The sequence below is a fragment of the Cataglyphis hispanica genome, chromosome 1, assembly GCF_021464435.1.
Source record: "Cataglyphis hispanica isolate Lineage 1 chromosome 1, ULB_Chis1_1.0, whole genome shotgun sequence".
Classification (NCBI taxonomy): Eukaryota; Metazoa; Arthropoda; class Insecta; order Hymenoptera; family Formicidae; genus Cataglyphis; species Cataglyphis hispanica.
Genome location: NC_065954.1, coordinates 12,682,898 through 13,725,980, shown reverse-complemented (window position 1 = coordinate 13,725,980; position 1,043,083 = coordinate 12,682,898). Strand labels below are relative to the sequence as shown.

The window sequence follows — 1,043,083 nt, the reverse complement described above, 5'->3', positions numbered from 1 at the left end:
GTCTTATGACGTGCGATACGTTGTAATGCAGAACCAATTACGTTGAGCAATTAAGTCCGGTAATTAACCCGCTGGCAATCAACGTCCTTAGTGAATGTCAGGCATAGCCCTTTTTTTCACTTGCAATATTCAAATGCAGTCCTAAAGTCTTTGAATAGTTTATGAAAAAGATAAATTTATCTTCTTTAATAAATTAAAATTTGAAAAAAATGACAAATGTATATTAACATCAATATAAAAATAATTTAATAAATTTTTAAGATATAAAAAAAGAAAATGATTAAAATAAATAACAAATGTGATATAAATGTTAAAATTTAAGATACATAAAAAAATGTGTTTCAATAAAAAATAAGTGAATGTAATAAAAAAAAATTTTAAATTGAAAATTATGATTTTAATTATGATTCTGCAACATTAATGATTGAATGCAGATTGCACTCTCCAACTTAAGAGCAAGATCACAAAATAAATATGTGATATACGGTAATTCGAGGAACTCTTCAAGCATTTATTTATTTTCTGTCGGACATAACAATCCAGCCAGTGATTTGGCAGTAGTCTGCCTGCACCCTCAAAGCATTAAACTTTTTTTATTTACCACTCCACGTGCTACTGTTATTGCATTTACAGGACATTTAACATTCTTAAAGTTACAGATCATAAAGCAAATTATTAATACAAAATTTTTAATAAAATCTCTAAATAATCTCTTTCAATTTAAATAATGTTTAAATTTACGTAAATGTTTATATTAAAAATTACAGTAAAATACATATACGTAAGTAGATCTAACATATTTACAATTTCACAAAAAAATCATGATTTTCTATTTTTCGATTTTGCAAGATATCGTCGGATTTGTGGACGCGTCTTGTCAATCGATCGACTGTCTTGCTCAAGCCCGCTAACAAAGAACCAGTCATGGCGATTACCTGTCGAATGCTATTGTAAACTGCGACATCCATAACCGTCCTTCGAGGTGGTCGGGGCCTTCGATAAAAGTTCAGTCATGCTGTGATTTATTAATTATAAAGCATTGTGATCCGCGCGAAGCCGCATAGTTGCGGTTTCACGGTGATAAAGCAGCACGCGGCGCTAAAGATTTCTACTTCGAAAATAGACTGTCGCTTGATCGGCGATAAACGCCTTCGCGATTTATTTAACACAACGGCTTTCAATTGATGGATTAATGCGGAACACACTTTCTTTTATCATTCTCTTCCCTCCCCTCCCCTCCCCCCTCTCCCCGCACACTTACGTGTGTCGTCAATTAAAATTTTAATTTCAAATCTCAAATCCTAAAAATCAGATTAAAAGTTATTAGAAAAAATAGAATAAAGCCAAGATAGAAATAGAATGAAGGCAAAATAAGAGGGATAATATCTTTATGTAATAATGAAATTTAAAATATAATACAGAAAGTATGAAATTTGTCATAAAAATTAAAAAAAATGAAAAGATTTTGAAATAATAATCAAATTGAATATAATTTATTGTTGCATAAAGATAAATAATTGTAAGAATAATTAGATAAAAGAATGAAAGAAAAAAATTACATCGTATTTTGTTCTCGTTATGAGACACTAAATTGTATATATTAATGAAATATAAATTAGGTAATAATCAGGTTTGAAATTAAGGTGACATTAAAGAAGCTTAAACTACAAAAAATCTTAGGTGACAAATAAGCAAGAAAATAAGCAAGAGGCGTCCCACGATGCTTCATTGCTGGGCCCAGATTGCGGCCCGTATATTTGGCCTAATAGCCCCTTCCCTTAACTGGTTATATCATAGTCTTTTGGGCCATTTTTCATCCCAACCTCCGTCAACATTTACCTATTGAACGTCTGTACGAACATGATAACGTGATAATTCCATATAAAATAGACAGTAATTAAAATGTATCAATCTTTGATATAATTTGAATTAAAAAATATTATTTTTTATAACGTAATGTATGTAATTTACATTTTATAAACTCCAATTAATTAACTTATTACATATTCAATTAATCTAAAAATAATGAAAACTTTTTTTATTTCATTCAATCGTTGTCTTAACAAGCGCTTATCAATGTGTAATAATTTAATTTTAATAAATTGTACATTAATTTTAACTTAATTAATAAAAAAGAAGCAAATGCAATTTTAAAATGTGCAAATGCAATTTATAGATTTTTTAATCGTCTATTACATAGGATGGTGTTTATTGCAAATTGAAATAATTTATTGGCATCTATATTTGCAAGAAAACTTTTACTTTCATCATTAAGTCGTCGACAAGAACAACTCTCGATTTTCATATCGACGACTGGTGTCAGATCTTTCGCCACGGAAAATTGAAACCACATCATAAAACCACCTCGTTCAAACGAACAAATATAGTGAAACGTAGAGAAAAACTGACTTCTTATGACTTCCATTAACCTCTTTAAGAGAAATCCACGCCATCATTTGCTATGCCGGCAATATTTCAAACGAGTTTGTTATTATAATTTTTCGAAAGCGATACATACGTCTAAACTGCCGCGTAATGATTCGACAAAATAGCGCATGAGACTAAAACGCAGTCACTGATAAATCGTTAATTGATTATCACGTTTTAACTCAGTATGATAATTTACACACGAGTCAATCTACATGATTAAATCGTGATCGACTGGGAGAATTAAATTAATCGCTCGGAACAACAGTAATTTAATAACAGTTTAATTAATTTGTTAAATTATATATAAAAGACCATTTATTAAATTTAAATAGAAACTTTGAATGACATATTAAACCCACATGATTTCATTATTATTGGACTGGAGGATATTGTCCAATTATTTAAATTTAGTATTGTTAATTATTGCATTGTAGTGCTTGTTATTGTTATTGACCGTTAGAATTTGTATATATATTTAATTCCTTCTTCATTAAAATATCTAGCCTCCGTCATTTTAGTGTTGTGAACTTTTCACATTATTTACCACGCGATATTTTTCAACTCAGAAAAGAAACATTACGCGATTAATTGATTAATAGCCGGTTTTTAATCTTGTTAGCGGCGCGATCCCCGGAAAGATTTAAGCCGTGTAAAAAGCCGTGATTTTGCGTATCTACGAAGAAAAATGGGTACGCTTGCTCCCTGGATCGCGCCCAATTCTTCCTTTTTTTTTTCGGCGATGCACGATTCTGCTCAACGCTTCGTCGAATTATACACCATGACCTGTAATTTGGACACTATTTCACATGCCGTAAGCATGCAATCACGAAAAGGTGTTCCCCTTTGTAAGTGGTTCCACCTAGATGAAGAATTTATCGGCTAACAGCCCTTCCTTGAGATTATAATACACGCTGCACATATGATCCGATCGAAGATCACGGCGTTATGATGCACCGATATACCGTACGCAACATTTAATACTTTCGTCCTCTCGGTTCGATGGTATTATGAAACTTTCTTGATTTCATGTTAAGAAATGTGTTCTTACATAGATTGTGCAAAGATCATCGCAACTGTTTTTTTTTTTTTTATTAGTTGTGATTAATCTCTCTCTCTCTTTCTCTCTCTCTCACACACACACATTCTGTGACATCTCAAAAAATTTGAATTTATAGAAGAATTTTATATGATTTAATTTATTTAAAATACATATTATATAAAGAAGAATATATACCCATTCAAGTGTGTATGTATAAGAAATTATTTAATTTTCTTTGTAAAGTGATAAAATAAAACTTAAGGATATAAATCATATTTCTACACTTGGGCATGTGTGTGGATTCATATATTCAATATCCTTATATAGATTTGTATTCGTCATTGAGTAAATTCTCGGTAGGAGGATGAGACAATCAAGGATGTGAGATCTCGAATGCGGGAGACCGGAAGAAACGCAATAACATAAGAGATTTGATTTATTCGAGAGGAAACGAATCTCTAGAGTACGTCGCATGTGTTCGAGGAACAAATATCCGGTCACTCGAATGGCAAATCAATCGGAACAAAGATTGAACATATGCATTTGATTATATTTTGTCCTTCTAAGCAATTCTCAGCATATTTTCTCCGGTTATATATATTCATGATTAATATTTAAAAAAAAGAGTATATATTGATATCTTTATATTTATTAAATTATTATTATTATTGCAATAATTAAATTGCAGTTTAAAATTTGATAATATAATACAAATTTAAAATTAGAAAATATATATATTGCCGCAATTATGTAAATATTTACTTTATTCTAATCGAAAGTAAATGCTATTTAATTACATAATTACATAACTTTTCAATTAAGCATATTTTTAACTTTTTTGTGACGAAGATGTATACTATTAAGTTCATTTCGCAACAACCTCTACGAATCGAAATTATAAGTCCAAAAGAAAGAATCGAGAATCTTCATTAACCGGCAATTTTCTGCGCAAACGATTATTTGAAAAGCATCGATTAACGTACTGATCGTTCAGATTGGTTCACGGAAACAGGAAGTCCTTCCAAAAAAGAACAAGACAGAATTAGACCTCACATGTCGAAGGTAAAACGCGTTTGTCAAGTTTCTTGGATCTTGCCGACAAAAGTAGCCGCGCTTCATCATAAAAAAGGATAATCAGATTCATATTGAAAAATTTTCCGAAAACACGCGCAACTTATCGTACAAATCTGAAAATTTATAATATTATCTTAAATAAACAAATATTTTTTATAAAGTACAAAATATATTTTAAGAGATTGTTATACTGTTTATATTATTTTTATCTTTATTAATGCGATGTAAAAAGATACTTGTCGTTTTCGTGTAAAAATAGACTCAATTAGTACAATGACAATTTTTACACATGTCTCGTGCTAAATACTTCCTCGTATTGTTAAATCAAATCCGCCTGGTCAATCAACCAGGCAGCGAAAAAGGCACGCAAAAGGGGCAACCGGAAATTCGACGCGCGGCGAATTGTCGCTTGTTAATTGTATCGCGAGCCTACAAGGTGCGCCGGGGCTCGACGATAAATCGATATTGAAAATTCCGACATTAGCCGGATATATAAATTGCACGTACATACACACATATTGTCGCGCATATGGCTCGCAAAATCCTCGCGCTGCTGTTAGGGCGCGGATTAAGGCATAATGAAGCCGATCGAGAAAGCGGAGGGAAACTTGCAGCGATCGGACGCGATGTTCGTTCAACTTGGTCTTGAAATGAATTTATGGACCCGTAATCAGCCAATTGAGATGGGTACTTGGTGTACGCGATCGCTCCGACCAAAAGCAGAACGTTGCACTCTCCGCACGTTAAGAGTTATATTGTACTACTGCATATTGCATCGGATGTTGTAAAATCGTGCAGAAATTAACGCATTCTTTCGATTGATAAATCTCGATCTGCTTAATTCATTATCGTTTAGCATTTAACAATTCACACTTCAAATAAAATCATCATTTTGCTATTCAAATTTAAATTCTTAGTAGAATCTATAAGTATTACAATATATGTAACTGTAAATTATGCATTTCTGTAATAGTAAATGTAATGAACAGTAATAAATAAAAAAAATTAATATATAAAATTTAAAATATTAACATGTTTTTTAAAAATTTTTTAACTATTGCCATTCTTTTATTTTTATAATAATGAAAATAAATCAGATAATAACATAAAAACATTTAAAATTTGCAACATCTTGTAAGTATTCAGCGTCAATGACGCAAAGACAAGTATGCTCATGCATTGGCAATGTCAAGATTAGTTAGTTTAGTTAGAACCGTAAATGAGAAAGATTCGACTGTGTCTGTTTTATGTAAATGATCATCAGTTGAATAGGACCGCTCGCATCTGCAGATTATCATTTGAGATGTTTACATTACTGCATTTCTCTCGTTTTGCAGATACGTTTTTCAACGATACATGATGATATGAAATAAATTAATATCGCAGATTCGTTAAGCATCAACAGTGAGATATTTTTAAAAAAAAAACACATATTTTACAAATAGCTTTTACATAAAAGTAGCCCATTTTATTTATTTTAGATTAAAAATATTTTGTCCTTTTTAATATTTTGATTACGTATGCATGAAAAGAGAATTAATTAGTTTGTTAAGCACGTAAAGTTTACAATAACAAGCGTGAAAAAACTTTTTCTCAATATTAAAACAGACATTTTTATAAAATTGTTTGTGTCTCATTGATTTGTAAATGTACATTGCCTCGTAAACATACTAGTCAATATTAATATAAAAATTTGCAATAATCGATTTTATTTTAAAAGAAAAATATAAAATATAAATAATTATATTAATAATTATATTTATTAACATTCTCTGGGTATATTGTCAATATCACTTGCTTTTTATTAGATATATTACTCTCTGCAAGCTGTATTAAGAATTAAATTGTATTAAGAATTAAATTGCAGGCGATTGACGTCAGTATGTCTGACAAATACGCATTTGTTACACGTTAAAATAATTTATATTATCACTGAATGCTTAAGTGGATTTATGAATCGGCCATGATGACATATCTTTTTTTTTTTAAATACGAGCCGTTCATTCTTGATAGCAAATTTTTGAGCACGATAATATCGTACACTGACCCAAGCAACGGCGATTCCTATGAAGGTTTTTCTAATAATAGCGCATATCAGCGCGGTGAACACTGATTAAAAAAATCACTCGATATATATGTTAGCCAGGATGTCCCATTAACAAATTAGCACGACACGCTATATAGATAAAAACATCGTTACGAAGTGTCATGTCTTATCTGCATTTTGGCCATGAAACATTATATCAAATCTTTTAAAAATAATTATAACATTAAAATAATGAAAATGTTTACAAAAATATGTAAAAAAGGTTAAAAATGTATTTCTCTAATAACATGTTTGTTAAATATAGAAATTATAAAATAAGATTGTAAAAATAAGTCAATAATTTTATAAATTGTTGAGAGAAGAAAATGTGACAACAATTTCAACTGTTTTAACATCTTTTAAAGCTATTTCAATTTGTTCTAATTATAATTGTGATGTAATTGAGATATTAAATAAAAATTTATGAGTCACTCTTATGATAAAAACCACAAAATTAAACCTTCTGTGTGTGTGTGCGCGCACGCGTGTGTCTCATAAAGTATATCATATAAGCTACAATGGCACAAAATATAATTTATTTTAAATGAACAAGTATTTATTGTAACTCATGCAGCAAATAAAACATGAGGAGTTAGTAACGTCAAATAATTTCTATCTGTAATTCATAGGTTTTATTAAACGAATTATGTTTCCTGTAGGGAAAACTATTTTGACAAATTGTATTGCATTAGTTTGCACATACAGGATACATATTACGTTTATTACACTCATTTAAGATTTGCGTGCCACACGGGGCTTCCTCTTACCTTATGCATGCGTATTAAAGTACAGGAATCAATATCCTTTAGCAGATGTCGGTTGCTATCCACTTATACGTAAATGCGACCAAGATTCTGTTGCGAGAACGAGTTATCAGAGTCCTCAAGACGCAATTCGATTATTCAATTAAAAATTAAAAATCAAAATAAAATTACTTGTTGAACTGTAATAAAGGGTTAATTTTTGAAAATACATATCTCATATAATTAAGAAATGTGTAATGACAAATCTGAATTATTACAGTTCTAAGAAATATTCACTTTACATTGATTTTTATCTCTACAATAATTGCAATCGAATATATTTAAAAGTATGTATAACATCCGCATATTCGACGGTGTCTTTTTACTTCTCGCTATTCGAGCGTGATAGGCGTCGCGAGTTTATACCGCGGGCAACGTAATCACTGTTATTTCATCGTGAACAGTAATGCTCCGGCTTAAAGCCGCTCTACTTATACGCATTATCTCTTGGTAAGAGCAACACACAGAGAGCGAGAATAAGAGAGAGAGAGAGAGCCGGTCCCCGGGCAATCATTGTTTTCAAGCGTCATTATGAAATTGCTTTGGTAAATGAAATGCGCAGTTATGCGCGCATATACGCTCAAATTGAGATTTATTGGAAAATCGAAAATACGTTTTCCCGCCCTCCCATGCATCTCCTACCTAGTAACGGGTCCAGCCAATGTTCCGGTACATCGGGTTATATCGCCCACGCGGTGCATCGGGTTACACGAGACGGGGCTGCGTGCATGCAATTACGTCGGTAGATTTGAGGGAGATTCAAGGAATCGTTTTACTGACGGGGTCAAAATTACCCCGATTTTCGCCTGTGCGTCTTCTCTTTCACCATTTACCACGTGTCGAAAAAAGCGTGTGCAAATAAGAAATTTAAAATAAAAAAGATATTGTATGATTTACTGAAGTTCAAGAACTGTATGTAATAATATTTCTGTTAGAAATTTATTTTTTATAGAAATTTATTTTATAACTTTGCTAGTGCATACACAATTTAGAAACATTTATAATACAATAATACTTCTATATGTATTATATCCGATGACATTCCTGTAATAATTTAATTTTGCGTAATTTAAGCATGACAGATAATATGACGCCTAGCTTGCCACTCAAATCCAAATGATCGATGATTTTATAATTTGCCGCAATAATTTTATTCATACGGTACTGCTCATAAAATTACACTTTGTATAATAAATTAACTAAATTGCGCCCCCACTATATACCGCAAGATCGAGATCAAGAAAGTGATCAATCGCGATGCGACGAAGAGCGATTCCAGGTCACTGTTTATCATCGATGCATCTCTGAACTCACCGACTCGATCGATCGATCGATCGATCAAGCAACGGGTGCCTTCAATTAGACAGCCGAACTAATTAATTTGACTCGATCGCGATTTACATAATTAGACACGCTGAGTACGCTCTTCAGCTCTTTCAGAAGCGTCGTAATTGCCACATCGAATGCGCACGCTTATGCAGGTTGCAACGAATGATTACTAAAAGATGCTTGCTACCTTCCTGCTTCTGGCAGCATGAAACTACCCGATGACTACATCAAAGTGCGCTGATTGAAATGCATCGGAACTGCGGTACATCTCGTGCATCTCTAATAAGACGATGCGGTTAACTTCAATGAATCGGCAGAGCAATCCTTGCAAGTATACGGTATTTCCTGCACATATCGCATACTTACGATATAATAATGAAGCTATAAATTTCTGCCAGTTATAATTGTACAGCAAAATATATATGGCATGTTATTTTTTAATGAATTAAAATTAATAATGTAAAATAAAATCATAAAAAATTCAATGTTTAAAATTTTAAAGTTGTAAAGTAAAATAGCCTATTCTGCCGAATTTTATACGTATAAGAAAATATAGTCTCGAAATTTTATTAATTTTGATATTCAAAGTAAACTATAATATATATAAGTCAGTTTTTAATTATATGTATATACATATATATCTAAAGAAAAGTTTGAGGTCGAAAACACATATACTCATACATATACTCATACATATATATATTTTCTTCTAAACATCCATTGAAAGGAAGAAAAGCAAAGCGAAAGTTAAAGACTGTCTCTAAAGCGTACAGATCTAATTCCCGTCACTCGTCGCCTGTCAACTCGTCAATTTTCTTGAAATAGGACTCAGATTGTCACAAAACGCGAACGTAGCATGTTCGAGAGCTTATCCATTGACGACAATTCTTACTACGTGAGCTGCTCGTTTAGAGTCAGATTTCCGCGGTCAAATTTTTTCGACACATTTCTAAGGGACTCGATGATTCGCTGCGACAAAGAAACAAGCCCATAGCGAGGGCTTTGCATTCGCATGATCGAACTTGAAGAAACGTGCTTGGCTAATGTATACGTGGAACTTTTCAAGATATAGTATACTTCCATATAAAAAGCTTTTCACGTTGACAATGCGACGCTGTCGACACAATGAGATCGATACATTGTGCTTAAAATGCCAAGAGGGCGGATGTTGCATCATAAGTCGTGGTATTAAAAATGTTTGTAAAGCACCATTGAAAAATAGAACAAAGTGCGAAAGGTTGGTCGATTCACGACGCGATTAAATTATGTATGATATAAATAGAGATTGTATATGTAACCATTATTTTAATTCAACCATTATTTCAATTCCTTTATAAATAGAATAATAAAAAATTATTCTCCCACGATAACAAGATTAATAAAAATCTCATTATTAATAAAAATATTAAAATAAACAAGAAAGTGTGATTTATGATTTAACGAACAAATTTTTATATGTAAAAAAAAGTCATACGTAAAAATGAATACGATGAGGTGAACCGTGAGGTGTAAGTTAATCCGAACATTTACCGAAAAAATTTTTTTTTATTTTTTTTTTTTTGTTAAAAAACCTCTAAACGTCCAAATCGGTTTCAAATAATTGTGACGAGTCAAAGAAAACTATCTGTATAAATCTTTTACAATTTATTCACAATAAACAATCTCTCAAACATATTTTGTAAATAACATTCAATATTTCGATATTATCGTAATTTTGTATTATCCATAAATTTTAGAAAAAAGATACATAAAAGATAATAAAATATACACCAAGCGCGCACACATACATATATTCATATTCATATTCGCAAATAAACAAACATACACAGGGAGAGAGAGAGAGAAAATTCAGGATAATTCTCAGGTTTTTATCATATTGTATTTGTATTTAAAAATTGTATGTTTAATGAGTTTTTTCGCGCAATTTTTAAAATATATACAAAGAAGAATCTAATATATTACATAAATAATTAAGACGCCATTCTGCGCTCTAAGATCTTCCAGATTTAGTCGGACCATAAGCAACTAAAGACGCAGCAATATTTTTTGGTACCGCACGTTTTTATCGCTCGGCTGCGAGCACAATGAAATATCGACGACGTAACATAAGCATGCACATAAGTTACTGCGTATGCTTTGGCGGTAATCGCGAACCCCGCGGTCGTAAGAAGAATTATTTGACAAGTAAATTGTCGCTGAGAGATGCGCGTGTCACGGTCGAGGGCCGCATCATGGCTATTTTGAGATTCGGTCGATGAGAAAAAGTAATGTTTTCTACTCACGATCATTCCAAATAAAACGTAAAAAATTCTTTTCCTATTAACTTTTTGGAGCTAAATTGTAGTTCAAAAATTTGAAATAATAATGAATATAATATAAAAAGAAAATTATATATTTTATATTTAAAAATACATACAATTTCATAATGCAAGAAAAAAAAGATATGCACATGCATAAGCTGATTGATAATAAGTTTGCTGGCGCTACGAGACGCTCGTGTTGAATCGATGGACGATTGAGCGCGATTCTATGGGATGGGAGTGCCGTTTCGGAACTCTTACAACGGAAAAGGTGCATCCTGTATCTTGTCAATTGACAGTTGACAATATACCGGGTACCAAATGCACTCTCTCTCTTTCTCTCTTTTTTCGCCATTTAAAATAAAATGAACAAACTCGCGAATTTTTTCAACTTAATACACATAGTGATAGTAAAAACACTTTGACTTTAAATTATACATTTTTATATTAGCGTAAGATCTCTATATAAAATTTCTATTTTTCCATTTAAATCTTGTTATTAATAATTTAACAAACAAAATAATTAAAATTTTAATATTTAATATAATATTTATATAGTTTTTATACTCTGTAAATTTTCATAATTGTATTATTTTGTCTAAAAGTAGAAGAATAAAAACATCAAGTAATAATATTATTTTTATTTTATAATATATTACTTTGCAAAATGTGCGCTTCACATTTTTTGGCTTCGGCGTTTCTTCTTTTGCATATAATTTCTCCGACGAATTTCTTGGAAAACAACAAGAAACTACAGTTTGAATTATGAATTGATGTGCGCACAAAGTTATGAAAATTATATCATTATTAAATTTAAATATTATTATTCGTGTATTGATTGAGGTGGAATTAATTAATTCACTTTTTGTCAGTAGTACATTAAAAATATTTGTTGAATTATTGATAATTAATAATCAATTTATCAATTTAGCGAATGTTCTATACAGAGGAAAATTATATTTCATATATAACTAAATTAAACATATATAACTGCGCACAATGTATATATAGAAATAAAGTTTCGTCTTTTATTCTGTAAAAAATTGCGCATTCTTCATTTAGTCCAATAAAAAATTAACAAGACATAACTACATTTTTTGTTTTATATTAATAATAGCTGCCTTTTTCTTGGATTTTTCCATCTACGTTCATATAATTAATGAGAGAAATAATTAAAAAAGAAGAAAATTCCCTTTGCTTTAGTACCTTTTGTACAGTGTTTCTTTGTTGGAGATGTTCTCAATGTTCTAATAAAAGCGGATATGAATCAAGTCATTGTTAGTGATAATTTAATATTTTGCAATGCAATATTATAAGATAAAAAATATTATAATATTATAATATATATGTTTCATGATATATATTAGGTTGGGGAAAAAGAAATCCATTATTTTTGCGTGCCATCTACCAAAAAAATAATGGATTTCTTTTTCCCCAACCTAATATTTCAATTTTTCTATTGTTAAGTAAAATAGCACAATTTTCTTTCTTCCTTTTTAATGAACTACTGACATAAAGTGGATTAATTAATTCCACCTCAATCAATACGCGAATAATAATTTTTAAATTTAATAATAATATAATTTTCATAACTTTGTGCGCACGAAGAAGATCCGCAAATTTGCTAGTTTTAAATGTCCACGACGCATCCTATTTAATCAATGTAGTAATAAGATGTATACGATAATATATTCGGTGATACATCGTTGTTTGAAGAGCGACCGTGTGCACGTTCCACATGATATAGCAAATAGGTCATATCCCTATCACGGATGTATAAAGGAAAAATTTATCCAACTACAGGATATAAGTTCATTCTAACAATATCTAAGTGCGCCCTTTGAATGGCAAGCACATGCACTATTTGCCTGTAACCAAATCCTGATGGTATCGCATTAACTTGCTCATTAAATTGATTATAAATAAGAGATAGTATCATTACGTTATTCTCGATAATCATACGCTAGTTTTTCGTACTAACATAATGATATTAAGATTCAAAAAAGAAAAATATATTTAAATAAAATAAAAATTTGTTGTTAAATAGATGAAAAATTTTATAAAAATACTTAAGTATTTATATAAAAATTAGATATGTGTAATATTTGTTCTCTATAAGTTTTTTAAAGACATTTTAGACTTAAATAAAATAATAAAAAAATATTTTTTAATGTATGCTAGTATATCAATATAATTTTTCTATATTATCATTTTCTCTAATATTATTGTGCATCAAATGCACAAAATCACGTTGGGAGAAAGAATCTACGTGTGGTCTCAGGATCAGACAACCATTGCAAGAAGATGATGTCATGAATGTTCATATATTTGACGAATGTGTATGCGTTTGTCTGTTCCATGCGACATGTTAAAGGGGTCACAACAGTTCGATTATTATCGACATAGAGGCAAGATCCATAGAATAGATTGGCACCATAGGATGCATTAGATGAAAGAAAAAAATCTTTCCAAGCAGAGGATACACACAACGAAGAAGAAACTGAAAGAGACATTTTATATATGATTGAGACTCATTGTTGTTAGTTTAGTCGCGCATTTCTACTTGTGCACTAGACAAGTATTTTCAAAATATGCTAATATGAAGGATGAAAAACTGAATCAACTGAAAGATGAAAAGATTTGAAGAAGTTTTTAATATTTTTTTTTATGTGTATCTTTTACCTATTATTTAATATTAATATTGCATAAAAGATAATGCGTATATGAGTGATAGAGGAAATTTTATATTATGTATATTTTAATTAGAAACTCGAAATTAAATAATAAAAATCAACTTTAATTTCTAGGATGTAATTTGTATATAAATAAGCTAATCGCAAAAATAAATTTTTATTAGTTACATAATAAAATATTTTGATAAAAATTTATATTATATAAAACAAAAATTGAATTATATTGAATTAGAAAAAATTACTTTTTCACAAATATATATTCCAAAATATCGTATTTCTAAATAAGACAATCACAAATATTTGCTCAGCTGACTTAAGATTAAATGAATCTCTATTAATTTTAAGTAAGAAAACAAGTAAAAAATTTGAAAGAAATTGTTTGGATTTTTTAGCTGTTATTTTCTCACGTAGAGGTGCCATAATTAAATTAATAATAAATTTCAACCAATAATTAAAATCATTCCCCAGTTTTTTCGTATCCTTAACTCTGAGGAATTCTTTCTCAGTATACCAAATACTTAATCAGTTAATAAAAAGATAATCGGAAATGTACTTAAACTGTATATATTATAAAATTATTAATTTTCTTCGTGATTTGATAAAATTTTAAACAAAAATAAAATTTAAATAAAATTACTTTTTCAACTTTGTTTATAAGCATCGGTGTTATACGTCTCTAATTTTAACATGACACACAATAATTTTCTAAATACATACATACCTATTTATCATGCAGTGATGTTTCTTGTTTGCTTTTCTACTCGGAAATTTGTTGGATGCGTATACCTTTTAGAATTATATATTTTGTTGTCGATCGGCCGAGGTCATCATTGTCGTGTCACCTTCTCAAGGATTGTATTGCTACGCCCTTTGGCAGCCTCCAGAGTATTGTAAACCCAAGAATAGGTCAATCAATGAACATGGTCTACACTGATAAATCGATTGAAGCTAGCCGGACAGGATCACAAATTCTTTTAATAATCCATATATATTTGATGTTCCTGAAACGATAATGCCAATATCAATGATTAAAATCTAATGATTTATTATCGAAACGTCTAATAATTTCTTTACACTTACGATTAAAAAAGTTACCACAGCCATTGAGATATTTGACTTTACTTAAAATTAGCATCCCAAAAATATAGCGCCAATTTTATTTTAGGCTATTTCATTTATATTATAATTATTATATTAAACTAAAATTCAAATTCCTACACATTCATGCAGTTTTGAGAAAGTAATAAAAATATAACAAACGGTATTATTTAATACATACTTTTATACTCCAAAATGTTTCAATTTATTACACGTTTCATTAAAATATCTCGACAGTGATAATTTGAATCGTGCATTTTCATCCTGTTGCTATAGTAACTATGTAACATTTTTCAACCTTCGAAAACATTCGACAATTTTCGACAACTTTCGACGCGCTTGACGCTTGACCACGTGATCATTACGTAATTGCGCTTGTAAATACATTCAGAATGCGCAGAATTAACCTCGAATTTCGCACTTGAAATTGTTTGAAATATATCGAGTAACGATTATCACAATATTGTGAACTGTATTAAGACGTTTACGATATAAAGACATGATTAGCAAATTAATCTCCGGCATATTTCAATCTTTGCCGTACGTATATAAAATTTTATTTGTAGTTATGTTACAATGTGGGTTATATCAGTTAATCTTATATGAATTAATGTAGCATAAATATAATGGTAGAGTAACAAAATATAATAAAATAATACATTAATGATAAATTTTGTTGACATTTTTCAGACTCATGAGAGCTTCAAGTCAGCTTTCTTCAGCAGTTAGTACGACACCTGTGCTATGGAATCCATGGAATTTAACATTCGTTAGAAACAAAATGAGATATCACTTTCCCCATCCCAATGAACGTATGCGCATAAAAAAACATGGTTGGTTTGCAAGAATGGCAACACCAAGTGGTAGAAAAATTCTCCAAAGAAGAATTTTAAAAGGCAAACATGTAATAAGTCATTAATCATTATAGTCATCCAATTACCTGGAATGGATGAGAATGTTGTAAAGAAATAAATGCTTTCTCATAAATTTAAATTACAATTTTTTTTATTATAATACTTGGTAAAATTCATTAACATTATATATCAATTTCATCATAATTACATAGAAGCTATTTTTACCTCATCTTGTATGTTGTCATTGTTTAATTCGGGTATGTGCTTAAACATAAGTTGTTTGCAAGTCCAATCAAAAGGATGTATTAAAGGTGCTTCTAATATTATATCCTTTTTCTGTTTGCCAAAAGAGGTTAAATATATATTTCTTAAGTGTATATGAGTGGGAATAATTTCTTGCTGATTTTGCTTTATATCCAGCAACTGCAGCAGTTGTCGATTTATTTTTGGCATATCCCAACATGATTCAGCAAATGGATTGACTTTTATCCATGTACCCATGATTTCTTGAATTCGTGATCCATGACAATTATCTCCAAGAATCGGACTGTACAGCATAGTAGAAGCAAATAATCTAAGAGAGTGCCATCTTTTTATAGATGCTTCCATTTCTATTAGGGAGCTCAAATTGTGTGTCGAATTGGATATAATTTTATAATTTATATTTAATAATTGGACTTCATTTTTTTTTACTGCATTATTAGACCACTTTGTTAAGATAACAGGCTGAAATTCATCGATAATTATTAATTTAATAGGCATTAATTAATTTGCATAGAATGTATGCGCAGAGATAGATGTACCTTTTTCATTCCTAATGAAGATTCTTGTAAGATCATTCCCAAATGATATTTTCCTTTGATATCACTTGGAACTCTGGTCGTGATTGCCCAATATTTTCTATATTTACCCATTTGAAATCGTCTTCTTGCCTTCTCTACCTGCTGACATGCATCGTCATTTATTCCAAAAACATAGAGGCCAGTCATAAATCTATAAAAAAAAAAATTGTAATAAAAGTTAGAAATATTATTAAAAGAAAAATTAGATATTTGTGCACTTTTCCGATCCCATGCATGGTATTAAGGTTGGTACATCTAATTGCTTTGCAAGATATGGCAAAACATCAGATATAGAATAATCAACTGCGTCTACAATTTTGTGATAGTTTTTTAAATCAGCATTTTTTTCTTTCTTTTTATATACAGCTATGCCATATGGTTTGTTTATTGCAACTATTCCATCTAAAAAATATATCTCTAGATTAATACAAAAATACAAGATAAATATATTGATTATATCATTTTTTTTTGTAATAACCCATTAATTTATAAAACAATACTGTACATATCTTATTGAAATAAAAATATTATATTTAATCAGTTCTAAATATAGAATGATAATCTACCTGCATTGTAAATAATATTTTTCAACAAACTATTTGCAAATTCGTTCTCCGATTTCCATGGATGGATTTGGCGGTACGGATGGATCACTTTCTTTTGCGGCGTATATACATCCTCCATTCTAGTGCAATATGTTCTGTAACACGTGTAAAATGCCGCCGCGAACTCACTGTTTTGCGTACTTCTAAATAGCATCATTGCATTCACCATTTTTTTGACAAAGTTTAAAATTATTCTTTTTTTCCTCTTGCATTAATATTTGTTATCTCTATATTAGGAGGCAAGATCCATAGACGTATAATATAGATGCGTTCAGTTTCACGCATTGAACGCACAGGTCGCCTGAAAATCTATAGTTCACGTAACACATAGATTTCCAAGCGATGCATTTTATACATGAAACGGTACGCAACCTATATTATATCTACGGCTATGTTACACATCCCTAATTTAAAGTTAAATTGATAAATAAGAAATCCTAATTCCTAATCACTGTTTTTGATGATTGAAAAAATTAAGTAACATGTATCGAATTTGATCATCTAAGAGTAAACGACATTTTGTCTATTGTCTGTTTTATTTAATAAATTAAATAATAGTTTATTTCAAAACACACGCAAGGACTGTGCATGGCAATACAAACAAGAATCAAAAAATTATCCTAAATTTAAATGCATATTTATGATATTATCAATATTATATATAAGCGTGAATAAAATAGTTTCCTTTATAAAATGTAAGATAAATTTATAAATATATTCTCTTCTCTAGAAAAAAAATAATATGAGATTGCAATGATTGCATTGATAAAAACAGATTATCCATGACGTATAACGCTACCTTTCGGTGCTATAGTCTAATGTGTGATATAGTTTAGTGTCTAAGTTTCACCTCTATATTATTTATTCAGTCTGTGGTTATGCTATGCACGTTTTGAGACTGTGCATATTTTATTATAAACAGATAAATAGATTTGATTAAATTATGAGTAAACAAGAATTAAAATCAAAAGGATTTAAGCGCGCTGAAAGCAATTTGCTGAATAAATTCAGTACTACATTTTTGAAAAATTATCCACATCATGTAATGCCAGGTTATAACTTAAATAAGTCATCATATATCGAGGAATGGAATGAGGAAAATGCAATGGGGCTCTATCAAGAATTTCCATATAATTGTGATTTACCAAAGCCGTTATTACCACCAGCGAGATTATCAAGAACAGGTAATAATAACATTGACATGTATGAATTTTTAATTTGTGAAATATTCTTGAAATATAACCTTTTGTAATTTTATTCTATTTTTTCCGACGATGTTTTGTAAATATTTTTTGAAAAATATTTATAATTATTTATAACTTTTATGTAATATTTCTTTCTTTCTATTTCTTGTAATATTTTAATTTTTCTCAATTTTGTTAAATATGTTTTATATATATATATATATATATATATATATATATATATATATATTTTATCTTTTTAAATTTTTACAGTGCTTAGTGAGGAAGATCCAGCTTTACAACTTCTTACTTTAAAAAATCACTTAAAAGATGATATGAACAGGATAATGAATTACTATGAAAGGCATAAGGGAGGTTTGTATACAAAAAAAATTTAATAGTAATTTGTGATATTAATTTAAAATAAACAAAATTTGTTTTTAATAGAGTTTAATGTACATAAAAAGAAAATAAAATGGAACAGAGGAAGTAGTGGATATAATGCACAGATACCCAGATATGTTGCAGATGTAGCAGAATTGCTTGACATGGATCCTGATCCTTATTTCGAAGGGGTATATTTAATAAAATTATATCTTTTAGAAATTTTTTTTTACAAAATGAATATAATACGTAGGAAAACAATTTGTTGATAGATAAATAACAGTTAAATTATTAAATAAGAGATAATACTTTAAAATAATACTTAATAAAAATTAAATTTATTTACTTTATTACTAATAAAATATTGTTTTAGACTTATAACTGGTATTATACTGGTGGATCGTTAAATTATGTTCAGTTAAATGGCTTGGATGTTTTGCTATTTCCATTTATGGGAGATTTAGGTAATGTTTTAGATATAAAACATTTGTATAATGCATATATGATATTTTATTTAAATATGATAATATGATAAATTTTAATCTCTTTTGTACATTGAAATATTTTTAGTTGCTGCAAATATTGTACCCATGAAAGATTCTATATGGAAGCCATTACTGCAAAATTCAGCTAAATGTAAATTACATGGATTATTATATGAAATCAGGCAAAGTGAAAATGATAATACATGTATGTTGACAATTACATAGCTAAATAATATAAAATAATTTATATATATATATATATATATATATATATATATATATATATATATATGTTTATTTTTATATTGGCATAACAATTGATATTTTAGATAGAATTCTGGGAAGGCATAAAAATCAATGCACTATTTATATGCTTACAAATTCTGAGAATCATTTGTTACTTAATGAAATTCATAGACAAGCATCAAAGGTACCATATGTCAGTGCTGATTTGAGTGTAACTGATGTCAATTATCATTGTACACTAAGTGCAGAAAGAATATTATCTTTATGGGATATAAATAATATGTGAGTATTTTTTTTGTTTGTTTGACAATCTATTGTGTGTTCACAATCAATATTTTTTTGCAGGTATTCTATTAACAGTGGTCCTGTATTAGAAAATAATACAACTTATGATGCTTGGGGATGTGTAAGATTTCAGCAAATGGATCCAAATGTTTTGATTTACATGGATAGATGTTGCCTCCATTATTTTGATATCAGAGTAAGAAATAGAGAAATTTCAAGATTAATTATTTATTATTTATATAACTACAAATGTCAGAAGTTATTATTTATCTAATAATAAAAATATATTTGTATTTCTTAATTTTTATATACATTAAGAGTAATTATAATTTTACTAAATTTCTTTATAGATTGCTTTTGATCGATCATGTCTTACATTGTGTCCAAAATGTAATTTGGAAAATTGCGAGAATCTCTCGGTCGAGGCGCCAAGTAAAGATAATTATTGTCGATATTTGGGAACTTATCATTCTCTTTTACTATGTGATAATCGTTCTCCAAAGCACTGTGTACGACAAAAATGGACTCATCAGTTCAAAGATACTCCACTATTGGCAGCTGTAACTAACAAGTAAATAATATCTGAATTAAAATCTCCTAAAATAATTAATTGCTTTATTACATAACATTAATCATATTGCTTATAAATTGTAGCAATGAAAAGGAAATCATTGTCTTATCAACTCAAAGAGTCGGCGAAAACGCAATAATTTTAAATACTTGGATGGGCGAGGAAGAGTCTCATTCTTTTAATTTACCTTTTACACCTCCCTGTATTATGGAAACATTAAAGGAATCTCAAATTCAAGGAATGTGCTTGAATCCATATTTACGAAATAGATTTGAACTGTGTAATACTGGTAGCACATTAGTCACAAGTACAAAAAAAGGAGAAGTGTTCCATTTTATTCAAAATTCGATTGGTACTATTAACATTTTTTCTTATATTTCATTAACATCTTAACACTGCTGATGTCTAAACGTTAATATATCTTTCCATTATTGTTAGGTGACATATTTTATCAATGTATAACACATGAAAATACATTGGATAAATATTCTCCCATAAATGGCAAATCTTGTTATGCATTAAATATGTGGGAGAAAGCTTTATCAGCTCAAGCTGAACCGTTAGTACCTTTGACATTTTCTAAGAAATGTAACATGGAACATATATACGAAAGTAAGAAAATATATTTTATTTAAGTATATTCTTTCAATCAATTCATATAATGTAAATTATATAAATAATTTTACAGATTTTACAAATAAAAAGCTTTGTTTAAAATCCAATAAAAAGGATGCAGATGATTCTTTTGAGCCATCTTGGAAGCAATCATTGGCTACATTAGGATCGTACATTGATTTATTAGCACCTGAACTTCTTGCAGTTTGGGAAATACGTGAAGAAGTACCAGTACCTAAAACTGCAGGATTCCATCAGAAGGTTTGGAACTGGTTGGAATCGTCGACTTCGAATTATCCGATGACTCAATCACAGGACGAGTCTGAATACATATCTACATTTAACACTCAAGAATTAATTAACATTTCTCAAGAACAAGATGTCATATATATTGAAAATGACAATATGTTGCAATAAAAACTGTTGTTGAAATAAAATTTTAAAAGTTAGTAAATAATAGCCATTTTTAAATAATTTATTTATGGATTAAAAAAGAAAATGTTATGTGCATATGTACAAAGTACTGTTTGATCATTTACAGTTTATTTAAAGTATATATAGAATGTTTGTTTATAGAATTTGTATATATAGAATTTAATATATTAAAATAATAAATTGTATGTCTCCATAGATATAAAAACATTTTATTATATTTATATGTGAGATTGCGATTATAAATAATAAGTATGTAAATAAGTAGAACGAGTTTTGAAACGTTATTTTTTATTACAATAAAAATTATACAGTAATCACATTATGCATAATCTCACGATGAAATTATTGAATGTATTGCATATTCAAAAGATGTACATTTCACAATTTGCAATGTCATTAGTTGACTAGCGGTTCCGTAGGAAAGATGGTTTCCATCTCGAAGTAAGTACTTTGTTGCTATCTTGTTGTGCCTTTTGTTCTTCCTCTATTTGTATCTATCAATTATTTTCATAGTTGAGGTTTCCGATTATATGTGTTTATATATCTATTATATAGTAACTTACCAATAATTTCCGTCTATTTTCTTTAAACGCTTCCAATGGATTATCAAACTGTCTATAATAATTTAGAACATCTCGCACATCTTGCACATTTGATGTTAATATTGCTGAGGAAAAAAGCATTGAATATCTTATTAAATCAAGAAAAATTTAATAATAATAGTCATTCAATAATAATAGTTATATTAACTTATAATATTAACAAATAATTTATATTCAAAAATAATGTTAATATAAAACTATTAAGATGAATATATATATATATATATAATTTTAAAATATATTACTCTTACTTTTCAGGAATGCTGCTAAATCATATAGTGTAGTATCATCATCATTGCCCGTCCATCGAGGAAGTTTAAATGCATTTTCTGGATGTAACTTCACACTTTTATCATTCCAATCGATGACAATAACCTATGTAAATATCAATAATTTTAATATAAAAAATATTACAAGAATAACAAAGATATGTTGTATAGTGAGACAATAATTACTTTACTAAGATCGCGATTAAGAGCTCCCAGATCTTTAACGTGATGTCCATCTACAAAACGCGTTGCATCTCTAACTAATCTGTACATTATGTATCCATTTGGATCTAGTGCATCCAAAATGGGGAATACCGTCTGTAAATAAAATCAAGACATAGACATTTATATTATAAACATTTTTCTAGACAAATTTAAATAGCTTTTTTATGAAATGTATTTAAACTATGTGCTATTTTTAAAAAAAGTAAAGATCACAATTACCATTCCTTGCTCGGCTGTATAAATCACAATTTCAAATTGTGGTGGTGATACTGCTTCTAAAAACTGATCCACTCCAGGCCGTTTTTTAAATCTCCATCCCGTTTGATACTAAATAAGATATAATAGCATCTCAAATTAAATTATATTCCATTTTTAATTAGATTAAAGACTTACTGTCCAATCTGGATGCACAAGAACATCTGTCATCTCCAAAACTAGAGTATATGGTGGCTGAATATATGGATATTTTAATGGATCAGGTAATAATTTTTCTCTGCTGGGTTCCTGTACCAGCTGCAAATATAAACATTATACAAAATGCTTTTTAATATATAGACATAATATCATATAATTGCATATTGATTGTATTTTTATAAAGTAGGAAAATATATGTTACACATAAAAACTTTAATATAAAAAAATTATTTGTATTAATAAAGTGATATATATATATATATATATATATATATATATATATATATATTTCTTTTTTGCAAGTATAAACACAATAACTTATAAAAATATCATACTCTTGTATAATAATTGAGCTCTTTCTTGACCCTCTTATAAATCTGTTCAAAAAATGGTAAATTGGAAAATTCATCTTCGATGACATTCCCATGTTCATCATGATTAGGTCTTCCTAATTCATATATTAGATAAGTGAAGCCAATACTCATGACTACACCAAAGGCTGCAAATCCATAATTCATCATTTTCTTCGATCGCTCACGATTTGCTTTCTCCTCTTCATCTTCCGCTTGTTCATTCTGTTTTTTTTGAGCTATTGTTTCTTGTCCCAATGATTCAGTTTCATTTATCGATGATTGTATATTTGTTAGATTACTAGTGATCTTTGGACGATCTGTTGCTGAAAATAAAAAAAACACAACTGTTATATATAAGATAAATATCTAATGTATATATTAATGTATATATTAATGTATTTGTGTAAATAATAAAAAGTGTGCAATTTAAGGTTGTTCTGAAATTTGCTGCTAGAGTATTAGAAATCTATAATATAATGTAATATGAATTGTACATTTTTAGTGCTGGTAGTGAATTTGGGGACACAGCCTCAGTCTATTCATGTACAAATTACACTTAAAATATTTTTTAAACTATATATATATATATATATATATATATATATATATATATATATATATATAAATAAACAATTTCCTTAACTAGTATATATTTTTATTAAATATTAAAATATAAAACTATTTAGTTCAGCGTCTTCTTTTTTTTTCCTTCCACGTCATTGGCGTCATGTGCAATTTATGATATAAATTATTTTAATAATCAGGATTTCTATGCTTTCCATGCTTGATGCAGGTTATGTTTGTACTCACTTTCGGTACTGTAACGATATTTTTGTGCCAATTGAACAAGCGATATACGGCTAAATGGTCGTCGTAAGGTGCAATACGTTGTTCCCGCATTTGCATTGTATATTTTACACAAAACTCGCAGACTTCGCGTCGCAAATGCCATACTTTAAAAATATCATGAGAACTTTCCGATACCCTTTTGCATACAAAATCTAACCCTAAAACCTCACTCTCATATTTCCTGGCCAACTTCTGCACAGCCGGTAAATTCGGTCGTTCATTTTGTCGATCGGGAATATATCATATTTATTATCGAAATAAAATATTACAATAAATTCGAGCCGCAAAGATGCTAAATAAAGAAAAAAATATTAACAGATATTTTAAATAATATGTTTTTATTCCCCATAATTACGTCTATATAATTAAATGAGTAATTAGTCGCGGAAAAAGCATGCATGAAAATTTTCGGGTCGTATATAAACAATATATATCTTTTCACTGCTACATTAATAATTAATTAATTGCTATTGTTTATGTATAAAAATGCGAATTAAATACAATTTGTTATAAGAAGAAAATTTCTATGACTGAGGAATATTTATAATAATCCTCTCATTTTGCATTTTCATACTTTATTCGAACAGGTTTTATTTTTACAAAAAAAAGTTTTGTAAATTTACATATATTTAGATAAACTTTGCTTATACATATAACGATATAACTTTGATTAGAGATAAACTTTTCTCTATTGAAAATAAGATAACGTTTTGATTATGCAATAGGTCAAAAAAAAAATAAAGGAAACATTTAATTATTTATTATTTTTTTTAATAATTCATGTGTTTTGCATTCAATGAAACAGCATATATCTATTATGTATATAAACATTGTATTATATAGCCTGTGATTTATGGTTAAAATTAAATCTTTTATTGGCCATACATTTTTTTAAAATCTTGTTTCTGTTCACAAATATATCACAATGTTTTGTCACAATTTTAGCTGTCTAAAATTGCTTGGAAAAATCCATAAAAATTTATATGTATCCCTTGACATCTCTGTAGAAAATCATCATACAATAAAAATAGAAAAATAAATTTTAAACATTTTTTTTATTGATTAAGACTTTCGGAATATTTTTATCATCTCAAGTGTGATCTCTTTTTTATAGATCTCTTTCACGGATTTAGGATTACTTCAATTAATAAAAAACTTTAATTAATTTAATCATTGATTAATTTATAAATCGAGCAAAAACAAAATTTTAAAATTTATATTATATATTGTTGATATTTTTATGTTGGTTTCTCGTAAGCTGATTAATGATTAAATCAATCGGAGTTTGGGCAAAGTCATCTTTACGATTCCATTTGACTAATTCAGATTTATCTCAAAACGCTATTTATTGTTAGAACAATTTCGAATAAATCAAGAATATAGAATATATAGAAGAGGGTAAAGATAGTACAAATTAAGCCAACGTTACTGTTCGACTATGATGTGATTGGCTTCCTCCTATGTTATTACTAGCGATTTCTTATATACCAAGCTCTCTAGCAAAGACGGATCATAAATACGAGCCCAAATATCATACCTTTTTTTTGCATTGGCAATGTGACCGCTAAATCACCCTACCACTTGCGATTATCGTATCGTCGATACACTTTCGTCTCTCTTCCACATTCCATAGTGGATCGTGGTAGTGTCCTGTCGTGCTGTGTCGTCGCGATTTCGTGAAAACTTCTACAAGAACAGGTAAGAATAAGTGTATCGAAATAAATCATATTATATAAGTAATAAGAATCTATAGGACTATAATCTCCGCTTGTGATGTGTAAATTCGCGGTGCGTGAGTCTCGAAATTAAAGTAATATTAGCGCAACGATGTTACTGCGCACTGCGTTTCGGATCTATCGACATTAGTTCGATTTCGAGATCGTGTTTCACGCATTTATGCATCCCAAGCAGAGATATTATAGTTTTACATTCTTAACACGAATTTGCACACAAATGAATATTCGAGTAAAAATAAAAGTGCGTCGCCCAGTATGCGAGTAATCGCAAGATATGTGCTTACAAGCGAACAGTCGAGAACGACAAAAAAAAAAAAAAATATTACGCCGTTAGTTCGGTTTCGGGAGTCAAGCATCATCACAGGTGCTCTTTTGTGTACGCATTAAATATTTTTTCTAATAATTTTTTTTTTTTTTCAGGCCTACCAATTTCGAAATGATGTCAAGCGACCGACGGCGATGCTGAAGCGGGCAACGAAGATGTCCGTTAAAAAGTGCTTAGACTCTGTCATCTTCCTGGCCGTCTTCCTCTTCAAAGGTAAGTGGCTCTCTGCTCATATAGAGTTAAAAATAAAAATAAAAATAAAAATAATCTATAATTATATTTTACAAATTAATAATTTATAAAAAATTTTTTGGCATTAAACATGTAAGCAGTGTATAAACACGAATATAATTTTAGAATAATTAATTTAATTTTTATATTAACATTAATAAAATAATAATGTAATAAAATATATAATAAAATAATAAGTTAAAAGAAGAAAGATTTTAAAATAATTTTAAATCACTTTTTTATATAATAAAAATATTTTATTTACAGGAATATATTTATTTGTTGCAAGGGTAAGAAAAATTTTCCTAAAACTTTACCAGTATGATGAAAATACATCATAATTCTTTTACCATTTAAAAATATAACATAAATATTAATATTTGATTTTTATAAACGTAATATTTATACGTAAGCAAAATAATTCTTTATAAATTTAAATACGTTAAACTTAAATAATTTTATAAAACATCAAATAACATAAATAAAGATATTACATATATAAATAATGACTACACAAAAGTAAAAAGTAAATAAATAAAAAATATAAATAAATAATATGAAAAAATAAATAAAAGAATTAATTGATTAAAAAAATAAAATTAATATAATATTGCATATTGCAGGTACATAAAGTAGGAAAACATACATAAAATATATATTTTTGTAACAAAGAACTCTTCTATCTATGCCGTAGTTCTTTATTTCTTGAAACAAATAGTAGATTTTTTTGTTTGTGTTCAATTATTTGTTTTTAATGATAGCTAAAGTCTAACAAAATACAATTTTAATTAAGTTCGGCAAGTTCGCCGATGATGTGGCGGTTATGAGGGTCAGTGCATGCATTTTATACTACCCAAGAGAATTTTGTGGACATTGCGGTTACATGCTATAATAATTAATAACTCAAGTATGAAATTTGCTTAATCATGACTAACGAGATGACTCAATAAAATCACAATAGATTTGCCATTGTTTTCTGTTCGCTGAAAGATTTTCTGCAACGTTAATCTCCCTATCAATCTCTTCCCTCCAACTATAGATATATTTTACAATATTTTTTTTAACTTATTATTTTATCTTTTTTATTTTGGAAAAATATTAATTTTTTTATTAATTATTTTTTAAACAATAAAAATGTCAAATATTTAACTAACTATTAATTAATATTTGCGCACCTATAACCGCGCCTAATTACTCTTAATTAGATCTTTCTTCCTTTGTTAATAAAAATGTCTTTCTAAGAATTGCAATAAATATAAATCTCTAAATGTATCTCTAAATATAAATCTTTAAATATGTATAAATTTTATATAAATTAATATATCCAAATCATTTTTATTTAATTTAGCGATTTATAGGATTATTTTTTTTTTAATATTTCTGGAATATTATTAATGTTATATTACATAATGTTACATTTTTCAATAATATCTCTGTTACATTACATTGCAATTATCAATTCTTTTTTTATATTTAGATATTAAGTATCACTTGTTTTATACTACATCTAACGATACCTAAACGGAATTTTCTTCGGCTTCCAACAAGCGTTTTACGTCAATTTCGTCGATGCCTAAGCGTCGTTTTTTTTTCTTAAGCTTTGTCCTTTTTTATTTTTGGAAATATAATCATATATTTAGTTGTTTTATTTCTATTATTACGTAGATTTTATTTCTATTACAGAATTTCTGAAAGAACTGTATGTGAATATACTCTTGTACATTGTATATTTCAATTTCATAGTTATTTTAACTTTGTTTTCTCATTCATCTTCCAATACCTTTCTATGCATATTTTATTATAAATATCGAAAGAGAGCTTTATATTTATGTGTTTCCCTCTGTGCCAAATTATAGTGGGCGATCATTTAATTGTTACAGATAGAGCATAGTAACTGCGGAAGAGTGGGCGAAACTCACGCAGTTCTATGAAGTTGACTATCCCATTGTCATAAAAAAGATTGATGAAGATTATTTAACAAATCCCGATAAGTACAAGTTTTTTTTTTATTACAAAATATGTAAAAGATATTGATATTTACTGATACTGACGTTATCCGCGATATAGATTGCGAGCTAGAATTTTAACTATGATGCCATTACGTAAATTTAATGTTTCATTTTTTTATATTTATCATTCGCGATATTTTGTTATCGAGCTCTTTTTTTTGTTCTCATTCATCTGTTTCGAAGCACTTGATTGGATCGTTTAATATTTTTGTCGGATATTAAGATGATAATGCTTTGATTTAATTAATAAAAAATATTTACAATGATATCGTAATTCTTTAGAAACGATTCTTCTCTACCGACTTTTGGCTAAATAGCATCGCTATTAGTAAAGTTTCTAATTCGTCCGAACTATGCGCTTAACTATATGGCTATTCAAATTTAGCCGACCGAATATTACACGATTCTATGCATATGTGCCATTGAAAATATAATATAATTTTACATATTTTGATATATCATCCTCTTCTTCTTAGATGAGGGTAAACTCTGTAATTTTCGAGTGTCTAATGTTCTTCCTAAAAAATTGGTTTTTACGAAAATTCGAGAGTTTGTACAAAAATCCGTTCAGCGTTTAAATAGTCTAATCGGTATTTTTTGTTTTATTGTTTTATTTTTCATTATTTTTATTAAACGTCCCTCACTTATTCTATCCATGGATATTTCATTCGCGTTTTCTTTTGTTATCTAATATACTGTATCCTGAATTTTATATTTATGCTTTAATTTTATCATTTCTCACTCTGTAGTTCAGAGTGACAAACGTATAATCTATCTCAATATTTTCATTTTTATTCTTAAAATTTTTGTTTAATTATGTATGTTTTGTTGGCTTAAATATGAATTTCTTTGATAATGTATCGATTGTTTTATATAATATCAAGATAATTGAAAGAGAATATCTGTTCTATTATTTGATTATTGACTGCCAGCTTGTATCGGATCAGCTTCTTCAGCATTGTCATTAACATTATTTTAATTTTTTATATTTGCGTATTGAATTTATTAGCTTGTTGGTTAAATCTGAAGAAATCGCTGCTATCGTAGATCTCATGCTCGTTCTCAGCGATAAGGACGACATTATTCGTACATTATAATATTTTCATATTTACATTGCTGAGTCTATAACCTTCTACGCTATTTATAATTTGATCTATTTACAACGTTGAGCAAAACCAAAATCAAAACATCTCTTTGACCTGTTGTTATTGGAATTTCTTCATCTGCTATATTTATCGAAGTATTTCCTCGTGTCGCGTATAAACTTTTTTGTAATGTTACTTTTATAGTAATGTTACTGTTCTGCTAGTTGATTTCCCTTTGTAATTTCAATTTCTGAAAATTTTCTGTTCTAAACTTTTGATATAGTGCTCTTTACTTCATCTATGGATTTTGGAATCTGTCATTTTGTAAAATATTAGGAACATTTTCGCGTTTGCATGATTGCAATCGAAATTAAAACGATACATTATACACATTTTATTCATACTTTATTCATATTCAACACAATACTTTTAATTATCTTATAATTAATTTTTGCATTTTTTCTTGCATATATAGTGTTATTAATTATTTTTTTATATTAAAAGAAAACTCGTCATCTTTTGCACTTTCTGATACAATCTATTTTAATGATGTAAGTAGGAAAATTTTGCAAAATCAAAGAAGGAATAATTTCAGACAAGAACGCAAAGATTTTTGTGTGGCTTCTTATATAAATAGGAGGTTGTAAAACAAGTCAAAATTCGCAAAACACGATACGTAAAAAAAAAGATCGCATACGCTTTCGAAAGTAGAGAAGTTTTGTATCAGAATCAGAGCACACTGTCCGCTCAACATTTTGGATTACGATTAGAATAAACCGACAAGATATTACTAATTGCATCGTGTACGTGATTATGTCACGTGCGGCATCAAGTATATTTTACCTAGCTTGCAACGTCAGTTTTTCACGCGACATGAATTAGCTGTGTATCTCACGCAGCCGCTTTTTATCCGTACCTCCGATCGGCGGATTATCAGATCGCGCTCGATAAAAGGGTCCCGCCACACTGCGTGTACACGTATATCCGCGGTACATTTGTTCTCTCGCGTAATGGAATTATAAATAATAAAATTATAAAATATAACTATAACTATGTTAAATTATAAAATAATAAATTAATTATTATAATAAAATAATTAATTATAAAATATAGCTTTGTTAAAAATAAGCAACATTTTCTTATCTTAGTGCAAATTTTATAACTTTGAATGCATTGCATTGAATTTAATAAGTTTTAAGAAACAATTCATATTCTACTTCAGTAAGCAGAAATTAAAGATGATGAATTGTGAAATATGACAAGGAATACAAAAGCCGTTATTGTAGCATAATATTGATACAATATAATATCAATTGCGGCAAATGTCTTAAATTTAATTTTTTAATATTTTTTTTCAAATATAATAAAAAGAATTTTTATTATACAATTAAATATAAATAATAATAATAATAAAAATAATAATAATAATAAAAATAAATAATAATAATAAAAATAAATAATAATAATAATTAATATAAATAATAATTTATATATATATATATAAATATACATCTTCGTTGCCCGACATCCATCATTTCGAAATTGGTAGGCCTGAAAAAAAAAAAAAATTATTAGAAAAAATATTTAATGCGTACACAAAAGAGCACCTGTGATGATGCTTGACTCCCGAAACCGAACTAACGGTGTAATATTTTTTTTTTCATACTTACGTTCCAGTTAACATTTGTGCCATTGTAATATACATGGCGCAAGATACAACAATTTTTTTATATTGTTCCAAGACCATTTTGCTCGATTCGTGTATGTCAATTATTTATACTTACTACAGTTATACACCACTCTCATCAATTACTGTAAATTGTTATCAATGTCAAGTGCTGCGAATTAATCAGATATAGAGAACTGATTCGCGGTAATAAGTTAAATTAGATCTAATGATGCCAGAATGCACTTGAGTACACCAAACTGCACTATTTTTTATTTCTTTATTTAATAATATGATTTCCTATGTGAAATGTAGTAATGTTTCCTTTTAGATCTCTTTCTAATTAATTTCGTTTAGTTTCTCTTTCTTTCCTTAATTCACTTTCGTAATTATTTTTGCTTGTAATCTTGTTTCTTGATTTTTTCTCAAAATTTCGTTTTCTTAATTTCTAGATGTCATTCGTTTGAACTTCTTAAATCCGTCACTGCTTGTTTCTATACACGTATAGAAGTGATAATATATAGATGTGATAAATCAGACGAAATCAAATCCAAGGTGACTCAAGGTTAAGTTAGATTTCAACTGTTATACACGCAGCGCAGACTGCGCAGATGCCGAAGACTGATAGCCGCCAACATGTGCCGGCTATCATATAGCTGCATATATCAGTATACTATCAGATTAGCGTCTGATTATGATCAGTGGTAATAATGAGTGGGCAACTTCTGCACCATTCTACACTGTTGCACTTCATGACTGCACACAAAATTCAAGGATAGAGATATGCAAGATTAGATACTTTTTCCGTCACATAATGTTCTGTTGAAATAGCAACAGCAAGGACATATTATAATGTATACTTATTATAATGATAAAATAAATTACTGTTGTAAAATGAAAAAAAATATTGTTAATAATTTTAATAATAATTAATAAAATTATTATCGTACGTACTGTTGGCACGCGATACTTCGATTATGCCGAATGCGCCCTTTTGCGACCATCCGCCCGCGCGTGTAATTCGAGTTTAATCGCAGCCGCGGAATTATATATGTATATTCGCGAGTATACGAAAAAAAAAAAATTGATTTTGGCATTTAAATGAAGTTAACCCAATATGAAAAAAATCCACATGATTTAATACTCCAACAGTTTCCAAACTTATTCTGTGCAAAAAAGGTTTGAACCTTCCGTAGGAAGGAATCATTGTACGAATTAAAAAATCGATATTAAAAAATATATAATCCAATATCCGTCATTAAATGGCATTTAATTTGAGTCGATCAATCGATCTTGAGTATTAAAAATAACAAGTAACGACAATAATAAGTAACAACAACAAAATTTGCACGTTTATGTAACATTTTTATATTTTATATTGATATGAAATTTTTCTATTTTCGCAAACCTATGCGATATCAAACAGTGTGACACAGCAGAATAAAACTCGCATTCGGGACACATCGTTCGTATTGTCCGCTTGAAACTGTACGCTGCTACACCCGATCGTCGTCATTCTTGAATGAAGGGCGAGATCGTTGTGGCCGACACGGCCGTGACAGAGGATTGCGTGTGTACACGCAGATACGCGCGTTGAAGCCGATTTTTATTACCGTCCGCTTTTGTCATTCCGTGTCGTCGCGATAGTCAGGGTCGGACGCGACAAAACGCGACTGTCACTTTGTAAAATGTTAGAAACATTTTCGCGCGATTGCAGCCGCGAGCCGAAGCGATACATTGTACGTACGTACATTCATAGTTTGAAGCCGAAAATACGCACACAAAGGCGGCGCTTTCATATTTTTGTCGCTACGCGTAAGTTTCACGTGAATTCGCGCCGATAAGCGCGGGTCCGGAAAGTTATTTTGCGAAGGATGGGCATGATTGAAAGTGTCAGTAGCCCTTGCATTGTCTCAGTTGTGTTTACGACCGCGCGATTACAAGCTTTCGTCACAAAGATAAAATATACATATATATATACAAAAATATATTTTGATTTTTAAATTGCAATAAAAAAATAAGGAATTTTATATTATATATAAGGAATTTGTCTAACTTTGAATTTTATTCGAATTTTATTTGAAGTTTATTCGATTCTTTATTTTCTTATCTCTCTTTATCGAAACTCTTCGAGACCGAACCGCTAGGGATTAAGAGGAAAAAAATTTCATCAACGCGTTTGCGACCCGCGTCATCGCGTGTGTACATAGTTGCCCTGAACAGCCTCTTAAGCAACTCTCCTTTGACCCTCAGAAATCCGGCGAACTTATTCAGCGTGCGATGCTTCGCCTTTCCTCGTGCCTTGGCAACGGTGAAAAATCCGTTTTCTGCCCGCCTTTCGTTTTACTCTTTTTTCTTTTTCTCTCCCCGCACTTCCTAGAGAAGAAGGAACAGAGAAGAGGTCGTTAGTCAAGATAACGAATTAAGGCGGGATGAAAGGTGGACGAGAGAAGAGAATCCCGTCTTTCGTCCCGTTCATTTCTTTCACAAAAGCACGTTACATTTGGTTCGTCGGCAAAACGTCCGATATATCTAATCGTTGAAAATCTGCATAATGGTTAGTTGGCGTGTCACGAACGCACCTACTCTCCCTTTGCTACCTCAAACAACCGGAATTACCGCTCTGCATATCCGCGATTATATCGGCAGAATGAAAAATTCTTAGTCCCATCGATTGTTATTAATTCTTTTAACCTAGCATTATATGATGTGAGTGGAAGGGAATATTTTGCTTATTACTAATATTAAAATTTCATTACATCAGCAATGACATAATAATATATAAATATCCTTTTATAAATGTTTTGTAAACTTGTTATAAATTTATCTCACAAATAATTTCGTAATACACGTAATAAACGTAATAGTGAACAAGGAAAATATTTATGATATCTAATTCTAAACGCTTTTTTATTATTTAAATTTATTTAATTTTATTGTTTAAAAAAATTTGATTTAGAATAAAAGATTTCAATTGAAAAGATTCGAGTATTGTATTATTAAAATAATTATTTTATATTGTCTTTGATAAAAAACATGGTTAATTGAACAAGATAATGATAATATATATAATGAAAACTTTTATGCAAAAATTTTCTGTAATTTATCTCATATTACAAATATAATCATTCATATTTTTCGAGAAATTTACATTGTGTGAGATAGTAAAGAATTATCTTATCAGTGATAATTATAAATAGTAGTAAAGTTATTTAAAAATGAAATTATTTGTGAGATAAATTTATAACAAGTTTACAAGATGTTCTTGCCTATTTGCTGTTTTTTTTTTAAACATGAATGACTCGAAAATACGAATCTTTCTTTATGTATAAGATAAATTATAGGCGTATTGATTTATATAGGAAATGTACATAAGCACAGCATATCGCTCCCCTTTGTCAAATATTTGTAGTGCTCTAAGCATAGAAAATTTTTAATGATATTTGAAACTGTGTTTTCAATATTGTTATTCTCAGATTTTATGGCTTTGCAGAAAAATTTGTTGAACTTTTTCTTTTCTTAAATTTGCTATTTATAGTTATCACTATGATAACTCAGTAACTCGGTAAAGAACTTTTGATTTTGCATTTACGAAGAGAATATTAGAATTTGACAATTTCAGAACATCATAAATTGCCATTGTTTTGTAATTACGATATAGGAGCATTTCTAGGAGAGTATAATTAAAATTGTATTTCAATATTCTCTGCCAGAGAGTATCCCGCCGATTATTTCGACTGCTTGATTACAATACAAGACGTCGTGAGAACGTCGGATTGCAGGTGTCGGTGTTCTCGCGTGTGTGCGCATATTATTATCCCGATAATAATACTAATTAAGGCGCTTCCAGCCGCTCGTAATAACACTTTGCACGTAATGCGCGCGCTCCTAATCCGTAGCAGCATATGGTCCAACATGCGAGATATCTCGTGCGCGCGGCGAGCGCAGTCATCTCGCCGCATTCTTCTTCTCGCTCTCTCGTGGATTAAATCCGCCATTAAAACCCGTGTCCGCCATTTAAAGTGGATATGCATCGCGTTACGGGCTTACGTTATCGATCAGTTGTAAGTCGAAACGAGGGGGAAAGCTTGATTTATGCGAGCAATCTCGTGAATATTACTTTCCATACTCTACACGTACGCTTTATTTTGTTTTATATATCGGACATGTTTTTTTATTTTTTTTTTCTTAGTTTACGACAATATTCAGTTAATTGCCATATTTTCCTTATGTTTCATTTGATGTTGAGATCTATCTATTGTGTCAGCTTTGATCGCTGGATATCTGGTTTGCAGTTTCATTATTACAAAAATAAAATAAAAATATCATAACAGTACAAATTAAAACATTTTCTTTTTTTTATAGACAATTTATCTGATAATTTTCGATAATAAGGAATAGAAACTTATGTTTATGTATTTTTTTATTTAGAAGACGAAGATCTATATACATACGCACTTTCTCTATTTTTTTTTTACGATCGGTATGATTTTCGTATAATGGGAAGAATTAGACATAATTATTAGACACAATTAGAATTATTAGACAATTATTGCCCACACAATAGATTGTCCGTAATTCTTTCAATTTTATTTTTTATTTGCTAATTATATTGCTAATGCTCAGGAAATCTTGATTTAATTTTAAAAGTTTTAAATTTATGTCAAATGGAATCGTCTGAGATTAACGCGTTCTCAAATATCATTTTTTAATCGCTCACTAAATTCGACTTGTTCTCTGTACGATCGAGATGATTCGATTCGTCGTAAGTCGCGCAAAAAAATTTCGAATGCTTCGCGCGGGAGGCCTGACCCCTGACAACCCAATATTGCCAAATAAGATAATATCGTCCGATCGCACAAAAAGTTGTTTGCGCGGATTTAGAAGCTTCTATATTTGTACTTTTTCATACAAGAACGTTTCAATACAGGATCGCGCGGGTCAAAGTATTTGTTTTCATTTCTTAGTCGTTTTGTCCCGCGGAATTAACTATTATTTCACATTTCAAAATATATCTCACGAATATATTTGTTTTCAAGCTTCGTGTCGCAAATATTGAAAGGCAATACAGCTATTCAAATTGTTTTTTCTTGACATAAGAGAATCTATATTTTTCAGCTCTACTTATTTTGTTTCTATTATTCACTTCAATTGACTTGTTTGAATTTTTTGGTGACATCAAAAACTTATCATTTGAGCCACTGTGAGTCAAGCGTTCACGATGAAACATATGACCACTTGTAGTATAATAAATATTATTACATGATATTAACAATTGCAAATAGAGCATTGTACATTTATTTTTCACTTCTTTTTAACTCAGTTGTTACAATAAGCGAGATATCTTAATTGCGGGACGCTCGCGATTAGTTTCGCTCTCCTTTCGCATTACGCTACATGGGTTCGTACTCTGAGAGCTAAAAGTCGCTACACTTATTTTTTTAACGCTTTTTCTAAGTTGTACACTAACGAACACTACTTGGCGTATTTTTTATCTTTGTGAAGTTTCTTTTAGTGGTATATAGTTTCCAAAGATTTCTTTTTTTATTTAATTTCTTATTTATATTCGTTCTTTCATGCGAATTTCATTGAACGTATATATGCAGGAAAGAAAAAAAAGAGATTATTGGAAAATATATAAAAATATTTTTATTTATTATTTCTTATATAATTATTTTTTATAATAAAACAAATGTGTGTTTTTATCAAATTTCTTGAAAAAAAAATGTGAGGGAAAAATTTCAAAAAGATAAGATAAAATAATTCAACCAATCGAAAATTTTGCATAAAATTCCCATATAGTTTCTACTCTGTTTCATAATGAGTTTCATGATCGTTCCACGGAATGATATCACACATCATAATAAATACATTTTGTAGAAGACAAAAAAATACATAACACAATGATATCAGAGTCTCAATTTCAAATTTATTTTCGATTATTTTTTCTTACACGAAGAGGATTAAGAGAGTTAATTTATCGATTTTCACGCGTTACTTCGAATCGAATGTCCCTTTATCAGTATCGAGTAAGCCATCTGAAAAAGTAATCTATTCCGTTGTCCGGAAAAAGCACTGTCGATGCAAATGGAAAACTGATTGAGGAATAGTAGCTTAATCGCTTTGATGGACTATCGATCGACGGAATACGCAAAGATATCGTTTTGACCTGGCTACACTCATAGTAATTGTCTCGTGAGATTGGCATACAATTTCCGTCCAAAAAAAGCAGCCCTTCTGCCTCTTTCTCTCTTCCTCTCATCAATTATATCGCGATAACGCAACTATTGATTTTTTGAAACTTCAATGTACGCTGTAAAATATGGAATTTTCGTTTCATCATCGTTTCTCGCACCGACGGTGCGTGACTTAATTCGAAATTGTGATTTTAACAAAAATATACACGCATGAGTTCTGCATTTGCGAGACAAAAATATGGTTTTACAGGGAAAAGCAATGTTGTGTAATGCAAACACATTGTCTTTATATTGAAAAAAATCGATCATATTGTTATCAAACACAATATCATCAAACTTTTTTTTTTTACAAAAAAAAAAGTGTCAGTTAGTTGTCAGACTAAAAAAATTATAAATTTATTTTTGCACCAATTTCATGTCATTTGAAAAGGAGAGTTGGATATAATTAAAATATATTGAATGAAATATAATTTTTACGCCTCACGTTGTATATTCTATTTGTTTTCAAAACTTTTTGAAATTAAAAGTAATAAAAAGGAGTCATGTTACAAAGAGAATGTGTTGTGAGTTTTGCAAAAAGTTAAAATAAAAATTTTTTAAAATTAAACATAATAATTAAAATAAAAAATTATATGTTACTATGTTACTGCATTTGTTTCTCTCGGTATGTTACGTAACCTCGATTTATCCTTGAATGGATCGACAAACGTTATATCGTGAAAATATTACGGAATTATGTATCAAACTATCAAATTGCTCTTTTACCTATTGGAAAATGATTCACAAAGTTTTCTATTATGGATTTTCTGGATTCTTCTCATGTATGCAACATTATATTTGGTGTGTTTTCTCATATGTATAATATATTATCATGTATGTCTGCTAATGTTCTGTGCATACGCATGAGATATTCTATAATTCCGAGAATATCAAAAATGGTAAGCAATATATCTTTGAGCAATATTTTTGCGAGTTATTTGTAATCAAAGATAAAAATTTTACATTTTATTAAGAGATATTAAATAATCAAATAATTACTCGATCAATTAGAGAAATAATATGCAAATTACAATTTATTATTTTGAAATCAATTCTGGAATTATCACCTTGTTTTTCTATTCTCGATTATATAGATCTACAAGCGCATTATAGGAATATTACGCGCTGAAACTGTTCGGGTTCATCTTCTAAAATGCATATCAGCTTGGAAGATCTGCATCATTCATAAAAATTACAACACAAAACTCGCGCAACGAATCCGCCGCTTCTTTCAATGACTATGCGGATTCGAAATGCATCAGAGGCATTTCATAAAAGCACGTTGGATTATATCCGACAAAAAAAAAACAAATGTTTGGGAAAATCCATGCCTTTGGCTACGCTGGCGCATTGTGCATTTAATCTGAAGCGTGTATCATAGTTTTTGTCGACCGATGAATTCCGCCGATGTATTTCCACGGTGCACGCCAAAATATTTGCCGATTCCCTTTCATTTTCCATACCCACGTTGGAGAATTAATAAACGAGCCCGCGTACTTTCCTAATGATACAGTATCAATATCATTTTTGAAAGAAAGGCAAACAGCGCACATAGATTAATAGCTTGCTTTATGTAATTTGTAAAAAGATGATATGTGTAGATATTTTCTTATATAATTATTTTTTTAAGTACACACAAGTTACAATACAATATAATAATGCAACATAGTTTTTAGATAACTATAATTTTGTTTATCTTCTTTTGATACTGTAAAAGATTTGAATTATCCATCTACACATACATATTAACTTAATTATCAAGTTTATCATTATCTTCTTCTTCGCGAATAACTTTTGTGACTAAGATTAATGATTCAAAATGTATGATTTTTATCGTGAAATCAAATTTTACTTTCTTTTATTCGTTTGAATTAGCAATTTCCATTGCGCAATACACAATAAAAGATCGACCACTTAAACTCTCTCTCACGTCCGTCTGTTCGACCACGAGTTAAAGAACAAGTTTGTGAGCTTGCCCGGGGATGAAAAAAAGGAACCAGGCCGCCAATGCGTCGGGATTCTCGCCACGTTCGATCCGATTTTTTCCGAAAAGCCAAACACGAAAGAAGAAAGAGAGAGAGAGAGAGGGGGAGGAGGCGGAAGGGAGGAAGAAGAGAGAAAGCAGAACTTTTAAATATCGACGTCGCGCTGAATAATTCATCCCGTGTATACTCGCCGGATATTTCACCCCTCGCGAGATTCCGGATTACGGGATAGATTGCGTGGCTCGATCTTAGATCCCTTCCTTGATGTAGGGAGATTAATTTAATAACGAGGATCGACGGACGAAGTCGTAAATGAAGTTGAGGAAACTCAGTAGCTAATATCGAAACGCTTTCATTTATGAAAGGACAAGGAGATATGAATCTAGTTCATCTTCAATGTAGGGTAAATTCTTTTTCTCATATTATAATTTTTTAGAATAATTACAAAGCTCGAAGATTTTTTATAGTAAGCTCATACATTTATTCAATTTTAAAATAAATCCGTCTTAATAGAAATAATATTGTATTAAACGTTTATATATATATATATATATATATATATATATATATATATATATATATATATAAAGCTTCAACTTGGTTTAGATTATTAATCAATATTATACATATGATGATTAATCAATGTTATATAACTGTCATAAACTTAGTGTAATGTTTCTATAGTGCTATTTCTAATCAAAAAAGTTACTTGTTGATTGTATTAAAAAAGCAATATTAAAAAAATATTTTTTTCTAAATATCTTGTCTTATATTCGTATGCGTAAAAGCTTTAGTCAGGTCGGTGACGGCGATGAGGAGGAATTGAGATTTCAAAGAACCGCCAGTCGATCGATAACCACCCTTGAAATTTACGGCGATTACGAGCTATCGTTCTCTAACAATGCCGACGCACCGAGTGTCGATCGTCGAACGCACAGAATTTAAGTTCTACGCTGTGATCAAACCGGCGCTCGCGCCACGATAAGCATCGTTTGTGTGTCTGATGGCGAGCATGAGTCGGGTGCGCCACATTTGTGAAAGGGTTGACACCCTCCTTCCTAGCTCGCATTAATTTACCGTGCAGGTATCGCGCGTACCACCTTCCTCACTCTCCTCTTCCGCATCCCTCATCAATACGTACGGTACACACGCGTTAGGTACACATCGCGTTTGTGCGTAGTGTATTCGCGCGCAAGCTAGCCTCGATTCCGTGGTAATTTCCGGTTCGACTGGCGGTGGTGCATTGTCATTGTGCAAAGATGGGGGGGGGTGCAGGGGCGAGGAGGGAGATGGAGGACGATGCAGGAAATAGATAATCATCGGACGTTTAATTACTTCCTAAGTACTGCTCCGCAATTAAGTCATCGAGCGAGAAGTAAACTCAATGCGGGATTTACGAGCTATTTAGCGACTGAATGATGATTTGTTATTCGCATTATTTTATGCAACATATGTTTTCCGGCAAAGATGCATATATAAAATAATACGAATTATAAAATCATTATCAAAAGAATCATTTTGTTGATAGATATTTTTAAATAATAAAAAAATGGACATTAAAAATTTGCTGAAGAAATATTTCCGCAAAAAAAAAAAAAAATTAGAAGATAATTGAGTTGTCATGCTCCATCTCTTATGTTTATCTTAGAAGCTTTCCGCATTTAATGTTATTCTTTACGTTTCAAAGTGGCCCCTCGAGAGACATCAAGGGAAATTATGTCTTCCTAGATCACGTCGCGCTTTTATGCGATCGGCGCGTTCCTGAATTGTATTTCTGAAGTTCGCGACGCTAATTCCCAATTTCAAGTACGTGAAACTATAAATCGACGGGAATGGAGCTACGTAGCCAGCGGGTAAACCGATCGCTGTAGACACACGCGGTCGTAGTTACGTCGAGTGCAAACTCCGCGTACGGCGGGCGCGTGTAAGCCTCTAATATGATTGTCTCACGCCCGAGCACGACTTCTCGTTTGTCACGCTCACGGGATTTTCTTGTAACGATATTCCCGCGCAACCCGTTATATGCGAGAAGTTTACTACTCCGCTAAATTAAATATGACCATGGAACGAGAGAGAGAGCGAGAGAGAGAGAGAGAGAGAGATCCACCTTACATCCTCGACCTACTAGTCCCGATAATGCCGACGAACAATTTCCCTTCATGTCTCCGCGAACAATTTCTTATCGCGAACGACGTGTGTGTCATACGATGTGCAACGTATCACATTATAATATAACTTGCACGAGCTCATATTTTAATAATATGTTTATTACTTGTTTTTGTATCCAAAAATTTCTTATTTTAATATAAAAATCAAAAATATCCGTTTAAGTTTGGAAAATGTCAATCATGATAATAATAATTAAGAGTTAATAGTTGCTTTCATTATTGCCTCATGGAAATAGCGCAGGAAGTGGGGCTGGTTTCCGATCAGATGCGGGCAATTAAAGGCCAATCGTTTCCCATTACGAGGCCGCCCTTGCTAATTTCCAATCCTGCGTTACATGCGCCAGTTATCTAGTAGTGCAATTGGGCAACGTTTCTGTTCCCAGAATTCATTTATATATTGTTTTTTTTTTTTATTTATAATCAATCTTTTCTCTTAGTACGCGCCGCATTAATCGCGATTGTCATACGCGCTCTGTTTAAGCAAAGAATTTTATAATGTTTAATTTAATTACCAAACACTTTATATAAACTGAATATTAAATATTTTCTTGTGTTACAATATATATATAATTTTAAGATTGAGTTAATAATAAACTGAAATAAGATTTTTTTAAAGACTATGTATAATAAATTATATGTTGTTTATATAGCCTGAGTTTGTTTTATTTAAAGTGTTGTGATTAGGGCTTATCACAGAGAGAATAAAAGCTTCATGCTTACCCGATCGCTGCTGATTCAAGAGAGAGATTTATTGGAGTATTCGGGAGTGATACATAAAGTAGTTCGGCAAGTGACGATATCGATCGCACATCGATTCCCTTATCGTACATATTAATGATGTATCGATCGCGCGAAAAAGTAGAGCAAAATAAAATCATTTTTGCAGTACTTTTCAACATGAAGCAACTTTATATAATTTTTCTTTTTTTAAAAAATAAATCGAAGATTTCTATTCGCGTCCTTTTTGTATTCTGCGGCAAGGGTCGGCTGCACATGGTTGTTTCACGTACGCGCGCAGCCACTTACAAACACCAGCGCGCAAACAACGAGTTCTAGCTGTCCCAACGCCATCAGAAACTTCAATAATACGTCCCTCAATTACCTCCTATTTAATTACGCCGCCGCATAATTAACGTCGCGAGAATACCCTCGCCCGACGTGACGTGGCGTAACCGTACAGGATATGTACCGCCCTGTACTAAGTGACGGTCACCTCAATATAACAGACAGATTCTCATTGAAAAATAATCGATAAATCTTGTTTATTAGTAATAATGTAATAAAAAATGTTTGAAAACTATAAACATATGTCCAAACGTATATAACGCATATAAAATTTATACTTGTCTTCTTTAATATTGTAATTAATTATTTCATCTTAATTAAAAATCAATTTATCAAATGCCAAATTGTTTTATCGAGGAGGCGATATTTTTAAAGGTACACGTGACTTGTATTCGAAAAATGAGCGGCGAAATAGAGAAATTCTCCGCACACACAAATGTTGTTTCTTCAACAACTAATTTTAGGATCAGAAGGAAAGCGGAAATTCATTGAATGTCTGGTACACGATATACGAGATCGTTATTCTTCCTCCGCGAAATACGGCACGTATGCATTTCTACGGTGTAGCTTGAGGGATCGCGCACGCTCGATAAAACTTTCAGAGAATCGCTCTTTCTCGGTTGCATAATGCACCTAGAAGCGGGAGGTCGACTGCGATTGTACCAAGAACTTTCTCACGTTTCTTCACGTGAAATCCTTCTACACATTTCTTCTATATATATATATATAAAACCCAACCTATATATATATATATATATATGCGAAAATTTAAAAACATTCAATTCATAACAATTTAAAATTCGTAGAAATTACATGTGTAGAATAGCAGTTTTGAATTTTTTGTACTAAAATAATTTCTAGACAATATATTATCAGAATATATAAAAGATTGATTTTGATGCTCTAACAATAAATGAAGTAATACCATTCCTATGTTATATTTCCGCGAGCAGCGGAAATTGTGAAAAATTCTTTATGAACAAATAAAAAAAAATTGAAATACAATAAGTATTACATATAGATAGACAAAATTTTTGATATAGAAATGATTTACAACTCAAAAGTTTTTGTAAAGCCTTTGTATCATTTAAATGTGTCAATTTTTACTTTCTATATTAATTGAAAAAATATCTTACTTATGAAAATTATTTTGGTTGATCGCGTATTTCAGGCGGTCGTGCTGCTAAATCGTCTAGATTTTGTGTCCTTCATTATTCTGTTGGTGTATGTTGTATAATTTTGTATGATTTAATTTATTCCTCTGCTTCTTTTTTTTTGTAATACATATATCTCTTGCACATTTCAAACAGTCTATATTCTATATTTAAAATAAGTATTCTATATTTGAAATAATATTCGCGAGCGTATACAGAGTGATCCAGAACAACCTTTTGTCCTTAAAAAGTCGTATTCCTGAATTAATTCTAAGACGATTTTTTTCTTTACAAAAATTTTAAAATTTTGTTTTTAAATTATTGTTTTATCGAGAAGGCAATATTTTTAAATTGAGGGTACATACTTGTATTCTAAAAATGAGCAGCGAAATAGAGTGAAAAATACTCCGCACACAAAAAGAAAAGGGAATAGTTAGCGAAGTACTAGATGCTACTATTTACACTAAGTACTATTATTTGTTAAGTATTTCATGTGTGCGTCGATAGTATATAAAAATATTATATTAAGTAATATATATAATACTCTTATATATTTATACTTAAAATAATGTAAATTTTACTGCTTCGTTATGTAAAGTACTTGCCTCTTTTTAGACGATGTCTTTCTCTCTTTGTCTCTTTATTTCACAAAAAGATCAACTTTGATTAGGGGTTTATGAGCATGCGTAGGCGTCCCCGTGCTCATATACCGACGATGAGGGATAGTTGTTGGAGAACACTGACGCTGATATGCGCTTGGGCAATGGAAGAGGGTTGGTCGGTCGGTCGGTCGGTCGACTCATGCATATGCTAATCACATTCGGAGGAGTTTGGCTTCTAGGCGGAGATGAGCACTGGCCAATTTCGCCGTGCCATCGACGACTATTACTATTACTATCACTCTATCTTGAGTTCCCTATGCACGGTGCAGAGCAACGCGAATCGTCCACTTGACCACTCTTTTTAACCGTGCTAGTCAACTCGCGAACGCCGATCATTGTGTGGATTAAATTAAACGGATTGCCGCGGATCGTCTTAAATAATAGCGGGTAGACCGCCGGAAAATGTTTTCGACTTTTCTCGGTGCTTACCTCCTTACTTTCTCCCCTCTTTTAACAAACATGGTCGTTGATATTTTTGTTTCTATAGTTAAATAAAATTTTACATAATATAGATTTTCACTTTATAAAATAGTAGTATTCTAGAATAGATCTCTAGATAATGAGTCTACTTTGAAACGTAAATGTGCCTTTGCGAATATACATTTAATATTTAGCTGAACGCGGATCGCAAAATATACGTAATTTTATATATATATATATATATATATATATTTAAATATAAAAATATTTCCATTGCGTTGCGATATTGACTCTTGACAGATGACTACAATTAAATCGTTCTTATTGGCAGTATGTTTGAAGCGGCATTCGCATAATGCATAATTTGTACAAATAATGTGATTATTAAATAGTTATATACAAATTGAAATTATTATATATTGTAATATTATAATTTGATACACTATACAAAGCAGAAGAAACTGCACGCCTAGAAGCACAACCGGAATATCTCTTTTTGATTGTAAATTTGAATACGAATATCATCACCATATGCTTTTAAAATTATCATTTGTTTTCAAAGACTGTTTTCCGAGAGGACAATCTCTTTTTAGAGTGCAAATACAAAATCAGACAGTAATTAGCCGCGTGCAAAATTTAAATAAAATCATGGGCGGGGGACAATAGCTTTCCCTTCCCCGTTTTTCGCACCGTGAGTGCTAAAACTAATGCGCTAAGGGAAAGCATCAGCCTTCCCTAAATTACGAGTATGTAAAACGTATAATTGTCTGACTGATTGACCCAGAGCATTGTCTTATCAAAATTGACTACAATCTCGCACTTAAAGATCGATCAATTTTCTGTATTTTTTTTTTTTGCTACCATGATGTGAATCACAATTGTGTCTCGCAGAATTCGCGCAGAGGCGGTCCCGCGATTGTCAAACCGGTCCCTTATTTCTCCAAGCGCATCGCGCTCGGGCATTGACTGCGCTTGCTTGTTTGGTCCCGTCGTCATTTTTGCAATAGGCAATAGCTCATTTGAATGCGAATGCCGCGCGCCGTCCGGTGCGCCGCGCCAACGGGCCCGGCTTCGGCGGACGTTAACGATTCTTTTGTTTTACGTGTGTACGGACCAGTTGGACTCGGCTCAAAGTCAGTCACGAAGTCGGAGGTAGAGGGACTTGATTTAAGACCGGCACGATATCTCGAGGAATCGCATTGTGCCGCTTAACGAGCGCGATGTATACGGGAGCTCTCGATCGGTCTGGCTATTCTCTCCTTTTTCCCCTTGACGTTTTCAAAAATGCCATCGCTTAGAATGTGGGTCGTCGCACCTTGCGCGCTCTCCTTTGATTTTCATCGTGATGTAAGAAGAACGGCTTTGCTCTCCGCAACTTCTCGTAAATGCATTACTCTTAACGAAGTAGCCAACATTTGCGTTGCTTTACACGTAGTGTCTCAAATTAAATATGGGAATTAATTATAATTTTTAGTCCAATTTTCGTGACGCCGATTGTTCTCTTCTTGCCGCGAACAATGAATCGCTGGACGCGATTGTATTCATATTATATTTAGCGTTTGAAACGCAAGCATTGATTATAATTTTTATGAAGTCTTCAAAACTGCCGTATACGATATAATGGCAGCTTTCGAGACATTATTATTTTTCATAAATTTAATAAATGAATTTGTTGTAATATGTAATATGTAAATTTTCGGAATTGGCTATTAAAATATTACTAAGAAAATAATACCGATAGTTAAACTGTAATAAAATTTGTTTTTATTTATCTTACAGTTATATATAAATTAAATTTACAATGCACACTTGTATATTCTTTACATTAAAATAAATTAAACTTACTGCTTCAACGGACACTGCAAATTAACGAATGTTGATGATTCCATTACAGATCACAAAATTCTATTAGCAGAGACTATAATAGTGAACTCTTGCTTAAAAGATTTTCATGCTGTATAATTAAAGCATGATACATCCTCAGGTACATCCAATATTATAAATGCAATGAGAAACAGGATTGAAGTAACACATTATTTGTAACGCCATTATCGTTACAGTCACTTTTTTGACTAATTATACCAAATTGATAATAATTATATAATATAATTAATGGTTAATAAGCATTAAAATGATTTATGTCAAATGAATTTTTTTATGCATAATTGATTGAAACTCATGCATGAAACCAGAATAATGAAGCAATAATCTTTTGTAAAGAAAAGAAATATTCTTATGAACGAGGGGAAAGCGCGTGATTTAAAGAATACGACGAATTTTTACAGCGAAGAAAATGCAAACGCGCGATTTCAGATGCGCCGTTTATTATATCCACGTCGCGCTGTTGCAATCTTACAATTTATATCTGTAAGTGTACCCGCGGTCCAGACACCCGCAGTTATTATCCCATCTCAGGAGGGAGATTCCCGGACGGACATATTAAATTCCTTATAAAACGCTGGATAGACCGTAACAAATGGAAGGACGCGGTCTTTGAACCTGCCGAGAAAAGTCCGTTTCTGCGTTCCAATATTCGCAAGTAGTTTCCCGAGCCTTTTGCCCGCGAATTATATCACCGTCCTTAGGATTTTTCCTCACAATCAACCTCGTACCATTATTTATGGAAATCGAGAAAGAGGAGAATTTGTTGCAACTTTTAGCGGAAAAGTAGTTTTTTTTAATAAATTTATTAAATTAAATTTTATTAAATTTAATTTATTTCCAACGATTTATTAATTTTGTTCGGATATTTAAAATATATATTCACTTTAATAGATCTGCTGTTATATTGCAATATTAATTATAAATGATAAATATCAATAATAAAATAATTTTAATAGTAAATGAATGAATGAATATGTCTTTATTGCCCCCCAAGGGGATTCAATATTATACATCCGCATACATCGTTCCTCCCCTGTCCCGACAATAATTTTAATAGTGTTCCTGCCGATTCCTTTTTTTCATGAAGTGGCGGCAATGATTGTCGATTAGTGATAAAAATAAATCGTTCTGAACATCTTGCATATTTTAAACATTTAGTCTTTTATCTTTTATCTATTTTATTTATTAATAACTATATCTACGAATAATCGTGGAAAAGACTCTAGAAGATCGATGACATTGTGTCGCTTTCTTTAAAATAAATAAAAAATAAATGGATAAAATTTTATGATAAAATTTTCCGGCGGAAGAATAAGATATCGAAAAGATAAAATTTTTCTAACGGAATATTTAACAAATACGGCTGCATCAATAAAACTTTCTTAACGAAACATTCAATAAATAAATTTATTAGTTAATTTATTAGTTAATATTATCTAATATATACCATCAAGATCATTATGAAAACGATTGTCGTTTTAAATATAAATCATCCCGGGAACATTCATAGGTCTTGTGAAATCTCTCCTTACGCCGGATACCATCGTGAAACGCGTGATAGCTAATTTGGCGGTTGATATAAGACATTTCGAAAGTCCCTTGGTGCTCGATCTCAGCGGACAAACGAACTGCTTCTTGTCGAAAGACCCCTTTTAACCCTACGGCAAAATTTACGCCGGATAAACAATAAGAAGAAAAAGTTTGTTAGAAAGTTCAGATCGCAGGGGAGTTGTCTATGGGATAAACATATTTTCGCGGTTCGTTTATTATTCGGGCGCGGCCGATAATGTCATTATTCCGCTTTCTCCCTTTTTCTCGATTTTCCGGATGATGATATTACAACATAAAAAAGATTTAAATATAAGGGTTTGCATGTATAAAGGAATCTTTTTTAAAAGAGTGCACAGAATAGAATGTGATTATAAAATGCATTATAAAAATAATGCGCATAAAATTAAAATAAGATATATTTATTGTGTGTATATATAACGCATTTAAAAAGAAAAAACTTAATTTTTAATTGACAAGTTTAGACAGTGTGAAAAATACAAAGAAACATGTATTCATCATCAGTATAAAATTATTAAAATTTTCTATTATGCATGCGGTATATCTTCTCTATATATATATATATATATATATATATATATATATATATATATATATATATATACAAGATGTCCTACCAAAAGTGGCCACCCCCTTTTATCTTCTAAAAGAGATAGACCATAATAAATATAAATCAAATTAAATGGTTCAAATTGAAATCTATTGTGAGCATAGTAGTTGCTTCTAAAAGTTATCTGTGTTAGCGAACGAAGGGGTATACCTAATTTTTTATAATAATTTAAATTTTTATATATATATATATAAATAAATAATGATTTTTCTCGACTATATAAAATTTATTAACCCTTCGCTCGTTGAAAGACTCGTCGAAGGGTGACTGCGTACCGACTTTAGCAGCCGTTGTAACGTGTTTATTCGTCTGTCGTGTAGGTAGAGTATCGGTTTACGAGGAATGCCGCGCAGGTAATATATGGAAAGTATAAATCGAGGTAGATGGCTGATGACAAAAAGAAGAAGAAGTAACATCTTCTTCGTGAAATTTCCATATTCGTTTGATGGATTCAGTTATACGAAGATCAGATTTATATTTCTTTTTTTTTGGCATATATATATATATTTTTTTTACATATAAAATGCTATTCCTACAATTATGCAACATCGTAAAACATTGCAAAGATGTTTCCCTTATTTGCCATTTTTGTTCGACGATTAAAAAATCAAATTTTAATCGAGTGATAAAGCTAATCAGCATTTTTATTGCGTATTTATTTTAATATAAGTTTAAGTCATATGTTAAAATATGATACGTATATATATATATATTTAATATGCACAAATATGTGATAAAAATATCACGTGTATATATATATATATATATATATATATATATATATATTTATTTATTTATTTACTTAGCTTATATATATTATAATTAATTCAACTGGATTAACTATATAGTTATATTTTTGTATGTCAATATGATTGATTAATCATTTTCTGTCATTATAATAATATTGCGGAAGTAGAAGAAGACATAATAATATTTAGGAAATAGAGAATATATAGTGTGTATTAATAAACAGAATGAGAGAAGAGTTAAAAATCCGATAACTAAATAAAGTATTAATGAAAATTTCAAATGAGAATTAGCGCTTTTGTGAACATTTTCATCGCTTTCAAGATATCAAATACTGTCGAGAAACGCGCTTGTTGTTGGGTTCAGAGCCCTCGGCAATCATCGATAACAATGCACAATTTACGGGGAGGAAAATAAATTCCGACGCGTTCTGGATGTTGAAAGCTCTCTGGGCAGAAATTCCGAAGCCAGTCAATTTTGCGTTGTCGCGAACGACGAAGATTCGCCTATATCTACCGTGTCCGGCGTCGGGATAATTAAATTATCGGGAATTGATCTCTTCCTCTTCGCGCACTTGCCTCTCTCTTCTCTCTTTTCTCATTCTTCTTCTTCTGAACATCAACGAAATACAGTTTGGCGCGACCACCCGAACGTGTTTGTCTGAACGCGTCAGTTTTCGAATTGATCAGAGGAGTGCCCTTAGACGGCGTAATGAAACTAATTCCTTGATTGCCGCCTGACGCAATATCCGCTCGTTAACGCTGATTTCTGAATTTCCACGTTTCCGGTATTTTCGATTGGACGCGTAACTACGAGTACTGCCGTATAAAAATCGACGAGTCATAAATTCATTTTGACCGACACGACGAATTTTCCTCTCGCGTAATCGGAAGATCAAATCGCGAGTTAAGAAATATTTATTTAAGACGAAATTATTTAATCTTTTTTTTTTCGCGTGATGTAGAAAAATATGTGATTGAAAAATATGACATTTTGTTATAAAAACATGGAATGCAAAAGAATCAGCACATAAGCTATGTTTCAATTTACATCTTTGGAAGATTTACTAAAATGGTTGTTAAAAGAAACATTATTGCACTGATAAAAGTTAATATAACAAATGTGACATTTAAAATATAAAAAAACTTTAAGTACTTTATAATACTCAGAGAATTTATATAATACTATATAATATTCAGAGAATTTACGTATATAAGCATAGACATTTTCTTCTTACCGCTCCCTTTGCAAAATAACTAACCAATCTTCTTAAAAAAATTAAATTAAAATTGCAAAAATATTTATACAAATGCATGTATAAAATCGATATGAGTTTATTTTATATTAAATGTTAAAATATTAAATTTTTCAATTTTAGTTATGCGATTAAATAATTAACATTAATAATTATTGATAATTATTGCCGTGATTTACATCGTAGCAGTACAAACTGTTAGATACTCGCTATGAAACAAAGTTTCGGATCGAAAGTCGAGTGTAAGCGGCTTGCCGTGGTAACAACTCTCACGCTTCCGGGTAATTAATCAAATCCGGATCCGGGGTGGAAGGTAAACTTCAATGAATGAACGATACGTTGGCGCTCGTGAAAGTATCTTAACCGCATGCGGAAACGAGAGTACAATCCGTCTAGACGACGCATTTAGCTCGCTAACTTGTATCATGAAATAGGATTTATATCTGTGTATATAATAACATTTTATTGAATAATTAACAATGCAAATACTCTGCTAAATGTAAAGTATATTGCTAGCATAATTTCCATTCCTATTGATCTATTATATGTATATAGGGGAGACTGAGGTTGATAGACCAGTTTTTTAATATTTTGTTTCTAATTAAATACATGAAAAAAATATCATTTTAACGATTACTTCGATAAGATACTTGGCTATCGGATTAAATTCTTAAAGTTATTATTATTAATTTGAATATATTGATAATTAATATAAGTATGATAATATAATGAAAAATAGTGAATATATACGAGAAGAACATATTATGTTAAACTTTCAATACGTCCCAACATTTGATTTTTTTTTATTATTAGAAGTGGTCAATTATTGATTCAGATTTTTGTAGTAGATTTGCATATTGTTCAATATAAAATATCTTATCTTTGATTTATCATAGCCAATTTTTTGGCTATGATAATTGTTGCAGATAAATTATGTGTTTTTCTAAATTTTTCTTACTTTCTCAGATAATTCATAATCTCGTTTTTAATTGCAATTGAATTGCAATTAATTGGTCAATTTTCTTTCGATATTATTACCATGAGTAAAGTTTAAAAATAATTTGCAAATATCTTGTGTTACTTCTCCATGATATACAGGGCAAGTCATTTTTTGAATTGTAACTGATTAATTAATTGATTAATTTTCTGTTGAAGCGATTATTATTACTATTACAATTGATCATTGTAATTTTATTGACGGTATTATTACCGTCATTTAATTTGATTTTTTCTTCTCTTTTCTTAATTTTATTTTCTTTCTCCCTTCTGAAAGGACAAATTATAAAGAAGTTATCGATGACAATGTTGCAAAATTACATCCAGATTATTTTAATATTAAGGCTGCTTTCAACAGACATTTCTTTGCGAACTGTTGTTTCAATATGATTTTAATATGTTCAGCAAATTGGACACTTCAGTTTTACCGAGACATTCTACTATTCTTTTCTCTTCGCTCTTTCGCTTTTCTTAAAAAAATTACTAATCTTTGAATTACCGATTTTTTTGTTATTGCTTGAGTTATTACAAAACTTAATAGTCAAATACAAAATTAGTTTCTCTCTATTAAAAATATATTTATAATATATCTTTGTACACAGAAATACGATTAAAAGAGTACTTTTTATAACTTATTTTACATAAAATTAAACATGTCAATGTAGCAATGCAGATATATATAATTTACTAAAATGATAAAATATAAATCACATATTTGTATAATAAATAAATACAATGTAATGCAAAACATCAAATGCTATACGAACAAATTATAATAAGAAATTTAAAAAATACATTTTTTAAATAAAAAATTAGAGATAATATCTAAAAAAAATAAATGCGCTTTGAGCCATTTTTGTTCAATTTCTATACACCGATTCAATCGAATCATTTTGTAAAAAGATCGAGAAGAAGGAAAACGTGAAGGGTACAATCTCGTAGAAGGCATGAACTGCGCGTCTTCGAATTTTCAAGTCAGCTTTTGTCAAACCGGTCACGTAGGATACGAAACTCGGCATGAACTATCGGCTGACATCAAGCAGCTCGCCAGGCACCCGTAACTCTCACCAAAATCACCTTTCCCTTCCCTCACGCACACACATATATATATATATCTTTTACCCCGCAGCACTTTGCTCTCGAGCATATAAGTGGACGAAACGAGTTTCACCCTTAAAACGCTCGAGGATAAGAAGGGGACAGGCAAAGCGATGCGATTTGCGATTTCACGTAATCGAGGAAATTTAAACAAAATAAGTCTCGTTGCCCAATATTTTTCGGCAAGGAATGAAAATGCAGATCATTTTTTGTTACCTGTGAAATAAATGTATTAATTCCAAATCCTTTAAATTTCTAGTTATTTGTTACGTGTCTCTTCGGGACTCGACTCTTTCTTCTGCGCTTCTTTTTTCCGTTTGGTTTCCGTTTCGTAACATTCTACAACCTGTGCACATATATTGGCATCAAAATTTTATTTTCACACAAATACCATTGTAAAATTTCAACAGGTATGCGAAGCAACGTGGTTGCAGCAGCAAGTACTTATCGACAGTGCCGCGTGTAGTATCAATTCATTGGCTATTTCTAGTAATTCTTTAATATATCTTTGTCGTCCCAATGAATAATCATATTTTCGCAGGACATCGGCAGCATCAATCCATGATATAAATGCATTCACATGTAATCCGTTCCGATACAGATATCCTCCTTGATAAGTATAATAAGTATGATAAGGATAGATATGCGCGTTTGCATAAAATATTTTTGCTGATTTTATGGCTTCCTGAAAGAGATCTATGGGCGGTAGTCTTCCTGATGTAAGCGTAACTTCCTCTAATTCAGCCAGATTACCCAATGTCATGGGATACTTTGCTAAGTGATCCAAATCATACAGCAATCAACAATAGTTTTTGCTAAACCAATGCCACTTCAATCGCATCAGTAGTCGCGCTTAAATTATTCACGCAAATCGCATCACTAGATGCGATGACAAATTGTGCGGTCGATTATAATTGAGTATTATTTAATAATAAAAACGTCAAAATATGATTAAAAACTATGATTTTTTGTACGAAATATGAGATATGTATTTTTTAAGTTTATAATCTGCAATTTTTTTATCATACTTTAGTTGAAAGAAAATAATAGTACTTTACTTCAAAATAATGTTGTGAAGATTTGGATAAATAAATGCTTAAAATTATGACTCATTACATCTGGACAAGCTATGATTGTGAAAGATTATTACTTGTATAAAAATTAATTTTTTTTAAATTAAACACATTCAAATATAAAAAAATATAAAGATGTATGAATTTATTTCACAATTCTAATTTTGAAAAGCATGGTACTTCCTTCTCTCTCTTTTTTATTTTTATATTTTTAAATATTATTTCTTGGTTTTATTTTTTACGTGAAAAGCAGCAGAGACTCGAAATCTTTTCTACATTTTTCTGCCATGAAAAAACACCAATTTTAAAATCGTTGAAATTCCAATTCAGTTCAAGAAAACATTTCTACAAATATTGCAACTTTGGCACCGAATTCTCAAGTAAAATCAAAACGCAGAGAGAAAGAAAGAGGTGTCGGAGTTCCAATTATTTGCGTGACAATGTTTGCATTTTCGTTAATTAAGTCAAAGATAGTCCATTTAAAGAGAAGAACAAAAATGGAAAAAAGAGAAATAGGTAAAGAAACCAATTAATTAATCAGTTACAATTAAAAAATGAGATCGCAGGAGCGAAGAACTTTTTGAAACCTACAATATACATATAATTTACCAATTATCGCTGCTACTGTGCAGCATCGTTAATACCATATTTTGTAGACATGTTTGTAGACATGTTTTTAAACTTGACTGTTTGTCATAATGGAATTAAAAGGGAATTTTTTGATGTTCAAGCTCATTTTGGAAAAGCTTTAATGCAATCTAGACTGGGATCAGTGCGCGTTTCGCTCGGTACATTCAACGATTCCTCGTTCTCTTCGTCGTCGTCTCCGTCTCGTTTGACAGAAGCCGTTGCATTCCACGCGACATCGCGACTGTCGTCCCACTCTGTGCTCGTCTTGTCTCGTCTCTCTTATTTATTGCCGCGGGATCCCGAGAGAGCCGGACAAACGGATCGATGGCTCGATGAAAGGGATCTCTCCACAAGTCTCCCGCGCGTCCCGACATTTGGCATGTACGTATTCAAATCCGTCTTCGCGACCATTTGCGGCAGACGCCATTCGGGGCTGCCGACTATCTTGCGACGTTGATTGAATTAAAAATAACTGGCAGAATCCCGCACAGCTTACTCGATTGTCGCGATAGCGCGCTATTCGCAAGATCTAATTAAATCAAGCCGTTCCTGAAAATATTGTCCTCTTTAACATATCTTCTCATAAATAATTAATCTGAATAAAAACCGTGTCGTAGTTATTCTTGATATAAATAAATTTTAATTTTTTATAACGAGAAATTTATAAGAGATTTAATTACAAGTTGTCAGGGCAATTAATGCTTTTATAATGCTTCTTGTTATTTGTATAAAGTGCTTCTAATGCTAATATTAAATTTTTTGGAAATGGATTTATGCATTCAGAAATGAAAATATTAGAAATATTACTTTATTTAAGATTTAATCTTATAATAGTTATTCATTCTCTCTGTCTTTCTTTTTATTCCACATATTCCATATATCCCTATATACGCACTTATAGAGCAGGAAAAGCGACTTATTGAACAATATATTATATTATTTATAAGGAATAAGAAACTGGCGATAAGAGCCGACGCGTTGGTTTACGTGTATGATATAATTTATTAAATATTTCCCTAATTAATCATTTAAATGCGTACGTTTCGGTCTCTGTTTAGACCATCTTCAGCGCAGTTAGCAAGATATGTGGTCAGAATATTATTATAAATAAATAAATAAATACATAAAATAAATAAAAATAATAAATAATTATCAAGGAAATGTCAACAATTATATAGTGGTCAGATCACGCATCGCAAGTGAAATAAAATAATTTTTTCATATATTTAACCACATTGTCTTAATGTATCTGCGAAATTATGGAGACTGTGATCCAATATTGTGTTGTTTAAATTAAGAATAGATCATTTTTCTTTCCAAATTGCTGATTTTCAAAAATTTATCCATGTGCCATTTTCCGCTATTCACTATTATTGTCGTTCCCTTGTATTGGAGCTTTGGAGGATCTGAAATTCTAGCATTTACTAGAAATATTACTTTGTTCAAGATCTTACAATTGGTGCATTCTCTCTGTCTTTCTTTTTATTCATATATACATATCTCTATATACGCACTTAGACGTGATAATCTGAATAGCTACTTGCAGATACAAGGATGGAAACACCATCCTGATGTCAAATCTATGCGGTAAGAAGCCTGTACTTATATTAGTGCGGCTACTGAGTGTACGAACAACACGTGCTCGTAATCTAATTTACCAACAATCCGAGTTCGCTCGTTTCTTTTTGCAATTAAGGCTATATTATATTTGAAGATATCAACGTTTGTAGCATGATTTTATTCTTGTTTATTGAATGCTAAACAAAGACGATTTTCGAGAGCGTTGCGATCGCCAAGTAGTTCAATTGCATCTGATGAAAAAGAATTATCGCAATCAAAGGAAAGTATAGAGAATGGAATAAGCAGAAGAAAATAGAGGAAATATAATATATGCAATTGTGGCACTGCATTGCTTATATTATTTAATTAATAATATTTATATTATTCTTTTAAAATTATGTAATTTTGTTTTCAACTTTAATTGACAAATATTATATTTTTTTACGCCAGTCTAATGGCGCTTATTCTGCTATAAATAATAATGATTTTGCATGACATTTGCCCGAATGTCGAATTAAATTATTAAATATTGGAAATGTATTATATAAAGCCATTTTTCACATGACAAACGTACTGAATAAGAAACTGTATAAGCTGTATAAATTCTAATCAGCTGTATAAATTCTAATGGAGAAGAAGAACGTGCTAAAGGAACAAATATTGTATCCATGCTGACGATGCAGGTAGAAGCGGCCAACGTTGTCATGCAAAAGTTAGAAGAGAGAAAGAGCATTTTTTCAAAAGCAGCGAGCATTTTTCATGCTTCAATGGAGAAAAATTTTCTTCGAGACAGCAAGTGATTAAGATGCACAAGCGAAAAATGATGGAAAACGCTACCTCAGCTGTCAATCTGAAACTTCATTCTGAAACGCAGCAGGTGATAACGGAGAAAATAAACTTCTTTGATCGGATTCTTCAGATCTGGTTACGTCCGTTCTGCCACGACATCAATGATCGCCCGGCATAAACTGCAAATTGATCGTGAATCGATAATACTTGCTAAAAAATGTGCAAATGTTCAATTCAAAAATTCAAAAGACGCTCTTACCTAGAATTAGCCGATAGTGCTGGCGATTCTGCGAAGACAATGCAAATTCTACCAATCTAAAATTCTACCCTGAAGAGCAACAAATCATGACGGAAAATAAGCTTCTTCTTGGATCGGATTCTTCAAGTTAGCACCTGATTACATCCAATTCTGCGACGACGTCAACAACCGTTTGCCAGGCATAAATTGCAAATTGATCGTGAATCATCAGTAACACTTGCTAAAGAACGCGCAAGTGTTCAATTCAAAAGACGCCCTTATCTGGAATTGGCCGATAGTGGGCCGCAGGCGATTCTGCAATCGCGTGAAGATATTGCGAATCCTGTCAATCTGAAATTCTATTCTGAAGTGCAACAGATTGTAACGGAGAAAACAAGCTTCTTCTTTTATCGGATTCTTCAAGCCAGCACCTGGTTATGTCCGATTCTGCCATGACGTCAACAGTTGTTTGTCAGGCACAAATCGTCTATGAATCCTTAATAACACATGCTTAAAGAATACTCAAGTGTTCAATTCAAAAGACGCCCTTATCTGGAATTGGCCGATAATGCAAGCGATTCTGCGATTGCCCGAAGACAATGAGAATTCTGCTAATCTGAAACTTTATTCTGATGTGCAACAGATTATAACGGAGAAAACAAGCATCTTCTTTGATCTCAAGGATTTGAAGCCAGCACTTGGTTACGTCTGATTCTATCACGTCAGTGACCCTTCACTACACACAAGCTGCAAATCAACCATAAATCGTCGAACACTTGCTAAAAAACAACTGCGCAAGTTTAATTCAAAAGAGCTTATCAAAAGCCCTTATCTGGAATGAGCCAATAGTACAGACAATTCTGCGATCGCCCGAAGACAATGCGAATCATGCATGATTCCAATCGACTCTTTATAAAGCAGCTTGTTCGTTATTTCAAATCGTCGTAGTTAATAACAGAATTGAGCTGGGCATAAACATTGGCACACAAGCTAATTTTTGTTGGCTACGATTTGTTGAATCGTTAGTTGAAACTACACGAACCGGAAGGCACGCGACTACTCAATCAGCTGATCAGCGATGTCGCCGAACCGAATCAACAACGTTTGCACCATCGAGTTCTCATTTCATGTTCTCGCCAAGTCACATGTCTGCCACGTTCTGTCAAGAATATTTTCGGTTGAGCCAAAAGTATTTAGTTTATACAACGAAGTTTTTAATTTATAAAACTAAAAAAATATAGTAGATAGCGTTAGACGCAAAATCGAATATATAAAAATCAAACTCGCCGAACACAGGTTTGATCCACGTGATAACAATCGATTAGTTGAATATTTGTGCTCCACAGCAAGATAAAATTATTGCGGTGGAATATATTATACAATGTTAATATAATATTACTATATTATTTAAAAGCGCAACTATGGGACACAGGAAAAATATGAAATATTTAGTGTAATTATATAAGCTTGAGTCGCAAATAGAAAACACGAATTTTCTAACGACGCGAATACAATTACAATAATATACACATGTGACAATATTAACTATAGCGGAAACACGATGCGGCGGCGGTGGCAGCTAGTATCTAATATAATCATCATAAAAATTCGCATTAATTTGTAGAGAATTTAATCAATGCGGAATGCAGATATGCAAAGGCGCGCTACCACAATCCTTCTTTTTCGCGATAGCAAGCACTTCCGTCGAACAATCACGTCTCTCATCAACATTTACCTTTGGTTTTACATCCTTGCAATCCACGAACAATTAAGCCCCTCCCTTTCTATTCGGCCGAGAATTCTTCCTCTCGCGTACAATTTTTCTTTGCGCTAATCCGGTTACCTTGATCGCAGATCTTTCTGGCTTTTCCTCGGCGTCTCTTCCATACCGGGGATTGATAATTCAATTAGACGATTCACACAGTTGATTTAACTGCCGGGTCTTTCCGTGCTGCCGCTCTCTAGCATTGGGATTCACAATTCAATTAGAAGTTAAACGCCGGTAGCTCTGTACAAGGTATCCGAATTATCCTCCACATCTCTACAGCGCATCCACTTTCTCGCCTTTATGCGTCTCTCTTTCTTGTATGTTCCACCCGTTCTTTCTCATTCTGCCTATGGAACATCGAACAAGATTAAGTTTATTAAGTCTCATAATTTAGGTCGGTCTTTGTGTTTTGTTTTGATAAAGTATACAATTTGAATAAACAATGAACCGCGATATTATTTAAATGAAAAAATTCTTTTATAATTATGCGTCGTTCTCATCACGTTGATTGGTTCCTATTGATGCTTTCCGACTTGTGTATAATATATAAAAACATAAAACGTTATGTCAGAAGATTGAATAGAAGCAGAAAATGAAGTTGACAAATTTTGTCAAGGATGTAAAAAACTCAATTTGTTTGGAATTAATTTTCAAATCAATTTTTATATATTCACTTATATATATATATATATATATATATATATATATATATATATATACTTTTATATATATACTTCTATATATGTATTTGTTAATAGAAAGTATGATATAATTATTTACACACACACATATATAGTATGAGGTAGCTCGAAAAAGTTGTGTTAACACATTGCAGGTCATATGAACTGAATTTAATAAAAGTAAAAGACCAGTTTCCGTGCATCTTCCGAAACATATCTATGCATATTTTAATTAAAATAATTACACGTTTGTTCGACAATAATGCGAGAAATGTTAATCGACGTCTCTGGTTCTTAAGGTTTTATAAAACCAAAAACCTTGATTCACGATTCCGGCATGCAATGTGTTAAACTATTCACACATTAGTTAGAATTTTAATAGAATTTTCACTAATCAGAGCAATTTTTTTATTTTCTCTTTGTATCTTTTTGTACTACAAAGAACTTTGCATATTGTAAAGAAACTGATCGATGACAAAATATTGTAAAATTGCGGTTTAATTTTATGCTGATTTTTTATCTTGCGCGATTTTGTTGCATTTTGTACTTGTCATGTTCAAAAAGTTTTGAGTATTCGCTTCACATTGAATGTTAATGAAACATTTTTGTCACTTTTTTGCATTTATTATATGGCTAACTAAATTTAATTTCTTTCTCAATGTTGCAAATATTTAAAAATGAAAAATTTCTGTATTTAAGTATTTAACAGTGAATTAAAAATTAAGAAAAAAATATTTATGATATTTTTACTACATCGAAAAAAGGAGAATATTTACATCTTTGAGAAAAAAATGGGCATAAATCGTATGGGTGTAAAATATGATCACATGTAATTATATCCGGAAATGGGCATATATTTTTGCAATTGCATAAAATTTCGCCTATAATTATATATGGTCATATGTGATCTTATACAATTATATAAGTTTACTTTTTCTCAAAAAGCAACACGATTATTATTCAAGATACATAAGTCGCTTTCACTGTTACTATTCCTAGAAAGTGGAAATAAGTATAAAAAAAAAAAAATAAGCGGCCATTTGTGGACTACTTTATATACTTCGACAGGCTTCATTACACAGCTGGATTTATTTCCTTTTAAATTCAATATGGTAGGCATCACCGCAAACAGTCCATAAATCAATAAGCACTTCCAGACACACGGGGTAACACATTTAATGCCACTCTGCGGTCGGCCAGCCTTGCGATTAGCGCGCTGAAAACATGTATGGCTGTATGGGATACGATCGGCCAGGTCCGACGCAACACGATGCACGACCGCCGTGCGTGTTTAAGATTTATTTTAATGAAACTTTTGGCTTCTTCTCCTTCTTCCCTTCCGCAATCGCGCATTCCACGCCGTGACCTCTAGACTAGCGGTACTTGGTCCCGTAAATGACGGTAGAATCTTACTTATCAGTAACTTACAACTTTATAGATACAGATTGCAATTTAAAATCTATTATCTATTAAATCTTTAATCAATAAGCATACTGCTCAAAATGTAGCCAATGTTTTATTAGAAATTTTTGAAGAATGTAACATTAATAATATAGTTATTTGCATCGTGACAGATAATGTCATAAATATTATTAAAACATGTAAAATTTTGAAAAAAAGCATTTTCCATGTTATGCACATTCTAAATTTAGTGTTGTGCAAAATAATTTAAATTTAAATTGTATAAAACATATAAATAAATATAAGATTTATTAAAAATAGCTTGGTTGCAAACTTTGAAACAAAAACAGAAAAATGAATTGGAAAATATTACAAAAAATTTATACAAATTAGTTTGAAATTTCAATTATATATTATACTATTATATTATAGCATTTGTGAAACTAAAAAGTTCATTGCATTGCCGCATGTACAAAGCCTCATCAGTTGTTGATTCTGAGCTAAATTTTTCTATACGTTGCCCGCATATCTCATTTCAATAAGATTGATTTTATCTTTCCATCTGCGTTTTAATCTCAATTCTTCTCAAGTCTTCTTTCAATAGGTTTAACAATTAATTCTTTATACATTTTATAATACAATATAGGCAGTGTCATTGTAGCCCATTCATCGTACCAAGGCGATTTCCTTTTTTTCGATTATATCAACATTACGTTCCAGTTAGGGCTTGTGTAAACGATCAAATTTTACGCATGGGTCATTTCTCCAGAATAATAATATTTCAGCTCTAGCAAAATTAAAGTTGAGTAATATCCAAAACTCGAGCGATATTTTTGTATATATATATCTTTCGAGTTCGAGAAATATATACATTTTTTTAAATTATAATCTCTTTATTGGTGAAAAATCTGACCCATCTATGTCTAATCCTGCTGTGATAGGGCATAGCAATGGATTGAAACATGTGAAAACTTGGTTGAATAATTGATCTCTGTGATTTTTTGATTGATGCCGCCGTTTATATCTTGGTTGTTTAACAAAGTTTTCAGTTATTGGTCCTCTTATGATCTCGAGCCTCCGTTCCTCGGCTATACTCATTACAGTCCGCCGAATGGTCAGTATTAATTTATAATTGAAAGTAGAATTATTGCTTTAAATAATTGTTCGCATATTTTATTATGGTTTTATCGTATTTAATTAAATTATTTTCTAAATTTATTATTATGTAAGAAATTAAATAAGTTTGAATAAAAATCTAGGAAATGAGTAAATAAAATATATAAAATATTATAAAACAAATAAAATATACAAAAAATAAGCATTTGAAAAATATAAAAATTTACAATAGAAATTTATAAAAGAAAAGTTGATTTTTTTTACATAAAATTGTAAAATGCAACTTACAATGCAAAATATATTGAACTATAATAATAAAAGCAATGATGAAGATATAAGTAAGATATAAAAATAAAAACAGCAAAAAAAAAATAAAAAAATTTGTAACAATTTACATTTTTATATTTTAATTAAAAAGGATAAAATTAAATTCCAATACTTATATGGCAGAGTAAAAAATGAGTATAAACTCTATGCATTGAGATCAAAGGTACCGAGTCAACTTACTGTTTATACTATGGTGAAGATCAATTCATTGGAAGCAGATGCTTCAACTATTAAACCCGCTGAATACATTGAATTAAGGACGTTCTCTGGGATCAATAGGAGAAAAAATTGATTTTCTCTAAATTTTTTTAAAACTTGACATATACGTTAATGTAGGTGTACTATATGCGTGGTATAAATTTTAGTATCCCTTGCGGTATTAAAAATCGATATACTGAGCTTCAAAGTTTATAAAAGTTTTAGGTATAAAGGTGTCTGCACAAGTATCTGATGTTTTTTTTTTTTTTGCGTAGGAAGAGAAAATGCCTTGATCACTCGGTGTGGCCAAGTAGTGTGGACTTGCACCCACCAAAAATTTCCCGTTTCACGATCTACTTTTAGACCCCAATAAAAAATCGAGATCCCACTTGTGTATAACATCAACAGTATTTCGATAGTCCTAACATACAACTATCCATAATTATCGATAGTACCCCTTTTATCCCCCTCTTTTTTTCCTCCTCCCCCCTCATGACACCTGCTCAGCTCTCCTCCCTCCTATTGTTTGATTCTTCATCTATCTATACAGCATATTCAAAAGATGTCCAGAAGACATTTTTTCCCTAAGACATCTTTGAGAGATATAATATTTTCGGAATGATTTTTGAATATTTTTTGTATTCAGCTCATATGTTCAGCCCACAATTTTTCTTTAACTTTTTTCCCTTTAATATTAAGATGCTTAAAAAAATGTCCTTTAAATATGCATGCTACGTGGATTAAACTTTATTATTCCACTTTTTTTTTTATTTTTTAATTTTTAATAAAGAGGCATCTTATTTTTAATCTTTCTTCTTTTGCTGAGATAACTTCAGCCCACAAGTTCACGTGTAATATCTTTTACAATTTTTAATTAGCACAATCACATGCAATAATTACACTAAAACTCTGTATCTGATTTACCAATCACCTTCTGTTCCTTGTATTGCTCGGATAAAAAATTTATTTTGATTCGTTAACAGGTTCGCATTTTTCGGTGCAAGATGAGTTATTAATATCGCGACAAAAGTACGTTAAGCTTTACTTGTACGCGTAATAATAAGTTAGTTGTTGACTGCAATTGAGTGTTTTTTTACATTTCGTAAAGGTTTTATTTCGGAAGAAACGCGTGCCGTCGATATTTACGATAGCATTGCGCACAAGAGAACTTTCGGCAAGAGCAAAATTAGAAAGCACCCCACTCCACACCCTGAATTTACGCCCGTGTTTTTGTGCGGATATAGAAGATTGCGATGTAATATCGAATACAAGGTAGGTCAAGTATTTCGTCGTTGTGGAAAATATATTATACTAAAAAATGTATGCTCGATGATTAAAAGCGCCGCCGAGTTGCATGTTCTTGCATTACGCGACATCTGCGACCAAATCTTTTCATGTAATTTAACATGCATTTTTGCGAAAAGAAATGTTAAGTCATCGCAAATTTCTTACCATAAATTCGTCGTAAAGTATCTTGGATGTTTTTTTCCATTCGATTTTTAATTGTTCCTAAGATTTTTTTGGGGAAATTTTACCCTCTATATAAACTTTTAAAGATTTTCGTCTTTAAAAATTTTGTTAAAATATGACTTATGCTAAAAGAAATTACTTTTTAAACACTGATTTTGTCAGATTTGATCTCTAATATTATTTTAGTCACAATAAATCGACGATTTTACTGAGATTAATGATTTCTTGCTAGATTCGTTATTGTATTGCGTTTGCTGTTATAAATGATCGCGATAATAGTCTTGATTTTCGTTCACATGAATACGGTTGTTAGTTGTGATGCCGATGATAGCATCTCATATCGAGGCATGCGTGGAAAGTAATGCACAATGCATTCCATAGAAATTGACAATCGAGTCCGGCGTGCACTTAATTATGCTTTGCGTCGCTGCAGACGCTTGTAACAAGGCAAGTTAATCAAAATCATTTGTGTCACTGCACAAATGGCTTTCATCCGCGAGCCTGTACGACCGGTTTACTGTCAATAGGAAACTTCCTGAAACACCGCGTGATCCGTCTGTGAAACTTTAATAGCTGGCGTGCCGCACTCGCGGAATTTGCAAATTGCCAATGCATCGCTCGTAACATAAATCACTAGTTTTCTTTGATGCATTTAAAATAATAATAGATAATATGATATATAGACATGTTTCATTAGTAATAATTGATCGATTTTTGTATTTAAATGTACGCTTCTTGTTTTTATTATATTATAAGATTTTGATTAATTAATTTCAAATATGCAGATGCAAAAATTTTATTTTTTTCTTATTTTTAATTAAATTAATTAAACAGAGTTTTGGTACATTAATTAATACGCTTCTATAATAAAGATTTATTTTCCATTATCCGTGCATAAGTGTATGAAAATAATGCAAGCTTTATCCTTTATTATTAATGGCGCATCACATATTTCACGTTTAACATCGTGCTTTTCTCTGGCTCCATTGTAACTCTCGCTTAGATTCAATTATGATCGAATTAAATTAAGATGCAGAGGCAAGCATAAACACGCGATCTAATTAGGTTCGCGCTCAGGCTGCGCGTATTTTCGAGATACCGTGCATGGGCGTTTCAAACATGTGAGATATAAATTTTCATATAATACACATTCTAATAACGTCTTTGATATCGATATTATGCTCGACAAGCCGAGCGCTCCACTGGGTCGCAAATAAATTCAAAATTATTTTGATTAGGATTTATCACAGAGAGAATAAAAATGCGTGCTTACTCGATCGCTGCTGATTCAAGAGAGAGATATTTATTGAAGTATTCGGAGGTGATACATAAAGTAATTCGCCAGGTAACAATATCGATCGCACATCGATTCCCCTATTGTGCTTATTAATGACGTATCGATCGTGCGGGAAAATAGAACAAAATAAAATCATTTTCGCAAGTCTTTAGTACTTTTCAACAAAAATATTACACCCTCTTCTATACGCGCGTTGCTTGACCGTTTCAGAAATAAATTGTCACCAGCTATATGTGTTATTGCTATTGATATTCATCATGACGGAAATGTCGTCGCCAATTACGCGATGATATTCGCATTAATGCGTAACTCGGATCCGAATTACGAACGCAATCGACGTTACTAATCGTCCATGAAAATACCGGTGCTTCTCTCATATTTCATCAATCTTGACAGTTTGTTAAATATGTCAATGAACTCTAACTCTGAAGAGATTTGAATTGGAAAGTGCGACGGATATATCAAAAGATATAATACTGATCTTGTTATATCTTGGTGTATATCGATCTTATTATTTTTTATAAATGTATGATAATAGCAAAATAAAATTTAACGGGGATGACGAGTACAATAATTAATTAATAATTATATGTAATCATAATTGTTAATTCTGATTATGATAACAAGAAAATATCTATTATACAATAGTTTTTGTTCTTCTCCATGAGAATAGCCATTTACTTGTTTCTAAAAAGAAAATACAATATATAATAATCGTATCTATATTATATACTATACATATAGTATAAAATATTTCTTGATAAAGATAGAGAGAATTGTTTCAGAGCTTATTATACTTTTATTAATTATTTTCTCTGCTTATTCTTCACATTGTTCCCTTCTTTTCCATTCCTCGCCCTCCCCCCCTCCTCCCCGTCTATTCTTTTCTCCGTCTATCTACTTCTCGCTATCTTTCTGCTTCTCCCTTTTCGCGACGCGACGATGTGTGTGGTCCATCGTGGCAGCCGCCAGGGTCGACTCGCTAATAACACTGCCGGCCCTTCCGGTCCTTCATCCTTCTCCTTCTCCTCGTTCCTCGTGCCCCCACTTGGTTGCAATGCCGCCGAAGGAAAAGGGTAAAAAGGTACTGAAGATCCAAGACCGCAAATCGTCTTCTATGAATGTCTCAACGTCCCCATCGGCCTCTAAGCTCCGTCCACCTCTCTGTCCTCCCTCCCGTGCGAACATCACTTTTCATCTGCAATCACCTTCGGCAACCTTTTGTAGGATGAGAGAAACTGTCTCCCTTTTCCCTTTCCCGTGCGCGTAAAACGTAAGGGGTAAAATTGTTGCCTGACATTTCACTATGCAAAATGATCGTCCCTATGATTTTTTCGCTGATCATGATAAAAATTTTTAGTGTTATTTGAAAATCTATGTAACTTTAACAAATTTAAATCTCGATGCTATAAATACAAATGCGATCTCTATATCTTTTATATCTGTCGTTACGTTTTGTATACATATGTTTTCCATATTTAGTTAGAATATTTGAAAAGTAAAGAAATTTTTGCTGGATTTATAAATAAAATGTACTGGATGTTTGTTGAGACATCAAATTAAAAATTTGTCGGTATCCCTAATGTTCTAGTTTTTATAGGTTCTTGTCTCTTTGGTATAAATATTGGATATTATTTTATGGTAGATGTTATTTTTGTTTGTAAGAAAAATTATTTAAAAGAATTGTTTTATAAATGAGATCCACTTCTCCACATTTCTGATAATAATTTGCCACAGAAAAAATTTTTTTTTTACTTTACTTAATAATGCAATGAAAAGCATCCTGCAATCCTGACAATTTTATTCTTTTCATTACATGGAAAATCTATTATATATGTACTAACAAAATTGCTGACAATTGCAGCAATACCAATGAACCAAATGCTAGCTATTTGTTACACATGACTAATGTTGGTAACAACTCATTATACATTAAAATATAATAAATATTATTTTTTTTTAAACTTTATTATTGATTTATATATAATCATTTTTTTTTCTCGTGTCCAAACGGTGACTGTCTTTTTATCGTGGAATACGAGTTTGTCGTCTCCCCGAAAATTTTTCGCATTCTATTGCTTCATTATGAGGCCCTCTCGCATTCGACTCCCGGATCCGAAGGATCAATGCTGCCCATGAAGTCGAATCACGCCGTTCTCTTAGAATGTAGGAACCTGTTTTCGGTTCCTTTTACCATTTCTTCGGAGATAGCACACTGCTTCTGTCTTTTTCAAACATATCATCCTCTTTTCTTTGTTTCGTTTATCTTTATTGCACGATTTCGAAAGTTGACATAGTAAAAATTAAAAATTGATGCCATTCTATAAATAGACAAAATTCGCATAAAGTCTATTTTCTATAAATAAGTTTTTTTTTTCTTATGAAATATTTTTTTCTTGCATGTCCTTTTTACATGAAGCTTTGAAACAATAATTTAAAATAAAAAAAAAAAAAAAATTGTAATAAAATTTACATTAAAAATAATGATCAAACCAATGCACGTTACGCATTTTGTAGTCGGAATGGGAAGGTGAGAATGAATTATAGCATCTTAAAAAAACCACTTCGCGAGAACCATTGTACTTTATCGTTTTGCTGGAACATCTGTGCGAGCACAAAGTAATAATCGATTGTCGGTCGGTTTAAATGTCAAAAATTTACGTTCGCTTTACGAGTCGTCTCCCATCGCCCTCAAAGTGGCGTCCATGTAACAAAACATAGAAGACGCAATGCATACGACCATGAATGCAAAATCCTAAACCCGAAATTTAGAGCCCCAAAAACTATGATTTATTAGGTCTTTAAACTTCCGTTTTTCGCTCCGTTGTACGTTTTACGACAAGAGATTGCCGACGATAAATCCAACTGCACAAAGAAAAATTCGTTAACATTGTAAAGCCAACCTTCTCGAATATCTCGCCAAAAGTATTTAACACAGAATATTGTTTCCGAGAACGCACTACTTACTTGAGATCATAAACCTTATACTCTGAATGAAAGGATATTAGATATTATCGCACAGCGATATCACTTTTATTGTTTGTATTCTGCATATAAAATATAAATGAACATTAATTTAATTAAATAAAATAATTAATTTAATTTAATTTGATACAAAGTTTAAAGCAAGTCTTTTTTTCTAATTCTCTGTATATGTAACTTGTATTATTTAAATTTCTGTTCAGACAAAAATAAAAAAATATTTATATTATAAATAACTTTTTGAAAAAAATAATGATTTTTTTTCTCTTAAAAAATATTCTATAATCTTATATAAAATATAAAATGACGATTTAACTACACTGCGCGATTCGCAAATCCTATGCATTCAGAATCGATAACGGAATTCTTTTGAGATTAATCGCTTTCTTGAGCGAGCATTTAAACCAATCAACAATCAAAAACAATCATGACTCTTCGACGAGGCTTGGGTTGTCGAAGCAAAATAATATCACTAGTCATTGAAGACAATAGTGCTTTATACACGGATCTGACTACGCTATCGACGCTACAAAGTCGGTTGTGTTTCTTCCCGCAAATAAGCAAGCAAGCAAATGTACAAATCTATAGGGTGTATCTAATCAAATCATTCGAAATTAAGTCTAATACAATAGACGTAGATATAATTGGCATTTTTGACACGGTTGAAAAAAACATGTGTTTTATTTATGATGTTGTTTTGCTTATGCAAGATTGACTTTATTATACTAAAAAATTATTTTAAATTACACATATCTAAAAAAGTATTTAATAACATAAACATAATGATTATTTTTTTTGGAGGACTCTCGTATGATTTCTATACATATAATCTTCTCTTTTTATAAATATAACTTAACGTTATCAAGCATACAGCGATTTGATTAAATTAATATGTAGCAAGTATTCGATTAAATTAGAATAATATATTCTTGATACTTTCCTTGAAACATTCTGTATATCGAAGAATGAAAGACAAAAATACGACTGTCTCGCTTAATTCGACGTCGCGCTTGCACATGATTAATTACCTGATTCCTCATTCCTTCTTCTTCTATTATAACTTTTATTATATCTTCCTCTTTCATTAAAACAAATTCATAAGGGACAGATATCTTTCTGGTTCCGTCTGCCGCTCGACTTCTTTGAACTAGTATCATTATAATAAAGAAAATGATAGATGATCCCATCTATAAAAACAAATAAAAATATAAATTAGACATTTTTTATAATATAGAGGAAAGTAAAGTAAACCGACTAGGCGGATCAAACTAGGTATCTTTGTTTCTTCATAACAAGTGCTATTATCTTTGGCTAACTCGCGTTATTAGTTATTAGATTAATGATATCATTATTTTGAGATGAATCTGTCCATGTGCATACAATATTTTTTTTTTTTAAAGACGTACAGTTGTACGCTATATATACAGTCGTCGTGTTTGTTATTTTCTTCGCGAGTGCGTGTGTGTGTATGTGTGTACATTTTAGTCTACAGAGAGAGAGAGAGAGAGAGAGAGAGAGAGAGAGAGAGAGAGAGAGAGAGAGAAAAGCAAAAGTTATCTATATTATTTATTTCCATGTATGCGTTTACTTGCAACTTTTCATTTAATGATGTTAAAACATCTGGTATTGGGATTGGGGACTTGGGGATGTTAATACATTCGATTAATACATTGGAGATGTATTTTCTATCTGTTCATTTCTTTCCCCCTGATCAAATCCCAATAACATCTAATTAAAAATTAAAATTTAGTTAATTTATTTTTAACTTAATATAAAAATAGTTAAAAGTTAATAAAAAAAAGAGCGAAAAAATGCGGTTTGTCTAGCGGTGTATCTATAGTGGTTACTCTACGCATAAATAGCAAGTGATATGTGCGCTTTTTGTCGCACGTTTGTCACGATGCAACAAAGGGCGCATATATCATATGTTCGAGTGGAAACTAACAATAAATGACAATTAGACGCACATAGGATAGATCATTTGCGACTATTGTATAATTCTATGAAATCTTGTTTCTTTTTTTTTTATTTTCAGGACTATCTTGGCTATTGAACACGATAATTTGTTGAAATAATAATGATGAAATTGTATAATCAAAGCCAATAAGAAATTTAAAAAGTTATTTTATTAAAATAAATTACAGTCTTTAGCGTCGTTTCTTTTAAATTTAAAAGATATCAAAAAAATATCAAAGATCGTTGCTTCTTTCTTTTTACTACGAGTTAGATTTTGGGAATCATTAAAAATTTATTTAAAACAAGAAAGGCAAAACGGATTGATTAAAAATTATGTATATGCAAAAATGTTTCATTAAACATATTTTGATTTTACAATATAAATTATAATTGTTCTAATAAATTTTATATTAATTATACACATATTTTTTTTTAAATGATTACAAATAAATATAATTGTATTCCAATATTTTATAATATTATTTTTTCTATATTTGTTCTTCTATACTTGTTCTTTATTTGTTTGACAGTGTATCCTGTGATGAACAATCCTTTTTAGAGAAATAGGTTATTTTATATACTCATAATCTGTGTAACTCTGAGGATACATATATTTACAATAAAATCATTCGTCATGTAAAATAAAATAAAATTATTTTGTATAATAACAAAAAAAATGTTAAAATTAAAAAAAAAATTTTAAGCATTAAATTACAATTCAACTGAAGTTTTTCTAAGGCGGCCAAAGAGACGTAGCGTCCGGGAGTCACCTTGACAATAGTTTAAACCGATCAAAGTGAATCAATTTATTGCGAGAAAGTTTGTTGCTTATATAAAAGAGACTGTCTTCTTTATCTACAGATTTTACAGAAAATTAATAGGATATTATAATTTGCTGCACCTTTTTTAGATTTGTATCTAGTAAAATTTGTGTCAAAAACAATTCTGTTTATACTAAATATTTTTAAATAATTTTTTAATATTGCACTAAACATTTTTACATTTTCTTGGATAGTATTAAAAATTCCTTTAATAGGTCATCAATTGAAACAAAATTTTATTAAAATTTATTAATTTAATAAAAATTAAAATATGTTATCTGTTTTCTTCTATTACTTGTATGTTATCAGTTCTTTTATCGCTGAGATATATTAAATTTTGCGAAGTTTAATTTTTTTAATTGTTTGCAATCCTTAATAAGCCTGAAAAGATCGATCTCTCGGATTCAATATTTTTCTGTTCAATCTCAAAAATGTTAAAATATAAGACATATTTAGCTTTTATTTGCGTTATATGTTTACAATACACGCACATCTATAGTCAAATAGTGCACGTACAAAACCACGAACGACAATGTCGTGCGTTTGTCGAGCTGTATCGCAAAACCGCAGAATGACGCAGAAAATTTTCGGTGAAGAGTATTACTAAGTAATTTTTTTTTTTTTGTTCTCACGTGGTGAGAGGGCAGAAAAGAGTGAGGAATGGTCCACCGCGTTTTGCAATTCACCGCAATATGACCTCATTCATCCTCTTGGCACGAAAGAAACTTGCGCTCTTTCTCTCTCTATAGAGACGATCGTCAAGCAGATTCTTTACCTCATCTCTTCGCTCCTTTCCTCTTCGTAGCCACCGACGACGAGGAGTAGGTAATTAAAGCGGACAATGTCTTGCACGCGAAATTAGGGATTCACAGAACCCCCCGTGTAGCGAGAAATGTGATAGAGATTGTAAGCTAATTTTTTTGTAACTCTTATGATATTAATTATTTCTCTCAGACAATTTCATTTTTTAATTATATATATATATATAATTTTTTTGATTCCTCATTAATAAATTATCTAAATTTATTTGTAAATTATAGGATTCTTCTCTTTTTCTCTCTCTTTTAAAATAGTCTCGAATTATTTTCTTTTTTATTTTTCTTTATCACAAATATTTTGAAAAGAAAGCTTTATTTGTATTTTTAGAAATACATTTACGCATGTTATAAAATAAAATATCTTCTATCTGAATAATTTATAAGTCAGTTTTTTAGTCAGGACAAATATAAAAAAGTTGATAGGATTCAAGATTACCCATCTTATTCAGTGTACTACCTTAAAAAAAGACAAAAAAAAAGGTTTTATCGAGCGATTGGTAATGCAGCGCGGATAAATCGCGATAGAATTCAAAAACAGCAAAGTCACGCTTTACTAGTAAATCTCTCGTTACTATTAGAGATCGGCCATTAAGATCCGAGCGTCCCGAACGACATCGCCTCTTGCATTTAGATCGGAATCATTCAAGCTTGTGGAATATTTCGAAGAAAATAAACTCGTTCGCGTTCGGGGAGAAAACAAAATTTCTTCACCTGTTTGAAAGAAAAGAAAAAAAGAAGTAATATCCATATCTGATATTAGATTATTTAATAATATGTGATATTGGACTAAAAATTCGATTAATTTATGTTTGATTAATAAAATTTCCCAAAATTTTATTTGCTTATTTCCAAAATTGTATTCTGCATGTTTTAAATTTATATTTTTTGTAACGCTTTATTTTTCCGAGGCAACTCTCTCAGCAAAATGATAAGTTTTTATAATATACATTAAGCAAGTCACAAGGTATATCACGATCCGCTTTTGGGAGTGCAAGGGTTAAAGCCTCGTGTCTCTCCTTTTACCTTAGGCCGGCATGTCGAGATATTTCGGCGGCTACACGTGCATACGCACGAAATATACGAGAGACCGGCCTTATAACCCTTCGCACATCGTATGGAAGAGTGATTGGGAATGTCGCCGCGGAATCTCGTTTGCGTGCGCGAAACGCGCTTCCCAGGGAGGACCCGTTTCGCGGAACGAATTTGATTTAACTCGGTCCTGGCCTGCGCTTTATGGGTCCCGGCGAGCTTTTGAGGATAAAGCCGGATAAGAAAGCGAGTGCGCAATGGCGCATTTGCGCGTTTCGGAACTTTACATTCAATACCGATTTAGAGTACTGAAATTGGCAGATTTTTTGGTACGTTTTTTTTTTTAAATAAATATTCTCACGAGATATAACAATAAATATATGACGTTACATTCAGAATAATAAAAACTAATCAAGAAGTGTTCGCATATTAAAATATATGAATAAAGATGTAAAATTAACAATATGATATCACCAATAAAAAAACAGTTTTTTTTTTATTTTGTATTTATTTTTTAGAGTTAATATTATATTCGTAAAGCGTGCATTTGAAAAAGAGATATTTTTTTTATATATAATAAAATTCTATAAATGTACAATTTATAATAGAATAGATTGGATAACAATGCCAATTAATCCTGTATCTGTATCCACATACATGGGATAAATACGCCACTGCTTGCGTATTGTCTGGCACGGGGCGGCGGTCGCTCGATGATGCTTCTTAATGCGAGTTCTCGCTGTCCTCGGTAGGACTACCGTCGCCAACGAAATAACGCTGTAATGGAATGGCGGGGAAAAAATAATAAAAAGGAAAATGGTTGGTTTCTTCTCGCTTATCTCGCGGTCCGCGCGTACCGATAACTCGCCGGCCAATTCATTACGCCGTGCCGCGCGTTGGCCCTTTGATGTCGGCAATCGTGTAGAACAGAACTTGCACTTTTTGCTTGCATTTGCTTTTCGTCGGAACACGAATTTACAGGAACACATGGGGACTTGTTCTCGATTGCGGAATTGTCGCTTTAATCCTCCAACACTGACAATGAGTTCCGATTCTTAAGAAATAAAGTGTTCAGCCGGATATATATATATATATATATATATATATATATATATATATATATATAAAATTTCTCAGAAAGAGATCAAATTGAATATAAATATTAAATATTTCTTTTTTTTCAGAAATACATCTCTGAATTAAATATATTGAAAATAACGATTGTTACAATATTTTTGATTAATAGAAATACAAATATTAAAATTATGTTATATTTAATGCTTTGTCGATAATGATCACGAAGAATTTTGAGATGGATCTGATTTTTAATAAGACATAAAAATATTAAGTTAAATAATTTTTAAAAATATTGGATAAAGAGTGTATAGCGAATTAAAATTTAATAACGATGAAAAGAGTAACATAGTAATACTTAATGGCAGTGAAACATTATAAAGCACAAAAATCCTCAAGCGTCGCGCTTTATTTTATCCATTATAGCAGCGGAATTTAATTTTCCTCACATAGCGATGATAAACGACGCTGCATTGCCTTAGATATAAACGAAGCCGCGTTACGATTATCTTTACCGACAATTTTGCCAATTGCAAGCTTCGGTAAGCTAATAACAGGACACGTCGCTTTAATGTACGCTTGCTCGGTACGCGCAAACTGCCGCTCTCATAAACATTTGGATGGCTCATTTTGCTTGTTTAATGTCGATAAAAACTTGTCAGAAAATACCCAATATGCGACCCAAGGTTCCAAGCAACATGGTGCTCATGAGATGCGTTTTGTTCTTTTTTTTTCATTTCTTTATTTCTTGGCACCTTTTCTATCTCTTTACAGGTTTTTATCCTGTTTGTTCTTATATATTCTCTATCTTTAATATCTTTTTTTTTATTATATAAATGCAATAAATTATGTTTTATTTAAATGAATTATATCTCTATACATAAATCTGGTTGATATTTAATGTTTTAAATTGCGATAATATATGTGCAAAATCTTTGAATTCTTTTTTGAAAAAATAAAGATCTAAAGCATACCTTTTTATATATCAAGCGCTAGAAAGACTATTAATAATTAGCATCTCTCTTCTTGCTTCCTCTTTTGTTTTTTTGTCTCGTTCGTACAAAATGCACATCGTGCGTGATACCAGAACATCGTCGCGACGCCGTTTAAACAGCGACCGAGCGCGTATTAATGGCCGCAGAGCTCGCGCGCAGCGAGCTGTTTTTGCCATCCGTAACATCGTATGCACTCGGCGAGATGCATACGCTCTGCGCTGCCTCCGGGTCCGCGTTGCAACTTCATTCCCGTCATTAAGCCGCGTCGCCTTTTTATTTTGCGCCCGTTATTTCGCGTCCCGAAGCCGGTTCTTGCGCGTAGAAATCTTCGGTAAATACACGAGCATTTCGATCGTTTAATTAGAGCGCGGTGTTAATGCCGGTAATAAAGAATACAATTTTTACAATGATATATAATTATAAAATATAATTACAAAATATTATACAATATAATATAATAAAAAAATACAAAATTTACAATAATAATATAGAATTATAAAATATACACTGGCCATTAAAATTACTTAAATAGGTTTGTGATAGTTTTTTTAATGGCCTGCGGTCCGCTCAGCGATTCCGTTTCAATTAAGAGTAAAGAGATGCAGAATATTACAAGTGCAACAATTATATTTAAAATATTTCTAAAATTTCTTTCTTTTCTTTTTAATCTTTAATCTTCTAAATTAAAAACAATTTAGATTTAAACGAAAGATTGTTCAAAACTTAGCATCAATGTCTAATCAAATTTAAAGTTTCTCCATCTTTCCTATTTAATTTAATCTGCTTTAAATTGAACGAACAGAGTCAAATAGAAACTAAAAATCTTAAGTCTCTATTCGATTGCGAAAAAATTTATACTTTTTCCTTTTCATCATATCTATTTTTTAATAACGTAGAAATATTATTAGTTAATTAATTACTTGTTCCTTGAGCAAGAAGCTATTGAGTACTATTAGTATTAGATGAGTTCAAATCTTTATCGGCTGCTTTCGCTTTGGGCAACAACAATTTACAAGGTAGCTATGGTCATTAGATTATGCTGACCAATGCCGAGTGCGAAATAAGAGATCGGTTCGTTCGCGCATCTCTTTAGTTTAAGTTACATCGAAAGCCTGTTCTCGAATGCAAAGATACACGTGTAAATGAATATTTTATGTCTTAGGCATCATAATATTTTGTTAGCAATATATTTATTTTGAATATCGCGCAGGCTGGCATCTCCGATACTTGGGATTACGTCAAAAGCGAGGTCCAAAAGCGGTCGTTCGTTTGCGAACATGTATTGGGACCCCCTTCTTGCGCGAGTAGAGAATGACCCGGGGAGGTCACGCACGTGACACACGCGGGCGCGCGAAACGGTGGTGGTCTCTGCCAATGGCCATGCGATATTTCATAATTAGCTTTGAAGCCCATGCGTACACGAGTGCGTGCACGCGAGATGCGCTTGCACGTCCTTCCCATGCCACGATATTGTGCCCACACATTGCCGATTAAATGCCGTATTAATTGCGGGGCCGGTCGTATTTCAGACCCAGATGGGGCACGAATTCTGGGAGAGCCTTCTCTTGAAAAGAGGTTAAGACGTGGAGCAAATAAAACATAATGCACGAAAATATTACAGTGTACCCCCAGTAAATAGATAATAAATAATTTTTGCCATTTTGACGCTTAATTCACGTCGAGTGTATTTCACGAATACTGGAACTTGTCATAAATTGTCGGCGCGTATGACGCCAGCGATTTCGCCGTCGATCCGATTGCCGTAGGCCCGAACTATGCATCTATGCACATGGATAGTTGAACGCGTACATACCGGCTCTCATAAAGCAGCGTTACGTGTGATCGATCGTCCGTCTTGTTTGATCCAATTCCAATCAGGACCTCGCTCGCGAACTACAATCCGATCGTCCATCTTGCGCGCATCCGATTGTAAAATTGATTAAATCTGTCCTCGCATTTTTATTTCCGCTACAATTCTCAATCAATTTGCAAGCGGCTCGTAATCGCCGATTGGCGCGACAAACTAATCGCGTGATGCATCTTTGAACGTAAACAATATATTGATGGATTCGTGTCAGAAAAGAGTGATTACAAGAATATGAAATTCTTTATGTAATCTATATAGATAATAATAACTTCGTAAAATAATATAAAAAATGATTTCATATTTATTGCAACGATATTAGAGCTTGCAAAATATAATTTTTTTATAAGTTATAATTATAGAGTTATTGTTATGGCTGAGCATGTAAATTATATAATAATAATTTAAAATAATTATATAATATATAATAATAAATTATATAAATTATATAATGAATAATTAAAATAATATTATACATTATATAATAATTAATTATATAAATTATACAATAAATCATACAAATTATATTATTTTTTTAATGTCGCAAATTTTTTTCATTTACATCCATCTCTCTTCACAAATTTCAATTGATTTTAAACTTACATATATTATATAAGATCACACAATTTTATTCTTGTTTGATATATATATATATATATATATGTCATTTAAATTACAATATTTGTGAGTTTTATTCAATTTTATGTTTGCTTATTTATGTCTATCTACTATTTATTCAGTAAATATTTCAAAATTAAATTAACCAATTTAAATTAAAACTGTGATGAAGATATCGATCAATAGAATACAGTTTTAAATATACAGTGTTAGGAAAATTTTCCACGCTAAATTATTCTTGCTATAACATAAAGTGCTAAATAAGAGGCAACACAGAAAGACGAATGAGCGATGATCACGTGGGGTGGTCCGTGCGTCTACGCACTCGTTTTTGCGTCTATCGAGCGCGCCGATTAGGGCACGGGGCCCCGATACACGGGCTAGGAATTCGCGAAATTCGAATGCAACTGGCAAATTGCCGGCCGAGAATCCGATGGTGGAATTCCATTGAACGAGATGCCGTCGCGACATTTTTACCTGGACGCAAAGGAATGGGACCGGCGCGGATTTCGGGGCCCCGTTTACCGGTTGCGCGCCTTGCGGCAGGCACAAATGAGGAAACGTGACAATCATCGAGATTCATCTGTGCGTTATTATCGAGTTCCCCTCCGTGTTTCTCTCGTTCGAGGCTCGCGATAATAATCTTTGCCCAAACCCGTCTTTTCTTCTTGTGTGTAGATGAAAGTGTTGTTTATTATAATAATATATAAATGAGAAACTATATTAAAATTCAGAAATTAAATCTTTTTAGATATATAAAATTATGATAATATCGTGCCATCAGTACCTATATAAAGCAATGGATTTCCAACGTAAATTTTTTTTTTTTGTCCGCAAAAGATAAAGCAACAAGACAATCAATGCATTCAAAAATGATTTGTCTAAAAATCAAAATAACAAACAATTTAAAGTCTATTTTTCTCGACACCGTAGATATCACACCACTAGCATATTATGTTTTAATGACCGATCGCGGCGGGCAACGTAGCGAAGGGTTATGATACGCGTGTCAAATTCGGATGGGGCCCTGAGAGAGACCGCCCACGCGGCAGAACGGCTGAGAGGAGTGAAAAGAGGCCCGATCGAAGCAGCACAGGCGGCTTCTCGCTTAATTATCGTACCTATGCCACATCCGCGCGCGTAAATCACTTGACGATGCCTTGAGACGGCAGTTCTTCGCTAACCCCCTTTTCTTCCTTTTTCCCCTCTCTCTCGCTTCATTTTATCCCGGCATCCTTGCACCAGTACCAGAGCCAGAGATACGGCTTATTTCTCTACTTATCAAATATATATATATATATATATTAAAAGAAATAAAGAGATATTTACAAAAACAATAAATATAAATATATGCAGGAAAGAACGGTCATTATGTCATTATTTAAAATTATTGTTTATACTATCTCAAAAATTATATATCATTCATTGAATAAAAAAATAATACTGAATAACAAAAAGAAGATATTGTATATCAATTTATATCTCTGGAAATTTTTGTGGAATTACATAATTTCTGTAAATTTACATGATTTTTTATATTTACAGGATTAATCATGTAATTTTACACCTATTTGTGTAAATTTACTGAATTTTTTACAGTTCATGGAACATTACTGTTGTATTTCGTAATATTATAAAAATTTGGATAATTACATAAAATATTTAAAATATTCTATAATTTATGTAATTTTCCATATAAAATCAGATATATTTACACAATAAAAGACAAATTTATATAATTTTTGAAGAATTACCTAATTTCTATAAAATTACATGATTTTTTATATTTACAGGACTAATCGTGTAATTTTTACACTTATTATTTGTGTTATTTACTGAATTTTTTTACAGTGTATAAAATTATCACATGCGTCGAATTTATACACGACTATTATTCTGTTGCGATTTTCGTTCAGATTTCGACGCGAAACATTTGCTAGATAACGAATTATCGTTTCGACGCGGCAGTTCCGATGCAAAATCATTGAAAGCGGATCAGGATTGAGATTTTGCTTTGGATGCTCGCTGCGTACGCCAACATTCTACAGGTCCCTCAGGCCTCAGGTTGTCTGCTTTTTTCTGTGATAATATAGGAACGGTGACTCTTTTGTGATCAATTCAATTGTTACATTAACTTCATCTTTATCTTCTTCAAATATAATAATTTCTTTGTCGAATTCTGTTCTGTCTAATTTTCTCTTGGTACACAATCTGTCGTAAAATGCGAATCCTCCTCCCATTCGGTGATAGGGAGGGGCGAGTTTGTGTTTTGCAAATGGATAACATCGCTGTTTCTTTATCGAACATCCTGAATTATACGACACCTACTGCATGGTACACATACATGTGCGAGGGTAGTGTCAACAGCCTCGTAAAGCGCGAGACATGATCGATCGGCCGCCTCGTTTGATCCAATACCAATCAGGGCCCGGACAGCATGCTGCAACATAGTCGCTCGTTTATCTTGCAGAATATCATCCTGAATTTCTCGTCGTGTACATACGTGCCACATACGCGTTTCCCTTTTGAGCACGAAAGTGTTTCGTCGGGACTAATGAACACCGTTTTTATCGTCGCAATAAGATCGGCACGCTCGGCCATGAAATCGGATTCGCTGGGCAGAGTAACGAAGTCGATTCTTCGGTCCGATGTCGAAGTAGCGCATTTACTACAATTCTCGGGACATTGACGCTCTCGTGAAACGCGGCCGTGATCGATGGATCGATATCTCATCGCAAAGTAATCATTTGCCTTATTGCCGGCTTGCTATGCTAAAACGAAGAATCGTATAGTAAGGCTCAATGCGTATCGATATTTTTTTGTACCCTTATGTGCGATAAAATGCGCTGGAGTTTTGCGAGGAAGCAGGTGGATTAGTAAAGAGAGGGAGAGAGACAACGAATCTCGAATATTACGACAAAAATATATTTAAACACAATAATTAAAGTACAGAGGCTTTTTACGATCCGAAGTCGAAAGCGAAGTTTATCGGAGACTACACGTTATAAGCGTGTATTGCCCGTGAAACACGCGGAGAGACAAAGCGGCGATAACGTTTTACTTGCTCCAAGCTCCTTGCTCGAGATTCGAGTGCTCTGCGTGGCCGCGAGCGTTCTGTTTTTATTAACTCCGACCTTCTTAAAAAAAATTTAGGAAAAAAATCTTTCCTAGGGCAGGTGCCATTTAAGAAAGAAGAAGAAGAATTCACGCATATTTCGCAATAAAGAGTGACTTTTAATAGATAAAATTTTTCTGCGATAATTGCAGAATAAAGAATGATTCTTAATTGTTTTTATTTATACAATTAAAGATTTATTACTGGAAATAATTTTTGAAAGTAAAATTCTTGTATATTTGGCCAAATCTAGTATTTGTCTTGAAATTTACGATCAACATAGAATATGTACAAAAATTTTTAAGGGAAGAAATTAATAAGAAAAATTATTTTATTCTCTACGAATTCTCGTTAATTCCTTGAAGAAATTATAAAGTATTTATTTTTCATGTTTGATTCTATTAGAAATTATTTATTTTTACACACACAAATACATACTTCTTTTTGTAAAAATACTCTTAAAAAAAGTTATTTAGGAATGAAATAAAGTAGCAAATTTTAAAGGAAATATTCTTGTCTAGCAGAGTTTTATTTTGATGTTATCTTGATCAAAAGTAATTCAAGCTAATTCGTATCTGGTTTATTGCTCTTGACATTATTCTTCGGCGAATATCGCCTCTTGGTAAAAGCCGAAGAGCAATAGCCAGCACACCTGAGGGATTAAATGTGCAGGCATAAGTATTTTTTCGGATGTACCTCTTAGAGACTGTCCTAATGGTTCCTACTCGACAGACGATCCCCTCCGTTCTTCTTCACCGCGCGTTTCTCTCATCTCGCTTCTCTAGCCCACTTATACAAGTTGGATCCTTGAATCCTTCAGCCTCTTCAATGTTAAGTGGTATGGAGAGTTGTCTAAGGATTAGAGATTTACCGAGGACTCACTCGAAATAAGTTCAAAGTACAAGGCATTCGGAACGTACGCGCGATTCCGAGAAACGATGAAAAAAACTAAAACAAAGATATCAAATAGAAGAAATTATAGATTTAAAATACAGGATAAAGTATCATGTGCTATTTAATTTGTTTAATTTGATTTTTTTAAATATAAATATATAAAAAATAAAACAATAAATGAGTTATAATTTTTACAAGCAGAAGATATTTCATTATTAATAGGAAGTCCAAATTTTCAAGTATATTTTAAACTGGCGTTGATTATTGGTGACAATTTATGATTACATAGCATCTTGAGATTTATTGAGTCTTTTTTGCTAATATCTACTGTTGATTTTATAAAATATCGAAAGATACGTCTCATAAATTATGTTGCGAATATGTTAATGCATTACGTAATAAAATTAATTATGCAGAAGAACAATGAATAACGTAAGTATTATGGGTATTAAAGAAAATTGTGCATTTAATATTTTACACAGTTTTCATGCCCTTGAAAATTACAGTGTCGATATCATGCATGATTTATTAAAAGGCGTTTATCTTCGATTTGTCTACGAAATGACTTATATTTTACTGTGCAACAATAATTGTTTACGTTAGATACTTTAAACTAGCTTTTAGAGTTTTTTTTACTTTAATTCCACATCTAACCGTCCTTCTACAATTTCAAATTCACATTTTAATAAATTATGACTTTTGATCGATATTTTCTTACAATTATATGAAAGTCGAGTGGAAGGATTGTTATGTTGATAATTCGCTTGAGTGACTTTCTATTTCTGCGTTAATTATCTTAATATCTCTAATCGCCGACACATTGGTTCGGGGAGATTTCAAATAATGATTTTTTTTCGTCGCTCGGCTATGAAATCGGATTCGCTGGGCAGAGTAACGAAGTCGATTCTTCGGTTCAAAGTAGCGCATTTACTACAATTCTCAGGACATTGACGCTCTCGTGAAACACGGCCGTGATCGATGGATCGATATCTCATCGCGAGATAATCATTTGCTTTATTGTCCGGCTTGCTATGCTAAAACGAAGAATCGTAAGGCTCAATGCGTATCGATATTTTTTGAACCATTATGTGCGATAAAGTGCGCTGGAGCATTTTAACACGTTTTTACTCCGAAAAGTCGAAGTACACAGTATACATGTAGAGAAAACATTCAGACAATATTGCGAAAATATCTTAAAGATATATTAAAGATATATCTAAATATTAAGATGTATAATAGAATATAATAGAAGAATATAATAGAAGAAGTTATGGAAAACTAAATTATTTATATTTTATATTTTATTATCTATATTTTAGGAAATATTTTGTATTTTATGTCAAAGCTTATCAGATTAAAATATAAAATATTTTATAAATTTAATTTTTGGTTATTCTACTCTTATAATATTTTTAAGCATCACAAAATTTTTTAAAATATTGTTTTCTTTTGTTTTATTTGAAATAATCGAGATATTGAGATGAATGATTTGAGACATCTGTGTGTGTGTGTGTGCGCGCACGTGAGTGTGTGTGTGTAGCGTGTATGTAAAATTTATTAAATAAATTTTTCTTATTGGATTTAAATTTAATATAAATTATTTATTTGTATGTATTTCTACATGAAATTTTTTATATAATACATTACTCATTCAGTGTACAAGCACGAACATATAAAATTGCTCATTTTAATGATATAACGTTTCTAGAAAATAAAATTTTGTGCCGCTATTGAAATTATATACGATTCTAAATCGATGAGAACATTTGCTGAATTTGCCGACGCAAGATATTGATTCAATAATTCATCGTTTGTTGAATTCAACGTCATATGTGCTACTTTTCGCTCAAAATATACAAGTTAATCGTGAAAAATTGTGATCAAACGATTTCGCACACAACTTTCGGCAAATCATTTTAATGATGATAATACGTGAAAAAGTTAAACGGAATGAATGATAAATCTGTAGGACCTCCCAATAGCGAGTAAGCAAATATATATATATATATTTGCAAATATTAATAGATATTTTTAATATAAATATTTATTTAAAAAATATTGACAGTTTTTATCCTTTTTAATTCTATACTCATTAATATTATAAAAAATATATATTTAATAATTATAACAAATATAACAAAGAGAGAAAATAGATAAAGACAATCGTCGAATATAATCGCAGGTTAAATAGCTATGAAAAATTGACACGAAAGGGATAAAAGCTTTGCTACAGTTGAATAAGAATTGTGTGACGCGCTTGTGCACAGGATAAATTGCAACGGAAGTGCAACACGGCGAGTGTAACGTTCCGGAGCGCGATATTTCAACGGCGCGGCTGACAAATGAGCGGCAATAGCTACTTGCTGCACAGCGAGTGATCGAGCGGCAACAATATTCTGCTGCGCAACCACCGCTGACGAGAGCGAATGATTTACCTAGTAATACCGATAGGTTGTTATAATGATCATTCGCTTTGTACATTAATGCCGGTTAGATGCGCGCTCAGGGCCGGCTTCTACGAGAACACTTCCCGCTGCAATAAAATGATACCGCGTTCAAAAGATTGCGTGCAATGATTTATTCATAGTTTGTGACAGATAAAACGAACAGATCTAAAAGGATATTTGCGAAAGAGACGAAAAGTATATCAAAAAATATATTTTTCTTCAACTACTTTCCAGCGATGGCGAGCACACAAATAGTTTTAATATAAATATTTTTTAAATAATATTTCCATACAAAATTTAGAAGAAGACTTATATTTATCGGTGTTTTTATTTGCCACTTTCAAAAAATAATAATAATAATATATATATATATATATATATATATATATGTATGTATATAATGATGTATATAACCTGCGGTTATATTTGACGATTGTCTTTATCTACTTTTTCTCTTTTTATATTTGTTATAATTAATGAATATATATTTTTATAATATTAATAAGTATAGAATTAAAAGGATAAAACTATCAATATTTTTAAAATAAATATTTACATTAAAAATACCTATTAATATTTACAAATTTATATACATTTATATATATATATATATATATATATATATATATATATATATATGAGTATATAATTTATAATACACATTTTTTACTTTGAAGGTAAATATATTATTTAAGGGCGTGAACAATGGCAACATAAGTTTCGTATTTATTAATCTATAATGTATGTAATTTGAACCTAAAGTACACATAAAGAAATGTTAGATTTCTAAAAAAGTTTGATTCTGATATTAATCTGTATTATGGTATAATAATTTTTATTTTTTTTGCGACAGAGCAATATGTGTATTGTGCGTACTATTGCGGCCCTATGTCGCGATGGGCATCTAATGCTCTTCTCTCGGTATTACACATCGATGTCAATGTTCTGAGGGAACTATCGTATATAAGCGTTGCATACGCCGATTGATGTTTACCGAGGGTACATGCATAGAGAGGTGTACGTATTTGCAGAGCGGCTGAGAGCGGCGCCCAACGGTCCAATTTCAATGCCGATGTTCGAGTTGACGCAGATATAGTCACTATATCGGGGCAAGGTATTGATACCTGTATTTATATCGCATATACCTGTATTCATATCAATAAAAATAAATTTTACATTTTATTACATTTATATTGGAGAGAAATTATTAGTGGTAAAAAATAATAAATTATTTATTAAATAATATACGATTAAAAAAAATTATTTTTATTGAAATATTAAACAAGTCAAAAAAAAGTATAATCTATTGGTATTATTTTCGGTTAATTGATAGCATTAATAATTAAAGATTCAAGCAAAATGATATCTATATACATACAATGATTTTAATCGATACTGATGTTATTATAACAAAAATTATAATAACAAAAAATATAATTGACGATTTTTTTTTATTTCTATAATATATAGGTATTGTTAGTGTTTATGTATGAATGTAGACAGAAGTACTCCATAATCTCTGAAGCTGAGCACCGATTCTCGATTTATCAGAATGATTCCCTCGAGGAAATTTATGGGCGTTCCGCTTGCGCTATCTCTCAGATAACTGATTTTTGCGGACTGAATGATGGATTCTGATGCGAGCCACACATAACGACGATTTGCCAGAGTTTGATTGGCGGTCAAATTATGGGAAACTAAAGCTCGCGTATAGATACGTGCTAGATAAATGCTTATAATCTTTACTCTAATCGAAATGTAATTATGATATGAAAATTAAAAAGTTTTACAACGTGTATGAAGCATATTTAATTAAAGACGAAGTGCACCAGATATTTATATCGAATTCACTATACGGGAAAATTTATACGCATTCCTATAGGATAGTATGCAGTTTCTTGGAGGAAATAAGCGATCGCAAATTTAGCGAAGAACATTTCAATATTTTGCTTTAGTAGGAGAGTATTATTGACGTATCGCGGTAGCGAAACCGGTTTGCCGGCCGCTCTCGGTCAGGTCGCGAGCGAAATTATTCCCGTCATTAAACCGACGTCCCAGCATCCTGGAGATGAAGGCACGGCGTTTACCGGTTTTATGAGTACTTGCATTTTACTGGTTTAATCTCTCTCTCCCGCGTAACTGGTACGCTTCCGCAACATCACCAAGCTATTGGCTCTTTCTCAGCTCTCTTCGTTTCCTCCAAAAACTTCGCGGATGTCGCGCTTTTAAAGTTCTGCATTTTTTCGTTTATCGACATATTAAATGTGCTTAATTTCTTGCATCGCAATATAATTGCCTTTATTGTCTAATTATATTCCGCAAATGCGCTTTTATTCTCTTTCTCTCTCTCTCTCTCTTTTTGTTTGCAAAATCCAGGCGGGATACTAATGTTTAGAATCTTTTTCCACGATGTTTATATAATTATAATATAAAATTTATATTTTCAGTTATGTCTGTTCTAATCTGTTTGAATTATTAATAAACAAGATAACTACATTATAAATGACTGAAATTCGAAGGTTACTTCGTTAGTACGCTTCTCGAGCTCTTGAATTCTCTGTGACGGTATCATACGAATTCTTCATTTTGAAAGTATGGTGACACTGTTACGGTAGCGTTGCGAAGCGATCTACCTTGATGCATCGTGTCATGTCACGATGCAGCTTTTCTGTGTTGCATCCTATTCGCGCAGGTGTGTCGTAAAACTACCTCTAAACAACTCCGATTCGTACCGTAGATGCTTTTATAGTGGCCCGAGCGCGCGATACCAGATACGAGCAATCTCCGTGAATAACGCGACAGACGGTGGAATGCTGTGAGGGATGTTGGGAATGTTTCATCGTCACCCGGAACTTTTCGGTATGTTCGCGGAGGGTGCATCGCGTTGCATCACGTTACCACAAAATCATCTCCGGAAAATCATAACGCTCTCGAAACAGATAGGCGCACAAGTTCGCGAAGAATGCAAAAACCGAAAGTGTTGGCGATTCTTATAAGCACATAGAGAAAAAGGGTGAATATATAGATATCTATAGATGTACTAAATTAATTTTAATTCTAATTTATTTCAATATAATTTTGTTGAATTGCTTAAGTTATAAATATTATTTTAAACTGTCTTTTTTAAATGATGGTTTATGTTTTGCATCAACAATATTAAAGAAAACTGTTCAGAGATAATATTATAATTATAATAGATATAGATGATAAAAGAATATAGTCGGAATTAATTGCAGGATCACGTATTTAATACAAAAAAGAAACGGAATACTCGGAATACGTCGGTTTGGAGACAGATTAATTCATAGAGAGTTACAAATGAATTTGTGACATTTAATTCGCAGCTCGACGAAGAATTTCACGTCGCGGCGAGCTCGGAATCTCTTTCATGATGATACATAAAAGGGGCGCTTTTTTCCCGCCACTTTACGGCATTCGGCGTAGGTCGAAAAGAAGGCCCCTTCGCTTCTTGGCGTATAATGTCCGCCACCGGTTAGAAGAATAGGCAACGCACTCGTAGCAGGCCGAGTGCTATTGTCCTAAAAGCCGAGTCCGTCCCTCAAAGGGCGCGCAAGTTCTCCCTTCGTTGCGCGTTTACCGCAATTTTCCCGCGAAGGGCGGAAGAGCGAGGAGTGTCGAAATCTTAAAACCGAAGGAGCAGCCATGTGAATGTTCGAGGAGTCTCCATGAAACTTGCGTTGAATTTTTCAGAAGCGCTCTTCGTTCGCCGGAAAGTCGCTTTGTCGAAACGAAGCGGTCGCATTTTTCCATCACGAAAGTCGGTTATGAAATTACTTTTCTTATCTTTTTTCACTTTTAAAGAATTCTCTTTTGTGATATACCAATATTACTATTATATTTGCATATGATAATTTGCATTTTGATCGACATTGCAACGAAAAGTGTAATGTTATGTAATAATTTTTAATAACCAAATTAGGAATATAATTATTAGATTAAATAATTTAATCTTGCATATGAGCCTTTATAAATTTGAAGTAATTTGCATGCTAAATCACGCACTATGTTCATTGTACTAATGTAGGATCGAAGGGATTGAGTTAAAAAAAGTCATTTTTTCCTTTTTTCTTAACAATATAGACTTTGATTTATTATAAATATATTTTACATCGATATTCCTGCGAGTCTAACAAAACGATATCCGCGCCCTATTAAACCCTCGAGAGTCGATCTTTCTCTCTATACGTTTACGTGGCCCAATCAGCTGATATGCTTAGAAGCTGTCATAAAGAAAACGTGTGATCGTCGCGCGCGACAACAAAGGATGCTTTCTCGCAAACACTCAATAATATCAGAGTAAAAATCTAACGGAAAAAAATACATAATCAGGCACATTATAGACCTGGCCATGAGAAAATCTTTCCTACACTAATGAAAAAAGAATGAATTGTGATTTTTTGCAAAATTGAAAAATCGGTTTGTTTCATAAATTGTGAGCATTATTTGTATTGCTTTTTTTCTATGCGTAACCAGTTCGAACTCGATTATTTAAAACCGCGGCAAACTGCATAACATACGCGATGAAGATGCGCGATATGCTAACGATCCATTCGGTTCGTCGATTAATTAGATCGGACACTCACTTGAACGCGTCTAATGCAAGCGGATGCAAATGACAAGATAACGAGCGACTTCGGCTGAGAGATATCAGACAAAAACATCGTGCAAAATTTTTCCGATGATATTACTGATCATACTTGAACGCGACCGAATGGATTTAGCATTTCGATCAGAAGAAACGTTTTATGCATGAGTGACCGAACTGAAATATAGGTTTTGATAAAAATCTCAATTTTATGCTTAATTCTTTTATGATTTTATATTAGAATATGTGTGTATAATAAAAAAATATCCTTTTTTCTTATTCCTTTATCTAAAAAAAAAAAAATTTTTTTTTTCTTATTTACAGTTATTACACAAGTAAAAGCTTGTAAAGAATTTATATTTCAGATGAGACATTATGTCACGAAAATTATTATATAGTTTTAAAATTATGAATGTATAAAGACTCATGTTTGTCAACAGTCACGAGACACACACACATACATGCACACACATACACGTATTAGTCTTGTTGTTCAAATATTTAAATTATGATATTGCATGTATTTTTCAGCGATGTGTGAAAGCGTTCAATTACCGTATGTGTAAAAATATAACGAAGTATAGTATATAAAAGATTATTTTTGATTTTTTTTTTTTTGCATATGTGTCTACAATACAGAGTGAAATAAAACAGTAACATTTTTATGCATTGTACAACTTTTATAGCGATATTGTAATAGAGGCAAAAGAAATGATATTTCCGAACCAATTTTTACTTTGGTCGAGAGAAATTTCTACTTCGCACTTCTCGAGGTAGACGAATAAATGCATCAAGGTGGTGTGCTTTTGGCGTACTTTTTGCTTGTCATCGTTTTCGTCGTCTCGGTACTCGATTGAAGTTCTTTCTCATTTTCTATCGGCAACTCTGTCGCTGGTAAGGAGTCGACTTCTGGCATAGCGATCTCAACGAAAAATCATGCCAAGCTACAGTCTCCGAAGAATCGATTGTCACCTTTCGTCTTTTTTTTTTACATGTTTCGTCATTTATTTTCTCTTTCTTATATTACATATATTTAATTTAATGATACTGGCACATATTATTTTCAATTTTTGTTAATGCTCATTATAATTTTGTTTAAATAATAAAATTTTTAATATTTGCAAGAGATATTTTTTGTAAGATTTATATAATAATTACATCGAAATATTGTTGTTTCAATAAACTCATTATTTTTAACAGATTTTGAGGGAAATTAAAAGGGAATTATAAAAAGTTTGCCAATTTATATAAAAATATTTTTATATTTATCGACATGCGCACATCATTCGTTAATATTTCGGGAGAAGTGAGAGTAGGCACAAAGCGCCGAAAACCGTCGATTAATATTTCGCCTCTTATACGCTAGTATAAAAGATATAGCGCGCCGCTGTAATAGAAACGATACGATAATAAGTAAAATGTCCAGAGTCGAAGAGATGAAGGAAGTCAGTTCTTCGACTAGTCGCTCGGAAATTACGATGAAAACTCATGGCGGCGTGTTGTTAAATTATAATGTAAATATGATATGTTAATATGTAAATATGACGTTTAGATTGGCGATCGTAAACAAAGGAAATGTAAATATAGAACTTTACTTGTGAAACGATCATAATAACAGTGCCTTACTATCATGTATAATAATTACATACAATAATTATTAATAAAATAATATTTATATGAAAAGAGAGAGTAAGAAGAAGCAAAAAATCACACATGCACCTGCATTAAAACTGCTAATAAATTTAAATATTATTCCAAGTTAAATATTATTTTAAGTCATAACTTAGAATAACGTTTGAAACGTGAAAAGATACTGCAAATTTCTAATTAATATATGCAAAATGGAATTACTAATAAATATACCGCGTGTATCACTTTAGAGCAATCATGAAGTTTATCTTTCTTCTTTGAAATATCAGCTAGTTTGTAGATATTAATTAACTGTCAGTTGATAATAAACAGCTGCTGAAGAATTGATTTGAAAAATAGCATATCGCATAACATGTGGTAGTGATTGATAGTACAGAGAATATAAAGAGAGAGAAAGAGAGAGAGAGAGAGAGAGAGAGAGAGAGAGATTTTAAACTGCTAAAAATAATAAATAATCCAATAAAATTACTAGCGGAAAATTCTTATTATTAATCTTTCTACTTCGTTTTAAATTCAACTTGGACACAATTCTTGTAATTAATTTTTTCGACAATTAATACAAGACTAAATAATAAATTTTTTTTATATATAAACGCACATTTGTATAATAATTAATTGTGTGTGCTAATTTTTTTGCTTATTAATAACCGTAAGATAAATTATTTAATACGAAATATTAATATTATAATTTTATTTATTTTTTATCCTTGCAAAACTTTGTGCGAAATAATTTTGTTTACGTTTACTTTGCTTACACGCTGTATATTCACGATGGTTTTGCTTTTGATCGAGTGTAAAAAGTCTGAAGCTAAATAATGCACATCACAATCGCACATTAATCGCTACAATGCGATAAATATGAATCTTTCCACTTGGCAAAGCAAAGTGGAGGGAAGTGGGGGAGAAGTTGATTTAAAATGACCCTGAATTAAATATGAACCTAAAGTCATATTTCATGTTGATTTATAAATATACTTCGCAAAATTCCACACAAACTCGCGCTATTCTGCTAATTGCTCCGCAATATTGAAATAATGATGATCGGATAAATATTAGGAATATAAGGACTATGTGCGCATAATTATAACTTAATTAATATTTATGTAATAAATTTGAACATTTTGATTTATTATTGTAATAATGTATAATTGTTTTTATCAATTTTTAATTTATCGAATTAAAAATAAAATTTGTAATCAACGATAATTTTGGTGAATAATTATAAAACAATTGACATTAAACTCATACTATCTTTTTTCCGTCCCTAAAAATTATTAAGTTATCTTTGCCTTATTAATTAGTGTAAGCTTATTCCTAAATTAATATATAATAAAGTAAAATATTTTTAAGGTAGAAATGGTTACTAATATAAAATGGTTATATATCTGACATAGCTACTCCAATATAACTTGTAATATTTGTTAAAAATTAAAATTTTAATGCAACATAAACACATACGCACATAAATATTAGATAGCATACTCTTCTGCAGTCATACTCTTCTGCATCAACAATATCAAATATTGTCTTGATATAGCAAAGCCGGATGCGTAAGGCGCGCGTGGATTGCGGGGAATGTGTTGCTCCGACACGATGCGGCGCGGCCGAGAGCTCAAAAAATGCTTGGTGATTGATGAAGCAAGCGCATGCTGCGCGAAAAAAAGCGCCGCGTCCCGCGCAATTACGCATTCGTATTCGCCATCAATCTTAATTATCGGCCGGCGCACAGAAGTAGTTCATTCAAATGTTAAGGGCGCGAGCTTTCTTCGTTCAGGCTAATTAAAAAGCGGAATAACAATCGGCGCGCTCGTGAACGCACGGCGAAAATATTATCAATACACCTTGCGTATTCACATTAATTGAAATTAATCGCGTCTTTTGAAGCCTTTTCATTGAAAACAAAGCCCTATGTATCCCAAGGCTAATAATTTGAAAATAGAAGTAGAGAATATTTTTTATTTCTTTTTTTTAAATTAAATAAAATATTATTCGGAAATTATAAGAAATTCATAAAAATACAATTTTATATCCAAAAATTTTGTTAAAATCGCTGTACTGTATGTAGTATATACTACTTTATTGAAATTTTTTATTGTTAAAAAATTGCTCGTTGTAACATTTTTTAAAATAAGTATTTGATTCTGGTTAATCAACGTGACCGGAATATTATATCGTTTTTCGTAATATAACATGTGTTGGTTTTATGCAAATATCAGTCACCGAGGAAAATTCAAACAACGTTCCGTTCGTTATTTCACGATCATTCACTTAATTTCGAGTACATATATATCTACATCTTCAGTTATTTTAGGAGAGAAGCACACCGAGAGAATGTAATTTAATCCTCGTTTTGTGACGTTACTGTCACTGTCTCCTGCAAATAAATATCCGCAAATCGAGACACATTTTAAATTAAAATTAAATAATTTAAATAACTGTTAACAAATAAGATTAAACAATTATGAAATATAAAAAAAATTATATGTGGTTTTAAAAACTAATATGTTGATTTGACATTCAATCATCGCGCAGAAAATTAATCTACTAAAATTAAAACTTACTTACTTAAGCGGAAGTATGTATATTTAACGCTAAACATGAAACTTAAACGTGCAGCAAAATCTGTTGCATATCTTTCTACTATATTATCTCTTTTTTTTTTTAATGCTCTTTTTTCCAATATCAGCCGCCACGCACGTGTGATATCTAAATTGTTCGCTCACCTGCGTCATCGGAAGAATTTAGAAAGTAAGCGGGTCGTTCTGTGAAAACCGCCGACAGACATCGCCGTGAGACGGAAAAGATAATGCCAAATGTGTTGGTATCTTAAAAATATGCATCCCGCTACGATAAATAAATTCCATCTGAAATGAGTTCTATTAGCTTCGCGCTTTGTGCGCAGCCGATCGGTATGCATCAAACGAAGCCGGGTCGCTTTTGGCGCAGCAGCAAGAGAGATTTATCGATCGATCTTAAAGAATGCGTCACTAAAACGATCCGGCGCGAATTCATTGCCGTTAATTGAATTAAATTAATTTTCTCAGCGAAAGCGTCTAATCATTCAATGGATCAATATAATTGCATGATGCATGATAATAACTGTCAGCTATAAAATAGCTAAGCTTAAAAATAGTTAATCATGAGATAAACAGCAATGCTAATTTAATTAATTACATTATGGTTTCTGAAACGTTCGTTAGATAGACAATAAACTATAACGACACCAAAGATATTTATTTAATATTAATCTAATATTTAATATCAGAAAAACTTTTTCTTATTTTTCATCATATACGTTACTATAGATTTTATTTTTATAAAATATCTCATGGATCCATATTCTTTTTAAGGATTTAATCCAGAGTGATCCTGAATTAAAAATGTTATATGTTACATATTTATGTGAAATATGTTAATATTATATCTTATAAATATATTATTGACATATACATATTAATAGTAAAGCTATTTTAATAAAGAAGACTAACTATTATTCAATTGTATCATGCTAAAAAAAATCACGATTGACCTATATATACAAAACGACTTATTATATATGAAATGTATGAATTGGCAGTTTTATTTTCTTATATAAAATATTTTTATCAAATATTTTAATTTTCTTAGAAAAAAATTATATGACAAGCATAGCGTTAAAAAAATAAAAATTATAAAAGAAAAATATTTAGCATCTACATTAATCAAAAAAAGACATTGATAAAAATAGCAGAGTCACTTTCATTGGTTGCGAATCACTTTCTGATTGTCGGAAGATTATAAAAATCCTTTCTCGTATTGGAATTTTTGAAAATTCCGCCCGACAGCCTCTATTCTTGTCTCCTGCATACTTCTTGCAAGCATAATATTCGCTTTGCTCGTAACGTATTCCCACAACGTGACGCCTACTTGTCAATGCATCTTGGTAGCGTATCGCCTGCATTTTCGTACAGCTCGCTCGCGGCATTCGCACGCAAAAAAATCAACGAAAAGATATAGCGGAATAGTGAAAATGCGTATGTCTCCTGCGCTCGAGTGAATCTACTGAGAGAGAAGCGAGAGGAAACAAAGCCCAGAACCGAAGAGTGTAGTCGCGACGAAAGAAGTCGCGAATGTCTTCGGCGTGAACTGCTGCCACCATCCTTTGTTCTTTGATAGCATCTCGCCGTCTTGCACTTTCTGCCCGCGGGGATGAAGCTGTACCCTCTTCTCTTAGAGAAAACTGTCGTTCCTTTAAATTTATTTATTTTCCCCCTTTCACACACAGATACACACACAATATCTTCTATTCTCTTCGATTTCCTTGATCTCGACGTTCGCAATTCCAATCCCTCGAATTCCGGAAATCGATTGCACAACCGAGATCCTTGAAATACTTTCATCAATTTTTATTGCCTTTGCATTATTGGTTTTTTAGAGATAAGAAAACTAGTTAATAGACTCAGTTTCGATTGATATAATCGATAATTGCTTTTCAACAAATAAAACATTTCTGATTATCGATGACATAAATGCGTGAAATTTTCTGCTTTTCACATTTCTCGGTTTAAATTTTATTTTAATCTCATATAATAAAATTTATTTTATTATTTGATTGTGGAATTATCAGTTATAATTCATGATTTTGTATACGCTCATTTATCGACGAAATGGAAAATATTTTTTTTTATATCGCAGAATCTGTAATTATATCTACTATTAGGAAAATACGTATAAACAAGATTAAATTTTTAAAATACATTTGTTTTATATTGTTTATCTTTTTTACGTTTATTTATTTCTTAATTTCCTATTTAAAATGTAAGACGATTTTAAATCCGATTTTGCTTGTGGATAAAATTAATTTCGTCCGATAATCTTGATGCATTTTATATTTCTTATCACAAATATGACTGAGTTCTATTACGGTTAGCGATATATCAGACCGATTTATTTCCACCATTAATAAATGAGCAATACCTCTGGCGTGATTAGAACTGATTTACCGTGCCGAAACACGGCGGTCGATAATAACATTCAAACCAACCGGTCGTTGCACTGGTGGATTTACATATTAAAGCTCGAGCCAGAGAGATTACGCGAATTTTGGGGTGAATCGACGGAGGGAAGAGCAGATAAAACACTAATTTCCTCGCTCGCTACACGCTCATTGATTTCTCAGTCACAAACAAAGTCTCTTTATAATTGCTGATTTGAATTCTTTTTGCGTAATAGATATTTTAATCAATTATAATTTAATTAAATTTTTATTTAATATTTCTATTTTGTGTTTCTTTTATTTTATTCTCGACCAATTACATCAGATCACTTAGACGTTTTCGTATAAATTCTAGATAAATGTACTATCTATGCTTAGTGACGTTGAAACTATATTACTTATGTCGAAATGATTTATGATATTGATCAATGCGCGTCATATTTTTTGGAAGGCATGTAAGCAATTTATTGTATATTTAACTTTGTTTAAACGAATGTATTTTTTTGTGGAACCATAGACGTATCATTTTATTAATCGATCGAATAAATATGGACAGGTGATCACTATAAACATTCACCGGCAAATAAATGTCATTGCCGGTCTGATTTGCAAATATTAAGTTGCTTAATAAGCCTGACATTAATTTTGAACTCATTGCTGGTGCAGTGAGTTATATCAACAGGCGCGTTTGATGAACGAATGATATTTATCTCGCGATTAATTCGATTTTGATTTGTCTGTAAAATTGCCAAAACCGAAAGCTTTTTATTGCTTTTGTTTGCAAAGTTATTGTTGTTAGAACCGATACTGCTAAATCTACTTAGGATTTAGCATAAGTCCCAGTTTTTATTTCATTTTGGCGATTTATGAAAATAAATTAAAATGCAACTTAATGAAGTTATTGAAGATTAATGATTTTCTTTAAAGACTTTTCAATTCTTTCAATTTTTGAAAAAATATAACAAATATTTATTAAAACACTTTTATTATGTCCATCTTAAATATCTTGTCTTTTTCATAAATGGAAATCAGATCAACATGACGTTTTTGCTGCACCACATCGGTGAAAATATATTTTGCAAAACAACGTCATCGTGTGTATAAATTTCTTGATATACATACGTTCGTGTCATCGTGCGATACTCGGCCCGAGTAAACGTCGATACTCGCGCGGGTCGTAGCAGTCGTTTCTGGTCGTTACCTCGCTTTTTGCGGCAGCAGAAATGAGGCGTCAAATGACTGAGGCCGGGGTCCGCGTCCGCGCCAGACTTCGGCCATTTGTTGCAGAGTTTCTTTCTGACGTCCAATTGAGTTTGCGGTTTAACTCGTTGAGCAGTACGGGAGGGTAAACGCATCTGTGTTACTCGCAACTCTTTCGCGTTTTACTTCCGCTTAAATCGACCGGGGCAACGCGCGTGGTAACGCGGCCGAACTTTCATGGCAAGAAAACCGAGGAGATTGCTACCTCCCCTCCCCTCCCCTCCCCTCCCCTCTCGGTGGCGCTTTTTTTTCCCTACGGGAACGATTACTCTCGCCCTCGTGTGTCTCCCTACAAGTTTTCCGGAAAGCTTCACCAGGGTCGCGTTTAAGCGCGCGGAAACGTCGAAGAATCTGAAGAATCGAAATTATCCCCTTTCATATTCGAAGTATTATTTGCCATCAAAAAAATTTGTTCAAGATGTAATTATAAATTAATTTGTGAAAAAAAGGAAATCATTGATTTATAATATTTAATGATACAATTAAAAGACATGAAATATATAAAATCATGTAAAAAAATAAAATTCAGACTCTCAATCTGTCATTCAATTAACGTTCAATGAATATAATCCGATGATTACGATATAATTAAATCAATGAAGAAAGAAAGGGAAGATGAACGTGTTGGGAATTCATCCCTTTATCCGTCGAATCACAAAATGACGTTGATTTGTTCTCATTGCGAAGTATTGGAATAATCCACGTGTCCCGCAAGAGGAAATTTTCCCGATGTATTTTCCCGCAATCCGCTGCCCGTGATCGTTGTTAAATGTTCGTTCGTATGGCCAGCACACAGAAAGTCCTACAAAACAGCAGAGTCAAACAACAAACGAGACCTTCATCGCCCCCAACGTATTCTCCGCATTTGTTTGTTTCGCCATTCCCGCTCTTCGGTCTTTTGTCTCCTGCACTTACAAGCGTTGCGACATTCACTCGGATTACGTTTGGCGACAATTAACGAAACGAAGGCTTGGCATCGAATGAGTTTGCTTTACTTTTTTTGGGGCAGCTTTTAGTCACCTTCGATGAAAAGATTTATAATGAAATTTTACGCAGCGTTCTCTAACTAACGTAATGTAACAAACATCCGCATAATTTTAGCTGCGAAACTTTACCATAAATGTTTTTGCTAAGAATAGGCTGAAGTTATTCAGAAAGAATCAAAAGCCTCGTTTAAAGAAATATGTAATTATTTTAAAATTACGCGAGTGATGAATATACTTTTCACTCGTGTAGTGTGCTATTTGTGCAATTTTCATCGCGAAACTTTATTATGAAAGACGGCGTATAAAAGACTAATAAATTTAGGAGTGGTTAATTTATCTTTTATTTTAATCATAGCTATATTTGCTTACACATTTGCTTACAGTTTGATAATTGGGCGCAGAGAGAGAGCGAAAAAGAAAGAGAGAAAGAGAGTCCATCAAAAAATTTTTTTGAACTTTTCTCTTCTCCAAAAACACATTGTTGTATATCAATTTTAAATTTAAATCTATGCCGAATCAGTTGTTACGTCTGCGAGGCCGTTAAGTGGTCACACGCGGAGAATTTTTTTTGTTTTAAAGAAAGTAGTGAAGGAATCAATCCCAGATAACATGCGCGATCTGTAGCATGCGACATAACGGGAAGACGGAGTCTCTTCAAAAGATATGGAGTGAAGAAAGTAACAGATATAAGAAAAGATAAGTATTTAATTATTATTTTATAGTTTTATTTTAATCTATTATAATTAATTCTGGATTTTTCTGTAGGTCGCGTAATTTGAAAAGTGAGGAGAGAATTTGGATACGTAGAACTTATCGTGGGGCCAAAGAATCGTACTCTATTTCTGTCGTCGCGATTGTCAGAAAGTGTTCGTTCGTTGAAAGTTCGGAGGAGGTCCTCGTAATATTTATTTTGTTCAGTAGATAGAGGCAGTGCTTCCTCATGTAACGATCGGATTAACTGTTTCAGATGATGAGCACGGCTTGTTCGACGCGACCTGACCATGCTGCGATTAAATGAAGGTAAAATGCATTTTGATACATTATTCAATAATGCACTTATGAAATTGATAATAAATTATGTTTATTTAATAAAATTTTCATAAAATGCGAAATCTACGCTCTCCTCTTTATCGATTTTCTTTTAAAAATATAAATCTTTTGCATAGGATAAATCGGAAAATTAATTATCAAAAGAAACTAAAATTTTAATTTAATTTATCTATTTAATTCATTTTAAACGGAAAGAACCCTCTACAGATAATTAATAAGATATCAAATTGAGATAAATTAGGTGGAAAAAATAACAATAAAAAAATTAAACTTAAGAATAATTATATATTAAATGAAATAATGTAAGTAATATTAAATTAAATATCGGGGAAGAATTTTTTTAATTGAATTAAGATTTGTGTGAAAAAAGTCAATATACGCCGAAAAATTATTTATCAAGAACCATACGGTTGGAATGGCTTATATTTTTCTTAAAAACTATAATAAACTTCAATAACGAATAATTGATTATATAAATAAGTGATTTATCATTTAACATTGATCATTGTTTAGATTGATATGCTCCAGCAAATGAGGAGAGTTAGTATACGCATTAACTAGTTTAACACTCGAATACTAAATCCAACACAACTTGGCAGTTTTTTAACATTTATAAATTTAGATCTTTTAACAAACAATCATAATTGTGCTCAAAAAGGTGCATTGCTTTAAACAGGTTAAATAAATAAAATTGATAAAGAAAACGATATTGAATTCCCTCAAACAAAATTACATTTATTTGCGTAATAAAATATTCGGAAGATTGAGGCATATTCTAAAGTTTTACATCGTCATCGTAATAAAAGTAAATTTGAAAAATTGTCGACATTTCGAGAGTGGCGGATAGTGCGCGAGCACTAGTCAAAACACAGATCGCGACGATGACGATGAAAGAGAATCTGTTAGAACTTGTCAAAGCGCGGTGGAACTAGTAGTACGCGACTAGTCACTTCGCAAACACTCTGCAAACTGCAACTCATTCGTTAATTTGCGCGCCGGAAGTTATTGCGGAAGCCCCGTGGGGAACTGTCAATTCTTGGGCGGTGTTAGTTGCGGCGCGCGTAACGTCCCATAACGAGAAATTCCCGCGTACATCATAGTTATTAATGGATCGGCGGAGAGTGAAGAAACGCTCTGTCGAAGAAAGCCGCCGCCGAATGCAAGGCGAATCAGGAGTAGTTACGCGGGATGATGCTAACTCTCATTTGGCACAACTACACTTTTTCTCCTCATATCTTTAATCGAGGCTGGCACGTAGCGTAAGCGACAAAAAGTGTGCAATGGTCATGACTTTTTATACGAATGAATTATCTAAGATGACGGGGAATTGCACGGGATGCGAGATGTGCTCCGCGGGAGTTTGAATTAAAACAATTAAAACAACGAGAAATAAATTGACGTCGTCGGCCTGCCTCTTCTGGTTTATTTAATTATTTAGTTGTTCCAGCATACACACTTCAGGCGACTACAACAACGCTTTCGAAACGAGAGACGGAGTTTATCACAATATCTACTATGTTGAGGAAGACTTTTTAGATTTGTCGTGTAGTTAAACGTTAAAATAAATATAAGTTAAAGTTTGAAGGGGTGAAGCGATGAGACGGAGTAAATCAGAAACAATCGGAAAATCGTGGTGGAAAAAAGACAAATACAATAAGAAAACAAACGTCATAGTCTTTTAAATAATTACTTTTGCAATTTTTTCTCGTCTCTAAATTCGTAAAATAAAAAAAAAAAAAAACGTTGAATATCAAAGAAGCACTTCACCTCGTACGTACGAGTCAATTTTTGCATAATATTTTAAATAATTGATTTTTATCTTTTTATTTTTACTCTTATGTGTTTGTAAGAGAATGGGAAGAGTTTCTTTTATTATTTGTACAGAGACGCGATTAATATTATAATGACATGGCGCGACGAGAGTTTCCAGATATCATAATCGTATTTAAAATTGACAAATTTATTGCGTTTCTCCCCCATTTTCCCGCGAGCCCATCAAATTGTTTCCTCCGTGTAATTTCTCGGCTGGGAATATCGAGCGCTGGTTAACGACGAGCAATTTGCCCGTCGAGTGTTTATCGGCACGATCGTTTGAGGGAAACGTAATGAGGTCTGAAAGAAAACTGCCGAGACAAAAGTATTGGTTACTTCATCGTTCCCGCGGGAATCTTTCTTCTTATTGTTCACCCACCCCCGGTTGCCTTTACTTGGTTTGCATAGGAGAGCTTTTATCGACATTCCAGATTTTAAAGAAAGCTCGGTACGTCAATAAACTATGGAATATATCAAAAGTTGCGCATTTCTTTCACATATTGTATCAAAAGTATCTATGCTAAACGGTGGAAAAGGAGAAGTCTTTTCGGCCACTTCCTTCAATTCTTTCCTTGTGTACACTTGAATAAAATCGCGAAAGGATAGCATCGTTTGGCTCATAGCAATTCTATAAATGAAATAAGACAAAAGAGTATCACATGTAAATAGCATATCTTGTCATTTTTTAAAGCTCGCAGTAGAGAAATCTGTATTATATGGCAATAAATGTAATATATATTTATTTTTATATGTATAATATATTTATAGTCTTGCATTTGTATACGTATTTATTTGCGTATTTATTAATAACTATTCTAATAATTTTCTGTATAAATTCATGATTTATATTTTTTTAAGATCAAGGATACAGCAAAATTTGTATGCTAATTGATAATTGTTATAATTAAATTGATTTAATAAAATCAAGAATTAAGTCTTTTGATATTAATGAAATATTAGCACTCAAATGTTTTCTAATTTAATTAAACTTTATGTTAATAGAATTTTTATTTTGTTGGAGATTTTTTATGTTTACAAAGATATTGAAGTACTTCCAAATATATAGAGAAAATTGCTTTTTATAACAAAAATTATTCGTTTACTATTTTGCAACATTGAAAGAGTTATGAAAAATCGTACGCCATTTATTAACGCTCAATGAGTCTAGATGCGGTGAAATTCGAAGCGAAAGCTCTTTCGCATTAAACATCTTGAATAAATTCTTCGGCCGGGGCCGAAACATGCCACTGTGCCAAAGTCCATAGCACGTGTTGGCGCTGAAAGGATGCACACGCGGTACAGCGGGGGTGGTCCATTTAATAATCAGTAAACTAGTTACGGCCCGCATACATCCATGCACGAGAGCGGCTATGGTCGCATGTGCGCACTGAATTATTTACACAGAGGATGACCGCTCGCCAAAATGGACTTAGAATTCGCAATTAAGGTGCACAGGGCCATAAGCCCGAAACACATTACCGCATTATTATTAAAATCGAGTAAAGCCGGCACCGCGAAACGATAAGACCGCCCTTCTGATGCATACATCATGCGAAGGTCCCTCGATGATTTATTATAGTCACCTATGAATTACATTTTCTTGTTAATGATAGATGAAACCATCACATCAGTCGCAACTTTTTTGAGAGCTACACTTTTTCAATAATTATAAAACACAAAATTTGTTTTATTATAGCGTGCAAATGCTTGCAAATGTACTCTTCGAAGAGGAATTTTTTATGAAAATTATTTTTATTCTTATTTCTATTCTTTGGTTAAATAATTCTTAAGAGCCCTAAAGCATAATTCTTAAGAGTACTAAATTTTTTTTTTAAATAAAGTACTCTACATTAATATATATTGCAAATTTAAACTTTTACATTTCTTCTGATAAATAATAATCTCGGAAAAAAATTCTCGTTAGATTTGTTGAAAAAAATGCATTTGTATTTTACCCATTATTTAGAAGCAAGTCACTTGCGAGGGGAAATGCAACAAAAATGAAAAGAAAAACTTTTCACGCACGTGCCGCGTGCACTTGGTGCATTGTGTGCGATTTCCAATTTGCGTAAACGCGTGCGTATATTTCTGAAAACCAGCGAATTGCGGATGGCCGTGTTTGCGCAGCAATTTCATTCGCGGCAACTGTGGGCGATCGTTCTGCCGCAGCGGCGGTCACGAATAATCGAAATTCAATCAAGAGGAATTTCGATGCGTTACCGGAAAAATCGGCTGTGCACTTTCTCGGGGACTAAACAATGCACGTGTCGCTCGCAGTAAATTGTTCGGGTAACATCAAATATCGCAAGCGTAGAAATATGTTCGTCTGTTTTTCAACACGATTATAAAAGAATCTATTAAGCTAATTGGTAGGAGCAATAAATTCGTCTGTTATAAAGTCGTGATTGGATTTGCTGTCATATTATCAACATGCTGCTGGTACTTTACTATTTCGATATATAAACATACATACATACACCAGCTGAAAAAACTACAAAATTACAAAAAAAAGATGTGTACACGTAAGAGAAGGCAATTAAGAGCCAACCAATTTTTAATAATAAAAAAATGTAAATTTTGTTCTTTTGACCATCTTCAGCGCAATTACGAAATAAATAAAAAACAGAAACTGAACTGTTCAAACGTGATAAACGTCAGAAACGAGTAGCAAACATAAGATTACGTAAGGTTCCGTTTCATACATCATTTATTCTTGCTTAACATTCGGTGAACAACAAAGATAATGACGATGCATTATGAAACAAAACGCATCCAAAAAAGGTAAGGTCCGGCAGACTTCACGAAATTTTTGTTTTACTAAAATTTTTTTTTATTGACATATATAAGTTATTACGTCCGGCAGACTCCATGATTATTTTCTTTCATCGAAAATTCGTTAGTAACATAAAAAATTACTAATAAGAATCGCTCTTTATTCGACAGAGACAATAAGCAAGAAATCTGGCAAGCGAGACTAATTCTTAGAAAGTCAACCATACAGCGGATCAATAAATTTTAATGTTAGAACCCACTTTGAAGAGTTTGAGAATTTTTAAACAAAAGATGAGAGACAGTTGAACCGCACTAAGAACGCTAGAAATCTAAAACCATGTGCGAACGACAAACAGATTGTGAGATATTCAAACTCAAGTCCGGTTATCAGACCCAAGAATTCTAAATAAAAAATAGAGCGAGGTACAAATCAATGATCCACAAATGATCCGGAGCCGAAAATTATATGCCAAATATTTGACACCACGTGCTCGCCACAGCCAGACCACCCTGTTATATCTGTTTAAATTTTAAGGCAAGTAATAAAATGTCACCTTAGCCGATTATAGCAAACTGTCCAATGAGCACAACTCGATCTACAAAACAAAAGCCGTCACCCTTACTCGATAGCAATTATTCTCCATTGATCGAAATCTAGCCTTATAAACAAAAGTCTTCACCAATACCTACTAAAAATTAAAAGGAACGCTAGAAAAAAATCAAAGGACGTGATTAGAAAATATATTTGTTAAACTAGATTTACAAACCAATAGAGAGGAGGAGCAAAGGGTTTAATAAACGCCAGAATATAATAAGTAATTATATTTTAATAAGTGCAATCTGTGTAATAACAAGTGAACAGAAATCGCACACCTGCATCAACTACCGAATCTCCGAGCAAGCAGTTCCGCAGCAGAATCGACCCAGAAATCACAATCGGCAGATCAATCAAAAAAGAAAGAAAATTTCGTCGCACGCAAAGTAGTGAGTTTTTATTATTATTTCTTTTTCTTTTTTTATTTTGTCTTTTTACACTCTACCCCTTTTCCCCCTCTTTCCCCCCTCGAAACAGTTAGCAAATAATCATTTCTCTCTATTTGTCAAATTAATATTTATCGCGTATTGAATATTTTACTAATCACCACATCTTTTTCCTCTCCGGATATACAAGAGTGAGTAAAACAAAGATTCTAATACTAATATTATGGATCGGCATTCATTCTTGACTTTGGAACTCAAATTACAACTTTTTCCTTCTCCGGATAATCGGTCTGAATAACGTAGATGCTAATGCAATGTTATGGATTGGTGTTCACATTTAGTTACGATTCGTGATAATTTTTTTCTTCCAACTATTCTTAAAATAAAATCTGTATCCTTAGAAATAAAATGTTATATTTTTGTTGTTTATTTGAGAGGAAAGAAAGAAAAAAATTTACTACATCTATTCTATCCGATTCTTACAATGAATACAAAGAGAAATGATTATTTAACTGCTTCTCACAATTAACTGAAGAAAAATATAAAAAGCAGATAAAAACATGTAAAAAATCAAACAGTAATATTTTTGTAACACCTTATTTGAATTGAATAAATAAATAAATAATTAATGAATAAATTTCTTTTATTTAAATTAATTAATTTTATTTTTCAGAGAACCTGAAGAAACGTAAACGAACCTGACAAAACAAGTTGTTAACCAAACACATCGAGAATTGGACAAATCATATGATTTTGAAGTTATTTTTAAAGATAATAATAAGGTAAGGTTAAAAAATTTAAAAAAATATTTTACTGTTAAGTTAATAATGTTAGGTCAATTAATATATTAAAATGTTTATATATATATATATATGCATAACAAATTCATCATGCATTATTTTAATATCTAACTAAAGAAGCCATAGATTTTGGAAATAACTTTTTTGTAATTATCGAGTTTATAATAATTAAACGTCTGTTATCATTTGCGAATTATCGGGGAAAATAAGCCGTGATTAATGTTAGCGCGATTAAAGAAACATATCAGTCTTGCATCGTAATATTTCGTGCAATTACGATCGGATCGTGAAAATAAATTTTCACAGAATGTTTGGTGCAATCCGCCAGGTGCAAGCTTTCAGTAAAATCGATCTTGAACGTTTACGCGAACGTTTAAACGCACAAGTCCCATACTGTATAGACTATATATTTTCACACGTAATATGTGCAAACATGCAATTTATAGTTTGCATATATTGCACTTATGACGGTTATGCTGTTTGTTTGTGAAAAGAGTAAAACGTTTATTCGAATAAACTGAACTTAATTTGATGAGCTTGGATGCAAAGAATATAAACGCGACAAATTTAAAAAATATCAACGCATAAATATCTTTTTAAAAATAATTTTGTTGTTGCCATAAAAATATTTCTGCACATTTTTGCTTTTTTACTACTAGACTTTTTAATTCAAAGATTGAAACATTTTTAAAATTATTTTTTAATTAAAAAATTAAAAACTATTTATGTTATATCAGTGTAACGTCTATGTTTGCTTCAGCGTTTCTTATTTATATTTTCTATTGGTAGCTACATTTAAAGAATATTATTATATGATAGCTTTGTTATATTTGTATCAAAGATTTTATTATTTTATATCAGAATAACTCGATTATATTAAACTAAACAACTGGTATTCTTTTCTTTCTTTTATTTAAAACTTTTGCTCATAACCAAGAACAAGTTAGTATATATATTTTCTTATACAAGCGAAACGTAGAAATAAGAACCGGCTCGTTCGTCTTTCGCGTAACTCCCATAGTTTACAGTTTGCGTAAGAAAAAGTCCAGGTAAACATCACGTAGACGTAATTTAGTATCGTGCAGTCGACGGCGTGACCCTGATTAAAACGCAAGGCGGCCAACAGGGTAGAGAGAGCTAGCTGACTTTGGCGCGCGCGTTTGCGCGAGGGTGCTGGTCGTGTGTATGCAAATTTTATAGGTTAAATGGGGCGCCCGACCGGCCACGGAAATAATTATCCCAGTTACCCTGTATTCAGTACCTTAATCATCCTTCCCCGGTTCTAGGCGGCGCACCCTCTCCCTCCCGAGGCCATTGTCGCGCATGTACGCCGTCGCACCTGTACTCGCTTCCCCAACCCGTTTCGGGTTTACCCTCGGATGGCTTTCGGTATGAATTTTTTGCGAAAGTTAATTTTCTCGCAACATTATAACGTTTGAAATTAATGTGTCGTGTCATAACCGTAATTATCGTAGTATCTACTTGTGAAAAATATTATTAGTGTTACATATTTATGTATTTTGTTCGTCGCATATTTAGAATAAAGTGAGCGATGAACTCAATTGGAACGAAAAATTTGGTAATTTGGTAATTTTGCGATATTATATTCTTAAGACAGATTTCTTATAATACAATCGAGAGGCCCATAATCTAAGAGAGGAAGAGAGAGAAATAAAAAATCGTAAAGATAATTAAATGTATTAATTAACAAATAATCAAATTCTATAATTTCTTTTCCAATTAATTTTTCAGTAAATTATAAAGAATTATCTTAGCGGATACGTGAGATTATTAAAAAAATGAAAATGAAATTTAAACCGCGAAACGTTTAAATGCGTGAAAAATATCTTAGCGAGTACAAATGCTTACGAGTAGCTCGCGCGAAACCCTAACAAAGCGCTTCCTTTTCCAAATACACACGATCTTTCGAGCATTAATCTCGATTAACGTCATCACGATTCCGTATTCCGTGACACGAGAGCGCCGTAAGAATACGTTATTCGTCGTGGAATAAAATTAAACGAGAAAGCAAAGCGCTTGAATGATGCAAAATAGCGAGACGATGCGCGAACCAACATCGTCGCAGTTGGGTCGCTCTAATCCCGCCTAATCGATACGAAAGTCGTGCACTTACTCAATGTCACCGACAGGGTCGATAGGGGGAAACTTTCGACACAACCGGGGTATGCCCTGCTTCCACCGGCATTTTCCTGCTTCCTGCCGCGCGCAAATTTGTTAAGTTTCGCTCGCGACGCCGTCGCGTGCCCCTCCAATTCTCCCCCCTCATCATCAGCTTCGCCGGAATCAGATTGCTTCCGCCGAATCTCCGTTCTTCGAATACTTTGTGGCAGCCGCGGCGCGGCAACATCGGAACATCTCTTTGAAGTTCCTACGCGCGCCGCGCTCCTAAGTTAATCCAAGTCCGTCACTATCGGTCCTGCCGATGACTTCCGGAAAGTCTTTCGTCGCCAAGAGTATCTTCCGTAGGGTCTTCGGGTCGAAGGGGATTGAGAACGAACGACGAGAAATTAGTGATTTGCAGGCAATAAGAGAGCGCCAACGAAGAGTTGAGTAATCGGAAAGTTTAATGACATTCGATCGATACGAGATTTTGCAAAACTCATCAGTCTCGATAACTCGAGTAAAATAAATAAATAAAATTAAATATATAAACTAAATAAATATATATATATATTGTATATACTTATATAAGTTTATGAGATTTTATGGTGAATAGAAAAAATAATAGATACAATAATAATAATAATATATATAAAATGTATAATATTATATAAAAAATACATTATATTATATAAATATACAGGGTGCAAAAAATACGAAAGATTTTCTTTTCTTTGTGTAAAAGCACAGAAAAATATTGATGCATTCTTCTCGAATTAATTCTCGCAAAATTCGTAATTATCAATATTTATTGATAAGCAATAAATAATGCAAGATGCCCTTATCACTTTGAAAAAAACGTATTATTGCATAGAGACGCGTTGCTCTTTCGTTCGAGAAGGTCCATATAAAATTCAACGGCCATCGAGAGTGCTATGATTCCACGATGCACACTATGATGTAAACGCATGGTATGATTTATTTTTGTCGGCAGGGCAAAGTATAACGGCATGCCGACGGCGGTGATGCTTAACCGCTCGTGATTGGCTACCGCCTGCGTGATTTGCTACCGCGAGCGAAACGAATTTATTGCATATTTTTCCCGACGCAATTTCCGGCCCAACAGCGCTATAGGTAATGTTTATCTTCGACGTGCGTGCTCGCGTTTATGAGTTCTCCCACGACGGGCGGAATGTTTAGTGAAAAGTGATCTATTTTTTTTTTTGTTTATTAACTTTATTTGAAGACTCTTCTATGATTTCTAACATTGCTACACATAATTTGCCTCATGTAATCAAATTTATTCGAACGCATCGCGTTTATGTTTATCTATCTGTGCTTATTACTTATGTTTCTCCTTTTTTTTCTTCAAATATTCTCGAAATTCTGTCTCATATAGTCAATGTCGACAATGTCGACTGCCCATTCACGCATAGATCAAGCGATATTAATATTGTATCAAAGTTATTATAAAATATAGTTTTTTAATTTTTTTATAATAATTATCTTTTTAATAATTATTTTTTTATAATAATACTAATATTTTTATAATAACAAATAAATAACGTTAAAAATAACGTTTAATTTTAAATATTCTCTGTAGTGCAATTTCTATCGCTTTCAAATAGCGTTTTGGAATGAACGGGTTTTAACGCAACCCGAATCAATTAATCACTATTTTACAGGTCTTTTATTGACAGAGATGATGCAAAGACGTCATTAATCGCTCAGAGCAATTAAACTTTGAACACTATATCCGAAAACGCTACAAAATTGATAATAAAAAAATTATTTTATTTTAAGATTAAAGTCTTTGTTAAAAAGAGAAAAAGTGGCTTTTTCCTGTGAACTCTTTTGTTTTGAAGAGTAAAAATTTATCAAATAAATATCTAAGATAAACAAAGATTTCAAATATTTTTAAAATTATTGGTAACTTAGATTTTTTTACATTAAAAGTTTTAATTATAGAAGAAAACGAATTTTGTAATCGTAAGGCTAGTCCATTAGTTTGTTAAAATATAAATTTATATCAATATTAAATATTAATATTAAATATTAAATTTATATATCAATAAAAAAAATATATTTTCCTTATTAATATTTTCCTTCTTGTTAATATAAGCAATATTACATAACATTTTTAATTTATTAAAACGAATAAAATATGGACTAGCTGCATTTTTATTCTGAATCTCTTCTGTACTTTTGAATCTATTATTTCGATAATGCATACTTTAAAAAATCTATAATAGGATGGAAAGAATATAGAAAATCAAGTTTTTGTCTACAACAGTAGAGAATAAAATAAAAATCTTTTTAGTGGGAATTTTTCAATGACTGTACATACATAAGGGTCATTTTGAATCCTCAAGTACATCTTAGGACAAGCATTAGCCGTTCTTCGTTTTTTCGGCTGTAAATAACTATCAGGGTCGTTCACGACACATGAAAAATCCGTCGGTCCGGTTTTCTCGGCGCGGCATGACGCCGCGCGCTCGTTCCCTAGATTTATCGATTACAAATTGCACGGCTATCAATCGCCTAATGATACTCTCTCATAAGCGCGCGCGAGCGCGCTCCCTGACTGTTCGCAAGATGTATTTATGAATCGATGCGAAATATAGCCTTATTAAATCACCTCTCGCCCCCGCCGACCGGGAAGATTCATACGTAATGCGTCACGTTTAGCGGCGATTAATGCGATTATCATTGCAATGAGAGTGTTATTTCCCAAGGTTCGTGAACAAAACATTTTGATGATGTATATATTTAATTTAAAAAATTTTAACTATACAGAATGTCCCTAAACTGGCGATAAATATTTTAATCACAATCTTTGTTACATTTTAAGACAGAAATTCTAATACGAAAATGTCGAGGCTACAGAAGTTTTCAAATAGAAAAAGTTCAAAAATCACAAATACCAAAAAAAATGGTAATAAAAATGTTTTCTTTTCACGCTCGAATTTTTGTCTTAAAATGTTACAAAGAATTTGTGATTAAAATATTTATCGCCAGTTTATGGACATCCTGTATATTAATAAAAATTAATAATAAAAAATTGTTCCTCTCTCCTCTTCGTCTCTACCCTTCTCAATCTCTTCCCTTTTGATCATTTAAATTTTTTTTTTCTCCTGAAGAACAGCATCCCACCGAACATTTCTAGTTTTTTTGGGGATGCTGGTGCTGATGCTAGGTTGGTGGTGACTAGGAAGGTGCTGCCGGGGTGCTGAGGTTGAGAAGGTGTTGTTGTCGCTGTTTGCGACAGCGTTGGTGATAAACTTGTTTTCTTTTCGCTTAAAGAAACCGTAATAAATTTAATTTAATTTATCTCCACTTATAAGAATTATTACAATTTATTAATATTATTATTATTATATAATATATATATGTAAATATAATAATTACTCTTCAGTATGTTGTCGGGGTGCATTTTCGCGAATTTGACGTCATCTGAATAATAACGTATGCAAATTTTGCGAGTATGCACGCGCTCGTTTCTCTTAAACAAAAGTGACTCTACGTTTATATCGGACGCGCCACGTTTATGCAGCGCCGTCGACTTCGAGAGACGAACGACATGCAAAAATTATGCAACTGCGGTAACGCGACGCAGCAGCGCCGGCTTGATTCTGCGATGAATACTTTATTACGGAGAACAGCGTGTATATACATAACGGAGAGACGGTTTATCGACGGCGAAGGGGGTCCGGATGAAGTGCGCGCACGACGAGCGGTTCTTCCGCACATCAGCGTTGTTCTTGTCGGTTGCTTTACGTTGCGCATTCGAGAAACGCGGAAACGACCAAGCAACACTCGCAGCAACAATTGAAAGTCCGATTCGCGTATTTATTCAATGGCAAACACAACTACCGCGTAAAAGACATCGCGTGCTTGCGCCTCTCGTGCACGCATAATGCTCTCGTCGTGGATTGATGGGGCGGCTCCTCCGCGAGAAATGCAGCGCGATTTGCATTACGTCGAAAAGATCTACGGCCTGTAAATCTCCCGTCGATCGAATATTACGTGAAAGCACGATAATAAATGAGAAAAGCAGCTCTCGCGTTTTTGCTCAAATAGTTTTTCTCAATTTGTTCTTTTTAATGGAAAATTATTTAATTATCTTGATTGTGTACTGTATACACACGATATGTGACAAAATAAATTAAATCTTCTGTTGTAACAACAATGTGTATAAGGAGATAGGAGTGGTAAACGTTCAATATTTTAAAAGTAAAAAATATTTTATAAATTTTCATTGAGAGAAGTAACAAGAGTCGAAAACGATGTTTTTATAATTGTTATCTTTTATTCTTCAATTATTTTACAGCACGATGATCTTTCATCAATTCAATTCCTCTCGTATCAGATCCGACTATAGTCGACGCGCGCTCGCGATCCGTCACGTTCCTTGCACTTGCATCTCTCGCGATTCAATTATAGCTGCATGCCGGACAATATGTATAAGTTCATTTATCTTTATGGATAATCGCGCGCAATAAAGCGCACGGAGGCACGACGCTATATGGTAATTACGAAGCGGAACGCCTATGAATTGTTAGCGCTATAAAATAATCGCGCGATGCGCCAGCCATATCGCGCGCCTCGAAAGCATGACGAATCTCATCGCATAATACATATCGACGTACTGAATATATCCTCGGAAATACCTCGTTCAATTAACCGCACGGTTTTATCGCTTGAAATCTACCGCATGACCTTTGATATCGTTTGCTTGAATTTCGTACGCAGGATATTCATGAGAATAGTAATTGATTTTTATGCCATTTATACACACACACACACATATATATATTGTCAGGATGCAGCAACACAGATAGACCGTAGTATTAAAAATTTTCAAGTAGGAACTATTTTCTCTTTAAAATAATATTTATTTATTTTGAAAAGGAAAAGTACTCTGTAGTTATATTTTTATTCTAATCATTTTAAAAATATTGTCTTTTTATATCGCACAAAAGAATTTTTAATTTTGATATTTATTTGAGTGCATATATATTTAAATTTTTCATCGTTTCTTTCGAGAAATAGTTATACATTTTGTTTGTGACGATGCTCTTAAACATCGAATAAATACCTTTTAAAATCAAAGCATTGCTAATGAGAGAGAGAGAGAGAGAGAGAGAGAGAGAGTGAGAGAGAATTGATTCAAAAATTGTCAACGAATCTGAACCGACCAAAATATATCAATATTTCAGCACGAGAACAATTGATGTTATTCCGTAACTATTCTAAACTACAAGTCCTCTCTACGATGAAATTGCGAAATTAGTGCGCGACCCGCAGTAGGTATTCATTAATAATATCGCGTGTGTGATTGTATTGTCGTAAATTATTATTAACTATTCACGATCGGCCCGTCTGGCGATAAACATTTCCATATGTTCGCTCGGAATAACATATTGCTCTATTACTAGCGATCGGTATATTTGCAGTAGTGGCAATTATAGCCCGCGATAAATTGTTCGCTCGCGAACAATCATGGTGACGTAAGGAGTGCGTGCCACGTTGCGTTTTGACGCAACGCCAGCACGCGGATTATGAGTCTTAATTGTCATTGTAATTGCTTGCGTTTGACCATCATTTCTCATTCTTATTTTTTGGACGTGATCGCTCACGCTTATTAATATTTTGATGAAAGTAAGATTCAGATGGAAGATAGGTACATATGAGCTTAAAAAATATTTACATAAATTTTTATATCTATAAAGAATTTCATTTTTATTCAAAAATATTTTTAATAGGATATAATAGAAATAATTACACATAAATATTAAAAATATTTTTTTTTTTTTTTTCAAAAAAAGGAACAATGTAACAAAAAACAATTATGAGATTTACAAAAAATAGATTAATAAAAAATAATTTTTAGAATATTATAATTTTATACTTTTTGTCACATTAAATATTTAAATAATTAATCTTTAAATTGCATTTTTAAAATTAAAATTCATTTATTATACATAAAATTATAAGTTATTTATATATCTACTTATACATATTACAATAATATTTCAAGACTATTCGCAAATAGAATAGCGTTCTCAGATATGTTTAATATTATTTTTGGGACGCAATTATATATAATACTATTATTAATGTATCAGTTGCATTAAGTAATATCGTTCGTGACTAACAGTAATTACCTAGTTATTTAATAGATATCACTCAAGAGATGCGAGCCTTCTTTCTTCTTTATACATCTTCCATAATTCATTTCCTTTAGAAGATTCCTGTAATATAGAGTGACTTATTCCAAGTAAAGTCTCAAACAACATGCGTGATGTTTGTCTTTTCGCAGTGCTATACTTAGAGATTCGATCATATTAATGTTTATAAAACAAATAATCATTACATTAAATAATATAAACCATTTTGTGTATATGATAATTAATTTTGTTATCACATGAATTAATATATTTGTTTAATGCGCGCGCGCTTGTAATATTAATTTTTCGTGAATATTTTTTTGTTTAAACATATTTTGTTCTTTAATGCCATACTTGAAGCTCGATTCGCTAAAATAACGTTTCATATAATTATTTATTTTCTCATATAATTTTTAGAAGAGCACGGTAGTTTTGTCAGAATATCGATAAATGAATCTGTAGAATTACGCTGGAGGATTAACGATTTAAAGCCCTGTAAAATTACCAGCGACTCCACGACGTCCTTATGCGGTCGCCGGGCTTTGTTATGTATTTATGTGCATATTCGCCTATTTGTCGAGAAATTCCAGCGCCGTGTTGGCTCTAGGGTGCTCACGATTCGCTCCAAGTCCCCCTGTTACATGCACGATCCCAGTCTCGCGAAGACGTATTTTTGTATATAACACACACACGCGCATGTTCACATACGTGTATGGGCACGCGTGTGCACTTCGCTCACACGATTCGTATATGCAGAACTCTCAATGTGATACTTCATCGAAATCCATATCGAGAGTCGAGGATACTTTTCATGTTTCTTCGACATTCTACAAGAATTGTGCTATTCTTATGTACGTCCTTCTCTTTTGAAAACGTCTTACGAAAAGATGTAACATCATTTTGTGTGCGAATTTAAATTGAGAAATATGCAATACACTCTATTATATTACTCTAAATTTTATAATATGTTACTCTAAATTTTTATTAAGTTTTACTAAATTTTTTTTTTTATAAGTTTAATACATAAAAATTGTAGGATTTATCACATCTTTCATGATGTCACCACGCGAAAAACATTAAAACAAATCTTATATGTATATATTTATTTCATTTCGAATTATTTACAGAAACTATTTCCTCTCTCAAATAAACGATCTCAAAATTCGTAAGCAATTTTGCATTTTGTTTGTTCGCGCAATTGCATGCCGCACTTTTGTTTCTGGATACGCGAATCGATCTCCAGTCGGATCGCCGTATGCGGTTTAAGCCTTGACCAAGATCGACGGGAATGCCGTGGATTCGGCGCGGTATGACGATCACGTTCGTAATTAATTGTGCGCATAGTCGCGGCCGTACGTTGGCGATCCGTGCGCATTTGAGCGCAACGCGTGAAAAATATGTTCCGAGAACGATTTGCATACGCGGCGCGTCGACGATTTCAACGAACTTTACACCCTCGTTTGTCGCCCGTAAAAAGTATAATGGAAAAATCTGAAAGTTCTCCAAAAAAAAAATTTTTTTTTCTTGAAAAAATTTATTTTCTTCTTTAAAAAAAAAAAAATTTATTTTTCTCTAAAAGAAAAAAATTATTTTCTTCTTTTTCGTTTCGAAAAACATATAGTATTTTAATGGGATTTAAAATAGAAAATACTGTGAAAAATATTGAAGATTATAGTTTAAGTGGATTTCCTCTCTCTCTCTCTCTCTCTCTCTCTCCCCCTTTTTCTCTTTCTCTCTTTCTCTCTTGGCAATACTTCTTACGAGCGCGGCAAGAATGTTCGATATCCGAATTAATCATTAAGGCAAAGAAGCGAATCGGTATATTGGATCATTTGTAATGCGAATAACGGCCAATAAATCCTTCTTTGTTATTATAAATTCTTGGATGTTGCGGATTTTTTCATCGGTTGAGGCTCTCTTCGCTGATCGATCGATTTGGCTGGTTGGAGGCAATAAATGTTGTATAAAGCATATAAAATTCAAACTCTCTGCGCGCTATATATAATCATAATTAGCGTCTTATTAAGCATCGAACAGGCTCTCTTATTTATGTCTCGCATTCAACGTATCTATCTCTATGTGCAAAACTTACATCATCTTTGCCATGCACGATTTTCTTTTGCAATAAGTAACATCGTTGTATTTCGATCGATATAAGCACGATTGGTAAGTGCAGTGCAATAAAAATGCATCACAAATGTGTCGCGCGTTTACCTCAAAGCGCATGCTGAGTTGGCCAGAGTCAAAATTTTTATTTTGCTTATTTCTTTTTTTATTTATGGCTTCAAAAATTCTTGACATTTTATTGAATTTTGAACATGTCACAGAAATGGAATGGAATCTTTTAGAATTCATCGCACGGCGACGAAAATCGACAATGGAAGATGCAGAGAAAAAACAAAAAAAAAAAAAGAAATTGGCAAACCGCACTGGTTGAATCTTTCGCTCGTTGTGTGCGCGCGTAAGAACCATAGGCCCGTTCCTGGGGCCCCTGGGGTCATGGCCTTGCCCATGGCGCACCGTGAGGATCCCAGCGGGAGGTATCCGTGCTTTCGTTCGTATTAATAATGCGACCTGGCCACCGCCGGCTATACATTAAAGAAAATAATCATCGTAATCGTGCGTAATACGTTCGTTGCCCGGCGATTTCGCGTGCATTCGTGTTGTTTCCCTGTAAAGGAGACAAGCTTTCGACGCGAGAAGAGACGCCGCTAAAACGTTATTGAAACATTAACCCTTTCGCTGTCAGCGCATTCTCAATTATGGGTTTTCTTCACTTATAACATACTTGTGTGTAATTTCAGACTCAGCCAATCTCATCGTCCCGATTCATGTTCAGAATTATTGTGTATTATTTTTATCTATGATTTCTAAATGAAATAATAAATAGAAGAAAAAAACAAATTGTTGTATTTTGCATCAAAAAACTGCTGATGTCCTATCTTTTTTTATTCAACTTTTATACAGTTGAAATCCGATTTATCTAACATACAAATATATAAGTTATGACAAGTCGAAGAGAGAAGAGAAAACTATAATTTTATAACATTAATTTCTTTCTGGTTTTCGAGAGAAGTAAGATAGTGCTTAAAAAAATATATATATTTATTTCTAATAGCGCGTTTAACAATTTAGATATTTTTAGTGGCAAAAAATGATATATGTATATATAAAGCATCAATGAAACGGTGAATACGGTGATTTATTATGCATTCTCGTGATAGATCAGAGCGGATCACTAACAGTCACGTAACCGCAGAATACTCTGGACAGAAACACGAGATTCATTCACCGAAAGTTTTCCGGCTAATTTCGCAATTATGCTCTATTAATGTAACACTCGTTATCTGATTCTCATTGTTCCGCGACTACTCAACGCAATCATTGAACTCGTTTCGAACGATGGTCCGGTGCATTTACAAGCATATTAAAAAAAAAAAAATATATATATATTACATTAACGAGTTCGTCTCGTCAGAGCAATGTACATGTTATACGACGATGCGTCGAAAATGCAAACTAAATTTGCATTTTGTTTTTGCAACATCGATTACAAATTGCAATGCATTTCTTTTTCTTGCGTGCAGAGTTTTAGTCACTATTCCGTGAAAAATGCTGATATATATTTTAATTTACGATATTCTCTTCTTTTATATTAAATAATTTATGAACTGTGTTTTAATAAATTGTAACAATTATTTTTTTAATAAATTGTATTAATAAATTTATTTAATAAATTGTTTTAATAAATTGTAACAACTATTTTTTTAAATATAAATTTTTGCTCTTGCTAATTAATCCGTAAATGCTGCATAGATCTATATTTATTTTTATTAAATTTTTTCTTTCTGATCTTGTGTACTAATGTTCTGTTGTCTTCAATTTTTTTAATATATACAACAATCGGAAAAATACGTTCATGTCCAATAATAATAATGGATTGCAAAAAAATAACCGAGCTTAGTTTCGTATAATTATGCATATAATACTTAGTTAATTAACAAAGGTCGATATTATCATACTCGCGGTTACTCGGGCAATTTGCCTATGTAACTGAATCATTTAATGGAGTTACGAACTTTCTTCATCCCCTACATCGGAACTTAGACATAAATATCGAGGAAACTTTTGCTCGAACTAAAGGGCGTGAACGGCTCTCGCGGAAGTTGCAATCTAATAGTCTAATAATCTACTTATTACTCGCGGTAATAAACTAATATCGGTATCCGCCAAGTTTCGCATATCTCCCCGCGGCTTAGAAGCCATTAGATTCTTCGGGACTAGATCGAACTAGTTACAATCTTTATTTTGTATATCCCAGAGCTGTATTATCGTAAACCGTACTTATTTGTTTTTACACCAAGCTAAGAACTAAGCTATATTCTTTAAAATTTTATTATACTATTTCACAAAAATGCTGAGAGAAAGAGAGAGAAACAGAGAAAGACAGAGAGAAATGAAATTGCATCGAATATATTCATATATCGGAAAGATAAGCTTTTTCTAATTTTTATTCGAATTTTGAATCCTAATTTTTTTTTTATACTAAACAACTATTTTATTTTTTTAATAGTTCTTTCTTGTACTCATGTTTTTACAGAAATAAGAAAGTAATATAAATCTTTTTTTTTTTTATTTTACCATGGAATAAACTTGAGTTCTTTAAATTTCGTCAAATTATTTATCGTTTTGCAAATGTACTGGAACATACTTTTTTCTCCTCCGGGAATTTATTTGCTTTCAGTACCGGAAGTATCCGTGTAATTCGTACTTGAGCATCCAGGGCGAATGTTTGATATAAGCCTCTCGGCCGGGCAAAGTTAATCTTGACGACCCCCTCGAGCAACGTTCTCGAGCATGCTCACAGTCCCCCTGTGTGTAAATGTGGTTTGTGTCTTTCGAAAACAATGTTGGGAAATGGTCGAGTAAATTCCGGAATAAGCTATACATACAATCATACCTTGGAGAATTAACGATACATAATTTTTTGATATTAATTAATGATGTAAAATAACAAACTATGCAAGATGAAATTTCATGAAAGAGATATTTTTAGTTCATATATTTATTTTAAATAAAAATTTTACATATAACAAACAATATTTTTTTTATTTATAAAATTTTTCTCTTCTTATAATATTATATTCTTTATTAATAATTTTTTTTTTTTTTTTTTGAAAGATATTTGGCCCAATAGATTTATTTCATGGCGATTACATAGAAAGGCTACGTTTTGGGGATTACTTCACGTAGGCTTAATAAACGAAAAGAGATAAATTGAAATGCAAGATAAGGGCAGAGAGGAGGCCGAAAAGGTGAGAAAGGCAAGGAGAAAGGTGCACACGGCCAAATAACTCTTGGCAGAACGGAAAAAGGACCGACGGGAACCCCTCCCCTTCTCCGAAGCCGGCAGTTTATGCAGCCATTACCACAGGTGAACGCCGCGAGCGATACGTTGCGTTACGCTGATTTAAAAGCGCTCTTAGATTCGGTGTGCCCACCTTCGTTTCTCCTTTCTCGGCTGTAAAGAGGGCCTCTCCGTCTTCCCGTCTTACTTCCGCTCTTCCACCGCTACGTAAAGCATGCTTTTATTTCCTTCTCTCGACGCGAAAAATATTGCAGCCAATCTTTAATACTCACATTTAAATAATAATTCTTTTTTCCTTTGAAATAAGGTAAGATAAATGTTTTTTCCTCAATTTGACGTAATATTAATAATAAAAGACTACTCAAAAAGTCCAAAAAATAAATAAGTATAGAATAGATTTTACTTCTATCATTTTTCCTAGAGAAAAGCGAAACGTTAAGAGAGACATAACCGAAATCTTTTAATTGTATTTTTACAATGTAAAGAATTATGTACCATATCTGATGTTATTAAATAGTTTTTAGCTTAATGATACATCGTGAAGGTGAATATATGATGACAGACATTATCTTATCATTTTTCGGTAATAAAATTTATCTTCAAAGTCAGTTGATCATGATGCGCCGCTTAAAATTCATATTCGAGAGAATTATAGTGCTTTTCTGCTGTTCTCGATCGTTATATGTGAGACATATTGCTGGCAAAACTATTTCGTCTTTTCACCTGTCTATTCTTGACGAATCCTTAATTGACTGCGGTCAAATCTCGAGCCGAGCGATACCGATCTCGGTCAATTCGATCGGGTAAACCCTCGGCTCGCGGATTGCAGGGAGATGCGGGGACGCAGGTGAAAACAATGTTGGAGAGAGGGAGATGAAGTTAGAGATGGATGGATATGAAGGTAGAGGAGAGCCCGTCTCTTTGCTCAAGAGATGGATAACCGACCGTCTTTGGGATATCGAGCTCCCCGGCCTTCATAGATCTCGAGAATCGCATTCTAAACTCCGCGTCTCGTTTATCCACTTCATTCTCCTACTCACTACTGTATCGCATTGTTACTTCGCAGAATCAAGTGGAAATAATTAATCTATTAGAAAAGCATAACGCAATGTTTATACATTTATAGATTTATAATATTTATTTGTTTTTCCCAGTTTGAGGATTAGTGAAACTCTTCTCGGAAAGATGTAATCTTATATTCATTTTTCCATAAATTTGCATTGCGCTCATCATTACCGGTTACTTTTAAATTTACATTATTTTTTTTTGTATCATATATTTCTCGATTACTTTTTTTATTTGTCAATTTCTCGTGTAAGTCTTATATTAACGCTGCTATTTTTGTGGGACCATCCAAAATACCGATGGTACCTCTCGTCTCGCTAAAATATCGCCCTTCTTTACGCTACTTGCAGGCAGTGTACGGGGCCGAAAGTACCGGCCGGCTTTATGATGAGCCACCGACTCCGCCAGTTTTGAAAAATCGCCCGCCAAATGGCACTGCCTTTTGTTTAAAGCCTGGACCTTCGTCATGCCAGCACAATGGCTGCTGGATTTGCCACGAGCACTGCCGTTCTAAGCCCCGCCGGTTGTTTCTTTGCCGGTGAAACTGGCTGATATTGTTAAGCATTACGGCCATTTCGCCGGAGCTGCTGCGTGAAAAAGTTTGCCGGAGAAAAATCGCACAATGGTGGAGCGAGTCAAACTTCGCCCGATCTTTCCTCTTTTATAATTTTTCCTTCACCCCCGTGTCTTATAAATTCAACCATTCTTTTTTACTCTAAAGAACTCGAAAGTACATAAAATAATAGAAAAATATATACTAAATGTATATCTGTTTATGATTTGTGCATGTAGAGATTATTATGTTTTAATATTTAATTTTTAACATTACATATCTAGACAATTAATTTCAAATTAAAATTTTTTTACAGTAAAATTTAGAATTGGAATAAAGAAGTTGTGTTATCTGCCTCTTGAATTAATTCACTAAAGTATGTTTTGCTAGATAATTGTGTTAGATATCAACTATATTTTCCTGTAAAAAATTTTATTAAAAAAAAAAAAAAAATTAACGAAATATGTTTTGAATACAAACATTGTGAATTATCTAATAGAATAATGCCTTTTTTCTTTACAATTTCGTATGCTTTCAAAGGCCTTTTAGCGACACCTACTTATTCATTTATATTAGAATAATGCATTATCTCATTAGCAGCCTAATTAAAGAGACATAAACTATTACGTCAAATAAACGCAAGTCAATTAAACGCGTTGTGGACTAGAAAATATATATATATATATATATATATATATATATATATATATATATAATATTTCTCGCATTTTTAATATAGCGAGTTTTCTTTAATTAAATATAATTAGTATTATTATATCCGTATAATTAGTATTATTATATTTAAAAATTATATATTTAAAAATTATAGGTTTGAAAATTATAATTTGTGATGCAAAATTTTGCGGCATTTCGAGATATCGCGGCTATATTGCATATCGAAATAATTTATCCTTCCCTCAACTTTATTTGTATTCATCTGCATGCTTGCAATTTCTTTGTCGATACCGAGGAGACGCTTGCCTCTTATCTCTTGCATCTAGATCTCTGCGGTTTTTTTTATTCACGGCCGATCTTCGGAGTTTCCGGTCCGACGACGGATTCACCATATTCGCGTTGTACACCATATAAATGAGCTTTATTGCGTTTTATTACCTCTCTACGAGAGAGGGCGAGGAATATAAGCAAAAATATCAATTTTTCTCGAACTCAATTTAAAAGGTTCAGTTTCTCTCTCTTCATATTTCTCTACACATTTCACTTTCTCCGTCTCCTCTCTCCTCTCCCCCTCCCCTCTCTCTCTCTCTCTCGCTCTCTTTTTCTCTCTCTCTTCTAGCTCGCTCGCAGTATCCGCCGCTATTTGTATTCGTGCCCACTGCACTTGTATCTAATATAAGAGAACATATTGGATTCCGGGTACGGTGATGTCGTCCAATACCTGTTCTTTATTGGATGTAAGTGCAACGAGCGTAAATAATCTCTTGTGCTTATTTTATTACTCTGCCTACGGTACTGCTTCCGCTTCCCATTGTTTGTATGCTTTTATAAGTTAACCAAGACACGCGTTCACCAAGACAAGTCTCGCCTGTTTAATCGGATTTCTTTCTTGCATCTCGTACATAAACTCGTTCTTGTTTCTGACGAATTACATTAAATCCAGAACTAACATTGTATTATAACATAATACGCAAGTATCTAGATGTAGAGATTTTTATCGAGGTGCAGAATAAAACACTCCTTTGAGTTCATTCGAAAATAATTAGTCATAATTGATAATTATTAAGATATCTGTATGTTTCAAGAATTTTATATTACATTCTTGAGAGTTATTTTTAGAATTATACAAAAAAAAAATGATGTGCAGGAAAATAGGAGACATTCTAATATGGAAGACAAATCAGACTTTGAGAAATATCAAATTGGCAATGAGAGTCAATGAAAAAAACTGCAAAACCGAAAGTTTACATAAAGGATCAAGAGAGAACAAATCTTTAATCTTTCTTATATAAACAAAATCAAAAGTTTGAAAGCACATATTAAAGAGAAAGGTTCTGAGAAGAAATTCGAACGAAGAAAAATAAGAGGTTTGTTTGACTCATTGTCAGTAGCCAAAGTGTATAAAACTGAGTAAAAAGTAAATGAGTCCTAAGATATTGAGTCTCGTTGTGTTCTGTTAGTTTTCGTCCGCTCATTCATGCTTAAAAATAATAAAATCGCGAGTAACGCCGTCGAAGATTTACGATGGATACAATTTCGAGTTCTATTATTCGAAAAATGCAACAAAAATTTGGAAACACAAATCAAGTAATTTTTTTTGCAAAATCTTATTTATAAAATAAAGAGTCCTCTCTCTCTCTCTTTCTCTTTCTCTCACAACGCACACACACACACACACACGAACAATATTATAAATTCACTCTGAATTAAAATTAGCGCAATCTCTTGAAACAATTTTCCAATTTTGATTAAAAATGCTTTTATGGTCTAAAGTGATATTTTACGATATTATTTGAAACATAATTATTCGTATCCGTTAATTCAAGATTTTCTTCTGTCCAGCCAGGATCACGAGGCTCATTTTTCTTTATATGTCGAGCACAATTTTATAGTGCAATCATAAATACCACGCAGTATATCGACTGGTGGATAGTATTAAAATTCCCTGGTCAGCCGCGTTGGCAGGGCAAAAATAAAATGGCACAAAACTGATATAAAACGGGCACGGTTTAATTAAATGCGTTGACGCAATTTTTTGTCGCGTGTGTTCCACGCCTTATATAGTCACTGCATATGCAATGATAATTAGTAATGATAATTACATTTAAAATCTGAAACTGAGCACAAGTTTACAAATATTTATCTTTATTCCAATAAAACAGAATTTACCCTACAATTTTTTGATCTCATCAAAAATTAAAAAATTTTATTTTTATTCAATTTAAAATACATATATTTTAATGAAATTTTAAGAGGAGAGCAAATACATTAAAATTAATTATGCAAAGATGGTGATAATACGTGCGCACAATCTATACGTGGACGAGCATATGGGAAACCTGTGTGGAAAGTCGGTATATGTTAATCCTTTTTACGGGATAATGGAGAACGGAAAAAAGGCTCGCATAGAGAATGAAGAAAAGAGAAAGATAAAGGTTTGTGATAATTTTTTGGTTCGTTCGGATTTGGAGAAAATATTTAATATCGAGAATCACGCTCTCATACGAGGAGTATCGTCGCCTTTTTAATTCTTTCTCGCTTCTCATCCCACTTTTATCATCGCCAATCTCTCTTTCTCTCTCTCTCTCTTTTTTTCTTTTCTGTCTCGGTATTGGTAGTCAGTCGAGCGTGTACGTTAGATCATATGAAATTCCGCAGCACACCGTTTCCGTAGTAATAGAGTATTTCTATACGACGGAATTTAATTCGGGTTCCCCCGAGGGCTGAACGGCGGCGGGTGTCTCGGTGGCATCTCGCGGATGAAAAGTTCGCCACGTCGTCATAAATTCGGCCGCGAGGAACGTTCCGTTTATCCGAACAATGGAAGGTCGCGAACCCTGGAAAATCAGCATGGCGAAATTCGCGACTGCGCATAATGGAGTATAGTGAACGTTACCTGTCGTTTCAATCCGATCGAATAGCCGCGTTGTGAAAAATCACGCGTCTCAGCGACAGGCTGTCACACTGTGACATAACGTTATCAAATTTTTCATCATCAATTTTTATAAGATTATTATAAAACCTGACCATAAAATTGATTATCGTGTCATATGTAAAAGATCGATAACGTTATTAACATTGAGAATGTTTAATATTGAGTTATTGCTTGGAATTACTTGTAGAGTGTTGAAAATAAAAGAAATAAAAAATTGTCACTACAAATTATTCTCTATGTTATAAATTAAAATTGAAGATTCGTTATTATTTTTGAATATTTCAATAAAAAAATAATTTACGTATAATAAAATTTATAGCAATATTTATAATCTTAAGATATATGTACATATAAATCTTATAGTGAAAAATGAAAAACAAACTTTTCTGAAATCGATCGGATTGGCTAAAAGCAGACGTCATATACGAATTACGAACTGTTAGAGACGATATGGTTATTTCCGGTCGGATAGGGGTTGCAAATAAGTCGGAGCGAACCTGGAACGAAAAATAGAGTCATATTTTTGGGGACAGCTGGGCTGGCGCGCCGCCTCCGGGGAGATTCTAATAAGAACCGCATAAAGCTTAGAAATTAATGTCTTCTACCTGTCTCGCTTCCTTCTCGGGGTCGCGTTGTCGCGCTGTGGTACGCGACGGAGTTCCTTGCACCTTTCTCGCTCTTTTTTGCTCTACGGAATGGGTTCTAGACCGACGGTAATCGGCCCGTTATTGATTTGTGGTGAAGGGGAGAATCACTCGCTGGCCAAACCCTCTTTCGTGGCATTAAATCTAGTCGATACGGCGCATTTTCTTTCGCAAACTATAAGCTATCTTCTCGATCTCATTTTCTATTTGATTTCTGTATAACTTATTTATATTTATGAAAAAGAGACAAAATGTTTCATTGCATTTTATTTATTTATAAATAGTAAGAAAAATATATTTATGTTATGTACTATAGAAACTAGAAATTATTCAATTTCATATTTTTAATTTACTATATATAATTTAATATCTTTAATAATTTATATGATATAATATTTTTATATATTATTTGTGAATACGCGATGTATTTATTATGCGATTTTGATAGAAATTGGCAAAATTGGAAACCAAAGAAATTTTTTTTTATTTATAATAAATCTGAACTCAAAATAGGAATTTTTAGGAAGGTAAAGGTCTTGATGCATTTCGCGTTAGAAAATCTAAAAGAAACTTTGTTTTATGATTATACAAAATAAGAACATTGACAGACATTACTATTTTTTAAATTATTTATTAAGAAATTAAATGAGTGAAGTAATGATTTGACAGTTGCATTTTATGTGTAGATTTTAAATGCAAAATTATATTTTTGAAAGCTTTTTTTGTTTGCAGTTTTTTTTATTTAATTACAAATTGAACGAGAATTTTAGCATATATATCAAAGTGAAGTTTTTGTTATGGATGATTTATTTATTGTCACTGCTATGCATAAGAATAACGTTAACAATTATTCTAATGGTATTCTGTCATGCAGAGCTTCATTCTGTGAAGCGACTTTGCAGCTTTTCACTTTGCGCTCTTTCTCTCTTTGTCTCTTTTCCCAACTTGTTATCTATAACAAGGTAGACTCATAAAGGCAAAATGCAAGATGGAAAGCTGCAAGGCAGCTTCGTGAAATAATGCACAGCTCGGTACGGTCAACACCTCGTGTGCAACCGCGTTAATTTCCAGTCGTCGCCAAATTCATATATCTTTTCGCAGCTGAATTTCGGATAATTGCGTCAACATTTCCTGTTTATTGTTAAAGTTACGGGAGTAATAAACACCGTAGATGAAAATCGTATAAATGATAATACAAGAGACACGATCAAAATGCAAAAAAACTAAAATTTAGTTTTAGATTAGATTCTCCTCTTAAAGACAAATTTTTCTGATATGTATTATCTTGGAATTTATTTTGTTTTTGCAATTATTATATATATTTCTATATAATTTTCTATTTGTTTTTTCTCATATCACTTCTTGAATGAAAATGACAAATAAAGTTACCTGTTTTAATGCACATATTTAGGTCAAATGACACATCTGCCTTCCTCTTCCATATGACAATCTGTGTGTTATCAGGATGGTTGAGAAAGCTTGATGTATAGGATCACGCAGTATATGCGGTAGAACGTGTGAATCTTGAGGGGACAAGAGAGCGGGGAGGGGGGAGCGAATATTGGCGTGAATCCATAAAAAAAAACATACGAGCCGGGATCGTATGCATTTTTAAGGGCACTAACTCTGTCAATGGTCCTTACTAGGACTTAGTTCAGACTTCGCGCTTTATGACAGCCTTTACTATTTCGAAGAGGCTACGATTTTGTGAGGCTGTTAGGTCAGTGTGTTATGTCACGGTTTTTTATTCTTGTTGGGTATCGTTTCTTCGGTCTTAGCTTGGTGCAATTTATAGCTAAATTTTGTCGCAAAGTTACGAATTCATTTAATTTTACTTGTATCACACAAGTTTTACATAATGTTATATTAATTTATTTAAATCGGCTTATTGAACATATATATCCATAATCGTTATTTTTTATTTTTTGGCTGCATCAAAAATACAATAACTGAAAATAATGCAAGTTTGTATTGCGATCGATAATTATAACGAATAAAACAAGATATAAATAGAATATTGATATTATTTTATTAATATGTCAAAATTTTAATACTGCTTATTTTAGTATTGAATATAAAATGCTTGATTATTTTTATTGATGTAATTATTACTATTATAAAAATTCATAATTAAAAAGTACAATATTTTTCACTTTATTCAATCGAAATCGACGAGCAACCAATGTCAATCAGAAGCATTTAAAAAAAAAAGAAACGAACGTCTCCATTTGAACGACATTTAAATGTAATGGGCACGATGTGTCAAATGGTCTGACAGCTTAAGAGCAGATCAGACTCAGATTTATGACACCGCGATGCGAAATGAACGATAAATTTTAATTCGTTCGCGAACGCCCGTTGGAATCTCCGTGCGAATCCGGATCAATTGCAGTTGCCGTTGCAACACTGAATGAACGCGAAACGTTGCGGAATAATTTAAGACGCCGACGTAAATAAAGCTCATCGGAAAATTTCGCGCACGATTTATCGTTATTCGTGATGTATGCCGCTCAAGTTAGCATTGATTTATATTTACGTATTTCAATAAATAGACACGCGACGATAAATTAATATTTTATAGGTGATCAATAAAGAAGAAAAGATAAAGAGAATGAAGATTGTCTGCTTAAAAATTAATTCAAATTATCACTTATAAATTATCAGTTTAATTGGCAGATTATATAAAATAGTTTAAAAGTTGTTTGCAAGATTTAATTACAATTGTTTCTGCGCATTATATTACTTTTTAAGCATACATAAAGTGGAGTACACGTTTAATCTTAAATCTTTTTTCAAACAAAATATTAATGATTATATTAATATATATAATTATATATATTTGTATATATTTATATATGATATTTCATATATATTTATATATATTGCCTTATATATATTTATATATGGGTCATTTCTTCCCAGGTTATTATGTTTGAATTAAATGGTGATTTGGATTTTATACAAATGTAAGTAGCCAAGCAGAGCAGAAAATCACAATAATATCAAATGATTTCAAAATGACATCCTAATGACTTTTGATAATCATTATAATGTCATTTTGATATTATTGTGATTTTCTCTTCTGCTTGGATATATTCTAAGCAATTTTAATAAGATAAAATTTTACAATTTATTATGAAATTATAGGGAAATGTATTTATAGGAAATTATATTTCTCTCTCTATCTCTACATATTTCTGTAACATTTTAAAAGCATATTTTTATGAGATTAATCTCTGCACATCGACGAGCGTACATCATATTCAATTATGTCGATAAATCCGGTGCATTCCCGACATAATTAGCCGTGCTAGAGTTCTTGTAGTAATTATGGCCGAGTGCGCCACTCCGGTTGTTACATTAACCCTGGTGGCACATCGACTGGGAACACGGGGAAACACGCGTAATATCGTGCAGTCGCATCGTAATACCGCGACGAGATATCGATCGCCGTCGTTCGTACACGAACGAACAATCGCGATGGGGGAATTTTCTCCGAAATCCACATCGCGCAGGATTGCATCGGTCGCAGACGTAGCTGATATTGTTCGGGATCGCGTGGTCAAATTTAATTACCAGCTTCGTAAATTCGCGCATACATCCATCGACCAATTAATCGGATTTATGGCGAAACGGTGAAGTTCCCAGAACTATCCACGAGCTTTAGCCTTATTTTTTTTTCTCCTGATTACTAGAGAATTCTCATCATTAAATATATTTTTTAAATAAATCTCGACATTTGCTTTCTTCATCATATTAATTAATGAATTTTATAACTCAATTATATAACATTTTTTTTCTATTTTTATTTTCTAAAAACTCATATTTTTATATTTCTTTAGTAATATGTGTTACATATAAACATTTATCTTTTTTTATTCTTTTTTTTAAACATATCTCTACATTACATCTCTACGTTATTTATAATATACAAAATAATATAATATACAAAAATTTTTTCTTCTTCTCTTTTTTTATATGTACGATTAAATGCTATTAGAGGACTATGTCTAAGGAAACATTGCTCTAATTTTAAATTGATTTGCAGTTGTTTTTGTTGCGTGAAGTTAAACGGTTTCCTGAATGAATAATAAAGCTCGGTGTTGAGTTAGGCACGTTGCGAGCTTTCGCGTCACACGAGGCTAGCGCCTGTGCATGCAATTGATATCGTATATTGTACTTTAGGGAAACCTTTCTTTGATTATTTTACCAAAACTAGAATTTTAAGAAACATTCTTGGAAAAATAGTACCGAATCTACCTTGAAGATCTGAGCGAGACTGAAAACGCAGTACTCTTTTACATTTCATTTCAAAGATAACTAAGAAATATTTTGCGTTAAACATTTAATGTCAATTTTTATTTACAAATAAAGAAATAAAAAAATAACAAGTTATACGTTAATAACATATAGAAATAATATATTAACATTGGCAGTGTATTAATTTTCAACGATAACGTAATGTAATATAAATAATCCATTTTTTTTCTTAACATCTTAAATGCTATTGTCGATTGCCGAGCGCCGATCATTAAATTTAGTGAACGAGCCCTATAGTGGTTATCTTTCGATGATGTCTCGCACCGCATCTTTATTCTCGAATAATTCTTGATACCCGCGGTTTTTTATTACGCTGTAAAGCTTCTCGGTGCTTCTCAGCATGCTTTATATCAATCTTACGACCATATTTCAAACACGCGAATAAGAAGGAGAAAAATGCACTTCTTGACATTATAATACGCGATAATATATAAATCTGATTCTCTTCTCTCTCTCTTTCTCTCTTTTACTAATTTGAGTAATATTTCTTTCTCCTTTTAATTTTCCAGTTTGTCGATTAATTTGAACAATGTACAATTATCAATTCTTTTTTTAATTTAGCTTGTTACAATTTTTGATTTCTTAATTTTTGACATAAAAAATGTGTGTATGCATATGATGATACGTTTTTCTATTTGTAGAAATAAATTTGCAATCTATAACATTAATTTTAAAATAATAAATATTTAATTTAACTTTTATACTAATGACAAGAAAAAGAAATGCTCTCAAGATTCTGAGATGTTCAAAATAAAACATTAGTTGATTTCTTCGCATTCAATACCGCATTTTCTATTCTTAAATAATTTTGGGTAGTATTCACATTTGGGGCAACTTACAATTGTGGAATCCAATACATTGGGGATCTTTCTATAATACTATTTTCACTATTGCTCTTTTCGCAATATTGCAGCGCTTCGACATCACGTCATAAGAATTTCGATTCGGAACACGTTTGACTCCCACGCTCGATCAATCGGTTCATAATTTCTGAAAAATCCATAATTTCTGAGAAGTTGGCGTTGACAAAGCGGTAAATGTCAATACACGAGTTCTACATCGTTAATATAACGTAGACACACGTTTACGACCGTCACCGATCGAGCTGTTTGGTCTCACCCGATAGATAATACCCAAGTTTCCTGTAATTTTGCGATATAATTTTATCCGCTCTCTAGGATATCACGAGATGAGTCTCATAGATTTGTTTCTTGTAGTCTGTTTATGAATCGCTAAATTCCTTCACATTTGCTTCTCTTTAAATTTTCTCAAACGTTAATGAAGATTGTTTTTTAAAGAACGTACGTGGCACACTAATAATTTATTTTATTCTTGTGAAATTGCAATCGATGAAGTTGAAATATTAGAGAAATTTAATTAAAACTAGAAGTAGAAAAAATCTCTATATCTTTTTATTTTTTATTACAGCAATCTAGAAAGTTAAATGATGTAAAAGCTGAACTTTTAATAAATTGAATGTTATAGAAAGAATGTGAATACAAAGTTTTAATCATACGCCAATTATGTATTCACAAAATGTCTCTTATTTAAATTTTATGATAATATGATATTTTATAATGAAGGATTTACATAATAAAGAAACGTCTAGTATTAATTTATTAGATACACTAAAATCTTCTAATTATATTTGCTTTAATTTACTAAATAGATATTCTTATTAAATATTAGAACAAATGTCCCTTCGCGAGAAAAGGAACGTCCGAAAGATTGTAAATTTTAAATTGACGGCGATTTTCCGTAATTTCATAGGTTAAAATAGAAAAATTTAGTGGCATAATAATTGCTATTAATTAAAAAATTTAATTAACAAAAGCGTAAGTTTCTTCTTGTATCCTGGGGGAGTTTGTTCGCAGTTTTGTTCGCAAAATTGTACTCTTGTGTCCACACGGCAATTATTATTATTAATATTATTATAAATATATATTTTATAAGTAAATTGTTCTAATTTTCAGAGAAACATTATATGCAAATCTAAGTTATTATTTTCACATATCATTCTTTTGACATCTGTCAGTATTTTTGTCTCATTTATTATTTAAGAATTTTAATTAAAATGATATATGTGAAAATATACGTATGTGCATGATAAGCGCATATAATATTTTTGCACCCTTTTTCTTTTAAATTTGTTAATTACTACATTTTACTTAACAGGATACATTTTTTCCAAAAATTTTTACACGTTTGTCTTGTATGTTAACAATGTACTATACACATTTTTTGATGTTTTAAAATTTTAAGAAAAAAATTTATTAAATATGTTAAAAATTTTAACTGATTTATTAAAATTTTATGTGAATATACTTTTCTATCTATCTCTCGAAAAATCTCTAGTAAAAAAAAGAGGAGAGAGAAAGAACGGTGAATATTTTACCGTGGACTCGTTGCTCCACACGAAATTCGCGCGTAGAAAGACGTTGCCGTAAATTCGGTTAACCAGCCGCAGGTGATCGTTGATTTTTACTTTACGATTGTCATAATAAAAACGTCTCGAGAGAACTGTTGGTGGGCGTACCGGGCTTTTTCCTTTTCTTTCTCTCTTTCTCTCTCTCTCTCTCTCTCTCATCTATATATATATATATATATATATATATATATATATATATATATATATATATGACGGCTTTTATTGTCTTAGCGTTTTTTTTTACGGATCCCGTGCATGCCAGTATATGCAAAACGCGCACGATAAAAAGAGGCAAAATACCCAAACAGCAGCTGATGCTTGCAGCTTGCAGTCGACTAGGCATCGTTTTCATGCACATCCTAGGATCCATTGGGGGATTCTTTATTCTTTAATCTTTCAAGATCTACAGTAGTGAAGCATTAATATAATATATTAAATTTTGGATAAATATTATGTATCTACGCAAATTTAAAAATGTGATATTTGCATCTACATTAAAATGTAAAAATATGTATATCTCGTGATATCTTAAGTAACACAGAGATATATCATCATTCCACGTTAAAATATCATACTGAAAGACTTACAATTAATTATTTAAAAAATATAATATAATTTAATAGTTAATTCAATAATTTAAAAATATTTTATCTTTCACTCTTTGACATAGAGTAAGTTTATCCTATATAAGTTTATTGCATTGTCTTATATCTCACGCTCTGTGTCTGTATATTTTATGTTTCGCACTCTATAATTCGTGAAATGAGAAACGTTAAAGCAGTGCTATAACCACATTCGGCAAAAAGTAGCGATTGTCTCTCCGAGCACGAAAGACTCGGCGATGAAATAGTGGTCGCTTTTTCAACGACTATGACGCCTGGCTTCGTAACGAAAGACGTTATATGTCCCGAAAAATCTTTATCCTGGCGCAGCGACGGATCGCGCGCGGATAAAAGCGCGAATCTCGCGGTTTGCAGGCGACGACGAGACACGCGTCTCGCGTAAACTCGTAAAAAGCGACGTCGCGTATTTGCGATTGCATATTTGCTCGTGACATTTCGCGCGTCGTGCTACCGTATTTTGTTACAAAATAACTCTCGTCTCGCGTAGACAGTGATAATCATAAAATCCGATACCTAAATTTTTTTCCCAGCTCGAAAGTGACACACATATCAAAAGAGATGAAAAATATAGGAATGTTGATGCAAGGAAAACAAATCAGAATTTTTTTAATAAATAAACAGGATAATATGACAGAATATTGATAAAAGAAGTATTAATATAGTTTTGATAAGGGATATTTTCGTAACTTGATATGTTAAATTTATAAAATGCCGGTGTCTAAAAACAACGTGTAGAACACTTGAGTGTAATTGTGTAAAGTTGTCGCATGCGACAAATGCATTTGCATCTTACACGTGACGCAGGACTAAATAAAGAGATCGACAACTGGACTCCAGTGATTTGTGCGCGCTCACAGTATTTTCGTACGTACTTTTAAAACGTTATGTTAAAAAAATTGAGCATATGCGACTCTCAAATAATATTTATATTCTTATAACATTGCACCTATCTCCCTCCATAGATGACTTTGAGGAGTTAATGAATCAGATCCAGGATAAACAGAATTCAGGAAGCAGCAATCATATATTAAAAACTGATGCTTACACACAAACTGAAAGATAGCAATAATATGTAGTAATAATATACAACTAATTTGTTTGATATTTAGTTATAATTATTATATAGTTATAGTTATAATTATAATTATTTTTTTAAAATTTCTCTCTTTCTCATTACAGCGATGTAAAGTCTTCTCAAGAGGATTTGAGAGTACCATTATACGTAAAACAATTTAAATCCCCTGTTAAATAAATATGTATTTAATCGGAGAATATATTGGCATCATTATTCAACTTAAAATAGCTTAAATAGTCAATGTAAAGAATTAATTATTATTTCTGTGAATTATATTATAGTTTAAATATGCCAAAAAAATAGTAGACGTGCGCAGATCGATAAATAAATGTATACAATAACGATACTTAAAAATAAATTCCAAATTAAATAAATCAATTTTTTGATGCAGAAATAAATTTGCGAGTGATGAATTTAAGGATAGAATATTTTACTCCAACTACATAATCTTTATAAGTTTGTATATTTATTTGTATTTACATGTCGCTTTTTTATGACTACTTTTCTTTTTAAAAAGAGAAAGAGAAATATACATATTGTATATAGGTACAATAGAGAAATTCGCTGAACGAATCGCCGACGAAACGATAACCGCGCAAAATAAAGCCGCGTGTATAGGCGCGCAGAGACGCGCGCCGCGCGTTTTCCTCCATTCTGGAGGATTAGAACGTGGCGTTGCATTGTCGCCATGAATATCTCTCCCGGTTTTTTTTTGCCGGGCTACGACTTCATAAACGTTCTCATAAATTTCTGCCGACTGCCACGCGAATGTATATATATATGTATATACGTGTGTTCGTGTGTGTATGTGTGCTCGCGTGCGTGTTCCGGTATCGATGTCGTAAAACTCGCCGGACTATTTTCCTGAGGGCGGTTATGCGTTATCCAGCAGATTGTCTGCAACGGACGTTCCTATCGCGGGCAACGAATAAAAATGCATCGCCTACCGATATCGAAAAATCGTTAGGAGATATAACCACGGAGATATACGTGGGATAGCTCGCCTTGTCTCGCGCGCGTGCAAGCGCGTATCCGCGTACCCTCGATATCCTCGTTGCCGTCATTTCAATTATTCTTCGTTATTGTTCCGTATCTGTGAAATTGCGGTCGCTTTGCGCGAATTAATAGAAGTAAACGTTATCAAAACGTATATCGGCTTTAATTATACATTAATCTAAAACATTTGCAATAAATGACTCGTTGAAATTGTTGGAAGATATGCTCGATGCATTTGTGGAAATATATAGTATATAATATAAGTATATAATATAATTATATAATAAGTATATAATATATATATATAATATAGTATATAATATAAAGAAGAATTATAACAGCAAAAATTTCTATATAATATTGCGCAATGATAAAATTATTTTATAAAAATGTATGCATTAATTGGATTTAATAGATAATTAATCTTTTAGCTATAAATTTAATAATTACGTATATTATGTATATAAATAATGTTACAATATATTTAAAGTAATACAAAATATGGTAATTTTATATGCAAGAGTTAGATAAATTATAGCATAAATTAATCTAAATATAGGATACAACACACACACATGATCGTTTAATCGATTTACTACATAAATTATAATTAATAACATATTTTTTTTAATAACATATTAATATTATAATCAAATCAATAAAATGATTTGAAGCATGGATGCTTTTTTCTCATTCGTTTTCTTCGCTGCGACTAGTCCATAATGCTTTTTTCCCCTTCGCGTTAATAATAATAATGGCGATGCCGTTCGCGCCCTAACACTTCACGCCGGCTGTCACGTTAAATTCAACGTCAGCTTCGTTACGGCGCCGAACTCGTCGCGCGATTTAAGGATTCAGAGCCCGCCGAGCTCGAAATCAGGAACCCTGCTCGACGACGTATCGGATCCTCCCGCGCAGACTCTCGCCCTTCGTTTACGCGTCCACCCCTGACGTTAATAGTCTCGCGGCGGATAAGCCGTTTTTGAAATGACGTTCGAACGGAATAATACATGGAGGGTCACTTTTCGTTCTCTCGCGATCCCCCAACCGGTCCCTTTCCTCGAGTCCTTTCCTTTTCGGCAAACTGAAGGACCCTTCATCGGGGGTGGCTTCCACCCTTCGAAACGCGTGAGACACTTCGCTTTTATGTTGATTTGAGCGTGTGTTAGGCAACGTTCTGGGTGTCTTGAAAATGTGCAATGTGGATTGACGTATAAAGGGATGTTCGTGCTTGCTTGGTGAAAATGCGACAGCGTCTATGTCTTCGAAATGAGATAATAGTTCCTATAGATCTTAAATTGTCGCAATGAAATTGACTTGTTCCGACTTAATTGAGTCAACAATTTTCTGAGCAAGAGAATGCGTTTTTTCGATGTAATATTTCTGACATGTAAACTACACAAATTCGCGCACGATTTTCTTTCTTCTTTAATGTTCTCACTTGTGCAAATTTGGAATCGAAAAAATTGAGCCAGATACTAACAAACGGCCATTTCGCGAAGCACAAAATGTATCTCGTTAGTTGTAGTTTCAGCAAGTGATACGTACTATCTCGTTACGTTTTGATCAATCACACTCTTTTTCAAATAATGACGTTGTGTCCGGTAGAAGTAACAAAGGGGAAACCGCATGAAAGGCATCAAATTACTCATGTGTACGAGCTCGTAATGACACAGGAATAGAATGCTGCAGAATGGCCGAATTATCTCGCAATACATCGACGAGGCTATCGTTCCTAAATCAAATTTTATTTTTGCTCATTAATCTTAATGGATAATGTCGTTTGGAAAAACACGATAATACATTTTCTGTTTATACACAATAAACGATAGTAAACAATTTTTCTTTGGCAGTGTCCTTTTTTATGCATTGAATGTGAAGAGAGTTAATTATCATTTCATAAAACAACTAAGAAAGCTCGATTGTATTGAATCGAATGTTCTCCAGAAACCAGTTCTCCGTAATCGTTTTAAAGATACTTTAATGAAAATAAATCATTATGAAACAACGTGCAAAGGGCTTTTGCCTTTTAAAATCCGCTTAGCATAATAAAGTTCTTTCTCGCAAAAGACGGAGATATATCTTTTGCAGAAGAATTTTTTTCACCGCTCCTTTAAGACAAAAGTGTAATTAATTTTGACGAGTTGATCCTAAAAACTGGCATACAGACAGTTCACTGATGATCTCTTGCTACTATGCTTTTATCTTCATTATACAAAACGCTCTAACGCGTTTTTCGCTCTTTCTGCTTTCCCGCGTTGGTCCCATCGCAAAACCTGTTTCTAACTGAAGATGTGTAATTTATTTTTATGATTTCTCGCCGCACAATTTACGATAAATTTGCAGTATAAATTATCTTCTTAAATGTCTTTAAAACATATCACTGTAAAAGTTATTAGGGATAATTGTAAAAATTTTTTAAGAGAGATTGGAGAAACAACGGGTTTCTCATTTTTTAATCATCTTATATATACAAGTATATAATTTGGGTGTGCGTTGCATCTCTTGTAGAAAAATTTATAATAATTTTAATCAATGAATTTTTTTTTATTAATGTAAATAATTAAAATATGAATAAAATTAATATTATTACAAATTACAAATTGAATTATAGTAAAGAAAAAAATAAATTATTTATTAACAAATGTTATTAATATATTTTATCATTTAGAACAATTTTTATAATGATTAATTCTAAATCTATCATAATTCATTATATCTCTGTATGCCTTTTCTATTATGATTACAAATATATTCTCTATTAAGTGCAGATAATTATTTTACATTACACGATAAGAATAAGGACTTCGAATTATTTGGAGATTTTATTTAAGTAAATAACATTTAATCATAATAATTGCGTATTCGATAATATTAAAGCAAAAAAAAAAAAAAAAAAAATGAAAATAGTTGATTAAATGGGAGAAACTGGAATTTAGTTAAACTGAAAGACGCGGGGAGGTAGATCGCTCATACAACTTTCCCGGAAGCAACTCTCGACTAGTCCACGATTATATTCCGCAATTCCGCTCGCAGTAGTATAAGTTCTGCGCAATTTCATGTTATTCGATTACGCGCGGTCAGAAGCGTAACTCTCCGAAATTAGAGGAACGAAAGGATCGGCTCCCGGGGGATCGTATTGCTGTTGATTATTTTTCATTTTCTGAGATCCTATACGTGTACGGAATCCACCCTCTTCTATCTCTTTCTTTCTCTCTCTCTCTCTCTCTCTCTCTCTCGTATTAACTTTTTAAAAGCGTATATCGGAAATTGCTACAATCTTTTACTCTTTCAAGAACACTCAAGACTATTTTGTTATCTATTAGATTACCTTTGTTTTAATATTTAAAATTCCCACTTATATTTATAATCAGAAGTCACAATATAATGAAAATTTGCATTGTGTGTAATATCATTATTTAAATTACTGATCATAATGAGAAGCGCGTGTGAAGCAACGAATGTGAAAATCGACTTATTAACAATCGAATTCCCTGCGTCTTGGAATTAAAATTCCACAGCTAACTCTCTGCTGCAACTATCGAGGTTTTTTCCGTTACGCGTGCTACAAACGGTCATGTCTTGGCGAATTCGCTGAAAGGCAACGGTGGGCAAAATGCTAATTTTTTCGCCGAACGAAAATTCCGCTCACGTATCGCACCGCTAACGAATCGGAAACCGCTAATTAAAGTTACCGGAAGTCCCGATCGCGCTAGTCGCTGACGCTCTTTACGCCCCTTTTTACACGCTCCTCGTCGTTTTTGTTCGTTGCCGAGGCTGGAAGTAAGCCAAGCGCGAATGTTATCGACAGATTTTGCGATGGGCTCGCGACTCAAGTGCCGACACGCGTATCGAACTATCGAACAGCTTCGCTTTCGCGTGGCAGAATCGGTTTTGAAAGAATCGTTCGGGATGCAACAATGCGCTCGGCATTTATGTAATATAGTTTCAATTTTTCACAGCTGCATAATTATTTAGAGAGCACAAATTATTAAAAAACATATTTTAAAATAGATCTCGAGATAATTGTAGAAAATTTTTATACCAGCGTATAGATAAATTTTTACTTTCTTCTACGTTCTGTTTATTTTGTATAAATTATATAATTGGGATCACAAATTATTATAATATAATATTATTTTTCTATTAAGAAAAACATTGATTGCTCAAATGTTACAATTCCATTTTTTTATATAAGCATTTGAATTGTCATGTGGTAAAAGTATTGTTTTTCGTATTGTAATTTATCTCTATGAAATTCATAATTTCTGATATTCTACGTACCTTATATACATCGAATTACAAATCAATAGAATTATTACATTAATAGTAGCGAGAAGATAATTTATTTTATAGAGATATTACAAACGTCAACTTTTCATTTTGCAATCAAATAAATTTTTATGTGGATATATTTTATGTAATTATTTTATGTAGCATCCAATGGCGTTTACGTGTAAGCATTGATAGGCAGGGGTTGGAAAAGTATGCGCTATGCGTGTTTATCGTAATTAATAATTATAACGAAGACACGCTTATCGAAAATACAGGAGAGAATAACGGATTGACAGGCCGCGACGTCGATCGCAATGACGTGCAGAGCGAGATATCCATTCGAATGTCAACTAAATTAATATGCCTGCCGGAGATAACGATTGTGAACTTCAACAAATTATTATTAATAATTTATGCGAACGTAAAAGCCGAGCGCGCTTTTAATTGTTCCTATCAACTCGTTACAAATACCAAAAGCATTAATTGAAACAAATGTTAATTTATATCTGTTATCTCTAAATTCTGGTCGAGCAAATTATTTATCATAATTCTTCAATTAAAAGTAAAAAACTTTGAAAAAGTAACAAACTTGAATATAAAATACAATTATTATTTTACACGCCGTTAAAAAATATATTTTTTAATTATTTGTTTTTAATTTTTCTATAAAACCAAAGTTTAGTTAATATTTTCAAGTATAAAAGAGATTAGTTTCATTTAGTTGAGCTTTTCATACAGTTTTTTATTATTTTTTGCTCACCTAAAATATTCCGCTTTGCATTTTGACGAACACAAAGCTTATATTCTTTTAGAATAATAATTATGGTAAAATTAAATTTCTAGAGAGAAGGACTATCTTATATTTATTCAAATTTATATATTTATATTAATTTTTTTTCACTAGAGATCTATATATATTATATATTAAACTTGTATTAGAGATTCTTTAGATAAATTAGATCTTTATCTTTTATTAAATCTCTGTATTTTCTAGTATTTTTATAATTTTTCTATGATATATTGACATCAAGTTGCAATCGTTTTATTTTCTCAGTGATAAGTATTATTTTCGACTTTTTCTTTAAAAGTAATTTTGAAAGTAATAACAAGGTGTTTACTTTTAAGATGATTGATCCAATTTGGTATGATAAAAGGTAGTATTAAGATGATAATTAAAAAAGATTGCAACAGTAAAAATAGTTCTAGTATTCCATAGTGTTCGAATTTATTTCTGTTATTTAATTAATTAAATAAAATTAAATATATTTTAATATATTTTAATAATTTACAAAAAGCCCTGGTAATTAATATAAAGAATAAGGTAATAAAAGTCAGCGTGATATGAAAACGGCAAAAAATAATTTAAAAAAATATAAAAATAACAACTAGAAAAAGCAAACGTTTTGATTTCTTTTTTTGATCTTCATGAGCGCATTATTAATCAGTAATTTACATATAAATCGGAATCATAAAAAATAATTCCAAAGTACTTGAATAAAAAATGTGTGGAAATGTCGTTGTAGTCAAATTCAAACGCAATCAAAGAACATCCATAAGGCACATTTCTTTATGGTTAGTAGACCATTAGAGGAAAAAATCGGATATAAAAAAAAATCCACGTTAGCTATGATGATGAGAAGCATCTGCTTGCTTGGAAAGTCAAATATACGGAGCAACGCACGCTCGATAGAAAACAATAGTTCCATACAATGCAAAAACAGAGATAGTATTTATGATGCAATTTATGATTTGTTAGTTATGCATATCGGCAACGATCAAAAATTTAAAAATTAAAAGATAGCTGACACAATAAATAATAAAATAAACTTAAGAATAAAATTGTAATCCACACGCGATACTCGCAGTTGACAGACACGCCAACATATGGCAAACAATTCGAAAGACTAACACATTTTAAAAAATTTAAAGAAGGTAAGTCAGAAACATTGTGTGCGGACATCTTCGGTATGACAAACGTTTGAAAGATTTTTAATAGCGTTGACGTAAGCATATGTAAGCATTCCGTATTCGTCTCTAAATTCAAACTGTACTTTTGTTTTTTTTATGAAAAGCATTTCCGAAATTGGACGTTTATTTAGATGAGATTCATTATGCAAGATTTTGACGTCATTTCATTTAAAATTATGATTTAAATCTAATCTATGATCTGTGATGATTGAATGAGTAGATATTTCTGCATATAATTACGGTGTTCACTAATTCTTTTGTAATCTCCTATTCGTCTGACCTACATAAAATACAATCATAGTCATTGTAATCAATTTTATACAGTGGTCGATGATAATTTAGAAAAGCAATCTTTATCTATTTTAATAAAACGAGATAGTTTGTTGAAGCTAAAATAAGACAATGAGGTCTCTAGTAACATTTTTGAAATGTTCAGAAGAAACAAACGTAAAAAAAGAAGAACCTGTTTTCTCGTTAATTTCTATATTGGAATCAGACTTATTAGATATTGAGTTATTAATTAGAAATTTAAGGCATTAAAGTCTTAATTAATTTAAGGTTTTAATTAATTAAAAGGAGGTTTTAATTAATTAAAACTTCCGGAGAGATCGAATGCATGGTATCTATCATACCATGTCATTGCAGCTGCTCATCAAAGCCTTGAAGACTAGTATCGTAATTGTATATTCTCTAAACTAAGGGACACTAATTACTCACGTACTTTTGAAGTGCATTACAGTTTCACGTTGTACATACGATTCGGTACTCGATTTTGTCGAAGCGATCATTAAGCGCCTTGCACGTGATTGATCAAACACGTGGAAGTTGTACAATATATTTTTTTTTTATTTTCACCTTCTTGAAATTGTGAAAGCCTGCGCTCTTCTTTTCATTTTGCGTGCAATGTTTATGCTCAAGAATTTTCATTAATCCTATAAGTCGCAACTGATTGTTTACATTTCGCGGTACGAAATTGCAGTAAACATCGAATTTTAGTCTGACGATAGAGCTCGCGAAATAGAGTGCAATCTTTTATATAAGCTTGTAATGAGTTACAGCTTAAGCACTCAATTCATTTTTCATTGTTGTGTATTCTGAAAAATTAAATTGTACGTGAAATTTTATTCTGATGACATTTGGATCATCAGCTGATTTCATACACGGTTTATAATTTATCATGTTTTCTTTTTTACTTTTTCTTCAATCGTTTTACACATTTCAAAACTTTTCAAAAAAAATTTTTTTTAGAGTACAATTAATTCAATATTTATTGGAGAATTCCTAATTAAATTCTAACAGATACATCCTGTATTTAAAATACATGCCGTGAATGAATAAACGAGAAGGCTAAGTGGGTTGACATAATTATCCGGAAATGAAACAATTTTCCGCGCATAAGTGTTGGATGCATATTTAAGGGTTCAATGTTTCACATCTCAGAAAATAAAAAGAAAGAATTGAGAGAGAAGAAAAATGGCTTGAGAGAACAGAGGATTAAGAAAGAGAAAAAAAGGGAGAAGACTCGCGGATTCGCGCTTGCACTCGCGCTTTAGAGGGTCACGTATTCAGCCGGAACTTCGCTCCTTAGGTCTAATTGTTACTTAGTTTTAATTGCAGCCGGTCGCGCGCGCGTTGCGCATAAGTGGCCCGGCGGCCGTTTGTTTCTCTTTTGACGTCGCGAGAGAAGAGAGAGAGAAAGAGGAAGAGGGCGATCGCGAATACTCGCGCGTGTATTAAATTGAATTAATTTCGCCCTCTCATTCCGCCGGTCGTTACCCAGGACGAGATAATTAATTGCCGGTTCGCATGGCGGCCGATAAATAAATCTTTTTAAAGCGGAAACTCGCGTGCGACCCAATAATGTCCGATGTTTCATAAACGAGCTCACCATTACCATTTATTAATTGTTGTGTATTATAAAATATTAATAGCAGAATATAAAGTGTTTATTGAGAATAAATATCAATTATTATATTTTTTTTCAAGAGTACAGTTTAATATAATATTATTTGTAGGATTATGATGATACTTTTTATATAGAATTGACATTCAGAAATGAATTTTGAATAATATTTGATAATTTTGAATAATTGTTTAAAAATATGAAAACTTTTGAATTTGTAAAAAAAAAAAATTTGCAAATTATATATGCAAATAGAAATTATTTTTGACAAAATTATTGATATTTATAATTATATCTGATTATTTTCGTTTGATCACTATGTAAATAAAAACACAAGAGTTTTGTAACACAAGACAAAGATGGGAGGACTGAAGATTAATGTAGTTTTTTGCGAAGGAAAAGATATATGTATAGAAAGTAAAGAGACAGTATATCACGTTTTAAGTTAGCTAATAAGCTTGAAAGTTCAATTATGTTTCCATAGAAAGAGAACGCGATGGTTGCTCCATCATCAAATGGATGATCAAAATCCACCAAAAGTATCATCAAAATCAAACGACGGTTTGATTAAGGCGATGAGAAAAAGGGAGCTTTAGTTGGAAGCTCAAGGGGGCGAAGCAGAAAATGAGAGGAGTAGAGGGGTACAAAAGAAGAATTTTGCATGTCTGATTACTTAGAACGGAGAAGGCCTTTTGTAACTTTCAGCACGATGCTTCCTCGAGGAATCATTCGATGTCCCGACGCAACTTTATTGGAGGATTGCGTCGAGATCTTTGTTACGATATCACGAGCAAATGGAACAAAGGTGGAAATAATCTTTTGCGAATATTGAAAACCTCTATGCATATTAAAAATATCAAAGTTATTGATTTTTTAAATCTAGTTTCTCGAAAATATTTATGAAATTTCATCTCTCCTTTTGTTTCTACAAAAAATCATATTCATTGATCATAAATGGATTAATTTTTTTAATATCGCATGATTCTCGGTTAACAATCCCAGTCGGTCGGCAGAGATTTACAAGTCAGCAGAATGCGCTTACGGAAGTTATCACAACGTCCGATGAAGGTCCTACTGTCTATTCATCCACCCATTGTGTGTTAGTCATTTTCTTGCTTCCTCCTTTTCTGGGCCTTCCGGTCTCGGGCCGGGGATGGCTGAAAAGCACCGGCTAAGGTTGTCATATTGCCCCCGCGATCTCGCATCTGAAATTCAAATGGACGACGCGCGCGCCATGACTTTCAAATCTATCGATTAGCGCGGATAGCATACTGCAGGGAGATACAAATTCTCCGGCCGAGATGCCGGCGCATATTTATGCGCCCGGTGTGCATCGCGGCGGTGTGATATACTTCGATGAATAATAGACCAGAGAGATCTGTCTAAACCAATGCCGCTTGCGCGTCTTGATTTGTTAGCTGTTTTTATCGTCGATCAAGATTATATACATCGCGAAGAATATAGCGCTTCATACAACGCGATTCTTGCATGACCAATAGTACGGAGATAAATACGAAACTTATTTACATAAATACAGCAAATTTACGATTAATCGATGCATACAAATAAAATCCATAAAAATTTAAAAATTTGTACAACGTAAACATATTAATATCATCATTCAATCATTACGATCTGTATAATGCATTTCTGAATTAATTCTATATTTTTAAAAAATTAAAATAAATGTTTGTAACGGATGAAAATGCAAGAAAGAAATACGATTATATTAGCATAAGAGATGTGATGATGATCTGTACTTTTTGCTGTCGGGAAGAATAAGGCGTCGGCGCCTTAGAAGGAGAAGAACTCGCGAAATAATAATACTAATAAAGTGTAATTCGACGCAATATAATGATAATATGTATAAACTGTAATTATGGTTAATTTATGCAGCGGCATCGAGGCATCCCATTCCAAAGATAAAAACTGCGAGGACTGGCTGGAGGAATCCAGCCTGTTAATCGCTGTTATCCTGATAAGGTTTAATCATCGGGTTGAAATATAAACATGTACATTGTCTGATATATTATCATGTATCCTTTTGATGAGTGCACAATTTAACACCTTGATTTAGGGAAGAGATTTCTTAGTCGACTAATTAATAAGCTTTAATGATTAAAGTACTGTTATTTTATAAACTATTTTATAAACTATTATTTTATTAACTGCCTTAATAATTAAATAATTAAATTATTGATTAAATTTTTCAATAAATGATGTTTGCTTAAAATGATGTTACTTTTCTTGGACAGCCCCAGCAGTTACTTAAAGTAATTATCCATAAATATATTATTGTCCTATTAGGGAACGTTTAGGGAATATTTCTTAAAAAAAGATCTAAAGAAATAAAATAATTTTTGCAAAGCAACAATTTCTGCAGAAGTTTTTGCATTAAATATAATTCACGCGCAGTAAAACTTTTTTGAAGAAAAATGCGCTCAGATATTGCATTTTTACAGTATAATTCCTGCAAACTTTGACCCATTATCAAGAATAATTTTTGCATAGTGTAACTCTTTACATTTTCCCAGACATTTTCTTTTTCTCTCTTTTAAATTTATATTTTTCTCTTTTGTATATTTATTTTCTCCTTTTTCGGTGTCGCATGATCGTAATAATCTTTCTTATTAATCATAAAAAGCTTAATCTTTTTAAGTATTACAGCAATATTTTATTTAACGAAAACCGTTATTATTTCTTTTACATGGAAGGATGTTTTTATACTTATATAAAATTTTAAAAAATATATATATATTGTGTGTATATATAAATACACACAATATTTTTAAAATACTATTATCTACGGAGCAAAAACCGTAAACCAAATTATTTTGTAGTCACAATAAAATATTTTGAGAAGATTAAACCACAATCTTTTTGCATATGCAAATGTGTGTGTATGTTTCCAAAAGAAGGAATAATAATATATACGCGGATTCAAATGCAACCACTTTTTTGAGAGAGTTAATGGCATGCCGTGTGTGAATCACGTATGCGAGCTATATGATAATATTTACTCGTCACCTTGCGCATGCATCGACGCTCGCATGCGCGCACTTTTTCACCCACGTTGCGCGCAATCAAGAAGTGATACGAGCAGGTACGTATCTACCTACCTACCTACCTACCTACCTACCGCGGTACGTGATCCGCCGCTTTTTCGTCGGACTACGTCAAGGGCTTCAGGCAGTCGGTGACGAAGGGGTCCAGGGAGAGCGAAGGAGATGAGAAAAAGGCGTCAGACGTGAGAGGTCGCATCAGCGGCATCCGTGAAATAATAACGGTGTATATAGAGTGTAATTTAGCTAAACGTATGCAGCGTTGTATTGAAGCTCGCCTTCAAGCGCAGGGACGTGCTAAGAAATCCGCTTTATTGATCATGCCTGTCATAAGATAATTACGTGAGAAAAGCGTATCTTGAAATTATTTTGAGAATTAGTTTAATAGTGTAATAAAAATTATTTTCGCGAGTTTATGTCATAAAACAGTGATTATTTTGATATTTTAGATCCTGAAGTTTTTTTTTTTAAGATATGCGAGAGAATGATATCGATAATCTTTAACTTTTGTAACTGATGAGAAAAGGCGCTTCGCCTGAAGCACCCTGTATATCGAAGTAGAGATGGCTTTGGTCGATCGAACGTGACAAATAGTGCCATTGAAGATAATAGAATTTACGATCGCGTTATATCTCCGCGTCTATTGTTTCCGCGACGCCGTTCCGCCCGGTGACAAACGTCGTTTTTCTTCGTAGCATCCACAATCACTCAATTACGCATCGCGACTACTAATTCTCGTAATTTGCGTAACCCGTCTGACTATTCATTGTCCATATCGCTGCTATCAAAATGCAGTACATGCAAATCTCGCGTTATATGCAAAATACTTAATTATTATATGCAAATACTCTCGCTAGAGAAATATTATATAGATTTTATAAAAATTATTTTATGAAACAATTAAAAAAAAATAAAAAACATAAATCGATGTAAAGCATAGCAGTTTTGAACGTATATCGTTTAAATAAAGTTACCACATAAGACATTATGACTTTGTAAGATAGATTTCATAAATTTCAAGCATTTAATACTCGGTACAAAAATACAATTTATTCCATTCCAAATATGTTTCGCATAATTCTTTGTTTTCGTCGAAATTTCCTTTGTCTATATAAACAAATAACAAATATATTTAAATTGATCCTGACAGCTAATTAAAATTAATTCCAATATCGGTTTTTGTGCGTTATATTTCTACAGTCTTGCACAATAAATGTTTTAATATAAATTTCACATAATTGTTTCATTTAAAATAGAATTTTACTTTAATTTTCCCGAACATAAATATGCGGATCATTAACCGTTTGAAAATTCGACCTGTTTGGAAAACGTCTTGCTTCCATAATCGCGATATTAATTTTCAAATCAATTCTCATTGTAATTAATGCAGTTTCAATTTTATCATAACCATTTGTATTACATAGCTTATTGTGTGCAATATAAGAAATTATTTTAATTATTTTAAGTACTACCATTTTTTATTGTAACATTTAATTCTGAAATACAAAAATAAATATCTTTTTAATACAATTAGCTTATAAACATACTCTAATTTTATAGCAATTATTATTATAACTTATACTTACTAATGAAAATAAAAGTTATTATAATTACAATAAAATATTTTAAAAAATTTTCGATTTACGCCACATTTATGAAAAGCATAACATAAATTATGACACTGTGATATATACACATTTAACAAAAATATATAAAATATTTAAAAAAAAACGTTTAGAAGACTGCCGATTTTTTTGCGAGATTTTTTTAATCACATTAAAATTTCTCAAGAAAAGCTAAAAAATTACAAAGAACGTCAAGTTAAAAACGTATCGCGTTTGTAATTCGCGAAAAGTCACACAGTGTCTTGCGCGAAGCGACACTCCAGGGGCCCGACAGGCCCATCCCTGAGTTATGCCATGAGATGGATAGCCTGAGGCCCGCGGTGAGTAAATTACAAGGTAAGACGGAACGCCGACTCTCCCTCCCGATCTCTTGTCCTTCTCCTCCTCCTCACGCTCTCGCCTATCCTACCGTCTCCATCGTGTTTCTGCAAGGGATCCGAACGTCCCACGAGCATCCAACACTTTGGGCCCCGCTATGATACACCTTCGGCGTAGCTACTGTGTTGCGAGATATACTCGGCGCTCTTCGTTCCTCCGCTCACAATCACTCTCCTCTCTCCTCTTTCCCTTCTCACCCGTTCAATACCTTTTTCTTCTTCTTTTGCACGTTCGCTTCTTCTGCACTTTCTTCCGCGATGGATCTCGGCGAATACTTCTTCATAGCGCGCTCAAATCGTGATGTGTAAGAAAGATGAGTTTTATTGCGGTACGAGAGGAACCATTAACCCCTTTATGCGTCGTTGTTTGTTTATTAATGGAACAGATCGTCCATAAAATGAAGGGAGCAAATTTATTATTCGGTGGATTCGTTCAGGATTTTTTTACGGCGGATTTGGTTTCGTGTACATTAAAGACGAAAAGTTTTTGATATATTAGAGCCATTAAAAGATTTTGTCTCAATAAACATGTAAGATAGAAAGATATCACACACACACACACACACACACACACACACACACACACACACACACACAAGGATTTTATAATATATATTTTAAATCACAATATTTTTTTTTTAATATATTTTATGTAGCAGTTTATGATAAAATTAATTTAATAAAAATATATTTTATTTAATATATTTTTATTAAATTTTTATTTTTATTAAATAAAATAATTTAATAAAAATATATTAAATAAAATATATTTTTATTAAATTATTATATTTAATAAAAATTTATTATTGACGATCAAAACACAAACAGTACTATATTAATTAGTTTACAACTAGTCCAAAACTTAATGGTATGATAAATTTCATTATCGTCAAACAAAAAAAAAAAAATAATACAAGTTCCTGCGTAATAAAGTATACACCCGCGGCATAAATGCCCTCTCCATTCATCTCAATATTGCGGATGTCCAATATGCGTGTAACGACACGCATCATAAAGACGTCACGAGCGTCGCGTTTATCGGGCGCGACGAAATACGCGCGCATTACTGCAACCGCGTTGCGGACAGATGTCGAACTTTTCCCCCTGGCGCGTTGCGGATTTTCCACGCACGTGGCACAACGGCCGCACACATGTGTCGTCGATAACGACCATTAACGGACTGCCGAAATTTTCCCGATCCGCGCGAGTATCGAGCATTGCATCGACGGGATAAATAAGTGGCGTCGCTGTTTCCAGCGTCGAATGCCAGCGCTGAATTTGCAGTTTCGTTTATAGCGATATTAAGAGCGTTCTACTTCACGAAAAAATATGCCGTTCTATTTGACTTTATTTCGCAGATAATTTTTTTCTTGGGAATTTTCACTTGCTTGCGATTATACGCCGCGTTAATAAATTATAAAATATAAAAATGTGAAGAAAATTTCAATTTGTCTCAATCTATCATTATTTATTAGGTGAAATTGCTACTAAAAATTGGAGGAGATGTAAAATCCATAAGCTATTAGATCATTCTGAAATATTTTATATTATATTTTTTGTAATACATAATTTGTGAATTATTAGAAACATGATTAAAAAAAAAATAGTAAATATAAAATTTCTCATATATTAATTAGCAATTTATGTTAGGGTAAAAATTATTACACATCATTCTCGTGATTCGTTCATTTCGATTGCGGCGTATTACGCGTCGGAGTCAAGCACGGCGCGGCCGAATTACGCAAGTTTGTTAATTAATCGCGTTATAGATAACCGCATCAAAATTTCGCATCGCAGGTTAAGGGTTAATTGCATTCGCACCAGTCGACGCCGTCGTCGCGGCTAAGTCCTTTACGCCACTCAACTGTATGGCAGACGCGCCAGATTTGCAGCTTCGCAATTTCCACGTGTAACTGCGCAATTACAACTTATCCTCCCTCGTCTTCCCATCCAGCAAATGCAATTTTGCAGCCAAGAATTGATAATTGTTATAATGATACAAAAAAAAACCCGCACTTTTTTGCTATGCAAAAATAAATAAAGAGATCACACCATGGTATCTAGAGATGATTTAATTTTTAAATAAATTTCAAAAATTATTGGCTTCGACAAAATCAACATTTATAAAATACAATCTAATTATTAATATACATATGCATATATATATATATATATATAAATATTTTTGAATACCAATAAAAAAAATATCAAAGTATATTCGCAAAATGATAGAATTCAGTAGAGAGCTGTTTTTCTTTTTTTATGAATTTGTGAGTTGGATAAAAGAAATTTTTATTAATTTTAATCCATATTAATATGTTGCATGATCGTATTTAATCGGAAGGAAGTCGACGGCTTTTGGCAGGTAAGATTCAAACTTCAAACTCGATGAGATAGATTCGATTCGATTTGACGCACATGGAATTGCGTGACTGAGCGAGCAACGTTAATTATGCATGCGCGCTGTTAATTTCGCGCGCCTGATTTGTCTCCCCCTCGCAATGAATTTCGCACGGTGTCAGTGTTGCGGATTGCGAGCGTCTTGCTTTCCAGAACAGGAATCCGCTTCGTACATAGATTTATGCGACGTTCCCTTACAGGCCGACATTTATTTCCTGTACGCAGTTAAAAACTTTTAAGAGAGCATCTCCCGTAAGATTTATTATTACCATAAATTTGCAATTACCTTTATAATTAAGTTAATGAATTTTATTTTATCAAAGTATAATTTTTTGCGGCGATGTTTGGAATAATTTGACAAATTTATAATTAATCTCTTAGATTATTTTCTTTGTCTATAATTTATGAACATTATTATATATAGATTGATCTAAATTATATACATATATTCATCTCATACGCACGAAAATATTTTATAATTAATTTTTAACTTTTTAAAATTTATAAATCTACATTTTTTAATTGATTTCGTAATGCAAAGACAAGAAGAGAGATAAATGTTTTGCATGTTCGCACAAAGTGAATCGTTTCGATCGAGCTTATCGTGAATGGCGGGCGATTTCCGCGAGCTATGAGCGTGAGGGATCTCATTAGTGTCCCTTTTTATTCATTCTAGAGAACGATTTCCCATGTTGTCGCTCGGAACGGAAACGGCGAGAATTCTCTTATCGCGGTTCCTTCCTGCTCGCGTAAACCAACCGTGTAGACTACCGGCTATTCTCCGAAGTTGCGACCTTGCGCTTCCATCTTTTCAAAATGCGATTCCCGATATATAAATTAATACATGCAAAAATAAATACGGGGGTAACATTAATTGGCAAATTATTTATAAATCATTATGAAATTATTTAGAGAAATTTGCCTAAATTGTTTTTTTGATAGAACAATTTTTTCCGTATCTAATAATAAATATATATTTTTTTTGTAATTTATTATACTTATTGTTAAACAATACGCAATGTTATTCCATTCAAATAGTTCTTAAAATAATATATCTAAAGATACCGAATGAGGACTCCTCTATCATATATTCCTTCGATTAATCTTCATAATAATTCTTGCATATTTATGTGAATCCTCTGACAGTAAATAGTCGCGAATTTTTAATGACAATGCATTTCGTATTTTTATGCTCTCTTTATGGCGAAGAAATGTCAACTCACCTATTCCAAACATGATGATTCAGAAACGACCGGCGAGTTCTTCTGCGGTGTAAACCGCACAAGAGCTATTGGAATTTGTGACCTTCGGCGAAGAGCGAGGTGGAGCTTGTAATGCATCGTACTCTTGTACCCACGCGTGGGCGATGAAGGTGCGTGCCATCGCAAGCGTGTCGGGGCAGTAACGAAAATAAATTCATTTACCGAGGCGGGATGAGTTACGTATCGGAGAGAGCGTATTACGAGATGCTAAATTAATTTTCGAAGTTGAAAAACCGCATGAGTGCCAAGACGAAAATAACACTATGTATTTTTATCTGTAATTATTTCAGCAAAGAAAGAATTTTTCTATGTTAATCTCTATCTCTCTCAATTAACCGAATATTTTAAAATATTAAGTATCTATTTGAAAAAAATAGTTTCCGGCTAAAGTTTGTCTTTTGAAGAAAATTTATTTTGTTTTTATTGTATTAATAATACTTATTCACAATTTACAAGATATAAAGTCTATGTAGAGAAAGAAAATAAATATTTTTCTAAAAATATTTTATTGTATATTACGTGCAGATGGACGATATATAAAATAGATATATACACTATAATATCAATTTGTTATACGTCAAATCGCTTGCTTTCTATTATTATGTCGCTGCATTATGCGATTTGATGCAACCAAAGCCGAGGAAATATGTCCATTTGGATTATTTGAAATGCCGACGTGTCATAAGCAAAGTCACGCCGCGTCATAAATTCATCGGTATTATGTCCGATTAGCATACCAAGAGGGTCATGGTTCATTGTCGTTTTCGAGCGCCCATCACAACTGCAGCGTCGAGATATTTAAGGTTTTGAACAGATCTTTTGTCAGATTACAATTGATAACATGGCGACGCAACCAATAACTACGATACAAAGCGATGCAGTTTATCATCGATAAAATTTTAAGATGTTAAAATGTCAATAATTTTATTAGTTTATTAATTTTTAAATAAATATATTGTGTATTTACATAATTTCGGAAATTCTAGAAGAATTCTGCTTTCTCTTCCCCCTCCCCTCTCTCTCTCCCCTCCCCTCTCAGAATGTATATTTGCGCTCGCTTGTAAGCGACATCACGCGGTTTTGTTGTTCCGCGCACTGCTTTGAAAAGAATTCTTTGTGAAACACCGTAATTAATACAGCTCGATGCAACATTTCGCGTTGCATTCGTGTCTCGTACGCTCCGCTAAATATCTGACGGCCTGCCGAACAAGGTCCTCGCCAGTTCTCGCCTGATTCCGCGTCTTTCCGCTTCATGCCACGTTTCTTTTTCATTTCGACGAAAGTCATTTCGTTGGAAGAGAAGCAACGCGGGATACAAAGTGGTACCACATAATTGGAAACCCTCGAATACCAGCCGAGACTGTCTCCAGCATTCTATGGCACTAAAAATGTATGAAAACAGTTTCTCTAGAAGCTAATATGGCTTTTGATATACAACACAAAATAATTAAGATAGCATGTATCTAAATATTGTGAGATAATAGATCAATATTCTCAATTCATTCTGTCATTATCTATCATTAATGATTACATCAGATTATATCTAATTTAGCTTGTAGATTTTTATTTGCAAAAAAATATTTAAAAAAAAATATATAATTTAAGAAATATTAAAATTAAATGGTTTATTTATCTTCTATTACTTTTTCAATTCTACGAAGTTTACTATTTCCATTTTTCGCATATCTTTTGTTAGATAGTTAATTGCATCCTAGAAATTTAACGGATATTAAAATTACGATGGTCGTTATCACGGATGTTATAAAAATTCGTGGGAACGAAATCAATAATCGTGACTAACGGAAAATGCGTCGTGTAAACGTGCCAGTCGCAGATGTTATCCCTCGGCAAAATTACCGAAAATCCTTGGAATCGTCATTGATCACTGCTTTGTGCGAAACAAGCGTGACGTATCAAAAAAGCCCAATTGAGTTCATGGGCGCCGTCCAAAAATTTTATTTATACTTTTACGCACGTAATCTAAAGAATTATACTATCATCAAATTTGTGCACATTTGATATAATAATTATTTCACAAAAAAAAAAATTGATTTATAAGAGAGAGAGATTTTTTTATCAAACTTTTATTCTTCTCTCCGATAGAAACTGCATCTTCTTGTATCGTTTTAAAATATACATAAATATTATTTTATAATTATTTTAGTACATTGCTCTTGCATAATAAATATTTCACTTAATTTAAACGATGCATCGTAAAATCCACGATTTTTTACATGCAATTATTTTGAAAAATTTTGCTTAACTCGCAGATGCGACTTATATCATTCTTGTGGCGCCCATGGTCGAGCGAACATGCACGGCCAATTTTGTGGATAGGCCGTCGGCTTTATCGAATTAGAAAAAGCTACGTTGCTTTCCGCTTATCCACATAAATCTGCAGAAAGACCCACGGTCATCCCGCGTGGTCACGCTGACGTCGCAGAATCATCCTCTCTTTGGGTCCAGCGCGTGCCACGCCGTGTCTCTTCCTCCACTAGCACGTGCGTGTTATCGGAAGACGCGCTACGAGAGCTCTCGCTTTGTCGATTCACGAGGGATGCCCCTGATAATCTGATATGATGCACGGTTGCTGTCAGGATATTTTTCAGTTACCGGTTATTTGCCAATCGCAGACGCTAGAAATCGATTTTTTAAGAAATTTTGATTTCAAAATCTAAAGCTTCTTATTAAAATCATTCTTTTCACTTTGGAAAGAAAAATTATGGAATTTATATTGTTGTGTTTATTAGGACATTATATCATATTAATGGAATTCTTTAACGTTCTGCGTATCTACAAAAACATTTCATTTTTTCATTTTTAAATATTATTATTTTATTTTCATGTTACGCATTAATAATTGATATTTGTTTATTTTTCATTCATGTGTCATATGCAAGAAACGTTTTTACACGAATTATAGCCGAGAATATTAATGATCTTACTTTACTTTTAATCGTCAGTTATTGGACGATCGGTCGCGCAATATCTTATGAGCGCGTTCTGAAAACCATAGTGTTAGCGCGTATAATCGACGCACCCTCAACATCGTCGACTGAGGAAGGGGTGGAATAAGGGCCGTTCATAATTGCCAGTGCATTGTGGATATTAATTTAGTGGCTCGTTCATATCGAAAGTAATATCGACCGCCCTGACCAGGGAAAGTCTAATAGAAGTCCCGAGATGAGTTACTGCCTTTAATTTCCAGATAATAGGGGGCTCCGACAGCCCTCCCGACCACCATCGCTCGTCCATCCCCTTTCGTTCTCTTTGTCTATTACTCTTTCCACTCATCGGACTTCGCGATCTTTCTCTTCTCTCGTCTTTTCTTGTCCAGAGTCTATTTCCTTTTCTTCCTTCCTTTCTCCGTTACTGATACTTTTCCACTCTTTGACTGTTTTCCGACTATCACTTACATTTTCTCGTTTCCCGGTTTCTTGTCTTTCTTGTTTTTTTGTTTTTTTTCTGATTTACTATTATAACTTCTTCGGCAATTTACTTTTTCCTTTCATCTTTTTTATTTCTCCCATATGTAATTTTTAATTTTTTTTTCTTTTTATATTTTTCTTCTATTTCTTCTTCTTTTTCTTCTTTTTAATTCTTCGCCTTCTTTTATTTTTATTTTTTGTATTATTCACTTTATTTACTCTTACCCTTCCGCTTTTTTTTTCTTTCTTTTATCTTCCTTCTGTTCTTATCTTTCTCGGGATCTTCTTTCCTTTTTCTCTTGCCTTTATTTCCTCTGTGTACCAAGGAACGTCATTCTCAGCAACAACGGAGTGGCCGTCGTTCTACTTCGTATCCCGCGGGTACTATTGCGGAGTAGGCGGTTCCGGAATTGTTCTCTGATAGTTTCTGCGCGGGGGATACTCGGGGCCAGTAGTTAACTTCGCGACCGGGGCCCATTCATTCCCGCGGAACAACTATTTTATTGGCGAGCTTGCAATAACTCTGTCGGACATTTATCAAGGAACTATGCCGATCAGCGTCCTCCGCGGAATAGTTGATCGATAATTATACACCCACGCGTTAGCGTGGAGCCGTCTTTGTAAAAATCCTTTTTTTTTCTCCCAAATAAAAAGACAAGTTAGTTAAATTGTTTGCGATTGCCATATTTTTCTACGGTACAAGATACATTTAATGTAATATAAATTTATAATATTTTTAAAAATAATCTTTAATTTAATGAAATATAAATTTATAATATTTTTAAAAACTATTTTTTTCTCATTATGAAAATTTGTATTCTTATGTAATTTATTATAAAATAACTTTGCGCTTATATTAATAGAATTTCGTATCTCTTCTACAGTTAAAAAATCTATACATAATTGTTGCTTATAATAGCATGGAAATCTATGCTTTAACTATGTTATAAAAATATAAAAAAAGTTACAATGACGGAGTTCGTGATTATTTTAAAATTAATTATACATGTAGTTTAATATAAACCATGAAGTTTTTTTTAAGCTTTGCCATTCTTTTAATGCAAAATCGAGTTACAAATTTAATAATGTATAAAAGAGAAGTATTCAACCATTAGCGTAATATCGGAACTGCAGAAAACATACAGACGTATAATTTATTTGAATGAGCAAAAAATCTGTAAGGCTCTTTTAAATCTATTCATGTATCAGTGAATTATTGTTATTATTATCTGTTAAGTTGACTAAATTACGAATATTTATTCGCGCTCGAATACTATTGTATATTTTATCAGCTATAGATCGCAACATAGAAAAATGAAAAATTCGCTATAAGAATTCAAAGACATATATTTCGTCTTCTTATAGTAATAGTTATCGTATAGTTCGTTTCTTTTGTACACAATTATCTGTATTATTTGTAAAAAATTACATTATGCATTTTGGTACATGTATACATATACATGCAATTTTATTTGTATAGACTATCTTCTCTTTGCAAACGTGTTTAATTCCAGAAAACGTTTTAATTACGCGAAAAGAATGCATGTCGGCTTTCAAGGATTTTCCTCGCGAACGCTCTAAACTCTCGAAAGTTCGCGCATATTCCTAATCACCCCGCGTATCAGCCAAAACAATGGTAGACTCGGATTACGAAAATGGGATTGCCGTCGTCGGCTTAGAACATAACGAGTTGCTGGACTAATGGCTGTTTCCCGTAAGAGAGAAAGAAAGGGAGAGACACGGAATCGCACATCGCCGAAAATATATTTTAAACTCGCCAGGCCAATTATGCGTAATTCAGTTCCGTGCCGAGTTGCCGTATGTTTCACCCTTCTCTCCTTCGTCGCTACGTCTGCCCTTGCGAGGGCGAAACGGCGTTAGCTCTCACCTTCCTAATCGTTTTAGTTTATGCATACACGCCTGCTCGCTCACTCATGAGCGCCGAAAATCATTACGCGGTGCGAAACTGCTCGTTTCCGCCGTCGTAAGTTCGCATACGACGCACGCGTGTAGAAGGCGCAAAGCTTGTCTTTTGTCGTTTTCCAGAGAATTTTTGAATGACATGCGCCGCCCTGCTTTGCATTTATACAATTCTAAGAAAGAATTCTTGACAATCGTAAGAATTGTGCAAAGCGTGCATTGTTGAGAATTTTTACAATCTTTTATACCTTCTTTTATTTTTCATCCTTTTATTCAGATTTTGAATATCTCAAAGATATATCAATAATGCAGAGTGATTTTATTGTATCAAGATCAAGTTACACTACTTCGTATCGATATGATCGATATAATTTTCGCGAACGTGGATATCTACTATATCGAATAATGATCGTAATATTATAGTAACTGTCTTGGCCGTTTATTGTCTTTCTTTTACGGGCCTTCAAATCCTTTTTTTTTTTATCTTGCGCGGTTCTAGCAGGTTCTCGTATGTCGATCATTCTATCGCGGAATTGGAATGGAATATCCAATCAATGTGGCTTTAATACTTTTCACATGTTTTTTTTTATTATTGCGCAAAATGTATGGTGGCTTTTTATTTATTTATTAGAAAGGTATATTCTGGTGTAACATTGATGGTAATATTTTAGCATCCAATAAAATTGATTTATATAAATATATGTATTGAAAGCGGCAAATTTTGTAAACTATATATCACTCTTTAAAGTCTCATAGATTTTATACATATAGTTTAGGTATAATTATACACCATGAGATTACAACTAATTGCGACATGATCATGTACGTTGTTCTCCACTAATGACGATGTCGGTGCATTTAATAATTCCGCCGTAATTGGAATGGCTATTATTACAATTAAATAGCATCACTCGCCGCATGCTCCACAATTCCGGTAACTTATCAATGCGTGGCTGGGCTACCGTTTAATAACGACGGGATATTCAGCTGACCCTCGAGCTGAGCGAAACGCCCGCCTTTGTATTTATATAGAAATACTCATATATAATACATCCGCTGTTCTGCACGATTTTGATGACGTATCGATGTGCCATTTAATATCGACCCAGCGGGAGTCGTGTGTTTGCGTTCGCACGGGTGCATATGTGGCTGATCTCACCGATTCGTCATGATCGATTCGTCATGAACAGGGTGAACGAAAGGAGAGGGGAGGGGAAAGAAATTCGATTCGTATTTCATTCTATTTTTTATACGAAATCTTCTTGGGGTTGATTCTGTCTTGATAAAAATATTGATGACGTCCTAGCAAATAAAAATGTAAAATGATAATTAAATCGTAAATTTAAACACACTGTGTATTACTGTATTGTTGCAGGTAGATAAAGTTTAATGATACTTAATTTTCATACGATACTGGAGAACGCTCGTTTCTTACTCCACAGGTTCAATCTTCCTCAATCGATCCCGCCGTTTCTAACACTCATTTCCTAATAGTCGTGTAATTAAAGCTCCGAGAACGACTCGGCAGCACGCACTTGCAATGCAATTCGCTGGTATGCATGTGTTAAATGAGGCTGTTTTATGTATTAGATGCGCGACACAGTATATCTTAAGCTTTGAAAAAAATTTATAAAAGATATATATGTGAATATGTATGTGTGTGTATTAAAAAAATATGGAATAAAAATCATATCAATATCCAAATTAAAAATTTTGTTAAATTTACAATATATATATATATATATATATATATATATATATATATATATAATTTAACAAAATCTTTAATTTTATATTGGTATCATTTTTATTCCATATTTTTAATACATACATATTCATATATATATATATATATATATATATATATATATATATATATATATATATATATATATATATATATAGTTAGAATTAAAGATTTTGTTAAATCGCAATAATTTGAAATATAGATCGTTTATTATTAATAAAATTTAACTATTAATCGCATGGAAAAAATATTTATCGTAATCAACATCTTACATAATTAAAAGCAAGAAAAAATAAGTAATAAAAATTTTTTATAAGTTCTCTTATTTGTGTGTGTGGCATAAGAATTTATCAAGAAACTTTTTTTTAACCAACACAAAGGCAAACACGCAAATCTCAAAGACACAAAGTACGATTAAGCAAATTGATTTCAATTATACCGGATGGGGCAATTGAAACGATGATGAGAAGTCAATTGCGATGAAAAGTAAATTATGATGTGACACAACAAGCGGGTTAATATACATACATATACATATATATGCTACGCGTTGAACCCGTGTCACTTTGCACTCTTGCCGAGTTATTGTTACTCTCGCAATAATCTATATATTCACAGAATGGCCAGCAATAATCCGTATCCATTAATTCTCATGTTATCCACGCGCTGATATATTCACAGGAGTTTTATGTGAAATTGTATTGTATGGTTTGTCGTTAGTCGTGATTAAAATTATTACGTATATCGAGCGTGTTAATGGAACATCTCATTATCCCATTTTATTTGTACAATTTGCTTGCTTACACTTTGTATTTTATCGCGTATGTATCGTATCTCTATTTGTGAATTTTTTTGTATGTCTTTTATGCCAAAACAGTATAAAGTATAACAGCATAAAGAAGTTGATATTTAAAGTATATAAAATATTTACAGTATTTTAAGTAAATATGTGTGTGTGAATATAGGAAATAATTTTAATTTTATTTTAATATCTTAAATGTATAATTTCAATAAATTAAATATATATGTATAATAATTTTAATAAATTAAAAAATAATTAAAACATTAATATCTAAAATAATTAATAATCTTATTAATATACTATATCTGTACAAGCTTGTGATTTTCACAAAACGCAATTTGCTAATAACTCAAGAACTACCAACCAAGCCATTCTTCTTATTTGGATTTTTAACATTTACGAGAATATATGCGATCGATGATATTTTGTGCGATGAAAACTGAATTATCTCAGAGACATGTCGTACAAAAGTTTGGGGAAATAGTTCGCATAAAAACTGCATGTGCCGAAAGCGGTGAGCGTGCTCGACAATCAGCATAAGTGCCATAAGCGTATTTGCCGCGCACACGCAGTCCGATGCATGCGTCTAAATGCGTCGCGTTTCGAAACGAACGACCGTGCGTGACATCCCGTCGCTTTCTGAGCGACCCTAATTGCCGGCCATTAAGTCGGCGCGAGTGTTAGAAATCGCTAATCGAATCAGCGGCCGGCAGGTCGCAGTCAACGGTTACAGCTGTAATTGCGTGTAAGAAATAGAAAATAAGCGGCTGTTACGTGCATCATTAGGCACGCGCGCGTGCATTGCCTCTCTCGCGACGCTTTAAGTTCAATTCATACGCTAAAATATTGATCACGCGGTGAAAAAAACATTGTAGCCATAATCTATTCCATTTTTCCATTTACTTCCTTCTTAAAACGTTTCAGCTTTAAGTAAATCTTTTTAACTGAAATTATCAATAAACACTTGATTAAATTATTAATGAACAGCGCTTTCTATTATTGTCGTTATAAAATTATTATTGAATAATAAAATTATTATTGGATAATATATTACCCAATAGATAATATCGCAACGAAGATTTCTGGCATTTTATTACTGTTTTAATCTTACTTGATGCGACGCGTTATGAATATATTCTTTACATATCATAAAATTAATTTAACATTTTAGACAAAATATGCAAGAACTAATCAAGTTAATTAATTTAAACGTTTTCCATCATTTATTTGTAGAAAAAATCAACACATTACGTATTAAGAACTAATTATGCACATAATTATTTCTTTAACGGCTTCGTGTTTTATACGGCGGATACGTCTCCGCTTTCGGCCTCGCTTATTATTATTCTACGCAGAACGAATTCCGGTAGCTTTACCGACAGACAGCGTAAACGCGTTCGAGAGCGAGATTGTCGACGCCGGGCTCAAATCAAGACGCCGCCTAATCCAATCAGGGATGGTAATTGCGTGCGTAGCTCGGGGCCAGCCATCGGGAGGTTGCTCGGGGTAGAGAACGGTTGGAAGAGGAGGGGGTGGGGAAGGGAGGAGGACGGTTGGCTGGCAGACTACATCCCCGAAACGCGAGGGGTGACTCAGAGTTCATCCCCGGTAAGGGCGCGCGCGCATTCTCGTTTGCTCGCCTCTCTCTGCGTATCTAAATCAACCGCGCGTTTCTACGGCGTCGATTGAGCACGCAAATCCATTGCCACTGTGTGCACGCTCTTTGCGAAAACGCATTACGTCTGTGCATCACTGCCAAAGGAGATCTCTATCTGGGAAAGAGAGACAGCGGATGCGTCGAAAGAGATTACGGCGGTTGATGATAATTATCGTGGAGTTCGATCATTTTTGGTTTCTCTATTCTTGACGGTCTTCAAACGTAGAGATATTTATATTTTCTACTATACGTACGTATATACTTCTTTTTTATTCCTTTTTTTATCTTTAAAATTAAAAAAGGAAGATGAAGGATTAGAAGATAAAAATGAATGATGCAATGTTATTTATTAAACAACTTTCAAGTATGTATATATATATATATATATATATATATATATATATATATATATGGATTTATAGGAAAATATATCGAAATAAATATATATATTTCTAAAATACAAAACTTTTTAATTGCATTTTTTTAATAGTGTCTCAATTTCATTAAATAATGCTTAGAAATAATAATATTGAACATAATTTAATAAAATAAAATAATAATATTTAAATACTTTAATAAAATAAAATAATAATATTTAAAATACCTTTTAATACAAGGTTTGGCATATCTATTTATGCAACACATTATTTATAAAGAATGATTATCTATATGACTCTATCTGAAATAATGATCTTCCTGCTTTTATTCTCTCATGCTAATTACTCTTACGCTTAGTAAAATGAGCCTTTTGTTTCCATATTAATCACCTTTAAATTCAACACGTGGCCTAATAACGAATTAAAAGTCCCATGCAAGCATAAAGCTCGAGAACTAGCGAAAATTGGCGAGTTGATTACACTGATACTAGTACGCGCTACTTGCACACAGACGCTCACATTTATGTGAGAAAATCAAGGGTCTTCGTGGTGTGCGAGAGGGTTTCGGCGCAGCGAAAAATTAAAGGTTATTCTCAGGCAAATTGTAAAAAAACACACGCACCACATTGTTTGACCCGGCCATTTTTCCCCTCGCGAAACAACCCTCGGTGACCCTAACTAGTATCGGTGATGCCGGTACACGTTGTGTCTCGTCGAAGAGTAGCACGGGCATCGATTCTGTAATTTCATACCACGCAAGCCATGTAACGTGCTAAACATTCAATCATCGACGCTACACGTTTGGCTTTGAAAACCAACAACGCGCGTCAAAGAGAACCGACGCGTTTTAAGGTAGAAATTGTGTAACGCCTGTCGAATATAGCTCGAAATCCGATCTGTTAAAGCGATACATTAGTTATTCTTTTCGGACTCGCAAATTTCAAAAGAATTCTTATTCACACGTGGACGAAACGGGATTGATTTTTAAAATATTTTGAGGCATCTCATAGCTTAATAATTCAGACATATAATTTTGATAATTAAAAAATATTATAACAAGTCCAGAAACTTTCATCTTTGTAACGGCATATGAAATCTCTATTTTGGAATATCGCAAAACAGCCGAGATTTTTTCCGAATTTCTTCCAGCGATTTGTTTATTGAATCTAATAATATTTGCAATTGAATATTATTAAGTTCCAAAGTGCAGAATTCTTCCCGACACACGAAAGCGGAGTTCTGATCATTTTCAACTAAGCATAAGTCGATATCCGTCAGTCTCGAGACCGTAATTGCATTCGCCCAATGCGTACATGCTTGTCGATGTACGCAAACGTCATCGCCTGTACGTACACGATAATGGTCTCTGATCCTAGAAACTATCGGCTTACAGCTTACCTACGTGCCAACCGAGGTAGAACATCAGTACATTCGGCGATCCTATATACTTTGATCAACGTACGCTTATATACGAAGTATATTCCTACTTCTCCTACACTTGCATACACATTTATTGTCATCAATCAATTCAGCGAAAATAATTTTCTCTTTCTTTCCGAACATTATTGCAGTTTTAAATTATTTGTATTTGCCAAACAGCTTTAATGTCATACTTTGTATAATTTCATACTTTAGGGTGTAATGTTTCGATAAATATAGCTTCTATTTTAAAAATTAAAAAAATATAATTTATAAAATATCATAATTTCAATGATGACTCAAATATTAAAACACTTTATATGCATACTCGAACTTAAAATGCTAACATATATTTGCAATATCTGAGATGCCTTTTCTCTTTTGTATTTTTCTTGTTCCAAAAAAAGTGCTGTCCGATATGACTAGAAAAAGTCTGATGACACTTTCAGCGTTAATTGCGAGGGAGGTCGATCGCCCGATCTGCTCCGTAGGCAAACTCCCGCTCGGGAACAAACAACGAATGTCTCCGTGAAATACTGAGGAAGTTCCGTGCCGGATCGCGCCGTTATAACCCGATAAGCTCGTATTTTCTCGGACGCCAGATCCCCGACGCACCCTTTACGAGCGCCCCATCATTCATACATTGTCGATTACCCAAAATAGATTTAATCAGCAGGGCATTTTCGCTGCCGCGAGAATATATATCATTTCTCATAAAATCATCTCCCAGTGTGAAAGTGTTGCAAACAAGATAAATTTTATGTGATTGTAATTGATAAATTGCAAGTACATAACGCGCGTGTATCTTTAATTTTTCCGATATTATAATATTATATAATTTTTTTTTTCACAGAAAGCAAAATGATAATTAATATTATATAAACTTTTTTACAAAGAAAGCAAAATATATTTAATATATTAATAATTAATATATTTATGCATTTGCTACAATCAATAAAGCCGCGCTAGGAAAAGAGTTGTCAGCTTGATTGTGAAAATTTCTCCGTGAAAACATTTGACATACATTGGCGTTTATTGCCTTAACTTGCACTAACAGAAACAACCGCCGAAGGTGATAAGACCGTGCGCGGTCTCGGAGAAACATGACGGAGAATATCCTCGGGGATTTCTCGTGTCACGTATCACCGAGACACTTTCGATCGAGCTTCCAAGTTGACGAGAAATGGGGGATGCCAAATGGACGAGTCGGTGGTAGGAAACGAGCGTGAAGCACGGAGTGATAAATGTTCACGCCCGTACATTGCCATTCGACGCATGCGAGGCGCGTCGTTACGCACAATTAATGACAGGCGCCAATATATGATCATTTTTTAAAATACGATCTTCACGAAATAATTTTATTTCCTTTTATCATTTCTATATCATCAGTGAAAAATATATGCACTCGGTCGTAAAATTATTAATATTATAAGAATTACATTACATTACGCATGCTATTATTTTATTATTTTATTGCTGCATAATAGTGTTAAATATTACAGCTACTATTGTTTGTGCTACTATTATGTCATTATAATATCATATAAAGCATTTTGATTTTTGCTTCCTCATAGAGGAAATTTTGCTTTTGTGAAAAAATTTGTAGGTAGGATCGGTGAAAAAGTTTATTTTTTATAAATTTTTAAATTTTTCAAAAAAAAAGTGTTGTTTTAACTTCCGCAAGTTTTGAGATATTAGTCTAAATATTTTTATATAAATAGAATAAAAGATGGTTTTGAACTTGATTGATGGAAATTAGTAAAAAGGTTCATTTTTTATAAAATTTTGCAATTTTCAATAAATGTCTGCATGCTTTAACTTCCATAAATTTTGAGATATCGGGCTAAATATTTTTACATGAACAAAATATCATTAATGAATAATATTCTATTCATGTAAAAATATTTAGTTCAATAGTTGGTATTGAACTTGATGAAAATTGGTGAGAGTACATTTTTTATAAAATTTTAAATTTTTCTAATAAAAAATTACTGATATTATAAAGGGAAGGAAATAAAATTATAAACAAGCAATGTGCAAGTTTATAATTTGCACAATTTTTCCCTTTTTTTGTAATCGGCTGGAACATTCTAAACTCTCTCCTATTATTCATGATCCGTACCAAGCCGGTGCCAAAGTCTCCCTATCGAACAATACATCAAGACGTTTATGCTCCCCTAAATAGTCGTATCTTTCTCAATACTCTTTCCGATCTCTTTTTGCTGAACAGTGTCGTTCTCCACATCAGCCCATAAGACAACTCTAGAAACGCGGTAGATTCGTTCGGATATCGTTAGAAAGAACCATCCGTTTAGATTCCTCGATATTCTTTGGCGGATCTCGATGTAGGGTCGCGCGGAAGGGGAGGAAGAGGTCGACGAGACTTAACATGTGCAGTTTATAGCCCCTCAGGCGGAATAACACGCGTTATTTGGCGCGAGACAAATGTTTAAATTGAAGGATACCGGCGGGGGCGACCGCGAAACTCCGTATATCTCTTGCCGCCAGTGTTTCGCCTCATAAAGGTCTGCCTGGCTGTCCTTTCTTCTCGCCTGCTTGGTTGTCGGGAGCATGGCGGGTCGCTCTTTATCATTCCTTTTATGGTTGTCGCGAACGCGCCACAAAATGACGTCAGGAAGTCTTTATGTCGCGGAGTGCACATTTGCGGCGACTAATGTGCTTTATCGAATAAATTAGACTGGGCTGTTAACACAGTAGAAATATGTGTATTTTGGGCAATTAATTACACATACACAAACATTTACACATGTAATTATTTAAAATGCAGTGGAAAATGCTATATTTGCAAAAGATAATATAATATCTTAATTGGGAAATTAACTTTGAAAATTTCAAGAGAAAACGTAGAATATGTTTATATAAATTAAAATATTTAAGATATAATCTTTTAAAATTTTTTTTTCAAATTTATTGGACAAAAATAATTAAGTTTGAGAGTTACAGTGTATTCCACGTTTTTGGCTTATTATTTCTCACTAATTTAGAATTGATTCATAGCAAAAATTTTTTTTCACCATTCTTTCTATTCATCGTTAATTGTCTTTATCTCTAATTAAAATTTAACAAGCGAAATTTCTCCAAATTAAAAATATTTATAATATAAAAAATATAAAATGAGAATTTTTTTAGAGAGAAAAATAGGCTATTCAAATAAAATTCGTCGAATGATAAATAAGCGAACGATAAGATTTAGCTTTAAAGATTTTTTTCGATTCTCTTCTTTAAGAGCCACAGCAGTCCGAAGGAAGATCCTTTCGCGCTTATTTCCGCGCGATCTGCAGACGGAACGAAGTCTCCAGAAGGCGGGACGTTATTACCATAAAATAATGAAACGGGATCCGGGGGCATTACGGGCTCCGCGCGGTTTATTATGCGGGGGTGAGAGCTGTCTTCCTTCTCCATCTCGAAGCACGTATGCCTCACTGGACAAACAGATAGCCGCCCGCAATGACGAGACGAAAATATGAGGCTTTCTACAGGTCCTATCTAACGCCTAGACAAACTGTAGACACGCATCTAGACTCCCCGCATCTTTAAAATAAGCTTCCAAATGACAATAGGAATAGGCAAAATTAATATTATTAATAATGTATTCAGTAACGTTTTTTATCTAAATTTTAAAATAAAATTTTAAAAATTATACATGTATTAAAAAATTCATGTATTAACAAATAATGATTATATATATATATATATATATATATATATATATATATATATATATATAAATGTATGTTTTAAAACATATGATATCAGAAAATTATTATTATTATTTATCGATTGCTATTTATCGATTATTGTTGGTGTCGGTATTAGAAATGATTAAATCTTAAAAAAATATTAAATATAAATAATTTTGCGTCCCGTTACTTCTTATCACGCATTGTATAAGGAATCGCATCACTCTTGCGGTTAATATTACTATTACAGCGCCTCTTTCCCGGACACCATGCGAGATGAAATTTATGAGCGAGTAGTTGCGCTGGAATGAAAAGCAAGAATGTTTGGCAGTCACGAGAGTGCACCGCAATAAACGCATCAGGACTATATACGACTCGATATATCGGCTCATGATTTTCGGTCCCGGAATTGAGAGGCGCGTCGTGCACGACATACCGATGCCGCCGAAAGACGAATGGCTCGCGCGCGTCGCGATGGCTACACCCCAAATCTGTTCGAGATTTGGCGAGGCCGACGGGACTTGGAACGAGACTCACGTTCCCTATCGGGAAAGGACGCCGGGTGGCTCTTCGTAGGGAGAGACGTACTCACGTACAAGGGTTCATCCTTGGTATTCAACTCTCTCTCTCTCTCTCGCAAGGATTGTTCGGCTGTTTCTAATTTGACTTGTATTCGTTATCTAGTGAGATCATTGAATTTTGAATTATTTTTATATTCGGCTGTCATTGGTTATAAGTTTTTAAAATTATTAGAACTAAAATAAAAATTATATATATTATAAATATATATAATTTAATATATATTATTATAATATTATAACATATTATAAATATATATATATATATATATATATATATATATATATTTATTTATAATATTATAAATATATATATATATATATATATATATATATATATATATATAATTATATATATATAAATATATATAATTTTAGTACGAATAACTTTGTATGAATATTTATTGTTTACAGAATAATATATTTATATTAGATAAATTAAAAAAATTTTCTAAATATTTTTTTTTTACTGCAATTTTGATTTAAAAAGTTTATTAGCATTGTAGCAGAAATTCTATTAAAATTTTATTAAAATTTTATTAATTTATTCTTATGTGCATACTAAATTTATTATTTTTCTTACTTATTTTATACATTTTAAAAACACTGAGGGATAGAAATCGAGAATTCCGAGAATCCCGCAAAATCATTCGTTCTAAGCTTCTACGGTTAACTTTGACGACAAAACCTTCCCATTTCGTAGCCACCGGCTAATGGAAGGTGTCGAAAGGGCACTCGCGGGGGTGAAAGTTTACACAGGGATGGAGAGAGTGCAATTTCAATCTCGACGCGACTTGCCCATTACACGCTGGGTGTCATTTTCATTTCTGCTAGCTCAATAGAGGTGTGTATGTGCTGGCGCGATATATTCGATGTACGCACCCATTTTCATCTATGCAATCATTGAATCCAAGAAACTAGCTCTCGACGAAGCTGATGAGCCGCCAATTTCTGCCCTTTTTCTGTACATTAAAAAAAAGATCCTTTTTCTATTATAATTATAATCTTTTTTTTTTTTACCGCATTAGATATCAAATGTTTTTTTTTTTTTTTATCAATTATGAATGCGGATGTAAGTAGTTTTTTTAATTGCACATTTCTTCCATATCATTTTTATTTCTGTTTTTAAGGACCTTCTTTTGTGTTTCTATATTTCATATTTTTATATTTCTGTTTTTGGTTTGCAAAATTGAATATTGTCATTATTTATAATCTAAGTGTGTGATTGTTAATTTACAATATAATTTTATTTTTTACGATGATTTATTTTAAGAGCTTTCAAGTATAATATAAGAAGAGAAGTGGAACATATTTATCAACTATAGCAGGATATATCAATGTTTTATAAAAATTGATTTGAATTTATTTATGTTGTGTGTGTAAAATAATATATTTCATTAAATAATAATTTTATATTTACGTTAATATAAACATTATCCTCGACATATTTTTTAAAAATTGCATTAAAAAAATAAATTTGCGTTACATTTCTTGGAGACAAAAATAACATCTTACAGTCTTACAGAATTGTCGAGACGCGAGAACGGCCATTAATTTTGATGGATGCATCGAATAGTCCGAGTATCGATTCTCGTAATACACCTGTGCCGTGATCAAACTCATCGCACTGCGCCGGTAGTTTACACGCTCGCGTCGACGAAGAATGAACGTAACAATTTGCCGAAGGAAGTTTAATGCACATCCTCGATCACCGCCCGCGGACAACCGGTGCGTTTTTCTCGGGAACCAGGAAGGAAAGCAATTTTTCGTAAGAGCAGCATCCCCTTACGCGCATCCTGCACGCAACCGATTCAGATTGATGCCGACGCTGCGCCCGCTCTTTTTTCGCGCCATATTTCCTGAATTATAAATAGCGCTTCGCGAAATGAGAGCCAAAAGGATCGAGTGATTTGAGGAAAAATTACTGGAAAAAAGTTATACTGAATATTATAAATATTTATATATATTTAAATATTTAATTTTTTGTATTATCCAGTAATTGTCTTTTCAATATCCAAAATTTTTCTCATCAAATCTTTTTTTCTTTAACATTAATAGCGTAAAATGGATCAATTAGAAGGAAGAAAAAAGGAAAAAAGAAATCTTATTAATTTTTGTCAAATATCTATGACTGTGTGTTCTATACTCTAAAATACTCATCAATAACTTTCTCTGCAAATCTATTTGCAAATCTGAACAATTTTTCGCGCTTATTCTAACGTCACGAATAGTCACAACGTAAAACGTGCTCGTTTTCATTCATATTCGACTGTATTTTTCGCAGCTGCATCGAAGTGCATATTACACGTCAAGCTTGATCTTGCGTTGGCAGGGGAATCCGCGCGGCGCCAAAATCCAAAATCATGCGAAATCCGCGACAAGAGAGGAGGACTATCGGACAGCTGTCACAATTTCCGGATTTCAATATTGACGGTTGCGGAGAAAGCCCCGCGCGCGCGCGCGCGCCTGCGTTATCCAATGTGCAAACTTTCGCCCTGTATTTTAATTTCGCGACGCTCAATATGCCGTCGTCGTCGCCTCCGACGTCGTCGACGCCGGCGCTCTCTTCATTGCGGAGAGTTTGCAATAACAGTTTAATCCCCGGTGATGAGAGACCGGAGAGCCTCCTACCACGCTCTTCCCTGTCCCTTACCCCTTCCGGGAAAGTGCACTTCAATCAAGCCACGTGTTTGATTTGGCGCTACCCAAGACGCACCGATAATAATCGATAAATCCCCCGGTCTGCTCCGCACCCAGAGCGGATTCCGTCACGCGTTTTCCGCTCGCGAAGAGATAATCTTCTCCGGAAACAATGTGATCCGTCGACGATACTTAAGTAGAATTTCGCGAGATTGCATAGGAATCTAGGGCCGTTCACTTTATTCTGCTTCTCATTCATCTTTTGACAGTTTCAAACACTGTGGATTAAATTTTGAATTATGGCTTTATTTGATACTGCATACTTTATATTGCATAATATAATTGAACTACTGAACAAATGTTATAATAAAAAAAAATTATATTCCGTAAAGTAATTTAATTTCATTTTTACAATTTGTATTGTTTTTGTTTGATATTCTATTAATATTTTGCAATGTAAATTTGTATATTTCATTTTTTGCTTTCTTTATGTAAAATGTAATATGATTTGTAATGAGAGAATACAAAGAATCTAGACTTGCCAATATTTATCAAAAAATGAAAAAAAGACAATGAAATGAGGAAAACGGAAGAGATTATATCACAATAAAGAGCGGAATGTGAGGGGATGAAGGACGAGGAGCATTGCTATGATTATACACCATCACGTACGATTATGGTCGCTCTTCCGTGCGAGACCGGCGCATTACAAGTTTATCGTAGGCGTATACGATAGCCGCTAAATTGAGATAAAGCAGGGGCAGGAATCCTATAACGATATAGTTAAATTTTGAGAGATATGATGGCAATTGCTATGCATATCTCTACTCGATGCATTAATTAGATAGGCTAACACATTTTTGAATATAAACCGCAAAAGTTTTTCTAATATTAAAATATTGTTATTAACAAAAAAAAATTATTTATATTATGATTTATTTAATATTTAAAATAAAATTTTTTTTTTTTATTAATTTAAGATAATTTATATTTTATTAATAAACTTGTGATTTGTATTAAAAAAAACTATGCAAAAGAAATTACAGATAGAATTACGTTATAGAAAAAAATTTCAAATTTTATATCAGATTTTACACAAATATATTTTTTGAGAATATCCTTAAAAACATATTCAAATATAGATTTGTGTTACAATTTAAACTAAATAATAATTACGTCACTTAATATTAAAAAATAAATTATACAAAATAAAAATCAATAAACAAGAAAATAAATTGCAAATAAAATATAAAAATTATATTTTAGTTTGACATTTTATGTAAATTTTTTGAGACATATTTTGCATTTTTCAATTTATATACGGGCCGAACATATATAATATATGTAAACTTATTTTTTACTTCTTAATAGAATTTCTAATAAAAAATTTAAATGATGTGATGGCTACGGTGGAGATAGATGGATCGACATTGTCTCTGTAAACGAGGAAGAATAGACCGAGAAAGGGGTTGGAATCCTAATTAACAGCATTGATCCGCGTTCATTTGCATGCGTAAACAGAGGGTTTGGTAGGCGCACTCAGATTCTTGGTAAATCCAAGAGCGACTCTAACATTCAAAATAGCTCTTACTGGTTCCCATCATTTTCTGCAGAAAAGTACAGAGAGATGCAATTTCGCATGCGGAAACAATGTTCACGAAGCCAATAATAATCGATCAAATGTAATTTCTTGAAAGTATATAAAAATTGGACTTTTGTTATATATTAGTGTTTTAGCATAAATTTTTTATGAATTTATTTTAGAGAAAATTTCTCAATCCCCTTAATTAATAGTAATAATGTGCAGAGAGATAAGAATCAAAATAATTTTATAGTAAAAAAAATATTATCTAGACAATAATATATATTGAATCATCAATAAAATCATCTATATTAAATTATTTGAGAAGATAATTTTATATAAAAATTTCGCAATTGCTTATTATGAAAATAATGACAAAATATCACCAGTAATTCGGTGATCTCATCTTCTCTATTGCCACATTTTCATATTACGTGGAGCGCTCAAACAAAGACATTAGACCTGCCTGTGCGTCGCGATTACCGTCATTAACCCATGGACATCCTGTTGCATCTTCCTCGATATAATTTTCACCACACCCTCGAACTATCGCTTTGGCGCGGAGTTTCATGTTATTATAAGATTCATTGAAAAATCGATGTTCTCAAACTCCGTAAAACTTAATGAGTGTCGAAATGCAAATTTGTGTAAACTTATTTTCAATTTGTAACGTCGTGTATAAACTAATATAACAAATTTCATGCAAAATCGGACAAAATAGTATAAGAAAATCAAAAAAATAATATAAAATACTTGTCGTATACTTATCAAGATATGTATAATGACTTGCAAAAATATTTTAAACGATATTATTTAATTTAAAAATATATGAGCGCTCGAATATTTGTGAATTTTTATTATGTAATAAATGTACGGTTTTTTTTGTACATCCACTCTTAAAAAAGACATTTTAAATCGATATCCATATAACTATTATAAAATTAGTTATTTGTAATATAATAATATGTATAACTAATATGTATTATCTGTTTTTCCAAAATCAATTAAATCAAAATTATATATATATATATATATATATATATATATATATATATATATTTTGATTTAATTGATTTTGGAAAAACAGATAATACATATTAGTTATACATATTATTATATTACAAATAACTAATTTTATAATAGTTATATGGATTTTATAACAGATGCGTGCCCTAACCGCGCATCCTACTCACGTGCTCTATTCGCGTGCCTTACTCGCGTGTCCTACTCGCGTGCCCTAAGAGAATGCATCGTATGTTGCTTCCGTTGGGCCAGTTGGACCTACCTTTCGTTGATTCTGGCCATATTCATTCTGGCTACATCTAGCCAGAGATGTAGCTTCGACCCTTATCACAGATCGATGAAGGAAAAAAATTTCCTCCGTTGCCGGCTAATTACTGTCGCCGGTGCACGAGCATAATAATTTTATGCACGTTTATAATAATTTGGCATGCATCGTTTTAATATAACTTCATATTACCAATCTAATGCCACGTTATCAATCAATACGCTACGCGTATCCTATATTATATATAATGTAAATATTGATATATTATTATATTATTATTAGGTAAATATTATTATATTATATTATATTATTTATTAATTTAATTTTATATATTTTTATAATTTTATTTAATTTTATTTCATTACGATTAAATATTATTACTTCGCAATCAATTATTAAGTTTGATTGATAACTTGGCATTAGATTAATTAGGGATGGATGGGCTATGAAAAATTATGACAAAATTGACGCAACATCAAAATAGTGAACAATATTTCATATAAAAAATAAAATTGTTAGCGTTTTTTTCATTAACTAATTTAAATAAAATTGAGAAAAATATTTTACATTTTTTTAAATTTTTGTTTTAATTTATATTTTAAATTATGTTTCTAATATGTTTTAATGTATATTTAAAAAGTCTATTAAAAATTATTTGATTGATTTTATTCTAGCCCATCCATTTTAAGGCAACGGATCTATTTACAATCTACAATCTACAGTTGCATCTACAATATCTACGGAGATCCGTCACCTCAAAATAAAATAAAATTTATCACTCACCGGCACTGATGCGCAACAGCGGAGATTTGGTCTTGAGGCTACGTTGTCTGCAACACACAAATATAAAATTCAAATTATAGCAACGTTTAAAATAATTATTAATATTTCAAAAAATTATTATTATGCGCATTAAATTTTATATCCGATGCGTATAATAATAAAAAGGTATACACATATACAAATATAGAATAATTTTATAAATTCTAAAAAAAAAACTACTTTTTTTAAATACAAACTTTTATAGTGCGAAGTTTTCTTGTTTAAACTATTCAAACAATGATCGAATCGAATTAATGCGTGTGCGGGATTTATAATAATTAATATAAAAATAATAATACTCACCCTTAGGTTGCTCCGCCGGTGCAGGATGCCTCTCCTAGGCCTTCTCTTCCTCTCAGGTTGATTCACGATTTCACACGATATTTTAAACGGCACTCCCGCACTTTTATTAAAAGATACTTCCGCACTTGTACGCGCGATACTTTGAACGACACTCCCGCACTTTCGGCATGATCGAACCCTGTTTCACACGAAAATCGTGAGTCGAAAAGTACTACTTTAATGCTCGAGCGTTGCCGTATGAATGACACGATAACAAGATAATTCGTAAGGCGTTAACAATAGCACGCTAATGTTTACATCGCCAAGGCCGAATACAATGTTATTGTTTCCGCGACCGAAAATATGTTGCGTACTATGACGTATACATATACGGTGTCGAATATTAAATAATACAAGTATTTTAAATTATAGATCGATTATTTAATAAACGATTAATATATCACGAAGCTTATCATTATGTTAATTGCTCTAATATGCGATTCGACTATTTTATTATGCGTTCTTAATTCGAATTATATTTAAATCGAAAAGTTAAATGAAAAAGCACCAAACAAAATATAATTAAACTTTAAATATTAAAAGAAATAATTATTACTTATAAAAAAGGAGAAAGATCGCGGTAAACCAATAATTTACAATTTTCATTCCTATTACTTCGATTGTTGATATATGTGTATACATCACGCACGAAATACGCGCTTCGTAATTTATCATTGCGATATAATGACGTATTATTTAAGGTATTATGTAAAAGACAATTAATATTTATCATATTAAATTATTTTCCAATACTTGTCACGATCGTAGTTAGAAAAGGAATTTAACGGAATAGTTCGTATTCTACTATCTTATTGCTCGAATGTCGCCATGCGAATGATAACATTTAAGGAAGGAATTTGAGCATCTCACCCCACTACCGTTCTATTAAATCTCCGAATAAATAATAACAAGGCCGTGGACAGGTAAACATACTATGCTAGATATTGTTAATTCGCTGTCGAAATATTTTACGTACATAAAATATGTACGCGAAATATTAAGTTATAGTCGATTAAGTATTTTAAATTAGAATATAGATCAATTATTTATTAAACGATTAATGTATCACTTATCACGGAACTTATCATTATGTTAATTATTTGCACTTATGATTCGATTATTTTATTGTACGTCAAGTCAAATCATATTCAAATCGTCGAAAAGTCAAACGACAAAGCATTGGACAAAATATAATTGAGCTACTTGAAGTATTTTTAAAGAACTAATTATTGCTTATAAACGAAAAGAAAAATCACTACAAACCAATAATTTATAATTTTAATTTCTGTCACTTCAATTCTTGATTTTTAAAGAAATAATTATTGCTTAAAAAGAGAGAGAAAGATCGCGACAAACTAATAATTTACAATTTTGATTTCTGTCACTTTGATTCACTTTGTGTACACATTACGCGAAATATTATTTAAGATATGTAAAAGATAATTAATTATATATCGTATCAAATTATTTCTCAATACTTATTGCGATCAAATTTAGAAAAGGAATTTGACGAAGTATCTCGCGTTCTACTATTTTACTGCTCGAGTGTCGCCGTGCGAATGACAACACGTAGGAAAGGAATTTGTTGAGTGTCTCCGTATGAATAATAACAAAGCTAGCGCGTATTCAGTGTACGTAAACAATAGTGCCAATGTTTACGCCGCCAAGACCCAATACCATTGTTAATTTGCTGTCGAAATATTTTACGTACTATAAAATATATATGTGAAATATTAAGTTATACAAGTATTTTAAATCATAGATCAATTTAAATCATCGAAAAAAAAACGATAAAGTATTGGATAAAATATAATTAAACTTTAAGTATTTTTAAATAAATAATTATTGTTTATAAAAGGAGAGAAAGATCGCGACAAACCAATAATTTACAATTTTAATTCTTGTCACTTCGATTCTTGATTATAAATATTACGTGCGAAATATGCACCTCAAGTTTTATTGTTGCGATATAATTATCTATTATTTAAGATAAAAAATTAATTAATTAATTATTATATTAAATTATTTCCCGATATTTGTCAAAAGGAATTTGATGGTACGTCTCGCGCTTTACTTCGATCTTACTGTTCGAGAGGCGCCGTGCGAATGATAAGCCGTAAATAATACATTAACAATAGCGCGCCAATGTTTATGCCGTCAAGGCCGAATAACATGTTATTCATATTTTATAGCTAAAAATATTTTGCGTGCTCTCTGACGTATATACAAGTGGAATATTAAATTATACAAAGATTTTACATTATAGATCATTTATTTAATAAACATGATAAACATGAAAAATAATGATACCTCTATGATTTTACAATATTCTCTTTCACTCTTTCTTAGGAAAGTTTAATTATTTTCTCGAATATAAATATAATTAATTTTAATATGTGATATCATAACAAACTTTATCTACATGCGCCACCATAAAATATTAAAATAAGAATAGTAATTCAATTATTCCATAATGAATTTTCCTTCTTTTGCTATCAACTTTTATTTTACACGATATGTACCATCGGTAATATTATAATCTTGGCATTAATTGCACAATTTAAGAGACTCTTTTTAAGATTTTAAGATATATACGAAAACGAATTCCAACGCTCGCAATATCGTGAAATTGCGAGCGAGACGGCGCGAGTTTCTGTTTTCCCTCTCGATTCATCTGATCTGATTTACATTGCAACAAGTTACTTTGCGCCACGCCATTTCCGCGTGTACACACGCGTTGATTCATCGCGCACTAAAGTTCCACGGTCCCGCTGATACATTATTTATCGACTTTGCAAAACTGAATGTGTCGTATGTACCCAAGACTGTGAAAATTTTGTCGGTTTATGTAATAGCTAAATGGAATCTGGCTTTGAACAACCAATTTTTCTTTAACTGCCTCTTTTTTATTCCACCCCTCTCCTTCTTTCTTACCGTAATTTCCTCTAATACATTTAGATTTATTTGATTTTATACGAGATTATTATTGCTGCTTTTTCTCGGAAAGCTTATCTTTAATGCGTTATCGTTAATATCTCCTTTAAATATGTAAATGCCAGTTTGCATTTGACAATATACATTTTGTAAAATTAAAAATGTTACGAATTTTTGCGCACAAATATTTTATAATTGTAATAATTGATAAATAATAAAGCATTTGGGATATAAAAAATTGTTAAGCAAACTATCTGATATATATATATATATATATATATATATATATATATATATAAATGTTATAAAAAAATACTATAATATATTCAGTTCAGCAGAAATATAATTTTAACTATAATGATTTAAAAATTTTTAAATTAAATTTTTGTAAAATTAAATATAATTGCAAAAAGCTTGTTTTTACTTTTCATTCAAATATTTTTTATTTTATAATATATCGATTTTTCTCCTGAAAAATTCTACGTATCATCGAATAGTGATTGCAACTCATTTAAATCAGCCAATTTGATTCTGCCATAGCCATTAGCCATTTTCCCACGACGATGGAATGCATTGGGCGGACTTTCAAAGGGAACGTACGGAAACACATTTAATTAGGCGGCACACGAAAATACGTAACGGGAAAAGCGCGGAACGAGCGAGCAAACACGGCAGGGAAGCGGAGTTTCGTAAATACCAGAAGCGAAAAGTCGACGGGGAATAATTTATCCGGCTCGTTCGCGACTGTCCGCGGAACGCGCGATTTATTGCGAGAGAGCTCACAATGCGGCCTCAAAGGACTATAATAACGGATATTTCGAGGACTATGAGAACGGCGGATTAATACAGTGGCAGCTTCCCCGGCTTTTAATAAATCGCGCGAATGACAATTCGGCCGGCATGAAACCGATGCAAATGAAAAAAAATCGCACGCTCGCTCTTCATAAGCCAAAGTATAAAGACCGATTCACAATCTGCATAATAAGCGCGCAAACAAAGATACTTATATATAAACACACCTAAATCTTTTTAAAAATTTTTCACAAAATTTTTTAATTTTGTTAAATTATTTATTATGTGTGTACAAGAAAATCTTGATATAAAATTATAATTCAAATATAAGTTATAATAAATTGTGCGATATATACATTATATATACACACATGTTTCAGACACGTTTGATTGAGACACGCTTCGCGTATGCAAATGTGAAATGATCCCAAGCTCGAAATTACGACGATCCCGCAGACAAAGGGAAATAGAGGCGCATTTCGATGGAAACCTTAATAATGGGAATTCAATAGTCAACCAGACGCATAATCTCTTTGAATCGCACGTGTGCATCGTGCGTATAAAGTATGTGCCGCGCGTGCGATGCATAGAAAAAATAAAATTTATGATCTTTGAGTGCGAGCTTTATTACAGGAAATGTAATATGAGAAACATAATATTACTTTGCATGAAAATCGTCTTTGATATTTTACTGAATATTTTTTTGGACTCATTATCGACTTTGTGCGAAATTTCGCGAAATGCTGAAAAAGAGAGATTATATATTATTATTTAGAAAAAGTCTTCTATCGTACGTGCTAATAAAGAAAAAAAATGCCACTGTAATTGATGAAAAAAAAAACATATATATATATATATATATATATATATATATATATATAAGAAAATTAAAATAATTATATATAAATGCAACAAAATTATATTATATTTTAAAGGTCAATTTCGATCACTAAATGATAGATGCAGATACATTTTAATGTATCTTGTGTTTATATTATACATTGATGCGTTGAAACTCGCCGGTGAATATTGTGGATTAGAGCTTCTTCAAAGAATGAGAGCAATATCGGAGACGACGGAAGCAAGATGGATAAGCAAGGGGCGATAAATCGATAATACGCACACAAAGTTATACATTGTTGTTTTTGTTTATGGAAGACGGATGAGCGGTGAGTGTCTTGTAATTCCTGCCCTATCTCTCGTATTGCCATAATCATAATTGCAAAATTTCGCTTTGTCCTTTATTAATATTATTGTAACTTTATTAAGTCCTTGATTTACGCTCCTATATTATCCACGTGTATTGCAGAATTAAATAGTAACATTTGATGAAATTGCTTAATTTAAATGCTATTAAACATTTTGAATAAATTTTATGTTTATTGCAATAATGCAAATTTGTTCTCGGTCAAAATGTGTTCCAATTAGAACTGTTCCAAAATAAAATTTTACGGCTTTATGGATGTGATAATGCAAAATAATTAAAACTCATAACTGTAGTAAAAATTTTAACACAGCTGAGCGTTTGCAACAGCCACAATAATAATAATTAAAAATTATTTTATATATATATATATATATATATATATATATATATAATATATTTTTCAAATATATTTATAAAAATTGCTTATTATAGAATAATAGTAATATAATATATAATATTAATATATATATAATAATATATAATATATAATATAATAATAATAATATATAATATAATATATAATATTAATATATATAATATTAATATATAATATGAAACCTTGTCACATATTTTTCAGTATTATTATGTGCCTATCATTCGTATTGAATGTGCATCGATAGTTTTAGGACGTTGTGTATTAGCTATAGCTATTCTCAATCGGCTAAATATTCGTGTTAACCACTTGATTCCCGATCCAACGTATTGCGTAACATCATTTGCCGCGATTGGAATCGTCTCGAAATCCCAGACATAGCACTGCTTGTTTACGTGACTCGGTTAAGAGCGGCGCCGGGCTCGACGATGACATGTGCTAATTGGTTAATTAAATCTAGGAAATTACTATTCCCTCGCCACGTAGCGCCGACTACGCCGTCGGCATACAGCATCTAAATCTAAGAATCCCGGCTGATTAGCCCGGAAATCGAAAGCATCGCGTCGTGGAGCAGATAAAAATTTGAAAAATGATCTCCAGCGAATTGTCACAAGTGGTTTTGCGCTTATAGTTATCGACACTGGAATCTCGCTTTTTTTTATATAAAAAGCATTAATTATAAATTACATTTACCTTATTTTAAAATAGCTATAATATTGTCCCTATATTCTTCAGATCTATGCTACTTCTTCTACGATTAAGAAAAACAATAAATTTATAAATAATAATTTATAAATATTCTATAAAATTTAAATATAATATTAAAAGATAAATGTGTATTAAAAACTGATAGTTTAAATCTAAGATGATTTTGATCAAAAGATCTGCTTATTGATTATTGATATACTGAATGCGATATATACATTAGGTTTCGGAAATTTTAAGCGATTGTTATTTGCAAGGATTATTGCAGCGATGATAGGATTATTGTACGCGAGTGGTGCTCGTGTACTGCTTTAAAAGTTGTGATAAAAGCGGCATAAACTTTACGCAGTAGAGCAAGATAATAGACTTATGATGGTATACATTATACGAGTTTATACTTACCATGTTCTTGTAATATGTCGTACGAGGCAGATACTGCTGACGGCCACTTTTTTCTCATGTTTATATTTTATTTATATAAGTCTCTCCAGCCGGAAACTGGAGAAGAAATGGATAGTGTGTAAAAAGAGCTATATTTTGTTTTAATCTGCCTTTTGCGCAAAGAGCCAGGCGACGGTTCATAAAAGATCTATCTTTTTTTTTGTCTTACATTCATTCCTGATCTTAAAGATACGATGTATTGCGCAAAGCTATCGTTATGGCACTTAGCCTATCGTTTCCGGTTTTCCTCCGAGCGGATGAAGTTTATTTCTCGAAACTAAATTGAGGGATTTCGAGGGATTGCCGATTTATGACCCGGAACTATTATAGTCGCGATTGATGGAACGTGATTTAGTTGAGGCTATTTATAACCTGTTCAAATAATTCTAGATCTGACGATGAAGGTTGCGAGATCATTTGCATCACGTTAGACATTAAACTTTATTTTGCAAGTACGTAAGAATTGAATTATATTTTAAGAAAAAAATATAAAATTATAAAATTAATAATGATTTGTTCAATTATGTTTAAATAAAATATCTAATATCATTGTTAATAAAAAAAAGAGAAAAAAATAAAGACTATCAATGTTAATATCATGACATTATATTGTAAAATAATTAGATTTGAAAACTTACTAAATTTATAATTTCTTTTTTGACTTAACTGAATATCATAATGATATTAAATAGAATGCAAAAAGAATTATTTGTTTTATTTTAACAACGTCAAATATTATAACAATGAAATAATTAGAACTCATGCTTTAGAATTTCACCTCGTCTCTAACAAGACTAAAGAAATAAAAGCAGAACATATAAAGAGTATGAAAGTACCGTAAATGGAGAGATCTATTTTGAAGAATAGAGGAAGGGAATTATTCGACGAGCAGAAAGAAGAATGCGCGGTGAAGGAAGTATTAATCGAGTAACACGATACGACATATTCATCATAAACCATAACGCGAGCATTCACGACCCGTCAGCAGTCTTTAAAGAATATTCAATGACAAAGAGAGAGAAAGAGAGAGAAAGAGCCGCGGAAGCGCTTCTATTATTTTCAAGCTCATAGAGAGACCGCTGTGTTCTCCCATTATATCTGAAGATGTAGAAAAATAGAAGTTGGCGATCGCTCGATCCCGCGATCGTGTTCGAAACGAGATACGAGATTTCTACGGCCAGAACGTAATCGGAGATGACCCGGAAAATGCGCTCCAGAAGCAAGAAATATTCGAAATCTATAAGTGGTCATTCGCAAAGCTATCAAAATCCATTTTACTAAAAAAATATAATCATTATATAAAAACAATCATTTTGGAATTAAATTATGTTGGAAAAAAAGCTAGTAATTGCATTATACATTATACTCTGATTTAAACGATTTGTCAAAACAGTTGTAGCCGAATATTTATTTTACGTTTGATCGAGGAGGCAAGTACATTATATATATACATATTTTTTAAGTTTCGTATTTCTCCGAGATATTTCCAGAGGGATATCGACAACTCGGTCATCTGGAGATGGCGGCTGCCCTCGACTCGCCTCGATAAGGGCTTTGATATGCTAAATTCGAATGACTCGAGACTCACCAGAATCGACCACACGTCGTCGCAATTGGACCTCGAGGACTTCGGTGTGGCAGGACGAAAATAAGGGGCGACTGTGTGCGTTAATCGAAAATCGCCATCAAGGACTCCAGAAAAAACGTGATTTGAATCGTAAAAATATACGCCATTTTTTCATCCGCTAATTAAAAACAAGAATAATTGACATGATCTCTTTAATGCATGGATTTTATCCATATAATTTTAATAAAAATAGTTTTCAGTATTGTAAAAAATATTATGAGAAAATATAAATAAAAATTAAAATAAAAATTATTTTAAAAAATATTTAAGAGATTTTATCGTGTATTCATATTGCTGAAGATTTTAATGCACATAATAATACTTATACAAAGATTTTTAATCATGGAATAAATATTATTTTATCATGACAATGTGGTCAGCAAAGGATTAAACAAATCTTCGAAACATGCCCTTTCTCGTTTGACGAGGACAAATTCGAAACGGGACATAATCTAGCATAGTTCATCGTCCTTAGCACGATCTACATAACTAGTTCATTAGCTTTTAATTACCCGCTTGGTAATAATTTTCATTGCCATTGAAACGCATCTTGCTGCGAGCCGCACAATAGGCAAACTCTTCCCTCAGCAACATGACTATTAATTCGGCCGGTGATTTCGCATGTTATATCGAGAAGCAAAATGATTGCGTTATATTGATTAAAACAATATTTCGTTTATTATATATTCTCGATAAATATAATCCTAGAAATGTTTTATTATGTTACATATTCTTAGATGTAAATTTATTGGAATTATACACTTGATTCAATAGACTATTTTTTATAAAATATTAACTAATAGATTGCATATTTAATCAATTTTTTGATTAAAATTATTTAATATATCTTATTTTAATATATATATAAATAATTTGAAGCAAAAACATTGATTAAATATGCAATCTATTAGCCAATATTTTATAAGAAATCGTCTAGTGAATCAAGTGAAAAATTCCAATATTTATATGCAAGAATATGTAAAGTAAAAAAATTATCGCGCAAGAAATGATGATAATTACCTGGATAATTCATACTTTATGTCACATTTTATTTTCACCAAAATTCAAGCGGACGATTTCAATTAACGATATCTCTATACCAATCGTGCAAGCAAATTTGTACGTATTTACTGACTTAAAACTGAATTAAAACGTTTGATCATGTCGTGAAAGAAAAAAAGTCAGTCAGGCGTTCGTATCAATCACCGTGCGAGTGATTTATCGACATGGATATCGAAGGTATACTTTGATTCCAGAACGCTCTTTCAGCCCAGTTACTTTGGGGCCGCCGACCGATCAAATTTTCCGCGCGTATGTCAACAAAAAATTCATAAAACGAAGATTATGAATCTCTCGCATTCATTGATAAGTGCCGTCGGCGACTCCGTAAAAATTCGCTTTTTCGCGAGAAGTAAATTTCGTTAGTTGCGCTCAAACGAAAAAAAGTTATGTACTCTTGTAATTTACAGACAGACGAGAGATTCAACCAAAAAATTCTAGCACAAAGTTCTTTGGAAGAATTCCTCACACGTTCGAAAATATTTCAGTTACAACACAAAATATTATTCGAGCGATAACTAACGTCAAAATTAAACATATACATTTATGAAAATATGTAGCTAATTGAAAAACAATCAACACTTAAAACAATTCAAGTTTTAATAAACTAGAATACTATAAACGCTCGTTACGCTCGTTACGCGCGTGCCATTTATTTTATGTGTATGTGTATATAATTACTTACATATTAATTCTAGTTTTACACTTTTTCAAAATAAATTATAAGTATATATAAGTATATAACACGATAACTGTACGATAAGTTTTACGATGCGCTTGCATTACGAGGCGCAAGCACGTTTCCACGTGAGAAATCGTGACTGCGACTCTCGAGCGAATAGAGTATCATCTTACGTGGGTGCATTTAATTAAACCGTCTATTGCGATCCGAGGAATGTACGGCGCGCAGTTTTATGTCACAAAATGCATTTTTCAGTACAAAGTTTCAACATATAATATTTCCTTGCGATTGTGATTCTCGTATACGATTGCTTATAAAAATTATATTGTCTTTAACATTAAATTTAATCATTAAAGATGCAATTTTTTTTGTGCTATTAATCTAATCTTTTTTTTACACTTAAAATACAGTACTAAATAAAAAAATACTTTAATATATTTTATAGATTTATTTATTTTTTGTTAGTATTTTACTTTCTTGATTATGCATGTTTATTTAATGAGTTTTCTGCGAGAGACACGCATATAATCGATTAGAGACAGGAAAAGAATTAATCTTTACTGCTTCCACGGAGAAACTTCGAGCTTCGTTTCCACAAAATTTTTCGTGATTCCTGCATCGTCTAATTATTACTCATCGATGCGGATATGTACGGTAGACCACACGAAATACCATCCGCAAAATGTACGGAAGGGATAATTTCGACGGAGGTTGTTTTTAACGATTGCGCATCTGCAAATTATTCATTCGCGCCCTTTGCTCGCCCTCTCCTCTCCCCCTCCTCCTCGGGCATTACCTTTTCTTCGTTCAGGGATCACTGGTTGGTAATGTGAGGTTCTTCGACTCGCATTAACGCACATTACAAGAATCGAAGGCAATTTCAAGATTTTCGGCGTATCTCTTTTTCCGCTCTTTCGTGCGCGGTTAGGTGCGGGGAGTCAGGGATACGCCAATTTACGAATTGAAACTCTCTGTTTTTTTCTTCAGACTATCAGACAGTGTATAATAAAAAAAAACGTTGAATGCAAAAGAGGACATATAAATTCATAAAATAGTACAAGAAAAAAAGCACTGTGATAACGTTAATAAGATACAGACAATTAAAATTAATGCAAGTTGCAAATTTTGAAAAAGGAAAACAATTTATAATGCATACACATATTGCGTTATACTGCATTTTCCTCTTGTGAGTGGTACACTCGAATAACATTTTTTTATTATCTTTTCGTCGCTTTAATTCGCATGTAATTTAATTCTTCGAGATTATCTCTCAGTAAAAATATTTATAGCCGTTGAAAAAATATTCATTATTAAGCTTCAGATACATTATTAATTTTAACATCTAGTCAAATCTCATAAGAACGGAAATGTGATTAATTCTGATAAATGAGCGACTATCGCGAGATGATCGCATAGTTATAAGTTAAGGAGAAACATATTGATATATGCGACAAAATTAGGCCTAAATTATGCGATATATGTACTCTCCGTGCTATAATTCTGGGTGGTCACGGAAGATTGGCATATTCTCGAATACACGAATCGAGTACACTACGTCTCGCTCGAAAAAGTCAAGATCTTATGGCTTCCTGTAACGAGCGGAGGAGATACGCCCTGAAGATCCGAACGATATCATGATGATATCGGACGTCCATTATGGGCCGCACACCTGTGCGTTCTCTCCCTCTCTTATACACATAAATCTATAGGATACGTTGCGTATCGCCGGCGGCTGCTCTCCGATGGAGAATACGACAAATCGACAGTTTCTCTGCGGCGTGTTTTTGAAGAGCCAGAGGAAACGGAATCCAGCGAGATGAACGGGCAGGAAACCGAAATTGCGCCCGTTTTGCCCGTACGCGCGCGTACATATATGATTTATCGTCTTTAAATGCAGATTTCTTGCAACCGCAGGCATTCGCTTGATAAATCCGCGATGCAGACGCACGAGAATGTTTAGTATTCGGAATGTTATAGCGCATCATTTCGTATTGCCGTTCTCGTTGCGCGTTCCCGCGTCGGTTCCTCGCATCGCTACTATCATTTCAATCAAACAGATAATATCTCTTTGGAGAAAATATGATGGAAGAAATATAATTTTATGACTTTATTATAATACTATATACATACAGTACACGATTGTATGATGCACACAATTTTATTATATATATGTACTATTTTTCTATTTTTATACTTTGCTATATTTTTATAATTAAACATACGTGCTTGGAAAATATCCTTTTCCCACGAGTAAAATTTTACGCGGATAGAGATCGATACGATCGAGACGCTGTCGGAAATACGGCGGCGGCATCCCGAGGCACGCAAAGTGGCGGTGGGTTACATCGCTTTGGTACCTTTTTATCGGTGTCGGATCTCCGGTGCATTTAGAAAGAGATCTTGGCCCGATGCACGAAAGAAAAGACCGGCACGAAATCGCTCGTCGCCCAAAGGCGTGCCGACCGATCTTACATGGCTTTACTACTTCCTGGCCGATGGCGCGTCTAATTGCGGACGCGCTCCACTGCGGAAAACGGTGCGGACACACACACGTGCAATCGGTGTTTTAATTTCTTCATCGTTAAGTTTGTGTATATAAAGTGTATATAAAATTCTAGCTTACCTAAAACTACGATAATTATATAATCCTCATAATGAAGCCTGTTAAAAATAAATTTTTCTTCAAATTTCTTTTCACAAATTATTTAAAATGAAAATATATTATTTGTATAATATAATATATTACATAATTAATTTCATATATTGCTTATTTGAATTTAAGTGAACAGCATAGATCAGATTGAAAGAATTGTAGCATAATTAATCCGCTCGGTTTAGTTTCGCGATAATTTTTCTTCAAAGTGACACCTAGATTTATCTTTTTATGTTTATTTAAGCTTTACTTTACACTTAAGTTACGGCTTCATAATCTCGTGCACTCGGCGGGAACGAATTCATTAGAAGAGCCAACTCTATCGGCCACGTCGTGCCATGAATTTTAATTAATCAATCCGCCGACTTTGGTCGAAGTTGGCGACGGAACTTCGTGCTTTCAGCGAAATCGACGCGGTTAATTTCGATCGAAGTTCAGCGACTCTCGTCTTTGAACTTCGGATCCCACGCGAATACTTCGGTTCGTATTCATGCCGCGTACACACATTTAACGCGCCGAACGCAACTGTCTGATTCTCTTTGACATATGACACGATTTTAACATATTAAATATACGATTCTTATCTTTCTCTGATATATTTAAAATTAGATATATATTCTAAATACGTTTTATATAGCGATACATCACGTAGTCTTTTTCTTAAACAAGTAAAATTCGGAATCGGGCCGCGTCATCTTTGATGTCTTATTAGATGAAGCGCCTTAGATATAAGAGTATGTGAATGTCGCTTTGGAAAAGCTGCCGCATTGTGAATATTACGCGGCATGATGCCATCGGGATAGAGATAAAAAATTTCGCAGGACGCGTGTCGTAATTGACTTGATCGCTTGACATGACACGCCAGCATTTATCAAACGGATACGCTCGCTCGCGCGAAGTGTAATTTGATTTATATGTAATTACCGGGACCTCCATTATATCCACCTGACACGGATCAAACTCGAATTAGCTTAATCATAATCGAATGCCGGTCGTTTCAATCGGGTAACAGGAGAATGAGAGGGAGGGAAGGAGGCGGAGGGTAATTAGTCGAAGCTCCTTTGACCGATCATCGACATTCTTCATTTCCTCGTCGTTCAATCACGTTTAACAAAGTCGGATAAGCTAATTTCTTTACTTTAAATACATTTATATTTATTTTTATCATTACATTTAAATTTTGCATTTATTTTCTAAGTTTCATAAAATTGATAGTTGATTTATTGTCTTATTACAATCTGATGTTAGATATTGACGGTCAATTGTAGGCCAATTATACTCGCGGGAATGCTTGGCGGATTTCCGGAATCCTCCAGGATTTCGCTGCGCGAAATTATGCGAGGCGGGTGGACGTGTATTTGCGCGAGTCATGCGAATGGTTATGATCAGCATTGGAATACCGGATACGAATATCGGCTCGGCTCGCTTAGCCATTCGATTCTGCGGTTTACGTTTTCCCGGCATCGTGCTCAGCGATTTCGCGGTCGCGCGTCTTTGCAGAGAGACGGAGTTTGCACGCGAGCTCGCTCTCCCTCACGAGACATTTTTCTCTCCGCGCGCTCTCGTAGATTTATCTCTGCATTCTCTTTCGTTCGATTTCAAAGTAAAATAGCGAGGAAATCACAGAGTTCGCGAATGCATGAGCTGCGAAATGCGCTGCGTCGCGTATGTATGTATGTACGAAACGCGGATATGGATATAAATCTATTTTCGCGTCAATGTCGCGATTCCCGCGGCACTGTACCTTTTAAAAGTGAATAAAGCGTATCCTTCGATCGCGTATCGCGAAATATGGTACTCGTGAAAAATAAAATATACAATATATGTATATATGTATGAATTGCGTGCGACGAAAAATTATGAGAAGCCAATACTTTATAAATCCTGTCATGTAGAGAAAATAATATAATTGAGAATAACGCATTTATATACGATTCTCTACTTATTTCGTACACTGCGCGATTTTAGTCGTTCACGCTCGTTAAATATTAACCGCAAAAACTGCTCCAACTGGCTGTTTACGAGCGGCGATTCCCATTTCGTCGCGGTTAATTCGTTTAGCCATCCGGACGGGGCATTGAGCGCGAATCGAGTTAATATCGAGTGCACGCTCCGGTCGACCGGCCAAACTCTCTCTCTCTCTCTCTCTCTCCGGTCGGTTTTCCCCCGGTCTGATTATCGGACCGGGAAAAAAGCAGCCCTGTTGCCATGGCAGTCAAATCGATTACTGATTGGCAGGTAATGCGCGTGTAATGCGTCGATTGCGACCGCCGTCGCAGCCATCGCGTCGTGCCCTTTCGCGGTCGATGAGTGCACTTGTTTATTGGCGCAAGGCCGAGATGCGTTGTCCACCGCTTCTGCATAACGAAACACAGGTCAAATGCACGGGTTCATCGATTAAATTAAGACCGAGCATGCGCGAATCGTCTCTTTTAAAGTGCGACTAATTGAAACACGTCCTATTGATGTCTATATTTGCGACGGGGAATATTTGAACGCGAACAAGTTCACGCTATTTTATAGTCGCGGGAATGAACAAAAATTATTAAATATTTTTAGAAATCAATGAAAATTAAAATATATGTATATACGAGGAGCTTTATTCTCTCTGAAGTATAATTTTGATAAGGAGAATTTTTTTAAGATTGTAGATCCCCCTAAATATATTGAATTTTTGAAGAAACAGTAATTGTATGTTATATTTGTGTACTCACATTTTTTTCAAATTTTTCTCATCGTTGCAAAATTACTTCAAATGCCATTCGTTTCCCTTTGGAATATTCTTGACATCGCTGTATAATTTTTGATTTTTTACCATCGCGAAATACTTGACTGAACAAATCGCTCATAGAGTTTTCCCGGAAGAGGCCGATCATCCGTAATCATCGATGTAAATCTTACACCTCGGGTTAGGTGCTCGTCACGCGGGAGAAAGTGCGATTTTCACATCGCGCATTAGTCGACTCGCGCGATAGAAATCACTTGCATTGCATGCACGGGATTAGAAGAAATATAGGTGTACATTTTATATAAACACGCTACACACATATATTATTTCCTAACCTATTATTTCTAAAGATGTCTTAACATTGGCGAATTATTATTTCCCGATACGCTGTAGGGATAATTTCACAAGAAGTAAATTAATCTCGCTCGTGAACGAAGAGATTTTTCGCGCACATTCATCTTACATAAGTGACAACTGCATTGTCAAGAATAGAGTTAAATCATATGTCAAATGTGGGTATCTATTTCAAACATGTGACGTTATATAAAATTTTATGCAACTCGAGTTTATACAATTATTATGTCTTGTGAGTTTATAAATAAATTAGCGATTTTAAATAAAAAGTTATCTCTTTTATTGAATAACTGTCTTTTATGTATTATTTTTCATTGTTTTGACATGTTTAACAGCTGTAGAATCTATTTTCAGTCTGCATGGTGAAATTGCAAAAATGTATTCTCAATGTGGTATCAAAATGTCACTCGGTGTCAACTATTAATATCGTTTCCGATGCGACTTCACGTTTGAGCGATCCTATTTTATATTTTAAATTACATTACGTTTAGATTTATCATGAAGAACTAAGCGATAATACAATGATTGTGATCAATTGTATTCAAATATATTTTAGAAATATTATTAACTTTCTCATATTTCATAATCTTTCTTTTTATAATTTTTTTCTTTCTTCTAAATTTTTATTAGCTAACTTTTTTTATACACGTGAAATATGACAGTTTCTGCGAGAGGACAGTTTTATATGATTCTATAAAGTTATGTCGTGGTTACATAAGAATTGTTTTATTTATTTTTGTTGACGCATAAAGATATAGTGTTGCGGTCGCAATTTTTTCACTATAATATCATTCTTTGCGAAAAGATCATTGCAAAAATTATTCTTCATCTTTCCAATTTTTAAATATATTATTTCCTATATATCATATTTCGCTTTGTTACATTAATGACACATTGTTACGATACTGTGTTTTGCAAAGCGTAGAAAAAAATTTTTTTGATCGGATTGAAATGCACTGATAGCACAGTTTTGCGCAACAGCGTGGTGATCCGATTTCCGGTGCACTCGATTGTGCATATAAATAGGCGAAAAACGATTTTTTCCTTTTTCCGCGAATTTGCCTTTCGTCAAAATAATTGATACACAACAAATTTTACTAATTGGAATTTGTAAAATCTAATAGTGTATATAGATTTGAATTTGTTTATTGTATATATACGTGAAATAGTTCTTTTATATTCTATTTGCTACTGTATAATCTACAACTGATTGATATATAGAACTATGGATTTTAATTTTAATGAAGATTTTTTTGATGAATATGCATAGAAATAATTTTTCATAAATATTATAATTTTTTGCAATATCTTGATAATTAAACTTAAAATAAACTATTATGATAAAATAATATTTTTTATTTCTATAAAATTTAGAGTAGATTTTGTCTAACTTTCAAATATTTTTATTACAAACGAAAATAATGAATTATTTTCTATCAAATTTTATGAATTATTTCCTATAGAATTATATTTGAGATTTTTGTTAATAAATTAATTTGAAAATTAACATTATTCTTTTTTCGCGCGGCGAAAAAAGAATAATGTTAATTTTATCAGCATAGGGTAGTATTTTTCTGCAAAATTATTTCTGTCATTATACCGTTTTTAATTTAATCAATGCTTTATGATATTTAAATTTAATCTCATAATATCAGTACTTCAAAATGCATGCTTTCGATTAGGATATTATCAACTTCTTAATATCGCATTTTGCAAAAAAAATGTATCTTTTCAAATGATAAAAGGGTAACAATAGATAGGTAACAATAAATAGAATAATAGAAAGGTAACAATAAATAAAGATAATGAGAGGACAAATGAAAAAAAGTAAAATTACAGAACACAACTATATGCCGAGCAGGTACTATAAACGGCTCCCGCTTATTAGAAGCGTTTCTATGTTTGTCGCTACACGTAGTTACAAGAGAATGAAGTTTCAGCAAGTGCTATCGTCTGGAATAAGAATAATGAAAATGGAGAGAAAAGAAGATAATCGGGAGAACGAAGTCAGCTTTTAGGAATGTAGAGCATGGCATGGCATTCCCACTGGCGTTGCATTATGATCGTCACCCAATCTCGACGTAAGTAGTAAAGGCAAGAAATTTAAATTAGTTGCAAGAACGGAGATAATAGATGTATTTGAGATATGACATTTTAGTATTTGTGTTATATATTTTGACAAAAACATCTATTTAAGAAGTACAATAATAGATTGCTAATAAAATTCTAGTAATAATAAGATATTATTTTTAAATGTCAGAATGACATTAATATTTGAGTTTGATAACAATCGAATTTTGTGAATATGTATTAATAATAATTTTTTTTCTGATATTCTTTACTAAAAATACTTATAAAAGCTTTCTTATATATATAAAGAATAGAGGAGCATAATTTTTTTTTTATATGTGTGTTTAAAATTTTCTTTTCAATATGTACCAGTGGTTTTAATTCATTTAAAGGGCAATAAGATAAATTTAACGAATCGGCTATTCCATTTTCACAGTGCATGTTGCATCACGTTCGTATAATGGCCACGATATAATCTCGTGCGTTAATGATATCGTCATGGATTAAGACGCGACAGGAAATACCGCATCTGGCATCATGCGATGCGACGGAGAAAAAAACAGAAAGGAAGGATTAATTTCCATTTACACGGCCCTCGTTCGAGGAACGAAGTATCCACAGACTGCCACAGTTTCAAGCGCATCACGCGATTGTTTCCATTCGTGTTGACCGTCTGTCGCCGTATTTTTTAACGCTTCTCCGCCCTTTGAATCTCGCCCCACCACGTTCAGATGGAAAAGTGCGCAGAAAAAGAGCTTCTCGAATGCTGCGGCTGATTAAACCCGCGCGCTCTTCGTCACCTGCTTCTTCTCCCTTTTCAACTTTCTTCTCGTCTTTCCTTTCTTATCCGTCGCTCCGGTTCTTCATTTGCTTAAGAACCAGCCCTCTTCGTAACGTCCGGTTAATTTGAACTTGTTATTCGCGCCGAAGGCACAAAGACAACACGCTAATGAGCGGGGACTGACTTCCGTCCGACACGACACGGTCCAATTTTACATTTTGTTTGCAGTTCTGACCTGATGGCTTTTAGTAACGCTCAGTTAATCTGTACTAGTGGAAATATATTTTTCAGGAAAAGTGAGAAGAAATTGTACAATCTTATGAAATGCAAATTAATAAATAAAGGAATGAGTGTGAAACACTAAAATCAAGAAATACCACTGATGAATTTTAATATATCAACTTTGAGACAAATGAACAAATTTCTATTATTTAAAAAAAGACAAAATTGCACGCACATGCTATCGCAATGCGTGCACCAAGTTTTTATCACATATTGATTATTCATTGGCAAGATTATTTTATCCAAAACAGAATTAAATTGAGTGATATGTAAATATCAGTCACAAACACACTCGTAGATGAACGAGGACTCGGTCAAGATGCGATTAAAGTGTTTCTTTTTCTCAGCTTATGGTCACGCAGCTTGTTTGGGACGGCCTCTCTCGCCGACAACAGTCTCGAGATAATAATGCTAATTACAAACGAGGACGTTGTGAGGGACGCGATATTTAAAAACGCTTTCAATTTCATTTACATGCGATTCATTCTGAGAATCTGCTATTTTGCGCTGCATCTTGCACTTGAATGTAACTTTTTCGCTCATTCCTTTCTTATTTCTCAGTCATTTGCAACAGGTTATATATGTGTTTTTTAGAACTTCAATTTTTCGTTAAATTCCACATAAACTTAGCTTCTCTCTCTCTCTTTCTCAAGCGAATAACAATAAATATTAGTATCTATATTTAAGCTTTATTTATTCAATATAAATATAACAAATGTAAGATTAGAATCAAGCTTTTAATGCTAAATATGAGCTGTATAAATATATAAACTTCCAATATATACTTCTAACTTCTAATAAAATTATATTTGTCTAACAATATTACACATAAACCTAACATGATATATGCATAATGTTATCCAACTGCTTTTATATTGTTTGGAAAAAAACATTTTTATTTAAATTGATAATTTTTTTTAGTGTGCCTTTACAATCGCAAATTTTAGATTTTATTAAATAATTATTTCAAATATTTTTTATTATTTTATTAAAATATAAGTAGAAGATGTATGTGGAAAATCGTAATTTACATCGCTAGTGATTATTTCTGTTTCTTCCGACATTTTGCTATCTCATACAATCGTATACGGTTGGTTGCAACGCGTTTTGTTGTTAGCTATTTCGTGTTTGCGCCAAATTAAAGTTGGGCTTACACATGTTTCCTATCTAACTTTGATGTACTCAAAACTTTGTTAAGTTTGCAATTGCTTCCTTCTTGCACTTTCTAAAGAGTTCGCTTTCGATTAAACATTTTCTACATGAGTATAACTTTTAGTTAAGCTTCTCTTTATATTTTTTAAATACATTAAATACATTAATATATTACACTCGATACAGCTTTAGATTTATATGATCTAGATTTTTTATTATAAACTTTTTCGTTATGAATGTATGTACATAATGTTTCTTCTTGTTAAATCTGAAGCATGGATAATTTTTCATACATAAACTTTTTTATATTATTCTATTTATATTACAATTAACTTTTTTCTAATCATTTTTAACTATTGTGTTAATAAGTATACATACACATATTTTTATATTAATTATTATTGTACATTATATTATATTATTTTATTAAACACAATAATAATAATAATAATAATAATAATAGTAATAATAATAATAATATTAAAACGCATTTAAAGATTGGCATTATGATGATAAGTATCGATATTAATTAACACAATTTAAACCCATTTCCTCTTATCAATCTTCAAGATTTTTAAATACACCTGAGTTGAGTCAATATCGTTGAGCCATAAGTAATCGGACACGCTTAATTTATCGAACGCATATAACAGCGCGAGTTGATACATGGGCAGTGGTTATCAAGTTGAGCCGCGTCGGGGCCACTCTAAATGATTTGTCGTATCGTGATTTACCGGGACCTCCCGCGCTCACGAGGGCCTTAGAAATTCATCAGGTGACATTTGCCTTTCACACTCTTCGTTATCGTGAAGTATTCAATCTCCACGGCATAGCGCATTCCTACCGAATATATTGATTCTCTAAGAAATCTCACGGGTCATTTAATGATCCGTGATAGAAATACAGAGATTGCTAAGTAAATTCTGATCATTAAGATAAAATGGATCCTACAATTAAATTTATATAGTTTAAAATAAAAAACATTAATTTTGTAAATTAAAAATAAATTAATTTAATTTTATAAATAAATAAATAAATAAATAAATATATATATATATATATATATATATATATATATAAAATTGACAGTTAGCATAGCTGATACGCATATTTCATTATTAAGGAAGTACTATATACATATATATTTTGCGGAGCAATTGACATTCCTTCCAATAGATTGTCCCCAAAGTCGAAAAAAAGCTATGCAATTATTTTATCTTTATACTCCTTTTATTCGTACTCTCGTCAATATATCGACGCGAAACTTTCGACGGATGACAATCAGCTGTGTCCGAACGACCGTCGTAACGTCCTCTTTCAGACTAGATCCATTTCGATGCTTTTATGGACAAGTCGCGAATGTTCGTCTTGACATGCCTGCGATTGTTCACGTTCTCGTCTTTCTTCTTGTGACGAAATGGTCGGACGTTAAAAGTGCTGCGTCCGCGATAAGTGCGGGTGAGGAAAAGTAGTAGGGAGGGAAAAGTAGTAGAGAAAGAAAAAGAAAGACGTCCTTTTTCGTCTCTCAACGATTGGAGCCTTTCGCGCACGAAAACCGATTACGACGGACTGCGCCCAGTATGGACCGAAAATGAAATTGCCGGAAAGTGTCTACATTATCTCCCCTCATTCTTATCTCTGTCCCTCTTCTTTCTCCTCACGTCTGTAACATCGACAGTGAATTATCTCATTTTATATATAAACAACTTATCACATTTAAGTTGTGTTGTATCGATGTTGAATTATCATACAATTTTTTTCAATGTAATGAATTATTAATTGTTTATACAAGAAAATATAGTATATGAATAAATTTAATTATTTCTGAACTAAAGAATAAGAAATATTTTATTTCTAATAATAATTTCTTGTCTCTTTCTCTATATGTACATATTAGTTTAACACAATGTAATGTCGATTTAGAAATTACTGTTAATGCTCCTACAATCTTTGATCGAATTGCCGTTAACGAGGCTTTTTCTTCAAGCCGTCTGAGGAAAAGGTTAGCGCGTTATCTAAATAATATTAATTCAATCGCGGTGATTTCTCTGATCTTTATTTTCGCGTATGGATTTACGTGTCGTTACCCAATGTACCAACATTAGATTCGCGGATAACACGGCTGCGCGTTTTCTCATAAGGGAAACAATCAGACACGGAGAAAAGCAATCGCGAGAAGTCGTGAGAGGCATGGATGAGACTCCTCTTGGAGACTTCATGCATAGCTCGATGCTTATCTCGATGATAGTCGCGCATTGCGCAATCACGTTGGCCGAATCACTTTCTCGTTCCGTTAAATCATTTATCGATGATTTTGCAACTATTTACGCGAACGCTGCAAGGCAATGGCGTCGAGCGCAGAATCTTTAAACAGCAATTGCCGTGTTATCCTTACTATTAAATATCTTATAATATATTATATATCTTACAATAATCGTGATAAACGCGATGGACTCTCCGATTTATTAAATTATTGTCTTTTCCGGATTTACAATTACAAAACAATTGCGACTGCCAAAATGTAGGAAGTTTGAAAGATTAGAGTTTAAAAGTTAAATTACTTTTTTTTTATTTAAAATAGATATTTTTTTCTTTTTATTTTTTAATTAATTTAATTCTGCAATTTAATTAGCTGTTGGTATACCTCAGTCTTGTAGTTCCATAAAATTCCATAAAATCTTTTGTTTCTTTAACATTGGATCGATTGCTTATGATTACAGGAGAAATTGTTTTGTGTTCTGAGGCATTTATATCTAAATCTGATTATCAATATCGCGAATCGATTTTTATCGGAACGATGCAAAGTTAAAAATTACAATCCTTTCTCAGTCGAGTCTCTCGGGCGTTTCGTATCTTTCCATTCACGATGGTTAAGAAATACTTTTCAAGGACGACGCGTATAAAATTCATGCGGGCTAATGGACAGTAAAAGAGTCTGGTTAATCATTTTTGGTATTTCCAATCTTTTAATGCATTTCATAAGCTATTAATATACTTGATAAATTTTTTAATACTCTTGGTAAGATATTATCTTATTTGTTGGCATACTTTATACAAATTTTTTTATGTTAGTTTTTAAAAGCATGATATCCAAATACATGTTCGTGTAATCATCATGTTCTATAATTATTAGATAATTAAATATACTGAAATTTTTCAATTGTTTAAATGTATGTTACGTAATAAGCATGTCTGAAGAATAGAAAATATATGTAAGCATGAGAGTTTTCTTACTAGTTAAAAATAAAATGTTTTCTTACGAGAGAGAGAGAGAGAGAGAGAGAGAGAGAGAGAGAGAGAATTCAAGTAATCACATAAATTTTATATACAAGCATTTCAATTTCGCTTTATTTTATCTCTCTACTTTTTAAAGCGTTACGAGAATTTGTTGCGAAAATTCTCTGTCCCCTTTTTGTTTAATACGACAATTCTCGTAGCTCGTTAGCAATGTTAAGAATTAACTCCCTCACTCATTTATTTATGCATGAACCTTAATTAACATCTCCCATCCTCGCTTTTAATTACCATCTATTTATTCCTGCGGGACGCATGTTTAATTCCTAAAGACGATTATAGCCGCGAACTCCTGGCAGTGTCATAAATATCGGCTGCGATTTATATAACAGTTTCCGGTTTAAACAATAAAACGTTTTACCAGCATACCAGTGCAGCGGTTTCGTGAATTTTAGTGTGACAATAACACCAACCGCAACAAAATAAAAATATAAAACAGTCGAAAAATATAACATACCAGTCTACTATGCCAACAGTCATCTATAACGAATGATGTTGCGATTGAACCTCTGGACTCAATTAAAAGCCAAGTTGCAAGCATTCCGTATACATAAAAAATTCTACTACTTTAATATATCTAATTTCATATATCTACAAATATTTATACCGAATTGAAATTTAAACTCTCTTTAAAAATTTGATACAATTCATATATATATATATATATATATATATATATATATATATATATATATATTTTTTTATTCTTGATATTAACATTTGTGAATTCATTTTTTTATATTTATTTTGCGACAGATATTTCAAAAATTCTTATCAGTATATATAAGAAACATTTGATTGAAAAATAAGATATTCGATAAAAACAAATTTATTATAAAGCCTCATAAGTTTATAAAATGTATCTCGCCTGTTCGAGCCGAGAACGAAGATCACTTTGACAAATTACAGTACTAAAGCGGACCCCTTCGGGCTCTTATCTAAGTTATTGTCCAAGTCCGACGATGGGAGGAAAACTATAACATTCTCTACTCAATCTCATATCTCTAGCTTCTCTTTTATCTCTTCGACTGAAGAATAATTAGGCTGCTCTAGAATTGAAAATTCTAGTGAACCTGCTGGCCGATTTAAATATCATCGTCGCGATTTCCTTTTCACCCCGCACTCGCGGGGTTCTAAATGTGCCATACAGTACACGTTTACAGTATCGAACGTCATCAGCAAAGATGACGAAGAGAGCGCTCGCGCGAGGGGGAAAACCGCGCGTAACAACAACGCCGGCGCGCAAAATGAGTGCCGGCCGGTATATTAATTCCGCGTTTAAAGCTGTGGTCGGGGCACGCCGGTCTCGGTGGTCGAGCGGTTAGTACGAGTGTAGGTAGAGAACGCAACAATTCAGAGGGGCTCGCCGGGTGTAATGGCTGGTAATTAGAGTGCCATGATAGCAGGCTCCGCGAAACCAGTTATCTCGCTACGTGCATCGTGCATGCCGAAGCCCTCCGCGAAACCTCCCTACCTGTCCCCCTCGTTTTCTTTCTCATCTCCTTCGCTCTCTCTTTCTCTCCGTTCAGCCCTTCTTTACTCCAGCCTTTCCATCTAACAAACTTCTTCACTCCGCCGTCCTTGTCGTTCTCTCTTTCGTCCTTCGAGGCCTTTCACTTGCTCCGAGTGTACGCAATTTATTATTTTTTTAAGAAATTTTTGCTTCTTCATAGGGGAAACTTTGTTTTCATGAAAAATCTTTTTGTACAAATTTTGGTGCTAATGTATTCTAAAAGGTCAAAAAAATCACATGTTTACAAAATGTCCGTATATGCACAGAAAGGACGTGGTTGCTTTAACTTTTGCAAATTTTGAGATATCGGGCTAAATTTTTTTTATATAAATAGATTATCATTAAAGATTGGTTGGTATTGAATTTGAGACTCGAATCGATGAAGGGATTTATTCTTTATAAAATTTTGAATTTTTCAAAGAAAGGGTGTTGTTGCTCTAACTTTTGCAAATTTTGAGATATCGAGCTAAATTTTTACATGAAATTTTTTTACTGATATTATAAAGGGAAGGAAATAAAATTATGAGGATGCAATGTGCAAGTTTCTAATTTGTACCAATTTTTTACTTGTTTCTTTACTTTTTTGTATAACGCAAAGTACATCAGGTTATGACTCAAACTGTGTTTCTTTATAGATAGTATTGTTTGCAAGAGTATGACATTGATACCAAAACAGCAACACCTGTATTGACAACGATAATGATCAAAAAATACACGATCCGCAAAACGGACAATCGCGCGACTCCATTTTCCACAAAACCGAGAGCGAAATAAAGAAAATAAAAATCACACGAGGACAGCTTTCCACAGCTGCAGAATGTAGTCGATAAAATTTGATAAGCATCGCTCTCTCGCCTGAGCAGAGGGAATTGCCGCTATATCGAACGAGTTGGAAACCGCGAAAAATCCACCGCGGCCGTAGAAATAGCTTTTCGCTGCCGTGTAAAATTTAGTTTCCGTCAGGCCATACTTTGAAGCTAACGGGCGAGCTTTGCATTTATGGTTGCGCGAATTCCATGTCGTTCGGAGCGTGTGTTTGCCGTTTAATTATATTAAGCCGAGAGAACGCCGTTTGATTCATGTCGGTTGTTGGCGTACTTAAAATGGAAGGACGAATTAGCTAGACGCATTAGCTAAAGTGTCCAATTGGGGCATGTTTGTTCTCCCTCTATGACACGCTCGTCCGTCTGTCCAATTTCATGAAATAGCACGTTTGTGTATAACATTTTTTTTTTCTCCCTTTTTTTTTATTCTCGCGTGTCACCAGAAAAATTGGTTTTTTTTTTCCATCGCACAATAGCAAACCACCGCGAAAAAGCGCGAGCCAGCATTTTTTTTTCTTTCTGTAAATAGCGTGCTTCGCTACGCGACTGGTAAAACACGAACGCACCCCGTTTACCTCTTTAACAGAGCTGATCATTATCCGTCCGTTGAAAGCATAATTTAATTTAATACTAGACCGAATATATGGATCAAATATCATTTATACATAAAGAATACATTCGCTAAAGTTTATTATCGAAAAAATTATAAGTAATTTTATATAAGCGATGAAAGAAAAATCGCGCGAGGGAAAGTTATATATGGCAAGTGGATGATCGCTCTGTTCTTCATGATTCAAATAAGATAAAGAGGTGATCATTTTGTAACTCTTTAAGCCTGCTGTATCTAATAGCGCAATTTGTCGATCACGCAATTAAATTCGAGATCTTTACGCCGGTATGTATAATGGGAATGTAACCTTGCGGCGAAACGTTGTAAAGTGTAAGGTAGCACGGTTTTTAACGCGGACGCGAGCAAGTGGACGAGGATTCATGTCGGGGAAGGGATCACGAGGATAATAATAATTGCTAAGGTCGGGCGCTTTCGCCCTTCGTATAAAATGAATTCTTCTTTATTTTACGAGAGAATATCGGCGTTATTGAATTACGCGAATTTAAAGGCTTCTCGACGATCGGATTTTTATTCCGTTGAAATTACAGTATCTCGAAATTGGATCTCTTAATATCATCCTTGACATCAAATTTCCAATCGCAATTTTTTGTAATTCAGGATTACAACATTTATACAGAATTTAAATCACTTGTCACACACTATCATTCTCCGGTTAGAAAGAGAATCGAATTAAATTTTTTTTTTTTTTTTTTAAACACGTAATGTAGATCTTTCCTTTAGTTAAATCTTCATTTTAAAAAACCGTCTTTAAATTATCCAAAGAGCCCATTCGAAGAAAAAAAGCGTAAAGAGCTTTACTTCAGACGCAAAAAATGCAGAATAAAGATACCGCAGACAGGTATAAAATACGTTCCTTCCTTTCCAGTATTATTATTAAAAACGAGTAATTGCGAAACTGTATGTTGCATATAGAGAAAGAGATGGGAAACGCAACAAGAGATTATCCTTGAATTTAGCGCGAGAGAATTCTTCGGCCCTGTGTGTACAATCACACACATGAATTGGTCTGTGTGGATAATATCACGTATATATAAATCTACATATATATATATATATATATATATATATATATATATATATATGTATATATATTTGTTGCATGTTTCATGCTCATTGGTTCCCCTTTCACATGAACTTTGTTCGATCTCATCTTCGTTCAGAATCGCACGTACGTTATCCTAAGTAACGTAAGTCGTATACGTGCAGCCGCATCGACGTTTCTACTCTGCTCGCGGACGGATAATTAGTACGCGATGAACGTGATTTCTCGGCGCGCGGACGATCTTTTCGACGATCGCGCGGTTTCTTCGGCCGAATGATCGATTCGATCGGCGGCTTGGTTTTCGCCATAAACCGCGCGACCCGATTTCCTTTACGGTGGTTCGCGCCGCTATATGCGCGCGTGTTATGTACTTGGAAATTGCAGTTGGATTACGAGGCGAGGCGAGAGCGGCGAATCGAGTCGGCAACTAACTGCAAGTGTGGTTGAATCCCGTTTCTTGGGTACCGCCGATCCTGAGATTGCTCGTCGTAGCGGGGTGCGAACTGATCATCGTTAAATTGCAATCGCTTTCTGTTTGATCCGACAAATTAAAATAAAGCGAGAGAGAAAATAGGAGATTAATCGAGAGACTGCGAATCGAGAACGCAAGAAATAAAAGACGGATTACAAGAGAGGAAGATTATAAATAAATTACGCGCATTATAAATTATATTTATCTGCAAAGTCGCCGCGAGAAAATTTCACATATACCAAAAAAAGTAAGAAGAAAGTAGTTTTAAATTTTCAGCGGCTTAAAAGGAATCAAACTTCTTCGTTGTTGGTGTCCCACATTTTCAATGTGGGACAGTCCAATAAAAAAAATTCTTCATGCGTCGCTCACAATGCCCGTCATCTATTCGGACGTCCATCACTCGTCAGAAAACTGCGCGCGAAAACATTGTCGACGTGTTCCTCGCGTGCGTGTTGGGTGTCCGCCCCAACGTGGTCTCTCGCGTGAAACATCAGTTTAATATAAACACCCTCATCGATGCGCGCTGGAGAGTCTTCGGAGTCAGGTTGAATTTTCAATCGTTGCGTCGCCGCGAGAAAGGAACGATTATGCGGGGAAAAAAAGCGACGGTGGGGAATAACAAGTCGCATATTTATGAGCTTACTTTGAAAACTTATCCGAGAGAATTCCCTCTCTCTCTCTCTCTCTCTCTCTCTCTCTCTCTCTCTTCCTCTTTTTCTCTTTCTCTCTTCTACTGGGACACTTTGCACGATGATAAGTAGGTCCCCTCGCATATATATACATGTATATGTATATGCATGCATATATATGCATTTAACGAGATTGCCGAGGTACATGTATAAGAATGCGCAGTTAATTAACCGTTTGATATCGGACATCTGATTGCCCATTTAATTGGGTTAGACATGGTATATGCGCGTTTCTATGAGAGCGCGTACGCGGTAATTACATCGGTAGGTATACGCTGCTACACGTACTTGCTGTACACATCGCGATGCCAGTCGATTGGTCCACCGAATCGAGGCTGGAAAATGCCGACCTCTGCCGCAGGTTGGGAATACCCCGACGGTTGCGTGCGTGTAAAGCGAAAGATCTTACATAAACCGCCGATTAGGAAACTTCTATATAATTTAGGAGTCTAATTCCTAAGCTACCGGATACTTTTATTACACTGATTATGTGTCGATTGTTTACTAGGATAAGCGTTATCTATTTTTGTTTCTTTTTAAGGGGGCTTACTAGTTTAGATACGAAATAAAAAGGAGGATAAGCCTCAAAGGAGTTTCGAACATATTCTAAAGCTTTAAACTTTCAAATTGTAGAAGTTTATGACATAGCATCTATAATCTTCCTTTGAATGTCAAAACTTATCAAGTTATAATTAAATTTACTTACACACTGGAATAATAGTTTAATTTTAAAATTTAAGCGAGTAAAAAACTTTACTTGCATGATACTTAGAGATTTGTTTTTCTGATTGTAAAAATATTAAATAAAAAAAAGAATTTTATTATCCTTTTTTTATATTTCTTTTAAACTTTAATTTATCTTACCCTATATTTTGCATAAAATATCAAACAACTTCTATAAATTTTAAAAAATTTTCTACAAAATGTTCAATTGCTTGGCGATTTGATTAAGAGACATCGCATCAATTGCCATGTTGACATTTTCTGTGATTATATTTGACGGGAGGATCGCGAGAAATTACGTTCCCCGGACAATGAAGATGAGGCGTAAAACAAGCTCATAGATGAAGCGAGCATTTAAAGGCTTTAAAGGTCATCCGCGATATAAAAGGAAACGCTGAGAACGCGAACGAGCCACGAGAAGCGTTATGAGACTTTTGCACGTGTGTGCAGAGTGTTTGGATACATACGCGGGCGAGGTTGTTACCAAAGTATGTAATGCGCATCATGTAATGACACGGAGAGAGCCACTGATTTATAGCGCGGTCCGCGGTTACTCCGTGACTTGGCTTTCGCAATTTTATTTCGAGCATTTTTTATCGGACTAAATTGAACGCGTCTAGGAAAGGAGGATCTGTAAATGGTAAAGATAAAAATCTCGGGCAGACGCTACTCTGCTAAATGGCATATGTTTTTGTATAAAAGTGAGATAGAGACAAAATATCTCGGCCACATTTATTTTGTCCATCATATGATGACGCTGAGCAATACTGAGCCGTTGATTTATAGGGTCATGCTACGTTTATTCAGAGTTTGTAGTTCTACTTTTGCAATCCGCGAATTTATTTCGCGTATTTTTAATCCTGCAATACGTTCTAGAGATCGTTTTTTAAAGTCGGAGTTTTCTCTTCATTTGGATGTATTATTATGCAAGAATAAATTGCACCGCGCGACTTCGAAAGCGTAGAATTTCAAATGGACGTAGTTACCCAACTACCAATGCAAACTAGAACCGAGCTTACTTTTGCTTTTGTATGTTCAAACGAGATGAAGTTTAATAACCATCGCTCAGTTTTATATAAAATGCACATATGTTTGTCCACATGTAAAACCAAACTGTTTTACCAGATATATAATATAATATATATTTTTCATTATTTTAGAAAGTTTCTCCTTTTCTTGATACAATAAACAAATTAAATCTAAATCCATTATTTTGTTTGAACATACAAGCTTATTTGTGTGTGTGCAAAGGCATATTGTAAATTACTCGAACAGCATTAGACAGACAAGAATTCTTTTTTCCAGAAAAAAAAAAAAAAACTTAAAAAATTTCTTTGTCTTCCAGTTTTTATATACGAACAAAACACTTGGTCTTTTTTTTTTAGATATAAAAGCCGTGCACAATATCGCGCCTACGAATAATGCGTTGCGCAACGTTATATGCGATGCGTTGCAGCGCTGCATTCTCAACTCGTACGCGATATCTGCTTGCTTGCCTGCCTGCCTGCCCTGGGGCTGCTGATCGTATTTATAGACGTAGTATATCGCACGCAACTAGATTAAGTAGATAAGCCTCGATATGAGTCGATTCCGATTGTCTCCCGCTGGTCAGGTTGCATACCCGCTCCTCGCTATTCCCCCTCCCTCCCCCATCCTCTCCTCCCCCCATCCCTCGCTCTCTGTCTGCATCATCGATGCATCACGGGACAACCAGCTGCACTTGCTCTCGTGCTTGTAATGCTCGCGAAAAGAAAGGCCCGTCGCGTTTCTGCGATTCATTACTTATTGCCGATATCATCTCGGATGAGATCGAACGGCATGTTGAATTTCGATGAGCGGGAATGTGTACGCAATTTTTGCCAATTGCAGACGCAATGCAACATTGCGCAAAACTTACGCCTATGTTAATTGTACATGAAATTGCGATTTTACAAGTCATTAAACTTCTCGATGTCGATGAAATGTGCGTACTCATGTATTCATATATTCTGAGATATATTTGAAAAATAAAGTTGTAAAATTTAGGCTTGTTTTTCCTATTGTATTATGTATTTTCCAGAATCTTTTACATTAAATAATAGAATTAATACTTTTAGTAGAAAAATATTTTAATTGCTTAAACTATGCTAATGAAAAAATTATATACAAAATTCTAACAAAGATTTCCAGAGAAGTTTCCTTGAAATTACATTAGAAAAAAATCTATCGTGATTACCTCTCTGCATTTGTGTGAAAATATTTTTAGAAATATATATAACTATAAAATATCTTCTAAAAGTGTTTTAGCCGGAAGACAAAACATTGGAACGGATTTCCTCTTGCGTAACTACATCCCATTAAAAAGTCACTTATAATTAAGAAAAAAATTACGCGATGATACTGCTCGAGTTGATTTATCATTGTGAAAAAAACTTGAAGCGTCAATTTTTTGAATATTAATGTTTCGGCTTTCAATGTGAAAGTACCTATTGCATTCGCGCAATAATTTGCAGATATTGCGCAACAGTAGTCGAGCTCGAAATTTGCTAGTATAGCTTTTTTGCACCTGTTCATGATTTCAGGTTTACATACTAATAGTAACGTATTATCATCTTTTTTTTCGGAAAGGTCGGAATGTTAATATGCATTCACAATTGAATAATCGCGAGAGGGGAAAAAAATGCCATCGCAGAAACAGCAATAACTGTTTTGTGCGATATTAAGTCTCGCTAATGATAGTCCGCTTTGGCCCGTAATTATTTATCGGTTATGTGTCGGTTGCGGTTAACGGAAAAGCGTTTGTTAGTCCGAATAAGCGTGAATTATAGGCACGTTGATATCTGCTCTGGTTTATTGCTGCTTTGCCGTTGATATTTATGTATATCGCGCCATATATCATACGTTTCAATTCCGCGCGGTATTTGTGGAGTGCGCGAGCGCTCGCGTGAAAAACGTCGGGCTGAACTTGCGCGCAATAATACGGATGTCGAGTAAAAATATTCATGAATAGGTAACGAAATTAATTTTTAAGCGGCCCGGATGAGTGCAACTGACGGTTCGTCGTCATGACGTGGAGGAACGCGGCAGTTAATTTTTAAGTCATATAATTTAGCACGCCACTTATTATTACTTCATTCAGTCGAATGGCAAATGCACATTTATTTTTGGTTTATAAATATTTGACTTATTATTTTAAATTTTTTCAAATAACGAATGTGTTTGTACTTGTTTTTCTATAAATACGCCCAGGCAATTATTATTATATATTTGTGAAGAAAGCTTATAATTTTCAAATCGCTTAAAACTTTACAACTAAGCACGACAAAATCTATGACAATATATTACGATAAGAAATATGACATTTATTATTAAATGATATTATTTTTCGTAAATTTCCAAAATGCAATTTCGAATAGAATCTCCTTCAAAAGGAATAGCTAGACGGTGCAATAGTTAAACAAATGATTGGATGACTCGAGAAATTATCTGCGATATATTACGCATGAGATGCAGGTTTGTTGCATGAGATGCAACGTGGTCCAGCGTCGCAATCGACACGCGTATCTCGCGCTCGCTTTAACGCTACATCTTCCGTCCATTTTTGAATCCTCGGTGGAAACACGCATCGCGAACGGAGGCTACCATCTCGAATAGTTATGACGTATGTATGTATGTGGGCATACATCCCATTTACATATTAATGTATCGTATTTTGAGATGAAACGCTTTCTGTGCTTCAAAATATTCAATGATGACAAAAGCAACATAGTGCATTGCGCTGCATACTGCAGGCAACTCTCTGTAACGATTTTTGCATGCATCTTTGCTTTGATACACACTTTGATATCAGAGATATACCTGTCTCTTAGAGCTCTTTGTGATAATCAAAATAGGACACACATAATAATTATTTCATAACTATTCTATGAAACATGTATTTAAATTTAATATTTAAATGGATATTTGAATAAACTCTTGAAATATGTTTTCTTTATTTAAAATATTTAGGTGTTTTAAGCTCAGTTGTAATATCGGTTGTTTTTGCATTTGTAAATTATGAAATATATCTACTATATGAAACTATTTTTTGGAGAGAGATGCATGATATTAAATGTTATTAACATTCTGCAATAAATTTTGTAATAAATTCTGTAATAATTCTGGTAATAAATTAATTTTTTTATTTAATTTATTTTTAGTATAATTTATATTATTTTTAATCATATTTTAATATGATTTGTTTTTAATATATAAATTTTTTAATACTCATATAATATTTTTCTCTCTCATATTGATTACTTATTGTATTTTTATGCTTCTTTTCCGAGATAATGGGCCGAGCTGGTCTGGTTATTATTTCTCCTTCATTTTCTCTTTCCAATATTCAATTAGAAATACTCGAATATTTTATGCATGGCAAGAATAGGTATTTTCGCGTATGCAAGTTATAATTATGTAAATTTTTTATATTTTATATTATCTTATAATAGCATTGAATTATTATAGATTATTTGTTAATTTATTTTCTGTTTCTATAAATAATCAGAGAAACCTTTATGATATAACACACATATCTTTTACACCGTGAAAAAATGAAAATTGATCTCCAACAGATCAGTAGTACAGGGGATCAGTAATTTGGGACACTTCGTTTCCCGTCCATCGTATGTTTTCTTACGTATGCTTCCTTTTCGAGATAATGGGCTAGCTTCTAGTCTCGCTATTACTCGAAGCACATCTCCCTCCAATCTCTGAAACCTACATGGAAACGCGTATCACGAACGGGCCCGGCTTTCTGAGATGGATATAATATCCGTACGTGGGTAGGTCGACTTACATATTAATGTAATACATAATCACGCGGAGATTGGAGAGGCAGGACCCCGACTACCCCCCTTCAAGATGAATGAGCCGTAGAGCATGCTCAAAAGGTATGCGGTTGATCCAATGTGTCGTAATCGTGACCCTGCGAGACTGCACAGTCCGCTATATCCCGTCTCTCTTGTCAGTCGGGATTCGTATCTGAACTATCACCAATATGGTCGACGTCTCTTAGATCCGATTTTGATTAAGTCTCTTCAATTTACACAAAAAAGTGTGCAGTCTTATCTCCTGGAATGAGTGTAATAAATTGCACCATAAATTGTAAATATTTCCCACAATATCAATATGCCTTGAATAAAAGTAGTTTTCAGGAAGTTATGAAAAAGATTAATTTGAATAAATTCAATGTGATAATTTTAATTACAATAGAATATTAGAATATTATTCCTATAATTATTGATTAATTAAAATATATTCTCTTAGCATTGTTAAAAGAATATTGAACATAGGCTGAACATTATTTTAATAATCTTCAGGCTCTTATTATTTATTATTATTATACATATTATTAATTACTTCCCGTCTATATATCTTCATAATTATGTGCGCAAAATACATATTTAGATATTAATTTATTCAATTGCAAATATCTTAACTACGTTTTAATAATTGTTGCTTAAATTATTGCACATCAACGTAACGTGGGCGTTCAGGATTATATGCGGCTTTCACATTATTCGTATGTCCATTTTAATCTGTTCGGTATTTATCGATACATTACATGCATGTGCGCCTACACGTTATAATGGTAAGAAATACCGGCGATCAGAAAAAATTGCGATTGTAGTTAGCCGCTATCAGATCTTGGTCAGGTCGGCACACAAGGAGTGTCTGGGAAAACGCACGTTACGTTGTGTACGTGTCTCCGATTGGCGAAGAGATGTACATACGACAATTAGAAAGTTCGACATTTATGTATTCCGACGAGAACTCGAATGTCTCTCTCGAAACGCCAAATAATCAATTTGCTGAGTGTAATAATGTTTCTTGATGTCATAACTGTTTGTTAATTTTATAGTTGCACGTGCTGAATGGAATGTTGAAGTAAACGAGGATACATACTTGTAGAGATAATATCTCTCTAATCAAAGGTAATAAATGATTAACGCGAAACGAAAGAGAGATTCTCGACGGAGATGATTATATTACATTTTGTTTATATTATATACACATCATACATTTTTATGCCATATAAAATTTTAATCAAAGTGTATACATATATGTCCAAAATTACTTTTATTAACGCACTCGAGCAAAATGTATCTCTTAACATGTGTCATATAAAAAGTTTAATTAAGTAAATTAATTTTATTCATTAATTATGATTGTAACTGAAAACTATTGATGGCATTGGAATAATCAATATTTCGCATAACTTTTAATATCTGTTATTGTAACATGTATCTCGTATAAGTAAGATACAGGAAATACTCATTCCTCTTTGTTTCCGCATCACAGATCAACACGGGCTTTGTTCCATGTAATTCCGAGATATCGAAATGATTAATGAAAATGCAACACGTGTCGGTCTTCTCGCACACTTGGCGTGTGTGTTGCTTCAGGATCTTCGAGAGGACATTTAAAGGTGTCTCGTGGACTTTCCCCATGAAATCTCTCAACTACGCAGCTACAGGAGATCGCCAAGGATGGGGGGAAAGGCAGAAGAAGGCTTCGAGCATGGTTATCGTCTCTACCTACGAATCATTCATTGTCGCTTTAGACAATAGAGATTACTTTATCTTCGGCGCGATGCGAGCCTAGGGCACGTAAGCGTATATATACGCCTTGACTCATGCTGTACTCGACTTTCTCGCACGGATCGCCGTGCACGTATCAAGTGTATGCGTCGACCAATCGTAATTTATTCCCCGTTGCAGTTGCCTAATATGTAGACCGACTACGCTCGCGTTCATAACTCACCAAAGGCGGTAGAAAAAGAAGGAATATAATGGACGTTTAATCGAGATTTATGCGCGTCGCGGGAGTTCCGCGCGCGTGAGTACTAATTCGATTCGCCGGAAAATTATTCGCGCAGAAAACTCACTCTCTTGAGCTCCTTACGATTAAAATTTATTTGCTCGTATGTAATATAACTTTGAACGTATGAATATTCTAAACGTGACGTACAGAATCTGACTGAAAGTTTAAATTTGAAACGTCACTTGTCATAAGTTCGCTTTGTATCTTATACGAGATGCCGTTGAAATGTCATTTAAACGCACGATTTAATATTACAATGATACTAAAAGGCAATTATCGTACATGATTATATAATATTTTAATATTAAAATATTATGGTTATAAATAATTACGCAATCTTGATTTTATGTAATGTAAAATTTGCATTTCATAAATTAATTATTAACATCATACAGTTTCTCACCTCCGTCTATCGTTATCGAATAATTCTCATATAAAGTAAATATATTTACATAGAATATATTTTATAACCACGAGAGAGACAGAATACATATTGTTTATCGCTTCGCTTTGTTTATGTATGTGGGTGAAAACATTTCGATGTATTCCTCTTCGCGTGAAAAACAATCGAGCGGTTTTGTAGTGAAATCGGGACGCGATTTAAATAAAACGCGAGAGAACGAAAGATATTGCGTCCTAAATTGTACCCTCCAATCGGCGACAATCACATATTTCGAGTCCGCGTAGATTTTTATCGCATCACATTGTCAAGGGCTCTGATTAGACGACCACGGTATTCACGTGTTATGAGTCGAGCGTAAAATACATACACACACATACACACACAAATTTTATTACATCGTCACTCATTGTACTACCTACTGGCACGTGTTTGATTAAAGCGAATTAAACTTTGAAGAAATTTTCGATATTCGTGTGTGAACGATGACACAGCAATGTGTGTTCTCGACAGGATAGAATAATAATTCTTATTCGTCAATACAAAAGCTTTCGTCGTAAAACGTGGATGACAGCTTTCTTTATCATAATACTAGAGAGGTGAGCTTGTCATTTTTTGCTTTGCGGAGTATCAGATTAAAAGCATTAACACTTTACCCCATTATGCTATTTATATGACATTAGTTTCTCGCTGTAAGAATCATTTTTCTCATTGCACAGCATCGATTATTAAAATTTTTCTATTTGTCAGTCAACAAAACCCAATTTATCTAATTAATGCATTTGCTGTCAAACCAATGAACTTTATGCATTTATATCCCCTTTGAAGAAATGCATCGCTATATTTCTGCCATTTATTCTCATAATCGATAACATCTTAAACACGCGAAATAACCGCTGATCCATTGAAGCATGAACTCATTAAGTGCAACTTACATGCACGTGCAGGAGTACAATGCGTGTCGAAAGGGAGTAAGAATCGCGGGAAAAAGAGGCCAGCTATTCACAGACGAATTCATAGTTCACGTTGATTTCTAGTTATGTTCTAGTAACGCATGGCAGCGAAAGTCTTTGTTTCCGATCGTGTATGATCAATTAATTCATATGCATTGGTCGATTCGTACCGGCAATATTTTTTTTTTTTTCAGTATATACGAATAAAGTCAGTCACCGGATATTTTTTTTTTTTTGTGTATGGAATACGCACCCACATACATATACAAACATACGCACACGTGATCGAACATATGTACTCGCGAGCGTGGACGCTCGCGCGTTGGATAGAGAATCGAATGATTTTATTTTTTTTATTTTTTTAATGCCATCAAATATCACGTTCACTAGAATATATGCGGCGTAGCTTAACTATACTCTCAAACGCATACGCACGTCTACACGTACATTTAGTTTTTCGTTTTTTTTTTTCGTTTCCCGGCTTTGACTGTTATTAGATACCGATCGAATGTGTAACGCGACGCGAAATGCCAATCTCTTTTTATGAAACCGCGGTGTTTTAGCATTTCCGGATCAATCTCACTTTGCTTAACTCATTTAGCGACTTGTTCAACCTTTCCGTATCACATCTCAAACTAAAATATCGATGAATAACGCAGGTTCAAATTCGATGCCGTTAATATTGAAAGCCTTAAATCCTAGAAATATGAGACATCTTTTTGTATAATAATGGCAGTTTAGAAGTGCAAAATAATTTTCTCGTCGCGAGGAAATTGATCCCATTAATCAGTCTACTTGTAGAATTAATTGCTACGACTGAGAACACTTCGTACGACCGTACTAATGCCACCCACCAACCCACCCATCTAATGCGGTCTCGCGGATCGCGTCGCAGATTGATAACCGAGTATCAATAAGGCGTATGTGTTACACGGTGATCCCAACAAATGACGTCGGGGTCTCGTAACTACGAGAGCCATATGTGCAGCGCCCGATCACCGCGTTTATTATTACAATGACCGACACAGTATCTCTCTCGCATCGTGTTAGGCGTGAAACGGCCGGGCAGGTCAAGACATCGTTCCTTATCCCCCGTGCCGGTGAAATAAATTCCTCGCGAGTGCCGGTGTGCATGCATTCGTGTGTACCTTCACACGCGTGTACACACTCAGTTACGCGGTGGCATGTAAGGAAACGTTTGTACGCCACGCTATTTATGGGTTATTAACGTCACCTGAGAAACGACCCAGAACAGACTCGAGGGATAAGAGAACATTTCCGGCGATCGCGACGGTGATAGCTCGTCACGCTGAAAATGCATCCTCAACGCGATGCAGACCGTCGACAATTTCTCGCGTTTTTGTTCATCTGTGCGGCTCCGCGTGCCGACACTCTCAATGTTCATTAATCTGATCATTATGACGTGAGAAATATGTTTTGGCATGAGTTTCGAAAAAACTCGGTCCAGCTTCTGAAGAGAAATGAAGCCCAGGCATTATGCATTGCATCAGGGCGGGTGTATAATACGGACATTATGTGATATAAATTTATATCAAACCCAACGTGGAAGTACAATGTCATTGAAAAATTGGACATTGTGTATGCTTTCTGAACATTCAAATTTTTTTCAGTCAAAATTTTAACATATCGTAAATAATTCATATAAGTTTAAATATATTTCTAATTCATATATTCTTATATTATCTTAATATATACTTTTTACAAAGTACAATAATTACAGAGTTTTTTACATTAGACATTTTTCTCTCTCTTTCTAATTTTAAGTTTTTATAAGATAGTGTGTATAGTGTTAAGTTTTTATAAGATAGTATTATCGAAACTATGTATTGTTCTATAATACTAATAATTTTTAATATGAATTATAACATATTGAGAAGAGTAAAATCAAAAAAAGAATTATATTGTGATAAGAAAATGAACTTTTGTAAGAATTCTAATAAGGATGATATGATTTTCTTTGGATGAAGAAAGATGTTCCTTCGTCGTTTGGTCGAGCAAAAACGATACCGACTCCTTTGTCGTGCCGGTACTTAACGGCAAGCTTCGGCAACGTTGAAACTTTTCGTGTTAATCTCTCTCAGGGTGCCCCAACGGACTCGTCCCCCGCCATGAAATAACATAAAACTTTTCGTTTCGCCCGAGTCATCCACCCGCTCGCGCTCTCTTTCTCTCTCCGTGACGTCGCTCAGGACTTTTACTTTTAAATCATTCAGCCGATGCCCGTTACATTATTCAACCACTAAAACCTCGCTATGCGGATTTCTGGCGAATCTCAAGGATCCTTTCGTACCCCCGTCCACTTTTATCCCTTTCCTCTTTCGAAACCCCTTTCTGCAGCCTGTATCTGCACGACCGCTTCTTATTCTCGATGCCGATGCGAGTCGCGAAACTTCCTGTGAATTTCCCTCAATAATTCTTCTCATACATCTGCATTTCGGCTGCGTTATGAAAGTTCGCGCGAGCGAAATGAATTATTCGACTTTTTGACTCGTGTTTTTCTAACAGCATATCCACTTGTATATTATTTCAGATCGCTTGTGCGTATGTATAATCTAAATAGGTGCCTTCTAAAGACTTTTATATTATATCTAAAGCCATTTATAATTGAATATAATCAGGCTATCAATCAATACTTTTTTTTTAAGGGAAAGCCGCAATATTTAATATAACTTTCATATTAAATGTATATATCGTATAATCAGATTACATAATTCGTTTTATAAAACGTCTATGCATTTTATAAAGTGCGGCCACATGTTTAGATCGTAGTTTTGAAAATAAAATATTTTACAATCTGATTAAGATTTTTGTCTTTTTTATAAAACATTAACAAACCACATTGTCAAACGTAACGATTTGTACATCATTTAGATTCTAACTGATTAATTTCAGTCATTTTACGAATTGTCTTTAGAACAGCCATTTATAGAAAATTATATATGAGAGAAAATTAATAATATGAGTATTTATATTATAATATTAATAAATAATTATGTGTATTTCTAAATGAGAAAAAGCTTGTATGAATACTTGTATTCAATACTTATTGTATTTATGAATATTTGTTATATTTATTATAATTAAGCTTTTATAAAAATAACATAAATAAAATTCTTGAAAATAATGTTGAAAAACAAATAATAAAAAAATATAAACGTGAAAAAAATAATGAACACATTTATTATAATTATTTTATCAAATATAACAAAGTATGGTCTGTAAAAACGCGCCGTTCATAAAATGGCTAAAATGAACCAACAGAATTTTCATAAAATATACAAATCGTTATCTTTTTTTATTTTTGTTTTTTTGACAATGTGGTGAGTCTATGTCTATAAAAAGGCTAAAATTCTTAGCCAGATTGTAAAATATTTAATTTTTAACCATGAAAATGTGAGTGCACTTTATAAAATGTCCAGACGTTTTTTTTATAAAACCACGGATTATGTAATCTGCGACATATATAAAACGTTTACATTAATATTGCAACTTTTCCTTCAAAAAATAAGTATCGATTGAAAGTCTGATTATATTTTGCTGAATTATAAATAACTGTCTTGATTTCATCTATCACATCGCTGTTAGCAGTCTAGTATATACATAGAAGTCTGTGGTATCTATTTTATTTCATTTTATTTAATAAACTATCAAATTTTAAGCCATTGGAAAATTTTAGAATTAAATTTTAATTAAAAATATTCTCACAGCTTTTCAGATTAATAATAATTATTTGCAATAGTAATACGGATTTATTTCATATTACGAATTTGTATTATATATTGCATATTTTATGTTCCAGTGTGAAATTCGTTAATCGGCGTGAAAATCGTATAATTATCTTTAATAATTCAAATTAATTTCGAATCCTTTAACGATTGTATCGTGCAGGCCATCGCAACTTTGAGTGATAACGTCCGTTATGTGGCTGATAAGTAATAAATTAGGAAAAACTTGTCCATCTCCAGGGAAATAATCCGATTATACGGAGATGGTTATCACGACTATCGTCCCGTTTTCCCGTTGAGCGATCAATAGATAGTAAATGAAATAACACCTCTTGCGTGCTTTGTACGTGGGTGGAATGACACGGCTCTTTTGTATGACACAATTGTCGATGTCATCGCTTAATGGACCAGCCATGAAAAGTGCAGTGTAGAAAGCTTCTAACTAGCTAAAAAAAAAAAAAATTTGTTAAAAAGAATTTCTTTTTAAGCTTCATTGTACGAAGTCGCGTGGGATAAATTCATTTGTAGTAAATTGCAAGAAATCATATTGTTCGATATGTTGTAGCTTTAACGAGCGACAAGGTAAGCAAATTAATTACGCGGATAAATGGAATCGACGCAGCGCATCGTTATATGTTTTCTATCATTCGTAAATCGGATGTTCAACACTTGGCGCATTATATGTATTCGTTGTTTAATTCGGCGAGAATGTGTCCCATACGGCTGATGTTTAGCGCTCGATACGCGTTAAAATGTTATTACGTCGCGAACTGGAGCGGAAACTGAAGGTAAAGAGAAAATACGCGTAAACACGAGGGAGAAAAAGGGAGAAATATAGCATGCAACGCGGAAATAAATATTCGCGCGACGAGATGTGAATCGATCTGGCGAAATAAATCACGTATTTTACGAATCTTCATCAATTTGAAATAAATCTTTTTTCAAGTAAAATATCGGGATAAGCTTTGTGTGTTTGTAAATGACTGTAACTGTTATCAATTTTCAATTAAAATGCTGCTTTGATATAATTTCAATTTAAAGTTAATACAAAAATATTGGATTGTGTTATAAAAAGTGATATTAAAAAAGGAAAAGACCGTGTGTATAAAAAATATTGTGCTTAATGGAATTTTTACTATGCGCAATTTTCAATTTACCAAAGATCCAATGGATAAAAAGAAATTATTAGTTAGAAGTAGGGCTTTATTCTATAATATTATATATTATATAAATATATTTTTTTGTATAAATTAAAGCTGCCCATTCGAGCCAACGTCAAACAAATCGTGCTAGTGGCGAACGACGTTTAAATTAACTTCAATCAATCCTTTCATCCGCTGTGCCAGTTATTTATTGCTCGCGCGCCGGTAAATTTCAATTTGAGTTATGCTCTCGCGTATACGATCGCCTATATGAATTCTAATTATACTTTTTTGATTCGGTATCGCCGGATCTTTCGTATTTGACAATTCGATCTGGAAAATTCTGGGTCATGTAAGATTCCAAAAATGTATTTTATCGCTTCGAAATAGTAAAGTTGATGTTTTAATTTTTGTAATTGAGATTTGTAATTCAAAGCTATTAAGAGAATTTAATACTTTATTGCTATTTTTTCTTTTTCTAATATATGCATACTAGATAGATAGCGAAAATAATAGATCAGTGAAGAAAAATCTTAGAGTGATCTAATTTTTTGTTAATATGATATTGTGGGAATTATTTAACAGAATATTTAAAATTGTAATTTATTTGAAATATTTTCGCATATATCTTTCGAAGATTATTTTTTGCGCGCTTTATATAATTCTGTTACATTATTCTGTCAATTTGTTAAATTATAAAAGAATATAGAGATTCCAATATTTGCTATGAAAATATATTACAATTAATAAGTAATCTTTGAGTTTCTCTGGATTATATTTAATAATTATTTTATATATTTTTATAAATGCTCTTAACGCAATTACCAAAAGATAGTATTTATATAGTATTTCTCGGATAACTTGCAGCCTCTGTGGAGTATTGGTGTGTACAAGTCGACGTTAAACAGACACTTTACTTTCATTTTATATTACCTCCTCTCTTCCTTCACCTTATTTTCCTTTTGCGACGGCAAATGATTAATAACTGCGCATTACGGGCTTGTAATTTATCAGAATAACACTGGCACACACACACAAAACTGATCAACTTTACACCAACGCGCCATTTCGCCTCTATTTTCCGCAAGTTAATTAAATTACTATAGCTTTTGAAGCGCAGGACGGAGGAAGGAAGCCTTAAATTGTGCAACACTCTTTAATAGTCTTCGAATAGAATTTATTATATATAACAAAATTATATCGCGCTATTCTCTCAGATGTAGTTTAGTGAGTCTAATGCAACTTCGATTATAAACCGAAACGATGCATTTCACCTGCGATCCCTCATGAGAAAGCTCACGTAAAAGTTGACGTTAAACGAAGACCTCGCTTCCACCTGAGTGATTAATAACATCTTGGCGAACGTTTGTGCTTCTTCAGATTAGCGTATGCAAAAATCGTCAAGTTTGAATGAGAAGGCGTGTATGTGTGTGTGTGTGTGTGTATATGTGCTCACGCCTTCTAAACTAAATAAATCACTTTAGGAAAGGCCTTCCTATATACACACGCGAACATTCTTTCGTTCCGTTTTCCCTCGATGCCGATTTTTTTTCTCTCGCGACTTGAGTTATGGCAAATAAAGGAACAAAGACGTTAGGTCATGCGGGAATATCATGCGTTTCCTACGGAAATAGCGTTTTCTCACGTTACATGGCGAAGAAAATCAATAGTACTGATATTTATTAGCACACAAGTAACATAACGAACCGTAAAAATAGCATAAATATTAAACTTACGCCAATATTAGATAAAGAAAGAATTACAAATCATTTAAATATTTTATTACTTGTGATGAATTTTATGATTGTTGTTAAAAGAGATTAATATATAATTTTATAATAATTCTTATTGTAGAGCTTAACAAATTTGTTAATTTTCAACAAGTATTATCTATTTTATCAGCAAACTATTTAGACAGAGAGTAATTTTCTCTGTCGCGTTCCTCGAAAAAAAAATTTCAGGATAATCAGGACATTTCTCTTGCCACGTAACGTGAGTGCAAGAATATAAAATTTAAGATATACGAAGCCATTATACGCGGCCTTTACCGTCACTTTAACGTCACCATATAGCCTGCGTCAAGAAAGACGAAATAGTTGACAGGCATAAAGGCTGAACGCGTTTCATCTTCTCATTGCTGCGTTGTGTAAGGCGTGTATAAACGCGGCGTAGAAAGCAAATAGTAAAACTAGAGATACCGGAGCGTGTAACGCGCACGAGAAGATCGGGATGACGTACCAATGCGGACGTACCAGAGCGCGGGCGCTATCGCGAGTGAAATAATGAATAAAGAAGCGAGCGCCGAGCGCGCCAAGTATCCGGCGGAAAGTACGTCACACTTCTCCCTGTAATGGCATCTTTCCGCGATGCTTTACGTGCGCGGCGTATCGTAAAGATAAAACCTGCTTTCTTGCCTATCGTATATAGTATCTCTCAGTAAAATAATATATTGCTTCAATATACTTATAATTACGTCCTGCGTTTTTCACACGGTTCTCGTGAGTTTCTCGCTGTGCTGATAATCCCTTATCAATGCTGCGAATATTTTTGCAATTTTCCTTTTTAATTATCTTCTGTTTCGAATTCCGAAACAAAGTTTTATTATTTGACCGGTGATATAGATATTCTGTACATACATATACATTGGTACCCAGAAAATTATAAATTTTGTGTACACAGAAATGAGAAGCTTAATTTCAAAAATATTATTTCATGATATTATATAAACTATAAATTAAAACGCTGAGAAGAAAATCGAAAGGAAACAAGAACGTACGAGAGGAAAAGTGTGCAAGTTACTTTGCGTAATAAATAAAATCTCGTACTTTCTCGTCGGCACAATCCCGGTATGGGTAATGTCGTAATGTCAAGTACCACGTTGAGTTCAGAGGGTATCTCATAATCTTCAATGATTCCAACAATTTTCACTTTTCTCGTTCCGCGTTAAATTTCAGATACTCGCTATACCGCTTTCTATTACCTTTCGCAAACTGGTCTCGCTCGAACACGCATTAGTAACAAAAAAGAATAATCAATTTTTTTTTGCTTTCGATATTCTCCTCGCACATTTAACAATTGTTTTTTTTTTTTTTAATTTTACTTGTTTAATAAAAAGAAATGAATAAAAGCGTGAGGAAAAAGAAAGAGAGAATTAAGTAACAATTGAAAAGTTAATAATAAATATATTTCTTAAAACATTGCATAAAATTATTTTACTATAAATAATTTCATAAGGATATAAAAGTATTTATAGTAAAATAATCTGTAATCAATCAGTTAAAATTAATCAATTGTAAAGCAAGTGATGATTGAATTTATCCTAATAAGGAATTATTAAGATGCATGAATAAAATTACGCGTGTAATATAAAAATATTTTGATAATTATTTTAATGTAAACAATCTGTCTCTTTCTGAATGACTCCCTTTAACTTTTTTTTTTAATGCTGAGCTTTGTAATAAAAAATATGAAAAATATTTTAAATATTCGTATTTTTTGCAAGACGCGAAGAATTTTTTGATTACAAGAAACGACCATCTCGCTGAGTGTCGACCGCGATGCCGTAATTGAGGAAACTTCGCGAAACTCATTAGCCTCGCTAGTGTCACTCATTTTCGCCACAGGATCGCGCAATTAAAGAGAGCGACGCCGGAAGTGGTTTCTATCGCGACGGCGACTATTCGGTCTTTTTTACCGTTTTTTTTTTTTCTCTCTCTACCGTTCGTCGGAATTTTTGGGTAGCGAAAGTATAGCTGACATTGGCTCTCGTTAGTCGTGATCGCGGCCACTCACGTAAATCACCCCCGGAATTCCACATTTACGCGTTGTGCCGTGAAGTTTTCGCCTTGCAGCACCCGGTGCTTCAATTCTCCCATTTCCCGGACTTCCTCTTTTGCGCGGCAAGAAGGTAAATGTTGGCGAGATTACGGTCCTTGCTAAATTTATTCTATTAATTAAGTTTACTCACTCTGCTGCCGCCTTGTTCCACCATTGAGACCACGGTCAGTTCGGTGGAGGATAATACGAAGAGAAACTGCTTCGTAATTTGTGAAGATTATAATCATGCAAAGAATCAACAGTTGTCGCAAGATATATTCGATGACCGTGCTCTAAGATATAAATTTTGTCTTAATCCTTTCGTTCCCAGTATCATGAATATTTTTTCATGATTTGTAATATATATAGTAATTTTGAATCGCGCAATAATTTTTAAAATGTTACATTTTTCAATAAAGTTCATTAGAAGACGCATGTTGCCAATAATTGCATACAACATATATTTTATTATTTTTATTACACTAGATTTATTCTTAATTCAAATTAACTTTATGTTTTATGCTGGCGAGTGATAATGTCGGAAATTAAACGTCGCCGATTATTAAACAATTGTTTTACCAATGAGCAATTCAGCATAATTCAACTATAATTCTCCATCTTACTAAGCTTTTATAATCATGTTTCAAGCTTATAAATTAAGCACAATTTTCGATATTTAACTTTAAGTGTTATCTATTTAATTTAATCTATCAGAACCCGAATATCTCTGAAAAGAAAGAATTTTAGCCAAGCTTACGCTTAACTTTTACGAGACTTAAAATATACAAGACGTCTCATGTTTTCTTTTCTATTTTCTTTACTGTTTCGCTATGGAAGGCACGAATTTAACGCAATGCTACAACTTTTCCCGGAGTCTGTATCAATTGCCGTGTTTTCCGCTGGCGATAATCGGGCGTTAACTACGCGCTGCTAAAGAGGAGAAAGGAGGAGGGACTAGTGGGGAGAGTGGGCACGAAAGGGGATACACGATGCTAGAGAAATTTCGGAAAATTTATCGTTGCGACCTCTGCGAATTTCGAGAAGGGGCGAGAGAAACATCTTAACGAGGGGTCGGGCTATCGGCGTGAGCGGATGCGCGTTCCACTTCCGGCAGGGATGGGACGGCGGATTCGTCGCCGAGAAATTATTGCGCCTCGCGAATTCACCCCCGATGGATTAACTCGTGTCTAAACTTTACCGGATACTGTCGCGCACCTGCAACAACGGTGGCATTCCCTTTAGTCGTGCGGCGACCTCCACGCTTCGATAGTTCGAACCCAGAAAATCACATACGATGCTACATTATTGTTTACACATGCACACACGCCTACACGTTGAAATATTTATGCGGTAGAAAGGGAGAGGGAGACAAAAGAGGTGCGCAAGGGGCGATGAGCTTAATCAAATTAGTAACGTTCTCATCATATTCTGGAGGAAAAGCGCGCGATGGCAATGATGCGCGTGTGTGTGTATATGTGTGTGTGTGTGTGTGTGTGTGTGTGTGTGTGTGTGTGTATACAATATATACTCAAATATATAATCGACAACCAGAAACTGCTACATGTTTCGAATTTTTATTTCTTGATATTAAATTTATTGTGTAACTTTTAAATATTCTTTCTGTTAAAAACGAAAATTATCGGCTTATTCGATGATCTTAAATAATCAATACTAAAGAGATAAAGAAGATATAATATGAAGTCAAAGTATTCAATCAAATTTCATTATAATGATTATTTTTACACATTCAAAATATGTCTTCTCAGACAAAAACATTCTCTATATTTTTAATAATTTTTATTTAAGTGCAGCATAATATATGATAAATACACGCACTAATTACACTTCGTCTTTACTTCTTGTTTTTCTCATCATTTCTCAATAAAGAAGTTTTGTCATCTAACGATTTATATGCGGATTCTATCAAATGTATAGAGATAAAGATATGAAAAGTATTTGTGGTGAATATCACTACTCGAGTTTGAAGAACATGTCTAACTAGGACGTGTAGGATTACATTATTAATTACTGTCATGATGACTATTCTATCCGCAATCCGCATGTCATTTCGCGCATGGCCTAATAATATATTTGTCATTATTCCGGACCCGTTATTCGCGCGCCGTATATTTTAAATAATGCGTGCGACGTGCGGTGCATCGCGCCGTGCAAAATTGCAATCGCAGTTTTCGCGCCCGTTCGTGCCGCTGGTCAATAAATTACAATTGTTCGTCGCACATAATTCCCCGTTGCATTAATAAATATCGCGCGCTCCATCGGGCGCCACGCTGCGCGGCCTGTTTGTCCATTATGTTGACGGTTCTTTAAACAACAAAAGAAAGCAAGCTCGTGAAATGCTCATGAATCATAGATTTTTATTTGTTCACTATTCTTTGAAAAAAAATGCAAATAGGGTGTAATATAAAAAAGCATTATAAATTTATGTGTGAATAAACTTACATGCTTCTTTTCTTTACGCAAAACTTTTGATATTTATATTTTTCACTTTTGACATAGCTATGATTACGCGAGAAAATTCTGATTCAACAGAGAAGAGTTTCGTAAATTCCGATTTTCTCAAATTCTCTGTCCCTGGGAAAAAAAAAAGTTAGAATGACAGCATTTTTGGATACATAATAGCGCAGCTTTATTTTCGTTCTATTTTCCATTGAAATTCCGAATTTCCACGCATCGACGCTTAGCGCTGCCATTTCCGCGTTCGTCGATGACGTTTACACTTGAATTTCCGTCCCAGTGCCACGTGGATTGGCAATTTTATACCGGCAGATGCAATAAATCTCTGTCAGGTCTCGTAACGTCACAGCGTACGTACAGGCAGCGATACGAGGACACACGATATGATAGGACGGATAACGATTTGCGTTACTTATCGTATAATTCGTGTGCCAGTTAAACTGGTTAATTAACAGCAAAACAGTTTATTTCAGCGTCTCTTTCGAAAGCTCCGGCGGAATAGGAACCGTATTAGAAAAGTACAATATCTTTTCATCATCGTCATATTTCTGAGATCCTTAATATCGCGGTGCTATTCGGATATGAAATCCGAAATTGAGTTTGGTAGAATTTTTAGCTATACTAAAAATGCATGAAGCCCCCGAATTGTCATCATTTCTTTGAATTATAGATATAGAATTATTGAATATAAAATAGACCTTAAGTATTGAATAAAAAATAGACCTTAAAGTATTGACAGTTTTTTCATATCTGTATATGTGTGTTGTACAGCAATAGGTTTTAAGTTATAAATAATTTTGTAAATTTTGTAATGTACAATAAATAAAATGATAAAACACACGCTTTGAATATACATATATCTGAGCTGTTCTATATTTTAGTAAATATTTCTTTTATAACTTACTAAAAATAGTACTTGATAATTTTTAGATAAGTCACTAAATTTATTTAATTGAAATTTATTGAATTTAATTAAATTAATTATTTGAATAAAATTCATTTGATTAAAATTAATAAAAAAATAAGACTTTGTTAGCAGTTATTTGCCATCTTAAATTTTAATTTGCGAAAACTATTATTAATTAATTGGAATGCGTAAATTTCAAAAGCTGTTGATGCAGATGAAAAATATAATACTTAGCAGATATTTCTATAAAATTTCACGTCAATATTGAAGTATAAATTCTTCTCGTGAAGTATATAGTTCGTGATGCGAATAATGTTTATGACAGACGCGGAAAATGAGAAATGGGGAAAGAAGCGGCGAGAAGTTTAAGGATTTTCCACTGTAACAAACCGCGACTGAATCTGGCGGGAATAAATTTCTCGACGAATTTATGATCGAGCACTTTTCAATGATTATTATCTTGCAATCCCTTGGCTAAAGAGGCAAAGCTTCCGTTATAAAGTATTACGAGAAGTTTGATATGGATTGTTTGATATAGTAGAGACATGACAAGTCTACTGTTTTCTCTATTGCAACACACTTCTCATAGAAGAGAGATGACGTATATAAAGGCCGAAAGCTCGATTCTTTATAGTACAATATGATTCAAAATAAATGTTACTAAGACTGATGTTACTATACACGATGAAGAAGAAAACACAATTTTTAATAATCGTTTAAACTCGCGCGACACAATTTTTCATAATTAATTTTCATAAAATTGATACTTGGTTTGTAAAAAAAAAGTTTTGCAGTTATTTATATTTGAAAATATTTATTATTTGAAAATTAATTAATGAGATAACGTAGATACTTTTGTAGAAAAAAAAAAATCTGCTTCGAATTGGAAAGAGTTCGTGGAATTTATGTCCTCCGGTTTATGTCTTGGTTGCGTCCTGCAAACTGCAGAACGCATCCATCGCGCTTTATCGAAAAGCGTGAATGAAAAGTCACGGCATGCGGTTATTAAGGAGGAGCCGAACTAGTACGCTCGTTCGTCTCGGACTCGTTAACATTATCTGCGGGGTTGTAATGCGGTGCGTGCGGTAGCCCATCTCTCGAATCCCAGAGATTGCCCTAACGAATTTCCTGCCCACGGGAAGCTCGATCGTAAATCACTCGTTACCGCGAACCGCTTGCCGTAATGCTCTCGGATCTAGCGCGCGTTTTTAACGAGCGAGTAAGAGGGCCGCATTTTCCATGTCGATGAAAACGCGGGCGATGATGATAATGATGATGATGATAATGATGATGACGGTGGTGATAATGGCGTGGCATCGAGACTCTCGCGAAATAACGTATGGGCGCGATCTGCTGCGCGTTCATGTGAGGAACAATTAATACTCTGCGCTTAACGATCCAAATGACACCTAAACTGCATGCAATTTTCTTAACACACATTTTAGACATATTAGTCTCTTAAGGCATTCTTGTTACTTTAACACAAAAAATTGAAATTAATATAAGAAATTAAATATACACATGAACAACCGGGAAATATAATTTTAATGTTGTTGAAAAAAATATAGAAACTTAGAAAGAGAATATGTAATGATCTGCGTAATTTTTATTTTGGTATTAATGACATGCACATATGCACAATTCATAATGTACATACATGAGATTAAAAACCTAATTTTTTATTAAATATTTCATATATTTTTTCCTCTATATTATATAAATTTGTAAATTCTCATTACATAAACACACACACACACATACACACACACACACACACACACATACACATACACACATATTGAAGTTCCGCCTTGTCTGTCTGCAAAGAGATGCATCTTGCATTTTACAAAAATGTGCGTCCATATCGATGGCACAGGTTACATGACATTCATTAGCAAAACCGGCTCGTAAAAGCGAAATGACTTGACATTTAACAAGAAATCGACGAAAGATAAAAAAGAGATAAGCTCTCATTGCGTGAAAGCGATAACCGACCTCCTCCGCAACTTTCTCACTTTCTCTTTCTTTCTACCTATTTTTCCTCTTTCCTTGGGTTTGCATAGAAACTAGTAGAAATAACACGATTAATCTTTCGATTACCAAAGTTCCGAGACCATTCTCTCACGTTCACGTTGATGTTATTCGAGAAGATTAATATTCGACACTTCGGGTAATCGATTAATTAAGATTGAACTGCCGCCCGAGGGCGGCTGATCTTGCCAATTTAAGGAGAGATGAAAGTGATTTTTAAATATACTTAAAATAAATATATTTTTATATGATATATATATTGTGACAATAGACTCTTTTTATAAAAAAAAAAATAAATTATTATTTATAATAGAAATAGAGAAGTAATATAACAAGAATTTTTACGTTTATAAAGTTACATTAAAATTTTTATTAATACATATATTTTATTAATATATGTATAAATAAAATATATGTATATAATAAATAAAATTAAAATTTAATTATTATTATAAAATTAATAAAAACATATATTTAATTTTATAGCCTCCAAATCTTTTTTTAACTTTATTTAAATTATAAACGTCAATCTTAACGAGACTTACAGTACTTTTCAAACGTTTGCTGTGTGATATCGCGTGCTAGATATTATGGATGGGCGGACATATCCAGAGTATTATATATTTTTCATTTTCTAGAACGAATGATAGCGCGAGGTGCCTTTTTCCAGACACAAGTTCGCTCGATCTTTTCCTCCGTTTCTTCTACTTCTTTACTGACTGCGTCTATAAATAAAGGGAGAGGAGGTTGTGTCGTCGGAGTCATTAAAGGTAGTGCTTTGGTTTTCCTTGGAAGCGCGGGTTTCCGAGTTTGCCTGTGCGCGTCACGACGACGAGAAACGCGTGCATGCACAACACATACATTCGTATACACATACGCAAACAAGCGCCCAAGACGCCTGTAGGTAGAATGAGAGCTCGATTCTATCGAGAACTAACTCGCAATAATGTCGAATTATCAAGTCGTTCCACGCAAAAAAGTCTGATTTTGAAGATGCAAATTTCGTTAATAAAACATGATTTTTACAAAATTAATATTTGAAGATATGTCGATTATTGTATATATGTGAACCGTATATTTTAAAGAAGGCATTTTTATCATAATGCATTAAAAAGTGTGAAAATTTTGCTGTAAAACTATGTATTTTACGTAAATATAAATTAATAAAGATAAATTAATTACGCGCGCTCGCGCGTGAATCTTCCTCTTTACAAATCATTCCTTTAAGATTGAATATAATTTACAAATATAATTAGAGTGAACAGATTTTTTTAGTTAGTTTTTTTTTTTTTTCGACGAGACAATATTTTCATCGTAAAAGAAAAGAAGCAGAGCGAGACGAGTCGACATCGCAGAGTTTTCTTACAAATCTAAATTAGACAAAAAGTTGGAACGTCGTTTTACGTTTCGCACGACGGCCGCTTCCTTCCCGGGGGACGAATTTTACGAGGTGGTCGAAAGACGGGACCACCCCCCCATTATCGCGGCTGGTAATACGAACTTGCCCTCTCGGCGCTCCTTGCAGAGTTTTAAACGCGCCATTAAATGAAATATTCCAACGTCTATGCCGTGAATCATTGATGCCTACCGTTGTAATCATCGTCGCGCGCTCTCAGCAATTATTTTGCACGTCGTGCTGAATCGTCCGAAAGAATAGCTGTGGGACCGTACTTCTTGAATATATTTTTAGAGGAACTCTAGGAATGCATTCTTTTTTTTTTAAATTATATTTATTTGTTCTTTATGTAGAGTTAAATATGAGAAGTCTTTTGAAAGATTGTAATTTATGTACGAATGAACGCTTTCTAATATTTAGACTTATTTTCCATTCTTTTTGAACATTTCACGTCTTTGTCAAAATTCACGTTTAAAAAAAATTGTCTGAATTCTGGCACTGATGAATGTCTGTGCCTCGTGAAAACATCGACGTACTTGTATAATCCTTGTCGCGCTTTCACGGCTGCAGTCGTGATTTTCTAATATTTGGCTGTCTCGTAATGAAGACGGGTTGTTTGAAGGACGTGCACAATACCAAGAAAATATACAAAAGACCGTGCGATTCTATGCGGTGCGACATGTATCTCGAACTACTGATGTATCTCTTGCTAGCTTTTCGCATAACGCTAGCAAGCACAGCATAATCGATAATTTTGACTTTTAATTTCGAAAAAGATAAAATTAAATGATATTTCTGAAATTATTGAAATATTAAAAAAGATAAAAAAGTAAATAATTTCTCTTTGTTTGTTTATTATATTATTATATATATATATATCTTCAGATTTCTTTAAATTTTATTTTGGTGTGAAAGTGTGTCACCTATGTATAACAAAAAAAAAAAAAATTGATATATACTCTTATTTTTATCATTCTTAGAATTGATAAATTAAAGCGACTTGTATTATGACGGATACAGCTCTCGTAGCTGTGAAAAGTAGTGTAATCAGAATTTGTCATTCTTCGCAAGAATGACGAATATTTTTAACAAACGAGACAGTTCTTATCTTCTTCGTTCACTTGAAGACAGGAACGATCCAATTTTGTGTAATTTACCATTGCGATCTTCTTATCATTAGAGCGAAACGTACTTGCCGTTCATACTGCGAAAATTACGTAATTTCGCGCGAGTTCCATGCAGCGCAAATGGAGTCTCGATGCGACAATCGTAATTTGAGCAGCGGCTTATGTCATCGTAAGAACATCAAGTAATGAGCAAACAAAAGGGCGAAATTTGTTCTAGCAGAGTTTAAATGGGGAGAAAATTTCTACGACTGCAGGAATTTTTCAGTGTTGATGTATCGATTTTACCTAACATGACGTAATCAAATAAATTTCAATTTACTCAATGAATAATCTTATCAGTCACTAAATGAACGTAAAATAAAGAATAATTTAATTTTAACTCATTCAATGTAAATTATTCTATCAATTTAGATGTTTAATTATAACAAAAAAAAATGTAATTTAAGAACATTTAAAAAAATTACAAAATAAATGTCTTGAAAATTTTGGGAAAAATAATCTATTTTTGGAAATCTTTCTAAAAACATCTCGATTTTTTGTCAAGAGAATCATCTTCTATTTCTTTAAAGGGGGAAACCAGTTATTATTTAGTTTATTATTTATTATCTGGTTTTTTATTTTTTATTTGGTTTTCCCCTTAAAAATATATTTGATTAATATAGGATATCAGCCATTCTGTGTACCTGCTACCTAAAGAGACTATTACAACGTCCACGTATGTTTCAATGACATTAGATTAGAGGCAATCATTTACGACATGCAAACTAGCAGAAACTCATGTCGCAAGACGCGAGAAAGGGTTTGCTTAATCACTTTTTAACTGCATTAGTAACTGGTAGACACCCCTGTCTACCGTTGCTGCGCACACTGCACCCTCGTCGCATCAAAAATAGATTACTCGACGCATTTGGGTCCCGATGTATTCTCTTCGGCTGTAACGCGGCATGCGTCTCTGTATTACGATAATGTATGAACGAGTGCGACGGGGTAGAACGAGTGCAACCGCATTAAAAATGAAACTCTTTTGCGACAGGAAAGAAAAGAACCGAAGGAAAAGCCGCGAGCTGTTGTCCGCGTGTGTTGGTCCGACAATATTCGGATTTATTTATTCAGCCCTCGGAATTTGTATACCGAGTGTCTGGCAGTAAGCAGTTAGAGTGGCTCACAGTCAACTTTATAACGAGACATTTCACGTCGCTGCGCAATTCGCGAACTGAGTTTAATGCTGACACTTTGGGTGTTTTTAATATATTAATAGAGTCAATGATTTTTTTCGTTCTTGTGCTATGCATATTGCAGAATGATATACTACTCCTTTATTTAGTCAATGTTTGTTACATGGACATTTCATGCAAATGAAAACAATTATATTGAAATGACAAAATAAAATTTTAAACTAAAATTTTATTGTTTTATATTAAAATTAATTTGAATATCTCATTATTTTGTTATCATTAATTTAGATTTAATATATTGTCAAATCACTCTCTCTAAAATAAATTTGTTTTTAGAAAACGACTGAAGTAACTTGAGATTTGTATCGTAACTCGAATAATAAAGCTCCTTTTCCATTCCAACAGTATTACGTGACCAAAGTAAGAGACGATCTATAATCGTGGAAAGAACATTTGGGAGAAATGTTTGCCAAGCGGGAGAGAAATGGGGAAAAGCTATATTGGAGTGTTTTCCGTGTCCGAACTACCGCCGCCATCGCTGCCGCAAGACAATCTTGCCGCATGCCTCCGCTAATAGACTGCGCGCGTCAGCCTTTTTCTTCCAGCCATCTCCTTTTTTCCTCTTCGGGCGGCGCGCGCGCGCGATCTTCCTCTGCGTTGGATTTGCCGCTAGGACGATGGATAACCCCAGGTCCCTAACAGCCGTTTAATTTGTGTCTGGCTCTACGTTTTTGTGCTGCGGACGGTCCTTCGTTCAAGCCGGAAACAAGACGCTCGTCAACCCTTCGCCTTGACTACTTGTTGTAGCCATCCTGCCCGAGAGTTTCGAGTGTTTTTCGAATCTCCTCGTTTTAGAGCGAGAGAATCTGATGGCCTTTCGAGCCGCTGACACGGCACCCGTGACAATAACAAATTAGTTTGGTCTAGTTTAAGAAATGAGAACCGGTCGAGAGAATGAGCGGAGGTCTGTTGCTGCCTAAAGCTAATTTCAGCAATTTATGTTTGCGACATTATCACGTAAATTTAATATAATAAATATAATAATTTAATATAATAAATATATTAAATTTGCTTTATTATGTTTAAAATCAACAATTAATAATATTTCATATTTAACATTATTTTTTTTTTTTTTCAGATATAATGCTAATTCATGATGTGAAAATATTTTTTAATTAAATAAAATTAAATTTTGTCTTGTATTATGTAAATAAATAATTTGAACAAAATAATTTGTAATTTGCAAAAGAAAGTGTGCGAGTAAAAAATATAAAACGAGAACGAATATAAATTGCGAAACGAGGTCAACCGTGAGACGTGAAGAATTATGGAGAATCAAGAATTATGAAAAATAAATAAACACAACATGTCTAATCGAATAAATGTGTCTGACTTTCGCCTCGTCTAATAATAAACGATAGATTCAAACACGAAAAGTGTGTACAGTAATTTAATATCAATGTCAACTGCAGATCATGATAGAAATAAATCTGGACAAACAACTATAAAAATACTTATTTATATGAAATATATCACGAAACATTTGTTTTCATCGGAATTTATATGTACGCTTTTCACATGATGAATCAAATACGTATTTAATAACTAAATGCAAACATATATTTTCTACTTATACATTTTAAATAAAATTGCAAACGTCAAAAACGATTTTTTTTGCAAACCTTACATATAAAAAAAAAATATTTGAACAATTGTTTCATTATATATTATTATTGCAAATATTGATGACAATTATTTTACGCACATTTATTGTAGAAAATAAGCAAAAATTGTGAAAAATATATACATATTAAAAAAAAATAATAATTTAATTTAAAAATTTCTGCGTTAAATTTATTTGTTAAATTAAATTATTAAAAAAGAAAATGTAGAAGAAGAAGGAATATCTTTTGTCATATTAAAATTTAGTTCCGTATTTTTCGTTGAAGAGAAAAAGCTTTTTGTATTTTCTAAGAGAAGTCATCCCCGAGAATTTAACGTTAAAATTTGTGCTTTAAATGCCCGACATTCGGCTGTATGGCACAAGCTTACAATTATTCATATCCATTGGACGATGGAAAGACGTGTCTCGTCTTCGGCGACATTTCCTAATTCCTAGACAACGGTTGGAAGATCTAATTTCCTAACCTGTCATTCACGCCACCAGAACTCCGTGCCTTCGTCAACGGCGCGGACGGTTACGGATCGTTCTAAGGATCCGTTTAAGTCGGAGACGTGTTCCGATACGCTCCGAAAATTTCCTGCGGCAAAACACTCCGCAGCCGTAAATTCACTTTAACGCTTTAACATATGATTATTCACTTTTTTGACAGCGTAATTTTTTTCGAAATTATATTGTCTATATTAAAACTAATTATTATGTTTATTTACAAAATATGTTCGAGACATTCATTTTAATATAAATTTATTTTAGCTGACAGTGAGATAAAGCCAAGTTATCAAACAATTGATTATTAAATAAATAAATTAATTAAATTTTTTACAATAATATATAATTTATAATAAAATAAATATTAATTAAACGCACATTTACATATATATATATGAGTCATTTATTATCATACTACTGATAATTTAATTGATTGATCATTTGGCTTCGGTTAAAGCAAACTTTAAGAATAGTTTCTATTAAATAAATTCTGAAACATACATGGATGGGCTATAACAAATCAGATTGGTTCACACTATAAGAATAAGTTACCATTACATTTACAGTTAAATTACCAGCGTGTTCTTTATTGAATAAATTAGACAAAATTTATTAATTTAAAATTACTTTCTATAATTATTACGATAAATCTTTTGTGAACAGATCGCTGTTGCTTTTACGTGCGAAACATACCGAGAGTCTATGATAAAAAAAAAGGCAAAGAGTTGAATTACACTTGGTTGACGTCTCTAGTGACTACAGTAATAATATGCAAATTCGATACGGATGGTTGAAGCGCGCGGAATAAAAGTAACGTAACAGTGCAAAAACGCGCGCGCGCGCGCGCGCGCACGCTCGCGTCGGAGCTTATAAGCTTTAAATTTGTTTTGCGCACAAGTCCATTTTGCTTCCCCTTCTTTTGCGCGAAACCGTTTCGTCATAAGCTCTTAATGCAGCATTGCAAATTCACGCGGGATTTTTCCGCGTTGCCGTCGCGGGCTCGGATTTTTTATCTCTACGCTTTGCAGGATTAGGAAAGATTGCGGCTGCAACGCGGTCGGTCTCGTGGAACTCGTCAAGATACATTTATTAACGACGAATGCTCACTTTATCACAGAAAATAGGGGGTATGAAAGGGGGAAGAGTGGGGGAGATTGAAAGAGAAGAGAGAAGTGGAAATGTACAAATGTTATGTTGTTACGAAATATCCAAAAGTTTGGTTTCTTCAAGATTATTTTTTGCATGACTCTTTCATTGAAATTGAAATTTCATAAAATTACAGCATTATCTGGAAAGCTGATAACATTATAGCATTATTTATTTGATACAAATTAATTCATTGCTGTATAATTTTATTACAGATAAATGTATATAGATAAATTTTTGGGGATAACAATTCGAGATATTTTTTACAGATTTTATCATTGCATTATTTCCTTTTAATTGTGTTTGCATAAATTCATTTATATTATCAGCTTTTTTTTAAAGTTTGAGCTTGTTTGTAAAAGAAATAATAATAAGGATGATTATAACTATTAATTAAATTATTAATAAACGTCTTTTATATATTGATGAACATTTCTAAATAACATTGTTTTCTTTTCTTGTCTATTAAAATCCAACTTTTTTCATTTAGCTTTATTGTAAAATTTTTTGCTAAAATACCTATTTTTAATAGATTAAAAACTTAAACATTTTGAAGTGTTATCGCTTGATAATTATCTAACAATGTTGGCGAAATGTAGTTACTACATTGTAGATTTACACAGGCGAACGCTTTGTGGCATGATAGGGTAGATTTGTCGAATAGCGTTTAGATTGATACCGAAAAGCACAACCGGAATGGAGGGAAGGAGCGGACAAGGGCCAATCGACAAAACGGATGGTCTAATTTAATCTTGACTAAGCTCGCGAAGAAAATTGGCTCGCGATCTGAAATGGTCGTCCAAGGAATCGCAGCTGCTCTTCGCACTAACTAGAAACCTTGTCCTGACTTTGTTAAAAGAGGAAAACGCAGAGACCTTTGGCACGGACACGGACCTATTAAAATTGCCGTTTGCAATATTACTTTCGTCCGTCATCATTTTTTGCAAAACATTAGAGAATCGCTCGACTTTCATAATTAACAAATCTCGACGAGCCCGTAAAATTAAATTCAACTACAAGTATTTTAATTTATCGCATTCCCCGAATTTTGCGAGCCAGCGAGCATTTACAGGAGAGAGATACATAAATTAGATTTGCGCGAGAGATATTTATTCAAATAAAATTACACGCAATAATTTTTAATTAAATTTATTAAATTTCACTTGTGTGTGTGTGTGTATGTGTGTGTGGTATGTGTCTATATATATATGCAATATATATATATATACATATATATATATATATATATATATATATATATATATATATACGCATATGCAATAATTCTCATGTTAATTTAATTTATTCAATAATATATAAATATATTGTAAAAATGCGTATGTAATTTTTCAATTAATATTCTACAATTTGAGAAGCATTTAATATATTGTGTGAGAATACTTATTATAAAATTTTTATAAAGTGTCGATGAGAATTCTCACTTTATCAGATTGTTTTTGTAGATTCACCCGGTATATGCAGTCAGCTGCTGCAAGTTCTTAGCGCGGATTCGTCTCGGGAATTCCGGACACGTAAAAGTCGGGACCCGAAGGGTTTATCACGAATATGCGGCCGATGATCGTGTACGGCGAATCGCGAATACATACGCATTATCCGCGTAAATTCTAACATGTCGATTGTAGCTCACAATATTATTTTCGATTCAACATTACGTCGTAACGTAAATTGCTACATCGATACATTTTCTTCCGGATTTGCGTGCCCGCCGGTTCCTTACATCGGCCGAACACACTTTATCATTTCGTTCATTGCGATCGTGCCGATCACGTAATACTACGGGATTAGATAGCGCCTTTTAATGAAAACTCATCGTCGACCTTTCACCGCTCAATTATTCGTTCGCGATTTTATTCGTGGGAGCGTTTATATATAAGAGATACACATGTTAATAGTTAGTAAGAAAATGGTAGTTTAGAGGCAGTAGAGAGATGTTAAAATTATATGATAGTGAGGTATACATATATACTATAATTATTGTACAATCGAGACTAATCTTTTAATATAATTTATCTAAAATTATACATAAATTAAGTTAAGATAATAACTAAATCTTTATTTACATTGCTTGTAAACACTATACATGAGTAAAAAATATTTCGGTGAGAAATGCAAAAAGAAAAGTATTTAGTATTCGGTATATTAATATTTTAGTATTGTATGAATTATAAGTTTTTTAAAATAAATATTAAATAAAAACCTAATTACGTATATAAAAAATTAATATAAATGGAAATGTTAAATTTTTTTTTAAAACAATAGTTATGCAAAATAGTTTAAACAAAATAATTTTACCTCTATCTTTATTTTAAATATTCTTTTCTTATTTTTATTATATTTCAATTTCCTTTTCTTATTATGTTTGTCTCCCATTATCGTTGCTTTCTTTTATTATCACACTTATATAATACTTCAAAATTAAAAAAGCGCCACATTCTGTTCTGAATCATTAACACAAACATTTGTCATGTCAAAATCACATTTATATTAAATTATAATTTCTATTATATACATCATCTTGCATTTGATCCTTTATAAATCGTTTCAATATCTCGAAAGGACCAGAATGTTGGCGCATCATCGTTCTAACTTGACCGAGCGCGACACAAACGCATCGTCGGTTATTAAAGATCACGAATGAAAGGAAGGGGTGAGAGAAAGCGGGAGAGCGGCGCAATCTATTCCAATTTAACACCCGACTCCGTGGCATTAAATAATCGCCATCGCCTTCGGTGGGACTGGTCCCCATTCAATAATGGACTTTTATCCAACGAGCTTGTACTTAGCGTTCGAAACGGGCCTGGGCGGGCCGGGATATTACCGCCGGTAAGTCGGTGTTGTGACAGTAAAGAGCTCGAAATAAATCTTGGTTACAATAATTTCTTTTGCGGCCCGCGGCCCACGACGCGCATAAATCAAATATCATCGTTCCGCGCGAGCGCTCCTTCTTTCTTTCCCATAGTCATCCTCGACTCGATGCATTTTGCATTTGCACTGCGATGCCACCCGCACCCTACGTCTGCCGATGCGTCTCCGAGTTCTTTCATTTCTTCTTTCGTTGTGAAATATTTTCTAAGAGCGAGCACTTTATGCGTGTTTAATACGATTTTCGGGTTAAAAACGTACACTTTTGTTATTAAAAGTCGCCTCGATATAAGCATATTGAATATTATATTATTCTTGATTATTCTTGATATTATTTATTCTAAGTGTTAGTCTAAATCTAGAATCTTTTTTTTTTCATGTAAAAGAGAATTATTAGAAGCTATATTTTTACGGAAAAATTGTTGATAAACAATTTTTGTAACATTTAATTTGCAAAACGATACATTAACCACGGGAAAATAGAAAAAGCCAATAAAAAAATTAAAGAATCTTTTATTTCATGTAGAAGAGAATTATTAGAAGCTATATTTTTACAGAAAAAAATTTTTGATAAACTATTTTTGTAACATTTAATTTGCAATCAGTTTGCAACACGATACATTAACCACGTGAAAAAAAAGTCAATAAAAAATTTAAAATAATTTTTCGCGTTCATTTTGCGATGGATCGTCGCGGATGGGAGCACTTTAAGAATTGTAAATTATGAATCATGTCGAACAATTCCTGGCAAATCCGTATAATTTCAGAATCCAGAAGTCCTGCAATATTAACGTGCGCATATATGCGAAGGAGAAGAGCGCGCTGGAATGGCTAATCTATCTCGTTAATATATACTTAGCTATATAATTATTGCGTCTAGTTGTGCATAATACAACGGATATTCCAAGCAACGCCGTGAGAAGTTAGAACGATAAAGCCGTTTACAAGCGACGGAATTAGTAGGCTTCGTGTACTCAAGTGCCTAACTGTCCCTAAACTTTATCCGTCAAGAAACGTTAAGCGAACTGGTCATCAAGTATGCAAACATGACAACCCGCGTCGTGTGTACAAACTATTTATAATATCAATTATTATAGAAAGATTTTAAATTATTATTAAATTTTTTAGGCTCATTTTTACTCTATATTTTATTATATTTCGAGAATATTAATTTAAGATGAGAGAGCAAAAGAGAGTTATCTGTTTATCTGTGTATATGTCTGTACATTTTGCATATATATATATATATATATATATATATATATATTTTTTATATAATTTATTTATATAATGAGATATATATTTAAATAATATTAAGTATAAATAATTATATTGAAAATAGCAATGTAAGTTGTTACATTACCGTTGTTTTCTATACATCATTTTTTTATATTTTATTCTCATTACGCAGAAAAATCTTAGATATTTTTATCATTAAAAAATATTGACCACATATAGGTTTATCTTCGCTCACGAACGCTTTAATAATTTTATTCATGTTGTAACGCTCTGTATATAGACGCATAGTTATCGCACATCGCAAAAGTGTACACTCTCTTGAATACTAAATTTTCTACGAGATGAGTTTTTCAATGCAACAGTGACCACGATTGAATAAAATCATGCCCGGGACAATAATAATTTGCAACCTTTCAAGATAACACGTTCTCCGGCGCGCCCTGTTAAATGACGAACAGCGATTTAATAATTCTTTCGACGGGAGATTGTCGGCCAGCGAGACAATCATGTCGAAAGTAGGTTTCGCCATGCCGGTCCCCGAATTCGATCATGGAATCGCGTTAAAAGGCACTTTAACCGGGCGACTCGATTTTCCGGCACAAATGACGGCACCCCCATGTTCTTCGGCCGACGCCGACGCGCTATTAGCTCCGCTAATTTTCTATTAACCGTGCCGACAAGCTATATTTGCAAGCCGCAGTCTATCTCCAACCCATCTGCAATAATTTACGAGGTCAGTCAGGAAGGAGATAGAGAGAGAGAGAGAAATAGAGGTGCCGTAAGAGAATTTTAATAAATTGTCTAGTTTCCTCAGGGCTGCAAAACGTCAGACTTGTTGCAGCGAAATTAGTTGGTCATCGTGAGGGATCAACAACGTCATTTGCGAGAAACAACTTGCTGATTGTTCATTGTTAATTTTTTCCTCAAACATTTGCATTAATTAAATAATTATATAAAAATAAATTGAAACTTATTAGCTTTTTACACAATATTAGTTTTTATTATGTTTTGCTCTATCTTTAATATTTATAACAATACTTTACGGATCAGAGTGTGTAATACAGATTACTGAGCTTAAAAACATTTTCTATAAAATTTTTATTAAATAAAAAAGTATCTGCTGTGTTATCATGTTTTTTGAGAGATATTTGTTGAATAACATTGTATAATATTTAGATCAGAAAATATTTTTGCTTATAATTTTATTCATAGTTTGTCGTCTCATCGATTATCAAGATAAACTTAGAAAGACTGGGAACATTTTATTTCCTCGGTTGATTTTGCTCTCTTTCCACCATGTGTTATCGCGACGACAATACGACGAAGCGACGAGCCAACAAGGGTTAATCTAATTATTTAGCCGGTCCAACTTCTTGACCGTGGAGAACAAGTGTAACTGTTCCGCTTGAATGATACCCATGGGATACGAACTAGAGGAGGATACTGAACGAAGGCGAAATGGGATGGAGCATGTGAAAAAAAGATAGAAACGTTTCGTCAATAGACAATGTAAATAGCATAGATAAGAGTTTTATTATAAGAGAAGATAAGAGAAGAAAATGTTAATAAAAATTAATTAGCACTTTCTACGGATTTGCAATGTATTTTCGCGATTTTTGGAATTCGGGAAATCAATTGGCATAATTTAAAAATGTATATAATTATTTACAATTTTATTTGGCGTATAGTGTTATATGTATATGATATTTGTTATAAATATTTACGATTATCAAACTTAACAAAAATATGTTTTATTTTTATTTAAGAAGTCTTTTAATCTTTATTGAATATTTAAGAATTATATTATCAAATATTTGATAATGTAATAATTTAAACTAAACAATGTAAATATGTGCAAAAAAGTTTCGATAAATATTCGAAATTTATTATATTTCTATATTTAGATTTTGCATATTTTGTAATGATTTCTTTACATAAGTTAATGCATGTATTATTTTGTGTCATGATCGGAGAAATCCTATTTAGCGGATTTCTCTAATTGCCGATTACTACGCTCTATCTGTTGATAATTGATCTCTCTCGTCCCATTGGCCGAGTTGAAACTTCTCATGCACGAGAATCCTCATCGCATCACATCCGCGAGCTTGCGATATCACGGCGGCTGATTATCGTAAATTTCGTACCGCCTCTTCCGGGAGATCCCTAAGGTTATTACATCCGGTAGACCCTCCCTCAGGGATTCACCCTTGCATTTCTTGGAAACTTTGGATCGATAACATGTAGGCATGTGACTGTACACGATAAATCGGAGATCTCATTAGTGTTGTAATTGTTTAAAATTTTATATTTATAATTGTAGATAAATATAAGTAAATCCATTAAAATATGTCCAGGATAATAAAATGAAAAAATTTGCGCGATTTTTAAATGGTTAAATGTGCGTTTTTTTTTTTAATTTTATCAAAAAAATATTTTTTACGATTTTTAAATAAATAAATGCGTATGTAAATGGCGCGGTGTGATACAAAATTTAAGTACTTTAAATAAGCTGGAAACTAAAATTTATTAGTGCGCGATTACATGATATGCTTGCAGAAGCATTTATAAAAATTCTGAGGAAACATTGGAGATTCTCGACTCTTTGACACCTGCCCATTCTTCATCCAAATAGAAATTCAAGTTCCCATTACCTACATTATCGTAGTTTTTGTCCTCGCGTTTCTCTTTTCTCTACTTTATTTTCATTTCATCTAATTTCACATGATTTACTTGCACTCGAAGTTGGATTATAGGATTGCGAGCCATGAAACCGGTACGAGTGCCCGCTAATTTCTTCCTCGAAAACGGAGACACCTTGCGCAGATCCGTGTTACCTGCCCTTTGCTAAGCCCCGGCTAGGCCCCGTTCTTAATGGGCGGTCATACATTATCGTAAATGAGGAAAGTTGGGCGCGGGGTGAGACGGAACAACGGAGTAAGGGGCTGCTGGCGCCCACGTGGCGCCAGCTGCGAGGCCGCGCAGCTTCCAACTTCATAACCGCCGGCGATGGGCCAAACTAGTCATGCACAGCTCGAAATTTCCAAAGTACATCCTACATTCGCGCGCGGGATTCTTTTCTTCGTCTCTTCTTTCAGTACGTCACTAAACTTTGCTCGTTAAAGTCGTCGCTCGATATTTGACGTGTAAAAAGAATAACAAACGTTTTTGTCATTAATTCTCTACTGCATCGTAAGGACAAATCAACTCGATATTTTTTGTACGTGTTACATAAAAGTTATCAACTTACTGCTGAGATCTTTGCTTCATCTTTTATCAGATTACTTATCTTACGTGTACAATATTAAAGTTTAATTATCGTATCAAGTTTGCAAATAAAGCTTATCACATTTTTCATGTACTTTTGAGACTGAAACAAACGATTTCAAGTCGCGTATATTTTATAAAATTTACAATCCAAAAGCATTCGCTGTTTCACAAAAGTGCATCATTTAAAAAGCATGTAGCTAGAGAAGAAGAGAAACGCTAGGAACATTTCTCGATGAAAGTAGATATCGCGATGCTAAATCATCGGCTTAAAAAAAACCGGCGCGTCGTTCCCTTGCGCATTTTATTATAATAAATTACGCGAATGCATATCCGTATGATTATATATATGCCGCTCATCTATGTGCATGCGGATGATATAATAATGACGGGACTATAATACCTCGCACTTCCATCAATGCTCGTATGAAGGGAACACGTATTCGCGTATACACGCTGCTCCATCACGATCATCTTCTTTAGATCCTGTTTTTGTTTCCATTTTTCCCCCTTTCCCGCTTCTTCGTTTGCGTCATAAGAAAGATTTGAGATGCGTTTAGACGCCATATGCCGCGCATGCCGATACGGCTATTAGCTTGCAATTTCTACGCAAGATCTTATATTGATTTACGTCTAATAGATGCCGTCCGCTACCGCTTAGTCTGCCATTTATGCTTGGAAATTGCCGGTAAGATCTTTCCAGCTTCCATACCCGGTGGGATCTGAAAACGCGCTTGTGACATTATAGTTAAAAAATCAATATAATAATAATAATAATACTCTCAATTTTATTTCTCGATAAGTAAAGGAATTGAATACATACATATGTCGCAGGGTGTTCCTAAATTCAGTTTTTTTTTTTAATAAAAAGCTTGCTAAAAATTACAAATTGCTAAATTTTTTATGATAACAATGTTTACAAAGATTTTGACTTTTATAAAAAAAGGCCAATTTTATAAAAAATCTACAATATATACACATATAAATATAACAGGATCCTGTGAGCCTTTTGGTAAACTTATTTATTAACGTAATGTCAAGATTACAATTTCTCCTAGTATTTTAATATTCGTATTACGTGATTCTATAGATATATGATTGTATGACAGAAATAATATTTTAAATAATATGTTACATATATAATTTTTTATTGCGTGCGTACACATTTAATAACTGTCGAGTATTGATATTGATATTATATATATAAATCAAATGCGAATATTTTTGTATCCGATAAAAATCGGATTGATATGCAAACATTGAAATACGATAACAAGGAGGATCAATGACCGATGCGTACGAATTTTGCCCGAAATATTTGGTCAAGTGAGACCGTTATAATGTGACACCCTTAGAATGAATACTATGCTCGTGTGTAATCTCGCCCCAGGTTAAAGCAGAGAATTACCACGACGTTGTTATGATTTGCTGCAGCTTGTCATAGATATGCTTGTCAAGCTTTTTAAATAAACATTGCTCAATCTGCAATACCCTTAATAATTTGCAGTGCATAGATTTTAATTATAAACATTTATAAATTTTCCACAAAATTTGCCATATGAAATTGTTGACATTTTATGACATTTATGTGAATAGAACATTTTATGAATTCAGCAATAAAACTTAATAAAATCGATAATAATATATTTTCAATTTTTGCATTTACTTAAATTTGTTTCACGTGTGCTAAAAGGAGAGAGAGAGAGAGAGAGAGAGAGAGAGTAAGAAAAAAAGAGCTTCGGTAAAATGTTATGTATATATATATATATATATATATATATATAATTTTCTGTTACATTTTACGAATTTGTGATTTGCGGAGCTGCAGATTATCGGGCGTATGGATCTTTCCAAAGATTCGAAATCCCATCGGATCTTTCCGGATTCCATTACAGAATACCATTCCGCTTGCCTTGCTCGTCTCCCATCGAACACGAACGAAATCGCGCGCTTTGCACCTTTGCTGCAAGTGGAAATTGGTTCCTCCTGCGTCTTCGAGTCTAGCAACTTTAATCTCGCGCCAAAATCGATGCGCTCTCCGCTGCCGTGTCGTCCCGACAGGACGGGTACATTGATTTACCTTGTGAGCGACAGGTTTATTACTCCAACTCGTGTACGAGTGTATCCGCATGAATAAAACTCGAGTCGTCGGGATTGATTCGGGATCGCGGCGCTCTCCTCTTGCCAAGGTGGAATCGGGCATCCCGCCGCGGAAATGCGCTCATATAATCCTGCCCGGAAATGCTGAGATTGAATCCCTGCGTTTTTCCGCGGTTTTCCGACCCCTTTTCCTTGACTCTCTCGTAAAATCCATAATAGTAATATGTGTCAATATGTTGCCACTCTATCTGTTTTCTTTGCGATTTTCTCCCGAGACAGCAAAAGCGAAATTAAATTCTCGATGACTCGTCTATATTGCAATGAACATGTTTTTCAATTAGATGAAAAATTCGATCGAAATTATTTAAATAATACCGCACGTGCAACTGCCAAGCGTAATGATACAAAATTAAATTATATTTTCGAAGTAAAATTATGTGTATATATGCCACAGATATAATTATTTATTCTCTTTGTGGTGGCAAAATTATACTGTTAACGAAATTTTAATGAAATGTCACATTACATGCAATTTTCAACGATTTAAATATCTTAAGTCTGAAAAATTCATTAAGCGTGAATTTAGATATATGTATACGCAATTTAATTTTTCCTCGCCTACAAACGATTGGATCTCCGTCCGAAATTGAAGATATCCACAAACGTGACACGCAAATCGCACGCAATTCGACGAGGAATAAAACCGCGAGAAGCTTTTCGCGCGCGAACGAGCAGGTTAATTTCGGCGGCGAATTTCATATTCGGTGCGTCACGGGCAAACGATTCTGCCAGTAGCGTATCACCACAGTGTTCAAGAGGTGGCCCTGACAGTGACACGCGGTCGCAGCGGAAAAGCATAAAACCCGCGCGAAAATCCGCGCTTGATCGCGAGCGAGCGCCGTGCCGAGCGGCAATCACGTCGCCGCAGTTGAAATTGGCATTTTGATTGGACGAGACAAAAATTGCGGTCGCTCGAGGATACACATCGCTGTTGAAACGCGTTCTTCAGCGTCGACATTTCGCTTCAAATGCAGATCTCCGGTTAGGCTGTGCGATCCGCGTGACTTTCGGCCTCAGCGCGTATCAAAAGCAGACGGTGCTTCGCGCTGAAGAGTGGAGATTGCTATGACACTGAGCGTGTCAGCCTGGTGTGTGGTTTAGATCACTATACTTCTACTACCGGAAAACAACTGATATATTGATCGACAGTTTAAACGAGATTTGACGATCATTTTTTTTTTTTTAAACAAAATTTTTATTAAAATTATTTCTTTTTTTATCGCTCTTATTACAATTTATTTCATGTTAGATACATATATAATATAGTTAAGTGTCATCCGGATCTTCTTTTACTATTTGAAATCTTGCGTACAATATATATTACAATAGAATATAAAAACGACGCACGCATTTACCCAATCCCACGGGACGCGATAACGAAGCGTCTGCTTTCGTCAAGAGCTCGCATTTTTCTCGGATTCGAAGATTGCCCGACTGCATCGACAATCGGCACAGGGTATTCGAGCTGAAACCAGGATCGCCCAAAGGCATTTTGTCGGCAACCCGACGAACGAGTTGTCGCCGTCACCGTCCTCGTCGTCGTCGTCGTCGTCGTATATATCGTTCGTTCGCGAACGTCGATTGCTCGCCGCGACGCACGTTGATTCGAGACTCTTTCGGGGCTTTTCATCGCGACACTTTCGTCTGGGGCTCTTTGTGCGATTTAAGGGGAACCTTGCGCGACCCGAGGCAATTCGCTCCGAAGGCGGTTTCGAATTTCACCTCCCTCTTCGCGTCTATGAAATGCCCGGCTCGCCCCCGATCCTATCCGAAATCCGTTTCCTCCAGGAGAATCGAGGGCGTTACTCAAAGGCAATCCGACCTTCATCGATTGCCGAGAAAAGTTGATCTGAGTTTTTCCTCCTTTGAGAACGAACGACATCCTACCGCGGTCGTCAACACTGTATTGAATAAACAAGAATGTTACTTTTTGCATAAGGTATCTTTTGACTGCGATATTCAGGGTCCAAAGAATAAAATACCAATGACTTAAGATACATTGTTATGTCGAAGAGGAAAGTTATAGATTGTATCTGTTCAGACAATATAAACATTCTAATTAATAGCTTTTTATCGTTACCTTGATCGAAATTAATTAACATTGACGGAATTAGAGGATTACGAAGAAAATATTTATTATTACGTATATATATATATATATATATATATATATATATATATATATATATTTATATTTATATTTAAGCGATAAAGACAATGAAAAGGCAACGTCTTACGTCTCGAAACCGTGACTGCGGATGATATCAAAAGCGAGACTTCTTGTATTTATAGAGGAAAGATCAGCCGGTTAACTAGACTACCTGTCGGAGACAGGAAGATATCCTACGATATCGTAGCAGCGCCTGCAGCGCTTCAATTAACGAGACTGGCAATTATCCGTTATTTAAATGAAATCCTCAGATCTTTCAAAAACGAATGTTTTATACTCTGATTACGCAAAAAAATAAGATTTTAAACTAAGAATTTATTTTACATTATAAATTGAGACGTAAATGAAGTTTCAGATTATGAATATAAATTTCTATTAGGTAATAATCGAAGTTTATAAATATGTATTATCAGGAAATTATTTAAAAAATTACTTTGTTATTATTGGTTAATGCATTGCATTTAGTTTAGAGCATATTAATTTTTTAACTTTATAAAATTCCTTTTTTCAAATCTTTGCAACAAATTTAATTATAATATTTTGCGTGTATCAATTTTTACATTTACGATTATTAGTCGATATCTCTGCTTATTGTTTGTTCCGAAATATTTGTGATAATATCTTGCTCTAATCAAATCCTTAAAATTCATTATTTAGAATTGTGCACATAACTTCTGCCTCCTACTTAAAGTTTTATATTTATCTTTTATTAAAAAAAAAATTAAATTTATAAGACGATACAACTTTGTACAATTGCGATATAAAATGCAAACAATTTTGAATATAGTATTCATAATGCAAATGCTCACGATTTAAAACATCCGGCTTTATATCAAGAGTGAAAATCCTCGGCGACGAAATAACCCTTCTAATCGTCGGCAACGCCGCCCCTCGCGAGGTATCCAGGATTTTACCTTCCCCAGTCTGCTGCGACTACATCCGGGCGCAAAGACGAAGAGACGCAAGAGCCTCATTTAAATAACAGATAATTGCTAGTCCTGTTAATTGAAGCGCCGCGGGGATCGTCGGGGCAGAAGAGTTACCCAAGATTTCGCGCGCCGCCTTTCCGCCCCCATCGTTGTTCTCCTCTTCGTCGTCATCGTCGTATCTTTCGTTGCGCGCTCGAGTTAGTTAATGCGGGGCTCGTTTCACGATGAGTGTATCGCTTTTGTCGTCAGCTGCAACGCGTTTCGGTACTCATTACGTCGCCTCGACTTCGTCTCAAAGCACCGTCATCTCCAACCGTGCCGCGATCGAGAAGCCCGGACGTAATAACAACGCAAAGTCGACTTATACCGTTATTGTAGGAGACAATTTTTTGGATCTTTGAAAATATTTAGCCATTATTTGCGCAAGATTCCATTTTCTATGATTTTATTGAAGATTTGAAAGAACATTTTTTCTATATAATACATAAAATTCTATAATAAATAAATATTTTATATAATAAATAAATTTTCTCTACAATAAATAAATTTCTATATAATACATACAATTTTCTATTCAATATTTAAATTTAATAATATTACATAATTTTACATTCGTGAAAAAATATTATATTTGTATGCATACGTAATATACATATCTTTCTAAAAGAGGATAAGAGTAGCTTGATTTTTTTTGACAGTTACATTTATTTCTCGTTATTTCAATAAAATAATTATTTAATATTAATGTCAGATTTTTGCCATTAAATCTTTGCAGCTGGATTACTATAACGTCAATCAGTTTAATTATAGAAATGTATATCTCTTTCAGAGAGAGATAAACAGCAGACTATTTATTAACATAATGAACACATCCTAACGTGACATTATGTAATATTACGCACAGCTTTAATGTATTTAACTATGCATCATTACCTGCTTAATATGCGATAAACCGGCTTATATAATCTTTATGGAAAATTAATTTGATCTTTTATTTTAATACTTTATTATTGCATAAACGGAAAAGATGGGAAAATATCGTAATGTCAAGAAATAAAAGCTGTGCTTTTGAACTTTTTCTGAATAAATAATGAAAAGAGAATCTCTCGCTACTACGCGCGATTATAACACTATAATAAATATCATAGTGCACTTCTATTTAAATCTCTCTATTCCAACGAGTGAATTGAAGAGCAGGTAGAAGATATGACGGAATCGCTATCCTTGCTACCCCTTCCCAGTCGTCGTCCTTCTCATCGCCGACGTTCTTACATCCTACACCTCGGCCCGCCACTTTCATGAACCATCTTCGTCCACTCTCCCCTCAACTACTCTTCCCCTAACCGGCTGCCGTCGTAGACTTCGAAGAGGGTTGACAGCATAAGCTCTGATCTAGCAAGCTCGGTTCCGACAGCAGTTCCCAAATGCATGAATTTTTAATAAAATCACCTACGCCAGACACTGCGTCTTCTCTATTTCTCCCCCTCCTTCCCTCTTTCTATCTAGAGCGACTTATATAATATATAACTGACAATCCTGACTAAGAATAATTCACTCTTCTACGATTGCTGACCGGCCACGTAATTTTGATATGGATAATGGCTTTAATTATGCTCAATGAATCAGCTGCGATGTCAAAGTTCATTCTTTTCAATGAATTTACAGATTGTCAATCTTCACATTTTTATGGCTAATTAATGATATTATTTTTTTTAATTAAGTAATTATTATTTGTATTAATTTAGTAATAATGTTGCAGGAAAGGCCGAGAGTGATATAATTATATTAATAATTGTATCCGGATGTAAGTACATTTAATGTATTATTTATAACGTTTATAAGTAACATTTACTTGCTCTGGATTACGCTAATGTTTAATTGCTTGTATTAAACTGCTGCCAAATCTTGTTTTTAAAATTGATAATGTAGAATTATATATTTATTCAGATATTTATTTTAAAATATATATAATTCAAAGTTTGTATTTAAAAAATTAGTTATAATTGGCTGCTCTCTTGCTTTCAATATAGTTAATGATAGCTTTAAGTTTTCAACGTGCTTTAAGTATTACTCATGAAAATAATTAGCAATCAGAAAATTGATACTGTCGGATTTAATAAATCGGATTTGTCTTCTTAAGAATTTTAGAATCTTAAGACTTTCCTTTGAAGGATTAGAAATTCAAAACTTACTTTACGATACTTCTTATTATATTATAGTAAAATTTTACTCATTAAGTGGAATATGATTTTGCCAAGAATAGGGCATCGTGTGACAACAATATTATGAAATGAGTCGTAAAATATAACGCGTTGTATAAATTTTATTTATTTAGAAATTTTTGTAAGTTCTAATTTTTTTAATATTATTATAATATAATGATAATGATTAGATGAATAATATAATGATTAGGTGTAAAAAGGCTGTAGACATGTTTCTTATATAAGTTACGGATTCATGAGATAATTACTGATTTATGACATTTTAAAAGCGCAATTTATACGGTATATGTGTATAGTGCAATCGTGTATCGCTTGAGGCCGCATTTAAATTCACTTTGATATCGACACGTTGGCTCCTTCGATACCCGAGTCCGATACATCACGTTATGCCACATTGTAATTAAATTTCGATGCATTTGCAATTGTAATGCAATAATATGCAGCAACAATCAGCACGCTATAACACCCAATGACGTAACGCGACGTTGCATTTCCCTCCCAGAATTGATATCGTTCATGTTTGGATGGTCATGCGGTATATATTGTTCCTATTATCATAATTGTGGCTAAGTTGTAAACAAACAAATACATTATTTAGATCGTGTTTCAGCACGCATACATTTTGCGCGATTTCAGGAAATATAATTACATCATTACATACACTTCGATATACTTCATCATTACATTTAATTATATTTTTATTATTCTTAATTAGATTTATTTCTCACGATGTGTTTAATTACAAACTTGTTTAATTATATCATCAGTGGAAAAATATCATTTGTCATCATTATGATATCTGTATATTTAGTTGAACCTATGCAGAATATTTAATCAATTTTTCCTTATCACAGATTTAATAAAATTCCAAAAAGAAAAATAACACAAACGAGTTTAAAACAAAATACTTATTTTTAAATGAGATTTATTTGAAACTGAATGGAAAAACATGTTTTTTCATTATATTATTCTCTCATTAGATTTTACTATTGTATCTTGAATTTTAAATATCCCTCTCATTAAGGTTACCATATCAAATTTTCGCTTGGGAAAAGTTAAATTTCAAGTATGTCAAATAATGTATAACGAAAATTCTATGCATTGAAGCTGCAACATCCCGTATATTCTGACAGCTTTGTGTAATAAAATTCTCGTCGCGCACGTTTACGCAAATATAATACAAATGGAGCATGATAAAAAAATGTAGCAAATCCATGAAACAAGAGGAGATATACGTGTACAAAATATGGAATATAGTTTCTCGTGCAGCAGATCGATTCCAGCAACCAGAGATGGCAAGAAATATAACGCGAATCGAGAGGTTAAACGGTGCTACATATCGTCGAGTTTATTTCACGAACGAGAAATCAATTTTACATATGCGCGATTGTATTCCTTAAGTTTTTAGAAATAACTGTCGCGGTTTCCCTTTTTCTTCATCCGCGAAAAGGACAAACTAGGAAAACGACGAGAGAAAGAAAAGATGATGAGGTATGAAAGGGGAATGGATACGAGGGAGCGCAAAGTTTTTCAGCGAGCGAGCTCTCGTCGGCGATTCATGGACTCAGCGCGATCTCATCTTAAAGATTACATCGAGCAGACTATAACGAACCGACCCTTTTTTTTTCCTCCTTGGGACTGGTTCAATTCCCTGCCCTACCCTTTATGATATCGCTTTTTCCGTCATCCCCGCCTTAACCCGTCTGCCTACAGAAGGGGAGTTTGAACTGCTCTTTGATGACGATGCGTCGCCAAGTCGCCGCGTTGCAGCTTTATTTTATGGGCATCCCGTGATGTAGATATTGATTGAGATTTCTTATCCCCAAAAACCTTGTAAAGAAGAAGAGGAAGGAAAGTTTAGCTTTCATCGCTGATTGTTTCGAGAAAACTCAAATCCTGATCCTTTATTTGATGTAAAAGTTTTTTTTATATTTGTAGATAATAGAACTAGTATTTTTTTCTACATCTGTATTTCTTTTTACATAAAAGAGTTATGACTTTATTAATTTACATATGGAAAATTTTGAAATTATTCAAGATATAGAAATCGTGAAATTTAAATATAAATATACATATATATATATAATAGTAATCTTGCTTGTGTATATATGCGAAAAGATTTAAACTTTATAATTTTTTTATATTTTATAGACGTTATTTTGTATCTGACAAATTGAGAGCATAAGTGGACGTAACACAGTTTGTCCTAATTAGTTCTTACACGTGTATCGATTGCGCGATGTGCTCACTATTAATCATTTATTTTGACCCAAGTAAAATGAATTAATCATCATTAATCAATCATCCTATGAAGCGCGAGAATCTCGAGGGTTGATTTTTCGCGCAAACAACAAAGTGCGACAAAACGAAATAACGAGATAAGCAATGGAAAAGAACAGGTCTATCGAAATAGAGGAAAAAGTATTCAAAGGAGAGAGCTCGCATTGTTAAAAACATGGGCATATGGCGTCGAAATGAGCCACCAGGAAGGGATTGCCGAAGAGCGCGAACACACTTTGTTGTATGCATCCATGTTTACCGATTCACCCCTATGTGATGTTCGTCATTGTGCATTACGCGCTGCACTCTTGCCGCCCTGAACACGCTCGTCGAGGCGTGAGGGCCGCCTCGTTGTTTTGAGCAATTGAGGGCAAAGGTAAATTGACAGCCTCCGCGACAATTCAAAGGTTGGTTCCATGCTGAACGCTGCAATAATTGCTGTTTTTTCGTGTAAATTAAATTTTAATTTTATTTAAATTTTTATTTAATATATTTAAAAATTTTTTTTTATATTTCTTAATTTTCAGAGAAAAGAGTCAACAATTTTACAATTATTGTCTTGTTTATTTTAAGCCTTTAATATTTTGTCTCTCTCTCTCTCTCTCTCTCTCTCTCTCTCTCTCTCTCTCTCTCTCTCTCTCTCTCTCTCTCTCTCTCTCTCTCTCTTATGACATTTTTATAATAATAACATAAATGTATTGTGTATGTTTGTGTGTATATCACTAATTTTCTAATTTTAAAAAGTAATATTTTGTGAAAAGAATTATTTTAATTAATTATATATTTTAGCTGATAAAAAGTGAAAATGATACTTTATTTTCTATATGCATTTCTTGAAACAGAATCATAAAACTAGTATGGCAATGCTTTTGGTTGTTCGAACGCTGGATATCAATTATTGTACACTCGAAATATTCGATGTGATATTGAATAAATAATTCACGCGGCAAACACGATAATCGCTTGTTTTTTCGCGAATCAAACGTCAATGCGCGGCATTAATACATTTTATTTTCATGCATTTTGACAAAAGATATATGCGCCCGCGTCATACGCATGTCATCCTATAGATAGTGTTGGTTCTGCACATTAAATGCACGTCCTGGAACAAATTCACCCACAAAAGGTTTATTAACACCCTTGTTCGTTTAACCCGTTACGAAGCGAATAATTTATTTACGTTAATTCTTTCATACATGTTGTCTGGTATTATTCCGCGAGTTAATCGAAATGTTTCTTTAAAAAAAAAATAAATATTTTACGTAATATATGTTCTTAAATAAATATGCTCTAAATAATTTACAAACGCATTTGTTAATAACAATGTTGAGCCTCGAAAACTTGTTAAACAATGTTTCCAAATGAGCACATAATGTTTTGTACGAGATAAATATCTCGAACAGTAATTTATTCGATAGCGGAATATTTTTTACGTTTATGAGATACGCACATTTTCTTTAATTATTTGTTAAATAAAAACCGTGAAATTTAATTTCCGCCGTGCATAATTTTCGGAGCATAACAAATTAAAAAACAGACAGATTTTATTATATGTATAATATTTGAGGTATCCGCCCATATCAATTTTTCCATTTCCCGGTCAGATACGCGTAATTGGGGGAGTCTCTTTCGATATTAATCATTAAAAAATTCCACATTGTATCTCGACTACTATATGAAATCGAATCGATATTGCAGCCGCGAATAAAGAAAATATTATTGCGATGCAAAAATGTTTAAACAATTTAATATAATTTTATATTTATTAAAAACATGCATAAGCATTAAGCATAAAGCATTATTCTTTATCTTTTAAGTGTAATAAACTTTATTTTATTCAGAAATTCTCTGCGAAACACGTTAATTTATAAAAGTTACTAATTTAATCTCGCTATTTCTCTTTCAAAACAACCGTTATTAATTAATTTTTAATTTTAATGATTAATAGCCATTTCTAAACAAGAGAAATAGATAATTACTATCTCGAGTAATGATTGGCAATCACAGAAGCGATTGGAAGTAAAATTGTAGTAGACTTTTGCGTAGAGGATGGATACATTTCGCGGTTGACCAGCGTGCAGATAGCTTTCATATGAATGAAAAACAATCGAGTTTTTTTTTCTGGTTCTAGGGAAATGCACCAGAATTTTTTTCTACAACCGCGATCAATATGTACAGAGAACCGCGTGATTCATTTCAAGACATTGTATATATAATTGTCTCAATTCTTTTCGCATCTATTATTTCTTCAATAAATTTACATTTACGATAATCGCCCATACTCATCTTTCTCATGGAGCATTTAATTAACAACGTCACGAAACAAGTGTGTATAATCAACGCCTTGAGTGTTGCTCGTCGAACGTGTAATCCTCTCGTGAATGGCTACGCGCACGTACGTGCAATTAGCGCTCGCATTTAAATAGAACATTTTAGATTCGTCTTCATTCTGGCGATATAAAGCGATGAGCATAGTCGCTTTATATCGCAGATTTACAGTAACTCAACTCTCGAGAATTCCCGTCATTCTTCTAGATTTTGTTGCATGCACCGGCGAACTTGCACTGCAGCATTCGTGCATTCGTTTAGATGGTATTTGTTTAAAATAATCGTCTTTCAACGCAGTAAAATTATTGACAACTTGAACGTTTTTCAATCTTGTACAAAGTTTTCTTGGAATATTAGCATCGTAGAATGTCCTGTAAAAATGATATATATGTAATCTACCTCGATTTTTATGCTTCCAAAATCGAAAATCGATATGTCGAAAGCAACCCGGTTTAAAGTAGCTTTAAAGTAGCGGATTGGAAAGTTGCCTTTCTTGCAAAATTCTAAAGCAATAGCTTCCAACCTCTCTGCTAGATTTTGAAAAATCAGTAACAGAAAAGCCAGTAAGCGAAATTTCGGTTTTTTATAAAACGCAATTCACTCTTCAATTCCATTCGACTATCGCCCTTACTACGATAAAGAAATCCGCGATGACTAATCGAAGATAGACTGCACGGCAAATTGCACCGAAAGATGACTTCGTCTGTTCGTTTGTTGATCGTCGGCATTCGGTTCAGTTATATAGGGAGACCAGAGCGCGTTCCGGATATCAAAGGAATTGTAAAATAGGCCAAGAACCGACTCGGGTATATATACGTACGAGTTTTCCCCATTGCACGCCGATACGCGCGAGGCTCAATGTATTATTCATACTGCCTGCGTTCGCGGGGGCATCCTCCATCCCCTTTTCCACTTTCCCCTGATCAGGTTGGATCATCCATCGGGTATAGTCGCGACTCGCAAAAAGTATTCTGGATATCCAAAAGAAATCATTCTTGCTTGGAAAAAGAAAAAACACAAGTAAAAGTTGTACAAATTAAAAGCTTGCACATTACTTCCTCATATTTCCTTCCCTTTATAAGCAATAATCTTTTTTTCCAAAAATTCAAAATCCGCTCTTAAAAAAGACATGTTACTCGATACTCGCAAGTAATGTCGCTTCTTTTCCTCGATGTTGATTGATTATCTCAATACTACACTGTACATTATTTTATATCAATAAAAGTCTGTCATGACTAGAGTCCAAAAAGCTATTATTTAACCGTTAATTTAACATGAAATCTTCATACTCAATATTTTTTAATTTTATATTAAAGAATTATGTATTTATAAAATTTATGAAATATATATATTTTGAAATATATATATATATATATATATATATATATATATATATATATATATATAAAAGTTTCCCGATTTTATCAACAACTGTTTGGTATGAAAATACAGGCGGTTAAATTTATGTGTGTAAGAATATTTTTGCAATACATACTTTAGAAACAAATATATCGTATATGTTAATTGAACTTTCTACATATTGTCATACTTATACTTGTCCTTTTGGTAATTTTTCGTGTAATTTACAAATGAAAGCATATTTCATATAATTTTTATACAATTATAATAAATTTTATATAATACAATTATACATATTTTTTCATATTATATATATTTATATTATTAATTACACAATATTTTTATAATATTTTTAACATAAAATATATATTACAACATATTATAATGTTTAATGTTATTGTAATTTATTTTTTTTAATTTTCTTGAGAATAAATTTAAGTTAGATATTATTATTATATATTGTAATTTTATTTCTAATTTTTTCTTTAATGCCCCTAACAATCCCTATAGCCCTCCTTGCTGACTGAACTAGCAGAAATCCGACATTTGAAGAAGGTACTCCTATCCGCCTGCCTAATCGCGTGCCCTACTCGTGTGCATTACTCGCGTGTCCTACTCGCGTGCCCTAAGAGAATGCACCGTATGTTGCTTCCGTTGGGCCAATTGGACCTACCTTTCGTTGATTCTGGCCATATTCATTCTGGCTACATCTAGCCAGAGATGTAGCTTCGACCCTTATCACAGATCGATGAAGGAAAAAAATTTCTTTCGTTGCCGGCTAATTACTGTCGCCGGTGCACGAGCATAATAATTTTATGCTTGTTTATGATAATTTGGCATGCATCGTTTTAATATAATTTTACCTTAACCAATCTAATGCTAAGTTATCAATCAAACTTAATAATTGATTGCAAAGTAATAATATTTAATCGTTATGAAATAAAATTAAATAAAATTATAAAAATTATTATTATTATGTAAATATTATTATATTATATTACATTATATTATTTATTAATTTAATTTTATATATTTTTATAATTTTATTTAATTTTATTTCATTACAATTAAATATTATTACTTCGCAATCAATTATTAAATTTGATTGATAACTTGGCATTAGATTAATTAGGGATGGATGGGCTATGAAAAATTATGACAAAATTGACGCAACATCAAAATAGTGAACAATATTTCATATAAAAAATAAAATTGTTAGCGTTTTCTTCATTAACTAATTTAAATAAAATTGAGAAAAATATTTTACATTTTTTTTAAATTTTTGTTTTAATTTATATTTTAAATTATGTTTCTAATATGTTTTAATGTATATTTAAAAAGTCTATTAAAAGTTATTTGATTGCGTTATTCTAGCCCATCCATTTTAAGGCAACGGATCTATTTACAATCTACAATCTACATTTGCATCTACAATATCTACGGAGATCCGTCACCTCAAAATAAAATAAAATTTATCACTCACCGGCACTGATACGCAACAGCGGAGATTTGGTCTTGAGGCTACGTTGTCTGCAACACACAAATATAAAATTCAAATTATAGCAACGTTTAAAATAATTATTAATATTTCAAAAAATTATTATTGTGCGCATTAAATTTTATATCCGATGCGTATAATAATAAAAAAGTATACACATATACAAATATAAAATAATTTTATAAATTCTAAAAAAAAACTATTTTTTTTTTTTTAAATACAAACTTTTATAGTGCGAGATTCTCTTGTTTAAACTATTCAAACAATGATCAAATCGAATTAATGCGTGTGCGGGATTTATAATAATTAATATAAAAATAATAATACTCACCCTTGAGTTGCTCCGCCGGTGCAGGATGCCTCTCCTAGGCCTCCTCCTCCTCTCAGGTTGATTCACACGCGCGTTACTTTAAACGGCACTCCCGCATTTTTATTAAAAAATACTTCCTCACTTGTACGCGCGATACTTTTAACGACACTCCCGCACTTTCAAATTTCGATACGATCGAACCCCGTTTCACAGAATCTGCGAGTCGACAAAACTCGATATCGTCGGATACTTTTCAGGACCTTTTTCTCTTCTCTTTTTTATCTCTTGTCCTTTTTTCATGACGTTCACATTCACTCGCAAAAACACAGTTAATTACGATTAGTCGAATACTTTACACTGGCTTACATTCACTCGCGATCGCGGAACAATTACACGAAACATACACTTTGTTATATCAAGAGAATTCAAAGAATAAAATTTTTGATATTTATACGATGTCAAAATCATGCGCCACTCATAAGAGTATGGTATGTCTATTATTAAATTATTATTTTTTATTTCTTATTTTTAAAAGTTGATTAATCGTTAATTATAATAATCATAGCAAATTATATTTTAATATCCGTGATCGCGATTAGAAAAGGAATTCGGAGCACCACTACTTTACTGCTCCAGCGTCGTTGTATGAATGATAACAAAACTGTAATACCTTAACAATAGCGCGCTAATGTTTACACCAAGGCCGAACACCTTGTTATTGACGCAAAATATATTTGCGTATTATGACGTATATACAAGCAGAATAATAAATTATACAAATATCTTAAATTATAGATCAATTATTTAATAAACGATTAATATCAAAAAGCTTATCATTATGTTAATTACTTTGGCCTGCAATTCGATTATTTTATTATGCTTTGTTAATTCGAATCATATATTTAAATCGAAAAGAACGAAAAAAGCAGCCGGACAAAATTTAATTAAACTTTAAGTATTTTTAAAGAAATAATTGTTGTTTTTAAAGAGAGAGGAGAGAGAGAGAGAGAGAGAGAGATCGCGACAAAAAAATAATTTACAATCTTGATTCTAATCATTTAGATTCTTGATTAAAACGTCACGCAAAATACGCGTTTCGAAATTTATCCATTATGATATAATTACGTATTATTCAAATTTTTAAGTGTGTGAAAGATAATTATTTATCGTATCAAATTATTTCCAGGTACTTTTCGCGATCGCGTTGAGTAGAGAAATTTGATAGAGTGTCTCGCGTTCTATTTCCTTACTGTTCGAGTGTCGCCGTGAGAATAATAAAGCCCTAAGCCATACACGTTATGATAGCGCGCTAATGTTTACGTCGTCAAGGCCGCATGGTTTGTTTTGATAATTCGTTGCCGAAATATTTTCCATATTGTGACGTATATACAAACGGAATATTAAATTATACAAGAATTTTAAATTACAATTCAATTATTAAATTAACAATTAATATATCAACGAGCATCATTAATTATTCGGATCTGCGTTTCGACTATTTTATTGCGATTCTCAATTCGAATTATGTTTAAATCATTGAAAAATCGAACGATAAAGCATCGGACAATATTTAATTTTAAATATTTTTAAAGAAATAATTGTTATTTAGAGAGAAAGAGACAGAGAGGAAGGATGAGAGAGAGAGAGAGAGAGAGAGAGAATTAATTAATTATTAATTATATCAAATTATTTTCCAATCCTTGTCGCGATCGCGTTTAGCGATCTGGTTAGCACATCAAGATATAAAAGAAATTTTTAACATTTTTATGCTCAAACTAATATTGCAAGAGATATCGTAATTTTTTTATTATTTTTGTCTATTATTATAAAAACTAAATTTTGTATTATTTTATATAACACACACATACACACAGACGTCTAATATTCTAATAATGTGCAGTCCTCATTGAGATACTTTTAAAAAGGCATATTAAATCAATACTGGCAATATTGTTATCTCTTTTTCGTGATGCTGATTGGTTATCTCGACGATGCACTAAACATTACTTTATATCAATGAAAGCTTGTCATAATTGAGCAATACATTTGGTAGTTTAAATATTAAGTGGGTGTGTAATTTTTATTTAATTTATTTTGAAAAAGTAGAAAACTATGTAAATAATTATATATACATACAAATATGTGTATGTATATATAAATAAATAGCGTGCGTTTATAGTATTCTAGTTTCATAAAAAATGAACACTTTCATTACTCTCATCAAATTCAATACCAACCATTCTTTGATATTGATAATGATATTTTATTCATGTAAGAATATTTAGCCCGATATCTCAAGATTTATGGAAGTTAAAGCATATACAAACATTTATTAAAAAATTTTTAATTTTATAAATAATAAACCCTTTTATCAATTCTCATCAAATTCAATAACAATCATTCTTTAATGATATGATATTCTATTCATATAAAAATGTTTAGACCGATGTCTTAAAATTTGCGGAAGTTAGAACACCACCCCTTTTTTGAAAAATTCAAGTTTTTAAAAAATAAACTTCTCATCCTAGCCAAGACAATATAATATATCAACCAATCTTTAATCATAATCTATTCATATAAAAAAAATTTAGCCCATTATCTCAAAATTTACGGAAATTACCCACATACGAATATTTTGGAAAAATATATTTTTTCGACGTTTTAGAACATTCTGAACACATTAACATTAAAATTTGAAAAAAAAAAATTTTACAAAAACAAAACCTCTATGAAGAAGCAAAACATGCGAATAATTCATTTTTGGCTACTTGCTATCTCGATTTTGTTGATATCAATTTTATGGATATTCCAGATATATCCTTCTCGCTTTTTAATATAATTTCATTTAGTTTATATTTTAGCAAGCTAATAATAATTAATTAAAGCAGTTTATTAATTTCTTTATTTAACTCACTAACCTATATTTGTTATCGACACATCTCATATTGTTATAAAATTTCGTTCAATCAATACGAGTGACACCATTTTCTATTAATCCTGCGTTTATAAAATTTCAATCTTGTGACAATTTCAATTCAGTTCGTGACCCGCCTTTCGATTTCTCCTGCTGGTTTTAACGAGGACTTACTTCGAAGATCGCGCAAGCGAAACGCTAAGTGACGGTCGCTTTTCGAAAAAAAAAAAATCGAATTCCTTGATTATTTGCAGTCGGCGTGTAATGATGCGAGAAGAAGGTCGAATAATTAATCTCGAGAGGAGGGAAAGTACGACAGAATAAGGAAAATGGGCGGAAAGGTGGAGGGCGATAGATAGGTAGAGAGAAGAGTGACACGACGGAAAGGAAAAAAAAAACGAGAAATCCGCTCTTCCCCCTGATTCCTTTCTCGTTTTCTCTTTCTTTCTTCGGAAAGTTACGTTTCCGTCGACAGAAGGGTAGATGGTGCAGAAAGGGGCGAGACGGGTCGATTGACAATCCTTTAGCCGGTACTTAGCAGCACTTTTTCCTTCTCGTGAACACCGTTCGCCGTTCTGGCGCCGTCTTTGGTTCATTTTACTGATACAAACAAAAATAATCACTATTGAAACCTATAAATCGATAAGATCGTAGTCGATAGCGCTAAAAAATTTTATAAGTAATTTTATAAAAAAATTTGTTTTAATTATACTTTATCAAATATAATTTCCAATGCATTTTATATTTCAATGATAACTTTTCTGTGATAACAATTTAAAAAGATTTCAATTTCATTATTCATTATCTATACAAAATTTCAGTATTAGATATCCCGGATTTATATTTGTTTAACTATGCATATATATCTGGAAAAAAACTTTATCTTTACCTATATTATTTGATGACAATTATTAGCGAAAAATTATTGATTGCGTTAAAATTATTCTTAAAAAGCAAACACGCTTACAATTCTTCTTTTTTGCCGCGGTCTTATTTCCTTTGCAAGTTGGTTCGCTAAAATTGCAGAATAGAGATCTAAACGATTCCGGAAAAGAGCGAATGGCCTTTGAGGAGCAATCGCTCGTAGCGGCAACTCGATTCGCATGGAATGGACCCGGCGGTTTTGCTCGAGAGCGATCGATGCAAACGAGCCACCGATCGAGCTGCGGATAGGAAAGACGCAATAAGGGAAGCGACAGAAATAGAGGCACGCGTGTCCTGTAGAAATAGAACCACGGTGACTCAAGTTGATGTCCTCCTCCCCTTTGTCAGACAATCGATACTCCCTTGAGATCTGCTTGATCAAGTGCAGCCCTTGCGTAGGGATTTGCTGAGCGTGTACCGGAACGTACGGTCCCTTTTACGCCCTCAGAAAACTGTGTGACGAATCGTTAAGAAGTCCCACTCTTGTCCCTGCTCGATTACAAGCGCGCCAATCAGTGTCAAATATGTGTCAGACTTGTCTGCTTTAATGTGACGTATCAACAATTGCTTGATTATTTTAGGCAACGATAATTAGAATATTAATGATACAAAATAATAGTATTCATATCTTTAAAAAAACTTTTCATTTTTTATACGTACATAATGTTATTAAAAATTTACGTTTATAAGAATGTATGTATTATTAATAGTATCGCAAATATTTTATATTTTTTACTAGATGCATCTTATTTATTCTCCCTCAATATAAATATTATTTTTTACTAGTAAAATTAAGAATAAAATTAAATAAGAGATTGTCTTTTAAAATTTCTTTTTATAATTTTTATGTAACATTTATTATCAATTTTTTGGTCGCAAATCAGAAGATATATTAATCATTTATTCGTGTGTCTGTCGAACAAAAAATCATTAAGTCGAAGCATCACGAGATTGTCGAATGTTATTAATATTTTCAATACGTTTTTTTTCGCGAACATCCCTTGTCTGGCAGTAGGGCAGAATAGAAAATAGAAAAAAACCGCGATGCACAACATCGACAGCGAGCCCCCTTTTCAAGAATTCGTCTGAAAGCCTACTGGGAGCATCTCTCCTTTATCTACCGTGCTGATCCAGAAGGGCATCAAAAGGGATTTTCTCTTTGCCATATCCATGATCCTACACGAGTGAATATAACCGAATTACGGCATAAATCAAGTTTTTACTTTCTCCCGTGCTTTTCATGCCGCTATACATAAACAATTAAACTTATAGTTTAAGATTATGTAAAATATATTCATTTAGATTTTTATATTAAATAATAACCAAAATAAAAATATTCAGTAATAATTTTTCAAAAGATTTAATCTCAATAAGTGATTTCTTTCTTATATCTTCTTTTCTTATTTTTGCAAGGAACTCAACTGTTAATACTTTAATAAAGTTATGATATACATTTGAATCAACACAAAAGCTCTGAAAGATACTTAAAACTTTCGAACTTTAGTTTCATTCACAAAACAGAAGCATTTACAACATTATAACCTTTAATATTTTAAATTGCCTGACACGGCGGATGAGATGTATGTTTGTTACAAACTCTCGGAAAAATTATGGCACAAATATCCATGATGTATTATTCGCATCTGCGTGGCAGTCGGCTGCTGTATTCATGGTGGATGGCGGCTTTATAGTGGCAAACAACTAAAGTGTGCCAGAACTGTCTCAGCTGCGCGGTAATAGACTGCTATCATGACCTGGTTTAGAATGATAGTTCCAAAACTCCCCCTTGTCAAGCTTATCGCGGTAGCCAAGGAGGATTATACTTGGCTCCTCTCCGATAATTTTGACATTCATTCTGCTTAAAACTGTTTTCCATTCTCTTGAAGTTCCTCGCGCGCCCTCGAATATTTTACAAAAACATTCCCGAAATAACAAAGCGGCAGAAAGCAGTTGGTGTTTTTAAAATAAAAGCACGTTGTTGTAATCGTGCAATATCGCGGCTAAAAAATCCAGCCCGGAATATTAAAATATGAAAAGAATCATAAAAAAGCAGATAGCCCTAAAAAACGGATAATTGATAGAACAATAGAGTATTTTATGAATTGCAGAATGAAATATCTTACAATAGCAGATTGAAATATATAGAGAAATTGCATGTTAATATATATTATAAAAATAAATAAATTTTACAATCATAATTTGAGGAATTACAGTAAGATATTTTAATTTATCGAACTTTATATACATATTTTGTATACATTATATCTCATAATATTTATAAATTTTATTAACAAAATTTTAATAGAAAAATATTTGAAAATTTAAGTTATGAAGCATTATAATATTTAAACTTTAATTAAAAGAAAATGTGAGATAAAAATTAATATATAATAAATTAATATATAAAAATTAATTATATAAGATATAATAAATTTTTTTTTAAATAGGATAAATGTAATAAACGTTGTAAAAATGATAAAAATCGCAAATATTGTAAAATATTGTAAACGATAATATCAAAAAGTAAAATTTTATACAAAATGCCAGAATAATGAAGAATTTCTGATATTCCAAAACATCGACTACATTGACGTAACAGAATTTCTAAGATATTGACAAGTGTTCTAAAGCGATAAAATTTTGAAACGTGAAAATCAAATATCAATAACAGCGATCTATGTAAAGAGTACTCGATATCATCGCTAACATGCCGGGAGCATTGATCTCGCGGAGTAAAACCTTCTATCTCGAAAAGCTTCTATCACATGAGTATCCCGAGGTGATTCAAAGAGGGATGCCTTTTCCATTCGCTTCCTCCTTTTATATGTATCCCTTCTGATCTGCGTGAAGGGCGGCGAAGACGGACTTCACGGGATTTATTCGCCGTTGCTCCTTACACAGTTCTTACTACATAGCGCGTTTCTATTCTCGGGGGCTCGAGGTATGGGCGCGGGAATCGTGGGAGAAAAGATCGACATTCATCACCCGGTTAACCGGAGATAAGAGGAGCCGCTGGATGAGCTATCGGTGGCGCGCGATCCTCCACTTAGGAAAATACAATTGGATGGTCGAAATAAATTTTCGTGGCCATTCGTGCCCCCTTCCCCCTACAACTACGTCGCTCTTTTTCACAGTATTTGTTTTCCGAAGTTGAAACCGACGATGTCGGTATATCACAGGAGTTAGCTCGGAGTTCGATCCGGCTGAAACGTAAAGATAGAAGTACTCGATAAAATAAAGGAACGAGCTTCCCCCTTCTCCCCTCGACGGCGCGCTGTTGAAAGCAAGTACGATCGTCAATTATGGTAGACTACAAACAATGTGCCAAAGAAATTGCTTTGCTGCCAATGATGAATCTATCACACGTATGACTTATAAGGAAATGTCTTTGTTTGTTGATTTTTGCAATATAAAGAAACAATATTTTCTATATAATTTAAAACATCAGATCAATATATATGAAATATTCAAAGTCACTTAGATGCAAATTTATTCGTAAATAAGTAATTAAATAAATTCAACAATTTCAATTCACATTTTCGATTAGCAAAATTAAAATGTTTTATGAAAAAATTCATTATCAAACTCATCTATTGTCAAACAAAACCACCTACATCTAGCATCGATCGCATTTGCTGGTTTTCTGGGAGGAAAAATCTCCCACTGGGAATTTTTGCGAGTCAACGAGGAGGACACGGATGTCGTAGGACAAGCGAACAACAGCAATGAGAGAAGAAGGAAGAGAGGAGAATCAAGCTCCCGGGCCGAATCAGCGTTTATCGCCCCAACAAGCCGGCTTTTAATGGGCCGCTCGAAAACTGGGCGAAATAATCCGCGGCCCCTCCGGCCGACGGGGATGTCGGGCGAGGGTTTAGGGAAGGCAACGAGCCAGAGGGGTGGTCGCCAGCCCTCTGAAGCCGACGACAATACCTTACGGTTCGTCGCACTCTCGGCTTCGGGATCGACGAGCTCGAAGCCGAACGGCAGCGCGAGCGAATGAACGATGGGAGACGCGTTCTCTGTTTAAATTATACACGTGGCCCCGTTTACGTGGTCACGAAGGGTGAGACAGGCAATCGTTTGTGTGCGCGCCAGCCTTTGAAAACCAAAATCAAATACATTATTCTAGGCTCGATCGGCGCCCGCGGGATCTTCCTATTGTCAGCCGCTGTCAGCCTGGAAGAGATCGTGCGACTTTATTGGCTGATTAACAATAACTGCTGCCACCATCGTCTTATAGTTAATGCTTTTCTAATTAAGTATGTTTGTCAGGGAAGGGAGTGATACGCCAATCTTATATACGTAATCTATCTGAGAATTATTTTGTTTGAAATGCCGACATATCAGATTCTTAAATGGATATGATTATATCGCAACTAGATACGATTATAATATACAAAAATAAAAATAAAAATATAATATAATATTTATTATTAATATTTATTTTACATAAAATTGAATGTTATCTATAAAAATTGGCACGTAAAAATATTATGAATTAAAAATTATTCAATTTTTATTTAAATGCTACTGATTTGCACTTTGTGTGTGGATGAATCTTCAAATTGTAGATTATAATTCTTCATAGTATATACTCATCATAAAATGCATAATCGTGAAACAATTATCGAGACTATGAACCTCGCGTTAATCGTACTATTGTCGCGCTTTTTTGTGTAAATTTTCCATTAGCATTTAAATCGAAAAATGATGCTTTTAAAAAACTTTGAAGAGTACTGCTTTTATTCTATATTCCTACCGTCGCGTTTCTTTCGCACATTTAACAATAATTTAGTAAACAAATAAATGTGTAGATCAATTTGATAATTATCGCGCCATTGAAGGGGAACGATTGGTCAGTCGTTTTCGAATGCTGCATATGAAAAGTTAGTACGTCCATGACAAAATCGTCCATGGATTTCGACATTTTTAACCAGTATTACTGCAGTTTGTATTTGTGGTAAAAAGCACTTATCTCATCTCGATAAACATAAAATATAATACTTCGTTCGGATTTCGCTCCATCAATCATCGAAATAAAACTCGAGCATTCTTTCGACAGCCTTGCACGGAAGGGCAAAGCATGTGATGGTAGATCATTCGCATCAGAAAAATTGAATTTAAAAAAAAAAAAAATTAAGTCTCTTTTTTCATCAAGCATATGTTAATGCAATGATTTTACGCAAATAAGATTTGCGCATATGCAATATTTCTGCGATAATGAATAAATTATACACACACATGCTCATACATACACATATATTGAACAGTCAAGTATTGCTACTATTATTGACCCATATTGAAATTGCAATCTCTAATTTATAACATATGTTTGTATTACACCACTGAATCTCACAACTACTTGTACAATATGAAATGTTTAAAATTTATTAGCATTAATTTTGTCATATCGTATGTATATTTAAACAATAATCTCTAACGGGAAGGGAATGGGAAGCTAACAAAATTTTAATTGCCTTGTCAAATTTGCTTCAATTCTGCATTGATTATGTCGATCATGCCCCAAATATTTTTTTATTTATTCGATTATTATGCAGATTATTATAAATTTAGTAATAGAAATATACATATTATACAATAATTATATAATTATAATCAAATATGATTACATTGTTTATTACTATAAAAGTAGCAATATTTCGCGAATGAAGACAATATTTATTCTATAACTATTATTTAATTATTATTAAAATTAATAATTTGATAGAGAAATACTATTAAAAATTAGTTATAAAATAAACTTGTACAAATATTTTTTTTAAATAAGCTCCATGATATAAGAAAAATAAATTTCTTTAAATAAAATTTTATAAAAAATTTTTTTTGCGTTTATAAAATTGCATAATAAATATTTTTGTTTTGTGTAAAGCAAATATTATTTTTTTTAGTCGGAGTTAGACTCGAAGCAGATGATATTTTATATAAAGATTATATTATAAAATTCCATCTAATATTTGTTTGCTAATTCAAAAACGTGATCGATTTCTACGACGGCGGACAATGATATGTATATCTAATATGTAGACAGTACGTAATATCGAGTACAAGCATTCTCTCGCGGGTCCATTATCATATGACGGAGTTGGCAATCCTCCTACATTGCCCTGTGGCTGAATTGCGAGGTTGCTTTCTCAACCGCCACCGAGGCAAGATATGTCTCTCGCTCCCGCCGTTCTGGTAACGCACAAAAAGACGCTCTGAATGGAAACTTCGCGGCATTAGGGGACAATTGGGCCCTCCGTCGTCACGTTATTATTCCCGCCACCGCCGCCAAGGCCGGAGCACTCCTGAAATTGCTAGAATTTATGGACTCGGCCGGAGAGCGAGAGGAGAGCAGAGTGAGCGAACTTGGCGAACTTTTCTCCTCTCGGACGACGCTTACGGCCTTCTTTTTCGACGACCGACGAATCGTCTTCCCAATCTTGTTTTAACTTTGAAGACGAATGATTGCTATCTATGATCGCGTCAAGAAATCGGTAAGCCAACTTATTCTGGACTACTTTGATCTTATATACGAAATTGTAAGATTTATAAGAAATTGTAAGATTTATATTAAAGAAAATTCGTAAATTTTTAATATTTTACAAATGTTTTCAATTTTTTGCAATAAGAGAGCTATTTATATTTTTTTTGAATATTTTTATTTTTGTTGTAATTTCTTGATTTTTGATATACGAGTTGTTAGTTCAATATTTTTATCTTTTATTTGTCGGAATTATTTGATACGTTCAATTTGTTATTTGGTAAAATTTTTTCATCTAATAGGATTGTTGCTACAATCTGATTTCTTCATTTCCTCCATATATTTATTACACATACTTGAGCGTGCAAACTTTTAAGATGTTTTCCTCTATGAAAACAACAAAAGAACAGATCGCACTTCTTTCTCTTTCTTATCAATTGACTGGCGCGACTTTCGACTCTCCTTAAGTACTTTTAAACTCCTCTTTATGTTGAGCACCATTTGAATCGTGCAATTCGCCATAATGCGAGTATCGGTACGCGGGTCGGTTTATAAGCCGTACTTCGGCCCGAGAAACTTTTCTGAGAGCGAGTAACGATAATGCGACCGGTGGTAACGGGTGTTCGAAAGAAGGAGAACGGCAATTTCGATGCTTAAGTTGTTGTCGCCGTGCCGCCGCGTGGCAAACCCTTGAGAATTCGTCTGGAAGGTGGCCGTTCTCCACCAATATCCGAGATTCGCTCTTGTATATACGTGTGTTTGTACAGTATTAAAACTTGAAACTCTCTCGCTCGGCGCGCCTCCGGAGAGAGAAAGCTTTAAGCTTCCTTTCCCCCATGCTCCGAAAGTTCCTCCTGTCCTCCTTTCGGTATTTATGCCGCGCGTATTTCGAAAGCTTTTGTCCGTGCGGGCAAGCTGCAAAGCTCATTGGGCTAGTCAAACACATTTATCAATGTCGTAGTCGGTTTATACTTTATACTTACAGACAGTAATGTACACGAGATATTTCGTCGCGACGAAAATCGTCAGGTGACGTTAATATTTGCGGCGAAGAGAGCGAGAGCTCTTTCAGATTAATATTTCTGATTAATACTTTCGTAACAGATGATAATATAATAGCGCGAGAATATATAAGAAAAGGCATTTTTATCATTTTATATTATTGCATAGCGATAATCGTAGATTATTCGTGACTTTCCCGATAAAAATATTTCATTATCGAAAATATTGCATTTATTAAGAAATTAACTTCAATAGATGGCTGACAGGGCGTGTTCACAAATGCGCCCTCAATTACCGTAAAATCACATTTTTCTGACGCTTAATCGTTCGTATTCGGACAATTAGGTCACCAATACCAATGATCCATTAAATTTTCGATATACAATTTCCGATATATAAGCCAGAGCGGAAAACGATTGGTTATAATACGATCGCGTCGTGGCGGACAAGTTCTGAAAAATGGATCTTTTGGCCGAATTAATACGGGCCAGCTGAAACTCCATTGATTATGTCCGCAAATTTGGTCCTATTTAATCTGTCTAACCAATGCAAATGATATCTTTATATTGTTAATATTTATTTTACATTAATATAATTTTATTTGGAACAATTATTCTATATCCAAAGATATCTACATACGAAAATTTAATCCACGAGATGCTATGTACAAATAAAGGTAACAATTTAGCCAAAGATTGACATTCAAATATTATTAGAGTGTTATTTTAATGGGAAATTAATTTATCTCAAAAAAATCAACAATTAACGATACGTTTAATTAATTTTTAAATGTATCATCAAAAAATAAATAGAATAAAGGAAAGAATAAAATTAGATGTAAAGCCATTGTATTGCTTTTACTATTTTGAAATGCATTTTGCTATTTTTCTTTTCCTGTTGCTATCGACTGTACTACTTTCTCTTCACTTTCTCTATATACTTAATATATTATTAAATTACAATGCGACAATATTTTCCTGGTACAGTATGTCCTTTTTTAAATTTTATGTTAAAAGATTTTCGAATATTTATTTCGGTAGCTCTATGTTCGAGGCAGGTTAGAAGCAATTACGCTGCTCTCCTCGATCAAACCAGGATTTTATTCGTGGCGCATATCTATTTCTTTTATTATCACATTGCGCTTCGAGATAACGTATTGCCTGCGATACTCTGTTACATATTATATTCCGAGGCTTTTCCGCGAAGCCAGCCGCCCCCGGCGCGCATTTTTCTCGCAATATTTCTGCGGCAGGATCGGAGGTTATGGGTTTCGGAAGTGGGCACTACATTAAAGAAGGACTGCTCACTTTCTTGCTTTCTCTCTCTTCTTCCTCTCTCTCTCTCTCTCTCTCTCTCTCTCTCTCTCTTTCTCTTTCACAGCCGTTCCCATATTTATGACTAGTGATCTATGGAGTCCGCCCACGCTCGTCGTGAAAAATTCGACGGGTAAACGGATGCTAAGCAGCTCTCGAAACTAACTTAGCAAGGAAAGTTGAACGAACATCTCCGTCTCGTGGAAGTACCTTTATTGATCGCATGCGACTGCAGCATTGAGGACTATCTACGGAGATTTAACAGCGAACATTTGTACTACTTGTATGTGAAGATATAAATTGCAAGCGAAACTTGCGAGGAAAATTGAACGTGAAAGCGATTTAAATGGATTTCAGTGATGACATTCGAGTATTATTATAAATTGATAATGTAAAAAGAGCATTTTTATAAATTATTGCGATATATTTCTGTATTTCTGTAACAAACATTCCATTAGTTTTTATATCGAGAATATAGAGTTATTTTGCAAATGATCTTTCCTGGTTAATTATTAAGTAATAGTTTTTATGTCAAGAATAGAGAATCATTTTACAAATGATTTTTTCTGGTTGATGTCAAAATGATAATTGTATCATATGTAAAATGCTAAGAAATTCATACAGCAGAAATATGAGATATATAGAGAAATATAAAGCAGTCTAATCAAATTTTTCTCTCCATTATTTCAAGTTTTTTTTCCATTTTTCTCTTCTCAACATTATTTATTAAACAGACAAAGAGCCTTCGCTCAAATTTTATTTTATAATTAATAATATTTAAAATCAGAAAAATGCTCTGAGAAATTTCGTATAAGAATAGAAGATATCATCGTTTTTTAATCGCATGTGGCTTAAATTTTGACAAACTCGATTTCATTTGGCGCTCGTAACAGGACGCGTGTATGCACGCGACCCAGGAATCCCGTTTAATGAAATGTCAATACCCGCGACCTGGGTTTTAGTCTGGAAGCTTTCGCGTTACTGTCAAACCGGATTCACGCTCGCCATAGTTTTCCCCACTCTGTTTTGAGGACAAACGGCGAAGGCGGATTTATGGATTGACAGACGACGGCGATTGCAAGGAAAGGATGAAAGAGAGTGCAAGAAAGGAAAAGAGAGAGAAAGAGAGAGACAGCAGACTCGGTACGGCAATATTTCACAAACTTGCCTGGTAGGATTAAATAATGCAAATTGTAATTACAGAAAGCAACGCGAATTCGTCTCTGTCGTTACGCCACTCCTCTCCGAGGAATGATTAAAGCGTAATGAGGTGACGTCCGTCGGATTTGAAAATATCCCCTTCGAGACTCTATCAGGTCTTCTCGCGACGACGATTGACATCATTAGAACTCGGTTCAGTTTAGAGATTGATTTTTCAAATGAATATTGAACTTCTTGAGTCTATAAAAAATATTTTAAAAATAGCTAAAATCTATCTATTCGTTGTATTTATATGATGATATTACTTAGATATTTATTTTTTATTTGATTAGGTAATATAATATTATTGTTTATAGAGAAAACTAAATAATTAAAAATGACTTTAAAATGTATAGTAAAAATCAGAAAACTACGTAATCAAAATCTAGAAAAATCGATTATAGATATTGAAAAGCAAATAGCGCGCTAACGAAAAAAAATATATTTTCAGAAAATAACGAGCACATCTCCCCTCAAGGTATTCGTTGATATTTTGCATCAAAAAGTTAAACCACATCGACGAGGAGTGCATCCCCGTTCGAATGAAGGTGCGGGGAGATGAAATGAAAGAACGGAGCTGTCTGCCTCGCGACGCGGAGCCCTTGAGGCTTCAGCCACGTCCTCCATCACCTCTCTCTTTCTCTCTTTTCGTTTTCCTACATCCGTTCAATTCTGCCGTTCATCCCCCGAGGCTGCGTAACACGTGCGGGTGGATCGCGAGGGTGGATTCGAAGGCGACGGGCTACAGGAGCGGGGGTTGAGAAATCCGGAGACGGGGGAAGTTGAAAAGGTGGTCGGGACTCGCGCAAGAGTAACTGCTAGTAACAATGTTTTCTCACCCCTTTGCGTTTTAGCGGCAAGAGAAGGAGTGGATGGGCAGGGGGGTGAGTAGAGCATGCCATCCCCACCTCTAAGCGAGCTGCTACCCCACGTGGGACCGCGCTTGCTTATACACCCTCCGCAATCAATTTCGTCAATACCGCTTGTTGTGGACGGGAGGCACGAGGGGCTAGAAAAGGGGATGAAAAGAGGGTCGCCGTCTCGCCCGCGGCTGCCTCTCGTACTTCCCCTCTTCCGTCTCTAGCCACGAAAAGGGCTGTTGATGGATTTTTACGTTCGAGCGATGGTGCAACATCGAAATCACCGAGATCTTTGTTTCTGTCTCTTACTCAAGTTTTGATTAAAAATATTATATAAGTAGCGTTGAGCGGTAAAGATGGGAAGTGAAGAACAAGAATGATGATTGAAAACGATTAAATCATGAGATATAAAATACACTCTCTCTCAAAAGTTTTGAGATTTAGTGAGTTTTATCAATTTGCAAATTGTCTTGTTTTTTTAAATTCTGCCAAATCATTATATTGGTATATTTTTTACGTTATTATTACTATTGGATTATTAATAGAATATATCAAAAATTTGTGTTTGTTTTTGTAAATAAAATGAATAATAAAATAATATAAATGTAATGTTAACACGTCAATAGATGTTTATAAAAATTTATAGAAATTATTTTTATTAATTATTTTATATAGGTTTTTTTTTTAAACGTTCTTTAATTTTTGTTCTTTAGTATACGCAATTATTTTGAAAATTTTGCGAATATGATATCGGTTTTTTTAAAGTTTTTCGTTTTTCTTACAGAAATCGATCTTTGCGTTCAATATTTTATCTCTTCTGTGTTCTTCTGTAGAAGGGTCTGGTGATAGATTTTTATGTTCGTGTTGCAGCACACCGATCTCTTTGTTTTCCCCCTTTTGCGCTTTTATATCGAATCCACTTACACCCTTACGTTACAGTTCCCATTTGGATCGTAATTAATATTGCCATACAAGTAGCTATATCGAAAAAGGATAGTGCAGATATTGGAGAATTATTGTACGGTAGAAAATAGTACTTCTGTTGTAATAGGGTATAAATAACACAATTATTTTTTTTCACAATTGATGTGTTTCAGTAGAAAGAAATATAGCGCAAATAACTAAAAAAAATTGAAACAGTAAAGTTTCTAATTTTTGTGAACAAATTTATAAATTTACTCTCATTAAATAAAAAATTAAGTATGACGAGTGGGCTAATAATAATTAAATGTCTCTCTCTCTCCCTCTCTTTTAAAATTATTAATTTAAATCTCTAAGAATGTAATAAAGAAAAAAAATTTTATATATATAAATAAATATTTTATTATACGTGCGTTTGCTTTTTGATCTATTTTCCTTTTTTATTTTGCTAACATGTTCAATATTTTTTTATGTTTTCAGATCTAAATGATAATAATAAATTTACGTTTACACTCACGGACGAATTCTTCATATTTGGAGCAAAATAGTGTACTTTATATAGACGAAGAAAAACAATTTACTCATCTAATAAGTAGGTCCGTGCCTATAAATATTATTGTAAGGTTTTGGTCTGTAGGGTGACCATAACAGTTGCCGTAATGCCCTCGAAGATCTTGAGATATGATGCTTTCCAGTAAAATAACAGCCCTGCGGGCATCTCTCGGACTTTCCCGCCTCCCTCTTCCTCTCGGACTTTCATATTTTCTCCAGTGCCCCTAGATAATTGGACTCCATGATTCTGTGCAAATATAGCGATAACAAACTCAACAACTTCTTATAGAATGCTGAACAATATGATTGACAAGATATATATATATATATATATATATATATATATATATATATATATATGATTTTAATTTAATTATGACTTTGATATATATATATATATATATATATATATATATATATATATATATATATAAAATTGTATATTTAGTCACGCAAGTTAAATATTTAAATTTATTAATAAATTCAGAATATAACTTTTTGAAAATACATAATTTATATCAAAATTCAGTAAAATATTAATCTTTGGCATATTGGTTTAACATAATTTTATCATTTTTTTTTACCGCGGAATAATTGTTCCAAATGAAAATAATCATAATACATAAATTATTAATATTCTTTGCAAAATATTTAATGTGTGTATTTTAGTGTGAAAATATTAAATTTATCAATTTATATTTTTTACACGTTTTTATATAAAATGACATCTGCAATATTTTATTAAAAATTAAAGAGGCTGTAATATTTAATTAAAACCTTGATTTACAAGCATCAGTAATTTTATTCTACATGAACATAATAAGAATAAATAAATTATGAGCTATGACTATTAATGTACATAATAAATTTAACGAGTGGGTATTATCAATCATTTCCCGATTTTATTAAATTAATAATTTCCCGCTGTCTTCCCAAGTAAACTGTAAACTAACTGACGACGCTTTGTTATCGTCAATTTAAACTCCGATGAACTTCGAAAGTCCCATCGCTATCTTCTCAATGATCCAAAATCGCGATCGTACGAAACAGTCACGGTGGCAACAATGTCCTCGAGGACTCACTCAGGACAATATACTCGGATTAAGGAGGCACCATTTTTTGCGCATCCCCTTGTAAATAATGATTACTCCGTTTATCCGGATGATCCTCGCAGATTGAAATTACTATCGCGATTTTTGCAATTCGTGCGAACAGTCGCTCGTATAGCTATAGATTTGATTTGTTTTAATAAGAAAACGCTTCTCCTCGTTCTTAACAAATATTTGATATATCGAAAATTAATAGATTTTAGAAAAATCTTTAATTTATGAAATAAAGAATGCAATATTTTTTTTTTATATATAGAAAACTTTTAATAACTTTTCTATTGTGACATAAGAAATGTAAAGAAGAATACAATAATGATAAAAATGCTAAGTCATGCCATTTTTTACTTTTACCTTTGCATTTATCAGCTTCAAGCGTCGCGAAATCGCAATTCTCCATTTGCTTGAAAAATGAACTTTTTTATCGCAGCTCTAAATTGTTTATAACAAGCGTGAAATTTCGTGGTCGCCGGCGTATGGGTTCTGAACTGGTTCTGCAACCGCGACGAAATGGAAGTGACCGGTGTGGCCAGATTGACGTGCACGATAGTGTCGCCGAGAGCGTTCGTCAGGACCTTACTGACCGTGTGAAGGGTTCCTTAAATGCATCAGGATTTTGCAGCTGAGCACGCATGAATTATGATGGCTTATATTGTCCAGACTGTGACAACATGAATTTTATAGCTCAAATTTCAAAGAATTATTCTTTTTATGTTTTTTTATGATACAAATAATTAAAATTTAAAAATTAAAAATCTCTAAAGATTTTCCAATATTTTTAGATAGTTATTTAAGAAAAAGATTTAAATTTAAATAACAGTATAAATATAAATGTGCAAGAATGAAAATTGATCTCTCGATACACGAGAAAACATAACGTGGCGAATGACGCTGTAATCTTCGTGATATAAAAGCTTTTGATGTGGCGGCTTATTCAACGTTCCATTTTTAGTAACGCATTGCGAGAATCTCTAAAGCGCCTCTGATGGCTCGTAACTCCGACGAGAAGACGTTAATCCATCGATACCATTACGCGTGATACTTTCTGTCGCGTCAATCAATCACGAAATCGCTCCACTGTCGTGCAAATAAACGCAACACGAAACTGGCACGTTTCAATTATTTGTTATTACAAATCACGCCGTCAACGAAATTACAATATTGCCCGACATTTTTATCCCGCCGTAAATAAATCCGATCGCACACGCGAATTACGCACCGTGTTTTCCCACTCTCCAATCGGATCTGCGTTGTAAAAAAAAAAAAGGTGCACGCATGCCAACCACGTCGCGCTATCATATTTGTATCTATAAATCAAACGAGCACTCGCGAGCTTTGTGTCGAGCTTGAATTCCACCTCGCGCTGAAAAAAATTGTCACAAATTCTATTGCTTCGTTAGTGTTGAAAAATTATAAGATGCTCGTAATTATTAATTTTTCATGCTACATGCACAATATTCAGATCGATGTACCAATATGCTGCGTTTTTCAAAGAGAAAATTGAGAAATAATAAAGTGCATGCTGCATTCTACACAACAATATAATCATCTTATTTCGAAGAATTTCTTTTTTTTATCTTCATTCATAATTATGAATGGAGATTTTGCTTTATATGTGTACATGTTTTATATATTTTTTAATTTAAATATTTTATGTAAAATTTTCGAGAATTTTCATAAAATATTTTTATTTACATATAAAATCATAATTATCACTTAAAAGCACAATAATATAAAAAAATATCTTCTATATACATCAAAGAATACAATCCCCTATCAATTTCTATCTCTTCAGGCATCTCTTTTTACGTACTTACGTCACAATCGCTTCTGCCCGAGCAAATCGTGACCAAATTTGACTTAATTTGTGAAAATCTCTCAAATGTAAAAGAATCCGCTTTATTCGATAATACGCAGGAGCGATCTCTCGCGGCGACCGACAGAAAAAAATCTCGCCGCCGATCGCGATTGACTAGGGTAAATTCGCATCCATTAGATGATTGCCGCACGTGAGGAATATATTGTGGGAGAGCGCGTTGTATCGCGATGCTATCACGAGGAAACATGCCGATCCGCGATCGGATTCACGACGAGAGGGTTATTGCAGAGAGGGTGCGTAAATGCGTATTACGTTACCATCAATGTTTGTACGTTGCTAGAATATGAACAAACACGCATCGCACTGTGTATATCCCAGATTGTCATTTATGAAATTAAATTTCATGGTCTGTGGTATACCGATTGTATCCGGTTTGTCAAATCTTGCCGATGTATTGTACTCTCTTCCCATTCCAATTGCTTGTACGGTCTGATCGGCCTTGCGTATCGATCGACGACATACGATCGTTGATCATACAGCTGTCAAATGTCGACTTGACGACGATTCTATTTCCCGACAGTACTATTATACGTTTTGCCAAACAGAATTTTATTTTTTTTTTTATTTTTTTTATTAAGGAGAAACTTGAAAAGCATGAAATATTTATCACATGTGTCAGAAGTTTTCATTTTTATAGTCAACGCTACTCAGGAAAATTTCACAAGAAAATCATATAATAATCTTTTCGTGCTCGGTAAAAAAGCTCAAAAATCAACTGTTTAATTTGAAATAAATCTTGTATAGATTATTGAATAACCTTCTAGTACGTATTAATCCTTTCTTCATTTTTAATGACAATAATAAGATTAAAAATAAATAAAATTATTAACAATAAAACAAGTTAAAGAGCATGAAAAGAGGATGAAAAATATAAATTACAATCTACTATTTAATATAAATTTGTTTCTTAAAATTAATTAAATAAATAAAAAGTTTGTCTTGCCGGAATTAATTATTTCTATTTAAATTGATGACGTGTCTCAATAATCTCTGTTTTCTCATTAGATTTTACATGTTTTCGCGAGACGCTTTAGAACAACGGTGCTGCAATCGTGCCGTACATCCTCTCATGTATGATTGTAACATCGTCTATGAAGAGAAAGAGGGGTGGAATACCCATGGCGCTAGTAGTTTCGAATGTATGGCCCGATGGGAAGATGAAGAAGAGAGAAGGAAATACGCAGATGCGTGCGCGACGCGTAATTAAATAAAAGGTCCATCAGTTATAGCGCCGCTTCGAAACCGACGCTAGACGTCGACGCGATAGAATACCCAAGGGAATCGCGATGCGTCGTTGTATCAGCCGAATGCACGCTCATGCATCATTCCCAGCATCATAAACGCGTAACGGACGAGTCATTGATTAGATAGTGGACGCGAATGACTCAGGGAATTGTTTACTATAACTTATTGCGAGCGGAAAAATATCCCTCGTCATGCAAGTAATATATTTGAAAAATAACTTGCGCAAAGAAAAATTAATTAGTGATTATTTTCATTAAATAAAAGTATTGTAAAGTACAGAATTGTAAAATTTGTGGATTGAAATTATTATAAAAAATGTTAAGTACATAAAGTATCTGAACTTGTGTTAAAAAAATTTTTTTTTTTAGTTCAGACGTACTTTTATACTTTACGTTAATAGATCATCTTAAAAAATAAAAACATGACATCTAAAGTCACGATCGCACAGCCAATTGTTTTTTTATAAACCCTACATCGCACCAAATCGCTTGATATGTGAAGCATATCACGTGAAACTGATAAATCAATAATGGATCAGTTAATGACTCATTCTCTAAGAATAATTCATTTTTTTAAATAATTGATTTAAACAACAATATAAATCTCTTTGTTCTCAATGACATTTTAATAAAAATAGCACGCGACTCCTTCACTGTCGATTCGAGTGATTTGTCCGGAAAGCGAAGAGTTATGTCGCAGTTCGCGGAATGGTCCTTAAACAATGACACTGCGGCGTATAAATAATGATCGTTGCGTGGTACGATCGAGGGCGATTCGTCGGTCGAGATCAGGTGTACCGAACGCGAAACTACCTCCCGGAAATGGATTGGATCGAATTCCAGAGGGTCCGGGGGTCGATTAGGGTGAAGCCAAACGGGAGATGCGAGAGATTTCTCGAGGAAGTGGAGAGACGCCGCCCGTCTATCTCGATTTATCGAGCATCTCTCTGTTGCTCTTCGGTCATTTTCTTCCACCCCCGGTTCCCCCGGTGCGTTCAAGCAAGCATGTTCCACTTAACATTTCCATCGAATTCTTCCACGCCATGAAGCACCGTATGAGCGTTTTTCGTCGCGTTTACACAACTCCCTATTCTCCGATAAAATTGATTGTTTCTTATAACGCATGACGTTTTAGGCTTATTGTTATTTTCTTTTCGCCTAGTTTTTTTTTTTGAAAATAACCTGTTTTTTTCTAATAATAAATATTTAATTATTTAATTATTTAAACATTATCAATTTTTATAAATTGCTTTATAAATTTTCTAATTTGATTAATAAAAATTCTGCTGTTTTTCTCATTGAATGTTTATTTGTATTTATCATATATTTTTATTTAAAAAATTCTAATTCTATAAACAGATTTAATTACATTTAATTGCAATACAACTAGAATTTGATGATCTAGAAATGAGTAAAAATTAGAAAAGAAAATATACAAATATCTAAACATGCAAAAAATTTTCTAAGCTTTATATAAATCTAAAACTTTTAATATTTAAAAAAAGTAAAATTAAAAAAATATAAAAATAGCAAAAATTTAAAAGCACAAATTCTCAAACATTCAAAAATATAACAATCTTACCGATTCAACGATTCAAAGCTACAAAGAGACGACCGAGACAATTTCAGCCGCCCCCCGTGACTTTATTCGCGATCAAAGCGAATGCTACCATTATCTTTGGAGATGTCAAAATCAGTTCTGTGTCTGGCTTCTACCGAGCGCTTCCTATCGAAATCAAGCGCTTGCCACGATCGAGTAGCGACCGACCCGCAAGATGAAAGACGAGGGTGGGTCGAGGTTGGATATGCCGCCGACATGGGGTGGAAGGAGTGGGGAGAAGAGAGAACGAAGCAGGTATAGGTAATGTACCAAAATTGCTTTACCGCCGGTCCATTTACGGAGATGAAAAGCACTCTCTGCCAAGTACACCGGTGGCCCCGGCCAAGGGCTCACGGTAGCCCAGAAGCGCCTCGTGTGCCCTTCCACCCTTACGACGCCGTCCCTACAAGAGAGAGAGAGGGAGAGAGAGAGAGAGAGAGAGTAATCCTCTCCATTTCAGTTTGCAACCAACCCTTTCACCAATTTGGCGACATTGCCCGGCGTATAACTTTTGAACGTGGCACTACCGACTATGACGGCGGCGATGGAGCGACGTGTAATAGATTACACGTAAGTGGACTGCTACACGAGTACATGTCGTGTTGAGTGTGCGTTGTCGCGGTTGAAGGAAATCGCCAACGTAATGCCGAAATTTGCGGCGAGCGTATCGGAAGTGAGTTCTCAGCGTCTCTTACGCATTTGCGAAGAATGAAATCTTTCGCAATAATTAGTATAATTACATTTATTATATTTATTATATTACACACATTCAATTATAAAGAGATATAATTTATCATCTCTGTCTCATTCTCTCTTATTCCTCTCATTATATTAATTTCTTCAGCCCTGATAAAAATATCATTATTAATGGAATTAAAAAATTAAATTCTTTTTTTGTAAAAACGTATACATTTTATAATATTACTTTAAAGAAAAATGTATTTTTTTTACGAGGAAGTAAAATATTTATATTGTCTATAAAATTGATTTTTTTAATAATACATTATAAATACTTGCACAGCAGTTGATTAATACAACGCTGCGTACGCCGCACCGTGCCTTTGTTCAAAATTTCTCGTACAAATAGCGCGCACTTTCATTAAACAATCATCACATCGGAAAGCAATCAATTACGAGAATCTGCATCGAGGTTACGTTAGGTTATTGCATCGCGACACTAAACCGCGTTCCAGTGCACAACGGCTGTTTGTCATACGACAAAGTCGTTACGGAGATGCGCCTGCACCGGTTGCGTTCGTCGACGGCGCGACGAAGAGCAACTTTTGTGTGTGCACTATGCAGCTTGAGAGAGAGAGAGAGGATAGAATGCCATTGTCACGAGACGTCCTGTGGAAGGTTACGGCATTGTCCTCCGTTTACATTCTATACACCTCTTTTCGCGCCTCCGATAACGAGAATCAAAAGAATTGAATTCCTCTTGCGAATCTTTTCTAAAATGAACTTCACCGAACAAATGTTTGCAGATTTTTGTCCAATCATTTTCTCTTTTCTCTCTCTCTCTCTCTCTCTCTCTCTCTCTCTCTCTCTCTCTTTTTATTTTATCTCGCTGACCGCGTCACATCGAGTATGTAACGATGATGGAAGTTTGTTAATTTTTAGTTCTGCTCCCATAAGGAATTTTATATATGTATATATATATATATATATATATAAAGATGTACATATATTACAGGATATTCTAGATTAACTGTCTGTCTGTCCGTTCAACTACATATACTCTGACAGAATTAAGTTAATTTTCTCGCAACGAAAAATTTCATTCTATTTTAATGATTATAATTGTTCATTCATTTTATATTTTTAATGTTTATACAGATGAATACAATTTTAAACTTGCCTTGAATTGAATCTTATTTTTATAGGCATAGGATTGCTTCTTTATGTCACTTTGCGATGGAAATTGCGAAATTCAATAGGTTTTTTTAATGCAGTTTTACATATTGCTAATTTGATTATGTTAAATTACATTTAACCCTTGATGCATGTCATAAAGCACTTTTATTTTGTATCTTTTTATATAGCATATATGATAATCGAATCACTTTAAACATGTCGACGTATTTAGTTATAATCGTATTGCGATTCGCGCGCGTGAGCAATCTACATGTTAAAAGCAGTTAATCGAAGCGTTTATTTTGAAAGTGGCGTTAGTCAAATTTCGAATTACTAAATTTAAGCCGCGTTACGGTACAAAGAGATGTAAAATATATAACCTTTTTTAATTAGATATTCAAAATTTAAATTATGTCACTCTGAAAATGTTACCAATTATCTCGAAACATTATTACAGAATAAAATACTCGTATAATATATATGTATACTAATAAAATAATTTAAAAAGATTATAAAAATCATAATTATTTTATAAATAAATAAAACATATTATAAAACTATTTCTTTATAAAGAAATGAATTTTTTTAAATAATATTTAAAATTTTGTAAATGAGAAAGAGAAGGAGAAAGAGAAATAAAAGTCAATTTTTTTTTTATTATGAAACTTTTAATATAAAATTTTATCATAATCTTAACTAATTTATTAAAGATCAGATCACAGGTATCGCAAATACGAATGTGATCGATAAATTTGCTTGTACAAATAAATCTATATAATATCCTTTAAATCTCCGAAACGAATAAATCTTAAATATATTCTCTCGGTGCGTGCTATATATTTTCATTAAACGGTGGGATATAAATTTAATATCTTCGCATCACTCCCTACGCCGAGTTCCTAACGGAGGACCTCTTTCAATGGGAACACTTCAGGGGTGGCATTGAGAAGGTGCGAGGGTGCGAGAAAGTTTGTCGCAGCGATGAATGGCTATACAAACTCGCGGCGCCGTATCAACCCTTCGAGCGTGGGAGTAGGATAAACCTAATTTGAAGGGTCGCACGATTCGTTTTTGAAGGCCCGTTGGTCGCGCTCGCGGCCGATCGAATCCCTCGGGGATGCTGGTGGCGACGGTCGTGCAACCAGTCGTGATTTTCGTTATCGAGACCACCCTTGCGCGCAACCAAGACAACGCCGTCCGACATTACAATGCCACTTTCATATTACACCCTATCCGTCCTTTTGCACGTTAGTGCGACAAAAGCAAGCTCTCTTGCCAAGTACTGAAATAAAGGTTCACGCGGTATTTTAACAAAATTAAACATTATCTCACAATTCATCTCTTTTTCGAACTATTCTACTGTCGTGCCCTTAGTATTATTATATGATTTACGATTATCACCGCTTTTACTTCCTCGTAAAGAAAGCTTTGTTTTCATAAGAATTTTTTTTTTTTTATTTTAATACCAATATATCCTGACTGTTCTGAAACGTCGAAAAGTCATATTTTTACAAAATGTCCGTATGTGTATATGCACAAAAAGGACGTTGCTCTAACTTCCACAAATATTGAAATCGGGCTAAACTTTTTTATATGAATAGGAGTATCGTTAAAGGTTGATTGGTATTGAATTTGGCTAGAATTGGTAAAGGGGTTTATTTTTTATAAAATTTTTAATTTTCCAAAAAAAGATGTTGCTCTAACTTTTGCAAATTTCGAGATATCGGTCTAAATATTTTCACATGAATAGAATATTATTAAAAGATGATTGCTATTGAATTTAATAAGAATTGATGAAAGGATTTATTTTTTATGAATCTTTGAACTTTTCTAAAAAAAAATATGTAATTGCTTTTCCGCAAATTTTGAGATATCGAGTTAAATAATTTTACATGAGACATTTTTACTGATATTATAAAAGAAAAGAAATAAAATTATGAGAAAGCAATGTGCACGTTTTTAATTTTTTACTTGTTTTATCTATATATTGATCAGTTAAAAGACTACTTTTTCAATGATAAATTGTATAATCGTATAACAAATGCCGAGAAATACGATTTAATTTGTATTTTTCTTCCGAGATCGGGCAAAGATAAGCAATGCTGATTTAGCCGGCTGATAATAACAGATTCTTATAGAGTATCACCCTGCGAGAGTGGCTTGTTGCTTTCTACTTTAAAGACTTCTCACATTGCTATTTCGCCTCTCCAAGCAGTCGTAAAGGTTCTTCACTTATGCGGAATGTGGTTCTTTTCATCATTCTCCAGGGAACGAACCTTTCTTCCAGGATCTTCGTGGTTTAAGGGTAACCACGATTTTGCACTTTCCCGCATACATCGAGGGTGACGGCCAATACTTCCGCTTATGCCTCTTCGGGGAGCCGCATGCTTTTTGCATTCAAGATTTTTGCAATTCGCTTTATCATTGTACAAGTCAAAGTGTTGAGTTTATGATCCCAACAGATATTTGGGAGCAACAAAACGACACTTCTGACTTGAGTCGAAAATTCGAAATCTTTTTTCTTCATCTATCACTAAAATTTTAATTTCTTGTGTCTTAATTTTTTTTTATAAGCGCCAAATCGGTATTATCGAAACATTAACTATATTTTAGCTTTCATTTTATAACTTAAAAAAAAATATGTTTTTACCTAAACGCATAAAGTTTTATTTCTAGTTTACAAAAATAAAAATATTTAGGCTGTTCTGTTCCCAAACTAATAAAAAACAAATAAAAGCACTTTTTAAATATAAGTTGTTTTAACAAGATATAATTTTAATAGGATATAATTATAATTATAGTTATTTCTATTGACGCAAGAAAAATTTATTCAATTTTAAAATGCATTATTCCAGACAAATTTTTATTAATTTTCTTTCCAAGTTTTTTCGCTTTCTTTTACCCTATGCATTTAACTATATACTTGTAACTATATACAATAAATGAAGTAATTAATTTCTCTATTTTGGCTTTGAAATAAACGATCATTTCCAAGAAGTATAACAAAAGACAGCGAGAATCAGTGGAAATCTTGCTGTGATAGCTTTATTGCGTGATAGAGGTTTAAAGATTAATTCGCGGCATCCTCATGGTAATCGACAATAGGAGGGCGAGAGAGGATTGAGAATGGGAAGGTAATCGGTCACGCAACCAGAGATCAGAACTTTCTCTCTCTCTCTCTCTCTCTCTCTCTCTCTTTCTTTCTCTTTGCCAGGAAATAAATGAACCAATACGAGAAAGGGGTTGAGAACGATCAAAATAGACGGCGAGATCTCCGACGCACATTTGATGAAAAGGGTTTATGGCGCGGACAGAAATCTCGCAGACAATAGCCGAATTAATTCCTTAAGATCTAATCGGCCTGTAATGATCCTGATCTTAGTCGACCGCTCGAGAGGGAATTAGACGCAGTGTTCCGAGTTGCGGAAATCACTGGCGTTCGTCGCGTAATTAACGACAGTTTGATCGATGATTTAAGGATCTCCAAGTACAAAGCGGAATCTTCTGTCCCTTTGTCCGTCGAAACCGATGGTCTGATTTCATCCCCTACATCTTGTGGAATTCAAGATTCAGGTATTTCAACGTAATAAATAATCTCATTGTGAGCGTTACAGCTAATGCTACTATGTCATTAAATATTTTTATGTTTAACAATGACAACGGTTTCGTAAATGAATTTAATTTACTGTTTAATACAATTTCCAAAATTAAATTATAAATAGGATTTCTTTTAAAAATATATAAATAATTTTTCAATTTAAAATATTTAATATATTTTTCTTTCTTTTCTTTTTAATATTTTAAACTTAAAATATAAAATAAAAAATATGATACTATATTATTTTATCATAATCATATATTTTTTTCTACAAAGTGTACGGTCATAATAAATATATGAAATATAATTGCATAATTAAATTGTTGCATGTAAACATAATTGATAGCAAATTAATAAAATAAAATTATTGAAATAAAATTCTATCATAATTATTGAATCGTATCGGACTACTGTCTTGATAATAAAATAAAATATCGTAAATAAAGTTAAAATGTATAGCGTGTTCAATAACCCCCGGCTCCTTCGACTTCTGCACACTCTCGTCATCACCTCCCCGAGATGCTCTCGCAGATCCTTTCACGGAAAGCAGGCTCATTTGCCTTGACGTTGCCACGACCAGTGTGTGAGCAAAATGCACGAGAAACCGCGATAACCCGCGGCGACAGGGCATGGCGATTAGTGTCCTAAGAGTTCCCCTTCTCCTCTTTTCCTGACCGTCTCCTTTCCCACTTTCGAAGAAAGAAGGAAGTTAATACGGATCTTCTCGTATCCCGCGTTCCTATCTTGTCTTATCTCGTCCCTTATGGCCTGGTGCCCATGGCCACGGGACGTATCATCTTACTGCATGGCTTCAGGCAAAAGCCGGCTGAAAGAGCTTGGGGGGGGAAAAAATAATAACGGAGGTGAGAAGACAGCCGTTTTTCTGTGCATCCGGTTAGACAGAATCACATACTAAATTATTCGAATCTCAGTTTCGTTTGTTTCCATCAGACAAATAAAATATACAATATACAATTATACAATAAAAATATAAAATAATATAAATAATAATAAATATAAATATATGGATAAAAATCCTATAAATACTCTTTATATTCATATCTAAATTTTATACCTATAATTTATACGAAGAGTTTCATTATTTTTATCTTATCATACTTTTACCGTTATTTCTTTTCATAACCACAGCTTTTGAAAATTATAATTATACTCGATTTATATTTTTTGGAAAAAATATTATTTTTGTAAGACTTCTTTAATCTATATTAATAATTAATTAGTTTTCTGAATGTGTGTATCATTAATTATCATATAGCCTGTATAGTAATCGTTTATTCGTGCAAGTGGGCGTACATGTAATTTTAATCTCACTTGCCCATGCAAGAGTTCTTATATTACAAATGGTAGCTTGGATTAGCATCCCCGCGTCATTTTTTACATTGCAAGAAATTATAGCGTGCTAGCTATGTGAGGTACATAATTCAAAAATCTGCAGTATTTCTTTTACGAATTTTTAAATCCTCAATGTTAGCAGCGTTTAAGTTATAATAATCTACAATTTTCCTTGAAGGCAAAATTGGAGGATCGAAAATTTGCAAATAAAATATGCAATAAAATATATATTAAACGTGCACGTATCGAGTGCGATTAACAGCAGCAACATATTTGCAACATATATTTACATCGATATTTTTATTATATCGTTACACATTTACATAAACATACGCGTGAAACTAACCGAAAATACGCGTCAAGCACTTTCTTTTCACGCTCAAAGCGGCTTCGCTCGCGATGCCACAGTCCCTAAATTCGATTTCGCGTCCTTCGTCTTCACGAAATCTTCGCCTAAAAAGGATGTCGTAAACTATGTGAGTTCGCACTTAGACTTTATTGCCGAAACTTAAACTTTCATTGCTATCAAACGAGTAGAACACGCGTTCACGTTCTCGCGAGCGTGCGCGCCCGCATCACTTTGACCGGTACGAGACGTGTCGGTTTATGATCATTTTTATGGCCGTTGATTACCAGGTACACTAAATAACCATCGCGCTCGATCGTTCGTTCTATCGTAACCGGATCGGGACGATCGGGCCACAATGCGAATGTGATATATCCGCGCATGAGCGAGTATTTCGTGTGTGCCTCGATAAATTATCGATGAGATTTAAACGTTTTGTAAAATATAATCTTGATGGGATTTAATGAGACAAATTTGCCAAATTCTTATTATTTGAGTCAATTAAATAAAATGTTGGTATTCTCCTGCTTTGTTATTGTAGTATCATTTACAAAAAAAAATTTGGAACGTATCACAAATATAAAAGCATATTTGAAAAATATATTGATAAGTTATATTTAATTGTAGTAATTATTTTACAATTTAAGATAATATATATTGCACAAGCGCAATTTTTAAAAATGTATCTTTTTAATAATACAATTATATATCTTTAAGAAATAGAATTGTGATAGAAAAAAATTTTCCTTACTTTCATAAAATAATAATAAAATAAACTATAACTCTTGCAAATTTAGAAGTCTTATAGAGGCATTAACCCCTTCTATCCCGTATATACATCCTTAAGCAATCTTTCGAATACATCTGCTGAAAAATAAGCGCGCCATACAATCGAGTCAAACGACATGTTGGCACTGATAAATCGCCACTAATTATGAAATCCTCGTCTGCCCTCATCGACGCCTCCGGACTGTAACATCGGGCTCCGATGCGCGCCGCCGCATCGCCGTCGTAAAACGGGGGCGCTATTAGTTTCGATCGGATCGCACGCCGGGCTTCCACGTTTTTTATCTAAAATATCTGCGACTCCGGGAGTGGACGCGTCGCGGCGACCGCGATGCAGTTGGGCCGCGAGCGCAACGAGGCGGTCCGGTCGCTGCAACTGCACTGCAATTAAATGCGTGCGCGTAGCCGAACGCATTGCACGGCAGATTTATGCGTTACTGCGGGCTACACGACCTCCTCCTCCTCCTCCTCCCCTTCCTCTTCCCATCATCTTCTTCTCCTCGTTCTGGGCCCTTCCGGCCCTCTGTGGCTCGGCTTGTCCGCCCTCCCTTCTCGTGTCCCGCAAGAGAGGAGAGCAGAGGAGCCAGAGCGATCGTCGCGCGTATCTCAATCCCGGAGGAGGTGGACGCGCCTGTGTGCTTTGATTAAGTATTACGCACGATTAACCGAATGTCGAGTGCCCGGAAGCGACGCGATTCTTGCCTATAAAATTTCTTTTGATCGCGAAAGGACAACCTTCATTCTATGTCGCATCCTTATCTTTCTAAGCATTTATTCGTTTTATACAGATTATCTGTGTATTTTTGTAACAATAGTATTAATTCCTACATTTAGTTTCTATAAAGTTTTATACATTTATACAATAAAAAAAAATATATATATATATATATATTTATGTATCAGCAGATGGATTGCTATCTATAATGCATCTATAAAATTCAAGCTGATTTCTGTGAAATCAGAAGTTTCTTCATCCATCCAATTACGATCATAACTTTATATATATATATATATATATATATATATATATATATATATATAACTGGTTAATGTTTTTCAACATAAAACTTTCGTGCTATCCTTCCGGTTTTGATTACATTCCGCTGCAACCTTTATACCGGCGGTGACGACGGTTGGCATATAATTTCCAACCGCGAAAACAACAAACTCGTCGCAATTTCGCTTCGGGTCTCGCTAAAAACACCAATCGCGAGTGTACAATTGTGAGACGACATTCGGGAGAAGGGGGAGTCGCTCTTTTTGTCGCGGAAACATTTGACCTCATGTCACCAGTCGGATAAGAAATCGCATTGCGGCGCTTTTCGAACTTCTCCAATAATACTTTCGGCCGCGACGCCGCTCCCGCTCCGAAAAAAAATTCCCTTTGTGTTCAATACGAGTCGACGTAGCTATCGCAAGTGGACACACGCGTCTCGGGGAAATGAATCGCTTATTCCTTCTCCCGCTTCGTGGGACCATTGTCGGCGAGATGAGAAAATAACGCCGCGGATATCCTGAACGATCGACACCGTCTACCGCCGTTTAAAGCGAAGTAAAAAGTTTCCTCGTTTACCAAACACCATCCCCGCTGACTACATCTGCATATCCGACATAAAAACGAACTGACGCGAGTAGTATTCTCCCTCTTTTTCTGTCAGCAACCCTATTATGACATTGCTGAATGCAATATACACAAAATTAAAATAAGATTCCAAAGAACTATTTTGAATGTTGGAATACAAATTTTTTAATTTTGCAAGAATAATATGTAGACAAAAAATTATTTTCAAAATATAATTTTGAAACATAACTCTATACATTTTCCGTTTATTTGATATCTAAGAAATTTATCAATGACTATTCACCGTCGTGGAAAATAATTTAATTGCAAGCACAGTTTCATCGTTGTGAATTACTTTTAATTTTCGTTGAGCAGCATTTTTCACGCTTCGACAAATCATGAGTACGCGAAATTGAATTTATTCCGTAACGATTCCTTCCTGCGGAAGGAACTCTGCGAAACTCGGGAAATTTTACAAATGCAATTCTCGACGGACCGACAATAGTAATGCACCGGCGCGGCGTGGCGTGGCGCGTGGCTGCATCAGGTACAGCGACGATGCAGCTCGCTCGATCCCGTGAGCACACGTGGAAGCGGAGTTCATAAATACACGATGTTTTTAAATCCCTTTTAAACTCCATTTAAAACTCTGTAGATACGCGTACATGCCTTATTTAAAATTCCATTTTAAGCAGCCGGTTACATTGTCTTTGACACGATTTAAAAACGATGCGTTGTAAGTTTTCTCTTTTGTCATTTTTAGAATATCAAATATCATATTATTGTGTGAGAGAAAAATATTTTCTAATACAATAAATTAAATGTATCTACGCGCGTGAGCATAAATTGCGTTTACTACGTGTGTGTGCGTGCGCGCGCGCGCGTGTGTGTGTGTATGTGTTACAATAAAATAATTTTTACTCAAATGGTGAATATACATATGTAAATATCAATTTTAACATAAATAAGTTCAAAATAATAAACATTCCATTGTATATATGTATTTACGTGTGCATTTTTTCTCTCCCTGTATATTTATCACTATTTATTTTCCAAATATTCTAAAAAAATTCCTTGCAAAAATTCCTCGTACATCGGAATTCACAAAAAATAAAAATGTGACACGGAATCTCGAACTCTATTAAATATTAAACTATGAGAGCTCCAGTGAGAAATTGCACTCGTACAATTTTCGCGCGAAGACGCAACGCACAATGAAATGCACTTCACACGAGAGGTCCCGTAAATTGTGTCTACTAGAATAAATGCCATGTATTAAAAGCAAAGTGTTTAAGGACAGAGAATTCGCGAGCTCGATCGTTCTACGCAAACGACTTTAACCCACTCAGAGATAATTCTCTCCCGACGCTACCGGTCCTTCCGCTAATGAAGCGCACTTCTTTCGATGATTTAAAGTCAATTTACTGAAAGCGTTATCACGCTCCGGCAGTTACCATTTAGCGCTATTTAAGCGCGAATTTCGAAGAAATTTATGGCGTTACAAGAATGTTACATTATTTAATAAACGTAATAAAGGCGCGAGAGGTCGCTTTTGAACAGAATAATACACACACGAATAAAAAAAAAATCAACGAACTAAAAGATGTAAGAGGTACTAAAACTGAAGGTAACTAATTATTGTAAAACTAGAGATTCTAAGCAGAAATTTTAAGACAGATAAAACAATTAAAGTCTAATTATAAACAAATTTCAATTATTGGATTACCCAATTTTTCATCAAATATTCATAAATTTTTTATCAATATATTTGCTTCTCCTCTTTTTCTTTCCTCCATATACTACGATTGTTTTGGCAAATAAAATATTTAAATCAAATTCTGCCATCAGTTTTTGGATATTTCTCTTATATATTGATCTTTATACTTTGGCCAATTTTTTTTAACTCTGCTTTTTAACTGAGTTTCACTCTTAAAAATAAACTACTAAAATAAACGCTTTTTCTTAGGTGGTCCAATTTAGACACATACATCTGTGACCCTATATGTTAGGTGCACTGGGCGGGGCGCATTAAATCTCGCTAGAGTGAGACGCGATGTGCTTTTGGGGGATCGATATTATCAGCGATCCGGGGACGAGAAGGAGAAGGAGAAGGGGGTGGAGAGGCATGAATTACCGAGATGTCATTTGCGACTTGGACTACACTTACGTGCGCCGCGCGAAAACGAGTCGAGTGAGAGCGGTGCATACGATTTCGACCGGTCCATTACTTCTGCTACGATGCACTTCTCCGAGGGAAGATGCGGTCTTCCCTCTTCCTGCCCTGATCCCTTCTAAAACGACGCGCGTTTCTTTCTGCGCTCGGCCTATCGAATGGTGGCTTCGTATTCGCTGGTGATAAACATCGACTACGTGCCAAATGTGCACGGCTCGCGGTTCCTCGAGATAGCGTAAGTTGCATCTCTCATTTCCTCTCCCACTTCCTCTGTCTTGAGTCCCGTTCGCGTATAACGTCGATCGCTCTGATCGATTTCCGCATACACAGTTTCCCGGATCGTCAATTTAACCGAGTTCTACGTTATAGATCGCGTTAACTTCGAGAAAATGCGGCGAATCATTAACTTGTTAAAATCTTTGTTTTCTTAAATCGCAAAACACATTTTGAATTAATATTATCTTATCATAGAATATGTCAAGCTATTTCAATAAAAATTAAACGATATCCAATAATTGTTTTCCGCGTATCATTTATATGTCATCATAAGTGTAAATCAAGAAATTTAAATTTCTGATGAATATCAACCGATTAATGAATTAAATATTAATGTTTAATATGAATTTTATGATGAACGATACAAAATAAAGATACAGATAAAATAAAGCATTATTGTTTTCATAATTAAACAATAAGAGAAAAAATGGAAGATATATAAAATATTGAGAGAGATCGAAAAAAGCATTTTTAATGCATTTTATATATTGAGCCCACGATTCTGCATCGGTAATGCGCGAGATGCTGCACAAAAATGCAAAAAAGTTCGAGGAAAATACCGATTCAAATAAGAGGAGCGTTTACAGCGACCCACTTCTTGCTCGTATCTCTATTTCTCGTGTGCAGAATCGCCCCCTCCCGTCTTGTCCCGTCTTTCTCTCGTTCCTTCTCTCGCCCCGCAAATCCCGTATCCTATCTTATATCCTGACTTTCTCTCAAAAGAAATAACTGCAGTCGTACAATGCATCTCCTCGAGGTGCTACACATTCGCCAACAACACGACACAAATAGAAATAAAAACATAGCTAAACGCGAAAGAGAGAGAAAGAAAAACTCTCCCGCGTCTTCGGCAAACATTTGCGCGTTTCCTGATACAGAAGTTTTTCTCAGAAGCTGGCGAATCACAAGACAGTTAAGTTTCCTTGATTAATGCACAATGTCTTTCTCAAAACATTTGATACGAACAATTTTACATAACAAAAGATTATTTCGAACGCATTATTTCCTTTCTTTTTACATTGAGCATTAATATGATCCTCCATTCTACATTACACATATATTTTCTATAATTTCTCTATAATATAAATAGTAATTATGTATAAAAAATACGCTTTTGTTTTGTGGAAAGTATAGTATGCAAATTCTTGAGATTGGCCTTCTTTTTGTTTCCTTTTTCTTATTCGAGTAGCGATTTAACAGAGTGTGAAGACGATCTTCTCTTGTAAGATTTTATAAAGAGACTTGAGGAATATTGCAGTCGATTATCTGTCATGTAATAAACAAGCATATCGCATTGGACTTCTCAGCTTATTGTATTTTACAGGAGACTTGTGATGAGACACATATATGTATATCTCTGAGATACTCTTCGATGCTCGCAAGATTTGACAAATATCCAAAGAGATTATTCGCGACACAGGGCATGTAAATTTCCACATTTAATCAAATTTAATTTTTTTTATGCAATAATATATATATATATATATATATATATATATATATATATAATATAATAATTCAATGAGAGCTGTTATTTTATTGGATATAAATTGTAATATTAGTAAATGCTTTGACTTTAGGTATCACATCTTGAATTTCAAATTACATCTAAGTTTTTTTATTCAAAATTATCATCTATTTCCCTTCCTGTCACAATTAATAAAGTGAGTGTTGTACATCATAATGGCACCTTAAAAAGAATCGCATTTAAGATTAATTCTCGAGCTACTAAAGATTCAAGAAATATCGAAATAATATAAATGCGTCCCTTTTGATCCGTCGAGTATTCTCTTTTCACTCTTTGTACTTCTTCCACGTATCCGCGGCATTCGCCCTTTGACATGAACTTTTTCAATCTATGACTCAGTGATATGAGAGCGGAAAAGGAAACGTGCGGAAATAAGAATGCGCGAATCTATATACATTCGCGAACTGATATATAATATACTGCATATTTGATCTCTATTTTTCTGGCTTTTGTGATCATATTTTTTATGAGCTTGATTATATTGCTTTATCCTTTTACAATGCGTCCGATATTTTTTAGTTCGATATAATATTAATCATCTTGAATTTTAAAATTTTTAACGTTTTTAGATTTCTCCATTTTTTAATTTTTTATCACTGATTTTTCAACTTTTTATTCTTTTTTTTTTTCGCAATTTTCACATCAGATTTTTATATCTCAATTAAAAGAATCGCTATACAGTTTTTGATTTATGCATGTATGTCAATCATTTTATATATATAACTTTAGTACTTTTTTAAGGGAATTTTACTCTTAAAGCATATAATAAATATCTTCCCTCTCTCTCTTTCTCTTTTCTTTTTTATTCTCCGCAATTATCGCGTCGCGGATCTTCGTGCCACAGAAGAATCAGCAACAAATATCTCCCCTTCTCGTGCAAGACTCCTTCGAAACTCTCGTTTTATCCGGATCGTGTTTCAAGCTCCCGTGATTCAGCGAGCCTTTAAACGTTTCGCTAATTGTTGTCTCGCATGTGCGCTGATATTACGTACGATGACGCACCTCTCTTCACTGTATTTTTTGCATCGTTCTCTTCATCGTCGAATGTTTACCTTTTTTTTTCGTGAGAGAAGCGTCACACAGAACGAGGAAGCCCTTTGCGTATCGTCTTTGTCTTCGTCCGGTGTCCAATGTCATTATTAGTCGCCACATTGCGTCGCGTATGTTTGTTGATCGCGCCACTGGATCCACCGATCCAATTCGGCGGTACGCTTTATCTATATCGGTCAAGCGATCCCTGAACCAAAGTTTTACAAGGGTTCGATTTTATCGTGTAACATCTTGTATTTTTGGACCATGAAATGTGTTTGATCGGTCGACTTGAATTTTCGGCCCGTGAGATGCCTGGTTGTTTGGACCTTAAGACTTAAGAACTTCATATAATATCGAATCTTTTACAGAGTTCAAATGTTTAAAATTTTTAATATTTATATATTTCATGCGCGCGATTGTTTATATAAGAGCTCAAGTGCTAAACGCTTTGATGTAATTTTGCACATATTAAAAGAAAACTTTTATATATTGCAAACATTCGAAAATTTTCCAGGATAGATGAAAAACGAAAGAATTGAATTTCAGTATCATTGGATCAACGAATCTTGGATCGATACGCAATGTTCTCATTCGCGATGTATCATGCATACTGATGTACAATTTTATAGCATCACATCATATGTACATAAATTGCTATAGAAAGTTCATGTTACGCGAGCGCGCATCGCTTACAATAACCAGCTTATAATAACCGTGCGCAGTATAATTATTACACACGACCCTCGGAAGCTCGCGCGCGCACGCGTTCGGTCATTGTCGCATTTCATTTAATTTCTGTGCCTGCTATACGTCGGTCCGCGCCGATCGAGCCCCGCGTGCTCACAGGATGCGTGTTTCACGGGGGCGCGTAATTGAATTGGTTTATCTTGCCGGCCTCGCGAGAGCGAGAGAAGAGCGCGGCCGTATCGTGGCGATGCCGCGGGGCTTTGCGATTCATCAGCGTCACGTCAATGCGTTTCGATGCTGATTTGCGGCCAGCGTAATCACTCTCTTTATTAAATTCCATCATCCTCGGGCGAGTGCGGGTCGCTCGCTCGCTCGCTCGCGACTTGCCCCGGCACCAATCACGAAAACGTCCGGAACTGCGGTTTAGCCCGGAGCGCCGTTTGATTCGCCGTCATCAGTGATACCCGCTACAATCCCGCGTCTCGATGATGCACTCAGTTCATCGTTTACTTGCGAGTCGCGTGGTTATCAATTACGGTTTCGCGTTCCGGTCATTTCCGCGGTTTCCGCAAATTATGGTGCGGTATCAGGCCGCGAATACGAAACTTGTAAACGCAAAGTCTTTCTGCTCGAGTTTATCATTTATGATGCCAATAAAATATAACGAAGCATTTGCGGGAAGAATTAAATGGATGTTTGTGTTGCATTATTATTTCAATAGATTACTCTTATATAAATTATTTTGTACTATTTATTGATCCCTTGCTTGACCACGTATTCAAATTTAAACGCGACCTACACCTTGGAGTTTATCTAATAGAAGCTTCTTCGTGGATTGCGGGTAATTATTTCGCAGAAGCTGATGATCGTTCATTGTCGCAAATAGGACCATTGTCGTTTAGATATTAGTGTAATTGAGGCGACTGCTCCACTCTTGCCTATAATCATCCAAGCCAAGCCCTGTTTGATTACAAAGAAATTGCTTAGCTGATTCATGGGCATTGAGATAACAATCTCTGTCACATTACGCAACCGAGATTTTTCACGTGCGTGATCCACGGTAAACAAGTTTATTCGACTAAGATTATTTCATAAAAGAGATGTAATATGTATATTGGTATTTTTTATTATAAAATATTGAGATGTTATTATGGAAGAGAAAATAGAAATCTTTAGAATATGTGTCATTTGTTATTATTATTATGCACAAAATTGTTTTTTTTTTATTAATCTTGAATTCCTTGCCACTAAATATATATATATTTTAAAAATCAATTATCTACAGCTTTTAGAATTTATCATCTTGATAAGTTTGTATCATCTTATGGGAGAGCAACTTTTATGAAATCATTACATTTTAGCAAAGAAAAACTTTACAGAGAATTCGAAATGACAAATCATCAATCTTGATATCTAAGATGATCGAGGTGAATTTTCTAATTAATAATAGTGAATTTGGCAATTAATAAGTGTCATTAATATCAACCCAGTTTCTTCAATCGAACGAATATAATGATATTTTCTTTCTCTCTCTCTTTCTCTCCTTCTTTCTTCCGCCTTTGAAGAGGGACCTACGTTCTCGAAGAAACATGATTCTTGCCTATCCCGCTCGGACTCAAGGATAGATCGTCCATGGAGATTGTCGGGGGCGCAATTTGTTTCAGTGCCTAATACGAATGTTCTCTCTTGAGACGTCGGCTACCTGGGGTACCCATTCCATGAACAAGCGAATTTGGTGTCAGGTGAATATCTCGGTTTAACTCTATGAAATTTAATGTTATTTCCAAAAATATAGAGTTACAAAAATAAATTTTAAAACTTAAGTATTTTAAATTTTAGAATAAAGTTAAAATAAATTCAAATTTATATATATGTGTATATATGTGAATATTTAGAACATTTGTACAATTGTACATCTTGCAATGTTGTTTTCTTAGAATTTGCAAAGCTTTAATCTTTTTATTTTTAACACATAAATAAAAAAATTTATATATATATATATATATATATATATATATATATATATATATATAATAAAATAAATTTGTCATACAAATAGTTTTTTTTTAATTTTAATCTTGTTATAAATTATAATATTTTTGAATGTATTAGTTTCTTTATATGTAAAGCTATAAAGTTATTTATCGAACCGTCCTTTTCACTTTCATTCCGAGCGCTTTCTATTCGTTCTCAAAACGCGTTACAAAGTAATTAAATCAGTATACGAAAAAGCCTGCTTTTATCGCTTATAATTTGACATATACACGCTTTGTAAGGACAGATGCATTACTCAGTACAGCAATTATTTCGTGAATTTTTAATGCGTAATATCACAACCATTAATGTTCCTTTGTTATAAGAAAAATTTTAAAACGTGATGTCTAAAATATTTTAGCAACCGATTATGAATGAATAAATTTAAAGCCAATTTTTATTTTGGTATAAAAAATTTCAAAAAAATCACACTATTTGTTGCAATCTGTTAATACTCGACATATATTAATATAAACTAATATATACTAAATATACTAATATATATTAATAATTAAATCTCAAAGTTTTAAAAATAAAACTTTTAATTTTTTTGCGATAATATAACTTTCTCTCTATCTCTCTCTCTCTTTCTCTCAAGTTGATAATCGATATTTTAAAAATTATTGTACAATCTAGTAATTGATAAGTACTTGAACGTAATTTTGTGAGACTCTTTGTTATCAATTTTCTTAAAATATTGGATCTTTGCTCTTGCGACTCTAAGTAGAGACTTGGTTTTTGTTCCTTATATTATCGTAAATCTTGTGTTCACGTAGAGAATAATGCAGAGAGGACAAGATAATTAGGCAAAATTTATTTAGTGTAGCCGAGCGGGATTTAAGATTATTGCGAGGGATGTGCCGCTGGATATAAAAAAAAAACTATCGTTTTCGTGCGTTGCATAAAAACACGCGTGAAAAAGTGTACACGGTAATGTTATCTTATCTCGCGGTTACGTTACATTCGTGTATTCACGTACTCATGGTTAATTAAGAGAATTAGGTAATCCTTAGTGCAGTGTCACACCATGCACATCGCAAAATTATAACGCTGTTAGAAAAAGAACATGTAAAAAAAATGTACATTGTACACGTTGTTTTAGCTGGATATTATATTAAACAAATTTAAGTTCAAATTTTGCAAAATTACATGAGCAAACATGAAAAGAAAGCGGAAACTTTTCATCTAAAATATGTATTTTCCATTTATCTTAAATAATATATAATATATATATATATCTTAAATAATATAATTGTAAAATTTTATATTATTAAAATGTTGCAAAAAAAGTTTGTGTAAGAAGTATAAAGAAAAATTTTTTTTTAAATAGATATAAATACATAAACATGCATTTGATATGAATTCATGAATAAAAATAGAAAAATAAAAAAACCCGAGAATAAATTATTTTCAATAATCGAAAATGATGCGAGTAGTATAATGGAGAATATAAGACAGTAATATATAAATTTGAAAAAATAAGTAAAGCGTATTTTAAATTGGAAAAAGATTGAAAACAGAATACGAGAGATAAGATATTGTGTATGTAGAAATACGTAGAAAGAGGAAAAACAAAACATTATGTAAACACAGGTAAGACAAGAAAAAGGAAAATACACTCGAGAAGTAAACGAAAAAGAAAGGAGAGTAACAGCACTAGTATAGGAAAATAGGAGTGAAAAGATGCGGCAATCCTGCCCGTCCGCTCTGAATATTCCGGAGTGTATCTGCGAAATTGTTTTAGCGCGCGAATATTTTCAACGTGTCGGTAAAATTATCTAGCAACCGAGCTGCCTCTCTCTCTCTCTCTCTCTCTCTCTCTCTCTCTCTCTGCATCCTCCAGGCACCACGGTCACTTTCTTGTTTCTTCGCGTTTATATGCCATCGGCGGTGTCGATGTATCGTGTCACGTCGCCTCGCATCTCGCGCATGATGAAGGTGCAAGGTGCGTCTTTAATGCACCGCGCGATGCAGTTTCCGCGGGCGCAAAAGCACGCGCCGCCTTCGATACCGTCATTTAGTCTCTTAATTCTAAGAACATATTGGCTCTTTTCTGGTTATATACGCTACCAAGAAACGCAATTTATGCCCGTGATGTTATATGAGATAATTTCAAAAGTCTTTATATATAAATTCTTCGATCAAAATTACATGCCCACACACACACACACGTAGAGTCAATTCTCCCTTACTAAAAAATTTTCTTCTCTCAACGCCTTTTTTACATATTATACATATTTACATTTTCTTAACATTAAATATCTGAATAATTAAACTTTGAACATAAATTTCTGTTAAATTAAAATTTATATATTTTTTAAATTAAATAAACAAAAGATTATTATTTAAAAATTATTTGAGAAATTATTATTTATTTCACAAATAACATTTTCATTAGTTTGTAACTTTAAAAATATTTGTGTGGGGAGAGTGAGAGGAATTTTTTATAATTATTTATTATATAAAGAAAATAAAATCTCGAACACCATTCGATTTTCTAGATTCTATAGATAATCGGATGATTCTAGATAATCCGCGTGAAGTTCTCTCATTAAATATCCTTACATTTTCGCGCCTTCAGGTTCATATCCTGTTAAATGTTACGAGTAACGAGGTCTACGTTGGGGAAATCGGCTCGCGTATTTTCTCCCTTGATATCGCGATGACCATTTTGAGGCAGAATATTTAAGCCATCTGTTTGCATACATTCTCCATGGCCAGTGCGATTCGCGCGTTCGCCCGATCGCCAGCCGTGATTTTATTTGAGCCTTCCGCGGAGACGGAAAATGCACGGCAAAATTAATTGATTCCCGGGGCACGCTCGAGCCTGTAAATAAATTAATAACGCAGCCGCCCGTTGTTTACACACGCCGCTTACAAATGGTGCCAATAATGATCGGTGCGGCTAATACATGCCGAACATACACGGTAAACTTTTATATCGTAGCTTTGATCGTCAAACGTTGGTCATAACTAAAATTTCAAATATCACATAATGCAGCTAGATTACATCTTCGAGATCTAATTTGATGTGATCATAATTGAGAACAGTTTTTTGGACAATAATATACATTTTATTATTATAAATTATAATATATAAATAATGAACTATTATTTATACATAAATTATTTATATATAATAATGTTATACAAATTTAGTATAAAAATTATTATTTAATTTAATATAAATTAATATAAAGAGATGAGATATAAAATTGTATGCCTAGAAAAGTAATTACTTCTGACAAGATAAGCAAAGTTATGATAAGATAGCTGCAAATATATTTATACTGAGTGCGGCTCGTCTATCTCGATTGTGGCACATACTAATTGACTGTCAAAATGTCTAACAAAATTTAATAGCAAATCTCATCAGGTTAGGTTGATCGATTGAGAGGAGCATTAAATTGCCGATTACGAAAAATTCTTATCGAAACTTCCTATTCCTTTCCTGTCAAGATCCGTTATTGAAAGTTCCGATTTATCGGTTGCAGAAAATAATTGATAAACTGCACTATGTCTGCGATGCGGCGAGTGAATCTCCGAGCAGTTAATCAATCACAATATTTCGACACCGCAAAAGCGATTACTCCGTGCATCTCCCTTGCGTTAATTTACATTTAAGTCATTTTTTTTCTCGTCATGTATCTAGAACGAAGGAAATTAATTATATTTTAATATAATCCATTTTTCTTATTTATAATCTTCATAATTTATCTTGTTTAACTATAATTATGTTTGTCATCCTTTTCAAAATTATATAGCAAAAATCTTACTATTCTGGAATACAAACGTTCTTTCTTTTTGTTAATATCTTCCTAGAGATATAGTCATTCTTTAAGATTCTTCAAACACGCAAAAAATAAAGCTATAATACTGTATAAAAAAAAATTGATCTTTTCAAGCTTATAAAAGCAATATTACGCTTTTTAAATAAAAAAAAAAAAATAATGATTGTCCATAAGACACATATACAGTGTTATAGAAAATCCTCTGGTCACATCATATCCAGTCCAATCAGCAGTCTGGTTGAAGCAAGCGCTGTCTGTTTTCGTAATAAATGAGCTTCATGGGGGAGGAACAGTGCTTTCAGGATGAACTCGTCAATGCGCGTGGAGCGATAAGCTCTTCCCGCGAGCGTGAGCTTTATTATTTGCCGGCACGAGCGGGTCGGGGCAGCTTCATTAAATATCGATTTCCGGATGCGAGCGCGCCGCGCGTATCGTGCATACGCTCGTCAGGCCTGCGTCTTCCTTATCGAAATCGCGACGATAAAACGTACATTCGTACACGTGTACGTCTCGCCAGGCCAGGTGAATTATGCGTATAACGCGTGCCGCCGACGCCACACCTCCCAACCCCTTATACCGGGTATCCTATCTGCCGAGCATCGCTTTATCACCGCGCATAAACCACCCCACGTGTTTCAACGTTGCGAATAATATCGAAAATATATTTTAAATGAAATATCCGAAAATTCATGTGGATTGTTTAATATTCTCTGTGCGAGATGTAGGAACAAAGATATTATATAAGAAAGGGATTATTTCTTGTCAATCACAAAGCGTTATAATTTAATAATGTTTGAATATTAATAAAATAGCAATCCCTCCACCCCTGATTACATGAACAATTAAACTTAAAATTTCTGGAACTACAAAGATTAATATATTGGTGACCTACTTCATCCACAGTTTTCAAATACAAACGATACTACCGCACGAAGCGTATATCGATGCGGTTAAATAGTCGTCCTTGAGGGTGGTTTTTATTTTTTCTTCTACATTCGACCCTTCACCCTTTATAATGTACGCGTTAGGCGCACGAGTTGCGTTACTCGCAGCGCGTGTGCGACGGCGGGATTATAAATAATCTAGAAACATGAATATCGCAGGACCGACCACCCCCACTACATGCGTATTTCTTTTTTTCTACTTTGCTTCTCTACTGCTACTCTTGTGTACGTGAGTTCTTCGTTACTAATTAGGAGATTTCTCTTTTCCCCGCGCTATTCTTTGTCTGATTCTTTTTTAATTTGTATCCCGTTCGCGCTCGCCCACAAATTTCGCTCTAATTTGCTCACCTAGCCATCCTCTCTTTTCCTCCCGCGGAAAAAAAAACAAGATGCGTTGGAGAAAGATTTTATAATTTAAAAATTTGAAGATTTTCTTGTCTGAGTTTTTATGTTTTTCTGAATATTAAGGCATTATCAAAGTTCAGAAAAGATCTTTCCTAGTTTTTTTCTTCTCGTGTATGTATGTAAATCAAGGATTATTAAGTAATATTGTCTCCATTTCTCTTTGTCATTTTCTATTTATTTCTCAATTATTTGCTTTGTGCACGTACGCTCACAAATTTCGCTCTAATTTGCTCGTCCCTGTAAAAAACACGATCTTATATACAAACATATTGAGCGACAACTCGAAGTGACTAATTAATCATTTAGATTGCCATTTTGAATAATGAGCCTCATTTTTTTTTGCTTAGCATTTTTGACAAATCATGGACATTCTCGAGAAAATTCAAAAGAAAATGTCAAGTAAGTCAATAAAAATTTTATCACTTTCATTAATAGCATGTCATAAAAATATATTGAAAACAAATTAAACTTGAAAGATATAAAAATATCTATGATATTTATGATTATGTTGGAAAAAAACGAAAAATTTGGCAGACTTGGCAAACTCTTCCGTCCTAGGATACCCGATACTTCCCGAGAACGAGCAATAACACGCGCGAATCCTTCCACGAAATTGTCGCCTCAGTATTCGCGGGATAAGAACAAAGGTGTCTTTTGGCGAGAGAGAACACGCCGTCTGTGAAGGCAGATAATCGTACGGTGGATCACAGATTTAATGCTGTCGCAGCGGGCTGTGCTGCGTGCATGCACGCGTGTATGCGTGCCAGCCAAGTGGAATTCCTGCTCCATGGAAGTAGCTACTATACCTTCGCAGTTAAGATCTCAGGGTATTAGGTTTCCCCGATTCGTATCACCGGCCAGTCTCCGCTCCGTCCTCCGTCATTCTCGCCGCCCGAATTGCGATTGTGCGCATGTTAAAAAATATCTCGCAACACACTGCTTTTATATAACAACAAAAAATTGTAATAACCCAAGAAAAAATAATCATTCGATCATATATAATTATATTCGAAAGTTGGCGCGATTGTATATACAATAATTATCAAAAATTGATCGTCAAAAATTTCTATATAATTATATATCATATATGATCTTATATAATCACATATTATACATAAAATATTATACATACATAGAATCCATTTATTCTTGAGAAGCATAATAAAACATGATAAATATATTTCAAGGTCATAATTACGCAAATGTAACATCAATTCTTTGCATAAAATTATTGACACACACTATTCAATATACAAAAAATTTATAGCAATCAAGCACATATATAATTTTAAATATTATATTTTAGAAATTTGTATATATATATATTGAATAAACCGACACCTTCACTTAATTATAGATCACCGCACTACAGTGCACGATGCACTGTAGTAACATTAGAATTTAAAGAGATGTATTGGAGAGAGATGCGGAAATTGTCAAAATTTGTTAAAACTATGCCACTCTGCCGTGCAAATTGAAGCCCAGATACGAATCCCATATCCGATTATATGGCCAATGTTTTGAAATCTGTGTAGAGATTTCTAGAATTTTTTTAGAATAGCGAACGCAAATTCTACCGAATCTCGTTAACAGATGTTGAAAATGGTGTAATAATTTTTTATTATCACGTTAAAAATAAAAATAATTTAATAATGTTGTTGATATAAAACAACAGAGAAATCTTTTGGTTTTTCTCTGACTGTTTGCAGAAATAAATTTTATCTAGAAAACTACTATTACATAAAATGTAATTTAACAAATGTTAGTTGCCTTGGCAAAAATTTATAAAATCACTTATTAATTGTTTTTTTTTTTTTAAATAGAGAATTTTCGTATTTAATACCATATTTCTCAAATATTTTAAAATTTATTACTCTAATTTTATAATATTCTACTTTTATGAAAGATGTATAAAATCAACTCTTTTTTTTTCCTAGAACTCCATGTTTTTAATGAGATATTTTTTTAAACTCAAGCTTGCGGAAGTTTTAAAGCAAGCAAATCGTACTTTACGGGTAATGAAATCGAAAATCTCTGAGAGAGATGACGTGTATTCCGGTGCTTTGATCGGCGGCAATTAACGCGAAATTAAATGACGTTTTGCGTACAAAACTCAAAGATCCGTCAACATATACCGATAACGAGCTCACCGACCGTTTCATGGTGGCTCTTCTTTCCGTTTCGTGGCGTCGCGTAATGGATATATCCCGTGCACAGGTAGCTGATGATCTATTACCGCGAAAATGGGTCAATTAGACGGCTTAGCCTCGGGCCACGGTGCTCGTTCCCGAATTTCGGATAACTCTGTTTACCCGCTTTAATTACGGGATCCGGTCCCCGTGCTAGCAACAAGGCGGGATGAAAGTGACACGTTCCGGCCGGACGTTCCACGGCGAGCTGTTTTCACGACAATGCGACCGGTCTTCTAATGATCGCGGAATTAATTAGTGCCCTCGTCTCATCCGTGTGAAACAGAAGTTACGGGCTAGTCAGAATAAACATCAGGCGAGAAAATTCTAACAAACACCCTGTACTCCTCTTTACTTTCTAGGGGAAAGAAAGCGTTTACATAAAATTTACTGTTATATTTACATTATATAATGTATGTATATGTATATTTACATTATTATATGTATATTGAAATAACATAAAAATTAATATAGATAGAAAAAAAAAGAAAAATATGCGTATTTGTTTTTGATAAAGATTTCAAATATCGCAAATCACGTTAACATTGTTAACAGTAAACAAGAGAAATTTATATTACATCTAATCATATATTAAATTTTCCATATAACAAACATTTATGTTTGCTTTCGCAGTCATAGAGATATCCTTAGTTTTGCATTAACTCTTTTTATTTTGTTAAAAGTATAATTTGCGATAGTTGCGATACACTTGTATTTAATACAAGTAATGCAACATGCAAATTAAAGGCACGTATTACTCTGTGAATTATTTAATTTTAATTTTTGTTCATCAAAATATGTAAATCGCGTGGAATTGACTGGAATAAAGTTACTTATTTTACGAGAGATTCATGTTACGTAATATCACTTCATGTAGCCTGGACAAGTTAAAATTTTATTCCAACTATATGCACGTGTGGAATTTTCTTTGTAACATGTATAAGGAAATATTTTGATGGCCAGGTAATAGAGCATCAGCGAGATGAGAGAATATTGTGCGCAGCAACAGAAGAATACAATAAAGATGGACTCTATGATAAAATGAACAAAGAAACAATAAAGTATCAGTCATGTCAATTATGTAAACACTCATAAGCGTTCTTAATTTATTTAACTTTACAATGTAATGAGACTGAAACAAGAAAAGACATCTTTGTGTGACAAAGCCATACCTAACATTTTTCACTTGAAAAAAATTAGCATTTAACAATTTATATGTCCTAAAAATTTCTCTGCGATTGTCTATGCAACAGGCAATATATAAAATAAAAAAAAATCTATTTTGTAAGAATATAATGACATACGTATTTTATTGACAATTATAATTATACGATCAGCATCGACATTCTCTCTCTCTCTCTCTCTCTCTCTCTCTCTCTCTCTCTCTCTCTTTTTCCATTGGAGTCTAAAATTCATATGTTCATTACTTTTAATTATTTGTACTTAGTGTACCATCAATTACATTTACATATTATAATAGACGCGCTTCTTAATCCGATAACTACTATAATTTGGCTAACAATGAACAATTATTTCTCTTCTAGTATTCACATTAAACCATATGTTATTTTGTATTTAGTACGACAGTATTACAAATAGTGGATGCAATCCGGCACCGAGTAATTACATTTCATAACGACTTATGAGTTGGTTGATACGAGGGTAATTAGAGCGCATACTGTTGATGCAGTAACAATACGCTTCGTGAATCGCACTGACAGTAAACTGTTACAGGGCGATCATAACGTTTCGCATTTAATAACTTGTATGCCGGGGATTATCACTCTATATTTACTATATTGTAGAAACTATTTTACTCTTAATTAAATCTTTACGATATGTTACTTCCGAGTCATACAAAATCCTCCGTTTGCGGAAAATGTTTCACCACGCGGATTTCATTGATATCAAATAAAGTGGAATCGGTTAATATTTTGATGATTGGCATCGTCAATAATTTTGCCTGTCTTGTTTATTTAAGATGCCGTCTAATTATTTAAAAACATTGTCTAATAAAATAAACAATAAATTTTTTAACAACGCATCAAAAAATATAAATAAAAAATTGAAAAATCAAGACAAATTTTCTTTGTTTTATATCTACATAGAGAATAATTTATAATTTACTTTAATAAAGTTAGTAAAATAGAAATATAATTCCACTAATGCAATCAATAGTGTTAAATTATAGCTTTAATAGTTTGATGAGGTTTTTTTGCGGATACATAGATATACTTAAATTTTAATTAGACTAGAAACGCAAGTCGTAAACTTGAATTAAACTCGCATCGTTTCCGTGCAATCTTTTAACGTGTCACGATGGGTGCGGCGTTGGAAAATTGCTCGCAATACGCTAATTTACTTTGAAAGGCGATTTGCAATATTGTCTTTTGCGCGCTTCTTGAAAAAATAGAAGTGCGATTCTAGTTCGTAAAACACAGGCGTAGTAAATGGGATCTCTTAAATAACGAAATAAGATCTCTTAAATAATGAAATTACTGATCTACATCTATCATTTAAAATTTAAAGTAAAAAAGTTTAATTTGCGACTTTTCTACAAATAGTATTAAGGAAAGAATAGATATCGAAAAAAGTGTGTCTTATAATATAAAATATAAGGTTATTCATTACGAAATCATTAAGGAAAATGAGACTCACCGCCTTCTATATTAATTCTTTGAAATAAAGCAAGTTTCTTTTATTGTATTAATGTTCACTGTACTAACTGTATTAATGTGTATTGATTTAATGGCGGGATTTAATTTCATAATGAATTCCGCAAGACAAAGACATAAATACTAAAAAATGGGACCTTTTAAAATAGAAGAGCGGTGATCAGAAGCTCGTGACGGTGAATAAACACGCGCGCTACTTGAAATACGCTGATTACTCGAAGCGTTCATAAAAGTCGCGCATTAATTCCGTCTCGGGTCTTAGATTGAGCATGAGCGGGAAGAAGGACGAATGCGCGAAAGCTAGGATCGCGCTCTTGAAAAGAGCCATGCAATAAAGGCGACCGCCGAGCGATATTAAAAGTTTAAAAGCGCGGTAGTAATGAAATTGTTGTGCGCGCTCCGAAACGACTTGCCGCTCCCCCGCTTTCCCCGCCGCGTCTCTTCCTCCCAGATCGTTGAATTTTTTATTCCGTCGTAGGATGCGTGCCCGTGGAAGCTTAATCACGCTCGTTCACGTGCCTTGGCTATAAGAACGCGCGCGTCACGCGCCGGTTCCTCGTATATCACCGGCGACGTATCGAGCAATATTTTCGTAGTTATGTGTTCGTAGTTTATTTCACGCGCCTGCCGCGTTTCTGACGAAAATTGTCGGTGTGCAACGACTAATGCCCGGCTAATCAGGATAAGATACAAGACATGCAATACGGTAGAAATATAACCTGATTTACATTTCTTATGAATATCCATCTAAATAGATTTAACAAATTTATCTGTAACAATTACACAAAAAAATAATTTTATAGCCATATAAGAAATTCTTTTTTCCTCATGCATTTATAATTTGTGTATATTGACAGTGTATATTGTATAATTTTTTATTTTTAATATGCTACGAATAATACTATCATACTAATTTTAGTGGCACATGACTAAAATTATGAAGATAAATAAAAGAGATCTTAATGTAGTTACTCGCACCTACGATGTGATCAAGATTTTCCTTTATTCTGCTCTGAAAATCCAATGTCGGATTATTGCGCCATTAGCGCTCATACAAATACTCGTTTTTTTTATCGGACACGTCGATATTTCTAATGCATGTGTTTTATTAAGACATGCTTTCTCATTAAGAAATCTCGCGCCATTAGCGCGGACCGTCATAAGAACATTTCGTGCATGATGTTTATTCGATAAATTCGTGATATCTTTATCATTTGATGTACGGATTTTACCTGTTTAATTCTCTTTAATATGCATATTGTTTCATTTATATAACACATATTAAAAAATAATATCAATATTTATTTTATAATATTTTATAATATTTGGATGTAAATATAATTAAAAAAAAGGTATAAGAAGGTATAAAGGTATAAAGGTATAAGAATATTAGTTTTATAATATTTTTATTATATTGTGAACATCATAAATCTTTTCTCTCTCTCTCTCTCCCCCCCTCTCGCTCTCTTTCTCTCTCCTTCTCTCTCTCTCTCTTAATTTTATTGAAATATATTTTAGCAATTTGGAATTAACATTATCTTAACAAAAATTTAATTTGATTTTTTATGATATTAAATATTTTATTTTTGTTACTAAAATTCTTATCTTAAATTTTATCAAAATAATTAAAAATTAAATTAAGTAACTTTATATCAATTTGTATCCTCAGATTTGCAATCCACAATTATTGATATTTAAATATCTATATATATTAACAAAAAAAAAACAAAAAAAAAAATTACTTAAAAATGTGCTGAAAAAATTTGTTAGCTAAAGAAAGCATGTAAATTATGAGACAATGTGTATATTTCTCCATGGCGAAATAAAAACGCACGTCCATTCGTTTTAGCATTTCTATTTCTCATTATTTCTGCCGTACCTTTTTGTTACTTTAAATTTTCGCGACGCGACCGCCTCCACCCGCGCATTTCGTAACGTTCTTTATGCGTCGGTATAAACACAATTTCTGGCAAGCAAGGCCCGCCACCAGCCCTCGTGTATCCTCGCCGCACTTTATATGCATGCACGCTTCTCTCCTCAGACTCGTCTTGCGAAACTCGGTAAGATATACAGCAATTTCTGGCGGATCTACAACTTGTATCTCTCCGCATTACGGCTCTAATTTTGGTTGCATTAAGAAACGGGGCTTTTTCTCGCGTAGCCGAAAGCTTCGACGATGCAATCGACATGCGTTTACAAAGTGTATTCTGTAGCGAAGTAGGGTAATTTTGCTACATAAGTACAAAGTGCAAAAATAATTCAAATAATACAAGTGAATGTAAATCGTTAAAACTGAAAATATCGCAAGGAAGGATTTTAAATCTGCGCCAAGGAAAAAAACTCGTTTCATATCAACCCGGGAACGACTTTTATTGATTCAACTCTCGGAGTCGAATCAATAAAATTTCTATAGCCTTCATCAAGGTGGATTTGTTTGATACTTTAATAGAACTGTGAATGAAGATTGATGTCTATACATAAATCTAATTACGAATATACTTTTTTTTTTGTTACATTAACGTATCTTTCCAAAATTGCAATAAATACATTTTTAAACTAAATATTAATTTAATGTCATAATCATAATTTACTTTATTATTTTTTATATCAAATATTTTTAATTGCAACAAGAATTATATAAAAAAAAAAAAACAAAGATAGAGTATAATGAGCTAGATTGAATGTTTTTTACTAGATTAAATGTTTTATAATTAATTGATAGAGTAATGTTTGTGTGTGCACTGGCATCGCGGTGAGTCGTCAATTTCGTGGCGGCCATCGCGGACGTGATTTTTTTACTTGCCATGAGAAAGCAAACACGTAAACGCGCAGTATCATAACACCTGCACAGCATCCAAAGCGCAGGATAGTGCGTTCCTTCCAGTGTGTCTCCCTTTCATATTCGAGTGGCTGACGCGTCGATGTGCCTGTCGAGCTTTCAGAAAAGTCTGTTATTTTTCAGGCCGAGACGCACGGCTTGATATTTGCCGAGCATGTTTACCGGCCGCCTTTAATCTGTCGCGTCGCCTTCGAGCATCGAGAAAAGTTTACTGACGCGAAATACCACCGTACGATCGACCGATTGGACACCATCGTGCACGGTAACCTTTTAAGATAATTCCTTTTTTCTTAAATTTAGAAACTGGACACGATTGTAAAACTTAGAGTGATAAACGATGTATAAACTCATTGATACAAAATGGAAGATGTAAAGAAATACATCACTCTGTATCATATATGTATTGTTCTATATCTCTAATATATGTATATTATATAAAACAGTTTTCTAATATTTTTAATTTTATAACATAATTATTAATGAATTTTCTAAAAACTTATTTTCTTTTATTTTATTATATATATATATATATATATATATATATATATATATATATAAAAATGCATAATACAGTATATTTATAGCTTTTATTTAATGTTGTGAATTATAAGATTTTCAGAAAATTAAGATAATTTTCATAAAAAAGAAATGTAAGATTTGTAAAGAATAAATATACTTCTTTTATAAAGAATTTATTTTATAAAAAATTAATATAATTTTATTATATATACTATATATATATATATATATATATATATATATATATATATATATATATTTAATGTAATACACAGTAGAAATAAATTAAATATAAAAAATTTATGTTACCAATTTTGATATTTATTTACTCTCCAATTATTTGATGAATGATTCTTTATATAAAATTTCTAATTATTTTTGTTTCATTATTGATTTCTCTAATTTCACGTATTAGGTTAAAACTTTCAGATTCTATGTGTCGTGTGCTATTTGGTCTCAGATAATCTTCCAGAATTTTTTTTTTCTCAGCGAAAACACGTGACGGCAATCAGAAATAGCGCGCGGAGTCAGTAAATTCGAAAAATTACTCCTCGTCCACACGAGGAAGTTGTAACAAAGTTGTAAGTAGCTTGTCGTAGAAAACTTTAGGGTGACGCACATCTACGACGCCATAACGAATGCAATTTCGCTTTAGTCAGCCAGAACGCGTTGTAAGTCGCGAAATTACTTATTACGAAAAAGGCATGCACGCTTTTGACTGCCTTTTATTGAATCGATTAAACAATAATCCCTCAAAAGTCTTGGACAATCAAGATTTTCTCTCTCTGTCAAAATAATTAAATTATATAATTAAAATGTCTTGCAATTTTTATGTTGCTGTCATATTGTTACGATTACTAAATATTATCAAAAATTTCAATAATTAATGCAAAACTGAATAACTATCTCTCCCTACTATGTTGTTATTTTAATTCAATTAATGAGAATTTTTTCTCTTTTCTCTATTTTCTGTTATTAAATATATTTATTTATCTTTTTCGATTTTTTTTTTATCTAATTATCCTTAAATATATAGAAAATATATTTTTATTATATTATATATAAAAAAATTTGTGTCATCTCCAATATTATTATATAATAGCAAAGATTTTATAATATATATAAATAAAAAAAAAGAATAGAAATATAATTTAACGTTATATTATAATTACAATAAATATTTACCATATTTATAAATAAAAACAAATAATATCAACGAGATAACCGACATAACTATTGCATTTTATAAAGATAACTCGTAATTAAGATTAAAAATTTGTAAACCAATTTGCTCATTGTAGCTTGAAATTATTGGCGTGTTAATTGGCGACGTTAATGAACACGGTACAATTACAACCAGTTCATTTCCGATCTATTTCATTCTCGTTTCGAATCAATACTAATTTGTCACTTTCGGTTTGCAAATCGCGAAAAGCAATATTTTGATCACGAATAAATAAATAACTAATTATGAGGAGCATTCCAATAGAATTTCAATTCAGATGACAATTAGATTTAATTTAAAATCATATCGATAGAAAATAATATTATATATCAATACATAATATATATATTGATACATATTTATATATATATATATACGTATCTTAATATATTGGAAAATGTGCGTTTTTTATAAATAAAAGAGTACGTTTATATAAATTCTTTTCAAATTTATTAATATTTGATGCTTTTAATCTGTCATTTCCTGTTACATGAGCAAAATTCAATTAACAATTGCTCAAAATATTGTCATAGTCAATATAAACAACTAAGTAAGCAAAAAGCAGTTAATTTCCGCGTTCGTTGTAATATCTTTTCAGAAAAAATGTTTTCATCATGGAGTCTGCTAATTAATGCGTGAAATTGTTACGCACGATATGGACGGTGCTTATCGCGAATAGAAGGGTAAGCGATTGTTGACACACACTCGCTCACATACACACGCATTGCACACGACGATTTGGAATTGAGTGCTCGTCGTAATTACCCTCGTATCTTCGACGGCCAGGCGCCGGCCATTCAATTTTTATTATCGCGGAATATCCAGTTCCGGCTGCGCTACATAATCGCGTTTGGCGCCTCGACGCACTCGGGAATTACCCGGTTCGACGCCCCTGAAATTATTACGAAACGCTTATTCGACGGTCATCAGGATCTACTGCATGGCAGATAAAAAGATCCTTAAAGGCTCGGAGGCTCATCTCTTCTTTTCTTTCTTTTGTATTTTAACGGTACAATTTTTAGTTTTATCTCATAAGAGCAGCTTGTTAGCGTATTTTTAATTCAATGTATCTTTAATTCTACAGCAAAAGTACAGTACGTTCTTGAAATTTTCCATTATATAGGAAAATTTCCTATATGTCAGTAGCATTGTAAAAGCTTCTTAGTTCTCTTGTTTGCATATAGTTATACTTTGTAAAAGTGAAAATGCATAAGTAGAATAATTCTTTTGTAGTTTTTTCAAAATTGAAAATTGCAAATAAGAAGTGAAATATTTTTATTGTTAAAATAGCTTAATCTATAAATTATACTATAACATATATATTATAATAAATAATTAATATTATTTATAATTTTATTTTCCTTTTTTCTTGTAATTTATTTTATTATTAATGAAATAAATCAATAATAAATGTTATATAATTAAGTTATCTTATATATACATATTATTATTAAGAAAATATAAATAATTATAAAATGATAAATTGCTCATTAATCATATTTTCATTTAACTTTTTCTTAATTTATGCAAATCCATAATAGAAAAGCAGTCATACAAGAATGCGACCTTCTTTACTTTGAATCATAAAGGAAGCGAGAATTTTCTTAGATTAAAAAGGATTTCTCGATCTCTCGATCTAAGTCCCTGTGAAATAATTTGGTGGTCCATCCAGTGGCCAACCGCTCAGCAATGAATAATGTTTGCGAAAGAAATTGCGGCGAATTTTGGAATAAGTTTAATTAGCTTGCGGCAGCTTTCGCGTACCAGGATAATTGAAAAAAATTTCAGGATTAAGGTACCATTGTCCTGATGCCGATCCTGAATGGCGGCGGCTGCCGTCGTCGGCGTCGGGATATTATACAGTCGCCTATAAGGAGGACTAAACTGGCTTCTCCACAAAGGATTATTAATTGACTTCTGTCTCGTATCAGAGGGTCGCAGGCGCTCGGAAGATCCTTAATTATCCTTGAAAACGCAGATCTTCGTCGTCTGAGATTGCTTCTCGTTGTAGGCCGTAGGTTCATCGACCGAACGGATAATCGCAATCGCGATAAGTTTCATCTGCAGCGTACAAGACGTCGAATTTTTACGTTTCATTGAAATCATCATGCAAAATTCTTAAATTGATTTTGATTGTATATAATCCCTACATGATATAAATAAATTTTAAAGAGTCCAGACTTTTAATCGACAACAATAGTTGAGTGGTTTGGTGAGACATGGTGGTATCATATCGGAAGAAGATTTTTGCGACCGATTGTTGGTTGAGAGATAAAGGCTCAGAAAGGGAAGGATTCATTCACTCGCTATCCCTGTTGAGGTATTCTTCAGAAAGGAAAACAACGGCGAATATCGCAGCGATATAAATTGGCAGGGGACCGTCTTGCTTTTCATCGGAGATGACGACGTGCAGCGCGATACAATGAGAGAGGATAATATTCAGTGGCTGTGCAAATTGTCTTCCACCCCAGAAGTCACCCTCGGACCTATGATTGACTGTTTGCAGACTCAGTGTCTCTTAAACAACGGAAGCGAACTAGTCTGGTTGCGACAATAAGACACGACTTTTGAAGAAATATGAGAGAATATTTTGTAATCAACGTAAAATAAGAAAAATATGAATTTTATGAATGTTGTGTCGGACGTTTAGAAAATTGCGGTTATGTGTCTTTGATTAAATTTTCAAAAAACAATTTTTTAAAAAGTGAAATTAATAAATATATTAATCACACAAAAGAAAATTAAAATTGTAATAAAGTATAAATTTGTAATGTATTTGAATAAAAAAAAAAAAAACAATTATCACAATATAATATAATTTTTATCTTTTTAAGTCTTTTCTTAAAATCTTTATATTAGTAAAGAAAAATAAATAAAATTATTACCAGATATTCATATTTCTAATAGAATGAGTGATAGTTTTTAATTGTTATTTACGAAAAATATATACCATTTATTGTATAACTTTTTATGTTACATTGTAAAATTGCAGAAAAATTCTTCGATGTATATGCAATCGTCAGATATTAATGTAAAAACCTTCATGGAACGTGATCTGGCAACTGTTCTCAATATTAAAAGATGCCATTTACCGGCGAATCCTTAATATCGTGCCTGAAGGTAAAAATTTGCATCAAAAGCGAAAGTGGGGCATGACCAAGGACTATAAGAGCGCCGATGAAATGAATAAAAAAAAAGTGATCCACATACGTATATGTGATCCACATACGTATACGTATGTATACACATGTAACCACATCCAGAAATTATTGACGCGTATAAATATCTTGTTCTTCCTTTATTTCATTTCTAGTGAGACAATCTACTGATTTTACTTTTCCTTTTTTTTTTTAATTACGTAAATTTTTTGATGCGATTTTTTATTTAAAAGAAACATACACTTGATATAAATTATATTATATCATTAGAGCAAATCATATATTTGACTAACACGAAACATAATTTTCAGTTGCCGTTAAAAATGACTGGATGTTAAAAAGTTCTAGAAGAATAACATACGAAAGAAAAGGAGAAAGAGAGATAAATGAGATAAAATAAAATATAATGAAATAAAGTAAAGTAACGTGCAGTCAACGATTAATGTGCGCGCTCATGCGAATCTCTCTTCTTCTGTCCACTGTAAAACACATACATACATACGAAATATTTATCGCGCGGATTAGAGATTGCTCGCAAAGGTTTTTCAGTCTTATCTCGCCGAGTTCTTACGAGGCATTGTGCCGCCTGCGAACTCATCAGCGTGATGGACGAGTAAGTGTAGAAAATCGTGCCGCGCCACTTCGAAATAGGTTCCTGATGTCTCTTTTACTGCACATACACATACAGCTTCAGCCCTTCCGCTTTTCTTCCCACGCTTTCCACCCGTTAATGCTCCCTTCGCGATAGTTCGTTCGCTCGAAATCGCTATCATCTACGGAAAGGCGTTTATTTCGTGCCGCTCTAACGCTTATCTTGCGCGAAACAAGCTGCCTTTCTTTTCAACCTTGTCGGATTCCACCGTTAATCATTTTTTTTTTACAAGCGATCCAGATCGTTCGCCGTTTCGCAGGAGAATTTAATTTGAAGCTGAAAATTTTCCTAATGTCCTTTTATCACACGTTTCAAGAAAATTGTTTTTATCTGAATAAAAAATATATTTACATAAATCTTAAAAATTATACTTTTTTCGAATTTTTTATACAAATCTATCTTTCATGCATTAAAATGGGATTTATAAACGTCCCGATATTATATCAATTATTGATTATTTTAAACTTATTTTTAGGCTACGAGATGCATAAAACTGCGCACTTAAGACAGAAAAAAATCCAAGAAAAAAGCGCAAGTACTTTTCTAATTTAACGATTAACGACTCGGTTTATGATGCACGAGAATTCATGAGCATGCTTTAGATTTAACATAATTTCACATGAAAATATTGCGTCAATAATTACCTGATTAGAATTTTATTATTATGAGGGTCATTCGCAGAAGCTAGATTGCAAATGTACATCATGAAATGTACATCATACGTATGCATGAGCCGGCTATAAATAATCGTTCACCCCAACATTGACTGTAATTTACGATGAATTTGACTGCACTTTACGGCTCCGATGACTAATAACTAGGAATAATAACGAGTCTCTTAATGCTGAAGCTAGCGAATCATGGAGCAACAATGATCGCAAATATCGCATTTAGTCCAGTATATTAGAATAAAACTGATTGCTCGTTATCAATTATCTGTAGCAAAAATTAATCTTTAATTTAATTTATTTCTTAATACGTTTTAATTTAATAAAATGTAACATTTTTTTCCTTTTTTTTAATACTTTTTGACAATTATAATGTCTTGTGATTCTTGACAATTATTATTACTTTATTAAAGTAGATGGAACGTTTTCAGCGTAAAGATTTAAAATTATACATATAACAAATATATAACAAAATTATATATATAACAAAAAAATAACATAATTAATTAATCAAATTCTCGCTTTTTGATAAAAATGTAAAATAAAATTTTTATTTCTCTCTAAAATTGAAAATATTTTCATATAAAATGCAAAAAGCGCAATCAAGAATTTTTAAAATTAATTATTTTAATTGTGTGCGATTATTGCGAACTAAATAAAATTCATCCGGGCTTGAGGTGATGGCGAGTTAAATAAAATAATTATTGCGCGTAACGAATTTTTCGTGGCGTTCTTCAAAGAGATATTTAATAAAATAGTAATACATTTTTGATAAAAAATTTTGTATATTTTGTATAAAATGTGATAAACGAAAATAAAAAAAGCAATGATATATATGTATGTAAATATCTTTATAGCAATCGAAAATACTCGCGCAAGAGATGTCGACAACTCACATGCACGTAATATACATATTGTAACAAATTATCAATATATAAAAACGTCAATTTTTTATCACGCAATTGATATAAATATTACAATTTAATTATAATTAAATATAATTAAATATAATTAAAAATATAACTTTACTTGATTAAGCAATGAAATAACATTTGATTCAAAGTCAATTCTTATTGTATTCGTGACGTCTTGTTAATGACCAAAAATTTCATCGACTATACTTTTATATTAAACGACGCGAAAATTTATTTAAAACTATTTAAAACGTCAACATACCTCGCGTTTAATTAACATTAATCTTTTCGATGCAATATTTCTCGCATAAACTACAAGGTCATGGTATAATTATATGAACGATAACGCAGTATACTTTATATTAATTTTTAATAAATGATTAATGTATTGCACGGTTTTTTATATTACTGAAATCATTTGATTCTCTATGCATTAATGAACGTTCTTCCTCTCTCTTTCTTTCTCTCTGAATCTGAAACAGAAGAGCCAAATACATTCAATCGACGAAAGCGTCAAAGTACAAGCTGAGATATATTAGATTCCATTATATTTATATTTATACGAAAGTAATTATCAATCCCATGACGATTACGATAAAACAAAATCGCACGGGAGAAAGAGAGAAAGAGAGAAAGGGCAAAAGAAAAAGAGAGAAAGAGACAGCGCGCGCAATAATATACGAATTGCAGAATCGAATGATTCAGTAACGAAAAGCAATATGATACATCAATTTGTTTCAATCGGTTTACTAATAATTAAAAAGTTCAAGAATATTCCGTATAGATTTATTTCGTAGTGTATAAAATATAGTATACATTACTTTGTATAAATAACGTATAAAATATTTTGTTGCGCGTTTTGTTTGTTGCCATTTTGGTGACGTGTACCGCGCTGTTGTTTACGTACACCGTAGCCTGCGACCTTGTCATTCGTGCGGAAATCTCCGACGACGACGGAAAGGTTGATGTGTCGTCGTATTATATTTCAAAATATAGTTATTATAAATGTTAAAAAATATCAAATACGATCACATTATCTACGAAGTGGTGTAGAATAGAGCCTTATAATTAATCTACTCGATTTATTAATTTCCGCGATTAACGATTCGTAAGTATTCAGGCAAATATTTTCCACGATTTATACCAAATCCTGATTGTTTATTTTTGAACGATACATCCTGCCTTAAATAGATATGAAATCGCTTACTATCACGCAATATCGTAATTAAAACGTTTTTTTACTTGATTTAATTTTGATCGAAATTTATCGCGCGATAGTCATTAAAATAAAGATATATAATTCTAATTTAACCAAATAACTTCGTGTAACATATTTTTCTTTTTCTTTCAATGACAACATAATAAAATATATATCGCGATTAACGGAAGTGTCATCCAAAGTGCCGCAATCATCTTATTCTATTTATCGTGTGATTGTAGTTTTCGCGAGTGAAAGAAAAAAGGATGAACAATTAAGAGAGAAAAAGGAGGAGGAAGCAACAATGATGTGACATCGTGCGAGTAATCATGAGGTGAGTACGAGTTATAACTTATTTGTTATATGTGAAATTTGTTTATTTATCTCCGTAATAATGATGCATTCTATATTCCCTATCCACTCTGTGATCATATATTTCGCGCAATTATTTGTAGCGTCAATATTATAATTATATTTTATTCAAATAAGAAATCGATTATAAATCGAGCATAATTATCCACATCAACAATGAGATATGAATTAAAATATCTCTACACGAAAATGGTCATTGAGTAATTAATTCCGTAGTCCTTTTGTTTGATACTTAAATTATGCATGCTGGCATCCATTGTTCTCCGCAAAATTACTATTAACGGAAACAAACGAAGAAATAAAGCACTTACACGTAGGGAATGGAGCAATGGGCTCTAGCTATTTAATAATTCCACTCGGTATCACGAATCGCCCGTAATGCGACCATATTGCTTGCATAACAACGTTAATAACACTCAACGTCAATGGAATCTATAATCGAATTACAACACTGCCATCCTACCACATCAGCCCTTGATGCTGTAATTCCGAAATATGTCGAACGGGCGGAAACCGCGAGTTTTGCGCCCGAGCTATCCGTACGCGAAAATCATTTTAGTATAGACATGAATATTTGCAATTATATTGGCACTCATAACGATATATCGTATCGCGAATTCAGGCTGATGTGTCGCGTATATTTATATTTCATATGCCAGCGCACATTGTGTTTAAGTCTCTCAGAGAGTATACTAAACCTTTATTTATTAAAAGCGACAATTCTCATTCAATATTTTTATACGAATCCTTCATAAAAATGATAAATAAACAATTGAGCAACTTTCAGTTTATTTTTTTTTAATAATGAATCATTCCTACATAAAAAAAAAATTGTTGGATTTTTTTATGGTAATTTTAAAACGATGATCATAAAACAATGAGAGACGAATTTTTATTTCTGAAATAAGTTTCATATCTTAAATTATACAACAATTTATTTCCTGTCACATTTCTAACTTAATACTTTAAATATAAAAATAATTTATTCACCCATTATCAATGCCAAAACATTCATCACACTAAATCTATAAAAATAAATAAGATTATTAAAAATATAAGATAATTAGAAATAACTGTGATAATTGAAATCATAAAATTTGTGAATGATTTATTACGTTATTGCATATAAATTTTATTACTTCTAATTTTGCAATATTTCGAGTTGTAATAATTTAATATATTTACATTTATTTTTATATCTTTTTTTGAAATACAACTCGCACATAACATATATGTATATCTTATTTTCTTTTGCCGCAGAATAATATTGACTATTCTTACGATTGCTAAAATAAAGGAAATAAAAATGATTGCCTACAAGACAAAAGATAATATTAGGATAATATTATTTATTATATATTAATGTATATTAGGCTAATTAAAAAAAATAACTCAATGGGTTAATAAAATATAAGAGATCGTCGCGACAACATAATCACTTAAGCGCATATTTTCTAGCTTATTATTTAATACGACAATTGCATCGATAATGCTTCGACATTATAACGTCGACCGTGATGCGTGGTCATAGCATAATAAGCGACGTCAATAGTTCATTAATGAGAATTATAATTGCAGAAGTTGCATTTGCCAAATCCATATCGGGATGAAGATGAAAATATTGTGCCTAACCATGCGAGATAAATATTAATTGATATTAATTGCATTCGCAAATCTAAAAATATATTTTCCAAGCAAACATAGAGAATTCTGCATTAATATTAAATGCAAATTATGGTTTTTTTTTCATAGAAAATATATTTAAATCATCTTATATTCTTACATTTCATTTTTATTCTAAATCAGATTATAGTAAAAATTAAAATTATTAACATTTTGGCAATTAAGTTTAATTAAAAAATTATTAACAAACGTGGAATGCTAAATAAGAATAGTTAATGTTATATATGTATAATAAATTAGCGACTTAGCTTCGTTTCTATCGGTCAAAGACCTTAGAATATACTTGAGCGAATCTCCGCTACTTCATATTCTCCATGTATGATAAGCTCTTCTGTGTCCCGAAATTCTCAAACACGTCAATTCTTCTTGGAGGAAAGGGTTAAGTGGCCAACCTAAGACGCAAAAAAAGGAGCCGAGATCAATTCGTTCCCGATACGCCGCGGTAACGATCTCGATTTTTCTATCACGAGGAAAAAGATTGGACAGGTGAAGAAGGGGAGCAAAAAAAGTAACGAAGGGGCTATCGTTCAATTGTGAACATGTATGCGTGTGAGTGCGAGAGTGGTGAAGATTTGCGATAAAAAACTGGCAATAAAAAATATTCCCAATAATTCGATAAGAAGTGATGACTGATATAAGTGATAACAATCCGTACAGGATGTCTTATATATACCTATATATATATATATATATATATATATATATATATATATATATATATATGTATATTAACAATAGGAAAAATATAAAATAAAAATAACAAAAATATTTTTTGTCCGCAAATTATGTATATTTTGTATAATTAAACAGGTTTTAAGATAGATTAATATTTCATCGCGATGTTGCATTTATCTCGGCTAATTGTTTCCTTCTGATTTAGCTTCTTTCTCGTGAAAAGGGAAACTAGGTCGATACATGAGTTTATTAAAGAGAATGGGAAGCCTTTTATACAGCCAATCGATTGTAACGATACTCAGCTACATTCCTGGCACATCTTTGTGCGCTCTTTGAAATTTTATAGTCCGCGGCAAGTTCACGCACACGGAATACATGCTATTTAACGCGGCGTAAATGATGATACTTTGCTTCAGTCTCGACAGCAATTTCACACGGTAATTTGCCGGTAAAGTAAAAGTTTTCCCCTCTTGTTGTACATAATCTTTTTCAAAGCTCTGTACAAAATGCATATAATGTAAAATTTCAAAAATTTACTACTATTTTTCATGCGTGAATATATTAATATTGATTAATTTTTCTCTGTATATCGAAACATAAATAAATTACGATATTAATGATATTATTAAAAAGATAATAATCTTATACAAAAGAATGTGTAAATAAAACTTGTAGAATAAAATTCTTTTATGTGAGATTATATATTAAAAAAAAAAAAAAAAAATTTCAAGATATTGATGCTTTAGAAATCTTGAGAACAGCAATAGATTTAGGGTTTTATTTTTTTATTTCCTAATTAATCGATATTAGATTCAAGTCTGGCTATAAGAAACCACCTTATCATTTCCTCATTCGCTTTTTATTCCTTTATTATGCGCACGGACACTTAAACAGGTAGCGAAGCTCGTTCTATAAATATCAGAGAAAGGAGTGTCGCACGAAGGCAAAGGGAGCAAATGAACAATATTCTAATCGATCGACCGGAAAAAAGCTCTCAGCCCCCATGAGAGCCTTTTTCCTATCCCTCGCGTGCAACATCGATCCTCGATGAGGATTTTTTTCCGCGTCGACTAAAACTGAAAACAGCCTCTAGCTTGCGTCGCTGATTGTTCTTGCGGAAGATGTGTGACAGATTATCAATTATAAATTGAAAAAACAAAATGTCGCGAAAGAGGTCGATCTTGTATATTTATTTATTTTTGCTCAAATATTTGTGCGATTATTTAAACTTCATAACTCTTTAGATTGCGATCGATCGCACTGGATTGGCGCGCGAAAACGTTCGGCGTTCCTTCCGCATGCATTCTTCCACCCACATATACTGAGATGTGGCTGCTACCGAATGTTGTTAAGCGGAAGGAACACAACAGAGAGCAGTGAGTTTAATAACGGCTTGGTATGATAATTGAGGCATAAAAGATCGAGTAATCTGCCACGGTGCGATTGGCTAAAGAATGGAGATGGATACGTTCATCAGGGCCGCGTATTTAAAGGATTGCAAGAAAAATCTGTGAAATTTTTCTGTTTCGAAAAATTAAACATCAATAAAGAAATGTTGATTTTATGTTGTAATTCTTTTATGAGATAAAAAAGACTTTTAATTGTATATATATATCGCATATTATACTATATGGTATTCAAGTTTTTTTTATCACATTAGCTGTTGAAAAGTAATGAAATTGCTTTATGATTGCTTTTAAATCAATTTTCTTTTACAGAAAGTTTGATAACATCTTTGATTATACAAATAGTAGATACTGTTAAGATTCTTAAATCATTCAATGAAATTTCAAGATATTTTCAGTAGATAAGAGCTGTTATTCTTTCTCTCTCTTTCTCATTCTTTCTAGTTAATTTTACATACAAACCTTATTTAAGTAAAATTTTAAAAAAATTTTATCGATATTTTTAAACTTGCCATCGATTCTATAGAAAAATTTATTTGCCAATGTTCAATCTTTACAAGACAGAAAATACTTTTTAAAATTGAATTTGAACAATTCCTTCAAAATCTTAAGTCTTTGTCACGATAAAATCATATTTTTCAAAGGCGGTGTGGAATACACAATTATAGTGGCCTGTTCTTTTTTCGGCGAAAACATCTATGCGGCCCTGAACCTTCGCATCTCGGGTCTTGCTCGGCTCTATTACATACGCGTTGTACGTGCAAGTCAATTTACGGCGGAAAGTAGCTACGTGAAATTGTTTCGTTCTAAGGTAGTGGTTAATTTAGTCTCAGATTCCTCGGCGGTGGCAAAGGAGAACAGCACTGCATCAGGTCCCGCGGGGGTGGGTGAAAGCAGGAGGCCTTCAATTCCTCATATGCGGCATTCCTATTCCTCTACTACCTATCACGCAAATCGGAATGAAATTTTCCGCGAGCAAACGCGAACGTGGGTGCGCGCGGTTTCTCTCTTAGGGTTATTAAATTAGACGGTTATTACGGGCGGTCCCAGGAAAGCAAGAAGCGAGCGAGCGAGGTCAATGGAAGAACTGGAAAAGGGCGTTGGGGAAGAATTGGCGGTCATTGTACCTCGATGAGATCAATTAACGCCGAGACTTCCGCATTAAGTACTTTTATTAATTGAATTGAAAGTTATCTCTTTGCTGTAACATTATTATCATCATATCGCTATATATTATAACGTATTGATCGTTACAAAAGTGTTATTATATATAGATTCTTTCAGTTTGCTAAAATTTAATTATTTGACAGTTATATAATAATAATTTTAATTATGTGAGATATTCAATCGTCAGTTTTTATGTATATCAGATTTTAATAGCTACGAATTAAAAACTTGAAACTTATCAAAGATCGCCTATTAGAAAATAATTAAAATATAGATATAGAAGAAAAGAGGGAAAATTTTCGATTGTAGAAATTTTTACGCACGCGCGATGTTTATCCTTTTATCTTCAAGTAATGCTATGTGTGCACAGGTGTCGCGTTTCTAAAATATAAAATCTCTAGAGTGTTTGCGTAAAACTCAACACACGCGTCAATCCACTTCCGCGATGCGGCAAGACTCGCGATGCAGCGAGTCGCGGATTTAAATGCGACTTCCGCCGATAGACTCATCTCGGCCGTGACGGTGATGCGCCCTTTGCATGTCGGCATCCGCGTTAAAGCTTCGGGCGGACCAAATGACCAGTCATAAAATTTATAATGAGCCAGACCCACGGCTGATCGGTCCGTCCTTTAGTGCGCGCTTCTCTTCTTGTCTCCTTGTCGTTTCTTCGTCTTCTCTCGTGCTTCTCTTGTCGGGATCCCTTGGAGCTCTCTGGGTCTCGAGCCTTTTTCCTCCTTTCCTCCTGTCCCTTCCCTCCCCCGCATCGCTCTGGTCCCTTGGCCGATTCGGCCGATGGCAATCCATCCATCCCTCTCGCGGGTTTCTTCGATACAAACTGTACCCGGGTACAGTCGAGATAATGAAAAGGCGTTCTCTCCGCATTCGGAGGAACTTGTGGAATCCGTGCTGGCGCATTGTGCTAGCCGCCATTATCTCGCCCGCGGAAACTTCGAAACAACGACGGCGACGACGATTGGATCCCCGCGTTTTTCGTGTCCCGCGCTCTCGAGATCTCGCTTGCGAGACACTATGTAAATAATGAGTACCCCTCTCAGAACGGACGGGAGGTCGGGAGCGATTTTCGAGACGCCTTGGTACTTGGGCAAACTCGGTCGTTCGCGAAAGGTTGCGTATTTCAATCAAACGGAAGGATCGAGGGATTGGGAGAGAGAGGTTTCTTTAATTGCGTTTCTCGTACTCACGCAATGAATTAAACATTGGCATCCAGAGATGTATTGCATTGATAAAAAGATTTAAAGTAATGTAAATGCAATTTACGCTTATATTGCATTAGAATGGAGAACATTTTGAGCAAATGCATTTCTTCAATTATAACGAGAACAAATATATAAACATTTTCAGAATAAATTTTTTTATTTTTATATCCTCAATGTGTGGCAAATATTTTTTACATATTAGATAAGATTTCGAATAATCTTGATAACGGTTGGCAATAATTTACATATTTATGTAAACCACGTTACTAAATAATAAAAGAAAAAATGGCACGTTTGAAATTGTGCAACAGTTATTGGTATAATAATCTCTGATAATTCTCCGTTAGTGATATAATAATTCCTGGTAACATCCTAAAAAGTCTATTTTACTCCGCGTTTTACATAACGCACGATGGAATAAGAAAACAGACGATAGGAATTGCGAGAAATCATGACATGTTTTGTGTTTGCGACGCGCACTGTACGCACTGTACATCAAAGAAATAAAAAAAAAGGGACGACAGAGCCAAGTAGAAGAAGAGAAGGAAGAAACGGAAAAGAAAAAGAGAGAGTGAGAGGGAGAGAGAGAGAGAGAGAGAGAGAGAGAGAGAGAGAGAGAGAAGAAAAGTGAGACAGAGGCCAGTCGTCTCATGGCGTGCGATCTATAGAACGCCCGATTTTTTTCCATCCTTTTTCATTCCTGCTTCCCGTGCCCCCGGTGGGCCCCTGCGTCTCTCTTTCGCCTTCTGTCTCCGTCGAAAGTCGCCACATGCGTGCTCTTCATCTTCTCTCCTGCCTCTCATCCTTTTTCTCTACCGATCGTCCGACCAACGTTCCGTCTCGCTCGAGTCTCTCCCCTTCGCCTTTTTCCCTTGGCCCCCTGCCTCACGTGCATGTACCCGGCCATTCTTTTGTCGAATCTCTTCCGTTCCCCCTTTCGTTGCCACTCTTCGTGACGCGGGGGTGGCGAGGCAAGGGGTGGGATCTGCTCACGCAGATGGAAGAAGAGAAGCGCAGAACGCGCCGGAATCACGGCGAGCGTAAAGTCGTGCGGCTAATGAAGTCGCAATTCAGCGTTTTACCATTTGCCGATTCCGCCGTAAGTCTCACTGGATTGAAAAAGGACTTGTGAGGGAAGAATGCGTGTGCGCAAGGGAGACGCATCGGAATTTATACCCGATGTATCAAGACGTGCTGATGGATCAGCGATATCGCCGTTTTTGCGATTAATCGATGTAATTAAGCGCACAAAACTTTTTGTTACGTTTTGAATAAAAAATTCTATTTTTTTAAATAGGAAAAATTTTAGGAATCTTCTTATAAATATAAATTATTTTCTCCTTCATATAAATTTCCTTATAAATATAAATATATAAATTTATAAATTTTCTTTACAAAAAAGAAAGAATGTTCATAAATTTTTTGTGATTTATAAAATAGTGAACATTTCTTTATCTCACTTATTCAATTATATTATTATATATAAAAATACGAAACTAGAATTTTGTAATTTAGTATAGACATGTCGAATTAAATCTAAAGCTAAAGCATTCTTAACATCGCGTCTTGTTAAAATTTTAATTAATATCGCATAATAGATTTTTTATATTTTTAGGGAAATATCTAGAGTTAATACTACAGGAGTTTCAGATTCTATATATATAGTAAGATATATATATATATATATATATATATATATATATATATATATATATATTTAAAAATCCTCAAAAAAAATACCGAACTGTTATCTTGTTGGAATATGATAGATGGAAAATACGAGTGAAAATATTCGAAAATAAACACGGAGGTCAATAGATTCCGTTTGCGTTCCATGCGGGTTGCATTTCGACACGGTCGGTATTTTATGCATTTCGACAGAATACTGAAATTTTCATTACGGTTTACACCTAGCGCGCGGCAAGAAACAAGGAAATGAGGATTCCATCGATTTAACAGCTCCCTTCGGAATGCCGGCGCGTCCTCGCGTCGTATTACAAAACCACTTGACACGTGTTAGTCGCATGCAAATGTTGCATACTTGCAGACTAACGCGATATTAGGCTTGGCGTGCAAAAAGCGGAAGCCTCTTAACGATACTTTCGCATATACGTTAAAAGCTATAAGCATGACGAGTAACTTTGGTACAGGCTCGGCTTCGTGTCATCGCATACGTCCGATGGAGCTTAGGATTTTCAATATCATTGAATTTATATCGCGATATTTTTGCAAGAATATTTTAATCACGTAAATAAATTCTGAAAACTAGAAATATGACTAACGCATAGGCATACTTAAGCTCAAAATTTATCTTACATAAAATTTGCGAAGCATTTATTGCTGATGTTACATTAGCGAAGCGTAAATTTTGTGCTAATATATTATTTGAATACATATCATATTAGAAAGAATAGAATTCCACGGAGAGATTTTCCAATTTTACTTATTAAAAGAATAGTTTATGACTTCTTTACTTTATATAATTTTGAACATTTATAAACATACTTAAAATTATATTCAATCTCTTCTATTCTATTTATTACATTTTGTTAGAAAACTTTTTTGAATTTATATATTAATAGTCATAACAATGTTTATATATACAGTACGATTGTGGCCGATTTCGTTAGCCCAATGCCTAGGATTTGCGATAATAGCAATATGCCAATATTCTGATTACGTTGTTATACGATTTTTTATACTCGTCGCGCGCGTGTTCACGGACGAGTATAAAAAATCGTATAACAACGTAATCAGAATATTGGCATATTGCTATTATCGCTGGTCGAGAACCAGCAAGCGATTATACTGGAGCGTGTAATCGCCACCGGTAGCGTACGCTTTACGCCGATCGTAAGAAAGTTCGCATCGCCGCGTGGAACTTGGCTCTGATTAAGCGCTGATTAGCGAATTAACTTGGTCATCGACGCAGCTCGTCGTCGTGCAGCAACGGCAGCTACGATGCAAGAAAGGCGTTAAGGGAATTTTGCGATTCAGGCTTTATGACGAGGATTTTATTGAAAAGCCGTGGCTCGTAATTGCGCCATTCCGTTTGCTATTACTCGCGAGAAATAATAACTCTCATTCCCTTCCTGGATAATAAAAACGTTAAATGTCGACCGATTACGATCTATCTTGAACTACGGGGTATGTTAATAGAAATTTTGTGAAAAAAAAAAAATTCGCGTTATCATTTTACTCTCTACGACGTCGATTAGATTTAATTTGTAAAAATAAATTGTTAAATTTAATTATCTGCTATCAGATGTGCACAGAATAGTTTAAATTATTTTTTCAAGAATGATTTTTTCTTAAGTAGAAGAAATAATACGAATATTTTTATCATAGATTGTACAAAAATTTATTTATGTCGAACATTGAAGACAAATGATTTTAAAAATGTGTGACTTGAAATATTAAGAATTTATTATCGATTAAGAATTAATATTCCAAGTCTGGTCCATTTTTTTTATCTATTTTTATTTCTTCCTTAATTTCTTCTTTTCAAATCGTTATTTAAATAGTGACAATTTTATCTTATCACGTGCTAGTACACACATAAGTGTACGCATTATACGTGTAAAAGCGGTCGCGAAAATGTGCGTTTATTGTCCTGTCGGGCGTTGTTAGCAACTGCGCGCAACAAGACATCAGTTTATTGCTGCCGAGGGACATTTTCTCCCCATACCCCGTCGTCCTGTCATGTTTGCGTGTATCTACATAAGGGTGAGGGAGTCGAAAATTATCTCCACGATGCGCTCTGATGAATGACAACATAGATCATGACATAATAAATATAAAATAAAATCAATTATGTGATTTTACTTATTACTCTTTATAGTTTATGTTTATAGTCTATGTTTTTTAGAATAGAAAAGTTATTGTTTCTCTTTGCCTACATATGTGCACATTAGTTCTTAAAATTTCAGAGTTTCACAGAAAATTCATAGAAATAAAACTAATACTATATTGGGACTGAATAATTTCTCATTTTTATTGAAAGCAACTTAAGTTGTACTAATTAATTTTTTAAGTTATTAAAAGCTTTAGTTTTATTTGGGAAATCAAATATAAAATTAATAAGTTTACATATCGTTTACAATCCGATTCAATCTTAAATGTCTTTATCAAAAATTGTTTACGTAACATATAAAGCGCATATATTTTTTTACATGCATTTTGTTACACTATTACAATCTTAATAAAACAGAAAAATATTTCTTCACAAAAATTGCTACTCTTAATATGCAAAGTGACAAAATTGACATCACGAGAGAATGAAAATACCACGCGAGGAGTTAAAAATTGAATCATACTTATGTGCATACATACAGTGGAAAATAAATATGATATTGTGTAGAGAATTGTGTGTCGTGATTTCCGCAGAAGCGTCGAGATAAAACTTGGGGAAAATACATCGAGAGCGTTTGAAGTTTCACTGTTTTAGACGTTCTCGACATTTGCCAGAATATCAATTCAACTATTTCAGAAACAGGCTAGGAAGGAACGCAATTTCTTTTCGTTCGTCGTGGATCAACTGTGCAACTCGAGCAACAAACGGCAACGAGGGAAGAGTTAAACAAAGCACGGATATTACAACGCGGATTTTCTGATTTTGTTCGAGAAAGTAAATAGAAACCTTGTCATTCTCCCAAGTATTATTAATAGAATTGTTTTTCAAGAGTTTCTGTTTTTAGAAATGCATTTGCAATTTTTCACTTTTCTTAATATTAAATTGATCACGATATAATTACGTGATAATAAAATTAAGATATAATGATAAGTATACTTTTATTTAATTTTTATCAAATCTCTACATGTTTCCAATATATTTTTGCTGTAAAATACACATAATCATACATTAAAAATAAAAGAAATTGCATGCAGCTAATTATTTTATGTATAAAATGTACGTAACGTAAAAAATTTCATATAATTATTTATTTATCTAAGAGTAAAGAAAATTAGTAAATTAATTTTATATACACATATATAGACTGTGTTCCGATATTCACTGCCAATACTGAAAATCTATATTGGCAGTGAATATCCGAATGCAGCCGTAATCACCAAAAAATAATTGCCAGCTGAAAAGGATCGTTGAATGTGAAATCTTTATTGATTTAGGATGTCGGTTATTTACTTATACTTTTTTTTCAATAAAGTCATATATTATTTCACGAAGGCGTACGAATCGTAATCCTAACGAAAGCGCGTTTGCCTAGAAAATCGTTGATGCTGACAACAGCGTACAATGCTCGACAGCCGGCTTCGATTATAATGACAATCGACATAATAAATCACGAGGGTTCGTCAGGGGTGTTGAGAAATGGGAAAGAAAAAGAGAGGGAATGCACGCGATGTAACACGAAGGGGCTGCAAGGGAAAGAAAGAGAGTGCAAGCGACGGGAGGAGCAATATGCGGGTCTCGATCCGCGTTAACAAATGTCTCTATCCCGTGGCAACGTGTTTCTATAACACGGTAACCCCCGATGAGCCGTAAAAATCGTGAATTGGGGTAGGTCCTCTGGCGCGGCACACATGGCGTTAATTCGTCGCTTTGTATATGTACCTGTATACGTATACACTTTACTTGCGTAGAGAGATGAACGTAGCACGTGGAAAGCCCGCGCTGCGATTATCGCGTCACCGCTTTGAGAAATGGGAAAATTATGCTCCCATTTCTGAGAGGCATTTCGTCGCCGCTCGATCCCCGATTGGCCCGGCGGTTTATTAGAGCGCTCGTAATTACGCGAGCTGCGGGCTTAATAATAAGAAGCCGAGCGTGTGAGTATGCACGCGCGTTTCGCTTCGTCGAAGCGATTTTACGACTTAAGGCCGTACGTGAGTCGAACGAGTGTTCGCGTTAAAAGTTAGCCTTCGCCTTTGGAAGCTTGACTGATGTCGCGTGTTCGGAAAATTTGATGTGTTTCATTAATTAGGCGATATGGGAATGGAAAACTTTGATTTGAGACTTAATTTTTTTACTCCTTTAAGAATTTATACACTTTTGCAATATTTTGTTATTTTTATTAAAAGAAATATTTAATCGAGACGTGTATGAGTTTGAGACTATTATACTTTTGTAAAGTTGATGTTTGCGTTTAAAAGTGAAGTCGTATGTTTATATTAGAAATGTTGCTTTAATTTTGTTACTAATAGTGTAAGCTCTCAGGAATTTTACTTCAAAAATAAGAATTTCTCGCTTTTAGAATTTATATAACATTTTGCATATTTCAAATATATATTTTATTATTTCTATTTGAAAGATACTGTTGTATTTAATTAAATAATAGCTTCATCTACGTTAAATATTATGCTCTAGATAATGAAGATCTATACGATAACAAATGCCGAAATACGCTAAAAAAATGTCAATATTTCAAAGTATCGATCGCATGTCACATATACTTGTCATTCAGGCAGCCGGTGGATGCATATTCGTGTTCACCATCTGCCTTCGTTCCTCTGGAATGCGCCTCCGTTCCGAGGATTACGTATTAGTCCGCTATATAGCGTCCGGCGTCCTTACAAACGAGTCGAGCCACACGCCGCAACTTTGTAGCTAAGACAGCACGGGAGATGGGCATTCCGGTTCTCCGCTCCCGCCTCCTCTGTCAGAGCCGCCGTGAGTCGGCGAACCGGTTGCTCCTCTTATCGCCACAAATTCGATAAATCCCTGGGAATCGACCGGCGTTCTCGATTGCTATGGGTACGCGCTCATTTAACGGGATGAACAAAGCAAAGGTCACGGAATCCTGTAAAATTGCGAAACTACACCATATTTGTTTGACCTCGTGTATCGACGCGAGAGGCAATTATTGCGGCCTCGTAATTTATCGATCCCATATCACATATAATCGCGAGTTCAACTACGGAAATAAATGGTCAGTTTATTGGAACAATTAAAGGAGTTATATTTCGCTTTCGATCTCACAAGAAATCTCACTGAAAAATATTTTATAACACTGCGAGTATGAAACTGTTAATATCTCAATTTTTGAAAATAAATAATTTCATTATTTTAAACATTTTTAGAGAGAAATCGCGATTAAAAATTTTATTTTCAGAATTTAATGAGAAATATCTCATTAAATTGAAAAAAAATTAATGTTTATTATTAACGGATACAATTATAGCAAAAAATATTAACTATTGATGAAAAATTTTATTAAGAGAAACTAGTTTCATGCGAGTGTCGATGAACTTTAATCTTACAAAAACGTTTCATTATACTATCTTATTTCTTTATTATTATTAATTAATGCTACTATCTAGAAAAAAAAAAACACGGAATCAATTAAACTATAGTTGGGATTAATTAAGCAAAACTTAAAAAATTGCTGTTAAATTTAATTAAGATTATTACTGTTCTTAGATTATTACTATTCTGTGATAATAAATAGTTAATGCAATCATAGAAAGATAGGACATTATTCTAATAGTGTAAAATGTTAGCTGTTAGCAAAAACTTAATACATAAAACTATTTTAGTACGTTCTATTATAGTACGCGCGCATTGTTTATCTTTCACATACATAGATTTTTTGGCAAGGAAAATTGTCATGTTATGTATAGAATATTATTAAGTTAACTTCTTTTTTTGCTCTTTTCTAAAAAATATTTTAATTCTATGTTCTCTTTTATATTAATACTCATCACATATATTGATGTTTATTACTTCGATCATTTTTAATAATAACTTCTTATCAAATATCGATTAATTCACCTTTAGTACCGTTTAGCTTGCAATCCAGCGTACTGTATACTGTGAAAATTGGCGAACTGTCTAACCGAGATCTCGATCGGGCTCGCGCGAAAATTGGAGCGGATTAATCGAGCGCAACTCTGTCGAAAGTTGCCGCTAATCGAGCGGCGTGCGAGGCTAGCTTAAAGGGCCGACGATGAAGGTAATCAGCCCACTCTGCCGGCTAATGTAAGTGGTGATTTAGCGCGCGCGAAATCGATGAAATTAAAATACACGTCAGTTAAACGCCGGCCTGGCCAAATTGTCGTTTAAGTATAGTCCGCGTGTTTGCGATGTCGGCGAAACACGCTAGCCGATTCCGATGAGACGAACCGCTGGCCGTACGCGCAGGCCTCAATTGCAGTTAGATTGCAACTCGATTGCCGATAACGAGTGATGTAGTCTCTCGTGAACAATGATAGATTGAAAGATGATAGAAACGTCGCACAACTTACGTTTTATATATAAAACTTTTATTCAACATCTGAAAAACGTATAAATACCTATAATATTTTTCAATATAATATTTGTACATTGAATGCATTAAAAGGTATATTTAATCGAATCTGGAATTAATCCGTTTTAACAGATTAATTATTATTTATGATTAATCACTCAATTGTTAAACATACAAATAGCATTGCATTGATAACTATTGCCATATGGTTTTTTCTCAACACCCTGTATAATACAAATGTCATCGCGATACAGTGCAATGAGTCAGGATACAATCAGCGATCTGTTACAAAGTGGTACATCGGTGTTACCGCCATGACTCGGCGCGAATCACATCGGCACGATTATCATTCGCGACAGAGATAAAACGAGAATAAAAGAGAAGAGAGAGAGAGAGAGAGATAGATAAATGGAGACGTATGTATAGAAGCGGCACGATCATCGAGGCTGATGAAATTTTTTTGTGATGCATCGCGCACCTCGCAATTTTCACAGAGGCTTACTATAGTCATATCGCTTATCGCGCGCGGTTTGTTCTTACCATAAGTAGGAGACACAATCTGGATAAATATCAAGCCTTTCATTACCTCGGTAGATTGTCGCTTAATTAAACATTTATTCTTCCATTATGTTCGTTAATCGCTGCGAAAGCATGCACTTTGATAAGAGGTCATTTTTCCGATACGTCTGATTGTGAGTTCAATCTCGGATCATAGGCAGTACAGTTTGATCACGACATTAACAATAAGCATTTTTTAAAACTGCGGCATGATAAAATTATGATATATTCCCGACGTCATATCGATAGAACATTTTATTCTTGTGAAAATTGTAGTAAAGATTGAAGTTTACGTTGAATGCGCGTTGTGCCATATGCGGTGTTTTCTACATTCGCGAAATAAAAATTCGTGCAATCCCAAGTTTAATTTGCAGCTCCAAAATTTGGTGTCTTTAGATTAAATCAGATATACAGTTTCAGTAGAAAGTTTTCGTGACAAAAGATCTCATATCGTCCTTATCGCCAGACCAAACTGTCCGATTTTCATGCCGAATGACATCATTGAGAGGCATTATCGCCGATCGTAGTTGGTGCACCGATCGCTGCGACTGCGTCTGCTATTCCGGTGATGTTGGCGAGTGCAATTGTACGCCGACAGTGTCCGTATAGATAGCGATCTGGGAATCTTGAGTGTCTACGGCTAGCCATCTCCGGATACGGTCCGCGCGAAATGAACAGCGGCGGTCGAAGTGGTTCGCCGAGCGTCTAAGACGCGTCGACGGTGTCCGTCGACGGTGTCCGACGACGGTGTCCCCTTGTTCATGTTACACGTTGTTTCAAATTATATTGTCTCGTCGTCTAGGATGCGCGACGAAGAGATATATATATATATATATATATATTTAGTGTATATTAATATTTAGATCATGTGTTTGGAGCTATATTAATTATCAACGTTAATTAACGTTTCTCTAACAATATTACAGCACGATAATATTGCAATGATGATAAAGTAAACGGCGGAATAATTGTGAGACAAGAAAACGTGAGAATAATTGAAATAATGCAGCACATATATGCATGTGTGTAATAAAATATTATATTACAATAATTTTATAGAGATATGTGCCTGTGCGATTAATGATTACGTAGAGGATTGTTGAATTAGAGATAGGAACATGCTATATTGTTAACATTAATTTGCCCTTTCATTATTTAAATTTGTAGAAGATTTATCTGAAGTTTAGAATATACATGTTTTTATCTGGAACTATCTAGAACTTGAACGAAAGAAATTTAGCTTATGAATAAGTAGCTAATAAAATATTCATCTCATTAAACTTTCTCGCATAAATTCTTTTTTATATAACTGTGGACATAGAATTGAATAAAATTGCATTTAAGATGCATTTTTTTTATTTCTACTTTGTCGTATATAATTCTGCTTCCTTCTATAATAAATAGTAAAATTTATATTCTAGCAGCATATACATACTTTGCAATTAACAGCAATGCGAACTCAGGTTGTAGTCGATTGCAGGATAATATAATCTTATTAAAGAGTTCATTACGAATTTCATTTTAACGAAGGAGAACTTCCTTATCTAACGGAATGAGGAGTCGTGTTGAGTCAGCCTGTAATCGTAGTCCGTTTAACAAGCAATTCGCCGTCGTAGAGCATGCATATCTAGATGAACATACCGAGGTTTGAGGTCCATTCAGCGCAGCCCGAGATCGTTGCAGATGCGTATACGCATACCCGCGCTTGCGGTATTACGTGATTAAATCCCGGTAATTCCTGCCACGTCTACATTCCCACCGACGAGTAATCTTTGCATAGGCATGTGTTTACGAGATCACGCCAGCGCGACAATTCCTCTTTTTTCCTTTTTCTTTTTTCTATCGTCTGTCGTGTAAAATATATTAAAATGCTTTGCGTTTTTTTTTATCGTTTATTTACTATCAATACAATATATTACAAATACAAACTAAACTCAGACTGACAATATCAACAGAAAATATCGACAGAATGATAATATGACTTGATAACAATTTGTATCACCAGTGATGATCTCGATGAACGGGCTTTCGTTTAATGGAAGCGACTGGAGTAGTGATCTAGTGTAGAAAGAAAACTGTCGCGGCCTCTCTCAAGGTAAGGTACACATGCGTGCACCGGAGATACAATAAGGTAATTGAATCCGGTATCGATGATCGATAGCTTCAGACGACATAGGCCCCTACTCTGTCTCTCAGTAACGTCGTCAGAAGGAATCGAAGCAGCCAACGCGTCGCCCACGCGACGCTTCGAAATGAGATTTATTTCAGAAAGCGTTCTACTCACGTAAAAAGGAACGACGCTCGGGTCGCCGCCGAGGGAAAGAGAAGCGTCGAAAGTTCGACACTTCTCTTTCCCGCGGATTTCTTCCAATAATATGAATCGTCGAAAGAATGATATAGACAACCACAGACAGAATTATTGTTTTCATCTACTTCAGTTAGTTTTAGCAGTGATCGTTGAATTATTAGCTATTTAGCTCAATACGCGACGCGATTTATATCCAATTCATTTCTTGAATGATTCTTTTATGATTTGATGATCCGTCTTAGACGGATATGCATGTTAGAAATCTCGACTTATTTTTTTCAAAATAATGCAAAAAATTTTGTAACGAAAATCACATGAAAAATGCGAAACATTAGGTGAATGAGGTTTTATAAACTGAAATTATATAAAAGAAAATATAATAATTTACTTCGATATATACAAGAATATAAGAATTTGACAATTTAAATATTTTAGAAATTAGAAAGATTTAAATTAAAAACTCAAAAGCGTATAAAAAAACATATATGTTCCACATATTATATTTTAAAAAGATATAATTTTTTAATATTTTATTCTAACACACATTTTTCTCTGCGAGATATACGAATCAATTTATAATTAAGTTACGATGCTTTTTATGAGAATTTGATTACTTGCATCTCACACTGTATCTAAGACCTTAAATTATGATGCACATATATATAAAGCGAGCGCATGGGAAAATGCAATAACGTATGTAGTAGACACGTTTGTATTTCGCAATTACCCGATATAAAAACGGTGAGCGCGGCTGACATTAGTAATCCCTCATTTCCGTCGATGACGGAGGCGGCGTCTCGACGCCACGAGCGCAGCTGTCGATCTTAAATACGCGTCTTTGATCATCAGCGGCGCGACTCTTCGATCTTTCGGTGGGCGCATAAATCGCCGACGCGTGGAAAATCGAGCGAGAGTCTCAAACGTGATTCGAGCCGACTATCGCGTCTACGGTGATAAATACCGTATGATAAATTTTCATTCCGCGTGATTCACACGTACGAACGCGTACACGCGGGTTTCACGGCCCCGTTTGCAGCGGTTCATCAACGCGCCGTGAATACGACGTATTTAAGGTTGTTCGCGCCCTTCATCACCCTCATCCCTTTCCATTCTCCTCTACCTCCGCTTCTCTTCGTTTGGATAGATGCGCCGTGTGCATGCAAGGGCCCCTGCCCTCTCACTACGTCTCTTTTCGTTCCTTAAAAGTCGCGTCACGCCGTGCAAATGGGATCACCCCGTTAACTAAACTGTCAAAGTTTGATGGACTCACACTGAGGAGAATAATGCATCCAGTTTTTATATGCGTATTCGTATTTTCAGAATTATAAATTTGTAATAAAACCAATAAAGCCGCAAGTTTTTTGAGTATATGGTAGACTTACGAGACTACTTGCAAATTAATAAGAACTTTAATTTATTAGAGCTCATCCTGCATAAATAAATAATTGACAAAATTTTTTTACGTTTTAATCTCTCATTTAATGAATTTATTATATCTTGCCGCGGTTGTTTTGATGCATGATATAATAACGTAAAATAAAAAGAAATTATGATATGACGAACGTTGACATGTAGTGATACTCACAATATCGTGGTTTAATTATTTTGCGCAGTAGAAAAAGAAATGTTTTTTACTTTTTGTTGTATTTCAATTCGGGTTTCAAAGCATTCGCGAGTAAAAACGGACGACGATACAGCCAATGATTACACGCGAAAAAAAATAATCACATGTACATGCTGTACTGATTTGCGCCATTACTCATTGCGTAAATGTGTATGTGCGTATAAAAACTTTTGTCATATATTTATAATTCCAAACTGCTCGGATTGAGTTTGCTGCGATTTTTTCCAATGTATAAATACACATACATATATTATATTGTAACATTTATTGTATGTATATATGTATTACTTTATAAAATTTATTATAAAATTATAAAACTCTTTAGAAAAAATTTGAAATAATTTTGTTAATCTTTAGCGAAAATATATCTTACAATTAATGCTATGCTAGAAATATAAATAGCACTCACTGATTAAGGGAAACGTATGTATATTTTTTTAAACGATTTTGTAATAATAGACTTTGTATCCGTGAATCGTATTACTCTGTGTATGTATGTGACTCTGTATATATATGTGAGGTGCTTATGTTATTAAGTTATTAGACGATACGCATGAAGCGTTGTTACGTAATCTTAATTTGCCGGGTATTTCATAACTAAGGAATAAATATCTTTAAAATGACCAATAAATCAGCACGGTTCGCCTTACTTTTGCGAAGTTTGAATCTCTCCGTATCTTCCTTCAGCAGCGAGAGGATGAAATCCCTCGCAAGCTTCGACCGTAACTCAACAGTATCACATTGCAAAGGGCCAATAAGCCGTCCGGATGCAGCTGCCGCTCAACCGCAGGAACGGGAGAGACGAATAGCCGTCGGACTTCCGTTTACCCGCTAAATCCTCGTTCTCCGCAGTTTACTCGTGAACGATCCTCGGAATGTTTACATCGTTCCTCGTTACATTGTCGCTAATGGGGTTCGCGCTACTCGTCCGCGAGTGATCTCGTTGAATGACCGATTGCGTGCAATGACGCACGCACTACGCAGATCCCGCCAATCGTCAAGGGCGTTAATGGTCGCGCGACCAGACGGGTTGCAGTTTTTTTTGGTCAGTGTTTTATCATTCGGTAGTGATCTTCCCTTCGCGCCTTGACTTATTTCGCATGCAGCTCTCGCGCGCGCGGGCAAGGGCGTGATTTTGGGAAGGGAAGGAAAGGGAAAGGAGAGGAGGAACGCGGGAGGTGAGATGCGACTGAATGACACGTTGTTGCAAACGGACCAACGGACGATGTATCCTGGATGCATTAAGCTTGTCGTATCTGTCGCGGGAGCGTCGCAAACGACCGATTAATCCGGGATAAGAATCCCCTCGTGTAAACGGATTGAGAAGCGATGCGATTCCTCGGACCGCTTTCTCCTCCGACTGCCGAGTGCAGCGACTTGGGGAAAGGACCTTCTCGAGTCCTAAAGTGTAACGGATGGGATTAAATCCAGCGATGGACTAGGTGCGAGCAGTGATGGCTTCGACCGAGATCTAGTCTCGATATTGGCTCGTGTGAGCGACCGCGGGAGAGGACTCGAGAGATGAAGTGACGTAATTTAGATTCAATTCGGCGCAGATTAGGCCACTTAATGATCAATCGATCGCTTTTGACTTTCCAGTCTTCGGTTATTTGCATTTTGACTCTTTCTCTCTCTCTCTCTCTCTCTCTTTTAAATAATTAAACGAAATAAACGTGCATAAAAATATATACATATAACGTAGACACAAAGCATGTAATTTTTAATCATTGAAATCTAATATTGTACTTGTAATGAATTTTTCGCGTGCTTTGCTATATCTCACAGCAAAAAAAGTATATCAAGAGCACTTTCTGCTGAAGCAGATATATCTGTATTACTCGTAATGGACATTACTTTTCCACGGTTAACATTGCTCGACTCATTAGAGATGGAAACAGGTCGCGGGATCCGTTTACTCCTTTCCCTATAAAGACATTTCGATGTTGAGTCGAAAACCGATCGCAGATGCAACAAATTGCACTCTTACTCCACTCGACGGCGTTAAGTCGTATGGCTCGCTTGTTATCGCGCGCGCGTCCATTAACATCCACTTCGGTTGCGGGTGCGCAGCACAAAAAAAAAAAGAAAGAAAGAAGAAAGAGAGAGAGAGAGAGAGAGGGAAAGAAAGAGAGAGAAGGAAGGCTCGAGCTCGGGCCCCACTTGCAACAAGGTTTCGCATCGATATCCAACGTTGTTATCGATCTCGGCGCAGTTAAAGCGTGAAGCCACGGACGGATCGGGCCTTAAGTGATAAAACATTGCCCGGAAATGTTGCTGTCCGCCCGGCGCGGCCCAACGTGTCCATTAACGTCTTCGACGACTGGCCGGGCATCGCGCCGGACTCCGAGTTCGGCAACAAAAAAAGGTTCGCATTCCCTGCCGCTTGCAACAAGGTTGCAGCCGCAACGACGTCGCGCCGGCAGGCGGCCCGTTGTCGTTTTTGTCCGCGGGAATCATCTTTATCCTCACGGCGGGCCCGCCGTGTCAAACCTGTTGACCGAAACCAGTCAGTTAAGCTGCTGCGATAGAGCGGTTTGGACCAGTTTCTCTCTCACACTCTCTCTTTCCCTCTCGCATCTCATTATATTTGAATGCACGACTGTATTGTGCTATATTGTTTTTCGTATATTATATCGTAAAGTTTTTTGAATAATCTTTTGGATGAATTTTATAATATGCTTTTCTTAAAACAACTATTGCGATAATTCCCAATTTATTTTAAAAATATTTAGTCTTCTTTATTTAATATCAAAATATATATATATATATATATATATATATATATATATATATATATATGAAAGAATTTTTTACAAGATGTGGAACTTCCATATTGTTGAAAATAAAATAATTTATTTTTGCTTCCTCATAGACGGAGCTTTGTTTCTGTGAAATTTTTTTTTTTTTTTAATTTTGATGTCAATACATTCAGAATGTTCTAAAATGTCGAAAAAACATATTTTTACAAAATGTCCGACGTTGCTCTAACTTCCGTAAATTTTAGATAACGAGCTAAATTTTTTTATATGAATAGAGTATCGTTAAAAATTGATTGTACTTGGCTAGGATCAGTGAAAGGGTTTATTTTTTATAAAATTTTAAATTTTTCAAAAAAAGGTGTTCCAAGTTCCGCAAATTTTGAGATATCGGTCTAAATTTTTTTTTATATGAATAGAATATATCATTAAAGGATGGTTCATATTGAATTTGATGAGAATTGATAAAAGGATTTATTTTTTATAAAATTATAAATTTTTCTAAAAATTTTTCCAAAAAAGATGTGCTCTAACTTCCGCAAATTTTGAAATATCGGACTAAATATTTTTACATGAGACATTTTTACTGATATTAGAAAGGGAAGAAAATAAAATTATGAGGAAGCAATGTGTGAGTTTCTAATTTGCACAATTTTTTATTTGTATCTTTCGTAAAACAATAGTTGCATAATGCCGTCTTCGTTTTTTATTTCTTTATACAATTTCAATACCAATTATTTTGTATTTATGCAAATATATCTGGACATTTCTTATCGATAGCGATTAAAAGAAAATTTCTTTTCTCACAAAGACAGTGACTTAAATGTTAATGTAAACATTTCTCTTAAAAATCTGCTAAAAGATACGTCAGACGTAAGCTCTTATCAAATTATTCGTTACGAAATGGACGTCCGCTCTTATCCTCTTCGCGTGCAATATTTTTTTATTATTTTTGTGCCGCTTCATCACATCTTGTCGCCGCGTCGCCTGTAAGGCGACGGAATCTCTTTGCGATGGAGAAGTCTTCACGGGAGTTAATCGCGACGTAACTCTCGGGAACATTGAAAAATTCGGTGGGCAACGAGGGTGTTTCGCCGTTGCTTAACGGCGACGATCCAACCCCCTTTGTCTCTCTCTCTCTCTCTCTCTCTCTCTCTCTCTCCCGTTCTTGGAAAGCTACGTTATCCGATATTCGATGAGTCGGGCAACACAATCTTCTCGAGACGCGGTAATCTTATTAAATAGGGCCTCCCTCCTTGTTTTACGACCTTTTTGCGCGGGCTTTAAGGCCTTAAGCCTGACGGCTTCGGCTGTTGTTACTGTTGTTGCTACTGCTTCGGGATACATGTCGCCATATATAGATACGCGCTCTTTTCGCCTCTCTTCGTACCCCACGGGATCAGTCCGAGACGAATCCCGTTTCGCCGCGTTATTGAACGCGACGACACCAAAGAGCGAATGTCCGATTATTCGCGCGTATAAAACGCATGTCGTGTCTTCGGATTTTATAATGCCAAAATGATCACCGTCTATATATATGTGACAAAATTTAAAAAAATGAATTTGACTAATTGATTTATATACACATAAAGTTTGGGATAAAAAACTCTGTATAAAAAGATTTAATAATTCATGCATTTATACTAAACCAATTATGATGACTATTTTTATTTATAATTATTTATAATTATTTATAATTATAAATAATGGCATTAACAAAGAGGTAATGATTCTAAAAAAATATAAATGGGCATTGAGAAAAGTTTATATTTTTTAAATATATCAATCCATAGTTTTGTAGGCTATTTTAAAATACCATATAAATATATGATATCTTAAAATATATATAACATACATTAAAAATCTTTTTCATAACAAGCTGATCTTTTCGGCGCGTCATGTGCTTTTCTGGCACGAAAATTTGCGTTACGAGATCCGCGCTGAAAGTTCGCGGAAAGTGATAAATTGGCGAAAATGAAAATGATACTTATCTCCTACGTATCTCTTCCGTGCGGTAATAAGATTAAGTGGCGAGATATGTTATAGGCTCTCGCGGATGGTGCGTGCGTTCGAGAGGGACCGCATTCCCCGGATTAAGGCGCGTATAGTTTGATGTAAATTTAAGGTAGCTCACGGGAGGGATCCTCGTCGCGTTTCTTTCTTCCCCTTTTTCCTTAGCAGAAACATCGCGACACGGTATATGACTTAAATCAGATTTAAATCCCCGGCGTAGAGATGCGCGTCGTCTCTTTGCTTTTGCCTCCGCGTAAGGCGGACGAGCTTCGCTTTTGTACTTAATTTTTACAATGTTGTAGGATTGGCGGCAAGTAATGCTGGTTGGTATAAAAGTCATAAAACTCTCACGTATACGAATAGATAAACCGCAGCAATGCGCGAGCGTATACTGCAGATTATTTATTACGTGTTAATTATATTTTTGATCTTTATATTATTAATTTATGTGATTGAAATAATAAATATAATAATATTATTGATTTAATTAAAAATTGAAAAATTATTAAAAAATTATAGAAATTGTAAATGTAAAAATATTTTTGATTAAAATGATATTTTTTCCAATGTCAAAAATTTTTATTTATGCAATAAAATAAATGTAATAAAAATAATCTTTGTTATATACTAATTAATTATTTATTATGGCATTGGCATTTGAAACATTGCATTTGCGCGATAGATTTTTCGTGATGATTCGATAGAATCGAACAACTCGATATATTTAGAGATTAAACGGTGATATTCCTAAAGCGTTCAGCCTTGAATTCTTTGGAGAATACACGACAAGTATTTATCCTACGATAGGGGCTTAAGTCTGATTTAAGTCACGTGTATCACGTCTCGCCGTGGCCGTCGAAAAAAAGAAGGCCGCCGATGAGGGCTGCTTGAAATTTACAGCAAACCGTACTCTCTTTAATCCGATAACTCGCAACGCGCGCAGCTCGACGCTACGTTATGATTGGCTAAATTAATAATGGAGTTTCAATGTCGGGTTACCCATCAGCCGTATCTCACCTTTACAATTACCGCACACGTGCCCGCTTTTAAAATGCGACAACGGATAAAAGCGATATTTTGGAGAACCGTGAGACAATTCAAACTGCTTATAATTAGAAGATGTTATGCGATTAGGTGTTATTTGTATAGTTATTTTCCTTTATTCTTAGAAAAAACATAAACTGTAGAAAATACATAAAAAATAAATATAAAAGGTCAGTCTTTCTCTATCTTCGAGATGAAATAATTCAACTCACAATTTAGCTCGCAATTCTCTCATACAAGAGATCAAAAGAGATGGCAAACGAATATCAGCTCTTAATAAAAAAATTTTTTTTTTTTTTTTGAAGAAAATTATTTTTGTGCAGAATCGAAGATTTTCCTCAATTTCATATATATATAATATTTCTAGTTACTCATTTCATTTTCTTTCGAAAGAGACATATGGCTATAGAATAGATTATGAAACCCAGCTTTTACCAATTTTGCCCGTTTTTAGGAAATATAAATACAAAATAAAATTTAAATAAAACGATAAATAAAAGAAAAATATTTCGTCTATAAATAATCGCATATTGCTAAGAGCGACTTGAAATAAAACGCGATTTCAGAGTTGATTCATGATCTTCAGTAATAAATTATTTTTTTGCGCGAGGAGGATTATTGAGAATCTTTGAGGAGTGGCATAATGAGCCAGGTATAGTGTCACTGGATTAGATTCTAAAATATGCAATGAATGTGATAATGTATAATTGTATATAGCACGATTCCGTTGATGGTCGAAATCAATGACGACAGTGGCATTATAAAAATAATTTTTTCTTTCTTTGGATTTGATATGGAAATTAAAACATTGTAAAATAAATAGCATAAATTTAATATCATTTTTTGGATAAATTAAAATAAAATTTTTTATAATCAAATATTTATTACAGACGTAGGAAACTGAAACTCAATTAATAGTGGAATTAAAATATAATATATGTACATAGGATTCAGCAAATATATGAAAAATGTAAACAATTTAAAAGATATAAAATGGTCAAATTTTTATATCATTTTGAATTTTTAATCTATAATTTATAGATGATAATTTTATTTTTGTTTTTGAAACTATATTCTTTTATATATTCTTTTATATATGTTATATTCTTGCATCTTCTTAAAGGATTTGGAGAGTAATTTAACTATTTATTCCTCTGTAATCTTTGATAATAAATTATTATTTTATGTGAGGATTATTGAGAGTCAAAGAATCATTTGCATAACTAAGTAGATATAATATCATTGAATTATTAAATTTGTGAGATTTAACATCATGCTTGACGGTTCGACAGATGATTAATTCGAGAGTGCATGATGAAAGTGCAATTCATTGTTTTTTTTCGAATATGATTATACATATAAGTTAATTTATATATAGTAATTTATATAGTAATTTATACAGCAATTTATAGAGTAATTTATATTATATATGTATATATATATATATATATATATATATATATATATATATATATATTCTGGAACATATTTCAGAAATATGAATAATATATGCCAATATTATTACAAATGCAAGCTAGATCAAATAACTATCAGTTAATATGATAAGATAATGTGAAGAAATTAGTATTTTAAGAAATTACTATTTTATTAGTAATTACAATTTAATAAAATACATTTATAATAATGCAAATATATCATACCGAATTTTATCTTTCTCAAATAATTAAATATTTGAGAGTTATTATTACATTTTAATTACATTCTTAATGGTTTCATGTTATAATTATATCACTTTCGAGAATTAGGATAATTATTTGAATTATATATAATAATAATTATTTGTTTTCGGCATTGAGTGTCGCAACAAATCGTTCGCTATTCTTCATAGCGTGAATACATATGTTCGCAAAGTGTAAGGAATTCATGGGAATAATGAAATTGCACGTGTAATGTCCGATTATCACAACTGATATGCCAAGGTTACAATTTAAAACGAGGAAGTTGCGTCTGGATTGCAGCCCAGAATGCAGCGCTGCCGTCTCGTCCCACGGTGCAGTGAATTTCTGACGCCGGTATGCACCTAATAAATTAGTCACGTGGGAGCGACGAGAAAAGGGTACCGTGCTACCGGCGTGCAAGAATGTGCATCATGCCGTGGATGCATCTCATTTTTATAATGCGGCGGCGGTGGCGGCGGCTTCGTAGAGCGACGATACTTTCCGTAATTGACCCAAGCCAAGTCAGCGTTACCTTCGCGTTGCTACCTTCAATTATTGTCTATCAGTGTTCGCATGAATTTTGAAATATTAATTTTTATTTTTTTGTTTTTGCATTTTTCACTTTTTTTTATTTACGAAGAACAACACATCAAAGTGCAGAACATTAAGTATGTATGTGACACATGTCAAAATATTGACAAAAACATGAAAATTTTGTCGACTGTTTTACTATTTCTTTTGAATATCTGTGCAAAATCTAAGCACAATTCTGTTAACGGACTGTTTGGAAATTATTTAAGTTTAAAATTATTATTGATTCGTATGGAAAATCGTATATTGTAGCACTTATTGGTAAATTCGACAAGGAAAAAGCATTACCAACGAAATAAAAATTTACACATATATTAAGAAAACTCTAATCTTTGCGCAAAACTTGATTTAGATTTATTTATTCGTTTAACTCTTTTTTTCTGCAAATTACACGTTTTTTTTTTTGTTTTTTATAATTGATTTCAGGGATATTCACAATAAAAAATTTTATCATAAATTAGGAAAAACATTAATTACAATTAGTTTCTTTTACGAAGACGTCAGAAGCTATATTATTTTGTGATATTAATTGTTTTTATAATCCGGATTTATTTATTTGATTTTTCAAATAGTATAAACGTAAGAAATATGTTTCTTTTTAAAATTTTGACAGTTTTTTTGCTACTATTGTAGCCAAAACATCCTTAAGGTACTGTATAGAATATTGAAGATTTTTCTCTGTAAAATAAGAGAAGTTCTGCTTATAAAATATTAAGGATCAAAGAAGATGTGTACATACGTTCTTTATCTATTAAATTTTTCTAAAGTTTTAAAATGGGAGAAACAAAAATTCTTTACGCTATTATTGATGAAAGAAAATATGATATAATATCATAAATATGCATTATGAAATTATATATATAAAATGTCAAAGATTATATAGATGGGATTTTTGCCTCAATAATTTATAGGACAAAATGACTAGCGAGAAAAAATTAACGATGCTACCACCCGGATGCGGAGATCCGACATGTGTAAATCGAATGGTGCAAAACAGTTCGCGTGGTTTATGTCCTATTGAGAGTGAACAGATTTAAAAACACATCTCTCCCGCCCCGCTCTTCTACGATTTATTCAATCCGCGACACCGTATATAAAGTGCGGAAGCTCTCTGTCCGCCTGGCCAAAAACATTTTCGTGCCGCCGTCATAATTCAGACGGACGCGAGGTGGCCCCCTTCCGATGTCCGCCTTTAATTGCATTTCTCTCGTGCTAAAGTCAGAAAAAGATACCGTCCGACTTAATTCGGCATACGCGCAATGGGCCCAGCAACGAGACGGGTTGGGCCGTGACGGGCCCCGGGAATAGGACTGCCATGCCGCCGCTCGCGGCGCGCCGAGAGATGATTCGCTCGTCGATTTATTACTTTTAATTAGTATTAAATTCAATCCTGACCGCGTCTCGCTGTAGGTGGCGCGTTTACATCATGTAATTCGTGTCTTCCGTTATGGTCATTTTGCCCGTGGCATGCCCACGCATTATCAAAATGACCGCCCGAGTCGCTCTGCCGGACTCATTACATCGCCGTCACGATGCGCTCCTTCGTATTGGAAAATTTTGATTAATGTCAGCGATGAATAAATTCTGTGAATTTATTCATTTGCTTATATACGCATGAAATTATATATATGTATGCGTACATATGCGTGTATATTTTTTCTCTTCATATAAAATTGTGTATATACATTAAAATTAAATGATACGAGATACTGATAAAAAAGTAATTGATATTATAATATTGCATATAATTTTTTTTTCTAACAATATTATACATTTTATATTAATTGACTAATTGACTAATTGTTATTATGAGCGACCCCTAATGTCGTGCGGGAATAAACTTTTAACATGATTAGGCTTCAGTCGAAAGACGAGCGCGAAAGACGAAGAAGGCACGTCCTCGCCTGCAACCTCCTCCGAAGAAACGAATGGGATGCCTATGGTGATATTTATTTAACTACCGCACTAAGTCAGCACCCCCTGCGGCGGTATATTTCGAGGACGCGATTTTGCCGTAATTGCAGTAAAAAGCGACCTTTCATTTCGGGGCCCGCGGGACGGATGCTGCTCGCGCGAGCAGCGGGGGCAGAACTGGCCGCGCGGGCAGTTTGCGAAATAAAGGACTCGGGGCCTGTTAAAATCGCGCGAATCTTTTATTTTTCGCCATTTCGCGCGGACGTTGTCGTGCTCTTTTATCCTCAACCCTAATATTCCGAATTATGATACAGGGATGATGAGTCTCTTTAATCTCTCCCGATTCGCGATGTTAACCATTCGACCACTGCAAATCTTTTATTATGCGTCTTATAAGAAATATCTAATAGCTATCAGCATAAATGCGTTCACCTATAGACTTTGCAGCTTCATGATTTTACAGACTATTAAACATCGTGAAAAAATTATCTTGCCAACACGCACTTTTTATATATACCATGATGTAATTAATTTGCTTCTCATTCCCTAAAGAGTTATCTTGCGAATTAAAAACACTTTAGGAATTTGTAATCTTTTTGTTGTATCTTTGCTGAATATTAATGCTCTTTTTTCTTATCAGGGCTTCTTAAAATTTGCAATTCTAGGTAGAAATATATTTTATATTAACTATATATTTTATATAAATTCTTTACATATGCATGTAGGGCTAAAAGTAGCTTTTAGCTGAATATTTTATTTATATATATTTAGATATATATAATTTAAAAATAAGTTTGTGATTATTTAACAATAAATCATTATTTATAACAATAAAATGGAAGAAACAAAATATCTAAAAATTTACTAAATATGATAATTGTATGCACGGAAAGTTTTATTATATCAAAAGTTTTGCAATACGATATAATTTTTGCATATTACAATATAATTGTGTAATATTATTTTATAATATATTTGGAATTTATTTTAAAATTCTTGACATACACGCGAACTTTTTTATACATGGTTTGTCAGTCATTATTAAATCGCTAAACGATAATAGCCGCGGATCAACAATGATCGAGAGTGACTGGAAGAAAGGAGGAGTGTGAAGAGTAGCGGGCAATTAAAGAGAACAGAAGGGAACAACTGGCTGGTCATGTAAATGATTTCGGGCCTTTCGCGGGGCATTAGGTACACACTCCGCCGACTAATTATTAGGGCCCATTACATATTATTTAAAAAAGAAGGCGTTCGGGGTCCTCTCCCTCCCTCTTCTCTCATTATAATGGGCTGCAGGTGTTAGGGCCCGCTGTACGATGGCCGTATTCATCCTTCGCGCTTCTCGAAAAGTGCCGCTATTATAATGCGTGGGTCGCGTACGGCAGGGAGAAAAAGCAGGACGCGTAAAAGGAACAACGGATCCCGAGAATCCGCGCCCGGACAGAAAAGACCGAGCCTCGCGAGCTGTTGGCTCTCTTCCGCTAATACTGACGTGAGGTAACAATGCTCGCCAGCGAGAAAAAACACTCTTTGTGCAACTCATCGAGCAACAAAGGGCCATGCACGAAACGTGTAAACGGTCTGGGAAGAGGTACGTAGCTCGATACGCAACTCGATTTCTTAACGACTCTTAGCGGCCGGCGACACCGCGAAATTGCGAATTCCAAGAACGCTTTCGTACGTAACGAGTAATAAACATTTTATATAAGACCTGACGAGGGTCTCTAAGTCAGGTCGAATGTTTTATCAAGTTTTATAATTTTTTATAAAATCTTGTTTTTCAGTTACTTTTCAGCGAAATTTACGTGAATCAGCTCTAGACGAAAATCTATTAAAGTCCACTTAAAATTATCGAAATATATCTCGTAATTTATGTAATGTCTTTTTGTGTGTATCTAACATTCATAAATTAGATGTCTCGACACTTTTGATAAGGAATGATCCGTTTATGCAGCATCTTACAAAATGATCCAACGAAGAGTGACAATAAGAATTCGGGAGAAATGCGGGAGATGCATCCTCGCGATGCACACAAGGCTAGTTGTAATATCGTACACGCCTGTCTTTTTCGCGATCTCCTTTTTGCTCGCGTCCCTCGCTGCATGATCGGAGCAACAACCAGTCCTCGTGTGTCCGACAAAATTTACGACGGAGCCTCGCGCACCACGCGGGCTTTATTTTAATACGTCAGGCAGGACCCTTTTCTCTCTCTCTCTCTCTCTCTCTCTCTCTCTCTCTCTCTCTCTTTTTTTTTTTTTTCGGGCCGGGACGCGCCGTCCCGCTGCGCCAAAAATCTTAAATATTCATAATTAAATATGCTAATGAGCGGGCGACTTCGACGGCAAAATGATTATCAAATTGCACAATGGTCCGACTTGAAATATCACGACAGCCGACTGGCATCCGTCCGAAAACACGTGAGTGCGTTTTGACTTTGCGACTCTCGGCTGCATAATTAATGAGAGGACGACGATCCTTGCATCGAGATTCTTACGGAAATCGCATGTGTGTTTTCGCATCGTGAATTCCATTCCATCCTGAATTTATGCGTGAGATGAATTTGTCGCTCAACAAGATTATCGCGGAGCTATATTATTCGATCTAATTATATTCTGTAATCGCGAAGACATGGAAGATAATGCATCCTTTTAAATGAACCAAGACTTGATAATTAAAATTTGCTAGTTGATGCATCTTAGGAAGAGGTCATCTTCTTCTATAAATAATTGATCAATAATCCAACCAATACGAAATAATAAATTTCAACGATCCATAAAGAATATGATCTCTCTTATTACATATTATTGATCATCAAAGTACCATCTGCAGCATCAACCGTCACTCAAAACAGTATCAATTAATTACCATAATTACCAAATTAAGCCGGGAATTAAAACTCCACGTAAGTCATTAATAACACCCGTCGGACCCATCAATAATTCTAATCACCGCGCGTTTCGCGTCATCAATCTTAATTACAATTCCACCGTTTAATCGGCCAACATGCCGCGCTGCCTAAAAGCGTTAAAAAAGCGTTATCGCGCTCTTTTGACTTCTTTTCTCGATTTGAAAAAATTCTTTTTGTCCCATGCACTACTAAGATTTTGAAATTTTAAACACAAAGAAATTAAAAAGACATATCTTAAATATCTATCAATATCAATATCTATACCTATACTATCTATCTATATCTATACTTAAACAATATATATATATATATATATATATATTATGTATTCTTGCACATATATACTATTCAACTATATAGCTGAAAGAAATAGGATAGATCTTAGCATTTTTATATCTAATATATATGTATGTAATTTTAACTTCTATAATATATATGTATATAATTTTTGCCTTCTATAATACATTTCTATTTACCTCATCTATATTTCATTGGTTTTAGCGATCTACTTTGTTATTACTATTAAAATGTCTGTGATTGATTGTGTTACTTTAGAGGATAAGGAAGGAAGGAAGGAAGGAGGTAAAACGGGCAATGCACCGTCCCGCTGCGATAGCAAACGCATGCACGCGTGCGTGCGAGCGAACGAGTGAGCGAATGCACCGGAGAATATAGCGTACCGAGTGCACGGCCACAAATCTACAGATCAGTGGTTGGTAGCCGGCGCAAGTAAGCATTCTAAAACATAATGTCAGTAATTAATTGTCTGCCAAGGAATGATGCGGCTATCTCACGCGACCGTACGCGAGGCCCTTCGTGGTTCTCGTCACGCTTTCTTATCCTCCTACTCCTTTTATCCTGTTTCTCCTCCTTAAACTTTTTCTTCTTCCTTTTTTTCGTCCATCAAAATTTTCCTCTCATAATTGGCTCATGAGGAATTGTCTCGAAATGTTTTACTCTAAAATATTAGATATTCACGATTAAGATAAAACTTTCTGTATTATTCCTGAATTCTCAATTTTAATAACTAAATAAAAATGTAATAAATATTTGCATACATTTAAAACATAAAATTTTAGTGATTAAAATGCATAAAATAGATTTATCAACGAATATGGTATTTGAAAAGATGAATGATAAAAAGATAAAATATCTTTCTGACCAACGTTCGTTTCGTGGAGCAATGTATTTTTATTTTTGTCCAAACACAATCTTTTCCGAACCAACAAATCCTGCATAAAGGTATAGAGATATCTTTACATCCGTGTATTTTCAAATACTCCAAAATTTCCAATCTTAGATTCTCCTAGTTTGAAAGTCCAGAAAACTTAAAAGTTTGAAATTTACAATCCTTAAGACCTACGGAATCGCCGAACTTTGCTACCTTTTAACTTTGTCATCTTCGAACTGTTTTGATCTCACCTGGCAGTTGAGTCTATTTGAAAAATCACTCGACTCTTCATATTACATTGTTCGCGTTAATGCAACTGCATCAAGAAAATATATCCATGCATAATTCGTGCGAAAATTGTTACTACTACTACTGCTTCTAAAAATGGAAAAGTTACGTGATCAATAGCTTGGCTCCTCGTCTGTGACGTGTGTCGAAAACGCGCGACATCCACAATAAATTAATGCAAACTTGATTCCGGCTACAATCTATTGACTATTGTGAAAGGTTTACGATGAAAGTAGCGGTGGACACTCGTCCTTATTGAGAAAAAACGCAGGGAAATCATCCGACGCCGCAGTTTTTATATTCCCGCAGTGTATCAATAACAAGCATCGACAATTATTAAGCGGCACATTGTTCGCGTTTGATACGCGCATTGTCTCGTCCGGTGATACTTGAATTTCATCGAAGATAGAATATGAATAATAATTCCTATAAATGGTTTGCGGGATTGTTTGAATGGTTATAAATAAATCACGCACGATAGAATTAATATGAATGTAAAACTCTGAGAAGTCACACAAAAGAGTTATATGCAGATATTTTTTTATCGGAAAATATTGAGATATAAAGAAAGTTGGATTAAATGTTTGAAAGTGTCAAAGATCGATATAAAAAAAGGAATTAAATTGAATAAATAAAAATTTATATATTGAAGCACATGCATATAGCAAATGTATTTTAATTTTGTGTTGACGTTGTCGTTACCATCGCGATGCGAAAGTTTCAACAGGAAGCACGTTATTATTCGTGGATTAGTGAAACAGTACACAAACGGTGCCTGATACTAATTGCGACAAAGCGCGAGGTCGTCACAACGGCGGAGCATAAATCAATTTAGGCGCGTGTGTATTTTTGTTGTTAACATAGCACGTGATAACGAAAAGACTGTCGTGTCGACACTTTTTGCTGATAAAAAATGCTGCTGTAAATTAAAACAAAAGGTAATATGTAGAAGATAAATTTATAGCTTATTGACGATTAAGAATAATTTGAAAATTAAACATTTGCAAAATGTCTATAATCTAGAGTAAATCACGTAGACACATAAAAAATTTTTTTTTTTTTTAGTTGAATTACATATGATATATGATTACTTTTAAAACAGATACATTAAAAAATTTCTCGTATATCTACAGCCATTTAAAAATGGTGAAATATATAAAAAGTAAAATAAAATTGTCTGCTTTTATAGACATTTCTTATGTATTAAATAATATACAAGATAATATTTTTTCAAGAATATTGTAAAATTAAATATCACGATTCAAATAGTCGCGAAATATTCCAGCTACTAATCGCGCAAGTTACGTAGATGCGAAGTTTAATTACATATTATTACTGAAATACTCGCGAGACGAGGGAGATTAAGAATGACATCAAATGTTAAGGTGGAGTGCGGTCGCGTAAAATTATTAAGCGTTATGCAAATTAGTCGCGCGCCGCTTAAAACATAATTTAATCCTTTCCTCGCGTATTAATCTCCAGCATAACCGTCTTCGACGAAATACACATTAATTTCCTCGGTACCTCTCGGCGCGAGCGGCGACTTTTGTCCGCGCCGAAGGTATTCATTTATAAGGCAGGCCATTACTTACTTTGTAAGTAGTACCAACGGTATTTTATTCGCGACGGAGCGAAAAAAGGAAGGATACTACACGCCCGTCGAAAGAAAAATCGAAGGCCGCGCGAGTGTGTCCGATGAAGAGAACAATCGCGATCACGCCGCACTGATAAAGACACGGTGAAGCTGCATTTACAATAATAATATAGCCCATGTAAAAGAAGAATTACGAACGTGACACCAAAGACCTGTGGATCCGACAACTTATATCAAGAATTTCTTTAATTTTTTTTTACTTACGATGTTATCTCTTCATTTTATGATCTTTTACTTTTCGCGAAGAATCATATTTCTTCTAGTTAATCCTTAATTTCGAAAGTAACATAAGTCAGATTTCAAATATCTCGTTAAAATGATATATTGAGATGTACACATATTTTTCAAATAATCATATTTCTAGATTTTGTTTATTTATCTTATTTAAATTAATTGTTCAATTATTTCGTAGTTGTATTATTAAGAGTATACTCTTTTAAGTATACAGGTTGAATTTGAAAACCAGATGAAAATTTTTATGAAAAAGAGAGGAAAAGAGAAAGAACTTTGAAATTTCTATAAACTCAAAATAATTAGAATAATAGCTTGGTTTTTTCGCATATAAAATCTGGTTATGATGATAGCTACTATTTTATTTTTCATTCTTAATAATCACATAAAATTGGCTCAAAAAAGAATGCTGATGCAAAAGGGTCATTCCATCGACGGACGTTCTGTTCTTTTGTTAGTTCCATCTATTTTTTTTTTTATCCTCATAATGATCCTTCCAGTGTGTGACCGACACGAGAATCTTCATATGCAAGACTAAATTCTTGGACCAGAAATACCCGAACGATTCTCATAGCGTTGAAAAGCATCATCTTTGTGATATCTTCGTGGCATATTTCTTTTAAAACAGGATTCGAAACATTTTGCCATCTTTGTCGGGGCTAACGAAATTATCTCTCTTTGTCACTATTGCATCCGATCACATTGCATTCTTTTTCATTTTTTTGTTTGTTTGAATATATTTAATTAAATTTCTTACGTATCTCTGATTTTTCTGTCTCTTTCTCTTCTTGTTTAATCATTTCGTAAATTTTTACTGCACTAATGTAAATTGTCTTTTTTTTATGTAATCCTTGCAATTAATCACAAATGTGTATTTATTCACATTAATATTTTGACATTATTGTATCATCTGTATATTCTACATCCTATTTCTTGAAAAAAACACAGCAAAATTTTTAAGTATAAAACAAATTTTAAAATGAAACGAAATAAGCAAATAATTCTGAAAATTTTAATATCAGGTTACAATATTTTTATTGCATTGTTTTAAATTATACGATATTAAATAAATAACAAGAACAATAAAGAGTTTCTAACAAAAAAATTGGAAGATTGTCAAATATTTCTTTTATTTTTTCTATTTGTAATTTAACATATACGTAACACGTCAGCCAAGAAAGCAGAATATCTGCCAGCCGATTCATCCAGAAATTTCCTGGCAGTTACGAGAGAGGAAAATCACGAAGAAATAATGCTGTAAGAAACTGCAAGAAACATTGCAGAATATTTTATCAATGTACGTGGAAATCTCAAAAATCCAGATTTTCTCTTCGGTTATATAAAATATCTCTTTTTTTTTTCTTTTATTAAGTACATTAAATACATTAAGATTAATAATGATCCATTGAAAATAATATAAATTTTTCTCATATATTGCTATGTGTGTTTTTATCTATTTATAATGTTGCATCATAAGAAGCAAAACTGTTTTGAATTATTCGTCGAATCTTTTTCGTATACCGAGCTGCGAATTAACCGCGAAGATAATAACACGAACCCTTACAAAACGTTGCTGTGTCGTTCTCGCTCTCTAGATCCAGTCATAAGAGGGATTTATCCGAGAGCGAACGCGCTTCCCCAGGGGATTGGCGGGCGCTCGTGGCGATCGCGCAGACCGCGGTTGAAAGTGGCAGATGCAAAGGACGGTTGACAGGCGAAGGACGCGCGGGTAAAGGGATTAATCTGGTTATGGCATGCGACCTAGTGCGTAGTAAGAGCCGGGTTGTCTAGATGGACCACAGTGACTTACGCCGTGGGATTACGCGGAATCACCGAAGTCACCGATGTAAATCCATTGTAAATTTAAATCTATCCGGTCCGTGATGTCGTCACGTGCGTCCCCGTATATCTAATCTTACTTAAGGTACGAGTCACTGCTGTTCCTATTCTATTAGCGCGTGTAAGAACTAAGTTCTTACTAAGGTATTAACCACATATAATGCTGGTGTTATTCTTTCATTGACAAGGCAATAAAATGTATTACTATGACAAACTCGGATATTCGTATATCAACGCATGACTTTGGAATTGATTTTATTCTCGATTTTTTTGAACCTGCATTATCTAATTTCATGTGATTTAATTTTTAAAATTTTAAATATTAAAATTATTAAATTAATTATTGTATAATTTTAAGATAGTGAAATTAATTTGTACCATTTTGTATCCTCAGTTTCATAATTAATTTTTATACAATGGTCACAAAATCTTCTGAATACAACGAATCCCGACGAACGTATCATTATATCATATTGATGCGAGCTCCGGGATGAGCCTCGCAAATCTCATCGCGCAAATTCGAGATTTAATCAGCGTGCACTTTTCGCGCGAGTTCGGCATACAATGTCTCGTTCGGCGAGCAAACCTCCCTCGACGATGGCGTGCGAGCGATGCATTAACGCGCTTGGGCACAATCCGCCAGCAAATGAGAGAGCCTGGGCTCTTTCGCGAGCGCTTGGGTGAGCGTGCGACTTGATGGTCCCTAAACACGCCTACGAAATTTTGCGATTCCACGAATTTTTTCACTTCCGTGCGAGCGTCGCGACGCCTTCGCCATACCGCGGCTTTACCCTCCGTAAACATAGCCATTACTGATTGCTGTTGATAATTGGGTCTTGCGAAATTTCTTACAGGCAAGTATAGAGAAATCTCTTTTTTGGCTTTTAAATTTGCCATTCGAATTCTTTTCGGCACTACGTCAGTTTACCTGTGTACAAGTGTCAATACATGCGCTCGAAAAATAAGCAGTAAGATAATTTGCTTCAATTTTGCTTTAGCTCTTTTTTTAATAAACAATTTAATCTTCATACAGAGAAAATGCACAAACAATTTATAGTAGAAACAAAATACTAAACTAACATTCAACAACAACCGATGAAAACCAGTAGAGCTTTATTTATTTTTTTTTTTTGGTCATAGAACATTTCCCAACATATTGCTCTCAATTTTGGACATATTATTCACGTCTATAAATCTCTCTATAGGATGCACGCGTACAATTCATAGTGGAGCCGAGGGTGTAACTGGAAATGTGAATGTGTTCGATTGTTTTATGCAGTCTCGTTATCACTCTTCGCGAACGATTGCGCGACGTTTCGCGTCGCATCGCATTGCTCGCTTTATTAAGTGACATTAATTATTCGTCACGTCAGAATATTTAAATATTCACAGCCGCAGTATAAGCGCGTGTACGCATCACGCGGCACCGCGGCGACGCGCAGATTTAAAAAATTGCAGGGGCTACACGAGCCGGGAACAAGCGACCGCGTACGGCCGCCATAAATCATAAAAACGGTGCAATATCATGAAACGCTAATGAGGACACCATTGGGACATTTTATATTCATTTCGCGGAATTAGCCTTTCGGTCGCAAACCGGCATGACGTGTAGCTATGAGCGATAATAATATCTCGACACGATATGCAAATATTTCTTACAACATCCATAAAGATGTATGAAAAACGACGTAAGACGAGTAACATATATGCGCAAAATAGATAAATATGATAGAATTGTATTTATATCAATTGATTACACTAGGATATTTTATGTATTTTTTGATAATATATTTTTTGAATCATTATCATTTATCATATTTTTTTATTATTAAGGAGATAAATATTCTTTTAGGTGTATGTATGTAATTTTTAAAAATTATTTATTTTTCTATCATATATAATTTATGATTTACCACATGATATAAGTATTCGATTTAATCTCGTAGAGTAAATACAATTAAAAAGATATTATTTAATTTTTGTTAATCCATATTTATATACTACTTTTTCGCGAGACTTTTATATTTTTTTCCACGAAAGATGATAACAATGGAAAGAATTATTAAGGATTGTGTGATTGGAGTTTGTTGAAATTATCGGCGTCTCATTCTATCGGCGTCTCACCACCTCTAGGAAATGAAAAAGAAGAAAAAAAACAATTGTTTTGTGCCGTCCATGATCTGCGGCGAGCAACAGACAGAAAAGTCCGTTCGCGCGCAATCGGCGCTCCACGCCTTTCCTGCGTTTCGTGTAACGCTGCGTTCAATTTTTACGCCCGCGGGAAAAAAAGGCCTCGGCTCCGATTCTCTTAATCTATAGTGAAAATTACATGCAATTACCGCCGCCACCCAGCGCGCGCCGGCATCTGCGAGTCGGTGGTAGAATGGCGCGCTCGCCGTCGCCGCCAATGATCGCGTGATTTCTCGCGTGGCCGGCGAGCGAGCGAGCGAACCGAATACGCCCGGTCGCGAGGTATCGGTCCGGTTGAATATTGCGGCGTGTCACGACCGTCGCCTTTTTGTTGCATCGGAAAAAGGCATTAATGATACGCCTGCGAGAGATTCTCTCTCTCTCTCTCACACTCCCTCTCGTGCGCGCGCGCAAACACGGAATACATTACAATGAATTATTTGCGCCCCGACGCCCGTTTTTCGAATACGCCGAATTGTTTCTCTCGTTCGCTTCGAAGAGTGCCCGCGGAGACGTATTATTCTGGCGCGAATGCGCAGATTGCAAACTGCAGTCGACAAATTGTAGAGGTGTTAAGCTTGTTTTGTATGAACCGCTTTACGTAGTATCACCTTGTGAAGGATCTCGTTTGTTTGTGTGTATTTCCGAACGTTTTGTTACACACACGCTATTGTAATATCGCTGAATTATGGCTACCGATGAAACGAGCGTTCAAGAGTAAAATATCATGATCGACTAGCACAGAACAGAAGTTTTCGAGATTAATCTCTTTAATTAAGAAATGTAATAATAAACAATACATATTCTCATATAAGAAAAAAATTTATATCATCTTAAGGGGGGAAACCAGTGTAACAGCTGAAAAAAGAAGTTATTTTTAACGATTTTTTTTCTGATAAATAACTTTTTTTTTTTCAAATCAATCACGTTAACGTAATTGTCTTATATTTTAAGAAAATGTTTGGTTTTTTTTATTTTCATTCGCTCGCTACTCGTGCGCCAATGAAAGCTCTGAACTAAAAAAAAAACGACTATTGGCTATTAATAAGTAGCTGTAAATATTAATATATTTTAACAAAAATTTTACAAAAAGTAGTTTACAAAAAGTAAATTATATACTTCGTAACGTTAATAAAGTGATTTGAAAAAAATCAATTATTTACCAGAAAAAAAGAAAATTTTTAAATAGTCTTTTTTTTTCATCTGTTACACTGGTTTCTCCTTTAATGCTTATAAAATAATGTAGATATTTCAAAATTATTTTACATGTGAAAAAAAAAGAGAAGATAGATTCGTGATTTTTTATTCTATGATTTTTAGGATTTAATTTTTAAGATATTGCATTATTGTTTATACTTTCTACATTATAGTGTCTACGCTATGGATTATGAATAATTTCAATTTGAACTATCGATGTTCATTTTCAAGGGCAACGACGACATCCTATCGAGTTGTGGAATTTTCGCTTTAAGCACTTCTACAACGTAACTTCGTTGTCCGTCCGACATCAAGCTCCATCCCGTTACTTCATTCCCCTTGTCCCCCCATCTTACTCCCGCGTCTCTTTGCGCTGATGAAGGGGTCCGCCTAATGAAAGGGTTGTGTGTTTGATACCCTTAAGAATTGAATTACGACGAGACTGGGAAAGCCGGTAGCCATTTCGGAAAAGAATGAAACTTGCGCGGTAGTCGAATTTATCTTTCGTGATCTCCCGGTGTTTGTTTTAACGACGTCATTACTGTACCTTTCGTATTTCAACAGTAATAATAACTACCAGTTCCAGGAAATATTCAAATTTCATGAAATAAGAAGAATCTCCGAGCGATTTCAAGAAACCTTGATTTCAATCAATACACAGCAACAAATGATATAAATTAGTTATATAATTATTTGCCTAAAAAATAATAATTAATGGTATTGACATATATAATAACTGATTGAAAAAAATGCAACAAAATTGATATCTTTTTTTTTATATATTAGTTTTATTTTTTATATTAATATTTTTATAATGCGTAGATATGAAGTAATTAAATCATATCTACACTCAAACTTTGCAAACTTTGTACAAATTTGTCGCATGTTTTTTTTTTTTTATCGGAGATATGTATTAGTAATCAATAACGTTGCAATAGATTCGCTGAATAACATTTATCAAACGACAAACGAGAATTTCCTTCGCGAAATTAATGCAGGTGAATGTATCGCAATCGAAGTGACGAATCAGAATGCCAATGAAGGAAACGGCTAATCACGCAAATCGGGATACAAAGGACGCAGAGTTCGCTGTTAATTGGCATACGTTTGTTAATACGCAGATCTTTATCGCATTAAGTCCGACGCCTGTCTCATCTTCGCCGCAACGCAATTTTCGAAGAGCTTCGTGACAACGTAATATCACTCCTACACAGTTACACATGCACATCAGAACCCTTTATACTCGCGTCTATAAGCGTCGTTCATTTATCTGTTTCTTTCCCATCCAACACACTATTTTTTTTCACAATTTATTAGCGCACAGCATGTAACTGAATAATATTCTCTAGAAACTTCATACCCACGGATTCTTTGATCAATTTGGAGTCAATTTTTGGTTCTAATTTGAATTGAAAATTTGATTTCTTGCATTAATATCCAAATTTGGAGAATTAAGATTATTTTAGCACGTGTACATTTTTAAAGAATTTAACATTGTTATGTTCGCACCAAATGTATTTATCACCGAAGGTATAATATCAGGTACTTTAAAGGATCGAGAAGGAAAGCGCGCAAAGTTACACAAGACGATTTTATATAATCGTCTTCCGCGAGAAGAGGGCAAATTTTTATCTGAAGTCGGTGCTCACATATTGCGAACACTCACGGGTTAATCTCGTCGACGAGGTTTACGAGACAACGTCGCTAGTAACCGCTCGACATATTTCATCGTCTGCGTCGCGTTATACCGAGCAATTTTCTTGGCCAGATCGCGTATACCTGCTCGCGAGTTATAAGCCCGTCGCTGAAATATCCGATAAACATGTACGACTTAATTAATGCTTTGTCACCCCGCTGTCTTACCACGCATCTCGCATCCGACCATTCGCGCACGCACGACTTCGTCTCGGAAAGTATGACCGCGTGCTTTAAATCACCGTGTTAACACGTATACGACAAGCGCGCGCGCACATGAGAACGCGATCTTCGTTCCGAAGAGATAAAAGACTAACTAATGAGATACATTTCTGAAATATTTACTGGTGTAGGATGAATTTATTACTTATTAATTTATCCTCTATATAAATTCCACGTGTACAAGAGATGCGTGGCTATTTTCGTCTTTCACGGATCTTTAACAACTTTATTCCCGCAATGGTCGTTTAAAAAAAATTCGTAATTATTAAAGAGACATCTCCGTGCGGTATCCCCGCTTTTTGCGGGCATCCGAACCGACCCAACGAGCCACAAATCACAAACCTAACACGCGCCCCTGCTCGCGAGATATATTCCCGCGACGCGAGAAATGATAAATCCCGAGCGTTGCAGAAACGCGCGTGCATCCGGTAACCGGGAATAAATGCCGAAACGTTAAATCGGAGAAAAAGCCGGCCGCGACCAAAACAGGGTCCTTCATGAAATACCGATGCCGCAACGGCAGAATCAAAAAAGCGACGACTACGCGCGCGCCAAAGCGGTGCGTCTGCATTCAGAACCGAATGCATAACCGATAAGCTGCCCTCGCATGCGTTGTGTTTATAATGCATCCCAAGTATTCATTGAGTATTTACGATGCGAACGGCAAATGCAGCCATCCATCATCCGCTTAAATATTTTTACAACATTTTCCAATTTTATTTATTTGAACTTTTTAAGAACTCACTGATGTTCTTTATAGGCTTCTAATCATATGCACAACCGCATATGCTCATGCTTATCAAGAAAAATTTAGAAAGATAAAATAGTAGCTTTTTTAAATTTTATATTTCACTATCATATCGATTTTTTATTTCAATTTTGCGACATAGATCGCAACGTATTTGAGCCAATTTATAACTATTTCTAATCCGTTCACGCGTCCTTTCTAATTCGCCCTTCATAACTTCGACCGCGCATGAAGTGACTCACACATACATACATGGGCATAAAAATAAGACTGAATCGTGCTTTAAAACTAGCCACAATTCATTGTCTCACCTGACGTAGATATCCCGATGCACGTGAGCGATATACCTCACGATCTCGTGGGGGTTGGCATTTTGAGGCGATCAAAAGGGTTGCTCAATCGAGGTCGGAGTTTCTCTTTCTCTCCTTTTCTCTCCTATTCGATCTTTCGGGGCATTAACGTCGCGCCAAGCCAAATTTAATGCAGCTTCGGAATGTGTGACGTGCTGCAGGTGTTAAGAGCATTTTCGAGCGTTTTAACGAGCGCGCGAGTGCAATACGTCCAAACGTCCCCGCCGAACGAATTACGAGAGTAATACGTAAAAGCTTCGACGACGTAAAAGATAAAGCGTGAGAGAGGACTTGCGAGTGCTGCCAATTTTCGCATTTTAGCATCGTCTTTATCGCGGCATTCGTCATTCGAGAAATTCCGCTGTAATCGACACGAAAGAAATGTCTTTTATCTTGGAAATTAAAGCAATAACTTGTAATTGCGCGATTATATTATGCTCCAAAACCCCGCAGAGTTTGTTCGAAACTATAATATAGAAAGAAAGGGAGACGAGGAAATATCCTTGAAATTTTCTTCTTGGAATGTTCTTATACTTAAAAAATATTCCTTAAGTGTCTTTAAGGATACTTTCAATTGTCATGTGTCATGTGTATTGTAACAATTTAGAAATGTAAGATTAACTTATCAAAGTTATTTAATTATGAATAACAATAAAAAAGTACAGTGGAGAAAGAAATTATGAAAGTATGGCACATGATGGAACGATCAGAAGGAAAGTTGCAGTAGAAAATATAAAGACTAATTTTTAGTTATGACGTCGGGGAAACTTTAGAATACCCGGGAAATTGGCTTTACAAGTCTTGAGAAACTTAAGAATCGTGTTCGACTCCGCGGCCCCGCGCATAGAAGAACGCCGACAACGGCGTGAATCGCCGGTTATGCGACCCCGTCCCAGTTTCGAAAGCGATTTTGCAAGTTTTGCGTCATAAAACACTGCGTGTATACGCGTGTGTATAGATACGCGAAAATACGCGCCTGAATCCAACCGCGCGCGCATATTCCATACGAGGAATTTTACGAGGACAATAAAAACTAAACGGAATTTTTCCCCGTTGATCCTTGCGTAGCCGCGATCGCGCGCGGCAATTTTGCGTTAAAAAGAAAACAATATAAATCCGCAAACAAATATCCGTGAGATGTTTACAAAACGCGTTGCGACAATTCTCACAGCCGCACAATTCTTTCGCTTTTATTACCAAATTATACTTTCATATATAAATTATTGGGGTTTCGAGGATGTTCTCGGCATGAAACTAGCGATCTTGCATATGTAAAGGAGTTAGGAAAGTTTGGGAAAACATAGAAATTTCGATTTAAATTTACTCGTAGATTATATAACGTCGCGTTAAAATTCCGCAAGTCCCATGAAACTCGTCTTGGTTGTATTTGTCTCGAGAAACTGCACAAATCTTTCCTTCGTGGCGATACGACGTCGGCGAACACCGCCGAAAAAAACGTTGGTTCTAATTAGCGAGGGGCTAATTACTTCAACGCTGGCGCGTGAGATTGCTCTGGACGAGAATACCGTTGAAGGATAATCGCGATAGAAATGTCTTAATACCTACCGCGACGTGCTGTAATAACCAGACGGCTAATTACGATTTCCTGTTTCTTGCGCCGAGTTGAAAGCGATTGCGGGATCGGTTAGTCGATGGCGGACACCTGCGACGGGGCTACTGCATACTTTACAATGATCGTGTTGAATCGCTTATTATAAGTTCTGAAATCGCAGACAAATAAGGGCCTTTCCGGTATAAGGTGTGAGTGAAACAAATTTGCGATTACACGCGGAATTGCAAAGTTGACAAATTTTATAATAATCGAAATTTTTAGTTAATGGCAAGAAAACATCGAGAATTATTTTTTCTTGATTTTGGTGTTTGCATGTGGTATATGTGTAAAAATTAAAAGTAATTTTCTACGTCTTTGAATGTGATATGAGAGATTTAGACTTTTATACATTAAACAAAAGTTTTATAAGCATTACAAGTGATTTTTTTGAAAAGATGTCTAAGGAAATTAAATATAAATCCATAAATTAATTACATTCACTATTTTAGACCATAATATACATGTACATAAACACATTAATACATATGTACATATCAATTTCTAAATTTTGAACGTAATACTACGATTCTATTTACGAATTAAAAAATTAAGCCAATATCAATTTGCGTAAGAAAAGAATAAATAAGGAAAGATATTACAAGAGTAATAAATAATATTAAGATTTGTCCAATTAAAAAAAAATCTAAAGATTAACAGTTATTAGTTCTTGGAATCTGAAACTAGCGTGCAATCGCAAATAGAGATGTATACTCATATAATAATAAGCCGACAGGCTCGGAAGAAAATAGAAGCGGAAAAAGTGGCGAGCTCGTTTTATTCGCGCTTAATGCCTTGTAAAAAACGCGCGTGTCTGTGCGGGATTTCTCGAAGCAGCCAAGAACGTATTCTGATTATCATAATATGGGAGAATAGAATTGTCTTATTGCCGACAATAGAAATGTTAGCCCTTTAATGTATTACAGCATGATTCGTAACTAGTCTATAAAATATTAAGAAAATTCTATATTCATTTCAGATATTTTTATAAGAGTAGAAGTATTAAAAAATGTTGAATTGATATTTTAATAACTTTTAATTCAGATTGAGACAAGGAATTTACTTTTCATGTGTGATTGATGTTTCATGTCCGTGTGTGTACATTATTTATGACTTACGCGTCAATATTTACATGTTCCATTTTATACATATATTATATTTTTGTTTAGAGCAGCCTATTCTTTTCTTGCAATAAATGTTTTTAGTATTGATAAGGTCTCAAGGGTTTAATCAATATAATGTTTTCGAACAGAACAGATTCCATCGCGATAATAATTTCGAGCGAGTTCGCTGTTATTTCGACGAGCGACAAATTTGATTATAATCATTGGTGGCGTTTCCTGCATGCGCGAATTGTGCGGTGCCGAAGATGCAAATGCGAGAATTACAATAACGATTAAGAGCTCACCGCGAGGCGCAACACGCGAATCAATCAAAATCGTGCCCACGAGAGGTGAGAGCTGTGTTTACGGGCGCGCATTTGATTCTCTTGGGAGACAGATATAGATGACGAGCGAGGTGCACGTGACAATTAGTGCTGCACAGCAGGGCGGAATGCACCCCTTCGTTCATCTTACTTCCCCCTCCCTTCCCCCTTTTCACACGTGTGGAAGACTCGGAGAGAAGGATAGCCAGAGGGAGAAATATTATTTATTACGTAATCTGGGAATAAGCTTCTTAATAACACATTATTATATAAAACGGAGTTAAAAGTTGGCAAATTTTATATGCAAGGATACCTATTTGACTATACAAATTAAAGATTACATAATAAAATAAAAGGCTATGCATTCGTATTATCAAATTTCGGACATATCATATTTATATATTACGTTTTCTTGTATACACATGTGTATAAAATATTCATAGTATATAGTACCATTTTTTTTTTTTTTTTTTTCAAAAATGAGAATAGGATGGCAATCATTGAGTAGAGCGGGAAGAATTCATTATTTGATCTGATCAAGTTTAATACGGTTGAAAAAAATGGAATAACTGTAAAAGGTGACTGTGGATATGAGTGGAATGTGTGAAAAAAGTATGACGTACATATGAGTACAGCGTGAGTTTTATAAAACTGATCGAGAAGTCCTCCACATCCCTCATGTCAGAGTGAACAGAAAGAAACAGAGAGTGAAAGAACAGCCGCGCCGGATAGACACTTTAATAGACGTAATGAGGGTAATTGAGTTTTCAAATCATTCGTTTTGATTATATCTACGCGCGGGGCCCGGTGGGCGAAGCATAGGGTAGGTAATTACGAACCGCCCAGTCCCAAAAGAGCAGGTGCCTTTCTCCCGGCCGAGGGATCGAGGTGTGAGGTTCAAATACTTGGACCGCCCTAATAGCCTCGAGGTTACGGGGCCCTTCGAGAACCGGAGAAACCGGGCATAAGGAGGGGGGAGGGGAAGGGTGGGAAGGGGGGGGGGAGAGAGAGAGGTAGAACAGGAAGAGCAAGCAACAATACGCCGTGTCGGGCGAATATCGTACCAGCGGTGTGGTTATAACCGCCTGCGAAATATTTTGGACATCCTATATAGCGAGCGGAATATTCTGTGACCTTGTATAAATAAAGTCCTGCGTCAGTTTTAATTATTTCGCGTTAAACGTATTTCAAGAGCCCTCGTGTCTTGGGATATTTATAACTCAAAATTAAATACTCTACTGGCACACGCACGCACGTTTGTATCTACACTTGCACACACACATCTGTTATATAATTTGGAGGCATTAATATTTTATTATTTAAAGTATTTAAAAAGCATAATCAATAGTGAGAAAAATATAATAATATATATTTTAATAAATACCAGTGTATAAAATGAGATACTTTTTAGCAATATGATACAAAGTTTTATGGATTCGGCAAGAAACTTAATTATTGAGAGATTACTCGATTTAATTTTAGCTAGATTTACCGATACACGCGCAATAATTTCGCACGTGATCATACATATGCCGTATCACACGTGTACTGTGTAAATAGTGGGATGTCATCGTGGCGTCGCGACGGCCACGTGTATACCGGGCTTAGCGACATATTCCGCATCGGTTTCGCGTCAGGATAACGACAATACGCCTCGAATTGATAGGCTTTAATTAATACGACCGGCGCACAGTGCCACCGCGACACCGACTTTGTAATGCTGGGTTTACGAGGGTTTTAGGCGGAGCGTGTCACTTTCCACAGCCACTACCTTCAATCACACGTATTCGTGCATCAGTATGCGTATCCTGGCAGTTCCACGAAGAAGTTTTTATTCATATGTGCCCATGTGCGTGCGTCTACGTTCAACATTGTAAAGGCGATTATAAGGTATATATTTTTTGCATTTTTGCAAATCTCTGGATATAGAGATAAAATTTTATCTCTACATTTTATCTCATAACAAAATTTTCTTATTTATATATTACATTTTATATATTACATAATATTAGTTTTTTTTTTAAATCAATAGCATATTTTGAAGATAAAAAGGGAGTATACAGTGAAATGTCACGCTTGAAATCTATCTTATTTGACGTATTTTCATACTTTAAAGACTTGAGAAATATATATTCACTGGCCTGAAGAAATATCTCTAGCATCAAGAAGATAGTTCAAGGCTTAAGGTAAACATTTTAATTATAATTATTATCTTTGATATTAAAATTAATTAAGACACGAATACACACAAGAAGAAATGCAATTCTATATAAATTTTATATAGTGTAACGTGGTTTATATCATCGATCTAAGACCCACCAATGCACAAATATGTTCTTCTGCTTATTCTCATTGCGAAATAGCTTCTCATCCTGACTCCCTAAGACGACCGTAAGCATAAGACGAGCAACACGATGTTAAGCACGATGAGCCGTAAGGAATGTTTACTTTCGGTGATTCATTACGGGCTCGCTTCGAGAGTGACTTATGACGGAAGAGGTACGGCCGGTAGTGAAAAATAACAAATTATTGCAATATCCTTCAGGTGAGTCGACGGATCGTGCACGAGCGAGTGAAAGAGGAAAAGAGAGAAAGAGAAACAGAAAAGCCGCGAGAGAACAGACGATCAGCACCGGTAACTTCTCTTTCTTTCTCTCTCTCTCTCTCTCTCTCTCTCTCTCTCTCTCTCTCTCTCTCTCTCTCTCTCTCTCTCTGCTCTCGTTCTCTCTTCGCTTTTCCGTGCACGGTGGATGCCCGTACGCGAAGGGGTAATCAATAATGACTTAATGTCCTCCAATAACGGACACCATGGGTGGTTCCCGTGGCTCGCTCCCTCTGGAGGCCTCCAAGAGATCACTCGGCGCAGTTCTTGCCTCTTGGTTTTTTTTTTACGCCCGGCGTTATTTGCCTGTCTCGCTCCTTCCTTTTTCTTCCTCTTCTTCGTCTCTACACTCCTTTCACCTCTCCACCACGGCTAATATACACCCACGTTCCCGTTGTTGATCGTTAAAGCCGGGCATACTTTCACACACGCGGGGGTCGTTCGCCCTCCTCCCGCCTTCTCTTTCTCTCGCGGGCCCCAAGACTCGCGCTGCCGCCACGAGACCGCCGGGCCATTAACCGGCCCGTGAGGTTTCCTCCGCTTGTAATCTACACAGTGGACAACAGAGATAAATTAAAATATAGCCCGGCCGCGAATGACGACGGCGACGGTGCGCGTCGCCTTGCTAATTTCGTTTTATTTGCTCGCGGGGATTTTTATCGGAGTGGATCTCTCCCGGAGATGACCATTTTCGGTTCTTTATAAAATCATCTTCAAGAACGAAAAATGAATTGGGATATCATTAGTGTCGAAATTTTGGTAAATTACTGTTGATAAATCGTGAATATGAAAGAGATGCCAATAAAAAATGCAAAAGTCGAAAATGATATGTTAATTTATTTTCTATTAATTGTTTCGATTAGTTTTTCGTTTATTTAAATATTTAAAAAATTTTCAAGACACAATAGTTTATAATTACTTTTAATTAATTTTTAATTTATGCTCTATTGTAATTTTTCGTGACTATGTCTCATATTGTATAAAATATGATTTTAAGAAGCCTTTACTAATATATGTATATATATATATATTATATTGCATATATAATATTAATGTGTGGTCAATGTCCATTTGTCACATCATTTTGTCTCGTGTATTGTATTTAATAATGTATCTAAAAAAAATATTCCTCTCTTTAGATTAAAATTTTAGATTTCTTCTCTTTTTGCTTCTATTTTATTTAAAAATATTAATACAATAAATATATAATAATTCCTGTATCTCTCTTAGTCTGACTTTTCCCCTTCGACCTGTCCGGCATGGGTGACCCTACCGATAACTATTAACGTTTTCGAGTAAAGCAAGTTTGATCGCTTTGAGAGCGATTAAATCCAATTTGCTATAAATATATGTTTGACCAAATATAGGTTTTAAGAGAATCTGATTAATATATATATATATATATATATATATATATATATATATATATATAATTAATAATATAAAGTATATCCCGCTTATATTCAAAACACAAGATTTTTTACTCTGATTAATCAATCAGGCAAAAAATGGCTTAAAAAATAAAATGTTTCTCATTTCTATTTAATCTAATAACCTAAGAATCCCTAGAATCCAAGACAGAGTTTATGAATTTTATTTACTAATCGGTCTCAGAGCGATCAAACTTACTTCACTCGAAAACGCTATATGTTACCGCCGGCATAGCTCTCAGGTTCATTAAAGTACGCAAACCTCCTCACCCGGCAAATGCCTTCGTTAAGGTGGAGATACGATAGAGGAGGAAAAATATGTGAGGATAGGCTTTTGCCTCTTCCTCAGAATGAGATATTTATTTTGTTTTTATTTTTATTCTAATATAAACAAAATAATAAGTATGATATACAAAAATAAATTTAATAAAATATAATACAAAATATAATCTACTCTGGTTTCCCTTCAAATCACATAAATCTTTCGCCTTTTATAAAATTGAAATTTAATAATTAAAATAATTTATTACAGGGAATTACACGAAAATGTCCAAAATATGCGTATAATAAAAACATACTAGAAATTTTTAGACTAGACAAGGCTTTTTAGCAACGATTAATTACGCGATATTTATTATTAATAATTGATATACAATTATAAAGCTTAATAAATTTATATAATGTAAAGCGATCAAAAGAGTCATTAATAAAATTATCAATCATCTTTAATTGTAGAAGAAAGTACTTGTGCACTATTTTGCGCAAACTTTCAAAGAAAAAATTTAAAACGTAAAAAGATAGACAAAGTTTCGATGTGCGTCAACGATTAAATTATAAAATAAATCGCGATTTAAAATTTCCGAACAAACGCGACAAATAAATGAACCGATGATATTCGTAATATTCATATAGTGACACGCGTAATTTTTATAATAATTAAAGCTTACAATACACGCACGCGCGCGATATAATTGCTATCATTTTATGCAAAGATATTTCGGCAGACATTCGAGATATAGCATCCACCGCCCGATTTATTTTCCAATACGCGATTTTATACGAATGTCGCGATCAACAATAAGATATAGATTCTATCTCGCGGATGACTATTTTAACAAAATAAAATGGCTCTTTAAAGCCTTTAAATATTGTTATAAAAATTGCCACGTTTTATAGAGAATAATAGACTCAACGATTTTAACAAGACCTTCCCTCCGCCGAGTGACACGCTGGTTAATATTCGACAAAGAGAAGAACGATCCTAAAAGTGGAGAACGACCAACTTGTCTTGTTTCTTTATCAGTTTTGCAAAATCAATTCGCAAAGAAAAGTTAAGTGATCCATTGAACGTTAGAACCGCTGCAGGAAGGAGCAAAATTCCGGATCTTCCGGACTGCTCCCGATAACAATAATTTCGGTAATGAATCAACGACAGTTACCATTTATCTTCAATTCACGCGATTGAAAATTGCGCGAGAGAACATGTTCTTCTATTATTTAGAATTATATTTCTTTATTGGAAAATAGATGGATATAACAATTTTTTATGAAAATGTGGTTACGAACGACTATATTTATGGATAATAAAATACATGCATCTTTATTGTAGCTAATGTTAAATATGCGAGTATAAATAATTCTCGGGTACCAACTGTTCGAGACGAATCGAACCCGATAACAGCAAAATTTAAAATATTTCAATTCAAATACTTTGCAAGATAAATCGATATAATTTCAAGTAATTAATTCTAAGCTATTTTCCTGTTAAAATAAATTAATTTGTCGATTTTTACTGATATCAGGGTACCCATTCGATTTGTCTCGAAGTTTTTAAATATCCGCACATTTTACATTATATTCATATACATATATATATTCATATATAATTTTGTATATAATATAATATTCAAAAAATATAAAATTCTTTAGGATGATATGTTGTTTTGCGCATGTATTTTATTATATATATAAAATAATACATATATACTAATCCAGGACTGATGTCCTAGAGAATGAAAGCAGAATGTCCAATATCTGTAAATAGTTTCTTAAAAGAAACCAAAAAACTGATGTTAATATCCCAAGTGCCTAGAAATAGTTTCTTAAAAGAAACCAAAAATTATATTAATTAATAATTATTAAAATATATTCGTTCGTAACCATAATTTTTTCAATAAAGTCAACAAAAACGATAGATAGCAATTTGAAATTATTAAAACATATAAATTTATACAATAGCTATATCCATGTTTAATCTACTGTTAAGTCTTTCTTTTAATATAAAAATAATAAAAATAATAATAAATTATTAATAATATTAATAATGATAGAAAAACAGTTTTAATAAAGAAAAAAATATATATTTTTCCTCTAAAAAAATGTATACCGTTTAAATTAATTTTTTAATTCGACTTTAAAAAGGCGTGTGTGGCATTCATCGTTGTATTACTACCGAAATCATTATTTTCAGGAATCGTCAGGAAAACCGAGAATTAATTCCATTCCTGCAGCGAAAATCCATAATTTTTAATAGACCACCAAACTAGACGTCGCGGATGGATCTTGCAAAAACTAATGAGAAATAATTCTCTACAATAAAGATCGTTTCGACTACTTGCCGCTACGAACCAGACAATTTTAATAACGTTCACCTGACGAGAGGGACAGCAATCGCGTTTAAGAACAGAAAGAATGGAAAGAACGCGGAAAAATATGTTCTCGTATTGTAATTTATTAATTTATTTTATAAATATTTAATTGCGATACGGAATTCGTAAATACATCAATCTCTAATTAAAAGTAAATCATATGTAAAAAATATATACTAAATTACTCGCGATTCTGCAATCGTTAAATTTCGTGAATGACAAGCTGATATTTAACCGTTAATTTAACATCGAATCATGTTCTTATTTGATATTTTTAAATTTTATATTAAAGAATTATGTATTTGTAAAATTTATAAAATATATATATTGAACTATATATATATATATATATATAAAATTTCCCGATTTTTTATTAATGACTCTTTAGTATAAAAATACACGCGTTAAATTTATGTGTATGAGAATATTTTTGCAATACATACTTTTGAAATATATCGTATATGTTAATTGAATTTTTTACATATTGTCATTATACATATCCTTTTGGAAATTTTTCGTGTAATTTACAAAAAATGCATATTTCATATAATTTACACATAATTATAGTTTAATACAATTATACATATTTTATATATATTTTTTCAATTATACAGATTTTTACAATTATACATATATTAGACATATTTATATTATTAGTTACACAATAATTTTATAACATTTTTGACATAAAATATATATTACAACATATTAAAATATTTTATTATTATATTTTATTATAACATTTAATGTTATTGTAATTTATTTTTTAAAATTTTTCTGGGAATAAATTTAAGTTGAATATTATTATTATATATTGTTATTTTATTTCTAGTTTTCTCTTTAATGTCCTAACAATCCCTATAGCTCTAACAGTCCTTATTTGCTGGCTGAACCAGCAGAAATTTGAGATTTAAAGAATGTCCCTAACCGCGTGCCCTAACCGCGTGCCCTAACCGCGTGCCCTAACCGCGTGCCCTAACCGCGTGCCCTAAACTTACATGTACCTCTCGCTAAGCATTTTGATCAGTATAAGCCGCTTATTTTGCGTAGAGCAATATCCATTCTTCAGGCCAGTTGGACCTACCTTTCGTTGCTCCTGGCCACTTGCTGAATTGATCTCGAACGAGAGATCGAAAAAGGAAATACATATTCCTTTTATCGTTGATGCTATTTATTAGCCGGCGAATAGCCGCAAGATTTTTCTTGCGCTCGTAAGGAGATAAACTCCTTCTTTTGGCGGCTAATTATTGTCGCCAGCAGATGAGCGCAAATATTTTACGCTCGTTGACGATCGTACAATTTTACGATCGTTCGTTGAATATTCATTTTAATATAACTTTATTTTAACTGAGACAAAGCCAAATTATCAATCAAAATTTTGATTAAAAAATTATGATAAATATATAAATTTGATTAAAATTTGAATATTAATATATAATTTATTTAATATAATAATGCATATATATAATAATATATAATATTAATTTATATAATAATATATAATTTATAATAAAATAATATTAATCTATACAATATTTATGCCATTTGCTATCATATTATAATTAATTGATTAATTTTTGGTCTCTCAGTTAAACTAAAGTTTAAAAACAAAGTCTACAAACAAATTCTACAACTGGATGAGCTATAAGAAATTAGAATAAAATCGCCGTGCGTTATAAGAATGAATTACCATGACACGTATAATTGATAAAATTACTATCGTTCTTTATTCAATAAATTAGATAAAATCTACGAATTGGAAAAAAATGTTTTCTATAATCTTCCTTCTTCAACTTAGACTTTAATTTATTTTTATATAATTTATTTTTTGCAATAGATCGCAATACATATTTAAAAAAATTTATTCAAAGTTATTCAACTGAATCTATTTAAGCTCATCCATTTAAAAGTAACGGATTTATTACAATCTATAATCTATAATCTACATCTACAATCTCTATGAATCCGTTACTTTAAAATTAAATAAAAGTTCATCACTCACCGGCACTGATGCGCAACAGCGGAGATTTGGTCTTGAGGCTACGTTGTCTGCAACACAAAGATATAAAATCCAAATTATAGCAACGCTTAAAATAATTAATATTTCAAGAAATTATTATTGTACCGAATTTTATATCCGATGCGTTTAATAATAAGAAGATATATAAATATGGAATAATTTTATAAATTCTAAAAAAGAAAACTATTTTTTTAAATAAAAACTTTTATAGTCTGAATCTCTCTTTTTTAAACTATTTAAATAATGATCGAATCAAATTAATAAATGTACGGGATTTATAATAATAATTAATATACAAATAATAATATTCACCCTTGGGTTGCTCCGCCGATGCAGGATGCCTCTCCTAGGCCTCCTCCTCCTCTCAGGATGTTAAGGTCGCTACGTTGATCTGAAACATAAAAAGGAGGTGCAAATTGTAGTAATGCTCAAAATAATTAATATTTCCAAAAATTTATTATACGCATTGAATTTTATATTCGATGCATATAATAATAAGCAGATTAATAAAATAATTTTATAAATTTTGAAAAAAACTACTAATAACTGTAATAATTTCATATAAAAACTATAATCTAAAAGTAGAAACTTTTATAAGATTATAGATTTTATATAAAAATTTTTTTTCAAATTGTCTTTTGTTTAAAATATATAAATAAAAAGTCAAATTACGTGATTAATTGCTTGATTTAAATTGTACACAATTAATAAATAATGAATATATAAATAACAAGTTACTTACCACAGGGCTGTTTCACCGATGCCCGATGCCTCTCCTAGGCCTCCTCCTCCTCCTCTCAGGTAGATTCACACGCGCGATTCTTTAAACGGCACACCCGCACTTTTATTAAAAAATACTTCCGCACTTTTACGCGCGATACTTTAAACGAAACTCCCGCACTTTCGAATTTCGGCACGATCGAACCCCGTTTCACTCGAGAATCATACTGCGAGTCGACAAGTCGGGAATTCACGATTACTCCGAGCTAGGGTTAAGCGAGCAAAGGAAGAAGACGAAATCGATTGATGGAATCGACGCTCAATTCTTGTCCGCGCTTGTTCTCACCGAGGGCCGACTCGAACTTTATTAGGAACGATCACAGAGAACCACCAAGTTTCTATCATACAGACTGAAACTTACGCTTATCATAAGGCTGAGAGACGGGTCGAGAATGAAGATACCCAAGTCCTAAGTGTTCACAATTTAGATCACTTAGAAGATGAGAAATCAGCTTCTCTAGCGAGCGAAGATCGAACCTAATAAAACACAGCCAACTGTCCTCAATGCGATACAGTATAGCTGATAGACGGTACAAGATGAGGGAACGACGATTCAAAAATCGATCGAATTCTTACCGATTCAGGCCGAACCGTTCGTCGAAGCAGAGCGTGCCCCCAACAGCCAATTCTCGAACCGAAGTTCTTGATTAACCGCGCGATCATCGCATCTATACTATGCATGATCATACGTTGCTACGCGGCCGGCATTCACCTCAGCCGCGATACTGAGGCGTTTTAACGTTGCGTCTCCATTAATATATTAAATTTATTAATACATAAATATTTATATAATATATATAACATTAATGTTGTATTAACGTTACCTAATATCATATAAAATTAATTATATTAATAGGGTATTAATATATTACCGATAGCAACGCTGAGAGATATCCCAGTTAGTCGGCAACGAAGTACGATCCTCGCATTGTGAAAACGGGATAGAAGTCCGACGCGAAGACGCGACGACGCGAAAACGCGGTTATGCGGTTACGCGACTCTCTCGTTGCTCGTACGCTCCGATGACAAGCAACAAGGCAACGCACTAAGTCCTCCACAGATGTGCGTGCCACATATGAGTCATTGTACGACTCGTGGCAATGCAGTATGGACACGCGACGACGCGAAAACCGTCCGCGGCACGTTGACGGAACCGACGCCGCGATAAGCCGTCCGCGGCACGACGACAGCATTAACGATACGACGAGCCGTCCGCGGCACGATGACAGCGACGACGGCGTTGGGTGCTTGGTTTCCCCTTCTCAGTAACCTCAGGAGGTCTTTAAGACCCTTAAGGTACCATCCGGGTACTATGCCCTCCCACCACGCCAAGGTTACACCCTGGAGGGTATTATACGGATATAATTTTGTAATATGATATATATATATATATATATATATATATATATATATATACACATCATATTACAAAATTATATCCGTATAACGTGAGATTATATTTGAACATAAATTATCTATATCGCATCCTTCTTTTCTCTCGATTAAAAGAGATGCGGTGTAGATATGTTTTGATAAAACAAGTGATATATGTTATATTATACGATAATTTAGATTGAATCTCATACATCATTAAAGAAACGAAGAAAAAACTGTGCAATGTATATTTTGAAATTAATATAGATAGTAAATAGAAATAAATTATTTACCACACATACTTCTGCTCCATCGTCGGATGCTTTCTAATATCTCCTTTTCTTATCTTGTTCATCTCTTGTTGTTTTGATTCACTCGCGAAAACACAGTTAATTACGATTAGTCGAATATGCGACAATCGCATACTTTACACAGGCACTCGCGATAACGGAACAATTACACGAAACATACGCATTATTATATCGTAAAAGAGAAAAAACAAAGAACAAGATTTTTGTTGTTTACTATGTTAAAATCATGCGTCATTTGTAAGAATCTCTAGTATTGAAATATTATTTTTATTTCTTATTTTTAAAGTTAATTAATCGTTAATTGTAATAATCATAGCAAATTATATTTTAATTTCTATCGCGATCGCGTTTATAATATCTATTTGACGGAATGTATCGCGCTTTACTGTTCGACTGTTGCCGTGCGAATGATAATGAAGCTGTAATACGTAAAACGTAAACAATAGCGCGCTAATGTTTACGCCACCAAGACCGTATTATGGATAATTTGCTGAAGAAATATTCATATACTATGACGTATATATTATGACAGGAATATTAAATTATACACAAGTATTTGAAGTTTTAGTTTATTTATTTAATAAATGTCTAATATATTACTGAGCTCTTATCGTTATGTCAATTACTCGACCTTGCAGTTCGACTATTTTATTGCGCGTTCTCAATCCGAATCATATTTAAATCGTCGAAAAGTAAAATGATAAAGCATCGGACGAAATATAATTAAACTTTAAGTATTTTTTAAGAAATAATTATATATACTTATAAAGAGAGAAAAAGATCGTAATAGAACAATAATTTACAATTTCTATTATTTCGATTTTTGATTATATGTGTATATATCACGCGCGAAATACGCTTCGAGATTTATCATTGCGATATAATGTATTATTTAAGGTATTATGTAAAAGATAATTTATATTTATCATATCAAATTATTTTCCAATACTTGTCACGATCGTATTTAGAAAAAGAATTTGACGCGGTGTCTCGCGCTCTATACTTTAATGTTCGAGTATGGCCGCGCGAATGATAAACACGTAAGAAAGGAATTTGAGCCTCACCCCACTACAGTTCTATTCAATGTATCTCTATATGAATTAACAAGGCCGTGATACGTAAATAATAGCGCGCCAATGTTTACGTCGCCAAGGCCGAATTCCATGTTAGATATTGTTAATTTATTGTCGAAATATTTTATGTGTATTATATAAAATATATATACGAAATATTAGGTTAGATAGATATTTTAAATTATAGATAAATTATACGTATTTGACTCCATGTATTGTTAAAGAAATAATTATTATTCGTAAAGATGGTAACAAATAATTTTCGTTCTTATTACTTTAATTCTTTTATTCTTATTTGATTAAATAAATAAATTTTTAGGAAATATGCGATTCGAGATCTATCGTCACGATATGTATGCAATTATATATTATTTATAAATGGGAATTAATTATATTATAAACAAATAATTTTTTGATACTTGATCGCGATCGCGTTTAGAAATGAATTCGGAGCGTCTCGCACGACTACTTTCCTGCTCGAGTGTCGTCGCGCGAATGCTACCAGAGTCGAGATACGTAAATAATAGCGCGCCAATGTTTACGTCGCCAAGGCCGAATTCCATGTTAGATATTGTTAATTTATTGTCGAAATATTTTATGTGTATTATATAAAATATATATGCGAAATATTAGGTTAGATAAATATTTTAAATTATAGATAAATTATATGTATTTGACTCTATGTATTGTTAAAGAAATAATTATTATTTGTTTTTTAATAATTATTATTTGTATTTAAAGATTGTAACAAAACAATAATTTTCGTCCTTATTACTTTAATCCTTTTATTCTTATTTGATTAAATTAATAAATTTTAGAAAATATGTGATTCGAGATCTATCGTCGCGATATATATGTATATGTTTTATATGATAATGTCAAAATATATAGTGAAACATCAAATATGGCAAACAATTCGATATAATAATAACTATCACGCAAAGAGGATTAAGAAACCATGCCTCTCGTAAACATTCTTATTACCATTAATATGCTAAGCCATTCGTGTCGACTTGCATTTCTCCACCGAATTTGCGTACCTAGCAGGATGTAAGAAAGGATTAAGCTGCACGTAAAGCACGTACTAAATTTCAAATGTCGCTTTTTGAAATGGCACGAGAGAAATGAGGATAGATTCAAACTATAAAGATAAAAATGACCCGCTATAAGAACAATCACAAAATTATATATCTTATATTATATTATTCTATGCTGAATTTATGTGATTAACTTTTAATGATAATTTATATTACATAATTATATATTATACCATTAGAAATAATATTTATGATTTCTTGTTATATAACTTTTGCAATATTTATGGGATATATGTACATGAGATATAAATACAAAAGTTCTGTTAAATTGTCAGAACATATGTTTATGTTCAAAGTTAAAGTTTGTTTTATAAGTACAGTGTTAAGCAAACGCTATAGAAATGTATGAATAAAAAAAAGACTGTACTTCCTGAAAGCAAATATAGTCAGCTGAATTGAGAACTTTGTTTTATGTTACTTTGGATATAATGGCATTTATTTTCATTCATATATGAAATTTTTTGTACTTTCAATAAAAAGACACCTTTTCGTAAAACGCCGAATCTTTAGTAAAAGTCAGCATTTTATAAAAAATTTTAGTGAAGAAATTTTTTTATGGAAAAGCTGAAGTTACAAAAATTTACAACATGTATGATATGAAAGATGTTTCTAACAATTAGCATATTTTAAGATATTTATTCGTTTTTTAAAATTATAGTGTTACGATATTTTCTTAGAAAGAAATCGAAATTGCTGAAGCTCTATTATGCTTTATTGTCAACATGACTTAATCATCATGATAGCGTATAAATAATTATGACTGTAGCACAAATATATTAAATATTTATGATCGGCTCCCATTATGTGGATATGCAAGTATAATGGTGATTGTTACTTCGTGCACTTTGATATTCGCTAAAATAATAATGATTTGGCTGGCAGTTTTCACATGAAAATATTTTGTTCAGTAATTTTATCAGTTTGTGGCGACGGTCCAAAATAACCCGATCGATTGTGTGCGTTATCATTTCACTTGTATTTTGTTTCTCCGTCGATCCGCTTTACCATATTTTTCTGCGAGACGATCCGAGATTTCGACGCAATTCCGTACCGCTTTTCTCTCCGGCTGTTTCTTCGTCCGCGAGACATTTTATCATACTGTTTTTATACAGAGATAGGTTTTTCGCGGCGAAGAGAAATACACGAGACGTTGCTCGGTTGAAATATATGAAGATAGCGTGTAAAGTTATGATCGCAAAGGGAGGTACGCAAGAAAAATGTGTCCCGGCGGCAAAGTAAATAATAAGATTCAAAATATAATATCTAAATGAGCTATAATTAAGCTTAATATTATTATGCAATGTGATATTTTTAATGAAATGTTATATATTACAGTATTCCACAAAATGTGCAAATAAGTATTTATATTTTTCCAGCATTGTTTCATTTTATTTAACGAATAATCTATCACAATTTTCCGACAAATTTATTCACATTATTTAACTTTCCACATTTAAGTACATTAATCGTCATTAAAGTATTTTTTTTTATTTATGATATTTTATATATTAAGAGAGACAGAAAAGAGAGAGAGAGAGAGAGAGAGCAACTTCTTTATAGTATTAAAATAGTTTTATAGTATTAAAATATTGTAAATGTATATAATAATATGTATATATATATATATATATATATTTTCTTTATGAATCTACACACACACACACACACATACACACATATATATAATATAAATAAAACTATACAATAAAACTATATTTTATTCTATATTTTAAAAAACTATATTTTATTCTATATTCTATAAAATTATATTTTATTTATTTTTATTGCTATAACAAGGGGAAGAGCACAAGAGAAAAATCAATCTATTCTAAGGGGGAAAAGGTCAATGGGATATACGCACGATCATTTAACTCCAGTACATAGATCCTTTCGGCTTTGCCAAGCTCTGCTAGTGGCACGTTGTATGTGTATGTTTCCCGCTCCGACAATAGATTCAAGTGAGTATACATTCGGTGACACCGTGGGAGTCGCCGGATGCTCGAAAAGTCGTGAGCGCGACGGAAAAGTTCCACGTGCACACGAACGCTTCGTAATCGCGCGTGCATGTTTCATTTGTTTTTCACTCGCGTCTGGCATGTCAGTGAAAATTCGTAAGCCCACGTACGCGCCATACGCGAATGCTTCGTAGCGTGCAAACAAAAGTTCGTAAACGTAATTCGCAATTGCCACTAGTATGTACTAGGCATTACGTAAATGACTATATGCTTAGATATGACAGTGACATTTCCGGGTTGTAGTTTTACAGGTTTGTCTTATTTAAAAAAAAAAAAAACACGCAATATTACTTTTTCAAAAATGGCAATAATGAAAAATCAGTTTGTTAATAGCAATACATGAATTCATTAAAAAATTTAAGAGTCCTTGTAGATACAACTCACGTGATACGATAATTTAGTTACATTCTAAATATTTATAATCCTAAATACTATACAGCTGATTTATAACTGAATTAATTTTATATAATTTTGCTATATTTCTTATACACACACAAAATATAATCTTATAATCATATATATATATATATATATACATATTAATCTTATCAAAATTTTGTCCTCCGGTTGTTAAAACACTACGGAGTTTCTAATGTCTGAAATGTAATAAATTTCAATAGAAATATTTTGGTAAATTTCCAATATAATATCTCGTAACTATGTTTCCGACACTGTTAATTCTCCTTTGGGGTGTATAATTCGAATTATTATATAAAGTGCGCGAGTATATAGTCGCGCTTTTAGAAATGCGCGAAATGCGCAAGGTAAAGTTTCAGCCATTGTGTTGTCCGCAACGCTCGTTTGTGCTAACAATAGACGGGAACATTAAACACATATTCAAACGATGGGATCTACCGGGTGTACGCGGGGCCAATTCAGGAAAACGCGGCCTTCCAGATGATTTACTGTCGATAGAACTGCTCGTTCCCGGACACGGCGATTGCGCTCGGATCATGTTAGTATTGTTCTCAGCCCTAAAGTTATACTTTAAGGACTAATGCTGCATCTCGCACATTTCTCATAGTATTTTTATTCGATTCAACGCGCGACTTTCTTTAGTAACATTAAACAGATATATGTAAATAAAGCATGTACATATACAGAATGTTTCACATTGATCATATCGCCTCTCACATTCCTGTCTTCTTTAGATATGTTCAAAAGATATATGATATATTCGTAAACGTTTATTGCCTATATAATTATATGTTTTTTATAAGCAAAATAAAAATTCGTAGATATATGTGTAATCAAAGATAATAAATAGTATGATATTTTTCTTTTTTGTGTGTACTATCACATATATCCCTTCATGTACTTTCTACAACATAATTTTAGCTTCTTTTCCTTACTTTAAGCAAGGTTGAAATTAATTTTTTTGATTTTTACGACGTTATTCAACATGATAAAAGTGGCAGATGTAATGCCATGTTCATGAGAGATCGCACAAATATTTTATTAACTTCGCAATAGCTTTTTTATACTGATCGTCTTCGTTGCAAAACTTAAATGGATATCCATAAAAGCGCGTATGTGTCTCTACACGGAAGTAAGTCGGTTGAGTCCGAAAGGGTGGCAAAAGGTGGTAGCATAAAAATAGAAATGGAGGCGACATAAAGTGGAAAACCTGAGCGTCGCCTCCCTTACATAGCGAGGAATAATATCGGTCGGAGGATAGGATTTTTGTTCGGAAACTCTTGCATGAGGAACATATTTTGTATTACAAATAAGTGTAATACGATTTTTTGACCGAAAAAGAAGATCTCAATATCCGTTTTGCTGACGAAGGCAATATCCTTGTTGTTGCTTCTCGGTAATTCCTTCTCGGTGCTGCGTTTGTTCGTCAGAGTTTCGATTAATACGTCTTATATTCGGAATTTCATCATTCTATAGATTATCTTTTAGTATTGTAAGAAAATAAGATGTTTATTTGAAATTAATAATAAAATCTTTTTTGTAATTTCTTTATTTTTAATTGCTATAATTGTGACACATTATTTATATTAAAATCATATCTAAAAATTGTATATGAAATTTTATATAAATTTTATGTGAGAGAGTTGAATTAAATTTTTTTTGATCTTAATGTATTTCTACTAATGTTATAAATGATGATTGACTGTAAAAATTGTTGAAAATTCCAATCAATAGAATCTTTTAGACATTTGATATTTTCTTCAATTGTATATAATCTCATCTCATATATGTATATATTTTCTTTATATATTATTCGATTCCTCTCGCGTTCTTGATATTTTTTTCCATTCTCTCTATTTTCTTAGTAACATTAAATTATTTCTAAAAGAAACTTTGTTACACAAAGGATTAAATAATTGAAAGCAGGTCGTTCCCTTTGATTATGCTTGACGCCGCTCGCTTATCACGGAATTCAGACACGCATGTCGAATCATACCTTTTCCTGAAACACATGCGAGCCCTCGCGCACATCCGGTCGGATCCCACGTATCGGATACCATCCACGTACTATATATGTACACGTACATTTAGCCTCTAGAGGAATTGACCGTCACGCTATTTCCTCGACGAGCACCGATGCACTCTCTTTATAGCCGCGCATCGATATTTCATCGACGTGCATTAGCACCCCGTTTTCTCCTACGTCTCAACGAAGGATATCTAGCATTTGGCACATCCTTCGACTTTCCAACGCTGTGGAATTCCACCAAGCTCCTTTCGGACCAGGCTTAACGCGTAATATACGACTTATGGCCGGAGCGTGGATATCGTGAAAATTGATACACATTTTGGAAATATTTTTCTTCGACTGTCTACTTTTCTTATAAATTTTTTCTTTCCATAAGTAATACGTAGTTTTTTTCTGTAATGCGATTAGAATGATAAGTCATATTTTGAAAATGAAAAAATCGTAATATTTTGTTCTTGAATTAAACTTTTAAAAGTTGGACATTAAAGTTTTTAAGTATCGATATTCTAAGTAAATTTTTACTTGGTTTAAATAAATTCTATTTTACATTCAGAATAATAAAATTGCTTATTTCCACATTATACATTATCCTACTAAAAGCGAAAGGTAGAGCTTAACATTTCGCGGGATCATTGATGCACAATGATCTCGATCGTTTTGACGACGGTAATTATTTCGGCTCGATTGACAGGGTTATATCGTGTACCTCAGATATTGCCAAGCCGAGCTAGATATTGTTATACATTTTCATCGATGCGTTACTGAGGAAGGGCAGATTACTATAATGAGCTGTAACGGCGCCCCTAAGCATGGTCTGATGACTCGAAATACGGATAAGCAGCTCTCGCCTATCTCGATTTGTCCTCCCCGCACATCTTCTTAGATACCGCCCTCTCTTATCCCTTACATCTATCGGGTATATCTCATTATTGACGATCTCGAAACATTTGTTCATCGGATGATGCTTTAAATATAATTAAAAAGTATTAATAATATAATTATTATTGCGTTTGAAAATCTGTACAAAATCACAAATCATTGTTTTAAATGTATGTTGCATTACTATTGCATGCCTCTCGTCCAACCGTAATCTATCGCATTTCGAATGCACTAACGGATGGTATTGGCTCGACTGAGCTTTAATAGGACTATCAGTGGGACCAGGTGGACCACACTGACACGACAGTGACGCCTCACTGACGTGCGAGCTAGGCGGGGAGCCTTTAATCAACTGCCATTCAAATTCCACGCGGCGCCCAACAGTCTCCATCAATATCCCCGTGCTCTCCACGCGTTCCATCCAACTTGGCGCAGTCCGGATATACCGCAGGTACCTACTCCATTTCCGCGCAGACTTCCCTCCTGCTTTCTTGTCACCACCCCCTCAACAGCTTCTACCCTCTTTACTCTCTCTCTCTCTCTCTGTTTACGGGCCGACATTGAGCCCATTAATAAAGCTCGAGACGGATACACGAGGGATACGCGGGAACTCCACGAGCTTTTAATTCCGCGGTGAACGTATATGTCAGGAGAGTCGTAGCGGAACCGCAGGGAAGCGATTCTCGTCTCTCCCACTTTTCCACTTCCTCCCGTGGACCCTTCTTTCTCGCCCCATCCGACCAGCCTCTGGTTAGGTTCCTCGAGTAGTCGCGGGGGTCTTTAATAAAGTGAACTTTAAGACTCTCGCTCGCACGAAGATAAAGTTTAACGCGAGCCACTGTTCGCTGGGCTCGTGCCACCTCTGGTGTAAAGGGGGTTAGGAAGAATAAAGCGGGCGGGAAGGGGGAGGGGGAGGGGAGAGGCGGTAAGGAACAGCGCGGGGATTGAAGGGGGTTGAAGAAGTGCGGTGGCAAGTTCTCAACAAAGTTCGCAAGGGCTTCCTTCGGACTCGAGGCGTGAAAGAGAGGAAGGAGACAGCGGAATAGTTTTCTGTTAGTTATACCGCGGCTGACCTCGGCGGGCGTTCGTTATATGGACCGGAACGGCTTCCGAAAAGTAACTTCCGGAGTTTAACGCGCTTCTCTTTTTTCCCCACGCGCTCTGAAATTAACCCCGCCGAAAAATGCTGCGACAAATAATCTGCATGACGCACGTTGTCGCGGTAAGTTTGTTTCACGATTATCCCATATAATCGATGTCGATTCGATAGAAAAGGATAATAAATCATCATTGAAAGCTTATTAGGGGGAGAGGAATTTTAAATCTTGTTTATAAACAAAATTATGTTAAGATTAGTTTAATATTAACGGCTGTAATAACAGTTTTAAATATGAGATTTGAATTTATTTTTTTACTTTTTAAATTAAATATGTATATAATTTTTCTTCTAATGTATCTTTTTCTCTCCTAAATATAATATACTTGATAAGAGTACACATATATTACGAAGTACTCTAGGCTACATTAAAAAAAAAAAAAAAGTTATAGATCGGCGAAATATTCTTCGCAAATATGCCGCACTGACGCTCCCGCGTTTCTATCCCGCTCGGTCGTAATCGGGAGATGTGAGGGAGGGGATGTAGAGAAGGAGGAGGGGGAGAGTGGTTTAATATTAAAACCCTTCGAGCGGAAGTATCTCGAGGCGAAACGACCGACCGGAGTCATTTCGATCCGGCTTACGCATCGAGTCGAGTCAATGCGCTTCCAGTGCGCCGCGCCAGGCCTATTACCATACAAGGGCCAGTTCAAACAGACGTAGACTGATGTATGCGCGGTTCGTCAGCGTATTCGAATTTTGTATTCAAATGGCGCGTCTCCTCCTAGAATCCGGACGATGGCCGCCGACGGAAGACAAAGATGAGGGGGACGAAAGTGTGTCGGGAAGAGTAGGATATCGATATAGACTTTATTTCGACATCAATAGACATCAAATCTTAACGTGTTTGGTTCCTCGAATCGAAAAAACGTGCGCATTTCATGTTGTGTCTTTTTTAGCATATTTTGATTAAATATATTATATAGATATTATATGACACATATAAAAAAAGGATCAATACTAGTATCAGAAGAAAAATAGCTTGAAATATTGATATCGATTTTGAAATTATTATTTATTTTTAAAAAAGAGTTGTTGCTAGAGTTGTTAATTTTATTACTTGATAAAAAAAATTTGAGGACGTTTTACATTAATCTCTATTTAAGAAGCAAATTAATAAAGTATTCGCATTAGAGAAAGAACAATTATTTTTAAATTTGTAAACTGCTTTTTATATACCTTATTGTAATTTCATGTTGTTTGGACAAGAATGAGAAATTGTTATCATTAATACGAAAGTGGAATAGATGTTGGAATCAATATCATCGTCGAGAAAAGCGCAATGCTCGCGGCTGTACACTCTATTTATGTTAGTATTTTAATAGCGTGATATGCCAACGCAAACTGTAAAAGAGAGAAATAGAGGGAAAGGAAACAGGAGAGTGATAATGGATACCGATGGTCTCTTCAGCTTAGTCCTTCCAATGCTTGTTTCGCGACACCCTCGGAATATTCAACAATTTGCAGTGCAGAGATGCACGTGCACGTTTTGAGCGCAAATGCATGTTAACTGACTGCAGAAAATTTATTTGTGAACAAATGTCATGATTATAACGATATTGCCGAATTTGTATAAATATTTCGATTTATATTAATTTAATAATTGTGGACCATAAATATCAGAATAAAATAAAATAATCTGCTTATCGCACTATATTACGTCTCGTAATTTAGGTTTAACAATGATCATTGGCACTGATATAAGTTTTATTGCCTAATAAGATTATTGTAAAAATAACTTTGCACTACATGAAGTTACACCATTGTTTAATATGCAAGAGAATCTTTTGACACTTTATAGCGAAATTAAAAATTAAAAATTATTTATATTAATGTACGTTTACATTTTATATGTAATGCATATATAATTAATTTCAAAATTAATTTAAAAAAAAGTAGACATTTCCTAAACGATAAAGTCATTGCAAAGGAATAAATTAAAAGATTTAATAAAAATTTAATTGAATTATATATTTATATTTCTGTGTGTGTGTAAAATGTCATTTAATATAAATAGCTTGAGTGTCAATATTTGACAATCTTTATTCGTATTTGCATTGGGCGATTTCTTATATCTAAAAATTTATTTTATATTTATACTACAATTTTTTATTCGCAATCCTATACATGCTTATTATGCACTTATAACAAACATTATAATTATAATCTTGTGATATTTCAAGATTTGTTGCATTTATTTCTATGACTTCTATTTTCAATGCTATAGTTACGTAAATATATCGCATTGTCACTATACATAAATACTAATTTAATGCGGAGTTTGCGGTATCAAAATCTGAATTCGTCGAAATTACATCGGTTTCTGTATTTAATTATTTCGCGTGACAGCAACGATGCATTGCGGCAATCTTGTCGAAGCTCGTCCTGCGAATTTCGCCCATGAAACTGAAGCTTTCCTTCAAAGCCGAGCAAATGTATTCGAAATCTAAGGACGAAGTTCTTACATGCGCGCGAGCGCCCGCGTTCTCGCATTTCACAAGCCTCACGCCAACGAACGAGGAGTCGATCTATCGCGCTGATGTGAGAGCCCGCTCGAGTAAAAAGCCAAGTCGAATGTGAAATTTCGGGGGTAACACTTTCTTTCTCTCTCTCTCTCTCTCCTTTACTTTGTCTCTTCCCCTCTCACGGAGTAGGATTTAGCGATTGAACGCGTCGGGGTCGGGCACGCTTGATCCTGATGGCAGGGGTGTAGGGGAAGATGGAAGCCGGGATAGGAAAAAGGATGTCGCGGCGATGGTGGAGAGTACGAGTGGTCCGAGGGTACGGAAAATGAGAGAGGGAGGTGACGCGGTGAAAAGGTGCGCGGAGCAAACTTTAAATGACTTTCACTGTTTTCAAAAGTTGAGCTACCAAAGGGACTCTCTGGAACGACGCATCCACTCCCCATACCTTTCTCTCATCCCGGTCGCATCACGCCGTTTCTACCCCTCGAATCACCTTCGACATCTTCCACCGAACCCTGATGTGCTGTTTACAAACCTTGCGACTTGTAATGGAACTTCTTTCTTAGTTATTTCTCAACCAAAGAACTGTTTCCGTGACCCAAGTGCCGGCATAAACGACGGCGTTTGTATGATACAACGCGAGCCTTTATGAATTTCAGAATGCGATTACATTGTGATGGAGAGAAAAGCGTTATATACGAGTATATAAGTTGAAAGTAACGATTCTTCTCTCCGAAGCAGAGTTTAAATACTCGAACATTAATTGAAAAGATAATAATAATTATGATTTTAATATGATGAACGGAAATAATAAAATATAAAAATAAATGAATATAAAAACAACTACATTTTTAATATTATGAAATGATATGAATTATGACATCTCTTTTATGAGAATTATATTGTGTGTATGTCTATTTAAATTAGATTTTTATTATTTATAATCATATGTTACGTGATGTAAATGAATCGTTATTACGATTGATGAATCTTACAAAGATAACGTTCGAAAAGAGATAAATCTGTGTCCTACAATTTTAATGAATAATCTTTTATTTTATCGCATACACACAATATGACGCTCAATAGATGCGTCAGTCGAATTACATTTCCATTTTACCACGCCTGATACAGTATCGAGCTGTCACGATAAAATATGCATCGCGCGCTTCCGTCATGACACTTCCGTTTATATAAAATAAATCACGAGCGTCGAAATGTGTTTAACGAACAATACGCTTCAACGATCGTGCCGCTCATTTTCGCGGTAAAATATCGTTAGAAAGTGGAGCAAAATTTAAAACATGAGAATGCAAGAACTATCATTGAAGCCAAATTTATGTTTTAGTTGCAACAATGTTTTCGAAAATGTTATTCTAAAAACAAGTCAACAGGTGAACGTTTTACCGATAGAAACATACGCACACTTATTTTTTAAACTAACGTTTAAATGCATTAATTAATAAAAATTTAATAGTTACAATACCAACCATCTTTTAATGATACTCTATTCATATAAAAAAATTTAGCCCGTTATCTCAAAATTTATGGCAGTTAGAACAATCACCTCCTTTTTGTGCACATATACTCATACGGACATTTTATAAAAATATGTTTTTTGACATTTTATAACATTCTGAACATATTGACATCAAAATTTGCAGAAAAATTTTTTCATAAAAACAAAGCTTCCTCTATGAGGAAGCAATAATTGTAATTAACAATTTTGATTTAAGCAGAGGAATTCCTACTTTCTTATAATTATTCGTACGCACAATTACAATTACGTGCGTGAGCGTGTATTGTACGTTTCATTAAGTTATTTATAATTATAGTTATATTTATATACGATTCTCTCTCCTCTCTCTGCTATTTCTCTCGCTTGACTTGGCCGTTCTCGAGGAACGTGAAAATTCAACTCGGAGGGGGGTGCCGTTTTGCGGAATGGGGGATGCGCGTGGGCTTTTAATGAGAATTGAGGGAAAGTTTCCCGGGGCTTTCCAACATAGTCGAGAGTACGTCGCGCGCATTATCCTTAGGGACGACGCAATGTGTCGCGGCGGCGGCGACGACGGCATCTACCTCCGTAACCCGACTCGTCCTTTCTCCCTTTCGCTCTTCCCTCCCTTTCTCCGCTCTCGCAGTGCCATTTTCATTTACGAGGACCTCTCGGACGACGTTAAGTTATTAGCCATGCGGAGTGCCGGCATTAACCGGACGTGGAGGGCCCTCCGCGTGCGAGCGGTATGCCGCCTCGCCGATCAAGATTACTCGCTATGCTAATTATAAGGAATTGCGGACGGCGGAATAAAGGCTTGACGGAATTAGTGGTCGCTTGGTAAATAATTACTTCTCTCATGTGCACTTTGGCCTTGTACGAGCACACCTTCGACTCGCTGTCATTTTACGTAGCGGTTAAAAATAACTCATATGTAAGTTTTAAGTAAAGTTCTTAGCTGAACTCGTCTCTTTTAGACGAACTCCCGACCAACGCTTGAAAGCGGATTTCTTGCTTATAATTATTTATTAGAAAGATTTCATCTCTTAATAAAATATACATATGTATATTTATGTGTTTAATTAAATCTTTATTTAAAGAATTAATTTGTTTGTTGAAGAATTGAAAGATAAATTTTTTCTTTTAATTTTTCTTACATATTAAGTTCAATAGATTAAATTTATTTATTTCTATCTGCAACAACAATGTCTAAAAATTAAAATATGTATCAATATGTACGATATTTTTATAATATCTTAGTAACAGGTTTGTCACTTTATTTATTATTTATTTATTATTTTGTAGTTTTTTTATTTACATTATTTAAACAAGCATATTACTCGCGCATTCTTCTTGAAATTACGACTCGACAATGTTCTTACGATAGCTTGTTCCGCAAATAAATCGCATGTGAATGCACACAATCATACAGATGGAAATGTATTTTAATGCATTTATGATGCATTTGTTAGCAAGGAGCTCTTCTACCCGACGATGTGGCATATCTCGAAGGGGATACGCAAAATGTGCTCTTTCGTTTCTTTTTTCGTGCTTTCCGCCGCGGAAAAGGGGACGCAAATCGAGCACGAGCAACGGCAAGCAGGGTGGAAGATAGGCGTACACAGCCGTTGCAGTAAATTTTTGTTATTCATGGAATAGCGATTGCTTCCGTTGCTACAACGAGCACCGACAACCGACGACTAGCGAAGAATACGCTAATTTTACGAGCTTTTTCTTTTTTCATCCTTCATCTATTTTCCTCCTCTTCAAATGGAGTCGTACCTTTTTTAACGATGTCAACATTACCTCTCCTACTTGTCGGACGTGTTTGATAATACGAATTACACGTGTATTCAGAAGAATCTTAAAAAATTGAGTTCTTAATAATATATTTCGTTTTTTAATTTCTTCTCGCATAAATATCTCTTTTTATGAGTTTCTTAACTTTTAATAACATTTTATTGTTTGCTCTTCTTACCATAATTTTATTCAATTCTTAGGCATTATTTTATTAATGATGTTGTTAATTTGTAACTGTCCGCGCAAATATTGGAGAGAACTGAAATGAAACCCTTAATAAACAATTTTCTTGCTCCCTCTTCTCATTGCTTGAGAATGTCGACAAGAAGGGTGCGCCGTTTATCCGGTAAACCCTCGCTCGCCCAATCATTATCCGATTCCATTAAGCCACCGTTTAGCTTAAGACACGATCAGGGTAGAAAGGCGCCTCTCAAGGTATCCTCCGATGGCAACACCGAGGACTTCTTAATCCCTCTTAAATAAGTGCGCGCATCGGCAAAGATGCCGGACGTTTGTCACGCGGCGCTTCCTCGAGGGGAAGTTGCAACGGGGACCATTGGATTAAAACAGATCGCATCGATCGCCGAAACGCGGGGATGGACGATGCGCCAGAGACGGCAGGAGAGAAGAGACGATGAGAAGAAATTCTCTCTCACTCTCTCTTTTCCCTCGCACGCGTCTCCTCTCGTCGAGTGTTCTATTAATTCCGCTTGTTCGTTAGTAATGGAAATTATTCTAGCTCTGTGCTAGCGCGCAAACACCTCGACGCGCTTTATCGCCATTTTAATCAGCGAGTACTTTAATTAATTGTCCGTTACATAATTCATAGCGGCGCGTCGTTCTATACGCGGTAGCGTTCGCAATCGCCAACTATGAGCAATTCATAGAACGCCGAATTGGCCGCGGGAGTTCGCGTAATAACGGCAATAACAAACATATACGCAGCTAGGAACAATCATGGAAAAACGAAATAAAATGCGTGGAGTAAAGATGCATTCAATTTGCAAAGCACACAATACTTTCTCTTCTCTTAACCGTCCTACATCTAATTAATTTCACACACGATTCTCGTAAATACGTTTCATCTTTATTACAAGCGTAGCTCTCGTAATCTGTGGCGATGGTTACAAGTTGATCGCTTCTTAACTTCTAATTCCGCTATCTAGCTATTATCTCGCCAGAAATGGATATCTAGCAGAAAATGTTGGCGTTTTGTTTAACATAAAATGAGAAAATTATAATCTTTTTGATCTCCGTGGCTTTCTAAACAAAAATTTAAATCAATGTAAATCATCTTGCGACAAAATGAAATATTATAAACATTTGATAAAAAATTAAAGTATAAAATAACTTTAAAAAGAAATAGATAAACTCTTTCATATCATATTATAATTTAATTTAAAAAAAGAAATATTCACATTGTTCAGTATCTAGAAATAATTTAAAAATAATAAATTTAATTAACCTATATCGCGCTTGCGAAAATATTACCGACCCGGAGTTTTCTATATAGATAAACACAAAATAATTTATAAGTTCAGAAAAATAATTGTTTATTGTAATGGTACAAAAGTAAATTGAAATGTGCATTGTTAATTGGACCAGATATAATGGCGATAGTCGAAATACATAATAATACTAATAATAATAATAATAATAACAGCTTTATTAAGCTCGATAACATATAGTATACAAAATAAAATGACAAACTGCATTATATATAGTATACAATTATTTAAAATTTCTGTTATTAACAATAATAAACATATTTCATACATTATATATATATAATAAAATAGTAGAGAATTGCAATAATAATATAACATGTAGAGAGAAATTATCAAGTTTTTTCACTATCTTTTTTTCTACATATTTTTTATATATTTTTATATGATCGTGTTTTTTGGCGAGTTTGCGAAACGTAGCGTGGACTGACTTGATAGAAAAAGAAGCCGATAACGACTGAAATAAATAATTAATGCGAAAGAAGAAGGGCGGAAAAATAATTCCGGATTATCGGCCGTGCAATCGCCATATATAAATTCGACGTCGGAAATGATTACGGTGCGATACTTTGCAATAAATCTTTCTCGGTAATAATCGACAGCGCGAGAGTCTCAATTTAATGTCGACGCGCCGAATGTGCCTGTACGAAAATTTAATTATTTATTTGATCTGACGTAATAATACGGAGGAGGGGGGGGTTCGGAATTAATAAAACGCGGACCGGTGGTATACGGCCGATGTGTTTTAAACATTGAGATGCATTAAATCCCTTTAAAACCGGTCATCGTTCATTTATTTAATTAAAACGCCCGGCTCGTTGCGCCGCTTTACACAATTTAACATATTTAGTTTGAAGAATGCTAAACATGATACTTCGTTATGCGGCGAATTAAAAGAAACGGTAATTTCGCGAATAAATGTCGATGCGAACGAGCATTGATCGATCTTGCTGCGCGGATTGTTAATAACAAATTTCCGATAAAAGCGCCGATACAATGGCGGCAGTAATAAATTTACTGAAATTCACGCGATATCCGCCCACGAATTGCCGCGGAACGTTGGAAATATGCCGCGTCTTTCAAAAGCGCAACACATGCGAGCGAATCATCGAGTTTAAATGGAATCGTGTTTAAACATTCTGATTCCTGTGAAAATTAAAATAACACATTCGATAAAATATTAATTGCATAATTGAAACCGAAAAGGTTCAAATAAAATCATTATTTGACTTTTATTATACATACACAGGCTGCTGCAGCGTATCCAAAACTTATGTATTATATATACTTGCAATATTATTAATTATTTTATATATCAAAAAAATATTTTTTTTTACGAAGTTTTTTTTTTAAATATTTTTTTACAATTTAATCAATTCATTTATCACAATTGTTATTTGAGATAAGTTTCAATAATTGATTTAATTGCATGCTGTTATTCCAATCGCGTGATAATATATAATTAAAATTTAAAATGCAGTAACATTTACTATAGCATAAAACTGTAGCATTTATGTATTTTCTAATTTCATTTTTTACAAGTGCTGCATAATAATTGTGAAACTAAAAATCGTTAGAAAAACGAGAGCTTTTTTTTTAGTATAGCGATGCGTTTGGTGATACTTAAATAACTGTCCGTGGCATATAATTAAAGGCTATTTTCAGATTAATATAAGAGGATTTAGAGAATTACGAAAGAAAGCGTCGCGTCATACTTTCCAACTTGCGCGAAAATCGCTTTAACTCTGTTCCGAAACTTTAATCTTCTTTCAGTTCGCGGAAAACTGAAGTTTAGGATATAAAACGATAGATGCGGCCGTCTTGCATTTTGATAGGATATCGGCCGGTGAAAAACGCGATTATGTGAAATTTATTCAAGAAGTAGTTCCTAAGAATTGTCATGTTAAATACAAAAGTCATTAATTGTGCTAGCGTCGTATGTCATTCTATATAACACATTATCTAGTATCATTAGTTATTAGGATAAAATATTTAACTACTATTCTATAACTATTTATAAATTATTATAATATATACTATTTATTAATTTTGCTCAAATAATTTTGTCAAATCAATTTTTTGCACAAATCGAACAAGCGAACTATTCTATTAAAATTTAACATCAAGATGAAAGTTTGAAAAACATCAAGATGAATTTATACTTACTATAATTTATATAAAATATATACATAAAGGCTCTCTCTCTCTCTCTCTCTCTCTCTCTCTCTCTCTCTCTCTCTCTCTCTGCTTTTTAAACTAAAAATATAAGCACAGAAAAATTGCAGAAAAAAATTACAAATTCTTCTCTTACGCAACACATATACATATACATATACATATACACAGGAAAGATCAGGATCTCATTTGTCGCAGCTGTCTAACATTCTCTTATCACATTGTTATGCAACGATGTCGAGAGTTATGCATGGTCGGCACAATCCTGTGTCCTAATAACTTTTAGCCGAAGTGACGCGTCAGCCGATATAACAAACATCGCTTCATCTATCTCTTATGTCTGCCATGTTTGCGGATGGTTCGTCAGCGAGCTCTGATGCGGCAGCTTTAAAGCTGCCGGTGTTTGATGATCCCGGACGACGACACTGCACCTAGGCGAGTAAGGTCACTCTCAAGGCCGACGCACGTCAATCAGAATCGTTTCGTTCGGATCAACGTGTCCTCGTTAGACAGAAGACGGAGGACAAGGAGGAGGCAGATGCCTTCCTGTGTGTTTGGACAAAGATCACGGTTTGTCCCGCAGGCTAATGAGATTCTCCTTGTCTCCGCGATCTACGCGATACTATAACGGCGATGACGAAGACAACGACAACGAGGGATTTCGCGAGGGAGAAACTCAGTCGAGAATCCTTGTTAGCGAGGCTTTGTGCGGGCGTAGATAATGGCAGGTGTCGATTTTTGACGGGATCAAAACTCATTCTCCTCACGTCTGCGAATTCTTTAGGCTCCCGGTGAGTCTCATGTGTCAAATTTTTAGCTTCCAAGCTGACCGACTTTTCGTCAGATATTTTGATTTAATAGAAAGTATTTTTGTAATGCTAATTTGTAAAAGGAAATTAGATTAATTACAATATTCCCAATTTTGAAAATGAATTAAGAGTGAGACTATACATTTTTAGAAAACTCGATCTTTGAATTTTTTGCTCTTATTCTTATGTTTACAATATATTCCTAGATATTGAAAAAGAAAGAAAACAAACATGCATAATATTTTATATTGTATGTTAGCTTAAACGAATAAAGTATACAAAGTATTTTGCAGTCAAAATGATTATTAGTAATTTCAATATTAAAAGGAAGACTAAACATATACCTCTTTATCTATTTATCTATCTTTCTCTTTCGAATAAGTAGGTACAGTTTGACAGTTTTGAATCTAATCTATCTACATGTTAAAAAGAAAATAGCAAATGTTAATCAATATATCATGTAATAAAATAGAAAAACCTCGCGCACGCAAAAGATTATTTTTTCAATTGTTGAAAGTTTAACTCTTTCGTTGATTTTTTCCTTGATTCTCGCAGTTGTGAATGTAATTATAAAGCCATGCATATGCACAGATAATGAAATGCACGTCTTAATCCCTTCGCTAAAGATGCAAATATGCATGATCGACTCAGTCTGAGATTGAAAATTATATATAATAATACATGAAAAAGAAAAAAGTAAAAATAAGAGATAACAGTGTTTTACAAAACAAAAAGATAGAAATAAAACAGATTCTCAGACGAGGAACATATCGAAAAAGGATCAAATATAGGGGAAAAAAAATATAAACGTCGCGAACGAACTTCGTGCACGCACAAACGCTAGGACAAACAAAACCAATCAAGTTACATCCCCGACGCGCCCTACAAATTGCAAAGTGAGAACGCCACCGACTGGCGCGAGTAAACGAACTGAAGCGACGTTTCTCCTCCCGAGAGAGCACCCGAAGGATAAATAAGGATCAAGGTTCTTCGCGTGGCCAGGATCTGCGAGAAACGATGAATGGGTGGAGTCCTTGTCGTTGTCGGTGCACGAAGCTCGTGTTTTCTTCGACTTTTCATCAGCCGCGAGAATGGTTTTCCATTAAAGCCTTCGAATTGGCGGAAGAAATGAAGATAGGACGAACTCGGCCGAGGATGCGGAAACAGAGGCGTGGAACGAACTCGCTGGGGACAAGTGGTTAATTACGGTCGTCGGCTATAAGCTGAGTTCTCGTTTAAATCGCCAACCGAAGCTCAACTAGCTCGCGAGAGCTACTCGTCGCGGCTCTCGCGCTTCAAAGGCAAGCCAATTAAATATAGCAATCTTTGTAAACGGCCGCGTTGCACGATGCTACTTTATATCCAGAAAAAGTCCAGCATAAACGATGGAATCGATGGATAAATATTGCACAATAATAGATAGAGATCTTGTAAAGTCGAGCGATAAATTTGCATTTGACATTAAAGTCTGGCTCGATTAACGATATCTTTCAATTTATTGGATATTCAAATAATATATTATAAAAATTTGATGCTTTTAAAATATAGTTATATCTCGAAAGATAATTTCTAATATTAAATATAACATAATCTTTCAAAGCTGATTAGTAAGAGATATCTTTGCCGATTATGTTCACTAATCACTCACTGCAGAGATTTAATTTACACTTCATTCATCGTGTGTGAATTAGATTCGCGAAATTAATTGCATCGGCTAATGTAAGTAAAATACTGCAGCTAGAACGAAATGAATAAACGAGGAAGATGTGTTCGACGTCGCGTTCGATCACCAATTAGCGGCGGTTCCTTCTCGGCGGCTTTTCTTTTTCCCCGTTTGCATCTAGATAGTGGCGATCATAACGAATCGTCCGTCGATGTCCGCCGCGAGGTATCATCGGAGAAAAAGAAAAAGAGAGAGAAAGAGAGAGAGAGAAGAACTCTCGAGAAGAGAAAAGAGAACCAGTTTGGGACCGGTCGCGAAGAGATGGAACGGCCAAGCGTATCCACCGATCGGATTCAAAATTGATATTCCTTTCGTGGGCTGACCGACTGCGATCTCTCGAAAAAATCGCAGAAGACTTTGGTGCGCGTCCTTCTCTCTCTCTTCCTTCCCTCATTACCTTTCCTTTTTCCTCTTCCTCTCTGTCTCTCTTATCTCTCTTTCTCCTTTCTCTGTCCTTCCTCCTTCTGGCGAACGACAGCTGCTGCGACCGCTGCCAAGACGCATCGTTACCACGAGCGATAACACAATGGCCGCCGTTCTTCCTACGCGGTTATCACGCGCCGATCGCCGAGAGCGCCGATCCTCGGGAAATTATGGACTGTCACGATGCGCTCTCGATAACTGGCCTGAGGACGTCCGCGGATACACCCGGCTATCCCCGTGTCGTCCCGAGATTTCGTCGCGCGACGATTCTTCGATAAACCGTTTTTGGCGCGGCCTTGCCCGGCCGAGCGAAGCGAAACGGCGGGAAGCGTTATGCGGAACTTCTAGAATTTCAGGCCTCTCTTTTAAAAATGTTTTTGAAAAGTTATCATAAGGTCTTACAAATTTCTAAAACCTTATTATGATATATTTAAAAAGATTGTAGTTTTTAATATTATATTATACATTATATTTTAAATAATTAAGTAATAATATAAAAATCTACAAAAAAGAGCATAATGGAATCTATTTTAATATTTTAAGATTAATTTAATTACCGCAAAAATTTACACGAGCGCGAGATTAAACATTTTCGTATCTCGCGCAATGCTTGAATGATGCGATATTAATATTTACGCCAGATTGACTTGTACATCACACGGTTCGATTAAAGAAAAAAGATATGAGAATCCTCATGATGTCCTAAAAACACAAGAACATAAACATCGAACCAAGAAAATTATTACGACGATTTTTTAGAAGGCATCGATGGAATTCTTCCAACTAACGCGCTTTTTATCTTTACACATCCCGCATAATTTTAATAGCGTACGATCGTTATCTCGCGTGATATTTTAATTTTAATTTTGAGCGTGCCGAGGTCTGTTTGCATAGCGTTTTAATTGGCTTCGATTGATTGCCGGACAGAAGAGAAGCGCTCGATAATTGCGAGAGGCGGATTTATTAATTGTTTACATACCTGAATGAGTTTTCTCGATTGAGTCTCGCTTTGGTCCATTGCTGATAATTCTAATAGTAATTATATACAATTATATGTACCTAGAAAAGTATGTGCAGCTAAAATTTTTCTTAACAGAGTTTACATCAGAGTATATATATTTTTTAAAAGGATTGTGTCTATTTAAAAGAGATATTTAATTTATCAAGTAATTTCTTTTAATGAGAAACTTAAACTGTAGTTTCAGTTCTCATTAAAAGAAATTATATGTATGATATATTAAATATCTCTTTCGAGAAGATACGATCCTTTCGAAAGCATCTCGAAAAACTCATATTTTTGAAGACATGTCTTGCGTAATTTACGATTGACAGCTGAGATATTCGAATCCCAACGGGATGTATCTTTCGTATCCTTCAACGTGCACCGATCAACAGCCACCTCGCGGCTCTTCACTCTTGGTCCCATTGACTTATTCTATGATATCGTTGAAATTCCATCATCACGTTTCCACTTTTACTCACTCAGACTTGATATTTAATTAACGACAGTCCAGCGCGCCACTTGAGAACGATATATAAAAGGTGTCTCTGGAAATTTGCATCTCCACTCAAGTCACGTCGCGTGTGGCTCTTACTCACACCCTCGCCTATGGTCACCACTCGCGCACGTTAAGTCCCGATGGTCAATACTTAACGAACGATATCGTAAAATTCCGATCACCATTCGCCGGATCGAAATACGTCAGACAGGCTTAAATGGAAACACTCGTGATTAAAGAACGAGACAAAAAATAGCTTTCAAAAAAACAAAATAATTTGTTCGACGAACTCGTATTTCTAAAAAAAAAAAAATATATGATTCGCACACTACATTTTACTCCACATATTATAATCTTGTAAAATTATTAGATGAAAAAATGATTTTTTTATTTAATTAACGATTGAATCAAGAATTAGGTCAATAATTAAAGAGATTAACGCAAGATTAGAGCAAATCAAATAATGAGATTGAAAGATCCGCAAGCTTCGTTTGTGTGCTAGCATTCTTTAAAAATATACCTTAAAAAAATATTACATATTTTCTCTAATTTAATAAACTGCAGTATAAAACGAGATGAAGAATTTGTATAGGAAAAATCAACTTTGAATTCGACAAAGAATCTACTATTAAGATTTTATACACGACAAAAAAATGCGACGTCAATATATTTTTGTCTTACGCACTTCGTTTTCGGAGATTTGAGTAGCACATTTACTTTATGGACATACAAACGAAAGGATCGTAAAGTCACGCGGTTGTCACATTGACTCGCTCGCTCGCTCGCGCGAAGAACGTCGGAGCGACAAAATCGTAATCTCGGCGACACGTCGGATAATTATTCGGATATCCTCGAGAGAAGAATGCCCGAGGTATCTAGATACCTTTAATGGGGCAAGCTTTCAGCCGCTTATCTGGCCAAGGCTCACTCAGGCTTTTACCCGGTCCCGCTCTCTCACCCGCACAGATAAAATACACTCGTAACACATCCTCTTCCCCTTCCCCCTACTTGTCTTTTCCCGCCGTCGATATAATTAACCGCTATCGCCACGAGAGCGAACGGTCCCCGTTTTTCTGCCTTTTTTTTCGCCGGATCGAAATTCCATTACGAACCATTTATTTTATGCGTGCGTGCGTGATCGTCGTCCTTACGAGGAGAGAGCGGACGCGGTCCGATAAGGGACGCCGGCTACGCCCGGACTAACGTCGTTACGTTTGCGAATGAACATCGCGAGAGGAGAAACGGTAAAGTTCTGGTAAATGGGAAATGGCCGGGGAATTGAAGCCCAAGGGTCTTCTCTTACGGGGATTGTCATCTTATAAGTTTGAGAAAATCGTGTTTTTGAAAATGCAGCGTTATAGAATAAATAAGATTTTTAATGTCACTTTTTAATTATCTAATATGGTAGAAGATTAGTGTGTCTTAATTATTAGAACAAATATTTCTTAAAGTAAGAAAAAGAGGGAAAATAAAATTTATTTCTACAACTTAGTTTACCATTTTTCTGTCATCTTTACAATTTTGTAATATGATTGTTTTTTTGTTTTCTATTTTAAAAGCAAAAAACGATTAAGAGTAAGAATTAATATTACATAATTAATAATCAAAGAAATTAAATAATAAAATGAGATAATAAAATGGTATAGTAATAATTCATAACTAATTACAATTCTAAATTGCGAAGCTACATTACGACGCACAGAGGAGATAAATTACGTAAATTATCTTAATGTTGTATCATCAATACAGTATTGTATGGCAAAGTTATTACGTCAGGAATTTACTCCAATATTGTGTACATGTAAATTAATTAAAACGGATTGACAGGACGCGAGATTGTTCGCTGGGCAACTCGATTTCCACACTCGCCGCGGCTAATAAACCTTAATTAACGATCGCTATCTCGGATAATTTTCCTGGCGCATACCGATCGCGAGACTTCAACGTAAGTTAATCAACGTTCTATTAGTAATAAAAATTGCAATTTTTTCTCGATGGCGAGGAAATGACCTTCATCACGCGCATACACATAACGCAAGAATCCTCTTCGGCGGTGTGGTTCCTACTATCTCATTTCAAAATAGAAGAAGATAACAGGCTGATGCTCGGAAATGCGTAATTTAATATTTTTAGCCGGTCGAGCAAACTCGAAGAGTGACTCACTCGTGCACCGTCAATCCGTCTCCGGAAGTTAATCTCATGGGAACACGGTTAATCCTATGGGATTATGTAACGCCGCAGTGTTTAAGCGCCGGAAATCTCTAAAACTCCACGTTCGCCTAGATTTAGTAAATTCCCCGCGATTTGCCTGGTACACATTTTTATCAATCGGATTCGCACGCATGTTTGCAACTCATCGACTGTCAATGAATTTATAGCTAATGTTTATCATCAATTAATTAATATTTCAGATTTACTTGCATATGAAATGTTCTACAATTTTTAATATATAATTTTGTGAACATATTTTTTTTTTTTTTTGTTGCATTACAATCTTGGCTATGAAAATACATAGGATATTTTTAACAAATTCTAATGCATAAGAATAGCGTTTATAAGAATATGCATTATCAGAATCTTTACGGAGTAATAGATATTGAATTATTTCCTTCATTGAAGAAGAAATCGATGTATGTTCGAGGAGAAATATATCGATGCTGATCCTGTCAGATGCGTATTATCGTGCCAATTTGAAAAATCTTGATATGACGAAGATTGTATTATCGGACTAGTTTTAAGTGGTCGTTCTATTAAATTCTTAGAAATTTTCTGCGCATGAAATTTAATCAATAGATATCGTTCGAAAGACTGCAAAAACAAAAGAATATTTTATAATGATGATGTCTTATATAAAAGTACAATTTTTTCAAATACTTTCTTTCGTTGGCATTTCACAGAAAAAGACATTTTTCGATTCTATTTCAATTTATAAAGCAATTTTTGTTAAAGTGTACCGTAAGAAACAGTATTTTATCTCTCAAATAATAGCGTATCATAAAAATTTCTGCTCTTAAATAAGATAAAATAAATTCATATATTTTTGTAATTATATCCAGATGCAATATAGTATCTATTATAATTGTTATATTAAGAAATTTATATATTATTGCCGTTTTTTTAACGTACTTTTATATGTAATATTATATTATTATTTCATAGCTCTAATGTAAGATACTCCTTTTTTCTCTTCTCGCTATCTTGCTGTGAAGTATGTATTATTTCAGTCGGAGCTATTCATGAAATGATGAATCTTTTCAGATATACTCCTTTTATTTATTGTCTCTGCAATACGCAAGCTATTATTCCGCTTCCGGCGCCATCGGAATGTTTCTGCATGCTTTGTAAGACCGGTCTTCCGCATAGGAGCTTCTCGTGCTATCTCGTGGTTACTTGTAAAAAGAGTACAGATACGATTGCGGTTTATATTTGCCGCGGTGCGAAACGTCTCCGCCGCTCTTATCCTCTCTTAGCTAAGCTAGTAGAAAGTACCAGAAGCGACGGCCCTTATCGACTTCCTGGAGCTCATTAATGTCCAGCAATACTAATTAAAGAGACGCGCGGGCATTTTGTCATTGTTTGTGCGCTTCCGGTGAATCTGTAATCAGTTCCAACTATCTGCACGGAAAAGTGAGATAAAATCCGGTTGTCGCACTATCTTCATGTTAAATAAAGTGATCGTGATACGTAATCACCGGCGCGGCATCGATCGATAAAAAACCTAGTAAAAATGAGACGCAGTATTTTCGATCTTATGGAATCCAGTTGATTTACATGTCAATATTGAAAACAAAATATCATAGCTCGAAATAAGCAAAAATATTGTCATAGAATCACGGTATTTAGGCTAGAAGATCAAATGACATTTGAGTCCATTCTTGATCATTTTCGGAGTTTTCAGGAATATTATAATAAATGTATATTATAATAATTCGTGCAATAATTTAGAGAAAAAGAATAGTTTTATGCTTTCTGTTAATACAGCAAAAAAAATTATATCAATAAAAGATTGAAAAAGGCAAATCTCTTTCGTCATAAATAGATCGTCATAAATAAACTTGAATAATTTTAACATTAAAATGTATAGAAAAATATATCTATCAAATATTATAAATATAATAAAATCATACATACTTATATGTAGTAATGTTTATACTAAAAATATTGCCGTTTCTGACGTTTTTTAACAGAATTATACATATATATATATATATTCTTTTTTCAAACATGCAACTTCCTCTCATAATTATTCGCTATTCTACTCGCTTCGATTTCTCTTAGTTTCAAAGATCGCCGGTTACCAAGATTCCCGGAGTCAAGCTGGTTTCGGTCCACGGAAGGCATGTCTCAATATTTGGGAAGATATAATCGGCTTATAGTCTCGAGCCAGTAACTTAGGATCGGGCCCTACCTGTTCGCATTCGTATTCCACCGACTTGACACGTGAACGGATCCGCATATCTTTCCAGGAGAATAAGTAAGAGGAAGAGTTAACGGAGAAAGAGAAGAGAACGGGAGGGAAAGGGGGGGGAGAGAGAGAGAGAGAGAGAGAAGGGAAGAGATGAAGAAGGAGATGAAAGGGGGGAGAGAAAGAGAGAGGCGGTAGGAATGAGGCCCCCACGAACGTCGTATCGACTCGGTAAGGAACACGAGATTTCAATTACTCGGCTACCATTTCATCAAACCAGGACTTTAGGTCTCCCTCGTGTCCGCAGAATCCTCCCGAGAAGCCGCCATGTCACCTTTAACGAACGACGAACGATGAACGAGACTGCATACCGGACGATTTCGTTCTTCCCTCTCCTCTTTCCTCTTTCTCCCCTCCCCTCCCCCTTTTTCAATACTCTTTCTTCTTTGTCGGTTTCTGGGGAAGAGTTCAAGAGAGAATATTCGAAGAACTCGTAAATTCATTTTTCATTTTTTTTGTGCCACGCGCAATTTCCGGATAGAGGATGTTTCAAGCGTGCTAATCTTTTTGGTGATTTCTTAGAAGTTTTATATTTTTTAAATAATGGATTCTACTATTCAATTATAAAAAATTCTCGCAATGTTCGCGCGAGCCAAAACAATTAAATTTTTCTAAATACATTTTATCATTGAATATTTATTGAGAATTTCATGCTTTATTAGACGCCCGGAATGTAATTCTCTAAAATAATTTAATATTTTATGCAGTATCAATTTGCGTGTTCTACAATCGTAACAAATTGCACGGCTTTAGTTAAGTTATAAATGAAATAAAGCGCAGAATAACTCTGCTATATTTAACAAGTCATAGCAAAAAGCTAGTCGACGTATAGTGACAGGTATACTGTCATGTTAAATTTCATTTTGCGAAATTTGCATATCCAATTATATTCGTTTTATAGTTGGTTTTAAAGTTTGCTATGTTATATTTTTTACTTTCAGTCATAGAAATACTTTGAACATTTTAGCACATTTCAAGTTTTATTCACATTCTAACAAATTAATGTTATTAAATAAAATACTATTAGATAGTGCTTTTCTGCTTAATTTTCGCAATTGTTCGTCAACGTGTTAGAATCGCTTTCGTGAAAAGAGATCTCATTCATTACCTGATTTGATTTGACTCGAGAAGCTACTTTTTTTATTCTGTAACTTCTGTTGTAGATAACCGATCGTAAACCCCACGTCCGTTATCTGGCAGGAAAGTTCCGCCGGACATTATTATTACGCTCCAGTCCGAAACTGGGTGAAATTAAAGAAAAACAACGTCGGCCATAGTTTAACGCGCCATCGATAAGCCCGCGGGTTGGGCTTATTACTTTTTAATTAACGGCCAACGCATTTGAGGTTTGTTCTTATCGATGGACGGATCATTTTCCTACCTTTTTTATCTTTGCCTTTTTACTATAGTTGAGCGATGAAAGAAAGAACATAATTTCGGAAAACATCATTTTCTAAAAATACAAAGATTGTATGAAAAAAAAATTAATCATAATTTTTATGCAATCGCACCAACGCAGAGATATTTAAAAAATCTCATATCTCTAATTTTCTTTAATTATGCATATAACGATAATTTAATAGTAGATAAAAAAACGTAACAATAGTTGTATTTGGAAGTATAAAATATTTCATTACATTTAAAAATTAACACACTAAATATTTTCTAAGTTTGGAAAAGAAATAATGTATTGTTTCACGAATTGTCATTCATCCATGGATTTGTTGCTGAATATCTAATTTTTATAGATCATCCGTGCGTTTCCGTGTTCATAAGTCGCGTCGAGGTATAATAATATTTATCGAGTCTGACGGGAATGTATTACGCCTATTAAAATGTATCCTTCGATATAATCGTTGTCGAACGAGATAAAATCGGCTCGTAATAAAATCATAACGAGAGTGTGCCGCGCGCGGGCGGGGTATCTCAATTATTTCGACGAGGCGCATCGGAGAAGAGGTGGCTTTCGCAGAGGAGGGAGAAGCCAGCGTTGTGGATTTAAAGCGACAGTATCGGGGGTTTATACCGGGAATTATTTTACAATTTTATAGGAAGAAAGCGACCGCGTTTCTACGTTCTGAATTTTACAGAGAACATATGTATCCCATCCCACTCCTCTCTTATCCTACTTTCAGTCCTGTTACGTTTTACGTGCGTCCTCGCTGTAAGCTACTTCGATATAATATCCAGAGACAAAGAAAATGTACACGTATTCCGTGGTCATATTTGGTTCGCGAATACGCGACTCATCGATGATTAATCACGAATTAGCCACGTGGATCCGAGTTCGTTTCCTTGAAACAAATATGAAATTAAAAATATGCAATGTTTATTAAGTCGATACAAATATTTACGTATGCGTTGATAACTCTTAAACACCATAAGGTTAATTCGTTATCGACAATGATTATTGCAAATAACATTTTTTATATACTTAGGGGAATTCTTTAATATTTTATATTATAATAATATTTAATTGTATGTGTATGCTATTCATTTTATATATCTCGTCAAACATTGCGATATATCAAACTGTATTAAGAGGGAAAACCAGTAAGTTTTTTGTTTCAGAACTTTCATTGCTACGAAAGCGCCCGTTTTTTTAAAGCGACTCACACTATTGTAGCTATAAATATTAATATTTTTTAACGAAAATTTCAGAAATAAAGTGATTTGAAAAAAAAAACTAATTATTTACCAGAAAAATCGTTAAAAATAGCTTTCTTTTCAGCTGCTATATTGGTTTCCCCTCTAAAAAATATAATATATTGACGAATTATGTAGCTTTTTCTTGTAATGAGATTAATGTAACACTTCTTCTCTTTCGTATTTACGTGAGATAATATATGTTGGCATCGTTTAACGTGCAGAATAAGAATTTTTAATTTAACGATTTGTTTGCTGAGTACCCGGTTATGATAACGTCATTCTTATATATGAAGAGCACATCAACCCGATAATATCCCCGATATTCTCGCGAATATAACTGCCAGTGAAGATTTTAAGACATCGTTTTCCTTTTCAAGCACACATATCCTGTCTTTTTTCTGGTCTCCTCTCTCATCCAGCCAGTCTCCACCATAATAATTGCAATCACCAGAACGACGAATGCAGAGTCATTCTCATCACGCTCTTACATGTTTCAGCAATGAAATAATCAGTTAATTTCGCGACAAACCTCTCATCCTTTTAACAACGAACTGTAAACACTTTGTTATTGTATACACGCCAATGAACATATATGCTATTTATTTGTTTGCGTTCATCGTTCGCCTTTAATTTAATTGGATAATATGCGTCGTTTGTTGAATATTTATTTATATATATTTATATACGAATTAGCGATACCTGTTAAATAACATTTATTATACGCATTTATAGATTTTCCTAGTTTAATAACATATATACACATGTGCAAATGAATATGCAAATGAATAATAACTATTTAAATTTATTTAACCATTTAAATCTATCTAGTTACTGATGCGTTATGTTTTCTACATTATTTCATGGATACAAGTGATATAGCGTAGACTAGATTGATGTCGATTAAATTATTTAATTCTCTGTTGCAGATAATCTCTTGTTGTGAATAATAATGTACGTATATATTGTGATTATAATATATATACATATATATATATATATATATATATATATATATATATGTATGTATGTATGTATGTGTGTGTGTGTGTGTGTGTGTGTGTGTGTGTGTGTGTGTGTGTGTGTGTGTGTGTGTGTGTGTGTGTGTGTAGATAAATTATATTTAATAAATCAAGAATTGAAATAGATTGCTTAAATTAATCAATTTTATTTTGAATATTAAAAAATACAGTTTATTAATATTACATATAAAAATTCAATTAAGAACGCATTTCCAATATATTTTTCGCGATGTCAGAACAAATTCGAATATCGCGATACACTTCGTAAAATCTCGTGATCCCGTCTCTGTGCATTTCGTGAGCCGTTGACGACAAAAAAACGACTCTGCGAACGAGGGGCCTCTCCGTTCTCCCGCGACGAAATTTACCGGTCAGATGAAATTCAACTGTCATTCCAAATAACTATTTACAACTTGCTTACAAGAAGCCAAGGTGGATTCTTGTATACGAGAGTACGCGTGCGTCGGCTTCCGTCCGCTTACCTGGCCCAAGCTTGCCGGAGAGAGGGACTCCGGCGGAGTTTGGGCCCGCCTGCATTTCGCCTGCAGGGCGGTCTGCCCTCATTAGACACCGCTCGCTCGCGCACGGACACGTACACGCGTCCCTCAGCGTGCAATCATCCTCCGAGATCTCCGTCATTCCCTCGAATGACTTTTCGCCTTTCGTGCTGCGCGGACTCCGAGACTGAGGCCGGTACCCGCCCCCAGTTGGACTCGATGGTTGCACCCTAATCTGTCCCCTTCGCCTTCTCGTCTCGTCGTTTGCCGACAATTGTATTCCGCGAGAAAGAGAAAAAGAGAAGGAAAGACAAAAAAAAGAGAGAATCACATTATAAATATAAAATTATTATTTAAAAAAAAAAATATATATATGTATATATATATGTATATAAACATTACGAATATATTTGATATATATACTATATACTCATGAAATATTTTACATATATGTGTATATCTTTTGGATTTTAAATCTTATTTCATTTTAAACAATATTTTGGAAATTTAAACTTTATTAAAATGTGCACGTATGTATAATTCAGTGCGAATATTAGTTTAATTCTTAATAACAGGTAGTAAACTTGGCATCTGAAAGGCCTAAATGATGCGTGTTGAATACAAGATCACGTTTAATTTTTTTTTATCGAAACGACCGTCCACATGACACGACGACTAATTCCGTAGACTCGTTACATGAAGTTTCAGAAAGAAAGTCGACAGGAGTAGACAGACGCATTCAAAATGATTCCCGTCTCAGTGAGGATCTCGAACGAGAATCTGGTGTTCCACATCCCTGCGCGTACGCAATCTCTTCCGCGCGTTCCCTTTTAATTCATCCTACCTTCTCTCATCGTGTTCCTTCTTAGGTTGTCTCTTCGGTCGACCGTTCATTCGGATATTGCCAAATATCTCGGGCAGATAAGGCAGGAGGGCCGTCTCCATGGCGCTTTGTCCGATGTGCACAATGGCGCACGATGGGAGAATAATAAGAAACTGGTGAATTCTCGATATACCGGGCAGAGGAAATCGTAGGAGGAAAAGAGAGAAATAAAGGTAAGAGAGAAGAAAGAGTGAAGAGAGAGGAAGGTAGATACTTTGGAGACACTGCGAGAGACAAAAGATAAACTCGACAGAGATTTTGCGATACGATCCGCTAAATCTACATTTATATATTCCTATCTACTGTCTTCCCTCTTCGATCTCTTCATGCGTTGGCTGATCCTTTAAAAAAAAATCTGATCAAATGATACGCCAAAATATTTTAATTATCGATATTTGAATAACTGCTTAATTTTGTCTCCATTTTAATTTATTCAAATTTATCGGCAAAATACATTTTTGTTTTTGACGCGATCCTGATAACTTGTATACGTCACGAAGAAGATGTATCCTTCGGAACTACTGTGCTTACGCAAAATCGTCGGAATGCCTGTCAGAATGCATCGGGTTCACGGTTCGACTCGAGCGAATCTAACGGCACGTATCGACACGCCAATCATAATATATGTACGAATGTTCACACAACACATACACGTACGCACAACCTGTCGGAATCTCTAGCGTTAGTGACAAGAAACGCCTCTCTCCAACGCGCGATCAGACCCTGCGGCTACCTCCCCGACATCCATAATTGGAATCGTTCTTCGATGACGTCAGTGACTAGGCAGCGGCAGTGTAACGTTGACGGCACGTGTTTTCTGTAATCACATATAATTTTTTTCTTGTTATACGTAATTTTAATTCTTACATTAACATTTTAGTATACTTTAGAGACTAAAACAATTGAAATAGTATGTCGTAGAAATTATTTCAAAATATTTTGAGAATTAAAATCTTTAATTAAGCTACTATTAAAATAAAATTATTTTGAGGTGAATTGAGATGATTTTTTGGGGGATATTTCGGTTTTTGACTTTGATTATATTTTTTAATTTTGAATAAATCTCTTTATGCACGTAACAACCGGGATTTATACTTAGAACATTAATTGCTTTATTAAAACATTGATGTCAAACTTTATATTTCGTTCGAGTTGAATACTATTTGTAATGTCATGTACTAATTGCTATATAACGAAAGCTGAGATAATTATGCATAATCTTCAAAGATTAGACATTCAAGTATGTGAGACATGCATTCTAGGAATATCCGATGATGGGTACTTAAAATGTCTGATGTACAATGAGTTGTCATTTTGCATGTGAATAGAAACTTTCGTCATTACGTAGTCGTCAATGACGTGATTAAAGCTATTATTATCTTTGTAATTACTTCAATATACGTCGAGGTCTTTATGAATGTGACGAACATACACCGTTTGAAGCATTACATTTCTCTAAAAATGGAGAGAGCAGAATATTTTTACTTGTTGCATTTTTATCCGCTAATGTAATGTACATATATGTACTCATTAATTGCATAATCGTTTTAATATAACAAATCTTTTCATATTTTTATACTATCCAAAAAAATTCAAAGTTATTCCTTCAACAAAAGGTGGTTCGGGACAAAAATATATACGTCTTAATAAATTCGTGGATGACGTTTCCTACGCCACAAAGGTCTTAACTTTGATTAAAACAGGAAAGAATGGTCGTGTTACTGAATCAACCGCGTAATGACTCTTTCAAATCTTGCAAAACCACACACGAAAAGGGTTTCCCACATTCACGCGAATTCGCGTCGCGCTTCAGAGAAGGAGAGAACGCGCTGCGTTCTCTATAAACCTGGCAGAGAAAATCACAGTAAAAAACATCACAAAGCGACTTTGTAATACACGGGAGTCCATTTCAGTTTGGCGAAATACATCGCCGATCCCAACACACAGTCGATATTCCGCAGTTACGAGCACGTAATCTCTGTCCGTAATAACTCTCTCGATTTCTTTTTTTTTTTTCTTTGTCCTTCGTTCTCTCTCTCTCTCCTCTGCCTTTTCTCGCTCTCATTCTCTTCAGAGGTCCGAGAGAACCTGCCCTACTGGTCGATCCGCCGTTGCTTCTTCGTAGTGGACTCTTCTGTTCGTCTACCGTTTACATGAGCAACACACCCCGTTCCGGTCCCTTACCGATCTTGTTGTTGCGATAGCATCACCGAACATACGCGGACACGTTTTGTCTTCTAATGATCCAAATAGAAATTATTCTCGGCCGCCTACAGAGCTCGACCCTCAACGATGTCTCTTCTGATGCGTACTCAAAAATTTATTCCCTAATGCGTGCTTGAGAATGTTTGTCAGAGCGGCAGTTAATAAATTTTTCAATATGTAAAATTATTAAATTTTGTTTAATTAGACCTCATGTTTTCAGTTATAAGATGCTTAAATACTTATTAATACTATTTAAAGCTATATAACTATTAAAAGCTATATATAAAAAATATGTTCTCATAATTAGTAATATGTTGCTGCTGTCAAATTTTTTAAAATAAAAAGATAAAATCGATTTAATAAAATGTGGATATGTCCACAGCATATAAGCGTAAAAGCAGAAGAGATAGAATTCTTATAGACAATTTGTACAATAAAACAACATTCATTTAAAATAAGATTGCAAAAGAGAGATAGAAACAAATATTTGTAAAATATTTAGTGATTTATCGAACAATATAAATAAATACAAAAATTATTTACATGAAATAGATATTTTTCTATATAGATATTTATAAATCAGATGATATGAACATAAATTTAAAGGGGATCATCAAAATAAGAGTGGCAAAACATTTTTACTGTTTTTTTTTTTCTTATGTAATCTAATGATCTTTAATTGACATTCGTATATATGTATGCGGGTTCATATGAATGTATATTAGTCGCTATTCGAAATGGCATTACCATGTCACCCATTAATCCATTCAACTGTTTCCTCTTGGCACTTAACTGCAAAGAAATCCCAGTTGTCTAGTAGTCGGAGAAACAAATATCGAGTGTTTTTCGAAATTTACGACAATTTCGAACATCGTTCTCTTCTCATAAATCGGCGCGCTTCTTCTCGAGAGACAAAACAAACCGGCGACACGTGAAAAAGCAAAAGGGAGGAAACGAACGAACGAGAAAGAGACCATCCAGTATGGCATGGCGTCGAGAGACGTCGAGACGCTAAAGTGGCGAGTGCTGCAGAGGGAGAGAACCAGGTTCGCGTTTACGGAACAAGTGGAGAGACGAGACTGGAGAGACTCGGCGCGAGGATCTAAAAAATTGTCGTAAATTTAAAGCAGTCCGTAAGCACGCGTGCCGCCCTGTCTAGCAATCGGAAGCAATTCAACATACGGTCTTATAGAGCGTGCGATGGAAAGGACACCCACGAACATGAAGATACGCACTTTTTTTGAACCACACTAGTTGATGATTTATTTCACTGCGTCGCAATTTTCTCTCTTTCGTGGAAAAGTGCTAATTAATTTATATAAATCTCGGATAAAAATCATAACATAAATTATATTTATGTACGCATATAATGTGTGTGTGTATAATAATAAAATTATTAAGAGATATAGTCATTGATATCATTTAATGCCGCGAATTCAAGGCAATTAAATATGCCATCGCTATTTGCCATTTCGAAAAATCATAATCGTCTATTTATTTCTATCCGAAAATGTATGAAATAATTTATGACAATGCGGAAAAATAGACCATTGCAGAGCCACGTATAATTACTATACTAACTCACATTAAGAACAACACACAGGACATTTTTCAAATTTCACGCAACGCTTATTTGCGGCGCACTAAAAGTCCGCGAAACGTCGACTAAAAAGACAGAACTGTCGAGCAAACTGTCGTAAATTCAAAACGGACTGCACGCATGCACGCATGCATGCACGTTCGCACGCACGCGGCTCTCTTGTTGGTCCCCGCATCGGAAGCAATTTACAAACACATCCCCGCGCGCCACGTGGCAGGAAAGAGATTCGCATTACAAAAATCTGTCCGATTTTTTTTCCGTCGATGCTATTTCTTGGCACACGCCTGCTTTAGCACTGTCATAAATAATCGTATAATTCAACGAGCTTGGTCGAACGCATCGCTCGCTACTTTGTCTGCTATAATATCTTCCGGTCTAATCGTACACTATTATTTTGATGTATGACAGGAGAGCACAACGAAGAGACGAAAGAGAGAAAGAGAGAGAGGAAGCTAGATCCCATTTCACAGAACACGAGCCGCGATTGTATTCGTGAAACAATGCCAATGTTATCGTAAATTACGAGCACTTGAAACGCAACGGGATAAGAGGTGAGGAGAGACGAGACGAGTAGTACGGAAATAGAAAAAAATCGCGGAGAGTCATAAAAACTAGAATAGCTATGCGTAGAGAGCACTATCGCGCTGTGTTAGATTAATCGAAACAAATAATAAAAAGAAATCGAAATCATAAACTGAATTCATCATAAAAATGAATATTCTACTAAAGTTAATATTTCCATTATTTGGATCTAATCTCTTTAATGTTACAATGAGAGAGTACATAAGTAGATTAAATCATATTGTCTTAAATCTTAATAAAATATTCCATCTTTTTCTTTCAATGTAACATCCATTTAAATAATACATTATTTTTTAATATGATAGGATATTATTATTCTAACTTATATTGGGACAACATGAGAGATCTTAAATTCTCCCGGTGACTATCCCGGGGGAGATTCCGCAAATTTCGTTCGCTCGCAAAGCATAACGAAAACGACGTAGAGGTTTAAACGGCGGAAAGCGACATCCGTCAGGGTCGATTCTCAACTGGACAGAGATGAATAGAGGTATAAATGTTTGGCGTGCTTCTGCATCGTGCTTTGTAGCCGTGCACACGCACGCCGCACGTGCGTGCAGCATCCATGGCCGACGCAGCAGCGTGTAACGGACATACACACTAGCGTATTGATCTACACTCGTGTGTTGTATGACACATTGAATGTATACGGTCCCAATATTTGTATCATCCACGTGGACGCCGCGTTCCCTTCGCACGGTAGGATCAACGGTAAGCGTGATTCATTCTCCTCTCGATCATCGGAAGGCACAATAGAATGAGCTCATTAGCAATTCAGTAAACTCGAAGAATAATAAACAAATTGAAAATGATAACAAATCTGTTTTCTTAAAATATTAAATAAACGGACAAAATCAAAGAAAGCAAATTCAAATCTAGTAGTATGCACGCTGGATGATAAATTTATTATATTTTTTTTGTATGTTTTTGTTTTAATTAATCGAAGACAGATCATATTAATACGTTCATTTAATGCTGCAGAAACATAATTATTACTTTCTAATATGATTTCGATAAACAATATTAATGCAATATTTTTATTGTCATATATTAAATGATATAATAAAAAATACGATTATAAGAAGGCATAGAAAATAAGAGAGACGTTATAGAGAATATAAATTATAAAGTTAATGAATATATGATGGAGTGTAAATTTCACTATGAAACAAAGGCAATCGTTTGTTACAAGATGTTTCAGCGTGGGAATCACAGATGTTACGCGATGCCTTCCACTGAAAAACGATTTCCGGGCAACGAAAGTGATCTCATGCGATGGTAGATTTTAATTCCATTAACCTTGGCCCGGGAAAATGACCCGCGGCGCTCGGTTTAATTACCGTGTGGCCCATGATTATGTTGATTACCAACAGAAATAATTCTCGAGCGCCGCGCGGCATCGCGATTGCATTTCGAGCAACAATTTTTTTTCAGCATACACTATAAGTGTTGAGATATATTAAAAATGAAGGGAAATTCTTATATATATATATATTATGGGGAGATAGAAATCGAGTGATCAATCTCAAATAATCTGCGTTTTGAATGCGCTCCGCTATTCTTCATTCTTTTCATTGCGTCTGCAAATTCAAAAATTTATGCATGCTATTTAAACATCTACAAAATTATGCTATCACATTAAATTACTAGAAGCGAGCAAAATATAAGAAGATGAGAATCTATCTTTAATATAAAGTTTCATAAAAAAAAAAATTACTATTATGATTTATTTAATTACAATTATATATTGTTATTATATAGAAAAAAATATATATAAATTAAGAAAATATTATATATACAAATAATATAAATAACAAAATTATTATATTTTTATGAATAAATATGTTAAATATGTATTAATATATATATGCATATACGCGCGTATATTTTAATTGTTCCTTATTCAAAGATAAATAATTTTAGAAGCCTGTTTAATACAGCTCGGTTCATGGGGAGTGAAGTTGAGACCGGAGACATCCTGCATTTCCCAGTTTCATTATATTAAAGAAAACGATATGTGATATTTTAGGGCGCGGAAGAGTCCGCTACGCGTGACACGATCGCGCGGCGTTCGTTCAACCGCTATAAAGAGCGCGTTTTTATTATTATTACCGACGATTAAATAACTTAAATACCGCGTAATTACGCTAACATACTGGCGATTTTTGTGTAATATTCCGCCTGGTCGGTCGGCCGACGTATTTTTTACAGAAATTACACGAGATCAAATCCGACCGGCCGTAGAATTTGCATTTCTTGTACATAAAGTACGTACGAGACAAGGGGTTTAATTGTCAGATGTATTCTAATGATGACGACAATTACGCGCTTTGATTCGGCCTGGACTGACTGCGTCGGCACGCAGTTTGATCGAAGATATCGTTGCGGAAGAGAAACGAGAAAGAATCTTTAAGAAATCATTTTACGTCGCACAATTTTATCTTGTTTTGCGGCCCTTGACATCTATTTATTTTAATACTTAACACATTTCTGCTCAAATCTTGTAATAATCTCAAGATTTGTTATCACAAAATAATTTTCACAGATATTAATCTATATTCTTTGCATTATATCCATTGATGCATTAAATTATTTAATTAAGTAACATATCACTTGGAATACTCGGCTAATTTAAAAATGGGAAGATATCATTGTGATTGTGTGTGTATTGAATAAATTATTTTATATTTTCAACGTTACATATATATAGCCTGTTTATATATATATATATATATATATATATATATATATATATATATAATTTTTGATATTTGGTTAAATAATTATACTATTACATCTTATCATTGAGGAAAATCTAAAAAATAAATTAAAAAACGGGATAAAGAGCTAAATGTTTAATGTTCTTGTAATTATCGTTTTATCAATCATCAGAAATATTTATGCATTTTATACATTAAAAACAATTTGTCAAGTTACTAATGTTGTTTGAAAAAAAATTTTTTACAGATTCTTCAAACATCCATAGAACGTGTTTGAATTATTAGGCATAAATCATATATCGCAATACTGTCATTTGGTGATTTTCAATCACACACACTCTCTGCGAAAGTAAGTATTTTAAAGTTTAATTTACGAGTAAATCTTCTTGCCACTCAAACTTTGACTTTATTTAAGTTGTTTCATTTCCACTGCAACACATCAAGTTGCTCCTTGAAACATTTGCTTGTGAATACCGTTTACTACCGTGTAGTTCTTGACGTTCGTCGAATATTCAGGCGAAATGCAGATTTACATACGCTGTAATTTCGCAAATTAATGTTTTCGATACTCCAATTCCCCACATAAACAAGATAACATAGTCGTCAAACCTCAGATAATGATAAAATATGAATTAATTAAATATTATATTAAATTAATAGCAAAATGTTTATCCATAAAATTTATATCGTTGTTTATTTGTAATTTTTAAAAATCTACATTGATTAAAAACAAAGATCTTTTTTGCAATCAGTGTTTTATTGTCTCGAGATACGTTGACTTTCCGAATTTATGATCAAATACGCGGATTTTTACGTGACACATAAATTCAGGAACATAAAACACAATGTATGTAGAACGGAATGTTAGATATATTTGGCGAAGTCTAATAAATGGATCATATTAAAATGACAAATATATAAAGATACATTAATTCACGAAAGTTAGGAATCTAAATTAAATATTCAAGATATCGCATGTTTCCTTACAGATTTTTATATTCTTCGAATTATTTTATATACTACATATATAGATAATAAAAAATATATACACTAAATTCTTATTATCCATTTATTATTTGCCCATTATTTATTTAAAAGTTATCAATCTTTATTTTTTCTTAATAAATTTAGTTTATTTCTTAGTAAATTTCAAGATTTACTTGAGCAATGCTAAAGCTATCAAGATCATAACATCAACCTTGAATCAAATTATGGTTATGAAAAAATGATTTAAAAATTGTCACAATCATATTGGACAGAATATAAATATAAAAGAAAGTCGAATACACATATGTTGTAAATAAAAAATTAACCCTTGGACTTTATAAGTTTCTTGAGCAATGTTTCCGTCTTCATTCGATGTTTCTTTTCAAGCATGAAGAATAAAACTCGTTCTCTGTTTGCGCGACGAGTGGTCAAGCGATTCAAAGACACGATATCTTTTAATAGTAAGTTGGAAAAAAAATGTGCTGACATATAACGTGAGAAACAAGCGGCTGCAAAAAGAAAAGACGACTCCGTAATTCCCGTCACTACCGTTGTCGCGTCTATATTCGATACCTTACTTTCGACTTCACTGTAACACTCGTGACATTAATGCGTAGTGTGTTCTATCATTTAATGTACCGTTCACGTTTACGATCTGCCGATGATATAAAAAAAAACTGTAATAGAATCTTAAAAAAAAACTATAAAAGTAATGTAATGAGTAATATAATATAAGTTTTCGATTATAAGAATAATCAAAAATGCTCAAGTCGAGGAAAAACTTTTATTAAATACTTTTCTGCTAAAAATGTACTGGAATCTAATTTGAAAAAGTTTTGAATGTACATTTGTTTGCAAAGAGAGTTTACAATATCAAAGATATATAAATATTATCGTCTTACAAGCATTCTCGTTTCGATCTTGTTCGCACGCCTACTGTTTTTATCCACGATTCGCGGATTAGAACTGAGATTGAAAGCGCAAACTTAATCGCGAACTCGGCGAAGCGGTGTATAATTAACGGAAGTGGCGATGCAGTTTGAATATCGCTCAAACCAATCAACTGTTTCAAATGGAATTCAAATTGATACGAGGAAATTTTGAAAGATTTACCACGCAAGAAAATTTAAGCGTCTTTTGGAGAGATATATTTATAGATATTCTTTCTCCCTGAAATACACTTAAAAATATAACTTTTATTGCAAAAAACTCAAAATTTTAATATTTTTGCAACTCACATTTAATACTTGTCAAATTACATTCTGAATGCATATGAAAAATATAAATTACTAGAATTTAAAATAAATTGTTATACGATAAATTGATGCTTTATATATATATAATTTAAGAAATATTTAAAAATTTCTGTGTAAATATTTAAATTATAATTAAATTCATTTTAATTTATTTGAATTCAATTTAATTCATTTCAATTATAACTAAATTCACATGTTTTTTTTTTCAAATTTTATATATCAGATATAATGATTTTATCATAATATATAATAATTACAACAGAATGTCAAGCGATCATCGTTTTTACGCGTTCTTCCCGCGTTTATCCTGATTTGTATCCGAGATTTGTATATGCGGCATGCATTTGTTTGCTGTCCTATGTCCTGTATTTATTGTAGACGAGCCTTTACACGAATAGCGACTTGCTGCAGATTCATCAAGTGGAATGTTGTGTCGGCAATTTCTGGAAGATAAATTACGTCTGCATACGCTCTTTCTCTCTCTCTCTCTCTCTCTCTCTCTCTCCGTGAATTCCTGTTTGCGATGCCGCCTTGGTACAAGATTTCGCGGTTTCCTTGCATGTATTTGCAATGTCGAAGCTCGCTTCCGATGTGCGAACAAATACATCCGTCAGTTATATAAATCAGTTGTACTACGTTAATTGGTAACTGTTTCACTTTTGTCCCATGATGTCAGTAAAAATCTATCGCGTAATCTGACTTGATGACGTTTCTAGTACAAGCCTCTTTCAACAAAAATTCAACGTTAATAACGAATTCTGTTTTTCTTAATAAAAATTTGCCACTTTATTACGCAGTTACTCTAGATTTACATATTCATATACTAAATATTCGTGGAACATATAGTATATAAATTAAATTTATTTCTTTGATTAAATATCTGTAGTTTGCTCAACAAATCGTATTATTTTTTCACTTTTTTTTTCTTTCTCTTTTTAAAATAATTTAAACAGGATAAGCATCGGATTATTTTCATCTTTATCCGGATTAGAGCTCGTTGGAGGAAACCGATGCATCTGTTTATCCGTTTCTTAAATTACCGGAGCTCGATCGTTTGCGGAATTTATAGCGAATCACTGACGGTCGGGATGCGAATCGATTCGGACGTGAATTTCGTTTTAAACTGCGGCGTGAACGAGATCTCGGATGCTCGCATTTCCGTTCGCTTTCAAACGATCTCAACGAGCTATCGAGATACGATAACTGAAAAAGAAGATCCTATCGGGTTGATAAATAAAATAAAATAGGAATGAAAGAGAGAATACGTAAGAGTAAAGCAGGTTCAATGAAAAGCGAGTAATAGGTACACCTTAAAAGAAGTTTTAGCGACATTGGGCATTATTACTAAGATGATTATAAACAAAATGATTATAAACAAAAAATCGATAGAATTTGAATATGTAATAGTTAATACAATTCGAAAAAGAAAGTAGTATATATATGTGTGTGTGTGTGTGTCGGTGACATCTAATTTCCCGATTCTGCTCGTGTGATATTGTGTAGAAGATTACTATTGGTCCGCTCGTAAAACATTGTGCGATTTTCCATGATCCGTTTCTGCCATCGTATAACAACTAAACGGGAGGGACAGATGTAAGTAAAAGCCTGCCGTTATATCGATCTATCTTAAAGTAGATCCTACTCTTTCTTCGGCAAACATTGATTTTCGTGGTCCAAAAAACTCAAAGATATCGAAATTTTAAGATAAAAACTAAATTAAGCAAACAATTTTAATTATTATATTTATGTAAAGGATGTGAGAAAGAAATTATCGCTAATTATTATTGTTTGAAAAAATTAAATTTTGTTATTTAGTTTGAAAAATTGATAAAATTTTAAAATTATATAAAAAATTAAGAAATGATTTATATAGCATTATCAAGCATACATAAAATATTTAGAACGATAAGATACAAGATTACATCATATGCATTGTAATATATCGAGTCCTTTATTTCAATCTCACAGGATCTTTCGGGACGTTCGATTCTCGACATAAAACGCAAAGTCATTCAGGATGATAGTTAATGGTTTTTATACTATTGTCATTCGACATCACCTCATGCCGAGCATTGCATGAATTGATGCGGCAGTTCCAAACGATTAAGTAATAAACTATATTATCTCCCATCTCTCTCTCTCTCTCTCTCTCTCTCTCTCTCCTTCTCTCCTTATCCGTCGGATAAAGATTCCGCGCAAACAATCGGCCGGAATCAGCTGACGGACAACGGTCTTCCACCTTTTGGTCCGTGGCGGCCGCGTTTGCCAGGCCTGGCCCGACTCGATCGGTCGGTTTCGAGCGTCGACGATTGCACGCAACTGGGATCCTGTGCCGGGTCTCGGATTCGATCGCTTAGTGTAATCCGGTCGGTATAGTGTAAGTGGTTCACCTTGATAGGGCCTCCTTTACCTCGAGGCCCTCTTCCCTCTTTTTCCCCGGCTCCGAGATCCCACCGTTGCTAGTTGCTAGCTTCTACCATCGGGTCCCGTTCTCCCAACCTTTCGCTGCCACCTATTCCTTCTCCTCTATCCTTCGTCCTCTCACACTCTTCCTCACGCGTCCTTCTCGCATCCGGAGGGTCCCGGCAGGGCCGTGCGTTTTCTCCCCGTGACCCGAGGGCACCACGGGCTGGCCCGCCCATTTGTAGCGCCCATGTCTGCGACCAGCCGCCTGCGGAGCGATATATGATTCGTGTGCATGTGCGCGTACGTGTGGGAATGTATGGAACCCTGGGTATAGGCCGTAACACTAAATAAAAAAAGAGGTTTTTGGCTAATTTTACATTAATTTGGTATACGCGGTGCATTCGATTAACTGTTCATAGTAGAAAATTATTCGAAAGAAATAATATCATGTTTAGAATGATAAAAATAATGTTTTAATTTATTAGAATTTATTAGAATTTAATTATTTAATTATTATTAAAAATCTTATCGATTCCTTTCAAAAATTAAATATTTTGTTAATAAATACTAATTATAAGAGAGTAAAAAAACAAATGTTTAATTTTTAAAGAATTTAAAATAATTTGTACTTCTCGTATATGCACGCAAAATATACATATATATATATATTTTAACTCTAAAGTCATTTGATTCCAAAATCTAGGAACATACAATCTTTGAAGCCTAGAATCTTCATAATATTAAAATCTTACAATTAATCTCTTTTGCATAACAAATTCTTATATTTTATTATATTTTTAAGTATTTTATTTCTCATTGCATAAGCATAAACAATAATAATCCATCCAATTCTTTTCAAAATTTTTGACGCGTAATAAAATTTAAAAAAATAAGGCTGCTTTAAAAGATATATGTGTAATCAATTTCAGAGTCATTCAGGCATCTTCATCCTTCTATCGTTAGAGAGATGATCATGCGACGTGTACGCATCCGCAAGTGGTAGAGTATGTATTTATGTAAACGCGCATTATAAATGCATGTTCATATGCGCCGCTGTAACTTTCTTGTGCAGTCGGAAAGGAGGAATAGAGAGAGAGAGAGAGAGAGAGAGAAGGAGAAAGGGAAGGCGAGAAAGGAGTAACGGAAAGAGTACGAAAAAGAGAGAGATCAAAGACGTAAAATGTCATCCGTCCTGTCGTAATTGCAGTTTGCGTTTCTCACGCGAGAATCTTCGACATGATCTTCAGCTTCGTATGAAGCTGTTGCTACAGGAAATGATAATTTCTGATACGCGATAAAACCATTCGATTTATGTCGCGAATTCATAAATTCCGGCGAATTTTGGCAAAGAACGAGTCCAATCTCTTTCATAATAATATCGGAGAGAAACGACATTTCCCGTTGGCGGTTACGAGATTATTTTCAAATAGTATGATTTCAGTGCGATAAGATCAAGATCAAGAAGATAATATACATCAATGCCTATTCTGTCAATTATTATCAATTTTCGATTTAATTAGATTAATCGACGATATCACTGATATGCGACGTCAATATTCTTGTGGACAACTGATCGAATCAATTGTAAATTATCGTAATACATGATTGTTGATGTCGATCGATACAACCGATAGTAGCAATGAATTATGCAAACATCAACATGCATTGCTTGCACGCATTGATAAAATATTATACATTTAAAGATGAAATGACATAAATCAAACGTGATGAACATCAAAGATTCGTTGAATATAACTAAAAATACAGAAAATTAAAGAGCAGTGAAGATTCGCAGAACTGCATTTATTGAATAGTTTAACGAGACATTTAAATTAAAAAAAAACTTATTCGAACAATGCATTCTCTTTAAATACAATTTATTTAAAATGATGATAAATAAAGATTCTTTTAAGCGAATCGTAATGCAAGCCTAGAATTGTCGAGCATCGGTCGCAAAAGGAAGGCAAATTTTACATTTGTAATGCAGCGTTAACAAATCAGTTAATAATCGAAGATGTTTATCCATTGTCTGTATTTGCAAAGATCAGGGTTTGTCATGATTTGTCACGTTATATCGATTGCAAACTAAATTTTGCGGCACACCGGAAACGGTGACTGTTGATCGCTCCAAAGGCGATCGATCTCTTGACGAGGCCGCTTGACAATGGCAAAAGAAAACATAGAACAAGGAAGCAGTTATTGCGGTAAATTACGTGTACGTGCGCGGAAGCGAGAAAGATCGATTGTTATTATAAAAGTTTTAATCGCACCGCCGGTCACTGACAAAAAGCATTTCCGCCGTCTTCTCTTTCGAGTTATCGAGGTGTGCCCGATGGTGAACGTGCGGGGTCACCGTGGGCAGGTTGATAGGTAGATAAGAGTAACGCCTGGTTTGAGCCACCACTAAAGATTAATGAACGCGTTTTTCGCCGCGAAAATAAATCGCCGCTTTGCAAGGACGTCGATCTATCCGCATCGGCCGCGACTGATCCCGAGATCGAGCGTGTCGCTGATTGTGCGCGTCGGAATTTCGCCAGTTATGGTTGGTTAGTCATCTGCTTGGTTTGTTGGATTCAGTTGTCAATTGTATGTATGTGCGCGTTAAATGGTATAAAACAACTTAATATAGATCATTTTGTGAAATCGAAATATCCGATAAATGTGAAGAGGTAAATTAATAAAAGCATTTGCACGACATGTTATGTGCAACGGAACTAAAATTGACTTTAGAATTTCGATAAAGATTTAAATCTGTTCTTATTACTTTTTGGTAAAACAATTCTTTTATTAAATTTTGTTCTTGAAAATTTAATCCCTTTGAAATTTTTTTTAATAATAATTTTCTTTACATATAAAAACATACTTTTTTACATTGAATTATTAATTTAAATTCCCACGGTATTATATCTCATTCATCACTATGCAATTTTATTACATAACACAGACATATTTATATTAAATTAATATTGATTGTAATGTATGATTTTTTAATTAAATATTATTAAAAAAGATATCCAACTTTATTATTTAGTCTTTATTGATGACACATGTACAACCGAATAATCTAGATATATCTCGGTTGCTATCGGTAGAGACTTCATAGGTGAAAAAAAAAAGAGCAAATGGAATGAACTATGTTCGAACTAATTATCGAAGTTCTGAAACGGTCGATAAAACCATTATACAAACAATATTTTCAAAGTCCAGCCGCCCTCTCCGACCTAGCTCCTCTCCTCTCTTTTCTCCTATTTCTTTACACGAGTTCGCGACTGACGTCTCTTTTTGCATGACAGCGAACGGCGCGAAAGCACGACGATAAAGAAATAATTGGTCCCCGCGGGAACATGGCGAAAAAACGAAGAGACATAAATTGATTTCGATTTCATCACATCACTGAATTTTCGCGGATAGAGAAAACAATACGTTTTACCGTAAGGTTAAACAGACGGGTTTAAAAGAGTGCTAGAAAATTTATTACAAATATTAAAAGTCTGTAGTTAAAATTGTAGATTAATGATTTTTCTAACTTTACATATCTTTCTATTAATTTTAAGATGGCAAAAATATTTTTTTTTTTTGGAATTTATAGAGATTATAAAAATATTATTACATTGATGAAAAAATATTTTCTACTTATTTTATATATACGCATTTATTCCATCTACGATTTTGTCAAGATTTTACAAAGTTTCTTTCAAGATGCAAAACAATGTATGTCGCGAAAGATTATCGCGGCGAGACCTCATCGTTTCATCCTTAAGAAGAAACGAGTTGGCTTGAAACGAAACGTTGCTCGTTGGATTGAATTATTTCATGCCACCGTCGTCGTCCTTCTCCGAACGGACGTATTGCAAGCCACCGATGGCAGCAAAGGAGAATGATGAGGAGGAGGAGGAGGAGGAGAAGGAGGAGAAATAAGGAATAAAAGAAGGATCACTGGACGCTCTATACCTCCGGCTACTGCATACGCATTTATTATAATCCACGAAATCCCGAAGAGAAGATTCCGCGGGTTATCCTCCGCGCTACAGACGGGATCGAAGCGGTTGATAGAGAGAGGAGGAGGGCGAGTGGGGGTGAGAAGCCAAAGAGAAGGCTTCTCTCTCCCGATACGAAGAGAAAATATATCGTCGAAACAAAAACACGATGAGCCTTCCTCCGTATGAGTAAAGACGGAGAGCGAAGCCGGCGAGGACGAAGAAAGGGTTGCGAAGAGGAGAGAAAGGATGGGAGAGATTGAGGGGGAGAAGGAAGATGGTCGGGTCGAGAAGATAGCTCCCTCTCTGCGGTAACCTCAATTTTTGAGCATAACTCATGTGTGAGCGAGCCGCGTTTAAATCTTCTGTCCGAATAATAAGAGGAGCGCATTTACTTCGAGGCTACTGCAGTGACAACCTATCTGGAGCCCGTCGATGCACCACGACGAAGGGATATAAGGAGAAAGGAGGAGGAGGAGGAGGAGAAGGGCACGTGGAGGGACACGTTTGGCAAGGCCGAAGGAATCGTTATTCCTTGCCGGGTTGCCAACCCGCCCGGATGGTCCTTTGATTTTACCGATCTTGAAGACAGCCAGACCGGTCGTTCCGACATCAAAAAATTGAATCTGAAGAATGCTTATATCTGAATGCTTCCCGAATATCTATATGATAATTGCATCCACTTGTTTCTAAATCAAAATTTTGATATTACTGATCTGATATGACAATTTTATGATGAAAAAGTTTTCCAAATCTCATATCATAAATTCATGATTTTTTAAAAAAAGAATATTAAATCTTGCAATCAAGGATGATTGATTTGGAAATAGAACACAAATCCTTGAATATGTTTGATGTATATTTTCTTATAATGAAATCATCGCTTGCCTTGAAAAACTCATGTTATTAATTATTCCACATTCCTATGTATAAATATAAATGTCTTATTTACGACTCTCGCAATTTTTCTTATATCCTTTAATGTGCTAATTCCTATTAGTTTCCGTATTTCCATTAGCCTCTATCAGATAGAACTCGTGCAACGTTCCCGGTTTATGCTTTACCATACATTAACATAATGCGTCGCGAGCACTCCATCGAGAGATGACGTCAATTAATACGAAATCATTCGCCAAGTTCTCGCATGGAAATGAATTCTGCGGGGAACTCGAATTACCAGTTCTTTTAATGGCGCAACAAAATAAAAATCAAGTCACGCAAGTCCCTTTTACATATTCGCTGTAATAATATTATTACTATTCTTCCTATGGCGAGACTTCTTCTAACGAAGAGAGACGTGCAATGTTGGCGGTTGTATACTAGTAATATCGATGCATCTATCGCGCGCATATCAATGTCTTTCGGCAAAAGTGCACGTCCGTGGCGCGTTGAGTAACGAGATAATCAAGCGGCCTCGATTGCACGTCCGGTTTGCGAGCTCGAGTACTTATCTCCTTACGCGCACCAAGTATTTAAAGACGCATGCGAGCCGCTCCTATACAACCGATCTAATTAAGATCGGAATAGAGCGCGCGAAAATGCAGAGCAAGCACACGCATATATGTATATATGGGGTGTCTCTAAATGCATCTTTTACATTCCGAGATTCTCTAAATTTCCAGTTCAATGGTAAATATCTAAAAATATATGCATGTATATTAAATGAATAAATATCTATAAATTTATGGATAAGAAAAAAAAGTCTTAATAAATTTTTATTATCTTATAACATATAAGTTAGTTTAAAATTATAATGCTAAGAAGTACATACTAAATAATTGAAATAAATATAACTATTCTATCAAATAAGTAAATATATCAATATCTAAGGATCCAAATAATTATTAATTAAGAAATATTTAGATGAACAGAAAGATGCTAGATACTAACAAAAAACTCGAAAGTCTTAGAATAATCTTACGTTTATTTTTAATATTATTAAAAATAATATCATACACACATTATTTCTTTAATATTTTAAAGAAGCATTAATATACAAGAGACACCCCCATTATGTATGTCCGCACTTACGATGTGGTAATTATTCAGCGAGCATGTTAAGATGTACATAGTACATCACAAAATGTTGCGTAACGTATCATGGGAATATGGCAAATACTGAGCTCTCTAACCCAGCGATCAATCGAAATTAATCGACACACGAAACCGGTTACGCAATCCTATCGCCTTCCGTGAAAGTGAGGCGAATCGAGATTTATGGGGAAACCAATAACCCGTTGCTTCTCGCATTTTTTTTTTATCTCGATATCTTTACGCATACAGAACATGCCAATCGCGAATAATTGCTAATATTTTACCAGGAGGTCGATTACCTTATTCAGCTAGACCTCTGAAAGCCAGCTGTACGCACAGAAATATACTGGCTGAGATATTAAGTATCTGAATAAACTCTCATCGAGGAAAAATTTTCTATTACGTTATATAATTGTTGAATTATTTACATATTTTTTATATTTTCCTTATTTTCACATTTTTATTTTTTGAAAATATTATTATGTCTAATTTATTTTCTACTATTAATGAATGAACAAATACTCTTTAGATCATATTTCTAAATAAATTTCTGAAAACAAAAGAATTATTCTACTCAACGTAGTAATATTTAACGTTACATTACAAACCTGCTAAAATCATCGTTCATCTCTAGCATCATAGAGCGTGATATTTGATTACAGTGATACGATATCGAGAGACACTAACTTCTCGTTTCGTTCTCCGAAAAACGCAACCTAAACGCGCGCGAAAGAGAAAAGGGATGGCGGACTTTTTAATTTCCCGCAAAATAGAGTTCTTCTCGCGCGCGCCAGCGCGCTCCACGCCCATCCCTTGTCCCGCGCAGTGATAAAGCAAATAGAGCCGCTCCTGTCGTGCCGCAATAAACTCCATCGCCCTCTCCTCCTCCGCTCCACTCGCCCCCGCCGTCCACTCCCGAAATCGCGCAATTTAAATAAATTTACATCCGTTTGTGTACGCGAATAAATTTCACTTCGTTCTTGGCGCCTCTTTCTCTTTCTCTCGCTTCCTCGCTTCTCCGCTTTCGCGCTTCCCCGTCCGGCTCCTTGTCCCTTGCTCGATGCGCGAAAATCATTTCGGGCCAGTCCCTGTCCCTGCGGTTTCTCCTTTGCCATCGTCGATGAATAATCAAAAAGGGGCGTCTTTCGCGGCCGATCGCCGGTTGATAGCTGCTGCCCGACCGAATGTCGTGCATACAGCCGCCGATAAACGAATGCATAGTCGCTCGTGAATTTGTCGCAGTTGCATTTATGCCCTCTTGGTAATTTTCATCTTCATCCTCTTCTGACGCACGAGAAAAAAGACTAGGAAAAAACTTTTCGCCGCTAGGATCGAAAAATAAGGGGGAGCCCGGCTTCGATTTAAGATTTTAGATACCAGATTGTAATTTATTTGCTGGGTATGTATGGTAAAGATGGAAGAAATTGCGCGGTAAACGTGATATTTTTTTTTTCTTTCAATCGCGCGAAAAAAATAGCAGCGTAATCGCCTGTGCCTGATAGCTCGTTTGATCATGTTCTGTTGCTTGTTTTTTGCGCTTATCGCGATACTTGACACATACAAGTCACGTTTTAATTACGTATTCGTTTATTGCCGATTAGCTACCTCTCGGCGTGAAAAAATCTTTCACTCGTCGTTTTAAGTTAATGACTTGCACGATGGTACATAAAAAAAGGATTTCATAGCTCGAGCGCGATCTTGTGCCGATCTATTTGCGATTCTGACGTTCTGGTGATAGGATTTCTTTTGTGGCACTATTTTTCTGCATGATGATTCTGAGAACCGCTTTTTATATTTCTTCGCAAAAAGATATGAACACGTCACAGTGTTTGTATACAGAATGTCAAAAAAACATGTCAAAACCAGTTAGAAAATGTAATCTACAAAAGATTTTTAAAGAATCTTTATATTTCATAAAGTAATCCTTTTCTCGTCGTAATTGTGGCCTATCCGGTGATAATAAGAATAAACGTAAGCGCTCATGAGAGTATGATAAATTTTGAAAGGGTTAAAGGAATGTCAGTCAAACTACGCTATTATGAATTGCGTCGCATTCTACGACAGCCGAGATAAGAAACGTCGCGCAGCGGGAAAACTGAGGAGAGCCTCAAGAGGAAGGAGACAACAGTCGTATTCTATCTACCAGGCGCATTGTCTGCCAGCATGTGCGTACGCCGGGCACACGTGTGCATCTATCCGTATACATACACGCGCGTCGCACGCGTGAATACATAATACGCGCCCAGAATCAATGGCGTTCTCGGGGATGAAATACGACGCGTAGACGCGAAATAGCGTTCGCTCTTTCTGTTAACCCTATCGCGCGGGTCGCGGAGGCGCATCCGGGGCATGTAATAAAGCCGATAATAACACGGAGCCGCGGATATTTAGTACTAGCTGTAAATCTTGAGGCAAATCGACGCCGTCACCGCCGCAGTAATGGCATTCAGACGAATGCCATTACTGCGGCGGCAGCGAGCCACACGTATGCGTATTAACACGTAGTAGTTTCTTCAGGGTAGAGTTTGAAAATTTCGGGATTAAAATTTAAAAATATACAATTCCCTTAAATTTTTTTGTGATTTCATATTTTTATTAACAATAAATAATATACACTACTTAAAAAAGAAAATAACCGCTGAAACTCGGCGAAAAATCGTATATAAAAAATTAAAAAAGCATTCCAAAATTGTGTAATTCGATCAAAAAAAATAGTCAGAAAATTTAAAAAAAAAAGCATTTTGTAGACAAAATGTTGCAGTTTATGGAACTTGAGTTGAATTTTTCAAGAGAAATTTTTTTTATCGAACTGCAAATTGTCGAAAATATTAATATAATATAATTTTAAGCAACAAAACAATGTGTTCTTTTTTAGAATAAAACACAGAACAAGAAAAATAAAATCTCTTGAATAGATTATGCGATACCATAAAGTGGATTATATATACTGGTCGACGCTTTGGAAATAAGTCTTCCTAATAATGCGACGACAAACTTGTTAGGCATATTTCGATGAATCACAGATCGAATAATGTAAATCGCACGACGACTCCCGCTATCAGAGCGGCATTATTCGTCGTTGATACGTACATACGCGTTCGTGGAATTCGTGTCAAAGGTACGACGCGTTTAAAAGCAGTCGGCATATTTGTTCCATTAATGCCATTCGGCATTAAACATGCCGAATTTCCATACATTATGCAAATGACATCGTTTCATAAACAAATATTATATATCGATTCATTAAAACAGAGTATTATCGAGCACGTTGTTTCAATCGACACGTGTTATATACAAGATGTTCGTTGCCTGTTTAAACGAATTGCCACCGTCTAATTACGAAAGAAGTAATCATCGTTCTTAGATAAGGACTGGGGCAAGTAATATCGTTTCTTGGCGCTTCGAGAGAGTTAATTATCATTATCAGCAGACAGACCAATGTATACGACTCACTCGTATTTTCATTAATCGAATCCAGTTCCTCTTAATTTGTAATTTTCTTTCACGACATCGTGATATGATAGTCTATCACGATTCGACAGATGTTTTTTTAGATTTTTAAACTTGAGTAAATTCTCTGAAAAAGAATATTCTATGCAGAAAACATACTTATTTATGTTCTCCAAGATTTGAATTACATTATAAAAACTTGTTTATTAAGAAATTAGAGTGTTAATCAGGTCGCCTCATTAAATGCTAATACATATATAAAGCAACATCGCATTACACACGTAATTATGCATCGAATTCTCAAAAATAATATCTTTTGACTGATATTTGTCTTATTTTTTATTTGAAGTTGCCTATTTTTATATAAGATAAATACAGATATATTTAGTGCGTTGTAATAGAATATGTATATTTCGCGACTTCATGCGATGCACCAGACATGTATTCGTACATTAAGTAGGGATGTTTCGATTTAATCGGTTTGGATGTTAGACGACGCCTACGGAACTTACTTGAAGCTTAAGAAGAGATCGACCGTTTGCGAACAGCTGCTCATTATTCCATCTGTCTAAAACGTGTATCCGTACGCTCGATGCAAAAGGAGTCTAATACTGCCTTTCAATCAGGCTACTCTTACAGTATAATTATAGTGTCGCACATATGGTACAAGCAGCAAAAGTTAATGGCAGTCACTAAACTAGAGAGAGCAAGTGGCCGCGAGGTACATTAGGTCTCGATATACAAGATATGGCCCGCTTCTACTGTATTAAGGTTTTAATAATAGGCTTCTTTGTCTCCCAATGGTATCAAATTTTATTTCAACGAAAATATCGCGTCAATACATTTACATAGAATTAATGTTTAAAAGTGGAGTTTGTGAATTAAAATTTAATAAAACTAAGAGAGTAAAATTAAAAATACAACATTTTCAAATTAATTTCAATTAGATTTTGCTTTTGTAAAATTTGTTTTTATAAAACAAAGTTTTTTCATAAGAAATTTTTTTAAAGAAGCTCATAATATAAATTCTCATCATTTTCTTATCAAATTAATTATCATATTCTATTTAAAGATGAGTGAATAAGAAAATTAAAATAAATTATCTTTGACAACAATATAGAAAATATATTTATTTTGGTGTGCGTGTGCGATAACTCGATCTTTCGTTAAATTAAAACGCGTTTAGCTCTTTATTACGAGGAATTTCATGGTTCGACGTCGTTTAATAACGAGACACCAATTTCGCCATTGCCGCCATCGTCGGAGTACATCGTTGGGGGATGAGATAGTGTTCGAGGACGCGCAGTTTACGAATATCTCCTCGCTCGCCGAGGGATGCGTTCCTTTGGCGGGGCATTTTCTGTAGCCCAGGACGACGCGCATTAGCATTTCCGTTACCGTTACCGTTACCTTCCTCGTGGGTATCGTCCACGGAAATTTCTGTCGTGAAGCCGGCAACGGAGCCGCGAATATATACTGCACGAGCTTGCAGCGCCCGTAAGGTAACGTATGGAAATACCGGACTCTCGACACGTCGACCGATGCACTTTAATGTTCACTATCAAAATATGGATGTGTTAACTTAACAAGCTATGAAATTGAGTTACTCCGATAATTTTTAATGATTCGACAAAAAGTTTCCACATAATAATTCTACGAAAATCATTTGTTATTATAATATATTTAATAATTAATTAATATTTATAAATAATATGTAACTATATACATACATATACCGTGATAATAAGTTTCAAAGTATATATTTCGCGTAATTTATTAATTTAATCAAGCAAGAATCAAAGTAATAGAAAATAAAATCATAAATTATTTTGTTTTGTTGCGATCTTTAGGAATTCTAATTATTTTTTTATCATAAAATCAAATATACTTTGTACGCGATGCTTTATCATTTAACTTTTCAATGAGCTAAATATAATTTGGAATTAATAACGTAAAATAAAACAATCAAATTGTAAGTCCAAATTATAAAAACATAACAATAGACTCCGTGATATATCGATCGTTTTATAAATAATTAATCTATAAAAATTAAAATACTTATACAATTTAATATTCCGTACATATGACATATATATATATGTCATAGTACGTAAAATATTTCGATAGCGAATTATCAATAATATAATGTTCTAGTATTCACCTCGGCATATAGCGCTCTTGTTTGTGTTGGGTTGTGTTTGTTGTGTTGACCTTGCGTGCGGCGATACTTGAACAGTAATATAATAGTGTGCGAGACACTCCGTCAAATATCTTTTCTAAACGCGATCGCGACAAGTATCAGGCAATATGAACACGGTGAATATATTTATATATTATAATTATGTACAATAGATTTTATCTCAAATTGTATTACATAGTAAAAGGAAATAAATGGCGCGCGCGTTTTGTAATGTTCTAGTATTTCTCATAAAATCTATCAAAATTCGAACTTCTGGCAGAAGGAAGAGGAAGTATGCTAGGACTCAGAAGCTCGATAATTCCTAACGGGATTTCCGGCCATCCTACCCGACATCCGTGCAGAATCGGCGAATTATTATTAAATGCCGTCAAAACAGCGAATTTATTTCGATGCGGTGTCTTATTGATGTAGCAACAGGAACCATAGTCGACGCCGCGGGAGGCAACTTTGGGCCCCATCGGGCACTATAAGGATCATAAATTTCATTGGGTCCGATATCATGCCTGCAATTCTTTAAACGTTTAACCTCATCTCGGCGTGGCCTATCGTCGCGAGATTATTTTGATGCTGGCCGCGAAATATCAATCAGACCGTTGTGGCCGCCACGAGCCGACCGATGAAACGAGCGATCGATCGATCGCACGATCCGCGCGCGCGCCTATTGTTGTACGCGCGGCGCGCTGTTTTATTTCCGGACGTATTACCCAAATAAAAATAACGGATTACGCAGTGTCGAGTAACGGATCGGCGAAAAAAAAATTTCTCGAAATTCTATTCGGAGCTCGCGAGATATTTCGCTGCATTCGGTTTGCATTCCATAGCCCGCCGAATCAAGATACCGAGTTATATGCGTATTTCACGGCTGATTGATAGCAGAATTCCTACAACGTCCGTTGAAATACGATGCGATAAAAAGCAAAATGAAATTGTGACATTATGAATTGTATATGGCGTTGTGATATTCTACTACAGAGCTCGCTCTCCCAAAAGGCACCCTATATTCATTCATTTTTACGGAAAAAGAAAAGGTCACCCAGTGCTGTATGTGATACCTACACGCTTATTTGTGTAATGCGTATGGGAATTCGTTGTTAAAATAAATTCGAAAACGTATCAAATGCCATTTCCAGACAATATGTGTACTTGACGCCAAAAGGCACCAAATCAAATTCTATGTGCCCTTTGAGTTTATGCTAAAAAAAAAGAAATGATATCATATTTGTTTCCGCAATTAATTTTATTTTTGATACTAAATATTTATACACACACAGCTCTAATATCGTAATAAAAAAATAGTACGCTGATAAATTTGTAATATGAATATATATTAAAAATTATATTTAATGCGTTGTAATTAAACCTAATTTCCACAGAAAGTATTATAAAAGTCTAACGCGTAAATTGTTTTACTAATGATTTGAATAATTTATATATAAATAGATGTAAGATATTGAACGTGTGTGAAAGGCTGGAAGCGTATTCAATAGAAAAGGGAAACATGCCCCTTGGTGTTTCTGAATAATCAAAAAGGCTGAGTGCACGTCCGTATTTACGTTCGAACATCTTAAATATGTTACATATGATAAAGGCACGTAAATTGTGTCGAACAAATAGCCCGAAAATAATTATTCTCAAGAAACTCTTAATCTTGTACTTCTCTTTAATATCGTGTTTTTTAACAAATGGACTTTTCAATTATATGCACACGTGCGCACGCACATACATATGCACATTCGCATTTATATATTTCTATAAACAACAATTAAAACATTATGAATCCGTTGATACGTAAATAATTATACTTTACACAGTCAGTCTTACATTTGCGAAACAAATTTTATAATGATTATAATGAACTTGTCAACATGTATTTATCAATTATTTTAATAATATATCTTAAAATATATTCTTTAATTCCCCAACGTGCGCGCACGTACATTTAGCATACAATTTATACAATATAAAGTTTGTAAATATTTTTTTATTTCTTCTATGTTTTTTAATATATTCAAAACATTGTTGTAACAAAGCATAAATTTGTAAGAAAAATTCAACCAACTATCGAATTGGTATAGTGCCGATGAAATATAAAATCTCAATCAGTATCGATATGCAGATGTACTCGATGCCACAGGCATGAGCCAAAAAAAAAAAAAAAGGACGCGCGCATAGTTTGCTTTGCATATCTATGAGTTATGAAGACGAGGCCAACGTGTGTCGTTGTCTAGTCAAACTCTATGATCACTTTAATCCGGCTTTGTGTCACTCGCTGCAAAGATATATCGAAAATATTTATGAGTCGCATCGATAATATTCATATAGGAGGAGAGGGGAGGGAGGGGGGAGATATGTAATGGTATATTAATATATCATAATAACTTTAATGTGGAACAGTTCGCTAATCCTTTTCGCTTTTAATGTAAATTGCAGCATCATCCTAAATTAACATAATTCACGATTGAATAGATTGACCATTCAGAGATGTAAAATTACACAAGTTTAAAAAATGGATTTAAGTATTTATAATTATATATATTTAAATATAAATATTTATAAATTCTAAAAATGTATTGTTGTTCACATGTTATTTATTGAACAATACTAGCTTAGATTTACCGATATTAAATAAAGTCTCATAAATATCTTACCTTACTTATAATATTTGATTATGACAGTAGATCGCGCGCGGGCGTACGACAGCATATTTAAAGCTATCACGATTATCATTGAATCATAACAATTAAAAATTCAAAACTAGTCAGAAAGAAATTAATATGAAAATTATAGATCATAATGTGAAAAGTATAGCAAATTGATGATGTAATGTTAAATATATTATCGCACGTAATATTCCTCCTTTAAGCATCATATAATAGAAAAAAAAATAAGAAAAGAATCCTTGGAATATCCGCTGAATGTTTTAGCTGCGTTCGAAGCCCGCCGTGCATTCATTCTCGGCAATTTCTCTCTCTCTCTCTCTCTCTCTCTCTACTTCTCCGCAGCATCTAATTTTTTTTCTTTCTCTGTCAATGACCCGCGCGGGTCAGCATGCCGCTCTTTCTTTTCTCCAGGGTGTCCCGCGTTCCTACGGCATCCACGTCCTCCGCCTCCTCCTCATCCGGGGCGAATCGCGGTACGTGAAAGACGCGCGCTGCGAGAGCGTGTGGCCGACCGTAGAATAATAATAACTCGCCGATAATGACCGGACGAACGAACGAACGAACGAACGAACGAACGGACGGACGGACGGACGGACGGATGGACAGACGGAGTCCTCGCGCGCGCTACATCGCCCGTCTTGGCCGGTGCAACATGCGACACGACCGTGCAGATGCAATCTGCGCCTCTTTCTGTCCCCCTTCTCAGGATCTCATAGCCCGTGCGCTCCTCTTCTTGGGGCGCAGAGCCGGCGCTATCGGAGAAAAATCGGCGCGTATGACGAATGAAGTTAGCCCGCACACGCGGTGATGGAATCGGCGAGTGATGTATATGGGCTTGCTGATGGGCACCGATACTATGGCGACCGTGTCGATGCGAAATATACTTTGAGATAAGCAATTGAAATCTGAATTTCAGAATGCCCTTCCTGCGCTGTCGATACGCCGTCATAAATTTAGATCGTTCGAGGAGCAACAGTGGGCGTCTGCATGTAAACAACATTTTTTTTTATATTAGGTTTTGGAGACTACCGTGCCTTTTGATATTTAATGAACTATATAAATTGACATTTTATGCATGACTGTATTAATCTATATAATCTATAATTTTTATAATATAATTTATATACAGATAATATACACACACGATTACAATAATTGTATGCTTTTTTCGGAGCAAGATCCCTTTATACATTCAAATTAAATTTATATCATACTAATTATTCCCTCATAATATTATTTTTACAAAATCATTTTAAAAACTCAATCGCAAAAACTATGAATAAGATTCAAAATTAAATTCTACAATCACTATTATTGCTTTTAATTTATAATAAAGCTATATCTAACAATGAGAAAAAAGATTTTGGCTTATTTTTTAAAGAATTAATTTTTCTAATTTATTTATGTATACAAACTAATCATTTCTTGTGTTTATAAGCAATTGTAAAATTTTTAAAAATTAATATCTATGCAAAATAACTTATACAATGCATCGAAGACAATCGATCGCATATTTCCCTTGTCTGTGTTACTTTCCGCGACACTCAATATTTAAATATTAATCTATCTTTGCCTGTTTCTCATTTTCCCTTTATACTGACACTTTCGATAACAAGAACACGAGATGTTGTTTTTCTCGTTGAAAACGCTAGCGAGGCAAGTTCCGCGGAACGATAAACTTTGCGGCGGTCACATACAATCGATACATGATCATACGTTAGTATTGTGGGTGCACATGGCTATCTGTAACGCGCGCGTGTACTTAGGCTCCTTTAATTTTTAATAACTACAGATGACGTACCATATCTCGTCGTCGAGAACGCGTGCATCGCGAATAATAGCGGCCTTTGACTCGGCCGGCCACCCACGCGCCCTAATGACAGTTCCATTATCGAGATGACAGTTTGCTTCTTTGTTCGTAAACTTGCAAGCAATCGTTGCGCAGAAAATACATCATGTTCTTGTATCGACATGTAGACGATTGCCTCTATTAAGAAACAATTCATGAAATCGATTCGGGATATTTCTTCACAGAATTCGCATAAATTTTCAATATAAAATTGCCCATTTATATGACTACAAATCGGAAATATATTGACAGCATTATAAGTATATAAAAAAATTAAATTATATAACTTTTTTCTAAAAAAAAAAGAAAAATTAAATTAAATTAATTCTTTTATGTTGAAAGTATGTATACATATAAATATTACATAACATCAAAATACTAAATTATACATATATGTATAATATCTCTATGCAAGAGAAAGAGAAATAAAAAAACTAACATATACAAAAATAATTTTTTTCTCTTTGTACGGAGTAGAATTCTAAGAGTGTAATAAAAGAGTTGTAATAAAAAGATCGACAAAATAATTGTAACATTATAAAGTGAATAGAGACTAGTGCACAAAAAAAGATATTAGCAAGGGGAAATCAAGCATAATGATACTCGAGGATAGAAAGATCGGAAGATCATCCAGGCAAATTAAGACTTTATTAAATTCGCAACGCCGTTATCCATGGCGTTGCACAGCGAGGTGACGCGACGCTCAGCGTTGAGTGTCAGGTACGCGGCAGGTTTGCAACGTTATGGTTTTGCAAACAACGCGGTTCCACGAGAGCGCCAATTAGCTAACGACGAAAGTTTCGAGACATCGGAAAGCTAATCAAGATTCTGCGGATACCATAATCACCGATGATACCGCCGCAAGATATCGTCGAGACGTCGTTGTCGTTGATGTCACGCTATATACTAAGATCGAAAAGAAAACGGCAAATTGCGATTCCAAAGTATAATAATAGCTTGTCATTACGTAATTTTCAGATTTCACCTGTTTTTATACTCTAATGAATTAGAAAAAATTTTATTCTTACATTAATGCTTTTTTGAAGACTTAATAATTATTATTTATGTGATTTAAATGTTAATATCATGTTTAAATTATGAATAAAATTCTTATAATTTCTTATATTTCAATCCCTTCGAGGAAAATAAACTGTGTACGAAAGAGGATAGCTCTATTTAATATCATTTAATACATGGTACAAATACGTATTATTAAGAATATATACAAATTTATACAGCATAAAGTCGATTTCTTCTCGATGCTATTTTTTTTTGTAACTCTTGAACCAACCATTCAGTTTTTAACCGAGTCATTCAAACTAGCATAATTTATCATCGTAAATCAGAGAACCGGCTATTAATTTCAGCTGTCTTTTCGCGGCAGCTTGAGTTTAATTGTACCTTTTCTCGTTTTTAATTGTACCTTTCGAAAATTATAAACGGCGATTGCACATGCGATGCTATCGATTTTTAATACGCGAGAGCAGCGATATATCGGCGTATCGCGGATATACAGAGGACGAATCTCGGTAGCAAAATTTTTTTATCATACCCGCGCGGAATGGCAGGTAAATTGATTTGTGATTGGATCACGATACCGACCCCAGCTCAAAGTCGGGTTTTATGGGCGATTGTCGGCCGTGAGACCCCGGACAGCATGCTCCTCGTGTAGCGGGCCGGGCGTTTTTGTCAGGACGATCGTGCGATCGAAGCTCTGTCGCGATAGTGTCGGGACTTCATCATCCGTCATACGAGATGCGCGACACACGCCACGCGCAAGAAAGACTTGATTTTTTTTTTTGTAAACTGCACTGATTTTGATAACGGTCAATAGATATAAATCACATGACTATATATAAATTGTCATAAACTAGAGAGAAATAGATATTTAATGGAATCAGAACATTATCGATCAACATATTTTGACAATATTATTTCGGTCTCTTTGGTCATAATTAATATATTACTAAAAACGCAAAAAAAAAAATGAAATTTCTAATTTTTAATTCATTTTTTTAGTAACTTCGCATTTTTAAAAAAGAAAGGCGAATTTTAATTTAAAGTTAAATTTTATAATAATTTGCGAGCTTTTTTGGAGATAATTTTTCTTGAATGCATTTTTGTGTTTAAAATGTTTATTTGTAATATTTGTCATATATACTTCTTATATTAATAAGAATTAGCGTATGTGAGCGGCATCCCACATTCGCCATATTAACGATTTTACTGACATACGGTATAAAATGTGCGCGTGAATTTTTTTATCGTCCACGAATGTTTTAATCTTGATATAACTATGGTGCGCGCACCAGTAACATGGTTGAAATCTACAGCGAGTTCATTTCTTTCGCGGAAAGTCTGAAAGAACTAGGTATATACATTGGACGTGTTTTGTGATTTCTTTTTGATATCAAGACATATTTTTATATATGCAACTTGATTGTGTAAATGTCGAGTATATCAAATCGATATTACATATATGGAGCCACCGATAATACATCTTCCCTCATGAAAAAAAAATATTTTTTGTTAATACTTTGTATACTTTCCAATATTTAAAAAAAAAATTGATGTATAATAAACTTACACTCTCGTATTTTCTATCTCTCTCAAACAATTTTTTAACTTTCCGGTAATCTGGATAGTTACAATTATACTAGAATCAAATTTAATTAGTAATTAAAGCAGATTGTGTGCAATTCTTGGTTCAATAGAAAATTATAAGTCTTTTAAGTCAGATAACAATATTTAATTAAAAAATCAGGCTTTATTGCTATATATGCATCATAAAATTAAAATTATCCTTAATTGATTAAATTTTATATTCAAATCACATATACAGCTGATGTTTCGATAACAAAAAGAAAAACAAGCAATAATTTAATATTTATATAAATACATTTCGACACGCCTTCGGCATCTTTAAATTCATCTCATCGACAACTCAATCGTGATGTTTTCGCTATCCATGGGATCGGTCAATACTCCGTAAATCCAACCGCGAGTCCTCGGCTTCTTTCGCGCAGAAGGAAAAAGAAGTACGTTGTACGTATCGTGTATCAGCAACTCACCGTCCCGAATTCATGCACATGCACCAGTACAGGATATAGTTGAACAGCATTATAGAACGCCATGTCTTTTTTCTGACAAACATAAGATTGTCTTTTCACACGGGACTGTCCATCCATGCTTCGCAAATGTATGTAATGATAATTATTTGATTTGTAACATATGTAGAAAATTGAATGTTAACAAAAAAAGGAAGATTACATCTCTCTTAAGAGGATATTAGTATAAGCAAATTTTTGGAAAAAATTTCAACAGCAAAGAATATGCAAACTTGAGTGTATATGTGATTAAAATGTAAATTGTATTTCTATTTAAGAAATCTTTTTACAGACGCAATTTTCTATAGACCTGTATTAATCTGAAAACAAAAAGATTTGGGCGCACATGAAATATCATGACGGTCTTTACAGGCCCCTTATTTGTCCTTATTTATCGTCCGTGTGAGTTTTTCTTCAATTCTCGATGGATTACCTTGATTGATTACCTGTTACGACGCTGATTCATTTTCCGAATCGCTTTTTTGCCAAACGAAACGCGAAGCCAGACCATTCGATATCAAAATAGGGCATTCCTTTTATGCAGTTTGCTTGAAGATTAACACTTTGACGATGAATCTTTTTTAATATACCGTTTCTTCTCACACGTCATTTATAATAGGAATTATGAACGTTTTATACAAAATAATCTCTTTTTATAATATAGATAACTGTCTGTTCTATTTTTCTAATTTTCGCACATTAAATATTTATTTTCGCTTGAGCGCAAAATTGTCATAATTTATGTATTAATTGATTATCATGTTTATTAGCTACTCATTATTAAGTAAATAAACATTTGAGACTATAAGACATGATTAATAAGGCAAAATGTTTTTTTATCAATATGTTAATGATCGATATGTTTCTGAGTCATTAATCTATTATAAGTTGAATATTATATTGTTCATTATTTGTAATCTCCAGCATTTTATTATTTTTCTATTTTAATAACTGTTTTGCGATAAAAATTAATTGTTTAGAATAATTATTTTATAAATCAAGAAGCAGGAAAAAACTACTTTTCAAAAACTTTTTTAATTTAAAAAATAAAAAACTAATTTTTTTTATTTTGTAATGATAATATATATGCGACAACATTATGATGAATTATAAATTCTACATTATAATGCGCATTCAGCTAGAACATTTAAAATATAAATCGTATTATTCGTGTAAAGTGGTGTCTATATTTTTAAACTCTTTTTTTTGTAGATATAATAACTAAAAACGAATGTGAAGAGGCTTATATTTCGTAATGTATTTTTCCCAATAAATTAAACTTTTGAGTGCCAAAATAGCTACGCGAGCGACGCGAGAAATCGATTAAAATTACCAGTCCTTGTCAAAAGCGATGTGGAAAAAGTCCGCTCGAAAATTTCATGGTTACAAAATGCTCAAAATTTGTTTAAGCTGCGAAAAACAAAATACCTCTTAATGTTGTATCGACATACTCTACATTTTCAGGTAAAAAAAAAAAAAAAATACATAAAATACGTTTGGCTTCTGCAAATGTTGTATTATCGTTTGTCGAATATAAACAATAAATAATAGAATAAATAAACATTTATGTCCCGCGCATTTTTGTACGAATATTTACGATTTTGCTAACAGCGGTAAATAAAAATACATTTCGGGGATATTTGGAGAGGATACATGTAAGAACAATCGTAAAAATACATTGTAATGTCTCGCGATGCTGTTGAAAAATATGACATACCTGAAATATTTTTTTTCCGACCGTATCTACCGTGACCGAGAATATATCGAAAATGAAGAACTCATCAAAAAGCAATTTTCGGTCGCCTCCGCATTGCGGGTGCGAAGTGAATGCGCCATCCTAGTATTTCGACATGCATTTCGTTTTCGCGGAAATCGAAAGCAATGCAATTGTCCGCCATTACTCATCCCTCCCCTCCCTCTTCTAGTGTCAGTCTCCAAAACACATTTTATATATATATATATATATATATATATATATATATATATACATACACATACACACACACATATATACATCACAAACACTCATATGCATATCAATTCTGTCATCGCGCGATTTAATTTCGCGCGAATAGCGAAAATTGTCGCGCGATAAACTAGTTAGAAGGATTTCACGATGTTACTTTTTTCGATTCTTTTCTCTTTTTGTGCTTTTTTTCCATTCTCTTTTTTGCTTTTTCGTGCAATTTTATACTGTTGCATTTTGTATTAAATAACTTTCTCTATTCTTATAATTTCAATTTTTCTATATTTATCTCATATTACTATTTATTTCATATCATACATTATTTCTTGATATATAAATAATATAAGTCTCAATTAGAAAAAAAAATATAATTAAATAATAAAGATGAATTTATTGAATTTATAATTAACTTCAAAAATATAAGAAATTTAAATAAACTCAACTTAATGATCAAAAATTATATTTATTACACTCCTAAAAGTTAAAGAATAAATATATTATCCTCCAATTAATATATTGTGTTGATTTAATATGCTAGAATGCTGAGTTCTAACATGAACTAAGATTAGAAGATAAAATTAATTTCGGTAATTTTTGTTTTTACAATATGAATGATTTTTATGACGCACAGCGTATTTTGATTGCATTCATTGAGTAATCGGTCACGTTATTATCAGCTACAAGCTGTATAACTCCAACTATTCTGTTAGCAGAAGCGTAACTAACTTGTTACGACAATCGATAGACCGCTAAATTAAGTATACTACTGACACAGTTGTTGCACACTTGTTGTTTGTTAACTGAAGTGCACGTAGACGCTAACAACGCTAACAACGGATTACCATAAACCTGCTTTCATGTTGCCCTCATAAAGGGCGATCGTATTTGCGATTTAATTTAAAATTTGCACAATGTGTATGAGAACAATACAATTTAAGCAGTACGTGTGAATTTTGCTGATCCATTATGCGCAACAAGGAAATTAGGACATTTATATATAATGAATAAAATCATGTAGAAATAAAAAGAAATTTTAAAAGATGTTTATATACAAGGTATATATCATTTTTTTTTGTAATCATAAAAAATACTTATAAAAAATAAAAAATAAACTAAAACATAAAATATGAGATCTAAAATATATTCATGCTAAATTATTTATAATCAAATATGTCATGAAATATATTCGTAAGATATAAAAAAAATTCTCATTATCTCATCGCGCCTGATATTCTCAACATTTTAACAGATATATCTTGCGTTAGGTTTCTTCGCTTTCCGTGGCCGATGTTTATTTGTTTTCAAAACGTTCTCGAATGTAGCTAATTAACAGGCCACCAACTAATTAAAGTCCGGTCGAGGCTTTTACGAATCTTATCTGCGAATGCAGTGACGGGCTTAGGTAAGGACGATCAGCAGCGAGATGGTGACGTCACGATGTGCATCGGGACAAATATCGGCGTACACTTGTTTCCTTTGAATTCTTAATATACCTTAATAAGAAAACTGCGTTCACCGAGAAATATCATGCATTAACCATGATCGCGCAGAGAGCTTTACAGAGGAAGAGAAAAAACATAAACGTAATGGTGTGGTTGCACTAGCTGGTCAGGAAAAAGTACTTGTTACTTTCGTACATTGTCTTACCTGCTCGCGTTGAGCCGATTCGTTTCAATAAAACCTAGAAAAAGATCGCTTTGGTATTTTACGAATGAATATGTGTAAGTGGCGCCAGAAATATCATAATAATTTTGTTACCACCCTGCCAATAACTGACATATCGTATCAAAAATTATTCTAGTCTCTATGTATCTGTGTCTGTTTTAAATCTTTATATAAAAAAAAATGTGTGTGTGTGTCATGATCTAGCAAAAGTCGGATGCAACTTGCACCGATCGACCATATCCACGTGGAACGTTCCCAAGGATCGACAGGACGATCCCTATTCGACTGATAATGCCGTACAGCACGAAAAGTGGCGAAGACGAAGAGAAACGGACGCGGTTTAAGCGAGACGGCCGGCGTTGCGTATCGAGATATCGAAGACCAAGCTCCGCCTGTGTTCCGCAGGAGCCCAGGGTCCACCAATGAAGATCTGAAACCACCAGCCAGCACGCGACCAGTTGGGCTAAGGGTAAAACTCACCGATCGGCAAGATAACTGGTGTTTAACACGCGAGCCGAACCGGCATTAAGCCCAGCCCACCGTGCGATTTCCGCGCACTCGTTCGCTCCACTGTCTCGCGGCGATTGATTTACAGCTCTGCGCCGGCTCTTCTTCCCGCGGAAAGGGAGGAAGGGGAGGAAGAGAAGGACGGGGACACACGCACACGTGCGTGGCATCCGCTCTCGGGAAAGAAAGGTGCGTTTCTCGCGCGTTATTCCGTGCAACGCCGGAGTTCGTTGCACCGGACTTGAGCGGTCCATGCAAAGCCCGCTCCGGACCGCGCGTTCACTCTCGCCGGATATCCCACAGATTTCTGCAACATTTTGCACTTACGGGAATTCAATTGTAAGCAAGTATATAAATCTTTAAACAGATCCATCGACTGGGATGTTATTTGTTAAAATGTACCCATGGGAATATCATTATGTTTGACTCATTTTCAATCACATGTGTGCTCATTAATTACAAGTATATGTCGATTGTTACATCAATGATAGCTACAATCATTGAAGGTATCCAGCGACTGCCTATTGTTCCAATATTAGCCCCCTTTGGCTATCTAATATATCAGCAATAGCTGATATAGCGGATGTGCTGTGCTCAATGACCGTTGGTTTGAATAATTCGAGACGCTAAAAGGGCAGCTTTAAACTTCAATAAAGAAGATAATTTCAATTATTTATATTTTATTCAAAGTATTAAAATCTCATACAGAAATAATATATAAAAATTGAGGAAATACTAAGAAGCAGATTTCTTCAATTCTTAATCGCGACAAATTAATGGAGAATCGAATGCTGCTTTAAGGCCGATTATGCGTTCACCTCAAGAGCGATCGCGCAATAACAGTTTTGTGAAACGATCGCCGCTTTATTTTGCAGAAACGCGGCGGCGGATAAGTATCGCGTATCTACAAAGCGATGGTTAAAATTCAGTCGCGGCCCGAAGCCGCCCCTCATAAAGGAAGCGTCGGTTCATAAATTGCCCCCTTCCCTTCCACCTCCTTCTCCCTCCTTTCCACCTCACCCACGGCGCAACGATCTCAATTTTGAGGGTGCCAGCAGGAAACTACCACCCTCGACAAAACTTACTGAATTCATTATAGGACGAACAAAGGCACCACCGAGAAGCCTCAGGCGACGTGCTCGTCGCACGCCGTTGTAGAACGATGTACTGTAGGGCCCCGATGTGTTGGGAAGGGCCAATCGGGACCCTTCGTGGCGTGGGGAACCCTACTTGTGACGCCGCGACGCTAATAAGTGACAATTGCCTGCCATTAAAAGTGTCGGTCATTGCGCGGCGGGAATGGACGTCGTGCTTTTTCCGAATACAATGGAAGTTGTACATGGAAGAAGTGAAACCGACGAGAAATGCGAAGGGAGGGAATAAGTAACTGTAACCAACGTGACTTAAAAACGACATAATATTCTCAAGATAACTTTTAATCGAATCATTTTTATAATTATTAAAGTTTTTAATATTATCTATATTAGTATTTCTTGTAAAATATAAAAATTCTTCGATGACATTAAAATTAAATATTATGTCAATAAATTATCCAGAAATTTTTCATTTTCAAAATATGAAGAATATTTTTACATTTAAAAAAATTTTAAGTAATGTCTGTTTCTCAAGTTATATGAAACCCTTTACTTGTCGAAATTGTATTTAATAATAGAAGTAAATATGTATTGTCTATTTTTTTCTTCATATATATATTTTTGAGGATTGTTCTATAATATTACAATTTTTTTGAGGAATAAAAAAAATTGAAAAAATGTAGCAATATTATTTTCAAATCACATTACAGAGAAATTACAAAAAAAAAATCAAAAAGTATATGTTATAAGTCAGAGAATTAAAAAAGTCTAGCATTGCAAAGCGCGCGGGCAGAGATATATCAATAAAAATACTTATGTTTCGTCGAATTCGATTAAATAGGCATTATTTTACGCGAAATTCTTGGTCGGATTTCATTCCATTCCCGATTTGTGGAATTTGATTCTGCGGGAGGTATGCGCACGAAATCGGCATAATCGTGTTTGTTTCGCATTACCTATCCTCGCGGGCGAGCAACGCCGGTGCAGGAATGCGGTCCGATTATTCGGAGGAAGCCGTAGGATCCGTCCCGAGGATCTCTTCGTAACGATCGAGACGTCAGAATCGCCGATAACGCCGCTCGAAAAACCCGTCATGAATTCTTCATGTCACACCTCGCGTCGAAAAACTCTGCGACGAATCCGAAAACTTTCGGTTAGATCAACAAAAAAATTATGACACAGATGTGTTTATCGGTTATTATATATCTAACATATACCTAATTGTGATTCACAAATTTGATGATTTAAAATTTAAATTAATTAATCGTTAAATTTTCATTAAATGGATTTTAATATGGATTTTAATTGCGTTAAAGAATTTTACAAATAATTAATTAGAAAAAATGCGATAATTAGCATAAATATAATAACAAGTCTTTTTGCTACGTGGAACTCTTTCTGTTTACAAGTTTCTTCAACGTACAGACGTGTACGGTTACATCGGAAGTTACTCTTTAGTACCATTTTTTCAATGTAAAATAATAATGGTTGGTGAGCGAAAGCAACGAGTATCAAGGGAAAAAAACCGACTTTTCACGCCCGTAAGGCGCATAACTCGTCGACAGGTGTGTAAAATCATTTAAATCGCCGGATCAAATTCGGTCGTGATCGAGCTGAAATACATGTGGAGGCGCAGGTGTTGTGAAAGAGGTGTGAGAAACTACATTCGCATTTTTCTGTATCTTCGAAAGAACAAAAAACTATTCAAAGAGGTACTGTCCGCATAATTTTAATTTAATAAAAGGATTTGTCATACATTAATACTGAATTACAGCTCTTATATCATATTATTTAATATGAAAAAAATAGTTGCAGTAAATTAATTTTTACACAGTCTGTATTATTTATCGAGTGAAAAGAATTCTACCTTTGTGCACATATATACAGAAACTTCGACATTTATTATATTATAGCACTATAATATAATTATTAAATTTCTTGCCATAATTTTCGAATGCCATTTTTGTATTAATATGTTGAAAATGATGGGAAAAGAAACGTGTCGATTCTTTCAAAATGTCCAAAAGAAGCATGAGAGCGAAAAGTTTGGGAACCCCTGGATTGAAGGCGCTTGCCTTCGCCAGCGTCCCTCTCCCTGTCGAACACGCCTACCGTCTGATCTTGTAACGCCGCGAGTTCGATCGGAGATCGGATTTCACGGCATCAGGCGGCGCGAAAAGATCTCACGAAGTAGGCCATCTTTTTTATCGCACATCTTTTAAACGCCCGCCGCAGATCGCAGCTACGGATTAGATCATGACGATCCATCGCTTGACCTCACTCTCTTTGACAGGCCATTTCTATTCTTATCCGAAGACAGAAAATATCACAAGAAAGGGTAGAATTGGACATATCTTTTCCATAATGATTCTTTTCAGAGTACTTTGTGTATATTTTCTTTCTAGACTATTCAGATAATTTTTTTTCTCTTTTCTCTTTCTGTCTTTGAAAGCTATTTCCTTTATCTTATCTCAAGTGTAGAAAATGTACGAAAGTAAGTGCTGTTCAAGAAAGAATAAACTTGATTATTCCACAAGTGACGTGTGCATGTATATATTGTATGTTGCAAGATTTATTGTTATGTATATATTTAATCATGTGTGCATATTATATATGTTGCGTGTGTGAAATTTTCATTTTGATGTATATCATATTAATTTTATAAAAAGATGATGCAATTATTTAAATGATTTAAAATATCTAATAATATTCTAGATCACATTATTTTTTTTTTTTATATTCACAAAAAAAAATATTATTTTCAAAAACAAGCAAAAGTGTTAATTTTCTTTGTTTTTTTCGAAACTCGCGTTGCAAATATTTCTTTAATCGAGCATTAAAAAAGTAAAGGATACATTGTATACAGTAGAAGTACAATACGCACTTATCTGTATCTTCACTTATAGTCTGGTTGGCGAAATTTATTCTTCGAGAAAAAACAGCACTGAGAGAAACGCACGTGACTCGAGAGGCCGCTCGGAATGCCGCTGTAGAATCCTCGTGGAATCCACACGAGGAAATTTCCTATTTCCACAATACTGTCGGAGCGCCGTTCCTTCGCACACCAGGCGTTTATCGTCCGCCAAAGCCACACGAAAGACGCACACATACCTGCGCAGCTACTTTGGCCGGTATTACACTGTCTGCGTGCCGGGTAGTATAAGGTTGGCAGATTATTGATGAAGCCGCGGCCGCGCGAGGCACCGCACACATCCTGCTCGCGAGGATACAGTTATGATTGCTACAAGCTACGGCGGAGCGTTGCTAACGTTATTAACGTGAGAAAACGTGACTTCCTCCCTCTGTTCTCTCTTCTCTCCTCGTGGCATCCTCCAAGCTCGGCACTTGACATTATTTTGCACGTAGTACTGGCGGTAATAATTGCGAATCCAATGGAGAAGACAAAAAAAATAGGACGCATATTTTTTCAAAAGATTAAAGTTTGACAAATATATTTGAGGAAAATAATAATTTACAGTTTAGATGATGAAACGGCTAAACTTGATGTTTACAATCAAGAATCACTAACATTTTAAAAAATTTTAGATTTATAAAAACATACTTCCATTTTAAAGCTTTCAAAAAAGTCAGGGAATTATATATAATAACATCCTGCAATTACCAGGTGAATACATCGAAAGTAATACATGAGAAAAATAACTATAGCATAAATTTAACGAGGATGTCTTCCGTGATTAGTGCGCGATCAATCGTATAATAAAATTAATTTCCGCCCAGGTGGTTGACACGAGACGCGGCCGTTTGTTTCCGGTTGCGTACGGCCGGATGACAACGGAACGACCTATCGAATGAACCGGGAGAGGACAGTGGGGCCGCATTCCATCGGGTTAAGATTTATTTGCCGAATAAATGTTGAGGAGGTATTTTTAATGGCCGACAATAGCAGCTCGATAGTGATCTGAGAAACGTATTGTCGCTGGACGTCGTATATAATCCCAGAGGCATCGACGCGACCAACACAAAAAACGAACGCATATCGTTCCCCCTCCTCTCTCTCTCTTTTCTTTCACCCATTCGCTCTCACCTCTCGCCAGGTCTCACTTTCCCTCGAAGATTATCTTTTTCTTCCTCTTTCTCTCTCTCTCTCCCCTCTCTCTCGTTTTTTTTCTGATTTATTTCTAGGTTCTAAAAGTGAATTTACACGATACTTGATCAAAATTTTTATTCAGACGTATCATCGATATTAAATTACTTGATATAATTCGAAGTATTTTTATTCTTGACTTCGTAATCAATGAAGAGTGACGAAAATATGTGACTGTTCTCTTTGGAATGTATTACATTGAATTACAATATTAATCAGTTAATATAATATTGTGGAATATGTATTCTATTAAACTACGTTTGTGTTGAGCCTATGCAAATTAATCCGTATTCTTTCGCATTAAAAGTTATAGATTTATAAAAATATTTTGTGTATTTTATGTTTATACATTATATTTCAGGAAATGGTTTACAGCTTATAGTATTTTACTTTGTACGATTAACGGAAATAATTTAAATAATAATAAAAATGAAATTTTTAACATTTTTGTGGAAACACTTTCCACGATTCACTTTTCTTTCACTTCGAAAGATTCACCCGGGACGATCATCCAGAGTGAATCGTATAAATTTGCCTTAAGAGAGAATCTTTCGCGCCCTCGTCGCACCATGATCTTTCCTTGTTCTTGTTCCCTTGATCCACGTTTATTCTATCTATCTGCCTCTCGCTTTATTTCTTTTTGCTTGCTCACTCCTGCCTTTTCCCTCATCTCTTTCTTTTCATTGCTTCACGAGCAACGACGACGCGCGTCGCCAAGTAAAGCCTTTGAAGTCGATTCTTTTGTAAATCGACATTATTATTGTAATTGAATACTTGTTTCCCAGAGGGGCAACCTTTCGGTTCGCGTACTTTCACGCGGGAATCAAATCGGATCTAACGCCAAGAGCAAAGAGCAGAATCGGTAGTCCAAGTTCCATGCGATTCATGCTTCCACTTTAGAGCTTCCAATTTATAGCGAATAACTATTGTGATTTTTTTCGAAAAAAATAAATATAAAATTTAATAATAATATTTAGATGTTGTTAATCGTTTTTTTTTTCTTTTTCTATTCAACAGCAAATACTGCGCATTTTAAACAAGATGTAATATATTATTCGTACTGATCAATTTTCGATTGCAAACAATGAAAAAAACAAAATTATTTTTGGAAGAATTTATTTATGGAAAATTTTACTCATTCCGTGGAACGAAAAATCGGCGAAAAATTTTTCCATTCTTTCTATGAGTTATCAAATACTTTATAATTTTTTTCACGTTAACGATTTATTGAGGTAGTATCAAAATTTCTGAGAGTTTAATCAATTTCAACATCATTTCCTGTTTCCGTTTAAAGCGCGCATAATTCGCGACATCACTGTCTCTTTTTCTTTCTCTCGGACAAACCGGAAGTAAGCTTACAAACGCATTAGCGTACACGCAGCGCGCGAACGCGTCTTGTTTGAAAGTTAGAAATATCCGTTTTCTGGCGACAAGGGAGAGCGAATCTAGACGCAATTATGGGACATAACGTCGTGCGGAAGCTGCGTTTAATTGGACGACTTCCAGGCGCCACCGGGATATTAGGAGCAGCAACATCACTGGAACGGAGGAGGGTCGAGAGCCGTCAGGATCGTGTATCGACTAATGTCGCTTTAACATTGTACCGAATTATCAGTCGCCGCGCCAGACCAACTGGATTAATTAAGCTAATTATTGCTTACGCTCGGATGCCCCCGACCGAGCCGTTTCGCACGGCTGCAGACGCGTTTCGAAAACGCGCGTATAAGATCCGCGATTATTGCACGGATGGACGGTTCGCACGCGACAAACATCACCGAGAAGTGCGCTTGCGAATTTCGCGACCAAAGCTGCCGACATTCGGCAGCAAACTGAAGCTCCCGATAAATCGCATTTCTGCGATTGAGTTTCCAGTACCAAATTTTGTTCGAATTAATACTTTTCTATCCTATGTTGAAACAATTGTGTATGTGAGCAGTTGTGTTTTTTTTATACATATGTATTTTTTTATACATATTTTTTTATACAATAGTATGTATATTACAAGTATTTAATCAAGGCGAATAAGATTAAAATTTAATATATAACAGATTCTTAATACGCAGAATCTCTATTACTGGAAACTTTTTTTTATATAATCTTGATTAATATTAATGTAAAATCGTTGATAATAATAAATTTTCTATATTAAATTAAATCTAATATTAACAAAATAAATTTTAATAGGCTAAATTAAATTATTAATTTATTTATCTAACTGTATTTCAAACGAAAATGAAACTATTTGAAATGATTATATATAATACTAATTAATACTCGCTTCGTGTTTATCTTATCGATTTCCTCAGTCTTTAATAATGAAAATAACATACGTGACAATTATACGTAGATCAAGTCTTTATCGATATTCCGTGAAACCACATACGTGTTGCACTTACATTTTCCTTTGTCATCGACGATTTCGATATATGTGGCTGGTTGCACATCGTATTTATCGGGCCGGTCTCTGTCGATCTGCTGTTTCTCTTGTTATCCGAGCGATCGTTACCGTTATTGTAGCGACGCTCGCCGGGTGCAAAGACGATGTGGTGAAGTGCACTTGCATCGCAGCCGAGAGATACGCGATTTGGCACGATACGCGCCGAGCGTACCGGATTCGACACGAGTAAATTTTGCGCTCACGTTCTCTCTAAGTTGCACGTTAAGGATTACGCGTTGTGGAAAATGCCGAAGGAATCTCGAGGCTGCAAGCATCGAAATTACGCTCGCGTGAATATCACGCTTGAACGCGCGTCCCTCTATTGTCTCTGCTAAATGCGTATTTTGTCGAAACTAATATATTCCCTCTTTTAACGAAATGTTCGAGATACATATTTATTTTTATTATTTTCTAATTTTTTTTTTACAAGTAAAATTATCGCTGATTTTATTTTTGCGCCTCTCTTCGCATGGTTTTTTTCACCGTTTTATAAAAATATTCAAATCTTGCGGAAATGAAGATAGACAATCGTTATTTTAATTTATCGGAAATGTATATTTTTCATATGTATATTTTTAATTCCCTTTTTTCTTCTCATCTAAAAAGCTATTATCTTAGATTATCGACATTTACAAATGCTTACTTGTCAAACAATTCAATGTATGTTGCATGTTTTTGCATTTCATGAGTAAAATCTTTTTCAAAGAGAGTTCTCCTGCGCGCACGTGCAAATGTTTTCGTAGATAGATACTGCTCTCCAACATTTACTAATTCAAATGGTTGTTAAGCTTCTCGTAAATCCAACAACATGGCGAAACTAATTGCATATCGATCCTAATATCGATTTATTGCCTAGATAATTGTATAATCGGCTTGGGTGCATTTCGCTGTTTAGCATATTAAGCAGATCGATGATATTTTGCATCATCATCCGAATTTGCTTGCGCATCTGCCATAAGCGACCTTGTTACAATTTCGACTCGCGACATCGCTCTGCAGAATTTCGAAAGGACCAATGAGACTAGCAAAATTTCCCAGACATATTATTTCAACAAACATTTCTCGGCGCGGTATCGGTTTATTTTTGCGCGTAATGAATTCCGGTTCGACGATTTTGCCGCTGTATTTGCCGAGATAAAACATTTAATTGTAATAAAGTAACTTACTGCGCGGAATTAAATTATTCCAGCACGCTTGAGTTTTTAAATCCGCTCAGCTGCGTTTCATCACAATGATTTACACACATCTTTTTTACGCCAAAAACATATGCGTCAATATTTACCACTTAAAATAAATCTCGGAATTAATATTAAATTCGTCATAAATAATTAAAAAGATAAATTTATTTAAAAAAACCAAGTACAAAAATATCATTTTATTTATAATATAATATTTCTAAATAATATTTTTTATCTACAATAATATATTGCTCTTATATACATATTTTGTCATATAAAAAAAATAATATTTTGGGAATATAATATTTTTTATAGATTTCTCATTTGAAATTTATTTTTTTAATTGTAATAGAAATAATAGTGTTCGCTCTTTTTTAGACACGACAAATTTTTGTTTAGCATGAAATTGATGTTACGAACATGAACAATGATTCGACGAGCGAAAGAGAATAGCGATTAATCTTGTCGCCGCTCTCAGCTTCTTCTTTTCCACCGCGAGGATAATCCACGACGCTGCTTCGGGTTCCACAAGGAAACCATAGATCCTCTCTCTCTCTCTCATCGCCGTGCCTGCCGTATCCCCGGTTCTCTCACCTTATTCGAAACAAGGCGGGCTTACACGCGTATTTATGTATAACCCGCGTCTTATGCTCAAAAACCCGACGTACAAATTTCGAGTCTTTCCGAGGAAAGCGTCAACGGCAAATAAATTCCTCTCAAGAATTAAAAGATACAAAACAAGAATCCATTGGCGCCATTATTCCTCTTGATTATTATGAGATTATATTGTAAATGATAGAAAGACTTTGATTTTATTTCAATAACTGGATTTTATTTTGACAAAAAAATTTATTTTATTAAATTTATTGATCATTCCATTTATTCATCCTAAAAAATAACGTTTATTTATTCGATTTGGCAAGATAAAAAAAATAAAGTTAAAATCACGCGTTAGACTGGAATGTATTTTTAAAAATCATGATAAAATTGTGGACATATGATGACATTGTGACAAATGTGCAAAAGATTAATTTATAATTGTTTCATTTAATGCGTTAAATTATTAAAATTTTCAATGTTTTATATTATAATATTATACATTATATTATACATGAAATATAATATATATATGAATGTAATTATCATGGGTGCAAGCAGTGTTGATATGACCAGCCAATATAGCTTGCAATTTCCTCGGTCGAGCGTATCACGTAGCATCTAGAAATTATCGCAGCGCGACGTCGCTCCATACGCAGTTGCAATTTCTGGGATGTAACTGCGCGCATATACACGCCGTGCACGGGATAGTAATCGGATCATAATGTAATCTGCGATTGGATGTAGCGGCCACTCACTCGCGTGTTAAGGAATCGTGTAATCGATCCGATCGATTACGTGAGAGCGGAGAATAAATTCAAGAATTCGGAAAATTTCAAAGACTGCGCGAGATAAGATCCAGCAACCAGATATAAAATAAACCTAATGCAAAAATTTGATATTCATATAAGACTTAAGAAAAAGATTAAATTATTACTTTAATTATACAGGCGTCTGAAAATCAACATGTCGCAATACCATCGAGAAATTATACGTGATCGCGACACGCGAACTCTACAAATTATGCGGTAGTTACGTCGCTCTGCACGCAGTTACAATTTCTAATATGTAACAGCGCGGACGCCGTGCCCGGTATAGTAATCGGGTCATAATGCAATCCGCGCCGATGGATATATTTGACGATCGCTCACGTACTCCGGAATCGTGTAACTTTATTGGAAGACGACGAGGGACTTCCGTCCGGTTATCTCTTCGAGCCGACATGGCCGCTCATGGATCCTGAAGGGACGCGGACAGAGCGCAAGGGGTTGGCACTAATAGCCCTTAAGTTGGATGAAGTTCGCCATTGTACGAGCCGTCTGGGCGTACGTGATCAGTTTTACCCTTGGATAATCGCACCAGCGGAAGCCCAATCTTCCTACCGTCGTTCTTAACTGTAAAGACTTGCACGGAAGACATATTGGTAAAATTTCCCTGAATGTGTGTTTTGTGGTTTATTTTTTTATCAGCAAATCATTAGAAATTGTAGAATTTTAAAAGAAAGAAACGCTAAAAAATTTTCGAAAATATCAATAACGCGTCGCAATTTTAAAATTGATATATGATATGTGATTTATAGACTTCAATACTCCTTTTTTTATACGATATTTTACGCGTCACATTAAAAGAGAGAAATAATTCACATATATGTAATTTAATATTCGAATGATTATTTTTCAGAGATCAGTTATAAAATATTCTTTACAGATTATCACATATTTTATTGTTTCTGATTTAAAAAGTTAATTTTGTTTTTATAAACCGATAAAAATGCTTTATTTTATATAAAAACATGTTTTTCTTTCAAATTCTACCTAATTTCAAACAATTTGATGATACACGTGAAATAAGTGATATCAAACAAGAATTTCAATAATTAGCTTATCATAAAAATGACATATTGGCTACTATCGCAGATATGAGTCAAAGCGTCTTACTCTTTTCCGAATAGTTAAAATATAATTTATATGTTATCTATTGGCTATCGTACAGATAATCCTCAAAGGAAATGAATTTATCGTTCTGTCACTCAACAACCGAAGATCAATCTCGTAGCGGTAATCCGTGCCGCGCTACCTACAAATTACTCAAATAGCGACTCGACAACGACAGAACGGTGTACGTGCCGTTGACTCGACAACAGCATAATCATCATCGCATGATCGTCGATGTCCGGCGCGACGCGATTACACGCGTTTTACAGTGGCGGAAATCGCAAAGATGCGCGAAGAGCACGATGGACAGAGAGGATAGAGGCGGTAAGTTACGCGAAGAAGCATACGTTAATGATTTCGGCAAGGTTTGTACACACACGAGCCACATACATTGTAAGGGCCCGTTCACAAAAGAGAGTTAAACTTATCGGCGGTGATGACCTCACTGCCAGTCATCGTCGATAATGACCCCCCTTTCTCCTCCCATGAATCTTTCCTTCTCTTCTCTCTTCTTTCTCCTGTTTCAACAATTCGTTCTCTCTTCTCTGCTCTTTCTTCTGTCTTTCTGTTTTCATCTTTTTTATATAGTCGTGTATTAATTGTATAACATATCCTCGTAATAAATATTACACATCTCCCTCAGTAACTTTTCCTTAAAAGATACTACTTTTCTGCATGTAATCGCTCATTAATTTATAATTAATATTTGATTTGCGCTATTTATTTAGTGACTTGTCGCGCCGCACTTGTCTCTATATTATTACACTTGATGCAGTTATTTCTTTCTTATCCACATTCTTCGCCGCGTATATTTGTCAAGAACGAACATTTGCCTCTCTTTCCTCTTCCTCGTCTTTCCTTATTCTCTTTTTCTTCTACCGCTATTTCTTCCTCTTCTGCCCTTCCTTCATGCATTCTTTTTTCGCGAGCGCATACACACGCGTGCCTTAATGACGCGTATGCAACTCGCACGCGTCTCCTAATAACCATCGTCATTAGCGCACGCGGAACCAACGCGCCGCGAGGAGGCGAAATTTTTGGGCGCGGCGACGCTTCAACAATACTACCCGTCATTTTCGGTGCGCTCGCGTGGGCATGTCATTAAGGCTTCTTTTATGAACGCAGGCTTCTTTTGTCGCATTCTCTAACGCGACAATCACAATCATAAGATGAATAGTATCAAATGAATTTATTTACGCATTCAATGTCTGATTAATTATATATATATAGTGAGGAAACAAATTCTATTTTTTTTTTTTTTGCCATTTTACTTACTAATCTTGATAATCTTGATCTTCAATCGATATCGCGTAATGCAAATTTTTTTTTATGTAATTCTCATTTATTGAAAAGTATATACATAAAAATAAAGAAAAGAGAATAAGGCTTTATAATATCTTCGCAGCTCTACTTAATAACTTAAAAATTATTGTTCCTTTGAAATTTATTTTTCTTAATCCACTCTAAAATTGGCTATAAATTTTGATCAAGAAAGACACGCATAGAAGATGCATAAGAGATTAATGACTTAATATTATAAATCTGAGATACATTAAAATCTCTGGATACTCCCGGATAATAACACCCCTAATTTCTCTCTGATACTTAATATAACTCTATAATTTACCACATCGAATTTGCGACACAAGCTTAAGAGAAATCTAAACTCCTATATTAATAATTCCATAATCAGTTACGGAGAATACTCTCTCCGTAAAAATGTTATTCTATTATAGATTTTTTTCGGGGGCATCATGGGTGGTACGAGTTGGTTACATTTAAATGCGAGTTTCGCAAGAGACTAATTTCTAACGTCGTTACGGGATATTAATCATCATCGTGGCTCTCCAACTAGTCTCTTTAAAGTTCGACGCAGCCGACGTTACATCATTACGTTACATCACCGTCAGGTAACTCGTGAAAAGACCGAGGGGTCGCAGTAGGAACCGGCTAACGGCTGCTGTCCGGCGATCGGCGTAATTACAACGATAATTCCCCGGTCGACGAACATGGAGCCATCTTGCGACGTCTTGCGTCGCAGCCGTCCATTCGATAAAATAACGCGTCGCGATTCGCTATATCAGGAAATTGCAATTGCAATCCGATGTAAAAGCTAACATTAACATGGGAATAAATATTTCAAACAAACTGCTGATAGAGTAATGCGTCGCATTTAATAGCATCGTATTAAAATGTTACTTTCTCTCTCTCTCTCTCTCTCTCTCTCTCTCTCTCTCTCTCTATGTATGAATATAATATATGTATACCTTGTGTACATGAATACAAATTGCAATTTTCTTTTAACATATACAATGTGTAATTCTCTCAATAATTGAAAGAATATGTCTCAAAATAATACAGTTTTGTTTAATTAAAATTTCAATTTATAAGAGATGGAAAGTGTTGTAAAAGTGCTTCTTTATTTTTTAATTAAATATTTATTTATATTTTCTATGCAATTATGTTTTATACATCCGTATACACATATATAATTCTGCTTGACTTTTTTGATTATTTTTTTATATTCTATTCCATACAGATATTTTGCTTGCTAGAGTCGTTCTCACCGAAAAGCACACGTAGTAAATCGCGGTTCGTATAGTTCAGCGAACACGTGAGATCCCCGTAGCACGTTTCAGAACTCCGCCACGCTCGAACCGACGACCTTTCTTCGTAGAGCATTTTGCGCGATCGCAATTGCGATCCAACGCGGCGCGGCGCGACTGCAAAAATTAGTGTAGCCGGTATGTATAATTGATAATTGATAGATATATAGCAGAGTGGGTAGATTAACTGCTTCTCGAGCGATATGTATCTATTGTACAAGGTAAACGAGAAAGCTGCAAGGACAATCTATATACACGCAATCGCGGATTTAATAATATTAGATTATTATCTGGAGCGTCATCTTCCTCGAAAAAATTAATATCCATCTTTTTTAAAAAAATAATGCTTTTTTCGATTAATTAAAATATTAGCATATTTTAATTTAATTGCTTTTTTCCTGAAATAAAGAAATAATAAAATCATCTCTCGTGGCCTGATTATTTTATTTTCAATACATATTAATCGTTTGATATTTATTTTTAAATTATCAACTCAATAATTCTTTTTTTAATTTATTTTTATAACAAAGTGCAATTTTTCCAATAAGTATAAAGGTTTTGTATCTATCTACATATTTAAGAAAGTTTAACTGTGTGATCAGACGAATTTAGTTTGCATTATTAGATAATTTTCTGATTATTAGATAATTTTCTGATATTGTCATTATACATATTTCTTATAAAAACATTGATTGTGTAGATTTATTAAAATGTAGCCTCTTACTATTAATACCCTATGGGAGGAATGTATTGAATCATCACTTATATATTGTATCCGTCTAGATTTCTCTTTCTGTATAAAGGAACATATGATTTTATTTCAACTAATAAATTATGATATTTTATCCCAACTAATATTTTTTTCACTCTATTACTAATTTATTATTTTTATTATCTATGTAATCATTTTGATTCCGCCTATATTCATTTGTGTGTATTTTTTTTTGCAGATAATCTCGCATTTATTATTTACTAATCACATTTGATTGATTTTATTCTTATAAATATTCTTAGAATAATATGTAGAAAATATGTTTTCTTATTCAGTTATAATTTTCCCGTTTTTATACTTAATAAATAGATATCTCTCTTCTACGAGAAGCTGTTACATTCCTCTTAACGCAATCTCATGACTCACATTCGAAACCGCAGTGAACGGAGCACGTACGACAGATTAGCAATCCTTGTTAAGCTAATATCGCGCATGACACAGTTTGTGATCACATGTTCGTCACGGATGTATAGCCACCCGTACGTATGATTTCCATAAATAAATACAATAATTTACTTTTTCTGAAAAATGTTTTATCAAAGAAATATATGTAAAAAATAATAAGCATATCGTGTGAGGCCGAGAAGAACTTTTCATTTATTTGAAAAAAAAAGAGATTATCTTGAATCAATGCAGTACGATATAACGAGAAAATAAAGATATAACTCTTTGCTAAGTTTAACAAATCGAGATTAATAATGACAGTAATAGACAGATGTTGCAAATCCGAGGATATTCATCGTAGAATGAAAAAATATTTACAGCGTCGGCGAAATATGACCAAGTTAATCAAATAATAGAAGAAATTTCGAAAGCAATTATTATTTGGCCGAATTCATTGGATTATTCATTGGCCGAAATATTATTTGGACTATTGTTTCTTTGGATTATATCTCGACGGATTTTAAATATGGTAGGCGCGCTTGCAGCCATAAAAGAGTACAATCATGCCGTCTCGCGACTTTATTTCGCGATTTTCGCGAGGAACGAAATGCTTGTTCACAGTAACTTGGCCAGCGCGACGAATAATAGGATCTACGATCCCCCATATAAATCTTCTTGAGATCGGGAACTATGTGTCACATAAAGTACATGTTTTACGCGCAAGATACGTCACATAGACAAAAGCATATATGTATGTGTCCGCGAGTGCACGCGCACAAATGTCGTCGAAAAAGAATCAAGATAAGAATATATGTCATAAAAGATAAGAATGTTAGAAAAATAATATCTGTTTTTAAAAAGCATACGGGTTTACACACGAAAATTTAAGATTTAAAAATACTTAGATTTAAAACATTATAATTGTACACTATTAGTTTCGACTTGATAGGTTGATATACATGTATAGTTTCTTAATTATTCTTTATTAAAAATCTCAAAATACAGTATTAAATGACAGGTAAAATTTAATTAAAGCTGAAGTATATTTAAAATTCTCTTTTCTGAAGTGAAGCAATTTTGTATAATTCTCAAGTTATATTAGATATAAATACGAGAGAAAAAGTTAAAGTTATTCTCAATCATCGAAAGACCTTTACATTTAAAATAAAACCACAGATTATTTGGTAATTAATCCAAATTAATTTATGTTTTGAATTTTTATCAAATTATATATATAGGACTACTATAAAATATCATTTCACTACGCAAAATAATTTTATATTATACTTTTTTTTCATTTTGAAAAGAATCATGTTTTCATAATAGAATTACATTTAACAAATTAATGTGTTTGAGAAGAGAGTTTAGTTATTGTTACTACATAAACTTTCTAAAATACGATTAAAATTACTCCTTTTTTATATCTGATAATCAAATAGTTTAGATTTAGGATATTAGTATTTTTTGCGCTAAACATTTTTTAAGATGTGATTTGTATTATAAATTTTTTATATTACATATATTCGAATAAAACATATTTTTTGCATAATACAAATTCTGCAAATCCCTCTTATATAGAATGTTCAAACAAAATCTTATTATTACCTTCGCACGATTTTACTCTTTCGTATTTTTGTTAATGAATCTGGCTTTATTCACCCTGCTCCATCCTAGGATCCTCAGGCCAATCGTGAGACCTGATGGATCACCGATGGCCGGATAAACGCGGAATACGGAGCGCGCTTTATTCGCTCGCGTCCCCGAGGCGCGCAGCCGCGAATAACGGTGACTAATGAAAACATGCGTTCCCTCATCTCCTAGACGCGCGCGCGATAAGTTCTCGCATGATTCATTGCGGCATTACATCGCGCGGCCGACGGCTCAATACGCGCTCATTGTGATATCGGCAATTTATTGCGCGGGCGGGATGGCGGTCGCCGTCGCGGCGGCGAGCCTGAGATCGATCGAAACTTTCACCGCCCGTAAAAGTTTTGTCGCTGAAAGTTCGCCGCCACGGGCGAACTACCTGACGGGAAAAACAACTCGACGCCTTAAACTAGAACAACTAATGTCTAGTAATCGATCAAGACATTTTAAGTATAGCATAATCAAAACAAGTTAATGTGACTACGTATATCATTAGAATAACTAGAAAGGAAACGAGTTAATTTCTTCCTAAAATGAAAAAAAAAAAAAATTGAATTTAAAAATAATTTAAGAAGTCTAATATTTTTAATAGCTAATAGCTAATAGATAAATATTAATTAAACTTACAATTAATTTAAAGTGTTACTTAATAATATTATGTCGTCATTAAATGTGAAATATATTGATTGTACTCTTTTATTTTTAGCTCTATATTTCTTTAATTTATAATTTAGATTTTTAATTATATTTTAACTTTTTTCCGTTAAGGATCTCGATGACTTAATTCTTTCTGATTTGGTAAAATCTAAAATAAACTAAATAAACCCGTCTTTCGAAAATACGTAAATAAATATTAAAAATTAATTATAAAAATTATATATAAAAATTAATTTTCCTAGTTCGCCTATTGAGGAAGATGACATTATTTTGTTAGACATCTGTGTGTTTCAAGAAGTTTTATTTTTATCGAATGTTCCAATCATTAAATGCTGTAACAGATTAATCGATTTGACGATGAGTTTAATGTCAATATATTTTCATGTTTCTCGCAAATCAGTATACTTAACTTAGCAAGTTAATAAAGCATAAAGAATTTAAGAATTTGCAGCGATAAAAATAATGACTGGTTTATCTCAATGCCCTTTCAATGAAAATAAATTATTATAAGGTAGAAAATGTCAGTTGTTTAATCAGCCTGCGTTTTTTTTAAGTTTTTATAATCATAGGCTATATATATAATGTTCCGATGAAATATCGATGCGCGTAATCGGATTTAATAATTATTTTTTGTTACATAAAATTGTATGATACATATATAAATATATTTATTGTAATTTTTTAAGCAATAACTTTTTATTAAATTGAATAGCCATGCAATCCGATGAACAATATTTCATTCCAAAAGTTTTAAAAAATCGTAAAGTAGCAATTTTATTAATTTTTGGTATTATTTTTATGAAAATATATCGTGAAATTGAAACAAAAATTTTGCACTCTATTGTAATATTGTAGAAACAAAGAAACTTTATTTTATTACATTATATTATGAATTATATAATCGAATTATAATATTATTAGAACTATGTATAAATTTTAAGATTATAAAAGAGAGAAAAAAAAAGAGATCTTAATCAATATTTCATATCGAATATTTGATATTGCTCCATTCGTCCAGTGCTTCGCGGAGACGATATCTCGCAAGGTAATCTATAAAGACCCAGTTTACAATTTCAAGTAACATTCCCGTCGATCATGAGCGACCGATCTCGGAAGTGTTGCATCGCATAATTTGCAAAATTCAACGTAATGTACCGCGCTGCCTTTACATTGTCTGTCTATCTCTCTCTCTTTCTCTCTCTCTCTCTCTCTCTCTCTCTCTCTCTCTCGCAAAGGTGAAGACGTAAAAGTTTATCGCATACGCCGACGTAGGAGAGATGAGGAAATGCCTGTTTTCGTTAGTCACCGTTATTTTCAACGCGCGAGTGGTGCGATGCATCGCACTATACCGTGTAAATGCACCGTTGCTTGTCTGCCTGCTGGGCATGTATCGGGCATATGTGCCAACACATATGTGTATATATACTTTATTTTTCTCGCTTCTATATTTCTCTCTCTCTCTCTCTCTCTCTATATATATATATATATATATATATATATATATATATATCTAGAAAAATATAGAAGAATATATATATATATATATATATATATATATATATATATATATATATAGACGCACAAGGAGATTTATCACTTTTAAAAATTTGTCTCCGACGCAGAAATAGAAAAACATTTTCAGTACGTGGGAATGTACCTATCTAGATTCATCTTCCGCGTTTCTGACGTTAATAAAAATTATTTAAAGATAATTAAAATATATATAGTACATTATATCTAATTACAAGCAATAAAGTTAAGCTCAATTATATTTTTAATGATGAAAATGAGGCCTCAAAGAAAATTTAAAAACCTTATAATATGATTCAAACACTGAAAGATCTGAAGATTCAGAATCTTTGATGCAAAAATAATGGATACAGGATGTTGAGTTACTTTACATTTTATTATTCAGAAATTTATAAATTCCAATATTTATTAATGCAAAAACTGTAACATTAAAAAATTTTGGTATGATACATGATATAAAATTAAAAAAAAAATAATTAAATTAAAAAGACAGAAAAATATGTTGGAATTCAATGTTTTTGACTAGCGTCTCCAAATGTTGAAACTCAAAGTCTAGGTATCCAAATTTCCATATTTATCATAATTCAACGTATCCATTATAATTAAGGTAACGGACGTTCGCGACGTGGGAAACGCATTACAACATGCGCAATTATACTGACAACGCATTACAAAATCGCGGCGCCGTGACATCCGCGGTATCGTCGATTTCTCGCCGCGTATATGGCCACATCGATTGTGATATGCGGCGAAAGGAGAGAACGGAAAGGGATGAAGAAAAAAAAAGGCACAATGAGACGCGTCCCACGCGTTCGCGATACGAGAGGGAATGCATGTTTTCATTAGTCACCGTTACTCGCGACGCCCTCGCGCCTTGCATCGGCCGTCGCAGCATCCATGCAACGCGTCAATACCGTGCAAGTATGTACTCTCTAAGTGCGCCGCGAGGCATTCCGCTCGAGAAGTGCGCGCATACCACGATCTTGACTCGGTGGCGGCGGCGAGAGCGTGTTTTGATATCGCGCGGGAGGAGCACGTGAGTGCGCGCCGCATAAGCGAACAGGAATGCCCCATGCGAGCGGGGAATACGAGAAGAAAAGGAAATAAATAACTGAAATAGCAAGGACATCTCTCTCATAAGCGAGATCGTCCGCGGTGAGCGGCGTATCGTTCGCTTGGTGACGATAACACTGGAATGCAAGGTCCGTAGCAAATGCAATTTGTGCGCAACTCGAATAATTTAGGATTTTTATTACAAATTATGTGTTCATCTTATGTGTTTATATAGTATAAGATATATATGAGTGGTTAATGTAACGTGTACTCGTCACATTTCACAACATATACAATTTTTAAAATAATAATTCCGCGATTATACAATAATTAAAATCTTTTGAAATTTACGTGAAATCGAATAATTAATATTTCATAATTGAAGAGCAAAGTAAATAATATATTTTACATTGTAATTATTAAATTATTATTAAATAATGATTATATACGTTTCTTTACCACATTGTTTAAATAGATCAACATTTATTATCGCTCCTCGTTATATATAATCCGCAATGTGAAAATTTAACGTTTAATAATAGATAGCGAAAATTATATAAATTGCTGATCCCACGCGGTCGATGAAATACACCTTCCTCGTCGAGAATCAACGTACAAATCGACGAACAATGCCGATGCCTCTAACCGCGATCATCCCGACCGACCTTTTGAGGCCGCCATCGGAATCCCGTTAGCGATCGTACTTCATTAAGCGAGTAGGAAGTGTATCGTTTAGTAGGCGTGTATTATAATTTACAAGGATAAAGCCGCGTGCGATCGGTCCCGATTAATTGCGGGATCGATACGGGAACCGATAAAAGGCGAATGCTTACGCGCGCGATCGTCTGACGCGATTGTCTTGATCCTCCCCGATCTTCTCGATCCTCGAGGCACCGCGCCGCGCCAATCGGTTCGCAATTTTCATCTCGAAGACCGTTAGCCTCGCGAATAGTTCGCAGATTTGCGCGGATGCGTGCGAGCAAAGCGGATCGGATCGACGCGCGTTATCTAAAACGCGAAAGCGCGGCGATTCCCGCGTACCACACCTTTTCCGATGTGCTTCACGAACCCTTATACTGATAAAACAATCAGAAAATTGCAGAAAATAGTTTGTCTAGAAATTATTGTTGGAAGTTGCAGGTTGGCACAAAATTCGTATCAATTACAAAACATTTATAATGAAAAAAAAAATAATTCTATTTATAGTCTAAATAAAATGCTTACATTAAGTTACAGATACTTACATTTGTTGGAAATCACCAAGAAGAAGTGTAAAAATTGGAAATTAGTTTATCTCGCCCATATTATAATTATAAATTTTTTATGTGTGCGTGTCAAGAGAGATCGTGCATTGTAAAGCTTTTATGATTTTGTCCTATGTTATGTATAAACGTTTTATAATTTATATTACTATATAATTGTTATAAGTATTTTATTTATTATTTAAATTGAATAAATTATGTATATAATTAGTATAAAATTAGTTTGATAGTTTGAAAATTCACAAAAAATTTGCTCGAAAATGTTATATATGGAAATAACAATTTTATACCGAGTTATAATAATGAAATATTTTTAAAATTTCACGATATATCCAATAATAATATCAATATTATAATTTTCATTTAATATTTATTAATAAATTTGCGATATTACAGCTGCCACCAAAGTTTAAATATTAGATTGCAATAATTAATTAATTCATATTCATTAATTTTTCATTGGATTATTTCAATGTTCGGATCGATTCTTGTTACCGCTTGCCAATTACATATATATATATATATATATATTATATATATAATTCTGTGAATTCCAGTGTAAAATATATAGAACTTGATCAGGTATACGCTCAACAGCACCTGTATCGATTATCGTTTGACCAACTAAAGTACAAGGATGTCGGTTTAATGAATAACGACGTATCCAGCGACACGATGCAGCATATACAAGCCCATATACGCGCGGATATGTAAAATCGATTTGATCGACGAACCATTGTCCATATTTGACGAAGCGAAACGAATGACGAAGTGGCACGAATTCGGTTTTCGCATTCGCTGTTCGAGTTATATACTCGATGGAAATATTGCTAATCGCTGCCCCTCTGACAAGCTCAATATCGGCGACATTTGACTTTCGAAAGAAATACCAATTAGCGTCATTTGCTTTAAATTTTTATAAAAAGATCTTATAAAGAAAAATTTTTAGTTTTTAAAAATTATAGGAAAATATTTATATCAATTATTGTGTTCAAATATATTGATCTTTCTTTTATTAGTCAAAGAAATTATAATTATAAAATATTTAAAAAGAAAAAGAGAGAAGGAGTGTATATATTAATAATTTTATATTTCCATTATTGGTATATTATTAAAACCTATTTGTATTAATCAATTTCTTACGTTATATAATTTTTAAATAAAATTCTTTTGATATATATCATATTTATGTTGATAGGAATCAAATATTTTATAAATAATTTTTATATACAAAAAAATGCACGAATTTTCTCAGGTATCAACATATTATTATTGCGTATTATTTTATTATACATTTATTCTAAATTTCGATATCAAACATTGAATAAACTTCAATCAATTGCATTACATAGTTTACTCGTGTGCAACTATCCGAACTGTATAGATGAATTTCATATTTATTTTGCATCCGGCATTCTGAAAGCGGACATAATTAGTAATCAAATGTATAGAAACACCTTTACACACAGATGGCTCGGGGCCGCGTTTATGCATGTCCACTCTCGCCGGCCGGTTAAAATTATCTTTGTATCGAATCTATGGTCGGTTGATTATTATCCTATTTCTATAGACCATGATGGCCTCCTGACAGTAACTCTGTTCCGTCTCCTATAATGCCCATAGTACTTATGGAATTGTGCTTACGGAGAATAGTGGCCCATAGAAGGGAAGTAGAAATGTCCGATGCTCTTGACAGGTGTTCGCGTATTCACAGACAGACAACCCTTCGTTGCTAATACATCAATCGCTATATATATGTTTAAGACATATGCAATCGATGTCTATACGCAAGTCGCATAATCGAGTCGATATGTAAGTACCGCCTTCTATCGTTATTGTTTAAAGTACTTACAGAAGAATAGAAGTCACTATGCTGTTTATAAATAAATAATAAAATTATGTGAAATACTCTTTACTTCACATTCCTATATATGTACATTCTTATATATGTACATATATATATATATATATATATATATATATATATATATGTCTTATTTAATTTTATTGTATTCAGAAAACGGAAGTTTCATAATTACAATCAGAAATTTCAGACAATTTTACATATATGAATATTCATATTGATTAAAAATAAAACAAATTTTGAATTTTTAATGTAATCAAAACAAAAATATGTACATAATACGAATCTATGAGAAAATACATTGAAAAAATAGTTCAACTAGTCTGATTAAAATTTGGATAATGGGCCATGGAACGTAGTCTGCAATTTACAAGATTACGATGTACTTTTACTCTATCCGCTTACGCGCCGCTTCAAATTACTTATCGAACAGTGTCGTGAGTATCGAGAGTAGAAAGGGAACAGACAGCAAGCTGTCTGATGTACTTGACAGGTGCCAGCTATTCATAGACAGACAGTCCTTCACTTTCAATGCATCAATCCGTATACACATCCCACATTGCAAGCTCCACACATGTACATGTAGACACATGAGATCAAATATATCACTGCCGTAGATTTATAGCTAAAAAAAATTGCGTTAAATGAAGATTAAATAAAGAATTTCTTCATTATATGCAGCAATATAAAATACTTCAAATTTTCATTTAAAAAAAAAAAAAAAACTAATATTTTTAAGATCAAAGATGTAACGCACAAATGCGTATATTACGAATTTAAGACATGAATTGGCATTTGGTATTCTAATCATCATCTCTAGTTAAGACGCGCAAAATATAAAATCGTGTAATTAATTTTTTAAGCTAAATAATATTCCGTTATAAAAAAATACATTTGTAGATAATATACGCAAATACGTCGTATTACTTATTGAATCGCGCCTTACTCTATCGAAAGTATGAACGGGACAGACAGGAAGCTGAAATGTTCAATGTATTTGACAGGTGTCCGCGCATTCGCGTCCTCAGTCCTTCACTCCTCTCTCTCTCTCTCTCCTCTCTCCTTCCTTTCTCTCTCACTACTCTTTCCTCTCTCCCTCTCTCCCTCTCTCTCTTCACTCTTTCTCCTCTTCCTGACACATCAATCTCCATATATACATTTGAAACTACAATCGGAGCGTGTCGGTGTCATAGATTGGACGATACATTCATATCAGTCAGGCGCATCTCTCTCTGCATTTTCATTTTTTGTCATCGATTACTTGCAAACTTTCCGTATTTTCGATCATTTCTCTGGCGTTCAGTATTATAAATTGCAATTTGATTTTTGAAAATATACTCATAACATATATAAATGTAAAATATACATATTTTATATATATATATATATATATATATATATATATATATAACTAATAATATAAAAAAAATATTAGCAAAAAGATGATTATAATAAGCAATAAATAAATTTTCTACATATTTTTAAATAAAAATTAAAAAAAACATCTAGTAAAATTAGCTATATTATATTTTCTAACTATAGTAAAGACACATTTATATACGCATTTAGAATAATACAATATAAAATATAGATTATCTTGTACCGAGCCATTTCAATTAAATTTATCTGATCACTATAATATGACACATGTTATTACAATTTCAAAATTAATTAATCAAAACATATTTATTTCTTTTTGTATATACTTTTCATAATGATATTCATTAATTCTTTGAGATAAGTAATTTACTTGCGCGATGCTGATAGAATTTAATTCATTTAACTGAGTAATGATTTTACCAAGTAATACAAAAAGAAAAGAGTAACACGGCTGTATATATTTATTTATTTATTTATAAATAAACATGTAACAAGCACAATTCTTGTTAGTCTGTTTAAATAAAAAAACAGTTGGGATTTATGGTAGAATGCAATCTTGTGTATATTTTGTAAATTACTTATTGAATCAGATTATATGTATGAGCTAGACGGGAAGTGGCCGATGCGCTCGTCAAATGTTCATATTTACATGCAGCAGCCTGTGCTTTTACCGTATCGATCGCTATGTATGTATTAAAAGTTATAAAATATGTATTTAAAGTTATGATCGAATTATGCCCGTTCATTGATCGTACGGTTTATATAAACATGCAATACCCAGGTAAACCTGTCTATTATCTTTTTTCGATTAACAATTACCAACAATAGTACCTACATCTAAAACGACGCAAAGTTTTGTAACTTTGTATAAGCATCGAAACAATGCAACATAAGCTCGTAATTCATTCAGTAAAGTTAGAATATTTAAGATTTTTTGAAGTAAAAATATTCTTTTTATATTCGCCAATTATTAATTTTAAAACATTTAACTATGATTAATGTTGTAATTATTATTGAAAATCGTAGTAAAAATCGATTATGCACATAGTTATATTATTATTTTCCTTTTTATATGCAAACTTTTTCAGTAATTGTGTGTCATTGTTTTTATCAAAAGTTTGATAGATATTATATTATTTTCTTCTTAATATATTTTTTTAGATAAACGTTGTAATTAATTATCAAAACAAAATTTAGTTAAAACAAAAAATTCCAAATATTAAATATAAAGAACAAATTTTAAATAACACTAAAACTTTAGCTAGAAAAAGATACGATAAACTTGGAACATCTTACAAATTAAATGCAAAAACACAATTGCTGTAATCTACAACTACATCAATATGTGAATTACTATTATATACGCCCAACGTCTTCGTCATCGGATGACATTTGAGGCAATGCACCATCGCGACTACGACAGTGACGTCTATGCAAACTCAAATTGCCCAATTGTCCTGCTATAACTACCTTGCTGAAATCGGTCGAGGGAACGAGAGGAATAGGATGACAGTCAGGAAATCAGGAAACGTTCCATGTGCTTGACAAGCTTCATACCTCGTCGACCTCTATATCTCCTTTGATACATGTGAATGTGTCTGTCGATCTAATTGTATTTACTGATCGATGGTGATAGATTAATCGCACATTCCATGATTCGGCCACACGACTATTGGTAAACATAACCATTGTTTACATAACAATAACAATCATGATGACAAATTCGTAGAGAATTGCGTTGCGTTTTTCACCAAGTAACGTAGACTTCGTTTTATTGTTGGCGACACGCGGTGCGATCGACGCGCAGGATCATAGCGACGTCATTTTGACAAACATTTTGCTGAAAGAATGCTTTGTTTCTGCTTGCAAACGTTGAATAATTCGCATCTTCATAAAATCGGCGATCGCGCGGTAAAATAATGCCAAATAATTTTAATTATTTCATGTAATTTAAAATCGCAATTGAACATTATCATTAATCGATATATTATATGTTGTCATCTTCATTATTATGAAAAATCGCGATCGTCGCTTAGATTATAATATTCATATAGTAAAATGAAATAATAAATATTACTTCCATATATATTCTTAGATTGGGATGACAATAAAATGACACTTGATGATCCAAATATGATACTTCGTTTTTTAATTCAAGCAAAATTGATTGCGTTCTATTTTCAAAAAGGAAAGGTATTAAAATATTAGAAAAATTATTAAAATTGATTATGCGGCAGAGCTTTTTTATAATTTCACTTTTAATAATATATATACTTTATCAAGTAAAATATGTAACGTTCTCAGATTCCGCTCTTTCTCATTTTTTCTATTTTTCCATATTCTCAATATTAAATATTAAAACAGGTCATACGGAAAGTACAGTAAAAGTATTATGTTAAAGTAAAAGTAATTAGCAACGTCACTCATAAAAAAAGTTAATATAGTCTACTCCAAGTGAAAACAGAATATGGAAAGTTCATCCTTGTACTGGCAAACATCCGCTACGGAAACGAGTGAAAATTAATTTCTGTTCAAACGGCAGATTAAACGGACGGATAAAAAGAGATCTCCACACGAAATAGATATCGATCTTGTAAAATCGATTGTAATTATTTTATTGTTTATTAATACGTTATTGCATGTCGTTGAAATTCAATATTTTAACGCGTTTTATTAATTTCTTGCATATCGTCGAACAGTTGCAACGGTAAGAGAAAAGAATAAATTTATTAATTGACGCGAAAATAAAAAGTGCTATATTAACGAATTTTATCTGTATGCATATATATTCGTATTTTTCTATAAATATTTTTTTTTACACTTTTGAAGAAAAAAAGAGAAAATATAATCTCTTTTTACTTTCTCTCATTTAATTTTCTATGTAAATCATTTTTAAACAGAATTTCAAAGTTGATCTTATAAAATGTCTGTACATAATTAGGCAATCTCTTACACACAATATATATATATATATATATATATATATATATATATATATATATATGTTGTGTGTGTGTGTGTGTGTGTGTGTGTGTGTGTGTGTGTGTGTGTGTGTGTGTGTGTGTGTGTGTGTGTGTGTGTGTGTACATACAACGTTTCCGCAGAATCTACTACCAAAGTGTACTCCTTCGTATTTAATTACCAGTGAATGATACGACTGGAAATTGCAAATTGCGGAAAAATATACAGACAATATCGAGGAACCGTGCTCTCACGTTGACGTTCTCTATCCAAGCGCGATACGCCCGTCGTCATTGCAAACGCGGCGTAAACGCGTAGCCTCCCGTGGCGCGGCAAAGGCCAGTCAGGGGCCGCGATTACGCCACCGCCGACGATTGCTGGCTCACGCGGGGAATTCCGGACGCGCCCCGACCCCGGCCACGGCCACCTGCCGCCGACATTTACTTTGTGGAAATCCATCGACATGGCCCAAACAATCCTACGGCGTCTGTTCGAACATCAAAGTGGACAACGTCCATAATCCCACCTGGCGCGATTCAAAGGATGCAAACATGCGCGGGCCGCGCGCGCCGCCACTGACCGTATGCGTGTATTCGAGATGCAAATACAGAATGTCTCCGCGCGGACAAACACATTTCCTTGCGATGACAGACGTTATAGCGGTAACTGGAAAGCGAGAAAACGTTAAGGCTTTGATAGTCGAGTGGAATATAAGAAAGGTTGTTTAATCCTTATTCATATGCTATGTAGAAAAAGTGGTACTTTAATAAGAAGGTAATTAAAGATATATATATATATATATAAGGAATATGCGCTGTTTTTCACTTGTAGCAACGATGCAGTTTAAGCAATCACATTAAAATGTGGCGTAGGTAATTATGAATTTATCCAAACGGTATATATGCCGTTCGGAAGCATTAAAGACGTAATTACTTTCAAGCATTTCATCATAATTGTCGTGTAGTATCTAGCGTTGAAAGGAAATGCTATTATAACACTCTGTATACATATATACCGTAGAAAGGAATATTATGTGGCATAGTATTACTGCGAAATATTCCCTCCGTGAATTACAAGATGTTTTAACTACCGTGGTTGTTTGCTGCAAGGCGGGATTAACGATGGAATTTTCATAAAATTACGCAGATTGTTGCTTTATTTATTATTTACACGCGCAATTAGTTACATGTAGATAAAATCTTATTAATAATGCACAATCCATCTGAGAAGCAGGATGATACATATTTTACATTTTTTAAATTTCTTCCAATTCAAACATTAATACAATTTTAATAACCTAATTAGTGGTTGTGTTGCAACAAATCATATTTATTTTTTAACCAAATAAATATTATACATTTTTAATTTTTGATTTGATGCTTTTTCTTTCTCTTTTTCGCACTTGTTTTGATATTTATAGAAATGTTAAATTCTCTTACGCTTTTTTATCACGCTTACCATAAAATTGATATTTTTTATAAATAAAATAGAGAAAAAATTTTAATATAATTTTAATCTTCTATTTTAATATCCTTTCTCTATTTTATTAAAAATGAAGAATCTCTAGGAAAACGCATCTCGCATCGCATCCCTCTTTCGCGGGATTCATGTCATCATGATATATGTGCGTACAAAATTTTCTGAAGCATCATTATCGATTTAAAATTAGTTTCCAAATGTGGCAACGGTCAAACGGTGCAGCAAAGTTCCTCTGTCTCGACAGAACGTCGTATACATGATTTACCGAAATCAGTGATCGACCCTGCCTCTAGCCACCTCCAGGGAAATGTCGGAGTCGTGTCGCGTCTCTCGGATTGGACCTGAACAGCATCCAACACAGTGGCGAGAAGAAAAAGAAGGATAAGAAGAAAAAGACGAAGGAGGGGAGAATAGCGAAGAAGAAGAAGAAGAAGAATAGCGGAATGCGAACGGATGGAAGGAAGACGAAAAAGGCCTCACGGCAAGCCGGTCGCGCGAAGAAAGCGGGAGGAGGATGCGCTGAAGAGAAAATAAAGGAAAAAGGAGGCTAGAGTCGTTACGAGAAAATAGAGTGGCCCGGTGACACGTGGGAAATCCTGGCGAGGCGCCGTAGGTGCGCCGTCTATTTTATCGCGAATTCGAGCACAAAGACGAGCCGCGGAACACGTGTTGGAACTATCCGAGTCAGCGAATCAGGATTGCTCTGCAGGACCATACAGCTGCAATCCTACATGCTCCCACATGCAGATTGGCTCGATAATACCAAAATTCGCTCCCCGACACATCAGAGGTAAATTGTTAACAAATAAATTACTTGTAAGAGAGGCATTTTATTAAAAAAGACCAACGGAGCAAAAATATAATATCTCTCGTATCGTTATTTCTGTAAAGATAATTAATTAATGGAGATCTCTAACACAGAGATACGTAATAACCCACGGCTATTTGATAATAAATCCTTGTGCAAAAAAAGTTCGAATACGCGCTCGTACGTTCACATGGAATATGGAAACATGAATAAAATCCATTAACAGAATATGTACGCGAGGCCATTATTTATATATTTATATTCGCGCTGACAATCATCATATCACGCGCGCGATTTCGCGACCAAGTATCTGGCCGGATTTTATCACCGTCGCCAAAGACGAGACTTCTTTGCTCGGAGCAGGATATTTCCCGTGCGTCTCTTTTCGCACCATGGACAATGGTCAAGTTGTCGATACACCGAAAGGCCGAAGGCGCCGATGATCTAGGAAGGCATAAAGGCAGCCCGATAGCGACTCGTGGCAATACAACGAGTTATACATTCGCCACGTGTCGCCACCTTTTTCTCAGCTCTTCCTCGTCATATAGTATCGTCGCGATGAAACGAATGTCCGGGACTTTATGGTCGCCAATACAAGCTGAAATGCGAACCGGAAAGAAAATCTCGCTCAAGGAGCTTGCGAAAATATAATATAAAATTTATAAGCAAATTTTTTAGAAAAGTATAAGATTACAATTTTATTTTGACATATATATATATATATATATATATATATATATATATATCGTAACAAAATATTGTAAGATTTATTTGTTCTTTCTCTTACAATAATCATAACTATGAGCATTATACGTGTCGTATTTTTTTATACAAATAGTGACACCAGTTATCCCTAACTCAATTTGAACAATTTCCCTCGGGAATTACCATCAATAAATTGTAAAATCCAAATAGGCGTTAAAGTAATATTTTATCTCGCTCGATCTTTGCTCCAAGCTCCTATTACACACTTCACGTAAAACTATAATATCAGCGGTAGAATAGCACATTGTTGCACGCCGATCGTTAAACACTACGAGGTAACGCTTCTATGGGGGGATCGATCGAGCGTAAAGGTAGACGGATCGCGAGAGAGAAGGAGAGTAGGACCGAGAGAAATCCATTTACTACAGAGAAATAGGGAAAGGGAGGGAGAGAAGAGGGGGGAGGAGAGAGAGAGAGAGAGAGAGAGAGAGAGAGAGAGAGAGAGAGAGAAGGAAATAGTAGATCGATCGGCAAACACGTCCGCTTAGAAATGCGATCGCGCAATTATTGCCAGCGAGCTCATATCGCCCATTTAGAATCCGGGTAACGAGTTAATATGCGCGCCAAACAATAGCGCGCGAAAATAGATTTATGAGGCGCACGTCGATTCACTAGGAAACGCATATAATTGTTTCACGGCTGAATGCCGGCGCATAATATTGCGCATTGTAACACGCCGAGCGGAATCGCGAAACGCCCGCGCGTTTACGTGCCCCGAATCACGGCTGATAAATGCCGGTCGTACGCGGAATTCGTGCGTTTTATCGCGAAACGTGACACCTGTTACGGTACACGCGAGATACGAAAGCGATCGCGCAACGTTCTCGCGGGACGCATCCCAATGTGTGCCGTCGCGCAATTATTCCTGGCGAGAAATATAGCGATTACTGTCCTCAGGATTTGGCAAAATTAAGCCCTCTACCTTTTATATTGTTCGTATTACAGGTTTTAGAATATTTAATTTTTTGTATCTTTGTACGTTTGTTTAGAGAAACAAAATCTTTGAGGTATGCATCTTATATGTATTAGCTTACTATTTTTTTCGTCATTTTTTTATTATTATTCTTATATTGTATATTATTCTCTTGTATTATATATTACTGTGTGTGTGTGTTATATCGCTTAATTCCCGAATGAATAGAATCCCAACCAGCAGTTATTTGAGACCAACCTGTATTAAAACTTTTGTTATATGTATATTACTATCTCTGAGTTCTTCCGATAAATGTTAATCCTATTAAAAGTTTAATATATTCTTAAAAAAATATATAATAATTTTTGAAGAAGGAAAATAATAAAGAATAACACATAAACGATCAAATATCAGGCAATTGGCAAAGCGATATACCTATGTCTTCTTGGAAGCGCTATAGACGGTTGTTATTTTTGAAACAGAATAAAATATCTACACTTGTCCATTTTTCTTCTCTCGCGCATATTGTTCTCGCATATTGGCAAGTCGCAACTCAGGCAGAGATTACTGCAACGAGAGACGCACCGATTGCGGCATCGGTTTATGCGAAGATATCACTGCATCGATCGGTGGGGCAAGCCGCGCCAAGTTCGAGTCAACTGAATTATGTCCCGTCTACGTCGATTTGCACGCCATTCCTGCATTAGCTATTGGCAACGGATCATAACTGCCTCCGGCCAGTTCGCTGCGCGCTGCAAATCGCTTCCGTTACACTTTCGTGAGAATTTATATCGGAAGTACGAGCGGAGGGAGGAACCACCAGCCGTCTCTCCTCTCCCGCTCTCTCTCTCTCTCTCTCTTTAGTCTTTCCACGATCTAATGGTAATTGGAATAATCGCGCACAATTGGGAGACGTTCCAATTTCGCGCATGTAAAAACAATGCACAACTCGATTGCGAAATGACAAGGGTGATGCGGCTCCGCCGCATTCACTTCGCTGCTCGAAAAATAAGTCCTACTCGTTTGTATTGGAAAATCGATACACAACATGGGTAAATGTATTCTCCGAGTCTTCGTTCGAGCGAAGTTTACGGACGATAAATGATAAACAATATAGAGCGAGTATAACAATGTTCCCTTCGTAGCACGATCGATAAGATGAAGCAAACGAGCAACGATACAATATATGAGACTTTAATCGAGTGATCGCTCGCATAAGCGTTCAATTATTGGATGTATGATATAAGTATGAAATTTTTTGCATAGAAAGATATAAGGAAATTGATCAAGTATAATTAAGAAATATTTTTTAAATATTGGGATTCGAGCGTGTTATTTTTTGAAACAACAAATTTATATAGGAATGTGTGAATTATTATTATCCCTCTCTATTAAAATTTTGAATATACACTCAATATTGAATTAATATATAAAATAACATTATACATTAGAGCAACGCGAAAAGCCTAGATCGATTCATATATAAGTTTCCCCCAATTTCATCAATGAAAAGCTCTTAATTGAAACGATTGCCACACCCGATATTCTTCATGATGGCTGTACGAACATTCACAAATTGCTGATCTGTCGGCAAATGACGCGCGCTTGTAAACACCCAGGCAAGGTGGATCGATGAGCAGAACCAGCAAGGCGAGTGTAAGACGAGTAAACTGCGCAGCCTTAACGTGTACATAGACGTGTTTGCGAGCAAATATAGCAGGGCACCTGCAAAATTGAGCGCTAGCAGGATGTGCATACAACATCCGGTGCCGGCCTGCAGATACTGCATCTGAAATTTAAACCGCCTCATTTATTTTGGGCCCTCTCCCCCTCCACACTTTTCTTTACTGTATTTCCACGATTCGCGCTTTCAACAGTATTATTTGATGTAAAATGTTATATATATATATACTAGGCAATTTACATAAAATACTCCACGTGCAATTTTTTGAACAGTTTGGATATAGTATCATTATATCTTAGTCATAGACATGACAACTAATCATGAATATACATATATTTAAATTAAATATTTATTATTGCAAAATATTATTTTTTATGTATTACCTTGCTATTTTTATCTGCTGTTTGATTGAAGTGTGCTATGATTAATTAGGTTGCATAAATACTATATAATTATATAAATTATATAAATGCATTATAATACGCATATGTATGTATGTATGTGTGCCCCTCTCCTTCTTGCATTTCAAATATATGCATAAATAATTTGATTTAGAATTGTAATTCAATATCTATTAATAATTAATTAATCATTTAGTTAATATTTTTCATTGCTTATCATTATTAAGCGTCTCGATGATTCATCAGGATTGTTAATAATACAGTTTATGCGACACAATCCTGTCGCAAGGGATATTTATTTCTCCAATAAAAATGTGATAGCAAAGCATTTCAACGATTTAAAGTCTCAAACTATGAAAAAAGCTTTTAATAAAAATATTCACATTTTGTATGTTAAATTTCAATTAAAATATTTAATATTTTTTATATATCTCATACATATAAAAAAATCTAATTAAATTATGACGCATAGTTCATGAACAATCACACACGAGATATTCCCTCCTGCGGTTCCTGCTTCGCTGTTGCACAATTTCGTCGGTGCAGTCGCGGAACACGCTTACTTCGAGCGACGTCGTAACAAAGCGCGCGGTAAATCGCTATGGCAACGTTTGCATCGTTCTAAATTATGCCCATCGACCACGGGATCCCATAAAGATTGACAGTGACCGACCGCAAGCGTTCATCGAAAGTGGTCGGTCGATCTCTTCTCCGCGTCATCATCTTTCTTAAATGGAAATCTGGTATGACGAAACGAAGTTATAATAAATCGAAACTTTACGTATAATGTTGAAGACTGACAAACATAAATTCGATAACTAATAAAAATAATTTCCAAGAACAATAAAAAATCAAAGCAAATATATATGTATATATAAAATAACATTTTTCTGTCAGAAGAAAATAGCAATAATTATATTTCAATTAATTCAAGTTCATTGTAATTTGTATATATTGCGCGATGATAAAATTATCATACAAATACTACAATTATCACACAATTGCCAACGCTGCTAGTGCACATATCGCTAGCGGAAACGATTCGCTGCGCGCTTTATGCTTGCGTAAAACATAGTTTTCTCGTAAAAAGGGATGCTTATCAGACGAGCACGTGTACGAAATTGTGGAAAGGACCCGATACAGTGAGCCTTTATGGATTTCTTAACAGCAGCGACTTCGCGAAAAAGCCGTAATGCTCGCATCTATCTATGAAGGAATAAAAGGGTTCACCTATTCTATAGATGCCAGCGAATTTATTAATTCTCCCGTCTAGCATAATGTATATCAAAAAACTTAATTGTGACGATGACATGTTTCTATCATGCAAGAAAGGAAAGATAAACCCGGATATAAATCGAAATTCACATCTTTAACTTGATTACATCTTCCATCTATGTCTTAAACTCACTACGCTCTTCTGATCGATTGGAGAAAAAATCGATCACTTGTAATAGTAAAAAGTCAAATAGAATTAAATATATTATATTTTTTCAAATACATATTTGACATACAATTTTTTAGCGTATAATGTTACATTTTTTGGATAAAAAGTATGAATGTTTTTAACAAAATGTATGAAATTTTTGTGCATTTCAGCTTATGCAAACACGCACAATAGTATATTGCTTAAATAATACAATACGATAAAATTTCTGGATTTTATAATTTCTCTTTTCCGATATAAATGCGTACTTTCATAAAATATTGTGTTATGAGTAATTGTTTTATAATTTTAATATTATACATAAATAATTTAATTTATAATGCAACAAGTACTTTGACATCAAACAAAGATCCTAAGAGAATTCCCGTAATTCTGGCGAGATCAGCGGATATCGTTTGCCCAGCATTTTCAGTAGCCAATGACGATATGTAACACTTTTGTTAATGCCGCGAAAAGCGAGAATCGAGCGATACAAGGCATTCCCGAGATAGCGTAATTGCCGACGCGTACAGAATCTTGTAAGGCATGCGCCATCCGCTCGAATGACAGTGCTCGATCACTGTCACCCGGACGCCGGGATACCGGCGTGCGGCAAGAAGAGGCTCTTTAGAGGACGAGAAAAAGAGGGAGAAACCGAGGACTCGGAGAGTTGACGACACCGGGATCAATCATTGCTTATGGTTGTGCGGGAATAGCTCAGCCGGAGATAATAACGCCGATTTTCCTTTTATCACGAGTAATTCTCGATTAATGCGGTTAATAATCTTTAGGAGCAAATCCTTTCTTTGCATTGTGAAACTTGCTGCAGCTGCTTATTATAGTAATATAGACTTTTACATTGTAAAAGTAACATTTTAAATAATTGATAAGAAAAAAATACAATATATATATATATAATACTTTTATTGAATAAATATAATTGTTTTTTGTATTAACGTAGTTTTAAACTAATTATGTCTTTGTTCACCAATGCTAATCTCAGAAATTATATTTTATTTTTTGTTGGATTTCTAGAAAATAAAAAAAAAACAAAATTAAAATAAAAATATTTGAATTCCTAGATTTTTAGGAAGCTAATGTTATTTAATAAAGTCAGTTCTATTTCGAGAGGAAAAAATAATCGTGAAAAAAATAACTAAATCGACTTTTATCTTTTTGACAAAAATATATAAATACTTTAAAATATACTGAGTTAAAAGTAGTCCGTATAAATAGTTCAAAAATTTATAATTACGTATCCATTTTTGCCAACAACATGTGACAAACGAGCTAAAAAGACAACTTTCCTGTTAAATTTTTCTCGAATAACGAGAAAATATCATCCCCCCGGCACTGGAAGATCCTTTTAAGCCCGCTACTCTTCGGGCAAACAAAGTTTACAAACGAACGAAAATTCGATTTAGACTCCCATACATCATACGGCGCTCTTCTCTCTCTCTTCTCGCCGTTCCCCTAGTGTGTCGTCATTTCACCTAGGAAATTCACGGCGTAGTCCCGAATCTCGACGACAGACAACGGATATCTAATTTTTCTGTTTCGTAAAGTTTGTGGAACGAGTGCCGATCGTCGCAACATTCCGCGAATTCCTCGCGAATTCGTCGCACTGAAAGTCGAGTGGAGTTGATCGTTTCTGTATTTCCGCCGGAAGATTCTGACAAATCACGTTTCGGAAAAGTCATTTTGCAGAATGTCGAGAAATGCCGTTCGTTTTCCGCCCACGCGTTTTTGTCGATGCGATAGATGAATCACCGGATTTTTAGGCAAGTATATTTACAGTACATAGATATGTCAAAAGAAAGAGAAATACGTCAATCAGATAAACATTTGGTGGATAAACGAAATTTTCATAGGTTTTGTGTATTGTCTTTTAGCTAGAATCGTCAATCCTTTTCACCATTGTGTGATTCGCGCATATAAAACATTACTGCAAAATGTCTAGAATCATATAATAACGTGTATAAAAAAACATGTGCAACATTTGTTATCATACATATGACATGTGCGAAAGGATAATCTTATCAATTTTTTTGGTGGCCAATTTTGATTTGCATTTAAATCTGGTAGTGGCATGCCAACTTGCATATATATGCTTCTATATGAGAGAAATCATTTTAAAAATGTGTATTATCTCTTACACAAAAAATTAATATGTTGCAATAAGGACGTATAGAATGTTATTTTTTTTTCTTCCATAATTATTATGGGGTATTTATACTTATTGAGACTTAACCACATGAACTAATCGATTCCGCTGTCCGTTTTTATCACTTATGTCTGATACACAACTGGCTTATAGCGGACATCGGCGATTCTCTTCACATTGCCTTTCTTTCATGCTTTTCAATCTTTCTGTCAATTTTTAAATATAATTAATTTTTATGCCAATAGAAATAGTCATTAATCAATATTTAAAAATTTTATAATTTTATCTCTAACAGCAAAAAAATACAATTTTTCTTATCACTCATAGAGCATTGATAATTGGCATCTTTACACTAGTGTCAATTGATTTAAAATGTTTTGTCAGAGTTGATCATTTTGTGATTGTTGGCTAAACAAATTTAAATTGGAATCACTTTGGGCTTGAAACTTCAAACGCCGTATAAGCTTTTGACAATTTCGATTTAACATATTTTTCTTTCGATGCTTGCGTCGACAAGATGAAAGCGATTTCGGCGGTAGGGCTAATCACAAAGCGCTTTTCAGTTTATATGAACATGCACGTCGTTGCCAGGATCAAAAGCGATGCGGGAGATCGACAAGCCGATCGCTTCACAAAGTATTAATTTTCTAAGGGAACGCGCTTTTCTTTAATCCCTCCAAATTAATTTCCATCGTGAGAAAATTTATTTTGGATATATTATAATTTTTAATTTCGTTAATCATAATACAATTAAACATAAAAAATAGATATCCGATATCGTTGTGGAGAAAAAATACGCTCGACTAAAAAGTTCGAAGATAGGAAACTTATTTGCATAAAAAAACATGCATAACTAATATACTATTATAAATTTCAAATGTAGCAATATTATTTTAGTTTTTATCTCAAAAATTAAATTGCTAATTCAAAATCTAATCTAAAATTATGATAGATTCAATTATCTCCACGCTTATATGTATAGAATGGAAATCGCATACATAAAAACTAGTAAAACTTATTGTTGGAATGATGAAGAGAGATACCATTGCAAGTAAATTACTACAACGTACTCAAGGACACTTGATGCAACTCGCATGGAACCATCGGCTTACTCATTCGCGAGCTCCGATCGTGAGTACGTAAGTGCACTGGCGTGTTCCCCTTCGCTTTTCTTCTCTCTCTTACTTTAACTGATGTATTAATTATCGTGAAACGCATCGTGCAAGTATAGTAATGGCGGTGAGGTGGACGACTCTTAATGGCGCGAAAGGATGCAAAAGCGTGGCGCGGCATGTCGCTCTGGAGGACGCGGGATTAGGGAAGGAGGGAAACTTGTACATGAGGAGGGATGATAAGAACCCACGTATACACGTCAAACTGCAATCACTAATAGTACACCTCCGGTCGGAGATAATTATCGGGCCGGTCGCGAGAGGCTACACTCGAGGCGGTGGCGCACCAAGATGTTTGCCGAGAATAAAAGTGGCGGAAGATCCGGATCGTCCTTAAAATTACTTCTCTTATGAAGCGAATCAGCGCATATAATCACTACTTAATTTAGTAGCGTAAAATTAATTGAATCTTATTTTCCGTTAATTTTTAATATCAGCGATATAATAAACATGTGTCACAGAGTGTAAGTGTGTATGTAAATTGTCACTCTCACTTTCTGAAGTTTGACAGCTTATCGTACTTGACCTTTACATTCTTATGAAATGCCATTCTTATGAAAATACAACCAAACTTTTTTGTCACTCTAATGTTGAAGCATAGACTTTTAAAGTTTTATCTCGTGAAAAAAAGAATATATATGTAAGTATTTTATATGTACATATCATCATAATTTTATGTTATAATAATATAGGGCTTAAAACTCTATGTCAAAAGGATACTAGGTTTTCAATATTAAAAGAACGACTAAAAATAAAAAGTTTGGAAATCGCTAATATGCGTATTAAATATTAAATTGTGTTTTGCGAGATATAATCTCCACAAAATTATAGTATAAAGAACTATTTCCATCACCTTTTGTGACTAATAGAAGAAGAGTCTTCTGTGAAGCTCTCAGCATGAGAAAACGGCGTTTGCATGTTTTATACGAAAAACTCTAAGAGAGGGATAATAAAGGCGGAGCGGCGTGAAATAAAACACAGCATTGAATAAACGGCGGAATACGGGATATACTGTTTTCATGTCAGCCATTGCTCGTTCGGCGTACGTTCTTTTTCAGCGGCGCAGCCATTAAAGCATGTAGCTGCCTTAAGATTTAGAACGAGCACGATGTCCCCCCGTTCGTTCTTAAGCGGGTCCGCGCTTCCGTCAATGAAAATTTCATTTCACCATGAGAATTGCCGTCTGTAGCTTTACGATTCCCGCGGGTAAGTTACATTAAGCAAAGCGATAAAACGACCGAATTAAAAAAACTGATTTGGATAGCCGACCGCCCTCTCACCATAAAAGCGTAAGTCCTCGAAGCAATTACACTGCCGAGAATTAAGAAGCGCACGCGTCCTGGAATTTGGCATTGTTAAAAGATTCTCGCCATTCCTTTTGCGATAAGATCCTAAAAGAAACGAGGTGTTTATACCTTATGGACGTAATCTCAAAGCTTGCTCACAATCAGCGCGTCAATTTTCTATAATTTGTTTCTTTAATATCGGGAATCTTCTTTGATATATCTTTGTTTATTTTAAAAAAATATGAAATTACAAAAATTAATATGTCATAAAATAAAATACCAACCGTACTTATTCTGATTGTTTCAGAATGTATTTAGATTCTAAGAAAATTAATATATTTTTTTATATAAGTATGTTGTCAAGTCTTAATAAAGAGACACAAGTAGTATTTACCTTATAGATAAAAAAAATTTATTGGTATTTTAAAACTACGGAATGAATATATTTCTTTTATTACTCATTAAACCGTGCTTAAACTTTTCTCGTTATGACAGTGATATAGATTAGACTATCCTGATTCTGAGTTCTTCATGTTCCTTAAATTGCGGGAACCAGGAAATTTATCTAATCTAAGATTAAATGTTGCTCTTAAAATATATATCATTCGAAAATAGAGGAGAAAGAGGAAGAAGATATTATTCGCGTAAATGTTGCCATATCTCGAACGCTAATTGACAACAATTAATAACTTATTAATGGCCATATTAAACTCTACTCATAGTCGGAAAGCATATTCCTGACGCTTGGTGTCGGTACATGCTTAACAAATTCACAATGGCCAGCATGTTGTAGCGTTCGAGTTTTACACCGGAACTAATTCGCTCGCAATTAATGTTACCGTTACTCCAGTGTAATGCATACTTTAGTAAGGCGCGACACGTGTTTGCTGTTGTACGTAAATGTTACTACGGGCTGATTCTGTGAGAACGCGCGCACGTGACACGTGTTGTTACTATTTCGTCGATACGTGAGCGAAAAGGAGAGGGCTGTTTGCAAAGTATAATTCTCTGTTAATTGTAGACGCGATGTCTTTGCAAAACTCACGATACTTGGTCCTTCCGCCATTTGGATTTGTAATTGTGGAAAAAATGTGATTTATTTCAAAATAGTTCCCTATTCTGTAGAGATTCCGACAATATGGACAATATAAAATATTTTAATATATAAAATATTTTATATAAAATATTTTTATCATGCTACATAACATTTTTACGATAAAAAAATGTTTCAATTTTTTTGTTTTAATAAAATAAATTTAAAAATTTCATTAACAAAACAATTTGATGTTTTACTTTCTTTTTCAATACTTTAGTTAATGGACACATTTGTGCATAAAAAATATAACTTTCATTGTTAATTGCAAGGACAGTATCTTCGATATGATATTTGGTTTCCTCTCATCCTTCCTTCCACCCACCAAACGTATTTCGATATATAATAACGAAGAATGGCTTTATCGCACTCGGAGTTATATTCGACGATTAAATACGCCATTAAATCACTTCTGCTCGATTAGGAAGCGCGGGAAATTCATTTCGCGACGAGAATGCGCAATTTATGCGATAACGAACAACCGAACGATTAATGCAGTCTATCGGGATTCCTTTCTGACATCGCGCCGGGCATAAAGTAACTCCGGCGGCTCGTGTTCCGCTCCGTTTTACTCGATTGTTGTCAGAGTGAAAGGAATTGAATTTTCGGATAATATTCATCCACTGCCGATAACAACGTTAAAGCGTCGCGAGATAACGACGTTGCCACGGCAAATTGCATCGCCATGCGAATAAGAAAGCGGAAGCATCTATTTTCTTTATTCCGCACTTTCCGCTTATCGAGCTAAACGTTCCATGCACTGATTAAGAAAGGGATGATCACACTCACCGTTCAAATTTTTAATCATAATAGAGCAAATAAATTAAGATTAATTTAGTCTCACGTTTGAAAAATCATGTTGCTTATTATTATTGTGTCACGATGAGAGAGAAGTGGTTCTATTAGTTAGAAGATTGTCGCAGCTGAAAAAAAGTATTCATATCAAAGTGAATTATATTCTTGTTATTTTTTTTTTGTAGTCTAATGGATATTATATACAACGTATTAATTCCGCGTTTTATCTCATATAATACGTCATTATCTAATCTTCAACGATTGTTGAGTTTTCTCGCGAAGCAAGATTGCGCGACGAAGGCCAGCGTTGGTAGGCCCGTTTAAATTGTACATGAATAAATCCAATCTTCCATCAGGAGAGCATGCTAATCTCGCGCAACAAAAGCTCTCGGGTTCCGAAAGCTGTACCAGTCCGTCTACGTAGACATCTACATAACACGTGGCTGCTCGAATCCGCTCGCATTCAAAGTTTATTTCGTTACAGACGCGAGGAACTCGTGTCATAAAACTCGCGAGAGTCGCAGCCGAGAAAGGGAATGATGGAGAGAGAAATAGAGAGATAAAAGATCGTGTCATAGACGCGAAAAGTTTCGAAATATTAGTTCCGTAGGCAAACGCCGTTTGGAAAGTTGGAAACTGTCCGAAATTGACTACGTTACTGGCGATCGCGCGGTGACGCGCGCGTACGAACGAATGGTAATTCTGTTTTCGTAACAACGCTGATCAAAGTGTCGCGATCAAACGGACTTCTGTAATATGGTGCCCGTCCTAATCGCGCGGCTTAATCGAGAAGCGAGTGCGAGCTTGTGAGGTAGAATGTATACCGCTCGCATGGCAAGCGAGTTCGTCCTCTGGCTGACGCCGTTTTAAAATTGTAATGTATTGTAATGCGGTATCACCACCTCTTTCCTCTTTATTTTAGACAGGTGTCAAAAGCTCCGTGAATTTTTAGCAACTCTAGATTTCGAACGCAATGACAATTAATACAGCGTTGTGAAAAAAAATTTATAGCAAGTAATAAAAAAATTAAAAATTAAAAAAACAAATATATGTCCTTAATTTAAAAAAAGTGTTAAAAAAAACTTATTAATATTAAATTAGTAAAATGAAAAAAAATTACTAAAAATAAAATATAAAAATGAAATATAAAGATAAAAAAAAATATATATATATCATGTTAAATTTAGGTTAATTTATATTAACATACATACGCTAATTCAGAATTTTATATTCAGATAAGCAGGAAGCGATTTTTTATTCCTTTCTATGGACTGAGAATTGTTGGTCGATGACAAAGTAACGCTTTTAATTAGCGATTTCCTATCAGTCTTTTTAACATTCTTGAGAATATACTCAGCGGAACACACAAACCGAATCCGTTTGTGGTTGGCAATCAAATTCCGCGATCGGATTTACCTGGAATCGTTTCTGGGCGGCAATGGGTACATAATGAAGCTCGAAGACTAATTAGACAAAAATGAGTCATCTTCCTTCACACAAAAATTACGAAATTAATTTTAGATTCCAAAACACATACACACAAATTACTTAATATATAAAATTTTGAAATAATGACTATAATTTATTTATAGAAAAATTTTACTTGGATGATTATTTCCTCATAATTAACAAGAATTGAACTGTGAGAAAAAGTAAATAGTATAATCTTATACATATATAAAGATTACTTATTGTTAATGTGATAATTTTCAAAAAATTGTTTTTGTTTTAGTATAAAGCTCCTCTTTTTAGCTATTTAAAATAACTGGTGATAAATAGTTGGAAAAATAAATCCCCTTTTTTACACTGACAAAGTCAAAGACGTATTCGTGTGCATGTATGTACTTCAGAAAGGCACAGACATTGCCTAAATCCCTTTTCTAGGCTTCGGAAACCTTCGCGGCAAGTGCATTTTGTTGTGCGCCTAGAAATCTGTTATTCAATTTGAAATGGCTTTATCGTGCGTCTGAAACCAACCCCAGATTTCGCATTGATGCCAAACTACATGGACTATGAAATCCGTCCTTCGCACACTCAACACACAGAGACACTCACATACATATAAACCCGCGTATCCACGCGTAGGCGTTTCCCCTCTCCGCGTTTCACTCTGCTGAACTACCAACAATAATGGTGAGACTGAGTGCTTGAAACTTTCGAGTGTTCTTCCAACGACACTTTCAGCGTTTTCCTTAGAGTACGAGGCGGGGTAGAAAAGGCCACGATCAGAAAGTAAAATACATCGCATTGGCGAAAAATAAATAATCCAAGAATTCGTCGAAGCGTAATATGCGAAAAAATAAGCTTGCGAGAAATCATGTAATTTTATTCAATATACGTGTAAAATAATTCGAATTTCACTTTCTCCCTCCATAGACATCTTCTATCATTAATTTGTAATTGAAATCTAATATATAGGATATCCCCAAATTAAAACTTTGGGAGCGTGTAGGGAACCCATAAACTAGAATAAAAAAGTTTTTAGAAGTTTAGTCATTTTACATTTCTATAAATAATTAAAGATATTTTTGAATATATTTAGATAATTTTATTAATATCACAAAAATGAGAGAAAATCTATTACTATAATATATATGAGTTTTTTCAATGTATATTTCTAATATTTATATTGTATATAAAAATTATAAAATATTTCAAGTAATATTTAAAAAAATAATATTTAGTGTAGAGCAATAATATTTATTTGATAAAGCGGAATACAATAATACTTTAGATGATTGTAAGATATACACACGGTATATAAAAACTCGATAATTGAATTCAAAGTAAAATATTTTGAAGAGAGAGATATTTTTATTACTCAAAAACAATTATAATCATATTATTTATTAATCGTAAAAAGTTCACGAGCAAAATTTAATAATAATTTTATCGGTTGAAAATGACTTGAAATATATCGACAATATAGATAATCTAATATTATTCATTTGTGTGTGTTCAATTTTTCCAAATACAATTTCAAGCTTTACAAAGAGTCTAACACTCCTGTGTGGCAAATAATTTTCGTCAAAAGTGTCAGCTGTCAAGTTTTTCACATGCATGCTTATCAATTGCTAGTGCTCCTGTTCACTCGGTATGACAGCTACTTGCAAAAGCTGCATACACCTGATAGATATATACGCGACACACTTTCGGATGCTAGATACGATGCGCTTACAAAAAGTATTCACAAATACGAAGAATCTCGTGAAGGCATTCGCAGGATAACGAAGCGTACAAAACGGTGCATATCCATCCATATGTCGTGTACGACATCCGATAACATCCATGCAAGCAAGTGCATGCGAGAAGCACAGAGTCGGCAACGTTCTCCATAAGAATACGGTAATTTCACATTTTTATATCTCGCCGAACAGGAAAACAAAAAAAGAAAAAAAGAGAGAAAAACAAAAGAAAAAAATCTACAGTTATTCCAGTTTTAGATATCTCGCCTCGTATCTGCTAATCCGAATATGCACGAAATTAGCGGCGCGAAGAGAGGATCGTAAAACGTTAACCCATTTTCATCCTATCGATCCGCTCTTGGGTCGAGCGGAGGCAAGAGGAGGAGAGAGAGAGAGAGAGAGAGAGAGAACGAGACAAACGAAGAGAAAGGGACAGCCGGGAAATAATGCCAGACTAGTCGTTAAACGAATGCTTAAAAGCGCTTAGATCGGTGTCTACCAATTAGAGCAGGCGTAAAATCGAAACGACGTGTACGATTCCATCAAATGTGCCGTTCAAGTCAATTTATCTAATCTGTTGCATTATTGCTGGAAATAATGCAGTAGGATATAATTTTGAAGCTCGTATAACTTATGATTTTTTTGTATCATTAAGAAATTTTGTACAATGTCAAGCTTACTTATGTCAGTGATTTATTTTTTCTCGTCAAAATGAATGATGATAAATTAATTGAGAGATATTTAAATGGAGATAAATTGAAGAAAATTTTAAAACCATATTAAAGCAAAATTTAATCAAATACACATTAATTTTATAATGTATATAATAAAATTAAATTCGTAAAAACAATTATTATACAAGAGAATTATTATTATTATTATTATTAATTATATAAGAAATAAATAAAATATCTTTTAACGATTTATATAGCAGCAAAGTACGTAAATGACAAGAATCTAAATGTCTTATTGTCAGATAAAATTTGTTGATGTTTTCTTCATCAATATTTATATTTTACAAAAAAGGGTTTTTCAACAAAAAATCGCAAGGTTGCAAAATTCCACAAATGCTATCCCTTTCCCTTCTTTCAAGAAAAAATGCGTGTGCATATCTCACCCTTATGAACACATGTATTACGTAGAATCATACAGATAAGGATGTGCGCGCGCGCGCAGTCGAGATTCAGGCCGGGAAGGCAGAGGTGGATTCACCTCTCGCAGGCTCGCAGGTACGTGCACATAGGTATACGCGCACTCGATTGGCGTCGACCGGCGTCCCGGGAGGGGCGCGACGCCAGCCAAGAACGGACGTTGATACTAAACCGCGGCCCGAGCTGCTCCGAACGACAGTTCAACGAGCGTGTGTTCCGAGGCCGGATCACGGTGGTCCATCCGAGCCGCCCGGTCGCGCATATCGATTCCCTTGATCGATCATCGGCCACGTTTGCCGCGTTACGTCATACCGCGAGCGGGTACAGTGGACACCACGGCGGAAAAGATCGTGACCGACAAATTTGTTCGTGAACCTTTATAGTTGAGACAGACGTTCGAGATATTGATCTGGAATTATACCGATTGACTCGCAATATCATCGTCATCATCATCATCGTGACAACGTCGGGGCGGTGAATTAGTCACGTGACTCTCGCGAAGGGGATCAACCGGCGTGCTCGATTCTTTCGACAATTCTAGAGACGAATCTTCTCGCAGGAAGACGCGCCTGGACGAGGACATTGGATAGTTCTCGTACGTATTGATATATGTGTGTATCGCGCGTGTGTTTGTGTGTCATCTGTTGTGTATTTATCGAGTCAGAGTGCTATTCGGTAGCGCGCGCTACCGAACGTGATCCAGCGGGTGTGTGCGATAGGAGTGCATTCACGGGAAGGAGAGAGAGGGAGAACGCGAGATAAAACTCAAGTGCGTGCCACTTCCGGATAACCGGCAGCCTGCGTGCGAATGCCCCCGAGAGATGCGTCCAGCAGTGCGGTCGCCACGAATGACCGCGATAGTGCAGCATCCACTGCTGCGATCTATTCGGCCGAGTGAGTTCCGACTACTGATTAATCCACCGATATAGTTATCCGACTTGCTTCGCTCGTCGGCGACCGGTACCGTCGTAAACCGTTTCCGTCACTCTCACCTTTGCCTTCAGCTCCAGGTTCCTAATGTGACCTTGTGAAACTGACAAACGGATCCTAAATTCGTAAAAAATAATAAAATGAAGTGAGATAGAAAACGAAACATGACTTAATCAAACAGATGAGTGATTTTATTTATCTGAAAATTGTGCAGATCGTAAATAATGATCTGGAGGATGATGAAGTTAAAAAAATCCACGAGCGATTTGAAGATCAAGAATTAAGTTTGACTAAAATCGTTAGTGATTGACAGCGCCTGGTTAAAAGGTGATCTAGTGAACCGAGGCTAAGAGCGCAAGATTTATTTCAATTCGATTACTACTTCCCGAGGGAACGTTCAAACTCTGTGTTCCAATTCGTCAGTGAGAATCGGAAATGGAAAGTGAAGCTTGACTTAACATATGAATCTACATTATTGTTGTTTAGTTATTAATCACAGGACACGATACGAAATTCCTGTTCTACATAAACAGTGATTTAAGAAAAACTAAAGAGGATTTCGTTTTAGATAAAGCTATCTTCTATCTTCTACACGACCATTCAAACTTCGTAACTTTATTCGATAAAGCGATTCTTGGATAGGACATGAAGTTTAATTTAACTTAGAAGCGCATTGGCTTTATTCTATTTGTTTCAATTCATTTGTTCTCTCATACAATTGTCAGTTCGTATTCTGATTTATAAATTATTCGTGTGTGAGATGTGAATATTGAAAAAAATTATTTCAAAATTGATGGCTCCACTCATGAAGAAAGATTCTAGAATGCAAAATAAAATTTGATTCAATGTATAACAAAACTTTCGATTCTTGAGAAATATCCGGCGACAATTAAAGATCGGATCACCACCGTTCTAATTAATCGACGACCCTGAAAGCGCCGACAAGCGCCTGCGTCAATTACTCACTTTGCGAATGAATTTTTAAAGCAGAAGAAACGCAGGGGTCGATCGTTACTCCGCGAATGAATATTTCAAGGACACGCCGGTGGTGTTCAATGCGTAGCGAGTATAAGCAAGCTTTAAAATAGCATGTGCAAGTCGAGAAAATATTGATTATATAAATGAAAGTTGATTAGTTGATTGTAAAGAGAAACGGGAAATACGAGGAACTCGATTAGTTGTTTTCGTTTTGTTCCTTTCGAGAAGATTTGAGATTGCGAAAGTTCCGAACTGATATTACCGATCGTAAACAAGACCGAGATGCATTAAGGATTTTCATTTGTCGACAGTAGCATGAATGTTGTATGAGCGTGGTTTCTTGACAAGAGGATCTTCCTTTGGAAGGTGATCGTCGTATTGGAATATTGAATAGACGATCGAACATAGAAAGTTTACGTGTTGTTTGATAAACGCGACTGATCGTAACGATTAATTGTCATAACAGTGTGTTATCGTAATAATTAACGAATTGCGCGGTTGCGATCCTCAGTCCTCTGCTCTTCGGCATCAAGGTATTATAATGGAACAATTAAAAAATTGAATCGCACAATGAAATGATAATTGTGAAATGATAAGTGTGATTATGACTAATTAATATCTGGATAATTAGCACGTATCAAGAATCACGCTTCTGTGAAAATATCGATAGGACGAAGAATGTATGCTATGTGCACGCGATTAAAGTGCTACATCAAAGGAACGTTTGACAGAAGTGACTAGAACTCGAGCATCGCTGCAACTAATTAACAGTCATTAACAGTAATTAATGCTGCTTGAACTAATTCGCGAAATTGCATGTGCTTCAATCGCCGATAAAGGATACGAATATCGAAAGAAGAAGTATTGGACAGTACATCGAACAATAATCGTGCATCACTGACAGCTAATTGATAAGAATAATTTATGACGGATGCACATCTCGTTCTCTCGATTCCGACAATCATAAATCCTCACGATCAAGACCGGCGAAAGAACTAGGACATATGGATAATTAAGACCTAGATTTTAGTTAATTAATGAATCGTCGCATGATTGCTAATGTCTCATAAATGCTTCTTAATACAAATTATCTTTAATTACACATCACTCGCAAGTGCCGCTCTCTCCTCAAAGGACCTCAAAACAGACGCAGTAACAGCCAACGCTCAGATATTCTCCAACGTTCTGATTAATCAGGCTAATTAACTCTATGTGCTTGTAGTATGCACGATGTTTCGCCCTTTGACAACGTCTCGTATTCGCACGTGTGACACATTCGTGTAATCAAAACGCGATTTAGGAATGCACGCAGCGTGCTGTTTATCCGCAGAAATAATTAACGCGACCTAAGGACAGCCGCAAGGTAACGAAAACGATCGCGCGAGACATCTTCATTGACGAATCGTTTGACGAGGAACATCTTAATTAATAATCACGCAAAGCCATTGAGATTCGTGCGCCGTTTCGCATAATAAGGGAAGCGATTGGTAGAAAGAAGAGGAAAGTGAGATCGAGAAAGAGAGAGCAAGGACGGAGAAAAAGATAAAAGGAAAGAGAGACAAGGAGTCGCAGACAGAAAAGAAAGGTAGACGAACAGAGAAAGAAAGAGACTGCCGGTGCTACTTCGTCCTCCTCTTTCACATCTACTTTTTATCGTTTCGCAAAGGCCCGAAAAAGAGTTCTCACGCCGCACGCGAGAGAGACCCCGAACCCGCACGCAGGCACGCAGGCACGCACGCACGCACGCACGCACGCACGCACGCACGCAAGCACGCACTCGCCCCTCCGAGAGAAGCGGAGAGCCCGCGGCGCGCGAGGGATCTTGATTTCTTCCTGCTCGTCGATTTTTTCTCCCCACCCTCTCGGATCTTGCCGGCCGTGCAACGCGCGAAGGTGAGTCCTTTTGATTCTGCAACTGGATGGATACTACTACTATAAGAAGCGCGATTGAAAGAGTACTAGATTACTTGCTTTTTTTACAAATTTTAGCAAAACATTAAAAGATGTCGTTTTTGACGTGTTTTAATTTATTTTTTAAACAAAGGATCATCGTGTACTTTTTAAGAAATTTTTTTTTCTAGATTGTTTATTCAAAAAATTCAATATTATTATGGCTATTGTTAGAGATATCCTTCTATTAACATTAAGATGTCAAGAAAAACATATTTCTATAATATATTACTTCTATATATTTATTTATACTATAATATTACTATTATATTATATATGATGTATAATTTAGGAAATCTATATATTTAAAGAATATATTTGGAATGAAATCTTTAGAGGTAGTTGTCATAAGAATTTCGCGAATGATAGCAGATTAATTGCCAACTATAAATGTTAGTCAACGTATCACATACCTGTTTGTGTGCGATTCTGAGAGGTGAATCTATGCCGGGATGAACTAGGGAATCGCCCGAGGCGTTGCATGTGCAAGAGCCTCGTTAAGTCATAACTCCGACGCGCTATCCAGGTCGATCATCATGTAGGTCTCTGATATTGTGTAAGAGAGATTTTGCGCATTGTTCGAATTCTGAGTTTTGTAAAAGTACAATAATTTTATTTTAATTTTTATTAGAGATTTTATTTTAATAAATTTTTTTTATTACAAAAGAATTCTCGCTGCTGATATTCGCGCGCGTGCACACACATAGGCCGATTCTTTCAAAGCATTCTTTCCAAATACATACTATCATTATTTTCAATCGTCATAATTTAAATGTTTTGCAACACGTTTCTTTTCTTTATACAACAATCACATCAAATTATTTTGAAAAGGCATCCTGTTGAATGCACACATATCCGACATTCTAAATATCTCTCGACAAAAAGCTTACTTTCATGTTAAGTACATAACACAAATTGTGTAAAATTCTTAGCCTGCTTATAAGTTCTCGAATAAATACAACGCGACACGTAAAGGGCCCGCCGCTTTTAAATTATGGTCGCGAAGATATTGCACTGGTTCGGGCGTTGCGCTGGAGAGACAAAAATGCGCCATTTTCCAGAACAAATGGTTTCTATATATGAAAGCAATACGCACCTTCGTACCCATCTCTTCGGTACGAAATTATAACAGATATATCGTAACTTTCGCCCCATAACGCGCATTCGTGTATGTACATAATAGTAGACAGTACGCCTCAGCGTGTAGATGATTTGTACCAGCATTGCGAAAGTAAAAAGGGGATTATAAAAAAAAAAAAGGCATAATTTATCGATATTAGCACCAACGAAATATCGCAAATGTCAATTATCGGCTTTTATCGGTAGTGATCCGAATTTATGACGTTAACCAAAACTTGAGAAAATGCTATAAAGTTATTTTCACATTGTGATTATGTTCGCTTTTAATATTATTCCTTAAGTTTAATATTATTCCCGAAGTTATTACGCTATTTCGTACATTGTATTAGTTCGACGTTGCAATTTTCTCATTTTCCTACGATCGTGATATAATTGCACGAAGCTATAATACAATAACAGTTTCTGCAACATTCTTTAGTTAGAAAGCTTGCAGTTTAGACTCAGCCAATAAAATTGGTACAGAGTCATTATTCTTAATTATTATATGTTATTTATTACGTAAACGGTCATATCATGTCTTTAACGATTATACGATCATTATTCATCATTCGAAAATATTTCACATGTACTCTACAATTACGTTGATTGGCAATATTTCTCTCGGCAACATATGACATAAACCTGATATTTATAGCAAATTAAATTGCCATTTTCTCTTTTTCATGTCACAGAATATATTTTTTTATAATTGTACGAGTCTAAATTAAAGGGATTTTCACGCACAGTATTAATTCGATATATGGATTCTTAAATTGACTTCTCACATCTTATTCTTAAATTTAATTACGTCGAGGCTCTGCGGAAAGAGGCATTAATTAAGCGGAAACGTGACGCAACGACGCCGCTGCGCGATCGGGTCCGACAATGCAGCGATACTATGCCTCCCGGTGTTAAATGCGCCCGGAGCACCACGCTCTCTCTCTCTTTCTCTCTCAGAGAACAGAGGACAAGCTCACCCCTCTCGTCCACCTAGAGGTATAAACTGGTTTCGGAAGAGAGATGCCGTCTCTTGCCTCCTATGCCTTCCTCGCTACTCCGCGTGCTCACCGCCAATCTCCCCTCATTCTCTTTCTCACACGCCGGAGCAGAGTCGATCGAGTCTCTCGCTCACAAGCCGGGACCCGCTCGTCTTATTCTTCAGGTTCTCTATCTCAGCGAAAAATCTATGTCAACCGACATGTTGACACGTGTTCAAACGTTATGGGCGCGCGAGCTCGCGCGGAAAGAAGCGAGGAGGGAAGGCTTGGGAGGAGGCTTGGAAGTTGGGTTACTGGTATGCAGTGTCGGATTTCGCCGTGTTCCCGGGAGAGAGTGAAGAGGGATCGCGCAGAGAGAAACGCACACTTCGAGATGCAACGTAGGAGAGCGTGTATATGTATATGCGTAATACACGCACGACACGCACGCCCAGCCGTCTCTCATGAATCAAAACTATTCGTGACGGGAGGGGGCGGACAGGGAGGACAGAAGGAGGGAGGACATACCGTGTTTGCTTACAATAAGCGAGAGGTCATGTCGCAGTAGCTATCGCGTTGCTCTGATCCGAGATATGAATTTAATTTTATTATGACGTGAGTCGGTCGGTTATCTTCGAATCGCGCCTTCGTTCCTGTGGGGAAAGAGGGAGAGGCGAAGAAAGAGAGGAAAAGTGATACGTAGAACGATGATGAGAAGAGATAGGACCGGACGACCTATTTTAATGTACCGACTGACCTTTTGAAAATGTTGCGCTCAGGAAAAAGGCATAGACGTGTAATTGTTCGGTTGGAGAACGTTTGATCGACGTGGAATCTGGAAACAATATAAACGGATAATGGTGAACGATGAATACTACCGCGCGAATCTCTCCAACTTTTATTCCCTTGTAATCTTGCGCAGCTAGTTTGCTGGAATTGCATGCGCTAAGTCACTCCCAGGTGTTTCATGAAATAAGTGCTTGCATAAAATCTATAATCACTTTCAGATATTCTGTAGTGTACTACTAGACAAAGTCGTGAAAATTTAGAATTGAGCTAAAATGCAATATAAATAAGATATTCTGTGTTTTGTGTAATATACAAACAAAACATAAACTAATTACATTAAATAAAAATAAAAATAAAAAATTACCGCACTAAATAGTAAAAGAATAAGTAGTAAAATATAATATGCACATAGACATGCTAATTGAAGTTCTGCGAATAAAGAGACGATTTCAAGATCGCAATAATGAAAGATAAAGAAACTTAAAATTCAATCGACTATTAAAGATCGTATAATACGTTCTAAATTTTCTATTGATTCAAGTTATACGCAAGTTAAGAGAGATAACATCAGAATTAAAAATTGGAATATTAATTTAATATGCATTAAAGATTCCGTAGAATTGCATAAAACGCGATTTATACAAACAGGCTAATTAAACTGACAATGATATCTGTTGACTTTTATTGTCGTCTAGCATGACTGCATTTCGCGTGCACGCGTGAAACCATGACGTGCACGCCATCACGAGCGGCAGACAGACTCAGTTCGGTACTTTGCGCGCCGGTAAATTAATATTCGCGAGTGGGCGGCGCGCATATAAATATTCAAAAGTAGGCACGTTCGGTCGTCTCGCCTGTGACTCATTGGATCGCCGGCCGAATCTCCCTGTCCGTTTTCACTTTCTGAACGTTTTCGCTTTTCAGCGCATCACGGCTTACACTTATCCATAAACTGGATAACGTACGAGAGTTCGCGAAAAACGCATGAACGCAATTTAGCCGATATGATGGCGGCCACATTTAACTGCGATAATTAGCGCCTGTGATAAATCGCGTTACAGAAATTATTTAATAAAAAAGATAGTCTTTGACGAATAAATTAATAAACATGAGTACAAAAAGATTATCTGAAATTTACTGATATTTACAAATGTATATTTTTATATGAAAATACCTGTTGCTATGATATTTATTATCTTTTCAGTATTTGAAACTACAAATTGAAAGAAATACTTTTTAAAACATAATATATGTATGTATGTATAATAAAAATTAAATCATTGCATTACATTGCGAATTAATTTATTGGCTTGTTAGGGTTTATAAGGAGAATATTTTAAATATAAAATAGTTTATTAAGATATTTTAAACATAAATAAAAAATAAAGTATAGTAACTACTCCAATCAATATCCTTCATAGTTTTAACTTGGCATGAACTTTTAATTCCATGTAGTTATCGTTCATTTACATCATGTATAGAAAAAAAAAATGAATTTTGCATACTGGATTAACGGGATGAAGTCATCGCGGTTCGAAGAATTAATTGCATCGCGTGTTTAATTGATGATCCCAAATCGATAATGGCGTTTGAATCAAAATTGATAGAAATATAATGTACCACTCGATTTATTAATCGTACGCAATTGGTGAATATTTCAATAATGCAAATGTGGTTCGCGGGAAATTTATTTCAGCGAATAATCATCGATATTAAATAGGCGGCGCTATTTTAATCACGGATTATAAAAATGTCATAGCGCGCGTATGATTTTAAACAAATATTTTTTGTTAACCGTAAATGAAAATTGTGTTTTTAAATAATATATATTTCTCGAAAGTTTTATATCTATTTTTCTAATATTTTTCAAGTCGATATTATTTTAATCAAATTTGAATCTTTGTAGAGCACACACATAATTAACGAAAATACTTTAAGGTTTAAAAAATAAATTGGCAGAAAAGGAAAGAATATTCAGTAGAATTTTTATCGAGAAAAAATACTTTATCACACATACACAGAAAATATTCTTCTAAACTTTGATATAAATCTCATAAAATACATATTTTATTTGATATAAATATAAAGTTGAATTCTGTATTTATATAATATATGTATAAATTATTTATAAGACATATTTAGAATCATATTTGTATAAAATAATATTAAATTAGTAAATGTGTCACATTATCAAATTACCATTAACCAAATTAGTATAAACAGTAGCATCTCTCTAGCATCTTTGATAAAACATAATTATTAATCTTTGTAATTGCAACTTACTAATAAAATTTTGTATTTTCATTAATTTCAAGTAACCTCTTTTTCCATAAACAGAATCTTAATTTACAACTCGAATGTCACATGCGCGCGTACATTTTGTTACACACGTCGTCTCGTCAATCGGCACGTAAAAAAGAGCGTGCTCGTATCTGCCGATTTCCAACAATCTTTTTTCAAAAGGGCGATGTAGGCGCGCATAACAAAGATGAGTTTACTGGGATGGAAGTTATCTGAAGCCGGAGCTATCTCTATTCACATAGCGAAGCGACGGAGAGAGCGGCGCGCCGAGGTCAGGTCGCGCGCGAACGTAACTAGATACTTCAGGAACTCTCATTACGATGATCCGCCGGCGCAATAGTCGCGCCCTGCAAACCAATATTAAGAAAGCATTGTCGCACGTCATATCGGTGAATCACTTCCATACATACAACCAATCGAACAATGCGCTGGTCGTTGAATTATTAGCGTTTGCACCGATTGTGTCGGGAATCTCCTCCCTCCATCCTCGTTTCAAGAGCATTTCGATCTGCTGACGTTCCGTAATAATAATTAGTGGGCTCTTAATGAATTTCCCATATTCTATGCCGTACTGGTTAATGACGAAATTTTATTGGAAGATAGAAATAAACTACACAAGATTTTGAAAACGTAGAATAACAAGTTATAATAATGGAAGAAGAAAAATTGTAATAGAACAGAGTTTCTTTTTTCTATGTTTTTAGATAATTTTCTGAATGTGACGCTTATTAGAATTGCAATATAGAATTGTTTGACGGGAATTACGATGACAGAATAAATGGCCATTCTCTACGATGATATTTGAATGAAAAATATTTTCTCTTTAAATTCTGAATTTCATTTCATTGTAGCAGTTTTTATATTTTTAGGAGCCGTAAAACAAAGAATTTCTCGGAAAATATGGAGTTTTCGTTATTTATGAAGTTTGACATATATCATAAAAGATCGACTATCCCTATGCAATTTGCCAGTTAATTATAGTCGCTATTTGATGCATTGTCGCTTATTTTACCATTGAAAAAGATTAATCTGAAAGAGAAATAATCTAACTTCATAAAAATATTTTTCATATATTTTTTGCCGAGCAGTTTTTAATACTTCAGTTGCAATAATGATATATAATAAATTTAATGTGCAAATAATTATAAAATTGCGCCGATAAAAAATTGATGCCGTATCTGCGATTTTTTCCGTATCTTAAAGATGTTACAACCTACTTGGATGTTAATATGTTCATGCAATTAAAAACAGCCGAGCGCGCCTAATCGTTAGATAGAATTGGTTATTATGTACATTGATATACGTACATTTATACATGAGGTAATCAATCCGGGATCTTCATTATGGACATCTTTAAATACTTCTATGCGATGTCTCGAGTTTTTTTTACATATACAAAAAATAAAATGTGTTTAAGAATTGTCTCGAAGTATCTATGAATGTCATTATATATTACCATCCAAACTTTAGCAATTAAGCTAGATGAATACTTTAGACGACCTCGACTCTCTTTAATCAACATATTTATCTCATTTCATAATAAAATCTCTATCATGATCGAGTCTTGAGTATACTAATAGGCATTCCCATTCCATCAAGATAATGATCATCATCATTTTCCATTAATACCATCGAGTCAGTTTTTGCTATATAACATCGATATTATTCAATCTATAATTACAAATCAATGTCGTACACAATTTTCGAATTAATTATCGAATTTAACATCATGTTATATTAGTTTGAATCGACAAATACACATCATCCACATTTATGTCACTAACAGCAGCGAAAGTAATCCATCAATAATCTCGATGCGCATAACGATTTTCTGCTTGATAAAAAGATAATAATAAAATAAAAAATTATAATATATGTTTCTCAATCATATAATAAAAAATTATAATTTATGTTTCTTAATCATATAATAGTTTATAATAACACGCACATTGTTGCGGGATGAGATTATAATACCATGGTTATGTAACTGTAGTATATACTTAATAACGCCACGCAAGCTGGTTTTCAGCTAGACCATGTCGCGGCGAAAGGGTTAATGAAGGCGCAGTCGTGGTCATTGCGGGACCATAAGCGACATTAGCTTTATTAAATAAAATCGCATCAAGAGGATCGTATAGGACAGAGTTAATTGAATGATTGGGCCTTGTACGCTCACTGAGCGCGTTGGCATATCGAGACACATACATACACAGACAAGATATATACACGTTGGCCTCTATTCAGCGCGCGTTCGTTCATACGTCGTAAAACACTTTGGTGTATTTCGTTTGACGCAGTTTGCGCATTAGTAATGCAAATTCCACACTGGCCGGCCAGCCGGCCGGCTTTGGCAGCGTGGGTTTTCAGAGATACCGATGCGCTCAGTGCCTTTTCGGCCGTTCGAGAGGGATGGAAATTCCGCATCGCCAAGGGCGCGTTAATTTTGATATGTACGTCCGCAACCACCGAGCGAATTACACCGCCGCCATGCATAACGCATGGCAGCCGAATGGAAATCGACTGCATCACAGAGGAAGACAGAGAAAAAGCGAGAAAGTAAAAAAAGAAGGAGATAAACTAGTAGTCGACGTTGCCCTCTCTCTCTCTCTCTCTCTCTCTCTCTCTCTCTCTCTCATTTTCTTTTTTAACCGTCTAGCGATACTCCATGCTTCGCGATTCGCTATCTGAGAACGGAACAATTCTCTTTATTCTTCCGCAATGTTGCGACGTTGCTGCGGTAAATATTAAAAATTGTTTTCAATTTTAAACTCTCTCTCTTACCCAATATTATTCTTAAAGCCGGAATATCATGTAGGATCAAAATCTGGAAAGATATAGATATGTCAAGAAAAAGAAAAGAATTACTGTGTTTTTCTTAACTGATATATTGTTTGTTTACCACAAATGTTGGATTTTTTAAAATTATTATCGACATTATAAATGTTAAAATTTATTTTTTATTTGAAAAAATACATTAACTCGAAGAATTACTTCTATTCGATAGATTGATGGAGTAATGCAACGTATGTCGCGATATGCCGAAGCAGAGTATATTAATAGATAATGCGTTATTAATTTCATTATAGTTACAAAGCACATATCAGTATTAAGATAATGAACAATTAATTTGTAGGATAAAAACTCTACATTGCCATACCTATAATGTTATTTCGTCGTACACCTGAAGCGGTACATGACTCCTTCGTGATGTAACACGTTCGTGTAAACATTAAAATAGATTACGATTATTTATCGATAATTATTCCAGAATTCTCTAAAATAAAAGAAGAGTTTATCATAAATAATAATAATAATCTTTTATTATTGAAACTCATTTCAACAAATATGTTTGAATTTTTTTAAAATTATTATTTATAAATTCAGTCACATGTAATGTTGTGCGATGTTAATTATATTTAATATCGCATTTCTTTATATTATTTGCGCGGTGCTCACCTTGTTGTTGATCATTTTTATTTTAGAGAAAATAAATTTTTCTTTGGGGAACGCGAGAAATTATTTCCCCAGCAAATCTTTTCCTAGATAACTCTCAAAACAGCAGACAACATTTTGCGCTCTGCGCAACAATTTATTTGAAAATAAAATCGTTCTATCTGATGTTTACTTTTCTTCTTTCTTGTCATTTCGTTTCTCATGAGACGCGCTTATTTTCGGCACCGACGTTGTTTCGCAGGCGTGAAGGGCGCTCAGTTTGTAATCTTTGCGGATGCTTTCGCAAAGGTACCAAGGGTCACTGCGAGCGCAAATTGCGGCATCCGCAACGGGTCACGCATATACAAGGTTTGGTGGACTCTTGGGGCAAATGCAAATGATGGCCGAGCAAGCTCGCTCTTTCCTTTGATCTTCCTGAGCATCATTTCTGAGATATTCTCATATCATTTTAATATTTCGTATGAACATATTTATATATCAGGATACATCAGAAGTGCATTTTTTTGTACTTTTTTTACTCATTACTCTTTACCAATAATTTCTAGCGCATTTTATATAGACATGATGTTGTAAAATGCAAAAAATTGTATAAATATGTAATTTAATTTATTAATTATAATTAAATTTAAATATTAATTTATTAAATAAATTATAAGTTAGGTTGAAGAAAAGTCCATTTCTTTTATAGTAAGAAAATTTTTAATTATAGCAAAGAACGTAAGTCTTCTTTATAAATTATATAACGTAGAACTTTATTATTATATAATTTTTTTTTGTTATGTGATTTATTACATTATTACTCTTTTCTTCGTAATCGAATAAGAAATATTTGAGAATTTTAATTTTTAGGGTAATAACTAATAACCAAGAACCGTAAATGCATGAAAATTATCGTAATTCAGAAGAAGGGAAGGAAGAAATATACTTCTGATAAATTTAATATTTTCTAGAAAGAAATATACTTCCAATAAGTTTAATATTATTTTCTATTATTGAGAACCTCTAAACATTTAATATAATATATACGTAATAATTCATATTTCTTTATCGACTATGATTCTGCGATCATGTTGCGCGACATTCGTGCGACGTGACCGCGCGAACGTGTAGATGTTATTATCACGAACAGAGACCTTGCAAGAGTTTCTACTTCAATCAATCGAGATCTTTCGGATTATCTTCTACACGCTGGCCAATCCAATTCTGTTGTCACCCGGCCCATTATCTATCTAATTAAACGAAACTGATACTGACATAGCAGAGCTAAAAACGAACCCGTACACATAGACGAGTTTGCCGAGTCGATTTTTCCTTTCGAACAGAAACGGTTAAATTGCAGGAGTAAATATTAAACAAATAATAAAAAAATTGTAGAAAATTAAATGTGATTTATATAATTTAGGAAGTTATAGTGAGCAACATTTTCGAGATATTTTACTTATCATTCAGTACTTATTCTTTCTTGAATGTATTGAATAAAATCAATAAATTAGAATTGCAATGATAAAATTTTCGGCTTTCAATATACAAATAGACTGTATGCGTAATCTATAAATAAGTTTGCTGCAAAAAAACTTATTCTCAAATAATTTTTATTTATCTGAAAGCTTTTATTATTTGAGAAAAGTAAATTGTATGTGTGCACAAAGATGTTATGTTATGTTTCTTCACAAATTTAAACTCTATAAATAAATCTGGATTTTGTCGCTATGATTTGTAATCGAGATAATACAATCGTTTTTTGAAAAGCGTCGAGCTCCGAGATAGTGTATCTAGATTAGTGTAATCAGCGGGTTAGTCGTCTAGGAGAACTGTAGCTGCACGCAAAAAGGCGGGAACCTCGCGCAAAGATACGCAAAGGACATCTATTAGATGCGATTGATCTCGCAGGTTTCTCCAACGAGCGGCATTACTTAACTCTTAATGCCTCGTCCGAGGAACGATCGAGTTTAATCTCGCAGAAGCTACGTGCCACACGACAGAATGCAGTAGCTTTCGCATGCCTTTCTTCCCTCTTCCTTCTTTCCTCTCTCCCGCCTGTTCTCCATCCCGAGTCTTTCTCGCCGCAGGATGCAGCTACCAGGCAGATGAATAGATAGCGGCTAATTTTCAGCGTTCATTAGAGCTGCGGGTCTCCGTACGCGTGTATTCTCGTTACGCTCGCGCGACACTTACTGCCGGACTCGTACTTGCACGCAGGGCCGCAATGAAATTCCTTTAATGCATTTGCAACTGCAATGCAAACAGGTCATCTCGATAATCATTGATTTTTTGCAAAATTGATAATATGTAAAAATTGATTATTTTTTTTATATACCTTTACAGAGATCGTGGGAATAACTCGAACGAAATTATGATGCTGCAAAGATGAAACTGATCTCTTTTTTTTTTTTTTTATTTGCAACAACAGAAACGCGACGATCTATTTTTCAAAAGAGAGGAAGGAAACTTTCAACAATATCCCAAAATATTTTAAAGAACTTTACTTCATTATATAATTAAACAAGATGTTAAATTCTTGAGATATCACGCTTTAGATTGCGTGTCTCATCCCGCCAAAGTAAATGCATCATCTCTGAAATTGTTTGGTTGATGCAGCCCTGCTTGTACGATGCGAAGGCCGCGCTCGCGGAGCAACCGGTACACATTACGTACATGTACATACGTGTATCTCTACCGGTGGTGGCGGCGGCGGCGGCGGAGAGATCGCAGCGGGGAACATACAGACACGCCAAGAGAGTAAATAAAGAGATCCGGCATCCCGGAGAAATCTAATTCCTAATTGGTGCTTCGCTCTGTACTCTACTCGTGTCGGTTATCTACCGCTATCGAAGCGCACGACTGGACTTTGTACCATTACTGCTGCTTGCAGAAAGGATACTGTCGAAGAAGAGAGAGAAGGAGGGAAAGAAAGAAAAAGAGAGAGAGAGAGAGAGAAATGGAGAACGAGCACGACGGAACAAGACGAAAAGAAGGCGAAGGGATGGGGGAGAATAATGGCTGTGGTTTAACTGTCAGATACAAAGGGGGTCGAAACTGCCGAATCCATACGAGGAGCGAGAGGGTGAGAAAGCGCGAGAGAGCCCTCCCGGGCTCGATTACAAAAATTGAATGTAGCCTCACCTGTCAGTCGGCACAGGACGGACACGTGCGTTATCGCGTTAAGTGTAAAGTGCGCTTTATATCACCGTCGGGTATTCGTCATTGAGAGCTCTAGCGCGCAAATATATATATATTATGTATTATATATTATATATTAATTTCTCGTAGGACGTGAGCAGATGAAAGTCAAGTCAAATTCTTAGCCTGAGTTATTCCCATGGATAAATTATTTCCCATTGTGTTTAACGCGCCGGGAATCTATCGCGTGAATAGTGATTGAGAGGGCAAGTGAATGGAAGAGGTCTATATGTCATGCTCTTAAGCTGTATATGGTATAACAATGTATGGTTTATAGCCATAAATTGTTCTTCCTCACCGAGTCATGCATACCATCGATTAGTATAACGACATTACATCTTTTTATAAATATTATCAATAGCGTCTCCCTCCCTCCTCCCTCATCCCCCCGAATAACATTTAACGAAATTGATGAGTTATCGATGAATAAACCATGATTGAAATCGAATCACACTGCTGCATTATATATATTTTTTTTTTATTTTAAAACCGATAATTTTTAGATAGATCAGAAATGTAATGATCTTTATTTATTTGACATTTCATAATAGATTAAGAGAGAGTCAAAATTAAAAGATATAAAATAAAGATTATTGTGCTTTAAATCGTCATGGATTTAACATGCAAAATAGAATATTTTTTCGCAAGGGACTATTTTGCATTTTTATTATATAGCAATTAAGTTAAAGATAAAAAATGTCTTTTTCACATTTCTGTTTTTCATCAATACGATTATAAGTAGCAACATATATACCCCTTCATAATAAATCCGTGAACAGTTCAATTTAATAGGAAAAGAAGAATCTCAGAAATAACTATTCTTTTCTCGTGTCTTCGATAAGAATCAAACTTTCTTCTCGCGCATATCATCGCGGTAAAATTGACGAAGATGTGCCAAAGCGTTGTCGAAGGGCATTTAGCACCACGCGGCCTTGAATGCGGATTTTTCTCACAGGAGTTAACTCGGCATAAAATAGAGCCGTGTCCGACGCACGCATCGCATCGCGTACACACATTCACTCACACACTCGCACGATTGCATTTACATCGCGTCGTTGTGTTTGCGAGAGAAGAAAGGCAAGAGTAGCTAGCTCGCGCAATTTAACAGCGGCTCGTTCGTTAACCCCTCAATAGTTGCACAGGTAATTGTAACGCGCGCACATACATGGTCGTGTGAAAGTCGCTTACCAAAAATTTCGCCTTTTTACTATAAAATTTTGTTACAAAATGTTCGCAGCAAAATGGAGAAATTTTTCAATCTTCTGTATATAAATCATTGGAATTTATTTTAATAAATATAATAAGAAAAAAAGCAGTATAATAATAAGTAATAATGAGACATAATCTCCAAGAATAACAACAAATGATTGAACAAGTCGGCAGCAGTCGACCGCACGTGGAAAATCATGTCAACCTAAACGACCTAAAGCAATCGGGCGTCGACGGTTTCTTTAGCATAAGAATGTCAGGATGTGCCACGAGATATTCGCGCATTGTTCGGTAAAAAGAAAAATACGTGGCGGCGGCGGCGTCTGGCGAGTGATCGAGTGCAGTTATGACGCCCCGGACGGCGCACTCGTATTCGAATAAAAGCCGAGCGTGGGAGGTGAAAGAGTGAATAATAACTATGAGAGTAACGTCCGCCACGCTCTCGGGGAGGCCCGGACTCGCTGTGACTACTCTCGCATCTCAATTCGTTCGTTTCACGCTTTCGATCGTACGGGTATATTGTTGTTTTTTACATGATACATTTTTTTATGCACACACGAACCGTTTCAAACTACAGCGTTCTCTTTTATGAATTTACCTTTCCAAATTGAAATCGATCACTCTTTAGATATTTGATCAAAGATTGATTTACAAAGTTAAATGCTTCAAATTAAATCTCGAATTAACTCTATAGAAAAATAAATTCCACGTGAAATTAACTAAAAAGACAAGTTTGCTTATTGTTTTTATATAGAGCTTTAACCAAAAAATTATGGAATATTTTTAATAAATTAATTTAAAAAACTGTATACAATTATTATAGTTAATTTTCTTAAATTAAAATGTATAATCAATTTTATATTATGCAATAAATATCGAAATAATATCATTCAAGTATTTCATTTTTGCGAATTATTAATTTAAGTAACGTTTGCTATGTGGCTACTTGGTCGTCTACAATAAATTGTTAAAAATGTTTCATAAACCATAAAAAGTTACTTTTCTATTTATTGAATAAATTGATATTACCTGATTAGCGCTGTAAGAAATGTAGCTTATAGACGTTGAATATGATAAATGTAAATTTCCAAATGGCTACCGTAGGTGATAGCCTCGCGACTCTCATAAGCGTATCGAACCGTGTCGAAGCAACTTGTTCGAAAGGAAAAGTAAACGCGGAGGCAAGGCCGGGAGATATAGAGACGAGAAGAAGACGAGGAGCGATACAGTATGCAAAACACGAAGTATCGTCCTGAGAAGCGAGCCGCTCTCGGCTGCACTGTAATTGGCCGCGCGCGATGCATTCTTATCCTCTCAGAGTTGCAACTCTCTGTACTCGTGTACGGGCGCTCTCTTAAATGTTGCGGGCTCTAAGCACCGGATATACGATAATTGCCGGCGGGAGTCGCGAGGGCACCGCGATTGTAAAAACGAGTCTCGCCCACAGGGACGGATCTAAAAACTTTCATAGCATCAAATTGAAAACTAGTCGCTCCGACCTCCTCAGAGATCATTCTTGTTGTTATTATTGTTGCCTCTTCAATTCATTAATTCTCTTTAAATAATCATATTTTAAGTTGTTAAAAAACATGTAAAAATAATTATAAAAAAATTAAATATATGTTTTTTCAAAAAAAATTCACTTAAATGTGATCTGGTATAGCTCCGAACAGAGAAGCGCATCAGCATCCTACCTTGAAAGTGATAATTGCAATTCGAAATAGTTTAGTTTATGCTTTGAGTTTGTGAAGCCGAATCGGTTATATCGAAATAAAGACCGATGAAATAACGAATATCGAGAATTGCGCTCACGGGATATTAAAAAAGCAAACTCCATTAGCACACGCGACGCAAGTGGACCAATAAATGAATGACTTCCTATGAGAAGAAGCAAATTGGTTTTAAATTTTGTATTTATTTTAAATTGAATATGTTTAGGGAATGCACGTGTGCTTTTAAAATATTTATATATATGAAAAATAAAATGTGTGCGTATGTATATTATATATATATATATATATATATATATATATATATATATATATTTTTTTTTCCTTCTCTCATAATAATGTAAAGAGCGATGTAAATTGATGCATTTCTTATTTACGTCTTTATTTACATATTAATTTTATATAGTTAAACCATTAACTATTACATTATAAAGTCAATTGTTAATAAATAGAATTAAGATTTATGTATAAACATCTATTATAAAAATAGACGGTAATTTTTTTCTCATGGAATGCAATGTATATTTTACAATAATATAATAATTTTTGCAAAAAGATGTATTTTTTTATTATATATTTTGTACGAAATGCGCTACACAATCTCTCTTAATTCTTATGACTCACAAAATATACCCTATATATACTGTTCTTTATAAAATACTCCCGATGTCTATATTAAGCTTGGTGTCTTTTATATATATGCCATCGAAATGAAAGTCACGCGAAACGTTTCGAAGGGCTAACGCTTCTTTGAGCGACAACGAATGTGAGGAAATTATACGTTGCGTGTATCTTTGATCGGCGATACGAGGGAAAGAAGGTGTGTGCAACTATGTGTAATGACGTTGATGATGCGCCGGCATAATTGCGACGATGCCGAGAAGTGTTTAAAGTACATGCGATTGCGATTTGGATGCCCGATAATGAGCCATTGTTTGCGGATATTATTCGTATAGTTGCATCATTCTATCTCTGAATTTTTCACACTTTACTTGCAATGAATGTAAATTGCACGCCTTTTCTGATTCCCTTAAAAAGATATGTGTGAAATATCAGAAAATACGCGAAGATAAATATCATGTTGCGCCAACGATGATTGCTACAAAAAATTGTATGTTCGTACTGCGGTAACGCTAAGTGTACATAATATTAGATTTTACTATTAAATAATAGCAATCAATACTAAAAAGGACTTGCAGTCTAATGTAATGCTGTCTAAAACGTTTAAGATCTTTTCTCTTTAAGTCTATCATTCCATTCTCGAGATGTCCTCTTATGATAATCCTTTCCAGCGAAAGACACGTGTTACTTTAATCTGAGACGCGTGTATCGCGTGCGGGTGGTTCTCGCAGAGGGACGACGGGACGGGAGCTTCGCATTTTCCTCGTGGACGCGACGTTGACGTCTTCGGGATTCGCGGGCTTTAAGATTACGGCTGCTTTTCGCCTCCGTCGCGGCGAAAGGTTTTGCCGAGCAAGGAGAGAAAAAAAAAATCTGTCCTCATGCATTTTGCATGAGGGGAACGGTTTTGTCAATACCGTTGTTGTGATCGAAAATTGCTCCTGGAAGATGCGATTTGAATAAGAGGGCATCGTGGGGACCGTGCGGTCGCGTCGCGTTGAACTTGAATCAGGACCCGGCTGTAACGAATAAATTGCTCGCATTACGCGCGTTACCCGGACGGTCGCGCAACCTTTTCGCCCGGCGAACAGACGAACTTTCGCACCCGTACTTTAGCACAGCGATTTATCTACGACACTCGCGTTGTCGCATAAATCTATGATACGTACACGAGTCCGGAATCCTGGAACGATGCTTGCTGGAAAACCGTCGCGAGAATTCTTCGAATCCCTCGACGCGCGTGAACACTATGTTTACATACGAATCGCGCGTGTCGTTGTAATATAATTTTTGGAGGATATAAAAGTGATTTGGGATTGTGCCTGAGAATTTGGGATTGTTTCTCTCTTGAAGAAAAAGAAAGCGTAGGAATTTATTTGGTCGGAATGCATTATAAATATATTTGCATTATTAAGAGAATTTAGATGAAAATAAATAAAATAATATCAAAATATTAGTATGTATAAACGTCATATTAAATAAATAAAAATTATGATACACTATTTATGTAATATTTTGATCAGTGATAGTCTCGATCGTTAACGCATATATATTAATGTCGGCTTATCGTCGCCGATATACGCGCTCTTTGATAAAGCCAACTCATTAAAACCAGATCAATTACATATGACGTATCGAGTTAAAGGCTTTGAGATTTGCGACGATTCGTTCGTCATGCCACTCACATGCGGTTTAGCTCGTTTCAGCTATTGCAGATGAGTAACAGAATGATAAACTACGAGCATCGCCCCGAAACGCAAACGTAAAGTAAAGATACGTGTTACACTGTTAGCACATTAATACGCGAAACGAACGGAAATTCCCTTGCACGAGAAATGGTTCCATTAGTGGAATAACCGCACGAATGAAAAATCGTTCGATACTATTGCGATTAAAAAGTACGATCGTCTGTTATCAAAAAAGAAAATCTTTCGCAGATGAAATGTCTTTGTAGTTTCTTTAGACTTTTATGGGTTAACTTCAAAGGAAAAATTAGTTTGTAATTTTTAATAAAAATTGCATCTTACGTATAAAAAACGCACGAATAGCCTATTGCATTTTCATCATTCTATCTTTATTTTTTATCTCACACCCTTCTTTCTTCTCTTTTCTTTGTAAAGAATATCATAGAGTGAACGTTCGCACGTAACGCAAACAATCAAGCCTTGCCTCCGAATACGGGTTGACGCAAAGCGTCCAGAATTGCATCCAGACTTTTATTGCTTGTCTTTTGCATTGCATCGACGCTTGGAGCGCGCGCGCGTTAAAAAGTTCTTTTTTTTAAATATTATGCACTTCGTTAGTCTCTTCACATTTTACAAAAACTGTATTTATTACGAAAAAGTGAATTCTCATTATAACATGAACATTAACAATGTCATTACAATTAGTAGATTATATTTTTGCCATTGTTGCCCATTTATTTTTTTTTATTTTGCTTTATTTTAAAATTTATAATATATATATATATATATATATATATATATATATATATATATATAATCAAATTTGATTTTATTAGGTAAAAATTAATAATACAGTATTGAATAAAGTTTAGAATTGTATAGTCCGATAGCAAACTTTAATCTAATATATCCTTTCTAATATGTAAAAAAAGTCATAGTAAAAATAGATATAAGACAAAATGACTGATAAGAGATAAATTCAAGACAGCTATTATTTCATCACGCTCTTTTATAATCGCATAATTGATTTCGCAATTGTTTTTTTTTTTATTCGAGTACAAAGTCAATCGCAAATCTAATCTCACGTTATGACAATGAGAATAAAAATTGTCCGCCCAATCACTCTGGACGACTGGATCATCACTGTTAAAACGAGAGGTTACACATGCATTATACAAGGTCCTACGAGATGTACAGAAAGAGAAAGAGAATGTTAAGCCGGTTATTAAAAGTCCGTAATATACCTATAGTTAACTATACACTGGCGCGTTTAGCGCGAAACGCGCAAGTTACTGGCATTATTATCCATCCATTGCGCTCGCAGTCTTTTTTCATTCGGCACGGCAGAATGCGAAGCTACCGTTCCGCCGTAATAAAAGCTATTTCACTTCTTAATCCGCGCCGCGGCAATTTTCCGAGTCGAAGCGAAACGTAGAGACCTTTTTGCCAATCGTCTCCTGTACCGTTCCGTTCCGTTCTATTCCAAGCGTTCTCTAATGCGACTTTTCTGCCGCTATTCATCAGCGATCATACTATGCGTTTTTGTGCTTATTGTTAGTTTCTTGGTTTGTATTAAAATGTATTCTCTTTGGCTTTATATCCGCGCGAGTATAATTTGAAATCCGATTATTCATCTATTAACATATTAATTATTGATTTATTATAAATATATTTATCAGTTAAAACAACGATAATATAACAATAGCAGATAAAATTAATTAATAACGTAATTTAATAACAAAAAATAATGATCTTAATAACAATTAATAATGACAATAGGAATATAAGAATCGTATTGTATGAAAAAAACTCTATAATTTTGCTACGTATTTTTAGAGATGTAAAAAAAAGTCTTGGATTTGTATGAAATTACGCGCGGATTATTTTCATTAATTTAGCACTACATATGATAAGACAGTTTTTGTCATTAATTTCCAAAAATACAATTTCTCATACATAGTTATCTACTTTTACGTTTTCTTTCACGCTATCTGTTATTTTTATTATCGTCGACTCCTTCACATGAGTATATGTCAATTTATATATAATTTTGAATAATAATAAAGAAGAAGGATGCGAAAAAGAGTGCAGATATATATAAAATATCTTACTTCAAACACATGCTCCCGATTGTTCCATTAGGTATTTACGCGTATTACGCGTATATACATATATAGTAGTATGCACATACTCCATTAACTAAAAATATTCATACGATTTGCTGAATGAAAGGGAGCTCGTTCGATTTTATTTCTCTTCTCTATTCCTCGCGCGTCTCGGTCATGTTCATCATTTGACTTTTCCTTCTTCGCGAGACATATTTACGGAGTGAAACGTAGCATATCCCCATTATCCACGAACAAGCCGACTCCAGAAAGTTTCCGGAGCATACGCGTGCAATAAAAAGAAGACAACGTCACGAGGGAGAGAAAACGTCGAGATAGGCAACGTTGGATTATAACAGCGACGGGTATTGACGTTAACGAGGATTTCCTTACGACAAGCGTCTCGAATAACCCGCGTGAGATCGGTAGCTACATGCTGAAGACGTGTTATTTGCACCAAAGCACAAGCGCAGGTCGTCTGTTTAACGGCCTGTCGTTACGTTTCGCAACGTTGTCGCATCCTGCCATCAATTAGTAGCCCTACGTCGCTCTAAATCGCCTTGGAAATCCTGTACGGTCGTTGGGACACGCGAACGCCTTTATTATAATAGCCTGATTCTGCATAAATCAATGGAAATATTTTTACTGAAAGCCAGATGTGTATAAAATGCTGAAATGCTCGTGTGTAAAATATTCTTCTCCAAGAACGTAGCTGTTTAATGTCTCGCGAGGATTGCGAAAAATGTTGAAAGGTTACAAAAATTGATTCTTTCAAATACTGCTTTCCAATTCTTTAATTATGAAATTCAACTCGCGATAAGATAAAGTTTGCTCGACAGAGACTTTTTTCTTAAATCTTACTTGTGTTTTTTTTTTTTTTTCAATTTATTCAATCTCAATAGAGCAAATTTTCTTTTCACTCGCCTTAATTTTATTAGATAATAGAAAGAGTAAAATACAAGTGTGAAACATGTCATTTAATTCGGCGCGCGTACTTGAAACGTCAAGTCTCGATCTCTTTCTCTCCAGTTGCTTCCCGGGGATCTCACCTGCCTCTAGATTACGGAATTCCATTCTTCTCCCGCTTCCTCCGTCTTTCTTCTGTTACTGCTGCTGCATTGGCGAGGAAATAACCGATTTTGTTTCTTCGATACCGGCGCGCGGTCGCGCCGGATTCGTTTGTCCGGTCGTTTTCGTTAATGGAGCCGTTTCTCAGAATAAATAGAAGTGCACTCGGCATACCCTCCTTTTGCGCTGTCCGTCATCGGACTTGATCATCCGCGTTATCTTTTTCTCGATTCTGCTCCACTGATACTGCTCCACGTACGTAACCCTTCTTCCTTCGTCTTTGTTACATCGTCCATTCTTCGCGCGATGTCCAACACATTAAGCGTCTACCCCATTTGCGCACATGTAAAGTCGATTAAGTTAATTTAAACTATCTCGTTCACGATGACATTAATTAGAAAGTTTTTGGTTCTCTCTCTTTTTGCTCTTCTTTTAATATTATTAAATACGTTATGTATCCTCTTGAATTCATCGTTCTATTTATCAGAGATATCTCCAAAATGTTTCAATGAGATTAAAAATTTTATAATTATATAAAAATTAAACTAGATATAATATGAGTCCAATATATTCCTATATACTGAAAAAATATGAATATGAATATTCTCAGACAAAATTTTATAAATAATATTGAACTTTTCAAGCCAATAAAATATATCTCCCCATGATCGTTGTTTTTCAAATTTCACAATTTTTTATATTTTTTTACGTTGTTAAAAACTTGCTATCATTCCTCTTATATATCTCGTAATATTATAATTTGTAACCATGCTTATATAGGTTTAAAGCCGATATGAAATGATATGTGAAATTTAAAACGTAGTTGCTAGCTTTCTTTCCCTGCCTTTTCCGTCACACACATATCCCTTTTATATCGCGCCTCTCGTACGAGAAGCTTCTCGCGACCGCATCCTTCACTCACAGATAATGGAAGTGCGGATCGCGCTTCGCTGCACCGTGCATCGGCTTGGCGCGACACAACGCAACGAAGAACAGCCGCGGCTCGGCGCGGCGTTCCGACAGGCGAAAGAAAGCGGTCGCTCGTTCGTTTTTCGCGTTCCACGGCGTTTTTTTGCGGGTCTCGAGTGTCAGAACGAACGGGACGAGATTTGCACGCGGACCTCCGTGCAGGTAGCAATCGGCTTATTTCCAATCGATTCGGTCCGCAGCGAGTTTCTCCTCCTTTTCTCTCTCCTCTTCTTCGCCCATTGCCTTCATCTCCCATTCACGTGCACTTTCCGTTCTCCTCCTTTCTTTTTTTTCCGGCATTATGCCTCTGTCACCTTCTCTCTCTCTCTTTCTCTCTCCCATCCACTTTCGTCGATGCTTCTCGCCTTCCCTTTTTTCTGCCGTTTCTTTTTCACTCGTTGGCTTTTTGCAATCTCGACATGGACGAGATTAAGGAAACCTTGTATTAACCGATCGTATATTGGAGAAACATTTGGTGATTCCGATACGGCAGCAGATGGTTAAGCACGATAGTGCGAATACAAGTATATCGAATTGACTACCGAATTAAGTTAATTTAAACTTTTAAGCGGACTGTGAGATAAAACATCACGATGGATGTAAACGCATACTTTGAGCGGGCAGGCAACGCATTTGCCACTTGATTTTTTTCTATAGGATTTGCCTTCAACAAAAGCGATTTTTTTCTATTGTGCTGATGATAAAATTATATATTACTAATAATAGTATTATTATTGTATAAAGCATTATTGCAAGATTACTATCATCTTGCGATAATTTCAATTTTATATCATGTGCATCATGTGTATAATTTTAAATAAATTTATATTTTTATGAGGTCCAAATTTTATTAAGTTTGTTTTAGAGAAAATAGATATGTTATGCACTTTTCGCTCTATTATTTTTAATGTATCTAATCTCTATTTTACATATTTCTTTTTTATCGGTGTTTTACGTAATCTTTGAAAATTTTTTTCACCTTTTAGATTCGCAATTTCCTCCGAGTAAAATAATCCCGATTTGGCTTGCTATCAAGCATAAGATATTTTTAAAGGGTCAAAGTGTCACACGGTAGAAAACTTAACGTCTCGATGCGACCGCAATGCGGCTTATCTGTTCGCGTTACGGTGCTTATCTGCACGGTGCACGAAATGAATGGTTACACGCTAAAATCGAAGTCATCTTTACTTGCGGAAATGGTTCGATTCGGCAAGCCTAGCCGACGATACTTTCCGCCAAGAAAACTCGATTTCTCCTTATCTCGATGCGGGGGAATACTTCGAAGAGGAATCCGCCAACTGACCCCTTCGGACTTTCATCGTACTCCCTTTTCCCTCTTCTTTGGTTCTAATCGGACACTAATAGTTCCCTGAGGACTGAGCCCACACGGCCGAGAATTTCAACGCACGATCTCGTCCGCGTCCAATTACGGTTTACAAACATGTACATTGGGTGTGTCAAAGATCACACACTTTCTCTAACTAGATTCTTTCAAGAGATTGGCTCATAGACTCTTCGAGTAGATCTTTCCTCACATCTAGTATTAGTGAATTAAGCTTAGAAAATTTATAGTACTAATTTGAAGTACTAAGATGTAAATGTATATAAAAAACCTACGATATATAAATTACGATCAAAAGAAATTTTAATTAAAGCTTTAATTATTAAAATATTTAATGTTGAATATTAAACAATGAATGAGAATAAGATACAATGACACTTTTTTTTTCAAGAAATATAGTTATACACAAATTGTTAAAATAGTTTAATAATATAAAATGTCTGTGTGTGTAATATTTGCAATTTATTTCTTTAGTATATCACCAAAAAATTTCAAATTTTCTTTTGGGACGAGTTTAATAAATGGCATAGTTACTTTACGTCGAATATTAAGAGATTTCGATGAATTAAGTTTCAAGATTATAAGTGTGGTGGAGGGGAGGGAGTTCCTTATTCACTCAATATTAAGTGCACTTCATTTTAGTAGAAGTTCCATTTAATTACTCCAGCTACTCAATGCCGAAAGTTGGAAAAGTTGCAATTAATAGAGTGTTCAATGAAATTTCCATTGAAGAAAGCTTAATTTCATATTAAATCAAGAATCATGATAGCCAAGGGGAAATGTTCAAATTTCTGATGCACCCTGTACATATGCGATCTCTTTATTCTGTTCGTCCGAGGGCCGCGCCCTTCGTTCCGCCGCGTAGGCAAACGGCCCACGGCCCTTATGCTACATATCGCAACGTAGGAAGAAAATTAGGATATGGATACATCGCGAGATGGAATCGGACATCAACGTTCGTCTGGTCTCGCAAATATTTGAATTAATTTAATCTGTTAGACGAATTTGTCCTGCGACTGTTCGGCGTATTTGTCCTGCGTCGTTTTCTCTCTTATATTTTCTAATAAAGTTCTCAAATTTTGCATTAGCAAATTATTCTGTAAAATATATATTTACATGCTTAATTAAAATAATTTTAATAATATAATTTTATATATAATAATATAATATTTACTAATATAATATATATAATAAATAATGAAACAATAAGAACGATTGTTAAAAACAAAAACAATTTTAATTTTGATTATTAACTATTTGTAAAATTTTGCAATATTTGTTTTGGTTTTATTTTCAACTAAAAATATATTTACCATTATTCAAATATATAGAAGTATATACTCATGTATAATCCTCTATTTTTCTATATTATCTATACATTTTTTTCTATAATACGCATTTTCTCTTTAAAGAAAAGATAGAGAAAATATAATAATATAATATAATATATATATATATATATATATATATAATGAGAAAATACAATTATATTTAATTAAAGCTGTTTAGATATTCCGTTTCTCGAAATAAATATGAACATTTTTCGATGTTCGAGTTACATTTAAATAAAAGTGTATATATTTTATCTACCATATACATATATAACTGTAATATACTCTCTATATAAATTTATCAATGAAGTTATTATTTCAGGATAAAAAGGCTCAAGCTTACAATTGCTCTCATGAAAATGGTCAACTGCCGTTTGTCCGTAAAAATTTCACTGACCTATGATACTTTTTAATTGAATAAACTCTGACAATGAACTATATAAAAATAATCATTAATAAAATACAAAATCCTTTTTTAAACCGCTATTGTTTCAGTAAAAACCTTTCAATCGTTCGAATGCATTGCGTATATATATATATATATATTGACATTTCTACTGGATAAATAATTCGTAAAGTTCGAAAAACCTTTTTTATTTCCGTGTCAAATCATATATGTTTGCATACATTCATACAATGAGCAATGTACGTTAACGTCTCTTTTTTATACTTTCACAGTTCAAGCGTAATTAGGGCAGAAACCCTCGAAGATGAGGATCTCCTACCAATGCTTTCTAATGTAAACACTTTCAGTCTGAAAAGTTTAAATTACCGACTGTACTTTTGTGCTATCTTAAGCAAAGCGGCGAGTTAAATCGTATGAGTATTAAACTAATTAAGGAAAATTATCTCGATAAGCCTAATGGGCTTTGTGTAACAAACTTTCGGCAACGTCGTAGCATTTTTAACCACATCTCTTGTCTGTGGAAGAGTCGAAAGTGTTATCATCACTATTTGATTTAATTAAACCGGGTCGCTGATATTAAATAGCATTTAGTCGTCGATACGCGTCTCTTTCTTTGCCGCCTTCTAATTTTGTCGTTTAGGCAAGCCATAATGAAATGTCTTTATGCGATGAAGCAAAGATTATAATTATGCTGTTTCGCTACGACTATATATACATATATATATATATATATATTTTTTTTTTTTTTATCGTATATATATATAGTCACAGATTAAGCTACTTTATTATTTTAATATAAGTTAAATATTTCCACATATTATTCATATCATAGAGATGATAATAATACTCACTCCAATCAAATCATACACACATACAACATGCATATAATGATTTGATGAGATACAAGCAACATGTTATCTAATATTATCATTGCTATAATAAATACGTTGCAATATTTAATATATTAAAGTATAACAGAATATCTTAATAAAAAAATATTAAGTCATACAAAAAAGTAAGTTTTGCCTACAAATTATAAGATTTACCAGCGTACTATTTAGTGTGAACATTGTTGCATAAAATTTAATTCACATACATATATATTTATTCGCAAATTTCCTCGTTATTAGTATAAAATAATGCAAAATTAAATGAAAGATGTTTCAAACTCTTTTTTTCTTTAATCTAAAATTTGTCATTGAAGACATGTCATTAAAAATGTTAAGTATGGCAATGCGAAAAACGAGACAAACTTGAATATTCCTGACATTATTAAAGTTTCGTAGCGAATTGTATATAAATGAAGAATGCTCGGATCGAGCGGAATCTAACAGCGATAAACAAGTATGACACGACAGAAATAGTTGCAAATGATTTATCGATAACTCGTGCGACGAGGCGATATTCCGCGATTAAGTAATTGCGACTCGTGACAAGACAGGAAACACTTCTGATAACGACCTTTAACAGAAATTAATAGCAGGGCGGGGGCGCGTGATTATGTGCCGCGCCATGAATCGACGCTTATTACAGACGTTGAATTTGAAATCAATCTTCATTAATGAGATTTATAATTAGGGACAAGGTCCGCTTGATGATCCGGGAGCGAGAGAGGCGAGAGTCGCATTGCACCGCAGCGCGTTGAGTGCCTCTCCTTGAGAGCCGCGCTGTGAATAGACAATAATTATTCTTTAGTAAATTATCGAGCCTACACAGCGCCACTTTTTCACGGCGATTTAATCGCGCTTAAGATACCTTTCTCGCGAGTTAACTCCGGCGGCGGCGGCGGGATCGGGCGCGAGAAATCGAGCTCTCGCTAGGGATTTATCGACCAAGGCCGTCTTCTTCTTCGAGCCAGGATCGTCGTTTCTGGGTAATCACCTCGCAACAATGTTTAATCACGGCCGCAAATATGGAGCGTTATAAATCGACCGTGCAATCACACCGAGGCGTATACACATACACACGCATGCACCTAATGTATGTCCGCAATCGTTTATAATGATTATAATGATGCGCGAGCGCGCATAATTAATTGCCCGCAATGATGTACTGAAAGCGTGAATTTTTGTGAATCACGAGTACGAGTAGTCTTGATTACTCACACAAGTAGAATGTGATAAATGAAGCATTAACTTTTTGTGATTGCTTACGAAATAAGATATTTTTTATATTTTGTTTTTAGAATATTAAAATCGATATTGCACATACTTTATTATTACACATACATTACTCGATGAAAACTCGAAGAACTATAGCAAAGAATAGTAAGATAAAATATCAATAAATATAAAATATAATGTCATTATAAATATATTTTTCTCATTTTTATTGAAATATATAACTGTTATTTACTAAATTACTTTGTACTGAATTTTCTATTCTTAGTACGTAAATTTTATTATATATCTCGAGTGATGATAATAAAAATAAAGAAGCCATACATTTTATGATGCCATGTTGATGCTGTGTTCTTAGCGTTTCTTACATTATGGCCACTGTCTCTATTGATGAATAGTAGAGCGGTCTATTATAGATAGATTACTCGACAGAAATAGGCAGCGTAGTTTTTGTAATAATCGGCTTGACGAATTGTCTGAGAAAAACGCATCTGTTTGACGGTCCGTTCAGACATAACAATTTTTTTAGCTACTTAACTCGATATCCTCTTTCTTTATCGTCTTCTCTTTCTCTTTTCTACTCTGAAAGGACCGTTAAGTTGTTTTACAAGAGTCCGTAATTCCTTCATCGCCTTCTCTTCTTCAGTGCCGCGACTGAAAACGCAGGAAAGAAAAAGAGAGTAGGAAGAGAGATAGAAGGTCCGGCTCTAATTGACCGCGACAAATAAATCATAATGAGGCAGCTTCTTTCTCATTACTATAGCGAACATTATGCTTTTACGCAATCTTCATTGCCATTCATCGATTGCGCTCAAGCAAAGTAATGCGATAGGTAGAAAGAGGTTCCAGAATAAATTCCCTCGTCTCTCATGTAATCTGTTTAGTGCCGAATAATTACGTGACCTCTTTGTGCTGGCGAGAAAATCATCATTTCTCTCATTCATAATCTAGATAATTAGATATTGCTTTTATGAGGCCCCGTATTTCAAAGCGCATTCGTTATCGCTGAATTATACAGTTCCCTCGGCAGTCACAATGTAGCATGCGTTTATTTGCGACAGATGTTTCCTCGAAATGCAATATGCATAATGCCAAGTGCGTTCGTCGGGTACCGAGAAAACTGTGCTACAAAAATGGCAATATGAGATACTAGCTAAAACTAAACGCATTATCGTTATCATGGGATGTAGGGGACCGAAAATGATCGATGCTGATAACAGTATCGAAAACATCATTTAAAGAATTTATGGTGAATCTGTTCAATAATATCATAATTTTCGATATTATATGTACTTTTATGAAAGGTTAAATTAATTTTATTTTATATATATATATATATATATATATATATATATATATATATTAAAATATAAATTAATTAAAATAAAGAAATTAATTACAAATTTTTTAAAGTCTTTTTTTGATTACTCACAAATGATGCAAAAAACGCTTGCTAGAGTACAGCACCGAGAAATCTGTACTATAAAAATGATAAAGTGTCGAGGTACTTGCTAAAGCTAAGCGCATTATGGCTAATATTTAATAAATCTTAAATTAATAAATCATAAATCTCAGTAAAGGAGAAGATTATCAAATTCAAGAGCGATAATAGAAAAAAAAAAAAAACGATAAAGAGAAAATTTTGAGCGCAAGACTTGACGCAAAAATACTGTCGCTATTTCATTACTCGGTTAAGCGCATTATCGTGCTTAGCTCGAAATGCAGAAGAAGTGCGGAAAGATTTTTTACTGGAGGCAGCATGATGTCGCTGCAGACCAAGCTGAAGATGAAAGAAAGAGAAAAATGAAAGATAGCAAGAAAGGATGGACAACTCTCTCGACGTAGAAGTGGGGACGAAAAATCTTTTAAAAGACGCTTTAAGGACGTATTAAAAATGGCAGGCGGTAGTGAAGCCTGAGGTGCAGCCCGCAGTTTACTATGGTATAAATTAGACTTGCTGTTCCAGCATAATCTGATATATTAACGAGTCAAACCTTAGCCCCACGCTCTTCTCCGCCCCCGTGTTCTCTCTCATCTCAAACGACGAAGAAGGGAAAAGAAATGCACCGTCCACGAGAGGGCAGGCAAGAGAGGGATGCAAACGGGAGAGACGAAGGTGCAAGCCCGCGGGACGTATCGTCGATTTTTATTTGCTTAGTATCTGGCTTATAGTCTTGCAGTTTTTACCGTTCGGCGATCTTGCCTGGCTTAACGCCGTAATTGAAATTGTGGCCTTGCTTATCGGCCTGTCGTAACGCTGAGAAATGGATCTTTATTAGGGAGCCGCGCACAAGTGGCAATGGCGAGCAAAAGAGGTGGGAAGAAGGGGTAAGCGAGGGGAGAGGATTAAATCCGAAAGGCCTTGAAGAAAACGACTAAGGGCAAGATACGTTTCAGGGATTAAGATAAAGGAGGCACACAGTTTCTCGATAGAAACAAAATATCCGACCGCGCTTCCCCGGGACTTAAATATTTGAAAGCATGAACAAATATGCGCTCTCTTTCTCTCTTTTTCCGATGTCTATTAGATTCCGAGCCTGCTCGAACATCTTATCGCGGATTCTATGAGATTGATAAAGCGCGTGATCCAGGTGAATGCTCGATTAAAATCCAGAATTTCAGCGCTTATAAATTGGAGAGATATTGCACATTAGTGTGCACGTGACATTGTCTCATCTCTACATAAAATTATATGGTTCAAAATGCGTTTTAAATTCTCTTCGTTATAAATCGATATTCTTTGAAAATCTAATATAAAAAGCTGCAATATAAGCAAAACAAAGAATATATATAGTGTGTGTGTGTGTATTTCGGAAATTATTAAAAAAATTAATTAAATAACATAAAATAACGTCAAAATTTACGTCATTCGTTCTTTTGACTATTCAGTCTCTTATCATTCGACAGAAAGAATATCTCATTTTCATTGAACTTTATCAAATTCCTTATAGATATAATAAAATATAAGACCAATCTTTCTTCTGCAAAAATCTGATAGGAGATTATCGAATGTCATAATTTTTCGATATACAATATTAAAATTTAATGTTATAATAATTAAATATCAAGAATCAAATCACAAAGTTAAATAATAAAAGTAAAAAATCTCTAACCAATAGATAAACGAAGTTTTGTCTATTGTATTTATATTTCTAAACTTAATTTTTATAAAAATTTATTAAGTTTTATTTTATGTTAATAGCTTTTTAATCAAAATTTTTTCAACATAAACTTAAAATAATTAGTTCTCATCTTTTGTCATAATATGTCATTAATAATTCAATAGAAAACATACATAAAAGCTTGCCAATTCTTGTTACGATCATTCATATTTCCATGTAGTGTGAGTGTGAACGGAAAAAAGAATATTCGAAAGAGAGGAAACAATTCCAGAAAAAATAAAATTGCATAAGTGACAGCGGCGCGCGTACACGCGATTAAAATAATTGGAAATCTATTGCAAAAAAATATAGCGTCGGTTGCGAAATAATTGATTTTTCCGTGTCGATTCTTTTTCGCGTAATACGGGACATCGAACCACATTTGAATGATTTATTTGCAGCGTCGGCTTTTTCGAGTGCACGTCGCCGGTTGATTTGATTGAATTAACATGCGCGCCAAATGGTGCTCGCGTGTTTCGCAGGCATATATATATATATATATATGAATGCATATATGTTTATGATATGCTTGGACACACACGCGCCGACGAGATTATCGGCGGCCCGCGAATAAACTATCCGCCCGACGCTAACTGCAATCCAATTGGCAATCCGCTGTAACTTGTTTCTCTATCAGTTGCAATTCGTATGTATAAACTTGTTGTGGGATAACGCGCCCTGCGAGCTCGTTTCGTACTATGGTGTCGCTGCTGCTTGGTATCGTTAAAGCACGTCAGCATCATTAGAGTGAGTTCTATACTAAATTATCGTCGTATATTCCCGATTTTTGGAATTATCAGGACATATCAAAAGAGAAATAATAATAAATTAGATAGTAAACTGAACGCTTTTATGCTTTTATCATTTGCATCTAATAATGTATCTTATAAATTAAAATTTTGTCCAAAAATAAAATTTGAATGTTTTTTCAAGCGCTGTTATTTATTTTTGGAAAAAGCAATTTGTTTGTTTATTATATTATATCTTGATTGAAATCATACACATAGAATATATGTTGTGCAATAAATATTACCTATTTTAACAAAATTAATCAATTTTATTCAAATGGTCAATAATTATATTATATTAAAATTGTATATTGTTATTAACTGTATACTAATATCGATATTATTAACCTATTTTGCATGATCGTTCTTGAAATTATCTATGTTGACTATAAAAAGCATATTAGTCGAACTCGAAATAGAGTGTCTTTATGCGATTAGAGGAAGCGGCGACTCTTAGCGATGCGACGATACGAGTCCTGAAACAGGTTTAACGTATGTGGGTTCGACATCACGCGGTCGTAGCGTATCGATGAGTCTCGGTCGAGTAGATAAAATCGCCCGGAATAATGCTCCCTGCAACCATTTTTCTTGTGTCGCGACCGATAAACAGTCGACCGTAACGATGTCACAAATTATTGCTCGCAAAAATACGCTGGCGCATTCAAATGAGAAAGTGGGATGTAATAGGCCGCCATAATTATACGCCAGGATAAGCTGGTTAAGACGATAATGATAGGCCAGGCGCGCGTTTATGAATTTAGCAGCACTTTCGCGGACACGCAGCGCGGTTTGCAAAATTATTTTAGATAATGTCGCGCGAGAGAGTGCTCTGCGGTCGGCACTTTTTATTAATGTGCGCTATAATGACACAAAAAAAATACTCTTAAGTACGTGTTCATATATATATATCAGACAAATAATGTGATCTAAGATTAAAATTTGAATCGTAATTCTCATATACATATATTTAAATTCAACTCTTTTAAAGTTTTGGAATTTTTTTTCTTAGCCTTAATTGCTCAAGACTTTTGAAGGATGTTGCCCTCTTGAAGTATTTACGATCGAACCTCCGCACTTAACCGGAAAAAATCGGATCCACACGGAAGTCGCATAAAACCGAATTGTTTTCTGATCGATCGCTCAAGTTTGTTCTAAGCGTACGACATCGAGCCGTAAGCCAAACCCTAGTCTCTGATTGGTCGTCATATTCTTATTATCCTTATGGGAGAGCGCCTGCAAGATAAGCCGCTCAAGAAGTATACGATTGGTCAACTTATGGGACACATTATATTTGCCTGCAGCGTAGAAAAGGAAAAGCGGAAATGAAGAGAGTTTCCTATAATAAGCACAAGAAAATAAGAGAAAATAAGTAAAGAAGATTTGCCGAGATTTTCGATTTTCAGTAAGATCTACTCAATCTTTAATAAGATTGTAGATATTTTTATACCAATTAAGTAAAAAGATTCCTTGAAATTAATAATTGTTAATTTTAACTAGTTTTAATTACGAATGATTAAAGATTATTTATTCCAACCTTTGTTCGTGATGTGACTATAATTTTCCCCGCTGAAACACGAATAAAAGTATTTTATCTTCATTCATAACATATACAGTAAGGTTTTAAAAATACATTAATTATGCTTAGGATAATGTTGCTTTAATCTCATTTGCCAGAATTAATGTTGTTTCTGAAACGAAAAATATATATATTGTATTTTTTTTTTTTTTTAATTGATTGTAGCAAAGTTTTTATATTTTGATCAGGCGGATCAATGTTAATGCGTTTCGCCAATAAATATGTAAATTTTCTGACGAATTATAGTTCTCATATTTCGTTGGTAGTTAAGAATATGTTATTGTCATGTGCAATATACTCGTGCAAGCATATTCGCGAGCAAGAAAGTCCGTAGGACGAATCGCGAAGTGTCTGTGCGGCGAGACTTAATGGCTCTGTTAATGTATACCTCTGGTAATTAGTATAAAATTGCTCGCAATTTATAATTTAATTAAGGCCACTCCCACCACCGAAAACATTTATTCACGTTCGGGGATTCGAGTTTGCAACTGGATATTCCCGCCGTGAATGCCAGCCGTCGTTCTAGCGCGTCCAATGGAAACAGATTACGTTAATTATCGTCCTCCATATATATTCCTGCTTAACTCCCTTTGTTTTTGCAACTGAAATTATGCTGCCAGCGTACCATCTATCTCGAGGGCTCGACTGAACCAACACCTCTCTCGTCTAGTTATATTTCGGATATTTGCTACAGATTTCACACCATTAAACTAACAATAATATCGAACAAAATTAATATGAAAAGTAAAACTGAAATTCTAAAAGATTTTTAAATAATAATAAATTAGAGATCAAGTATGTAGAAAAAATTATACTAATATACAAAAGTAACGTATGTATTAACGCTTACCTTATGTCCGCGCAAAATAAACAAAATAAACGAACAGATGTCTTTCTCACGGAATGTGTCTTTAAAATTTAGACCATAATCTTCCTCACCGTTTTCTTATGCAAATAATGAACCAAAGAAAAAAAATATCAGCACAAGGGATGAGTGGGAATGAAACGGAGTAATTTTTAACGATTTTACAAATTATGTGTTTTAATTATGGGAACTCGAGAAAACAAGAGAGAAATGAGAGATGAAGAGAAGGGGGAGGGGGAGGGGGAGGAGCTATTTTAGTGTTTTAGAGACTCTACGAAATGGCTAATTGCCGTGTTTTGTCAATTTCACTCCAATTTTTTTTGCAAAATATCGAAAAAGAAAAAAGCAGAACATAAGGTAAAAGAGAAAAGAATGAAAATAAAAGTTGTTTAGGAATAATTAATAGAAATAATTTCTCAACCAACACAAAAAAACAAATTGTAAGATAGTTATAGGACAAAACGGTTTGCGAGGTGCGTATATGTACGTGCGCGCGTAGACATACGTGTTTACATACATGTATGTATATAGGATAAAGGTCTTTACTCGTGTGCCCTGCTAGGAAAACTGTTCGAAATTATAACCTTCGTGAATGTTTTATGACACCGTCGAGTATTATGTACGAAAACCCGTTCCCATTTTTCTCGGCATCTCGCGCGTTTCCATTTTTTTCGGATCCTAACACAAAACCATCGGGAATTTATGCTTTACTTAAGCCGGAAAACGCCGAATTTGCGTGATACTTTCGAAAATTTTGGTCAGCTTAATTAATTTATTACCACATGAGGTGACTTTTCATCAGCAGTTGCTCCAGGTGACCTAATTTCTCGGGTCGCTCGTATGTGTAATTAAACGGTGGATTCCAATTAACGTTTGATGTTTTTCGAGAAAAAACTGTCTCTTTTGTGACGCTTTCTATTATATTTTTTCGTGAAATGAAAAAAATAAAAGTTCTTAAAGTTATAAGAACATATAAAGCACTTTCTTCTCTTAGTAGATTATTGGATAAATTATTATGTTTTTCTATAAATTTTTATAATTATTATTCTTAAATATTTTATAAAATATTTATGATCATGCACGACATTATGTTTAGTTAACAGAGTTTGCATACTATTGCATATTCTAATTTATTCAAACTTTTTAACTCTCAATATATTAACAATATAATCTTATAATTATGCTGCAATTATCTTCTCCTAAAAATATCATGAAACGTATCTTTTTACTTTACTTTTTTTAACTGTAATTACGCACGTAAGTTAATCAGTAGCTTTCAGCGTTGGTTTTTAATTACTCAACAGAAAGAAATTATATTAACTAATTAAAAAATTCATAAATAATAAGATTTTAACATAATAAACATTTTATTTCTTTAAGTATATAAATTATAATAAGTCTTTTAGGTGTTTGAAATGCAATTAAAGTAAAACTTTTTAGAAAATAAAACGCTTAATATATTTAAAAATATCCTAAACATTCTCAAAATTTATAATGAAAATCTGATAGCACAAAATATGATTTCTGAAATATATAGATTATTCTTTTAATGAAGACACGATCCCGAAAAATTTAATCGTTCGCAATTTTTGCGCGATTTCCTTCTTTTCAGCAAAGATGCATTCCGTCGTCGCGCATACGACGGCTGCATTATAGTGGGTGGCGCATTAAAATGTTTGTTTTTCCTCGGGCGACGTTAACTCACCGGCTCGCGCTCCGTTCCCTAGAAACGCCTCGCCCGTAAATAACACTTTCTGCGCGGGTGTCACATAACGTCTTCTCGCTACATGGACTTCGTTTCAAGCACGTTTTTGCGGCGACCTGCGACGACGCATCGTCATATTCCTGGCACCGGCGCCAGATTCCTGGCGCTAGTTAATAAACTAAGAGCAAGAGGAATACCAAGCTAAAGAGAAAGAGAAGAAAGTAGAGCGGGTAGAAGAGAGAGAGGAGCGAATAGAAAACTTGTATTAAAGTGCATCAGGATTGGACCAGGCGAACTTGCAGGCCGCGCTTGAACTTGGGTTCTCACTTTATGAAATACAACCCGATCTTCGCGTAGCCTCTCCATTCGACCAACTCGACTGCCTTCAAAATAGGAGAAAGAAAACGAGAGAGAAGAGGATATGTCAAAGCAGAATGAGAGAAAGAGGGGGATGTAAAGAAAAGCAACGCGAACACTTGCCACACCCGTAGCTTTGAAATCATTTCGTGCTCAGACTTCGAGTAAACTATCTATCTTCGAGTAGTAAATCGACAAATTCTCCACACATACATATACACACATATGCATGCACACAGAAGGAGAGAGAGGGGCAGGAGAGAGGACTCACCACCGGCGTACATTTCGTATGTTTCGCTTCAGAAAACACATTCCCTTCTTTACTACTTTTCTTACCTTCCCAGACTCACATATTTTCTCTCTCATTCTTTTCCTCTCCATGTTCATTTTTTGTTTTGCAAGAATAACCGAAACGGACGTGCATCGCGACGAGATCAGAATTCCCCGTTGTTTGGACCGTGTTTTCCGCGAGGGAAAAATTCAATGTAACAGTGAGATCACTAAAATTATGAACGCGCGGGACATTGTTTTCAGTGAAATTTTTTCATTTGATTCCACACCCGTCTTTTATACTTGCAATTGTTCGCAAAGACATTGAGGAATAATAAAGAATAGGAAATTTTTAGACTCTATATCGTAGTTTATAGCAATGATTAACTGCATTTTCATATCAATTTAATCATAATATTAATATAACAATAATGCAATGATGTTTACGTCATTGCATTTCGGAGTGGACTCATGAAATATATGTGAGGCATTTATATATATATATATATATATATATATATATGTGGATATAATATCTATTAATGATCATTAATTGCGATTAAATTGTGCCAATGTAGAATTAAATGACGTTTATCGTAAACCACGAGAAGTACGTACATGACATCAACAATTTCGATTGTAAAATGTAGAAGATTGTACGATACTATCACAAAATTCAATAAAATATCCTCTTCCATATCGCATACAACATTTCATACAACGGTCATGGCGCATCGATCTAATATCGCATGCAGAGCTATATATGTTTCAACTAATTCACTAGTAACCACATACAGTAGGAGCATTGAATTGATAATATCTATAATATACATTCGGAAATAACCCCTGCAATCGACGGCAGACGCCATCTCGCTCTTTCTCTTTCTCTCTCTGTCTCTCCCCGGTCTTCCTCTACCTCCTTCTCTCTCTCTCTCTCTGCTATTCCGTGCGGGGGAACTTCGGCAATAATTCAGCGCGCTTTTTGCGCGCGTCGCGAATATAGATCGCAGCCTCCACACGCGCGCGTGCGAATCGATCGCGCGTCGCGCACCGTCGCTTTTTGCGGTCGCGCCAAGCGATGTTCGCGGCGGAGACAAATGAACTCGGGTCATGATCATTTTTCCAATTTCGTTCGGCGACTTCTTGCCGAGCAGCGCGACGGGACGAGCGAGTCAGTTGAAAATAAAAAAAATGTCAGGGTTTTCCGCGAGTGGCGTTTAGGAGCGTTTGGCGTGCATGTGACTTTCCCGATAACTTAGAGCACTTTTTGTGTTTATCGCCGTCTGTAATACAAAGCTTTCATCCAGATCGTTTATTGTGACAAATGTTGCTTGCTTTTCGATATGCAATTTTTACTATCGCAAGCATTGGTCGTTTACGCGCCCAAGAATTCGATTTAATTCTTTACGCAACGGGTGTACAAAATATCAGACAAAAAATCGTTATTGAGTTAAATTAACATATTTGTTAACAATATATATTTCATCATTCGCGTGTCGATAGTTTAGTCTAAAATCCCTGCATTGCGGAATTGTTCTTCGAAGAATCATCTGAATAAGATAAAATCAACTCACCCATTCGTCTGCCATCCTTTTCTGATCTTTCGCCTCTTCCTCTTCTTTCTTCATTCTCGTTCATTCTCTCCGATGCTTGCCTTCTCGAATTCCCTTGCCCTACGGCTTTTCCTCTCTCTCCTTTATACGTCACTTTTTCTACTCATCTCTACCGTCGTTCTTTGATTATTCGTATCTATCCTTCGCTCTCTTTTGCCGAGACTCTCTCCGGGCAATCTCGCTCGATAGAGCCCGTGTTAATTTGCATAGCCACTTCGAGAGTCGGTACGATCAACGGCCGCTATATCTAGTGTAATATTGTGTTGGTATCAACCTATCGACCATCCCTGTAGTCAGGAAGCGATATGACGCTAATATTTTTCTTCCACTCATCGCACGCTCGTTTGAAACTTCGTACATCATCTTTGCACACCGCTTCTTTCTCCAAAAGTGTTGCATTTTGTAGAATATTTTTTAATGGGCTGAAATAAAGATGTCACACGAAAAAAATTTGTAAGTATACAAGTATATAAATGATATTTATATACATCGTTTATACCGTTAATAACGCATTAAAATGAAATTACAAGAAAAAAACAGTAAATTATTTCATGATTTATAGCATTGCTGTTTTTATTTAGATATTTTATGTTATATATTATTTAAATTGTGTCTTTATGAATTAATTATTAACAGGATTGACTTTCTAACAAAACTATTATTAATTTCGACTTTAAACATTAAGTTAGCTTTTTTTATATTACATTTTTGAAGTAGATTTAAGTCAAATTACTTTCAAAAAAGCGAATTCTGATCAAACTTTTCATTGTTCAGTCGTATCAATTCTCAGGAAAAAGATTTCGTATCCAAACTATCCGAAATTCAAGGCTTTCAATTACTCCCACAGATAAATTAGATCGCGAGCGGCAGATTAAACCGGACCGGCTCGAACGCGGCGGTTATGACTCGTAAAAATCGAGTCGCATCGATCAGACAGTAAGCGAACGGGGGCTCGGAAAGTAGAGAGTAGAGATATATAAATGACGAGGGAGAGGAAAGAGGGGGAGGAGGAGACAAAATATCCCTGGGTCGACGGCTCGAGCCCGATGTCACAACGAATGCCTTATCGATATCATCCTGTCGAACACTCATACACGAGATATTCCGCATAGCAATGTCTCGGTAATTGGATACACGATCGGGCCGCGATAGTTTCGTGTCGAAACTCGATCCGATTCGCGAACGACGGATCCAGAAATGTCCCGCGCAGAACGCACCTGCCCACCTGTTTTGATAGGCTATGATACGAATGACAACAGTATATATAGGCGAGTTTGTACAACTCGCTCTTAACAGTTGTCCCAGATAAGTCGTTCACGCAGTGAGAGATAAGTGACTCGTACAAGGTTTTTGTAAAAATCGATCGTCCATTTGAACAACAAAATATTTCAAATAATCTATCAAGACGCTCTAACTACGTACAGGATTTCACTCTGAACAATTTGAGAATGATTTTGTAAATTTTCTTACTGTATCAAAATTTTGAGTTTTCCTATGCAACTAAATTTATGTTTGATGCGTCTCAAATCAAAAGCTTGCTCATGAATAATGAATAATTAATTCAATATAGAATCGGTTCTTAATATATTCCGTACACATGCAAACGTCATCGATTTGCAGATTTCGACGATGGAAACGACGTCGAGACGTCGTTTGCAGATCGCCCGGTGCTCGCAAGTTTGCGCAGATGACGCGATAAGTCCTTCGAAGTCATCAATACTTTTCACTGTGACCATTTGAATGAAATATCATCGTGAGCAGATGCGTTCTTCTCTGGGCGGGAATATAGCAATGCACTTGCACAGCCCGAGGCGAAATTAATACCCAAACTTCTCCAATGTCCAACGCGAAAGATAGAGGAACGCGATGTTACATTGTATTTAATTTTTAATTTTAATTTTAATATAAAAAAAATTTTATATTTTCTATTTAAAGCAAATCTTGTGCAAAGCAGAAGAAAAAGAATACGGATTTTATAATAATAAAATTTTATATTTAATAAAATTTTATATTTATGAAGATTAGTTATAAAATAATGCATTAGTATTTGCAAAAGATGCACTGCAAGTTTGTCGGATAGCAAATTATTTGATCAATACTTAATAATAATTCGCGTCGCCTGTAATAAGCCGATCGCGAAGTAATTAGTAATGTGTGCCGGTGACTGATTCTGGCGGAATTACGCGCCACTGATTAGCGCGGTACCGTAATCCCCGTAAATATGATTACGGAGGAAATGATTATCTCCGCGTACCCAACCAACCGTGCATACCGATCGATAGTTATGGATCTATAAATAGATCTTTCGAGAATTCTGTAAAGCGGACGTGCAGTATCGCGGAAGTAATAAAATTGAGAGCAGATCGAGAAACGACATGAGTGAGAATATTATTTACATCATTATATCTTACGCGCGAGATCCGAATGTAATTTAATATTTCGCGGAAAAAATTCTCGATTATTTTTGAAGAAAAAAATTAATATAAAAATGTAATTTTTTGCGATAAAATGTTTTGTATCATATGATACGTTATAATGCAAATGTTAACAATAGTAGTATATTTTTTTTTTTGCTCAAAAAATATCAAATAATATCAATATAGAGTAACGATTAAAACATTATGTAAAAAAAAAAAAAAAAAAAATTAACCTCAGAAATATATTAATGTTTGACAAATTAACATATGATGATTGTGTAAATTGTTTAATTGCCTGCAGTTATTTTACAAATCGATGGATCGTTAACTATCACAACCAATAATCATACATTAATTACGATGCAAAACAGCGTCATTTTTTATTTTACGTTCAATGAGAGATACATTTATATCATATTCAATATCACCGAGATTTTTTTCATGAACATTTTACTATTTACCTATTTACCTATATATCGGATACAGAATATAATCTCATGGTTACACATGTTATGATGCGTATGATTAAAAAATTCATTTTAAAAATACTAAATTGTATTTTTACCACTTACATAACTTTTTTATATGTTCACCGGAGTCATGCATTGCAGCAGTAAATTTTGTTACAAATTTATACATTCCTCTGTGAGGATGATTTATACAGCTATGAACGAGGCGATAGTAGCAGATCGGGGATAAAGGGAATCGGTGGTTCGTTGACGCCATAGGATAGACGCAAATACGAGAAAAATGAGCTTACAGTTCACTATCGTTCAACCAGATAGACCCTAATGCTTACGCAGGAAATTTGTGACCCATTGGACCGGACTCGTGAGGGTGCAAAGCAAATGTTTTCTTTCGATGTCCTCCCTAATGCACACATTTAAGTGTACTCCGTTCGATCTATAGCGGCGACGGCGGTCGCAAACCCGGAACGCATCCTATCGAGACAATATTATTTCGAAAAATATTTAACAGCGATATTTGGGTTTCGATTTTATTTAATATTACATCCGCAACGCGAGAAATATTCAGCAAATAAAATGGCACAATGATTGTCACAAAGATGTACAGCGGTGGTATATGAGATTCCACCTGTTTCAATCAATTTTACTACAAAGATTAAAATATTTCTGTTAACAAAGAAACGCGCGTGTTTTAGATTAAGAATATCTTTTTTTTAAATCAATTTTTCATATTTCTAAAATGCCTTTTCATCAAGATGTATCGTTTGCTCTCATTATACCTGCATCTCTCCGATAGGTTCTTTCATAGCGAGAATCTTATAAGAGATTTGTAACATTACTGTGAACAACGTGTGCGAGTATACCGTCGCAAAAAAAAGTTCTTCGAAGGAACTTATTTAATCGCGATTACTATCGATTTTCCGTACCAAGTTATACGCCACTGGCGCGGGAAGCCGTGACGTGAATCGAGATCCTGCAGAGACTGCGATAAGATTTCAATGATGAAACGGCGAGCTACGCCGATGGCTTCAATCACGTATGAAGTGATCGCAATGAACGTTTACAGTATTGAAAGGCATGCTTCCACAGCGCGGGCGCTATAACTCGTACCTTGCCATTAATATAATCTCGTATAGATCGTTTTAAAATTCCGTGTTGTAAGATGAAGCGAAGTAAGAGCCGGCTGTTATTGCTGATCCATTCAGCAGTATCATTCGCGATGCAAATTGATTTGCAATTAATCGTAATGCTGGGAGATTCAAACATATGATATTGTGTGTGCGTATACATTTTATAATTTTGCGAATATTAGTTGTAACTTCTCTTTGGTGCATATATTATTTCCATTCACATTTCAGGCGCCTTTAATTTTACATGATCGTTATCTAGGAATATTTAGTCGGACGATATGAATAACTATGAAATTAATCATACTGCTATAGAACCTGAGGATGGGACATCATATGTGCGTTTTTCTTATCCAAAATGATATTTCTTTTATATTTAACTAAAAAATTATATTCGCTTAAATACAATTTTAATTTTTAGAGAGAAAAAGAGGTTTAGCGTTTGTATGCCATTAAATAAAAAAAAAAAAAAAATGAAAAAAAGACAATTCTTTTATTCTCGAAAAAATGTGTAAGATATTATTTTATTGTCACGCATAACGGCCTAACATGCGATAGAAACGCGCAGAGAAAATCCGGTGCGTTTGCAATGGAACGCGGAACGCGTGAATCCAGCATGATCGCGCGCGATCTCTCGATCCGTAAATGAAAATTCCCGTCTGCATTGATATGCATCTACAAGATTCCGACTGCGCTCGACGCGCTCTCGGCGTTCATTTCGTGCGATTTCAAGACTTTCCGGCAGAATCTCGTAAAAGCGAATTCTTCACGATCGCTTACCTTCCCCTCAATTGCACGCACCCCTGCACCGTTTGCCTTGATGCACCCTTGAAGACAAGTTTGAGTTGCTTATCTTATCCTGTTTTTCCTATGACAAATTCACGATAAGAAAATTATTATCATATATTCTCGATGTATGTGTGGATGTGGAAGATAAGAGTCCAATGTAAATAGAGTGTTCGCTGGAAGTTTCATACCTCCTTCAAATTACACATTTTTTCATGAATTTTATAAATCAATATATTTTTAATGAAATTTCAAAAAGAAAAATATATTTTTTTATTTACTACATGATTTAATATTTCATTTTAAAAATAAGTATAGCTTTTTTAAATATACTTAAACCGATTTTAACTTTTTTATTCTCAACGAAAAAAAATTTCTTTAATTTAACTTCAATCAAAACTTAACTTCAACTTAAATATGCTTTATATATCAACACAAAATGAATGTAAAAATACAAGTCAAATTGTTATTTTTACAAATATGATATTCCATTTCCAATTTCTATGGGAAACAATGATTGTTCAATATTTGGAAAATATTGCCGTTTTATTTTCATTAAATAATAGTCACTTGCTTTGCCCAGAAATAATCGTTTGTGTAACTTTTTTTTAATGAATAGATATTTCGTTTGTGCTCTCCGGCAAATAACGCTCGAATTATTCGACAACGATCACAGATCGAGAATTTTCGCTAATCGGCCATGGGTTTTGTGCGGAGCATTTAATACGCGACTGATCAATTCATTTCAGAGATCCACATCGCTTTTATTTAATAAAAGAGCAAACCGGATCAAAATATGACATCGAGGACCGATAAGTCCAGTTTAAAAAAAGCACGATCGCGAGCAGCGAGATGTGAAAAAATAATTCGCTGGCGTATATTGCGAGCATGCAAATCTCGTTTTTGTTAGCATCATCCGGTACACAAGAAACAATGAATTTCGATGAATCAACCCGGAAAAAAAAAGAAAAAATACGAGTTTCGAGGATTAACTAGCGCTCTCGGCTACGGTTGAAAACGAAATCGCTCACAGGACGATAATTATATAACAATTTCTCTTTCTCTCTCTCTCTCTCTCTCTGGAATCGACAATTTATGATGAGCATAGTTCACCTTAATTACTACTTTAAATCATTTTATTTATCGCCATAGTACAATGTACATCGTATTCACTATAAATTCCTTCTGCGTCCGATCCAATTAATTTTGAGAATCGGCTAATTACTACACATATTACGCTGTTTTCCATCTCATTCCTCGAATTATGCTTACGGCAATATACGATTACGGTTATCGATTATCTCAAACCTTCCTCACTGAGTATTTGTAAGCAAACAAATCGAGAAAAAAATATCTTTCCCTAATTTTTCTATTGAATTACTACTACGGCCACTTGCTACTCATACACACACATTATATAATACAATTGTAAACTAATTTTGAAGAAATATTTCATTTGTTTTGTGTGATAAATACTTATGATTTAATTTATATTCATTCAACTGTTGTGTTCTCTCCTCAACAATTTTATACAAACTCTCAATATTCTTTTAAATACTCTATCTAAAAATTATGGATTAACGTAAAGATAAAAAGAAAAAAGAGAAAAACCATAAGATGTTAAAATATCTTAACAAATTATATTATCAAAATATAGTAACATAAAGCTCTATGTGTTTTATTCAGACTTCATAATATATTAGACTGCTAATATATTTATATTCTATATAATAACATAGGAAATAAAAGCAGTCATTTACAATTTTGTAGAATGTTATACCGGGTATCGCAGAATTTCGTAGAATTCGATATTAATTCGATATTCGATTGATTTGTGTCATTTAAACGTCAATCATCAATTATTTAAACGTATATTACGTTTAAAACATTTTAAACTAAAAATAAACTAAAAATATTAAGTGTATGAATAGTGCTCATACAAGAATAAAAATACCAATGACTTGTAGTATACTTGGCTTGTTCAAGTCGATTTTCTAAAGGAAGAAATATCAATTTTATTTTTTCAGTAAGTGCATATAATCCGTTTCTCTTATTTTTTTTTTAGAAAAAAAAATAAGAGAAAACTTTAATTATTTTTATATATTATTAAATATGCATCAACTATATATCAAAACTTATTATGAAATATTGCAGCTTTTTCTTCAAAGATAAGAATCGATTGACAGCTTGGTTAACCCAATCCACATATGTATTCTGCCCAATTGTAAATGGCTGTTCCGACTTCACCTGTCACATTACTGATAGCAGTCTAATATATTATAGAAGTCTGTGGTTTTATTTAATGACAAGTGAGCGTCTCTGAAATGCATATACCCCAATAGATCAGAATCTTGATGTAAGAAATTTGTGGTTCAATTTTCAAGCGCGTAACGATATGACAGTCGTCGCCTTTATTCGCGAATCCAGGACACAAATCATATTGTATCTTGATTATAATAATCAAGTCATGATGTGAATTATCATGTAACATCAACTCTCAAAAATATCGAGGAATATTATGTTCATCACACATGACAATTCCGCCGTTTTATGACCGCCATTTACACCGCCATTTCAATTTGCATTTCAATGGAAAAAATTATATCAAGATTTATTAATAAGAATAATATTAGCTCTACTCTTTATTGTATCAATTTGAAATCATTGGGATAAATATCTCGCGTTATGATAAAAATAATCTAAATCAACTCTTGATGCAGAGTGTACTAATTTTTAGATGCATAAATAAGAATGAAAAATACTAATATATAGATGAAATTGCATACATGTACAAAAACATAATTTTGATAAATATTATACAATATATCATTGGACTCCACAATTGGACTCAAATATCGTAGCAGTTGAATAGTTATTTATTGTATGATATGTGTGATATTGATTTTATGACATGTATAATATATACAGTTTAAAAGGCTAAAACCATGCATTTTATCTTTCAAATTTTATTAATGCACCAAGATTTTCGGGTCGACTTTCTACCTGGAATATAAATTTACTTGGACGTTCCACCTCTTGCCGAAAAATAATTAAAACGTTCGATTAAGATATAAGATGCAGGTATAATTCATGCTTGACAACGCGCCGTATTCTCGTGGATGATTTTTAACGGCGATACAATACGTATATATCTCGCGCAACGTCAGCGATTATGTATTATATGTTGGATGGTGTCTTCTCGATCGCGATTGGCCGTAAATTATACGGTTGCACGACCGCATATGGCTACGCTGATTGCACTCGCCTCAAGTCGGTCCCGACGGATATATTTAATTCCATACTCGATAATGCAGCATACGTAATTAAATTGCCGAGTTTCACTGCTAATTAATAACTATTGTGCACACATGCACATTTGTTGTCATTAACACATATCGCAAGTATTGAAACGTAATCAAGTATCTATTTCCGTTAATGAAGCGTATTGTACGTATTTTGTAAGTTTTTTATCTCGTGCAAAAGTTAAACAATAACTAATTTATAATTCAATAATATATACTTTTAATCACACAAATATGTTAAAATATAATTTATTTTTTCATGCACTCTTTACGTAAATTTATCACTTAATATGATAATCGTATATAAGTAGATCTGTTTTTTTATTTAGTTTTTTTATTTTTGTAAACATTAAAATGAAAGGAACAGAAATAGAAAGATTTAAAAACAATTAAATCTTAATAACTGTTAAGATTTATGAAAAAATTAAAATAAGAGCAAAATATTATAGCTTTTGTACATATGTATATATATTTATGATATTTCTCTACGTCACATTTATTCATTTTAATAAAAATGGCATCAAGCAATTATTAAATAATACAAAGCTATCAGAAGATTATCTGGCAATTGAGCGAAAAATTGATGAAATAAAGAAGCGCAGATACGCCAAAAAGGAAAGCCTCAACGCGCGATCATTATATCGGCTAGTTAAGAAGTTATTCGACGACAGCCCGATGGAAACCTGGATCATTGTCAATTTACAACGACGTAATCATAAAGATGATCCGCTAACGATCGGATACTGTTTCTTGGAGATGCCGATCCACGAACAATGAGACGGGTATTTTCTTTCCGGCCATAATCAAGTAATGGAACTATGGCGGCTCACTACAAAACCCGCGGATTATGTCATTCATAAACTTTCTCGACAGCTTTCCTTGTTTGGACACCGTCGTCCCTTTTCTTCTCTCCCCATATCAGTTCTATGCGTAGGTTTTAGAGCGATTTGTTTTGCGTGATTCTCGAGCTATCGCTCGATAAATCCTTACGTTGTACGATTAAGATCAAAGTTTGACATATTTGATTTACCGATCAAAGAAAAATAAGAAAATAATCATAGTGTGATAACTTATCTAATAATAACAGCAATAAAATCTTTGCTGTAATAGAGTAATTATTAATAGTAAAGTTAATCATATCGCACGCGACGTAGTAAAAGATATGTATCTATAATGTATATATGTCTCACGTGACGTAATAATTTTACACCGTGAATTTCGTTGAAATCTTATCGAATCGTCTTATCGGCACGGCTTATTACCATTCGGATATATTAGACGATCGGCGATAACTTATCCGCGATGAGGGTGGCTATCGAGCACTGTCACTGGTTCGCAGTGGTAGGATATTGTTTTTAGGCTGCGGTTTTGCCCCGGTCTCTCTCCCTTCATCTCCTTGCTCTCTCTCTCTCTCTCTCTCTCTCTCTCTCTCTCTCTCTCTCTCGTATCCTCCTGGGAAATTGGACCTGGAGCGGCGCTAGCAATGCTCTCTCACTCGCCGCTCATTTATTATCGTTGCTTTACCTCTGGGTGGCCAAATTTACCAAACGTTGCGGTTCGGCGCCCGCCGTCGCGGTGAACGTCATTCGACGTTACACAGATGAAAACTGAGCAACGAATTGGCACGTCCACCCCGCCGACCCAATTTCATAAATCAAAAAATATTTCATATTCGCGTGATTTTTCGTCCGACTTCGTATTGCTACGAAATGAGAAATCAGAGACCGTTTTTGTAAACGTAAATAATTTATGCGTAATACTTTCATTGATGACACTCGTGTGCGAATATATTAATCATTAATTTTTAAACGTTTAAAAACAAAGGATAATATTTTTGATAAAAAATTATGTACCTGAAAGGAAGTTAATCATATATTAAATAATTGTTCGAATCAGAAATGGATATTGATTTGTACATCAAACGAAATTATTAAATGTATTTTTCATATCATGTATAATGCATCTGTCATATATGTATATATATCGTCCAGTTTATAATAATAATAATTATGTTATAAAATATCTATTTTAATATGTGTTTATCGATTGTTCTTCGCTCTTTTTTCTTTGTCGCGTATAATGTAAAAATATTATAATACACATACTGCAACTCTCAAACTATTGATTAGCATCGAGTTTTGTGGCAGTCAATATATTAAGAATTATGCGATATATTTATATTGACGTTTATATAAATTTGATGATTTTTGACATTTGTCAAACTAGACTTTATATGTAAATATATAAAGTTCTATTTTACTTTCAAAATGTTATAGTTATATTATATTGTTGTTCTATAAATTCTGCTAAAGCTTATGCTTTAATATAATTGCTTTTAATATAATTCGATATTCATATATATGTTTTTATATTTTTGACATTATTTTGCCAAGTAATAATGAACAAAAAAGACTTGCATGCAATTGTAGCACTCTTCGACGAATTCTTATCTAACGCGGAGAAATATCAAGAGTCTTACAAAGGTAAAAACGTTGGCAAACACGGAAAAAATGTAGCTAGTGCGGGAAGATGAGAACATCAACAATGTATCTTCATCCTCGTTTTCGCTCTTTCGCGAATCTACTCTGCGTCTTCCAATCATAGAATCACGAAGAATAAGAAGGTGACGTCAAGTCGTACTTTCGGAGATGCATCTTGCTTATCCAACCGACAAATGTACACCTACCATTTGCAGTTATTTATACGACTTACATGATTCATCTTAATATAATTCAATGGATTCAAATAAGCCTTTCTCTTACTTTAATGTAAATTAATTTAAAAATCGTCAGGCTCGCGTTATAAATATTGATGAAACATAAAATATAATATATTCAAGATAGAACATTAAAAATTCCATAAATGTCTTGGGAAAGATTGTTGATGTTGAATGTTAATGAAATATATATATAATTTTTGAAATAATTTACACTCTCTCTTGTATAAGCACATACAATCATTCTCACGTGTTGGAGATTCACAGATCAATGTTGAAAGAAAACATGGCATGAAACACGTATCGGAAATTGTCGAGCAATTGTTTGCAAAATCGACAACAAGCTTGTCCAAAATAAGGACAAGCCGCTCCGCTTATATGTACATACACCAACAGTTCACCCGTGTGTTTATTTTCCTCTCTCTTCGATCGCATTTTATATATTCTTTTCGCGCAGCAAAAATGGACCGGGAAAATATGTCGGTCGATGGAAGATGAACGTAGCACGGGTAACATACCGAGTTCTTGAACACGAAGACGGCCACAACGGGGATACGATCGAGTAGTTCCAAGACCGCGGAGCGATCAAACACACGCATGTTCCTGTGAATATCTTGATATAACTGACTAAGCTTTTCTTATATATAAAAAGAAAAGAGAAAGAAATATCTACACGGTTTCTCTTATAAAACCCAATAATAAATTTTTTATGCTTTTTCTTTGTATATATTTGTAATTTATTAGAGAATATTTCTAGATAAGATCAGAGAACATTATGTTATATAAAACGTTAATGAATTTCTCAATCTCTTCAAAGTCTGCTCCGTGCACAGCATTTTCGAAAAAAAAAAAAAATAGAATATTATATATTTTTAAAAAACTTAAAATACATAAAATGTTAAAAAACTATAAAAAAGTTTTATTCAACAGAACATTAAAAAATGTAGAATATATATAAATAGTTTCCCAAATAGCAATTTATTGTCACGTTATTGCTTTTTTCTTCCTCTCTCTGTTTCGATTTTCTTCATTCTGTTTTTAATTGATCGAAATTATCTCGAATACTTTTGTTTCCATCGCTTCATACAAAATGTTCTAATTTTTTTTTTTTTATACCATTTAGACAGTTTTCCAAGAAAACAGCGAATCGTGTTATCGGATTTCTAGTTAAATAAGAACTTAACATGCTTAGTGCCGTTAATGCCTCGAAGTTTGAAACGAGCAGTTTCTGATTTTTACTGTGTAAATTGAGTAAATGGGAGGTGCCGTAAGTAAGAAGTGCGGAAAAAATACAGCGACAGTACACGAAACGCAGATATGAAATGCTTAGTTATGTTCCCTTTTATTAAAAAAGCTGGTGAATTTCTGGTATTACGCTTTTACATCTATACACAATATTAGTCCAACCTCGATTCCAGGAAAAGAAAATATCAATATGAGAATATAATATTGAAACAAAAATACCAACCAAAAACACTTTATAACTTTTTTATATTTTCTGTCTTTTTGTTTCCAGGATATAATAATATAGTAATATACTTTTATAAATAGATTTATAAAAATTTTATAAAACTGATATAAATATATCGATAATATGTTTATATCTCAATTCAATTACATAAAATTGATATATAACATCATACTATGTTATGTATGGAAAACTTTTCAAATTTAAAATAAAATCATTTTTTTATTTCAAAGTATTTCAGAGAATTACGTATAAAAAATTTATATTTTCACAATAAAAATATTATTCATTATATTTATTCATTGCAGTGTCAATATGACTAAGATACGATCGCAGCACTTTCTTAGATAAATCGGACACTATGTTCGAGCGAGTTCTCGCAGGTGGAAAGGGGCCGACCTGCGGTCAAGGGTTATTGAGGGGCTCGAATGGCGTAAGAGGGTGGTTCGGGAAAAAAATACAGCGACAGTTCACGAAACGTAGATAGCGGCCGACTTCACCTATCGCTCGCTTGTACTCGCGAGCTATAATGCGAAGAAGGGTGACTGGAGAGAGAGAGAGAGAGAGAGAGAGAGAGAGATTTAAATCCGTGTTAGAGAGAAAAAGACAATGAAGAATGATGAGAGCCGTGAAGAGAAAGAGAGAGTGCGAACTGAAGGTGGCCTACGAGAGAAATAGCGAGTGAAAGATATACGATCTCATAATTCGTTTCTAAACATCGCTAATTGCAGCGCTGACCCTCTAAATCTTTTGGGATGCTATCTGCTCGAAAATGATCCTTCTCTCTTTTTCGAGTCCTCCTTCTCTCGTTGTCTCTCCTTCGTTGCTCTTGCACAATCGTCGACCCGATACTCACAGACATTTCTTACATGCTTTTCCTTCATCGCGGCTTGTCCATTTTTTAAATCTATGACGGATACTACATAACGGAATGAAAAAGCGATGCCACGAAAAAAGACTGTTTTGCCGATAATGATTTGTCATATAATACATATTGTTGTTTTCTCGAAATTTCTCGAAGAACTACATGATAAGACATAGAATAGATTAATAATCTCTTATTAATATATACCCTATAATGTTCAACTAAATCTTTTAATAACAAAATCATAAAATTACGATAATATCATTTCGATTAGTGGTAACTCTGATGACATTAATTTTCTAATGATCTATTTAATTTAATATGTATTGCAAAAAAAAATTGTAAAGCAAATAATGTACTGAATAATTATGATTTTCAAAAGCATCAGAAAGTTGTCGAAGAATTAAATGAATCTGTTTTCTGCAGGACAGAGAATTATCTTAAGTTCTTGTATTTCCTCATAATCGCGACCATTCCGGCTCGCTATTACGGAATTGCAGCATCGAATATTTAACGCAATACCGTGTTTAATCTGTCGCGCTCTCTTGCTCAGGAAAGCGATATCGAAATAAGTTCGTCACGGCCGGATGTTTCTTTAATGGAGAGGAACGATCTATGCATTATGGGCCTGCGTCTCGTATCGTGCCGGAAATGGGATAGACTTGACAGACTGGCGCAACGCGCTCTTACTTATAAATCTTTATTAATATCTCGAGCAAGTTGCTGTATCTCTTTCTCCGATTACGCAAACCGTTTTCTCCGATTCCTCAGTTTGTCGGCTCAGGAAGAGCCCGAAAAGACGACTGAAAGAGAATTCTATAAGGGAAGCGGAAAAGAGGGAACAGCGCTTTTCAATTCACTTTACGAGGCTATTCCCTCTCTCCGAAAGGGATTTCTTTGTCTTATCGAGCCATAATGAAATGCGAGCCGACGAATTTTCCTAATGCCTAATGCTATGCGAAAATCACCGTCATCGTCCCTTTATGCATCAACATAGCTTTTCTCCTTCCATGTTACGTCTTGCTCGATGATGATTACGATATATAATTACGATAATATAATATATGATTAACGGTTAAATATTTTAATCACACCAAAGTGCACATGCATACGGCAATTTTTTGAATAAGTATTTAACAAATATATCACGAAAATATCAACAAAGCCGATTTAAATGAGCTATAAATAAAATTTTAATATGTTACGAAAAATAATCGAGATATTAGGAATTTTCAAGTTCAACAAATCTATTTTACTTACCATAACTTTTTTTAATAATTTTGAAATATCTGTGCAAATTTAATAAAAAGTATTATATGTGCTGCAATTTCAAAATCTTGAATATTACTATAATATAGAATCTAAAATTTAATTTCAATTATAATAAAAATTACTTGGATATAATTAAAATCAAATTTTTGTTTTTAAATTTGTAAAGAGCATATAAAAATGATTATTGAGAAAATAATATTAATATAACTTTACAGTTTAAAATATTCTTTTAAAATTGTATGATAGAAATGTAAGATAGAATGTTATTTTTTTCCTATTCGTAAAATAGTAGTTAAAAATTACGTTTTCGTTAGACTTCCTCAAATCTCTTGCTGTAAACGCATCTATTTTAAAAGGCAGTAAAGGAAGTTTAAAGGTAAGTGCAATTTCGCCGCAGCAGGGAGAAGAAGCGAGTCGCTTTAAAAATAGCTTCCGTCGGAAGTACATTTCGATTTCCCGCAAGTTTCCGAAGTCTGATCTTAACGTTGCTTCTCCGGAGAAGGAAATGTTACCGCATTTCGCTTCCCAAATTTCGCCCAACAAGCCGAATGCGCTTTATGTTCGTTTTTAACAGCCATTTTTGAGCCAACGCCCGTTTATCGGAAGGAAATTCAATAAAATGGTCAAAAACATGTTTTGGCAGATGTGAAGTAAAAGTGAAGAATGTGTGTGTGTGTGTGTGCGCGCGCGCGCGTAATACACATATAACAATCTCTGTAATGGATTTATATAAAAAATTATATAATATAATATATAAAAGTAACAGTGCTATTCTTCATTGTAGTTATTTACAGGAAACTCGTATCAGTTATTAAAATCAATATATTTCCAAAACTAATATTTACATTTTGTATTTTGCATTTACATTCCCGAAACAAAAGTTGATTTTTCCTATTTAATAATGGGATATTTCACAAAGTAAAAAAATATCTGGCGTTAAATCGATAATTTTATCGTGTTGTGTACAAAAATATGTAGAAAATTTATCCTTTTTAAATATAATTTCACTTTTTATCAAATTTTTGTGTTATTAAAATTTATCTATTATGAATATTTTTAATTTATCTCATCTGGTTTATCACTAGACAGTAATTCGGCACTAGCTTTTAAAACTATGTGATTCTCGCTTTCAGAGAAGTTCAAACTAAAAATTAAATTAAAATTAATGAAATTTAAATTAATGTTTTCCAATAAATAAAATTCAAATTAATAAAAAAAAATAATAAAGAAATAAAATAGTTTATTAAAAAAATATATTGTAATAATTTGTAGAATTTTCAATAATAATATTAAGAAAAAAAACGCGAGTAAATAAATTATATTTCTAGGAAAACAAACGTGTTCCATCTGGTATTTTTTGCCTTTCGAAAAGTCATATTCCGCAATGTCAAACATTTTCTTTTTAAAAAGGGAAAAGTATGGCGCGGCATGTGACCGAAAGGATCGTTTGGATGACTTTTCTCTCGCGTAGGATGGCATTCGTCAGGACTTATCGCAGAGCACGATCCTATACACACTTCACCCCCGTGAGGTTTGTTTTCAAGACGTGACTTAACCAAAACAAGCTCAGTAAACACCCGTTCCCGTCGCATTCGTGTTCCAGTAATATGGCACGACGTATATGTATATTTAAAGAGGCCGTTCAAGGGGCGCGCTGTTTTTGAAATGAAATCCGAAGCTGTCGCCCGATGACGATGACGGTCGGAATTTTTAAGCAGCAGATAGATATAGCAGTACGAATACATATAACATGAATGTTTCGATTATGGTACTCTCTGTCATGCGACATAATTATATTATATCTTTCAATATCGCTTAATACAATTTAAGAGATTTAAGTATATATATATGTATATACATACACACGCACGTTATTCACATTTTCCTTAGATAATCCTTAGAGATTAAAAAAAATTCAACAAAAAACTCGAGTATGCGATATGAACCGGCATGCTCATCATAATATCGATATCATTTCGACTGCATTATAAGAAATTTGAGATTGTTTTAGAAGGATCTCGGAAATCAAAGTCGGGCTACGAGGAAGGGAGAGGGAAAGACTTAACGATTCTATTGTTATAGAAAAATAATAATTCAGAAACACAAGGCCACTCGCTTTAATTGATCATTTGGATCAATCAGAGTCAGCAATAGTCGTCGAGCTCCATTTGTAATTTATAATTCCAATGGTCCTCAACGCAGGACAGCTTCTCTATTTCTCTCTTTTCCATTCTTTCTCTGATTCGCGCATTTGCATGTAACGAGCGGCTGCCCGATGTCTACCACGAGCTGCAATCTTTTTAACGTCGAATAATAGCTTTCAACCCTTATCACAACGTTGTACAAAGGATAGTGGAAATAATTCTTAGCCAAAGCGCTTCGAGCTAATCGGTATGACTTTTATCAAATAATCTGTTCATTTTATTTTCAAAAGTTCTCGTCAATGAGTTCTTATGTTCGAAACGGTACGGAATGTAATCTAATATATTTAAAATTGAAAATGTATTCAGTGAATTTATTCTTCATTATAGAGTGCTTTACAATTTTACAAATAATTTTTGTTTACATGAATTTGATTAGAAGTTCTACATAAAATTAACTTTTCTGTGTATACATGTAAGAATGCAAACAGATCATTATAATATATAAAAAGAAAGAAAAAGAGAAAGATTATCTAAAAAAAATCACGTTCAAATTTCATATTAATAGAATAATAAAATTTTTCTTGTAAATTTCAATCAAAGAAAATCATATATCTTTAAATATTTTCTTAGTTTTCTTTATGAATTTATTTCAAGTACGCATCTAGTTGTAGTTCATAACCAAAGATAAGACGATAATTCTTGATACATATTATGCATTAAGATATTTTTTTACTTATAAGACATTTAAAAAATTAAATAAAAATTACCAAAAGAAGATACATAATCAAAATTTAGATGCTTCACTCGCAATATAAAAATATCTGCCGTTTTTATTTTGTAAGCGTTGCTAAGTTGTCGTTGCGCAGATTTCGTGTACTCTGACTTAATTTGAGTAACCTTCATTAATCAAATTATTTCTATCCCGCTGTCGCGGCAGGAATATAATATTTCCGTCAGAGAGAGAGAGAGAGAGAGAGAGAGAGAGAGAGAGAGAGAGAGAGAGACCCAGCCCTTAATAAGTGACGACGCGCATATTTCGTCGTTTCGACGAAAATATAAACGCATGCTACGCTCTTATCTGTTCACTCTTGCCAGGCATTTTCATGATAATTGCTCATTTTTGCGGATAAAACTTGTAGGCATTCTAATTAAACAATAAATGCAAGGCCTACTTTTCCATTTAATTAATTTTATTGTTAGGTAATTATCTGAGTAATCGGAATTTTTGAATGTTCTCATTCTTCTGAACAGAATAAAGAAAAAAATATATATATAACTTACTCTTCTATTTCTTTGCTAATTATTCAAAAAATACTTATCTTATATATTTATTTATATATACTAAAACACTAATTATTTTAGTTGCTACAGTTAGATTAATAAAGTTTTAATAAAATTTAAAAGCATGCAATGCATTAAAAATCAAAACAAAAAATCTCTATAATTATCATAAAAAAATTAATTGTCAGAATGATTATATTTGATGGAAAATTACAAATAATTATTTTCAAAAGACAACCTGTCTTTTATTACCAAAATAAAGATAATTATAAAAATAATGTATAAAAAAATTTGATTTTATTAAAAAAATCATCCACGTATATATATGTGCAGTTTTTTTCGCATGAAAATTTATAAATCGGACGCTATTTTATCAAAATATTGCCTTTATAAATTGTCATTATTTTTTATTGGTGTGAGCCTGGCATTTATTTAGTTACTGATAATGACTTATGATTCACCGAATTATTCGGTGTAGCTAGTAACGAATCAATTTCGTCGCGCAACACACATGTATGTTCACTCACCGAGAGATTATCCGGGAAGGCGGCGTGCGCTATCTGAGGAATTCTACTCAACTATCTTTAATCGCGCGAATTAATCGTCCACGACGAATACCTCGGAAACCACCCCGCAACGTTTATCGCCGCGCGAATACGGCCGCGCGAGCGTGAGTTGACATTCCTCTCGTGAGCGACCGCGCTTTTTGCACGCGGTCCCCGCCTTCTCTCGTCCCGCCTTCATTTTACCGTACGCCAAGTGGAAATATCTTTTCGCGATTAGGTCGGGGGCGGCAGGCGACGTTGTCACGGCACGGCAATGGAAAACGTTATTCCTCATGTTTTCGCGATATGTTAACAGAAAACACGAGAGTTTCTAGTACGTACATATTATCGCGGGGGGGGGGCAGAGGCCCCTCGTGGCTGCGCGACTGCCATGTCGGACTGGGGGTGGCCTGAAACCTAATTGTTCAGATACACGCATTTCACTGCCACTGCACGGCCGCGATGCCACGCGCACACGCGCCGGCTGTTACATGCATAAGTCTATAGTATATAGAGTGGTTCAGTAGTGATGAATGAAACACACGATATACGTACATATATCCTTTATATTATAGAATGTAAAACTTTAAAATTATTATGCATATATATGTATACTAAAAACGTAATACAAAAATTGATAGCTCATAAAATTTTGAGATAAGGATTATCAGGTACTTTATCAGATTGCATCTCCCAATTTTTTTATATATTTTGTCATATTTTTATAAATTGATAATTCAAAAATTAATAATTTATATATGTATTCTAAAAAATTAAATAATTAATACTATTTAAAATATATAAAATAATAATTTGTAACTATTTTATATTGCGAATGTTTCAAGAGAGCTTATTATAAATTTATATAATATTAAAATTATTTTCTTCCCCTTATGAGTTTTAATGTTGTCAACGATTCAAATCATACACCATTTCTGAAAAGCACTGTAGTCGGCGTACGTCAATGACACATGCTCATTATTCTGTACACGGAGTTTCGATCGGGCTACGCGAACCAGCGAGATTGTTTTAATGAAACCATTTCCCTCTCAATCCTCCCCACGGTCTTTCCCCTCTTCACTCTGCTCCCTATCTCTCGCGATGATGCAAAGGGAGAAGAATTTCCGATTGATGGTGCAGATAATGGAGCTGCCAAGATGCAAAGACCATCACGTCTGTTCGAAACGATATTCCGGATGAGGAGAGGGCGCAGGGAGACGATGTCTCCAATTGACGGCAATTTCGCAAAAACGTGAAATTCTTTATTATCTCTGGTATTCGATTCCTCCCTCTCTCTCTCTCTCTTTCTTGCCTAGGATACGTGAAACGGCATGAGGCAACGCTCCCTTCAGATTCATCGACCCGATTATCAGTGATTGAGACCTTCAATCCGCATCCGAATATTTCTAATTTCTCTCGATAGAACGAAGTCATTGTCTATCAATGTTTAACCTCTTGCAAAGAATACTACCGATGCAAAAAAACAACTAGTATATGATACGGTTCTGATTACTTTTAATAACAAAAATTTCTATCAATTCTACAATTATTTCTTCCTTCTTTCCATAAGTAAAACATGTCAAAGCTTTTTAATATACTAAGTTACACAGAGAGAAGAATATATATATATATATATATATATATATATATATGTTTATATGTATATTGCTCAATCTTATAAAAAAATTCATTTATAATTCCTCATTTTAAAAATACAATTGTTTTAAAAAGATTAAACATATGTATTGGATAGAGTATGCATATATCGATGAGCGGAAGTAATACGACTGGCTCTTTGACCGATGAATCCCTACCATGTAGATCATTATGCGCTTCGCCGCGACAGCTAGTTAAAATTTTATCTTCGTCAGTGCGAAATTTTTTATTCCACCTGTTTTAAAATTGGAACACGATTTATTTTTCGCACAAAAGTTCACTAGAATAATCTCAGCACGAAATCCGACATGCATATAAAGAACATTTGTCATATAGAAGATGAAGTAATATTTATAATGCATGAGCACGAATAAAAATATCATAAAAAATTAATTCCATCAGAAATTCAGCATTAATAGATAATTCATAATATGACGAAGATTTATTATAAACCATTTTCATATAAAACCTTCGAGAAATCTTTATTAACTAAAGCTTTATACTTTTGAAATACACTGCCATATAATTCTGGATGTAATTTCACACGTGACTATCGCAATGTTTGGCTCGTATCCATTGATACATACTCAATAGTCACACATAGGTACACGTCAATTATTACGTCAATGGTCCTCCTTAATCATTGAGGATATACTCAGTAATTGCTTAGTATAGCAATATTAGTGCCCTTCGTCATCGAATGTGTCATGAGCGATCATATGCTCCAACAAGCTTCAATACGCATGATCTTAATAAACACGATTTACTAAAGATTTTCTTAGTTTCAGATATTTTTCAATCGGAAAATAACCCTTAAAAATAATGCTTACCTCACTTGCTTACCTCAGATATCGATTTTTTTCTATATAAATTATATAAATATTTAAATAATCTCATTAAAAAATTTGTCCGCGTATTAATAACAATCATTTTTGAAACTTATATAAAGAATTATCACATTATCAAAAAAAAATAATTAATTAGTCAATTGTGCCATCAAAAATTACTTTAATATAATTTCCCTCTCTCTCTCTAGCCATTTTAAAAATATTTGATTCTAAAATAAAATATTTATTTTAATTTATTCATATTATATTATAGTATAAATAAACTTTAAATAATAAATTTTATTTTATATTATATTTCACGTAATTTCCGCATTGATAAATATACTTACATATATTTAGATACACATATTTACTTATGTTTCGAAAAAGTCAAATTTTTGCCAAAACAGGCGATACACCTAATTAAAATTTTGTTTTATATCTTGTTCTCTCACATATAAATATATTTACTACACACACATACATACATACATACACTCAAAGATTGTTGTCAAAATCAGAGATGGATATAAATGAATATTAATATCGCATTATTTTATATGTATTGAGATCTAAATCAATTAAAGATTTATAATAGTTACATGTATTAATATATAATAATAAATAATTAATATATAACAATAAATAAATGTAATATATCACAATAAATAATTTAATAAAGAATATTTGAGATTTTTTCATTCTTTTCTTCCGTGACAAAATCAAATATACATAAAAAAAAGATTTTTGTTTTATGTCGTGTAGTTGGCTGTATTAATCATTATTAATCTTCAGGTTTAATTTTGTGTTTTAATTATAATATAGATGGCTTGATAATTATAAAGTCGGTAGCAATGTATTGCATTCAAAATGCAGCGCAATTTTAGCATGTTTTTTTTTTTTTTAATAAAAGCAATTATAGTAGCAATTTAAAAACGAAATATTCAGAAAGAGTGATATGATACAATTTCATATAAATAAATTTGTTCTGTACAAAACACACACATAACACGATGTCGCTCGTTTTTATTAATTTATCGCAGTCGCAATATTGGAAGAATATTTCTCATTTTAATTATGATTGAAATTTTATCATCGCTTTTCTTTATGTCATAAAAAATAATTGATTTTATATTGCTGCTTTGCATCTAGAAAGTGTTTCAATTTTTAAATTGTATATCTATGTATGTCATTATTTTGTGTGAACAATATATAACGCATTTCAATTTATAAAAAATAATAAATAACATGAATGAAATTATATTTAGAAAAATATGAAACAGAAATTTTTTAATTTTAATTAAAAATTATTTGAAAATTTATAACAAAAAATACAATATTCATATAATTGTATATTTTTTTCTAGGTATGGAAAAGGGAAAATCTCTTCTCCGCCTGCAGAAATACGCGTACTTTATCGCAGTGCTGTTACGCTATCTCTTTTCGAAGATTTTCTAAGCTTTCGGGTAATTATGTTAAGTAAATGCTATTGTGTGTATTGAGCGAGATACGGTTACATGATCCTGTAATGAACGATTGACATGAACGGTTCTGAGGAAAGTTCATAGTTCGCAGATAGAATCTAGATGCACAATTCGAAACGAAACTCGATTGGCCCAAGTATATTTTGATTCAATCAGCGTTGTACCCCATTTACGATGTTCTTCGGTTAAGATCATTACTTTTACGAGGGGTCGATCCCTCTAATGGTTGCCGCGAATTACGATCTGGACGCATTTAGACTTGCGCTAGGCAAAGTTTTATGCCATTATCGCATCATGAAACAGTTCACGATACAATGACTTAAATCACTTTAAATTTTATCATAAATATTTATCATAAACAAATTCCAAATTAATAAAATTTTATCATAAACTTTATTAAAATTAATTATTATATTATATATTAACTGATCATATAAATATAATACACTAAAATATTCATAACTTTATCACAAATTGTATATTAGAATTCTCTTCAATCATTCGAAGCAAATAATTAAACTAAGAAGAAGCCAAAATAAGATGGCTGCATATTAAATGAAAATGTATATATTATTCTTTTAAAAAAACTATGCATAAAATGTACAAATTGCCAATAATTTGCTATGTTTATAGAGAGAAAAATTACTTTCTCAAAAATATATATAATAATTTATCGTTACAATTCAGATTTTTTTTACAATAGAATGATGAGAGAATCACATAGAATTTTCGTTTATAACACCTGTGGTATTCCCCGCGATGTCGCGATGCTGACGAAGTTAGAGCGAGAAGCCGACTAGAGCAGAAGAAGACGATAAAACGAGTCGCTAGGCTGTCTTATTTGCACAACATGTATATTTAATTTACCCGTGCATATACATGTCCGTCGTTTTTCCATCCTACAGCAACCAACATCTCGCTCTACCGCCGCTAGCTTTCCCGACGGCCCGATGCGCAAAACTTTTAGGGATTGCGCGCGTTCGCCTGAATATATTTGCATGCTCCACTTTTCCCGCGTTTTTATTCGCAGTCAGAAATTTGCGGTCGCCGAGCCGCGGCTGGACCGCGTCGCATTGCGAGCTCTTGGTCGTGTAAATTCGTTGCGACACCTTAAGACCACTTTACGCGATTTTATTGCGCGATAGTCATATCTTCAAAATCATTCAATATGAAAAGAAAGTAAATCATGTAGACAGCATTCTTTCAAATGATTATTTGTACTGAACAATGATACAAGTCTGTTTTCTACTTTCATTTATATTAAACCACGATAAATTATTCGAAATAAAATATGGAATAAATTTTGAATGAAATTTTACACGTCTAATTTTTCATATAGTGCGATATTATATTGTATAAAATATATATAAATTAAATTCAGTCTGCAGAACTTTCAACTTTCAATTATCTTATATTTCTTTCGAGAATTACGCGTCGAGTTTTATATATATCCAGATAATGCTAAAGGAACATACTTCAACAATAGAGCAACGTTTTTATTTTTACACCGAGCAAGCATAATTACTTTTTGCATGTTGGATGCCGGCGGATGAGTCGCTTGATAACGCGGCGCATCGTCAGAGCGGCACGTTCGCGTCTTAGTTAGCAGAATCGGCGCGTGCTCGCGTTCAGTTTATTAAAAAGAAGAAACGTGATCACGAGGATTTCGCGCAAGTTGTATCTGTTTCTATACACGCGAGTACTTGGTTACATGCGTATTGTCAGACGACGAAGCAATAAGCTCGTGCATGACATTCCATCGAAGAATGGAAGAATTGTAGACAAAATGACAAAATGATTAACGGAAAAGCGTTCGATTAAGCATAACTTGTGTATGAGTATGATTAAATATACCCTAACATTATGCGAGACTAAGCTTTGTTTTAATATTAAAACAAAATTGCAACAAGTAAGTACAATATAACTTTATTTCTGTACTTATTAGTTTTTTAAATATTTTAAAGTTTAAGTATTTTATATTAAAATGTAAATCTCTTCATCAGTTTATGTAAATTACTGTTAATACCATATGGAATATAAGTCTGCTATAGGATAAGTTTTGCTCTTCAAAATTTTCATAGCAGACGTAATCAAGTGAAAATTCTCGACATATACAGTCCCGCGAGAAAGACGAAGAACAATTCAATTATACGTGAACACGCGGCGTTGGATTTTCCCGCGCGGATTTTGCTTGGAAATTTCGAAAAGCTCCTTCCGCGTCCTTTATTTGTCGGTATAACGATGTTGAACGGGCCGTCGACCCGCTGCACCATGTATTCAGTTAATGAAAACATTGTCCTGCCCACACGACATACACATACTTACACACAGGTTGCCCGCGTGCACGCGGTTAGCTTGTCACACACCATCTCCACCGCATCGCGGTGCAACGATGCAGCAGTGTCTGCGTTTTGCGGAGACCGTGCGTCGTATATCTTTAGGGCTAGTTGTAAAGGTTCGTGTCTGCCTTTTGCTAACCGCTTCGTATCTCTTCTCATACAAAATATCGTAAAATAAAACCGATATGTTGGAGCAACTTCTTTTCAATTTGTAGATATCCGCATATAATTTTAGATTTTTCTATCGAACTGTTGAAATTTACAGGAAATGCATTTATCAAATTAGAATGTTTCGAAAATACTTCTGATTGTCAGAACATCAGGATTATATCCTTAACGAAATTATAATTTTTTGAGATCAATAATAAATGCCTGTGAAATATAAGATATTCTAAAGTCTTATGTAAATTTTAAAGAGAAGAAAAAAAGATCTGTCTTAAATTAACGCAAATCTGATACCGTGTGGCTGCAATAACATATTGCGATCTATATATTACACTTTTCCTCTCTGATATATATGTGTCAACCTATATAATATACGAGAACGAAAACGGACAAGCATTCGTTGTTGAACATCGCAACATTGTTTAATGTCTCTATGCAATGCACTATGAATCGCGACGCAGCGTTAAAATGATGCAATGCATACACAATATATACGCATGCCATACACACGTAGCTGTCGGTAAATCATCGTGTGATAAAGCGAAAAGGTTAATATAATAATAAGAATACTAGAATCGAACACTGCTATTGCAATCTGAAATATTAAATGTATAGATCATAATTAAATTTGGAAAACATTATTTAAGAGTAATTCAAAAAATTTTTTTATTTATAATTTCTATTATTAAATTTATTGAGCCGAAATTTAAGAGTTATAAATATTAGATTTGAGATATAAATATTAGTTATAAAATTTTTAGACTTGTAATATCTTCAAAGCTGCAATTTTATTCGAACAATGAAATTCCACGCGAAAATGCAACGTATCTTAATTCTCTCCTGTGTGTCATCTCGATACAAAACGTAACACACCGATCTCAAAGCAAACCTATGCACTTCGCGCGTTGTGAATATTATTGCGTCAATATTTTTTAACTCTCACGATGAGAGTGTATGGTAGATACGGTACCTACAACTTTTGTGCTCGGCGTTTATCCCGATCTAACGACTTACCTAAGAAGGGGGACCCCCTCTATTCTCAACTTGTTCTCGCGAGAGTTTCTCTCCACGTACGTCGCTTTCTGTCGAGTTCTCTCCGTGATTCAAAAGCGACACGACTAAAGCGCTGTCAAACACGCTCTTGCGCGAGTATGAGCGGGTGACGAAGCAATCTCTGTGTCGACAAACGACCGTAATCATTGTCAAAAGAGTAATAGAGAGAGGGTACGAGAGAACGAGGAAAAAGAGAGAGAGAGAGAGAGAGAGAGCGAGACGGTGCGAGATGTACGCGTATAACAAGGTGCGCGGGGAAGCGATGTGGTTTAGGAATATACAGAGACACCGATAACGATGTCGTTACGTACGCATAGGCGTGACGACTGATTAGAATCGCTTGTACGTTTCTTACTCGCCGTTACTAATCGCGGGTCAACGATGTTAGCCGCCGCGGTCTTTTGCGCATCGTTTGGAAGAACGAAAGAGCCGACGCAAAGGCGCCTGGAGAAATCTTCTCCAAGAGAAAAAGACATCATAAAGTAATTACAGCATTTTGTTAAATTCGTATCTAATCGATGATCTATGTTCTCTAGTGATAAATATATATTCGAAAAATATTTCTATAATATATGTACCATTCACATTTAAAACGAGTACAAAATCATAACATAATTCCTTAAAATAATATAAAACTAGAATATTTGTGCTCTTCATTTTCTGTATAAGTTAAAAATGATTCTAATAAAGCTAGAAAAAATTTATACAACATAGTGTGTGTAAAAATTTTTGTGCATAAAATATAAAAATTTAAATACTTACAAAAAATGTGATTCTCAAGTAAATTTATTCAACTCTAATTAAAATTTCGTAATCAATTGTAATTTCTACATATCCTCAAGCAGTTTTTCTTACCCCTCTCTCGCGCGAAATTCAGATTTGATGAACGGGCATAGGACGCATTAGAAAAGTAATGTGTGCGCGAAGGGGCAGGTAAACCGGTGGGTTAAATATTAAAAGGCGCATGAATAAGCGCGATAGTGCTCGTATCTTAGCGCTCGGCTGCCACCCGATGCATACATATTCATGTCTCTTTGCTCTTGCCGCGCCTCGGTGGCACCTCCAGCACCCCTATGTTCCGATCTGCTATCCTTCCTTCCTCCTCGTTCGCCACCCACACGTACATGGTTACATACCTATCGTGCCCAGAAGACGATTGCCAGCAGCGGATGCTATCGTCGTGAAAACACGTGGAGTGGCCCGGAAATTTATGTCGAATTCACGAAAGTATTTTACATCGCTAAGTCACGTTTTCTTATTTTTACTTTTTTCTTTTTTGTTCATAGATGGTAACAGAACATCACACGAATATCGAAAATATATTCTGAATAACAATAGCTACTCTGTAATATATCACAACAACTTAATCGAAAAGGATCGTCGATGATGTTCTTGGTACAATAAGATTCAGTTAACTAAAATTGCAGATTTATTTTGAAGATATTTATCGTTAAGAATTTTATAAAGGACAGTCGTTATAAGGTTTTTTTTTTGTTAAACTTTTTATTTCTAAATAAATTTTCAGTTCTATTATTTTCATATATTACAATACTGCAACTAATATGGCTTGCAATAGCGTAAATAAATCTGTTTATCGTTCAATGAAGCAAAAATATTGATATGCACTAGAACGTGAGTTTTGACAATGGAGTGTCTCTTAAGCCCAAAAAAAAATGCCTCTCTTCGCGTCGATTTCGCTCGCAGATACGCTCGATTCCGATCACGACGACTATATGGGATTAGACTGATGAGATCCACAATGAATTAATTAGACGAACATCGAGGAGGCCCTGTTTGTTTCGAACAGTACATTGTCGTGCTTGGCGAAAGCCGTTAACGATTCTTCCGCGTCGATTTAAATACGAGAGACAGATCCGCGAAGGACGAAATTTAATCGATAATCGCGTGCACGCTATATCCCCTTGTCCATCTGGATTTATCTAAATATTAGAGATACCTTATCACATTCGTTGTCGCTACACGCCGATTAGAAAATAAATTCTGATGTCGAAACTGATAATTGTTAGTCTCAATCGATTTTATTATCGCTTTGTTAGCTGTATTTAGTATTCAAAATGAAAACTAGATGCATTTGTATTTAAGAAAACTGTCGGCGAGATTTCAATAATCTGCGACAAAACTTCAATTCTAGTTTGTTGCATATTGAAATTCTGTTACGTCTTTCACTCATTACAATACTTAAAAATATTATTCCATATATATTACTATACTCCATATATATCCTTTGAGATAAAATGATGTAATTTTGTAAAATATTTGCGATATTATAAAGTCACGGAAATGCATCTACGTGAACGATATTTTGTTAAAAGGTCTCTGAAACTTAGAACGCGTTACTAACATAGTTTATGGTTACTTTGACATCTCTCCGCGGAAAATAAAAAGCAGTCTTGTGGAAAATGTTACAATACGTAAGAATATAACATTGGAAACTATTGTTAATAGACAAAATCTGTTTCTGCAAATGTTTAAACATTCTGATTTTGCGCATCACTAAATTTATATTGATTTGGATTATAGGAAAAGAGAATTTTCGAATATTTCATGCAATTTTCCGACATTGTTTATGAAAGACCTATATAACGCGCGCGTTGTCGTTCGATAAAACGGATTTTATTCGAGCAATCATAATATTTATACAGAGATCGAATTAATAGACGATAAAAAAATTCATCGAAAAAGCATTGTTTATAAATAAACGAGCTCTTGCGTTCGATAGATATCGGAATATTTGATACTATATTCGAGGGCTCAAAACTAAAAAAAAAAAAAAAAACACTTGCCTGGTGTATATTCAGCAAAATGTTCGCTCGGCAATAGTGGAATATTTTTCTGACACACATTTCGCGCGCAAATCTTTTAAATGGGATGAAGACGACGTGCTAGGTTTTACGACGACATAACCGGAACGCTGCTTTGCTATCGGGAATAGAAAAGACATCCCAGAAATGAAAATCGTTTCGCGAGCGAATACTTACGTTCGCAATGAAGCGAAAATTTCTAGCACCGATTATATTACTCGCAATCTGTGTACCAAAGCTTAGCTTGACGATCCAGATATAATCCTAATAAAATGCTTGTTTGACTCAATTTAAGAAAATTTTTAAGAATTTCATTTTACATAGGTATATATGTTTGAGAATTCTTTGATATTTTTATACCATATAAAATATTTTTAAACTCCTAACTCCTGTAAAGACTTTATTACAAATTAAAGTTAATAAAAAATGGCTCTCCAAGATATATTTTATCTTAATTTATATTTATATATTTACTGACACATAGTGGGCGTAAAACTTTATTCCGCAATATCTCTTTTCGCCAAGTTTATCGTTGGCGACGCAATTATTCACATGCCGTTAATTTTTACACGTATACATTAATTTCTGCACGCAGAGACGCCCGTGGTCTGTTTAGCAATAACGTTCGTTTCCACTTGCGTTCTGCGGAAAGTGGGATTACATTATCTTGATACACGTTTTTCGACGTGGCGTAATTAATACCCGGTGTACTCAGCACGGCGGGTATATCGTCGTGTCGCGACGGATATAACGTGCCGTCGTCGTCGTCGTTGGTCTCGTGTGTTCAGCTGCCCGCGCTTTCGTGAGCCTTGAAGAGTGTCATGAAACGAATGTAAAGCTCGCTGAAAAGCTTGATAGCGATAACGATGGAGGGCAAAGCGGAGCGTACCGAATCGCCTCGCACAGATTACACGGCTCTGTAGCAAAATGGAAACTTTTATATATAAAAGCTTTCTTCATCATTAATTTCATATAACATACAGGTGCGCTGATTATGAAAGTAACGTCCTGAATTTTCATGTATCACGCAATAAATTTTTGCAAAACAAATTTTTGCAGTTACAAAAACTTTTGAATTACACCTCATATAAAATATTACTTTGAAATTTTCATATTGAAAAACTATTTTTATTTATATAATAACATTACAATCTTATTGATTTGACATTTGTATGAAACTGTCGATTGCATTTCTTTCGCTCTCCCTCCTCTCCCCTCTCTCTCTCTCTTTTAAATAAAATATATAAACAAATTAAAAAGTTATAGTATTAATATTTTTAAAATTTTACAAGTTGTTTAGCTTGCTAATTAGAAAATTGACAATGATCATACTTATAAATATTTCAATATTTCACAATCATCTAAATCAGCTACGTAATAGAAAAATTATTAAAATCAATAATTCATATTTTTTCATTACTTGTAAATTATATTTATTCAATTATATATACAAAAATTTTCTCTATCTCCCTCTTTCTCGACAGTATAAAAACGTGCACACAAGTTTTCAGAAAAGTACATTACGCTGCGATATTAAATGGATCGATCTCGACATCGAATGCAAAACTGCAATTAATAATCTGATTCTCGTCGTATACGTCGTTCGAAAAAGGCAAAAGAAGGGAACAGGAAATCATCAAATCCGCGATGCATTTGCGATTCTGGGCAATGATTGATTGCCGGTGTCGCACGGCGCCGCAGAATGAACAAGGTCGCGCGACGGCAACTCCGGTGCAAAAAAGAACTTGCATGCAAATTTTCCGGGCGAGCGAGTGAGCGAGAGTGATCGCGAGATGCATGTAATTCTCCTGAAAAGCCGATGACACAGTTTTATACCGTGGATGAAATTGGCTGGCGAATTTTTCCGTTTTGACTGACGACCACGTGCCTTTTATTATAAATAGTTGGTACAGGGTCGTCATTCGACGAGGACATAGAAAAATAGCCAATTTTATATATATATATATAAAATTGTAATCAGAGTTGCAACCGGAAACGGAATGCGACAAAGTACATACTGATACTTTTCATACTTTGAGTGGATAAATTTTTGTGATTCTACAAAATTGTCTGCGGATTTTTAATGCAATTTTGATGCTCTTTATATACTTTATGCATGATCATTCTTAAAATTTATTTGATTAATTATTCTTTATACACATAATTTATATTATCAAGTTAATGATTGGAATTGCTGTTCTAAATAATTAATAATATAAAAAATACAGTTTAATAATTTGTTAATATTTTCTGAATAAATCTGAATATTTAAAAATCTGAATTATTATAATATAAATAATATAAATTGCATATTATGCAAATTGCAAAACATTTGACAAGTAGGAAGTTTCCATAAGTATCTGTTATTTGTGTTATAATTGAACGATGATATATATTCCCTCGTGCGTAATTACTGGATAACGACAAAGTAAATAATTGATGCTTTGTTAATTATAAATTTGTGCACCCAAAGAATTTCGATAAAAAATGGCTCACTAATCGTTCGCAAAATACTAGGCCGATATCATAGCACATTGGATGGATAAAACTGAAGATCGTGCCCCCAAATGGGCCGATTGCGTGCGCTTTAAAAGAAAATGTATTTCTGATGATAACAAGAAACAATGTATATATAACTTAACATTGCCATTATTAACCCTTCGCATTCCCATGCGACTACGTGGTGAACGCGATACGGCGAATGTCCGCGCTGTTTTTCGTATGAAAATGATAAATCTTACTACGCACGACAGTGTAATACTTCATCACTGTCCATTCATATGCACGGTATAAAACAAATGTCTAAGTATAGATAACATTGCAATTAAATACTAATTAGAAGTTTCCTGTGTGAGAACAAATGCTTATTGCCATATTTTAATACAAACTATTTTACATTAAAAAAATGCAAAATTTGCAGATTTTAAATAAAAATTATTTGAAAGAAAAAAATATATATATTAAAACATAGCGCATTCCAAGAAAAGTACATGCTCAACTAAATATATATTTTTTTTGTCCAACATTCTTTCCATATCTAATATTTAAATATTTAGTGATTATTGATAATTATATTTTCAAAAATGTCGGATATCTTTACATGAGAGAATCATACTGTGTATTTATGAGGAATTTCTATTACGTTAGTTAAGTTCGGATCAATTTACTATCAATGAAATGAAATTAAATTAAAATTAAAATAATCGCAGATATGCGCATATAATTACATATTAATATTTGCATTCAGATTGTAATTTATTGTGAATGTGTATTATATAATTTGTATTTAAATGTGGTTGAGAAAAATAATTATTCATGCATATCTCATTATCTATATATACATGAAATACTATATCTGTGTTTGGTCATTACTATTAATCACCATTATTTAATTCTTCTTGAAATCTATATTTTAATTTCTTTTCCTTCACATTCCTTTACAACGGGAAGGAAAAAAATTCTTAAGAAAATGGATTGCATTTATTTTTAGAAAGATCGCACAAACTGATCGGAACTATTTAAAGAAATGTAATTTAGCTGGTTGTAAAAAAAAAAACTATACGAAAGAAAATTCGTAACCTTCAAAACTATTCTTTCTTAATCTCGAATCGATAATCAATTGGCTGTGACGGAGTAACATCTAAAACTTTGCCACAATAAAAAAAAACGATATAATAATTTTAGTTAGCTTATTTCGTTAATCTAAGTAAAAATCTACGGAGATTTTACAAATCGTCATATTTGACTCGCGATATTTTTTCCTCCTGTGTTTTTCTCGTGAGCCCGTAATTCAAGTAGCAACCGCATCGTTTAGAGCTCGACGACGGTAGGCGCGTCTTTATCCGGAAGTTCAAAGAAAACGCCGTAAATAGTGGATTGCGAGACCATAACAAACTCGAATGGTACATTTCGCATTTATCAAAGAGCCCTCGTTCTCCAGCTTTCGCATTACCGAGCTTAGAGGCGCCCGAGATGTTTCTTGTAATCCGTCGTTTCCTACACCATCTCCGGCCCTCTTTTAGTCGTGCCCCCTTGTGTCCCCTCTCTACACTGTTCGACCTCTACGCAGTCACCCCCGTTAACCGCCCTTGCAGGATAATGCCGAAAGAGAAAGACTTCAAACGGAATACTGTGTGTGTGTACCTCCGTTTTGATATAAATAACAATCTGTGAAGCTATATTGATTTTGAACATACGAGAAAAGTACACCGATGAAAAGTTTCGAAATGTATCGTGTTAGAAAAATACGGAGCGTTTCAAAGAAGATATTCTACGGTGGAAAGATTGTCTATCCATAAGAGAAATGGGAGATAAAACTTGTTTGAGCAAGAGAGTCTCGCGCGAGAGCTAATTGCCGAGAAATCCTTAAATCCCTCCAATACGTCATCTTAACCGAATAAAACTCGGCTTTGAATTACGTTAAATATTGTATATAAGTATCAAGAAAATAAAACTTTTAAAAATGCCTTATTGAAACACTCTATACATTCCAGTCTGAAAAGGTAGCTTTTCAAAACTTCTTTACGAGATGGAAGAAAACGTGTCGCGGGCGGATGCGACGACTATGTTGGGAAATTGTATGAGAACTTTTGCACTATCGGGATTAAATAAATAGAGCGTGAGTGAAGTATTGACAACGGGCGCACGAAACGAAAGAGACACGCGACATTGACATCGATTGTCGTGGGACAACGGAGGTCATTTTCAAAAAATACTGCGCGAATCGGAGAATACAAATTTAAATGTGCATGTGTGTGTGTGTGTTTGTGTGACTGTGCTCGGTATCTAAGTAATATTTTGAACTCTTAAATTTAATTCTTATATATGTGAACAAAATATTTTTAAGCTTAAAGTAAATTTATAATAACAGAAAACAATCACATTATAATCGAATTAATAAAAAAAAAAATAAAAAATTATTTGATTATCCCAAAGTCTATTTGATGTCCGAAAAAATCACATTATAATTGAATTAAAAATAAAGTTTATTTGATTATCCCAAAGTCTATTCGATATCCAAAAAAATCACGTTATAATCGAATTAAAAGTAAAGTTTATTTGATTATCACAAAATCTATTCGTATCCGAAAAAAATAATCGCGCAATATTAAATTTTAATGAATAATAAAAAACAAATTTCTATCACATAGCGCATTTCCACTTGATTAAAAAGCACTATAGCAAGAATACATCATACTTTACGATACGACTCGCTGAATATTTAAGTTGTTTTTTCATCATCCCTTGATTAATGCATTCTGCCCATCGATCAACGATCCGCGTATCTTTCCGCGTCCCGACGTCGGGTGTCGTGAAGTTCACGTCGTTTCTGTGCGAACGCGCACCTGTTTAACAGCGTATATTCCTCAAGACCATACACACGTCGGCACGACACCCGCCTAGTCTCGCGCAAAACTCTGAATCATCGGCGACCGGTGGCCATTTTTCAAAGTTGCCCGAGCCATGCTGTATTAATAACCAGCGGCTTCGTGCCGTGCACAAGCGGCGATAACAACGAGAACAAAGAAGTCGAAGGGGTGGATTTCAATCTGTATGCCAACGCGGGGTTACCGAGTCTCGTGATCGTGGCCCTAGGTAGCTACTCGATATTATCCCAAGCTATTAGAAGCTCTCGGCAATATATAGATCCTTTCGAATCCTCGGGGTAATCGTCGCCTGAAGCGCGTCCATGTCGCAATCGTGCTACGATTTTGCGTAATTATTTTGTCATCCGATCTTAGTTTAGACAATATCGTTGCGATTATGATTGCAATTTGACGGTAGATCGTCTACGAGACAACGAGTAATTAGTATAAATGTTTAACAATTGGTGCATGCAATTTTTAAGTTTATTGATTCTCTCGATGTTGAGTCTATTGAATGTATGCATGTTTATTTGAATATGTAACATCACTTATCATTATTCATTTTCGCTATTTAATTGTAAAATAAATATTCTTTCTCTCTTTCATTTTATCTCTCTATGTTTTTATAGCTGTTATGCAAATATATTTCATGTTATAAATGTATTGGAAAAGAGTATTTGATAGAGATTTTAAGCAAATTCAATCAAAACTTAAAAAGAAAGTTTATTAATAATTGATATGCGCAAATGTTATCATCTATAGAATGTATATATATATATATATAAAATTTATTTCAGAAAAAAAAGTATGTTTATAAAGATACAAAAAATATACAAGTCTAAAGATGTATTAATCTTGCGGATGATATACGGATACAAAACTATGATTTATTTCATGGATCCGAAATTACGAGAATATAAAACGATGGCAGCATTCACCATAGTTTTTTATTACTCGAAACATCTTTAATATTACTCAACCGTTCGGCTTACTCATCTATCTCACGGACAGGATTCCAGATCTCGCTGTCAGTTTATCCATCTGTTGTTAAGATGGATGTTACAGACGTCTATATTGAGGTCAAACAAACCATAATAGTATCGCTTTTACTCACTATACTGCATTTATTTTTGTAACCTCCTGATGGAGGATCCAACCTATGGATGTTATTTTTTGCATAAAAAAATGTTATATCTCAAAATATTGGTTTGCAAGATAAATAATATAAAATAACAACAAATTCGCTTTCTCTTATTGTTAGAAAAAGTGAGGATTTTTAAAAATCTTACTGGTGTGTCACTGTGAGAGTAATATAAATAATACAATATATTCAATAAAGTTCTTAAAGTTCTTTGAAAGATATAAGATATATATATATAAATTTCTTTATTCAAAACATGATTTTTTGCATTTTTTCATTTTATCTAAAATCAAAATTTTTTTGTCTTTTCATCTCCATAGCACAATCTCAGATAATTGTTCTCTGTGTAATAAGAAAATAAAATCAAGATTAATTCAAAATTTACGTATAATTGTAACGAGTTTTTTAATTTTTTGAAACACAATAATGCCCGGAAATGTATCTATGCAGCCTGTAGCTTGCAAGCATTTTACTGGCCTTATGCGGCGAAAACTCGCGCGCGCGCGCAACTTGCTCGTGACTTGGCCGTGAGAAGCGATTAGGCAAGGGAAAAAAATGATCAGGTATAAGGATAATGAGTGGCCGGCGAAAGGAGAATAGCAGAAGCGGCAACGCGAATGGCGCATATCGTGCCATAATTTTCGGGATAAATTAAGATTCTTCGGCTGAATAATGAAAGTTCCAAGCTAAGATACTCAAGATGCATAGGAGTGTTAGATGCTGGTGAATATTATTGAAAACATTCACTTCATATGATTCTTCTTTAATACTTTTATATATAAAAAAGTGCATGCAATTGAATTCGTTCGGAAACGGTTTTTTTTAAAATGTTAGTATATATTTTTAGAATATTAATATATATGTGTATATACAAGAGAGTTTATACTCAGACATAGTAAATACCTATTATTTATTTGTGAAATTATCACATTAAGTGATTATTATTATATTAATAAGTAAATTTATTTAAATTTGTGAATCGATGAATAATTGATTTATGTATAGGATTTAATATCAGTTTATGATATCTCATTTGTTGATTGGATAACTTAATTTATTAATTCATTATGAAATAATCCGTTTTCTAAAAATTATTTCTGAAAATTATGAGATGACATATCTTAATTTCATTTAAAAGATTTACGATAATATTATTCTGAAATCGATTCTCAATTCCATATTAATTATATTTTATCAAAAATAAACCAATCAATGTTGATAACAATTATTTAAAAGGTTATTAATTAGTTATTACTATCAACAAGAAATCATTTATGGCGCTTTATTTTAATTATAAAAAATGAATTTAATTATGAATTTCTGTATATCTATTTGAATTTCTATAGAATTATAATAAACATAAATTTCCTCAAAAACATTGTATTGAAAAAATAAATAATATTAATAATAAATTAAATATTTAAAAATAAAAATGCAACTTGAGAAAACCTTTTATAATTTAGATTAATTAGATGAAAAAAATGTCAATTTTTGTTTTATCTTAAGAAAAAATCATTTACAATACATATATTTTTAATAGCCAGCATAATAACATGCAGTAACTTTTTACACCAAGACCAGTATGAATCGCCGAAAATGATATTTGTGAATGTATTGATTCATTGGCTCATTCAAATCTTCGGCCTCGAAATAAGGAGAGAACGTGCCGCGGAATTCCGGCGACGAGACAGTCTGCAATCTTAATAATTTTCATACCATCAACGACATTCGATAATGAGCAACCGAGGGTATATTTACCGCGACGGTCCCTTTGTAACGATTGTCCATCCCCTCGGGCCTTCGACCGATAAATAACTTCCTTTTTCCAGGCCGTCGCTTTAAACCGCGACGAGGAAACGAATAGAGGAGAATCAGAGAACGCGGCGTTTTAATTTCCACCAATTAGAAATAATTGCGATTAATTATCTCGAACAAGAGAGAGTGAGAAAGAGAGGAAGAAAGAGAGAGAGAGAGAGAGAGAGAGAGAGAGAGAGAGAGAGGCAGAGCGAAAGAGAAAGATAGCATCTGTTTAAAAGACGCCGGCTGCCTAACAGAAGGAATAATTGAATCGCCCGAAGTTCCGATTTCGACAATGAGTGTTTCGTTTCACCTGAAACGAGCTTTCTTCCGCCGCCAACGTCGGCGGCGGCGGGCAAAGCTTGACGCGCTGTTGGTCTTTTGTTCCGGCGAAGCTTTCAATTAATGGCCGAAGCATGCGATCTGCCGGGGTAGCCACTGAAAATAAGGAATCTCGCGGATAAAAGAAGCCGCGATGTCTTGCTCCGTCAGCCTTTCTTCACGTCGAAGAAACGTAAAATCGTGATGATAAAATTTTTAAATTGATTAATTAAATTTAATAATTGCAAAAAACTTTTATTTGTTCTATCATGTTTGTATAGCTTAAGATTATATTATAGACATATTATTGCATTGTAATGTTTAAATGGTTTTGTAAAATTTTGTTATAGTAAAAAAAAATATAAAATCACATTTTTTTATATACAAATTATATACAAAATTATTATATCATATATTTTAATTACATCATTACTGTTAATATCTTTCCAATATAATCGTGATTTCCGTTAATTCTTTTTCAAGAAAAAATCAATGCTGAATGTAGATACACAAAAAAGAAACGCACTCTAATTCGACTAAAATCGATTGTTAAGAAAATATCGAAATACTTAAAAGCCTCTTAAAATGAATCATTGTTCTCAATAACTTTACTTGGGTTTGTAATTATGTTTTCATATTATATATATTATAACATGCTATGAATGATAATAGGCTATTGATACTTCGGTGGTATCAAAGTTTCATCAACATTTCGGAATACAACGTTGCGAGGGAAAAGTAAAGTTCTTGTATAGACATCGCGATGTACATTGCGTGTACTTCTATATACGTATAAATTCACTCAGGACGCTTCGGCGCGCAGAATGCTGGAATACGCGCATGGGAATAAATCAGGTGCCTATTGATTTTGAGCCATACAATCTGTTTCCCAGTCCGCTACCTCTCGGCTGCTACTATGGGAATATCGAAGATGCCACCGCCGTATTTCTCGCCCGATTCGCAACGAAGGGTGTCGATTTTAGATTTTACAGACCGCTTCGCCGCGTTCGGGCAGATCCAGCAATCCTCGATATTGAAACGCTATGTTAGCTGACTATAGTTTTCAAGCGATTCAATACTTTCAGGCTAATTTCGCGTGAGCCATTTTCAGCAATATTTGATGACTTAGGAAATAAATAAAAGTTTGCGTAAACGAGTGATACAATATTATATATATATAATGCACTTTATTATCAGAATATTTTATTGCCAATTCACTACATTATTAGTGTTTAGTGCAAAATATATATTATATTTAGTTGTTAAATAGACATAGAAGGAAACAGAATGATATATATAGGATAAGAAAAAACACATATATAAATTTAATATCGATGCCTAATTTCGAAGTCAAGTATGAGCGAAGCATAAGATGAGTAGAGAAGATAGAGCCATTTTGACAAATCGACTTTATGAATATTAATACTGCGATAGGTGTGGAAAGACATATTGTAATAATTATGCATTCCATATGCCATGGCGGAAATATAGAGAAAAGAGCAAAGAACGAAGGAGAGAATTACCATGCGATGAAAATTATTCTCATCGCGTAGATACAAACGGTAGATAAATCGATATATGCTATTAAAAATTATTTCGACAGAATTTATTGCCAAACTGGATTTAAATCAATATTTCGAGAGAGTATCGGTAACAAAAGATTAAAAATATAATTCGTGTATTGTAAATTTTAATTATTACAATAACTTACTAAAAGAAGAAAATAACTTTCGCCGATTTTTTTAATGCTTACATTTTACAATGAATATCAAAATTCATCTTAATCTTACATGTAAAAACATTTATCACTGTTTCCATTAATGTCATATATGAACGAATTATCCACATTAATATTAAAATTTCGATACAGGTTATATGTTTTAAAATACTTAGATTTCCCTTATAACACGTTCGCTCCCAATCAGAGATAATCGTTATAATTCAACAGATAGAGATCGTTGAGAATTGAAATGCTCGATAATAAATCCCTTGCGCTTTATTCAAGCGTTTATAAAAATTTAATTCGCTTCCATCGTCTACTTGAAGGATTTATCAATTTTTTCTGCTATGCTACCGCGCGCACGATCACCTTACTAGTAGAATCGCCATGATTGTTATTACATGATTACGGTGTAACGGGGAAATCGATGAGCGCTCCTCGGCGATCGATAATAAAATCCCAAACGAGTATTTCTGCCCCCTTGATCGCCGCGCAAGATTATCCTCGTGATACATATATTCCCGTAATATATACAAGTATTACTTTATTTCATTTCATAGCTAATTATAAGACTGCGAAGTAATGCTTGGAAAATAAAATCCGCAGATTTTTTATGTTTTATTTACATATATAACTATATACATAAATGTCAAAATATCTATGTTTCAAATTTACAAACATTTCACAAACTTGTTGCGGCTAACTAAGACTATACATATATCAAAATCTGAATCTGTAAGCTACACAAAAGCAATTCACAAGTTGAACTTAACATTGACCAATACGTTAAAGTGCTAGTAGAAACAACAATATTAACTTAGCACTATAATGTTTAGCACTATAATGCTTAATACTATAATATTTGGCATTATGTAACAAACATTTTAATATTTAGTATTTAGTTATAGTAGAATAATTTTTCGAATAATTACATATATGTATAACGATTTCACACATATTAAAATTATCAAAATATAAATTTAAGAAATAATAGAAAATAAAATTTTTTACTTGAAGAAAGTATATCTCGTAATCAAAGTAATCAAAGTTTATTTAAATACAAAAATATATATTTATAAGACAAAAATTTTAAAAATATCTTTGAATTAAATAAAAGATAAAATTTGATAATCTTCATTTTCTTTAGTCAGACATTAAAAGAATAACATGTATTAATATTTCTCAACACAAAAGATACATAGCGTAACGAAAACTTATATGAATGCTTTTATCGTTTCGTGAAATACTTATATTAGGAAATACCATAGCAGAAAAATCGATATCTAGGTCTGTAAAAAGTATGTTACGATATCAAGAGAGCTACTTGAATTTATCAATTTAAACTCATCATTACCCGTCGACGCAACCACAGTAACAACGACGATGACGACGACGCGACGGCGACAGGATGACACAACGGGCACAAAGGACGAAGGTGTCGAAAAAGAGGCGAGTAGGAAGGGCCGGAGCCTCTCGGATTCCACGACCTCGGCTGCACCGGCAGATGCAGCGGATCTACGTACGTCCGCACGTATGCCGCATACAACGTCGCGCCGGTGCAGCCGAGGGGAAGAATAAGGTAGGCGTGTCGCGGCCGCGTTACGTGCGTGCATGTACACGACAAAGAGAGATACGCAGGCATAAGCCGGCTTATTACGCGTCGCCGCGGGTTACAAACACGCCGAATAATGGCCGTGGCTTCGTGCGGCGGAGCGGGTGAGATATATGTGTGTATGTGTGTGTGTGTGTGTGTGTGTGTGTACGCTCCGGTATCGTATTAAATTATAATAATTCCGGCGCGAATTATTAGACCGACCGGGAGGAGAAGAGAAAGAGAAAAGCGTACCAGGGGCTCGGCTGGCTGGTTACGCACTTTCTACGTACCGTCGCGGTACCATGTTGCGGCCCAGGTGCGTCGCGCCGGGAGTTCCCCAACGTTTGTTAACAAATATTTTAAGCCGTAATCAGACACCCCCGTTGACTATGTGAGTCGTCGATGGGATTGTGCCATCAAAAGAAATCGACGGATAGAATTTTCAAAAAATATTTTATCGGATGGAGCATGAATGTGAATTCTTTATTTATTTACATGATAATTAACAAACAAAAAAAAAAACGTTTTTTAATATTTTCGAAATTTTTCGATGAAAAAAAAATTTAAGTAATAAAATTTATAAATATAAATTTTAGAATTTTGAGATTTTACATTACACTAAAAAAATATATATTGTATAGCCTCAAGATTCAAATATCTTTCATTTCTGCTAAAAACTTTCTATGAAAGATAGAATTAATCATATAAACATTATATAACATAATGGTGAAAATATTCTCAGTTTTAAACTTTAAAAAAAATGTTCTCTTTCCTCTTTCGTTTTGCTTTGTAAATAAATAAATAAATTCTCTAAATTATATATATATATATATATGTATATAAAAATAAAACTGTCTCTTTAATGCAAATAGATTCTCTTCGAAAAAAATATCTTCGTATGGCCAAAGGCTAAATGATAATTTCTGGAAAATATGAAAACAAAAATTTCCGCGCAGTGCAAGATGATTCATTATTAATGCTCTAACATTCGCTTCGAGAGAAACCTATTACCGCTATTTCGTTTCTATTGCATAATGCATTTTGCTCGCAAGATGATGTTACATTCGGCGAACACGCAGCGTGCTATACGTCGCGATAATTCTCCGAATTAAATTGCAAATGCCGACGTATTCCCAAGCAGCGTGATATATGGCAACGGGTTAATTTGATTCATCTAGGTTGTAAATATATCTTTCTTCCGACCAACCCGCCCTGCACACTTCTGCGCGATTAACAATGCACATGCGGTAGATGAAAGCGCATGCATACACACATCCGCAACAAAATATTACATGAATTATAAACTGGTGTATATCATTATTCTCCGCCAACTCGCAAACGTCAATCAACAAATTTTTATCGATTGTAATTTTATTCAGCTAAAATTAGTTGACATTTTTTTTAAAAACAAAGTTAATTGTTGATATATAAAAATTAATAAATAATTAAATATATACAAAAATAATTGTACTTATTTGTATTATTTACGAAGATTTTATGATCACACACAAATTTAGAATACGAATAAAATGATCATTCTCGCGTTTAAAAAATATGTTTGTTAAAACTGCGACGAACTTAGAAGGCCTAATTACACCGTCGAACGCGAAGAAATCGAGAACCCCGATATACTTGCTGACGATCGAGTTTCCGTATCTTTCGTGTCGGGGGAATAGCTACCAGGAGCCAATTATGGTTTCCTTCGTCATTGTCGAGCTCGAAGAGGCTCGCATTACCAGTGCGGGGAGGAACGGCTCAAGAAAAACGCGATAGCGAGAATGCGTCTCGTATACTTGCGGAGGGTTGAAACTATTTCGTGCGGGCATTGTGTCCGATGACGAGTATGACAGGCACGTAAACGACGCGTTTCCGGTCTACGACACACCGACAGATGCTGATACGCATACGTCTCTATGGGGTCTGGTAAGAGCTACGAGCGAGGGACGGACGAGGTAGGCGTGCCGGCAATAGGCACGTATACTTTATACTTATGAAGATATAGCGGAATTAATAAGGTTGCAGCGTTATATTACAGGGATCGAGAATGCGACACGGTTAGTGTCCGTCCTGATACTTCTCTCTTTGTTCGTTTATATGATTTTTATTTATCTCTTTCTATATTTATGTTTATCAATATAATTTGCCCCCCCCCCTCCCCTCCCCTCCACTCCCTCCATTCGTATTTTCCTAATGCTTTATTTCAATATCTGTTGACAAATGGAAATGCAGGATATGTAGCCAAATTAGAAAAATATGTTTGTAAATATAATAAATAAATTAAATAATCATATTTATATGTCACTGTATAACCTATTATAAAATTATTACTATAGGTAACAGTACAAAAAAGTTAGATTCTCTTTTTAACAAACGTAATTTATGATTTTTTAATATTTTATAAACAGTATCTACAGAGAATTATTTATTCTAATAATTGATATTATTTTTCATGTATGTATACTTTTGTAAAACATATTGTTACAACTCAAAAATAAAGATAAATTAAAAAATAATGTTTATATAACATTCCTAATTTGAAATAACCTTTTGCATGAGATGTGAAAATCTCTTATATTTCTTTTCCCAGTATTCCATAAAATGCTTTTACGGTTTACTAACATTTTAATGTTAATTGACTTTTGCAAATTAACTTGTACTTGATAAAGTATAGTGGGTTTATACAGTCATAATATATGATTATACTGGTCTATTATAAAGTACTATTATTCTGTACAATGTAAAATAAAATATAATTAAAAATTTTTACGATCTATATGTAAGCGACTTCAAGAATTGTTGATCTTATTACTTACACGATTTACACAAAACAATGGAGTGATAAAATAGCATTTAAATAGAAGAAAATTAAATTAAATATCCCATTCTACTAAAAATTAAAAAAAATACATAATTTTTCATTCTCAGGAAAATCTCCTTGCAACGAATTATACATCCTAAGCAATTTGATAATAATGAATAATATAATCAATAATTAACAGAATTTAAACAGTTAAATAATGTTACAAATTAAATGTAGCTAACGCGCGTGTACAGTACGTAGATGCTACAATTTGAAGGATAAGTATTGTATTAATTATATCAACGATTAAAAAAATAGTATTTGTGTCAAATGTTTAAAAAAAGAAATTAGCGACCATTAGTTTCAGAAGCGTTGAGAAACGTGAGAAAGAATCAATCCGGTCCGATAATGTGGATGACCGACGATGCGTCAATATTGAAACATCGGAGAAACGTTGTGTGCAAGCGTGAAGCGGTCATGTACCGTTTTGAGACTGACAACAGGACCGATAAAACTTTATCGTCCATTCCTGAGAGCGACGTCCGAGAAAGAAATATCAATGAAAGAGAATCGGACAAGAGCTTTCCCACAAAACATACAACGTTACTCTCTTAAATCGTACTGTCAACAACACGAAATTTCGTTTTGCATTCGAGACGCTGAAAATTGAAAAGATTTCTGGTAACTAGCGAATTATTAGAGATTTGCTAGTTCGCGAACATGAATTTAGTTTCCAGATTTATCATACTAACAAGCTTTTAAGTAGGTAAGATCACGAACTTAAGACTTCGAGATTTATTATACTAGAAAGGTTTTTACTATAATATCTCTCTGATTAATAGGCTCATCTTGAGATTTATTACTTCCGGAAAGATTTCAGTAAGTAAATTTACGAGTATAAATTCGGAATTTTGTAAATTTACGCGATTACAAATCTTTAAATACATGACTTCATGATCATAAATTTTTTATTCTGCAATTTGTTAATTTTAATATGATTTATCCTTAATTTATTATTATATATAAAAAGAATTTTAATTCATATTTCCAATTAGTATCTAAATTCTCTCAGAGAAAGATTTTTTCAAATATATGTACTAATTTATGAGATAAAGTTGAGAGAGAAAGAGGGAGATAATATAGAAATATTCTCTCTTTGTAAATATAATTTATAATATTCTATATAAGAAAATGTGTTAATGTATTATTATACATTAATATTATATACATTATAGTTCGTTTTAATAACTCTGACAATAGCATTAAGAACAGTTCAATGCTTGCAGATTATCAAAAATTAATAAGTAATAAAAAAAATATTGTTTGTAATAAAGTAATGTCATAATTAATGCACATTTATCTGATTCTCGTCGAAAAGTTACCCGTTGTTCAATAATTTCACAAACAAATATCGGTATGAAACCGTTAAAATCATCGTTACTGAAATAGAAAAGATCGATCAGCCAATACTCGATATCAACGATATCAAGTTATCTCGATGAATACCGTGAAGATGAGGTCACCTCGTGACTGCAGCTGCAGCAGATAATTATATTGTTCAAAGCTGAACAAATAATTCTTCCGCGTCGTTTCCTAAATCTTTATACAAAATATTCCTAAAAAGCGATAACTGGAAGCTTTACTATCGAAACAAAGTTCTTTATAATTGCCGTTCTTTGTATCAAATTAAAAAATTTTTATTTCTGTAAACTTGATATATGATGGTCATTTGAAGTAGTGACATTATAAGTATAAATAAGATATTAAAATATATAAGTAAGATATTAAAGATTGTCGCTATATAATTTTTATAAACTCGTGTTTATCTTCACCGTTCGTCTCTATATTTAATACTCAGCATTTCCTAATGCTGTCATCAGGGAACGATTTCGATTATCGGCAAAAATACGTAGCGGATGCGAGGAGCGAATTTTCGATATTGAAGAAATTTCGTGGCAAAAGAGGAAAAGAGATATGAGTTGATTTCAAATCAAGATAATACTGAAAACAAACGATACAGTTGCACGTTTCGCAATGAAAATAAATCAAGTCCAGGTTGGACCGACAGGGGAATGATTTTCCTCTCTCTTTTTCTTTTCCTCCATCTCTCGCATTAATAAAACACGAATGAGCAGCGAGGAATAATAATACGATTGACAGAATTATGGTTAATTGACATCTATCGATCGTTTACGATAATAGGCCAATTAAAAATTAGTGCTCTTGTCGGTTGTTTACGTCGCGCTGACGATTGCATTCACGCTCTCATATATGCAGTTTGCACACGACGTCGCGCTACCAAATTTACGAAAATTCCGACGGCAGTCGCATTTACGATGCAAAATAATGCGTTGAAATTCCGAAACGGACTGTCAGCCGCGGCTGTAATTCGGCTGGTGATTTTTTTGTTTCCCCCCGAAAGTTATACAATACCAATGAACAAAAAAATTGAGAATATTTAAATGTCTTTTAGTCAAAGGATTCTCTCTCTTACTTTCCTATTACTAAATTTTATAAAAAATTTTATTAATATAAATTCTTATAATCTATTAATATTAAATTAATCAAAAACAATTATAATTGGAGATGGAGGAGATAATTTGAATTGTTAATTTGAAAGGCATAATGCCTTATTTTTATTTTTATGTATAATAATATAATCACATATGTTGAATTCTTCTAAAATCATTCTACAATTCAAATTACTTCCATTTCAAATTAACAATCCAAATTAACTCCTCCATCTGAAATAATTATAATTATTTTTAATTATTCTTCTTTAATATAAAAACATATCACGTAATATATAAAGCAAATTATCATTTAAAAGTTTTCCCAAATGAAGCGGTTTATTTAGTTAGAACAATGGCTTTTTATCGTGCTTTTATCATGCGCCACGATACTAACGGCTGATTCTTATTTTACATAAAAAAGAAGCGCCTCCTGAACGATGCATGCACGTGGACGCATATTTCTTTTACGGACAGTTACTGAAGACATTAAAGTCGAAGGGATTTCGATGGGTGGGCATTGCGGCGCCGCACACCGTCGCGCTAACAAGACAATCTTTATAGAAGGAAAACGTTTCCCCAGTCACCAGTTAACATCTTTGTCTCGTATTCCCTTGTCTGGTTTGTGAATATATTCATGAGGTAACCCGCGTATCGACCGGCACTCATCGAAACTTTCGAGACTACCATTCTGAATTGTAAGAGTAAAAAAACGCAGTTAACTATCGATAGTAGACACAATAATACGCAACATTTATGGCAATGCTGCAAATCAGCGCGAATTTATTTAGGGTCAATCTATCTAATAATTTTCGGGTAATCAGCAATATATTGAGGAAAAAATGAAATAAAAAAATATTGCGAAAGAAGGTAAACATCCACGGATAGTTCGATTTGAAAATTAATATTTCGAAGCAGGAACAACGAAATGACGTTTTGCGATTTAAACACAAAAAGAACAAACATCCAGTGCCTGCTTATATTCACTTTCATGCGCTTCAAATTATGACACCGGTTGTTCTCTCGTGTCAAGATATATGAATTAATCAAGAGAGAGAAATCGCTCTCATCGCGACTTCGCGGATGTGCATTATCGATACATCAGCGCGGTCTCGCTTGAACGCGTTCGTCGGCAAAGTACACCGGCGGGGCTTTAATGGAGGCTGCGTATATGCATATATAATATGTATAGCGGGAAGAGGGAGGGAGGGTCGGATGTGTTTCACAGTGCCGCATCGCCCGGACGCACAATAAACCGATGTGTATTCGAAAGGGGCTTAACTAGACGAACTATTCCTGCGCAGTTTCTATTAGTAAATCACCCGCGCACTGCATGGCATAGATAACGACCCCATAGCGCAGCGACAACGCCTCTTCGACGGAGAGAGACTTAATTAAGTATATATTAATTAAAATCGCTTCCGCACGCGCCCCCTCGCCAACATCAACTATATACACTTTACTATAATGTTTCTCTCCACTTTATTCGTCTCCCCGCTCAGTTCACTTGCATGCATGCTGTCGCATATTTGCGAAAATTAAATTTTGATCGCCACGTCTTTGGCATCAAAAGGTTCCAAATAAACATACAGAGAGAGAGAGAGAGAGAGAGAGAGAGAGAGAGAACAGAAATTTATATATATGAAATTTGTACATACATATGTTATAATAAGAAATGTAGCAAAAAATGCGGAGAAAGATTAATATCTATCCTAATTGTAAGATTTTCATGTACACGCGCGTATGTATGTCAAGAAGACTTCCCTCCATTTATAACTTTTCTAAATATAATCTTTTACATATTAAAGATTTTCAAAATACATAATATGGTTGAAAGTTCGGTTAATGTAACTGCTCCGTTGCGAAGGCTCCGAAAATAAATTTCGCGACAACGAGTCAGTCGAAGTTATTCAAGTTCGGCATATGGCCTCAAACAGACCAGTGAGTTTGAAAAGGTGTGGCAACGAAACGCCGGCGGCGATCTCAGATTTCGCGCCAATTATTCGGGCTTAATAAAAATGTACGATACGACGGACGCACATAAAGGAGAGTCAACCCGCAGCCCCCTCTCTCAAAATGCAACGTCAAGGAGACGAATCGGTGACATCGGAGAGAGGCACCCTTGTTAACGTCGTCCGTCTCCTTTTTTCGGGGCAACCCTTTCTCTTCGTGTAGTTTAAATCCGGTTAGTCGCGTCGAATAATTTACAATCTTTTTCATCGGCAAGCTCTCTCTCTAGTATTAACCTTATCAACTATAATGTTTATTTAATAAATTAAAGTATAAACTCAGTTCGTTTTACGACTCTGAAAAGATTCCGACGTTTATAATATTGTTAAATTTTTCTCACAGTATTTATCGTTAAATAAAATCAGGATATGAAAACAATTGCATGATTCTGATTTTTTATCTATAGAAAAAAAAAATATATATATATATAATAAAAATTTTGTTTATTGTTGTATGTTCACAATAATAAATTTTCTGTTCTATTCGCGTACTGTGAGCTAGACATGGGGACTTTTGATCGACCGAGACGCTTGTATGCAGCGAGCGATGTGTTCGAGTAAGTGACATTTCATGTTTCGGCTCGCAGAAGATTCGAACGGCACGCGGGACACGCTAATAGAAATATATTCGTTTGAAGGAGCACTCCCGTATACGTCCCCCTGCGCTTCGCCCGATCGTGCGTGACTATCGAGAGAAGATTCGAATTTAATCTTGCGAGAAATTGTAGAAGTAGAGGCGTGTGCAGAATGGAAGTAGATGCGTGTACGCGTATGAGTTGATATATAATAAGCAGGATATTCTGTTTGAGGGATAAACTATTATTATCTGGCAATGGGTCATGGGGGGAAGCTTCGAGATTGTAGAAAGAAAATTTGAATTTTACCTTATAAAAAATTGTTAATGTAAAAAGATGCATACGCATTATGAAAGAAAGTCACGTATACATAGGAAGACGTGATTAATATAATAAGCTAGAAAGAGAGGAAAAAAGTGCCTTAGCAATAATAAATGCACAGATGGATATTCTCATCTTGGATACTCATCAATCATATTTTCCGATTTTCCTTTTTATACTTCCGGTAAAATTTCTCGCGTCAAAGTGTCGTCGGATGCCTGCAGCGGGTATGAACAACGCAATATGAACACAATGTTCATCATATCGTTACGCCTTTTTCTGTACCGCCTGTCGACGATAAATTAAAACGTGGTCGAGTGCCACGTACGTATTTTTCACGGAGCGCGTTATCGTATATGCTTGACTCTTGTCTTTTTCTCTCTCTCTCTCTCTCTCTCTTTCTTTGCCTCTTCGTTTTGCTTCGCGTTCCATCGTCTCTTCGCCTTATCGGAGACTCTTGGATTTTAATTTCGCCTTAGGGCGACAGCTCATCCTCCGATAAATAATGACCCATAGCCTCCACACGGTCGCCGAAACGTCCTCCGCGTCGCTTTTATCAGACCAAGTTTATTATGCACTGTCTTCCACTGTTTAAATTTTCACGTATCAAAATTATCAATCAAACAATTCTCTCTGTTTTGCGTCAGTGAGAACCTTTTATACATCTTTTATTTCGGCAGCACATATTTAATGGTGGATAAAAAATAATCTTACAAAAGAAAGATAGATGTCAATGCCCTGTACATTTATGTAGCGATAAGTATAGTTTGCTTTTAGAGATATCTATCGAGTTTGTAGCATTCTTTATTAGAGAACAGCGCGCTTATTGTGAAATCAATTTATTTATATTTATATTTATTTATATATTATATATTATTATGAAATAGTTACTAATTAACAATACGCGGAGTACTAATGAGATAATAATGATAATTCAATTTATCATTATTTATTTTAAAATAATGTATTACATTCGGATGTGTGTGTGTGTGTGTGTGTGAAAATAGAAACTGTTATCATATATCAATTTTTATTTTATTATTTTACATTATTTTAAAAATAAATAATTTATTATTTTCTAAATTCTAATTCTTTAATTATGAATATTTACACATTTATTTTGTAAATAATTTAATTAATGAAATAAAAATTTAGATAACATTTTCATCTGTAAATAAAATATATTATAAATATGTATAAAACTTAATATATTGATAATTATTTTCTTAAAACAAAGAAGCCTGAAAATATACTATCGACATAAATCAGTCGAACAATTTTCTCTCGTGCGAAAAACAGCGAGTATCACGCTGTTGTAAATCACACACGCACACCAGATAACGTAACAAATTACTCGGCATCAGGTCTGATCGAGAGCAAAATGGAAACGTGGACAAAAAGGACAGCGACTGAAGGAGGGCAAGGGATCGAACACCTTTATCGAACTATCGACGAGCGTCTTATACCGATTCCTGCGCGTGTAATTTCACGCCCAAATCGCGGAAGTTATGGCAATAGGGCTGGCGATACAAGCCATAAACGGGGTTGCCTGACCGTGAACGCACGTATAAATATATAGGTCTCCGGCGGGCTCCGGGACCGGGTATTTTCTCTCTCTGGCAAGGCTTGGTCCCTTGAAAAACAAACAGTTAAAGCTAGGTGGTCCCTCATTAAGTTGGCACTACTCCTGCGTCGTTCCCCTTTAATTCGAGTCGATTCCGGTGCCGCACATAGAAAGGATCTTCAAAAGGACCTCGGATCCCTCAGGGCCCAATCACGCACGCACGCACATTCACGCGCAAGCAGGAATTATGTTCGCAAGTCGCGTGGTAGGACGAGAGTGAGATGTTAGCTATGCAGAATCAACGTGTTCAATACGTGTCACCGCCTTGATGCGCATGCTGGCTGCAGAAACATGCGCGGCCTGGGCCTGCTGCACGCACGTGTTCATATTTCACGCGTGTACGAATGTTGTAAGCATAACCGAGGATGTTAATATTACCGCAATCGATAGAACGTAAAAATAAGTTTTGCTCAACTAAACAAGCTTTCTCTAAAAGGTAGGTCGTGCCGCTTTTAGAAGGTTGTTTTCGACATTAATCTTTGAAAAATGGTAATTATTTTCGAAGATTTTAATTTTTGCCAGTGCAGTGATTCACGATAATTTGTGTACGTGAAACGCAGATTTATTTTGTCTTGAAAGAAAAAATATTTTATTTTGGATAACTCAAAGTTTTGTGAAATATAGAATAATGATAAATTAATATAAATTATTAGAAGCCAGATTTACAATTTCAGAAATAGAAAAGTATCGCCATTTATATATTGTCTTCTTAAAAAAAAATTATCTCTATAAAATTTAGCCATAATCTTTTGCATACTTGACAATATTAACCTAAATTTCTTGACTAAATAAAATATAAATCGAAACTTATAATACAAATTAGAAGTAATTAGTAAAATTAGAAATAATTTTTTATAACAAATCGTACACATCATCAAGTTAATGGCTTTTCCCTGCAAACGTCATGATTGTGGTGTAGTAATGATTATTCTCGAAGGTTCATAGCATCAAAGATTGTACGTGGTTGCCGATGTGCGCAATACTCGTAGCATAAGGAAAACGCCCGATAATGGAATTACGTATAGAGAAGGGATTAGCGAAATCCCTCGAATGCAAAAGCTTATTCTATAATCTGTACAACATGCTCGCATCTTCGATGGGACTCACGAACGAATAAACGAGCGTATCGCGCCTAGATTCGATTCGATTAATTTTCCTATTTTTCAAAGACGTTAATGTTACATTTTATATAATTTTTATTTATTTATATAAAGCGCTACGAAATTAAAATTAGAGATTGTTATTATCGATTTTTCTTCTTTTAATTTTTTCACTTTCATTTTTTTTCACTCTTCTTTCTTTTCAAATTATAAGGTTTTTAAAGTGATTAAAAATTTACTAAAGATAATATTTATAAAAAAATCAATTAAATGTAGCAATGACACTTTTTTAATTATTGTCATCGTTTTATTATCCCAATTTATTTTAGCTTCATTATCGATATCGAGCAATTGTAAGTACGAATTCTAGCGCGAAAAATGCTTACATGCTGCAAATATGCATGGAGAAAAATTATCTCTTTTCTGTCTCTTCTCGCGTTTTTTTCTTTCCAGCTATCGTACGATGCTATCTATTCGCCAATATGTTTGCCCGATCGAAGGTTTATATCTTCGCAGTACAAACGTAATATGAGCAATAAATGCAAATAACGTGATATACTGCCGTCCATGCGGTAGGATTATAATGAAATAAATACAGACGATTAAGGGAATACATTTAAATTAAACGTCGTTATTGCTCGTTGTAGCTGTAGCTCGCTAGGTCAGCGATTCGATCTTCGTGCACATACACATATACATGTTTGCATGTATGATTAACACAATGCAAGCTCAACCCACGTTACATTGTATTAATGCGTTGTTTTAATATGTTGTTTTCTGTTACAGATACGCGTCAACTTTGCGGGAAAAGGACGACAACGTGGAAAAATTACGTAAGTATACTCTGTACACACGTGTGTGTGTGGGTCTGCTAATTAGCCGATAACTGATAGCGGAAATAGCGGATTAACATTACTCGCGTTTGTATTATAGATCTAGTGTTATCTCCCTCTCTCATCTCTTTGACGGAGAAACACAACAATGCACCTATGTGTTGCACATGTACAATATCCTCGAACAAAGAAAAAAAAATTCTTCCCACGCCTGTATCACGCAAAATCGTATTCTGACGCAAATCTGCGAGTGCGCTGAGAAATAGAGTCACTCATTCGAACAACATATAAAACGTTTGCAGAAACATTTATTCTTTTCTTTAATGAGTTAGTGATAAAATATTATTATTAGTATTATTTAACATTGTTAACATTTTATCAACTTTAAAATACCGTATATAAAATAAAGATTTAGGTACAAAGATTTGAATTCTATTATATTTTAAAATATAAAAAAATATAATTTCATAATAATTTAAAACGTTTTTATTTTATAGTAAAAATAAATGATCTATATCTTATGATAATCTTCTTAAAAAGCATTTGAAACATCGCTATATGTTTCAACATAATAAAATTAAATATTAGAAAAAATATTCTACAACTTAATTAAAACTACAAGTCTTGTCTATATATTTTGTTCAAGTTATTTGTTTATAACCAAGCAGCATCATAAATATCATACTCCATAATATTCTGAATCTTGAGAACCGCAAATATCACTCCATATAAAGAATTATAGAAAATTGGTTCAATAAATTTAATCTCTCTAATCACACATATACACACGACGAAACTGATAAACACGACTTATCGAGTGCACACTGAATGATTCCATCCAGCACTCTTCTTCTTTCAGAGACAAATTCACATCAAATAAAATTTCAGTTTCAAGCTCACGATCAAGAAACCTCACAAAATAATTTTGTTCAGAAATATTTACTTGGAAAGCTATCTTGTGTGATTAGCTCTTTCTCTATCTCTCTTTTCGTTGTATTTTTCATTGAATAAATGAATTATTTATTGTTACACGTAATTTCATACTATTTAAATTTTTATAATTTAAAAAATATGCTAATTTGATAAAACTGTAATTTCGATTTCAATTTAAACGACGCCATTAATATACTAAAATTTTGCATTAGTGAAATATCTTATCGACAAAAATTTTCCACATCGCATTCCCATTTTGATTCTTCCTTTTCTTGTCTGCGCGCACAAAATTAGTCCCGTTCTCGAAGAAACGTGCACTAGCATTTAAGCGTCTTCGTTATATCGGCATATTTTATGATGTTGTTCGTGTAACTGCCGTGTTTACGATTTTATTGAACCTGCTCATGCTAATATTGCCTGGTACGAGAAACGTATCTAGTATTCTCGCATGAAAAGAAAAACTTTATTGGCGCAATGGATTCTTGCACTTTTAATAATAGTTCTAAGCGCGCATGAATCTGAATATCTAATTGAATAAGATCCAACCAGATTTGAGAATAAATATGTTATTAATCATTCAAAAATTCTAAATAATTTATATAAATGATTCATTATTATATATAAATTAGACATAATTAGATACATCAATTCTACAATCTTTAGAAAAGAGATAACAAATTTAAATAAAGAATTTTATATTTTGGTCGAATTTACTCGAAATGTATAATTTAAAAATTAAGCTAAATTTAAATAATTAATAATTCTGATTGATAAATAAAGAAAAAATTCATTGTTGAAATTACCTATTATTATCTATATGAATATTAAAGAGCAAAATTAACGTTATACTGCACTCACTTTTACGTATGCTTTATACTTAAACTTTGTGCAAGTGCATTATTTTATAATTTTATGCCTTCTTGATTTTTCTGACCATTTATTAAAAGCATGGCTAAAGTTTCGATTACGTAAATGTTTGAACTTTTATACCATTCATTCGAATATTATGCTAAAGTTTTCAGACTATACCAACTCCAAGTATATCCAAAATTGATGTTGACAGCTTAAGAAATATCGTTTATCATAAAAGAGTTTTAACCTTTTGCTTTCAAAATATTTTTATCGTGACATTAAAAGTTATTACATTATTTTACATCGGAAGTTCACACTTCCGAGTTTAATGTTTTCAAATAAAATTAAGAAGCGTAATAATAAGGAACAAATCGTTTTAGCTCTTTGAGTCCGATTAACTTTGTCTTTGAAGGTAAACCGCCTGACATATCGGTTGATATTCTTATCGTTAGTTATTTAGGGAATATAAGCTGGGAGATAATAAAGTGTATAAGAAATTAATGCTCGTGATATATAAAAGCCATGTAACGTAAATATCTCGTTCCCTGCGAAGTTATGTATATTATGCTTGGCTATGATTAATCTTGTATTATATATCATTAGGATTTTTTATTGTCAAATGCAATATATAATATGTCGAGTATTTGTAAGAAAATTATAAATATTATTTATAAGCCAAATTTCATATATTAGAAATAATGTTATAAATGATACATCATTTATATAATTTTTTATAAAATTATTTCTAATACATAAAATATTCAATATTTAATTTTTTTTTATAAACACTCAACATTGCGTTCAATAAAGAATCCAAATGACGTGTAATGCAAGATTAATACATATAAAAATTGAGAAAAAATTGCAAATATAAATACAATTATGTTATACTTTTTGAGAATTAAGAAGAAAATTAGCAGTTTAACGTGAAAAAATAAAATCGTATAAGACAAGATTCGAATGATGAGTTAATAAATGCGATCGGATTGGAACACGATTCAACACAATTTCGCAGAAAATATCCTCAATCATTCCATTATTTGTTGGATGCGTGAAATTCTGCTCGTTTTCTCGTCGTCGGCATGAACCGTGAGATAGTCAATGGCGGCACGGAAGGTTAAAGGAAAATGCAGACCTTGGTTCGACAATAGGCCACCTACGGTTCCTTACGCCCCCGCTCGCTTCTTCTCTCCCTCTTTTTCTGTCGTCCCTTTTCGAGTATACTCCGGAATCTCGACCGGACCAGCTGCCCTAATGCTGCGGAACTGACTGTAACACGCTGGCAATTGTCATGGTCTCGTGAACTGTAAAGCGCGCTAGGGAACACGCCAAGCGATTCTGTCCAGGTTTATGTTGCATCCTCAACTGTTGACATTTGCCACTGGGCCCGGTGTTGTCCGGAATCGCCGGCACGAATCGTTTACATCGAGATAAAAACGGGATAAGATGGGCATATATATATAGATATACAGAGGGAAGGACCGTGACAAGGATTTGGCTTATTCGGTTAATTAGGCAACAATAGAGGTAGATCATAAGAGACACACGCCGAGGATTTATATTCGAGGTATCTTAGTGCAGATTTAATCTAATCTAAAATTATTAATAATTAAAATTATTTCTGAAGATAATAAGGCAAATTATAAAGACATATTTTAAATTGTCTCTTATCAAGTTTTATTTCTTCTATAAATTATTAAATTATATTTATCTTTTATATTTTATATTAAATATATGATTGTATTACTTTTATCTTTCATATTTCATATTTTATGTGTATTTTAACCTTTCTTTTCCTTAACAATAATTGTTCTTCTATCCTTATTATAACTCTCATCCTCCATTGAATTATCTTCCAAAGTAATGGCGTTTATTCGATTTTCAATTAAAATTAACTAGAATATATAATTTAAATTCCTAGAGGACTCGAATTTTCCTTGATTCATCGCGTGAGATCTGATGGCCGTAGTTACCGGAGGCGTTATCAACTGTGCGAAACGGCGTCACAAATTCTGCACGATGTTTCGAGGCGTGTTTTCGGACCGCCGCTGGATTAAAGCGTCATCGCGGTATCGTGTCACAGAACACAACTGCGATCCTGCGAACGACCCTTCGGAGAATAAACTCCCTTCCAGTATTTATGGACTTTTGGGATTAGCGGGGGCGAGGGAGCAAAGTAACCTTCCCGCACGAGAGCATCTCTTTTGTAAACTCGGTTACGAAACACCTCGGCGACGAAAACGAGAAGCGACCCTCTCCCTTTTCGCGATGTAGATCGCGATCTACCTTGTTTATGCGATAGTCTCGCATAAGGGGTGCTCTTTTGTCCGCGGTTGATTCTCGCCGGGAGATATCGAATGAATTTCGGGGATGGCGGCGATATATTTTGCACCAGGCTGCGGTTTTGCATGAACTTTACAAGCTCTTCCTGTCAAATGCAATATGTGTCGCGCAATTTCAAAGACTTTGAATGCAAATCGCTTTTCATGTATTCATGGATGCGATTTAACTTTGTTCGATTTAATGTGTACAAATCTAAAAATTATACTCAAAATTACGCAATATTTCTATAATGTATTTATGTCAGTTCTTTTTTAATTATGTACTCCACAAAAAGTATAAAAAAATAATTGTTTTTAATATGCAAATAAAACTGTTTGTTACACAATTTAAACCGTCATACATGTATATTTTGTCTATTTTATTTTATTCTTACATTTAATTATGTGTGCGCTTCGATTCTCTTTAATTTCGTTCATTATATTTCGATTGTTTAATTATCGCTTTCTCTATTTTGTTAAAATAACAAAGATAACTTTCGTCAGTTCATTCAAAAGATTAGATAAGTAAAGATGAGAAAAGTGAAGCATAGTACACGTCAACAAACTTCCCGATGTTTTCCGCAGTTTTCGAGACAGCCGTGCGTTTAAATGCGAGAGTTTGCGACCTCTCCCTTGGATTGTTTTCCTTCGTCGTGGATAATTTCCCGTCTGCCACTTGCACCTCGCGCGGTAATTTATTGTAAACGCGAAGGCGGACGCGCCGGTTTAAATGATTTTCCTGATACGGCAGCGAACGGACAGACGAACAGACACGGAAACATGTTCCCTCGCGGCGTTAACGATTCATTACGAAAGTGTAAATTAGCGAAAATCGTATCTCGCCCGCGTATTGCTTATCACCGGAAAGATCATCGTTAAGGAAACATTATTTTTTTAATATTGATAACTAAAATGATTCATCTAAAACTGTTTGCATAATTTAAGTATATTTTTTGAGCCAGCATTTTCTGAAGAAAAGGTTTATCTTCAGGAACGAATTTCGGATTTTTTCACATTTCAATAGAATTCAAATCTAAGACTGACGGAGAAAATATTGATAAAACGTTAGAAAATTAATATAAGAATGCTATCTATAATTAAATTTTCGACAAGGAAAAATTTCAACTTAATCGTAGTTTATCATATATTTTATCATATAATTGACAAGCGTTAATTTTGTGTCATGATATAATTATATTAGTTATTAGATAGTATCTATTTACAGTTAGCAAAACGAGGATAAATTTATGCATCATAAATAAGTTGTCTTTTTAATCTGCTTATTGAAGACAATTTCGATATTTCAAAAGCGTTTGAATTAATAACTTGAATATGAAGTAAGATTGCAGAACAATACAAACTTGTAAATGTATAATTGTCATTTTGTTAAAAGCAAAATGTATATAAGAGGCAAATATTTTTAATGGAAACAATATACTTCATTTCGTATGATCGATGAAATAGTATACAGTTATGTTGTTTTGATTTTAAACACGATAATTAAAAAAATATATTTATAATAGCTTGATAAAAAAAAAGTTTGCATTTATTATTTTATGAAAAAACATTTTATGTGTGCCGTAAATTGATTTATCATAATTTTGTACCGTTATTATAAGAAGCATTCGTTTTTCGTATATTTCTTTATAAAGTTTCGTATAGATATTGTTAAATTCATTATGTTAACCAATCAATTTTATCTTTTCAAATATTTTTTATAGATAATAAATATTATATATGATACAAAAAAAAAGAATATTTAAGAAGCAAAAATATTCTGGATATAATAATAAAAAAGCATCATAGGAGAGATATTTTAAAAATTCAAAATAATAAACATTATTTCATAACATTTATACATATACACAATTTTATATATATATATATATATATATATATATATATATATATATATTTTGTTTGCGTTATTTTTATTATAAATTATTAATTAAATATATTATATATAATCTTTATTATTTATCGTACTATTTTTCCCTTTAATTTCTAATTAATAATGGTACTTACTTGGTTACGCAGTCCTGAAGGAATGAAGAACGGAGCACAAGTGATGTTTACAGGTTACGAGCATATATGTTGCCCTTGTAACAGCGTGACCTAGTAATCGCTGCTAAACAGAAAATAAATATAAAGAGTAATATTTATTTCCTTATACATAGCAGTATCCAGTATCAATGATTAAATAATTAAGAATATACTTACAGCATCTCAAGATTAAGTCGAAGAAGATAAATTCACTGAGTAAAAGCGTCCGTTTGACACGAATTGAATGCGAAGTCACGATTCCGCGTTATAAATCGCGCACGTGATATCGGAATATCTCGAACGCGAACCGCAACTAATACTCTCCTCGAAGCGATAACTACGAATTCGCCGAAAACTTTGCGGCATTGGGCAATTTCGAACTTTATCGCGACTTCCAAATAGCTATTTTATAAGTTTCAATAACCGTTAAAGCGCCGAGCGACGCCATCTTAGACTGTGTTATAGTTAGAGTTTTTGATGTTCGCAAATGATATCTCATCTTTAATAGAAAGACAGATCTTTTTCGATGAAGATCTGTTCTCGAATAGATTCGAAGAAAGAGAAAGAAGAGAAAATGCATTAGAAGATCTCACAATATCGCGCGATGTGTGCTATATTCGTGTTCCGAGAATCTGTCTTTCGTTCGCACGCTAGTGTGTGAATATAACCGATAAATTTTCCGCCTCGCTAGACTATCGATGCGACTCGGATTGTTAGATAATCAATCATATAACGCGTATCGTTGCGAAGACTCTCTACGAGAGCTTGGTCGCGCAGAAATAACACGATCGGTGAAACTGACTTTCAAGTTGGCCGCAACAAAAATTCCACGAAACGCGTTTATACGAACCGTGTAGTTAGAAAGAGACGAGCGCGCTGCACCGCGAGGAGAGAGTATCTTCAGCAACTTGAAGATAGGCACGAACGAGAGGGGAAGGGACTTTCGGCGCGACTGGTAGGATACGCAGGACGAGGTGAGCCGAGAACGACCGATCGCATGGTAGTGGGGGAAGCCGCCGCCGTCGCCGTTGCTCGGCAAGTGTGGTGGGGAGACGCTCACTCGTTCCCTGCGCTCACTCAGTTCCTCCGTCGCTGTTGTAGGGAGTGCGTCGCCGTTTCATAGGGAACGTATCGTCGCGCGTTGCCGTTCCCTTCATACTCGCGGCGCGACGGGTGTTACGCTCGCGCTTCTAAGACGCTTGATTACGCTCTTGCATCCATGCTATCGTCGCCGTTCATTTCGCCGCGATATTCCGCTATGGAGACTCGCAACTTTTGTGCGATACGGTGAAGCGCTATCGCGCGATCAACTCAAGTGTGTACGAATACGCAGTGAAACGAGCGTCTTTCCGGCGCGTCGCGAAGTTCTCAATTGCACGACATTGCAAAGTGGTGCGTAACTTGATCGTTCGGAATCTGTTTCGTTCCTGGAATCCGTTGAAGGAAATACTTCGAGACGAAGGACCGATAGAGGAGAACTTAACTAACGGAATACGCAGCCGTCGGCAGGTCGTGCTTCGGCTAAGATCGCTCAACCAATATCTGTGTCAGCATTGCTCGGCGAGTTTCCGACTTCCTGGAAATCCCGACGGGATATAACGAGGCCCGCGCGGACCTCGACAGTGTGTTTCGTGTGACAGTGACAGTTTGGTTTTGTTTCGATTTCTGATTTTTGTGCGATGTGCTACCGTCCCACCGTTCTCCGTATCTTCTATCTCGTAAGTACCACAAATCAACGGTTTTCGATTTTCGATCGGCTGTACTTCCGCGATCGCTTCTCCCATTTTTGTTCGGAAACAACGGTTACGGTTCGATTTCGGAGATGCGCGGATGTGTATCAAAGCAACCACCGCATCGACCGATAGTGATCGAAATTGAAACGAGTTTTCAATTTGGAGCGACGGTACGGAATGCGGCGGTTTCAAGTATCGAGCGCACGAAATTTTTGTATTCTGTGAATCTGCGACGAAAGTGAAAAATGCGAAAGCGCTGTTCGAAGTCGGGGAGTACGTTGATTGGAAATTAATTTATTAACGTGAATTCTCCGGTGCGTTCGTTTTGGAAAAACGATACCAATCTTGGACGTCGCTTGATCGCCGAAGTACAACCGTCGATTTTTCGTGTTTTAAAAAATTAAAGTGAGAAATCTTTTGCCGATGTTATTTCGCAGTGATGCGGATTGTGATTTTTGGGAAAAGATACATCGGCAAGAGACACTCATTGGTGGAAAATCGAGGAATTGTCTCTTTATTACAACAGTTTGTGCAAATTATTACTCCGGCTTTTGCGACTTTTTTCGTTGACGAAATCTTGTATTATAAGTGAAACGCACACGAACATAAAAATTATTGTTATCTACAAGCATTTGTGATTTTATACTCCGAAAATTGTTGCATAACAATCGTGTGTGAGAAGTGGGTTGGTGAAAATTCGCAATAACATTCGTGTGTGTTCAATTTAATTCCGTAATCACCAATGAAAATAAATACGGAGAATTATAAACAAATTTCATGCAGGCTCAACCAGTTTCAATCGCAGATGTGTGTTTGTAATGTTTTTACCTCGCTTTTTTGCGCGGCAATAGTATTTCCACCTGTATTCATAATTAACAAAAGTTATATTTTTGTTTCGAGAAAAATTTATAAGTGAGCACTGAAATAATAAGAAACTGTGAAAACGTTAGCAAACCTATTTTTAAAGTTTTAAGTTTCAGTTTATTTTTAAATATATGATATGTTTAATTGTCGGTATGTGCGTGAAAGATTAAATATGGATACATTTATAATATCCGAAAGATGTCAAAAATGGACTTTTAACGCTATAAAAATACAATTTGCATAAATACGTATAGTTTAAAGGTGTAACAAATGTAAAACACATAAATTTTACAATATCAACTTAACTTATAAACTTGGATATGCTGCAACAAACAATGGAAATCAAATCTGGAAAATGCTAATTACGTAAATTTAATTTCGTTTGATTTAAAAATGTGATTGTTGGCTGTTTGCTTTTGTGCTGCATAAGCAAAATTTACGCGAGTGATAAGCGTTAATGCATATGAATTATTATGATATTAAAAGTATAATACAAGAGTATTCGACACATATATTTTTCCGATATTAATCTGATATGTTTGTGTCCTCTTTATTTAGTAGAACAGGAGAAAAATATGTAAGAAAGAAGAAAGGAGCTCGAAACGTAATAATGCAATCCTCGATTTTCCATTAATGATTTTTAAACAAATTTGCAATGCAAAATCGAAATCAATTCTAATTTGAGTGCGCTACTATGAGTTGCTAGATTTACTTTTCACGCGTGAATAAATCCGTACTTCGTTTTCGCAACTTTTGCGACAGAAGGAAATCTCGGTAGCGGCGCGAAAATGCGCCCTTTGATTTTCAATCAGCAACTTCTCGCATTGAAATTTGATTTATTACCAATGAAAATAGAAGGAAAATGTCAATTCGAGGAAAACGATGTAGTCTCGCGCACGCTCGATTCTCAATAATTGATTTTATCCATTCGGATCTCGTTTTATAATATCGTGATTTATTGGAACATTGTTTTGATGACAGTTTTCAATTAGAAACTCGTGTCATTAATTATAATGTGTAATTAGGAAAAAAGTGCACATCATTTGTTGCGAGATACATAATTAACAACAAAGTACATGTCACTGCGGTTTTTTAATAATAGACTGCATCGTTAAAAATAAAGTATCATATCATTGTTTTCGAAATTTACTAACGTACATTCCCAAAGCTTAAATGCAATTATTACCAAAACATGATTACAATCATTGCTTTCTTCACGTTTATGCCTCAAATACGTGCTTTAACGCACATTTAATATTTTGCATATCAAGATATAATTCCTGTGGAAACGTAATTTGATTTTGGAATATATCTAAACATACTTTTTATCTCAGCAAGGTGCTAGAATAGACGTATGAGCTTCTCATATCGGAAAATTTTTATTTAAGTTTTCAAAGATTTAGATTGCGCACAGCAAATGAAACTTGCGCATTTGGAGATTTAAATTTGTGTTGCCGAGCTGCTTTGAATTTCTAAGGATAATTCGTGAGACGATGCAAGCGACGCGATGTCGTGTCATTAAGCCAAAGATTACCGGGAGCGACGGAAGGCTCGCTTTGACGTGTCCCGCGGGAAGACCTCCTGTTTGGTCTCGTTTTACAAGTCAATGCTCAAAGCGCGCGTGCACGTTGCCCCGAGAATACAAACTAGTCTGTTTACACGAAAGTCCGCGGCTATCAGCTAGCCCGCTCGTAAATAATTTTCGTTTATATCTTGCCGTTTTGATAATACGATGTCGAAAAAAGCATTGATTGCGAAAAGATGGCAGTTAAATAATTGAAAAAAATTTCAAATTAAATACACTTTAATGTAGAAATAACAAAAAATCTTTAATAAAATACCAGCATAAATAATACAATATCTTAATAACTTTTTTCCATTTTTGGGGGTATTTATTTTGTATCCCTAATACTTTTTTTTAATAATACATAGTGATACTATGTTAATTTTGTCGTTTATGTAAAAATCTTTACAAAATGAGATTCTTCTTTAATAACAAGATTTCTATAGCACATGAGGCATACACATGTTAATTAAAAAAAATGTACATTGAAGACAAGAAGTACATTCTAGCATTATCTTATTTTACTGAAACTGTGTTGTTTTCTTTTCTTGAAATATAATATCTTTTGCTTGAAAATAAAAATGAAAGAAAAAACCGAAGATAACTTGTCATCGCGAAGTTTACGTGACTCTAATGTAGCTGTTCTATGATCTTATCAGAAAAAAAATCTATTTTTTCTCGTCTACATTTAAAAAAATCCAGCTCTTTACACCGAACATAGATCCAATCATTTTTAAATATAAAAAGGGAATGGTAAATACCTGCACAAATTTAGAACTGATTAAAATTATAAATATAGACTCACTTAATTCTGTAATGATAAAGAAGAAATGAAATCTAATATTGCGGAAATCTATGTTTGATGTAATATAATTGGGTCGTGTATATATGCGAGATAGATCAACGTTAAACTTGGGCGAAACTTAAAGGAACATCGCGGCATCGCGCGGAATAAGTTACCGCCGCCACGTAGCGGAACTTTAGAACGAAGTTCTTTGAAATTTAAGTGCCGCTCGCGTGATCGAGAAGCCGGTTCGAGGGGAGCGCGCCTGATGATTCATTTATATCAATATTGGGTGGGCGCGGAGCGATTAGAGCTCGTCCCGTTGCGTTGTCATCCGTCGGACACGCAATACACGCACCCATCACTTGCGTAATACTTTGCGGCTTGTCGACGTCATTCTGACGCCCGTCGTCTTGTAATCCTCAGCTAATTGTTGAAGACAATGCAACAGATGAGTAGACATTTATTTTGTCGTATCATGATTGCATCTTTTGGTAATATTCGTATCTCATTTAATGAGATGTACTTTTATATGCTGAAAATAATATAAAGTTAAAATGGAGAAAGAAAATTTTTCAAAAAAATGCAGAAGGGAAGAAAAGATTTTAGCAGTGTTTTATAATTTATGTTGATAAAAACGTATAACAAAAAAATAATTATATACGTAGTATTTATATAAAAATAATGTTATACATATATGTATATATATCTTAATCATTCATAATGTATATAAATATAATTTTTTTCTATTTCTTTGTTTATTAAAAAATTTACTATTAATATAGTTTATTTTATTATTTTTTTATTTTTTTATTTATACGTTGTATCTGGTCAATTTATAATTGTTGCAACGGTATAATTAAGAATTAAAGTAGATGGGATAGGTTTGATATCAATAAGATCTGTGCTTCGCACAGAGTTTTTATAGATTAAAACATGCATTGTATGATTTTTAAATAAATCTCTTGGAATTGTTTTTATTAAAAATGTAGGAAATATTTGATGTAGTAAATTTTCAAAATACTGTTTTAATTAAACGAGTATTAAGTCAGTTCAATTATTTTTTGGAATTGTATCATGTATTTTCTAGAGTAAAAAGTTTACACTTTAAGTCATCATAGTCATTTATCTTCTCAATTGAATTTTACTTGAATATTTTCGGAACGATTTGTGATAATTGACAAAAGAAATACGAAAATGTCCCTCGTTTTCTCACCATCCCCCAAATAGTAGCCCTTTCCCGATATCATTAATTCCTAGAAAAGAGAGGGTAGAGAAAAGAATATATGTGCCATATGGCATACGTTTATATGATGTGTTGGAAAAAATGCAAAATCATTCTCGCGAGCTTTGTCACTGATGATTGACCGAAGGTAGGGTGAGCAACGAGTATACTTTGAAATATGCAATTAATTGATATATAATAATAATAAAATACAATATCATATACGAAGTTTATTAGGATAGATTCGCAAATTTTATAAATTAAAAAAATTTTGTTGCTATTGTGTTGAGAAAGTATAAAATTTATTAAAAAAGGGAATGTGGATTGAAAATTATATATTTTTAATAATAGATTATCTTTTTGCAATTTATTGCAATTGCGAATTTGTAATCACTTTTTTCGGATTCTTGCAAACGCTTTGATTTTTATATTGCTTCACGAGAATATTAATGTATTAAGAATTCTCGAAGAACTTTTAATCTTTTTTTTTTTTTTATAACCTCTAGTTTCTGGAAAGGAATATTTCGGCTTTCGAAAACTCAATACGTACAAAAGTTAAACCAAGAGTATTAACCATGTATCTATAATATACGGATAAAAATTAAACTACTATATGTGTAAAAATATACTTACAATATTTTAAATACTATTGAAATAATGTTTCATGAAAATTTATCATTAAAGGATTTTTAAAGCCGATTATTTAGAAACGTTATTAATGCGATATATTGATAAACGTTTTTTATCCACATCCGTTTTTAATTAAAAAACAGAATGTCTTTCCGCGGATAATGATTTTCAAGATCAAAATTTATTATATCAAATTTTTTTATTTATATATATTTTAGCAATTTATTTTACTAATCGATAACACACTCGCACACACAGTTGTTTACAAAAACACGAATTAACTATTTAGTTAATAATTTAAAAATTGATAGTTTCGATAAATACATATTTTTTTCAAGAAAGTGAATTTTATAATGGTAAATTTTTTTTATTCTTTTATATGGGAAAAGACCATAATAACTTTTGTTATTTTGAAGAGCAAAAAATCGCATAAACAAAGCTGCGACGCATCGGAGCCCAAGTTTTTGATAGAGTTTTTAAATATTTTACAAAAATTTTTCTGACGAAACGCACTATAACGCACTTTCTTTCGAACGTTAGTACAGCTTTCGTTAATTAATGTCAGTCGACGAGATACGCATGATAAATAATATGCCGGCGAAATACGGGACGTCGCTAATGAATCATAATGAATATTTTCGTATAAAGGAAAGAATAGTTTGGCATACAATGTAGCGACTTCTAATTAATATTTCATTCGAAACAATACATCATCCCTGAGTCTCTGAGTGTTGAAAAAAAGAAAGAAACGTGAAAACATCTCAACAGTTTTAATTGAAACATCACAAAGGCACGAGTAATATATTTAAAAGAACAAAATGTAAAAAAAACACACATACACACACACACACACACACATGTATATATATATATATATATATATATATATATATATATATATATATATATAAGTTTAAACAAAAATGCTTTACACAATATTAATTTATTCATTGTAATTCTGTAGCTTATACATAGTAATGTACACATTATGTGTTTCATTTTATGTTTTCCATTCGAATTGTGTCGATTTTTCCAAGATTTTTGTTGGTAGTCTTATTGAAGATGTCAAGTTGCGAATTTTACTTTATTTCTTCATTTATCCGTGGATCCATTGCAAACTCCGGTTTTTGCACTTTTGCACGGAATCCTTATGAAACATGCAAAGGACATCCCGATGAAAAAGTTGAGAAACGGGTGCAGGTGGCGAAGATATACGGGGAGACGGGAAATACTAGGACGTAGGTTCAGCTGATCGTATTTCTACATCGTCTTCGACATATTTACTTCATTGCCCGAGAAATGGATAGCGTTTTAATATCGTCCTGACACACGAGAATCCTTCGATCGATAAATCGACGATAGAAAGAAATGGGAAAAATATAGAAATATAGAGATATAGAGATGTGTGAAGGACTAATTGAAAAAAATAAGATGTTATCCGTTTTTATTATTAAAGAAATTTATAAAGATTATATATAATTTAGATAACCAGAAAAAATATATTTTTTATCGTTATATATTTTATTTATATATTTATATTATAGAGTTTATAAATCAAAGAACGAGATTAACACAAACTAAAAAAATTTTTAATGTTTTTTTTTGTAGTATTTATCTATAATTGTGAAAATCAACATCACACAATAGAAACCATTAATATGATTTAAAATTACAACTGTTTAAATATTTTTTTATTATATTTAAAGCATATATAAAATTTATATATATATATACATGTATATGTATAATTTTGAGATTTATTTATCTCGGTTTACATTTTATGTTCTTTATTTTTGTTCTTTATTGTCACATATATATGATATCATATATAAATAGCCCGTATTTTGCACGGCGGGAAACACATTTTTTTTTTTTAATATTTCGAGTTTCACACACGTTAAATGGGATTCGTGAATCTTTTTGTTGTTTGCGATAATAATATAGAAATAAAAAGTTTATGTTGTAGATACAGATATCGTAAACGAATAAATAAATAGATAAGAAATTTATTACTAATACAACTGCGATATTATCACCTCTCTAATTAGATTATCGCGAATTTCGTCATTCTCGGTAATGAACGGGCTTACTATGCAACATTTCTTTTCTTGCTCTTGAGATTAATGAGTGCAACGACGCCGCAACGGCTGTTTCTTGCGCGTCTTTTCTATTCTTCCGCAGATCAGGCAAGATCGAGAGAGATCGTATTAAAAAGAGAAAAAAAGATCGCGCGCTGACCGCCGATCGTGTCGGACAAGCGAGAGTCATGCCGATAAACTTAGTAATGGCAGAAAAATTACCACGATTAAGGACGAAAACACATCCAGCGACCGCCATTTTCTCACAACACCTGCAAATTACGCGTAATTGCTCCCTCCTCTCTTCTTTTTCTTTCCTACATTTCATATCTATCCGTTCATGAGAACATTGAAGCAGTTTATTGTCTAAGACTGGATAAGGAGCGAAGTTAATGTTGACATAGTTATTGACATTTTAGCTGATATAAACCAGTTTTTGAATTTTTTATAGAGTCCACATAATGAGCGAAAATTTATTATAACAAATAATTTATTTCTTGCAAAAATTCGGCAAATTTACTTCATTTATTTTGTCATATTTATTAATTAGCTATTAAAATTGATAGCATTCTTATTTATTACGGAACAAACAAATATATATATATATATATATATATCAATAAATCAATATTTTGAAATATAATTACGCAATAATTCTAATGCCATATTAAATCTTAAAATATAATATATTCATAGAGTTATATAGTACAAAATTGGAACAATAGTAGAAAAGAAAATGTTTAAACGTGTTAAAGTGATGATATGCTTTATCTTATATTTGCCTCTCGCGGGAACATTGTCGTCACGTCGAATCGGAAATAAAAGCATGCGTGCAGGAGAAACCACGTATCGAATCGCGGAAATTTCCACAAAATTATAGGTTTGGCAATAAAATCTCTCTGCTTTGCGAATTAATTCCCATGATCACAACGAATCGAGGAATACTTTTCGCGCGCGATACGTCGTTCCGCATTCGTATTATCATAGTCAATATCGACTTTCTCCCGTTGCGGGTCGTGTAATTTGCAGCTTGGCGTTATGAGATGATGGCTGGATGATTTATGATGTTTTAGAAAAATATATTCGCCTTGCGAGGAAACGTTGCGAACACATAATATACGTTGCGATAATAATGAAGAAAGAGAAAGATATGAAAAGAGCTTTTTGACGGAGAAAAGTATTTATTTTCTTATCTTTCAATTCTATTAGATAGAGTATTAAGATCACAAAATATCACTCTTCAAAATCTGACTTGAAAAAAGTATGAAATTTATGAAATAATTACAATATAAATATTCTCTGTGTAATAATCCAGATTAAATAATTATAACGTAATGAATTATGTATAATTCTATTTAGATGCCGAAATTATACAATTAGCATGAAATAGGGCAGGTTATATCGAGAAATTGATTCGCACTTGCAAAATATATATATATATCTCGCATTATAAAATAATTATCTCATCGGAGTTCCAATAATAAATGATCGTTCTAATGCGTGTTTATTTTTGCGCAGTAGCATGAATTACAGCGAGAAAATCTAAAGAAACTACCGCATTGAATTATATATGTTGTTTAACAGAGCTTTAGTGTATTAATTTTATCTGATGTTGCTTATTGCCAAGATAGCTTATCTCATCAGAAAGTTTTTCACACTATTTGCTATCAAAGTGCTTTGAATGGTCAATACTTATATAATCAATGCGTCAAAGGGTTGGTAATCTGTGATATATATTTTGTTTTAAAAATTGATAATGTAAAATATTAATATCTTTCATTGCTTTTAAATGCCCATCAAGATTTTTTAATCATACAGACGGATTCTTTAATAATTAGATATAAGTAGCTTTATAGAGATTGTTGCATGTTGTGCTTGAAATAACTTTAGGAATATTTGTATGTCCTTGACCGATGTTAGAAAACTTACATTTGGTATATATGATAAAAATTCAACTGCGTGGCATGCAACTTGCGCAACGCGCTGAAGGGTATACAAGATATGTCGTGCGATAGATCAATCTTAAATTGTAGCATATTTTTACATTTAACGCATTTACATTTTTAACGTACACGCTATTTTTATGTTTGCTTGATATTTCTTGCATTTGCAAGATTTTATAGTTTTTCTGGGAGAATGTAAGCTTAAGTTACGAGAATAGATTTGTGTTATAGATAATATTAACTCTTCTTTCATTTTTTAAGACTTTTTATAGAATTAATTTTATACATAAGGAATATCGCATGCTTATATAAATAATACTAAGAAATAAAGTAGCTTAGAAAAAACAATAATATAAATAAAAGTGAACTTTATCTTGAAAATTTTTTTGCGATAGCTATATCAAATTAAATTTTCTTTGCCTGCTTCATTTAAATTACTTGTTCCTCTACTATAGATCAGCACTTTCGAAGCAAACGGCTTAATTAATTAGCTTTCTTATGTGGAGGTCGCGACGGAATGATCGTAGGCAAATCGCCCGGTAAACCGCGGTAAAGCGACGGTGTACGCGTTTCTGCATATCTAATACAAAACCTTTCGCTACGACTTTGAGGGGTTAGCTACGGTCGATTACGATATGCATGCGTATGTGTACGCCGGCGCTCGTACCGTACACAGCGCGTACGCGCGCGTGCATCATCCCTTTCCTCTCTCTTTCCTTCTCTTTCTCTTTTATCGGCGTAAGCGCGTACGTGGGTGGCGTGTTCGCCAAGTTATGGTGTTCGCGCGCCTTTATGGAGCGCCTATAGGCGCGTGTAGAAGACCGCGCAATCGCTTCGCGACGTCTGCTGTAACTTGCGTGCGTGTACGTGTACACTTTGTAGCGGCTGCACGTACGCCCAGCGTTCGTCGAGCAAATAACTACACGTGTCCAATTAGAAGCACGAAACTATTCGCGATAGTGCCCCGCGTGACGTGTAATTAACTCGGCGTTGGATGTGCCCGCAAGATTTCGTGAAGCCCGCGATTCTCCGCGAATAGCTTGTCGCGATCTGTCCGCCGTGATATGTTGGTGTCATTTGTGTGTGGGAGGGAGGCGGGGCGGGGCGGGGCGGGAGAGAACACACGTCCGAAAGTTTCAAATCAAAAAATTTTTTGAATTTTACGTTATATACTATATAAGATATTTGTGAAATATTGTATAATTATATCCTTACGTATAATAAAAGTTATCATAATATCATAATAAATAAGTATCATAATAAAGTTTGTTGTCAACGAATAAATATATGCGGAAAAAGAGAAATTACATATACGTATAATATATTAGAGCATAGTGAAAGAGTTATTAAATTATATGTGAAATTAAATATATAATATTGAAGAATTATAAAGCACATCGGGGCGAATAATGATAATTGTCTCTTATATTTCATCAATTTTATTTTATAGAACGAGTATAATATGAGTTATATGTAACTTATTTATAACTACGCCGTGCAAAGTTAAAAATGATGTACTATTAAAGAAATGAGTATTTGCAAACGCGTGCAATGAAATAATTCTTTGCATAGAAATCGTATAGAAATTGAAATGAGACATAATAAGCAGCGATAAATATCTTACTACTACATGAATTTCTTTCCGTTAAACGATCGTCGCGATTACTTTTTCTCTTGATCCCCCTCACGATTACATTTATCTAGAGTTGTTGTACACAAAATCGCGCATGTCTCCCTAATCTATTCATTTGTGCTTATCGGTTAAGGGAGGGGTGACACAATAAAATGTTCGCCCATCCTACTTTTGTCTTGAAAAAAATAGCATATTCGTGTGAAAGCGTGTATATCTTCGTCATTCTCGCGGGGGTGCGACGATCACGTATTGCGCGTTTTTTCGTAAGCATAATTTGCGCGTAATTATCGCGGCCAGTAATATTCCTACCCGCGATAAACCGTTTACATGATTAATAGAGGCCGGTATTTCGCGAGCCTACGGCGCTCTTCTCTTCTCCGAACATCTCGCTGCTCATGTATACTGAGTGGTCTGCAAAAACCGCTCTTTCTACTTTTTAACTTTTATATTATAGTGTTTTTATTCAATTTTTATCTTATTAGTAAAATATATTTCATACAATTTGGAATTATTGCTACATTTTTATGTGTTGTTTTTGCAGAGTAAAGTAATAGGAAAAATTTAATAAATATGAAACAGAATATAATTAAAAGTAATATTTTTAAAGTTGTCTCTCTGTGATAAGAAAATCATATCAAATATAGGCAGTCATTTAAAATGAATTTGAGTATTAAATTTTAATTGCATAATTTATATAATAGACATTTTTCATTAGTTTTTATGTCTCGGTATTGAAATAATCTATTTAAAAAAAAAAAAAATAAATAACAAAAATGAAACAAATATTACCAAACATATTTATTTATATTTTTGAAGCCGAGTTTGTGTAAAAAAAAATACTATTTCTAATTTAAATATCATTTTATAAAATTAAATCTTTCAACTTCCCTTTTATTAAAGTAAAATTTGATTCGTTTAGCAAGCTATTGATAAAAAATAGTAGTAGACAATTGTTGGACATCCTGTATATACGCATGTGTACGCGATACGCTGCGCTCACACACGTGTGCTGGAGTACACGCGCACGACCGCTCTCGCTCGAGGTATGCTATTATCATAATTGCCGCCAATAACGGCTCCGTGATTGGCGCACTTCACGCTTTCCTAGTGCTTCTTTTCGGAAGTTTTGCATCCTTTGGCCAGGTTACCCCGTTCACTTTGGCTTTTTCTCTATCTTTTTTTCTCTTTTCTCTTTGCCTCCTCATTTTCTCTTTCTGTCTCTCTCTCTCTCTCTCTCTCTTGCTCCCTTTCTCGCACCAGCAATTCTTCTCGCGCGCGTTTGCACGCGTTTCCATAGTAATCTGCGATTTCGAATTCCTGAATGATACAGGAAAAAGGGGATAAGACGGAGAGAAAGTAAAAAGTTGCAAAAATGAATAGTAAGCAATTCAGGAGGACGACGAGGTTGGGCGATGTTTTTCGGTCTTTGTTGTTACTTGCCATCTTTCTATCTTTTCAACGTTCCTATCTGATTGACTGTTGAAAAATGTTACTTTGGAAGTATTTAGGAGTGAAAAGTCTTGAAAAGTTCCGCGGATGCATCGTTGTGCGTTGAATGAGATCTTACTAACGTTGTATCGCACTACTTTTAAAGCGATATTTTTTTATCCTAAGTAAGAATTTTTTGATGAAAATTTTTGTAGGATCAACGAAAAATAGATTGCGACTATTGATAGATATTGCAACATATTGATAACGAAGTATATTTGCAATACTCTATTTGCTAGATTTTATCAGGTTCAGGCGCGATAAGCTATGTGCTAATCACGGCAATATGTCATCGAAACGTGCGTGAAAAGTTTTAATCCTGGAGTATTGGATAGACAGATCTGTTGCGCCTGCCGCAATACGAGTAATGTCTAGCAAAGTCAGGATTCTCCGACATACAGTAGTGCATCTGCGCGTGATGAATCCTATCAAAAGCGAGCTATATCGCGCGATAGATCCTGCTGAAATTAAATACAGTAAAAAAATCTAGTTTTTGCTAGGCGATACGAACGTAATTAAAAGCGCGCGTCAAAAAATCTGGTTGAGAGGCTTTTGTGGTTCCCTCTATATAGTTAGTCTTTGAAATTGCTCGCCGAGGTGTATGAAATATTTTACACGTTATTAATAAAGTTTTTATTTAAAACTTAATTTAGTGTATCTTTTGTATACACTATTATTTAAAAAAAAATATATATATATATATAATTCGCAATAAAAAATAAATTTTATAAATTTTAATTATGTTAATTAAAATAATAGTTTATGAAAAATATTATACCGCGTTTTATATGTAAATAATATTTTTATTTCCAAAATTTCGAACTTACAATATTAAGTAGCATAAAATTTTATCTCTTACAAGTTCAATTTTGCATAATGTCATCATAATTTGCACTTGCAATCGTACGTTTCATTAAGCAGCGAAAAGATTGATTTTATTCTAGTTTGAGAGAAATTGTGCGATATTGCGTACCGCGCGATAACACATCTAGCACCACACTTTACGTCGCAAACGCCCACCGCGCCCTATGGCAAAGTGGCTTTCGACGTGAATTCAGCTGCACCAAGCGAGCGACACACAACCTTCGGCGTTTTCCGCGTGCACCGCGACACGCTCTTTCACGACGCCGAAAGGCAATATCGACTGGCGAGATACGTCCACAGCAGACGTCGTCGCCGTTGAATCTTGCGCCAAACTCGCTAGTTCCATTACTAAACTGTCAACGCGCGCTTGATAGTTGTTAAGCGCGGACCGCGCGAATTTCACCACACAAATCTCTCCCCGATTCGTAGATCGCTAATTCGCACGAACTGAAACGTAGACGTCTATTATGTACGTGTATACTAGACCACTAGTATTCCTTGTTTAGTGTAGCTGAAGTCAGCATATAAATATCTTTCGAGGAAATCGATCTAATTCTAAAAATTGCGCAAAGTATGATATTATATTCTCTATTGTTCACAAAATCGCATTTTGATTAATTTCTATGTAATAGTAATAGTAAGTGCATAGTGGTCTCATGATACGTACGTTAAAATAGAATATGAATGAAAAAGCATAGAGAAATAAATCGTGACACTTATTTGACGTTTTATTTTTCCAATTTAATTTTTTTCTCATGGTCGATTAATTTGATGTACATTTACAAAAATGCAACTAAAAATATGACAAATGTCAATGGAGTTATATTTTCATAATGTGAGTCATAAAAATGTAAAGAAGTAATAAAAGGGTCGTATGTATCCACGCGAGTGTATAGTTGGGGTGATTGCAGGCCGTAGGTTAAGTCCGAGCTAGAAAAAAGCGGACATTTCAACGGATTCCGCGAAGGGAAAGAAAGCGTGTACGCGTGCTGCGTGATTACGTACAGTTACAAGTCCCTTAAATCGCGTAAAAGATAAGACCGGCTTTACATTAAACGTCCGATCTGAAGTGCGCGCAACCCCTATAAATAACGGGAGAAACGCCCTTTGTCCTTTCTTTACTTCTTTTACCCGTCGCGCTCAACGTGAAAGTCATCAGAGGATTGCTGATTCAATGTAGTCGCGTAGATTTAGGTGTACTTTCGAAATATCGATAATTTGTACCACTCTCATAAATAAAAAAAGAATGAATGTCTAGTGAGAGGTGAGAGATGCCCGTTAACTCTAGAAATACATAATCACATAATTAAAAAAAAATTTGCCATACTTAGAAATTCAATACCTAGAATCACGATATTTGTTATTAACGTTCTTTTCATTCGATTAATGCAATCACTTTCTAAAATAAAAACATATTATTTTGATTAATTTTTATTATTAATTACAAGCACATGAAGCATGCTTTTCATTAATATTATTGTAATGCTTAAATGACGAGATCATTAACGGAAATACTCGAGAAGAGTTTTTTTAATTCAAGGACGACTAGAGTGTTTTTCTTAACAAGATCCTGCAATAATGATGACGCAAATAAAGAAATTTATATCGCCGACATACATTTATGCTGATGAGATAATCGCACGACGATGAAATAAAATTTATTTCCATTTTAAATGGATCACGCGGATATACTTAATGAGAGAAGAAATAGCCGCGGTGCATTTGTTTACGATAAATTCTTTTTTATTATAGTCTATCGGTTGTATAGATATAATAAATTCGATGCATCTGTTATATAGAATGATATAGAAAAAGGTGCTAAAAAGAGAGAGATACATATGTAGGATGTCTTTTCTGTTATGTTAATAGATTTCCAATAATAGACACTTGGACAGATTATGCTTTACCTAATCAAGCAAAAATTGACTTTCGAATCTTTAGATAAATGAAACTGTCTATATTAATTTACCTTGTTGGCGCTTTCTAAATTAAAAGAATATATTGTATTTATTTGATTGAAAATTTTAAATTTGTTTATGAGAAAATTGACTTCAAATTTATCGCTAAAAAATAATGATATTTCTTGGAAAAGGAACGATTGCAAAAATGTTCAATGTGTATATATATATTATATTGAAAAGGTGATTATATTACTATTCTGCAGATCGATGGCATTCGATTGCGGAATATACGATAATAAATATTTCTATATTGCTAAACGGGTTTATTTGCTGCACGACGAAAATGTAATAATCTATAACAAATTAATTATATTCTTAAACAAAAGCGACCGGATATTATTACCACTGCTGTTTATTGTTGTTTGTATCATTAAAACAGCTATGTATATGCACAGCGGTCACAATGAAACCTTCAATTTAACGAATCACTAATAAATTCGCGTAATTGTGTTGCGAACACGGTCAGCAATTACGATATAATTGTTATTTCATTCCCGCGGACGAATAAACTAATGAAAGATTCAATGCCGGACGCACCACACAGCGCACAGAACGGACGGCCTCGCTCGATATCCAGTTAATATAAATTTGAATCTTTTTTTCACTAAATCTCATAATTTTCAAATTTTATTTTAGTAAAACGTTGAAAATTAGAGCTTATTGTCAATGTTAAACTGTAAAAATATTTTCTTCAAATTTTTTTCTTTTATCCATCTATGTAATTTAACACTTTTTAAAGATTACAATAAAAATTTTGTTTTATCACGTAGGGAAATGATAAAATTAAATATTTTGTATTCTCGGAAATTCTTTGAAAAATGTAAATGATATTTACACAAAAATATATAAATTCATGTTGAATAGATGCAACTTATGAATTAACAAAAAAATCTTAATTAAAGTACTAATAATCTTAATAATATCGAGAATCGCGTGTAACGTTAACTGAATGTAAAAAAGAGAATTTAAGAAACATGTCGTGAACGTAATAAGTACTCAAATTTGCTAGCGAAAAGACTCGACGATATTAAAATTGTACGTGTAGCAATTCCTGATGCTAACAATGATAATTAGTCGAAAACACAATATAGATTGTATGCCTACAAGCTCCAACGAGTCTCGTTTTATTGCTTAGTGTAACGAGCATGGTAACGCACGGTCGTTTCTAAATAAAATTAGCGTTCACTACTAAGCGCGCTCCCTCCGTTTGCGCTGCGTCACGTAAACTCCAACGGGTTACGCAAAGCGTGTCTAGGGGGTGCAACCCCTTAAGGATCGCGCGTGTCGTGAATTCGCTACAACTCACTGATACTCTTCTCTATAGGATCGTATTCCTAAAAGTAAAGATGCAACTAATAGATATTCATTTAATGTATATGTGTTAATAACAAGAGAAAGAGAAAAAAGAATATTTTAATAATTAATATATTAACTCAAATATACTTATTGTTTTAAATATATATTAAATAAATATATAGAATATTGAACTTGGCGCGTATTTATTATATGTGTAGCGCCGCGATTTTGAGCATGACGAGAGCGAGGCCCAGCGATGGGTCGATGAGAGAATCGCGAGTTAGAAACGAGAGCGTGCCATCAGAGTATCTCTTTGAATCCGTCGTATTTTTGTATTAATCACTGTATCAGATATTTAACATTAAACGAGATTACCTGCCCGGCCATCGTTCTTTTATAACATCTTTATTAAATATTAAAATACTACAAATTCATGTCTTGGATATTTTATATTACGATAAATATTTTTTGTCATGTACACATTATTACCAACAGAATATATATTATACTATATATGAGTATTACATTGCGTTGCAATGTAAGCTTGCCATAATTTTTGTATCGCGGTTTTCCGAAGAACAGGATCAGTCAGGAGAAGGGTCCGACGATTTTCCCGATCAACAAACGTGTTTACACGCCTAACGATCGTATCTCGCGGAGTGGAAAGGGGACAGCGGGATGGGGCTGCCGCCGCCGGGAACTTTGTTCGCTCCTGTCCTGGGAAATATCGCGGAAGGAACATCTGTGCGCTCGTTTCTTTACCTCCCCGAGGATCCTCCGGCGCGTAGACGGGCAATAAACCATAAGTCGGTGACGGCTCGAAGAAAACTCCTCGAGAGCTTGTTTCCTGCATTCTCTCTGTTCGGCCGAGAGGCGTCCCTCTTAGTAAGAGACATCCCCTCTTTCCCGTTGCTTCTTCCCACTCCGCTTTTTCACCATCTGCGCGAAAGCATCGTGCCCACACCCCCGCTTTTAATCGTTATTGTCGCGTAATGTTACTGTTACGACGCACTGCGGCATGCAGTGGTGCTACTTCTTCGGGGTTCGCCCCTGTCGTCCCACGGATAATCCTGAATTTCGTATTATAGCCGCAATTCGCACGATTCGCCACGTTTCGCGTTCGGTGACCCTTGATGTCCCCTTTCCTACCCCTTCTGTATCCTGTATACTTCTATATCCCCCACGAGTCTGCTTTTTCATCCCGTGATGATTTCACGCCGTTATGTTTGCTCGATGTATCTTTTAATTCTTATTTTGACGGTTTATGAGATTTTATAATTATTTGAAAGTGGAATATATTATTATGGGAAATATAGATATTAATAACTTGATTGACACGATAGTCAGTCCGAGCAATTTTTAAATAAAGATTTTGTAGACTTTTTCATAGACTATATACAGAATACTGTATATATTTTAATGTTTTAATATAAAAAGGAAGTAACATATTAAATTTTTTTTATAAATAAAACGAAGTCTGCACAAATTTTTTTTTTTTATACAATTGTTCCTTTTTTTATAAAAACAGTAGTTAATTGCGCATTTTAATTTGTATTTTTTTAGTTTACGTCATTAAAATTCAAATGTTTAATTTAATTATCAAGGAATTAAATTATCAAACATTTATTCAAAAACATGTATATATGTATATAGATTCAATGACTAATTTAAACTTAAAGTTGTGTTCAACATAAAATAATACTGAAAAAAAAAAAAAAACAAAACAGTGAACAATAGAGAGACTTAAAAGAGAGAGAATTCGATTTATATAAAAAATTGAGGAGACGTGTTAAAAATCATACAAACGGTCAAAGGTATCAGATATCACATATTTCGATTAACACAGTGCTATACATATCCTACACACATTTATGCAGAGACGCATGTCCCAACGCGCGACTGCAAGCGCGATCGGAGATAACGATCCTGAAACGCAAGAGGGTCCTTTGAGAATCATATGACATCTGCCGAGGGTGTGGTATGGAGAGATGTAATGGTACCATATTACAAGCGTCAAACCGCACGATGCTGTCTCGAAGCGACTCGATTGTGATTGCGAAAGTCGCACGTGACCAAGCAATTTTGCTTCGAAAAGATTTGCTCGTTCATATTTGGAAAATTTATCGTTATATTTTATCTATTAATTTTTAATCTTGTTTTCTAATTTTTTTTTTCACAAATCTTATATATAAGATTTTTCTCCCAAAATTTTTAAATATTTTCTGTTATTTGTGTTGTGTTACTAATTTTATCGCTAATTTTTAACATTATTTGTATCGCTTTTCACTTTTCATTTCTATATTGAACATATAACCGTGCTTTTTTTTTTCTTTTGCTTTTTAATCATACCTGCTGCCAAAGTAGTTCGACAAGCATAGGATAACTCTCGGAACTATAATTTGCATAAATTGCTCGCAGCAGTTTTCCTATGAAGAAAATGCATCGACGATGTTGCTTACATGGTCCTGCATATCCCAAGATATGCTTACGAGCGCATGATAGGCAACAAATCAATGAATGGCAGATTTGTTTGATACTTTATAATGGTCAATAGTATTTTTGCACAATCAGACTTTATGACATTGTTCGTCCCATTATCATAAAATACGATACAGCATAAAATTTCACACTACACTCAGCTTTTAAATTGATAAAATAAGCTTGAAATTATCCATTTATTCAATATACGCATATGTACAAACGTAATAATACACTTTTCATTCTTTTTATTTAGTTTAATCAATTAAAATTTGACAGTTTCTTTGCATGCGATAATTGTTTTATTAAGGCGTTGTTTTTGATGTAGCTAATAAAGCATTTTTCCACAGTTTAATTGTGCGTGCAATTTAAATCCGATTATGATATATCAGAATAATCATCTTTTTTTCCTGACGATAAAGACGGACGGGGGATGGAAAAAGGGGGGAGGGTGCGTTTAGTCGCAATGTGAAATCTTATGAGGGCCTCTTCTCCCCTTTTTCCCGTGTCTACCTCTTCAAAACTGACACAAATTCATTCTCTCTCCCTTTTCAACAACGAATGTCGTCAGGCAGAAATTTAATTCAAACGCAAGTTGTGTTTGTACTGTGACAGAATGTAATGTGCATTAGATCATAATTCTTTCGGAAGATATCTCGCATCGTTTCTCAAAGGAACGATATTAATTTGTATTCTCTGTCGCGACACGGTACCGCGGTTTGATTAACATTGCACATTAATACAAAGAGACGCAACAATGTTAGACAGAAATATGAATAAACGTTCTGACTTTAATTTTTATAAGATTTGCATAAAAGTGCATTACATAGCTTCTGAATGCAAATATATACAGTTTGAAAAGAAGCTCGGTATAATATATGTGGACAGAATTTTAATTTAAAAACTTGCGTGTAGAGTAAACTTTCAGTTATTTATAAATTTGCTTATATTTATCCAGGGGGCATGCGCCTACCAAAATATTTCTATATTCATATATACAAATATACATTTAAAAAATAAATTGTCAAAAAATTCCAATGACTTTAATTGATCCCATTTGTTAAAATTTTTTATGAAAAATATTTATACGTTTTAATAATAATCCGTATAATTATCGATTACTTATGTCGGATCGTTAATGCGTTAATTACGAATTGTGTTATCCAACGCGCAAAAAGAAAAAAAACGGCGAGATTTTTATCTGAATAATGACGGTAATAAGGATCAGATATTTATTACTTGATCGAGCTCGACTATGGCGAGGAGATATCTGCGCGATCGAAGAAACACGTAGATATCGCGTATTTTCTCGCCGCAACGCGCACGGCCATTTTTAATTCCGACATGCAGAGTTCTTAATTCCCCGCTGCTGTTGTTGCTACTCGCTCGCACATCGCGTTTTTCGAATTACGCTCGCGTCGCGTATCTCGCCGACGGGATCTGCCCGTCGTTATTATTATGCTCCTTTCTCCCCCCCCCCCTTCCCTTCCCTCGGTTTCTCGTGCTCCTTAGGTTAGGCAGTAAAAGCGGGGCCGGTACGCTCGGAAACCCTTTCGTCTTTGTTCGCGCACGCTGGCAATAAAAAGACGGTCCATTACTATTGTGATTGTTATTGTTATTACCATAGTTATTAGTAAGCAAGCGAATGAGTATTAAGAATATTACAGTCTCTCCGATAGCAAAAATCGGCTGCGATTAAGTTGATCAACATATTATTTTTTTTTTTATCATGCGGGAGTGGATAAAATCACTATAGTGATAAGGTTTTACATCATTCGCTCAATTTTCAATTCGAGAATTTAACTAACGCGACTAATTATTTATCAATACTGAGTATTACCATTTATATCTTGTGGGTTGAGAATTTATCATTGTTTTTTATGCAATTATCAGTTATCTGTGAAATGGTATTGTTATTTTTAATCACTGCCTCTGGGGAGAGACATTTATTATTCATGAAAATTTTATAAATTTTTTTATATATCAAACAAGAAGAGGCCAATTTACGAAGGACATTTTGTTTCTCCAAAGCAGCTAAATAAGCTTTTGTTTTCACGTAAAGTAAATTGGTACAAAGGGTTTATTATTGAAATTGAAAATTATTAGTAGAATGAAACTCTCGATATCATTGCGATATTTTTTATCGAGTTTTTATGCGCAAACATTTTCTGCCGGGCAATGACATGCGCGAGAAGACATCGGAGACGCGAACAGGCCGTTCATCTCGGTAGCTCCCATCTAGCTAGGGACGGTTGTTTCCGTTTTATACCCGTAGTGTCTGCGCGATCGCGATCTAAACTTGAGCTACGGACGTGTAATTTCGGTCTTCTACTTGAAACAGGTTTTACGTTCGCCCCAGAAGGGTTACTGTAGAGTTCCTAGAGTTGTGAATGCGTGGCTAAACGTATTTTCATCCGCTCACAAAGCATAACATGAGACTAACTTTGCATCGGCAAAATCGCAAAGATAAATCCGTTATCTATTAACGGAGATTGATAATTCTAAATCTCGCGAGGGACTCGACAATGTGACGTAATTTTGATAGTTTGCAAAGTTTCTTACTCGTCCACTAGAAATCTATGTATATCTTTTCTTCTCTCTATATCTCATACTCTATTTATAATTAATAAATTTGTAAAAATAGAAACAACAAATTAATATCGAAAGTTGAACACTGTATTTAGTATTTAAGTATTTAAATACTTGAGCAATTATTAATCGAGGATTAAAAGACTTAAGTTAATTTTTTCAAATTCTTAATTTATTAATGTAACAAAATTTGCATTTATTTTGTAATTCATCTTTATTTCGATTTGAACTTTGAAGGCTTCTTGACTTGGATACAAAGCGACTTTTATTACGACATATCATAAAGAATCAAAGCTTCTGAAATCGCGGCAACTTTAATCACTGACGGTATCTTTACAGTAAACTCGGTCTCCGCGCGGTACTGGAAGATGAGACTAATGACAGTCGCCGTGTAATAGAGGGTATCGTAAGTTCGGCAAAGTTTGACTTCGGGAAGAAGTTTCGGAAGCAGCTAGAGGATAGTTTAAGCTAACTTGGAGCGCGATGAATCAAGAATGCGTCACGTACATTCATCGGGGTTCCACCCGACTTTTCTCCTCGGGGATTTATTTCTCTCCCGGATTTCCTCGTTAATCCTGTATGTCCAGTCTCGCACTTTTTCTTAGCGCAGCTGAAAAATGCGAAATGCTTTGTTTAAAGAGATCCTAGATTTCTTCACATTTTGTCTATGGAAATTTATTTATAAAACAAGAACGAAACATAGATTATATAAAAGTATTATAAATTGTCTTTTCTACTATTAAAAATTTACGAAAGGTTTTTCTAGATTTTTGCATATGCAGAAGTATATACAACGTTATTTGAAGCATTGTTCAATCTATTCATGGTTTGATTTATATCTTTCTTGCTAAACACATTCTCTTAATATTTCAATATCGATTAATATGTATGTGCTATTGCACGAGGTAGATCGCAACATTCGTTACGGCAAATAAATTCCTCTATTGTCTGTATAAGCAGAAAAATGGTAATTTTTCATGAAGGCAGCCATATGCAAATTCTTTTAACAGAATAAGATTTACAGTACATATGATTCGCAATGCGAGATTTGCGATCGTGATTTATTCGAATGGCTTTGCAAATGTTTATAAAACCATAGTAAATAATCAGACTTTCGCGAAAGTTTACAACAACGGTCTGGGGGAATACGAGTCGGCCGATACCGATCGTGCTCAAAGCCGTAACACCGCTCCGTTATCTCGGCCGCATCGTAAATATCAATCTCTCGACTAGCAAAATTCTCCTTTAGCGAACATATTGAAGATCGCATCGATCGATACGGCGACGGACAATTAGCCGTTTCTCGATATCGAGCGGGGGCGTAAGAATGGATCTTAGAGCGAGGTGATCGGTGGGGGAATGGTGGGAGAAAGGCGAGTGGGGGAGAGAAAGCGGGCAATGACGTGTTCGGTAATTAGCGTATTATGCATTCGGCCACGTTTGATTTATCGGGAGTCTCGAAGGGGAACAGCAGGATGTGCCCCCGGGGCGCACCCAGGTCCATCTCACGCAAGTGTTCTGCCTCTTCCCTCTCTTTCCTCTTATGGATGCTTTCTTTCTTCGCGTTTCTCTTTGTCCCCCTCTTTCTACCCTTTAATCTCAGTGAAATGGAAGAAGTTTGGCACTTTTTCTTTTGCTTTTTTAATTCTTTCTCTTTTTTTCTCGTTTTGAGAGTCTACTCGAATATTTTCTTTTTTTTATTTTTCTTCGTTTATTTAATCAACAGAGGTCAACATTGTTCTTCTACAAGTATTTTTAATTTTATAAACGTTTTACATTCATATGATATTAAACAATTTTAATTTTTTTAATTTTATTGCAATTTTGATGGATATTTAATTAGACAGAAAACATTTATAGATACAAAACAAAAATATTTAAAATATCTAAGCACCAATTAAAATTTTATATACATACAATATCAAATTCTTTAGAAACACCACCTTGAATCGCGAATTATGATTTCAAGGTTCTTTATGAATTAAATTTTTCTTATTTTATTTTTTTTTTTTAACAAAATTTTAACATTGAAAAATTCTCTACTTTCACTTTTTTTACTTTTGTCTTGCTTCTTTCTTCTTTATTGCTATTCTATCTTTTTCTCAATTCTTTTCCTGCCTGGATTCTTCAATTCTTTATGTTTTGTCCAGTCTTTTTCTCTCATTTTTCTTTTTATTTTTTTCCTTGCTCCGCAGCTCGACCGCCCATCCTTCTCACTAACGCACAGAATCCCTCCGCCCCGCCTGTTCATCACAATCCTTCTTTCCTCCTCTATTCACTTGGGGAACCTCTCCCTACTCTTTTTTCCTTCTCTTCGTTCTTACTCATACCTCTCTTCGCCATTATCCGCTTTCATTGGCCTTGGGTGCCCCGCCGCGGCAATAGCAGAGAGCGGCTCCCTTCACATCTGGGGATAAGTACGGGTTTGTATGGGATATAGCCCTGGGTTCCAGCGACGCGTCGAGTTTTTGATACCGATCCGCTATCATCTGATTCTTTGCGATCGCGATTTATTCGGCGTCAACTTACTTTGAGAAAGCGTACATTTCATAAATAGATAGATTTAGAATGATTGCTTACGACACAGTTTCCTTTCATCGATTTTTATCTTTATAAATGTTGCGCGTTTTTGCAAGTATTATAGTTTATAATTTATACAAGCTTATATATATTAGAATAGGCATGTGTTGTAAGTTTCAATGGCGTCGAGTTTATTTCGACGTCGTGGTTTTTTCAATGCCAATTTTTTTTCTGCAAGAGTATTCATTATTTTATGAATATTAAATTTATTTAAATATGTATTTCTCTTATTAAAAGATTTATTTATTTATGAAAACTGATATATTTATTATAATTCTGAATGGCATTTTTAAATTCGTAGATTCAAAACGTTTTTTTTTTTTTTTAGAATTGTATTTCAAAATTTATCGATTGTTATTTAAATGTATAGACTTCAAGATTCTACAAATAATAGATTTATAAAATATGAAAGATTTTACAATTTATAAATTTCTCAGATTCACGATAATTGCGCAATGGATTTTAGATTTTCAAATTTCCATTTATTTTACGAATTTTTATTGAACAATTGAATGATATAATTTAACTTACTCCTTAATCATAGCATGCTTTTCATGTATCGTAAATTCTGTCCCGCCTTGTACATTCACAATTTAAAGATCAAGAGGCATTTTTATACCTGCATCATTGACCATCTCGCGGGCAGTTTACATAAGCACTGAACATGGCCAATCGTGCAACAAACCGGTCACTTGCTCTGCGCGATTTAGCCGTTTCGAAAATATTTTTCTGGCGAGTCGATGAAACTTTTTCCGAGCGAGGAAAAACACTTTACTGGCCGAGAGCCAAACGGCATATGGTCGGATGTACCGAGAGCGAATTCGAAGAGGCGAGTCGGCTCGAGTTTGTGAAGAATCGCAAGGAGTTTCGAAAACTCGAAAGTTGTGGAGAAAACGAGGCGCGAAAGCCGATGCCGATCGGCTCGTCTCGTGTACAAGCGCAATCGTCCTTTTCGAGACGCTTTCTCGAAGAACGAATCGAGAAATGCTGCTATCGTCTCCGCTTGGCGAAAAACTTCCTTGAACGAGGGCGATGGCAAACAAACTCTCGGACGTTTTTCGTCCTCAAAACAAACCGGCTAGTTCTCGGCGGAATACGTAACACAAATAGCTGCGAAATCTTTACCTGAAAGCTTCTTGTGAAAATGCAATTGTCTCTGAATTGTAGTTAAAGAAAAGTATTGATGTCTTGTAATATTAAAAATGATCCATCTGATAAAAGTATTTTAATAAAGCAGTAAGCTTTAATTGTGATAAATTTATGAAGCTTGACGATCTATTCGAAAAAGTGCGTCGCGAAATTATTATACAAGATAGCGGCACCCCGGCACGAATAATCCTTTGTCCCCTCGCACCTTTTTTACGGGACAAAGATCTGAAGCTCGTTGGATCCTCACGAGGCGAGGGTATATCGCGATGAATAACGCGATAAAAATAAGGGACGTCGGGGACGTCTTTTACCCCTTTCCCGTTGTCGCGGTGGGATGACTTTTATGCAAACGATCGCCGGCTACGTCAGCGTTCTCGGATATGCTTACGCGTCGCACTTTTCCGTACCGAATGGGCCATCAAAGAATTTTAACCCTTTACAACTTTTTACGCCGAAACACGCTTGACATAACTGATCTGATATAGCGCAGGCAATTCTGCCTGAAAAACATTGTGATTAATTTTTATGATTTTGCAAAGTGTGAAATTTTTAATTTTAATTATTAATACAGTTTTTTAGAAAGATTATTTTTGCGAACTGTTATAACGATGCAAAATATTCTTTTTAACTTTTTAATGTAGATTTTTTTTTTAGAATGCATTAAAAATCAGAAAATAACCGTGATAATAGATTGACACGACAGACATGTAGAAAATATATTATAATACATATAGATTGCTTTATTGAACGATTCATCATTCTAAAGAATACCCTTTTGATCAGATAAAAATATTTTTGCACGTGCTACCAGTGAAAACAGAATCGAGGATATGAAAGGGTGCAGTAGGTCGAGATGAAGATTGACGCTACCTTACACTACTCGGACATAAAAATAATTTCATTAAGATCGCGATAAATGATAGGCCATAAAGCGCGAGATGAATCTGATATCAATGTCGCGCCGCTATCAGGGTAAACTGCGGAACTTGCAAAATCATTTCGAGATATCTATAACGAGGTTGAATGAAGCAGGAGGTGACGGAGTTGCAAAGATCGACCCCCTCTCGATCCTCTCCAGGGAGCTATTATTGATATGATCACCCCGGTCATGCATGTCACCCTCGTGGTGACGGAGTCATCTACCTTAGACTCTATTATTATTTCTACGTCGTGTTTTTCTATTCAGAGTTCACTCGGCATGTTCGTAGATTATAAAAATCGGTCTGCGATTTTTTCTTGGTATATTAAGTTTTTGATAGTGATAGTACAACTTGCAATTGATGAATAATCTAATGAAGTATTTCCGTTCGAGTTAACATTAACTTTAGTTTTCATCGTAGTCTCATAAAATACGTTTATCGCAAGGGATGACGGGTTTCTGATGACAATAAGGGAGACGTCGATCCTTCGGGATCCTATTATAGATATAATCGGTTCGTTCGTGCGTGTCAGCTTCTGATATTACATTAATTCGTCTTGCCCTACTGGAAGTATCCGTCATTGACGGATATTTTACAGATACGCTGCGTGTGTGTTGAATATATGATTTCATGAGAATTTAGTTCTCTAGTGCAATATTTTTTTTAGCATAATGCGCATGTTGTGCGATTTTATTTCTAGCGATGCGTACAATTTAATTTTTTAATATTAAAAAATTTAATTTTTGACTGAACAAGTTATTTTTTAATATTATTCATCATCAAAATATAATTACGAAAAAATTGTTTCATTATGTTAATATAATATAATTAATAATTTAGAAGAGAGAATTATATAATTAATTAATAATCTGTATTAATAAATAATTTATCATCGCTTAGAAACAAGAAAATGGTTTTATTTTATTACGACATGGAAACTCGCAATTGCGCGCAAATCACGTTCAGAGTGTCTCTTTTTTTTTACTGCGATGCTGTAAAGCTGCGTTTTCCGCCGTTGAATCTCAAAATGTACATCGTTGTACTTCGGAATTTCGCATGGCACTGTAAAATTATTCAACTGCCGCACATTGGAAACATTAGTCGTAAAGGAAATGTATGAAAAGAAGTAAGCGCAGTTTTCATTTTTTTGCAGCGTTAACGTTATTTTAATGGACCACACTTGAGGGTTACTAGAATTAGTCATTTCATTATTTTCTCCCGCTTGATGAGAGCACTTTGTATGAATAATTCTTCTAGTAATTCTTTGCGTAAATCAATACTTTATTCTATGCATGTAAAATTGCGAAATTTTTAAACATGTTGCATAATTCGTATATAAATAGATGTATCATGTTGATGAAATATTATTTTTCTTTTTCTCTCCCTCGCAGTGAAATAAGAAGAAAATATAATTAAATAAATAAGCCCGTAAATTTGAACTTCAAAATGGCAATTTGATGAAAAATAATCGTAAAAGCTTAAAAGAACTTAAAGTTATATTTGCTTCTCATTTCGTGATAATTGATAAAACAAAGTTACACAGACTAATAAGAAATACAATGTATATTTTTATTTCAACGACTAATATTCTTCTGCATTCTATATGAATTGTCTATACATTTCTGTATAGACATATATCTTTATATAAAGATATACGTTATTTTATCAATCGACGGCAAAATGAAACAATCTGCATTCTACGTTTAACTTTTTTTTCATGTAAATCATAAATTGATATTAAATTTCAAGATATCGAGTCAAGATAACATGTCGTGATTTATCAATTGATTAATCAATTCGACGATTCAGAATTGTAGAAATTATTGCGCGACATGATTGCAGCTCGTTGTTCTAACAATAACAGGAGCAGTAACATAAAGATGTTTTGCGTTTACGGTTGTTACACATCATTAGCGTTACTGGTCGCGCATCTTTCCCGCCGCAACAGGGAATATTCGTAGCCAGTTCTTAGCGTTATGATGTCTGAAATCCTCGGTGAAATGATACGTCTTAAATCAAGATGCGGGTTAATAAAGCTTTCGCGTATCCCGGTTTCACGCGGGTAACTCTCCTTCGCTCGGCGAGCGGTTTTCTACGAGCAATAAAACGCATTTACGATACCCCCGACGATGCGACGCCACTCGCCCTTTTCTGTTCTCAGAGTCGCTCGGAAGCTTCTATGTTATGTCGCACTACGTGTTGTCCATCCGGTTTCCAACATAAAAGACAAGCGGGCATTATATCCAAAAGGAAAAAAGTTAGATTTAGATAAAGAAATTAACTCCTGAAACAATATTTAGTTTTGTTATGTTGACAACAATACCGAATATATCGTTCAATAACTCTATATTGTGTTCTTAAATTATTAAGAATTAATCATGAGACCACGTTTGATACAGCTAATATGATACTTTGATCTTATAATAATATATTTATGACAATTAATGACTAACATATATATGTGCATATTATTTATCATATCATTTTTTAATTTGGCGTAATGATACTTTTGGAATATTTTTGTGCTTTTAAAAGTTATGAATTTTCCATATTGAAAAAAATCAGCGACTTAAAGCCACATTTATTGGTTTAAGAACTAAAGAATCAGCATTTTAGTCATGTCACATCCGTTTTCGAAAATCGTTCCGGGAGAGTCGTAGTCTGTCAAATCACCGACTTCTCGCGAAACGACCGCTTTCTCGAATAACGACGCCGTCACTTTACGCGTCGTAAGACGCGCGTAAATGGTACCAAATGGGCTCGCATCGTATATTTCTTCACTAGTCCCGCGTCCGGTATATTTGCAACGATCCTGGTGGTCGTCACTGTCAAATCGGAAGTGGCTTCTAAATCTTGACTGTGGCCTTCAAATGGATTGTTACTTGTCTGTAATTGTCATATCTACGTACGTATTTGTGGACATTACTTCTAAGGTGCGTCCTACACTTTCGCGGGTCTAATTACGCATAAACGCGATTCTTGATCGCATAACGAAAAAGGGATAAAATTATTTTTGGAAATTTTTCGTAATTTTATTCGAATTAATTTTGGTAACCTATTTCATTCATATAGCTTCCTATAATTAAAATTATAGCTTTTATAATTAAAAATTATATGTGTAATTAAGTATTTCGAAAAAAAAATATATATATATATATATATATATATTTGTTAAAATTTTTGTTTAAATATAAATATTATGTTGACATACTAAAATGTTAACGTTTATTAGTACATATAATAATTAGCTTTATTTGTATTTAAAAATCTAAAGTTTTTTTGTTCGTATCTTTAAATCAAAACTCTAGTTATAGAAAGATATGGAAAGTATTAAATAACATGATGAAATGACGGAAAAAGTAAATAGCTTTATTCGCCATTGTGTTTCCGCGTTCGGAGATATAATTACCAGGTCGATGAAAATTGTCGGAAAACGATACTCGATATCAAGACGATGTCGGTCATCGAGTAGCGTACATCCGTTTCTGGCGCACTTTCGTCCGGTATTAACGTGGCTTTAACGGGCCACCCTCGTCGTTACGAGAAGGACACGCCATTCTCGCGTTACCGTCCCCCACGACGCAAGAAGAACACGAAAGGGGGACAGGAAGAAGCAAAACGAACGATGAAGAAAGGAAGAGAGAGAGAAAGAGAGAGGGAGACAAAGTAGGAAGATAGAAAGCGCAGGGTGGGGCCGATGCGTTGTCTGTTCCGGTCAGTGCCATCTCTCTCTCCTTCACCGTGGCCTCGGCGTGCCCTTTCGTAATTTATGTTTGCTTTATGGCCAGGAGAATAAGGAAGCATCTTATTAAAGACAGCCGCGTTGCTGCTCACGAGTTGCTTGCTCGCAGACAAACATGGCCAATACGAAATATTGTCTCTCTTTTGACGTGTTATGTCGAAAACAAGCATCTGGTAATAATGAATCTAATAGCGTAATACTAACACGTGCTGGAAATCTTTTTAAACTAACCATATTTCTAATCAAATTTAAATTGGAAATTAATTTCTTCGTATATTGTGTTTTTTTAAATTAATAAATTGATAGATATACAATTTATTTTCTTTCACGATTTTTCTTGAACGCACGCGCGAATTATTTGAATTTAGTAAATTTACGTAGGTATTATTATTTCATTAAAACATTGATTTTCGTTGAGTATTCTTAGCATTGGGATTTAAATAACCTTCTTCTTTTATGTATTGTATGTGTATGCCTATTCTTTTATTTGTTATGTAATCTGAAATTTAATCGTAAACCAGAGTCAAAAACAGCGCTCAGATTTGAACAGAAACTTTTTTGCGCACCAATTTTTAACACGTTGCACGTCGGTTACGAGAACGTGTTTCCACGTTATTAACCCGCAGGTGATAGCGTTACAAAAATAGATAGTACCGGGTGTGTAGTGGGCATGGTCAGAAACTACCAAGTATAAATCCGCTTAGCTCTAACCAGCGCCGACGTCCGGCAAACAAAGCTACGGGCTCTCCCGTGGGACTTCACATGCTGACGTGCCGACGAGAGAATTCTCAGGTAGATTTCAGGTAATCCCGCTGCCGTGTGTGACGCGGGCGCGCATGGCTTTCGGGAAAGCATTGGTATAGGCATGGAATAGGCAGTTTCCCTCGGGGTCACGTCGAGAGTATACGAAAAGAAAGGCTCTCGTCTTCTTTCAAAAAATTCTCTTCGATTTATTGAGAAAAACTGCGTTGGAGATATAATATTATTTAGTATAAAATATCTACTGAAATTATTTCAATGTATGCAATTCCGTTATATATTACATATAATGTGTAATTTAATTGTATCTTGTCTCATTCTAACGTCAAAGATGTTGAAATGCTGTGACATAAGCATCGTAAGATAATTTTATATATGACAAAAATAATTACGTAGAATGCAAGATGATATTAATGATAATATTACTTTATTTATAATGATAGTTTATCATATTGCGCTAAAATGTCTATTGTAATATACATAGAAACTTGTTACAGACGAAAAAATACTATACAGTGTTGAAATATTTGCTTATCGAAGAATTTATAGTTGAAAATGAACGTCGATTATTTCACGCGCGTAAAAGACGATGCGTGACCGTGGCATCGTTTCCGTAGCTCTGCGAAATTTCTTATATTATTTTTTCCTTCTTGGCAATTGATACGAAAAAAAAGTCTGTCTCGTTGTCGTCGGATTTCGCGCTGCATTTTGCATAAACGTCACGAAAGTTATTTCTATAGCTATAGCGAGTGGAAGGCCGCGAGGCCCATTAGACTTGCTATCGCGGAAGATTGAGCGGGTCCGGCTCTCACTTTTATGGCGAATCGCTTTTAGCAAGTATCTAAATGACGATTTCTCGGCTAAGCTATTCGCCCCCTCTCCGTCCGATCGTTTTGACTTTTTTAATGCTTTCCATTACGGATAAGCCGACCTCGAAAATGTAGACACTAGTGGAATGTACGAGCGAGCCACGTCATTCCCGCTTTTAGTTCCCGAAAGCCGATCTTACCACGTCGACAGCTGAACAAATCGCGGAATTAATTTCACCGGCGCGACGCGACGATGTACGGATACCGGCGACGTATAAATCTCAGAATGCGAGATGTGTGTGTATCCCACTGTTAACTTCACGAGCCTGATATTTACTTTTAGCTAGCGAGCACCAGCTAATATTCTGAATAATTATTTCTGTTTGCTACTTTCGTTATTACCTCGGATAAAATTTGCGAGATTAACTTTCAATGACGTTTGAGAATATATGCCATAATATGAAAAATTCTCGCTACGCGGCTGAGTTTTTGTTTTAGTATGGAATGGAATTAAAATTAATTAGTGATAATTGCACATGTATATTTGAGGAAAATTAAAAGGTTCTAAAATCGTGAAGGTACCGATTATTATTATCGTTATATAAATTTTATGCGTAATGTAATTACGCTAAGTGTAATTACTGAATATATTTCATTGCGAATTCTTGTTTTTCGAGTGTTCACCACAGGTTCTTCTAAAATTTTTAATTTATGATGTTTATTCATGCTTCGTTCGTGATTTCCCTTAAGTTATTTTCTTCATTTTAATGAAAAATAAAAAAAAGATCGATGGAGATGTAATTATTTTATTCAAAGTATTCAATAATTATCAATTAATCTTTTGTTATTAATGCCTATATTTCATAATGCTTATCATTTTGAAAATAAAATAACTCGATTGTCATTTTTTTAAATATCCAAACTAGCTGTTACCCTCTTTTCTTCTAGCATCAAAAATTGATCTATGAATATAAACTCTTCATCTCTCTAATTCTTCAAACGTTTTCAGTGTAACGCTATAAAGAAAATTGATCCGAGAAAATGCAGACGCGAGAATCGACCGGGCAACTACACCGCGCCGAATGTATTCCAACTATTCGCAATCAAAATCCGCGAACGGCTCTCGAACAATGTTTGCCAACGATGTTTGCAGGGGCCGGTACTAGACCGAACCGGAGCCAGCCGCGTTCTTGATCGGGGCCCGCGCGTCGATCGTCGGCATGGGTATTAAAGGGACGTTAATCGTCGCGGCCAGCGAACAATGGCGACATCGAAATTACAGGTCCGGCTCGCACGCGGCGCGGCGTGTCTCGGAGATCGGCGCTACTCTGATATATCGTTACATGGCGTTTGTATATGTGTACGTGTATGTACACTTGTAAATAGAGCATCACGGCGCGTTTTACGTGGTTACGCACGTACGACATACGTGCGTGCGTGCGCGCGCGCGCGTACTTCCTCGACCTTCTGGAATGTCGGCTGGCGAATACACGCGCGTATGTACGCTTCGGATGCGATTCCCGCGATGCGATACGTGTCCTCGCGCACCTTCGTCGGGGTCAGGAAAAATGGCCGGCTCGTTTCTTGCGATTTTTTTTCTCTCTATATTCCTTCTCTCACCATCACCACGCGAGAACGCATAAAGGGACTTTAATTGAATTTTTTTTTTTTGGAATCAGCGCAAACGCACATAAAGCGAGTCGAGTACTTGTCCCACGTTTTTCTCCTCTTATCTTCGCGTACAATAACACCTTCGTACGAGTTAATACACATTATATGTTGTTATTATTCTATCGAGATGACATTTTTATCATACATACAATTTTTATAAAAAAATTAGTAGTGTAATTTATCTCGATCTTTCTGTTGTTAGATAAATTTTCTTTATGATCTTTAGTATAAAACATGAAACATTTATGATTCCTAAATTTTATGAACAATAATAAAACAAATTGTAGAAAAAAATAAGAAAAATTGTAAAATTTTATAAACTAAATTTTAATATAAACAATTATAAATTAATGTTTTTGTTACAAAATGAATTAACGTTTGTAGGAAAACATGAAAAAAATAATATATGTTAGTACATGCTAGAGAAGCTTAGATTGGTATGTTGAAATATGAAAACATGTATGAAGATTGTAAATATTTGCAGTTAGTTGAATCATTTGTAAAAGTTTACGTCACAGTAGCCGTAACTTTGACACTAATCTAGAATCATCAATAAGACATGGCTTCACGCGATGTCTTCACGCTTCACGCTACAACGTACACGCCCATCCGAATTTACAACGCTATTAAATCATGTGCGTTAATGATGTAGGAAATTTAATGGCTGTTTGTGTCTTGGTGATTAATTATTCCTAAAAGCAGAAACTATTTCTACGCGTGTGTTACACGCGTAGTCGTATATGTACAAACATGTATTAATCTTTATTAACACACTACCGCGCATTCCGCACCTTATATAGCGGATAATTTAGTTATTCCGCAATAGTGCTTTTCATACTTTGCACGACGCCGAATTACATCGTCAAGCGATAATCCCACGCACAAAAGCCGGATATTCCGCTACTCCGTGTAATTTCATATCACCGTGTAACATTATAGCGAACGATCGAGCGATGTGTTGCCTTAGGCCCCGCATTCACGCCGCATATTTAACGTTAAACATAGTTAGTCTGATCACTACCACTTTTACATAGAACACAAATTTTGGATCAATTAAATAAAATTGTTATTTAATTCTTAACCTAATCAAATCTCAATCATCTCTTTTCTAATCATTCTCAGAGTCATTATTTTTAATATTTTTAATGCTAAATTAAATACGGATTTGTATTTTCAGTGTGCTTGATTGACTCTTAAATATATTATAATAATAATTGCAATAAATGTACATTATATTGATAAATTTTAGTCACAGTTTAATGCTAAATATTTTTTATTACAATTCAATTTATGTGCGGAATTTATGTGCTCAATTATCTGCACGAAATTTAGAATGATGAGAGCTACGTTTAAGCGCTAAATGTGCGCTGATAATGCGAACCTCGTATTCGAAACAAGATTAACATGTCGTCCAATTCGCCGATGATTCACGATCGTTTCGTCTGTTCCATGGACGAGGGATGCACCCCTTATCCCTCCCTGTCACTCCACCGGTTATTACGCAGCTTTTTAATAACAGAGACACTCGCGTATGCACGCCTCTCGCGCATAAATCTCGCGCGCTCGCTCGAGTTCGCACTGGCGATTAATATCTTTCGATGGAAATTCGTCTCCCCCTTTTGTTTCCTCTTTTTCGATCTAAGATTAAGTGAGTACTGTGTACAGCTTTGCCGCTTGATATATAGAACAATATATATATCTCGATATATTTTTTCTCTTCCAGAATATAAAGAAATTAAAATATTTGAGTTATCTATTTTATAAATTAACATTTTTTTATATCATGAAAAACGAAATTAAAAAATCATATAATCGTAGAAATATAATATTATTTGATCAATTTTACATATATATTTGTATACTCAAATTATTGTACAAGTATATGCGTGAAAAGATTCTGATATTTCCAATACTTACAATTAATGTAATCATGTGTACTCAATGCATCAATATAATTTAAGTAGTTATTCGAGCACGATTGAATAACTAGAGAATTATTTGATTCGCTTAAAGAAATCTTACGAGATACCCTTACATTTCATTGAACAATTCAATGTATTTTTTTCCTAAACATTTTGTATATATTTTACGTGCAATGTACTAATGTCCCGCCCATTTAATTATTTTTTATTTAAATAATTTTATTATAACATTATTTTCGCTATTTTATTATAAAGTATTATTCTCGCTTGAAATCAATTGTAAAGCGTTTACATCGTGTGATGACGGAACACTTTCGGCATATGAACATCTGAGCCGCTGTGTGTACACACGGAGTGACGGTGCTCTGCATATATTTGCACCGCTTCAATACATAACCGCCGCTCTTGTACCGGCAGTGCGCGGTAGTCGTGTTTATATCGTAAACATTCGCCGCGACCTACGTCGTATTAATAATATTCGGATCGCTGCTCGGAGTCGAGCGCCGATCGGGCCGCTCCTCGTAATCCTTTCACGCTAGTCGAGCTTGTAATCCGACGCGCGCGTGTGTCGGAGTTATTGCATTCGCTACTAGTGGGTTTAGACGACGAAATCAGTCACACAGAAGAGAGAACGCGTCCAGCGAGAATTATCTGTGCAATTGCGATAATCGGTCCGAAAGAAGCAAAGTGACGCGATGTTATTGAATATTACGCAAAATCAATTTCGGAAAAGTGATTACACGAAAAATAAGGAAAGGAAAAGCAAAATGAAAATGATGTAAATGAAAAACTCGGAATTTAATGTATGTTGACAGATGAGATAGAATTAAATTATTTAGAAATATATTTGTAAAATATGAGAGCTAAACAATTCTAATATTTTATAAATATAAACGCTTTTGAAGACATGGGTTCTTGAAGAATTATATATTACAACGCGTTTTATTTTCTAGGACAGTGATCCGATTGACATAATTTCTCTCTCAAAACGGCCTTCTGTTGCGTTCTCGAAGTGTATTTATCTGCATGACGTGCGGCATATTTTTTTCGCGTTCACGCTTGAGCAACCACGCGATGCGAATTTCATCGACTTTATCGCCGATATACATTAACTTACGAGTTAATTGTACGATCAATCGAGCCGCGATTCCGCTCATGCGAAACGGTCATTGTCACTGACGTAACAAAATTAACTTGTACAACGAATTCTGCTTGAAAGGATATGAGATCTTTGCAAATATAAAAGCAATTTTTTAGAATCGATTAAACTACAATGTATTAATGATAATTAACATATTATGTAATTATATTATGTATTTTACATATTATGTAATGTGCACTACCACCGTCTATATATAATAACCGAGATATGAAATTCAGTAAATTATATATTTTATATTTATGAGCAATAAATGATGAAACATCACATATACTCTATTATTAAATAAAATTTTCAATGTTCTTTTAACTTATTACACTTTATAAAAATAATTAAATAAATATGAATAATTTTATAAATGAGATTTATAGATAAAATCGTTTTTATATTAGTATACAAAATAAGTTGTGTTACTATAATTACAAAAGAATTTTAGAATTGATTTTTTAATTGCATTAAAAGAATTTCATATTCTCTTAGGAACACACAACGAATATTTCATCTTTCCGCACATAGAAATGAATTTTCCACACGACTCGTCACCCCCAGCACGCGAAACAACCCTGAGAAAGCAGGGAGAACCGACTCGACGGTCGCTAATGAAACCGGCTAATTAAAATTAAATTAGGATTAATTAGGGATCCGTAGTCGTCGAACGCGAAATTAATTTCTCGTCGGAGTTTCAGGGATCATCGGGAGGAGGGCTCGTATATTTCTTAGTTGTATAAAACGCAGGGGTAAGAAAAGGTAATGGGTAAGAAATAATATTTGTTACAATTTGTTGTTGCGAATATTTTTTTGGGTAATAATATGAACAAGAAACGTAGGAATGAATAAAGGAGATATTTGACAAACTTTCAATATGAATCTTTTTGATATGAATTTGAATTCCAAAATAAAGAACAAAACAATAAATAAATAAATTAAAAGAATTTGTCAGAATAATATATTTGATTATATATATATATATATATGATATATATATATACATAAGAAGTTATTATGTGAAGAATAAAATAAAATGACAAAATTTAAAAATAATTTAATTTATATTCAAACGGCACATTTAATATTAAATATGATCACATAATTTTTTTAAATGAAATTCTTATATTGATGTAAAAATATAAAATGTTGAAATAAAATTAGAACAGCAAGCAATTGCATTCTATGGTATATGTATAATAGTATGCGTATAATTATTTGTTTTCGAAAAAACCCGCTGTTTAAAGAAGGAAAAGCGCAAGAGGGGTAAAACAACGCGTTCTCTCCTCCTACTGGACATAATTCGAATGGCCGCCCATAGTACATACATATATATGTCCGATCTGATTGCATGCCGCAACGATATTAATCATACTAGGTTGACGTACCCTCGTCCCTTCGCGTTATTTACCTCCTTTCAGCCCCCTTCCGACCCCCGAGGGTCTAACGAGACTGTGCTATGAGGTATCCGTAACCCAAGGGTTGCCTTGTGTGTCGCGAGCATAGTCTGCATGTATATGTGTGTGTGTGGCAGGTATGAATGTGTGCAAGGCGGACGGATCCCTGACACGATCGCGGTGTGGAATTCTCATAAAAAATACTCTGGGATTAATTAAAAAATGCCACGTCGCGTAAAAATGGAGGACATCGACTAAGGGAGCCGGATCGTTTGCTGAAGAAAGAGGAAGATTGTGAGGGGTAAAGGTACGGGTGAGAATTATGCCGGAAGATTATATTTTAGTTCTTCCTGGAGACACTAATCGATCTGTCGTTGTTTCTTCCTTACTTTGATTCTCTTACGCTTTTCGATTCACGACGTTAGCGACTACAATGGATAAAATTTTTTAAATTACTTTATTATAATTATTTTCCATTATTAAAATTTTGACAAACTACAAAAATAGATTTTTTAAAAATACAACTTAATTTTTTAATATAATTTATATATTTTATTTAATGATATATATATATATATATATATAGTGTTTCTTTTTTTCTTAAATATAGATAGGATTTAAAAAGGACGAGTGTTATTATTGAAGTTTTTAAGAATTTAAACGTCACAGTAATAATACTCTCGTTGTAAGCTTAAACGTTAAGAAAATATTTTCATTACAAAATATAAAGTTTCACTCTTAAAGAACCCCTTCAAATCACTGAATCGTGAGATACGAATGATTGAGGACCGTTTTAAAACGTGAAACCCGAGAAGAGCAAAGTAAACGAGACATTAATCTATCCAATGGTATCGTTCAGTTTGGATAGGGATCTATATAGGATCTATTGCATCATGGGTATGCATTTGAAACCATAAAATGTTTCTATTCATCGATATAGGTACTTCTTTGTTCTAACCATCGATTAGAATGTATCGTTTCTCTTTTTTCTCCCCTCTCGAGGATGACGCGTAAAAACTGCACCCCCAAAAGTCATTCACCTATATGCGACCGTTTAATGGACGTGCCCTGGTTAGCGCCATGTCAACGTCTCGACCCATTCCTCCGACCCTTCGAGGACGGAAAGACATTTCCTATATACCGAAAGTAACTCGACCGGATCTAATCTACTATATCGTCCGTACTTCATTAAGAGCCATTTCTAGTGACGCGGAAAGGTCTGCGATTTATGTTCCTTGGATCACATTTGTCTCGTCCGTCGCTTTGAAAACGCCCTGATTTTTTTTTCGCTTAATGGTCGATCGATTGATGTTGCCAACGACCAAGCATTTATATGAGACAAGCGGTAGATTAATTGTCCATTTTCCATGGGCGGAAACGTGATTATTTTGCAATTGTTTACTTTACAAATGTCAAGTTATAAAATTTATGTTTGGAGGGTCATGCACCTTTTTTTTAATTTATGCTGCATTTTCAAGCTGAATAATTTATATTGCAGAAAATAACGATTTAAACAACCAGAATAAATCGAGCACATTTTATCGGCGTTGTATTATTCACTTTTAAAGATTTGCAAGTGGAAATCCTGTGGAACAAAATTTCTTCAGTTGTATTGCTAGACAACGGGAGGCAAAAAGGAACAAAACCGTAACTTTGTTCTCGTTGGAAGAAGTTAGTACTCTCGAGATCGAGTCGAGTTGATGCGGTTAACGAACTGTACAAGCCGCGGAATGAAATAACCAAAGGAAGACAAGCTGTTTTCCAGCTTGACGATGGAGGGAAGGGAATCGATCGATCGAGAGAGATTGATCTAACTAAGCGTCGAGATCCTTTCGTTAATATCTATTCACGATCTCGAGTCGGGGGCGGTTTAAAGACTCTCTTAGAAGTTTTCATTTGTCGCTTCCGAGATCCCGGCGGATCTTAATTACCAGCGACGTTAAGAAGAGAACCTGCTGCGCGCGTCCTTTCTCGCGTAAATCATCAGCTGATCGACGCGGGTAAAAGGACACGCTTTACCACTCACGGTTCAGGTCCCCGCGGGCTTCCTACAAATTCATTTTTCGTCTCCGAACGTGGTGCCCTACCCGCGGCACGGAAGACTTTAATGGCCTTTAACGACCTCGCTCGTGCCATCGGCCATTCGACTTCTCGTACGTAATATTACATTAGTGATGCCAATGCCACGTGTGTTTGCTGCGAGTATTTTATTTATATAGGACTCGCTCAAACAGTGATTAAAATTTAAGACTAAATTCTTAAGAATATTATAATATCATGATGTCGCCTTCAAAAATTTCTGGCTGAAGCTGCATCATATTTAAGAAATATAAAATGTTTACGATATTTAAAGGAATTGATATTAATTTTTTAAAAAAGAAAAATATATTTTTTAAAAGAGTATATTCTTTAAATACTTCAAGCTTTAGTGACTCGTGTCAAAATTGACACAAGTTGAAAATGGAAAATAATCAGAAAGTAGAAATACTTATACACGCAAAATTATTAATTTAATTTATTATATCTTTATCTTGCCCCTTTTTATCTATATCGTACAGCAAAACCTTAGCCCGGACGAGATCCTGCGAGCATGGAAAAAAACCGACGATTATTTACGCCATTTCGATGCTTAACGTCGTGGCCCTACGGCCTCCTATTTACTTGGAAGTGGGTGTTGCTGACGTATATCCCGACGTCACCTTCGCGCCGCCGTATAATTCGTCGGTTAATTTCATTTCGCCTGACGTGTAATTATGTCCAACGCAAGACTGGCATAAAAGATCTCAACATAAGAGCTGATAGTCAAGCGCGAGTTTTAATGTATTTGCACGAAGGACTAATGGTTTTTTTAATTTAAATTTTTTAATTTAACTCTCTTAAAATATATCCAAGCGTAATAAAAGAAATATAACTATATTATGTAGAAACAAAAAAAAAATTTGGTGCGAAAGAATTTCTACATATTTTTTATTGTAATTAACATATGTTTTATTGTCATACATATTGACTAGGCGGACTATTAGGCGGAACATGAGATTTCTTAATTTTCACTCCTGAGATTTAATTTTCATGGAAATTTTTTAATTTTCAATTCTTTGCACTTCAAAAAACCCGTCTCTAAACTCTGAAATAAATGTAATTCTTTAAAGTTAGCATGCCAGCACTTATAGTTGAGAAATTTCATCGCATGTCCGATATATAATATACAAAGAATGGACTTTGTGCATGCGCGCGGAAAATAAAACGCGACCTATCTTTCTCAATGATTATTTCAACTATTGTGTGCTATGAATAAAAGTTTCCATTCTTTTTCATCGGATCTCTGATCGGTTTTACAACGCGATGAATGTCTCGCGTCCAATGACATCTTCTCACGGCATCGGTAGTAAGAAAACCAGCGACCGTTTTCAATACGCATTCGATCACGTGAAGATCGAGACAAATAGGTGTGAATCATGAAATACACAGACATCGGTTCTTATGATGACAGTTATTGTGAACGAAATTATAATAATATTATTTGTAAAATTTATCAATATATTTGGCAAGCGCAGAGATTAATAAAATGCACCAAAATGGCGCAACTTTATATTATAACAAAGAGAAAACAGAAAATATAAAAATTTTTCGCGAATTCAGTTTCAGGGATGCAAATATAGAATAAAACATATTATTCTATATTTGACTAACTATAAAATATTATTTTGAAAGAATTTTGATATGAAAATATTTGTGTAATTTGAAATTGAATATTTGAAAAAATAAGAAAAGTGATGTATATATATACAAATTTTAGGTTGAGTAAATTTTTAGTTTTTAAAAATTAAATCATTTTTTATTCTCTTCTTCTGTAATCAATAAAAAAATATGAATTGGTCTGTATATACTCTTTGTAATGTCTGTACATATTTTTATAATGAAATGATTCATACATTGTCATTCCCATGACGAGGAGAAATCTGGTCGTACGCGATTCTTTAAAAAGAAACAAGACTAATTTATCGCGAAGGCCGGTCACCTTCGTTTCTTTCACAGATTTGTCGTAACCTCGGGCGACGAAAAATTCTCACGTGATGTTTTTCTCGTTTTCACAATGCTCGTTAAGTTTCGCACGCGAGTAAACTTGCGATACATTCCTGAAAAGGAAAATTTACAAATAAAGAGACATTAGTAACCCACGTGGGTTACTATGAACTAATTCATGTTGAAAACAGAAAGCATTATATGATTGAAATAATTATGCAAATTAGAACCATAATTTCAAAAACACATTACGTGTTTACACACACGTTTTTTTTTTATATAATGCACTTCTTTCAAAATTTTATAAATAGAATATGCTTTACATACTATATTTAAAAATTTTTTTATTTTTAAATGATAAAAAATATTGTAAATTTTTTAAAGAATATTCATGCATATGCAAATATATTTTAAGCTCATCAAATTACAAAAAATATATTATTTACTAAAAAAAAACATTTAATAATTATTGTGCATATTTTTATCTTAAAAATATAATCCTCTTTGAGAACTATGGAAAATGCGTGAAAAAAAGTTGAACTATAACATCTAAGGAGACGTGCATAATTTGAAGAGATATAGATTTATAATTCGGTACAAGATAAAAAATTCGCACAAGATGTATTCGTTTCGACTGGATGTATGGCATCTTTATTTAAAGAGTATAATCTAAGAATATCGTTAAATGGGATATAAAGATCAGACGTGAGTGATTGATAACGCTTCGCGACATTCCGCAGCAACCGGCTTCCTGCTGCCAATTATTAATCGACCTGACTTCTTCTAGACTTCTTGTCCGACGTGACCATGAGCTTTCCGAGAACATATACGACGAGTCGGGCGCGTACATACGCATACTCGAACCATTAATTACAACTCATTAGAGGAGCAACCGCCATCTGTCCCGAGCGTGCTGTGAATCACTCTTAATCATTTCATCTAGAGTCCGTTAGCATGGTGACTCTTGCAGTTTCCTTCGTAGCTCTATCTTTCTCCCTTTTTTTTCTGCCGTTTTTTAAACTTTTTTATATTTTCTAATTATTTTTTTTAAATATAAATGAAGATTTGGGATAATGTTCTTTTACTCATTAAATTATTTATATTGCATTTTTAAATAAATTAGCATGTTAACATAATTTTTTTTTTAATTTCTCTTAATAATTAAATTCTGAGGACACACAATGAATATTAATGTTAAGTAATTAAATTGTCTTATCTTATAATTTAGATATCTAAACATGTTGATATATCTCTCTCTCTCTCTCTCTCTTTTTCTTTTAATTATTCTTTTGCTTTTACATTTTTTTGCATTTTTTTCAGTATATTGTTCAACATTCTTTTTAAATAACGAATTCCTCTTTTTGATATCATCGATTTTACATTAACTTTTATTACCCTTTTTATCTACATATATCTCTTTTATTATTCTGATATTACCATTTCCGCAATCTATAGTTATATCTCCAATCGCCCGTCTACCCTTCTTTATCTTGTTTCCTCTTTCCTTTTTTCTTTCCATCTCATTTCTTGAATATCATGCGGCTACCAACTTGCACGCGTACGGATCGAGACAAACTGGTAAATCGACGATTCTGCCTATTAGATTGCACGATCGAGCTGAAGCAGATTCTTTCTTTCTCAGGATTGTCTCATTTTCTTTTTATTGCTTCAGTTTCTGTGCTTTTAGCGAGAAGTAAGCGGTTATTTTTAGGAGCAACAATCAACTCGCGATTGTGAGAGACTTGATTATCTTTACCTTGACGTACACCTGCCTATCATAATGCGTTAGTCCGCAGATTAATGGATTTACACTTTTATGGTCGTGAAACATGACGTGCATTACGCGCTACTTGCTTTATATCAACGTTTTACATGTCGTACTTTGAATTGCGATTATCCTTTGCAAGTACCCTTAACAAAGACTTGAAATTTATATGATGCGTAATTTATCGTTGAAAAATCGCATTTTTTCAGCAAAATGCTTCTTTCACACTTATGTGTGTTATTTCAAAAGTAATCGGATATAGTCCATCTCATGCAATTTAACAATAGGAATTATGTGGAACTCGCACAAAGATCACAAGAGAAGAAACTTAAAAAATGCGATCTGATATGCATTGAATTTAACTAATATAAAATTTCAGATTGAACAAATTTATAGTTTAAAGTTTATAATTACAAAAGATAATAAATGAGAAAATTTTGACAAGAAAATTCTCGGAACATTTTTTTTAATGAAAATCTGAACATCAAATTATCTAAAACAATTTAAAGATATTCCAAAGTGCAATTTATAGTAAAAAGTTATTTATTTATAATAAATATATATTTTTATTTATTATTGTTTTTGTCTTTCTATATTTTTTTTTGCCAACTCCAATGTGAGCGTAAAAATGCATTGAGCCATTTAGTTGGCAAGCCATTTAGTTAACTTTTTGTGTAGATATTATACAATTATTAATTGAAAATACTGCGGTGCAAATAATTATGCTTAATGAACCTAAAAGTCAGTGCTGTGTATTCGTTCGAAAATCGATTTTATCGCATCGTTGATTCATGGACGAAAAGTACATTTAATCGTGTGTATTTTGCAACTAGAATAAGCAGTAGAATGCTAAACAATTTTAAATAATTTTTATCTTAACAAAATTATAATTTTATATTTAATTATCAAAATAATTAATGCCAAAAAATAGAAAAACAAAAAATTCTAATTTTTGCGACAATATTTTATAGGTATTATTTATTAATTTTAAAATATCAAAAATATATATTAAATTCTAATATAGAAGATATTATTATTATTATAGAGATTATATTATTATTATTATAGAGAAAATATTATTATTACAAAGATTATTATAGAGGATATTATAGAGGATATTCTAATAAAGTAAAGAAAATCCAACTAAATTTTAATATAATTTGGACTTGAAGCTTAAAATAAACATTAATATTATTACATTTTACATGGATCGAGAAAAAGAGTATAAAAATCTTAAGCACTATACTAAACTTTATAAGTAAACTGTAAAATTAATTCGATTAATACGATTATCTTATTACACATTGAATTGTTTTACGACCATACTAAATTTTAATAAGAATTTGTTACAAATCCTTTACGTTGTAGTTGTCGCGTTTGATGGAATTGATTACAACTTGATATATATATATATAGTTTTGTTTCAAGATAACCTTTTTTTAAATCGCGTAAAGAAATTGCTGAACTCTATTTAAAGTTCGTTATTACGCGTTATTTAATCGATGCTGGCGTAATATTTCGCGCAAACTTGCGCTCGGAGTGAATTTACCGAGAAACAGTTGTACGATTTCCCGGCTATCAAATATCGTTCAAAAATTGCCTGAAGGAACGCGATATTCCGAACTGGATTGTATTTAAGGAAGCCACAGGCGAGCGAGGAAATGGGAGAGGAAAAGAAGTAGTGCAGGAGACAAAAAGAGAAATTGATGTTATATGCCTTAAAATTGCATTCTTTATGAACGACAAGAAATACGAACGATAATGGTCAAATTTAATGATGAAAAATTATTAAAAGATATAATTATATGCAATTGGGTGTAGAAAAGGAGAAATGAAAAAGTAGAAACGCAAAGAAAAAAAAGAGAGAAAGATCTAAATATTTATTAAATAGTTTGAAATTATTTCTCTAAAACATGAAAAATTTGTGATGTAAAAAAGAAAAGAGAAATAAAGATAAATAATTAATAATAATATTCATTAAATTTTCTATCTAAACAATATCGCGCATAGATCAAAATAAGGAAAGTAATAAATGACAATGTAAGATTGAATAATGAGAAAATTTATCCATGCTATCATGAATAATATAATAAAATATTATTATACCGCTTATAAAATTTTGATTAGTAAGAAAAAGCGAGATAACAACATGGCCACTGCTTGGCAATGATAGGCGCGGAATGAAAACCGACGCATGATGAAAGTCTTTATAGAAATATATCCATTGACGGGAATTCATTAACGTTTAGCCGTTCAGCTCGATCGTGGAATCCGACTCTCCCTGAGCTCTTCTTCCTGTCGTTTTTCAACTCCCACCATTTGCATCAACATCCATCGACCGTTGAATAGATTAAACGAATACACACCGCGCTGGTAAGCCGACATAACGTCGCCCCGTGGATTCTGGCCGTGAATTTTAATCGTGAAAATATGCTCGCACTCTTTGTACGCGGTCCCGACGCGCGCACAGGCAGGATAATCCGCCGAAACGAACAAACCCGTTTCGAAGCGTTTCTTCCGAGCGTAGAGACTCGACCACTCGACATAATGCTAGATTATGGTTAGAGGTCGAACTTCTCTTCTCTCTCTCTCTCTCTCTCTCTTTCTCCTCTTTTTCTCTCTCTTTTCTCCTTAACTTTTTTTCCTCCCTCCTCCTCCCTCTCCATTCTCTCTCTCTCTCTCTCTCGCTCTCTCTTTTGTTTTTTCTTTTACCTCTGATTCCTTTGCATATAGTGGCTTGCATCGATGCTTGCCTTCTTTTTATCCCGTGATGCCGCACGATCTCGAGAACTTTCCATGTAGAATTTTGTATACGGATCAGACGGTATCAGAAAACGTTGATTCCGAGATTCCTTGAAGAATTTGATGGTGATTTTATCGTAGCTAAAATTTAATTAAATTTTTATTTCTCTTTTTATTTCTTTTACTTTTGATATTAATTACTAAGTTTGAGATGACTAAGTATTAAATTAAAATTTATAATTGATATTTGGTTTAATTGAATAACAAGGCATAGATAAATAATATGATAAAAATGATATGCGGTGTATGTCATTATTAACAACAATCGCTTAAATGGTATGCTACTTTGCCATTTTTTGCGACTAAATTTCAACTGAGTTTGAACAGGATAGCTGTCTTCGAATAAGGATGAGCCAGCGTGTCGGGTGGGCGGGAAAAGTGAGCTTGGAAAACGTTTCTCTGGCGAGATCCGTGTCCGGTCGTGCAGCCGTTGCATAAATATGAGGGAGGAACGAAGCACGCGGTGACATGAAAATGCGATGAAGACCCCGCCGATGATAGGACAGGGGAGATGAAATGGGGGTTTTGGGGGCGCAGGCGGCGATGAGAGCGGCACTGAGAAACGAGCTCGAATTTCTCATCCGCGAAAGGTAACTCCGTGAATTTCCGCCGCGGCGAGAATTGAGCTAAACGGCAGAACGACGTTAAAAGTCGGCTTTTCAAATTTAGACATGGTTCCGAGTCGTCCTTTAATCCTTTCGTATAGCGAACCGTGGAAAATTGTAGTCCTGTCGACCCTTTTGTATATTAAGTCGTTTTAATGTTTAATAGCACAAATAACAATTTTAATATTATAATAAATTTAATAACATAAAAAATATTCTAATTAATATAAAAATATTTTTAAACAATATATTCACAATTTGATATAATTTAATGATAAATTGTTTATTTATACAGTATTGTAATATAGTAATTAAGTATATTAAAATAATATAATATATTAAAATAATATATAAAAATAAATGCATTAAGAGTAAAATATGTAAAATAATTTATGTTCGATTACACTAATCTCAGTTAAATTTAGCAAATATAATATTTTATAGCAATTGTTGCATGTTATTTATTACATGTATGACGATTTAGATTATAAATTTTAATTTTCAATAATAGTAATTTAGCGGTTTCAGTTGAAAACGACAGAATAAGAAAAATACAGTATGAAAATATCAAAATGAAACTGTATATCTGACAGTTTAAGAAATTGTGTCGTATAAAATCTTGGTCGCATAATGAGAACGTTTCTGTAAATATTCAGAAACTGCCATCAATATGCAATATACCGTCTTAACATCTTGACGACCGAGAAATGCAAAATTAAACGTAATACATTTTCCGCTCATAAATATCCGATATGACAGCTATATGAAAAATCGAAACGAAAAGTAAGATTTATGCATCTCGAAAAGCAAGATTTATGCATTTTGAAAGACGATGAAAAGTATTTCTATTAGTTATATATAAACTCTTATTTTATAACTTTGTAATATTTTTATTTTAGAATATTGCTTTTTAACAAATGTGATTAAATATGTGTATCTTTTATATTTGAAATGAGGTTGGAAAGTAAATCTGAAATCTTTTTATATTTTTAGATTTTATATTGCAATGTTTTTTGTGCTATATATATATATATATATATAATTTATTGAATTTTTTCGAAATAGTAATATATGATTATTGAAAGAATTCTCTGTGTACGACAGATATTTTATAAAAACGAAAATATATTTTAAGTTTTTATCAAAATAAGAGCTTTTCTATAAATATTTTTTATATTAGGTAGTTTAAAAAGATTTTATCTTTTTAACGACTTTACATAACCGAGACGAGAAAATCAGATATCTTTTTTAACGTAAACTATTTCAAAAAATTGATAATAGAAGTTCCCCAGTCATATTTAACAGAAGAGCAAATAATATATTCTTCATTGTGAACTCGCTATTATATCGAAATTACGTTATGAGCGCCATGAACTTAGATTTCAATAACTAACTTCCTAAATTGTCAGCACGTGCATGAAAATGCAGCGATGCTGCGGTATCATTAAACTGAAAAGAGATCGGGACGAGTTTTGGACAGAGAAACCAGTTTCCATTCTATTCGCTCTTCTCTACCCTTTTGAAATATACACAGCGATTGGAAAAAAAAAATATAAATCAGAGATCCTAGTGGATCTATTTTTCATCTCATAATAGAAAATTTTTATATGACCATATAAACTTGTTGTCAAAAGATATATTTTATTTCGATAAAATATCTTAGCTGATTTTACTTCCTATTATTACTTACTATTATTTTTTAAAATATATGTAAAATTCACATAGTTTTCTATATTTAAATTTATATTTTTATCTCAAAGATTAAGATAAAAGATAATGAGAAAAATATTATTTGCCATTCTAAAATATATATTTTTAAGAAAGGTGTAATGTGTAATGAAACAGCAATCATTAATGCAAAATTACCTTTTCATATTTTATAACTATATTATATTAATTTTAAAGTATCTTTGAAAAAGAATACATAGATTTATTCAACATTTATTATATTTATTCTTTTTTGTAATCGCTCCATGTTATTTCAATATTTTTATGAGAAAAAGTATTTGAAAAGTTAGAGAAGACGATTCTCAAAATTATATCTTTCCCCGCTTACATAAGGTACGACCGACTAAAAATATGATCTTTTGCGCAAATAGGAAAATCATGAAGCAAAGGCGGAAACATTGGCGGGTTAAAACTCGCGGATTACTTCGTGGCGGCGGCTCGTCTAACCGGGAGATATCATTTGCTCGCTCAAATATTTGGGCATCCTGTCTTTTCGCTTGGCTGCGTTTCGACTTCATCGCTCCTTTTTTCGCCGCGCATCCCACTCGGAGATGGGGGTGTGGAAAAAAGGGGTTAGGGAGCGAGTGTGGACCTCTTGCACTTTAGTCCGATTAAATAGTACGGTCCTGGTTGGGCGGTTGGTAATTACGCAAAGTGGTCGGCGGTCTCTAGTTACTTCGTGTTTTCCGGCGAACTCCACTTCCGCCGCCGCGCTGCCGCCGACCCTCGTGATTTCTCGACGAGGGAAAACGAAATTTCTACCATTCATTATTATCCCGCGGCCTTGCTATACTGCTATCAACGATCCGTATCAATCCGTGCACTCCAACATTTCACTCGAGAAATAATAAAATATTTTTCAAGATATTAGCAACAACAATAGTTGCAGTGTGTTTAATAAATTGATATCGATTCTCTATCGGAATGATATTGTAATCTGATATTGCGTATTCTGTATAGACATATTTGCATTAAATGAATAAAATAAAAATAATCGACAACAACAGAAAAAGAACAGTAACAAATGCATCTAATTATATAGATGTATACATATATTTCAGAATTGAAACCTACACAAACATATCATCAATTCGCTATTGTCGCAAGTATCTTTTTTTCTTAAATAATTAATTAATTACTAAAATATTACAAAAATTGCTACTTAAAGAAAAACAGTTGTAACAATATTAAAGTAATTTAAATCGAAAATTAGTATTAAATTAATATTATTGCTAAATCTTATATCACAATATTCTAACTTTTTTCTATTTTTTATTATTTGATACTGTAACAAGAAAATTGATTAACACAATCTTTTGTTTTTTGGCAGTTTTTAAGGATAATTTTTTGTATTACATTAATTTTCTATATTAGTTCTCTATTATAATTGCTATAATATGAGAAAATACTTTCATGTGAAAAAGAAAATATTAATCTGCATTGTTGAGTTTATATATATATATCTGCGGACAAAACAAAACAATAAGAGCAAAGTATAATAAAATCAAATATAAAATTTAAACCTAGAGACAGATATAATAGAATCGTGGTGAGAGGGAAATAATTATCGAACAAAATTCACGATGGAAAGCGCAGATCGCGCAATGTCGAGTGGACGGGATAGTAGGATTGGTTGCGTTTAGATTTTAAAGCGCGCAGGGGACGAGTGCGCGGCCAATTTGGCTCGCCCCGATCGACGTAATATATATCTATCGTTGCGGTTTGCACGGGGTTGCGGTTTCGATTTGCGACCGGCAAATGGAATCACGCGTCCTCCTCTCCGCGGCATCGAATCTCGACATTATAATCGAACGACTCGATTCGCACTCACGCGAATTCGTCTCTCGTTCGCTCGGACTCTCTGGTCTCTTCTGGCCCGCGCGAGTTCAACTTGGCATTGAAGTAAAAACTGCATCGCGGCAGGAAGCCGAAGTAATCAAATCAATTTCAATGCGAATTTGCCTGCTTTTTGCCGGCCGCAATGCCTCACGTTTAACGACGTTATTTTGCTCGCAAGTTTGCGCATCTCTCGCTTTTTGCAGGAGAAGCGAGCGCAAAACAAGCGAATTGAAGCGCGAGAACAACCATTTTAATCGCGCCGGGTTCCATCGAACTGCGACGGTTTATCGAGCGATTTTCCTATGTTTCATTATTTCGCTATATTTCTTTCTATTGCAACATCGATTGGCATCAGTTGTTTTCGCCATCAAATATTTTCAAGTCTCGCAGACAGAAAACAATATTTAATATGCATATTATAATGTTTTAAATTTCTATCGATCACTTAAAAATTATGCAGATGTTATAGTAAGAAAAAAATTAGAAAAAATAATAATGATAATAAACTAATTACGTAAATATACAGAATTTGATTATCACATTGGTCATTACAATGTCTTTCTAGAAGAAATTTTTTGCGAACCATGAGAGTCCGGAATATGTTACTCGTCGTGTTTATTTGTTGGCAATTAAAAAATCTGATCTTAACATTCTACTGCGTGATCTAATAAATATGCAACGCGGTTCTTCTTATGCCGGTTTCTTGCCACGTACGTGCCTGTCAGAATTGACATGTAAATCATGCTGAGACTTTTTGCCAACCATAGGACATCATTAAGTTTCTGCACCCTCGGGAGTGGCGGGTACGTATAAGTAACTGGACGACGAGAGTAATAAACGTCGCGAGCACACAGTATAAATAATCATCGATACGACGACAGCCCGCTCATAATTAAACGAGATGGTGATGTACTGAAAACCGTAAAATGCGGAAATTTATGTCCCACAGTGAAGCGTAAAACTCGGCGAAAAAGTTCGAAGGCAGTGCATCTCTATACATCACGTTTCGTTTAATACTGTCGACGCTTGCTTGCATTCCGTTTGCTATGGATATGAAAGTATAAACTTGAAAGTTGAAACGCATAAGCTATTTTATCTCTGTTTAAAATTTACTTTTATATTTATTTATTTTCATTTCTTATTTATTGATTTTGTTATAATTTTTATATAATTTACGATTATTTATTTTTACGATAATATCCGATATTTATTACTCCGAAATTAATATTTCGAATTACGCAACTGTTCCAGTTATCTTTTATATATGAATGCAAAATTTAAAGCTACGTTTGATATTTGTTTTAAACTTAGACTCACATTTCATAATTTTCTTTGTAATTTACTGCACAAAAATAATTATAATTATATGCAGTCTATACTATAATTCAATACTTTTCACGTACCATCTATAAAACTATATCTTTTTAATATTATTACTATGTACATGAGTTTCTTTATATTCATAATATCAAAATAATTAAAGATTTTCTTGCATCGCTCAATTCTTTATAAATGGCAATAATACTTTTAATGAACAAAATAAAAATATTTTACATACGTACATACACACACATAAAATCGCTAAAAATTTTTCTTTTGTTTTACAAAATAATTCGAGAAGAAATTGCGATAGGATTGAGGAAGACATCTGTCAGTATTTCTCTCAGAAAGGATTGCGAAGCAAATTGAAATGAAGAGATCGCAACGGGGGAGGCGAGAAACTCGTTCGAATCGGCTGCTCGATCTCCGGGCTGGCAGGATAATAAAAAAACGACGGTAGGAGGGTGAAAGACGGACGTGAATGGGGGAGAATCAGGAGGAGTTATCCATTAAAGGCACTCGCGGCCACCGGCGGCTTCCATTTTTTGAGACTCTGTTGAAAGGGGAATTTTCCTTTCCTGTTTCGAGCGCCGCCCGAGAAATATCGGCGGAACACAATTAAGAGATTAAAATGAAAACGTAATCGTGCGACGGGCTTCGTAAAATGATAACGGAAAGAGCGACATTATCCAGAGTACAATAATTGCAACTGCAGTCACCGCTGGCGCAGTAATAATGCAGTTCTATTTTTTTCTTTTTTTTGGTGCTTTCGTATAAAATATATACAAGTATCATACACAAACACATAGATGGCTACTTTTCCTCGATCTTTGATAATGTATCGACCCGCAAATGTAAAATATGAAGTTCTCCAATTATTATTATACGAAATACGAATTTATCATTTGTTTCTTGGAGGCAGAAAGGCAATCCGCGAAATAAATAAATTAACACTTTTAATCAATTTATATCTCGCAATGTTAACATCTTTTCAATCTTTTCAATATTTTATTTTAGAATGTATTAAAGAAAAAAGGCTTTCCTTCTATTAAAAGAGATTAATTATATATCGATTTTAAAATTTAAATAATTATTAAGAGAGAGAATCGATTTAATATGTTTTATTTTTTAAATTTATATTTTAGTTTATTTTCTGATGATCTTGAAGAAATATAATAAGATAGAAATTGTTGTAATTTGTACAGAATATAATCTGCAATATTATTCTATGAGATGCAATATAATTCTTCGTCCCGGTCGACAGAATTAATTATTATCCGCACGCGGTCTGCAGCAGATAAAGAACTCTTTACATATACGCCGCGTGATATCGTCAGTTCACCTCGAGCGAATGTCGGCTGTCGAATTTAAGGGCTCCAGCGATCCGGCGCCAATGCGCGTTTAAATTGATGGCTTCACGGTCCCTTGCGCTTAGGTACTTCGTATCTCTCCCTCCCGCTCGGACGAAGCCTACCCTCTTGTTCGCGAGGGAGGCGCGATCTGGAGCTTTATCCTATTAATCAATGCGCATAAATTGTTTTAAGGGAATCGTTACCGTGCCATTCAGACCAGTGCCGTACGACGTTGTTGCCGGGGTTAATGTCGCGCGCAGAATGAGAGGGGAAATTCGAAGCGGCGAACCGGAATCATTAGATGTAACACGAAGTAGACGCGCCGATGGACTGAGATTTATTGGCTTGGAAATAGAAAATTTCGCAGCTGTACTCGCCTATTTATTATCGTCAGATTTGAAAAACTTTGTTTCGTGATGGAGCATGACGTGATTTGCATTATACTCGATTTACCGATAGCATTAGAGGTCTGTTGTTAGAGATATAAGCGATGTATCGTTTCTCAAATCAATAAGATGAAATAAGAAAATTTTGAATTTTTTTTTGTTATATAACAGATGGCTAAAATATCGAATTAAAACATTTTATTTATAAGATACAAATGCAGAATATGAAACGTATGATTGATGTAATAAAATTGACAAATTACGTTCAATAACTTTTATTTCAAATTTACTCAAATTTACTCCAAGTTTTTATATCTAATATAAATATATTCCGCGTATGTATGTTATGTATGTGTTGAAAGAAAATATAATTCATATATTCATATTTTTTAAAGCATACTATTTTATAAAATATTCAACGTAAGAGAGCGAAATGAAGATAAGAAGAATTGTTCATTAAAGGCAAAGCTGATAACTAAAATTGATTCAGTAATTGATATAAATCTGAGAAGTGCGATTATTTGCGGTTGAATAAGTTTGCGTTTATTTCTGATAAATAATTTCGGCGCGTTGTGGCGGAAAGGCAATGGTGAGACTTTCATCATAGAATTCGCTCGCGATATGAGAGCTCATTACACACCAAGCGATTTAATTCGGAGTTGAAATGCCGGATTATGAACCGGTCCGCTGATATTAATATCAAACGATTATTTCGTTCGATTATTATTATCGTTGTGCGATTAACGGGTGGATTTATGCGTCCGCTCGTACAAACTAATAATCTAGCTATTTTGTACTAATATAGCAAACATTTATTATATGATATTATTATGATACAATAATAGAAATTATTGTAAAATGCCATTGAAAGAATATAAAAATATTTAAGATTAGAAAAACAATGTAATTTAGAAAGATGTTATTAAATCAGTAAAGTTTCGAACATTAGCTTTAAAAGAAGAATTTTTCGAGGAACTAAAATTTAAAATAAAAGATGTTTAAGAAGAATAAAAAGATTAGTTGGATTTAATCACAGTGAATGCTTGATGCAATCGATTAAAAATATATAGTTGCATTTGAATTAAACTTCTTTGAAAAAAATCCGCTTTTACTTTAAAGCTTTCTTTTTTTCTTCATTCGCGCGTTATTATTGTCTTTGCGTCAAATGAGAGGATGTGATGAAATAAAAACGGAGATAAGAAAAGAAAAAGTCCGGCAGAAAAAGTAAATAAGAAGAAAATAATTCGAAGAGATCGTCTCGTGGTTAGTAACTCGTCAGTTTCTCTGGGAAACGTGAGAGGAACAAGCGGAGACGGCTTGGAGTTGGCTTAACTCGCGTTATTCTCGTTGTCGCCGGAGCAAACGACTACTCGCGTCACTGAAGGCACCTCTTTTTCTCTTCTTACTGCGTTCAACTGCTAGGCATCGCAGACGGCTTCCGGTGACTGAGATCTCGCGGAAATCTTACAGAGACTGAGCTGAGATACCAACATAAACACTGGTAAATCCATGATCACTAGAGTTTGCGCAAGTCTTTTTTATATTTTAGTCTCTTTATTTTTTTAAATAAATTTCTATTTAATCAAACTGAATCGCGTTAAATTAATGGGAATAAATCACTTTTGATTTAATATTTAAATGTGACACGCAATTTTAAAAATAATTTGTTATTTTAATTCTACTATTTTTATTTTTTTTTTGAAAAAAATTATCTCTTTGAAATTTCGAAGAAGAGAAAGCAATCTGAGATGTTTATATTTATAAAAATCCAGAAATAAATTTTGCTAAATATTGCACACGTATCAAGTATATGAACTTTAAGCCATTACCATTTTGTGTATTTCTTTAAAGTATCTCCGGATTATGAATAAATCGCGTTTTTCCCGTCTTCCTTTTCCTCTTTTCCAGATTTACCCCAGTGATACCGCCCACCCCACCCTCGTGCATCATGCACGCCGTAATAACGAATAATGCGGGGCAGTTAGACGGGCCCCGCCGACCCCGCCAGTCCTTAAGTGAAAAGTGAGCCCTCGTTCCGTGGAGCACCTCTAAGCCGGGATCGTGCACGCGGAACACGCAGTAGGGATCAAGTTTTCCGAAGGGGGCGAATAATATAATCGTTACCCGACGTTTGCGTAATTTTTTCTTCTATATCGCGATGCGATGCATTTTTCCTCGGTTCATATGTTACTTGATGGCAGGTTTATCTCTCGCGCAAATGGCGACTTTTAAGCACGTGCAAAAAAGTTATATTTTGTTATAAGATATTTGTTTGTTAATAATCTTATCTCTATGTGTAAAGTGTTATATTTGCAAACATTGCAAATTTGTGCGCGAAATCTTGTTTTTAATTTTTCATAATATTACTTAATCATTGATAATATAAAAGAGAAGAGAACATTTTTTAATGTCTTTATTTTTTCGAGTTTGCTGAAAACAATAATAATAAAATTTAAAATGATAAATTATATAATTATATTATAATTATATTTAAATTACATGCTTTACATTTTACATATTTAACTTTACTAGCCAATAAATTGTTTGTTTTGTATTATAAATTAGTTATCTTGTTATATATTTATTCTTTTTCTATTTTTGTATTGTGTTAATAGAGATAAGATGATGTTACATCACTTGCGCTTTATATACTATATTAGATGGTAAAATTGACATTAGCAGAAAGACAGTTGACATTTCGATATTTTAAGCGAAAGTATGCTACCTATTACCCGCTGACGCCAACTCTATCAAGAGGTATAAGCTAATTTGCTTATAACTCTATTACTTATTACTCGATACTCTTGTAAAATCAATAAAGAACTAAAAGCAACGAGAAAGAAAGTATTTGGTTGACGTTCATTCTTTCGATTATCTACGCATTTCATTGTGCAATGAAACATGCAATGACACTTAAGTGTATCGCGAGTTTATTACATTTATAAAGAACATATTAGTTAACTAAACACATGAGATATTGACAATTCAATAATTGTCTGGCAAGACAAAATCATTGCTAGCTTCATCTTAATGTTTTTTTTTTTTATTCTTCAATCCGTTAACTTTTTATGGTATTATGTGTAACATTTTCAATATTTTGGATAATATAAAAGAGAAAGAGTACAGTTTTAAGAAAATTCTTACATGCAATTTATAAAGAGTAGTTAACGCTTTATTATTTCGATCGATTAATTTATACATCAAGTACAATATTTTAGCATATTAAAATAGTTTTTTATACGTTTTAAATATATAATTGATGTTAATTGTTTTATTAATGGGAGCTATTAAGCAAAAAATCGCAAGATTTACCCGTAGAAATCTCTATCATGGCTTGAATAGCGAGTTTTTGACAGCTTTTGACAGCTGTCAAAACTGTTTTTTTGTTCATTTTCTTTCTCGATGCTTGCCGATGGCTCTTTGGTCTCTCAGTCTTCTCTTAAAATTAAAAATGGTTTGTACGGTTGTACGGTTCTTGCTCATAATTGTTTTATGCTCTATCGAAACATCAATTCTAAAATGAAACTTAATTTCCCCTGTGCGAGATTATTTACACCATAAATTATTTACATCAACGCGTTGCTCATTTTACAGTTTTCTAATTTTGTTATTATTTTGTTGTTGTTATTTAGAAGTACTTTTTTTTGCGCGATTTTAATTTGATTTTATTGTAGCCGAAATTTAAATATAATATCATTTTCATTCTGTTTTTGCCAAGTCACGTTAGATAAATTTATATAAATATAGATTCAAGTTTATTTTATTTTCTTAATTCTTTTTTTCAATACAAAGTTTTTCAAACAAAGTTAATATTTATTCATATGATATCAATTTTGAGATTTATTTATTACAAACATTTCTTTGTATTATAGCAAGATATGCATTAATAAGGATAATTATTGCGTATCTTAAAAATAGTGATGTATTATTTAAATTGCTCAGCTTCCGTAATTGGTAATGAAACAATGTACAAACGCTATATTTGGCAAAGATAGACCGAGACAAAATTGAAAGCCGCCCTGTCACTTGGCTTCTGTCAGAGTTACAAAGTTTGATATCGTCTGTTGAAATTTTCAAAGCATCGAGTCAGCTCCACGTCGCGTCACACTATAGATATTTGTGCGCGATGAACTCCGGTAGAAGCAAGACAGAGGTAGGCTTCGACGAAGACGAAATGGAAGAAAGGTCTCTCGAAGCTACGAAGAAGGCGAGGTCGAGTGCGATGGCATTCGAGTAGTACGGGAAAGCGACACGACGGAATTTCAGAAATTGCACCCGACATTTTCGCATGCAGCGTGTATAGGGCCAGGCAAGTTGCAGCTTCCTGTAGCTCTCTTCTTCTATCTCTTCTATCTCCTTCTCCTCATTCTCCATTTCCTGTAGCTGCTTACTCTTTCCAAGTTGTTGCGATCGAAACAGCAGGATATATCGACATTCGAAGATATCTTTGTAAATCAGCGATTCCACAAGAGTCATCTCGATGTCGCGATGTTGATATCGACTTTAAGTGAGTTATCGCAAAGATTGAACGTTGCGTAAATTTCGATCACGAATCGCGAATGTGTACGAAATGTTACACGTTTTATATGCAGAAACGGTAGAACGCACATTATATGCAGAGGCTGTAACAGATTGATATATAATGAAATTTGCAAATTCTAAGTAATATATAATTTCTAAATTTTAATTTTTGATTAGTTATTTATAATATTATCTTTCAAGAATTAACGACGGAACTTGTAAATGTTAGTTAAACTTTGCGCGTTCTTGCAGATTCCGCTCTTATTTATGATAAACCAGATTCGCGATGGATTTTTTGCGGGGAAAATTGCGATTTAATTTCCCGTGTGATCGCCTCCCGGCCCCTAATATCGACTCGTTGTCAATGTCAATTATTTTTAATTATGCCCCGATTGGAGTCCCGGGCTTTGCGCGATGTACATTAAAATACGCTTGGAGATAAAATTAAAACTTGAGAGATCGCGGTCGTATACACTGTATTTCCACCGATTCGATAATATGATTTTCAACAAATAATTTTTATTCCTCCCCCTTTTTGCCGAGTCCTTCCCTTTCTGTTCATCGCTTGTAACCCTCCCGTCCAATTTGTTGCGAGTGTGACTCGTCGATGATGAACGAATTTGTGCTTGAAATCATTGCGAAACGAGAAGTTGGGGATGGTAGGAGAGATAGAAAGAGGAAAAGGATGAGACGACCGGCAGGTGCGTAGCTGTTCAATATTCATCGACAAGAGGCGTCGAAATGATTTTAAGTGCCTGCAGAAATTGCCACGGCACCAACGTTTTCTGATAATCTGCATTATTTCGATCGCTTTGATCGCCGCTGCTTTAATAATATGTAGATTTATGTTTTCATCCGGACGGTCGCGACGGCGGCGGCGACGGCGGCGGCGGCTCGTCACTTCTCCCGCTCCGACACACAGTCCGACAGCATGTGAAAATTATTATTGAATTATTTATTACATTCTAAGTATTGGCGCAATATATCTTCTTTTTTCATTAAAGTTTTACAAAAATGACATTATTAGATATAAATAAAATAAATTAATAAAATATAAATACGAAATAAATAAAATAAATAAAAAAAAACAATATTTATATATTCGTCAAAATATAATTAAATAGTGGAAAATTATCTTTGACATTTCATCATACTATCTTATAAAAATCCTGTAGTAATATTGAAATGAAAATAGAATAAACAGCATTTTTATTTAAAAAATTTAGAAAATTATTGACAGAAAAAATGATCATATTATTGTAATAAAAAATTTGTAAACTATATTTTAGATTGTACCGGTTTTATTTTATTTTATTTGTGAAGTGAAATATTTACGAACTCTTGTGGGCGATATTTATTTTTATTTCATGAAAAATAAAAGTATTTATAAATACTTAACAATTATAATTATAGTATTAAATTGATAAGAATAAGAAGCAGAGCGTAAATAAATAACGAGAAAATTTATTTGCTAAATCAAGATAAACTTTAATCATAATATTGGATGTTTTCCAAATAATTATGTTTCAGTAAAAAATGTTATTCGCTAATACATCTTCCACTTCCAATATTTTATGTATTTGCTGCAGGATAAATACTAAAAATTTTGTATTGGATATTTTGAAGCAGTTATAAAATACAATGTTGAAATGAAGACGAAGTTGAGTTATATCTCTTTAACAATCCATTGTATCACTTTTAATTAATTTCATCGTGCAATGAAAAGGCAGAGAAAAGTCCTCGAAGATTTATGAGCTTGCCAGCTACGAGAGTTAATACTGCAAACAAAAAAAAAAAAAAATAGGTAATTGTAGCACTATAAATCTTTGTACTGAACTGGAATAAATCAAATAGACTCTGTGAATCAAATGCACTATAATAAAATTCGACTTGATCAATATTGAATCACGAAAGTATTTTAAGCTTTTGAAATTGAAGTTTAATAGACTTCTTGTCAACTAATAATGCTACAAAAAATGCAATATTATTTGAATTTATAAAAGTTATAGTATTATAAAAAATGTGTAATTTGAAGATATTCAATTGTAATGAAATAAAGTTAATAATTTATCACACATTTTGAAAATTAGATTTTTCACATAATAGATATTTTTTCTAGAAAAAAATCCGTTTAATTTCTACTTTTATCAATTTTGTTTTAGTGTACAATTTGGACGGCCAATATGTAACGTCAATCAAAAATGCATTTTTTTAAATTTTATTTATTTATTTATTTATTTTTTCAAAGATTGGTTCAAGAATGTTCCGATAGTTCGGTTCAATAAAAGCGGAACTGAAGAAGGAATATCGCGAAATGCGTCGAGAATTCTCTCCAAAGATGTTCGATTATCGATCTGAAAAATCCGTGGCGCAGAATAGTACGAAAGGCAAAAAAAGTATGGTCGCCTGGAGATTACTACTCGTTCGACTGTATTCAAGCACATACATCCTTTTCTCTGCTCCTAAGCCCTCTGGACTTCCCTTTTTAATAAATGATCTTTCTCTCTCTCTTCGTCGCGCCGACTGACCTCGGAGATGGGAATCGCGTTGTCATCGAGCTTATCGCGATTATCGCAGCGTGCGGTGCATCGGGAGTGCATGCATGCGCATCCGTGTGCAGCATCGCGGAGAATCGTGGATGGGAAAAGGAAAGCAGATAAAAGGAGAATCGCGCATCGCCGATTCTATTCGCGCGACGAACGCGCGGCTACAAGGTTAAATGAGATAGCATCGCCGGATTAATTATGCGTAATGCATGGGACGTGCGCGAGGATGCATTTGTTCGTAGCACGAAACGGGGAACGGGAGGAAATAAGCAACGCATTCAATTATCGTCGTTACTTCGGGACTTTACAGATGTTTCGGTGATAATCGCATTGCTACGCGATTTTCACATTTTCGTCGTAAGGCTTGAATGCTGGCGGCATCGAGAGAAAAAGAGCAAGGGAGTAAAATGAGGAAAGGGGAAGAGAGCACTTAATTAGATTCGTCGGAAAAATTAACGCGATCCACTCGAAACGAATTGGCAACGTTCCAGATGCTCGCGTCGCGCCGCTGCTCTTCCGCAGTCGCGGATAAGCGTCGCTGCAATCCAGCCGATGCGATGCAATCTGCGGAGTGGTCCGTCGTGATACACACGACGGTGGTCACAGCTCGATAAACTTTTTCTTCCTCTCTTTCTCTCTCTCTCTCTCGGTCATAATCGAGATGGTTGTTAACGATGTGCTTAATCCTACGAACCTTATTCTGGAAGACCTGAACATTTTCGACGAATTTTTGAGAAGTTGCAATTTGTGTATCTGAAATTCAAAACATATTGGCCTGGCGAGTCTCTCCTTTTATATCCAATGATTATCTTTTTCTATGAGAACAAAATGAAAAGAGTACAACAAATTATTAGTATTATAATATTAATATAATATTGATATTAACAAAATACAAACTCATAATTTAATTAGTTTATTCAAATATTAACTTACATATTTTTATTGAATATTTTATACGATATTTTCCAAGAAATAATATCTATATAGATTAGATTCTTTTTCTCTTTTCAAAGACTAAGTAGTTTAAAGTATTTTTAATTGCTAGTTGCATCTTGCATCAGATGAAATATACATAACGGGATCTCACATTATTTTAGATATATTGTGCGAAAAGACTTTTTAACTTTTTAAAAATATTTTCTTCTTGCGCTGCTGCCATTACTTAAGTAAGGATTACGGAACAATTGTCCTGTTAATTCTAATGGATTGTGGTTGTGCGGATTTCTCTCACTCTGCGACTTATTACCTCTCATGCATCGTCGGACCACGTATCTACACAGGTAGATACGTGGAATACTTTGGAGATTAAACAAGCGACATTTATTGTTAAATCCCGCAAAAGTGTTCCTTGTGGTATATCTTACGCCGTGTCTCTGATCGAAGAATTAAAAGATTTCAATATCTGCTGCTGTTGTCAATATCTTGGAATGTTGTGAATGTTTGACAGAATGATACTTGTTCTTTTTTGTCGCACAAATTCCAGGTGTTTTATTCTTATTTTTTTGTTGCGACAAACTAATAGCTTGATGACGCGCTTGCGCGACGCCGCGGGAAAAATCGAGCGAGCATCGGTAAATACTATAAATCAGCTTAATCCACGCGTCGAGCGAAACGAGAAAGGTTGGGGATGCGTTCACGTTCGCGTGAATGTGGGTTAACGAAGGCGAAAAAGAAAAATAATTTTGGCGTCAGCGTTTCGGAATTTGCAGACCGCGCGAACACAATGCGATGCCATCGAATAAAAACAGCGTGCGTTGCAACGGGGCAAAACAAAACGAATTATAGGGTGGTGATGTTGGGGATTCTAAAAATCACAAGGCGCGTATAAATGTCTTTAGAAAGTAATATAAAGTATAACACAAATTATTTCGGTATAGTAACTCATCTACAGAAGATTATAATTAATTATAAGCTTCGATAAAAAAAAAATTATTTTCCATTGTTGTGAAAGGAAATTATAATATCGGAAGTTTGAAGTATTATAATGCTAAGATATTGTGTGTATGCATATATATATATATATATATATACATACATGTGTGGAATACACATATGCACTTGTCTTATATATACATATCTATATTTTAAACTATGTCTTTTATTTATTTAGGATCGTATGCAACTCGAATTCGTTTTCACTGACCACGAGCATAATATATATATATATATATATTTCCATGTAATCGCGACTATAAGTCGGTATGCGTTTCTGCGCGAGAAAAAGAATGGCTTCTCTTGGCAAAGTATAAGATTTAAGTAAACGCAATAAAATAACACCGCGACGTCCGATTCTAATATATTGAACGCATTCATTCTCGGAAATCGTGATGCATTTCGAGGTGAGCGCAAAGTTCGCGCGACATGCAAGCACATCGGGAGCAGCAGCACGCCAATGGACGGCACGTGATCATTTCTTTTTCTGCTTTCAGGCGTAGTCGGAGCTCGGAACCTCACGATGGAGTGCCGCAAGGGTCGACGGAAAGGAGCGCCGATCCTGGTCGGGCTGTTGCTTGCATGGTTCTTAACCAACGGCTGCGCCGTCGTCGCGCGAAATATAGGTGAGTGCGAGAAAGTATTTACGATTTTGGACCGCGGTTTCTTGCAGATTCTCCCCCAGCCCCCACAGAACTCGCGCCAATTAAGGCCGGCTACAACGCGCGCGGATATTTACGCGTGACACATCCGGTACAACCTCTCGCGGAGGCGCGACTCGCCACAAGCAGAAGCCAGTTTTGCATCTCGGCACCTTTCACGTGTTCTCTTTAATCTCGCAGCGAGCGCATTTCAAATTGTCACATTGGTGCTGCAATTGGTTGCCGTGAAATTATGTTGGCTGCCTGTCAAGCTGGCTTTCTTTCGAAAAGAATTAATAGCAGATAAAATTTTTTCTTTAATTTTTTTATTTTATTTATAGTAAAACGTCAGAATATGTACAAAATAAGAATTAATGAAGTATAGTAAGAATAAGGTATTAACTAAAATTAAATAACAAATGATTATCAAATGATATAAAATCAGTAGAGAATATAAATTAAAATTTCAATTCTGTGCCATCACATAAAATAAAAGTTTCAATTTAAAAGCGCGACTATATTTATATTGAAACATTGTAACCAAGTCTGATTATATCATTTCAAGTCGTGACTCTTAGAGATATAATTACGTGAGTCTAACACATTTCTTATAAATTTTAAACGAAAAACAAAAATCTCTTTGAAAAGATTAATAACGATGGTGGAAACGCCCGTGACGTGTATGTGCAGGGGGAAGATCGTTGTTGCCGTAAACCCCAGAAAACCCTGCTAGATGGATGGGATGGTTTCGGTCGGCATGTTAAGTCCAGGAACATACCATAGCACGCTCGTAGAATTAAACCGTTCTTGTGCTAATTGATTTAGGAGATCCCATCAATGTGTGTGTATGTTGCAAATATGGTACAGTTGTTGATAAGCCTTCCGTAAACTACGAATTTGACACTTTCATAAATTTTTAATATCTTTTCGATATAAATTATGAAAAAATGTTACATTCTATTTTATTGCTTGGAAAATAATTTTGCTATTTTTCACATGTATAATGAAAGGTATCGTTTGATGTTTTGTATGTAATTATCTATCAATATTATTAACATGTATGTATAAATCTCAAATTTAAAATCTTTATAAACATCGCAACACTTGATTAATTTTAATAAAATAATTATTTAGTTCTTTGAATAATAACAAACACTCCTTATGTTTTAAAGATAGTGTAAATTTTATCATTTCAATCACAATGACAATTTTTTGGATCTTATAGAATTTCTAAACTGCCCGATTTATATATATATATATATATATATATATATATATATATATATATCAGTTTTCGAACTTTTATGTGCGTTATTACTAAATAAAGTTTTCCAAGTTTAATCAAGTGAATTGCGAAAACAAAGGAAGAAAGCGAAGCGAAGGAAAGAGAAGGAAGAAAAGAGGAAAGGGCTGGTCTAGCTGCTCTCCGATAGAATTAAAATGCAGTAGTGACGCATTGTACACGCGCGAGCTTTAACAAACGGATGAATCTCGAGAAGTGATTTTAGGTCGACATATTCAAAAAGGATCGAGGCTAAGACACACAAGATGGAGGACGAACGATAAACCTTTGAAGGATTGGAGAGAAACGATGCGTATTCTCGCTATCTATACGCTCGCTTCCTATACGATTATCACACACGCGGATGGCCCCCAATCCGCGCAGCCCAGCATTGTAGAGTTGCGTTTCCAGTGTTCTATTTCCAATCCCTTCTAGCTACGCACTCCCTCTTTCCGGTTATAAGCATATATGTACGAATACGCAAACACTCGCGCGCGCAAGAACCATAGTCACCTAACGTCAGATAAATCAAAATCTCATTGTATGCACGGTGTCGGCTTGGCTCAGGCAGGGCTTTGTATGCTCTCAAAGATGGATAGAGATTTAGGACGTCGCCGTCGTGTGGATTCGATAACGCTCGCGACTGTATTTCCGCATAGAATCGCGGAGTCGCGATATACGAATCAAGTAGCGAGGAATTGGCAACGCTCATTTATGTCAAATTACATTTTCGTCTTTGAAGAAAATAATTGAGACGAGATGATTGCGACGCAGTAATATTTATATTATCGCATTTATTTTTAATAATTGTTAAAAAAAATATTAATAGATATATACATACACATAATTTCAGAGAATTTATTTTAATCAACATGTATGCATGTGTTGATTATATGACGTAAGTGAATAAAAATGAGGTAATAATGATAAAATATAAAGACAAGTTGATAGATTAATAAAGTTATATAAATAGTGTGGTGTCATTGACGAAATCATATTAATTTTATCACAAGAGAATATTGCACAAAAATCTTTTATCCGTTCTATAAATAAAATAAAAATAAAGTTGTTACATTATTATTTTTATAATTGAATCTCATTTAAAAGAAGTAAATTATATTTTTAAAGAGAGAGAGAGAGAGAGAGACCTTTCTCTAAAAATCATAAATTTTACTAGAAATTAGACAGTGTTAATGTTCCTGCGTTTTCGCCACAATTTCTTTTTCCTACATTTTAATCAAGTGTACGAAAGTTATTTCAGTTATTCAGCAATTAATTTTTTAGTATCGCTCCGCCTGTCATAAAACCGAAAATGATTTTTCTTAGCATGCGTTTAAATATGCTGGCGCTTCGAAAAATTACATAAAACCTTGATGGCTACCACTTTGTAATCTACCCTGATGACTGTCGTAAAAGTCGTTAGTTAACGGCAGGCAGAATGATCTCAATCGGGCTGACCTCGCGAATAATGTGCGATAAAATTTGCAATGGCGGCTATCGACATCGGACCGGCGCCGAAAGACGTCGTTCACCCGTGGGCTACTCCTTCGCAATTACTCGCGCCGCTAACATTTTTACGAAGGGGCAGAATTTCCGGCTTTTACCGATCGAGAATAAAAGTAACACGACCCCGTTGTTTTTACTGCGGAACACTAGTCGTTAGGTCCCAATTGGATTATCACATGGAATCGTCGATCAAATTTTAATCGCTCGTAGATATTGCACGGTACATTAATTTTATTTATAGAGTATCCGGTATATATACATATAAGTCACAAGCGATATAGAATAGTAGAATGATTTAGCAAAAATAATGTTTCTTCATTTGTAATCAAGCTCAATTAGGCATTCGATATGATTTATTTAATGTTTTTGGTAGAATTGTTAATAAGTAATGGCTGCTTTGATTTAATCAATTGAGATTTCTTTATCACAAGCATATATCATCAACATTGAAAATTGTCCATAAAATTATTTATGACTTGATAATTCACTATTGGCCATGATTGTCGTAAACAGTTACCGGTCTACGTATACATATTGACATTGTGGACCACCTGGGACACATACGTGATGATCGCATCTCTTGTCTTCTTTCCTAGTCTACTCTCTGACGACGAGGATTTATAAGTGCGGTAAAGGGGAGGCGCTGCCGGACAATTTACGGCCGCCACTTACGTCGCCGTGTTGGATTCTAAGCAATTAGTATTTACGCCGGATAGATCGGTAATCCTATTATACACTCGGCACAATATCGAGATAATAAGCATCGTGGACAGCGCATGATTACAGACTGCGTCGCGTCCCCGAGGCGGACCTAGTTTCTCTTCGCGAGATAAGATTCCTCGAGGAAAAATTCTCACGCTTCTCCAACAACCTTGATACGTACAGCTACATCGATGTCCGATGATATGGTAAAAAAAATGAGAAAAATCAAAGTGTTATACGTGATCATATTTAGTAGATACAACCTGTTTTAAATATTTATTTAATATAAAACAATACATAAATATAAGCAATATTAAATAAATATTTAACTTGCTATATAATGTGCATTAACACAATGCGTTACTTTTATTATTGGTAAATATTATAATGCAAAAAACGTGAAATTTTTTGTTTATTTTTTTTTGCTTTTTTGTTTTAAATGATATTTTATTTAATATTATAAAAATAATATGATCTATTGTAGCTACACACAATTAAGCAAATATAACTGCAATAAAATTTCATAATAATAATTAAGATTTTATTATATAATCTTTAAAATTATAAAAATGGAATTAATTTGAAAACCATAGTAAAAATATGTATTTTCAATTTAAATAAACTTAACAAGCTGCGCAAGATTAATAGTGTAATTAAATGCAATATTAATGATTTAAAATTCAAAGTTAAATGCATATTCCGTTGTCGAAATAAATTTGTTACAGTTTATTATTTTATATATGTATATATATATATATATTTATATAAAAATAAAATAGCATTATTGATATTATTGAATCATTATACACATATTAACGACGCATCGATGAAATCAAAATGAAAGAAAATATGCTTACTGCATATAGTTGAGTAAATTAAACACAACTTTCAATTAGATCAATATCTGCAAATTAGAAATATTAATATCATATAATAATTTTAAAGAATATAAAAAGCAATATTAAATATTCAGACGTAAGACATTTGTTCCAAGTTAGCAAGCTAACGCCTGTTCTGACGTATTGAAATATGAATGAAATATCGAGCGCGACATTTTCCCCATTTCATAACATGCGACTTCTATTCCAGTCGTTTTGAAAAATTGTGATGGCGAAATTCGCGCGAGGCAGGTCGCCGATAAAGTACAATCACTACATGAAATGTATAACGTCGGTGAAATAAGTACTATAATTTCATTGTTATCTCGATAATCGTTTCACCGGTAAACGATCGACCGAACAATTTCCGTAACTTGCATTCGTCCCCGTCCGCGAATCGATGACTTCTCTTCGTCCACCTTGCTGACCCTAACTCTTTCATCCTTCTCGTTCACCTACCTCGAAAAGGACCGTGGCAGACCTCAGTGCCAAAGATTTGTGGTACATCGGTAACACGCGGCGGCCCCAATTTACTGCGCATTACCTCGCCCATCCGCCTCTTCGCCTCGCATTTTCCTCCACCAACGCATTATCCACCGTCGTCTCCTCCTTGCGCGTCTTGAAACGTTTCCTTTTTTCTTTTTCCGGCTCGTATACCGACGGTTGCGCGATTTTCTTTACCTCCGCTTCTATTTCTTTTTCTTTTCCTGCTTGAATCTCAATTTTATCACCTTCTTCATCTTTCTCTTTATTTTTATTCTTTTATTTTTCTTTCTTTTTCTTCTTCCCCTCTTTCTTCTCTTTTTTTCCAATATGTTACTAATTCATTATTTTTTATTTTTGCTATCAGTTTTATCTTTTTTTATTTTTTTCATTATATGATTTTATTCTTTAACTTCTTTCTAATTTGTTTCCGTTTAATTATTTTTTTCTTTGCCTTTTTTAGCTTTACTTTTTATATTTTTTTTTCTTTTTTATTTACGCTTATCTTTTTATTTTACTTTCAAGTTTATATTTATCGACAACACATAGTTTTCCTCTTATTCTCTTGCCAAAATTTGCCCATTATCCTTTCTTGTCGTTTGCAGATTTACTGTGCGCGTCCCCAAAACCAACGTGTACAAACGACGGCGGCGATCACCCTCTCGCGTTATTCCTTGTTCGTAACCGCTGCTACGTGACTAATCTGATTTCCCACCCACGGGCTGCATCTCATCTCTCTCTCTCTCCTTTCGACCCTTTACATGTATTTTAACCCTCTCACCTTCGGGTTCAACGAGTTTCACGCAATCGGGCGTGCGCAACGCGACGCCACCCGTCTAAATTTAGACAATCGAAAGAACGGTCGAATGGCGCGCGCCCGTCGCGATGTTTCGGTCATCGAAATGGCGCGATGTTAAATAACATGGAGAATAACAGTAATCGATAAAGTGCTTTGACCTCACATTCTGTTAACTTGCGAAAGAGATACAAATCGCACGAGACTATTTTTATCTTGTATTCTTCGAAACTTGACACATCGTCGTAGTAAACAACTAAAATTATTCCCATACTACATTTAGCATTTTGATAATAGCTATGATTTTTTAATTGCAATAACATTTATATCCACGCACGAATTTTCTTATTACTATTAACTTTTTTATTTTAGTTTCTTTTTGACGCATTTTTTTTTTGCATTGGTTTATTATATACATTTGCAATATTATACATGCTATTCTCGAATATCAATTTAAAAATGAGAATCCTGAAATGTTAAAGTTGTGTCGGATATATTCCCGGATAAATCTAACATCTCTACGGTGACCGTGTCGAAGCACCACGCGCCGCTTTCTCCATATGAAAAATGTCTTTTAGATTGATGGAACGCGGCCAAACGGAACTTCGCATCCTCCCTCAAGCGAGAATTTCGTTCTCTTGCCGCTCGCGTTTTCCAATTCGCGCCAAATGGATCGGTCGCGCGGAAAATAAGAGATTGTCGTGATCTTCTTCGCGCGGCGCGACTATTCTCACCGACCTGGCCTTCGCACCAACCGTGATTTCAATTTTCAAGTGAATCGAAGCAAGTACGAGTATTATCTTTCAGGAATGATACTGCATATAAATTTATATGTACAGAAATATTAATCGACGATTTATATGTTTTGATAAAAAAGTTCACATTTTTTTTCTACTAGAATTATATGAGACATTTGGTTTATATTTTTGTGTATCTACCTTCGCTCGCGTATTTTCAACTTGGTAGAAAAACTATAAAGTTCACGATCGCATAATTATTTAATATTTTTTATTCATATAAAATTGCGTTTTAAAATGTTTTTATATTATTATATCAAAAATAATGATTTTTATTTAAATTTTCTTAGTCACAAACGCCTACTTGCGAAATATATGATATAAATATAGTATATAACAGATATAATAAATAACATGCACGAAATTTTACAATCATCGCTACTTCAAATTCGCAGGAGATTCTCTAACCTCGATAGAATGGAATATTTTCTTGCTTCTTTTTGCGCAAAATTCCATCGGTGACGAACGGTGAGAAGACTTCTAATGCGCATGACGTTCATTTCCGGTGTACGTGACCTAGTTCCATGAAGACCCCCAAAAATGGATGCCGACACTAAGCTACACGATTCTTGCCTGTTTCTTATTCGCCTCGCGATACGAACGGTGTTTTTGAATATAATTGAAAATCTAGCTTTTCTCGTATATATGTATATCGCCGTCCCTTCTTTCTCTTACACTTCCGTACATTTACATATGCGGCTTATAGAATTTTCATCGCGACTTTTGTGTGCCGTAGCTTATTTATATAATTTTTAAAGATAAATGCAATTTTAATTTTTTATTTCGTTATATCAAATAATATGATTATAGAAATATTTCGTAAATAATTGAAAATTATTATTACCTGATTTAGGCTATTATTCCTGCTAAATATTTTGCGTATTATTGTTGCATGAATAAATAATTAAATTAACACATGTGCGATTTTTTCACATATAATACTTTAGATTTCTCTATCATTTTTTAGCGCCGTTTAAATATCAATTATTAGGTGCTTGTTTGATTGAAGTAATGACGTATAAGATAATGATACTATATTATAATGATAGAAAAACTATATGCATCATGAAGAAAGTGTATGATGTATTTCACTTCCGAGGTTATAGAATCGAATAATAATTTGATTCTAAAGCCTCAATATATATGTAAAGTCTGCATATACTAATATAATTAAAGCATACGAAACTTTTTCAAATAGTCACGGTAGTTGTCGGAACTATCCAAGATAATTCAAATTTTTATTTTTACATAGTATTAAATATTTTTAATATCAACATAATAATAATAATTTTTACTAACTAATAAGAAAATTAATGTAAATATATATTTTTTTTTTACTTAACGTTATTAAAACGATAAATTGTTCACACTATAATATCTCTATCAAATATTATATATTCAAAAAAATAGTATTTTATATATAATTAAATTTTAACGTGCTAACTAATTAATGCTAAAGTGCTAAATAATTAGAAACTTAGGAACTTCTGCTAATTATAAAGATATAATTTCTATGTTTATTAAACAGTTAAATTATATATATGTATATATTTTAGCAAAACTCATATTTCTGTAAAATATGAGAATTCAATAAGCATTTCAACATTAATTTCTTTTCTATACAATTGAGCGCTTTTTCTCATTACTTATGTTTTAATTTACTTTTTTATATAAAACTGCGTATTATTCTTCTCTGTGCTGGTACAGAAATTAAACGCATGGATAGAACACGGAGAGCATAGAAAGTACACGGTTTTCCTTTCATATTTCTTTTAGTGAACGATATCTCGCGCTTATTCTATATGCACTTTGCGAACCGCAATGAGTTAGCTGTGCATATTAAATCACTTTATCAAATAGCATCAGAATCAAACGGATAGAGTGCGCCGTTCTCTGATTGCGAATCACGCGAATAATATTTAATTATGGAAGCGATCTTTTGGTTCTTTTAGTTCGCGAAAGATCTTTATCCACGCGGATTAATTCATTTCGTCATCGTCAACTCTCGCGCGACTGCGATTTATGTACGATTCTATCTATCGTCAATCTCTTGTCAAGAAGCGAAGATCCATCCCTCACTCGCCTCGAAGAGAGAAGCCGATGGCGGCTTTCGTCGACGAGTGGGCTAGGAGCGCCATCAGTTTTCCCCCCACGCATCTCGAAACAGCCAGCGTAATCGATTTCCGATTTCAGAGAGTGACGGTAATTTTTCAACATTCCATGAAAAATAACTCCGGAATAAGCCACTGACATCGCTTTCACTCTCTTCCAGCCTTCATGATACTTCTGCCAGTATGTTAAGTATCTAAGTATATGTATTTGTAAGCGATACTAGATTTTTCGTTTAAAAATAATTGGAGTATTTTTTTATTTATCTTGAGTAAAATGATTTAAGTAAGTCTTCGTAAGGAAATATAAACTTAAAAAATATTTTCTATAATGTATATATATATATACACACTCACACATGTATGTAATTTTCAACACATGGATCTTGCCTTTTTCCTTCTTTCTTTAATTTGATTCCATTGCATTCCATCGTATGCATTGTGCAGAAATCACCATAAAATATAGGATAAGAAAAGCGGATAGGATAGGAAAGGGGAACGGAGAGGGGTGGCGTTATCTATTTAATAGATTACGTTCGGCTCTATTTGGGCCTGTGTTAGCCGTCTCTACGGAATGGGTTGAGACGCGGGCGATAAAAAGAGGATAATGGAGGGTTTAGAGAGACAGAGAGAAAGAAAAGCGCGGATTGGCCGGGCAACTTTTCGCTAAAAAGCGAGAAAAACGTGGACCCGGCTTTATTAAGACGCGAACGGGAACGAGTCGCGATAATAAAACGATCCCTCCCATGCAACTCCGGCCGATCGTTCCATTGTTTCTTCTAATGCTCTACCCTCCTTCTTCCACGAGTTTTCCTTCAGTTCCCTGAAAAGCGTTCTTCGCTCCACACCCATCTTGCCACTCCATCTGCACACTCTTAACGCTTTTCGCTTCGCCTCGTTCTCATCCTCGCACTCTTGACCCGATTTATCCGCGTATCCCCGCGTCGTCTAAAATCGTCTCCCATCCGTTTCACCTCCCTTCTCATAGTCTCACCGCTCCTTTTTCCCGCTTACGTCTTCGTTAACATTCATACGAGGTTGCTGGAGACCTTTTTGTTAAATCAACTCGCCCTTCAAAGCGCCAGCAGAAAGAGAAGCTAAAACCACCACCCTCGCTTATCCTTCTTTCTGGTCTCTGGGGATAACCGCTAACCTCGGATTTTTTCCAACGTAGCGCGTCGATTTGTTCATATTCGTGTATGGTTTGCATGGAAGCTTTTCGGAGGCTAAATCCGCGTATAAGCACCGCTTCCGTGTACGTGCTCGTTTCGACGTTCCCTCGACATTCGGTCGCGCGTTCGTCCACGACGCGGACTTCGATTGAAATCCGAAAGCTGCTCTCTCGTTGGTGAACCCGAATTGTCTATACCGGAATCGATTTCCGATGCGATGCTACGATAGATATTATTTCATTGAAATATATGAACAAACATTGAAGCGTGTATATAGACAACATTATATTGAATTTATATTGAACAGGAAACTATTAAACTTACATTATAAATAAATCATAAATCATAAATATATACAAATACGCAAATATACAAATTTTACTTGGTTATATTTCTCAAAATATGACAAGTATACCATTTTTAATATACAAGTTCTTAGATAGAAGTTTCGTCTTAACAGTTTAATCTTTAACTTTTTAATTATTTTGCAAAAGTTTCAATATTTATTTAATAAGGTGAACAATTTAAAATTTTGAATATTTTCAAACCAAAATATAACGCGCCATATATATATATATATATATATGTGTGTGTGTGTGTGTGTGTGTGTGTGTGTGTGTGTGTGTGTGTGTGTGTGTGTGTGTGTATAAGATCCATTTCCAATCTCTAATAACGCGAAAACATTAATTATATTTTTGCGCGGTCAAAGAATAAATTTTTTCTACAATTCTATATTGATGGTCTATCGGAGAAATTTCTTTTCTGTTTTCCAAATTGATCGATGGAAAGAAGTGCGAAGAAAAACGTAGTCTGGCTATGACGGAAGTTCTTGGTGAAGTTCTCGCGGGCGCATTAATGCGCGCCAAATTAAACCGCAGTTTCTTTATCGTTGCGGAACTTTAAACCGCTTTGTAAACTCCAGTGTTGCTTGCTCGAGCGAGTATAAAACGCTTCGCTAAAGTATTGCGGCGTATTACACGATATTGCCCCTGTCTGAATGTATCGAAACATCCCGATTTCATCGAAGTTCGCGAATAAAGTGAAGGCTACGCCGCGCTCGTCAAGCAAGAGAAAAATGCTCGGAAAATCGCTAGTGTAAAAATTATTTGCTAGCCTTTCCTACTGGAAAATCGTCTATTTAATCGGCAACGAATACCATTAACCTTTGCTTTTGTGTCCTAGTTACGTCCTAGTTATGTACGTGACGTTTCTTGTAATAACAAGGATGCACAAATTCTTATTTATCATTCATCTTAATATTTAATTTTCCAATCTTAAAAAATTATATTTTGAAATATTTTATGTTATTTTATATTTTCAGTTTTAGATTCGGAATTATTTTCTAATTATTTTTCTTAAAGTTTTAAAAATTACATAACTAATTTTTATATAATAGTACTTTTGACATAAACATTTCTTTAAATTTATTCCAAGTTATTTAATAAAATAAATTAGAATGTGCTGTGAACATATTTAATGTGTCTTCTCGTAAAAGAGAATAAATTTTTGTGAAAAAACATTTAATTATTAATGTTTGCATTCACAATATCACACTCTCAGTAGATTGAATACACAATCACAATTTAGATTAACACAATATTTGTCACTATATTTGGTGTTGACTAAATGTAGCAGAAGCTATATTTGCTATTAGTTAAATTTAGCATTTACTGAGAGATTTAACGTTAGTCGTGTTTAGTATTATGTAGCTACATGTAGTATTAATTGCAAGTTCTCCATTGTATTTAGCACCGACACGACAAGCCGTTCACTTCTCTTTCGAGCAAAATTGTCCCGTAGTGTAACAGCGTGACCACAAAGTAACCCTACTTTACGGTACATTAAATAACATGAAACACTATGAAGCCGTAGATCGGGGCAAACGTACTCGACGAGGTAGGCGCGTGGTAGACTCAAATACCGGGAGTTAGTGCGAACGCACACGTTAGGGTATGACCCAATGAATAAGGCTTATCGGTCGAGCCGTATCTGACTTCAAAATGTGTAAAACGCAGCATGCTGCTGATACATACAATTGTGACTCGGGATCAGATTAAACAGCAGTCGTGCAAGTTACGTTAACCCTTTTCTCTGCAGCGTCCTTAATCATAAATATACTTTTTTTTATTTATGATACGCAAACATATAATATAATTGCAGAGTCACTCGGTATTATTAACCCAGTTTATAGACTCGTTTCACATTATATATATTTTAATTACTTAACAACGTTTGAAATTTATTCTTATTTATTTGGTTGATTGTACTCCGGAAATAATTGAATTAGGAAATGAATATTTTTTTGCAGACCAAGAAAAATGTCATTATATTTTATAATGTGAAAAGTAATTCTGGAATAAAAATTTAATGTCATAAAAAATATCATTTAGGATTATCTCATGTTTAAGAGATCCTAAAAAATAATGCAGTTGTAAAGATAAAATGACTGATCTTTTAGATTATTTTGTGCGCGACGAGATTTATAGAAAGAAAATTTAATGTTATATAATAACATCGGGGGATTTAATATCATAAACGCGATATCACAGGCGGATAAGCTAGCATCTTCGGGAGATCGGAACGTATATTATCTGTTTGCGATTGCACCGTTAGAAAGAAGGAATCCGCGAAAGTTATTCTCGCCGAGTTTCATTGGGCGCTATCATTTCAGGGTAATATTATTCGATCGCGGGACTTTATGGCGGAATCGCTCGGCATCTCATTTACGCTATCGACTATAACACAGAGACGACAGAGATTCTCCCGGTAACTGCAACGTAATAACGATTGCGATTTTATTGTGGTCGTCTGCTTCTCGCACTGTACACGTGTATATGTACACGCATCGAAGGCATGTGAGGTGAAAGACATGTGGTATTATCGAATAATACTCATCGTCTAAAGTTTGATTTCTCGCACTGTGAAATTGACTCGCGGGATGAGAGCGCCAGCAATTCGATAGTTTAATGGAAAGAAAGTTGTAACTCAAAACGCCATTCTCCTTAGATCGTTGAAGAGTTCAACGTGTAATAAATCGTATGCTTTCGTAACACACCCGATTATTTTCAACGCATATCTTTTTCTCCGATATCTCGACATATAAAATATAAAATAAGTGATATCCATTAAAATAAGCGTCATAATTTGGCGATAATATCACGAAAGTATCCTTTAAAACTATATTCTATTTTTATAATTTAATAATGATATGCCTTTGATTCTCACGCACGCGCTTATCAACTAGCATTTCGATGAATTGTGTAAGCAGATATTTTCCGTGAGTCTTGCATTTTGATAACTCATTTACATAATTCGCGAACAGCACTTCCTGAATTATGCACTTCCGCCGGACGCAACGTGAAAGATTATCCTACGGAGTTTCACGCGAAACTCCGCTTTCTTTGCTGTCGAGTTGCTTACTTTTTTCTGATAATTACCATCGTGCGCGCGCGTTAGACCGAACAGTGTGCATTGTTTCAAGGAGATCTGCAAAGAAACTACCACGTTGCTACTTGATTTATGAAGTTTATTAAAGTCTACGTGCTACGTTAGGTTGAAACGTTAAATGCGCGATGTTGGTAATTGTTTTTTGGCCGCCATCGGTGCATCGGTCCTCTTTCTCAGAATTTGTTGCGATCAATTTGCATAGACTATGCAAATTGATCGCAACAAATTCTAAGAAAGCATGTTATTGTCGGCATATTATATGTACGTTTACATATCACTCAATAAAAAATAAACTACATATTAATATTTTTTTATTGAGCATTTTCTTAACTTAAATCTATTACGCTTGAAGAATCTATCGCGCCAAAATGCATTCCGACCTGTCTCTCTTTCAATTAGTTTTTTGTTAAACTCTGATTTGCATCGGTCTCTCTCTTACAATCGGCTCAACTATAATCACAATGTATCCTCTTCTGCACGTTCGTGCACAAAAGAGATCGGCACACACGCTATTACATTCGTTATCAAAATACATTAACAGAGTTCGCTATCGTGCTCGTTATCAAAACACAAGCGGCAATGTTTCATTAAAAGTTTTCCGCAAAAAGAGGATCACCGTCCGCAACACATTTGCGGTAATAATAACTCGAAATATTACACGAAAAGTCGAAACGCGTTGTCGAGCATACGTGCGCTTGTGAATATCAACCTCATTTATTTAGTTATTCACTCATCCGTTTAACATGCAAAAATGTAATAACCATAAATGCGACAAAAGGAACGGATACTTTGAATGTGTAATAAATTTCTTTCCATTCTATTTTAGCAAGGTAATGATAATAATTTTTCATTTTTTTACTATGTTGAAAAAAAATAGATTTAAAATTTACAAACGTTGCTATAAACATTGTATTATATTACTATCTTAAATGCAGCTAATGCTTGCTGAAATAAAATTGCCTTTTTCGCTATTATTTTTTACCAAGACAGTTTTATCGCGCATTGAAACGTACGCAAGCGGATATATCGAGTGGACAAGAGTTTGCAGCTCGATGGAACAACGACGGTGCATTGCGCGGATTCCTGGCTGCCGGGAGCGAGCGAGAAGTTGTCGGAGCCGGTGCAATTAAAGCCGGATATATTGTTCCCGAGAAGAATAACCCGCGGCGCGGTTAGGCGTGTTCGCAACTCTCGTGTTGAGGGACGCGAGTCGTTCCTTCTCGAGACGAGAGTAGACCAAATTAGGGCAACACCGTTTATCAAATCGCGGATGCTTGTATTTCTCATCGGGAGAAAACACAGTGAGAAATTGCATTAGAAACTTATGCACTCCTTCTTCGTGAAAAAAAAAAAATAATTTTAAAAAATTGATTAATCGAAAAAGAAGTTGAAACATTCAGCTTTTTCAATTTTAAATCATTAAGATTATATTTTGCATTATATGAACATAGCGAGGATAAATTTAATCGATAGAAAATGGAACTAAAAATATATGTGTCAATTATTTACTTTGCAAGAGGAAATTAATTATACATATGCATATATATTCATGCACGTTCCATTTCCTTAACGAGGAGGGCTTTAAATTGGGTACAAAAATAAATTTGGCACGGAAACGTCGCCATCGCATTCATTAAAATCGCTCGACCAAGATAACAGCGGGTTTTAACCAAACTTTTAAGACGGGATGACACGGGTAACGCGGGCCCGTGTATCCTTAATTAGGAGCCGCCGCATTGTTTCGCGAGGCTTAATGCGAACTCACACCGCGTTTGTTCTTTATGCATGCTCGACGAATTCGTGGCTTTTGCATGCATACGTGCATGGAGACGTCTTCATCGCGCCAATTAAAAGTTGGCCACGGTTTTCGAAGTAATGACGTGCGGCGATTCGCGCTCTAAACAGATTGTAATGCAATCGCCATCGCCATTGGCTATGCGAGGTTTTTCGATGCCTTTTTTTTTCCCTTTACTACGAGCTTCTTTATTATACTCGACCAATATTTCCGCGCAATTGAGTCGCCTTAAGAGCCCACGTAAGGCTTGTTAAGATCCTGTATTACCCGCTCTAGACGCAAATTGCATTGCGGGCTGTAATAGTGGATTTTGAAATCAAGGCATGATATTTTGAACTATTTGTAGAGAATAAAATATATCTAAACGATTATAAAAGTGAGAGAAAGAGAGAGAAAGAGAGCATATATTTAATCATATAACATTTTCAATTAGTTATAAATATTTTTGCATTAACATTGAAATTCTATAACCTCTTATCATTCATCTTTAACATACAAACAAGTTGAAAGCTGGACTTAAATGCGATAAATGATTTTCAATTTTGATAAATTTTTTTAAATTAAGAAGATAAGATTTTTTATTATTATAAGATTCCCTTCAGAAAATTATCGCGTTTACTCTGCATAATTTTATTTTGCAGAATCTCAAAATGTAGGCATTATTTCCTTTAAATTAACAAATATTTAAACTTCCCAAAAAGTTGCTGATACAGGGTTTAGACAGCTACGGTTGTGATCGCATAATAAACATCACGCGCGCGGAAGTTATAAACGTCGCTCCGCACGCATCCGCGAGAGAGCGATCGAGCGGGTCAACTCACTCGCGGCGCTTTCTCGGCATATAATAAGCGACAGTAAAAAAAAAAAAAATAAATAAAAAAAAATGCGGCAAATCCACGAAGAGCGGGTTAACGACGCAGACCTGCAAGGAGCTGCTGCTATAAAAATCTTAAGGAGCCGGCTTACTCTCCACGCCGAAAGGGAGAGCAGCCTCCGATAGCGAGCGCAAGAATGTTATCTTTATTGCGAGGCGAACGAGCGTTATATATTTATCGGGCAACGGCCGATTATGGCCGATGACGCGGATAACGGACTTGTCGGACCGCAAGACTCGGATCGCACTTCCGGAAATGATATATACCTGAAATCGCGTTACCTTCGATGACTTTGCATTTTTTTTAAACCTGGAACGATAACATGAATAAATTTTTCGACCACATACTCCGGTATGTGGTCGAAAAATTTACTCATGTTATCGTTCCAGGTTTAACAAAAATCCATAATCACATGTCATATGAAGCTTATAATAAGTAGATTTTTAAATTTTAAGAAATGATTTTAAGATTATGACTGAGGTATCACCTTAGATTAAAAAATAATGAAATCGATGAAAAGAAATAATTGCATCTGTACATATCTCATCCAATATATTGTACTTATTTATTAATTATTAACAAGAATTATTTATTAAAAAGATGAAATTTTAAATGTGTATTCATTAAAATAATATCTTTTTATGTATAGGATATTATATATATAATATGTGAGAAATTGGATATGTTCTTCAATTGAGCAATTAAATTAAATTTTATTGTTCGAATATATTGTTTAATTCGTTGTTTTTCTGCAAGAATTTTATCTTTATTACGAGCATGACGAGCAATAGCCGATTATTGCGATGATGCGGATAACGGATTCATTGGACCGTAGTCTCCGATCGTGAAATTACATCCGGAAATGATATTTGTAAAATTGTTTCTTTCGATGACACAGCATCTTTCGTTGCTCGATTTTGCCCGATTTTAGGTTGATGATTATGGCGGCTGCACATAGCATTTCTGTAATTATGTGGCAAGATATAATATGATTATAATATGAATTAAAACTTGATTTTTTTAAATAATGGAAATCATTTTTTAATTGTTTATTAATAATTTGTCTAAGTCGCTCTGAAGCTGAAAAGTTGATTTCTTTAATTAATTGATTTTTCTGAGATTGATTTGTGAAAAGATCGAGTCATATCTTTCCTGTAACAAGCGAGTCGGTTGTCGAAAGTATTACTTCCTCGAAACAATTACAGGAACCGAAGTCGTTATTATTTTTTTTTTTTTCAATCCTTACTACGTGCTTGTACGTACGAAGGGGAGGCATGGTGAAACGGGATGAAGGTGGAATGGGCAGAATGGGCGAGAGAAACAGGTTGGCGCAACGCCTCATTTTAGACGTACAAAACATCACATGCAATACACCAACTTCTCTCGATATTTTACGCTTTTCTCTACTCCTTCTCTTTCTCATTCTTTCTTTCTTTTTCTAATCATAATTTTCTCTTTGACTTGTGCATGTGAATATTATTGTCTCATCTTCGTCTCGCTTATTATTTGTACTTTTCTATATCTTTTTGTCTGCGCTTTATTCCATCAAAATGCATTTTATTACTTATTCTTATTCAACGTGCAATTGTCTTTAGCTCGTAGTAAAATTATTATTATATATTTCTAAGTAAAATTACCATGCGCTTTGTACCGGAGTTGGATTATTTTTCTCACGAATCCTCCGCGAAAGTTTCAATTGTACTCGATGAACAATTCGCGCGAGTAATCGAGGGAAAGCGAGAGTTTTTCATTAGATTTTACAGAGAAGTCAACCATATGCCTATCTTGCGCGTATATGTACATGTGTGTATATAGAATAAACAATTAATTGCTATTGGAGCTTGCGCCAATTTTGGGCCACGAAATTATTAACCCACCTATTATATCGAGCTTGCATATAAGCAAACATTTGAGCATTATGCTTCGTGATTTATTATATCGCGCGTGCGCCGCAGTATGGCTCGTGCTCTGGAACGTTTACGTGTGTATTGAACGTAGAACAAATATAGTTATATTCATCGAAAGCTGCAATGTTGAATAGAAGTCCTGTAACGCGAGAGAGGAACAATCCGAGAGAAAGCAGAATTTTCTATATGTAATTTTTCGAACATATCTTTATGTGAGTAGATATATCGATTATAATTCTTAATTATTAATTATCAACTTTGAACTCAGTCAGTTTTAGATTTTTATTTTTTTACTCGTTTCCTCAGCTCTCAATTTTAACTCTCGGTTATACATATAATTCTTTTTTTCTAGCTTAAAGCTCTAAACCTTTAATTCACAATTTGCAGTTTATTATAATTGTTGCACAAGAAAAGAATATAAGAATAAAAAAAAAAAACACGAATACTATAATGATCACCGCGAATATAGTTAATTCTTGCTCGTTTCTAATAATACACGTTCCCTTTGCGTATATTTCGAGAATAAGCCAGTTATTGGGATTACTAACGCGCGATATTACAGCGGTTCATTACGTTACACCCGTGCTCGAATGTGAAATTTCGATTATACGTACAACGTAATTGTCATTCCAGCCGTTCGATCGATTCCTCTCGACGCGTTCGTGGAAAATCAGCGATAATGACGCCGCAAAAACAAAAACGCGCGCATCGCGAGCGCATCGGATCGCGCAAATTACGCACGAAACAATTTTAATGAAGCCGGCGCGCCATAAAGGATTACAAATTCAATCTCCTCGCAAACGAGAGAGATGACGCGCCGCCGGGCATTCGTAATAACAACTAATTTACGAGCGTGATAATGGAGTGCGAATTTTCGCCAATCAGCTTTGAGCGTCGCGCTTAAAAACGCGCGCGCATCGTACCTTTTTTTTTTTTTCCCCGCCTGATATATTTGTTCGTTCTCCGCCACCCTCTCTGTTCGCCCACGCTTTCGCGTACTTTTTTTATACTTCAAACGCAATTAGTGCAGTTAACGTCGGCTAGTCGGGGGATTATAATGGCGGTGGCGCGTGTGCAGCCGCGCGGCTAATGAGATCCGGAAAAATCGGGCCTTCGGTTTAGCCCACCAACCGGATTGTTAAATGACACTCGTTTGTGTGAAGTCAGCTTCCGCGTTTCGGTCGGATTCGGCGAGAAACCGCCTCTCGAAACGACCAGAGGGACCGTCCTCGTGTCGGAGTTATCCTTTTTGTTTTCGCGCGCCGCTGCACGGGGCTGTAAACGAGGCCGACACCTTGCACCGCGATTTCTCTTTTATTCCCCTTCTCATAAACTGTATACGCGGATGTCGTGTTCGTTTCAGTTGAGCGAGCAAATCGTCGATTCTTCCATTTCATTATTAATCCTTCTACTATCAAGATGAATAAAACTACCACAGTTTAATTTATAGTTTTTATTTGTCAATTGAGACATAAAAAACTGTAATTTGAGGTGTAATTGCAGCGTCGAAAAAAAAAAAAATAAAAAATAGACTAAAATCTGCGAACAACTTTAATAAACAATCTGAAGTCACGTTGTTTTATTCACATTTCTTATAACATGTGATATTGTATTGAATTGTAATTATCATTTTTACGTTTATGCAGTGTTTACTTTCTATCGAAAAAATGAGAATATTGTTTAAATATTTTTTTTATTTGAAAAACATTGCGCATTTATCTCATGGCTGCGTGTGAAAGAATAACATATAATATGAGCGATGGAAGGGTATCTTTTCGGCAACTTTTTGCATTTTGCTTAAAAGGAAGTTCAGCCGAGAGTTGCGTGTGCTAAACTTGACTATATCGATTCACATAAATGAACGTGCGCCGTTAAACGAGAAGGATTCCAATGTAGTCTGCAATAAAGAAGAAACAAAGAGAAATATGATGTAAAGAGAAAGAGAGAGAGAGAGAGAGAGAGAGTATATTATGGCAAACGAGGAGCCGGCAATTCGGCTAAAAGCGCTGTGTTCAAAGATTGCGTGTCGAAGCTGAACGTCGCGTAATGGCGTTCATATGCTAGTATATTGGCGCTTATAGCGGTCAAAAATGCAAGCTCGTTCTCTAGCGAAAATCTTTTCTTCATATACAATTCTTCCGCATGGTTTATTTCATCGCTTTGTGCAGCTTTCTATTTTTAGCAATTTCTTCTATGCCTCTGTGCGTTTTTCTCTATAATGGCATGTGGATGCACGTCTGACGCAATCATTTCGTTTTACATAATAAATTATTAAATTAATTTTTATATTTATTTATTGTGTAGTAATTATATATTGCGCTATAGTTCTTTTTGTAATATATAAATTTATTTAATTAATATAATTATTTAGATATATATGTCGTCTCATATAGTTATTAAAAACTTAAATTATTTTAAATTAAATCATTCTTATCTCTCTCATCATATTGTACGTTTTATTTTGGTTGTTATTTTTATTTTTATATATTAGTTTATATTTTTTAATAGGCGCGACCTATAAAATTTTGATGGTCTCGAATACGCGAAATTATAAAGACAACGTGACATTTTCGAAGTAAATTCGTCGTTCCGGAAAAGACCATTGCGATCGGGAGCAATAGTGGGCAGCAGCCGAATGTGGATAATTGAACGGGAAAGAGGGCGTCTCGAAAACGACGTGGCTTTTACTAACGAACGCCATTTGGCCTGCGAGCAGTGCCTCTCGAACGGACGCTTTCGCTTGGCTGTTTGTTCACCTCGCGTATGTGGAAAAAAGGAGAAAAGAACGAGAAACTATCGGCCAACCGAATCGAACGGATGCGCGATGCTAAAAGATAATGCCTTACCAATTTCTGTGCCGAATCAATATTTATTCCGCGATCAAATTATTCGCGAGCAGATCGGAATGATGGAAAACTGACTTTCTTTCTCTCTTTTTTTTTTTTTTTTACAAAAATTAATATTTACGATATTACATTATTATATGTAATATTATATATATTTAACTAGATAAGTTATTATAATACATAAATATATAAACCTCTTACTTTCTTATTGTATATTTTTTCTATATTTATAACAAATTACTATTAAGTTGTGTATATCAAAAAACGATAAATGAAAAATACATAATATCGTTTTATCCTGAAATAAAAGTTAGCATCTGAATAATAGAACATGATGCAATTTTATTGGTCTCGATAAAATAATTAACGAAAATAAAATAAGATTAATTTTATTTAATTAATATTGCAATATAATTGACTCTCTGCTCTGAAAACTAGTTTTTTTTTAACAGGACGTTGGGCACTTTACGATTAAACTATGCTATATCTGGAATGTATAATCCCTCTCTCTCTCTCTCTCTCTCTCTCTCTCTCTCTCTCTCTCTCTCTAATAATAATAATAATAATAATAATAATAATAATAAATGAAATTATAACGATATATAAATTATATTTATGCCATTGGAAATAAATTTATTAGAAATGTCATTTAACCATATTGGACACATATTTATTGCCGATATTATATCTATAAGATATTTTATTTTCAGTGCATAGAATTTTTTAATTATACTCCTTTTAAAGCGTATATTACACACGATTTTTCACGCGCATATACACACACACAAAGAGAAATATCCATAAGATAAATTTATTTTAATCAAATTAAGAGAGAGAGGTGGAAACAATAAAATCTCTATGAATAAAAGTTAACAGAGCAAATAATTGTTATAAAAGAACATAAGTCTTTGTTATGTAAAACAAATTCATAGACATTAATGATTTAGGAATTCCAAGATTAAATCGGGATTTTTTTTAAATCGCGATTAATGTCTATGAATTTGTTTTACATAAAAAAGACTTATGTTCTTTTATAACAATTATTTGCTCTGTTAACTTTTATTCATAGAGATTTTATTGTTTCCACCTCGCGAATAGGTTATACATAGCGAAGTAAGTATAAACTGACTTGAATAAATATAGTCTCTAATATAGCCAGCTAAATGAAAGCCATGTACATTAAAAAAAGAGTCGAACGAAAGGGTAAAATTAAGGCGCATTTATTCATGCAGGTGTACATAGGTGTACATAAGTGAGAAGATTAGCATTTTGTCTCGGTCGTGTTAGGTGCCAATGCGATTCTTAGCACTGAAAAGAAGGAGCCGGATGTTACATAGTAACAATATTAATAATAATATTAATAAGGATAAACACCATTTTTTAAAATTAATGTACAGCGCCAAAGTTTATTGCGTGTTTTCCTATTATGCACGGAGCTAAAAAAGAAAGAGAGAGAGAGAGAGAGAGAAAGGAAAGGGGCAAGCATTTTAATTAAAAAAAACGCAGCAATTCTGGGAGAAAATTAATTGTGCGAGCGTATTGTTTACTATTTGTCGACGCTTTTAGCATAGCATATTAATAATTCGGCATGAAACATGTACGTGGACTACAGCAAATTTCTATACATTCACTTATATATGTGGTAAATCAATAGCCATTTTGCGTATTATCGAATAAATTATTATTGATCGAATAATCTCGCATATCATAAAAATGCTGTATTTGATAACGGCTTATAAAATTTCAATTTTATTGTCGATGTGCAAATAACAAATTCTATACTCGATTTTTTTCAAAGTTTAACGACAAAATTTATCACAATTCTTTATAAAAGAAACGACATACATATTTAGAAAATATAATAAAATAAATTTAAAAAATTTGATATACATTTATATAGAAAGAGATGGTAATCGTGATAATTTAAATTACTATAGAAAAGAAAGAATAAATATATTAATAGAAATTAATATTTTAGTCTGACATTAATATAATGGGAATAACGAGCAACAAAGTTTTTAGAATTCATATACTCGACCCAAGCGAGTGAATAATCACCATAAATATAGTCGCTATGAAAATAATCAATCGTCTTTCGACGATCTCCTAATTTTCATGCGAACCTCGGTGAATAGCGCGAATACATACCTTAAGTCCCAGTTACTTTCCGAACAATTGACCTCATTTAAGGGCACCTTATAACACGACAGAGGAACACTAGAGCCTTCGCGAAGGAGGAAAGGGTTGCATGGGTCAAGCCAAAGTGGTTGCCTGCAAAAAAGGATCTTCGCATGGTACGACGCTTTATTTCGCCCTAAACTCTTGTTCTTTTTTCATTCTTCCTCTTCTCTTTTCTTTTCCTTTCCTTCCTCTTACCATTCGTTCCTTCTCGAAACACGTCGCATTGTGCTCCGAAATGGCGGCGTCTCGCGTGGATGGCGAATAAAGGGAGGCACGAAGAGCGCGTAGGATGCAATTAACTCGGGACGAAGAGCTTAATCCGCGAAACTCCTTCGTCGTCACGTCCCCCCCCGTCCACCTTTACATCGCAATCGCTTCCCTTGGACGTTCCTTATAAATTTTCGAAAAATTCCGCGGCCGATCGAATTAAACAGCGCTGAGCCCTTCCCTATCTCGGACGATGATTTATGAAAGATTCCAGGCGATTATCCGCTTGCTTAATTGACCGGCGGTCTCGATCGATTTCTAATTCATCACGGAGAGATCCTCTAAGAACGGCATTCCTCACGCCGACTTCTTCTTGGGACATACCATCGCCATTGAGGTGGCACATCCATCGGTTTTAATGATAATTGCCAGCTTTGGCGTGACCAAAGTTTTGTGGCGATAAAACTTCTCGCCTTGAGACGCTTTACCTCGCGCGTGGATGGAGATTTATGCAATCAAGTTCGAAATCGGTCAAGTCATCCTTATCGTATTCTTAGAAAGACGCAAATTTCTGGATCTTTTTTTTCATCAAAAAATACGAGAAAAGATTACGAGAAAATCTTATGATTTTTACTTTATATAATAACATATCTACAGATTATTATTCATGAATAATTAAGAACACATATAGTTTCTTATTTGCATATATAAATATATAGAATTAAGAGAAACAAAGAAAAAAAATGTTAATAATAAAAAAGTTATAATTTCTTGATTAAATGTTATATATATATATATATATATGTAAAACTTTTTAGAAGAATATCTTTTATAACTTTTATATAATATATGTTTATGTGTAACATTTTTGAAATTAATTCCTTTAAAGCGAGAAAGTTTTCGACGCGCTCCTTAATTCAATAAAGTGAAAATTGAAAATTTTTTAAAATGCAAATTCCATTGATTTCTCTCAACAGAACAATATATGGACAAAAGAAGTAGCTATCAAATTATTATAGCGTGTCGTGCTGCCAAATTTTTTCGCGACAACAGATTCGGCCAATCTCCTACTTCTTGTCGAAAAAGCATTTATCACTCTAAAATTTGACAAGCGAGTGAAAAGAATGGGTGAATGAAATATAACCGCGCGTGTATTGTGAATATTTTTTATTCTTATTGACGTTTAATAAAATTTTAACATGTGTAAATTGAAATTACGATAAGAATGTGAGATTTTATAACAATACTGAAAAATAGAAACGATAGATATTGTAAAATATCTGTGTAATAATTTTCAATGTGAAATACTAGAAAAGGAAATAAACTTTTGGAAAAATTTAATATTTTCTTTTCTAAGTTGTTACAAGAGCATCATCATGCTGTTATCATCGTGCGAAAGTTGTATTATATTCGAAGCTAAAGTAGACAATGTTGTTTAATGAGGAATCATCTGATTTTGTGCGAATCAGTGAGTACAAATATTCAATTTTTTTATTATTCTAATTTTAGAAACGTATTCTGGATTCAAAGAATTTATGATAAATCAATTTTATTCTTGCATAAAATTGTCTAATTACGATTTCTCGTTCTATTATTACTTGAAGAATGGAAGGACTAGTTATGAAAACTAGTGATGAACATTTCCGCGGAAGAAATATGAGAAAGTCAGAGAAAGAGAGGGAGGGGGGAGGGAGAGAGAGAGAGAGACAGAGAGATGAAGGCGCACTCAGTTCGTGCGTCACTTTTCATTCGTGCTCTATAGCTTGGACATTCTCGAGACGCGATATTTCCTCGGACAGAGGAGTCTCATAATGAGACAGGACCGTCGCTTATCGGCCCTTTCCGCCCAATTAAAAACGAGGTGCTCTTAGTCGAGTAGCGATCGCGCGCAATGGCTTGGAAATCACTCCAGTCGTATCCGTGACGAGGGTGTCTCGGACGTCATTAAATCCGGAGAATACGCGTCGCCCTTTTCCGAGGACATTGAGGATCTCTCCTCTTTTTGGCGATAAATTAGACGCTCTCGCAAATCTAATGAGTACGTCGCGCGAAGAGCGAATAGACAGATCGCCATGTCGCTCGATATCGAGACCGATGTAGTTTCTCGTTCGTCGTTACACCCGTGATGCATCGTGCGGTGTGTTATTTCATACGGCGACATCTTTCTTTATCGCGGCATCTTTCCTCGTTGCGGCATCTTTCACATATCACGTGGATAGACGCGAAAGCTTCGATGGCTTCTTTTCTCTACGTTTTTGTGGTTTAATCCTTAGACAGAATCAATGTATTTTCAGCTCTCCTTGTAAGATGAACATGTCACAGTTTCTTTTTCCTACAATCTTTTTATATGCTATATTGGATTTGATGCGTATTTTCGTGGAAAAAAATATTTTCCCCAACTTGTTTCTTATTATTATATTTGTATTGATAATTATATTGTATTAATATTTATCATTTAATGAGAATAGAAATAAGATCGAGCTCGCCTCGACACATTTTCTCATGTATAACAGTAAATAATGCTTTTAAATAGATTTTTTAACACTTGACATTATATTACTTTATAAATGAACACTAATATTTCTACGACGCTTTTCGGCGAGCGGGACGTGGATAGCGTTGGTAGTTGAACATGAGGGCTCCATTTCATCAGCCTCGTCGCGATCGTTATTTTCACGACTAACAATCCATAATAAGCGACCGAGGGGCGTAGGCAAGAGTTGGGAGGTGAGGGCTGATTGTGATTCCGTGCAGACGTTCGTTGGAATTCATGAAAATAGAAAGCTGGGTAGTCGAGCAATTTGGTAGTTCTCTCGGCGTTGAAAATGGTCTCGCGAGGCCTTCGTGTCGTCTATTCTCGCCCGCCATATTCTCGATAGAGAATGACAAAGGAGTTGGGGGAGAGGGGCGGGGAGGGGAGGCGGTCGATGTGTCCTGGATGATGTCGTCGCGACACCCCTGTGGACGGCCGGAAGTTTATTACGGGGATACGGCCGTTCTTTCTTTCTCTCCTTCCAACTCTCTTACTCCATCCCTCTCGCTCGCGGATACTGCTGAGTCGTGAAGATGAATAAAGCGAGTCGGGGTTGGTGAGATGGAGGATTGGGGTGAGAACGGCTAGATAGTACGAGAGACAAGGGGAGGAAAGTGGTCTCGAACCATCGACGTTCCCGATAGACTCCGGTGGAGCCACTTAGCAGGCTCGCCTCGTCGCTTGGACCTTTTTTCCGGTCTTCTTCCTGCGCGCCTCGAGTTTGTCCCCTTCCTCTTGCTATGTATAGAGTGTTCCTTCACACGCACCGATTAACCCGCTTTTTAATGAAAGTGCGGGGAGGTAACTCGACCGAGATTTACTTAGCTACGACGAAAGGCGGCAATTTGTATCCTTCTTTCTTTCTTCTTTTTTTTTCATCATATTTTTTTATGATACGATGAAACTTGAGTCGAATTAGAAGAGAGAAAAAAAAGAAAGAGAAAGAGACATGAATCTGTCAGAAATATCGTTGCGCCAATATAAATCTATCGAAGAGCATTTCATTCGACAGCTATTATTGAAAGATTAAGTAAGAAGACAAAGAAATTAAAGGAAATTTTTAAAAATAAAAAATAATTTTATCAATTATTGATTTCTTTTTGAAGCCGCTTTCCGTATTAGCTCTATGATGTCATTTTTAAAATATTCTTTCATCTTTGAAATATTTTATATTGATATATTCCGACTAATTTTCACAAAAAATTAATTCACTTCAAGATATATATGTACATTATTGATTTTTCTTGCCAATTATTTGCTCCAACTGCAATAACAAAAAATACTGAGCTGCGCTCTGAAAAAAAGCCACTCTGTGTATAGATATACATTATACGTACACGCCTTATAGAAAAGAGTAATCCCGCCATCCACTTTTCGTCCCCCGGGGGATTTCGAGATCGCTTTTCCGCCCGGTCGACCGCCGCCGCCGCCGCCGCCGCCACGTCGGGTATGAATAAATATTAGAATTTTGCGGATAAGCCCCGTTTTACGAGGCGATACTTGTTTCCGCGAGGACGACGCGGATGGATCGATCGAACGACCGCTCCCCGTCTCTTTCGTCTTTCTCCCTCCTTCTTCTCTTTCTCATCTTCTTCCTCGGCTCATGCCGACGGCATACGGCACGTTTCGCCTATCAGCGTATTATTATATTTCAGTTCACTTGGCTGGAATCGCGGCCGATAGTTTTATAGAGAGCATTCGCATTGCGTTTACATTCACGCCTTGTTTCTTGCCTAAGCGTGTATATCATGACCGATTATACGTCGCGCGTGACATTCGGATTCTGATCCTGGAATATAACATCATATTTAAAAGCCAGCGTTTTGCAAGAAATGTCGTTCTTATAGTTTACAAATTTTTTCAAAATGAAATAAAGTGGACTACTTCATAGGAACTAATTATATGATATTAATTTAATAGAAATAAAATATTTAACGCACTGAGAATTCAGAAATTATGAAAAATGATGATTAAATACTTTTGAAAAATTATGTATGTATATGTGACAAATTTTGAAAATATTTTATATTTATTATGTAGAAATATAATTAATACTATATAATTAATGCTCTATTTGATGGCTTTAATTGTTACTTATTTAATTATCTTTTCAAAAATTATATAATAGAAAAAAAGATGACGCAAGTCGCGCTTGACGTACGTGACACGAAATAATCGTGCAGATTAAGCGGCTTATGCAGCCTATTATGCAATTGCTATCATGGTTCGAAGCTCTGGTGCACTCTTCGAAGGGTGGATGAGGTCAAGACATCCTTGGTTGTCCGCTCGTGCAAAATGATATAATCTCCGTGATATTTTCCGCGTGACCTGCTTTTCGTCGTAATTTCGGAAAGTCGATTTCTTTCGCAGTGTGCACATTTTTGCACACATGCAATTTTTGCATACTTTTAAACATATATTTTTTCAAACTCGAGCGCAAAAATACGATTACAAGGTAATGATATTAAATGGTAGAGTCGAAGAGTGTGCAAAAAAATTTGTAAAATTTCCATAGACGATTTACTCTTCGTAGAAAGATAAACCTCAACTTCGATATTGGATAGAGATATTGGAAGACTAACACGTAGCGTTGTGTGTATATATATACATATATACATACAATATATATATATATATATATATATATATATATATATATATATATATATAGGGCGAAAAGATATAACACACAATAGAGAACGTAATAAACATACATGAGAACTTGCTGGCGAAAGGTCCCAGATGTGAGCAACGGGAATACATAATTACAATGTCCTCGTGTTTGGGGAGATTCTCTCGGAGAGGTTAGCTGACTCCATTCAGTAATCTAGACGATGTTACCCTTGGGACACAGCACTGCGAGTAAACGAACAATGGGAAAAGCCGTAAGAAGATTGAGACGTTTACAGAAGAGTGTTCCGTTCCGTTTTTTGTGCCAAAATTTTTCCACTCGTTGTATAAACGAAGGTACTTTGCGGTAAGCAATAACAATATTTTTCAAAGAGTGAAACCGGAAATTCGAAAACTTTCGAAAATTATAGAAATTATAGTCAAGTTGAATGTGACATCTTCTACCTTTCGGTAAAATTCTTTAAAATTAAAGTCTACGTTTTTGAGACATTCTGTGTATCTATTATGAATAAGTTGTTACATTCTTTTTTTTTTCCACAAAACATCTTCATCGTCGCGAGGATTCCCATTAACTTCAAATTGCATGGACGAGCACGAAAGAGTCGCTCAGCTTGCAATTGAGTAAAGTTCCGGCGGAGCAAAAGAAAAGCACAGTATGTTTTCGCGCTTCCTTTCTTTCTAACCAAAATCGTTTCCGTTCTTCTCGAGCACACCGATGGTCGAACGGGAATGGATTTTTTCCCCTCTCGTCGAGTACAAACGACTTACCGAAGTCTCTCTACTACGCACCGGTACGCGTTCACGTGAATGGGGCGACCCGCGTTGTCGAGTGTCACCGAAAGCACCCCTGAAAATTGTAGCATCCTCGAAGCCACACAAGCGTTTCACGGCAGGACAAACGATGCGCGTCCGTGCTCTCCCTTCATTCTATTCGCTCAATCGCGCGACAACGCAGGCTGAATCGTCGATCACGAGACGAAACCTTAGTTTTTTTGCATACGTGTTTGGCTAACGATATTGTTTCATAAAGGAATACAGGATGAAATAGAAGTTTGACAGATAAAACTTTTAATTTTTTTTGGAAAAATACAAGGATAATCGTAAAAGGATTGCAAAAGATGTTTTTCAAGTAATTTATTTTATCTATAGATTTATTATTTTAGTTTATCAAATCAAAAGGGTAGATTCGTGATGAGAAATTTATAATATATATAAATTACATTTTTTTATATACATTTAAGCACTGATATAATACAAAAAAAAAGTTTATTTTTAAAAAGATTTATTATATCTTTTACATGGATAACACGACAGTATTCCTTCATCGATGCCGTAACTGACATTAATTTTATCATTTTTAATTATTAAATGTATAATCGTTATTTAATCGTATGCGACATGCTAATTATGTTATCAAATAAAAGAAAATATATAGTTTATATTGTTATCTCGGTCGAATCCGCTGACTTCGCTAATTACGAGAGATGACAGCGGTAAAAGCAATAAAGATTACACATCACTATCGGTAAGATTAAGCGAATAGCGAGAGAGAGAGAGAGAGAAACAGGATGATAGGCGAATTCGAGGAGGAAAGGGGCGCCCGGAGATCGAGCTTTTACGAGCTTTAGTCCGTTCTCGTATCGCGTTTCCGTGGTGTTCGTCATACATCTCGTCCGCAGATAATACGATCCGCCGCCAGGATAAGACACATCCCCCTTCATCGCGGAGAATGATGGTCGGTTGCGTCGAGCTCCCTCGTATCATCGCATACCAGCAGAACACACATGTTTTATAAACGTAGCACACACATGTCGCACTATCACTTCGCACGCCGTTTGATATCCTCTCGTTTTCTCGCGCGTCGCATCACTTTTCACGGGTGACGACATGGCAAGGAGAAATATTTTTTTTAATTATATTACATATTTTGACGTATTATATATATATTATAGAAATGCCAGCAAAATATGTTAATATATAAAATGGGGATACAAGCTATATATATATATATATATATATTTTTATATATATTTGATACAATATAATATTTAATATTCACCCATATATATTTATTAATCATTTTCATTTTTATTAATCATTTTATATATTTATAAATCATTTTCGGAGGAAAGTGATTTATACTTGCATATTAACTTTTCATTATCTAATCTATGTCTAATTTCGTTATATAATTATGCAACTATATAGCCTAATAATATCGAGTAATAATGGTAGTATGCTATAATAGTATTTCATTTAATGTAAGAACTAACTTACTGAATCTCAAGTCAGTTTCCGCTACTTGGCGCATTCATATATTCGACTCACGCGTGTCCCTGGCTTACGCATGGTGGAACAGGATCGCAGCCGAAGTACAAGCTTATCTCTGGAAGCGAGAAACGCAATAGAAGTAATAACATTCCTTATTATGACGTTACGCGTGATACGGGATCGCGAGTTCGTGTTTCACAAACGTTACCCATACTTAAAACTCTGCCACCTTACTTAGGCGCGTTACATATACGTATATATATATGTGTATATGAGATATGTGATTTCCTGAACACACGTGAATCACTATCAATATGAACGCGCATCTTGATATTTGCATGAGTGCATCATCTGTATTCACGATGTGTGTGTGTGTGTGTGTGTGTGTGTGTGTGTGGTGTGTGTACTTATTGACCTCTCAAGCGTTGCAACTCTTTGTATATATACATACATATATACATATATATGTATATGTTTAAATATATATATGTATATATCCATGTCTTCATATATACGAATGTATGCGTATAATGCAACGGTATATTGTATATATGAACAAAGGAATGTTGCACTACTAGACGCATTCGAGTGCATAGCTTGTACGTGTGATGCGTATTACATCGATAAACTGTGCTTATTCGCCTGGTTAATATTATATGGATGTGCACATGAGCGTACGCGGATGCATTACAAAACCGCATTATGTTTACGCGCATTAGATGCGCGCGTTTATGCGCAATGTTTGCAAGTTTGTGAGCAAGGAACAGGTATCCAAACACGTTACGTTGATTGTCTAGTGGCGTCGCGAAGAGACTAACATTTATATCCTTTCTATCATAACGTAAGTAATAGAAAAGTAGAGCTTAAAACGACAACACTAATAAAAATAGAAATATAAATTCTTACATGAAGATTTTTATTAAAATTGTCTTTTGTTAATTTAATGCAAAATATTGAGCTTAAAATGCGCATGTCAAATGTATTTAAACTTATTAATTAATCAGTCAAATTAACAATATCTAAGACTATATAAATATTTGATTTAATAATAATATAAAGTGAACGACGAAGAATTTATCTAAAAAAATTAAAAGTGGCAAAAATTATTTGACCTATTGGAAAGACAATTAATGTGCTTTATGAATAGAGCTAAAAGAATTCAAGACATTAATATTTATTTAAAAGGTTAACAATAGCGCTGGTTCTATATGCATATATGGTTCTTTTCTTGATTAAAATCGGCTCTTGCTAATGAACATTAAAAAAATATAGCATTCCATGTAAGCGTTGAAGAGCGCTGTGTATATGCATTATGCAACTTCATGTAGATGCACGAACAATTGATATATGGTACGAGTGTATTAATAATAAAAGCTGCATCTCTCTCGTGACCTCGCCGATCAATCAACACGATGTTTGCGATATAAATGCAACACGTTCGATATCGAAAAAAATCTCGGCTTGAAATTAATTTGAAATTGAATCGTGTGACGAATCGGACTTTATTTAACGTGAAAACAAAGTAAAATTTACTGAAGTTGTAAATTTATAATATAAAAGTATATTGTAGTAATATTTATTGATTTTTAGATGTAAAGTTCAATTCTTTAAAAGAACACTTTAACAAATATATATTCAATCTTTTAATCATAGAAATATTGGATGATTCTATCTCAAAATTAGAATAACAAAAATACACAATGCAATATATTTTAAGATTAAAAAAGATGTAATAATAGAAGAAATCACTCTTAATAATAGTATAATATATTGCATTTAAATTAATTATGACATTTAGAGTTTTATCATCTCGAGCAACAAATAATATAAATAAAATAAAATTAATGAGAGTAAACCTAATAAATTGAAAAATCTAAATAAAAATTAAATATATAATAAATATATAAAATAAATATATATAATTAAATTAAATATATAACAATTAAATATATAAATTTTTTTTTAAGTGTGAATGATAAAATAATTTTTTTATTTAGAGTTAAGTGAGAAATGAAGTTTTATTATATATGTATAATTTATTTTCCTTAAATAATTTTTTTACATAATAAAGATACATCTATGGAATTGTAGAAAATTAATAATAATATCATCATTTGCGTGCCTTACGTAAAATATGTTGCATATAAAATATTATAAATAGTATATATAAGTACTGTGCATAGCATCACTTCAGTAGTGATACTTCAGTAAAATACACGCGAATGCATGCCATTCAGTACATGCATGCAATCGCGACAATATATAAATTTGCTGAAAGAAAGTCGCGAAAGAGTAATTTGAAAGCACTTTCTTCATACCGGAAACTCAAGATTTCGCTCTTATGAAAACGAAGTATCAAGTACTCATGCAAAGGGCTGACGTTTAAAGGGTTTGTTTTCAATAAAATTCTTATGCGAGAGAAAGAAAGAGAAAAAGAAAGAGAGGGAGAAATTAACCGCAGAGTTGAATTCATTGTTGGATTTGCTGTGATTTGCGTTATAGATGTATGTAAGATAATGCAGCCTGCGACATATATATTTTCGTATTTTGGGACTCGTTGTCGTCATTAATGATATCCGAGAGATATAAATGAGTTATATAAAATAATATATACTAAATAAATAGAATGTAAAGTTAAAGATAAAAATTAATATTTTGAAAATGAATAACGGATATTTTCTGTTATTCTTAAGGAATTACATATTTATAACAGAAATGTGGAATTTTTAAATTTCAATCTTTTTTATAAATTCTTATTTAATTTTCCAAACATTTTTTTATTTCTATTTATTTTCAAAAATATATTTATTTTATTAATTTATTTTTTCAAACATTTATCTAATAATTCAAGCATCTTAAGAAAAAACTATTGTTGAATGTATATCAGAGGAATGTGTGATAAAATATTATAAAGTTTTAATGAGATCTAAATAGTTTAAAGATTTTATAAATTATTTTATCGTGATCTTTTATATTTATATTCCAAATCATAATTGAAAGATTCGAATCGTAATATAATTAGTATTTTTCTCAAAATATTTTCTCTAGACAATGCATTTTTTATCGCTTCTGTAAATCGTCGTACATGCATTCTGCTAAAGACGTCTCGGCATTTTAAGCTGATTTTCTGATTCTTCTCAGGTTCATTAATGTCTTGTCGAGAATACGTCTCATTTACTGGTAGACGGAAAATGTTCTGATAGAACGATCTCAATCAAAGTCTGTCGCCATTTACAGATTTCTCTGTTAAAGAAGCTTCTTATTTGAATTTGCTTTTGTCTCGAACATAGCGCTCAATTACTGCTCGGTGAAGCGAAGGATTCCATCCGAGACCGTAAAAAGACTAAGCGCCTTTTTTTTTATTGTTCTACTATCAAGTGCGAAACGGTTTTACGGCCGTTACGGAAAATCCATCTCGTTTCCGATGGACGATCCCTCAATCTTTCTACGCCTTTGATGCCTTTTGAAAATGAGAAGGGTTACTAAATTAATGCTTCATTGCTTATTCATCGAGATCATAACATTATTACACAGATGCCTATAAAATTTTATGGATTTATCAGATTTCTTTGTTTGTACTATTTCTCGAAATTAAATGCATCTCGGAATTAATGCATTACGAATATAATTAATGTTAAAATATTTCGATAAAAAATTGCCAAATCGATTTCTTTTATAAATCGCATTTATAAAGTCTGATACATATCGCGACATCAGAAATATTCCATTTCGATTGCGCTGCAAATAAATATCGAGGCACGGGATAATCCCCGAAATTTCTGGCAGGCTTTCAAAATAATTTGGCGACGTGGTTTATCCCGAAGCGATCGAGTTGGTCGTGAACCGCCGCGACGTGCGATCCTACGGAAGAACGCGAGTGTCGGTGTAAGAGGGTGGTGAAGGGAGCCAGAGGTACGAGGAAGAGGCTTGATGGAAGTTTACAGCTGTTTGCGTCGGATATCGATGATCGTGAGGGAGGCGGCGATGCAATAAAAAGCGAGCGAGCACGGCGTTATGTGGGAGACGGAAAAGAAATTTGCCTTTAAATTCCACCGCGCTGCGTAAGGGGGGTGGTCTCCGACAAACCTCGTCCCCCGAACCACCGTTTCCTCGGTCCCGGAATAAGTAGATCGAGATTCGAGGCGCGCCTTTGCTGACGCTACTGGATGCCGCTGGAACGCAATAGAATCCCTTCCGCCAACAGGATCCTCCAGGATACCGCGATATCGCGGCTAAACGAAGCGCTTTCCGACTGATTTATCCACTCGATCGCTCAACTCCCCGTGCCCCATCCCCCCCTTTCTTCTTTCTATGCTTCTCCATCCTCCTTCCTTCCCTCCTCTTAGACTGTCTCTGCATTCTCTTACGGCGCACAGGGCGCGGTGTGACTTCGTGGAGGATTTTTCTTTCTTGCAAAGAGTATAGCTCCAAAGAAAATTTAAGTCCATAGAGCGCCTGTAAAGTATGTCGGTACTCCGTCGTGCGGAAAATGTTTCGACGCAGAAATATCGAAGGAGAGAGAATGGATAGGAAACCGTATTCGATAAAAACGGCTGAGCGACTTGGAGAAATTCTTTGTCTTCATGTGTCTCGTAAGCTACAAGCTTCAAATAGTTTTCCGTGACTTTCGATATTTTGATCGTGTTTAAATTATATCACTATGAAGAAACTTGGTGTTTCAAATAAATTCGACAATTTTTCATTTTATTACGTTTTTTTATTTTTTTTTTTTTAAGATCGTTACAAGACTGTGAAATATTTTTATATAATGGCATTATGAAAATGATAAGCGATTTTATAATTTTTCATAGAGAGACTGCTATATGTCTGTTATTTATTCATCATGAAAATGCTTCCACAACAATTTTTGCGTTGTATCGAATTTTTCTCTTCGGCTCTTTAAGCCTCTTTAGCTTTTTGATCGAAGATATCGACAGAATCATAATTTTTCAATTCGTACAGTTTACTCTACTGGACGAAAATACTTTCGCAGTCCGTAAAGTAGACAACATCGGCTGAGCTCGATGGTCGGTGTATCACCGGATTTATATCCGCCGACGGAATCTGGATTACTTTGGAGGCGCGAGCACACACCTCTTTGATTTTAGATTCTATAGATCTCTGTAGCCCGACAAATCGTCAGTAATATGAGAAGCGAACGTCGGAGCGCGGACGTGAAGGGGAGGAAGCGTGTGTGTCTGCCGGCGTTACTTTTTCCGTTATGTGCCCGCCTATTTTCACCGCCACAAATCATTCGACACCCGAGAAAATATGTTTCTCCGACGTGACCAGGCCCGCATTAAAGTCCGCACTAAAGTAAAGACTATGGGCCTCCGAGATGGTTCTCGAGTTTTTTTTCTTCTTTTTTTTTTAATGACACTACGTGACGTTACTTTTCATTATTAATATGAACAGTTTTAATTATCTTTTCACATTATCGAAACATTGCTGAATTCTAAATTTTTATTTTAATTATATTTTAAATATTTCTAACATGCAAAGAGAATAATTTTTATTTGCTTTTAATTTTACAAAAATCGAAAAATTATTAAACTTCACCTTGTCGGATTTTCTTATTTCCTATTGAAAAATATTTATTTTTACACAAATGAAATTTTTTTAAATTATTTTTTAACTTACAAAGTAATTTTTTGTAGTAAACGTGTAGTTCAACCCTGTGCTGTTCGTGCAACTTCACACGTTTGTAAACCCATTAACGGATTTAAGACGATCCTCGGTTCTCTCTACTAGCGCGCGCAACCGCCGCTTTTCTCACTTATATACCGAAAGAGAGATTTATGGGCCATTAAACGATTCTACGGAATTTAATTGCCACTTTATTATCATGAAGTATACAAGATAAACTCCAAAATTTTAAAAGCGATGCCCAACTAATGGCTTTATCATATTCAATTTTTACTACTATACTAATTTTATTGAATTTTTAAATTGAAACATTATATATCAAGTTACATACACATACATTTTTTTGATTGATTGAAAAAGAATTACTTTGTAATGTGAAAGCATATTATGTATTATATGTTTATATATTATTATATAATACATAATAATACATAATAATATATTATTATGTATTATATATTTTCAGCTAAAAGTAGATTATTTTTATTGTTTAAGAATTTATAAAACATTTTCTTATATATAAACATATATTTATAATTAATTATTTAAATTGAAATAAAAATAAGATTTACTTAATTAATCTTTACGTTATAGATGCAATTAAAAAGTTCTAAGAGAAAATATTTGCAACATTTTTAAAATGTAATGCAGTAAATATTTCCCGATATATCTTTCTTATTAAATTGAAAAATAAACGCGATATGCAAAGAGTATTTTCACAAACATCAGAATTGGCAATATATCGGATGAGGGTTGTGTAAACCATCGCGATATATCAGAATCTTTTTCAATACTCTATGCTGAGAGTGTTTCTCGAATTGGTACGAGGTGGAAGCACTCTTAACGACCTTTTCGCATCAAAGCACTTCAAAAATGCTGATAGAAATTCTTAAATAAAAACAGATATTGCATAAAAAAATTTATTAAATAAAGAACATTAGTGTTATTAATTTATTTGCTTTTATAAAAATTATAAAATTTATCAATTATATTTTTAATTATAATTTTTAAACTAAATCTATTTGTCATGTTTTTCTGAAAACTTGTTAGATCTATTTAAATTGACATTATATTTATTCATATATTATATTTGTGTACAATGTTTATAAAGATTTTAGAAAATAATGATTTAGAAACATAATTCTTAAAATACTTAAAAAAGATCAGTACATTTTTTTACTATTTTGTTGATTGTGAATTGTGTTTTTTTCTAACGTATTCGTTTAAACAGCCGATTATGCTGTGCATTATAAGAAAATGGAATTCACATAAGCGAATGAAAACTCTGAAAAGCGTAAAAAATCTGAAAGAATCTTCCTTTGTAAGCCATTGTCTCCATCTTGAACATCTCGGCGCTTAAACGTCTCAGCGGTTCATTGACATGGTATTAATAATACGCGCTGTCATGCGGATGTCGACGACCGGATCAACAAAGTCGACAACACGCGATGACGTTGCTTCTTAATTGCCGGAGCGCGAGCGTCTCAACTAATTACGCGCTCTATATAAAATGTGTAGACGCATCTGTTTTTCGGGTGGAAAGAGTCAAATCTTTTTGCGAAGCCTAAACATGACGTTTCAATTATTTTTTACACATAAATAATAAAGAATCTTAAGTCTTGCAGTTTCTCTGCCTTGTATTCTCTTGTTATTAATTAAATCTTCTTTTATTAAATCTTCTAATCTTGTATCTACTAACCGTATTAAATATTATTATATAAAATCTTTTATCAAAACTAAATTCTAATCACTGAAAGTGAGAGATAAAATTGAAAATACTCAAAGAATTTATAGCGGGATGCGGGAACGATGTTCGAGAGTGAAAGATTTGACGTATGGAAAAAGATCGCGGGAGTGGAGGCTCGCGGTGATTTGGATTCAACGGCGGCATTATCGTTCATGTATGGTATTGCCGCTGGCAGGAATAATAGTTAAGGACAATGGAATCTCGCGTAGCGATAGCGGCAGTGGCGGCAGCGGCGACCGTTGACGGCCAGCTGATATAACGTATACGTTACTGTAGGTGACGGACAATGGTTGGTAATTAATTACCTACAAAGTACGGAGAGAGAGCTGCATTGTAGTCTGTATCTGGTATTTATCTTGAAACATTAACAATGCACTGAGAGACGCCGGCGCGAGTAATGCGAAGCGGCGCCGTGCTCGAGAAGAAAAGAGGTATATAAATAATTTATATATATATATATATAATATTGTGTATATTGTATATCTATTGTTATTCGACGATATCATTATATGACGATAAAAATTCAATGATAGACAACAGCTTATTATGTTTCAAATTATGTTTGAAAACATATGTTTATATATTTTGTCACATTATTTATAATAAGTTAATTAATTTATTAACTATTCGCTTTCTGATGCTTATAAATAGAATTAGTTATTCTAATCTACTTTTAATTTAACGAACGCGAAAATGGCTTCTTGTTGAAAAGATGAGCATCAAGGAAATTCTTGCAGCGTGTTTGTGAATAAGAAAAAGGTCGGAAGTGCCGGCGAAACGATGCATTCCCGGAATACTTCCAGAACATTGTCGATTCGGAAGAGGTAACATCTGTAACTATAGTTAAGGGTCGGAAATTCTCGTCGCATTACCGGCCAATCGTGTATACGAGCCGTCGTCTAGTGCGCCTAATGCACAGCATCTAATGCAGCCGTGTTTCGTGCGACGCATTCACCCCTTCATTCTCGTTCAAACCCCTCTGTGTTACCACAAATTCGGGACACGAACGCTCAGATTAAAATCAGAGTCCGCGACGGGATAAAACGGCTTGTACTTGCGGAGTAAAAGGGACAAGGAATGAAGGGTCATCAGTTCCGAATCGACAACATCATTTGTATTCTCATTTTATCTCTTCGAAAGTACAGCAATTGATTAAATGATTAATCTTTTGGCTGTGTTTAGTTATACTAATTGTGGCTAATATATTACAAATATGATATTATAAAATAATATTATTATATCGAGAAATAAAATAATAAATAATAAATCAAAATAGAAAAGAAGAATGCAATTATTATAGAATATCTTTAGAGTCATTATATTAAGATATTATACATATTAAGATTTTAATAAAAATTATGTATTTTTTATTGTTAGTAAATAGTAGATTTAGAGAAAAAAGGTTAATTTTTTTGCATATATATTATATATCTATGTACATAATGTGATACAATCACCTTTAACAATTGATATGCATTTTATGTACAATATAAATTTGACGTATATATTTTTTTTGTTCTAGGTAAGTTCACTTTCTTTACGGCCTTCTCGCATATCCAGATAAGTACCAGAACTTTCTTCTCAAAATGGGGTAAGATAAATTGACATATTTATTTATTAATTTTTGGAATTTAATTATTTCACGTTTATTGTATGTTCTTTAGTTATATTTTAGTATCATTTCTGAACGCGCGCGTAAAATTTTTTATATAATATTATCAAAAGTTGCATTTTTTAAAAGTATCTCAAATCTTGTTATTCTTAAAAATCTCTTTTATATATTCAATAAAAAAATTTTCTTAAGCTTTTCTTTTTGTAATACAAATCTTATAATACGTAATAACATTAAAGCGTTTTTTTTTTTTTTTTGGAACTTGGGAGAGTTTAGCTTTTAGACATAGAGAAATGTCATTCCGATAACTTGCACCGCAGACACAATGTCTCGATCCCTTTAAAAGGCATCCTAATTGCGGCGGTCGAGATGTGGGACGCGATCGGCCCAGCACAGCGTCCCTTCGAGGGACACGAGAGGGCCGTCCGTTAGAAAATTGTATCGTCCGGCATGCGGTGCGGGACGTGTGTCGGAGAGAGGAGATGCAATCGGCCATGTAAAACAGGGCTGCTGCCAACGGACGTCTACCCCTTCCTTTTTTCCCCTTTCTCTCTCGCACTCTCTCTCTCTCTCTCTCTCTCTCTCTCTCTCTCTCTCTCTCTCTTTACTCTCGACCGAGTGCAGCGCACGAGTGTGGTCACGAACGGTCACGAAGGTGCGAAGAGGCAAGTGGGGACGGCCTCCCGTCGCTTTCCTCTTCTCGTATCTTTCCCTCCGCGATTAATCCTCCGGTCAGTACCGCGACTCTGATTTGATCTCGAGAAGCCTTTCGATACCTCGTTTCACGTGTATTAATCGGGGCGATAATTTAAGTATACTTCAAGATGCGATCCGCTGCGCGGAGGTAACAAAGGAATCTTAATTCATTACTTGATTTTCAGTTACAACGAAAGAGTAGCATGCGATCAAATAAGATTCATTATCTTGCTGAAAAAGTAGACTTTCGTGCAAAAGTTGATAATTTATGCGCATAGCGTAGCTCATTCTATTGATTTAATTAATATTAACATTATCTTATTTTATAGTAAATTTAACTTATTATGAATAATATAAAAAACAATAATTATATAAAAACAATATTTCCCTCACTTTATCATGATTGTTTGAGAAGGATGCATAATCTTCTCAATAAATTTTTGTAATATTTAGAGTTCTAAAGGAATACAGTGTAAGATTTAAGGATTGTTTCTTCAATAATCCGCGCTTGATAGATCGTGAGCAATCGTGCAAATGCGACAATTACGGAATACTTGAAGCGAGTCCCATACCTATTTCGGCATCCCCTTCATCCCGATAGTTGGCGGCAGTCTCGTCTCGAGAGAAGGACTTTCGGGACAGACTTTGGCCACTCCATTTGTCGACCTCGAAGTGCCTCAGTCGCCTCTGCCGCGGCGAACTCGTTTCTGAGTAGCTTCGCGATTGGAGTACTTAAGTAGGACACGGCCAAAGCGTTAATGAATTTTCCTCGGGATTCGTCCGCGACACAGGCTCTTTAATGATTCTTTTCCTACGGAGCTGATTCGAATCGATTCATTTTTTTTCTTTGCAAATTTAACCTTTTGAAAGTGTTCTGAGATTTGACAGGAGTAAATATATAAATTCAACGCTTTTTATTTAAACGTTATATTTTGTTAAATTGTAATTTTGTAATAGCGATAAAAAGATTCAATGATAAAATAGCGATGAAAATTAAAATAAAACGGAGGGATATTTTTAGTATTTAGAAACACTGTTAGTATAACTTAATAATTGGAGATGATTCGGTTTCTTCCATTTATCCGTAGAAAAATTTTGAGATATCGATGAGAGGAATGAAGTAGCGTATGGGAAACTGATTTCTAGCTATCAAACATCCACCCGCGTTATATCATCTATTATATTATATCTGATCCCGTTGTGACACGAAATTATGATTCACGAGTAAAACATTTTGCCGACCAAAACCACTTTTTCTTTGGTCTTGTCGACGTCCTTGAGACACCAAGGAAAATAAGGCGTTGTGGTTTTTTTTGTACGCGTTGACGAGGGAGAAGGAAAGAGGAATGTTCGCAAAAAGAGATGATTTGTGACATCGGTTTCTTTTCCATTCCCAACAGATCGTTCGACACATTTCAGAATCGATGGTTATGAGGTTTTCAGAATCGATGCTAGATCTGTGATTTTAGATAAATAACATTGAAAACGATCGCTAATTGACAACAAAAGTTTTGAAAAAGTAATTAATATTATATATTAAATATATGAATATTGTACTAATATTTTATAGATTTTAGCGAAAAAAGGTTGAATGCCATTTTTTTGCTTTATGTAATCGTAAAAAAAGTATTTGTTTGCAAAGAGTTTATTTTATTCGATACATGTCACAGTATACCGTATATAATATATATATGGGAGGGGGGGGGGATAAACATTTAGATATATTTTAAATTAATTTTTAAATCAATCTTAGATCAATTCACATCGCATTTTTCTAAAAAAAAAAATAAATCTTTTCGTATTTTTATTATTCATATACATTTCTATTATTTTATTATTGCACCACTTACTAAGCATATCAAACGTCCAATAATATCTGCTTAAAAGCAGCGCTTGCAAGATTATAATAGCAGTCGAAAATAAATCACAATGTCACGTCTGAATAGCAAAGGATTATTTCAATCCTTCTAGTCTTGGATGTTTTGCTTCGCTTCGAAAGTATCTCGTTTATTCGCGACCTTTTTTTTTTTTGTTCCACGCGTTTTATCCACGGTCGTAAATATATACCGTGTGTCCCCGGTGTTATGAGAGCAGTGCAGAGACTCGCAAACTGAACGTATTGCAAGAACGGGAGAAAAAGAGCGAAAACGAAACGGAACTGGTCCCGTCTCTATATTGCATTCGGTCCCCTTTCCTCTTCGTCTTACCCTCGTCGCCCTGATTTTACAATCGGTACCCAGTGCAGGCCGATACTGCATTTTATTTCTCGAGGGTGAGTTGCCTCGAGGGGCGCCCGGACGATTTTATTGGATGTGACATCGACACTCTTCCTACCCTGCGAGACCCTCGATCCTTCGTCCTCACCCCGTCTCTTTCGTTCAGACGGAAAGGGGCTTCAAATGGCTGCAATATCCGCTTGTATTGACTCCTGGAATTGGGAAGACCTTCTTGTGTCCGCGGGGTTGTCTCATTTCCACCACTTTTAACTCGCATATGGATAAATTTTTGTGTCGATTAGCGTACGTTTTGCAACTTATATTTATTCAGACAGCACACTATGTTGCTTGTTAGGTATAATGTTTTTTTGAAAAATAGTTCAGCAAGACGTAAGTACACACAAAAAGACGAGTAAACATTATATATATTATTATATATTTAAACATATTTTAATATAAGGTTGTTTAAAAATTTACTCGTGTCTTGATTTTAAGAAAAAATTTCGAATGATTGAATGAAATTACAAATCATAAAAGAAAATGCATATAGTTGATTTAATAAATGGCCAGCATATCCCATATTTGAATATGCATTCTTTATTTTGATTAGTAATTTAATTTTATATTTGTTTGGCTATAATCAGGATGCACACTGATTGTCAGATGTCGCCTTGTAGAAATTCCTAAGAACATCGTCCGGTGGGACGACCCGACACAGACTCTCGACTCAACCCGACGAAAGAGATTACGATTCTCTCTCATCCCTTGTTTACCCTCCCTCACGAGTCACGAGAGCCGAAATAACGTCTTCCATGCGGCGACGCGCGGCTACGGAGCTGTTAACGTCGTACTAAATCTTGTCGAGGGCGCGGAAGGGGAATTACGTTTTCGTTTGGGCACTTCGCCCGATGGATTGTAAATCGGAGTGGAGTTTTCTTATAGAGTTCCGGAGATCCCTTTTCTTTCTTTCTTGCAATCCGTTTTCTGTCATTGCAGTTTATGCGGCGCTTGCCGCGTTACTTGATAATTTTTCTCACTTTTATTTATCCTTTTATTATAGATTAAAAGAAAGAAAATGTATATAGATTTTAATTGTATAAATATTGTCTTATTCTCACATCTTTTGTCATATATTTTCTTTAAAAGATATTAACTGTATTTAGGATATAATTTTTACTATCCTTTAAAATTATTATTATATCTTTAAACAAAGAATAATAGAAGTTAATAAGATAGAAAGGAACACATATCTTTTATTTATTTAAGATTCTTATATTAATGTTAGAATTGTACATAGTACTGATTTTTTTGCCTTTGATATATATTTTCAATGTGTTTTGAGATAATTCGTTTCTTCCGCTGAAAATACTATTTATTTGAAGCATATATCTTCGTTTTGGAGAACATGGCGAAGCAAGCACATGCTGACTTTGTTTGGCTCATCGCCAAAAATCTAATATCTTTCAAAACGACCATGATATATCACATTGAAGATACATCAACGTTGTTGCGAAAATAATTGGATAGATTTTGAGTCGCCGCCTTTTTCGATTGTAAATCATCTTCGGTTCTTCAACTGGACTTCTCAATTTTCTGTCTTACCGCTTTATCATTTCTCATGCGAGGAACTTTTTCTCTCTTCGTGAATTTCTTGCAATCTCGTACCTCAATTTCCATTCATATGATTGAGGATATTTTGCATTCAATGACGAACAATCGTCAATGAGAAGAATCGTTATAAAGGATGGGAGAGGAGGAATCTCAAATGTGACATTACTTATGTTAATAGATCCCATAGATCATTTCGGTGGACATCGCAATAACCCAGATTCAAACACCGATGATTTAGGATGCTATGCAAATGATACCTGGCGCGACAGGATGCAATGAAACTGTCGGGGTTTATCATCTTCCACTCTGTATCTTGCAGCGCCTTATCTGTTCGAATGCAAATCCGAAATTTGTATCGAGAAAACACGATTTCTTGACAGTATAATTATATCGCGCGTCGAAACTTGAAACTCTTTAAATTTTGCTTCAATTTAAAGTAGTAGTAAAATACGTAATTAATTGGCAATTAGAACATAATACATTTTTATTTTATTTTTTATTTAAAAAAATTTTTTTTCTTAAGTCTTTTTAATAAATTAATGTTAAAGATGATCGCGAAGTAAACGAAAGCAGACTTGTTTGCATCCGAATACTTATCGCGAGCGCGTGATTTACAGATCTCTCGAGGACGATGCGCCATTCTCGAAGCGCCGAAAGTCAAAGGAATGCGCTTACCCGTCATTGTAAGACGATAAATCAAACCGCGAGTCGCCGCGACTGGCGCTCGCACTCGCGTGTTCGCGGGAACGTGTGCGAGTGACACGAGGTGGAATTAGCATAGCGACGTACTCTCACGAGAGCTCGTAGAATTCTCTTAGGGTGGAGCTCGTGCCGAAGGCGGGGGACGTCTTTCTTGACTGACTTGAGCGAGGCGCAACCCGCAAAAATACGAACAAGAACGAACGCGGCCCCGGCAGCTATCGTTTAAAGTATCGTCGGCGATTTATCATTGGCCGCATTAATGGCACCGGAATTCCGTGTATTCCATTTGTATCTGTCCTCCACCGGCCGACCCCCGAGCCGGAACTCTAACCTCGTACCAAAAGAAACGGACCTGCTCGATCACCTTCCGTCCCACCTCTCTCCCTAACGGCGGTAAAAGTCGCGTTATTAATTCAGGAAACGACGTCCCGGCGCCGAACCATGGGAGGAGTTTCTTGGTCTGGATGTAGACGCGTGTATCGTGAGAGAGAAATCTCTTTCCGCTAAAATCATGATTTTTATATAAAATCTTATATCATTAGAAAGATTGATTTATTTGTGATACCAAATTTACAATATAGAAACAATAAGAACAATAATTTCTTAATATAACAGTATTAGCGTAGAATTATCATAAAGAAATTACATTATATATTTCCATCTTTTCAGAGAATCAAATCAGGTTTTTTTAATTATGAATAAAAAGTAAATTAATTATACAAATTTGTTTTCATTATTTCACGCTTATTTTCTTAAACATAAAAGATGGCACGCTATCTTTTTGAATTTTCCCTTTAAATGGAATACATAATTACAATTTTGCGCACTGGAGTGACTCAATTTCGGAAACGTCTCTCTTTGGAACTGCACACTTCACGTGCAGTTGGGGAATGGACGGCGTAGCATGGTCGGTTGGATTTCCCTCTGTGCATTTTCCACTGAAGGGGGATGAAGAGCAATGCGCGGCCGCCTGGCTTTTCTTTCGAGCGTGTGCGGCAACGAACCCGCGGCTATATCCTGATTCCGCTCGAGGTGAAATCGGCCAGCCCGCGAACCATCTGTCCATTTCCTCGGAGAGTGCTACCGTTCGCCTCGGGGAGTCTCGCCCCGGCGCTCCAAATCGAAGCTCGGGATCGACCTTCGGCCGAAGCGAGCGCGAGAGAACTGAGAGAAAAATTCGGCGATCTCGTTTCGCTTCAGGCTTCGTTTCATTTTTTTTTCTCTATTTCTCTCTCTCTCTCTCTCTCTCTCTCCCCCTTTCTTTCCTTTCTCTTCTCTCGCTGTTTTTTTCGCTTTGCGTGGATCGTCCGCGGCAATTTTGTTTCCGCTACGTATTTTCCTCTGTTTCACCCGCTTTTTATGCGGTTCCGGGTAAAAATGGCGTTTGCCAAGTCGGGGAATACGATGCTAGGTATATTAACCCCTCCTCCCTAATATGGTTGTTTGCATCAACTAAATAAATAAACTACAAGCTATGTGAGTGTGGCGCCGATATTCGTTTGACATGCATCCAGCATCGCCGAGAGAATTATTTATATCTTGCATATCTAAGCTGTAAGCTTTTATTAAATATATACACACTTCGTGGTACAAATAATGAGTTTTATACAAAAAGAAACATGCGAACAGCTTTTTTTAACAATATTTACAAATTGATATTTTGACAAGTTGTAAACAATCGAAAAGGTCTACTAACGGTGATAATAACAATATGTATTTCACCGCGCGAAATTAACGTTGACAATGGTAATGAAAGGAAAGAGACGCTCGAGTGATACTTTCTGAGAGTCCTTTAATTAAATAATTAGCCGCAACCGACCGCTGAGAGCTACGTAGAAGCGACAAAAACTTTATACTAAATGCGTTCTTTATCACACGCTTGGACGCCGCGACGACTGATTAATGTTATTTGCGCATTGTGTTAAAGATGATATAAATTAAATTCATTTTAAAACGGGGGGAACCGCAAAGATTCCACGTGGAATTCTATCATCAACTGCTTAATACGATATATCATCGTCGTGAGAGATCGAAACAATCTAATTTATAATTTGACTTGGTCAGATTCACATTCTGGAAAGGCTATGATAATAACAATTTCATTCGACGATAGATCTCTGTCCAGCATCATTCACTCAATCAAAAATTAATCAAAGATCAAAACGCGACTTTGACGCGTTGTTTCGAGATCCGGACCGGCAATAATTTGATATTATATTGAATTAATAATATTCGATATGTGTGCTGTGTGTAAACTAAATTATTAATATCCCGAGAACAAAAACAAAACAATATTATAATTAATATTAATAAATTTTGTAAAGTTTTATCTGTAAACTACAGAGTGACGCATAATATTTACATTAAATATAATGAAATGTTAATTGAATAAAATGTCGAATAAAATATGATTAATAAAAAATATACATCTACGAGAGAGAGAGAGAGAGAGGCTAATTTATAGAAGATGGAGGAAGAACGAGGGAATGGTCTAAAAGGACGAGTTTGTTTAATCCGACAAGTGTCAGTAAATATGGGCGACAAATAAAAGACTTCGGAGCGAAAATTCTGCAGCGTCGCGTACGAGGTGGGGCCGAAATTATACAATAGAATGCTTGTTGGAAGTCTAACGCCAACGCGGATGGAAATTTGGCTTTAATATTTCTTTTGTGCCCGGTTAGACATCCCTTGCTCTTTCCCTCGGGGCCGAACGAGTGGGCGCCCAGCCCAATTATGTAAATTCGCGATTACATAATTAAACAGTTACCGCGATGACGGAGGAAGGGAGGAACAAAATACTTGGTTCCTCAACGTGCTTTTTCCTCTGCTTTCCGGACGAAATTTTCCTTTTGTCGCGGATACTTTGGCAAATCAGTGGACATTGTTTACCATATTTCGTAAATCTAGTGTGTTTTATTAAAAAAAGGGTAGAAAATGTGTCAATTTCTCTCTCTTTTTTAATTATTTTCTATCAATTAATTTATTTTTTTATACAATTGTTTCAAATTCTGCGCATATTTTATTATCATCTTGAATTCTTTGAGGTGTTTGGCGGCATTATTTTATTATATTACTTATTTTTTTACAAATTTGGATAAATAACATTTGAGAAATTGATATAAAAATCTTTAGATAACAAAAGATTTGTATATTTTTAAGATATATTTAAAAGATTTGGTTTATTTAAAAGATTTGTATTATTTTACGTATTTCTTGCTTTTTACAAGCCAATAAAAAAGAAGGATATTGATCTCGTCATTGCGAAAAGGAAAAATAGAACACCAGGGTGAGGTAAGCACGAACGACCCGTTCTTGTTCTTTTTCTTTCTGCATCATTCCTCTACCTTATCCCTTGTGCAAATTATCATGGATAATTGCGCAAATGGCATTTTCCAGATTACATGAAGCAAGTAACCACATAAAGCGATAGAGTAACAGGTATAGGACAAGATAATCGGACTATTAATTTAGAATCTGCGGACATCAAAGAACCTCAGAATAAAAACAGCACGTTATTTAATAAAATTTATGTAGCTTCTCGTAAAATATATCAATTATTATTACTTTTATATTTTTGTTATGCGGATTGTACTCCATCACAAACGATGCATTCACATTATTCATCTGCTTCCATTGGATTTGTATTATCCATTTCGTCATCGCGAGAGAAAGAGAAAAAGAAGAAAATTCGGTTCGGAAGGAATGCATGCACATAATGTCTTGTCATTTGAGTCAATCATAATTTTTCAGTGAAAGAAGGTAATATAACGATCTTGCGCGTTTATTCGTGGATCATAAAAAAAATACAGATGCGCGGGAGACGAGTCGCCCCCGTCTTTTTATCTTTATTATTTATCTTTGACTTCAATCCGGATAATAGATTATCTAACGGTCTCGCGGATCGACCCAAGCACTCTGCTTCGACTTTATTGCTTCTTAATCTGCTATTCAATCCTTGTTTATTTTCCACGTCTTCCTCCCTTTTCTTCTGATGCGAGTTCTTTTATCGACTCATAATTTACACGTTATCGTTATTAGAACCGACCTCGAACTGAACCGCCGGCTTATATTTACTCAACTTATGTTAATCATGAACGTTTCTCAAGCCGGTATTTTAATCTCTGCCATGATCGTCTTTTTTGACGACATTTTCCGGGATTTAGAGGAATGCCTTTAATAATTACAAATTATTATTTTGCGTCTTGATTTATTCGAATTTAAGATAATCATATTTATTTAGAACCAAGCTGTGATGAAAGCCAAAGAATAGATCCATTAAGCAACATCTTGTCATTTGAATCAGTGTAGTCTCAGAGACAAACTCAATTTTAACTTCAACAATAAAAATCTGATGCAAAGTTTTTATTTTAAAAATAGTAGTTTTTTATACGGGGCAATATAAAAAATTATAATGATATTATAAAAATTTTCAATTTGCAGATAAGATTAAAATATAACATTTTATGTACATGCATTTTATGTAAGAAGTTAAGTAATTAGTACTCTTATATTAATAATCTAAGTCTTTAAGATTAAATAGAACATTAAATAGATAAATCATCTCATTTTTCTATAAAAATCATAATCTTTTGAAAAATATAATCGTGTACCTGAACTTGGTATTATTTAAAAATAATTGTGTGAAGAATATTCCAAACTAAAGACAGAGTATTTCAAAGAAATTCTAAGTATAAAAATATTTTTACACACATAAATCCTTGTTTTGATAAAGTCAGTATTTTAAGAAACTTAATGCGCGTTAAGATTATTTTAATTTGTACAAATATTTTTTTCTTTACTCGCACACTACGAGATTCTGATCGATACCATGGACGCTCGTCGATTCGTTCTCACAATCGAGACGACTCGATTTCGAAGATGAGAACGTCGCCCGACTCACCTGCCGAGTATGCGTACCTGCGCGTTCCTTTTGCTACCTAGGTGGTCCAGCCGCGTACATGGGAGATAATTTTTTAAAGGAGTTTTCAGTTCAGCGTACGCGCGCGAGCTTTATTCTTCATTACGTCCGGTTATCTATCTTCGAGCTGGTTGGTCGTTTTTTCGCTCGTCGCAAAAAAAAAAGAGATAGAAAGGATGAAAAAGAGGAAGAAAGAGAGAGAGAGAGAGAGAGAGAGAGAGAGAGAGAGAGAGAGAAGCGAAAGCCGGCTTTCGTTAGAATGCTGTCTAGACCGATCATGCTTTCCCACATGAGGCGATTTTATTGCCCTTGCGGTACTAAAAAGCTACGGTAATAACATCATACGATACGATACACTCGGCATTCACTTAGCAGTTAACGCGGTTTGGCTCACAAGAAGCTCATTACGCGCGGAGCTTAACATAGAAACGGTGCGAGAAAAAAACTATATTGCAACTCGCAAAAGTGATTTCTTTTGAATTACTTACTTTCTGTAAAGTACTTTATTCCTCAATCTAAATTTCTTCTCACATTACACAACACATATTATAAAAGAAATTAGTGTGTTCAAGGATTTGTTACGCGTTATCATATCTTTTTCATATAATTTATTTTATCATCCTGCATTCTCTTTATATGATTAACATGCTATTCTTTTTTAAGTACAGAAATATATCTTACGAATTCTTTTCACACTTGTTAATAAAAATAATTATTTTTTATTACTTTTTTATAAGCATTTCTCTTGAACGTGTTTTTTTTTTGTTTTTTTTTTTTTTAAGTATATGTCAACATATCGTTCTTAGTGTCAACACATGTCAGGCTTAAAAGGAAATTTTATTTTCGAAGACGCGCTTGTGAGAAGGAGAAGGGTAGGAGAATACGAACGTTCAGGGATAGACGAAATTGCAGATAATTTATAATTGTGGCGCGTAGCGCATAGCGAGAGAAGAGAGAGAAAGAAGAAACAAGAGGATGGAGATAAAGTTAAAGAGCGAACAAGAAGGTATAAAGGAGAGACGAGGGAAATAAAGGAAAAATGCGAGCGAGACAGTTGTTTTCCGACATAAACGAAATTACAAGGAAGCTAACCCGCGTGATGCAAACTCAATGGCCATCCAAATCGTTCTCCGCTTTCATAGACGTAACTTCCATCCCACTTCTCCTTTTCCTGCCTGCCTGCTTGCCTCTCTGTTTTCCCGCCGCTTTCCCTTCGCCTTTCATTGCGCTCATAATTTCGCGCATTAGGCTGCTTGCGATTCGCAGCTACGCATTTTGTTGCGAGATATTCAACATGAATTATGTGAAACAGCTTGTGCTTCATTGCAAGCTTTAAAAATAGGCAGAGAAATAACAGAGATTAAAACAAAAGAGATAATAAAGATTAAAATTGATAAAAAGATTAAAAATTGCTTGTGAGTTTTTTAAAGGATAATAGAAAAAAGAGAATAATATTATCGATAAATCTTTATTATTCTTAAAAGAATTATAAATTGTGTTATATTAAAAAATGAAATGCATACAAGAATTGAAATATTTCTAGATTTTTTAAATTATATATTTGAGTTACATTTTTTTAGTTTTTTTTTTTTAATGTAATATGTAATAGTACAAAAAGAAAAATATGAATGGTGTAAGTCGACAAGTATTATACCTCTTTCTCTTTCGATCCAGTTCTTTCAAAAATTTGTACATTGACTCCAATTTTATTGAAAATTAGATTAATAACAGAAATTGACACATTTTTGTTCGACTGTTTTTAGCTTATATTTTTAGATATATATATATAGATCGCACAACGCTTGATAGTGAAGAACAATTCTGGACATAAATATGAAAGAAAAAGTAAAACGTACGCGATACTGCTTTGAAGTCGCGAAACTCAAGTGGAGAAAGAGGTTTTCAAAGAACCTGGCAAAGATATCGCCATGCTGTTCGACTAAGCGCTTCCAAGGACCAAACCCCTCGAGCGTCCGGTAGAGAAATTCCGCTCGTATTTTCGTGCAAGAACCAACGCGACATTGCTCCCATCCGATATTAAAGTTCGCGCATAGCGAGCTTGAAAAGAGCGCAAAAAAAAAAAAAAATTAAAAGGAAAAAAAGCTTGCGTATGAAAAATTCATACGTGCCGTTACGCCGCCATCGTATTAACCGTGGAGGTTAAGATAATATCGTGGCATATATATATATATATATATATATATATATATATATGTATATATATATAATATACTCGCGCGAAGCAGGAGGCTCTGCATGCTCGAGAGCGGTCGCTCTCGCAAAATTTCTGGAGTCCCAACCGGCTACGTCGGTTTGCCACTTAATCTGCCAAACGCACGGAGGAAAACCATAATTCGATGTTTTTTGCACTCTGCTTCAATTTGTTTCGCATCAAAACTACATTTTAGGTTTTCCTTTTTTTCGTCTCTTACGTTTGTGTTTTTTGCATTTAGCTCATTTTTTTCACTTCTCTCTAATTACTTTTCATATTTCTAATTACTTTTTTTCATTTATAGCAAATTCCGCGAAATGTTTTTGTTTTTAATTTTAATAATAAATTTTTCAACAAATATGTAGTTGAATATTTGTTCATAGCAAAAATATCAAAGAAGACTATCATTTACTTAATTTTTTTATTATTAACAATATATATATTTTTGTAGTCAAGTATTATATAAAAATTCTGTTAATAAGTCTGTTTAAAATTAATTCAAAATTAATTAAAGCAAAGTTTATTTAAAATTAACTAAAAGATCAATAGTTACTCGAAAACATTGCATTTAAAAAATTAATTTTAAATTATATGCTACAGTCATGAAAATTAAAAATGAGGATTTCAAAATCGTATTTGTAATAACTTTGAGGAAATTTCCTATTCTTTAGAATGCCCTCTAGAACGCACGATAAATATAATTTAAACTCATCTTTTTTTAGTAGACCACCGGTTCATTCCGTTTCCCATATTTTTATCTAGGCCGCGATCTATTCGCGTCTTGCTTTTTGCGATTGAACGAAGAAATTGAACGAAGACGGATAGAAGCGAATCCGCACACCAGTGGCCTCATAAAGTACCGCAATTTCCGGCAAGAGAAAGGAAGAAAGACTTTCCGATTCGCCGCACGGCAACGCGCGCGCGCATTTTAACTTGCTGTGCAGAGAAAGTCGTCGTCGGAAAGTTGAAAATCTGACCGTTCCCTTCTTCGAAAGTTTTTGGTCGAGCGCCGGAAATGGACTCGTTCGAGGTATTCGTCGTCGTCGTTTCTACCTCCGGTTTTCTGCCGCTGGATTTTTATTTCCCCGCGGCACGTCTTTTGCTCGGAGATTTTTGTTAGCCGCCGCGCATTCGGATGCTCTTGTTTACTATTTGCAAGTATAATTTTGTAGAGCTTAACGCGCGCGCGGCCTTTGCGTATATATTAGCTGTAAATACCTGCGAGAGATGGTATCGTCTGTAATTGGTTCTCCGCCCTTTCGCCATCACCCTCCATGACCAACCCTCGTGCGCGCGTTCCCTTCGCACACGCGCGAAATCAATTTGGGTGTTCTTATTTGAGAACTTCGCTTACTCGGTCTTCCCTTTTATGTATGAATTATGATAGGAATGGAATCAATATTCTCTTCGAGAAATCCGCGATTGTCGGGCAGCTATATATAAAAATTATGCTTCTCTTTAATTTTATTGAAATATATTTATTTTTATCCCAACATAATTTCGCAAGAGGTAATGATCAAGAATATAAACGCGTCTTGAGACAAAATAATCTACACTAATTAACTTCTGAACCAGAATAACGAATCACTTTTGATCCTTTAAAATCCAATTATACATAATTACTTTTTTTGCCGATTCTTATCAGCAGTATCTCTCATTTTCTTCATTGCTCGATTTAATATATCGACCCGTAAACGGATAACAGCCGAGTTTTCCGTTCCGCTTCATAATATTATCTCATTTTATCCGCAACGCTATCCAGGTGAAGGGCGATAAGCGGCTGCTCTCTGACCTCTGTCCGTTCGTTCGCCATTTCGTCCTCCCTCTCCCACTCCCGAAACCTTTTCCTCTCGTGCGCATTCGCATGCTGCGCCTCGAAACGAACCCTGGACTTAATATCGTAATTAAAATGCACATGGTAAGCTGCCGCCACGTCGTTGTCCCGCGGCGATGACTAAACGAGGCAAGGGACGAGGGGACCAGGGAATGTAAGCGGAGGTGGGGCCCGCTCGCTCGCGTTTTAAGGCAAGCCCGAGGCGAGACTCCCTCTTTTCCTCGGTTGTCTAATACCGCTTCCAGAATCACCTCTGAGAAATATTATAATGCCGCCCGCTATTTGTCCCAACGCGGCACAGGAACGCGTTTCTCGGCCGAGCCGCGGGTGTAAACGGTCCCGTTAATGAAAGCGGAACTATAAGGCCGCTGTCACGCGGCCGCGCGCGCATCTTTCTCGAGACGAAGCCGCGCGATTTAGGAGCTCCGCGAAAAATTACGCTCGCCCACTCGTCTTAAATTATGGCATGCTCCTTCCGGCCGCAATTTCGAGCTCGCTATTCAGAGCGAAATATTCTCGCGCGCTGGCCCCATAATCGCGCGAAGCTTAAGTCGTTGTATAAACGGACGTTACTTATACGATAATACTAAAAGTTCTGGTCACAAAAGAGCGGTGTGCGATTTTTTACGATTTTAATAAGAAATACTTTTTTATTTTTTCTTATATAATATATCCGTTTTTAAATAAGCTTGTATCAATGAAATTTAATAATTTATTTTCATATTTTTTTTTCAAAATTTTGCTTACACTGACAATAAGTACATGGATGTAAATGTATATCGAAAACATAGAAATTAATTAGTATCAAATTTTACATCTAGTATTAAACATTTTTATGAACCGTTTTTAATTTATGGTTTCGCATACATATACATGTATCACCAGCACAATATATATTTATCTTATACGTTTTTATAACAGAAGTACAAAGCGATTCAAATTTGTCGCAAAAAAGCTCTTTACATGAAAACTACCTGCAGTTGCATCGTGTTAGCATGAAAACGTTGCTGTTCTTTTTATATCATATTTTATTAGAAAAACGCGATAAAACTTTAATATACCGTCTTGCCCTTTCTTTTCTTTTATTATACCTGCGGGCACCATTGCTGTACCAATTAACGTACTGCACCAAATAGCTCTCGCATTATAATATATCTCTTGGAATGGTTATGGGAGAAAAAATAAACGGACGAAAGGACCGAAATTCTCTGCGTGTGTCCTTTAATATAAGTTTTTTTCGTGAAAGAAACAAAGTCCGAAGAACAAAGTATGACAAGATTCCTGTTATTTATTTCTTGATCTAGTATTATTAAGATTAATGATAGATAATTTCCCTCTTAAAAATATTGTTTCTTTTATATTATCTTTGCAACGAGACATATTTATTTTTACATTACACGCAAGTTTTTTGCTTCTTTTAAAAATTTTAAAGCATACACTTCAATTCGTTCTAAAAGATCGGTTTTCGAAATTCTGCCGATCATGTAGCTTTTATCTAAGAATCGTGTTTTTTCTACAATCGTCGAAAAAAATCTGCGATATAAAAACATCAAAGCGTTTTACGCGCGGATCGAATTCCAACGAAAGAGCAAAGCATTGCTGACGTGACGGCGGTTTCTTTTACTCCTTTCTCAGTCTCGCGTGACACACTTTTTGACACTCTTTGACGGCTCTTCGAAAGATCGTCGGCCGATATCAACACTTTTGAACGGCTAACGCAGCTCTCCGCTGCGAATCATTATGTGCACGTAACATTTGTAACCCGCCTGCACATGTAGACGGAATCGTGGCGAAAAAGAAAAAAACCGAAGCAACACGAAGGCCGATTCACGGGACGAGACTTTTATAATAAAATCTCGCACTTTATCTGCATAAATTTTCGTTCTTTTTTTTCTCTTTATCGTGCACAAGCATTTGGTCAAACTTCCATACAATTATACATCAATTATATTAATGTGAATTATAATAATATGAATCTAATCTTTTTATGATTTGTAGAAAGTTAAATGTTTATTTTTTTTTTATGATTTTGCGCGGTTTTTGTAGAGAACAAGATATGCAGAATAATTATAAAATTAATTATAAAATTATATGTTCTTATTAATATTTTTATCTTTACGCATATATTATAAAATCATGTATCGAAAATTGCTCATTTTCAATTATTACACATAAGAGTAATTTCTCTGATAGTACATCAATTAATGTTAATTCAGGATAAGTAAACATCAATGTTCACGGTGGTCTTAATAGCGAAACTTCATTGAAGCGAACAAATTTATGCATGCTGCAATTCGTAATTTTGTCGTTATCATCGTGTTACGTAAATGCTGATTATGCGAAGCTCGTTAGAGGCGAATCAAATTGTCGATTAAATTTAAATTTTTCGATGAAGGCTAAAAATAGCGTCGAGCAGACTTCGTTCTCAAAAATAACATCGCGCGACCGAACTTTGTGGCGTTGAACGGAGGCGAGATGTATGTATGTGTGTCTGTGTATATGTGTGTGTGTGTGTGTGTGTGTGTGTGTGTGTGTATGTTATACGTGTCCTACGACCGATTATTTTATACAATTTTGCCCTTCCTTCCGTGCATCCCGCTCTACTATGCTATTACGTGGCCTCTCTCGACGCTTACGCGGCAATCAACCGCTTTCTTCCTAGCGAAGTTACCGCGAAACTGATATAAAACGTTGATACAAGGATGATCGCGAGGAGATAAGATCCATGGCAAGAAACGAGTTTCGTAGATTGCCAGATAAAACTTGTACTTATAGCTGAAAAATCAATTATAGCCTCTTGCATCCCGCCGCGGGAGCAAAACGTTCAATAATGATTTTCTCGCGGATATTTTCCATTGAGAAATCGGAAAGAAGCGAGATTTCTGATATGACTATATTTTTTTTAACTATTTTATTAAGAAAAATATATGCAAAAGCGCAATATTTCATCTTCAGAGTTCTTTATTTTATATACATAAGTTACTTAACAAGTAGTAATTTTTAATATGTGCTTGAGATTCCCATAAGAATATTAATTCTTAATTATTCATATTTATACTCGTATATACAAGAGATATTATATAAATCATTTGTTTTGTAGATTATCTGAAAACTTTTATCATTCATATAGTATTTACTTATATACCGAATGCATGTGAACTAAAAAATTGGGAAGATACTAAAAACCACTTCAAACTTTAGCTCTGCTCATTGCGCCTTAAATTCAACGAATTAATCCAATGATCCCGAAATAACGACCGGACTTTTAGCATATAGCCGTTCATCCTTATCAGATGAATCTTTTTGAACCCTGCATCGCTTACGATCTCTCCCTCTGATATTTCGCGCTCATCATCGTTGCTGCCCGTCATTTTCGTCGTACGTGTGGGTATGTGTCACGGCCGCGTCCCCGTCTCTCTCTCTCTCTCATGTAACGAGTAATCGTAAACTCGGCGGAGATTTCCAGTCACGTAGCGAAAGTCCATTGGGGCTGGCGCATGACGGTGTCGCGCTCACGCGCGAGCGAACGAAGGGCGAAGCGCGTTCTCTCGTCTGGCCCCGGCGAGCCCTTCGCGTTATCCGCGCGGCAGAATCTCGGGGATATGAGAGAGAGAGAAGAGAGAGGAGAAGAATCGGAGTTGTGTGCGCCGATGAGAGAGATCGATCCAATACGCGCGTAAAACGTGATCGGGTAATACAATAGATGTGAGAAATCGATTGCGCGCTCCGCTCATCCTCACTATCTATAACCAGCCTCTCGTCTAGCCTTCTCTCTCTCTCTCTCTCTCTCTCTCTTTCTCTCTAGTAAGTTATCATCTTCTTTGCCTTCTGCTCTATCACGGCGCGTCTCCTTTCACCTTCTTGAGTCGCTACGTGACTCGTACGTGACCTACCGGGTGTACTCGAGTACGTGCATCTTGTTATGTAAGGAGTTTAAATTAAGTATCCATTTTCACCAGCCGCCCGATTCCGCTTCAGGGTATTTTTATCAACTTAATTTGTCTTTCTTGAACTTATTTAGATTGACCTAGATTTGATTCAATATCTAATTAATGTGCTATTATTTTTAAATTAATAATAATCAGTTTTATATATACGGTTATGGAATTTATATGGATAAAATATAGTCTAAATAGTTTAAAGAAAAATCATCTTTTATATACTTCATGGTTCTTTGAGTCGAATGAAAAAAGAATAAGCCCTTTAATGCCAAAACATATTTCCATTACGTGTCTGGAAATTTTGCATAGCTTACTATTAGCCATTATACGAACGCGACATACACGATGATGCGGGTAAATTTCTGCTGGCGAAGGCGGCGACAGCAGGGTAGAACGATTTTCAAGACGGAAGTTAGTTTGTGCCCTTCCGGCCGGGCGACACGGTAATTCTGAATGCCCGAATTTCGACGGAATTGTGGTGACGCCGTGAGGCGCATTAAGCAACGACGAATATATTTATCGTTCACTTTCCCTCATTTTACGCGCTTGTCAGTCATTTATCCAGAGTTCCTTCACTTTCCTTCCCCTTTCTTCTTATTTTCCGCTCGTTATTCAAACGCGATGAAAGACGGCTTTTTGTTATGTCCGAAATTGCGCTTAAACCATCGTTCTTTCTGAAAATTTCGTGAAATATGAAGACATTTTTGCTTATATTAAAATGAACTGATTTTTCAATGAATTTTAATTTAATACTTATATTTCGTATGGGGAGATTTTTTTCTAATATTCTAATTCTTTTTGTTACAGGTGAGTTATCTGAGTTTACTTTACTTCCATGGTGCAATATCAATGGAACAAGGTAATGCAATTTTTTTAACCAAAAGTAGTGTTAAGGTCATTAATAAGTTTATTATTTCCGTGATGAATTTTTCTTAATAAAGAAACATGAGAATTTTTTCCCTATAATATTAAAAAGCTATGTGCGAGAGTAATGTTTGAGAAATCTGAATTTAACGAATGAATCAGCAATCATTTATTTCGACCACATATGAATTTAAAAAAAAAAAAAAATGTGTACAATACAGTAGTTAAATTAGTTGGCGGCAAATATTTCAGTGATATCATTTATATGGGAAAAGATTACGTGTGATACGTGCAATGTTCTCTCTCTTTCTCTTTTACGTCTCGTATCATAAAATCTAGCCAAATCACGTAAAAGGAATGAGAAAAGAAGATGGGAAAATTGTTCTCTCTGTTTCTCTCTCTCTGACAACTCGTGCGCACGATCGTCAAGTTACGCTCGTGAATTCGCACGAATATTTCACAATTCCACGCTCAATTTCGGTGTGCCTATAAATTCGACGGTCCGAAAAAACATACGTCCGTTTCCGCGTTTCGCGAAATTCTGCAATCCGTCGGCGTTTGATGTGGTCGTAACAACTGCGGTGGTCGAACAACGCGGAAACGGCATCACCTGACTTCGCGTAAATCTCAGATCGACAGCCCTGACCGCGCTCACGCCTTCTTCTTCTTCCGCATGACAGTATCGATAAAAATTGCGGTAGTCTTGTTGACAGTGAACTTCAAGTACAGATCTTGATTAGGCTTGCCTGAAATAAATTGACAAAATCTACCGAATGACTAAAAAAGATGAATAATTCAATAATTTTGATTAATTATTTAAAAGATTGTCTTTTTTATAAATACATTGTGGCAAAATTGTGAATTTGATGCAAAACTTTGCAAAACTTAAATGTAAATTAAAATACTAAAGTATGTTAGAAGAATAAATAATTGAAATTTTTTAAATATTTAAAGGAGAAAGATTAGATATTATACAGAAATCATAATGAAGAAAGTATATGTCTTTTTAATATATTATTCTTTTCATTGTCAATTATTTTAATTTCTTTTCACGACGAAAGTTTGTTTTTCTAAGCTCTTCTTCTCACAAATTTTTCTTTATTTATTATAGTTTAAATAAAATTAAAAATTAATGGAAATTGTGTGGGTAAATTATTAAAACGTGTTCAAGTAAATATATAAGTAAAAATATAAGAAACGAGAACTTTAAATACCTCAATAACTCAATATTATAATAATAATTCTCAATATTGCAATATTAATCGAGAAGTAATAATAGTATTACAAAGTACACGCTTTTAGGATTAACAATTTTCTGTCAGTCAATTTTCTGTAGTTTCTATTACTAACGTTCATGTATTGAGTATACTTGATAGACAGCAAACGATTCTGATAAATCTCAGGCATTATCCCCGGAAGCGACTAATACCTCGAAACCGTTACGATCTCACAGCGGGATGTATCAGGCCGATGCACGCGTAACGTATACAAGGTGACAAGGAGAGAGAGAGAGAGAGAGAGAGAACTTAGGGGCGAGTCGCGCGATAAAAGGTGCAGAGAGCCGTATAGAAAGAGGAGGGAGGAGGGAGGCAGGGCCCTCCACCTCTCGTATCTCCTCGGCTGTTGTTGCCCGATGTAGTCGTCGGACTACCTGCACCCGCACTACAACGGCCCGGTGCACGGCGGAAAAATGCATTTCCCAACGGTTGGGAAATTTATGGCGCACAGGACAATGGCATCCGACGTTCCCGACAAAGCTACGCGTTACGCTCTCCTTCTCTCTCCTCGATACCTCGTTTCCTCTCTCTCTCGCGCGCGCGCGCGCGCTCGCACGCGTCCATATACATACATACGTATACACGTACACGCACCCGGTCTCAATAATTTCTATTCTCTGTTTGGGCAAACGCGTTACACAATGCGTCGCGACGTCTCAATTCTCGAGCGACCGTTCCTGCCTGCCGACTCGAGGCGAATTTACAGGGCTCTCGCCGATCATCTCGGATGAATCGTTCGAGGTGAATGCGTTCAATGCTCTCGTTTAAAGCGAGCAATTTTTTTCGACTCGCGTAACCCTTTCATTGTGATATTTTTATCGCGAAATTGCGGGGAGGCGCTGAAAATTCTTTGTTTGCCACACAAGAGAGACCCCTAAGAATACGCATAATTTTTTTATTATGTATACAATTTTGAATATATCTATTTACTAAGATTTTTTATGTACTTTATATATTACTATAATTTAATATAAGAATTTATATAAGAAGTTTATTTAACTTTTAGTTTATGAATGTTTCGAGCGACTACAATTCATTAAAAATGCTTTTATGTTTTTAATTATAGTTTTGCTTCTTAAAAACTTGTGATTGATGGACAGATTACAATATGTCACGCTAACATATTGTTTAGTATTTTAAATCTCATAGTTTTATATGAGATCATATTCAGAAGAATAAGATTATCGAAACAAATTATCAGAAATAGTATAATTTTTTATCACGTAAAACTTTTATAATTCGAATGACAATAATGATCTGCGAAATAAATTGATGTTGCCCATGGAAATTCGTGTTGGCGTTATCAGATCGCGCTTATCGCGTGGCTATGCGCGATACAATTAAAAAGAGATTAGTGTTTCCCGCGATTAACGCACAAAAGTGCGTACGAAAGCGCCGATGATAATAATCGAGATCTTCGATATTCCATACATAGTGATCGCGATTTTATAGGAAAATACCTTTATGAAAAATTCGATCGGGGACCGATATATATATAGCTATTCAAAAACGATGACGACGATGATGTGTGGATTCTCGTTTGACCAGCTGCACTTTGCAATTATGCAAACGGGTTCTTTCGCAAAAATGCAAGTGTGCGAACGCGTTTTACCAGGTGAATACCATGATTAGTTCGATATTGCCGTCACCTTGGATGCATAATAATAAATTGTGTCCGTTTCGCATAAAACGAATATAATTGATGATAATTAAAAGTAATATAATGTGTAATGCTGTATAATTAAAAATGAAAAATACATAATAAAGAGAATTTTCGATATTATTTCCTTTGTAATATGAACATTTGGAATGTTTAATTTTGCATATGTAGCTTATTGTTTGATTCATATTGATCCAAATTCTCTTAATTTAATATGTTTTATGGAGACGAATAGGAGAAATATATAATATTATTCAAGATGTATATTAATCAATGACGTTCATTTTAAGAAAATTGCATACACATATTTATATTACTTTTTTTATTATGCTCGAGTAATTTATATAATTATATGCAAGTATCAACATAAATATCAACATTTAGAACTTAAGCGGGAGATACATGATGAGTAATCGGAAAATTCGTCGCATCCACCACGACCGAGTGGAATCCGATCCTTTAAAACGCAATAAAATTTACTTCGGTATTATTCTTCCTTCCTCTCCGTCTTCTGATTTTACGATTACTCGAGATCCGGAATAAAATCCGAGCGAGACGAGTCGCTCATCGAGGCTTAGTTTTATTTTGCGAAGCGTACCTCTCGCCGAGGGCTTTTAAATCGCAACGACTGGCTTAAGAAACCGGACATCGGTAATCCGCCGCCCGCTCGATACCGCCAAATCGCACTGCTTTTCAGAATGCGGAGTCCCTTCTGCCTCCACCTTCTTTATAACCGCACGAGAGGAGAAGATCTTTTAGCGGGGTAACTTAGTATTCTCGAGCACTAACGGCTGCGGTATCGCGATTAACCGGTCGATGATCTTTTATGATGCCACCGATGAAAGGAAAAAGCGACGTAATGGAAGGAGAATAGGGAAAAGTGGCAGATGGTGGGCAAGAAATTAAAAATGTAAAATTTTTATGACAACTACTAGTAAATTAATAATAAGATTATTTCTCGCAAAGTTTCTGTTATAGTATAATTATAATCTAGTTACATTTTTTTTCTACACATTTTTTATATATTTTCCTTGCTGCACGTTACTGCATTCATGTTTTCGTGTTTTTTTATGAATTATAACTTTATACTGTATGATGCCAGAGGGGATCAAGTTTCAAAGTATATAATTTGTGTGTAGTTTAGTATAAACGCGTAAAATAATTCTCTTTAAAAAATATATTTTATATAATACTTTAAGATTAGATTTTGAAGAGTATATATTACATAGAATAGAAAACTAGAAAGTGTTTTCCCTTTATACCCAATTATATAAAATATTATTGCATGATATGTCTACTGTAAAACAAACGATATCGTTTGCCATGCCACCTTGAATTTGAAATCACTTTAGAAATAAGACCGCGGGATTATGACGTAAAGTCATCGAACATCTCGTATAATGACCAGCGCTGTTTACTCAGCTGGATCCGAATCATAATAATCCCCAGAGCGGTCGTGGACCGGCAACGAGTACACGGTGTGTGTGTTTGTTCCATTTACTCGAGGGTGCTCCTCGGCGAGAAACTTTATGGCGTTCCCTTCCATTCTCTCGAAGCGAGCGATGTGCGTCTTGATGCGAGAGTGGGATTGGGCGTGCGGGCACGGGGGCTCCCTTATTCCGCCGTCTCGTTAACCGCAATAACTGCGTGCAGAAACTGCGCACGGAACTCTAATTGTTACTTGGCAAGCAAATCGGATAGATACGCCCCTCTCCGCCCGCGCCCGCTTTCACCCCGGGGCCCGTCCGTCCGGCCCGGTGGTTATTATCAGATTTCTCTCCGGCGGATTCGACCCGCGAAATATACGTGCGCCGTTGTATCGCGATCACGCAGGCAGCGCCGCAGACCAGGATGCATGGAGCGAGAAACGAATTACCGTGGCCCGTTAATTATGCGCCTTCGCTCCCGATCGGAGCGAACAATGTGCCGCGCGGTTTATTAATCGCAGGACGGATAATTAGGAAGCGGAGGTGCAGGAGGAATTCTTCCGTTACCGTGGACACACCGTATTAGTGCTCTATGCCAATTAACTTGCGGGTGATTATGTGGATTGAGAAATTATTTACGTGATATCGTTTTTGTATGTTTTTTTCTTTTAATATTGTTTGAATTTATTATCATTAATCGCGATTTCTCTCGATCGCGAACGAAGCGAGATATAGCGCAAATTTACTCGTTTCAGACTCTTTTCTTATCCGCGCGCCAACGGCACTTTATTACTTCTTCGCTGCGCCTCCGCTTCTGCTCTTTCTTTTCTCCGTCTATTCCGTTCTTATCCCGTGGTACTTTATCTTCTCTCTTCGCTTAAATCGACGAAACCCGACTAGTCGAGCTCGGGATTATTGTAGACTCGGTCTCGGAAATGGTTAAAACTTGAAACTCGTAAAGCACAACTTATTTTTCTCCGTCACCGACGTCGCTTTAATATTCTACATCCGATGATGTCCATGAAAAATAATTGACTTATTAGCGAGGAGATCTGGCCGCAGGGATCGGCAGATCGATGAATGAAAGGGGAGGAGGGGGACATGGATGATGATGGACCGGGCAATCGGTCGATTGGACGTTAATTCGCAATAGCATTCGCGGAGTAATCAGGTACGCTCGTCTCAATATCCCTCAATTAACTCCTGCATCCTGCATAAATGCGCTATCATTAGACTTTTTTTCCTAATTAATATCGCATCAAAAATTGACGTAATGGCGAACGATTATAGACGACTATGAAAGAGCTAGACGTAAACGCGTTAAGTGCGCGATTGATTTTTCAGCTGCTCATTTTAGAGCTTTATATCTGCACGTTTTTCGAAAGATTATCGCGCGATCGTTTAATACGAAAGCTACGATTATGACCTGAAATGAATGAAACAAATTTATGCACTAAATTTGGCGACTGTTATCACCGACAATGAATGTATTGCACAATAGTTTGTAGATGTAATTTCTCTTGACATTAGATCGTGCTTTTGTAACATCTGTTACAAAGTTAGTAGACTGTATCTTCCATGGCATGATTCCGGACGTTGAATCCTAGTTCATTCTACCTAATGGAGATCTAAGACAAAAGGAGCCGCCAGACCGATGAGATCATGATCCACGCGAAGCTATTAATATATACACTATGTTACGCGTCATACTGTGTCTCGTTTTTATCCCATCTATTAAATAATTTGACGGGATCTCTTCTTTTCCTCTAAGTTTACAGAATTTTAGCGAATAAATCATTATCATTTTTTTCGATATATGCAACTCTAATATTTTTCTTGATGAAGATGGAGAGATATTAATAGAGAACTAAATTTAAATTGTACGAGATAATAACGCGATTAAAGTAATGCCTTCTTTGTCACGAAATACAATCATGCTATATAATAGATTATCTTACATTAGCTTTCTTCTTTGAATATTAAAAATGCTCTGTGACGAAGATTTTCCGTACTAACCCATTTTAAAGATGATTATGCACCGCGAGAAATGGACCGACAATGTACATCGCGCTGCACTGCAAAGTGCATTTGTTTGACGGAGTGCATCTTGTCGGTGTCTGTGCTGCATCGCGCTAATTGATGGGAATGCTCGTTTTTACCGATCAAACACGAATCGAAATAGCCGGCAATCGAATGGCTGATATGTGTGATGGCACTTTGAATTTCTTTTTTCTATTAATATGACAAAACAGGACTGAGAATCGCGTGCTTAACGGTTCATGCGACAGCTGTGACAGGCAGTCGAGATGAACAAGAGCAGATAATACGCGTCAATAAATTCACCGGTGTCTCACCGTGCCCATTTAGCGCCAAACGTGACTATCCCGTTCTCATCTTGCATTGACAATGCGTGACAATGAGTAAACAATTTTATGAATTAATAATTTAATTATTATTTATTGTTATTTTTTAAATTACAGTTATTACATAAAACATATGATATTTTACGTGTATATAATTAAAAAATATACATATTGATAAGAAGAATTTTTCTAGTATATTTCTATAATATGCAGAAAAAAATTTTCTCACATTAAATTCACGAGCGCGTTATGTTTGACCGCATCATCTTCGACAATCGATGGCAAACAGCGATAACAAACTTGCTACAATGGCGTAGAATTATTTCGGGTGCACATGTACTCTTGCCAGGCGCAGAAAGTGCTCCAGATGGCGGAGTGGAACCGCATCGATTTCTCGCTTCGAGCAGACCGCGAGATGGCAAGAGCGCCGAGTTATGTTCGCGAAAACACACCGCAGCTCGCGAAAACTTGATGGAATTAATCATGCGACCACACACGCTTTGTTTCCGCCGTCACGTAAGCGTAACGAAGCACAATCGTCGCGTATTTCGGCGTAATTGGTGAACTTTGCGGACGCGTTGATTCTTCTTTTCTTTCACACGCTGAATTATAGATGATAGTAATTAGTTGTCATCGAAAAGTACAAATTTTCTTCATCACAGACTAATTTGAGTGAGAAACTCGTGTTTTTTTTTATCTCGAAACTTTATTTTTTATCATTAATTGAAATGATAAATTGTATATCCAATAAATATTTAAAAACTATGCATGTTTTTATTAATAAACGGTACTCTGTAGCAAAAATCAATAAAAAATTTGAGTTAACAGTATTATATTTTATTAACGAGAATTTATACAACTTCTAGTGAATAAATACAATTATATAGTTAAAAAAAGAAATCAATAAAACAAAATTAAAAAATAAACACTACATTCGCGTAGTGCAAATTGGTTGATGATTTTCTGGAGGACACTTGAAAAAAAAAAAAGCATAACTCTTCCATCTCGATGTTTCTCGCGGATTGTCGGTGATTAAAAATTTGAAACAATGCAGTCGAAGTCAGAACACACTCGTTGTATTGGCATTCGCGATTGTTTCCTCGGAATAACGAGTCTCATTTTGTCAGAAAGCTCTCTAATGACGCGAGATTGAGAAACTTTTTATTACGAGAGTGCGAGAGTGCTCCGGTAATTCCGTTGATTAAAACCGCTTGTTATGCATAGTTACGCGCGCGTGAGCGCCGTTACAGATTATTCGCCGCTTTTCCGAATATAAAGTTGCTGTTACATTTCATGGTCGGGAGTAAAGTTTACGCTCATATAGCGACAAGTTTTTTACAAGCCGTATCGAAGGAATAATATGATGATGTTATTTTTAGCGCGTAAATTACATTAAATTGAAAGGTTTTCATCTGCAAAAAAATACTTTACAATATTCAGCATTAAAATATCACGAGAGAATTGATATATAAAATATAATGAAAATTATGAAAGGACATAATGTAACTTTTTAAAATTTTAATAAACAAACACCGTATTTCTTTTCAAAAAAGAAATTTAGGCTAATCTAAACTAAATTTATATAAGGATTATTTACAATATATATATATATATATATATATACGGTGTTTTTATCATTAACTATATTTATTAAACGAATAACGAGATAATAAAAGTAATAAATCAATGGATGTTTCTCTTATGCGATGTGAAACGTATACTTTTCTTATTTTATAGCGCTAAGTTTTTGCGTCAGTTGATGCCTTTTTATAAGCGCGGCAAGGAGGTGAAAACCATTCGCGTGCTATAGCAACAGCTGCGAAACGTCGGGCGTCACATAACAGATTAAAGGACAGTATGTACGTCAAGTGTATAATAAAGAGACATCGAGGAAGGAAGAACGATAAAATAACGGAGTTAATGCATCTGAAATTGGAATTTTCTCATCTCATTATGTTCGTGAGAAATGCGCTTTTCATAATATATCTTACTTTCTCTACACTTACGTATATATTTATTTACTTTCGATAATTGATATATCAATTTTTATATTTAGTGCTTGGATCTTTTGCTTTAGCAAGCAAAAGCGGCTGGCAAAGTGCACGCTCCACCGTATCTATACAAAAAACGTCATTTCTATTTGACGAATTTTTCTCGAAATTTTGATATAATATACTTGGTATTGTAGCATTTGTCAAAAAGATAAGAGATTGTGAATACGACCGAACAAGCGGGCGTCTGTATGTATGCAACAATGCATCGCACACTGCGTAAGAGTGAAAAAAACGCACACGGAGAAAGCCGCGTGCGCTTGGAGAATACACGAATGCTTAAAAGCGCCCCGATATAGACGAGCGTGGCGAAATGGCCACGCGGTGCACAGACTGCACGCGACATATTAGCGGGCCGGCATCTTTGTGCACAACGGCGCGTGACTGCATGTGCATAACCGCAGCTCCGTCTTGGAGAACACGGGCCTCTCTGTGCTGCCTGCATGCGTCTCTCTCTCTCTCTCTCTCTCTCTCTCTCTCTCTCTCTTTTTCTTTCTTCTTATTCTTTCGGCGGCATTCGCCACCTGACTGCCGAAGAACTGCCAAGACGGATGAGATATGCTTTGAACTTCGAGTAACTTGATATTAATTCTAGTCTGAGGAGTGGCGCTCGTTTATTTTGGAAGCTTTAAGAAATTTGTTGAAGCAGTTAAGTGCAACGTGTCAACTTGTACATTTTATTTAGTTATCTGTTGCATTTGGAAATTTGACATACATGCATAATGATATAAATTTTTATTATTTACACTGTATATTAATTAAAAATGTAAAGCTCTCTCTTTCTCTCTCTTTCTCCATTTCTCTAACTATATGAATTATTGATTATGCATAATTTCAACTGAATAGAAAATTAATTTTTTGTCAGATAACAAACTGAATTCTAGAAGAATAATAGTTTGATATTTTTCTGCGAAGAGTGAGAAGCAAAGAGAATTAATTAGATCTATATTTCTAATAATCTAATATCTCCCCTAATTTCCTTTTTAACTAAAAAGCTAATAAATATTAAACTAGTACTTTTTAAATTTAATTTTATATTAAGAAAGGCGAAAGAGAGATTACGTTACCTTTATAGAAATTTTTTTCCGAAAAAACGACAGATAATTATGGAATTTATTTTATATTTAAAAAAAAAAAATTGTATGCACGTTTGAAAAAAGTCATTTATTAATCAATCATTTATTAATATTTATTAATTAGAGAGTGGGATATTGTTATGACATATTATAATCTAAAATCTTAATTATTAAACTGTCTATTATTAGAGGTTTAATATCTTCATATTTATGATGCCGCTGTACTTTGGTCAAGAAATAGTTATCTTCAAATTAGCCACAGAATTCTTAGATAAAGGAAAAACTGCGAGCTTGGAGCATTATATAATATCTTAATACAAATTACGACCATCATAATCTAGCAGCGAAACTCTCGTTTCCATAGCATGCTTTATTTCACTTCGCGCATGTTCATCTTAAGGGTTTTATCGTGGACGATAATAAATCCCTCTGTCGGCTCGCCGGCACCCCGCTGGCGGTCCTTTACTCGGCTGATTCGAGGTGGCCGAGAAAGACGACGACAGAGTCGAGCCCACCTCTTTTCTCGGACGGCCGGAGAAAGGGGTGAAAGATAAAAGAGGCTCCTTCTCGCCGGCGCGTTCTACGAAACTCGAACCGACCCACGGCAGCAACCCCTTGCTTCCGCTTCTTCTTTCGAAGGGGTGCTTTGAGCGATTGCCGTGAGCGCGATGCTCACCTCTTTGACAATACGCCGGGCGTGCATTTAGCCACATCACCCCCGCGGCCGTCTTTTGTCGGTTTTTAGAACGCGCTCGCTTCATTTTCTGTGCCGACAACGTGTGTCGCGGCGCGCTGATCAGGAAACAAATGAAGCGAATTTCGTTGAGAGCGAAAGCTTCTTTCCTTCGACAGCCGTCCAAGCCATGTTGTCCACCCGTTAGATTATTTATAATTCGCCTCTGAACACTATTAATTCTACTCACATAGAAAGCCTTCTCTTCTCTCTTGGGCAAGACAAAGCTCCGCGACTGCTCGAGGTAAAACAGAGATGAAGTTCTAAGGCGGCGCTTTTTTGCATGGTCCAGATTTTAACCGCTTTGACAATCTGTTGTTCGATGATTGCCGAGAAAATGAAGTGTCCAAAAATGGAATTTATGCGCCGCTAGAAAAAGCGGTCGATGAACTCGTGCAGTTATATTTATGTTTCGTTTTACCGATTTTCATTTTATTAACGTTCATTACAGCTATCGATTCTACTTTCTATTAATGTAACTAATAATTGTAAAATATTTCAAACAAATATTTCCACATATTTTCTTTTAATGTTTAAAGTTTAATGATTCAAAATTAGATTGAATAAAAATGAGATTGTTTTTTAAAATGTCAGTTTTAAATTTAATGTTTTTAAAAGATACTTAAAATTGCAAATTAAAAAACGGTGCGCTTTTTAGAATATCGACATTATTATCGTAATGAGGAGAGAAATAAAGGAAGAATCGTACGCGGCAAGAGGAGAAAGAGAGAGAGAGAGAGAATTGAAAGGAAAGAGAGAAAGAGAAATAGAGAGAGAGAGAGAGAGAGAGAGAGAGAAACGTCATATTGATGTACATGCATTTTGGTCGGTGCATATTTGTAATGCAAATCTTGGCGAAGACCGCGGAAGCGCAGAGAGAGAACGGGGAGCAGTGAAGGGGGTAGGATGGGCGGGGGTGATGGTGGAATCGCGTAGATAGAAAGGGCCGACCATGATGTACACGCCGATGACAAATAGCTGGGGAGAGAGAGTCGACGACTTCGGTGCAGAGCAGTTCGCGCACGATATTACAGCGGGCTACGCCCATACATTTCGCACTACCGCTCTACCGGCGCGCCGCCAACGTCGACCCGTCAGATTTCCTTCCGTTTTCCGCGGAAGTTCCATCTACGCTGGCCCCGGCAAACTCGTTGTCGACGCCCTAATTAAACGCAAACGGATAACATGGGGGTCCGAGGACACTTACATTTAATCAGGGAATCGGTACACGTTCGCTCTTTCTCCACCGATTGCTCTGTCAATATCAGCGTAACCTGGATTAATCATCAAGAGAAACGGCATTGACGATATCATTAGTGATCATAATCTGAAATGAATGGTATTAATGTAATGTATTGCTTAACATGTGTTAAATATTAAATACAATTCTAGTTTCTTTAAGAATGGATTGTCATAATATGATATATTTATCATACATTTAATATTATTTTACAGTATACATTTTAAATAAATCTTGCTTATGTTGATGACATATATTTCATAAAAATTATTAATTAGAAAATTGGATATATTGTAAAATTATCATGTTATATCATTTATAAATTATAATTTATTGACATGTTTTTTGGTTAAAGATAGGTTTTCTGTTTTAGTAAACAACAAAGTGCAATTTTCGTGTGTGTTAATCTCTCTACAATACTTTAGAAACATATCTTTTCTTTTATTGTATGTGTATAATGAATTATGCAACAACTGCTTTATATTCGTAAAGAATGAAAAGAATTAGTGAATCGCGTATCGTCAAGTTTTTATGAATGCGAGCATGCTAGATATTAATACAACCGACTGTATGTAGGTAGTATTCTGTGTAATTCATTTACGTATATGTCTCTGTGCATGTATTTTGAATTCCCCTATGAACGTGAAAATTGCGATGGAATACGTATGTCTATATCGTTTTCGTTAAATCGATGTACCTTCGCTATTACAAAACTAGGTCAGATAACTGTATATCCCGGGATATGTGGAAGGTTAAAACGTGAAATGGTTTTTCTCGCCGATTATTCCCCCTCTGACAGTCAGTTGTTATCCTGAGGGAACATCATGTAAGCTCGCCGAAACGAAATACGGCAAAGAATTTGCAGCACGAAGGCCGGCAAGTCGAAGAAGTAAAGGATCGCTTACACGATCCACGCTTCGTGGATCGGTATCTTCCAAACGTTACGGACGTTACGGACGTTATACTGGTAACTCTCCCCGGTCCCGTTCTCCGATAAAGTCCATTCCTTACGAGGCAGCGAATACGCGCCATTACCGTTATCGAGGGACGTCGGCGCTATGGCATTGTTAAATCGCGTCTCTTTCGACTTTCGACCCGTTTTCCACCTGCGAGGATGGGCGAGATTTTCGGTTCCAATTCGAGAGATTTTGCACGAAATTTTTGTAATACCAGATTTTCATGCTACAGGCCTTTTATATGGCGAGGAATTTTTATTGTTGGCATACTAGCGCGATAATACAAGAGTTTTATGATACGAGCTGATACACTTTTATGAAAATTTTCGCAAGATAGAAATTTTATAATACAGATTCCTTACGATGGGATTTTTACGATACTTATTATTCGCTTATCCTGGAGTTTAAACATTGAAAATGTGAAATTATACGTAGTATCAAGTTGTGACAATGAAAAGAATTTTACTTTAAATTTTCATCACGAGAGAGGAGAGAACAATAGAACATTTATTGTTTCTGATATTTAAAATATATTTTTTTATTATTATTATTCTTTAACTCATATATATATATATGATGTATAATTTTCTGCTTATATAATTTAACAAATCATTCAATAAATGAGCTCTTTATACTATTTTGTTGCCGCAATTTTTAACAACTCGCCAAATTGCACGTCACATCAACCTTGGCAATTTTCCTTATTCTCCGCTTCATCGCGCATTTATTTCCCTCGTCGCCATGTAACACGCCGCATTATGTAAAAGGACTCTACACTCTCCAGCTTTCTCTCTTTTCGCGCTCATTTCCTTTTGCCCTTTCGCTTTTCAGCAATGTATCGCCGCATCCGAGAATACACCTTCGCGCGAATTTCGTACCCTCCTCTTCTCCTTCCGTTTCCCCGGCCCCTTTTGAACTACCGCTGCAACCGGCTCGGGAAGTAGGTGGTCGTTCGACTTGATTCCGCGTTTCAAAACTTTTGCAAACAAAGCCCATTGTACCGAGAACGAGATAATACATCGCGCTCGGCGCGAGCGAAGCGGGCGCTTCTCCCCCTTCTCTCTCTCGCGCTCTCTCCTTTTACTCGGTAAATTATACCCTCCTCGCGAATCTCTCGCCGACGACTCGCGCGCGCGCGCGCGCAAACTAGACGTGCAACGCGCGTGAAAATCAACAATTCCCTGTTTACGTCGGGGCAAAGTTCAGTGAAGTTCATGTCGAATGAGACTCAGACTTTAACAGCGGGTTACCGATGTTATATCCGGAAAAAGCGAGTTAATTGCATGAACATGGCTTTCTCCTTCTCCGATTGCCTAACAGTGAATTATACTTATACGACTTTACCCTCAAGCCCTTGAAGTTTAAATAACTAATTATGTACAAGATATTCTGTATGCATCTCTATTTCTGGTACAGAATTGCAAGATGTTTCTCTATTTCTTTAACATTTCTGTGTAAAGTTTACATCGCTTTTCATTTTATATATTTTATCATAATTATTTTGTTATTCTGTAAACGTTGCATGAAAGTCACGAAAAGGGATGAAGATTTTGAATTTTTTGCCAATTTTTTTGCTAACTATAGAATTTTCTACGGGTTTAACTTGTCGATTGAAATAAGATTAACATGGTTCTAAAGCACGCGACGAGAAACCGAGAGAAACATAAACCAAAGGAAAACACAGACTGCTCGAAAACATGTGACGATAATCATAGACGGCGTCGCGCAGTCTCGGACAGGCACGTTTTCAACCACAGAGAGAGGTTGACTTTCCTATTTGCTTATGTTACCGAGGGTGTACATCTCGACGAAACAGTTATTACACTGAAATAAACCTCTTATATTGACGACTTACGTATATGTAATTTCTGAAAACATTTAAACAAATTATTTCAATTATTTTTTCGTATGAGATGATTTTATAATAGATATTGAAAATTTGGTTTTTTACTTCGCATTTAAAAATATTAAATTGCGTATATTATATATTTTATTAATATTTTAATATATTAATCTTTCTGCATATGTATATCGAAACTTTATCAAAAAATAAAAGAAAGATATTTTTATATAATAAAAATTATAAATATATTTTTTTTTGCAATTGTAATAAAACATTTTGCAAATTTCTTAATTATTTTTGGATTGATCATATCATTTGTGTGTGTTTTATAATTATCTGCAAATCTAACTTATGCGAAGCTATATTGAGTTATAAAGCCACTGCGAAGAAAGGTACCTCGGAATGTGTCGGAGAAAATTCCGGACCGACTCTCTCGAGCCATTGCACTCGTCCTTTAAATAGCGTCTATTCATAGATAGGTTCATGCTCGACGGAATGAATGAACGCGCTAGACGCGGCTTGGCACTCGCGCGCGAATTCCGCAGACACGCGCGCGCGACACGCTTCATGAACGAACGCGTGCGCGTATAAATACGTCTAGGCCACCTGTCTCTTTAATCCTGTCTGCTGAACCACCCCTTTCACGTGTGCATGTACGCGCCCCGAACGCGCAGACGGTGCGAGACTAATGGCTGCAATAGAACCACGAAAAGTCTCGTATAATAAGAGGCTCTCGAGAAGAGTCGCGAGAAAAAGGGGAAACAAGACGATAAATGAGTAAATGCCACTTTTCTCGGCGAAATTTCTCTTGTTACGAAAGACGCGTATATATATATATCAGAAATAATTGCTACTATCTTTCTTCACCTATATAACGATGAATTCTAATTGCATCTGACGCGCTCTTATATATTTTAAATTCCGATTGAACCATATGACTAAATCAATTCAGGCTCGAAGAGAATGGAGAATGAGTGCTGATCTTTGATACGCGCAAGGTAAATGTCGATAGACACACGTATACAAGCGCCTGCGATGTTTTAGCTGGTAATCAAAGGACAAACAGTGCAACCGATCGAATGCAATCTTCGCGAATAATTACTAGCATCAATATCGAGGGTAAATTAAAAGGAAACCGCACACATTCTCTCTTCTCTCTTTTCTCTACAATGAACGTGCTTCCTTTGATCCGCGTGCGGAAGTTCCTGCATTTGAACAGCCTTCGTTTTCCCTCTCTGTCAATCTTGCTTATCGATGAGAAGCAAAAACGACGAGATATTTCGGCGTAGCTATCTGATTGGACGGGAATACGTTTCCTCGCGCACAACAGAGCGGAGTCGTAATATCCGGCAAACATAAAAAGGATCATGCTGCGTTTTCTATTACCGGCATAAAGGGATTATTATTACGAAAGCCGCAGAACACTCGCCGGTAACGACGTCCCCTCGAAAGGAAAGCTGCAGGAACCGCGAAACGAAAGGGAGTTCTCGTCAACGAGAGTAGTACGTATGTTCTGTTGAAAACTCATTTCCCTCGTTATATCGTTTAACAATTTCAGTGACGTTTCTCGAGTGTAAAAACAGCAGGCGTAATCGACATGTTGCGTAAACTTCGCGCTTTTTAACACATTTTAACGCTAGAAACTGACTAACAATATGATGATGCGGCAAAATAAAAACTCCGTAAAGCCGCGCGCGGGACGATTTTATCGCACGAAGATAGAGCGATCATGGTATAGATTATAGATCGCCGAGATAGAGAGAAGCGCGCGAGATGATTCGTGACCGCTGGCGATTTGAGAAATCTTGAGTGTGCCTCGCATCGCCTCGATCGCGAAAGAATGCCCGATGTTGCGTGGTGCACCTGCACCGTTAAGAATCGATGCATACCGAGTCGTTGTAACATTCGACGTACTTGACCGCGCGAACGGGATCGAGGTCCTTCCAAGTGAAGGTTAGACAAAGGTAGCAGTTAAGCGAAAGAGGGGGGAATGGTTATTGGATAGCCAAGAGGGAGAAAGAGAGAGAGAGAGAGAGCGAGAGAGAGTATATACAATGAGTCTGCGCTGCGGAACGTCACGCTGCACTCGGCGCATTATCCCGGAGCCGCAGGTTTGCATAAAATATGGTCCCGCGCGGACACGTTTCATTGCGCCAACGAGAATAATCCGATTCCTCGTACGGCCTTCGACGATTCGAAACGGTAGCGAGAACTCTCGCGTCTCGCTACATTAGCTCTCGTTATCAATGCGTTACGTGCGAGCGAGCTGAAGCTGTATATTGCTTTGACGTTGCATATAGAATTAGCGGACGGCTTCAGAGGTAGCTAATTATCACAATTTCATGCCGTGATAATTGCGCATTAAAAAAAATTTATTTCGCAAATTCGTCAAATATAATAAATTTAATGAAGTGAATAATAATTGTAATAAGAAAGGACAATTTTCTTTTAATATTCAGTTTTATACACGGTATGCTTACTTTGCGCGGTAAAGAAATTAAATTCTTCCATCTCTACTTCTCTAACGTGGACGATATGCGGGACATTATCTACTTAGAAATTCCGTTAGTCGGCAACATGCGACAGGTCGTGAGCGAGTCGCCTTGGCTCGCTCCATTAATTCTCGTTATCAATGCGTTACGTGCGAGCGAGCGCTGATCCGTGTGTCTCGTAAGCGTGTTCCGCGGAGGATCAACCGGTGCTTTCGCGTGCATCGATAAATCGACGGTTCGTAAATCTTTCGACTTCCGGCGTAGCGTTGTGCGGTGGCCGCGCGATCGATCGATCGATCGACTGGGGGAAGTCACTCGGGCTATATCCTTCCATCGGTAACGCTCTATCGAGGATTAAAGCCCCGACGATAGGTGCATCCTCCGCTAGTTGCCTTCTGTTTAACGTGATTTAAAGCAACCGATACCGCGCCATGTGAATTATGAACGACAGCGACAATCAGACATGGACGATGTTTGCGTATCGATTGATTCCACGATATATGATGGAAAATTGAGCCCTCTCTCCCAATTGTATATACATATTAAATATTGAGATTGCTACCTTTCAATTGATCTACAATAATCTAAAAGCAAATTCTCTTATAACAGCTTTCTCTTTTTATATAAAAGCAATTTTTAGCAGAGTTGATAAGATATATCAATAGTTGGATAAAATATGTATATCAATTATTATTCAAGCATAAAAAATGTATATTTTATTTTTTTAATTTAACAAGCATAAAAATATATATATATTCTGGATTTAAAAACTAGATATCAAACAAGAATTAAAAATAAATATAAAAAAAACTGCAAATTCTGAAAAAGAAATTTCACAGAAAAATTCTGGATAACACGAATAGTTAAATATTTTAGAACTTGTTTGTGTAAGTGCTATGTAGTTTCGTTTTCTTGTGCCTGTATCAAATGGAAAATAAATTGTGTCGTAATCGCGTGAACGTACACAGAATCTCGGCGATCACCTTGGCGTTCCTGACATAACGAAGCATCTACCTGCCTCGCGAATTCAGGTATATTCATCGAACGCGCACCTTTCACCCAGCGAAACGAGATAGAGATGTGTCGGCGCGATCATCGGAATTAAAGGTCTCCGCACCGACCGGGATCGTTAAATCCTACTGCGATTAAGCTAGGCCGCACTATACATTTATACAAAGTGTTTGAGACCTCTACTGGATATTCTTAGACCATAAATCCTTAGACTCGATGCTTTAACAAAGCATCATTTGATTTTAAGATTTGATATTAAGAATTTGATTGCGCGACAATATTACATATCAAAGTTTTAAATAATTTTAGTTTTCAAGAGATTAAAATGTTTCTAAACTTTTTTTAGCATATAAACATTGTTTTTATACGAATTATATATACAACAACAGCTTTTTAAATTTTTAATAATAAATGTATTGGCATCTAAACATAAATCATTTTTTTGTTGCATCATTTAAATTTGAATCTTTTACAGTGTAGTTTTTAATGATAAAAGGATCTACCATGTGTGTGTGTGTGTGTGCGATTGCGTGATCGCGACGGACAAAATCTGATAGATTCGAAACACTTTGCATATGCACACATGTATATTGCGTACACCTTCGTCTATCCGTCGAGCGGGATGTTGAAGGAGAAAGGTTTGAAAACGCCTGACGGGTGGGCGCGAAGCGCGCAGGTGTCAGCCGAAATTGGAGCGTCTTGTACGTGTCTTATTTGGAAGTCACCATCGCGGAAGGGGTATACAAACTGTACGTAGTATATCGCCGTCAGAGGAGCGAGAGATTCTCGGGATGGGAGGACGAGGGACGACGAGTTGCAACTAGAAGGAAACTGCTGTTGCTACCGCCGGTTTATCCGTACGATAGCGCGGCCAATCAACGAATCCGCTCCTCAGGCTCTCGACGGTTGTCCGCCTGTCCGCCCGAAGCGGAAGCCATCCGTTTCCGTCGGTTTCACAACAGCGGCGCGCGAGGAGTCAGCCAGCGCAACGCTTGACGAATCGTTTATCTGCGACGCGCGCGGAATTCCGAGAGGTCGTCTCTCTCTCTCTCTCTCTTTCTCTGTGACCGTGCTCTAATCCGAATTACGTCGATGCGTGACCAGACAAGCTTAACCCCCGCTTGTGGTATCCGGGTGTGTATCGAAGAGACATCGCATTTCATTTTAACAAGATTTAAACGTTAAAGCTTAAAATTCTTGTGATTTTACGATGTACGATATACGATATACGAATTTTATTTTTAAATTAGACTGCTAAAATCGAGAATATAATTTTTCCATTATTTAATTGAATTAAATTTTAATTTTAATTTCCCTTTTTTCAATGCAGTTGAACAATTTGAACAGTATTTCATGATCAATTCTCATTGATATAATAATATATCGATAACTAGATAATAGAGATAATAGAGAAATTTTTTTACTAATTATAATTAATATTTAAAAATGCTTCGATCGATACTTGCTAAAATTGCCATTGATAGTAATCTCATTTCAGAGATGCAAAATGTATAAATGTTGAAGCGTGATAAAAAAATGCGTGCATTAAAGCGCAGGATGAAATGTCACGAATTATGAAAATTAATCTGTTGCTGGAATCATTGCAATTATCCCTTCTCACGCTTTGCTGTCACTCGCGCCTAATGCCAGTTAATATTTTGCATGCGTAGGCACTCGAGTGCTTCAGCACGCGCATATGCATACGCGAGCAAGTGGGCTACACGGCAAGAGACAATAATGTGTAGCGGGGCACAGTCATCGTTAATTAGCGATATTCAGCGCAGTCTCATCCCCTTACTTTTTTGTTCTTTCGAGACATGTGGGTGACGGTGGGGAGGGGAGGGGAGGGGGCATTACCCTCGTCCAGTCGCGTGTGTGTTCTCGGGAACGAACAATGAACGAGCAAGCGAATCAATGGCTTGTCTTTTAAAAGAATGATCGCGCGCCCCCCTCGCTCCCTCCTCAATCTTTGGTGCCCCTCGTTTTGCACTCTCTCTCTCTCTCTCTCTCTCTCTCTCTCGGCTGGCTGCGTATTTATCAACGGCATACCTCACACTCTCTCATTGTACTTCCTTTTCACCAACTTTTTCATTTTCGCTGAAATTCGATGTCAGTCGGCATGCCGCCTATAAATGGTCGCGTTAATTGGTACGTTGTTCTGGAAAGGCTGGACAATAGCGACAATGGCGAATCTGCTTGGTTCCGATCGTGAGTGTGCTGGCATTGGAGAGCAATCACTAAATTTTATTTGAGATTTTGCAAAAAATTTCAGATTGTCCATTATTAAAAATATGTTGGATGAAAGAAACAATTCGAGTTTGAATATTTAAAGATGAAGTCAATTACGATGCAGACTGTCAAATAATAGCTATTAAATATACACAAATAAATTATTATATTAAAATGCAGATTTTTACATTTCACAAAGTAGTATGTAGAGAGAATTTTATAAAAAATTCTTTGTAAAATCAATATTAGAAAAATCAATGTTCACCTGTGCGATATAATTACGCGATAGGAAAATATGCTAGAATCACGTGAGTCTAAAGTCAACTCATCGAGAGTATCGGTAATCAACGCTTCGCCTCTCGACGCGTCGAGATTCGGCGAGTTTTCGCCGAATTAGCGGAAACCGCCTCCGTTCCGACCGGCGTTCGGCAAACATTTTCGCGCAAAATCAGCGAAACACGACGCGCGAGCGAGCGCAAATCGAAGCGCGCTAATTTGAGGGTGGGCTCGGTTGCGTGACCGGCATTCGGCAGTTGCCATTTTGGCGGCGTCGCCCCGCTGATTTCTTTGGGATACAGACGATCTCTCGAGATTAAGCTCGGGTGGCGACGGATGTAATCGCGCCTTTCTACGCCGATCACGGATTATATGCAATCCGTATAATCTCGCGAAATTCTCGGGACGATCTTCCGCCAATCGATTTGGCATTTTTGTTATTATTGCAAGGATAAAAAAAAAAAACAAAGAAGAAAAGAAATCACTTGTATCAATATCATAATTCAATCTATTCATAAATTCATTTGAATTTTTGATGCACAATTTCGAAAATTCCGAAAATCTATTTCCTTAGAATTCCATAAGCTATAACCATATCAAGGAAGCGGAGGATTTTGAAAGAATATTTTAAATTAAATCAGATTATTTTCTAGCTATTCGTATAATTCAAAAGTGCGATTCTATTCTATGAAATCAAGCGTAATATTCGAGATGTTATATATAAGTTATTTTAGAGAAATAACTTTCCTCTCGGAATTTTTCAAATCCGTTTGCATTGCGATCGTAATTCACCATTATCACAAGCTATACTGAATGCAAGCGGAAATCGCGAGATGTCGAGGTACCTATACAAAAAACGCGAATGCTCAGCTTCCATTTCCCAAACGACACACACGGTGAAAGGCGCAAAAAGAAGTTCCGTGCGGCTCGTTACATCGGAAAACATCGCGGGTGAAACTACAAGCGAATGCAATACGAGACGACGATGGAAAACGAAATTCAAATACGCGTAATGCATCGGCCAAAAACGTCGTGAAAAAGGAAGGTCGATCTCTCTCCCTTGACGGAACTCGGCTTCGAAAATACGATCGAGGAATATCGGTGAAAGAAGGTCGTGGACGGCTTGCCGGCGGTTTCTCTCCGTGTCGCCAGGAAAACGTCGCCTTTAATCGAATCCCATTAAGATTTAAGGGCGAGCCGCGCAATAAATTACGCTACCACCCGCCGTGAAACGCTATCGGCCTCCGATAGGCAAAGGAACGTTCTCGTGCCCGGTTTACGGGATCGGAATTATTCGACCGTCTCGATTACGGGCCTGTCACCGCGACTCCTCGTTAGATCGAAAAGAGCTCGTCGACAGGAAGGACGAAATACTGCAGTAATACCGGGAAATTGAACATGCGCGATAAAGATTCATTTGGAATAATAGTACACATTTATTAAAGCACGAAGCTTCGTAATCTCAAAGATCATATCTTGACGATTATGATAAAGATGCATGATTTTATGAATTTTATTTCTCTCTCTATGTAATTAAATTTATATAATTTATTTTTTAAAACTCGATAGATTGAGAAATCAAAGAATGAAGACAATATATGGTCCTACTAAATGCTCTTGCATCTTAAAATTTTTACAAAGATTTAAAAGTTTATATTATAATTTTCCGTGATAAAGATTTATATTTTGTTTTAATAAATTTCGTACATTAAAAAAATGAATAAATTTATATTTTAGAGGGGTGCAATTCTTTTTATAGAATGATATTCGTGATTCTTTACATTTTCTCATCTTGATACGAATAATATTCAAAATAATTCAAATTTACAATTTTACATTTTTGCATATTAAATAAACGTATATATATTTGTACTTGTTATAGTTTATGTCATGATTATATTTACTCACGTCCGTTATTACTTTCATATTGATTAATATTTTTTCTTAGAATAGAAAATTTTCTGCATTTTTATGTTTAATATTTTAAACGTTTCACTTGATCAGAAGAAAGTCGGAGTGATATATATAAACGCCCATATATATATATATAAAATATTCACGATTATGCTTTATTTATTTATATGTATAAAAACTGTGATATCATTTTTAACTCGATTCAATTTGTTTCTGTTTCAGGTGAGTTACTGTGATCCACATTATTTTGTAAAAGCAGCTTACATCGCCTGAACGAGGTAGACTACACAAAATTAGCGTTTTCTATTATCGAATTCCATTAATCGAAACTTGCTCTCATCACATTTCGTCGCAAACCAATTTCTTTTAAACGAAATAAATATTAGAATTAAGGTAAAAGTACTTTGGATCGATATTTATAACTCCATAATAATGCTTCTTCTTTGTTTATTCGTGGATCCCAATTTAGTAGTCTGCCCCTTCCATTCGTCCTCCGAGTAAGGCCGGTAGCCAAGGTCTCGATTGGTTATCGATGCAAGACGCGTCTCCTAAAGCGCCAAGGAGAAAAAGTCGAGCCGACAAGACAAGTCGCAGTTACTAGCACGCCGGAAATCGTATTTGATCCGGGGATGACAGGATTGACAGGCAGCAATCTTCGAATGAATTCAGGAATCTTTTTGCGACTTTTCTATTTTCGATTCTTATTATGTTACAATGTTAAATGTCACAATCATAGCATATAGCTTGTTAAATTCCCGAAAAATTTCGATGCCCAATTTTTCAGTATTGAGGTCCTATCAGATTTTAGAAAGAGGGAGAAGAAAGAGAGAGAGAGATTTTGTATATAATTGACAAATTTTTCAAATATTAAAGAGGGACACAAATTTATTTTATCTATACCGTAAATATAACGTATCTTTTTAGCGCAGTTAAAAAGTTAAATTACGTTTTCATAAAATATATACATTTATGTAATATAATAAAAATATGTATAGCATATTATAATAATATATAATATATTATAACAAATTTTCAATCTAGTTGCAGTTACGACAAATTACATTTTGTGTTAAAATGTATCAAATAATATATATATATATATATTAATAGTAATTCAATTATATTCTGCGTAACAAAAATTTTTCTTAAACTTTAAACATTTTAGTTGCAAACTATTAGTTTTGACATTTTCCTCGTCGGTCATTCGACCGAAATAGCGAAACGAGTCGCAACAAAGATCATTACATGTTCGCGATCGCTCATTGAGTCGTTAATGCCCCTCGTCGTGCGAGCGATGGCCTTAACGCTGCTGTATGCGCTCACACTAAACGAATCGCATTACGTGCGCCATTATCGTAGAACATACTACTTGCCTTACTATCGGAATCTGAAATTTCGCAGTTGTGCCTCGCACCTGCTGCGCCTCGCCGCGAAATTATGCGCGTCGCAAATCGCAGTCTCGCGTGCTGCGGAGCCGCGGCGGACAGTGCGATCGATAGTCGATCTTTCGCGCGGCGCGTCTCGCGCATACCAACGAGCTCGAGGAAAACGAGCTTCTTCGTTGCATCTCGGCACAGCATCCTTGCTCCATTACACCGCGCTATGCTATGCGCTGGCAAAGTTTTAACGACGATGAGGATAATTCTTTTGCACAAACGCGTTCCTCCGTGACTCGATTTAATCGGTAAATGCTTCTTCATTGAATTAAAAGATATTTTTTTTAATGATATATTAAATTCTAATGTATATATATTAGAAAAGTTTGTTTGAGATTATTGTTTTTAATTTTGGAAAGTAATATTTTAATATTAAAAAGTTAGACGACAGAGCGATGAAATTTTACCGTCAACGAACATCATTTTGACTTTTCTACCGTTATTATATAACTTTTAAACCATAAAAGATTGATCTATATATGTCGTTCTCGTTAAACGCGAAATGGCGACGTGGGAATATCCTGAATGAGAAATTTTAATGTCGCGCATTAAGCTAAGAATATCGCCATCCGCGTTTGTTCTCTCTTGGTTCGGATAGTCGAAGTCACATACGCTAGTAATTAATTATAAACCGTCAGAACGAAAAAAGAGTAAAGAAGCTACTGCGGCGGCGTAATCCTTTGGGAGGCAAGAAAAACGGCCGTTTTGAAAGTTTCAAACAAATTTAATAACGCTACGCTAGAAAGTCCCGCAACTTCGCTAATAAAATTGTTGTCTAACAATAAGTATCATTGTGAGTCTTAGTCTTCACCTCGGCAATATTCCTTTCATGATCTCGCTCGCGGATTTTCGTTCTTTTCATAATCGTTTTCTTAATACGCACATATATTGCGAAGAGTTATTTACACATTTTCTAATCACATACATATACACAAAAGATCAAGTAAAATAGATTATTATAATATTTAGAAATGTGAAAAACTGCATGATACTTTAGATAAATATTTATGATTTATGATTTAATTTAACAGGCTATAGAGAAAGAAGCAGGATTGAAATATAAATTGAAATGTTAGGATACAATAGAATGAATACTATAGGATAGATATTATAGAATCTTCTTTTATAATGTCTTAAAAATAATAATTTTAAAAGAAGAAATAACAGAGAAGTGCGTATTAATAATTTTTCACTTGATATTCTCTACATATTAATGTTTTTAGAATTTAATTTACTATCACAAGAAATAAAATTTAAGATAAAAGAAATGAACAAAATATCAATAATCAATAAATTGTAAAATGTTGTAATGTGAAAAAGTTATAATATTGCGTATAATGTCGCAATTTTCTTTGTACAAAATATCCGTCCAAGATAAATTTTTTTTTTAGGATTTAACATAGTAATGTAAAAAGAGAAATAAAATAGAAAATAAGTTGTTAGAGAGAATTGTCGAGAATGTCGAGAGAGATTCTTTCCGCGATATCACTGCGTAAAAAATTATTACAACATAAAGGGGGGAAGAAATGTAGATGTATGTTTTAATTATTCATATCTTCTATAAAAGACTATGCACAGGACTATTTTTCAGGATTTAATTTAATGAGCTAGGACAGAATTAAATATAGTATAAAACACTAGAAAGGATATAGTGCAACGCTGGTGTGTTTTCCACAATGCCACTGAAAAGATATTATAATAAAAAGAGAATATACTTTAATAAAGTTATTTATATCTTCTACAAAATAATCGGCTTTGGAAAAAATTTAAAAATATACAGATATTTTTTTAGAATATGCGATTAAATTGTAAACTGTAAATTTATAAAACATTGCAGATGCTATTCGAAATATCGCAGATAGTACATATAATACGAAGCATCCATTCTGGAATTATTCATAATTATCGGGATATTTAATATAATTTTCCCGGGAACTGTCCCGAGTCGAGGAAGTCGATTTTTTAAATATGCGCATCAGGCGTTAGATATTTAATTAAACATGCATCCGTAAATTACGGAGGATAGATACCTTCTCCTTGTCATTACATGAAGCAAATCGAGAAAAGCCGAGAGAAAAACAGCTCACTGCGTCGCGATCGTGACACGCGATCGCGATATTCGCTCGCTCTGGGTAAATGTATATTTTTTCTCTTCTCAACTGCAATTTTATTATACGACAAACTTTCGAGATCGCGCAATCTTCGTCGCGAGACGAAAAAAAAAAAAGAAAGAAAGATAGATAGAAAGAAAGCCGTTTTACCTGCGCGCGTATTCCGGCAGATCGAGTTTGCAGGAGCCGGCGCATCTCGAACTAAGTAATTAATAGTTGATCGAAGCAAACGCACCTACGGAGGAATGAACAGTCGGAGGATGAGGAGAAGAGAAGGAGGAATAAGCGGAGAAGAGAAGCAACGGCCGTGCAGTTAGCAATAAGGCAGATCGCGGTAGCGATACGAAGAACTCTCCATGATAGCTCGAGATGCGCATCTCTTCTCTCTTCCCGTCTTCTCTCTATCTTCCTTTTTTTATTCTCTCCTTGCGCGAGAACGCGAGATTGCCGCACGTGAATGATAGCGAACGAAGAGTGGCGCTTCGCGTTAAATATGCATCGTTCGGGAGATAAATTGCGCCTTAACCAAGAGCCAGTCGGTCGGGTATTATAATAACCTAATAAAAGTGATTAATACGGGACCGCCGCGATATATTATTCTGCGGCATCGTGGATGCGGCGCCGTCGGGCAAGGCGGTTATCCTGGCGTGAGACGCGCCCTCTCGATGGACGGGATATTCTACTTCCAGCGACACGCACCGCCGCTCTCCTAGACCCTGCGGTCGAGTGTGTATGTGTGTATGTTTGTGTGAGTATGTTCTGTGTGCAGTTTATTGCGGTCATGTGTGGCGACGTCGGTAAATGGGCGCGCGACACCATTAATTTGTGAATAACCGACTTCCTGGCGGAAAATTAAGGGAGCATCGCGCGGTTAGAACAGACGAAGAATAAACAGAATCATTAAAATCTTTCATTTTCATATTAAATGTATGATGATTAACATATTTTAGCTGAATTTTTTATTCACATTCTCGCAATAAAATTATGCTAATTACTATATATGATTACTGCATTCTCTGAGAATACGATGATCTTTTAAAGATCGATATTTAACCGACAGATCTCTTTGGCGTGTGTATTCCACAAAAATGTAACATAATAAAATATATTCGAATAAATGCGGACTGCGAAATTGCTGAAAGCCACACGAGAGACAACAATATACGGACATTATTTTAACATACATTTGAGTTGGGGCACAACAACAGAAATTCCGCCATGTTACAGATACTCTCCGCTGCCGCGCGTTACGCGGAATGTGAGCCGCGCGAAAACTTTCTCCCCGCCTTTTGCTCTTATTTTACCCTCTACCGGATTTACATGCGCGACCCGCGGAGAACTTTGCTTGCCGTATCATTATTGCTTTTCGGCTTGTTCGTTACACGCCGTATATACACGAGTATTGCAGCAAAAGTTTTCCCGTTTCTGCTCTCTCTCTCTCTCTCTCTCCTCTCATTCCCTCTTTACCGTCTAGAATTCAGTACCTTCGCTCGCGATCCGACTCGATCGACTTTCGCGTTTACGGATCCCATCTTCTCTCGAGATCACGCGTGGAACGCGCCGCGACGACGACGAAGTGCATTTATCCGAGGGCATTTTAGTGCGCGCCGGATGTCGGGGCGGGCTGCACTCACCCGAGAATCGCTCGTAAAAACCTGCGGAACCAATTTTCCCGCCCGCGATCCACTATTCCGTCGTCGCGCTTTCTCGAAATAACGTCGATGCAAGAATAGAGGCAATTTTCGATTTGTGCGATCGGCCGGAGACTATCGCGACCCACATAAATAGAACGCGCGCTATATAAAAAGTGTAGTTTTGCGTGAGCGGAAAATGAATCTGATTGACTTTACAGATTGCATCGCTGCGTTGAATAACATTTTATTGTGAATTCGTTGACAAGCTTCTACGACAAATTCACTTCTTATAAATACTTCATATGTGTGACATAATTATATGTATATATTATATTATTAAAATTTTTTTATTAAAAAATTAGTTTTAACTGTTGAGAACAATATTTTCCATATTTTCCATTTTTTAAACACATGGTCTCATATCTCTTTATAATTTTATCAAGACTGGTTTATAGGAGTATATAATATGTTTAGAAATTGGTATCGAATACCTTTATATCCTAGACTTACACGTGTGTATTAATGAGGGCATTTTTTTCGCAATGAATTCGAAAATAAATGTTGAACATAAATTAACAAATTCAGAGTTTTCCCTGTTTATTATATGGCCGATATTTTATTCGCTCGTTTCAATGAGCTTTCCAAACAACGCAACGTGTGCACGCTATATCATTTCTACCGTACCGGAGGATACGGAGCGCTGCTCGCCTTCTTTTCGGCAGAGATCGAAAACTGCAGCTCGGCCGACCGTAATTGAGCCATTGATTGCAAAAGTGGCTTAGAGTACGACGTTTTACGAGCGCCGTTTGGGGTACCTTCTGTGTGGTATCGACGCGGTGTCGCTCCGCGTTTTTATTTTCTGAGAGAAAGAAAGAGGCAAAGAACAAGAAAATGAACGAGAGAGAGAGAGAGAGAGAGAGAGAGAGAGAGAGAGAGAGAGTGAGAAAGGGGAGGGGGAGCTGTTTCGCGCGAACTGCAATTCCCAACCCCTTATTGCCCCCGCAAATTGACCTAATTCTCGCTACGTGCTGCGGGTGCTCTATAATCTCTTTCGAGTCGTAGAAAATCTGATCCTGGGAGAAGCAATTTTCCGCGCGAGGTCACGCGACGGATTCCTCCATCCTTGAGAGAGTGACTGAAAAATATTATTAGCGCTAATGCTTAAATAATCTTTATTTATCTCATAAATTGTATCAATTTTTCTCTTTATCTATTTAAGGAAAATAAGAAGAGATTATAGGAGACACTTAACGATTTTAACGAAAATAAGTTATTCTTAATTCAGTCTCTTATTTATCTTTTAAGTTATAAATTTATTATCATCGTATTATTTAATAATAACTTGCAGCTCGAAGCAATCTTTTTTTGATAAAAATATTTTTATACTTTTTATTTACTTAGATTTGACAAGAAAACTGTAAATGAGATAATTTGATGGTGAAAATAATCTTTTAGATTTTAATTTTGACGATTTCAAAAATGAAGTGGAATTAATATTAGTACAATGTTAGCTAAGTTATAAGACGACAGAAACATTAAAGTTTAAAACTTTTATTGATTTTTCTGCGCTTATGCTCTTTCTCTCTACTTTCGACTTGTCCCGTTTCTATTCCAGACGAGTCTGACGGTTGCGAGTAATCTCTGTGTCTGATTTATAGTTTTTAATTTGAGTCTCATTTCAACCCTCTTGCACGTCGCGCGAGAAGCACGCGGGGAATGAAGAAGCTCGGAAAAAAAATTCGGGCCAATCTTTTCAATCTTAAGTAGTACAGTTTTTCTTTGTCCAAATCCAAATGACGGAAATTCAGTTTAGGAGATTGTACCGTTTATATTAATTCAATAAAACTTGCATTAGCTTTTTATATTTGTATTAATATTTTTTTGCAGTCTTACATTCTAGAATCCTCGTAATTTACAATCATCTCCAATATTGCAAATCTCAAATTTTAAATAAATGCATTGCAAAACATTTATTATATAGAAGAGAATTATAATTTATATTTTGATACTTTTTGATCATCAAATCAATTATTATCTCATAGGATTCTTTAATTTTAATAATTTTAACAATATTCTTTTCGATCCTCTTCCAATATATATAATGTAAATTTATTATATTCCTAAATAGAGGGGAGGGGAGGAAAGTAGCATTTAAATTTTAGGAGCTTTTTATCATTATATTTTTGACTTTTAAATTCACGGTAGATGCGTTTCGGCGAGATTTTTCGATATTCGAATTCATAGTTCCTTCTGGACGAATATCAAGCCATTCGAGTTGAGTTTCGGAGTCAGATTTGGACTTTGAATTTTCCGACCCACTGGTTTCCGCAGCTTTGACCGTCGTATCTAGTGGGACAAGGAGCGACTATTGCAGAAGATCGGTGTGCACAGATGGTGGATGCGTTTCGTCCAACTCCTCATGGGTACTTGGTTCTCTATTCGCGTTCGTGCGCAGGCCGCCGAGAGTGACAGCGTCTGGCCTTCCTAGAAGCGGACGAGGGTCCGACGAGATCGTGTCGGTAATCGTTTGTCGTTCCTTGATGATTGCGGCGTTCATCCGTGCGAGGCGGCGCAGGTGTCGCGAGATTTGCACGTTTCAGCTGGATATGGGCTGGCATTATCCCGCAGGAGGAGAGAGAAACGACGGGCCCTATCGTCGACTTCGCGCCCGTTTTTCCGACCATTCCGCCCATCGAAGGGCGTTGGGAAATGAACGTGATAACTCTTGCGCCGACAACGAAACTTTACGACGCTGTTAGATTTTGTTACTATCTTCTACCGCGTTAATACTTTTGATAATACACGTTTATCGTATGCATGAATTTTTGCGAAATATTTGAATGATAATTAATATTTAATTAAACCGGTTTGAGATTCTTATTCAAAGAGAATCAGTTTCTTTTATAGAATTAAATCATTTTAATATTAATTGTTATCATATATAAAAATTGTTAATATATTATTCTTACTTTATAATAGATATTATAGTTATAATTACAATTATAAATGTCTCCAGTGTCTAATGGTGTTAAATCAAAAAGTATTTATATACACATACACATACAAAAGTTATTATTCAAACATTGAATTTTAATCAAATTTTCAATAAAAATGGATTTAATCTGATTTTGTATTTTCAGCGCGTTTCAAATATTCGCGTTTTTATACACTTTATGCCAAAGACGATCATAGATATGGAAATGTGCAGAATTTTGAAAGCTTTAATTATAATTCCATTTAGAATGTAGAGAAATATGACAGCAACGATTTTGAAATATTCCGACAATTTGACAGAAATATTCAAGAGTTGTTAGAATGAAAAATGTGATATTCTTTTTCTCTCGTCAACTGCAAACATTTCCTCTCGGATTTGTTAATTTTCTCAACAACAATGAATTATCTAGAAGATAACACTGCTCTACGTTCGTACGTTAAAACTAAAACTAAAACATTTCGTCAAAATATTTATGCAATGCAACTGACTTCATTTCACGAATAAAATTGTATGGATTCCTAGAGGATAAATTTTCATACAAAGAGAAATTAACTGCAGTCTACGAGAGCTTTCAAATATGATTGGAATTTTCGTATTTTATTGAGAAAAGCAAAATATATGTATAATTATTAATAATCCTTTAAATGTTTTCATATTCAAACTTCTTATTTTCTGGATTGGAATAATTTTAATATTTCAAATTATTAGGTTTTAAGAGTCATGCGTTATTGAAATCATTGCAAAATCTTTCTTTAGACTTTGAAAAACGGATACGTTTCAAATTATTTCATTTTTAATTTCATTGAGATTGTTCAATTTTCTGCAATGTTTTCAAACCTTCCAACGTTGAGATCTACATTAAATATATACGGAACATAGAGAATTAAATCATCTTCGAGGTACGGGATACATAAAGAAGCAAAGAAACGACACGAAATCGTCTGGCGCGGCGGCGTCCACTTACGAGATAAATTTCGCAGGGCTTGCTAACCCACTCGCGCTTGCCCTCACTTTAATGCACCGCCGTTACTTTTAATATACTAATCACGCCGTAACGTATTTTTCCACGTGCGCGCAGCGAAATTCGCCCCGGGGCGAAATTTCACGTCGGGGAGTAATTTCCCCGTACGCCGATATTTCACGCGCGTGCCCTGGGCCAAGATTGGCTCGATTCTCCGCCGAACTCCCTCCTTCCACTCGATCCACCCTCTCGCAGTCTTTTCCCTTTTTTCTTTTTTTTCGTCTCTGCTTCGACCGTTATTCTCGACCCTCCCCCCCTTTTTACCCCTCTTACCGCCACTCGTCGGACTTTCTTTTCGGCCGGAACTAGCATCTCCACTGTCTTAAGTAGCCGTAAAAGAGACGCTCGCTCGTGGAATTCGTAAGAGTACCTTGCTCGCTTTCTCCGCCTACGCTTTGCTCGATTTGTTCTCTTTATTCATTTTCTCTTCTCCCTTCCTTGTCTCACTTCTTTTTTTCTCTCTTGTTCTCTTCTTTTCGGCGAGATCGCGCAAACGTCGAGAACAGCCGGAGCGGAATTTCAAGCGCGCGCGCGCGAGGTTTACCTTCTGTTTCCTGCACATTGACGCGAATTACACGTGTGTGCAGCATACTAAGGCAATGGTTTATATATACATATATAATTAATATTTTTTTTTTGCAAACAAGTTATTAACAGAAACCAAATGTTGTTATTATTATTGTTTATTTACTATGCTGTTAACTTAGTAATGTATTATTAGTATAATATGGTATTACATTATTTATTTATTGATTGATTCCTTTAAATACACACACACACACACACACACACACACACATGTACACACCTGAATGTTTCCGGGCTCCGGGAATTATTGGATATCAGTACGCAAAATTTTAGTCTACGTTTCACGCTCGACTGCATTGCGAGTATCGAACGAAACTATCGATATCTGAAAGTATCTCTGGTTTGATGGAAAAAAGCGCGTTTTTCCGGAGCATTGCCGGCGGCCATCATAAGAGCGGATAGAAGTCGTATATATTTATGAACGTGCATGTTATACACTGCTCGCTTTTTACTTGGCATGATTTCAAAGCAGCCATCCTGTTTCCACCTACTCGTTCCTGGTGATCGCGCAAAAAAAGGTATGCTTTCTCATCTCTCATATTATTCTTCGACATTTTAATTTCAATATCGCGGCCGAATTGCGGTTGATCTTTGACGATCCGGGATCGATCTACAGAAACATTTATCGTGTTTAAAACCTTTGATCCGTGTTATTTTTATCGAACATTCAGAACACTAAATGCGCTAGTACTAAAATGCTTTATTATAATAAATATATAGCATTAAAATACGAAAGAAAACACTACATACACAACAATAAAAAATTTTAGTGAACCAGATATTGAAATAGTAAATAAAGTAGGTAGTCTAATTGGTTTAAAATTGCTTTTATTTTTTAATAGATATGCTATATGAATCTTAATTTGATCTTAAAAATTGCAGGAATGTTTCATGTTTCATGGTTTTTTTCTATTCATATTTTGAATAGAATCAACCTAATCAGAATCGAATCAGAATTGATTTTCTTCAGTGGAATTCTGATTAAAGTTTTTCTTGCACTTTTTAATTTTGAACTTTCAACATCTCAACAATTAAGTCTGATGTGAAAACTTTGTTTAAGTAAACTTTTTATATTTTCATAAAAAGAAGTTTTATCTATTTATAATGCGAAAGTATAATTTATTTGTCTTAAAAATGATATTTTTTACTTAATCTACATATATATTTTGATTGATTAATTGATTTTAAAGATATATTATTTAAAATTTTATTTTATTATTTAAAAAATATATATATATATATACATGTATAAAAGAATATATATATATATTTTAAAAACATTTATAGGTAATTCATTTTACATATTCGTTTCATAAGTGGAATAACTCGCGATAGTTTCGTGCTGTATATTCTATATACAGCTATGCATGTATTATGACAAAGTGAACTAGATACCGGATATAGGAAAAGCCGGCAAAATCAACCGTCTCTGTAATCCTTTTACAATGTTATCGCTTGACAGCGCCGACACGGGAATATCGGAAACGGGCGAAAAAACGAGATGTGTACGATACGCCCGTTTCGCGGTTTACTTCCACGTGAGAACACGAGAGTGAGTGAGAGGATTGAAAGAAAGAGAGAACGCGGGAAGAGCAGCGAGAGATAGAGAAAGACGGGAAAGACAGCACGTACGTCCGTACGTCGGTCGAGTTTGACGAAACTTTGCTCGACTCTGCTCCGGGAATATCCCGCGGAAACGGAGGATTAATTCTCCGTCGGAAGTTTCTGACGTTTCGAACGTTCGAACGGGCAGGGGAGAAGCGTTTAAAGTATTATCCTCGAGACGGTTTCCCGATGCCCGAGGTCGCAAGAGATGGCAGGATATCGAGGAGAATGTGTGCACTCGATATCGACCAACTCATTCAGCAAAAGTAATACTTAACGCTGTCTAATATGTCCCGAAGGTAAAAAGAGACGTATCTTGTCTTCAGTCGCCTAATAAGTATTGTCCGAATTTGATAGCGATTGTTACGAAATGTATATAAAATTGGCATGTAATCTTTTTTGCAAAGAGCAATAGGACGATAGTACATATGTGTGTCGATTTAAAAAAAAAAGTTATTTATAAAATTATCAATAAATTTACGTCGTCATTTTAATTATTATCTACAATCTTTTATTGTTTAACATAAAAATTTTTGTGTGCAAGAAAATTTTTTCTGAATTACAAATTTTTATACCTGAAAATAGTTAATATTTATTATAATTATTATTAAGATTTACATATACACATTAATAATGTTTAAGTAATCTCTGTATTTAATTGACGCTTTTTTAAAAAAGGTTTAAAGTTTTAAGATATAAAATGAAGAAAGAAAGAATTAGTAACGCAGAAAATTTTTCTTCTTAATATTTACTGAATTTAATAAATCTATTAAATTTTTACATTTTTTTATAGGATATTATACACACACATAAAATAACAAAAGGACTAATTTTTTTCACATAGTATTATTTATATTAATTATTATATAAATAAAATTTGTTATATATTACGCGTATTAAAAATTGATATGTATGAATCTAAATCTATAGATGAGATATTTAACCATTTATTTGTTAAATTTATTCTCCTCTTCGCATTTTGTGATAAAGGAGATCTGACGAAAGTGTCATAGCTGGTCGCCTTTAATGGAGGTTAATTCCGTAAGGACCAATCCATCGCGTCATTAATTAAACCATCGCTTGCGATTTACTACCTAATAAATATCTACCAACGTCTAATATCAATCTGCCAGACACATCAATCATGGCAGTAATGGATCATGCGGTGACTTAATTGCGATCGGATCGCCAACCCCTCCACGTGACGCCACCCTTCCGTTTACGTCATTCGTCAACATCCCCGCGGATGTTCGTCATTAGGTCGCGACTTATCGAGGCTGGCACGCGTCTCTCGCATCCCTTTTCAACCACCTCTCCCTTCTGACTCGAGGAAGACTCGACGTAAGACCCTTATCGGTTCCGACCATGCCCCGGAGTGGATCCGTCGAGCGACGTTAATAATAATCTTTTTCGACGGCTGCGCGTTTTCGCCATCCCTCTTTCCATGGCTTAAGATGCATATAAATATTTCCGAGCGCGGCCTTGAAGCGTATTACCGCACGTGAAAGGGCGCGCATCTCTCTTTTCTATAACCTTTTGTAAGCTTGCTTATTCCGCGATTTTTGCGCGCTACAAGTATAATAAGATAAAAATGTGACAGGCTGAGATTCGTAAGTATTATTATTATATTTTGATTTCTTTAAACTTAAGCAAAGTAGATATCTTTTTCTTACATGCTAGTATATACATACATAGTCTTTTATAAATGTATTTCATATCTTCGTAATGAATTCTATGCTCCATTTCAAGTCATTCATCATATTTGAGATTTTCAGGAATTAATAAAAATTTAAAATTTGTGGGAAGGGGGAAAAATATAATGTAAACATAAAAATAATTGCCAAATATTTTAGCCGTGAATAATGATATAACGTGGAAGCGAATTTCAATTTCATCAATTCTAATTATCAGCATAATTTCTCGCATCTGGATATCTTTATTCTTCCGCTAAATTAGATCTGATCAAAAAGAGAATAAATAATCAAGTCGATGTAGAAAATGCGAACGCAAGCAGGGGGGCGGATTATAATTCGAAACGAGTCATTGTAATGACACCCTTCATGCTCTCCTTTAATGTCTGTCACTAACACCGAATCCCATCCCGCGGTGATACAGTGGGGGCCGTCCGCCTTTCGAAGAGCCGTAAACTCGAAATATTTATTTCGAATGCGGCTTGTAAAGTACGTGGGGCCCCGCCATTACAAGTCATTTTCATAAGGCCCTCGAGATCAAACGATCTGATATTTACATTCTATGCCTTTATACTTGTGTGCTCTCGGCGGGCTGCCCATGCGCGCTGCCGGTCCCGTGACGATAGAGCGAAAAAAAAGGAACCTGAAGAAGGCTCCGTTCACCTTTGTCATTATTCTAACAAAAGTTTATACCACATACCGTTAATTGATCGTGCATGGGTTTGCGACTGATAAGATCTCGAGCTGTCTAGAAATTCCATGTCAAAAGATTTCTATTTTTGAATTTAGTATTGAATTTAATATGTTCTTATATTTAATTTATGGTCTTTATTATAGCTATATTTGAATTTTAAAATTTGCTGAACGATTAAAACTGAAGTCATTGAAACTTTTATTCCTTTGAAAGTTTTAATTCGAGAAGAAAATATGTATGCCTACTTATTTTAATTCTGAAATTTTAGGATATTTTTATTCAACAATCTGATTTGTATATTTTTACAATACGAATAATTTTATGATAAGATTAAATAGTATAAGGTTATATGTATATAATTTTTAATAAAATTTTTATTGAAGGTTATTCAAGAAATATGAGGAACACACATTCCAAAAATTCATCTAATATTTTAAATTTCCACTATGGTTCATATTTTTCAACACAAATGTGATAAAGGCATTGGGGAAAATGGAATGGAAAGTCGACGAACTAAGAATTGAAATTCATCTGAGACGTACCCGAAAAATGATCGATAGCATCGAATCGAATCGCCGTGAGAATCGAACATGCAGTATCCTGACAAGGATTCGCGAAGGCATGCAAATATATATTCAATGAGAAGTAGGTCAATTCTCGTGTTTTTCGCGGACAAACTACTATATTTTACTTCGGATCGAAGGGAGCGCTCCTTTTGGAAAAATTCGAGCATCGCTCTGGCGCTGTTGATTCCGGCTGTTGTTACATAGTAACATAGCTTCACTGCCTGAAGAAGTAAACACTTGAGTTTGAATTTGATCAAGATATTTATAGGATATCTTTTGGATGTTTTCCGGAAAGCATAAATTGCGGCGAAGTAGTGCATCATTTTGCAAATACAATTCAAACTCTAATACTGTCTTGTACTTTGAAAATATGTTTGGAATTCAGTGTATTTTTACAACTATAGTACAATAATTGCCATTAACATTTTATTTTTTCTTGATAATCTTTTTAAAGGAAGACTACATATAAAAAAAATTAGACGTATTTCGCCTTGGAATGTCATTCTACAAATACTTGTGAATTCTAATCTTCAATATTTATTTCATCTATCATTCATTTGTTCCCACAATATAAATAATCATAATTAAGGATGGTCAAACACTGTTTATACGATCCACTTTTTTTCGCTATAAACAACTCTTCCAGAATGCATCGTTTGAATTCGGTTTAAGTCTTCGCAGCTGTCTATAAACGCGCTCGTAACGGTCACGGTACTCACGCGTATCGGGACGAAAAAACCATGGAGGCACATTCGATTGTACGAGGACATCGCGAAAAATCATATTTAATATCGTCGCAAAAATGTGCATTTATACATGTCGGAGATAAACGCCGTGTCCTGCAAGCTTGGATCGAGAAGAAACAATTAACGGGACGAAGGGTAAGGAGGACAGATCGGAGAAAAAAGCGGCGAAGAAACGACATGAGACAAAGCGAAGCCGGCGTGTATTATTCCGCCCGAAGCGCTCCGCATTTTTATTGTTACAGCCACGACTTAACATCGCCGTGCATAAAAGCTACTCTATTACCAGTCTATCATCGATTTACATCTTTTCAACCAGAAGAAAGAGATGAAAGAGATATACTCTTTCTCTCTCTCTCTCTCTCTCTCTTTTTCTCAAATATTTGCAGTTAATATACTGCGGAACATTGTCAAAATTTAAACAATAACTATATGCTCGGTTACAGGAATGAAGATATGTGAAAACAAAATCTATCTTTTATTCAATCATATTGCATGTCATATATTTTAATTTTTAATCAGTTTAATAATTGTGAAATATATACGTTTTGAGTAAAACGATCCGGCGTTTTTCCCAGGCATTTAATCTAAACTCGAATAGATTCTCAGCGGCCTCGCAACGCTTTTTCTCCCTCAAGGGAGACCGCTTCCTCCGCTTAAGGCTCTCCGTATCGAGACGAGTGTTTCTCGGATTAACGTGGACTTTTGTCGTCTTAATTAGCTTACGGGACACACGGCAAACGCTGCTTATACCGGCCGATAGTATAAGAGTAGTACGACAACTGCAGCGTCTCGAGGTCATCTTCTCAGTAATCTGCGTGCACTCCTAATGAGCCCCCGGCTATAGGAAAGCAATGCTTTCTACGTTAAACTTGATTCCGGCTGTTCTCTCTTTTTATCTATCTTTCTCTCTTGGGTTCTCTCGAATCCTTTTTTTATAATCTTTTTTCACTCGCATTACCCGCGCGCATCCGTTTTCTTTTATTTCTTTCGCTCAAACGAAAGCGGCGGGATGGTAATTGATTAAAATTAAAGAAACTTACATAAAGATCTAGCTAATTAATTCGCACCGTCATGATGGTTTACAGTATTACAATTGATTGCAATGCATTTTTTATGGCATACAATCTTGAAGAGCGAATAATGTAAACTTAACATAATTCATTTCAATTGTGAAATTATTAAACTATAATACTACTTTAAGGATTAAAAAAACCAATTTTTAATTTTATAATTGTAGATTTTCTGAAAAGGAAGAGAGAAAGATATATTGAAAACACTTCATTTCATAATGCACACAAACGAGATTTCTTGAATTGATCATTGGATTTACTATTGTTAATTGTGATAATCGCTAGATTTTAGAGAGAGAAGTAATATTTTGCAGATACTATATTGCATTGAAATACACACATTTTGTACAAATGTGAGTTTACAAATTTATTTATTTAATAATTTTTCAGTTTTCAGAATTTTTCTTGACATTTATAAATGCTAATTTCCGTAAATCTTTATATTATTTATAGAATGAATTAATTCAGAATTTACGAGTAATAAAATAATTAATCACGACATTCTAAATTCTATAAAATTAATTTTTTGATTCTATGTTTCGAAAAGAATTCTGGATTTTAAGATTTTAGATTTTTTTATAAAAATTTACTTTGGCAGGTGTTCCGTTCCACTGATGTTATCATTATGATCGACCTTTACGAAAGTTACGTTTTGTCTTTCCATAAAGCATTATTTATTCTATACCATCTCAAACGATTCACGACTCGGTCTCGCTCGAATCTCACAATTCCCATTCGGAAATGGCAAAAATCGCTTTTGCAGGCTTACGAGAGCCATGGGCATTTCAGTTCGTCGGCCGTTTTTCACTAGCTCCCACCAGCGATATCGACGGCAGCGGCAGCGATACTGCTGATAGAGGGTTTGGGAGTTGACGCCGCGGGGGTTGCCGGTGTTACTTTTGTTATTTATGTGAGTGACGATATAGCCACTCTCGCCTATACGCGCCCTAAAGCGCCGCGGCGCTCCCTTCGTCCTCACTTTCGGGTGTTCGAGGTCAAAGTTTGGTTTCCAGGGTAGGGGTAAACATGTCTTGCAAAATGAGATCCTGCTGGTGTTATACTATTATTGCTCGTCTCACGATCACCACATCGTTGAGATGAAATGAGACCTCAGGATTGTTTGACTATAATTCTGCATTTATATAACACCCTAAACATTAATATTCTGTACATTGAGCATTTTACTTATAACTATAATACGTTATGACTTTGAAAATGAGAAGGAAAATTTGTTATTTGTAATAAATTTGTTTATTTTGTTTATCTATGTAAAATTATACCGAGGCATCATGTATGAATCTAAATTAATTTTAGTTTTAAGCACATACCTGATACATATTATATATATATTTCATTTCGCCGCTTTTAATATATCATGATGTAGTTTCCTTTGCCATTACGTTTCATCATAAATATTATTTTCCCTTTATCACTCAGCTTTATTCAACCTTTCTTTGTGGATTTGTGTTCAATAGGTGAAATTTAATTAGACGTAACTATCAGAAGGAAGTAGATTTAAATTATACGATTTAAGATACATGCTAATTAATTCACTGAGTGCGCATATCTTTCTTTCTTTAATTTGCTAGTAAATGAGTATTCAAGATTCAGATACTTGCTTCTACTTTCTCGTTCGCTTTCTGCCTTTCTCCTCAGTAATTTGTTCTGAAACAGACATATATTTAAGGAGCAAGAAAATGTGGACAGAAAAGCGACGCACATAACAAATCTTAATTATCTTAATTATCTTATTTTATCTCACCTTTAAAATGAAAAAAGTACAATTTAATATATTTTTTAAACAAGTTAAAATGACTTACTTTCTCTCGAAAAATGATGTTTTTATATTAGAATTTTTAATTTTGATAAATTAAGAAATAGTTACTTAATTTACTGATTATTATATTTTCTTTTTTTATGGGATATGTCTCGCAATATCTTAGGAATTTTATTAAATGTATAATCATTTTGTATTACATGTTGAACTGAAGTATGCTTGAAAAATTATATTATTATATTGTAACACATTATTTTAGAAATTATAAAAAAGATGATAATAATGTAAAGATATCTAGTAGAATGTGTATGTGTTTATAAACGAGAGAATATGTAATAATTATCTTCTTTCTTTTCTTTGCAGGTAAGTTGTCATGGATCAATTAATCGCCCAGAAATTACGAATTCCTGGCAAAGCATGGTATGTGATAAAATAACGATGTCATCGTTTACTTTAAAATAGAATATATCTGAACGAACCGAATCGGAATAATTTTACAAATTGAAAATTCAGGAACTCATAATGGATCTCAAGTGATTTTTTAATACACATCTCTGCTTCTTCTCCTATGTACTTCCCTTTCTCCCCCCCATTCCTACTTTATCACGATTCGTGTTCGATAAAAAACCGACGGCGGTCGTATATGGGGTTAATTTCACTTCAGCCTTCCACATACACGCACGACGTTCCGCGCTGATGGATTTTCACCTCTCACCCCTGCCGACTCATCTGACGTTAATTATACGGGGAATGAGGACGAATACGCGAGGAGAGGTGGGGAGGGAATGCCCGGGTACGCCGTTAAATTTATGACGTCGGCGAACATATCGGTAGGTATAACGCGCCGTGCACGACGAGTCGCGGCGATCTCGATGAAATTGGCGACGATTAGGCGCTCGTGGGATAATTTCAGCGATTATACCTCGATTAGGCGCTCTTCCGATCTTTTAATGTGAACGCGATCGGCGAGACAGATCGGAATCCTGCCGCTGCAAATCGCGTCGGATCGATCTTAATTATTAATGCCGTTTAGATAGCTTCAATAAGATCGCGCTGGCATATGGTAATGATGACGTTAACGAGAAATGACGATAAGAAAGAATCGCTTCAATTTTATTTTATCGTTATAGAACTTGTGTCAAATGTTAATCTCACGAAATAATAATATTAGTCATTTATAGATCGATCATATTTATTTTTTATATCATCATTTCGAAAATGTTGATATGTGGAGACACTTTATTTTATTTTCTATTTAAAAAGATTTTCACATCAGCCAAATATAATTTCCATAATCGCGCAATAAAAACTCTAAAAATAACATTTCGTAGCACTTATTTTTCTTCACGCACACACAATTTTACACGGAGCCACATACATATATATATCTTACAGTTTTTCTTTCTCGCGAGAGAAAACGATCGGGAACCACGCGGGTTTCCAAATTCCCGGCGGAATAGAGCCGGAACGCGTCGGCGCCTTCCCTCACGTATCGTTCGACCGCGAGCGCGATGCAACGATAAAAGCACATAGGCTGCACCACGACACGGCACGGCATGGTACGGCATCGCTTTTCGGTTCGGTGTGCTGCAAAGCGGGATGCTGCGCGGCGCACACGCGGTGTCGGTTATATTACACGTCGGTATAACGCGCGCGTGATTTATGCCGCATGGCGGCGCGCGGCATTAAATGGATCATCCAACGTCCGACGTACGGTACACACGCGGGCCCCGGCAGTCACCTACGTAGAAATCCGCGATTTATAACGCGGCGGAGCGAAGGGCAGCGCGCGTATATCTCCCCGTCCCCCTATTGCCCGCGCCACTCTTCTTCCCTTCTCCCCCCTTCCCCCTTTTCTCTCTCTCTCTCTCTCTCTCTTTCTCATTCTCCTCTCGCTTCCCCGTGGCAGTTCCTTTTTATCGCGGCCGCGATTGTTGCAGCGCCGTGTCCCAGACGCGCGATTGCATTCGACACCGTCGTGCGTCCATTGTCGGCAAGATTAACAATCGCGGGTCTGATTAAGCGGCGATCGATGCTCGCGCCCTGCCAGGAATTTCTGGTGTTTAAATCTCCGACGTGTTTGCGAGAGGGCCGGCGAGTATCGGTGAACTTTTCTCCTCGCATTTTCGACAGAGAATTTCGAATGGAGAGAGAAATTAAACGAAAATATAAGGGAAATTATTAGCCTTTAGGTAAAAGAGAAAAGTTTTAAAAATTATTATGCTTATAAGAAAAAGAAATATACTCTGCACTTTAAAAGATATTTTGTAAGAAATATTAAAATCTAAATTTTTTTTATCTTTCTGATTTATTTTTTTTTTTTTAATTATGATTGTTTTAATAAAACCTTCATAATCATAAAGAAGAAAATTGCATTGCTAATAAATTAATTTTGACAACTTTGTCAATTTTGATAAAAGCTTCAGGAAATAGTTTTAATTGCCTACATATACAAATATCTGCGCCCTGACAAATTTTTGCAAAGGAAGAATTGACAAGATTCATCAGAAAATTGATGACTGAAAGGATACTACGTACACATACTCCATCATCGTGGGAAGAGCTGCATTCAGCTGGAATGGAAAGTTCACGTCGAACGGGTATTGAAAGATATACATGGCATAGCCGGTCGACGAAAGAGAGAAGTTCACGTCGACGTATAACCAACGATGATATTTTGCAGCCAATAATCGCATACGTAGAAATCCACGATTTACAGCACAATGGTCGTAGGGCAACGTGCGTTTCCGCGTCTCCGCTTCTGTGAGTTCTTCTTGTTGTACCTTCGCTTCTTACAGCCGTTCCCGTAAGTGGCAATGTCGGCTTTCGCCAATCGATCGAGCGTATCTGGGAACGTTGTCGTTGAATTAATTATGCACTTTCACAACTCTCCAAATTTTTAACAGCGCGTATATTGCTGAGATGTCTGCCAGATTGTGGGAGAATGAAATGACAGCGCATCAATTATCGAAATTCTCTTTCTTTCCTTACTTTACATCCTAATTTAAAAATCGATCCGTGTCAAGATACTCATGTATGTGGATTTTTGATAAAAAATAGAAACTTGTGTTTACTTATTTATACTTACTGTTTACATATTGTATGTTTACTTACGTTTACTATTATGTTTACTTACCATTTATTTATTTATTTAATTTACACTACAAACATAAAATTGAAGAGACGCTCATAATACGACAATTTCTCACGACAATATCTTGAAACTCTATTCTATCTATAGCATTGTTCCGACATCAAGAACAATACTGTCTGACGCACAAATGCGGCGCGAAATTCTAACTCGTCGGCGACGTCTTCGGAAACGCGATATCGACGCATCGCTGCCGAGATCTCAACTTTCCGCTTCGCGGCCGCGCCTCTACGCGCGAAACAGTGACGCGAGCGGTTTGTCGCTGTGCAAGAAACCAGTTTCTCACGTTTCAAGTTTTCCGCGAAAGCTTCGTATAACGCACGTACACATGGTTTAAGGGGTTAAGGTCGTCCTCGCGCGCGTACCCGCACCCGTGACCAGGTCCGTTACTACCCGTTTCTCTTCGCCGTTCTTGGATATTTACCGATCGCTGACTGCTTCTGGATGGTAAATCATCGCGCCGACATTCCACGTCGATCGCTAATTTAAATATCAATTTGCTACTCGCGCCATCCTCTCCCATTTATGGCTTCCGCATTACGTTGCATGTTTGTTTAACATTTATTTAGCTATCGAAACACACAATTTCTTATTTATAAATATTTAATAAATTTTTATTGTATTGCGTATGGTTTTTAAAAGAGAAAGAAGTTTGTCTGTTCTAATATTTTGATCTCTGCACCGTTCCGGCGTAATTGTTTGCTTAAAGCCAGTTGCTTTTATTCGATTCCTCGCACGTCGACAATTTAAGATGTCACGTTCTATAGAGAATCCACAAACACGTTGATATCACGTTTCTTGAAGACAACTGCGTCTTCATGTCAGATACATATTTAATTAGAAATTGCGAACGTGCGACATGGAAAATTCGACATTTCATTGCAATTAATTTCAACAATTCTAAAAACGATTATTTAATTGCAATTTAATGTAATTATAATTAAATTTAATTTAATTGCAATTAAATAATCGTTTTAGAATTTATAGAACATTAAAACATATTTGTATGGCTATTTGTATAACTTCTAAAATTTTCAATTATGAATTAAAACTTGCTTAAAAAATAGCTTAATTAATTTTTAAGCATGCCTTTCTTACTATTACATAATAATAATATTACACAATAATCATTATTTAATCTTGAATATTACTTTTTGCTAATCAAAAGAGATCATCTTTAATATCATAAAAATTTAATTATTTTTTTTTATATATACCAATTATTGTATGCAGATCTAAAAAAAAATGAAATAATAAAATAAAATATCGGATTTAAATAATTGATATAGATTTTAAAAATAAAACTTAAATATATCATTCCATAAAAAACACTGATATGCTCGCACACTAATACAAGATACAGATTAGACAGAATCGATTTTATATATTTTTTTTATCATTAAAATCAACGTTATAACTTTCGTTACACTCACATACATTCGCGATATAACGTTCTGCATTGGCTGTCAAAAGTGGCAAGGTCGTATCGCTGAAAGCGAACAGGCCCAAACGGTGCCTTCGGAGGACGTTAAATGCAATGTCTCCGAGGAGTGTAGCAGCCGCCGCAGCTTACGAAAAGGATAGAACCGGTTCCACGGCTGATGCTCCTTTCTTTCTCACTCTCGATTACTCGGTCTCTCTCCTGTTCGAACCGAGCAGTCGATCCAAGCCGGCTCGAGGTCACTACAGGCCATCGCCTAAACCAAACGTAAACCCCGTTTCATCTCTCTTCTTCCGACTAGAATCTTTTCTCTCCTCTTTCTCTTTCTATCTCTCTTTCTTTCTTTCATTCTCTCCTTCTCCACTTCGGCTCTTTCTCCCTCACCGTACTCCTTTCTCTCACCCCAACTCTCTCCTTCCTGTCTCTTCCAGGCCTGGATCATCCATCGACCATGATATCAAGGGACTCACACGGGCCCGAACTGGATAAAGATCGTTGGTGTACGAGGAGAAACTGGTAGCTTGTACTTAAAGTGGTTTTCAACATTCGACGATGCGTAAAAGGAGATTTGCTGTCGTTTACATTGAGTCAATTTTGCCATTATTGTTTTTTGTATTACGATATCGTTGGCGATTAGCAGCAACTGTTTTGCGTGCTTATGTCGATGTAAAATAGCGTCACAAATGGATTTAAATTAATCACGAACTACGTCGTCTGTATTTTGATATTATTTCGAGAGTGTTTAATTATTTAACAACGAGATTTAAACTCACATATATATGTATAATTATTGTAATTATTTAAATTAAAGAAAAATTATTGATCATTCGTCCAATCGTATCAGACGTGATAAAAAATGATTAATAATGTTATTGATATAAATTTTTTTTACTACTATTTCCTATATATTGATTAATTAATATGCTTTTAATATTTAAAATTATATTATTTAATCTTTTTTTTTTAAATTATCTAAAATATTCTGATTAAACGAAAAAAAACGCTGCATACATATATTCGTAGGTAAGCTGAGCCTATACGAGTGTTGTTTTCTTTTACATTAAATTGACCGCAATACAACGTTTGTATTTGAGTATATAAACATGATGTTATGTAATGACAGAATGAGCAGAAATGACAAGAAATTCTTCACCGTTTATACAAGTAATATCATATTGTAATTCTATTGTACTTTATATTTGTAATATTATTATATTGAATGATTTTTTTCTTTTGTTAGTATTTAAAAGATCCTATCTGCATAATTATTATATTAAACAAAATTGAATTGATCATGCTGAGATTTGTTTTGAAGTGGCAATGGAAAAAAAATTACTAATGCGACAAACGAAAACTAGAAATGTTATACGATAAATATCAGATGTAAATTTAGATATAGGGCCTCTGATATCTGTTAGCCATTCCTGCGGTTTTCTACAACCGCCTTGATATTCCTCTTTCGGTCACTCTCCTCATTCTCTCACCACGCAGCCACGGGGGTGTAAATTACGCGACCCCTTCTCCTCTCCCTTCGGCATCGCGCGTAAGATTACAGCTTAGGATCGAGGCCTGATCCGTCCGTTCGCCGACCGAGCGATCGATCGATCGATCGATCTATCGGAATGGCTGATTCGGTCAGCGATCAAGCATTAACCTGCTCTCGACCGTCCGAGAGGTGCCTTCTGATGAGGCGCGAGATGACCGGATACTCCTTTGTGAGAATCGTGTATAAGGGATCTCAATTGGTCGCGAGGCTGCCGGAGATCTCTGGATGGCATTATTAAGTGCAACGGCCACCGTGTTACGCATGTAATGACGACGCGATCGAATTAAATCTGGATCGGTGCTCAATCGGCATAATATCGGGAATTCAGAGAATTTCAAGAGATAGAATAGATCCGGACGGATATTGATCAATGACAGATTTGATGAGCAGCTTAAAGCTCTTGATCAATAAAAACGAATTCGAATTTAATGGAATACACATTGTTTTTAATCCTGAAAAATATTGTGCATACATTTATTTATATTCAATTCTAATAATTTAATAAAATAATAATAAATTTAAGAAAATAACATGTAAAAAATAACTTTAAAAAATTTTAATTAATTATAAAAGAAATTTAAATGAATTATAAAAGAATAATATAAATTGAAATAAAATAAATTGGATATTCAGCTGTGTTTTAAGTTGCAATATAACGCATTAAAGAAAATAAAAAGAGAATTAAAGTTACATGAACGATAGTGTGAGGAGTTGTGCGACACTCGATTCGCTTTGGCGCGCTCTGCGTTTTCTTACTTGCGTTCTTCCGTGGCGGGGGACGCATCCCTTTATATGCGCTGGTATATAAATCCCGAGATCCTTAACCGGTTCGCGAGGAATTCGCGCAATAAGAAACGTCGAAATCCCTCGTCTTCTTCTTTCTTTCCTTTCGCTCGCTAGCGCGATCATGACTAGAAAAAACGCTCAGAAAAACTCGGTAGTTTGTCGATCGAGCATCTAAGAAATTACGAGATCTTGATGTTATATCGATGAAATCGATTGATCTTCAATTTCCGCCGAGAAGTTCTGTCATTACACACAGACTAACGCACACACCACGTATACATTAAACGAAACATATTACTGTGAAATTAATAGTAGTAATATAATTAAATCACACATTTTCTTCCATGCTCAGTGAATTAATACAGGGATATTTTTAATTTTGGTATTAACGTCAACAAAGTCTATCTCTATCTAAATTCTTTTTTTAAAATCATGCAGTTTAATTCACGCAACGCATTTTTTCAGTCGACACTTACTCAAGGTTATAAAGGTTTTTATTTACGCTTTTCTCGTGCTCGCGATTCGCGCTGCTAGTCTGCTAGCAGTCATTTCGCGCCCGATTCTCTCGTTGGTGATATACATCCCTGGCGCTCTCTGCTTTCTCGCTTCGAAAATTTCCATACTAGATACACAATACGTCCATAAATCACCGCATTTCACGGAGAGATACGATCGGAGAGTGCCAACCCTGACTCGAATTTCGCCGCGATCGATTTTACACTGTGACTTTCCACACCCTCCAATCTCGGCTATCCTTCGTATTATATTAAAATAATATTGCAAATCCACGTTTTGGTAACAAATGAGATTATGTTTATGTACATTGATATTTCGTGCTTGCGCGTTTTAGAGTCTTCTTATCTGAGATCAAGATTAGCTTAATAACGCTTCATTGATATGTTAAACAAAGCTATATTTATATTAAAATTAACAATTCAAATTAAAATTTGACATTTTTCAAATATAAATTTATGATAACGAATTGAATTCTAAAACTGGATTATTAGTGAACGCTATACTTATTATTGACGATGCAATAAATTTATCTCTTTCTCTCTCTCTCTCTCTCTCTCTATTAATCTATATTATATGAACTTTTTTTTATATTGTATGTACTTTTAAGATCAAATTACATTAGAGAATACATCGACAAGTGCCCCTGTCTTTCTCTCTGCCTCTCTTGTCTCCTATTTTTATCATTCGAGACCAGATACTTACTGTTAAAGGAACACAGGTTCAAGACACCCACACGCATATTTTAAGTTTATAACTTGCCCTCCGAATTTTGCCGACGAAAGACAACGTCGAAAGAACTCGCCTCGTACGCGAAACTCGATTAATATCAGTTGGTGAGCGAAGAGAGATATGGGAGTGTGTGTGGTTGCAATTTACGCGACGACACCTTACAAGAACAAAACGCGATAGGGCATACCTAGCGACCCATAATATCAATCACCGCGCCGATTCCACTTGCGTTATCGGGCGTTCTCCACGTACGGCATACGTGCGACATCGCCGGAAGAGGAAACTCTTTCCATTTTTTTTTCCCTAGCAAAAATTGCCCTCCCGAAATCTGTTCGCGCTCTTGCGTGGAAAAACACATGCCCGTCCGTCCTCCTTCCCCAAACGACTAACCATTTAATATTTTCAAAAACCAATTTCGCGTTAGAATGTTTGCTCTGGTGCACTATTGGTGGAACGCTAAAGGGGGACGGAAAAGGGGGAGAGATTGGGGGATCGCACGAATATCGGGGGCACGTGTGCTTAACCACGTAGAACGTATACGCTGCATGACTCTAGATATATCTATACGCGTCTAGATCGTAGGGAGAGATGAGAGCGCGGCGCCGTAGAGTACACCAATAAACGATAATCCGAACGGCATGACTATTACCCATTCTTCCTCCCTCCTAACCACCGCGTCCCTTCGTCTCCCCATTGCTGTGCATTTAAAATGGACCGCCCATGAGCGTACAGGGTCGTTGTTTCTCGGGAGGATCGACCTTAACGGTCCTGGGACCCTTGCGGGTTAGTCCGTATATGGGGTGGTCGACATTCCACCTTCACCGCTGCACCCTCGAATATTCAATCGGATGCATTATCGTGACGGAGCGGGGAGGTTCACGGGGATGACCGCGACGGGGGTCAGGATGTAATCCTGCAGCCACTGCAGGTTGCGGGTGTTATGCGACCGACAGATATACACATCGACAGGAATACGAGAAGGGCTCGCCTAATACTGTGTGTTTGCGCAGCGAGTGAAACGTGAATAAATCTATAGGGCGGTAAAAACGAAGGCGCGGTGGTATGCCTTGCGAGAGATATTTGGATTACGTGTAATTGACAGTAGATATGAATCTGTAATGAAGGTTTATTATTGGTTTCTTTTAAATGGATGAATCACTTGTTGTCAGTAGAAGACAATAATTTTGATTGTTTTATATAATTGTTCAGAATATTGTTTCTTTTAAAAGAAATCTTTTCAATTCTTTCAATATATTTATATTTATTAATTTTTTTATGTATTCCGTCTATATTTTATATACTTGTCTCGTTATATATATGTATATACACATAACATATAATAATTTATTTTCTTGTATTAATTTCTTTTATTATTTTTGTTATTTTCTTTGTCTTTTCATATCGTAGCCATTCTTATTTATAGTTATAGTCTTATTGCCTCTTTTTTCTTTATTTTATATTGCAGTTTATATTGTAACCACGACATACTGGACACTTATATTACAGTATATATATAATAAACTCTTCTCTATATCTCTTTGTCTCGGTACCATTTGCGTCGGTCCCATGTGCGTCTAATGGTAGCGCGTGTAACATATGCGTCTATGGTACGTAATGCGAATGGTGGATCATTAGAACCTATGATTGGCGGGTTGTGCAGGTTCTAAGATATCAGCGTAACTTAGGGTCGTTATTATCCAAATATCCGTTGTATTTTGGATATCTCTTGAAAGGGACAGAATGGATCATAAAGTTCTGCAAGGAGTCGTATAATTCGAAATTTTCGAGTAAAAGCTTATATCGAAGCTTTCTCATCGAAGAGAACATTTCAATTTGTCTTATAAAATACATAAGAAATCTTCACTTTAATATTTAGTCAGATCTCTTTCTACATTTATTATCTTGTGTTTCGATTGAATGTAAAAAAGATATGTGTGTGTGTGTGTTACATATGTTTGCATTATCTGAGCTGAAGTAAATAATAATGATTTAATTAAATATTGAAGTTTTTGCACATGTAATAATATCTGTCGAAAATGTACTACGTTTTATCAAATGTACTACATCTCATTAAATAAAAACTTGATTCCTTTGTTTGCAGAAATAAAACTGCTAATGAAAATTGCTTTCAATGTTCTCACGTATTGTTATTTATATTTTCTATTTCAATGAACATTATTGATTTGTTACTTTGTTTGCTGTTATTCTTTCATATATTTCCTTAGTTTTTATTTTTTAAGTATGAGATAAAAATTCAATTTTGTATTATAAATTAATTTTTATAGATTTATATATATACAAATTTCATGATATTATAAATGATCAGTTTTACATCATTCTTCTGACATTTAGAAACACACATGATCAAGTTTATTGTAAATATATTCGCGAAACGAGAACTGATTGACAAAAGAGAGATTGACAAATATTTTCTTTCTTGTCGAGGAGGAAAGTCTTTCTGTCTCGCATATAAAACATTTCACGCAGAAACTCACCTTCTCCGTAAGACATAAGGGCGATGGAGAAGTGGTTTATCGATATTCTGCCATGCTCGGGAATAATATTCACGTTTGAAATACGCGAGCATCTCGGTGGCAGCGCGTGACATCGAATTAGAAACGCTTGAAAGTATCGATATTGTCCGATATTTTCTTCAGAAATGTCGATACTTTGGATCGCTTCTTGACAACACAGCAACTATCGTAAATTATTCCGATGCTCTCGATGCAACGATGTCTTATGATGCAAACTTTGTCAGTTCTTGATACTCGAGCATGAAAATGTGTGTGTGTGTATATAGTTGAAAGTATTAAAAAGGCAAATTCCTATAATATTTTTTCAGAGTCAGTTTAAAAAAAAATGTATATTTTCTTCAGTCAATATTAAAAAATAACTCGAATTAAGAGAATATGAGGATAAACAAAAATTCCATGGAAAGATTAATTTTATGGAAAATAATGCGCGTGTCGGTATCATCCTTGCACGAGATGTGAATAATCAAGGCAGACTAGCATCGCGACGGCACTTACTGCGACGTTGACGACGTCTAACGCACTTCCTCGTTGCAATTAGTGCGGATAATTTTGTGGCGTGCTATACTATATACCTGTTCGACGAGACATTACTAAATGCAGCCATTCAGCGAACGTGCGATGCATTTTCCCCATTCTCGCATATAGACTAAACTATGAAATATGCCCTGGAAACTCTGGCGAATAGCCGTGGAAAATTACGTCACAGCTATTACATTACGGTCATTCTAATTTTTCAATAAAGCGTGACAACGGCAACGGTAAAAAAAAAACGAAAAATATTGAAGCCCTTTGCCAGGATAATTTATTAACATTAAGGTAGATGTGCAAGATACACAGTAACACCGCTCTTGTTCTTAATAGTAGAGAAATACATTCTCTTAAGTCTATTTCTCTACTTTTTGAAATGAAGAAGAAAGTTAAACTCCAATTAAAGAGGTTTCAACGATCACATTAACTCGCCAAGCATTCAGAAACTTATATAAAGTTTATTTGAATTCCTTCTCAAGATTTCTGAAAATCCCGTTATATATTCGTGCTTATACGTTCGAAGGATACATTCTTAATTCGTTACTCGAGAGAGAAAGGTTTTACGACGGACTTCGCGGCAGTTTTGCCGATGGGTTTTCCTCGAGCGAAGCTGTAAAGAAGTTTCACGATCCGGATAAAAATACGCCGGCGGCGTTCGCACGTATATTTTACGGGGACGCGGTGATCGAAACAGATCGCTCCTGACCCGGGACCACTCTCTCTTTCTCTCTCCTTCAAAGTTCCAATTCCCCGTGCCGTTTGAAAGTCTAATTTTACGCGAGTCTCTTCCGCGTGCGCAAACGTATCTTCTCCGCGCGTCCACGAACGAGATCGACGTGGACCGACGCGACGCGACGGTCCTTAAACGATTTACTTCTTTCACTTGCTAATGATATTGCCAGACCCGCCGCGCTCGGGAAAAGTCCCAGCTGCGATCGCATGGCTCGGAAGAACTTACGGAAAGTCCGGCGTACGAGTTCCTCCTAATTCGCTGAAATTGAATATAGATGCTAGAGGCTTGAGGTGCTAGGCGTAAAAATAGCTCATCGATATTGTATGTAGAACATCTTTTGGAGAAATAAGAACGAGCTTTAGGTATTTCTTCATACAACAATAAAGTGTATTTAAAATTTGTTTTTTTTTTGTTCAGATTGTTTTTAATATGCAATTAAATTTTTCTTTTTGAAAAAATTATCTTTTTATCTCAAGAAAAAATATTTTTAAAATAATTTTTTTATGAGCACAAAAAAATAGTTGCACGCGATTATGTGTGCAGACAATGATAGTCACATGTGATAACTATTAAACTTTAAGAATATATATTTATCCGACGATACATTCGCGATTCATTCGCGTAACTCGAAGTGGCGTAAATCCTAAACCTAGAACGGTGGTTGATCTCGCGCGAGGCGCGATGCGGTCATGTCCAGACCGATGGAGGAATGCGAGGTGGCCATCTTGAACGGTGGGGATAATCCCCCCCCCCTCTCCCTCTTCTAAGGAGGCCCCAAGGAGCCCCCATATACACATCCATGGGGCTTCCCAGCTCTCCTCGCATACCGCGGTTACCTGTCGGTCGTTCTCATCCATCCACGCACAGTCTGACGCAGCACTCACACATGCACACGCACACCTGCATTGATTGGCTTTACACAAGCGGGCGCCGATGTCACAATAATTATTAAAGCATAAATCTCAAACGTTGTGGGGGCGAAATCGCTATTTACGGTTGTAGCGAGCACGTTTGCACGTATGCTTCGTGTTATGCCGGAGACGTTTTATTCATGCAGGCCTTACTTTAAGATTAATTAGAAAAAACATGTTGTTTTTCTGGAATCGTGAAAATGATGAAATTAATCTAATTTACTCTTAATTGAGGAAACACAAACTAGATTAGATTGATATTGTTGATTCTCTGGAATTGATATATGAGAAGACATTCTATTTGCAATATCTTTACGTTTTTGGCATATTTTAATTAAATTAAAGTAGCCAACACAAACATTTTATCTATATCTATTATACATATATTATTACATTTTCATAGAAACTATGTAGAAAATATCAATCAGCATTCTTTGTGAGCAACACACACACACACACACACACACATACACACATTGATATGAATATAATATTTACTCGAGAAGTGATGTCACGAAACTATTTTTAACAAAAATAAATATATAGAAAAATGTTTTACCAACGAAAATATTTTAACACGAAACTATTTCTAACAGTAATAACATCATAGAGAAATAAGTAGATACTTTTATATAATTCAATTCTCTATTAGTGCTGTCTAATATCGGATAAATGCATTCTGAACAGATTTGTATTGTTATGGTGTAAACTATAGATCTCTTTTGAAACTATTCCGATAGCTATTTCAATTCTCGGAATTATTAATTTCAGTGATTTGACTGACCATTTCAATATACATTCTATTGAAATTTATGGCGTGATTTACAATATTAATCTGATATAATTTAACATAATATTAGGTAATATGTATATATAATAGATAATAAAAGAAATTATTATATTGATGACATTTGAAAATGAGCGTACGATCCGACGCCGCGATTGACTGAAGAAATCGTTAAACATACATGTGAGTAAAAGTAATTAAAATGTACGACGTCATTGCATGCTTTTTCGATTTGTACGAATTTACGATAATGGCCAGACGGAATCAGATTTCATAGGGAATTTTATTCCCGTCACTTCGCGGTTCGAACTTTTTATCAGAAACGACGAGAAAGTTTTCGAAAGCCACGGCTCCAACGGTGGTCGTCGAGAATGCGGCTACCCTTTCTCCCTCGAATATTCGCGCCAATCAGGTCGCGTAAAAGTTACGCGGAAAATTTTACGCTGGGATTTCGCGGAAATTTCACAGCACCTGCAGTCGATCATAGCGCATCGCAATATAAAAATGAACAGGCTGCTGTAAATGGTCCAGAGACGGTTCCAAACATGCAATTTGTTTGTTGACTGACATAATTTTATTAAATTAATTTATTACTAGTTTTGCTTATGATTTATTATTAATTCATTAATTAATTATTATCATACTTTCTTATTAGTATAATTAATTATAAAAATTTACTTTTATATAATAAATGAAAGAGAGAAGAAAGGGTATACTAAAAAATTTAAACGGCAAGCATATTTCGTTTTATAATGGACGGTAAATTGCTCGTCTGTAGGTATCTCAGTTCAGTTGACAGGTGCGATGTGAAGACAGATAATAATACGTTATACAGTTATGACATACACATAGAAAAGCTACTGTCATTCGTAAAGAACCTAGCGTTCTCCGCGTCCATCTAACGGCGATGTTATTTTTCCCGTGCCCCATGTAAGTCATCGGAACTGAACCTCCCGTTGCGGCGAGTCGGCGCTAATTAAGAGTTGTACCTAAATGAGCTTACATGCCTACATTGGCGTAGCTATAATTTTTCATACGATAACTTTGTTTATGCACAGCCAATATATATATATATATATACACATTTTTAAAATTATATATTTAAAAAAAAATATTTATTATTGTTTAAAAAGTGTACTATAAACTTTAAGTTTAAGACTTAGAAGTTTATATTATTTTATGTTGATCTCTCTCTTTCCCTAGACAGTAAATATGTATGAGTTTAATATTAGGTCAGTACATTTAATTAAGCAATATAGTTTGATTAAATATTACAAATTTATAAAATTATTTTATACTAAAACTACATCATATTGAAAAGAAAAATCCATTTTTCATAAATGGAACCTTTCCTTTACTGTTTTAAGAATTCAGAAAGATGCAGGTGTACTCTTGCTTATATCTTTTCGTGCCATCCGTGACATAAGCAATAGAGTATGTCAACGTGTCTCACGGTTACGAGCTGAAGATCGCTACGATGCTGGATCTCTTTTATCTCATTCTCATCCCCCAAAATTCTCACTTCGCCTTTCCACGATCATATTTGATTGTTTCCTAGTAAGAAGACAACATCTTAGTGAAATAAATTGTCGTGCGAGAAAAGTGAGGAATAGATGAAATTAAGTTTCGTATAGTTAGATTACTGTCGAAAATGGTGGATGAACTTTTATGATCAAAAGGAAAACAAGAATGAATCAATTTATATAATTTTTTTAAAGGAATTAATATTTAATATAAATATTTAAATATATATTAATGTATATAATTAGCATTGAGTGAGATAAATATATTTTATATTATTAAAAGCTTTATTATTTCAAAGAAAGATGTTCATATATTAGTTAATCTAATGCGTTTACGGTGTATTCTTTTCATTTGTGAAAAATTTATTTAAAGAAGAATTAAATAACATTACATTATTTAAAGCGATTTATTAAAGAAAAATTAAAAAAAAAATTTGTATCGTTAACAAGAAATTTTTAATTTATTTATCGGACTTTCTACACGGAAAGTCTTACTAAAAAATCGAAATTTCCGCATTAGGCTGATCCTTTTTTACAAGTTCCAGACGCGTTTCCGCACGCTTAAAGTTTATAGTCACGATCACATCCGCCTAAACGTACTTTGGTCCTAAATCAAGATATGTCCCGCATGGCGTGCTCGGCCTATACAAAGGCATCTGGGGATCATCGTGCCTCGACCCGATGCGTTTCACGCATTCTCGCGTGCGCCCTTCGGCGCGATACGACGGCTGCTGCCGCGTTGTATGTTTCTCCTCTCTTTTGTACGCCGTGAACGGGAGGCGCTAATGGCGAACGTCTCGCTTTCTTGCCGGTTGGCCGGTTTCTCTGCTTGCCGCCCTTTCTTTCTCTCTTTGCTTTCTTTTTCTTTTCTTTATCTCATCCGCTTCCTCGGAGTGTATTCCTCTCGTAGGACTCTGGTCATTATCTCGGGGAAAATTTCCTTTTCTCACCCGCGACCGTGCAGAGAAATTCCACTGTGCACGTCGATTGCTAGCGAACGGGGGTGGCAAGAGTGGAATGGGAAGACGTTGGTTGGAAATCGGGAAAGGGGGCGAGGGGGAATAAAAGTGTGCAACGTGGTCGGAAGAGAAATTGCTTCGTTTCCGAATCCACTGTGTGTGTTCTAGCTTGATTGACCCCCTGATCGTCTCTCCCGCCTTTCTCGCCGCTAGATAGGCATACCGTTTCTCCATCTCTGGCATTTTAGCTCTTGCCAGGGTGGAAAAAAAATACGAACCTATTTTCGGGAACCCGTCGTCTTCTTTCCGATTAGGTGTCTGCACGAGTTGCGGGATAAAAAAGTCGAAGAAACAGAAGTACCGTCGAAGTGGAAAAGGATGTCCTCAAGGGTGAAAGTGGGAAGAAAACGCTTGGATAGATAATGATATTTCCATTGGGTTTTTGATTGCGAGGCTTTATTGTAATTTTTCGATTCTTTGAATTCGATTGGAAATATATTAGAACGCATCTACATTTGTACAATGTAAATAATTTTTTATTTTGCTTCTAAAAAATTTAATTAGAGAGATTACATAGAATTCTAAAATCCGTATAAAATGTTGAGACAGTCTATAACGAACTTGAGATTTTGTTAAGCATAAGTTTAATGGAAATCCTAAATACGGAAATCATTGAGAATTAATGGATTTTGGCTTATGAAACTTCGCTTTTAAGCGATTTTGCACTTGTTTTTAATAAAAGTTTAATTTGCATCTTAATTAACTAAGCGTTTAACATTAGAAGTATAATATCATAATATTGCATATATATATTATTTTTAAAATATAATATTTACCAAATATTTTTGATAAGAAGAGAAGGATACTGAACATTTCATTTTGTCATACTATTAACTATTATGTGATATGAGTACAAAAATATTACATTATAATCTTATAAAATGTTCTACGAAATATGTTAATATTAATAAAAATGCAATTATTGAGAAGATCATTGAGAAAAATTAAATTGAGAATTTAAATTAAAAAAAATAATTTTACTGCTATTTCAAATAGAGTCTATTATATTTAAAAATGCTACATTGCTTTTATTATTATAATGTATGTCATAGTATTTCACTGTATCGTCTATTGCTCAAAATGTTAAACTCCGCATGTTTTAATGTACTAGAATTATATTTGTGTGAAACTCACTACCCTGCTCGTTATCTGCGGTTGGACTGTTATTACTTTTGCGTATCATTGGAGTGTTCGCCATTGTAATTTAAACGGTGGCTTTGAGCTATGACACGTATAATATCCGCGAAACAAACGGCCGCACTTTGCCATTAATTGTGTCTATTCGCGCAAATTCTTTTAGTATGGGCTTTGATGAGATTGGGATAAATAACATTTGCGCAAGCCTCAAATCGATTTGCAGCCGAGTCAGTTGTTCTAGTTTAATTTGCTTCTTTATTGCATGACAAGCCAATATTATGCTACATTTTATTTCAAAACACTATTTTGAAGGCAAATACTTTCCCCAAACGAAGAACGAATAGCGCGATTGTGTCGCTCTCTCAGATTTTTTTTTTTCCTTTATCTGTTTATAAAATAAAACTATTTTTACATTAATAAAAATGTTTGACACATTCTATGATATTTTGTTTAATATGCAAATTAAAAATTAAATTTTTTTTTTTTTTGAAAATTGAATTTAAAAAAATAATATTTTTTATAAATAAATATATTATTATTTGTAAAAATAAATAAATATATTTATTCTAAAAGTGAAATAAAATTTCCAGAAATCTAAAATTTAGTATTAATATTACAATATATTTTGCAGTTACGTGATACTTATTCGAATCGAATTTTCAATAACGGCCTATCAAATTTATTAAAATTCTCCCCATTAAGCCTTTAAAATTCTTGCGATATCGCACCAGGATGATGCTCGCTCATGATCGACTACATTCGACAATTCAAGCGTGATTCGCGTCCGGCCATTAATTAAGTTGGTTGCGAATAATTAGGTCGCGGCGAATAAATTTGGTTTATCTCTAATTATCCTGGCGAGAGCTCCACCATTCAAAGGACCCGAGGCAGGCACGACGCGTATTATTAGGCAGCACCACTCGGTGTCTATAAACGTGGTAACGATCGTCGGATTTAATTGCCACTAAAGCCGGTCGAAAGGAAATTAACGCCCAAACGGGGGCCCATTTTCGTTACCGGCCCGAAAGTACTTTGCGTCTTTAAAGCTTTAAAGCATCGCGCTTCGACGGTATGTATGTATGTATGTATGCGTATAAACGCTTTTTTATTCACACGCTTCCTAATTAAAGGCGACGACTTTTTATCGCGTTAGTGGGAACAGATCGAATGACTAATAAATATTGGATGTTTTAAGGATTAAGAGAATTTTGTTATCGAAAATTTTGACGAAGGCTTGACTAAAATTTGAAATTTTCTAGAATACAAAAAGAATGAGATAAAATCAACTATCTTAGAATATTAAAATAATATTAAAATAGTTTCTTGAATTTAAAGAAGAGAAATTCTCTTTAAAGATTGCCTAATTAACTCCAAAATATGCTTTTTTTAATATATGAAAGAGATAAAGAATTAAAATTCTTTTCACACTTAAAATTATTAATAAATAATAATTTATAAAATTAAAGAAACTAAATAAAGAGGAAATTAAGAGATTTTCAAAGAATAAAAATATAAGTTAAAATAATTAAAAGATAATTATATTAAATTCTGCATGGAAGAAGTACATTTCAAAGCGTTATTTAGTAAACTAAAACATTAAATAAATACTGAATTTTATTCGTCTTTGATTCTGCTCCTTCTTTTCAGGATTGAATCCTTTGTGCATAATTTTACTTTTAAATTTTATATAACGTGAGTACTGTTTAAAATTTGATCTCAAAATCAGGTCTTCGATCTTGAGAGCAAAACTTTATGAACTTAGACTGGTGAGTGCGATCACGCCGGTTTGTAGATCTCGATGACGAAAGAGGAGAGATGAGATAGATCTACCAGTTTGATTAACCAGCAAAAAGAATAAAGAAACAGAAAAGGGGGGAGACTGGAGAAAGAAAGAACAAGTGAGAGAATAAAGGAAGAAGAATGAACCGAGAGAAGCGAACACATCGAAGCGAGACGAAGCGAGGCGAAGAACACTAAGAGCAGCAAACTAGAAAGAAGAAAAGATTGCGAGTGAGAGAAGGCGACAAGAAGCTGTGTTGCTCTAAGAGAAAGAAAAGGAAGAAGAATAAGAAGGTAGAGCAGAAAGAAGTTTTGTCGAAGAAGGAATTTTGTTTCGCGAGAAGAACTAGGAGAGCAGTCGAGAACATTAACTACGATAATGAATGTTTTAGTACGCGAAAAGTCCCTCTCTTTTTCACTTTTCTCTTCCTTCATCTCGCCGCCTTTCCTCTCTACGAAGGGTCAGTGTGAGATACTCGGTCGAGTTCTCCCTTTGGGTCATTAGTCCAAGTCGCGTGCCGCTTTTCTGGGGCACTAGTTCGTAAGAGACCACTTGGAAGAATGGAGGTAAGATGGAAGACCTTTCGCGGTTGATGCTTGCGAATCGCCTTTTGAAGCAACACGCTGACGTGCTTCCTTCCGGACTGATGCCCTTGGGACGTGACGTCGTGACGCAATGCGCCTTCAGAATGCATTACGACGCAACGTCAACTTACTTTTTGATCTATTAGTCAACGAAAATGACAACGACAAGACAGTCGGGAAAAACTTATCGAAATTGCGATGAGTGTCACGTGATTGGTTCAAGATTTTTTCTGTTCGTTGTTATCGGAGAAATTGCAGTTGGATTTTTGCGATTCTTTGCACTTTAGTGCTGTATATATTCGATAACGAGACGTTGCTGTCTCTATTATTCTTCGGATTTTCTTTAATGTTGTTTTGTTCGAAGTTACGCGCAATTGTACGACATTTGGAATTACGAGTTGTAATTTTATAAAATTGACAAAACTTGATTTATAGTTCGTATGTATTTTTGACAATATTTGATTTTAGATAAAAAACATTTAATAACTGTGTGTATATATATTCTATTATTTTCTCACCATTCTTAAAAATCACAAGATAGATAAGACTTTTATTTATATGTTCCTATGTTTTTGTCAAAAAATTCAATTTATTTTTTAATTTTACAATTTAAAAAAAAAATTGGTGAATTTAACTTTGTATTTATTCAAATGTTCTTCATATTTATAATGTTAAAATAATAGAGTAAAATTGTACAAATAATGACACTTTCTATTCTTACTAAAATTATTCGAAAATATGGTATTCTTTGATTGATCAATCTCAAAGGATTCAAAAATATTTTATCTGATTTCCTGAGCGAAAGCGAGGAAAAATTTATCTGTTTTTGAGATTCATAGTTCGGGTTCTCTTACGAAATTCCCAATTATCGTTGAGTTGTCAATTAAAATTATACTATTTAACTCTTGCAAGCTTAAGACAGAAAATAAAGAAATCACTAAGATAAAATATTTGTTTTATTTATTATATTATATAAGATATTTTTATTCACATAAGTAAAAAAAACAAATAAAAAATTATATATAGTAGTTTTACTTTATTTAATTTTAATTGTATTCAATAATTTTTAAAAGCAAAATATCCTGTCTTTTGTTTAGCTTGATTACTAGTAATCAATAATTTTTATTAATTTAACATATAAAGGTCGATGTGCTTAAAGTTATGGATATTAATTATTAGCTAGTTACTTGCTTTATTTTTATTAAGTATACGCTTTTATATGAGTACTTTTATCTGATATTTAATTATCAAAATAAGTATATATGTGTATATTACATTGAGAATTGGGAAATTATATAAATTAATCAGAGTAACCCCAACGTGCGTAAAAGGAACGATCTGAGCGAAATATACCATGTATGACAAACGCGAGAGCGACATGCACTCTACGTGGAGAGGCCACAGCCTCTTAATGTTCGTCGATCTCTCGATGCGTTGCTATCGCTGTTTGTTTATCGTCCATGCCAACGAGCGTGAGGTTATTAATTATCATTTGACGCGTGTCGATGAGGGTGGAAGAGAGTGCATCCAATTAGTCAAAGGACCACTCGCGCACGCTCGTCCTTATATTCCGCAAATCGATGCGATTTCCGACGTATATCGGTCACAAAATAATTTCGCAGTCTCGTTCAAATCATCTCACTATGTTTGATATGAACAGTGAGGAATAAAAATAATCCATTAACAATATAATGCACTAAAATGAATTTTTATTCATTATCTTCTTTGGTGTTTTGATGTTTGAAAATAGAATACGAGATAAATAAAACAGATTTTTATTTTAAAATTTATATTCGAAGAGTTTTTATTGAAATTTATGAAGCAAATATAGAACTTAACGAAAGCTTATTAAATCTATTAAAAGTTTTAAATATTGCAACATTTATAAAGGCAATGGCTATAATCGATAATATCGAATAATTAAATACTGAGACACATAAAATAAACATTACTTTTAATTATAAAAGATTTGCGATGTTTAATGGACTTAGATCTCTTTCTATTCTAATAAAAGAACGACACGACGAGTTAGCATGATGTTTTTTAAGCGGAACTGTTTCTCGTCAGCGATATCGGACAAGCACTCGAGGACTTCTTCAGTAAGTCCTTCGAAGTTGAAGTGCTCCGGTAGTCCTTTTACATTTACTGAAGACATTCGAATCTCGAATTGAACTTAAGCAGAGGTCCTCTGTGCCCTTCTTCTGGCGCGACCACCAGCTTCGATTGAGGGGCATTTAATAGACAAAAGGTGCCCTGCTTTTTTCCGGCGTCCCCTCGAATTGATTCGCCGACGGCGTCGCACGACGCGAGAAGAAAAGTGCGACGCCGGGGAAAAGCGGGGGTGGGGTGTGGCATGTGCGAGGGCAAGGTAAAGGTGGAAGGGCTTAAATCAATAAATCGCAAAAGCCCACATTCCCTCCCCTCGCTCCCACCCCGCCGCCTCGGCGTTATAACTCGGTGCGCGCGATCGCGGGAGACAAAGGGACTCGACGACAAGGTACAAGGACGACGGCGCTCTTGAGAGGCGGAAGGGCCCGAAGCCGCAGAGGAGATTGATGTTATTCGATTCTCGGATTCGAGATAAGCTAAGAACGAAACGGTACATCCGTGAGAGGCATTTATAGATCGGAATCGCGGCTTCGACTTACGTTTCAAACGTACGTGATGCCTTGCGAAAGATTGGTGTATTCAGGATATTTTTATCCGTGATTCTAGGTCTATAATATATATATATATATATATATATATATATATATATATATATATAAAAAGAAATAGTAAAAAATCAATTCAATTCTCTTTCTTCAAAATTCAATAACCGAGGTGTCTTGTATGATATTTTTTGCATCGAGAAAGAAGAGTCGAAATTTTCTTTAATTTAAAGAATTTAATTATTTTAATTATGTGATATCTATTATATACATATGTATATCAGAGATATCGTCAATTAGAAATCAAATTTAAATGATAACAGATAAAAAAATAATAAAAAAAAATTAAAACTTTAACTGTAATGTCTACTAATATTATTAAAAAAATTAAGATTTGAATTTGCTTTTCTCTTTATATAACTATGATCATTTTTATCTTTTATATAAAGCCAACATGTTTCATAGCGCCAAGAGATTTGTCGAAAATTCGAACGGTTCGGATAATCCGAGATTAAAGGCAAATGTCAGCGATCGGTCGGAATCTGAATCTCTAAAGCACGCGGACTCGTTTATCTTCGCGAGCTCGAACGGAACGTGAGATGTTCGACGTGTTTTCTTTGTCATCTGACACGCAATCCACGCCGGATATATTTCACATGCACAAGCGGCCCTTCGTAATTAGAAAGCCATTCAGAACTACGCGCATCCACTCTACGCTGATGGATACTAACCATATCTCACAGGCGATGATGACGGGCACCACCTTTCATGCACGCCGAGCGCATCCATGCACAACGCGGGGCGGCTGTGAAAGTGATGCTGCTTGTGCTCGTTAAAGCTGATTCCCCGACTCTAGGCAATGAAAAGGGGGCGAGATAGTCGCTGCGATCTTAAATCTACCGGCGTAAATTTAACAGGGTTCTCTTACCATGAGTTTCTCCAGGATTTTTATTACTCTTCCTTATGGCACGCGGCCATCCACGTTAATCGAGCATGTCGCTTTGAGTGCGGTAATATACAAGGTGTGTCAAATCTAATATTTTAATCTTTGAGTAAAAGTCTGTTTTAGCGAGAAACAAAAATTGCTGAAGATATTTTATACGATTTTATATGATTGCTATATATATATTAGTAAGAACACAGTAGTGGTATTATAGTATTATTGAAATGGGGTTTAGCAGTTTTGATTATTTTCAGAAAATAAAAATATTTCTTGCCATAATTTTAATATTCCATTATTAAATATGTTTATTATTGATATGATTATAAATATATATTAAGGGTTACATAATAAAAACTATATCTTAAAATAGATATGCATATATAAATTGTATATTAGCTGGCTTTTTTAAATTAATTAATTTCATCGCATTAAAAATAAAGTAACTCTCCAGTTCGCGATGAAGCAATTTAATTGTGTTCGTGTAGACATTATGTTTTCACATTTTATGTAAATATAATATCGGTTTGTATGAAACAAACGCGAAAGGGGGAGATAGGAACGTGGGAGCGACTTAATAAGCGTTGATCGAAGAAAATTAGCGAGGGGCTAAAGAGTCGAAACGCTTTACAAGCACGCGCTAGTGAGTCACTTTCACGCCCCGGGGAACTGCCGTTCCCAATTAATTCGCTATCCGGCGGAATGTTTCATTAAGGCGTTTATTAATCCCGTCTTATTTCTATTAACACGGCTGACCTTCGCTATGAGAATTGTCTTGATCTCTGAGAAAGTCGACGTAACAACACGGCCGCTGAAAAATTACTCAAGCCGATTCTATCGCGATAAATCGCCGCAATACCGCGGGTTAAATTACGGCATCATCATGGACAAATAATTGCCATTATTGAAAACGCCTATGCTTCCGCATAAATTGATTTCGAAATGCCGTTCGATGACCGTATATAATGTTTTCTTTTTTATGTTTCGAGATATTATTTAAAATTGTAGAAATATATTCTATGTATATACATATATGTATGTATAGTTTGATGTTTTTTTATTATTATCAAAATAAAAATGTTTTAATTACTACAAACATTTGATATAACTATAAATATTGAATATATACATATATAAAATTAATATAATAATGTGATGTGATTTATACGATAAAGATTTAAGCTGAACATTCAAGGATTCGCTATTCTCTTATTTCTTTTGCTGATTATTACCTATTTCTAACCGAAAATCCAACTAGGTGGATTTCGTGTTGAGTATTAACTGGCTGGCTGGGCGGAAATCAAACCGGGCGCAAATGAGGAAACGGAAGAGCAACCGGGTTCTCGACGTGACCAATGGAGCGAAAACTATCTCGCGCGAGAGAATCGCGCCGGATAACGGACGGGGATCGTCAAGGGCGAGAAAAAAGTTCTCGGGACGATCGAGGCGGCCCCGAAGTTTCGTCCGTCGCGGAAATCGAATTTTCGAGCTGAACGCCGCGCGCCAGGCGAGAAACTTGAAAATGGACTTTGTAATTTGCCACTCGGTTTGACTTCGTCGCCGCTGGGCGCGGGACTCGTCGAGCTCTCGATGATCTTGTTTGCCGATTTACCATCGTCCGAACTTTCAACGACATTATCCCGCCACTTCGGCGCGCGCCAATGCGACTGGAACTCTGATTAACTCAATACCTCCCCCAAGTACTCTTTCTATAACTGTAAATAGTCGAGGAGAAATGCTTTCTGTCGTGCCTACTGTATAAAGTCATATTTTTTAATGTTTGCTTTTAGCTACTGAATATATTTTTTTGTTGCAACACAAATATTGTCGCGTGACTATCCTTTTTGTATTTTTTATTCGCGTAATAATAAAATATTTGTGACACGGTGATGTAACGCGCACGTATCAGTAATGTCCGATACTATTAACAATACCATATTACAAAAATTCCATTAATTTTTTATTTGGCGTTTCTACGTTACGGACGTTCTGCAATATTAAACTCCCGAGCGTTTGACACGACTAGATCGACCGGGTATTGCGTTCGAATGCATTGTGACAAAATATATATATATATATATATATATACACATGTCGAGGAAAGTATTCAATATCGCGCGGTGATTCGGCGCGACTTAATCGCTCAGCGACACGGATTCACTGATGCGCGTTGGCGAATGCATCGTCGATGCAACAACGTCCCGCGCTTCTGCCAGATGAATGTGTCGACCGAGTCGACACGGAACGCGAGTGCTTTCAGGTGCATCTGCGCGCTCTGAAAGTGGACGTGTATGTATGTGTGCGTGTATCCCGGAAGATAAATTATCTTCTCGTTTGAGCGACTTTGCAACGTTCCGCTGCATTCGCAAACGAGCTCGCTCCCGATGCCTGTCACAAAGCAACGCGTGCCGGCCATGTCGGAAACTGAACAGATTCTGAACCGCGTCGACCACCCTGTAGATATCTTCGAGGTGCCTACCTACGTTCGTATAATATCCCTGCTTATCCACCCACCTACCTACCCATTTATGCCGTATGTATGCTGCTCGCGTTGGCGAGAAGCGCGGAGTGCATTTGACGCGTAAGAGAGTTTATCCGCTTTGCGATAAAATCTGTAGCTATATATAAATTAAATTTACGTAATAAAATTCAATTTTCTATATGTGTATTTCTCTTATTTGTATTCATACTGGAGTTATACTGTGTTCATACTGCTTAACTCTTGCTGTATTTAGTTTAGATTTTAATGAGAGAATTGGATTTTAATTTGTATATATAATTTGCAAGGAATATCTGATTGATTTTCAGAATTCATGTAGAAAGTGAGATAATAAATATCGAATATATCGTGGGTTACATGCAAGTTTTATTTTTTAAATCATACTTCCGCTATATAATTTATATGAATAGCATATATATATACACACAAAGAGGAATATTAATATTATTATTACACGGTACGCTCACAAACAAATTAAATACACAATATAATAATTAACGATTTATTTCGATCAGTGGTTTGAAAAAAGCAATGCTTTTTCATTAGGAGACAATGACGAAATAATTAAAATATATACATACTTATTAAAAAATTAACGTGACGATCATAATAGTTTCTGTTTTTTCTAAAAATACAATATTACGAAGTGCATGGTCTAGTTGATTGTCGATTTGGATGACGCGCGTCATTATCGCGTTCGACTGAACGGCATTCGAGCTCGCCTAGGTGCGACGTAATATGTCGTGCCTGTTGATCGAACGACACCATCAAATTGTGCGCAATGTTGCGTGCAGCAGCAACATTCGCACGCGCCGCCGTCAAAGGGACACGCAATCGATCCCATCCCCACTGATCCTCGATTAGGGCATTAAATATAAATACCATCGTCCATGTGCAATATCATCGTACGGATAAAATAAAACTTTTTTGCTCTCATTCATCCATGTAACTGCTTCGAAAAATTTGAATAAAGATATGATTAGAATATTCGCTCGTGTTCGAAAAATATATATGTTCTTATAAGTAAGAAGAGCCAATTTTTTAAGATTACTATGAAGAAAATTGGCGAAATTACCTAACGATATCTGATCGTTGTGAACAATTGTTCGTCGTGGATAATTTCAACAATTCTACGATCGATCAGCCAATATCTCGGAGCGTGAGTTTATCGCGCTTGTTGACAAGACATTCGACAGGGTTGCTATCGAGATACAACAGCGTGACAAAATCTGATTATTGACATTTCCAATATATCTCACAGTTTTGTTTAAAAGCCAATTTAATTAAATCTAATTAATAATAATTTATATTTATATAATGTATATTTTATAATTCCTTGAAGTTAAATTTAAAAAATCTGTTTAAAAATTATATAATTTATATATAATCGCAAATTAATATTTTTAACTTTAAATCTATTTTTTATTTGTTATAGACATTATATGATAATATATATTCCATGCTTCCACGCTATAAGCATATATTCAAGTGACAAAAAATTGAATATATTGATGCGTCTATTTGATGTATGTAAGAAGTAGTTTTATCATCTTGTAAATATTATAAGAAATCGATTACGAATTTTACGAGATAACTACAAGTGCAGTGTACTCAACCTAAATGCGGAATCGTAAATTCCATTTCTAACAGCAATTATAACTTAACTGCGGGCCGAGTAAACAGGATGATACTCCGAGTGCCATTATAAGCGATCCGACATGATTCCTTCTCGTCGATGATTCGGTCGGGGATAATTCCAGCGTCATTATTTGCTTGCCACCCTGTACAGTAGGATCGGTACTAGCAGCCAATAGTCGCGTCGAGGTATGCACTTAAGGTACAATATACGCAGATACATTGTACCACTCGCCTAAACGCTAATACTGACGTGGGGACGGATGCAGGGCACCAGCAGAGCGGGTGATAGTCGATACAACTACAACCGAGGGGGACAGGAAGAGAGAGAGAGAGAGAGAGAGAGAGGACAGGCAGTGAAACAGGGAGGGAAAACATGCTAGAGCTGATACAGCTCTCGGCTGCTTGCAGAGGATCGCAATACCGCGACATTGTTCCCGTTTGCGGTGGCTCCGCCGAACGTGTCGTGGATACGAGCTGCACTGGAAAAGAGGGTGGAGGCAGGAGAGCGAGAATGTGGTGGAAAGGGAAATGGCGGTGAAAGGGGAACTAATCTCGCTGCCCCGAGTTTTCCGGAGCAAGTAACAAGGTGTACGTAACAAGTGCGCGCCCGCCGTTTGTCGGGGGTGGTTTGTTTGATTTCGAGATTCTCCTGTGACGCGTTTCTTCGAGAGGGTGAGGATAGCAAGGAAATGATACGCGCGTATGTGCGGGCATGCGCGCGTCGGTGTGTGTCGATAGGTAGATAGGTAGATTGTCTGCGTTGTTGAAAAGCTGCGCTTGCTTTGATAGTGGAGATCGATAGGATGCGCGAAACCATATATATATATATATATATATATATATGATATATGATATATGTGTGTGTACATGAAATTCTAAGAATGTCAGAAATCTTAAAGTTTTCATGCATGTTTAATTTTGAGTATTTAAAAAATAAATTCAAAATTTTGAACAATTAATTAAATATGCGTATAATAAAAAAATATAATTCAAGAAAGAGATATAATTTTGGGAGAGAAATTTATTTATTTATTTTTTCATTGTTTGAAAATTAAAAAATTAAAAAACTTATAAAACTAAACAAATAGTTAAAATATTAATTCATATCTTTAAAAATATATATGTCAATTATACATATTTATTATTTTTTAAAAAGAGTAAAATCTTTTATTTTGACGTGACATTTACTTATAGATTAATCAGCTCAATCTTTTTTAGATTCGTCAGATATCCGAGATCATCCGCGAATCGAAAAAGAACGTTTGACAGCTCCGCTTAAAGCACTTTCGCGCTTGCAAGCTCTCCCTCAGCAGGCGTAATGGATAGAAAGGACTCTGGCGAAGCTCTCTGCCGCAAATCCGAGTTACCGGCAAACCCTCGGCAGTCACGTCGATTTTTATTCTCGACTTTCATATCCCTCTGTGCCGAGGCTCGAGCGTGTTCAGTAAGAGTAGCTGACGCAAGTTGACGCAAAACGTCGCATGTTCTCCGTTCGAGAGCTACGACTGCGTTGTCACTTTTAATACACAACTGACTTCTACGCGATACTTGAAAAAGCTTGAGACAATTGTCTGAGATCTTTAATTTTAGCGTGTTCCCGACTACGTCGTGATCATGACGGTAATTGAAAATGTGTCTGGAAAAGTTTACATTTTTCATGTTACTATTTTTTTTACATATAATATAAACAACATTTTTGGAATAACATTTTTATCATTTATTATGGTGAAAGATCAAAAACCGATGCAAAAAATATCTTTAAAATTTAAATATCGAAAAAATGTAATTTTTTAAATATTATATATCTAACTCGTAGAAATATTATTTATATGATTCACTGTTTTTATCACTTTGAACGATTCATTCGGGATTATCAACCGCGAATTGGTAAACTTGCCGTTAGATCAACGCATCATGGTTGCGACGTTGTCGTCGGTGAAACAGGGTTAATCGGATTCGTACGGATTATCTTTGATGTCTTCTACCTCAAAAGAAACACAGTCGCGTCGATGTGAATAATTCGCGGTCCAATATCGGCTCAACCCCTTCTTCCGCAAAAAGAGCGGCAAAGGGTTTAAAGGAGCCGACTGGGAACACCGTCAGAAAAGGGGAGAGCAGGGTGCATCCGCACACAATTTTGTGTGGTAGAAACGATGCACCGTGCAGTCAGCGCAGTCTTTTGATCTTTGAGAAAATTTACATTAAATTTATGCTTTTTAAGCGAATCAGAAATGTAATATATATAGAAATTTGTGATTTAAATTTGGTTAGTAAATTTTCTGTTAGAAAAATTTATATGTAGCAGTTTGGTTGTAAAGGAAGAAAAAAGAGATAAACGTAAGAATTGCGCTATAATTTTAATTTAATTGCGATATAATTCGTATATCTATGTTACACATACGGTACATTTACAATCTAAATCATTTTTTAGATAATAATACAACATGTTATAAAACAAATTACTATGCATTTTAATCTATATTAAAAGATCCTTCTAATAACAAATAACTTATATTATCCTTGCTTATTTTGTTTAATTGATTTGATTATTTTCTTCTCTTTTTTTCCCCTCTGACGATATATAAATGAGAAATCATTCTATTTAAAAATTTCTACATTATCTGTTTAGTGAATTTAAGATAAACTGTCTAAATGATCGATTACTTTTCCAGTAATACTGATACCAGGAAACAATCAAGCTTCCTCCGTGTGTATTTTTCTCGTCTTTGCGTATCGATTCAATCGGTAATCATCCGATACCCAGGCGAACCTGGGGAAGGTTTTCAACCTTTACCGCGTAACCGTTTCCGTTGTCACCGTTGACCGACGTAACACGGATCTCGTCTTACCAACCGCCATATTCCCTGGTCGCTACTCTTGAACGACGCTGTATCTTCCTGCCTGCCCGCTGTCGAGACGTCTCACCCTGTGGAGGCTAAATGGAGCGCGACCGACCGTAGAGCGAGGGTGATATTCGCTGCATAATTAAATACATCAGCGCGAACCCTTCGACCGAAACTGAATACGTTGCGTTTATTCCTATAATCCTTTTCGGTACGGAGCTATAATAAGAGAAAATCTGGGGAATCGCAAATGGAGAATCATAAAATATTAACGATCAAAAGACATCGAAAATAACCGACTTCTTTTTTCATTAATAAGGATATTAAAGATACAGAGAGCGCTGAGAATTCGGCAGATGTAGTTAAGATTAAAATTTGGAGGATGTCAAGAAATTTAGAATATTTGTTAAACTTTTTAGATAATGTTTTTTAAATGTTTGCGTTGTCTAATAAATAGGAAATAAATTACAAGATTTAGGCTGAGAAAGTAAAATGTATTAAAAGATTTGATCTTAAAAATCAAGCTTTTCTTTATCCACATTTTGTAATAAATATTAATTTTATAATAAATATTATTAAAGACAGAATACACATACATACATACATATATACATATATGATACATATATGAATAAATGCTTATTCAAACAATAGTCATATTTTAATGCAACACCATTGTCCTATCATTCATTTATTCTCACGGAATTTATCTATATCTCTATCTATTTCCAAGCGAGAATGTATCAATATCATGAAATTAGAACACCCGATGTTTTTCGTAGCTTGTAAAGGGATGGACAAGTTTCTTATTACTTGTCTGTTTGAACAATATGTGCGATTCTTTTCTTTTATATGTATAGTTGTGTGACTATAATAAAGTTAGAAATTAATGTGTGTTGAATCTTAATTCTTAACTCTGTTTATATGTATATATATATATTTAAAGCAGATATCACTGAGAAATTTAAATAATTGTTATTTGAGAAAAATAATTTACTATCTGCTTTAAAAACGCACATATAAATAGAATTAAACACGCATACACATACATTTAAAGCTTTTAAGCTCATTACGGTAATCACACAGCTTGTATATAATTTGCGATATATTAGCACTTTAATACATTTTTACGGGTGATTATAAAAATAGTCGGACTCGGACCAACAGAATGGAAAAGTGACATATTTTCAGGAAAATAAACGTTAAAATTTCTTCGGGGAATGAAGGGAGATCGAAGGATCCGACGATTAATCGAAAGGATTCGCAATACGATACGGAAAAGATCGATCGTCGTCGAACTATCGAGAACATTGGCATGACATACTCACGGAAGATATGTCGAGGAATCGTACGTGCGGATAGATCATGTGCGCACGTGATCCAGGGATCGTGAGGCTCTCGTATTCCGGATTCGCCAGCCGTGCCGCAAGATGAAACGGATTATTGCTTCGCCACGTTTATGTACCCTCCTCGATATATCTGTCCACCAGCTCCTAGATAGCGACATATTAATGCCAAAGGGCTCTACGCGACGGTTCCGACTATGTACCATAGATACTTCAGATTATATATGCACGCGCGTGGAGCGTATATATATATATATATATATATACATACGCACGGCTTTCGAATATGCACACCGAATATGTACGGCCAATCACTCTGCATATCTCCTCATCATCATCGAAGACGAGTCTCCTTACGCTTCACATGATATGTCCGCGAAATTGGATCAAGGTATCTCAGATTGATCTCGCAGGGTTATTAGGTCATCAATGATATCAGATTAAGCGGGGAGGTCTCTTACAAAGATGTACGTCTTAGATAATTTAGCGTCCGACGAGGAGAAAATGTCTAGTTTCTGAGAAATTACAATCTAAAAAAATTATTTCTTTTTTTAAATTTTATCTAAATATTATTATTATTCTAAACTCGGAAATTAATATATATATATATATATATATATATATATATATATATATATATAACGGTTGCATTTTATATGAGGTTTATAAATTGTTAAATTTTTTTGATTATCCTAAAATTATAAAATATGTAAAACCATTGTAATAATAAGATAACGGTGAAAATAATAAGTTAAGAAACTCATTTTTCACGTGTACGCACTTAGGAACATATCTCGTACTTGAATCCATACGTGCAAGAGATTTATTATGCAAGAGACTTTGCGCCTGCGAGTTCTACTTTTCTTAGGCTCTTTATCGCTATTATTGATTTTCGATTATCGGCCACTTAATGCATCCGACGTTTTTAGGTTAAAGACCACCAGCATCCTGTGTGCTCATCGCTTTCCGCGACTCCCGATAAGACTTTGCGATCACGCCATTAGATAAAAGAACCGTCACACTTTGCAGTCGGATCCGATTGCGCTAAGAATGAATTCGCGTTCCAAGAACTTGCGTTTGAAAAATAGTGAATTTAAAACTTGTTATCGGAACCGTGATTGTAATGCGAAAACAGCGATTGTCACGTATAAAGAGTTCGAGAAACGACAAAATACAAAATAAAAAAATATTTAAAAAATATAAAAGAAATGAAATATGAATATACAATATTGTTAATTTTAGAATAAAAAATATATTCTTTAATTATAAATTATTGTCTTTAGATTTGTAAAGACAAGGAATTAAATTCTTGGCCACGAATGTTGGGAAATTTTCATTATATTATAGCATTGCCTGTCATCGCCATGAAAAAAAAATACATACTATGTCTGGGTTATAATCCGCTCATGTTTGTCGGCTTAAGAAATTTCTGCCGACTGAATTGCGGGCGTGTCTAATTAGCGCGGATGATTTCCAATGTCGCGGTTCGCGTCGTCGTTATTTCGGGAGGCTTTACGAGAGGCGCGCGTTAAAAAGCATGGAAACGGCAGTCGGATGACGATAAATTGCCGTAAAGATTTCGCTGTCGCTGTTAGAGCCGCCAATTAAGCGGGTGGGATAATCGGCATCCGCTTCGCGACAATTTACGAAATGACGCACGGTTAATTTGACGCGCTACGACTCTGTGCAAGCGTGCAAAGACTTTTACAGATTCACGTTAGAATTTATTTCAGGAAAAATGCAGAACGTAATATAAGATCGAATTTCAATTGTCATTTGTGAAAAAAAATTATTAAAATTATAAATTGAATTGTCCTAGATTACATAATAATTGTTTATCTAAATTAGAGTTACGTTATACAAATTTATTATAATTTTATATATGAGATATATGAAAGTTGGAAGATTTACAAATTAAATTCCAAAAATGAAAAAAGATAATAAAATCATATTTTTTTTTATTAACCTTTAATAAATTAAAAAAAAATTATTTGATTTTTTTTCTCGAATACTAATTACTTTAGATAATATCAAATACTGAATTTTTATCTAATTCTTGTTAAGGAAACTATTATATTTTGATGTTTAGATAAAATATTTTCTTCATCAACATAATTTAAGATTCTATATAAGAGATATAAATAACTCAAGCAAGTAATGATGATAAATGAGTAATCAGCACCAATTCAAATACGATTCTTTAGAATAAAATTAGCATCAATTATTATTGCGTGGCTCACGACCATAAGGCAAGCATTTAAATTATCCTAATTTAAATAAAGCATAGAGACACGCGCGTAAATGTCCATGTTTCGCAGCATCACAATACGATTTACTCATCTTCGTGTACTTTCTCTCTCTTTTACCATCTCTTCTTTTCTCGAAGCTTCATTCGTCTGCCATTGGTCTTCAATCATTCTCAAATCTTTCATCTCGATAGCGCGAGCATAAGTGCAAGACGTATCAGTGACTCTCAACTTGACATCAACTGCCTCGAAAGCCACATCCCCGAAGAAGATCGATCGCATTCATGGAGAACACTGACCTGAATTACGGTATTCGCATTGCCGAGAAACGTTTCACGCGATCAATTCTCTTTTTTTCAATTTTTTAAGTTAGAAGAATATTATATATATAAAAGTTGTCTCTTCTAAATTATAATTTTTTCAGTTATGAATTTTTAATTATGTAATACGTTCCAAACTTTCGTAAATTTTTATATTATGTCATGAATATCTGAATAAAATTTTCGATTTTCTATTACGTTTTGGATATCAATTTCAGTTATCCGATCATTTTTATCATTTATAATATAATTGTCTCAGTTATAACTATATTTTTAATTAGAATACCCACAATTTCAAAAAATACAAGTTTTTAAATAATATATTTTCTAAATGTATGTTTTTATGAATATGTAATATTTTATATACAATTTCTGCAATTATCAATTTTTTGCTTTTATATAATCGAATTATACATAAATTTCTTAATCAGGACAGAAGCTTTTTTCTCAATTGAGCAAATACACGTTTTATCTTCAATAATTCAAGTTTTTTCGTGACAGATTATATATGTATATATATTAGAAAATCAGATATAAAAATCGTTTGTATTCCGCGGTTATCTGCAAAGCAATCAATTCTCACCATCGACGAAAGGAAGGAAGCGAGTCCACGGATACGAGGGAAACGGCGAAAAAATGATGGCGGGTGTGACTTAATGTAGTCGAAGAAATAAACGAGGCAGCGGTATATATCAAAGCGCGGACAGCCTCGTTGCGTATAAATGATATAAATAAAATCAACCTGGGAATGCCGGAGCTATTTATCATCCGGCTAAAATGCCTCGTGCCTTCGTTCTCTTTCGTTCCCATTAATAACGATGGGAAAAGTCATTTTCTTTGAACATAGCCTTTCTCTCAACACATTATACTTAATTCGTTGGGAAAATGCGTATTTAAGAAAGAAATTCTAGTGTTTGACTTAATTGAAAATGTGATGTATAAAAATTTTCTACGATCTTCGCACAATTCTGTATCAATATGCAATATTTTATTCTCGTCAATACAAATTAAAGAGAGAGAATTGCTATTATTAATTAAATTAAATTGTTTACTTGTTAATTTAATTAGATGGTTTTATCAATTAAATTATTGACTTGTTAATTTAATCTGAATCTAAATTAGATTCTTTCTTTTATTATAAATTGAAAATTTTTCAACATTGCTATGCGTTATATATTTTTCTGAAATATTCTTTTCTTCAAGTTAATTTATCACTTTGATAAGAATAAATTCGCGATTTAATATTCCATCAAGCGTTCATGTACATATTTGTTGACGTGCCAGCATCGTAGATTTCTCAATTTTCGGTTGCACACAGATGCATGGGAGTCGCAAATGTATGTAAACGTAAGAGAGAGCCCTCAGGGAAAGCCACGGTATGACATCTGGCCAAATATTTAGGTGTCGAAGTAAGATGTGTTTGTGCTTTATTGCCTCATACGATATTCTCAACTAACATGTGTTTGTATTTTTTTCAGGTAAGCTATCTTGGGTCTCTTTCATGTGTTCGTGAAAGGTGTGGCATCGCTGTAATATGGTAAGATTAATTATGATGTTGATTATATTATCATTGCAATCAAACATCCAGCTTGATGAAGCAAATTGCCCAACGTAGCACTATTTTTTGAAGTTTATCTTTACTTAATGTAGTGTTTTTATTATTTATGTATATTGGATGTCCTGATTAAAATTTATCAATATATGTGAAAAAATGTAATGTGTATATTTTGAAAACTATTAGCAAAATCCAAGTAGTTGATAATATAGTAGAACTGATGAAAGTATAAAAGAATTAATTAAACATTGACCTAAACTATTAATCAAATTTATCCAGCTGACAAAATTAATAAATCACTGCGAAATTAAAAATTCGCCTCGACGAGACAAAAAATTGGTCACGTACCATTTTATACGAGAATCGACGTAATGCGCCGGTATGAATTACGAATTATGGAAACGCATTGCTCATCCGGGAGACATCAATCCGGGATAATCGACGAGTCGCGAAATTCCTTTTTGTCGCACGAGATGAAACATGACATCGGTTTGTCCTCGTCGTCCGTCGCAATTTTGTTCGCTCGCCATTTGATATCAGCCTCGTGATTTATACTTTTAGTTTTGTCTCGTCGAAGTTCGCCTTTCGCGGAAAAAGAAAAGAAAATGCGCACGATGTATTGTTTAATACGGACTGAAATATTGTTGACTGACAAACAGAATTTTTAGCTGGAACTGTGTGAATTACGCTCTGTAACAAACATTAACGCAATTAAACACATATGCGTGTTGTGGTTATCGAGAGGCTCATTATTTTATCAAGACCGAATCACATTGTTTTACAATACGCAGAGTATGTATTTTCTCTGCCAATTTTATAAAATCTATAAAAATATTAACATAAATTCATAAAATTTTATGAATTTCCATAAATTATATTATTTTAAATTATGTGCAGTGCTTTAAAAAATTACATTCCGCAGATGACGATAAACGATCGATCGATCAAATCATTCTATTCAATTGGTATATCAGTGCGACGATCGGCGTATATGGGATCGTTGTGACTTATCGTGCGATATTACAGAATTTTCGATGGCAGGGATGAGGATAATCATAACTTCTGTGCGTGGCATCCTCGATAATTCGACGGTTATCAAGGATCGTCTACCGCCGTTCGTCGCGTCTACATATTTATTAGGAATATATTCGCAAAGTTCTTCCTTATTGCATCGTACGAACGCAGTATGGAAATGCGCGCGCGCGATGCATCGTGCTATCAACATTTATGCGGCTTAATGCACGTATCAAATTCATCCGCTCGTCTGCATCAATCTTATGGAAGATCGCATCTGCTGATTAAAGTAAAAATCTTTAGAAAAAACTTCAGGAGAAAATCTTGTATAGAATTTTGAATTGGAATAAAATGTCAAGTTTTTTAAAACTGAGAAACAATTAATTAATTATTGAGCTATTATTATGGCAGTGATGTTTACAAGGATTACGTTTAATTATTTTCACCAATAGAAAGATGCTTTTGAAGTAAATTAATCGCGATTAATGTGTTAGCTAACTATAAATTATAATTATGCGCATATATTAAGAAATTAAATTTTGTTAAAATTATATTTTTTGTTTTTTATCTTGTTTAAGAATTAATACAAAATATATCGATTAGGAAAAATTATTTATGAGTTTATCCCACATGTTATTGACCGTAAATTAAGAAATCAAGAAAAAGACATATGAATGTATATTCATATACATACATTAACAAATATTTAGACTGATATTACAGATGATTAATTTTATAAAGAAATAATTTTTTTTTTCTTTTTTTTTCTCTGAGAATGCATATTTATGTGATTATATCAGTTTATTCCTCATTAAAAATAAATATGTTTAGTTTTGGAAATAACAATTAATTTCACTAACAATCTGTCGCGAACCAGCATATTATATAGCGGCGTTTCTCATTATCGAGCACTACAGTAGTTATCGCCGTTAGCGCAGAAGCCGACGTTGTTCGAGAACGTGCTTGCGAGGTGCGTCGTCGCAATATGTATTAGCAATAAACTATATACCGAGTGCAATAACACTGGATAATAATGATTGCCGTTTCCGTCGAACCACTGTAACGAGCATAACGATACAATCGCTGCTGCAACAATGTTTCATCGTTGCGACTAATTATAACACTTTATCACGGTACGATTCGCGCGATACTTTGAAACTGAACGAGTTCATCGAGAAGTAGATTTTAGCTATTGGCTTTTAATGATACTGCGACAAAATAAATCATGAAGATTCCGCGAAAGTATTTGTCGAATGTAAAAATATTAAATAACAATATTGACATTTCTTATGGAATATCACACAAAATAACTGATTAAAATAAAAGCAATTATTTAAACAATATTAAAGATAAGAATTAGAAAATATATTATAATCTTGTGATCATTATAATAGTATCTAATTAAATATTATAATTAAAAAGCATCGAAAACAGTTTCCAAAAATAAAAATTTTGATTATAAATAATATTTCTATACTTATTATTATGAATATTATTACTGATAATAATCTAGTATATTATCAATGTATGTATATATGTATATTGATATTAACTGATAAATGATATTTGTTTAAAATAAATATCAAAAAAATTTAAATTTAAATTTAATATATTTGCTCAAGCCTGTTAAAGTATATGCCTGTTATTGTACATGTTGTAAATCAGCAAGTATCACTTGTTCTTACGAAACTTATGATTTTTTTATTAATTATATTATCAGCTTGAACGTTGATTATTATTTAATAGTTTATTTTTTCGGATATTAATAGTATTCTATGAATGTCCTTATACAACATCATGATGCTACTCTTGAAGCGTTTTATTCGACTTTAGTCTGTTCGAAGTGTTACGCTGTAGAACAGTATTCGCGTTGGAAAGAACGAGGGAGCTTTTTTGGCGGATGAAGTAATTATTCACGTGGGTTGGGACATGAGGAAGGAAAACTGCTTCAAGAAATGGCGAGAATGGACGTAGCGTTGGAGAGAATAAAGCATGTTAGTGGAGTGTGAGTCGAAGGTTGCGTGGCCGGAGGGATAAGATGAGGATGAGAGAAAAAATGGTAAGATAGTACGAAGAAAGTTCTCGGAAGGATATGCGGGAAGCACCGTGGAGAAACAAGCGGGCAAGATGAGGGCTAAGAGATTCAGAGGGTCGTAAGATGGAACGAACGATGTAGAAGAGGGATAGCGCGTGAGGTGTGAGGAAGGGAAGGTGGCTCTCACGGGACTCGTACCCGCGAAAGAGCCACACGGCCACTCAGAAACATCCGGTCTTTCTGCGCGAAATTTACACCGTTAAACGCTCGGTCTCGCGAATGCGGAATAGGGCGGATGTATTCGCATTAGTTTCTAGGAATGCGAATAATTTTCAAATAATGTTTATTTTCTTCTCTTCACTATTGCAATCTTTCTCTTCTTTTTGTTATTATCAAATTATAATAAAAACGTTTATATTATATATCTTAATTTCATGTATAATTATTAGCTAAAATTTTAATTTCTTCTCTCTTTACAAAACATTGTGAGAAATTATGATAAATTATTTATATTTTACATTAAGTATTTTTGAACTTTTATTATACATTGCAAACTTATTTCTAATCCTTATTTCAATATTGTATATAATTTATTTATATATTAGTTTTGCTTAGAAAGAAAATTTAAAAAATATGTAATTTTTTATTTTTATATAAAATGTTTTCGGCTAATTAAGGATTTAAAATAAGCATATTTTGTAGCGTAAAAATTATAATTTTATACATATACATATATATATATATATATATATATATATATATATATATATATATATGTTTTAAGTTAAATTGGGTATTAAAATTAATTATTTGCGATGAAAATATAGATTCATATCAAGCCAAATTTATAAAAACATTTATAACCGAATCACTTTTAGCAACGCTATATACACCTGATTAAGCTTTGGTTAATATCTCTATAAATAATCTCATAAACGTTTATTTGTTTTGTAAAATAATTTGTAAATAATATATAATAATTTTGTAAATAATTTTTGTTTATAAATATAATTTAACAAAATTTTATTTATTTTATGTCTCTCATAAATATACCATAATAAGAAGTATAAACATAAAATCTTTATTTAATTTTAAACATAATTGCTGATTACAAAAACAATAATTGTGGTCTACGTTTTAAAGAAGAAAACAAGATATTTTAATCGAAAAGTTTGCAACATCTTCTTGCTTTATCTAGATACCTCTTTTTTCAATAAAAAACATATATTTTGATGTCGAAGGTTATAACGCATCGCGTGAAAGAAACTTATTTACAACATTCTAGAAACAGATTTCGTTGGGGAATAAAGTCACGTAATACGCGTACGAAAACGGGTGCGCGACGAATTTCAAATATTTGCTCACGCACGTGTGAGAGACTGCGTGAAAATTTATGCGATTTATTTCGTTCTGGTTAAAGCAACATACGCTTGTTATCCCTTTTGATGTCAGTGCCTTTATATGCACAATTGCGGAATTAATGTGATTTGAAAATGTGTACGCATGCAGTATAAAAAAGATAACATTTGATATAATTTATTTAAAATAACTAATATATAACATTTTCCTAATTCTTTACATACATAGTCTCTTCTTTGTATCAGAATTTTATTTTTATTTTATAAAGAGGAATTATGGCAATTTAAAGTATTATGTTTACAAACACAAATTAATCAATTCTTGTTTGACTTTAGAATTCTCAAAAAACATTTTGCGAATGAGATACATAAATACGCAAAATATTTTGGAAAATTATGACAAATACATTTGAAATTATTCATGCATATTAGATATTACGTGAATTAAAAAATCTCAAAATATCACAGAAATACAAAGCAAGTGTAATTTTCCGTTTATTATCATAAATATGCATCGATAAATACAAATAAATTATTAGATTAACAATGTCTCCAAAATATATACCAACATTATAGTAGCACGCGCATGGACGCCAATTACGCGGGCCGTCGCGTCGCCGAACAATTTCGATAAATCGCTGGGATCCGCTAATCGCCTGATATATGAGGTTGTATTTCATGGTGCGAAAAATTTTTCGATAAACGAAATGCACGTTCGCGTGGGGAATAATCCGCGGAGCGCTTTTCCAGACGCACGAAGGCGTGGCGTTTGTTTGGCGTTTCTCTTATTCGCCTCCAACACGCGTTACACGTCCGATGAACTAATTCACGCGAGCTAAAACCTAGCAATATATATACCTAAAAAGAAACTATATAACCATAATTTAAGTTCTCTGTATAATTTTGTCGATCGCCGAATTCCAGCGTCGTTAGCAATTTTAAAGCTAAGGGTTATTATGTCATCTCTTACTTTGTCATATCAAAAAAACTTAGTTATTTCTCTATCCGATTTATCTGATTAAAAAAAAATGATAATAAATTTAATAAAATTGTGTAAATATATTAATAGCGTAAAGTATTCCAATAATTTACATAATATAATAGCTAATAATTGAATTACGAAAGCAAGACACAATTAATAATTACTTTAGGATGAACCTGGATGTCGAAGGAAGAAAGAATAGATTGTTCACCACCGTTAAACGCGCAGTTAAAATTAAGTAGCTCTTCGTGAGAACAAAAAGAAGAAAGCGTTCAGAGATGAAAGAGGAGGAAGGGACTTCGAAGAAGCGAGTTGAAAGATAGTAGAACGAAGGTTCATCTTTGTTAGTGGTTTTCTCGAAAAGCGAGTGGATCATAAGAGTGAGCGTTAAAGCTCGTTTCTTAAACGCGGTTAAGAGTGTGCGAAGGCTGCTGTCTGCAACCGCCCCTTGAACCATCCCTTCTATATTATTCGCTACGCTGGAGAAAGCGCGGACGGTTGGCTAGCTAACTCGAAACTATAAAACTTGGTAGACGCTGTTAATGTTTCATTTGCATAAGTGACGGCAGTCGCAGGTTAACGCGATTTCCGCAAAACGGCAAGAAAATTGGCCGTCTCGACGACCAACGTTCCGCTCGGCAGAATGATTCCTAACTGTCAATTGCAATCGTTCATTGAATGATTAGGTGATATGGACAAAATCTACTTTATTCCGGAATTTTAGTACTTTCCTGAATCAAAAAATATATTTTGAATCATTTGAGCCATAAATTTTTCACGGCTTTATACAATTTAATACAGATTTTGTAAGATAAAGAAAATATCTTGCTGTATAATATCTGAAACACTTCAAGATTTCGCTCGATGAGTTTGCAACAAAGTAATTATACCACTCATAAAGTAGAATTAAATAAGAAATATAGTAACTTTGGAAAGAAAAGACTCTTTAAGTTATCGAATTAATATCAGGATGAAAGAACTTTATTATAGGCAATTTAGGAAAAAGGCAAACTAGGAAAAACTTTACGAAATCTCGAGGGATGTAAAAGTTTGACTGTAATATCGCTCCGATTGGTGAAAGGTAAATCGGAAGTTGCCGTCGTCAAGATGTCGCACGGCAGGATGAAAGATCAGGTTTTTTTAGAATTTATATCGACATCGGCGATTGTCCGCAGAGATAAGAATGAAAAACATAGAGATTTTCTTTCCTTCTTTTAGTTTTTTCGTTCCTGCTCTTTTTTTATGAAGAGAAGATCCTGCTGTCCATTAACTCCTCATGTCGACAGTTAAATAAAATTTATCTCGCGAAACGCAGCCTTCACGGAATTTCGCTGCATTCCAGTGGATGCAGGAGGTGCATCCGGATTTGATGCGACGTCGATGGCACGGGGAAAGCGGAAAAAGTCCAACGAGATGCAGTAACGGATATAGAACGGGAGCACTGATGCTTATATTTTTCTCGACGATTAAATCTTTTTTTTATATATAGTTTGGTCCGTTGAGCAAGTGAGACAATAAAATGATTTTTTAATAAAATTATTGGTTATCGTTATTAATAAAAATATATTAAAATTATTAAAGAATTAATTTTCTCACTAAAAAATTATTCATTGTCTTAATCTCCCAATTTCTCATTTAATTACAAATTGCTTCTAAATTAATTGAAAAAGCGCAAGATGCTCAGCAATATAAAAAAAAATAATTTGGAATATTTAAAATTATTAATTTTGGAGAATTTATTAAAGCTTAGTGACGACATTAACTAATATTGAAAATTGAAAATTTTAATCTAGAAAAATTTAAAAATATAAATAAAAATATATCTTATTTTTTAGTTATTTTTAAAAGGATTTATAAAAACAAGAAAAGTATAAATATTTAAATTGATTAAAAAATATTATTAAAAAATTTGAATATTCAACACTATATCATAATAGATAATCAATATCATTAATAAATACGAACATTCCGTAATATGAATGTTTAAAATGTGAATGGAATAAAAGAAGCGATAAAATAAGATTTCCCTCTACTGCCAGATTTCTCTCGATTTAGCAATGACAAGAAGACAGATGTGTCGCAATATGTTCAAATTGCAACTTGACTACCTTTTCTTTTATTCCATGCTTTTAATCCCGCCGCGTTAAATGCCGCTTACAACTAGCTTGACCCAATTAACGATGCAATCCGTTGTTCCGGATTCAATCCGGATTCTGGATTGCTCCTGGCCTCAATAAAATCAGCGATATGATTTGTAATCGCAAGAAAATAACGGATATAAGTCAGAAATTGTGAAGTGGAAATTTCCAAGTAGTTAGTTTTGTTATACTTCAAGAAATGGATGAACAATTCCTTGTTATTTCTTGTAATTGACTATTAAGTGTATATTTAAGCTCTTTAATTCAAACGGAGATTAGTTTACAAATGCAGATTGTTTCTATTCTCTCGAAAGTATTACAGAATATTCCAGACTTGCTCTTTAAATATATATTTTCAATGAATTTCAAGAATTTGCTTTTAAATTTTTATATTTATTAAGCCTGTTTAATCTCTTCAATTTTAAATGCCAACCATAAAGTTTTTTATTTTCAAGACTCTTGACTTGAAACAATCGCTATTTTTTTAATTCTTTTCAACCCAGCATCCCTGGGTGCAAGAGATATCTGTATAATGTATACATATTAAGAAGGAGGAGGACCCGGACGGACAGCCGGCATTCTTGGATACCGAGTGGCGCCTAGTCATCCCGCTGGACGAGTTATTATCTCAAGTCGAATACCATGCAGTCCCTCTGGGACCCGGGCAATTTAACGCGCGTCTTCATGGCGAACCGCGGCGTAAACTGACGTACCTTCATATGTCATGTACGTAGTAACAGCAAATGAAGATTTCCGAATATCACGTTGACATAATCTGATTGCTAATCATCTCCTGAATATATTATTGATCGTGTCTTTACATCAATCAAAACGTATGTAATTAAATGTACCTGTGAATGTAACGAAGTTCTATATCTGTGTGTAAAGACGTAAGAGTAAAGAGTTTTTTTTTTTTTATAATCTCTGAGATATATTTTCAAAAATTTGTTCATTAACTCTAATGCGGTTCGTTATCGGTCATTTAATTATCGCTTATCTAAAGTGATGAGGAAAGCAAAAAGCCAATTCTCCGTCGTTAAAAGCATCCGAAATCGAAACGCACGTCTACGAAAGTTTCCAAATATTTTCCCAAGCACACGTCGAGCCCCGAAGCGCGGAAATATGTGCAGGTGGCAGGTGACCGTCGGTGTTTCAGACAGGTTCGTGTTACTGATCCTTCTTTCGCGGACGTGCCACGGCGAATCGGAGCAGCTGGTTTCGACTCGCTGCCCCTTTCGAGACTCGAATGACGCTCGAAATATTTTTTTTTCCTACGAACTTCACACGTTATTATTTTATTTTAATTTCTCTTTCTTTCTTTCTTTCTTGTTCTTTTTTTTTCAAAAATATATTTGCCTTTATAATACTTTCGGAAAAGATATAATAACTTCTTGACGATTAATTAAAATTGATAAAACACATATATAAAAAATTTAATAATAACGTTAATTTAAAGAAGCGGCTAGCTTTTTCGCGCGTTATTTTTTTTTTTAAGTCCAAATTATTTTACGAATCAGTCGCATAACATATCGACGCATTCTCACCGCTCCTCTCCGCGTAAGCTAAAGACTATCTTCAGTAGAGGTGGAGGTCTATATTGCAGTTAATCTATGTTCCGATTGTATCTGCTCATTGGGTTACGAAGTACCCGGGCACGGGCCTCCGGACATTAACTGCCGTTGTTACTGCCTGCAACGATCGCAGATACCGGCAGTTTCATCGTACTCGCCCCCCGTGTCTCGTGTGTTTGCATGGGAGCAGTCTGCGGAGTGGCCTAATCGATAGAATGGAATGGAGAGGAAGATTACGTCGTGCGAGCGAGAGCAAGGTTTGATAACGCTGGAATTAAATCCTGCGAAACCTTGTATAAGTCCTGGGAAAAATTTTTGCTTGCTGACGATCGCGCATGTAGCATGGCTCGTCTTAGATGAATTATTATAGTTTTGGTTCAAGTTTTGACAATTTTGCATCGCATAACGTACCGATGTATTCGCGAAAAATTAATTTTATTATTTTGTACTCTTATTATTTGTGACATTCGGGATAGATATAAATTTTTCAAAGAAAACTACTCAATTTATAACTGCGAAATAGAGTTATTTGGAAAATATGCAGATATCTGTAAAAGTAATAAAATTGTTGAGGAAACAAGAGAATTTATATTTTAATAATTGATCTTGAGATGTAAAGAAACAAATTAATTCTAATATTTTGTATATTATGAGAGGATGGTGGTTAGTAATTTTAAAGACAACACGCACAAATCTCACGTACATACGAATCCGCGTCTCTCGAGTTGTAATTCTCGGGACGCTCGGGATTCCCCTTGAATTCGAGTGCGTCAAGTTGCAGGGTGAGACACGGGATTAATTACTGTATAGCCAGACGGAATGCCCTGGTAGCAACACGAGCGCGAGCGCAGTTGCATAGGAGGGTTTCTGCGGCGGTAGTTCACCAACTTTGGACTACGCCCTGAAACACGCCCTAGTGTTGGCCATTACTTCGGGCGAATCTGAATCTGATTAATAATCCGACGAGCAGGTTACAATCTGTCTCATTGTCATTCGGAGATAGCGCATCTAGATTTATTTCAAATTATCTTACACAGATATTAAAATCTGACATAATATAATTGATATTGTAAACGTTTGCACTGCAGGCGATTGATAGCCTGTGAATTTTTGAAGAGTTTAAGAATCTATCATAAAAAAATTAATGTTTTCTTTTATATTCTAACGTTTGTAATGAATTTTATACTGTTCTACATTCAGTTCAACTAGATAGATAGATTTGATGTAAACTGAAATCTTTCTCTCTCTCCTTTTTTTATAAAAATATTATTTTATATAATGTATAATATTACATAAAATAATATATAAGATATATAAAATAATATATAAAAGAGATCTCTTTTATATATTTATTATTATAGAGGAAAATTGTGTTTGGAATTGTGAATTTATTTTTATGTTGTATATATATTTTTTTAATTAAATGTGGATTTTAAGTGCATTTTTATATTTGCAGATAAAATAAAATTTTATTATTGTTAAAGTACTAGTTACTACTAATTTTTTATATAGTTAGTAATTTTAAACTAGTTAGTATTAATTTTAATTATTATTTAAAAACTCAAAATATTTTCTAATATACAGTAAATCGGAATCACACACTGTTTATTCAAAATCAGTTCAAAATTGTGCTTTGGTGAAAGTAAAATTAAAATTTGTATGTAATATTTTATTATTCTCTTCTCTTTTTTAAGTGTCACAAGTTATTTTTCTACTTATTAGTTTTCAATCAAATCTTGCATCTTAAATTTTATTCTTGTATGTAAATGCAATTGAAAAGTTGAAAAAATTAAAGAAATCTATAAAGACTCGAAAACGGAAATATACTTGATAAAAACAAAATAGAAAAGGGATAAACATTCTAGAAATTCCGAAAACCGTAACGTCGAACCGTGTGTCAACCGCGATAATTGCCAATATTATTAATCAAGTTTAAAGTGGCGCGACGTTTTTTTATCGAGTCTTTCACAAAGAACCCAATGAGCCTTTTCTTTTGCTCTCTTTCTCTTTCATGACTGGTCAGGCGGCTGCCTTATCTTCTGGAAAGATTCTTCAGGTTTAATTGCGCTAGTCAGTCCCTCGACTTCAGTGAACCTGCCGTTGGCCCTTTGCCTATCTTTCATCTTCCTGGTTTCTCCTCTAATCCCTACGGTTACCTACACTCCTAGACTATAGATTCACTGCGTTGTCGCCGATGTCGTACTTGGGGGAATTCGAGAACCGAACGAGTATCCTGTGAGAATGACGCGCGGTGAATAGTGAACACCGTTGTCATAGAATTAAAGGGTACCGTCTCGCTTGGTCCCGATAATTGAAGTATGTTTCATAAGTTAACCCTTTCTATTCTTATATAATTCCAGTTGCAAAATCACATTTGTTACATCTTATACATTAATTTATATGTTTTATGTTGGATAGAAAAAAGATTTTTAAAGAATTGAAAATAAATCAAAGGAAATGTTTTAGTTATTATTGCATTGTATAAACATAATATATAATATCGTATTTTATATTTGCAAAAAACTGAATAAAATAAATTTAAATAAGGTACAAGTTAATGCGTATTTTAGTTATAAAATTTCTTAGATTATTACAGATATTGTGATCAAATAGATCATAAGAAATTTCTGATGACTATAAGCATTTGAAATTCAAGTAAAAATTAATCTAAATTTTTTTACTAGATAATTTCTTTACGTTATCTTGTACTATTATATTAAGCGATAATTTTATCATTATTTGTAAAAAGATCCATTGCTATACGACGCAAAATGTAGCAGCTAGAAGTGGGGATATCAGGCAAACTTTTTTTTTGTAAATCGCTACATTAGAGGAGGGCTTTGGGCGCCGTGAAATCCAATATCATTGGTAACCAGCTGAAACTCTGATCCTCGTTAGAGGATATCGAACGGATCGTCGCCGCGCGGCTCGTTTGTTTTATTTTAATCGGGAAATACGCGGCGAGTGCGTATGCTTTTCCGTCGATCGCGCGGCTAGCCGTAACGATTTTTCGATACGATTTTTCGGCGTTCAAAATATTTACTAATGAACGGTATTGTTGCCTAGGCGTGTCGGAGCAGCGAGCTCCGATGTCGGCTTTAATTCCCAGATGTGGCTTTGAAATCAACACGATCGAGCAAGAGCTTTGTATCATTGGTACCAAAATTTACATATACGAAATTGTTAAAAATAATTCTCTCTTTCTATACATTTCTTATATCATGCTTACAATTAGATTTTTTTTTGTTTCATTGTACTTGTTTGAAATTTATATTTATATCTTAAACATGTATCTTGAATATGAAAGCGAGATCACAGTAAAAGCTATCGCATGAGGATTTGCATAAAGAAATATATTATTAAATAAAACGGTTATGTGCACACGATCTGCGTGTGTTATATTTCGTAAGGTAATACACTGGTTTATAGTAATAAACATAGCAAACTGGTCGAGAGAGGCTGTACCTAGTGCTATAATGCATTTTTTTTAAGTTTATGCGCGAGGTAGCACTAATGCTCGTAGGACGAATTTCATGGCGCGAGGATGAGAATGAGAAGTCGTCACTTTTGTCGCACGAAATGTGATGGACGAAAAAGGCCGCGCGCATAATTTAGCAGGTCGCCCCTCTCGCGCCATGGATCGTCCTCGCAGACGGCTTTTTCTACAGCGGCGAGAGGTATACATCACGGTACGTCAGTGCTTAATCCGCGCGCTAATTAAATCGCAAAAGAGAGAGAGATAGAGAAGGAGTCGCTTCGCCTTGGCGCGTCCATGACTCGGGTAGAATAAAAGCAAGACAGGCGAGAGAGGCATGCATTGAGAAAACAAGAAGAGAAAGAGAAAGAGAAGAGATTCTCGTTCTCACTCCTCTCTCTCTCTCTCTCTGGTCGCATAAATTATTTGCGAGACGGCACGACGATCAGCCGCGACCGAATCTCAATATGAATCGCAGTAATCGCGCTAATGGAACTCGATTCGCCGACGAGGACGCGAAAGAGGACCTTCAGCCTACGCACTAAAAAATTGAAAAGTCAAAGCGAATTACGCGATCGTATTTCTTCGGGCTTTAAGTATAGGTATACTCAGCGATGTAACTTCGCAGTCAACATACGTGGTAACTTTGTTGTCGATACGAACGGTTAGCCTTATTTTGGCAAAATCAAATTACCAGTTAAGCTTCGTTAAGCGATTTCGTGTTCGTAGATCTCGTTTTGCCGATCAAAGTACATGATACATTTCCGAGTTTGTTAATTAAATGCAATTAATGATGTCATAAATATATTTTTTGGAAGGAATTTTTGATATGTTTTTAAAATATTTTTTTTTTTAAATATCATCCCACATAATAATCTGATATAAGAATTATTCACATTAGAACTATCTATTAAAATATTTTATTATTATTTTAATTATTATAGTAATAATTTTGTAATTTATACATTTATGGAAATATGTGACATTAACGTATCATGTCTTATAAGTATAAGTTTGGAATCAAACGAGACATCATATTGCAATAAAGCATCACGCTGTATTATTAATTTCGATTTTTATTTTATTAGTGCGGCCTCATACTTCTTGTATATCTTAATCTCATACAATTCTCCGAACATGCACTTTCATCGTGCTGCATATGGACTCGAATTATTCACCAACCGCGCTCATTTCGATGACGAACGGTCATTGCGCTTCGAGCATCGATTCGCGACTGCGCTTAACCGTACTCAGGAATTTATGAATTATTTCGCCACGTAATGCGCGACACACCGCACGAAAAACACATCGCTCGAATGCATCCGTCAATATTGGAACAGGACGTGTTAATTTTAATGATTAAAGTGATTTGAAAATAATATACTATATTCATACTTACTTTTTTTTGTTAAATTTTTTGTTAAATTTTTAGCGCTGTGAATTAAACGATGAAAAACAATAATCTACTTTCAAGCAAACTATTCCTAATTTAATTATAATATCTAGAATCTCAGCATTTCTTTCTCAAAAGGAAGATCTTTTTTATTCAAAGAATTTAAAAAAACTATTCTAATTGTCAATAAAAGTTTTACTATTTAATTATTTTCTATTAATTTTTTTATAGAAAGTTTAATTGCTTTTCGCCTTTTTATAACGGATATAAAGAAAGAAGTGTATATATGATATATACAGAGTGTTAAACCAAAAAAAGTCTAATTAACATTTTATAATTAATTGTCTGCGAAGATACATTCTATCTTTCCATTTGAGCTTTTTTATCCTTTTCTTATTGGTCGTCGTTTACTCTATAATACAGTAAACAAAAGATATTTAATAGTTTTGTTATAGTAACATTGGATTATAATAACATTGTGTAAGGATCAGTATGAGGTTTATGTGTTTGTGTGTGAAAGAATGCGTGATTCTCTGAGACGTAGAGCGTAAAATGTTTGAGTAAAATGTGTATCCCTATATTTACAAACTAACTTCATTATAATACATCGTTATCGCGCATGGTTGTTTGACCTATCTCGTTTTATAGCTGCTCCGATAATGGCGAAAGCTGAATATATTAACGGCAAGGATTTTCTAATGATTTCGCGTTACGAGCGGACTCCTCTCATGACGCTCATGACACCATTCGAAAATTCCAGCTGGATCAGATTTGCGCGCGCGCGCGCGCGCACACACACACACACACACACACACACAATTATACGTATACATATAAACTGGTCTGCAAATTTTACGCTCGGCTAATGAACGCACATGAAAATGCGAACCACGAGTCGAATATGTCCTGCACAAGCACATTTCTGCGAGAATACGATCGTAAAACGCACTCCACGTAAACCATTCAGCGTTTCTTACAGCTGTTTTTAACGAGCAACAAAGTCGAAACTTCCTATGATTTATATAATAAACAACAAATAAAACGCAAACTTTATATAATATAACATTATAAAAATATATACACATAATGAGATTGTAATATAATGTAAATTTGTAGATCGTACGTTATGTCATTAAGGAAATTTAATGAATATGAAGATTTATTTATTTTTTAATTAATTCTAAATAAATATAAATTTTAATTAATTTTTAAAAGAGTTGCTTGCAGATATTTCATTATTAATGCTGTTGGAAATTATATAAAAAATGTGTGTAGCAAATAATAATATCTTATTAAATTCACATAAAAAAGAAAATCATTTTCAAGTTAATCGAGCAATGTGTAATTAAAAGAGAAAATGATCAGCTCTTAAAAACACTACAAAAGAAATTGTATTTCCTTATCGTAGCGCTAAAAATATAATAGCGAGATATAGCTATTTAATTTTTAACGTATATATAGCAATATTCGTACATGAATATCGCGTTCAAACATATATATGAAGACTGCACGAGGAAACACATGTCGGTTGCTCTTGGATACATTATCGAGTCGCTTCCGACCATTATCGATTTTGCCGAAAATTCCATATTTGTGTCACCGATCAAGATTAAATGAAAAGTACTCGGAGGGGAGGGAGGGGCGTCCCATTCGTTTGCATACGTAGGTGTAATGATAGGGCCCGAAGCTGTCCACGCCTTTGCATAATACCAGCGATGCATTATGCATGCTTCACACCCTTCTGACGATTCGGAAAATCACGGTAGGTAGGTAGGTAGGTAGGTAGATAGATAGGTAGGTAGGTAGGTAGGTAGGTAGGTAGGTAGGTAGGTAGGTAAGTACATAGGTCCTTGCCCCGTGTACCGTCTGTTTCTCCTTGCGAATATATCTATGAAAGTTAACACGAGTCATCCGTCTCATCTCATCTACGCGAGAAGAGTCAACTCGAGCGCAAAAGCGCTTCGATCGATTCGATTGAGTCATCTTGTTGGAGGATCATATTTTTATCGCCACGCTGCACTTTGTTCCGCCGTGCGGATCGCCGAGTGCATCATCGCCCCGCTTCTACGCTCCGATGCGTCTGAAGATTCGATTTTTGTTATCGCAATCGTATTGGAAATTAATCATCGAAAGCAATAAAGGTTACGTTGCGTTAATTACGAGGTTTATATATTCTCGATAGTACTCTGTTAGTTAAAAGAAATTCATGAGATACCTAGATGTCTTGAAACTACCGCGCTTTTCTTCAACTATGAAATGTAATTTTTTGTCAAGGAAAATTTGACGAGACACTTAATTATGAAGTTGCCTAACGTTGGAAATTACAACGTCAAAAGAGTAATTGAATAAGGAAACTTTGTTTTCTCTTCAGTTAGTTTAAGCTGCACTTTATCTTATGCGAGATTTAATTAAAATCTTAATTACTAAAACATTTAATGCTAACAATTAAAAATGGAATTTTTTCAATATTTTAAAATAGTATGCTGTTTTATTATATAGAAAATCTCAATTTTATCATCAAATTTGTGATTAAGAGCATCATTAATTAAAGTATTCTGTCCAGTTTAAAAAAGAAATTGTTACAATACTAGATTATTTAATATTGCATAATATATAAAGTTAAAATATTAATATGAACTTTTTCGATGATAAATGTAAAATGATAATAAAATAAATTTTATTATTAAAAGAAGAGATAAACTAAAATTGAAAATGTGCAGCACACATACAGATACGAAAAAGTTTAAATAAGAAATATATATATTATATAAATAAATTTCTTTCTCTCTCTCTCTCTCTCTCTTTCGAATAGTATATTCATTTAGAATTACAAATAGATTGTGCTATTAAAGAACATTTTTACGTCTGCACAATGGTTGAATAGGTTCGATGTTGCGCACGTTGCAGAGTGTTGCATCGAGCAACTAACAGAAGCGGCGCGGGCGAACAACGGGAATATTTTTAAAAACGCAGCGCTTGTCGATTGCGAAAAATATTCTTTTAAATGAACGCAATGCTGAATGTTGTTTTTCACAGCACGCTGTCTATTTCGATTGATCGCAAGCGGATAAATGATACGTGGCGCAATAATCAGTGAGAATAATGCAATCATATCGGAATCGATGCAAAATGGGTTATATGAGATATTTCATTACGAATATTCAAAGAAACAATACGTTTGAAAAAAAGCAGATTTTATTTACGTTATTTCGAAAATGATAAAAAAATTCAATTTAGTTATTGATGACGATGATAGTTTAGGTTGGAACATTATATCAAATTTTTATAATTAAGAGTTTAAATTAATATGCGTCTTTCTTTTATTGACAACTGGAACATTGCTTGGAAGAGAACATTCGAGACACTCCATGTAACGGAAACAGTCATTCTTCTTCGTCAAGCGCATTACGAAGTTTTGTAAATTTTGTATAACTCTCTTGCAAGGAGATAATGTCGTCTTACGTAAGTAGCATGGAATTGTGTGTAGCTGCTGTGTACGCATGCACATATGCGAGAAGATATTCATAGAAGCCGCAACGAGCGTGTGTATATAACGTGATTTTGTCGATGGCGATGCATAACCGTTATGACATCGCTGCAACAAAACGTCGGCGATATACCTGGATCAGAGTTAGAACTATCCATGGAATGCGGAGTGATTAATCGCGCGAGTAATCAGGATTAATAAACGTTAACTACGTGGGAATGCAGAAAATACTAATGGCTGCGATAAAATATTTTATAAAATATATTTTTATATTTACAAATAATGAATGTGATTGCTAATCAATTTAATCTTAATTAAATAATTTATTTTCGTGTGTAGTATCTTTTTTAATGTAATATTTACATTTAAACATTTTAACAAAGAGAAAGAGAGAGAGAGAGATAAGCTCTTAATCCATATTATATTTATTTTTTTGAGAGATTTATAAATATAATTGTTATTTTTATATTTTTGAAAATACAATAAAATATATAATATATGTAGTATGATAAACCGAAAAATAAAATTTATTTTACATATTAAAAAAAAATTTTTTTGGATTTATTTGATTTAAGCTTTTCACATATACATTCTTTGTTTATACATTTTAAAAATTTTTTCTGAATATATTATTTTTATATAATTTATCAATATTTTTTATGTAGTACACGGCGATGTATAAACATAGTTATAAAGAATGAGTATTCGCCAATGTAGGATCGAAAGTAGAGTCTCATTGTTGCACACTTTATATACATACGAAGGCAACCGGAAGGCCTTGGTCGCCAGGACTACCTAACTGCGTTTCTGCCTACGCGAGATGCTTTGAGAAAAAGAATAGTTTGAAAAAAGTCATGCCAAGGTCTCACTGCATTGACTGCAAAGTGCATTTTAAGAAAGTCGCTATTTCTCTTCTCGACAATTTTCCCGAAATACGTTACTTTTAGTCTTAACATTTAGAATATAAGAATATATTTGCGAAAAGGTGGATTTATTTATTTATTACGCATCAATATTTTATTTTAAAGAAATGTAGGTTTTTTGGCGTTGCTTAGGCAAGCACAATATTATTTTTATCTGTAGAATTAATGATTGCATTATTTCAAAAGCTTGCAATTATACTACGTTTTTTAGATCTTTACATTGGATAAGTATACGCTATTAGAAAAATAAAATTTATATGGATTAAGCATTTTGCATTAATATATAACGAATGCAAATGTTTTAATCCGTAATACGTTGAAAACGCGCGAGACTATTTCGTGTAATTCTCGTTCCGTACAAAATATGCATAATTAGCCATGTCGGCCGTCATATTAAAGATACCGGGAACAGTCGCGATTGTGCAGACAAAAAACAGGTATCCGCGACTTCTTATTTAGCGCCCGTCGCTCCTCGCGAGTGCATTCGTTATTTCGCGCGCGATGCTATTTGCATTTATTCCTACATGCAAATAGACGCCGGCTGGACAAGATAAACATGCTGAAGAAACAAACGTGAGGCAGCAAGATGGCCGGTATACGTGACGCGTACCCTTAAGCTTCCTGAAAAATTCTCGACTAACGCGCGCACCGGGAAGTTCTTCTGCGCGGAAATTAATATTAGTAGAAAATAAAGCAAAGACCACACACAACTCGGCACGTAGCTGCGAGCGTGTCATCGTCTTAATGTTTGCGAAAAGGATTCCTACCGCGGAGAGAAAGGGGGAACGAATGGAATGAGGCGGTTTGTTTGTTCGTGATGTACTTTGTGGAGCTGTTCGTAACGCGCAGATGCATAGTTTTCTACACCATGAATCTAAATCGTCTTCATCTCGAGATATTTAATCAAAAGTCACAACATCGTATAAAAAAATAATTTGAAGAATCGAATCTGCGCATTGTGAAATGTATTTCTTAATTTTTGTAATTTATATGAATTATATTTGCATGAAAAAAATTTAATTTTTATACATTATAATGATGTTTATTTCTATTTCTATTTTTTTTTTTTTTTTGTTCAAGGTTTATGTTAAATATACAGTGATCACTATTATAGGAATAAAGCATGAAGAATCGGGATTATCTCAGTTCTGAGATATAAAGAAAGGATTTCTCTCTTTTCTCAACACACTTTTTCCGGAAATCGTCGGTTCCGAGGGGCGTCACTGAGAAGAAAGTAGCTTTTCCGGTGCGTCCCTTGCAGGACGCGCAATTATATCAAACCACTGCAGCAGTTCCTCAGGGCACACAAAATGCGTATATGTACCGACGTGCATTTAAAGGGTGAGAGAAAAGAGAAGGGGTTGCGATGCTGTACAAAGGTCGTAAAAGAAAGAGAACCATAGAATAGCATAATTGCGGTTTTAATGTTCCTTAAAGCGCCGTACTCGTATTCTATGCGAAGCACAATTCGAATTCTTTTTTCTCGTTCTTCTTTCTTTCTCTCTTCTCGAGTTTCAGATTTTTTACAGACTTCAAACAAAATTGCAAAAGATTCGGAAAGATTTTTAAAGTTTGACTTCTCTAATTTAATTTCTTCTCTAATCTAATTTAATTTATCGAATAATTTCTAATAACGAAAGAGTAGTTGGTATATATTAATGTAGGTAGTCAAATAGACTCTGTTTTTTTATAATTCATTAAAGAACTTTGACGTATAAAAAATCTTGCGATACAGATATATACAAAAAATCTTATTCTTTAATTAATTTGAAATTGACTTTGTTTTAATATCATTTTAACTTTAGATTGAATTATGTAGAAGTATTTAATATGAAGGAAAAAATACTACGAAATGAAATATCATTAATTAAATCTTTGCTTAACATTTTCAAGAACATTTTCACTAAGAAAAATTTTTTTTCATGAGAAAATTCCTTTTGACAGATTTTGTATAAATTTAACCAAATATTCTGTACGTTGCAATTATTACCGTTAATCGAATTTTTCTGTAATTCTCAAAATATCTCTCTCTTTGACCATATTCCTATAGAATTTACTGTCACAAGCATCGCGAATGAGATTACGCATGATCATTAATAGTAAATGGCATTCGCGAGAATTATGATCGCGGGAATCTACTTAACCTTTTCGAATGTTATGTAATCGATAAATTGCGCGGTACAATCGCTCTTCGCTCTTGCCGTGGATTATAAATCACGTGTTAGCGATAACTAATCGAATCGTTTATCGCGGTAGTTGCGTAGGTCAAGCTCTGAAACGTGATAAATCCAAACGGGATACGAGCGCGAATTGACACGATACGCCAATAACGACGAGATCTTCAAAATTCGGAATATATCATTGTCAAGATAAGCTGTTTGATCGCGAAATACAATGTTTGGTCGCGCAATGATTGAGAGTAAAATCAATCATCGCTCATCGTTGAAAAAGTTCTAAAGAACCACTCCATTTCGCGGCAATCGCCATCGGAAATTCGAGAGATCGTCAAGCACTTGTGGCGTTCCAGCAAACTTCCGCCTTGTAAGTTTTACGATACTTTAGAGGCGCACGCGATCGTACATTACGCCGCATCGACGATGTACCACCGCCGCGGCACTCCATAATTTTTTACGCGGCCCCGAATGCTCTTAAATTAATCAACTCCCACGGAAAAAGCTTTAGCGCACTGCGAGCTACAAACATTTTTAAACGATTTTAAGAGAAATCCGGAATTAATATTATGCTGATTTGTTAAGTTAAAAAATTTTCATCAGGTGTTAATTATTGTATTAATTTCGATAACAATATTTTCGAAATTAGATTATTTCACAAAACTTAATTTAGAAGAATTATAACAAAATCTTAGATTTTTATAAGAATTTTGTAAAAAATATATTTTGAATTTTTTTATAAAAATTCCTTTTTCTTTCATCTTATATAAGGCAAAATCTAAGATTATATATAAGTAATTTTATAAATCTATATAAAAAAACATGAGATTAAAAATATAAAAATAATTATAATTTTGACATGCACTACATAATAAATTTATATATATAAATATTTTAATTGCATGAAAAAACTGATAATAACATAAAAAAAATGGACAAAGCGCAAAAACAAAAAGCTTTAAAAAAATTTCCTTTGAAAAGATTATCGTTGTTTCTAGCAATTCTAGCAATTAACAACGGCGTCTATATGTTATTAGAGTTGGAAGAAAAAAGTCGGTTGCTCGTGTGTGTGCTTATGCACGCGTGGGTTACGCCCGGCAAACTATACAGAAGACACGTTATTGCGCTCGCACATGCACGTCGATTCGATCTGGCGCCGCACCCTCGCACGAACTAATAATTAGACACCTCTATGCAATTCCATCCAGTTTTTTACTACTCCATTTCGAAGAGTGAAGGTTTTACCCTCGTACGTAACCATAGAGTTAAGAAATACTGAACATAACATTGCAACAATATTATATCTATTGATTCTTGGTATAATTCTTTAATGTTATAATACAAAAGCAAATATATACTCAAAAATAAATAATAACAATAAAAATTACTTTACGACGATAATTTAAAAAAGTTGTTTTCTAATTAATGTTGTTATCTAATATCTAGTTCAGAACAAAATAAAAATATATACATTCAAATATGTGTACTTATATATATATATATATATATATATATATATATATATATATATATATATATGCAAAATAATAATATTAATTATACAAATATCAATGTTTATATGTTATTAAAATGTAACGTCATGAAATTTTTTATAAATAATTATAAATAATTAATAATGATTAAATCATAATTATTTAATATAATTAAGGCTCATATAATAATCAATATTTTTATATCGATTTTTATTTAATATTTACGAATATATAATATAATAAAAACGACAGAAATTCTTTATGCAAACAATTTTAATCGTTTTGACAATTTCAGTTTAGACTAATTTCAGCTCTCAATTACTAAGTTGTAGCATGCACCTGCAGAACGTTTATTGCATTTATCATGATTTATTCTGCGAGCGTTCGCAATGCGTCGTTTTCGGAATTTATAGTTTAATTAAAATTTATAGCTTCATTAAGCCGACATACTAAAAATCGATTTTTTTATTTTGCCGGATGATGCAAAGATCTTTTTATTAATGGATTTTATATAATTTTATATTGCACACAATCAACCTCTACAAAAACTATCTTCAACTAATTTCCGTGATCGAATTAAGAAGTTTCATTGCTCTCAGTATTTCCGAGAACATTTCATTACTTAATGTAGAGTCTAATGCAGAAGCAGGTTTTTGCAGGGAGAGAGAAAGAGAGAGAGGGAATTTTATTCAGATTTTCTAATTAATGCATAAAGTGTAATATCGCATCGTTGCTAATCATGCTTCGCATATGCAAAACTGTCTTGTTTCCAACAATATCTATTCAGTCATTTTACAATCTTGCTGCATTCATCCTATCAAAGGCATAGTATTACCTTTGACTTACATTTCTCAATTAAAAAATAAATAAATTATTACCTTATTTATTTTATAATTCTTATATATATATATATAATTCTTTTCTTGTTATTATAGTATAAAATGACATTTTTTTCAAATTTCAAAATCTTCAAGCCATGCATTTACCGCATTTTATGTGTTTAGGAGCACGATTTTAGCCATTTTGACGCGTGCAAAATGTGGCCGCGATCAAATATCCTCCGCTCATTTTTTTAACCGAAATTTGCATTCCACCTGCGGATTAAAAGTTCCCGACCGTCGATGCACCAAAACTTGCCTGCGCGAGATCGCTTAATATCCGATTCGAGGCGCGCCTTGCAATTTCGCGGCGACTCGCGCCCGCACTCGCTCCTAATAATACGCGGCGATATAATCGACCGCTATTGCGCAATTTTATCGCGCTTTTACCGGATTAAAAGCTTCCCGCGCCGTGCTATCGAAGCGATAAGGAAGGTCCACCCTTTCTTCTCCCCGCGCCCAACACCGACGGTTAATTTAGAACCAGCCGTGCAATTTTGTCGCGTGAACCAACTCCCTTTCTTACAAATTTATTTTTGCCTTCCAGAAGATGCCAGAGGCAGACAGACCAGAGTGTTCTCGGAAAAATATTTCATTATTTTATGACAGTCGATTTGAGCCGTTTTTCGATTTCATCAAAAGTTCTTCACAATCTTTTGAAATGAAAATTTTTGTAAATTAATAATCGTGAACAATATATCTGATTATAGCATATAATGTATATGGCTTGTAATATTTATATATAAATACTGCGTCATTTAGATTTTAATTATATAAATTAACTTTTGCACGTTTTATCAAAATCCATTGTGCCTCTATTAAAAGATTTCTATAAGATTTGAATTTTTATCGAAAATATCGCCTCCTATTTATTTTCTTAATTTTATTTATTCCTTTTCTGATTAACGTTCATCATTCCGATATACAAGTGTAATGAGCAATCTAGTTGATTTGAAATCGATATCCGGTAATATCGATCGAGACTTTGCTGCCTATCGTGCTAATAAAAGTATCGATGATGGAGTTCGGCAGGTAAATTAGCTCGAGCTATTGTCAGCGAAAAGAAGAAAGCATGACACGAAGCGGAGGAAAAACAGTTTTCTAGCGTGATTGACTCATCGTAGCATTATTTTGATGGATTTTCTTGGACGTAGAGGGTAACAGTGGAGGATGAGGAACCGTAATGATACCGATAGTTGAATCGTTATTAAATAAAAAATTCTTTCCGCGCAAAACTTGATAATCTTCTCATAGTTTCTCTTACCATGAATTGAAACATCGATTTTGCTACAGAGTGTCACAATTAGAATCAAACACTTTCTACATCGCGATAAATTTGAGAAAGTAAATACAAATAAATATAAATTTCCTGGTTAATCTGAGCATCGTTAAGCTATTTACTTAAAGCGTTAAAATTAAATTTTATAGTTATATATATATAGAAATATGTATAAAATTAATACATTATTGTTAATTATTATATTCCGCAAGAGTCATTATTTTCTTCTGCCAAACAAATATTTCTTTTTTGAAACACTTTATATTTAGAGTGTGCATAAATTAAAAAAATAACAAAAATTTTCTGATGATCTTTTTTTACAAGGACACGCTTGTTAAAGACTTCTTGTACTTTGTAATGAAGCTAAATGCTCGTTGAGAGAGTCGCGCGAATTTTGTGACGTCGCATCTCATGCGCGGAGCTAAGATCCCGAGTACTGATAAATATAAGTCAGATTTGATACAATTACTAAGTTTCGAGAGTGTTTCAAAGTGCCGTCTAACCGAAACGCCGTGCTCCGGTGCATTGTGCAGGGAATGAGGGATCGCGCCGCCTCTTTGTATTCTAGGGGGAAACCCCGCGCGGGGACCATAACTTTTCCCGAGGAGACTTTATATACCGTAACGCGTCGTCGACTCGCGCGGCGAAACCACCTGGACGACGAACTTTCGGTCATCCGAGATTTCCAAGATGCCGTACAACGAAAACAATGCTTGCAAAGCGATAGCGCTTGCATGGCGTCTGCGACGTAACGCGTCTCGAATTTATGTCAGTATCGCGAGTTCCATCGCGCCATAATGTTATCGCTGATATTGATAATGATGCATGCAATATTTTGCAATTTAAAATCTGAATATTTAGCTAAATTCTGTGATTTATTATAGTAATTTGATTTTAATAATATAAAAAAGTGCGAATATATAGAGATATAAATATTTAAAATTGTAGCAATTTTTTAAATTGTAATTCTTAAATTTTTATTTACGAAAGAAATAAGTTCTTTTCGCTTTTCTTTTTGCGATATCAAAATGCGTTTTTTGTGATAAAATCCAATTTGTGAATAAATTCTTATAAAAAAAATGTAATATATTTCGAAAGATATCAGACCTTGTCAGCTGATTGATCACCGAGTGTCTTTTCCGGGATATCCAGAGGTCTATAATCTAGATTACAGAAGCATCAAGGTACCAACGTGCAGCTGCGGTTCACTGCTATCATCGCCGTCATACTCTGATATCTCTAATGGCGTCGCATGTTTAAGTCGTTTAGTGGCGGTTCGGGTCTACCAAAAAATCTATTATTTTTCACTTTCTCCGTCTTTTGCCGAGGCGGATCGAGCGAGTAGCGTTGTTACTTTGAGAGAGAAAAAGCGCCGGACGGACGCGAGGGTAACTATCTTAAAGTGTCGTTAGGAAGTCATCCATTATGCGACAAAGGCCGCTCTCGTTCTCGCTGACTAGAAGTCTCCTCGGACGCGAGAATACGTCTCTTCCCCGTCTTCTTCTCCTTGGTCCATTTCATCATCCCTTTTATTCCTCGGTCGACACACGAAGACGAGACATTGCGAGCGAGCATCGTTTCGACAAGGCTGGCGACTGTGTTTTTGTGTCGCGATACGGACCGACTTATGAACGATAGCGGTCTAAGTATATGTTTTGGCAGATTGTCACGGCATGACCATGCTATATTTCAGTCACGCATTATTGAATTTATTTTTTAAGAATATATAATTAATGTGAATATATATTTATGTGTATATTTTTTTTAATTTTGTCATTTGATCACAATGTCAGCAAAGAGTAATAAAATTTTAAAAAAGTTTATAGATTTGAGTTTTTAATGCATCTTATTTTTAGTGCATCTTTATTATATTTTTTAAATTATCATTTTGGATCGAATATAAATTAATGTATTTTTAAAGCACGGTTCAATATTTACAGCAGGGAATAAATATACAGATTTGACATTTGCGCATTGCTACAAAGTTAAAATCTATGAGCGTCTTTTTCTTTAAATAAAAAAAAAAAGTAACATTGGGGAGCAGAGAGAATTAGAGTGCGCTCAGAAAATACGTGAGTACGGCTCGTTTCGGCATCGATCGCGATGTTAGACTATTGATTATACGAATGTGGCCTCGGACCGCTCTGTGATTTGCATAGGGCGATTAAGGCCTCGTGGTCTGGCATTAGGCGCATACTTCGAGCATTTAGACGCACCAGCTCGACAACACGCGATTCGATGTTTCTTCGGTCTTCGATTGCTCTCGCTCTTCGCTCGCGCAAAGACCCTTGCCAAATTTCGTTTCATAAGCTTCACTGATAGAATTCACATAAGCCACATCGCAAATTATTAATTCAGCCATCTAGAAAAAAATTATTGATTTGCTTATATCAATTGTTATAAGGCTAGAACCGTACAATGTGTCCTGGAAATATCGCTAAAAACATGGTTTCCATTTTACACGATTTGATTAACCAATATAAGTTTTATTCAACATTAATATGACAAATTAATGATTAATTTTTTATCAGCAGCATAATTTTTGATAATGATTATTTTCGCGATTATTGTTAAAATCTTCTGCTTACAGATAATTAATTTATATATAGATATAAAATATAGATATGAAATATTCTCTCACAAATAGCTATCTAAATTACAATTTTCCAACCTAAATTTCTTTTAAAATTTTATTCTCCCAAAATATCGAACAAAAATTTCCAAGCTTATCTCTTTGCTGAGCCAACTATTTTTGCAGAATACTCAAAGTTATATTACAAAAACCTTTTTGCTTTAGGACGAGCAACAATAGTCGGCACAATAGCGAAACGCAGAAAAATCCGTTCCATTCTTCATGCGATAAATTTTGCTTCCTTCTTTTTCGTTATCATTATCGGCCTTTATTGCCAGATTTTCGCGTCACATCGCAAATCAGTGCGCATATTTCTCATCGATCCCCGATATCGCGAAATCAGTATCAAATCTCGCGCGTTATTCTCGTCGGACAATGGGTCTCGCAGGACATTCGCCACGAATCAGCATCAAATCTCGGGTGCATCGCGCGTATATATGCGTGCGTGTACTATCCGCAGGGCGTATCTCTTTGACACTGCGCTGCGCTTGCGCTATCGGTATGTGTTCAATGTTTTACTGCCCCGTCTCCTAGAAGGATTATAGAAATTTAAAACTCTGACATCTGCGACATCGAGATGCATTGCTGATTTAAGCGATGAAATGAATGTATCACATATTTTAACGTAATGAGGTTTTATATTTCTCATTCTCTGGTTCTCTCTCTCTCTCTCTCTCTCTCTCTCTCTCTCTCTCTCTCTCAGAACATTCATACAACGCATTTTCTATTAAATACGGAATATGGATAAAACAATGGAATTTTTATTTACAAAAGCTTCAAAATAAATGGACATGTTTCAGAAAGGCATTATTATGAAATTTCAATTTTAAATATTTGAATATTTGAGCATTTTATTATTAGATTTTTTTGCGTATAAATATTATTAATTACTCCACAAAAAACTTGAATTTTTGAATATTTTATTTGCCGCATATTCCTTTAAATTCTTAAAGCAAAAATCGGCAATCAATTAACAAGATTGTGAGCGACTGTATTTTCGTAACGAGAGCCGCGAGGGCGATCGTCCTCGCTGAAAATTCCGGAGCGTGTTTAAAAAGGGAGTGAAAGAAAAGGAGTGAATGCTAAAGGAGAAAATTCCTCCGGGAATTTCTTCAACGAGAACGGGACGAACGGAATGAATCGGCGAAAGCGTCGATCGAGATCCGAGGGACTTTACGGTCCATCGCTCGTCTTACAAAGCGCCCAGCACTCCCGGCTTCTTTCAGTGGACTAACGAGCCGAAGGGTTCCGGCGCGAGGGAAAAGAAAAAAGGAGCAATTATGCTCTCGTAGGGAAATGGTGCGCTTAAAGTGCGGCGAGCGTGCACAATGGCGCGCCGCGCGCCGTGAGAATGATTTTATTTCCGTATGCATGATAATTGCGCCGTTACAGTTGCAGTCATTCGTTAATTGCGTACTTTCCGAAGGACTGCATTATTCATAATTTGCTCGCGACCACTTGGTTACGCGGACACTTGATTTGTAAGAGGCGAGTCTCAACGTTTCACAATTTATTATGACCACTGAATTCTTTGGAATTCAATAGGAAGTTGCAACACGCGCGTTCTTTATACGCAACGATAGAAAAATTAAGACTAAAAATAAGTAAGAAGATTATAAAGGAAAAATTACGCCCGATCGTTATTTTAAAACATAATTTTAAAAAATTAATTTGAAAAAATAACTAAAAAGTAACGTATCCCATCTCTTCGTTCCTCTTGAAAATCTCATGCATCAAATTTCCATAATCTTTAAAACATGTGCACTATAAGAAAGTTCCAAAACTCAACTCTTGAGATATACACGCATTTGAGAATTTTAGTATTCAGAAGCTTAAATCTTCCGCAAGCTGCAAATGTGCTTAAATTGAAATATTTATGTCCTGAACTGCTAAAGTTTATGAAAGTAAAGATATCGAACTATGCATTAGAAAAATTCAAAAAATTCAATTTTTTGTTCCTTAAAAATTTTATTGTGTAATTGAAAATTTATATACCTTCAAAGTAATTCAACTGTATAAATTTAAGGAATCGGAAATTTTGAATTTTTATTAAATCTAGTTCTTCTTCTAAAAAGCTTTTTTCTAAAATTTTCAAGTATTTAAAAATTCAATGAAACTATCTAGATTTTCTAAATATCGATAACAGTCATCTCGAAATTTGTTTGCGACGAAGATGTGCAGTTGCTTCCATAGCGGAATAGTTTCTTAGCTCTGTTCATCATCTTTTCATGCGTTTCTGCTGTCAGATAGTTGTAGCTTTTTATTCATAATGAAATTTCTATAGCGAGCTCAAAACGAGGTCGATCTCACAGCGATCTCGATGTTTCCCATTCCGATTTGTTCGTGCCATCCAGTGAATGATGGAGGAATTTCTTTCTCGTCGCTCGGCTTTCAAGAAGCTTTTAGAATTTCTCCAGAATGATCGCTTGAAAGCCCGTGAAAGTATCTTATGATGGAGTATTCGTTTCGCGTTTATTCCACACTGTAATTACAAATAATTACGTGTCGGAATAATTTAACATTTAAAAACATGAGTTTATTCCAAGAAAAGTTCGAAAAATTGAAAATTTATTATTTTGACATTTAAATATTTCTTTTTTTTTTCAAAAATAATTACACAAAAACATTTTAAAATATTTCTAGCACATTCTGCATAGAAGACACGAATATTATTTTTGTTATTTTAATGAAGGGTCAAAGTATAGTTTCTAGTCATTTTATCTAGTTGTTTGTTATCTACTGATTTGAAACAGTCTGATTTGCATCATTTATTTCGCGGTTTTGAAACCGCAGATCTCAAGCGCTATTCTCCGGTAAGCGTTTGATTATTAAAATGAATATATGGCGCGAGCATCAGATTTACGCTCGCGAGCTTTCTCGTCTCTAATCTGGCAAATAGCCGTAGCGAATTAGGACGAGAATTTCGTTTGTGTCGAATTTATGTCGCGTTCACGAGCGCTACTAAAAAAAAGAAAACTTTTCCACTACGGATCAACGGATCTGCATGTTCACCAAAGCGGCGATACTTTGTGCCGATGACAACTTTGTACAGCTTTGACCATTGGATTTCGTGTTTGAAATCAGCTGAAACGAAAAGCTTGCGCGTGCCAAACGAATAATTCACGAATTAAAACAGTTTCGAGCGCGGCGTGAAACGACAATACATTTTTTTGCATGTTTTTCAGAAAATTTGTTAGAAATCTGGGAAAAAAAACTGCGCGTGAAAATTGGGAGAAATCGGGAAAAAACAATCAGCTAGTTTTAGAAGAAAAAAAAAAAAAATCGAAAAAATTGCGAGAAAGTTTTGTAATTTTTCCCAGACTTCAAAAATATAATTTATAGCTTTCTTTAGAAATAATTTCATAAAATTTATATATCTTTTACAACTTTTTTAAAAAAAGGCTGACTCAATGATTTATGCGTTTTAATATTTCGCAAAATAGCAGCTTGATTTATTTTGCTATAAATATCCAAACTTTTAGATAAGTCCCTTTATCACTATTTACAGGTCGTTTGTCACATAACTTATGGAACCACGAAACACATCAAAAATAATGTTTTTGTACACATTTTAACGCGGATCAATTGCGATATATTATACACGATATGTATTCTTCAATTAATGCTATCATCACGCTCGAGTGGCCCGCAAAGCTCGATAGACTGCATAGCTCCGACAAATTCTCCCGATTATAGGCCACATCCCGCCGTGAATAAAGAGTCGGTGGCCCTTTGTGGGGCGTCACGCGTATTATTTATTCACGTCACGGGATCGAAGAATACCCGGACTTCGTACCTGATGGCGAGACTGAAAGACGACGAAGAAAGGGGATGAAGGATAAAACGGCGAATGGTAGGGGAAGAGCAAGTGAGGGGAGGGAGAGGTGAGAGAGCGACAGCGAGGATGCGAGGAATAATAAGTCGAGATAACGAGCTTTTCGATTCTCTCCCCAGGTCGAAACGGGGAAAATTAATTAAGTAACTCCCAGGGTTCGCCAGGCATTCTTAACCTTGGAAGACACAATGAACGAGGAATCGTGCTCATGCGGGAGTGAGAAAACCCGGGGAGAGACCTCTCAGAGCAAAGAGAGAGAGAGAGAAAGAAAGAGAAAGAGCTGGGTCGGCTATCAGGGTCATTAGTTACGGATGTCTCGTCGAAACCGGGGCCACTCTCGTCTCGATAAACAGGAGACCCATTTCGAGACCTCGAGAAGAACGACAGGGAAGGAGGATCCTCGCGAGAGAGAGATAGGAAAAGGAGGCACGCGAAGGAGGCTTACAAATAATAATTATGGCCCCGGTAATATAACGGGCAGCGCGTCTGTTATCGGGAGACTCGTCCGGTGAGTGCACTACGTTGTTCATGAGATACGCAGCCCCGACCGCTCCTTTCCATCGCGATCGTCGTTCATTTTTGGGTTCCCCCCTTTCATCCGACACCGGCCTGTGTCTCTTTTCGTTCTCGATAGCACGCGACGACGTCCGCGAGACGATATATCTGTTGGTCGTTGAGCGATATCGAGTATTATTGATTCAAAATTATTAGTCAAGCATTATTGTAAGATTTATTATATGCATCATTGAGTGAAACAATGAATAAAGGCATTTTTAAATTTTGAGAAATATACTGCTGGAAACAATTAAACGATTATTTTTTTTAATATTTTATTATGTTAATACAGATGTCTAAATTATTTCTCTCAATATTCAAAAGATTTGATATTTGAAAAATTTCTTCTAATATATCTGAAATTTAATAAATATTTTTATAAAAACATGATTCACTGATATGTTAACATTTGATTTAATATGATAAACAATTTCTTTGATAAGAAAAACTTATAGAGAGAGAAGAAATGTAGACGAAGTCTGAAAATATAAAATGCAGCTACATTTAAATAAATATTCTTTGTAAGAATGTTTGAAGAAACTGAATATATTGAGATAAATTTGATATATCAATCAAAAATTACAGGAATTAGGCCTTGGTTATATAGGCGAAATCCGGGATTTGATCGGAATCGATGTCTAGTATCTTGACGCTTCCGAAGGCGGCGTCATGGCGGCTGCTTTGTCACGCTCGTCTTACTTACGCGAACACACGTGAAAGGGTCCGGCCAATCTGACTGCTCTCGGTAGAAGATACGAGGAGATTTTCAACGGCTTTAAGGAGAATTGCGGGGGACGGGAGCTTATATCATGGTGGAAGAAGCTGCGCGAGATGAAAAGAGAGAACGCACTGGATGGAAGTTCCGAGGGCTCGGTATGGTGCACCGAAGTAGATTGCACGGATGTCACGCTTAATCGGATAACTTAGATTCGAAAGCCGGACTTTGACTCTTTTATATAGTGTACGAACGTACGCGGACACGCGTCAGCGGTGCTCAACCTGCTACTGACGGAAAATTGCCAATTAAAAGTTTTTAACTTTCAACAATTATGGTTGAATGTAGACAGCGTGTCTACTGTAGTAATTTTAATTTTATTATTGATAAATAAAAAGCGTTATATTTTACAACAGGTTAAAAAAGATGTCGACATTTTTCATTTTCTTTTTGTTTTTCACGTTTAGAAAAGCAGTAAAGAAAATTAAATATGAAGATATCTAAAAAAGTGTTAAATATTTATTGAAATTTGTATGTCATAAATATATATTAACAGTCACAATGTTTGTCAAATTAACGATGCACTTACAAATACAAGAATTAGAATTGCAATGAAAAAAATAATCTATTTAAATCATTAATATTTTAAAATCAATTTTTAATTCATAATCCGTACATAAATTTAATTCGTATATAGGAAATTATGATAATTACATGTTGAGGTATGTGAAAAATAAGAAAAATTGATCGCGCAACGCAAAAAATACGATTAAAGAAATTTCACAAGAAACTCGAGAGTGATAAGTACAGCGACTTTACAGCAAGGCTTATTCCACCTTTTATATCTATATAAATGTGTATAGATTGTTTGTGTACGTGTGTGGTTCTCTCTCCGCCTTCTTTTACCCGCCGCCGCCGATCTGTCCGTCACGGTGCATGCATGCACGCATGTGCGTGATGCACTCGGCCCGTTGCTCTGCGTGCGAAAGCGTGAAAATCGCGGCGACGACCTGTAATCTGTCGTAGCGACCGACTCCAGAGTCGCATATAATTACCGCAATTATTCAAAGTAAAATATTTTTATAGCGTAAAAAAATGATCATATCGAAAGAGGAATTTATTCGTATTTTTCGAGCGCAATCGTGAATACAGTTATACATACATGACTTTCCGATCTCGATAGAAATCGTTTTATGGACTTAAACAAAATCTGACGATTTCTTTCGATCCTATGATCATTTCTCTCCCTATTTTGTAGGCTTCTATTTTCTCGCTCTTCCACTTTCCGCTTTCGCCGTCCTGCATGACTTTTGATAAAAAAAAGTGTTCAAAATTATATCCGCTCGAGGAATGAAACGAATGAATTATATAGAAAAGAGCTGAAATCATGTCGAAATTATAACCGCAGTGACCATGCACAAAGTCGAGAAGCTAACTCGTTAGTTTCCTTCTGTCCATTTATCACATATAATTCTGCTTGAAAATTCTACAAATCAATTAAAGGTAGATAGTTCGAATATATTAGTACTTTTAAGACAGTACTTTGTAACAATTATGTAAGTGATCTGAAAATAATCTAAAGATACGTAAATCTGATAATCAATCGTTGAATGCCATTATATTCATGATAATCGACTAGATGACGCCGATGCTTTATCCTTGTCAATTATTTTCTTTATAAATGTTTTAACGTATTCCACTTTCCACATCAAATTTCAGCATTTTTGTTCAGCAATTCATTACAGTTGAGTTTATCTTTTAAAATCAGAGTTATAATTAAAGATAAAACTTTTATTAAATTTGGAATATCTAATCAAGAAAAGAGATTTATACACACATACACACACCTACACAGATTTAAGAATAATGTGCGTGTTACTACGCACACATTAATACACCCCATATAAATTATGAATCTCCAAATTAAAAGCTGGCACAAACCCCAACATCTGCAGTCTCTGCGCCGCCCCTAAATCACACGGAACGCATTAAACACGTCACGGCCGTGTCGCGAGCTCTACGCCACCCTTCGACGAAAAAAGGAAGGAGAGCAGGGTTAAAGGCAAAAATTTCTCTCGCGCCACTCTTTTTTCGCCCTTGTCGGTTACTGCTCGTACTGGAGAAGATTGTGACGTTTACTGAAAATGTCGTAAAAGCATCGAAACGATATTCCACGTAGTTTAGTCGTTAGGGAAGGAACAGCAAGAAACGGTTTTATCCATTTTCTGTCATGTCGACATATTTTAAATCGATGATTTATTGCGCAAAACCAGAAGCGAGTTTAATATTTCGCGCGATGAGATAATAAAACATCCATTCTTCTCTTCTTGTAGAATAAATAATAATTGATATATTTATAATTTCTTTCCTTTTACTTTAGACTTTACGAAAATATTTTCTGTAATTTTTTTTTTTAATAATTTGAGATGTGAGAGTACACGAAGATATCGTCAGGTTTTGAGATATTTCGTATATATATTAAAATATTAATAGATTAGATTCTGAAAATTAAATTTTTTTATCAGTGATGTACCGAAAATCTTCCATCTTCTCCGTAAATTACATTGATTTTATAAAATTTTGTTTTTCTCAAAATTTGTCTACTTGGTCTATTTGAACTGAATTGGCCAGGAACCTGAACGAGAATAAAATTTGTCTCTGACGTTGAGCACGCGACGTCGTATCGGGGGGACGTAATCCCGACGAGGGCTCGAGTTGGTGGTATCACGTTGGAAGTTGGCCGCCCGGCTCTCTTCGGGGTGCGCACTCTCTCCGAAATGGGTGTAACGGCAAGTGTAAGGGGGTGGCGGCGGATAATATTTTAAAACGAACGCGAGTCTGTTGCGGGCAGAGTTCTCTCGCCAGTGTGGCTCGTACAATGCTGAAGAGAGTAGGACGAGGAGAGCGGAAAACGGATGGTGAGGTGGAAGGGAGTAGAGGACGGGGTTGCGAAGGACGGAGGGGGTTGTACGTAAAGGGAGGGCGTGCCCGCTGTTATCTGGCTTGTTCCCCGGATGAAATATCGGCTAGCAGTTTCAGGCCTTCTTCTCCACTCCTACCTCGATCTTTTCCTCCGAGTCTTCCTTCCTCGTACGCCTTCTTCCTCTTCTGCTTCTGCCCCCTCTTATACTCTCGCCTGCCGGATTCTCTGTGATGTCCCTGCGAGGCGAAAAGTTTTTCCGCGCGCGCCATTGTCAGACTTTTGATTGCGTTGGGATTTCATTCTTTTTCTCTTTTTTTTCCCACTTCCTTTTCTTCTCATTTAAATTTGTTTTTTCTCCGCAGCTTTTCTTCTTCCACATTTTTTCGCGTTTTTCATACATCTCTTCTAAATTCGGCCTATCTCTTTCTCACATCTCTTTCTCTTTCTCTCTTCTTCTCACTTTTTTTCTTGCTTCTGCGATTTTCATCTTGCCGACAACCTCTTCTCTTCGCATATTTCTTGTATTTTCTTTCTTCAGCCTAATCTTAATAATATTTTTATACTTTTGTTATCTTTATATTTATTATAAATTCGTTTTTTTATCTTCTCGTAATTTTCTTGCTCATATCTTTTCAATTTAATATCAAAATTTCACTTGTGTAACGAGATTCTTGTTTTCGAGATCTATTATCTTCGCTTTTTGTGATATTTTTATTTAGAAAAACCTTCTATACTTATTATTACATTTTTTTAATACTTATTTCTTCGTCTTTTTCGTCTCGTCTGTATATTTATATTCGCGTCTCGTCAATCTCTTTTCCAGTATATACTAGCGCTCATCGTCCTCATAGACCACGTTTACGTCCATTCTCATATCATTATCATTATTATATATCACCAGGAGGCCCATCGATCATAGCAACCATCGTTCTAGAAGCGACTATCCTAAACGATCTCTTCAGAAAGTTGAGAGAAAGAAGAGGAACCGAAGGGGGAGGGAGGATTATCGAGGGATAATGTATGCTGCTATCTTCTTCTTTCTGAGAACGGTGCATATTAGCAACACAGCAACACTTTAATTCTTTCCGATAATGCGATTTCGGGAGAAAATAGAAGAAACTTATGGAATTAAAAAGTTTAGCAGTTTGATCCGCATCCTCGGAATCGCAAAATTCATGTAAAGGCAGAAATAATCGATGCACACGTCTCTTAACAAGTTTGTTTCGCAATCATATTATATCACAATTATCATCAGTGTCGTTGTCGCGTTTTGTCGCATTCTTATTTCTCTTCTCTCCCCATGCAACCAATTTTCATATATTAAGATTGTTAACATGTGTATGCTTATGTGTGTGTGTGTGTGTATGTGCTAATCCATTTTTCATTATGAACTGAGATGCACCAGACTGATTGTGTGAATGCGAATTGTTTTTAATATAAGGAAGAGCTGATAAGTGTAAAAGCATAATAAAAGAGATCATTTAAAAATAAACAGTTGACATAGGGCATCTAATTATTGTACTGTCTTTTAATTGCTGTTTCTTTAATAGAATTTTTTTTTACAGAAATAATGATAATATTGCTTTTATAATCAAATTCTAAATAAAAATTCTTTAAATTAAAAATTAAAATCAATTTCAAATAAAACGATGAATATTTCATCAGTCATTCGCGCGATTGAAGCTTAATCCAAGGATTATAGTTTTTTAAACTTTCCGACTTGCTCTCTTTCTGTCTTTCTTGTTTAATAACTTATAAAAGTTTTTTTTTCTTTCTTTATATATATATATATATACATAACTTCATATATATTTCTTTTAATAAAAATTAGGCACCAAATTACCAAATTTATTATCAAATTAAATGAAAAATTTATCTTCAAAATATTATTTGAATCAGCCTATATACGTATTATTTTAATGTCTGCTTTTCATATTATATTATTCGCTATTTATTAATCCATTTAATAATACATTATATATTATAAAAGTGATCATCACAGAATTATGATAAAAAAGCATCTTCGTTTGCCATGCTTTAATCACCCGATTTGATATGATTAAACTGTTTTATTAATTAGTCGACACATTTATTAATAATATAATTAAATATTTTACCTCATAAAGCTTATTGTATAATCCACTCTTCAAAAAGACATGTTAAATTAATACTCGCAAGTATTGTTGCTTCTTTTTCTCAATGTTGATTGGTTATTTCAATATTACGCTGTATATTACTTCATATTAATAAAAATCTGTCATGGCTGCGTATTTGAGAATTCAAATATTATATATATATATATAATTTTGATTTAATTGATTTTGAAAAATCAGATAATACATATTAGTTATACATATTATTATATTACATATAACTAATTTTATAATAGTTATATGTATTTTATAATAGATGTGTGCCCTAACTGCGTGCCCTACTCGCGTGTCTTACTCGCGTGCCCTACTCGCGTGCCCTACTCGCGTGCCCTACTCGCGTGCCCTAATAGAATGCCCTAATATAATGCACCGTAGGCTGCTTCCGTTGGGCCAGTTGGACTTACCTATCGTTGATCCTGGCCATATTAATTTTGGCTACATCTAGCCAGAGATGTAGCTTCGACCTCCTATCAGAGGTCAATGAAGGAAAAAAATTCCTTCCGTTGCCGGCTAATAATTATTGTCGCCGGGCATAATTTTACACGAGCATAATTTTATGCTCATTTATGACATGACAGTTTGTCATGCATCGTTTCAATAAATTGCAAAATTTGATATATGAATAATTTGACTGAAAGTCAAATTATTCAAATTATATGACACACAAATGTTCTATTAATTTATTTTAATATAAACTACATACTATAAATATTATATATTATTATAAGATTAAATATTATTACTTCAAACAATAATTAAATTTGATAACTTGGCATTAAATTGACTAAAGTAAAATTATTTTAAACCGATGCGTGACAAACTGTCTAAGCTTTCATTGTAACTATGATAATAAAGATGGATGGGCTATGAAAAATTATGACAAAATTGGCGCAACATCACAATCTACATTAAATAAATTAAATAAAATTTCTATTGAAAAAAATTTTAAATTTTTTTAAATTTTTTTGTTTTAATTTATATTTTAAATTATATTTCTAATGTGTTTTAATATATCTTTAAAAAGTCTGTTAAAAGTTATTTGATTGCGTTTATTTTAGCCCATCCATTTTGAGGCAACGGATTTATTTACAATCTACAATCTACATTTGCATCTACAATATCTACGGATCCGTCACCTCAAAATAAAATAAAATTTATCACTCACCGGCACTGATGCGCAACAGCGGAGATTTGGTCTTGAGGCTACGTTGTCTGCAACACACAAATATAAAATTCAAATTATAGAAACGTTTAAAATAATTATTAATATTTCAAAAAATTATTATTGTGCGCATCGAACTTTATATCCGATGCGTATAATAATAAGAAGATATATAAATATGAAATAATTTTATAAATTCTAAAAAAGAAAATTATTTTAAATAAAAACTTTTATAGTATGAGTCTCTCTTGTTTAAACTATTCAAACAATGATTGAATCGAATTAATGCGTGTGCGGGATTTATAATAATTAATATAAAAATAATAATACTCACCCTTAGGTTGCTCCGCCGGTGCAGGATGCCTCTCCTAGGCCTCCTCCTCCTCTCAGGTTGATTCATACGGGCGATATTTTAAACGGCACTCCCGCACTTTTATTAAAAGATACTTCCGCACTTGTACGCGCGATACTTTGAACGACACTCCCGCACTTTGCATGATCAAACCCCGTTTTACACGAAAATTGTACTGCGAGTCGACAAGTATTACTTTATTGCTCGAGCGTTGCTGTACGAATGATAATAAGGCTATAAGACGTTAACAATAGCGCGCTAATGTTTACATCGCCAAGGCCGAATACAATGTTATTGTTTTCGCGGCCGAAAATATGTTGCGTACTATGACGTATATACGGTGTCGAATATTAAATAATACAAGTATTTTAAATTATAGATTATTTAATAAACGATTAATATTTCATGGAGCTTATTATTATATTAATCATTATTCGAGCCTGCGATTTGATTATTTTATTACGCGTTCTCAAGCCGAATCATATTTAAATTATCAAAAAATCGAATAACGATAAAATATGAAATATAATTGAAAATCAAATATTTTTAAAGAAATAATTATTGTTTATAAAGAGAAAAAGAGAGAGAAAGATCGCGATAAAACAATAATTTACAATTTTGATACTAATCATTTCGATTCTTGATTAAAACGTCACGCAAAATACGCGCTTCGGAATTTATCCATTATGATATAATTACGTATTATTCAAAATTTAAAGTGTGTGAAAGATAATTAATTATTTATGATATCAAATTATTTCTCGATACTTGTCGCGATCGCGTTGAATAGAGAAATTTTGTGGAGTGTTTCGCGTTCCTTACTGTTCTAGTGTCGCCGTGAGAATAATAAAGCCATAACACTAGCGCGCTAATGTTTACATCGTCAAGGCCGTATACTATGTTATGTTTTGATTATTCGTTGCCGAAATATTTTCCGCACTATGACGTATATACAAACGGAATATTAAATTATACATGTATTTTAAATTATAAATCAATTATTAAATTATCAATTAATATATTACGGAGTTTATTAAATCGATACTGACAATATTGTTACCTCTTTTTCGCGATGCGAATTGGTTATCTCGACGATGCACTGAACATTACTTTATATCAATAAAACCTTGTCATAACTAAGAGACACATTTAGTAATTTATATATTAAGTGATAGTTTAAATATTAAGTGAGTGTGTAATTTTTATTTAATTTATTTTGAAAAAGTGGAATACTAGAATTAATATATAAGGAATTACACATATACATAAAATAAATGGCGCGCGCGGAGCGCGCGTTTATAGTATTCCAATATTATGAAAAGATAATGAAATTTTAAATTTTATTTTACCTAAAGCTAGATTCAGTTGAAACATTGAGTTTAAATATTTATATTACGCTATTTTTTTTTATTTGCTTAATATTCTATAGTATTTACAAATTGTTTACAATCCTGCAATTCAAAAAACGTGTATCTCGTAAAAGTAACAATATATCAGATTACGAAATAAGACATAATATCTTAAAACTTTTGAGTTCTAATCGCATTGACACATCGTGTAGAGCACGGAACATTTTTACGAAGGTGCGATATAACGCGCGCTTCCTCTATCTCGGACACGAGTTATCGCGATATTATCACCGGCGATAATCCTGACCGCGCGATGTAGCGGCGTGACATACAGTCGCAAATATTCATGTGGCATAGCAGAGGCTCGACGGAGATACAGTTTGCCGGATTAAATTGTAATCGTCGGTTAATCTGTCCGGTGGGATCGCGGTCTACCCGAAGCAGCAAATCAATCGAGACCTGCTGGTTTCTTATCAGTCTTTTCAAGCGGACCTTGGGAGGAAAGAAAGACTTTATCTTGGCCTTGCCTTGTCCCCCATACATATCGCACGTTTCTTTATGTACTGTTTGCAATCCGAGCCATCCCCTTGTCTTATAAATTAAATCCGCTGATATAAATTATATAATACATTGAATATATATTTTATTCGAAATTTATTAGAGCATTATTATAAGTTACATGAGCGTAGAGTAAACGAGTGATTATAATTCTGTTGTTAAGAATTAAATACAATTTTATTACAAATGATTGCATCATTACTATTAAGAACGTGGCGTATTTTTTTGACATATATCTTTTAAATTATTCAACATATGATTTCTTTTGGAATATCTATCAAAAAGCTTTTATTCACTATGTAATTTTATTTCGAGAAACATATAGTTCATTAAAAAAATATCGATGACGTAATACCGCTAAAAAACGATTGCAGAAAGAAAATCGATTTCTTTTATATTTTATATTCGCTATTCAGAGTCGTTGAATTTTCGTACCGAATTTTCTCGTAGATTTATATTTAAGGAAAATGTTCAGGTGCTCTATTTCCAATGTGAACTACCCACACTATGTCTCTATTAAATATAATATCAAACGAAATTAGGCAGCACTTCTGCCGCGAAAGTACCTTCCCTTAAATCGACCGGCATCCCGCGCGATGCGGCAAAGGTTCCGCACGATAAATCCTCACCAAGTAAGGAAGCCAAATAACTTAAGCGCGATCTTGCGCGAGTGTAGGAGCGTTTGGAACGAACGAGCCAGGACGGAGGGGGAAGAGGAAGAGAAGGAGGAAGAGGTGAAGGAGGTGGAGATTCTGAAACGTAACGTGAGAAATACGACGAGAGCCGTGGTGCGGGTCAAGAGGTGTGAAGACGGGTTGAAATGCAGGCGAGAGAAACGAGAGGGCGGAGAGGATCGCGAAAATATTTGGAACGCTCAATTCGAGGTACAGGAAGCGAGATATCGGCGTTCGGCGAAATAACCGAAGAACCTTATGCTCATTTCGCGGAGAGCCGCCTGAAGAGCCGCCGACAATCCCGTATCGGATTCGAGATCGCATTGTCACCACCGCCATCCTCCACCTTCTTGTTCTGTCGTCTATCCTCCGCGCACTCGACTGCAGCATCTCTGACATTCGCATGGCACTAAATCTAGCACAATGGCGCGGGTGTAACGCTACATAGCGGACTCCGCGGGTCGATGCCGCTTTACCTCGTCCGCTCACATCGGATACCTTATCTGGAGATCTTGGGCAGAGTGGAGCAGAATTAACGCTCATTTTCTCGATCTTTTTATGTATGTAATATAAATAAATTAAGCCCATTGAAGAAAAAAATATGAACAAAATATCTTCAGATATATTTTTTAATGATAGATACTCCGAAGACATAATAAGGAATGAAGAATTATTGCCTTAATGATCAAATGTTAATAATTAAGAAGTGACATATAATCTTGTTACTTCAATTAGTTTAAACAAAATATCGATGATAAAATACGATTTATAATGATATATATTTTAGAAGGATAATCATTTGTATATATATTCAAAAATTAGAAGTAAACATTAAATCATCTTATAAATATTCATGCAAAAATATTCGTCTATTTTTACGATGCAAACTGACGTTCAGTATTGCGATATCTTTAATATAGTGTCTATTAATTCATAAAAATTTTCAATTAAACGAAATTGGATTAATAAAAACCTTTGCCTTTAGTAAATTATTATCTACGAATTATGAAAATGTAACTATATCGCATAACACAGATACTAATGCAGATCAAATAAATAAGAAAAAAAATTGGCTTTGGTAACATCAAAATTTGCTTATCAATAACATTAATAAATTTATAAGAGATTTGTAAATTATTTGATATTTATAATAAATTTTTGATATTCTTCTCAAGAATGATATTAAGAAAATGCAGAATCCAATTAACTATTATAGCTTGGGATTGTTCCCTTGCAACGTCACCGTCTTACATAGTATTGCTTTAATATTGTTAAATGAATTGTGTCGCAATTATGTGAATATCAGTCAGATAAAAATTAATAAATGCGCGCGCATAAAATCGAACGCATGTTTTATGCAAAATTTTCATTTAAAAATAGAAGACGGGTCGCTCTCTTTGGAGTCGCCGTTTTGGAGTACTTTTTAATGGAATATTTAGCAGAACGTACATTGAATGTTCATCGAGTGATATTCCTGGCGACGTTGTCGTTGACTTTCAAGTCGACGTTTCGATCGATGCTATCTGGCCGAGCCATGAAAGCGCAAACTCTCTCCAAAAGTAGCGAAGCCTCCCAAGAATCGCCAAGCAGCACTCGGAAGCGATTTCTCGAAAAATCATTCGAAGGTCTTTCGATGTAAACGGACGCGGATTCAAATCAAATTGAAATCTCTTATTTGCGAGCAATCCTATATAAATTTCTAAAAAAATCAGATTTTCTTTCAATGATAATTTACATGCTAATTTCTCTGGGAATTCAATATAATTAATATTCGAGAGGTACTTGGTTCTAAAAAAAATATCAAATTTTATTTTTGTGAAAAATTATTTGCAGCATTGAAATTTTATAAGCTGTGCTTGCTATTCTTTCGCTTGAAAAATTCATAAAATCTGCATTTGTGTTTCGTTGCATTTACAATTGGAGTTTCGTTGTAAATAATCAATGAGCAGTAAATTATTTATGGCCTATTGCTTGAAAATTATGGACATTATAATTTTTACTTCGCAAATTTTGCAAAGTGGAGAAATTCGGTATAAAAATGCCGTAAAATATTTCGAAATTACTGCAATTTTTCCCAATTAAACCAATATTTTTCAATATTTAGTTGTATATCTCAATATTATTATCTAACAAAATGTTCAATATTAAATATATATATATATATATTTTTTTTTAAAAGATGCAACTCTGGTTGACCCACTTGCTCGTTCAAGAGCTAGAAACCACTTCTAGAACTCGCGCGATAAATGTCGATTCGCTCGGGAGAAATTTCCGATTCGAGGGAAACGCGTTTCCCTCGATTTCGTGGATACGACCACGGTTCCTAATTCCTTCGGGCAGAGTAGATGGAGGTGGATAGCTTGATACAGGAGGCGATTCCAATTCCGACGGTTAACGCCTGCTCGGAGAATCGCTATCGAAGGTGTAGTCCTGAATGTTTAAGGGAACGCGTCGCAATGTAGTCCTTATTCGCGGTGCATTCCCACGACGGCCGTAACGACTTTTTGCGAAAAGACCCACCAAAGTTGCTTCACTTACGACCAAGAGAGATACGAATCACCCACAGTCAAAATGTTTCAGAGATTTATCAGCCATTCAAAATTTAAGTAGACATACAAAGTTCAAAGAAAGTTTCAGTTTATGTATCATAAAAAGTGCTTTTTAATTACAAATAAAATGACGGACAAGTTTTATGATAAAAGTTAATGTTGCATATAAGATTATATGAAATATATTGCTATGTATGAATTTTTTATGCCGCATAGAAGATATTTTTAAATAATGAAATAAAATGTATGTGTGCATATAAAAATATTATATCTAATTTTTCGTAAGCATTATGAATTTTTAATTAAAACTTTTGTCAAAGAATCTTTTATACTTAATCGAGCATTGTTTATTCTGAAAGTTATTGGAAATTTTTAATATTTTAATTAAAAATTATTGTAGCTTTTACAGTTTACGACCTTTATGAGTCTTTCTTTACAAGAAAATGAAACGGCAAAATTTGCGAGTTAATTGATTTATAGATTTAAGAAAGTGTATTAAAAATCTTTTATTAAGCTTATTATCGAGTATAAATAAAGAATCAAAGACAGCAACAGTAAAAAGTTGTTTGGATAGAAAAACTTGAAAAATTTAATTCTGTAATTAACTCGAATTTACTCGAACTCTTCATTTTTTTTTTCTCTCCCAAACGACCTTCTTATAAGATTTTTTGAAATAATGCAAAACGCTTATTTCAAACCATCTTTTGCTTCCAGATGTTAATCTTCTTCAAACTTATGAATCTGCTGTTCACGCGGTTTGTTGCCGTTTTAAGATTACACAAGAGAGCGCTGAAATAATGTCTCTCTGGTCGTATTAAAGCGCTTGTTCTCAGATACTCTCTTGAGGAATAGAGCCATCTTTACCCTCCCATTGCGCGAGAAGATGCGTATCCCGCATAGAAATTAAAGTGCGCGATAAAACAGACTCTAAATTGCAATTAATTAAATCGTTAGCCACCCGCGCTTCTTTTACGACCGCGGTAACTGCTCAGGGTTGCTTCGGATGTCTCGGAATGATCCTTAAAAATTAATAGAAAAAGAGAGAGCAAGAAAGAGAGACAAGGATCGAAGAGAAGAAAAAAAGGGAAAAAGAATTTTACTATATTCGGGAAATATTTTCAGAATGCAGCGATAATAAATGTTATAACGGAAGAAAATTATGCAATAAAATATTTATATATATATATATATATATATAAGGATAAAGATACATGCATAAATAGAAGTAAATAAAAGAGAAAAAAAGAAAGATGGTATCATGAACTATAAATTGTAATAACGATAAGTTATAAATAAAAGAAATGCGCGTTTAAACTTATATTCATAAAATTTATACTAAGATAAATTGTTTTTTCCTAATGCGCACAGGAATTGAAATATAAGCTGTAGAAATAGTAATGACTTTCATTAACACGGACCGCAATTAATATTTGTTTATCTTTTTATTTCAGGTAAGAAGCTGTCGCTGCCATTCTCACATCGAAACAGACTCGAAATAGGTAGGATCAATTTGACAGATTATAGCGCCTTTTGACATTTTGCTAGATTCTTCTAGGAACCGTTTCAAGAGTAACGCCTGGAGCGTGTTTGACACGTTTCCTTTAAGGTTCTCGGGCTACCGTCCTGATGCGGACAAACAGATTCGGCATCCTTAGCCTAATTACAGGGCAGTTCTCCGAGCACCTGCACCTCTTCTCCCGTTTCGTTTTCGTGCCTTCGCAATGGACACCCGTGAGCCTAACGTGGATATGTAAGAAACGCGATCCAAACTTTTCTAACCAAGTCCTTCCTCTGGCCAGCAACGTTGTTTTTATGATTTCCTCGGATGCCCCGGAGCATAAAAATTATTTACAGTCCCTACTATGTTAACTACTGTAAAATGGAATTAAAGAGAGACAGATTGCATGTGTAATAGCAAAGAAAGTGTTGCCATAATGAATTAAAATTGTAATTTAATAAACAAGAAATTTTTTGTTTTCTATTAATATATTTAAATTCATAAATGTAATAAAAAATTAACAACTTTGCTTCTTTAATATCACTTTTATAAGAAAATTTAAAGAGATATAATTTACACACAAGTTATTTTAAGAAATTAAGATTGTATTGTAATAATAACATATAATTTAAAAAAAGAAAATCAAAGAAAAGATATAAATTTAAATCATAATTTTTTAAAATTAATTTGTTAAATTTATGGAAATTTTAAAATATTTTTAATATTCTCAAAAATTTAAAAATTCGGGATTAAAAATTTAATTTACTAAATAAATTTCAGAATTATTTTCCAAATTTTAAATTCAATAATTAAATATGAAATTATAAACCATACAATCTTGAAACTAAGACTTCTCGATAACTTTACATTTTCTAAGTTTAACTATGCATTTTGTTCGTTGTTTATAACAGATATTATTTTATAACCGCATTGTTATTTTCAAATTAAAGGGAGTCTAGTAAAAAATGGCGGACAAATAAATCGATATGGACGGCTCTGAGTTTTCGATTCGAATGAGTTTTCAGTTTGTTACTTCGCACTTTTTGCATGACTCGCTGCCCACGCAATTCTACGATTCACGTATCGGAGGTATCGCTTCGCGATTACTTCGGCAACAATGGTCATCGTGATAGGGCGCGTAATAGAATCGAAAACGATTCGCATAACACCTATGACAAAAGTCTATCGTACGACAGTAGTAACATTACCTTGAATAAAGAAAAAACTACGAATGTATGATTTTTAAATGTTTTTCTTTTTCTATTATAATTAACCAAAAAATTGCATTTTCAAATATTTATTTCGTTGACATAAATTATGTTTTATTTCTTTTATTTTATGCATTCAACTAGTATCAATTTTCTTATACAACTTTTTATTAATCGCATATATGTTCTTTAAATTTTCTTATTTTTAGACTTTGTAATATTGGATCCTCAAAAATGTTTACCTTTTTTGTTTTGTTTGTTTTTCAAATTTTAATACTACTTTAATTTTAAGGGAACGCCGGCGGAAAAATGCGCTCGTTCTTTAATTAATTCGTCATCATGTACTATCGAGCTGGCCGATTTTAAGTATACCGTGGAAACATGTGTTATATTTATTCCATAGTCTTTGATCCATAACTTTATCATGTAAGATAATATAATGGACGCCAATCATACAGGAAACTTGATACGCGGGAGGTTTAATATTGCCTTTAATATGTTTCTATAAGGACGAAAGATTTTTCTTAATCGAGTATGTAAATACAATGTATGAACAGATTTTTAAATTGCATAATTAGTAGACACTAATGTATTTTAAATAATGTGGAAACGTGGTATACGGTGAAAAAATTACCTGACGAAAAACGATGTGTATATGTAAATTTTTTATAAATATTAAAAATATGGAATTTAAATGTGTTTGATATTTGTACGAGATATATATGTAGATGCCAAGTATTGCATTCAAACAAAAGGAATTATAAAAACTCCCGAGAAATTTTTACATAATGATAATAATAATAATTTAAAAGATAGAACTCTATTTCGGATTATATTTCAGAGATTTTTGAAAAATTTATATCATACAGAAGATATTATCTTCTCTCGCATTCAACTCTCGTTTTGTTCTCGTTGCTATTATCTAAAAAAGGGATTCTCTCATTAATGTGAATCTATTTGTGGCTCGGTGAAAGATGAGCGCATTAATAATGACAGATAATTAAATCGTATCGAATTTAGGTTTGTTCATGGATTCATATAATAAAAGAATCATGAAACGCTGCGATACTCGATTCGTTGGAAACTATCGAATCAACCCGGCACGCCACTCATTCCGGAGATAAGTGCAAAAGAGAAGGAGTGAGAGAGACAGGAGACAAAGGGAGGAAATAGGAGGATTGCACATGCACACACATATACACACGCACACGAGAGTATAGTGTCGTGTTTCAATATTTACGGGCTGAAATATTCACGGTATCACACCGGGGGCGGCGAATGCACGGGAATGACTTGCCCGGGCGGGCGGCGGCGCGCGTCCATTCGGATGATGCGTCGCGACGCGGTCGCGCGGCCAGTTCGCGCGAAAATTATATACATCAAGAGATGTCGGCGTCGTGAATATTTGATCGGCCCGTTACTGTATTGCGCGCGCGCGCGCGCGCACGCGTCATCAGTTATTCCGTCGCGGTGCTCTTTCGTAGGCGGCGGCGGCGGCGCGCGATAACGCGTGTTCCCGCCGTGACAGATGTCTATTACCAACGCGAGTACGGCGATTTCGAATGATGATAATTGAGCCGCGAGTGTAGCAGGCGCGAGCGTCGCAATGAAGGATTGTTTTCTTCCGGCCTGCTTCGTACAGCAGGAATCATTAATGGTCCCGGTTGTTGTTTTCCCGCATACCGACACCTTTTCTTGCATAGAGATAGAATACGATGCGCGCCGGTGAATTCAGCGCAACAACAGGGACCATTAATGATTCAGTCTACGAAATATCCTGTTGCAACTTGATGTATATTCCTTTCCAATTCTCCAGAGTAACATTTATAGTACCTACGTCTCAAGAGATATATATGGTATATTTATTAAGAGAGCTGTTATAATTTAGAAAAATGGTTTAGAAAATGTGTGAGATTTAAGGAAATAAAGTTTAATTTTTTAAAATAAAAGATTGATTCCAAGAAGAAAGTGTAGAAAGAAAAAACTAACACACCTTACAAATTACCTAAATTACTTACTAAATTATTTACTAAAATCGAAAAGATAGTATTTATACATATATTACGGACTAGGCGCGTAGGTAGGTTATTGTCGCTTAACGCTGTTTTTGACAAAACAAAGTTTCCAGCGCGAAGATCCTCCTCCTCTCGCCTTCTCGCGACTGCATTAATTAGCGAACTTTAATAAATGCGCTGGCGCATATTAATCTCGTCATTTCCATACGTCGCCGGCGGTAGAGCCGATTCACGTTGGCGTCGTGTAACAGCATTATGTGCGTATTCCATTATTTATAATGTAATCGGAGGCCGCGCTTTTGTAGTCTGGCGCGTTACGTAATTAGCACGAGAATTATTGGCGGCATGGCGGATGGCGACGGCGGTGACCGACATTTCAGTGTGGTTAATTTTAACCGAGATGGAATTATATTGCGAACGCTATTTGCCGTAAAAATATACTTCGACGTACGTTAATTATCCTATAATTTAGATATTTAGAATTTCTCGCACTGCGATGTGTGGCCGCCATATTTGCTCGTTGTATATTTTATTATCTTTTTCTTCATTCTTTTGATATACTCTAATATATCATAATACTTAATAATAATTAAATATATTTTGCTTATATTCTTTGTAAATATTCTTATTTTACAAAAAGTCTACGGTTTTTTTTTATAAAGTGTTGGCCTGTACAAGAAATTTGGGGTTTTTGAAAAATAATAAATTTTTTATGCCGAATTTATGCCGAACAACACATGTAGGATGTAATTAACGTATCGAAAACAATATGCAGAAAAGAACTTATTAATTATTATGTCTATCATTGAATATCATATGGCGGATATGCGGTGTAAATATATATGATATATATTGTGCGTGTGATACTAACGCAGCCGGTGAGAATCAACCGACATTGTCGGTGTAATTGGATCCGTCAGAGATCGCGTACTTGCTGCGGAATGAAAATATTATGAATGGGTCATTCTCTTTCGTAAACACAATCACTACTAAATAGGCTAAACAATCGACTCATAATACCCGGTACTATCCTAAGTGACGTCATCGTGATAAGATTTACCAACAATAGTTTCTTATTTCCGCGCTTCCTCCCAGTAGATTTATCAGTAAATAGATTAAACTCACGATTGCTCTATCTCCCTTTAGGCTTGAACTATTTGAGCGCGAGACTTTTTTCTCAAAATAAATACAATTGATTTTTTTTCCAATCTTCTTGCAAAATTTCTCGTGAGAATACAATTTAAAAAATTAGGAACATTTTGCATGTGATACTCTAGTTTGTAGAAATATTCATTTTCATCGAGGATGTAACCATTGCGAGCTCGCTACTCCGGTATTACAAAAAATCGTTATTCCCTGACCCGGAGACAGAAAAAAGTAGAGGAAAAGCACATCCGACGCGGATGAACGTCGCTCGCGGATGCTGACGCCGCGTCGATATCGGTTATCGGCGTCCGCGGACGTCCCTTGATCGATGACCCGCGCGATAGAAATGACGTTTCACGGGACATCGTTTCATTTGCTCGTACGTAATTTTTTTTGCCGCCAGCGCTCGTCGGACACTTCGGCAAATGTGAATAAAGTACGTGAATTTTAATAGTCGATTTTTATAGAACGTCTGGAAAAATCTACATTGAACTGTAAAAGAATAAATATTTTCTCTAACTTTAAAGTCGATGTTTCTTCTATAAAAATTTGAAAATCACAGCATAATTATTATCTTATTTATTGAAAATCAGAATTTCAAGAAAGAAAATAAAATCTTGGAATATAATAAAATATTCATCCCCAATTGATATTAAGCAGATTTTACTTAATAGCGAAATATTATTAGAAATTTTATTTAGATAGAGATTCATCTCTTTAAAAAAATTTGATACTTTTACATATGCATTTATGATAAAATTGTGACATATCTTGTATATATATATATATTGTATTGTTTAAAATGTCATATAGATTTCTTACAATTTATCATATTGTGATTAATTTCTTCATAATTTTAACATTTCTTACAATATATGATTCTAAATTTATTTTCTTAATTTTTAATTAATTTTAAATATTTAGGGTTAAAAATTTAAGATTAAAAAAAATTTTTCAAGTGAAAAAAGATATCGCAAATGTGCTGCTGGACTCGCACGCAGTAACCTCATTTGCTCGTGGGAAAAATTGTGCCGACACAGGCAACCGGTAATCGGGCCCCTTTTGATCACGATTCTGTAATGGTCGAGTATGCGAGCGAAACGCTATTCCACATGCAAAACGCGGCGACGAAAAATAGTATGCGTGAGAAATGACTGTTGGCATGCAAGGGAGCATTTGCTAGCATTTGCGATAACTATTGGCCATTGGATCATCCTCTTGAATGGACGATCGATTCCACGGGTGAAACGCGTACATCTCACAAACGCATTTGACATATCAACGTGTATAAATAACGAGATACATTGATCTTTTGTCAAACAAAATATTTTCATATTTACTTCAACTCAAATTAGTATTAATTAACGATATAAATTAAATTAAAATTCCATTTTTATATATCATATTTTTTGTATAAAAATTATGTAATTTAGAAATAGATAAAATATTACTTGAAATTATGCGAAATCAGTGTTATTGTGCGTCAAAAATACAAATTATTATTGCATATCCTCCGTTAAGAAAATATTAGTTTAATAACAATACGACATGAAAAAATTTCGTTTAATTCGATATTTTTCTCGAAATTGTATATAAAAGTATGTGCAACGATTAAAATAATCATATTTTAAGAAACAATCATTTTGTGCAATTTTTGAAATTTTTTTATATATAGTTATCTTTTGAAATATTTATTAAAAAAAGTTTATACTAAATTTCTTAAAAAACGATGTAGTCTTTTAAATAAAAAATTTAAAAAATGTGATAAATAAAATTTAAATTTTGTATATGTATATACAATATATATTTGTGTCGCGAAATATGATTGATTAATCATTCGCAATCATTTTCTACAAATAATTAAAAATTATCAGCATGTACGATTAATTAAATATCGTGATTGACTCAAGGATACCGAGAGGCTGTTATCCCAAAAGTATCTCTCGTGATACTTATTAAAAATGGGAATCCATTGTATATTTCTTGCTATAATTTTTATATCATATGTCTTGCATCGATCGGAAGTAATATTATGGAGACGCAAATTCGCTCGAGCTTCCGCTCGGCCATGCATCTTTAGCAGCAACGGCTGCTGCATTTCGTGGGGCGCTCCTGGGACGTATAAATCAAAGTCCTCCGTGGAGACTCGCCTCGGTTACGCGCCCATTCCTCTTCTTCTCCTTTCCCGTTTCTCTCTAACCTGTTGTCTCTCGTTTTCAACCCAGACCCAGACGGCAAGATTTCTAATTCAAGCTAATCCTTTTTCGTCGCTCTAATTACATTATCAATTCACGGACGGGATAAACGCGATGCGGCGCGACGCGATGCGGTTCGCGTGTACGTTTACAAGCTGCACGAGTGCATAGAGCGATGCATTTACATGCGCCGGCCTGTTGCACGTCCCGGTCGCGTCCCCCCTTCCACTAGCCCCTTCCAACCCCCTGACTGATTTACGACGGTCGAATAAATTATAAGAAGCGGATATAGAAGAGAACATTAGCCCCCGCGCATGGGCGTCAGGTGTTATCCACGGCAGTTTGTGCAGTCGGCGCTGCGAAAGAGGGGATGGGGGAGGGGAGGGAAACGGGGTTAAAATACGAGGTGGGACGGGGAAACTTTTCGGTTATCGTCGCCCTGACGCAATTGCATCCCCCGTCAAATTGAATCGTAACTCGACGGGAGGCGATGCGTCTCGCGTGTCGCGCGTCAATTAACTCCGCCCACGATTACAAGCTCCAGGCTGCCGGCAATTTCGACGGAATCGATATTACTCGACTGGCGGAATGTCGGGTACTTTCTCGGACGCGACGCGATACGACACGACACGACATCGCGTTATCCGACATCGGCGGGTTGGATGTGTTCCCCGTGGAATTTTCAACGTTGCGCGGTTTTCCTACAACTGGAAGAGTGGCGACAATTTATTCAAACAATATACACATTTCTGCTTCTCGTTACCTTTAATCATATAATATTTTTTGAGAAAATTGCAAATATGTATTTTACATGAAAGAGAAAGAACGTGAAAGAAATCTATTGAAAAATCCATTTAATAAAATGCATATTTGCTTTTTATTAAATGAATTTTTCAATAGATTTCTCAGGATTAATTTTTAGAAATATATAAATAGAAAGAGATAGAATCTTATTCTTCAAATATTTATATATCGACTCTAATAGAAACTTAACTGGATTTATATTTTTATATAAACTATTTTGATTAATTCTCACTTTTGATGAGTAATTCTGCTTTTTAAAAGATTAAAATTTACTTGAAATTACACGAGAAAAATAAGATTAAAATTTCCATTTAATACAAAATTTAAATTTCATAAATTCAGGATATTTGTGAGAGAAATTTCTTCTCTTTACTATTCACAATTATATATATATATATAAAAATGATTCATTTAAAATATTCGCGAAATATGAAATATTAGTAATTTTTGATTCCGTCAAAAAAAATCTGTGATAGCGCGAGAGCATGCGAGATATTTGATAAGCCTTGTACAAATCAAATCTCATCGAACCGACAATCAATTTAGATATCGATGTATCGATGAAGACTCGGTATATTCGCCGCGATTGACCTTTCGAATCCGCTAAAAGCGTTCCTCGACTTATCCTCCTTGGTGGACGAAGTGACGGGAGAAGGGAAAGGAGTGACGAGTATAGTAGCGGAGGGGCAGGCGGAATGTAAACGTGAACAACAATACCCTCGCAGTGTTTCAACCGGCGGGTATATACACACGCCGCGCGCGCAGTAAGGCAGTAAAGGTTTCGAGGTCTGAGACCGCATCGGACTGACGACATCCCGCTGTTAGGTCGGCTCTTTCAAGTCGACCGCCGCGGCAGCGGGAGGTACGAGTCGCGGCGGACCTCCGATATATTATTACCCGAAGTCATTAATGGTAAACTGCAATTCTCTTCTCTCTTTTCCCTCCGCGAGCCGGTAGAATACTCGGCACGACGACCGCGCGTCGCGGCGCGTCGAATTCATCAGAGAGATGTCAGTATCGATCGTATCGAATATGTGATATAAGAAAGAATAAATATTACTTCGAAATTAGAAAGTCTGTGAGATTCTAAGCAAAAATATTTTTTTTTATTAACATTATAGAATATTTTTTGTTTTATATATATATGTCGTGATAACAAATATATTTTTTCTTGTTCCTCTTATTTTACTCTTATAATTAATTGCATCGCAAGTCTAAAGTGTGAGCAACGCATTAACAAGTTGTTGAAGAGAATTACGTCTCGTATTTCATATTCTCTCGCATGCAACGGTTGAAAAGAAATATATTTTAGCTTCATCATTTCCGCGAGTCAGACTGCTGTTTAAAAAAGACGTTCATGAGACGGAGCTAGTAGAGTACGATGGAATAATGATATTGAAAATATAATGCATTTTTGATTAGGAAGGGGAGCATTAATAATGTAAGGCGGTTTTAAAGCAGAGAAGCGCGAGCGGTGAGATATATAAGAAAAATTCATTTCTGCCGAAGCCAGCCGTTGTTCTCCTCGGGAAGTCGAGTAAGTAATTTCAATGGAAATTTCACGGTGTTATACTTAGCTCCTAAGAGGATAGATGACTGGAAACCGCGCAAGGAAGGATTTCTTGAGATCTCGGGATTAGAAGCGCGTTGAAGAAAGCCTTGAGGATACGGTACATCATAGAATTATCAAATTCTCTATTTGCAGAATTAACGTTTTTCTTAAAAGTAAATGTGTTAATCGGAATGAATTAAGAGCAACATTTTTTTATTGAACAATGTTTGTTTTCAAATAACTGAAGTTTTAATCGATAAACTGAAAATATAAAATATCCAGTATCCTATACGATGATACCAGATTACTTTGGACCGATTAAAAAAAAAAGTAAAATATTTTTATATTATATTTTTGTATTCATATAGTAAATTTTTAACGTCACATTATTGAACACGAATATCTATAATAAAAATAGATATAAAATATTAGAAGTGTAATAATTATTGTTTGATTTATATAATTATTTATACAAACGGACACGTCATAACCAAACAAAACAAATCCGAAATTAATATATTGCGCAATTGTAATTAATTAAAATGTACAACGAGATACTCGTGACGTAAACGATGTACTTAAAACGATACACATTGGTCGAACAACATATAAAGTTGTATCGTACGTGTCTCCTGACCGCGACCGCATGATGCACTCGCGTCGGTTGCACTCGCATTGGTAACGTATGCATCGTCGTAATGTGACTAAAAGGGCGCATAATAATTTCATTGTCCGTTGCTCGAGTTTGCAACAACTTTTTCTGGTTAAATGCCGAGAGTGGGCTTTACATTCGCTCCATTTCATGCCGCGGCGATGCGTTTTACAACCCGCGAACAATCCGCGTGCAATAAGTCTGGCCGCGGATAGTAACCGCATGACGCATAACGCGTCAGCCGCAGATGCGGCGCCGGCGGGCGGGTGCAGCGAAAAAGGCATTTCGACAACGATGCGGGGTCGTGCAATAATTTTCTCGTTCAACAGCCGAACGAGTACCGAATGTGTTTGTTCTGGTCCGGGTGTAATTTTCATAGCGAACTCGACGTCGAAGCGAATTACGCAAAGTTGCGCACAGTTCATCAAATTCGTTATATTCGCCCGTATTATAGATTTAGGCGAATTTTAATCAAATTTTTAAACTTGCGAAAGATATATATATATATATATATATATATATATATATATATATATCGTCCCAAGTTCACAATTTAAAGGCGCTGCAGCGCTTAAAAGTCAAAGATTTTTATTTTAATAACCAATGATGTAATCTCTTAAATGTAAAAAAACTCTTTCGTGTTAACGCCAGCATCCCGGAAACGAAAAGATAACGCTTGATCAATTAATACGTCAATAATCCAGACGAAATTGCAAACTCCTCGATCACGCTCGAAGGACTTCAACGAGTAGCTAGCTCGAGATCCTGCATAGCGTCAGCGGCGGCGATCGAGAGCTCCAGAGGGCGAAGCGATAAAGCCTGAAAGGACTCTCGGGAGAGTTCCAGCGCGGCCGCGAGTCCGAAGATTTATACGTAACGGGCAGCGCTATAGAAAGAGACAGAGAGAGAATCCTCTCCCCTTTCCGGTGCTTCGAACTTGACGAAGTGCATGCGCCGCGGTCTAGTCGCAACGACTCGAAACACGGACATCTACATACATATACAGTGCGGTTCCCTCGGAACTCACCGCTCTCAAGGGAGACGACGTCTTCCCGGCATTCGAGCGGTAACCGCACACACTGGGGACCGAACGCGTTTAAAGGGACCGAATTTTACAGCGAACCCCGAAGAGATCTTTCGCCCAGGGATGCCTCCGAGCTGACCAACTTTGAACGACTTTGTCGCTACGAATACATCTCAAGAAGTGACGTAACGATGCTTTTGAAATATGTCGCGAACTTACTTCGATACTTCGTAACATCGTCATGTAGATTCATCGCTTCGCATCACGTGTTCATCCTTACAGAAAAAAGCGATGTTTCTCATAATTTTAAAAAGCATTTCTCCGAGATGGAAAGAAGGTAACAATCATCTAACAGATAGTTTGATATCTCCTATAAAGTTTTATGAGTTTCTCATAAGAGTTATTTTTATAGAAATTATATTTATATATGCGCATGATCTGTTTTTCTTTTATAAAAAATTTTTAACAGACAAATACGAAAAGTGTACACAGAAGATTAAAAATTATCAGTATATATATAATTTAAATTTTGAGGATATAATTATATATAAAAGAACCTTATTTCTTAAATCAATAAGAAATTAATATAATTACATTTAATTTGAATTTTGAGTTTCAAAAAATTATTGGAATTAAAAATTATGAAATTAAAGATTACAAAAAAATGTTATTGTGCAAAAATTAATATTGTAGGATAATTCAATATGCGTGCTTAAATTTGTTGCTTGTTAAATGTAACAACTGGAATTATTTTACAAACGGTGCGAGTGTGTTCAGCAGACGCGCTCACTGATGAAGCATATGAGTCGTTTATGGCAGTAGCGTTTTGATCGAAACACACATCGCACTCGGTGCACACTTCTATCTCATCCCCGGTTAATCGAGCATGTCGATGACGCCGTATATCGATTATCTGCCGCTTACCGGGATGTTATCGAAACGCGCTTAATTAACGGAGAACAAACTGCAGCGAGAATAACGACGCGAGTCGAGCGTTAATCGCGATGTGAGGAGCAAAAAGAGGCAGATGGGAGAAATTGCTTTCGTGTTATAAATTTTCTTCTTGCCTCTCTCTCTCTCTCTCTCTCTCTCTCTCTCTCTCTTTCCTCTTTTCCTAACTCCCTACCATTTTTATCAAAAAGATACATTGGCCTTATAACGATGTTTTATCCTACTGTCGAGATGCATTTTATTTCGTGCGATAAAACTTTACATTAAATACATGTTTTTGCTCTTCAGTCTTCTTATAGTATAGTTTATATATATTCCATAAATACGGTAAGATTAAATTTATTTTAATTCTTATTTCTCAAACATTTCCATTCAACATTTTTAATGTATCTCTCGCTTTCATTCCATAATAATTGCAAGACACGAATTTAGTTACGAATAATTGATTAAAATAATACTTAATATATTGGCTTTTGAACTAATTGTAAGTAAAATTGAGGAAAGCGGAATTGAAGTTCTCTCGCTGGCTTTTTACGGACTGATAGAATCAAGGGAAATTTAGGGGCGATCTCTCGTTTGGCGACGCGAAACGGCGCGTAGCCCGCAAAACAGCGCCCGCCATTCGCCAAGTTGGTACCGGCCAACGTAGTGAACGAATGGGACGTTAAATCGAGATGCTCCTCTCGTGTGCCCTCCACGTAATCCCGCCGCATCCTTGACCCCCGCCATCGTTTCCACGCACGCAGTAATTTACCGCGAAACACGCGCGTCGTTACTCAGCCATCGCTTTGTTCTCGGATTTTCTGCAAGTCGACGCTTGCCCGAGACCATTTTTTTGCTCCAAGATCCTTTACGTAATGATCGATAATGACGGCTGGACATGCGCCAACTAATGACTTTGGGAATGGAATGCCTATACTATGTTATTAAATATATTTGTCCTTACGTTACATCAAATTTATCTTATCGTCGAGTGAAGACTTTGGATACATTGCAATCCATATTTTTTATATTATTCAAAACGTTATTAAGCAACAATACAAAATCTTGAAATAAAACGTATCAAATATATGTCATGTAAGATTTAAAAAAAAAAATTTAATTAATGTGTCGATATATTTATCCATAATGATACAATAAATCAAAGATTAATACATTGACAATGAAAAGGAGAGAGAGAGAGAGAGAGAGATAGGATCGTAAAACTGCGTCCAAGTTTATTTAGGGGGAGATATGATGGCTGCTATAATATGATACCATCCAAGGAAAGAAAGAACGAAGGAAGAAGAAGACAGCGAGAGGGAGCAACGACAAGGGAACAGCCTTGCGCGAGCAGAAGGCAGGGAGAGTGGTGTAATAACTCTGTCCATGAAAGCCTCGTCGTGAGTTCATTAGTTCCGTACCGACGCGCCATAATGCTGGTTTAGTCCGCGGTTAGGACTTTCCACGGAAATACTGTGGCATCAGTAAATTCAGCGAATTTATTCGTGGATCTCGCGTCTCCAAACGTTCACATCTCAGGCTAAAAGATTGCATTCCGTCAAATGATTTGATAAACTGAACTCATCAGCCGTTTTAGAAGTAATTAGTTGGATTTTTTATTCTATGAATGTGAAGATTACTTATTATTGTTATAATATATGCTGGGATTAATTCTGATGACGAGATTAATTTTAAGAGAGAGTATCACGAAAAATTAATTATACTTTATCGTTTGAAACTTTAAATCTTATAAAAAGTTTTGAAAAATAAATACGCATCTCAAATGTTATGTTACGTGTTTCTTAGAATGTATATAACAATTTTTCAATTAAATTGATTAAAAATACTTACAATTTTAATTTTACAATTCCATTGTATTAATATATAAGATAAGATTGATAATATTAAAAATACCAAAAATTAAAAATTGTTTAAGTATTTTTTACAATATTTTAGATATAAATTCAAAAATAGAATTTTCCTTATAACGACAGAGAAAGAAATAAAATATATATATTTTAAATTCCTTTCATCAGAAATATCATCTGAATGCAAAAATTTTTTCGAGATTGGAGTCTCTGTGCACAAACCAACATTATAAACCGCAAAAACGCGCTCGTGCGAATAGATTAAACATCGCAACAACGTAATCCCATCAGCAACAACGGCAACTATCCTCTAGGCTTCTCGCGCATGCGGAGGTTTTCCGGAAACGGAAGCCGATGTGGATCCGGCCACAACGGACGTCATGTGTACGACAGGCTCGACCGCGCGCACGTAATCTCTACATTCGGTCCACCGTGAGTTGCAGGTTGCAGCTGCAATTGCAACGTGCAGTTGCATGCGCATTACCGCGAACTTCGAGCCGAAAGACTAAAGCAAGTAAAAAAAAAAAAAGATAAAACAAAAAAAAAAAATAAAACGCGTTTTGTGTTACAGAGAGGTACGACACCGCATACGCCTGCGAGGGCAAAACGCTGGAAATTGAGTGTGGCGAGGGGAAACTCATCCACCTGATACGGGCGAACTACGGCAGGTTCTCCATCACGATATGCAACGAGCATGGGAACACCGAATGGAGCGTCAACTGTATGTCGCCCAAATCGTTCCGCGTGCTGAACAACGAGTAAGTATCGCACGCGCCACGTTTGTATTTCCGTATATTTGCTGTGACTGTGACTTCATTCGATTTGCCCTGAACATATCCCTTTGATCTATTCCTCTGGGAATTGCCGCAGGCAGAGCTGACCGAGATAATTTAGCAAGAGATAAATACATATCCGTTTAATTGCAAAAGAAAAATTATTGAACGAATGAACAACACGCACAAGTCTCAAAAAATATTTTATGCAAAAAAAGCTATAAATAACTCAATCTTTTATACGTCAAATTATTTTTTTGGTTGAAATCTAATAATTGGTATCAGAATAAATTATTTAATGTATATCTATGTTTTTTTATCTTTAGAATTAATTTTTTATTGTATATATATATATATATATATATATATATATATATATATATATTATACATTCTCTTTTTTTGAAAATCAGGAAATCACTTTAATATGTATATAAAGCATTGAGGGAAGAATTTTTTGCATAAATTTGCTAATAATCGGTGTAAGATCTATAATAGAGAGGAATTGTATAATGGAAAATGATTAATAAAAAGCAAATAAATGTGAAAGATTAATTAATTCTTCCAAGAACAAATACAATTTTTAACAAGATAAATATTCGATGAAGCGATGAATAGATTCTTTAAATTCTTCTCAATTGCGGGAATTATTAGCGCACATAATTATCTAAAATTCTTTTTATATCGCCTTATATGAATTATTTTTTAAAGAATTAAGAAAAAAAATATCTGAAGATAAGCTCGGCAAACATTTTTAAATTTTTTGTCATACTAAAAGAGTAATATTTGTATAAGGAATAAAATATTATATCTTGATGTAATATAATTAAAATGTATTATATATATATATATATATATATATATATATATATATTTTTAAGAGATATTATGTATTTTGTTAATGCAATATATTTTGTTTTGCAATTAAATATGTACGCATTGTCTTTTTCTAATATAAAGTATATTAGTCGGACATAATAAATAAACTTGCAATATAAAATAATAATCAGCTCTGCTTGCGAAACGCTAACCGATCCCTCACAAGAAGAAATAGAAGATATGAACAATATAATTTTTGATTAAAAGATCGTCGCGATTGATGCGATCGATAATAGATGAGATTTGTCATTTTGGCGATTATCACACAATTTGTTTTCTAATAGACAAATTTACTAAAAATTTTACGGAGTTTTAGCATGATATCTCATGCCATTATCGTGAAATTTTTTTTATTTTATTAATGAGAACGTACGTATATAATTTCGCGATATACAATCTTGAAAGAAATCTCGCAACGCATGATAATGTGCGCTAAATTTAAAATATTATGTATTACATTATGTTCAATTATATCATATGGACAAGACTGATCTCTAAATATTAATTCGTCGATCAATTCATTTCTTTGTTCTTAAAATGTTATTCTTGCGAAGGGATCTAATGAGCGTCGTTCCTTCCCATCCCTATCTCGCTATCTTTTCTTCAAATCAACAAAATGGAGCATAAATTAAGAAAAACTAGTAAGAAAATAAAATAATCGGCCGAGAGACACGAGTTCGGTGGCGGACCACTTCATATGGTTGAGTGAACTGGCCAATTGCTGGACCATTGAAGAGCGCGTCTCACGACGGATCGGCTAGGAAGAGTCGCAGCATTAGCGATAGCTTCGCTATCACGGTCCTCGCGAGAATCCGCCTCGCGTTTCTCGGTCTGTGAAGGCATATTCATTAATTCTTGAAATCGATATCATAACTTTCATCTTAAGAGTTAACGACCTCCATACAAACATTATATTCTGAAAGGCGTAACTAGGATCGAGGAAAAAAAATAAAGTTTGAGAGGAAAATAAATAAAATTTTTTAATATATATATGTATGTGTGTTCGTAATATGTATTAATATACAATATATGTATACACGCGTACATATACATGTAATAAATTATTGTTAAAATATTTCTCTATTTATAATATATTTTTATCAATTATGCTTCTCTAAGATAAGATGATATGTTAAATAAGTTAGAAAGGATTATATAATACATTGACCTAATTACGCCAATGTTCATTCTCGGACTCTTCCGTTTTTAAATCTCGTGGATCTGATCATTTAGTCGCAAAAATTGCAACTGTTCCACGGAAAATTATATTGATCATATTTATAAAATATATCAATCATATTTATATTTATAAAAGAGATATTTCTTATGTTTTTCATTCATCTTCGATAATAATTAAAAGTCTCTCATATTATTTCATGGTATATTGTGACAGGATGCAAAAACGTATCAGATTTTATGTAAAATTCAATTCAGTTATTACAGCCAATTTTTCCGTGGAGCAGCCGATTTATTTAAAAAGTCTAATACACCCTTATATGTATTAGAAAATACTTTTCAGATTCTTTAGATTATTGTTTTTTTTACTCATTACTATTATTTATCATTCGCATCATTTACGCACACGCAAAATATGGTTATTTCATATTCGTCTCATAATTATACGCAATATAATATTTTTATTAACCAAGAAGAAATAACTCGGTTATATTTAGCATAAAGCTGTGCAATAAAAATAGTATGTGAGAGATATACGGAGGGGGACCAATATATATATACAATATTTATTATTTAAAGATGATATGTCGGCAAATAGCATCGATTGAATGATTTGTGAGAAAGGGTGAGAGAAGGAAAGATATATAGCTATTTTTAATAGATTCCATATTTATTCATATTTCTTAGTTTTGTTTGCAATAATGAAACAAACAAAATGTAATAAATTTTGATTAATGAAAGTCTCAAGAGATTTATTATCAATTCCATTAATTTCATCCATTAATATCAAGACAATTTATTTATTTATATAGTTTTCGTGCGGAAAGCGATTATTTACTATATCTATTATAATATCATTTGTGGGATAACAAATCTCAGTGAATTATATTAATTAATAATTAATTCAATAAACTTTTGATTATATATGTATATATAAATTTATTAGTAAAATTTATAAAACAAAATTAATATATGCATATAAAAGAAGAATTTTTGAAAGAATATTTTATATTTTTAAACGACTAGGAGATCTCTCTTTTGGATTGTACTTTGCAGAAAGAAATTAAATAACCATCTCATATAAAATATTCTATAATATTTGATTTATTTAAAAAAAGTATTAACGAAATATTGTTGACTTATCACTCATCGAGTGATGAGTCTAACATAATCTGTCTCTTTTTTTCTCTTGTTCTTTCTCATCTCGGCACAGTAATTTTTTTCAAATCGACATACGGAAGGATGAGCGCTATGACCGGTCATATTTTTCTCATTAATGATGAAATAACAGGTTAACGGCAAAATTTATAATATTCACGTCCGCTTTTCAAGCGCTATTGATATCTCTCGATGTTCATATACATCGTAAAGAGAAAAATCCCCATTTACGAAAAATTTTAATTTTCTCGCGGAATGATTCTGTCCCCTCCCCATACGTATTGATATTGGGATAAATTATTATCGCTGCAATCCCATTTAATGCGCGATCCTTTAGTCATTAAAATCGTCGTTGCATGATCAATCGATCGCTTTTGCCTACATCAGCGTTTTTTTGTTTTGCGGAATCAATTGAGAATCAGCGTATTTTATCATATTGGCAAACATTCGAAACTATCGACATCGATTTGCTGCTTTTCGCAACTTTCTTTGTATTGAATATTTTAATAATAATTGTAGAATACGTATTTCATCGTATTGAAAAATTTATTTATAATAATAATTTTGTGTGGGAATATTTATTATATATAATGCGAAAATTAATTGGCGAAATAATTCTATAAATTGTTGGTTAATAATTGAATAATTTATAAGAATTGTTAAATTGTTACATAATTTATACATTACATTATCCGAGAAGTATAAAATAAAAGAATCTCTCTTCGTAATTTATATGGGATATAACAAATGATATTTTTTAAATTACGCGTTTAATAAGAAAATTATATTCCATGAGATGTAATAAATTCCATAATTATTTTGCTCTTGATTGCAATATCGTATTCTGCAATTATCCGAATAAATGTTTATCTTGATGCAATAATAATCACATTTAAATTATTATGGACGAAAAGCTAATCCAATCGAACCAAATTAAATTGAACTCATTGTCGAATATATTTCCGTTTACGTTGCTTCGTTTTTTTATTGTTACGTTTGGTTATTAACAATTTTATTTAATTAACGATTTTTTCTTTAACGCAAGATGTCCGAAACAGAGTGGTATTCTTCCTTCTACAAGCATGTTTGTTCATTTGTATATTTGGTGGGGCAAGATGCTTGGGTTTTATCTGGTGTCTCCGAAAATCCTGTTAACACCCTCACCTTAATAACCGCATTAATACATTGTGAGCCGTTTCTAATAATTGCTGAAGCTGGCAACTGTCATAAATAGTGCAGTATATATGAATAGAAGATATATATCTGACAATTAGAATATGTTAAATATAATAAAACGGCTTATAATGCGTTAATTATGATATCTATTATGTGTATGTAAATATATTTGTTAGTTTTTTGAGTAGAAAAGAAATTATTATACTATTGGTTAAGGTATAAATAAAATGGAGCAAGTATATCAAACGCAAACAGCTACGTTGTAGATTAATATAACTATATAGTTATATAATTAGTTGCTTATAACTTGATGATTATAACACTAATTGTGTTACATTTGATATTATTTCTTTTTTTAATTCGTACATAACACTTCTCTTGCTCGTTGGAGCGCGCCTTGGAAATTTAATTAACATTATTTATACAGAAAGTCTTGAATACCTTAAAACAAACTTATGTAATGATATATTAATTGATGTAGTCAATACATTAATATAAATTAAATATTTATTTTAATCCTTCTTTCGTTTGTCTCTGAAAATATCAAGTTAATGTGTTTCTATATTCTCTACATATTTACGGTTTTGTATTATATAAATATTTGATTAATTTTCAATTAATATCTTTTTGACGTTTCTTTCTCTCTCTATATATATATATATACGAAATTTTTTTTATGTAAAACATTAATATTTAATATATATTATATATTATAATAAACATTAATATAATAATATAAATATATATTATAAGTTAATATATATAATAAATTATACATTATTATAAACATTAATATAATGATTTAATGTAATCTCAGAACTTTTACAAAGATACACTAAAAATAATTGATTGCTTTTTATGGAGTACTCCGTAATTAATGTAACAATAGCAATTTCCGCAGCCAACTAATTTCTTTTTCTTTTTTTAACTTTTCATGACTGAATAATCTCGCTACCACAAACTATAAACTATAAACAAAATAATCGCTCGCTTGAAAATAACAGTCGAAGAAAGACATACAGATGTATCCTGTACTTCAGATCGCGCTGCATTACTCCGGGAAATTTCTACGCGTCCTACAAATAATCGAGCGCGTGGCGAGAGAGAATGGGCCGAAATCATTTGGGAATTCCGTTTAATCGCGCTGCTAGCGAAACCAATTGCGGATTAACCGTCTGCTGGTTGCAATCGGGCTAAAGCGAGGGAGAAGAGAGTGCGGAGTGTCGGCGTAAAGGCTGCAATAGGCGGGTACGAGGAGAGGATTCACGTCCGAGATTACGATTTAAGTGAAATTGGGGTAGATAACAGAGGGGACGGGGGAGGGGAATGGTTAGCGAGGGGGGCGGAACGATTAATGAAATTGGATGCTGAGCCGTCGCCACCACCGCCGCGAAATTCAGTTCACCGCGATTTAGCGCAAAAAAAAAGAACGCTGTATTTATATTACGCTACGCGCATTTGTCAGGTAAAATCGTCAAATAAAATCGCGACAGGAACTGAACATCATTATCTCTTGAACACGCGACTTCTGACGTTTGAATTAGGCGAAATATTTACGAAGCAGTCAGATCAAAATTGCGTATGTTATGAATAAAAACTTATTATATTGAATATTATATACTTCCGTGTAATTTAAAATATTAATTTTTAAGCGCAATTTAAAGAAATGTTTTTAATTATTTTTGTACATTTAATCGCATGAATTAATAATGTGGAACCACAATTTAAAACTCAAATTGTATTTCAAAATATTTTTTATCGAGTTAATAATTTTTTGATTATAATCATTACCTTTATTTATGCTGTTATAAATTCTCGCGAATTCATCGTTATTATTTGTTTTATATACTACGCCGAAGAAAATCGCCGCTTAAATCTTATAATTGATAACTAAGAAACTGAAAAATGAATGGAATAAAGATAATTTTTTTTAATATGTCTCGCGCACGATAAAACACAATGAGTGATTATAGTACAGATTATATAACACAATTTGTGATATAGTTAAATTGTTCGCTGGGATTTGATTGACTATTAAAATTATTTCTTTTCCTTTTTCGTCCTTTATCGCGCCGTGAAATAATATCATATTATGTCATATGTGACATGTAAAAATTGCAATTATATTGAGCAGATTTGATTACTTCTTTTTATTATGTCTTTTTTCTCTTTCTTTTCGCGTATAATCTATCGAAATATTTATACTTTTGTAATGTAAAACATTTGAAAATATAAATAGAATTTTACGCATGTTTTTTTTTTTTTTTGAAAATTTACTTCATTGTAATAATTTTCATAATAATTTCTTTATACATCGCAAGCGTGTACTTGATAACGTTTCATATTTTTTAAGTTTCGATAAAAAATAAATTCTTGATATTAACATTAGAGTAACTGCTGAAATAATTTCGCGTTTCACTCCGGATGTGGCATTTTGATTTTTCACGAATTTAAAAAGAATTCGACAAAGATATTAAACAATTTTACGATTTGTCATTGCGTGACCGAATGAGAATAATTTTGTATTACATTTGATCTAATAATCATGAAAAATCATAATTTTAATAAATTCAGAAAGGTGGCTTGAAACAAAAAATTTTATAAAAAATTTTGAATTATGAATATCAGAGAGAGACAAAGAGAGAGAATGTGTAATGTTAATTATGCTGGTGTTCTTTTAATTAATATGTTTTAAATTATTATAAATGTTTTATATTTTCTTATATTATTAAATTTAATTACTTTGGATAAAGTTTGGATAGTTTTTGACAAAATTTTCTGGACCGCACGGGGGAGGAAAAACAATAATTGTGTCGTTAAAAAATATTGCGAATCGCGTATTTGTCAATATGAAACTTTTGTCCCACTCGATAAATAAATTGTCCTCCGTGTGGAGAATGAAGCGACTAATTGCTAATGAAATGATTGCACCGACACAAGTTCGTGTTTATCCCTCATCTTTCAACAAGAATTTTTTTTTTTGTAATGGAGGATTGTCCTCCCCTATTGTCACAAGTTCCAGGAAACTTTTCTTTCTTTCGCCGACTATAATATTTCATCGGAGTATAATGGACGCTGGAAATGGATCGACAAATTGGGCAAATTAATCCGAATAACGACTCAGCATCTTTTTTTTTTGTGAAGTCATATTTTTGACTTTTTGTTATAAATTTGTTATAAATAATAAATAACTTGACGTAAAAATATAAAGTATATCAAGTATATCGGATCCTATCGAATCGAATAATATCAGAATAATCTGATTTTTTTATATTTTTTTCGTGCTATAATCAATGCAACGAATTCGAAAAGAATAATCCTTATCGGTGCAAACTAATTCTCCAAAATTGCGCAACGTTATCAATAATTTGTAATTGAGCTTTGTTTATTGAAATTTATATCGGCGCGACAATACATACGGAATAAATCACTGTAAATTATTCTTGCATTGATTGGAAGACTCGCCAGAACAGCAATTATTTTTTGCAAGATAACTCTCTCTTCTCAAATCACGACATTAATCCGCTAATGGCGATGCAGCTTTTGAGGGAAATTTTATCATCCGCAATGGTTTTTTGTTGCAAATTATTACATTGATTGGAAGACGGATTGGAAATCGCTTTTTGTCAGATAATCTTTCAGACTAATTTGTTTGCAATTTTGCTAAAGCAAAAATGCGCGATGTGCAAGTATTGTTATTGCTATAAATTGTTGAAATAGATAAAATAATAATTTCATATTTATTATATATATACATTTGTGCTATCCGAATTTATTCTTCTGTAATTTCTATTATTGTTTTTAAAATTAATTAGCTCGTTATATTTGGTTCGATGTTCGTAATGTGTTACGTAAAATTATGTATTTATTGAGGCAGATAAAAATATTTTTTTGCGAAAAATACTTTACGTTTTCATAGACTTTAATAATTTCTTACGTTAACTTAATTGCAATCATACAAACGCTATAATCGTGTTACATGGAATTAACTCCCTTACAATTTTATTTAATGGAAAATATAATTATATTTTATTAACAAAGTTGATTATTTCTCTTAGCTTTCACATTCTTCATGAACCGGAAGATGTGTTTGCTCTAACTTCAAATAATTGTTCTTCAAGAATCAATAAATCTTTCTCTCTCTCTCTCTCTCTCTCTCTCTCTCTCTCTCTCTGTCTTAATGAACAAATAAATAATGAAAACACATACAAGAATCTCTTTTTATCTACAATATTATTGATAAACTTTGATTTATTATTAGTCTCAGATTATTTAAATATATTCATGGAAAATTTGGAAAATTATTATTAATAATTTTATATAAAATTAAAAACGCAATAAATTTGTTTACACTCAAAGATATATTAAAAAAATTGAAACTTTTAAATAAAAAATTGTAATTTTAATTTTTAATTTCTTTTTTATTTTTAATCTGAATTTTTTTAAAGGAAAAAAGTTTTTATTGAACGTCTGTCATTGATTTTTATTTAGTGCGAAAGTTGTCGCGACCGTATTTAACCTAATCTAATTGCAATCTCAGAAAATTCTGCCGATAATCACGTTACGACAAATTGGCCGGGCCGTCATTTCGTTTAAGAGCATTCATAGTCAAGACAGCGAATAAAGTTTTGCTTTATAGGTTTTCTTTTTTCGCGCGATTCCCATCTTTTTAATCTCTATTAAATTTTCTATTTCTTCGTTTGTCAATAGTCTCATCTGATTTTTCTATCGCTTGATTTTCTTACGTTCTTCCGACTCATTCTTGTTTACAATTAAATGCAAGAGAGATCAAATTTATCATCTCGGTCGATCGAACGTGTTTTGTCAATCTTTGTGATAATAATCTAAAATTGCAAGTACCGATTATAAATTTCTACATATTTCACAATTTATCCTTTTATTTATTTGCTTTTTTAGAATATTAACGTTATTATTAATTCATTAATATGTTATACATAATATATATATTAATATGTTATACGTATTATATATATATATATATATATATATATATATATATATATATTTAATAAATATTTTTGAATAGTAGTAGTTGTATACGCGTAAAAATTAATGTTTTAAATAATATATGTAGATATTGAAATAGAAAACTTGAAATACATGATAGAAAGGATTAATCCAAGCAAGTACGGATTTCAATCGTGTTAACGTCAAAGTTTTCCGCGATTTGTTACTCATGTACGTCTTTTTTTTTCGCTTTAATTTTACGAACACTCCCTCGTTAACGAGACTAAGTCCTTTTCTTACCCTATTCACTTTTTTCCAACTTAGAGTTCCCTCTTTAATGTATCTTTCTGCAAGTTTTCACAATATATCTCTCCTGCTCTCGTTACCGCCTGCTTCGGTGTGGAAGGTAGCGCAATAAATATCGCTATCCCCAGTATCTCTCGTATTTCTAAAGACACCAAAAGTATCTCTCGGAAAACTTTTACAGTAACAAGCGCGGCGAGTGAACTGATATTGTGTTGTTTTTTTACAAAGATCTTCCGGAATTTCTGAGTAATTACTAATTCTTAAACAGTTGTTATTTATTTAAATGAAAGATAATTAATTTTAGATTATTAATTATTAATATAATATTTTTAAATGTGAAAATTTTATTCACGGAATAAGAAAGAAAATCTTTTCTTTATATTAAAGATATTTTAGACGATATTTATATTTAATTCATATATACATCTTGTATGCATATAACTGATTATACATAGATAAGCATACACACGCCTGTGTGTGTGTGTGTGTGTATCCGCTCACGCTCTCGAGTTTTTTTGACAAAAATCGTTTAATCTTCAAACAGGTTCAAGAGAAAAAAATATTATAACAGTAGAACAGATCGAGCGGGGAAAGGGAGGGGAGGAGGGGGGGGGAGGGAAAGAATGAAAGTACTTAGTTAGATACTTGAAAGTATTCCAATCACGAGTACGCGGAAGTCCGACGAACATTTTACTCGTTGTTATGCTACAAGCTGATTTGTAGTTCACAGGAATCAGAAAAAGAAAGAAATCTGAGAAAGGGTGGAGGAATGTGGAAAGAGGGCGAAATGAAGAATAATGTTTTCTTTTAATTTTTTATCGTAACAAATTGAATGTTCCGTTGTGATACGTTGATATATTTGTACAGGGTGTTCAAAAACAACACCGATAAAATTTGAGCGAGATTGAAGATGATAATGGCAAATCCTAGTATGAAAGGGAAGTACTTACATTAAATGAACAAATAGATATCTTTGAAATTGTCGTATCTGAATACGCAATATGAAGAGAAGTTTGATATTCTTGCTCCATCTTGTTCTATCATATAACCGATTACCGTAACGTATGCATGCAACTAGTATATAATAATGTTTAATATATGAATCGTTCTCTCAAATCTCGAAAGTGATATTAGCCACAATTTTGAAATTCAAATTTGAATGTTAGGGAATCAATATATTGCTTTAGAATAAAATAAATTTGAATTAATTGAAGTAATTGAATATTGCATATAAACGTAATAATAAGATTTTAAAAAAAGCTTTTTAAGTAGTTATTTTATGATTATTATTATTATTTTTTTTTTTTTAATTAATCTTTATCATTTTTGAATGATATTATAATAATTATAAAATTAAAAGTGATTGCGTCATTAATTTTTTATGCTGTGTCAAATCATTTTATTTCATGTTATATAAACTTATGATTTAAATTAAAAAACTTAAAGTTTAGTTAAAAAACTTTGATGCAAAAGAATTAATAACACATCACTTAGAGGCACTTATTTTTCAAAGTTTGACTTATATCACTTTTTATATAATGAGCGATTATCTTATTGAAAAGAAAGAGGAAACGATGTTTTCCACTCTCTCTATTCGGTACAGCTACGTGTAATTCGCGCAAGCTATTGTACCTTTCCCGTCAGCCAGTTGGCGAGCTCGGTACAATACTTTCTTTATCAGACATTGTGATAAAAATGTTAACATCTAAACCTCTTGATTCGTATTTACGAATCGTGGCTGTACTGCATATGTGTGTCAAAGGAGAAATCTTGTCAAGATTTGCATATATTTATTATATTATGTTTTTTTTTTAATTTTATTAAATTTTTTTTCAAATTATTATCACTGACAGTTGCAATTAACCCTTTGAATGCTTATAATTAATGCGCGGAATAGACATTTTTACGATTTTTTCTTGAAAGATTTTTTACGCTTTAAATTTGAGATTTATTTTTGCAATTTTATACCAAGATTTCTCTGCGCACGTCCACTATTACAGGTACACGTACAAGCTTTGTCTTATTTAGAAAATATACATATATATATATATATATATATATATATATATATATATATATATGTATAAGACAGAAAAAAAACGCGTGTGCTGCCATGGATCCTTCCTTTTTCTCTTGCTGCCCGGAATGCCAAGGAGAAATGCTCCTGTGTTGTGTCTTTTCGCCCTTCTTTTTGGCTACCCGTTATGTAAACCCGCGCAGAATCTCGTTTACTAAAGGAATTGTCCTGCGGGAAATTCCTGGTAGGAAAGAGGCTTTTTCGTCGGCATTTTCATTCGCTTTTATGTTCGCAATTACTATCAATCTTTATGATACATATATTTATATGGTATAAATCTTTATAATGCGCGATGGATTATTTATTTTATAAACATGAAAGACATATTCAATTTTTGCTATGCAAACTTATACACGTGCGTTTTATTCTCTCAGCAATATTTCAAATAATAAAAAATTAACTTTAAAAAATTATAGAAAGATATTATTTAAACTTTATAGTTTATACCGCGATTTAATTTTATGATGATAAAAATTTGTATATTTTTTGGAGGAAAGGGGGATTGAATCCCATATAGCGTATATCCCTGATCAACCGTATTTTCTTAAAAATAAAAATCTTTTATTGAATTTAAAATCAATTTACTTACTGAGATGCATGTTTAAAAATTGGTACCTCAAGCATTTTTTTTTTTAATGATTTTGCACAAATACGTGTATTGATGCACTACATGGCGCGCTTTGAAAATTGCGATAAAAAATCACTATAATCTTCATCCGCTTGACTGTGACATCGATCGTGCCAGGTTTTGCGTACGAAATAGAGCTATCTACGAGCCATCGACGCGCGCGAGGATGTTAAACATCGAAAACACTAAAAATCGGTTGGTAGAGGCAGGTCGAGCGAGCGATCGCTCGTTTCGATTTATTCTGGCGCGAACGAATGAAACGCGCATACTCGTACGTTAAACGCTAAAAACACCGAAAATCGCCAGGCAGGTCGGCGACGAAATCGCGTCCGGGCGCTTCGATTTATCGAAGCGTAAATGAACGAAGCCAGCACTGTTCGCTCGCTCGTTCGACGAAATGCCGGTATATTCTCGCATACGAGAAATACACCCTCGCGGACAACGCAAAACCGATTAATTTCCAATTTCAGCAGGCGCGCATCGCCGATCGTGTTTGTGCTCCGCTCGATCGCCACTCTCGTTCTCCTCCGACCCGCTCTTTTTCCGCACTCGCAAACCCTGATTATTCTCAAAGTGAAATCTACTTGCAATTTTCGATCGGACAAAGCGTAGGCGAAACATATGCGCGTGAATATTAAACGAGACAGAAAATGAGATACAGAATACGATCAAATTAAATTAAATGTATTTCTTCATAATGAATCTTAGGTCGATATTTTATCAGTAGTCATATTTTTGAATAGAAGTCGGAAAGTAGGAGTTAAATTCTTTACAGTTAACCATTTTAATGTTTTTTCGCAAAATTATCAAAAGCGAATCATGTGACCAACGTTTCAAGCAAAAATTGTTATATTAAGTAATTTACATTGTTTCATTATTACATTCGATATTTTTATCATTTTTGTCATATCGCTACATAGTTGTAACAATAATTGCAAGAATAAGGAAAAATTATTATAAATAATTTGTGAACTTTATTTTTTATATACATATACGAATATGTCTTCGAAATCTTGAATGACAATATCAAGAGTATCACTTGATTTGAAAATTTTAATCGAACGTTTATAAGTGCCAAAGTAAACGCCCGTCTCGATAGTTTTCTCGTTTTAATCTTTCCGACATTTTTCATCCGGTCATCCCCGATTTTTGTTTTCTTTTTTTTTTATTTATCCGCTATACGCTATCATCAAGTTTCAACGCGGCGCATCCTATCGAAATGCGCGCCAGTCACGGAGAGGTTTCGCTAACACAAAGACATTCCTACGACGATTAAAGTCACTCGACTCAATCGCACTCTTTCTCGCCTACATGTCTGGCTTGAAACGGAAAACTCTTCGGCTTCCCTTTTCTGTTCGATAGGATAGGCGTCGCGCCGGCTCGCGTTACCGCATGAGATCGCGTTCTTTCGTCCGTTATATGTGAACTTGGCGATTAATTGGCTGGATTTTATTGATTAAGGAATCGGAAATTTAATCTGGAAAATCTTGAGAAAACATGCGTTCTCGCGACTTTTATATAATCGAGTAAATTAACAAATAAATTTCGCAACTATTGAATGTAAAATGAAATTTTTATTATAGGGCAATAAACATGCTGAAGAAATCTTTCCACAATTACTTACATATAAACTTTATTACAATTAAACGCGAACTTTATTGCTTGATCTGTGGTTTTCCAATAAAAAACTGCAATATCGCGAAATGCTTTTAAATACGCATTCTTTCGTCTTTTATAATTTATTTTAATTTCAGATAACGAGAACATAAGTTTCATAGACGAACAAAAATTTTTGTCAGTAAAAATTTACAGCTGTTTTTAGGTCGCGCGGATCTACGAATTTGTTCTTCTCTCGCAGAATCCGCGACGTGACGAAACTTTTCACTCGCAAGTTATGTCCGTCACGTAGTAACGATACGTTGTTTTAGGGGCGTTCTTAATGGCGACGTTTTGCGCCGCGTACAGTTTAGACCACGCGCGATGCACACGATTGCAGTTTACGACGCTTTCCCGCCGCCGGTGTGTTTCGTGGCCCGCTTATGGAACGACAAGTTTCTTACTGCTGGTGCACCAAGTACGCGAAGCGAGTAGCGTCCCGCAAGATGCACATAGATATACAATACGGCACAGTTTGTAAACACGCGCCTCGTTAAATCGCGAGGATTACCGACGACCCGCGGGGCTTTTAAGCTCCGCTTACGCATCCGAGCGCTTTTACTCGCGGATTATGCGCGCGATTAATCCATTAATCCATACCGTTGCCGTAAATACGAGCATTTATCCAGTTAGATTTGAAAATTTTGACCACGGTAAGAAGATTTTCAGGATAAACGGTTTATTAGTATTCGTAAAGATAACAGCATCAATTATCGACAAAAATAATAAAATTATCAAGTAAATTTTTTCTTGTTTACATTATTGTATAAACAGATATTTTTTCGCGTTAATATTGAATGCTTGGCTATGATGATAAAAAACAATCTAGCTTGAACAGAATTAATAAAAATAAAACTCTTTTAAACTCTATGACATGATGTTTGTATTTCTGTGATTTCTTATAAAAAAATATAGTATGTGAAAATTATATAAAAAATTGGATCTGTTTAGAACTTTACTCAAAGTTGCCGATTTTTATTAACGTAGTGACAAAAAATATTGCGATGAATCAACAAAGGGAATAATAATAACGTACTCTTGTCGAGTCGGTATTAACCGCGAATGCTGCGGGGAAAAGGGCTGAATCACTGAAATCGCTGAAATCATCATCGAATCGATGATTATAGCAAGGCTACACGAATATGTTTGAAAAAGAAAGGCAAAGGGAATGGGACGGGGAACCATGGAAGAAGAGAGTCTACCTTAATAATAAACGGCGTAACATCCGCGAAATGGCGATTTTTCGTGCTCGTTCGTAATTTATCCGTCTGAAATTACGTTTACCCTCGTTATATTCTGCCGTGCGAACCGGACGATGGGGATGAAATCGGACAGAGGGGGTGTATCAAGAAAAAAATCGATATATAACTATATATAACACACCGCATCAGATTCGTGAAATTAATAATTGTGTTACTTTACTTTGAGAGAATACTGCATCTAAGTTGATTCGATAATATAATACAGATAATTGAATTTTTAATACAAAAGTTAAAAATTGCGTGAGTAACAAAGATTTTTATATTATATTGATGAGCTTTTAATGCAAACATTGTTACTTAAAGAAGTAGTAAAAGAAATATAATAAAAGAAAGGTAGTAAAAGAATCTTAAGGAATTTTTGTTGTTGTAAACATTCTGAAATTTTTCGATATTATTTTAGAAAACAAAATTTTATTGAAAAAACTTTTTTTGATAGATTAAAAAAATATATAAAGGTATTTGTATTACATTAATTATTAGTATATGTATAGAAAAATCTCTTAATAAATATTCAAAACTGCCCCAGTTTCTCTATTATTACTATAAATATTTTCCTCAATTATTTTAATTATTTTATAATTCAACATTCCCTAGAAATAAAATTATCTCTGTGAAATTAAACATATATTTATTATAATTTTTGAAATTAGAATTGAATTACAATTTACAATAAAATTGGCATATATAGTTAAAGTATTAATAACTGAGACCTTGCTCACAATATCTTAATAATAATAATAATTTTCTATAACTTTCTAGATTATTATTTTGGTCAGATATATGATTGTCGGTTATTAAAATCATCGGCTTATTTCACTTTGGCACGTTTAAAGAAGCTCGATTGAAAGCAATTAATTAAACGAATATTGTTATCACGTGATCGAAACACGATTATGAGAAACGAATGTTATCACTTAGTATTGAGAACGATAGTTTGTTGACGAATTCTGCTGAACAAATAAAAGCGTCAATGCATTATAATTGGCTACACTGTAATTTCGGTTTTCGATGAGAGAAACGCCACTGATGTGACCACATTTCCATCGCGACATCGGCAACTATTATGCGAATCGTAATTATGAATAATTACAACGACATAATGCAGCATTGCCTGATGCATAACTAATAAACCGTGAGTATAATGTAGATATATTTATCACTGCGGCTTTAATCGCATTATTAATATTACATTTCGCTGTCAATCTTTTTCTTATCGTTGGCACAGATTCGCCGAGTCAAACGCGAACCGACCAAATAAACATTCTATTACAGAATTATTTTCACGCCAGTAAAACAACAACAAAAACAAACTATAGTTTGGTAATTACTAGTGACAGAATATTATCGTCTAATAAATCAATATTGTTACATAATTGTACATTGTACCTAATTTTGAACAAGAGTTGATTATATCGAAAGCGCGAACTTTGCATCTGTCGATACTTTACTTGAACTATGACAATACATCGACAGTACAATTTTTTTTTTTTACAGAACGATAAGAATTTCGTACACTCGCTGTTTCTGATTAATTCTTTGATAATTCCTCCGACGAAATCTGTCGTCGCGTCGCATCTGTAAATTTTCTGCTATCCAGGGATTTCGGAATTACGCCATGTTATATGACATGGCAGCCGCGTGACATTTTATCGAATTTCGAGTTAGCACACTTGGCATATGCAAAGCCTCACAAAAACTCAATCCCGGGATAACAAGCGGCAGATAATGCTCCGAAGACCGAAATATCATTAGAGCGAAAAAGAATTTTCCCGAAATATTCTCAGAACGAAAAGCAAAGTTCCAAAAGCAAGACTTATAAGGACATCGTTAATATTTATATTAATACTATTTATTTTTGCAAAAATAACAGTAACAGATTTGAATAATTTTTTGTACATTCTCAGAATGCTAATAAAAATTGTTTATTGCGTCTCTAAATTTTTTACTCTTTTTTAACATCTTGAACAATTTAATGAAATTTTATTTGCTATATATTATCTGTGTGTATCTTTAGATGGACGCGTGATGTCACACGTTGATTTGGTCGAGCGCGGCGAAAGACGCATCGTTTGTAGGCTAATTAATACGATTGTCCATTGTTAAATTCGAGACTCCCGCTTAATTACATATGACCCTTTGTTGACTGGCACGAAAATTGTGACGATTGACGGCTCGATAAACATGATGGACGTGACATAAACAGTTCGCGCCAATTTGACATATACTTCGCATACGCGAGATGATCTGTCTTTTAAATGTCATTCCTCGATGCTTCTTTCGATGTTTTCCTCAATGTTTTTTTCAATGCTTCTTGATAAAATGTGACATAATGTGTTTAGTAGCATAAAATTTGTTGAAAGAAAGTAGGTCAGGGAACACTTTATATTTTTGTATTTATTATATTAGCGTGAGACAAATTGTTTTTTGAGTGACTGTTTTTTAAACGCGTTATACAAATTTTTTGTCGTAGAATTTAGGCCGAAGAAAAATACTCGCGATCTTAACTGGAGGATACCTCTTCAATTGTTTCGAGATGAAATACTCTCTATTTCTATTGTATTTTGCGAGGAAAATTTCCGGAAGAGTCCCTCTTTGAAAATTCATCAACGATAAAATCCTTAACGCAATGAAGTCATGTCGAGTGTGCTCGACAATCCAACGAGGCGGAAAGTTTATTATTATAATACTGCGAACAAAATATTTTCAAGTAGTTGTAACGAGAGAACGCGGTGGCGAATTGCCGAGATTCTTCCGGAAGAAAATAATTTCGCGACCTAACGATGAGTGGACGAGCCGTTCTGCTTTCTGTCCTTTAAAGCGATATATATTTCCGCGTCTGTGAAAAAAATTTGCTTTCTCACGACGAGTTAAACTCGTCATAATTATTTTCTCAGTTGGCGCGAACAAACTTCAAACAAAAAAAAAAGAAAAAATTTAACAAAAAGCAAAATAAAAAGCTAAATAAACACAGATATCGATTTAAAAAAATCTACGTTATTCGTTTATTCATACATCGATAAAGCACACATAAACGATAAAATTTGCGAATTGGTTTTGATGCAACAAAATTGATTTTATAACGTATATTAATTTAATGGAATGAAGAAATCAAATCTCTCATTATTTCGATCATTATTTTGAAATGAAAATAGTCATTATAAATTAACACAAAATTATATAATTAATGATAATATCGATACAACAATTTGCTATCCTCGCGATGCAATCGCGAGTTGCACGATAATTAATCTATATTCAATTTGGAGGTATATTCTCTGCATGTGGTTAATCTTTGTATATATACCGTGGGATATATATTATGAGTCGACTGTAACTCGAGTCTGACACACTTCTAGACACTCTCGTGCATACACGTCGTGTCCTTTTGTCGGGATGTGGGACTAGAGTCCTCGCCTATTTTACCTTGAGCTCTTAACTTGTGCTTATATCTGAAACTGTTTCGAACGTGTCATTACTAACCCATTGTTCTATTGTCACACGTTAACACGCATACGAGACAATCGTAATATAACGGATCAAACAAAGCTCGGCAAACGAGTTTTCGTTCCAAAATTGCAGTGAGACTAACAAATCGCTTTTATTCCTCCAAGAAAAATTCCTAAAGCATTCGCGGATTACTCTAAGGAGAATAGAGTTTATTTAATGTAACAATCAATTGCAAAGTGTAAATATTATAAGGAATATTGAACAAATGAATTAAGTTTTCAAATTTGGTAAAATTAATATTATGTGATGGTGAAATTAAATATATATTTTACGGATATATTTTATAAAAGTGATAAAGATTTCCTACTTTAATTGTCATGGACATTTTTTAAAATTTTGTATATTATTAAATTTGTGATGCGAAAATTACGACTTAAAACTTAAATTATTAAATAAAATATAAAATATACTGAACGAGAGATTCGAATTATGCAACTTACTTATGCAATGCCAGTGACGAGATCGAGATATCAAGATGCGCGAGAATCGTGCTCATCTGATTCTCAGTGATTCATTGGTGATTCCGCGAAGAATTTGGAAATTGCTATAAAGTCGTTCCGCTAGGTGACATTTTCGCACACGTGACGATTGCAGGTGCAATCATCGTAATTCCTGCTCGGTGGATGTGCGCAGCGACGTTTTCGAGGAAGATCCTTGTCCTGGGACCCGAAAATACATCGAGGCTCACTTCCAGTGTTTAGGTTGGTTTACATTTTTTTTTTATTTTGACATTTTCGCGATCGCGGATTTACGCGAGAAACCTCAAGGGATTCGTCTCTCGTTCACGATGCTGCAGAAAGCTTCATAATTTTGGATTTCGAGGAGCGAAGGACATTTTTTCCTCTTATAAATTGATCGTTAGTGGTAGGATAGGATGCGGTTTTGAAACCTTTTTTGTTACCTTCCCTCTTTCTCCATTTTATTCTTGTTATTTTATAATTTTACTTAGCGTTTGAAAAAACTATCTTATTTTATTTTGGTTTCTTAATTAATTTGATTTTTTTGTTATTTTATAATTTTATGTAATTTATCTACTTTTTATATTATACATAACAATTCTTTAGTAATTGAGAATCATCAGTTACTAAATATCAAATATTTTAAAGGAATATATTCTTCTGATCGAATGAAAGACATAAAATTCCACAAACACAACTGCATATTTTTAAATTTCAATTAAAAATCTCAAAGCTATATCAATAAAAATTTGATCAATTTTTATTAATCAAAAATTTATTAAAAATATATTAAATTACTATTAATACTCTCTGTAAACAACGCGAATGGAATGGATAAATTTCGACGAAAAAGTCTCTTCCTGAGAGCATTGCTCTCATTTCCCACTTGCATCGAAGAAATGAAAGAAGCAAGATCCATGGCGGTACACGTGGTAAGGGTGTACCACGGTCATTTTGTTAAACGCGAGTCGAATCCCCGTCCAGGTGCAACGACCAGCAGAACTGCAGCATCGTTGCGTCCACGCTGCAATTCGGCGATCCTTGTCCGAATACACACAAATATCTCGAAGCGCACTATCGGTGCGTGTCTGGTAAGTAAAACTCTTCCACTTTTACATTAGCTTTTATCCTCTTGACTATATGAAAATTATTTGACTTTACGGAAAATTTTATAAAGATTACTATTCTAGAGAGATTATTTCAAAAAGAATGATAAAGAGAAAGAAAGAAATATAATAGAAAAAATTATTTTTTCTTTTTTTTTTTTTTGGATAAAAATAATTTAAAATTAATTTTGAGAATATATTTTGAATATATTTTATTTTTTTTTAATCTACTTTTTATAACTATTATCATTTATTTTCTCGTGTCTCTAGATTTTAGAATTAAATATGATTAATGATATTGATGTTGATTTAATTGATATAAGAAATTGCCTTTTTTTAAATGTTAATAAGGTATTGTTTTAAGATATCGATATTTTTCAATGACGAAGTTTTAATGAAAGAGATAAAATCAACTCCTCTTCTCTCTTTGACATATACAAACGTATATGCTTATTTTAGCTTTTAGACGCGGCGAATATCAGGTGATCCTGATATTTTATCACACTCCTTCGATCAATAAAGATAATCTCTGTAGATAGTATGGCAAAACGCGAACCATCCCATTTTAAAATTAATATATTATCACTATTTTAGATTAAAGATTTTCTTCTCTGCGACTAGATATAATGGTGATATTGAACCGTATAATCTAATTTTGCTCTGTCTCTCTCTATCTCTATTCTTTGACCCTTCAAGTTCTCTATTTGCAAATGCTTCTTGGATAGGCGATTCATGTGACATGATAGCCCATGGAGATTTTTTAATTTACATTTAATTTATATTTATCACGTTTATTCAGTAATAACTCGATATCACATTTCTGAGGTAGGAATAGGCGGTAGATTTTCCATGTTTTTTATCTTTGATACTGGAGAAATAATGATAGATTTTTTTATAGAGATAAACTAACATCAATAAAAATATTCAGCAATATTAATATTACATATACTTAATAAAAATTTTTTTTAAATAATAATATTTTTTTTCAAAAAAAATAAAATATATTGTCAAAAAGTTATTAAAATTTTGTATTTACTATTTAAAAACCATTTTTTTTTTTTTGTATATATATTTTTGTTTTGTTAACATATTATTTTATCTCTCATCTTTTCAAAGAAATTTAATTTAGTTCGTAAAATTATTTTGATCAGTTAAGGGTATCAAATATTTTAATATAAAATTCCAATATTATTATATTTACCATATTCATATCTACTCTTTTCAAAAGGAGATTTACTCATGCTTTATCAAATGATTACGATTAACAAGAATCCGATATAAATCCGATACAGGGGATAAGCTCCTCCCAACAGCGAGCCAAGAAAAACAGAGAAGAGAGTATCTAGATATTTTCGTGTCGCGAATATTTCATTCCTTTCAGTTCCTATCGGGAATATACGCAAAGTATAGACAGTTCATTCAAACTCTATCAAATGATTAACCAGAATCCGATATAAATTCGACGAGGAAGATAAGCTCTCCATCGTATTAATCTGAAAGAGAGAAAGATGTGGAAAGAGAGAGAGAGAGAGAGAGAGAGAGAAGAGGGGCAAGTTTGATATTCCTGAGAGTCGAAGAACTTTCAAAAGCCTTAAATATCTCGCACCCCCCTGAAATCACTTTTCTTCTTAATTATACTCGGTCTCCTATTCCGATAAGCTCGTAGACGAGCTCTTTCGATTCTCCGTTTCTCTACGAAACTAATTTCTTCGCACCGTTTACCGATCTTTTCATCCTCATTAAAATCGATCTCGACGAAACACATTTGCAGCAGCTACCACTACGACAACGTCTCGACCGAGTCCACCGTGGTTCATAACTTCGCAGCCGAGTGTCTGGAGTACCGCTAAGCCGACCGTCAGGCCTCCCTCGAAGATTACGGTACGGTTACCGGCGGCACAACAGCCGCCACAGCAGCCGCCGGCGCCGTCCACCCCGTCGATGCCGATAACAACGCCGGCGAGGTTGGTGTGCTATATAAACATGCGCAATTTGATAAGCTAGAAGCCGAAAAATTTGGACTTTAATTTAGAATCATATTTACGTATATTATTATTATCGTATGTCATATATCTCACGTATATACTTAATACAGTGAATGAAAAAATAAGTTTATCCTGCGCGCTATTTTGTGTATCGGTCTTTAATTTCATTCAATCGCTCGTCGCACTCATTGGGAACAAATACTTCTTTTATGTCGTTAATTTGTATTAAGCGCAATTTGTACGATTGTCATAAAGTTTGATGTATACGAGGCTAAAGAACTTCTCCTCTCTTTTGAAAATGAAGGGCTTCTTTCATTTTCAGCCCTACATCAACAAGATCCTCCGTCGACATCGAGATCGATGAGGAGGGCCAAGACTTAATACCTCCTGCAAACGGTCCTTCGGCAAATGGTCCGGCAATGACGCCGATTATACCTGAAACTACTCAAGCTACGACGACGTCCACCTTCGCTCCCTGGAGAACCAGTCGTAGGACCACCGGTGAGTCTCTCTCATTCTTGGAAAATATCATATAAGCGTCATTTCAAACAATAGACATAATATTGAATACCTTTCTTACAAATTTTTTGAAAAAGAAAAAGAATATAAAAATATAAAATGTGTTGTATGTGCGTTACATGTATGCATGTCCAAATCGTGGAATATGACATTAATTGTTTACGTTTTAATATACTCATTTGTATGCATAACAAACTTTAACTACAAATATTTTAAAAATAGAATTTTTGTTAAGAAACAAATATCTAATTTATAATTTTGTTATATTTTATAACAAGATTTTGCTTTCTGCTATATAATATAAGATTTTTGGGAGTTTTTTTTCTTTAGATTGCCAATTAATTATATTCAATAATTTTGTACGATAACTGTAGCAATATCTTTATACAAGTTATAACCGACATCCCGGTTATGGATCCACGAATCTATGAATTGACTTTGGGGATAAGCCGCTCATATCAGATATGCTGTAAGCATGATAAATGACCGAGAGTATATAGTCATAACAGCTGATGTAGTCATAACAGTATCTAGAGATGGACCGCTATTATCGACTTTATATTTTCTTTACATTTCATTTTTATCACTCTCTACAATATATGAATACATTTCTGTTGTCTATAAATTGTCGCTTCTAAACGGCGCGTTTCTGCTCGCAATCGCGACGAAGCATTAAGATCCCCCGGGGAGAACCGAAATTTCATTTCCGAGCGTCGTTGCGCACGGAGTTGCATCCCTGAAGGATTCCGTGACGCCGATATCGCATTAACGCCGTGCCGTTAACTATCGGCCGTTATAATCCGAGATATAGCCATTTAAGACGACGAAACTGACCGAAACGGTAATCGTTGTTGTTGCAGTACCAAGCACGCTGTATCCGGAGTCCAGCTCGAACGGTCAGTGGTACGATTACGGTAGACAGGTGTGTCCCCCGGTGATAGCCAGGAACTTGTCCTGGAACACGACCAGGGCCGGCGACGTGGCCGTGCAGAGCTGTCCCGGCGGTGCCAACGGTCTAGCCAGATGGCGATGTCTCGCCCGCGGAGACTCTGCCTTTTGGCACCGAGATACTCCAGACTTGAGCGAGTGCCGATCCGTCTGGCTGACCACGCTAGAGAATCGCGTGACGGACGGCGACGTGATCCTCGGCATCAGCAGAGAGCTTTCTCAGGTGACCAACAACAGCCGTGGTTTGTACGGCGGCGACATGATGATCACCACCAAGATCATCAAAAATATGGCCGAGAAGATGGCGCTGGACATAAAGACTTACCAGGATCCGAATCAGAGAGAGGTCAGCGTCACGGAGCTGCTCCAAGGCGTAGTGAGGACCGGCAGCAATCTACTCGACAAGGCGCAAATGGCGTCCTGGAAAGATCTCAGTCATCAAGAGCAGATGAGGGTCGCCACGTCGCTGCTGATCGGTCTCGAGGAGAACGCCTTTTTATTGGCCGATACGCTCATGCACGAGAAGACCATCATACACGAGGGCAAAAACATACGTGAGTACTGCTAATGATGATTGGTAATTGCTGCAGTAATTTACAAAATATGCGTTTATTGTATCCTTCCATGCCAGATAAGGAAAAAGGATTTTAAGAACCTCAATATTTTCTTTATTAAGTTATTATTTTTCTTTACTTATAGCCTATCTTATTATTCAACTACTCTGTTCTTAGATAATTATAGAATATAATTTTAAAATCACGTTTTTATCTGTCATGTTAATCGGATCGCGATTTGATTTTAAATCTAAGGAAAAAATATTTTTTATTCAAGCTTTTTATTAAAGCATCTTACCATACAATACATAAATTCAAAATATAAAAGAAAAAATTATATATATTATCTAGAAAACATATTTTAAGGCTATAAATTTATACTTATTTATGTGATTTTTGAGAATTTATTATTATATTATTTAACTTGATGAATGTGATTTAACTTTAATAACAATTTCGACTTATATATTTTTTGCCAGACAACCTAGAATTTACGTAATTGTGTAATTTATCCTGAAGTAAAATTATCATGTATATATCTCTCCGGAGTAGCCATTTCCGTTTCATCATTTTGAGAGTGACGAACGCACGTTCCATATGCCTTCGGCGTTCGTCGCGAGCAATCGAATGATTTATATCGTTCGTGTATCTAACACCCGGTAATCTCCGATATAGATAAAATACAGATCTGAATCCATCGTAATTCTCTGGTACCCGTCTGGATTACGTTGTAATCCGGCGAGTATGGGGCGGGCACGCGTTATTATTATTATTATAAAATAGCGGTAGAATTATGAGCGACTTGATTTACTTCCCGGAAGTGCGTCGCTGCTTGATTGAGCCGTAGTATATACGTGCAACATAGCGTCATCAGATGCACGCTTGATAAACTGCATAACGCGGCGAAGGACAAAAAGTGTCAGAGGAAGAAAGGGGAAAGATGATGAGCGACAGCCGGTCGGATGCTATGTAACGTCCTCTCTTCGAGAAGAAAAATCGAAATCGCATTAAGTCTTTCTTTCTGACAGCGCTACTGATTGATACCGCAATCATTCCTTAATCGTTTATTTTGCGACAAAGTACAGTATTAGAACTATCGAACTTTTTTTTTGACAATTAAATTTCTTGACGAATTTCATGCAATTAAAAAATTTTTGATAAAAATATTTTAGTTATCTGCCCTTTTTAATTTTTCAATAAACCTTTTATTTGATCGCGTAAATAAAAATAGACAAAAAAATTAATTCATTCTGCTTTACGCGTTTTCAACTTATAACACACGTATCTTTGTAGTATTAATTAATGTTGTATTAATAAATATTTTAAAATTATATTTAAAAATATATTATAATTATATAAACATAAAATTTTCTCTTGTATAAAATATCGTGAAAGGCTTTGATCTTTATTAGCAAGTTTGTTTTAATTAATTAATTTATTATAATATTTATTTCTAAAAAAAATTTTAATTTTTATTTGAAATGAATATTTAATGTACTAGTTTGAAAGCTGCTGTATTATCGTAATTTAATTCGCGTCTTCCGCGAATTTACGGCTAGAATTCTCATGGAGCGCATTAACCGCGCCGAGGGAGTGAAACACCTACTCGCTTAATTAACCGCGTGCGTCTCTTCACTACAGTGATGGAAGTTCGCGTACTGGACGCGCGCAACATTGACAACGAGCTAGAAGTTTTCCCCAGCGAGGCCGTCCAGCAAAAGTGGACCGTCTCGAACGATCACGTGGAACTTACCAGGGGCGCTTTGGTGGATAGCAACGAGGGCGGCGTCGTGCGGCTGGTCTTCATGGCATTTGACAGACTCGAGGAGATACTGCAGCCGCAAGCCGAGCCGCCGTCCGTCGTCATGAACGACGATCCCCAGCCTGTGTCGCGGAGGAACACCACTCGTATTCTCAACAGCAAAGTTATCTCGGCATCCTTGGGAAAAGGCCGGCACATACAGCTCTCGGAACCCGTCCGAGTCTATTTCAGGCATCTGGTGGTCGAGAATGTCACCAACCCCACTTGCGTCTTCTGGGATTACATCTTGAGGTAATTTCGCCTTCATCCGATCCTATTTCCACTTTACGCAATACTAGGAATATCGGGAAGAAAGAGTTTTTCTTTTCATGTTTTCATTGCGTCATATACAACGATCGCGACACATCGTTGAACATTTATTTGTATTTATTTATTTTTTTAATTTGAAGCTCTTGATTAAGAAATTCGATTTTATACAAAAATTTAATAAGAAAAATTATTTAAAATTGATTGAAAAGATTTTTAAATAAATTCTTTATTTCGAGAATCTAAATATTAATTTTCTGCATCGAATAATTCTTTTAAGTCTTTAATAAGAAAATCTCAATTTTAATATACATAGTTTGAAAAATATATAATTTATGCGCGGATGGATTTTAATGCATTCTGTATATTGGATGGAAAATGATCAACAAGGCGAACAATGTGAATATCTCCTCTACACGCGATACCTTATTTCACATAGTGCGTGGTCGGACGAGGGATGCCAGATACAAAAGACCAACGACACTCACACCGTGTGCGAATGCAATCACCTGACGAACTTTGCCGTGCTGATGGACGTGCATGCCATCAGACTGGACATCGCTCATCAAGTCGCTCTGCAAATCATCACGTATATAGGCTGCATCATTTCCGTCGTCTGTCTCATTCTGGCCATTCTCACATTTCAATTATTTCGCGGACTGAAGGTAATATACATGACTGCGATATATATATATTGATCGGCGTTCAATTGCAGCGAAATGAAATTTTTTTCCTCACTCTCGAATTTTGTTACAGTCGGATAGAACGACGATTCACAAGAATCTCTGCATGTGCCTGCTGATAGCAGAGATACTCTTTGTTTGTGGGATCAGTCAAACGGGTCAGAGGGTTGTCTGCGGCATCGTGGCCGGCTTACTGCACTTTTTCTTCTTGTGCGCGTTTGCTTGGATGTTCCTCGAAGGTTAATTTATTCAGTCGTCTTATTCGCAATTTGTAGTATATTCTGTTCTACCGTCATTTATTTTTTACTCAATTTTATATCACGTTGTAGGATTCCAATTATACGTAATGCTAATCGAAGTCTTCGAGGCGGAAAAATCTCGACTTCGTTGGTATTATCTGGTCGCATATGGTGCACCGCTACTAGTTGTAGGAATTTCCTGCATAATTGATCCACTCAGTTACGGTACCGATCGGTATTGCTGGCTGCGTGCAGATAATTATTTCATCTTCAGCTTTGTTGGGCCTGTGATACTCGTTATATTGGTAATTAATTAATTATATTAATTAGTTAAATAATGATCGGCGAAGAAAAGCATGTTAAAAAGAATTGACGATTTGCGATACTTGCAACTACTCCATATATATATTAATGTGACATTTTTTTTGCGATTCTTAGTTTTACGACAATGGCACTGAACACAGCGCTATATAATCGATTTTAATTGTCATTTTCGCAGGCGAATCTGGTATTTTTATCGATGGCGATTTATATGATGTGTCGGCACGCAAACACCACCGTGGCCATGAAGAGTAAAGAACATTCCCGACTGGCTAGCGCAAGGTAAGCAGTTACCCCTAGTAGCTTGTTCTATAGTAAATCACCGTAAATTACAAACTGTATATACCGTATATCAATCGAGTCCGTTCGTTGTCCGTCATATTCGAGATTTGATCCTCCCGTCGAAGCGTAGTATCCGAGATGTTTGTTTGATGCTTTCGGTTTACACGTTCGCAAGCTTTACTTGCTTAAAGAGCTCTCCCGAACGCGGATCTTGTTGTCACGCATCTTTTGGCGGCCATGCTGAATTTTTGGTTTTGGTTTTGAGTCCTATGTTTGGAATGACCGCAGATTTCGTTCTCGTTCGACACACCACTGTATTTGCTGTGATATACACGATATATCATTTTAGGATATACACGAGTATATCGTTCGATCACACGTCGTATACAGGGTGTATCACTCAGGATGATTGAAAAAAATTATCGAAATAACTATATCAACTATTTTAAATAAAAAAATTATTATATTTACGAACTTTTTTTGTTTTGCAATGTTCTTAAATTCCATACTAGATTTCAAAAATTCTGCATTTTATGTAAGATAATGTTAAGTGTTATCATTAATAATAATTATTACTAAAACGCGAATGAATTTTTTAGTTATAATTTTTAATGCTTTAAAAATACGAGATTTAAAATACAAAATATAAATTTTTTAATTTGTTAGATTCTATAGATTTCTGCTACGATTCCATAGTTTTTGAACTTTGCAGATTGTTATATCTATGAATTTTTATTTCATAGATAATTGTATGAAATGCAGAAATATATTGATATATCCAAACTTCCTTTGGGATACCCTGTATATTATCATATTTAATTTACAAATTTTGTGAACGGAAGTATAATTTGTGTGAAATTATTATAAAAGAAAAAAAAAAATTGTCTCTATTTTTACAAAATCGTGAAAACGTAAACAATTTGGTGATGGTAATAAAAAAAATTGTTGCAATCCCGATTCGGATTATTACAAATAATATTTGTCATGATGACAGATATTAAAATATATTTGTTGCTATGTATGATTTTTTTATTTGCATTGATATAATTAATCATATAATGATCATATCAATCATATTACTTGTAAAAAGTGCTTGCGTGCTCGGAAAAAAATAATGCGAATCGAGCATTGCAAATCGAAACATAAGTTATAATCAATTAATTAATGGTGTCGGAACAATCACCTAACTGCTGTCTTGTTTCATTTTTGTATTAAATCTTCTACCCACTTCTGTCTACACTGTTCTACATTCTTCTGCATGGCGTGGTTGGTTGGTAGTGGAAAGGAAGAGAATGCTCTTCCCAACAAATTGCAAGCGCACTTGTAAGATATTTACCATTTTTATTATTACTCACCCATATCATTAACATCGTCATTAATCACCATTTCGCTCGTTTCATTATTTTTTTTTTCTTTAGTCCATTTCATTTTAATTAAGCTATTTGAATATTATTTTACACTGATTTTGTGAACGTAGCCGTAATCTTTAGTCTCTCACATCATACATCGAAACACTCGCCATATGTGATAATGTGATACTCACCGGAAACGTGATTTAAAATGCCAATATTACATGAATACAATAAAACAAAAAATAATTTTATTTATGAGAATTAAACTTTCATGTACACTTTATGCGCACTTGCTCCTTTGCAATTAAAAAATCATAGCAATATGATTTTCAATTATTTTGAAATCTTGGAATTTTTGTTTTAATTGTAAGAGCTTATTGTCTGTTTAAATCGAAAAAATATTGCTATACTTAATTAATTTAATATATAATTTTATAATAAATAAAATTTAATTTTAATTATTTAATAAAGTAATTATTATAATTGATATGATATCATTTGTTTTTCTCTAGATATAATCACTTTCCTTATATTTTTTAATTGTTTTGTAAGGAAAATTTTATCAATTTGATTATGTCAACTTCATATAATAGCTAAAATTGACTGGTATAATAACTATTTGTTGTATTTATTATGGCACTTGCATTTCCTGTGAGTAGACACAATTCTCTGCATGTAGTATTTTCCTTAGTTTCGGGTATTACGCCTGATTTACAAGTAGAGATAGACGTGGAAGTATACCGTAGAGATATATCCGCCTACCTGTGTAACGTCACGTTCTAATCACAACGTTTTAGATAAGATGTCGCGATTTTGGTGACGCTTAAAGCAGTGCCTGCGAAAATAAAAGATTGGACTCTGCATAATGTCGTAATACTTAAACGCCCGTCGCGTGTCTCACGACAGCTACGTGACAGCAGCGTTATTTTCTTCTTCAACGTCACGTTTATTAATCCTAAACATTTAAACCGTGTGTTGCGGTCGATTGAAGAAACTTGGGATTGATTGTGATCATTTTTTGATTTTTTTATCACTAGCAAATTCGGCAAATAAACATGGAAATTGTGTCAAGAGAGAAAAACTCATTCATTATTTATAATAAGTGAATAGATAAAATCTTTTTTATAAATAAATTTTCTAAAATTTTTATGGCTTTTACGGCTTTATTTTTATTTTAGTTGTTTTCTTTATTTTCTTTCTCGTACTCTTAGAATGTATCAATCTTTTTTTTTTTTTTACTGAATTGCTACAAGAAATGATGACAATTAATCTTGAGTTTTTTTAAAGAGGTGCGTATGAAATATATTGCACAAGATTTGGATTTTTTGAAATATATACTTCAGAGATTTTACGCGATTATTGATCTCCTTTAAGCGCCGCCATCGCAATTTGTATTGTAAACAGAAACCTGGGACTGGTTGTTCTTCGATGTAATTTATTATCCTGTATCTTTTGATCAGGGCCTGGCTGCGGGGCGCTATCGTGCTAGTGTTTCTACTAGGTCTGACCTGGACGTTCGGGCTTCTCTACTTAAACCAAGAGTCCGTTGTGATGGCGTACATCTTCACCGTATTGAACAGTCTCCAGGGGCTGTTTATCTTTGTGTTCCATTGCGTACAGAACGAGAAGGTAAGGGAATACGTCGGGGTACAGAAGTCCGCCTTGATTTAGACAGTTCCGGTAACATTGTCGAATGTTGCCGGAGAGAGAAAACAGACAACAAACTTCGAAGTTATTCGAGAAATATGTAACATGATAAAAATATGTAATTTTTATCGCATAAGAATAGTCTCGTGCAATTCTTTATAATAGTAATTTAACTTTCCATCGATACGCTTTCCATAAGATCATTTTTATTGCATATTTTCGATGAATGAAATTGATGTAATGAAATGTTACTTCGTTGCCTGTACAAAAAAATTGTGTACATTTTATATTTCTTTACAATGAGATTAGTAGTAGCAAGCTGTAACGATCTTTTATAAATCCACGTATTTTTATTTTTGTATATAAATTTTTATATAAATTTAAAAAAATGAAGAATTTCCTAACATTTAAACGTTAAATGTTAAACTTAACATTTAATATGTCGATTACGTAATTCATGCTAATTAAGATCGCCGAGACGATAATCATGTCAACATCGTATTATTTTGCTCACGAATATCAGAACATGGAGATGAGAAAATATGTTTAATAAAGTACTGTGGTAATACAAATTATTGTGCGTTTACTTCGCGCACTTTCATCACCCATAGTATGCTTATTATAATTTTCTCAAGAATTTAACTTTTTTTTTGTTGTCATCGCGAGAAGCACCGTTTTTATACTCATTTCTCATTAAATCGGCACTAGAATTGCGAAGTTTACATTGCACGATACTCTCACAAATAGCTGCAGACAGCCTCTTCTAAACTTTTTTTGTCTAAAGATAATATATACAAATATATAAATTTTGAATAAGATGAAAAAACGTAGTTTCTTTATATTTTATAATTTTATTGTGTTTATAATTTTAAACACGATTGCTATTCTTTGCGAGGCTGTCTGCAACTTTCTGCAGTCTGCATTCTCACGTATCAAACGCGAAGAGACGTACGTGACACATTCGCACGCTGTCTCGCACAGGCCTTTAGTTCTTTCACGCACCGTTAAACTTGTTTTGTCGGGTCGGGCGGGTTCTGTTTCACTCTTACAGGTGAGGAAGGAATACAGAAAGTTTGTACGTCGCCATTCCTGGCTGCCGAAATGCCTGAGGTGCTCGAAGACGGTCACGGGCGGTTCAGCCGGCTCCACTGGTGGCAGCGGTGGCACCGGCGGCGCCAACGGTGGCAAGGACTTTGCTTCGCACAACACCTCGTCGAATCCATCGGCTCCTACCACCGACAGCTCCGGACTGTCACCCCATGCGGCTACCAATGTGGGTACCAACGCTAGCACCACATCACCACCGAACAATCACAACAACCTGACCACCACCTGTAACAATACGAATCTTTCGATAAACGTGAACCTGAACAATTTGTCGCTGAGATCGCCGGTCGGGGCACACCAGATGCACATGATGGCACCTAGCAACCACAATAGGCATCTCACCCAGCAAGGTATCCAAACGCCGCTTATACACCAAACCGAAATGCGCGGATAACGAAGCGAAGTAGAGACATCGCTCCGCGATACCAGAGTAACCGATATATCTTATGAAAATTGAGGTCGTGATTTTTACAAATAGTGCGTTGTTTTGTATCGTTTTAAATTGATTATGTGAGCATTATTTTGATAGTAGTTGATGAAATTATAATATCTGATTTTAATGAAAAGATTAATTAAATTATTAATTAATTAAATTAAATTTAATTATTAATTAAATAAAAAATTGTGGAATCAGTTGAAATATATAGACTTAATTTCAACATTTATCGATTGATGTGCTTATCCTTTTTTTTATGTTCTATTTAATTAAGTCAAGAATCATATTATATGCAGACTCGCGTCAAATTTGCAAAAATTAATACATATAAATTTTCGCAAGAATATTGGTTACTACGTTCTTTCGTGGAGTAGCCAAGAAATTGCAATTGTAGGAGTCCGAAAGGGGAATGTACGTCTTTCCTCTCCCTCTCTCACTTTTTTTCATAATATAGCAATGACGGTGCAATACTTGATTATTATGAAGTATGCAATCAATGTCTATCTTTTTTTGTATAGACAAAATTAGATAGAAGCATATGTAATAACTTGTGTATGCTCTTATGGGAACGATTCTCGAATAACGATAATAAATTGCGTTTCTCTTTTTTTTTTTTCTCTACATATTCTTTTCTGGCTTTGCTCTTTCCAGTATGATTATAAATAACACAAGTATGATCCGTCTGTAATTAATTATTATCGCTCACTTTTTGCCTGCCGCTCAGAACTCAAGCCTGCCTTCCTTTAAGCTTGTCCCCTTCATGATTCAAAGGTTGTTGCTAGTCATAGTCTTTTCACGTGAATTATGGTTTCTTTCTATCTCTCTCGATTCTCTCAGCGCGTGTAAATAAATTTTAGTTCATTATATATTTAGCGCTAGATGTGATTATTTATTCCTTGATCTTGTCCTTACAGTATATTTAATTAATAGAGCAACAGAGAGTTTTAATTAAAATACACAACATCTCTTTTTCTTAATATATTGTACATTAAATTTATTACAGGATATATTTGAGCACAAGTCTTATTTTATTGCTTTTACTTATAAGGTTTGAAGTACATTTCAGGGTCCCTTTTCTTTCTTTTTAAAAGTGAATTGCAAGTAAAACTTTATTATAAAAATATATTTTTAGTTCTAAAATTCTCTAATATATGTATATATAAAATTGAGAGCGACTTTTATGCGGTTATGGATACGACTACGTACACAACTCAAAATTTTGTTCTTCAAATGCAAAATTCTTATATTATACAAATATAGATTTATAGGAACTATTCATGAATATATTAAATTATTTTTCTCTGAATACTATATTTATAATGATTTTATTAAGTATACATTTGGCTTTAATGTTCGAAACGAAAAATATGTCTGAAAGCTTTTTTTGTCAGCAATTCACTTCAAAAACTGACTCGCAGAACGGCGAGTTAAAAGGCATTTAACGAACCGTTCGACTCTTTCGATTCTATCGCGCTCAGAGAGTCGAAGAGAATTGGCCGACAAAAATAAAGTGAGAAAGAGAAAAAGAGAGAATGGGAGGGAGAGAGAGAGAGAGAGAGAAACTAGCGAGACAAAAAAAATATATTTAGAGGAGATAGTTGAACGTGTTCATGTATGCTATTATAGAACAGTTTGTAGGAAAACGCTAGCAAGAGCGAAACTTTAATGTTAAAAGTAATTGAGAATATAAAATTTCATAACGTTAAAACACATGACTTTTTTTATTAATTTTTTTATACTTTTTTAATTTTTAATGTTAAATATTATAATAATTTTAAATTATGATTATTTTTCTTATAAAAGCATCCGCGTTTGATTCTTATTGGGCCCGCAAAAATTCAAATCGTGCTTTTCCTATAAAAATTCATGTTTTATTTAAAAAAAACATATATGTATATCTAAAATAAATTTATTAACTGAAAAACTTTTTAATTTTCACTGTTAAATTGCTGCGTGCTTATTTTTGTTTATTTTTTTTTTTTAAAGATTGCATAACAATGAGAAATAAAATTTAAATTTGTAGAAATTTTTTTCTATGGAGTTCTATAGAGATTATGTTAAATAGTATTTTTTTCTATCAAATCTGACATTTTGTCTTACTTATTCTTCAGTTTATAACAACTTTGATGTGTCAAAAATTAATAAATTTAATAAATCATTGTTTAATATTGATGATCACTTTGCATTCGTTATAGAAATAAATGAAATTCGGCGCCTCTTGTTAATCTTGATTTAATTTGACTTCCTCGTTAATATACGACATTGTTATACTTCCAATTAAAGATATTTCTCTCTCACTCTCTCTTATTCTAGCACTTTTTATTGAAATGTTAAGTAATAACGACAATTTCTGAAGAATCTTAAACATAAACTTTAAATTATTGGAAGAAAATTAAATTATTGAGTTTGAATAAATTAAAATATATTAACCATCAATTAGTTTCAAACAATTTAGAAATGTAAAAATATATTTGTTATATCTAGAATTACATGTTGCATTGATAAAAAAAATTTGTCGATTTTATAATGGAAAATAATTATTTCTGTATGACTTTATCAAATTTTGTTTCTAGTAATTAGATTGTTTTTTTTTTACTTTCGGAAGCAATAATGTCTTTATTGCTATTATATGTATTCCTTTCTTTTTTTTGTATTTATCGTTCTAATTTACTCTTCTCTCACAAAGTAAATTAAAAAAAAATTCTCTTGCAAAAAATGTTTTAAAGGACTCTTTATATGAAAAATCTTAATATTTAAAATAGGTTTCGGAAAAAATATATTTGTTTTTTCTTAAAACTGAATTCGGTTGAAGATGTTTCAATTTGAAGATTAGAATTTGATAATGATTGATGTCCCCCATTCTGTAAATAAGGCGCGGAAGGCAGGCACAGCACGAGTACTCGAATTTGCACTCTTGCGAGCACGCTCGCCCGCAAGACTTCCTACTAACAGTGGTGATTTCCGTGCTTCTTATCTGGCCTCGGGGTTTGGTGTAACGCGGTTGCTGGTTACTTTGTATCCTCTCACCCGAGCTCGTTCCCTTTCTCACTACGAAAAGCGCGATTTCGCGCGATTCGTCGTTCATTTCAGGTTTTCCAGATCATCGATGAAATCTGTGATCAGGTAAAAGGCAGTAAGTGACGTAATTTCGTTGGAATGGATATTTTACACAGAGAATGATAGTTGGAGTTGTGCTGTTGAAGTAATTTGGTAAGTCAAATTTAGCAATTAAACATTAAATAAATAAATTTTTATATTGAATGATAAATTCTTGTGAATATGGCTAAAATAAAATAATTAAAATTTTAAAGCTATGAAGTTCTGAATTTTTGATCTATGATTAATTTTAAACAAGATTACGGAAATATAAAAATATTTTAAAAACATATCAAAATTAGCGTGGTAGAGATAATTAAAAATATAAATTTTATTTGTTAATTACTGCCTTTTGCCTAATCATAAAAATAATTTTGAAGTCGCGTGGAAAATCGTAACATTAGTTACATTCACGCAATCATAATTTACAATCGTCAGCATTGCATTTTCTATTCTATTGTCTTCTCGTTAATTTCTGTGTTTACCATATTTGATGTGTTGAACGAGTTTTATTTACTTAGCAAAATGCTGATTAGATTTTTCATTTCAATTGAGGCAAATCTCTGTGATAATGTATCCAACTTATTTCTTGTAATCATAAGAAAACTTTTATCAATTTATTTATTTTATTTATTATTATATAATGTGTATAATATTATATAAGTGTATAAATTTTGCACACACATAAAATTATATACAAATTATATTTTTTACGGAGAAAATATGTAATTTTTATTTGTACTATTTACAGATTCATAAAACATAATTTCAAAAAATTTAAAAGTATAAATGTGATTAAATAATCAGAAACTGAAAAAATTTATCATGACAACGTTATGTGAAAATTTTAGTTTTATTTAATTATTGATCCATTTTTATATTCAACCAATCAAATTCATGACAAAGGAGTTTAAACAAACAAACTTCCGTCGGCGATAGGGAAGGTATACGTTTAGAAAGATTCGTAATGTACCAGTGAACCTAATTCTAACTAGACACGCGAAGGGCGGAGTACGAAGGTATGCACACTATGCAAGCACTTACACATCGCATTTCACTTCGTTTTGCTCTCTTGCACTCATTGGATCTTCCGTATTCCGCCTGAACGCGCTTCCAGTATAATGAAGTGATTTTTTTTTCATCTTTCCCTGAATAAGCGATCGATCGAAAAAACGCTTTTTCGAAGATGCAAATGCACGCGCATGACGATTGTATGTTGCGCTTGCAACTGTTTGCGTAAAAGCGCGTTTTCCATCGAAATCGCCGACGTATTTCACATGCCAAACGCATATTTAATCTCTTTGCACTTGTCGCGCATACTATTATCTACTGGCTCGCAGAATGCTGCGAAATATTTATTAATGCATTAATTTATTGTAATTTGAGCGAGCAATATCATTTTGTAATTTTTTTTTTATAGAAGAAAACACAAAAAATGTTATACGCTATTTATTTTATTTTGATTGAAATATCAGTTTTTTATTTTCTATAAAATTTTGAATATTAATTAGAAAATACGGTAGTCGAACTTGCGCTTCAAGTATGAAAGATTAAAAAATAATCAAATGCTCGCACAGGCACTCACTTACACGATCAATCACTTAACGGGAATTGAAAAAAAAAAGGAAAGATTGGGTGAGAAAAATTAATCCGTTACATCTGTCACACCTCCACTGTACCACACATGCTCATTCACTGATCATTTTTGCTCTCTCTTTCTCTCTTTCTTTCTTTTTCTTTCTCTCTTTCTCTCTATTCTTATCCGTTAGATGCGTTTCGCTGATTAACGCATGTCTATAAGGTAAAGTATAGAGAAAACTTTCAGATAGCTAAAACTTAGGTAGGCAATTATTCTATCACTTCTTTCATACAAACTTTCAAATTCTGTAAACTACAAAATTCAAAATGAAGGGATTTGACTTTTTCGAGAATTATAAGAATATAATTAAATTTTGAAGATTTTAAAAGAATATTTTTCGATTTGCTTCCTTTATAAATATGAATAATTCAATTTTTTGGAGATGCGAAGAGCTTCTTTGACTTGTTTCAAAGAATCCACACGCTTCAAAATTATACATCATTGTTCGAAAGATGATTCCAAGAGAACTGGACGACACCGTACAGTTCTCTTTCTTGATCTGTGTCAGAGTTGCCGGTCATAGGTTTCGTTAGGACCGGAAGTCCGGCTGTAGCGGTCGCGTGACTCGTCCCTATAGAATCTCGAAACAAGTGCAATCACGTGTCGTCCTCGTATAACAAACACGCTCGTCCGCTTCGTCGAAGGGCGAAGGAGGAAAGGAGGTCGCGATGTGTCCAGGGAGAGCCCTTCAGTGTGCGTGCCGACGTCGCGTATCTCAGAACGCTACGTCGTAGATTCGCTCCTGCACGGGTTAAATCTGTTCTGCTTCCGGTGCCACGCGAGATACCGCTGGATATGTACAGCGCTCATATCTCCCTCGTGTCGTGTAGAATTTACGCGCCCTTCCTCTTCCCCGTGTCCACACAATTATGTATCCTAATTGGTGCACGAGGTCTCTTGTCCCGCTGGTTCATCGATCGAGGAGCTTAAGCCTTCCGGTCTTCCCAGCTTTGTGATTTCAATTGGGAACACGGATATTTATGGAGGTAGCGAGAGGACGAGATGTAGCCGTAATAATGAAGTTAATATTATCCTTTTTTAGACTTTTTTTAATTCTTAATGTTTTATATAACTTGTCTTTCGTGGACTATAAATTAATATTTTGTTAGAGCAAAATCTATTTGTTAACTATTTGAAAAGAAAAATTTTTGAATGAGAGATATTATCTGCGAGATGCAATGGATATTACTAATAGATATAGCTAAAATCATACACTGAAAATATTAAAATAAATAAAAGAAATATTGACCCGCAATGCGTTTCCAAAGAAATATGAAATTCTTTAACACTTAATCGATGATTTTTGTATTAGTGTAATTTCATGAAATTTTCTATTCTATGATTTCGTTGAAACAGAGTTGCTTCTAAAATCAGTGCAGTAGTTGGAAGACTCTTTGTTTACTGACATTGTTTACGACAACTTATATTGAATCTACATAAATATTAATCATTAAAAATATGATATATTTTAATTTTTCTGGCGATTATTACGCATGGAATAATTATCTAGAGAATATATATCATCCATTCACACGCATACACTGAAACACACGAGCGATACTGACAGAGCTGACCCTGCTTATCGGTAAACAAAGGGTTAAGGGGGAACGGCGGATTGGTTGCTTTTACAGTACTTGGTATCCGGTCGAAGCTGGGCGATAGTCGATAGGCAGCCGGCAGTACCGGTGCCAGATGAATCCGCCTCGACCGAGGCTCACATCGTGGCCACCCTGCCGTACGCACGTCACGCCTTCTTACCCTCAGCTCCCAATATCCCCAAATCTGCCACCGCCACTTGGGGCCACCTTAACAAAAACCTCATGTGGAAGGTAACTAATTCACCGCTAAACTCGCTCGCTGTGTTTCTCACCCTCTGGGGGCGGCTCTATCGTAAGGCAAACTTTACGATCGTTTGGACTTTCGAATTGGAAAAACCTTAATAAAAATTACGAAAAGAGTATCTTTATTTATCGCAACTAAATTATATTTATAATTGAACAAATAATTTTATCAATTATAGATTACATTTCAGTATTTATTATAATTTAATTAAAAACTTATCGCGGCCCTTTAATCGGCATAATCTGTATTTTTGAACGATGATTATATATGCGAAACATCGTCGAACTATAAGCATTCTCGTGAAATGTTTCGGGATCATGGTTTCGTATTTGCGTGCAGCTCGCTAATATTGTACGTATGTTTGCAAGGATTTGCTAAACCGCTGCTTCTGCATTGATGAGATCCTCGCTAAGTACGATCTTTGGCAAGCGGTTCCCGTTTACAAGAACCAGCGGTCTTTGTATGCGCAAGGATCTTGCATTTGCGAGGAGTACACTAATCAAGCGTATAGTTCATGCATTTGCATATACCAACTGTTATCCTCGTATTCGCGAGCATTTAGCTATTTCTCGCGAGAGGATTTGGCTAATTTGGCTCTAATATTTGCGGGAACTTCATTAAATTGTGGTCTGCGCGTTTATAAAGATTTCGTTTTTTTTTCCCAAGAATCTAAATATAATACTTTATCAAGAGTTTTGCTAAAACTAGAGCCGTCTCCATTTTCATCGTGTGTCTTTTGGTCTCTCTATTTCTCTCTTTTATTTCTGCATGGTGTGCAGTATTAATTTTCACTCACTTGTACAGCACTTGTTCATCTTTATGCATCCTAGGAGTGAGCCTGATCTGAATTTTGAGCCTGAAGATGCGAGTATACTTTGTCTTGACGTAAGATTATTTTTCAAGTTTGCGACATAGCGTGTATCATAATTCTTCGTTTGCAATTCTTTCTCCAGTTTTTTCTTTTATATTAAAGAAACTGAACAATTAATATTTTTCTGAAATTTTTGAAATAAAACGGATCACATATTTTTTATATATCTAAAAATGATTTGTTTGATTATACACACAATGTAGTGTAATAAAATTTGTTTCAGTTCCAAAATATGTAAAATAAATCATGTCAAAACAAAATTTATATATTTAGCATCATGGTATTAAGAGAAAATTAACTTTCCTACGTTATTTACGCGAAGTACAATGTAAGAGAGTAATAAAATTGCATAAATTATGGAGACATAAATCAACGTCACCATCTGTAAAGGAAACAGACTTGTTTACTGGACGTATATACAAAAATTTATTTTTTTTTTCATCTCTGCAATTCTTGAATTCTTTTGCAAAAATACTGTAAGTACTGTTGCATATCTCTTTTATACTTTTACTTTTGACGATGCTCGCTGTGAATTACCGAGATGTAGCAAAACATGGTGATTGATGAGCGCCGGCTAAAGTAAAAGCAGAAGAAACGGAGATGTTATGGAATAAGCCATGTCGCTCTTCCGGCACCTCCCCCGCTGCCTCTCCCCTTTCTCTTTTTTTTTTTCTTATTCTAATGCGCGTCCACCGCGTGAGAACAAATGCGAATACATGCGGTTATGACGTTTTATATCAGAACACAGTGCTCCATTTATCCTGTCATGAATTGTATGTAGCTCATCTTGTGTGCCTTGGTTTACGTTACGTTACGTCAGTTTTTTTCTTGTACTATGTGTACAATGAAAAGAGGAGGATGATTAACCGTGAAATACGGTCTTCATATGCAATACGAGCGGAATTTTCTCGTTTGTTTCTCCTCTCATGCATGCGCGGCCATCAATTGAGCCGTTTCATTTGAAAGTGACGTATAAGTATAATGAAAATAAGATAGAGATAGCTATTTTAACATTTTCACAAGAATGGCATATATTATATAATTTAAATTACTTTAGTGGGAGAATTAAATGTACTGTGTAGACAAAATATACATGAAATAAACGGCTCAATTGCTCAAGTTTCCAAATAAATCATCATCTAGCTTCAACATTTTTGCGTCCCATGATTAAATGATTATCAATGATATTTTACAATAATATATCATTGTGGGTGAATGCTGACTTTTATATGATTTTCAAAGCTGTCTGATGCGCGTCTTTATTTCTTAATTTCTTTATATAACATATATCGATAGTTGATTTTTATGAGAATAACTCTATTTAATTCCACTCAGACACATGTATTAGTATTAAATGTCATGTTTTCAGAAAACATCAAACGTAATATTATTTCAATGCATTTTACGCGTTCGATGGGCGCAAAAATATCAAATCTATCATTTCATGTCAGATTCTCTTCCTTCTTCGCACATCCTTTCACGATTCTAATAAAAATATTAATTCTCTCTGCGCAGAACATTTCTTTTAAGTCCTACTCCCGCGATTCTGGACACGGCGGCTCCGAACAGGAGGATTCCCCGCGGACACACAACACCTTGACACTCGGCCACTCCGGTAGGAGACGCGGGCCGAATGACGGCAGCGAGATAAACACCGGTACCAGGACGACCGGCGGCGGTAGACGTGCCGCGATGCCATACAACCACACGTACACCGAGATCGTGGATGGTCGCAACGGCGGTGTCGGGCATCATCAGTTACACGGTCACCACGGCCAACACGTGCATCTGCCGCGCGGCCTTATCAACGAGGACGACCCGGTATACGAGGAGATTGAGCGTAGCGGCGGTGGCGGCAACGGCAACGGCGGCGTCGTCGGTGCCGGCGAGATTCAGGTGTCGGACATGTCCGACGAAGACGGCCGACGGCAGAGCGACATGAGCAGACAGTCTTCGAGGAGCTACGGCGATCATCGACCGTTGATTCCGTATTCGCCCGCCACTGACCGCAACCTGGCACATTACGGCCAAGCGATGACGGAGCGTGGCGGAAGTGCCGGCGCCAATCTCGCGCATTACGATTCGACGGAATACGGACCGACGGTGGAGCGTACCCTGAACGCCTGCTGGGAGAAGCTGCGCCGGCAGCAAGCCAGGTATGAACTCGGGGACTTGCCGCGGCTACCGGCGGCGTACGGCATGCCGCCGCAGCAGGACCACACGCGGACGGTGGCCGTTCTGGACGGTCACACCGTCGTCTGTCATCTGCAACCGCAGACGGACATGTACACGGGCCGTGGTATGCCGCCACCGTCTTACAGCGAGTGTTAGGTTCCAAGCCGATTCGAAAACTCTATCTTGGTTTCCCGTGAAGGAATGACGGACGCTCCTAAGTGACGAAATGACGTTGAATCGCTTGGACGGTTTGTTTCGTCCGGGATTACATGGTGGTGGCTGGGGATTGATAACGGTGATAACAATTCGTTCCTGAAGAGAACAATCATGTGTCGATTTCCATCCGAAGAATTCGCGGGAGATGGATATGCCGCTTTTTAGCTCAAGCATAAACGCGACAGTGTCTTGATGTAGATGTCGTCGCGTTTTAGCCATAATCGACGTATCGCGAACGTTTTAGGGAGCGCCGCTCTTGTCTCCGTTCAGGTGGAATTCTTGATCGGTCGTCTCGGAACAAACGGGACAAAAGGAAAGAAAGGATGAGAGTGAGCGAGAGAAAAAGAGAATGAAAGAGAAAGAACGAATGCGAGATTGATGGGTATCCATCTAGGCTGCCACGTTGTCCAACGGATACCCGCGTCTCTTAGGATACATCGTATTGATGTGTGCGTGAGTTCGTACTACCGCGACGCGGACTCTGTATAATAGAATTGTAGCGAACCTCTCGTTTAAGCTAAGTCGACGACGTGCCCGTCGTGGCCGGGCGTTTGGAATTGGCGAACTGAGTGCGCGAGTAAAAACCGGAACGTGACGAGTCCTGATGAAGAATAGGAGCTTTGCGAAGTCCGAAGCAACACGACGATCGGAGATTTTAAAAAGATTTATTCTGGATTCAAGCGCAATGTTTTTGTGACTTTCATACGAGCGTAACGAACCAAAGTTTTGTTATTTTGATGTTAAAGGCAGCTCGTGAAAACTTTTGCACAATATTTGTCCTATATAAATATTCGGGAGATATATTATTTTTTTTTAAATATTGATTGTTTTAATATATAAAAACTATATATAATATAATTTTTAAAAAAAATAATAGCTTTATATTTTTTTTCAACAATGTTGAATACGTTTCAGCATTTAAGATATTTATTTTTAAGAGATCTTTACTGTTACAGTTTTATTAGAATTTTCTTTATTTATTTTAAAAATAGCTATATATTTGATATATATATATATATATATATATATATATATATATATATATATAATTGATTTCAGTTTTTATAAAATGCACCTATTTTAAAATGGTCTTGCGAATTGTGAGAAATATAGTTTAGCTTTTTCGAATAAGCATCGAATTGTTTAAACAAACATACGTGCCGTATCATTTCTAAAAATCATTTCATCCAATATGTTTTCTACAGCAAAAGCATTCTAGTGTTATCGAGATTTTGATACAGATCCTATCTTCGTATGCGACGGACTTCGAGGGAGGAGATATTACGTGAACATCATCGATACTCGGCACATCTGCGTCAACCCTTCCCAGACCCGCGTCACTGCCGCATTGATTGTAACGGGTTGGGAAGGGTTACGGAACACGACAAACCGCGTATCGTAAGCTGGCATTGAGTATAGTGGTAGGTAAGTGGATTCACCGACGACTCAGTTGTCGCTCGTCCGGCAATATTAGGTGTCGCGTTGATCGTAGTATTAAACGCGGTTCACCATATACCCAAATGTAAGCTACGTGTAAATCACCATGTGTGATATACGTATCGTTTGCATCTAGCTATCTATGGCGAATTGCGTTTAATATGCCGTTAAACGTCACACCTCGTATCGCCACAATGCGACGAATGACTCGCGCGGACTCTTATCAATTTTACTTTTGAATATATATACTGTACGTATTCGGCGGGGCAAAGCTTTCCAAACATGGTGGGCGGCGTGGCTTCCCCCAACCCTTAGAAAAACAGGCACTGTAATATAGATCTAGACATATCGCCTCTGGCCGAATACGCGATCGTCAACGATGCGTTGGTGTTGTCGACAAGTCGAGGATCGACACGTGCCTATATCTTATCGCTCCTTAACGCAGGATTACAACGACTTGATAAAGGAATCGCTGTCTTACTTCGTGAGATGAGATTGCTGTAGCGATGTTCACTTCGCGCCATGGTAAAAATAGCGTTTAAAGTGACATTCATTTCTGAGAATTTAATCAAGAATATCCATGATACCATTTTTCTTTATTATAATTAAAACGGAGAATATTTTTTTATATTGTGACACAAAGTAACGCAATTTGAAGTGATCTCACCGCACGTTAATGATATTTTTTGCTTCACTTTAACGCCTCTTGATAAATATGGTATTTATGCAAAATATTTGTCAAAAAAATACATACAAAATATATTACAAATTATTTTACAATTTTAAATATAAAAAATACAATCGGCTTCAGGCATATGCATTCTGAGTTTTTGTATAGCATTGTTTTTTTATTTACCTTTTAAATATTACAGAGAGAATTATAAAAAGTTATTTATAAATTAATATTATTTTTTAATATGTAAAAGTAACAGAAAAGTAAGAGAGAAAAAGCAGAGATATAGAGATATGTTTTAAATATAATATTGAAATATAATAAAAATTATGTTATTTCGATCATATTGAGTTTTGTGGATATTCACGTATTTTAATTATTGATGTAAAGCATATAATTTATGTACGAGTTTTTTTTTTAATAATTTACTTAATCAAAGAACAAAAGTAAGAAAATTTGCCGAATCTCTCTTAATTATTTTATTTTTAATTTTGATAAATTATACAGTAAGCATTATATATATATCAGTAGATCACTGTGATTCCATATTAAAAACAATATTTTTTATCATTGACTGTATTATTCGACGTATATCGAATAATCAAAAATTTATAAACCATATTTAATCTTTAACAGTTTAAAATAATTCAACAAAATTTGTCACTAAAAGATTAAAGATTTAATAGAGAGTTGTTTACTGTAAAGATATTTTTTTTAAAGGGCATGCGAAATGTCAGGATATAATTTTACATTTTAGTTAACATATACTGCAACAGAGAAAGCCTGTTTATCGCCCCTTATGGCATTATACTTTTTATTTATCCATCTTTTTTTATCTATCTACTTACACTTTGTCTGAAGCCGATTCTATGCGATGCGGGCTTTGTTCTGACACCTGGTCCGCTCCTCGCGCGAGCTTTCACCGAGTTGTGTTTCGACGAGCGAGTAACGAGCGCGTTCTCGGCGCTGATGGCCGGAAATTAGATTTCCTCCCGTACGGGAAGAACAAAGGAGAAATCGAGGGGCAATAGCTGAAGCGCCTTTATCAGTCGTATATGGCAGCTCCTCGTCGCGCGCCGTTTTGAAACGGTACGCGTTTTAGTCCCAGAACGTTATTTTTATAAATTAAAAGATAAATATATATATATATATATATATATATATATATATATATATGTATGTATATGTATGTATACAATAACAATATATTATTATTGTGGCGAGAGAAAAAGAGAGAGAGGGAGAGAAAGAGAGAAAGCGAGAGAGGAACGTCAAGAAGGGCCCATGAATCGTACGTGGGCAGGTAAATACTAGTGATATAAGCGGATTTCCCGAACGATGTGGAAAAATGCGCGAAAATACTTAGTCACTGTTTTTTACTATTTTTTAAAACAAAAACTCGTGTATGTACGTGAGAGAACGCGTGAGTTAAGCTAACCGTGTAACTAAAAGATTCCGCGCGCGCGCTATTTATTTTTTATCATCCGCGAGTGTTTTTTATATCGCGAGCGGAAACTGTGTCGAGTGGAGGTTTGTTGTGTTCTCTAACCACCCCTCGTCGCCCTCATTGACAGAAATCATGAGAATCTTTGTCGGGCAATGTTCTGACGGCAAGAAGAGTATTGAAAGTGAACTTTGATAGTCTTCTTAATACGGTACATTGTGGATGAAACTACATTGAATTAACTATATAATTAATACTTGAACATTTCAAATATTTTTTTGTGAAAAACGTGTTTATACTCGCTTATGAATCGTTTATTCCGTTTATTGTATACATCTTATTTTGCAACGACTATTTTTTTAATTTGTAATAAAGTATAACAAATAACTAGAACAGATTTTATTAATTGATTCGAAGATCTCGTTTACTTAATTCGAAGAATTAAAAATAATTTAATTAATAATGAAAAAATTAGCAAGATAATAGATTCAACGTATTTTTGTCCGCTTTGTCACGACTTCGTGATTGTTTGATTTATTTTTTGCTCGTGTGAAACACGCATATAGGAGAATTGTAATAGTGATAATTGCGTTAAAGGTACCAGCTATATTAAGTGTGTATAAATATGTCTCGAGCAGACTAATATATTATTGCTCATTCTGGTGTTTTCGAAACATGTGTCGATGATTTTTCAAAGTAACTACAAGATGAAAAATTTCAGCATATTGGTGACCTTTACAGACATTGATTTGTCAATTATGTAAAAGTTATTTGTAAAGATATTATACCTATAGGACTTCTGTAACCCCCACTCTCCGCATCTGACTAATTGGAATGATCAAAATATATATTTTATCCTTAATGATATAAGAGGCGACTATTATTACGTATTGATTTATAAAAAAATAATATAATAATTGATTAATATAATAAATGATTTAACTCTCGAAAGAATTTAACATAATCATCTCATTCAATAAAGATAAAGTCTCTAAAATAAAAAATGAAATTTATGAAAATTATTAATCAGTTATATCCTAGCAAAAACAAAGCATCTAATGATTTCGGATATCAGAATAGTCGCCTCTGAAAATTATATCGCATTATATAACATGAATATTGTAGAGAAATAAATCGTAATATATAATTAAGATCGTCGACATACATTCATGAATCGAGTAGGTATTTGATTCGATGCCATTTCATTGTCAGAGCTATTCTTTTTTTTTAAACCGCGATTGAATCGAGACTACGAGCTCCTTAGAGTTTAAGTTTCGCCATGATTAATTTACCAGTGAGCATAATTACATCTCGAAAAAGCTAGCTTATGTATAATTTTCTACGATCGAAAACTGTACGACCCTCAGCCGTATAACATCTAATTGCCAAATAATTGTTGCAAGCATTCACATTCCATCCGTTTGACATTTGTGCGAGCCTAAAAAGAGAGAAATGGCTGTCACGGGTTCGAAAGTCGATCAGTGTATTAGACGAGACCAGTAGTCCGTATTCTCGACGCATCTTTAGCACTACACGACGAATCGAGAAAGAAAATCAAACATCCGTACTTAGCGCTGGGTCCGCGACAAGCACAGTCGTGTTTAATCGGAAATGTGCGATGATGAGAATGAGATCGGACGTGTCCTTGTTCGAAGTGTCCCGACTGCGGCGTCTCGATTTTCCCGACTAAAGTTTAATCGCGTGCACGAAACGGACATTACACGGGGACACGCGAAGCGTTATCAATGTTACGAATGACTCCGAATGCGAGAACCGTATGTACATAATGTAAATAAGGCTTTGTACATGTTGAATACTTGTAAAGTGGAGCGCGAGCGCGAAAGATCGAGAGAGCTGAGAGGATGCGAGAGACTCGGAGATAATGACCGATAGAAGATGCGGAAATAAAGCATACCTTAGGCTAAGCGAGTTTACTTAGTAAGTAGCGAAGCTATTACGAGCTATTATTATCGGTGACGTGGCGTGGAGGACGCGCAAGGCGAATCTTAATTTAAGTCTCAACGCGTATTAGTTAATGTGTAAATAAGCGAAGGAAGTAAAATATTAAAGAGCCCAAGTAATCGTTGGATATTTATAACGAACTCTACTAAAGTAGGTCGACTGACGGAAGGATAAACGAGACGGCTGGAATCGAAACTCGCGAAGTCCGTCTTAGTCCGCGAAATTATATTTAAAGTGATCCTTTTTGTGTGTCGTGCTCTCTCTTTGCTAGAATTTATTTTGAATATAAAGTTATATTTAAAGCGATCTTTTTTTTCCAAGATCTGTTTTAAGTATAAAATTATATCTACAGCGATTTCTTATTTTGTTCTAGTTTGCTTTACTTGTAAAATTATGTTTCTAAAGCGAATGTTATAAGAAAGGATCGCTGCAAATATAGTTTTACCTTTAAATTGAATTTAACGGATCTCGGATTTTACGGATTACGATCTCAGATATCTCGATAAAACCTGAAAAGAAAGAAAGAAGCACAAGACAAAACGTAATCGTACACACTCGTCCACATGTGTATCGCTGCGCGAGAAAGGATCAAAGGACGAGGAAAAAATACGTGTACGGCGTTGATTGGACACGGACAGACGATGTACAGTGCATGTTTTATCCTTAGCCGTTTTATAAATGTAAATATCTTCCGCCTCTCCCGCTCACACTATCCTTTTATCCCTTCTCCTTATCCTGGCCCGTTTTCTTGCGGTAAGAGCGCAGCCCTTAAAGATTAATTGATCGTTCCAATTGCGATGTTCCTTCTTTCTTCGTAACGATTCTTTACTTTCTCGCTCCATCTCCAAATCTTTCATCTCTCTCCTTTTCCATAAAAGTCTCCTAACTTTGTCCTGTGAGATACTTAGCGGATAAGCTTTCGTTTCGGAGTGAAAGAGACGAAAATGCATTGAGCGAAGCCAAAATTCTCCCGTCGAATTATCACCACTTTTCAGAACAATTTCGAGACATTTTGGAGCCTCCTGCGAAGTGATATTTGCGTCCTATACTGTATATATTGTAATTTACTGTGAGAGAGTAAAAGATAGCGAGAACGAACGTGTTCAGTGCGCGAAAATTACTTTAAATCTTTTTTACTTCTATTTTTTCGACAACATTGTGATCGCATGGGGCATCAAAATAACGGTCTCTGCAGTAGGCGCGATAATTATGGTAGTTTTGATTCTTATCCTATCATTGGTACCTCCATTACGATGGATGCGACTGTTTAAAGAGTTGCTGATATTTAGAGATATCAATAGAGGGAAAAAGTTTAATAAACCGCTCCTTATCATCTCCTTCTCCCAAATCGTCGTAACACTCGAATCGAAAGCCGCGAAATCGTTGACTTTAGAGTTCACACGATCGCATAGAATTCGTACAATTCTGTGATCTTACTTTTTACGTTTTTCCTTCGTGATGTAAGTGATACTTAACGCTAGAACGCTAACCGAAATCATCGATACAGATATCTCAGACGCGTGCCAATTTCTTACTAATTCAGGTATATTTCTTATAATTATTATAAATAAATTATATCAATAACTGAAAATCATTGATATTATATTTTGTTTCTTGGTTATTGGTTTTGTTTCTAAGTATTTTTCATTTTTTTTTTTTTTTATATAGTTTTGAAAAAAACGCGCGAGATATCGTGTGTCGTTTACCAAGGTGTTAATACTAATTGCCATTTATGTTATGTTAGCGTCCTAGAGTTTAAGAGAGACGCAGTCTCGTCCAGCACGCACACACTTAACAACAAGCGCATGAATTTTCTGTACTATGTCGCCTGCCTGCGCACACTGAAAAAGAAAGTTTAACGAAACAGAGGAGGAAGGATAAAGAAAAGGAAGAAGAATGTAAAGCCTAGGTATCTCCGAACTAATAAGAGCCTCCGTTTCTTGATTTTTGTATGCTTCTTTAAAACTGTCTGATACAAGAAAAAACAAAGGATAAATAAATGTGTACCAATCTCTGAATAAAACACAGCCTGCCTAAATCTTTTCTTCAACCTAAATAATAATTGACATTTTCGGTGAGAATCGAGCGTAGTTTATAATAATTATATCAAGAGATTTTTTTATTTAAAAAATTTACGAAAAAGTTATTTATAAAAAAATAGATTTTAATTATATATAATGTAAGAGATGCAAAAGAGTATAAACTAAAAGAGATGAATACATTGAATACAGTTGATTTACATTACTTACGTTTTTAACTTATATGATTTATATGCCGATTAGAAGATACTTAAAATATATAGTAATACATAAGAAATATTTACAAATAAAAACTTTATTTAGCGCCATATCTAATTAGAATCTTGATAACATCATTATGATTATTCCTTTGAGCTATCATTAGAGGTGTTATCCCGAAAGAAGCTTTGCAATTTACATCAATCAAATTGTGCTCCAAAATGTATTCAACAGCTCCCGAATTGTCAGTCAGCGTAGCAATGTGTAGAATAGTTTGACCGACATTGTCTACAAGGCTGACATTAGCCCCCAGATGTACAATGCATTTCGCTGCATTCAGGTTTCCGTGCTTTACCGCCTCATGAAGCGGCGAAGAGCCTGAAGAATCCTGTACGTTCAAGAGATTTGCACATGATGCGACGAGCAAATTAATCACTCTCTCATGGCCATGAAATGCTATAATTGAAGCAATTGAAAAATTGAAATGAGTCATGTTGCAAATCGAAATTTATAAAAAAATGAATAAATAAATAAATAAATGCACTGAAATTAATTGATAATTCAGTCTTATATATATTGCTGATTTCGAAACGAGTACTGCTATTTAATTTAATAAAATGTATGAAAGTAATAAAATTATTGAAAAAAAAATATTAAAGCAAATTAAAAAAAAATAGTATCAAATATTATTTAATACAAGAAATAAATTTTTAGAAAAAAATGAATTGAAATATAATTTAAAAAAAATCTAATAACAAGTATAATATTTTATTAAATGGTTACAATTTTCTAGATTTTGATTTATCTGAAGAAAATAGATTCTGAAAAATAATTTTAAAATAAAATAAAATAAAATAGTTGATATAATATAAAAACATTACGTGTTTGGTGGATAAACTCTTCAAGCAGTTCTATACCTAGAGAGTTACCGGCTGCTTTAACTACTGCGGATTCTTTCATCGATTCGAAATAGAATTCTCTACTGAGGATAGTCGCGATTTCTGTAATCTTCTGTTAGTATTCTGTTTTCTTAATTTTGATATAATTGAAAGAATTTTTAATTGCGCGCGATCATAATCTCTCTCACGGTTTTTAACATTATTTTTCTCTATAAAACTATTACAATATTTATATGTATTATATATATATCTATATATATATATATATATATATATATATATATATATATATATATATATTGTGTGTGTGTGTGTGTGTGTGTGTGTGTGTGTGTGTGTGTGTGTTGTGTGTAAATAGTTAATAATTTTTATATTATTTATAATAAATTTAATAGAAAAATGAATCCAAAAATCAATATAAAATGTATATAATTACCGGCAATATGTAACGCGCTGCGACCATTATTGCTTCGATCATCGATGGACTTTGGCGAATGCTTTAACAATAAATCGATAGCATTCTCATCACCAGCTCGACAAGCGATAAGTAACGGAGTCCAGCCGTCTTTATTGCGTAAATATGCATTAGCATTAGCCGCTAAAAGAGCACTGATGCACTGACAAGCTGCTGGTCCGTTTTTGGTGCATGCCAGCATCAAAGGAGTCCAGTCACCGCGCTTTAAAGCATCCACTGATGCACCTTTTTGAATCGAACGATGGTATAATTATTTAGTTAGTATCAATCGGTTATGTATCCCTCCGTTGCAATTTGATTTAATATAATTTACATTTAATAATTTATATGAATTATAATTTAATCAAAAAGTATAAAACAAATAAATTAAAAATATAAACAAATTAATTTTTAAATATACATGATGTAAATAAAGAATTTAATAATTTATATTTAAATATTTTGTAAGAAAATATAAATGAATCGAATATTTAAATAAAAATATAATTGAATCGAATAAAATATTTTTGTATATTTTTTTTGTATTTAATTAAAATCAAATTATGAGATTTATTTACATGACAAATGATTAATTAAAAAATAGAGACAAAATACCTTTTTCCAGTAAGTATCTCAAAACTTCCTCTTGTGCAAATTGTGCAGCTTCGTGCAAAGGTCTCTTCATATCTTTGTTAGTGACATTGACTGCAAATCGCGGCATATTGAAACACTCGCACAGATATTTTACAATACGTATATTTCCAGCTCGTGCCGCCACATGTAGTGCGGTATCGCCAGATGTCGAGTGGCAAAAGTCGCTCCAATCGCGCACTCCATATGTTTCAACGAGAGTTTCCACTCTATGGATGTTTCCACTTTGACACTCACGTAGGAAGTTGCGCGACAAGTTAGATAGCTCGGCGGTTGCAACATTATTACACATGTTTTGTTAAAAAAGAAAAATATTAATTTTTACCTCAAGAAGCATTTCAAAATATGCAGAAAATTTCGAGTAAAAACCGAGTGATTGGAGCAAAAACCAACAGACGTTCTTCAAGATTTAACGACAATAACAGATGTGTGCTGTCACCAAACGATCATTCGCATAAACTTATCAGACGATCGATGAAAGAACAATTCTTTTACGACAAAATGTAAACATCGTGATCTTGTTTACTGGCAATCGGTCATATCAATCGTTTCCAAATGAGAGAAGTAATTTATTTTAACAATAAATATAGATATAAATATAGATATTATTTGAAAGAGGAATAAAAGTAGCTATATATAAAAATAAAAAAAATTTATTTTATTTAAACTAGAAATTTCTTGAGGCATAAAAAAATATAAGATACATGCAAACATACACATACACAAACATATGCGTACGCATGTGTGCACACATGCACACCCACACACACACACAGGTTTATATATATTATAGACAATAGTATATAAGACTTAATATAGAGAACAGAGATTAAATAATTACAGAAAAAAATAACTTTTGAATACAAGATCTATAAGAGAGAGATAATGTTCTAAATTTTATATAATATTAAAAATGCAATATAATTGAAAGAAGTACAGATTATTTTTACATCAGAGTTGCAAATAATGCTACGAATTTATATAATTAAAAGAGCAAAGGACACATACATTGACATCTATATATTTTTATTTTTGCATATGATTTCCTAGTTGTGTACTAGAGAAGACGTAGCACACAAAACGAGGCTAAAGGAACAGAGACCAAGGACGTGCAGCACATAGTCGGACTCCATTATGAGGTGTAGGCATGTCAAAATTATCATACATATTGGCTGGCTAGATGCCGACATGAAGATATGCTTGTCCGATCCTGAAACGTTCGATTATTTAAACAAATCGGAGCGATACGATCGCGGTCACACCCATTACTTTAATGCGCCCCGTGTAGGTATTCTCGTCCAAGTGAAAGATTCCGTACATCATGACCAATCTTTGTGCGTTTTGATATGCATTTGATCATCCTTTCTTAATCAATTTATTTCTAAAATTAATATTAAAAGCTGTATATAAATTCTTTTGACGCTTCTCGCTATTGATTTAAAAATAGAGATAATTACTGGAAATAAGAAATTAATATTATCAGACTGCGTAAAGCTTGAATGACATTCCCACAATTTATAAATATCACAAAAGAGGGAAAAAGCAATTAAGAGCTAGTACGGTTTGAGCGCATATTTTATAAATATCTTTTTACTTTTTTTATTTATTATTTCACTCTATAATTTTTTACGCCTATATATATATATATATCTTTTATTAAATCATTTATTTATTATTTAGGAACAATACTTTTTATACTATACTTCTCATAAAATTTACATGTAAGCTTTTTTCTTTACACAAATTATTTGCACTTAATTTTTACATCATCGTGTTAAGGCTTTCACAACAACGTTCTCATTCAACGAATATTACCGAAAGCGATACACGGGGGTGGACGGGGTGTGCAACCTCACCGCAGGGTGCACAAATGAAACGATCCCTGGGGTGAAACGCGAGCGCGTGAGCGACAATTTCCCCGCGTGCACGCGTCGAAACGAAATTCGTGTCGCACGAAAATTACGAATAGGTAGGTAGATATATGCACGCGCTCTCTTAACTCTCGCATATGAATAATAAACGAGGCGCTAATGCGCGCCCCTTTGACACCCCTGTTTCTCTTCGTCTTAACCGAGTCGGCGTGTCCGAAAGCGCACAGTAATCAGACAACCGCGGTTACATCATTAATTCATTCGCTCGCTTTATGCTCTGTCGCTTGTATCGATTGCCGAGTGTCACGTGTGCCCAAGTTTTCTTCAGTACGTACATGATATGTTAAACCATTTTTTAAATTAATTTAGAGTGTAATTTAGACAAAGATAAAGAGAAATACACACGCAAACATAAATATATATATATATATATATATATATATATATATATATATTTAAATAATTTAAAAAAGTAATTTAAAAAAAGTTAATCCTTGGAAAAATGCTCAAAGATTAAGACAGATTGACAATGTACGAATGCGTACAAAAGAAAGATAATACGCATACATGTAACGTATGCACGGCTTGATATGCAGACGGCGTGCATGGTACGGCATTGTTTAACAAAGAATCTTGATTCTCTTTCGCTGCGAAATAATTCTCAAAAATACGAAAATCGGATAACAACTTTGTTATAATGGCTAACGTTTATACTTCTTGAATTTTATCAATTTTCTTAAATTATACTGCACATCTCCATCTCTCCATAACTCTATCCACATGTTTGCCATAGAGGTAATTGAAAGATGAAACAAATTATTTAATTTAGCAATAGAGCTATTACTTTGTGCGATAATTTTATCAGCATCTATTCATTAAATATTTGCAGATCTACGTCATATTACGGTAACACTGCACGGTGCAATTCGGCTAAATGGCAAACGCGAGAAGCTGAATGGCAAACGAGAAGATATTTGTCCGTGGATCAAAGCGCGGTATTGAGTGGGCGTATCGCCCGGGGGTCAGGCAGTCGATCTCTCTCGGTTTTGCCGCTTAACAAGGATCGCCTCCTCTTTAAATGAGACTCGATGACCGGGCGGAAATCGAAAGCGCGTAGCGATGACACCGTAAAAAAGTTACGAGTTCGCTCGCCGATCCTGTTCGAATTTAATTCCCGGCCAATCGTTCCGCTAATAATTTGCGGCGTGCGGTTAAGTAAAAATGCATCTCATTGTAGAATTGCATTTGGGACATATTGGAATATATGCGTACGAATATATCTTTTTATGCAATTTTTTTTGTTCTTATATATATTTTTATATATTTTAGTATCAAAATAAAATATTGTAGTATCGAGATATTTGATATACGCGTAGAGTTCTTGCGTCAATACCTTTGCGGCATCGAAACCGTAACGCGTATCTTGCCAATCAAAAAGTATGTCGTTACCGACACCATGTAGGGAAAGAAAGGGATGACTTTTCCAACTACTTCGTTTCCGCGCTCTCGATTTAGCCGCCGGCAAATCGACCGGACGGATTGGACGCAGGACTCGACTCTAGCGCTTATTTGTCCGCCCCCGCGTCGCGAGAGATCCTCTCTTCCGCGTCTCTCTCTCCCCCGTCCGATGAAAGAGGAAACTTCCTGCGGCTCCGGGTCGATCTTTCGGGTGCGGTGGTGTGTAATAAAAAACAGTCCAGTCAGCGGGGCGTGGATCGCCGATGGCGCGGACGGCCACGTCTCGTTCGTCGAGTCGACGATCGCCTCTCTCAGCCCTATCGCGCGATACCCGTTTCTTTATTTATCCCTCGCCGTTTGCGTTCTCCGTCTATCGGCATAATTTGTTTCATTGGTATTTGTATCAGCAAGTTTGTCGAGAGTTTTTTTTACGTGAGACTTTTTTATGCGAATTTATAATACGATCTTTTATTTTAAAAAAATTATTGTAGATTGTGCAGGTATGTTTGGTGTTTTAATTATTCCGTATTTTTTGCCATAATTAATCGATTTAAATGTGTATGTAAATAAAGAAATTGTAGTTATATATTGAGTTGTTTTAAAAAATTCTAATATTTTAATAATTGTAATTTTAATAATAGCCATCATAATGCAACGTAGCTTTAGAATTTTGAAAAAATTCTATCAAACTAAGCAAAAAGGAACATGATCGATAAGATCCATTCAAAGTCACGCGAAGAAATAGAAGATAAAGAAAACTACCTAAGCGGTGTCGACGAGATTTCGTAGCAGTAGCTGTCACCACGTCGTCGTCGTCGTCATCCGCATCACGACGATTCTACGGTAAGACGCGCGGAGAGAGCACAGGAGATACGGTGCCCGAACAGAGCTGGATGGAGGAAGCTGGTAGCCAGGATATCAGTATCAACGTGGTGTAATCAACGAACCACGCCCCTTGGTGCTATGCTCTCTTCGTTCCGCCCACTACGGCAATTACACCCTCGAGTCACCCACTGGAGGGGAACATTAAATTTTCCCCTTTTCCCCTTCACCGGAATCCCCCACTCATCTCACTGGCTCTACGTCACCCCTCGATCTCCTTCCACTCTCCGTTCACCTTTCCTCTTCTTTCATTCTTCCTCTTTCTTCGTCGCCCACCTTTATTTTTAATTGATGTTTGCTGGAGTAGACAAAGTAATGCAAAATATTTATCATTTTTCAATTCTGTTTCGATTATTCAATAGATTATCTGTTATTTTAAATAATGATATAGATAATATTTTTTGAATTTTGTAAAAGAAAGGATCTGTTTTTATTTAATATAATATCTCTACTTAATAATATAAAATATTATATAATTATGTATGCAAATATGTTGCAACAAAAATGTTAGTTTTATTTGCATTTTACTTATCTAACAATTATTAGATTAATTATTAATTAGATAAATGAGATATTAATAAAATCTCAATAATCGTGTTTTGCTCACTCAAAATTAATTGTCGCGATCGATTGTCATGATCCGTTTTATACTTTCGACTAATTGACTTATTCCGTAATGGATGATCCGATATAAGTGACGCGATATGATACAACTAGAGTTAAAGCTCATGAAGTCGCATCTCGTTTTATTAACAATAAGTGCAACGACGTGTAAAGTGATCGCATAAATAACAATGAAATGAAATTCTTGAGGAAGAAATGTGCGCTAGAACTTTCAAGTCAGTATTGCGAAAAATGCGAAATTTCCTTCCATAGAAAGTCTCGAGTTTCTGCAACTGGTAAAAATTACTTTAATTGCTTGAAATTTAATTTAAAATTTCCTGCGCGCGCAGTTATCTATTCTATTTTTGCGAAGAAAAAATCAAATCTTTGAGCTAACTGCATATATCGTGAGTTACTTATAACAAAATACTCTTATAACAATTTGCATTTACTCTTATAACAAGTGCACAAATCCTATTTAATTATACTTTTTAAACTTTTTTAAAAACAATTTTTACGCTTTGTTTTGGGGTTTTATTAATTATCATATTTGTTTTAATTATTTTGTAATTTTTTTAATAATTGTTAAATATATTATTTTGTATATTTTTTTTAACTTTACAAATTTTTAAATTTATTTTTAAAATTTATTATAAAACATACATACATGTAAGTAATATAATTACATTATATATTTGGATATTTTAAGAATTTATCTAGTCCAAAATTTATTTAGTCCAAATTCTTCATTTTAAGAATGAAGAATTCTATTTTTTGGACTAGATATCACACAAATTGTTAATTTTTAATTTAGTTCTACTGATAAATGATTAATCACAGAAATTTTTGCAAATGCATCACATTTAGATTCGTAATAAATATTGACGACTTGACATTTAATAATTAAATGAGTATCAGGAAGTCATCAATTAAGGCCAGCTAACAAAAAAACCGTAAAAATAGAAAAAGTAAAAGAAAGTAAACTAAATAATAATAGCATGAAGTAAACTAATTTTGTAATAGCGAAAATTGTATGATTTATACGAGCAAAATTAGATTGTTTTATATTTGTTATTGACAACAAAATTTGATATTAACAATCTAAGCGTTTATTGGTTATTTAAATTACATAGGAATATATATATATGGCTATGATTGTGATGATGAACGCATATACAAAAAAAAAACAGATAAAAAATAAAAATAGAATGTTTTGTTTAAATTTTTTTTTTACATGAAATGTGCACGCAAATTTAATTTAATTTTTACGGAAATTTAAATTTTTTTATTTTAGCGTGAAAACCGCGTTCTTCAAATTCACAATATTATTACAAATTAATTATTACATAGTCACGTTTATAATGTCAAATTAACAATATAAGTATCAGCTTTAGATTTAAGAAAATACTGAGTTTATGGTTCATATGTTAGAATTTGGCGATTTCAATGCCCGACAAAAGACATATTCGCTCTTAAAGTTTCGATATGTCTTTAAAGATTAAAAAGGAAATTGATTTAATTTTGTTCAGATTTATTTTAGTAAAATGTAATAATTTTAATCTAAATTAAAAACAGCAAGAAATTGGCAAGAATTATTTATAAATAATAAATTATTTTAAAACTATGATATATAGATTTATTAATTGCTGAAATCAATGATTAATTTATCAAAGCCAATTAAGCATTGAAGTAAATTTATCGCAATTAGATTTGAAGACTTCTTCGAGAAAACAGATTAAACGAATAGAACGACAGCCAACTATAGATAGAATGTTCGACAGACGTCCGAAACAGCGTGAGAGGACACGAATTGCGGGCATTTGCTACGCTCTCTCGAGCCGCGATTTGTCCGCCCAATTTCACGGCCCTTTTGGGAAAAATGGGAAAATTTCTCCTCTCTTGGTCGCGGCAACGAGTGTGGGAAATAGATCGCGTTATTCTCCCGCGGTTGACTCTTTGACACGCCCATGGCGAACGCGCGGATTAAAACGTTCCAGTCTTATGTTTGGTGGTGGCATTTAAATCATATGAACAGTTTAAATGCCAGCAAGTGATTACAGAGGGATTATAATTTAATTTAACTGCAATATGTGTTTAAATTGAGGGAAAAAGTTGCACATGCATAACAGTATAAGTTAGATAAATAACAATTAGTTCAAACACACCTCTCATTCTAACCGAGTATTTTTCACTTTACCATTATTTATGTAAAAAAAACTTTAAAATGTGTTCCTTATAAAGTAATAAAAAAGAATTATATTAAAAATGTAGCTAGATTTATATTAGATATTAATTCGCAATACCTTTATATTCTTCATTAATAAAAGTATAATATTTATAACATTGTATCCACGATTCATTTGATGCAGTTAATATCTATATTCTTATTTTTGAAATAAACAGTGATTCTTTTTGAGAAAGTTCAATTTTATAATTCCTTAAGTTTATTTTTGTATATCTGCGCTATACATAGCCTTTAAATTTTCTATATCCATAGAGATTATATATTTGGGATATAAATAAGAAATATAAGACTGCTAAACTAAATTTTGAAGATTAATTAAAAATTAGATTATTCATTATTAAATATCGTGATTAGATCCTAATGTGCTTTTTCAAATACCTTCATTAGATACATTGTTATATACAGAACAAAACATTCGAATTATACCTTCGAATTGTACCTTAACAACTAATATTACTGACACATTTTTATCACAATCTTATAATAATATCATTTGTCGCACAAATTTATGGAATCACTCAAATCTCTCGGGAGATTAGTTGAAAAATGCGTTTTATTTTTAACAGTTTTAAAAATGAAAAAATACAAGCTTGGAAACTTTTTTATTTAAAATTGTTGAAAATATAACGTTAGGAAGTGATCGAGTCTGAAAATTGTTAAATTTGTTCTCTGTCGACTAACTTGCGACCCTCGCCCTATGCAACGACGATGTCAATTGAGGTCACCGTCGCCGCCGCAATCTCGGCATCGCCTTCCGGAGCGCGTCCGCGGACGATTATTAGTTTTCCGCCTCTCCCGGAAACCGTCGGCTCGTTCTCATCGACCGCAAAGAACGCGGTAACGTCGTCGTCCACCGCCCGTCGTACGTTACCACGCTCTATAGGGGAGAGTTGCTCTTTCCGCGTCCTCTGGGTAGGCGTGGCAGCGTCGGGAGAGATGATTTATCCCTCGCGCGAGGCGCAGTAACTGCCGAGATCGCTGGCTAAACGACCGCGCCGGTCCTTTTCGTGTATTAACCGTAATGCACTCTGCCTTGCTATTGTGTACACTGTATACGATCCCGATCCCCCCTTCCCCCTTTCTACTTCTTCCGACCCCCTTCAAACCACCCTTCAACTACCCCGTCGACCATTCATTTTTTTCTTTCTATCATCTTCTTCTGCAATTTTTTGATATTCTCTCTCGTTGAACATTATTATAACTTATGAATGATACTTCTGTTTTGTGCGCGAAGAAGAGTTTCGTCCAAGATTAATTGTTTCTATCTTCGTTGTAACGCATATTTATTTCATTTTTGTTCTCTCAATTTAAGTCTAAATTCGATTAATTAATGTTATGTTACTTTATATTCACGTTTTCGATATAGATCGTTTTTTTTCATTAAACAATACGTATTGCATAAATAAAAAAATAAATATACTATTAATAAAAGCTCTGAAATTTTTAACGTAACACGATTTTGGTATATATTTATGCCATTGTTCCAATTGATTTATATATTTGTTGTGGATTGTGGCAATTATAAAGTAAAAAACATAATGATAAAATAAAGACAGGAATGCATAAAAATAAGAGGAAAAACTTTACAATAATTATTAGCGCATTCTAAAAATTACCATATAAATTTAATAATTAAACTTATTCATATGTATTACGTCTTGTTACTTACCTAATTGTAAGAGAAGATCACCTGTCATCAATTATTGTACGCTGAGAAAAAAATTTTGTATTTTTATCGCGCTTCCGTTTCAAAAGTCACGGCTGTTCCAAGTCAAAGAAGGCTAAATCGAATTAGCCGGCTGACACATTGACGCGTTTTGCATCGTGCATCGTCCTGCAGTTGCAGCGGCCCGGCCGAACCCGGCATATGGGGTCACGCCTACGAGGTAAACGGAGGGGGCCCCGATTTCGTCCGTGGATCCCTATTCAGAGGCTCGGGGCCCGCACGCGACGCAGCCTGCGAAAATGCGCAATCCACCGATTTGAGACGACGATCTGATCCCGTGGGAGCACCCGATGACGATGAGTCGACGATGGGGCGGCCGGCCCCTCGAGAAACGCAACAAAATTGTCAAAACAAGGCGAATGCAGGAACCCTCGTGCGATTAGCGATCTCTGTCAATTGATCTTTTGAGTCAAAATCCGCGAAATAAATTAGTTAAAAAATAATGCGAATGTAAAAGTCTAGAACTTTGAAAGATTCTTGAAGAGATTATCTCTCAAGAGTCTCTTTAAACTTTATTCTCAAATAAATTAAGATTTCTTATACCATCAGTGTTGCAAATCTTGATTTCCAAAGATATTAAGATTTTTATCCGTCTTCAATAAGATTAGAGTTTACTATAAATCATCAATATGCGACCCTTAAAGCTTAGCTTTAAGGGGAAGGAGAAAATATCTCCTTTCGATTTTTTTGTGATAGTACAATCAATAGTATGTATAAATTTTTTTTTATTCTTTTATGCAAATATTTTTAATTATCAAGGAGCTAAGAAAATGATGATTTTTTTAAAATTAACTTTTAGATTAATATATAGATCTAATTGCGCACCGAGTAGGCATAAGGTAGAAGACAAATGATATTTCGAATTATAGTCGCACGTTTTATTGCCGACACGATATTACAACGTATGCAAGTCTATAGCCCGACATTTTGTGCGCTTCCGCCTCGTTGTAACGTTTCGCCGTTGTAATACAGCTGCGATGATCGCACGGCTGATCGATACGCGGTATCGCCGCCACGTAATAGTTGTTCGCCAGGCTGAAACCCACTGCTTAATGTAAACTATCTACAAATACGACCTACAATGTTTATGCGGAATTACTATCTACCTGGTATATGTGTATATTTACAAACTTCTAAGACTTGCTATTTACAATGTACGCTGTGAAGTCGGAAAAAGATATCGAGCAATATGGTCGAAATGACTCTCTCGCATATTTAGAACAATTGAACCGATAATGCGATAGAAAGCGGATCGAGCAGAGAGGAAATTCGACTCTATATCCTCTGAATAATCGTTAAAAATGTTTTAAAAAAAATGTTTGAGAGATAGAAAATGTTCGAAAAATTCCGTGCTATTGTTAGCAAGCGATTCATGCATATTTTAATTTCGATAAAATATTCTCTCCCGTCTCAGTAAAGAATATAATACATAATAAAAGTTACGTAAAAGATAAAAAAAAGGTATATGTGTTAAGGTATAAGTATTCATTTCCATAATTTTTCACATTAATCGTGATTGATTTTTAATCCCTGATTTTTAATTCCTGATTGATAGATATCACGACTTTATAATGAGGACATCCGATTTCATTTTGCTGCGCGCGAGTTCTACATCAATTATCATTTTACCTCTATCTCTTTCCTTCGCGTTTTAACGTACAGGCGTCCAATTCTCATCGTCCACACGACGTTCACTACCTTCCGGAGGATCCGAGACCAGCTCGATGCGCTGGCACCGCGAAGGCCCTCAAACTACCCCCAACTCCGATCTCTACTCCCATACCGGCGCCCAGTGGCGGCTGCACCTGGCCAGTCAGGTTCACCGACGAGTTTACTAGTCCCAAAGTGTCGCCCAACACCGATGCCGCTCCCGGGGATGCGCTCTCGCCCGAGGATGGTGTCGGTCTCGCGCGCGGTGCTCTCGCGCACTTCTCCAGATGATGATGATGCGATCTGACAGCCAATCGGCTCACGTGCACCGGTATAGGCACCACGATCCTGGTACCTGAGCCGGTGTGCTGGCCGGCGGTGCCATTGTGACGACCAGAAGCGCCAGAAGGTGTCATAGCTGACGCCGCCGTCGAACCGACGCCGACGCCGCCGCCGCTTAAGCCGGCCTTCACCCGCTTCCATTTGGCACGTCGATTCTGGAACCAGATCTTCACCTGCGCCAGAATTACGTCGATTTGAGAAGTAAGTTACAAAAGTTCTTTCACGAGAAGGACCAAATTGTATATGATAATTAATAATTAATATAAAATAATTAATTACAAAATAATTAATATAATATTAATATGTATTTAAAAAATTAAATTTTATAATTTTTGATACGTTTTTCATATCATAAATTAATTTTAACATTTCTATAAATTCTCAGTATTTCCAAGATTGCAAGAATTTCCCTCGACATTTAATTAATCTTAACGATTTTGAATGTAATTTATTCTTTGCTATCAAACCCTATATATTACTCTCATCGATTTATCATTGATATTTAGCACTGACCTGCACTTCCGACAGTTTTAACGCGTGCGCTATGTGCGAACGCTCTGTCAGGCTCAGGTACTTTTTTGCGTGGAATTCGCGCTCCAGCTCTAACAGCTGTTCCGAAGTAAAGGCGGTACGTCGTCGTCGGGCCTTACTGCCACCGGTGTTCGACACTGACGAATTCTGTCCGTTCTCTAAGGATCTACTGGGACTTGTGGTGACATTGCCGATGCTGCCGCTGACGCCATCGGAAATGTCATGACCCTCGCTGGATCCCATAGCACCACCACCCTCTTCGTCGCTATCAGCTGATACACGACCATTCTCAGATCCTGCAACACGTGAATGATTATGAGATACCTGTCAAATCGCATCTTTCCTTTATATCAAAATTTTTAATCTAATTAATATACCGAAATATAATGTAGCAAAGAGAATTTGAAATTGATAATAAGTTTATCATTAAATTATTTAAGATACGTTTCAATATTCTGTCAAAAATGGGCATTATTCGAACATTTATTACAAGCATAGGTACAAATAAAAAATATAACGCATTTCAATTAAGACATTATTTTTATAATTAATCCATTTATTAAAAACAAATAACAATTATGTTCAACATTCAAAAAGTGTAATCATCGAAAAACAACTTTAGAGTATACACACACAATTTTAAATAAAAGGGTTAATATCCACTACTAACTTTAGAGACATTAAGTCATCAACGGACTTTATCGCTATCCAGAGTACATCGCCGCGGTATGTATAGCCTGGCGGCTATTTAATATGCGAAGCAGATTGGTCGTTCCTTCATAAAAGTTGCGCTCTTCGATCGTCGACAACGTTCTCTCGTCCGTAATTTCCCGTACAAAGTCTTTTTTTCCCTTCATCCGCGAGGCAACCGAGCGCGGCATGCAATATGCACCGGGATACGAAACAAAGTTACTGCGGAGTTTGATGACTCCGTCGGGTTATCATTTATTGAAAATTATTCCTAGCGTGGTTATATAGTGGTTCGAATGGCTCGCGCTCGGCTGATCAACGTTTCGACGATTGACTGAATAAGAAACGGAAATTTGCATCAATTTGCGAATGTCCACAGAAACTATTTGGAAATTGTCTTTAATTTCAATTGGAGGATTTTTATATAAAAAAACTAAACGACAATTTTAACCACTTCAAGTCGAAAATACGTTCAGATTTTTCAAATAATTTAATACAAAAAAAAGAGAATTATTCATGCAATTTATTTTCTGTAATATTTTAGAGGTCGGTGAATGAGTCATGAATCAATCAATATTATCCATTTATTTAAAAAAAAATAATATAAAAATATAAAAATGTATTAATTATTAAACGTGTTAATTATTAAAATCTCTGTTAAAATAATATAATTAAAACTTGTTAATGCTTTAATGTATATTTGAAAATGTATCAGAGCAAAGTCACGTTCTATCAGATCTAAAGTTGTATTCTAGTAGATAAATTAACATATATTAAAATTTATGCACATGCAATCCATTTCCCTTAGAAATAATATTAATAGAATCGTAGGGTTTTCTTCTCGTATTTTCTCAAGTAAGCAACTGCACGTGACTCTCACAACTTTTCCCACCGCAATATGGTCGAGTCGCATGATCAATAGTCGATCGTTATTTGCGGGCGCATCATTTCCTGCTAAAGTTTGTTGTCAACGGTCAACTCGGCTATGGTCAGCTTGAGTTATTCATCGGTCGCGATTCGCGTCTTTCTTATCCCGAAGTTCGCGGATCGCGCACTTACCGGAGCGCGCAAACTTTCCACCACCATCGGTTTGATGCACTCTTCAGTCGCTAACTTATTCAGAAGATTTCGATTAGGCGAACGATACGCTTCCGCGAGTGTATACGGGCGTTGTCCCCTGCTTCCCGTCTTTACACTTTGCAAGAAAATCGATCTGAGAGAACGACATTGTTACATCCTCGTTTAACGGACCATACTCTTTTAGTCAATAGAGTTATTGGAGCGAGGCTATAACCCGAAACTTAAACACGATAATGAAATTGCTTTCGCTTGTTCGATGACAATTCTGGCAATTCGACTCTTATAGTAAACAGATGAAGACAATGTGAAATCCGTGAATAAACATATTGATTCAATTGCAAAGAAAATTAATATATGTGTCTTTTTCAATCAGAGAAAGAAAAAAAAGAAGACTTTATATAGAGATAAAAAAAATATAGCCCAGTGAATAAAATAAAGTTTAATAAAATATAATTTTTAAATTAATTTGTGTAAAAATACATTTTACATTAATATATTCCAATTAAAATAAATTTCTAAATTATTCTAGTTTATATAATATAAAGTATAAATTACATCAAATTTTTTTATTTTGATTAAATTATTGATTTATCCACGGAAAATATTTTAAAAGAAAGAAAACATTTGTCAAATATTCCACACACACACACATATATATATATATATATATATATATATATATATATATATATATATACATCCCCACAACCCAAAATATATTTTTTAGATTATATAGAGACTAAATTTGATAAATAATAACAAAATCATATAACGTGCAAGGAATACTATTTTATTTACAATAGGTATTTTGCTCATCGATTAAGTTGTAAATTTACCTGCCAATTACACGAATACGCAACAGATTAATTGGGTCGCGGCATCTTTATTAATTTCATCCTAAGAAAAGCTGGTGATATCTATATGCTGAACGTAATATTATTAATATTATTGATTCGTTATACATAATAATAATCACAAAAATAGCTGACGTGCTTCAGAGCTCATATTTTATTTAATCATTTGGTAAAAAGCAATTATTGAAATGTGTCAATTATTGAAATCTGTCAATGATGAAACAGCCGGAAATTAAATCATTTAAAGATCTTTATCCTTGATTCATCGATGTTTGTGTCGAGTTAATTTTCGCAATTTACCCAATTCCATTGTTTCCATTCTCTAAACTATTTCTTTGCCAGCTGATTACCGATTCTTTTTTATATATAGGCGAGAAAAGTATTTTACATACTTTTAGAAATTTTCTATTTTTTTGACTATGAATCTCTAACACATACAAAATTTTAAAATATATTAGAATTAGACTATCCTTTTGTTAATAAAATGTTTTGAATTTTGAACAATTTTCAAATTCTTGATCTTTTAATTTTTTGAAAAGTAATTTTTTTATCTTAAGAATTTTTGCTTTAAATATTTTTAAATTTTCTGTTTCTTTAAAAGAGTTTCTTAATCTTAAGATTCTTAGATCATTTCAAATACAATGAAATTAAACAAATTATTCTGCGGCTATAATGTCTCGCATAATGATGCGAGGTTCCGTAATCGATCGGCGGAATCGTGCCAATCCCGGTATCGTCGTTATCAAGGGACGCTATTCCTTTTTTTTGCGACAAGTACGGCGCGGTCCTTTACGGAGCAAGATGCGATCCTCCCATATCGTGTTGGACGCACCGCAGGCTCTCCACACTCGGGCAATGAATAACGAAATTTCACCGACCAGGAAAACTGCAGGAAAAGCAAAAAAAAATTCGTGGGTCTCATGCAAGGGGGGATTGCAAGTGCGTATCAAGTAGTGTGAGAAACAATTTATGTATTTGTGGTCTTCGTAAAAATGCAATGAGCTCGCGTAAGTTTGATTATGATCCTGTACATTTCATTGTGTATATTTAGTATTAAGTGTAATTTATCGTTAAAGAAATTATGCATAAAATCCAGTATGAAGAATTCGGGGCACTCTGTAACGTAACATAAATATCTTATCACTTTCGTTGTTACGCACACTTTTGATTGTATCTCTGTATTTTTCCTCGTTATTTTTGCAACTTATCGATAAGATTTCAATATCCACGTGTGATTCCAGCGCATTTTCTATGGGCAACATATCCGGCTCATTAAGTGTTAAGGAAACAAGCGAGATTCGCGACCTGATTCGAGAATAATTTGCTTGATCGCGACCCGATATAGCGCCCGGCGCGATCGATCGACGAGCTTCGCCGGAAGCAATTATCGGGATCGGATCGTAGGAAGCGCTCATTCGCCGCTCGCATATGACTCTGAGTAAATGTATTTTTGGATATGCGACATGAAATTTCAATCGAGCTTATTAACGGTCGCTCTGCCATTATATCTGTCTTGATGACGTTACTGAGTATTGCAACGATCGATATAGCGAAATGTCGGTTTATCTCCCTTTCTCTTCCTGCATCTATTGCACGCTGCGAATATAATATCACACGCATTCTTAGACACAGCCAAATATAAAAACGGAATGTAAAAAATATAACAAGGAAAAATTGTAACAGTAATAATAATAATATTTAATGCACACATACAGAGGAAAAGATAGAGAGAGCAAAAAAAAAAAAATAAATAAATATTTTATAGTAAGATGAAAATTTTTCAGAGAAAGCTCAAAGTTAATAATTTTTTAAGATAAAATATCAACAAGCAAGAATTTGTTAAAGAGAATGCATCTTTTTCTCTATGTAATATAAAATTTTAAGAAATGAACAAGTATATTTGAAAAGAAAATTACATGAAACTACTTCTTGCAATTGGATATTATATGTATGCATTCCATTTTTGTATTTTGTCATTTCGAGAATTTTTGTTCCCATTCGGTTACCGTTTATCGATGGACTTTTTCTATAAATGCTTCCAGGTAATAATATAATTGCCGAAGCGTTGAATCGCCGGCAATTATAGCCCAGATTATACGGTTGTTAATTCTGCAACGCTGACATTATAAATATCACACGATGCTCACGTCGCGGCAAAATTGACGACTTTCATTCACGGCGACGCGACAGCCACTTCGTTACAGTGACTCGAAACCGATCCTTCATATAATCGGTTCCATCTTAGTCGTCGTCCTGACGGTTATGAATGACGAATGACGTGATCTAAAAGGACCTTTCGTCTCGCATGCCAAATCGAAATATGATCCTTCCGCTTATCCGACGCGCGATACGCTAATCGGCTTCCCGTCGCAAAATCGGTGAATGTGATTAAAATTCAAGTGACATTCGATGATTATCTTCTCGTGTGCTGTTGATATGTCATTGAATTAAATTTGAGTATAAAATAGAGGAAGCAAGCGTTTAAAATAATTGCACTTCGTAATTATTCTCACTATAGGAAAAATTTAATGAAACACAAATTTAAAATTATCTCTAATAAATATAACTTTAAATTCTTTTAGATTATCGTAATCACAAAAGACGAAATAAATCATGAACGTTTTACTTTTAATTATTCACATAAAACGTCTAGATAAGTTACAAAAATTAACTTTGAATAATTATTATAACATTTTACTGTGAAACAAAACAATCTCATCACAATATTGAGATAATCTAATATAACGTTTTTGAAAGAAGTAAGTTTGATTGCACTGAAAATGATTAATGACGTCATAAACACCGTCTTGGCTTACTAGGGATACTTGGATTATTAGATTGATCAATGAAATATTTCGAATAAGTATTTGATTGATTAATCATATCAAAAAATCTTTTTCTTCAAAGCCAAAATAGCATTAAATGTGATATACTTTATATTATTTATATTAATCAAATTCAAAACCTATTTTCGATCGAACATATGTTTATAGCAAATTTAGTTTAATCACTCTGAAAGTGATTAAACTTGCTTCATTAGAATACGCTAATAGTATTATCAATAACAATGTCGAAGAAATCAAGCGATACATCAGATTTTTTTATTTAGCATTAAGAGATATTTTTGTAAATAGCTTGCAAATATATCTGATTACGATTTTATTTTGCTTGGCGCATTTAAATGTTGCTTAATTCTAGCTCGTGTGACACAAGTTAATTCATTGTGCAAAAGAATTATTCACTCTATCTGTGAATCCGTTATTTTCGACGAACGAGATAAAACAAGATTTTCATAAATGATTTTTCGATTTTCCGAAGCGACAGGAAATTTAATCGTTTCGCGTCGCCGTGTGAATGGAACTCTAAGTTTTCTATGGACAATCAAAAATTTCGTTCATCCGACTCTTTCACATTTCCAATTTACATAGCCAGCTTTCGTGTTCTTATGATGAAAATGCCGTTAACACACTTTCTGCCGTGTCACATCTGGGCCAACAATAAATAATTCGCTAGAGAATATCGCGCGAGACTCGTTCTCATTTCAAAGTACTTATCTGTTACTAATTCAATCTTCAATTATACCTATGCGATGTTCGCGCATTCGATATTTCTGTATTTCCAAGTAATGGAATCCAAATCTGTAGATTCAATATTTTAAAGGATTATAAGATATTTGCTTTAAAGTTTAATTAAACGTCTGAGCATTTTAAATCTATTATTCACAAATTCTGAATAATACAATAGTAACAAATATAACATTCATGAAAAATATTTAATATTGTACATTTTTTATATATATATGTATATATATATATATATATATATATATATATATATATAGCTTCAATTTTTTAATGTAATATAAAAAAAAACTTCATCAAAATTAACAAAATAATATAAAATATGAAAGATTATTACTCGATGTATATCGTAAGTTTTTATGGAAAAATTCAATATATACAAGAAGATCTATAATATAGATATATTTATTAAAAGTATTATCGGTCCACTGAATACCTTCCAATCTTCAATATCAAAGGTTGTATAATAAAAAATTTTAAAGATCCTAGACATTGTAAAAAGAAGAGTTATTTTTAACTTGTCGTCATTGGATAATAGCTCCGACAATCGATAAAATCTTAGCTACGCCGTTGTGTATTTATGACGCATCGTCTCGATCGACGATCGCATTAAAATAACTGCCCGTTCGTAGACTGTATAAAAATTCACTGCTCATCAAGAATAAAACCGATCGAGAACGTATGCACAATGCATATACTTGATCGCGCGAACACCGGGTTCATTCTATCATGCATTTCTTATGAAAGCAATTTATCTATTTCTATTATTTAATGATCAAAATTTAAAGAATAATTAAAACTGCGGAGTTATATATTTCAAAAATACTTGATAAAAAATGCCATTTTTTTGCATAATTTATGTTATTTTATTTTATCCATTTAATTAAACTGAAGTTTCACAAGTAATATATAATATTATAATTTATTTGAAACACAGTCATATGTGAAAAAGATAAATTTATCAAAATGTTTCACCTTTGGAATTGTATTGCGATTATGTGATTCATTGAAAAATATTAAGATCCTTGTTTATTACATAAAATTTGGTTTTTCAAAATGCAATATGATTTTATATAATTTATTTTTTTTTAATATTCTCTCTTTTTCATTATATTTATATTGTCGTTTAGAAAAAAATTTTTTAATCGTAAGATTTTCACGATGTATGCTTTATCGAGGCTCAAGATTTCTTAAATTGTACTTATATTTTTTTAATATTTTAATAATTGACTCTACATTGCTACTCAAATGTAGAATCTTCATTCTTGAATTCATTCATTCACTCAATATGATTCTTGATTTTAGGATGTTGAAATATTAATCGTAACAAAACCAATTTCAGAGATTGCTATTTAACATCTTCGAATTCTTTTGACTTTTTTTCATTCCATTGATTCTCATCAGAGCAAGATCAGTATTGGTAATCCACGCATTGTACGAGAACGCAATGCTCACACGTAGGTGGATCGCGACGAATTCGTGGAACGTCGCGATCGCGCCTTACCGTGACGATCGGACGCACCGGTTCGGCGCGGTGCGTCATAAATGACCGATGACAGGTTCCCCGAAGTCATTTCGTCTGGCATACGAAATCGCCGCCGGTCGGCGGTACATCAATAAAAAGTGTGTCCGGCCACGAATAAATGCGCGCGCCTGTACACCATCGGAATCGTCCCCACAAAAATACGTGATCGACGTATCCTTTGACTTTCGGCGATCGTCCGGTAACGCGTTTTCGGAGAACTACGCAAAATATAATATTTGTTTATTCTGATTTTATATTTTATACGCTTTCTTTTTAAATTTTTTATTTTACGGAAAATATATTTCGGAAATATATTCACTATTTTAACTTTGCGATCCTCTATCAAATATTTTCAGAAAATTTTTGAAGAATACGAGAAAATTAAAATATATAGAAGTTACATTAAAAATTCGGCTAAGATATATTCTGAGATATATTAATACTATATATACGTCTGAACACATAACGAAAGATCGGGCCACGGGACCGTGATAATTTATGCACGCTACCGTGTATCTCGATCCTTTGCGGTCGATCGTGGCGACTGCGATCGTGACCAAAGACACGCTATCGGAATTCGTAAACGCTTGACAGTCGAACTTGCCGATTTCTCTCGTTTCGCGATTGGATCCATAGATCATTCTGCGCTCCTCTTTAGAGACCATCGGCTTTGACGGCAATATTTGTTTTCCTACGATTTAATGCTTATGACTTAATATTCTTTCTTTTAAAAATTCTTCTATAGAATTATTCTGTAGAATTTCTTCTTGAAATACCATTTAAAATAATTTTTGCGATGAAGATATCATTTCATGCAAAATGAATTTATCATATTAAGTTAGTAGACAGACAAGATTAAAGATTATCAAAATTCAGAATCTATTTATCGACAGATTTGCTTTAAATTATCGCAATATCGAAAGATTTAAAATTATACTATATATATATATATATATATATATATATATATATATAATATATATATATATATATACACACACAGTTACATTACCATATAATCTGTCACTATAAGATAATCAAACACTTACATATGCTCTTAGAAAACTAAGATTGTTCTATAACACTCTTTGCATTTATAATAACTTACTAACTCTTTGTGGAAAGTTATATTCAGCATTGTATATGCCATTAATGTGTGTGATGTGTTTTCTACATATGTATATAGACTTCCGATGCAAATCTTTTTATTTTGTCCATTTTCAAAAAATGGCGTAAACGTATTTATAATTTATTTACAGGAATAATTATGTAATGATATTTAATTTGATTTTCATTCAAATTATTCACATTACGTGTTTAATTACGAGATGCAAACGATTAATTTTAAGAGAAGGATGTAAATGTTATATCAAACATATTTCTTCACTGAAAGAAAACTGTTAATCCTAAATAGCTCGCAAATTCTCTCATTATTTGTTGTTTCTATTATAAAAACTGTTACTCCTAAAAATAAATTATTTGCTCCTAGAAAAATCTTTTTCACGGATTTTTACTTCTCTCGCGCTAACAATATTCTTTTTAAATATAAAAAAGAATATTGAGAAAAGTATGCATCTAAACTGTGTATCTCACCGTGCCGCGACTTGGAGAGATCGTGAGCCGGCGACGCCGGCGAGCCGATGCTGCCGTCCTCATCTTCGCTGTCGGTGAAGCTGCTGAGCGCACGCTGACTCGCTGTGCGACGGCAACCGTCCAAGGGATAGTATCCCTGCGTATGACCGGACGCCGATGCGGAGAGTTGCGGCAGCCGGCTTTGATGCAGCTCCGGGTGAGCTGGATAGCCAGCGGCCGGATGCTGCGGCGGCAGCATCGGAACACCGGACGCACCGCTGCCGCCGTACATCCGCATCGGTAGCCAGGCGCTGTACAGGCCGAGCGGTACACCGAAACCTGCGCAGATGGTTGATGAATTTAGATGGTTTAGGTGATCATTAGATTCAGGTACACAAGTAAATAATCGATAGATTTATCCAGATTGTACCTAACTCAAAGTGATCAATCTACTTATAAAATTTGAATTAATAATTTTTATTCAATAAGATTATTTAGCTACTATTATAATTTAGTATAAATATTTAAGTAGAAATCAATCTAAAATTCGATGATTGATATTGAACATATTTGTTAATTGCGTTGAAAATAATGATTAAAAATTTTTTATTTTTAGCATTTTTCTTATTACATTCTTTTTCTAGAGTTAGATACATAGTGGAAGTATATTTTAAACTCAAAAAAAAATTTGATTAATAAAATAAAACCATAAATTTGATTATTTTAATGCACTATTTAATATCTCTCTGTTAAATATTCTATTAACGGCTTTGTTTACGACTTCAATCTTCCCAATACCTATTAATATTAATATAATATTGCATATAAATAAATGCAAGTTGCACTCAATCAAATTTTATGTTCCATTCATTTAGTCTTGTTAAACGATGTTTCTTGTTAATGTTCTTGCTGAATGTTTATTCTTACATATAACTTCTATTTTCTTCAATGCATACATTTCTGATCACATATATTCATATTCGCATTCACAATTACTATTAATATATATTGTATGTAATTTTATGTAAATGCTTTATCTTTTGAGGAAAATGTTAGATTTCAGCTTTCATCTATTTTTGTTAATTTTCTTCTATCTAATTAACGCTAATTATGACTGTATGACATATTTCTCTTCATTAAATTCTTAACATGTATCAATCCTTTTTGTATCAATGAAATTTTGATATAAAATCATTTATGTGTGTGTGTGTGTGTGTGTGTGTGTGTGTGTGTGTGTGTGTGTGTGTGTGTGTGTGTGTGTGTATATAGCATATATGTAACATCGCAGTTACAAGGTAATATTTAATAAGACATAACTTTGAGTTAACTGCGCCATACTATCATATAATAAGTTGAATAGAAGAAAAAACAATAGGTTCCGAAGGTTTCAATTATATGCATATCCGTGATCCAGATTATAGTTCGCGAAACGTCGCCAGCACCTGGTATCTTTTCACGTTTTGGAGCATCTCGCTTAGACACTACGGCGCCTTTAACTTGATAGAATAATTTTTTATAGTGAGTGTGTCATATTATTATTTATCTGCGTATGTGTTGCATTAAATAATCCAAGATATCAATAGTATCTCATCCAACGCCAACAAACAAATGTCCGACAATAAATATATATATATATATATATATATATATATATATATATATATATCTAATGTTTAAGTTTTATAATTGTATATAAAATTATATATAATATTTAATCACACACATTGCAATGTAATATCTCAAATATAGTTGCTCGCATTTTATATGTATATGAAGCACAGTAGCATAATGTCAGTCACTGCTGACTAAATCAATACATAATTCTTCCGTCGGAAAAGTAATAAAGATTATATAAGAATCTTGTTTTAGTTTTTAACAATTTTACACGTGCATGGCTGAAGAATTTTTCATTTTTTAATGAAGGTTCTCATACAATGACTTTGCTAAAATTAAATACGTAAATGTTATTATCCTAGACGTTTGAAATACTTATTAGTTTGATTATTCATCCGTGATTAAAATGAAGATTGATGAAAAATATGCATAATATATTCTCTTGAATTAGTAAATATATCTTTTTTAGTTAGTAAAATTTCACTATTCGCTATACTTATAATTGAAAGCACTGTTTATCAATGATGATACGCTGATTTCATTTAAGAGAATATAAGATGCAAACATTAAAAGCTTAGCAATAAATCAATAAGGTTCCTCGTTTTACAGATGCAGAAGAATTTCACAATCTCAATATTTTTTACAAAATTAGCTGTGCTAATAAAAAACTTATTTTCAGTTTGTATAAATTATTTATAATAATATTTATAATTAAATACAGACACATTTGGCTTGAGATTTTAAATTGTTTTCTAATAACTTTATCGCATCTATTGTTGAAGATCATAGAAAAAATATTGGTGAGAACTGAATGAATTGTCGGAATATAATAGACGTGGTAACGCGCTCTTTCCGCTGCAGTTATCGATTCGCTCATTTTTACATATTTGTAGCCACTGTATTTTAAGCAGCAGTCATGATATTAACTTTTTGCACACATCTGCGTCATTTTCATCTAAAGAGTACTTGTAAAATAATCTGAAATTTATAAATTGTTTTTAATCAATTCCTAATATAATATTTTGTTGATTTCATCTTTACATTGCAAAATCTTCTTTTTTATTTTATAATTTACTCGAATATTCATAACGAGTAACTGTTCTGTCGAAAAAATTCCAATTAATTAGACTTGCATTACTTCTGCATCCAATGCCCTCTCAATAGAAAATAAATTTCTCTTAAAAATACATTTTCTAGTTTTATAATTAATTCATAGTACTGCCAATTGCGAGAAATAAAGCAGAAAAAGAGAGCACTCACCTGAGGGTAGCGTGTTAGCCGTAGCGGTCGCCAGATAATGCCTCTGATAGAGTTGATATTCCCGATCCCGGTGTTCTTCCTCCTCGCTGCCGTTCGTCCGATCATCCCGCGCGACGCCACCACCAGCATCGTGGTCCTCGCGCGCGCCACCGATCAAGCTCTCGATCGTGAAGGGTCGCGGCGTCGGACGTCGCGCGAGCTTCGCTTCCGCAGCCGACGATTCCAGCTCGTCGCTCGCTGATCCGACATCGAGCTCGGTCTCCTCCACGCTTGTGTCCATGATGTTGGATCTTGATAGATCTGATGGGTGTCGCAAAAATTGAGAGCGGGGCCAATCTCGATTCGATCCTACATACGAAGCATAATCTTCTCTTCTCGTGCGCAGAAATTGTCGTTCCTCGCGTGATTTAAAACGAATTCATTGCCGTCTTTTGATAAATTTCGTATCTTGAATATTTTAAGAAATTGGATCGTGCAGATTTAGTTGCATTATACGCCGAATATGAATAAGATTTTCAGCCAGTGTCGGATTTAGCTTTATTCAAATTTCAATCAATATCGAATCGTTGCAATATAAATTTGATCTTATCAATTATTATTAAAGCGCGCTTTGTATGTCAACAGATTTGTGTTAACAATTGTTTTCTGCTTTATTCTGCTTTGCATGGTATTACATTTCGTATTGTAATAGTTATGGCACATTTGATAGGGAGCATTACAGTGTGAATAATCTTTACCGTCAATTATCTTCTTTCTTTCTCTTTTCTCTTTCTATTCCGTACAATATTCAAATATACTAATAACTAATAAACAAATCGTAGACTTTTAATTCAACATGGCAGTCAATATGTCGACGATAATTTCTTTTGCATTTCACTACGACGATATCCTCTGCGATAGGAGTCACCGATGTGTTTCACAATTTAACAATTTCCGGTGTATATTTATATTTAATATATAGATTAATGTATACTTTGGCACTGATTACAACTTTATATAAAAAGTAAAAGTTTATTATACACTTTTCACTATCTATCTTCGTGATTTGCAGAAACACTATATATATATTATTGTAATTATAATATAATTTTATGAAAATTAGATGTATGACATCTAATTAAAATTAGATACATATCACATATAGAAATAAGATCTGTCATGTAAAAGATAGCGTTCGAGCGATATTAGTATAAATGCATTCATTACATATGATTTCATGCGCTTTTATTATTGGAATATAGTTATCAGCTTTTGCATATATTATAGCCTTTGAATAAAACTGATTGATAAATAATTTAACTTGTCTAGGGCAATGATAAAATATGAAAAACTGTCATCGGATCTTGTTAAATTCTAGGTGTTAAATTATCACCTAATATCGCAAAGACTAATAAAAAATACTATTATCTGCAAAGCTTGGCAGATATTAATCATCAGCACAAATTTATAGATGGACTTAAATTATTATGATAATATATATATTCGTAGACGAAACTTTTAGAATTGCTTATGTCCATCTTTATAATTTTTTTTTCTTTTCTTTCATTTGGCAACTTTCTCGACTATTAACAATTTTGCACTACGTTGATGACTGCTAGTGTTGATGACAATGATGATGGCACCCGCGAAATTATATGTGCACCCAAGTGAAACTATACCGACATCAGACGGCAACCGTATGGCACACGGGTCGACGAGCGACTGCCGAGGGTATAGAGCAAGGTATTTTAATTCGTGATCCCCCCAGCATGCGCGGTTCCGGTGAGGTGGATGGGGTAGCTGCGCCGTACCGACCTTCATTCGACCCTGATTGGTTGCATGCGAACCAACAGTCGTCCGGCCGCGCCTATCCGTTGGTTGACCCACCATCTTGGTGCCAGGTTTTTGATCCGAGGTGCTTGCATTCGGATGCTTTGAGATTGGAAACGGTGGACAGTTCAGGACAATCGTGATATAGGATCCATTTTTAAATGTCATGTGACTGCTGTGACAGCGTAATTAATGTTCCTTAGCTAAACACGATTTCTCGATAATTTCTAGATTGAAAAGATAAAATCCTCGAGAGCATCTTTCAGAAAATAAAAATCTCGAAAATTCTTCTCGGAGAGCAAAACCTAAGATGTAAGAGCAATGTTAAAAAAAAAAATTTTTTTTTTATGCTTGCTTTCCGCGACAGAGCTATTTTAATAAAATTTTGTCCTCCCCAGCGTTAATAAATAATTTTCTGCCAATGTTTGATAAATTACCCACGAAAAAAAATTTATATAAAGAAAGAGATATATTATTAATATAATTATATAATATGTAATATTGTATATAATATCACACACATATAAGCGTTCAAATTAGAGTTTAAGAAATCTCATACATTAAAATTATACAGGAGGATATTATACATGAGAACTTATGAATGACAAGGCTCAAAGCAATTTTGACAGGTAATTACGTTTTCTCGTAGACGATGATTCGACGTTAATGAGCTTTCTTCCACGGTCTATTTTGTATCCTCAATATGTTCCTCATTAAGTTATTCTTCGTACCACCCTCAAAGAGTATTTCCTAACAAGCACACTTATCAAAATTGGCATGTTTCGCTTCATTCGTTTACAAGAAAATTGACACGTCTTATCTATTTGTGGAACATTATTTGAAATCAATGTTAAATATACATTGTCTTCTGATTTTCGTGCCTCTCTAGTTTCTTTTAAATATTTTAATATGAAACTTTTTTTAATAGTCTAGCAAAAATAAATTGTTTTTTTTTTTATTAGAAAAAAATATTGCTCGGAGCTTAGATAACAAATTCTTTCAAAAGCATAATTTTGAAGTTGCTATATAAAATAATTAAATATTGTCAGTATCGTAAATTTAATAATTATTATACTATATAATTATTATACTAATAATAATTAATATTATTAGACGCTTTTTTGGATTATATTATTTTAGTATGAGAAAAATATGCTATGCTTCAATAAATTTGGGAAAATATAATTATTAAATTATGAATCATACCGTCATTAGAAATATTATACTTGTTACTTCGCACGTATCTGCGTGCTCGTCGAATTTTAGGATGGCTTACGCCCACGCATCGTTGGTGGCTCCGAGGCGGCTAATCGATGGATCACAGTAACGACACTATTTCGATACTCATTAGCGTACCGTCACTTTAATTGGATTTTTAAGTTATCATTATTTCCGTGCATAGCACTTTATATTTTTATCTTTGGTTAAATTTAATGTTTCGGAAATATATACATTTTAATTAATTAAAAAACATTTTTCTAACATTTAATCACATATTATATATTAGCAGCAGATATTATATCATCCAATTATATTTATTTTACTCATTCTTATTTATACACATATGTATCATATATTTATTATTTATTTTATTTAATTTTTGTTGCATTTATTATAAATATTGATCTACTATTAAATCTTTGAAAGAATCTGATATGTGTGTATTTATATTTAAAGTATTTCTATGTAAAACATTTTTATAATGCAATGTAAGCATATATATTTATTCTCTCTCTCTCTCTCATATATATATATATATATATATATATATATATATATATATATATATATATATATAATCTAATAATGTACTCGAGTTTTAACTCAAAGATGGAGATGATATTTCTATATTGTCTATTCAAATATTTCTTAATAACGTAATAATATTTTATAATTATTAATACTCTTTCACGAATTTGAACATAACGGATGTAGTTTTACGAGCTGTGGTCAGAGAAGTTTATGGCAAACGTTTGCACTCATTTGCGCGACAGAAAAGCGGAAATGAGTATTGGCGAAGCTAAAGAATCGAGCACAAAGCTCGACAAAGTGGCACTTAACGCCTTGTAAAATTAGAGAAGGGACACAGAGGCAGGAAGAGAGATAAAGGCATTACGCCAGCGATGAAAGATGTTTAAACGTGATTCGCTCTGGTAGTCGACTTCTTCTGTCAAGTTAAGAATAAAGTTATCACTCAAAATAGAAAATTTGTAAACTTCTTTTAAAGATTAATCTCAATACAAAATAGATAAGAGTCAACAAATAAATGTGCTAAAATTTTTTTTAAATTTTGAAAAAACATACCAAAATTATCAATTTCGCTATGTTGTATTTACATGTTAATGCGATATTGAAGAACATAAAAGCAAATTGTTTTAACAAATATACTTTATCTGGTATACCATCTTCGGAGAAAGAGCAACGACTATAAATTTCATCTGTGTACCAAGGAGTGGCAATCGGCCAGATGAGTTTCACCCTACAAGTAGTCACTGACAAATTGGGGCAGACCATGTCGCGTAGTGGAAAATGCGAGGCACGCGCCAGGTCGGTGCATATAGAATAAAATAAAGAATAATTTTATATTCTTCTTTCAATTTTTTGATAAAAACAATTAAATAAATTAAATAAAATAAACATTACGCGTCTATTATGCAAAAAGAACTTGTATGTAAATCGCGCTAAATTTTGGGAGTTGAAGTGATTACTTTTAAAGTTACATATAAAAAAATTAAATCTCACATATATCGTGTAATCGCCTATCACTATAAAAGAATTAAGTCACAACATAATATTAATTTTGACATAATAATAATTTTATCTAAAAAAAGAGGTTTCTATAATAGATTCTTGTAACTGCGCCAGATTCCAATTGCATTAAATTTAAGAGCCGGTGCAATTTCCGTCATATTCGTTTACGATAAAACTGAAAATTCTCCAGTTACATTGTACGACCGTCATACATCACGAATAAAGAGAAACGTTCAACCCCAAGCGTTCTACGAGCCACCATGTGCGCGGCTGCTGTTCGCGCAGAACATAGAAACACAGGCGAGAGCTCCGACCGTGAATACTCAGACGGCCTTAAATCTCGTCTCGCTGTTCGCTTCGCGGACAGCGGAGCGAAGCGACGCTGCTGCGGGCGTCGTCGTCGGTCCACGTCTTTTTGCGCGGCGGAGGCGTCGGTGCGCGTCCCGCTCGACTCGTTACGCACGTGTGAACGGAAATGTCGACGCTTAAACGCTCGCGGCCGGCCGAGTTTTAATTGCCTGCCGTTAGTTACGCGGCTCGAAGAGAAGCAAGAGGAAGAGGAGGACGAGAAGGAGGGAAGGGCGATGTGCGCGCGCGTTTCTCTTGAGAAGCGCTCTTCTTCTCGTTTTTTTTGCTGCGGTTTTCTGCCGCCACCGATCGCATCCGACGGCCAATTTGTCCTAGCACGCATCTTCCGCTTCTGACTCCCTTGTAGCCAAAATTCGTCTTCGTGCTCGCTTTTCTAGCGAACTTTTTTGTTTCGAAATCGCAGTGTTATTAAATAACATGCTTTATCTCGCACAATTCTGAGCTGCTCAAACGTAGAAATCTCTATTAGCACTCTTATTCGAAACGCATATTTGAAGGATATATATATATATATATATATATATATATATATATATATATAGGTATTTAATTAAAATTTAAATATAAAATTGAAAAAGATAAAAATTCTTAGCTTTTTGTATAGATGTAAAATACATTTGTAATTAATGACAATTCCATTTAGTATTTTGATAAATGTATATTAATATAAACTAAGCAAATTAATATTCATCTATATTACAGGGTAGAGAAAAAATGAGAGTAAATTATTTCAATTAGAAATATTTTGTATAAAATATTAATTTTAATTTTTTTTATAAATGCTTCATAATTATATAATAATTTTAAGTGCTTTCACAGAGACAGTTCGCGTTTCTCTGAAAATCGCGGTAGGTTCTTGTGAATGACCGGCTCTGCCGCTAATCCATCACTCGCGGACGGAGACAGGTGACGGTTAGTCGACTGTTAAGCGCTAAAGAGTAAAGAGTATTCCGCGCGTGCGTTTCTAAACATAGAGCAACACGAAACGAGAGAGAGAGAGAGAGAGAGAGAGAGACAAGGGCCAGGTTCGCGATTGGCGGTGCGCGCGGATGTGCGTGTTGGTCAAAATCGATGGTTAGCAAATTAGTGGGCGTCGCGAAAACCGAGAAGCCGGCTCGTCAGCATCCCTTCCCTCTCATAATGGATTAACCGCCGGGGTCCACCGATGCGGCGAGCGAGGGATGAAGGGGGGCCCTCGCCGAGTTACGCGCAAATTAGCGAGCCGTCTATTTCGCGCGTGTTGAAACCGAAATTACTTCGTCGTCTATTTTGATAGTCCGTTTCTACTAATCCGATAATAACTATGGACTCTTGAGGCAAAGTGAAGAATGAAGCATCGCTCCAACATCCAAGGATGTTTAGCGTGTATATATATATATATATATATATATATATATATATATATATATATCATGCACGCATGCACGATGGCCGACATGCATCGTCGCGTTCATTTCACGCGTAATCACAAGCGCGTCCCATTTCACGTCGAGGATGCTCGTGCTTCTTGCATGTCTCAATATAGCATCCCGTTTAGTCGCGCCCCGTACGATTAACTTGATTTAGGCATACGCCGTTTAGCGTTTCAACCACGAGACCGCCTCCGGTGATTTAAAGACGTCGCTCTTTGTCGCTGATCGTTTTTTCGTATTAAAGGAATAAGATGATCAACACGTCCGACGTGATAGCGGCACGCATGAAACGTTGAGAGAATGATATTTGTCTAAATGGTGGTTACAAGAAGCTTTTAAGTTCCATTCTTCAACCGCTGCTCTTGTTTGCACTAATTGCTAATTTTACAGCTTTCTAGGAAGTTTAGTATAGTTTGTTTTAGTCGATCATCGAACAAAAAGTAAAATAAAAAAAGAGTAAAATCTTTATATTTAAAAAAGTGCTTCTCTGTTGAAAAGTTCTTTTCGGTGATACGTCATCTTTTTTCGTTTTTCTTTTTAAAGAGTAGAGAAATATACGAATTCGCTGCGCTAAATCTGCGGATCTACAAATTATCGGATGTATGGATTTATGGATTTTTAAATCTATAATTTCCCATCATATATACAACACATGATATCGGTTAAAAATACAAAGAGTCCGCACGCGCAGTCAGTTATATTCGAATGTAGGCAAGACAGTCGAGACAAACACACATACACTCTCTCTCTCTCTCTCTCTCTTTTTCTCTTTTACGATAGTTACTGTACGTAAAGCATGGTAATCAGACAGCCGATTGATTAGCCGACAAAGTACCGCCGGCAAATTAGAAGAATGCCATCTACACGTCCCCCGCACTTCATTGTACGTGTTACCACATACGCGTGCACGTACGCGCTGCCCGTATCCTTCATCAATGTGCATGTGCGTATAAGATGTTTCACAAAAAACGGTCTAGACATATATTTTTAAAAAGCATATAATATAAACACATATATGTATATATATTTATTTCTAGAAGATTCTTTGAAATTTATGGGAAAAAAAATTATTTTTTAAATATAATTTATTCATTTTCTTTTTGTTTGTCTATGATAAATCTATACACGCACATACACATATGTATAGGATGTTTTATGCAATTAATATTTTTTACAAATATTAAATATAGATAAAATTATTATAGAAGGAAGCTCTTACTTTTATTTAAAAGAAAATTATATACGCGTGATTATGTCTTTAATTTTTTTTAGACGTAACTCTCGTGAAACATCCTGTATCTAAAGATAACGTGCAAGATGAGTAAGAGAGAGAAAGAGCGAGATTATCTGGTAAGAAGTTTATCCTTGAAGCAGTCCAGTCTTAGTCCGCTTGGCGCATCTGAATGCGCGCTGCCCTTTGAAGTGCACCGACAGCCACATACGCACACATCAACTCCGTCGACATTCCCTTCGTGTCCTTTAAGAAGAAAAATATCGTTATCCGCCCACTCAGTGCTTATATCTTCGAAAAAGCGAGGATGTAAGTGGATGACACTGATCCGTGACACTTCCGTATTTAAAATTCTATTTAGTGAACGGTGGCTTAAAACGGAAGTCGGAAAATTTCAATTCCTTTATCAAACACAGAATTTTTTTTAATACATATTTTTTAATTACGAATAGTATAAGTATATTATTCCAGAAAGGAAGTCTTCTCTTAAATCTTACTTGGTAATATTTTTATAAAATTACTATTATTGTTTGAAACTGTTCTGAAAATTCAATATATAAATAAAATTTTATCTCTAAATATAGTTGCAAATGAAAAATATGAATTTGTTATTGTGAATTTTTAGAAACACTAAATTAAAAAACAAATATTTTCTCGCCAACTGTCCCTAAATTAAAAAAAAACTTATCCTTTTTTAAAATAATTATCTTTTGAAATTATATTGCCCTATAGACAATTAGGGATTATTAAAATTTTTCATTTCATTACGTAAATCAGAGAATAGTCTTTAGCCAGTTAATGACAATGTGTATATATAAATCAGGAAGTCCTAAAATTATCACTCCCTACCCTATCACTCCCCACCCTAGCTTGATCGTTGAAAGCCAAGCATCCGAGCACAAAGGATCCGTTGAAATGTCGAGGATGCGGCCAGATCCTACAAATAATCCCGTCGAAATGTCGTCGCACTTCGGTGAACACATAAATGCCGGATTCGTTCGAGTATGAATTACGTACGTCGTGTCGTCGCGACGACGATGTTCTAGCGACTATCCTTCTTGCTGGATCGGAAAATCTTTTTAAAATCCATTTATCGCATTCTTTTAGCTATTTTTTTTATCTCTAACAATCTTTATTTCTCCCAAAAATGTATGTTGTATATCGTTATATCTCTTCTATATCTCTCCTGTGATCTACTTAAATTTATATTCTCGTTGTTAATTGATTTGTATAGAAGCTATCACAACAAAGATTCAATCATTAAAAATTACAATATCTATGTATAATCTTCATAATTTTTTTGAATATTTATATTTTTAAAATATAAATATTATTTAAAATAATTCATTCATTGAATTCTAAACAGCATAATATTATTAAAATGTTAAATTTTCTATCCTTTAATCAAATCAATTAATTTATTATATATATATTTATTTTATATATATATATATATATATATATATAAATTATTTAAAATAAGCTTAATGACAAGTATAAATAAACAAATTGTAATTAAAATCTTCACCATTTCCAAATTCAATAAATTGAACGTTTATATTTCATTTTACTTTTATTTTATTCTTCCTTTTAGTGTCAGAGATTTAAAAAAAGTGATAAGTGATATACGCTGATAATATTTTATTGCTTTGAGAGATATTTCTATGTAACTTATATATTCATTATAATATGTATGTATAGCGCGTATATAAAATAAATATGTACGCAACTGAATCTAAGCGAAAAGGGTGGGAGAGAAGAGGTGAAACGACGGATTCCGCGGAGAATACACGAGAGTATTGAAATGCAAAAGGCATAAAATATATTTGAAAGTTAAATACGAGTCAAGTGGCGCCTCGGTAGGGGGTAACCAGACGCGGTGAAGTTGGGGGCCCCCTTCTCACACCACCCAGAATTTCGACGATTTCCCGGACCTCTATCTGTGAATCCCGGCAAGAATTTTGATGCCGTTAAAACTCGCTTATCTCGCGGATTCGTGCAGGAACGCGCACATTATTTGTTGCAAGGGCTCAGAATGCGCCTGGGGAAAGATGAATATTGCATTGTATTTTGTAAATAACATTTTTCATAAACTCTTCTTAATGTACAAATATATATCTATTCTCTTTTATTAAATTCTCTAATCTCTCTTTTCTTTCTTCTTCTTTCTTTGAGTAAATTAAAATAAAGAATATAAAATTGACTTTTCTTATCCATGTCTTAATAAGAACAAAAATCATTTGTCTTCTCTCGCTCAAGATGGTGATCGAGATGAAGCCAAGTCGCTCGTTCGTTAGCGAGATAATTCTCTCATCCTGGCGTGTCCCGATTTTCGAGGATTCTCCATCGCGGCCGTCCCATTGTTCCGTAGTCTTAATGCGCGCGTCGCTGTAAACAGCGTTACAATGGAACAACTTCGTTAGCATAATCGCGTCACAGAGTCACCCGGGCGCCCCCCGCTTTCCCATCTCCGTGCCTCTCCGCGCCGTGGTGGCTCCCTTTCGGATTTTACGGGTGGTTTGCCCGCGCGTTCTGGGCCTTCTCCACCTTTTCGTAGGCGGACCCGATCCGATCCGCTCCTGCGTTTAACCGTCGCCTGTCCAATATTATTCATTGTCGCGATCCAATCGTTCATCATTGTATCGAGACTGTCATAGGCGCAGCGAAAAGGGTGCAAAAATTGCACTTGTATCTCTTAATCGAATAAGAAATATTCAAAAAAATGGGAAAAAATTATTTTATGGTATATCTTCATTTTTCGTGAGATCGGCGATATCGAAATTTTCAATTTTATTAGAATCACATTGACATTTTTGATACCGATAAGAACTACACGTATACATGATATCATGTATTGATTTCGATGCAATGTTCTTATTGCACAGTTAATTTTTGTAAATAAAAATATTAAAATAAAATTTAATAAGAATAAATTTGTTTTTAATTTAATTTTGTGTGAACTGTTATTATCTTTTCGCGTATAACTCGTCAGAAAAATTCTGCCGGCGCCGATGTAGATTGCATATTTTTCTATTACGCATCTCTCATCCTCCCCTTTCTCCGCCACCCTCGTACAGATTACAAACTGATTGAAATGGATCTCGCTTGTCTCTTGATTTATTTAACCATGATAAATAAATTTTTTTCATTATCATAAATTTATATTTTTAAAAGCATATTATTAAAATTATTCGATGATAAAAATAAACAAAGATATGTTCCAAAATTAGTATTAATATTCGTAAATTATGTGCGGCGGGTTTCCAGAGTAATAATTCATTTATTTAGCATTTAAATCAATAAATATAGAATTAATTTTTTGTAAGAAATAAAAATAATGTATCACATATATATATATATATATATATATATATATATATATATATATTCCCACCTCCCCTTCCCCCATTGCTTATATATTCACGACTTAGAGATTAATAAATAATTTATCTATTTAAACAAAAATATAATTTTTCAATAAAATCTGCAATCAAGAGAATAGCAAATAAAATTTGTTTTCACCGAATGCACACAAAAATTCTGTGTGACAATTAAGACTCGAATACTTCGTACTTAACGCGATGTTCATCGATCAACTTTGTCGGCCGATTACTGATGTTAATTCGCAATTATTATAATCCTCAACAGCGTCGAGACTTTGGCGCGCGCGATGCGTTTCTCTCTTCCAACACATCTCCCCTTTCTTTCCGCCTCTTGAACCCCGGGGACGGCGCTCACAATGGAAATGTTAAGCGAGTCGTGGATTCGCAACGCTCGTCACTCTCGTTTGGCATTGGACGAGCGGGGTTCATGTCTGCGGACGTCAATTTGCGAGACTGGAACGTCGAGGAGATCAGGACGCAAGAGGGGATTGATTTCCCCTCCTCTTTTCTCTTGTACCCTCCAAATAAAGCCTCTCTCTGTCTATCTTTCTCCTAGTTTAGTTGCGCATATAAGCCCTGTAAGCAGTCGACGACCGTGGTGGTCAAAATCAAAACACACCCCAAGGGCTGTCGATTATTATCGTTCGCACGCACCGCTCGCGATCTTGACAATCGCTCGAGCGACTTTTGACGGCACGCCTAATTCGATGCTCAAACCTCGACCCCTCAATAGAATCTCTCATGTCAGTTAAAAGTAATGTATACGGTTTGTCTCCAACTGTGATGTGTTCACTTTTAAGCAATTACTTCACATGCACATATTTGCTTTATATAATTTATATTTAATTCTCATTTGCACGTCAATGTAGTTGGCTTCTGTGTATGAATAACAGATGATTTGTATCTTTATTTCCAATTAACATATAATAATATAAATTTTGTCATCAATAAATTTTATTACTGAACTTTGTTAGCTATTTAATATATTGTCTTATTAAATATACATTGATTAAAATTGGATAAGAAGTGTGTCACAGTGATGAAAAAAAGAACCCGCTGATACTATTTAAACAAAATAAATTTTTACACATTGTTTTATTTAGAAATTACGTCAATAAAAATAAAAATATTAATTTAGCTTTATTCTAGTTAGTGTAAAAAAAGATGTCTTCTAAAAGATTTCAGAAAAATATATCTCTCGATTTATATCACGCGATTTGATTGCAATCCTTCTTGCAAATTGTTAAATAAATTAAATTTAAAAAGGCACTTGTGGACGAAGCGAGTGACGCCGTCGAAAAGAGATTACGTAAATTCATCAGAAAAGCATTCGGAGCTTTCTCCTCGTTAACTTCTTCTTCGCGATTGTCCGCGACTGCGGATTCAACCCCTCGAAAAATAATCTTTTTCTTCTCATTTTCCCTATGTCTCTTTCTCGCACCCTTTCTCTCTTTTCTCCGACGCCCGCTGCGGACGTCAAAATATGACAACTCTCTCGAGTCACCACTTTCGCGACAAGAGTTACGTCACGGGGGGTTGCCGCGGCCGATCATTAAAGTAAGGGCGCGCTCGTGACTTTGTTTTGTAAAAATATTTAAGTCAGTGTTTGGTCAATTTTGCAATTAGTAAAATTAATTGTTCTTGAAAAATTTCATGTGTTAACATTGAAAATATCCATCTAACTTTTGTATCTTGAGTAAACTTTCATATTAAATAACAGTATTTATAAGTTCTAGAGATTCTTTTCCATCAATTTTTATTCTTTTTTATCAATTTTTAAATTTAGAAAAATATACTTGAAAGACTGTTTATAGATTTATATTTTATATATTACAAGCAAATGCTGGTTTATGAAAATCATCTTGTTTTGTTATTATACATATTTCGACCATCTGTTATAATTTTTCGAATTCCAATGCAAAATGTATTATTTTCTTACAAATATAAATTCAAATACGAAGAGTTTGATAATCACTGGCACGTTTCACTAAGCTGACGGAAGCGGTAAATGGTTCGCAACCAACCCCCTCGACGAGATGCTAATTCATATTCATAGATGTAGCGTTTAGCATTACGCCGTTAAATTCCCCGGAGAGTCGGTTAAGAGACGGAGTGGCTAATATTTCTATTCATATTTCCGCTCATTGTGAAAAAGAGACGAGGGTGGTTTCGTTCATTTTTTTTGAGGATCAATTAATTTTTTGTACGGTAAATCGAAAAAAGCTCGACAAGATTAGTCGAGCGACAAATACAAAAACGTAGTTGTTACTAATAATAATGCTTGTTAATTTTTTGATTGTATTAATATTGCGCAATGTTAATGCAATATATTAGGGTAAAAAATATTTTTCCACAAATTTACTTTTTTTCTTCCAATTTTAAATTAGGAAAATAGTTTATGATTATAATCTTAAGTTATATTAAAATGTTATTATGTTAAAAAAATTCAAATATTTCCTATTCAAATAAAGCACTTTTTGGAATAATAAAATAAATGTTAAAGTATGAAGCTGATAAAGAACCTGAAGAATTTTCACAAAATTAAATATTAGTGCCATTTTTAATAAAGAAGTTGAATTCGGAGGAATGCTTTTAGATTTATTTATTTCCATTTTGATCGTAAATATGGATTAACAATTTTTAATATCAGCATTTATGTAATATGTAAACTTTTTTTCTCTTTTTTTCTTATAATATATTTTATAATATAAATTTAATTAATTTAATTTTCTACAAAGATCGTAAAAATATTTATATTTTATATTTCTAGTAATAAACAATTGTTACAAAAGATTACGAAGCATTTATAAATAAATATCTATATATCCTTTCTCTCGTTTTCTGTCTTAATAATCACGAACATAAAATATGTTCAATAAATATAATATAATTGATGCAAAAGTTATACTGTCTGTGCTTTCTCTAGTTTCATTATTATATAAAATTGAAAAATTATTACATATTATTAGTCCCAGATTTCGGCTTCATATTCGATTTGCGAAAGTGATGATAGTTCGGAAGAACTTTTAGCAGAAAATCCAATTGTCCAATCTGAGGCTAATTACAATAAGTAATAATAATACAATAGAGTAAAAAAAAATTAAATTTTGTATTATGAAATAATAGAATAAAAATAATATATATGCTTACATATGGTTTGTCATTCATTTCTCTACGTTGACACTGACTTCCGTATACTATCATATTTTCGGGTACAATTTCTCGTTCAGTCAAAGAGCATGCAGCTCCAATTACACATCCATTCGTTAATTCGACTTCTCGACCAACGTGCGCTTTTGAACAAAAAAAAAAATTATTGACAAAATTTGTGTATAAAAATTTATAATTAATATTTTTATAAATCTTATTGAATAATTTCCTTAAATCGTTCTCTGATCTGACATAAAATTAGTTCTACTTGTATGATCTAATACTACTAATCGTAATACTTATTTATTATATGCATTAAAAAAAAAACTTAGAATAAATATTATATATACCTTTTGCTTCTAAAATATTATTATCTCCAACTTTGAATGATTCACACGTACAATCAGTCTCAAAGACATTGTAATTTCCTATTATCTGCACTGGTACTGTTACAGATTCCGGAGCATCAGAGGGTAATCTACAAAATATGTAATATATTAGTAATTAGTATAAAATTGCATGTTCTGTAATATGACATATTAAATTTACCTGTTGACTATAGATGCCATTTCTTCAATTATATTGCCTTCTCCTATGATAATTGGACCAGCTTCCGCTAAAATGCATGCCCTAGGATGGATTATAGTTTTTGCACCAATGGTAATGTCTCCTTTCAGAATACTTTCTTCGCACACTACTGCACCAGGTGCAATTTTTAAGCTATAAAGGTATAATTGCAAACATATACAATTATCTGTATAAAAATAAAGTATTTGTATATAATATTCTCTCTTCTAGTTCTTCATTCTTTATTCTCTTTGTTATATTTAGCACTTTAATATAATGCTTATGTTAAAAATCCTCAAATGTTTTTGCCTTGATCTTCATTACAACTTCTATACAAGCATATTTACATACTGATTTGTTATAAATATGTGTGATCAGGTTAGGAAGCATCAAACTAACCTCAAAATACAATCTGATATTGTAACATAAAGTAATTTTTAATAAGTACTAAAATTTATTAAGTCAAATATCAATCTAATATTACATATATTTAATCTAATTATTATTAAACTTACTTGGCGCGGCGATAAGCCGAGGAATTATTAGAAGTCTTCCCGTCCATTTACGATGACAGTTTGGCTCCAATGACAGTTCTCTGCTCTCTGCTGAAGTCCTGAAGACGCAAAGTGTCAATCGCTTGATATCGATACATCGAAATATTCCATATTTTCTTTCGATAGTATCATGCGCAAGAATTTAAAAATATTTTCATTCAAATATTGACTAGCTATTAAAAGAAACATTGTTTGAAGAATTCTTAAAAGGTTTTTATACAAACAATAAAATCACATAACTTAAATGTAATTTGTAGAAAACTAAAATTGAGATATTTGTGATATTAATATCTTTATCTATATTTTACTTATAAAATAAAAATTTACACTTTAACAATACATATAAATTGACTAAACATACATATATCAAAATTATTATTGTTAAAATAATATTGCCATTATATGATTGAATTAAAAAGTTGTTATTATAAATGTAGAATACAACTATTATTATTCATTGCAAATATTAATATTGATTACAATTAAGAAGCTTAAAAACTAATTAAACTATCTATCTTAGAAATAAAAATAATTTTTAAAATAATTTTTGAAATACATTAAACAGTAAAAAAGATTACAGCATTATTATAATTGGATTATATGTAGATAAATAAAGACAATTAATAAATTTAAGGTTTTTATACTCTTTTTTAAATGTTGAACAAAAAAATCAAGAATTATAACAAAAAGAATTATAAGAAAACAAAAATGTTTTTATTTTTATACAAGGATAAAGAAAATATGTATTTAAGTAATGTTATTTTATGTCTCATCATAAGTAACTCTTATTAAGAGTTAAATAAATAAATTTCAGGAGCCAATACAAAATATTTATTAGATTAAATATATGAGTCTAATATGTTAGCTACTTTTTCTGGTAAGATGTTAAATCATATTTATTAAGATGTACATAAATAAGAAAAAGATTAGTTTAACTATAATATGATAAAAATTGAAAAACACATACAGTAAGAACATTGTTGATGTGTGCAAATATGCGTTCTATCTATTTAAGCTATTTTAGGGATACAAAAGAGAAGGAAAATTTCAAGTGTGATTGCGCAACAAAAGGGATAATATATTCACACATGAGAAACACAGAGTATCTTTGTTTAGATATTTAATATAACTCTATATTATCCGTCAACTCTTTTATTTATTATATATATTTTTTATATATTATATATTATAAAATTTAACTCCAAATTGCGATAATAACGTCTAATTGCAACGTGCGTGCGCGTGTACGTGTTGCGCCTTATTATACGCGTGTGTGTTTTATGTATGTGTAACTATGTGTATTCGTATACGCGTACGTATTCTGTGTACGTGTGTGTGTATGTGTGTTGCTCTTGAATAAGGGGATATAAAGATGTGAGCGAAGAAGGGTATCGTAGATGGTATGCATTTTGCACTCGCGCGTAACATGACTGTGCACGTGTTCGATCTACAATAAACGAATCCTACGCACTTATTTGTTAATCGGCAGAATAATATGCATTCTCGTAATTTTTCGCTATAAATATATGCAACCGTCCGAAAGCGTGTCAGTCGGCGCACCGTGACGGATTCGCCGTCGCTCTCGTCGATCCTTTTACAATCGCGTTTGATTCTCTCGGATGTATATTAAGTCTTTTTCTTGCATGCTGTCTTATACAAAGGAGTTTATTCAAGAAGAATAAAAAATTAGTATTTTTATCAATCAATTTTATCAATGGTAACGAGATTGATGCAGAAAGAATTTTTTGAAATTTGAGAAAATCTATTTTTATCTTTGCAATTATAGAAAGAAAATATTATGCGAATATAATGTAAATACGTATCACTAATCCATTAATATTTAAAAATAATACAAAATAACTAGCTGCCTTTTTTGTGTGATAATTAGACACTCTTTTAGCTCTCATGAAAAAATAACGGAATTATAATTTTTTATACCAAAGATTTATACTAATGTTATTGACATAATTTGATTTAGCAAATAGCGTAATTTATTAAAATAAAACAGATGTAAAAAAGCAGGTGCACAATTCTTGACTGCAAATCGAAATCTCTATTAGAACAATGTGACTCTGTACATGCATCCGAGAGTTATCCTTCATTGAGCTAATTATAATCTTATCATTATAATCATTGTAATATGATTTTATCTTATTTTGAAACAATTTTAAAATATTGTTTTAAAGATAACAATAACAAACATTTATGTCATTTACCTTCACATTAAAAGTTTAAAATAATTTCAAATTTCTACTATGATAATTAATAGTAGTATTTTAAAGTAATCTGTTTCCTCGTTCTTTGCTGTTTTAGTAATAACTTTAAAACCTAAGAATTTTTTTAACAATCAAAATCCGAGAATGCAAGAAACAAATAATGTGACAATAATTTAAAGATTAAAACGTATTTGAAACATCAAAGATTCACGCCTAAAAATTTTGAAAAATTAAAAGTTTAAGAAATTTAATAAACTTAAAGCAAAAAAAAGATCAATCTAAAATTTTATGATCTAAAAAAATTAAAACTATATGCATTTAATACAATATAAAATTTGAGATCTTTTTACAAGATTACCCTCCAATTTTTTTCTCAAATTTAATAAATATGAATAATAAAATATTAATATTCTATTTATGTGTATAAGTTAATATATTATGTCATGAGCAAATCTAATATTCTTGTTACCATATTAAATTTCTGTAAAATTTACGTTAACATTCGTAAACAACAATTCATCTAATAAAAATTACAAAGTCATTATTACGAAGGCATATTTAAGAATTGCAAATTATCATCCAAGCTGAATGTGAGTATTTGTTTTAATAATCCTGCCAGTCGAGCAAATAATGATATATAAATATATAATAAATCGAATTATAAAGAGCTAATAACAATACATTTAACACTTTCGCAACCGCTAATATTTAACTGCAAGTTTAAATTGCAGTTTTGATATCGGTACATTTTCAACCCATTAAAGATCGCAATTATTATATTATATTTATGCTTTATATATATATATATATATATACTTTTATATATAACTGTGTGTTATACACTAAATATAAGTGAAGTATAACTATCTTAATATCGTTATTAGAAAGTTAAATGTCAAAAAAAATGTTCAGAACTTTTAACACAAATCTCTGATGATTTTTTTTCTGACATTATTTCATCATTACCATTATAAACTTTCAAAATAGAAATTATAATGGGTTAAATACGTGATAACTGTTAAAGACTGCGTTACCCTAAACAGTATAAATTATTTTACTTACGTAATTATATAAAAAGACCAAAGACGAGCACACAACATACTGCGTAGATTTTATAATAATAAATATTTATATACAATCCCAACAGAAAAATAAAAGATGTCCGTAATTTATACGTGTGGAAATAAGATTTTATTTATTTATAGTAAACTTTATAAATACAAACAAATAATAATAGAGCGCTATGAAGTTTCTATAATTGAAAACGATCTGTCATATCCCGCTTATACCGTTTAGGGTTTACATAATTAGCTGCAATATTCATAATTTGTCTTAAACAAATTCACTATAGAATAAGACACATAGTATTCGCACGTCATCGCTATAAGTAACTCTTAAATAAAGATGTGTGTTGCAATTTTAAATATATATAGCATTATTCTTTAAATCGATATATTACAAGCTCTCTATATATTTTTAGGATTCTTAAAGAGTTTAAATATCTCTCTCATATATATATATATATATATATATATATATATATATATATATATACATACATACATACACAATATACGTATAACAAGTTAAAAATATTTATAATAAAAGCACAAGATAGGACTTACAAATACTCTTATTACTTCAGTTTCTTAACAACATAGTGTTATTTATAGCATAAAAGTGATGGCGTACGAATACCTTTTCTTTATTCCAATCTGCCTCTTAGCAACATAATTTTATACTTAACAACGACGCGAAGGCGTACGAATGCATTTTAATCGGCTCGGCGCCCAATGACCGACGTAATTTTCATCTAAAAATACGCGGGCGGTCGCGAAAGTGTCGATGAATAACAGCGAGCCATTATTAAATCCCTTCCTAATCTCCATCCTGATCTTCGATCAATGATCGACGACAGCGAGGAAAGCCGGTGACGGTGCGTATATAAACGCTTCGTGAGGGTGTCTTAGCGCGCAATGACGGGCTATTGTGGTTTTTTTTTTTCTTTTTTTTTTATCCATAAGAAGTATACGATTTACGTATAAAGAGACGCGTCATACAAGTGCCATACAGTACCAAAAACGTTTTTAATGCGCGCGCATAATGCGATCGATTAGCTCTATCTACGCCTGCATCCGTGAAATTTGCATCCGCGCGTCACAAATCATATAATATTTTTCTCTCGCTCTCACTTTCATTCTCTTTCTTTCTCTCTTTCACTCCCTTTCTTCTCTTTGTCTGTCTCTGCGTATATGTGTGTATGGATTCGCGTGAGCGTGTTATGTGTCATCATTATCCGTGTAATCCGGCCGAGTTGGTCCAAGGACGAAAAATCTCTGTCTATAACGCTGATCGTAATCATTAATCGCGAAAACCGTCGAATCTTGATCGTTCCGCTCCTCGAAATATACTCCCATATGTATAGTGTTTATATATATTTATTTATTTATATATTTATATATTTATTAATTTATATATATATATATATATATATTTTTATTTATATATATGTATTTATGCTATATATATATAAAGTAGCTCAGAACTCTACACTCGAATCACTACTCGAAGTGACGACGACGGCGGAACGCGTAACCGCTGGCGACATTTTTGCATTTAAGCTAATTGTAAGGACGCGTTTATTCGAATATTCTTGCTAAGGCAAAAGAAATTTCAATATCGAATCGATGATGTAATACGTGTTAAGATTAATCGTGATTAAAAGAGTATATCTAGAACTAGCTCTGTCGTATCTTTAAGAGTGCTTTATACTTGCTTCTTTAGTCATGTCTCTTCTTATTAAAATTTAATTGAATATTTAGCGAAGTGACGCGTCCTTTACCGGTTATACGAGCGGAAAGAAGAAACTTTGATCATCTCACAGCTCGTACAAGTTGACTACAATAATGACGATTGATGTGATCATGTTTTTTTATCAATTTCTAAAATACTTTTAATTTCTTGTTATCGATTTTCATCACACTTTCAACTTTTATAATTTGCTTTTAAATTCCTTGTCCCTTTCTTCTTGCCCGTTCCTAAAGTTCTTTTTCTTTGTTGATAGTTTTTTCATTACATTTCTTAATTGTTAACGTTTCATTTATTAAAAAATTTATTTTTTACACGTCTTTATCAATCTATCTATGTTTTATTATTAATATAATCACGCGCAAATTTCTTTTGTACTAAATTTTACTTTTTGTCCATGATTGACGATCAAGATACAAATAGCAATTAATAACGAAGGCGAGATAAAGTTGGAACATGAGAGATAATCGAGCAAAAATTGGAAGAAGAAATTCTAAAACGTGATAAAAACATGCTCCTTATCGCCATTATCGCGCTTAATTACACCCAACTTTGACGCGGTTCCACGATTCCTCGCCCTCAGCAATATAAGCTCTACCCTTCGTCGACGCTAATCGCTGGGTTTGCTCGCTCTCGTATTCTCTCTGTTCGACGTGTGTAATAATATCGGTCTCTATGTCGCATGAGCGGACCGATCAAGATTTTCTTCCCATAAAAAAAAAAAAATGCCAATTCTCAATTATAATATTATATTATGTTATCTCGTCCTAGAACCGTCTAAGCAGGACTTGGTTAATCACCGTTCCCCTCTTCTTCTCTCTTCTCCTTCTTTTACTATTTTTTTTTTAATTAATACAATATATATTTTATGTATGTATCGTAACAACCGATATCTCAGTTCTCTCGCTCTCTTTCATATTCGCTCGTCTGTTTCACGCTTACACACGCACATTCTCTCGCTTTCGCTCGCTCGCTCGCTCGTTCACTTCGCACGCATTCGCGATTTTTTCCTTTGTCTATATAATATAATCTTATAACGACATGTGCGTATGTGTATACACCTTTGCGTCGGTAAGACGTATCGCGCGCGCGTATACACATACGCATTTACACTATGTATATATTTATATATTTATATTTATATATATATATATATATATATATATATATTTCTTCTGTATATATTTTATGTTGCTTTTTATGTATACTTTATATATAACAATGTTTTATGTTTATTTAAGGCCCAATACGTTCATTACGAAGGAAATTATCTGCAACAGAAAGGAGACGAATATATGATTAAACAACGCTTGTACCTGGTTTGCTCCCTGTCGTAAGCACCGTATGTATAGAACTATTCAGTCGACAAGTTGTATATATGTTCCTGATGTTGTCATCGTCGTCATCGCCGTGAAGGATACGCATGAAATATTCGCGATACACCGGACACCAGTAGATGATCTACGCTATGATTGGACAAAATGATAACTTAAATGAACTCGCCAGTTTTACGATTTAATATCATCATCACATTTTTTTCTTTGAAGAAAAATTAAGAAAGAATAATAAGTAGAGAGGTATAATATAATTAATATACTCAATTTTTAGACATCTCAAATATCATAATGTAGCATATACTAAAAATTTAGAAATGTACGATAAGAATGTAATTTGATTATAATATAAAATAAGTAAAATCAAATTTAAGAGAATGAAGCAAACGTATTTTTTTCTTTACTTTTTTATTGAAAAAAAATACTATAATAAAATTAATAGCCGAACGTTAAACTCTATTATATTTTTAAACTTCATTCTAAAATATTTGTATAAAAAGAATAATCGCGCAAAAATCAAGCTCTGTAAAACACTATATTTCTTTTGTCAAAAGTAAAACTACAATATTTTTTTATCTCTAATCAGAAATAATAAAATCTGTTTCAAAGATTGTTCCACCGTTCTAAAAAAAAAAAAAAGTTATAAAATTTTGCTGCTACTATACGTATAAAACTCTATCAACAATTTTGGCGAGACCATGTACCAGCGTTCTATGCAGTTCGATGTGTTTTCTTTTTCATGTGATTCTAGTGTATTATTTTTCTTACTTTCCTACATTTAGCGTGCTCATCTTGACGTTTCCTAGGAAGAATCATCCGACCAAGGATGATAGACAACCAATCGGTTGTCTCTTGAAAGAGGCATTTCTTAATATTTCTATCTAATAATAAGACAGAAAAAGTCATCGTGACAAATATTTAAAAGCCTACCGGACATTCAGTTTGACTTAAAGGCCAAAAGTTCCGATCTCGAACAATACGCATATTTTGCACAACAATATCGTTTTCTACAATATATAATTGACATAACGAATTAGATATCGAACATAATTCTATTATGCGAGCAAAAAATACAGATCATCTCAAAAAAATATCGTAATGTATAGTAATGGTTTATAAAATTTATTGAAAGAATTTTGAATAAAAAATATTTAATTAAATATATATTTGTTATAAAATATCCAAAAAGAGAGTTTTATATATAAACAATTTTTATACAAAATACTAATGCAAATAAAAATCAAAATTGTAACTAATTTTGTACTTATTATTAAATCATACAAATAAATTTTTATTAATGTCAAGTCAGATATTAAAAGATCAAAAAAATACTATATAAATCTTTTTGAGACACTCTGTAGCTTTAAATCCAATTACTGGCAGTAAAATGTCTTCATATCGATATTAACATAAATTTATCTACATTTTAACTCATATTAAAATAAGTTTATAATTATGCATTCTTACATTATCTACTGTAATCTTTAGATTCGAATACGTTAAACGTAATACAATAATCGTAATGACTTCAACGCGCGGAGAAACACCTTAAAATATATAGACGCATATAAAGTTAACATAACATTTAATATTAAAATTCGGGCAAAGTTTAACGTTTAACAACAAACAAAAATAAGTTAGTACGCTCTATAAACCACATACGCTATCCGGTAGGCTAATTATTCAAAATCCAAGCTGGTTTAATAAGCGCAGATGAATAAGATTGCGGAGGATGAATCAGATTTGAATTAAAAATTCGTGTTCTAAAGAAAATATCGTGAATGGTATAAATAACTTTTCTTTAACGTTCAAGAATGATTGCTAGAGTAGATTAATATACAATTAAATTAAAACTAATGTTACGAACGATTAAAGTCCGATTCAATCTCCAATCATATTCATCTGTCTTTTTATACTTTGATTTCTCATTCACACAAAAGACGTCCAAGTAACATTGGATTGAGGTCTTTAATATTTATTTTTATAGAAAAGATTTTCTTTAAAGAAAATGTGTTATTATAATTACTATGAACTGCGAAAGTATATATTAAGGCTAAGAATTCATATTTTTGAAAGATCAAAGATTCGAGGACGTTTTCGAAGGAGAAACAGAGTTGATCTACTTTCGAATCAGATGGTAACCATATATAAGCATATTTACAAATTATTCTTTTCTAATTCATTAATATTAATTTTAACCCTTTGAACAGTATGCTGAGTTCATTTCATCCCAATTTCAAAAACATCCGTCTAGCCAGCGACGAATTGTTCTTAACTGCCATAAATTATAATAAAAAAAGAACAAAGTTATGACTATTTATATTATATAAAATATAATTTTTATAAATTTTATAATTTCTCAGTATTACATTATACCATTTTATTTTTGTAAAACAAAGATAAGTTAAATAAAAAAATCCTAACTTTCCTCTTTCCTAAATCTTAAGCAAATATAATTTACCGGTTAAAGGGTTAAAACGTGCATACATATTGTTTTTTTTCTATTGTAATTATATATATATATATATATATATATATATATATATATATCATATTCATCGTACAAATTGAAATGTTGTAAAAAGATTTGTACGTACGGACAATTGAGAGATCGTCCATTTTTCTGAAAGATTTATTTTTTCTTTTTTCTTGCAATTTAAATCATAAAAAAGATATATATATATACACAATGTAGAGATATATGTAAGACTCTCGAATATTTATTGCATTGGTACTCGAATAAGCGAGTTTGTAAAAAGCGATGTCAAGCAGCTATTTATATTTGCGATGAAAAATATACCAATAACTCGAAAAATATATTAAATCTTTTCTTAGTATGTGTACTCACATAATAAATCCATAATAATGTTTTATATTGTATATTGGTACAATCTAAAAAAAAAAAATTAAAAATACTATCAACCAAAGAAATATGTTCAGATAATTTTTTATCTTTTTTATCATTTCCACATACTATAAATTATATAAAATGATCTTGATTTAATATTGTTATCATGTAAAATAATATTCTTATATGTTTTATGTTTCCCGTCCTTATTTTGCAAACTACATAATTAAATAAATATAAAGTAAAATACATAAAAAATCAGAAAAAATGTTCTATTACCGCATCTCTACATTAAAAAACAAGATCTTTTTCACGCATTGATATCTACTTATGCGTACGCGCGATAATTCTTACTTGGTCCTTTTTCATATCAATGAATTTTGCAAATTTATTAAAAATCTCTTAAATACAAGATCGTTTGTATTTTTATCATTAATACGACTTTTCCCAAATTTAATTTATTAAAATGAAAAACATATTATGTCTTGATATATTTAAAAATTTCCGAAATTATACTAGTAATACATTATTTAAAAATATAACAAAATTAAAACAAGATCGTCCTCAATAAATAAATGATTTAAAGTATTCTCTGTGCATAAATATTAACCAACATAAACAGTTATTTTTTAAGTCTTATCTGGATTTTGAATGTTTTTAGTTTTATCTGTTTTAAAATCTTATAAGAGTAATTGATAGATATCAGTAGTCTCATTGTATATTTTTGTAAATTTTGCATTATTAATTTCAAAATTGTTGCCATTTAAATTTTGTGCCCTTTAGATCTTGTGTTAAATTTATCAATTTTGTACGTCATTTCTTAAAACGCAAACAAGTAACGTCACGATCAATTTTAGATTTATTTATTTTATATATTAATCATTTCAAATATATTTTAAATGACTTTATTTTGAATGATTATATTAAATAATTCATTCTAGAGAAAGAAAGAAACTACAATTAGGATTTATTTAATAAACATGATGCTAAATATATAATAAAATAAATCTCACTCAAGTTATTTTTATTTATTTAATGAAAATTTTTTTAATGTAAAAATAATTGCATTTATTGCTCAATCATGGGCTAAGAACTGTAAAACGCTTTAACACTAAATGTGAAACGTAACTACGAGCCCAACTTTAATCCAGATAAGCTTTAGCCGATCTAGAATTCCAGATAAGCTTTAGCCGACATCGTCTCGCCTTTCCGAGCATCAATTTTCAATAAATTGTCTTAAAAATACTTGTGTTAAAAGCACATATCTCCGAATTCAAAGATTCGGAGTCGAAGAAACTAACGTAAGCGTCTGCCATGATTCGCGTTGCCTTTCTGTTATTATTCTCGACACGAGGCAATAACCTCCATTAAAATCGCTTCGCGACAAAACGAATCGTCGATACGATCGATCGATTGATCTGTCAACATTTATGTCACCACACCCTTTATTATAGAGATCGTTCTCATCCAAGCCAGCTCGCGGATTCTTCCTAGGAAGCGTCGTCGCTTCCGGTTCCCCGGGCCACGAGATCGTCGGTTATCTCTCTTCCGGGATGATCGGACTCACCTTGACCGAGCAAGATCCGCGATGCTACTCGCGTTCCTGTCCACTCGGCAGCGCCGGGATGACACTCCGCGCCGCGTCGCTCATTCAGCTGTCGACGCTGAAGAGCTCCTTGTGGAGGGCCGGAAACTCGAGGTGCGGCTGCGACCGCTTGAATTTAGCCAGCGCATCCATGTGCAGTAGCGAGATCTCTCGTAGCTGCGGTATCTTGGCGAGGATCGCGTCGCACACGGTCACATCGCCTTTGATCGGCGTCACGTGATTCCGTTCAAGTTCTGACCTCAACGCTCTGATCACCGCCTGTGACAGCCTATTGATGTCCCCCAGGCATTTTAGTCCCGGTCGATCTGCGCAACATATCGTAACAGTTAACTAGATGCTCTTCGAATGATAGTGAAAACGATAAGGATATGATATTATTATTACATTATTTCGACATATAGAATTCGATAAAATAAGTTTTAAAATTCGATAAAAAATATATAAACGTTTGATGAAGCAAACACGACTAATGGAACAAACTGGAAATGTGAAGCGCTTAATGATATTTTACGCGCTACGGACTTTGGATTATAATTGAAAAAAAAAAAATTAAATTTATCCGGTGGAAGTGAGACACTCTGTATATCGCGTATATTATTTACCAGGGCTAAGTAGAACAGCCGCGCTATAGAGTGCCAACTCGGTTTCAGTAAGCTTCAGTTCGGCGATACTTCTGGCCAGCTCGAATACGCAGGAAACAAGCTTCATTTCCGCCGTATCCGTCGTATAAAATGCCTCCTGCAGCAACAAGGTATCGCCGTATAGAATGTAGTTTTGCTGGAGATCGAGGTACCTGCTCATTCGTAGCACAGCCAACTCGAAGGAACCTGTTACATTTTAACAGGATATCAGCATATCAACGCATAATTGCGCTTTCTTTATCTTCACTTATCTAACTTTTACATTATTTTTATTCCTTATTATCTTTATTATTTTCATTTCATTATTATCTTTATTATTTTATTCTGAGTAAGAGACGATTATATATTCATAGCACATTTATATCATTTTCAATATATCTTATTAATTCATCAATGTGTAAAAAACATCGGAAAATTTTCAACAAACTTTTAACATTAAATTATTCTGACATTAAACCGTACTTCCACTAATGAAATAAATATCAATTTATTTTAAAAAATATTAAAATTGTTACTACAATTGCATTAAATAAATATAATGAGCTAATGCAATTACTTACTTATCCCATTTATGAATTAAAAATGGAATAGAATCTTCAAATTAACCTTCTTCTTACATAATATTTACGCGTTAAGTCACGCGCAAGAATACGCGAAAGAAGGACAAAACTTTATCACCGGTTTCAGGCGAGAAACTTGTGTTTATGGTAGAGATACAGTTACGTACCGGCCTTTAATAAAACGATCTGATCATCTTGCGAGAGCTTCATGAATCCAGGGACCATTTTGGCGAACTCGATGATCTGCTGAATGACGGTGGTTAGTTTCTGGGCACACTCCAACCAGAGTTGCTCGTGCGCCATGTTTTTATAAAAGTGCGTTCTGGAGATGTCGGACTTCCGGAAGGACTCTTGGATCTGTTCCGTAGATACCAGGCATGTCCTTGCGTGCGCGTCCGCTATCGTTTTCGAGAGAAGCTCGCTGATCTGTGCCGGATCTGTGAAAATTCAACGTGTTTCTCGCTCGTAATTCGTTCCTTTCCTAATAGATACATTTAATAAAAAAAAAAAAAAAGCGGTGAAAAGATTTATTCGGCAAACAATAAAAAAACTCAAATAGAAATCTTAAGCATGCAATGCAAGCGTTACGATTCATATATTAATCCTTTGTCGTACAAGATATCTTCATGTAATCATTGTTGTAAATATTGTTTTTTGTCATTATTAAATAAATTATTTTTTTATTGTAGAAATTACTTTTTTTATAATATTTTTTATAAAAAGATACTTTGTTATACAAGATTAGTCTAGCTACAGATATAATAGTGTAAAAATAGTTAGAATCACAAAGGATTTAAATAATCCCTTATGCTGTAAAAGATAATGCAAAAGATGTTTGTAATATTTATGACCAACTTATGTAAAAGGCGTGATTGTAAACCTCATGCACAATAGTTATAATTGCTAGATATTTTGACTATTTGATTAAAATCAAGAATATATATATATATATTAAAAAATATAACATTTACAAATATATATATAAAATTAATCTTCGAGTAAATGTTTCAAATTAAAAAAAAATCATAGTACAATTATTTACATTTGTACATATGCAAAATAAAATCAAGGCATACTTTCATATAAAAACAATAAATGTAGCTCTAGATAAATGAAGAAAAAGAAAAAAATAAAACTTATACATTTGATGAACGATCATAGCATGCAAAGTAGAGATAAAAAAGCACAAAATTCCATAAAAAAAATTCCATAAAAAAATTTATAAAATTATAAAATTATTCGGGTAATCAGAAATAGATATACAAGATGTAGATATATACAATATGTACAATATGTACAAAAAGAAAATCAAAGACTTATAATTGTAAAATTTTTTACACGTTCTCCAGAAATATAATTGTAAAAAACACACACAAAACATTTAAAGAGAAAAAAAGAAAAAGAGAAAGAGAGAGAGAGAGAGAAAGAGCGTAAAAAATATTTTAAATTAAAATAATATACATACACAAATAATATACATATATATTTAAACACTCAATAACATATTGCATAATGCGAAAATTCAAGTTTCAGAATAAAGTTTCAGAGGACTAATATTTTCAACATGTAATTGTAATTTAAACACTCAATATGCTTAAACGTTTATAATAATTTTATCGTCAGCAGATCGACATAGATAGTTGCAGCTTGTAACATAAAAGAGCAAGCAATTTCCATTTTTAACAACTCTTTATGAATTTTTCATGAGGTTAGACTACTTTCCATGTTGATTAATGCATTTCGTTGGCAAATCACCCTTCCTCAAGATTCTATTATAATATAATTAATTTATCTTTTACCATTACCTAAAAATTATTAAGTTTTAAAATATTATGTGATGTAAAATAAATATGATTATTGTATTTATATATACATATAAAGAGAGAAAAATTTTTATAAATTTTGATAAAAAAGAGGGACATAGATATTATATTATCTAAATTATAATAAAATGATTTTAATATTTTGATGAGTTTAATACTTTAATATTTAATTCAAACAATTTTTCATACATCATTTAAATGTCTAGTAAATATATATCTATATTATATAAAACAGTTTCCATAAAAAAGTTATCATTAATCCAAAAAAAAAAAAACAATTTTTAAAATATATTAAAATAAATTCTCTCCAATAAAGAAATAAATAAATTCTCTCCAAGATAGAAATTTTTTGAAATATGATCTCATCATAATCTTTCCTCAATTTCGTCAGTCCTCGAGAACTTTTTTGCAAGGGATCGGCAAGCAAGTTGGCTAACGAAGGGATGATCGCATGCCCATGCAAAGGGACACAAACGTAACCTCACATCTCATCGCATGGGACATACTGGGCAGACTCGGCACTTCGTCGTCCTCGGATGGGTTGCTGACCCTTTGCTGCTGGCCGCTTAGGAAGGTCGTCGAGTCGACCATCGTGTACGAGCCATGGCCCAGGCCGGCGAGCTCGACCGTGGTCTCCTGCTTTACGGCGACGATTCCGCCGCCGCTCAGCGAACCGCTGCCGCCACTAGCAGCCCCTCCGGCGGCCGCGGCGGAACCGCTACCACCAGCGTTACCACTATTACTACCGCTACCAGTACCGCCACCACCGTTACCACCACCACCACTACTGCCGCTGCCGTTGCCATTGCCGGTACCGCCACCCCCCGCGCCGCTCCCGGTCGTCGAGGCGGACAGAGACTTCCCTGATGCGCCGAAAAGTCAAAGTTCACGAGGGCTTGAATTGGTCTCGGGAGAGGTTTGGGCCGAATAGGTCTAAATATTTCAGCCCTGTGAATGAGTCCTATGCAGGGCCTATCTTACGCCTGGGCAAACCAGACACGTGTTTTATTTCCCTTTTATTAAGGTATACAGTTTAGGGAAATATAGTGTGTGCCTTCTCCTTTTTGCCTTTCATTAAAACATGGTGTGTAGCAAGTTTCCCATAGATAATATCTTTTTTAAAATTCCCAGAATTCTAAAGATAGGCTCTGTTCATACGGGACATTTAATAAAAGAGGAGAATATTATTTCTAAAACACGTGACTAATTTTTCTTAAGAAATGTTTTGAATATTTGAAAATATGAATTATTAAATTCCGAAATTGTCAATATTAAACAAAGTTTTCTGTTTAAGTAGTAACTGTGTTTATTCATAAAAAATGTTAAATATATAATTAAAATTCTGTTAAATAATAATGATTAATAGTTAATAATTTTCTAGGGTATTCTATGAATTTCATATCTATGTATAATTGAATTGAATTTAAACTATTATCGAAGCATCTGTAAAGCTTCACATAAAGCTTTGATTGAAGCTTGGAACGAGTCTCTTAATAAATAAAAAGATAAGTATCCTATAGCATATGTCATCGGAAAATTTGCATGAAATATAATATTACTAATAACATTTAAATGTAATTATTTAAACATGTTTATCTTCAGCAGATATGAATGTGTTCTATTTTGCGATACAACTTTGTGAAATTTATGATAATTTCTATTATATTACATAACATTCAAGATAAAAAAAAATTTTGCATGCAGTATTTAATATAAGAACGGATTTTAATCTACATGACAAAATATATGAATAAAACATTATTCGATACTGTACTATTGTGAGATATAGGGTTGCATGTAAACTATAACTTAAATAGTATAAGGATGTTGTAACAAAAAAAGAAAACGAGTGAGATTCAGATTGAAAACGACAAAGCGAAATGGGAGTATTCTCTCTCTCTACATCTTTAAATCTTTATTATTTCAAATATTCTTTATATTATTAAGTTACATCAAAATTAATACATCGTAACAACAATAACAAAAATATAAATTTTCTAATAATATCAATTTTTTAAATTGTTGTTACAACTTTTTTCTATATTTTGAAATATATAATTTTTCTATAAATTTCCACTCGCGAAATTTGATAATTGTTTTTTAAATTAGAAAAAAGTTTCCTTTTTTTTTTAAGTAGCTAACAAATTAACTATTATACCATAATGTAATCTTTTTTTTATATTTTAATTTTTCGCTTTGCTCAAAATGTTGGACAACTGGTGATAAATATAGTCGTTGTGTCAGCCGATTGCATGGCAAAGCATTTATTCATTTTGCTCTTTTGCAAAGTTTCGTCACTATATATTGAATCAAACTCAAACTTGGTGGGCCCAATGAAACTAACGTACTACACAAGCTTTATTGATTAAATCTAAATTAACTTGAAAGATGAGATGCAATCGATTTTGTGACTTGAAAAAGACGCGTTTCTTGATGTATAAATACCGCATTGTTATTGGTATTTTAATGAATTACATGCCAAATTAATATCTTCAATAAATAACAAAATATAAAAATAATAAGTCGCTTAATATAAATTATTTGAAGGAACAATTTAACTCTATATATATCATTAATTAAAATTACATTTAAAATTTCTTATGATGAATCTTACACGAAAATTTATAAAAACCTGCTAAGTTCCGGTAATGCTAATTGAGTTATATTTACAATAATATTTGTAATATAAGATAAACAACTATAAATTAATACTGCATATACAAATAAATACAAATAAATTAGAAATATTATCGTGTAAAATTTTTTAAAAAATTATATGCGGAAATATTTACAACTATCAAATGTTAATATTGTTAATAGATAAATTTTTAAGTTATTGTTATTTATTATATTTTTTATAATTAATAATTACAAAAATAATTTAAAGAGAAAAGTAATATAAAAAATATCGAAGAAAATATTATGTCGACACTGTGAAAAAGTTTGCCGCACAATAAAACACAAAAAATATTTGCGGTTTTGTCTGAGAAATAATTATCGATGATAAGTTCGGTAGTATGACAGGAGATAGGAGACAATAAAGGCGTGAACGCAATTAACTGCGAGTTAATGACAGTGCTCCGAAATGCATTTAGCGTGCCTGTTACGAAGCGAGAACTTAAAGTCACGCCCACATTACAAGATCTAATTTAATGTGTACTTATTAAAATAATCTTTTACATAACTCTAGTGCAATCGTATCAAACTTGTTCTTCACATAATGTATCAAAATCTACGACAATGTAAAATATTTACATAAAAGAGAAATGTATTAAAAATTTGCCAAATTTTGTAAAATTAAAACATTATTTATTTTCGTGATAATATCGTGATAATAATAATATCGTGATAATCATCAAAATATAAAGAATTAACGCGCGTCAAGAGATTAAATCTTTATAAATCAGGAAAATTTTTAATTAGATATAGCTCTTTTGTATTTATATTTTTTGTACAAGAAAAATGGAAGGAAAGTACTTCTAATTTTTAATAATAATAAAATTTACGTTGGACTTTTTATGTATTAGAAATTTATACATGTGATACATTTTTTTTTATAAAAAGAAGTGCTACTGTATTATTATTTACAGAAAAAATTGTGCAACACTCCACACACAACTATCGTTATTCTCATTTCTACAAGAATTCTTTGTACAACTTGGAATGAATTTTTTTATGGAAATTCGATTGGACAATTTGTTTTTTCATGACTTGGAAACTTTTCTCATTTAATATCTTTGTAACTAAGCGCCAATTTAAGATTCTCTTAAAGTAAAGTTTAGTTAAAACTGGCTAAAGAACAAGCTATCTTTATTATTCGTGAAATTTAATTTCGAAAAAATCTTTTAATCTCCAATGTTCAGTACTTCAACTGATTACTTATTAATTGAAGCAATCACATCTCTTTTTATATTCATTGCTATTTATAGATAAGAAAAGTTATGATGTGATTCTGGAGAATCAGTTGCATTTTTCAGACTATTCAAAAATTTTCAATCGCAATAATTTGAATAAAAATAATTTTTATTTTGTTATGAGATTTTTGATTTCTAGATTATATTTTATTATACGTCCCTATGTGTATATGTGTGTATGTGTGTAATATAATCGAAAAAATATTTTGAAATAATATCCTTTATGATTTCGTTCAATAATATGTATCGAAATTAACGAATGATTTAAACGGTCCACGTGTATGTTGAAAATCGTTAATAAAACACTTACCGGTGGTGACTACGCTGGGGAGCACCCCGGTTGCCGTGACAGCTGAAAGTGTGTCGGGAGCGACGGTATCCGCGACCTGTGTCTGCGTCGGCCTGGGATCGTAGGTCGTCGTGCTGTCGACGTAATCAGCGCTAAGCTCGTAATTCGTCATCGCCTGGTGATTGTAATTCGTGTAACCGCCGGTGCCGGGACCTGACGACGTGTATTCGCTACCACCGTATGTGTACCTGTCGCAGACAAATGATGTGTCCACGTGTGAATCGTCCTCCTCCTCGTGTGACGAGAATTATACAGCAATATCGCTTTGATATCGTTTGATGAGATTCGGACATTCGTATTTAGTTTATATCAACAATGACGGCTACATCAAGCTATCCTATTTCTTTTATAAATTATAGACTTTTATAATTTTATACTTTAAATAATTCTATATAGTATATCCGATAAATATTTACAAATAATTTTATAAATTATAGATGTATATAAATAAATATTTAATTATAAATTTTCTTAAGCAATTTGATGCAGTTTTGACGTTTCATTATTTTAATGTAAAGTTTCAATTATACTTACCCGCCATTATAGGGATGGTGTTGATCCGAACTGCTTGGTGTTTGATGCTCGAACACACTGCTGTCCGGCGCCGTCTCTGAGGCCGCCCTCATTTGTGCCCTGTGGAATCTAACTTCATCTTCGACCTTCTCCCGTTGTTTCTTCGACATGCGCCCAAATTTAACGGCTGTTAACAAAACAAAGAATTTTATTGGATTTATATCGGATTATTAAGAAAAAAAAATATATATAAATATTAACTTCTTTGTGATAATTCAATAAAATAGTTTGAACATATAATCACGTTTGAATTACAATAAATTAAAAAAATATTTTTTCGTAAAGTGCTCTTCAATTACTTGACGTTTTTTCATATTGTAAATAAATTTTAAAATTTTTGATATTTGATTAAAAAGCATTAGTTATTATGGAACGGCCCTTCAACAATTCTCCATTATGCCTCTTGTTTATTTTAGCTAATTAAAATTACATTAAATATAACAAAAATATGAATTTTAAATATCATTGTAAAAATTTTGCAAAAAATAATGTACGATTATTTTTTGCAAAATTCTTGTACTGAATGTACGATTCAATATTTTAATGCACTTTATAGATCAAAACAGTCTTATATACTACGTGTAAATTTTTTACCACGACCTTGTAGATATTGATTCTTATTCTATCTTATACTTATTATATTAAGTTACATGTAAAAATTCCATTTTAATTCCGCGCAGTTCCTAGATAACGTAAAGTATGCATAATCGTATAGCTCCGTTTCTATTATCTCTTTTTCTATCTCCCCCTCTTTTCTCTTTCTCTCTCTCTCTATTTTTACAAACTTATTATCGCCATTGACGAACAATCATTGAGATTAGATAGAAGGAATCATCGACGTGACGATTTATCGCGAGATAAAATCTAACGGCTGTTTTGTGAATCGATCGAAATCGAGATCGCGCAAGATCTTCCTCTCACTGTCTATCGGTTGGCAGACCGGTTGGTCGGTCCCTTCCTCATCGCGAAGAAGGCTCGGCGAAGAACGCGGAAGAGCCTCGCCGCGTCCTCCTTGTCTTCTTCGGCGACGCTATCATCGTCTGGTCGCGACGCACCCACCCAATGATGTCACACAAACGCGAACTACTCGGGCAAACATGTGCGTGTGCTGTTTCAAAAGCATAACATATAATTTGGGATGTCCGTAACTTTACCCGCATATATATTTCTCATTTTAATTTTAATATTTTTTGATCATCTTAGAATTTATTTTTTCTTGGCAATCTTCGATAATGGTTCTTTTAGAAGCAATTAATAATTAGAAATTTGTATACATTAAGCTGAATAAATTTTTATAGAGAGCAAAATATTTGTTTTTCTTTCATTTTTAAAAAAATTTATATATATAATAAAAATCTATATGTATAAATATATTATATATATATATATATATATATATATATATATATAATGTAATCAAAGTGAAAAATTTAATACTAAATATAAAAAATTAGTAAAAAAAGACAACGCCCCAAAAGATCCGAAATAAATCGATTTGATAACAATAAAGCTTGAAAATAATATTTCTTATTAAGTATCTCGAGATAAAACTACTGATTATTAGTATTGTATTTCTCAATTAAAAAGCGTCAACTTGCATTATTTTTATTGTTCTCTAATATAAATAAAAAAAAATTATTTCTGCTATTATGTACACGATATCAATACATCTGCAGTGTATTCTTGTATATGCACAAAATCACGCGCGTGCGTATCACAAGGGTGGTTGAGGGTTCGAATGACGGGCGGGGGCCGAGAGGTTGATAAGGGGGATAGCGACGTCAGCGACTACTAACCGAACAGCTATCGTGCGGTGGCATGGCGAGGAGAGGGAGGAAGAGGAGGGTGATCGACCGAACGCGGATAAAGTGTGAACGAGAAAACGAGACGAAGAGAGAAGGAAGGGGAGAGAGACAGAGATGGCAACAGGAAGAGTATGCACACCGACCGGTAGCTTACGATGCACTTTCTGGTATTCTATATACGTGCGCGCGTCCAGTAGAAACGATGTATGTGTTTGCTGCTTATCGCGTCGGAGAGTAAATAAAGCGATACTGAATCTGAAATATACGGCGAGACAGACTTCAATACAGAATCCTAGTTTAATCCTTTCAATCCGAGTTCTTATTTATTAAAAAAAAGTTTGAATTCTTTGTAAAGCCTTCCTCCTCTCTCTCTCTTTCTATATATATTATAAATAGAGATTAAAATTGATAAAATTTATTCAATTGATAAAATAAATCCAATTTATGCTTCAATATAACAAATAATTATAAAAGCAATAAAATACATGTCAAATAAATGCGATACCATTTAATTAATTAATTAATTATCATTAATTTGAGATATGCGTAATTTGTCATAATTATTTTCAAATATTTATTTAAAATATATATGATTTATTATTATAGTGAAAAAATGATAAAATTATAAAAAAATATAATATATATAACAATGATTTAATGATTCATTAATAGTTAAAATCTGGAATGTTAAATATGAAATTTTAACAGTATTAACAGTTGCAAGGCAATAAATTACTTTAATAAATCTTTTACTTTAATAAATATTTTAATTATAATCAAAAACGAGGAATTTCTATAATATAAAGTCACATTTTATTTCTAATATTATGTTATTATTGCAAATAATATTTTTTTTTTGCGTGAGGAATTTCAGCAAGCTGGACTTTCAACGAATGCAAATCGCGCATCAACCACCGTCAACAAAATTATTTATCCGTAGCCAGATAAAAAAGCCGTGATAATTGACCGAAAAGCAGGAAACTGCGGTCACGCCCGAATATCGTGGCTAAATATCGCCTGACCGTGAAGACAGCAAGACATATTATATTATTCTTTTAATATTGCGCAAAATTAATAAAAGTTAATGTAATAGTATATGAAAAATATTATATGTATAATATATATATATATAATGTAAAATTAAATTTTTCAAAAGAGAAAGTAAAAAAAGGATTAAAAAAATATATAATTCAAAAAAATCAAAATTCTAAAATATGCAAAATATGTCAGCAAAATCACATTTCCATTGATAAAATGTTATCTTCTAATTTTGATTTCTTAGAGACTTAATAGGATATTGGTTACATCAAGATTTGTTTTTAAAATGATTTGAATCTTTTGATTAAATATTGAAATAAATAGCAATCATTTAAAATTAATCATAAAAAATCAATAGCAAGTAATGCTACATTAATATTAAAATAAAGATTTTTTTAAAAATCAATTATAATAAAATATAAACTTGTTTTATTGTTTTGTTTTATCTCGTTTGTTATTTAAATTGTAATCAATAATTTTTTATTAACAGTTTCATATAAACTGTGTTGAATGTAATGTTTTCAAGATTTTTGATCGTTTGATGGTCAATTTAGATTCACGGAAGTAACAATCACGAAGTTACAAAAGTAACTCGCGCATATAAAATTTATGCCGCATCTCTGCGAGCCACATCGGGTTTATTTATCGAGCGATATACAAATGATTGGCGATATGAGATCGAAGAACGAAATAAATTTACTCAATCGATGTTATTGTTTTGCCCCACGAGGTATAAAAAAATGATGACGAATAACACAATTCTGAAAAATATTTGTAATCAAAATGTCAGTTTTCTTTTCTACAATAAATTTTTCTGTACATTGCAATAAATTTTACGAGTCCATTTAGTTTTGTGGCAAAAAAATGCATTTCACATTAATATAACAAAAAAAAATTACATTTATTTTCCATTAAAACTTTAAGATTTACTTCCAAATTTATTATACATATAATAAATGTCTTGGATGATATGTAGCTAAGATAATTTCATATAAAACTTGCATCGCTTAGATAATACTTTTACTTACACACCGCAAAATAAATCTCCATTTTTAATATACATCTTTTGAGATGTTATTATATGTATCTGCCGCGATAATCGCAACATTTCAATTGCATTGCTGTACTCGTGCATGTTGATAAGAATCCGGTTCATCGTCTTTTCTATGTCCGTGTGTATCTGATATATCTCGAGCGAACGATTTTGATACATCATTATATTGATATATCAATACAACAAATAATGACAAGTTTTATCATTTTTTAAATTAACTTATTGTTAGATCGATCGTTTATTGTAAAAATGATTAAGAAAATTATATCTATTCTTTGTTGTTTTATGATTATACAAATTTATATATACATATATTTCATATTTAAGAAATAATAATTCTTTAACAAAGTTTTAAATTTATTCTCCAAATTTTTGATGCAATGCTTAAGATAAGTTTATCCTTGCTATTGTATTTGTATTATTTTAGTTTTATCCAGATCTTTTTATGAAATTAGTATTTATTTTCTTATTATTACAAAAGGTAGTAAAACTCTAATACTGGAAACTCATTAAATTGTATATGTATTTAATTTGTTTTCTGAGAAGAAAAGTTTAATTCATCATCATCAGTACCATCAGAAACAGTATCATATTTCATTTTCAAAATAAGAATTCAACTCACACTAATAAACAACAGTAATAACTTTATAACTTCCATTTCACGAAATAAATTATTCATTATAATTTCGACAATTTCAACTTTGTGCTATAATCTATTTTATATTTTTATTCAATTTCACTGTAAAGAGTGATACAATCTTTAATTACAATTTTGTATAAATTTCTTGGAAAATTAATGATATAGAAAATACATTAAATGCCAAATTATATTGTTATGAAAATTTTTAGAATTGTTTAGAAAATTATAAAAATCGTCCTAAGAAATTATAAAATATGCAGATTTTATTTGGAATATAATAATTCTATTTTTGTGTAACAGATTAAATTTTTTTAATATTTATCTTCTGGTATAACAAAATAATTACCGCAAGATATCTGCATCGCCCTTAATGACATCAATAAATTCTAAAAAATTTATAGAAATTATATGAGATTTTGTTACTCAGATTTAGAATTGCTACCTCAATCACCATGTCTCCAACCGGCTTCATTCCGATAGGCTTTATCCGTCCACCCACGAGGTAGCTTACATCTCTTGATTCGTCTTAACGGCCTTGTCTATTAATATCATAGCCGCTTTCGAGAATAGACTTCGGACAGGGTATACACAAACGCGGTTTAACGCGCTGAAGACAGTTCGTGGCTCGCTCCGATAAGCTATAGCGATGACTCGCCGCGGAGAGGAAAGACGAATCCCTGATAAGGGGTCGTGCACCCCGGTTTGGCACGCGTAGTCTCTCGTTGCAATCAGCGTGTATCTAACTGCCTTCGTCATTCGTTGACGCTTCTTCGATTTTTCACGTGAATGGATCGCGCCGTTTGTTAATGTTCCATTACGCAATAAATCGTTTCTAATAATCGATCAATGTCTTCTTCACTCATTATTTAATTCATCAAAAATTTAAAAAACTAAACAATATAATATTTTACTATTTAATTCTAAGTTAATTAGATTAATTTGTATATAGTTTTCGAGAGATGAGAATTGAGTTTAATACATATATCATGTTTCTTGTTAATTTCGAATATAAATAATATGTATCAAATTTTTTAAATTAGATACGAAAATAACTGTGACAAATATTATATACATTTTACGATTCGTGGATTTTTTCTTGTCATTCGTTTATATTGTGTTATTATCTGCGCGTCGCGTAAATATCAGCCATCGGTGTTGTTCGCGTATGTCGCAATATCGCGTCCACGCGCGATAGTCCTTCGAACAAAGAAGCTTTTTAAAGAGCTCGTGTGACGCTAAGCTATGTTTCACGCGAGTGCCGCAGAATTTGTAAACTTGTTATTTGATGCTAATTGTACATGAGAATCATATAAGCATAAAATATCGCGCATTCGAAAAAGGTGCATAAATATAATTCCCAATTCTAAGATTTCTTATAGATATGTTATAGTAAATGATTATCTTCTTATGTATATTCATTGATTTTTTTTTTTTGCGAACGAAAAAAGTTTTGTCATATATAGACATCCAAAGAAAAAGGAATATATTATATTTTATATGGCGTAGAAATAATAATTATTTTTATAAGCCTTTTTATAAATCTTTTTATAAATCCATTTTTATAAATCTTCTTATTCAAAATTTACGCAGAACGACAAGACCATTTGTCTTTTTAAAAGAAGGTGACGAAAGAAACAGTCGAGAGCACTCACCATCTCTTGACATGCCGAGGCGTAGGCACTTTTGCAACCGACAGTACTGGCACCGGTTTCTGTTTACACGGTCGACCACACAATTCTTGTTCCGCGGACATTGATAGTTGACGACCGACGACTGCGATCGCCTGAAAAAGCCCTTGCAGCCCTCGCAGGTGATCACGCCGTAATGCACGCCGCTGCTCTTGTCCCCGCACACCTTGCACGGGATTATCTCGATCTGGGCTGCAATTATAAAAAAAGACAAATATTTCAATTATGAGATTCCCTGCGACAAAATGTCTTGTGAAAACCCTCGCTTTACGGTCCGCCGCAATCATTTATTTCAAGTATTTTACATCGAGAGAGCTTCAAAACTCACGTGTGTATATACATTTAGTAATGTATCAACCACAATGAGTTATACATTTGCATATAATTTTCCTCTCTTTTTTGTTTCAGTATATTTCATATTTTTTTTTCTTTGCTTCGCTCAATTAATATAAAACTTACAAAACTTTTTTAAGCTATATATCAAAATATTTTATACGTAAATCTTTCTTTAAGAATATATTGTAAAGAACCTCTTTTTCCTCTAATCACAAGGTAATAAAAAAAAAAAATTCTTGAATAATATTTAATCCTGACAATATTTTCATATATGTAGTTTCGGAATTAAAATCGATTTAAATTTCGATAAATTCAATGTACTTCATATCACAATAAGATGTAGGTTACATTATATGTTACGCATTCGTAGATAAAGTACAATCCGATTGCATTTTTCATAAATCTTCTTTTTCCTTAATAATTCTACCTCGTATCGAATTGGCCGGCAATCTACGATCATCGAGGATCGCACTGCCAGTGCCGGTGGGAGGCTGCGCGGATCTCTCTCTCGATCTTTCCGTCGACTGAGGACTCGTACTGTCCGCACCCCACGTAGGCCCGCCAAATCCTGACAGACTTCCTTCCATTTACGGGTCTTTCTTGCTGATTTCATTTACGATTTATCGGTGGAACAATTTATTTCTCGCGGCTCGATCCTGTAGATCCGTACGCGTGATTGCAATCAAAATCGGTCGTCCGTCAAATGGACGTCCTTGAATTAGTCTTTAATTAGTCTTTGTCGTAAAATCACACAATTAAATTTACATTTGCTTTTTGTATGATGTTCTAAAAAAACGTGTAGCCATTGTTAAAGTTTGTTAAACTGCTTTTTGATTGAGTGATTAAAAAATTGAAATTAATTTGAAAAGATGAAAAAGATTTCGAAAATTAAATTTTTATTAGTACTTAATATTTTTTATATTTAATTGTTATATTCATTTTTTAATATTTAATAGTATATTAATTGCTAAATTGATCTAATTGTAAGCCTTTTTTAACTTATTATAAGAGTATTAGAGTATTATTTTTTTTTTTATTATATATTTCTACAGAAAGGAAACAAATAATTAAAGAAAATAAAATAAAATCTAAAATAAAAGGATTGTATATAATATATACACATATATATAAGCTTCGAATATATATATATATATATATATATAAGATAAAAAGATCAAATATTACCTCTTTAAGTTTTATTTTGCAAAAAATAATATTTCTAAGCGAGACGATTGGCAAGTCTCAAAGTCTATCGTTTTCGTTATCTGTTAGAGTTTCCAATTCTTCGCTTATCAACAATGAAGAAGATAATAATATCTAGACAGACACTGTGCTGTCGTAATTTAATTTGATTTCTAGTAGGCACTACACCTCTTTGGCCCACATGTCAAATTTACAGATTGAAATACCTTTTTCCGAATCTCTGATCGATAAATCGAAAAGAAAATATAATCTCTCTATTAAATATTAAGAAATTTTAATAATTTTTCTTGCCGTTTTTTTTTCAAATTGAATTCTCACTCCGCACATATTTCTAATACAAAACGTATACCCTTCATGCATTAAAACAAAGAAATGTGAAGGCAAATTTTTCATTCGTGTAACGCTCTGTAATTATTCAACTTTTCGAGGAATTAGATCGACGATTCCCGAGATTGAAAAGATCGTAAGAAATGAGAGATTTGGGTGGTGCGCAAAATCAGAAAAGCTCGATGCAATTTCGAAAAGTGAAAAAGGGCGGACGCGGCGGTCGAGAGAGAGACATGGAAGATGATTCGCACGTGCGTATGCGCGCGCGGAAGCGTGGATTCGGTGCGTTGCGGCCAGCCGCTCGTTTGGATATATATCGCGCCTCTCCCGTCCGGCAACTCTAGCGCCACGAGCAGAGCGTCGAGGCGCTTGCACCGTACATACGCGGCCGAACGTTACATAACCGAGAACGATGAACCCAGAGTACAGTCACCCGGCACGCTCGCATCTTCGACATGCGTCATGCGGAGAGCGCAGCGTGCAGCGGCATAACGGCGTGGCCGACAGCGTTATACCCGGAACTCCCGAAATCGAAACGACCGTCGATATATATTCGATGCAATTTTTAGATATTTTTTAAATATTAAATATTATTTATTAAATAAATACAAAAATGACACATGATCTCTACATAACAGATTAAAATAATCTAAACGATGTATCATATTTAACATCTGTATATAGTAAAATAGAGCATATTAAAAATATATTAAAAATCAATTTAAATAAATTATTTTTTCTGTATATATATTCTGTATATATACAAAAAAATAATATATCTATTATCTGCGAGAAGCACTTTTGATATTTCTCTTTCAATGTTCTGTTATCATTTCACGTTTTATTTTCTACTTGCCTCAATAATTTTTTAATAATGATAAAAATAGTTAACACCGCAAAAGAATTACTTTTTTATTGTGATTTTAAACAAGATTCTTTAGCGATGTAATTTTCTGTTCGATTTATCTTATGTTTTTCTTATGTTGCAGCGACTTTAGTGTCTTTTTTTTTAGATTATGTTTGTCACGACAATATATATATATATATATATATATATATATATATATATATATATATACACATTTATCTGCACAATGCTAGCACGTTATATGATTTTCTTTTTTATCTGATCTAAATACACAGATTGTTTTTATCAATATTTAATGCAATGTCTCTCAACCTCTTAAAATATATAAATTTTAATTACACGTGAATGATATGTATACATATAATCTACATTGCTGCTATTATCTATTATTAATCTACATACTTTATTTTAAATTTCTTGACCACAATTCGGTTATTATCTTTGTCATAATAAGCTTTATTCAACCGAGTTAAAGATCCAAGAGATGCAATATAGTGCTAAGTATGTTTACAATAAATAAATATTTCCTATGGATTATATATAACTTCTCCTCGAAAACATTTTGGAAAATACATTTTGGAATTGTGTGTGTGTGTGTGTATATGTATTATTATATTTTTTAATAATTTCTCGAATAAAACTATTATGCAAGGGTCATTTTCGAAAGATGTTTCAGATCGTAATGCTCAACTGCGATGCATAATCGTTGATTTAGATTTCTCTTGAAGATGAAATTCTCATAGCAATTCCCATAGAATTTATACTACATTGTGCCACATTGATAGAAGAAATATAAACAATAAACAATGCCACATTATTCCACATTGATAGAAGAAATATAAACAATTTCACGTGAGCATAGAGTTCGTCAATAATGTTGGACATAAACTTCCCATTGCAAAATGAAATTTGATTTTTCTTCAAATCTTGTCCCTGTAGAGATGAACAATCTTTCGTCCAAAGTGCAATCGCGCGACGAGGATAGCGCGCAAGCGCGACAGAAAAGTATGGAATCACGCATATACATGCGTGCACACGCGTTCTTCTTCGTAGTATTTTTCACCTCGAGATCTTCTAGTCGCACAATTCGATTACACTACCTCACATACGTTTCGCATGACACGCGTACGCAACAGCCATACACACACCACTTGCGCGTATTCGCGATTTTTATGTGATGAGCGAATAGAGAACACGAAGTTGACAAAAAATGAAAAAAATATTAAACAATATTATGAATATTTTCGCGAATCGATTTTCATTGATCAGATGAGAAATTCTCTACTTGGACAAACGGAGGAACACAGTGTACTTTCGTTCAATGCTCGCGTGTTTGAAGGAGAAGAGGAAATCCCGGAGAATGTTACGGAGAAACTGATGCAATGATGAATAGGAAGATGAAGCAAACGGTGGAGGACGAGCTCTGGAAGAGTGAAGGAGAGCAAGAATTTGTTCATGTACATATATAATGTATTAACACGCGTATAGCACGGTATCGAAACACTCGCGGCCGCAATCAGATTTTTTCAGTCGATTCAGAATTTCGGGGAGACACCCAGAGTGTATATGATCGCGCGAGCGAAAAATCGTGCACGCGACGCGACTGCGTCCTCTCTCTTTCTCTTTCTCACTTGTATCTGTCTCTTGCGAAGAGAACACCGACCTCTTCGCTCACGCTCGCGCACCGGAAAAACTCGCGGAAAGTTCACGACTGGCGGTATGAATATTTCGGGGATTTTGACGAGCCGCGGCGGTAGTAACGTGTCGACGAAGGAGTGAATGAGAAAGAAAGAGAGAGAGAGAGAGAGAGAGAGAGAGAGAGAGAGAGAGAGAGTGCGTGTACGCCCGCACGTCACGGATAGAAGAGAGAAAGAGAAAATATCAGTAGAAAAGACTGAGACAGAACGAGCGTGAAGCAAAGAAAGAGCGAGAGCAAGATAGAGAGAGAGGGAGAGAGACGGAGAGAGATGTTTTTCGGGGACCGGCGTTAGCGGGCTGGCATCTCACAATATGTCAGAACTCCCCGCGCCCCCCTTCTTCACGCGACGATGCGGAGGGTCACTGAACTACGCGCCTCCGCTGATGATGGCCGAGTGCCTCACCCTTTACTCCCTCCTCCCCTCTTTCCATCTGACACCATCTCCCTCCCTTTTGACAGCAAAACGGCCCCCACCGCCCCCGCGGAGACTACCGAACGTTGTCGCCGACAGCCGATTCGCGTCGGAGAGGACCGAAAGCCGCGCCGGCCGGATTACGAGCGTGCAGCGCGCGCTTTCTGATCTCGACTCGTGCGACGCGTTTGCTTTATTAGCGCGCCTTGTTAAGGTCACTGGCGTGCTACCTAAATGCATGCGCGTATCGTGTTTCCCGCATCGGAAACGCGGCTCGCGTAATTTTGGGGATTTTGTGGCGGGGATATAGAAGACGCGATTCTCGTTTTTTGAGAACGAGCGATTTCCTCGTCAAAACAAGGGATGAGAATATAAAGATTTTCTTTTTTTTTAAGATTTTTTTAAATCAATTTCATAATGATAAAAGTTCATGATTATTGACTTAAATTTTTGATTCGATGATATGAAACTGTAAATAAAGAAAGAATTTAGTTTTTTATTTTCTTGTCAAAATGTTTAACGTTTAGAATCGAGCAACATATGAGAGAGAGAGAGAGATGATAAATAAAAATTTTTTAATAAAAAAATTTTGTATGTTTAATATTGTTTAACTAATCATCTTATCAATGATCATCATGTTTACACACGAATATCAAATGTAATATTCTTTTATCAATAATATATATGTATATATATATATATTAAAAAAAAAATATTAAATGTACTTCATCCAATGACACACGCACAGCTGATCCTCCTACGCCGCCTGTATTCTGGCATTTCATAAACTAGTAGCATCTCATGAATTTTATCTACAGAAAAAATTCTCCTCTCTCATATATTACACTATTTTCCTTCTGACATCATTATATGGTCCTTCGTCCTTTTCTGCTTACATTCACACTGTGGTTCCATCCCTTATTCGGTACTCTATCATTGTATGCAACCATTCTCCTCTTTCCTTTCATTTTTCCTTCATTATCCGACTCTCTCTCTCTCTCTCTCTCTCTCTATTCTTTAACGAACCGCGCCGGTTTCATCCCCTCCACCTCCCAACCGTGCGTCGTTCTTTCCACGCCATTTTACTCCTTCCTTCTCTCTTCGTTCCCTCTCCGCTGTTCTCTCCCCTACTTCATCGTTCCCCATTGTCCTCGCTCGCCTCCCTGTCCTCTCCCTTCTCGCACTCGCCGCTCACTCTGAGTGATTTCCTCCACTCTCCCCCTCGCCGTGTCCCTTTCGCTCCTTCGCTCATTTATTGCATAACCGTGCACACGAGGTTGCCAACCTGCGCCGCGTAATACTCTATAAATACATTTCGCAAATAAATATTCGCGCGACGACGATATGCATGCGCGCGAGTCGGCGGTTGCAACGCGTCGTCATTGTCGTTGTCGTTGTCATCGTTGTCGTCGGTCCGCCTTTGTGCCATGGAATTTAACATGTAAGATTGTGCGATACCGTGGATAAAGTAGATAAGCCAGTTTTTGATAACAAGATGTGCCTCAGTGGCTGATGCGTGTACTGATTCGTTTATTTACATTGCTTGTTGTTTAGGAAACAGGCGAGATAGTGATTATCATTAAATTTGTTGTTCATTAATTGGAATATTTTGCAATCATACATTTTTCGCGCATTATTATAGATTAATTTGAATCGATCCAAAGCAAATCTAAAAATCTATTTTTCATCGTAGATTTTTAATACCATGAAATCTTGTTATCGTAATAAAGATTTTAATAGTGCGCATGCATACCACAGATTATTAATACAAATCTTCTAATACCAAAATTCTTGTCATCATCGATTCCTGGTATTATATATTTTTTTAATGTTTGATATCATCAATATAAATAGAATTGTAAACATTAACGGTATATAGTCTATACTAAATTTAAAAAGAAAGTTCTGATGTTATGTACGCGATGAGCGTATAACTGTAATTTCATCAACGCACGAGATGCGCGCTAATTACCCAAATAATCATTGCAATTAATAACTTGTGTCGATTCCGCCATACCTAATTTACACAAATGTTGAGTCACTATAACACAAGATGTAACCATTTTTCAGACTGAATGCGTAACGATTCGAACGTAATGTAGACCGAGTGAGTGCAAAGGGTTAACATCGCCGCTCGTTCACTCGCATTCACGCGACACGCAGGCTGACGTCACTTCTGACCGGCTCCGAGACGACGAACTTTAAGACAGGCGTTTCTTCTGAGCGGTATAATAAACGTCGAACGCGTAATTCGTGCCAAGTCCGCACGTAATGCTGTAACCGCGGTATAGCAATACGCTCGCGCGCGTCATCTCGGAAAGCTCGCGAGGTTCAACGACTTTCTCGGGCTATTATCCGTCGTACGAGCGACGCGCATTGTTTGGCGAACGATCGTAGGCGATACGCCGAGATTTCAACGACGCAGATCGTGATGACTAAACTGTTAACCCATTTCAACGATAAAATAGAAGAGAATGTAGAAATATGAAATAATAAGCGTAGAAATTGATCACACTAAAGGATACGATTTCTTTTGATACCCTTTTGCAGGAAAATATAAATTTCAAATGGTTATCAAATAGAGAGAGAGAGAAAAAGAGAAAAAGAAAAAGAAAGTGCCTACATAATTTATGTGCACATTACATTTGAATATATCTTCACTTTACCTCAATTCATAAGTATTATGAATGTAATCTATAAATTAAATGTTTGATTTTAGATGGATCGAAAACATTTCAATATCACATTAAAAATAATAATAAAAGAATTAGTTAAATCCAAAAATTCCTTGTGTTTTCCCTTTATTCTCTTTTAAAATCTGAATAAAGTATAAAGGTTTTAAATTCTTATATATCAATTTGTATTTTAATATTTCTATTTTTTTGACTATTAATGAAAGACCTAGTTTGTAATGTAATCATTTATGAAAATTCGACTACAGTACTATATAGCAGGATATATGGATTCTGATATACCAATATCAGGTTATTATTTCGTTATAATCCAAAAATGATGTAATATGAGCTTGATATGAAATCGTTAAACACAAATGAAAATTTAGATAGAAATTGTAAAAACTAAGTAAATTTCAATAAAAAAAAACTAAATATCTTGGAAAGCCATCTGAACGCGTTATAACATTCGGATAAATCATCATTATTAATCACAGAATACAATATTGATATTATAAAACGATTACTAGTGCAATAAAAAACGATTTATTAATATCATTATATCTCATCTGATTGAAAAAAAGCTTCTTCTAAATATCAATTTCGAATATTTATTGATAACATCGCAATGATAATTGATGCTCTACGTCAGAAGATAATGCTACTTTTTTGTCGAACGTTATTGTATTGGCAACATGAGTATAATAATCGTCATGCTTTTTCATATCAAATTCTAAATGCATTTATATGATAACGTGATGGAGAAAATTAATTACTGATATACTGCTGCATGAAATATATTCTCTCATATTACTATGCGTTTTTTTTCATTACAATTAATTTATGCGATGTCACGTCAAACTTTAATTTAAGAGATCATATGACTAACAGTAATTATAATAAAGTAATTTATTTCTGTAATTAATTTGTAAGTTATGTTACTCTCCTATAACTTTGAATCTTTTTTAGATGGATTAAGTTCAAGAAATTAAAATAAAAATTTTTAACCATATATCTCACATTTTATTGTTTGTTCTCATTTTAATGTCAGTATTTTATTAACTTTTATATCATAATGTTCACTTGAGTTTTCTTATTCTGCGAATATTAGAAATTATTATTAATATCTTTTGTTTTTACTATAAATTAACAATAATATTCAGATTATACATTAAAAAATATATTCTTAAAGGATGATAATGTATAAATAAATGTACTTTTTCTGTCGCACAGATACTTTCATACCGAATTTTCAATTGCTTTGCGTTCTGACCTACATTCGGATCGAGATTCACGTTGCACTCGCTACGACCATGCACTGGTTCCATGAATCGCACTCTAGGAATCGTACTATAACGCAAGAAATCAAGCGTGGTAAATGTCTGTAAGTCTTGTAATAGCGACATTAGAGATTTAAAATTAAATCATTAAAAAAAAAACAAATTTATGCATACCAAAAATGACATATTATAGCTTTTGATATTAAAATCCAAATGTTTTAGTTACATCTCTCAAATTACGGTGGCATAATTAATACGATGAGTTTAAATTAAACCTAAACAAGAATTATATTACAATTTTTATTAACGACTGAAATCGATAATCGTAATATAATATCACCCTAGAAAAAAAGCTTTCTTAAGAAAGGCGTTAAATCAATCGGAAACATTTTTGTTCAAAATAAATTGTTGCGAGACTTGTTAATGGGAGTAACTTCTTCGAGTATTTTGTACGCATACATAATGTTTGCAAAAATATTTCGATGTTATAACGATAAACGATGATCGTCAATAAATTATTATAGCTAAATTTAGATTTTAAATATTGATTTGATTTTGAGATTCAAGAATTAAATTAAAGCTTTTCATAAAATGACCTACATTTGCGAATATTGTAATTTCGAGATTCATCGTTTATTAATTTGTCAAATAAGAACTTAAAAAGTAATGTGACAGATATAAAGTTAAATGACGTCTATAAAATTATGCATACACATTCATTAAATAAATGTAATAATAAATGACTATTATACTTTCCAATTATCTTGATTATATATGCGCGAATTGATTATTACAACGAGATCAGTTATAAACTCAATAATACGCGTTTTATTTTTTGAATAGAAAAGAGAAATAGAAAAGAGAGAGAGAGAGAGAGAGAGAGAGAGAATATAATTTCTCTATAAAATATTTCTGTATATTAAAAAACAAAACTACCAAGAACTGTAAATAGTAAATACTGTGACAGAGTCCATAATAAAGATTATATATATTCTTGGGGTAAGTCTCTCTAATAATTCATACAATGATTAAAATTAAATTTCACAGCATTGTAATAATTGATGATTATGTTTAATCTTTTAAATGATTCGAGAATCATTTTTAAACTTCCCATCTTTATTTCTTTAAATAATAAAATAAGATAAAATAATATTATCTCAATCAATTTTTATGTATTATGCATAGATCGCAAAATATTTATTATATATTAACATCATTTTATTTTAAATATTTGATAAACATATTTTTTGATGTTACTAAAATTTTATTAATAGAGAATACAATTTTTTTTTCCAAAAAACCACTTTTTTTCATTATTCATAGAAAATGAAAATTCAGATCACATTTTACGAGAAACATTACGGATATAAATAAAGAGAAAAACAAAGAGTTAATATTATTCCACGAACAGTTCCGCCCAAAATCTCGTTGCCGATTAATGTACAAAATAACTGATCTTTAAAGAATTATGTAACTCTCGATTTTACGCTTTTTTTATGAGAGATGTAAGCGATAATGGACGAGTCTTACACAGGGAGCACAATTTCTTTCAATTTCTCTCTTCTCTCTATTTATCTATCTATCTATCTATCTCTCTTTTTCTTGCCCGGTCGGGGACAAAAATGACCTGTTACAGTTTCCTTAAGAGGGGTCCCAGATGTGGTAATGCTTGCGACACGAATAGTCACATGCACGTAAACGGCGGGCCAGAGCCGACCGATCGAAAGATCGTTCTCTGCCAAGATCGTCCGGCATTCGAAATGATCTACGGATTTGGGCCGCGCGAGACGCGAATAGCTATTGCTTATAACACTGTGTAGTGAAACGCGCGTCTAAACAGCACCGCGTTATGAATGCGTCCGGACGTATATTGCAAATCTATTTTCACTCAGCTTCCTGGAGAATACTCTGCACGCACAATCAGTCTATCTATAATATTAAATATATCAACGATGAAGATGTACTTTAATATCCAAAATAATAAATGTATATGTATATCTCGGAATACAAAATAAAAAAAATAAATAAAAGATGTTCTGTATAACTCTTTGGGCATCGATACATTCTTAGAATGTTCTATTGATTTTTGTTTCTTTTCATCCATTAGAAAACCGCGAAATGATAATAATTACTTTTGTAACAACTTATTAAATATATAATAAAGTTTTCAAGAATCATAAATATGAAAATATGAATGGAATTTCGCTTTATTGCAATCGTGAAGCTCTTGCCGCATCTCAATACCCAAGACGGCTGCGTTAGATTTGTGTTATACTGAGTGCGTCGTCATCTGCGGAACGTTGACCTTTACTTTTTGGCATTTCGTTCTCTACTAAGACTTTGATTATATCGGTCGTTGATTCGGAGCATTTCCAGCGCGACAGAGACCTTACTTTTCAGATCATGGGTTATGTAAATCTTTATTGATATAATAAAACCTGCATTCTATATCCCGTGAGTGTATTTTTAAATTTAAAAAATATTCAAAATCTTTAAGATACGCACGATCATCACGCACATTAAATTTCTTAAATTATATTCTGTCTTTAAATAAATCTACATTAATTTTCAAAATTTAAAAAACATATATATATAGATAAAAAAAATTATCCGACAAGAGTGTATTTTAAAAAATAAAAAACATAATTAAATAAAATCTTATACGATGTGGTAAATTATTTGTACGACACATACATACACAAATCATAGACAATTTGCGAAGGGAGATTGGACTGGAAAAAAACTTCCATGTTAGTAAAAACAAATAAAACAAAAGCCAATTAAAAAGCGAGGCAAATCGTAGCACGAATTTAATAGTGACGAACGTGGCTTCACTATACTATACTGTAATAACGCGTACGTCCACGTCGCACTCATTGACAACTCGGTTCGCGGTTTTAGACGACGGTTGCTTCGACGGCGTATATCGACGCAATACAGTTTCATATTATCCACTCCTCGTGCAATGAGGAAGACATATTTCATAATTCCATCATAGGTACCTATTGTTCTTTATGTGTACTCTCATCGCCCTATTGCGATAGCCATACTATATAGTCAGGAAATGGATATATAAAATTCAAGCCCCTTCTTCAAGAGAACAAGATAATATAACTTCAATTCAATTTCGATTTCTGCAGAATTAGATTTCGCAATTTTAGAATTTAATATAATTGAAAGTTTGACATATAAACCTGATTCTATAAGCGTTCTATATTCTTAATGAAAATTCTTCTAAGAAACATTATTCTAATTGATATTATAAATATTATTTATAAAAACATTGAGAGATTATATAAGAGAAGAATTTTTCTAAAAGTGCATTTTCAAAATACTGGTCAGAAAAATAGCTTATCAAGAGAATTTTGTCTTTAGCGATTTTATATAACATTGCTTATGCCCAATCTTAAATTGCAATAAAATAATAATCTTTATTTTTTCATTATTTATTTAAGATTTTTTAAACAGACATTATTGAAACCAATTGTTAAATATTTATTTAAAATCCATCATCTATAAAGTCAGTTATTGTCTATCAAAATAATAGATATTTTTTATATTTTTTAATGATTAATTTTTAAGATGATGATAAATGATTAATTTTTAATTTTTAAGTTTTTTCAGAATTATAAATAAGAAAATGATAAAAATCATGTCATATAAGTTTAAGATTTCGTTAAGTTTGGCTGATTGAATGAAGAATGATTCTTTTATGTGAAAAGTATATATCATTTGAGATTTATGATGTATTTCTCACGTTAATGACAGGGTTTTATTGTACACAATGATACGATACACGTGTTTTGTGTCATTGCGTTGCATTCTTCATCGTCATGCATTCGACGAATAAAGACAGTACGAATCATGCAACGAGTCATTGGTGGGTATCGAGACGTAACAATTCAATGTCGATGAAATCTCACTTCGATTGCAGATCAGAACAATGACACACGCGCCTTCGAAATCACGAATTCATTTTAAACTCGCGAAAGAAATGGAAATATTAATCTTTTTCTTTTACATAAATAGCAAGACATTTTCATTTTTATTATTACATACATCAAATAGTATCTCTTTAGAATATCAAAGAAGAATATTACAGCTGACGAAAGGGAAAACCGATCCCGAAATCTATTTTTAACAACTGCCGGATATAAGTGTGGAAAAGGAGGTTCATTGTAAGGTAGGCAAGTAGAAGAACGGAAAAAGCGAAAGAAAGAGAGAAAGACAGAAAGAGCAAGATGCACGCACAGGTCGCGTTAAGCGGACGTATAGAAGCGTGCGATGTCCACTTCTTTCCCTCCACCCTCCCCTCTCCCTCCTCCCCCTCCCGCGTACTCTCATCCGCGCGTGCGAAAAGTCAACGTTTTTCCGGCGGTCAATACGAGGAGAACCGAGCGGCGACCGGGTGTCGGAAGGTTAGTAACTTGGTCAACGGTGAACGACCGGGAGTCTGCATCACGCCTGCGCCGTTACGCCGCTGACCCAGATGCGCGCAACGTGATTGCCGCTCGGCCGTTCTCGTCGATCCTCGGCGGCCCCCCTTAGGGGGCCCCGCGCGGCCGCCCCGCGGCTGACCCACATCGCCGTTACTACTGCTGGCCGTCACTACTCGCCGCGTGGACGGCGATGCGCGAACGTTCGTTCTTTTGCGCTTCTCGTTGCGCGTTCTTTTCCTTCAAAGATTTTTTTTTTTATAGCAAATTAATCCCTTCGATACGAAACATGTATATTAACGCCACTTTCGAATCTAGGACAAAGATATTAATATTTATAATTTTATCATAATCATAATCTTTGCAATGTGTATGCCAATCATTTGTCGTATAATAACGTGATACTTTTTTAAATACTCTATCCGGTTGTCGTTGAAACTAACGGATATTAATTGATTATAATTATTTCACATTTCAATTTTGCAGCAAAAAAACGCATATATAATTTTGTTTATAAGAGAGAGATATATACTGTCTCGCTATATAATTATAAATAACATTTAATATGTAAGCTGATTTCATAGACGATATGTTAATTCGGTAAATATTTAAATCCCGAATTTAGAAAGGCATTTACGTGGCGAATGGTATTATCATATCAAATCAGTATGCTTTATTTTATTTATTATTATTTGCGCTATTCTTATTATTTTTTGATATACTTATACGAACAAATATTTGTCGACTGTATTGATTAAAGTTGCATTTTTTTGCACAAGCTGTTTTTTCTTTAAAAACAAATCTAGAGAAAGAAATGTAGAAAGAGAGAAATGATTATTTAATTTTCTGCATAAGAATAAAGTAAAAATTTTCCATGTATATATAAATGTATTTTTACTCTTGTTTCATATATAGTAGCATAGTTAATGTTTTTTGAATTTCTCCAAAGTTTTTATCGACGATATTGCTCTTTTGTATTTTTAATAAAATTAAAGAACAAAAAATATTTTCTTTTTTTTAGGAAAAGTATAACAACTCTCTATAATGTTAATGTTCTAACATATAAACTATATAACGCATTAAATTATGAAATAATCCATAAATTTTCTCGCTGTGTTTTACTGATTTTGCGCCCCTTTTCGCGTTCTGCACCACGGAATTCTCCAAGGTCTATCATCTGTGCGATTTTACGGAGAACTTCACGTTCTCCGACTTCGATCGAATCGCCAAACGCGACGTGAAAAGCCTTTTTGCGCTCCACCCTTTTGCAACGATTTCTTTTATGTGTGTCAAGGACTCGAACGTAATCTTCTTACGTATCGTTGCATCCTTAGATTTTTTGCAAAGAAAAAGATAATTTTTTATTATTTTGATTTACTATGCAGTATTATTTTGTTAGATAAAATCGAACATTGCGTCGACTTAATGAACCTTCAAAAATATACCTTAGAAAATATATACAAGCTATCTTAGGCAAATTGTGTAATGATAATAAAGTGACATTCATTAATAAATTTTGAGCCATCTTTTCCAACAAATTTTTTTCTTAGAAAAATTTTTTTCTATTTTTATTATCTTTAACATTAAATATTTTTAAGATTAAATAAAATTTAATAATTTTTCATATAAAAATCTTTAATTAATAATTTATTTTGTATTCAAGTTTATTTTCAATTTAAAATAATACATATTTTGATTCTGTATAGGGTTTATTCTTATCTTATTCTGAATGTAAAACAAAAAAAAATATTTATATCTTAAAATATCATTTAATACTAAGATATAGATTTTTATTGGAATGTCCTATATGCGAAATATGTTAAAAGAGTGTTCATTGATTGCAAGCTTTTTGTTTTGTTTTTTTTTATGCGATTCTGGAGTTGTTTTGGTTTTCACGATAACACAAGCGATTGACGCGCGAGACGTGCGCAGTGAAATTTAGAAAGCACGCCCGCATCCACATGCTTGCGACCCACGTGCACTTAATATTGGACACACAATCGGGATATTTGAATACATATTACATGTATATGTACATGAGCAAAAGCAGGTGAATTATGCCGTCAAAGAGCTGTCCGTTCTATTATCATTGGCAAATTATATTACATTAAAATAAATTAGAGTACTCACGCATAATTTAGCCTCATTATGAAAAGATTAAATTAACAAAAATTGCGCTCTTTCTCTTTGTCCGTTCCCAAAAAAAGATGAACATTATTTTTCATTAAATACAATCAAGAAAAATTTATTTTTCCCCCGGCTACCTCCCGGCGTTGTTTTCATGTGCTCAATGATCCTTAATGAATCTGTGCTGGATTGAAATAAAAATAAAAAAATAACTTCTCTCTGATAAAATATAGCCAGTTTTTGGAACAATATTATTCTCGGAAATACAATAAATTTGTCATAATATAAGAAATGTTAAAGGCATGTAAATAATATAAAAATTTAACGTATAATAATAAAAAATAATATGAAAAAAATACAGATTTTAATTTTATATTATTATTCACATTACAAACAGTACCCGAATATTTATATAGTAACTGTCTATTGTTAATGTTAAATTTGCAATATTTTGTAATTTTACTTTTCTGTGCTTTATTATGCATAAAATAAGCTATGATAACAAAGAGGCTAACTTGCAAGATACAAACAAATATAAGTTAAACAAAGGATTTAAAAAATTGAAAACTACATCTTTATGCAAGAAAATACGTAACTGAGATGTATTCTACAGAATATGTTACAAAATCTGCGATTGAATCATCCTACAATTCAGAAAAAGAAAGAACAAGTGTAGTAACAAGACCGATCATTCTAAATCTGCTCGGCGTCTGGTAGAAAAAGACATAATAAGTCGTTGCTCGACCGAGGATTGCGTAACGCGAGAAGCGCGTTTCGCGTTTCCGTCCCCTCGGAGAATACGTTTTCCCCTTTTTACACCGTGCCGGATTATAACTTCGTACTCCACTCGTGTCGCAATGACGGCCGCCGCATCGTCGCAGCCTCGAGCAAAACGCGACTTTGGGTTCTGCGAAGAGCGCGTGTTCACGGAACAGTCCTCGACGATTTCGCATTCGCATCGCGATTTCGTGCGCAATAACGAGGTACGAGCGTCGTCGGCTATGTCGGTAATAGTTGGCAGCGAGCGACACGTATGTATATGTGTTGTGCGTGTGGCATACGTATGGGATTTTATTAAACATGCGATGTTCCGGTATTTTCAATCAACCGTTTCAAGCTCGCGAGAAAAGATTATGAATGATCCAGAAATAAAATTTATAGATAAAAAAGAGCGATAGAAAAAGAGAAAAGGGGAAGGTAGATTTCAATAAAAAAATTCTGATAAATCAATATTCTTTTGTAAACTTCTAACAAAATTTCTGATTTCTTGTCAATTTGATTTTAATATCCTGTTTTGTTGAGAGAGAGTTTTAGATTTTATAAAAATTAATTTATTATATGTTCTTTGGTATGCGCTGTAGATTATATGAATACTCTCTTTAGATGCATCGTAAATCTTTAATTGTTATAAAGTACTAATACCTAAATGTTAGATCATTCTGATAAATCAGGTTCAATTTGAATCGCTAATGGATCATCGCCTTCTTCGCAATACAAAGATTCATCATGCGCGGGTGAAATGCGCGATTAAATATTACGTGGCGGCAATGCAACGCTTCGCCTACGTCGTCTCTCACGTACCTACATACCTGCATCCACCCACGCGAACTCTCACGTTCTACGTCAGTCGCATCAAAGAATTCGGCATGTGAAAAAACTTCCGGATTGAATATGCGTTCCTATGAATTTTTTTATTATTATTTATTAATAACTTTGTAGATAGAGAACAATTAATACACATATCTCTCCATGTTTATATATATTCTTGCGCAGTTTCTCACTTAGGCGATCAAAAATTTTTTGTAGATGTTAAAGGTATAAGAAAAATAAACTTTTGTTCATTAAAATTGCGGTGCGCAAAGTCAAATTTTCGTAAGTTGCGTAAGTAATAATAATAATATGATATAAATATAGGCATCATTCATGTAACTGAGAACAAATTGAGAGAACATTTTTTTTGCCAAATTTTGCTATTTAATTCATTTTTTAAATAAATAATTTATGTTTAAAAAAATTATAAGGAGCTAAAAAAATTAAGAATATTTCTATGCGATGATTTCTTCAACATCGAATAATCGCTATAATTTTGTGCAAGAATATATAGTGATATATAATGATCGGAAAGCAGCGATGACAGGGCCTATGCATTACGTCTAAATGCATAGGTGTGCATGTGTAATCGATGTTGTAATTGGTCGATCACTCGAATGTCTTTAACAGCGATGTGATATGCATTACTACTTCAAACACTTTTCTTGTTAGGCCTGATATTGCAAACGAGCAATAAAAACGAGTATTAAATGATCAACATTGTAAATGTGAATGATTACATTGTAATTACATTTTTGAAACATCATCTGTCAGAAATTGATAATTTTTATCAAAAAATTTTTAAAAAGTTGGTCATGAGATTAAACATCATTATATTAAAAAGGTATCATAAACGTTTAGCTCAAGTTTAGTTTGTATGGGATGTACAAATGGTAATTAAATTTCAATTTAATAGTTTTTTTTTTAATTTTTTTCTTTAATAGAATTTATCATTGTAAAATATTTAATTTCAATTTTTACAATGATAAATATAAAACCGAGCTATATTTTATACGAGATGAAGCATAAATCAATGATGTTACACTTATAATATAAATAGTTTTCAAAAATAAAAATTTTAATATGCATTATTTATATAAAAAAGAATTTGATGAGTACAATTATTACAGTTTTGCGAGAAATTTCTGTAAAAATTTCATAACATTTTGACATTTAATATCTTACTTCGAGCTACTTTAGTGAGATAGCGTATGTTAAATACGAGAATAAATTTCGAAGATAAATTTATTCGAAAATGATACATTGCAACGTTTCTGTAAAGATATCCCGTATGAGAAATCGATCGAAACTCACGATCGATATGAAGTATACGAATAAATGTACTTTAATATTGGTAGACGCCCTCGTTACCCGTAGAATGTAGGTTAACCACGAAGTTAAAAAAGCAGAGTGAGGTATTTTATATTCCGAAGAGCGCGCACGGCGTTAACTTTTTAATATTATACTAGAAATCGTGTTACACAATGTTCATTTGTACTTAATAATACGCTAACGGGTTTTTATTTTCTTTAATAGGATTTTTGATATTACATCATAGATGCAGTTTTATATGTGTGTGTGGATTTCATTTATATATTATAAAAAGCATAATAATAAAATTTTAGATAAATACGTGTACACACACATATATATATACATTTTCCAAATATATTTCTTTCTATAGGATAATTAATATCGTAACATTAATATTAATTTATTTGTCAAAATAAAAAAAAAACTTTATAGATGTATATATATATATATATATATATATATATATATATATATATATATTTAATAAATGTTTAATAATTGTAGAATATTAGAAAAGAAAGAAAGAAAGAGATACGATGTAAACAGAATTCAGTAATCTAATTGTAAATAGTACACAAAAAATCAACAAAATTTTATCATTTTTAAAATACTATAAAAATTGTATAAGATTTTATAGGATATTTTTTTGTAGGATATTATGTATCGTGTATTTATTTGCAAACTCAATTTTTGATATTAAATCGTAGAGAGAACATTATTATGCAAAAATAGAGGAAAAGAGAGATAATTTATTAGCAGTAACAAATATGAAAAAATATCTATTATTTCTTGTATCTTTATTAAGAGAGAGAATTTTTGAGAAAAGAATAACTTTTATTGTGTAACAGTAATAAACATGTACGATATATGCAGATATTAAAACATATGAGAATGTTCTCTAGCAATTCCAACTTTTACAGATTAAACATGTTTTCTAGAGAAAGGATATAAGAATTCCTTGAAAAAATATGAGAGAGAGAGGTACACTTAACTACGCTTAGATAGATATGGAATTATCAGTAACATCGATATGCCTATCTAAAGGAGAACGGTTTTTCCTTTTAAGTTTTTCATCCAGCGAACAATAACGAAACATTAGAGTGATGATACAGAAACTTTTTATTATCTGAAAATATCAAGCCAAGTCTTGAGGCCCTGAATTTATAAAGATCCAATATTAAAAAGCACGTGTGATAGTTAATTTTTAAATAAAATTTATTAAAATATTAATAAGAACAAAAAAACTTTCTTTCTCCACTCCAATCTCTAATAAATTTAATATTCATGTTAATTACTTATATTCTCATAAAATAATTATATCTTATGTAAATAAATTAAAATTTACAATTTATAAATAATTTTATGATATTATAATAAAAGTAAAAATATGTCAGAGTATATAAATATTTCTCTTAGAGTTAAGATTATGAAAACCATACTGCATAAAACTGCATACATAATTGCGATCGAATGCGCGTGGTTCGCACGTACTTCGAAATATGAAACCGATGCCGCGCGAGGACCTGCGTCGCGATTTCCATTATCAGTCCCGATGGTGCGATGCACCTTTTTGGTAGTCTCACTGACGCGACGCGGGGCGTCAGTCGGCTACGGATACGGAGGAGAGGGCCGAAAATCTCGGAGGAAAGTCGATGACGGCGATGACGCCGCGTATGCGTGTGCGGTGCGTGTGAGGAGAGAAGAGATAGGCGGAAAGGGGGACGACGCGAGAGCGCGAGCGAAGCGGCGAGACGGCAGGGGGTACGTAGAGCGAGGGGGCACTTGCGAGGGGAGCTGCAGCGTGCGCGCATCGGCGCGCACTGCACAGTGCATGCACCTTCGAGAGGTGTGGGTGAGACGCGCGTGTGTGTTGGCGCGAGCGTGTAACTGGGTCGCGGGTTCGACAACTTCAGCCAAGGCTGCTCGCGCAGTGGTTCTCGATTCTCTCCTCCTCGCAACAACGTTCGATTTTGTATCGAACCGTCGCCGGCGGCTGTATAACACAGCGAAAGCTGCGATATTATTGTTATTGAGATATAATGTCTTTTTCATTGCTATTGTTTTGCGCCGCTTACAATTGTCAAATAAAGCCTAAAATTTACATTGTATTGAAATGTGAATTTTGTGAACTTCATGAATTTTATATAGTTTCTTTTATACTATAAAAGGACGCGCGGAGTGTATTACATGTAATATATAACAAAAAAAACATAAGTGAAAAAAAACATACAAGATTACAAAAAAAAAATATAAAATCATATTTTTTATATAAAAAATGTATGACAAATATATAATTTTTGTATAAATAAAATATAAAATGTAAAGTTTTTGTATCAATAAAATATGAAATTAATATTTAATAAAATATTAAATAAAATATTTTTATACAGTATATGTTTTTTGTAAGCAAATTTAATTTGCGTTTATTCTAGATGTATTTTTTCCAATGTATGTGATTTCGAGGCAATAGTTGATGTAGTTTTGTAGCGTACAATAATATTAATTTAAAAATGGAGAAATATCATCGTGCAATGTGTAATCTTCACAAATAACAACGCAAAACAATATTATATAAATAAAAATACATTACTTATTTCAATATGCGAGTATTGAGATAAATATGTATGTATGTATATATATATTACTAATCCTTCTATAAGTTTTGGCTCGATATTGCTCTATGAGTGTTATATTAGCATATAAAACAATTGCATTATAATGACAACTATAATATATTTAAAAGCTTCAAATTTATTATTCGAATAATGATTTGATTTTCAAGTAGAAAGAATTATCATTCGAATAATTAGGTTTAGCAGAATATGTCTCCTTACTTTATTTCTTTACTCGCGCGCAAATCGACGAAGGAAATCCCGAGTCGCGCTAGGTTGCGAAATATTCTTGCACGTAGCCGAAGGCGAAAATGGCAGGTGTCATTGTGGTATAGCGGTGGAATTATGCGATAGGTATTACGCTGCACTAACTATTCTCCGTTTAGTTGCTCTATCTCTATCCTTCATCAGACGATAATAATTATTTTCATTTATCTAATTTAATTTTTCTGTGATAGATTTTTTTTTTCGATATATTGCATTATTTGCTCTTTATACATAAAAAAAGCAAAATAAAAATTACATTCTTGATAGATTCTTTGAAAAAATTCTACTTGAGCACATAGTTAATAGAAAACACAAGAATTATGCTTTCTGTTAACCATAGATATTTAAAAAAATGAGAATATCTCAATTATCAAGACATTTGAGAACAATCGATGCTATTCTATAACTTGCAAGCAGAAGGCAGGAAATGTTGAACATGCACGTATATAGGATATTCGTTCTTTCACCTCCGAGTTATAGAACGACCGTTCTCGTTTCACAGTATTGATCTAATGTTGACTGTTAAAAAGCTGTGACACAATCAAAGATCTCAAAGCATATTGTTATTTAAATTATTCAAGCTTGATTTTAATTTTTCAAATTTTCTTTAAAACAATGCCGAGGTAGCTTCAGATTTTCGAAAAATTTGCAATTAATAAAGCCTCTTTCTTTTTTTTTTTTTAAATATTTTTTAAGTTCCAAAAATCTATTGAAAGTCAGAAATATGAAGCTACATTCCATATGATTTGAATTATCATAATGATCATGTTGAAATTCTAAACTATTTCGTTTTCAGAATGATTTGTATTATAACATTGAACATCCAGCATCAGTCGTGAAGACGCAATGATATAATATCACTTGAGAATGGGAATTACCTTCGGAAAGATCAATGGTCCGTCAAGCGGTGCTCTCGCTCTAATCGCTATAATTATTGGTAGGAGCTTAACGACAGTAACAACGGGATAACGATCGCGAGTTCTCTCTCCTTCTTGTTTTTTTTTATAGTACCGTTTAAAGTCCCCTTGCTACGCAACACCTCTGTTACGGCCCCGATAAAAAAAGACAGTCACGTTGCGTAGTTTATACGTAAATAAGCGCCGGGACGAGATCCGACTATCATATTCACGCAGGATGCGATTACATAAATCAGCAGTCTTTCTCTCAATCCCCTCTACCATTCACTTATTCTTGTCTCCATCTTTTTTCTCTATCTCTGTTGTGTGTGTGTGCGCGCTTACATTTGAAATCTTTAAACAGATATTTCATCAAAAATAAATTACTTCTTCTCAAAATTTTTTATTTATTAAATTAATTTTATCACATTTATGCCAAGAGATTTATATTCTATTCGTATTTTTGCTTTTCTTATGTATTAGAGAAACATATTAATATATAATACATGATTAATTTTTCTTTTTTTTTTAATTTTTGAATCATTTAATATTAACTAAAAATATTTTATAATTATTATTTCAATTTTAAATTTTTACTATTTTAATATAATTGTGTTGTCTGGATATTTAATTTTATGTAATATATTACATGTTTTTATTTTTTATTAATATATAAATAGCAAATGTAATTAGAGAATATAAAGTTAACATTCTGTGTTTTATATTACATTTTAAGTTTTATTCCTCTTTTTATCTTTTAGTACCCAAAAACATTTATATTTATCACTTTTATATTTTTTCTGTATACGCATATAATTTTTTCTAAGTTCCTGTATGAAATATCTCAATGAAAAGTCATATATATATATATATATATATATATATATATATATATATATATATAATATCTATCCTATTCTGCTTCTATTCTATTGTCGCCCTTTGTGGCGCGTGCAACACAGGTACGCAGGCTTGAAAAATACGAAGTTGGCGTGCTCGAGCACGAAATCGCAACGACAATGCGCCGCGACGCGGACGTTGAGTAAACACGACGCTCCCCGGAATCGATTTCTCCACCCTGCGCAACCCCCGTTCCGCACCGTCCTCTCCGCGCTTCCGTTACAAGCATGCATCATCCGTCGTACAGTTGAAAGCGCAACCCCCCTGGTCAGACTTTTGCTGCGATAAAAAGTGCGTATTAACGATTTAGGAAATTGAACCCTCTCTTTAACAACAAAGTTATAACATTTATATAAGAGAATACAAACTTCCTATTCGTTAGAAATAAATTGGAAACATTTTGATATAGTGTTTTGTGTTTTTTTTTTTTATTTTTAACACATTTTAATTAAATCGCGATGTAATATAGAAATATCATTTTTGTTAATGTAAATAAATAAATATATCATGTTGTATGTTGTATATGTGTATCTCAATAATTCCAATTGAATCTCGCAATTTAATTATAAAAACATTGCAGAGATATAAAGTATATTTTTTGTATTATTATTGTAGCTTTAATAATTTCAATTTTCTGTATTTTAACGTTAATATAATTAAATTTGATTTTATCAAAAAACAAACTGTTCTTAAAATCTTTCTGATACTAAGATACTTTTTATGAAATTCAGACAGTCTGTGTGTATATGTAAATATTTGTTTAAACAATTGCGGTATTTATTGATAATATTTCAGGCAGAGAAACAAATTTTATCTATTTTAATATATTCCAGAATCTTTCTTGTTTTAGAATTTCTACAAAAACGCGTAAACGTACAAAGTCGATCGATTTCTCAATCTTATGGGGTATTTAAAGCTCTGCCCTGCCCTGCTCTGCTTCCGTTCCCCGTCCTCTCCCGCTTCCCTCTACCGTCCCGGTGGCAACCCTCTCTGCAAAAGCGATCGTGCCTCCCTCTTGCAGTATATGTATATGTGTGTGTGTGTGTGTGTGTGTGTGTGTGTGTGTGTTACGTAAGATTTACATCAAACTTTAACAGCATTTTCTCCAAGAAATTCCGATGTTTGTTTAGTAAAAATTTGTGTCATGTTTATCTTTTTTCGTAAATAGTTATAAGTCCTAATAAATAAGCCTTAAATATAAAGATCACACAATAAAAAGTCGAAAACTTTTGATCTCTTAAAATTATAGCTAAATCATACTTTTTTTCTTTTTACTCAACCTCTTAAATTTATTTTAGATGAATTTTTTAAGATTATAATGTTATTGATGTTTTTTTAGCAGAAAAATTATGATAAAAAACTATTTTTAATATTTTATGTATTATTATAAATTTAAATGTATATTTAAATAATAATTTTGTTTTCTACAATATAATTTCATAAAAATAATTGATGACTTATTCTTACAAAATTTGTATTATATCGTATATAATTTTTAATAATCACACACACACACACACACACACACCTACATTTTAAAAATATTCTTTTCCTATTATTTAACATTTTTTTTCTATCTGAAAAAAGCAACACTGCCAAAGAAAAAGTTATGCACGCAAAGTACTCCGTGCACAATCAATCTCGGTTTAGCGATGCTCTACTGGAGATAGATCGACGATCAGTTCCAAGGACACTACTAACAAGCCTAATGATACAACGCTCGCATAGGTATGTTCGAACGAATAGATCTAAATCGGTAACGATGTCGACGAGCCAAGATGCTCGCAATGTTGTCCTACATCCGATCGCGTCGTGGCACGCTGAGACCGTGCAGTCGATCGATGATCTTCCCTTTTCTATGCTCCCCTTTTTCACCCTTAATCGATATCAAGAGGACTTCATTTATGAGAGCATTTAGCGGAATAATTTCAAGCGAAGCATATATATTTTCATTACATATATATCATTATCTAAAGATTCGCGCGCGCGTAGATCTCTGGCTTCCTTTTAATAAATGCCGCTATTTTTCTGTATTTCATGATCGATGAAAAATTCATAAAAAAATAATATATAACGTAAAATGTTTTCATTAATATAATCTTAGATTTTACTCACCCTGATCGCGTAATACTAATCATGCTAGAGTCCCGTAACACAAACGTAAAAGTGCCCGTCGAAAGCTGCGGCGATATCGAGATATCTCGCTTTAAGGAGCTCCACGCTCACTCCTAAGGCGCATGCACTTCGCTACGTAACTTCCTTCTCGAGGATCTCGAGACTCGTCGACGCATTATACCAGTGATTCCCCACATTTTCAACGCACGACAGCACAGGAAGTAAAAACTACACTGAACTCGTTCACGTCTCGCAAGGCGCATTACCGGGCTTGTTCCATATCATATTCTGTGAATTGCAAGCTTTCGCAAAATTTTTGCACTGCTATAAAGTTACAATTTCCAGTAAGAGGATTGCTACTCAGATTGTTGCTTTTTCGCCATTCCTGAATTTTAAAATATTTCGAATATTTGTGAGTATACCGTATATAAACAAATGCGATTGTACAGTTCTAAACTTTCCCGCTATATTACATGCTTGTTTTATGATGATGCGTTGCAAAAATTAAATATAAACAAAAATGTTAAAAGGATGAAAATATTTAATACAAAATGTAAAGAATTAAATTAGAGATTTGTAATAGAAACTAAATGAGCATTTGTTTGTAGTCTCTATTAAAAATCTCTAATTCTCTCTTTAATTTAGCATTCTTTTTCAGGAAAATAATATCAGTACCAATTCCCAGAGGGCTGAATTAAAAATCAGCAACATTTCTCTTTGTCTTATCCTTTCATCATATTTACGAAAAGCCGACGCTATTCACGAGCTGGAGATTCTTGCACTCCATTAACACAGAGAGTTTGCATCGGCGAGCCGGAAAGCCTCGTCTCTCGTCACGAGTGGGAGATATTACAAAACGGCAGTAGAGCATTGTTTTACATCTCCTCCTGCTCCTCCCTGCTCGTCTCATTTCCCTCTTTACCCCACCTTTTATCTCCCAGTGGAGAGAAACGCTCGTGCTTTCGGACGATGCGGAAACGATGCACGTGCGAGCATATCGACGTTTCGCCGTCGCCGATGACGGCGGTGGTGGTGGCGGCATCGTCGTCGGCATCGTCGTCGTCGTCGTCGTCGTCGTCGTCGTCGACGTCGACACAACGAGAAGCGCCCGTCGGTTGCACGGCCGTGCAATTATCGATCTGGGAACCCACGCTTCCGTTCCTCCTCCGTCCTCCTCCGTCGCCACCACCACCACCACTACCATCACTATCACCACCACCACCACTACCACCTACCTCCCGTAACTGCAGCCGCAGCTGCAGTAGCAGCCACTGTAAGGCCACTACATCGGCGATTTCGCGAGAAATCATCTCATTTTTGTTTAGATCTGTTTATACGTCTGTATTCCTATTTAAGCGTCTCATTTTATATTTAATCATGTGTATTAATTCAAAATTGTATACTTGTGTTTAAATGTATTTTTCATTCCAAGTAAATGTTTGGTGAAAGAAACTGCGATGAATTTTATGCTGCAACAGACTTCCATGAACGTTAAATTAAGTTTTTATACAAGATTATGTAGTGTGTGTGTGTGTGTAATACAGTAAATCTATATGTTAATCTTGTTTTATATACATGTGTTAGTATTAATTGTACTCGTTGTTGTAGATGCATGGACATAGGGATGAATATAAAGATAATAATGGAAATATAAATGAAATAAAGTATAAAATTATATTAATATACATAAAGATAATGGTATAATGCAATAGGAAAAAAGAACAGCTAATTGTTGAACAATTCTCGTCACTGTGTTGCTACAGTTGCACTTATGGATAACTCATTCTTTATTTCTATTTTCCATTATCCCACAATAATTATTTATGTTATTTATCTATATAATTGCAAATGTAATTAAATTACTTAATTTTCTCCTCAACAATATTAACGATACTTTTAGATATAATGAGAGAAATAAAAGCTATTCAGATTTATCTTAAAAAATAAATCTCTCAGATCTTTTGCGCGTGTGAATTTAAAAGAAAACTCAGATATAATGTAATATGAATGAAATATTAAATAGCGTTTACATAAAATAAATAATGAGAAAATATTTCGTCGTAAATCGAATTATAAGAACATAACGAATATTGTATTTTGGATGATGGATCTTAGATCTTGGAAGATATTTTGCACGACGACAGTGTATAGAAATAAATTTCATTGCGCCGTTCCAGGAATAAATTAGTTCATGATTTATTTTAATAGCAGAACAGTGTTCAATTTCAAATAATAATCGTAAGAGAGAAAGAGAAAGAGAGAAAGAGAGAGAGAGCAATGCCGCTTCACGCGTCGCCGATTGACTTTCGCATCGCGGATGAATTATCACCACGTATTACGAGATAAAGCGCAACAAGGCATCCGATTACTTGCAATGCAAGATAACCACTGTAAACAGCTTCCAACTGAGGAATGCATTCTTTATTTTTTCGCCGTTAATAATAATTTTATCCCTTTCGCCTATTTCGTAATGCATTTTTATCCATATCTTCGGGTTATCTTCTTACTGCCTTCTGATTGAGAGATTAACTTATGATTTGTTTACGCACATACGCACATATAATTAACTATTGCGAATTTGCCTCCGTGTAATTATCAGGTCAAGGAGATGATTAAAATTTTTAGATAAATGATAATATGTGAATATTTGATACAGGTATGTGTATACACAATGATAATATTATTGTTTTTAATGATTTTGTGATAATTATTAAATGTTTCATTATTATTTATTAATATCTTTATAATAATTTCATTAAGAAATCAATATAATACTCCATTTCTATAATAATTTTAATTGGTCTGCCTTTTTCTACTTTTATTAGACTATTCTAAAGTAGCCAAAGAAGTTATATGCTTTGAGCGCTTTATATTATATAGCCACTATTCCTCGCATTTGCATCTCTTTTTCTTTGATCATTCTTTCCTTTTTTTTTGCATTTCTATGACTTATTATAGCTTATTGCCACACTTTAGTCATGTAAATATCTTACTTATAGCTCTCAAGGGGCTTGTCCCAGATTTCACATAAAACTGTCATCAATCTGTTTGTCTAACCCTTCGCGAATGGCGCGATTGAAATTCCTAACGTCGCGCGAAAGGGAAAAGTTGGAGGACGCTCTCGCTATTTCGACGAAGTCGACGTGACGCGTTGTGAGACATCGATGACAACGACAACGAACTTTCGATCGACTTCGTCGTCGGCGAGCATCGGCCAGGATATTTTTTCGCAAGTGAAAGCTACGGCCACGTGAGATACACTCGTGCGGTGAACGGTGGCGCGCATTTTCGGAGCGGACGAACCGGTTCGAAGGTTCTTCGTTGCGAAATCGATGCACGCCGTGGCCGTTTCGCCGCGATTGCTCATTTCGCGCATCATCATCTTAAGCACTTAAGGAATCAAATAATATTACGATACTTGTCAAGAAAAAAGATTTTTTTTAAATATCTGAATAAATATATATCAAGCGCTAATAAGCCTTTCATAAAAGCTATTAAAAATATAGAAAATATTGCAAGAATATATTATATTATAGTTGTAATATATTTTTACTTTGCGCTACTTTATCATGTGTAATGTTGTATAAATAAGTATTAAATAATTAATTATTTAAGCACAATATAACAATTATTTATATCGATTATAGATCTAATATCGAATAAGATTTCCGCAACCTCCATGCTTAATATAGATTAATAAAAGTATATATCATGAAAAATCTATATATATATTTATTATTAAATCATAATTCAGTGCGATATTAATAAAAAACATAATTTTTGTAATTTATCTTTATAAGAAGTTTTCGAATTAATTGATAATTTTTATGTTTTACGATCAATGTCGATTAAATGAATTAATTTGTTGAATGCTTTAATGTTTTTTGTTAAAATAAATTTTGAAAAATATTAGAAACCTTTGATTTATTATTCTACAATAAAGCTTTATAATATATAATTTATTTTTTACGTAACATAATCAAAAGTTTTATTGTATCACAATTAAAATAAATTGACAAAAAACTTTCATATTATATAATTTGTTATTATTTATTAAAAGTAATATTATAAAAGTAATTTTACTAAATTACGATATTAAAACATTAATTAATATCTATAGAATATTACGTATACATATTACCGCGCAATACAATTGTTTTTCTATACTCTGTTATAAATTATAAATAATCTTTAAAAATAGTATTAAATATTATCAATAATTTTCCACATTAAAAGTTATAAAAAGCTTCAATTTCATTTAGCACAGTTTTTGCGAATTTTTTTAAATTCTCCGTATTTGCTATTAACTTTGAATAATTTAAAGTATATTTTTTAATACCTCTACAATATCTGTGTAAAATGTCAAACTACCAAAATAGTTTATAGCTCTCTTTCTAAATATATTATTTTTTTTTTAACAGACAATAAAAATTTAAAAATTATTTAGAAATGCAACTAATATATGTATGCTAAATGTTTATAAATATAGAAAATAGTAGCCAATTGTAAGGTAATCAAATTTTTCGTTGAAAAGCTGCTTAAAAATGAAAGGTGGTGGAGAGAGAGAATTTTAACTGATATGTTATAATTATTTGAAACATTTACACAACGCATATATGTATTTGCATTCTTATTAAAAATATTCTTTCAATAAAGATAATCGCATTATTGTCAATATAATTACCATTGGCAATATACAATATAATTATCAGTGACAATATATAATATATATGATTCAAAAGTTTTTATTATAAAATCAGTGCACTATCGTTAGTGATGTTTACTTAATTTATGCGTCTATTATTATCTTGTATATTGATACTATGACATACGAATTACTTTTGCAAATCCGTGAAACAAAAACTAGGTTAACTTGATTAAAACGGAGTTAATATTGTTCAACAAAGATGTCGTTAAAAATGCTTGTGAAAATAATAATTTGCATTTTTTCATAATTGTTATTTTTTCAAATTTTTTTATTTTGCTTAAGTATTTTAAATTAAATTTATAACTTCAATATTTAGAGTATTTTGAAAAGCATTAGATTGAAAAAAAAGTCCTAATTATTCATTTATGTATAAAAAATTGTTATTGTAGTGATATAAAAGATTTGGCTTGACATTTTGCACAATGGAAAAAAGAAAAAGAGATAATTTATATTTATTACAAAATGTCCAAAAACATATGGAAGTGACTACGATATCGTGCCTCGCGGTCGTTCCGAATACGAATACTCGATACGAAACGCACGATGCCGAGCGAATTATGCAAAGCGAAAGTACCCACGTAAGAACGGATTGCGCAAAAACCCCGTAAGAAGAATACCCGTGTGAGGCCAGCTGGTAATACCGTATTGGCGGGAGTGAGTCTCCTGTTGACAAATTTGCGCTCCTATATATAGATTTGTTTTAAGATTTATCATTTTGCTCATCTTCCATCAATCTCATGGGCAAAATACCACTCGAGGAAGATATATAAAAATAATCTATATAATAATAATTAAGCATTTTGATTAAAATTTATTTTCACGCTAATCCTGATTTATTCTCATTGCAAAATTGCTTCACGCCACAGTAATAATTATAAATTAATTACAACCTATACATTGATGCTATAACGTATTATAATAACAGCATATTAAATTAAATATATTTAACATATTAATTACATATGTGTATCATAAATATATTATGTTAATATATTACTATTATAAATGTCTATCCTCTCTTCTGCTTCACTTTTGTATGCTTTAACAAAAGCATTTGTAAAAAATTAATTAATTTATTAAACATTTTTTTTTTCTTTAACTTTTCACACAAAACAAATTTATTTTATATTGAATATATAAGTAAGAAAAGGAAACATAAATTGCGACATACGTACGCTTCTATTCTGATTGAGATTTTTACTAATGTGATAATATTGAACGTCTATGATAAAAACAATAATCGTGTATCGATATATCTTTGAACCGAACAATTTTACCGACATTTACAACTGATGACAGTTAATAAAGTAAAATGTGTAGAATCTTACTCTCTAGTTATACTAATATTCAATAAAATATATATTATATTTTTAACATCCTGCACTATCTCTATTATTATGTTTATTCTATTAATTTGTTTTTGAAAACAAAAATTGTGCATTGTAGATTAATTTAGTTATTATTAGACGAGTGCGTCCCACTTCATGTTACAGATTAGCATGCTAATCAATTCGCTAGAGGTAATATTTGATATTGACTATCTGTTGTTGTATAAGTGGATATTAAAAACGTAAGCGAACAATCCGAGCACAAATGGACATGCCAAAGCGATGTGTAATGAGAGATTTATTACAACGTTCGGCACACGCGTGATTAATGGGATTTTATAATTCACGTCGAATGGCGATCAGACATCGCGTTCTATTTCGTCATGTAGATGATATATGAGTATAAAGGGTTAAAGATCGAGTATCCCAATATCTCAATACGCCTCAATATCTCGTTTTTGCCTCGATGAAATTTTAAATTCTAGAAATTTAAATGTCTGGGAATATATCAACTAAAATATTCAAGACTTTTAGATTTGGGGAGAACGTAAATATTCATCCTGTTTAATAATTTTACGATTACGTTGTCTTATCCAAATTTATATATTTTTAAAATTGAATGGACAACAAATCTGTCAAGATTAACTGTCGTTGATAACTCTCGGTTACAAGTTAGGTAAATCACAGTTAGCGGGTCGCTATTCTTATCTCATTTAAAATGCAGATAAAAGAAAAGGGAAGATTAAATTGATCCAGTTTAGCGATGGATTAATCCGTAATTCAAAAATTATAGATTTGAATATTTTTTTATATTTTAAGTAAATGGAGTATCGTTTATTTTAATCTCGTGATTGAGTCCTTTACCTTTTATGCTCCCCGACGAGGTATGCGGCGTCTGGGGTGCGTGCGAGGTCAACGGCAACGGCGAGCCCGAGGAGGTCGCGGAGTGTTCCAGCTTGGAACTCACCGCGCTCCACATCTCGAACATGTTGAACGCCGTGGTGACGGTGTCGTGGGCTGACGTTTGCCAGGCTGATGCCCTTCTCAATCACCGGGCGCCCTTCGCCGGCCCGATGTAACATTCGCGGCCGCGTAACCGCGTTAATCCCCTGAAGATTCTTTCTTTTCGCTCCCGTCAGGGGTTGATGTACCACTGGTTTTTAAAGGACGATCTGTCTATTATGATGCGACACTCGCGATTAGTATACTTTGTCGATTCACTGGGTATAAAGTTCGTATTTCCGTCCTTTTGTTTTTCTGTTTTTTCTTCTTCTTCTTCTTCTTCTTGTTCCTCCCCCTCCTTCTCCGCCTCCTCCACGCCAGCCCAACGACAGTGCAACGTGACACGATTTATTGCGTACTACCACTAACCCCCTCGATCGACGTAAAAGTTGTCGTTGTTGTCGTTGGTTTAATGGTCGTACCGATGGTGTCGTACTCTTAGTCGCCCCGAAGTCGTAGCACGCCGAGTCGAGTACTCGTTGTAGTCGTTAATGTCGTTGCGTTCACTTCGTTTGCTGTTATCGCGGTCGTTGGCGCGCTTTCCATAACCGTTGTCCACGTAATCGTCGTTGCTGTCATCGGGAATCGCGCGAACTCCCAACGACGTGACATGGCTTCGTCGAATTTCCTTTCTAGTTCTCGATCTGGAAGGAAGTTGTCATCGCACCGCGCGCGTGGGCGATCAGGCGAGAGTTGTATATATGACATTTGTTGCTTTATATTCACTTTGTGAGACTGATTTTGTAGGTAAATCTAATGGAAATTTTCAAATAACTAAAAATATTAGAACTCTTTACTATTACTGCATTACGTGTTATACGAATTTATACGTACAAAAGTTATCTCAAATACAAACTTTGAAATCTCTGATCTTTAATCCATAATACGACGTGCTCTCTCTTCTCTTTATCTATCTTCTTTTCTCTACGCTGTCTCACTTTAATTTTATTAGTTTTATTTTTCCATAAAATCCAATAGAACATATTTTCATATGCATTTAGATTAATCCAGTATATAATCAAATCTCTGATTTAATGTGATTTCATATATTTTCTCAGTTTCAATGTATGAGAAAAAGGTTTCAAACATCAAATATAAGATTAACTCATGCTTGATCGGACACCACTTCCATCGAATCGTTTCGTGCTTTATTTTGGACGGAAGAAAATTAAAATTTCGCCAGACAACGAACCAATATTCGCAAAATCAACAATTAAAAGAAAATTCTTTAAACACATCATAAAGGAATAGCGAAAAATTATGGATTAACAAGATAAAAATCAAATGTTTCGTAGAAACACCAATGCAAAATTCAAATTGTGAGATATTTACATAATCCTTTCGAAAGTTCTCGGCTCAACTTTCTAAAATGACAACGAAAATCGCATTTAAAATATGTACTGTAGATAAAATGTAATAATAAAGCAAATAGGTCTGTATAAAAAGCAAATTATATTTATATATATATATATAATTTATATTTATTATATATATAAATAATAAATTCAAACTTTTGATTTTTCGAATAAAGATCTCAAGAATATTTTAAAGCCAATTCTTAAAACAGAAAGCTTTAAGAAATCAGTATATATACACCGAAAAAAATCAGTATATATATGTATACTGAAAAATGTACATTATTATGCATTCAAGAATTGAAAATTGCAAGCTTTCGATTACAAAAATTATAAAAAATAAAAATAGCTATTAAATAAAATTAATTCAAATAAAATCGTTCAAGATCGAAAAAAGTAAAAAACTTAAATGGCAAGTATATAAAACCTGACGACACGTCATTAATCTTGAAGGATCGATCTCTGGCCGACGCGAAAAAGAGGCCGACTCCTGACGCATCGATCCTGCATTTCCATGCATCGTGATGGTTCCCCTTTAATCCCAACCGCGTTGCAAGCAGCGGAGAGCTCGCGTTGAGGGGAACCGCGCTTCGCTATCGAGCGAAGCTCGGCGACCACCGGCCGAGCTTTGCGAGCCTGTTTCTCAACCACCCACCCATACAGGGTGTCCTAAAAAAATATGTCGATCGACAGCAAAGTCGGGAGATTAATTTTTGATTTTATTTAATTTTGTTTATACAATTCAAATTTTATGCAGTGGATTTTTAATCTATTGAAAGAATATATTAGTTTATACATTCTAAATTTAATGTTTAATTTTTAACAACGAAGAATCAAACAATTTCAGGAGGATTGGTAGATCAAAATATAAAGATTTAAAATAAATATTAAAATTTAAAGAAATCAGGCTTTTACGAGGTATATTTCTACAGTATTCACAGACTCAAAAAATCTTGTTATGAATGAAAGCCCATAAGTATGGTAATATTTAATAACTTGAATATCTAAAAAACAAAGAAATTTAAATAAGCACATATTCGTTAACTAAAGAAAGATATTAATATTATTATAGTTTTGGAGTATTGTGTATAATAAGAGAATCCTCGATTTACGATCGTTTGGGAAATGCAGCTCTCGCGAGAATACTGAGATCACCGTTATATATGAACGCGGTGGATGTCCGTTGACCACAATGAAAGGAGAAAATTGCAAGAGAAGAGGAAGGAAGGCGGAAAGTATAAGAGATAGAGGGAAAGAGGAGGAGAGCTCGCGGTACCGTACGTACGGTTTATGTTCCCACTAGCCTACTGACTCGATGCTCCCTCTCAATCTCTATCTTCTTCGTTTTATTTTTCCTTCTCGGATCGGCAAAAGATTGCGTTATCCGATCGCAAAATGCAACTATGTGCAAACTATTTTAATCCGATTCATTGATTAATTTTGTCGTAATAGTTGAATTAATTAATAAAATAAGCCTTGTTTCAATAAATTTTTATTTTGATTCGAGCTTCAATTATTATATTCATAATGAAGGATTATAAATTTTATAATTAGATAAATTTTTAATTTTAATTTCAATAATAAATAATATTATATAATTTCTAAAGAATAGCTATCAATTTTAATTTGCTTTGTCTCTATTCCTTTATTATTCTCTATTATTCCTCTATTCTTTATTTATTTTCATAAATAAAAAAGATAACAATGCATAAATTTATAATGAAATTAGAAGATAGGAAAACAAATTAAAATCTAATTAAATATTTTTCTTTCTTGATGTTGTGCATAAAATATTATTATTATTAATAATGTTATTATTGCCAATGTTATATTACTAAAAGGTAATTTAAGTCCATAATGCAATTACATTTTTCTTTTCAATGCAAACAATATATAATATCGCAATATTAAATTAATATAACAAAATAAATAAAACGAGAATGATGACCTCACGATTGTTTTAAAGTATCACATATACTAATGCTAATAATAAGCATCAAATATTATTTTAGAATTGTGCAGCGAATAGAGTCTAAAAGTCGGTGAAGTACGCGTGCGGGTGTGTGAGCTCTTGTTCGCGCGTGTGAATTACTTTCGCCCTGAGGGGGCATCGCATCTTATTTAGGTCGTATACATCGAGCGTATACTTGGGTTCTGGCACGAGCGTGTCGGCGGCGTTATTACGGCATCACCATTATCACGAGAAGACAGAAAAGAGAAAAAGAGACGAAGAGAGAAAGATAGAGAAACGCACAGGTGACTCGACTGTGTGCACGCGACTCATACTTATCCCCACCTGTCTCGGCCTAAGCGATTTATTGGATATTTTATTTATTTTGTATATCCAGCGGAGGTAACAGTCGAGCAGTTGTCAAACCTGATCTATGTAAATAATTGATTTCATTTAATTTAAAGATGATAAATATAATACATTCTCATTTTTAATATGTATAAATAAATTTATACATATATGACGACAAATGACAAACAATATATAAACAATAATTGAAATATATAACATGCATTCCTTAATAAATATGTTTTATGAAAATTTGCAAAAATTTGAGAAACAATTATAGATTTATTTAAAATAAAAGAATTCATGAATAAATCTCTTATTCTTTGCTTACTTTCAAACATGATCTTTATAAGAACGATATAATTAATAAAACATTTATAAAAAAATATTATTAAATTAAATATTTTTGCTATTAAAGTGCTTAATTAGCTCTATTATTTGTATGAGAAACACGATTTCATTAACGATGGCTGACATTTTAAGACACTTTGTACATAACATAATTTTATGTTTCCTATCGTCTTTGTCCCATCACGTCACATAGGTACTTCCGGTCGCTCCACGAGGACACCGTTGTAGATAACAACGGGAATATAGTCTATCTTCTAATATACATTCTATGATTACACCATGTAAATTATTCTATCGTGCACCGTTGGTATCGCACAAATTTTGCACATTATATCGATTCAGGCATACTTCTAAATACTAAATAGGTTCCTTACAAATCTTTTCAAAATTTATGAAATTTATACGCTAAAATTAATAACAAAAAACAGATCCAGTTATCGGCCTTAATTATTTTTTCATTTCTCATCATAATTTTATTTAAAAGAACTTCTAACTTCTCTAATAAAGTGTTTGATATGAAAAGAAAAAATTACAAACAGAAATATATTTTTTAATAAAAAGAAAGTTAAAAGTAATGTGAGAAAATATTTTATAAATATATGTATTTTCTTTTTAATTAAAATGTTAAAGAATTATAAATTATAAGCAATCAAACATATAACATTAAAAAGCTTAGACAAAATTAGAAGAGAAGCGATATTGAATTTGCCAAGAAATAAGAATTAGAAATTATATCATAAAAGCATTGAATATATTATATTTTACTACGCATATATTTTTAATAATGATTTTCGTCTAAATTAAAGCAAAATTCTTTATTATATTACAAGATGTGTAGTTCTTTTTCGTATTTATTTGTATTGAGAAAGAAAGGAGTTATTATTTGCATTGCCTCGCAAGTGCAATATGTATCTCCAGAATGAGAACCTGCACTTTTCCGTTCGCCTGCGTGCAACACGCGCGCGTGTTGCGCGCACACACACATATAAATGCATACACTCGTGGGTCTGTATCGCCGTGCGTGCGATGTAGGTATTACTTAATAATATTCATAACCGGGAGGTAAATGCTGGAGTGGGCGAGAAAACGGGAGGGAGAACGAGAAAGAGCGATAGAAGTAAAGAGACGAGAGTCTGTTAAAAGAGAGAGAGAGAGAGAGAGAGAGAGAGAGAGAGAGAGAGAGAGAGAGCGAGACAAACGTCGTGAAATCGTGGATGATCGAAGATGTGAGAAAATAAGAAAAACTTATGAAAGATCGATAATGTAAAAATGAAAAACACGTCATTAATATACTTTAACGCCAACAAGCTTTCTTGAGTAAAGTAAATTCTTTTTCAAGTGAAAAAACTCGTTAATTGATGTTTGTATAATAATAATACTATAAAAATACTGACAAATAAATTAGACTTTTTTTACGATATTATACGAAATTCTCCCGTAATTCACAATTCAGTTTTATAGTTTAAGCCGGAATTTTCACTGCATATTTTGTACTAAATATGACTGCCTTGCTATCCAATGCTAAATGTTATACCCTTAATTTAATATTTACAAAATAGAGTGAAACGTTCTCTCGTACTTAACAAAATATATAATGTATAAATATTTAGCACAAATATATGAATAACTTTATATTGTATATATATTTATAAAATCGTGAATAGAAAAATAATCTAATAATTCAGTTAATTATTTGAACATAAAAAATATAATAAAAAATTAATTTTATCATGACAAAATAACATTTAAGAAATATATTAATTTGCTTTTTTGAAATTTTTAAATAATCAATAAAATGATTTCTTAATTTTTCATACAGAGAGGGGAGCACACAATACAACTCTATTTGATGGACTAAACTTTTCATTGATGAGAAAGCTAATGCACTCTCCCGCCCTACCCCTGAGGATCTATTTCTACGTCGCTGTCTGGCATCGTTATGACGCATTGCTCCTCCCAAGAGAAACACCTTCTCCTTAGAGAGAGGGTGAATCCGCACGAAATGAGTCGAAGGGGTGCGTTTTATCCTGCAACCCACCACTGTGTCGGCGTTCGTCGAACTGAACAATTGCGTATAACGTCGCAGCAAAATCCTCGAGGACGCGTCTCGAGGTATCATAAAAGAATGCGAGACCAACCCCGAAGAAGTCGCGGTGACACTTGCTCGCACTCGCTTCTCCCTCTCCGCCACGTTGGCGAACGCGTTCGCATCACTCACTTTCACTGACGCGCCGTGCGGCGGGCCGGCCGCTACTGTCCTTCCGCGCGCAAGGGGTGGTACCCCGGCGCCGGCACGAGAAAACGTCGATATTCCTCTTTTTCCCTCTCGTCGCGGCACCGCCGGATTATAACGACGACGTGCACGACGTGCACGATGTCGACGAGCGCGCGATAAATAAAGACGAAAAAGTCGACGACGACGACAATCACATGGATGTCGTCGTTCGGCACTCCGATACTCCGTATTGTGTCCGTCCGGACGTTTACGATACGGGGCGTCGTCGATTGGCACACACGGGCGGACAGTCACGAGCAGTCCCACCGCATCCCGACTATCCGCGCGCAAAGGCCGCACGCGGGCCAAGCAGCCGCGAGGACGAGCCTCGGCTCGCCGCGTGCCATCGGTCCCTTACGCGGGGACGCGGTGGTAACTGCGGCGATCTTGGACGACGCGCGGGATTGTCGGAGAATAGCTGGAGATTGCGCTTTCTCGCGACTGTCGGCGTTACTATACGGTTACTATACGCTTCGCGAATAAACGCCGGTTACTCCGCGATTCCGGATAGCGCGCGTGCGGGTGCAAATCACTCCGAAACGAGCAGCACACGGTCGAGCGAAGGGATAAAAGGGAGAGGGGAAAATTTCGCGAGGCACTTGAAAGAAATCGAAATTGTGTCGATCGCGAACGATCCCTTTAACGGACACCGTGGCTATCGCGCGACCGTGGCTCTGGGTTGACTGGTGCGCGTCGCGCAAGACCGGAGAGAGCCAGCCCCACCGTTTGCCCTCTCGCTCCCTCTCTCTCTCTCTCTCTCTTCCCCTCCCTCCCTCTTTGCCAATGCCTCTCTGTCTATCTTTCGCGTTTTGCGGGCCGGTTGAAGAGAGAGTGAGTGAGAGGGACGAAGAAAGCGTGAGCGCGATAGTGAGGAGGGCTAAGCGCGCAGGGCATAAAGTGGGAGACAGACGTGAGGAAGGGTGGAAGGAATGCGGAGGGGATGCGAGGGAGGAGGAAAGAAGAGAAGGCGCGTCGCGAGTAAGGAAACTCTCATGACGATAGGGAAGAATGAAGCAAAGGGGTGAGAACGGGGAACGGTGGTGGCTTTTCAGATAAGTCGAGACCGAAGAGATGCGAGAGGGAAAGGGCGGTAGGGTTGCTGTAAACAGGATCACGTTGGGGTAGGTCTAGCCGCGGCCCATGCTCCCTTCCATACTTTCCGGAGTCTTCCGCACGGACGCGGATGACGCTCTGATCGCGAGCTGTTAGCCCTTTCGATGTTAATGATCCTGATTACAAAGGCTGATTCCGTGCGATAGGATGTTTGTAACAAAAATATGAGCTTTTAAAGCTGGTTTAAGCTTGAAAAGATCTAACAAATGTAATATGCTACGTTACGTCGTTGTAACGTAATGATACATAAAAAAAGGGCTATTATAAGAGTTGTGCATTCTGATATTACTTTATAGGTGCTAATGTTACTTTCGCGAGTACGATAAGTTTCTATCCAATACTTTTTACATATTTGTGTAATTTTATATACGTCTACATGTTCGCATTAATTACAAATTTGGTAAAAATGATTCATAAAAAATTATCTAAATCTTTATTTGAATTCAAAAAAATTATTAAACTAATAATTAAAAAATTCTTCTTGGAGTGTATTAACACAAAGTGTATAATGCAAATCTTTAAAATCGTTAATAAGATCTCGTTTAAAGCGCGTTTTTTTCACACGGCGTCCCGGTTGTGTCAGTTCTTCGTCGCGCGCTAATAAATATAATAAAGAACGATTTCATCGTAAATGTAACACATATGCGTGACAAAGGGGTGGAAGGGAAAAATAGAGGGACAGGGAGGGAGTTATAAAAGCGTTTACTTTCTGTCTATGAGCAGCGAGGCCGGTTACAGGATGGCGCACGCACTCGTCGCGCCACGATCGATCTCAGGAGCGATCGATCGGCAGGGATGCCCCGCTGTCATCATCGTCGTGACAAGGTATTATTCGCATAACAGAAAGGCGTCATCGTCATCCGATTGGTACTACCATTTAAATTAATCGTGAATCTTAATTTCATAGTTGAAACAATGAGATCCGAATTAATGTTCGATTATCGGGAACAAAATGCTAATGAGATTTTCGAATAGGCATCAATGGATTTATGCGAGCAAGGATAGTAAATTATGTTAAGACACATTTATGCTTAAATGTATCTTTGTCTTGATTTTGAACAATAAATATCTTTCTCCTTTTTCCGAAGCAGATTTTCACAATGTGTTTCAATATTAAGTACGTCTTTTATTATCATTTTATTAAGAGAAAGAAATGTATATTACGTCATCAAAGTAAAATAATGAAAGCCATTTGAAGTTAATTTTTACTTGAAGTTAAAGCTCACAGGGGAGAAATATTCTCTCTCTCTCGAAATAATTTCATAATCATATATAAAGTAAAAGAATTAAAATTGAATTAATGATTCTAATAGTTAAATAAATATTTTAATACTTAAATATTTAAATACTTAATTATGAATAAGTAAAAATTAATGATAATTAAAAAAATTGCTGAAAAATTTGACAGAATCCCGAAATATTTTCAATGAGTCATCTACAATACATATAATGAATCAGATGTTAAAATATAAGAGGAGGTAGAAGAAAAATGGTAAAAATTTAATAGCAGGAGTTAAAATGTTTCTCTAGACGTAGATTGATAATATAGATCGTAATGGCCCAAAGGAACTTAACGACCGTGGCTGTAAATAAATTCTAACCACCCTTCCACACAAAATTTCTCTTCTTTGATCTTGCTCTAGTCTTTTTACATATAAATTTCTCCTCCGTATCATTTTTCTTTTCAAAATAAACATTTAATTGCTTGTTTATTTCTCTTTCTTAATTGATCACTGTAAATAATTCTCCTATTTTCATATTTACTTTATATTTCACTGTAAGTAATTAGTGCAACTTTATTAAGCATAATAGTTTGATTAAAAATTTTACATTGGCATGATCATAGTAGCATTTTTTGACATAACAATTCATCTTCATTCAATAATCGAAATACGTATATATAGAACCTTTTCTCGATCGTACAAAAAACGTCCGACACTCGATATCGCACCGTTAGGTCGTTCACTCCCTCCCACTCGAGCTTATGTCGTTTCGCGCATTATTCCAGACGACGGATTCTCCGCAGGTACGTGGGAAGACGGCGGCGCGATCGAATCGATCGGCCCAAACGAAAGAGAAGAGGCTTCCCATTATCCTATCCCCCATTATCTGGTGAAAAAAATAAACCGGAATTCTTAAAATTTTGATATATAAAACCCATCCGGTGTTATATCTGTGTGAATCGAAAGTACTATTGATTGTTTGTGTTCGAATAGTTAAAATTTCAATGTAGTCACATGTAATCCAAAGTGCTCGGAAATATTTATGTAACAAATATCATCTCGCGAATGATGGAGCTCTAAATTGAATGAAATTTATTCAAATGTAAGATATAAATGCGGATAGAGAAGGTTAAAGAATAATTTTTAAATCCTTTATACTTTTTTAATTAAAATAGGTGATTTTTTTGTTATTTATCGCTCAAAGTGCTATGCATCTTTCTGATTGTTTCCTTTCAATATTTAACATATTAATTTCGAAATCAAAATTGACGTGATTAAAAAAGATCAAGTTAAATAAAATTAATATAACTACAAATCTATTCTTTTCGTAAATATTTTACAAATATTAGATTGCGTAATTCATCTTCAGGCTTCTTTCTCTGTTTTTTTCATTACGAAAGTAGTAATAAAAAATATAGTTAAAATGTAGCTTTCCAATTCATTAACATAAAATATAACATCAGAAAGATATAGCTTGCTATTTTCCACAAACTCAGCCTTCATTAAAAATTCTAAAAATTTGACAAATAAATGCTTTAATGAATAATGATATATAATATAATAATACAATCATATATTATTATAAAAACGAGACGATACTACTGTTATTGCGAATTCTCCACATTTTACCGACCATAAGGGTGTGAAATCGTGCGAGTTTCGTAGAAGATTGTGATGTAATTCTCTACCGGTTATCTCGTCTGTGCGATGGAAACGACAAATTACAGTTATTTACGCGCATCCACTGTCAATGACCCATGTGGCTTAAAACCGGACATAAAAGAGCGATGACTTGAATGGTCGAGGACATTGCGGTTTCGGAGTCGGAATTGAGAGTTTCATCAGTATTTCGCCTATCAATATAAAATCCCGTTATTATAAGTTGTTTCCTTTCAACATTTGAGAAAGAGACACGCAATAATTCCTAAAATGTTAATTTAAATGATTCGAAAGACAGAAAGGGAAAGAAAGAGAGAGAGAGAGAGAGAGAGAGAGAGAGAGTGCTAATCATTATTACTGTTTTAATATACTTATTAAAAATTAATATTATTTATTATTATAAAGAATTTGATTTAATTATTATAAATGATTGTTGCTGCAAAATTTGTAATTAAAAGAAAAAATAAATAAAAGAATCTATTATATAATAATAATAGTTATTCCCAATTTTAAAAATTCCATGCGTCAATTTGATTCATGTTCAAAATTATATTGTGCGATAGAGATATAACGTAAAAAAATAATAATCATTTATTTTATGAAGATAAGTGAACTTTCCTGAGAATGTGTCATACCTTCTTCAACTACTTGCCCTTTCCTCTGAACGGGCTGGTTAAATTAAGAAGATATAGTAAGGCTCTTTTATTAAATTCTTAGAAAGAGACATAATCAACCGTCACGAGAAATATTTTTTTACTTCAAAGTTAAAATAAAAAGTATACCCTTTTTGTTTTATTGTCTACATGATCTCAATTGACGTTGCCAAAAATTAAATTCTAATTTTAAATAAACTGTTTGATTATCCAAGAGATCTCTCGATTCAAAATCAGAAAATTGATTTACTTAAAGCTCTCAACTTCGCATTAATAATAATATATTCTCCATAGTAAGCAGCCTAGATATTACGACACAGCTTACGTTCTGCTTAGGGTAGCAACCTTCGGTGTCGTTGCGACACCGATGTAAACATAATGCGACCGAGGCGCAACGTGACATGAGGGTGATAGGATCTCGCGTTCCTCATCGACATGGAGAAGGGCGGGGGTGGTGGCCGAGGGCTTTTTTCGTTTCGCCTTTTCCCTATGCGAGAGGGAAGAAGGCGAGGCGAGGCAAGTCGAGGCGGCGCGATCGATAGTCATGTACGCGTTATACATATAAGTGCGATCGATGCGGGCCTAGGCACCACAAAGAGCGAAGGATGTGTATAGGTATGTAGGTAGGTAAGTAGGTAGGCAGATAGGTAGGCATAGTAGGTTGGTAGACCACGCTGAAAGCGCGCAGGGATGTACCGTTAAAATCGCGTTACCCGATGCCGCTGTTGCGTATCAACTTTTTGCGACGCTATTGTCATTCCCATCGTGGTAAATCGCCGCCGAAAACCTTGTCGCGGAATCGCCGCGATGGCGCAATCGTGCCGTGAAAGTACTGTGAATTTGCGACGCGTCACTACTGAAATAGAGCCGAAGGAAACTTTCCAGCGCACGGTTGGGACCGAGCGTTTCTAAATATTGTCATTTGTGTGCTAGCCACGTTTGTTTGTATATGATATGTATGACAAATTTTAGATTTTGAGGCAAGTTCCTAAAGATTTATAATAAAAAAACTACTAAATATTTTAGCAGATTGGCAATAAATACAAAACTTAAATAAAAAATAAGAGAATCGATCCTTTTAAAAAATTATGAGTAAAAATAAATATTTCACGGATATCAAGAGAATAAATTAACATAGCTAAATAAAATAAAATAACTTTGTTTTGCATTGTAATTAATAAATTAAAATTTAATTTACGTTGAAAAGTAAAAAGTTCTGAAAGATAGCTTCAATTAAACATTTAACACACATTAAATTCATCAAAATAAAATTTTCATTTTCTCATACGTTATTTCCGAAATTATTCAACTCACTCCTTATCTCAATCGAACTTTCGCTGCCATCAAACCTCTATAGAGTCAGAAGCAGAAGGGCACATATAAAATTCAATTACAAAACATACGAACCCGTTTCGCGCAAACCGGCATTTACACGAGATATTTTCCGCGTATACTCGGAAATTATTGGAGCGCATCAATCATGTTCGTTGAAAAAGCCGTCATATCAAACTCGCGCACGAGTATCCCAAGGTCTTTTCTTCGAGCATTTTCTTCGACAAGTCAATTTTGTGGCGAACTGGCGAACATGTTACAGCCAAAATCGGCGCGCACGGCTGAACGGGGAGCTGCTTTCTCATTCGGGTTCATTGCGCTCTTTCGGCGGGACCCGCAGCGTGGTAAACGTGCGCTTCAAGTAGTAAGGTGAAATTTCCAAACGCTACTCCATCGTAAATTACGTTACGTCAACGAGGCATTTTGACAAGCGGTCCCCACGAATACCGTTGCACGAACCGACAAAACGAGTCCGCCCGCTTCTCTCGGCGCAAACTGAATTCGGAATATTGAAAACCTTCGGTTTTTTTTTTAATGCATTTTTTGCATTCGCTGCATCCGGTGAAATCGGCAGATGATGGGTACAAGATGGATGCAGTGTATCCTAATTTTTAATTCTACATTTCAACAGTATTTTGATTCATATTAGAATACTTTCCAACAGTGCTCTCAACCTTTTTTCGCGAATCGAAAAAAATCCGTTTTCGACGAAAATGAGAAGGAGAAGGTGAGAGAAAGATGGAGAAAAAGCGGATATATATTTAGACGAGCTGGATCGATGCCAAGCTCATCAACGAAAATGAAATCTGGGTCTTTCTCTCTCTCTCCTTCTCATTCGTTTCGAGGCGCTCTCAGTTGCTAAAATATCGACCACATATTCGCGATACACGCGTATGAAATTTTATCTCGCCGACCTGCCTTTGTATTTGGAGATCGAGACGCATTAAAAAAAAAATTCGAGTAGACTTAAAGATCCTTGAAAAGATTATGAAAGATCTTTAAAATTAAGAATAATACGTCCTATGGAGCACGTTGCATTAAAAGAATTTATCTTTTTCTCAATGATAGGAGATTTTATAAAATTTAAATATTATTTGTTGTATCATCACGAAAAAATTATAATACGAAAAATAATAATAATAATAAGAGAAGAAAAGTACGATAGATAATCATGTAACAAGAGATTTGTGCAAATGAGAAAAATTATATTATATGGAATTTTCTTATGCTGTAATATCAAAAAAATGTAAAATCAAAAGTCGATAATTTTTATGCCACATATATATAATCACATAGAATCTATAAATCTATGAAAAATTTCTCCACCTCACATGATATAGATTATTTAGCTTTATACCAATAAAAAAAGCAAGGCATATTTTAATGATATGATACATTTGTAGATCAACTACGCGCTTCCGGCAGTGCAGTTAATATAGCATGAAATAATTTCGTGGTAAACGTGATTTTCTAATAAATATTCGCTAGTTTACTATGCAAGCATAGCAATAAATATTCGATTGCGCGACATTTCAATCACCCTTCATTACGCTATCGATATACACCCGGGCCTTAGCTGGAGGCTATCTCGGTAGCGCAAATCCGGCTTTCGAAGAAGGCGCGAGAGCGCGCAAACGTAGAGAAACGTCTGTCAAGTTAGTAGACTTTCCCCGCCCGCGGCGCCAAAATTATTTCCGGGCCCGGGTCGGGGTCCGATCATAACCCGCTCCCGGGTCCATTTTTGTCAATCAGGCCTCTCTCACTCAGGCCACTCTCACAGATTACGTACCTCGCACAAAAAAGAGGAAAAAATGGGGCGTGCATTGTCGTATAAGACAATCGAAGAGAGAGATACGACAAAAGAATTTAAATATAATTTTTTGCTTGTCCCTATAATTAATTCTTCATTTATGAAGCCTTTGCTGATTCTTAAGCTATCTGTGTTGATTACATTTTTCTTTAAGATATGGTGTAACACATAATTTTTAATATAAAATAAACGGATAATAATATTAATTTAGATTATATATTATAATATTTAAAAAAAGAATTATACAAAAATACAATCAAATAAGAGTTTTAGATTGCTTTAGAATGACTTTAGAACTTTCTTGTTAAAAAAAAAGGTAACGAAATATCAATGAAATTAAGATTTATTTCAATATATAGAATAAACTTATGTAAAAAAATATCCGTAATGTTTCTTTTTTTAGAACGTGTTTCTTTTTGGGATCGTGTCATAACACTTCAGAAATAATCGTGCGCATAACAAGCGTAGAAAGTGACTAGACCAGTCAATGTCGAGCCGATACTTTGCGATCACACGATTAACCGATATTTCTGCCAAGGCACATTTTACCTCATTCGCGAGTCATTCGTTTTCACATACAACGCGATCCCATCTAGCATAAATCTATCTACAATTATTGCGCAAATACTCGATAGCTCATCGACACGGTTGCATTTTATCATTCCCTGATCTATTTTCAAACGCCATCGGCTAAGCCGGCGGGTGTGCTTCGATTTACCGTGCATGTATTTGTGTTTGTGTGTGTGTGTGTGTGTGTGTGTGTGTTTAGCATGTATCTTTCCTATCGTAATACATTGCTTAACACTCTTCGAGTCGCATAATAAAGCGTTCTTTTATTTTAAAATTCCAATTAGCTCTATGTCCGCTTGTTTATCGATAATTTAAATTTTTGATATTATTTTAAATCATCCTTATAGTTTCTTAAATTTGTCCATTTAATTTATCATACAAATTGTTTATTAAATAATACCAAGAAAATTTGAAATGCTTTGTTGTCATTTTTTAATATATGAGTGTACTTACTGCAACATCCGTTCTCACTGGTCGTCAGATACACCCACAATAAAAATAATGGTCTTACCTGAAATAAAAGAAAAACATACGTTAATATGGAATAAAAAAAGTAAATTTATTACTTAATTACAAAAATTACTTCCCAATAAAAATTAATTTTGCTTAAAATTTTAAGAGAATAGAAAGACAATTAATAAAAAATTAGATATATATATAATTGGGACTGTATAATATATAACCTCTAATATATAACCTCTAATATATATATATATATGATTTTTTTTTTCATTTGTATAATAATTATTTAAAGATTTTAATGTAATGTACAATATTTTTAGCTTTCCCTTATATTCCTTTTGAGCTACAGAAAATTTTACAAAGGTTCTCAAATTTTTAAACAGTTTAAAGTAACATGAAAAGCAGTAATGTCGAGTTTACATATAGGAGCGTATTACCAATTAGATTGATTAGCATAAGATGTCAGAACGACATTTGCATTGATTTTTTCCAAAATTGTATGATGTGACGAAAGTATGGATTGTATCGTACAACAATGAGCAATACTCACTGAAAATTTATTGAATAACGCTTGCATACTTACAACTAAAGACGCGCGTCATGCCCGAACCATTCAAAACTGCCGAAAGCGCCGGCATGAGGAGCCGATGCTATCCGAATATAGCCGAACAAGACACGTTTGAAATTGCCGAATAATACTCGGCCACACTCGGCACAGTTTGTTTGAATTCGCACGCGGCTGAGATAGATAAAACGTTTCTTATTTAAAATAGCGGAAACTTTCTCGTCTAAAATGAGTAGAAATCTATAAAATTGCAAAGCTCCTGTTGTCAAGTAAAACACGCATCGTTTTTCTTTCATTCTTTTCTTCCGAACATATTTACGTTGATCCAACAAAATTGATTAATCGAGCGCGCTTTCATATGACTTTCCAAAACGGGAAATCTCGCCGCATGTTTCATCTCCCGTGCGCGGGAAGCGATCATTGTCGGCGAGGAGCTGTCGCAATCGGAAGTTTCGTCTCGCAACTGACGGTGCGTCGTTCCGATTCGACGCACTCGCGGCGGGGTGCCGTGTGAATCGGTGAGCGAGAAACGTGTCCGTTCGAGCACTTACACGTTTCTCTCCGTTAAGATCTCCATGTTCGTCGGCGCAAATAAAAGGTAACTCTCTTTCCTCGCCGTCTTAACGGTTGACTGAGGGTACACATAGTGCGAAATATTTATCTCTCGAGAATTTCTCTTTTGCACGAATGTTCTACTTATAGCATTTCTTGAAAATCTGCATTTGTAAGAGAAATACGCGCGGGAATATTTATTAAGATTTTTTCGCACTTTATTTTCCTTTAGATTTTATGCCTAAATAATACTTTTTAATCTGTATTAAAAGGACTGTTGGTGCAAATTCAGAGATTAAATATTATCATATAAACCATTATTCGTTATTCCTCTTGTCTCATATAATATTTTCTTTCCAGGCGATTTTCAGCGACTGGCCGGTGCTCGTAATTTTCTCGCCGTCGTGTCGGTAAGAACGAAAGTTGGCGGTAAATTCGCGATGGTCGATACACCATTATCGAGTTCTCAAGTACGCTATAAGTCCGTCTGAGCGTTGCTGATCAAGTCGAATCGAATCGAACCGAGTCGAGTCGAGCCGTGCCGAGCAAAGCCGAGGAGGCGACCGGCCTTGCAAGGCTGCCGGTCATTGAACTCTTGGCCTACTGTCGTCGCGTGCGCCACGTAACACGTGAGTGTACACGTAAGGGGGGATAGGTGTCGAACGCTGGAGGAAGAAAAGGACGAGCAGAAGCGGCGCGACGCGGCGCGGCGGGCCGGGGCGCGGTGTGTGCACGATCTGTGACTTCGAGACATCCGCGAGAAGATTGAAAGGGCCATATGCTCGTAATTTGACGAAGGTGAGTCTTCTTATTCCTCGAAGTGTTTTTTTTTTCGATATGTATTCGAATATTCGATACCAATGAACGATGATATTTATGAATTAAAAATCCTAGAGTTCTTAACAAAACAGCAAATAACCGAATAAGCATTAATTAAAAGAAACATGTTTCTTCTACATATTATAATCTATGTAATATTAAATTAAGAGAAAAAGAAATACGTGGTTTAAACGAAATTAAAATTTGTGACATTTTCGAATTATTGAATCTGAAATTTAAACTTTATTATTTTCTGTGTATACCTTAATATTTGATAAAATTGTAAGATTAATTGTTAATTATAAGGGAGCTATTATTTTTTTTTGTATTGATAAAAGAATTTACATTTTTTATGATTTTTTTTTTTTTTTTGGAAAGCTATATTAGGCGCAAATTTAGCATAAATTAATAATCAAAAAATATTTAAATGAACATGCAAAATTATATTGTAGTATAATAAAAATATACCTTTTACAAACAAATGTGTAAAAAATAATGTTATTGTTAATTTTAATTTTACTCGAATGAAGAGGCCAAGACCACGTCATGGTCGCATGTGATTTGCGCAATGCGGGGCTTCACTGTCCAACATTGCTGCATAAAGCTTCGGATAAGCTCGTTATATACTGGCGCAAATCTCTCGCGACAGACTGATATGTTAAATTGATATACGTAACTCTGTCTTTATTTAAAATAAATCTTTTGATATTATAGGAAAATAAAATTCTGTCTCTCTCTCTCTTTCTCTCTTTATTATTCGTATCTAAATTTTATTATGTATGATAATTTAAATGTAAATTGAGACTAACTTCTGAGAAAATTAAAATTAAACTTTGAATTTTGATGATCTAAAATGGCACACATTTTCGTGTGTGTCAATCTAAATTTTAAAAAATTTTAGAACTAATTATATATATTCTTTTTTTCCGCGAAAAAATAAAAAAATGCGTTTTACGTACTTTACAAGATAAATTCAGATAATTTTTATTTTAAATGTTGTAGCAGCTCATAATTAAATTCTCATAATTTCTATTATTCGTACACATTTTATTAGAAGCAAAATTTGAATTATTTCGAAATAAATACGTACGCGCAAAATTTACGATTGAAAATCAAGAACAATGATTATTCTTCCGAGAATATTAATAACACATTGACGATAATTGGAACTAACAATAATGACAAGAACTTGCCGTGCATTGCTACTACCTATCAAGTTTAAATCGCATCATTCCCGCAATCAGTTACGTTAACGGAGCTGGTTGATTCAACGTAGTCGAGGCTAACAATAATAATAACGATAATAGTGATACCGTCGGGGAATGCACCGGGGAATTCTCCCGGACACGAACGGTAAAACGACAAGGAGCCTGACCTCCTAACCCCTAGACCCGCGGGACACGAGAGCGCGCGCGCGCACGCGATCACGTTTTCTCGCGGCTCATCTTTTCCGTTATGCGTAATTTTACGCGGTGTTTGTGCGCGCGCGACACTATCAAGACGACGCTTTTAACGCGTGACAGTAATTGCGCGAACCTTGTCGTGATCGTCATATATAACCGTTGTCGGGAAAAATTATATATACCGGATAACCGGTATTCACGCCTCTACCGGTGTAACGTCTTTTAAACTCGACGTATCTTGGACGAACGTCGCGCAGACAAGCTTTCATTATAAGTATCATCATAAAAGCGATCGTGACATGACTTTCCTGATCGCAGATCTTGATTAACGACACTTACTTTTATCGAACGGCAAATTTGTCTGCGTTTAATGATTTCTGATTAATGATTAATGATAGGTGAATAGTAATTTTCTTTACACGTTCATCATTTTTGGATAATTGTCTCAGATAGATAATAATTATATACCGTTAAAATGTTCCTTCCTGATCATTGACATGTTATTATTGTACTCCCTCCAGCATGTGTTAATATATTTTTTAATTGGCTTAATATTAATTATATTTTTCTATTTCTTTCTGAATCGTAATACTAGTTATAATATAGATGAAGAAAGAGAAGGTTCAGCTGCCACTAAATGGCAGATGTCTTATCACACATAAAATCTACGTGTTTACCGACCATTGACATATTGTTACGTCATATAAAATCAATGAATTACCTATTGACATATTTCTAATACGTCATGTAAAAACTGCACGTTAGCTATTATTGATGTAATGTTATAATATCTCTCGCGTGTATTAGCTATTATATTTTAATATCAACCCTATATGACTGATCGTTATTTATAAACATCTTATAGGCATGCGCTAGGCAATCTTTAAACATAAAACGTAGCGGTAAATGCCATAAATTTAACTCTCAAATAACGTTGTCAAGGTGTTAATCATCTTCAAATGTCTGACAGTCGGAAATTTAGTTAGTCATATACGTTTAATCATATGCACGTATTTCAGCTACTCAGCATTTTAAATGTGATTACGCACGACGTTTTTCATTGTAATGTTTGCAGGGAACTATGTATTCTGAAGTATTTTTCTTTTAAAATGTTATATATGTGGATGTAATTCATTTGTAATATATACATACATACAAAAAAAGAGTATGTCATTTATAATATATTTATCCCTTTTTTACTAATCATTGTCGAAGAAAAATGTGGAAAGACATTGGATAGAATCTAATAATAATCAAAAATATGAAACAAATCAATAATTTGTGCTCAGTCTCAAAGAACTATTGCATATTTTACATTATGTTGTAATATAATATATACTAATAAAACAAAAAAAAAGTAAAAGATCTTTAATTATTATTTAATTATTATAAGTTTCAAATGTTCGCAAAAACTCTCGCGTACACTTTAGCAATATTTCTATGGAAACTATTCATTTATTCTTTTTTTCTCGTGTGTTGTAAAAAATGCCGCAACAATTATCGGTTTAATCTTTTACATAAGTGTTATTACTATTTATCCAATACTATATCGCAGTTTATTTTTATATGTACAAATTTTAGTGAATAATTTAAATATTTATATGTAAAAACTTACGTATATATTGTAAAATTAGGGCATATTTTCTTTATGAAAATTAGAAATGCAATTGCGTCTAATGTAACATAAAACTATTTTTTTTTCCCGTCGATTTATATTATATAATTATATATATCAATGACTTACATACAGAACTCAAAATATTATAAAAAAAAAAACAAAAAACTACACATTGAAGGAGGAAAATTACGTTTTTAGCGTCTTCTCGCGTAAATACGTCGAATTTTCCCATCGGGTCTCACCTTTCCTTTGCGTATTCGTGCTCGCCAGGTCGCGAGGGAGCCTTAGTGAACGCGACGAGGATGACGGGAAAGGCGGCGGCACGTGGGGGCTACTCGTGCATCGGCGAAGTAACGGTGTCCGGTAACCGCGTCAGAGCCGGTGCTAGCGGTACTCGCCGGCGTTCCGTTACTCGACCGACAGATCCGCTAAAGCGACTCGAGCTCTCTCTTTCTCGCTCGTTGCGCGCGCGCTGCTCCTTTCTCTGTCACTGTCGCCGACGCCGACGCCGTCGCCGTCCCTCGTCACCCGAACAAGTACCGGCGCAAGAGCCGCTCTGTCTCGTCGGCGCGTTTCGCGTGCTGGTAATGGTCCGGCGTTACGCCAACGCAATTCCGCGGTTACGCGGGCGAGATCGTGAACCCGACCGCCGTTCTTGTACGGTATCGGTTTTAGAATACAGATCGCGAAACGCGAGATGTTTTTTTTTTTTTGTTGAACGTAAATAATGAAAGATTAAGATTTTCCTTTTGTTAAGTACGGATTCATCGACATATATTTTAGCAGCGAATATTTTGAGAAATTTGGTTCCTCTTTCTTCATGAACCTGTGCTTATCAAATCGATAATTTTCGAATGCAATTCAACATTGCAAAATTACGACGTCTCAAAAATAATCAAGACAACATAAAAGTCTAAAAAATATTAAAACAACTTTGTAACTTTTTAGAAATTCTTAAAATATTTTTTAAATTTATCGAACAATTATATTTATACAATCCATCAGTTATTTCGCGTTTGTAAATATTAAATCGGGCATTATATTTTTTTTTTTGCATCACCAACATATTCATCTTTTTGTGGATCAATATATATTTATTTATTACTATCTCTGATATCATGCTTTTTCCCAATTTTGCTGCTACCATTTAGACAACCAAAATTGCCTAATATTCTCATCTTTTACAATCCCTTCAAAAAAGAAACGCTAACATCAAGATTAAAGAAACTTTCAAACGATTTTCTCTATTCGTTTCCATACCTGTTCCTGTGATCGGTGGAGACGTCAATTGCGAACTGCTTATATCCGGAGGTTGTTGTGTTTGCTGTTGCTGTTGCGGCTGTTGTTGTGTTTGCTGCGGTTGCTGCTGTTGCTGCGGACTGTTTGCAGCGACGTGTACAGTGCCCGGACTCGCAGCGCTTTCAGCCATTTTTCGCGCGAATTTTTTTTGCTTTCAGCAAAAATACGGATTATGGCATTTCTATGTATGATAATTGTTAAAGAAAGCGTCGTTGTTGTTACGTTGCGTCAAGGCCAGCGACAAGATGAAACGAATGAACTGTCTAAATAGTCAGTTGCTTTCGATATTGCTCGAGAAGTATGAAGCGCTTTGAGCTTCTATCTCATTATATTTTTGTCCATATATAGATATTTACGTATTATTGCAGCTTAGTCGATTTATTTACATCTATTTGTAACCGTTGAAATCATCGTTTGAACATTTCAAGGAAAATTTCTCTAAAGCGTCTTTCTTCTTGAAGCACCCGTGTTGTTCTTATGCTTCTTTCGTTGTCGCTTGTGTTTGATTGATATTTATCTTGGCGAGATAATGACCTTTTATTTTCTTGTGTCATTTAGATTGTCATTAATGGCTTGTATCGGCTACGTTTTTACAATATTTCAACGCGCCAATGTCGGAGAGTATTTCGCTTTCGATATATGTGTCTTTGATCGATTTTTTGACAAATGCAACCAAACATTTGTTTTGATTCATTTTCAAGATGTAATCAATTTGTCAGCTTTAAAAGATAAAGACAGAATGCGAAAGTGATGACGAAGATTAAGAAAAATGGTTACCGGAAGATCGTTCAGTATCACTGTACATTAGAGGAAGATCATTCAGTATCACTGTACATTAGAGGAAATTTTCGAAATCACCATTTTTAACTTTGGGCATTTAAGGGAAAAAGCGTCATATGCATTTCCGTAAACGAAGCGAGTGATTGTTGTATACCGAAAACAGGTGAAATCGACCAAGAAGGAAAGAGCAACGACAACAAACATCAGGGAGGAAAGTATGAAATAGGGGTAGTTGGGGCGGCCTCGAGTGGCAGCCTGTCGAGTCGATAGGTCAGTGGGTCTCGTTCGGATAGGGTCGCTTCGATTCAACCACGCGTTTCCTTCACGCGCAGCCTCGAAACAGCGAGGGAGCGTAGCGGTCGAAGTTCTTAGACCCGGCGCGAGTTCGATCTGTACGACCGACCGGAGAGATGAAGAAGCGCAAACACACTGTCGCCGAAACTTTAACAATAGTTTACCTCGAGAACGATCGAGAATCGATTATTCATATATATATATATGTAACAATTTTATAATTTTTTATTATATATTTTCCACGTCGGTTTCTTTAACGATACGACAATTATAACGATCGATTTTAACGATTGCGACTTCAATAAAGTGCGCGTCAACGAAGCACGTCATAGGATAACGACTGATTTTTATTGCGAGTTTCGACGAGAGAAATATTTAAAGAAGATGAATACGCGGATAGTTTCACTTTTCCACTTTTTTCTTCATTTATAAGTTGCATTTATTATTTATGATGATGTGATGTTTTAACAAAACTCGTTATTATTATAGACTCGTTTGATTTTTGTCATCACGGTGACTCGAGATAACTTGGCTCCGCTTCAACGAAAGCGTTCGTGATCTCGCGCGATTGGTAGGTCGACACATATCCCTCGAGGATCCATGTGCAATCATGGTTGCCGGTTATTGGCTTGCCCTTTGCGGATATCATTGATTGAAGAGCATTCGGATCGCCGATCGGATCGAAGGAAAAACGATGAAGAAGCGAGACGGTGCTCGCGACCTTCAACGATTAATTCGGCGGCTACGATCGATATCTCGTCACCGACCAGCAGCCTCGCACGCGATAAGATACTTTAGCACTCGCGACGAAACGCTACCACCGCCGTTTCGTTCCTCGAGCGCGGTTATACGTGTGGCGATATTCCTCCCTCGTTGACAGTTGCCGTCACGTCGATTTCGTCGATCACTGACATCCTCGATCCATCACTACACTGCCAAGGACGTCCACAACGCGAACCACTCGTCGTCCTCGCATATTCAGTCCGGTATCATCGATGATATTTCCTGTCCAGATTCTTCAGAATGTTAATAAAATACGTTATACCCGTTGACAATCAACAATTATCGTCCTCTGAGGCGTTTCCTCATATCTGTATGTCAAATGTTTAGGTTTGTACAATCATCGGCGAAGTTTAATGCCAGGAGAAGCAAGTTGATGCACTTGGATGTTGTTGAAGATAGCATCGGAAAAGCACGTCAGGCTCAGGGTTGATACGAGCGCCTCGTGGTTTCACGTCATCGTCCGTCGTGTTCACCGATGATGGAAGCGGAGGCTCCGCAGCTCGCGGATGAAGGCACGTTACGTTTTTCGTTGGAAATCGCAAGCGAATCGCGCGCAGGATGAATGACTTGGGTACTCCCGGGTTCGTCGTTGAGGAAGGAGCTCGTCGAGTCCTCGTCCCGGGCTCAAACCTTCTTACCTTCCTTCCTTCCTTCCTGCCTTCCTTTCGTTTCGGCGTTATGCACTTTGCGGGGCACCAGTGGCTCCTGCTTGCATCGACCGTCACCAGATGGCATCCGGGAACTTGACTCGCCCCCGAGCAACCCCGTTGCGCCCCCGGAATCCTCGCCATCGCCACCCCGCCCGGATTACACTAGCTATAGCGAGGGATTTCGCTAACTATAGGGAGGGACTCCCGTGAAAAAATATTTATGACGCAAGTGAAAGGATTTTTCTCATGTTAAAGTTATTCTTTAAGTTACGATGTAAAACAAAAAAGTTAGATAAATAAGAGAATAAAATAGTATAAGAGGAGCAATATATAGTTATATAATATAATAAATGATTGAAATGAATGAATAAACGAGTGAGAAGAAAAATTATTATTTATATTAATATTATTAATTGATTTCTATTTATTATTTGAGTATATTTTAGCATTCTTAATGTTCTTAATATTGTACAAGATACAACCGCTTATGTGCGAATATATTTTTCTACTCATACTATAATTCACACATTTAATTAATTCTTACTATGTATATTTTTGTGTTTTGAATGCATTTTTCTAAGGCGATAGTTTTTTTTTATAAATATATTTTATATTAAAAATATGATTACAAAAATTGACGTAACTTTATTACGGGATTACACACCGGAGGTGTAATGAATGAATCAACTAGCGTAAAGCGGCCTTTGCACGATTCGGAGGTAATAAACCCTTGCGCATGTGCGACTCCCGCGCGACTTCGCTACCCTTCCTTCGATCGCTTTACTAGTCCCGAGTTCGTTGGAGGATAGTCTTATCGGATAAACGATAGGACAGGCTACGATACCGCCTGTCTGTTGTTTCCCCTGCCACTCCATTGCTATCATTTTCTCTTTCGATGGCAGACACGATTCAAATACAGAGAGCAGCGATTCATATTATTTAATATTTAGTTTCCTATTAATAAATAATGGATGAGACAAAATGAAATGACATTAGTGCGAAAAGTATCAAAATTTTGAAATACTCCTGTTATTGTAAGAATTATGTGATTGACATTTTTATTAAATAATTTTTAATTCATATGTACAAGATAATGATCTTGTTAAGTTGATATATTACTATAATAATTTAAAAATAAATTTCTCTTCAAATGTATATATCAATAAAATATATACATATTATATATTGATATGTACATAAAAATAAATTACTCGCTTATAATTTGCGAACAGATTAATGATGATAAAAGTTTTTATTACTACAATAGATCTTTTTAAAATCGAGATAGCATTCCTCTCTCCGTTTTCGCAAGTCGCTTCATATCCCACTACCGTTATCGCGCACCCTTTCGAACGGATCTGCAGCTCGAGTGTGTCCGTTTCGCATTAAAACCGTCTCCGGGATGCGAATGGAGGGGAGCCACGCGCGAAATGATCCCTCTCCTTCGAATCCTCGAGGAGGCTCGCATCGGGGTCTGACGCGAGAGCCGTTGCATTTTCAGAACGGTACTCCTAACTGTATCTCACATATGTGTGTACGCGCGCATGTGCGCGCCGTGCCGCTCACCTGTCGGACAGCCGCGCGCACCGATCGCCGAATAACAGCAGCCGATGAACTCACCGCACGACCGATGCGGTCATTGATCAAAAGAGAATTGGTACATCTCGTTAGAAGCATGTATTGCGAAAAAGAAAAACGCTTTATTTTCATCTATATTATATTAAAAAATTTTGCTTTCTCGAAAAATATTTATAATATTTTTAATTGGAATAAAAATTACAATAAATTATATTTTTATATATTGTAAGAACAAGTCATAAATAGATGTATAAAAAATAATTTCTTTTTGTCAAATTTGGAGCGTATGTGTCTAATAATTTACATTTTTTATTAAAATTAACATCTAGCCAAAGTATGTACATGTATATGTGTAATAATTATTAATTTAAATTTGGAAAATTAAATTTTATGAAATATAACATTTTTTAAAATAATGATTTATGAATTTTTTTCTGTTTACGATATTATATCTAAATAAATTAAAGGAATTGCTCACGCTCTTTGAAGAAGGATATATGAAGAGAGAAACAACGGTTAGCGAATTCTACGCAGATATTTACGTATATGCGGGTCGCGTGTACGAACACTCACGTAATGTAGGCCCGTTTGCCGGAGATACCGTAAGACCTTGCGATGTTACGTCACAGCGATAGAGAACTGGCGTGGTTAGGAAGACATACAAAGGACGACAGAGAAAGGGGTAAAAAGGAGAAAGGAAGGACTAACGCACTTCTCTCTCGTGCGGAGATGAACTCTGCGTGTTTTAAATTAGAATTCTTAACACACGTGGATAATTTCTATTTCTGTCTTACACACGATGTCTTTGAAACGGTATATATTGTTATGTTTGCTTTGATCTATTTTTATCGAAAATTTATTGAAAAGTTTAATTACCGAGATATTTCATATCTTGACAAATATTTTGAAATATGATGAATAATTAAGCTGTTATTAATGATATAAATAAAGAAATAATTTAGTTTTAATAATTAATTAAAAGTAGATTGTTATAGGCATAAGATAAAAGATTATATGCGTGTGTGTATCAAAATATATACTACAAAGTATTAAATGTTATATAGATTTGACGAACAAAACAGAAATCAAAAATTTATTTAAAAAATTGTATTTTAAATATCTTTTTCATGAAATTAAATCATGTTAAATTAAATTAAGTAAATAGAATAATCATTTAGAATCATTATTTTTTTAAATAAAGATAATATTTAAAAAAGAATGAACATTTTTTAAAGAAAATTATCTAAAGTACTTCAATGTTTTTTTTTTTTTTTAATTTGATTTAGATTGATTCGAGAAATAAAAGTAGGCACATACGGTTTCGAAATGCGTTTAGCGTCGCACGATTGAGTACGTAAAAGTAAATCGGGCCAAAACAGCCGTTGACTTTCCGCATGAATCAAGGAGAGTGGGTTAGAATCATGGGTTCCCGCTAGTTTTATACCGTTTGCCGTTAAGCTTTTCATGCGTGCGCGCGTGCGTGCGTGAGTACGATTCCGAGTTGGGGATGTTTGGTTTTATGCGAACCGATGCGTGTCCTGATAAATTCTCATCGCGTGCAACGAATCTCGCTCCCGTTGCGCTTGGTAACAAAATTTTTTTCCATCAATCTCTTCCATTTAATTTTCTAATTTTTTTCTCAAGTTTTACATAACAAACACGCACTTAGCGTTGATAAGAGTAATAAATAATAAATTTATAAACAAAATATTAAGTTATATTAAAATTATGTACTATCTATAACATGTCTCTCATATTTTTTTTAATAATCTTTTGATGCACATTTGTTTAATTATAATTTTTTAATTATTCAATTGTCTTCTCAAAATATAAATTTCTATTGTATATACATTTTGATAAATTACAAAGGAATATTTTTTAAAATTTATCATTTTCTGATTATTTTATAACTCAAATTACAATTGGAATTTATTCTCAAGACACTCAATTCTCTATATTTCCATTATTTTGCAAATCTTATTTTTGATTATATATAATTTGTTTTATAAATAATGCTTAACTTAATTGTTTTAGCCGTTTAATATTTTTCTCTTCTTTGCGTGTTGATTTATATTATTTGATGAAATAACCAAAGAATGTGCCGTTCGTATTGACGTACCGTTATCGTTCAAGAGACTTATTGTTTGTTCTTAGTCATTATTATCTTTTATATACAAAATCAAACGAAGAGTCAATGGACGAGTCGAGTGGCGCGATGTTTCGTTAAACGTTTCGCAAAATCGCTCTTGATCATTCCTACTGGCACGAAGGTTTTGGTTAAAATCACCAGACCCTTTCACAACCCCCTCCGGCCCTCACCCCACCCCTCAACCCGGACCTCTCCTTCCCACATCCTCCGTCTGCCTGCCGGCGATCCGCGTCCACGTGTTTCTATCTGCGGTCAGTGCACTTTGCTGCACGAACCGCGGCCGTTTACCGAAGGTCCACGCAACGCGACCGCGCTTAATAATCATCCTCCGGAGGATCGTAGACCCTGCGCGCCCGGGAAGAGCACAAGAAAACAAAGCTAGCATACGGAATTCGGCAGGTTGCGCAGCAGGAAAAATGGCCGATGCTTATTACGACACGTGCGACAATGAACGCGCGTGGAATTTTATTTGTTCGGCAATCAAAATAATTTTGAGTTGAATATTGACAAGCTGCTTTTATCGGAGCATTTAATTTCAATTGCTAGAAAAAATCTGCACGTTTTTTAGATTACTAAAAATTTTACGAGATTTAGAAACAAAAATTTGAAGGATAAGTTTTTCAAATTTATCAATCTTAAATGTGAATATATAAATAAACACTTAGTATATTTTTGAATTTCTATTACAAAACACTTTTTTATATAAATTTTTCATACATTATGCGTCTCTAATTTTTTATAAGTTAATAAAGTATTTTATAATCTTATAGATTATCATTATTTTAGACTTATTTTCTTGATATCATTGAATCAATAAATCCGTGATTATTTACATACTTTTTGTTTGATAGATTTCTAATATATAAATCATTCAATTTCCTAGCTATCTCTTTCATGATAATGAAAGCTTTCTATTAACAGTATTAGAGATTTCACTAATGGATTTTCATTTTATAAATCCTCTTTAGAGATCATTGGATCTATGATTCTTCGATTCTTTGCACATGCCTTTCGTTCGATGATCTTGCGGATTCTGCTTTTATCAGTTCGAGATAGAAACGATGTGTAAAGGCGGAAGTAAGGGAGGCCACGAAAGATCCTTGCCCGATAAAGGAATACGCGTGGGTTCCGGTCATTCGTCTCCATTTCGATATTCTCTGGCGCGAACGCCGCCGAGTATCTCCGTGTCGCTGACACGTACCAAACGGAATGCGACGCTCGGAAACATAACGTCGCGGAAGTGGAAAAAAATGCAGATGCAATCGCTGCGACACAACGTATTAGTGATGACGTGAGTATTTTTGTATCGCAAATTGCTGACATCACTTGCGCTGAAATATTCACTCTATATCTGTCTCGCCTCGTCATCGCGAAATCATTTTTGTTTTCTGCTGCCTAGTATTCTTATTGAATAGACAGTTTGCAAACACAGTAATCTAATTCAATCGACGCTAATGAGAGATAAATGATTTATATTTAAGTAAAAATATTTTTTTTTTATTGGATCGATTTAGATAAACATTTGATATTTTAATTTATCGTCAATTCAAATTAGCTATCGATATTATTATCAATGTAATGTAATATTTTTTTAGTCAGGACATGATTTCTTTAATAATTTTTTAATTATTATTAAAATTAAAGTTGAAACATTTTTGTACATTATAACATCCAATTTCTAGCAATTCAAAAATATTTTTCAAATGATAATTAATTCTTCATAATATGTTTAATTATATAATTTAGTCACTTGTGAGAAACTTTTCCAGATTTGTATTTGAAAATCATTAAACTGTAATTTAATAACTATAATTTAATATACTAATAAATAACTTACAATCGAAATAATGATTTATTCGAATCACTATAGCCTTAAACTCACTAATCTTTTCCTAAAAAAAAAAAACTCTATGGCTCCTAATTTAAGTAACAGTTAATTTTATTGCGTCATCGCTAATTCATTCTCAACTACGCGTTCTCCCTACGCGCAAATAGACACAAATACCAGTAGGCCTAATGAACACGGAAAGCCAAGGAGAGTTTTAAGGAGTGACAAAGAGCGATCGAAGGATAGGAGTCAGAAAGAGCGAGAGATAGAAGATAAACGAATGGCCCTAGGAAGGTTCACGGCCGGGTGGTTGCTTCAAATCAGGCAGGTAAGGTGCTTCGACGCGAAGGAGAGACATCGCTCTCTCGCCACGTGGTGACGCGGAGGTCAACGTCCTCTGGACGAGGCTCATGGAGGTGAGCACTCGTGGAGGTGAGCCACGGCCGGTGACTTTGCCGCGGACTTGCCTAAAGTTCTCGCCGTTCATTCTTTGTGTCTTATGAGGCGCGCCGCAATCCATCTCTTTGTTCCGCGTAGATATCGTCAGGAATGTTTGTCGACCCCCCTCGTGGTTCAATCACGCGACAGCCATCACGTGCAGACCGTCGTGATTGATGTGCCATCATGTATATTGTACATCGCGCTATAATAGACACGCGTGCAAAGAACGATGCAAAGTTGAGTATATCATTCTGTAGGTACATCGAAGACAAAGGGTTAATTACTAACGCCTACGGGTTTCCTTCCGGGCCATTCTTTGCTATAGAGTTTTTTTTCGATGAGCAAAGGGAAGGCAAACGCGTTTGCGTGTTCATTACGATAGACTATGATACTTCGAGATTATACCTCGCATTCATTGTTTTGATGCTAATATTAAATTTTTAAGATTGACAATAATTTATTATAAATAGACTATTAAATATAACATGAGAATATTCTCCGTACATATATATATTAAGATTTTCAGACATCATTTTTTCGTATTGAATCACATCATTACATTTTTATGAATTGAAGACAAATTGTCGCAAAAGAACACATTTAATAATTTATTTAAAAGATTATATCTATAAAAATATTTTGGATTATTTATAACTTTTCCACGTAATGTTTTTAAAATATACCTCATTAAAGTGCAGTGAAACTTATCAGAATTTTTCTGCTGATTGATGTTCTTATTTGACTCTGATAACCCATAGTATTGACATTTACCATTCATAGATTTCTCATTCTTTTATAGTTACTTATCACAATATCTTCACTTCCTGAAGATATTCTTAATGCAAGATCTGTCTCTCAATCCTTGTAGGAAATCGCGAAGGGAACCATTACATGGTTCGCGTCCGCGAATTTCGATGCTCTTCCGGATAGGAGCGGGCGGTTGTGAGTTTCGGCTGTGGTGAGGACAAACCGAACCGAGCAAACGGGCGCGTAACACCTGCGGTCAACGACCCTTGCGGTGCTATCGAATACCTGCCGACGCGACGACTCGCTCTTGCGTCGCTCTTTCGGCACGTGACGGCTTCGATTCGGCAATCGAATCGCGATTTTTGGTATGATTTTAACTCTCGAAAACTTTTTCGGGAAAGGGGTCCTTCTAACTCTTGTTAAAGATTAAAGATTACTGTAATAAATAAATTAGTAATTTATGTATGTGTGTCTTGTTTTTAGATTCGTGAGATTCACCTCTCTGTATAAAAAATTTTATATATATATATATAATACGATGGATTTTTTTAAATACTAGGATACACGTATTGCTATGTTTATATACTATTATAATTTATACATTGGCTTGTACATTTCCGTAGATATACATGATGCAATTTTCTCGGTTTCTACTTTATATTGTTCTAGATTTTTATATCAACATATTAAATTAGTTCAATGACATTAAATCATTCCCATTTCGTATATTATATGTTTTTGTTATTGAAAAAACTGATAAAATTTAAAACTATCACAGTTGTCTTGACATTTCTATAATTAAAAAAAAAAATAAATAAACACTAGTACAAATATACACAAGAATATATATATTCTTTTTAGAATAATAAATATTATATAAAACTTTCTGTAATAATACGCGCAGGCGTATTATCTGATAAATTCGAGTCAACGGACAATCCGCATGCAATTAATAAAGTATTAATAATGCAAAAACAATACAAGTAAAGATATCTTGAAACAAGTACAGATAGTTAAAGATGTGTTTTGGAAAAATTATCAAATTCTAATTATGTCTATTTATTTAATTATATATAATATCAACTATTATTAATCGTTCTACGTCAATATCATTATTGCGTGCGCCGTATAGAATAAAAAAAATACGCGAAAGGGCGTTGAACGTGGGCTCGACCTTCCACTTCGCGACCTTAAAAGCGCGAACAGCAATGAGAATTGCCTTTAGAAGAGAGGAGATATCATTCTATGAGTCATGGATGAAGCGTGGCAGTGACCGAGCTCGTCACGAGTCGATTCTCGCTATCGTGTGTTTCGTCTCTCTAAATGCGCTTTAAAATAGCTCTTCAAATCATCTGAGAATGTCTCTTCTTTTCTGGATTTCAAATTCAATTTTTTTTAATCCAATTTTTCTAGATGAAAGAAATATTTCTATAATTTTGTTAAAATTATTTTATTTTGTTTTTGATTTTAACTAGCTTAATAAAATTCCTTCTTTCTGTTTTTAATTGTTAGAATCCGCTGAGAAATATGTAAAAAAAAATATTTTTTAGTCTTTAACTTTAGATTTAAAAATATAATATTAGAACGACTCGTATGTGTGTGAATATATCTTTATAATACAGAATATATTTGATATAACTATGTTCATTAAGAGAAATATTAAAGGCAATCATATTGTGTATATAGTTTCAAATATAATTAACTTGATTATTATTTAACATTAGCTTAACTAATTTATAATCCTAATTAAATATTGATAGAAGTTTTCTTTATCTAATAAATCTCTAATGTTTATGTGATTTATCGACGATTGTCATGAAAGAGCTAATTATAGCGGAGAGATCGGAATCGCTTCATCTTTGAATTCTTCGCTGATCGATATAACATTAACGCACGTTAACGGGCAACGAACTCGCACTCGAACTAACGGACTTTCCCGTTCGAGTCTTATTGAATGAGAATCTCAGAGTTCGCGCATGTGTTCTTCTTTTTTCGACAATCAAGATGCGGAAAGAACTTGTTTGAAGCGCGTAAACGCGTAGATAGAATTTTCATCACTCTTTATACCCTTTAAAGAAAGTAATGAAATTACGGATAATTATGGCAATTCTTTTATGATTTTTAATATTTATATTTTCTTTTATGATTTTTAATTCAAATAAATAATTTGTACAGTGTATGCTCGATAAATGAGATATATGAGAGTAATATGTAAAACACGCAAACACATACATATTAAAAATTATTTATCTAAACTTAAACTCTAATATTAAAATATATTTATATTATTCTTTTAGTTAACATTTTTATGATAGTTTTGAAAATGCCTTTTTTTATCGAAAGAAGATATTGTTTTGATTACTGTAGTAATCAAAACAGATTTTATAATTCTAGCGTTATGAAATATTAATTATATTATTGTATTATAAATTGATGATGATATAATTCTGAATCTCTAGAAAAATTTTGTTTTGTTAGAGGAGGATGTAGCGAAGGAGAGAAAGAGAAAGAGAGATTTATATCTCCTTCTCAAATCGATCTTTTGCAAGGACAGGTCGGACACGCTACTGTAAATCTTTGCAAAGATGTTAAAGGAGACACGGTCCAGGGTCGGCTCGGAATGGAACGGTATAGTAATAGTAGTAGTAGTAATACAGTGAAGCGAAGGATGGGGGAAAGATGAGACACGAGACGCGGGTGGGGGTGGAGTAGTAAGAAACAGCTGGTAGGTTGAACGAGTCGCGCGAGTTCAATGACTGGAGAACTAAGGAGCGAAGGAGTCTGGTTTTGAGTTAGATAGGTAGGTAGGTAGGTAGGTAGGTAGGTAGGTAGGTAGAAGTAGATAGGTAGACGCGCGACGAGTGGCGCAATTACGCGCGTAGCTACGCATGTTCGCTAATGTACGTACGCGCGCATCTCCACCCGTTTACTACTCCGATACCCAGGATATCGATATTTCAGCTCGAGTGAAAGTATGGATGCTGCATTCGGTATAAGAAAGAAGAGATATCTTTAAATACCGATATCTTACTTTCAATATTACTATCGTTAAATAGTTTTGTAATATTTATTGAAAAACATTAAAATAATATGATTTTCCATTTAATTGCTCAATAGTTAATTCACTATCAATTCCACCTTGTTATAGAATATCTATTAGATAGTAAATTGATTGATTGATAAAAATTGTTGTGATAATTTTTTAAAATAAAAAAAAAAGAAGATTTGCGTTGCACGGATTGTGAAACAGAGATAGCAGAATTTCTATTAATACTTGAATGGTTTCGTAGTATCGGTTGTATCTCTAGTCACGCCTAGTAATGGCCCTCGAATTCTAACGTTATAGTAATGATCTTCGTTTACTGAAATATAAATGATTTTGTATATGCAACATTTCTTCAGCACAGACTATAGTATCTTTTTTGCAAAGAATGGATATATATTTTTTAAAGAAATTTAACGTTTCTTTTTATTTCTTATGTTTTCCGTAATTAAGCTTATCATTAACTTGTAATTAAATAAAAAAGTTGATATTAAATTCATCAAATTTACATAGCAATACGATGAAATGGTAGTAACTCATCACTTTATATATTTCTGTTTAGTAATAAAACTACGTTTTAAAATTACACAATAAATACGAATTATTATTTAAATGATTTATGTAAATCGTACAAACATACTTTTTCAAATGTAAAATAATTTCACTTCTTTCTTTTTCTCACTATACTGTGCAAAGTTACCTGTTTTGTAATGTAATTTACAATAAGCCTTTTGCGTGATGCATGCGTCTTTTGATTGTTCCTCGAGGTACGGGAAGAAAAGTACTGCAAGGATTCGTTCGGACTGCTTGAAATCGCTCAGAGTGGCTCGGTCATGGGCCTACCATAACGGTACACGGCAGCGTAATTTGGGTAGAGGCTCTCATCGACATATACAGGCTCGGTTCATCGCCTGCTTATACCCTCCGTGCGTTTCGATGTGCGCTATGCGACGTGCTTGGGTTAATGTCTTTACATCGGTCAGGCCGTACTTACATGACTTACGGCGATATAAATAAATATCCGGGGTTACCGCCCTCTTTCATTCTCGCGCATTTTGAAAGATTGTAGCTTAATGGGGTGGTTTTATGTCTTTTGAAAAAAATGACAGCAAATTTGACGCTTGCTCGCCGATGTAATACACACCTATGTATATACATATATATAATTATATTAAATTAATAATATAATTTTCTGCAGAAAGTGTCTCGAAGCAAAAAATTAATTATTATTGCTATTGAGAATAATAATATTTGATTCGAGTTGTCCTCTTTTTAATGTGTTTTTAATACTTTGTTTAATAAAATTAACTTTTCTTTATATTCGATATGTTTTTATTCAGATGCAAATATTTTTATATTTATTTAAATTTTAGATGGTTTTTTACGTGTGCTGTGTTAAAATCCTAAAAATGTAAATTCACAATATATATAAAAATAATAATTTGACATATCCCGAATCATAATACACATCGATATTTCTTTCACGTACCTTTTCTCTATACATTTTGACATAAAATATTGCTATTTTGCAATGTACGCACAAAATACAATTACGCAAAATTATGTATAGAATAAGCAAAATAATGTATAGAAAAAGAAAAATTTTCAAATTTAATAGGATATTGATAATTTTACTCATTTATTTGATGTATTACAGAAAAAATCTCTTTTACCTTAATAATCAAACTATGCCAATAAAATAGCAGATAATACCGACGTTTGTGTAATATTTGACATCGACATTTTTATTTTTGAATTTTTATTAATTAAAAGATCAATAAAACGGAAACATTTCCATTGGACCTTGATGACGGGCTTGTATTATCTAACTAGTCCAAATAGCAAGGTAGACAAACTGTGATGATTCATTTTACGGATACAGAATTGATCTTGTTTTAACAAGTAATGAACTGTATTCGTACGCTTCGTTTTTTGTCTATCATAACAATCAGAACTTGATTTTTATACAATTTGAAAGTAGAAAATACATCAATACAAAATTGAAATATATATATATATATATATATATATATATATATATATATATATGTATATATAACTAAAAAATATAATAAAAAGATAAGTGTAAAAATAAAATTATGCATATAAAATAAATTACTTGTTTGTAAAAAATCAAGTTTATGATTATTTACTTTTTTAAATTATTATATTAAAAGATACTTTGAGAAAAACTACATGAAAATTCACTGTATGTTTATATTGTTAATTTATTTCTCATGCCCCACTGAATATCTAATACATTTAATTGCACGTCATTGTAATATAACGTCTTCGTTTTTTTACAGCGTGACATCGAATTTTCATAGTGATTTGCGTCATGAAGCGTCTCGTATTATTTCAACTCACGACAAAATATCACGGCATAAAAAATTATATGAAGCTAGGCCATAATTTTATCTATCTCGCACAATGTACTTTTCTTACACGTCTCGATTTGACTCCTATTTTCACCGACTCAAACAAATCCTTTTCCGGTCTGCCAATGCCGAAATTTCGTCCACGACATCGCATTCTGCGATAAGGATAAAGAAAAATGGGGAGAGCGCCGAGGACAAAGACAGAGAGCGGGCGCGCACGAATGCGTGGTAGGATCACGTGCGTGCGTGCGTGCGTGCGTGCGATATATGTTCAGAGGGTTCATTGACCCTCGCTTTTGTTCGTGTACCGAGCAGCGAGCCTGTCGACGCTTAGTTCGGCAAGCAGGCGATGGGCGCCGCCGGCCCATCGGGGTCCGGGCCGCATCGGGAACCCAAATCCTCCTCATGGCCGTCCCCAGTTAGGTAATCGATCGCAACGCCCTTTAGTTTACCAAGGTCTTTACCACCTGTCGCAGAAAGAGAATCTCGCCTTTCATTATCTGTCCTTTCCTTCTCGCTCCTTCCTGATACCTTTTGCCCGCCTTTTCGAGATCCCTTCTCTCACTTCGTTTATTTCTTTTTCCTCTGTTGCTCAATTTTTGATTGCGTAATATTTCTTGGAATCTCTTCTGGAGATCTATTCAGTAATTTTAAATTATTCGTAATTCTTTCGATATTCTGCACTCTGTTTTTTTTTTTTTTTTATTAAAAACTTGATATATATTTTTCAAAAATATTTCCCTAATAGCAAAGTTATATTGTATAACTTATATTTTGCTTCCTCTGCTTATCTTTATTTTCGTATGATGTTGCTTTAAATTGACTACGTAGCTATCGTTTTCAGCCTATTAATGTAATTTGATACACGCACACATCTGCTTTTGCATACATTCTTTTAATATCGACATATCTATACCTTGTTATTTAATTTTTATACCCAAAGTACAAAGCATGATTTATTGTGCGTTTCTATTATACATTTCCGTTTCTTGTTTTTTTCGTATTGTTAGATCGTTTTATATTCTATATTTTTTATATTTGTTTTAAATTGTTTTTTATATAATTTTTATTATATAATTTAAAATAATATTATATAAATGATTAATTGATTCATACAAAATATATTTTGCGATTATTTTATTATATATTTTATTATATTATTATATATTTTGTTCTCATATAAATTATTAGCATATATTCTCTGTTTAATGGAATAAAATAGTCAAATATTTCGACGCAATAGAGCAAATTAAATAATTTTATTATAATTAATTTAATTTTATTAATATAGTTTTCAAAGAGTTAATCTTACTAATGTTTCATTACTAATATCTTATTTTGATTCCATTTCAGCTTTTAAGTTTTCATAACTCCGATTATTATGGAAAGGTAAGTAGACAAAATTTTTATTATTGTTTAAATCATTATATTTCGCTTGTTATATTTGATTTTCTGATAATTTGCGAGATGATTAAGCAGATCGATTAAGAATGTTAGTGTAATTTGTGGCGAAAACAAAATCATCCATCAATTTAATCATGCGTATTTATTATGATACACAATATAAATATAACGGCTTAATATTATGTATTTTAATGATGTATCTCTCTCTTGTGTATTAAATACGATTAGCTGATTATTAATTATATCTGCTATGTTTTACGGATATAATAGAATTGTTACTCTGTACAATAAAGCATATCAAATAGTGAAATTGTTTTATTTTTAGATAGAATTGACTAAAATTATCGTACTCGATATTCGAAATTATACTAATTATAATTATTCATAAGGGAATACATGATAATGTTATATCGCTATTCGTCAAGGGATAGAATCGATAGTAATAGCATATAGTAATCGATATTTGCGCGTGAATGTGGTTTTATATAATAATAATAGCAATAGACTCAGAATAACAATACTAATTGGCGAAAATGGCAAATAAAAGCCAAGGCGTAATTATTGGTGCGTAAATTTTATTTTAAATTTTAGTACTAAATATGCATTACAAATGTACGTTTCTTAAACCGTTTTTTGGTCTATCTTCAACATAGAATAAATAAAAATATATAAAAATTAAATTGGTGTTTTGAAACAATCTACACGATATTTATTGTTGCAATCGAAATTTAAATTGAAATCGATAATTAGAGAGATATATTTACCAAATCCCGTGTAGAGTCTATGTAAATTAGTGGTCAACGTCGAAACGCCATCGTCACATGTGTATCCGTCGATGGTTTAAAATGTATTTAAATGTAATATAATTACATATAAATAAAATTAAATAGAAGAAAATTACATTAGCGTTTCGACGATATCCACAATTTGCATAGACTTTATAGTGGGTTTGATGAATCTTTCTCTCTGATTATCGATTGTAGTTTTAATTTTGTAAATTAAAGATAGACCAAAAAACGGTCCAAAACGTACATTTTTAATGCGTATTTACTACTAAAATTTAACAATAAAAAGTTTGCGCGTTAATAATTGTGCCTTAGCTCTTATTTGTCAGTTTTCTTACTTATTGTTAGTATTGTTGGTATTATATAAGTCTGAAAAAATGTATTTTTCTTAGAATTTTATATTTTTAAAGCCATTTTTTTATAATTAATGTTTGCTCTGTGAAAATTTAATTAGTTTTTTAAACGTGTAGAAATTGTGGAAAATCTCTGAAATGTCATTAATATAATAGTGATTTTTTAAATTGCATTAATTTATTATGCGATAATCTAATTATAAGATATTTTGTCATTGATGAAATAAGCTTTTCTCAATTTTAATAAATTATTAAATACATAAAGTTTGGCTATTTTCATAATTAAGATTGATAGTTATTAGTATATTGATTTCGAGAAATTGAAGTAGATGCTCCGATGCTCGCGGATCAAATGAAGAGCGCATATTCGATGGATCTCAGAAGAGCGTCGCGGATTACGCGACTGTGTCGTCAGTATGTTATTGACCTCGAGTGACCCTGCCATCATGACCGCAACATCGCGTACTGCTACCTTTTGCGAACGAGCCTATTTCTCTATAATTAGTATTTCTTCTCATTATAATTAATATTTTTCTTTTATTATTTCTCTATATTTTCGAATAATTTGTGAGATTGATTTATTATTTTAATATATTTTTAATGAATAAAACAAAACGTTTATAAATCCAGGAAAAACAGAAGAATGGAAAATCGATGTAAAATTTTTACTATTCGCTTATCAAGGTATCGTGCACCACACAGTGTCTTCTCTTTAATTCAATCATTATAATCCCTTACGATATATAAAAATGAATAATATTTTATAAACTTAACAAAATCCTAAAAAGAAATAAACATAATTTATACATCTTATACATAAAAGATTAGAAATCTAGCTAATGAAAAGCAGCGATGTTTATAAAATAGATTGTCGTGAAACTAAAAATATTTATAAACAAATAAATTATGCTATCATTATGTCACGAAGAATTAAATGAGTATAATGCAAAATATATAAATCGTAAAAAAAATCACTATTATTAATGATTATTAATTCAACTCCAAATCTTTTACACGTCAATGATTTTGGGACATTAATGAACAAATGCTTGAACAATTCATCGAGATTCCATTCTGTCAATTTACTATAATGTTTGCGAGAGTCTGGCATTGTTCAAGTTTGCACAAACACAATAAACGCGATATACGGTATGTTTTATAACAGTGACCCAAGTTGGCGCTTCGCAAAAAAGATGCGAGCTTCTTCTCCGTTAGATTAGTCGGCCGCAACAAAAGGGTTAAAGCGCTCAAAGAATCGATGCCGTGTGAATCTTTGATGGCGTCCATTAAGTCTACACACTCGGATTCGCTTATATCGTGGGATTCTCCGAAGTCTTTCACCTTTTATGCCAGAAATAACTTTTACCGGTATTATCGAAAACAAGTAAAATTTTACGCAATAATGCATAAAACGTTGTACGAAATTAATTAATACATTGTAATTATTGTTAACAGATTGACACGTTGTAATTAAAAGATATTTATAATATTTCATAGCACAAGAAATATCACAGAACATGTTCGCATGAAATCGCGGCTTGCATAAAATTTTTTTTATTTCGATAAACTGATGCGACGTGTCACTCACCTCTTATCGTGCTAGGCATCTTGTAGAGCTCGCATATCCTGGTATTCACCACGTCGCCTCTCCCAAAAATCGCTCTTATCTCACCTCGACTCTCTCACTTATCACCCACTTAAGCAAATCCGTTAATCACTGTGCGCGTTAAGAATAATTCCGTCTTTTTTGGTTTGTTCCTTCAATCGGTTTTTCACTGGTCATTCAACCACATTTACACTTGTTTTCTTAAAATCAGAGACTAAAGAACGTGTCACACGTTGATATCGGCCACATATTGATATCGTGATGCTTCAGAATCGATCACAGCTTCATCCTCCACTTATCATTTCTTGGATTTTTGTTGGGACGCTCGCACATTCGATGTTAATCTCTCTTTTTCTTTTTCTTCTGTCGCACTGTTCCAGTTTCAAAGACACAAGTACAAGTTTTTGCAATATGGGCCTCAATTTTATGCCCTTCAAAAATTTAATTGATACTTTTAATTGATTATTAGACGATGTTTCAAATTGGCATAAATTAAACGGTTCACAAATTTGCATAAAATTAGCTCGGTATCGACTATATCTCGATTGCGAATCGTTGGTAAGCGAGTTCGTTGCTCTTTGCGAACACGATGCGTTCCCACAAGATGTTACTGACCACAAAGACGCTACTTTTGAAACCGGAATTGACGCGATTAAGAATCGATAAACCGCGACAACAGGATGCAAAGTCCGATATAGATTGCGACCAAATCCTTTCGCAGATCACATTCAAGTTAATATATATGTGAACTGCTGCATTCTGATCCTTACTTGTGTATCACTGTAATCCCAAATTTGCACTTGTAGTATTTGATGTACTCTTTCGCAATTTCGGCTGCTTTTATCTTTCCGCATAAGAATTACTTCCGTAATATATGATCACATCAAATATCCTCGTTTATCTTCTCAAGAAAACCGAAACCTCACACTCGCGAATCAAAAAGTGATTCTTGCCTCTTCGATCAGCTGTTAATAAGATCGCCGTGGCGCGATCACAATCATCATTGTCCGCTATTATTTTTGGATCTTTTAAAAATTGCCAGGTGTTTTTATGTGAGACTCAATCTTTTTTGTCCGAAATTTTTCTTCCGCGTTTCTTCGTACGTTCCGTTCCGTCACGCGGCCGTACTGTTTCCGTTCAGTTCTACCTATTCTCCTCGAGGTTCGGCGGTGGTCCGGTGGTGGTAGCTGGTGAGTGACTCTACCACGGTGATCCACAGGTGCTCGCGCACGGTGTTGCTCGTCGTCGTGCCCTCACCACCGTCGGCTGCCGCCGTAACCGCCGCTACCACCGCCGTCGCCACCGCCACCATCACCCTGCCCCTTCTACATGGGTTCACCAGTTCATTCTTCCGCCTCCACCACCGGTTCGCCGTCATTCGCGTGCCCCTACCAGACGAGCAGTAGCATAAGCGAGCGGTCTTTCTTCATTCCCCACCAAAATGACTGTCTTCCTCACCGTGGTCCTCTTCTCATGTTTTTCCTCCTCTTCCATCTTCTCTTTTATCTTCGTTGTTTTTTATCCTTCTCAATTTTTCTCGCGCTCTCCGTCTTTTCTGTCTTCCTTTTTTGGTCGATCCTCTTGACTTGGATCTCTTGCTCCCTACTTTCTTCTCACGCTTTCTTCTTCCGTTTTTCCATCTTTTTTTTCTTCTTTTATCTTTTGCGACTTTCTTTCTATTCTATCTCTTTATTCTTTTTCTTTGATTACGTTTCTTTTTTCTTTTTTTTTGTCTTTCGTTTTTTTTTTGGCTGTCTACTAGTCTACTATTCGTTTGTGCGCGATCTTGACATTTTGTTTTCTTTATTTTATTTGCCGCCTCTGCTTCCTCATACATACAGATCTCTTCTGACATACGTCACCCTGTCGCACTATTCACCGCTACTCGCCTGTAGTATGCTACCCTTTTCGAGTTTGATTTCTTGTCGGATTCGTCATGCATTAAGCACGCGGATTAATCAAAGATATGCAGTCTCGATATTTAGTAAAATAAGAAAATAAGTGATGATAATCAAAATAAAAGAGAATTGAGATTAATTATATTTATATATATCAATAATTTATCAATCAATATTTATCAAATATTTATCAATCAATATTTTATAATTTTTAATTTGATTTTTTAATTGTGCATGTGCTTAAAAAATTATTACAATTATTATTATTACAAATGTAATTATATATTGTATGTATAAGTTAACTAATTTTGATTATATCGGACGTAAAAAAAGAACCTTTAATATTTTTTTCTTTTGTATACAAGCCAGTGAAAATCTGCAATAACTTGAAATTAAGAATATACTCTGTAATCACAATTTAATTTGAAAAACGTATCGGTAATGTTTTTCCATCTTCGATTATGTGCTATTATGCATATCGTAAATATGCTAGAAAATATGCATGAAAAAAAGATTTATTTTGTATATCTTTTATGCATTTTTGCCATATTGACCTACGATGTGTAGTTGATATTTTATTTACGTAATGACACTATTTTCCGTTGCTTCTGACTACATTTATATATAGCCAGAAATGTAAATCCGACTTATCAAAGATCGAGAAAAGAGAGAAGAAATTCCTCCTTTTACTGGCTGATTATTATAACCATTAAATAAACATAAAGATTTTAAAGATCATAAGATGTTATGGGTGGAATTCGTTAAACATTATTCTAATATAATTTGATAATATTCATAACTTTGTTTTAATTAATGTAAAGCCAAGTTATGAATCAAATAGATTGATAGGCTATAAAAAATTAGAATAAAACCGATTTATTATAAAAAATGTTTATGCACGCAATTAATAATTATTCACATAATTAATAATTATTAATATTTTTACAAATTAATTTTTACAATTAAATTAAACGAGAAATTTACTATAAATAGAATATTTTCTATCTTTTTTCCTATCCTTTTACGCTTGTGATGTATATTGGAAAAATTTTCAAGTATTGTTTTTTTTAATCAATTTATATAATATTTTATCTTATAGATTATATAATAAGATTGTATATAAAGAAAGAGAGAAACAGTCACATTTTAAATGCATAGAATATATGAGTAATTTTTTTTCTAATCTTTATTTTTACAAAATCGATAAAAATTAGTCAATTATAATTAGTGTTTTGTCATATAAGACAGAATATTAATAAATCTTATATGTAAATTGTAAATGATATTAAGACAAGGCTCTCTTTTGTTGAGCTTTATACGTGCATGTGTGAATTCTCGTACACGTGATAAATCAAATGATTGTATATCCAGAATGAAATATTCAACCTAATCAGTTTTTAACCTATTCATTTTAAGAGGTAACGGATTTATATATCTACAATCTATATCTACAATCTCTACAAATCCGTTATTTCCAAATAAAATAAAAGTTTATCACTCACCGATACAGAACAGCGGAGTTGTTCGGAACGTATCGAAGCTGCATTGATCTGTAACATACAAAGAGAGTAGAGTCAAATTATAACAACATCCAAAATAATTGTTATTTCAAAAAATTATTATTCTACACATTGAATTTTATATTAATACTAAAGAGATATTTAATGAGTAACTAGTTTTATAAGTTCTGAAAATAAAGGATTTCACTTCTGAAACATTTACAGAAAGGATTATAGCTTTTATATAAAATCTTTTTTTAATTATCTTTTGTTTAAATCATTTAAATAAACAAATTAAATTACGCGATCAATAAATAACTAATTTAAAAGTGTAAATTACTTATTCCAAAGTTGCTTCCTTTGCCAAAGCTTCTTCTCCTCTCAAGGTGTCAGAGTTGTCACAGATTCCGTTGATTCACACGCGTGACACTTTGAACGACACTCCCGCACTTCGACACTTTGAACACTCCCAAATTTGGACGCGCAAGATTTCGACACTTTCGAATTTCGGCACGATCAAAAATTCCATTTCGCACAAGAATCACACTTCGAGTCAACAAGTCGGAAATTCACCGATTACTTCGAACAAAGATTAAGAATCATAACCGAACAATAATTTATAATCTTTATTTTTGTTATCTTAATATTACTTGCAATATTGAACGATCGCATTTTGATAAGATTTATTGTAACGAAATAGAGAGAGTTCATTATAAATTAATGAATCATTAAGTGTAACAATTATTAAGTGTAATAATTAATTATGTCACGATATTAATCGTGCAGCCTAAAATTTGATAATATATGAAGCGTTTTGTACCACTACTTTACTGCTCGAGTGTCGCTGTGCGAATGATAACAAGGTTTTGGTATGTAAACATTAATGTAAACATTAACCTTGGCGGCGTTATATGCCACCAAGGCTGAATACAGTATTATTATTCATTCGTTGCTAAAATATTTTATAACATATAACATAGAAATACACGGAATATTAAATTATATATATATATATAAATATTTTATATTATAAAAATTAATTATTTATTAAACCATTGACACATCGGAGCTTTTCATTATGCTTGTTATTCAATCCTGCAATTCGATTATTTTACTGCGCCTTTTAAATCCGAATTATATTTAGATTGTGGAAAAATGTAATATAGGTGTGCTTAAAAAAATTAGCATTTAATTGGCTCGCTATTATAAAATATTCTCTTAAAAAATATATAATTAATAATAAATTTATAATTAATAATAAAAATAAATATTATAAAATAAATTATATATATATATATATATATATATATATATATATATATGTTATATTATAAAATTATTGTATAATATAAATACTGAATGTTTTATTCAATATACTAGTTATTAATAAATAACATTGATATACGATGGTTCTCCATTATTTGAATTACTCGGTACTATCTTAATCGGGATGCAGATATTCAAATACAAGAAATATACACTTACATATGCAGATAGATATCAAAAAATTATGAAAAAAATAATTATCGCTTATTTATATATTGCAACAAAACAGTAATATTTATAATTTTTATTTCCTATTTGTTTGCGCATAAAATTTGTTTCGATAAATAGTTGCTATCTATGTTCATGAATTTTTAATCGTGGAGTTAATTAATATAATAATTAATATAATAATTTCGTTAGATAGTTAATAATCGCTTATTTTTCATAAAAAAATAGCCGCTTTTGGAGTACAGTACAAAGGAAAGGTTTGTATCTTGCTATGCAGATGATTTCTTTTCCCGAAGCATTTTTATTTATAATACTAAATATATATATTTAATATGTGTATATATATTTAATGTTTTATAAAATATTTATGATTTTACGCCAAATATTTTGTTTGTCGCATTTCTAATTGATTAATAATAATCGGGTATATCGCGGTTTCTCATTATTTAAATTATTTGATTCAATTATGTATGTGTTACTCCTTTTAATTCGGAAATGATAACAAATGATAATGATAACAAATTATATATTGGAGAAAAATTTAAAGCGTAATGCATTCGAATTAACAAGCATCATTAAAATAATAATTGATATTTATAGAAATATCACAAAATTCCTATTCTCCAATTACTTCGATTCCTATTTCAAATTAATAAATTGCGCGATATATCTACTAGTGGATAAATAGTTACGTTTGCTAAAATGTTTATGATTCCTTAATTGTAACAATTATAATAAATAATTATCACTCTACAAAAAAATATTGAAATAAAACAATAATTTATAATTACCTATTCCTTTGATTTCTACTAGAAATTACGCGAAAATAAGCTATCGATATATTTAGGAGATCCTATAATCGCTAATTGTAATAATTATAAGAAATGATCCATTTCTCAATGGATAATTTGGTACATGGAGTGGCTTACGCGACGACTATTTTGTTTGAATCTTATCACGCAAATAATAATAGAACGAGCGTTGTTAACAATGTATGTATATTACGTATGTGTACAGCACGTTACACGTTGTGAACATCAAAGCTCAAGCATCGTTTGAGAAATAATGCGTTGTTGAGATTCTGAATTCTATTTCACATTTTGCAATATAAGTTCATGTTATGTAAATATTACTTTGTTGTTAATTTGATGAATCGACTATTTTCGCATATAAAATCTAATTTTATTTAAAGAATAAAATAATTTATATATATATATATTTTTTATTGAATATTAAAATTTTATTTTATTGAAATTATTTGTGTAAATTACTTATCTTAAGAGTTATCATAAGAATGTTCCTAATGAATAATTTTGAACGCAACTAACTATTGATGAATTATACGCTTGCTGCCGATTAATAGCATAGCGGTATCATGCACTGAAAACATGAGTTAATCGTTTCACGTAGATTTCTCGTACAGTTGTTACTTTAGATATTTTGTTGCAAGAAAGCTTTATCGTAGAAAAAAAATTTAATTGTGTAATTTAAACTTATTATTTATTAATTAAATTTATTATTGCAAAGAAATGTGTATAATCTTTCAATACAAAATTTGCAAACATTAACTATCAATTTGGCTTCTAGTTTAGATCTAATTCAGAATATGTAAAAACATAAGAGAATTTTCAAGATTTTAAAAAATTTGGCATTATTGTTATATTAATATTATAGGGAGAGAACTATCTTTATCTTATTATATTTGCGACAAACATGTGATTTTGAAAAGACAATTGGAATTGTAATTCATAATTATACCAAGAAGAAATTATTTCAAAAAGTTTTTTGAAAAATCCTATTTTTTTTTAAGTTTCTACGTACAAGAAATATCTACAAAAACTGATGTGTTAAATTTTGCTGGTAAATTTTTTTCATATGTCAGTGAAATATTTCGATATTGTCAATGGATGTATTGCGTAAATAATGAATTTTAAAATGTTTTTACAAATAATAACCGAGTGGATTTAGGCTCGTGGAGAGAATTGATCAGGAGGACCTACATAATATATCTATTTACTAGGAAATCGTTTTTCTAAATAACACTTAGCTTCATTAGAAGTAGGTGTAAAACAATATTGTCACATAGAATCCGAAATATTATATTTCATGAACATATTAATTTATGAATATATAATGTATTTAGATTTACATTCAAGCAAAAACTTTCTTTACACAAATTGTTAATAAAAATCTTATTAAACATTGCATTTGTATTAACATTATACATTATATATTAACACAAATTAATATTTATATTAATATTTCATATTAAATTAGAATTTTATTTTGTTTTTGTTCGAAATTAGAATTGATTTTTCTATAATATTTGCTATTATCATACACAGAAGAAATGTTCTATGTGAATGCTTCCCCATTATTTTTTTTTTTACTCTAAAATTCACATTTTAATTCTCATTTAAGATATTTTCTATAGCAAGACCCAGCGAAAAAAAGTGTCACAAGAAAGAAGATATTTTGCGTCAATAGTGAGAGAATCAAGATTTGCCGTTCGGCGAAATCGATTCGTCGTGTCTCTCGTACTCTTGAACACGCGATAATCTCAAGGAATCGCTTGGACCGAACCCGCCGGCCGAACGTGAATATTCCGATGGTCATTGACCTCAGGCTGGTCTTTGGCGCCAAACCCAAGGCTAGCCCGACTCTCGGTGAAGCGCTTGCTACCAGGTATTTAGTTGTAGATCTTCGTATCCGTATGCGCGATTGCTGTACCGTTTTTTTTTTCTTTTTTTTTAGACAGGCTCAATGAATTTTCTAGGCGTGCGAGCATTCACACCTATTATGCTTTACTTTTTCGTTTAATTTTGCTTACCCTATTTATAATATATATTGATGCCGATCAATTTTCGATATCATTGCTTACATCGCTCAAAATTTATTCGATAGTGTTAGACTATTCGATAATAAAATATGTAGTAATATTATGTATTTATGTAAGAATTTTCTAATATAATTCTTATTCTTTATACAAAATTTAAAACTGATATTTTTTAATGTATTAAAAATATAAATTTTGGAACAATATATATATATATATATATATATATATATATATTTTTTTTTTGCAAAATATGGACATGAAAAAAGTTTTAAATAAATAATAAATAAATAAATTTTTGTATGATTTTTTAAGTTCAATGACATTTTGCCGGTGGACAAGTCTTTCGACTTTTTTTTCTGCGACCGATGATAGCAATGTTGATGTTACCGGAAACGACGATCGATTCGAGTCGCGCGCAACCCCGTGATAGCGAGTTGGCAGTGCGCTATTGGCGGATCTTTCGTAGAAAAGCTTTACCGAGTTGCTTGAAGGTGAAGGTCTTCCTTTTCTTCGATTACGTACTCTTGGTGCTGCTCGTTTCTTTTGACCTATACAGATGCTGTTACGTGCAACAATAAATAAAGATCACATGATATAATATGCCAATGCTTATTGACGTAACACGTAAACATGCTATAGAAGCATATTAAAGTTAGCATTTATAACAGAGAAATACACAGTATCTCTTTTTGTTTTATTTTATTAACGGTGCAATTCTGTTTGTCAGCTTTTAAATAGCATTTTTTATAATTTCAATCTTGAGCTTTTTATGCGCTTTAATTGAGTTATACAAATTCAGACGTGCTATGTGAAACTTGTGTGTCTGAGTTAGCATGCGTAAAACTACATTTGCTTAAGTATAAACATGGTCGCGTAACAATTTGTTACGAACTTGCTTAGTAAAATGCATACGTCAGCAGATTAATTCAAAAAACCAGTTTTTGGGAGGACAAATGTATTTGATGAAACATGGATTATAAAAAAAAGGGATGACTGTAACTCAGAGATGGACTCCTGAATAAATTAACGCTCAAGCCGAGACCAAGCGAATAAATAATAAATATCAATAAAGAAGAGAGTATTACTTAATTAATAATTTTGTAAAAAAATATTATAAAAGTCTAAAAGAAATGAAATATGATTAAAGCTTTTTCATGCTCTTGTTTCTTGACATTCGCTGCATTCTGCTTCGATTTGCCTGATCTGGACCCGGCTTGAATTTGTCGATGCTGCGATATGCGCGGGAGCTATATTGCTGAATCAGGCGCGCGCAAAACCTCGCGCTTCTCGCGCGAGTAGGCGTGCTGGAGAGCGAAGATACCGGACGCCGAGCCGCAACCGCAGCACGGATATCGCGCGCGAGCGAACGAACGGCTCGCAAAACGGTAAAACGTAACCGTTGTGCCCCCGACTGCGAAAATTGTGATGAGAAGAGGGGGCACGAGAGTAAAAGAAGGGCGGGCGGGGACAGGGGAGGGGAGGGGCAGGGGGCGATGCGAAGTGGAGATCGACGATGTAACACATAGCGGTACAGCATCCCCACCGTCGATGAAATCATCCTCGGGGTTCACGGACAGTCGTAATTCGTGGCTATCGCGCGCGTACGGGGAGCCCGTTTTTTAATTTTCCGTGGGATACCGTGACCGATAGCTCGGGAAGCGGTATTTTATGATAATATCGCGCCGCTATAGAGCGCTAATAAAACGGCTTGAGCAATAACAATCTGTTTATTTCCCTCCGCCGAGATAAAGATTGACAGCACCGCGAAGCTTTGTTTAACTATTTCATCATAAAATTGAGTAATTTAGTAATTTTGAGGATATATTTGTTTCAGTTACTTTTAAATTCCAAACTTTTAATATTTCACGTGATTTAAAATGAAGATATAATAGAATATATAAGAAATTTTCAAGTTTGTTATATAAAAGCTTGAAGATATAATTATGTCAATATATGTAAAACGTCCTGTGAAATATAATTTATTATTATTGTTTTTATTGTTATTATATTTTTGCTTTTATCACTATGTCGTTGTCTATGTCACTTCAAACTACTAGTCTATTGGTATATGTGTCTTACATTTTATAAATTTTAATAGATTTATAATTAAAATTATATATACATTTGTTACATTCGGATATTATAAACTTTCTCATATCATACTTCTGAAGTTTTTATAGAAGTAATGAACATAAAATGAATCAAAAAGTTTTTATTCTTTTCTAATTTGATGAAAAAATATAGCATACGGGATATATTGAAGTTTATATATTATATATATATATATATATTCATTTTCTCTCTCTCTTCTATATTTATATACATATATATATATATATATATATATGTACATCTTTCAACACTTTTTTAGGCAGCACCGCTATGAATAACTGTTAATTTATTTTTAAATATCAACAAAAATTGTCTTAGAATTCTGTTAATTCTATTAATTCTAGAATTTTAAGATTCTATTAATTTTATTCCAGTCTCCGGATAATATCAGCATTTCTAAAATATGGTTTTTTCATTCTATGTGTTTTAATATTCTAGTATATCGTTTTAACGTAATCGTAAAAAGATGTATCTAACGGTTGATCATTATAAAGGCAGTTGGCAAAGCCGTGTATTTCGGGTATCGGAATTTCAAAGATCTTTGCTCTATCGCTGTTTAAGAACTTCGATATTGTCAACTTTGAAGTTTACAGTCGGTCATTTGCGCTTATTGTTGGTACATGCTTATGATTATTTTATCTCTTTATAGTTTTTTAAAGTGAATATTATTTCTCCACAATAAAAACGTTAATCTTCCTGACGACAATTTGCAAATTTTCAATACTAATTTGGCGAGTCACTTTATTATAAACATCACCAAGTAAATCGAACTGTATTATCGATACCAATGATTACTTTATTACTTCAGTAATAAATAAGAATTATTATGACAATAAACTAATAAAAATTGAATAATCTTCAACGTACAAAATTTTATTATTCAGACATACTCATCTAAAATTTAATTTAGCTGGTATGCTATTTATTCATGTTTTTTAAAAATTTATATAGCTTCTTAGAATATAATTTCTAGAGATTATAATTTCCAGAGACTGATATAATATATTTTATTATTAAACTTTATAACATTATCTTAAATTTTAATAATGTTTCCTGTTATGTATGTAAGTTTTTAAATTTTTACATCACGATGTTGACATACTTAAAGATCGAAGTGGTATTTGTAAAAAAATGAGTAATCGCATTTTTTGAAAGAAACTGTATCACTGACCATACATTTTTGCGTACGTCATCCTCTGCGAAGTTCACGGTCGTTTGTTGGCTGCTTGTTCACCATCACGGACCGTTCGTTTCCACGCGTATAATAAAACCTGCTTTTTAAATTTCATGTGTTTCCTTTTTTGGTTTCGGTTACTTTATTGAGAATTCTTCAATTGGAGTGTTAATTGTTTCGTGATAGGTATGCAATAGTCACCCTATAAGTGATATACTTAAATTTAAACAGAACGTCTTTTTGTTGCGTACAACTTAAAGTTTTTTAATTTTATTAATATCTGATTATTAAATGTTTTTTTCATTAAAATTACACAAAAACATTAAATTATATAAGTTTTTATTTACAATATTGCGATAAGAAATTCTACTTATTATTATAAATCGTTACTATATTATTATAAATTATTATAAATGTGCAAAAAATGAGATTGCCGATATTGCATAAAAAAATTGAAATAATTGCATTACATCTTACAAATTTTGTTACATATTATATGTTACTAATTTAGGATTAATAAACTATTGATTAAATTTATATTATTCTTTGTCATAAAAGAACTTCAATTGAAAAATTATAATTTTAATAAACAGAGATAGCGGATTTTATTTGTAATATTTTTGCTTCAGTAATTTATTCAATAAATTGCAGACAAAATTAAAATGACATTATTAGAATTTGATGCAAAAAAATATTATTTAAAAAAAAAATATAATTGCATGTAATTCTGTAATATTTTTAAACAGCGTAA

At 33.8% G+C, this 1,043,083-nt stretch overlaps 9 protein-coding genes and 2 long non-coding RNA genes across 24 annotated transcripts; 4 read left to right on the top strand and 7 right to left on the bottom strand.

Annotated features, from left to right (window-relative positions):
- Positions 1 to 15,232: 15,232 nt before the first annotated feature.
- Positions 15,233 to 15,845, top strand: LOC126851857 (39S ribosomal protein L34, mitochondrial). The gene is made up of 2 exons (XM_050596199.1): positions 15,233 to 15,392; positions 15,543 to 15,845. Exons 1-2 carry the CDS (start codon positions 15,352 to 15,354, stop codon positions 15,769 to 15,771), a joined length of 270 nt encoding a protein of 89 aa, XP_050452156.1. The 5' UTR covers positions 15,233 to 15,351; the 3' UTR covers positions 15,772 to 15,845.
- Positions 15,840 to 17,478, bottom strand: LOC126851848 (pseudouridylate synthase RPUSD4, mitochondrial-like). The gene is made up of 4 exons (XM_050596189.1): positions 17,115 to 17,478; positions 16,767 to 16,950; positions 16,510 to 16,699; positions 15,840 to 16,432 (listed from the first exon to the last, which is right to left on the bottom strand). The coding sequence occupies exons 1-4, from the start codon at positions 17,320 to 17,322 to the stop codon at positions 15,911 to 15,913; spliced, it is 1,104 nt and encodes a 367-aa protein (XP_050452146.1). The 5' UTR covers positions 17,323 to 17,478; the 3' UTR covers positions 15,840 to 15,910.
- Positions 17,479 to 18,037: 559 nt separating this feature from the next.
- On the top strand, positions 18,038 to 21,360 carry LOC126848776 (uncharacterized). Its single transcript, XM_050590001.1, has 11 exons — positions 18,038 to 18,337; positions 18,611 to 18,712; positions 18,785 to 18,912; positions 19,095 to 19,185; positions 19,292 to 19,411; positions 19,536 to 19,734; positions 19,798 to 19,933; positions 20,088 to 20,308; positions 20,392 to 20,660; positions 20,747 to 20,920; positions 20,997 to 21,360. Exons 1-11 carry the CDS (start codon positions 18,097 to 18,099, stop codon positions 21,338 to 21,340), a joined length of 2,025 nt encoding a protein of 674 aa, XP_050445958.1. The 5' UTR covers positions 18,038 to 18,096; the 3' UTR covers positions 21,341 to 21,360.
- Positions 21,361 to 21,629: 269 nt separating this feature from the next.
- Positions 21,630 to 24,260, bottom strand: LOC126850206 (mitochondrial import inner membrane translocase subunit TIM50-C-like). The gene is made up of 8 exons (XM_050592974.1): positions 24,032 to 24,260; positions 23,204 to 23,544; positions 22,848 to 22,967; positions 22,674 to 22,781; positions 22,416 to 22,547; positions 22,212 to 22,335; positions 21,922 to 22,025; positions 21,630 to 21,852 (listed from the first exon to the last, which is right to left on the bottom strand). The coding sequence occupies exons 1-8, from the start codon at positions 24,171 to 24,173 to the stop codon at positions 21,763 to 21,765; spliced, it is 1,161 nt and encodes a 386-aa protein (XP_050448931.1). The 5' UTR covers positions 24,174 to 24,260; the 3' UTR covers positions 21,630 to 21,762.
- Positions 24,261 to 25,639: 1,379 nt separating this feature from the next.
- Positions 25,640 to 348,765, top strand: LOC126850939 (uncharacterized). Of its 2 annotated transcripts, XR_007687614.1 has the most exons (4): positions 25,640 to 25,768; positions 26,227 to 26,344; positions 314,815 to 314,906; positions 347,250 to 348,765. It is a non-coding gene; the product is annotated as an uncharacterized LOC126850939 (long non-coding RNA). The 2 variants fall into 2 exon arrangements; XR_007687619.1 differs by lacking the exons at positions 314,815 to 314,906; positions 347,250 to 348,765 and adding an exon at positions 28,243 to 29,862.
- A 56,199-nt stretch (positions 348,766 to 404,964) lies between these two features.
- Positions 404,965 to 585,635, bottom strand: LOC126850882 (uncharacterized). Of its 2 annotated transcripts, none has more exons than XR_007687608.1 (4): positions 584,878 to 585,635; positions 584,683 to 584,785; positions 526,066 to 526,526; positions 404,965 to 405,372 (listed from the first exon to the last, which is right to left on the bottom strand). It is a non-coding gene; the product is annotated as an uncharacterized LOC126850882 (long non-coding RNA). The 2 variants fall into 2 exon arrangements; XR_007687609.1 differs by having other exon boundaries at positions 584,683 to 584,782.
- Positions 488,286 to 886,475, top strand: LOC126848404 (latrophilin Cirl-like). 3 transcript variants are annotated; one of them, XM_050589334.1, is made up of 18 exons: positions 488,286 to 489,307; positions 578,505 to 578,551; positions 649,240 to 649,368; positions 843,146 to 843,332; positions 863,582 to 863,688; positions 865,475 to 865,667; positions 866,011 to 866,189; positions 867,068 to 867,709; positions 869,351 to 869,762; positions 870,217 to 870,442; positions 870,534 to 870,699; positions 870,790 to 871,004; positions 871,199 to 871,302; positions 872,581 to 872,625; positions 874,115 to 874,283; positions 875,353 to 875,574; positions 882,211 to 882,408; positions 884,808 to 886,475. In XM_050589334.1, exons 3-18 carry the CDS (start codon positions 649,266 to 649,268, stop codon positions 885,621 to 885,623), a joined length of 3,984 nt encoding a protein of 1,327 aa, XP_050445291.1. In that variant the 5' UTR covers positions 488,286 to 489,307; positions 578,505 to 578,551; positions 649,240 to 649,265; the 3' UTR covers positions 885,624 to 886,475. The 3 variants fall into 3 exon arrangements, with proteins under 3 accessions (XP_050445291.1, XP_050445380.1, XP_050445468.1); XM_050589423.1 differs by lacking the exons at positions 488,286 to 489,307; positions 578,505 to 578,551; positions 882,211 to 882,408 and adding an exon at positions 585,794 to 586,418; XM_050589511.1 differs by lacking the exons at positions 488,286 to 489,307; positions 578,505 to 578,551; positions 882,211 to 882,408 and adding an exon at positions 585,794 to 586,418 and having other exon boundaries at positions 875,353 to 875,758; positions 884,808 to 884,958.
- A 2,455-nt stretch (positions 886,476 to 888,930) lies between these two features.
- On the bottom strand, positions 888,931 to 895,884 carry LOC126850255 (ankyrin repeat domain-containing protein 16-like). The gene is made up of 3 exons (XM_050593110.1): positions 895,405 to 895,884; positions 894,772 to 895,035; positions 888,931 to 893,892 (listed from the first exon to the last, which is right to left on the bottom strand). The coding sequence occupies exons 1-3, from the start codon at positions 895,730 to 895,732 to the stop codon at positions 893,534 to 893,536; spliced, it is 951 nt and encodes a 316-aa protein (XP_050449067.1). The 5' UTR covers positions 895,733 to 895,884; the 3' UTR covers positions 888,931 to 893,533.
- A 9,216-nt stretch (positions 895,885 to 905,100) lies between these two features.
- Positions 905,101 to 919,901, bottom strand: LOC126850043 (homeobox protein GBX-2). Of its 2 annotated transcripts, XR_007687489.1 has the most exons (5): positions 918,925 to 919,901; positions 916,072 to 916,389; positions 906,731 to 907,044; positions 905,855 to 906,390; positions 905,101 to 905,260 (listed from the first exon to the last, which is right to left on the bottom strand). XR_007687489.1 is itself a non-coding variant. In XM_050592691.1 (4 exons), the coding sequence occupies exons 1-4, from the start codon at positions 919,202 to 919,204 to the stop codon at positions 905,920 to 905,922; spliced, it is 1,383 nt and encodes a 460-aa protein (XP_050448648.1). In that variant the 5' UTR covers positions 919,205 to 919,901; the 3' UTR covers positions 905,101 to 905,919. The 2 variants fall into 2 exon arrangements, 1 of the variants encoding a protein (XP_050448648.1); XM_050592691.1 differs by having other exon boundaries at positions 905,101 to 906,390.
- A 12,571-nt stretch (positions 919,902 to 932,472) lies between these two features.
- Positions 932,473 to 934,212, bottom strand: LOC126850548 (dynactin subunit 6). Its single transcript, XM_050593716.1, has 5 exons — positions 934,112 to 934,212; positions 933,579 to 933,749; positions 933,380 to 933,507; positions 933,030 to 933,172; positions 932,473 to 932,936 (listed from the first exon to the last, which is right to left on the bottom strand). Exons 1-5 carry the CDS (start codon positions 934,156 to 934,158, stop codon positions 932,835 to 932,837), a joined length of 591 nt encoding a protein of 196 aa, XP_050449673.1. The 5' UTR covers positions 934,159 to 934,212; the 3' UTR covers positions 932,473 to 932,834.
- A 1,043-nt stretch (positions 934,213 to 935,255) lies between these two features.
- On the bottom strand, positions 935,256 to 1,032,734 carry LOC126848843 (probable nuclear hormone receptor HR3). Of its 9 annotated transcripts, XR_007687322.1 has the most exons (10): positions 962,423 to 963,920; positions 959,811 to 960,117; positions 959,012 to 959,239; positions 952,784 to 952,949; positions 952,211 to 952,437; positions 948,472 to 948,849; positions 946,331 to 946,600; positions 945,565 to 945,789; positions 944,924 to 945,267; positions 935,256 to 940,445 (listed from the first exon to the last, which is right to left on the bottom strand). XR_007687322.1 is itself a non-coding variant. In XM_050590444.1 (9 exons), the coding sequence occupies exons 2-9, from the start codon at positions 991,123 to 991,125 to the stop codon at positions 945,008 to 945,010; spliced, it is 1,878 nt and encodes a 625-aa protein (XP_050446401.1). In that variant the 5' UTR covers positions 991,126 to 991,783; positions 997,183 to 998,081; the 3' UTR covers positions 943,157 to 945,007. The 9 variants fall into 9 exon arrangements, 8 of the variants coding, with proteins under 8 accessions (XP_050446401.1, XP_050446476.1, XP_050446571.1 ...); XM_050590444.1 differs by lacking the exons at positions 935,256 to 940,445; positions 959,811 to 960,117; positions 962,423 to 963,920 and adding exons at positions 991,002 to 991,783; positions 997,183 to 998,081 and having other exon boundaries at positions 943,157 to 945,267; XM_050590519.1 differs by lacking the exons at positions 935,256 to 940,445; positions 959,811 to 960,117; positions 962,423 to 963,920 and adding exons at positions 991,002 to 991,783; positions 997,283 to 998,081 and having other exon boundaries at positions 943,157 to 945,267.
- Positions 1,032,735 to 1,043,083: the final 10,349 nt, after the last annotated feature.

Excerpts from the sequence above, each read along its gene's own strand:
- LOC126851857 (XM_050596199.1), top strand. The coding sequence starts at position 15,352 with ATGATTAGCAAATTAATCTCCGGCATATTTCAATCTTTGCC. Across the intron at positions 15,393-15,542 it reads GGCATATTTCAATCTTTGCC|ACTCATGAGAGCTTCAAGTC; the intron begins GTACGTATATAA and ends GACATTTTTCAG.
- LOC126851848 (XM_050596189.1), bottom strand. The coding sequence starts at position 17,322 with ATGGTGAATGCAATGATGCTATTTAGAAGTACGCAAAACAGTGAGTTC. Across the intron at positions 16,700-16,766 it reads CCATGCATGGGATCGGAAAA|ATTTATGACTGGCCTCTATG; the intron begins GTGCACAAATAT and ends TTTTTTTTATAG. Across the intron at positions 16,433-16,509 it reads CTTCATTAGGAATGAAAAAG|CCTGTTATCTTAACAAAGTG; the intron begins GTACATCTATCT and ends GATGAATTTCAG.
- LOC126848776 (XM_050590001.1), top strand. The coding sequence starts at position 18,097 with ATGAGTAAACAAGAATTAAAATCAAAAGGATTTAAGCGCGCTGAAAGC. Across the intron at positions 18,338-18,610 it reads AGCGAGATTATCAAGAACAG|TGCTTAGTGAGGAAGATCCA; the intron begins GTAATAATAACA and ends AAATTTTTACAG. Across the intron at positions 19,934-20,087 it reads TCCATTATTTTGATATCAGA|ATTGCTTTTGATCGATCATG; the intron begins GTAAGAAATAGA and ends ATTTCTTTATAG.
- LOC126850206 (XM_050592974.1), bottom strand. The coding sequence starts at position 24,173 with ATGGCATTTGCGACGCGAAGTCTGCGAGTTTTGTGTAAAATATACAAT. Across the intron at positions 22,548-22,673 it reads ATACAGCCGAGCAAGGAATG|ACGGTATTCCCCATTTTGGA; the intron begins GTAATTGTGATC and ends TTTTATTTACAG. Across the intron at positions 21,853-21,921 it reads AAAATAGACGGAAATTATTG|ATACAAATAGAGGAAGAACA; the intron begins GTAAGTTACTAT and ends AATAATTGATAG.
- LOC126848404 (XM_050589334.1), top strand. The coding sequence starts at position 649,266 with ATGGAGTGCCGCAAGGGTCGACGGAAAGGAGCGCCGATCCTGGTCGGG. Across the intron at positions 867,710-869,350 it reads ACACGAGGGCAAAAACATAC|TGATGGAAGTTCGCGTACTG; the intron begins GTGAGTACTGCT and ends TCTTCACTACAG. Across the intron at positions 869,763-870,216 it reads TTCTGGGATTACATCTTGAG|TGCGTGGTCGGACGAGGGAT; the intron begins GTAATTTCGCCT and ends TATTTCACATAG.
- LOC126850255 (XM_050593110.1), bottom strand. The coding sequence starts at position 895,732 with ATGTGTAATAATGTTGCAACCGCCGAGCTATCTAACTTGTCGCGCAAC. Across the intron at positions 895,036-895,404 it reads GAGATACTTACTGGAAAAAG|GTGCATCAGTGGATGCTTTA; the intron begins GTATTTTGTCTC and ends CGATTCAAAAAG. Across the intron at positions 893,893-894,771 it reads CAGCGCGTTACATATTGCCG|CATTTCATGGCCATGAGAGA; the intron begins GTAATTATATAC and ends CTTCAATTATAG.
- LOC126850043 (XM_050592691.1), bottom strand. The coding sequence starts at position 919,204 with ATGGACACAAGCGTGGAGGAGACCGAGCTCGATGTCGGATCAGCGAGC. Across the intron at positions 916,390-918,924 it reads GGCTAACACGCTACCCTCAG|GTTTCGGTGTACCGCTCGGC; the intron begins GTGAGTGCTCTC and ends CCATCTGCGCAG. Across the intron at positions 906,391-906,730 it reads TAAAACTGTCGGAAGTGCAG|GTGAAGATCTGGTTCCAGAA; the intron begins GTCAGTGCTAAA and ends ATTCTGGCGCAG.
- LOC126850548 (XM_050593716.1), bottom strand. The coding sequence starts at position 934,158 with ATGGACGGGAAGACTTCTAATAATTCCTCGGCTTATCGCCGCGCCAA. Across the intron at positions 933,750-934,111 it reads TCGGCTTATCGCCGCGCCAA|CTTAAAAATTGCACCTGGTG; the intron begins GTAAGTTTAATA and ends ATACCTTTATAG. Across the intron at positions 932,937-933,029 it reads AAATGAATGACAAACCATAT|CCTCAGATTGGACAATTGGA; the intron begins GTAAGCATATAT and ends TATTGTAATTAG.
- LOC126848843 (XM_050590266.1), bottom strand. The coding sequence starts at position 959,970 with ATGGAAGGAAGTCTGTCAGGATTTGGCGGGCCTACGTGGGGTGCGGAC. Across the intron at positions 959,240-959,810 it reads GCCGGCCAATTCGATACGAG|CCCAGATCGAGATAATCCCG; the intron begins GTAGAATTATTA and ends TTATAATTGCAG. Across the intron at positions 948,850-952,210 it reads CCCCAGCGTAGTCACCACCG|GGAAGTCTCTGTCCGCCTCG; the intron begins GTAAGTGTTTTA and ends TCGGCGCATCAG.